The sequence below is a fragment of the Tenrec ecaudatus genome, chromosome 2 (assembly GCF_050624435.1).
Source record: "Tenrec ecaudatus isolate mTenEca1 chromosome 2, mTenEca1.hap1, whole genome shotgun sequence".
Taxonomy (NCBI): domain Eukaryota; kingdom Metazoa; phylum Chordata; class Mammalia; order Afrosoricida; family Tenrecidae; genus Tenrec; species Tenrec ecaudatus.
The window spans coordinates 149,176,554-150,329,986 of record NC_134531.1 but is presented as its reverse complement, the minus strand read 5'-3'; the positions used below and the strand labels follow the sequence as shown (position 1 = coordinate 150,329,986).

General features: G+C 45.5%; 3 protein-coding genes and 3 pseudogenes across 7 annotated transcripts; 3 read left to right on the top strand and 3 right to left on the bottom strand.

Annotated features, from left to right (window-relative positions):
- Positions 1-32,898: 32,898 nt before the first annotated feature.
- NR3C1 (nuclear receptor subfamily 3 group C member 1) lies at positions 32,899-144,036 on the top strand. 3 transcript variants are annotated; one of them, XM_075541760.1, is made up of 9 exons: positions 32,899-32,921; positions 36,439-37,638; positions 114,223-114,389; positions 121,239-121,355; positions 125,905-126,183; positions 127,327-127,471; positions 134,716-134,846; positions 142,343-142,500; positions 143,222-144,036. In XM_075541760.1, the coding sequence occupies exons 2-9, from the start codon at positions 36,452-36,454 to the stop codon at positions 143,372-143,374; spliced, it is 2,337 nt and encodes a 778-aa protein (XP_075397875.1). In that variant the 5' UTR covers positions 32,899-32,921; positions 36,439-36,451; the 3' UTR covers positions 143,375-144,036. The 3 variants fall into 3 exon arrangements, with proteins under 3 accessions (XP_075397875.1, XP_075397874.1, XP_075397876.1); XM_075541759.1 differs by lacking the exon at positions 32,899-32,921 and adding an exon at positions 33,613-34,086; XM_075541761.1 differs by lacking the exon at positions 32,899-32,921 and adding an exon at positions 33,614-34,086 and having other exon boundaries at positions 114,223-114,386.
- Positions 144,037-225,448: 81,412 nt separating this feature from the next.
- ARHGAP26 (Rho GTPase activating protein 26) lies at positions 225,449-748,023 on the bottom strand. Of its 3 annotated transcripts, XM_075541756.1 has the most exons (23): positions 747,483-748,023; positions 626,025-626,120; positions 624,259-624,320; positions 618,703-618,774; positions 608,961-609,062; positions 597,410-597,520; positions 588,001-588,105; positions 585,939-586,068; positions 584,193-584,293; positions 569,467-569,561; positions 547,753-547,831; positions 465,636-465,672; positions 438,765-438,830; positions 434,123-434,197; positions 415,770-415,857; positions 414,214-414,272; positions 412,693-412,798; positions 356,566-356,725; positions 334,052-334,190; positions 317,441-317,594; positions 248,709-248,819; positions 242,882-242,973; positions 225,449-231,499 (listed from the first exon to the last, which is right to left on the bottom strand). In XM_075541756.1, exons 1-23 carry the CDS (start codon positions 747,634-747,636, stop codon positions 231,411-231,413), a joined length of 2,283 nt encoding a protein of 760 aa, XP_075397871.1. In that variant the 5' UTR covers positions 747,637-748,023; the 3' UTR covers positions 225,449-231,410. The 3 variants fall into 3 exon arrangements, with proteins under 3 accessions (XP_075397871.1, XP_075397873.1, XP_075397872.1); XM_075541757.1 differs by lacking the exons at positions 225,449-231,499; positions 242,882-242,973; positions 248,709-248,819 and adding exons at positions 307,053-307,331; positions 307,924-308,034; XM_075541758.1 differs by lacking the exons at positions 225,449-231,499; positions 242,882-242,973; positions 248,709-248,819 and adding an exon at positions 290,860-291,053.
- LOC142438870 (homeobox protein NANOG-like) lies at positions 654,416-662,308 on the bottom strand (annotated as a pseudogene).
- Positions 748,024-770,850: 22,827 nt separating the features above from the next.
- On the bottom strand, positions 770,851-771,813 carry LOC142440146 (large ribosomal subunit protein uL15 pseudogene; annotated as a pseudogene).
- Positions 771,814-806,124: 34,311 nt separating this feature from the next.
- On the top strand, positions 806,125-806,780 carry LOC142441045 (PRELI domain-containing protein 1, mitochondrial pseudogene; annotated as a pseudogene).
- Positions 806,781-945,627: 138,847 nt separating this feature from the next.
- On the top strand, positions 945,628-984,859 carry FGF1 (fibroblast growth factor 1). Its single transcript, XM_075543144.1, has 4 exons — positions 945,628-945,773; positions 959,341-959,543; positions 975,727-975,830; positions 981,539-984,859. Exons 2-4 carry the CDS (start codon positions 959,375-959,377, stop codon positions 981,731-981,733), a joined length of 468 nt encoding a protein of 155 aa, XP_075399259.1. The 5' UTR covers positions 945,628-945,773; positions 959,341-959,374; the 3' UTR covers positions 981,734-984,859.
- Positions 984,860-1,153,433: the final 168,574 nt, after the last annotated feature.

The following is a 1,153,433-nucleotide window of genomic DNA, read 5'->3' as shown; positions in this document are numbered from 1 at the left end:
TAATAGAATTTTCCGACTAATTTTTAAAGCCCCTTGTATCATTCTGTTAATGATGCCGTACACTAGGACAAACATTTGCCTAGCTGCCATTCCTAAGAACTGAAACAAACTTCCAATTTATATTCAAATGCTACATGAAAACAGACTTAGGAATAAAGCTTGTTCATCTTCTGGGGACTGCCTATGCTACAAAGTACCTCAGAATCCATATTTATGTGTTCACTATAAAAATGAAGAAACAAACTTTTGAAAAGGCAGACCTAGAGTGAAATGATCAGTTAGAATACATTTTGGATGCAGAACAATGAAAATCCTAGCTTCTTTTTTTTTTTAGTTCAGTTTTCTTTATTTGATTTCTTTGGTTGGTATACCATCAATTTAATTGACTTTGCACTAAGAAACATTTTTGCAGTTCTTTTTTTTTTACATTTTATTAGGGGTTCATACAACTCTTATCACAATCCATACATATACATGCATCAATTGTATAAAGTACATCTGTACATTATTTGCCCTAATCACTTTCAAAGCATTTGTTCTCCACTTAAGCCCTTTGCATCAGGTCCTCTTTTTTTTGTCCCTCCCTCCCCGCTCCCCCCACCTCATGAGCCCTTGATAATTTATAGATTGCTATTTGGTCATATCTTGCCCTATCCGGAGTCTCCCTTCGCCCCCTTCTCTGCCGTCCATCTCCCAGGGAGGAGGTCACATGTGGATCCTTGTTATCAGTTCCCCCTTTCCAACCCACTCACCCTCCACTCTCCCAGCATCGCCCCTCCCACCCCTGGTCCTGAAGGTATCATCCACCCTGGATTCCCTGTGCCTCCAGCCCCCATATGCACCAGTGTACAACCTCTACCCTATCCAGGCCTGCAAGGAAGAGTTCGGATCATGGTAGTTGGGGGGAGGTAGCATCCAGGATCTGTTGGAAAGCTGTGTTCTTCATCGGTACTACATCGCACCCTGACTGACCCATTTCCTCTCCTAAACCCCTCTATGAGGGGATCTCCAGTGGCCGACAAATGGCCTTTGGGTCTCCACTCTGCACTTCCCCCTTCATTCACTGTGGTATATATAAATATACCATATATATAAATATATATATTCACTATGGTATATATATACCATATATATTCACTATGGTATGTATAAGTATATATATACAATAGTGAATGAAGGGGGAAGTGCAGAGTGGAGACCCAAAGGCCATTTGTCGACCACTGGAGATCTATATATACATATATTGCATGATACCTTATACCTGGTCCCTTTGGCACCTCGTGATCGCACAGGTTGGTGTGCTTCTTCCATGTGGGCTTTATTGCTTCTGAGCTAGATGGCCGCTTGTTCACCTTCAAACCTTTAAGACCCCAGACACTATCTCTTTCGATAGCCGGGCACCATCAGCTTTCTTCACCACATTTGCTTATGCACCCATTTGTCTTTGGCGATCATATCATGGAGGTGTGCAGCCAATGATATGATTTTTTGTTCTTTGATGCCTGGTAACTGATCCCTTCGGGACCACGTGATCACACAGGCTGGTGTGTTCTTCCATGTGGGCTTTGTTGCTTCTGAGCTAGATGGCCACTTGTTTATCTTCAAGTCTTTAAGACCCCAGACACTATCTCTTTTGATAGCCGGGCACCATCAGCTTTCTTCACCACATTTACTTGTTCACCCGCTTTGGCTTCAGCAGTTGTGTCGGGAGAGTGAGCATCACTGAATGCCAATTTAATAAAAGAAAGTATTCATGCATTGAGGGAGTGCTTGAGTAGAGGCCCAAGTTCCTTGCACCACCTTAATATTAAACCTATAAATAAAGACACATTGATCTATTTCCCTATCCATATATATACATATATTTGCATGTACATGTCTTTGTCTAGACCTCCATAAATGCCCTTTGACTCCTAGCTCTTTCCTCCATCTCCCTTGACTTTCCTCCTGCCCTACTACCATGCTCCGTCCCCACCTGGGCTACAGCTATACCTCTTCTCTAAGCAACCTTACCCTTGATCATTCCCCACCAGGCCTGCCACTCCCCCCTCACTACCATTTTGGGTCCCATGTTGTTCCCTTGCCCTAGCTTCTTGTTAACAATTTTACTCCTTAAAGATTAAAAGTATTACACTTGCTAAACTCTATTGTGGACTTCATTGAAGATATCGTATTCAGATTTGAATATCATTGAAGATATCGTATTCACTTTTGAAAAGAGAACAGAAATGTAGATTGCCTGCCTCCAGTGAAGTGCCGTGTACTAAAACATGACTGCTCCACCCAAGGGTAAAACAGGACCTGCTTCCTCGGCGTCCGTCTCCAAGGGGCACCTTCTACAAGGTAAAACAGGACCTGCTTCCTCGGCGTCCGTCTCCAAGGGGCACCTTCTACAAGGCCCCATTGGTGGATCCCCAAAGGGAAAGGCAGATTGTTTTACTTTGCAATGGATTTTATGAGGGCTGGATTCCCATCTACACTGGGTCAGAACAACAGGTAGACATGGAACTGTTTGCATGGGCTCCTGTTTTGTGGTGGTGGTGGAGGAGTTTTTTGTTTGTTTTTGTTCTCTTTTGGTGTCCATAAGACAGGCAGGATAAACAATCCCAAGAATAAGGCAATGGGACTGAAGGCAGGGGGGTGCTTGGGAGAGGAGAAGAAGACAGGGGAGAGGGAGCAATGAGTCAGTAACAACAGGTCAGAGGAAGAGCAAGGGACCTAAAAGTGATGGCGAGGAGGGTCTTGTTCATGTTTGATCAATAGAAAGGTGTCTCAGAAGATCTACTGAGAGGCAAGTGATAGGTAAACATGACAGAGGGGCAGGAGGAAAGAAAAAGAAAGTAAAAATTATATATATAAATATAGATATGTAAATATAGGTATATATATATATATATAAAACAAGGAATCAGGTAGACTTTGGGCCTCGACTTTAATCTTACCTCAGTACAAGAATGGTTTGTTCTAATAATGTGGCAATGCATGATACTCACCTTCCTGACATGATAAGATCGCTGAAGACAAAATGGGTGCATAAACAAATGTGATGAAGAAAGCTGATGGTGCCTGGCTATCAAAAGATATAGCATCTGCGGCCTTAAAGGCTTGTAGTTAAACAAATGGCCATCTAGCAGGGAAGCAACAAAACCCACATGGAAAAAGCACCACCAGCCTGTGTGATCATGAGGTGTCTACAGAAAAAAAGGTATCAGAAAAAGTTCAAAAATAAGCAGCTAAATAGACATGAAGGAGCATAGGTAAAGTGGAGACCCAAAAGCCACCTGTAAGATAATTGGACAGTCCCTCACAGAAGGGCCACATAGAAGGGATGATATATCCAGGGTGCAATATAGCACTGTTGAGACACATAACTATCCTCTAGTTCTTTAATATCTTCTCCCCCTATTATTAATGGTCTAAGTTTTACCTCATGAATCCTGTTAGACCTTTTTGTTTGTATAATTAAGATCATTCGATGCATGAAATCCAAGATAGATAAACCTTCCAAAATAGTAATGGGAGCAATGATTCCCTGACAGTACAGAAAGAGAGGTGGGTAAGGGGGAGAAGGGGGAACTGATTGCAATGATGACCATATAGCTCATTCGAGAGGAGCAAATAACAGAATGGCAGGTGAAAGTATACACTGGATGGTATAAGATACAGGGAGGGTGGAGATAATAATAAAATTATTATTTAATATGTAACAAGGGCTCTTGGGGAAAGGGAGGGTGGGGGAGGGGATAACGGGCAGCTGATTTCCAAGGGTGCAAGAAGAAAGAAAATGCTTTGCAAATGATGGTGCCAACAAGTGTACGATCATGCTTGATCTAATTGAACTGTGGATTGTTATAATACTTGTAAGAGCTCACAATAAAAATGTGGGGGGGGGATAGGCTAAAGAATCCTTAAGGAAAAGAGCACATTCTGATTGTGGGCCTTCGTTGTGAAGCATGGTCAGAGGACAAAGCTATAGAGGAGAGGTCAACAGGTTATTTCCAAATTCACAACTATTCAGTGAACTGCAACTTCTCATATGTGTTTCCAGCTGAGTAGCAGGTGCCTACATGTGGCAGGATCTGACCCACTAATTATTGTACCATAAAATTTAACAAAAGCTGCTTTGATGAGAAGATAACTTATCATGTGGGAGTTTAAAAATTACTCAACGGAGTTGGCAACCAAGTCCTTTGAACTTGACCGCCCACTTGGTTTCCTTTTGATTATAACCTGAATATACTTTAATGGAGCACATGTATTTTAATAAAACACGTCCATCACTCTATGTTTTATTGTTTTAACTGATCGTCTCGATGTGTCCAACAGAAAATATTTATTGTTAAAAACTTGTTTTGTCTTTTGATTAGTACCTTTGGCATGTAGGTCAGATAGCTTCACAATTTAAAATTGCACAATCCAGTGGTTTTTAGTATATTTACACTGTTGTACATCCAGAGTATACCGAAATCCAGAATATATCCACCACCACCACCCCCAAAAGCTCCTTTTTCTAAGCAGTCACTCTCAATTCCCTCCACCCCCTCCTCTCTGTCTGAGTCTATAGGTCTGGCTATCTGGATAGTTCATATATGAATGGTGTATTCAATATGTGGTCTTTTGTTGCTGCTTTATTTTATTGTGATGTATTAAAGTTTCATCCAGTTTAGAGCAAGTTCTAGGTTTTCTTCCATTTTTGTGACTAAATTGTATTTCATTGTATAAATATATCATATTTTGTTTATATAATTTCCACTCGTACTGCTATCATTAGTGTTCCTATTGAATGTTTGTTTGTGTGTGTGTATGTGTGTGTGTGTGTGTCTGTGTGTGTGTGTTCATGTCTCTTGGATAGATATCTAGAAACAGACTGTTGGGTTACGCGGTGATTCCATATTGAATCTTTTGAGAAAATGTCAAACAGGTTTCCACAGTGGCTACACCTTTTTATAATCTCAGAAAGATTTTTTCTTTTCCCTCTTTCCTAGTAAGCTTTCTCCAGGGGTGGGAAGTGGTGCCCTATCATGATTTTGATTTGCATTTCCCTAATGACTAATAATGCTGGGCATCTCTTCATGGGCTTATCGGTCATCTCTATGTCTATATAAAGAACCTGTGTATTCAAATCCTTTGCCATTTTTTTGGTTGGCTGCTTGTTTGTTTTTGTTTTTTAATTGTTCAGTTGTGAGATCTCTTGGTAGCCTAGATATTAGATCCTTAACAGAGAGATGATTTGCAAATATTTCCTCCCATTCCTCTAGTTGCCTTTGAAGTGACTTTGTAGTAGTATCTCTTGAAATACAAGTCTTTCATTTTGATGAGTCAGATTTATCTACTGCTTCTTTGAATGTTATTTGAAACACATGCAATTGAGAAAAGAATAAAAAATGAATGAACTGAAGCCCTGGTTGCGGTACTTGTTGACCTGCTCTCGCACAGGCATGTCTTCTTCTGAGTTTCACTTTATCGCCCTTCACAGGCACTGCATTTTAAAAACACACAGAACATTTGTGGCAAGCTAACATTGAGCAAGTCTCTCTCTAACAATATGTGCTCACTTCATGTCTCTATGTCACATGACCAAAATCACACATTTTGGTAATTCTCAGAACATTTAAACTTTTTAATAATGCTATTTCACACTTAACAGGCTACATAGTTTAGTGCAAGTATAAGTTTTCGACATACTAGGATACCAAGCGAAATCTTGTGTGACACTGTTTGTGATATGCACTTTGCTGAAGTGGTCTAGAACCGAACCCATGATATTTCTAAAGCATGCCTGGAGATATATTGATCAGAACACCTGAAAGAAAAAGTTCTGTTTATTTGTTTACATGTTAATTCCATCCATGATTATGAAATTACATAAAGAGACAGAATTACATATAGTTTCTCTTCGAGTCCCAAAAGTCATGCCCTGTGCAGATGGCCAATAAATGTCTACAGGAAGTAAAGAAGACGGTGAGGAAGGAAGAGAGGGTGTGTGGTGGGTAAGAGGGAAGGAGCGCGGCAGAGGAAGAGGCAGAACCAAAGGTTAGCACTTACTGATGTTTACAAGATTCCAGGCACTGTTTGAAGATGCATGATCTTACATATTCTTACCACCGCTTCTGAGTTCCGAACTTTCGTATTGTCTATTCGTACTGATGATGACCATGAGACACAGAGGGTCAACGCAGGGAAGACGATGGTGCGATGTCATGATCAGGAGGAAGAGCCTAATGAGATGAAGGAGAAGGACGAGCACCAGACCTTGGAAGCCTAGCCCAGAAGTAGAACTGACTAAGCGGTGAACGCCAACCACTTTAGCCACGCCCTACCTTAGGCCCAAGCTGACCCTGACTGTGGCCAGGATGCATACCCTGCAACTACATGGCCCTTCCACTGAGCCCCATTATCAGGGTTACAGTCACTACCTACACTGTCTCAGGAACAAATGACTGAACCTTCAGAACAAATAAGCATAAACAATTAGAGAAACAATGAGCCGTTATATATTGCTGTTTAGGTGACAAGCTATATTCTAAGTGGTTGATTTAATTCTCACAAGAATCTTAGTGGTAGGTAACCCATTTTGTAGGTAAGAGAACTTGAGGACACAGAGAGGTTAAGATGTATCAAGGTTACATAGCTAGTAAGAAGCCAAGGGAGAGCCACGTTCAAATCCAGGTCATCTATACTACCTATAGCAGAAAGACAAAAGAAGAAATGGAGGAGAGGCCTCAGTAACACCCCCATTTCTAAAAGCTCTTGATCTGCAAAGTCAGATGTTAGACATGCCCAGCGACTTCATGGAAGAAAGGACGGGGCTTTCTATTCCTCTAGAGTTGCCGTTTCAGAGACTCACGGGGGCCGTGCTACCCTGTCCTCCAGGGTGGCTGAGTCAGCGTGGACTCGGTGGTAGTGAGTGGGGAGGTTTTTAATAAAGGCTACTTGGAGCAGATTCTCATCTGAGACAAAGAAGCACACAAATCCTTCCAAGGCCTCTGCTGCTGGCCCAGCTCTGGCAGGACTGGGCAGGTCATAGGAACCCAAAGCACCTCAACTTCTTCTGCAGGCTGCCAGGGCCCCCGCTGAGCAGCGTGGCACTTTTACCAAAGTGGCAGCAGAGAGAAGCCCGAACTGTTTGGAATTCCTCTTCTGAGGGGAAAAAAAGGTGGTGGGAGGGTACGGGGGGAGAAAGGGCTACCAAACCAGGGTAGTTGGGTCTCTTTTTGTCAAAATTTATTGAAATCACATTGCAAAACAAGATGTTTTCACTGAGTTCTCCAGGAAGGGAGAGACTGATGAAAACATTTTCTAAAAATTTTAGCAAGACAAGCTTCAATGGGGATTTAAAGGGTTTTGGTTTTCAGAGGAAATTCTAGAACATGTAAAATGTCCAAAGGATACACTTTTACCACTGACCTTAGGATCACGAAGAACATTGCTTTACTGTGTTTCCCAGTGGTCACTGAAAATAAGCAAGGAGCTGGTTACACTGGGGCAGGGTTTCTCCGCTTTGGTATTACTGACCTTTGGGCTGGATGGCTCTGTTGTGAGGAACTGCTATGTGCGCTGTAGGATGGTCGGCAACGTGCCTGACTCTAGGAGGTGCCAGTAGAATTCCTGCTTCGAGCTGTGGCACCAAGACTGTTCCCTGGGGGCGCCAGAGGGTGTGGGGGCCAAAGTCACCCTGGACTGAGCACTGTTTATTCTTCAAAGATATTGATGGAACGTTTACTTTCGAGGGGAGGGTGTGTTTGTGGGGCTTCATATAGTTGGAAGTTAGCGTTTAAAATGTATAAACAAAATGTATTCACTAGCAAGGCAGGAATGTGCCTGTATCTTGGAAAAGGAGGAGACTCAAGGGGGGCAGGGGAGCAGCATGTCACTGGTCAATTGGAAATACTATCATTGTTGTTATTGCTAACTATCATTACCACAATTAGTGCCGAGCACTATGGTAAAATTAATATACATGATCTCCCTGGATCCTCCGAACAGGACACTGAGATACTAAGGCCAACATCACACAATTAGGAAGATCAGAAACCTGGATCTTTCTGGGTTGTGCTAGTCCAAGCTAGTGCACTTAATGCTTTTCTTCTTTTCAGTCTCAACTTGGTCCAAATCTGCTCTTCAGCCTCCATTTGCCCTCCACCCCACCCCAATTCCTGCTCACGCTTTCAGTCACAACCTGCTTTCTCCAGAAGTCTTACCCCGTCCCTGCCTTCACCCATACATTCCCATGCGCCTTTTTCACTCTGTATGTCACGTATCACATTGTAATTTTAAACTTTTTGTTCCCTCTTAACAGCGTGAGTCTTAAGGGCAAGGCCCTTGTGTTAAGTTCAGTTCTCTGGAGGAGAAAAACTAGTGACATATGTGTTTGTAGAGAGAAAGCAATGTATGTCAAGAAATGGCTTACACAGCTGCAGAAGTAGCTGAGTCCAGTATGGCTCAACTAAAGCGCCTCCTGACTCATGGAAACTTGACAAACAGGAAGCAGAATGATGAAGCAGAACGGTGGGTTACAGTGATTAAGAATGGTGGTGGTGGAGGGGGAGGGGGGATAGGCTGGTAGCTCCAGAAGTAAATGAATCCAAATTCAACCAAAAGAATCCACCCATGGTAGTCCACAGTCCACAGGTAGCTCCTGGGAACAGTAGGTGACACAACAAGGGATCAAGAAACCAGACACAAGATCCAGCTTTGAATTGATAGATTGGACTCCCCCTACCATTACTCAGGAGTGTCTGGTTGACATAATCTGTAATCTTAACAGTCCTACTGTACATGTCCCTGTTTCCAGTGCTTTGCATATATGCACACAGTAAAATCTAAGCAAACCCTATATGTTTCAGAGTACAACTGAGCTAAATGCACTTTTCTTGGTTGCAATTTTTTTTACTGAAGCAGATTGCCAGACCATTCTTCCATGGTAACCTTGAGTCATTTCAAAGCTCCAACCTTTTAATGAGTAGTAGGGACCCCAGGGACCCCAGGCATACAATAGGAGCCTGATAAATGTGGGCTGTCCAACAAAAGCTTTGTAGCTAGAGATCATAAAAGGCACATGATTACTACTTCTGCAGGACTGAGAGAGATAGGGAGTGAAACAGTCCAGAGACCCCAGCAGAGAAGGCCAGCAGCCAAAAGAGGGAAAGTCCCTTACTCAAGAATATGGGGCTGGGAGGTGAGAAGGAGAAGGGTCCCCAAGTTCACCCTCCTGTCCCTAGTCCACTACTTTGTCCATTATGCTCTGCAAACTTTGATCACAAAGTTAAAGGGTTTTTATGGTGTTGAAAGCAAACAAATGGATTTGTGAATTCACACATGACCAGCAAGAAACTCACAAAAGATAAACATTGATGTGAAGATTATATATCACAGGGTTTAGTGGATAAAGAACTCAAGTAGAAGCTAGGAATGCTTACATGCTCATTTTGGTTCCTTGCAAATCAGTGACAGTCCAGATAAATCACTCCTTTTCTCTGGGCCCTTATTTCTGTGGCTGCGGATTTTGCAAACTAAAGCGCATGTGATCAAATGCTGTGCTCTGAAATGTCTTTATGTGGACACATTCAACTGGATTTTTAAAATCTGTGCTTTTGGGGATTCTGTAAGGATCAACCCCCGCGATTGTATGTAACTGGGATGACGGTGTATAATTATAGGACCCTCCAAAGCTGTGGTGGGCCTGATAGCGCGTGCCAGGAAGACATCGAGCAGGTGGTTGGATTGCTCTTAGGAAACTCCTCTCAGGTACAGGGTCTAGTCTGAAGGACACAGGAGTCTGTGTGTTCTTTTTGATTTGAGTAGGTCTGCACGTCTATCTCACACACTAGTCTGTTTACAGTAATGACGATGTATCCATTGTTTAATTTTGCCAGTTCTTTGCACAGGGCTTAGCCCTAGTTAAATGCCCCCTCATTTGCCATCCACTTGACTCCGCCTCAAGGTGACCCCAAAGACTCAGAACTGCTTCCTAGGGTTTCCAAGGCTGAGCATCTTTGTTGCAACAGACTGCCTTGTCCCTTTCCTGCTAAGTGGCTGCTGAGTTGGGAGCAAGGACCATTTGGTTAGCAGCCAATGGTTACTCCACTGCCACCAGGGCTCCGTAGCCCACAATCGTGAAAACAATCATGATTTACTTTATTTAATTTGTTTTACTTCAACGAGTACTTTTTACATGTCAGGAACTATGCTAAATGCTTGATGCAGAATTTATGATTTAATCTGTATCCGAACCTTGTAAGGCAAATATTATTACCTTCATTTTTCAAATAAGGAAACAGACTCAGAGAGCTTAAGTAACTTTCCTAAAGATACAGGTCTACTAAGTGGTAGCATCTTTTATCTATCTACTGCAGACTGAGGTGGAGCAATTAACTAAATAAATGTTTACTGAATCCAGCTGTTGATGTCCTTATCAACCACAACTACCCTTTGACCACCACCACCACCACCACAAATGAGAGAGAAATATAAAGTTTATGTACGTGTATGAGGTTGGATTGTCTAGAGGAACAAACCAGTGACATTCATATATGTATAAGAACTAGCTTTATATTAAGAAGTAATCTTTTATCAAGAAGGAATCCCAGGCCAGTCCAATTTAAGTCTAGGGGTCAGATGCTAGCTGGGGAGCCCTCTCCTGGCAGGGAGATTACAGGCTGGTGGGGGCAGAGCTGTATAGATCCTAGGTTGGTGGAAACATGACAGGGCACTGACAGCACTCAGAGTCAGGCAACCCATATAGGGCCACCCCTGGAGGCAGACACAATGTCCCAGCAAGCAGGAAGGCAAAGGGGCAGAGAGGAGGGGTCCCTGGTGTCTCTCTTATAAAAAGGTCACACCTCCCAGGAGGACCTGACTGACAGGTTGGACTCACTCCTTACACAAGTACAAGTTGACATAAAATCTAACTGTCACAGTAAGTGAAACAATAGCGATATTTGTATGAAAACTGAATTTAATTCAGCTGGAGGTTTATTTTCATAGCAGTGATGGTTTTGTTTTGTTTTGAATCAGATTTTGGTCTAAAAAACACAAGTAATAAGTTATTCATATATTTTAATTCATTATTCCACTAGATCCTATTTATGAATATATTTAAATTAACATATCATAGAATCAAATTTAAAAATGAATAGCAGATAAGGGTAGATAAACAGAGTTAAGCAGAGTTATAATTTAGACTGCCTGAGAAACTAGGTACGACATTTCTCCTGGAGAGTTACCAGTTTGTGTTTTGGGGCACTGTTGTTGTTGGTTTTTTGGGAGAGGAGTGAGGGGGGGGGAATTGTTCCTATTCAAAGCCCAGCATCCAATAGGGTACTGTCTATGCAAATAAAAAAATTAAATCGGAGCAGATGTAGCCAAGATCAGCAAGTTCCCTGGAGGTTAATATTCTCATTTATGTATGTGTATTTTACATAAAGGAGTTTAACCCTCTTCCTGAATCATTTATTAAGAAGAAACTCTAGCTAAACTTGTAAAGCAGGTAAAGTTTATTTTTAGACATCTACAGTCTTGTATTTCTGGCTCCCTCTTCTCTTTTCGGGTTACCCTAGACACCCAGCAGCCTTAGCTTGCCTCTCTCTCCAAGTAGAAACAACACCTGTGTTTAGTTCTTTACTTTGATGCCAGGATCCCTTCAGATGCTAATGCTCACGGAACTAACTCCAACTGGCTGAAGTTAAAAAGAAGAATTTATTGGAGCATGTAGTGTCCAAGTCTACAGGGGTTGCCATACCCCCAAGTTCTAGACATTCAAATTACGTAGTTGGACAACTACCTCCAGTGTCTTTACTTTGCCTATCTTTTGCCTGCTTTATTCCAATGGAGGCTTTAGCTTCTAAGCCACAGAAGTGTCGAGCTTACATCTCAGCAGTCAGGCACTCCTAGAAAAAGCACACGTTTCCTAATAGTTCCAGAAGTCCTCGTCTTAAGGTCTATTTAGCTTTCATGTACTCATGAAGCCAATCCTCTGATGGGCCAGGTCTGGCTCATTCCTGGACTTGGGGATGAAGTCAATAGCACCGTGAGCATACAGGTTGAAGTGGGAAAAACGAAGACTCTATTTACCATCACTGAAGGGTAGGTGCTTAGCAAACAAAACAACATGGATCTACTCTTCAGTGAGGCTATCAGGTCCCCTGATAAGATGAAGGTTGGACATCAACTGGATTATGATCTCCGTGATTGATCCCTTGCAGGTGATCATCCTCAGTTCACATGTAAACAAATTGTCTTTAATTTATAACACAGTTAAGATAAGCATGGATCCAATAAAACTGTCCACAAGCAAGGCATGAGAGAGCTTCAAGTAGTAGCCATTAATGACTCCTATTCTGTTTATTTTTTTCTAAAATGCCTACAGGAGATGAAAGTAGAAAATGAACTGGATTAGACGACATGCTTTTTCCTTCTCTTTTCCTAAATGTGCTCATTATTGTGGCACGTTTGGGTGCTTAATGGTCGTTCAGAATCACATTGGCCTGTGCAATTATAATTCTGTACTACAGAAATAGTCACATAATAATGCAAAGATGTAGTAGCTACACGGGTATTTATTGCCATAGGAATTGTCATAGAGAAAAAAATTGGAAACAATTTAAATTCTCATAAGTAAGGAAAGAGCAAAACGAACTATGGCAGTGATAGCGTAGCCTAGAATATTGCTTTGCTATTCCCGGAACCCTCAAATGGAGGGGTGCCCACACATTTGATAGATAAAATAGTAAAAGACATACAGCGAAATCCTGTTTTTATTTGAAAAACATGCACAGATACATCTGGAAGTAGATATGTCAACTGAAAAACAATATCCATCTGCGAAATGAGATTATGTAGGGGAGAGAACTTTTAAAGTTTACTTTATGCATTTCTGTCTTCCATATATTTGGATTTTTACAATAAATATCTATTATTTTATAGCATGGATTAAAGTTTTTAATATAACATCTGAAGTTATGTTTCATCACCATATTGCTAATGATTCAAATGTGGCATGTTTCCTGGAAACTCCCAATCTTTCTCCTGCAAAATTGTCCCTGTTTGTCATATCGGCAACTCATAGTCTCCCTCCTCACTGGCCTCCATTTGCTCTGCAGTGTGAGCCTAGTCAGAACTCACCTACTTAAGCTTTCCCCAACAAAAAATAACAACATGTCCTCTACTACCATACCACCCTGAACACGTCCAATTTCCTCTGATATTGGAAAGTAAGCATGATTGGGCCTGGTTAGGACTTGGATTGGAAAAATAATAACTTTCCAAGTAAATGTGGAAGATACTAAACTACCAGCAAGCCTCCCATCATCTACTTCTCTCTTCACCAACCATCCCCTCACCACTTCTGACAGTGTTCGGACTCCCACAGACAGGGGTTGTTAGGTGGTTGTGTTTAGGTGCCATTGAGCCTATTCTGACTCACAGTGATCCCAGGCGACAGAGTTGAACCTCTCCAAGGGGTTTGTCTCTAATCTTTACAAGAGAGATTGGCATGCCTTTCCTTCACAGAATCGCTAGATGGTTCAAAACACCAACCTTCAGCTGAGCATTTAACCTTCTGTACCAACCAGGGACATCTGCTGATCCATGAGGGGCCTTCAGCAAGCTGATGGGGAATAGAACAGATCATGGATATTTTCAGTAACTTTTTGAAGCCTGCTTGTATATAGAAGGAGCATCTGTGGAATAAAATTGAGTTATTAGACACTCTGATCACAGGAGGCTCAGTCTGATGAACAGAAACACATGTGATGAAATCACAGGGAGGTAAAATAGAAAATGAAAATCAGGAAGAATAAAAATATGCTGGACATCATTCAATAACTATTTGCTGATGGTAAATATAGGGATGGAAAGCCCATCAGGCCTATGGAGCTAAAATTAATCAGCAAGTATTCACAGAGTGCCTCCTGATTCTATTCCTGGTTCTGGCTTCCTGCCGGCCCAGTGTCAGGGCTGGAGACAAGGAGCAAAATAAGCAGGCAGAGAGCCACAGCACCCACCTCTAGCCCATCATATTCACTGAACTCAGAATCAAGGAAGACAAATTAAATTGGGAAAAGCTATAAAACAAGCTTAAAAGTTGCAAAGGGCCAATTAAAATGGAGGTATTCTTTCTGCAAAGCCATAGTCTGTACCATTTGAAATTTCACAGTTCAAATCAACATTCTCTTTTGATTAAAGCCATGGAGCAAAACTAATAGGACTTGTAACAACCGTTCTTGCTTTTCAAGGTTGTTTCCCTTGCTGACAAACCATTTAGGTCATGATTAGTTCAAGATGTAAAATATGATGTTAATATTGCTGCTAATATTTTGACATATAGCTATTGTACTGGGCATCTGCTATCTTCTGCATGTCCAACATCCCTTTCCCCCTACTTTAATTAACACACCTCAATTATTTTGGAAATATTGCCTTTCCCTCTTCTTTCTCTTTCTCATTTGTAATGCCCCAAGGGTGTCACGGCTTGGGAGTAACATCCCGACATTCCTGGGCTACAGTTACTGGTTTAGAGATGAGCATGTTACCAACTAAACCAAGGAAGCTCTTTGAAGGGGCATCAACTAAAATTATTGGGCAAGAGCTGTCTTTCTACTGAAGTTACTGAACTAGTAGAATGTTTGAAATCTAGATGCTGCGAACTACCAGGTAGAGAAGCTTTCCCGGAAATACCAAACAAAGAAAAGTGAAGCTCAAAGAAAGAGTTCATGATCTTTTGACATCATTTCTGTCTTTAGAACTAACTAGTCAGGCAAGACAGTAAACTGTCACTGAATTTTTAAGGTAAGTGAATGCATAATAGACTCCCCCTGATCTTCACGAGCTGGGCTTTAAAAATGCAACAACAAAGTCATATACAAACGTAAATCCCACCTTGAGAGACAGAATGCTAATGACAAGCTTCCTTCGAAAGTGCTATTTCCACTGAGAACTAATCAACAGCCTGGAAGAAACCTGTCCTACCTTAATCAGTCATGCTCACCTCCAGGAAACTGTCCTTGACCTCTATCTGCATATCCATCAAACCTCTCCACCCTTGAACTGCCAGGTGCTTTCTTAATGTTTATGCAGTGCTCTGTATAGCACATTTCTGCATGTCTGCATTATTTGACAATGACTGGTTATTGAATATGTCTCTCTCAATTATTCCAAAATAAAAATTGTGTCTTAATAGTTTTTAGGCTCTGCAGCCTTACATGGGGGTCGAACATGTTAGCTTCTAAACTAAATTTTGTTAAAAGAATGAGTGCATGAGAGAATGAGACGCAAAAATGAGAGAAAACTAGTTGGGAAAGCCCTTTCTACAAATAGTCTACAATGAACAGAAGCCCTCTATAAAACTGCTAATTAATAGACCAAAGAAGCCAAATGAATACTTTCACAGCGAATTCTCAAAGTGTCTGTCATTGGTAGTGGTATAGGTGTGGATTTTTCTTTCATTCTAGTTGTGAAGATTGGTGAGTGTGATAGTTAGGTTTATTGTGCACCTGGTCATTCAGTTTGCCTGGAAGGAGACATGGCCAAATGTGAGACTCTATACTGTTTCAGGGGCTGTGGTTAATGGTTTGGCTGGATGGTCATGGAATTCAAAGGACCATGATTGGAAAATTGGTGACCAGAAGGTGTGGGGAAGAGGTATATGTCAGACCTCTCTGAATGGGCCAAGAAAGTAAAGATAATCGTGTCTCATGTGAACGCTCACCAAAGGGTTACCTCTGAAGGGAAGGATTTTAACAATCAAGTAGATAAGATGACATGCACATTGGAGACTGGTCCTCCTCTTTCCTCTGTCACTCCTGCCATTGCCCAATCAGCACATGAACAAAGTGGACATGGTGGCAGGGATGGGGGTTGGGCATGGAAGCAGAAATATGCTCTTCCGTTCACCAAGGCTGACTTGGCCACTGCCACTGCTGAGTGCCCCATCTGCCAGCAGCAGAAGCCAACACTGAGTCCAAGATCCATTCCTCAGGGAGATCAACCATCAACCTGGTGGCAGGTTGATTACATAGGCCCACTTCCATCATGGAGGGGCAGTGTTTTGTTCTTACTGGAATAAACATCTACTTTGGATATGGATTTGCCTTCCCAGCACACAATGCTTCTGCCAAAACTACTATTTGTGGACTTACAGAATGCCTCATCCACCGGCATGGCATCCCACATAGCATTGCTTCAGATCAAGGAACTCACTTCACAGCAAACGGAGTGCGGCAATGGGCCCATGCCCATGGAATCCACTGGTCATGTCATGTTCCTCCTCATCCTGAGGCAGCTGGCTTGATAGAACGATGGAATGGTCTCCTAAAGACACAATTAGGATGCCAGCGAGGTAGCAACAACTTGCAGAGCTGCGACAATGTTCTCCAGGAAGCTGTATATGCTCTAAACCAGCAGTCAATACAGGGTGCTGTGCCTCCAATAGCCAGGATTCATGGGTCCAGGAACCAAGGGGAGGAAGCTGGAGTGGAACCACTCACTATTACTCCGAGTGATCCCTTGCAGCATTTTTGCTTTCTGTTCCAGCAACCGTATGCTCTCCAGGTCTGGCAGTCCTAGTTCCGAAGGAAAGAACTCTCCCACCTGGAAACAGCACTGATTCCACTGAGCTGGCAGCTGAGCATGCGCCCTGGTCACTTTGGGCTCCTCATGCCTTTGGTTCAATGGGTCAGGAAGGGTGTCACTGTACTGATGTGATTAATCCTGATTACCAAGGAGATATTGGACTGGTTCTACATAAAAGTAGAATATTTCTGGAATCCAGGAGATCCCCTAGACCAGGGGTGTCAAACTGGCGGCCTGCAGGCTGCATGTGGCCCCCAAGGTAATTTTTTGTGGCCCACGATGCTCTGTAATAAAAGGAAAATAGAAAAATCGTTATGAAGAAAATAGCGCTTAGGGGAGATCGAGACAATACTGTATACACAATTCCCTCATTAACCCGTTAAATATTGAAGACAAGTATACACGTGGCCCAGTGCCTTTCCTAGGGGCCTGGGGATGTGTGTATAAACGCGCTGACTGAGTTCCGGCGATGTTTGGAAGAGATATGTCTGCCACGCTCAGTGTCGCGTAATGTAAACAGATCCCAATAGCGAAAAGGTTAGAAAGAGCACTCTGGGCTGTGCTGTTATGAATCATACCTAGTGACAGCGCTAGTTAACATTTTTAGAGGGCAGTCATTATGATTGTGCATCACATTTGCCAGCTGTCCAACATTTTGTGTTTTTTATTAGTTACTTTGTTATAATTTCCGATCACAACATAAGAGGGAAGTGAAAACTAGGAGGAGGAAAGCGCTGGCAAGTTTTGGATAAAAAAAGAATAATTTTAGTTTTATAAATACATAAAATAAATGTTTAAATAAAAGCAATTACATAGTGTTTTAATTATCTTATCCACATTCCTGAATCCTCACTTCAAAATATAAATTGAACGAAATGTGTAACTGTGATGTGGCCCATGTGAATCTTGCCTGTTGCACCCAATGGCCCACATTTTAATTGAGTTTGACAGCCCTGCCCTAGACCATCTCTTAGCACTGCATGCCCTGTGATTAAAGTAAATGGAAAATGGCATCAACCCAATCCTGACAGGATGTCTAATGTCCCTGACTCCTCAGCAATGAAGGTCGGGGTCACCCCACCAGGCAAAGGACCACAGCCAGCTGAGGTGCTGTCCACGGGCAAATGTCACACAGAATTGGTAGAAGAAGATAGTTCTACCCATCAGTTATGACTAGGTGATCAATTACAAAAATGAAATTTGTCATTGTATTTCTTGTGTATGTGCTTATTGAATACCTTTTCTTTGTTCATGTATGATATAAAAGATACAATATATTCAGTGTTTTGATTTAAATGTATGATAGATGTATGATGATAGGTATAAGTGTAATTTTATTAATGTCTAGAAACTTTATAGGTGCCAAGTTGTTAAGGGGTGGTCTGTGATAGGTTTATTGTGCTAACCTGGCCAATAGGAACATGTGGGATTAGCCAGGTCACAGTTTGATTGGAAGGCAAAGAGATAAATGATTCGGCAAGGCCCACCCTCTTCTCTCTTGCTCTCTGGTGATCGCAGCATGCTGGAACATGTTGTTGCTTTATCTAAATCTCTGCCTCAACCTGTGAGCTACACTACCTGTGGGCCAAGCCAATTTTTGGATCCTGTTGCTAGAGCTTGAGGCTCCTTGGAGACCTGCTTTGTCATGCTGCTAGTGCATACATTGCATGAGTTTGATGCTGGTGGATACTGTCACCTTGCATTGCTTGAGTTCAATAGCCCGTCCAGGCCTACTTTGCTAAGCTCCCGAGCTATTGACTGTTACTGAAGTTGCCTTGCGCACAAATGCTGCCTGCCTTGCCCAAGGGAGGACTATGCTGCCCGCTTCCTTGACGGTGGACCCAGCAGCCCACTTGAGATGAAGGATAGTAACTGTTTCAAAAAAGTGAGTTGAACTGAACCCTCTGTACTGCTGTGTGGACTAATTAGCTGTATAAACCTATGCATACATATGTATAGGTATATATATATATATATATATATATATATATATATATATTCATAAATGTCCTAGTTTTGTTTCTCTAGAGAACCCTGCCTAACACAGGGTGCTAACCTTTCCCATTGTCATCTCCCCTTCAGCTGTTGAAGGGACCTCTGTTTGTGCTTCCTAGAGCAAGGTGCCATCCTATTCTCAACCAATTCAAGGAAATAAAATTGCAAGCAGGAAACTGAGAAGCAAGATGTACAATATATATTCTTTATATTTTACTGAATATAGAATAAAAGGAAACTTATTGAAAACCCCTTTGTGGATGATTATTCTTTATTAAAGAATCAGTTTGGGGTTCAGAAGGAGAGGGTTATCTCCCCTGATTTTAGACCATAAATTTCCCTTACAAAGAGGGATGTGGTAATAAATCCTTCTTTCGTATTCCCCACCATGCACAGCAGGGCTGCATAAAATATGATGCCTAAAACAGACATTGGACATATTTAAAGTGAGTGAGTGAAGGGAGGAAAGCACAACTATTAGCCCTAATAAACTTTTTGGAATCTCACCACCTCCCTTTTCAGGATATTTTTTCATTCTTCTGTTGTAGCATGTATCACATTACATTGCCACCAGTAACAGAATCGTCATCCCCCTCCTTCGTAGCACTACTTTGAATTTCCTTCTAAAAATGTTACTTGGTAAGCTGTTTTGGAAACTTGATTCTCTGGCTCAGTCGTTTGTCCATCTATTTTTCTGTCTGTCCATCTGCTCATCCAAACATACATATATACATGAATATCCACAAACACGAAGGCATCCAAGTAAGAGAGCCTTGGTTCCCAAGCTGTTTAAAATCTAGTGACACATTTTTAACAGAGTCAACTGCTTCTGTAATCAAAATGACACAATTTCCTCATTATATAATTTGTAACTGCCTAGCCAATAAGAATCATGACCCAGTCAAGTTGACACGTATTTGGGGTGGGGGTGGATACAAGTTAATCCAAGACAACAGCTCCTGAGTTGAAAGAGAATTTGAATTCTTAAACTAATCCAAGTGTGAGTATGATGGAGGAGTAAAATGGAATGGACAATGCTGCGAGAACATGTGTACCTAGGAGAACATGTATGTATAGAGGAGGCCATCTTCCTTTGAAAATTCCTATTTTAAAAATTCCATTAAAATGAACAACCTCTCTTATGAAAAGTTAAAAGTAAAACAACCGGAAAAAGGGACCAGACTTCAATCAAGTGCTCCAAGATGTGAACTGAACATGCCAACGTGGAGTAGGGAACCAGCGGTGAGTTCTGAGGGGCAGGCCCCAATCCCAACTACTACGTGGATACCTGTCCCTCCCCCCAGAAGAATTTATTTCAAAGGATGGCACTGAACTTGCAGCTCCGAGAGAGGGACATATCTGTTCAGAGTAGATGAAGGGGGAGGAGGAGAGAGTTGAGCACACCAGGCCTTGAGGACAATGCTCCCGATTAAAGCAGCCAGTCCACAGAGAGGACCACATGGCCGGCCCCACTATGAGACACGATGTCCCTCAGTAACCCATAGCCCTACGGGGGACAATACCGAAGAAACAGTGTGTGAATTGCACTCGATCTGACCCTGCCTCACTGAGGCAAAACACTAAGGGGGTAGTATAGAACAGCAAGGAAATGGAGCATGAGGTCCCAGGGAATGCTGAAGGTGGACTTTGGGGCCAGGGTTTCGTACCCCAACAGACTAGACTGGGAAACACTCCTAAAGGCCAACAGTCCTTGAACTAACTACAAACTTTTCTTTCTTGTGGTGTTTTTTGTTGTTGTTGTCATTGGTTTGTTGTTGCTCTTTTGTTGGATATTGTTGCTTTGTTTTAATCTGTCTTGTTTCTGTGCATGTTATTATCTCTGCAGGTCTGTCTAAATAAGATAGGCTGGATGAACAATCTGGAGGATGAAACAACAGGACCAACAGTTCCGGGGGGACATGGGAAAGGGGGATGCGGGGAAAGGAAGTGGTGTTTACAATCCAGGGACAAGGGAACAACAAGTGATCCAAATCGGTGGTGAAGAGGGTGTCTGAAGACTGGTAGGGCGTGATCAAGGGTAATGTAACCAAGAGGAATCACTGAAACCCAAATGAAGGCTGAGTATGATAGTGGGACAAGAGGAAAGTCAAAGGAAATAAAGGAAAGAGCTAGGAGGCAAAGGGAATTTATATAGGTCTAAGTAAAGGCATGTACATAAGTAAATATATTTATATATGAGGTTGGGGAAATAGATCTATGTGCATAAATTTATAGGTTTAGTAGCAGAAGGACATTGGGTCTCCACTCAAGTACTCCTTCAATGCAAGAATACTTTCTTCTATTAAACTGGCATTCTATGATGCTCACCTTCCCACAACTGCTGAAGACAAAGCGGGTGAATAAGCAAATGTGGTGAAGAAGGCTGATGGTGGCTGGCTATAAAAAGATACAGCATCTGGGGTCTTAAAGGCTTGAAGGTAAACAAGCGGCATTTGCTCTCAGAAGCAACAAAGCCCACATGGAAGAAGCACATCAGCCTGCGTGATGATGAGGTGCCGAAGGGATCAGTTATCAGGCATCAAAGAACAAAATATCATATCATGGCACGCTCACCTCCCGGATACTATCGCTGAAGACAAATGGGTGCATAAGCAAATGTGGCGAAGAAAGCAGATGGTGCCCGGCTATCAAAAGATATAGAGTCTGGGGTCTTAAAGGCTTGAAGGTAAACAAGTGGCCATCTAGCTCAGAAGCAACAAAGCCAACATGAAAGAAGCATACCAGCCTGTGTGATCACGAGGTGTCAAAGGGATTAGGTATCAGGCAGTATGAGAACAAAAAATCTTATCATAGTGAATGAGTGGGGGAGTGTGGGGTGGAGATCCAAAGTCCATTTATAGGTCACTGGACATCCCCTTACAGAAAAGTCTTGGGGAGGAGAAAAGCCAGTCAGGTGTGATATAGCAATGATGAAACATACAACTTTCCTCTAGTTCTTAAATGCTTCCTCCCTTCCTGCCCCCTCTCCCCATTATCATGATCCCAATTCTACCTTGCAAGTCTGGCTAGCCCAGAGGATGTACACTGGTACAGATAGAAACTGGAAATGCAGGGAATCCAGGGCAGATGATCCTTTCAGGACCAGTCATGTGAGTAGTGATACTAGGAGGGCTGAGGGAGGGTGGGTTGGAAACGGGAAACTGATTACAAGCAACTACATGTGACCTCTTTTCTGGGGGACGGACAACAGAAAAGTGGGTGAAGGGAAACATCAGACAGGGCAAGATATGACAAAGTAATCATTTATAAATTATCAAGGGTTCATCAGGGAGGTGGGAGCGGGGAGTGAGAGGAAAATGAGGAGTTGATGCCAGGGGCTTAGATGGAGAGCAAATGTTTTGAGAATGATGAGGGCAATGAATGTACAAATGTGCTTTACACAACTGATGTATGTATGGATTGTGAAAAGAGTTAGTATGAGCCCCTAATTAAATGATTTTTTAAAAAGAGAGAAACAATGCTGTTGGTACCCGGCTATCTAAAGATATAGCATCTGGGGTCTTAAAGGCTTAAAGGTAAACAAGCGGTCATCTAGCTCAGAAGCAACAAAGCCTACATGGAAGAAGCACACCCAGCTTGTGTGATCACAAGATGTTGAAGGGATCAGGGATTAGGTATCATCAGAACAAAAAATCATATCATTGGGAATGGGGGGGGGTGGGGTGGAGTGGAGACCCAAAGCCCATTTGTAAGCCACTGAACATCCCCTTACAGAAAGGGTCTCGGAGAGGAGACGAGCCGAGCCAGTCAAGGTGCGATGTAGCAACGATGAAACATACAACTTTCCTCAAGTTCCTAAATGCTTCCTCTCCTCCTTCCACTATCATGATTCTACCTTACAAATCTGACTAGACCAGAGGATGTACACTGGTCCAGATAGGAACTGGAAACACAGGGAATCCAGGGTGGATGATCCCTTCAGGACCAGTGGTGTGAGTGGCGATACTGGGAGGGTGGAGGGAAGGTTGGTTGGAAAGGGGAAACTGATTACAAGGATTAACATATAACCTCCTCCCTGGGGGATAGACAACAGAAGTGGGTGAAGGGCAAGCTATGACAAAATAATAATTTATAAATTATCAAGATTTTAATAAAACAATATATTAAAAAAGTGAAACAACCAATGTATGATATAGTAGGTTGTAGCTTGTAAGAGAGGAAGCAGGTGATGAATGAAATTCCACAAAATGTGCATGAATTGTAGAATATAAAACTGATAATCTACTCTATAATCCTTCACCCAATTCACAATAAAGTTTTTAAAGACAGATAGAGGATAGACAGATTAATAGATAGATAGATAGATAGATAGATAGATAGATAGATAGATAGATAGATAGGTAGGTAGGTAGGTAGGTAGGTAGGTAGGTAGGTAGGTAGGTAGATAGATAGATAGATAGATAGATAGATAGATAGATAGATAGATAGATAGATAGATAGATGGAGGGAGAGGTGTTACAGTCAGAAGGGTATGAGAGTTTGGCAAAGCTATAGATGAGCATATGCCAGGTTCCTTCCTTATAGCATAACAAACCAACAATAACCAAAAAATCGGAAATGAGGTAAAGAATTTTTAAAAACAACAGCATTCTCTCTATAGCACAAGGTGACTGAGTGGAACAGATTTTCAAATAAAATGGGCCAGTGCTAAAAAAGGGTCTTATTGCATATTGATTGGGATAGGCCCAAGGCATTGGGATGAATAATTTACACTTCTATCTAGGCAAAAGTCTAAATGTTTAGTACCAAAATACAGAGAGGGATGAGTGAGAAAATGAATATGTGAGTTCTAGTTAAGACATATTTCTTTTATTGGGGAATTCCCCCTCTATTCCCTACTCTCGGGACCCCATTTTCAGGAAATTAGACTTTTACAAACCAAGTCTTTCTCCACATGTTCCAAAGATGTTGACTCATAAATCCTAAAAATGCCCATATTTCCTAACTTCCTTCTGAATGCCACTCCTGACTGCTTTCCTCGGATGTAGTTTTCTGTGTGCTTTTCCTGTTCTCACTGGACCGTCTTAGTCTTTGTCAGATGGGTTCTGAGGAAATGACATGGGGGCCACAGGAAGAAAGAAACCCTAACTCCATAGCTTCCCCAGGATGATTCCTATGAGGCAGACGTTCGACATACCTCCACTGTCCACTTTTCTTTACCCTATTTTGATACTAACAGTCCCTAATACAGCCCTCTACTCTCCTGGGTTCATAGTCCTTTACAGTGGCCACACAGAACTCATAGGTGATACTCATGACTATGAGGCTTATTGGGGAAGTGAACAAATTACCACACATCAGGCTGTGAACACATCAGGGGCACAGTCCTCCTGTCCACAGCAGCACATCTTTTCAGGCCCGTTGGCAGACATATCTCTTCTAGTTCTCCTTCTCCTTCTGGCACTTAGCCTCTTGGTCATGTGGCTCCTTGGTCTCTGTTCTGCTCAAGCAAGTGTTACAAAGCTTCTCTATCAGGATAGATGCCAAAGGAGTACCCCACTCTGTATGTCAGCCACCTGCCAAAGGCCCTAAGCTTCACTTGGTCAGTGCACTGGAAAGCCCACTTCTCTGACTCCTGCTCTTGATGTTGCCACTCTGCTCTTTCTCGAGGTCTCTTCTGCCTGTGCTGCCTGTACCATTTCAAACATGCTCCCGTACGTGCTTCCGAGAGCTCCGCTTTCTTGATGGTTGCACCAGTGTGTGTTTGTGCTTCAGAGGTGGCTCACTGTCACACCCACATGCAATGAGAAAACTGACCAATCCTGAGTGAGAGTCCTTTACCACTTGTTTATATGCCCCCAGCCACTCACAAGGACTCTGGATAGAAGAGCCATGCTAACCAATTTCACTTCGCCAGAGTTTTCCTTTAGTATACAAAACAAAACAACAACAAAACCCCTCACTGCCATCTAGTCCATCCTGACTCATAGCAACCCTATAGAACAACGTTGACTGTCCCTGTGGGTTTCCAAGCAGTTCCTAAATGCCCATTTGGCCATAAACCAAGAAACCAAACTCATTGCCATCAAATGGATTCTGACTCAGAGTGATGCTACAAGACACAATAAAACTATGCCCACACAATAAAACTACGCCTGTGGGTTTCTGAGACTCTAACTCTTTATCAAAGTAAAGAGCCTCATCTTTTGGGAGGTTTCAAACTGCTGACTTAGTGGTTAGCAGCCCAATGTGTAATTCACTATATCACCATGGTACAGAGCCATCCTACCCCCAAACGGATTAACCTTCCTTTGGTCGCCACAATGTATCCCTTGTCCAATAGCTTTCCACCTTTTGAGTAACTATCCCAGAATGCATCAGCCTCATCTTTCCCTGGCAGATGCTCACTATTCTGCCATGCTCCCTCTCTGACCCCCGTACAGCTCACACTCCACAGTGGAAGGATGCTTTCAAAAAGTTCAATCATGTCCACTGATTGCTGCTAAACGTTTAACAACTGATCTCTGTGGTGAGGAACTATCTGTATTTGTTACAAATTTTCTAAATACAAAGATTATGTAACACAATATACAAATAATAAAATATACAACATTCTTCATAATAAATTCAATGTAACCAATGGATTTTTACAGAATATTTTCAATAATTTTTGCCAGACTATCTCTTGTATCTTTAGGCAATCTACAACTGAACATCTTGACAAAAATCTGACTATAAGTAAATGCCTGATGACTATTCAACTAAGCAAAGAAGCCACTCAAGTCATTTAAGTTTCAACAGAAATGTGCTTAGTATTTTGATACTGATGAAGCCGCTGAAAGTCAAACAATAAAGGTAAATGTTGGGATTTCACTTGCCTTTCAGTGACTTTAACTTGTTTGCTAGATCAGGTTACAGCTTTAAAATACTGAAACTAAAATTTCCCTAATATTTGTGTTATCACAATGCTACAGCTACAGATTTAACACATTTTTAAATATACTCTTCATTGACATAATTTCCTTGACCATTTTCTTAAGTCCAGTTCATCAACAAATCAAATCTTGATTTGTAGTGTTTTCCCATTTCCACAATGTAAATTACTCCACAAGGTTTATTTCAACTTATCAAAATCTCGGAATGCCAAATTGGGAGGAGATGTGCAACAATACACTTTTATGTAGCAGGCCCATTATAGAGACAAAATAGAAATAACTTCAAAAACATTAAGGGTAATTTTAAAAAGGTCATTCTGAGTATGCATTACCTCTATTTTAAAAATATTTTATTTTAAATTTTAACTTAATTGTTTTTGTTATTGTAAATATATATGCATAAGCTACAGCATGGGTCAATGCAACACTTTTTACTCCTACAATTCAACAAAACCAATCGCATGGATCTTGCTGGGGAACCATCACCTCCTGCCACTGTCAGACTTCCATCCACATAAAGAGCCGCTGAATGCTAACTAACCAAAGACTTCCCTTGTTCCCATTCCCGCTGCCCTAGTAGCTATTGTTAAACACTGGTCTCCACATTTATCTGTGTTTTATATTAGTAAAAATTTTAATGATGGCTATCTTTAACAACCAGCTTGCAAAATGCTTGTAAAATTAACAGCTCTCACAAGCCAACAGGAGCTCACTTTAGCAGGCCACTAAATTATCACTCGCTTGCTTAAAATCATTTTAAGGCTGTTCTTTGCACTGGCTATCTGGGGGAATGAGAGAATGAGGAATAATGACAATGTTTAACAAAATTAGCACATGCTTTTGTTGTGGTGAATTGATGGTGTGAAAATTAGCCACTCCCTGTGTTTTGTTTTTGTTTCGTTAAGCTCCTGGTTTGCTCATCATCCCACTTGAGACGTACAGATTTCCTGTGAGACAGATGTGCTACCTATAACTTTGCTCCTTTTACAGATAAATTAAGTCTGAGAAAGTTTAGCTAACTAACCCAAGTTCACTCAGGTAAGTAAATGGTCAGATGGGTTCTCAAACCCAGGGCTTTATATTGAGGAGTAAACAAAGGCTAGAGAAAATGAAATTGACTGTTATGTCAAACCAACAAATAACCTTTGTAACACTTTAAAGTCTGATAAAAAAATTGACTCAGATCTCGCCAAGGAGTCCCTATTCAAGGACATTTTAGTGTCATAAACCCCATTTGGAAGTTAGCTTAAAATGCACACCAACAAAAACACCTGTGACCTAACAAATGAGGTGCAAGAACGAAAATGGAAATGTAGGCTCTCAAAACTCAGTTAAGAGAATCCACTAGAAATGGGGCAGATTGAACCCATCTCTACTGAAGGAAGTTAGGACAAAAGGAAGATTAAATCAGAAGAGGAAGAAAGCTAGTGACATAATGGCCAGCCACAAATGCCACAAATGAAAAACAAAGTAGGCAATGCTCGGTACAATTATTCAGTGTGCTTGCTCCAATGTCAGAAACAAACATTAGGCCCCTGTTCATGGCGATTTTTATCTCATTCATCTGCTAACTTTGACCTCATCATTGACTCCGCATTTCTTAAACTAAGTTCCGACAGCATAAAGAAGATAGACTTAACTAGGGCATCCATAGACCATTGCATGCATGTGAGCATAAATTGAGATATTTCAGGTTCCTTATGATGAAACCATCGAAAGCATCATGAGAAGCAGCAAAAACGCAGGGGAGGCTGGTAACAACTTAGCATTTCTCAGTGCATGTAATTCCAATTACAAAAGTCAGTACCAAAGTGATGTTGCTTATGGTTAAGAATTTGATGTGAACTGTTTACAGTAGACATATCTGCTGTGATATGAAACTATTGTGGTATACAGAGATGAGGCCTTCATAGCTCAGCAGGGTACCCTTGAACCTCTTACCCTATATTGTGAAGTAAGAATATATGTGTTTTCCAAAGTGAGAATATTAAAGAGGCATCTAACATCTAGGAGAACCGCATGAATACTTTCTTAAAGTATACTCTGGCAATCAGCCAAGGTAGTTTGTATTAACCTGATATATAATTAACATATTCCAAATTAATGTACATACAATTTATATTTAACAACAAAGCTGCAAAGTGCAGCTAGGAATAGAGAGTTAAGAGAGGATAGAAAACTTGAGCCAGGACAAGGAATCGTGGGCTATAGGAGGTCCATCACAAGGAGGTGTCTTTATGTGATAAACAAGAGAGGTTGGAATGAGTGCGGTGTATGTGGTCTCCCTTCTTTAACTTCTCTTAACCAGACATTTCTCAAGGCATTGATCTCGACTAATCCTTATCCATTTTGTTGCACCACACTGATGCCCAGGGCACGCTGGAGACTGGCGCCAGCTTCCTTCCTGTGTGCCATACACTTCTGCTCCCACTACTGCTCCCACTCTCTCGCTTAGACAGTCCCCTGGGGCTCGCCTCAGAAATGTGTTTATGCCATTTGGGCTTGTCATACTCCAGAGCTTAGTGGAATTAAATATTAAGTAAACCAATGCACTACAAAGGTGAAGATAAGTATCATTCTATGAAATCTTAAGTAGAAAGAAGCCATGTGATATTTGAATACAATTGCTATCAAATCGGGTAGATTTTTATTAGATTAGGTAATTTTAAACTTTGGGGCATGGGATAGTGGCAGAATCATTAAAACGTAGAAATCTGCACTTATGCAAGAGCTTTACATTTTTTGCAGACATGGACTTAAATGATAATAGAATTTATGAATGAACTTTTTGAAGCCAACATGTTACAAGTATCTTTATTCTTTGCTCTAGTTGAAAACAGTCAAACATGAAAAATACAACTATATTATAATTGCTAACGATGACTGAGCACTTAAGCACAAGGAGGCTTCAACAAGTTTGTGAAAAAATTATTTTATCACTTAATCCCATTCCTCCATGAACTTTTTGAAGCCTTCTCGTACATTCTAGGAATCCATCTAGGCATTTCACATATATCAAACTTATTATATTAATCAGAGTTAGTACTATTATCATTCCTATTTTCAGATGATGCAAACCAATGCACAAAGAGGTTAACTTAGCCAAGTTTATATTCCTCATAATAAAATCAAACTAACTTGTTCTTCACTCCTTTTTGTACTGATGCAATGTAGATACAGTTTCGACTTGAAAGAAGACATGAAACTCCTGTCAGTGGGCTCTGAAGAGCTTTGGATCTTCATCAGAAGATCAGCAAATAAATGCTCAGCTTTAAGTTTAAGCTTTTTTTTTAAATTTAGAATCTGCAGGCTTTAAAAGAAAATTATTTCCACGATTTAACTAAGCTTTCGCCTAAATTAAATACCAGTGCAGGCACAAGTGCTAGGAGGCTGCTCTGGTCAAAAGAAAGGGGCAGGAAATGGTGGCCTTAAGGACCAGATTGGGGAATTGGGATCTGCCGAACTCTCGAATATGGAATAGCTGTGGATCCTCGGAGAGGAGTGTGGCATAATTTAGTTGCTGTTTTAGAGAAGTAAGCTGGCAGTGAGACTCGGGTTAATTTCAATAGAATGGAGATAAAAAACCAGATGAACGGAATGGGAGTAAATGAATATATCAATGACTGTTAAATGTGACAGTAGCTGGATTAGTATTCAGTTTAAGATTGTGCTGGCCTAATCATATAGTCTCCAAGACCATATCCATTTCTCATTTATTTATCCATTCCAACATGCACCAAGCACCTACTTTGCACTAGTGAGACAGTGGTGAGGACAACTCACACATAATCTCAAATAAGCACAAAGATAATGAATTAGTCTTGCAGTAGTCCAGCAAAGCTATACTATAAAAACACATAATGGCTGTAACCGTGTTTTATTTATTTGGTTTGGTCATTTTTGTCTTAATTTTGGAGATCAGGTGTTCAAACACAGGATGATACAAGAGGATCTTCAATAATACTTATATAGTTTTTAATATGTCTTCCACCATAACTCAGTATAATAAAGTGATGTGATGTTCAGTTGTTATGTTAGGCTGCATTCTCTAGAGAAGCAAAACCAGGTATACATACACACACACACACACACACACACATACACATACCACTGTGTGGGTCAATTTGACTCACAGTGGCCTCATCAGTCAGGAGGGTTGAACTGCCCCTGTGGGTTTCCAAGATGAACTCTTTACAGTAGAAAGCCTCATCTTTCTCCCTCAAAGCAGCTAGTGGTTTCAAACCGCTAACCTTGCCGTTAGCAGCCCACTATTCTATGGAGGATGGGGGGATGGGGGTGGGGGTGGGGTGGTGTGTGTGTGTGTGTGTGTGTGTGAAGAGATATATTTTATCAAGAAAATGACTCACATGGTTGCAGAAGCACATACATCCGGTCTGAGGTCTATGATTAAAATGTTAAGCTGTATGATACTCCTGACTCATGTAACTTTGTGGGCTGATGAGCCCACGATCTGCAGGAAGACCACAGACTGATATCAGGAGGCAGTGGCAGATGAATCCAAGTTCATCAGGTCAGGATTATGATTGAAGAGGCCAATGAATCCAAGATTGGAGGTCAGGGTTGGCAGGCAATAGGGCAGGCCATTGGCTCAAGTCCAACAAACCGGTGGTCAATGAGACAGACGCATGATCCAGACCCAGAAGAAAGCAAGCAAGCTTTCCCACAGCACCTTTATATGGAAAGTGGACCACACCCCTGAGGGGCTTTCAATTACATCCTGGTTGTGATGGCAATAAAGGGGTTGCATTGCACTCTAATCTTTTTAAATCCGATTAGCAGCAGATCCCATTATAGAGTTGATCATATTCTGTCAAGTCACTTCAAGGGCGATTATAGTCCTCAACTGCCAAACCACTGAGAATCCTGACCCAGTTGAGATGACAAAGAAAAATTAATCACTACGATTACAGTGTCATAAGTGGCTCAAGGCTGATATGATCTGTTTAAAGATGATTAGGAACTAAGATTTAAGTCTCAACATCGGCTATAAAATCCTAGGTGGTCAGTAGGAGATGGACTGACACAGCAGCTGCAACAATGGGCTCCAAGATGACAATGACTGTGAAGCTGGCACGAGACCAAGCAGTGCTTTGGTCTGTCGTGCACAGAGTCACCATGACTGAGAATGGACTCCATGCCATCAAACAATAACAAGTTTCACTCTCAACCCTTATGCACTCTGTTACTAGTATGCCTGTTTCCTTGTCTTGAAAAATAGCATTAAAAATAATAACTATCTCGTTTGGTTCTTGCCAATAAATGTGGCAAATGATCAATAGATATTAGTGATAAATTATAATAATCACTATTATCCTGAAAAAAACAGATACAGGGTTGACAGCCTATACATGCTTTCAAATGAGCGTGAAAGACTGAAATATGAGATTTCCTAAATCAAATTCAAAACAAAGTGGACAACTGAGAAAAATATAAGTATTTTCAAGGGTACTTTTCAATTTTGAGCATTTCTCACTTTAAGATCCGTATGACCTTCCAAAAAATATCAATGAGGAAAAAGTTAACTGGAGATCCCAGCGAATAAAGCTTTAAAGTGAGTACCCCTACTCACGTGAACAGGTGTGAGATATCCAGTTGATCCTTAGGGCAAGAATTCAGCTGGGAACCAGGTGTATGGCGTGGGTATAGAGAGGCAGGGGTTCTATTAGAGAACGTTCACAGTCCCTTTGATTTCTTCATCTATATATGTGAAGTTATACTAAGATGTTATTTACATGTTAGATCTATCCTTATGTAACTCTTAAGTAGATGCATATAAATATTAGCATGCATTCCGTGATTTTAAAGATGCATATAAAATATTGCAGAGTTGAGTTTGGTCTTGAATTTTTTCCCCATGAAACTTTTGGAAGCCGAGGCCCGAATTCATGAAAAGAGATGGTGGAGACTTTGTAGTCCTTGAGACTCTGACGTTGAGAAAGCTGGTAAGTAGGCATGGCAGTAGTAAGTAGATACTCATTTAGTGTTCATGATCAGAGTCCAAGGTCAAAGTTTCTTTCTCGTTGGCTTGAACCAAAAGAGCACAGAACCAGTGGCATCTGTCCTGTATCCTCAAGGGCGATTTGCTAAGAGTTGCTCAACGCCCTTCATAAGCATTCTACTAGTCGAGTGTTGGAAGTTGTCAGCGGCTTGGGTTCTCCTCGTCCCAGGCAGCTGAGTTTACTTTACCAAGATGACAGCACCACGACCACCTGGAGCAGCCTGCGTACAACGTCTCCCGGCAGGCGGCTTGCAGATAGCCTGCTGGTTTATCTTCGCACCCAGCAAGGCGCAGGGCCACGTCCGAGCTGCACCGGCGAGGGCGGGGTCTGCAGCCGCAGAGTCAGCTCGTGGGTCAAGATGGTGGACGGCATCCCAGCGGGCGTCACCCTCCTTTACCATCATGGCGGCGGGGAGCTTCCGGCGCGCGCTTCTCCAATCCTCTGCAAGATGTCAGAGCCCGGGCAGTGGCCGCCGGAGTCCGACCCCGAGAGACGGAGAGCGCGCGGCTGTTTCCGCGCGCCGGGTGGGGACTAGCTTGAGCCTGCTGCCGCCGCCGCCGCCGCCTCGGCCGCGAACAGGCAAGTGCTGTCACCTGTGGGGGCGCAAAAGTTCCCGTCCCTCTCCCAATCCCGAAGCGCCACTGCCCCCCTTACCCAAGTCGCAGGCATGCTCCTAGGTGCCGCGCCAGGTAGGAGGCTGCGTCCCGGCACCGAGCCCGCCGTCGGGCCGAGGGGAGCCGAGGGAGGGGACTGGGACGGAGACCCCCTGCGGGGACACCGCACCCCGGGGTGAGCCACGTGCTGCCCTCGGAGTGCGGAGGAGGCGCGTAACGGGAACAGCTGCGGGGAGTTGAATGCTGACATTTTGAAGCTGCGTGCGTTGTGGTGTGTGTGCAGGGGCCGGGGTCCTCGGAACGCCGAGGGGTGGAGGACGCGCTGAGCCGAGCGCAGCAAATGTCAGGTCTCGGGGGCGGAGACTCCGCGGGGAACTTGGACGGGGTCCCCCGATGGGGTGGGAGGAGAGGTCAAGGAGTTGGGGTGGGGGTTTGCTTAGCAAGCAACTTAATATTTTGCCTGCAACTTGCTTTGAGGCTTCGCCACCCGCCGCTTCCCTTCAAAATAATAAAGTGCAAAGAAATCCAGCTCGCCAGAGGTTTCGCATTTGGCGTGCAACTTCCTTTAAGAGTGAGGGCGCTCCGAGGGAGAAGGAGGGAGAGGTGGGGGTTGAACTTGGCAGGCGGCGCCTCCTTCTGCTGCTGCCGCCGCCGCCGCCTCGCAGACTCGGGGAAGAGGGTGGGGGACGGCCGGGGCGCGGGGGAGGGTGGGTTCTGCTCTGCAACTTCTCTCCCAGTGCAAGAGCGCGGCGGAGGCTGCAGACCCCGCCGCCCGGACGATGCGGGGGTGGGGGACCCGCGGGCACGCGACTCCCTCCGCGCCCAGAGTACGTACGCGCCGACCCCCTTCCCTGCGCTCCCCGCCTCCAGGGCTCCCCCGAGGGCGTGTCGGGCCGCTCGGCCCCGGGCGCGGCGGAGACGCTGCGGCGGCGCCCGCGCCACCGCGTAGCCCCGTGCGAAGTGACCCAGTGCGCGCACCTCGGCGCGGGGGCGGCGCCGCAGACCACCCTCGCGCCTCCGCCAGGGGCCCCGCCTGCGCCTCCCGCGCCTGCCCGCTGTCACTCGCTGGGGCGGCGCTGGCTGTCGCCGCCGAGGAGAGCGCGAGCTCCCGAGTGGGTCGGAGCGGGGCGGGGGCGGGCTAGGGGCAAGGAGAAGAGAAACTCCGGAAAGTCGGCGCCCCTCCGACGCCCGTCCCAGAAAGAGCAGGTCGCGCGTCCCGTCCGCCCCGCCTCCGCCTCGTCTTCTTTCTCCGGGGCGCGTGAGCGCGGAGCAGCGGGGCCGCGGGCGTGCCGGCGCCGTCGGGGGCCGGTGACTGGGCCGGCGCGGAGGCCGCGGGCGCGGGCGCGGGGGCGGGGGCCGCCCCTGCAGTTGCCGGGCGTCGCCAACAGGTTGCACCGTTCGCCGCCGCCGCCGCCGCCGCCGCGCGGGCCCCGGGCGGGGAGCGGCCGGCCGCCGGGGGCGGAGGGGGAGCGCGCGTGTGTGCGAGTGTGTGCGCGCCGTGGCGCCGCCCCCTCCCGCCCCCCGCTCGGTCCCGCTCGCTCGCCGCGGCCGGGCGGCCCTTTCGCGAGTCCGCGCTCCTTCCCCTCCTCCTCCTCCTCCTCCTCCTCCATTTTGCTAGCTCGAGTCTGTGACTGGAGCCCGAGTCGCCGCCCGCCCGTCGGGGACGGACTCCAGTGGGTGGACGGAGACGCCCCCGGCGGAGCGGCCCAAGTGGAGGGGCGCGGGCAAGCGGGATCCGTGCCCGCGAAGCCTGGCCCGCGGAGCCCGCAGAGGCGCCAGCAGCTGCCCCGTCAGCCGCGGCCGGGGAGACTTTCTGATAGAGGGGTTCTCCCCTCCCCCCGCCCATGGAAAAGGGGGCGGCTGTTTACTTCCTTCTTTTAGAAAAAAAATATTTCCCTCCTCCTCCTCCTCTCGCTTTCACACGCTAAGTTGTTTATCTCGGCTGCGGTGAGGGCTGCGGACGGCAGCGGGAGCCGCGGGGCCTCTGCCAGGGTAAGCGGCGGGCTGGGGCGGGGGCCCGGCGGGTGGGCGCGCGGGCGGGCGCGCTGCCCCCGGGGGGCGGCCCGGGCCGCGCGGGGCGGCCGAGCCTGGGGCGGGGGTGGGGGGTCCGCAAACTTTTATTCGCCTCTGGGAGCGTGGGGGTGGGGGCAGGCCGGGGCCGGGCGAGGGTGACGAAAGGGCAGCGCGCGGGTGACAGCGCTGGCCTCTTCCTCTCCGCCGCCGTCGCTTGGCTGGGCTCCGGGCGAGGAACCGGAGCTCTGGCTGCGCGCAGCCCCGTCCAGCTGCCCCGCTTTCCAGACCTGCGATTCCTTGGCTTGCGGACCTGGCCGCCGTTCCAACCCCGCCCTCCCCCCCACCCTGCTCTTCCCGTCGAGGGGACGCCCAGACACCCCACCCCCACCCCGTGCGCGTGTGTGTGCATGTGTGTGCGTGTGTGTATACACGCTACGGCGGGTCCGGTCTGTGCACCCGCGCATTTCCACTGCTCCCAGTGCGCCCCATCGGCCGGGGCGGGCGGGCGGCGACCGTGTGCGCGGTGCGGGGAGTGAGAGTCCGCACGCACGGCTGACCGCCGGCCGCTCCGAGCTGCGTGGCCGGGTCCGAGGGGGCGTGTCGGAGGGAGGACGCAACAGGTCTGGACGCATTTTGGCATTTCGCGCTGAACCCCGCGCTCTTCTCTCCCGGGAGAGGTTCGTGCTAGAGCGCTTGGCACCGGTCCGCGCCCCACGGGTTCGGTGGCCCCCTCTTAGAAAAAGACCCTCCCTCCTTAACCGGGGTCGCTTAGTGGTACGGATTTTTGACACGCTCCAGTTGCATGTGTGGAGTTGCTGAGCTAGCCGCCGCCTGCCGCTGCAGACCCCTCTGCACGGTGCTTGCGGGCCAATTGATGCGGTGGGGGGGGTGTGCAATGGAAACGGGGTGACTGTCACTCGAGGGCCATTCGGTTTTTGTTTTCTTGCGTGGAGTATTGTTTTGGTTTCGGGTTGGAAGGCAGCTGTCAAAAAAAGCAACGTCGAAATTCATTAGACTCCATTTGATGCCTTGCGTTCAGAGATTGTGCTCAGAGATCTGTGCGGTGGAGGGGCGGGTAAGCAATTTGCCCATAGATTCGTAGGGGTGCAACAGCCCCACTCCGCTTCCCACCTTCAGTGTAGTCCCCTTTCCTTGAGGGCCAGGGGAGCGAATGCTTTTTAATGTCTTCCCCAGGAAAAAGTTTCTTCTGATTGGGCGGGATTTTACTTTGTTGTCCCAAATGTGCTTTACGAAATGCCCGCCTCTGAAAACATCTTGATTATTAGCAACGTTCTGGCAACCTAACGCTCTTGAGAACATTCTGAGCACTGGGGCGAGTTTGGAATGCAGGAAAAATGACCCCGAACATTTCATTGCTGTTTTACCTTGGTTGAGATTTACAGTTTTTCATTCACCCACCCGCCTCGTTTTTCGATATTTTAATATTTGGAAAGAAAAAATATATTTGATATAATAGTATTTCATTATGAGGATCTTAAGCAGTTAAAAATGTAGCTTCATATAGATGGTATTGTGAGTTGTAAGAACTGAGACAGCTATATTTAAGTTAGTAAGCAAAAATTGTAATGAGAGAGTACTACATGTTCTGTTGTGCTTTTCTGAAATTTCAATTTTGGTTGTCCTATCTACAACACATTTCATTCGATTCGTCCAAAATTTGGAGACTGTGTTAGGCACTTTCAGTCAGAAATGAATTTAAAATGAGAGCCTTTCCCAGCCTATAGGAAGATTAGCAGATCTACATTGCTACGTTTCAAATAAATTTTGCGTGGTTCATGAGTAGACTTAGATGTGTGACTACTTGGTAGGAGAGAAATTTGGGAGTCAGTAGTGATAGAGAATTTCTGAGTTGTATTTGCCAAGTTTTGTGTATATTGGTTCTCAGAAACCAAACAGCCTTGATTGAAAGAGGTAGGAAATTTAATGTTCACACTTTTCTATTTGAAACGTGAACCTTTAGAATGATCAAATGTAATGAATGATAATGTCTATGATTAACATTCTGTGAGTTGCAGGATGAGTAAGTAGAGCTTATTGTTGTTAGGTACCAGCCAGTCTAGTGCAGCCCCTTACAATTTTGCCCTCGGCTTTGCAAATTGACTGCATTATACTTTTAAATGTAAGACATTGAATGTGAGCTGAGGACATGACTTTTTTATTCTGGAAGATAGGAAACTACTTCTTCCGTTAATAAGGAGTTAGATTCGGAGTTAACAAAAAAGTTGATTAAACAGGGCTTCCTAACTAATTTGATCACAAAGATATGTGACTTTATAGCTTATTATGTCCCCCACCCTTTCTTTTTTGTAGCTGATATTCACTGATGGACTCCAAAGAATCATTGAACAATGCTCTCAGTAGAGAAGAAGCCTCCAGCAGTGTGCGTGGTAGGGGGAGAGGAAATGTGATGGACTTCTATAAAACTGTAAGGGGAGGAGTTACTGTGAAGGTTCTTGCATCTCCAGCCTCACTGGCTGCTGCTTCACAGTCAGACTCCAAGCAGCAAAGACTCTTGGTTGATTTTCCAAAAGGCTCGGCAGGCAATGCGCAACAACAGCCAGATCTCTCCAAAGCAGTTTCACTCTCAATGGGATTGTATATGGGAGAGACTGAAACAAAAGTGATGGGAAATGACTTAGGATTCCCACAGCAGAGCCAAATCAGCCTTTCCTCTGGGGAAACAGACTTTCAGCTTCTGGAAGAAAGCATCGCAAACCTCAACAAGTCAACCAGTGTTCCAGAGAACCCCACGAGTTCCTCTGCTGCTTCTGCTGCCCCCACGGAAAAGGAAGTTCCCCAAACTCACCCCGATGGGTCTTCAGAACAGCACAATTTGAAGGGCCAGACCGGCACCAATGGTGGCAATGTGAAGTTGTATCCCACAGACCAAAGCACCTTTGACATTTTGCAAGATTTGGAGTTTTCTTCTGGGTCCCCAGGTAAAGAGACAAATGAGAGCCCTTGGAGATCAGACCTCTTAATTGATGAAAACTATTTGCTTTCTCCTTTGGCAGCAGAGTCTGATCCATTCCTTTTAGAAGAAGACTTAAATGAGGACTGCAAACCTCTCCTTTTGCCGGACACTAAACCGAAACTTAAGGATAATGGAGATCTGAACTTATCCAGCTCCAGCAGTGTGCCACTGCCCCAGGTGAAAACAGAAAAGGAAGATTTCATTGAACTGTGCACTCCTGGGGTAATTAAGCAAGAGAAACTGGGCCCAGTTTACTGTCAGTCAACCTTTCCTGGAGCAAATATCATTGGTAATAAGGCATCTGCCATTTCTGTTCATGGTGTGAGTACTTCTGGGGGACAGATCTACCACTATGACATGAATACAGCATCCGTTCCGCAACAGCAGGATCAGAAGCCTATTTTTAATGTCATTCCACCAATTCCTGTTGGATCAGAAAACTGGAATAGGTGCCAAGGATCTGGAGATGACAACCTGGCTTCATTGGGGACTTTGAACTTCTCTGCCCGTTCGCTGTTTTCAAACGGCTACTCAAGGTAAGATGAACACTTTTTGTTTCTCAAAGCTAAGACCGATTGACTCAGATTTGAATCTTTATTTATTGTATGTATTTTCCGGTTTGATTTGCTGTGGATAGGTTTAAGTGGACTTTTGAAAGAAGTGACTAATTTGCACATAACTGTTTCAAGTTTCTCCCCCCCCCAAAAAAAATACTGAAGTTCATATCTCATTGGCATGGTTGAAGGTTTTTTACATTTTAAAATAGTTTCATATACTTGCAGGTATTTTATGTAAAAACTGTGCGAAGCATTAGCAACAGAAGATTAAAGGTTAAAAATTACATGTGCCCAGCAATCAACCTTCTGTTGAAGAAGTTGAGCAGGGTGCCAGACCATTGGTTCTCAACCTGTGGATCCCGACCCCTCTGGGGGTTGAATGATCCTTTCACAGGGGTCGACCGATTCATAACAGTAGCAAAATTACAGTTACAAAGTAGCAACGAAAATAATGCTATGTTTGGGGGTCACCACAACATGTATTACAGGCTTGCGGCATTAGGAAGACTGAGAACCACTACAGTAGACACTGGGCTTGACCTCAGGGATCCCCCCTACATTAGACAAACGGTGTCTGCTGTGTCTCTTTAAGAAAGGAAAGGATTACAGTGTTGTACAAAACAAAATTCCACTTTTAAATGTTCTTGCAAGTTTTCAAATAGGTAACTGATGGCTAGATTTGTCTCCCCGGTCTTTTGATTTCTCTCTGCTCTGTGTCTAAAGCCTACTCCCTCTCCCAACCTTTGTTTGACCCAGCCATTTATATGCATTCAGGCAGCTACTGTCTGGCCTCAGAAAAGTCTATTAAAATGTTATTTTCAGAAAAAAATATTCTTATCATTTAGAGGGTGGGTTGGTGGGGGTTAAGCCCCCCATCCTCTGTCCCCACTCCCTATTCAGATGAATGTTGGACCGTATATCCATTGTAGGTTTCAAGGAAAAAATAAACATGAATTGGAGACCGACATTGATTAATGAGCGGCTTTTTGAATGAAGACATACTAAACACAATGATATATTTGTACATAACTGGTTAGCTCTGTTTTTTAAGTGATGTTCATTGTTCCCATTAACTAGTCATTGTGGATTACTTAAATCACTCTAGAATAACCCTAACACTAAGGTCGCTCCGTTCCTCTCTAAACAGTATATTTTTCTTGTTGAGTGAAAAAAAAATATTAGACTTCTACAATGTTCAAAAAGACTTATTTCCTCTCAAACAGCAACAAAAAATCAAAAAGACTTATTTCCTCTCAAACAGCAACAAAAAACCTTTAGATTATAAAGACATGTGAAAACTAAACTACCTACTGATCTACATAAATAAAACTTTGTATTCTTTTTCTGAATTGAAGGTTTACAATGTATTTAATTTGGAGATTGGGATGTTCTGTTGCATAAACAATCTTGCTTTGGGGCGGGTGGGGAAGAACAACAACAGTTTTGCTTTAAATGTTAAAAGATATGCTGCATTTTATTATTTTCATTTTTAAACCATTTGTCAATGGAATTCATAGTTGAATGTGTTTGGTTCTCTTAAAAGAGCAAGTGTAGATAACATGATTAAGCCGTCTGTAGGACACTATTAAACTGATTTGTAAAAAACAGTATACCGTCCAAAGAAAAATAATGCATCTTAGAAAACACTATGGGCTTATGAATGCATGTTGTCCTGATAATCACCATGGTATTGCTTTCATTTATTTTACTATAAGAAAAATGAGACATATCACTTGCCATTCACTATAAACTTCTACTAAGCTCTATAAAATCTGGGCTATGGAGCTTGAATCTTAGATGAACATAATTACCTTTAAGTCATTGAAGATCATTTTCATTTTTATGCTTTTAACCTTTATAGTACTTTGACACATGAAGTGTCTTCACATGTTTTAAATTGGAGCCTCATAACAGCGTATGAAACTAAGCAAAGCAATACTGATGTGGCTCTTTAGAAATCCTTTACTGTCAAATGAAATTATTTCTTATGCCGATGTGTGATTTGGAATTATAATCTAGTCTGCGTCCTAAAGAACAGGTATTAATGTCTTATACAGGATTACTTAATAATGTTTGAAAATGTTATAGCATATGACATTCAGAAATTTAGTATTGGGAACCCTTGATTGCTCAGAACAAAGCTTATTCCAAATAAATGGACACAGTGTTTTCTGCTCATCACTGAATTAGTCTTTTGTTTCCAAATAACAATGCAATCCATGTAAGTCCAATTGGTTGTTTTCTATGTTGCTTGACTCTAGCCAAATGTTAGCCATGACCAGTGATCCTTAGTGATTCACCTGTTGAGAGCACAGCTGGACTGAAAACTCACCTTCTGATTTAAGAAAGAAAAATTATTAAATGTTATGAATAACCCCACTGGCATTCTTTTTAAATAAAAAAAATCAGTTATAATATGTCTGACTTATAAAAATTACATCTTCCATTGCTGTTTCTCAAAACAAGTAGGGCAGCAACAAAAGCCTGTTGCGTTGGGGGAAGAGGACTGCTTCAGCTGTGTCAGTGCACCGCGATGCCCAGTTATACTGGATTGTAAAATGAGTAAAGCGGGTTTTAAGGCTTTGACTTATGGGTAATAAAATAAATCTATCTATTACTGCTAAAACTCCTCCTCTAATTAAACGAACTAGCCATTCTACTTTAATATGCTTTTAAATACTGAAGTCAGGTTTACCATAAACTTGTCACATTCATAAAAGCACATTTTTGGATAAATTTATATTCAGCATTGTTTCACTTCATTTTATTGATGGTGAAACTGTTGCAGAGACAGCTCAAAGAAGTAAATGGTTTCAGTTGGAGGTAGAGTTTTTATTTTGTTAAATGACTGTGTTGAGACTTTTCCTGTTAAAAAGTTGACTGCCCTCTAAGGGGAGGGGAGTAATGGAGAGGTGGGATGCAAGATGAACTTGTAAACTCAGTCCTAAGTGCAGTGTAGCACTGTGATGAATGGCATTTAATGGAGCAACTAAAATTTGTGCAGATATAACATCTCTCATTATTGTGTCTGTTTTTAACTTTATGAAGGTAATGGAAAAGAAGACCTCTATAAACACAGGATGAGGAAAGCAAATTCTGCCCTAACCATTTTTCGAAAATTAGCCTCCTATTGAATGCTTTCTCTCAGAAATGGAGGGAGCCATAAAGAAATTTTATATTACGACTTATACTGCTTTTATTAGACAAGCTTCTGTTTTCCTCTCCATCCAAGAGGTCCAGCAGTGGTTGTTTCAATGTCCCTTAGATTGAAGGTTTCTGAGCGTCACTCATATAAAGTGATTTTTGAATATTGAAGGAGAGTTTTTCATGGGTACTTATTTATGACTGGCATCGAAAAGTTCATAGACAATACTCATTATCTTTTAATTCCCTTCTTCCGTAAACATTTTTAAGTCCGCCTCCTATTTCTTGCTCTATGGTCGTGTAAGGTACTTTTTCTCTCCTTTTTTTTAAATCCGGTACTTCTTTATGGGTATCTTATTAGTAAAAGGGAGGAAAGCAAACCATAAGACAGAACACACTGCATATTCAGGTATCTCAGTTTAGTATGGAATGACTCTGTGAGACAGAAATGTGTGACTAGCATGTGGCCACGTCTTTTGAAATTACTTCCTCTCATATTTCTGTGATTAGAGCATTACATTTTTATAAAGGGTAGCATACTTAGCATTCAGAATCTTTTGGTTTGTTTATTAGTGTTACTTAATGAGACCACTTTAAGAATTGAATATTTGTGCATTTTATGAAAACTTGGATTCAAAGACATACCTTAAAAGTTAAATGTAAAATATATTGATAAGAGGGGAGCTTCAAAAATTTTGTGGGAAAATTCCATTATTTAGTTCCTTTGTTCCAAACTTTTTGAAATCGCCTCCTCCCTCTACCTCAAAAGGCAAGATTTTAATTTAACTGTTAGCAGCAGGCTTCATACTAAAATAAACTTGGGTTGATATCTTAGTGAAGAGCTGGATCAACCAGAGTTTATTTTAGTTTGAGTGTCTAATGTAAAAGCCAGAGCATCTGTATTAATTGGTTGGTTATATAAATTTTAAGTCTACTCTGGCTTACAGGTGATTTACATAGCCTACTTCTGCCTAGAATTCTTAATTTACATAGATTTAGAATAGATCTGGGACATAATGTTTAAAGCTTACACATATTTTCTTAAAGACTACACCTAGTTTTAATTGGTAGCGAGTTCTCATTATGTGTTATTATCTATCTGGGTATATTAAATAGGCAAAAAGGTGTTTTAATTAGGCAAAATAAGGTTGGTTCTGCAGAGTGTGCCCTTCTGAGGACATCTGGTAATATTTCCATCAAAAGTAATTGTGTATGTAGTACTGACAGGTATGTGCCAAATTAATGGACCCTTGCTTATGTATTTCTGAGTCATTGGAACTATGTATAGGTGACTCCTCTTATACAGAGAGTTTTCTAGAAGTACTTATGTTGAATTAAGGTATAACTGGAAAACGGAATCAATTACTTGGTGACCTTTACAGAAGAGTTTAAAAGCTTATGCTCACCTTTTCTGTAGCCCAGAGGCAACTGCCTTTTTCTTCTGACTTGTTCTCCTTGGACTCTGTATTTCTCAGAAAAATAAAAAATATTCCTACGGAGAACTTCTAGTCTAAAAACACATCTATCCACTAAATGAATCCTTTCTCTTTGAATTGTTGAGTGATCATGGTATCTGAGTTGTCCTAGTGCTACTAAAAGGGAGCCCAGTGTTCAGTGATTTCAAGTTGGACTGCTAACCGCAAGGTCACGAGTTCAAAACCACCTGTCAGCACGGAGGGGGAAACATGGGTGGTTGTCCTCCAGTAAAGAGTTACAATCTTGCAAACCACAGGGGCTGCTCTGTCTTCTCCTATAGGGTTGCAGCAAGTGGGCATTGATTCATGGCAGTGGGTGCTGCTATAAGAGAAATAGCCCCCCAAAAAGAGAAATAGCCCAAGTAGTTGACTTTAATAAACTGAATTGTAGTCTCTCAAAAGTTTTGGAGACTAGAAGTTCAAATTCAGGCTTGCTAGCTTTAGGGAAGGAAAGTCCTGGTGTCCTTTCAGCATCTGGTCCTGGTGATCATTGGCCATCTCCTTGTATCCTGGTTCCTTCCCCTGGTTCAGAACCTCCAGGTCCAAAAGACAAGCCCTGCTCCAAGTTCTTTCTTGGTAGTAGTACCTCTCTATTTCTGTTAGCTTGTGTGTATCTCAAAAGAGAATAACTCACTATATAACCTACCCCATAGATTAAACATTATCCTACCTCATTAACATAAACACAACCAGCTCCTAACAGAACTTAATCCTGCCTCATTAACAACAAACAAATTAGGATTTGTCACAAATAGGAGAACTGTATGAGCTCACCAAATAGAAGACAGCCACAGAAGTGCAAAGAATCATGGCCTACCAATTTAATACATTTGAGGAGACACAGTTCAGTCCATGACAGTTGGGTTTGGATGTGAATTTTAATAGTGTGTTGGGTCCCGTTCCCCCCCACCCCCCTTTAAGTTTATATATTACAGTACATCTCAGAAAATAACAACTTTATATTAGTTCACAATTGGTTGTAGACAATTATCTCAACCAGCAGATATAATTACTTTGACAGGTTGTCTTATTTCTCAATGCCCATCATAAATGCCATGGAAACTGCAGTTTCTAGTGGAACTAATGTTGGAGAAGAGGGAGTGGAGCAGTAGAGAGTAATCTGTTGACCTGGGGCAAGATATGTGTGGCACTATCAAGAAACATTCTAAAGACCAACTATTTGGATTAGCTGACATGAATTGAGAGGGGTGAGAATAGAGAAAATTTCAGGCTATGTTTATGTCCTGCACCAACCAGGATTCCAATTCTGTTTCTTTCGTTTGAGGTAGAAATCTAAAGCTAATTGTGACAAGGAAATTCCTAACCATTTATAGAATTTTGTTGTTGTCTTTTGCTATGTTTATTACCAGAGGTTAGAAGGAGCATTTTAGTTTCTGCTTTTTTAAAGAAAGGTCATTTCAGCTTAAGGGGCATATACATACATGTCCTATTTCAAAACTTAAACTGCTATGTAATTATTGAAAATATAATGAGTGAAATATCATTGCTGTAATGATGTGCCTTATGTTGTTGTAACTTTATATTTTCTTGTATATATTGTCATCTGACTGAAGTGCAGCTCTTAGCAATATATTTCCATAGGTTGTGTATTTTTCTTCTGGAATATTGAGGAAATTAACTTACTTAATACATATGTAGAATAAATTCTGGAATTCTGGAAGTGTTAGTCAGTAATTAAAGCTATTTCTATTGTAGTATAGGATCCCTAATGGTGCACTTGTTAAAAGTGCTTGGCTGCTCACTGAAATGTCAGTGAATCGAGCCCTCCAGCCACTCCTTAGGAGAAAGACGTGGCAGTTGGCTTCTGTAAAGACGGGTAGCCTTGGAACCGATGTGGCAGTTCTACACTGTCGCACAGGGTCGCTGAGTCAGAGTTGACTGTGATGGGTTTGGTTGGATTGTGTATTGCACTGTAATCCTTAAAGGAAATTTTCCTGAGTAGAAGTATGTCATCCCCTAATTTTATCTCTGGGCTACTTTAAATATTATTGATCTGCCCTGGTAGAGCTGCATGATTAAACCTCTATTCTCAGAGTAACCTGAGTATTCATTCTGCATGCTTTAAAATGTTTTCTCTCATGCAGCAAGTTTCAACAAGATTAATAGTGTATGACAGTGGTTCTCAACCTTCCTCATGCTGCGACCCTTTAATACAGTTCCTCATGTTGTGGTGACCCCCCCCCTTCCAACCATAAAATTATTTCCATTGCTACTTCATAACTGTAATTTTGCTACTGCTATGAATCGGGTGACCCCTGTGAAAGGGCCGTTCAGCCACCCCCCCAAAGGGGTCGCGACCCACAGGTTGAGAACTGCAGTGGAGGGCCTGAAGAAAGCTATGCGGTCCCGGGTGTTGTAAACAGTCACACCCTTAGCAGTTAACCGAGAGTTCAGATGTACCTGGAGGTGCTTCCACTTGTCTGTGATGTAGCAAGTTTCGTGAAAATACCTCATATTTCAGAATTAAATTTTCATTCAGACTGTCAGGCACCAAAAATAAAAAGTATATATCGGGAGAAGAAATGTGATGATAGAGTTAGTCGAAGATATGTAGCATATATCTTAAATTTCCATATTTTGTGATTCATAATTTCAAGAGTTTGAAGTGTTTGGGACATATAGCTTATTGTGATAAATGTCAGCTCATTTATTTTTGTAATAAAATTAGCCTTTATTCTAGTTGATTTCATAATTTTCCACAATAATGTTCAGTCATGGCTATTATGAAAGTATATTTAATAGCCAAATTTTGAAAACTATTATGAAATGACATCCAGTTTTGTATGTGATTTATCTCATGTGGATTGGGACAGTGCAGTAACTTATGAGCATCTGCTCATCACATTTGAACATTAAAGCTCGGCTACACCCAGGGCTGCACGTGGGTCAGCAGTTCAAAACGACCAGCCGCTTTGCGGGAGAAAGATACGACTTTCTACTGTAATAAAAATCACACTTTCAGAAACCCACAGGGTCAGTATGAATCAGCATTGGACTCCATGGCAGTGGGTGTGGTCTTTGGTTTGGCTGTGTTGTACATATGGTTTTTCTTTTATTGCAGCAATCTTTTTCATTCCTTTGGAAATCTTTTGAGTTTCTGTGGATAAGCACTCCCTTCTAAGACGGTTTATATTGCAATTTTTGGTGCGTTTCTATCCACTCTCATCTCTTCCACTCAACTTAGTTACTCAAGAGTAGAAACAATCTACACTGTGCTAAAACCCGGGAGACCTGCTGGGTTCTAAGATGGTTGATCCAATCTACAACTATATTTTCCTCAATGTACAACTTTAAGTAATCAGATATTTAGAATAACATATAATCTCTTTATAGGAAATTGAATTGTTTTGCATTGCTTCCAACGTGTGTGTGTGTGTGTGTGTGTGTGTGTGTGTGTGTGTACACCCACATTGAAGAGCAGGGGAATCTATAATCCTCTTTGCCACTACCTTTAGTGAAGAAACACAGTTGGGGTAGAGAATGATATACAGTTTCTTGATTATTTTTCCAAAATAAGACAAAGAAGAAACCCAGATTTAGTATATTCATAAGAAAATGGTTTAAAATAATGTAGTTGGTTTTAGCCAACAACCAAGACACCAAACTGTTAAAACAATAAAATAAACCAAACTGATTGCCATTGAGTCCGTGTCAACTCACAGTGACCTTGTAGCACAGGGTGAAACTGCTCGTGAGTTTCCAGGACTGTAGTTCTGCCCCATCTCTCTCTGACAAGTGGCTGGTGGTTTCAAACTACAGACCGTGAGCTTAGCCCAATGTGGAATCATTATGCCACCAGAGCTCCTTTTACCGACAAGTAAAGGTATTGTGTACATACTGCTCTTAATAGAGCCCACGAGTTCTCACAGTCATTTCGATCCATGCTATTTGAGAGCTCCTCACCGCCCACCCCCATATTTGAGATGAAGGAATGAGCCCTATGGAAATAGCTAGAGCAAGGTCACAGAGTGAGTTAGTGCAGCAAGTTGAATATACTAATCCTTGGTTTTCGAAAGTGCCTGGTGGGGTGGTTAAGTATTGGGCTGAGATCCACATGGTCAGCCACTCTAAACCACCAGCTACTCCTTGGGAGAAAGACTGGGTTTGTAGCTATGAGTCAGGGATGGCAGTGAGACGCTTAGAGCAATTTTCTCATAAATTCTAGGCCGCTTCTAGAGGCTGGAAAAAATAGATCGTGGACACAGAGTAGCCAAGGTTTTTGGACTTGTCTAGATTTTAATAATACACAGGTCCATATTCTTTCCTGAAAGAGGAGCTTTATATTTCAGTAGTTACAGTCTCAGAAACCCACAGCAGAGGCAGTTCTAGTCTGTCCTGTGTAGTCTCTGTGAGCTAGAACTGACTTGATGGCAGGGAGTATGTTCTTTACTTTAAATTTTAAGTCCCCTCCCCCCCCCCATAATGATTATGTGACACTGGCCCTAGTGGTATAGTGGTTAAGTACTACGCTCCCAACTGAAAAATCAGTGATCCAGCAACACACACACCACAGCCCCCCAACCCCCCTGCCGCCCCAGCTGCTCTGCAGGGAAAAGATGTCACAGCCTGCTTCTGTAAGCACTAAAAAGATCCCTGCAGGTGCACTTAGGTAAGTGTGGGACTGCTAACTGCAAGGTTGGTGCTTCAAACCCACCGGCTCTGGAAACGCAAAGGGGCAGTTAGACTCAGTCCTACATGGTCACTATGAGTTGGAATGAACTTGATGGCTGTGGGCCTGGGTACTTGTAGCAGCACTTTGCTGAGGTACCTTGCATGCAGTTATCTCAGTTGAACGTCTTAAGAATGCTATAAGGATTTTTATTTTTGTTTCTATGTCAAGTTCCTGATTCTGGAAATACTTGAATAGGACAGCGGCAGATGATCTTTCATTTTACAGGTGGAAAGTTTTTTGAGACATTGAAAGAGGAAAAGAACAGAATGCCAGTAAAACTTAATCTGAAGGGAAATACTCACAATTTTTTTGTGTGTGCCTCATGGGTCCTTTAGCACCTATTTGTCAATAGTGCAACGTTAGACTCATTTATAAAGGAAAAGTGAGGCCAAGCCTGGGCAATCCTGTATAGATTTGTTTAGTCACTTACTGCTTTCTGTCGCAGTTCCAACTTCTGTAAAACAGTGATAACACCCAGCTTTTTGCCTGGCAGGATTTGTGCATCTGTGTTTACTTTGAAAATTAAAAAGCATTATAAAAATGCAAGGTGGAATTTTGGAAGCTCTGCCAAGACTACTCAGCTCGAGCCAGCCTCAGCCTCCTCGCTAGGTCCATTAGGGCAGTGCTGGCTGTGGTGTGGGCGTGTCCTCCTCACCAAGCACTAAGAATTCTCCAGTGTCTAGTACGTGTAGCTACCGCAGGGCTCTGGCTCCCAGTTTCATAAAGACTGCTGTACGTAAAAGTCCTTAGTGCCAAGGGAATTATTCTAACAGTGAAATCTTATCAAGGTTGGTATTTCCTTAGGCTCCTTCAACAAAGCATTTCAATAGAATTGGTTGCTTCTACTAGACGTACCGTCTACCTTTGGTAGCCACGCCGATAACTTTGACCAAATTGTTGGTCTTTTTATTATCAAATGGTAGATTATCCACTATCTGTGCTGTTGTCTAATATTTGTAAACAACAAAATAGGACAGATTTCTAGTTATTGAGAAATCTTAATCTGAAAATGAGAATTATGTTATCAATTTTGACATTGTTTTGCATTTAGATAGCCATGCTGTGTGAAAAATAACTTCTGGTTTTATGACTACTGGATACCAAAGATTTCCTAAATGCATACATTTGGGAGGATTATAAAATTTGGCTCATCCACTAATTTTTTTCTTTTTTTTCCAAGTGGGTGAAAACTGTTGCAGTTAAACAAATTTGATGGGTTAAATACGTGCATACTTTTTTAAAAAAAGAATCATGTACAGAAATAAGGTTTAGCAGTATAAATTGGTAAGCATACCAATGTGTAAAACATAACTTATTAAGTTTGCAGGGAGTGTTTTTAAAGGGAAACTTTAAAAGTTAAGCTCTTTATGTGAAATTAGTTATCTGGAATCCTGGATTTATAAGGACAAAATATCTATAAAATAATGATATTTCTTTCTTTTACATAAAAATGTCATAATGAATGTTACATTTCTAACTCTTCACCCTGAGAGGCTATGCATATTTTTCCTCTTTTGGAATTGCCATCAGAACCACAGGTGGCTTGTAAACCATAAAAGAAAATTGGACTCATTATACTAAAGCAGTCAATTCTGTGACCTTCAAGTAGAGTCCAACTCATAGCAAACCTATCATGCACAGTAGAACAGGTTGACAGAGGTTAGGTTATTTTTATATTTTTTAGGCTATAAATCTTTACCAAAGCAGACTCCCTTCCTTATCTTTCTGCAGAGTAGCTGATGGATTTGAACTACTGGCCTTTCAGCTATCAGCCCAACACTTAGCCAGGGCGCCACCTCCAGGGCTCTTTACGTTATATTATAGTAACAGCTAAATGTTCTTGATTAATAGGAAACGTCGTTTTCCTCTTAGCTTGGTTGCCGTCCTTATTTGTGTGGCAACATATTTCAACACGTTGCAAAGATTTAGGATATTTGTTTTTGTTGAAGGCAATTTGAAAGAAAGGAGCACGGGGCATAGTGGTTAAGCACTCAGCTGCTAACCAGAACGTCAGCAGTTTGGATCCACCAGTTTCTCTGGAGCAGAAAGCTGTGACATTTGAGTCATAAAGAGTACAGCCTACTCTCCTGTAGGGTCTCTGTGAGTTGGGATTGAACCGAAAGGCTTGGATTTGGGTATTAAAAAAAAAAACAAAAAGTAAATCTTTCTAAAGAAGATGTTTAAAAGGGCTGTGAATATCTTGGGATATGTGCCGAGCCTCCCAGGGGGACCAATCTGAAATAGATTAGGCTAGTTGGGTAAGTGCTGGTCTGTATTTGCCAAGGAACTTTATGTTAACACCTGACATATTTCCTTTTCTTGACACACTACAGAAAAAGTTGGCATTATTTACCTCTGTTTCTAATTTTTTTCTCATAGTCCTTATGAGCCTTTGCTTTGGGCTTGAAGGAAATTTGGTGATAGCAGATGGCTGTGAATAACCATCTGATAATAAGTACGGCAAGAACAACTCAAGTACGTAAAGATTATGGCTATTAAGTAGTTTAACAGAGTTACAGCTATCATAAAATTTACACTTTTATTGTTATCTGCAAATAAATCTTCTGTAACAGTCAAAAAGTAACTTTAAAAATTCAGATGAATTTTAGTCGTCACTACTATTTTCTATATTTAGTCATCTTATTGTTCATAAATGCTGGGGTTGGAATGTATCCTAGTCTTTAAAATCATGCAGAGGCATGCAATGGCATTAAACATAAGATACCTTTTGCAATCGTCCTGTGAGTACTGAAGCTCTCTGGAGCAGAGCTTCCTTAGAGAAGCACTCCTTGGCTGTAATGGGTTATGCTTTGGCATGCTAACCACCAGGTGTCAGCCACTGGGACCCAGCGGCTGTTCTGAGGAATAAAGATGAGGCTTTCAGCACCCCTAAAGATTTACAACCTTGGCGAACCAATAGGTCAGTTCTACTCTGTTCTTTAGGGTCACTGTCAGTCAGTGACAGTGAATTTGGTTGAGTTTTTGTTTCTAGCTGAGTTAAGAACTTCAGATTTGTTGTGTGTGTTTAAAACAGCTTGTTTCCTCAAATACTTTTTCTCACCAAAAGGTAATTTATAACCCTTTTTTAAATTGCTACAGAAAGGGGGTAAAAAGCCATCATAGCCTGACTGATGTTGAACCATCAGTGAAGTGCTTTCCTGCTAACTTTAGCTTTATTTTCTACTCTGTTGTATCAGCATTGGACTATACCCCTGGTTTGTGCCGTTCGCTTAGAGTAAGTAGTGAGTGGTTCTCAACCTTCCTCATGCTGTGACCCTTTAATACAGTTCCTCGTGTGGTGGTGATGATCCCATATGTGGTGTATCTGCATGTGGGCGGATCCACCTGGAGACAGACAGAGGAGTGGTGTCACGGTTCCTAAGGCCATCGGAAATATAATCTTAGGCGACCCCTGTGAAAGGGTTGCTTGACCCCCAGGTTGAGAACCTCTGGCTTAGAGGCCGACATATTTTTTCAGTTGAGTAGGAGACGCTTTTTTTCTTATCACCAAGCATATATCGTGGCCTGGTATCGGAGCAGTCTAGGTGCTAGGATTTTGGTTTCGGGGGGGGTTTTTTAATACAAGGGAACTTCAAAAACTCTATGGAGAAATTCCATTTTTTAAAAATTTTATTTTGTTTTGGCTTAGTCACCCAGGACAACCCGTAAACCCACTAGCACCAAATCAATTTTGACTCATAATGCCCCAGTAGGGTTTCCATGACTTGAAATATAGTCTCATCTTACTCACTAGAAGAGCTGGCAGGTTTGGACCCCCGACCATAGGGTTAGCAACAGAACTCTGACCCCACAGTGCCCCCAGGATGTCTAGTCACCTTGTGTATGTCCTTGGTCTCTAGGACAATCCTAGATTTCTTTTGAGGCTCCTCAATGTATGAGCCCAAACCTGAGGAATTTTTGACTGGAATGTTCTTCCCCCGGATGTCTATATAACCCACTTGCTAACTTTATGTAGGTCACTACTTAAATGTCAACTTCACAAGAGAGACCTTCTGTGTGAAACAGTGACATCATTTATCTGCTTGTTTATGTGTGCCTATATGCTCCCCTAGTGGGATGAAGCTCCAGTAAAGCACTGTTTTTCTACTCTACCCCAACACCCAGACCAGTCTCCGGACATAGTAAGAGCATAACAGATACATCATGAAAACATGAATAAACAAAATAAAGGCATAAGAAGTTGTTTAGCAGTGTATTATTACTATTCTTTCTCAACAGAGGAAATGTCAGCAGACTGAATACTATCACTGTCTTCCCCAGGTAGGAAATCAGTCTTAGTACTTACAAGTGCTCATATTTAAGAAAAGAGATATCTAAAAAATGAACTTCAAGTGTTGTTAGCTTTTAAATTTGTTCTAAGACTTTGAAATGAATGCATTTCACGGTTTCTTGGGGAACCTCTGGTACGTTTGCCGTAGAATAAATTAGGGTACACCGAGCTTGTAAAAGGAAGGATTTGAGGTTCTGTTTTGTGTTTTTATCTTGTTCACAGTGGTAGTGTAACTTATGGAGAGATTTCAGGCTAGAACACTTCATAGCAGAAGCGTTTTCATGTTTTTCACTTTTATAACGATTGCGGTAATTCTAGCGTATGTGTCTAAAGTGTGCATTTTATTGACTTAACCAGAAACTGAGACAAGAAATCAATTTTCCCTTTTATATCTATTTATATCTCTATATCTATTTGAAAGTGTGCATGTACTCTGTGAATACTCCAAGTTAGGAGAGGCAGCTACAAAAAAATGTTTTTCCTGAATTTCCATAGTATCTTTCTTGAACTTCCTTGTCTTTTAAATTTGTGAATCTAATTTTCTGTGTAGTTTTGACTTACTACTCCCTGTAGTGTGGAGCAGCAATTCAAAAGGTTAGTGGGATGGTTGCCTCTTCTTTTAGGTGACTTCAGCTTGCTCTGTGGCAAAAGCATTCAGAGAAAAGAAAATGTAAAGTATAGGTAGGTATTAGCTAACCCAAGAAAATCAGAGGAGGTCATTTAAGAATGAACTGCTTAGTGTTCAGGGGGAAAGGGAGGACCAGGGACAGGGCTGCTCTGGAAGGCATCCAGAGGGAGCAGCCACAGATGACAATGAGGAGCTGGAGCATTGGGAGACAGCAATCTTAGAGTGCGATGGAAAGAATAGCGCACCCTGTGAAGCCAAATAAGGGAGAAGAGAAGCAACAGAACTTCCTAAGTATGAGTGTTGTTGAAATCAACCCACTGAAAACATTCTCAAAAAAAAAAAAATCTAAGCCCGAGAAATTAATGAAATCCGAAATAGAACAGTAGTAATAACTAATGATCAGCTTATCCTTTTTTAAAGGTAAAAAGAAACCTCTGAGCTTGAAAGCGTAATCTTTGATATTTAGCTTAAGGCACTACCGTGGATATTAAGAAGCACATTCAGAAGGAAGGGACAGAGGCTGGGAGCCAAGAAAGAATTGTGTTTCGGGTGCCTGAGGAGCTAATTAAGCGCTTCAGAAAAAAACTGGTCACACCTAGTTTTTAACTCTTATCATTTTTGTAGTCTCCTAATTGCTTTTCTAGTTTTCCCTTTTCCCTCCTCCTTCCCACCACAATTCATAAGCCAAAGGATACAAGGCAAGTAGCCACATAACCACTCAGAAACCACTCAGAAGATTCAGGTCATGCACAAAGCGTGTACATCCACCCTGTTCCTAACGAGTTGGAATTAACTCAATGACAACTAGCAAGTACCCTTGTCTGTCTTACCCAAGAAAGCATATCTGTATGCCTGTGGGCATTTCTGGGATTGTCTGTGTTTTAGCTTATTTTATTTAGCACTTTTCCCTCAGATTTTACCTAAATAACATGTCTTCATTGCCTTCAGTCAAATTATATCCTAAAAATGTTACTTAACCTACCTCCATTTTTTTTCCCTTTTCTTTCTCTCCTACCTCTTTCTTCTTGCCTTCGACATTTCTCTGTAATTGTGCACAGAGGTCAAAGGGTGGCCAGACTTTTGCTGAGAGATGGGGAACTGGCTGCTTGTGGGCAATAGACTTATTTCCCAAATTAGCCTCATCATTTCTGTATCGGTGTGTAGAAGCAGAGAAATAAATGATTAATGTTAGCATTATACCAAAGGGACATTTCTTTTTTGGGGAAAAAAATGCCAGTCCTCATCACTACACCAAAAATATCTATCAGTAAAAGAGGCTGCTTCTGTCACTACCAGAGAATCCCAACTGTGGAGCCACTCTTGATGTCTCCTGCCCTCTTTTCGTGTGAAGAAACTAAGGCTGAGAACAGTCTGTGCAGTGCAGCAAGTAAGAAGTAGGACTCTACGCTCAGATTCCCTGGGAAGGAATCTGACTGCTTTTAACAGCTGCGATGACCTTGTCTAAGGTCACACCCCTGTCAACCCTCAGTAGCCTCATGTGTAAAATGGGCACAATGAGGTGACGCATGGAGTCTGGATAGCATGGTGTCTGGCATGTAGAAAGCACCCATGGAATGTTAGCTGTTATTTTTAGTGACGTGGCTGGGATGAGACAGTGCCTTAATCAGAGAGGTTTCTGTTTCCGAACGCTGTACCACACCCGTCTCATCACTTGGTAGGCGTCAAAAAGTGGCTTTATAACAATCGTAACTTTCAGAGTTAAGTTAGTGGACACGAACCTCTGGAATAACTGTCAGGTTCACCTTTGGCCATAGGTTTTAAGAGAGAGAGAAAGTGCATGTGCGATGAGGTTGTGTTGGGAGTGCTGCTCCTCTTTGTTCATTGTCTGCTGCACCTTCCCACACAGCTTCTTCTGTGCAGAACCACTCTTCCCTCCACTACTCGAGTCGTTCAGGAGCTCACGGTCACACAGGAGAACTGTGAAGGAAAGCACTGCCCAGGGTTTCAGCAAGTGAGCTGCTTACCCTACCTCATCTCCTTGGGGTCTTCTTCAAGAGAACATGATGTCTTTGAATGTTCAATTAGAGTACAGAGGTTCTACCAACCACTAGAAGGACCTTTTTGAGAAAGTGATTATCTACGATTCGGTATGAATCAAATCTCAACAATTAAAAGGACTTTCTTGCAGATTTTCAAACAGTTGTTTATATGTGTATCTATGTTTATTATAGGTACACCTTGTTTTATTGTGCTTTGACTTACTGCTCTTCACAGGCTCAACCTTTATTTTACTGATTGAAGGTCTGTGGCAATACTGTGTTGAGCCAATTTGTTGGCGCCATATTTTCCAGCATCACACGCTCATTTCATGTGTCATATTTTGGTAATTCTCTATAGTATTTCAGGCTTTTACTTAATGCTCCTGTACACTTAATTGACTACAGTATAGTGTGAACGTAACTTTTATATGCATGAGATACACATACAAAAATGTATGTGACTTGCGTTATTTTATAATGTGTGCTTTATTGTGCTTGTGTGGAACTCAACCTGCAATATCTTTTGAGGTGTATGCTTTTGTACCCCTTGAAAAATTCTTGAATGGACAAGGTCAGATGATTCAACCTTTCACAAATTTAAGTCAACTCATTAAAGATTTGTTGAGCATCCTCTTATTTTAATACAACATGCTTTTCTATGCCCATCTTTTAGAAGTAACTTTAGGTTTCACTTTTTCTTCCCCCACTAAGTGGTTTTCTTTATGATAGAGATCTCTCCACAGTGGAACAGCACTGTTCCTATCCATCCTCCCCCCCCCCCCCCCCCCCCCCCCGCTTACCATTTTCCCTATCTTTCTTCCCGATCCATTCCTGCCTTTTGAGCTTTATCCCTGGGCAAATACTGCCCTTTTGATCTCACATGTTTGATTGTTCTAATGAACTCATACCTCCCTGGTGTCATTCACGTTATTGGCCTGTCTCTTGTTTGTCTGAAGTTGTGATGTGGGGGTGAATTCCATTCCAGATGTCTAAAGGCCATAGTCTCAGGACTTCCATAGTCTCTGTCAGTCTAATAAGCCTGCTCTTACTTATGATTTTGAGTTTTTCCCTAAATTTGCCTCCCACTTGTCTAGAACCTTTGATAGAGTATCCTTTCCATTGTCGGCAGGCACTATCTAGTTCCTTTTTCTTTTGGTCTCAAGGTCATAGTGGCTCAGGTTCATGGGACCCAGCACATTAGTCCTTTGAATTAAATGTTTCACATGTCTTTTGATTTTTTTTCATTCTTCTTCCCTCTGGACAGGGAAAGACTAATAGTTACACCTTAGATGGTCACTCTGAAGCTTTTAAGTCTCTAGTGACTACTCACCCAAGTAGGGCTCAAAACACTGTCTTTGTGGACTGTGTTATGCCAGTGTACTTTCATGCCACCTCAACCTATGACCCTGAAGCCCAAGTCCAGCACTCAGGCCCTTAAGGTGTTTGGTTGACTAAAACATTTTCTAACATTGCCTCGTCTGTGCTACTATTTTTATGGATATATTTACAGTGCCTATAAAAATCCTCTGTCAAACCTACAGCAATGTATTTATGAGTGTAGTCCCATTTGCTTCCCTACTCATGTTCCGCTGGAGTATCTTACCTGTATACGCACTCATAAATTACTGTTACTGCAGAATGTAATGGTGTTTACTGTTGTATGTGGGGCCTTTGATAATGTTATAACTACAAGGTCGGAGGTCTAAACCCACCAGCTGCTCCTTGAACGAAAGATGAGATTATGCTCCCATAAAAGATTGGCAGCATTGGAAATCCTAGGGAGCAATTCTGCTCCATCCTGTAGAGTTTCTATGAATTGGAATCGACTCAGTGGCAGTGGGCTTGGGTTTGTTGCTTTTTAACGCTTGTGTTTCCTTTACCTTGATCATTTTGTGTTGCCCTTCTCTCCTGCTTGTATGTTGCCTTTTCTCCTCTCACCCAAGTACTTGTGTGCCTCCCCTCCAGTTAGTGGTCGACCCATCCTATCTGTCCACTCCTAGTCATCTTCAAAGATTGATTTCTTCTATATGCAAACTTTTTCTTGCCTTTTTACAGCCGTGGCCTCATACAATCCAAGCAGTCATCAATAAATTTATGGAAAATATGTTATTCAATAAATGTGCCCGAGTTAAATATTTTTAGCCCAAATAAACTTGTTATAAGAGGTCTGAACAAGATTTCGTTTCAAGCACTAAGAAGGATACAGGCATCGATTTGAAAAGAGCACTGTCAGAACAGTGGAGGAACAAACATTACATTTATGGTAAGGCTTGGGTGGAAGAATGATTAAACCTCTGATGCTTTACAGCAATAACCTAAAGAAGCAGAAGTTTACAATTAGAGTGTGCCAGCGTATATCAAGGAGAATATGCAAAGCTTCTCAAGGGCTAGAATGGGAGCAGTTCTATTGCTACCATCCTCTGTGTGCCAAAGTAAGTCGCGAGGCCTGCTTGGACTCCTGAGGTGGAGGAGTTGCTAAGTTAACTTGCAAAAAAATGACTAGAGCAAGGAATCATTTTTGCAATCTAGTCTCCCAACTGGAGATGTTTTTCCCTCATTTGTGAAATTTGTCTAAGGTGGCAAGGCAGCATTAGTTTGATCAGAAGGATAAAAGCTTAGATTTTGGAGGCTGCTGAGATTCAAATTTCACCTGTGTCACTTATGCATGCAATCCTGTAAAAATTAGGTAAATCTTCCTGTTAGGCGTCCAATCATGTGCTCTGGTGGCACCATGGTTAAAACAGTTGATTGCTAACTGACATCCTGGCGGTTTGGCCCCCCAGCCTCTTGAGGGAGAAGACATGGCAGTTTGCTTCCACAAAGTGTTCTAGCCCTGACCTCAGTGTGGAACCGTTCTGCTCTGTTCCGCCGGTTGCTCTCAGTCAGAATCAGCTCGGTGGCAGTAGGCAGGCCCTCAGTAAGAGTTTGATTCTCGTAAATTACAGATGAAGAGCCAGAGTTTACTATGTCACGTAAGTGCCCCTAAGTATTTAAATAATTGCATTTTTTTCTTGCAGAGTTGTCCCTCATGCGCCAGTCAAGATTTAGGACTTAGTCACTGAGTTAAAAGCCAAGAAAGTTTGATAGTTAAGGGAGGCAGGGGGAGGGGAGGCATTTACTAATCGTGAGCTAAAATTGAAGTAGCCACTCACTGGAGTTCTTTCCTCTGAGGAAGGAATGGCTGAAACCCATGGCTAAAGCTCCAAATTCAGAAACCTAGTTGGGGGTCGAATTCCCCGTGACTAAAGTGGTTCATTGCAACATTTGCCGTAGTCTAAATCTAGGCTTGGGTGGGTTTTTTTTTTTTTTTTTAAGTTAGAATTCCAGCCCTGGTGCTGAAACCAGATTAGGCAATGACCACTTCTGCAAATCAGATATATATGAGGGATGAAGAAGAATGGTAAATTAGTGCCAATAAAACTGTCATAAAAAGAAGAATGGTAGAAAGGGATCACTCCCACTAAGTCGTAGGTTAACAATTTTCATAAAAATTAATGGGCCCATTGTCTAGAAATGGACTTTGGGTCTCTGCTTCGACTCCTCTAATTCTCAACAGTATGGTTTTCTTTGTTTGTTATGGGTCTTCTGATGCCTGTTACCTGGTCCCAACACACCTCATGATCGCACCAGCTGGTGTGCAGCTTCCATGTGAGCTTGTGGCTTCTCTGCTAGATGGCTACTTATTTGACTTTAAACCTTTAAGATCCCAGATGCTCTTCACCACATTATCTTATGCATCCATTTTGTCTTCAGCGATTTTGCTGGGAGAGTGAGCATCGCAGAATGCCAGTTTGTTAGAACAAAGTGTTCTTGTATTGAGTCCATCTACTACCTCAGTGCATTGTCCCACCCCACCCTTCTGATGAAGAACAGAAACCAAGGTGGGAGGGAGAAAGCGGTTGGTGCAACATATGAAAATAATAATTTATCAAGGGGTCACAAGGGTGGTGGTGGGGAAGCTGATACCAAGGGCTCAATAGAAACTAAATGTCTAGAAAAGAATGATGGCAACATATTTGTAAATATGCTTGCTACAATTGGTGTATGGATTGATATAAGAGCTTTAAGAGCCCCCAATAAAATGATCTTTTGATTTTTAAAAATTTAATGGGCCACCTAGAAATAAAAACTTGTGATTTTTTCCTTCTCATTATTAAATTTACTTGGCATACTGGGATGAAGCCAAACACTTAAGTCCCTCCATCCAACAAGTAGGACATAAAAACAGTGAAACACACATACATATACACATGCCCACATCGAAATTGGATTAGCTAGATATTTTAGTATCTAGTCAATCAGAAATGTTTTCATTGCCTCTCTTAGGAAAGATACTAGGTAAATGTTTTCCAAGAACTTGAAATAGATTGAGCTACCTGTCTGACTACTTGGGTGAACACAGATGTCAGTTGATTTTTCTGGGACTTGGCTACCTTCCTTGTGTAACAATTACACATTATTCTCAAATAGGATGTTTGTGTATAGTTTTTTGATTAATCATAAAAGATACATTTTAAGAATATATAATAAACGTGGCGTGTTTGCTCTTAATTAATTTTCTGAAAATTAAGCTACTAGTCGTCTTTATGCATTTGGGTATTTGTTTTTCTGATCAACATTTCCCAGTTTAACCCTTTACAAAGATCGATGTGAGCCATAAACAAAGGAAACCATTAGCTTCCCCAAACATACTTGGGATCCAAGGATTTTTCACCAAACCATGTTCAGTGCCAAGTTCATGTTAACACATGTTTCGTAAATTCAGAAAAAATAGGCTTTGCTGTGGAAAGAGTCTTAGTTTGGGAAGGAAGTTAATTGAAAAGAAACACTTGAGAAACAAATGAGTTTCGGTGCTCAGAAGAGGAGCATCATGATGCCAACAGAGCACTGTCTCTCCCACTGCCAGTCCTCCTTGGTCAAGTGTGTGAGTGAATAGACTAGTGATGAGCCAGGAGCTCAGACGCACGAAAGAGGAATCCTGTGTTATTCCTGGTTACAAGGGAGCTAGCACCTGGGTGAAGGTAAATGCTGCAGATATGTGAAACTATTAAGAAACACATTAGCAGGTGCTGAAGAAGTATACCAGCAGGTTAGACAGTGACAAAGCTGGCGTGGGAGCAGGGACAATGTAGTGCATCAAGTGGTTCATCCTGACCCAAGTTCACATTTCCTGTGGGTTAAATCTCCTCCCAGACACCCATCTCCCTAGATTCTGCCCCTAAGGCCAGCCAAAGGCAGGTCGCAAAATTAGGAGTCATGGCCTTTTTTGGCACACCTTTCCTCTCCCCCCAAACAAGGAAGAGAGTGCTCCCCATAAGCCTGCCTTATATTGGTGGCCTGTTAAAAAAGAAGCAAATTAACGCTGCATTATGGATAATTGAGTATGCAGTTGAGTACTGAGGGTTATTTTATAGTTTAGCAAGTGATAGAAATTTAATGAAAGATGTCCATTTATCTACAGATGGTTTTGGGTCTTCTGATACCTGATCCTGTTGACACCTCGTAATCACACAGGCTGGTGTGCTTCTTCCAAGTGGACTTTGTTGCTTCCCTGCTAGATGGCTCCTTGTTTAACTTCAGAACACAACCTTCCTCTAGTTCTTTAATGCACACACCACACCCCCTTTCATGACTCCAGTTCTACTTTACAAACCCAGCCAAAACAGAGCATGGACACTGGTACAGATAAGCGCTCTCACACAGAATCCAGGACAGAGAACCCCCAGGAACAGTAACGGGAGTAGCGATACTATGAGGGTAGAGGGAAGCTGTGGGGAGAAGGGTGAGGAAGCGGGAAACCTATCACAAGGATCAACATATAACCTAGGGAGACAAACAATAGAAACGTGGGTGAAGGGAGACAGTGGATGTATAAGATATGAAAACAATCATTTTAATTTATCAAGGGTTCACAAGGGGGGTTGGGGGAAGAAGAGCTGATACCAAGGGCTCGAGTAGAAAGAAAATGTTTTGAAAATGATGGTGGCAACATATGTACAAATGTGTTTGATACAATTGATGCATGGATTGTTATAAGAGCTGTAGGAGCCCCCAGTGAAACGATTTATAGATAAATAAATAGGGTGTATCAAAGTCAAAAAAATTAATGAAAGAGTATCTTAATTGCAGAATTTTAGACACTTGTTGGAAACTGCTGAGAGAGAATTTGAGACAAGGGCTTTCCTAGCTTACCTCAGATCATAGGACCTACCTCATACACACATGAAGCCAGTCCTGCCTATCTTTTCATTGGAGTAATACCTGCCTTGTCTTTTTCTCCCTTCCCCCAGACATTTTTCATCTCTATTCCCCTGCCACAACCTTTCCCCATCCTGATATCCTTTAACTTACAGAGGTGGCTCATTCAAGACTAGTGATTAAGAGAAATGCAGATTCTTGTCTCCTGTCTTCACTGCCTCTCTCTGCTTTTTAAATGTTTTGGGAAAGACTCTTAATCCGAAAAGAAATTTCCGTTTCATAGATATTTGTTTTTTAACATTTTATTGAATAAACATTTTCAGAGAACTGGTTTTCCGTTCAACAGTTTATACTCATTTTGTTTCATGCCAAAGTCATCACGTCGATGCCAGCTCATAGCCATTCAACAGGAAGGATAGAACTGCCCTGTGGAGTCTCCAAGACGGTTACTCTTAATTGGAGTAGAAAGCCCCATCCTTCTACCACAGAGCGACTGGTTGTTTCGAACTGAGGACCTTGTGGATCACAGCCTAACTCATAACCATTATACCGCCAGAGCCCCTCTTTGTTTGATGAAGCTGACTGCAATCCCCACAATCTTAACATAGCAGCCTTCCTACTTCCTCCTCATTTACCCTTTCCCAGCCCTTCATACTTCAGAGCTTTACCTGGAGGCAAAGGTTGCCATTTGGGTCTTAACATGGTTGACTTTCTAAGGACTGCACCTCCTGGAGTTGCTGTTCATCCGACAGTGAAAATTTAGTCCATAGGGTTGAATTCAGTTCTTACCTTGAAGAATGACGAAGGGGCTTACCAATCTCTGTCAGACTAGTCAAGATGAAGACATTTTATGATTTTGAGTTTCGTTCCACATTTTCACCTCCACTCTACCCAGGACTCTCTTTTTGAGATCCCTTCCAGAGTGCATAAGCAGTGGTAGCTGGGCAAGATCTATTTCTTCTGGTCTCAGGGTTGCGGAGGCTCAAGTTCACATGGACCATTAGCCTTCTGCATCAATTCATTCCATGCATCTTTGATTTTCTTCACCCTCCTCTGCTCCAGACAGGGGAGAACAATCTTTTATCTTAGCTGACTTCTTGCAAGGTTTTTAAAAAGATCACAGTCAGTACTCACAAAGTAGGATGTAGAACATCACCTTTATGGACTATGTTTTGCCAGTTGACCTTGATCCCCAGTGACTACTGTACTAAATCCAGTACAAGTCCAGTGACTCAGTTCTTCGAAGTGTTTGATTATGACTAAAAAGTTTACCCAAAAAACCTCCTATCCCCTCATAACCATCAAAGAATGATGCCCCACCTGTCAACCTTTTTATAGCAGTAGATTCATACAGTATTCATACAATATATTCATACAATATACCCCCCAAAATGGAATTTTTTTCAAAGCTATGTATTCAAACTTTTTTATAAAACAACCATATCACCTTCAAAGTACTCTCCCTTACACAATACACTTGTCAAATCTACAATTCCATTCTTGGGAACATTTTTCAGACTCATCTGTTTGGGTGGCTGATAGCACCTCCCTCATTTGTCTCATCATTTTTATTTGCATCTCACTGTTAATCAATGATCATGCCCTCTTTTTGTGTTTGTTGGTTGCACGAATGTTTTCTTTGGTGAAGTGTCTGCTTATGTCCTCTTGTGTTTTCATTGAATTTGCTTTGTGTTGTTGAGGTGTTGGAGCTTTCTATAAGTTTTTTACATTAGTCCCTTGTAAGAAATGTTGCCAGAAATGTTTCTCCCATCAGTAGGTTCTCACTATACCCTTTGAGGGGGGTCTTTTGAGACACATAAAAGTATTTAATTTTTAGCAAGTCCCAGGTATCTTGTTAACCTCTGCTGTGTGTGCATTTTAGTTGTTTGATTATTGACATAAATTGGGGCCTGATGTTTTATGATTTTTGTAGTTTTAGGTTTTACATTTAGTTCTTTGATCCATCTTGGGTAAGTTCTTGTGTATGATGTGAGGTATGGATCTTGAGTCATTTTTCTGCAAATCTCCCTAGAAATTTCGGATGATCACCCCAGTTCAGGACCACTGCTGGAGAGGGGAAAATGATTATGTGAGCAAACTCTGTTGACACGGAGGTGACCATGGCTCTAGAACTCTGTTAACATGAGGAAAAACCTCTATACCCAACTAATCGTGTTCACAATATTACAGCCGAAAGCAACTGGCAGTGAGAATTTTATAACTCTGCATACCCACTGTCTCAGGCTTGAAGTCCTCCTCCATTTGTCATGATTGTGGCGGCGGGGGCCGGGGGGGGGGGGTGCGGGATAAAGAGCACTAGCTGAAGAGGGCCAGAGTGTGTCATGGAACCAAGCAAACCCAGTGCCACCGAGTCAAGTCTGACTCACAGCAACATTTTAGGCCAGTAGAATTATTTACTAGGGTTTCTCACCAGTCAACACCAGCTCCTCGTGATCCCATAGGGCAATTGCCCCTGTGAGTTTGAGACTAGCGCTTTAAAGGAGTTGGACAGCCCTATCTTTCCCCTCCAAGCGGCTGTTGGTTTCAAGCTGTTGATCTTTCAGATCACAGTCCACAGAAACTCCCTAGAGTTTCAGAGGCTATATGTCTGTACAGGAGCAGACTGCCCAGCTTTTTTTGTTTCTACTAGTGGCTGGGGCAAGTGGACTGACCTTGCAAGTGGTAACCCATCACCTCAATTCACTACACCACCAGGGCTCTTTAGTATAATGGGAAACAAAAACAAAAATGTCTCCCTGCCATCAAGTGCATGCTGACTCATAGTGACCCTCTAGGACAGGGTAGAACTGCCCTTGTGAGTTTCTGAGAGCTGTTAGAGGAGTAGAAGGCCCCCCTTTCTTTTAGAGAGTGGCTGGTCATGTTGAACGACTGGCCTTAGGGTTAGCAGCTAATGTGCAACCACTTTGCCACTAGGACTCCTGTTAGGATGGAAAGAACCCCTAAGTTTCGTATCTGGGCCTCAGTCCTTATCTAGGAGTCTTATCTGAAAGTCTTATCTAAGGATTTTTGCCCTGCTTTTACTAGTTTCATTTCTAATTCCATTGTCAGACAGGGAAAGGCCCATTGCCATCTCACTGAGTTCTTTTTCGTCCCTCGAAAATAACTCTCCCTAGAAAATTCGAATTGGCACCAATTTCTAGAATCCTCCCTGGAAAACAAACAGCGGGAGTAATGAAAAGATAGGAAAGCATTCTCCCTAGCTTAAAAGGGGAGAACTAGCAAACAGCTTCAAGTACTAACCCTTGTCCTGGGTTTCATATGCTCTTAAGTATTCATCCAAAAGATATTAAGAAATGAACATTATTTCGAAACAAGGGTTTTTCCCTTAGTTTACAGAAAAAACACTGACACTTAATTGTTGTATTTCTCTTTCATGAATCAAAGTAGCTAATAAAGCAGAAGAGACACAGTCAGTTCTCTAGGAAGTAGATACTCAACAAATTGTGAAGTAGCAGTGAGCTATTAGGAAGGGTGCTAAATTGGGTCTTTTTATTCTTTCTCCAAATTGACAACATATAAGTAAAACTATAATTTTCCACTTTTAAATTATTTTTATACTTTAAAAGTAACTATCTGATTTGTAAAATACACATTATAATGTGTATATAATGTCTTTTAAAAATAGAGACATCAGGCTGTGACAAATAGACCTTTTTGTTGTTATAGCTGAAAGTATACACTATATTTTATTTAACCAGATCCCTATTGAAGGGAATTTACGCTAACCTTGGTGGTGTGGCGGTTATGAGTTGGGCCGTGATCCAGCGGATTGGCAGTTTAAAACCACCAGCAGCTCCATGGGAGAAAAGTTGTATGAGTCCCTAATAAAATGTTTAAAAACAAAAAACAAAACACAGTTACAGTCTCAAACCGACAGGGGGTCTCTATGGGTCAGCATTGACTCGATGGCAGTGAGTTTGGTTTTGTTATTAAAATTTTGTCAGCATCTATCCTTGTGCATGTATATGTGTTCATGTAAGTTTACTCTATCAAGTATTTCTTTAGACATAATTTTTAGAAAGAGAAAATAGTTCATAGCTGACATGACATCAGAAGCATTGCATTGTCACCTTGTATATTTAAAAAAACATGTGTCACCTATGTGAATAACTTTACATAATTTCTTCTACAGTAAATTCCTGAAACTTTCAACTTAAAAATAGAATGGATGACTAGGCTTTCTGAGCTGAAAAGAGTGAGGTGCTGTGAAGGTTCTGGGAAGCTGAATTCAAATATAGCTGCTGACCTGATCGCATCCTATCCTTTTATATAGTTGGCAGAGCAGTGTGCTGAATCTGGCATCTATCTTCAGCCCAGGCTCACAGTATTGAGATTTGTGACTTACAAGTTAAGAAACGGAACTTCTGAAAGGAGACAGAATATTAAGACTTGGGATAGGGAACGTGTAAAAGAATCATGATTTAGCTATTAAGAAAACAAGATGAGAGAATTCAGATCTCCTTTTTTTCATTCACTGTAAATTTGTGTAATCCCTTGGTATTACACGTACTTTTTAATGAAATGTCTCCAAGCTAATCTGAAGTAAAGACAAATGACAAACAATTTAGAATTTGGGAAACTTAAGCAACATAGATGCTGAATATTGAACATCCTCAAAAGGCAGTGAAATAGAAGAGTAATATTTTATGTATGAAGCAAGTGACAAAATAGTTGTAGATGCTAAAGGACATTAAATTGAATGTAATGATTTATCTTGAAAACACCCTCCTTAAAAAATGAAATGTTTTATATATACAGAAAAACATTTGACATATAGGCTTAAAATAAAACCAACATATCTTTATACCCTTTTAAAATATGAAATGTTTTATATATACACAGAAAAAGCATTATATCTAGATATGCTTAAATTAAAATAAAACAGCACGTCGTTTTACCCACCACCCACTTTACGTGTCAGAACATTACTATTACCTTTGAAGCATGCCATATCCCTGTCCCTTCCTGTTGGAGGTAACCATTATACTCAATTGTATTATGTGTGTGTGGTTATTTCTCCTAATTTTATAATTTACTAATATGTATATCCCCAAATAGAACATCTTGATTTTGCATGTTTTTGAACTTCATAAAATGGGACCATGTTCAATGTACTCTTTTACCATATGTTTTTTTGTTTTCCTTTAAATCAGCATTGTGTTTTTAAGATACATCTGCATAAGCTAACATGAATACATACAGATGTCGTTGAAAGAATATAGTGTACACATCCATTCTTATATCAATGGACATTTAGATTGTATTCAGTTTTTCCTAAAGGGTTTTTCATAGATATATCGATAGGTCACAGCATATGCATATCCACAACTTTTTAGATAAGGCTAATTGTTTGCAAGTAGAGTTATTGGTGTTTTGCTTGCTGTTGCTGCTCTGCATGCTAGCCACCTCACAGGGCTAGTCTTACACTTGTTCCCATTATGCTGATGCTGGTTGGTGCCTTGAAGTGGGATCAGTTTGACTCATAGCAACCCTATACAACGAAGCAAAACAGTGCTCAGTCATGCTCTGTCCTCAAAATCCTTGCTATGCTTGAGCCCACTGTCGCAGTCAGTTATGTCAACCCATTCCTAGAGAGTCTTCCTTTTCTCCACTGACCCTCCTTTACCCAGCACGATGCTCTCTGGGACCAGTCCTTCTTGGTGACGTGCCGTGTAAAGTCTCACCACTCTCACATCTAGGAAAGATTCTGGTTGTGTTTTTTTTTCCTCCCACTAAGAGACTTATTTGTCCTTTTGGCAGACCATGACATATTCATCAACACCATAATTCAACATCATACTTCAACCCCATTCAGTTTTCCTGATTACGTACTCATTGTCCAGCTTTTGCATGCATATAGGGAAAATTTAAAAGTCATGGGTTGAGTCAAGCACACTGTAGTACTCAAGACTGACGTCTTAGCTTCTTGCCACTTTAAAGATGTCTTTTGCCTATTTGCGCAGTACAACATGTGTGCTCGTATGGGTCTGTAAAATAGTCCATTCACATTTTTTATGGGACCTTTTACTTGTGAGGACTTTGCTTAGAAATCAGGGTATGTTTGCTTCTTGTTACTGTAGCATTTAAGATTAGAACTTGGGAGGAATATGCGTTGCAAAAGTGTCCATAAGGTGTTAGCATTTGCAACTACTTAGCCTTCTTAAGACTCATATGCTAAATTGTGTGTTTGTGATTTAGAAGTTAGAGAAGTAATAGGTTTGTTGAGTAGGATGACAACAATTAGTTTTTCAGTGATTGTATGAGCAATACTTTTGGCGGCTTAGGCTTTTCAGGCTTTCCAATTTTTATCGGCTTAAAGTTGCATCAAGGTTAAGGAATCTTGTTTAAACAAGCAATGATGGTGATCAGCTGTGGTAAACTTGCCAGGAGTTTTGAATTTTACTGCTTATTGTTAAAGGAAGATTGATAAGCAGAAATGGGGGGAATGTTAGAGGACATCAGTTCAGCAGTTTAGGGTAAGAAGAACAATTCACCAGGAAAAGTATGAGGTCAGTGGCTTACCATAGCAACAGTTGAATTCATAATGGTAAGTTATAGTCACACAGAACTTTGTCATTTGTAGCATAGTAAGTGTCCTATCCCATTAATGACAATTCTGGAAGGAAGACCATCCTGCTGTCTTGCTTAAGGAGCCCTGGTGGTATCGCGGGTCATGCATTGGGCTGCATTTCTGCGCTGGAGCTACAGTCTGACCCGGCAACGGAAAGGACTGACGTGCAACAAGGAAAAATCTAACTGGATTCTAATAAAAGTGCTAGACTGTGCAATAATGATTTTTATGAGGTTGGCTTTTGATTAGCGGTCTTAAAATCTGCTCTTGTCTTAAATCAAAGTCAAGGGCATTTTTTAGAGTGGACTAAAAAATATGGTCATCGAAATTAAAGGAATTTTCAAAGTCCCAACTGAGTTTTGTTTTGTTTTTTTAGAAGTGCATTCAAATTTCCATTCTGGTAACTTTGAGACTGCTAACTTGGTAACTTCAGGTAGTTATGTATTGTGATGGAGGATATGCATATATATTTTTTCTTTTTAAAGAATAGTGATTATTACCTAATAAGTTTTAACTTTTTCTGATCTTTGACCAAATAAGGACTCATTTTGGTATCAGAGAAAAACTTAAATAAACTATCAGATTTCTGTCTTTCTTAATAATCTTCATGTCATTTGACTATACTCTAGAGCAGAGGTTCTCAAACTTTTTAAACCGGGGGCCAATTCACTGTCCCTGATACCCGATGGAGGGCTGGACTATACAAAAAAAAAACTATGAACAAATTCCTAAGCACAGTGAACATATCTTATTTTGAAGTGAAAAAACAAAATGGGCAGAAACACCCAGCAGGCTGGATAAATGTCTTCGACGGGCCACAGTTTAAGGACACCTGCTCTAGAGAAACTAGAAATTCAAAAGACAAATTTAACATCTTTATCGAAAGTTTTGATCATCTCTAGTGTGAGGTGACTTATTTTCAGATATTCTACTACAAACCACTTACCAGGTTCCTGGTAACTTATTTTTATATAGACCTAACTTTCCCTTTTTGTCAGTTTTTCCCCTTCTCTGGTTCTATTTTGCTGAATTCTTGAGTTAGTGTAAACATCCAAGTGAGCATTTTTGTGCCTCTACACATAAATGTCTCAGAAATTCACAGGGGCAGTTCTACCTGGTCCTATAGTGTTGTTATGAGTGAGAATTGATTCGATGGCATTGAGTGAGTGAATGAGTGATGTATCAATGAAGGAGCCCTGGTGGTGTAATGGACTACACCTTGAATTGCTAACCACAGGTCAACAGTTCAGAACTGCCAGCCACTCCCTGAGAGAAAGATAGGGCTTCCTACTCCAGGTAACAGGTACAGTCATGGAGACTCACAGGGGCCGCTCTTTTCTGTCTTATAGGGTTTGCCATATACTTGATGATAGTGATTTTTAAAATATATAAATGAATCTACTCAGTAGGTAGGTTTTTAACTAGAGGTAGAACCACAAATCTACTACCTGTCTTTTTTGTTTGTGTGGTAGCTTGTGTGTCACTGTGAAGCTACCAGCTATGCCCTGGTATTTGACATACAAGTAATCTCACCTTAAGGGGACAGGTTTCAGTGGCACTTCCAGACCAAGATAGGGCTAGTGATCTATTTCTAAAAACTAGCCAGTGAAAATCTTAGTGGTCACAACAAAGGGTAGTCTGATTTTCTTGCTTTGGACATGTCTTCAGGAAAATTTACTCACAAGAAGAGGACATAAACTTTCGCAAAGTAGAGGGGCAACTAGGGCATGAGAGACCGTCAAAGAGATGGGCTTACACAAAGGTCACAGCCATGGACTTGAAGATGCTTGCTATTACGAGGATGGGGTAGGACCAGTCAGACTTTCATTCCTTCTCTTACGCATAGGTAGCCACAAGTCAGATTCAGTAGGACAATAGCTAACGACAGTAGACTTAGTAATAGCTAGAAGCCAGACCAATAACACCTCAGTGAAATATCACACAGTGCTAAAGCCAGTGTGTTGTGATTTACAAATCTACAAGCATCATGATTAATACATTGGCTTACCATCTCCTGAATGCCTTCCATAAATGTGTAGTTTAAGAAATGCTCCTGCTTCAGAAATATTCACAAAACTAGTTTGTCTTCTTATTTTAAGTTAGGTAAAGTCTCTTCAAATCCATTGCCCATTTACAAATGGTCGTTTTAAAAATCTCTCTTCTCGTACTTAAATTTGAGGGAGTACCCCCAAAGTCCTGGAATTGCGCTGGGCAAAGCGGGGCTTTCCTCGTGCGCAATTTTCCCTGCTAGGTGAGCATCCCGCAACTCACTCTGAGTTAGTGCACTCCATGGCTCCAGTCACCTGGGGAGGTCGTCTTTCAGCACAGTGCATTTTTTTCATGAAAGCAGTTTAGTTCAAACCTCATTTTTGTGATGGCTGATTAAAGAATACAGCATGCAGCTCTGAAATTTTGTTTCCTACTCAGGAAAAATGATGGAGAAACTGTTGTGATATTGAACACAGCTTACACGGACAGCTTTATGGGAAAAACTCAAGTGTATGAGTGGTATTCGCATTCAAAAAAGGTGAAATGTTGATTGATGAGAGCCTCGTTCTGGACATCTATCAACTTGCAGAACAGACAAAAATGCCGACTTGTAGTGCTTTTGGAGTTCCTTCCACCAGGTCCGACTGTTAGTCAAGCTTTCTGTGTAGAGGTTCTGAAAAGATGGCACAAATTGTGAGACAAAAAGGCTTGATGTGTGGGAACTGGTTTGGGCACCACGATAATGCACCTGCTCATGCAGCCATCTCGGTCGGTGCACCAATTTTTAGCAAAAACGGCATGCCTCTCTTGTCCCGTGTGCCTTACTCACCTGGCCTTGTTTATGTTTTGTTTCCACAAGTGAAGAGGGACATGAAAGGACAGCAATTTGAGGACATAGAAGAGGTGCAGAAAAAAAGGAGAGAGGTGCTCACATCAGCCATTGAAACAGATGAGTTTGAAAAATATTTCCAAGAATAGAATCACAGATTTGACAAATGTTTTAAACGTAATGGAGAATACTTTGAAGGTGATAAGGTTGGTTGCTTTGTTAAAAAAAAAAACAACATAGCTTTGAAAAAAAATTCAATTTTTTATTGGGGTATCTCCTCATATGAGATATATATACATATATTTGAGAAATTAGATCCTTACCAGATCTATTATCTCCCATTCTGAGACGTGTCTTTTGTTTTTTTGGTTAATGTTATATAAAACAAATTTCGATAGAGTTCAGTTAATCTAATTTTTTCAGTTGCTCTGCTTTAGGTGTCGTACCTGAAAGACCGTTGTTTAATCCAAGGTTATGCAGATTTTCACCTACTTCATTCTGAAACTTTGTCTTTCTGGCTCTTACGTTCCGTCTTTTACCTCGAGTTAATTTTTGTATCTGTTGGGTGATCCTTGTGTGTGCTGTCAAATAGATTCCAGCTCTGTCACCGCACAAGATGGAGTAAGGCTGCCCTGCAGGGTTTCTGAGACTGCAGTCTTGATGGGAGCAGGGCACCAGGTCTTTTAGTGGGTTCCAACTGCCAGCCTTTTAACCATTATGCCACCAGGATTCCTTATGATGTGAGGTCGCGTTGTTAGGTACCATCGAATCCGTGCCTGTGGATGACAGAATGAAACAGTGCCCTGACAGTGTGCCAGCCTCAGGATTGTTCCGATGTTTGAGCTTAGTGTTGCAGCCAGTGTGTCAGTCCATCTCATTGAGCGCCTTCCTCTTTTCCGCTACCCCTCTACCTTACCAAGCACGATGTCATTTTCCAGGGACTGGTCTCTCCTAACAACATATCGAAAGTATTATTATGTGAGATAGGGAGTCTAAATTAGTTCTTTTGCTTGTGTACATTTTGTCCAGGACCATTTTCTTTGCTCCTTGAATGATTTGGGTTGCCGTACTGAAAATCAATTGACCGTGATTATATAGCTTTAGTTTGGGATTTTCAATTCTTTCCCACAGGTTTTATGCCTATACCATACTGTCCTGACTACTGTATCTTTGTAATAACTTTTGAAATAGAAAATGAGAGTTCATGAGATTATTTTTCTATATAAGATAGTTTGGGTTACTCTGTTTTTGTTGTTGTTGATTTTATTTTGGTGTTTTTATGACTTCAATTAACACTAATAGGGTAAACTTGCCTATTTGGAAAAGGGGGAAGGTTGGAATTTTGAAAGGGATTACACTGAACTGTCTACCAATCTTAGGGGATATTGCTGTCAACAATATTGTTTTCCAATCAATGTACTGTATGTACTTATAGTTAGTTTTTAAGCGTTCGTAGTATTCAGTGTACAAGTGTTAACACTATTTTAGTTAAATTGGTTTGAATTATTGGGTTTTTTGATGCTATTGTGAATAGAGCGGCTGATTCTATTTTCAGGTTGTTTACTGCAAGTGTATAGAAATACAACCAATTTTTCTATATTGAGATGTTATATCCTGCAAATTTGCTGAGTTTATTAGCTCTAATCGCTCATACAGAGTCTTTAGTTTGCTATATATAAAATCATGCAATCTGCAAATGTAGTTTCAATTTTCTCTTCCTGTGCAGACATGTCTTTTTTCCCCGCCTCAGTTTTGTAATTCAAACCACCAGGAATAAAAGTTGATTTGTGCAGACACCTTTGTCCTGCCCCTAATCTTTGGAGGAAATCTTTTCATTTAAATAAGATGTTTAGTGTGGGTTTTTCGTAGAATGCCCTTATCAAATTCAGAGAATCCCTGGTGATGTTGAGTTAGGTCTTGGGCTGCTAACTTCAAAGCTGATGGTTCAAGCCCTTCAGCTTCTCTGCAGGAAGAAGATGCTTTCTGCTCCAAAAGATTTAGGGTCTGAGAAACTTTATATAGAATTGCTATGAGTCAGAATTGACTCGGTGCACTGAGATGATGCTATGATTGCTTATTATCAAGTCAATTCTGATTCGTGAGAACAGCCCCATCCCTCTAATGCTGTATTTTAGTCATTTGATTTTTCTAAAATGTTGAATCAAACGTGTGTTCCTGGGATAAGTTCCATTTGCTCATACTATGTAATTCTTTTTATATATTGTTTTATTCCACTTCAGGCGCTTTGGTGGCGCTGTTGGGTAGGCGCTGGATTGCTAACTGCAAGATCTCAATTACACTCGCTAGCCACATCCTGGAAGGAATGAGGCAGGCTGTCTGCTCCTGGACATTGATCGGCTTGAAACCCTAAGGAGCAGTTCTGCTGGGTCCTGTAGGGTTGTTAGAATTGCAATCGGTTCTGATGAGTCGCGTATCGACTCCGTAAGTGTAGATTGGGATCCTTGAGTCAGAATCGGCTCCGCGATTCGGCGATCCGGTCGAGGAATCGGCCATCGGCAGTCTGTTCGATGAGTCGGCGGTCAGTTTGTTGGGTCGGCTGGAGCCTCTTGCGTCCGAATCGGATCGGCACCATGGCGGTAGGTTTGCGTTCTGGTCACCAATGTTTCTGAATGCGCATTCAGTCGTTGGTCGTTTCCATTTGTTGTGCGGTCTCTGTCCGGCTTTGTTGTTAGAATAAGTCTCGTCTCATAGACTCGGTCAGCGTTACCTCTGTTTTGTATTATTCGAGCAGAAGGACTTGTTGATTCCCAGGAAAATGGAGTTTTCAAAATTCTGATAGACTTTTCGTTCCCACCCTTTAATCTCGGGCTTTTCCGTTAGTCTGTTGTTGAACAACAGTTATCTGTCATCTCGGGCATCAGTAATTTAAGCCGTTACCATATATGTTTTGGCACGGTGCCTGCACCTCCATCTTCCAAAAGAACCTCAGCAATTTGCTCGTTTCTAGTTAGAGAAAATAAACAAGATATTTGAGGTGGTCTTTCAAGGAGCCAGTAGACAGCTCAGAACAAATAATTAATTGAAGTTCTTTGCTAGTGCCCAGTTTTCTCCCTGTAATACCTGGAATACAGGCTGTTACGGGAGGGGAGTCTTGCTGTCCTGGTATCTAAGGTTGTACTTCTTCCCATACAAATTAGTTTGTTTTTCTTGGAGTTCATGATACTTTGAATAATCTTCAACTGTCTGAATTCTTTCCTGGTCTTCCATTTTTTATGGCCCAGCTTTCACTTGCATACGAGTTGAAGGCTCGGCTCACCTTAGTCGTAAAAGTATGTGCTCCTTAAAAAATGCAGGAAGCATCAAAAGACGATGGAAATATGAACAGTATGCATCTTTATGGAAGCAGACTGCTGAGTCTTTCTCCCCTGGTACATCTGGTGGGTTTGAACCGAGGACGTCTGTTAGCAGCCTCGTACTTTAACCGCCTGCTTCATTCCGGTGACCACAGACTGCATCTCTTTATTTGTATATTGAAATTGTTCGTTTTATGTGAAAAACAATTTTTGTGTAGGCTTATGTAACCAGTACACAAAGAAAAGTCTGACACTATTCATCTTAAGTGTTTCGTATCTCTAAATAATTTCAAGAGGTAGCATTTGATCAACTTATAGATAAAGGAAGAAGTCCGAGCAGCACTGAAGGGATTAGAAAAAACCCGTCTCTAGGAGGTGATAGAATACCACTTGAAATGTTTCAGCAAGCTGGTACACCACTGGGAGCACTCACTAGTCTATGCCAAGGAACTCGGAAGCTGGTAACCTGGCTGACTAGAAGAGATCCATATTTGGGATTATTGCATAGAAAGGCAACCCAACAGAATATGAAAATTATAAATATCACATGCAGCTAAATTTTTTGTGACGATAGTTTTAAATGGCTGTAGTGTAGCAGTATTTTGACAGCTGCCAAAAATTTTCCGTATATACTTGAGTATAAGCCGAGTGTTTTCAGCACATTTTAAATGCAGTTTTTTGTGGTAAAATTAGGTGCCTCACCGCATAGTCGGGTCAGCTTATAGTCGAGTATAGACAGTCAATCGGATTCAGAAGACAAGGAAAGAAGATCATTACTGAAATCATGTGAAACTTGGCTGAAGGCAGAGAATACCAGAAAGTTGCTTGCTTTTATTTTATTGATTCTGCAAAGGCATTAAGACTGGGTGGATCCTAACAAACTGTGGACAACATTGTGAAGAAAGGGAATTTCAGAACACATCATTGTGCTCATTTAAAACCCGTACACACACCAAGAGGCAATTGTTGGACAGATTAAAATCTGGGAAGTTGTGTATCAAGGTTGTATCCTTGAAGATACTGATAAGTGGAACAATTATCTTTAGTGTTTCGTTAAGTGCTATAGACAGGACAGATGATTTCTAAAATCCTCAGTCATTGAGTTGACTCTGACTCATAGTATCCCTGTGGGACAGAGTCAAACTTCCTCACAGTGTTTCCAGGGTTATGGATCTTTATGGAAGCAGACTGCTGAGTCTTTCTCCCCTGGGACATCTGGTGGATTTGAACAGAGGACTTCTGTTAGCAGCTGAGTGCATTAACTGCCTACTTCATTCAGGTGATAACAGACTCATATCTCTTCATTTGTATATTGAAATTGTTCATTTCATGTGAAAGACAATTTTAGTGTAGGCTTATGTATCCAGTACACAAAGAGAAAAGTCTGCAACTATTCATCTTAAGTGTTTGTGCTTCTAAATAATTTCCCAATGATCTACTAAGCTACTCTTGTAGAAATGTAATTTATAAGTTTGAAGTTTTACTTTTTAAATTGTCATTTGAATTTTGCATATATTTTTAAGTCTGTCTCAGATTCTTTCTGAAGCAAGGTAAACACCTTTTATAAATTAGAAAATTGGTACACAAAATCGCTAAAGCAAATACATATCACTACAAGTCGTTTCATTAAATTTACAGATCCTGGTAGAGGTCAGAACTCGTGCATTTAGTATGCTTCAAACTTATCAAATCATGCTGTTTTCAAAGCTTCAGGAAATTTACTTTTGGTCATATATGAAAAATGTAGCCCTCCCCCCTTGTTACTTTTCAACCTAGAAGTTTTTCTATGTACCAAATTGTGGCTCTAAAAATTTTAATTACTAAACAGAGTAAATAGAAGCCAGAAATTACCACTTACGCTATGTATAGTTATAAACACTTTTCCTACAAAATACATATGAATTGAATCTTTATTTTTCAAGTTCAGGAGTTGGTTATATCTAAGTAGAAAGAAAAACTTGATTTTAAAAAAATAGAAACAAAAGAAGCCACTGTGTATTCTAGAAGACTTCTCTGTTAGTGGTCTTAACTGTAGAACGTAAATGCCCATTAAGTAAAAGTAAGATTCTTGAGTGGCAGAAGTCATTGAGTACTTTGGGGAACAAATGGAAAACTTTTGTTGAAGGACATTCCAAGGCACTACTGGGCAGAATAAGCAAAAGTACATTTTAAGTGCTTACTCTGTTTTTGTGTAGAAGGAAGGAATTAGTTAAAAGGCATGTTAGCCCAGGTTGACTAGAGAAACAAATGCATAGACACTCATGTATATAAGAAAGAGCTTTGTATACAAGAGCAATCAAATACTGAGAAAACATCCCAATCCAGATCAAGTACATAAGTCCGATATTAGCCCATATGTCTGATACCAATCTATAAAATCCTCTTAAGACTCACACAACACATGTAATGATGCTGAGTGCAGGAAGATCACAGGCCAGTGGGTGGATAATTCTGTGGATCCAGTGGTGATGTAAGTATCTCGGCACTGGCAGGGGTCTCCATGTGGCTCCTCCGGCTCCAGGGCTCTAGCGTAGCTCCATGTGTCTTGTTATCAGGAACACCAGGCAGTCTTTGTGCCCCACCTCCAGCGAGCTATTTATCTCTGTAGCGCCTCCAAATAAGGTCATCAAGCAGCGGCCTGATTGACAGGCTAAACTCCATCCCTTCGCTCTTAAGAGTCTCAAATTGGCACCAGATTATGTAAATTCCACAGGCACCAAGAGATGCTGGGCTATCTTACTGCCTGGAAGGTGGTGTCTGCAGAAAACGTAGAGTGAGGCTACAAAGGGATAAGGGCCACAAAGTAAGTTTTTAAGAGAGTGGCTTTCATACTGTTTAAATACCAGATTATTTTTTTATGTTAAGCCTGAAATGATTTGCAATTATAGTCAGAAACTTCTGATACCAGTTGTTTTGATCTTATCACAATAGTATGACTGACCTCACTGATTGCTTTCTATATAGGCTAGAATTATACATTTGAATGTATAAATAAATTTTATTTAATTAAGATATATTTTACCTCTGTTTTATGTATCATGAATTTTATGGTCTGATTTAAGTTTTTAAAGGCTTTTGCTACCATGAGTTTGAAAACTCTTGTTAATAAGACTGATTGCAGGGAAATTAATGGTCACAGGGAAACCTAAGAGGGGTCCCACTAAATATGGTCAAGGGGGAGAAAAAACAATTTTGTTGGTAAGTTCCCTATATAGTAAATATTAAATAATTTTCTTTGTACAATTTCATTTTTAAACCATTTGAAATTATGTTTACAAACCTGAAAAATAACAGCAACATCATCGTGCAGATGAATAATAATAAAACACAACTATTATATATGTCAGTCATTGGGGTGAAGAATGTCAAGAAAAGAGGCACCTGCTTACCTTCAGTTCCATTTATCCCTACTCAGCCAAATATTACCAGGCTTTCCTGAGATAAATCTATTTGACCAAACAATACATCTTAATTTTCATATTATCAATGGGAAAAAATCTCATTTAGTTTGATCGGGTATTTGTGCAAGAAGTATCTTAACTTGTTGCTAACGTGTTTTTGTTGGTTTAGTTGAGCATTTTTGGTGAGCTGTTAGCCAAAGTTTAGGTGCTAGTTTCAGTTCATGGGAGCCCTCCTGGCATAGTGGCCTACACATTGGCCTGCCCACCACAAGGTCCTTTTTTGGAAACTGTCAGCTGCTCTTCAGGAGAAATGTGAAACGTTCTATGCCTGTCGAGAGACAGTCTCAAAGCCCATTAGGGCAGTTCTACCCTGACCTGTAAGGTCTCTGTGAGTTGGAATCCATTGGATGGCAGTGAGCTAGAGGATTTTAAAAAAAATAATTTTTAGGGACTCATACAACTCCTATTACAATCCATACATACATCAATTGTGTAAAGCACATTTGTACATTCATTGCCCTCATCATTCTCAAAACATTTGCTCTCCACCGAAGCCCCTGGCATCAGGTCCTCATTTTTTCCCTTCCCTCCCCATTCCCCCCAACCTCATGAACCCTTGATAATTTATAAATGATAATTTTTTCATATCTTGCTCTGTCCCACATCTCCCTTCCCCCACTTTTCTGTTGTATGTCCCCCAGGGAGGAGGTCACATGTAGATCCTTGAAATAGGTTCCCCCTTTCCAACCCACCCTCCCTATGCCCTCCCAGTATCGCCACTCATACCACTCACTGGTCCTAAGGGGATCATCCGCCCTGGCTTCCCTGTGTTACCAGTTCCCATCTGTACCAGTGTACATCCTCTGGTCTAGTCAGACTTGCAAGGTAGAATTCGGATCATGACGGGGGGAGAAGCATTTAGGAACTAGAGGAAAGTTGTATTTTTCATCGTTGCTACATTTGCACCCTGGCTGTCTCATCTCCTCCCCAAGACCCTACTGTAAGGGGATGTCCAGTGACCTACATATGGGCTTTGGGTCTCCACTCCGCACTCCCCCGCTCATTCACTATGGTAAGATTTTTTTGTTCTGATGGTGCCTGATACCTGATCCCTTTGACACCTCGTGATCGCACAGGCTGGTGTGCTTCATCCATGTGGGCTTTGTTGCTTCTGAGCTAGATGGCCGCTTGTTTACCTTCAAGCCTTTAAGACCCCAGATGCTATATCTTTTGATAGCTGGGCACCATCAGCTTTCTTCACCACATTTGCTTATTCACCCATTTGTCTTCAGCGATCATATCATGGAGATGAGCATGCAATGTAATGACGTTTTGTTCTTTGGTGCCTGATAACTGATCCCTCCAACATCTCGTGGTCGCACAGGCTGGTGTGCTTCTTCCATGTGGGCTTTACTGCTTCTGAGCCAGATGGCCGCTTGTTTACCTTCAGGGCTTGAGGATTTTTGTTGTTGTTTGTTTGTTTGAGGTTTAGTTCTGAAAATCTAACAATTGTTTAAGGCAGAAGAAGGACTGAGAGGCAAATGATGGGAGGTTTGGGGACTGGATTAACTTTTTCTTAGCTATAGTACCTTAAAATAGGCAAATTAATGAAATTATGATGGTATACCTTTTTCAGCTCAACTGAACTCACTGCCATCCAGTTGATGTCAACCCATATTGACCCGACAGGACACAGCAGAACTGCTGAACTTTCAGGCTGAAGCCCAATGCATAACCGCCATGCCAGCATATATCACCAAAAGATTTCTCATTTTTATCTAGTATTAGAGTGCTCTTTTGTTGCTTCAGTTGGGTAATTATTGGACTGCTAACTTCAAGGTTCGTGGTTCAAACCCACCAACTTCCCTGCTATAGAAAGTTCAAGTTAACCTGTTCCTATAAAGAGTTTTAGCTTTGGAAACCCTTACATAGGGGTGCGTGAGTTGGAATCAATTGAATGGCAGTGGGCTACTCTGCAAAGTAAAAAAAAAAAAAGAGGAAAAATAAAGAAGGGGTTGGTGAAAGAAAGGAAGAAAAGGGGAGCATGAAAATCCACTGTTTGTAATCAATAACATTAGCCTAAATGATCATTCTTCAATTCAACTACAAGCTGAAGGTTATTGAATTCCCTTAACTATATTTTTTCATATAATAGTTAAAACTATACCTTTATTTTCACCAGTTTCTGCTTTTTTTCATGCTCAGAGTCTCAGATTGTTTTGTATAATTTAAATTTTTAAAAAGACTATTTGGAGAACAAATGTTTTGAGAATGTTGAGGGCAATGAATGTACACATGTGCTTTATACAATTGATGTATTTATGGATTGTGATAAGAGTTGTATGGGCCCCTAATAAAATGATTTTAGAAAACATTATTGCTTCAATTTTCAGCCAAATAATACACAGGCCTATAAAGAGAAGAGCCACCCACCTTAGAATAATCAACCATTTGAGATCAAAAGGCAACGTTTACCCAAGGACAAAGTTCAGAAGTTAGGAAAGGCAGGAAAATGGATCAGGAACCCTGGGGAGGAAGTGGATCTAGTGATGTTAAGCTGAGCAGACTGCAGTGAATTAGATGAACAAATGTGTACGGATTGTTGAATGTAAAACTAATGGTCTGCTAGGTATACCTTCACCCAATTCACAATAAAAAGGTTTTTAAAAAGCAGTGTTTTTGAAATTGGTCAAAATTAAACGTAAAAAATATCAGAAGTTTATCTGAGAAATGGAACTTTTCCTATAACTATTATTTTAATTATCAACATATTAAATTTGAGTTTTATTTTGGGTGATTATATTTTTAAGCTGTTTGAAAATGTGTTTTAAAAACCAAGTTGCTTTCCTATAGCAAATCTACTAGGAATAATTACAAATATAAAAATTTGTACTGTATTTTAATAATAGTTACTTAATCCTTTTTTAGCTGTTTGGATTTAGAGATGAATGAGGAAATGAGGGAGGATCCCTCATGACACAATGATTAAGTGCCCCTTTGCTTCCTTAAAAGTCAGAGGTTCAAACCCAAACCATCTGCTTACAGGAGCATGATGTGGCAGTCAGTCGCAAAGATTTTTGGCTTTGGAAACTCTCGAGGGAGGCTGTTCTCTATCTGACAGGTCTCTATGAGGTGGAGCACCTTGACAGCAATGGGTTGGGGGTTTGTGTCTGTTTTTGAGGAACTGAGGAAGTACCATTGCTGCCTCAGCATTATTTTGAAATCCTGTTTATATAGTTAACAGAGCTTGTATGAATCTGGCACCTTCCCAGGCATGAGGTATAAGAACAAAACTGTTAATTGCTTTTATTTATTTACCTAGTGATTAAAGTCTAATGTAAACCTTACATTCTAGTGAGATGTTAAAAGTAACAACCGCTGTGCCCTTATAACAAGTCCTTGTCCTCTGTGTGTTCTCTCTTGTTTGGACTCTGAAAAGGAGAATTAACCTAAGTATGATTAGCACACTAAAATTTTCTTGGGGAAAAACCCACAAATGATTAGAAAATATCATTAGGGTAATTTAGTAATTAAAGTAATTTTAAAGGATGTGCACATTGAAAGTTTTGTCCTTTTTTCCTTTTAAGAAAAAGACACAGCTGATAAAACCTTTCTTAGGACCACAGCATTGCAAAAATTAAAATTTCAAAATTATTGGGCATAATGGAGTAAAAGGAATGAGGAAAACATGGGGGAGTTCTATAAATTATTAAAATTAATCTGTATTTTTACTAAAAAGTGATTTGTTCCATCATTTGGGTTGGGGAGTTATGTGAAACTGCTGATATGCTAGGAAATGGCTGTCAAGAAATGATTTACCACTGACGGGTTTAAGTGGGGAGCAAATGTTTTGAGAATGATGAGGGCAATGAATGTACAAGTGTGCTTTATACAATTGATGTATGCATGGATTGTGATAAGAGTTGTATGAGCCCCTAATAAAATGATTTTTATGTGGAGAAAAAAATGAAATGACTTCCTTTCCTCCCCCTCCCCAAAACAAACAAACACAAAAAAACAAACCCAAACTCGCTGCTATTGAGTCAATTCTGACTCATGGCAACTCTACCCGTGCCCCTGTGAGTAGATATTTAAGGGAGCAGAAAGCTTCGTCTGTCTCTCTTGGAACTGCCGATTAGTTCAAACCCTTGACCTACGGTTAGCAGGGCTCCATAGTGGGTCTTAAGTAGATCTTCGAACCAAGCACATACTAGGTTCACAAACCACATGGAGAGAAATTCAGGTTGTGTACAATGCTACTGCCTGTCTCATAGCTGACTTGGTTTGATCGGGTTGTGCTGGCCACTTCTACCTCCCACAGAGGCTGTGTAAGCTATGTATCATTTCTGTAGGCATTTTCTTTTTGACAGGAATATGCCCTTAAAGATTGCTCTGTTTCCTAAGGCCCAAAGGTAAGCCTGGGTTTGTTTACTTTGTTTAGTGATCTGATTCTAGCATTCAGTTGAAGTCTCTTAGGTTGTGTGATATTAATTTTTATTAATATTCACAGGACACTTTCCAGTGGCTAGCTGTTAACAGGGATGACATGTGCATTAGGCTACAAAATCTCAGAAAATATCTATATCGAAGTTTGGCCCAACAGAATGAGGTTTCATTATCCCTGGCTCCTTTTCATGAAGTGAACTGTCAAGGGTTGGCGGAACTCTGGAGCCCTCTCCGAGGGCAAAGAACCAAAGATCATTTCTCTGGGCTGACCAGGGATCACTTGGTTCCTGTGCTTTCTTACCCACCTCCCTCTTTGAGAACCAGGCATCATCGCCTGAACATGGCATTTTTTACTCAGGCTGTATGCTAAATATTGCTTATTTGGAGGGTTCCATGCAATTGTTTTTTGTTAAGTTCATTTCCATTTTAAGATAGCTATTGTGACCTTTAAATGTTATATAAATAACTGGAGGGCATTACCTATTTCACTGATAAATTATTATGTGAAGGTTGTATATTGAGAGGTCACTGACTTAAAACTGATGAGACTGTAGAAACAGTTGATATAATTTGAAAACTATTGAAAATAATATCTTTAAGAATACAGTGGATTGTGAAAACCTTTTTCTCATTAGATCTACCTTGGAAAAGCATTTGAACTATATCAGTAGACATTCCTTCTCTGTGGTGTGGTTGACAAACAATTTACTGTAATGGGCACCCTACCAGCTGGCTTAAAACAGCAGCAGGCTTGTGATTTACAATAGGGTTGGGAAAATACCTGTCAATGCTCATTTCCTCTTTCAAACATGGAAGAAATTCATAGCTGTGTTAATTTATTAAGTACCTTATAATATCATTAGGGCTTGCATAATGTTTTAGTCAGCTGCTGTAAGTTATTATTGTTAGGTACCCTTGAGTAGGTTGTGACTCATACTGGCCTCAAGTACAACAGAACAAAATACACTGTTGCACCCATTGTGTCAGTCTATCTCTTTGTGTCTCCCTCTCTTTTGCTGATCCTCTACCAAGCTTGGGAGTCTTTCTCTAGGGTCTGCTTCCTCTTGATAACATGCCCAAAGTCTGTGAGAGAAAGTTTCCACCTGCTTCTAGGGGGCCATTCCGACTCTACTTTGTCCAGGACAAATCTGTTGGTTCTTCTGACAGTCCATGATATATTCAATATTCTTTGACAACACCTTGTTCAAATGCATTAACTTTTCTCCTGTCTTATTCATTGTCCAGTTTTCATGTGCATATTCATATGCATGCAGCACACCTTGGTTTGTGAAGTAACAGTTTTACTGTTTAACACCTGTTAACACTGTCTTTTTGTAGCACATTAGTCCAGTGCAGTGTGCTCTGTGATTTATTTAATGCTACTTCAATAGGTATTGATTATGGATCCTAAGTATAGTGAAGTCCCTGACTACATCAATCTTTTCTCCTTTATCGTGATTTTATTTATTGGTCCATTGTAAGGATATTTGTTCTCCTTACATTGAGGTATAATCTATACTGAAGGATGTGGTCTCTGATCTTCCTCTGTAAGTACTTCAAATCCTCTGCGTTCAGCCAGCAAGATTGTAGCATATGTGTATCACAATTCTCACGTTGTGTTGTTCCTTCTTCAGACAATCCACTTTCTCAGATTATCTACTTATTATACAGAATGAATAAGTATGGTAAAAGAATAAACCCTAGTGCACATCTTTCCTGGTTTTAAGCCAAGCAGTATCCCTGTGTTCTGTGTGAACAATTGCCTCTTCCTCTGCACAGATTCCATATGAGCGCAGTAAAGTATCTTGTAATTCCCATTCTTCTTCATATTATCCATAATTTATGGTCTACACAGTTGAGTGTTTTGTGTAGTCAGTGAAACATAGGTAAATATCTTTCAATCAAGATCCGTCCGACATCAGCCGTGACGTGCCCTAGTCAGCATGCTTTTCTTAATTGGCTTGGACTTCTGACAGTTTCCTGTTGGTGCAATGCTGCAACTATTTCTGAATCATCTTAAGTAAATTTTAACTGCGTGTGACATTAATGATACTGTGACAGGTTGCGTATTCTTTTCCATCACCTTTCTTGGAATTAGCCGCGTGTGGCCATCTTTCTAAGTGGGGTGGCCGTGTAGCTGCCGCCCAGGTTGCTTGGCACGGAAGCCTGAGAAAGTGTTGGTCACAGCGCTGCAGTCATTTGTTGCAGATCTCAGGTGGTATAAGTGACAGATAATAGGGTCTTGTTTTTCGTCTATGCCATCAGTACAACATGGATTTTTTTTCTTGCTTTGATACCATTGGTTCTTGATCATGTGCTACCTCTTGAAATGATTGCGTGTCAACCAATCTTTTCTCATACAGTTTTAAGAGATAAGGGAGAAATGTAAAGCCACTTGTCTTTTCAGGGCCTTTGCTTCAAATTTTAGGGGGGAAAAAATCGAAAAACCAAACTTGCTTCCATCCAGTCAATGCTGACTCATTGCATCCCCCTGCGGGTTTCTGTAACTGTTTAGGAGAGTAGAGAACCCGGTCTTTCTCCCTCTGAGTTGCCGGTGGTTTCCAGCTGCTGACCGTTTGGATCACAGCCCAGCACATAACCCCTACACCGTTAAAGCAAATTCAGATGGCATAATTGGGTCAGAAACTGAATGCTGATACTTAAGTGTACGTACTACAGGAAACATTCAACCCAGAGAGGCAGACTGAGTACAGATTTCAGAAAACCGTGTCTGCTAACAGAAGCAATCTGGGCTTTGCATTTTAGTAACATATATTTGGTAAGCTTTCGGCCATGTCATCAGGAGAGAGACCAGTCCCTGGGAGAGGACATTATGTAGGAGATGGTTGGACACAGTGGCTGAAACAGTGGGCTCGAGCCTAACAGCAAGTGTGAGGATAGTGCAGGCCCAATGAGTGTGGTCTTCTGTTGTACGTACGGTCTCTGTGTCAGAACCAACTTACTAGCTCCCGGCATTTCATGCCTGGAAGTTTCAGTGTCAGGTTGCACAAATTATCTTTATTCTTTTTGGTCTACTTTGGTTTAATTGTCTGTAGTGGCACTGTAGTTAAGTATTCTAGATTTTTAAAAGAGAAGGTACGTCGGCTTACTAGGCTGAAGTTCTTGGGTAATAAAAGTGTGTATATAATATAGCTCTTAGCAATCTTTAATTCTCTGTAGACTGAAAGGGATTTCCCTAAAGTCCATACCTTTTGATCGAATAGTTGGTAGAAATATCGTGTATTTAAGTGGGGTTTTCAGCTGAAGGAGACCTTTCCTTCATTGCAGTGTTTTAATCTTGTAAAAAAATTAGTTTAAGAATTGGTGCCCACTGGAGACACAGTATGGGTTGTATGACTGAGCTGACCCCACCACACAGAGGCAAAACACAGGGCGTGCAATGGAGCAGCTAGGTAAGCAGAGCAAGGAGGTCTTGAGGGAGTATAAAGGATGGACTTTGGGGTACCCCATGAAGACTCATCCGGAAAACACTCCTAGAGGGCAACAAACAGACCTTGAATTACCTGGCGGCCCTCAAGATTTGAAGGTACCACGGGAGTGGGTTGCACTGAGCCATTTGTACTGCTTTATAATTTAATTGTTCATTTCTTATATTATCTATCTATCTATCTGTATATAAATTAACAGTTCATTTCTTGTGTTATATATCTATCTTTAAAAATATATATATATAATTACCAGCAATCTGGTTTTACCTCTAGAGAACCCTGTCTAACACAATTATTAACAGGTTTTTTTCTTTTTCTTTTTTTTCCCCTTTCTTTTGTTTTTTTCTCTTCTTTCAAATTTTGTATGTCAGTGGCTTTTTTGTTGGTTAGCTTGTCGGTGTTGCTGCCATCTTCTCCATATTCTTATGTGCCACTTTGGTGCTGTCAAAGCCATCCACAATTTTATGCACATATTATTATATTTGCATATAAGAAAATAACGTGACCAGTGGTCCCAGAGGGACATGAGAGTGTGGGAGGTAGGGAAAGGGAGGAGGTGTTGTTGGCCAACCCAGGGACAAGGGAACAACGAGTGGTTCAAAACCAGTGGAGGGAGGACTAGTAGGGAGTGACCAAAGGCAAAGTAACTGTGACGAATTACTGAAACCAGAATGAAGGCTGAACATGGAAGTGGGACAGGAGGAAAGCGTAAGGAAATAGACGAAAGGAGTAGGAGGCAAAGGGCATACATAGAAGCCTAAATACAGACATGTACATATGTAAATATATTTATGATTATGGGGGAAATAAACCTATGTGCATATATTTATAGGTTTAGTAGTAGGGTATCAGGTGGACATTGGGCCTCCTTGTGCACATTCCCTTAATACAAGAGCACCTTGCTCAGCTAAACGGTCATTCCATGATACCCACCTTCCCGACATGATCGCTGAAGACAGACGTGTGCATAAGCAAACATGGTGAAGAAAGCTGATGGTACCCGGCTATCAAAATATATAGCATCTGGGATCTTAAAGGCTTGCAGTCAAACAAGTGGCCATCTAGCTCAGAAACAACAAAGCCCACAGAGAAGAAACACACAAGCCTATGTGAACACGAGGTTTTGAAGGGATCAGGTAGCAGACACCAAAGAACAAAAACCATCATTGTGTGATCACCTTCCCCACATAAATGCTGAATACAAATGTGTGCATAAGTAAGTGGTGAAGAAGGCTGATGGTGCCCGGCTATCGAGAGATATAGCATCTGGGGTCTTAAGGGCTTGAAAGTAAACAAGCGACCATCTAGCCCAGAAGCAACAAGGCCCACATGGAAGCAGCCCACCAACATGTGTGATCATGAAGAGGGTGGGGGATCATATCATGAATGAGAGAAGTGCATGATGGGGACCCAATGCCCATCTGTAGACAGCTGGACATCCCTTGCAGAGGGGTAGTGGGGAGGAGATGACTCACTCAGGGTTCAGTGTAGCAACAATGAAACTCAAAACCTTCCTCTAGTTCTTGAACACTTCCTCCCCCCCAACTATCATGATCCTAATTCTACCTTGCAGACCTGGTTAGACCAGAGGATACACAGTGATACAGATGGAAACTGGAAACACAGGGAATCAGGACAGATGAATCCTTCATGACCAGTGCTGAGAGTGGCAATACCAGGAGGGAAGGGGGGTCAAAAGGAGGAACCAATCACAAGGATCTGCATATAACCTCCTCCCTGAGGGATGGGCAGCAGAAAAGTGGGTGAAGGGAGACGCTGGGCAGTGTAAGATAAGATAAAACAATAACTTATAAATTATCAAGGGTTCATGAGGGAGGGGGAGGGGAAAAGGAAAATGAGCTGATTCCAGGAACCCAAGGGGAAAACAAGCTTTGAGAATGAGGAGGGCAAAGAATGTATAAGTGTGCTTTACACAATTGTTGTATGTGTGGATTGTGATAAGGATTGTTTGAGCCCCAATAAAAATGATTTTTAAAAAAGAATTGTTGCCCAGGTGTAGTGTGACTTGCATAAGGCATACATATTTCAGTGCAAGGTTTTTGGTGGCTTGCTTGCTTTTGTATAAGTAAGGGGGAAATGCGGATAACTAACTAGTTCTGGTTTGGGTTTTTTAAAAATCATACATTTCATTCCCTCAAAATGAGAAGGTTTTGAGCTTTAGTCTTATTTGGTTAGAGAATTGGAATAATTTATAATCATATAATTGTCAAATATATTTATTCACAATTATTCTTTACCCTAAATTGAGAACTACTTGCTATGTCTTTAGTTTTAAAACAGTTGGTATGTTATGAAGTAAATTTTAAAGTACTATTGTATTACATTTTTATATTTTATACAACTAATCTTATTGTAGTTAGGTGCTGTTTAGTCGTTTTAGTTTTTGCTAAGTGTACTTTGTGAACATCTCTAAAGAATGTTTTATTTTTGTGAAAACAACACGGGAACCACATATCATTTGCCATTTTGCCATTGGACAGAAATCAGCCATCCCTCCAAATGCCATACCCTTCTCCACCTATTCTGACACCAACCATTTTTTCCTTTGCACTCCATTTTCATGCTGGAGTCCGTAATTTATTGTGATGGCCATGCAGAACTCACAGTTTTGGGGTTGTTTGTTTGAAACAAGTTAACAGGTTATCACAAGTCAGGATCAGAAAACATTAAGGATGATATAGTCATTGGTCCACAGCAACACCTTTCCTCAGCCAGAGGCCAAGTCTCTCTCTATTCCTTAGCCTCGGCCTCATAGTCTCTGCTGCTCCTCCTCCTCGCCTCAGCCTCTGGTTTCAGCCTGGTTCCTTTGCTCTGTCCCATGGTCTCTGTGCTGCAGCCTCTTCAGAGATCTTCCGACATGCTCCACAGGGGCTCTCCTTCAGGGTGATTTCTCTCTGTCACCTTAGATACAGCTCATACACACAAAAAAAAGTGGCTTTGATGGAGCTGTGGTTTATTTCTTTCAGCCAACCGTATCCCCAAGGAAACAAAGGGTGATGACTTGGATCATACCCACACCCAACTTTAATCCTGCCATTAGCATAGCAGAGAGCTCCCTCCAAAATGGGATTCTAACCACAGTTGTAGAGGCTAGACATTTATAATATGTCACATAAGGAATTATATTTAGAAGGGCCATATTAATTGACTACATTTCAATATTATAGTTTTAAGTTAAATCGCTGGCACAAATTTCCTAAAGTAGACATGGGAAAGCACAATATTTAAATGCTAAGCACTGCATCACAGGACAGTGAGGTAGAGATTGCTGCATGGTGTTGTGTCCAGCCATCTCACTTTCGCTGCTGTCCGTTATCACCATCTTTAAATACCATCTGTCATTTACAGCCACAAGAGTGATTTAACAATTATGTTTGTGTTAATTTTTTTAATCGGAAGATTGTCCAATTTGTAAATTTTTAATTTAACAACTAAATTCTGTTTCCTGTATATTTTTAAAGGCCTCTTAGCCATTTGTCAAAATTAAAAAATATATATCTATACTTCACGGTGTTCACTTACTAAGTGGCTGAATTTTCTATTTTAATTTTCTGCCCGATCACATCCTTTCTTCTGAAGATGTCTCTGTATAGATTATAAAGGTTTGAAGACATAGACTACAACAGATTGACAAGCTTTGTCATTCGTGAAATGGCAGATAACAAGGAATGGTCAGCTTCTCGAGAAGAAAAGGGCAAAGGAAATAGTGGAAAAAATTATCCAGACAGCTTCTTTTTTAAAATATTTATTTTTAATCATTTTATTGGGGCTCATACAACTCCTATCACAATCCATACATGCATCAGTTGCATAAAGCACATTTGTACATCCATTCCCCTCATCATTCTCAAAACATTTGCTCTCCACTTAAAGCCCCTGGCATCAGCTCCTCATTTTTCCCCTCCCTCCCCACTCCTCCCTCCCTCAGGAGCCCTTGATAATTTATAAATTATTATAGAAAAGGAAACTTTTATAGTAGTATAGGTATGGAAGACTGCATTAGGAATCCATATTTCTCTCATATCACATTTGTCTGAGTTAAACTTAGATTCTCCAAAGGGGACATGGCAAAATAACAATTTTTAATTGGTAAGCCCTCTATCAGAAGAAATACAGATGAGTGTTATGTAACCTTTCTTGGTAGCTAGATACGTTTAGCCAGTTCCGACATGAAGCAACCCTGTGTGCAACGGAAGGCAGCCCAGCCTCTGGTATGCACCTAATGTATCAGTCTTGTCTCATTGAAGGTCTTCCTCTTTTCCATGGTTTCTCTTCTCTACCAAACATAATGGCCTTCTTCGGAAGCTGATCCCTCCTGATAGCGTGTCCAATGGATGCAAGGCCAAGCCTTGCTGTCTTTGCTTCTTAATGACTTTCTACTTTACTTTCTCTAAAGCAGATTGGTTTATTGTCTAGCAGTCCAAAGTATGTATATTCAGTATTCTTTGCCACACCATAATTCAAAGTACATCAACCCTTCAGTTTTCTTTATTCATTGTCCAACTCTTATATGCAATATGAGGTTTTTGAAAATTCCATGGCTTGGGTCAGGAGCATCATAATACTCAAATGGCATCCCTGCTCTCTACTTTAAAGAGGTCTTGTGCAGTTTTATTTGCACAGTGCATTATGTTGTTTGATTTCTTGATTGATGCTTCCATGGATATTGACTGTGTATCCAAGTAAAAATGAAATCCTTGACAACTATAGTATTTTTTCCATTTATCATGTTGTTTTATGTCCAGCTGTGTTAGTCCAGGTAGACTAGAGAAACAAATCCTGGGAGACTTATATGTGTATAAGAAAGAGCTTTATATGAAAGAGTAATTGTATATTAAGAAAACATTTCAGCCCAGATCAAGTCCATAAGTCTGACATTAGCCCATATGTCCAATACCAGTCTGTAAATTCCTCTTCAGACTCATGCAATATATGCATTAACACTGTCTTGTGGGTCCAGTGGTGGTGGAAGCATCTTAGTGCTGGCGTGGGTCTCCACGTGGCTCCTCCAGCTCCAAGGTTTTAGCTGTCATCAGCTTAACTCCATGTGTTTTGCCAATGGGAATGTCTCACAAGGAGTGAGAGGGTCCAGCCTCCAGTGAGCTATTTATCTCCTTAGCAGCTCCACATGAGGTCATCAAGCTGTGACCTGATTGACAGGCTGAACTCCACCCCTTCACTCTTAAGCCTCAAGTTGACAACAGATTATCTAACTACCACACCAGCTGTGAGAATTTTTGTTTTATGTTGAGGCATAATCCGTACAGAAGATTGGTACTTTGGGTCTTCATCAGTAGGTACATCAAGTCCTCTTCATTTTCAGCAAGCAAAATTGTGTCCTCTGCAAAACAGTCTTCCTCCAATCCTACTGTCAGCTCTTCTTCATATAGTCATAGTCCAGCTTCTCAGACTTTTTGTTCAGTATATAGATTAAATATCCCCTGGTTCTGTTTGAACAGATGCCGCATAAGTGTAATTTGGTGTTCTAGAATTTCCTTTTGCATTATTATCCCTTTTAATATATAATTCATAGAATCTAATGCTTTTATGTAGTCTTTAAAACACAGGTAAACATCTTTCTGCTGTTCCTGGCACTCATCCAAGATCCATCTGACATCAGCAAGTACTAGCCCCTGTTCCACATCCTCTTCTGAATCTGGCTCGAATTTCCTGTTGATGTTGCAACTGTCTTTAATTTATCTCCAGGAAAGTTTTACTTACATGTGACAGTTATATTGTTCGATAATTTCTGCGTTCTCTTGGATCACCTCTCTTTGGAATGGGTGCAAACATGGATCTCTTCCAGTCGGTTGGCCAGGTAAGCTGTCTTGCAGATTTGGGAGCAGTCACTAGTGAGTATTTCCAGCATGGTAGCCATCTGTTGCAATATTTCCGTTGGTTTTCCATCACTTCCTGGAGCATTGTTCTGTTTTTCATGAATGCCTTGAACTTCAGCTTCTTATGTTCTTGAATCATGCTACCTCCTGAAATGGTTAAGCATATGCCAGTCATTTTTTGTGTGGTGACTTTTGGTATTCCTTCCATGATTATTGTTGTTTTCAATCCTTTACTGACTTATTTTTACTTGGTGTGATGCTTTCAAGGTCTATTGCATATTGTGGTGTTTTTAATAGGTGACTTTAATAAGTATTTTAATAGTTTGATTGGCATATACTTCACATATCACACAATTTAATCAGTCATTAAAAAGAGTTGTGCAATCATGACGAAAATCTATTTCAGAAAATGTTCTTTCCGTACTCATTATTGTTAGCTTACCATTTCCCTAAGCTACCCTCCCATGCCCCTGAGTAATTATTAATCCAGTTACTATATCCATATATTTACCTTAATATAAAAACTCATATAAAAAAACACAGCAGTGACAATGGAGAAAAACCTCAATCATAAAGAAAGCAGAAAGTATTAAAAACTTAAAACAACTTTTGAATGGATCAAAAAGATCATATGACTAGATGTCACACTTTAATGTGATTGCAGTTGCCACACTCACCTTTACAATGTTCTCCCTGCTAATAGTAAGGCTGTTCACGTCCCTGGACATTGGTCAGAGAGGGGACTCACTGGGGGCTTACTCCATGCGTGGACCTTGCAAGTGGATTTTGGGCTTCCACTGTCATCCCCAGCCTTCTACAAACTGAGTATTCAGAATCGAAGCTCTGATTACTGTTTCCTCCTACAGATTTGGGTGGCACAGGTTGGTGTGCACCTTCCATATGGGCTTAACACTAACCCTCATTCTTTGTGTAATTACTGTCCAGTTACTTAAGCATGTAATCTGTACAAATTAACAATTCATGTATTTCAATTTGAAAAGCTGGCCTACCCATGTACAATTTCTTTTTCCAACTACCCATGTACAATTTCTTTTTCCAACTACTCATGTACAATTTCTTTTTCCAACACTGTTTTAAATTCTATGCCATTGGCTAAATTAATGACACTATCAATAGGTTTACCTTATTTCTCAGGAGGATGATTTTAATGATCTCTATCACATAATAATAACGATGTCTCTAAAGTAGACCAGAGAGACATATGAATCATCAATATATGAGTGGATTTGGAACTTGAGCTTAATTCTAGGCCCCATCTAAGGACCATCGCTTGTTAGGACATGGCCCTACTCCATGGGCAGCCTCATGAAGAGGAAGAACCCTTCCTCAGTCTTCTGATGCTTGCTGTCTCAATCAATATTTTGCCCAGAGAAAAATTCAATGTCAATTCAAGGCTTGAATTTTCTCCAGTCCTTTCAGCTTTAGAAATGCCAAACCACTTCTTCTCCTTTGGGCTAATTGCAGGTCTTTATACATTTCATGATAATACTTGACTTTCTCATCTCAAGTTTCCCTTTGAAATCTTCCATTCAGATTTTACACTTAAATATTTCTTCTCTTTGCTCACGCTGTTCTGTATTCAAGAGAGAGTTTCAGAATCTCTTCATCCATTTGATCTTTTTTTTCCCCTTTCCTATCTTTAATGACCTTTTGCTTTCCGCATATCAGGTGCCATCCTCATTTGTCCTTGAGCTCATCTCTAAATTTAGGTGGGATGTATTCAGAATTATATTTTGACTTTCTCGACTTAGCTTAATTTTCTTCAGCGTCAGAATGAACTGGCATATCAGTAGTCTCTCTTCCATGGTCGGTCCCATGTTGTGACAAAGGATATGGAGCTTCTCTATCTGGTGAGTTCCGCATATAAAGAAAGTACCATTTATGTTACTGAAAAAAAAGAAGGTATTTCTACTGCATAGTTAATTGGTGAGCACAGGATTCCACCATGAGATTGCTAGCATCATGTCTATTATCAAGGCTACATTTTCCATCTAAGCTCTTTTTGCCCAACTTTTGCATTTGAGTCAATCTTGATTGCATATTTGATCTATTTTAGGATTCAGGGTTTATAAAAACCTATTTCTTCACCTTTTGCATCAGTGGTTAGTGAATAAACTTGAGTAACACTCATTCTGATTATTTTTCCTTGTCATTATATGAATGACTGTCATAATACTGATGACCTTGTACTATTGGGTAGATCTTGAAATGTTCACTCCCAACATAGCAGATCATAGGTCTGCCCTATACAAAATTACCAATACTAGTTCATGTCAACAGACTAATGCCTACGGTATTGATCTTTAGAAATTCCACTTAATTTTTTATAACAAATTTAAAATAGATTCATATTTCATATACTACACATTCTGGTTACTAATTTTTTCATATTTTGAGTCATACCATATCAGGAAATAAAGCTTTACTCCATTCATGTCTTTAAGTTAAGGTTGACTGTATTTTGATGAGGTGGCCTTTGCTCAGTTATATTGCCTCCCACTACTATATCACATTGTGTATTGCAGCTGTTCTGCAGGTTTCCACAGGCAGGATTTTGTTTTCCCAATAATACAAAGGGCTTTTTAAGTTTTCTGGGGAATTATATTTTCACAAACTTTTTGAAGTCCTCTTGTATGTTACCAGACCCTTCTCTTTAGTCTGGAGACGTGCTAAAAACTGTCTACCATGACTGACCCTACTGGTTTTTGAAGTGCTGCTGACCCAGATTCCACCATCACAGCAGCATGCAAGCCACCAAATGGCTTTCTTTAGTTGAGAAGTTTCATTAAGTTTTAGAAGGTATTCAACCTTGGTAGAAATTAATATTGCTAACTTAAAATTGCTCCAATTTATAAAGAGAAATAAAATAATCACAAAATGAGCATCTGGCATTTGCAATTCATTTCTGTATCATGTTGACTTATTTAATTGGTGCAATTTGTTGTATCTGTTGGAGCACAGCAGTGGAAATCATTAAATGTGGATTCTAGTCCTAACTCTGTCCCTGCAGGACCTCTCAGTGCCCAGTTTTCTAATCTCTAAATGGGGATGATAACACTTAACACTGTGTAGCTTTTACAAATTTATTAAGATAAATTGTGGAGAATACTTTTAAAGAGCTGAGTACAGATGCACATGAGGTAAGAGCACTGGGACATAAGAGTTAAGGCAGCAAACAATATGCTCTGATGTAATAGGGCATGGACTTTCCAGCCAGGATGCCTGCAGGAGGAATCTAGGTCTACTAATTGCTAACCATGGGATTTGGGGCCTCTTACTTAACCTCTCTGAGTCTGCATTTTCTTTGTCTACATACTGGCAGTAACAATATTACTTACCTCACATGGTCATGATGATGATTTAATGAAGAAAGTGAAATCTGACACCTTGCCTTTGCCCTTACTGCACAGCTTAGCTTATGGTACTGATCTAATTAATTGCCTTTGTTGTTTCATCTCTAGTTGTTTGCAATCAAGTATCTGAGTTAAAGAATCAAGGATGTTAGAACTAGAAAAATCCTAACCAAATTTTCAGGTCCAGCATTTGTCCCCTTATAAGGTAGCATATATAATGTGTGGGTCCTGTAAAAGGAAGCTGAGGTCCAGGGAAACGAAACTGGTTGTGGATGGGCTAACAGGACATCCAGAATCTTTCTAGTGGCATGTTCTCTGGTGGCACTAGAACATCATATCATCCCAAATATGAAAATGCAACATAGTTTATACCTTTACGGACCATGTTCTTGAATAGATTTGCAGCAAAGGTTAGTACCTATATACAAAGACTCTGTAAAACCAATATATATTTGTGGGAAGTCACCCACTCTCCCGCCCATGTCCATTCAACGAAACATGTACTTTTATATCACCAATATGAAGATTGTGTACTTCACAGTATTTAATTAAATCTGTTGCCTTTCACTCTTGCACTGCACCCAGTATCCTTGCTTGCTTCCATCATATTTGGCAGAACTCTCTCTTGCTATGTACTTAGTTTGTTTATATTTTTTGGTATTGTGAATAGTGCTTTATTGAGCATGGAGGTGCTTATATGTCTTTGTGTTCAAGCAGCTCTTGCTTTCCTAGGATATATGCACCAAGTTGAGGACTTTCAGGGTTATATGGTATTTATATTTCCAACATTTTAAGAAGACGCTCCAGATGGTTTTCCATGGTGGCCATGTCATTTTATAGTCCCATCAGCAGTGTAGGAGGGGTCCAATCTCTCCACACTCACCGGCATTTGTTGTTAAATGCTGGGGTGAGGTGGTTACTGTGGTAAGTGTCTTCTTTGGTGAAGTCCATGAGTTCACAAGTTTTTAACTGAGTGATTTTCCCTTTTCTTGTTGAGGTGTTAAAGATTTCTACAAATCTTGGATACAAGTCCCTTGTCCATTATATCACTCAATTTTTTTTCTATTCCGTGGGTTTTCTTTTTAACTCTTGGCAAAATCTTTGTATGGACAAATGCTTAATTTTTTAGGTGGTCCCAGTCATCAACTTTGTCTTCTGCTATTAGTACATTTTCATATATGTTTTATACATATGCCATGTATCATGACCCATAAGCTTGTCCTATTTTTTTCACTGACAGTATTCATAGTTCTAGGATTTACATTTGAGGTTTTGGTCCATATTGAGTTCAATTTTGAATATAGGGTGGGATTGGGTTTTTTACCCTGCAAATGAATATCCAGTTTTGCTAGTAGAACGTGTTAAAAAGAGACTGTCTCTTCCCTAATTAAGGGTTCTGGCCTTTTGCTAAAGCCAGCTGCCCGTAGATATTTGAATTCACTTTCCCTTGGGTCTCCCTGATTTCAACTCAAAATATTTGGAGCTCTCTTCACCTTGATTTTCTTTCTCTGTTTATAATGGGTTCCCTTACTGCCATGAAATTGTTGGATCTTAAAAAGTATGTATATCGTAAATGCTCACTGGCATGTCATAAAAATAGATTAACAACAACATCCTTTCCTCCCCCAAAAAGGAATAGAGAGCAGCGACAAAATACAGTGAAAATACTACTCAGCTGGAAATCTAAGAATGTAGCTTCTAGTTGTCATCATCACCTGAGTGACATTAGACAATGTCCCTATTAGCTTCAGTTCCCCGAAGTAGAGAAAATAACTGAGCCTACTCAGAGAAGTTGCCAAGATGGAAATAAACAAGACAATGCATATAGAGCATTTGGCATAGGCCTGACACATACTAAGTGGAAGTTATCAAAGGTTCGAGTAAGTCTTAGTATTAGAACGCTTAGGCAATTAAAAGGAAATACAGTCTTGGAAACATATTTCAGACCTTTTTTTCCCCCTGTAAAATACCTTCATGGCACCTTTGTGTTGCTCAGACTCTTTTAAATGTGGTTTTTCTGGATTCCTGTTGAACATCTGAAAGGTCAGTTCAGCATCTTGAATATGGCGTCAGTGAAATCGCTTGTGATGCAACAAACTTGGACAAATATCAAATGGATGTGACCCAGGACCTGGTGTGATGACAGACATCAGTTTCTCCTCTCTCCCTATGTTTTCTTTGTCACAAACTTTAATATCAAGTTCATAGTGGTAACATTTCATTTCAGTTCATAATATAAATTGAGGGCATTTGTATAAATCATCTGTTATAAATAATTCTGTATTAGGCCACACCATATTTAAAATAGACCTTACCCAATGATTCCATTTTAACCTTTTCAGGGTGAAATTATTTTATTCTTCTGAAACTATGTGTTTTTAGTAATGGAATAAAAAAGTTTATTTAGGCTCCTCTAGGTCCTTTGCATTTGTGAATTTTAGAGTCGGCTGCCAATTTTACACAGACAAGCCCCTGGGACATGCTTGAAGTTGCACTGAATTTATAGATCAATTTGGAGAGAACAGACCATATTGAGTTTTTTCAATCCAGAAACATAATGTGTGTGTTTGTGTGTCTCCTTTGTTTTTTTAGCTCTTCAATTTCTTTCAGCATTGTTTTCTAATTTTCACTTAGAGCTCTTTTTTGCCATTTTTACTGTAACTACCTTATAAGTACTGGTTTATTACCACTTGTCAGTTTGTCATGGTGGCTTCTGTTGCTGGAAGCTGAAAGACTGGTGTTCACCTATCAGTCGTGACCCATAGCAAACAAGGTTCAGTGGAACTTCAGACAGAGAACAGACTAGGAAGGAGAAAGAGATAATTATGAATCACAGCAGAATATGATCACATATAGTGTGCTAATATGAACCCTTCAAGTTAGAAGGCACTCACATAATACTGAAGACAAGCTGACTCTTCAAAGAAGAGTGAACCTTTAGCTACTGGGACTTTTCATTTGTTGCTGGGGCATGATTTGAAATGAAAAGAACCTGCTGAACACATCCATGGATAATTAGCTTGTAGAATATAAGAAGCATGAATTGAGGAGCCTGAAATTGTCACAAATGAAATAGAGCCTATAAAGATGGGTTTGGGCCATTCTGAGTTTGACAATCATATGGTTTTCTATGCTGAAGATGACATTACAAGAAGAATGGTTTCACATTCATTGACTTGACAAAAAGAACATTTCAAGATTCATCCTGATGCACCGTGCTGTGTGTGATAGAATAATATTTGTACATTTACAAGAAAATCTAGTTAAAACAAGGATTATTCAAATTTATGTTCCCACTAAAGCTTGTAGTGAACAAATTGAAGGACTTCAGCTTCAGTCTAAAATTGCTCAAACATAGAATCAAGATGCATGGATCATTCTTGCTGATTTGAATGTGAATGTTGGAAGCAGATAAAGGATCAGTAGTGAGAAATGCAACCTTGGTTACAGACATGAGGCTGAAAATCACATGATAGAATTTTCCAAGACTAACAAATTATTCAATACAAATACAGTACCCTTTTTTCAGCAACATTAAGGGTGACTCTACACATGGACCTCACCAGATGGAATACACGGGTCAAATTGAACACATCTTTGGGAATATATGGAACGCTCAAAACCATCCATCAAAACAAGGCCAGGGGCCAACTGTAGAGCAGATCCTCGATTACTCATATACAAATTCAGGTTGAAACAAGAAAGTTGAAACTGCACATGTAAAACTTGACTTAAACCTATTTTTTATATGATGCCTCTATCTTCAATGTCTAGAACCATGCAATAAGTGGAATAAAAGGCCCTATCTAATCTCCTGTAGCTTCCCTGTTGCCAAGAGGCAAGAGTCAGGCATGCCTCCATGTCCCATCCTTCTCCACCTTCTCTGGTACCCGCCATTCCTCCCACTGCACTCTACTGTGCTGGGTTTGATAAATCATTGAAGTGGCCACACAAAACTCAGACTGTACTCTCAATTAGGGGGTTATTAGGGAAGTTAATAAGTTACCACAAATCTGGATCAGTAAACAGTGAGGATTTCAGTCACTGGTCCTCAGCCATGTGGTCCCTTGGCTTTGTCTCTGTGAGCCCGGCAACCTACCTGGCTCCACTTGGAGTCAGTCTCCTGGCATAGGTGCTGTTCCTCTGCCTCAGCCTTTCGTCCTGTTTTCATGGCCCCTTCGGGCAAGGAAGAGTCTCAAACTGACCTGCTCTTGACTCCTTTTCCTTGGTGGGGATCTCTCTACTTTCGCGTCTGAGATAGCTCTCTTACAGACTAGGTTCACAAGCAAAACGGACCGATAACTCTTCCGTGAGTGTTTCACATACCCTATTTACAAATAGTTTCTCCCAATCATTTTGTGGTAGTTACAGAGACAAGGACAGAAGAACTATGTTAAGAGATTTCACTTCACCACAAACGTGGAAACATTTTTCTTGATTTTTAATTATAACTTTACCCCCAATTTTGTGAACTTTTTGAACGCTTTGTCATATTAATTATGCTGCTTCTGAACTTCCTCATGGACACTTTAGCAGGAGACCAAAGTCTTGTACATCTGCTTTCCAGCTTGAAAATTGCAACAAAATATTGCTACAAAATCATGAAATATTTTATTCGACAGAAATATGCCCATGTGAACGGATTGTTTCTTAACATATCCACCATCTAGGACTATGCAGTTCTGAAGGTGATGTTTCCATCTCTCAAATGCTTCAGTGCTCTTTCATTTAAAACGCATCAGTATGGCAGTTTGTGCATCAACGGGCTCAAATTCTGTTCTGCCGTGTCCTTTGAGTTTTTTTAGTGTGGGTGGGGGGATAGTCCAGGGGTGCAGGATCAGGTCTGTAGGGTGGATAGAGTAAGATTTCACATTTTTTAATAGGACAACCCTTGCTTCCCTTGAGGAATGAGTAGGTGCATTGTTGTAATGGGAAACATTCCTGGATGTAACTGTCCTGGCCGTGTTTTTGACCAATGTGGTTTTAAGATTTTCTTAAAGTTGCTTTTTAATAGCCCTTGAGATAGCCCTATGTCCTTTGAGAAAATCTTTCAAGATTACTGCTTAGGAATCCCAAGATATAGTTGAGCTTTGCCTTCAATTTAACTGGGCCAGTGTGAGCCACTATTTTAATTGGAACCTTTTTTTGAAGGTACTTTAGTGAAGACAAGTGTATTATTGAAAGAGCTTTTCTGTAGTCATTCGTTTATCACAGAGACATGTTTAAACACATTTTAGATAGAGTAAACTTGTGATATTCTAGGGCCCTTGTAGAAATACTTTTTCATTCACCTTTACTGCTGGTATTCTCTGTTTTGGTCTTTATTCTTAGGTTCTCTAACACAGTGAGGGTGGTAGAGGCCTGGGAAGTGTTCCATTCTGTTGTATAGAGGGTCACTATCACTCAGCTATAAGTAGCAATGTAGAGAGGTTTATGTCTTTAAAAATAAGTTCAATTAGTCTCAACTTTTATAGGTTTCGAAGAGTGTTGCAAGAATAGAATATTTTTGAACCAACTAGTTTGTTTTTGGTTTGGTTAGATATGCCATCTTTAACCAAAGCTACATTTTGTTGGTGTTTTTATTTTCAAGGTCACATACCTTTCGGGGAAAAATGATAGGCCCCTCTGCAAGGGCTTCAATATCAGTATCAAGACCATCAGACTTGAAATATATTAAAAAGTAGATTTAAAATTTAAAGCCCATTGCCATCAATCAGTTACCACTCATAATGACCCTATAAGATAAAGAGTAGAACCACCTGCCACTAAAATTCCCAAGACCTGTAATCTTTAAGGAAGCCAGCCTCTCTGTCTTCCTCCTGGGAAACAACTGTGGCTGCAAGATGCCTGTCTTTTGGTTGGCAGCAGAGCGCTTAAACTCTGAACCATCCGTGTGATTCAGAATTAAAATTGGAGCTTACATAAATAAGTCCTCTAGGGATGAAGTGTTGAAATACTTAATATGTCAAGCATTGTTGCAATCAAGAGACCACAAACACCTCAGTATGAGAACTAGGCCTTGTTCCTCACTTGAAAGTTCATCAAGATTGTTTTATGCTGGGCAAATGCAGAGATGCCTGCTTTCCTGGGGACGGCGGTAGTGGGGGAGGCACAGTTTTACAACTTTTGTGCAATCTGTGTGCTTAGCAGATCGCCAGAGAAGCTGACTTACAGGAAGAAGAATGTTTCATCAAGATTAGAGGAAGGCTTATTAACAACCAACAAAATGTAGATGACACAACCTAGTTTGCTGAAAGTGCGGAGGACTTGTGAAGCACTTGCTGATGAAGATCAAGGATTACAATCTTTAGTATGGATTACAACTCACTAAAGAAGACCAAAATCCTCACAACTGGACCACTAGGTAACATCATGATAAATGGAGAAGGAATTATAAAGTTGTCAAGGATTTTGGTTTGCCTGGCTCCACAGTCAATGCTAATGAAGCAACAGTTCAAGAACTCAGAAGAGGAGGTGCATTAGGTAAATCTACTCAAGACCCCTGGAGAGTATTGAAAAGCAAAACTACAAGTAATTGGTGATGATTGAATAACTCTGGTATTTGAATTACCATATATACTTGTGTATAAGCCAAGGTTTTCACAGTTTTTGTGGTGAAATTAGGTGCCTCCACTGATATTCAGGTCACTTATACTTGAGTATATACAGTATCTGCCAATAAAACTGTTAAAAAGAAATAATGGAATTTCTCTTTCAACTTTTGATGAATCCCCCTCATATATTTAAAGAAATTTAAAGCAGTAACCTTAAAGTAAATCATGGACTACAAATAGATAACAAAATAAACTGGGAAAATATAGCTTAGTTCTTATGGTTTCAGTAACCAGTTTTCCTAGCTGTGGGGTGGGGGGGGGGATCATACTTAGATTGCCTTTACTTAATATTCTCTTGAAATAGGTGAAAAATGGGACATTAAGACGTAACCACTCTCCTGCACTTGATGCTACTAGCCAAGAGAGAAGCAAGTTGCTTCCTTTCTAAATGGGACCGTCTGACCCATCCATGACTACAGTCAGTTATTTCTGCAGCTCCCTGCGCTGCAGTAGCTGGAAAGTGTACGTTGATCGTGATCTCTCTTTTGTGAGGTTTCCTACTCCATCCACTTCTCATTTGTTCAGGTTTGAATGTATGGTACACTTTAGAAATCATGTGAACTTTTCCTGAATGTTATTTCACTCTCTTGAAGCACTTTGAAAAAGTGTATGTGTTCTTACAAGGGTGCTCCTCAGACACTATTTATTCGCTTTGGGGGACCAAAGTTCCTCTGATTGACTAAGGCAAACTTTTACTTACTGTTTCCATTGTAATTTTGAAAGATTTTCTCTTGTTCTCTTGCTCTTTATACTTTTATAGAAGTTGGTAGAAGAGGGGGCTACTCCCCCAGAAAAATGGAAAAAAGTTCTGCTGGACAGAGCTTTCTTAATGTGTATTTTTCCCACTAGGCAGCTATCTAGCAACTCACCCTGAGTCAGTGCACCGAGTGGCTCACCTGGGATGGTTCTCTCTGGTCACAGTGAATTTTTTTTCGTAAAAAGTTTTGCTCATACCTCTTTTTTTGTGTGTGATGGTTGATTTAAAAGAATGGTGTGTGACTGAAATTTTGTTTTCTGCTTTGAAAAAATGCTGTAGAAACTGTTTGGATGTTGAACAGCTTACAAGGACAGCATTATGGGAAAAACACGTGTAAGAATGGTTTTCTGATTTCAAAAAAAGTGAATTTTTGATTAATGATGGATCTCATTCTGGATGCCTGTTAGCTTGCAGAACAGGCAAAAATGTTGATTCATGCATTTGGAGTTCGTTCCACCAGGTCCGACTATTAACCAAGCTTTCTATTCAGAGGCTTTGAAAAGATCGTGTCACAGTGTGTGACAAAAAAGGCTTGATTTGTGGTAGACAGGGGAGTGGTTTTGCCACCACGATAAGGCACCTGCTATCACAGCCATTTCAGTGCTTTAGTTTTTTGCCAAAAACCAGCATTGCCCTTTGTCCCATGTATCTTACTCACCTGAACAGCTGTATGACTTCTTTGTGTTTCCGTGAATGAAGAGGGACATGAAAAGAACAGATCTGACGATGTAGAGAGTGAAGAAGAAAATGGAGGTGCTGTCAGCCATTCAAACATGAGTTTGAAAAATGTTTCCAAGAATGGAATCCCAGATTTGACAAATGTATTAAATGTAATGGAGAGTACTTATAAGGTGATAAGGTTGTTTCAGGGAAAAAAAATAATTTAAATACATAGCTTTGAAAAAAATTACGTGGTTTTTGTTTTGTTTTTTTGTAGTTCCCCCACCTATAATTCTGATATCTCTAAACTCAGGTCCACCTAAAAGGTAATGCTCCAGTAGAGTGATATATGATGTTAATGTTCTGATATATGATGTTAATGTTCAGTTTTCAGTGTTAGAGATAATGTGGGAGAAACATTTATTAACAATAAACATTTAGCTTAGAATTGTCGAATATTTAAGTTACAAAATTAATGACTTGCCCTTACAATATCAAATTTATGATTTATGTTTTGGCAGGTGGTAGATGTTGAGTGTTCTGGTTTAAACTGTGGATGAAAATGTTTTCGTTGTTTGACTGGTTCTTTTCTCCTCCACACCACACCCCGCTAGGGGGAAATTTTTTGTTTTTGTATGTGATTAATAACTATTTTAAAGAGTAAATTTTGAAATGACTCTTTTGAAATAACAAGTCTAAAGTTACTTTGATGTTTAGAATTGACCTTGTTTTTGAAATTCTACTTCTATGTAGGCTTTGGTGCCTACATAGAAGTGTCAAATATGGTTTTTCAGAAAAGTTCTATATTATTGCACACAGAACTGTTTACATAAGAAATCTGTTTGAAACCTCAACCTAATGACTGATAGTCACATTCTTTTAGGGAAGAGATACGGTTTAGTAAAAGTAACAATATTTGTGATAATTTGATGAAAAGAAATTTTAACAAAGCATTTAACATTAATTGAGATAAATAAAAACATTAAAAAATACAATTACTATTATTGTATCATAAATCGCACTCTTAAAGTTAGGTTCCCATGGCAACACTGGTTACCAAGTACACTTTCCCCCAAAACACTGAATCCTTGAATTTTTTACATTTTAAGAGTAACTCCAAGGCTTAAAAATCATGTCACTCATTTCCTTTAAATTTTATTTGGCATTTCCACATGGTTTCTAAAATGTTAGCAGATGCTTTTTAAAAAGAAACACAACTTTTATTTAAAATGAATATTCCAAAATTAACTGGACTTTAAAACACAAGACCAAAGCTGGGTTGTTTTTTTAATTGCTGACTGTTGCAAAATTGAAACTATATCATAGTTTATGCTGACTTACCACTGTTATGAAATTATTGAAAATTGTATATGTGGGAAAATATAGTTAAGTCAAAGTACATATACATGATAGAGTATTTCTTTCAGAATATTTTGACAGATACTTAATTCTCATAATTTCATAAGGAGATACAGAGTACAAAAAGGAATACATTCTTTTTTAAAAAATAGTAAGCTCTTTATAACTGGAAAATGCAGGGTAAATGGATAGTTAATGGCTGTTTCTGAAAAGCACGAATTCTATGATAATAATTACCTTGACCATCCATTGACCTTGTTATTTTGTAAAATATGAGTTATAATACTGTTCTAATTTAATCTACCAGACTGCCAAAAATTTATTTTGGTATGTACAAGATTTTTTTAAACAATTAAATTGGAAACTTGCGTTCAATTTAAACTTTACCTCTTAAGAAACGTAAAACATAACTAGTTTCCTGAGTCTTACTTTCTGCTTTTGTAACACAGGATCAGTAATGGGTTAATGGGTGGAGACTGTAGCTTATATATGCCACATCCTTGGACTATGCCGTTCATTGCTCTCGGGTTGGACTTGCACTCATGACATTTCCATGCACAGTAGAAAGAAATGCTGTTTAATCCTGTGCTATTCTCACAATCAATTGCACATCAAACTCTTGTGATTTTTGTTGTTCAAAGTATATATGCATTCGTTTTTTCTTACACAATTCAGTGACACTGATTGCATTTTTCACATTGTATACCTGTTCTCACCCTCCTTTTCTGTGTTGCTCTTCCCACAAACTTACTGTTGACTGAGTTAACTGTCCAAACGGTCCAGTTGATACTGTCAGTTTGAGCCTGTATAGTTTTCAAAGGCGCATAATGCTCAAAGCAAAGCTGTTTGAGTAGCGAAGGCCAGACTGTGGTTGAGTGTCTTAGCACAACTGTTCCCTGGGTTTATCCAACCTCTATGGTGCCCCCCAAAATTGGGATACCATGAGAATTTGAAATTCATTTCTGTATTTTTCCATGTTTGGTCAGCATTGTACAATCAAATCTTTTATCAACGTGGTTGGTAATGGTAGCCAGACCCAATTCAGTTCTTTTGGTCTCATGGCAAAGGAGCAGTTGCTCATGAAGGCAGTTAGCCCACACAGTCTATTCCTTCTGTTACTGGCCCTCCTTATTCTCTGTTGATCCAGACAGACCCACTGCTGTGTCTTAGATGAAAATTCATGAGATTTCCATGGTTTTTTAGAAATTAGTGGCCAGGCCTTTCTTCTCTTTGGAAGCTCCACTGCACATGGTAGCTACAATGGTTTGGAATGTCAGTCAGTCCTATCATATGTTGTTGTCCTTGGGTGCTGTGGTGTTGATTCCAACTCAGAGTCAAACTGTGCTCAACAGAAGGAAACGGCGCCAACCCCTGCATCATTCTCAGAATCGTTATGTGGGAATGCGTTGATGCAGGCACTGTGTCAGTCCATCGCATTTCAGGGTCTGCCTCTTTGTCACTGCCCCTCCACTTTACCAAGCATGATGGCCTTCTCCAGAGACTGGTCTCTCCTGAGAACACGTACCAAAAATATATGAGATGAAGTCTCACCATCCTCACTTCTCAGGAACATTTTGGCTGTACTACTTCTAAGACATGTTGTGTGTTCTTCTGGCAGTCCATAGTACTTTGAAGAACCTTTGCCAACACCTTAATTCAAATGCAAAAACATCTTTGTTGTTTATCACTTAAAGAGCCTTTAAATGTGCCCAATGCAATATACTTAATTTCGACTGTTCCTTCCGTGAGCATTCATTGTGTGTAAATCCAGGCAAGATGAAGTGCTCACAACTTCAATATTTTCTCTGTTTATTGTGATATTACCTATTTGTCCAGTTGTGAGGATTTTTTCTTATTTTGACATTGCGATGTAATCTATACTGAAGGCTGCAATGCTTGATCTTCATCAACAAGTGCTTCAAGTAGTCCTAGCTTTCAGCAAGTAAGATTGGATCCTCTACATATCAAAGCCTTCCTTAGTTCTATGCTGAGGTCTTCATGTAGTCCAACATCTCAGAGTTTTTGCTCAGCATACAGGTTAAGTCAGCGTGGTAAGGGATATTACCCATAGGGACAGCATTCCTAATTTTAAACCATGATTATGGCCTTGTTGTATTTGAACAACTGCTATGTGGTCTATGTACAGGTTCTGCATGAGTACAATTAAGGGTTCTAAAATTGCCATTCTTCACATTATTGCTAATTTGTTACGAGCGACACTGTCAAATGCTTTTCAATCGTCAATAAAACACCAGTAACCATCTTTCCGGTATCCTCTGATTCCAAGCTCCAGCTGACATTAGCAATAATATCCACATCCAGGGTAAGTCTCTGGCAGCTCCCTGTCATTGTGCTGCTGCAAGCGTTGTTGAAAGAGCTTCTGCACAGTTTTATTTACTTGTGATGTGAGTACTGTTGTTCAGTAATTCCACATTTAGTGTAGTCACCCTTCCTTGGAATGGGGACACATTTGGATCTCAGTTGGTTGCCTAGGCAGCTGCCTTCCAAATTTCTGGGCATAGATGAGGGAATGCTTCCAGTGCTTGATCAGTTTCATTTGAAACATTTTAATTGATAGATATTCCATCAACCCCAAGATCCTTGTTTTTAGCTAATGCTTTCAGTACTGCTTGACCACCTTTAGTACCATTGATTCTTGATCATATTCTACCTTTTGATATGGTTGCATGTTGACTGGTTCTTTTTGTTTGGTACAGTGACTGTGCATTTCTCCCAGTTTCTTTTGATGCCTCTTGCTTTATCCATAGAATTATCCAATAATGGAACTTGAGGACTGACTTTTCTCTATTTTTCAGCTTGAGATATGCTAATCATGTTTTTCCTTTTGGGTTTCCTACCTCCAGGTTTTGCACATTTCATTAATATTTTATGTTGCTTTCTTAGGCTGCTCTTTGAAATTTTTTTATCCAGCTCTTTTACCTTTAAGAGCAGTTCTCAAAGTCTCTACTGCCATCCACTTTGATCTTTTCCTCACTTCATGTATTATGAGCTATCATTTCATAGCTCATCAGGTCTGTCATTAGTGTTCAATATTTCAAATCTGTTCTTGCAATAATAGTCAAAACCCGGGTGGTATTTAGCTCTTGTGGCTTATTTTCGTTTCTTCAGCTTCATTTTGAACCTGCATATGAGCATAGTCACTCAGTCTCCTTTTCCCTGTCTATAAACAAGGTTATAGTTCCAACTTTTGCAAACTGCCAGTAATGATCAGTGCATATTGATTACATGTTTGATCAATTTCAGATTGAAGGTATTGGTAGAATTCTTAAATTTCTTCATCACTAATTTTAGGGGTTGGTGTGTAAATTTGAGTAATAGTTGTATTAACTTTCTTGTATATGTGTAGCTTTTCTCTTACTACAGGCAACATTGAACTTCAAGATCCTGTAATGTCCTTTTTGTCAATGAAGGCAGTATCATTCCACGTGTACTTGTCACACTGGCTAGTAAACCACATGATTGCCTGATTCAAAATGGCCAATACCAGTCAATTTCAACTCAGCAATGGCTAGGATGTTGATCTTTATGTGTTCATTTCCAATGACTTTATTTTTACATTCCATGGCCTGAATTATTAGTGAATGCTTGCCCTTCATCTTATTTTGTGTTGTGCCTCATCAGCAAATCCAGGTCCCAAGAGCTTTACTCCTTCTACATTATGATCCACTGTGCTCTGAGGAGGCAGCTCTTCTCCAGTTGTATTTTGAGTTCCTTCCAACCTCAGTCGGCATCAGCTTGTTGGCAGTGAGTTTTTTAATTTTTGGTTTTCCAACCTCGGGGACTCATCTTCTGGCACTGTGTATTGACAGTTGTCCACAGCTGTTCATAAGGTTTTTAGTGGCTGATCATCAAAAGTGGGCAGTCTATTCTTTGTTTACAGTGTAGTTTTAGTCTGGAAGCTTCACTGAAACCTGCTTTCTGTGGATGACCCTACTGGTACTTAAAATGCCAGTTTCCAGTATCACAGCAATGTGCAGACCACCACAGTATGACAAAGAAGGGTAGAGGGGGTCTGTTATGGGACGGTAAAGATTCTACCACTGAATCACCAATGACCTCCCTTTTTAATTTCAGGCCACATCATAGCAAGTTAATTTTACTTAAATGTTCTGAACACTTAACAGCTTTACTAGAATTAAATGGAGACATTAACAATTGTTCATTTTTAAACAACACAAATACACTTTTCAGTTCGTTAGATACACCCAACTGGATACGTTGGAGCAATATATTTCAGAAAAACTAAATGCTTCCTTTAAAATGTTATGTGGTAAATACATTAGTCTGACATGCATTCATTTTATATATGTTGTTTTGTTACATTAACAAGACTCTAAAGAAGATAGGAAAGTGACATGGGTCCCAGAAGTTTAGCACTTGGAACCCGCTCAGTGGCTCTAGGGGGCAAATACCTGACTGTCCGTTCCTGTAAAAATTACAGCCTCAAAAACCAAATGGGGCAGTTCTACTGAGTCAAAAATTGACTGAAAAACACCTAACGGTAGTCAGTGATTTCTATTCCTTGGTGTCACCAAGGATAGTCGGAAGGAGGAAAAAAAACAGTATCTCAAGACTCCCTACGTGATGCTCATAATTCTTACAAAGTAATTATCAAGATGAATAGATATTAACCTGCATGTCCTTGTTAGACAGCACAGAGTTCGAATTCACATTGTGCCTTCTACTAAAGTGGCTTAGGGGCCTAATTTCTTTACTCTTACCTATAAAGTATCATAATGATTATTTGAAGTAACGTGTGTGTGTATATGTGTGTGTGTGTGTAAAGTACTTAGCTTTGAACCTTGGCATATATAACTAAAATTTTGTGGTTTCCGTGTGACAGAATTAATGTGAAGGGGCATTTCACTTCACCTCTAGAAAACCCTTTGGTTTTTTTTTTTGTTTTTGCTTTTGTTTTTTCATCTAAGGGGCTGTATTGCAGATGCCAACAAAGTAAATTTCACATCTGAAGGCTACTTATTATTTCTTCTCTTCTTCCTTCTCCAGGGACAGTTTTACCCCTTAGAATAGGGGAAAGACTTATTGTTTATCATCAAATATCACATACTTTATAAAAAAAACCTTAAATTGGCAAAAATAAAATAGATTCAAGAAGGTGGTTAAGTCAGCAACCACTATTACACAACTCAAGTACGGGGGCTTCTACTGGAACCCACGGCTATCTTCTGTAAAGCTGATTTTCTTCCTGTGATACAGAAATACAGTTTTAAAATATTCTTGCTCTCTGTAAGTTGGAATGAACTCTATGGTACCCAAGAACAATACCTTCTTACATCAGAGTTTCAGTGTTCATTATTATTTCATCTATGCATTTTATGCATGGTGAGTGAGGAGGTTTCTGTCGCCTCACAGTGCCAGAGGTTCACGAGACAGAGTGGTGGGACTCCCTGGCCAGTGTGCCTTCAGGCACTGAAATCGAGGAAGCTAGGTTTGGAGCAACTTCTTCTGAAGAAGGCTGCGGAACTGAATAGCTGAGGAGACAGACACTCCTAACTAGAACAACTGTATCCTGAGAAGTTCTGATCCTGAATTGTAAACTATTAATTTCCATAATAAGATGCATAATCATGTGGAAAGTTTGGAAATTCTGTGTGGCTAATGCAATAAATGGTCAAACCCAGCACCAAGAGAGAGAGCGTTATGGGAGGGACCAAAGAAGAATAAATGCCTTTGAATTAACGGTGCTGGCACAGAATATTGAAAATACTATGGACTTCCAAAAGAACAAACAAATCTGCCTCAAGAAGTACAGCCAGGATGCTCCTTAGAGGCAAGGGTGGGGGAAGACTTTTCTCATGTACTTTGGACATATTTTCAGGAGAGTCAGATCCCTACAGAAGGATAAATCATGGATGGCAAAGTAGAGGGCAGAGAGAAAGAGGAAGTCCCGCAACAAGATGGATGGACACAGTGGCTGCAGAGATGGGCTGCAACGTAACAGTTGTGAGGATGGCGCAGAAATGGCAGTGTTTCATGCTGTTGTACCTAAGGGCACTCTGAGTCAGGACCCACCTGTTGGCACCCAGCAACAATGATGGGAGGAATTGTTGGTGTCAGAAGCAGGTGTTGGTGTGTTTGACCTCTGGCCTCGGGCTGATGTTGAATTTGATTCTCCTTCCCTCATGTGAAGTCAGAGGATGTCTGTCGGGAATTCCTTCTCCCTTCCTCCGCACCCACCCCGACCAATGGCATTCTTAAATACTTCACCAGGTGTGTGATTAATTTTCTTTTTTAAGCCATTTTATTGGGGGCTCATACAACTCATCAAAATCCATCCATCCATCCATCCATCCATTGTGTCAAGCACATTTGTACATTTGTTATCATCATTCTCAAAACATTTGCTTTCTACTCGAGCCCTTGGTACCAGCTCCTCAATTTTCCTCTCCCCACTCCGTGAGTCCTTGATAATTTATAAATTATTATTTTGTCATGTCTTACACTGTCCGATGTCTCCCATCACCAACTTTTCTGTTGTCCATCCCCCAGAGAGGAGGTTATATGTAGATCCTTGTAATCACTCCCCCCTTTCTTCCCCACCTTCCCAGTCTGGCTACTCGCACCACTGGTCCTGAAGGGATCACCTGTCCTGGAGTCCTTGTGTTTCCAGTTCCTATCTGTACCACTGTACATCCTCTGGTCTAGCCAGATTTGTACGGTAGAATTGGGATCATGATAGTGGAGGGTGGGGGAGGAAGCATTTAGGAACTAGAGGAAAGTTGTATGTTTCATCGTTGCTACACTGCACCCTGACTGGCTTATTTCCTTTTTTGGCCTTTGCTCCTTTTTTGGCCTTTCTTGTCAGAAAATTAGGGTAACTTTTATACATAGCCTTCCTTTCTTTTATCTTCAATAGGAAACACTCAGGAATGACTTGATGACACACTCTCCATTCTGACTGAGAAACAACATTCAAGTGTTCACCTAGAACGAGGCATTTTGTTCCTATGACTCTTCACATAGCATAGGCACCTTAGTCCCTTCGTAAAGAGCCTCAGCACCTTCAGCATGCTGGGCCCAGCTGCAGGCACACCATGAGCAATCACTAGCTACCCCAGAGGAGGATGCCTTCAGACCAGGCCATCCAGCTTTCCCACCAGAGTGGTACAATGTGCACTGGTTATTATGTGCTTTTGATTTCTTTCTGCCATGTATCCTTTATTAAAATGCCAATTCCTTATGGTTTGGGGGTTCCAACCATTTCGTTGTTTCCTTTTACCAACATCATAGGGTCACATCTGCAGTTGAATATCATTTTACATTCATTTATTTTGCCCAGTGGCATTCATTGTAAGTCGTTACTGTGAGTGTGACAGAAGTGATCCCACTGATAACTGTGCTACACCTGCCAACACTCCGTGTTCCCACTTTTTGTCTGGCCCAGAAAACCTGCCTTAGAGAGGATACCAGACGCTTAGCTACGGTTCTATCCGTCTATATGGTCAATTATTTTTAACTTCCCTTGTGTCATTTCTGGGCGCCCAGTGTGTTTGGCTACAGCCTCTGAAGCCAACAGTGCAGTTCTCCTCGGTTGGGTGGGGTGGCTGTGAGTTCGAGTTTACTTGATGGTAGTGTTCTGTGGTGGTTTTTGTTTGTTTCTTTCTTTCTGTCATCTGTATATAACTCACAGTTGAGTGGCCTGAATATATTTTTGTATTTTTCATCATAAGTGAGAATTTGTGAATACTGACTTTAAGTTTTAAACTTGACCCTACTTTGTGCTTACTTAGTAATAGCTATATACTGCTTTTTATAAAATCATCTGTTATCTGGACGTGAAGGTAATTTTTAGTGATGATGTATGTGTTAAATGCAGGAACCGTGTGCAAGACTTTCTGTAGCGTGCCTTATTTTCACAGTGCACACACGCGGGTTGCCCTTCCTAGTTACTAGTGAGAAGAATGACGTGCAGTGTGGGTAGGTGCTAAGTGGGATAGCCGGGAACTGAAACAAGTCCGTTTGGCCATAGATGTGCTCCCTGACCTTCCACCTGCTTGTGCGACCTAAAAGTTGATGGGTGCTGAGTCTTTCTCCCAGCTCTGTGGAGTGCATATTTATGAAAGTGTTTTCAAGCTGTAAAACACTTCCAAGTGCTATTAAAGTTCAAAAAATGCACGCCTACAACACACATATATATACAATATACAAGGGAGTTTCGAAAGTTAATGGAAACTTTCTATTGTCTTTCAATTCCATTTTCCCACAAACTTTATGAAACCCCCTTTCATTACATTTATAGTTGAGGAAACATTGCAGAATTAATCTTTTAAATCTTTAACCATCATTCTCAGTTTCCATAATCTAAATATACAAACAACTGGTTGATGCCTAAATATAGATGTCAGGTGACAGAGATTGGCTGAGCAGGAATAGGAGCATCCTCAGAACAGAAGCCAGAGAAGTTTTTGCTTCCCCAACACATTGCTGTGTTTACTCACACCACGGCCTGCTTACTTCTCTGTAAAACTCATTCCCAGAGAAGCTCTTCTACTTTAGTCACAAGTTTCCATTAATCCAGGGCGGCTCATGCCAGACCTACAGCAGAGTCATTTCAGGTTATGATTATGAGCTTTCAATGTGCACTCAGTCCACTCTCCCAAACCTAGTGGGAAATCAGTGCCTGTGATACAAAATCATCCAGCACTTGTGTGTGTGTGAAGTGCTTGGGGAACCACATGAAGCCCCGTAGCCTATTCCTTGAATTAGGTGCTGATGATGTATTCCTGCTGACTAAGCTTCTTCGATTAGCCAAGGGTTGTAGGGAGTTGAAGGCAGTGTGACGGATGGAGAAGATTGAAAGTTGGCATGGGAAAACAGTTTTATGTCCGTTATCCAGTTATGTGTTTGTTTTCCTAACAGAAGAATACGGAAATTTAGGGGGAGCTTTTGAGTTTACTGGCCTCATTCACATTACCTGTTATCTCATGGAAACAGCAATTAAGAGATCAAAGGACACATTGCATTGCATACATCTGTGGCACATGACCTCTTTAGGGTGTTTCAAAGCCAGGATGTTACTTTGAGGGCTAGGGTGCACCTGACTCAAGCCCGTGACGTTTTCAGTCACCTCATATGCATGTGAACGTTGGACTTTGAGTAAGGAAATCCAAAGAAAACTCGATGCATTTGAAGAACAGTGTTGGCAGAGAATATTGAAAGTACCATACACTTCCGAAAGAACAAGCACAGCTGTCAAGAAGGAAGTCTAGCCAGAATGCTCCTTCTATAAGAAAGGGTATCTCATGTACTTGTCCAGACTTGTCTCATGTACTTGTCCTGGAGAAGGACAACATGCTTGGGGAAGTGGAGGGGCCGTGAAAAACTGGAAGACCTTCAGCAAGACAGATCAACACAGTGGCTGCAACAGGGGGCTCAAACATAAGAACACTGAGCGTGGTGCAGGGTTTCTTTGCGCCAGTGTGCAAAAAAGGTGGGCTCCTCTAACACTGTCAGTTGATTTTCTCAGTGTAAACATACATGTAATTGAACTTTTGTATTGTTGTTGGAAGAATAAGCAAAGTATGCAATAACTTATTCCTAAAGGCCATTTCTCTTAGGAAATAGGGAAAATTGAACACTAAAGAGAAAGTTCTCATACAAGTAATACAAAACACGCGTTAATATGTACTAATTGCTGTCAGTTCAATTCTGACTGACAAAGACCCTGTCGTCTTGACCCTATGAGAGTACAGCAGAACTGCCTCACAAGCTTTTTAAGCTGTAAATCTCACCAGAAACAAACTGGAACATTTCTCTCATGGAACGACTGGTAGGTTGAACTGCCAGCGTTTGGGTTAGCAGCCAGGTACTTAACCACAGTACCACCAAGAACTTCTTATTTTAATATGTAGAATTCCCCAAATCAACAAGCTGCTACCAGGAATATTTTTGAAAGTCTTTTTGAAAGCACATAACCAGTTTGATTATAAACGTAAGGTTAGAAATTCTTTTTTAGCTACACCCTTTTAATTCTTAAGTCAGCGTGTAAGATGGAAATTACTTTGGAATGTACATTAGAAACCATTGTACTGTTTATTTTTAGTAGTCGATTTTCCTCCAGCATTAAAAAGACTCCGTTTCTTAAGTTTATAAAGATTCCGTTCTGGAAGCAAATGTGGAAAACTATAAAGAATTGGTGAATATAGGTATAAGGTATATGTCCACTGTACAATTCCTACACCTTTTCTGAGAGGTTGAAACTGTTCCTAATAACAAATTAGGGAAAATAATATGTATCTTTGAGCACTAGTAAAACAAGCAGCACTCAACTTGGTGGGCAGATTGCACAATGAGAAATGAGATCCAGGGAGAGAAATAGATAGGCATCTTCCATCTTTGGTTCAGAAGCCTCATTGAGAGGAAGCAGAATAGTCCTTTCTGTTAAAAATCCAGGGCCGCCTTCAGTGTGAATGCAAGCGAGACAGGAAGGTTATTGAGTTAGTTAGTTTATTGTGCCAACCTGGCCAATAAACACGTGGGGTTAATTGAAGGGCAGAAGGATAAATGGCTCGGTGAGCCTCGCCTTTCGAGTTCTCTAGTCTCTTGCTTTGTGATGGTCACCTTGGCAGTTCCCTGCTTCAGCTTGCAAGGCTGACTTCCTGCAAGACATCCCCTAAAGAGAAGCCACGTGGACCTACCCTAATGCAGCCCTGGGTGCTGGAGCAACCGTGTGGGAGACCCCTGCCAGCCCTGAGATTCTTACACATTCACCGACTAGGCTTTCCTCCTGCAGTCGGCGTCATAGTGTGTTTTGTGAGATGAAGGAGGATTTTGTAGATTGGTGTCTGACATATGGGTTAATGTTGAACTTGAGGGCTTGGGCAGCACTGGGTTGGGGTGTTTTCTTGATGTGCACTTGACTTTTATATAAAACTCTCTTACACATGAGTTTCTGTGGATTTTTCTAAAGTACCCAGACTAACACAGTAATAGAAAAGTAATGATTCTTGATCAGTCTTTTCTAAATCAGTAAAATATTATTTCAGCTAGGCCAAACTCAAAAGGTTTTAGACTCTGCATTTATAAATATCTTGAAGTAAAAATTGATCCTTTAAGCAATTAAAGGGGTAGGAGACTTTTTTGGGGGCCTGATGGAAAGATTGTGGTGGCTACAAGACAAAATATGAATTTCTAAAGTGGTGGATGTTACTGTATGTAAATGACAGCTCAACAAAGGTAATGACAAAAATACTATTTTAAGCAAATAATCATTGCTAACTAACTTCAACCTCACTAGTCTCTTCAGTGGGACATTTTTTGAGTGTCCTCATTCTTGTATAAGAAAAAGGATCTAGCATTATTTCAATGAATTTAGATAGGATATTTTCATTTCTGCTGGTACTTGAAGCCAGAGGTTCATTGTGAACATGCTGACTGAAGCAAGAAGGTAAGACAACATCGTTTTTATGTTCCTTTGACATGTACTACAGTCACGGTTTTTCCTCCTTTAGCCCTGGAATGAGACCAGATGTGAGCTCTCCTCCATCCAGCTCCTCGACTGCGATGGGACCACCTCCCAAACTCTGCTTGGTGTGCTCGGACGAGGCTTCTGGATGTCACTATGGGGTCCTGACTTGTGGAAGCTGTAAAGTGTTCTTCAAAAGAGCAGTGGAAGGTAGTGTGTGTTTTGAAGAGTTTGCTTCTCCCTATGGCTGGTTCCTGTTTGTCAAAGTGGACATTGTGAGCGGTCTATATCCAAACCCATTGGGGCCAGAAATCTGTGAAATAGAGAAGAGAGTGATGCCAGGGTCCACACTAGAAAGGAGTGTAAAGAAAGAAAGGGGGAGGGGAGGGCATCCAAGCAGAGGGGAACACTATAAGAAAGTACTGTCCTATGATATTATGGTGTCATGTTCAGTATAACATCATGCTCACTGTCTTAGAATCATGGATTTAATGCTTATAGATTTCAAAGCCACCAACCTGGCAAAAATGAATGACAGTAACACTATGAAGGGAAAAAGGCATTGTTTCAGTAAATCTTTGTTTCCTGTTGAGCCAGGGTTCTATGCTAAATGGTATAAAGGAAAATTAAGACCTCATCTCTTGACGCTTCAATAGGTCATAATCGATTAAAGTGAAAGATGAATTGGTAAGTACAGTTAATAGTAAGGTACAAGGATTTAAATACAGAGGCATGTGTGATAAACTGAGGTCAGGAAAAATGTAAAAATGACTTCACTATATGAACAATATGTTAATATAAATTTATTAATTGGCATGATAGTTCATTCTGTTTACAGAGGCAATAGCATCATCTCCCTAATGAAAAAAAAATAATTTGTTCTGACACGAGTTTCTCCTCCAATATTACCATTGAATCCTCTTAGGAAAGCAAATTATGCAAGCCAGTTACTTGGAAGGATGTGTCCCGAGTGGGCTACCCAAACCTCTGTTTCATTAAATTTTTTAGACATAGAACCATCTCTTCATTGGCAATATGAGGATGGTTGTTTTTGGCTAGAGTTGATTAGTGTGTTCTTGAGTTAGATTTGTTCTCTTTCTTTTGTGGGGGTTACTTTGTAATACCTTCGTATACTATAAGATGGCCTATATTATCCCACCTAGGCCAGGTCTTGGACCAGTTCAGCATCTCTCACCTGTGGCTCGGAGCCTGTAACAAAATATCACATGCCCAAGGAAGGAGCCTTCGTCTTGCCTTTGTTTTATTTCATTCATCATATCCTTACCCATGTCTCCATGATATAAATATTCTATATTGTTGTATAGAATAAATAATAATGACAAATCAAACGTGGCATGCAGAGTGAAATGCTGCGGCCTTAAAAAGGAGGATAAATTTTTTTCCACTTTCATTTTAATTAGAAATAATTCAAAGTATTTAAAAGGAGAAATGCTAAATGATCTCTCCCAAGTGAACTACCACTGCATGCCACAGCCCTCTGTGTATAATTCCTGTTTCCAAACTAAATTTTTATAATTATATGTAAACTTTAATTGACTATTAGCCATATTCTTTCAGGAATGTTTCATCATTTAAGTTATTTCAGTAAATTATGATGGCTTGCCTAGTTATATAATTGTCTGTTTCCTCCTTTATTGGCAGATAAATTTTCCATTCATCAAGGCATACATTTTTTCGTGTCATTATTGTAATATCGTTTATCCCATGTCCTCTCTGTCTTCCCATTCTTCCTCCTCTCCTGAGCCTCCTGAATTTCCTCTGGACTAAATGCCGCCCTTGCCATCTGCAATAGTAGATCACTCTGCAGTCCAGATGGTATTTGTCCCTTTATAGGACTATTGTTTGACTGAAAGCTGAGTCATGGAGGTTAGTTGATTTCCAGACCTGACGAGCGACTAAAGATGTCCTCTTGTGCCTTCCACTAGTCTCTATCTAGCCAGGAAACCTGGTCTTTTTTATGATCTTTTTCCACGTTTTTCCCTCCCACTCCATCCAGGATCTACTAATGTGATGTGATCCCTTTTAGCGCAGTTGAGAGTAAGAGCCTCTAGGTACCACGAAGTACTTCTGGTCTCAGAGTCAAGGAGACTGATGTTCTTCAAAGGTATCTTTTCCAACGCTATAATCCCTTGATAGTCGAACTTATAGAAGTTCGGTTTTTTTCCTCAGACATTCTCATACAGCTTTTTGTTGGGAGAAGCTTATGTAATATGCATCATACATTTCAGCATTCCAGTTTTAACACCTGCTGTGGCTCTGTTAAGTCAGTGTTGGACTACTAACCGCAAGGTCAGTGGTTCAAACCCACCAGTCAATCCAAGGGAGAAAGATCAGCCTTCCTGCTCCCATAAAGATTTAAAATCTTGAATCTCTCTCTCTCTCTCTCTCTCTCTATATATATATATATATATATATATAGATAGTCACTGCGAGTTAGAATTGACTTGATGACAGTGGGTTTAGAAATTTAGGTTATTGCCCCAAATTAGCATAGGCTAACACATACGCAAACGTTTTATTATGTATTGTACAGACAGTCCAATGTATTCCAGAGTTATGATTATCTTCATCCGTCTGTTCCCTTCCCCCAAGTTTTTTACACAAACTGCTAGCCTTTGACTTAGGACCTCCCCTTCTTCATCCACCATTAAGACTTTTCTTACGTTCCCTTTGCATAAAAATGAATGTAATCGTTGTTGGATTGGAAATAGTAATATCTTTTCATTGACTTTTTGAAGGTCCTTTGTATATCATTTAATTAATGACTTTGGGAGCATTTAAAAGACCCAAAATCGCTGCCATTGAGTTGATGCTGCCTCATACGGACCCTGTAGGACAGGGTAGAACTGTTCCTTTCAGTCCCAGACTGCTGAGGGGAGTAGAAGGCCTTGCCTTTATCCCTTGGAGCTGCTGGTGATTTCGATCTCAGGCCAGCTCATAAACACTCTGCCACTAGAGCCCTCCCTCTTTAAGCAGCTCTTTGGTGCTTCTGTGATCTTTACTGGAGAGACTAGGCAACTCAGGCTCCCTAAGAAGTACATCAGAAACCCAGATGAAAGTAGTCATGTGGGAATAAGCGAACAAATGCTAGGCACCCTCCTAAGAACCTCATACAGTCACCTCTATCTCTGGCAGAACCCTAGAAAAGGGAGGCGCCATTTTTCTAACTTTCCAAATAGAAACAGAGGCTCAAAGAAGTTAGTAAACATTACCAAGCTCGTACAGCTAGGAAATAGAGTTCATATCTATGCAAGGTCAGCTGTTCAAAACCACTAGCCACTCTGGGGAAAAAACAAGGCTTTCTACTTCCTTAACTTCTACAACCTGCAGAAGACACTAAAACAGTCTTTGAGAAAACTTGGCCATTTTCTGCTAACACTGTCATCATCATGTCCACACATTACAATCCTATGATTTCTTTTTTTATTTAAGCTTTTAAGAAGAAAATGTGTTATTCTGGGTAGACTAGAGAAACAAATCCAGAGACGACACTATGGGTGCAAGAGGGAATTTTATATCAAAGAGTAATTGTTTATTAAGAAAACATCCCAGCCCAGTCCGTAAGTCTGATACTGGACTGTGCCCAATATTAGTGCATAAATTCATCGTCATACTCACGCAACACATGCAGTGATGCTGAATACAGGAAGATCTTGTGGATCCAGTAGTAGAAGCATCTCCAGGGCTCAGGCTGCCAGCAGCATGGCTCCATGTGGCTTGTCCTCAGGAATGTGATTTAGAGAGAGTTTCCAGAATGCTCATGAAAAGGCCATGCTCACAATGAGAAATCAGGCTGTGACCTGACTGACAGGCTGGACTCCACCCCTTCATTCGTATTTATCAAGTTGACATGAAATTGTGTAACTACCACAGTAAGTAGAGAGAGAAAAATAACCTTTACAATGGTGTCAAATGGATATTGGCTAAAAGCGGAGAATACCAGAAAAAAATGTTTATTTTATGGATTATAACAAACTATGGACAACTTTGCAAAGAACCAGAATTCCAAAAAATTCACTGTGCTCGTGGGATCCCGTACATAGAGCAGGAAGCAGTTGTTCAAAGGAACGAGGGGTGACTGGGATTAAAATTGGAAAAGGTGAATGCCAGCATTCTATCCTTCAACCGTACTTACATGTGTGCTAAGCAGATATCCAAGAAGCTAAAGGATAGTATAAGATTTTAAGAAGATAGCCTGCACATGACAAAATCTTGTTGAAGGTGTAAAGAGCACACAGCATGTACTAATGATGATCAAAACCTATAGTCTGGATTACAAACCAACATAAAATAAAATCCTCCCCAGATAAAAGCTTGACCTTATCAAGGATTTCATTTTGTATCCATCTGTGCACATAGAAACAGCAATCACAAAATCAAATGACTTTAGTGCGCTGGGAAAGTCTGCACAAGACCTCTTAGAAATGCTAAAGAGCAAAGATGTCAAGACTGAGGTGCCCTTGACCCAAGTCATGATATTTTCAGTCACCTCAAATGCATGTAAAAACTAGACAATGAAAAAAAGGAAAACCAAAGCATTGACGCATTTGAATTACGGTTTTGGCAAAGAATAGTAAAAGTACCGTGGGCTGCCAGCAAAACAAACATCTGTCTTGGAAGAAGTCCAGCCAGAATGAATGCTCTGTGCAGGCATGGGGACATTTCATCTCTCTTACTTTGAGTACAGTATCAGGAGGAGTGTGGAGCCAGGAGCTCATGCTGACTACCCAGAGGATGAGCCAAAAAGAGGAAGGCCCTCAATGAGAAGTGTTGACACTGGATACAACAGTGGGCTCGGACCAACTAAACTGAGATTGGCACATGGCTGGGCAGCATTTTCTGGAGTCATTATGTGTCTAAACCAATTTGAATAAATTACCTAAAAAACGGGAAAAAACACTAGCTTAAAGCAACAGATTTTCACAGAGCTTCTGAGCTTAAGTACTCTGGGAGCAGTTTAGCTGGATAGTCCTGGTTTAGGGATGCTCATTCAGACTCCTAGGGCTGTATTCACCTCAAGGTTGCAGGATCTGCTTCTGAGCTCATTCACTTGGCTTTTGGCAGTCGGCTAGTTACTATACTTACAATAAGTAGGAAACCAGTATTATTTGCCAAAAATAAATGCAATGTACACAAAATGATGTTAAGAGATTCCACCTGGCCTGGAAGGCTCTTTACTTGTCATCTGCTCTCTACTCGTAAGCGAATTTACCATGGGTTCTCCAAACTGAGAATTGTCATTATCAGGAATGACTGTTAATGATAGATATCCATGTTTTGTGAAATAGACTTAAACCCAGCTTGCTACATCGAGTCAAGTCCAACTTTAACCTGCAAAGGTACAGTGCAGCTGATGGTGTCGCTCAGATACTTAGTTGTGCTCAAGACTTCTCTGGAATAAAGAAATCCATATTTCTTTATCACATTCCACTGGTTGAATGTAAATATAACATTGGAATGTTTTACGCAATAACTTTTTCAGTTGTCTGGCACCAATGTAGGAGTGTTCTACACATCTGTTGCCTCTACTTTCACTTTGTAGGGGATAGGAATATTAGGCTAGAGCTTCCGTTTCATGTCCAAGTTCAAATGCCTGGAAACTTACACAATACAGAAAGGAATCAAAACAGCTGGTGCAGATATTTGGCATAAGAGCGCAGCCCTGAAACAAAGCTGAATTGTAGTTCGTTTCTCAACGAGTGGCCCATCCCTCACAAAAAAATGAGCGTCAGACTATTAACCATCTTCCCAAAACTGGTCTTTAAAGAACTATGATTTACCGTAGTACAAAAAAGCAAATGTAGTTTGTTTTCCTCCAAGTCAAGCATTAGGTGTGCCAGGCAGAAAAAATACTTCTCTAAAGCCAGTCCATTTGAGCCAGTAAGTGGATAATTAAAATGTTCTATGATTATGATTCATTCTTGAAAGTGCCCTGTAGAATCTTGTGACATCCATCTCCCCTGGTGCAAGTTTCATGAGGGCTTAGTTATCTAGCTAGTGAATCCGTCCAAACATGCCAATCTCATGTAGGAGACTCCTCTTCATTTTTGACTAAGTAGATTGAAAGAAGGCTGAGTGTGTGGAAATTGGGGATAAGGGAGACTTTGGGTATATTCCTTCAATCTTATTGTCAGGAGAGAATTGCAGTGCTATCGTTACGCGCGAAAGGTCTTCAGGTGTATATGTGAGGTCAGAGAGCAATGCACGCAAACACTCATATCCTGAGAGCATATGGAATAAATGCCCTGTTTTGTTTTCAATTCTCTGTGTACGTTAGGGTAGTTTGCCAAGTCTGTGATTCACCTGACCACTCTCTGGCAACCTTAACATGCAAGATTAAATATTGCTGTTTACCTATCATTCAATTTAAAATTGGAAGGGGGAGGGTGGGTGGCACATTTTATTTGTGTATAAAGGTATAATGTTGAATTAAAGTTACTGTCCCTTGAGGAGTTCCACTGTATTTTTCAACTAGTTTCCTCTTCCCTTAGCCCTTTCTCAGTATCTTGTTAGAATCATAAGAAAGCATGACAACAGACATCCTCCGTAGCAGATGAAAGGTTAATCTGTCACTTTTGCTACTGAAGTTCTGTGCAGTCTCTCTGAGGAGTTAAAGGGAAAGGTCTAAGGAACTAGACTCTCCATCCACACTCACGAGCCTACTTTCTATGTGAAAAGCTCACACAGTGTGTTCTGGATTGCGAAACTAGTCCAAAGAAAGTGCTCCTCCTGAGGGGCAACGGCAAGAAGAGCACTAAGCTGGTGACGGTACTGCTGTGTCCTGATTGCACGTGGAATCCAACTTCTGAACCTTTACCATATAATGCACTTACCATTGTAAATTTGTAATTTATTGTACAGATCGGCAGACACTTTTTAGTTGCCCTCCCAACTTCCTCATGCAGGTATAACACCGTGCTTTCTGTAATCAATGTCTGCATTGCTTTTGAGGGCACACCCCCCAAATTAAAAAGGCCCACCTCCATTAGAGCATTCCTTGAGACCTGTGAAATTTTAATAGTGCTCTAATTTGTCATCTAGGACAGCACAATTATCTTTGTGCCGGAAGAAATGACTGCATCATTGACAAAATTCGAAGAAAGAACTGCCCAGCGTGTCGCTATCGAAAATGTCTTCAAGCTGGAATGAACCTGGAAGGTAATGAATGTAAACTGTTTGTCTCCCAGGATGTGTGCAGACGCTTGTGGTCATCAGTACTGTGTGTGTGTGCGTGTATGTGTGTGCGCCACACACACACACATCAGGGGACTTCAATGAGTTTGTGGAAAAAGGAGGAATGTTTTTATCACGAATATCTCATATTCTGCTTACCATATTTTATGCACATTCTGTGTTTGTTTGCCAGCCCTGCCCTTGGAAAGGGGTGTGTGTGCTGTACTAATTATTTTGTAAGCAGATGCATTGGCAAACGAAATGTATATATGTACGGTATTTAAATTTATTCACCAGCTCTTGTTAACATGCAATAAATTAACTATACCCAGACAGTATACTTAGAAAAGAAATTATGTAATAATGAAATTTATATAATTTAAGGTAATATTGTGTTATCAATTTTTATTCCCATCTAGGCTGGGAATGTCCTTGAATAAAATATGTAGCACATTGTATAATTAACATCATTTTACACTTTCCTCTGAAAAACTTGATAGTGGTGATCTAGTAACCTTGTGCTAGAAGTTGATAATATTAGCAGTTTTTCATTGATGTGACAGGCACTGAACATAAATCAGTGCCTATTTTCACAGAGTTCACCATGTAATGAAATTGTAAAGTCACTCACCAAAGGATATGATTTAAGCAGAATGGAGCCTTGGAGGACATAGGCTCCTCCGTCACCTAGCTCGCGGGAGATTCCCTGCGAGAAGCAGTGCTAGACTTTAAGTGTACAAACTGAGTAAGCCCCTAGGGGGGCAGAATAGGGTTTTCAAGACTGTAGCCATTTGGAAAAACATGGTCAGCCCTGTGCTTACCACTGCCTCCTAAGTAGGAATTAATTAAACTACATCAGTAATCTAGATAAGAGATGGTGATAACAGAAGAGGGACTAACCATTGGTACTTGCCAGTAATGCTTGTAGTTGCTTTCTGATTACAGATTAAGCTTAATTGAGATCTTTAAACAGATACTTCACTGAGCAGTGTTCTCCTAACCACAATATCATGGACTTGCTTAGTCAACAGAAATAATCAACAAAGTTATATTTCTGATAGACCATGCATCTTCCATTTCTTTTCCCTCTTACAAATCACTAGAAACCACTGTGGCGGCGGCCTATGCCTTTGCCTCACTAGGAAACCAGGCAATGTAATCTGTGCCATTGCAAGTCATGCATTTCGTTTAAAATCTGTTAGAATTTTTCCTAATTTTAGAATGCATGTAAGTCGATCTGAGCTGTGATTTCATAAAATACTGTTAAATCCAACTGAATTTTATACTTTTATAAGTTGTCGCGATATTAGAATTGTTTGGAAACCAGTACAACATGGGGTAGGTAGTCTTTGATGTCATTCTAGTACCCAAAGGGGTTATTTGGGGCCCTCAAATTAAAAACACCTTAGAGTAAATCCAGGATTTACTCTAAGTTTAACTTTAGAACTTTGTTTTACTGTGTAGTATAGTTTGTCATTTAATGATTAGGTATTAGATGGCATATTTCATGTAATTGATGATCTAATTAAACTTTGCGATTTTTATATAGATAGAATTAAAGGAAAATCTAAGTTTACAGGTGTTCTTGTTTGAGAGGTTTTTTTCTTTTCAGGTAGTTTTGATATGAGAGCATCATTTGCACCTTGCTTATCAACATAGTATTGTGTAAAAATGAAGGCTGACTACATCATTGCATAAGCCACTGAGAATCATGGCCCAGACACAGTCTTAGTCACCACAACCAGTATCACTGTCAACGTCGGCATTTATTACAGCCAGACATGTAACGTACTATATAAAGGTTGATAGTAGGTTCTTTTTACCATTGTCATAAATGCTGTAAAGGAGGAGTAGATGTGAATTTGTTATTTAGAGCAGGTATGTGTGTGTGCTAGACTTGGTTGGCAGACCATAATAGTTATGAAAAATACTAGAAGAAACAATATTTCATCTTTTTTATTTTAAATCTTAAGGCTTTTTCCCCTAAGCCAAGAAGTTTTATATGGTACCCTAGAGCAGAGGTTCTCAGCCTGTGGGTCACGTGAGTCATAACAGTAGCAAAATCACAGTTACGAAGTAGCAACGAAAATAGTTTTATGGTTGGGTCACCACAACATGAGGAACTGTATGAAAGGGTCACGGCATTAGGAAGGTTGAGAACCACTGCCTAGTGTAACTTTGCAGAAGCAATCCTAGAACCCCCGTTCTCTCCATAAATGCAACTTAGTGCTGCACAGGTTGTATCTTGATGTGGCCCCATACCAAGTCCATTTCAAGATGCATTTTAAGACTATGGTCTGCACTGCCCTGAAGTAGTACATGGCCTTTGAGTACCATTAAACTCATTGAAAGTTACCATAGATACTCGTGTATACGTTGAGTTTTTCAGCACATTTTTAATGCAGTTTTTGTGGTAAAATTAGGTACCTCGACTGATACTCAGGCTGAGTTATACTCGAGTATATATGGTACATGGTAATCATTCCAGAGTATACCCTTTATGCTTGGCATAAAAAGTCCTATGAAATACATTGTCAAGGTTGTTTATGGCATTATAAGATTTCTCACCTGTATGTAAACTGATTAAGATTTATGAAGGAGGATGTGGAGATGTCTTAGACTCATGGGCACCTCTGTAGAGACCTGTATTGACTGCTAATCTAGGACATGCTCCAGTAGGTCAAGAACTTAGGTACAGTAAAATTTGACTTTTTAGATAGAGTAAAAATAGTGATAGCATAAATAGTTCAATTACTAGTCCCTTGCTGATAGTATTTTGGAAATGTATTAGTACACTTCTTGCTCTAGTCTATACAGTTGAGTTCCCTAGTGCTTTATTAAAAACACCAGTTCTCTTATTTAGGATTATAGATAAGTAGTAAGATGGTAAACTGATTATATACTGAGTCACAGAAGGTGTGTGTGTTTTAATCCTCCAGCCTGTCATTTTCCTTTTGTATTTATTCTATATATTGTATATAAGAAAATTACATTCTAGACCATTTAAGGTTATGGTTGGGGTGTCTACTGTACTTTGTGTAGATGGTGACATTCATATTCTCTTCCTTTGTCAACAAGCTACATTCCTTGATGTGATATTATGGTTACAGAGAGATAACCTTTGGTTGCTTAAAGGGTTTCCTTACATATTGCACATTCTTTCTTTATAAAGTTTTACCACACCTACATGGAGTTGTAATATCAGATTTTAGAATATTCTAAAACCATATTATCCGATAAATTGAAGTAACGATAGTTCTTATACTTTGTGCCGTGAATTGTTAGGTGATTTAGTACTGCTATAAGAACGAATATCCTCATTTTGAAGAAGAGGAATCTAGAAACAAACTCCCTGGGAGATTTCAGTAACTTCCACAGGCACACAGCTGTCTTTACTGCAGCCGGGATTTAAACCTTACATGCTGCTTTCATATGTATGCTGTTTATGTGTGTACATCCTAGTCAGTCCGTCTAGCGTGATAAATTCTGCCACGACCCTTTTGCTTTGTTTTGTTTTGAAATGTTAACCTTTCACAATTTCTCGGTGCCACATTCAGCACAGTAAGCAGCAGACCCATTCTATTCAATGTAAACAATAAAGGTTTCATTGTTTCTAACGCGGGGTATTAAGATACCATTACTGATGCTTCAGTCTCTAATTATTTTTTTTAAGTTAATGAACACTTACTGACCCCTAAGGAGTCATGTTGGAAGGAAGAGGGGGCTTTATACTCCCAAAAAGAGTTATAGTCTCAGAAACTCACAAGGGCAGTTCTACCCTGTCCTCTAGGGTTTTGGAGTTAGGTACTCTACTCGATGGCAATGAGGCTTTTTTTAGCAGCCCTAATAACTTGGAAGGTCCCTTTCCTCTTTCGTACAAATTACATTCCTTTCCCATTCGTGGAGGTTAGGGTTTACCCTTTCTAAGAATCATGAAATCCTTATTTAGACACTAATGCAAATACTTCAAGAGAAGCATGTTCACTCAAAATATACAGAATTCATGTGATTTGGTTATAGTTTGTCACTTTATATATAAACTACTATAATGTAAATTACCCATAAGTCCTAGTTTAGTCAGAATCTTTGATAGTAAAGCAATTTGCTTACTATACCAATGACAACTTTCATTTTGGAATCCAAGTTAGCAAATTAATGTGTGAATAATCTACAGAAGTTATTTATTTAGATTGTTTTAGCATGTCATAAAAAGTATAACTATAATAAAGAGGTGGTTCATAAAAGTTCAAACTCACTGCCATTCTGACTCAGAGCGGCCCTGTAAGAATAGAACTGCCCGTGTAGCTTATAGATAAGGAAAATTAATATGAGTCTGGGTTTTTGTTGATCCTTTGCTTTAGGAGGAAAAAAATTATCCTTTTGCATGTCACTTTTTCAGTATTACCAAATAAAAATAAAACGTGTTTCCCTTTCAGCCTGAGTAGTTGCAGAATTAAAACTACTTCTTGATTAAATGGTATAGCCCAGATCTTCCATTACAGTCCACTTGTATTTGTTTTTTATTAATCCACAGCTCGCAAAACCAAGAAGAAAATAAAAGGACTTCAGCAGACCTCTACGGGAGTCCCGCAGGAAACTTCTGAAAACCCTCCTAACGAAACAATAGTTCCTACAGCATTGCCGCAACTCACCCCTACGCTGGTGTCTCTGTTGGAGGTCATCGAACCTGAAGTGTTATACTCGGGATATGATAGCTCTATGCCAGATACCACGTGGCGTATCATGACCACTCTCAACATGTTAGGTGGGCGGCAAGTGATTGCAGCAGTGAAGTGGGCAAAGGCGATACCAGGTAAAATGCAAAAAGCATGGTACACTTACATGTAAACTTTTGTGTTTCCTTGCCAGAATAACTCGCTGGGCTTTAGTACCCTATCGTATCTAGTTCTGGCAATCAACCTGGGGAAATTGGTTAATATGGAAATGTCGAAAAAACAACTCTCTGCCATTGAGGCAATTCTGACTCGTGGCCACCCTATAGAACAGGGTAGATCTGTCCCTTTGGGTTTCTGAGGCTGTAATCTTTACAGAAGCAGACAGCCCTATCTTTTTCCTATGGAGTGGCTGGTGGGATTGAACTGCTTACCATGTGGTTATACCATCCTAATGTGTCGAGTTATAGTGACTCATGGCTCTTTGAAAACAGAATTGCCTCCCTCAAACATCCAAATCCTTAAAGTTGTGAAAACAGTTTCTTAATTAAATGATTAATGGTGTAGCCCAGAAAAAAAGACGGGCACATGTTCCGGATAAGGGAGGCCATTAGCACAAGGTTGTGGGGACTCTATAGAAAAACCTTTACATCCTTTCCCACTTTCCAGGTTTTTACCAAGAAAATAGTAATTTCAGCACCAGAGTTACAGGACTTACTCAAAATTCCTTTTACACTAAAGACTAGGAAAATAAATTAAGAAATTAAAATACTAAGAATTAAATAAGTTTTTTAAAAATCTGGTTACTTGTAAATTTTTTAAAATAAGATAATTTAAGTAAAAGATTCCTTATTGGAACATGACATGGAGCAAAAGTCACGTCGGCTCAGAGTAAACCCTACTTTTCCAGAAAAAGAAACAGGGATTGGAATGCTTACATTCAGAAAGTGATTTCTATAATCCTTATTCAATTGTCAACATACTAGGAGATTTTAGAAATTTTATATTCATTGATTTTTCCAAACTTGGACTCTCAGCTCTCTACTACTCAGTTTTTGTTCTAGATAGGTAAAAGGTCACACCCTGCCTACCCCACCAAAACAAACCCACACACAAATAACTGGCCATACTATTCCCACCCATGAATTGAATACTGTTAAGAAGTACTGAGGGCTTAGGTTCTGAACTGCCCAGGTAACACTTCATTTCCTCAATTTGATATCCGGTCTTCTCGCTGATAACTAGGGTGTTTCCTCATATTTTTTTTCTTTTTTTTAATTCAGGGTTCAGGAATTTACACCTGGATGACCAAATGACTCTACTGCAGTACTCATGGATGTTTCTCATGGCCTTTGCTCTGGGATGGAGATCTTACAGACAATCAAGTTGTAGTGTGTTGTGCTTTGCCCCTGATCTGGTCATTAATGAGTAAGTCTTTTGCAAGTTATCTATTTCTAACCAGAAGATGTTTTCCTAATGGACTATATTGTGGTAATTCAGGACTTAATCAGTCCTACCAGGTATTTTGGAACTGGAGAGACTTGAAACAGAGTTGTGTGCATCACTTTTGGGCAGGCCCAGCGTAAAACAGAGCAAATGTGGATGTGCCAGTCTTACTCTCTATCCTAGGTATATATCTAAAAATGATTTTAAAACAGTGGTCGTTTCTGGGGTCCGTCTTGTCTATGGCATGTAACATAGACCCTTATTACATAGCCTGTTTCGGGAAGGACTATAACAGAACCCCTCTTGACCTCACCGGTACTGGGGATGATCACAAATAAGGATATCTAGGCGGAAAGAGTAGTAGATTTGGACCCAGAGACAAATGTAGCTCTGCATTGCAAAGCTTACTCAATTTTGATGACTTGGAAAGAATACCAATCCTGCCTTAGTGTTGGTAAAACAGAAATAACACAGGTGGGTGGCTTTAACAGACGAATATATTTCTTATTAGTTATGGAGGCTAGAACTCCCCAATTCAGGATGCCACCTCAGCAAGGTGTGTGGCACCTGTTTTGCCCATCTCTCATTTGTTCCTTTGATCTCAAAAGAAATCCCGTAAAACCCATAGTTCTGATTACATCACCTATCTGTCTTCGGTGCTTATTCGCCCTCAGCTTTCCAGAACTTGTCCTCGCCCTTTCTCTCTCTTGCTTACACACTCCTAGCTAAGGACCCTCACATCACCAAACCAATCAGTCTGCTCACGGTCTACTTGATAAGACCATCTAGGCTCCTAGTTTTTTGTTTGTTTTAGAATGTAAATAGAATTCATACACATGTACGTGATTTCAAGCAAAGTATAAAATGGGGATTTGTGTTTATGTAAAAAAGATAGCATCCAGAGCTTACAATGAAAAAAAATCATTGGACTAATAACCCCATTGTACTCTGCCTGCTGATCCATGGTATTTGCCACATAATTGATAGTTGGTTACTTACTAACTGCAAGGTCAGCAGTTTCAACCTATCGGCCACTCTGTGGGAGAAAGATGAGGCTTTTTTGCTCCTGTAAAGATGTATAGTCCAAACCCCTAAGGACAGTTGTGCTCAGTCGTATAGGATCACTACACGTCAGACGTGACTTGCTGGCAATCGCTTTGATATTTTGTTCATTTGTGAGTATTGGGAAACAACCTGGAATGTGTCCAAGGGGACAAGGAGGTTGAAATTTAACAGAATGATGATTGGAGGGCTGTCTGGAGGAAAGAGAACAGAAAACTTGAGAAAGAGAAGAGTACAGCCTAAAACGGAGCCGAGGAAAATATTCTCTGCTGGGCGTGTCAGGCTCTACAATGTGTGAAAGTTATTTGAGCTAAGTATGTAAATGATAGTTATTTGAGCTAAGTATGTAACTTCTTAGGAAGGAGTTGGCTCTCATTATTTTAAAACAAAGAGTAGAGCTGCGTCACAGGGTTTCCACGCTATAAATCTTTACAAAAGCAGACTGCGACATCATCTTCCCATGGAATGGCTGGTAGGTTTGGTCGGCCAGCCTTTTTGTGAGCACACCACCACCTATGCAGCAGGACAAATGGGAACTGCCTAAGGAACTACTTCTGATATCCCTTCTAGCAGGCTAGCTGCATAAAAATCGTGAAATACTGAGTTAATTATTATCAATGGAGAAACAACACCAACTTCATTTTACATTATTCATTGCAGTGAATTTGAGCATTCTTTCAAGAACATGGGGTAAATTCTTCCAAAGCCAATCCCACTTTTATTGAGTGGATTTCCACTCACAGTGAGCCTGTGGGGCAGAGAGGAACTGCCTGGGGTTGTTGGAAGAAGACTGCCACATCTTTCTTCAAAAAGTTTTCGGTGGGCTTGCACTGCTGACTTTATGGTTAGCAGCCACACACTTTACCCTCACACCACCAGAACTCCCAGTGAAATGTAATACAAGTACAGGGGTTCTTGGAAAATGCCTGTTCTGTGTGGATGTCAAAAAATTTGCACCAAAATATAACACATCAGGAGAGGATGTAGTTTGAGACTCGGTAGGCTAACAGTTTGAAAAGATCCCTTTTAGAACAACATGAACTCTGCTAATAGAAGGAAGAACAAACATTAAATTTGTGGTGAAACTTAAGAATGGTGAAATCATTGACGCTAGCAGTTTTCAGATAGAGAGAGAGGGATGGATAGATGGATGGATGAAAATGTGCAGCAGACCATCCACACCAGTTTGCCAAAAAACTTTGAATCTTGTGAAGTGGACCAGCAATAGCCAACACCTGTCAACTCATTCTATTTATACAATTGTGACTGAAAAATTTTAAAACCTTAAGCAAACTTTCTACTCATTGGCTTCTAAAACTGTTGCACCAAATTAGACAAAAGAGTTTTCGATGGAAATTCTTAATAAGTGAGATCAAGATCCTGAGACATCTCTTGGAATAATTACAACAGGAAATGAAGCATGACCCTCCCAGTATGTTAATGGCATACGTTTTTAGGGAGGGACAAACATCTGCTTTATTGTGAGAAGGTTTTGAGAAAGCCAAAGCTTCAGCAGAAATCTAGAGCCCTTCTCCACCACACAATGCGCCTACTCAGTCCTCTCAAACAATGGTAATTTGTCTTTAGTTTCGATGGGAAATCATTAGACATCAACTTTACAACTGATTTGACTCCTGCTTCCTAATTCTAAATAAAAAATACAAAATCTTGTAAGGCTCACTACCATCAAGTCCATCCAACTCATAATGACCTTAGAAGAATTGTCTCTGGCTGGTTTCCAGACTGTCTTTCTTTATGGGAGTGTAGAGCCTCAATCTGTCCCCCATTTCAGCCGCAGGTGGTGTGGAGCTGCTGACTTTGTAGTTAGCTGCCAGTGCAAAACTCACAGGGCTGCTTAAGAAAAAAAATCTTTAAAGGGCACATATTTTTCTCCAAATAGTAATCGGTAAATTCCCAGGATCCTCGATGTGTTAGTGACAGACTAGACTACATGGCTGGTATCATGCTTACAGAAGATGTCCTGACTTAGCCCTGGTGGCACTGCTGGGGAACCGTTGGGCGGCTAAACTGCGCGATCAGTAGTTCAAACCCACCAGCTAATCCGGGCGGGGGAGCTGGGAGATGAGACTGTCTGTTCCTAGACACACCTAAAACCTCAGAAGCCCTCTCTAGGGCCACTGTGAGTTGGACTCACTTTGCCGGCAGTGAATTTGAGATGCTCAGAAAGAAAAATTATCTTTTATCCATTTTCCACAAACCCTTCGAATTCCTTTCACAGATGAGACCCCTGCTAACATTCTTAATTTGGAAGACAAAGAAATAAGCAAAAAAAAATAGAGTATTTTAGGGCCATAATAGTTTTAACTAAAAAAGGAGGGGAAGAGGCGCTACTTTGTAAGCTGGTTGATTGTACAAGACCTCTCTAAGGAGCTTAGCACTAACTGCAACAAAGGAATGAGCCACGGGAAAGGGCGCAGCATTGCAGGTAGACGAACGCATACACAAGCTTGACCCAAGTCTGTCACAAATAGGAATTGAGAGAAACCACTGAAAAGAAGTAGACAGGTCAAGTCAAGCAGAATCCTGTAGTGCCTTGAGAGGGTTTCGATTTTATTCCAAGAGACTCCAGAGAGAGACACTGTGAAGGATGGATTAGGGGATAACAAATGCCACAGTCATAATAGATGTTTGTTACATGATACAAAGCAAACAAAGTTCCTGTCCTTGGGTTGCTTACATTCGAATGGAGGAAAACCCACCTAATAAAATAATTTCAGATTGATAGTTTCTTCTACTAGAGAGAGTTCTGCTTAAGGGAGGGTGGTTAATGGCTTCTTAGAAGATGTGCCACTGAGTTGAGACTTAAAGAAAAACGAGGCTCCACAGAAGCAACATGATAAATGCCTGTGAAATAGATTTACTGGAGTCCAGGACAGGGTTCTTTGTCAGCTTACAGCTAGAAGGCACTGCCACACACTTAGCCCCCCACCCCCACCCCTCTACTCAACCTTCCAGGTGGTAGTATCAGAGCAAGAGGTCACCTTGCCTATGAGAAAGGAGAGATCAAACTAGCCCATCACTATTTAGCAGGGTTTAAGTTGTTTGATTTAATTTAACTAGTAAACATGTGTACATTTTAAATCTGTATTATTTACACTTTCTAAAAAACAATATAAAGTCATCCAATTTGGATTAAAGTTGGAAACAGAGGTTTACATAAAACACCTACTTCTCTGTTTTAAAGTAATGTGACTTAGGCTTTTTTTAATGCGTGTTTCATTATTCCACTTCTTAGAACACTAACTATGCTAATACTTATTTTTAGTCATCAAGAGAGAACCAAAGAACAATTTGTCTTTTCAGTCATCTATCCACAGGACCACTCCTATCCTACCCCAGACCACAATTTTTTCTTTTCTTAAACATTTTATTAGGGGCTCATACAACTCTTATCACAATCCATACATATACATACATCAATTGTATAAAGCACATCTGTACATTCTTTTCCCTAATCATTTTCAAAGCATTTTTTCTCCACTTAAGCCCTTTGCATCAGGTCCTCTTTTTTTCCCCCGCTCCCCCCTCCCTCATGAGCCCTTGATAATTTATAAATTATTATTTTGTATATCTTGCCCTATCCGGCATCTCCCTTCACCCCCTTTTCTGTTGTCCGTCCCCCAGGGAGGAGGTCACATGTAGACCCTTGTAATCGGTTCCCCCTTTCCAACCCACTCACCCTCCACTCGCCCAGTATCGCCCCTCACACCCCTGGTCCTGAAGGGATTATCCGTCCTGGATTCCCTGTGCATCCAGGTGACTTAGGCTTCTTACTACAGCACTCAAATTTGGAGTTAGGTAACCACAGCATAACCTAATCGTCCTATATGCATATACAAAATAGAATGTAGATATTTTAGTTCAAAATCCTCATATTCCATTCTCATGAGATATTCTTAAAATTTTTGGTTAAAGAATTATTTTAACACCATTACAAAAGTGTTCAGTTTGGAGGAAACAAGTTGTTTGTAGGAAAGTAGTTTAGAGGCAACCTCCCTGTTTCTCGCTCCAGCGTTGTTGTGCGTTCACCCTGCTACGTGTTGGAATGGACTCGGTGGCAGGGTTGAGGTTTAGATGTGCCTCTCTTCTCCCTGTGATTTCCACGCTGCTCCGGCTTGTAAGACACAGGCCTGGCTTGTGAGAAAGGCTTCACTCACGTTCTGACCCTCTATGCACTCGCTATAAACTGTGTGGCGTGGTTGGCCTTGGGGCTGACTACTGTAAAGCAGTGTTCTCTTTGAAGACAAGTAGAATGATTAGTACTGTCTCAGTAACGTTTGCCTTGTTCAAGAAACTGAAAAAGATACTTCCTTGAAATGGAAAGCTTGATTTAAGAGATTAGAAAGGCATCCCTTCAGTGACACCAGATTTTAACTTTGAAGGGTGAAGCAAGGAGTATATATACGGTCATGGTGGATTTATTCGGTTATATGAAATACACCTTTTCAGTAGGAAAAGAGTAATTCAGTTGTTTATTTCTTTATATCTGTAAAATTCAAGATTACTTTTCTTGTCAGAAACTAAAAATATCTTGAAATGGGTTTTTTTTCCAAGCCCATTTTTGCCCTCATCCTCAAAACATTTGCTTTCGACTTGAACCCGTGGTATCAGCTCCTCATTTTCCCCTCCCTCCCTCCATCCATCCTCCCCACTGATAATTTATAAATCATTATTTCTCCTTGGCTTATACTGACCAGTGTCTCCGCTCACCCACTTTTCTGTTGACCATTCCCCAGGGAGGGGATTACATGTAGATTCTTGTCATCGGTTCCCCTTTTCTACCCCACCTTCCTGCCACTCTCAGCACTGGTCCTGAAGGGTTCATCTGTCCTGGATTCCCTGTGTTTCCGGTTCCTATCTGTGTACATCCTCCGGTCCAGCCGGATTTGTAAGGTACAATTGGGATGATAGGGGGGTGAGGAAGCATTTAAGAACTAGAGGAACGTGGCTATGCTGCAAAAGCCAAGATCCAGGCACAGTTTATCTTTTAGTATCATACATCAGATCTGTTTGGAAGTGGTAGATGTAATAATATCTGCTAAGAATCATAATCAAGAATTTATTCTTTTTTATTGAATCATCTTATTGGGGGCTTGTACAACTCTTATCACAATCCACACATACATCTATTGTGTGAAGCACTCCTGTACATTTGTTTCCCTCATCATTCTCAAAACATTTGCTTTCTACTTCAGCTCCTGGTATCCGCTCGTTTCCCCCTCCCTCGTGAACCCTTGATAATTTATAAATTATTATTTTGTCATATCTTACACCATCCAACCCCCCCCCTTCACCCGCTTCTCTTCTGTCTGTCCCCCAGGGAGGAGATTATATGAAGATCTTTGTAATCTGTTCCCCCTTCTCCCTCACCTTCCCTCCACCCTCCCGGTATCACCATTCTCACCACTGGTCCTGAGGGTTTCATCTGCCCTGGATTCCGTGTGTTTCCAGTTCCTATCTGTACCAGTGTACATCCTCCGGTCCAGCCAGATTTGTAAGGTAGAATTGGGATCATGATAGTGGTGGGGGAGGAAGCATTTAAGAACTAGAGGAAAGTTGTATGTTTCATTGTTGCTACACTGCATCCTGACTGGCCCATCTCCTCCCTGCGACCCCTCTGTAAGAGGATGTCCAGTTGTCTACAGATAATCTTTTTATTAAAGGTACCAAATCTCCAGTCATATATGTTTGTCAGAGACAGAGTTGGGATCTCTCATATTTCTAGTTCTGGTCCTTTGCATAGCTGTAAACAGGATTAACACGATTGTGTTTAAAAAGTAATGTTTTTTAAATGATAATTGAGTATTTAAACCTGTATTGTCTAATTAGGCTATTCAAATGGTACCATAAAACTGATTTAAATGAGCTAATGGCAATAAATGGAATAAATTCAAAATTATAAGTATTTTTCCAATGTAAAATTAGATTATTCAATAGTCTTTTTAGATGCTGTAAGCCCAGAGTCAAGTTTAAGGGAAATTTCCAAAAATCTGATTTTACTGACAATTAGCATTAACAGCAAGAAGTTTTATTTTTCTTTGTGAGGCCATAGTTTTGCAAAAGAAAACTATTTTCAAGATGTACTTTTCCGAGAACTGGCACTACTTCTGACTAACTGGAGCAATGGTATTTGTCTTTCACAGGCAGAGGATGTCTCTACCCTACATGCAGGACCAATGTAAACAAATGCTGTATGTTTCCTCTGAGTTGCAGAGACTTCAGGTGTCTTATGAAGAGTATCTCTGTATGAAAACCTTACTGCTTCTCTCTTCAGGTCGGTGGAACATGGCTTTATCGCTAAGTGGGTCAAAAACAGATAGGAAAGTCTAGAAACACTGGTCAGTTATACCAGGTCTACAGTTGATTTTTGCTAGTCAGGTGATTCCGATTTCCATAAATGTAAAATTTTAGTATGGTACAGTCAGCAGTACTAGGAGAGGGGACAAATCGAGATCCATTCATCTGTACAGAACACTTTCTGAAAAAGTTATAGGAGGAATGGATTAAAACCCACCTGAACACATGATTGCTTACTCTTTTCATGCTGTTATTGGGCAGTATTTCTAGTTATACAATGATAAGTGCTTGATTAATTACTGTTAACAAAAGTGTTCTATCTAGAAAACAGCAACAAGAGTGTATAAAACAAGGAATTTTATATCAGGTTACTGGCATAAAAACTTTAAGAGTCAAGTAATGTTTTTGCTAACTGAAAGTAATTTCACTAACTTGCGTCTGTGTTAATAAAACTGCATCAATTTTAACAACTTACAACCATTCGTATTAAGATTTCTTAGCAGATTAGTGTTTATAAAATAGAGTTGATAGCTAAATCTGGATTGTTCGATTTTAAGTCTTCATTCTGTCACGAACTATGGTTTCCCGCTAAGGGTTTCCTGGATGGCACAGTTGGTTGGAAGCGCTCTGTGGCTAGTGCACATGACTATATTTAACTCTTCTGAAGCACACTTACATCTTAATGATTGTGCACTATCTTTGCTTCACAAAAAAAGTTTTTGTGTAGATTAATAGTTTCATGAAGTATTACTAAATAATATTTTAATCAAGGAAAAATAATTTTTTGCAACAAAGTTAAAGATCCTAAATAATTGCTGCACTGTGCACCATTTTGGTGATGAATTAGAGTTCACATTCTGATCATGACTAGCACCATGAAAGTATCAGTTCAGTGCCAAGATATAGGATGCTAATGCCTTGTTTTTTAAAATAATGGTTTAAATATCAGGCTTACTGAACTTTCTATTTTTTATCAGAGCTAATTAGAAGTATATTGAATGTACCAAAAGTTCTCTCTAAAAGGAAGTAGAATCACAAAGATGAAATTACATAAGATATTCACAGTCAGTATGGGAAACAATTAGAATCCTGTTTTCAAATCTTCGGCATATATAAATTAGGAGAATTGGTGGCTTATATGGTAGTTTTATGTTAACTTTTTGAGAAATCATAAAATTGATACTTATCGCCAATGTTCTTAGCAGGCTTTATTCACAATAGCCAAAATGCCCATCAACATCTAAATAGATTTTTTTAAATGGTACATATATTCAAGGGAATTAATGAGATGAAGTTCTAATACATGCTACAACATGGGTAGACTTTGAAAACATTACAAATAAAAGAAGCTGGGCACAAAAGGGCAAATATATGGAATATCTACAATAGGCAAATCTATAGAATACACTTTAGATGTTACTAGGGACTGGAAGTGGGAAGTTAGGCATGAAAAAGTTTCTGGACATAAGTTATCAGTAATGGTTGACATTACAATATAATTAATGTCACAAAAGTATACCCCTAAAAATGGTTAGAATGGCAAATTTTGTTACATATATTCTTCCACAATATACCAAAAAGAAAACTTCCACTTCTGCCAAAATACTGAAATAGATACCCGAAGCTACATACACTGATAAGATTTGAAGAAAGAAAACTAAGCAACAACAGGAAACCAAAGAAAAGAACTACATGCTGAAGCCAACGTTCTTCCTGACAGTATTTGCATAATCTGGTAAACTAATATATTTAGTAAGTGAAAAGGCACAATTAGGAATATAAATGAAATTTAAAAAGCAGTGGATGGACTTAAAAAGTAGGTGAAATATTTGAATTCTTAGAAAAGTGGTTTAGTGCTATTTGAAATGAAACTTAGATTCAAATATATGTATTTAATATTGCTATGCTGAAAGTAAATGGAATAATCAGAAATGATTAATTAAAACCAGAGAAAGCATAAGGGAAGATTTTAAATGATTTTTTATAAATAACAAGAAATAGAAAAAATTACAAACAGTAGATATGAATCATCACTTTAAAAAGCCAGAGTGGCTATATTAGTGTGAATAGTCTAAATATACTAATTATAAGATTCAGCTATATATTTTCTATATGAAACCCGCTTAAAAGACAACTAGATTAAAATTTTCTAGCTTCTAATCAATGCTCATAGAAGCAGCAGTGAAGTCAAATGACATTGCTTTGGGCAACTGGGCTATAAAAGAACCTTTGAAAGGTGCCAAACAGCAAGGATGTCACCGAGCACTTACATGTCCCTAACCGGTGTTTTCACTTGCCTCATGGACATGTGAAAATTGGACAGTGAATTAGGAAGACTGAAGAATGGATGCATTTGAATTATGTTAGCTAAAAATATTTAAGTACATTGCTCTGCCAAAAGAACAAACATCTGTTGTAGGAAGTACCCCTAAAATGCCCCTTAAAAGCTAGAGTGGGAGACTGGGTCTAACGTACTTTGGACATGTTATCAGGAGAGATCAAACCCTGGAAAAGATTTTGGAATGCTTCATAAAGTAGAGGATTGGCGGAAAAGAGGATGACCCTGGACAAGATGGATTTAACAGTGGCTGCAGCAGTAGACTCCAACCTAACAATTTTAAGAATGGTGCAGGACTAGATTGTCTCCTGTTGTGTTTAGGGTTGCTATGAGTCAGGGCTCACGGCACCTGAAAGCAATAGATTAAAAGTGAGATGGAGAAAGATGTATCATGCCAACATTGTTTTAAAAGCAATAGTAGATGTATTTTAGACCACACAGAAAAATTTAAAGTTGGAGAAATTAGCAAGAATAAAGATGCACATTATATAATAGTCCTAAATATGCACCTAGTAACATCAAAATGTATGAGTCAAAAAGTGATAGATGTATACAAGCCAGTTACTAGAGATTATACCCTTTCACCCTCTCTTTCAGTAAGGATATGTTGAAGTGGACAGCACCATCAATCACCTGGATCTAATTACATTTGTAACATAGTCCATCCAGCAACAAGTATACATTCATCTCAAAGTCATCACGATAGCCCTTGTTCTAAGGCATAAAATGAACTTTAATGTAAAAGAACAGCAATCCAAGTGAGCATCCAGACCAGCCAGAGAGTTAGAACAATAACCCAAAATATCGGGCCTGTGTGCTATTTAAGAAATGTGTTAAATTTTTTGATACGTTGTACTATATAGTACAAGTAAGTCTTAGAGGAAACTTTATAGCACTGAGTGCATATATTAGGAAAGGTAAATACTAAAATCACTCTTAAATTCTGTAAGAATTGGGAAACGAATAAGACATAGCAGAAATTGATCAAATTGAAACCGGGAAATCAGTAGGCAAGATCAGTGAGTCCTTTTGTGTGTGTTCTGATGTCTAGTGAAGTTAGACTTTTACAGAAGGTTTCCCTACCAATAGTGCATTCAAAAGTTTTCATTCCTGTAATTCTGAGACTTAGTAAGATACAATTTCTTGCTAAAGTCAGCCCCATTTTGACGACTTTGTAGTGTGGCTGCTCACCAAAACCAGTTTTCTCACCCTCATCACATTTACATTGATACTTGTGTGAGTTCTCTTGAGCATCGGTAAGTTTTTCCATATTCTTCACAGTTACAGAATTCCTCCCTTGCATGAACCCTCCTATATGTAAAGAATTTTTCCTCTTTATCTAAGGCTGCCCCTGATCTTCTGTGTTTAAAAACCCACTGCAAAGTTTGTGATTTGTGTTGAATAAGATACTCTGAAGATGCCCCAATTAGATCACAGTCAAATGGTTTATCTCTAGCATACATTGAATGGAGCTTGACAGAGAAGGCTTTCAATAAATTAATACCCTTGTGTCTCATTTCTGAATAGTTTCTATTACTTATAATAAATTGAAAAATATGGTTTACCTCATTCCATAGCCACCTTCATTAAAGGAAAAGGGTCTGCGCTCGATGATCACAAACTTGCCACAAATGCTCACCTTGACTTTCTCAGTTCTCAATCAGGTCATCTACTGTTTGGATGTCACTGTAGGGTGGATCTTAAATCGTTACCATTGCTGAGTTATAAGCAGCATAGACAAGCGAGCACAAACAGAATAAAGATAGATGCCACGTCCTGTGAAGATCCCCAAGGATCCACTGTTACTCAAAGCAGCTGAAATAGCCCCCTAGAACCACAGTCTGAATTCGTATGTCTAGCCACCTAAACTGAGGATCCTTTCACTATCCTTAAAAAGGCTCTTCTACTTGCTCGAATCTGAAGATAACTTCTGGTTTGGTAATGCAGTCGCCTATTGATGGCAGTATGCTGTAGTTCTCCAGCATCACAACCTTGTGGAAGGGTCCTTCTGTGTAGTGTCCAGGTGCCGCCATTCCTCTGAAGTCCCACAGCCACGTCCTCAAGATAATGACCCCTGGAATGAACTTGTTTTCTGATGCTCTTGGAGCTCTCTAAAGTCCAACTCACAGAGTAGCTCACAGCTTTGCCTGGGGTCCCTGCCTGCCTGAGGTTCACCTGGAACCACTGCTGCCTTAGGTCCACCTACATTGTCACCTGCCACAGCCCAATGGGCAGTGCCGGAAAGTACCTGAAGTGCAGTTCCCCAGGGGAGGCCAACAGGAGTGCGCTCATTAGAACGTTCTGCTTTAGAGATGAAAAGGGGCTTCATCACCACTTAGTCCATAGCCATTAGCAGAAATAAAGAGTTGATATGAGCAGATCTAAGCCAAATAATGTGATGTCTTAAAATTAAATGGAACAATGCAAACTTAACAAACTCCAAGAGGGGAGAAGGGTAATATGAATAGGAATGCTATTTTAAAGAACTACATACAGCAACTAGTATCTAAAATAGAAAGCATCAGGCCCGGATGACTTTCACTGGTGAAGTCTACCAAACATCTAAGAAATGATACCCATCCTGTAAGGTTAACATCAGTCTAAAATAAAAACCAAAGAAATATAAGGAAAATTCTAGACTAATAATTCTCATAAACATAAGTTATACAAATCTATTATGTATAAAATAATTATACTATGACCAAATAAGATTTTTTTCTACTTATATGGATCAACATTCAAAAATCAGTTAATGTAGCTCATCACATCAACAGCCTGAGGGGTGGGGGGGGGGGGTCATAGCAATAATTATCAGTAGAAACGGAAAGGATATGTGGAAAATCTCCTATACCTATTCATTGTAAAAACATGCAGCAAAACTAGAAATAGAAGGGATGTCACTAATTTGATACCACACATCTGCCAAAAATCTGTCTACTTGTGAGTAAGTGGGTACTTTCTCCCCTAAAATGGATGACAAAGCAAGAATATCATCTTGCACCACTGCTTTCAACAGCATACTGGAAATCCTAGTTAATGCAATAAGACAAAAAAAGGAAGTAAAAGGTATATAGAATGGGAAAGGGGAAGACTTAAAAATTATATATATACATACACACAAACTCACTACCTTAGAGTCGATTCCAACTCATGGAGACCCTATTGGACAGGGTAGAACTTCCCTGTGGGTTTCTGGGACTGTCACTCTTAGTGGAAATAGAAAACCTCACCTTCTCCTGCCACTGTGAATACTTTCTGTCGATTAGTTATGAGTTTCTATTCTCTCTTTTTAATATGTATTCTTTGTTTACTAGTTGTTTAGTATAAGTTTAGATAATTGAGACTTTCCTAGCACAAGCTTATTTTTGCTGCAAATTTCCATCTAAATACCTTATTTTTGTAGCACTATAAATTTTTCTTCAATTCATATTTGGGAATTTTTCCTGATATATTATTTATGGGCTTTTATTTTTCATTTAATTCAAATCAGTTTTCCTTTTATGTTTTTATTTTTGTCAGGTAACCCATTAAATTGGGTCTGACCCATAGCAACCCTATTATACAACAGAAACTAAAACTCAGTTCAGTCCTGTGCCATCCTTAAAACTGTTTCAGCCAGTGTGTCGGCCTGTCTTATTGAGTGGCTCCTCTCTTTCACTGGCTCTCTTCTTTACCGAGCATGATGCCCTTCTCCCAGGACTGGTCCTTCCAGATAGCATGTCAGGTGCAGAAGAAAAAGCCACTGTCTTCACTTGTAAGGAGATTCTGGCCATACTACATCTGGCAGTTTATGGTGTCTATTTAGTACTTACAAATCCCACGTTTCAAAGGCATCAACTCTTTGGTCTCCCTTATTTTCAAGGTTTTACATGGACATAAACTAAAATGCCACTGCTTGAGTCAGATGCACCGTAATATATGGCATCTCTGGTTTTTAATACTTTAAAAGAACTTTTGTAGTACAGTTAGCCAGTGCAATGCATTGTTTGCTTTCTTGACTGCTGCTTGCTCTGAAGTAATATACAGAATTTTTAATGTTTCAGATTCTGATCTGTCTTGGTAAATATTCCATGTACACTTGAAAAATAGAACATTTCAAGTCTATTGTCTTATCTCGGTCACTGAGAAGGGTGTCTTCACCTCTTCAATTCTAATGGTGAATTTATCTGTTCTTTTAGCCTCATAAGTTTTAAAATATAAATTTTAAGCTTTGAATTCATTGTAACAATCATTTCGGATCATGTCTTTTTGATAAAGACATACCATCACCACTTATGTTTCCAAACATTGCCAGGAAACAAACTCACCCTCCTTCCCCACCCCACTAGAACCTGATCTCAAGGAGCCTTTGTTTTAGGGCTACTTTAACCTTATTTTTAAAGAGTGGCCCGTCTCGTGTGTCTACTGAAAACCCGGCATATTTCATTGAGACCTCTCCATTCTAGCTATAAGGAGCGAAGCATGCCCAGCTCTGTGAACTATAAAGCCACAGTAATTTTTAGGTTCTGATGCGATTCTGTGGCCTCATGAGATTTCACCTTAGGCCTGTAGTTAGTTACATTCAGCCAAAGACTCAAGGTGATCCATGAGGCTGGACTGAGGTTTATAGGACCCAACCTGTCTTTAATCATCTCATATGCATATGTAAGGTGGACAGAATAAGGAAAACCAAAACAATGCGTTTGTCTGGGGGAGTGGCTGCAGGAATGAACAAACAAGCAGTGTAAGCAGATGCTACAGTGCGGAGAGTGGGTTTCATGTACTTCGGATTGTGATAGGAAGTAGTTCCTGGGCAAGGAACCATGCTTGGTAGAGAGTCACTGAAAAAGACGACCCTTGAAGAGATGGACTGGCACAGAGTGCAGCCGTGGGCTCCCCAGCGGCGGCTACGAGGACAGCACTGGCTGGGCAGTGCGGTTGATTCTGTTCGACGCGGGCTCTACACACTGGAGGGACTCCAACTGCTTCTCCAGCTTTCATCTCCCTCAGCCGTAGCCCCGTGACTCGCGGAAGCCATACGTGTATTTTAGAATGATCCGCCTCATTGTCAATTGTGCTCTCTACCGTCCTACGTGTATATACGTAAAGGTGCAGCAAGGAAAGCCGTGATTAAGCTCCATCTTTAACCATTTCAGTTCCGAAGGAAGGCCTGAAGAGTCAAGAGCTGTTTGAGGAAATTAGAATGACCTACATCAAAGAGCTCGGGAAGGCCATTGTCAAGCGGGAGGGGAACTCGAGTCAGAACTGGCAGCGATTTTATCAACTGACGAAGCTCTTGGACTCCATGCATAATGTAAGTGTGAAACATAAACCCAAATCTGTGTAAAAAATAAGTATGTTCGGGTCATGGATGAAGGGACCCAAAAAAGTTTGTTGAAAAATTCTATTAATATTTTCGCCTCATTTCTCCAAGAACTTTTGTGTGTGTGTATAATATATACCAGTAAGTTCTTCACACATTACCTCCATCTCCATTTTGTAGATTTTGATAATGGTTTTAGTTTCATTTATAAACGTCAATTTTATATTTTTGTATTGTCAGTTATGAAATAATTTAATCTACCGTATATACTCAAGTATAAGCCAACCCAACTATCAGCCGAGGCACCTAATTTTACCACAAAAACTGCATTAAAGATGTGCTGAAAAATTCGACTTATACATGAGTGTAGATGGTACTTAAATGTATAAAACATGATACTGTTATAGATTTAGCAAACCTATTTTTAAAGGTAGAATTCCATGTTTTTATATGATTAACAAATTAGAGTAATATGCCCATGCTGCAGTTATCATGAGAAATGTCATCTCACAGACGTTTGCACATAACTTAAAAGATGGTGGCATGTGTGCAAATGTGCTTGACACACCAGGTGAATGTATGGATTGTGATAGAGATGTAAGAGCCCCCAATAGAAGTATTTTTAAAAATAAATTAAAGGTCAATAAGCATAAGGTCTCCTTATGGCTCAATTTCTAGTGCTTATCATTGCTGTCTCTTTTCTTGCTCACAGGTGGTTGAAAGTCTCCTTGGCTATTGCTTCCAAACATTTTTGGATAAAACCATGAGTATTGAATTCCCGGAGATGTTAGCTGAAATCATCACCAATCAGATATCAAAATATTCAAATGGAAATATCAAAAAGCTTCTTTTTCATCAAAAGTGACTGCCTTAACAAGAAAGGTTGCCTTAAAGAGAGTTATAGCTTTTATTGTACAAACTAGAAATTTGTCCTGTAGCAGGGTTGTTTGGATTTTTCTTCTTTGTTTTGTCGATTTCGTCTTGTTTCTGTTGTTGGTTTTCAGTACGCACTACATGTGGTTTAGAGAGGGCCAAGACTTGGCAAGAGAAGCAGTGGAGTCATCACTTTTCAGTGGTGGCCAAAGTAGAAAGTGGAATTCATTAGTTGGTGTATCCCAGGAATTGGAAACGATAAGGTGGGGCTCACCTACACTCACTCTCAGAGAAGGCTGGCACCTGAACCACCAGTGCCCAGGTCTGTGGTGCACACTTTCTGCTCATACTTTTCAGTTAGCTGGGTACATTTTTCTAGACTTTTTGTTGGTGTATTTCCCCCTGTATAGTTAAGGTAGCAATTTTTTTTATTCCTGCATGGACACCTGAAAAAAGTTTACAAGTGTATATCAGAGAAGGGAAGTTGTGCCTTTCATAGCTATTACTGTCTGGTTTTAACAATTTCCTTTATATTCAGTGAACATTGTTTGCTCATTTCTTCTTACGTAATTTTTGTACTCAAGTTGCCTGTTGTGCCGCTGTTTGAGATGGGCAGCTAGTTCATAGCTTTCCTAAATAAACTCTAAACATTAATCTTCTGTGTGAAAATGGGTTGGTGCTTCTACCCTGATGGCACTTAGCTATCAGAAGACCACAGAAATCGACTCCAATCTCCAGTATTCTTGTGGAAACAGTTCATATTTTGTATATATCTGCTTCATTGGAGAATGCTGTAAGTTGTGCAAATTAACCATCCTAACTGGTAGAGAGCACCTAGTCAGATGGCCTGCTTGGTAAACTCTGGATGATGACTGCAGAAGACCTGGGGGGGGGGGGGAGGCACTACCAAGAGGCCCTGCTGTTTGTACTTTCTCTGAAATGGTTCAGTGGCAAAGAATTGGTAAACTCGTTGTCTTTCAGGACCTTTGGTAGTAGTTTGTACAAGGTTTCAGATAACCAGCTATAACACAGCTGAGAGATTTAAAATGAGAAGTTAATTCCTTTCACTAAACTTTGCTTTCTCCCCCTCCGCCCCCCCAAAAAACACATCTCTAATAGGCAAAAGTGGCTAGACACCCATTTTCACATTCCCATCTGACGCCAATTGGTTTATCTTTCCTGTTGGTACAGGGAAGCTCAGCTAAGGATTTTGTGATGTGGAACTGAATGTCAGACTTCCGTGTGTGTAAAACTACACATCGTTACATGTGCCAGAGTTTAACACAGTCATGAGTTTCTCCTCCCCAATGTTGAGAATTATCATTTTTAACAAATTAGAAGCTGTAGTAGCCCTTTCTGTGTGCACCTTACCAACTTTCTGTAAACTCAAAAACTTAACATATTTACTAAGCCACACGAAATTTGATTTCTACTTAAAGTGGCCAAATTATTTGTGTAATAAGAAACTGAAAATCTAATATTAAAAATATGAAACTTCTAATATATTTTTATATTTAGTTATAGTTTCAGATATATATCATATTGGTATTCACTAATCTGGGAAGGGAAGGGCTACTGCAGCTTTACATGCAATTTATTAAAATGATTGTAAAATAGCTTGTATAGTGTAAAATAAGAATGATTTTTAGATGAGATTGTTTTATCACGACATGTTATATATTTTTTGTAGGGGTCAAAGAAATGTTGATGGATAACCTATATGATTTCTAGTGTGTGTGTGTGTGTGTGTGTGTGTGTGTGAGCATTCAGACAGGTAGTGATGGTCTCACAAACCATGCAGGTTTGCTCTAGGGCAAGAGGGCAATGGAGATTGGCCTATGTGTAGTGAGGTTGCTGAGGCTCCATCACATCACGGGAAGTAATTCCTCTGCCTCCCATTCTGACCAGCTTCGCATTCCAACAGTGAGTCAGTCTGCCAGCACAGGGCGGCTAGTGTACTGCTCGCCCCCTGTGAACAGATGTGTAAATGCGACAGACAGATGGTGCTTACGTACTTACAGGCACCATTCAATAGCAGCGTTACTTTCACATACAGCCTCACCAACAACCTAATATAAAATCAGAGGCTTTAGAAGTTTGGCAATAATATGCATAGAGGTACCAGCAATATGTAAATAGTGCAGAATCTCATAGGTTGCCAATAATACACTAATTCCTTTCTATCCTCCAATAAGAGTTCATTTCCAGATAAAATGAGGACATGTTTATGTTTCCTTTTGAATGCTTTTTTTTTATGTTATTTGTTATTTTCAGTATTGGAGGAATTATTTAATAATGTAATCATTTGCTTTTTTGAATGATATCTAAAAGGGAATGTTCCTTTTGTAATAGTTTGAATTGATCTCAAAGTATTTTAAGATGGTTTGTAGCCCAACTGGATGTGAAAATTAATGGTGCCTACGAAATATCGCTTGAATACCATTCTCAATGACAGTGTTAAGCTTCATTCAATAAGAGCTTCTGAAACGTGAATTAGTGTTCATGTACAGAATGCCATGTGGTTAAACCTAGACAGCACATCATGCATTAACCTTTGGCTCCAAAAACCTTGGCTGTAAAAAGTACATAGCTTTGTGCAAACACAGATATGCATTCTGTTGTCGACAGGAAATAAGTAGAACAGTATAATTGTGGATTCAAGTGAAGAAAAATCAGATATGGTGCTACTTGAAAGCAGCTTCAAACTATGTGGTGTCTTTGCCGCCTCACACGACTTGGTTTGCAGTGACTTCTATGAGTTCATGGCATGCTTAGGCGACTCCCACAACAAATGTATAAAGTGTTTTAAAATAATGCTGGGAAAAGGGTGGGGCTGAGTACTTTCAGGCCTTGCTCTGGGATACTGTACAAGTTGAACTGAAGTGAGCTAAGGAAATTATGCGCTCAGGTATATACCCATTTTTCTAGAATTACACGGGGACACCGAGAAGCACACCTTCCTGGCCTGAAGCGGATAAATAAAAGTTTTGACTGCCCAAAGGGAACGTAACAGGATCTCTATGAGGAACACAGAATAAGTTGTGGGCATGCACATGAACGAAAGCTAGCCTCATGCAAGAGGATTGGTGGGGGGGCGGGGGTATGAGCCATTCCAGTTTTACCCATCTGTACAACCTATCATTAAATTGTATTATTTCATCTCCCCCATTAGATACACTAAAAATGTACATCATCGTGGAATGAACAATGTGGTCTCACAGTGACCTGTCAAAACTAAAGCACCACGGCAGCCCTTAGTGAGCTTTCCATCCTGCTTGGTCCCCCAGACAGCATAGCGGTAGATGAGTGTGTTTTGATGTGCCTGATTTCAGTGTTGGAAGGGAAATTAAAAGCTTTGTACAGAAGATACTTGAAACCACTTTGAATGGACATTTCATCATTTTCCAGACTGTTCTCAATTAGCCTGGCCCACCGGGGATTAGTGGGCCAGGTATTCAGGAAAGGATTAGCGTCTTTCTAGAAAACGCCTGAAAGAAAGATTTTATTTTCTGATGAAAGGCTATATTGAAAATACCCTCCTCAAATAATTTGCTTAATTACATATAGATTCAAGTGTGTCAATATTCTATTTTGTATATTAAACAAATGCTGTATAATGGGGACAAATCTATATATTATACTGTGTATGGCATTATTAAGAAGCTTTTTCATTATTTTTTATCACAGTAATTTTAAGATGTGTAAAAATTAAAACCAGTGACTCCTGTTTAAAAAATAAAAGTTGTAGTTTTTTTATTCATGCTGAATAATAATCTGTAGTGGAAAAAATGTCTTTAACTACACAGTGCAATGTCAGACTGTAAAATCTTGTGTGGAAATGTTTAACTTTTATTTTCATTTAAATTTGCTGTTCTGGTATTACCAAACCACACATTTGTACTGACTTGGCAGTAAATGTTAGTTAGCCATTTATAGCGATGCCAAATATGGAGAAATACCGTAATAAAAAAAATCTGCTTTTCCATTCTGTGCCTCCAACATGCTTTTGTAGTGACCATGCAGTTCTGACTTTCCCTGAGGTACTACTACAAGAACCTCAAGATGATAAAGTAGCCCTTGTAAGTGTCCACGTGACTTTGTTGGCTTACAAATATGGCATAAATTTAAAATTAGCATCACCTTAGTGATAGGCTGTATGCTCCAAACGACTCTCGAGGCCATTGCTATACTATATTCACAGGGAGGAAAAACTCACTCCTGAGACAGCTGCCCGTTTAACAGTCTTTATCATGTAAGATAAGAGGACACTTTATGTGAACAAAAGTTTCACCTGAAAACCAAGCCTTCTGCCATCTAGTCAGTTCCAGCTCTTAGCAGCACTGCTGACAAAATCCCCCACCCCTGAGTTTCCAACTCTACCAGAGCAGTAAGCCTCATCTACCCCAGAGTGGCTAGTGGGCCTGAACTGTTGACCTGGTGGTTAGTAGCCCAACAGGCAATCCACTATGCCAGTAGGGTCCCTAATAAAAGCTAGCTAGTCGAAGCCCTCAGTATTTGAAAGTTTTCCAAGGAAAGGGGCAGGAACATTGTAAGTCATAGCAGTGCTGTCCAATACAAAAGGCAAAAAGCAGAGGGGAAAATTCAAGCCAGTTCTTCTATACAATCTGCCCAATATTTTCTAAAGACAGTTTTCAACTCGGTGACCTAACAGACTCTTCTATCAATACTCATCTTCACAAGAAAACGCCAGCACCAAGGAAAGTCACATTAAGTTTGCTTATCTGCCACATACCACATGTAAATCAGGACTTGGCTCCGTGCCTGCTATGTGATGCCTGCAGAAGATAGAACAAGCTTAGGAAATGCCACCATCACCCTCAGCCATTTAAAGTATTTGAAGGAGCATTTTTTTTTTAAAGACTCACTTCCACTGAGTCCATTTTTGATTCTTTGGAGAGTAGAGATTTCAAAGGTTGTAGCTCTTTACGCATTGTGCTGTGATCTGCATCGCCGTCAGCAGTTCAAAACCACCAGCAGCTCCACAAGAGATAGACTGGGCTTTCTACTCCCAAAAATCAGTGACAGTCACAGAAACCCACGGGGGTCACTATGAGTCAGCATTGACTCCATGGCAGTGAGTTCGGATTTTTGGTTTGAGATCTTTGCAAAGGAGAGCCTCATCTTTCTCCCTGGGAGCAGTCAGATTTGAACTGACCAGAGGGTTTGCAGCCCAACACACAACCCACTACAAAAAGATGTGTATCGTAAACCTCCTTTCCCAGTATCTTGAGAAAAAGTAGAGGTGACAGATGTATTCATTCTGTTTCACTTTTAAGCATAAACCTTATATTGTACCAGTAAATTCTCACCCAGTAATAAAGGAAGGAATAAAATGGAAACTGCAGGGGAAGATACCAGTTCCATAAGACAAACACTTGACTCGGCCAGAGCAAATGATTTATAGCTGCGTTTGAAGAGTAAACCTCAGTGAGTAGGCCATTCATCAGAGAGCATGTCTTTGATCCTCAAGCCTCAAAGAACTTTGTGTTGTAAGTTATAATGCTGTGTTATATTCAATAGTGTGTGACATTCATTATATTACCAGGTACCACCTGCCATAAACATCCAGTTCTCACTTGTCAAGGTGGTTAGGTTCCAGAGACCAGGTTCTTAAAGAGTAAATGGATAATATGTGAACATGGAGAATGGCAACCTTCTAGCACAAAATGGAGAATGACTTCGAATCTCCCAAATTACCTTGCTGCCAAATTTCATTGTTACATAACTGGGAAACCGCTGAGACTCGTAGTACAGCCAAGTTGACACACAACTGTCACAACAAGTATTTATTGTCACTTTGTACCTCTGAATTCATTGATGCCAGATGTATCTAGTCAATGTGCCAAACAGATTGTGTGGGTGTGTTTTACTATTGTCTTAAGTGTGAAATGTCAGATAATAAGAATATGTTATAGGTAGGTGTATATTATTTAATGTTAGTGACTTTAAATAAAGTTGCTGTTATAAAGTCTATTGTATTTACAAGAGAAAACTGGCTTCAAGAAATTGAGTAGCTAGCTTGCCTGTGGTCAGAGGTTAGAAACTCAGAAGGGCTTAAATTTTTATAACCTGGGCATCCTCAGACTTCAGAGACCATGCTCTTACCACTGCCAAGAAATTATTCATAGGAAGCTTCTAACTAGAGCATATAAACCCCCAGTGATTAGAATGTGTCAGGCCTTTCGACAAATGTGATCTCATTTCACCTAATCCTTTTTTGCTGCCATTCAGTTTTGAAATTAACAATATTTCGTTCTTTAAAAACATGTGTCCCACTCCCTGGGGGAGTTGTTGGTGCAAACAGTGACTGCCCACAGATGACAGAAGATCCTTTAGTTTCTCAAATATTCAAGGGGCCTGCCTCAATTATGAAGGCCCACAGGAAAATCTGCATTTCTTAAATGACATAGAACATATAGATTCATTCAGATTAAGAAGGATGGTTGTTTATAACCCAAAAAGTCTGGTGCAAGTCAGAATTTGTTCTCTGCTTAGAAGGTTAAAAAGAAATTCAGAGGGATTTGACACTCATTGAATGTTTGTTTTCTAAGAGCGTCAGCTAATCTTTAGCAGCAGTTGTCTCTTCACAGCTTTAATAACCTTACAGTGCTTTCTGTGGCAAGAATCTAGGCTTCCTGTTTCTAAGTTAAAATGAATCAGTGCTTCATTAGGACAACATTTTTACTATGTTTCAATATAAACATCTAAATTTCAGAACAAAAGCTCATGTAGACCACATCTGACACTCAAAATGTGTTTCCTCACTCTGCCCAGCCTACTTGAACAAAACTCATCCTGTTTATTTTACATATACCCTCACCAGAAATAGCCACCGAGTAATAACATACAAGGGGTGTCCCCCCAAAAAAACAATTACGCTGGGCAGAGCTTTCGTAGTATGCATTTTTCCTGCTAGGCGAGCATCAAGCCAACTGCGTTAGTGCACCCAGTGGCATTGCCTGGGAAGGTTCTCTCTGGTCACAGTGAACTTTTTGTAAAATAGTTCCACTCAAATCTTGTTTTTTGTGATGTCCAATTGAAGAGAATAGTTTGCAGCTGTGAAATTTTGTTTCTTGCTCAAGAAAAGTGCTATAGAAACTGTTGTGATGTTGAACACTGCTTACAAGACAGCACTGTGGGGAAAACTCAGTGTACGAGTGGTTTTCTGGTTTCAAAAAAGCTGAAATAATGATCGATGACAAACCCTCGTTCTTGATGTCTGTCAACTTCCCGAACAGATGAGAATGTCGACTCAGTACATTTGGAGTTCATTCCACCAAGCCAGACTGTGAATCCAGCGTTCTATTTAGAGGTTCTGAAGAGATTGTGCAACAACAAAGGCCTGATTTGAGGCAGACGGGAGACTGGTTTTGCCACCACAACAATGCACCTGCTCACGCAGCCATCTCAGCGTGCCAGTTCTTGGCAAAGAACGGAACGCCTCTCTTGCCCACACACCTGATTCACCTGTCCTTGATTTATTGGACATCTTTGTGTTCCCGAGAATGAAGAGGAACATGAAAGGACAGCAATTTGATGATGTAGAAGAGGTGGAAGAAAAAAAGAGGGAGATGCTGTCAGTCATCCAAACAGATGTGTTTGAGAAGTGTTTCCAAGAATGGGATCGCAGATTTGACCAATACAAGTGTGACGGGAGTACTTCGAGTAATAAGGTCATTTTGGAAAAATTCAAATGCATAGCTTTGGAAAAATTCCGGGTTTGGGAGGGTGTACACCCTCATATATACAACTTAAACTGCAAGTTTTCCACTCTTGTGGTTTGTGGTGGCATAGTCTGCCTTACAAAACACTGCCCATGAGTATACAAGGGGACTGCTGGAAACAAGTAAACTAGGCCATCAAAAACCACCAGATTTGTTTGCTCAATTTGAAAAAAACAACAAAAAAACCCAAAACAGGATGAAAGCGAACACTTAAGAGAATGGAGGACAAGGCAATGTGCATAAAGGCCCCAGGAAAAGCCCATCAAACATGGCACTATTTCACAAATGCCTTCTGATCCATTTCAATTGGCAGTCTGTCTGGGTGTGTCAGATGGGACAGGTTGAAGACCTATGCTCTACACAGAACAAGCGAGCTTCGTGGCATCAGTGAATCTAAGATGAGTAACTATGATTCAGCAATCCCACATCTAAGAAATGAAAACAGCCACATCACTGGCGTGCACATTTATAGTAGCCCAAAAGTATAAATAACTCAGATGTCCATCTGCTTACAGATAAAATGTGGTGTAGCTAGACAACGGAATACTTTAATAAAGAGAATTAAGTACTGATACATCCATGAACAACAGAAATATCACACTAAGTGAAAGAAGTCAGATGCAAAGACCACATATTAGGGTTCTGGTTACATGAAACGTGCAGAAAAGACATCTTTAGGAACAGAAAGGGAAGTGGCAGTTCACAGCAGGAGATGGACTCAATTTAAAATATACCGGCATGAGAAAACTTAAAATGTGTGACTTAATGGTTTTAGATTGTGTTGCTGAAACCCAGTGGGGATGAAGCATGATAGTGGGACAGGAGGAAAGTCAAGGGAAATAGAGGAAAGAGCTGGGAGGCAACAAGCATTTATAGAGGTCTAGACAAAGATATACATATGCAAGTATATTTATGATGGAGAAATAGATCTATGTGCCTATATTTATAGGTTTAGTATTAAGTTGGTGAAAGAACATTGGGCCTCTACTCAAGTACTCCCTCAATGCAAGAATACTTTCTTCTATTAAATTGGTATTCTATGATGTTTACCCTCCAGACACAACCACTGAAGACAAAGTGGGTGAATAAGCAAATGGGGTGAAGAAAGCTGATGGTGTCTGGCTATCAAAAGATACAGCGTCTGGGGTCTTAAAGGCTTGAAGGTAAACAAGCCGCCATCTAGCTCAGAAGCAACAAAGCCCACATGGAAGAACACACCAGCCGGTGTGATCACATGGTTCTGAAGGGATCAGTTATCAGGCATCAAATAACAAAAAGATCATATCATTGGGTGCATACCTCCATGATACGATTGCTGAGGACAAATGGGTTGCATAAGCAAATGTGGTGAAGAAAGCTGACGGTGCCCAGCTATCAAAAGAGATAGCGTCTGGGGTCTTAAAGGTCTGAAGGTAAACAAGCGGCCATCTAGCTCAGAAGCAACAAAGCCCACATGGAAGAAACACACCAGCCTGTGTGATCACGAGGTGTCGAAGGGATCAGGTATAAGGCATCAGAACAAAAAAATCTTACCATAGTGAACAAAGGGGACAGTGCAGAGTGGAGACCCAAAGCCCATTTGTCGGCCACTGGAGAACCCCTTGAAGAGGGGTCTAGGGGAGGAGATGAGTCAGTCAGGGTGCGATGCAGCACCAATGAAGAATACAGCTTTCCTCTAGTTCCTAAATGCTTCCTCACCACCACCACCACCCCACCCCCACTACCATGATACGCATTCTACCTTGCAAGTCTGGATAGACCAGAGGATGTACACTGGTGCAGATGGGAACTGAAGGCACAGGGAATCCAGGGCAGATGATACCTTCAGGACCAGGGGTGTGAGTGATGATACGGGGAGGGTAGAAGGAAAGGGGGTTGGAAAAAACGAACCGATTACAAGGATCTACATGTGACCTCCTCCCTGGGGGACGGACAACAGAAAAGGGGTGAAGGGAGATGTCGGACAGGGCAAGATATGACAAAATAATTTATAATTTATCAAGGGCTCATGAGGGAGCGGGGAGGGAGAGGGCAAAAAAAAAAAAGGACCTGATGCAAAGGGCTTAAGTGGAGAACAAATGCTTTGAAAATGATGAGGGCAAAGAATGTGCAGATGTGCTTTATACAATTGATGTATGTATGAATTGTGATAAGAGTTGTATGAGCCCCTAAAAAATGTTTTAAAAATACAAAAGACAGACAAGCAAATGGATAATGACCAGTCAGCAATATCAGAGGCAGGTACAATGTGCTTTGAAGAAGCTTGGGAGAAGGGGCTTTCATTCTAAAAAATGAACTGGAGGTTGACAGCATAGAAACTTGTTTAATATTAATATACTTACCCCTAATATTAGTTATATATTCTACTCATGCCCAGAGAAAACAACTATGTGCAACATATTGCCAATGTCATCGGATTTCAGAGTGAAACACCTGATTTTAAATACAAAACCCCATCCAAGGCATGCATCAATATTGCTAGTAACTTCTAGGACCTTAGAAGTTACACCTTTGACGTGAGATAGACCTGTTCACATCTCCATTTTGTCCCTACTACATTTACAATGTCTCCACATCTGAAAACATAGAGCTAATGCCAGCATCTTAAAAGAATATTGAGATCATTAAATGCACGTATTTAATCGGCGTGGCTCAGTTCCCACCATAAAGCAAGGGCTCTAAAACATTAACTTTTAAAATGTTACTTCATTTTTTGTTATTGCTGAGAAAATACACAACAGAACATAAATTCAGTTTCTGCATGTACAATTCAACAGCATTGTTTACATTCTCCAAGCGTCACAACCATTTCCACCTACTTTTCTGAATTGTGCCTCCCTACAACATAAACTAACTGCCCCTTTGGGATAAAGAGGAGGTTTCTAATCCCACAAGGAGGTACGGTCTTGGAAACGCCCAGGTGCAAGTCTACCCTGCCCAAAAGGATCGAGTCTGAATCTACTCAGTAGCAGTGAGTTTTTTGTTTGAACTGCCCCTTAAGTTTACTCTCTCTTCTTGTGAGTGACTTTTGTCGGTTTGATTTTATATAAATAATTCTCAGAGCACAGTTCAAGGCAGGCTTTGAATATGACTAAGTTAAACTGGTATAAGATGCCCTCAGGGAACATTTTTGGTCTAAAGTTTGTGTCAGGGCAATGATTTAGAGGATTCATCCAGCATCCTAGCTCCAGAAAAACTGGATTCCGTGAGAATCTGAAATTCTGTCATTTCCCCCTTTTGATCAGGATTCTTCAATAGATCAGTGATAGTATCAGGGCACCATCGAATTCTGGTTTCATAGGAAGGAAAGCTCTGGTTTCCGTGCCGTTGTTCACGGAAGCAATTAGCTGTACATCCCATCTCCCTCTCCTCTCCCTGACTCTCTTTGTCTGTTGCTGCAGGTGAATAAACCCACTACCATCGAGGCAGTACCGACCCATAGTGACCCTATAGGACAGGTAGAAAAGCAGGTGAAGAGAGACCGATTATTGTACTTGGCAATAATTGGCTGCGTGCAAGCTTTTACAGTCCAATTCTATGAGGAAACGCTTCCTAATCCTTCCCACTCCTCCAAAATGCACAGGGAAAGTCAAGGTGAGTGGTGGGGAGCAGTGTGAGGGCAGGGCAATGTATGAAGGCCTGGCCTCACAAACCCTGACTAATGAGAATGGTCGGGCGGGGCAGAACTGCATCAGCTGGATCATCTCAGATGCGCAATTATCAGGCCTTGCCAGGGGTCACCCCCACCCTAGGCACTGAGCAGTCTTTTAGAAAGGGCCTTCCACCGGTATCTCAAAGAGAAGAGTTGTGTGGAGGCAATTAAGATGAAGGAAGTAGCAAAGGTATGGATTTGGCCTAAGTCTTTCATACAGAATTTTTCCTGGCCAATACGGACACTGACAAGGGAAGGAAAAGCACCCTGTCAACCTTTGCCCCATCATGGAGAGTGTCCCCAAGAAGGCTGGCACTGTAGCTGAGCGAATCTCATTAATTGGCACGAGTGGGACATTTAAAACCCACGTGCACACAAAGATGTCGACAGGAATGCCTCTAGTGGTCAGGTGCCCTTGAATCCGCTCTGATTCACAGTGATGCCACGCACAACACAAGGGGAAGCAGCATTCATAATAGCGAAAAAACAGAAGCAACTTGAAGATTACCAACAGATGAGTGCGTAAACAGCATGGCCTGATTGAAAAGAAATATTATTCAATAAAAAATAAATGAATTATCAATACATGCTCTAACATGGTTGACTCAAACGTGTAAAGCCAAGCATAAGAAACCAGACTCAAATGGCCACTTTGTGTATATATCCATTGACATGAAATGTCCAAAGACACAAAGGGTAGTGGTTGCCAGGTGGAACAGGACAGGGGCGCTGATTGCATAGTCTGGCGCGGCTTACCAACTGCAAGGCCAGCAGTTCAAACCCACCAGCGGCTCCTCCTAGAGATTTAGAGACTTGGAAACCCACAGGGGCCATTGCACCCAGTCCTATGAGGCTGCTGTGAGCTGCATATAGGCCGAAAATGAAGAGTACTGATGTTTTTACAATTTCTTAAAGGGATCATGAAAATATTCTGAAATTAGAGGGTACTGATTACAGAATTCTGTGAATATACTAAAGAAAAAAACGCACCAAAGGTTGTACATTTTAACTGGATGAATGTTGCAGCATGTCAATATTACCTAAATAAAGTCAGTAAAAAATGTTTCTCTCACTACTTTCCAGTATTTGGAATAACTTGAACTATGAAAGGTGTTCTGTAAAAGTAGTGCTTGATGAAAACATAAAAAGTGTAAGCCAGCCCTGAAGTCAGAGAGTTTCCTGGAGGCCCCACGGCCATGGACTCAATGCTGACTCAGAGCCCACACAGGGGTCCTTGGTCAGAAATCTATAAGGGACCAGATAGTCACATCTGTCTCTGTGGACCAGCTAACGGCTTCAAGCCCCCAATCTTGAGGCTAGTGGTTAAATGCTCACCCAACAGCACCACTGGGCTCCCGCTGACACTGAGAGGCATGGTAAACGATTTGCCCAGGGTCACAGAGCTGTTGGGTGACAGAAACACTTCGTTTGACTTCATTTGCCTTATAATTTAATACAGATGTCACAAAAGTGAAACTCCACCTATGTAATTCGTGCTCCAGCGAGGTCCATGTTAAATGCACCTAATTGCAGAATCTGATTTAATGTATGTTTAACAACTATACCAATTAAAGCACAAAATCAACCTAAATTGGATCGTTTTGGTGCCACCTTTTAAGATATGTCACAGTCAAATGGAGAATTCTTATTCCATTCACATAACACCATGCTAAGAAAAGTACAATATTCATTTCTTTCTTCACCCAGTGAATAACTATTCACCCTATTGTCAGGTGAGGCCGTGGCCCAGCGTGGGGAGGCTGGCCCCCCTTGTCTCTGTCCTGTCACAGAGCTTGGCTTTAAATCTCTCACAGGAAAGCAGTTTGGAATTTGGAATGTCATTCGGTGACTCAGAAAAAGAAACAATTTTATCTTCCATTATTTTATAATGTGGATCCAATTAAATAATATCTTAGAAAATAATACATTGATGTGCAGAAAATGCAATTAAATTTCATATGCAATGCTTCAAAGAATCTGAGAACACAAGCAAAGTAATCCCATTAATTAAAACAAAAATTGGCATCTGGAAGCTATAAGCATTATAGGTTTCCCTCCATGTTAGTGAGGGGACTGGCTCCCGGGCCACGAACCCCCCGAAATCTGCTGATGCTCAGTCACTTAAACAAGACCGTGTCATATTTGCATAGAACCCATGTACGTTCTTCCTCCCCTAGAGTTTTAATCTTATCCACATAACTACACTCTCTTATATAATTGAAATGTCATGTAAATTATACATTATGCTCCCTCAACCTTTGAGAGACTGCTTTCACCATTTGTAAGAGTCCTGATGGCACAGTAGATTAAGCACTGGACTGCTAACCACAAGGGCAGGGGTTCAAACCCAGCAGCCCTGCTCTGTAGGAGGAAGATGAAGCTGTCTGCTCTCAAAATGAACTGTTCCAATCAGGTTCAAGTCAACTCAATGATAGTGGGTTTGGTTTTGATTTTGTTTTTCATCGTTTTATTGCCCCACCACCACTTCTGTGCCGTGGCTGGATGAATCCTTGTATGTGGAATGGTTGGATCTAGGGTGGGGTGGAGCAACTGTAGGCAGGCAGACGTGTGACAACAAAGAAGGTGCAAGCAAATCTGGAGGGGTAGGCAAAGCACCAAGTGAGACATTTCTACTCGTCTTTGCCAAGTTTTTGGCAGCTGTGGTCAAGCTGTCACATATCCCTGGGCTTACGGGGTGGGTTCACCACCACCATGTGTAAAGTAGGGAGAGGTTTTCCTATCGTACAATTCCTAGAATTGTGCAAAGCTCTCCAAAGACACTGCCATGCTGGGTCAGCCTGCTCAGGTTAGAATTATCCCCCTTCACTCCCTCCTCACAGTGCTTCCCGTCAAACTAGTCTTGAATCCTTTCCCTGGAGTCTTGTTCTGGCCAGGAGTTACCTCAACAGCGAATGATCCTGAAAGACACACCAAGGCATCACTTGACCCTACCAGAGTCAAGACAGGGTGTGCTCGCGGCACATATTCATCTCCGAAGGGCTAACATCTTTTTTTGTTTTTCAGACAGTAAAAATCTTCAAAAAGTCCATTTCTCTCTTGCTAACCTGTGGAAAACATCTGCTCCCTGACATATGAGACGGTGCCACCTCCCCAAAAACAGGATTGCTGTGGGTGGAATAGAGCTTTCGTAGTACACATTTTGCCCCCACAAGGCGAGCATCAAGCAACTCTGAGTTAGTGCACCCAGTGGCATTGCCTGGGAAGGTTCTCTGGTCACAGTGAATATTTTTGTAAAAGCAGTTTTATTCAAGCCTCGTTTTTTGTTTGTTTGTTTGTTTCGTTTTGTTTTTTGTGATGGCCAATGTAAGATCACAGCATGCAGCTGTGAAATTTGGTTTCCTGCTCAGGAAAAGTGTCGAAGAAACTGTTGTGATGTTAAGCACAGCTTACAAGGACAGCACTATGGGAAAAAACTCAAGTGCATGAGAGTTTTTCTCATTTCAAAAAAGGTGAAATGTCAATCGATAGGCAAGCCTCATTCTGGGCAGCCATCAATTTTCCAAACGGACCAAAATGTTGACTTGTAGTGCATTTGGAGTTCGTTCCACCAGGTTAGACTGTTAATCAAGAAGTCTATTTAGAGGTTTTAAAAAGATTGCATACCTGTGTTACAAAAAAATCCTGATTTGTGGCAGGTGGAGGACGAGTTTTGCTACCGTGACATTGCACCTGTACATACAACCATCTCAGTGCGCCAATTTTGGGCAAAAAGCAGCATGCCTGTCTTGCCCCACATACCTTACTCACCCGACCTTGCTTTGTTCAACATCTTTTTGTTTCTGCGTGTGAAGAGGGACACTAAAGGACAATTATTGAAGATAGAAGAGGTGATGAAAAATGGGGAGGTGCTGCCAGCCATCCAAACAGATGGGTTTGAAAAATGTTTCCCAGAATGGGATCACACATTTCACAAGTGTATTAAGTGTAGTTGAGAGTACTTTGAAGGTGATAAGGTTGTTTTGGAAGAAAAAAATGTTTAAATACATAGCTTTGAAAAAATATTCCTTTTTTTGTGGAGGTGGGGAGTGGGGAGTGGAAGGCGAGTCTCCCTCATACTCTCAGCTTCGGAAATAATTCATGTTGCTTTGTTTTTTTTAACCTTTCTAAACCAACCCTGCCCAAGTTTTCCACTATCACTTCATTCTTGTACATCCATCTTTTCTTTCCTCAAGATCTGCTCTGCTTCCTTATGCACCAAAGCAAACTCACTGCCATTCAGTCGATGCTTGCTCATCTCCACAGCCCTAGGGTTTGTTTTGTTTTCATTTTTGCCAGTTTACAAATAAAGCTTATTTCCCAGGAAAGATTCAAAATAAAATTCTGGAGGGATGGGGATCTTTTTGCATTTCGATGACATTGAACTAGTCTGGGCGCAGGGCAAAGAAAAGAGCTGCCATGGTGATGGATTTCAGAAAGCCCTGTGTGAGTGGTTTCTGCCTTGGATGTGCACACCGGGGGCACCTTTCTTTCCTTCACCTGCAGTAAAGACACGGGCCTCACGTAATCATGCTGCGGATGCTCTCTAGGAGCAAGCTCAGGGAGAGGGGGAGAGGGCATCTTTGACTCCCAACCACTATACAAGCCTTACCCCCAAGAAATTGTCCTGAGATAAATCTGAGATTATCCAGAGCTTAGTGATAAAGTTTTGATAAGAACTCTGATGCTTGTTACTACCTGAAGATGTCAGTTACCTGGAGTGTGGGAATAAACAGCAGCCAGTATGGGTATTGCTTAAACATAGTTAAAATATGATTTCACCAAATCTGAAACAACTCGGACTATATACTGCATCGACTCTCCTTCAACCCAATCGATTGCCACAGCATAGAGATAGGGCATGCCAATAGTTTCATTGGGGGCTCTTACAGCTCTTATCCCAGTGCACACATACATCCACTGTGTCAAGCACATTTGTACATTTGTTGCCATCATCATTCTCAAAACATTTGCTTTCTACTTGAGCCCTTGCTATCAGCTCATTTTCCCCTCCCCCTCCTTGCCCCACCCTTGCTCATGAACCCTTGATAATGTATACTTTTTTTAAATGTCTTACACTGTATGACGTCTCCCTTCACCCACTTTGCTGTTGTCCATCCTTCAGATAGGAGATTATATTTAGATCCTTGTAATTGGTTCCCCCTTTCTACCCCACCTTCTCTCCAACCTCCTGGTATTGCCACTCTCACCACTGGTCCTGAGGGGTTCATCTGTCCTGGATTCCCTGTGTTTACAGTTCCTATCTGTACCAGTGTACATGCTCTGTTCTAGCTGGATTTGTAAGGTAGAATCAGGATCATGATAGTGGTGGGGGAGGAAGCATTAAAGAACTGGTGGAAATTTTATGTTTCATTGTTGCTACACTGCACCCTGACTGGCTCGTCTCCTCCCCAAGAACCTTCTGTAAGGGGATGTCTAATGGCCTACAGATGGGCTTTGGGTGCCCACTCCACACTCCCCCTCATTTTCAATGATAGGATATTTTTGTTCTTTGATCCCTGATAGCTGATCCTATCGACACCTCATGATCACACAGGCTGGTGTGCTTCTAACATGTGGATTTTGTTGCTTCTCAGCTAGATGGCCACTTGTTTATCTTCAGGCCTTTAAGACTCAAGATGCTATATCTTTTGATAGCCAGGCACCATCAGCTTTCTTCACCACATTTGCTTATGCACCCACTTTGTCTTCAGCGATTGTGTTAGGAAGGTGAGCATCATGGAATAGGGCAAGCTATTCTTAATATGATTTCATACAGCAATAATTACAGAGAAGTTTGTTGAAGAAGGACAAAAGAGAGGTGGGAAGACTTCAAAAACTAATATCTAAAAGTACAAAAATATCTCGTCTGGGAGTCAGGCCCCAGCACCATAAATTAAGTGGATTCCTGCCCCTCCCCCGAAAAGAACTTGTTCCAAAGGACGACATTGACCCTGCAGCTATGGGAGATGGACATATTTGATCAGAGCACACGGGAGCAGATGAAGGGGCAGGAGGAGAGAGTGGAGCACAGCCTGGCCCACCAGGCCGTGAGGATGATGTTCCTGAGTAGAGCAGCCAGTCCACAGAGAGAACAACATGGCTGGCCCTACTATGAGACATGATGCCCCTCAGTGACTAAGGGCGATACAGGGGACAGAACCGGAGACACAGTGTGGGAATTGCACCTGACCTGATCCCACCACACCGAGGCAATGCACTGGGGGAGTGCAGCGGAACAGCAAGGGAATGGAGTGGCAAGGTCCCCAGGGAATGCTGAAAGTGGACTTTGGGGCCAGGGCGTGGTGCCCCAACAGACTGGACTGGAAAACGCTCCTAAGGGCCAGCAAAGATCCCTGAACTAACTACAAGCTTTTCTCTTGCGAACTGTTTTGTTCTGTTCTTTTTCAGTGGTTTGTTTTGGTTGTTTTGTTGTCTGGTTATATACTGTTGCTTTGTGTTCCTCTGTCTAGTTTTCGTGCATGTTAGTGACTCCACAGGTCTGTCTGAATAGGACAGGCTGGATGAACTATCTGGAGGAAAAACAACGGGACCGACAGTTCCGGGGGGACTTGGGGTGGGGGGTAGGGGGGGGTAAGGAAGTGGTGTTAACAAACCCAGGGACAAGTGAAAAACATGGGACCCCAAAGGGTAGAGAAGGGGGAGTGGCAGGCCTGGTGGGAAATGATCAAGGGTAAGGTTGCTTAGAGAAGAGGTATACTCTAGCCCAGGTGGCAATGAAGCATGGTAGTAGGGCAGGAGGAAGGTCAAGGGAGATGGAGGAAAGAGCTAGAAGTCAAAGGGCATTCATGGAGGTCTAGACAACGACATGTACATGCAAATATATATAGGAGGTTGGGGAAATAGATCTTTGTGTCTATATTTATAGGTCAAGTATTAAGGTGGCAGAAGGACCTTGGGCCTCTACTCAAACACTCCCTCTATGCATGAATACCTTCTTTTATTAAATTGGAACTCTATGATGCTCACTCTCCCGACACAACAGCTGGAGCCAACATGGGTGAACAAGTAAATGTGGTGAAGAAAGCTGATGGTGCCCGGCTATCAAAAGAGATAGTGACTGGGGTCTTAAAGGCTTGAAGATAAACAAGCGGCCATCTAGCTCAGAAGCAATAAAGTCCACATGGAAGAACACACCAGCCTGTGTGATCGAGTGGTCCCAAAGGGATCAGTTACCAGGCATCAAAGAACAAAAAATCATATCATTGACTGCACACCTCCATGATAGGATCGCTGAAGACAAATGGGTGCATAAGCGAATGTGGTGAAGAAAGCTGATGGTGCCCGGCTATCAAAAGAGATAGTGTCTGGGGTCTTAAAGGCTTGAAGGTGAACAAGCGGCCATCTCGCTCAGAAACAAATAAGCCCACATGGAAGAAGCACACCGGCCAGTGCGATCACGAGGTGCCCAAGGGGCCAGATATAAGGCATCATGCAAAAAAAAAAAAAAGATATAAGTGTGTGTATTTATGTGTATTTATGTGTATATGTATATATGTATGTGTATATATATATTATATTAAATGAAGGGGGAAGTGCAGAGTGGAGACCCAAGGCCCAAGTGTCAGCCAATGGAGATCCCCTCACAGAGGGGCTTAGGAGAGGAGATGGGTTAATTAGGGTGTGAGGTAGTATCGATGAAGAACACAGCTTTCCCCCAGATCCTGGATGCTTCCTCCCCCAACTACCATGATCCGAATTCTACCTTGCAGGGTTGGATAGGACAGAGGCTGTACACTGGTACACAGGAGGGTTGGAGATACAGGGAATCCAGGGTGGATGATACCTCCAGGACCAAGGGCGTGAGGGACGATGCTGGGAGAGTGGAGGGTGAGTGGGTTGGAAAGGGGGAACTGATTACAAGGAGCCACAAGTGACCTCTTCCCTGGGAGAGGGACAGCAGAGAAGGGGGGAAGGGAGACCCCGAATAGGGCAAGATATGACAAAATAACGAGGTATAAATTACCAAGGGCATATGAGGGAGGGGGGAAAAGGGAGGGAGGGGGGGGAAAAAAGGAGGACCTGATGCAAGGGGCTTAGGTGAAGAGCAAATGCCTTGAGAGTGATTGGGACAGGGAGTGTATGGGTGTGCTTTGTACAATTGATGTATGTATATGTATGGATTGTGGTAAGAGTTGTTGGAGTCCCTAATAAAATGTAAAAGAAGAAAAAAAAAAGTACAAAAATATCTCAAGTTCATCTTTCTGCTATAATTAATTCAAATGGAATAGTACCTATAAAAACTACAATAGGGTTTTCTAAATCACTGCACTGATGGTATCTGGAGTTTGGGCATGAAGAGTCATTTCTGGCTCCAAACTTGTGATTCATGGGGCGATGGGTAAAGGAGTCAGAAAGGTCTTGGCTCAGAAGTGGGTAGCAATTACTCCTCGACTAAGTACAGCTCTTAAATTATCTTCGGAAACAAGAGAGGGAAATCACAAAGGAACACAGAGAGCTCAAAGTGATTCTTAACAACCAGCTGTGACCCGGAAAAATCGCTCAAGATTGGTTAGAATTGCAAAGATATTGAGCATCCAACAAAGGTAAACGCATAATGTGTGGCATTTAATCAAAGACAACCAAGCATGCGGAGGCTGGAAAGCATGGCCAATCGTGAGAAAAATGATCAGTCGCCAAGCCCCACCCCAAACCGACCCAGGTGACCCAGGATTTCCCTGGAGGAGAGGGCAATAACATGGTTATTTTAGTGTTTCTGCATGCTCCAAAGTTTATAGAGAGCATTAAAAATGTACTGGCTAGGATTAATAGCAGATTAAACATTTCTGGAGGTGAATGAACTTGAAGACATAGCAACTCTAAAACAAAACACACCAAAAAAATCAAGAGCATCAGTGAACTGTGATACATCCTCAGGAAGTGAAACACTAGTTTTGGAAGTACCTGAAGATGGAAGAGAAAGGACAGACAAAAAATAATAGGAGGAAAGATTATAAACTCAGATCCAAGTAACTTGACAAGATCCGGGGCGGGGGGGAGGGGGAGGGAGACATGAAACAAACTAAACAAATTCTACATCGTAATTAAATTACTCAAAACCAGTTAAGGAAAAACTTGAAAGTGCAAAGGGGGTGGGGAGACTTTCCAGAGGAGCAAAGGGAAGAATGACTCCATATATCTCAACAGAAACTGTGCAAATGAGGAAGGTGAGGAGCAACATCTTTAAAGTGCCAAAAGAAAAAGACATCAATCTGGAATTCTGTCTCCCAAAATATCTATCTATCAAAAACAAAAGTGAATTTAAAATTAAGCCACACTCCTCAGGCAAGATAAAAATGATGCCTGTTCAAAGTCTGCATCTACATAAAGAAACGGAAAGCACCAGAGACATAGTCACATGTATGAATATATAATATTTTCTCATTATTTTAATCACTTTAAAATGTTAAAAACATTTTATGGAATTTATAACGTGTAGAAAGAAACATTCATGAGCACATGGCAAAAAGACAGGAAAGGTGAAATGGAAGCATACAATTGTTGTATATTAAAAACACCAAACCTATTGCCATTAAACTCTATTCCGACTCATAGTGATCCTATTGAAGGCTTCTGACACTGTACATCTTTACAGGATCAGACTGCCTCATCTTTCTCCCAGAGAGGAGCCAGAGAGTTTGAACTGCCAACCTTGAGATTATCAACTTAGCCCACAGCCATTGTAGCTTCATAGTAGATAACACATCATCACTCGATATAAACTATGCATTAATTTTAAAATATATAGTATAAACTCTAATAACTTTTTAAAAAAGATTTCTCATTAATAAGCCAATAAGTGACAAAATACTATCCAACTGATCATGAAGACGACAGAAAAGGAGATAGGAGATAAAAGAAACAAAGAACTGGGACAAACAAAAACTGATAGCAAAGGACAGATTCAAACCTAAATTATCAATGATCACATAAAACAGAAACAATCTAACTTCCATTTAACATAAAGACGGACAGATTATATTACAAAAACAACAACACAATTCTGTGCTGCCTATAAGAAACTCACTTTAAACAAACAAAAAATAGTCATAAGTAATTTAAGCAGAGTTTCCAGACTACGAAGAGACTACCAAGAAGACATAGGCAGTCTAGCCCTGGAAGACTAGTCCCTGAAAACCTGACACAAGGTGAGGAGAAATAACTGCAAAAAATCTGCTAATGATGGAAATATGGAATGTGCAAAGTCTGATGGAAATGTGGAATGTGCAAAGTATCTAGGAAAATCATAAGTGGTCAAGACTGAAATAGAACACATAAAGATCGATATCCTAGGCATTAATGCACTGAAATGGACTAGTATTGGCCATTTTGAATCAGAAAATTGTATGATTTCCAATGCCAGGAATGACTCACTCAAGAGGAATGGTGTGGCGTCCATTGTCAAAAGGACACTGCAACACCAATCATGAAGTACAACACTGTGTGTAATAGGATTATGTCTATCTGCCTTCAAGGAAATCCAATCAGCTCCACTATAGTTCAAATTTATACACCTCCCACAAAAGTTACTGATGAAATTGAAGAATTCTGCCAATGACTTTAGTCAGAAATGAATCAAACATGTAATCAAGTTGCATAGATTATTGTAGGTGATTGGAATGCAACTGTTATAGACAAAGAGGAAGGAACAGTAGTTGGAAAATATGGACTTGGTGGTAGAAATGAAGTTGAAGATTGCATGATAAAATGTCTCGTGGAGGTTATTTATATTATTTCTCAAGAAAATTATCATGTAAGCCTCTAAAGTGGAGTATGAATATAAATAAACCTTAGATATACAGATGGATTTTGAGCTCCTAGTTAATCATAACCCTTAATCTAAAAACAATTAACTCTTATTGGGTGGCCTTGCTCAATAGTTATGCTCATGAAGCGACCACTGAAGAGGTGGGTGCTATAGGAAAGTGGTGAAGAAAGAAAATAATGATCAATTATCAGAAATAGCATATGAGGCTTAAAAGGCTTGTCTTAAAACAGGCAACCATCTAAAAAAGGTGCCAGCTAAGTCCACACATAAGAAGGCTAACAGCCCGTGTGGGACAGAGTTGTTGTTGGCTCCAACCCATAGTGACCCTACGTAAACTAGAGCGAAACATGCGCAGTCCTGTGCCACGCTCACAATTGTTCCTGGGTCCATTAATGCAGCAGCCACTGTGACAATCCATCTCACCAAGGGCATCCCTCCACTTTGCCAAACATGATGTCCTTCTCCAGGGACTGATCACCCCTCACAATATGTTCAATGTATGTAAGACAAAGTCTTGCCATCCTTGCCTCTAAGGAGCACGCTGGTCTTTCTTCTAATACAGATCAGTTTGTTCTTTTAGCAGTTCATGGTACTTTCAATATTCATCTATAGCACAACAATTCAAATGAATTTATTCTTCAACAGTCTTCTTTATTCAATGTCTGGCTTTCACATGCATATGATTCAGTGGAGAATACAATGGCTTGTGTCAGGCGTACCTTAGTCCTCAAAGAAACATCTTTGCTCTTCAGTACTCTAAAGAGGTGAAGATTTACCTAATGCAATACATCTTTTGCTCTCTTGACCGCTGCTTCCATGAACAGTGATTGTAGATCCAAGTAAGACAAAATTCTTGACAACTTCCACCTTTTCTCCATTTATTATGATGTTACCTACTGGTCTGTTTGTGAGGATTTGGGTCTTCCTTACATTTGAGTTGTAACCCACATTGGAGTCTACAACCCTTGATCTTCATCACAAATTGCTTCAAGCCCTCACTTTTAGCTCGCAACGTGTGCCATCTGCATACTGCAGGTTGTTAATAAGCCTTCCTCCAATCTTGATATCTCACGCTTTATAGTCCACCTTCTCTGAGGATTTGCTCAGCATGCAGATTGAGCAAGCATGGTGACAGGATACAGCCCTGAAGCACACCTTTCCTGGTTTTAAACCACGCAGTATGCCTTTTTGTCTGTCCCCACTACTGCCTCTTGGTTCATGTACAAGTTCCTCCTGAGAACAATGAAGTGTTCTGGAATTCCCATTCTTCTCAATGTTATTTATAGTTTGTTATTGTCCACACAGTCAAATGCCTTCACATAGTCAATAAAACACAAGTAAACATTTTTCTGGTATTCTCTGTTTTGAGCCAAGACCCATCTGACATCAGCAATGCTATCCTTTGTTCTACATGCTCTTCTGAATCCAGCCTGAACTTCTGGCAGCCCCTTGTCACTGTGCTGCTGTAACCATTGTTGGGTGACCTTCAGTAAAACTTTCCTTGTGGGAGGTGTCAATGACACCAGTCTATAGTTTGAGAAGTCTGTTGAATCACCTGTCTTTGGAATGGGCAAAAATATCTTCCAGTGAGTTGGCTAGTAGCTGTCTTCCAAGTGTCCTGGCATAGACACAGGAGTGTTTCCAGTGGTGCAACTTTCAGAAACGTTTCAATGGTATTCCATCAATTCCTAGAGACTTGATTTTGGCTAATGCCTTCAGGGCACCACCTGACTGTCAGTTTGTTTGTACTGTGGTGATTTATATGTGACTGTCATGTTGGAAGCAATGTCACTGGTATTTCTTTCTTATTATTTTTTATCTTTTTTTTGCCCCGCGCCCCCCCCGCCCCCGCCGCCCTATTTTTTATCATTTTATTGGGGGCTCTCACAATCCATAAATATATCCATGGTGTCAAGCACATCTATACATATGTTGCCATCATTTCCAAAACATTTTCTTTCTACTTGATCCCTTGGTATCAGCTCCCTCCCTCATGATACATTGATCATTTATATATTTTTTTCATGTCTTCCATGTCACTGGTATTTCAAATGCCAGATGAACAAGTTTTAGCAGAGCTTCCAGACTAAGAACAGACACCAAAAAGGGACCTAGCTCCCCACTTCAAAGGAAGCACCTGCTTAAAACCTTATGCATAGCTTCACAGTATTTTCAAATACTAAAATCCTAAACAAAGAAAGAGCGTTGTCAGAGGTACTGTTAGCAGATGGGTCTCATCAAGTCAGAGGGCACTAGAAATATGAATGGAGAGGACATGATTTCTTGGAGGTGTGTCAACACAAGACTTATTGATAATTAAATCCATGATCAGAGTGGGAGGATTGATTAGAGCTTAAATTCCAAGCTCCTGATTGGCAGACATCTATGGATGACAGTGAAAACTCCAAATCCATGTGCAGAGTCCCACATGAATTAAACCTCCAGTGAATTCCCTCAGTCCATTACCCAGGGAGGTTGATTATCCTTGTCCTGAGACAGAGTGCACTAGAAAATGGATACTACAGACATAGTTAGATTAAAATTTAAAATTTTACCATTCGTTTTCCCTTTTTGAACCATTTTAACTTGTTTGAGTTTTATTATTCTCTGCTTTTAAAATCTTCAGGATTTTGTTTTGCTGTTAGAAGCTGTTAGTTTTGTTGTTGTTGATGATTTGTATGATTTTCCTTATATAAAATCCAGGATAGGTAAATCAATAGTGACAGTAACTAGATTAATAATTTCTTAGAGTTATGACAGGGTAGGTGGGGAGGAAATGGAAGCTAACAATAAAACTTACAGGAATTTAAAAAAGCATTTCAATCTGATTGTGGTAATGATTTCACACATTTTAAAACATATTTAAAACATTGAATTGCATGGTATGTGAATTATATATCAATAAAATTGTATAAATGTATATGCCAACAACTAAAATCAGCAATAAAATAAACTGAAGAATTCTACCAACTTCTTCAGCCTGAAATTGACCAAACTTACAAGTAAGGTGCATGATAAATTATTAGTTACTGGAATGGGAACGTTAGAAAGACTCCGTGGTTGGAAAACAGGGCAATGGTGATAGAAACAAAGCTGGAGATGGCATCATGTATTTTCACAAGACCAGTAACTTCAATGAAAACACCTTTTTAGAATAAGAGAAACCGCAACTATTATACATGAACCTGACCAGTTAGACTACACAAGAATCAGAGAGACTACATATATGGGAAGAGATATTGGGAAAATTCAAAATAATCACCTAATATAGGGCCAAGAGTTGATTGTGGAACAGGTCATCAATAGCTCAGGTTAAAGCTGAAGAAAATCAAAACAAGCCTACAGGAGCCAAAATACAACTTGAGTACATCCCACCTGAACTTAATGACCATTTCAAGAACAGATGTGACTCCCCGAATATGAATGATGAACACCAGATGAACTGTAGGGTTTCAACATGAACACCATGTATGAAGAAAGCAAAGCCCTTAAAAAGCAAAAAAACAAAAAACACAAAGGGGCTATCAGAAGAGAGTGCTCTTCTGCTAAATGCAGAATGTAGACCATGTAGAGTACTCTACATGTAGAGTAGCTAAAGCAAGTGGAAGAAATGGTCCGGTAGCATTATAATGAAATTTGCAAAGACCTGGGGTTCGAAATCCAAAAAGGAACAACATACTTAGCACCTCTCAAACTGAACTAAGTGAGAGAAAAGATGAAGTCTTAAGTGGTAAAAGTGAAGGATTCTATGAACAAATATACGGTGATGCAAGAAGCATCGAGAGAAACTGGAAATAAATATAGTCGTGATGCCAAAAAGAATTCCTACACATTCAACCGTTTCAAGACGTTCAAGAAAGGAAGGTATTAGGGGAAGATGTCCAGATGCACTTAAAGGATTAGTCAAAAACAGGAGACCAGAGATTGTTTCAAAACACTAAGGGACCACTGGAAGCACTCACTTATCTCTGCCAGGAAATGTGGAAGACAGTGACATGGTCAATAGGAAGGAAGAGATCTACTATATGTGACAATTCCAAAGAAAAATGACCCAAAATGTGGAAATTTTCAGAAAATATAATTAATATCACATGCAAGTGAAACTGTTATGATAATTTTAAAAACAGTTGCAGCTGAACATCAGTACAGGGTGCTTCCAGAAAGTCAAGCCAGAGTCACAAGATGACATAGAAAGAGGGACAGCATGGTAACATCAGATGAATCCAAGTTGAAAGCAGAGAATATCAGAAAAAATTTTTACTTGTGTTTTGTTGACTATGTAAAGTCTTTCACTGTGTGGATCATGAACCAGAACACTTGAAACCTTCTCACATTGCTGATATGAATGTGGTACATTACAGCGCTATGACAATAGTTGGGCAGTTCCTCAAAAATTCAAACCAGACTTTGAACCAGTTCATTTCTAGTTTGACATCCCTTCTCTCCCCCTGCTGAGAATCTGCCTTTATATTCTAAATTCTATATATTGAGGTAGAAATGCAAATTATCACCAGGGGCTGAGTGAGAACAAACCAGTTTGAACCCTGAGTTAAATATAGAATCAATAACAACTTCACTCCTAGGTATGAACCAAAAATTAAGGGAAATGTGAATGTTCATAGCTGCATACAAAACTGGAAACAGGCCATACTTATGCTTTTCAACTGGTGAAATGGTAAGCAAATATGGTATATCAACACAGAACATAGATTAATGGTTGCCAGGGCTGGAGAGGAGGGATAAATGAGGAGAGACTGCTAATAGCTACAAGGTTTCTTTTTGGGGTGAAAATGGTCTAGAATAAGTGAATGCGAATATTTGCACAACCTATGGATATACTAAAAAGCATAATTGTATACTTTACAAGGGTAAATATTAAGATATGTGAATTATAACTCAATTTAAAAACAGTGTATCAGGGAGGAGTCATGCATCTAACTTAATAAGACATGATCTTTGTGACCTGGGAGCTGCAGTCTAGTCGTTTGCTACTTCAATATGTCAGACCACAGATATCATACTGCTGGTACTGCAGTTAACTGCCCAACACATAACCACGAGCCCACCAGGTCTCTTTAGAGCTGATGTAGTCATGGTCATATCACAAACATGATCCAGAAGGCTGTTATGATACCACCTCTCATATGCAAAATTGCCAGACTCTCCTGGGAAAGTTAAATGTTTTTAAAACTCTTTCTTGGTTGATGTGACCCAAAAATTCATCAAAAGTATTCTCACAAGAGGGAGGAGAGGCAAGATGATGGCCAGGTAAGCAGCCCAAATTGGGAGATCCGTAGTGAGCCCAGTGTCCAGGAGGAAATGTAGAACGATTTGGGTAAGTGAAAAAATCCAACAACAACCTGGAGTGCTTCCTCTGTCCCGGAGGTGACCTTATCCCACATCTGCCTTGCCCGAGAGTCCCAGAGATCTGCAACTTGATCCCAGGGATTTGCTGGCCCATGTCGGCTGTGTTTCCTCTGCATGCTACTATAGTCACCACCCACTGATTGTGCCCCCGAACCAACCCCCAGCCTAGTGACCATGCCAGGAGCTGGACAGCTGCCTCGCTGAGTTCCCAACAGCCGCAGCTGGACCACCACACAGCAGCTGTCTGCCCGTGGCACTCCCCTAGGGGAGCTACTCCCTTCTGCGGCAGTTCTCCTCTCTCCATGTAGCGGCAGTCCCACTGCCAAGCTCTAGACCCACCCATGACCCCAGGAGCTGACCTGCAGTCTACCTGCAGTAAGTTTGGTCATCTGAAATTGTGGGGGCCCTTCGCACCATTGCCTGAGACACCTCCACCCCTATGGCAGCCACGTCTACCATACCTACTTGTTATGGTGGGATGCAGCACCCACCATTCTCCAGCAGTGCCTCTCCTAGCTCCCTGCTCACAGAGTACATCCTTGGTCGAGAAGGCATCCTTCGCTTACATCTAGCCTTGCTCCTGAAACCAGGGGATCAGCGACCTTGTCCCTGGTGCACCCAAGCCCATGCTAGGCACACTACCTCAGACTCCAAAGCAGCCACCACCCACTGACTAGCTCCCCCCATCAGACTTATTTCAGCATCCAGAATTCCTCCCCTCCTGCCATCCCCAACAGCAGTGGCCTATCCCATGCCAGCGCGGGGCTCCCTGCCTGTGGCAACAACAGCAGCCCCTTCTGGTGCCCGTCAACTCCACCCTGTGGAGGCTTTCCCCTAGCACCTGCACCAGCACAAGTGGGGTTGTTCCTACCTTTGCTCAGCACCCACTCCCATGGTGGTGAGGCCTCCCCAACCTTGTCTTTTATGAGGTGCCATAAAAAGTGCATAAAAGCACAAAGGATGTAAATAGTGCCTGACAGCCCAGGTCAACTTGGCCCAGGGGCATACATACAGTCACCAGCCTCACTCCAGTCTCTGAGGCCTTCATCATAGTTGACCACTGAGTCACCATGGAACCATGCCTACATAGAAGTCCATCCCACCACCATAGTAAGCCATAGGCAGCCCATAAAAACACCCTTACCAGTCACACAAAGAAGACTCAGGACCCATGGTCTCCAAAAGTGTCACATAAACAACAGCATACCACAATACTCCCAACAAGAAAACTAGAAAGACAAATCACAACATTAGAGCTAACAATGCTCTTAGAAGAATAAGACACGGATCTGCCACAAAAAATTTTTTTCAGAAGGCTACTTGGAGTAATACAGGAGATGAGGGAAGCAACACAGAATAAGGATGCAATGATAGAGGGGATGAAGTACACAATAGAGAGGATGAAATCCCTGAACCAAAGGGTAAAACAGGAGCCAATGGTTGAGGTAACAAAAGGTACACACAAGATCACAGATGTCATGAACAGACTAGAGGAGGCTGAGAATCGTATCAGCGATCTCTAAGACTTTCAGGCATGCCTCACCAAATGAGAAAGCCAGTCAAACAAGAAAATTAAAAAGGTGGAAGAAAACCCGAGATTGATGACAGATGTAATGAAGAGGTACAATATTTGGATAATTGGTCTACCAGAACAAGACACAACGAAGAAGTCGATAGATAGATTAGCAAGGGAATTGCTGGAAGCAAACCTTCCCATCTTAATGAATGAGAACCAGACACTCATAAGGGAAGCAGAGAGAACACCGATTTGACTAAACTCCAGAAAGAACTCACCAAGGCATACAATAGCTAAATTGTCCAACTTCAAGGAAAAATAGAAAATTTTAAGAGCAGCAAGAGAAATGAAGATGAGGACCTGATGCGGGGGGCTTGGGTGGAGAGCAGGTGCCTTGAGAATGATTGGGGCAGGGAATGTATGGATGTGCTTTATACAATTGATGTATGTATATGTATGGATTGTGGTTGGAGTTGTATGGGTCCCTAATAAAATGAAAAAAAAGAAAAGAGAAAAAAATGATTAGGGCCAAGACTGTACAGATGTGCTTTATACAATTGATGTATGTATATGTATGAACTGTAATAAGAATTGTATGAGCCCCAATAAATTGTTTTAAAAAATGTCCTATATACCCATTAAAAATATAAATTCTTTATTTTTAGCAAACTAAAAAAAAAAAGAGAGAAATGAAGATGGTCACATACAATGGTTCTCAGGTAATAATATCCTAAGACCTATCAGCAGAAATCATGGAGAGGAGGAAAGAATGGAGTAATATCTTCTAAAAGCTTGGGGAGAGGGGGAACCCACCTGCCCAAGAATCCTCTACCCTGCCAAATTATCTATTAAAATAGAAGGAGAGATAAAGGTCTTCCAGAACAATGGAAAACTCAAAGAATATGCCGTAAGACACCCAACTCTGCAGAAGATCCTTGCTGACTCACTATGGTCAGAAGACCAACATCCACCAAGCACAAGCAGAAGACGACCATATAGCCCAACTACCATCCAGAAGCCAAGGTGCTGATAATAATTACCAAGATAACATGGGAAAAGAACCCAAGAATGAAGCTCCCCACATAAATATAGCACACTGATATGAAGAGTGATAGGAACATATCCAACACAAATGGCAAGAGATGACAGCAATGAAACCACAGATTGTGATAATAACTCTAAATGTCAACGGTTTCAGTACATGCACTAAAATAAAAAAGGCTAGCAGACTTACTCAGAAAACATAACCCATCTATCTATTGCCTGAAAGAGACACATCTTAAGCATACAGACAAAAATAGACTAAGAATAAAAGGCTGGCAGAAAATACACCAGACCACTTAAAAAACAACAACAACAACAAAAAAAAACAGGGGCTGCGCTTGTAATCCCTGAAAAATAAAATTGACTTCAAGCTCCAAACCATAAAAAGAGATAAGGAGGGCACTATGATAATATTCAAATGGTCAGTAAACCAGGAACCAGTAAGAATAAATACGTACGCACCTAATGAGAGACCTGTGAAATTTATCAAACAAACCGTTCAAAAGACCAAAAAAAAAGAAATTACATTTAAAAAGAAATCACAGATTCAACAATCATAGTTAGGTGACTTTAATAAACTGCTATCAGAAAAAGATAGATCAATGGGAAGGAAGCTCAGTCAGGAAGGCTACAGAGATAAACACTACAATTAAGCAACTGGATCTGATAAGACATATATAGAGCTTTCCATCTGAACACAAAAAATTCACATCCTTTTCAAGCACGCATGGCTCGTTTTCAAAAGCAGACCACATACTGGAATGCAAATTGAGCCTGAGTAAATTCTAACACATAGTGATTACTCAGACATCTTTCTCAGATCACCATGTCATAAAGCTGTTATTAATAAAAGAATGACAAGGGAAAAGTGGCAAACAATTAGAGGATGAGTAACAATCTTATGCAACATGAATGGGTACTGATCCAGATTAGAGAGGAGTTTAGGAAGTTTCTAGAAACTGAGACTGAGAATACAACCTATCAAGCTTATGGGGACAGGGAAAGCAGTTATCAGACGTAGCTTGATAGCAATAAGTACATACATGGAAAAGGAAGAGAGACTTGTGACTAATACACTATCGCAAAATCTCCAGCAACTAGAAATAATAAAAATAAGGCAGAGTTAAACCAGTGGGAAGAAAAAAGAATGATGCAAAAGACTAATGCAGCAAAAAAATGGTTCTTTGAAAGGATCAACAGAATTGACAGGCGGCTGGCAAACCTAACCAAGGAAAGGAATAAGCAAAAAAAAAAAAAAGTCATGAGGAGGAGTGGAACAGGGGGAATCACAACAGTCCCCAATGAGATTAAGAGGATAATCACAAGTACTATGAAAGTCTGTATTCTAATGAATCCAACAACGTGGAAGACATGACAAATACTTGAAAAACAATCCCTCCCTAGATTATCCCAGAGAGAGGACAAGAACCTCAACAGACCCATAGCAAAAGAAGAAATAGATGTGGTTATCAAGAAGCTACCAACAAAAGGTTCCCGGACTAGATGGCTTCACAGCAGAATTCTACCAAGCATTCAGGGAAGAGCTGACACCAATCCAACCCAAGTTTTAGAAAAGGATGGCAAACTCCCAAAGTCAATTATATGAAGCCAGTGTAACTTTGATACCCAAACAGGGTAAGGACCCCACAGGAATAGAGAACTACACACAAATATCTCTAATGAACATAAATGCAAAAAATCCTTAACAAGATATTGGCTGACAGAATACAAAAGTATGCAAAACATATCACCCACCATGATCTTGTAAGGATAAAAATCATCAATATTATACACTATATTGATAAGAAAAAGTATAAGAATCACATGATAATATTGATAGATGCAGAAAAAGCATTTGATATAACATTCTACACCCATTCCTAATTAAGACAATAGGAATGGAAGGAAAATTCCTTAAGCTAATCCAAGCTATCTACGAAAAGCCAACAGCCAACATCATAGTCAATGGAGAAAGGACAAAAACAGTCCAACTGAAAAAAGGGACCAGACAGGTTGTCCCATGTCCCAACTTCTAATCAATATTATACTGGAGGTTCTAACTAACAACATAAGACAGCAGAAAAACATTAAAGGTATCCAACTGGGTGAAGAGGAGGTGAAACTATCACTATTTGCAGACTACATGATTCTATACATTGAAAATCCCCAAAGCTCCACAACAAGAGTACTGGCAGTGATAGAAGAATGCGGAAGAGTGCCAGGATCTAAGATCAATAAACAGAAGTTTATTGGTTTAATATATATATACATACCATGGAAGAGGAGATCAAGTAGTCAGTACCCTTCACAATAGCCAAGAACAAATTGAAATATAATATTTAACAAAAAAAGACCCTTACAAGGAAAACTACTCCCTACTACAGGAAACCAAAAGTGACCTCCACAAATGGAAGAATATTCCATACTCATGGATTGGAAGACTCAACATAGTAAAGATGTCAATCTTACCAAGGCACTTTGTAAGTTTAATACTATTCTGATTCAAATACCAACAATCTTCTTCAAAGAATTGGGAAAACTGACCACCAATTTCATATGAAGAGGGAAGAAGCCAAGAATTAGCAGAGAACTCCTCAAGAAGAAGGACAAAGAGAACTCACAGTGGTCAAAACAGCATGTTACTGGCATAACAGATACTCAGAACAATGGAAAAGAACAGAAAACCTAGAAATAAAGCCATCAGCATATAGAAAACTGATCTTTGACCCCAAAAACATCAAGTTGGAGGCAGATACCCTATTTAACATGTGGTTCTTGAAACAATGAATATCCACATATAGAAAAATGAAACAAGATGCTTGTCTAACCCCATTCACAAGAGATAACTCAAAGTGGGTTAAAAACCTAGAAGTATAGTCCCAAAGCATCAGGACCATCAAGAAATGAATCAAGACAAACCTAAGAACGTTGGCCCAGGGAATCCATAGACTAACTGTAATAAGGAAGGGTATACACACCCACAGGTGGACCTGAAATCAACAAGTGGGATCTACTAAGGATAAAACACCTGTGTGCATCAAAAGATTGTAGCAAGTGGGTAACAAGGCAACCCACAGACTGTGAGAGGATTTTCAGCAATGATAAAACAAAGGGCTTATTACTAAAATCTACAATACCTTTATGGTCTGCAAAAGGAGGAAAACAGTTAACCCCCCGAGGAAGAGCAAAAGAACTGAAAAGAAGCTTTACTAGGGAGGAGACCCATATGGTCAAAACAAATGAGAAAATGCTCCTGATTATTAGCTATCAGAGAGATGCAAATTAAAACCATGAGATATCCTATAAAACGCTCGAGGATAGCCCAAATCAGAAAATTAGAGAGCAACAAATGGAGAGGATGGGGCAAGACAGGAACTATCCTCCACTGTTGGTGGTCGTGTAGTTATGTACAACCTCTGTGGAAAGTGATCTGGCAATATTTAAAACAAATGGAAATTGATCTACCTTATGACCCAGTTATCCCTGTATTGGGTATATACTGAGAAGAGGTAAGAAATAGACCATAACCAGTCGTCTGTGCTCCAATGTTTATTGCGGCACAACTCACAATCACAAAGAGTTGGAATTAATCTATATTTCCATCAATAGATGAGTGGATTAGGGAATTCTGGCACATACACACAATGGAGTGCTGCACATCACTAGAAAGCACTAATGATTACATAAAACACATAATTTCATGGGATGAGTTGGAGGAAATTATGCTAAGGAAAGTCAGCCAATCCCAAAAGGCCAAGTACAACATGAGTCTCCTGATGTAAGCATAACCAGCACAGTAGGTATAGAAGACAAGCCACTTATCTCACAATATATGGATTGAGGTACAGGCAGTTGGGTGGAGATCAGACCAAACCAAAGGAGGTACATGTTAATCCAACACAAAGTACGTGAAATGGGGGACGGGAAAAGGAGGAAGGGGGATGTGTGAGAGTGAGATGATGGCATGCGGGGAGCAAGATACTAACCCACCCAAGGGGAGAGTATTGGTTATGTCTCCACGGAATTGGGAGTGTGCATACAGACCCCACCATGGCTCACCAAACCATGAGGGCAACATAACCATGTGGAGGAATGCATGAAAAATTGGGCTACAGGGCTGGCCCCAACCAGAGCCAAACTGATCCCCCTCCCTAGAAGTATGTGTGACACAGAACAACACTAAACCTAAAGGTTGGAGTGAGGGGCCGACATGTCTCGCCCACACGGAAGCAAACCAAGGAGGAAAACGAGATAGAGACAGTCGGTCTAACTCTAGACCCCATATTGGCACAGCGAGGACTGTGGGGCCAACAACAGATCATGACATGTTGTCCCCTTACTGGAACATACTGTGACAGAAGACAATACTGGGGGCACACAGTGGGGAGGTTGGCAGTCTGAACCCCCTGCAGTGGGGCAAGCCAAGAAGGGAACATAAAAGATCAGCAACTGAAGCAAAGCAAACCCACAAAGCCTCCTAAAGAGTCCGCAAAATATACTTCAGTCTACGATGGGCAGCTTCCAGAATTCCCCCAGGACCAGTGGGTAGATAGTCAATAAAGGTCGGCAGACAGATCTGGAATTACGTATGTTTTCTCTCTCTTTTATTTCCTTTTCTTTTTTCAGTCTTTTGTTTCCTTTAGGTTTGCTTTATGTCACTGTTAGTTTCCTACTTATATAAGGCATGCATGGGAAACAAGCCGGAGGAGAAAGCAATGGGACTGACGGTCCTGTAGGAACTTGTGGGGAGGAGGTGGAGGGGGAAGTGAGTGGTGCGCAAACAATGCCATAGACAGGGGGCAACTACGGAATTAAAATCATCACAAGGAGAATGTAGAGATCCTGGGGATATGGGAGCAACAGCAATCTAGCTGACAGGAAGTACCTAAGAGGCAGAAGTAGGAGAAATGTGAGGTGGGGCAGGCGAAAGGTAAAAGGAAACAGAGGAAGGATCTAGGAAGCAAAACTATGGATAGAGGTATAAGCATAGGTGTGTACATATGTAGATACATTAATCCATAAAAATTAGAGGCATTGGGTCTGAGGGGCCAGTCCCAATCCCAACTATGTGGACAGCTCCCCCTCTCCCCGCAGAAGAATTAACTTAAGAGGACAGCACTGAAGCTACAGCTCAGAGAGAGGACATGTCTGATCAGAGCACACAGCAGCAAATGAAGGGATAAGAAGAGAGGATGGGGGACACATCCTGGCCCACCAAGCCCTGAGGACAATATCTCTGCAGAGCAACCAATGCACAGAGAGGACCATAGGGCCGGCCCCACTATGAGACACGATGTCCCTCACAGACCCATAGTGCTACAGGGGACAACACTGGAGACACAGTGTAGGAATTGTACCCGATCTCACCCCACCACACTGAGGCAAAATACTAAGGGCATGCAATAGAACAGCAAGGGGAACAGAGTAATGAAGTCCCCAGGAATACCAAAAATAGACGTTGGGGCCAGGGCGTGGCACCCCATTGGATTCAATCGGAAAACACTCCTAAAGATTAACAAACAGACCTCCAACTATTTACAGGCGTTTCCTTTTTGGTTGTTTTGTTTTCTTTTGTTGCTTTGTTTTGCTCTGTCTTGCTTTTTTGTGCATATTATTATCTCTGCAGGTCTATCTAGATAAGATAGATGGGATAACAATGTGGAGGAGAAAACAATGGGACTGATGATTCCAGGAGGGACATGGGTAGGGGGAGGGAAAAGAAGTGAGTGTTAACAAACCCAGGGAAAAGGGAACAACAAGTGATCCAAAATCAGTGGCAAGGAGCGTGTAGGAGGCCTGATAGGGCTTGATCAAGGACAATGTAACCAAGAGGAATTAATGAAACCCAAATGAAGGCTGAACATGATAGTGGGACAAGAGGAAAGTAAAAGGAAATAGAGGAAAGAACTAGGAGGCAAAGGGCATTTAAAGAGGTCTAAATACAGACATATACATATGTAAATATATCTATATGATGATGGGGAAATAGATCTATGTACATATATTTATAGGTTTAGCGTTAAGGTAGCATATGGACATTGGGCCTCTACTCAAGTACTCCCTCAACACAAGAACACTTTGTTCTACTAAACTGGCATTCCATGATGTTCGCCTTCCCAACACGATACTGAAGACAAAGTGGGTGCATAAGCAAATGTGGTGAAGATAGTTAATGGTTCCCAGCTATCAAAAGATATAGTATCTGGAGTTTTAAAGGCTTGAAGATAAACAAGCAACCATCTAGCTGAGAAGCAACAAAGCCCACATGGAAGAAGCACACCAGCCTGTGTGATCACAAGGTGTCAATAGGGTCAGGTATCAGGTACCAAAGAACAAAAATCATTATCATTGTGAATGAGGGGGCGTGTGGAGTGGAGGCCCAAAGCCCATCTGTAGGCAACTTGAAGGGTCATGGGGAGGAGACGATCCAGTCAGGGTGCAGTATAGCATCCATGAAACATACAACTTTCCTCTAGTTCTTTAATGCTTCTTCTCCCTCACTACCATGTTCCTAATTCTACCTTACAAATCTAGCTAGACTGGAAGATGTACACTGGTACAGATCAGAGCTGGAAACACAGGGAATCAGGACAGATAAACCCCTCAGGTCCAATAATGAGAGTAGCTATGCCAGGAGGGGAAGGGGAAGGTGGGGGGGGGGGGAGAAACGGGGAACCAATCACAATGATCTACATATAACCCCCTCCCTGGGGGATGGATAACAGAAAAGTGGGTGAAGGGAGACATCGGACAGGGTAAGATATGAAAAAATAATAATTTATATATTATAAAGGTTTATCAGCGAGGGAGGGCTGGGGAGGGAGGGGACAAAAATGAGGAGCTGATACCAAGGGCTCACATAGAAAGCAAATGTTTTGAGAATGATGATGGCAACAAATACACAAATGTGCTTGACACATGGATATATGTATGTGTTGTGATTAAAGCTGTATGAACCCCCAATAAAATGATTTTTAAAAGCCCAGAGATATTGGACTATGTACATATATTTATATGGCAACACATGGAGTTAGCAGACAGACTTTGGGCCTCTGCTCATACCCTCCATCAATACAAGACACTTTATTCTAACAAACTGGCATTCTGTGATGCTCACTCTCCCAGCACATCCACTGAAGACAAAGTGGGTGAATAAGTAAATGTGGTGAAGAAAGCTGATGGTGCCCGGCTATCAAAAGTTATAGTGTCTGGGGTCTTAAAGGCTTGAACGTAAACAAGCAGCCATCTAGCTCAGATGCAACAAAGCCCACATGGAAGAAGCACACCAGCCTGTGCGATCACCAGGTGTCGAAGGGATCAGGTATCAGGCATCAACAGAACAAAAAATCTTACCATAGTGAATGAGGTGGGGAGTGTGGAGTGGAGACCCAAAGCCCATTTGTAAGCCACTGGATATCCCCTTACAGAAGGTTCTCAGGGAGGAGACACAAGCCAGTCAGGGTGTGACGTAGCAATGATGAAACATACAACTTTCCTCTAGTTCCTAAATACTTCCTCCTCCCCCACTATCATGATCCCAATTCTACCTTACAAATCTGGCTAGACCAGAGGATGTACACTGGTACAGATAGGAACTAGAAACACAGGGCGATGATCCCTTCAGGACCAGTAGTGAGAGTGGCGATACTGGGAGGGTGGAGAAAGGGTGGGTTGGAAAGGGGGAAGCGATTACAAGGATCTACATGTGACCTCCTCCCTGGGGGATGGACAACAGAAAAGTGGGTAAAGGGAGACGTTGCACAGGGCAAGATATGACTAAATAATTTACAAATTATCAAGGGTTCATGAGGGAGGTAGGGAGCGAGGAGGGAAGGGGAAAAATGAGCTGGTGCCAGAGGCTTAGGTGGAGAGCAAATGTTTTGAGAATGATGAGGGCAATGAATGTACAAATGTGCTTTACACAATTGATGTATGTATGGATTGTGATGAGTTGTATGAGCCCCTAATAAAATGATTAATAAAATAAAATAAAATCAGAAAAAATGATTTAATTAAAAAAGGAAATGTATGTCTTGACAAAGGAATGCAATTTTCATAGCAGCTTTGTTCATAGTAGGTACCGTTTTGGAAGCAACACAAACATTCATCAACAGGTGAATGGGTAGGTAAGGCATAGTATCTTTGCACAATGCAAGTGTAGTATGTTCACACAGTAATTTAAAGCACTCTGAAACATGCAACCACACACGAAATTTTTAAATATGCCGAGTGAAAGAAGCCAGACACAAGAGAGGATGTGTTATAGGATTTTGTTCATTTTAAATCCTCCAACACAAAACTCACTGCCAAGGGGTCAGTCCCCACTCATAGCATCCCCAGAGGAGAATTGCACCTGTGGGCTTCTAAGACTGTACATCTTTACAGGAGTAGGAAATTATGCCTTTCTCATCCAGAGAGGATGGTGGTTTCAAACTGCTGACCTTGCAGTTAGCAGCCCACTAGATCACCACCTCCTGATTTTATATCCTGGAAGAAGCAAAATAATTGAAAATTATAAAGCTGATCAGAGATTGCCTGGGGCTTGGGGTCAGGCATGGGTGAGTGGAGATTAATTGGGATGAGGCCTTTTTAGATAGATGAAAATACTGTATGTTTTGATTATAGTGGTTATAAGAATGTGCATTTTAATTCATTAAACTATTTACTTGAAATGGGAGCATTTTATCGTGTGTAGATTATACCTCAATAGTTGATTTTTTTAAACCCTGGGGGTGGGTAGGAATCTAATATATGATTGTGATATATACATACTCATAAATATATATTAACAGATTATTCAGAATATAGATCTATGCATACACACAAGGATAAAGCAAAACATTTTGCTACTAGGGGCCCAGTTCATGTATGCACAGGTTTACTACAAACAAAACATGTATAAATATTTTGACAGATACATACCATGGAATACAATACAATGATAAAGAATGACAATGAATCTACAAGATTCTTCATAACATGGATGAAGCAGGAGGACATTATGCTGAGTGAAATAAGTCAACCACAAAAGGAGAAATATTATGTGAGATTAGTATAAAAAATCAAGAAAATGTTTTCACATTAAAAGAAACATGCTTTGTTAGATATATCAGGGGCTCAAGAAAAAGGGAAGAAAGCCAAGCCATGGAGTAGAGGCCAGAAAAGTGTTACCTTGGGTAAGTGGAAGGCAATATACAACAAGAATGGTATTGGCAAAAAAAAAAAAAAAGGATGGAGGACTGGGAAGACATTGGGAGATTTCCAAGACTGAAAGACAACAAAGGCAAATCCTACTGTATACACAACTTTGTATCAGTGGTGCTCTATGAATAGACACATGAGCTAAATGGTTGAGAGGGAGAGTGGGAGTATATCCATGAGAATTTATAGATTTGGCAGAGGATATTTGTATACGTGCATTTATTGTTGCTGCAAACATATTCATGAATGTGGTGGAACATAGAAAGGGTGAAGTCATGAAAACTTTCTGGACATAACCAAACACCTTGAGGGAATGCGCTGATAGACCTGTGGGATCCGGATCACATCTTGGGGGATACCAGGGTCAAGTGGCATAGCATACAAAAGATAATTCTCCGCTTTCTATTTGGGTGAGTATCAAGTGTGATCTTAAAAATACACGAGTAGCCATCTAAAGTTCACCTATTGGCCTCTCCCTCTCCAGAGGCAAGAATGATGATGAAAATTTTAAAAACATGTAAATAATTAGTCCAATGGACTAATGAACCACACAAACATCAGTCTCCCCAGCCCGGAGAGCCGAAAAACTAGATGGTGCCTAGCTACCACTACCAGCTGCCCCGATACGGATCACACTGTAAGATTCAGGATAGAGTGAGAGGAAAAGATGAAAGGAAACTGGAAATCATGAAAGCAACCAGGCTGCCAGGTCATTTAAAGAATGGGAGGACCTCCAGTACAATGATCCTCAGTCACCACCCATGATTTCCAGAGCAAGGAACTGTAGATCTAGAATGGTGGGAAGAAATTGGTACAAATTTAAAAGAAGTGCACAGGGAGGGGAAAATGTCCCTGTTGAGACGTGATATCTATGAGCTCATGTTAAGATGGTTATAGAATCTCTGCAGATGGAAGAAGAGAAAGAGGATGATCAGTCTAGTGAGAAGTCTTGTGTGAGCTATCCATGAGAAATCTAGAAAAGCAAACTAAAGTCTCTTTGAATGGATTGAATTGGGTGATGAAACTTTGGGAGGAGGGGGAACACAACAAAACTTAAGAATCAGGGACTGATTAAGTCCTCCACTACTGAACAAAACCTTATAGCCAAAGCCTCTACAGTCCTGGGCGACTGCAGCCTCTGGAAGCTTAAGGGTGATAGGGCCTTAGAAGAAGATTGCTTTGATAATAAACTCACAGGTGCTAAACAAAGCCACAAAAATCCTTTTCTTTCAAGAGAAGAGACATGGAGAGCAGAAGAAAGAGCTTTTGAAATCAGAGGAAGGGAGAATGTTTTGTTGTGTAAAGAGCAGCCTTGTTTAAAGGGGTAAGGCAATGCCTTGTGGCACGGGCAGGTCTGGAGCTAACTTCCGAGAGCCCAGTCTATGTTGCTATAAACTTAACTAGCCAACAATAGGCTCAAGAAAGCAACTGAAGTGCAGGAGCCTCTACCAGAAAGAACAGTAGAATCTCCTTTAGGGAAATTTAGCCTAAACACTCAAGGTATTCAAATCGTTACTGGAATTATTGGTCAAGATTATGAAGGGGAACTTAAAATCATAATTAAAACAGAAATCATCTGGGTTGTAGAAAAGGGAGATCCCATAGGCCAATTATTTTTGCTTCCTTACATTGCTATTGATAAAACAAACACCATTTGGGAAAGAGCTTCTGAGCAATCAGACCTCATGGGTCATGGAGCGTTTAGGGACACTACTTTGACTAAACAAGATCCCCCCCCCCCCCACACACACACACACACATGGAATTAGAAAGTGGGGAAGAAAGGTTTTCAGGACTTTTAGGCTCTAGAGCTGATGTCACTGTCATGAGCCATCAACAACAGCCTCAGGCATGGCTACTCCAACATGGAGGGAATAGAAGTTAACCAGGAGAAAGCATGGCAAGGTGAACAGATCATAAAGCATACAGGACTTGAAGGGCAGTCATGTTTAATTAAGCTTGTAGTTATGCTCACTACCTCTGATTGCAGCATGATAAGAAAAACAGGGAATAAGGGGAGAGGCCTCAGAGAAAACCGAACAGGGAGATCCTCTTCCAATCAAGGCTGTTCCTAAATATAACTATACGGATTAGAAAATCCACATCTTTTAATCAGGACTGTTGATGTTCGTCCTGCACCCATTAAATGACCTTGGAAATCCAATGACCTGATATGGGTGGAGCAGCAGTCCCTTATTAAAGATAAATTGCAGGCTTTGCATGAGTTAGTTCAAGAGCTGCTTAAAAAAGGTCGTATTGAAGAAACTCTTAGCTCTTGGAATTCCCCTGTGCTGGTACTTTAGAATAAATCTGGTAACTGGCATATGCTCATCGATTTAAGAGCCATTAATTCAATTATACAGCCTGTGGGTACCCTCCAACCATGCTTCCCTTCGCCCAGTACGATCCCCAAGGGCGGTCTTTAATAGCCATAGATTTGCTAGACTGTGTTTACACTACCCACTTGGATCCTGTTGACTGTGGTAAATTCACTTTCAAGATCCCCCGAGTTAAACAATAGGCCCAACTAAAGATTTCAAATAAAAACCTTAGCTGGGGCATGGTGAATAGTGCCCCAATGTGCCAGGTTTTACAAGCAAAGTTCTAGAACCAGTCAGGGAGCATTTTCCCAAAGTTACATCATCCACCACATGGATGATATCTTAATGCAGCGCCTAATAATGAAATGCTACCATAATCTTATATCCTAACTAAAGCAGCCATATCTCAGGCAGGATGAGTAATTGCTCCTGATAAAATTACTTAGGAACAATCGTGGATTGAACTTTAGTTAGGCCACAGAAAATTGAAATTAGAAAAAAAAACATTAAATGATTTTCAAAAGCTACTAGGAGATATCAATTGTATATCCCCTTTGCTGGGAGTCTCCACGAAAGAGCTCAAACACTTGTTTAACACATTAAAAGGGGACTCACAACTAAATAGTCCTAGAGAGTTCACCCCTGAGGCTTGCCACAAATTAGTTTGTCAGAAGAAACATCAGCCAGGGAAAGATTTCTCCAATTAAGTCAGATAAAAGTATTCATCTTGTCATTTTTCATACACCTCTCACCCCCACTGCCACGTTAGGTCAGGAAGATCACCCTCTAGAACAGCTGTTCCCAACCTTCCTCAAGCCACAGCCCTTTCATACAGCTCCTCATGTTGTGGGGACACCCCCCATGTTGTGGTAACCATAAAATTATTTTCATTGCTACTTCATAACTCATTTTGCTACTATTACGAATCAGGCAACCCCTATGAAAGGGTTCTTCGACCCCCAAAGGGGTCGTGACCCACGGTTGAGAACCGCTGCTCTGGAGTGACTACATCCAGGCAACAAGACGCCAAAGTCATTTGGCCTTATTGGGAACAATAAACACAGCGAGTCACGAGAGGCCGCATCGCTGCTGACAATGCAGTGGGGGTACGATCCTTCAGTCAGTCATAGTTTTGCCGTATACTCCAGCTCAGGAAAGAAAACCCAAAAACGATTTTGTAAATTTCTACAGAGTGTCAGATGGCATTAGCTGGATTTTGTGGGAAATTGGGTTGTCATTACCCTCCAGGAAAGCTCCAGGAGTTCCTAAGATGAACTAAGTGGATCTTAACAAGGTTTCTCCCACAAGCCACCTGAGGGGCCCCACTTACTTTACCAACAGCTCCAGTAACAGCATGGTGGCCTATTGGGGCCCCTCTTCTCAATCCTCTCAAACATGTTTTACCTCTGCTCAGTAAACAGGAATATTCGCTCTCATTCTGTTATTCAAAGCAGCCAAAAGAAGACCATATTCAGGCAGCCTGTGTGTGTCCAGAAAGCTCAACAATGACATTTTGTGCCAGTCTTTTGTGAAGTCACTCCCGGAGTGTGGCTCTCCTTCAGTTCTCCAAGAGCAGAGATCCTAAATTTACATTCCAATCAAACTAGTCTGGCCTATTTTAAACCAAGCAAACTGTCCGAGATGGAGCAAGGCACTGTAAAATCTCGATTATTAAAACAGAAGGGGGAGGCGAAAGGCAATCCTGTACATAACAATCTTCATTTAGCTTTAGTAATTCAATGTTTTTTCTCCCTATCGAAGCTGCTAGCATTAGACGGATCAACGTTCCGCCCCTTACAGAGAAAGCTGATCCAGAGAGGATCTGGGGGAAGGGTGACAATGGTGTCTGGGGTCCAGGTTTGCTAACTGCCCATGGAGGGGCTATTTGCTTTGTGTCTTTTCAGGAGAAGGCGAGTAAATGAATTCCTCCCTGGGGGTAAGTGGGGTCCAGGTCCAGGAAGGAAGGAACAGTGACAGTGTGATATGGAGGATGGGAAAACAGGCCAGAGACCTCGCTTCCTGCTGCAGAAGTTACCCGAAACATCAAGACTTGGTGAGATTCATGAGAATGGCCATTCTTGCCTCCTGATACTTATCATTTCTATCATTGCTGCAATTGCCAGAAGCACACTTCAGAACGCTATCATAGCTGAACATGTGTGCAAAACTGACTGCACGACTACAACAGACTGTTCATTTATTAGAAGATCAGAGCATGGACTTTCAATATCATTTGATGCTAAAATGGATCAGAACATTTCAGGTTTTTTGTAACCCCTTGTCCATACAATGCAACCTTACAGAATTGGGCTTTAATTACAAAGCATTGGCAGGGATTTAAGGGAAACAGCTCATTTTATGTCAATTGGCTAAAAAGGAAAATCTCAAAGTCTTTAGCATAGTGTAGGTAAGGGAAACCTCCCCTTAGTTACCAGACAGCTAAAAATGGATACCTTCAATACATTTACATTTTCAATCATCCCTTAGTGTTGGCACAATTAAACAATGGTGGATGGGCTGAGGGAGCTTAACCCACCAAGCCTGGATTCAAAGTATTTTCCATAGCCCAAGTTCAGGTTTGGTTGTATTACTTTTTGTCATTTTTGTCTTCTGACTTAAAGAAAGCAACCATGCCACCTCTGTGGCCCTTTGAATTTAAAACATGCAACAAAGGGGGAAATGTGGGAAACTGAGAACCAGGAAGTGTGTGAGGACAAGGCTCTAACCCGGTGGTTCTCAACCTGTGGGTCGTGACCCCTTTGGTGGTTGAACGACCCTTTCACAGGGGTTGCCATGACAGTAGCAAAATGACAGTTATGAAGTAGCAATGAAAATAATGTTATAGTGGGACGGGGGGTCTCCACAACAGGAGGAATTGTTTTAAAGGGTCACTGCTTTAGGAAGGTTGAGAACCACTGCTCTATAATCTTAAGTGTCTGGGAGGCAGACTATGATGGAGACAGGCCTTCATGTTTGTGAGTTGGAGATGAAACCCTGTCACATGCTCCTGACTAAAAATCTTCCCTATAATATCCCCCATAATACATTACTGAAAGATGTTTCTATTAAGCACAGACTGCTCTCTAGTACACCCAGAGGATATCTGCAGTCTAGAGCAATCAAACCCTACTGTCTGTCCCACCCTAATTATGGCCCACACCCTTCTGATAAGAGTCATAGATTGTCCCCTTGGAGCAGAGCTCAGGATACCTAAGTTTAAGTCAGCTCCGGGATGGCTAAGGTTAAGCCGCCATCTTAATTCTAGAACCTGCCCATATAGTTACGTATGTACCTTCCTGTCACATGTATACCTCTAGTACCCCCTTCCTATTACATATGTGTATGAAGTGGCTTGCATTCCCCATGATTATATAAGCCTGTCAGAGAATACATTAGCTCTTCCTCCACCCTCTGGTTCCAGTCTCCATGGAAGATGAGAGGCCCTTGCATGCCTTGTCTGAGCTTACTTTAATTTAGCCTACAATTACACAACCACCCCTTAGGACCCATTCAGTTGTGGAGGTTGGTCCCCCACAATCTATTCTATAAACCTTCACCTAATTCACATTTAAAAAGCAAACAAGAAAAACCCCTCGTGAGCAGCCAGCTGAGGTATAACTATTGATCTCTCCCCAAAGAAAAGTAAAAAACTATTGAAGACTTATGGAAACTAGTCTAATGAACTAAAGGCCTACTAGAACAGAAGTCTCGCAAGCTCTGAGAGCCCAAAACTAGAAGGTGGTCATCTGTCAGTACCAACTGTAAATCTAGACCTAGATGGAGACTATGTTGGCACCAAGAGCTTTACATTTTCATTTAGTAAAACATACTATGATTTTGAAGCAAGATTTTCTGACTTATCTTTGTATTTATGTAATTTATTATCCCTAAATTGTACTATTGATTATGGCTATTCGGAGTGCTTTATATTTAATCCTCATAACCCTTAAAATTCATATTTTTATTACCCCCATTAGCGGCTCTCATGTTTGAGAGTAAGCAAAAAAGAAGAAGACCCTGAAGGTTGGCAGGTAAACAAGCGGCCATCTAACTCAAGCAACAAAGCCCACATGGAAGAAGCACAGCAGCCTGTGTGACTACGAGGTGTAGAAGGGACCAGGTATCAGGCATCAAAGAATAAAAAAAATCACTATTGTGTGCCCACCTTCCTGATATGATCACTGGAGACAAATGTGTGTATAAGCAAATGTGGTGAAGAAAACTGATGGTGCCGGCTATCAAAAGATATTGTATCTGGGGTCTTAAAGGCTTGAAGATAAACAAGCAGCCATCTAGCTGAGAAGAAACAGTGCCCACATGGAAGAAGCACACCAGCCTGTGTGACCACAAACTATGGAAGGGATCAGGTTATCAGGCATCAAAGAACAAAAAATATCAGTGTAAATGAAGGGGAGTGCAGAGTGGAGACCCAAAGCCCATTTATAGGCAACTGGACACCCTCTCACAGAAGGGTTGTGGTGAGGAAACGAGCCAGTCAGGGTGCAGTGTAGCAATGATGAAACACACAACTTTCCTCTAGCTCTTAAATGCTTTCCTCCCACCCCCACCCCACACTATCATGATCCCAATTCTACCTTACAAATCTGGCAGAGGATGTACACTGGTATAGATAGGAACTGGAAACACAGGGACTCCAGGACAGATGATCCCTTCAGGACCAGTGGTGAGAGTAGCGATACTGAGAGGGTGGAGGGAGGGTGGGTTGGAAAGGGGGAACCGATTACAAGGATCTATATGTGACCTCCTCCCTGGGCTATGGACAACAGTAAAGGGTGTGAAGGGAGACATCAGACAGTATAAGATATGACAAAATAATAATTTATACATTATCAAGGGTTTATGAGGGAGGGGAGAGCAGGGAGGGAGGGGGAAAAGGAGGAGCTGATATTAAGGGCTCAAGTAGAAAGCAAATGTTTTGAGAATGATGATGGCAATAAATGTACAAATGTGCTTGACACAATGGATGGATGGATGGATGGATGGATGGATGGATGGATGGATGGATGGATGATGGATGGATGGATGATGGATGGATGGATGGATGGATGGTGCTATGAGTTGTATGGGTCTCCAGTAAAATGATTTTTTTTAAGGAAGACCTTCAATGAGGGTTGACACGATGGCTACAGCAATGGGTTCAAGTGTAGTAATGATCGTGAGGACAGTGCAGTGCCAGGCAGTGTTTCATCTGTGGTTCATAAGGCCACTATAAATTGACAACTTGGCACCATCTGAAAACAGCGATATTGATAGATGAGAAAAATGAGACTTAAAAAAAGTCAAAAACACTGGTAATTAACAGAGTTAGGATTTAAACCCAAGCAATCTGGCACCAGAGCCATGACTTTAACCACTATATAATACTGTTACCAGAGATACCCAAATTTGTATCAACTCACAGACATCAAGTCCATTCTGACTCACAGCGAGCCTATAGGGCAGGTAAACCTGCCCCTGTGGTTGTCCAAGAACGTGGTTGCTGTTAGGTACCACAGAGTCAGTCTCAACTCCCAGCAATCCTATGTACACCAGAGCCAAACACTGCTTGGCCCTGCGGTAGCCTCACGACTGTTTGAATCCACTGTTTCAGACACAGTATCAAGTTATTTTCTCAAGGGTCTTCCTCTTCTTCGTTACCCGTCCACTTTACTAAGTATGATGTCCTTCCACAGATACCAGGTCCAAGATACTGGAGACAGAGCCTTACCACCATGGCTTCTAAGGAGCACTGTGGCTGTACTTCTTCCAAGACAGATTTGTTTGTTCTATGGGCGGTCCATGGTCCTTTCAGAATTAATCACCAGCACGATAATTCAGATGCATCACCTCTGCTTTGGCGTTCCTTATTCAATATCCAACCTTCTCGTGCATATGAAGCCATTCAGCGTGCCATGGCTTGGGTCAGGTGAACCTTGGTTCTACAAGTAGCATCCTTGTTTTTCAACACTTTAAAGTGGTCTTATTTATCCATACTTATACTTTCCTGATGTAACGTGTCATTTGATCTCTTGCCTGCTGTTTCCATGAGCATTGATTGTGGATCTAAGCAAGATGAAATTTGATAACTTCCATCTTTATCATGATGTTACCTTTTGGTCCAGTTGGATCTTGATTTTCTTGACATTGAGTTGTAATCCACACTGAAGGCTGCAGTCCTTGAACTTCAGCATCTGCTCCAAACCCTCCTCATTCAGCAAGCAAGATTGTGTTATCTGCATATTGAAGGTTAATAAGCCTATTGTTTTTATATAATCCAGCTTCTCTGATGATTTGCTGAGCATACAGATTGAATAAGGAGTGAAACCCTGACGCACATTTTTCCTGAATTTTAACTACTCAGCGTGCCCTTGCATAACTGCCTCTTGTTTCATGTACAAGTTCCACATGAACACAACAAAGGACTCTGGAATCCCATTCTTCTCAGGGTTATTTATAGTTTGTCATTGTCCATACAGTGCAATAAAATACAAATAAACATCTTTCTGCTCTTCTCTGCTTCGAGCCAAGATCCATCTGACAATCAGCATGATATCCCTTGTTCTACATCCTTTCCTGAATTGTATTAGTCTGGGTACTTTAGAGAAACAAAGCCCACAGAACCTCACAGGTATAAGAGAGAGTTTTATATAAAGGGTAAGTGCACATCAAGAAAACATCCCAACCCAGTGCTGCCCGAGCCCACAAGTCCAACATTAACTCATATGTACGACATCAATCCCCAGAGTTCCCCTCCTTCTCACAAAACACACGCAATGATGCCGACTGCAGGAGGAAAGCAGAGTCAGTGAACATGTAAGCATCTCAGCGCTGGCAGGGGTCTCCACATGGCTGCTACAGCACCCAGAGCTGCATCGGGGTAGGTCCATGTGGCTTCTCCTCAGGGATGTCTCGCAGGAAGTGAGCTTTACCAGCTAAAGCAGGGAACTGGCTAGGGCAGCTGCACCCTGGTCTGACCATCACAAAACAAGAGACCCAAGAACTAGAAAGGTGAGGCTCACCCAGCCATGTATCTCTCCACCCTTCAATTAACCCCACATGTGTTTCTCGGCCAGGTTGGCACAATAAACTACCTACCTCATGAATTCATCCTGAAACTCTGGCTGTTCCCTGTCAATGTACTGCAGCACCTTTGTTGGGGATCATTAGCAAATTTTACTTGCCTGTGATATTAATGATATTGTACAAAAATAGGCACATTCTGTTGGGTCATCTTTCTTTGGAATGGGTACAAATATTGATCTCTTTCAGTCAGGTGACTAGGTAGTATTCACTATTGCTAATAATGTCACTAAATATTATTTAAAAATATAATATTAAGAAGCATACTGAACAATAGGATTTAATCATTTGAGTAAATAAGCTTTCATTAATTGTGTGAGGTACATATGTGCCATAACAGAATAGATTTTAAAAATAATTTTACATATGTAAATATGTATAGACCAAATTTTTAAAATATGAGGTAGTTTTATTCTAAAATATACCAAATAATAGAAGCTTTATTACAAGTATCACATGAAAATGAGGTAACTTGGTGAGCAAATAAATGAGGGTGTTTTACCATCTGTCCTGCTACCTGTCTGTCAGTTTGTCCTGCTGTGGTGGCTGCGTGCTGCTGTGATGTTCTTGACCTGTGTTTCCAACACCAGCAGGGTCACGCAAGGTAAACAGCTTTCAACTGAGGTTCTAGAATAAGAACAGACTACAAAGGACTAGCCCACCCACTTCTGGAAGATTAGCCATGGAAAATTTATGAAAAACAGCGAAACAGTCTCGGATATCGTACCAGGAGATGAGAGCCCTCCGGTCAGATGGCAGTCAGAAGGAAACGTCCTGAAAAGAGAGCCGCCTGTCCTGAGCGGAGGGGATGAAAGACTTCAGGACCTTCTTCTGCTGATGGAGCAGGACTCCAAACAGGAAGAAACCGCTGCAGACGACTGTTAATAATAGGAATGGGAGTGTACCGTGTATAAATCTAGGAGGATTGCAGTCATTAAACATGAAATAGAACACGTAAAGACCAATACTCTAGGCATCAGGGACCTGACATAAAACCACATGAATTAGTGGTATTAGACATTTGAATCAGACAGTCACATGGTTTACTACACCACGAGACAAAATTAAGAGTGATGGTGTCACATATCTTCAAAATAAATATTTCAAGATCTATCTTAAAGTAAAATGTTATTGATTGAATACCAACATTATTCAAATTTACACACCACCTACTAAACCTAGTTGTGAAGAAATTGAAGAATTTTATCCACTCTTTGTCTGAAATTAATCAAATATGCCATCAAGCTACATTGATAACTATTGGTGATTAGAATACAATAGTTGGAAACAAAGAAGAATGACCAGTGCTTGGAAAATACGGTCTTGGTGATAGATAGCATGATACAATTTTGCAAGATCAATGACTTCCTCGTTGCAAATACATTTTTTTTCAAAACAACGTAATTGGCAGTTGTACCCATAGACTCACCAGAAGTTATACACAGCAATCACGTAGACTTTATGGGGAAAGTAAAGGAGCCCCAACGGTTAAGTGGTTCCATGTTGAGCTGCTAAATGAAAGGTTAACAGCTTGAAACCACCAGTCACCCTTCAGGGGAAAGATGAGGCTTTCTACTCCCACAAAGAGTCACAGTCTCAGAAATGCACACAGGCAGTTCTACCCTGCTCGCTGGGGTTGCCAGGTGTTAGAATTGTCTCAATTGCAGTGTGGGTTTTTTTCCTCCTTTTTTATAGGAAGAGGAAATGCAAAAGCTTAATATCAGCAGCCAAAATGAGGCCAGGGACTGGCTGATTGTGGAACAGATCATATGTTGCTCATATGCAAGTTCTGGCAGAAGATGAAGAAAATTAAAGCAAGTTCACAAGACCCAAAATACAACCTTGAAGATGTCTCATCTAAATTTTGAGAATATATCAACAGTGATGAGAGAGAGATTTGACTGCTTCAAGAATGTGGAATTCCACATTAAACTTTAACTCATTTCCCAATGTGTTTTCAGAAATATAAACTTACTCTCACAACTATATATTTCTGACCTCTCCTAGTCTCCCTACTGCCACAAGGAGGGACTCAAGCATGCCTCCCACCATATTAGAAACTTCACTCCATCACACACGGCATCCTAGCATTGAGAGGAATAGTAATTCCAGAATATCTCATTGTGCTCATGTGGAACAAGTACTTGAACCCAATATGCTAAGTATAGCACATTTACTGTAAAGAAAGTATGCCGTGGAAAGATGGGTACAGGTGTGTCGGGACAGCCTTTCCCACAACTCAAAGGCTGAGGAGTGGACACCTCAGGGATTCACGCAGCCCCCTCAGCAGAGGCCCGGAAAGGAGATGGAATTATATGCGGAAGGTTTGTCTAATGGCATGGACCCTGGGGCTATCACTGGAGACCCACAAGGCTTTTGAGAATGTTGTGGCAGCAAGAACACTGCTGGCCTAGACAGAAGAGACAGGGACAAGACAAAATGAAGGAAGGCTGTCATGTAGCAAATTGTTTTCAATCATGCAATGTATATTTTCAATCCCCTTTCTTGGTTTCAGTTGTATGCACCTTGAAGGCAACAGACACTGAAACCAATACTGGAAAAAAAAATTAACGACTTAGAGGTAGGAGAATTTTAAATGACACTAGAGCAGCGGTTCTCAACCTGTGGGTTGTGACCTCTTTGGGGGTTGAACAACCCTTTCACAGCGGTCACCCAATTTGATAACAGTAGCAAAATGACAGTTATGAAGTAGCAACAAAAATAATTTTTTTGGTTAGGGAGTCAGCACAGTATGAGGAACTGTATTAAAGAGTCACGGTATTAGGAAGGTTGAGAACCACTGCACTCGAGGGACCAGAAGTGGGAAATGTGTGGGAATCCCAACGAAAATCAAGGGTCTGAAGAGAAAATGGCACCGAGGAACAGAGAGTAGGGCTTTGGCATGTGCCAGTACTTGGACGAAGACCAGGGTCTCCGCGGACCCCTGAGAGGCCAGTCTCGCACAGAGTGGACCTTTGATAAACTATTTTGTTCTAAATAATCATCAAGGCTAATATTTACTAGGCCTTTACATGATTTTTGGTGTTAGTGCTAAGCACATTCCTTGCTTTACGTCCTGTAACTTTCCCAACAATCCTATGACGTTGTTTCCAGGCTAGGATAAATAGCTGTGGTGACCATTAAACCTTAAATTCTGAAAGGTGTAACACATCAAAAGTTTACTTCTCTCATCACAATCTGTGCAGACCCCTCCTCCAAGCACTGATTCCCGAGACCTGATCTGTTTCCACTCGTGACTCACTCCTCTTCCCCATCAGACATGAGAACAAAAGAGAAAAGTCGCTCCCAGAGAAGCCGCATTCACTCCTGATTGCCTTGGGAAGGAAATGACAGATCACATTCCATTGAAAAGTATTAGTCCCATGGTCCCACCTAGATGCACGGGGCTGGAAAACACAGGGGAGCCTCTGGATGATCAGTGGACAATAGCTAACTGTGCCTCTGGCTGGCACAGAGCTCGTCCCATGTTACAGATAAACAGACATACAGAGGATTCAAGCTAGTACATGACTCAATCAGCATTTAAACCAAACTATTTGATACTGAAGTTCTAACATTCTTCACTGCCGTGAGCGGCTGCCCCATGACGGCCCGAGTCAGTAAGCGGACTGTGTAGGAGAAGGAACGTGAGCAATGACATCTGCTAGACAACAGCCTCTTACCACGTCAAGAAGGTAATGACCGTGGCACGATGCACATGGTTACAAAACCACACAGGGAAGCATGCTGAGAGGACACCTTGGATAGAAAACAATCACTGTACTGAACATCTAGGATGTCGTGTGATGGAGTGAAGTTTCTAATATGGCGGGAGGCATGCTTGAGTTCTGCCTTGTGGCAGTAGGGAAGACTAGGAGAGGTCAGAAATATATAGTTGTGAGAGTAAGTTTATATTTCTGAAAACACATTGGGCAATGAGTTAAAGTTTATTGTGCCAACCTGGCCAATAAACACATGAGGTTAATTGAAGGGAAGAGTTATTAATGGCTCAGTGAGCCTGACCTTTCTAGTTCTCAGGTCTCTTGCTTTCTGATGGTCAGACCAGGGTGCAGCTGCCTTAGCCAGTTCCCTGCTTCAGCTTGCAAGGCTCACTTCCTGCAAAACATCCCCAAGTAGAAGCCACCTGGACCACCTACCCTGATGCAGCCCTGTGGAGACCCCTGCCAGCGCCGAGATGGCTTACACATTCACTGATTTGGCTTTCCTCCTGCAGTCGGCATCATAGTGTGTGTTTTGTGAGATGGAGGAGGACTTTGTGGATTGGTGTCGGACATATGGGCTAATGTTGCACTTGTGGGCTTGGGCAACACTGGGTTGGGATGTTTTCTTGATGTGCACTTACCCTTTATATAAGACTCTCTTATACCAATGAGGTTCTGTGAATTTGTTTCTCTAAAGTACCCAGACCAACACAGGCAACCAGAGGAGCCGTAGAAGGAAAAGGAAAAGCAAAGGGAAGAATCCAGTTGCAGCGGGTGGAACAGCCAGTTGATGCCTCCACAGCCATATCGGAGAAGTATCTCCACTTCAATATTTAAGGGGAAAAAAGAAGTAGGAGGAGTTCCTGGTTGGAAGAGGAATCAGGTATTTTAAATCTGGATGTGGGGAAGTTAAGGCAAGGGTGCCTTAGACTTGGGAGAATGCTCCATGTGCCTCGAGCATATGTATCAGGAAAGGGGGCGGGTGGGAAGGCCAGAGCCAGATGCACTGGTGATTACAGATACACTAAGTTAGCCTGTTCCTGGAAACTTGCTTTAACTTGACCTTATTAAAATGCAGGTTGGTTAAGTTGGAGATAAGTCAACTTTCTTGGGGACTTAAGCAATAATGCAAACAGTCAGAAAGCCATCTGATTTGCATCACTGAGTCTCAGACAGAATTTTTTTTGAATGTCATGTTCTATCTTTCATCAGGGTGTCCATCAAGGAGAGGGTGCATTTGGTTCTAATTGTCAAATTCTCAGCCTGCATCCCTTCAGCAAAGGCCAGCGCATAACGAATTCTACTCCAGAAATACTAATGATATAGGCAGTTGCTAACCAACTGAAATACTGGAACACGTCTGTTTGCCTGTTTCTGTAGGTTCCTAGAGTTGCTTGGAAGGAAGACATTCTCACACACTTGGAGAAGAGCAAGGGCCTCAGGTGAAGATGGTAGACCAGCTTCAACACTTCAAACAATGTGGTGCTAGAACAAAGCAGGTGCATCTTCAGGAAACAAACATACAAGCTAATGATAAAAACAGAACAGAGGCCTCATAAATATTATCTCTATTTCCCAGAGCAATTAAGCAAAATAAGCACTATTAAGCTCATTTTGTAGAAGAAGAAACTGAAGCTCACAAGAGCACTTGGCTTTCCCAGGGCCGCGCACACTACTCAAAGCAGAACGACGGTGGGAAAGTTGAGAGTAATGCCCACCTCTGATCACGCAGTCGAGGCTCTTGCCACCACATGCCACCTCACCATTTCATGTTAAATTGTAATATATGACAAAGACACCAGACAGCAACGAGAAGCCTCCGTGTTCAATCTATGGTGTGGAGGCTGCTGGTTAATGACATGGAGAAAAATCAATGTCGACTACAAAGCAATTTAGGCTATAAATACACGGGCATAACCGAAAATAATTGGTAAAGGACTGATAACAATTTTTGAAAATCAGAAGCTGATAAAATATAATTTTTGAAATAAAATATCCATAAATATTCCACAAAAGGCATGCAAGCATCTCATGGACACACTAGGCAAGGTTCCCTGAAGAAAAGTCAATCCACCTTCATCTTAGCTAGCACCTACTGAATGTTCACTAGACACTTGAAGCACAGTGAATAGCCGTATATGATGGGTGGGTGGCTGGGTGACTAGGTGACCCTTTGTTTTATGTACGAGAGGGTACCAAAAAAATGGAATTTTTTTCAAAGCTATGTATTAAAAATTTTTTATAAAACAACCTTACCACCTTCAAAGTACTCTCCATTACACAAGACATTTGTCAAATCTGAATTTTCACTAATGGAAACATTTTTCAAACTCAGATGGCTTACAGCACCTATTTTCTTCACCTCTTCTACGTCATCAAATCACTGTTCTTTCATGTCCATCTGCATTTGTGGAAACAAAATGTCTTACGGAGTGAAGTCAGGTACATGGGGCAAGAAAGGCTGTTCTTTTGCCCAAAACTGGCGCACTGAGATGGCTGCATGAGCAAGTACACAGTGGTGGCAAAACGAGTCTTGTGTGCCACAAATCAGGCCTTTTTTGTCACAGTTACACAACCTTTGTAGAACCTCTAAATAGAAACCTTAATTAACAGTCTGACCTGGTTGAACAAACGGCAAATGCACTGCAAGTTGACATTTCCATTCCTTTAGGAAGTTGATGGACATCCAAACAAGGGCTGTCATTTATCGACAACTCACCTTTTCTGAAATGGGAAAACCACACACACTTGTTTTCCCACTGCACTGTCCTCGTAAGCCGTGTTCACCATCATGGCTGTTTCTGCGGCCTTTTCCCCAAGCAGGAAACCACATTTCACAGCTGCACCGCATTTTCTTAAATCGCCCATCACCAAAAAACAAGGTTCGAGTGAAACAGCTTTTATGAAAAAATTCACTGTGACCAGAGTGAACCTTCCCAGGAAGCCCCACTGGGTGCAGTAGCTCTGGGTGAGTTGCTCCACGCTCGCCTCGTGGGAAAAATGTGTACTATGAAAGCTCTCCTCTGCCCAGTGCAATTCCGATTATTCGTTTTCTTTTTGGTACCCATGGATGTTGTTCTTAATGTCATGCCAGAACTCCTCTGCTCTTTACTCATTATTATTCAATATGTTAATTCTGTTTGTGGGGATGATCTCTAAATCCAAGTGGGATATACTCAAGGTATTTGCAATGAAGTCATTGGTCTTAAAAGAGTCTATCATACATCTCCAGCTTTGTTTCTTTTTATCATCTAGGCTTTATTTTCCAACTACTGATCCTTACTCTTTGTTTCAATTTTACATTCTAATCACCAGCAATTAACAATGAAGCTTTATTGCATGTTTGATCAATTACAGACTGAAGAAATTGGTAGAATTCTTGTTTCTAATCATTGGTCTTAGCTTAGTGCATAAATTTGAATTATAGTGATCTTCCTGGTGGATGTACAGATATTTCCTATCACTGATAGCCTTTACTTCAGATAGATTTTGAAAACGTGTTTACAAAATGCTTAACAAAAAAAATGCTTATTCTATAATTTGAAGTAAAACAAACAGCACATAAGATGCCAACACGATCACATCTATGTTTTAAAAATATGTATGGTTTATATCACTCAGATAAAAAATAGCAAAATTAATGTGTTAGAGATCAAACTGATTGGTTACCTTTGAAAAGAAGTAGAAATTAGAAGGAGCACTATGGGGCTTCTGAATGTAGGTAATATTCTCTTTCTTGATCTGGTTCCTGGTTACATGAATATGTTGTTTGTGAAAATCCATTTATATATGTGTGTGTGTGTGTGTGTGTGTGTTGCAATTAACACACTCAGCTACTAACTGAAAGGGTGGAGGCTCAAATCTATCAGAAGCACTGCAGTAGAAAGGCCTGGTTATTTCCAAATCAGCCTTTGAAAAACTTATGAAACAGTTCTACTCCACTTCAAGGCACCTGGTGTTTTGGGGGGTGTAGGGTGGGAGTGAGGATATGAGTGTTGTATGTACATACACACATCCATATATATGCTATATTAAATAGGTTATATTTCAATTTGAAAAAATGGGGAAAAGCCAACAATCAAGGGTAGAATAAATAACTCATGGTTGTCACTAAATGGTAAGACTATGGGTACTATTTAAAATAAGCATATATTACTTTTGCAGTGGGCAACAAATTAGCTACTCATGAACAAGTAGATCTCAGTAGACTATCATAGTGACATGCATGTAGCGTAAATCTTTTGGATTGAAAGGAAGAACTTAATATGGATTCCATGAGAGCAGGCGATTGGCTCTCCCACTGCAGTAGAGATGAAGGAGAGAGGATGAGCAGGGGAGAGGAGATCCCAATCTAGAGGAATAGCATGACGTTGAAGGCAGAGATGGAATGAGCAGCTATTGCTTTGGAGGCTGAGCACCCCTTCTCTGTTCTTGGGGTTCCAGCCCCTCGCCAGTCCGTAGGAGAAAGGCCCTCCACTGTTTGCAGCCCATGTGCTGACCTTGTGCCTGAGTTCTGCGAATGAGCTGATGATCCATCAGCACATCCCAGTCTATTAAGCTAAGGATGGCCGCCTGAGCATTCAGGAAGTCAGTGGAAAATAAAACTCACAAGGTTTGCTACAAATTCTGGGACACAGACACATCTTAGTTGGTACAATGTAGGCCTGAAGCTGCTGTTTGTATAGTGAGGGCAATTGCTTGCCTGAAAATGAAACAACAGTAACTAAAGGCTGAGATGCATGGGGCAAGCCTCTGATGACACCATTCAGCATCTGGATACAGCCATACTGGAACTCAGTGTACCTATTTTTTTTATCTTTTAACTTACTTAGGCCAATAAAACCCTATTTTATTTACAACATCTGAGTGAGCTTGCTGTCATTAGCTAACCCAAAAGTCTGACTCCATGGGTACCAAGAACTGGGTACTGTGATCAGCACAACCTGCAGGGAGGGACTAAGTTTGTCCTGACCTTGTTTAGAATTGCCAGCTCATAACCCCAAACAGACCAACTTTTAATAGATGTTATTCTGTTGAAATTCTCTATAGACATCCCTTTATTACTGGTCCAGGGCACATTGTTTCCCCTGTCCCTGCCCCATCGCCATCCCCATCCTTAAGCCCCACCTCGGCTTTGACCTGACAAAAAGAGAAACCATAGATTTTGAGCCAAATATTATCTGAGGCATAGTCCAATTCAATCGCTTGATCTTATTAGCAAGAAACTGAGGCTTGGAGAAGGGAAGAGAGTTGGCCAAGGCTGACGTGGGTTGACCCAGATAGTAATGAGACTGAAACAGGACTGCCTGAGTAATCATGAAACAGATGGTCAACACCAAGTAGAAATCTTCCGTGGGTCTGGGACATTTTTCTTCCAAAGTCCTCTGCTCCCCACAGGACATGTGGTTTGCCTGGGGAATCTCTTCGTTCTTTGCATTCATGTTCAAGGACCCTGCCACATCAATCACCCTCAAAGGACTCAGCTATTTTTATCCTGACTGAGATCTTGGCCCTTGGACTGGGTCCTTGTCTCAAACACAACAGAGCAGTTGGATTGAGAGAAATGGAAACTTTCCCAAATGCCCGGCATGCACCATGCCGAGATCAGGCATCCAGAAGAGATTTTGTGGTCGAGAAGCTCAGGGACTGTTCTTAAGAGAGTTTTCAGAAGCCTCTGGATTAGGGGCCCACAGGCAGCTATGACTCACAAACGTTGATGAGGATAAGATTCTAGACACTATCCTTAAAGGACTGTTTTGCAAACAAATCCCACTGCATTTCCCTCCCCTCAAAACATCTTTCCCTCTAGTCATCCTTACCTTTGGTTAGTTGTCCAACGGAAAGGCTGCTTCCCTCATTTCTGCCCTTGGTCCCTCGGAGCTTCGGAACAAGTTACCCTTGGGGAGGAAAGCGGTAGAGAAGGAAGAAAGCCCTTTGTTATAAGCTCTAACACCTGTTGGGCCACACAGCCTTGTCAGCTCTTGTTAAGTCTGGCCCAACTCACAGTTGACCTCACACGGGTCGGGTCAGGTGAAAGGCTGCTTGGCCCCACGTTGTCCCTGTGATCAGCTGCAGATGGAACCACTTGGGATCCATGGTCGTTTCTTTGGCTACTTGTTGGAAGTCTATCATCACCAGGCCTTTCTTCCTGGTATGTCTTGGTCTGGAAGCTTTGCTGAAACTTGTTGGGCTTTCTAGCAACCTGGCAGCCTCCACTGACAGGTGCTCTGACTGGGAATCAAACCCTGGTCTCCTGCATCCCCAAACCAAACCAAACTCACTGCCAGATAATCAGTTCTGACACATAGCAACCCTATAAGGCTGAGTAGAATTGCCCCTGTGGGTTTTTGAGAAGGTAACGCTTTTCAGGAGTTCAAAGCCTAATCTTTCTCACTTGGACCAGGCAGGCTGGTGATTTCAAACAGCTGACCTGCAGTTAGCAGCCTAACATGTTCCCCACCGGGTCACCCATCTCCTGCATGGAAGGCAGGAATTCCTTCCCTGAACCAGTACTGCTGCAGCTGTGTGACTTTGAAGAAGGACCAGAACAAACAAACAAATTGCCATCTCGTCCAGTTATGACTCAGTGACCCTGCAGGGAGAGGGGACCGGCTCCCTAGAATTTCTAAGATGGTAAATCCTTGTGGGAGCAGACTGTCTCATTTGCTCCAGTCTAATGTGTAACCCACAAGGCCACCCGGGATCCTTCACGTGGCCATGGCAAAGCAACCAAGAAACGAAAGAAACAATCCTGTTTGGGGTTGATTGCAAGGCATAGTGATTCTGTGTGGGGTTTCTTTTGGGGGCAGCTGGTGGATTTGAACTGCTAGGCTTGCAATTAGTGGACCAGGTTTACCCAACACCACCAGCAGAGCTCCTTTGCTAGCGGCTTAATTGGAAACTCAGGCATCGGCCAAACCTGGATTCCAACCCAGCCCCATCCAGGACAGGCTGTGGGACCTTGGTAAATAACTCCATGCCTCCACCTCTTCATCTGTACGCAGGAGACCATGTCACCGGCCTGTGGTGGCAATGTGAAATGAAGACGGAGTTTCTCTAGTCTTCACGAGCCAAAGATCCAAAGAGCCAGGTGATTCCACAGCAAATTCTGTTTGCACATTGTCACCATGCTGAGAGCCAGGCACCCAGCACCCTCATTGGATCACTGCGCCATCAGCAGGAACCAGGCTCCGCTCCAGACACTCTGGGCCCCAGAGCCGCACTAAATGCCTTTAATGGCTCCGAGCTACACTCAGATTTACCAGAAATACATAAATTAAGTAATTATGGCTAGCAAAAAACAGGGCCTGAGAACAGACAGGCTGGAAAAGCGAAGTAAATAGGCCCCTTCTAAATGGTCCTTGTCGGGGGCCAGAGCCCACAGGCCTCTCATTTGCCAGGTGGAAGCCACTCTAGATCTGAAGTGTTAGCAGGTCATTCTGCCTGACTGTTGCCCTTCCGCCACGACCTCCCTCCACCCCTACACACAAAGCTGACAATTTTGCAGCCATGGAGTAAAGCAGGGGACCCTAAGTCCTCTCCAGAGGGAGGAAGGGAAGCTAGATCCCACAGCAAACAACTTTTTAGTTGTCCTTGAAAACCCATGAGTCTTCTGGGCCAGGAAATTCCCTGATTAGGCTTCGTCAGTGGGAGCCAGCCAGCTACCTGTCTGCCAAAGGAAATCCCTTTCCACGGTGCGAGCCCGGAGTGGCTGGGGAGAGGAGCCGTGCTTGACCTGCATGGCTGGTCCCAACAGGACTGCCAAAGGAAAGGTCACTTTACAGATCTGGCCACACCTGGAACTTGAACTCTTTGGAAGAGGCCCTGAAGCCCACACCCTCACAGCGCCCCCACAGCCCCTCTCCAAGTTCTTGTGTCTTTTATTGATGCTAATTTTGGGTGGGGGGGCAGGGAGGGTACAAATTTTACAAATACGAATGATTGACTTTGTGGCTTGCTTCCCTGAAGGGCTGTGGGTTCTAAGAGTACAGGTTTGGACCTGACTGTCACGTCTGTAACATCAGAACTCAGTGTGGTGCCAGTTATCCAGTAGGCACTCCTAGATGTGGGTGAGTGTGGTGGGTCACCTGCGGGTACTTTCCAGGTGCTGCTGCTGGTGGACCTATGGGAACTTGGGTTCACACTTGACTTCTTTGGGTCTCAGCTTCACCGGTGATGACAGGGTAATCTTGAGTTATTCTGGGTTACCTTATGACACCACGGCCCTGTGATTCAGTGATGATGGGGCTGAGGAGCGAAAGGAGCATGTTAGTGTCCATATATATGGGAGGCAAGGTCCCACAGACAAGCCAAAATTCAGGGAGGGTGTGCTCGTGAAGGTTTTGTGTCAAATTGGCTAAGTCAGGGTTCTCAGTCATTTGTCACTTACGATCAAGTAATCCCCCCGCCCCGCCCCCCACTAAGATCTCCTCAGCAGTATAGTCTGCTTCCAATATAACGGACTGCTGTGGGAAAGCTTGCTTCTTTGTGCTGGCTCTGGATCCTGCATCTGACTGGTCATTTAGCTTCTGGTTCTAGGACTCGAGCTAGCAGTCTTCCGTTTTGCCTGCTGATTCCAGGATCAGCGATCTCTCCTTTGACCTGTCATCCTCAGGTTCATTTGCCTCTATTGCCAGAAGCTTGATGAGTCGGGAAAAACTTCCAACCTGCTACTGGACGCTCTTATTTGGACCTTGCCTAACTCTACAATTGTGTGAGCCATTCCCTTGATATAAAAATATCTTTATATAGAGACACATATGCTTCCTTAGAGAACCCAGTCAAAGCCAGGGTTTCCAAGTTTGTAAGTTCCAGCAGATATGTTATAAAGTCATACCATACTGTCATCTGATTGACTGCCTTTAGCTATCTCCATGCCTTCAGTGGATCGAAAGGCCAAAACCAAGTGGGAGGGATAATATTTACAATAACCTGAAGACGTATTGCCTTAGGAAAGGTACCAGGCAGAAATCATCTGTATAATTGTGAGGTCAACTTGCTTGCTATTGCTGTTCTGTTCATAGCCTTTTAATTCCCATCTACTGAATGATCACATGTAAATAAGGTTTCGAGGACTCCAACTTGGGGACCGGTGAGTTTTGCTATTCTGGGTATAAAAGTGTGCCAGCTCAGACTGGCAACAGAGAGCTCCTACACCCACTGAGAAAGAAGAACACTAGCAGAGCACATGCAAGACCCCTGTCTGATCTGATGGAAGATGCACCAGTGGCTGCAGCACTGGACTCATGAACCAGAGCAAAGGGGCAGACCCTCTCCTCATGGGACAGAACAATGGACTTCCCAGCCCTCCGAACAAACAAAGGGGAGTGCCTTCAGGCAGGAGGCTGACTTGCAGAGTGGAGTGTCCTAACAGAAAGTACTAAAGGGGCTCTGTAACTGTAGTTCAAGCAAGGCAGAATTCCAAGTATGAGAAGAGGCACTACTACAGACGAAAGGACCATAGCCTTATAATGCTTTCTGATGCTGACTTGTGGTTACCTGTTAACTTCCCTAATAAACGCACCTAAATGTCATCTGTGAGTACTATGTAGCCCTTGCAGTGGGGTTGTTGAACCCAGCAGAGAAACTGTGCCGTGGGAGAGACAGTTGGTGTCAGAATAGGATAAAGAAGGATGGAGCATGGAGGCCTGGCTGACCGCTGCCTCATGGGAATCAGCCTTGGGCAGATGTGGAGTTGGCTTCTCTTTCTCTCTTGTGTACCTTTTGAATTCTGTATCCAGTGTGTATATGAACTTCCGGTCTATTCCCACATTAAATAATTAAACACACAAGCAGATAAAAATAGCCTTCTAGCAACCAGCTGCTCATCCTGGACAGGGTCAGATCTCCCCAATATAACCTTTGAGGATCAAAGCCTTTTACCCCTGGTGCTCAGCCTGCTCAATAATAAGGAGTTGTTGCTGGGACTACTGCTGTGTCAATGACTCAGAGACCTCTCCCGGACGCAACGAATTAGAACCTCTGTCCAGTGCAGGGAGGGGATCTGGGGGAGCAGTTACAAGCATCTGCTGGCACTCACCTATCCCAGGACTGGCATGGGGGGGGGTGGTGTCAGGTTGATTTGGAGGTGCCCACGGCAGTAGATAAGCAACATCCATCTCCACGTAATAGGAAGGCTATTATTACAAATGTCTCCCTTAGACCCTGGGTCAGGCAGGTGGCTCTGAAAGTGTGATATGATGACTCATCGCATGCCTGAAGCTGGGCCAAGTGTGTGCGGAAAAAGTCCTTCCCGCCCTGCTCCCCCGCCCTTTCTGGAGTACACGGGCAGATGGCTAACCTTGGTGTGAGTCAGTGGGCCTGTGGCCCCAAATGGCTGTACAGATGGGAAAATGAGCTCCTATGCAGAGACTCCTGTCTCATAAGACCTCAGGGGTCTGGCCCCTGCAGCTTGCTGCACCTGCTACAATGTACAAATTCCCAGAGGCCATCTGAATCCCCGCCCCTCGCCCTTCTCCCCGTCCCCCACTCCTACCCCCTGGCTGACGGGACACTGGCGTGGCATGACTGCAGTTACTGCCAGGGCCTTGGTCACTGCCCAGAGTAGAAATGATTAGGAACTTGGAACAAAACTCAATATGGAAGAAATGAGAACGAGGACTGTTAAGTGAGTGTCAAGGTCAGGCTAACCCTGGTTTTAAGTGTCATGTGAAAACATGACCATGGGTGGCGATCAACACTTCAGGTGTCCGCATTTTGGGAGAGACAATTATTGTTGCTGCTGAAATGGTTCTGACTCAGAGAGACCCGGTGTGCAGCAGAACAAACCGTGCGACGTGGGCGCCCACTCACTGAGCGTCCTTCTCTTTTTCACTGACCTTTCTCTAGCAAGCATGAGGTCCTTCTCCAGGGACTGGTCCCCCTGATCTCATGACCAAAGTATGTGAGACAAAGTCTTGCCATCCTCTCTTTTAAGGAATGGTCAGGCTGTACTTCTTCCACGACAGATTTATTTGTTCTTCTGGTAGCCCGTGAAATAGTTTCCATTGACCCCCTGATTCAAATGTATCGGTTCTTCTGTGGTCCACTTTTTGCATGCTTAGTCAGAGGTTGAAAATGTCACGGCTTCCAGCAGATGTACCTTCATTCTCAAAGTGGCTTCTTAGCATTTGGACACGTTAAAGAGGAGGTCTTGTGCAGTCGTTTTTCCCAGTCAACGCATCGTTTGATTTCTTTTTGTGTTGTTTGGTGGGGGAGGTAGGAATTTTTTATTACACAAGATTTAGTGAGCATGCTTAATCAACTAGGTCAATAGTAAATATTCTGCTAAATAATCTAACACTGTGTATATCAGTAGGGTAACATTAAAATAATCTCTATCTTTTATTCATACAACTTCACAAACTGGGAATAAGTAAAGCTACACAAGATCTTTTCTTAAAGCAAGTATGATTAACAGAAATTTAAATTATATTTATTGTTCAGCTAAAGACTAACCCTGACCCTTAGAAACACCATATTGCATAGTAGGTTTTGCTTTGGAAAGTCTTGCAGAGGGTGAGACTATGACCTTGTCGTCTCTTAAGTGCTCTACTAGAAGTGAACAACCTCCCTTTCAATTGCAAACTGTATCAACGCATAATCAAAGTAGTCAACATCTTAAACATTCTGATCAAAATGGGTCTGAACATGCCTTTCGGAGCCCTGCTGGCCATAGTCAGGTGGGAACTGCTCACTGCACACGGGCACACCTGCCACTGACTTTCAACATGTTCTTCCACCTTGCTTTGGCACCATTTGATCTCTTAAAAGCCGTTCCTCTTAGTGCTGATTTTGTATCCAAGTAACATGGCATCCTTAACAAGTTGTCTTTTTGGCTTGATTCTAATGTTGATCATAGGCCCTTATGTGAGGATGTATCTGTTGAGGTGGAACCCCTGTTGAAGGTTGTAGTCTTGACCATCACTAACTGTGTCAAGTCCTGTTCACATTCAGCACGAAAAATCGAGTAATCTGTGTATTTCAGGTTGTTAATGTGTCTTCTCTGATCCTGATGCCACGTTTCTCTGCAAAGAGTCCAGCTTCTCAGAATTTTTGCTCAGCAGACCGATGGAATAACTGGGGAGACAGGGCACAACCATCACACACATTTTCCTGATTTAAGCCACTCAGTGTCCCTTTGTTCTGTTCACATGACTTCAAATGACTGGTTCTTGGTCTATGTAGAGGCCCACATTAGCACAAGGAAGTGCTATGGAATTCCTGTCTTCCACAATGTTGTCCTTAGTTTGTTATGATCCACACAGTTGAATGCCTTTGCATTTTCAATAAAACAAACAAACATCTTCCTGGCATTTTCTGCTTTTGGTAAAGATTCAGCTGACTCAGCAATGGAATTCTTCATGCCACCTCCTGAATCTGGCCAAAATAGATGAAATGGGAGAAGAGGCCGTCTCCTCAACATATGGTGCCAGTGACTCTAGATTTCCATCTGTAGAAGGTTGAAACCAGACCCATAACTCACTCCAGATACAAAAATGAACTCAAGATGGATTACAGACCCAAACCCTAGAATTATAAAATTCATCCATGCAAAACTAGGGACAACTTAACTGCCCGAATACATGGCATAGACACATGACCAAACAAAATTAAAGATGCGCACAAAGCAGAAGACAAAGTAGATGGTAGAGGGCTGTGAAAAATAAGATACTACATACATCCAAAGATTATACCGGAGGAATCAAAAGAAACCCACAGATTGGGAGAAAGGTTTGACACTGACGTAAGAGACAAGGGCTTACTCTTTACAATATATAGAAAAATTCAACATCTCCACAAGAAAAAAATGATGACCCCATTTAAAAATGGGCAGAAGACATGCACAGATAGTTTACCAAGTGAGGTAGCTAGTTTATTGTGCCAACCTGGCGGAGAAACACATGTGGGGTTAATGAAGGGTGGAGAGGCAAATGGCTCAGTGAGCCTCGCCTTTCTAGTTCTCAGGTGTCTTGCTTTCTGATGGTTGGACCAGAGTGCAGCTGCCTTACCCAGATCCCTGCTTTAGCTGGCAAGACTCACTTCCTGCAAGACATCCCTGAGGAAGCCACATGGACCTACCCCAGTGCAGCCCTAGGTGCTGGAGCAGCCATGTGGAGACCCCTGCCAGCGCTGAGATGCTTACATGCTCACTGACTCGGCTTTCCCCCTGCTGGTGGCACCATAGTGTGTGTTTTGTGAGATGGAGGAGGTCTTTGTGAACTGGTGTTGGACATATGAGTTAATGTTGGACTTGTGGACTTGGGCAGCACGGGTTGGGATGTCTTGTTGATGCACATTTAACCTTTATATAAAACTCTCTCTTATACATGAGTTTCTGTGGATTTGTTTCTCTAAAGTACCCAGACTAACACACCAAGGACAATATTCAGGTGGGCAACAAACATATGAAGAAATGTTCATGACCGCTAGTCATCTGTGATTTACAAATCAGTGAGATGCCATATCACTCCAGAATTGAAATAGCTCGGTTCAAAAAAGCAGAAAACAAATGCTGGATTGGACGCAGAGAGATTGGAACACTCATCAACTGCTGGTAGGGCTGTAAAATAGTCCAGTCACGGTGGAAAGCAATGTGGCACTTCCTCACGATTGTCAATAGAAATGCGTGAGACCCAGCAATTCTACTCAGTACATCCTCTAGAACAAGGAACACATGCGGACGCACACATGCACACTCATGCTCATTGCAGCGCTGTTCCCAATAGTAAGATGATGGAAACAACTAACTGCCCATGGCGGGAGAATGGAGAAATACACATTGGTACACCCAGCGGGGAACTACAATAGAGTAACTGTGACAGCGCTCCGGGAAACAGAACCACCACATGCCATGGATGGATTAGGAGGACATTATGTGGAATGAAGCTAGTCAATCACAAAAAGACAAATACTGTAGGAGACCATTGGGGGACATGCTTTCATAGCATAAGAAACAGATTTTGATGGTTACAAGGGGCCGGGGGTGCGGAGGGAAAAGGGGAAATAACAGAGTGGGGGCAGACAATCTTCTCAAAGAGGAATATGGGCGGGAGCTGGTGGGGGTGGGGCTGGGTTGGAGAGAGGGGAACAGTAATCAGGCAAGTCATGGGGTTGTTGAAGGCAAAAGTGATTATCTGTTATCTGAACTCACACTCAATTCACAATAAAAATTCTTTTTTTAAATGTTCTTTTTGAAGATGACTGCAAAGACATTCCTCTTGAATCTGTCATGTCTGGCACAGTAAACCATATGACTGTCTGACTCAAAATGGCCAATCCCAGATTAGTTTTGCGCACGAATGCTTCTGATATTGATTTCCATTCGTTCCATTTCCTTTTTGACTACTTTTCTGAGATTCACACTGTACTGTCCGTGTTCTAATTATTAATGGATGCTTCCTGTTTTTCCTTCTCCTTTGGAGCTTTGGCCCATGGACAAACGACGGTCCAGAAAGCTCTATTTCCCCCATGACACTAAGGTGGACTCTCGGTTGAGCGGCAGCTCTTGCCCTACATGGTGTGAGTGTTTTCCAACCGGAAGGGCTCCTCTAGCACGTTCTCAGACAAGGGTCTGCTGCCATCGACATGCTTTGGCAGTAGCCGACGCCACCGAAATGGACCGTCTCATCTTTCTTCCTAGTTTGTTCTCAGTCTGAAATCTCTGCTGCAGTCTGTCTGTCGCAGAAACATGGCGACGCGGCTTTCAGGATCGCAGCCCGGTGCAGCCCCTGAGCACAAGAGGCTGACACGCCTGGGGTTCGTGTACAGTCGTCGGTTATGTTGTTGAAAAGAGGTCTTCCCAATGTCCTGCAAAATTCTGTCATGCACTCGCTGATGTCACTTCTATCATGAAGGACGTGTTTTCCAACTCCTGATCCTTCCCCTTTGTTTCCAATATCCAGATTCTAATTACCAGTCATGATGGATGGATTGGATTTTCCATTTTGGTGTGTGTCTGCACATGGAGGAGAAGGAAGGATGGCCTCAAGCACAGGCTCTCTAGTCAGTGAACAAGGTGTGTTCTGGGGAACTTCCGAGCAGTTTGTTGCCCTAGAGAGCAAGATGTGCCGAGCACGATGAGGTTGGAGAGATGGCTGAGCCTTGTATGACAGGAAGCTCACAAATCCACACTCCAGCCTTGAGTCACTGGGGAACCATCACACGCTGCATCATGATAAAGCAATCCTCCTTTCTGTTTGAGAGGTAGTCTTGGTCCCAGCGAGGAGCGACGGCTGGGAGAAGGGGTACTAGCTGGGGGCTGTTGGCAGCGTCGTGGTGAGAGAGTAGAATGCTCTGGGCGTCACCATGGGAAGACAGGAGGATGAAGAAGGGGACCTTCCCCATTTGGGACATTAGGGCATAGATAGGGCCTGCCAGCTGTAAGGGGGAGGAGGAAGACTGGTTCGAAGGTCGCCCTTAGCCTGTGACATCCCCCGAGACAGAGAAAGCACATGGGCTGAAGGAGGGACCTGGTGACAGGTCGAATGTGCGGTGCCTGTGGGTCATTTTGACTGGAGAGGCCCCACAGCAGGCAGAGACGTGGGTGTGGAGCTGGCGAGAGAGGGCTCTGATGGAATATTTTTCTTATGACACATTCCTGTTAAGCTTCCCTTCTGGGGTTTGGCTAAGGCCACTGTGGACAGGCTGGTGGAGGAGGCGCTGCTCTGGGCTACTCTGGTCTTCCAGTCCTAACAGCGAGCCTACGTTCTCCTACGTGTGTGAGGGAAGTAGGATTTGTTCAGGCTCAGTGCATGCAGCCAGCAGGCCAAACTGAAAGCATATTCCATAGCTCCGGGACCCAGCACTGCAATTCCATCTCCAGATAGGGGTTCTAGTTCAAGTTTAACTTGACTGCAGGATGGATCGCCACAGATGCCGCGCAGGAGCCCTGGGGCTCAGCTAGCAACTGGGCCCTTGAAGTGAGAGCGGAAGGGAGGGGGGCCAGCTCACCTCACCAGGAGCCTGTAGGAATTGTTGGCAGGAGAAAATTGACACCTAAAGCCATTAGTGACTGGCAACAGCAGAAGGTAGGCTGGCCTGCTCGAGTAAAGGAGAATGAGAGACAGTACAACATATTTTTAAGTCATTTTATTAGGGGCTCATAAAACTCTTTTCACAATCTGTACATACATCATTTGTGTCCAGCACATTCGTACGTAGATTGCCATCCTCATTCTCAAAATACCTGCTTTCTACTTGAGCCTTTGACATCAGCTCCTCATTTTCCCCTTCCTTCCTACTCCCCCCTCCTCCTGAACCTTTGATAATTTATAAATTATTATTATTTTATCATATCTTACACCATCCGACACCTCCCTCACCCAGTTCTCTGCTGTCCCTCTTCCAGGGAGGAGGTTACATGTAGACCTTGTCATCTGTTCCCCCTTTCCCCCCTCACCCTCCCTATGTCGCCACTCTCACCACTGGTCCTGAGGGGTTAGAGTTGTTCTGACTGTAGGTGATGTCAGGAAAACATGGCTGACTTACCACATTTCCATTTACCAAGAGCAGCACAGCTGCTGCGAGAACCCTGTTGTAAAGTAAGGCTCACCTCTCCTGAACACAGTGTTACAGTGCTAGGTGTGTTTATACGCAATTCTTCCAACCTTCCAAAGAGGAAGAAAGATCAGGATTGGATCATAAAATGCAATAACTATGAAAAATAAAATGAGATATATTTGACTTACTTCAGAACCAACTTACCATGGAGTTATCAGAATGGAAGGAGGACTACCTGTAATATTGTTTGATATCTGAAGATGTTTTAGGATCCTTGGGCACGAAGCCTCTGTTACCTGTCCTGTCTCAAGCCCATGCGAGTGAGGTTGGTTCGACGTCACTGTGATTCCATTTGCTGATGGGGAAAGGGAGGGGCATGAGGTTCCATGGCACATCCCCAATTATGTATCGAGTAAGTGGTGTGTCTGGATTTGGAAACTACCTGTCCGGCTTCAGAAGCTGCTCTCTTAACCACACATTAGTGTGTGATTAATGTACAAAGGGGACCTCAAAAATTGGGAAAAATTGAATTAAGAGATAATGGAATTTTCTTGTGAACAATTTGAGGCTCCCTCGTATTTCTATGTTATTTTGTAGTGTGAGACGTACTTTCTTATATCTGTGTCCTCTAAACTGACAATGACAGGGTCAACGCTACGATTCAGCCAGAGAGGGCTTTTTTCAGGAGACTGGGGGCGGGGGGGGGTGTGTGTGGATATCAAGAAGTTAGAATCAACACCAAGTTCCCTGCTGGCTCTTCCAAGGTTGCTGGCTCTGCCATGCCTGAAGGGGTTACTGTCAGTTCCACCAACCTGGGGCCCGGCCCAGGTAAAAGTGCACTGGTGTCAGCTCTTGGCCCCTCGCTTTATGCAGGATGCACTTCTTCATAAAGCCTCCTTGTCCTACAAGGTCACACAGCCTGCCTCAGTCCCAAGCCTGAGACTAATCAGTTGACTAACAAGAATGCAATCAGAGTGAATGTTGGAAGAATGGTAGAGCGAGATCAACCTTCCCAACATTTAATGGATGGAATCTCCACACCTCTCGTGTCAAATGCTTGCTATCTATTTTCCCGAATCTTTCTGATGCCTCAAGACAGCGGGGTTAGCCCGCCTTCCACCCAGGTTTTTAAAACGAGAAAGTGGGTTCAGGGAGGTCACTGCCCGCAAAGCAGTGGTCAAAAGCAAGGGGCCCACTTGCAGCCCCTGCTTTTCCTCACAGACTCTGTTGTCCTTTCTACCTTGTTCCTTTTACAGATGAATATTTTGGCATCTTATCTTTTTGCCACTTAGTCTGTCCTGTTCAAGATAGAATTAAAGAACAATAAAATCCTTTTGGTTGTCGTTGCTGTTGTTAATAGCTCATACTTGCAATGGTTAAGGCTGTGGCTGGCAGGGACCCTGCCTCTAATCAGCACCATGCCAAGAAGCTGTGGTTCTCTGGATCTGGCCAGAGCCCCTGCTTTCTTGGACCAGCTCGTGGCAATTGAGTTGCTTCAAGTTTACTATCTTAAAATGAGTGAGCTTCTTCCAGTCTTTAAAAGACAAATTATCCAGGGCCTCTCATCATGTCGTCAGCCACCCTCTCATTTATCCTCTTTGTAAATATGGATTCTCCCATGGTTATGCTTGTGTTGATCGTGGTAGTGATGAAACTTCTCCGTCATGAATCGGTGTGCCAAAGACAATCTTATCACTGCAGAAAGAATCCCGATCTTTCTTCAACAAGGAAATGTGTGTGTGTGCAAGCATCAGTCTGGGGCCCTAGGGGGTGTTAAAATAAGGGTTGAGGGTCACCTGCCTCAGAGTGCCCTGGGGTGCCCACAAAAATGCAGATTCCAGGGACCTCATGACATCCCCCTCAAGTCGGAATCCTCTTGTTTGAACAGTGGACTCTAAGGCTCTCAGTCGAGAGTGGGGAGGTGCCGAGGCTTCGGCTCCAGCTCATGCGTGGCTCACAACACTGGCTTTCCACCAGCAGCAGCGTCCTTGGCCCTCTTGCTGAGCCAAGAGTCCTTCATGGTCCCTATTTGAGGCAGTCAGGCCTGAAGGGGTTACTGTCAGTTCCACCAACCTGGGGCCCGGCCCAGGTAAAGGAGGCTGTCTCACAGCAGAGGGAATGCATCATCCCTCAAGTATTCCGATGTTCAGGATCGGTACATAGTTCTTGGCAGCGTGAGTAAAATTCTGAGAAGTTTCTTTGAAGGGTTGGGGAGCCAAACCCCTTTCCTAGACTCGTAAAAACTAGTGCAAATAAACACAAACCAGCTGTTGATTTACAAGGCACAATCCTGCCTGGACTTGGGAAAGATATTTTTTTAATCCCCAAACCAAGATCACCATGGCGTCATTGGTCTGAACTCTAAACAAGGGAGTTGATAGCTTCTCGCTGTCTCTGGATCCTCCCACACCCACCCTTGGAGAGGCCAGCGTTCGTCTAGGCTGCAAACGCACCCACGCTCAGGGTGTCCTATCAAAGCCAGCTTCCGGGAATTCTAAGCAGTGCCCTGCTGGTAAAGGACGGACAACCCGCTTGCTGGGTGAGGGAAGGGGAGCCTGATTGTTGCAGTTGGTGATTTCACTCGTGTAAATACTCCCAGCCCGGCCAATTTCAAGTGGAAGCCCTGGCTCACAAGGCTGCTGGTTACTTAACACTTGGCTCTTGTGAGCCAGCTCCAGCACACCATCCTTCAACAAATCAGATCTGTCCACTTTAGTTGGACATCGCCCACAGGTAAGGGGTAGAAATGACTCCACAGTAGAGCGGACGAAAGGGCTCACGCTTTCCCTCTCCAGGTTTTATACCTTTCTCCCCCAGCATCGGAAAACGACCAAATGGCAGAGAATTTGAGATGTCCTGCGGCTCTCAGGACCCGGAGGTGGGCCTTGAATGGAAGGCCATTCCAGTTATCCCGTGGGAAGAAGGTCAAGGGTGCGGAGGGGTGAAGAGCCTAGCTTTCTAGTTGGCTGCTCATGGGCCATCACTGCTGTTTGTGAGGATGTGTATAATGTCAGCAACAAAAACGAAATCAAGGTCGTCTGAGGAATTCTTGACCAGCCCAATTCTGTCCTTCCTACCTCTGGCTAGAAAGGGAGTAGGCAGGAGGCACACTCCCCACCCTCCCGGTGTGACCCACCCTCCCGGTGTGACCCACCCTCCCGGTGTGACGCCATGGAGTGGATGGTCTGGTCCTAGAGCCGCAGACCAGGATGGAGAAGTTAACAGCCACAGCCCTGTTTGCTGTGGCCTTAAGCCAATGGTTTAGCTCCTGGGACTTCTCTTTGCCCCCAAGGGCAGTGGGACCCAAGGTGGTTCTAGAAAGACTTCTGTTTTCAAGAATTGCTTCAGCTCACTCAAATACAACAGGGCCTTTAAGTGCCAGGCTATATCTTAGATCCCACAGCAGGCACAGGCCTGCTCAGAAACCAAAAATCTGAGCAGGATTGAAGAGGCTTGTCTCTCTTTCTATGGTTCTATTTATGTCTTTTTCTTTCAACACCAATCTCCTGCCTCTGCAGAAAGTCCTCCCTGGGCATTTCCTTGAGTATCCAGCATAATATGGCTACCTGGCCACTGAAGGGTCTCTCATCCCTAAGGACAACTTCCCTTGGAGGTCAAAGTCCAGGGTGAGATGATCTGAGCTAACACCAGGGGCACAGGTTTGGAAATATAATCTAACACATTGATGTGGACATAACAGGTGCCCAATAGGTACTGATGAATGAATGAATGAATGAGGTGGTTAGAGAAGGGTGAGTTGGTATAAGTGGCACACAGGGACCATGAGAAGCAGCCGGAATGCCATGGTAAGGAGCGCCAATCATATTTCCTTTCTTCCGTTCCTCTTCCGTTTGCTCTTTCTGCCGGCCACAGGAACTCCCACGGGTTCTTTGAGCAGGGGAGGGGCAAGGCGACAGTTTGGCAACGGAAAAGGAAAATCCTGGACGTTTTCAGGTGCTCTACTTCTGAGAAGATGCCTCTGTTGGCCAGGAGTGTTATCTGTGCCTCCGAGGGTCCTCCTACAAGCTCTGGGACCCCTTTCCTGGCAATCCTGGCTGCAGATCTGAGTACCCCATGGAGAAGCAGCAGCAGATGTGAGTCTGGTTAGGTGCACCCCACCCCTCCCACCCTTCCCAGGGCCTCCAACTATGTCACCCCACCCCAAGGAAGGTGGATGTCTGAAGTTCGGGGACACTGGAGCTTCTCAGACTCGCATTCGTGGGATGGCTGAACAGGTCTGGGTGCGGCCACCAGGGTGTGAACAGCTCTCTGGACTGAGAGGCGCTCCATGCCATCAATTCCTTATCATGATTGGGCTTGATTTATTGCCTTCTATAATACAAGTCACTGGGGAGGTGTGAGTATGTGTGTGTGTGTGTGGGGGGGTGTCCTGCGTGAGAATTACAGGGAGGAATGTATCAGCACTAAGGCACCAGGGGGAGGGGCCAGGTCTCCCGGTGATGGCTTAAACCAGTAGGGGATGGGAAAGCAGACACAGAGGGTCAGTAGGACACAACTCCTCCCCGCTCTTCCTGTTCTTATGCAGGTCAGCCACGGGGTCTCCTGGCCCAGGTTGGAGGACAAATGTCAGCATGTTCGGATGAGCTTCACTTGCAGCATTCATATAGCGCACGTCTGTGCCATTGGCTGTTGCTTTGCTCGGTTGCCGTGGAGCGGCATCAGCGCATAGCGACCAGGCGCTGTGGGTTGGACCATCATGATCCCGTTAGGCTTCATTTGCCGCCTTTCAGATGTAGCGCTCCACGTCCTTCTTCTTAGTCCATCTTTGTCCGTAAAGTCCCTGGAACCTGTTCAATGTCATGGCAGCAGGCAAGCTTCCACTGCTGCGCAGGTGATGGCTGCCGACGGGGCACTGACGCAGCACCGAGCCTGGGTCCCGTGCATGGAGGTGAGAAATCTACCATTGAACCACCACTGGCTCCGGCTCTTGTATTGCAGTGAGTATTTGACATCCTCTGCTTGCTCTCTAAGGTGATTTTCCTGAGGTATACCATTAACCTCTTGATATTACTTAATATTCTTAGCTCAAAGTATAAAAAAACCACCCAACCTATTTCCATCGAGTCAACTCCAATGCATAGCGACCGTATAAAAGATATGAAGGCTGTACCACTTGATGGGAGCAGAAAGCCTCATCTTTCTTTTACTGGGCAGTTGGTGGGATTGAACCACTGACCTTGCAGTTGGTGGTGCACTGTGTACCAGTTAGCCCCATCAAGTCTGGGAGCCCTCAAATAAAGACAAGGAGCAGACAACAGACGGTAAATGCTGGGAAGTCATTTGAAGTGGGTGGTGGGTGGGTGGGAACAGCGCTTTTGATTTGCTCTCGACATTAAGAGCTCTCCGGCCGGCCCATGTCTCCCCTCCCCTCCTCCCAGCAGGAAGCCCTGGCATCTGCACACAGTCCTGAGAGTCAGTGCTTTGGAGCAAGAGACTGCCTCTTACAGCTGGTTTCCCGGTCTGTAAAATGGGCCAATCATGCTGCTTTCCGTAGCAAGCAGTGTTCATTTCCTGGGCTGATCTGAGACGTAAGTGGAAGGAAGCATGTGAGGGAACTCAGACAAAGTCTACGAACGGAAATAGGTGTCGGCAAGGGAACTCAGGACTCTCGCCGCCGCCACGGACACCGTGATGTGCAGCAGTCCGGCGGCCTTGGGAGTCTGCAGGAGACCAGAGCAACTGCCTTACGCTACAAGCCTGCACTTGTGGTTTCCTAAAACCTTTCCCCTGGCCGCCTGCGCTGCCTCTTACACGCTCTCCTGTAGCTCTCTCTTCCCAGCTCTCCTTGGAAGGGGTTAAAGTTAGAGGAAAATCGTTGACTTTGGAGTCTGAGCAGAGCAGGCTGGAAACACTGGCTCTGCCACAAGAAGACACGTGCTCGTGGGATTTCCCTGATGATCCCACAAGAGCCCAAAGGTCTGTTGGAAGCAGCTGGATCAGGGTGGGGAAAGGGATGGTTTTTAAATTATATAACTTTTTGAAAGTTTGCATATTTCAATTTTCCAGCCAGCAAAGCATGACCGGGCCCTGTGTAGCGCTGCTTCTCCATCAGGGGCCGGAGGCCTTGGGCTGCAGGCAGAAACCGCCGTGTCTGTCTGGGCCCTGGAAGTGGGGACAAGCCCCCTAAGTTGAGGGAGCCAAGGACTCCTAGAAACACCACACCCACTGCCATTGAGTCGGTGCCAACTCAAGCGACCCCACGGGGCAGGGAAGAACTGCCCCTGTGGGTCTTGAGGCTGTAACTGTCTACCAGAGCATGCAGCCGCCTCTTTCTCCTGAGGAGCAGCTGGGGGTCTCCAACTGCTGACCTGGAGGGTAGCGCCCCACCCCCTGCCAGAGGGCTCTTGGAAAGGAGGCAGCCAAGCAAACACCCCGGCAGTCCCAACATTTCAGTTCTCACAGGTTCCACGCTATCAAATAGGGCAAGCACGGTCCTGGGCGCCACTCGAAGGGAGGGTCACTGAGCAGTTTCCCCCAACCCAGAACAGCCCAACCTCCTCCCTCAAGCCGCGGAAGACATCCAAAGGTGGGGGAGGGTTTTGCCCCCCAGGCCCAAGTCAGAGGACGCTTGGAATGACATGTCAAGGTGCCACACATGAAAGTGGCACAAGGCAGGAGGACAAGAAGGAAGACAAGAGGTGTTTCTGCAATGATCAATGTCTAGTCATCTTGAAAGTGGGGATGCCAGCAGATCTGCTTGCACCTGGGCCATTGAGTTGAGACGAGAGAACAACGGGAGAGACTGCTGCAGGTACCCGTTACCCCACTGGGGCCCTGCATCACCCCTAGCAACACAAGCAAAACCCAAACGCACTGCCATTGAGTCGATTCCAACTCTTGACGCCCTTATAGGACGGGGGTAGAGCTGCCCCCTGTGGGTTTCCGAGCTTCAACTGTGTGGGAGTAGAAAGGCCCCCTTTTCTTCCACTGAGCAGCTTTCAAACTGCTGACTGCGGTTAACAGCCCAACATGTGAACACTATGTTACCAGGGCTCCTAATGCCTGGCAAGGAAGTAGGACATGTTAACTAATATTGTTGGTGCATTATGCATCGAACGGCTAACCTCAAGATCAGCAGTTCAAACCCACTGGTTGCCCTTGGAGAGAAAGAGGAAGCTGACTTTTCAATCGAGACTCACAGCCTTGAAAGCCTGAAGGGCAGTTGGACTTTGTCCTATGTGGTTGCTCTAAGTCGAAACAGCCTTGGATTTTGGGTAATACTGTCAGTCATTGAAGGAAAGATGAAGCCGGAAGTGGTGGGGGAGGGTGAATAATGTTTTCAGCTCTCTAGAAAACTCTACTCCCATGCTTGCTTCATTCATTCATTCATTCTTCCATTCACACACTCAAACATTTATTCTCATTCTCTCCTTTCTCTTTCATGCCTTGGTTCTTCCTTTGCCTAAGTGGCAAATTCCTTTCTGAGATAGTTTAAGATTATTGTGCCTACCTGTCCGATAAACACATGTGGGGTTAATTGAAGGGAAGCGGGATAAATGGCTCGGTGAGCCTCGCCTTTCTAGTTCTCAGGTGTCTTGCTTTCTGATGGTTGGACCAGAGTGCAGCTGCCTTAGCCACTTCCCTGCTTCAGCTGGCAAGGCTCACTTCCTGCAAGACATCCCTGAGAGGAAGCCACATGGACCTACCACAATGCAGCCCTGGGTGCTGGAACAGCCATGTGGAGACCCCTGCCAGCGTGGAGATGCTTACACGCTCATTCACTCGGCTTTCCTCCTGCAGTTGGCATTATTGCATCGGTTTTGTGAGATGGAGGAGGCATTTGTGGACTGGTGTTGGACATACGGGTTAATGTTGGACTTGTGGGCTTGGGCAGCACTGGCTTGGGATGTTTTCTTGATATGCACTTGCCCTTAATATAAAATACTCTTATACGTATGAGTTTCTGTGGTTTTGTTTTTCTAATGTACCCAGACTACACATTTTCTTTTATAGATAAACTTCTAGTGTCTCCTCTTCGACAAGTTTTTCTCTTGTACCTGCCTCCTGGGCAGAGGGAGTGACTCTTTCTAGGTGCCCCTTTTACCTAGTGTCACAGTGGTACATGCAGCACTGATTTTGTGTCCTTGCCAACTTTGGAAGTCAGCTGTGTTCTTTATGAGGGCAGGAGGCACATGGCCTGATGGCTGCAGCTCCCAGGGCATCAGTGAGTGTTGGCTGAATGGAAGCCAAAAAATGGAGGGTGACGACGCCCAGAGGCGGGTGGCCTGTTGTTTTCCATTGTAGGGAAAAATGGACCGGAAACCGACTTGTGCTGCAACATGGGACACTTCAGGGAGACACAACAAATTCTCTTAGTGAGGTTAGAGACCATAGCCAGCTCCCAGGGGCTGTGTGGAATTTCATTGAAGAGTATTTTGCAAAAAATCATGTTTGGAGCGATTCCACTGCGGCTTCACTTGAAGGTGGCCCAGCCTGGTGTGAGGTTCATGAAACAAGTCACCCCGAGTTACCAAGATGACAGCAGCACTGGGTGAGGAAGCTGCGAAAGGATGTGGCCGTGTGTGCCTGATGGACAGTAGGACATCTTCCTCTAACATGTTTACAACCGAGGATGTGGGGCAGCTTGCCGAGGGTCACAAAGCCACTCAATACAAAGGACACACATAATGTCCCCCAAAGTCTCTTCTTCAACCAGAACTGCAGCAAAACACTGGGTCTACAGTCTACCTTTTCCTCACGTCCACCATCCACTCGGTGCCAGGTCCTCCGTGCCAGGTCCAGGGCACTGTGCTAGGTGGATGGACCAGACAAGGACTCAGTCATTGTGGAACTGTTCATGGAAAAGGAGTCAGGCATCAAGCCCATTGTATGACAGACTGTGGATTAATTATAGGTATAAAATACTAGAAAGGACAAACATCGTGTGATAACAAAGAAAATTGGAAAAGGAAAACCACTACCATTGACCACCATTCCTTCAGCTCCTTCAAAGCAAGCGTTCCAACCAGATTTGTTTTTCCACAAAGAATCAGAAAAGGCAGCAAAACAGCTGGTTTTTGAAATGCTCTTGTAACAAGCTACCTCCAAATGCCAAAAGAATATACATCCAGAAACAGAACAAAAAAATTATGAGGAAACAAAGGCTCACAAAAACCAAGCTTAGACAATAACATGAAATGGGGTTAAATATATATATTAAACCCCAAAACCAAACTCACTGCCATCAAGTCAATTCCAACTTACAGTGACGCTATAGGGCAGGGTAGTGGACCTGCCCCTGCGGCTTTCCAAGGTTGTAACTCTTTAGCCTGGTGTTTCTTCCAAGAGGCAGTTGGTGCCTTTGAACTATTAATTCTACGATTTACATCCCAACACAACCACTCTGCCACCACATAGATAGATGAACTAAAAACCTCAAACTCACTGCCATGGGGTCAATTCTGACTCATGGTGACCCTATAGGGTAGGGTAGAACTGCACCTGTGGGCTTGAGACTGCAACTCTTGGGGTAGAAAGCTTCATCTTTCTCTGGAGGAGTGGCTGGTGGATTCTAACTGCTGAGCCTTTAGTTAGCAGCTCAACGGGTAACCACTATGCCACCAGGGCTCCTGAAAATAGAGAGGTCTTGCTACATCCAGAGCCACTGACACAGAGAGAAATCAAGATGCCTTCAGTGTCTCCATTGGCTAGAGTGGGGTTACAAGTTTGCTTCTGGGTGACTTGTAGGGTGGGCCATAATTTGGAGGGTAATGTGAACTGCTACCCAGCAACCTCAGGGCCACACACTAACCACAGGGGTGTTAGCAACTAGAGCCTGAGGGCAGCCTCACGGGGTCAGTTACTTCAAGAGATGGTCCAGATGCAGAGTGGCAGGAGTTGCTAAGAGCTGCGGGATGTCGGAGGTCATGGTTGCGTGTGCAATTTCAAACCTTCCTGCTTTGGTCTCCACGGTCTGATGCTAACCAGGCCCTGGTTACATGTTGGGCTGTTAACCAAAAGTTTAGTAGTTTGAAATCCCCAGACAGTCCCCAGGAAAAAGATGAGGTTTTCTACTCCCATCAAGAGTTAGCCTCAGGACCCCCAAGGCAGTTCCACCACGCCGGTAGGGTTTCTGTGGTGACAGCACCTCCATGGCAGAGTCTGGTAAGTAGATATTGCAAGGTGCCAATGTTCACTCAGTGCGTACCCAGGATTGTGGCCTCCACCCCTCCCCCCCCACCCCCACCCCCGCCGCCCAGTGGTCAAGCAGCCACCTGGCGGGCCTCGCCCACCCTGAACCTGGGTGCCCCGATCCCTGTGCCATGTAAGCCAACGCAGCCAATACTGACAAAACTAACCTGTTAGATTTCTCCGGTGGGAAGTTCCTTGGCTCTTGGCATCAAACGAGAAAGAATTCATGCCGAAGCCTGGTTTGTGATCTAAGTGGATTTTTATAAAGGACAGAGGGTTCAGGTTTTAAAGTCTCAAGAGAGGATATGCTATTTCGGGAAGCGCGCTGGGGCTCACCACTGAACACGGGCAACCTGGCGGGGCTGTTCACCCACTCGTGGTGACCCGAGGCCAGAGAGGCCACAGCCCGGCCGAGCGGGTGCAGAAGCAGAGTCACGGGGAGAAGACAGAGGGGCCCGATCGGGGAAAAGGGCCGGCAGGCCTGCAGCCAAGGTATTTAAACCTATGGCTGGGAAGGCGTGGCTGAAGGTATTGGTTGGCCCCATTGGCTGAGTTAAGCCTACCTGGGCCTAGTTTGGGCCACCTGGTAAACCACCCATTTGGTTTGGGGGCTTGAATGGAAACATGGCCAGTTAAAGTGTTTCTGGGTGGCTAAGGCTCACCTGATTCTCTCCCGGCGTCCTCTATGGGCGCCTGCAGGCACGGGGAGGGCAAACCCCTTCCATTCGGCTACCTAGCTGTGTAGCCAAGTGGTTGCAGCTTAGCTTTGTGCTATTAAAAGCAGGACCCAGCAATGGCATTGACAGAGGGGATAGGAGAGATGGAAGCTAGCCCGGTGGAGGCTGAGAGAGAAGTGGGAAGACAGAGTGAACAGTCTGGTTTAATTTTCAAGAGCGTCACCATGCTTGAGTTCTGAGACTATTGTTCACGATGCCCTCCATCGTACATTTACGTCGCTGTAAGTGCCACCCATTCGTGTCTCCCCATGGTCTCTGTGGTCAGGGCCAGTGCCAGGGTGAGAAAAACCTAGGGGAAACCACACGACGTGGCACAGTGGAAGCTCTGCCCTGAGCTCCTGTTGAAAGCAAATGAACAAGCCACGAAAGCCACCGCTCATCCACGGCCGAGGGGACTGTGGGATGGTCAAACGGCTCGTGGCTCTTCAGTATCCACAGCGATGAGGTGTGCCAGCAAGCACGAGCCCAGGTGTGAAGGTTGAGCAAGGATGCAGGCAGATGCCTAGACGTGAATGTTCACCGCAGCACTTTTCCTAAGTGCTCAGGAGCGGAAACCACCAGCGCACCGCGGCCAGGTGAACACAGAGAAGGCGGCACATGCACGCACCAGGCCCCAGGAGGAGGTCCACAGGCTACAGGTGATGTCATGTGGCACTGTCAGAGGGGCTGGCCCCCAAACAATGTCTACACAGTTTCTGTGCAGTGTTTTAGCAGAAATGCCATTTTGAAAAATAAAATGGCCCTACAGTTAGTTAAAACAACAGAAACTTACTTTCTGAGCCCAGCTTCCACGTTGGAATATATTTGGCTAAAACCCTAGGCTCATTTGCTTCGTGAATATTTTACTGGACTACGGTCAGAGATGTCACTATAACCCAATGACAGTGGCACGTGGCATCGCGAGGTTGGTTGTACGTTGTGTTCTCTTTGTTACTGCCAGTGTTTGCGTAATAGCCCGTTTTATAAAACCTTCTGGTATCCTAGCTAGTGTTGTGGTTACATTTATACACTTATGACAATAACTGCATTGAAGATGAAGTGTTAACATTATAGAAAAAGAAGACAAATTTTAAAGGCTTCTGCTCGGTTCTGGCAATGCTGTGACTCACAACGTAACCGCTGATCGCAGATGTCATAAAACCATTTGGCTGCCAGACTTCATGTGAACTAAGTTTATATTTAAGCCATTTACACCGTGGTCGCATTTAAATGGGTTGTAACCAGTACAACGGACTGGGGCCTGGTATTGGGAGAGATGGGTGGCTGGCGGCAACACCACGATTTCCTCCGACACTGATTGCATCAACCCCGCGGACCCCCTCGCTCAGCAGTGAAGGTCTCCCACACCCCCCAGGACAGCTGAAACTGGACATCACGCTGAGCGTCAACCAAGCGCTGCAGGGTTCCCGTATATGAGGCTCTCGGGGTTATTCGCGGTGGTTACCAGGGCAGCAGGGAAAGGGAGGGGAGGGGTTCTTTAGGGGGCACGGAGGCATGATTTGGGGGAATGCTGTGAGAACGGCTGCACCACTTTTAGACTTTCATCAGTATCATGGAGCAACCCTTGAGCTGGCGAAACTGAAGTCCTAAAAGCTCAGCGGGCTGGAGAGCCTTCTGACAGGGCTGGAAGCACCGGCAACGAGGTGTGTTTCCCTCCACGAGCTCCCACTCAGAGCCGTTGGGGAGAGTGACCCGGCACTCCTGTCTGACCGGGGCGACCTGCCCCTGGGAATTTCGGAGAAACACCTTTGAAGATGCGCCACCGTTTCTCAACAACTGCTCCACGTCCCTTCGGCGGGACACGCCCCTCGTGTGAGGAGCCTGGCTGGACGCTGGCCCGTTGTGTATTCCGGCCTGCGTCCCAAAAGGTTCAGAAAAATCCAAGTTGTTGGGAAATCAAATTTTGGGAGAATAGAGCAGTTTGTGTTGTAGGAGACCCACGATCATGCGAAGGAGCTTCAAGCTCGTGGGACAATGGCGTTATTTCCTCCGCTTCCCTTTTCCTATGAAGTCCTTGAAGCGCCCTCGCATGCCTCTAGTGCGCTTGTATGTAGAATGTCCACCAGCTCTAAGCTCCTTGGTACTCACGGCCTCCTCGAGGGGAAAGCCTGACAGTGGACATGGACGCAGGTTGCCCAGCAGCGGTGGGCTCAGACTAGTGAGCCTTGATCACGGGCATGTGAAGGGAAACACGCATCAACACTTTATCGGAAGCTCAAGAAACAGACAGAACACCAAATGGAAAAATTCAAAATCAGACTTTTACTCATTTCATAAGGATTGTCACATACACCTACCAAATGGAAGCAAGCCAAGCTGCAGAGGCCAATCCGAAGAAATCATGTTTTCTTCATCGATATGCTGAGGGATGCGAAAACACGCTTTAAAAATGTGTTTTAAGCTCGAGTGTGGCAGAAGTGTTTGACTAACAGAGAAAAAGTTCTACTCTAGTCACAGAGCACTTGATGATGGAGTGGGATTCTACACACCAGTCAATGGTCAATACTGAAGTTGAAAACTGCATTTATGGTTTGTTGTTTTTAAACATTAAGGTGCCATTTCATAAGTACTTTATTGATATTATATCACACAGCACTTTACAGTTTACTTAACGGTAGCCTAAATATGAATGAGACATGCAAATATTCTTTTCCAAAATATGGGCAAAATGTCTTTTTAGAGTGCTTTTGAACACTAGCCTAGCTTTAGCTACTAAGCATGTAGTTTGACCTTTTCCCCCTTCTTTCAACATGGCTTTGAATAAGTTAATGCAAAGGCAGCTGCAGAGAATAGCCATTGATAAATAAGAACCAAGTTCTCCAAGGGCACTTGCTTTCCTTGCGATGATTATTCTGATATCTATCAGCAGTTTCTCTCGTCTCCCTAATTCTCCAACTCTACAGCCAGAAGGCTGAGAGGGCTCAGCTTGGGAAGGTTTCTATGTGATAGTGTGTATCTTTACATAGGTAAATATGCACTGCATGTGCACGTAGGAAGACACGCATGGACACACAGATGCCTTCAAACCACTAGAAGTAGCTCTTCTTATAGGCCCAAGGTTGGTCCTGGGGTCTGGACACCCGCGAGCTGATGGTCGGTGTCTGTCTGGGTAACTTGTGGGCATGATGGGAGGAACTCCCGCCCCTGGTGCTTGCAGGCCTGTTCCCGGGCAGCCCAGCAGTGTGTGGACAACAGGGAATGTTGACAAGCATTGCTCCCTTACAGTGCCGCGTCTCTGCAAAAACATCTGTCATGGAAGTCATTTTCATCTGTGATGTCCTGCAAAACTTTGGGGGGGGGGATACTAATTGTGATTTTTTGCCCCCCCCCTCGCCCTTTTAAGAATTCTTGTCTTAGTCAAAATATTCCTCAAAGTTGTTTGGTATCATCCCCCATCTCTCTCTGTCCTGACATGGCTTACTTTCTAATGCTTGTTCTCCTTGAGAATATAGGCGCCTTGTCCTTCGGCCAGGGCTGCCTCTGAGGGCCGCTGGCGTCTCTGTCTGCCTTGGGAAGTTCCTTAATGAGACAAGCACTGGAGGAGGCAAAGGGGCAGACAAAATAAAAGCTAACCATCACCTGCTGGAGCCTCATCTCAGCTTTGTTGGAAGCCTGTGCGCGGCTCAGGGCTCTGCTGCTGCTGTCACTGTGATGCCATGATCACAGAGCAGCGACCCCGTGCCCAGCACATCAGCTGCCAGAGACACCTGAGCACAGGATGAAGTTTTCAAACGCCTGCCCAGGGGGTGTGAGAGGACGTCTGGCTGACTATAAAGCGATGGGAGGCAGGTGGACATGGTAATTGATTATTGTCCAGTTTGCCAGAGACGAGACATCTGTAGATCACCTCGGACGGTCCTTGTCCAGCCTGGTAGCTAAGAGGCTGTTTGGGTTTGTCAGCACTAGCTGCCATCTTCGGTAATACAGCTGTTCTTAAGACATGCAATACTGGGCAAATGGTGGGTGCTGCGGGTTCATTTTTGTACCTGTGAATCCTCTATCTATAAAAGTAAAGGAGAAAACTTTCTTGTGGAGAAGCCAGAGGAAGAAAAGTGTGGACAGTCACAGAGTGATCAGTTTGTCTTTAGCTTCTTCTGTCTCGTTTCTCTACCACCTGCTCTTGATGGCTCTCAGGACTCTCTATAGTCAAGACAAAGCTCTTGGTGTAACCAGGCTTGAAGTTTTCAGGGGTCATGAGCTTGGTTGTCAGAAGGACTTCCCTTTGACCTGCAGGGATGGCATATTCATTTCTGGAGTCCTGGTCCCAATCTCAAACCTGCTGCCACCAGGATGGTTCCAGGGGACAGTCATCCCATAGAGGGTTTCTGTGGCTGTCAGATCGTTCCGGGAGCAGACCACCCCATCCTGCTCTTGCAGAAAAACTGATGGGTTTAAACCACCAACCTGATGGTTAGCAACCCAGTGCTCAGCTAGAGGTTCCAGCAGGGTCGCTCAGAGCCCTGGGACTGAGTCTCTGCGAGAAAAGGCCAGAAGCGACCTGCTCACTGTTAGTTTTCTAACACTAGACTTGTTTTCTCTCTTCCTCTCTGTCCAAAAAGGATTCAGCAAGCCAGTGGGGGACTGAACTTGTGTTGAAATAAACTGTTTGGTCTGACATAGCAAATATATACCGACTGCAAAAATATTAAGACAGTTAACTACGAGTGGACTCGAATTCCAAGGTGTCAAGAAAGGCTCTTTGATTCAAGGTTCCCCCCCCCCCCCCCCGCTCTCTCTTACTCACTTACTGTTTTAAAAATAAGAGAAAATGTCATCAGTTTTGAGCAAGACAAGAATCCACTTGGGTCAAGTCGGGGTTTGAAAACCTCCCTGTGAAAATGAACTCTTCCCAAGGGGGACATTCTGGAGCTATGGAGTCCTGTGAGAACCCCGGGGGAATGAGAAAGCTTTCAATGCCCTACCAAGATTGAGGCTAGACCCACACCGAAAACCAACTCACAGCCATCGAGTCAATGCTGACTTATAGCGACCCCCTGTGGGCTTCCGAGAAGGTAACTTTTTACAGGAGTAGACTGATCAATCTTTTCCTGTGGAGCTGAGGGCGGTTTTGAACAGTCGACTATGTAGATCGCAGCCCAAGGCATAACCACTACACTAGCAGGGCTCCAAGGCTATGCCCAGGACCTTAAAGAACTCCTGGGAGATGAGCCTCCACTCTGGTACCCAGTTCCTTAAGCTGAGAGTTAGGAATGTTGGGGCAGTGAAGGAAGAGAGAGGGAAATTATATGTGCTCCTTCCTGCTTACTGGCTTACCTTCAGATAAGCTCCTTCCTGCCTACTGACTCATCTTCAGAAGTGTTTCTCCAGTTTTGCAGCTAATGGGGAGGAGATGAGCCAGGCTGGGGAAGAGAAACTGACAGCTATCAGTCATAGGCCCTGCCTGGCTACAAGGATGCTGGGAAGGGTCTACCTAAAAATTCCTGCTGGTAACAGCCCCATGTCCCTCTGGCTGCCAGCAATGGCCAGCTGAGGAGGGGGGTAGGGTTCCAAATGATCAAGCAGGGGACAAGTGTTTACAGACAGACTTGGGTGAGAAAATCCCCAGACTGGGGCCTGATCTTTCTGATCCTCCACATTAGCTCCACTTACAGTTTCTATTGGGCAGGTGACCATTTAAAATGCATGACCTTGGGCTCTTTCTGTTGGAAATCCCAAACAGTCTCAAGCTGTTCCAAGTTCATGGAAGCAGCTCTAGCCAATTAGTCTCTTCCCTTGTTTGGTGGTAGCTTCTGAGTCCTCTCATGTTCTTGTCCCTTGGTAATTCTTGCTCCCTGATTCCATGAGCACGTTTCTAATCCTTGCACTGATAGCCTGAAGAGTGGAGGACAAGGATGGGCTCTTATGCATCTGTAGGGCCGCTGCCTGCAGGGCTGCGACATCACCATCCACATCCTCCCTTGGAGTCTCTCTTATTTGGGGGTTATGGGGGAACCTGGAAAGAACATGGAAATATTTGGGGAGAGGTGTGCCACCTCAACAACTACCGATTCTAAGAAGCAAACAATTTCCCCCCAGGACTCTACATACTCGCTACATTTGCAAACCAGCTCGGCCTTGATTAGGAAGCCCTCAGTGAAGGGGAGAAAATATGTAAGGAGAACGGCAATCGTCCCAGTGCCTTCGGTCCCGCCATCTTAGGAGAACAAGTATACCTGAGAAGAAAAACGAAGAACATCTAACCCCTCGCCCCTCCTATTTAAATCCTGAGCTTCGCCTTACTACCAACAGGGCGTTCTCGGGAGATCCCTCTGCTGCAAGACAGCCTTTCCACCACGCTCCAAATCCAAAGCCCGAGAAATGCTCCGGCAGAAACTCCAGTTCAGGAGGCGCGGTGCGTCCCCTCGCGGCGCCCACCAGCCCGAGCGGACCTTCTCCCTTCTCGGGCCCGGAGCGCGTTGTCTTCAGCGTTGCCTCCTCTCTCCTCCTTATGCACAGCGTCTTCAGTGATCAGAGCTTCAACGTGTGGAGCCACTGGCTTAAAGAATATCAAATATAAAACTTTGCCATATAGACCTTTAAATCACACTATGTACAAGTTATTTGTTCAAAAGTAAAAGATACAGTAACTAACACAATTCAAGTTTTTTTTTCTTTTCATCTTTTAAATTTAAATTCCCTAGATAGAAATTCCAGGAGGGACGGAAAAGCTTTCCGGATCAGTGCTGCCACCCCAGGGGCACCTCGGAAGCTTCACGGCCCACTGGGTTGTCGTCGGTGTGTCCAGAGCCACTCTTGTGAAGAGATCTGACCCCAGAAGGTTCTGGAGATGCAGTGCTCTGGAGGCCGAGTGAGCCTGCAATGTCCACCCAGGACAGTTGTCCACTGTTGCCCACGCCACCCAGCTCCGCGACCTGGAAATGCTTCTTCTCAGAAGATCCCCATTTCACCTGCCGGCCTCCAATCTTTGGGCGTTGTCTGACTCACAATGGCCTGAGACACTAGACTCATGCCCGTCTGACCTGAGAACTCCCTTTTTCTATGTGGCAGTGAGTGAACCAAGTATGCTGGAAGTCCACCAGTGCATATCCACCTGCTGAGTGACAGGCGGCAGGCAGGTCCGGGAGGGGTGAGTGGGAGGCCACAGGGAAGGGGAGGTCAGACAAAGGGACAGCGTCCCTCACTGGGAAGCAGTAGTTTGCTTTCTAGAAAGCAGCTGCAGGGAGGAACACACATATCTAGCCAGTCTGTAATTCATCTTGTGAAGCAAGTGAGAGCGCGCCCGATATAGCCCGATGCAGCTGAACTTCATCAGGAAGGGGGCAGGTAGTTCCCAGGCGTGCTGCCGGCTGCGTCAAGTGGACCACTCCAATCCCTCGAGTTTTCCACTTCACGTTGCTGGAAAGCCATTTAGAAAACTACCAAAAAGGTGGGACGAAAACAAGACCAAAAAAACCGTGTGCCATGCAGAGTGTGTGCTATTTTTTGTTTTGGTTTTTGAGTAGGTTGGGTTGCCATGGTTACTAGGTGATGGCAGCCCTCTCGGTGGCAGATGAATTCTCTTCTTGGGGGAGGCGTGTGTGTGTGTGTGTGTGTGTGTGTGTGCGCGCGCGCCTTTGCATGAGAGGCCTCGACTAGATTCTGCTGACAAGGGCCGACTGCTGCTTCAGAGATGGTGAGAGATTGGCTCCTGCGTGAGCAGCCCTAACCCCTTCCCGCTGCGTGCAAACTGACGGACGGACGGATGGACAGACGCAGTGTGGGTCTCGAGGGTTGAGAGGTGGGGCAGACGGAGTGCCTACTGTAAACACATGCCACAGACCCAGCCTGGATCTCGGCGCCAGTTCCTTCGCCCACCCCTACGGGATGCAGCTCGGGGTCTATTTTATCTGACTTCCTCTTTCATCAGGTTGGGGCTTGGGTGCCCGTTGAACCAAAGCGAGTGCACCCTATGTGTGGCGCTCATGCGGCTCATGAGGAAACGCCTTTGCCAGCCTTTCTCTGGGGTATCAAAGTCCAAGGGCCTCCCCCGCCGATGGACTTCGAGTTCTAGCAGAATCGCCTCGTGTCAGCTGAGATGATCGTGGGGATGGGTGACACCACAGCTCACAGAAATGTTCATCTTCACAGGTATCAGCAGTCTGTCACCTTGCCTTTCTCAGTGGCAAAGAGAAATGGTCTACCACACGGGGATCAGCGGTTGTCATGGATACCATGTAAAGCTCAGCAGTTCCAGCGGGCCCACAGTTAGAGGAATTCCACGTAGTTCTCCGGGATGAGGCCAGTCTTTCCGTTCAGAGTGCCCTCCAACCAGCCAGGCTCCTGAGATGGGTGAACTGCATAGGGAGGGAGGGAGAGCGAGAAGAAAGGGCATTACCAATGGGGCGGGAGTGTGTGTGTGTGTGTGTGTGTGTGTGTGTGTGTGTGTGTGTAACCACTCACTTAGTTACATAATTCTAGCACTTCTTTAAACATGAAGTTCTTAACCCTTGCCGATACAAGTTTGTGGATGAAGGGGATTCTGAATGTTCTCCACAAGAAAATAAGGTACAAGGCACACCAAGTTTTGCATAAAATGTTAGGGATTTCATAAATTTTTCTGAAGTCTTTGGTTTAAAGAAGGAAGAAATAACAGCATTCCATTTTTTAGGTTAATGTGTTCAGTAGTTGTAGCGTTGGATCAATCCATCGATCCACCCACCCAGGAAACACTTCTGAGCATTCCTGGAGGGCGGCTAAGAACTTGCTTTTAAAACTACCTTGCTCCTAACCATGTGTTTATGCCCTTCCAATCCTTACCCTCTGCAGCCTAATTTCCTTGTAAATTCCTTGGGCTTTTTGAATTTTATGGCGGTTGATTAACTCTCTCTGTTCCGCCCACAGCCTTTCTTACATTCTCTTTTTTCCTGTTCCCTAGAACACTTGGTCTTCCATAAACATTGTGAACGCTGTCCCCTTCCTCCTACTCTTGCCAAGTTCACAGGGTTTGCTCTTTTGATTTGCTAATGGCCACAGACTATGTGCCCACTTCTGTGACCTCACCATCCATGCCCATGGGAACCATTGTGATATTGTGAAGATCAGAGACAATCCAGCCGAGTCTGCAAAATCAATAGCAGGAAGGAAGAGACAGTGCTGTGGCCTTCAAGGGAGGAGTCACTGCAGCTTTGAACTGGGAATGTCCAAATCACTCTGAGCTGAAGCCCTGGTGGCTCTTCCGATTGTGCTGGGAAAACTTCGACTTTCTGAGAATGTTTAGAGAGAATGAATTTTTCAATTCCCTTCCTGAGCTAACTAAGTGACTTCCGGAGCTTGTTTTAGGAAGCATTTCTGCCCCCAAACGACAACAGAATTCTAGTTTCACTTTTAGGGAAAGAATCAAAAACAGAGAGCAAGTGAGTAGGCAGTAAAAGACAAATCTCGAGGCTTCTCCCAAACCCCCAAACCAAATTGTGGCTACAACTCCATTCCAATCCATTACGACTACCTTGAGATGTACAGCACGTTTAAACAATGGAGTCCAGCTGCCTCTTAGGGCTTCTGAGAGATAAGCTTTGCTAGTGGAATGGTTAAAGCACTCAGCTATTATGTAAAAGGTCAGCGGTTCAAACCCATCAGCTACTCTGGGAAAAAGATGTAGCAACTTGCTTCCATAAAGATTTATCACTTGTGTATCCTTCAAGCCTGTAAGACCCCAGATGCTCTATCTTTTGATAGTCGGGCACCATCAGCTTTCATCACCCATTTGTCTTCAGCGATTGTGTTGGAAAGGTGAGCATCTCAGAATGCTGGGTTATTAGAACAAAGTGTTCTAGTGTTGCGGGAGTACTTGAGTCGAGGCTCAATGTCCATCTGCTTCCTTAAACAAAGCCCACATGGAAGAAGCACACCAGCCTGTGTGACCATGAGGTGTTGATAGGATCAGGTATCAAGCATGAAAGACCCAAAACCAAAAATCATGTCAGTGTGAATTGTTCCCAGTTGAATGGCTGTTCTTGTAGCTGTTAGGTGCTGTCACATTGGTCTGACTCCTGAAGGACCTACGTACAGAACAACATACCACCCAGCCCTGTACCATCATCCCCACAGTTGCTAGGATTGAGGACATTGTTGCAGACACTGTGTCAGTCCATCTCACTGAGTGTCTCTCTCTTCACTGATCCTTGACCGATCATGCTGTCCTCCGGTGACTCACCCCTCCAGTGAATAGATCTAAGGTACAGAAGGCTAAATCTTCCCACTCTCCTGTCTAATGAGATGCTGCTGTCCTTTTGCCAAGGCAGATGTGCTGTTTTTCAGGCCATCCATGACATATTCAATAGTCTTCGCCAACAGCATGATTCACATGCATCAGTTCTGCCCCACTCGTCTTTATTCATTGCCCTGCTCTTGCATGCATATGAAGTGACTGAGTTGTTATTCTACCTGATGGACCGAGTCCATCTCTTTCAGTTACATTTGGCCAGCTGCCCAGCTACGGCTCAGGTGTGGAAGTGGTACTCTCTATAAACATGAGATGCAGACTTTGCCAGCGAGGGGAAGACTCAAAGGAGACAAGGGAGGGCCTCAAACTAGAGGACAAGAAGTCAGCCACCGGGGATTTGGGGACAATGGAGACTGCTACAGTCTTTAAGTCAGAGTTTGATAAAGTGTGGGGCCCAACCACATGCAGCAAAATCACCAGGATGCAGATTCCTGGGTTCTAAGATAAAGCCATTGCAGCAGAATTGCTGGATTTGAGGCCCACGAATCTGTATTTTAACGAGTGCCCTTTCCTTGCCAAAATGCCTCTGCAATGTAGGTTGCAATATAAAATTAAAATGCAAGTTCTCACCAACTGATGGGGAAGGGAGTCCCCCCTCTTCCGAGTCCTTTCTTCATCTTGTAAGACTTAGCAGAAGCTGCACTCAAATATCATCATGGAATCCCATTCATGGACTTTCTTGCCTCCCTTTCCCGAGGCTCCTGGAATACCCACAGCACGTTTCACAATGCGATTCACAGGCACTGCTGCTGTTCCAACTCAACGTAAAGACCCAAATCCTCACAACTGGACCAATGGTAACAGCACGGTCAATGGAGAAAAGACTGAAGTTCTCAAGGACCTGGTCTTGCTTGGATCCACATCAGTGCTCATGGAAGCAGCAGCCAAGAGAACAAACAACACACCATGCTGGGTAAATCTGCTGCGCGAGAGCTCCTTAAAATATTGAAAAGCACAGCAATTACTTTGAGGACTAAAGAGTGCCGTGGTATTTTTAATTGCCTCATCTGCATGCGAAAGTTGGACAGCAACTAAGGAAGGGCAAAGAAGAAGAGATGCTTTGGGTTTATGGTGCACGCGAAGGGTCTTTAAAGTACCGCGGACTGCCCAAAGAAACAACAAATCTGTCTTGGAAGAAGTATAGTCAAATGCTCCTTAGAGGTAAGGATGAGAGACTTCATCTCATATACTTTGGACATGCTGTCAGGAGTGACCAGTCCCTGGAGAAGGGCATCACAGTTGGTAAAGTGGCGAGTCAGTGACCAAGAGAAAGACCTGTGATTGACATAGTGGCTGCAACAATGGGCTCAAATATAAGCAAAAGGACCGGGCAGTGCTTCAGCCTGTTGCCCACAGGGTTACTATAGACAGAACGGACTCAGTAGCACCAAACAACAACAGCTGTTGTTAAAGGAACCCCACTGGTGCTGCCAGGCCAGCATCTTCATTTTCCTGAGACTTACCAAGATTAAGCATCTGACCCCAAATTGCACAGCTGTCGATAACAGAGTTCGATCTTACAGCCGGGACATTGAACTTCAGACGCTATGGTCTGAACTACGACGACTTTTGCCCAGCATGGCACTCTGAGCATTGAAGATGCCCCATACGTACTTGCTGGGCTTAACTGCAGCAAGGCCTAGCTGTGCTCTGCATGCGCGAACACATGCACACCAACACAGTGTTGCGGTGCATTGCTGGGCAGCGTTCCAGTCAAGAAAACAGATAGCAAATTTAAGTTGCTGCTACCATGGGTGTGCTTCCTGCCAGCCCCTTCTTGTCCACTCTGACCATCTAGACACAACACACACTGCATGCCCAACCACTGCTGCTCCCCGCCCTCGCTCACTGTGGATAAGGAACAGGTGTGTGGCTACCGCCTGTGATGGCCGGCTGCCCCAGGAGGCATTCATTCATTTAACTTTTACTGAGTGCCTGCCATTTGCCACACTTGGTGGGAAGTCCCTGTGTGTATGGTACAGACAAGCTGAGACAAGATTTGGCTCTTGGTGGGAAACTATCTCTTGATAAACATACATATAATTCCAGACAGTGATAAGGGAACTGGCCTTGAAAGGAATGGGATCCAGGGACAAAAGACACGTGAACTAAAACCTAAATGACTGAAAGGGGCCCGTCAAGCAGCGGGTACAGCAACTACAACGGAACTGTTGTTAATTGCCATCAACTTGATTTCAACTCATAGTGACCCCATGTCACAGTGCAGAGCTGCCCCATAGGGTTTTCTAGGCCATAATCTTTGTGGGAGAAGATTGCCTGATCTTCCTTTTGTGCAGGTGCTGTTTGTTCTCTCTCTCTCTGCCCCCACCCCTCCCCGCTCTGTCCAATGAATCAATCTCTCAGCAGCCGAACAAGGTCGCACCACCCAGCCTCTGCCAAGGTCGGGGAGGGAGATTTAATGTGACTTAAAAAGAGTGGTCTGCCAAGTTTTCCAGAGGCGTCACAGAGCAAATACGCCTTCCTACTTAACCCTGCTGTTTTGACGCCACAGTTTACAGGTGTTGCTACTGGGGGGTCTAGTTCATTCCGGAGTGAGTTTATGCCAAACCAAACATGTTGAAGCATGTCACTCTGATCTGTGGGCAAGTGCAGACAAGTTCCTCTTGGTCTTGTTAAAGTGCTTTCAAATGAAGGATACCTTCGTGCCATGGACTAAACCGTTGAGCTCAGGACTAATGTCAAATTTGAAACAAAACTCAAATGGACATCACCTCTAAACACTGAAGCCTTGCCACAAGTTTACAGGCATGTTGTCCCGCACAAAGCCACTGCTTTGCGATGGGTCACATGTTTTGAGGAAGGTTGGGAGACCTCAGAACCAAGAGAGAGAAGACTGTCAAGGTTAACAAACAAAGTGTAACAATGTCTAGACGTTGGTGGAAGAAGAATAAAGAATTACTGTTAATGCAATATTTACTGAAACTGGAGTCTCACATAGTTGGGCATTTTCAATTCTAAGCTGGAGTCTCACATAGTTGGGCATTTTCAATTCTAAGCCAACATCTTGGTCTCAGTAAGCTTTTGGCTCCATGACACAGTGCCAACACCAGTGTTCAAAGAGCAGTTAGCTCCAAGAGTAGCTCTTGTCCTCATCTTCTAAGCAAGATGGGAGCGGATGCAGACCACTTCCAGGGAAGAGTCTGGGGATTAGCAGTATGACGCAGAAAGCGAGGTTGAAGCAAAAGATCCAAGAGGATCTGATGGGCCAGTTAAATTCAAGGATCAGAAGGTTATGTTAACTTTTTTTGTGTGGGGAAGGTGGGGTAGTATTTCAAAGGTAATATTCATAGATTTTCTCAAAAGACAGAGGACAATCCTGGGGGGGGGAGAGCTTATGATTAAGAATTTTAATGAAAGCGGCCTTGACGAGAAAAAGCCAGCAAATTTGGGTGGAGAACTTTTTCCATGACGACAACAATGCAGGGTAGCCATTCTTCCAGGGTAGGGCTCTTCTTTGGGAATTTCACTGGAAGACCTTACAATCCTGATCTCGCTCCTTCGGGTGTCTTTTTGTTCCCCAACTTAAAGAATAACACAAAGGCAGGAACACAATTCTAGTCCATTACAGATGCCCACGCTGCAGCTTTGCTGTGCTGGAAGTCAAACAACACGGGGTTCCTCGGGGCAGGGGTCCGGTATGGAAACACCTCTTTGAGAACTGTAGAGCCCTAGATGGAGACTGGACCTAGAAACAATAGCTTCATTGTTATTTTTGCTTAGCAAAAGTTTCTGTGGTCTTGTAACAATATTTTTTATTTACCCTCATATAAAAAAAATCCAAGATTGCAGCTTGAGGATAGGTTTCAACTCAACGTGAAGCAAACAAAATTCCTCACAATGAAACCAACAGACAGCATGATAAACTGAGGAAAGACTGAAGTTGCTAAGGATTTCATCTTGTCTGGCTCCACAATGAACGCTGAAGGAAGCATCAGTCAAGAGATAAGATGATGCGTTGCATTGGCCAAATCTGCTACCTAGGACTTCTTAAAAGTGGTGAGAAGCAAGGATGTCACCCTAAGGACTGAGGCGCACCTGACTCAAGCCAGGCTATTTTCCATCACCTCAGACATATGCGAAAGTTGGGCACAGAATAAGAAAGACTGAAGAATTGATTCATTTGAAATATGGTGTTGGCAATGAACACTGATAATACCGTCGACTGCCAGAAGTACAAACAAATCTGTCTTGGAAACAGTACAGTCAGATTATTCCTTAGAAGTAACGAGAGTGAGACTTCGTGTCATGTACTCTGGACATGCTGTCAGGAGAGACGATGATTCCCTGGGAAAGGACACCGTGCTTGGTAAAGTGAACGATAGAAAAACAAGGAAGGCCCTTGATGAGGCGGATGGATACAGTGGCTGCTACCAGGGGCTCAAACAGAACCAAACTTGCAAGGAAGGTGCAGGACTGGGCAATGTTTTACTCTGCTTTCCAAAGGGATGTTAGGAGTAAATACCAACTTCATGGCACCTAACAAAACACCCAAACGGGCTATAGGCTGGATCCGCCCTGTAACCTTTGGCCCCTCATTTGAGATCTGGATAGGACTTCCTAATGTATCTAGTATATCAAATGCAATGTACCAGGTGAGTCCCGAGGAGGCCCAGAGGCCGGCGCTGAACTGTGGAGGTTCAGAACAATGGCAGTCATTCCAGAGCAAGTGCAGGCCGCTGCTGGAGAATGTTTAGTAGGGAGAAGACAGTGTGATCCACAAGTGTCACCAATCACTATGGCTGCTGGACAGAGAAGAGGTGAAGGGGGTAAGAAGTTAGAAGGCTCGTGGCAATGCCCAGGTGAGAGGCGGCCTGGAGTTGGGTGGTGGGCAGAGGCCTGGCTGAAGAGGTTGAAAGGGTCCAGCCCAGGGAAGTCCCCATACCCCACACAGCCCACGCATCTTGGCTGGTCCCTGGTGAGGACATTCCCCTGCAGCAAAGGAAGTCCAGGGTGGGTTTCCTCGAGCTTGTGAGCACCCTGTAACGGGAAGGAATGGGCCTAGCTCATCTCCAATATTGATGAGCACATGCCAAGAACCAATGCTAATGACTGGCCTGTGGATTTTCCAGGGATCACTAATCACGTTTCTTCGAGATGACTAACGTTCCTGAGAAGGCAGCTGCTCCTCTTTCCAGTTACTGTCTGAGGTGCTCACGCAAAAGCGGGCGGTTTCCTAGTAGATTGGCAAGGCTGGTACTGGAGTCTTTCTGAGTAGTGTATCTCACCTCTCTCCCCCTGCACAAAGTCCGCAAAGTGACTGAGCAGTGGCCTGGTCCCGGCACAGGCAGGGCCTGTGGGACCCAAAGGCTTAGAGGTTAATCATTAAGAAACAACAGACTTTCTGCCTGATGTAGCCCCTCCCTCCTTTTGCATATTCATTTTTCCAGGTCATATTCCCCTCCCCCACAACGCACTTATGGTGCATGCCCACTCATGCTAAACCGGAGCCCGGGAAGCTCGATTTTCCTGGTCTGCCAACTGGATGTAACCGCTCAGAGAAGCTGCCTTACGTGGCCCTTAATCCATGTCCCTAGTAGAAAATGAGTAAGAGCTAGAAGATGGAAAAGACCTCCCTGGCTAATAAGCCCCTCCCTCCCCACCCCCTAAGGCTTAGTGTCTCCTTTAGGGATAGAGGAGGAGAATAGGGTAGAGGTAGCATTTATATCTAAAAACAAGCCCTAAGAAAAGAGTCTCCGTTGAACCAATCTGGAAGGCAGGTGAGCATTTGATGTAAGTCATCCTCTTCAGGTGCAGCTCAGCCCAGACTGAGTGAGTGGTGTCTTTTTCACCCCAGCTTGATTTTGCCTTTTGCTCCCAGGGACTGAGAAAGTTCACTGGCCTTGCTAGTTAAAGACAAACCACGCCAGTGAACCCTGCCTGGCCTCCAGAAGCCCACAGGATAGCTAACGTAAGAGCTCTGACTAGTTCACCGCAATCTCTCTCCTGGTCCCACGAGGTTTGCGGATAATGCCCAAATTGTTGAGGACAAAGTCACAGAGCCTTCTTACCACAGCACCCTGCTGGGAAGGAAGGGAGTTAAAAAAAATCTCCTCAGTATCTTTCATTTTCACCTGTTTAAACCTGTCCTCTTCTTTATCTCCTTCACTCCCAACTACTGAAACTACTTTGAACGGGAAACTCAGAAATGTCAGAAGCTAGAAGGTCATCACAAAGGGTCGCACCGCATTGCCTGGTTCCCTTCTGTGGAATAGCTACAGTAGGCGAGCGGCTAGAGGTCAGAGGTCATTAGTGGTGATCAGGGCTGTTGGTGGGCGGAAGGGTGCCTCACTGCTTAAGGAACACTGAGTGGCTGTTAAGGGTCATGGAAAAATTAGAAAATGCCTAACCGGAATGGTTCATAAGTAGAACCAACGTCGCCGAATTGCAAATGCCAAATGACTTGTCTGTTATCACAACTTGAGAAAAGAGCATGCGGCTGGCATCAAATGGGAGAGATTCTTTGGAAAGCAGTCTGGCAGTTCCTCTAAAGGTTCACCTGCGTGACCCAGCAAGCCTACTAGCAGGGACATACCCAAGAGGACTCCAAACACCTGTCCACGCACAAGCTCGTCCATAAGCGCCGACAGCAGTACTCTTTACAATGGAAGACCCTGGACACAACCCAGAAGCCCATTGGCTCACTGCCTGCTGTGCACTGAGCATCTATCTCAACATGTCGTGTGCTCTGGCGGCTGTTTTTCCCCCCAACACCTTTAAGGTCGCTTTTGTTACTGCCTTGCTATGCCGGGAGGTGAGCTGAGGGACAGAGGTGACCGGAGGGACAGGAGGTGAGCTGAGGCATATTGCTCAAGTGCTCACAGGGCGAGTGGTCAGGCCAGGATGCGCGGGGGCGGCTTGCATCAGAGCTCAGGATCTGCCGTGCTGTGTGGAGGCCTTGGCTGCCCTCCTGGTTCTCACTGTGCACACCTTCAGGCCAGAGGGGAGCACTTGGCTACGTGCTGGTCCTGCCGGGCTCACTCTGCCTCCATCGCCCTGGGGCTGGGGAGGCTGCCACAGAAAATGTCTGACCCTGAAACCAGGCGGCTGCTCTGGCTTCCTCCTTTCAGCAAAACAAAACAGACCCTTCTGCCCAGGGGCCCAGGGGAGAGGAGCCACACCACAGAACGTCATCTGTGGGAAACGGCCAGGAGAGAGTTGGGCGCTTGCCTGCTCCTTGATCTTACGCTTAGGGTTAAAACATAGTTGCTTTGGGGGTGTGTGTGTGAGAGTATGAGAATATAAAAAAAGAAAAGAAAAGGTGTATTCAGTGCTAGTGCCTGGTTCCAGCAGGCCAGGGGCACGACGCCATCTTCAGAGCAGGCTCCCGGAGCGCAGGGTGGCCTGTGAGAGGAGGGTTGACTGTGAGACGGTCCACTTCACACTCGCAGCGTTAAAGGGAATGAGAGCAGGGACAGGAGCAGGCTTAGTGATCCTGGTGTTGTGATGTGCTGTCCAGGTGGGCCCCGCCTCATGGTGACCCCCCATGTGGGGACCGGAATGAAATGCTGTTGAGTCCTGACCCAGCCCCACGATCAGTTGCCTGGAGGTCTGTGGTGAGCCACATGATAGACATGAGCCGCCCCCACACCCACCATGACGGACAGATGGGGCTGTGTGTGAGGTGCACTCAACGGGAATCAGGCAAGAATTTTACCACTGAGCCACCTAACACCAAACCCACTGGTGCTGAGTCCATTCTGGTGCCTCCTTGAACTTGCATCTGGGGCAAGCACCACCATCCTGAGGGAGGGTGCTGTACCGATAGGGTTCGCAGAAGCTGCTCGGTGGCTCCTGTCCCCTTTAAGTGGCATGTGCTAGACTTGTCATACCTCAGCTATGCCTCGCCACTGAGCCTGAGAGGATCAAGGCCCAGCATATGTGGTCTCCTGGGTGTCCACCCTGGGCTTCTGGTCACTCCTAGCAATACTGCCGTCTCTCCCACACTCTCGCTTACCCTCTGTCCAGACTCCCAAAGCCACTGCCAGGCACGGGGCTGGGTCCCAGGCCCTTGCCAGCAGCTTTTCATTTATTGCCCACACCACTCCCCTCCCTGCTCCGTCTCTCTGTGCATGAAGACGAGGTGGAACTGTACCGCCCGACTCTGGGAAATGCTTCTGGGGTCCTGCTGCTGTCCTCTTACTTGAGGAAACGGCAAGTGAACAAACATGCCGACACTCCGTTTCGCTCTTCCCTATTCTCCTGCGTTTCCCTCTAGGTAGGAGTCCCTGAGAATGACCCCCTGCTTTGAAAATCATTTTATTGGGGGCTCTTACAGATCTTATCACAATCCTTACAGATATCCATGATATCAAGGACATTTGGACATTTGTTGTCATCGTTTTTCAAAACATTTTCTTTCTACTTGAGCCCTTGGTATCAGCTCATCTGCCCCTCCCCCACCCTCTCTTTCTCCTTAACCCTTGATAATTTATAAATTTTTTTTTCATGTTTTACACTGACAGATGTCTCCCTTCACCCACTTTTCTGTTGTCCGACCCCCTGGGAGGGGGTCATATGTAGATCATTATGATGTCTCCCCTTTCTCCCCATCTGCCCCTTCCCCTCCTGGTGTTGCTACTCTCATTATTGGTCCTGGGGGATTTATCTGTCCTGGATTCCCTGTGTTGCAAGCTCTTATCTGTACCCATGTACACGTTCTGGTCTAGCTGGATTTGTAAGGTAGAATTGAGATCATGATAGTGGAGGGGTGGTGGTGGAGGAGGCATTAAAGAGCTAGAGGAAACTTGTATGTTTCATCGGTGCTACACTGCACCCTGACTGACTCGTCTCTTCCTTGTGACCCTTCTGTAAGAGGATGTCCAATTGTCTACAGATGGGCTTTGGGTCTCCACTCTGCACTCCCCCTCATTTACAGTCATATGATTTTTTGTTCTAGATCTTTGATGCCTGATACCTGATCCCACTGATACCTCACAAAGGCTGGTGTGCTTCTCCCATGTGGGCTTTATTGCTTCTCAGCTAGTTGGCCGCTTGTTTATCTTCAAGCCTTTAAGACCCCAGATGCTATATCTTTTGATAGCCAGTCACCATCAGTTTTCTTCACTACATTTGCTTATATACCCATTTTGTCTGCAGCAATCATGTCAGGAAGGTGAGCATCACAGAATGCCAGGTTATTAGAGCAAAGTGTTCTTGCATTGAGGGAGTACTTGAGTTGAGGCCCAACGTCCGTCTGCTACCTTAATACTAAACATATACATACATAGATCTATTTTCCTATAATTACATGCAAATATATTTAAATATGCATGCCTGTATTTAGACCTCTATAAATGTCCTTTGCCTCCTAGTTCTTTCCTCTATTTCTTTTTACTTTCCTCTAGTCCCACTATCACGGAGAACACCCCTTATTGACCCCTTTCCCTTGTCTCAGCACACTCCACACATCTCTAGGAGGGTGTGGGAAACTCACCATTCTCGAAGACCGTGCCTGCTGTGAAGGAGAGCTCGGAGTCGTGCTCAGCTTTGCAGGCGTACAAGGCTTTTGCCTTCCGGAATGGTGTGCTGTGTGAAAACAGGAGTTAATTGAGCATTTTTCCCCTAAACCGCCTGAAAAGTCCAGACATTTAATCTCCCTTCTTCCCTTTCCCTGCAAGGTACACCGTCCTCTCTGTGGGCAGAACCTGACAAAGCAGCCAGATGGCAAGATGTGAGGTGGGAAAGTTGCAAGGTCACAGGAGGAAAATGAGAAAGGGCCCCAGAAAGGCCCTCGGCTCTGTGAGGGCATGCTTCTTGCTGGGCCACCTCGTGCCGGCTGACAACGTCACCTAGGAGTCGCAGCAGCCGAAGAGGGTGCAGGCGGGGCTGCGTTTTGGGAGCTGGGGAACCTTGGGAGGAGGGAACATGAAAGGACTTTCAAATTACTCCACAGAACTCCTCCAAAAGGCTCCGCTGACAGTGCCCACGCTCAGCGAATCGACCAGGAGACATTGGTGGACACCTGGACGTTGCTTGCTTGCTTCTCCATGGGCTGGATCTTCCTGGGGAAGCAGGATGTGAGGACTGCTGCCCCTTAGCATCAGGGAAGGGCAGGCGACAGGGAACGCGCGTGTGTGTAAGTGGTGTGTGCTTAGAACACACGTGTGGATTAGAAGTGAGAGATGACTTTTTTTCCTGTCCTCTCGTACCCAGTGAATGTTGGTAACTATTTTCCTTGTGCACTAAAATCACCCGGGAGCTTAAAAAATAAAAATGAAGCTGTGTGAATTAGGTCTTGAATTACACATATAAATATGGGCATTCAGCAGTGTTCTGCAAACGCTCCAGCAATATGCAATCAGGGTAAAGAGCTGTTGTTTTAGAGTCGGATAAATGACCTTTGCTCTAAACGGTCAGATGGCGCATATGCTCGGCTTTGCAGCCACATGCTCTGTGTCATGACTACGCAATTCTGCATCCCTTGTGGCACAGAAACAGTCAGGCAAACACATGTTTGTGGCTGTGTTCCAATAAACCTTTACTCATATATATAAAAAGAAATTTTGGTAGTGGGCTGGATTCAAGCCTCAAGCCCCAGTTCCCTAACCCATGTTCTAGAGAGGAATTTGGAAGAGCTGGTAAACCCTGTTGCCCTCTGTCGATTTTTGCTTCGGTCTCTAACCAGTCGCTAACAATCCACATCTCAAGAACCATAGGAAAAATGACCATGGCTTCTCAGAGGTCGGACTTCTTTGGCCTACTTGAGTGTCCCCTTTCCCTGAGGCATCTCAGAAAGTCAGGTGAGCCCCAAGGGCAGAATACAGACAACTCACTACACGACATCCTCCAGACTAGCAAGTGACTCAAAGGGTGTCTGATTCACTTTCTCTTCTTTCGACTAATTCAGAGCTCTGGATGAGCTAAGGGCGCAAACCCTTCCATAGAGGGCTGACTTCTAGTGACTAAAGGAGAGGTGAGCCTACACAGGCTGATGGGCCGGCGTCTTGGGGCGCTGTGGGGCTGTGAATTCTTGGTGTCACCGTGTGCAGCCATGCATGGGAGCAAAGCTAGCCCTGGCCAGGTACCTACAGCTTTCAGCCTCCGTTCCATGACAACAGAAGGAAACATGCTTGAACCTTCTGCCGAGCAGAATGGCCAGAGGAAGCGACTCTCCGAAACCTGTGTCTCTGTTGCAACCCTGGCTTTCGAGGGGCCACGAGGTGCTGGCCAGGTGGGAGAAAAGCAAGAGGAGCCGCTGGGAATGGCGAACAGGAAAGAAGAGACTTGAGGTCTCATCAGCCCCAGCTGGCAACCAGCTCTTCCTGTTTCGAGATCAGTTCCGGTCCAGCGGGGAGCTCAGAAGGTCGTGTCCATGTTGGGCTAGCAAGAGGCAAACTCAATCTCTGTCTCTCTCCTTCTTGAGGGGGTGGGGAGCGGAGAGGATTAAGTTTGTTGTGAAAAGTGCGGAAGCAGTAAGGAAAAACCGTACTGACAGGTGAGTGGGTGTGTGGAGACCAGGCCGCATCCACTCCACAGGGTCTTAGAGAGACAAGGCTGCACGCGGCATTATTGCTCCTTGAGGGCGGGGCGGGGCGGGAGCATGAGGAAGAGAAAGAAACAGATCACAGGGAAGGGAACCTGGAGGGTGAGGAAGACCACCTTTTAGGTGGGGTTCCTTGGCCTGGGTTTCCATGGAGGTCAGTTATTAACCTCATTAAGTAAAGGCAATGGGACAATTCGGGGGCAAGCCAGGGCAAGCAGCTGGGGATTTGGCAGGCAGAAGACAAGGGGCATGGTCTTAGGTGCCTCAGGCGACCTTTCCCCAGGAGACCCTTTCCACTAGTCCGCAGCTAGGGCCGTCCCATCGGAAGCAAGGAGGAAAAGTGCATGGAAAAGGAAAAGGTCAGGGAAGTGCCTGACCCCCTAGAAGGAGGGCTTTTCTACTGAGCCCCCTCCCTGACCCCCACGGCAGATGACACACAAGAGCTGCCATATAAAACACGGAATTCTCAGTTAAACTGGCATCTCAGGTGAGTCATGAGTCATTTTTTTATAAGTATGTCTGAACATTGGGACATACTTATACCAAAAGCGGAGATAAATTGTTGTTTATGTACAATTCAACCGTGTCTTTATTGGCTTTTTCTGACAGTCCAACCCAGGGCAAAAGCTTTCTCTTCTTAAAAGTTTGTGGGGCCAACATGTCCCGTGTCCCCACCAATGCCATCATCCTGCTCAACAGCCACGAGAAGTGTGTGTTGGGTAGGGTTCCTACTAAAACAATAGATCCTGTTGGCAGAGAGCCTGTGTTTGTAGGTTTTGGCTGGGTTAAAAAAAAATCCCCACCAAACATCCTTGCTGCTCTGACCCCCGGGCCCCTACACCCCCAGAACCCTAGCAGGGGGCCCAGAGAGCTGGGGGGGGGGATTTTGCTGCCCCAGCCACGGTGCCCTTCAGACCTGTGGGGCCTCAAGGGCATGGATGAGCTTGGATCCTCTGCTCGTTCATTTTTAATTTTCCCTCTGAGCCCGGCACGAGGCCAGGAGCGCACTCAGAGGACTTTCCCTCAGATGCCCTTGCAGGCCTTGCAAAACGACGCCACGCTTTGCCGCTGTCCCGGCCACACGGGGGAAGGGCCAGCTGGCTGGGGTGGGGGGGCCTGATGCCTTGACACCCTTTGCCGTGACTCCTGTGCAAAGGCAGGTTATGGGCCTGGGCTCTTTCTGGGGGTGCAAGGGACCAGGCCGGGGCTGTAAAGACCATGTTCCCTCGGTTCCCTTTCCTGCTGAGCTGTAAAAGGCAACTTCTTCCCTGAACTTGAACGAGCATGAAACATGGCTCTGAGAGGGGAGAGGAAGCCCTTTCCAGAGCAGGCACTGTGTAGAAGTTCACAAGGCTATGCATTAGGTCTAATTATTTACTTTTAAAGGCTCCTTCCTGTTACTTTAGGGGAAGGCAAATCCGTATGCCTGAGTGTGCGTGGCTGCGTATTGCAAGGGCAGCCCACAGTCCCTCCGAGGGACAGCGTCCCCAGCTGTGCTCTCACCGCATTGGGACGGAGCTCGCCAACAGCCACTGCCAAGTCCCCCTCCCTTTGGCTATTTCCAAAGGGGCAGTTTCCAAAGGGCCCGAAGCACCAGCTCTCAGCGGTGCTAGTCTAACAGTGGCCAGAGGAGCAGTCGTGAGCAGCCGTGACCTCAAGCACACTAAGTGGGGCCCTCCATGGCTACCACCTTCCGTCAGAGAGAAAGGCGGCGTGGCATGCCAGTAAAGGGTTCCAGGCTCAGAAACGCACGCCAGCAGTTCTACCCTGTCCCATGGGGCCACGAGGAGTCAGTCGGATGATGGCCGTGAGTTTGGTTTAGTTTGGTATCCTCTGTCAACCTGGGAGCTGGAGGGGTGGAGCAGTTGGAGACATTTGGTAAACATGTAGCCACACAGTTCACAGATACCAAAAGGAGAAGACTCCCTGGTAAAGAGTCTATTTTCATTTCTCAGTTGAAATAATTCAGCTGTCCTGAATTTCCGAACCCATTTTGTTCAAGGGGCCAATACATTGGTGATTTTCTTCCTTTTATAGGAAAACGAAAGGCATATTCTCCTAATGCCCACGTCACTCTCATGACTGAATAGCGCATGTTGGGCGTTGGAGAGTGGACAATGGGTCTGATCATGAACATCATCTCTGGTCCCGGCCTTCAGGGGATAATCAAAGACTTACATCCCATACAACCATCCATACCATATTCTGGTGACCCCAAAGTTAGTGTCTCCTGGTATTTCTGTGAAATAATTTTAATGTCAGGGAAATATCTGTATTTTTTTTTACCTTTTCCCAGGGTTTGAAAAAGATAGAAGAGGAGACCGAAAAGTTCTCTCTCCTGCCTCCCTGGACAAAACCAGGTAGAAAACCCTCATGGACTAGACCAGGTTCTGGAGAAAACGCTGCCTGGGAATGTCAAGTTGAGGTTCCCCAACCATTTACAGTGAGGGGTGTGGGGCTGAGCCCAACACCTCCTGGCCTGTGGACTTGCTCTAAGCCTTCCTTTGCTCTAACAGGGTTCAGCCATCCTTCTACCTGACAGTGGGATGCAGTAACAGGCTCCATAGTGTCTTGGTGAGAATAGAGTGCCATGTGCAGCCATAGGACTTACATGGGCTTTAATAACATGGGCTTTTCTTTTTTTTAAAAAATTGAGCCTCAGCTCTGTAAATCATTTAAGCCTTTCTGCTGAGAAGGGAGAGAGAGGGAGAAGGGTGGGGGGAGAGGGAGATAGATGCATAGACACAGACTTAGACTTCCAGGACCCAAAAATGCTTATCAGTGGGTTGGCTCCACATTTTATCTGTCTGTGAGCAGACAGTAAGTTCAAGAGAGCCACAGGTTTGCACCCTCGGCAGCTGGAAGATTCTATAGGCTCCTTTCATAGATTTAAATAGTTTCTTCTCCCCCAAAATCTCAAGTGCACAGCACTGTGGCCTTTAGGTCAGGCAGTCACAAAAGCAAAAAAAATGATGACCTGGTCCTTGGGGAGAGGAACTTGGTCCAGCGGCTCGCCCTCAGGAAGAGGTGCTGCCCTACGCCCATGAGAGCAGAGGACGCCAACACCGGAGGCAGAGGCAGGCTGGGGAATCGGATGATTCCCGGAGTGGACAGAGGCAAGGTGCCACAAGCTGGAGAATGGCCTCAAAGAGAAAAGATCCCAAATCTCGGTCCCTTATGCTCTGTGCTGTAGTCATCTCTCTCCCAGCCGGTCTGGTCTAAGCAACTCTGTGTCAGTGGTCGTGGCCAATGGCCCAAATCCCCAGATAATGTAGCCTGATGAAGAGGACGGATTAAAAAGGGCAAGTGTGCTCCAAGAAGGTTGTGTGTTATCTCTCAATTCCGTTTTCACATGAACTTTTGGAAGCCCTTTCATATTGTCTTATGCCACTGCCTGGAGAATGACCAAAGCAGGTGCTGTGTTCAGGAGCAGGGCTCCTCCCCCGGACTGCATGCACCTAGATGAAAGGGCATGAGCAATGCAGTGCGGCCGAATGGTCCTTCCTGGTTTTGACCAGAGAGGGCAGAGCCACGGTGTGTGGAGACCAGCGCCCTGGTCGTCCTTGAGGGGCTTTGGGTCAACAGGAACGAGTGGCAGCCGTCTGTGATTTTACCTGGAGTCTTCACGGCCCTCCTCTTCTGGCCTGTCTGAAAGCAAGTTCGGGTTTGCATGGCAGGGAGCAAAGCTGACGAGGAGGCTGAGCACTGCATGAGGAGAGGACCAAGCACATGAGAGCGCAACGCAGCAACAGAAAACCGCACAAACCCTGCCACAGACCTGATGGGGGATGAGTCGCTGGACGCGGATGAGGTGGGCATAGGGCTGGATGGCGCCGAGAACATGGGCCAAGATGGCGAGAGGGGTGATGTTGGGCTTGGATTCGGGGGGCTGCAAGACATAACAACCAGAAAACTCGTCAGCACAGAGGGAAACCACGAGGGGAGGACAGGAGGCGCATGGAGGCCAAACGGGGGGAGCGGGAGCCCACCAGACAAGCACTGCAGCCCAGGGACGTGAGGCCACTGCCAAGTCACATTTCCCCAGACTAAACCGTCACGTCTTCCAAGTTTATGCTTCTCAAATTCCTCAGAGCATAAACACGTCTCTGCATTTTGGGCGAATTGCTTTCAAGGTAGGTGCTCCTTCAGTCACGGCAAATGTGCATCGGCTGGCAGTGGACACCGGCCTGAAACCACGAGCCTCAGTGCCTGCGCTCACGGCACTGGGATGGCCTCTGTTCTCGGGCAGGACTAGCTGATGCAACGAGCCCTCCACGTCCACTGGCCTCAGAATGCTTTCAAAGTTGTGTCTCAGCAAAAATGACACCCCCGCTCCGCCCCCTAGGGCCACACAGGCCATTTGGCCAGAAAACAATTTCCTGTTTACATTTTTCACTAAGCGGGCTTGGTGTGGCCTTGGGAAGACGATCTGCACCGGGCACGGGCGCGTTCCTGGGAGTGGGCTGCACGGCCAGGCAGGGTGCCGCCGCCCAGGGCTGTCCCTGGGCCTGCCCTTCCTCTTGCACGGAGTTTAGTGATTCTGATGCTCAAGGAAAGAGACCCAGAGGAAGGGGGGCAGGAAGCGAAACCTTAAATCTGTCTGCTTTGTCCTTTGATGGGTAGCTGATCAAAACCTTGGAAAGGAAAGGTTGAAATGACTCACTAAAATATGGTCTGTGAGTCTTACTGGGTCATCTAGCCTTTTGATTCATTTCCATGAATCATACTAGCAAACACCTTAGCAACCCTGTAAAGTCATAGTATGTGACAAATACTGCTCACCCCAATGGCTGAGACAATGCAGAAACCATCCCTCCACAACAGGACCTGCAGTCCCTGCATCTTAAGTGACAGCTGGGGTGTTGGGGCCAAGCATTCTGTGGAGGTGACGATTCAGGAGGCACAGGCTTTCTAAACGAGTGAGATGTTACCAGGAACATATACATGTTCTGCTTGATGGGCATCCCAACCACAGCCACACCTACTGTGGTCCTAAGCGAAGTCCCCACTAAAGCTCAGGAAAAGCCCACTGAGTGAATCCATCAGATAGCCTCAGGCGAACTCACCGTTCATGAAAAGCCAACCCAACCCAACCCACTGCTGTCACGTCAAATCCAACACTGCAGCGACACTACAGGACGGAGAAGACCCCCGTGTGGGGTCTCCGCGCTGTACATCTCTCTGAAAGCAGACCGCCCCAGGGCAGCTGCTGGGCTCCAACACCCACCTTTAGCAAGCAGCTGAGCGCTTAGCCGACGTGCCACCAGGGCTCCTTATAAACCCCACCAGGGCCGAGGGTTTTTTTGTCTGTTGTATTTGCTGGCATGTCTCCAGTGTGTAAAATGATGCCTATCATTTGAAGTATGCGATAAATACTTGTTGAATAAGTACATTTAATGAATGTCATTTACCAAACTCACAGGCATTGCTTTAATTCCTGCTTCACACGTGTGGAAACCTGGGCTAAGCTGAGGCTTGCCTGAGGACATGCACCTGGGCCTGTGGGAGCCAGAGGCCAGGTTCCCACTCCAATCCTCTGGGACTTAGCTCAGGTCTCCTGCTGCCACACTGTGCTGCCTTGGGGGAAGCAGGCCCTCTCCGCTGCTCTTCGTTCTGGGTTGTGAAAACTTCTTTCCAGACCTGGTCTCGCACCAGAACCTCTCAACTACTGTTCTCTGAGTTCCTAGATGCCTGCCTTCTTGAAAAGGGAAAGATGGAACACAGCAGCAGGCAGACTTACTAAGGCTCAACACACTGTGAGCCCCAACAGAACCCCCTCCTACTGCCAGTATTCTCCCTGGTAGAGAGGCACAGCCGGCAGAAGTCATACAATGAAGGAAAATAAATTCAAAGAGCATGACTCCTTTACCCCCCCCCCCATCCTTCCTCCTTCCCCTCGTTGTTAATCCACCAAAACGAAGTCATTAGAACCTAACACAATCAGGAAAATGAGGGGGATGACAAGTAGCTATGCACGGAAAAGCCAGGAGGTTACTTTGAGGACTAAGGCTTTTTCAATTGCCTCATTGCACATAAAAGTTGGGCATTCAATAAACAAGGCCAAAGAGGAATTGATGCATTTGAATTGTGCTGGAGAAGAATATTGAGACTACCGAGGACCGCCAAAAGCACAAACACCTGCCTTGGAAGAAGTACGGTCAGAGTGCTCCTTAGCGGCAAGGATGGTGAGACTATGTCTTACGTACTTTGGGCATGTTGGCAGGAGAGACCAGCCCTTGAGGAGGACATCATACTCGGTAAAGTAGAAGGGCAACAACAGACAGAAAGGTCCTCGAGGAGGTGGATTGACACAGTGTGGCTGCTGCAACGGGCTCAACCCTAGGAACAATTGTGAGATGGCACAGGACGGGGCAGTGTTTCACTCTGTTGTGTGTAGAGTCACTATGGGTCAGAAGTGGCTTGATAGCACCCAATGGCACCACCACCATCTCCCCCACCCATGTCCTTGGCTTCAAGATGCAGTGTTTACTGCACACACACAGCTGTAACCTAAGAGAGTAAGCTTCATTAGCTGAGGACCAAGTTCATTGATCATTAGTCTGATTCTCATCCTCACTTGACTTTGGCAAGTCCTGGGAGTGGTGCCTCATTTGCTTGGATCTGTTCTTGGTTTTTCTTTCATAGTTGCTGTTGTAAGCGAGGGCCCCTTTTCTCAGTCCCTTCTCCACAACTCCACCCAACTACATAATGAAGGTCCTTGTGGCAAGGCCACACAGTGACGTCTAACTGCGGCCCAGAGGGCTGGCCACGGACAATTTGGAAGTTCAAGAGAGCAGTCCAGAGAGGCCTGGACCAATCTGCTCCTCTCCTCTGGTCAGTGGTTACCACAGGACAATTAAAAAGTTCTAAGACATTTTATTTCCATTTATTTTTTTAATGGCTTTTAGAAGTAGGAAACAGTTCCAGCTTCTTATCCCATCTGTACCAAGGATTCTGCCTCCAGCTGAAGGCATCGTTGGGAGGCTGGTCCGTGAAGGCAGCGCAGGTTCTATGCGTTGCTCCTGCCCACCGCTCTCACAGGGTCTCCCGGCCAGGAACAGATGGCGGAAGTCATCTGGTGAGTTGCTGGGAGAACGCAGAAAACCCAGAACTACTGCAAATTCCTACTCTAACCCCCATGTCACCGGCCACTAGATCACTTCAATTTTACATAAAAACTAGGGTTTCTTTGGTGCTCCCCTCAGCATAGTCATGTCGGTGGCTGTGGCTGCTACGTCCACCAAAGTGATCCCCACTCATCCTACTCCATGTGTAATCGTGCGAAACTGCCCGGGCCGCCCCTTCCTCACTCAGGGCAGCCACTCTTGCCAGCCCAGCCCCTTCACCTTTCCTCTTTGGGGCTGAACCTCTCCTTTCCCAAGCATGAAATCCTTCTCTAGGAACCGAGCCCTCCTGATGACTTGTCCAAAGTGCACAAGACCAAGCCCCCTGCCTTCACTTCTCCGGACCCGCCAGGCCACCCCTGGCGTCTTCAACACTCCTCTGCAGCACCGGGACTCCAGTGCACCAGCTCTTCTTTGCTCTTCCGCATGCCTCCTCGAGCTTTCCCATGCACACGAAGCAACTGAAAACACCACGACTCCGGTCGGGCACACCTTAGTCCGCAAAATGACTTCTTGCCTCTAACATTTTAAAGAGGTCTTGCGCAGCAGATTGGCCCATGCACTGTGTTGTTTGATTTCCTGACGGCCGCTTCCATGAGCACTGTGGATCCCAGTGACCTGAAGTCCCTAATGCCCTCAGTCGGTCTCCCTGTGGCCTGATGCTGTCGGCTGGTCCAGTTGTCAGGAGTGCCGTGTGTCGAGGGAGAACCCTTAACGAAGGTCCGGCGTGAGTGTGGCATCATGAACAACCTGTGGGGCGCAGGTAACACAGCCTCACTTGCTGAAAGCAAAGGGGACTTGAGCAGTCATTGTCAGTGTCCAAAACGGACTAGTGCACAATGCACTAACACTGTGTGTGGTTAGTGCATTAGCAAAGCGCAGACTCCGCGGAAGTCCCCGGGTTTTCAAGAGACGGGTGCGATTCTGCCTTCTGTTTGTGTGTGCTTCTAAACGAGCCACACTGATTTGTCACAATACAGCGGAGCAGTTCACCTACCCAATATGACACAGCACACACAGGGTCTTCGGAGGAAGCTCACATTACAGTTCCATTTCAAGGGCATGCAGAGGATGCCCAGGTTAGGTACGGTGACAATGGTCCGAGCCTGCGTGTGATCCTAAATGTTCCTTTTGCTGCAGAAGTGCCCGGCTATCAGGAAAAGCCCTTTTGCATCGAGTTGATTCTGATCCCTGGGAACCTCACGTCAGTGTAGAACTGTGTCCCGCGGGGGCTCAGTGGTGACCTTGTGTAAGCAGATCGGCAGGCCCTTCTTCGGCAGTGCCCAGGGGTGGGTGTACACCGCCACCTTCCAGGCAGTAGCTGACAGCAATCCATTTGTGCCACCCAGGGGCCTTCAATTGGGTCATATGTTACTTCACATTGAAAAACAGAATAAACGAATATTCCTCCCCCAGATAAAGATCTCAAACAAAGCAAACAAACAAAAATAGCTCATTCTTCTCTTGGCTCTGAAACCTCCAATATCAAATCCTCAACCTCATTTCCACGCACTGATGCCAAGGACAACAAATCACTGAGGCCAGGCTAGGCATAATCATTTTATGACTGCAACTTTCACAGATGATCCCTGAAGCCCTCAGAGACCAGTGTGGGTGTTCTGAGCCGAACGCCCCAGCCCATCTTTCACCCTAAATATCCCTGGGACCTGCCAGCCACAACCAGCTACCCCACAACAGCTTACACAGCCACATGGAAGGAACATTTGCTGGTCTGCTCTGGCAGCCAAAGCACAGGCTTGCAGGCGCATTAGTTTGCTGGCCCACACTCTCCTCCACAGGAGTCAGGCAGGCTCCAGGAGCTCGGTGACGTTCAGTGCACAGTGCAGGGCTAACGGCGCAGGAAGATACGTTAACACCTGGGCAGCACGCTGGCTTGTAGCTGGTGGTTCAAGTACAGAGTACAGCAGTACCATCAGCCTGACACCCTTCTGTGGTGACTCACCTTGGATGAGGGAACGTCTGGTGTACCAGCCAGGGCATGCCTGCCGTTGCCCTGACGAGGAGGCTGCCCAGGAAGACACCCGGTATTAGGAGGGACGTGGCAGACCCTGTCCTGTCTCCCCCCGTGAGGGTTAACACTTGAGCCGGTACAGGATAGAGGTTCCCACGTAGCTGACCCTTAAGAAAGTTACTCTTTCCTTTGACACTTTATTTTGGTTATGAAACAATAAGGAGCCAGGCAGAAACATCAGAAAATGCCAAAGAGCAAAAGGGGAACAAGAACCCATGCATACTTATTAGTCCCTCTCATCCCTGCTGACATCGCGAGATAGTCCCCTCCACGCCTCTTTGGGGAGATGACTGCACACCGACGTGATGGCTGGCAGTTGGTATTTTAGGGTGACCACATGCACACTGCTAGGTGGAGACCCATGCTGGCTATTGCAAACGTAATAGTTTTTTATCCTCCACTCATTAGGACAAGGCATTCCCTCATGCCATTAAATAGCCTTTGATATCCTGCTTTAAAATGGCTACAGGGTATTGTGTGGACTACCCTGATTTATGGAACCCTTCTCTTACTGTGCATGTTCCGATTATTACCCACCCCGGAACGACTCTAAACAACGATGCACCCCACAGCCTTGCAGAGCCTCACAGCCTGCGGCTCCGATGGTTTCCTCAGCGTGAATTCCTGAAAGTATAATTAGTGGGTGAAAGGCTGAGAGCTTTTTCATTTTTATTTTCTGAAGAGTCATAACACATCCTGCCCAATCGTTTTCCAGAAAAGTGCTACTGAAATGAGTTCCCATTAACAGTGTCTGTGGTGACCTACTCCCTTCCTCTCACCAACGTTCCACCCGCATTGAGCATCAACATTAAAAAAAAATGAGAGCGATACTTTGCTCAGTTGACAGCATTGTCTTGGACCCTTCTCGTCCCCGAGTGGTTCCACAGATGTAAAAATGAGTACAATTCCCTTCCTGTGCCATTTTTGTCTAGAAGGAAAGATTACTTTTCCAAAGGGCATTCTGCCAGTAAGGTCATGTGGGGAAGGAGACAGGCAGATGATGACAAAGAGAGGACAGGCAGACGTTGGGATGTCAGACCTCTCCAAGAAAAACCGGATGTGGTGGATTTTAGCCAGTATAAGACACTCGGGGTGGGGGGGTCTCTATTCTTATAAAAAGCCAGTGTTTGAAACTCAAAGGGGCTGTGCCAGCCTGTCCTATTGGGTTTCTTGGATGGCAGTGAATCTGGTTCAGAAGATTCTCAAAGATAGGACTGAGTAGGAAAGACGGCATGGTGTACCCAGGGAGGGCGCAGAAAGTCTTGTGCCAGCGTCCTACGTCACAGAAGCCACAAACCTGGCATGTAGCCCTCCCAGCCGGACAGTGGCCGAGGATCTCCTTTCTGCTTCCCAGGAGTGTGCAGGTGGCCTTTGTTTTGGGAAAGGTTGCTTACACTACTTTGCTTTTACGAAAGACCAACATTAGTAGCAATTTTTGACAACTGAAAGGAACCCAAAGATGATTTTTGCCTCTAGGAGACAAGATGTTGCGCAGAGTTTGTTTCACAGGGCTCTGTGACAGAAGCCACAAACCCAGACCATGAAAGCCAGAGGCACTGCCATGCCCTTCCCCGAGAACAACTACAATAAATAGAAAACCCCGCTGTGCGGTCAATCTGAGTCACAGTGACCCTGTCCAGGGCTTTTGAGGCGGTCAACCTTCACAGGGAGCAGGGAGCCTCATCTTTCTGCCATGGAGTAGCTTGAGGGTTTGAACCACCAACTCTGTGGTTATCAGTGTAACCCTTAGCAGACAGTGCCATCAGGCTCCGTACTTTGTAGGCTGTGACCTGATCCTGTCATTCCTGCATTCATTCTGAAGGTCAAGCAGGGGTAAGCCAGATGCTGTGTCCAGAGGACACACTCCACTCCTAGCTCTTGCTGGTGATGAGATCTCACTCCTGCTTCTCAGAAGGCTCAATTGATACGCAGCGGGATAGCCCTGCAGGAAGGCCTGTTTAGTTACTCACAGGTGAATCCTATCAGGATCTTACTCTCCCTTCTTACCAGACCCATGCAGGAAAAGGTCATTTGGTGAGAGTTACCTTGATTAGTAATAGTGCAACCAAATTAACATATAACCCTTTGCCATTTTAATCATACCCAAACTTAATAATCTATTTCTACCCCTGGTCTGTACCTTATTTGTGTCCATATTACCTGCAGCCTCTGACAGGCTATTTCCAGTAGATATCGACCTCCTACTCATCTTAATCAGCCAGCCTTTACCAAGGCCACTCCAGAAGCAGGGTTTCTCCTCTCAGCAGCAGCACATCATCCCACACACCCATTAAAAGTGAGGCAACCAAGACAGCCATTAAACAGAGTGGGCCTTAGAGCCACTTCCTCGACTGAGGTCGTCTTAATCGCAGCTCATTCCTGTTTGTTAGCAGACAATGCTCTCCAAGATGAGACTAAATCCACAGGCACACGAAGTCTAAAATTCATATATCACACAAGGGGTGATGGTTAGAAGGGCTTTATTAATTGACTATAAATCACTCCTTGCCACCGAGTTGAATCGAACTCATAGTGACCCTGCGGGCAGAGAAGCGCCTCAGAGGGTCTCCCAGACGGTAAATCTTTACGAAAGCAGCTGCCTCATCTGTTCCTGAGGAACGGCTCAGGGTTTAAAGGACTGGCCTTTGGCTAGCAGAACCAAGAGTGAGATTAAACACATGGTATATAGGAACAGATTGGAAATCTAATTTCATATTATAATTATTTATACCGTTTGAGTTTTTAAAGGAAAATAATACATTTGACTTCATTAAAATTGAAACTTCTATTTATCATAGACAGGATCTCTGTGAGTTACAGACTCAGAAACCCACAGGGGCCAGTTCTACCCTGTCCGACAGGGTTGTCATGAGTTGGAATTAAGTCTGTGGTGATGAGGTTGACTTTTGAGTTATTTATCAGAGGACAACATTAAAAAATAAAAAGTAAGGCTACAGCTAACACATGAACAAGGGTGCATGACTACGCTGTGTAAAAACTACCGATGCGTAAGAAAAAGACAGATTTAATAGCTTAACTTCTCTTAATATAAAGCAAATTGTGCAGGGACTAAAACCACAAGGAGATGGTGAGGCCATACAGCCAACCGAATCACTGAGCACAAGTTGGCTTCAAAACAGCTCCCAGAAAAGTGGAAGGATTTTTTTAAATGCCCTCTTTCCAGTCCCAAAGGCTGAAAATTCCAAGTGTTTACAAGGGTAACGGAGCATTTCAAACTCTCACATGTTGTTGTAAGTCTGTTGCTGTGCATTGGAAGTACCCGGAGATCAATACAAGGACATGCTTTGTCACCTGGGAAATGACCGAACTACAGCTATGTGTGAGAAACGCAAACTGCTGCCAGCGCTGTTAAATGTAAGCTTAAAATGATAACACACTGCCTTATTCAGCTTATGTACAGTTACACCTCAGAAAGAAAAACTGTGTCTAGAGATCCATACTTAAGGTGCAAAATCAAACAAAAGTATAGAACTGAGTACATGACCATCATTTGAGGGGTGGCATTTGGGGGCGGTTGAGGCTTGTGACGGGGGGGAGATGCGGGCACATGTGGGGTCCTGGTGAGGCGGGGGGAGGGAGATGCGGGAACATGTGGGGTCCTGGCGGTTGCATTCTTAACCTGGTATAGAGGTTGCATGAGTGTTTGCTAAATAAATCATTAAGATGTAGATTTATATTTCATAAACTTGCCTAGAGAAAATATGCATAAAAGCGCCATAACACACGAGATATATTAATATGCCAACCGTGTTCTCTGGCTAAAGAAACTAACTGTAGTTTTTTGTGTTTAAAAAGAATTGTCATCCATATTTTCTATCACTAATGTGTTACATTTGTGACCAAAAATAAATACTAATAAGGAAAAAAGCCAAAACCCCAAAGCCTTTCCACTTGTACAAATTGCTACTTTGATTCTTTAGAAGTGAGATTTTTAATTGGGCAAAACGATAGTTCCGTTTCCTTTGCACCAGTCCGTACTTCGGGTTGTAAAATACTGCCAGCAGCCCCCAATCTGAAATGTTTCTCCACTTTTCCAGGCAAATGCAATCAGCAAACATCCACTGAGTGCTTTCCATACACAGCAACGGTGTTTTCCATTTGATATTGTCATAGTCAAGCAACAGTCTCCTGCTCTGGTCCAGGTGTGGGGAAGTCCGAGGGGCCGTCACGAAAGCAGCATTCTGTGCACCGCTGGACAAGCCAGCTCTCTGAGCGTGTCAGCCACTGGCCATCTGGCAGACTCTTCTATTCCGTCTACTTTCAGGGAATACTTCCTGTTTGGACTCAGCAGAGGAAGGGATGGGTGGGGGAGGGGAAGGGGGAGGGGGAGGAAGGCCTTCATAAGAATCTCAATGTCCACTGCTGAAAACAAGGAAGTCTGTAAGATTCGCTGTGGTGGCCCAGGTTGCTGCCGCTTCTCAGAAACCCTGGGAAGAGGGATCCCTGGAACAAGGGGCCTCTGTCAGTGCTCTGGCTTCCGAACTCCCAGCATCAGAAAAATCGCTTCTGCCAAGGGGCCATGTGCAGGAGGATGGGGTTCAACTCCTGCAGCTGTGCAGGCAGGGAAGGAGAAAGGAACATGGAAGAAAAGGCCAACTCCCTCTGACGCCCTCATCCCCTTCCGGCCAAGTGAATGGCGGATTCCCTCTCGCTCATGCTGGTGTGTATTCAGCAATTTAAACCTGTGGGAAGTTGTTTCTGGTTTGAAACTTCTCGGCTCCACTCAGGTCTTCCGTGGCTGACTACACTCCTTCAGTGTCACCATGCGTAAGGCTTGTCTTGTCCTGTCATCATGACTACCTTCCAGAATGTCTAGCTCCCACCACCATGAAGAAATGCACTCTGGCGAGACTCCACGATGCTAATTTTGCCCCTCATTCATTTGTTTCTGTGGCTCTTATTTCCTCAAATGGAGAAAGAAAAAAAATAGAAAGCCAAAAAACTTTAAATGATTCCCCAGCAGAGTCATTCTTTCCACCGGGGAGAAAAAAAAACCACAGAAAACTATTTTAACATCTGTGAATAAAACAGAGGGAAAATAAGTTTCATATTCTCTTCTAGTTCTTGAACTCTACAACCAAACACTTGCTGAGTCATCAATGAAAATGGGCATAGCCACAGAGCATTAATTCTGACTCGCAAAATTAGCATTTCTATTTCTGCCCCCCGAATCGGAAAACCCAAACCACACTCGCTGCCATTGAGTCCATTCTCACCCAGCATCGTCCTGTGGGGTTCCAAGACTTTCCAAGACTGTATTCGTTGACGGGAGTAGAAAGCCAAGTCTTTCTCCTGAGTTGCCGCTGCTAATGGTTTCAAAGTGTTGACCATGTGGATCACAGCCCAATGCGTAACCACACCCCCACCAGCGTTCCCTGGAAATCAGAGGGGCACCCAAATTTACTCTGGACAAAGTGTGAGTTAATAGGAGATTCACAGTGCAATCAAGATTTTCAACACAGATGTTTAACTTCCGAGAACTAAGCGTGGTGATGATGCTAAAAAGGCAACTGTGGAGGTGCTACTTCTCTGCTTAAGAAATTCAGGGTTTTTCCTTGCCCAAGACCTTGACCCCAGGCTGCTGCAAGATTCTCTGGCCTCGTGTCTGTCTTTACCATTCCAGTCCATTCTATTGTACATAGTAACTACACCAGGCTACTGAACACATTGTTGCCGGGCTGGTGCTAAATCCACTGTCTCCTTTAATCCATCAATCCATCTTCCTCTTATTCACGGGCACTCCACTCTACCAAGCATGATGTCCCCCTTCCAGGGTCCAAAGTACATGAGCTGAAGTCTTGCTCTCTTGGCCTCTAAGAAGCATTATGGGGGTTCTTTCCCAAGACAGATTTCTAAGTATTATAACTTTTGCTTTGTAAAACCTTATGCCTTTTAAATAAATAAGAAAAAGACAACCTGTATATTTGTTTTTCATATTTATTATGTCTAGTTGTTTTCATTTCTTCCTGGTGATTCAAGTTGCCACCTGGTATTATTTTGCTCTCACCTCGAGAATTTCCCTTAGAGTTTCTTGAGAGACAGGTCTGTCAGGCACACATTCTTTTAGCTTTTGTCTGTCTGGGAATGCTGTTATCTGACTTTCATTTTTGAGAGATGGTTTTGCTGGATAAAGAAAGAGTTATTATATTGTTGAACTTCATGAAAGAATGTTCCACCACCTTCTTGCATCCATGGCCTCTGAGAAGACACCCACTCATCACACCGACGCTCCCCTGTACAGGAGCCATCCTTCTCCTGCTGCTTTCCAGGGGTCTCCCTCTCGTTAACTTGCAAACGATGCACCTCGTTGTGGGTAGCTCTGTGTTCTACTCAGAATTTATGGAGCTTCCGACATACATGACTTAATTATTTGGGTTGTTATTGCTTGAAAAAATTATTATTTTTGGCCTCTTCCGCTCCTTCTTTGTGTGTCTCCTACAGCACACATACTGGTATGTTTGATGTTGTAACATAGGCGTTTGAGGCTCAGTTAATTCTTCTTCCCTCTGTTATTCAGAAAAAAAATGTATAGTTCATTTTTACTCCTTTATAGTTCATTTTTGTCAAGTTCAGTGATTATTTCTTTTGACATCTGAACTCTGTTGTGAGCTTATATAGTTTCGTATATATTTTTTGGTTGTTTAACTCATTGTGCTCTTACTATTCCAGAATTTCCATTTGATTTTTAAAATAATTTCTATATTTTGTTGGAAATCTATATTGGTTGATTCATTCGTGTAATATTTTCCTTGAATTTATTAAATATAATTTCCTTTGAATTAAAAAACAAACAGAACAACTGTGGCGGTGAAGTGTTTGTCAGTTCAATATCTGGGGACATTTAGAAATAATGCCTATTAACTAATTTTTTTCTTGTATGTGCTCCATAGTCTTTGTATGCTTTGTAACTTTTGGTTGGAAATCTAGACACATTCATTAAATGATATACTTCAGCAATCCTAGATATTGACACCCCACCATCCCCCACCCCCTGAGGGAGGCTGTCTTTGCTGTCTAATAACTTGACTGACTAAATTTACATGATTGGTCTACACTGCAGCGTAAAGCAACTAGTGTCTCTGCTGCTTTTGTTTGTCCTTTTAAATGCTTCCCTTTATTTTTAATCTGGGTCACATAGGGGCATGTCACTGCAGATGCACAGCCTCATGATCAGCTGATGGCTGGATGGAGGCTGTGCTCAAACACCTGAGTCAGTAAGCCTTCCGTCCTCTTCTTGCACCAGAAGGGGACCATATTCGCTATTCAGGCTGTTGTCAAGTCTGCCCTGGCTTATTCTTCCTCTGAGACCCTTTCCCCAGTCCTACGGAGGCACACAGCCTCTGGGCTGGGGGGTTGTCTGCAATGTCTGCTGCACCTGAGCGTAGCCTCCGCCAGGAAGATGCCTGCCTTCAGCACAGATGCTGTCCAAAGCAAGTACAGCTAATGGCTCCCCGACCTTTCCTGCTGCTTAGATTGACACCCCAGTCCAGGCAGAAGGAGCCCCCTTTGGCCAGGACTGTGAGTCTGCTGTCCTCTTGGCCTCCCACACCCTGGCAGCACATCTGCACTGACTGGGAGGAGCATGGGAGCAGCCCCAGGCAGGTATGCACAGACTTCCACTGCGCGTACCTGAAGCTTAGCGAAAACATTTTTCAGATGGTTGTATGGCTTTGGTTATGTGCCAGAGTGCTGATACGGCTGTTGTGTTAAAATTGGCCACTTTTCCAGTTTTTCAGAGAGGATTTGCCTTTCTTTCATTTGGCCATAGTTAGAAATCTCAACCCCTTTTAAACTTTGTCTTCTGATTTACATACAATCCACTCTTTGCAGTGTCGTTTTAAGGGTCTGACAAACAAGTGTAGGGACGGAGCTATGCTCACAATCATGTCACAGAAGCATGTGCACCACCCTAAAGACTCCTGTCTTGTTACCACCATGCAATCGGTACCATGCTCCCATTCCCAAACCCTGATCTACTCTCCACCCCGCCAGACATTTCAATTCTAGTTTAACTGTCTTTAGGGCCATACTATTACTGTCTCTTTAATGTGGGATAGTTATATAGATATCATTCAAATTTATGATAACTCTCCTATTCTAAGGTATAATATTCGAAGTGTAATATAATGATCCAGAGCATGTGTTCTAGAGGCAGCTTGCTTATATTCAAATCTTTGCTAACTAATTTAGTAACTTTGTGACCTTGGGTCAGTTACTTAACTCATCTGAACTTTAGTTTCCTCGTTTTTAAGACACAGCGAATGATAACCCACCTGATGAAGTCATTGCGATCCATGTATAAGAACTCACAATAATACACTTAGGATAAGTGCACAGAAGAAGCGCTTAATAACTTTTCACAAACAGTCTGACTGATATATAATCCATGTATTGCTCAATGGTTTAAATATACCAGAGTTGGGCAATTATTACCACAATCAATTTTAGAGCCTTTTCTTGATTCTTATAACATTACCAGTCCGTGTTACCCCCCATGGCCCCCTGCCATAACCTTAAGGAGCTGTTATCTAGTTAACTCTCTCTATAGATTTATCTATCCTCGGTTTCATATAGAGAAAAATCATACCAAGAAATCAACAATGACAACAAAATAAAACACATAAACCTCAATCTAAGTGAAAGCAAAAGACAGAAACTATAACAAATTAAGAATGGGTCAAAATGGGGAAAATAATAATATATTAAATTTTAACCTAACTACATACCCACTTTCTAATGAACTCCATCTGAGGCACAGTAACTCACACACCCGGCCAAGGTCGCTGTGGTCGTTGCTGTAAGGTGCCAGCAAGCCAGTTCCAATGCAGAGTGACCCTATGTCCAACAGAAGGGAACGCTGCCAGTCCTGCATGGCGCTCACACTTGTTCCTCAACAATGCCTGTGCCAATCCACCTCCTTAGGGACCTTCCTCTTTCTCACTGTCCCTCTATTGCACCAAGCACGGTGTCGCTCTCCAGGGACTAGGCTCTCCGGATAGCATGTCCAAAGTATGTCAGACGAAGTCTTGCCACCCTTGCCCCTAAGGAGCACTCTGGCTGTACGTCTTTCAAGACAGATTGGTTTGTCCTTTGGGCAGTCTATGCTGTTGTTTTGTTAGGTGTCAGCTGGTTGGTGCCAAGCTGTACTGACCTGATACACAACGGAATGAAACTTTGCCCGGCCCTGCGCCATCCTCAGTTATCCCTATGCGTGAGCCCCTTGTTGCAGCGACGGTGTCAGTCCAGCTTGTCCAGGGCCCACCTTTTTATTGCCACCCCTCTACTTTAACAAGCATGTCTTGCTCCACGGACTGGTCTCTCCTGACACCCTGTCCCAAATATGTAAGACAAAGTGTCACCATCCTTGCCTCTAAGAAGCACTCTGGCTGTATTTCTTCTGACAGACTGGTTTGTCCTTTTACATGTCCATGGTACTTTGGAGGTTGTTCGTCAGCACCGCAATGCAAACGCATCCCTTTTCCTTTGGACTTCTTTATTCAATGTCCACCTTTCACATGCATATGAGGCCATTGAAAATATCATGGTTTTGGTCAGGTCAATGGCTCATGGGAATTCAATGGAGGCTTAATTCACGTGGGGACTCTGAAAATGGATTTTGGGCTTTCCCTGTCATTTATAGCCTTCTGCAAATAGGGTCCTCAGAATTTAACTTCTCCTACAATTTCTTCTTCTGATTTTGGATATTGGTATTTATAATCCTTGGTGGGTGTGCTCCTTCTCTGTAGACTTAGGTGACACTTCACTTAGATGGCTGCTTGTTTGAAGACAAGTCTTTAAGCTCCAGACACTAATCCTTCTCAAGCCAAGCACCATCTGATTTCTTCAATACACTTTGCTAGAGTACCCCTATCTTCAGTGAGCACTTCATGTGGGCAAGTTTGAGAAGGCTCACATCCTAACAACTAATTGTTCTTAGATCAGGACTCGTGATTAAGAAGAAGCACTTGATAACGTCTGCACTCTTACTGCTAGTAAATGGCACGTCCCATGAAGGCAGGGGAAGAATCAGAATGTCATGAACATTTATGATGCTTAGCAAATGCTGAATAACCGAGTGAGCAAATTTTGTACCAAATACCTTTTCTCTCACATAAACACAGATGGCAAAAGAAATCTGGTCTGTGGTTCTTCTACAGAGCTAGGAAATGCCAAGTAACACTGCTGCGCTGGTCACTCCCAAACTCAGCGCCAATGCACGCAGCCACCAGAGATGGCTCCTGTAATTGCTGAGGTCGGGACTCATTTCTAAAGTAAATACAGCCTGAACGGCTCAAATGAAAACGCCTCCCATCGCAAATCCTGGTTCAGGCACTTACTAGTTGGGTCAAGTTACTTAAACTCTCGAGTTACTTTTATCATCTGTAAACTAAGGATATTAATAGAACCCACTTAATTAAGTTGTTGTGGATTAATGGAGCGTGATTAGAAATGGGCCTGGCTCTTAGGAAGCCCCATCAAGTGTTAACTATCAATTTTATCATCCGTTTACATGAGCACACTCATAAAACCACATGTCCGCCGTCGGTAAGTTATAGGAGCTGATTTTTACTGCTTCTGGCTAGAGAGGGAACTCGGCACAGCTATTAGATGCTGGTTTGAAGCAGGCAGGCAGTGCAAAGCTACAGGCGGTGCCAGGAAAACTCAGATTCACTCCTTGGTGGGCTTCCCACAGGCAGGGACCTCTTTCAGGTCATTTTGTACCCCTTTCACCAAAGATCACTGACCCTCAGCCCCCTGAACTTCCTTGTTAACCTTTTGAATTGCTGTTGTCTATTGGCTCTCCTGTCAATTGTTCTTTAAATGAATCACAACGTGCAGGAATTGTACCTCGGAGCCTGCCCTGTGAGGTTCCCACAGGAGGGTCCCGCAGCACCTTTTTAGCCCAGCCAGCCTCCGTGGGGCCCAGGGCCTCCCCACACGGGTTACAGACACATGGGTCCTCCTGCACACACTGGAGGTGCCTGTGGCTGGCAGTGTCAGTAATAATATGTGCTCTCGCCTCAATCTGCCAAAGCCTTCTCATTTTATTTAGAAGCATGTGTTGGAAGAAATAAAAATACATAAACATGTTTAAGGCTGTTTATGAGCAAACCTCCTGAACGAGCCTCAGAAGCTAGTCCATTTTGCCATCTGTTGCAAGGGAGACGGGAAACCACCTGCCTGTCTGCTTCAGCCCTGCTCTTATCAAGGGGGTTGTGATTACCTCGGGGGGGGGGGGGAGGGGGTGAAGCTTTTGAATCATTGCAGCAAATCCCACATTCAGCACACACTGTGTTTGCTAGGGAGGCACGCTGACCCTAAAACCCAGCGCCGGTCTGCTCTGGCCTGCCCATAACCCTGGGACAAACACTGTGGATTGTGCGTAACCCTTGTTTATTACTCACAACACATATTTATGAACAGGCATTTACTGAGCACCTACTACATGCCAGGTGTGGTTCAGGCACTGGGAACTAAGCTGGATGTAAGCTCAGCAGAGGGTCTGCTCCCACATGCTTTCACTCAAGGGCAGGCAAGGCAAGGGAGGGTGGCCACACATCTGCGCTCCCTGGAAAAGTGTTATTTCATGCAGGTTTTCTGGTGTGTATAATGAAACTAAAAGGTGGGCATATGCTCACAATGAACATATATATATATATATATTGGCGATAGATTCTCCAAATATTTTTCTTATAATATTGATTGTGCACATGACCAAAAAAGTTTGGGAACCATAGTGTGTGTGTGTGTGTGTGTGTGTGTGTGAGAGAGAGAGAGAGAGAGAGAGAGAGAGAGAGAGAGAGAGAGAGAGAGAGAGAGAGAGAGAGAATAAACAAGTCACATTAATGAAGGTTGCTATTGGTAGCACTGGAAGGAACAGGAAAGGTGCCCTAGCAACACAAGGGTTAAGTGCTCAGCGGCTGACCAAATGGTGGGTCTTTGAATCCCACCAGCGATTCCATGTGAGGAAGACCTGGCAATCTGCTTCCAGGAAGATCACAACCAAGAAAGCACCATGGGGCAGTTCCACCTGTCACCATGCATCAAAACTGACTCAATAGTGTGGAAGAGCAGCAGCAACGTAGATAAGAAAGAAAAATACAGACAGTCAGGGTCATGGGAAAGCACATGGGAGGGACAAGGCAGGGGACGGGTGTGATCACTGGATTCTTTAGGCGGGGCACACGACTTTCAGGGTCTCTAAGCTGAGAGCCCAGCAGAGAAGAGTGCGTAAGGGCTGCTCCCTTGACAGCACCAGTTGTTGGGTCCCATTGAGTCGATTTGGACTCCCACAGAGCCCGTGTGAGAGAGGAGAACTGCCCCACGGAAGAGTCTAAGCTGCAATTTTCACAGAAGCACAACTCCCAGGCCTTTCTTTCTTGAAGCTCCTGGGTGGGTGTGAAGTCTTCCTTCTAGTTAGCAGCTAAGAGCTTCAGTGTTTGCACCACCAACCCACAAAACCCATTCCAACTCAGTTCAACCCAGCACAGCACAGTCACACTGCACTGGCCCAAGGCGGGAAACTTTTAGAGAAGCGGACCGCCACGTTCGTTCTGCGTCCCCGTGAGTGCTTCGTGCCTGTGCCTCTGCCTCTGGGCCTCCTTTAAAAAGCATGAGAGCATCTTTTTATTTTAACTATGTGAGACGAAAACCATACCGACCCTCATTTCCACCTAAGCACCCTCACGGTCTCTTTGCCTTTTGCTTTCCCAGAATATTATGTGAACTTAATGGAAAGGGTCATATTTTGAAGGGAACTATCCAAAGAAGATCAGTAATAAACGCAGACCTGGCTGGGGCAGACTTCCCAGTAGTGGCTGGTAGCAGCAAAACCTACTTTTCCCGCAAGAAATCATTTCCTGGTAAAGCGGAAGACTCGCTGTCTTTGGGGAACAAATGCTTGCCTTTTCAATGAAGTCTCTGTGTGCCCCAACAAGCCTGCTCCTTTTCAGAAGAAGTGGATAATTACATAACCTGCATTCTGGGGGCCTGGCTTGCTCTGGGATGAAGCCCCCGCCCCACCCCACCCCCGTCCTCTCTCTCTCTCTCTCTCTCTCTACCCACCTGGGTAGCTGCGAGGGCTGTTTCACCTCTTTGTTCGGGGCCCTTTGACTTTCTTCACACCTGAAAATTCTACCCATTCCCGTCAGTAGGTTTAGGCTCAGTCTCTTAGGAAGGTGTTCACAGTAATGATTGCATTGAGTTCTCTTCAGAAGCCACCTGTCTGTGTTTAAGAGGTCAATGCGTGAGAAGTCTGGCGAAGGCAAGCTCTCTACAAGCACACTGCCCAGCCCCCACAGCAGGTCTTGATCCGCTCGCTCTTCCTTCCGACCGTCACCAGGGCTTCCAGGGACAGGAGAGGAGTCCCCAAGAGAAGACTCCTTTGAATCACATTTTTGAGAACCACAAAAGTGAAAGAAAAAACTAGGGGTTTTCCCAAAGGAAGTCATCTTTGCACCAAGCCTGGTGACTGAGTTGGAAAAGCCTGGACCGGTTGGGGCCCAGGGGTCTACACTTTCCAGATTCACCCCGCCCCAGGCGGTTCTGAGAGGCAAACCCGTAATGGGAACCACTTGGGTTTTCTTGGGTTGTCAGATGGTCCGTGTCAGCTTTGGCATGACTCACCACATTTGTGATTTCTTTGTTCCTCTAAAGATGTGGGCTTACCTGAGCTATTCTCTCTGAACGCCTTGAGCTACGTGGAATACAGTTCTATTTTAATAGAAAACTTGGAGATGACTGGCTTGGCAAACATGTGACCCTTTTACACAGTTCAACAGGTGTTCGCAGTATTGCTCTGATTTGGTCAGAAGAGCTGAAGGTGTTTGAGAACGGTTTCCGTGAGTGGAGGTGCCCCCATTTTCCATCTTGGTGTTTGAAATTCAATGAGCGATGGCTGTCCCTTTATCAGCCCTGATTGCGCGGTGGGTTGGTAACCACAGGTCAAGGTTCAAAGCACGAGTCACTCCTTAGGAGAAACATGAGGCTGTCTGCTCCAGTAAAGGTTTACAGTCTTGAAAACACTCAAGAGCCACTCTCTTCTGTCTGGGGGGGTGACTGACTAAGTCAGAATCAACTCAGGGGTAGTGGGTTGGGCTTTAAGGTTGTCCTTGCAGTTCAGAAAGGACAATCAATGTCCAGGGCAAAGTGGGTCCCTCTCTGCCGAGACATCACATCATAACAACACAAAGCCCTGCTTCTGCAATCACAGCTCCCTCAGGTAGAAAGTCCTCCTAATAGGCCAAGCTCTGTGTGCAGTCCTTTTTCATCACCCATGTGTCCCAACTGCCCCGTGAAAATTGCCCTGATTATGCAGATGAATTTAATCACAGGGTTAGCAGATCGAGTCCACCCAAAGGCACTTTGGAAGAAAGGCCTGATGATCTAATTCTGGAGAAGAATCAGCCATTGAAAACCCATGGAGCATAATTAGACTCTGATACACATGCGGTTGCCATAGATTGGAATTGAGTCGATGCCAACTAGTTGGTTGTGCATGGTTCAGCTGAAGTCTGGAGAGGTCGAGTCGGAGCCAGAAGTGGAAGCAGTAGCATTTAGCTCATCAAGGGGACGGTCTCTAGAACTGAGGCCTGGCCAAGCTCATTTGCCTACTCCTCTGTAGTTTTACCACAACTAAGAGCCCCTGACAAAAACATGTATCCTGCACACCCTGAAGCAAATCATCCTGGCAGATACTGGGGTCTGGAAAAGGCCTGATTCAAGCAAGGCAAGCTGAAAAGGAATTTCCTCGAATTGCCCTGGCACCTGTTGCGACAGGTAACAAACCCTGTTCCATGACCTCATTAGTGAACTTCAAACAGGAAATCCACATTAAATATGAAAAAGGCCTGGAAGCTCTCATGCTCTCATGGGCTGTCACATTTGACGCACAGACTTCTGACCGAAAGCCATCAGCCTAAAGGATAAATGGGTAAAAAGTGCAGGAGTGTGGGATCACGAAGCCTTCAAGTCCGGTTTCCCTCCAGGTTCTGCCAGTAATTAACAACGTGCCCACGGGCAACTTCCTTAACTTCCTTGTCCCTTAATTCCCATGCCCACAATTTTCTCCCCTGCAAAAATGGGCGGCAATCGCCACGCCTACGCCCCCGTCAGCTCCAGGGCAGGTTGGGTTTGGGTTTGGTATCCGTCACGGGGTTGGCGAGCAAGGTGGTTGCACATGGAATGTACTTAGTACAGTCAAACTCGGCATGCAGGAAGCAGTCACTAGGCAGTAGCAGTTACAAATTTGGATATACTTGTCCTGAAAAACAGTTCTTTCAGAAAATGGAGGGCCAGTCTCATGACTTGGCATTTGGGCCCCCCATAAATCCCAAGGCACTAATGCAAACAGGAGTCCAAATGAAGAGAGAACTGCATCAGAGCGCCAGGCTCCAGGCCTCCATCCTATAGATAATCCCCCTTCTTAGCACGGCCCTGCTACTTGTGCCTGCACAGCAAAGCCCCGAGAGAACACGACGGGGGAGTTCACAGGCATCAGGTGACGTTTCCAGAGGCAAACACACCTGGAGGTATCAAGTTACTTGTGTCCAAAGCTCAGTGTTTCATGTTCAAGCAGAGGTGTCAATACCGAGCTCCGGCTCACATATGGACCTTAATTAAGGGCCAGGCTTTGCTTGCAGGGCAGGCCAACAGGACACGTCGACACCCCTATTGCCTCTCTCAGAGCAAAGCTGGTGGGATCAATGGGACACTGGATGTTGGGGGGAAATGGGGCTGGGAAGATGGGCATTATAGCCATTACTTACCCACCCAAATTCAGGTGCGCCCAGAGGTGGTTGTTTGTGGCTGTGGAGTTGATTCCCCAGAGTCTTTAAGACCGTGGTCTTTCAGAAACAGATGCCCAGCCCGTGTCTCAGGAGGTCCTTCTGGGTGGGTTCAAACCACAAAACCTCTTGACTCAAAGTTAACTAGTTTGTGGGGGCTCTGAATTCAGGTGCATTCCCACGGGCAGCCGCTGAGAAGCTTCTTTTAAGGAGGGTCATCCTCCAAGAAGAGCTTGCTGTTGTCGTTAGGTGCCACTGAGTCGGTTCTGACCCATAGCAACCCTACAACCAACAGGACACACACCATCCTCCCCAGTGCTCCCATGTTCGAGCCCATTGTCGCAGCCCATGTTGATTCATCTTGTTGAGGGTGTCTTCGTTGTCACTGCCCCTCCACCTTACCCAGAATGATGTCTTTCCCAGGACCAGGCTCTCCTCATAACATGCTCAAATTATGTCCGATAGAGCCTCACCACCTTTGCCTCTAAGAAGCACTCTGGCTGTACTTCTTCCGAGACAGATGAGTTTCTCCTTCTGGTATCCCATGGTCTTCTCCATGCTCTTCGCCAGCACCACAGCCCAAATGCACGGATGATCCCTCTTCAGTCTTCCTTCTTGACTAAGGTCCCACTTGGTTTCACACAAACACTGTCGCAGCTGGCACCGCCCATTAAAATCATATTCCATACAGTGAGTGGCAAACCACGAGTTCCAACCATCACTACCGAGCTGGACAAGGGAGACAGAGACACTTTCTTGGACACTGAGCTTAGGGTTGAATTTCTTGGGGTGGCAGGCTAGCCTCTATAACTTCTCCTTTCCTGTTAGCCACAGGCCTCTTAACATTTAACGTTTCCCGTTTCCACCTCTGCTGACAGGTGAAATAATAGTTCTTTCAAGGGGGCAGCTGCTTGAGAAAGATGGACTCACAGAGACGCTTCCCAGGGGAAGTGCAGTGAAGTTGGAAGAAGCGGGGCTAGGCAAGCAGGTGGCGGCATGGGTTGGAAGCCTTGTGCCTCTGCCTGGGTGTCCTCAGGAACAGCGTGGAAAAGCGTGGAAAAGCGGTATCCCAGAAGTGTGTGTGAGGACTGACGGTGAGACAATGCACCTAAAAGGCCCGACGCCACGTCTAGGAAATGTGCCCCCCCCAACATAAACGCATGTAGGGTACAAATGAAATTTGATATGCAATTAAAAAAAATTTTTGACTTTAAAAGCAATGCAAACTCAATGTAGAAAACGTTGAGACATAGATTGTAGAAGACAATCTATAGGCAACAAAACAAGATGGGCCCCGAACAACGCTCGCGCTCAAGACGCCTGTTAGCACTGTGGTGACTTGCCTACTCACATTGTGTTTGGTGCATTACAAGGGCACACAGCTTACACACTTTTGAAATTCTACTCCCCCCCAAACAAAGTAGTTTCTGATGAACCATTCCCACGTCAGTAAACGTTGATCAGCGACATAATTGTAATGGCGGTGTTGTCCTTCATGGTATGCCTGTGTCCTAATCTCCAATCTCTGTTATTGGACATGCAAAGGCTTTCTTTCTTTGCCTTTGCTTTTATAAATGCCACTGCGATGAATCTCACCTGCCTTTGTCCACATCGCTATTTGCTCGGGAGAAATGCTCCAAGTGCAGTTGCTGAGCCAAAGACCTCGGACCTGCGCTGCCGCCTGCTCCTCAGGTGGGCCTTGCTGCCTGAAAACCACCACTCAGCGCGGTACACACGCCTTCTTCCTTTTTCCCCTCCCATCTTTGGTCTATTGGGCATATGGGTTTTATTGTTTCTGCCAAATAAACCCATCAAGCCTGTTATAACAAAAAATGCGGCAGAATCAATGGCTGCAAACAGAGGCAGGCTCTCAGCCAGCGGTTCTCCACCTTCCTCAGGCCGCGACTCTTTCATACAGTTCCGCATGTTGTGGTGGCCCCCCAAACATAAAATTATTTTCGTTGCAACTTCATCCCTGTCATTTTGCTACTGTTAAGAATCATCATGTAAACATCTGATAAGCAGGATGTATTAGGTGACCCCGTTAAAGGGTCATTTGACCCCCAAAGGGGTCGCGAACCCCATGTTGAGAACCGCTGCTCTAGGCGAAGGCTGCTCTGAGGGGCGGCAGTGTTTCAGAACAAGGGGGCTGGTGAGAGTACCGAGAGCAGACTCCCTGAACTGTTCTCCTGAATTGACAGCAAGCGGATGAAGGAGCCCATGTAGAGCAAGGTGCCCCTGCTGGGCAGAGACCCCCCGCCGGGACACCCCACCTCACCCACAGCTGTGCTGCTGGAGACTGCGCTGTGCTGGCAGGTAACACATCCTATCAGAGCCCCAGGGAACCAAGTAGCTCCCTGCCTTACTCAGCTTTTAGTTTCCTTTTTTGAAGGGTGATCAAAGGGTAAGCGATCATAAATCAATTTGAGTTGCAGGCCCAACCATTTGTGAGGGGGTTGCAGCTCGTTAAAGGCGAGCATTCTCCAACCCTCAATGGGCAGGAAGGGACAGCTGCCAGTTCAGAGCTGGCAAACCCTCCTGAGAGGTCAATGTTGTCTCTGTGCTGGATAAGAAGGATCTGGCCCAAGGCTGATTGGTTGAAAGAGAGTGTAACCTAACATTCAGAACGTCTGCGCACGCACACACATAGGGGCATGTGCCTCTCCCTTAACCCCTTGTCCTCTGCGGCCCAAGCGCAATCTGAGTCCCTTCCCACTGGAGCCAAGAGTCAACTTCTGACCAGGGCTAGAGGGAACTTCAAGTAATGTGGCCCCCACACAGAGATGAAGAGTGACACAGCCGACAGTCTTCAAAAACTGTAGGTTAGACACACTTCTCCGGAGGCGAAGAAAATGGAATCCCTCCAGTGCCTCCTGCCCTCTTCCGCACCAGGGTCTCTGCCTGCTTCCGGGGCAACCCAGAGGAGCTTGTTCTGCTGGCCGAGAAGGAGACTCGCTGCTGCGGAGTGCCAGGCTCCTACTGGCCCCTGGAGTGGACACTAAGGAAGTGGCAGAAGCAGCTATTCCCCTGGCATGCCTTCGCCTGTTACCAGCGGGCGCGGGGGGAGTGGCCTCCACGGGGATGCTCGGGAATTTCCACTGGTGGACGCAGCTGGTGCGTTCTGAGTAACTCACAGAGTGTGTGGGCAGGAGAGCTCGAGAAATGAGTTGCCGGGAGGCAACTCACTCTGTAAGCTGCTCCCTAAATGAGGATGGACCCCGGGTGAGCTCGGCAATTCTCAGGATAAGGCACACTCCCTGGGGCTCAGTGCCCAAGCCAGGTTTTCTGCTCTTTCAGAAGGCGGCTGGGACAGCAGATGGCTCAAGGGTAGTCCTAGTTAACGTTTACTCAGAGTTCTTAGGAAGACCAGCCCCTCACTGGGCTTGCCTCTGCTGTGCTCCTCAACCACCACATCAAGCCCGGAAGGTGGTCTGGCTCCTGGTCCCATTTTCCAGATGAGGGGAGCACAACTCTGAATCTGCACGGGAATCACAAGCTGCCAGTACATTTCACCCTGGCCTATCCCAACCCACCTCTGTAGATACTCAATAACATGCCGTGGTAATCATCTTTTGTCATGTTACATGCTACCAGTAATGACCCAAATTCCCCTGCTGACTCTATCGAGGACAGGAAATGGGCTCATTGTCATTTTTAAACTGCATGAGACATACGGAGAGGAGCTCCAGAGCCGAAGGGGTCAAACTGCTGCCCACATCGGAGTCGATGAAGATCACTGACCAGTAGCTTCCGCTTCTCCAAGAACCTGTCGTGTGAGAACCAGCTGGAGGGTGATTTATCAAAGACCACACCCCCACAAATTGGTTGTCTTGACAAGATTCACAGAAAGTTACTTAGGTGGGACCTAAAGTACCCCCAAACAGAGTAACTATTTATATAAGGCGGTCACTATCAGGGAGACTTCTGTGTCACCTCATAATGATGCCAGACAAATTTCAGTGGACATTCCAGACTGAGATAAATGAGGAAGAAAGGTCTGGTGATCTACTGTGGACAAGCTGGCAGTGGACACTCTATGGATGGCAATGGTCAGAGAGTGCAGGACCAGGTGAAGTTTTCTTCCAGTGTGCATGGGGTTCATGACACCTCGAAAGCTGGCTGCATAGCAACGAACAACATTTAGGTAATAAGCCTGGGCATGTCTAGGCCACCACACGAGGGGGGTGCCCCCAAAACCTGGGATTGCAGTGGGTAGAGCGGAGCTTTTGTAGTATACATTTCCCCCCACTAGGCAAGCATGGAGCAACTTGTTCTGAGTTAGTGCACCCAGTGGCTTTGCCTGGGAAGGTTCTCTCTGGTCACAGTGAATTTTTTTGTAAAGGCAGTTTTGCTCAAACCTAGTTTTTTGTGATGGCCGATTGAAGAGAACAGCATGCAGCTGGTACATTTGGTTTCCTGCTCAGGGGAAATGCTGGCGAAACTGCTGTGATGTTGAACACAACTTATGAGGACAGCGCTATGGGGAAAACTCAAGTGCGTGAGTGGTTTCCTCATTTCAAAAAGAGGACATGTCAACTGGTGACAAACCTCACTCTGGACATCGTCAACTTGCTGAATGGATGAAAATGTGGACGCATAGTGCATTTGGAGTTTGTTCCATTAATCATACTATTAATCAAGCTTTCTATGTAGAGGTTCTGAAAAGATTGCCTAAGTGTGTAACAAAAAAGGCCTGATTTGGACAGACGGGGGACTGGTTTTGCCACCACGACAGTGCAGCTGCTCACGCAGCCATGTCAGTGAGCCAGGATTTGGCAACATAAGCAATGCCGCTCTGGCCCCACGCACCTGACTCACCTGACCGCACTGCCTTTTCATTTATCTGAATGCAGAGGGACAAGAAAGTGCAGGGATTTGATGACATAAAACATGAAGTGAAGAAAAAAAATAGGGAGGCGCTGTCAGCCATCCAAACAGATGAATTTGGAAAACGTTTCCAGGAATGGAATTGTAGATTTTACAAATGTATTCAGTTCAATGGAGAGTACTTTGAAGGTTCTAAGGCTATTTTGTAAAACAATTTAAGTACATAGCCTTGAAAAACAAATTCTTCTCTTTCTGGGTTTGTTTCGGGTATCCCCTTAGTCCAAGTATAGCACTGATGTCTTCAAAAATTGATCTCTCTAGGAAAATTCCGAGCCGTCTGGTCTGACACACTCGGTTATGCGTGCCCAGCACTCAGTTGCTGGGTGCCATGCTCCCTGGGCAAGTACTTCAGGACAGTGGCAAATGACCTGGCCCATCTTCTGGGTTCCTAATAAGCTTTGAAATTTTTAACTCACATGGATCTCTTTAATAAATACTCATGGCTTACTCGGGTGAGGTGGTGGTGGTGGTGTGTGTGTGTGTGTGTTGGGAATCCTTGGAAAGACGAGATAAGATGGTCACTGCAGTCCACTTAAGAGGGGAAGACAACAAGCAAGTAAGTGACTTACAAGCCAGAACCTTTCAGAAAGGAGAAGTCCAGGAAGCAGAGACACCACAGCGGTGGGTGGAGGTCAGAGGGGTCATGGCACGCTGGGGTGCAAAGACTAAGTAAGAACAGTAGGAAGAGGTATGGCTGAGGCCTTGGGGCAAGAATAAAGGCCTTGGTTTGTACAGGGAAAAGACTAAGCACAGGAGCACAAAAAGGGGGAGAGAGTTGTGTGCAATGAGGTCAGAGAGGTTAAATAGGATCGTCAGGAGCCAGACAGTGCACGTCATGATACAGTGTTTAGTTTCAGTCTGTGCAGCTGTAATCAACTGGAGTTTTAGACTGTTTCCTGGATCGGAGGCTTTGATAAATATTTTACGGGTTTGTAGAACTATATACCAAAACCAACAACAGAAAGCCTATTAAAACGCCAAAGTAGTGCATCTCCAAAGTAAGGACCCCGCAAAAACAATTGTCCAGAAGTCTTTTCTAGTCCTACTTTATGTCTTCGTTCATGCATTTAGCACCCACTTTTTAGTCCAGGCCCTGCGCTTGGTGCTGAGGCTCCACAATGGAGGCCCTATCTTTGGTCCACACAGAATAAGAGCCAAACAACCACCTGCGGACAGTATGCCACCAGACATGCTCTGATGGGGGAAATGCCTCACCAATAGGCAGGCATGGTCACACCCAGTCGGGGACAAGCTGAGGGGGGACTAGGAAAGGCTTTCTGGAAGAAGTGATGTTTACACCAATAACTCTGGAGGTGAGAGGAAACCCAGAGTAAAACAAGTTCAAATGGGCTCAAGTACAGGCTTTAGGTAGCGGCTCAGGGGATCACCCAGGGCTTGTCAGCCAAGAAACTGATTTTGGAGTCTGCCACATCGATGGCAAACCATCAAAGACTTCCAAGGAGAGGGGTGCTTTGGTCATGTCTGAATCTTTAAGGGCACCCCCATGAGCGGCACTGTGGGCAATGAGCTGAAGGGGCCAGTCAGCGGTCCAAGAGACCTGATGGACAGTGGCAATCCAGATGGAGCCAAAACTTGGTGGTAAATTAGAAGGAGACTACAAGAAGTGGGTCAGGTTTCGAGGCACCAGATAGGGAGTGGCGGAATTCATGGAAACAGGAAGCACAGGGTTAGGAAGCGGCTTGGGTGCAGGGGAAGAGGAGGAAACATTTGCATGCATGGTCAACTGGTGTTGGTGTTGGACTTGGCAGACAGCTGGGTGTATGGATGTAAAGAATTGGTGGGGGTCTGGGATACCAGCATGTTGATGGCAACTGGAATCATGAAAGAGGATGCAATCCATCAAAGGGCGAGGAAGAAGATTTAAAAGCAGACCCTGAAGAATAACTTTCTAGAGCATTGGTTCTCAACCTGTGGGGTCGTGACCCCTTTGGGGGCCAAACAACACTTTCACAGGGGTCACCCGATTCATAACAGTAGCAAAATGACAGTGATGAAGTAGCAACAAAAATAATCTTATGCTTGGGGGGGGGGGGTCACCACAACATGAAAGGCCTTAGGAAGGTTGAGAAGCACTGCTCTGGAGGGAAAGAAGTCTCCAAAGGCGGTTTAGGCAGGGAGGGAGGTGCCAGAAGTTAGACAAGGAGGAGAAGGGTCTGTGAGGCGTGGGCAGGACGTCACTGACGGCCTTTGCAAGTGCAGTGCTGGTGGCGCGGCTGGGCAGAAATCTGGGCTGGATGGGGAAGAAAGGAGAGGAGAGGAAGTGGAGATGGAGGACATTTAGTCCCAAGAGTAGGAGCGAAAGGCGTTCAATATAGAGCTCTCCACAGACACAAATCAAGTGTGCATTTACCTCACATTGGACTTACCACCAGGTTTTCGTAAAATCATTTTTGGGGGCTCGTACAACGCTTATCACAATCCATCCATCACTTTGGTCAGGCATGTTTCCATTCTTTTCTAGACAGTCACTTTCTAGTGAGCCCTTGGAACCCCCCCGATTGCACATTGTGATTATCTTCATCTCTCACTCCGACCGCTGTCTCCCTCCCCCACGTTTTCTGTCATTCTTCCCCCTTTAGAAGGGTATATGCTTAGGTGTCGACCATTGTGATGGGTTCCCCCTTTCTCCCTTCCCCTCTACCCCCTACCCTTCTGCTGTCACCATTCCTACTCCTGTACCTGGATTCTGTGTGTCGTGAGCTCCCATCCCTTTCTATACCTGTGTCCATGTTCTGGTCTAGTGTGAATTGAGAAGCAGTACTGGAGTCATGGTAGTGGAGGGGGGTGGGGGTTAAGGAAGCCTCAAGGAACCAGAGGAATACAATGTGTTTCACTGATGCTTTAATGTACCCTGGTGTCTTGTCCCTTCCCTGAGGCCCCTCTGTGGGGAGATTGTTCCTCAGATGGGCTTTGGATCTCTTCTCCAGCCCCCCTTGTACTCACAAAATGTTTTTGTTTGTTATGTGTCTGCTGATGCCTATTACCCGGTCCTTATGACTCCTCATGATTGCACGGGCAGTGTGCTTCTTCCATGTGGACTTGTTGCTTCACTGCTGAATGGCAGCTTGTGTAACGTCAAGCCTTTAAGACCCCAGATGCTGCATCTTTTAATAGCCGGGCACCATCCCCCTTCTTCACATTTTCTTATGCACCCATTTTGTCTTTAGCAATTGTGTCGGGAGGGTGAACATCTCAGACTACTGATTGGTTAGAACAAGTGTTCTTGTATTGAGGGAGGATATGAGCAGAGGCCCAAAGTCCACCCCCTACCTCAGTGTATTGCCTTATAAATATGTGTTCATGGGCCAATGCCTCTATTTTTGTGGATTAGTGTATTTACATATGTACACTGCTATGTTTACACTCTATCCATTGCTTTGCTTCCTTGGTCCTTCTGTTTCCTTTTACCTTCCTCCTGCCTCACTGTCACCTTCCCCTTATTTCTGCTACTTGGTACCTCCTCTTAGCTAGTTTGCTGTTGCTCCGAGCACGCCCCCCACCTGCTTCACCTTCTTGTTATTGACTCCAACACCCCAGTTGTTCCCCTGTCCATGGCTCAGCCTGCTCACTGCCACCTTCCACCAGATTGTTTATGGGCAATGAGAAGCCCATCTTGGAGTAAATTACCACAAGTTGAAATAAATTCCCAAGAAATCACCCCAAGATTCTTTTAAAGGCTCATTCCAAATACTTTAGGGGTGCTTACCCAGCATCTTGGATCTAAAAGTCCTAACTTTATCCTAATGAAGCAAGGATCACCCATAGGGAAGGTGATTCAGGACTGGTGGACTCAAGGAGACCACAGCACCCAGTGTCTGCTCTGTGCTGTGAAGGCAGCAATTGACAAGACACTCACAGTGAGAGGGCCACAGAGCCTGGTCCTGTCACAAAGAACAACACATCATGGGCAGTCAAAGGCTGGTCCAGAGACGGACACATTACTATTTACACTTGGGTTCCCCCCAGCTCTCTCCTCGCTGCCTTTTCTGCTTTCTGGCCCCACCGCTATGTAGTAGGTGCCTCCTCAATTCCAAGAAGGGTATAAGATGCTTAACAGATGTAAGACCCAGTCCCAGCTCCCGAGGAGCTGCACAACGTGGCACCGATAGTTGACTATCAAATCTATTAAGTGGAGAATGGTGATCCTGGCCAGGATGGTGCTAATTTTGAACATCAATTTCCTAATCAACCTAAACTGCAAAGTCATGTAGGGCCTCAGAGTAAGTGAGAAGCATTTCATGGGGTCTCTGAGATGGCATGCTCCCAGGAGCAGGTCACCAGCCCTTTATTCTGCACTGTGTTTGGTGGTTTCCCATATATTCCAGGGGATGATCCCGTAACACCCTGCAGACTTGCTATGGAACCTGATTCCTTATCCAGCATGCACTGAGCACCAAATATATGCCAAGCCCTGCTGTGAGTGGGTGGTGACAGAGAGGAAAAGAGATGTGGTCTGTGCCCTGAAGATGCTGAAAACAAACCAGACCAAAGAACTCACTGCCATCAAGTCGACGTGGACTCACAGTGACCCTACGGTACAGGGTAGAACTGACCTTGTGAATCACAGCCCAACTTGCAACCAGTAAGTCACCAGGGTTCCTGAAGATGCTCAGTTTGGTGAAAAATACACAGTTGGAAGCGAATATGGTTATTCTTAATGCTTAGTGCATACTTAAGGGTGACTGCATCGCTCATCACCTAACTAAAGACACCGATGAATGTGAAGGGCAGGGACACTATTAAATGTGTACTAGTACAACAACTATGAACAGGCAACCTGAGAAATGAGATCCCACAATATAATACAAAGGCTAAATGACTTGCTCAAAGTAATGGCAGATGAGTGGGAGAAATGAAACCTATTGAGATTGTAGTTTAATTCAATGACATCCAAATCTTGGCTTTACATGAATATAGTCATTATCTTCTCCTGTTCCACCCTCCCCCATTCTGGGTACTAAGGCACTGTGTATTCTGAGGTTATGAGTTGACAATTGCATGAGGAATGATCATCGGATAAGACACCTGAAACTTTTTTTAGCAAAAACTAAAATCGATACGTGGTGATGAGTGGACAGCTTTGCTTGAGATGGTTGAACGATTGCATTGTATGATATGTAGCTCATGTCCCAATAAAGCAACAAAGGCCAGAACCCGTGCAGACACACTTCAGAAGGATATGCCAATCTGCTTTCATGAAGATGACCATCCAGAACCCCCTGAGGCACTTCTACTCGGGCATATGGGGTTGCTTTGAATTGAAAAGCAACTTGACATACACTCAAGTGCACTGCAGCATTAGTCACAGCAGTAAGAAGATGTTGATGGTGGTGGTAGGTGTCAATGGGTCGGCTCTGACCCACAGGGTCCTTATGCACACCAAAGTGAAACGCTCCCTGGTTCTGCGATGGTCTCACAATTGCCTATGCCTGGGCCCATGCAGTCACTGTGCTAGGTCTTCAAACCTAAAGAAAGCCTGATGGTTACCTGCTGGGGGAAGGGAGGGGAAGCCAAAAAGTAAGAAAAAGACACATGCAATTTAAAAAAAAAAAAAGAAAGAAAAACAACTAGAAAATAGACTTGATGGCATTAGACAACAACCCTCTAAACAGTGTCACCTGGCAAGCCAAGATGTAAATTCCCACATGAAACAAACTCCCAGAGAAGAGTCTCATGAATTCCCACCAGCTAAAAAGTGATCTTCGGTTGATAAATACAAAACTAAACGTGCCTGGCGAGTCTCTCTGCTGTAGCTTACTGCAGCAGATGTTTCTCTACCCAGGTGACGTGACTTCTCATCTTTCTTTAGGAACAAATGCAGGGCACATCTCTGGCTTAAAGGAGAAGGACCTGCAACTCACACAGATGGCTCTGGTTTATTTTCACAGCCTTTACTTCAGATGGAGAAAGTCAGAGCTGGTGGAAAAATCCCTTCTTCCCGTTTTCTCCCAAACTTACGATAAGAGTAAGAAACATACATCTGATTTTGCAGAGCTAGGAAACAACAAGCTCAGCCTCTTCTCTAATATAACGAACATAAAAAAAAACAACCCTCCTGGACCAGGTGGATGTTAAGCTCTGTGCAAACAAAGAAGGACCTGTACTATTAGGTCTCCACTGTTTTTCATCAGAACCAGAACCAAGCTCACTGCCATTGAGTCCATGCTGACCGATAGTGGGCTATGCACTGGGATGCTAACAGAAAGACTAGCAGTTCAAAACCACCAGCTGCTCAGTGGGAGAAAGATGAGACTTTCTACTCCCATAAAGAGTTACAGTCTTGGAAACCCACATGGGCAGTTCTTCTGTACCCTGTGTCCTATGGGGTCACTCTGAGTCAGACACTTCACTAGAGGCCATACATAATTTCCTTCAGCCTTTTTAGCAAACACAAAAGTTTACTTTAAATATGTGTGTGTGTGTATACATACACACATATACCTATTTCTAAAACATTTCTGGGAACATTGCAACCTCATTGTCGTCCAAGTGATTCAGAATCAAACAGCCCTTTAGGACAGAGCAGAACAGCCTCATATGATTTCCAAGGCCGTCAGTCCTTCTGGCAGTAGGCCACCGCATCTTTCATGCGAGGAGCGATGAGTCTGAACTGCTATGCTTTCCGTTAGCAGCGGAGCACTTTGACCATGGTACCAGCAAGGCTCTTTGCGAATCTATCACAACTTTATGCAAGGGAGAAAAAAAGGGTCCCCATCTTGGGGTGGCAGATACCCTAGTTCCACAACAAGGTGATACCAAAGTTTTCCTTTGTGGTTACCAATGAGTGCCGAAGTCACGTGCAGGGCGCCCGGGCAGTTTGCTTATGTTTCCCATGAGATGTTCTTCAAGATGTTTATCCTGCCCTTTGATCAGTCACTGTTTAAAAATCCTACCGGCCGCAAGCTTGACTCTAGCTGCCTGAACTTTTATTTGTTAACATACTGCCACTTGGCTCCTGCTGAAGCATCAGGAAAATGAAGAGTCAAGGCCCTCTGGGGGTGGGGATGGAGGGGGGGGGAAGGAGACACAGAGTTTCTGGGCTTCTTCTCCCAAGGAACGAAGCTCCTGGAGAGTGAGCTGGAGCAGCAGATGTATTCTGGGCACATAGTTTAGTTTCTCTCTGGCATCCTTCCTGAGGCTCCACAGCAAATGAGAAATATAGTTAAATCACAGGTTTACACTTAAGCTTGCTCACTGCTGACAATGGACTTGGCCACATAGCAAAGGGGCTGCCCGTGTGCACTTATCACTCTTCGACAGGTATGCGGCTTAGGGGTTCGATATAGGACTTCATTGCTCACTTGTTCAGAAACTCAGATGTCGTGTATCAGCAAGTATTTGGACGAGGGCTCCAATTACTTATGATCCGAGGTAATCCTATATTGCAGGCGGATCGCCTGCTTCTCAACTGCAGATTCCAAATGCCCTTCTGATGTATAATTCGCCAGAAATAGCTATCTGTAAATAAAATATATGAATACTTTTCACCCTGCTCGAGAAATGGAGAAGCTCTTCACTTTTATTTGTATATCCATCTCAGCTGGTAAAATTTCCTAACAGTAACGAAAAGAATATAGGGAGAAATAAGCCTCCCTTCCACTGGCCCTGCCCCCAACTCCATTTCAGAAGCAACCACTGTGATACTTTCTTTGGTAGCTCCTTCGAGAGACACTACAAGAACAAGCAAGTGTTGGTGACCCTTTGGGTCACATCGCCTCTGCCCGCCTCCTCTAAAAAACAAACGGTAGCAGGTTATGCACTGTTCCAGCGCTGTGTGTGCGCCTCAGAGATGCATCTTGGAGACCGCCCCCCCCCCCACTGTGCTTTTCAGGGGCTGCACTGCACTGCAGGGGGAGCAAAGGCAAACTGAGCTAGACCTTGCTTAGGGACATTTCCTTGTTTCCTCTCTTTTGCTTTTGAATGGAGTGAGGCACTGAAACTTTGTCCTGCTGATGGCAGCTTGTTTGTTTTCTTTGATTTTTTAAAGCTGTCTAAGCAACAGGGAAGGCGAATTGATGAAATTGCGCAAGCAGGAAGATAACCCAGGTCTTTCTCTAAGGCGGATCATTGGTTTTGAAAGCTGGGGATGCCTTGGGATTGGCTCAAACAAAGGGAAAGTTGCTGCTTGTAATCCTGCTCCTGTCAGGGAGATCAAGCTCAGCATGCGGCAGCCATCGAGTAAAAATCCAACAGAGGGTAAATGTCAAGTTCAGGGCAAGTACTGTGTGATGCCAGGAGCCTTGGCAGTATTGTGGGTTAGATGTTGGGCTGGTAACTGCAAAGTCGATGGTTCTAATCCACTAGCCACTCTGGGGGAGAAAGATGAGGCTGCCGGCTTCCATGAGGATTTCCAGTCTAGGAAATTCTATGGAATATTTTTCTTCTGTCCTACTGGGTTGCTATAAATTCAAATTGACTTGATGGCAGGAAGTTTGTTGGCTTAGTGTAGGATCTAAGACAAAGTCATTCTCTCTTCCATATGTCAGGATAAAACCACCCACCCACAGCCATAGAATCAATTCCAACTCAGAGCAACGCTCTATATGGGACCAAGCAGAACTGCTCACTTCAGTGGAGACAGCACATCCTCCGCTTTCTGCTGAGCAGTAGCTGGCGGGCATCAACCTGTGTCTACCAGCGCCGACCACACAGCACCATGAGCATGAGTCCAGTATAGGATGCACAACTCTCACGCTGACGGGGTGCTAATTTACAACTTCTCTTGCTTGGGGGTGCTCTGCAAGCAGAGGGTGGGAATCTCCTGGGGCTGGCATTCTCTCAGGATTCCCTGCTCTTGGCCCTGCATGCTGCTTCCACCCGCCCATTCTGGAATTACCTTCTGTGTGTTTCTGTCCTTCCCGGAAATGGCCATTTTCAGTCGCGAACTTGCCCACGGTTCCCACCATGTGGCCTGGCACACTTTCCAGGGATAGTGTGCACTATCTGACACCGCCTACCTGACACTTCCCTTTCCCTTTCAAAAGCTACTTTGGATTTACAAAAGTGTGTCTGCCACGTAAATTCTTTCAGCGCGTTGAAGCAAGAACGGCCGTAACCCACCCCGGACATACTTAGTCACCAAAACCAACCTGTGAGGAGCTGAAAGTCGAGGTCTCTGGTGCTGAACTGTCTGGTTTTGGGATAAGTGATGTTCTTCACATTTTCATGGCTCACTTTTTAATATGTAAAATGACAGAAAGAAGACTGACCTCAGCAGGTGATGGTGAGAGTTATAATTAAGATCCGATCCAAACTTGTCATTGAGTGGATTCTGGCTCACAGCGACCCTATGGGACAGGGAGGAACTGCCCCTGCGGGTTTCTAAGACAGTTACTACTTACAGGAGTAGAAAGTCTCATCTTTCTCCAGTGGAGCCGCTGGGGGTTCTGAACTGCTGATCTTTTGGTTCACAGTCCAATACATAATCCACTACACCACCAGAACTCCTTTAAATAAGGTCTTATGTACATGCAATGCTAAACAAAAGGCCAGATGTCAGGAATGGCTAAATATCAACTTTTTAAAAAAATTTAAAAACAAACATCTTGGCCCTGCCTCAAAATACACATGGTGTACATTTTGGCCACTCTTCCTCCTGGCAACCCTCTGCCCATGCAGCCCCACACACCCTGCCGAGCATTGTCACGTCTGGAGCACACAGCCTGGTCTTCCATGTTTGTACGTGAGGAATCCTATTTGCCCTGATCTTCACTTGGGATACTTACTTCCCAAGATGCAGCACAGAGAATGGCAACTGACCTTCCTCTGGATCCCACTGCAGCCTCAGCCCACCTCCCTCTCGGCAGGGCCCGGTAGCCCCAACTGAACCTGGGCACAGCTCTTCACAGGTACACACTGCCAGCACTGGCCTGGCACACCCTAGGCACCTGGAGACTGCTTGCTGAAGCCAGCAAACCCCAGGTGATACCGATTCCAGTCAGTCTGCCTCATTTCCTCAGTAAAAGAAGAGCTCTGCCTGCGCCCGGTGGCTCACGCAGGGAACATGAGTTTATACTAACAGGAAGGTTGGAAGTTCCAAACGACCTAGAGGTCCCACAGAACAGACAATGATCCCGCTCTAAAAACATCAGTCATCAGAAACTACAGTTCTACTCTGCCCTCCGGGGGCTGCCATAGTTGGTGCCGACTTGTTAGCAAGTGGTTTATGTCTTTGGCAACTTCTTTTCCTCAGCAACAACCAGGCACTCTGCATTTCAGGTGTTTGTTGGACCTCGGTTGAGTCACCTGTCCTGCGGTGCAGGAGCCCTGGTGGCACGGTGGTTAAACAGCTCAGCTGTTTACAGAAAGGTCAGCAATTCCAATCCTCCAGCAGCTCCACTGGAGAAAGACGAGGCAGTGGGCTTCGAACAAAGATGGCAGCCTTGGAGGCCCTGTGGGCGGTTCAGCTCTGTTCTGTGGGGCAACTATGACTCGGACAAGGTTTGTTTGTTCATTTGCTTGGTCAGGCGGTTTCTGCTCAAGCACGGCAAAGTGGTGGCAAGAATTCACGAAGATGGAGCCTGCCCTTTATCCCCATCCTGACAGTCAGGCTGATCGTCAGGACACAAGAACGTTTGCTGTGGCGTGCTCCTCCTTATACCAAAGGAAGAGAGCGCTTCCAATTCTCCAGCTGGACAGTATGCTCCGCATTCAGCCAGAACCAGTGGGAGACTGACTGTCCTCTCGGCATCGGGTTTCCTTATTGTTTTGCATAAGACAGCTGTGGAAGTCGTTGTATGTTATATTATTTAAAAGTGCTAACACAGAGACTCATATGACCAAGAATATTGCAACCTGCAACTCTTGATGGGCTGGTGTGCTTGCCTTGGGACACAATAAGGATGACACACGCTGTCGCATCTCTTCCTGTCTTTGTCGTGATTGCCAGGTGGCTCTGGGCACTCTGACATGGAATGCCTCTCTTCCTTTCTCAGTCTTTCTTTACCTGCTGTGTTTTCGGGATCCCCACTTGGCTCCACTGCTCATGGATGTTCAAATGAGCGACGAGCTCAGGTTCCTGGGTGTTGTTTGGTTAATTACTGATGTTCAGGCAACAGCTGTTGCAAGATATCTGTGCCATGTAATACATTTGCCGAAACATCACACCAACTCTGCCGGAGTACACATGCACCAGCACAGAACCTGCCAGCACACAAGACTTACAAGGAAAGCCAGATGCCTGACCTTAGTAAGGGCTTACATGTCATAAAACTGCTGCCCCAGTTTCAGCTAGCACCAAGAGACACTGTGGTGGCTGCTGCATAGATTTGGAGAGGTGAGATGAGGCCCGAGCTGTAAAGCTTTCTCCAAAAATTGTATTGAAACCATCCCAGCCCCTCAGGGGCAACCATACCTGCACTCAAGCTAAATAAATAGACAAGAGAGAAATGAAAAGGAAGACAATGTCCATCTGCAGACAGTGGACATCCCCACACAGAGATGAGCCAGGCAGGGTGCCAGTCAGTACAGCACGGATGAAACACACAACTTTCCTCTAGCTCTTTGGTGCTTCCTTCCCCCCACATGATGACCTCCATTCTACCTTACAAATCGGATTAGACCAGAGCATGCATACTACCACAGATAGGAACCCACAACACAGGGAATCCAGGATAGATAAAGCCCTCATGGCCAACAAGGAGAGTAGTGATACCAGGAGGATTAGGGGAGGATGGGGGTTGAAACTGGGAATCGATCACAAGGATCAACCTAGAACCCCCTCACAGGGCTGACGAATAACAGAATAGTGGGTGAAGGGCGACAGAGGACGATTTAAGATATGTAAAAAATAATCTATAACTTATCAAGAGTTCGTGAGGTAGGGAAGGCAGGGGGGGAGGGAGGAGGAAGAAATGGGGATGTGATATCAGGGGCTCAAGTGGGAAGAGAATGCTTTGAAAATGATGATGGCGGCATATGTGCAAATGTGCTGGACGCATTGGAGGAATGTATGGATTGTGATGAGAGATGTAAGAGTCCCCAATAAAAGTATTTTTATTTTTAAAGAAAAGGATGTTGCAGTCTCAAGTAAAAAAAGAGAAGTCTCACCAAACTCACTGCCATTGAGTCAATTCCGACTCACAGTGACCCTCTAGGACAGTGCAGAACTGCCTCTGTGGGTTTATAAAGCACTCCCCCAGCGGGGCTGGTGTTTTCAAACTGGTGGCCTTGGGAATGGCAGCCCCACGCATGACCATAAACTAGGGCGCTGGCTGAAATGCAATCTCTGGCTATCATGACTGGGTTACACACATGCTGCTGCGACCTCTGCGACTCGGGGAGAAGAGCAGTGACAATCGGACAGTCAACGTTTGCGAGAAGGTTGTTCATGATGGAACTGAGCACAAGTAAGAGCGAGATCTCACAAGTATGGAAAGACCCTTTTACTTGGGATGAGAGGGTTATGGAATGCTTACAGAGAGATCGACCTCTCTACCAACATGCTGGAAGTCAAATGAGCTGGCTCTCCCCGTCAGGGCTGCAGGACTTGGGAGGACAGGAGTGCTGCTCTAACCCAGAGTCCTCTTGCCACCCCTGGGGGGCGGAACAGTAACTGCATTCCACAGGGAAGGACTGTGTTGCCGTCATCTCTGTGTCTGTCCACTCTCAGGATCGCAAATGGGTGCACATCTTGGGGCACACGCCATGTTTAGGAAAGAGGGACCAGTCTAGGATGTGGCAGCATGCTTGTTGGCCCAACTCAAGTGCAGATTTTGCTGCCTTCCAGTGTGGGGATCTGGGACAAGTCTTTCATCTCCCTGGTCTGGAAAGTGAGGCTGCTGGTTGAAAAAATTAAAGACAAACAATTAAAAAAAACCCAATTGCTATAGACTCATAACAACCCTATATAGGGTGACATAAAGTATTACTGTTTTCATGTCTTACATGGACCACTGTGTCGCTTCACCTACATTTTTGTCATTCGTCCCCCTGGGGGTAGGGGTGGATTATGCGTAGATCCTTGCCATCGGTTCCTCTTCCTCCCCTCCGCCCTCCCTTCGCCCTACTCTCTTGATACCGCTACTCCCATTTCTGTTCCTGAGGGGGTTATCTGACCTGGCTTCCGTACTTCCCGAGCTCTTATCTATCTGTGCCAGTGTAAATGTTCTGGTCTAGCCAGAACCGAAGGGCAGGACTGGGGTATGACAGTGGGGGGTGAGGAAGCCTCAAGGAACCAGAGGAATAATGTGTGTCTCACTGGTACTTTACTGTGAGGCTGTTAATCTTCATGGGAGCAGAGAGCTTCCTCTTTCTTCCACAGAGTGACTGCTGAGCTGGCACCTCCAACCTCGCCGTTAACAGGCCAATGCTAATCCAGTACCCGCACCAAGCTTCCTTCAGGGACAATGATTGTTCTACAAGGAAGAGTACCTGCCTGGCCCCTGACTATAAGCATCACCCCGTCGGTTTTCCGTCCAGGGCGCTCCCATTGAGCGCAGCTGACTCTGTTCTGTCTTATCTGACAGCACTCTGTTGGAGCGAAGCCAGGACTGTATGGTGGTGGCTTGCACTGGGCTGCGCATGCTCGGCATTTTTCAGTGTTATTTTTCAGCACCCTCGACTGCCTTTGCCCACTCAGCAAAACACAAGAGAACATCTTTCTGGTAGTCTCTGCTTCAAGTCAAGCTCCATCTAGCATCAGCCGTGAGGGCCCTCTTTCCATGCCCTCTTCTGAATCTGACTTTAGTTGCTGTCAGCTCCCTGTTAATGTACTGCTGCTTTCACTTTTGAATTATTTTCAGCAAAATTTTGTTTTGTGATATTTATGATATTGTTCGATAATTCCAGCATTCTGTTTGGTTGCCTTTCTTTGGAGTGGGTATAAAAATGGATCTCTTCCTATCAGTTGAACAGGAAACCATCTTTTAAATCTTGGTATAGACTAGTAAGCGCTTCCAGTGCTTCATCATTTTGCTGAAATCTATCAGTTGGTATCCTGTCAATTCCTGGATCCTTGTTTCTGGCGACTGTCTTCAGTGCAGCTTGGGCTTCTTCCTTCAGTGCCACTGGTTCTGGATCAGATGCTACCTCTTGACATGGCTGAATGTCAACCAATTCTTTTCGGTCCTGTGACACCGTGTATTCCTTCAATCATCTTTTGATGTTTCCTGTGACATTCACCATCTTGCCCATAGAACCCTCGATCTTGCAACTCCGCACGTCAAGGTTTCCTGCAGTTCCTGCAGCTTGAGCTATGCCGAGCATGCTCTTCCCTTTTGTTTGCTTCACTCCATATCTCTGTGCACCTTGTGATAATGCTTTTCTTTGTCTTCTCAAGCTGCCTTGGCACATTTTCTGCTCCGGTCTCTTTCTTCATCACTTCTTCCATTCGCTGAACTATTCTGTGTTCCAGAGCAAGTTTCAATCCTCCTCTGACATCACTTTGGTCTTTTATGTCCTTCCTGCCTTGGTATCACCTTTCTCTTTCTTCGTGTGCAACCTTCTTAATGTCGTCCCACAACTCATCTGGTGTTCAGTCATTCGTGTTTGATGTCTCAAATTTGTTCTTGGGATGGTCTCTAAGTTCAGGTGAGATGTATTCATGGTTGTATCTTGGCTTTGGTGGATTTATTTTGATTGTCTTAACTTGAACTTGCATAGGAGCAATTGATGGCCTGTTCAACAGTCAGCCCCTTGTCTTGTTTTAGTTGAGTTCTGGATGACGTCACCACAAGTTGGAGACTTTCACAGAGCTTGCGAGCTGGCCGTTTTCTGCCCCGCCATTTCTGGCGAGTCACCCAAAGAGGCCACCTCCCAGTGGTGCACATCAGAAGATGTACTGTTCTTGCATGCCCACGAGTCTCACTGAAGGAGTGGCCAGGCCTTTCATATTCCTGCCTTCTAACACGCACTGTACACAGCATTGCCCTCGAGACAAATGGAAACCCAAACCCAGCGCACTGGTGTCTGCCTTATCCTTTGGCATGATCTGTATGGGGACTGGTAATGAAAGCCTTTGCTCAGAAATTTGTTTTCTACACAAACCAGCTGTAGTACAGGGCTAAGTAAGAAGACAGCATTAAAAAAAAATAACAACCCATAAAATACATTACTCTTGAAGTAGCCAGTTAACTGTGAATATGGAAAGAAACTCTACAGAAATCATTTGGATCTCCCATCCCCCCACCCAAAAGCTCTTATCAGGAAACACAGGAGAACTTACCGAGGGAAAATACAGTGCACCTTCATCTCCGCTGTCGGAGAGGGACTCCAGCAGCGGAGAGACCGCCTCTGCGGTCTGGGCCGTCTCTCCCCTGGGTGGGCCACCCCTCCTCCAGTCTCAGCCCAGGTTTTCAGTGCAGTGATGCTCCCTTGTAACATAGGCCTTGACCATCAGAACATTGTTCTCCAAGTCACTGAGAGTGGCTAAGGGATGGGGCTGTGATTCTATTAGGCCAACTTCTGTTGGCCTACTACTGTTCAGACTTTTGAGCAGAAGATCCTTGACTTGGAGTTTTAAGAAAGTAAGTCTGGCTGGTAGCCATCTTCAAATCAAAAGAATAGGACTTATCTACGTACAGAGTCAACATTGCAGTAGAAAGGCGGGAAGCCCTGATGATAACATCTCAGTCCCTGCAGCCAGTGGCCCCGAGCTTCACAAGTATGCACGGAACCGAGCTGCTTCCCTTTAGCCCAGCGGTTCTTTCATACAGTGCCTCGTGCTGTGGTGACCCCCCCACCATAACATTATTTTTGTTGCTACTTCATCACTGTAATTCTGCTATACTCTCATGAATCAGGTGACCCCTATGAAAGGGTCATTCAACCTCCAAAGGGGTCGTGACTCACAAGTTGAGAACCGCTGCTTTAGCCTCAGTTTCTACAGCTGGGTTTTTGTGCATTGTAAGTCCAATGTGTCCCAGTGATCCAAAGGGGCCTTGTAAAAGCAGATGCCTACACTTAGCCTGAATGAACTAAAACATACAAGTTTTTAAGTGCCAAAATAAAATAATTTTATTTTTTTCTGAAAAGGCTATGGTAAGCCAAATAAGTTTGGGAACTTATGAGGGGGTACCTCAAAAAGCCAGATTTTTTTCCCCAAAGCTATGTATTTAAATTTTTTTTTTAACAAAGCAACCTTATCACCTTAAAAGTACTCCCCATTACATTTAACACATTTGCCAAATCTGTGATTCCATTCTTGGAAACAATTTTCAAACTCATCTGCTTGGTTGGCTGATAGCATTTCTCTCGTTTTTTTTCTTCACTCTTACACATCATCAAATTGCTGTCCTTTCATGTTCCTCTTCATTCTTGGAAACAAAAAGAAGTCACACAGAGCACGGTCAGGTAAGTAAGGTGTGCAGGGTAAGAAAGGCATGCTGATTTTTGCCCCGAACTGGCACACTGAGATGGCTGTGTGAAGCAGGTGCATTATGGTGGTGGCAAAACCCGTCCCCCGTCTGCCACAAGTTAGGCCTTTTATTGCCACATACGTTATACAATCTTTTCAGAACCTTTAAGTAGAAAGCTTGATTAACAGTCTGATCTGGTGGAATGAACTCTAAATGTGAGTTAACATTTTTATCCGGTAGGGAAGTTGACAGACATCCAGAACGAGGTTTGTTGTTAATCTAAATTTCACCTTTTTTGAAACAAGTAAACCACTCATACACTTGAGTTTTTCCCATAGGACTGCCCTTGTAAGCTGTGTTCAATATCACAACAGTTTCTGGGACATTTTTCATGAGCAGGAACTCAAATTTCACAGCTGCATGTTGCTCTCTTAGTGGGACAGCCTGATTCCCAGGTAAACAGCATTTTTAGATGGGTTTGGTCTTGGGTTATATCATAGCCAGAATGAATACCATGTATTTTTACGTTGATTTTGTTGACTCTTTACAATATAAAGCCCAAAGCATAAAGGAGGATGTGGAATGTGGTAGAGTCTCGAGTGACACTTTGAAATGAAAACAGGCCCTTTGTGGGGGAAAAAAAACCCCAACAAAACAAAACAGGGCCTCAACAAAATAGATTCCCAGATGTCTATTTGACTATATAGCAACAATGTGATGAAAATAGGAAACTTCTCCGGCAAGTTAGAGGAGACCAGTCAACATTAGATGTTCCCTCTGGCTCCACAGAGCATGGAATTCTGGAATGGGGAGACAACGTGACATGGCCTCCCTCGTTTCTGTGCCTAAATAAGCCAAACTCAGGATGATCCAAGAAACAACTGTAATATTATAGGTGGAAAGGGTAAGTTCCGAGGAAGTCAACTCTGAGCTGCTTTCGCAACAGTCCCCCCTGCACGTTGCTGCGCTTGCCGACTGTTGTCCTTTCTCAGGAAGCTCTGGGACCCTGTCTGTCTGAATACAACCCATAATTCACAACCCCCAGGTCATCTGTTAATGTGATCACATAGCCTTCCTGGGCCAGCCTGTCTTGGAGTTCCATAAGCACACGGTCCAGTAGCATCTAGCCCTTCCAATCTTGCCTTGCGGTTATTATTTTCTTTCAGTTTTGCTCCCTTCTTAGCATGAAAAACCCTGCTGGGCTTGGGGACTAGGCATGGAGCTGCTACCCAAGGATTGGCGGGGCAAATTCATCAAGTGCTCTCTGGCAAAGACAGGGCTGATGCTCCCAGGAAGACTGGTAGCCTCATATATCCTACATGGGGTTGCTGTGGGTTGGAATCGACTTAATGGCAGTGGGTTTATTTCAGTGTTACCTTGTGTTTAAGATGCTGTTCTCACAATCAATCAGTCAACCAATCATCAAAGGAAAGAGTTCAGAACTGGCAATGCTCCCGTGGAGGCAGAGGCAAACAGGGAGTCTAAAAGTCACTTAATGGATTACTCATTAACTAATGGACATTTGCCTAATAACACAGTTATTTCAACTCCGCGACCTTGTAAGCTCAGTTATAGGAGTGACTTAGTTGTGATTATGCAATTAAAATCCAAAAAACTTAATATCATAGGTATATCACAGAAATATCATGGATGGAATGTCATAGAAAAATAAAACATTTCGCTACCTTGAAAGTTAAGGAGAGACCTAAGACTGAAAAAAGAAGGTATGCATGCATATTGAAAATGTTCAGTAAATCTCTGTTGAATGGCTGAGTGAATAAACAAGCTAAGGTCATAGTAGGGGATACTCTGGTTGCAAAGACTGAAATGCCTTGACCGAGAATAGGAAGAGAAAAGCACAGGAAGCCAGTTCTCTGGTACAGGTCCTACTTTCTCTTGCCTCTCTGTGCACATTGGAACGACAGCAATCGTGCTTTCTCCACAGGCTGGGAGTATGGCTGCTGACCATTCTGGAGGATAAATCCGACTTTTCACTCAGGTACATATTTTAAAAATGAAACAATCCTCATGCCAATATTCTATACTCCCAACTCCCTCTCACCAATTTTGGTGCAAAATCTACATCAGTGAAAACTTCTTAGATATAATCAAACACCTTGAAGGAATGAGCTGTTAGGCTTTGGACCTCGGGACTGTAGTCTTAAGATCAAGCGGCATAACACAGTCTTAAGAGACAATACCCGACATGCTACTTTGATGAGTGGCTACTGGAGTTTTAAACGCACGTGAACGGCCATTTGGTCTCTCTCCATCAAGAGCCAAGAAGAGTGAAAAAAACCAGTGGACGAATGGACCACATGTATCTCCAGTTCCACAAGCCTGAGACGAGAAGGATTAGATGGGACCTGGCTACCACTGCGGAGAACTCTGAAGGTGGTGACGATGGGAGGTCCTAGATAAAGTGGGAGAAAATGTGGATGACCAAGATGGATGACAGAGTCCTCCCATGAATCAAGCCTCCAGGGACTACCCTCTGACCACAGACCAGGGCTGTGAGTCTTAGTGATTGCAGAGCAGTCAGACAGCACAGGAAAGCTGATTCTGGAAGGTGTGGTCAGGTTAAAATATAGCCACTTGTCATCTGATCTCCCTTTTGACCCATATTAAAGTTGTTTCCATATTAAAATATATTCTGCTTTCTTTTCAGGTGTAGTTTTTATGTTTTGCCTACTTGTTGTTTTGGTTTATTTGCTTCGTGTTTGTGTTTTGTATACTTTTCTAGATGCAAAATCCACCAAAGGCATATCTATAGAGATAACAACTGCATTAATTACTACCTAGGGACATGGCAGGGGAGAATGGGGGGGGGGGGAGAAATGACCACGAGTGTGAGAGGAAAATGTTCTGAAATTGACTGTGGTGAGGACTGCACAACTCTTCTCACTGTGACTAAGTGGTTAAATTGTATGACATGTGAGGTACATGCCAAGAAAACTATTAAAATATAAAATAAAACCTGAAACAAATTAGACCAGGCTTTCTGGCCTGATGGTGACTGGGGGAATGCCTCAAATTATGGCCCTTAGTTACCCTCTGGGTTTGGAACCGAATTCACCCACGATACATAGTTGCAAAACCTACCAACCCAGATTGTTCAAACTGCATGCAAAATAAAGTATATCTTAGGCATGGAGATCCTTGACGTGCTCTACCTTCAGTGTCTATGGAAAGGCTTTGCTGCTGTGACCACAAAAGCTTGACTTTTATGCCCACAAATGATTGACTCATCTGATTCTGGCCTTCCATACACAGGCTGGTCGCCAGCCAGTGGCTTGCCTTGGCTAAAAAGTAAGCTCAGCCAACCATAGGAAGAGGTGACTAGGCATAAACAGAAGATACAATTATGAGAACGAAGCTCAGGGCCACAAAGAGTCATTGCCAACCAAGGTTATAAGGAAGCAGGGACCACGAGCTGCTATGGAAGGGGATTTGTATTATATACCACATAAGAGAAAGTCCCTATCATTTCCTTTTAGATGTTTCTGTTCCTCCGCAGTGATAACCCTCTCATCTCCCCTACCTGTTATCCATCCAGCTTCTAAAAACCCCTATGTTGTCTTTAGTTTCGTGGACCACTTTGTAAAACAGAGTATGGCTCTTACATGTCCTGACTGCGGCAGCTAGACAGACACCCTGCAATGTCTCAGCGACAACATGGAGCTGTGCCAGCCCTAAGGGGGAGATAAGAAAGCAGCAGGGAAAGGAAGGGGCCCCCTGGAGAGAGGAAAAGACAAAAGAGCATCCTTTAGAGGTGGCAACATAGGTCAGCTTACCTGAACCCATCCACTGCGGCTGAGCTGATTCCGACTCAGAGACTCGGAGTCATCGGAATAGTGATGGTATTGTTTTCTTTGCACTATTATCAATCCGTATAATTCTACATAATTCTCAAACAAAGCACACACCAAACATAAGGCTGAGATGGTCCATAAATAGGCCTTTGCTGAAAGTTACAGAGAGCACCCAACACACTGACAACATATCACATTCTGTAGGAGGGCCTAGGTTTCTGCCGAATGGTTTTTGCAAACACCTAATTCTTTCCCAGGGGTGCCACGTTCAGTGGGTTACGCTGTGAACTCGCTTGTACAAGGTCCATCAAAAATGAGGAGTACTTAATGGCAGAAAGGCTCACTGAGCGTCGATGGAAGCATTTAGGATAAGGTTGCTTAATAGAGTGATCTATGGTCCGATTCAGAGCTGACTTTCAAAAAATCACCTCAACTAAGGCCGTGCTAAGCTTTCCTCTGTCTCATCACTGGAAGTAGTTACTGGACTGTATCTTGAAAAGAGAAACATTCCAAGAGTTGACATTTAAGGAGGCAGAGATGAGCCTAGAGATATTGGGCACATGTGCAAAGAAAATATAATCTTATTTGTAATGATGAACCCGTGGCCATATGACCTAATTGATTCATATTCAATGGCAAAATCTAACAAGTGGCTTATGAGGATAAAAGAACTCAGTTCACAACTGCCTTATTGGTAAAATAAAATCAGTAAAACAAGAGCTCTTATCCCTACGCAGGGATGTGGGTTTTGCATGAACACTTAGGCCAAAACTTCCCCGGTCCCACAGTAGAGCGTATTCTGAGCTAAACTTGAAAGAGCGACTTATTCCCAAGAACTTTCCTTTCCCACATAAAGCCAGAACAAAAGCCTTCAAGGTTGTGAGTTCAATTTCCACTTAAAAGGACATTTCACACAGGGCTTTAAGCAAGACAATGTTAAGAGATTTTGGCTGCCACAAGTATTAGCAAACTGCTGGTTGAGAGTAAAAAATGAACTGCAGACATGCCAGTGGGCACAAAATAAAACGCCCAAGCTTCAAAACAGTAACATATCTAATTGATCAGATCCCCGTTCTTCATTCCTCCCGATGCCACCACTCCCCTCCTAATACAAACTGTAAGTTTCCTCGCTTCTAAAGTGTTGGCTCCATTCAGACCTCTGTGATACAAACATTCGGGGCACTGTGCCACCTTTTAAAGCCCAGTGCTTGTCAAAGGCAGCATGTGACAGAGGTGTGGTCGTTACACAGTTTCATGTCCACTTGAAGATTTATGAGTACAGGGGTGGTGTGCAAACCGACAATCAGGTCACAGCCTGATGGTGCCTCCTTGTAGGTGTGGCCCTCTCTTGAGGAGGGCCGAGAACCACCTGCCTCCCCCCTACCTTTACCTTCCTGCGGGTTGACCCTGTTTTCTGCCAGAGCCCCGGAGTTGTGTCCATTGGATCCACAAGACTTTGTGCTTACCTGCCAATGTTCTTCCTGCATTCTGCATCATTTCATGTGGCTTCATGAGTCTGAAGAGGGACTTATGGACTTAAGTTGCGCTGGGCTGGGAGGTTTTCCTGATGTACAATTATTTCTTGATATAAAGCTCTTTCTTACACATCTATGAGTCTCAATGGATTTGTTTCTCTAGTCAACCTGCCCTACCACAGAAGGCCTCCTAGCTAACAAGACCAAAAAATGGGTATGAAATTAGAAGTTTCCTCCACTCACAAAAAGTGGGATCAAAGGAGAACAAGTACTTAGAAGTTGCAAGGCAGACACGGAAGATGAGCTAGGGAGATTACTAGAACCTTTGCCTATACATTGCACAACTGCAAAGATAATTCAACCATATTTTTGAGTTAAAGACATGTCACTCGTCTACTAGTCAACATCTATCTTGTATTGGCAGAATTGCTCACCATGTCTGTAGATCCTATCTCTTCTGTGTGGGAGGAAACAGCTTTGAGAAGTAGGTGGATTTTAGACTCCTTCATAGTACCTGGAACATGGTCTTCAACAGTCAGTATTTAATTAAAAACAACAACGTTGTTGCCATTGAGACAGTTCTGAATCACGGTGACCCCTAGGTGACACAGTAGAACAACACCCTAGGCTTTTCTGGGCTATACAGTAGGTCTCATTTCTTCCAAGGTGCCACTAGGTGGATTCAAAGTGCCCATCTTATTAGGTTAGTTATTGCCGACAGTGCTGTTGAGTCAGCTCTGACCCAGAGTGATCCTACAAGTGAAACATTGTCCGGTCCTTTACCATCCTCACAACTGTCAAATTTGAGACTGTTGTTGCAGCTACTGTGTCACCCATTTTGTTGAGAGCCTTTCTCCTTTGCGCCGACCCTCTACTTTGCCCAGCATGATGTCCTTCTCCAGGGACTGGTATCTCTTGATAACAGGTTCAAAGTATGTGATCCTTGCCCCCAAGGAGCAATCTGGTTGTACTGTAACCAGGACAAATTTGCTTATTCTTTTGGTAGTAATATGGTACTTTCAGTATTATTTGCTAACACCCTACTTCAAAAGTATAAATTATTCTCTGGCCTTGCTTATTTCATATCCCTCTGCGAGAGGAAACCATTTGCGCCATTCAGAAACCCATTTGAAATGTTTCCTAATTGGCTGGGAAGAACTGTCAGAGGTAGCTGACGCCAGTGCTGATGTCGTAAGAGCTCTAGAGTACACGTAGACCATCGCAGTAAATATTCAACTGGTCACTTCCATGCTCCCCAGGAAATATAGGATGAAAATATGTTGGCTATTCACTGAGATTAGGAAATGGTAAAGAGCTAAGCAAGAACAAAGGACGGTTTTCTGCTAATAATGAAATGATTGCAATAATCATTAGATCAGTACTTGGTTGGACTGCTGTCTTGGATGAGCCTGTCAATCAAATTAGTCACTAACACGTGGATCTTGTCTTTATTTGATTAGCATGCCCAGGCTTTCCAGGACTCTTTTTTTGTCACACGTTGTTATGCATCTTTTCAGAACCTGTAAGTAGAAAGCTTGATTAACAGCCCGACCTGGTGGAATGAAGTCCAAAGGCACTAGGAGCTGACACTTTGGTCTGTTCAGAAAGTTGACAGATGTCCACAACGAGGTTGATTTTACCTTTTTTGAAATGAGAAAACCACTCGTACACTTGAGTTTTCCCCATAGCGCTGTCCTTGTAAGTTGTGTTCAACATCACAACAGTTTCTGTGGCATTTTTTTCCCAAGCAAAACTGCTTTTATGAAAAAATTCACCAGAGAGAACCTTCCCAGGCTATGTCACTGGATGCACGACCTCAAGAGTTGCGCCATGCTTGTCTGGTGGGGGAACATGTGTACCACAAAAGCTCTGTGTCACTCTGCCCAACGAAATTCCGTGTGTTGTTTTTTTTCTGTAACCCCTCGTACATCTTTGTGGAATAGCACACACTGTCTTCTGAAGACATAGCTTCTCTCCCACAAGGACCCAAGCAGTGAGGAGGTGATTGATCCTCGAAGAAACTATGTATCCCTTTACTGAGCAAACCTGACACAGAAGCAGGGAAAGCCCTGTCCATCAGCTGCTTTCAGTCCCTAAGGGAATCAAAGCAATGTGACAAAAACCCCACTAGAGGAAAGGGGGTGGCACTGAGAGGAAGCCTGGTGGAAGTGCATCACAAGACAGCTACATTTCCCAATGATCTTTGCAGCAACTGGGATTTTTTTTTTTTTTTGCCAAAATGACAATCTAATATACAGAGACTTGGGCTAGGGAGGAATTCGAAAATATCCCTCAGTGAAGCCTCAGGATTGCAATTTTGCTTCTAGTCTTATTAGAGCAGTTCCAACCAGCTCCACTCAATGGAGAAACAATGAAGTTGATGGCTAGACGAGGTTCCCAAGGGCACACACCCAAGTCTGCAGACTATGTACACAGTATGAAGCCTGTCTGATAAGATTAGTGATTCTTTGATTCTAGTATATCTTATTATTTGAAGCTAATTCAATTTTAGTTCTTTTAATTCAATATTTTATTTATTTATTTATATACTTTTTCAATATTTTATTATCTCAACATAATACTAGTACTACTGAAAGGCAGCAGTCAAGAAATCAAATACTGTATGCCACTGAGCAAAGTAGCTGTACAAGACCCCTTAAAAACATGTTCAAAAGTGCAGATACCACAGTAGGGACTGTCACTCTGACATTTCCCATGGCCTCAGATGAGAGATTCAAAAAGCTCAGGATAAATATGTATTATGAAAAACATGTATGCATGAATTTAAATTTTTGGCACCAAAATAAACTCCTATAACTTGGTATAACATATGTCTATCTAGTTTGAGGCACTAAGCAGGATGAAAGGCATCAGTTTAAAAAGAGCAACATGAATTCTACTAAAATTGAAGAGCAAACAACAAACTTATGGTGAGGCTTGGGTGAAATCATTGACGCTTCACACAAGTCTACAGAGACAAGGCATAAACTAAACCCTGTTTCAAGAGGGGGTGAGACATTGCTGAAGTGGCACATGATCCATGAGAAGTGACAAGCAGCAAGGAAGACCCCAGAACGGGAGGCTCTGAATGACTGTGCCACTGCTAAAGGCATGATGAGATCTGCCTTGCACACCCAGACGGCACCTTTGCAGCAAGGCCGGCAAGACGTCATTTCGTCTGCTTTGAACATGTTATCGGGAGGTTAACTGGAGGGTCATCAAAAGACAGAAAGGCATTCAATGCAATGATCGGCACGGTGGCTACAATCATGAGCTCAAGCTTAACAGTGGTTGTAGTGGTGGCACAGGCCATGGCAGTATTTTGTTCTGTTGTAAGAACGTTGCTGTGAGTTGAAACTGGCTTGATAGCACCTATCGCCACTACCATCAACACACCACCACCCAAGAAGACCGCAACACTGACGGGTTTGTTCATTGGTCGGGGGGCGGGCAGTCTAACAGCAAACGATGTAAAAAGAGGAGCAGCCAATTTTTATGAACTATTTAGAGGAGCACTGGGGTGAGTGGGGTGTTATTCACAAGGTCAGGTCAAAGCCACCAGCTATGGCATAGAAGAAAGATAAAGCGTGTAAAGACTGACAGTTCTGGAAACCCACAGGGCAATTCTACTCTGTCCTACAGGGTCACTGTGAGTTGGGATGCTCTAGGTGGCACATGTGCGATGAGCCAAGCAATTTCCTAAGTGTCACAGACACATTCGAATAGGCTTTCCCTTTCATCAGATCTGAAAGCTTTCCCGAGGCAACAAGGAGTTTCCAGGTATCACCCATTTCAGTTGTCAGAGAACTACTTCTGACCCCACGTTTCTATGCAAACAAAATCTCTGCTCTCTTGCAGGATCTCTAGCAAGTAGGACCACCACTTTGAGAAATGCATTTCTCAAAAGAGGATGATGAATTTAGAGGAGCATTTCCACGATCTATGGTCAAACTGCAAGGTCAGCAGTTTGAAACTACCAGCCATTTTGCAGAAGAGAGACAAGACTCTCTACTCCTGTAAAGAGTTAGTCTTGGAAACCCTATAGGGTCAGTATGAGATAGAAAGGATTCAATAGTGGTGAATTTATTGAGTTTTTTAATGCTCAGAGGCATTTAGGAAATGTGGCCTACCACTTGCACTCAGGAAGATTCACAACGAAAGGCTCAAATGTCCTACAGTTAAGAATCTTTGGAATTTTTCAGCTCAACCTTATTTATCAGCTCTTAACTAACACCCCTCCCCGCTATCCCGCTCCCACATTTGTCCTCCATCCCCAATCTGCACCAGTTTGGAAAATCTTAATTTACAGGTTTAAAATCTTTTGTATAAGTGAATGCTGATCCATGACTTTAATTCTACAGATTCTGAGCATTGTTTTCCTCTCAGCCTGTCTTCACCTCCTCTGGTGACACATGGTGGTGTTACCTGCTGTACTCCAATTCCGGGATCCATGGAGAGAGAGCAGAACAGTTCCGCAGGGTTCTGAAGGCAGAGCACCAACCTTTGGGGTAGCATCCCAGTGTCTAGCCATTTGTATGACTCACAGATCTCACACATACATACACACACACACACGCACACACAACTCAAGGCAACTGGGTTAATTCTAACTCATAGTGACCCTGCAAGGCAGAATAGAACACATTTCTGAGATTCCTGAGGTTGAAAATCTTTATGGGAGCAGAAATCCTCATCTTTCTCCCAAGGAGTGGTTGGTGGGTTCCCATTGCTTACCTTTCAGTGAAGCAGTCAACTATACCAAAAGGGCTCCTTTAAACACACAGACAGTAGATGCTAAATACAAATATCTGTTGGCTTATTACTGAGTCCACCTGCCCTCTCTGACCTGTGACCAAGAGGTAAGCAATAACAAAGCAGCTGGCTAGGCCTCCCAGTAGAGTCTACAAACTATTAAGCCTCTTTCCCTCCAGAACCAAATGCAACGCTCCTCAGTCCCATACATCAGCTGGAAATTCAACAAATCAATGTGACCAGGGCTTGAACCGGTTTATTCCAGTTCCACCCACTGCTGAGAATCTACCTTTTAACTGTGAACTTGTTCAAAGGCCTGAGTCCAGTAAGGGCGCCCTGGGGCCCACTGCTCTCCTCCCTGCAGGGCAATGGGAGAGTGCCGGTCATGATGCGTGCTCCGCTGTACATCCTGAGTTTATTCGTGCAGACGAACAAGTCCATCAGCCTCCTACATTACACCAGCTGCTTTCAAACTCTAGCTTGTTATCTGATTCACCTGCAGGCTTCAGAAAACTGATGGGGGTGGGGTGGGGGAGGGCGGGAGAATCCTCCAGAGTTGCTGATCCCGTAGGTCTGGATTTGGGGCTCAAAGTTCCTAGTTCTAACAAGTTCCCAGGTGACACTCTCTCTGAGAAATGGAGAGTGATCTACTACAATGTAATCAACTCCTTGTCGAGCTTTTCTTTGGGAAACCGAGCAGCTGTGGGAAGACTGGGGTGGTGTGCTGCCCCTTTAACCAGTTCATAAATCAAACTCACTGCTGTTGAGTCGATGCTGACTCACTACGATCCTATGGGACAGGGCAGACCTACCCCGTGAGTTTCTGAGATGTAACTCTTTACAGGAGTGCAAATCCTCATCTTTCTCCAGCAGAGGTTGGTGGTTTCAAACTCTTCAGCTTGTAACTAGAAGCTCAACTCATAACCACTTCGCTACCAGGCCCTCCTTTTAAATCAGGTCATAGAAGCTACATTAAAAGGTAGTTTCCTTGGGGTGGAGGGTAGGCTATGGGTCCTGCTCTGTTTAAGTAGACTCTGTGGAAAGGCTTCAAGAGGCAATTATTCAAACAAAACCAAGGAATGCTGGATGCTTTTAAATCAGGAAAGATGTGCATCAGAATTGTATCCTTTCACCATACTTACTCACTTTGTATGCTGAGCAATAGTCCAAGACTTGGGACTAAATGAAGAGGAATGAGGCATCAACATTTGAGGAAGGCCAATTAACAGCCTTTGATGTGGCGATAACACGCCCTTACTTGCTCAAAGTGAGGAGGACTTGAAGTACTTGCTAATAAAAATCAAAAAGACTATGGTCTTCAGTATGGACTGCAATTCAATGTAAAGAAAATAAAAATCCCTACAACTGGACCAACAGACATCATGAAAATCAGAAAAGATGGCAGTTGTAAAGGATTTCATTTTATTTGGCTCCTCAATCAACACTCCTAGAAGAAATAACAGTCAAGAAACCAAATGGAAAATTGCATTGGGAAAATCTGATGCTCGCTCCTGGAGAGGGACATATCTGATCGGAGCACACAGGAGCAGATGAAGGGGGAGGAGGAGAGTGGAGCACATCCTGGCCCACCAGGCCTTGAGGATGATGTTCCTGATTAGAGCAGTCAGTCCACAGAGAGGAGGACCACATGGCCAGCCCCACTATGAGACATGACGTCCCTCACTGATCCATAGCCTTACAGGGGACAACACCAGAGACACAGTGTGGGAATTGAGCCCGATCTGATCCCACCACATTGAGGCAAAACACTAAGGGGGTGCAACAGAACAGCAAGGGAATGGAGCGGCGAGGTCCCCAGGGAATGCTGAAGGTGAACTCTGGGGCCAGAGCGTGGTGCCCCAACAGACTGGACTGGAAACACTCCTAAAGGTCAACGGGACAGTCCTTGAACTATTAGCTTTTTTTTCTTATGTTTTGCTTTTTTTTTCTCATTAGTTTGTTGTTGCTGTTGTTTTGTTGTATATTGTGGCTTGGTATTGCTCTGCTTGCTTTTGTGCATTGTATTATTTCCGCAGGTCTAAGTAAGACAGGCTGGATGAACAATCTGGAGGAAAAAGGAACGGGACCAACAGTTCCGGGGGAGAGGTGGAGGTGGGGGGAAAGGTAGTGGTGTTAACAAACCCAGGGACAAGGGAATAACAAGTGATCCAAATCAGTGGTGAGGAGGGTATAATAGGCCTGGTAGGGCATGATCAAGGGGTAATGTAACCAAGAGGAATGACTGAAACCTAAATGAAGACTGAGCATGATAGTGGGACAAGAGGAAAGTCAAAGGAAATAGAGGAAAGAGGTAGGAGGCAAAGGGCATTTATAGAGGTCTAAATAAAGGCATATACATATGAAAATATATATATGAGTATGGGGAAACTGATTTATGTGCATATTTTTATAGGTTTAGTATTAAGGTAGCAGAAGGACATTGGGCCTCCACTCAAGAACTCCCTCAATGCAAGAATGCTTTTTCTATTAAATTGGCATTCTATGATACTCATCTTCCTGACACAACTGCTGAAGACAAAGTAGGTGAATAAGTAAATGTGGTGAAGAAAGCTGATGGTGCTTGGCTATCAAAAGATATAGTGTCTGGAGTCTTAAAGGCTTGAAGATAAACAAGCAGCCATTTAGCTCCAAAGCAAAGAAGCCCACATGGAAGAAGCACATTAGCCTGTGCAATCACGAGGTGTTGACTGGATCAGGTTATCAGGCATCATCAGAACAAAAAAACTTATCATAGTGAATGAGGGGTGGGGAGGAGTTCAGAGTGGAGACCAAAGCCCATGTGTAGGCCACTGGACATCCCCTTACAGAATGGTCTCGGGGAGGAGATGAGCCAGTCAAGGTGCGATGTAGCAATCATGAAACATACACCTTTCCTCTAGTTCCTAAATGCTTCCTCCTCCCCCACTATCATGATCCCAATTCTACCTTACAAATCTGGCTAGACCAGAGGATGTACACTGGTACAGACAGGAATTGGAAACGCAGGGAAACCAGTGCTGTGAGTGGCGATACTGGGGAGGTAGAGGGAGGATGTGTTGGAAAGGGGAAACCCATTACAAGGATCATGTGACCTCCTCCCTGGGGGATGGACAACAGAAAAGTGGGTAAAGGGAGTCATCGGGCAGTGCAAGATATGACAAAATAATAATTTATAAATCATCAAGGGTTCATGAGGGAGGGGGGAGTGGGGAGGTAGGGGAAAATGAGGAGCTGGTGCCAAGGGCTTAGGTGGAGAGCAAATGTTTTGAGAAAGATGAGGGCAATGAATGTACAAATATGCTTTACACAATTGATGTATGTATGGATTGTGATAAGAGTCGCATGAGCCCCTAATAAAATGATTTTAAAAATCTGCACAGAACCTCTTTAAAGTATTAGAGACAAGATGCTACTTTAAAGACTCGGGCACACCTGACCCAAGCCATGGTGTTTACCATCGCTGCATTCGTATCCGTGTGACAGCTACCCAAAGAAAAATGAAGAGCGCAGAATTGCCACATTTGAATGGGTGAAGAACACGGACATTACTGTGGATTCTCAGGGAACAAACACATCTGTCTAGAAAGAAGTATAACTCAAAGTCAGGGCAGCAAGGTTTCATTTCACGTACTTGGGTCAAGGCCAGACCCTGCAAAAGGTCACCAGTCTTACTAAAGTAGGAAGAGTCCAGGACACACAGAAAGACATTCACTGAGCTAGATGGACACAGTGGCTTCAATGGGCTCAAACAGGATAACAATTGTGAGGAAGTGGCAGAACTGAGTAGTGTGCTGTTGTGTTCTAGGGCACTATGCACTGGGCCCCACTCAATGGCACCTGATAACAATGTAGAGATGAGGGAAAGGTAAGATGTGAGGTACTTTTCCAAGCAGGAATGCAAGCCTACTTAAGTAAGCATGTGCTTTGCAGATTGACTGAAAAAGATGACACAGACAGCACTTTAATGTCATTCTGATTTGCCTAGGTTATCTATCTTTGCATTTTGATTTAGGAGTTGACATCTAAAAATCTGCAAAACAATCCCCCAAATCATATATATGGAGAGAAAAAATTTCAACTCACTGAGAGAAAAGACGTCGAAGAGATTTCTTTTCCATATCTCCTTATGGACAGAATAGTGCTGAAATCCATGGAAAGTCATGTCTATTTCTTCCCCTAAGGAATCTACCCCAAACTCTTAAGTCTACAATGCTTAATGCCCACTTATATTTACGGAGAGCCACAGGCAAGACCCCCCCCCCAGCTTTTTATTGTAATTTGGATGACAATTCACAGAGTAAATTAGGCTCCCAATCAACAGTTCACACGCACTTGTATTCAGGGCACTGGTCCTGCTCGTACGTCAGTATTTCCTGCTCTCCTGCGTTTGTTGTTTCCATCCCTCCTCCTTTCCGATTCCTTCTTGCCCTTTGAGCTTTATTCCCGGCCTTTTAGGTCCTGTGGTATAACGTAGGATCTCCATGATGCTGTTATTCATCTTATAACTCTATGATTTGGCTGAAAGTTGGGTCACAGTGAGTTTGGTTCCACCACAAGGCATTTGCAAGTAGCTCAATTCAGAATAAAATTCGTGTACCCATTCTTTAAATGAAACTCATAGATTTTAAGCATCCATTATATAAACATAAGGCAAAAATATTACTATAAAATCTTAGAAATAGTTATTAAAGAAAAAAATATCACAATGTGAAGCTACTGTTTCTCAGCATATCTTCTGTATAGGTCTGTATGTTTTTGAAGGTGGTCTTTCAATCTCTCTAGCCTGTCCTTGAAGATTTCTGTGCATTTGGTTTATCCCATGTCAACGAGAAGTTTGAGCTACCTTGAGGGATTCAAATCCTTTTCCTTTTCAATGTTCCTTGAGCTTTGGGAACAAAAAGAAGTCTGAAGGGACAAGATGAGGGATGTAGGGTGGATGGGGGAAAAACGAACAAACCCACCCGCAAATTCTCACAGGACAGCCTTGCTGTCCTCAAAGAGTGAACAGGTGCACTGTCATGATGCAAAAATAGAACTTTCTCCATGCAACATTCCACTTTCTGAAAACTTTTTCCGAATAACCCCTGTGATGGTCCTAAGTTTTTAATGAATAATCCATCAAGATTACCCCATTGGGATTCCGAAATACATTTACTATATAACGTTCTAAGGGGAATCTCTGTGCCTTGAATTTAACTGGCTCCACAGCCTGCATCCTAGTAAGCCTAAGACAAAGGTATTACCAAGAGAACTTGCTTGCAGCCATGCACAGAGTGCAGACACGTTTAAAGCTGTTTTATTGGAATAAGCCTGTGCATGTGTGCCCTGGAGCCCAGAACGATACTTTTGACAACCCCCAACTGTGAAGTCCCTGGCTGGAATAAGTGATGCACTCGCTTGCTAAGTTACAGGTGAAAGGGTCAATCCTAGCCAGTGGCACGGTGGAAGAAAGAACACGTGACCGTTTCTGTACCGCTCACAGCAAGAAAAGCCTGTGAAGCACAGTTCGATGCAGCCATTTGCAGGGCTGCAATGGGATGGAAGCCACTCGATGCCAATGGCCTGCTTTGTTTCTGATATGTCAGGGAATCATTTCAGATCACTTACCAACATTTCTGGTGTGTGTGTGTATTTTGGGGTGGGGGGGGAAGAGTCTGTATTTGATTATAACTTATAAAGAAGAATAGAACAATGTGTGTGAGGGCAAACTTTTTTCCACTGATGATTTCCACTCTGCTGGAAAATGGGCTGCGGCTACACGCCTAAGCAGTACCATCCATCCATCCTCCCCCGTGCCTGCACTGTCAGGAGATCCAAATGCCGCTGGCAGCACTGGGGCTGGGGACAGAAATCCTGCTGGGCGATGAGGTGTGAGGGCTGCCTAACACAATTTTTATACATAAAGAAAGTAGAACCACTAATCACCAAACACATTTATTTAATAAAGATTGAATGGGTCACCAGGCAAGAATCTTCACCCTCAACCAAGCGAAACCCAGCCGGGCTCCTGACTGGCGAGGAAGATCTTGGCTGGGGAACAGGGAAAGTTGACAGGAAACCGCTCAAAAAGCATGAATGCGGGCACTCCAGTTACAATCTCTGAAAACGTCAAGCCAACGTGGCCTGGTTTCTTGGAGAAGTTGTGTCCGAGGCAGTCCCCGGAGCCTGGGGTGTCAGAGGGTGGGGACTGGGCATGTCTGAAAAACAACAATCAAGGAGCAGGCTGAAATTACCATGCGGTATTGTGAGGAGGAACAAGAAAAGGCGGAAGAGTCCTTAGGAAAAATTACATCTTCAAGGGAAATTTTTATTTTCCAGGTTGAAGAAGAGATTTGTCAAGCAAAAAACAAACAAACAAACCAACCTCTGAAGAGGTCATTTCTGATTGAGCATGAGTGAAAAAAAAAACAAACCCCCCCCAAAACAAAAACAGATCCTCAATCTAACAGGAAGGAGCCTCCTCCCTCCTCAATCCCAAGCCAACCATAGAGGAGCAAATCCCTACATTCCAAAGAATGACAGAGATAAATCACATAAAATCAGAGCTGTCTGTTCGGGGTAGAAGCCATTGGCAAAAAAATCAATAACATGTGATGGTAAAATCATTCAAAATGTCATTATTACTTATCTAATGCTCATTCATTGTGTGATTCATATAATCTCAATAAATTAGCACTATGCACCAAATTAATCACATACCCAGTGAGATTTCAAGGTTTTTAAATATTCCAAGAACAGGCAGGCATGCCTATCCAAGCAGTTGTAGGTTTAAGGTGGGGCAGCACATACCTCTATAGCGGAACTTCTTCTTCCTCCTCACCCATAATGCAAAGACCCCATTCTCTGACTTTGGGTAGGAAGCTGGTGGGAAAGGTGAGTGGTACAGCCTCAGGAAGCTCTCTGTACAGGAAAAATATATACCCGGACTGAGGGAATCTAACCCACTGTCATTGCGTCAATTCCTGTGCACAGCCATCGTCTGTAGTGTTTCGGAGGCTATAAATCTTAATGGGAGCAGATAGCCTCAACTTTCTACTATGGAGTAGCTGGTAGGTTTGAACAGGTAACCTTGTGGTCAGCGATCCAACACTTACTGACAGTACCACCAGGGCTGAGGGAATCGAACACGTGAAAGGATGGTGACTGAAGGGAAACCCTCCAAAATGATACGAATTGTCATTTACAGTGTTAAGCATGTAAGCGAGATGACTACAGGTGATCTCACTTAATCTTCACAACTCTCCAAAAAGGATGATTATTCTGCTTTGCAGATTAGAATACTGAGGTAGGTATACTGAGATAGTTACAATAACTTGCCTCCTTCCTCTCTATACAATGCTCCCAACATCTGATATATTGCTCCACTGATACAGAGAACAACAATAAAGCACAGCTGCTGTTAGTTCTAGTACATGACAACCTCATGTGTGTCAAAGCAATTTGCACTTTGTTGGGTTTTCAATAGCTGATTTTGGGAAACATCAGCGGGCCTTTTTTCTGGGGTGACTTTGGGTGGACTTCCAATCTTCCAGTGAGTAGCCAAGCACTAACTCTACCATAAAATAAACAAAACAAAACAAAAACCTACTGCCAAGAAGTCACCTCTGACTCAAACCCTATCGAGGGATTCCCAGGCGGTAACTCTTTATGGGAGCAGATAACCTCAACTTTCTCTCATGGGGTAGCTAATGGGTTTGAACTGCTGACCATGAGGTTAGCAGTCCAACACTTATTTGGCAGTGGCCCCTGTGGGCCACCATACAATAGATAGTAATCTTATTTTCCTCCATATAGTTACATGGAATATGAAACTGTTGATTTTTGAAAATTAGATCTGCAGTACTCAGAACAATGCCTGACACATAGTAGGTGTTCAATTCATATTTGCTGAATGAGTGTTGACTAAATATGCAGAACAGAAGTAAAATCTTAGAGCTCTCTCTCAAGGCAGGTTTCACCCACCAGCAGCTGAATTAAACTCAGCAGGAGCCAAAACGCTTTCCGCAGAGAAACAACTCTGGCTGGACACAGGCCTTGTTTATCCTCAGAATTCCAGGGACTGATCTCTTAGAGTTCACTGGCCATGGAGATGGGAGAAGATGGTGCGTTCTGGCAGACTCCGACGACATCTGGCAGGCACACATCATTTAGGACACCAGAAACAACTTGGAAATAAAGGCCTGTGGCTGTTCAAAAGGAGGGACGAGAAAAAAAATCGCTTCTTTATGGGGCACTGAGTAGCTGGTTACTTTTTAGGGGTGGGGACCAAGTTTGCGCTCTTCCATTTGTCACCCTCCATCCTCCGAACCTTTCAAATGTTACGGAGAAGGCATTGACCTGTTTGTTTTTATTTGGGGGAGGTCTGTGCTATGGTGTCTTAGATCGCTGCTGAGAGATTTCTGCCTTCGGGCTCAGCATGTATCTATTTCCTCTTTAAAAATCATTATCATCCAGAGAGGAGCTAGTCCAAAGCCAGCTGTGTTGGCCCAGGTGGGAGGAGAAAGTACCTTACTTTTGTAGGTCTAGGTAAGAACTCGTGAGCAACTTCCCCGTGGGGCAGGCCAGCCCTGTGTGTTCCCGCCAGAGTGGGTGGGGGAAGGCTCAGCCCGGCCACGCTGGTGCCGGGGTTGAAACCGAGGGTTCCTGCTTTGGCAATGCTTCGTGAACTGTCTTTTTTTGCTGCCTCAGCCATTAGCGATGGGTTTTGTTTTGCTTCTTAGAATCTAAGTTATGAGTCATTTTCTTTCAAAGAGGCTGAAGACTGAGAGGCTCAGCTCCACAGTGTCCTGCCCCATAGCAAGAACCGTCCATACCTTTCTACCTCACCCAGGCAGTTTGAGGCCAAACCCAAGGCATATATTTGTTCATGACTCAGGGGTCACAGACCCAGGTCTTATGTCAGCTGACTGTTGCGGCATAAAAGGCACCCCAAACTCAGTGGCTTAAAACAACCACAATGAATTGCTTACCGTGGGCTGGCCTGGTCTGACTCATGTGGCTGCATTCAACTGGCTGGTCAGCCAGGGGTTGAACGTCACTGGGTAACAGGGTCTCTTCCGCTATTGGTCTTTGGCCTTAAGGAGGCTACGCTGGTTTTCTTATCTAGGCACTTGGGTTCCCAGGCCGAAGCTTGAAGTCACACAGTGTTACTGAACATCACATTCTACTTGTCAAAGCCAGTAGTAAGGCAGCAGTGAGTTCAGACCAAGAACTATTCCTCTTCAAGAGAAGAGCTACAAAAATTCTATGGCCAAATGTAAAGTCCCAGAGGTCTATAACAAGGCAATATCAAGCTAGTGAAGAAGCCTAGTTGTTGAGAGGTGATAAAGGCTGGAGAGCATCTGTTACCAAGTAACATGTGAGTTTCCTGTGGCCTTTATCACCCACCGTATCACCTTTCCAGAAAAGTTAGATATCTGCATTTTATGTGAAGTCGCCTAATTTTTCATTTTTATTCAGGTTGTGGGTGTTGGGAATATATAGCAAAATATATACCAATTCAACACTTCTAATGCACTACTTCATGACATAGACTACCTTCTTTGAGTTCCGTCACTTCTTACCCTACTATTCTGAGCTGGTCCTTCCCCAGGAACACAAGTTCACTGCCCCCTAAGGTCCTAGCTAATCTTTAAGATGTTGTTGCCAAGTTATCCTCTACAGACAGATCTTAAAAGAACATAATGCTCAAGACAGACATTTTTAACTAGTTAAGTCAAGTTAATGGTTGGTTTTAAGAAGACTTCAGGGTTAGCTTTTGCTTGTTTCAGGTTTAAAAGGTTACCTCAGGACAACAGTGTTTAAGACTTCTTACAATCTTCATGGCTCTAGGAAGTGTGGAGTTCATGAGAATTTGAAATTCTGTTCGGCATTTCTGCCACGTGGCCCACCTCGATCAAGACTCTTCTATAGAATATTAAGAGGTTCAAGAATGGTAGCAGGACATCATCCAGTTCTGGTCTTATGAGATAATTACTAACACATTCCATATCTTCCTCCCATTCCTGACACTCCTTCCTTTGCTGAACCGTGCAGATGGAGACCAACTGCTGTGCTTGGGATGGCTGTGTGTAAACGTTTAAGACCCCAAGCACTCTGTGATGAACTAAGAGGAAGAGCAAAAGCACTAAACACATTATTAGGCCAATTTACTGGGATGACCCGTAAAGCATGACTGCAAACCTCAAAATCAGGAAACCAAATTCCAGGAGCTTGTTGGTTGTAAATAAGTAGCCTCCACAGCTACTCTTTTCTGTTCTTTGATTTTGGTCGTTGGTATAAATATATCTATGACACAACTTTTTGCAGATGTGTAACTTATCAATAACAATTACAATAATCATCTGTGCAATTGTATCTTTAATTAATACATTTTCATTATGTAAATGCAACCCCCTCCAGTTTCCTCCTTCCCTGGTAATCACTCCCATACGTCGTTCTCCATACATCTGTCTTTATATAAGTGAGGCCATAAAATATTTGACCTTTTGATTTGATTCATTTTGATAATTTGCTTGATTTACTTCATTCAGCATAATGTCTTCCAGCTCTATTCAGATGGCAGCATGCATCAAGGCTTCATGTCCCCTGAGTGGTCATTCCACTGCAAGTAAGTACCACATTTTATGGTACATCCATTGATGGGCACTTAAGTTGTTTCTACCTTTTGACTATTGGGAATAGTGATGCAACGAACATTGTCCGACTCTCTATTTAAGGCTTTGAGTAGACACCCAGGAGTGGAATTGCTGCTTCATGTGGCAGTTCTACTTTTGGGGTCTTTTGAGGCACCGCTGCATTGTTTGCCACAATGGTTGTGTTATTTTGCATTCTTAGAATGGTTTTCAATTTTTGTAGATCCTCACAAACATTTAAAAAATTTTGTTGTTTTAGTTCCAAAGCTTAGCTTTCCTAGACCAAACTCACTGCCATCATGTCAATTCTGACTCATGACAATCCTTTAGGACTGGGTGGAAAGGCCTCTGTGAGTTTCTGAGACTCTGTGGGAGGAAAAAACCCATCTTTCTCTCGGGAAGCTGGCTGGAAGTTTTGAACTGCTGACTTTGTGGTTAGCACCTCAACTCGTAACCACTATGCCATCAGGGCTCCTGAGCTATCTTACTGGGGATGAAATGGCATCCCACTGTGATTCCCCCTACTGTGATTATTATTGCTTTTTGCCTCCCTCTGATGGTTCACGGGGCCATGGTGCTGAGCATCTCTTCCTGTGATTGGTGGTCATTCGGATATCCTCTTTGATGAAATGCCAATTAAAGTCCTTTGCCCAGTTTGCAATTCGGTTATTGTCTCTTTGTTATTAGCCTGCCAGAATCATATACATATTTTTTGTTTATTGGATTCTTGTTGGATATATGGTTTCCAAAGAAATTCTGCCAGTCTGCAGCGTGTCATTTCTTTTTTTTTTTTTTTGGTAAAGTCTTTTGATGAACAAAAGTTGAAAATTTTTACGATGTATGATTTATTATTTATGTCAGTTTTTGCTTGTTATTACATCAGATAATCCACTTTTAAAAGCTAGGCCTGTCAATGTTACCTCTGCTTGTTCTTCTAAACATTGTTGTATGGTTTTGGTTTTACACATTTAGGTTATTAATCCATTTTGAATTGCTTTTGTCTATGGTACAAGGCACAGATATGTTTCATTTTTTTAAATGTGGAAATCCATTTGTCCCAGCACCATTTTTAACACAGATTCTTCAATGCCCTTTAAATAGACTTAGCATACACGTTAGTTAAAATTTATAGCTGTTTAGATTTCTGAACACTTCATTTTATTCCATTGGTGTGCATGGCTATTGTTATACGCAGACAAAGTTGTGTGGTTACTGCAGCAGCACACTGTGCTTTACATCAGGAAATGTGTCTTCCTACTTCATTCCATTCTTTGCACATTGCTTGAGCTACTCAAGGCCTCCTGACACTCTATGTAAAGTTGAAGACTAGCTTTGTTATTTCTGTAAAGCAGACAATTAGATTGTTTCCTTGGAATTATGCTGAGTCCGTAGATTGCTTTGGGAAGTTACTGACATCTGAAGAAATACGAAGTCTTCCAATCCGTGAACATGGAGCATCTTCCCACTGACCCGAGCCTTCTTCAGCAGTGTTTGTAGTTTCACTGTGCACATGCTTCATGTTCCGACTTGGACTTAGTCCTGGGGATTTTATTCTCAGATGGAACAGCGTCCCTGATTTCTCGTTCAGATTTCTCATTGCTGAAGTATAGAAACCCAATTAAACATTTGATTGTTGACCTTGAACCCTGAAAGTGTTAAGTTCCACTGTAAGATCTGGGAGTTTGCATGTAGATTCTGTGGAATTTTCCATATTTAGGATATCATACACAAATAGCATTACTTCTACTTCATGATTCGGTTGCCTTGATGGTGGCGTTTTTTGTTTAAAATCTGGATCTCTTTTATTTTTTGTGCTTGTCTTATTGCTCTAGCTAAGACTTCTAATAGAGCATTAAATAAAATGAGTTAGAATGGGCACCCTTGTCCCGTTCCTGATATCAAGGGAAAGCCTTTTATCTTTCTCCATGGAGTGCACTGTGGGCTGTTGGCTTTTCATAGAAGGCCCAAATCGTTTTAAAGAGTTCCCCTCTAGGTCAACCTTCTTTAGGGTTTTCAATAAGAAAGGGCACTGAGTTTTATCAATGATCGTGTAGATCTTTTCCTTTGTTCTATTAATATGGTGCATTATATTGATCGAGTTTTCTCACGTCGAACCATCCTTGCATTCCTAGGATTACGTTATACTTGAACATGAAGCCTTTTGAATCTGCAATATTGGTTCAATTTCTTTTTTGGAAGTAGAGATTGAGGGAGAGACTGGAGCCCTTCTGCCAGTATCCTTTCCCTTCTGTTCAACAAGTGCATCTACAGGCTATATTTATCAATTCTGATGACCTCAGCCTTTCTCACAGCCCCACTATCCTAGAATGGTCTGAACCCACTCATAAATGTTACCCCTTCCCACCTCACCCTTGATTACCTACCTTACCTTTCCCAATACTTCTACATGGTATACGTAGTCAGCAGATATTCGGATCATATTTGTTGAACTTTAAAGGAAAGTACTTATGAACTGCAAACGCTATTTAGCATTGACTTAGTCCACGTGTCTCCTTAACCAGATATTAAGCTCTGGAGAGAGACAAGGGTTTACCTCAGGTAACTTACCACAAGCCTGGGGATAAACTGGGGCACGCAGGGCGTGAATTTAGGCTAGGAATCGGACTTTCTTCCTAGCTTACCCACCATGCTTTGATCTTCAGGCGAGATGACTACTCCAAAAGTTCTAGCTGAGGAACGGGCAAAGATCTCAGCCCAGAAGCCTTGTCTTGCAGTGGTGGAATAGTGGCAACTCTAGTTGTGGTACCTGATCTAGCGTTAAGCCCAAGCAAACAGGAAGGCCAGGAACTCCTTGAAGAGTTGGGAAAGAATGACCAACGACCTAGAAAAATCAGTCATCTCAGGTGTCAAAGTAAAGGAACGACAGACGTGGTTCTTTGGTTGTGATTTCCATTGGTTATAGTGATTGGCTAGTCATTAGGGGGGAAAAAGTGGGGAAACTGAATAAAATATAAAGGAGAAATGGCGATTTCCTGTTGACGGACTGTCCGCATCATGCAAAATTAATTAATAAACAGACAGTAAACCCAGGTGGGTGGTAGACGTACCTTTGTGTTCTGCTTCCATTTGCATCACTAATTATTTCCACTGAAGGAGCTCTGCACACTTCAAACAGGGAAGAATGAAGGTTGAGATCCAAGTGGTCTGGGTTGGTTGTAACTGAGCCCAGTTACCATCAGTTTCTTGAAATTAGTTTAGAGAATTTCTGTGACCTCTGTTTGCCAAGACTGCCTATACTCCTTTTTTAAAAAAATACTTTTATTGGGGACTCTTACATCTCTCATCACAAGCTATATATTCCTCCAGTGTGTCAAGCACATTTGCACATATGCCGCTATCATCATTTTTGAAGCATTATCTTCCCAGTTAAGCCCGAGACTGCCTATCCTCTTGCCCATGGTCCGCCAAGGCAAATTAAAGGCAGAAAAGTCTGAGGAGCAACAACTTACTTTAGGTTTAAGAAATGATCTATGAACTTGGTGCAGGGATTACGGGGGCTGTGACAGTGGCATTGCTTCCACATCACTAACAGTCCTCCTTCACAGCCACACTCAGTGCTCCAGCAAAGACCACTCGGCTTGGAGGGACACCATTCTTGTTGCAAACACAACCATACTTCTACCTTTAACCTTCCTCGATGGCAAACAAATGGAAGTGTCCCTGGTATCATTCTTCCTTCCCCAGGATAGCCCCCCAAATCTGTACCAGATAAGCAAAAAAACCCCTCGACACAGTGAAGCAGAAGAGTAAACTCAGTATTTTATAAAAAAAACAAATCACATTAAAAAAAAAACCCCAAAACAAAACCAAGTCACATCTAGGCACTGATAAAATAGAAAACAAGCCAGCTTCCCTCCTACCCACCGTTTAAGACCTGTATTAAAAGATGTCACCTTTTCCCACTTAGCTGCCTAGGCAACCCCTTTGAACATACTGTACTCCACAGTAGCTCAAGGGGCTCAAAGCTACCAGCTGCTGAAAATACAGTCTAGGAGAGCATGCACCTAAGGAGGTGCCCCTAGGCAAACCTAGTCCTGGGAACCAGAAGACACTCACTGCCCATATGCCAAGCAAGTCAGCGTGTGCGCCATTCTTGAGGCATTGGCCCACCTCTTGGTAAGAAAACACATGATCAGAATAATTAAACTCCCTGAAGGGCAAGGGAGGATGTACAGTTCCTAACCAATCAGCCAAGGACTGCTTTTCTCAGTGAAAGGTTTCGTCCTCCGTTGCAGTGGCACTGGGGGATAAACCAAAGGCAAGCTCCCCGCCCTGCGTCGAGCTGACGCGCAGCAACGGCAGCTCTGCTCCCGGGCCAGGGGCTGGCGTCTGGAGGAGAATGGGGCCTTGCCTTCCCCCTGGCAGCAGCTCACGGGTTGCTAGCCAATTACATAATCAACTATACCACCAGGACTTCCACTCGACTTTTCAGGACCTCTTAAATCCATTTTAGAGTCAGCTTTAGTCTTTTAGTCATGCATTCTCCTTAGAGGGCACAGGTGGGTACGTGCTTGGTTGAGAACTGCAAAGGTTGGTGGTGCCTGGCGATCTGTTCCCCAGAAGTCACAGCCTGGCAAACGTCTTGGAGCAGAGCTACTCCAGATACGCGGGGAAATGACTGTGGCGACAACCACCAGCACGAATGTCTCCCAGCCTAAGGCAACATGGCTGGGCCCAGTGTGCAGGTCTGCAAACACCACGGAAAGCGAAAACTGAAGGGAGCGGGCCTGCCAGCACAGCTCAAAATGGGTCGGAGAACTTCTGTGGCAGACTGGTGTTGGACTCTACCTCGAGGGCCCCACTCACATGCACCACTTGTGCCGAGGGCAGTCTGGGCTGGACCCTGAACTGTTTTCATCGGAGAAAGTCAGTCGGTCCTTTTTCCTGAACCTTATGCAACTGTGGTCCGAGAGCCCAGCTGTTCTGGCCACGGCCTCACAGTCTTCCCGTGAGGGCGCTAGCTGACTAGATGTACGGGGCGGTCTGAAGAACGGTGCCACAAGCACAAAGGGCCATCTCTGGCCCGTGGAGTGGCTCTAGTTTATCTGAGGGCCTGGACAAGCAGCCTTGAAGCTGGCTGCATTGGCTGTGGGCCCACGGCATGAGAATGGAACCAGTGCTCGTCTTGTTCCTGGTCTCCTAGGAGACCACGGCCATGCTGAGGTTTGAGAACGTAGGACTCGAAGGACTGCTGGGGATTCTTCTTTCTGGCAGTGGACACAGGGAGCGTGAAACATTTCCAACATAGCCACGGAGGAGAAGTGCAACAAGGTGAATGAGGGAGATGGACTCGGCTCCTGACCTACAGAGCCACTACGTGTCCCTGGACGTCTGTCAGACGACAAGAAACACTCTGCGTGCCCAGCAGCCAGTCCAGGCCATAGCTGTCACCGAAGCCGACCCAGCAAAATGGTGAATAAAAAAAAATCATCGAAGCTAAGAAGCAATGTGCTAAGAATAACAATTTCCCTTAAAAGCATGATGATGGATGTTCAACAAACCTATGACAAACTAGCCACGCTCTAAGTTTGAGGAGGTTTAAATCACATTCACCGGACAACAGTTCAAACTCAGAGAGGGCCAGAGAGGAAATTCTGGGCAGAGTGGTCGACCAAGGCCCCAGTGTGGCAGCAACTGGGCTCCATGCTTACAGAGAGTTGGGCCGAGTGGGTTTGGCCACATCCAGGTCTGGGTCGCTGGAGTTCATGTTCGGCTGCAGGCTGCTGCTGGAATTAAGGATGCTGTTGGCATTGGATGAGATGACAGATTCCAAACTGGAGTTGATGATGCTGTTCCTTTGTTCCTCTGTGGGCACAGAAATGGCATACGGCTCATATTAATACTAGCATTATTCCATAGCTACAGTCTGATCAGATGAATACTATATGTATCAGCAGGGAGTTTGGATTGAGACCTCTGGTCTCAGTGAAGCTAACTAAGAAAAGGGGACAGAAAAGTATAGGAATCAAAAGTAGGGACAATTCTAAGGGATTGTAGACTACTCATGAATCTTTAGTCAAACCCCTTCCTCGTCTGGATGGGGCAGACCCCACCTTGAGTATGAGCCCCTTTCCCCTAAGGGCACAACACCATCAACTGTGTCATGTTGACTAGCAAATGACCAGAGCACAGAGCCCTTGTGACTCCCACACATTCGACCACATGTCTGTGACTTTCGTGATACTCATCTTTGAATCTAAAATTCCTGGCTTAAATATTGCCCTACTCCAGTAGGCCATTTTCCTCCAATTTTATTGCACCTTGATGTAGAATACCTGTTATCTGGCCATCACTTCTTCATGGTGCAGCCAGTCCAAATTCCTGATCCAAGAAAAAAACAAAAAAAAACCACCCAAACAAACCACTGTTCTGTGTAGCCTCTAGGTCCACAGAATAAATCTGAAGTAGGTAGCTGACAAGGCTGTGCATTTCTTAAAAAGAATACCAATTCCATGGTCTGAATAGACATATCAATGCTTGGAGAAAATGGCTAAGCCCGGAAGGGGAAACCCTGAGATTTCTTCAAGAAGCCTCCACAGACTGGTTGTGTGGCTTTAGACGATATCCACGGCACTCTTCTAGGTTAACCCATGTGGACAAGGAGGAGAAAGATACCTGCCTTGCGTAGCTACAGAGCTGTCAAGAAGGACCAAGGAAGGGCCCATGCAGCAGGAGGAGGGTGCTTTGTGAACTCTGGAACACTCAAAGAAAATAACTTTCTGAATCTCCCCACCGCCCATCTTTACAAACTTGAAACCATACTTTGGAAAAACATACTGAGGAGGAGGATGTTGCTAAACGGCACAGGCACCATTGCTGGAGCAAATTATTATGAGCATGCAGTGCCATCCTCACCCCACACTCATTGCAGACAGACCACACTGACCCCAACGGACACTTCTGACAATCAACATACTCATCAAGAAACACACGCTCTGGGCTTCCATAGGGAAGTCATATAATTCTCTCTTTGTACCTTTCTGAAGTGAACCAGGGCTATACTATATCCCTAAGATGATACAGTTTAGAGGTTGGTATTTGAACTCAAGTCTCTTTAAGCCATCAAAGGGGCAATGTCATGCAAAAATGCTTTCCCTCTGCACTAGTCATGTCTATAAAAATAAATGAGGTCTATGAAATGATGCTAAGGTGCACACATACATACACACAATCCCTCTCATGTCCTGGAAAATCTTTAATGCACTGGTTAAAGCCTCATGGAGGAATTTTAAAACTCCCGTGGCTGTTGGTAGAAACTGGGCTTCAAGTATACTTTGCAAAAAATAGATGATAAATTGATTTCTGCAATTTAGAACTAGTCATATTTCAAGAGCTTAAATTTAAACAGAAACAACAACAAAGAAAGAGAAACATATGAAGACTAACTGCTTGTAAATGGGAACTTGCTATGGGAAAAAAAAAACAAGTCTGCAGTGATATAATCCGGTCCCCTCTCTAAAGAGAATTCTACTTATCAGTATAAGGACCATTATCCTCTGCACAGAATTGTCTCATTAAGATTCCTGAATTGTCAGGGGCTCGAGATCACCATATAAAGAAGAGCATGAAGAGGACTATTCTCGGAGGTATGATTAGAGACTTTTCAACTTCACCTAAGAGGAAGGAAACATTCTCTGAACACTCGTCTGAAACTATGAAGACCACGCTTGCAAGGCACCCTTCCTACATTCCTAGGCACTGGATGAATATAGTGAATATTTCTCTTGGGCTTAGTGAGTATTTCTCTTGGGCTTATGTTTACTTGTTCATGAAGAGCTATGAGTCTATAAACTTAAGAAACCACCACCACCCTGCTTTGCCAAAAGTGGATTGTGACGACAGGGTTGAGGAGAGGCCCCATCGAGTCCGTTCTGACTCATGGCAAACCAGCATGTACTGGAATGAAACACTGCCAGTCCGATGTTAGCTTCCTTTACAATTATTGTGTTTAAACTTATTGCGCTATCCTGGCTGTGTATCTTTCCAGAAAATTTTGTTTGTTCTTCTGGCAGTCCCTGGGTCTATTCAATAGCCTTCCCCAACGCCGCCATGAAAACGCACGGATTCTTTTTCGGTCTTCCTTATTCCTTCTTTCCTTATTCAAGCATATTTATTCACTGCCATCAAGTTGATGTCGAGTCACAGACCCTCTCGGACAGAGTCGAACTGCCCTTGTGGATTTTTGAGACTGTGAATCTGTATAGGAGTGGAAACCTCTTCTTTTCCCTGCAGAGTGGCTGGTGGGTTTGAACTGCTTATCTGGTGGCTACCAGCCCAATGCGTAACCCAGTTCACCACCAGAGAGCCTGTCAAGTGTATTAGTCTTTTTAATCCTCAGTTTTCATTCATCCATGACTATTTATTGAGGGCCTTTTCAGGACCAAGCATGGTCTCTGTACAGCCAACAGACCCCAGACTAATTCAATTGGCATTGACCAACTGTGAACTGCAATGTTTCAACAAACCGATCACTCGCTAATCTGTGTCCAAACAAAGTGGTAAAACTGCTGCTACCTGGCTAACTGACTGGGAGAGATCTATATTTGTGCCCAGGCAAACAAAGGCAAGCCAACAGTATATGAAGATAATCAAACAGTATTATAAAATATCACATACAAGTAAAATTTTGGTGAAGATAATTCAAAAACAGTTGCAGCAGTGAATTGACAGGGAGCTTGCCAGAAATTCAAGCTGGATTCGAGACCTTGAAACCAGCGACAGCAATGTAGATGTCAGGTGGAGCGCGGCTGCAGGCAGAGAAGACCAGAACGATGTCTATTTGGGCTTGATTGAGTATGCAAAGGCATTTGACTGCGTGGATCATTAAAAAAAACTATGAAAAATATTTCAAATGGAACTTTCATAACATTTCATTGTGCTCATGTGGAACCTGTACACAGACCAAGAGGCAGTTTGTTCAAACAGAAGGGACTGAATCATACCCAGGAAAGGTTGGCGTTGGGATGGTTTCCTTTTGTTGTACTTACGTAATCCAATCTGTGTGCTGGACTACATGAAGAAACACGTGCTATCAGGACTGGGGGGGGAGGGTGATTAACAACCTGCGGGTGTACAAGTGACATAAGCTTGCTTGCTGAATTCGAGGAGGACCTGACGCATTTGCTGATCAAAATCAAAGACTGCAGCCTTCGGTATGGATTGCAACTCAATTTAAAGAAAAACGGAATCCTTATAACTGGACCAACGGCGAACATTATGATAAACAGAGACAAGATACAAGTTGTCAAGGATTGCATTTTACTTGGATCCACACTGCTCGTGGAAGGTGCATTCAAGAACTCACGCGCTGTGTAACATTGGGCAAATCTGCTGCGTAAGAACTCTTTAAAGTATTAAAGCACAGAGGTACGGCATGGGGTTTTCAAGAATTAATGCATTTTAATTACGGTGCTACCAAAGAATATTGAAAGTACCACAACTGTCAGAACCAGAATGAAGTCCGTTTGGGAAGAAGTACGGCCAGAATGCTCCTTAGAACAAAAGATGGTGCGACCTTGTCTCACCCACTTTGGACATTTAACTGGGGGCATCAGTCCCTGGCATGGACACCATGCATGATAAAGCAGGAAGCCATTGTAAAACGAGGAAGGCCCTCCATGAGATGGACGACTGAGTGGCCGCAGCAATGGCGGGAGCCTAACAGCTGTGGGAATGATGATGGTTTGGCAGTCTCTTGTTCACAGCATCACTATGAGTTGCGACAGGCTCAATGGCACCAACCAATAATAGTAAAAGCACCCCCAGCATCACACTAATCCGCTGGTATTTTATCCAAAATACACTAGGACAGTTAGCACCTATTTATTTGATTACATCTATCTTACTTTCTCAACAGCCTAACAGCAACCTATGTTTGGATATTTTGAAGGCAAAACTTGGAAACTACAATGAAGAAATTCTATAAGGCTTTTCTTAAGAAAACATAAGACATGTCGAAAATGTTTTGGAAATGATGATGGCAACATATGTTCAAATATGCTTGATACAATTGATGTATATAATGTTGTAAGAGATACCAATAAAATTATTTTTTAAAAGAAAAGAAAATATCAAAATCTTGGAGCATATTACAAAGGTATGACTCTGAAAATAGGATTGAGGCACGAGGTTTTGAGAAGACATTTCTTGTTACCGTGTCATGTAGACTGGCCGTCTTCCTGAGCTCATAAGGAGGGTGCAGCACGTAGGACATGACATTAGTCTGAGATGGACCTCGCTGAGAAAACGGTTAGGAGAGGGAAAAGAGGATCATCTCTGGACTGGGAAAGCCCAAAGAAGAAAACAGGGGCTAAATCCAAATTGAGCTTTAGGATTTCTAAAGCCATCCCAGGTATTTGTTGACTGGATGCATTCTAATTCTTATAATAGAGGCACTATTTTAGAGATTTTATTCTATCGACACCTCTAGGACCTTTTCATATATGACCCAACCGAGAAACAAACAAGGAGGGCAACCACACAAGCAAAGATCAGAGAAAGAAGCTATCTGCCCAGGAAGAAAATCATTCGTCCTGATTCAGAGTTTCGTAGCCAAAAGAGCCTACCTAACGCACATCCTACAAGATAGACTTTTAAATTACTCTCCCTCGATGCAGCACATGACAAGGACAGCGATAAACCTGGCGCTCTCTGCCTTTAAGACTACTAGTTTCCTTTGGCATCTTGTTGTTACTTGCTATCCAATCAATTCTGAATCATGTCTGACGTGAAACCTCAGATAATAAAATTGAGAACATCTCAGTGGAAACATTTAAGCTGCTGCTGAAATCCAGACAATCCTAACTGCGGGTGAGTAAGAAGGTGAAGATTGTTTTAGAGATGGGCTGGCAAATGAAAAAAAAATCAACAGCACATCAAATGTTCAGTGGTTACGACACTCTGTACCGAGACCAATTCTACAGCATTTGGAAGGAGTTAAGGAATAAAGGGGAACATGATTCGATGATGTCATTCAAATTAGGAGGATTTTTGATCAAGTGGGCAAATGAATATTTGCTTCTAACAAAACAATATGAGAACAGGCAGCCTAAGAGATGTTGTTCTTATTATTTTAAATTAAAAATTGACTGAATTATTCAGTTAACAGAGCCCGCCTTCTTCAAGCTGTTGATGAGTCCATCCCCAATCTGTAGTTCTCACTAGAAGGTATAAGAAGGATGATGGAAATTACGTCACTGAAGAAAAAAAATGTATAGTCTAACTGACTTCAAAAGGAAAAAAAAGCACCATAAAGCAGCTATGAGTTAAAAATCAACAAGATCCTAGAGGACCATTTAAATAATAAACACGGGAAGAATGTCCAGAACTTTGGAATATTTTTGAACTCCTTGAATTCCAGAATAAACACTCATCTTCCACATCCAATTTGTCATTAAGAATCCCTCTTCATTTTGTCACCTCAAGCAGGAATCCAGAAACAAGGGCGTATGACAGTAAAGGAAATACCTCAGTAAGTATCAACAGGCCTGGTGATGCACTGGGTGATCTCAGGAACCTACGATCCATGGGCAGTGACAAACTGGAGGTGGAGCTGGTCCTGAAGGAGGCGAGTTATTCCAGGGCAAGGGTCACGTTAGGAGCTGGTGTGGACACAAGAAGACATCAAGCATCTGACCTGTGAGGCCAGGTCAACCCAAACAATCTTGGGGTCTAGCTCAGGTGCTGGACACAGGCGCACCCCTGAATGGCTGTGAAATGAATAATGCAATATGAAAATGTATGCTGCTAAGATGGAAGGGGCAGTTTGTGTGACGGACTGAATTTTTCAGGCGCTCCACACAGAGACCACCCAAGGTCCTTGAAACCCACATGCTGGGGCTGAAGTGGGCACAGTCTTTGTTTTGGGTACAAATTGGGCATGGAAAAACATGAGTACACAACCAAATAGCTGCAACTAAAAAAAGAAAGCTACCGCGTAATTTTGGTAAAATTGTTCTTGTTCTGAGGGTTGCCATGGGAACCTGGGAGCTAAGCGATTTCATTTTCCGTGTTTACTAAATGATGTCGGCTCACTCTAATGACAAACCCATCACACAGGAGAAGCGGCCTCTCTGTGTATCACAGAACCCAGAGCTGAGGCCAGAGAAGCACACACAGAGCCAAGCCAAAGTCCCAGGTCTTGACAGGCCTGAGCATGCCTGGGCCATTGATGACACTGAGCCAGAGGGCAGCTACGACACAAAGACCTTCAAGTTCATGGTGAGGTCTCCCACTGTGTACAGAAGCCTTTCAGAAGACAGACTAGCCTCTCATTTTCCATGATATCTGAGAGCCGAGGTCCAAAGAGGGGAGACAAGCCTTCTTTCCCAGCAGCTCCGGATGCCTCCCAGAGCCCAAAGGAGGGAGCTCTCTCGCACAGGAAGCAAAGCAGGAAGTTTCCCAGGGACAGCGCATTTCACTTGGAGCAGCAAGGCAAAGCAAAGTAACTGGAGGTTTCCCAGGCTGTGGTAAGGAAAGAGGTGCACTTTCTCCTTATTAAGGTTTTGCAATGAAGTCTGCGATACATCATCTTGACAGGATAGCATGATAATAGGACGGCAGCTTAATGAATTTTGCAATAAAAATGACGAGTGTACAGCAGCCTCTGAGTACCAACCCCAAGAAGCAGCGAAGTACATCGGAAGCTTGTGATCAGATCCAGTGAAGCAATTCTCCCATCTCATTTTGTTTTCCTTCACTGTCATCTTCTGCTAAAGGGAAAACGCCAGAGCACACTGAAATCTGAGGTGGTCTGATTTCCTGATCGCCCAGTCGCAGTCCCTAACATAAAAATAATCTTGAAAAGCAGTGTGGGCAACGTGCTGACACAAAACACTAAATAGTGTGGTTGATAGGAAAATCCTGGCCATTCTGATGTTCTGGCCATAGCCGGTAATACAAAATACGAAAACTTCTGGCACGTTCTCTTCAGTCAAGCAACCATTGATTTGGGTCCAGTGTAGACAGACAGACTTATCCTCTCTCGGAGATGCTCTTAAAAGCTATGTTCTTTGCACAGGGAAAAAATGCAAATACAACTGGAGTTCACGGTGGCATGGGCACATCATCGCGCTGGTCTGATACACAGGAATGGGACCTGGCTGCACAAGGGGAAGAGGCCCTGACACAGCATTGTTTCAAAATCCGAAACGTGGGGGCGCCTCTAGTTAATGGCTGATCATCAGATTTGCCACTATTCACCGCAGTCCTCTCCTCTATCTGAGAACCTAGATTTGAAGAGAGACAGTCTGCCATTGATCTATGATGCTCCAATACAGTCCATATTCTCTACTGCTGGTTTACAAGAAGAAAATTATTTATGTACTTATTTTCATCCCAGGACTCTTCCCAAAGTGGGGTTGAGATGATGATGTTGTTCTTGGGTGCTGTCGAGTCTTTTCTGACTCATGACAACCTGGTGGACAACAGAATGCACCATCCTGATAAGTACTGCAGCTGTTGAGCCCATGGTTCTCCCCCGGTGCCAGTCTATCCCATCGTCTCACTGCCCCTCTCCTTGACTAGATAGGGTATCTTTTGCTAAGGGCTGGTCTCTCCCGATAACACATCGCAAGTACTTGAGAGGAAGTCTCACTACTCTTGCTACCAAGGGTCATTCTGATTGTATTTCTTCTAAGAGAGATTTATCTGTCTTTTTTGTTTTGTTTTGTTTTGTTTTTTTTTTGGTAGGGGGAAGTCCATGGTACTTTTACTATTCTTCACTGGCACCATAATTTAAATTCCTCTTTCATCTTCCTTACTCAAAGTTCAACTTTCACACGCATATGAGGTGACTGAAAATACTGTGGCTTGGGTTAGGTGCACCTTGGTCCCAGAAATAATACTGTGCTTGCCTGATGCAGCAATTTACCAACCAGCAACGTCTCCTGTGATCTCCTGAGTGCCTTGGGTTTGAGATGGTGGATAAAACATGTAATTAGGGCATTCAGTTTCCAATCAATGAAAAATAAGTCCACATGAAAGGAATGCACATTCCCCTCCATTTCAAAGAGAACAGAAAAGCATGTGCATGTGCACACAACTGTCACGTGAGACCCAGCATCCAGCTGTGTAAACTGCCAGGCAGTTTCTCACTCACAGGAGTGCAAACATTTGCCTGGTTTCTTTGAACAAGGTAGGATCACATCACACCTAATGTTGAGCTGCTTGCTTTGCACACGGAACAAGAATGCCATAGAAAGGGGCTTATAATATGCTTCTTTTCATGTAACGATCTCTGCGGATTTTCCCCCTGCCATCAGCTATCTGCAGCATCATTTTTCAATGGCCACACCAACACTGTGGGTTTCAGTCACGCGTGGGAACCACACAGAATTAAACCAACAGCCACATTGCGCCTTCTGCAGCCTGTGTGAGAACAGAAACCTAAGGGGATAAACATGCCTTTGCTAAAACAAACAGTTGTGTCCAGAGCACCCAGGATCTGAGAAAAGGCACGGACTGCAGTGTAGACAGCTCAGCGACCTGCATTATGTAAGCCTTTGAATAGCATGAGTTCCCAGTTAATTTTCAACAAGGAAGATACACATCGAGAAGTATAAAAGCGGAATTCTCTGTTTCTCTGGGCCTGGGAGAGGGTCCAGGATGAATCAACGACACTAACAGAGTTCCCCGGAGCTGGAATCCCCAGTGAGTTCACACGATCCAGGCAAAACAACGCCTAAGCATCCATGCCCACCCCACCAACACTGTGCCACTATGCCAGGCTGAGGATGGACGGGCACAAAAGCATCAAAGACGGATCTCTCTGGGGCCTGGAGGCTCCACATCACTCTCACATCCGGGCCTCTCCTTTGGAATCTGTAGACCAGAGGAGACTATTTTCTTGGTGAATTGTGAGCTACGACGGTAGGCTGATAATCATCCTAATTGCAGCCTGTGTTCTAAGCCCAAGGTCATGCACTTTACCTACATTAGCCCACCTACTCATGGCCATACCTCTGTCCCAAACCAAACTCACTGCCTCCTGAGACAAGTATGCGTTTGTGTCTGTGCCTTTCATGTGCCTCTCGGCTGGCCGATACATCTGTGTGGGCGTGTGGAAATTAACCAGTCATCTCCTTTGCTACCGTTCATCTGGCAACAGCTGAAAAACCTTGTTCTGTGTGGTCAGAGGCGGTCACGAATAAGGACAATTGCCTTGGCCCAGCACAGTAAAGCTCCCATGGAACCCAACTTGTTCTCTGCCTAGCTGGTGCTAGATTTGCAGGGAGGCTGTCATGTGGCTGCAGCCTGCTGGTAAGCATATTGAGAAGCCAATTCAATATGGTGCAAATGCCCCATAGCAGCCCTGGAAATAGGAGAGATGGTTTTTTATTGCTTTTGTTGCTCTTGTGGCACAGTGGTTATGCGTTGGACTGCTAACCTCAAAGTCCACAGTTCGAAACCACCAGCTGCTCTGTGGGAAAATGATGGGGTTTTCTACTCCTTTGAAGGGACAGTTGCATCCTTTCCTAAAGGGCCACTATAAGTCAGCACTGAGTGGATGGCAGTGAGTTCTTGAGTGTTTTTTGTTTTTCCCAAGTGGCTCAGTCTGTCTAGGTTTTCTCAATGTATCACAAGAACCAACAGAGGTGACCTTTAGGGGACAACATGGCGTTGGGAAGCAAGAACACCTGGAGACAAATTCCTTTTTGCCATGTGTCACCTGTGTGGTTGCACTGCCTCTCTCTTGCCTCAGTTATGTTGTCTTTAAAACGTGGCGGGTTTACAGGCTGCATCATACAAGCCATTTCCAACAGAGCGCATCTGCTCTAGAACCATCCCACAGCTGCACGACCAGATTGTGACTGGCTCATAATGTAGGCTTTCAAGTAAGACAGGCTAGGCTCAAGTCTATTGCTTTCCTGAGGTGTGACCTCGAGTACTTTATTGCTTCGCAATTTCATTTTCTGATAACTGTAAAACAGGGAATTTCTTACGTCATATAGTTGTGAAGGGTAAAGGAGATGTGCCTAATTCAAGAAACCATTAAGTAAATTATAAAGCCATATATCTTAAACAGGTACAGAAAAACAAACAAACAAGTAATTTTTATGGAAAAATGTTTCCCAAGTTCACTTTAAAAGCTTATCTTCCCCTATCCGGAGTCTCCCTTCCCAACCTTCTCCGCTGTCTCTCCCCCAGGGAGGAGGTCACATGTGGATCCTTGTAATAGGGCAAGATATGACAAAATAACGATGTATAAATTACCAAGGGCACATGAGGGAGGGAGGTGCGGGAAGGGAGGGGAAAAAAAAAAAAGAGGACATGATGCAAAGGGCTTAAGTGGAGAGCAAATGCTTTGAGAATGATTGGGGCAGGGAATGTATGGATGTGCTTTATACAATTGATGTATGTATATGTATGGATTGTGATAAGAGTTGTATGAGTCCCTAATAAAATGTAAAAAAGAGGAGAAAAAAAAAGAAAATGATTAGGGCAAAGAATGTACAGATGTGCTTTATACAATTGATGTATGTATATGTATGGACTGTGATAAGAGTTGTATGAGCCCTAATAAATTGTTTTAAAAAATGCAACAACAACAAAAAAAGCTTATCTTCCCATAGTCTTCTCTTTAGGTCTAGAAGAGCTATCTCTGGCCAGTTACAGAAATCCTCTCTTCTCCATTGACATTGTTAAGCCTCATAGGCTACCCGACTGTCCTTTGGGTTAAACTTTCATTTTCTTTAGTATCTTTCTTAAAACTTTCAGAGGAAATTCCTTGGCCAGTCACAGACTACATTGATACCTAGTCTTCTCTTCACTGAAATAGTCAGTGGCTTGCTAATGATTTGCGTCCATCATGATGCATCTCAACCCCACATTTTCCCATTATTTCCTTTGTCCTTTTTTCCAAAGGTCCATGTCTCAGCAGTCACTCCCATGTCATTTGCAGTCCCAAGTCCACTGCACATTGACTGTTATGAGTCACCTGCTACCTTCTAGAGCAGTGGTTCTCAACCTTCCTAATGCCGCGACCCTTTAATACAGTTCCTTATGCTGTGGTGACCCCAGCCATAAAACTATCTTCCTTGCTACATTATAACAGTCATTTTGCTACTGTTATGAATCAGGAAACTCCTGTGAAAGGGTCTTTCGACCCCCAAAGGGGTTGCGACCCACAGGTTGAGAACCGCTGTTCTAAAGAAACACAAGCCCAAACTATCAGAGTGCTTGAGAAGTCACTTAGCCCTTCTCATCCCAGGAGATCTTAATGCTAGCAATACCTTTATGAAAAAGTAGAAAACTACCTGAAGGCGCATGGGCACACAACTGGCCCATCTGAACCGAAGGAGAAACTCCTTTTGGCATGTAGTCACTCATGCATGCACACCAATTAATAGGCCAGACATTACTGTGAGCCTCAAGTTGCAGGAACCGAGAATGGAGCTGTGGAACTTCCAAGGTCACCTCAGACGCTTCCTCTGGGGAAACGGGAGACAGGTGGCAAACTGAGGCCCTGCAGAGTGGCATGGCTTGCCTCCGGGGGAAAAAAAACAGGCTCTAACACGTGTACCCCACAGAGGCGCTGCCCAGAGGTGACACGGGAAGGGAGAACAAGCCGAGCAGACACAACCCACTGGAACCCCTCCGCAGCAAGCTCTCGAGTGAGCTGTCGACGGAGCTTCGGACTCCTTCGCACCTCCCTGTGGGATTTCAGCGAGTCCTGACCAATGGAATGCAGAGAAAATATTACACTGCGTGGCTATCAGTGAGGAGAAGAGAATACAATTAATTCGTAAGACTTCACTCAGATAGACATATGAGGAGATTCAGTTTTGAAAATTATTAAGTTTGGAAGTAAAAGGAATGTTTGTGTGGTATACTTTGGACATGTTGCAGGAGAGGCCTGATCATGGCAAAGGCCATCATGCTTCTACATGGCAAGTAGAGAGAAAGCCCCTCAGAAAGACGGGTTAACAGAAGGGCTACAACCCTCGGCTCGACTATACCATGCACTCTAAGGAAGGCACCCTGCCAACTATGGTTTCCTTCTGTTGTACACAGGCTCCCTGCAACTGGAACTGACGACAGCATCTACAACCAACAACGTGAGTGCATTCTAACACCTCCTGTGACCAGTGCATAGCTAGAGAGATGTTCTCACTACTCTTAGTCTCCTTGGGAAGCCTTCAAACAGGTGCAGTCAGAACAGGCACGTCCAAGGGGGTCTGCCGGCCCAGTTCAGTTCCAGGCACAGAGGTCAGCCGACAAGGTTATGGAGCATATTTTTGGATTCCAAAAGGATAATCATGATAGATTTTTCTCGAAGGACACAGGACAATCACAAGAGCGTATTATGACACGTTTAAAGAAAATGGGAAACCGCATTGGTGAGAAAAAGGGCAGGCAGGTGGAAATTTGTTTTTTTCCTTCATGAATATGCAGCTGGCTCATTCTTCAAGCTCAAGATAAGCTAGGGGAATTTTACTGGGAAACTTTACCCAATCTACCTCATGACCCTCCCCTGACCTTTCACATGTCTTTTTGTTCTCTAAACTCAAAGGACATTGGAACGGAATCTGATGTGAGCCTTTCCAAGATATAAAGCCATCCATTCGATATGGCATAAATCCAAGCACGCAGAATCCCTTTGGAGATGCTTAGAGATGGAACCCCCACACGCAGTGTAGAGACCCTCGTGGAGAATATGCTGAGAAACGATGACTCCACACGCTGCTATCTTTGTTTAATAAAGGTGCCTTTGATAGTTGGCGATATTTCCCCCCTCACAAACACTCACAATTAAAGCACACAATGCATTTCATCCATATCGCTCTAAAAACCCACACCAAACTCGCGGCATCCAGTCCATGCTGACACATAGTGACCCCTGTGGGGTTCTGAGACTACAGTGTTTATGGGAGTAGCCAGGTCAGTCTTTCTCCTGAAGAAATGCTGTCTCTATAGAGACATATATGATGCTCAATGAAAATGTGTTGCTGTTTCCCTGAGAACAGGAGACAAGTTAAGCACAAACCAAACCAAAGTTGTGATCAAGTCAATTCAGACTCACAGAGACGGGACAGGCCAGGGTAGACCTGCCCCTGGAGGTCGCTCTGCGGGAGCAGAAAGGCCACTATTTCTCCTGCGGAGCAGCTGGTGGATTTGCAGTGCTAACCTTGCAGTTAGCAGCCCCACGTGGACCCGAATGAGTCACCAAGGCTCCTTGGAAATAGTTAAACATCCCACAAATATTCTAGCATATGGAGATTCCAGGGCTGTTTCCAGAGAGGACGTTTCCCAGAGCATTTCCTTAACTCTAAGAGGAAAGATATAGCTCCCTGGAGTCTATCCCTCAGCCTCCCGGGCCTCCGTCTGCAGGCAGTGATGCCCTAGCTTGCTCTGATGTTCAGGCAGGTCTGCTCTCTCATGCCTGTCCCCTTCCTCCTCTGCCTCGTGGGACAAAACTCATCTGGGGCAAGATCTAATTGATTTTCTCCTGCTCGCCATGTACTTTCTTACCCACTTCCCCAATGAGCTGTAGAGCCTGTTCCGAAGCCGCTTCTGTCTCAGCCTTAACACAAACCTGTCACTATTTTCAGCTTTGAGGAATTTCCTCATGAGGCCTAAGCTGTCCTCATCTGCATAGAACATTGCTCAGTACAAGACATGAAGTGACCATGGCTGTCCTGGAAACCCTACAAGCACATCTGCCTGTAACCTGATGCATTGTTCAGAGGAAGTGGGCAAGGCTCCTCCTCTTCCAAGTATTCCCGGATATACTCAGAGGTACACATGTAGCTCAGAGCAGTGGCTCAAGCTAGATACGTAACAGGACCATCAGAAGGGAAACTCCACCCAAATCAGCACACCACCACCCAGGCCAAGCCAAATTCATTGCCGTCTAGTTGAAACTGACTCGAAGCAACCCTACAGGACAGGGCAGTACAGCCCTGCAGGGGCCCAGGCTGTAAAGCTGCTTCAGAGAGCAGGCAGTCGCATCCTTTCCCTGCAGAGCAGGTTAAGCTGCTCACCTTCTGGTTAGCAGTGAAGTGCTTTAGCTACTATACAGACAGGGCTCCTTCTTAGAAGAAAAGCCAGTCACAGGATGAGGACAAAAAAGCCCTAACACGGTGCATGTAATTTGACCTAGAAATTATTCATTACAAAGTAGACAACAGCACTTTACTCATATTATTTTTTAAAAAACAGCAGCAGCAGCAACCCTAACGGTGCTCAATGTATTGTTGCCAGTAGGTGCTGTTTAGCTGGTTCCACCTCACAGGGTACCGGGGGACAGCACGCAGCACAGTCTCCGCTTGCACTTGAAGCGCCTCAACTTCCGGTAATACAGCAGCTAGACAATGCTATGCTGCCATCCAAAAGGTTTCACTCAGCAATCTGTTTCCAGACGTCTACTTCCGGGTCATTCTTCCTAGGCTGTTCTTAGTATGGAAGCACAATGGAAACCTGCCAAACCAGGGTTTACTCGGATGGTATTCAACATCCCACTGGTGGAGCTTCCAGCATCAGGGCAACATGCAAGACACCACAGTACAAGAAAGGAACAGACAGACCACGGTGTGACTGTATTATGCTGCCTTCAAAAAATAACAATAACAAGTAGTCCTGGGGGAGCAGTGCTTAAAGCATTAACATGGTAAGCCAAAGGTTGGTGGTTCAAACCTACCAACGACTCTGCAGAAGAAAGACCTGGCTGTCTGTTTCTGTTTAGAGATCTACAGCCTGGGAAATGGTTCTGCTCTGTCCTGCAGACTGCTATGTGTCTGCAATGCCTGCAAGCCAGTGGGGCGTCGGAGTTTATAATGCCTTTGAAGGTACCAGTGTTCTGGAGCCAGAGGGAGGCTCCTCCTCAGGTCTATGGAAGGATCATTTTGTTTAAAATACGTGGGATCAAAAGGCCATCTCTTTTTTTCTTTTTAAATAACAGAAAAGAGAAAGAAGTAAATCCAGTCATGGAATGTTCTTCTTCAAGACAAATCAACTCACTGGCAACCGTATGAATGTCTGTGAGGAATACAAACCATTGTAATTACACCACCACTCAGCACTTGTACTGCTCTGGGAGTGCCCGGCTCCTCCCTACAGCGGACGAGGCAGAAACTGTCATGAACCCCATTTTACAGAGTGTAGGAGACTGGGGCCCAACGTGCTAAAGAAGGTGCCTCAATGTCCACAGTGGTGGGGAGCAGCAGAGTCAGGAGGCATGCCCGGACACGGTGCCTGTAGCCCTTCCATTCTCCTGTAGTGCTGACTTAGGTCTATGGCAATCTGCAGACTTACAAAGATGCATTCACTCCTACTTTCCCACACTCACTTCTGAACTCCTTAAAGACAGGGTCCATTAGATCTTCCTTAGCTTCCTAGTCCCCGGTAGGCACTGTACACATGCTGGCTGCATGAGCGACACGCCTTGACATTTGCGCCTGATTAAAAGAGGGCCGAGGGTGGTAGCAGCAACTCGAAGTTTATGGGCTGTTACCATGTCTCGTTCCAGATGCTAAAATGCAGCCTTGCATTTAATCCATGCAGCTGCCCTGGGAGGTGGGCACGAGAAGCCCTATTTGACAGATGAGTAAACAGAGGCTCCATCTGACTGACTTCAAGCAGAGCTAGAGCCTGCAGCACCCTTAGTGTACGGCTCGCCGCAGTAAAAAACAGGCTGGACAAGGGGACTTCAAAAAGTGAGTGGGAAACATTGCATCATCTTTTAATTCAATTTCCCCAGGAACTTTCTGAAATCCTCTCGTAACTTTAGAGCCCAGTAAGTGGTCATTGCACAGAACTTAGAAAGCCTGAGAAGGTGGGAATTGGGGAGACAGATCTGATGCAAATATGATGATTAGGTTTGGCTTGTCAGGATAGAAATGGTTATCAGTCTCTAATTTGTTCATCAATCCCAAATATTCATAAGGCATGGTGGTAGGTGGAGCAGTAAGGGGAGTAAGAGAAGGCCCTGCTCTCAGCGCACGCTGAGAAGCAGCCCACTGCTCGGGAAGACAGTAAAGATCCTGAGGGAGCCCGAATAGAAGAAGGGGTGCAGGAAAGCCTGCGGCGGCTGTCAGGGTGCACTAGGAGGCAAAGGGCGCAGGGGCTCGCCGGCCTTGCAGTCTCAGCAGTACTGCCTCTTGGCCTGTCAGGCCACCCGGATAGGGAAGCTGGGAGGGTACCAAGACAGTCAGTTCTCGGACCACGGAGGCCAATAGCTCCGAGACCAGCCTGAGCAATGACCTCGAGCAGTCAGGTGACAGGGTTGGACGGCCATCATGCCGGCCCTGAGCAGCGGGACTCACGTTTCTCCGTGGCCTGCGTGGCGTGGAAGAGTGTCAGGGGCCTCTCGCTGCAGGAGGGGGGCTTCGAGTCGCTGCTCTTCTTCCGAGACAGGTGCAGCTGGGTGCCGGTGAGCGCTGCGTCCGGCGCGGTGTTAAATATCTGCAAGGCAAGTTTCAGAGAAAGAGAGGTCAAGAGGGCGCAGGTCTGAATCAGTTCAGCAAGAAGAGAACTACAGGGGTCCCCAGCATTTACTTAGGATGGGATTTTAAACATCTCTAGGAACTGGAATTGAAAACCAAAATGGAAGAAGACACTCAAAAGTACAGCCAGGAAGCTCCTTAGAAGCAGGGACGGCGAAAGTGGGTCTCAAGTACTTTGGATGTGCTATCAAGAGAGCAGCCCCTTGAGAAGGACACACTGCGCGGTAGAGGGGCCCCTCGACAAGAGGGACGGGCACAGGTGACAAGGGGCTCAGATGCGAGAAAAGACGTGCTGACGGCACAGGACCGGGCCCTGGGTCCTGCTGCGGCGCATCGCGGGGCCGCTAGGAGTTGGAACCGAGTCAATGACACCTAATGACATCAGGAGCTGGCATGAAACATTCCTTTTTGGAAGCGAACAGCCTTGAGGTTCTAACCAATGCTACTCGGGTTTCACCGGCTCTCGGGGCGGGGAGGACGCAGCGGAGGTGAGTAGAAGTCATGTCTAGTAACACTACATTGTTTGTTTTTACATTTTTACTGCGGTGCAATATCTGTAACAAAACATTTGCCATTTCAACCATCTTTACAGGTACTGTTTGGTGACGTTAACGACACCCACCATGCTGTGTAACAACCACTACTCTCTGATTGTCCATTATCCCCGCCCCCACCCCTAACAAAAACTCTGGCCCTGCAGTACTTAAATGTTTTTGGACTCTGTGCCAAGGACCTACTCATCAATGACCCTCCACTTTTCTTCCATGTTTGGTATTTCCTAGCTCTTGACAATTGCTTCACGGCCTTCTTAGACGTGAAACGTGTGGTTAGGTGCCATGCCAGAGAGAAGCCTTCCAACCCCAAGCTGCAGGGGGCGGGGGGGGGGGCTTGGAGTCCCTGATTTCCCCAGCAGTGACCTCCACCGGGCACTCTTTCATCCAGCCTTTCCTCTGATGCTGAACTGTCCTGTTGTTTACAAAGGAGGAAAAAGGTTCCTACCTCTCCCCTCGATGACAAAAGCAGTGTACCAACTTACAGACTGTTTGAAAAACCTTGGAAAAGTTATCTAGAAGAAAACAAAATCAAAAACCCACCCCCAGACCCCACAATGCAGAGGTGACCAATGCTAGCATCTAGAGCAGGGCTTCTCAACCTTCCTCTGGCCGCGGCCTTCATGCAGTTCCTCATGTGGTGGTGACCCCCAACCATAATGTTATTTTTGTTACTACTTCCTCACTGTAATTTTGCTACTGTTATGACGCTGGCAACTCCTGTGAAAGGGTCGGTTGACCCCCCAAAGGGGTCGTGACCCACAGGTTGAGAACCGCTGATTTAGAATCTAAATTAGGAGCCTTTTTCTTTTAAGCATTTCTATTTTTCTTTCAAGTCCATGGTTTGAAAAAAACAATGAGAAAATTCTGATAGAGAAAACCACAGTAACTTTTTATCCCTCTTCCTGCAGATAAAAGTGTGGCAGAATTCAAGATCTAAATATTGGTCTGAGTGGCTAAAAAAAGGACACAAATAAAATGAAAGTGGACCCGGCATCTTTAATGACAAACAAGTTCATTTCAAACATGACATATAACAAATGCGCTCACAACAACGGCCAGCATGCATATGGTGCTCAGGCTCCCCTGCATGGCGTGCTCTCTGGAACCAGTCCATGCATGATGGGAGTCACGTGGAGCTGCTCAGCAGCCTTGCATAGCAGGTTCTGCCCTCACCATTTTATCACAAAGAACTGAGCCACAGAGAGGACGATTCAGTTGCTACCATTACAACTGACAACACAGGTTTTTGTTTTTCCCCAGATGGCTTCTGGAATGCACGCAATACCAAGAACACCAAGGGAACAGCCTGAGCGGCAGAGTGGGTTAAAAGTTGGGCTGCAGACTGCAAAAGGACCCCTATGTGCTCCATCCCCACAGATCTTTTGAGCACGTATACCAGGTGAAGGAGGCAAACGCGGTCCTGCTGCTGCTGTAGCACCTGCATTCCAGAAGATTCCATTTAGTGCAACTCTGCCCAGACAGACTTAACGGAGTTAGGTGCTTTGCATGGATTATCTCCTCTAATGGCGTTTGGAAGAACGGTGGTATCATATTCCTTATTCCTGTGCCCTACTGGTTCCCTCATCACGCATCAGACCATGTTCCTCTTCATAAAGAAATCTTCCAAGGATGATCTGTAATGGCTACCCAACGCCCCCGCTAGGCTGAGCAATCATGATCCCGGGGGGCCTCCGATGGTTTGCTCCTGGATGGTCTCTGAAAAGTCGTTGGCTTGAATCAGCTCCCTTTGCATGGGGAAACCAAAGTCCTGGCATTCTGCTTCCAGAAATAGAACAGCCAATAAAACCCAATGGAGTTGCTCTCCTCTGTAACACAGGCATTGCTCTGAGTTGGAATGGACTCAACAGCACCCAACAACACACTGAGCTGTCCAAATTTACTGATCAAAGCATATTGTTTGGTGCTCGCTGCCTTCTAGATATTGTCTTTCCCAGTTATAGAGGCATATACATAGGCATGGACAGATGTAAGTATATAACAATAAGGGATATAGGTCTATGTACATACATTTATAGGTTAAGAATGAAGGTAGCAGATGGACATTGGGACTCTACTCAAGTCTTTCCTCACTGCAGGAACACTTTGTTCTAATATCCCGGCATTCTGTGATGCTCACCTTTCTGACACGATTTCTGAAGACAAAATGGTTGCATAAGCTAATGTGGTGAAGAAAGTTGATGATGCCCGGTTACTACAAGACACGGGGTCTTAAAGGCTTGAAGTTAAACAAGTGGCCATCTACAGGGAAGCAAAAATGCCCACAAGGTATCAACGGGATCAGGTATCCTGCATCAGAAGACCCAAAACAAACAACCATTTTGATGTGAACCAGGGGAGTCAGAATGGAAACCCAAAGTTCATCTGTAGTCCACTGGACATCCCCTCACAGAAAGGTCACAAGGAAGGCACCAGCCAGCCAGGGTGCAGTGTAGCACCGATGAAACACAACATTTCTCCAATTCCTTAATGCTACCCGGCCCTCATTATCATGACCCCAGTTCTATTTTACAAATCTGGCTAGGCCACATCATGTATACTGGTACAGATACAAGCTCTCCACATACAGAATCCAGGACAGATAAACCCCTCAGGACCAATAATCAGAGTAGCAATACCATGAGGGTAGGGAGGAAGGTAGAGGTGAAGGGGGGAAAAGGGGGAAACTGATCATAATGATCGAAGTCCAACAACACCCCCCCACACACACACATGCACAGGGAAACGAACAACAGAAATGTGGATGAAGGGAGACAGCAGATGGTGTAAAACAAGAAAGAAAAATAATTTATAAATTATCAAGTGTTCACAAGCATGGTGATATCAAGGGCTCTGTAGAAAGAAAATGTTTTGGAAATGATGATGGCAACATATGTACTAGGGATATATGTATTACTGTAAGATCTGCAAGAGTCCCCAATAAAGTGATTTATTAAATTAATTTAAAATTATCAATTTCCTCAATTCCAACTACATGGACACCTGCCCCTCCCCCAGAAGAATTTATTTCAGAGGACAGCACAGAATCTGTAGCTCTGGAAGAGGGACATGTCTGATCAGAGCACATGGGAGCAAATGAAGGGGGAGGAAAGAGAATGGAGCACATCCTGGTCCACCTAGCCTTGAGGCCGATATTTCCGCTCAGAGCAGTTAATCCACAGAGAGGGCCACATGGCCAGCCCCACTATGAGACACGACATCCCTCACTGACCCATAGCCCTACACAGGACAACACTGGAGACACAGGGTGGGAAATCTGATCCCACTACACCGAGGCAAAACACTAAGGTGTGGAATCGAACAGCAAGGGGGAACAGAGCAATGAAGTCCCCAGGGAATACCAAAAATAGACTTTGGGGCCAGGGCTTGATGCCCCAACAGACTCGACTGGAAAACACTCCTAAAGGCCAACAAATAGTCCTTGAACTAACTACAAACTTTTCTTTCTTGTTGTTGTGTTCTTTGTCATTGGCTTGTTGTCATTTTGTTTTATTTTGTTGCTTCGTTTTGCTCTGTCTTATTTTTGTTCATGTTATTATCTCCGCAGGTCTGTCTAAATAAGATAAGCTGCATGAACAATCTAGAGGAGAAAACAATGGGACTGACAGTTCCGGGGGGACATGGGAGAGGAGGAGGTGGGGGAGAAGGTAGTGGTGTTAACAAACCCAGGGACAAGGGAACAACAAGTGATCAAAACCAGTGGTGAGGAGGGTGTAGGAGGCCTGGTAGGGCATGACCAAGGGTAATGTAATTGAGAGGAATTACTGAAACCCTAATGAAGGCTGAACATGATAGTGGGACAAGAGGAAAGTCAAAGGAAATAGAGGAAAGAGCTGGGAGGTAAAGGGCATTTCTAGAGGTTTAAATAAAGGCATGTACATACGTAAATATATTTACATATGACGATGTGGAAACAGATCTATATGCATATATGTACAAGTTTAGTATTAAGGTAGCAGATGTACATTGGGCCTCCACTCAAGTAATCCCTCAATGCAAGAACACCTTTTTCTATTAAACTGGCATTCCATGATGCTCACCTTCCTGACACAATCGCTGAAGACAAAGCAGGTTCATAAGTAAATGTGGTGAAGAAAGCAGATGGTGCTCAGGTATCAAAAGATATAGTGTCTGGGGTCTTGGAGGCCTGAAGGTAAACAAGCAGCCATCTAGCTGAGAAGCAACAAAGCCCACATGGAAGAAGCATACCAGCTTGTGCGATCATGAGGTGTTGAAGGGATCAGGTATCAGGCATCATCAGAACAAAAAAAAAATCATTATCATTGTGAATGAGGCGGAGTACGGAGTGGAGACCCAAAGTCCATCTGTAGGCAGTTGGACATCCCCCTACAGAAGGGTCATGGGGAGCAGACAAGACAGTCAGGGTGCAGTGTAGCAACGATGAAACATACATCTTTCCTCTAGTTCCTAAATGCTTCCCACCCCCTCTGTTCCCCCACTATCATGATCCCAATTACAAATCTGGCTAGACCAGAGGACGTACACTGGTACTGAGAGGAACTGGAAACACAGAGAACCCAGGGAAGATGATCCCTTCAGGACCAGTGGTGAGAGTGGCAATACTGGGAGGGTGGAGAGAGCGATGGGTTGAAAGGGGGAACCGTTTACAAGATCACAAGGATCTACATATAAGCTCCTCCCTGGGGGACGGACAACAGAAAAGCAGGTGAGGGGAGACATTGGACAGTGAAAGATATGACAAAATAACAATTTATAAATTATAAAGGGTTCATGAGGGAGGGGGGAGTAGGGAGGGAGGGGAAAAATGAGGCGCTGATGCCAGGGGCTTAAGTGGAGAGCAAATGTTTTGAGAATGATGAGGTGAATGTACAAATGTGCTTTACACAATTGATGTATGTATGGATTGTGATAAGAGTTGTATGAGCCCCTAATAAAATGATTTTAAAAACATTATTAATTTATAAAGAGGAAAAGAAAATAAGACATAAACCAGACACTGTCTTTCCCACAGGGAGACAACAACACAATGAGCAGCAAGCGGACGGTGGTGGCACCTTCACCAGCGATGGTCCTAGACAGACCAGTCTCTTTTCCACGGTTCTCTCTCCACTGTGTGTGCATTGAAGAGCAGCAAAAGCTGGTCAATGGAAAGCAAACTCTGAAGAATTATAAGAATTCCGGCCCAAACAGCTGCTCTTCATGGGTTGGCAGCTCCTTGGGTCCCAATGATGCCAGCCAGCTGGCTAAGTCTGTCTCACTCCCAAACACAGCTGTCTGAATACAGCTTGATCATATCTTCTCTAGGGCGATGCATGCTTTCAACAAAATAAATGGACTCGCTCCCTGGCTGAGTTCAATTGGGGCTGGGGGTACAGGGCGGAAGGCGACGCAGCAGCAGCAGCAGCAGTAACAGACTGGGTACCGAGGCGTTTGCCGGAGCCATACAGGTCCCGAGCCTGGACGCGAGCCTCGGCAAGGGGAAGAAACGAGAAGGCTGGTGATGGTTGATCATCGCCAGCCTGCAGCTCTAGGACGTTTTCTCCTCATTTTCTTTGCTCCCCAAACAATGCTGCGTGGTGGCTGCTCCAAGGCGACACCCTAGTCGGGCACCATCACCGTCACTATTGCAAAAGAGTTCTCACTTCATGTGTTTGCACCTGCCAGCCACGGTGCTGGGTCCTTTTCCTGACTTATCTCTACACGGGGGTCATCTCTGCACACCCAGCGATGGCCCTTCCCCCACGAGGTTTCCTGCCAGCAGGGTGGTAGCAGGACAGAAGTCCCCTCGGGGAGTCCTTTCTAACAGCCACAGCCTCCAACCACCTCAGCGGTGATTCTGCTCATCCACCCCGGCCAATCTCCTCCACAGAAACCAGCATCCTGAAGCCACCAGATGGACTTCGACGAACGCTGGTGTCCATTCACGTTCTTCCGCCTCTGGCTGCAAGTGCAGCACCTTCCTCCATGCCCCGCTCGGGAAATGAAGTCACAGCTAGTGACAGGCCTGATTCTCATGCTCCATCCCACCCCCGCACCCCTTCCGTCTGGCCTCCACATTTTGTTTCTCCTTTCTTAATGAGCTACAGAGAATGGGACCTGTTCCCTATGGCACTGGGAGTGGGGGAAATGTACATAAATTGTCAACACAGCGCGACAAGGGCTCCGTCCTCAGAACTCAAGCAAACACTAGTGAAACAAAGAGGATCGACAGCGAGGAGGGACCAGGGGCTTCAACAGATGTGTGAAGGATTGTTTCCAAAACAACGCTGATGCACAGCAGAGTAGGAAGATAAGTGGAAACACAGAGGAGGGAGGAGTTCATTCTGCTCATTGACTGTTTCCTCTCAAAGAAGCACTCATCGGTCTGTCCAGCACCGGCCCTTTGTGACTGACCAGCGGCTAACTTAAAGGTTGGCTGCATGAATCCGCTCAGTGGCTCCCAGGGCAAAGAAGCCTGGGCTCTGTTCCATAAAGCTCATAGCAAATCCCACGGATCATTTCAGCTCTGTAACACACGGGGCGGAGGGCCACTGCAACAGCCTAAAACCACCGCAACGAAGCCCAGATCTACATGAGGGGTAACGGTTGGCCCTTTTGGCCCTGGGCAAGAGTGACCTCTGGCCAGCCAGTTCTCTGGTTGTCAGCGTGGTGGGAGGGGGGGAAGGAGAGGTGGTCAGGGCCAGACTTCTGAAGAGTGCCAACAGGGCGGTTCTCACGATCAGACCCAGTGCGGGGCCAGTTAGCCCCCCGCCCCATTTACCGTGCCACACCCGGGCAGCCTCGCTGTGGCTGCACAGCGTTTTTGCAAGCTGCAAATCTGAGCAGACAGACCCTAAGTTACTTTTGTTCATTTAACTGATCACCGAAACTTGAACACATGCAAAAAGCCCATAAAAAAAACACCAAACCATTTGCTAGTGAGCCCATTCTGCCTCGGGGTGAGCCCGCAGGTATCAGATTTGAAGTGCCTCAGAGAGGTTTCAAGGCGCTGACCTCTGCAGAGTAGACGGCCGGACCTTTCTCCCAAGGTTCCTCAGGTTGGAGGTTGAGAGCTTCGGTGCCAGGGCTCCGGACATGGTGTAAAGGCTGTGCACTGCCGAGCCTTTTTCCAGCCAGCCAAACATCTGCCTCTGGAATACTGAACCTTTGAGTTGGAATTCTGGTGAAAACCTGAGTTGTTGCCACTATTGTAGGCTATTCCAATCCTGTTTGAGTTTTGAGGAGACGATTTCCAGAGAATCTGATGCAGCACTGAACAAATGATCCTGCTCGGGAATGAAGTCACGAGGACATACAACCCAAAGCAATGAATTCATGGAGCCCTACCCTGAGGCTGGAACCATCTACTCATTTCAAAGTGATTTTCCAAATTTACCCAAGGGTATCCTGTGCTCCCCCCCCCCCAGGGCCCAAGCTTACCAACTAAAGTCCAGAATGCCTTGGACATACACATTAGGAAGATTATAAGCCTGACATAACTACTGAGGAGTTCGCTTGTAAAATACAACATAAATCTGGGTAACCCTTCCAAGTACTCCCAATTTCAAGCTTCCTTTAAGTGGAATTAGCAGACCCATAAATATGAAGCTACTGTTTCCTCCTAAGTCATGGGGCACAGTAGCCAGGAGCTCAGTTTCCGCTGTCCGAATCTGAGTCCTGCCTCTTCCTCAGTGGGCCAGCCTACAGCTAAACCTACAGGCACCAGCACAGACTGCCACCGACATCATTGCTGTCAGTACAAGACAGAAGGACCTGTGGGTAGAAAGCAAACAGGCTTTGGAGCTATACAGACTTGGGTTCAAATCCTGGCTTTGTAATCTACTGGTTCTGTGATCTCAGGCACCTTCCTTAACTCCTCTGAGTCTGTTTCCCTTCTGCAAATGGGAATCCAATACCTGCCTTTGCCAAGCTGTACAAAAGATAACGCACATAAAACTCTTAGCACAGCTCCAGACAGAGAACAGGCAGGCAGGGTCGGTGGGTGGTAAAAATAACAACACCTGTAACCAAGCTTCGTTGAGTGCTTTTGGTACAGTCCAACCTGCAAAAACCAGAGCCTGCCAGAGAAGGAAAATGCATATCTGTCCCCAGTGAAACCAAGCACAGAAAGGAGACAGATTGGACCCCGCCAGCCTCTCAAAGGGAGAAAACTCGGGAGACCTGGAGAAATGAGTCATTGAGTCTCGCAAGTATCACTGGATTTGCTTGGGTTATTTCCTTTATTACTATCGTTAGTTTACCTTTAAGCACACAGTGATCCTACCCGGGAGACATCATTACTCTTGCTGTGTTGGAGGTAAGAAACCGACTCACTGGGATGAACAGCTTGCTCAGGGTTGCCCAGATCACAGAGGCAGCTGGGTCAGGACCTCGGCATTTGACTCCATGGTCTGTACAACGGTCTTTATGTTGCTGTGAGTTTCCATGGAGTTGGCTTTGAGCTCTGCCAGCCCTCTGGCCCACAGAACAAAATGCTGCCCGGTCCTACCCCATCTTCCCGAGCCTGCGCATGTGTTTAAGTAAGTCTACTGTGGCCGCCACCGTGTGTTTTAAGTGCCTTCCAAGCCACGAAGGTCACCTACAGTCCGGTATCAGACAGTGCTCTGTAGAGATCTAGAGTTGGTGATCAATAGGCTCATTTTGGGAAATGGACCATCAAGTCTTTCCCCCTAGTCTGCCTTGGACTCACTGCTCTACCTTGAAACCTGCCCGTTACAAGGGGCTGAGAGCAACACAGGAGACACCATGGTACTGCAAAGTGACAGATGTGTGGTGGTATGATCTAAGCCACGGGACAAAATGAAATGCTCTTAAATGCTGGACTTTGGTGGATCTAGTCACTCCCTCTCTGTGACCTTGACTAAGCTATGGAATTCTATGGCCTTCAGACTCCTCATCAGTGAAAACCTAGCACAGTCCCATTGCAACCGCAGATGCTATTTGCAAGACACCTACTGCATGGTTTGGCATTCAGTGGAGAAGCCCTGGTGGCGGCGTGGGCAAGTGCTTGGCTGCCAACGGAAAGGTTGATGGCTGAAACTACCAGCTGCTCCCGAGGAGAAAACGTGGAAGTCTGCCTCCATACCGATGTACAATCTTGGGAATGGTTTGGGGGAGTTCTACTGCAGCCTAATGGGTCCCTATGAGCCAGAATCAACTCAATGGCAGTGGGTTTGGTTTTTCTTAACTCAATAAAAAAAGACCTACAAAAGCTGGAAAGTAAGTGTAGACTCAACAACAAATTGTTTGCTGTTTGGCCACAAGGATTTAATTTGAAAGTGTGAATTTAATCTTGTTCTTTGCAACACACCATCCTTAGCTTCTTATAGCAATGGCCTGCGTTGCTGTCCTCTTTCCCTCATGTTGCCTGGGAAGTGCACATCTCACGGACCCACCGTGGCCACTGGCCAGCACTGACACAGAGTACTGCTCGCCATGTCACGCAATCATATTGATCCCTATTCCGGTTCCATCTCGCGTGCTCCCGCCGTTTAAAAGGGTGAGGAGTCTCCCACTCTCATGTGTGCTTTATTCTCGACCCACTGTGATTTTTAAGGGAGGAAGAGTTGGCCATGAAGCAGAGCCCCGGCTTCAGAGCCTCAAGCCGCTCGGAGCTGATACATCAATGGCAGAGACCCAGGGATTTCAAGGCAAAGAGTGTTGTCCATGCAAGCGGACACTTGGCATTTTCTTGAGACACAAATGCAAACATCAGGGTCCCAGATAGCAGGGGGGTGGCTTGCTTAATCAGAAAAGCATTTGCTTTGGGAAAGAGAAATCAGAAGGAAGGCACGCAGCTCGTCCTCACATCAGACCATGGCGTGGAGGGCTGCGCAGGGCCCTAGCGGTCAAAGCTCACTCAGGGCCCCTCGCCTAAGACGACCAGGCCAGTCTTAGCAGGGCTCGTTCACTCTATGAGTTAACAAGCCAAATTTAGAGCGTGTCGCTGCAGAGAGGTTTTTTAAGGACAGTTGGAAATCTGATGTCCTGTTGATATCAGCATTTTGGCCGAGGGACTGGCAATTTGGAAAATGGTTTGGGGAGTTTGAATAAAAATCCCGTTAAAGAAAACAATCCCATTTAGTAGTTGAGGGTGTATAGAGACGGTCTGGGTGATCCGTAGGAGGCTGTGACTTCTCCTGTCGCGGACAGGGTTGTTCCTGGCTCTCGGTGTTGACACAGAGGAACAGGCTGAAAGAAATACAAGTCTCCCCTCTCCTGTGGGGCACATAAAGGCGCTTCACAATGAAAATAATGACTGGGTCCCCCCTTTCTACCCCACTTTCCCTCCACACTCCCTCCAGGCATCACCACTCTCACCACTGGCACTGAAGGGATCATCTGTCCTGGATTCCCTGTGCTTCCAGTTCCTATCTGTACCAGTGTACATCCTCTGGTCTAGCCAGATTAGTAAAGTAGAATTGGGATCAACCGATTACAAGGATCTACATAAAACCTCTTCCCTGGGGGATGGACAACATAAAAGTGGGTGAAGGGAGATGGTGGACAGTGTAAGATATGACAAAATAATATTTTATAAATTATCAATGGTTCATGAGGCAGGAGGGAGCAGGAAGGAAGAGGAAAATGAGGAGCTGATATGGGCTCAACTAGAAAGAAAACATTTTGAGAATGATGATGGCAACAAATGTACAAATGCGCGTGGCACAATGGATTGTGATAAGAAATGTACAAGTTCCCAATAAAATGAGTGGGGTATCTTGGTTGATTGGGGCACATAGTTGTGATCAGAGTCACAACCTTATCAGATTAAGGAAGTGTATCTTACACAGCTCTTGCCATTCAAAGTCAGACCAAACCCTGTGACAGAAGAATCCCTGCCCAAACTACAAGCTTGATTAGAATGAAACCCAACAAAGGGAGGACCAAACACCACACACTCAGGGCCCACGGAGAGGAAAGCAACAAGCAGATGAAAAGTCAATGAGCAATTCACGCAATGAGAAACTTCATGACCAAAGATCCAAGCAGACACCGACAGAGCCTGCGTCGCCTCCCTATCCATGGAGTAAAAGCATCCAGGCACACTGTTGTGGCTGTTACCATGACTATTCATTCTGCTATCAGCAGCTGCTTAATACATTAAAGAAATGAAATGCAACTTTAGACACAACTCTGTTGCCAGAGCTTTTCAAATCAACTGCGTTTTCCCAATGTGCATTTCCGCACAAATCCCACCAGGGGTACAATACATGTCAATTCCATGAACACTTGTGTTGAAGAACAGAAACACAGTTTGGTGGGCCCAAATCAACTCAAATCAAGACTACTGCATTTTATTAAGACTAAGCTGAGTCCAGGGCATGTGATACTAACTACTTCAAAATTCACACTTCTTGGAGCTTCAGGAGAAGACTGAGTACTCAGTTCCAAAGTAGTCATGAAGAAAGTCATGAGCTAGCATTTCTTTCTCAAGTCTGGCAATAAGAACCACATAACTGGAATTCACTGTAAAAAGGACATCACAAACTCCACCATGAGATGTAATACCACCTATGACAGGATTCTATCTGTCCAGTCAATAGTGGTATTTCTTGTTAGAATTCCTTGATAGAAATTCAGTCAATAAAACTATTTTTCAAAGTTTCCATCAATCACAGAAGTTAGTGATGAAGACGTTGAAGAATCCTACCAAAGACTTCAGTCTGAAATTGATTCAACATGCAATCAAGATGCATTGATAAGTATTGGCAACTGGACTGCAAAGGGTGGAAACAAAGAGGAAGGAGATAAGGACTTGGTGATAGAAATGAAGCTGGAGATCACATGAAAGAATTTTGCAAGACCAACAACTTGTTCCTTGCAAATGCCATTTTCAACAATACAAAAGACAACAATACACCTGGACTTCTCCAGATGGAATACACAGAAATCAAATCGACTACATTTGTAGGCCAAGGCGATAGACAAGCTCAAGCTCTGTAGCTAACACGCCAGGGTGCTGACTGTAGCAGAGAACGTCATTTGCTCATATGTAGTGCAGGCTGGAATTGAAGAAATGAAAACAAGTCTCCAAGAGCCAAAAACATGACCTTGGAGTCTCTCCCACCCCAATATTGGGAACATTTCAAGAACAGATTTGATGCACTGAACACTAATGGCCGAAGACTTGATGAGCTGTGGGAGGCCATCAAGACTATCTTTCATGAAGAAATCAGAAGGTCAGTAAAAAGACAGGAAAGAAAGAAAGATTAAAGTGGATGTCAGAAGAGATGGGAAAATAGGAGACTTTGACATTTGTTCTTGAACATAGAGTAGCTAAAACAAATGGAAGAAACAATGAAGCCAAAGAGCTGAATAAAATATTTCAAAGGGTAGCTAGAGAAGACAAAGTCAAATGCTATAATGAACTGTGCAGAGACCTAGAGTTAGAAAACCAAAAAGGGAAGAATATGCTCAGCATATATTACACTGAAAGCACTCAAGAAGAAATCCAAGCCTGAAGCTGCAGCATTCAAAGACTCTATGGGCAAAATATAAAGTGATGCAGGGAACGCAAAAAGGAGATTGAAAGAGTACGCAGAGTCACAATAGCAATCAAAACTAGTTGGCATTTCATCATTATAATGGAGGTAGCCTATCAGCAGAACTCAGTGGTGGTGAAAGAAGAAGAAACTGGCTCCAGGGATTGAGGAATAGCAACTGAAATATTCTGACACACCGATGAAGCACTGGAAGCACTTACCTATGCTAAGAAATTTGGAAGGCAGTCACTTGGCCAATGGACTGGAAGAGAATTACAGTTGTACCTGCTCCAAAGAAGGGCAACCCAACAAAATGCCCCAACTGGAGAACAGTATCACTGACATCATATGCCAGTAACATTCTGTTAACAACTGTACAACAAAGGTTTCAGTAGTACACTCGACAGGGATCTGCCAGAGGCCAGATTCAGGAGAGAACATGGAACAAAGGATATCACTGTTGATGTCAGACGGATCTTGGCTCAAAGCAGAGAATAGAAAGATGTTTACTTGTGTTTTATTGACTATGCTGATGCAGTTGACTGTGTGGATCTTAACAAACTATGGATAACCTTGAGAAGAATGGGAATTCACGAACACTATATTGTGCTTATGCAGAACTTGTACATAGATCAAGACGCAGTTGTGTGACTAGAACAAGGAAAGACTGCATGGTTTTAAATCAGGAGAGGTGTGTATCAGGGTTGTATCCTTTCACCATACTTATTCAATCTGTATGCTGAGCAAATCCTCAGAGAAGCTGGGTTGTATGAGGAAGAATGGGACGTCAGGATTAGAGGAAGGCTTATTAACCAAAGATCTGCCAGTGATACACTCGTGCTTGCTGAGAGTGGAGAGAGCTTGGAGCACTTACTGATGAAGATAAAGGACTGCAGCCCGGTGCAGAGTACGATTTCAATGTAAAAAGGACCCAAATCCTCACAACTGGACCAATAGGTAACATCATGATAAATAGGCACAAGGGTGAAGTTATCAAGGATTCTGTCTTGCTTGGATCCACAATGAATGCTCATGGAAGCAGTGGTCAAGAGAGCAAAAGATGCGTTGCATTAGATAAATCTGCTGCACAAGACTTCTTTAGAGAACGGAAGAGCAAGGATGTTACTTTGAGGACTAAGGTGCACCTGACCCAAGCCATGGTACTTTTCATTGCCTCATATGCTTGTGAAAGTTGAATAGTGAACAAGGAAGACTGAAGAAAAATCGATGCATTTGGACTGTGGTGCTGGGAAGAATGGAAAACACCATAAACTATTAAAAGGACAAACAGATGTGTCTTGGAAGCAGTACAGCCAGAATGCTCCATGTGCCTTGGACATGTTTTCAGGAGACATCTGTCCCTGGAGAAGGGCATCATGCTTGGCACACTGGAGGGCAGTGAAAAGGGGGTCAGTCCTTAGCGAGCTGGACTGACACATGGCTGCTAAGACGGGTTCAGGCATAGGAACAGCCGTGAGGGTGGTGCAGGGCCAGGCAACGTTTCATTCTGTTGTGCATGCGGTCGCTAGGGGGTGAAAGGGACTCAGTGGCACCTGACAGCAACAACCAAGACCACTAGACCACACTCTGCTACCGTAAAGCTGGAGGTCAGAGGTTACACTTCCGGCTTAAGACTGTTTCAATATACTCCTTCAACATGTTCTTTATGTACTTTTGTGGTTGATTTCGAGAGTGATTTTGGTACCATCAGCGGGCAGTTGGTTCTGTTTCCAAGGCTGGCTTTAGAAAGTGCAGATATAATCATTTTACCCCTAATTGGAAAACCTCTGAGAGGGCCCACTTTTCAGGAGTAAATTCCGCTCTTTTACAACAGTTTTCACGATCCGTAACAACAGGGCGAAACCCAACTGCCGGACATGATATCTCATCACTTGCCACACAAAAATACCATGGTCCTTTCACAAGCCTGTCATTTCAATACATGTGACTTGATTAATGTTGGCTGGGAAAGCTGACCCTCTTATCTCCATTCTTGCTCAGCCTAGAAAACGTCTTCCTGTCTGTCTGAGCACAATGCCAAATGCCAGCAAAATTAAGTTTTTTCTCCTGGATGCTCCCACAAGACTCTACCCGTCTGACTGAATGATACATAGCACCCTGTGTTATGGTTGATTATAGCCTCTTAGAACACGAGCACCTTTCAAAAAGTCCTGTCTTACTTATCTTCAGTCTATAGTAGATGCTCAATAAATACTTATCACAGAGGATAAAGATGATGAATCAGGGTAATTTTAATAGTTTGGGTACCAAAAGCATCCTAGGTTCAAATCCTAGTTCATCTTCTTAAAACAAAACAAAACTCATGGCCATCCAGTCCATGCTGACTCACAGTGACTCCTGTGGATTTCCGAAGCGATTTACTTGAGTGGAACATCCAGTCTTCTGAGGAGCTGCTGGTGGTTTTGAACAGCTAACCTTGAGGATAGGAGCCCAACTTGTAACTACTACACCACAGGGGCTCCTAACACACTGTTTCATAAAAGAACACTCAGCACTTCAGATTCATAGTGTGCAAAACAGAGCTAAAATCTTGACCTCAGGGGGTTGCTGTGAAAAAGGAACGAGATGATTGATAGAAGGCGCCTCGCACAGTATTTTTCAGATGGTAAGCTGCAAGTAAAAGTTAGCTACTGCAGTCTGCTATTTCTGACAGTGAACATCAGAAAGGCCCATCAGCTCCAATGGAATACACGAGTCAGTGCTGTGCTACCAACACGGACACAGAGCACCTACCGTGAAGACCCAGGCAGAATTCCTCATCAGCTAGCTTTTTCTCTGCTCTTCTTACTCTGAGATATTTACTTCCTAGAACCGTGCCAAGCATGGCTCTTGGCCCCGGGTGTGTCTGGGAAGATGGAGAACAGAGTTTCTGGACCACTGTAACATGGCAGGCATGTGATCAGGAAGTGTACTTTGGCCAAACTCACATTCTGTGTGAGAAATATCACCAAGGCGCCCATGAAGAAGACACAGGTGGGCTTCTCTGTGAGGACTGGGGCTCAGCAAGGTGGGTTGGGGGGGGGGGCTTTACACCCACAGGCCCGGTCTCAAGTGAGTGCAGATGATGCTAGTGACTACATAAAGGGGCTCCCCTTCCTTCCCAAGCCTGGGCGGAATGTCTAGTGCTAATGCTTATTACAGAGAGAAAAGAGAAACGACCATATGCTTTAGTCAGGACTCAGAGGCCTTTTCTTCAAAGAATATATTTCAAGTAAAAGAAACCGAATTTTCTGGTTCTCGTTTTAAATGTCAACTTAAAAGACAAAGATGCTTTGCCGAGTTTAGATATTTGTGCTTTAGTTCTCCAGACAGAGGCTTACAGAGGGTATCTGAGGGCTGGACTCACCATGACCACATGTTTTCTGCCTCCTAGTTGTGTAAATGTGGCCGCTCTGAGTCACCCAAGAGCACTTTTCATAAAAATATTACAAAAACATAAAACAAAACAAAACGAAAAAACTCCTGGAGTGGCCTGTATTCAGCATAAGTCACACATAAGAAATCAGAGCCTCCCCCTGAAGGAGCTTTGTGCAAAGCTGCCAGCAACAAGGTTGTGAGGCATCATGCAGGGCGTCCGGGAAGAAACCTACCAGCAATCCCCCGACTCTAAACAAAACACCAGTGGAAATGTTCCAACAGCTGATACAGCACTGGAAGCACTCGCTTGTCTATGTCAAGAAACTTGAAGGCAGCTACCTGGCCAACTGACTGGAAAAGATCCGTATTCATACCCATTCCAAAGACAGGTAACCCCACTTCCTGTAGAAATTGTCGGATAATATCATTCATATCACATGCAAGTACATTTTTGCTGAAGACCATTCAACAGTGATTGCAGCAGTATGTCAACACAGAGCTGCCAGAACTTTGAGTCCGATTCAGAAGGACCCGGCACCAGGGACCACACTGATGCCAGATAGGTCTTGGCTGAAAGCAGAGAGCATCACAAAGATGTTTGCTTGTGCTTTCCTGACTGTGCCAAAGCATTCCACTCTGTGGATCACAACAAACCGCGGATAGCACTGAGGCGAATGAAAATTCTAGTATACTTCCTTGTGCTCACGGGGAACCTATGCATGGATCAAAACAGCCTTTCGAACCGAGTAAGGGAATACTACATGGTAAAAATTAGGACATGTGTGAATCAGGGTGGATCCTTTTGCCATACTTATTCAATCTGAGCAAAACTGAGTGAAGCTGGTCTATATTAAGAAGAATGTAGCATCAGAATTGGAGGAAGGGTTATTAACAATTTATGATATGTAGAAGACAAAACCTCGGTTGCTGAAAGTGAGGAGGACTTGAGCACTGGCTGAAGAAGATCAAGGATTGTAGTCTTCAGTATGGATTACAATTCGATGTCAAGAAAACCCAAATCTTCAAAAACGGGACCAATAGATAACATCATGATGAATGGAGAAAAGATCGACGTTGTCAAAGGTTTCACTTTGCTTGGATCCACAATTAATGCTCATGGAAGCCTCAGTCAAGAAATCAAATGATGCATTGCTTTGGGTAAATGTGCTGCACAAGGCTTCTTTACAGTGTTGAAGAGCAAGTATGTCATACTTTGAGGACCAAGGTGCCCCTGGTATTTTCAATCACTTCACATGCATATAAGAGCTGGACACTGAATGAGGAAGACCGCAGGAAAATGGATGCATCTAATTGTGAAGAAGACTGAAAGAATCGTGGAGTGCCAAAAAGAACAAACCCATCTGCTTGGTGCCGTGATTAAGTATTGGGCTCCTAACTGCAAGGTCCGCAGTTTAAAACCACCAGTTGCTCTGTGGGAGAAAGATGAGGCTTTCCACTACCACAGAGTGACTGTGTCAGAAACCCACTGGATTCAGACTTGAATGGTGGCAGGGAGTCTGATTTGGGGGATATGTGCTTTCACTCACAAGCCTGCACCAGCTTCCATAAGAACACCAGTCTTAACTAATTCAACCCACCCTCAGGCAGAGGCTAATGAAGAACACAGAATGAAGCACCACCATACCTTTTTCATATGCACACTGCCAAATAAACATGAGCGCGTAATATGATCTATAATTCCCCCAAGCCAGGTGAGTATTTCCACCAATCTCTTGCTCACCCGTCCACAGACCTGATCAAATAGTTCATAGTTCATTTCTATCTCTGTACTTAGTGCCTCGGGCTGGGGTGGCTGCTTGTTTACCTAAGTTTAAATGTTGTGACTAGTAAGTACCAGATCTTTTTTTTTCTACTAAAAAGAGATAAATTGTTTTATTAACCAATCACTGATTATTACCTACAGAGTATGTGTGCTTACTTTTACATGGAAAAAATGGGTTATCAGTATTCGTTACACAATTGCTGTATGTGGGAATAATAACAGCCAATAATAAAGCCAACACTCTTTTCAGACTAACTATCAATCTCCAAATGATAGCACACATGGAATATTGCATTCTAGTCTCTAACTTTGGAGTCAGAAATGTTTATAGAAATAAATATGAAGAAGCTGGTGAGAAACAGTATGTTATGGCAAATAGCCATGGAACCCTAGTAAAAGGCTCCTTAGTTTCTCACCACCTATAAACAGCTTCATAAATCATTTGGAGAAAGATCTGCAATCCTGGAAACCCTACGAGTTGGAATCAACTCGACAGCAGTGGGTTTGTTTCTCGGTTTAGCAGGTGTATAATGCTCCATGAGCTCCAGTCTTAAAGCTTACAATGACACACGTTGATGACCTCAGTTTGGGTGGGTCAAGGATCAGTAGAGGCTACAGTGGGTAGTTCTGGCTTAGGGTCTCTCATGACCTGCAGTCAACATGTTAGCTAGGACTGGCAGTCATTTACAGACTTGGTTCAGCTAGAGGGCTGACTTGCAAGAGGACCACTCAGTGGTTGGCCAGCAGGTCTGGTTATTAGCACCCAGCCTCAGTTCCTCTTGCTGGGCTGTGAAACTGCCAACTCTCAACGCGGTGGCTTGCTTTTCCCAGAAGCAATTCCAGAAGCCAAGACAATGTCTTGTATGGCTAGTCTAAAAGTGAACTACCTCCATGGGGAGGAGACGAGCCAGTCAGGGTGCAGTATAGCAGCGATGAAACATACAACTTTCCTCTAGTTTTTTAATGCTCCCCCACCCATCACGATCCCAATTCTACCTTACAAATCCAGCTAGACCAGAGCATGTACACTGGCACAGATTCAGAGCTGGAAACACAGGGAATCCAGGATAGAAAAACCCCTGAGGACCAATAATGAGAGTAGCAATATCAGGAGGGTAAGAGAAAGGTGGAGGAGAAAGAGGGAACCAATCATAAATGATCTACATATAACTCCTCCCTGGGGGATGAACAACAGAAAAGTGGGTGAAAGGGAGACATTGGACAGTGTAAGACCTGAAAAAATAATAATTTATAAATTATCAAGGGTCATGAGGGAGGGAAGTTGGGGAAGGGGAATGAGGAGCCGATATCAAAGGCTCAAGTAGAAAGCAAATGTTTTGAGAATGATAAGCAACCAATGTACAAATGTGCTTGACACAATGGATGGATGGATGGTGATTAGAGTTGTATGAGCCCCAATATGATGATTTTTTTTTAAAGTGAGATACCTCAATGCCTTCAATATCCTACTGATCACATAACCAAGAAGAATAACAAACCAGCTGTCATTGAGTTGAATCTCATTATGGGGACCCATATGTTTCTGAGATGTCTAATGGCTGAGATCTCTAGGAATATGATAACCAGACCTACCTTTCCCAATGTGTCTCTGGGAGATTTGAACTGGCTGAGCATGGAACCATCTGCATTACCCAGCGAGTCCTGATCATCTAGGCCAGTCCCACCGGGTGTGGGGCAGAACTCCGTGAGGGAGTGAATTTCAGGAAGTGAGGTGTACAAGGAGGACTTTGGGAATTAGTTCCTTTAAGGGCTATTTCGTTTGTCCAATACATATTTCAGTGCCTACTAAGGAACCCTGGTGGCAAAGTAGTTATGCATTGGGCTGCTAACTATAAGGCCAGCTGTTCGAAACCACCAGCCACTCCTTGAGAGAAAAATGAGGCTTTGTACTCCCCTAAAGAGTTATAGTCTCAGAAACCCACAGGGGCGATTCTGCCCTGTCCTATAGGGTCGCCATGAGTTGGAATCAACTCAATGGCTGTGAGCTTGGCTTGGCTTATGAAGCCACTAGAGAGCAAGCAGAGAACAAAACAGACAAGTCATGAAGCAAGTACTCCAGTGGAGGGCAAAAAGGCAATCGACAGAATAAATGCACTATACAGTATGCTAGGCAGTGACAAGTGCTAAGGAGAGAGACAAAGCAGGGTGAAGGGGTGAGGGAGTCCTGGAGGTGGGAACTGTTTGCAACTTTAAATAGAATGAGCTCAGCAGGCAGGCTTCCCTTCGAAGCCTCGAGGGAGGCACAGAACCATACCACGTGGGTGTAAGGAGAAGCACGTTCCCGGCACTGGGCAGAGCAACCGCACGGGCTTTGAGGTGGGCACGCAACTGCCATGTGGAGAAATGAGCAAAGCAGTGAAGGGACTGGAGGAAGGAAACGAGGGAGGGGCGTCGGAGATGAGACAGGGAAGCAGCGGTGGGAGCAAAGCCTGGTGGGGCCTCACGGGCTGTTGCCTAGACTGTGACTTTCACTCAGCGATTATGAGGAGCGTTAAGGAGGTCTCAGCAGATGCATGATATGATCTGACTTAATATTTGCGAGTCTCATGTGGGTGTCGTATATCGGAAGAAGCAGGCCAGGGGTGGAAGCAGGGAAGCAAATGAGGAGCCTTTTGCAAAAACCCAGACAGAAGATAACGGTGTCTTACATCAGGGTCCTTATCAGTGAAAGTGGTGAGAAGTCAGATCCTAGACTGATTTTGCAGGTTCTCTCGCATGATTACTTCCCCATTTTAGGCCCTTCTTTGGGAAGAGCAGCCTTGTTATTTTATTTTGTTTGGGGAGGGTGGATGGGTGGGTTGTTTTTCAGATCCCAGAGCTGCAGCTCTCACATGGTGCCCTGGAGAACACTGCTGGTTCTGAGCAGTCTGAGGGGGACAAGCCCTGGCAGGGGACAGATGAGTGCACTTCATGCCCTCCAGCCCCATTTTACAGGTCGACACACTCTGTAACATCAGGTGGGAGAGACTTTTTTAAACAAGACTAGAAGCCACAATACCCTAGAGGAAAGGCCATCTGTACAAATTAAACAATGCATGTGAGGAAAAATATCATTTACAAACATTTAAGTGGGCAAACTCAACAGCACACTAGGAAGCTGGAAAAATGTTTGCAGTACAAATAACTGAAGTTTAGGATCCCCAATATAAAAAGGCTCTTCTAACTGCTTTGAGTGGCATCACGTTAGACAGTGCCGGACCGAGTGGGAGATGTGTCGCAAAATTCAAAATCAAGACAAAGACCAGACTTATTACTGGTCTGATAGTGACTGGTGGATTCCCCGAAACTCTGGCCCTGCGACACCCGTCCAACCTGGAGCTTCATCCAAACTTGGAGATGAATGTCCATGCACCAACAGACAGACAGGCTAATGAAGGGAGTGTTTTGAACAATGAAAACACTGCTACTGAAAAGCAAAAGGGCAGAACTTCGTCGAAGAGCGGAGCCTACAAACAGCAGGAGAAGGGTGCACTGACACAGGGACTCAAGAAGGAAGCGGGAAGAGTGACTGCCACACTGCACCGACGTCACGAAACAGAGCGCCTATCAAGGTCACGTGGAAAACGAATGTGCTCCGGAAGCTTTCACTCGAACCACAATAAAAAAAGAAAAGAAAAAGAAGGTAAATCATATCGTTCAGACTCTTGTGGTTGTTGAATTCCCCCCACGCTCATGGGTCCACCTGCTTTGCGACACTGGGATGCCTGAGGGCATTCTGGAAACAGAACTGAGTAACACAACTGCTTGAAGTAATTCTTTCATAACACCAATAGAGCAAAATTATCCCTATGCATGTCCAAAAACGGGGGTTGGGGGTGTGTTGGGGGTTTGAGAATAAATGTATGAAACAGTCACGTAGAAAAGTGGATAAGGGACATCTTCAAAACCAGGCTGGCCCTGATCCTCCTTCACGGAGTGCTGTGACGGCCGGCTGGCGTCACATGCACAGCGCCAAGGAAGTGACCACCGCCACCATCCCGGTCATCGCCATCGGCACCGCCACCAGCAACGGCATCCCCAAGTAAGTCAGACTTGAGTCAACCCTGGATGTCAATTCCAGTACAGCTTCCTCTGAAGAGCATTCTTCTCTGGGAGGGAACAATTATTTATTACCTTTTCGTGATTTTCTATTAGGATCTCAATAACGATGTTCTGGAATTTGATATCCATGATGGCTGCTACAGTTTCTTCCTGGGGCCGCAGCAGGGTGGGTCCAAACACCACGCCAAGGTTGGCCACCGTCATCAAATTCTGCTTGTGGTTGTTCGCAACACTGGGGGGAAGGAGAAGAGAGGGCGTGCGTGAGGGACACTGTGATGGGCACACAGCTCACTTCCCTGAACCCCAGCTTTCACACCATCCTGGGACGCCCGAAGGCCAACTGATGCTTTCCCACTCAGACAGCAGTCTACCAAAGTTCCTGGAACCATCAGTGTTCAAATGATCTTATTGTTTCAGGTTGTCTCCACCTTTATTGTATCTATTCTACCTAAAACAACCCACCTTGGAACCAAAGGAACTACCTTCCAAATCATGTACCTTTGCATAGGCGACGCCCTGTTTCGCGAGTATCAAAACCCAAGACCCAGCTGTCGCCCATCAAGACCATCCCACTTCACAGCGACTCAAGCGAGCATTACCGCTTGAGATCAGGTAGCTTGATCTTTCTCCCATCCTAGCGGCTGGTGGGTTTGAGCCACCAACCTTGCGGCGAGAAGTCCCGCACTTACCTGGCAGGTGACTTCTAATCCTTTAGTTAGAGTTTTTGTACTTGGGCGCTGCCTCAACTTCAACCACAGCCATGCCTACCATTTTCTCTGGTGTGAATATAGAACTTCTCAGCAGGGTCCGTGCATTTGCCAGCATGGCCACAAAAGCTTTACCTTTTTACACGGATAGATAGGAATATCTAAAGCCAAGTCAGGAAGCTCAGCACTTCCGACTCAAGACTTCATCACTTTACACTGAAACACGTGTCTCCCACCCCGGGCAATGCGTGCCACAAAGCGGCCTAAAAACGCACGCCAGCATATCCATGTCGACGGGTGTGCTTTCGCTGTCACTTGAACTGTGACTCCCAGGAATACCAACAGCAGCAGTCACTGAGGCTGAGTGGCCTGTTAAATACAGAAGTGTAACTCTGGGCAAGCAATTTGTTTAAACATTTTTCTTACCCCAAAGCCCCAGCCCCAGGGACCTAGCTATAAACCTCAACTGTTCAACAGCTGGCCCTGCATATAAACATACACAAATTATTTAAAGGCAACAACAACAAATGGTTAAGTTAAGGCCACTCCTAAGAAAAACTCTCCAATCACCTGTCAGAAGAAGGAAGCCATTCATTACTAGCCCAAAGCTAGGGCGAAAGTGGGGAGGGGAGGGCCGTTTGCAGACGCCTGCCTCCCCAGCGTGCAGGGCTATTTATGAGGCATGTTTCCACAGTCATCTATAAATGCCCACACTGTTTTCTTGCATGCCACTCTTCTGTGGGAGGAGAAGTCCTACTGCCTCCCATGCCAACATACTTTATTGAAAGACGCCATCGACCAGTTTTTACCAGCAGATGTGTGTTTCCTAACGTTTTCTAGGGCCTGGAGTTTAATTTGATATAAACTTCCTCCCCTGGAAGGGCAGGGTGTGGTTAGGCATGGGTAATTTAGCAGTGGCCCAGGCCAGGCAGGAAGAAGAGCAGGGAGAACCACCAGCAGCCTCTCACTTTTCCATAGCACTAGCTCTGCCTCCTCTGTTGCCAAGCCACCCTGAGCTGCAGCACGTCTCCAGTCGGGAAGGATGAATGCTGCCCTCGGGGCTCCCGTCCAGCGACCTGGACAGCCTTGGGTTCTGCCCACCAGCAAGTATGCATATTTATAGGTTGCCGTCAGCGTCGGCTGGCTCCTGGGTGCGGGAAGTGAATTCCATGGCCTCTGCTGCTCTGCCCACATGGGCTAAGTCCGTAGACTGGGCCCTCTTGTTAGAAAAGTCCCTTGTGCAAATGAATCAACAAGCTATTTCGGTATGAACCCAAACAAATCAAACCCACTGCCATGGAGTTGCTTCTGACACACAGTGGCCCTATAGGACAGGACAGAACTGCCCCGTGGCTTTCCACGGCGGCCGGTCTAGGGAGGAGATTGCCACTTCCGAAGGGTTGGCAGGTTCTAGTCAATCTTCTGGTTAGCCACCGAGTGCTTTAACCGCTGTGCCATGGGGCTCCTGTCAGGTGTGAGAGCACTTGCAAATGGCAGAGCCCCGTGAAAAGGTACAGGCTGGCTGATGTTCGGTTTTCACTACATGCCTCAGAGTGTGAACACCACAAACAGAAGCAAGGGGCCTGCTGCTGGGCTGATTCCGAATCATAGCAGCTCTACCAGGACACGGCAGAACTCCGTAGGGTTTTCCCAGGCGGCCAGTCTTTACCGAAGCCAACTGCCACATCTGTCTTCCACGCAACGGCTAGCAGGCTTGAACTGCCAACATTTCAGTAACCAGCCAAATGCTTGGCCCACTGTGCTAAGTACGATCTCGGCGTTCAGCTTCATTCTGCCCGCGCCCCACTAGTTCCTGTCTGAAACGCTGATCCCATGAGGCCTTTCGTCTGCTGAAAACTACAACAGTCCTGCCTCGGGTCTCAGCTCTTGGGCGAGGACACAGGGACATGCTACAGGTCAAGTTTTCTACAATGTGCGTATAGACCTGTAGTGGGCCCCAGGACTTTCCAAAGCAAGCCTATACTTCCAAAGTAACACCCCTTACTCCAAGCTCACCTCCACCTCCTTCCCTGCCACCTGTCAGTTTGCGCTTGTTAGCAAGTGACTCAGGGTGTCTGGGAGTTGGTCTCCTCAGAGCTGAAGAAAGGTGGGGGAGAGGCAGAAGTTACTGATGTCACCAGGTTGCGGGGCCGATTCCATGTGGCTGCATTGCCCACAAAGTGTCCGGATGGGGTGACTCCCTATCTTCTTTCTACTTGCATACACCCCCTTGTCTTCGCCGCGCCATGCCCCTCCACCTAAGAATGGCTGACTGTCTTCCTCTGCTTGCCACACTGGCGACTTCTCCCCTGTCCTCGTGCTCTCGTGGTCTCTCATCCTTCCCCAGCCCCCTCCCCACTCGTGGAGGCAGGGGGCCCCTCCCACCGCCCAAGGCCAGGGCTGTGCTCTTCTTGGGACCACCGGGTACCACCAGAGCTGAGACGATGTCGGGCACTCAAACAGCATGAGGGATGGTCACTGGGGCATCAGGGGCTGATGGGAGCTTCTGTGTAGACACAACACAATTATTCTGACGCCAGCTACTTCCTCATACAACCTCAAACAATTATTGATGTCCTTTGGGGGGGTAGGGGACTATGTCTCAGCTCTTGTCCCAAGCACCCTTTTCAATGTCTGGAGCTTGGCTCCCGATGCTCAGATTTAATTAATGAGAAATAATTATTCTTATTTGTAGGCCCTGGTGCCCGAAGGCATTTGGGAAAATGTACAGTAATTCTAGATCAGGAACTTGGAATATAAAGAGGCTTGAGGCTACCTAAACATAACTCATTTCCCTTTTAATGATCCGTTTTATTTTCAGAACTTGAAAAACACATTGCTCTAACTCTTCTGAAACTTTTCTGGGAAGAATGAAAAAGTATGGCGCCTTTCATTACTAACTACCATTATCTTCTGGCACACTGAAGTAATAAATTGATCTGTCACTTGATTATTGCTGCTCACAACTTGGTAGGGCTTTGTTCATTACTTTGGAATGAATTATTAATGGCTTGAGCGCTATGTATCCCGGAGAGAAAGGGCCAGGCCTCAGCCTCTGCTGGCATCAGCCATCCATCACAGCTTGGCGAAACCTGAGGCGTGTGGGAAGCAGGTTGGCAGAGCACGGGGAAGCTTGCTGCAGCCACCAGTGCAGGACCCATTCATTAGCAAGCTCTGTAAAACACAAGTGCCCGCTTTCTGTTGTGGTAACAGAGCTGTTTGAGGTCTTCCTCACATGATCCAAGAAGTCTTGTTGGGTCTTGACTTTCAATCCCCACACTGACGTTGTTTTGGGGTTTTTTTTGTGCACATCACACCCCATTGAAGGAGCCTGGCCACAGGCCTTTCAGACTCATGTGCCCACATGGAATGTTCTGAGCTGTCTTTGGAGAGAACTGACAATTCTATAAGCTTTTCAGAGGATTGTAGGGAAACAATTCCATAGGATAATTCCATGGGGACACAGGTACCCTTTAGCATTTACTAAGCTGCATCAGCTGAGAAACTGGATCTCCTGTGGGGCATGCCTTAAAGGTAGTTGCCAGGAGATTTACAGCCCTGTGTCCTACAGTTGAGGAACCCTGATGGCATAGTGGTTACGAGTTGAGCTACTAACCATGGGGTCAGCAGTTTGAAACCACTAGCCACTCCACGGGCGAAAGATGAGGCTTTCTATTCCTGGAAAGTTAGTCTCAGAAACCCACAGGGGCAGTTCTACTCCAGCCTGTAGGGTCAGCAGAAGTCAGCATTGACTTGACAGCAGCGGGTTTGGTCCTACAGTTTCCTTCCTGAGGTAAGAGCATATTACGGGAAGGAGCTCTGGCTAGAGGGGCCCTTTCCCAGCAACGGGGCAAGAGAAAGTGGACACGAGCCTCTCTGAGAAGCAGAGGCTCTAAATGATTTCCAGGCGAGGACGGTGTGAGGGTGGCCCTGGTAGGAGTACCACGAGGGGAACAGACAGTCCACTGATCCATGAGTCCACAACTTCACCATCCGGCAGTGTGCCATGGCTTAGAATTGGGAAAACTCGGCTCTAGGACTATACAAAGGGGTTAGAAGTAGATTTCATGTCACATGATTTGGACGAGTCATCGGGAGGAACCAGCACCTGTGAAAGTACTCCATGTATGGTAAAGTAGAGTCCGTGAAAGAGAGGGAGACCTTCAGCAAGAGCATCTGACGTAGTGGCGGAGGCAAAGGGCGCAGGTACAGGAATGATGGGGAGGATGACACAGGACCAGCAGCATTCTACTGCGTCATGCTTAGGGCTGTGACTGTGGTCTGAACTGACTCAATGGCACCCAACAACAGGTCTTTAAGGCATGTGCATTATCTCCATTTTGCAAATACACAAAGTTAAGCTAGAGAAGAGAGCCTGGCTGGAGCCAGACAGGCCTGACCAGCTGGGTGACAGTGGATAAGTGACCACCCACCATGCTGTCACAGGGATCACATCTGCTTTGCACAGGCTTAAATGAAAGCCGGGCTCTCTAAGTGCTAAGCAGTACTTTATAACAACAGATTGGGCCCGGTGTGCCCAACAATGCCACGCCTACCACAGCATCTACAGATAGGAGTCATCGTGAGACCTGGAATGCTATGTTAAGATACCAAAGCCAAGTCTTGGCTCCACTGGACTCCACAAGGTGAAGAGCCAGTGATGTCTGTCCTGAACTGCCATCATCACTGAGCTGCTGCCGCCCCTATTTCTCTGCTCTAGCCTCCAGTGATAAATCATTATGAGAAGACACACCTACCGGGTACTTTAAAGTTCATAAAAGAGTGCTATAAGAATGACTTAACATTTTTTAACTGTTTACTTGATCTTTTTAATAATTCTAGGCAGCAACTCGGATTTTTCTGACATTGCTCCAACTGAAACATATATTCCTATGTGAGTGGTAGTCAATTAATACGGGCCTTCTAGCCACAATGTCTTACGTGACGCATTGTAATGCTGGCCTCTGCGCCTGTGGCTACAATCCCGTGTCGGAGGGCATTCCCACTATAGCAATGGACAGGAGGGTTAGGGTGGGATGAAGACCGGACTTTAGTGGAGGGTGTGAACCAAGTCACACCTTTTCCTTGTGGACATCGTTAGACTTTCCCTCAGCAGAGGATGTGATCACGCCACATTTTTTGTTTCTTTGGGGGTGTCTTTAAGACTCTATCTGAATAGAGGATGTGAATTAAGACCCCGTGCTGGGTTTTCCTTGGATGGGCCCTATATGCAGTTCTCACACACCTCACATGGAAAGCCACAGTTCCATGTCCTGACTGAGCTTGGGTGGAAGGAGGTCTGCTCTGACTTTTGGACATTTTTGGTTTCTGGCTCTGGACCCTGCATTTGGCTCGCTTATGCCTGACCTTCGGATCCACCACCATCTGAGACATTTCCTCAAAGTTTCATGAGCTTACATGGGACACTGCAGTGAATCGCGGAACCCAGGGGTGTGAAGGAATATGCACCAAGGAGGATTGTGTGTGTGTGTGTCTGTGTGTGGTGGTGGTGATAAGGGGGAGGAATGGATCAGGATACCATCTCAAAAGGGTTGGACATTTGGGACATCTTTAATCTCCAACTCCTTGGTATTAATCCTCTGGTGTTAATACTTCCAGAATACATTATTACCACACTACGCAACATTTATTACTGCAAGTACACGTGCAAACACACGTGGGTAGCAAAAATAAAAGTTTCCAAAACAAGCCAAGTGTGATGCATTCTGGAATTTTCTAGTTGATTCTTTGTTAATCCAAAAAATGGATTTCACAATCCACTAATGTGTCATAATTTACAGTTTGAAACACAATCCTAAGACTAGATAGTACAAATATCATCTCCATTCTGTAAATACGGAAAGCTAGGGTAAGAGAACTAGTGTGCATAGTAGCTGGTGTCAGAGAGGCCTTATCAGCTGAATAATATTGGGCCAGTCACTTGGTCTCTTTGAACCTGTTTCCTAACCTGAAAAACAATACCTACCTCATAGAGTTGTAACGCTATGAAATAAGATGATGCGAGGAGACTTGATCTAAAATAATGTCTTAATAACAACAGCAGCTTCTGTTATGGGACACTCTGGCAGTGACACAGTTAAGTACATGGTTCCTGAACAAAAGGTTGGCAGTTCAAACCTACATAATGGGTTCCACGTAGTGGCTCTGTGGAAGCAAGCAAGCAATCTACCTCCATAAAGACCACAGGACAGGAAATCCAATGGGGCAGTCTTCCTCCCCCAGTCTAGGGGATGTTCTAAGAATCTATTCACCCATATCTAACAACAGTTCTTGCTGATGGCGGTGGTCAAAGTAGTGGTAGTAAAAACTCCCAAACCAAACTCACTGCCACCAATTCGATTCCAACTCGTAGCAACCTATAGGGCAGGGCAGAACTCTCCCTGTGGGTTGCTGAGACCATAACTCTTTATGGGAGTGGAACGTCGCATCGTTTTCTGAGGAGTGGCTAGTGGTTTTGAACTGCCGACCTTGTTGTTTGGTGAGCAGTCCCATGTGTAACCCACTATGCCACCAGGGCTCCTGATAGTAGTGGAGCAAATGCCGATGGAAAGCCACGCTGACAGTGGTTCGCTTGATATCCCGTGCAGGAACCTACAGTGGTCTGACCTGCCTGGGGCACGGCACTCCACCTCCCTCACCCAGATTTCAAAGTCTTCTGTTATCCTCCCGATCTGCATGTCTTTTCATTCTTATTTAAATTAAAAAATAGTTTAAATCTACAGAAAAATGCATATGCAATTTTAATTTTCCATCACTTTCCTATGTGCACTTTTGGCTTAACAGCTGGGGAGTTAGCTGAGCTGCACAGCTAAAGCCAATCTGCAGAACGCTGCCTCATGAAAGCCACTTCCTCAGGCCCTCGCCTGCCTGGCAGCTGTGCCCCTCGCCATCCACAGCCCACCACCCGTGAGGGCCCAGCTCTGGTGTGTTTACACTAACCCCCGCCTCCGCACCCCCACCTCCCCCTCCCCTGACTTCACTGGGGCTCTTGACTTTGCAGCGTCCCCTCTGCATGCACAGGGAGAGGGCTGGCTGAGGATGACTGATGGTTCCGATTCTGACAGTAGTTGAGTGGGAGGGCCACTGAGCTGCAGTAGACAGACAGCACCTTCTCTGCCCTACCTTCTCAGAGACAGGGAGGCTCGGAGCAATAGGGCCGAGAAGGGTTTGATGGAAGTGGAGCTGCGGAAAAGTCAGTGCGTGTGCGTGGTTAACCAGACCAGTTGAGTTTCCAGGGTGGTCAATCCAGTTCCTTTCACCAACATCAGATTCCTGCATGTATATGGTGGCGTGATGGAGTGCATGTGAGTTGCCTGGACCTGCTGTGGCAGCTTGGGCTGGGAAGTGCTGTGGAGACCTCAGCTGAGGAAACAATGGAGCCATAAACACGGCTTTGCTGGATTGCCTAGGTGGCTGGCAGTGGTGTGAGAGTTTAAAATCAATTCTTCTGTGTGTTGACGGTGACCACGTTCATTAACCAGATGATCATCAGCACCTTCTGGGAATGGTTATTGAGGGAGATGCAGGATCTGAAGCTTTGAATGTCAACTGAGGGTGTCTTGTGGGCACTTTCCTGTAGTCTCTCTTAAGTTTCATGTAAACCCTTGGAGGCAGGTGGGCACTGCCATTCTATGGATGAGGAACCTGAAGGCCTGAGGAGCGAAGTCTTGGGTCTGAGGCCCCAGAGCTATTTGAAGGGCAGAGCCAAGTGTGACCAGCAGACTCCATGTGGGCCTGCTTTCCTCGCGGGACTCAGTGAGAGGCTGGCGTCGACTCAGTGAGAGGCTGGCGTCGGTTCAGAGAGGCACTCTTGCCTCGGACAAACCAACCAGAAGGCTTATTTGGAGAAGGGCACTTACAGGCTTGAGATTGTGGGGGAAACACAGTGATTACAATGGAAAAGAAAAAATACTCCTCCACATTCACTGCTCAAATTATGAAACTGGTGAGAGAGAGGAGGAGGGAGAGAGAGAGAGAGATATCAGCAAAACAGAGAAAACCACATTTAGGCCGGTGAGAGCAATGCTACACTAACCACCATTCTCCCTTAATTGTAGCGAAAAATGGCTGCATGCATGACAGAGTTATGAAAATAACGAAATGTCCCTGAAATATACCAGCATTCCACTTATAGATGTCTGGCACAGTCTGGAAATGGTGTCCTAATCATGAAAGAACGAGCACTGGAGGCATGAAAGCAAATTACAAGGAGTTGGGGGTGGAGGGGCCAGGGAGAGGAGCAGAAATGCCCAAATGGTCTCCATTTCCCCCAAGAGGTCTTGATGCCCCTCCGGGCATCATCCTGGGTGCTTCCCCACAAGCACCCTAAAGATGTGTGAGTTCACCTCTGCAATGTCTTCCTTACCTCTGGCGAAATGGATAAAGTACATTTCAGGCGGATGAGCATCACTGCAGAGGTATTGAACACTGCCCACCATTCGGCACATCGACTTTAACCCCTACGTGCAGAGGCCCACTCGTTCCTGGAAAGTCTTCAGAGGAAAGGGATTTGGGGGCATGATGAAAAGATAAGGCATTCTTTGGATATATGAGGGGTACCCCCAAAAATCTGGTATGAATTTCTTCCCATTAGGCAAGGATCGAACAATGGACATTTCACCTGTTTTGAAATGAGGGGGGAAAAAACAGGGAGGTGCTGTCAGCCATCCAAAGGAGGTTGAAAATTTTTCCAATGATCGAATTGCAGATTTGATAAATGCATTAAGTGTAATAGAGAGTACTTAGGTGATGACATTTTTTTGTAGAAAAATTTAAATATATAACTTTGAAAAAAATCCAGGTTTGGGGGTGGTACCCCATCGTAGCTTGCAGTCTAATTCAGGGGGTGTTCTAAATCAGTATATAACCAGCTCTAGTTCCACTCCACTCCCCTGTAACCAACAGAAAAACTCCCCAAGACCCCAAACCAATTGCTGCTGTCAATTCTGACCCATGGTGACCCCATGCTCGGGGTGAGATCTGTACTGCATAGGCTATCCAGTGCCTGTGGTCACCAGGCCTTTCTTCCTGTAGTCCAACACCACCTGCTTAAAACCCACCAAAGGGTTTCCAACTAAGCTCCACGTTGAAAACCCTCAGTTTCGCCTAATAGGTCCTGCCTAATCCATCTGATCCCTCTATGGCCATCTCCTCCAAACTCCTTTTCTTGCTCTTTTGCCCTTGGCACCTCCGTACTGCTGAGCCACCTCTGACAAAGGGACCCTGCAGCTCCTCTGTCTGACCCTCTCTTGTCAGCATTCTCACTTCACCATCAGGGAGGTCTTTTTGGATACCCTCATGTTAGTCAGGTCCCTTGCTGTAATTCTAGTTCCTCGATTCTCCTTCAGACATGACTGCATTGTATGTTTGTCATTTGCTTGTAAAACTGCCCTGTCCTTCTCCTGTTCATGCTAGCAACTCTAAGAAGGCAGGAATAGTGTTGGCCTCCCTTACTGTCATTCCAGCCTGGAGCTTGCTTGCCCTCCTCAGCTGCGGAATAGAAGGAAAAATGGAAAATGAAACCATCCTCCAGGAATCTCCTGTAGTTCTTATTCAGGCATCTTAAAGATGTGTGTGTGTGTGTGTGTTTAGCAATGTCTCCTTTGCCTCGGGTGAACTGTATAAACTTCACTGGCTTGGGGAGGCCACCTTTTTCTAAGGGCTCAGGTGAGACTGTTTTGGTTTAAAGTTTTGTGTGTCCTGCTGGTAATGCAGGGGCTGTGAAGAGGGCATTGGCCAGAGTAGCACACCCACTGCCAGGTGTCTATCCTTGGCCACGCTGTGAATCTGGAAGGCAAGAGACCATAAATATTCACAGGGTGTAATTATCATTATTATATGTATTACCTAAAACACATTATACCAACATAAACTCACATTATACTCTTACAAAACCTTCTAGGATAACATCTTCTCCATCTGACTTTTTCTTTTCGCATCCCTTTTGAAAATCCATTTATTTCCTGTCTGCTTTTGATTATTATTATTATGAGTGTCAACATACTGGCCACTGATAGAGTACTCTGCACGCACTGGGAGCCAGGAATAAGCACAGCATTGACTACCTCAATTGATTTTTATAATAAACCCTGTGAGATCAGTTCCACATGTAGAAGCTGAGAGACAGAGAAACTCAGACATTTGTCCAGCGTCTACTCTCTACTAAGTGATACAGCTGCAATTTGAGCCTGTTAATCTACAGCCTAATTCCAAAGCAGCTATTCTTAAATGTTCTGCTCCCCGGCAGAAAAAGAGGGAGATGAAATTCACATTCAATCTATATCCTTCCGTTCCATCTTTAGGATCACTCGTCTTCTGAACACAGTCTACATTACAGAGTTTATGAGTAAGATGAAAACCTGATGATTTTGAAAAGGTACTTTGGCAGCCAACAAGGTTAATAGGTTCACCACTGTCTACCAATACTGTATATACTTGTGTATAAGCCAAGTTTTCAGGGCAGTTTTGTGGTAAAATTAGGTGCCTCAGCTGATATTTGGGTCGGCTTATATTGGCATATATATGGTATTCAAAATCTCTCAACTTTTCTAGCAACAATGAAACATACAACTTTCCTCTAGTTCCTAAATGCTTCCTGCCCCCACTATCATGATCCCAATTCTATCTTACAAATTTGGCTAGACCAGAGGATGTACACTGGTACAGACAGGAACTGGAAAGACAGGGAATCAGGGAATCCAGTGCGGATGATCCCTTCAGGACCAGTGGTTCGAGTAACGATACTGGGAGGGCGGGGTGGAAAGGGGGAACCGATTACAAGGATCTACATATAACCTCCTTCCTGGGGGGCGGACAACAGAAAAGTGAGTGAAGGGATATGTTGGACAGGGCAAGATATGACAAAATAATAATTTATAAATTATCAAGGGTTCATGAGGGAGGGGAAGCGGGGAGGGAGAGGTAAAAATGAGGAGCTGATGCCAGGGGCTTAGGTGGAGAGCAAATGTTTTGAGAATGATGAGGGCAATGAATGTGCAAATGTGCTTTACACAATTGATGTATGTGTGGACGGTGACAAGAGTTGTATGAGCCCTAATAAAATTATTTTTTTTAATCTCTCAATTTTTCTATTGGTAAAAGACTAACCTTGGTCATGAGAATTATTGGACTCCCTTCAGAATAGGGCAAGTCTCATGAACAGCAAGAATTATACTATTTAGGCTAAGCTCCTTGTTTTCCTAATTAGTCACTTTCTTTTGGAGTTGCGAAAACAGGCCAATCGATGACTATTTACACTATGTTGTCTCAGAAGTCCCAGGTGGTAAAGTAACGCACTCACTGCTCACCAAAGGCAGGAGGTCAAAGCCCACTGCCTCAGATGAAAGATGTGGCAATGGATTTCTGGGTACAACCTCCAGCCCCTGAAAACCCTACCCAGCACAGTCCTCCTCTGCCTCCAACCAGGCCATCCTGTGTCAGAACTGGATCCAAGACCACTGGCCAGTCACCCACCCCCAGTAAGGGGTGGACTACTAAATGGAAGGTAGGTGGTTCAAACCCACCAGACCCTCTGTAGGAGAAAAAGAGGCTATCTGCTCCTATGCAGATGTATAGCCCCAGGAACTCTGATGGGGTGGCTGCAACAATGGGCTCAGACATGAAAACAGTTGTGAGGACTGGCGGGCCCTGGGTTCTTCTGTTACACATTGGGGTCTCTATGTTCGGGAACCAACCGGATGGCAACTAACAACAACATTGCCATGAGTTATAACTGACTTGATGGCAATGAGTTGGCCTAGATTTGGTATAGGCATATGTAAAAGGGCCCTGGTGACACTGGCGATCCAAAACCACCAGCAGCTGAGGCTGCCTGCTCCTATACAGATTTACAGGTGCTCAGGGCCGCTGTGAGTTGGAATTAACTCAGGGGCCATGGGCTTGGTTTCTGGTTTATGCAGATGTAAGGCGTATTCCTTTCCAGGACAAATAATAAATGCCTTAGCATCTATAAGCACTCCAAGGAATATTTGATTGCGTTTTACCTCTGATCCTGGACTTTTTCAGGACCCAGATTGTAGCCCTCAGGACCCAGACTGGGAAGGGCAGCATGCACATACAAAAAGACCTGCAGAAAGTTGGCCCGGGAGCCCTGCTTCCTGGAAAATTACTTCACTATTCCAAATTATATAACCATCCATTTCTCCAATCCAATGTAATTACCATCTGCAAAACATTTTTCAGTTAATAAAGTACTTTCAACCTCATTATCGTTGATTTATTGATTTTGGAGCTTATGGTATCAAATCTGGAGAGCTGGCAGAGGCTGGAGAAGGTGCAACACAAGTGACTCATGCAGATGCCCACCTGGTGTCATCAAGGGCAGCAGATGCAGCAGCTCCTGTTAGTGACACAGCCTTTGAGGAGCCCTTGGCCACAGTGCTTGGTCATGGAAAACAAGATGGAGGACTTTATGCCCACGACAAGCGTGCAAGTGAGCCCGCCCAGCCCGAGGCGGAGGGCACATCACCCATTCCTAAATCAACCAGCGCTGCTGCTGCATGCCCGTCAGGTGCCAGAAACTGCTGTCAGTGCCCGGAACAGAGAGGGGACCATGCCAGACAACACCCAACTTCTTTGTCTTCGGGGAGCTTACGTTCTTTGGGGGTGGGATGAACAATAAACAAAGTGCGTGCTGGTAAAGTGAAACATACAGCAGGGAATGGGGAGGGGTGACTGTTGGGGAACCACTGCCATTTAGACAGGGGGGCCAGGGACGGCCTCACAGAGAAGCTGTGGGAGGCGAGGAAGTGGCCCAGAAAGAGAGTTACAGGCAGAGGAACAACAGGTGCAAGCGCCCCAGGTAGGAGCAGGCCTGGCAGGTTGGCAGCACCAAGGAAAGCGGTGTCTCTGGAGCAGAGCAAGGGAGCGGGAGTGTTAGGAGAAGCCTGGGAGACAAGGAGTTCAGGGCGGCACAAATCCTGCAGGGCTTTGCAGGCCACTGTGAGGGCTTTGTTTCCCACAGAGAGAGATGAAAGCAATTAGAGGTTCTGGTCAGGGGGTAACAGGATATGTGTGTCCTCACGCCCTGCAGACTCAGGAGGGTCTCCAGGACGGAGATGTAAAGGCTCCAATTCCAAACGGATCAACGGGTCTCTTCAAAGAGCGACATGCAAACACCCCAAAGGGCCCCAGCCGAGAGAGGTAAAGCCATGAAGGCAAAGTGGAGCCCCATTAATGTGTCTCTAAGCAAGTAACAGGGGTCAGGCACACTGCCTCTGCACCTATGTCTGTGTTGACAGGGTCGGTCCCCCACATGGTTCCCTGCTTGCTCCTTCGCCACTGTGCTGAAAACCTCCCGGGGGAAGACTGTCGATGCAGGACCTGATCTTAGCCAATCCTAAACTAGAGACATTAGGTAAGTAAAAGCCAAGAGGGCAGTCGTTCTCAACCTGTGGGTCGTGACCCCTTTGGGGGATTGAACGACCTTTTCACAGGGTCGCCTAAGATCACTGGAAAGCACATAAAATATTTCCCAATATATAATGACATATTTTTTTGTGATTAATCACTATGCTTTTGTTATGTTTAGTTATGTTCAATTTGTAACAATGAAAATACACCTTGCATATCAGATATTTACATTACAATTCATAACAGTAGCAAAATGACAGTTAATGAAGCTACAAAGAAAATAATGCTTTGGTTGGGGTCACCACCACATGAGGAGCTGTGTTGAAGGGTCACGGCGTTAGGCAGGTGGAGCTGCACCTGTCGGGAGAGGATCAAGGCCCCACCCGGGTAAGCGGTCTCTCCTTTCATGGAGCTTTTTTTTTTTTTTTTTCAAATGAGGGAAGTAACAACCCAGCTGACTGGCACAACGTTGAAAAGAAGTGCACTTTCATTCCATAAAGGAAACACAGAAAATTACTCTTCTAGCCCTGAGTCTGAAATATACTGAGAGGCTGAGGTGAAGAGCTGGTTTTAGTTCAAGGTCTAAATTACCAAAATAAGAAAAATTTATGTCCTACCTTGCCCATCTCGGAATTTCTGGTCTAAACGTAGACATTCAGTTAATAGAAATACACCACACACAAAACCAAGTTATTTCTAGGAGTTCTCAAAGGGCCTTGGCACCTCTTGGTGTACAAGAGCCCCCATAATGCCTGATGCTAAACAAACAGCATTCATTTGAAAAGGCATCACACGCTTTAATAAGTACATAAAAGTGAAGAATCTCAGGGGAGTACCCTTCAACATTCTATGCCAGCCTAGGTCCTTTGTGCACTAAATTCGTACCAGCTAAAACGTCAATGTAAGCTCAAGTTTCAGTGAAACAACAGCTTAATATAATTATTTATAGATACAAAATAGTTGCGCGGGTAGATAGTGGCACATGCTAGAGTCAGAGTGAACGAGCAAACCTGTCATGGTGATTGCCTTCGTCACCCAAAGGGGATTATACCCCTAGAGACACATCAACGCAGGCAAGGCAAGCCCTCGTTTTTCCTCTCCTCTTAGGCAGTACAAAACTGAAAGCCCATGGAATTCTGCTCCCTTGGAGGCAAATTATAAAACAAAGTGCAGCTCAACAAACAGGAACAAGATCCAGGGTGAGAAAGCCAACATCTCATCAGTCCGAGAGCAGCAGGCACTATCTGGTAAGAGAGACACCCAGTGATTCATGAGGTGAGGCTGAGACTTGGGCCTCGGATTCACTGGCCATCCAGGTGTTCCTAAGTGTCCCTAGTAAAGCCCAAATCTGGTACTTTTCAAAGACTAGGCCAATGTGTTTAACGACAAAGTTCTGAGCTGCTTTCAACTGTGCAGGCATCGAAGCCCAACACCTCAGCAGAGGGCATTCTGCTTTGCTGGGCTCATCAGGCAAAGGGGCATTGTCAAAGAGGAATGCCAATCTGGGAGCAGAGGAGGAAAAAAAAAAAGCAGCATACTCTGTTAGGCTACGGAAGCACTTCCAGGACTCCCAAACACAGAATCCACTGCCCAGGAGTCCATTTTGATGCCCAACGACCTTATAGGACAGGGGAGAACTGGTCCTGTGAGTTTCTGAAACGACATCTATACCGGAGTGGAAAGCCTCAGTTTTCTCCTGAGGAATGGCTGGTGGTTTTGAACTGCTGCTCTTGGGACTAGCAGCCCATTGTGTAACCCACTAGGTTACCAGGGCTCCTGCTTCAAGGACACTGTGATACAGCGTTCCAGCTCAAAACACCACCAACCATTGAGAAGATCTGATAGTGCGTAAGCCCACGGAGATGAAATGGCAAAATGAACATCAGACCCCCAGTCCTCGTCCTAGAACCCAGATGCACCTCCACACCTGTGTGACCTGGCCCCTGACGTCTCCAACCTTATGCTGTGTCACTCCCCTCTGACCCATACTGCTCCAACTGCCTGGCCTTGGCCTTCTGCGTGTTCCAAAAGCATGCTCATGCCCAAGGGACTTTACCCAGTACTGACGAAACACCTGCTTGATGCCACGCATGCTTCTGTGCACTGGGACCTAACAGTGGACCAACTGGAAAAGGCACTCCATCCCCCTGGGGAGATGGATACATAACAAATCAGTACAATTTCATACTGGGAAAAGTAGCAACCAGAAATAAAACGGGAGCACGGAGCAGTAAACTAGCGAGGAGACCCAATTTTGATAGGCCCAAATAAGCAATGGCCTCTAGGCCTCTCTAAGGCAGATGCATGTGAGCTGGGTCCATTGATGAAAAGGGACTGCCCACGAGTCCACAGAACGGGAAGAGATAACAAACCGCAGAGGCCATAAACAAGTTGCTGTTCTCAATGGCAAACACCACAGACGCTGGCCTGGAACCTTTTGAAAATGAAAGCCAACGGATTATATTCCAGAGGAGTTCACTTCCTTTTCCACATAAACTCAGAAGTCTGTGTCAACAGCTGCCTAGTACAATTGGGAGCAATGGAATCCTTGCCACCCCTGTGGTTTCCCACACAATGCTGAGAACACCCTGCGGTTTCTGGTTGCACCCCCATCTCTGTGGTCTGAAGCCATTTAGGAAGTGGCTCCTCCCTAAAGCATGTCACTAACTAACAGACCCAATGGCCGCCCTGTAAGCAGAAGGCCACCTTCCAGAGAAGCACACGCAGGAGACCACCACGCTGGTGAGCGCACACCAGCACAACTAAATACTCACGGCTTCTGGTTGGGTGATATGAGGTTAAGCACTTGTTCAACAGGGGTGAGGAAAAGAGGATCCGGGAACCCTTTCGAAAGATCCCTTGTGTTTGGAAAACTTGAGGGAGAGGGGAACAAACAAGGCCCAGGGAGTATGGGTATTCCGTGGGTGGTCAGGATACCGAGTTCATCCTGAAAATGTCGAAACATCACTCACACATCACTCATCAGGAGTCTTCTCCCTGAACGGGTATTGAGAGAGAGGACACTGGTGCTTTCTGAAGTGATAGCAAGTCCTTCCGTTTCGCAGTGCGGTGTCACAAACCACGGTGGAGCCAGGAGCTCTCCTGACTTCTGACCCCTGGGAGAGAAGCCTTCACAGGTGGTACCCAACATCAGATGGGCGAGGGCTCTGGGCTTACCCTGGTCAGGGAGCACAGGTAGAAACGTGAGACACCCAGAGCGCTACTGCCCTCTCCGGTACCACGCACCACATACACCTGCCTACACAAGCCATGCACATATGTGCACACAGGGCTACACAAAACTTCGTGGGCACATTCCCCTGCAGCTAACAAAACCACACTCTTTGTCTCAAGTTGGCTCCAACCCTGCAGGAGTGAAGGCCATGCTCTTAATGGAAGCTGACTCTCACCTCGCTTGCGGTGGAACGGCTGCTGGGTTCGAACTGACCTCCCGATTAGCAGCCGAGCACTAAACCACTGCGCCACCAGGACGCCTTTATAAACACCCACAAACCCAGATACGATACCCCTCCGTGCTCACACGCACAAATGGAAATCTGTGAAATAGAATGCTTCCAACTTCCTTACAGCAGATCCATTTAATGTCATTAGATGCCAGTTGGGTTACAGTAAGGGCCATTCTAAATAGCGGACACTCTACTCTCTTTGGATGCTATTTTTAGTGGGGCAGAGGGGAACATCACTTAATGTATTTCCTCTTTTACGGCTTCAGAGTATAAACAGAAAGCATCCATCGTGGAACAATTGAAAAACAAATGAAAACGACGGGAACACATGAAGAAAATAATTGTCCATAATTTCACCACTCTGAAAAACGAAATTTATCCAATGTTTTAAGGCGCAGATGTATGTAGCTCTTGCTGTTCACATGCACACAAACACACACATATAGTTGAAAACAAAATGCAGCCATATTGTATGTATTTAGCCTGGAAACTTGTTATTTATTGCTTTACCATCAACTTTTAAAATGTCATCACAAGGAGGCCTTTGGTGCATGGAAGCCACCTCAGGGGACTGCCAGGTCTTGCCTCAGACTGGGCAGGGAAGAGAAGTTTCCATCAAGCAGACGGTAGATGGCAAATAGGGCCCAGCTCAAGATGAGGAGGGTGGAGTTCAAAAGCGGCTGTTGGAGGATGGAGTCTCCTTCCAAAGGGCAGGGGCTGCTTGGACATGGCGCTCTGCCAGGACAGAGGAATTGAAAGGCCCTGGATCTTTACTGGGGGATTCTACCATCTTACAGCTTTCTGTCACTCAGCAAAGAAACCACAGCCAACCCACCTCTCTCTACATAATAGATGGTCTCCATCAGGATAAATGGCAGTAATTACTAGGAGAAAGCCCACTGGAGGCCATTGCTGCTTCTGGCTATTATTCCTGGGCTCTCCAGACTTCTCTCCTAGCAGTCACTACAGCCCCAGCCCCCACGCCCAACGAGGAGCCATTGCCATGGTAACCGCTCCTTTCCCCCCTTTTTGAAGGGCATGCTTCAAGCCATTATGAAAATAAAAAGGCTTTTATGTTTTATGATCAACTCCCGCCTGCAGCTTTCTTCCCTGCCTCATCCAGTTAAATTCTAGATAAGTGTACACAACAGAAATTGAAATGTGGGCATTTAATTATAGCATTGACCCCCCCCCCCAAAACAAAAAAATCACTAATCCAGCTGTCAGACAGGTGGAAGTAGTAAACAATCTGTGATTGAGGTAGGGGAAAAAAGAATGATGGAAGAAAGTCATTCTCTAGAGAGCATCACATTTGATGAACATCCAACTATGGTCTGGTTGTGTGCTGAGCATGGGTGGGAAAGGAAACTCAGTCTTGGTGAGGGCTGAGGCTACAGAGGGAAGTCCCCACAGTGCTGAGGAGTGCCAGCAGGGCTCCTGCCCGCAAGGGTAGAAATCTACCACCGAGAACCACCACCAGCACCACCACCTGAGAGTAGGGGTTGGCATGGTGCTAAGGAGTCAGGAGGAGAGGGGAAGAAGGGCCCCAAGGAACTGGATGGGCACTGGCTGCAAGGAGCTCCGGCATGGCAATGAATGCAAGGCCGGCACGGGGCAGGGCCGTTGTTCTGTGTGCTGGGCACAGGGTTGCTAGGGGCCATACCCAACTTGATGGCACCTAACATAAGGAGTCCGCATGGGCTGGGTAGCGGTGGGTCTGGGTGAAGGGTTGATGGTGCTGAGCAGGTTTCAGCAGAGCTCCTATTCCAGGAGAGACCAGGGGACACAGGTCTGGTGATCTCTGTCTAAAAGTCAGCCAATGACAACCCCCGGGATCACAATGGCCAATCTGATCACAACTGATCACAAGGATGGCGCGGAACTGGCAGCCTTTCCTAGCACTGTGCGTGAGGCTGCCAGCACAGCAGGTCTAGCACTGCGTCAGGGAAATAATACTTTTTGTTACTGGACACTTGACCCCAAGGCCAAAGACATTTCTAAGGGCCGCTTCCCTGAGGAGGAGCCCTGGTGGTTCATTAGTTGAGTGACTGATGGCAGACAGATCAGTGGTTCCAACCTACCACGCGCTCCACAGAAGAACGCTGCAGCAGTAGGCTTCTATAAAGATGATGGCCATAGAGACCGCCCGGGGAAGTTGCTCAGTCCTATTGGGTTGCCATGAGTTGGAATTGACTCGATGGCCCTGAGTTTGGTTTGGGTTCCCAAAGGAAAACTAGAAGGATGTGGCAATACATTACAATCCTACATTATAAAGCTTATTATAAAGTGAACTGAAAAAAAGTTACAACAGATGAGAGATGTCACATTAGGGTGATTTTCTTTGTCATGTTCTCTCACTCTCAGGCAGTTGCTTGTGAACACAGGTCCTCAAGTGCCATGTCCTGGAATATGATGCACTGTCGTACTCAAGACAGAGGTAGCCAGGGCAAGGCTGTGGGAGCAAGTCCACCCGCTCCTTTTCAATACAGTGTGGGCCAGGACTACCTGGTTCATACCACCCATGAGTTCATTATCTATTTTCTCCATCTATGGTGCTGTGAGGCTTTCTACCCCTGTAAAGGGCTATGGTCTCAGGAACGCACCGGGGAAGTTCTACTCTGTCCGCCAGGGTCACTGTGTGTCAGAACTGACTGGCAGTGAGGATGATTTGTATCGATTGACTCCTTTGTCATTCCTTTGGGGACTTACGAGGAGTATGGAATCTGAGGCTTCATATCTTCAAGGCTAGAAAATCCTGGGCCATTATCTATTGTATAGTGCCTCTTCCTCAGTCTTTCTAGTCTCCTCTTCTAGAACTCCTACACATAGTAATTTGGACCTTCTCATTCTTTCTTCCATCTCTTCAATATTTTCCATTTCATTAATCTCTGAGTAGCATTATGATAATTTCTTAAGATTTATCTTCCTGCTCATCAGGCCCATCATTAGGGTTGTCTAATCAAAATTTCTGCCAATCATGTTTTTTAATTGTTAAATATATAAGCATCAAAGTACTCATTTCAACAATCTTTATATCTACATGTCATTAAATATTGAGTTCATTATGCTGCATAACCACTCTTTAAAAATCCTTAAAACTCAAAACCCACTTTTATTGGATTCATGGTGGCTGTATAGTAAGGAGTAGACCTGCTCCCTAGGTTTTCCAAGACTCTAAATCTTTACTGGAGGAGAGAGTCTCATTTTTCTACCATGGAGCAGCTGGTGGGTTGAACTGCTGACCCTGAAGGTGGGCCGTTCAAAGAACCCACTATGCTTCCAGGTTCCTTCCATGACACTTCCCCATTCCCAAATTTCACCACCACTGTTAACAGAAGCTCAACACACACTGAATTTTTAAATTTAACTTAGTTCTCACTTACACTTGATTAATTTTCAAATCTGCTTGAGCTTTCCATCTTAATCCCCTTTAAAATGTTTTAATCACCTTAAACATAATTATATTATAGCCTCTGATGAACTGTTCTATTATTATTTTATTCTTTGAAACTCTTGGATCTGACGTTCCTGTAGATTATTTCCCCTGGTGGGTCGCTTCTTGGTATGGTTTGTGATTTTGAACTTCTCTGCAGAGGAATGAGTAGGATTTATGAAAACCCTACATTACTGAGGTGGGTACATAATTTTTAGCAGTATTCGAGGATTATCACTGAGGGGTATTGGTAGGGGCATTATGAATGTGGTTATAAATTTCCCTACAGATCCTATGCTAAGAGAAATTTCCCTACTGTATCTCCATGCTGGAAAGAAGCCCAACCTTTTAATGAAGGTGAAGTCTATCAAGGGTGCCCCTGGTGAATTTACCCATCGCAGTCCCAACTCCTACCGTACACAAGTGGTCCTAACATTCATGTTATCCTCAGTTGCATATTATTTTAAAACCCAAGTTAGCCCACACTATTAATTGTATATACCAAGTTTCCCTTTCTCCTTCCAGAGCAGTTATACAGTCAGCTCAGGCCCTACTGTCTGATTTTCTAAGGAAATAAAACTTGTGCCTTATTTACAATTGAAGAGGACTCAGGCTCTACAAGGATTGATCATTACCTAGAGGATGATGGACAACTTGCAAATTATTTTCTTCTGGGTAGAAATGCAAATGTTATCTATCCAACAGGAAAAATATTCCCCAAAGTTATCATTTTATTGCACTGTAGACCATTAACTAGTTTGAATCTAACTTAGTGATTTTTCCCCTCAGCATTCTTTCTTTCAGTAACTAAACAAGCCTCACCTCTTTTTTTTTTAAAGAATAGAAGTTTCTGTTTTAACTTTTGCAAGCATACAACCTAGTACTAACAGTCATGCTCATCAAGTTGTGAAACCAACCTCAACCTTTTCTTCGCCACCAACAGAAGCTTAGTCCCTATGAGGTAATAATTCCCCATTACTTCCTCTACCCAGCCCAAACTAACGCTTCAGCTATTGTCTGGCTCGATGCATTTGCCGATTCCAGATAGTTCATATGTTAGAGCATGCAATATTGGTCTTTTTGTGACTGGTTCATTTCACTTGGCATCATGTTTACAAGGTGAATCCATTGCACAGCATGTATTACAACTTCAGTGATTCTTTTTTAGAGTGGAACAATATTCCATTGTACATACAGACCACCTTTTGTTCATTCATCTCTTGATGAACATGTGGGTTTTCACACTTTAGACTGTTATGAATTATGTTATCAATGAGCATTGGTGTACAATGTATGTCTCAGTCTTATTTTCAGTTCTTTAGGGTTTATATCTAGGAGGGGAATGACTGGGCCATAAGCAGTGCTGACTGCCATACCCCCCCCCCCCGCCGCCGCCACCCCCCACAAAATAAACCCAAACTCGCTGCCATAAAAGGATGACAATTCACAGCAACCCTACAGGACAGGGTAGAACTTCCCCAGTGGGTATCCAAGATGTAACTATTCACTACTTACAGGAGTAGAAAACAACGTCTTTCTCCCTAAGCAACGCTGTTTATTTTTCAGGAACTGCCAAATTTCCTTCCACCAGGGCGGCACCACTTTACAATTCCAAGAGGAGACAAGATTTCTCATTTCTCTACATCCTAGCTAACACTCACTAGCTCAACTTTTGTCTCTTTTTCAATAACCATCCTTAGTGGGTATCACTGTGGCTGATTCGCATTTCCCTCATAGCTAGGTATATTGAACTGGCCGTGGGCTTGTTAGCAATTTGGGTATTTCTTCAGAGTTAGGTCCTTTACCATTTTCTAAATCGGGTTGTTCAACTTTTTGTTGAGTTGTAAGACTTACCTATTCTGGGTGTTAAATATTTGTCTAATATATGATCTTCAAATATTGTTTTTTCCATTCTGCACATTGCCTCTTGCCTTTCTTCTTAATGCTTTTGAGATACAAAATTTTAAATTCCCATGGAATCAATTTATCTAGATATTTTTCTTTTGTTTCTTATGCTTTGGGTGTCATATCAATCGCCACATAACCGGGCCGGACAGTTTACTTTTATATTTCCTTCTATGTCCCTGGGTGGAGCTAAGGTCAGTGCTCAAGTCCAGTGATCTGCAGAAGCATCCCGTGAAAATCCTGAACACGGTGGTACACACTGACGCGCAGGGCTGGCGTGAGTCAGACGTAACTTGACGGCAGTTGGCTTTTACTTCTAAGAGGTTCATAACTTTGGCTCTAATCGACTACTGATGCGTTTGAAGTTAGTTTTCGTACATCGCATGAAGGAGACCCCAGCTTTATTTCTATATGTATGGAAATCCAATTGTCCCAGTAACCTTTGTTGGCGACTGTTCTTTTCCTCATTGAATGGATTTGGCAACCGTGTTGAGAATCATCTGACCAGAGGTGTACAGGTTTGTTTCCGGATTCTCAATTCTGTGCCCTTGTTTACACATCTACCTGTATACTAGCACCACATTCTGATTGTAGCTTTGTACCATGTTTGAAATTGGGACGTGTAAGTTGTCCTACTTTGTGGTTCATTTTTTAAGGATTCTTTTGGGCTATTCAGGGCCCTTCATAATTTTATATAAATTTATGGATCAGATTTGCTGTCTCTGCAAAAAAAGACTGTTAAAATTTTGACAAGAATTATTTTAGATGTAGGAGCCCCCAATAAAAGTATTTTCTTTAAAAAGAACTGTTTTAGGTAATACTGAAATCTTAAAATGTTAAGTCTTTCAACTCATGAATCTAGGCTGTCTTGTAATTTACATAGGGCTCCTTAATTTCTTTCCATGTTTTTTCCAAAGCATTCAGTGTAAAAGCCTTTCATCTCCGGAATACCAGTTGGTTATTTTGTTTTAGATCCTATTATAAATGGAATTTTCTTAATTTCCTCTTCAGATTGTTCACTACTTGCATATTTAAACATGACTGACTTTTGTATGCTGATCCTGTACTCTGTAAATTTGCAAATTTTGTTTATTAGTTTCAGTAGTATTCTTATGGAATCTTTTCTCTTGGCTTCTTTGGAACAAGCTTTACATTTCTACTTTCGTATGTGCTAATAAATCATTGATATATGCTCACTCTATATTTTTATGTAAGTCATACTTCTAATTTTTTAAAGTTAAACTTTAATATTTACTGCATTTAATTAAATACTTGCTGAGTTTGAGGGAGCACAATGGACGGAATATTGTTTTCAAATAATGTCTAACCATTGGTGCTAGTAATACAAAAGGTTGTTTCTTCCTGGCTCTCGAGAAAATGGTTCAGCTAATACCAATTAAAAGCTCACTAGCTCCCTCTGCCCCCAACACCTGCTTTTTATGTCACGTATTACACCAAGGACCCTTAGTCAACTAAACTTTATATTGATATTCCCATTAATTGACTTTAAGTCAAATGTGAACTCATCAAAAAGAGCAAAAAAAATTAAAACAAAACAAAATTTAATTAAAAATTACCTTATGCTTGATTGGAAATAAAATGTTAATAAACATTTTTTTGCTTTAATATCACAACATAAATGCCCTCTAGTTGTATGGATATATACATTCAGAATCCTAGCATTATAACCTATAGTCAAATATACCAACAACAAGAAGGTAAAAGAAACTTAAAATGAGACATACAAGGAGCTTTAGAATTCTAAAATGTTTAATTAGGTAGGATCTAACTGGGGAACAAAACATATAAGTGAGCAAGGATTGAGAATGAAAAGTTCGGGATGGTGACAATTTTATGAAATGCTTAGAAATAAAGGATCTCATTTTGAACAATTAAAAAAATTAGAATTCTTACATGAAAATTCATGGGAAAAATATCTTTTCACAATCTGTTAAAATTGTGAAGGGATATCACCGAAGCAAACATGTGGGAGATATTTTAATTTAAAAAGCCTACATATCAGCAGGTAACAGGGTATTCTTTGATAGATTTTGTCAAGTTCTCAGGTAGATACGTATGCACGTCTATAAAGTCAGGCAAGTTTGGTTTAATAGACTCATAAGGGACATATCCTCTGATTCTTATCGTTCAGTCAGATACAATCCTTTCATGAAGTACAGGCATGTAGTTTGTACTTTAACTAGGCTAGTCCGTGGATTCTGAGGGGCTCTTCAAGACCCGGGCTCTTCAAGACCCTTTCGAGGATTCCATGAAATGAAAGAACAGCGGTTGATAAAACAGAGCTTGGATTAAAGCAGTAACACTACTGCACACATAGTTATTGTGGTCTTTCCTGTCACACACCCATGGTTTAAAAATGACAGAAAAGCAGCCCAGTGGCATGCATACCAACCAATTAACTTAAAAGTGCTTGTGATGAAAATGTAGCCATTAGGAATTTTATTTCAACTCAATTATTGAGTATCAACACATCTTCCAAAAATTGCAGCTAAATAAGAAATATACATAAAGCACATCTGCTGTCTATTGAAACTGCCTTGTAGAAAAGTACCTCTGGAACTGTTTTGCGTTGCAAGCTGAACTAGCCTCTCTCTTTTCATGGAACGCCATATTTTACTTGAAAGACCAACTGATAGCCAGGCATTTTATCTAAAATAAACCAGGGACCTTGACAGGCTAAGGTAAACAGCTGACAGTGGTTGTTACAATAACACAATCCATACTTCCAATCAAAAAAAGTTTAATGTTGAAAACTTGGATCTGCTACTATAAGCGTGGCAACTTAAATCAATGGCTTAAAAAACTTATTTTAAAAAACAAGCAATGATCTTAAAAGGTGACAGCAGTGGTGATATTAAGAAATGTGATTTTTTGGGGGGACATCATATAATGAAATATGTCAACATTTGGAATATCTTTATAATCGCTAATCCAAAAGAAAACCTACTGCTTTCAAGTTGATCCCAACGCATTCTGATCCTATAGGACAGAGGAGAATTGCCCCATAGGACCTGCAAGGCTGTCAATCTTTACAGGAGCAGAAAGCTCCCTTCGAGTGTATGGTGGGTTTGAGCTGACCTCGTGGCTGGCAATCCAATGCTTAACTCAATATGTTCCCAGGGCTCCTTTGGATGAGTATCCACTCATTTTTACTGAATATTTTTGAGGCTCCCTGCAGGTATCGTGGTTACGCCCTGGGGGGCAATCCACATGGTTGGCAGGTGGAAACCACCAGGCCCTCCTTCAGGAGAAAGATGGGGCTTTCTGCTCTGGTGAACAGTTACAGGCTTTGGAAACGTACAGGGGCAGCTCTACCCTGTTCTACCTGCAGGATCATTATGCATCAAGTTGATGGCAGTGAGTGAGTTAGCATTGATGTTTTTCCATGAATTCATAAATTTGTTCTAAAATTTATTTTCTAAAAAATTCTAAAATGTCTCCCCCGATTTTAGTTACTAATACTTTAAATAACTTCGTGTATAATCCATATAAACCAAGGCTTTTGAAGTCTTCTGTATGTTTTGCTGAGTGCAAAAGATTTCAGAAGTGCCCACTATGAGAGTTGGAAAGGTCTGAATGGCAGTGGGTGGCAAAGGACGTGGTGCCTTTGAAACACAATCAAGATTTCAGCTGCTCTAACGAAGCCCCCTTTCCTTGTACCAGATGAAGACTGTGCTAGTTAAATAATTTGAGAGGATTATGAGTGAAGTGGTGGAGTCTAGTCTGTCAGTCGGCTCATAGCCAATGAGGCCTCTGTGTGGAAATGGCCTTCTCCTGAGGATTCCAGAAACTCCTGTATTTTTCCTCCTTGGAGGCGGGTGAGTCTCTCAGCTCACTCCCTAAGAGATGCTCTCCTGACAAGTCTACACTGATAGACCCTGTGCCCTGGGAACTGGAGAAGCCACGTGGAGCCTCCTGCCAGTGCTGAGATGCTTACAACGACACTGGATCCACAAGACTTCCCACCCACTGACTTGTGATCTTCCTGCATTTGGCATCATTGCATGTGCTTTGTGAGTCTGAAAAGGGCTTTATAGATTAGTATTGGACATATAGGCTAATATCATACTTATGGACTTGATGTGGACTGGGATGAGTTGGTTTCTCAATATTCAATTGCTCTTGCATATAAACTCTTATATGCATGAGTATATCTATGAATTTGTTTCTCTAATCTACCCAGACTAACACAAAGACCAAGAGGTATGTATTACTCACCATGTGATTTTGCTCCATCTCACACATTCAGTTCTGCTTGACCTGAAATTTACATCTTCCACCCTGGCCAAGTCTTTAAAATATGGCACAAAGTTCTAGGTTTTATGATCTCCATGGCATTTAGGCAAATAAACTTAATCATTCTAGCAACAACCAATACGACAGCCATTAAGTAGGTATGTGTCTACCTACTTAATATACAACACATCCCTATGGGCTACCAGTCGTAGGTGCTAGGAACAAAACAGTAAAGGATACAGTGAGTGGTTTCTGGGTGCATGGAGATTTCAGCTTAGTGGAAAAGATACTCGTTAGAAAGTAGACGTTAAAGGAAATAGAGAGTTGTAAATAGGAGCCGTGGTGGCAGAGGGGGCTAAGCAGTGGGCTGTTTACCACAAAGTCAGTGGTAGGTTGTAGGATGTGGAAGCACCATGAGGCTTTCTGCTCCCATGAAGATTTCCAGTCTTGGGAACTCACAGGGCCAGTCTGAGATGGACTCAGCTCAATCAACTCAAGACTAGTGAGCTTGCCTTTTCTTGTTTATGCACATGCCAAGAAAAAAGGTACACAGTGCTACAAACATGTAGAACTGTGTGTGTGTGTGTGTGAGAGAGAGAGAGAGAGAGAGAGAGAGAGATCCTGCTATACAAGTTGGCATGGACTCGTTTTTAAAAAATATTACCTGCCATATATATTCGTGTATAAGCTGAGTTTTTCAGCACAAAACCAGGGTTCAGCTTATACACGGGTCAGTGGTACCCCAGCGAGGTGTAACATCTCATTGCCTGTCCCGCCCCCACCAGGTAACGGATGAGCGCCCATTATCTCACAGGTGATTGGTTTCTCCACTGTTCAAAGCCCCGCTGACACTGCAGGGCTTTGAATGTTTACTCACATCTAACCAATCAGAGCTGTCCTATGACGTGCATCTTTGAATAAGCCTTTTAAAGACCGTGTGCGAAGGATGTGGCATGAATGAATGTCATCTGGTCAAACCTGACTAACAAAAGGAGGCAATCTCATGAAGCCTGACACAGAGTTAATAGCAAAGTGGGTTCGAGATGCATGGGAAGACATTCCAGAAGACATGGTGCAACGTGCCTTCCAGAAATGTAGTATTAGTAATGCTATGGATGGCAGTGAAGACTGCGCTTTGTATGAAAATGACAGCAGTGATGGTGATGACGGCGATCTCAGTGAGGAGAGCGTCTGTGATGACCTCACACCAGCTGAAGCTTTGCGTTGGGATACGGATGATGATGAGGAATCCAGCTTTGAAGGATTTTAACTCTTTATATTTTAGCTTGGTTGCTGATTGAGCTCAAGGAATAGTACTCTTAAGGTATCATTGTTGAGACCTTATTGTTTTTATTGAACCTATTTCCCCCTTACTGTGCTGGTTTACTAATGTTAAATGACTTGTCCTTTTATGTTTTTAATTTAAAATAAATATTTAAATACATTACCCCACTGATGTCTCAATTTTTAGTAATTTTATTTTCATTTGTTTTGATTATTGAAACTCACCAATAGCTTCTGCTTTTTCCACCCTAGTCAATCCGTTTTTCTGGTCTCCCAGGTAATAATTAGGTACCTAGGCTTATATTCGAGTATATATGGTATTTAGTTGATGATCAGGACAGGATTCCCCAAGGTCCAGTAGAATCAGCCTCACCTAGTAGCTTGTTAGAAATGCCAGATCCCAGGCTCCTCCCAGACCTACTGACGATTAATTTATTACAAGTCTCCCAGGTGATTGTGTTTGAGAAACATTCACCATGGGAAAGAACAGTCCTGGGTTAATTAGATGAAGTCAGGAATATTCTAGCAGAGGTCCCAGAGTGGTTGGAGAGAGGGCAACAGGTTTGAAGAGCTCACAGAAGGCCACTGTGGCTGGACCAGGGAGAGGGCGGGGCATAGTGCAGGCGACCAGCGGGCCGGGCTCAAACTAACTTGGTCTGGAGCACACAGAGGGGGTAGAAGGCACTTGAGCTTTGAGCACTGTATCAGGCATTCCCTTCTGGCACTAAACTTCCTTCAAATCAAACAAAACAGTTGGATCCTCATCCTTTTATAGTTGCTTCAGGGAAAATTCCTTCAATTCCAGTGGAAGAAGCAAGGTCTTATAGCACAGTGTCAACAGCTTTGGCTGCTGGTAGTGAGCAGCAGCAGGGCGGGTTTGCACACTTTCATGTGAAGGGCATCTTACCTTTGATGGCTCAGAGGACACTAGGTCGTGACTGTACTCACGATTCTGCACACATCTTAGGCAGTGTACTTGAGCCTCTGGATAGCACAGCCAGGTCACAAAGGTCACCGACCCTCCTGGAGACTTTATCCAGTGCTTGGGGAAACTTACTGGAACATGACCCAGCAAGTTTGATAACAGCCAGTCGACTGTTTTGTGAGATAGCAATAAATATTGGAGAGGGAGATCCAAAACTTTAATGTAGCCCAGGAGTTGATGGATGTGTGAGCCTGGACAGAATCAGGCTGATGTCCCCAGCATACAATAAATTCTGTAAACTGAAAAACTCCAGCGAGAGAGCAGCATCATCATGTGGGCCTAAGCTAGACAGGAGACGAGAACTCATGCAGGCAGTGTCCCACTCCGCAGCGGCTGGGCCTGCTCAGAAGGGAAGGCTCCCTCAGACAAAGCAGACTGGCTCATCGCCCAGCTAAGAAGGTCGACAGCAGGGGCCCCTTACGGGGACCTGGGATTGGGATTTATGACTCTGAGGTAACTATTTCCTTCTCACTGTAGGTACCCAGATGTACAAGCAAAAGCTGCTTGCATGACAGACTTACAGGTGGTAGCTTTAGTTAATTTCAACCACAAACTTCTAGATCAGCGGTTCTTAACCTGTGGGTCTTGCACAACCTCTTTGGGGGTTGAACGACCCTTTCACAGGGGCCGCCCGATTCATAACAGTAGCAAACTGAGTGAAGTAGCAATGAAAATCACTTTATGGTTGGGAAAGGGTGTGGGTCACCACAACATGAGGAACTGTATTAGGAGTCGCGGTCTGAGGAAGTTTGAGAACCACTGCTCTAGATGAAGGCAGACCACCTTTACAGCATGCCACCATGGGTTTGAGTCGTTTTAGCTAAGCCAAAAGAACTGAAACACACAAACAAAAATTCCCACCGAACAAGAAACCTGGCTAGTTCTCGGAATGGCTGCGTCTGGCTTCGTCATTCTTAGTCCCGATAACACTGGGAGAAACACATTCCTCCGGCTCAGACATGATCAGCTTCTTGGTGTTTCACAGTGAGTAGCGGCCACAGCAGCAGCTGCTCGAAGGAGCCCCAAACAGCCGGCTCTCACGGTCTGTCGGGCACAGCCGGGGACCAAAACAGGACTTTGGTCTTGTTTTTGTGAACGTTACCGATCAGCTTCCTTGCATCATAGGGACAGCTATAGTCCAAATAATGTAAATGTTACTGGGGGTGGGAGGAGTCAAGAGATAATCTCAGTGACTAAGAGAGTTTCCAATGAGTTAGACTATCAGGCCATTCGTTGGGTTAAAGAGCTAGGTCCCTTTCTTTTATAAGGTCATGAAAGCACCCACAAACCACTTCAGAGGTGAGAATCGTCAGCTAACTGTGGGCACCCACTACTCAAATCAAAGCCAAGCAGATAGGCCTGTGGTGTCGCTGAGCAAGTCCTTTGGAGCCCTCTGCATTGCCACCACCCACCTCAAAGTCTTGGACAAGAACAGCCTGGACAGGATCTGACTGTCCATGGTGCCTTAGTTATGAAAATCAGACTAATTAACTCCCTGAAAAGTATTCATTATATATAACCTATGGGGTCATTGCCCATGCCTCCTCCTCCCTCCTAAACTGGTCTCTTCCATGGCCCCCTTCCTGTGATCCCGTAGCTGCTGGTCGTCACACATGTCAACGACTCAAGTGCTTCTTCATGGTCCCTCCCTTTGCCCAAGGAACTCTTCCTAATCCTTTAGCTCAGCCTGTGCCTCCAAGAAGGAAGGGTCCCTGTGCCCCATCCCAGAGTGTGATGATCTGAGTACATCTGTGTAGACACACTATGTCTCCTTCACTTTCTCCAAGCAGAGATGTTCCGAGAAGCGCCTGTAGCTGGCCAGGTAGAGTGGGGCAGACGAGGAGCTGACACTCAGCCCACCTATCATTAAGATGCTAGTGTATGACAGGGAGGGAGGAAGACAGGTGAACCAAGTGTTTCAGGTGCTGGGACCACAGTCTGCACGATGCTGAGAGGAGTGTGCAGTCAATTCTGCCTGTGCGGCGAGCACTTCAGAAGGAGAATGGTGGCCAGAGCCCAAATAGAGGTGTGCACCAGTGGCTGGTGCGTCTCAGCGTCAGGTCACTGGCAGAGGGTGAGGAGGAGGCGGCGGCTCGAGAAGTATCAATGCCTAGGTCACGGCAGACTTCAGCTTGAGTAGGGCAGAGAAAGGGCAGGGTTCCCTTTGGGTTATGAACACGTCTCCTTCCAATTCTGTGGAATCTCAAGCCATAATCCTTCCCTTGTCCTCCTGCCAACTTTCCTATAAGCACTTCATGCTTTCCGCTTCAGGGAGTGAAAAGGAGCAAGCAGCTTTTCCATGCATTCCAAGTGCATGTCTATTAGCCATCCCAAATCAATCAGCACAGGGAGATGGGAACCCGGGGCCCACGGCTGGGCACAAGCTACCACGGCTGCCTCAGTCTTTTTCTATTTTCATGGCACGTGGTGAAAACACTTATTTTCTAAAGTTTTTTAAGCTGAAGTTGCATTTTAATCATGAGAATATTATGTCTACGGTTATGCTCCCAAATCTCCTTGAGACTAAATCTGTTCCCTGCTGCTAGGTTATTAAAAGCAAAGGATTTTCCAGGCTGGTAAGATTTTGCTCAATCATAGTTTCCCCCTTCACTCTGAATGGTGGGATGGCAGCATGTATTAAAGGTTAAAGCCCTGGACAGCTAGATCCTGGTTAAACGGCTTCAACAAAGGGGACATGGGAAGCGCCTCGTCCCATCTCGGAGAACATCATTTGCTCTGAAGTCACGCTATGATCTATCATGTGCAATGAATTACAAAGAAGTGTCTCAAATGCCTTATCGGAAAGCTGACTCCCAAGCTAGAAGAAGGGATTAAGGTATACTGACTCATAGTTAAGAAGAAAGAGGACCGACTCGGGAAATTCTTCTCAACCAGAAAAATATCTCCTGTAGACTTAGAGTGAAGACAACTTAGTGGAGGGAGGGAAAAATCAGGCATAGAAGACTGGCTCTCCCCACCCAGACGGAACATCGGAAACGGAGAGGAGAGGGGAAGGAAGATAAAGATGAACTTGTTAGAGAACCGATCACGGGACATTTGCTGGTGTTGACGCAAGAGGGAGAAAGGAAGGCAGACTTGAGAGCATTTCTACGTGGGCAAAGCCAGACGCCAAGGACGACTCCTGCTGCCAGGACACTGGCCACTGACAGCACACTAGGTTGCCGCTGTGAAACAATACAACCTGGGACTAAGGAACGGAAGACAAAGGAAATGGAACCTCTGGCTCTACTTTCCCCCCAGACTGTCCTCCAGGGCGGAATACCCAGAAACTGCATGAACTATCATAGGTTGGGATGGGCCAGAAATATGTACAGTGAGGGACATGTATCTCCAGGATTACACTAAAAGACTTAGCTATGAATACCCACATGATAACAGTCAGCAACTGCAGTCCTTTCCCCATCGTTTTTAAACCCGTGAAAGGTACTGCACAGCAACAAAAAATCACTGGAACAGCAACGGTGAGACAAAGATCACATAAGCTTGTGGCACTTCAGAGGGCTCATTGTACTCTATGGATCTCAAAGGGAAATAAAATGCCAGGGTGAGTCAACAAGTCCTGCTCCTCGGGTTCCAGTTCCTCCCTGCGCCGGTTTCTTCCCCACGATCGTGCCTGGAGGTTGCTGTGAGCAGTCGGTGGCTGCAGACCACTTCGCTCCGTCACACGCTTGTGTTGCTCTCACTAGCACGCCTGCCACAAAAGGTTCAGTGAAAACAGCGGGCTCGGAGGGGATCTTCTGGGCCAGGTAAATAAGACTGGTCAGAAGGTTATGGTGTTAGCTTATTGAGATTCTACAGGGGTACTCTTGATAGATTTTTCTCAACACGATCGTGGGGGCTCATTGCAGACAAGTTTTAAGAAATCTGCCTTGGTGAGAAAAAGAACGGGAAAGTGGCACCCAGGAATTTTCACTTGCCGTCAGGAAGTGAAGTTGCCCATTCTTCAGGACTGTCCTATGAGATTTCTGTTGAGAAATCTTCCCACCATCCACCCCAAGCCCTGATCTTGCCCCTGCAGACTTCTCTTTATTCCCCAAACTCAAAGAACGCTGAGAAGCAGCACAATTTGAGATCCTCAGAGATGCCGCAACTGCCGGTGTGGCCACGGTGTAAGTCAGAGTACAGAATCCTTTGGGGGAAAGTCGAGAGAGATGCTAACACTGTTCTCAAAAACAGATCCAGTTCGGGGTGGGGACCGACCAGCCTGGGGGCTGCGATCAGCCTGTGCTATCAGGGCCACCAGCTAATGTCACAGGTCTGACCAAAGACAGTGGGTTAACTTTTAAGTTCGCAATTTTGCATGGCCTTGACTTACTGTGCTATAAATCACCAAACAGCCCTTGCAAGCAAACGGTTCCTCACTCCTGATCGAGATGGAGGATACGCCAATAAACAAGAGCTTCACAGTTTGATGTTTCTGTTTAATGTTTCTGTGGTTATGTAGCAGTGTTTTGTGCCTTAGTCTTGACGCTAGTTATGTCTAATTAACATTGATGCTAGTTATGTCTACTTAACATGCCCAGTGGAGGGCAGAGCTGTTTGCCCCTTAGGCAAACGGGACACGACCACACGTTCCACAGTTCAAGGCGCCTGGGGAAAGGGGATGTCTTGACCAAGGGAGCTGAAGCAGCAGCAGCTCTCTGAAAAAGCTGCAGAAGCAGCAGTCTGCAAACTATCAGTTATGTCATGTTCCCCACCTTGCTGTCTGTAAACAGCTTGGCTGATGTATTCATGCTTCTTTGTATACCATCAAATAATTGTCGACTGATCCTTTGGGTATACCTGTCATGTGTTGCAGGCTATGTGCAGGAAGTATATTTTAAACCTACATCGAATAAAGTTCTGGGCCCTGGAGTGTCTTATACTGCAGGGTTCCCCGCACCCTACTGCATCTCTCTTTTTCTTATCTGTACATTGCAGACTGTGCCCTCTCGAACCCGTTCAGTTTGTAAGATAAGGGCTGAACTCTGCATTATCTTACAATGCACACTACACAGCAGCTGCTGTGAGCCTAGTTTCAGATCCATACGCCTGTTTGCATGGGAGTAGGTTGCCATGGGGTGGGTTGGGGGTTAGGGAGTGGGATGGGAACAGAGGGAAAAATCCTAACTTGGGTACCTAATAGCCCTTAGGCCTTCAACAAGGGCAGAGGGATGCTGTGATTCTATTCTCGACTTCTTTCACTGAATGTTGACCATGGGCAGCAGGAATGGAGACGTGGCTCCCTGGATGGAAACAGCAGACACAGCTCCCGAGTCTTGCAACAGCCCAGTGGGAATACTGGGTTCACCCACCCTGAAGGAGTCTTTCCTAACACTTCACGGTGACAGAATTATTGTCTTGGGGATTGGGGCTAGAGTCAAGGCTAAAGCGATCAAAGGGTAATCGTCAAATGGAGAGCCATCACAGACACCAGAAAGCAGGTATCAAGAACGAAAGAAAGCCCGAAAGGCCAAGGAGAAAGAGCAGGACTCCACAAAGCGCCAACTACCTTCTGTAACAGCTCCGGGGAAGTCAGATCAGTCGACAGCAGTGGTTCTCGATATGGGGGTCGAACAACCCTTTCACAGGGTTGCCCGATTCCTAACAGTAGCAACATGACAGTGATGAAATAGCAACGAAAATGGTTTTACGGTTTGCGGGTCACCGCAACATGAGAAACCGGATGAAAGGGTCGCGGCATGAGGAGGGCTGAGAACCACTGATTTAAAGCCAGGCATTGGGCATGCACCTCGTAACTCACTTCATCTCCCCCCCCCCCAACTCTGAGGTCAGTTTTAGTAATCGTGCCATTTTCCCAATGAGGTCCTTTTGTCTGTGAAGTTATTTGCAGGAGGCCCCTCCCCAGTTGGTCACTGCCGTACTTGGGATTTTAGCTCAGGTTGTCTACTTTTAAATACTGTGCTGCTTCTAAGCACATCAACGTTGCGAAATCATTTACACATGCCACTGCCTTAATTCCAGTCAGTTATTTCTGAAGTAGTGGGCCTGGTGTTTCCGAGTCCAATTCTGGTACACTGTGTAAGCTAAGTCTCCCAAAAGGAACACCTACACCTGGGCTTTGGCTCCAATGACCTGGTCACTGCTGTCCCCTCTAGGGCAAGTTGCCAGCAGCTCCTCCCACTTCTGTGTGCTGTGTGTCTCGGAGCTCTGTCGAGGACTTCTCTGTCAGACTCACCTCCAGGGAGCTCCTCTATCCCACAGTTGATCTACAGGAGAAAAATCATCTGCATAACTGATAGCCTTGTTCTGTATAACAGAACTCTGGACTGCTTCATTCCAACATCGGCCTACTCCACCACACTCATGACACACCAAATGAAGCCTCTTCTCTGTGTTGTCCCTAGCTACCATCGAGTTAGCCTGACTCAAGACAACCCCCCACATCAGAGAAACATGGCCTGGTCCTGTACCAACCCCAATGCTGACTGCAGATGCAACTCTATGGATGCAGAGGGTTTTCACTGGACACAAGTTATCAGGCCTTTCTTCCTCATCTCAGTCTGGAAGTTCTGCTGGAGCTTGTTTAGTATCCCAACAACATGCAAGTCTCCATTTACAGAGAGGTGCTGCCTGGGCAGGAGATGCACTGGCTGGAACTCAAACTTCAATTTCCACATAGGAGGTGCAAACCTTGTAATTGTCTCTCTGTAGAAAATAAAAAATCCAGTAATCACCTATCTGATTCCTCCCACATGCCACAGAGTTAATCTCAAAACAAATCACAGATTTGACCATTTCTCATCACTTCCACCACCACAACCCGGGTCCAGGCCTCTGGCATCTCCTGAGGACTACAATTACCACGGTGTGATCATCTCCCTAATTCCCCTCCTGTGCCCACTGTTCAGAGTAACATTGTGATAGTGAGAGAGCGCGCACACACGCACACGCACACACACACACACACACACCCCAGATGATGTTACCTACCCCCTGGAAACCATAATGGCTTTCTATCACACTTAAGATGGAATTCAGACTTCTTCCCATTGCTCCTTAAGCCCTCTGTGATCTGGATAAATTCTCAGCTTGTAGAACACTGAGCATCTTCTTATAATAAGAGAATGGAGTATTCCTTGAATAAACAAACATGTTCCCACATATGGAAAGTCTGGAAGAGTCTTCTTCTAACATGGCTACATGAAAAAAAAATTTAAAAGCCAACATAGTTTCATGCTTTCACTTCACTCAGGTATTAGTGACTACAACCATCAAGTTGTAGAATGACACCAAAGACCTCATGCACGACGAAAGCAGGAGGTCATTAAAAATGCAGGAAGGAGAGAAGACAGAAATGGACGCCAGAGATGCCGCGCTTGCTCCTGCACACGAGAGGCTGCGGTGAAAAGCAGAAGCGAAGATTTCAAAGGGGGGCTCAGGAAGACTGCAGTCTTATAATGGAATGCACAGTCACGTGGCGTTAGAAAGCCCAATGGGAAGCACATGTCCCGCATTTTCCAAGCTGCAAGGAAGCTGAAACCTGGCAGGATTCTATGGGCAAACTATTGAATGAGGTCGAACACCTCAAAAAAAGTTGTAAAGAGTATGCCGAGTCACAGTACCAAAAAGAAAATATATGGTCTATGTTCAATCCGAACATGGTTCAGTAAGTCTTTGTAAATATTTGCCTCTCGTCTCAATTAGAATGCCATCTTCCGGAGAAGAGGGTGCTCTCGGTGGAAGACAGGAGTAGCTGAAAGGCTCCTAGCAGCCTTCCATCAGCTTTCTCCTTCCGGCAGTCACCACACAGATCCTGGACTAGGCCACGCTCCAGAGGCTTCCAGAGTTCCACCCCCCTAGCCCCCCAGTTTGGGTCATATGTGCATAAACAAATGAGCTGGGGATCTAGTAAAGAATCACCTACTAGATGCTGTTAAAATAGATTCTAGTCCAGTGCATCTGGGCTAGACAGGCAGGCTCGCAGCAGGGGGAGGACGGTTTCAAATGGGGATGAACCAGTTCAAAGCCCTAGTTTGGAGGAGGCTAATTGAATTAGCTACACAGCAGTTAACAGCGCCCCAAGGGGAAGGTGATCACCCTTCCGCCTTTCTCTCATGCCAAGTGCAAAGACTCAAGAGGCTAGAGGTGCCACTGGGCAGAGAGCAGTTAACGCTGAAATGTCAAACCTAGCACCCCGAGGGGAAGGTGATCTCCCCTTCCGCCTTTCTCTCATGCCAAGTGCAAAGACTCAAGAGGTTAGAGGTGCCTCTGGGCAGAGGGCCTTCCGGGCAGGCAGGTAAAGACAGGTAAGGTGAAAGCGTCTGGTAGGTGTGCTCTAGCAGACTGAAAAACAAAGTGCTCACTTCACTCACATGAGCTTGGAGAGAGAGAGAGAGAGAAATAAGAAAAGAAACAATACTTTTCTCCTTGGCCTTTCAAACCTAGTTTGTCTTCTTGCCCAGCATTACCCTTTAGGCTGCTAAACCCATGAGGTTAGTGGTTTAAAAACACCAGCCACTCTGCAGGAGAAAGACAGGACTTTCTAGTCCCATGAAGAGTCACAGTCTCTGAAACTCATGGGCCATTCTACCTTGTCCTACACACAGTGTCGTTACACGTGGGAATTGACTCGTGGCAGTGAGTCACAGTGGTTTTGGTGTGCTCTGTTGGTGGTGGCGGTGGCGGTGGCAGTGGCAGTCGTCGTCAATGAGGGGCTTTCCACTCACAGCGAAAGCCACTCGTGGTATAATAGAACAAGGCAATGCTAGTCGCATGCCCTCTTCATGATGGTTGGCATGAATTCATATGTTGCAGTTACTGTTAATGAGTGTTGTGTAGTGCTTTCCAACCTAGGAGGCTTAGATATGGATGAGTTAAAAAAACATGATTGCTATTAGGGTTCCATTCATGCATGCATGGGTTTATTCCAAACAGAAGGTGTTTAAGCATGTCTCTGCCATCAAGAGCTGGCTGCAGATAGGTCCCCTTAGTAATGTCCTTGTCTTAGTCTCCTTATGCTGCCTCCAAACTAAGTCCAAGCAAACTGCTGGGCCGGTGAAATTCAAGACATTGAGGTCAGCTCAGAAAGATTACGGCAACTGTTTTTCAGAATTCTCACAGGGATCACCTTGATGGATTTTCTCCAAAGCCATAGGAACACTCATGGGGGCTTGTTAGGAAGACATGTTAAGAACATGGTAAGCTGCCGTTGGTGAGATCACGGCCAGGAAAGCTGTACCTCAGGATTCCTCTCCATCACGGCCGGGCACTGGCTCTTTCTTTGAGGGCAGTTAGGACCGTCTTATGAGAACTGCAGAAGGGACCCTCAACCTGTCCACCCTATCCCCTCTGATCTTGTCCCTTCAGATTTCTTTTTGTCCTTTAAATTCAAAGATTCAAAAAGAACCCCATGGATGCTCAAATTGCCACTGACATGGTACCAATAAAAGAGAATTCTCTCAAAACGGTTAGAGAGATGGAAACACTGACTGCAGATGTGTGTAGACCTACATGGAGGATGTCGAGAAATATTGATATTTCTCATAAATGTTCCTATAATTTTGTAGCAATGCTTTCTGACATGTGTGTATTAGTTAATATTCTGTCTCCTTCCAAAAGTTTTCATTGATGGGAGAAAGAAGAGGCTCTCTGCCCTGTCAACATTCAGGGCCTCAGAAACCCTACATAGCTCATTATGAGTTGGCATCAGCTTGGTGGCAGTGAGTTGGGTTTTGCCTATCTTATACTAGGAGCTCTGCTGAAACCTGTCCACCACCGATCATGCTGCTGGTTTTTGAAATGCAACTCCTGGTCTCAGAGCAGTGTGCGAGCTACCATAGTATGACAAACTGACAGGCAGGTGGCCCCTTCCAAATGGACTTCATATCAGATGTGGCTAACTTTCTCCGTGCTGCCAAGATAGTGCGAAGTAAAGGGAGTGGGGAGATCTTCAGAGGCACTGGGTATGTGAACCATTTATGTGTTTAGTGTTTCCCGAGGAAGCGGTACGAAAACAGGCTGGTAAGCTCGGCCCCTTTTCCACGGCCCCATCTAGCTAGGACTGTTGAGGTCTTCATCGACAGACCTCGAAACGTGGTTAATGTCTGCAACTGTGGGATTAGCGCGAAAACAGGCCTGCCCTGTGAATTTAGTCCATTCCATCACTACTGGTGTGGTTAAAGGGCTCCCCCATGGTCGCCAACTGCACCAATCAGCCGTGGACAAAGGGCTTAGGAAGCCCCAAGAGCTCAGAGGCAGCAAGGGTCCCTAAAGAGGCTTTTCCATTTCCTAAGCACAACCAACCCACCTGTTCCTATTTTGTCACACTCATGCCAAGAGCCAGCTTTCAGTTACGGATGCTAATGGAGGGGTGGGCAGGCTTTTAAATTACTCATGCTCAGCTGCAACACATACTTTCCTAAAACACTCTCTCTAAACCAACCCTTGACTCCAATGACTGCGCAAACATCCCAGAGGTCATCCAACGGACTGGGCCGAGTGATATTCCAGCACGGCCAATCACCATCCACAACTGAGAGAAGCGAGAGGAAGGACTCTGGTCTAAATGCAGACAAACTTCCCACGCTGGATTGGAAGCCCCCTAGAGGATGAGGCACGAGAGACGTGTGGTTCAGACCCGGAGTGGCATTCACTCTGATGGCTGGTGCACATCTTCGCATGCTTCAGTTTTGTATCCTGGAAGCCTATATTGCCTCGGTCTCGGCCCCTCATCCCAACCCCGTAGGACACACTCTTAGCGTCCTGACTTACAACAGAAACAAACTAAGCGCTGCTATTGAGCCGATTCCAACTCATAGCTACCCAATGTGTACGGATCTCTCGGGCTGTACGTTTTCACAGGAGCTGGCTGCCACTTTCTCTCCCAGAGTAGCCCATGGGTTCAAACTGCTGACCTTGCGGCTAGCAGCCCAAGATGTAACTCACTACCACCATCAGTGCTCCTGATGGGCATTCCCTGAAGCTAAATTTCATTGTTACTGAGTTACCAGAAGATTATTGGCTGGATAAGCCAGAACCCAGTCTTTGTTAGGCCCTTACTCTTTTTCCATTGCCTTCCTTCCCATACTAAGTCTACCTCTTATCCATCCAGGGAGGAGCCCTGGAGGCATGATGGTTACATGTTGGGCTGCTCACTGCAATGTCAGTAGTTCAAAACCACCAGCTGCTCCGAGCAGAAAGCCGGGGTTCTCTACTCCCATAAGGAGTTAGTGTCAGAAACCCACAGTGCCAGTTCTACCCTGTCCTTAAAGGTCGCTGAGTCAGCATCGGCTTGATGCAGTGAGTTTGGTCCATCTATCAATAGGAGGTTATGGGTAGCAGCGCATGGTACTCATTCCAATAGTGGTAGGACACATGTGAGGGCCCACTGAGACTAACGGGCCTGTAGAGGCTGGCGGTGAGGGTGAGAGGTCATTAAGACTTAGGATACTTTCAGCAATCAGGTTTGGGGAAGGCGAGAGCTACATCACCTGCACTCCAGAAGATGAGGGTCCAGGTTCCACACACTAGGCCCCCGCCCCCAGAGGGGCTTCCCAAGCAGCTCCTGTTCTGACCCGTCCAGGTAGTCCACACCACTGTGCAGAACCAACACCAGGGGGGCGCACCTCTTTGATTACAGTTTGCTTTTAGAAATTCCTCAAAGCAATATTAAATTCCAGACTCATCCCTAAAAGAGGCTTCCATCCATAGAGAACCTGGGGAGGCCTTAGCATCTCTGCAAGCCAGGAAAAGTGGGTCCCCAGCCAGGGTAAGCAGGAGGCCTGGAGCGCACACCCCACAGCGGAGCCTTTAGGACCTGTCTGCTGCGGCGTGCCCTCTGGAGTCTGGGGCCAGTTTCCGGAGAGGTGTCACAGGCTGCAGAGCATGTGCTCTTTAAAATAAATGGGACCTAAGCGCCAGGGAGGACCACGAGAAGGACAGGCACATGGTTTTCATGTCCGATCTCTGTGGGTGTGTCAGTACCAGGCGCTCCGTCGCCTGCGAAAGACCTGGTTCTTGTTTCTTCCCTGATCCTCCATGCCAGGAGCCAGCTGTTCCATTTGTGGGTCTGGAACACAATTCCATAACCTCCACTCCAGTCTCCACAGACTAGCTCACTTGTGCACGGGTAATACATTCATTCAAGGAGCACAGGACACTGTCTGGAACACAGCCCCTTACCGAATAAGGGCGCAGTATTTGCATGATAACCTAGGCACGGGCTCCTGAGCATTCCCGGTCATCTCTGGGTTACTTACAGCACCTAAGGCATTGCAAATGTTATACAAACACCACTGGACACTCCTTAGCCTTTGAGAGTTGGCTCTGATCCTTTTAATGACTACCCTTGCAATGCTTCCAGATCGTGGTAGGTTAAATCCACAGGTGTGGAACCCTTTGATGTGAAGCGACAACTGCACATGAAAATCACCTGGGAGTTTATTAAAACTACAATTTCTTACTCCTTCCCCCCCCCCCCCACTCTCCAACAGGAGTAGATCTAGGAGATGCTCAATGGGGCTCAGTCAGCTCTTTAAAAAAAATGAAAACTCCTTTAGGACAAAAGGTCAGCCTTTTGCTAAATATACTGAAAAGCAATTTTAATACTGAAACTAAAGTGAATCAAAATCGAAATTTTAACCTAAAAGTTTGTTTCCATTTGGCACTAAGTATATGATTAAAAACAAACAAACGAACAGAAAAGTCCCGTTTTGTCAAGTCAGTTGTGACCCATTGCAAAACCCTGTAAAGGTGACTAAGGTTGCCTTTAAGCCAACTTGTCCCTGTGAAGACAGGGAGTCTCTTTAGCCTTCCAGTAAGGTCATAGTGATGCCTCCCCGGGGGTGTGGCCTTTTATGGGGGGGCCTGGGAAGAAGAACGCTCTTGCTTGCTCCGCTCACCTTCCTGTTGGCCTGCATTGTGCTTTGGGCTCAGGGGTTGGTGGCCCTGTGGGCTGCTGAGCCTAGGGGCTACGGAGCCCCGCCATGGTCCTGCCAACCTTGGATCCATTCAACTCGGCACGCACCTAGGACCTCCAAGCTTCCTGCTTCACTACCAGCAGCTGCACGAGTCTCCAGAATCCCCAGACTCAGGGCCTTAGTTACACTGGTCTGAGCCACTTCCTTGAAATACATTTCTGTCTTGATATAAAGTTCCTTCTTATACACATATGAGTGGCACTGTTTTTGTTTCTCTAGAAAACAGCCCATCACTCAGTGCCATCAAGTTGATTCTGACTCACAGTAGGTCCATTAAGACGGGGAGTAACTGCCTCTTTGGGTTTCTGAGACTTTAAATCCTTAAGGAAACAGAATCTCATCTTTCTCCTGCAGAGCAGCTGGTGGGTTCAAACTGCTGCCCTTGTGGTTAGTCGCTCAGTGTACAGCCTACAATGAATGGCATCAGCCTAATACAGTGATTTATGAAAGAAAATTCTATATTTGGGTGAGGATAAACTAAAATCACTCTATACAATGTTTATGTACATGATTCCATAAAATGTGGACCTTATGATAAAGGAATCATTTGTATGCAGACTGTTAAAGGCACACTGGTTAAAAATAGGATAACTCCCAATTTAGGTGATAATGAACTTTAATGCAACAATTTTAGTGTTATTTAGCCATTCCTCACTTATTGGCGTGGTTAGGTTCCAAAGACCCGGTTGGTATGTAAACATTATGAAGCAGTGGCGGATGACCACATCAGCTGGAAGAGGACCACATCAGGGCTGAACTGCCAAACCACTGAGACTCCCGGCCTGGCCAACATGACGCACGGTTTTACCCATCACAGCCAGCATTACCGTCCCCCGTACCTCAGCGCCACGGCTGCCAGACCGACACCATTATGTGCAAAGTTGATCTTTTCCTATTATCATAAATGTGAGGTGTCAGATAATGAGACAGTCAGTATGTCATAAGTATGTGCGATTAAAAGCAGCCAAATTAGAGAAACACAGCCTAAAGCTATTAAAGCCTTATTACCCATCTTCTTAGGACAACCCACCCCTTCCTGATTTCCCCCAACAAAGACAGCGCTTCACCTCTGCCTTCCCAAGGCACCTAATCCACACCTCTCTGCACACACAAGTGTGTCAGTTGCTGCCACAGACCCCTCTAGGTGATAAGGTCCTCCTAAGAGGAACGGCATAATATTCGTCTTTGCATACGGCCTGGCACCCTCAAGACACTCAATAAATACATGCTGTGTTAGTCTGGGTAAACTAGAGAAACAAATCCACAGAAACTCATGTGTATGAGAGTTTTATATATAGGGTAAGTGTACATTCAGAAAGCATTCCAACCCTGTCCGGTCCAAGCCCATAAGTTCGACTTAGCCCACATGTCCAACACCAATCTATAAAGTCCACCTCAAACTCACAAAATACACACGACGCCACCAAATGCTGGAGGATCACAGGGGGTAGGAAGTCTTTGAATCCAGTGGTGGCGTAAGCATCTCAGCGCTGGCAGGGGTCTCCACACGGCTGCTTCAGCACCCAGGTCCGACCATCACAAAGCAAGAGACTCGAGAACTAGGAAGGCAAGGCTCGCCGAGTCATTACTCTCTCCGCCCTTCAATTAATCCCACATGTGTATCGGCCAGGTTGGCACAATAAACCTTAACTATCTCACACGCTGAATGTGTGCACCTGAACAGCTCTTGGTTTTGAATCATCTAATGAAAAGTGACTCTCTAGCCCAGGTAGACCAAAAGGGAAAGAACCAATGTACTTGAGCTACAGAGCTGATGAAGCATATTGAAAGAACCATGGAATCAACAGATCTGTCTTGGACGAAGTACAGCCAGAATGCTCTGCAAAGGTAAAGATGGGGAGACTTCGTTCCTTGTGCTTTGGAGCGGGCATCCTGCTTGGTAAAGCGGAGGGGCAGCAAAAAACAAGATGGACTGACATGGCGGCAACCAGGGGCTTCAGAACCATTGTGGGGCTGGCACAGGACTGGGCAGTGCTGCACGCACAGCTGCTGTGAGTCCAAACCAGCTGAAGGCACCTGAGGAGCCATGGCAACATTGGATGGGAGCTGGCAGCGTTTCTAGGAGATCAGACAGTAAACACCTTTGCACTTTGCAGGCCACGCCTCTTCTCTAACCACTCCTGACCCCTGTACTGGGAAAGCCTTCGGATAATATGTAAATGAATGAGGGCGACTGGATCACAATGAAACCTTATTTGTTGGACCAATGACAACGCATCTCATACCACTTTTACATTTCATAAAATAATACTTTTAATGTTTCAAGCAACTTACAATGTGGGAACTCATTCTGGACTATTCACAACCTGGCAGGAGGCTGAATTGGGCCTGTGGTTGGCCACTGTCTGCCTTGAGTAGAGAAAAACCAAAAGCTAATCTCACTGCTATGGAGTCGATTCTGACTCAGCGGCCCGAAAGGGCAGACTACAACTGTCCCTCTGGTTTCTGAGACCGAACTCTGCAGCATCAGAAAGCCTCTCCCGATAGAGCAGCTGGTAGTTTGGAACTGCTGACCTTCAGTTGCTGAGTAGCAACTGAATGCATAACCACTGCCCCATCTGGGCTCCCCTTGAGTAGAGAGGTGGATGGGAGAACTCAGATTATCAGACTGGATGGATATGAGAGTAGAAAAATGAGAGAGAGAAAAAAGGTCTACAATGGATGACATGTCAACTAACCCTCAAAGGACTGTCCCGTGCTTGCAAACAGGACAAGAAGTACAGTGGGGTTGTTGTTTAAACTAGTTCTACATAATGGTAACATTCACAGAATTAACTCATCAATAAGAAGGTCAGGGGGAAAACAGTACTGTTAAATGCTATGTATTAATACAAACACACAAAAACACGTGTGGAGATCTATGGAGTTCTGCATTCCTCCCTGGTGCTAAATATTCTCCTTTTCATCTGATATTATTTGTTGGGTATCAATACAAATGAGCAGAGCAGCCAGCAAAAGCAGGGAACAAACACACGGACAGTGGGTCCTGTCTCAGAATAGCCAAGGGTTGACTACCCTGCTGGAGTTCAGAGCAGAGAGCTCCTCTATTCTAAAAGGAAGCAAGGTAGAAACATAGGCATGAAGGGTTCGTGAGGAAGGGTGGGGAAGGAGGGGGGAAATGAGCAGCTGCTATGAAGGGCGGAAGTACAAAGAAAATGTTTCAAGAATGATAATGATGGCAACAAATGTACACATGTGCTTGACACAAAGGATGGATGTATGGATTGCGATAAGAGTTGTACGAGTCCCCCAATAAAGTGATTTTAAAAACCCCATGGGCATGGCAGGGGTAACTGGTTGAACCTATTTTCTTAGTGAAGTAGGAAGAGATGAAGAGGGAATTGCCTAGACAAAGGCAACATGATGCCAGGTGGCTTTCAATGTCTGATGGATCCATTATATTTTCAGTTAGATGATTAATCCAGAGACCTTCCAATAAACTCCTTTGTTGGTACATATTCCCTTGGTGTTATTTTTCAACTTGTCACATTAAATTTCTGCTGTTTACACCCACCCGATTGAACTTATATACCAATTGTCACTGAGGCCAAGGGTGCCTCGTTTTCTCATGGACAGCCCGAGTAAATAGTGATCCTCTTCTGACCCACACAGCTGCCTGCAAGTAAGCACACAGGGAGGCCCAAATGCCAAACACCGACCAGGCTCCCCGTGTTGGACTCTTCTAGGCTCTGATGAACAGCCCAAGAAGTAAGGATGTGAGGCTTACGAGATCAGATTGAAAACACTAGCTTGGGAAACGTCACTGCATGAACAAATCAATGACTATGCATCTGAGAAAGCAGAGAGGACTGGCAGCAAATGAAAACCAGCTTGCACGGTTCTTGAAGCAACCCCCTCCCACCCCCCTTTTTTGAGTTGAGTTGCGAACATGACAGCAAGTCCTACCAAGACAGAATGATGTTGAGTACTTGCATGTCTTCCTCGCAGGGAAGGATGTCAGTCCACTCGGGGAAGGAATTCATGAAACTCAGAACAACTCACTGCAGCCTAGTGGGTTCCCACTCACAGCAACTCTGGAGAACAGGGTAGAACTGCCCCTGTGCGTTTCTGAGACCATCACTGGTAGAGGGAGCAGAACGCCCCACCTTTCTCCCAGGTGAAGACTAAACTCAGGGCTAAAAGACGCCCAAAGCAAAATGCACTGCTGTGGAGTCGCTTCTGACTCAGAGTGGCCCGCGGGGGTAACCCGGCGGGAAGGTAAAACGCAATCTGGGATCGGCATCTGAGCGGGCTGTCAAACCGGACACCAAAGAAGCAGAGTCAGACTCTCCCACCAAGAGGAACGTTTCAAAGATCCCAGAGATAAGTGGAAATTTCCAGACCATGTGGACGAAGAGGAATCTTTGACATAACGTTTCCCCCTCCAGGAAATTAAGGTTATTAAACTGCTGCGAGGACAGCTGCTTCTGAGACGAAACCAGCCTTGTGACACCAAGATGCAGGAGGCCTGGGGGTGTCGGGAAGCAGGGTGCGACTCCCCAGAGAAATCTGCTTGTACTTTCAAGTAGGTGTGCTGCCCACGGCAATGACGTCCCCAAGAAGCCGGGCTACTCACCGGAGGTGAGGTCAACACTCTTTCTCTCAGCTGGCCCTGCGCTGGCTTAGCTTTTGCTGGGACCGGGGAGATGCCACACACAAACAAATTTCCAAGAAAACAAAGAGAGCAAAAATTGATACATACACACACAAAAAGCTCCCAAATGGGCAAGAGCGGAGCTTATGCTATGCTGGCGGCACCCGGCCCTAGGGTTTTCCCTGGCCAATTACAGAACTCCAGAGAGCCCCAGCCAGCCAGTAAGACTTAGTTCAGCTTCATCGTTTGAAGAAACCCATCATCATCATCATCATCATCATTTCTCGCCCTCCAGCACAGTCACATGGGCTCTTTCTCCCACTCCCCCATTGACCAGATGGTCCAAGTGAGCTTTCCTTGAGAGGAGCAGGGACAGAGAGGAAGGCCCTCAGGGAGGTGGGACTGCACAGTGGCTGCAACAATGGGCTCAAGCGCGGGAGAGTTGTGGATGGTGCGGGAACTGGCAGCGTTTCGTTTCGCTGTGTTGTGCACAAGGTCTCTAGGGGTCGGAACCAACTTGATGGCACCCTAACAACAACAACATGCCAGGCGGTCCCCCTCAGAGCTGGTAGATTAATCCACTCACTGCTCACAAGGTAGGTGATATTATTGTCCAGACTTCTCGGAAGGCAGAGACGGAGGGCAATGCTGACCAGACCACTTTATTAGAGCTCTCGGGGACCGACGCAGAAAAGAATGTGTTACTAAGCTGGCCATCTTCTGGTTCAGCCACATGTCCTCGGCCTTTGGGGACTTACTTCCAAGAGGCTATCTAACAACTGCTGCTTAGGATTCCTGGCTCCCGGCTCCCACTGGCTAAAGGCCTCCCCCTGGAGTGCCAACACCCTCTTGCTTCTACACGGTACATGCACCACCAGTCTGTGACACTGCCCCAGGATGAGAAGGGGCGAGCTGCACATGGAAAGGGCCTGAGAACGCATGCTTCAGACTGCGTCTACAGAAAGTGCCAAGCCACACAGAACTGGTCACAGGAGGGGTGGCCAGGAGACAGGCAGGAGAAGCCAGGGGCAGGCTGTATAATAGTTAAAGTGCTCTGATAAAATTACATACCCTTTGGTTTCTCTATTTCTCAGATGCAGAAACTTAGGTGTACTGAAGTAAAACAATTCACTCAAGGTTACAAGAGTGGAGACTGGCAGTCTGGCTGCAGAAACTTCTCTCTGAACCAATAAGCTCTCCGTGCCCACAAATGAACTGTGACTGCTTCCAAGAAGTCTGCCAGCTGCCTCACTGCAGCTGCTGCATTTGAATGGCAAGGAAGTGGAGGGGAGTCACCATAAGAAAAGAGGTGTCACCAATAAGGCTCAACACCACAGTGCCAGGAGGATGCAGCTGAGATGGGACTCTGTACGGCCCCAAGCAGGATGGGGGAATCAATTAGTCACTGAGCTCAGCCCAGGAGACCGCTCCAAGGACCAAGGCCTGGGAGATCGAGGCACTGCTAAGGGTTGGCCACAGCGGGTTAAGGTGTGTGGACAGCCTCCTTTCCATAATTTAAAAGGGAAATTAGTGGAGGCTGCAAATGCAAGGGTGGGGGAAAATAGCTTCTTCCCCCACCAGTCCTCTCTGAAGTGGAGGGGACGCCACAGGTTCTGGCGAGGAAGCACACCATCGGAGGGCAGGAGAGAAAGTCACTTGGAAAAAATAAATTCCAACAAAAGTGGAGCAACTCAAAACAAACAAGAGACTCAGATCAAAGGAGGTCTCGGGCTGTGGAACACAAACAGCTTGAAGTCTAGCATTTCCCCTTTAAGAAGGGGTGTGTCAAGGTGCTATGAAAGATTTAGTTCCAGGAATTAAGCATTTAGAATTTCCCCCTTTCTTCTTTTCATTTTATTTATTTTTGGTTTTAAGCAAAAAAGTTTAAAGACCTTTCATTCCCCAACTTGTCAAGAAAAATCCTGCCTTTAGCTTTGAAGGGAGTTATTCGGCGTGTGTCTTCCTTTCCCAGCACTAGAAAGGCCACGGTCCAGAGTCCTGGGTTGAATGTCTGCTCTGATGACCCTGTAGCCGGGCTGAAAACAGGTTGTGTTCTGTTTCTCCTTCTGCATTTCCATGAAGTTAAAGTGCTAGGTTGCCTGTTTGCTTTAAAACCTGTGGCTGGCCTCTTAGAGTCCCTTTAAATAGATTTTTCCTTTGGCTCTGCCAAAAATAGCTGGAGAGGTCCTTTGAGAATCCCACTCTAAGTCTTACAAAATACTTTCTCCTCCGCGCACCCCCACCCCGCCCCCCGACACACACACAGGCCTGAAGGCAGTTGCTCCCGCTTCTTCCAGGGACCACCAATCTACCTGGAATCTTCTCAGAGGGAAAAGACACCGGCCAGGTAAGGAACGCTTCACGCCCACTTCGACGTGCTCATTTCTGTGATCAGCAAGCAGAGAGCTCCTCAGTTGGGAGCAGCACAGCGGTAGGCCCAGGGTTGAAAGCTCACTGCCCACCCCACACTCAAGTTGGGAGGATGCAGGAAAGAAAAAACAAAAACAAACAAACAAAACAAGGGCCTGGCTAAGGCATTGGAGCCAGTTAGGGGACTCTGGCAAAGTAGGGCCAGCAAGGCCCAAGGGATGGGGAGTGGGCCTCTTCCCAGGTCCAGCCAATCGCTAACAAGGAAATTGGATTCCTTCAAGTAAATTCCACTCCCCTCCTTAAAAAAAAAACAAAAAAAGTTGGGAACTTGGGAACGTATTCAAATGTCCTAAGCAGCAATGTGTGGGACAATATTAAGCAGAACAAATGTGTGGGTTGCTTGGACCATGGGCTCTGCTGGCCACCGTGGGTAAGACACAAGGGCAGGAAGACTTGCCCATCACCGATCACTGGCTTCTGTACTTAGAGGAGTGAGATGATTCCCAGCTGGCCCACAGTCCTGGAAGACGCATGAGGTTCATGAGAAAGCTGAAGAACAAGCAATGAAGGTGGCTAAGATAAGACGCTCAACGCGAGGGCACTGGAGGCAGGAAGGGGAGGCTAGAAGCAGGGGTGGATGTGGACAGATCAGAGAGAGAAAAATGAAATGCAGAGGCAAACCGATGAAGGAAGGGAAAGCGTGTATGGGGACTGGTCAGGAGACCAGCCATCCTTCTGTGACACAAGTACTGGTGTGTGTTTACCCAGTGGGGATACAGCAGAGCATGAGGGACACACGAGGAGGCTGCAGAGTGCAGCAGGCCCAGTCTGTGAGGGCCATCATCAGAGAAATGGGGATGCGTTTGAACTTTTTTTTTTTTTTAAGGAGAATCAGCAGGTTGAGATGTGAAGTTTTCAAAGTTCCCTGGCTGCAGAGCATTCTCTGGTGGGGAGCCAGAGGTCCACTACCCTGAGACACCAGGCAGGAGGCCTTTGCAAGAAGTCTGCAAGAGAGGGAATGGAAGCTTGGCTTCCTCGTGGAGCTGGAGGAAAGTTTGGTATGAGAGGCAGTGAGGAATAAAGCCCAACAGACCCATCACTGTGGTCACCGCAGTGCAGTGGGGGCATCTGGCCCCACTTTAGTGGTCAGGCAGCTGAGGGCCACCTCTGCTCTGGCAGCAGCAGGTGCTCAGAGGTAACTGAGAGAACAAAGGTTCAGGAGCCAGGGCGTCTGGCCGAGGGAAGGCTGCTCACAGGAGTGTCCCACCGACATGGTCAGAGCACGCTTCTTTTTAAAGGTGCTCTGTAAAACTCCACAGCCATTTTATTTGGTTCAGCCTTGATGACGAGGAAGATTGTCTCAGGTGTTCCATTAGCTCATCTTTCCTTCTCCATTGGGATGGAGGCAAAGGAAATATCAGGCTATCTGAAAGACAGGTAGTAATGCCAAGTATCACAGCCTGCTTCCTTTCATTTTGACCCGTTCTTAAGGCACTTAGGCATGTAACTCATTCGCTCTACTTTGGGATCATTACAGAAATACATATATGTCCCTTGTGATTTGCAGGGCTCCCTGGAAATGCCCAGACTCTAGTCACAACAGTGAGAAAGTGGTGACGCCACCAGAATCTTAACCCTTGACAGTTTTTGCCTCTAAGTCTATATATTTTGATAACATTTCATCATATGCCAGGGATTTATCTCTCAACATTCCTTCATGAGCACTGAAATCTACACAATTTTGTCTCTCTGGGAAACACCACACGTAGCAGAGAATGAAAACAAACATTCACAACTGGGCAATGAAAAGAACCTCAAGGAATCCACGAGGCAATGTGACTGAAGTTGATTTTTCATTATACTCTCTCCCATAAACATCTTATAATTTGGTGTATACTCAACCATATTCCAGATGTACTCCCAAATTTGCCTTTTTGTCTCTTTTGTCTTACATTGGTATACCAATAAAAAAATCAATTCATGGAGTTGATGTTCTCTGTTGAATGACATTTTACTAAGTTGCAGTACACACAGTTGTCAACATGAAACTCTGCTTTTATTCTGTTGTCCGTGTCTCTACCAGGTGGTGCAAGTAACCAGCTTTGTGGATAACAGTCATCACGGTCCCATTCCCCTTGCTGGCAACTGCTTCGGAGTAAGCTTCTGAGTGCGTTTGGGGCAATCGGATGGGATTGGAAGTCTGACGGAGAACTCCTGGGAAAAGTGTCACCGTAGCTCTCCAAGAGAGACTCGCCAAAGAAACAGGCTGTTTCTGTCTCTGGCAACCACTAATGAGCAAGGACATAATCCAACATCTCAGAACCACGTGAGAGCTAGACAACAGCAACGAGGGCAGCTGAGCAGGGGCAGGGAAATCGTCGGAGCCCTTCATGAGCCAAGGAATTAACCAACTCACAGGAATGATCAAATGTGAACAGACCACAGATTTCCAGATTGTGTAAGTCAGTCTGCTGTGGGTTTTCCGTTCTCTGGCAACCCCAAAAATCCTAGCCGAGAGAGTGCCTCCCCGTCGACACCCGAGCAGTAAAGGAATAGTCCCTTTTCTTTGGGATTTCTTTCTTTCTTTCTCAATAAATGTTCTGGGAAAATCCGCTGTGGGAAGGTATTTTTAATACCTGCTCCTGATGGATAGACAGTCCTTGGAAATCCTCCCACACTGCAAAAACACTGCAATGCAGCTCCTATGAGCTGCTATGAATGGTATGTGTGGGGACATGATATGCAGACATTAGGGAACTACCAAAAATTGGTTTTTGTTACTCCTCTACTCTTATTTTTGCATATAATAATAAGCTTTAAAAATGTGCCATGCATCTACCTGATTAAAAACAGAATCACCCAGTCGGAAGGAAGCTCGGAAAAAAGAGGTTCAAGAAGTTGAATGCTTGCACGCACTAGGTCGCACAGTGAATGAAGTTGAAGTTGAAGTTGAAGAAGTTGAATGCTTGCACGCACTAGGTCGCACAGCGGCGGGGGGCTGATTTTTTTTATTGTTAGAAGTGCTTTATGCAAGGTTTTATTAGAAAAGCCATTCGCGGAAAACCCCATTTAATGTAAAATTGCACTGCAAAGATTAGGGAAATCAAAAGTGGATGGTCTCCCCCCCCACCCCCCTCCAGTTTAGTTCTGATCATAAACTCTTTTTTTCCCAACTCATTGTTTGGAGTTCCTTCTTCCTATTTTTCATGCCGGGGGTGGATGGGGGGTGAGGGGCCGGGAAGCAGCCCTCGTGGGGCGGGGGGTTAAGCCCTGGGCTACTGAACACAGCAGCGAACGTCCCAGGTGCTCAGAGGTAGGAGGAGGAAGCTGTCTGCTCCCACAGAGGTACAACTTTCAGGGACCTGTGGAGCGGCCTTCCTCTGTCTTACAGGGCCACTGTGACTCTGCAAAGACTTGCTAGCAGTGGGTTTGCTAAGTTTTGTTTGAATTCTAAGGCCTCTTTAGATGCCAAGGCATTTCTCACCATTACGTTTTCTGTCCCCCAGCAAATTCCTGCTGTCTACACAGCCCACTGGCTTGGTTGGTGGTTCTCCAGAGACTGGCTGCATAATAGTTACCTGGAAAAGACCCATGGCCAGGCCGAGCCTGGCTTATTAGACCATGGGCTGGAGCCCAAGAAGGGCAATGCACGTAAGCACCCCATTCTGCCCAGGCTCTGAGGATGGGCCTCACACTGTGGATTGAACCCAGGGTCGAAACGGAAAACATCTAATTATCATCGTTGATTTAAGCAGGACCAAAAATATGTGCACCGTTGCCTATAATTTTTATGTTCTTCCAGAGGTCTAAAACAAGCCCAGCTGCTCTGTGATTTGGAGGCACCCTGGCAATCATTTGCTTTAGAGCTTTGGGGACTTTTGTCCACGCCCCTTGAGACTCGTCTTCACCCCGCCCCCTACCACTTTATCTTCCTCTGAATACATTTCTACTTAAATATAAAAAAATGCCTTAACTCTCCCCTCCCTAGCCAAAGGAAATGAATTTTGAGAATATGTCAAAAAGGATACTTTCATGAATACACAATACCAAATGCCTTGCCTTTGAACCAGAAGTCCGAGATGCCCAGGGTAAATATGGGAGGGAGGGGGAGAAGTAAACACTGGGCTCTCCAGCAGAACCAGCCCTGAAACCAAAACTTTGGAAGGAAGCGGACCATTAAGTAAGTGGACCAGTGGAACAATAGTGCAGGCATTCTCCCGGGGTATAAGGCTGAACCTGAGAAAACTGGAGTTACACAGATAAATGCCTTGTCCCAAGTTAGCTTCCCCTTAGTGCTCGAGTTTAAAATAAGGCCAGTGCTGGCAATGAAAACAGAGAGTTTGAGTGGAATTTTAGAACTCCTCTGGGTATCAAAGAATTGTTTTCAGGCCTAAATAAACACTTTGTACTGTATCCTGCAGGATTCATTTATACGTACCTTCCTCTAAGCCACGTTCAAATCTAGAGGCTCTGGAGACCAAGAACTTAGCCTGCTGAGAACCGGAGTCTGTGTGTCTTGCACCAGCTCCAACCGATTCAAACTACAGCGGTGAGGACTAGCCTATACTTCGATTTCTCCACGGGCAAATGAAATACCAGAGAACCTCACAGAACCAAAGGAAGTCATCAGCTGTGAAATGTAAGACAGGCTGTTTGAGAAATGCTATGTAATAAGTAACTCCAGCAACAAAATCGGCGGAAATTGGCTACAAGGTGAAAGTCCAGGTCTCAGCTGTACCCAGCACTTCCGGTTGCACTTCTCTTTGGGCCACGACGGGATGGACTGAATACACTGGGACTGAGGGCCCGCAGCTTAGGGACGGAGGAGAAAGCCAGGCACCCAGCAGGGAGCAGGCCCCACTCTTCAAGATCTCCTGTAAGGCCTGTTTGCACTTAACCTTTTCCGTCTTTCTTTCCCTCTCCTTCTTTAAGGTTCCTAACTGTCTTCAGGGTAATTAAAAAATGAGAAACATTCAATACTAGATCCTTGCCTTTTTGCTGTTTCACCATTTACTCTTGGTCTTTCTCAGTCCAATTAAGCTCTTATTCTAATTGCACGGCTTCAAGAGACCCAGTGTTTACAGCTGACCCCTACAACCGTCTCTGCCAGCTGCTCCCAGCAAGCTTGGAGACCTTCTGAAGACTCAGTGGTCACACAAAGTGGTCACGACCGTCAACACAAATACTTGGCTGAAGTGTGTACCTCAGATTTCCTCTGTTTTTGTGACGGCCCTTCAAGTGTGCAGCATTTTGCAAATACACCAATGTGCCAACATCTCCCCCGGCCCTCCCGCCCCCGTTAATAAGCGCCTGTGTGGAACAGGCATCAAACAAGCATCTTGGAGCATCTGGAGTTACTTTTTGAAGCCCAGCTCCCATCATTTTAAACACACTTCATCAGGATCCTTTGACATTTTTTGGGCATTCTCCCTGAAAATTTGAATGCTTTCAGCTTTGCTTCTTAATTGGTCCCAAACATGCAGCCCTACCTTGGCATGGCGAGAAAACACATTTGATCAATACAGGAGCAAGCGCCGACTTCTCCCAGTTGCCTCTCACCCACAGCCCAATTGCTCTCAGCTCTTCCTTAACTAACACACATGGAATCTTGATGGTAACGTATATGCTCTCTCTCCAAAAGGTTAGTTATCAAGGGGTTGACAGCAACATGAAAACTGACCAAGCCATTCTCCCTCAGCAGGGTGTCACTTAGCCCAACAAAATGACTTCATGGAACGAAGCCAGTAAGAACACACGAGGGTCTGGGCCAAATTTCTAACTTATCACTCAAGTGGATTTTAGTGCTTAGTGATTTCAGTTAACTGTTAAACTCCAAATTTTTCCTTGGACTGTGGTCTCCAATCAAGAACATGTACCAAAGTCAGTGGAAAGTTCAAACATAAACATTGTACTGGCTGAGTCAGCAAGGGTACTCAGCAAGGCAATTCCTAAAATAGTCACCCCAAAATATCCACGCCACTTTCACGGAGTCAATTCCGATAACTCCCAGCAACCCTGGAGGGCAGAAAAGCCCTGCTCCCCAGCGATTCCAAGACTGTCCATCCTTACAGAGGCTCACAGACTCCTCTTTTCCTGCAGCTCGTATGGAAGGTTGGACGGTTTCTGGTTGGTGGCACAATGCTCTCCTCACTGCTTCACGGGAGAGCCTTCCAAGGGTCATGCCACAGTAGATATACAGACATGGAAAGCTGTTCCCAAGATTACAGATGTTCCTAGCAGGAAAACTAGATGCCCATGCATTTGCCAGCTATCATTTCTCTATACTTCTTACAAGACTTTAGTCCAAGCAAATTGCTTATAAGTGATCTTGCGATGAAGACGAGGCCTAGTCTTCCCATGTGGCAGATATAAAACATAAGGGATAGAGAGGTCAGTGACGTGTCCAGGGCTGGTTAGTTTCATTGTTAAGAATAGAATCGAGTGCAAACCCGAGGTCTTAGTACTCTAAATCCCAAGTCCAAACCCACAACGTACACACTTGTTCATCCTTGACCACAAGAAACCATCACGCCTGAAAATTATGCTTGGCAGCCTGGTATCGCAGACTCCAGTTCTGCTTTGATCATGGTGAGAGCAAAGATACTGCGGAAACTCTGCCTGGTGGCCCGGTCATATCCCCAGGCTCCCCTGCAGAGCCCAGCTGGCGTGAGCTGCCTCATCCAGGGCAGTTGACATTGCACACGTTTCTTTCTTAAGGCTCCAGCATACCTGATGCAATTCACAGTGGGTGGGGGACCATCAGCAGAACTGAGCGCACCTTTACTCCAAAGATTAGAATTTTCTAAGGGGGAGAAAAGAAGGAGCAACCAGTCTCAAACCTACTTGGCTAAGTGGTTCATAAGCAGCTGCAACATCTGCCGATTTTTCTCTGGGAGCCGATGAACAAGGCTGTGGATCTCAGAGACCCGAGACTCCTGATTCTCCAGCTCTGCAGGGAAAGGGGGGAGGTGTCAGTTTATCGGTGTCACAGTTAAACTAGTGTGGAAGACACAATCAAGGGAAACCAGGCTGGGCACTAAGGTAAAGGGTTTCTCAGAGATGTGTGGTTTGGTTTTGTGTGCTGCATGATGTCGGGGTCATGGTATTTTCTATTAACAGGGTTCATCAAAAAAGTGTCCGTCAGCAAAGCCACGCCAAAAGCACGCTGAGCTGGATGGAGCCCGTCCACTGCACCTCAGAGGAGGAGCGAGCTCTGAGCAGCTGGCTTTCCAGTGACGACTTCATTCCAAGGAAGGAAGGAACTTTGTGCACTCATACAGTGACAAACAAATGGGGCCATGAACAACATTGCCAGGGTCTCAAATATCAAAATAGCACCTAAGAAATCCAAGGAAATGTTTGGTTATTTTTGAGTCCTGGCAGGCAACTAATCAGGTTTATACAGCAGTGGCAGGTGACACTGCCAAAGCCACCTTCCAGCCTGAAACCTACGTCATGGTCTGTCGTGTCCTCTTGGTGGAACATGGGAAAGCGGCTTAATTCTCTGGACCACAGACTGAGGGTACTCACCGCACCTATTTATAGGGCTGATGCGAGGTTCATGAGAGAAGGGTTGCCATGGGCTCAGGGTTTCTCTGAAAGAGAAGCCACGGAGAGACCATGTCCTCTCCCGTGGCCTTCTTGTCCTAAGGGGTGCCTCGCCAGCAATGCAGCCACTAGGACATTTAGGTCTTGCTGAATTCGGCCAGTAGGAGCTACCCGGTAAACAAACTCCACAGGCCTGAGCAAGGGCCAGGCCAAGGATAGAGACCTAAGAGCACCGTGAGGATTCAAGGCAGATCTGAATCTCACTGCCCCTCCCAGGAGGCCTCTCCGCCTGGATGGTTTCTTGTGTACACAGGGCAGTGTGCACCCGATTCCTCGGTGCTTTCATTTCCACACTCGGCCACTAGTTAGGGGCTTGGAGGATGGAGCTGACGAAAGATGAGTGGCTGTCAATGGAAGGCGCAAGGGAAGTGTTGCCGTGAAGGGAAACAAGGGTGCCATCTTCAGGGAACCCCTTCCAATGCCCAGTTGAGGTAATGTGCAATGGAGATTCACGCTGCACAATGGTGCTCAGGGGAGCGGAAGAGTAACCAAGGTGTAAGAATTCCAATAAAAACCTACAGAGGAAATTGTGTCCCGCCCCCTCCACCATTAAAAAACCAAACAAAGGAAAGCACTTCCGAAGTTTTGCTCGTTTACTGTAAACTCAAAGCGGTATCAAGGCCCCTAGTGATCCCGATTTGGTTTCATTTTTATGCCGCGCTACCATCTCAAGAGTTTCTATGTGGGCAGTTGAAATATAGCCTACGGAGGATTAGATGATATTTATTTGTGGACATGGAAAAGCAAACAACTCACTTGCTGCTTTGATGAAGCCTCTTTGAAACTGGTACATCATGAGTGGTCCTGGAAGCATTCTGGAATCAAGGATATGGACTCGTCAGTTGAATAAGAAGCCAGCACCGCTTCTGTCTCCCCACAGCCGAGACACTGCCCAACTGTACTGCATGTCCCAAGAGCTAAGGTCACGGGGAAACGACCACGCGCAACTTTGTTCAACTCTGGCGCTCACTTGAAGGCGTCCTGAGAGTTCCCCTGAGCTGTTCGTTCTCTCTCTTTTTAAGAGAATGCGCAACATTACATTTTATAGTCACTGCTAGAGAAGTGCTAGTGCAGAAGTCTAGCACCGACCAAGGGATTGCTTCTTCAGTCACTGAGTCACCCACCCACAGGAGCATGTTAAGATGTGCCTCAACTCCCAGCTTCCCAGCAGCCTGTTATCCGAATCAGCTCATTGGAGAACACGCTGAGAGGCTTTGGTAGGCGTTTTCTTGAGGTGAACTCACACAGGCTGAAGGGCCAGAACACCAGAGGGCCAGAACCTCTAACATTCGGCATGCCACAAGAAAATGTCATGTGCCCAGTAGGGTATTAATATGTTTAACTGTCAACCTGAGATTTCACCTCCCCCTCTGCATAATCCAAATAAGCTTCCATACAGATCTTATCTCATTGTCTCTCCTAATTGACCACTTAGTCATAGCTGAACTACATCTTACTCCTGATGTTAAGAGCCTCCCATCAAGTCCTCAATCACCAATAACACCTACATAGGCCAAGTCCTAGGCTATGGCCTTGCGTCCTTGCTTTCCAACCAAGCAAATCTTCGCACACTTAGCCCGCCCACGATGCCGGTTCTCTGCTCAGCTGAAGATGAAACCCTTGCTTTGTGTGCTGCCATGAACGATCTAGCAGAAATGCCAATCTGCTCCTGAATCTAGCTGACCAGAGGCAAGTGGCTAGCCAGTCACTATCATCAAGGGACAGGCGGAGAGGGGAGGAGAGAAAGCAGGGTACCACACATATTATTATAACAAAGGAAAAGAAGTCTTCTCTCCAGTCAAGGGACAGTTTCCAGTCCAACTGGAAGGAGCCATAAACAAGTTCCATTAGAGTCTCATCTGGGGACCAATGCCCAAAGTGTACCAATGTGCCTACTGGCCGAGACCCAGGGCGGAGGGGAGCTTGCCACATTCTCAGCAGAATGGCCTTGAAATGCCTTGGTTTCCAAAACAGTATTCAGGGGTGTCAAGGGGAAGGAACTATGCTTTAGACTAACTGACCCACTAAGCCCATGGCCAGGGTCCCCTTTACATCAGGACGAATTCCCACAGTAGCTTCTTACAGAGCAAGGAGCTTCCCAGATCGCTCAGGGCACCACCGCATGATAGCAAGGTGTCAGCTTTGGACTCTTTATACTGGGTCTGCCCGGCTCAGCTGATTGCACCCCCACAGAAGCTATTTCCCCATCGCAAACACCCACCCAGCCACTCTCTGGAGGCTGAAAATAAACCTGCTTTCATCCTGATTGGGTGATAGCAACCTGGCGGGCCGCCTGTGTGGAAAGTCCCTACCTTAGGTAGGTCTTCAGAGCACTCGTGATGGTCTTAATCTCCCACTCGGCGCAGAGATCCACTTCGGCTTCAGAAGCCGTTTTGGGGTCTGAAACAAGGAGACGACATTGCTTACAGTAGAGAATATAGCTTGCGGTGAAAGAAAACTAGCACCCAAAGGCACGCAGAAGCTGGGTTCTACCTTATCAAAGAAATGCAAGTTAAAACCGAACCAACATACATTTTTTCTAGAGGGGGAAAAATGTTGGACACCCCAAATAGCTGCCGTCAGAGTGAGTCTGTTATACATGGCTAGGGCCCGTGAAGACCAATGCAATCGTCTGAAAGGTAATGTGGTGATATGCATCAAGAATCCCAGCAATGGTCATGGCCACTTCTCACAACCTCTCCTCAGGAAGGAAGGCAGGAGAAAGCTCACATACCCCCCAAAAAGGCCCAGCAGACACGATTCTTCATCACAATTAGTAAGAACAAAACTTTTCAAAAGGAAGCGACCCAAATGTCCAGCAGCAGGTGATTAGGGTCATGGCGTGCACCTGAGAAGATATTCCAGAACCACTAATGTCAGTGACTTCTCGCACCACGGCAAATGCCTACATTATCGTGTGATGCCAAGCTCAGAAGCATGAAGACACGGCCACTGTGACAGGCGCATGTGTGCAAAAGGGAAAGGAAGTACTCTAAAATTAAAAAGGAGGTTGGGCTAGCGTGGGGGGGCATGTGGCTTTCACACGTTTCCAACTGCCTCTGACTTGATCCCATGGCTTTGGTACTTTCCTAAGGCTGCCTGAAGCACAGACGTACAGGAAGACCAGCACACCAGCCCCCAGAGAGCCTTCCTTTTGTCTCCTCTTGCTTGGACTTTTAGCCAAATGTGTACACAAGTAAATACATGTGTACTAAAAGAGAAGAGAAAACAATTTGTTTAATCTTCTGGAGCAGTACATAGGAAGATGAGAACAGAAGGCAGAGGCTGGAAAGTTTAAAAAGTTCCACCAAGTTGGCAGGAGCCCCTCTCACCACTGGCCAGCTGACGGGGTCCTACATAAACTGTGTGATGGACATGTCACCTTCCAGGCTGTTTTCCAGAGAATCCAGCTTCCTTGAATTGGCTGAGACCTCTCTCTTCCCACACCGCCTCTCATTTCCAGCAAGCCTGCCACCCTTTCCCTTACTCCTTATCCAAGTACTAGATCCACCCTCCAGAGGTGGGGAATGAGATTCAGGACAGACTAATCAGAACACAGTATCTCTTTATTGACAAAGTGACTGGTTCAGGAGTGGGCCAAGGTCTAAGCCAACGCAATCAAAGTGAACTTCAAGACGTTTCCAGGAGGGCGCTATTTCCTGTGGCCTTGTAGCAGTCAGTTCCCATCAGGTAGCCTTCGAGGGTAAGTCCAAAAGGCAAGACCGAAGTGGAGTGAATTAGAGATATTTGGTATTGATGGCATGAGTTGAGTCCTTGTGTCTGGCCATGTCTTTTGAATTGCATGAGCCAACCTAATTCCTGTGAGGCAGTGTAGGCTGAGCTTTCTGTTGTTTACAATCCAAAGAGATCTAAATAATATACCAGGTAAAGAGAGAAAGCCACTAGACGGCAGCTTTTTGGACAGTCTCCAAAAAGAATTCCAAGAAGCCAACTAAGAAAGGGTTTCCTCTTGCAATGTCAACAGCATCTCGGCTGGCAAGGGCAACGTGTCCCTGGTGAGATAAGTGTCTATGTACTAGCAATGGGAAAGACAACCCACTTTTATAGGAAGGGGCCAGATCCTCACAAGGGCCTTAAGGATTTAGCCCATACTCCCCATGTCTTGATCTGCTCTGACACATACTGGGAGACTAGACAGCAAAGGGCCCCAAACTCATAAAAGGTTTGGCACCTAAAGGCCGGATACTTATGTAATGTCCACAGGTGACCACTAAATTCTTTTGTCACATGACAGAAACCAGAAAGAACCTAAGGAGGGTGATCTTATTCCTCAGACCACAGAATCGTAAGTTTGATCGCAGCAAATTTCCTGAAAAAATGCCAAGGTGTGATCCCCCGAGTATCCCAGACCTCTGCAGCTCTGATTCTTTCCTGTCTCAGTCATCTCCCAGTCACGCAGCACTTCGTGACGTCTTCCTTCCTAAGCATAGTGGCAGCCAACTATGCTGCGTCAGACCTTCTCCCGCCTCACCCCCAGGAGACCCAGGGAGCCACCAGCTCCAAGGGCTCCTGGATGCTGGAAGGTGAGACTGCATGTTTTGCTGAAGAACCAACCACCCTCTACCCAAGAAGACTGAGCATGACAGCAGACATGACAGCAGCGGTTGGCAGGGCTGGGAGTTGTGAACTGTTCCATGAACCACATTTAGCAAACTAATGATTAGCTTCCACTTACTCGGGCTCTGTAACCATAGGAATATTGTGTAACGTTGCAGAGAAAAGAGTCAAATTACAGTCCGGCTAAAGGGCTTTTTATAGCAGGGATGAGGTAAGGCTCATAACTTGAGCACGTCCCCTTTAATTCATTTAATATCCACAGTAAATTGAATGCAGCCTCCCAAAGCTTTTTCAGAGAGTGCTGCCAATGTGCACACCTCCCCCCTCAGGGTGGGGTGGGGGGAGCGCTCCCTCTCCACTTGCAGAATATGGTGGCGTCCGAATGGGCTGCCACGGCATACTTCACAACATTCTCTAACTCTCTGTATGTCACCCCACCGTGGCACTTGACCATCACAGAGCCTCCTGAACATGACCTAAACTAGAGGAGATGGGCAAAGTACAGAAGGCGCCATTGGGGAAGTCGGAGCGAGCACATCTCCTCTTTAACCCACTGTCCTAAGGATTCCAAAAGGCAGAATGCAGAGACTGGAAGCAGAGGTTACAAGGGGAGGTGTCTGAGAAATGTCACAGTGGATTGGTCCCAACATCCATCTAGCCTGGTACCGGGCAGCTGAGAGACACGGAGGAGGACACTGTGGGGAATGGATTAGGGGAATCATCTAAACATTCCTCAATTTCCTATGTAGGCAAGTTCTTTCTTTTTCTTTAGCAGAACAGGTCCCATAAGCACACGATTAACAACGACAGTGAGAGCAGTAAGACAGAGTGTAAAACAAACCAAAAAATGCATTAAAAGGGAAGTGTGTCCTACCCCACGGGCAACTGCTAATGTCGGTTGTTTTATGGTCTCTAATAATCTGCATACATATAAGCACACCCAATGCTGCTGGCATTGGGCAGTACCTAGGGACTGTTCCCCATTCGTGCACAACTCTGTATTTCGCAGTATCTCACTGCAGGTAAGGAACAGAGTAAGTTTCATGTTTCCTACTGCATCCGCGTCTTAAGGAGAGGCACTGGTGGGTCAGGCGGTAAGCGCTCAGCTGGAACGGAAAGGTTAGTGGTGCACACTCAACCTGTCGCTCCGTGGGAAAGCCCACGGAGTTCTACTCTGGTACGTGGGGTCACCAGGTGTCAAAGCTGCTTCGACAGCACCAATGACAACCCCGTGTTTGATGTGCAGGAAAAAGTGGAATTACCAGATCAAAAAGTATGCACCTTTTGAACTCTCAGAGTTCTTGCCCAATTGCCCTCCATAAGGTCTGCCATGATGTGAAGGTATGAGAGTGACTCAGTCCCCACAGTCTTCACAGTATCAGTATAATCAAATACTTTACTAACCAATCTGACAGGTTTTGTGGGGAAAAGGCCCTTTCATTGCTTTGGGTGAGGGTTGGGCTGCTATATGAAAGCTCTGTGGTTCAAACCCACCAGCTGTCTGAAGGAGGAGCAGGAGGCTGTGTACTCTCATAAAGAGCTGCAGCCGTGGAAACCTTACATGCAGTTGCTGTCAGAGAGACGCAGTGGCAGTGGTCTCTTTGTGTTAGTGAGGAGTGAGGTTGAGAATCCTTTGTGTGTTTGTATGTTTTTAACGTCAAGTGAATTGAACTATAATCACCCTTTTTAAAGTTTATAGTTACATAATTTTTGACAAATATGCATAGCCATGGAACCACCACAATTAAGGTAGAGAACATTTGTGTCACCTTTCAAAGTTCCCTTGAGACCCCCTGGAGTGGCCTCCCCCCAGGGCAAGCACTCAGGCAGGCTAAGTGAAAGTGTACAGTGCACGCATCAGTAGTGCACTCTATCAAGTACTGAGGACAACCATGGCATAGTGAAGGTGCACAACTATGCGGGCTGTTTCCAATTTTAATGCTTATGAGTGAGGCTTCTGTGGATATCTGCACACAGGTCCTTGTGTTGACCAAATTTTTCCCTCTCGGGTTAATATCTAGGAGTGGAACTACGTAATAGCTTAGGCGTAGATCGTATATCAAGGCTATTTCACTTTACAAGGAACTAGTAACATTGTTTCCCAAATAGCTGGGAAGGGGTACATGGAAGATCTAGTTGCCTCTAAAGGCTAACACTTGCTATGGTCATTAAAAAAAAAACAAAACGCCAGTTTAATAAGTGTGTAAGTGGTATCTTGGGAGCCCTGATGCCATAGTGGTTATGCGTCGGGCTGCTAATAGAAAGGTCAGCAGTTTGAAACCACCAGCTGCTCTGCGGGAGAAAGATGAGGCTTTCTGCTCCCATAGAGACTCTTGGAAACTCAAAGGAGCCAGTTCTACCCTGCCCTATAGGATCGATATGAGTCAGAATTGACTTGATAGCAGTGAGCTCGCTTTTTGATTTTTTAGGTGGTATCTCACTTATTAGATTTGTAGTTCTCAACTGACCAATGCAGAGTCCCTGGATGGCACCAACAGTTACCGTATATAACCATGTGTATGCTAAGTTTGGGGGAACATTTTAAATGGGTTTTGTGGTAAAATTAGGGGCCTTGGCTGATAGTGAGGTCGACTTCTACTCGAGTAAATATGGTAAATGCTGGGCTACTCAATGAAATATCTGTGGGGCAAATCCACCCAACGACACCTTGGAAGACAGCGTGGCAATCTACTTCTGAAAGAACAGAGTCATTGAAGGCCTTGTGGGCTCAGTTCCCCAAAGTGCACGTGCCATCGGCTCACCCCCTGGCTTGGACTGTAATTTAATGATGATTGGTACTCTCTTCACGGACTCTTTGGTTATGTGTGTATCTTCTTTTGTGAAGTGTTTGCTCAGAGCGGTTGCCCATTTTTCACCTCAGGCTGGGTGTGATTTTATTACATTATACATGTAAGTAACATATCAAACAAATGAGAGGGCTTCAGAAAGTTCATGGGAAAATTCTGTCATTTTTCATTTGTTTTTTACAAAAAGCTTTTGAAACTCCCTCATATGCTTTGAAAACATTTCCCCGATTTGTACCTTTTTTTTCTCTCTCCCTAACCGTATCTTTTAAAACATGGAAGCTTTTAACATGCTTATTAAGTTCAATTTAAGATTTGTTTCTTTGTATATAGTGCTTACTTTTTCATGTTCTAAGAAATCTTTGCATCAGCTAATGTCACAAAGATTTTCGCCTATGTTGTCTTCTACAAGTTATAATGTTTGGACTCTCATGTTTACGAATACAATCCATTTTGGATTAAGTTTTTATATTGTATACAGTAATGGTGGGAATTTCCTTTTTCCATGTGGATGCCCATTTCAATATTTTGAAAAGATGATCCTTTATCCCCCTGATCTGAGTTGGCAATATCGAAAATCAATTGATCTTATGCCAGGGTTTCAAAAAGAACTGAAGATAACGGAATGTTTCCACAAACATTCTAAAGGTTCCTCAGACAGGGGCAGGTCCTTGCTCAGTGCTCTCTTGCTTGTTCCAATGGTCTCCATACCTGTCTTTTATGAAATACCACATGGTCTTGCTTCTCTGCATTTAAAGGTGAGCTGTCGCTTATTTCTTGGTGAACTGTCTTTTTTATAAAAGATCTCTCTCCATTAGATCCCTAAGGAAGTTTAATAAATATACTCCCTTCTGTGGAAATAAGACTTCATTTATCCTACATGTAACTATTTCAAAACTGGATTTAATATTTAGCAATTTGATAAGCAAATTTTGTGTACTGATTATAAAAGTCATACATTATTTTTTCTTTTTAAAATCATTTTAGTGGGGGTTCCTACAACTCTTATCACAATCCATCCATCCATTGTGTCAAGCACATTTGTACTTTTGTTGCCATCATCCTTCTCAAAACATTTGCCTTCAACTTGAGCCCTTAGTATCAGCTCCTCATTTTGTCCCTCCCTCACTAACCTTTGATAATTTATAAATTATTATTTTGTCAAATCTTATACCGTCCCACATCTCCTTTCAACCACTTTTCTGTTGTCCGTCCCCCAGGGAGGGAGTTATATGTAGATCCTTGTGATCGGTTCCCCCTTTCTACCCCACCTTCCCCTTTCCCTCTTGGTAACGCTACTCTCATTATTGGTCCTGACGGATTTATCTGTCCTGGATTCCCTGTGTTTCCAGTTCTTATCTGTACCAGTGTACATCCTCTGGTCTAGCCAGATTTGTAGGGTAGAATTGGGATCATAATAGTGGGGGTGTGGTGGGGTAAGAAGCATTAAAGAACTAGAGGATAGTTATATGTTTCATTGCTATACTGCATCCTGACAGGCTCATGTCCTCCCCGCAACCCTTCTGTAAGGGGATGTGCAGTTGCCTACAGATAGACTTTGGATCTCTACTCTGTACTCCCCCTCATTCACATTGATACGATTTTTTTGTTCTTTGATGTCTGATACCTGATCCAAACAACACCTCATAAGTATACAGGCTGGTGTGCTTCTTTCATGTGGGCTTTGTTGCTTCCAAGCTAGATGGCTGCTTGTTTATCTTCAAGCCTTTAATATCCAAGACTTTATATATTTTGATAGCCGGGCACCATCAACTTTCTTCACCACATGTGCTTATGTACCCATTTGTCTTCAGTGATTGTGTCGGGAAGGTGAACATCATGGAATGCCAGTTTAACAAAACAAAGTGTTCTTGCATTGAAGGAGTACTTAAGTGGAGGCCCAATGTCCATCTACTACCTTAATACTAAACCTATAAATATATGCACATAAATCTATTTCACTATCATATATAAATATATTTCTATACATACAAGTCTGTATTTAGACCTGTATAAATGCCCTTTGCCTCTAGTTCCTTTGACTTTCGTCTTGTCCCACTATCATGCTCAGCCTTCATTTGGGTTTCAGTAATTCCTTGATCAAGTCCTTCCAGGCCTCCTACACTCTCCTTGCCATCGATTTTGGATCACTTGTTGTTCCCTTGTCCCTAGGTTTGTTAACACCCACTTTCTTTCCCCCACCCCTCCCTCTCCCATGTCCCCCTGGAACCATCAGTCCGTTGTTTTATCCTCTAGATTATTTATCCCGTCTATCTTATCTAGATAGATCTGCAGAGATAATAATATTTACAAAAATGACAGAAAAAAACAAAGCAACAGAAGAAAACAAAACAAAAACAAAAAACCCAATGACAGAAAAAGCGCCTGTAAATAGTTCAAGGTCGGTTTGTTGACATTTAGGAATATTTTCTGGTCAAGTCTCATGGGGTGCCATGTCCTGGCCCCAAAGCCTATTTTTGGTACTCCCTCAGGATTTCCTTGCTCTGCTCCCCTTGCTGTTCTATTGCACGCCCTTAGTGTTTTGCCTCAGTGTGGTGGGGTCAGGTCCTGCACTATGTACCCAGTGTTGTCCTTCGCATAGGGTTATGGATCAGTGAGGGATGTGGTATCTCGTAGTGGGGCCAGCCGGATGGTCCTCTGTGTCCATTGGCTGCTCTGAGTGGGGATATCATCCTCAAGGTATGGTGGGTCAGGATGTGCTCTACTCTCTCTTCCTCCCCCTTCATTTGCTCGTGTGTGCTCTGAACAGACATGTCCCTCACCCTGAGCTGTAGCTTCATTGCTGTCCTCTGAAATAAATTCTTCTGGGGGAACGGAGGTCTGTCCACATAGTTGGGATTGGGGCCAGCCCCTCAGACTTCTCTATTGGTTCCCTGCTTCATGCTGGTAATGTTGCATTCACATATTGGAGAGTCATACATTTTTAAAACTTCTCATATCTAGTCATGTTACCTAAGATTCCAGAGTACCCACAACTTTGGTCTTGAGATCCAATAGTTCTTACTGTCTCTAGTCCTTAGTCAAACCTGCCTGCAGCGCCGCACAGAACAAAGGCCACTGTGGGAGAATGGAAAGGAAGATGGTCTCTATTCTTTGGGAACTCAGGATGGTGCCAAATAGAGGTCTAATTAGGCGCAGAATGAGCATTCCTTCCGCCAAGCAGTCTACTCTCCCCTGGTCCTAGCCATCATTTGTCTTCTCCCCTTTCATGGAGGTGAGCAGAGAGGCCAGCAGTAATTGGGAACTAACTCTGGAATGGTTACCCTACTTCCATTAAGCTATTGTCTTCAAACTCTGCAGCTGCTTCCGCACACCACGCCCATCAGCCTTGAGGTCTTAGAAGTCCCATGAAAAAGGTTTACTCTTTTAGGATTCTTGTGCAGGGAAGGCCATGGATGCTTTTCGTCAGGGTAGTGGTATCCTTGTTCTCTGTAGCAACAACCTCGCCTTAAAGATTAGTTAAAAAAAATAAGGCTACCAGATGAAGTGAGGAAAACTGCCAACACCGAATGTGTACTTCTGTACCATCTCAGTAAAATAAAGACCAAAAAAAGGAACAAACATGCCAACCTCACAGAGAATGAAGCCATCAGTTAACATCCTGCCTAATCCCAGAAGGCCTATTCCTCTGACAAGGTGCAGCTGAAGCCCCAGGGATCCCCTGCAGGAACAAGGTCATAGCTGATGAGCCTCCCTCCCTTCAGACCACAGCCCTGGCCACTCACAGGGAGGGTGCCCCAGTGCAGCCCACTCAGCATGCACACGGAGGGCAGCCCCTGGGTCCCCAAAGACCTGGAGTCCCTTAAGCCAAGCGGTACTAGCCAATCCAAAAGACAAACACTGTAGGAGACCATGGCTGTAAGGGAAAACAAACAAAACGCACTAAGATAAAGCCTTTCCATTCCACCCTCCCCCACCAAGTGAGTTGAAGGACTTTCGGTGAATTAACTGTTCCATCAAAGTGAGCTGAACTGAACCCTCTGTACTGCTGTGTGCCCAGTTTCACTGCTATAGTCCTTCTCCCTGTAGAAACCTAACCTTTGATGTATATAAAATCCTAATGTCCTGAAGAGTGTAGTCAAGTGAATGTAAAAGCAGACATCTACAAGCTTCTCAGGTTTGGTCAGGAAATTTAAAAGCCTATGAAAAAACATTCATAGCATAAAAAGAAACCACTACATAATCTGAGATAACATTCAGAGGGTACTTGCTCTACATGTTGTATCAATTAAACTGACGAAAATATGGATATTGTGACAGAAGACATCAAAAATACTAAGGGACAGACTGAAACATAAAAGTGACGGCAGAAAGCAGAAGTGAAAAGAGCTGGGAGAGTAAAACGCGTGAAATCACAAACAAGCCAATCATACAATGAAGACGTACATCACCAACAGCACAGAAAACACTCAATCCAGCAGATAGGTCTATCAGAGCCAGGGCTGTGTGGTGAGAGGTTGGAGAGTTTCTGAGAGAACACACAGAATGAGGAAAGGGAGGAAAAGAAAACAAAGCAAGCAATGAGAAGGCAGAGAGAGAAAGAGTGGTGTGGTTTTTTAAAGATTGAGAATTGCACCAACCACAGAACTTGCTACAAAATTTAAATGATCATTGGTCAATCTGGCAACTAGCTTATGAAAAGAATAGTTAGCTTCTGTTTTGCATAGATATATTCCATGTAGGTTTTATAAAGAAAATAAAAGGTTCTTGTAATCTTGACTGGGAGTGGTCTTTTAAGACATAACCCATCCAGAAAATAAACAGTGAGAGATTGGAATTAAAGAGGTCGGTGACAAAAAGGTTTTGTGATCAGCCCACTCTGGGGCTCTGTGGAAGAAAGACTTGATGCTCTGATGCTGAGGCAGCCAAGAAAACCTTTGGGGTGGTCCCACTCTCACATGGGGCTGCTGGGGTCAGCGTCCACTCAACAACAGCTGACAACCAGACATGAGACTTCACGGATCTTTTTTAATTTTGTAAAGGCTAAGCAAAAACAAAAGCACATAGGAAAGTTCCAAGGCAAAAAATATGACAGCCCCAAACTATTGGCCACATAGTTTTCATGTCAAAAGAGCAGCGATAATCAAGAAAAATGAGAACACAATAATAGAAAATGAGACCAAGAATACAAATGGACAAAACATAAAAGGGAACTACATTGTCATCGATAAACATGAAAAAGTCTCAACCTCACCAAGACTACAGGAATACAAAAATAAAGGAGATACACTTAAAATGCTTACAATTTATAGGCAAAACCAAAAAATCTACACAAAGTATGACCAGGATGTGGAGCATGGGACACTCTCCTTATTCTTGGCTGACTATTATTTTAAGAATGTCAATAAGAACCTTAAAAATATGTTCAGGCAGTCCTTGGTTTGCAACCTCCCATTTACATGCAATTCATAGTTATTATAATCTAACACCATAAAGCCTATGATAAGTAATAATTCTATAAAGCCTATAGTAATAATTCAAGGGATGCACAATGGTTCATAATAAGAGATGAGCACCAATTGTTATGCACATCAAAACACTATTACCCTATAGCAGGGGCCTTCAAACTTTTAAAATGGAGCCAGTTCACTGTCCCTCAGACCCATTGGAGGGCTGGACTATAGTTTACAAAAAACAAACAAAACTATGAACAAATTCCTATGCACACTGCACATATCTTATTTTGAAGTAAAAAAACAAGTGGGACAAAAAACCCGGCGGGCTGGATAAGTGTCCTCGGTGTGCCACATGTGGCCTGAGGGCTGTAGTTTGAGGACATCTGCCCTACAGAAGTGGTTCTCAACCTTCCTGATGTCGCGACCCTGTAATACAGTTCCTCGTGTTGTAGTGACCCCCAACCATAAAATTATTTTTGTTGCTACTTCATAACTATAATTTGCTACTGTTATGAATCAGGCGACTCCTGTGAATGGGTCGTTCATCCCCAAAGGGGTCGCGACCCACAGGTTGAGAACCGTTGCCTTATCGCTATAGTACAGATGCTTTACTGTATCTGGAAATATTTCTTTAATGCATAAAATAGCACACCATGCACTAAGGAAAACATTTGACTACCCGATGTTAGATTTGAAATGCACGTAACTGTTTCAACTTTCATCCAAGTCAATTGACTTGAAGACACATTTAAAGAGTTGAACTCATTCATAATCTAGGAATCGCCTGTACATGCTTTGACCCAGAAATTTAACATCTTAAAATACATCCAAAGGGAATAAGTAGAGATGCATATAAAATTTAAATAATAACAGCTAAGATTTATTGAATATTCAACACAGAGTCTCTGGACTCAGCAACCCACACGCACCCTATCATTTAATCTTCCCATTCTTATTAGTTGCCATTGCGTCAGCTCTGCTGGAACCACGCAGTGCCCAGTCCTGCTCCATCTTCATAATGGTTGGGATGTTTGAGTGCACTGTTGAGGGGGCTGGGTCGATCCATCTCAATGAGGGCTTCTCTCTTTTTTGTTGGCCCCTACTTTACCAAACACGCCACCCTTTCCTCGCTATTGAAAATGTATGCGTTACAACCAACTATAGAAATATGGACTACAATTGCACATGCACAGATGACTAGACGTGCTTGAATAGCTTTGTCTGCAGTCAACTGAATAAACAACGGGATTGCAAACTGTCTAACTCCAAGCTATGTTCTCAACTCCTGCTATCCTGTCCCTATGGGAATATATTCCTGAGTACCTTTTAAAAAGATGGAAAATTCAATTAGTGTAAATGTTCAAGAAGAATGGGATTATTAAAATGTTGCCCATCTATACGAGCGTGAACACAAAAATCACACTCTAGGACAGGCCACACATGCTAAGCAGAACAAGGGAATTTTGCACGACTTAAAACCAAGAGAGATGTGCATCAGTGCTACATCCTCTCATCATGCTGATTCCGTCTGCGTGCTGAGCACGCACAGAACCAGAGGAGCAGAGCTCGATGGAGAACCAGGCCTCCGGTGTGGAGGAAACTCCATGACAACCTGCCGTGTGAGGACCTGGCCGGAAACGCTGGCTGATTCGAATCAAAGGCTACAGCCTCCAGTAAGGACTGTTACTCAGTTTCCAGGGAGGGAAAGTCCAAGTGGACCAAGAGGTGATAACATGATAAACAGAGAAAAGACAGAAACTGTTAAGGACTTCATCTTGCTTGGATGCACAATCAGTGCTCACGGAAGTAGCCATCTGTAAATCAGAGGGCACATTGCCCTGGGGAAATCCACTGCACAAGGCCTCTTTAAAATGTTGAGAGCAAGGATGTCACTGAGGACTAAGGTGCATTTGATCCAAGATATGGTAGTTTCATTAGCCTCATATGCATATGAACCCTGGACAATAGATAAAAAGACAGAAGAACTAATACATTTGAATTATGGTGTTGGCAAAGAATATTGGAAGCCCCATAAGCTGTCGGAAGAACAAACAAATCTTTGTGGAGAAAGCACAGCCAGAATGCACCGTAGAAGGGAAAAGGGTGAGACTTGGTCTCACTTTCTTTGGGCATGTTATCATGAGAGACCAGCCCCTGGGAAGGGACATCCTGCTTGTAAAAGCAGCGGGTCAGCATAAAAGATGACCCTCTGTGACATAGCTCGACACAGTGGCTGGAACATGCACAAAGGCACAAACAGAGTAACAGTTGTGAGGATGGCTAATTGTGAGGACCAGCCAGTGTTCTGTGCTGTCGTATGTGGGGTTGCTGGGAGTCGGAACTGACTTGGCAGCACTTTACAACAGGATGTTGTATGATGCTAAAAAGCAATATGTATACACACTGTGATTCTAATTATTTAAATATTTTATCATATCACATTATATTTAAAAAGGTAACTGATATGATAAAACAGTCTACAAAGGTTACTTGTACACTGCAGGATTTTAATTTTCATCTTCCTATTCTGAATTTTTCCAAATTTTTTATAATGCACATTACTGACTTTTAATATAGAAAAGTGACTTAAAATAATAATATATACATATAAATATGTACAAATAAGTATGTTTATGCAAAAAAGTTAGGCTTAAATTTAGAAAAAAACTTCTTTCTTCTTGTAATATGCAAAACCCACCACTCACCAAAGATAATCTATTTCTAGGATTTAGTCAATATCCCCACATCCTTTTAATTTCCCAAAGACTAATGACCTCAGTTGCTAGGAGGAATGGATCAGGAGTAGTTCTTGGTGTGGTCAGAGCTGAAGGCATATTGCATTTGCTACTGGAAATCAAAGCTTGAAATGAAACTGGCTGTAAGACTAAAAAAGAGAAACCTCCAGTGATCATTATAAGTTTATTCTTTGTCTTGTGAGGGACTCAGAGCCAGTGCTTTGACAAATTCCGCTTTCACTGACTAGTTTTTCCTCTCATAGCCACTTTCAATTATGAACTATTCCATTTTAGAGAGCCTTACACAGTGCTTGGCATGCATCAGGACATCCAATGAATAAATGATAAAGAGATAGTGAATGAATGAATCACAGTCAGCTGAGGCAGCTCAGCAAAGAGCTTTGGAGTATATGAGCCAAATTTATTTTATACTTTTGTGTGGTCCAGGCCAGTACCTGTATCAACCAGTGATGATCAGACTAGCAGGGTCATAAAAGAGAGAGGTAACAGAGTGAACTCTTCAGGTTCTGAGTCTTGAAAACCTAAGGGTTGATCCTTCAATTCCAAGATTCAGAATTGGGTGATATAACCAGGAATGAGAATCACTACAATGCGGTGAATTACTTAATGGAACTCTTCATTATCCTGATGGATCTGAGGAAGAAGGAAGTGGAAAGAATACTGATTGGATTATATGACTCAGCTGTGACTGACTGTTAACAGCTGAATTTTGAATACCCTTCTGCTGGGTATAAAATTAGCCATCTCTCAGGAGAAGGAAGTGGAGGATCTCACTATGAGCAAGAATGAATAGCCAAGAGTGGATGACCCTGGGATCCCTGTGCATTGAAGCTCTTTGATCTGGGAGACAGCTTTGATATCTCAGGACTGGCAGAGGAGCATCAACAGCAGAGCCAGGAGCTACTGCGTGAGATTCAGAGGTGGATTTCCCAGCCCACAGAGCAAGCTGAGCACTTTTAGTTAGGAGGCTGGTTTATGGAGTAAGGTGTCTCTGGGTAAAATGAGGGAGCTAGTTTGCTGACCTACAGAGCTGGAGCCAAGTGCTTTGGGATTGAGGTTTATGGTGGAGTGGCATGCCTTTTGGGCACTTATTGGCAACCTTGAGAGTTTTGGAACATTGTCTGAGCAGAGTAGAGGCTAGGCCAAGAGGTCTAAAGTCAGAGATGCCAGAATGCTAGCACAGCATAGAAGAAACTGTATCCTAAGAATTTCCTCGCCTGAATTGTTACCTTGTTACCTTCCTTAATAACCCCCATAACACTGAGCCTTTTCTGTGAGTTCTTCATGGTCACTGCAAAGCATTATAGAGCCTAGCAGAGAAGTACAGTGTGGAGAAAGGACAATGCTGTGGGAGGGATGAATGGAGTCAGAATACCACTGAAATGAGGTGGAAGGTGGAGGCATGTCTGACCTCTGTCTTGTGGCACTTGGCAGTGGAAGCCAGAGAGGTCAGATGCAGCTCCGCACAAGTACCGCTCCACCACAGGTACTCCTCCCATCGTTCAGCGTGCTCTTGCACACTGGTAAGTATGGAGTGCACTCTGGGTTCCCGTCTGTCTGTCTCTTGGCAGAGGCAGTGGGGGGGGGGTGTCGTAATTTTGAGCTGCTTGTTAATTATTTTTTCCCGGAATTTCTCAGCTGTTCATGCTTGCTTTCTCCTTCCATGGGAAGACTAAGGAAGAGAACCGGACAAACATCGGTAGGAGGGTCACAAAGAGATGTCAGCTCCAGTGGTGCCGTGTGTGCTGTGTCGCGCTGCCGACTGCAGTCAGCAGCTCAAAGTCCCCGGCCCCTCAGCTGGAGAAAGATGAGGCTGTCTGCTTCCATCAACATTTACAGCCCCGAACCCCTACGGGGCAGTCCTGCCATGAGTCAAAATCTACTCGACAGCAGTGGGTTAGTGGGTTTTGAGAAAAGCGATAGAAGCACTTTCTTTGCTCAGCACACCTGAGCTAAGGTTGTTTTCTTAAATTAGTAAACTAGCTTAGGATGTCATATTTCTCTTTCTGAGTGTCATGTTACATAATACTCTGTCATCTTTGAAATCTCTCTTTGCCCTCGTCACGCCCCCACAGGGGGCTGGTGAAGAAGTCCTGCTGAGTGTCTCTCAGCAAATGGTCCTGTCCTTTTCTCCGGGCCCGAGAACAGTGAGCTGGGTCAGCCCTTGAGATGGTTTGCTCGACCTAACCCTCTATGACTGTCTCCTAAATGCTCTGTCCGATTGCGCGCTGCACGCTGCTGTCAGTCAGCTTCCTAAAGCTGCACTCGGATCCTGTCTGTCTTAAGTTGGACACACTTTTTTGCTTTTTCATCTTGCCAGCAGCCATTACTTCTGAGATGTGTTCCCCCGTCACAGGATGAATAAGCTGCTCCATGGACTAACTAACCTGATAGCCCCTCCCAATCCCAGCGCCACACACATCAAGACTGTGGATTGGCCATGCATGCTGTGACTGCCCCAAAACTGAGATATGAACCATGCAATTGCCCCCCAAAATAACTAAACTTGCTGGTATCAAGCCAATTCCAACTCAAAGGGACCCTGTCGGCCAGGGAAGAACTTCCCCTGGGGGTTTCCCTGACTGTGACTCTTCACAAGAGTAGACAGCCTAGTCCTGCTCCACAGAGCAGCTGGTGATTTCAAACTGCTCTTAGAAGCCCCGTACGAAAACCACTTTGCCACCAGGGCCAACACTAGCCCATCAGTCCTCCATGGGGCCCTCTGCCAGAACTGCTGGGAAGACCCTCTCAGTAATTATAAGCTCCAGCGGAGGCTGTAGCTACCTAGGACATTCTTCCCCACAAACAATAAAGTCAATATCAAAATAAGTAGAGATCAGACAATGAGAAGCCAAGGACAGAAGGCTCCAACAAGTTTAAGGATGCCTTTGGAGCCAACAGATCCTGCTATACTTCGACTACCTTGAACTTAACAGCTAAATGAACCAACAAATTCATGTCCTTGCCCTTGTAAACTCTGCCGAATTGCCTTGCATTATGAGCGAGAGTCCCAATGCATATAACTATAACTTGTTGTTGTTGACGTTGTTAGGTGCTCAGCTGGTTCCGAGACAGCAATTCTATGTACAGCAAACAGAACGGAACACTGCCCAGGCCTGCGCCAGCCTCGCAACTGTTCCTATGTTTGGCTCATTGTTGCAGCCGCTGTGTCACTCTGTCTTGTCAAGGGCCTTCCTCTTTTCATTGTCCCTCCACTTTACCAAGCACGATGTGCTTCTCTGGAGACTGGTCTCCATTACGCCATTACTTAGAAACTGGAATAACATTACTTCCTACGGTAAACAAACAAACCCAACGCCTTAGGATAATGATCAAGTTCTCTACTAAAGGGCATCTCAGACTTTTGATGGGCATGCAAAGCTCTTCCTGCCCAGCACTCTTTGAAGGCGAACTTTCTGATGTTCAGTCTCTCGTACCTGACAATTTGCCCCGCCCAGAAATCTGACACTCCACATGTTTACAAGTGTTGTTAGAAATGAAAGATTGAGGACTGAGATGTCAGACTCTTAATTCCTCTGCAATTTCCTGGACATTCATGTTGTTTCTATGTGCACAAAAAAAAACCCAACAACAACCCTTCATAGCAGTTTTATTCAAAATAGTGCCAAATGGGAAACAACCCAGATGCCCTCGAGGGGCGACTAGTTAAACTGAGGTACTTCCACAGATGGATATGCTATACTTGACATGGCAACATGATAGAAATGGAAAACAGATTAATGGTTGCTGAGGGTGAGAGACCAGGAAGCAATGTAGGGGTGGTCACCAAAGGGCAACATGAAGGAGTCTCATGGGGATAGAAGCATTCTGTACCTTGAATATCAATATTCTGGTTGGAATATAATTTCATTTCTAAAAGATGTTACCATTAGGTGTGTTACGGGTATGTGGGATCTCTCTGGACAAGTCTTATTGCTTTTAACTATGTGAATCTAGAACTATCTCAAAAAAGCCTGCTCTTTTAAATAGCGAACCACATCTAAAAGGTGATTAAGGACAAAAGGATGTTCAGTGCAAAACCAATTGCTGTCAGGTCGATGCCGGCTCATGGCGGCCCTAGCGGACAAAGTAGAGCTTCTCCCACACACACAGACAGACAGACAGTCTCATCAGCTTCTGGTGCCATTAGCAGCCAGACACTGAACCCGCTGAGCCACCAGGGCACCATCACAAAGCAAAAATACCTCACCAACAGTCACAGTGTCAAGTGACAGACCTCACTGTGGCAAGTACACTAGTGCATTCGAGAGGCAAGCCAAGCTCTCAAACAAACTGCTGGAGAAGACAGTCTTCCTGCTGGACATGAGAGAGGACAGCCAATGACGCAGAAACGGAGATGCCCAATGTAACCACAAATCCTTAAGAGAAGTGCTTCTCCCCAGAACCCTGCGCTGGGGCCCTGGTCACCAGCCCGTCTCGCAGAGCGCAGCTGGGGCCTGCTTGGGGATGAGTAACAGCCACTGATCTGTGAAATCTGATCTGTTTGCCATTTAGAACCATGTGACTCACTGAGGCCTGCTGCGTTCATATCTAAAAATACAGGAAATCTGCAGTCTAAGCACATTTGGCTCACTGGCTCATGGCTTTTTTGCCTCCAATGCTGCAAATTTGGAGATAGTGGGCTTTCTATTATTTGCATCACCAATTGAAAAGGAGAATCTACTGCTCAGTGACGAGGTGGACGTGAGACCCGGAAGCGAAGAGGCCATGATCAGAATTATCTGCTCACAGACGCTTTATCTGGGGTTGCGTGACACCTTCTCACTAACAGGAAACCTGAGATCAGAGGTCCTCGGCCGGCTAGCATGATGCCGCCCGCTGGGCTTTGGGTGTGCCCCACGACAGACCTGTCTCAAAAGAGGGCACAGGGAGTCATGAGCTATTAAGGATAGGGGAGGGTGTGGTGACCAAGTGCCACTTGGACCTGGCAATTTTCTGTTTCCTCCAGTCCCACTCAGAGCCTCTTGCAGTGAGGCCTGCAGCCATGACAGCTGGGCATGGCCCTGTGGACACTCCGGACTCCTGGTGACTGTGCAGGGCAGCCTGCACAGGGACCGTCCTCGACACGGCCACTGCTACACTCACTCACCCATCAGGACACTCAGCAACTTCTGTACTCTGGAGTTGACCCCCACGATGCGGTACAGGCCCTGCTCGTTGATGCCTGAGAAGAGAACGAGCAATAGTTTAATTAGAAGCAGATCAGGACACACCAGACCAACCTGGCCAAGGGGCCGTTTCTTCTTTTTTTCATTTTCTCAGCCCTTCTAAAAGGTACTCTAATTAAAGTCCCTTGTCACTCAGCTCCGCTCTGAGCGCAGGAGTGGGATTGGTGCAGCTGCCTAGGATCGCACGGCTGTGCGGCACGCCTCAGCCCTCACGGCGCAGTCAGCGCAGGGGGACTAAGCTTCCCCCGCACCTGCGGAAGCCAGCATTTGAAGAGCCGTGAAGGAGGAAAGATGTGTACTTCAAATATATGCTAGATCTCTCCCAGTCTTACTGAAAAGGGGAAAATAAAGATGTAGAAAAATCATGGCGCAAAATGAAAGTTTACAATCTATTCTTACATCGATCTCAGAATGGAACCTTATAAGCATAGCGAATGAAAAAATTCAGGAGTAAAGGCATCTTTCAGAACTGACTCGATGGCAGTGAGTTTGTTTGAGGGCATTTTTAATGTAAGGAGATGTTAAATCCAGGACAGATAGCAGGACCTCTGTTCATGTACATAACGTTAACAGTCTACTTCTTTTTTCCTTTAAAAAAGATGTTATTGGTCTTGTAGCTGTTGTCCCTGAGAATCTGCACAGCGAGGCGCGCAGCGTCAGCCTCAGCGAGGACTGTACCACGGCACTTGTGTCCTCAGAGCTGCGAGCCTCTCTCCCTCCCTTTTCGGAGCCATTCATACCTTTGATCCCACAGAGACAGTTCTCAATGGAACATAATGCTCACGAGAGACGTTTTTAACCTGGGAAGCTACCCTAATGGTTGACGTTTAACAAGCCTTCAGGGGTATTTTTTGTTGAAGGTTTAAAAACTATCTCAGGGCTGTTAGGCTCCGGGGGTTATCCATCCCCTGTGGCTCCAGAAAACATGGCTTGCAATGCGACTCTACCTTTGCCCCTCTGGTGAGGACTCTGCCAGGAAGGATTCAGGAATGTCAGGAGGGTCCCAGCCAGTTCGCCTGGTCTCGGAACAAAAGGGGCTGTGCCTATTTCTTTGTTTTTCACTCAATCCAAGAAGAGAAGCACTGAGATGAAAAGAGGTTTAATTTCAAACACTCAGAGAACCAAGAAAAAATTCCTCTTAGTACTTTGGTTCATGTAGAAGCATGGGGCTTAGATCACCACTGAGATGCTGGGGACAATTTAGACTCAAGAGTCCAAATGGCTTTCCGCCCTAAGCCCATCTTAGCTGGTCCCTCTTAACCAAGTGGCTCCCACCATGGTCTGCAGGGCTCTGGGTGCTGCCTTCCTGAGAGTTCAGAGTACCAAGCTTGTGGCCACCTCAGTCTTTGAACAGCTTTCCATCATGCAGGAGCTTCAGGCTTAGATACCGCCTCTTCAGCCCAGCCCCTCCCACAGCTACCACTATCGGTCGTGCGTTTGCCCTGCTTTTTATTTTCTTATAGCAGGTAACAATACCTGAAGTAATTTCCTTTGGTTTCTTACAGTCAGAATGCAAACTGAGTAACCCTGTTCACCATTACATCCCAAGCACCAGAATGAGTCTGTGGAACCAGATAGTGAAGGCACAGAGCTTCATAAAATACTTTTTGGGAAAGATACAACTTCCTGGAAGAGATTCAGGAAAAGACGGATTTCCACGCTTTCCTCAGCAAGATCTACAGAGCAGCAGGGTTGAAGAACAAAAGGCAGCAGTCTAGAGTGAGAGGTCCTTACAGCTGAGAAGGACCTGGAAAGTCGTGCACATCATTGCTCATGGGTCTCAGGCTCGGCGCCCCTGATCAAAGCTAAATGGAGGAGCCCAAGTTACTTAGCTGCAGGACCACTATTCAGTAATGTGGGAGCTCGAAGGCCCGTCCTTTCTTAAGGGCTTCGCTTTTTTCCAACTATCACTTCCTGGGATTTTATAGGGACCTGGCTTCCCCCCAAATAGTCATCAAAAAACCCTAGAGCACCTGGGAAGTCTGTTCATCTATGGCACCATGAACATGTCTGTTCAAACACACACAACAAACAAACACCCACAACCGTGACCTATCTGTGCTAACATGGTGGCTCACACACCCTGTCCTTCGTTCCCCATTGGGCTCAATGAAGCTTCTCTTGGACGTTAAAATATATCATGTTCAACCTCAGAGGAAGGAGGACACAAGAGGTACATACTAGGAACCAACTGGGGAGGTGAGCCTCTTCTTCCTTGACTATTTACAGCTTCTGCACCCTTAAGCTACTGGTTTGCCCCCCCCCCACCCCCACTCTGTAACTTGTTTCAAGTGATGAGGTTTCCTTCTTAGTGTGAGCTGGTGGGAAACTGTGAGACCAATGTCTGGCCCGGATCAGCACCAAGTCTCTGAGCTTTATGAGGAAGCATTCTTGCGTTAGACCCACTCACAGCGCCATTTCTATGCCTCTCCTCCCAGCTCCCTATCCCTCTATCTCTCTCTTTTTTTTATAGAGAGACAAATATGTGATGAAAAATTACTTCAGTAACACATGCTCAACAAAAAAATTAGAAATTACAGTTATGGTAACGAGATAAATCAAAGAAGGGGTAGCAAAAACAAACTCAGACAAACACTATTAACACAAGGGAACATGTCCGTGACCTATCCCCACAAGCGGGTCGTGCCAGCAAGTTCTGTGACTTGCTCATCCCTTTATGTAATATATAATAGATACAAAATCTATGTTATGTTACAAATATATATATATATTTATATACAGGCAGTCCAAGGGTCACGACCATGCACTCTAATGAAAACTCCCCTTGCCCTTTAACTTTACATAAATGTGCCTTCACTTGGAAATGCCTGAGTCAGCTGCTACTCAGACACTCTTCATTACAACCACCTTCACTTGCTACACTGTGCTGGAGGCTTTTAATCATTGAAAAGGGTCCCAGTCCTTTCTTGCACTAAAATAAGGACAAATAAGAACCCTAAGCACCTGTTCCTGCCTGCCTAACCATTCAAGGTACAGCTAGGAATGGCTCTCATTTGTAACCTGGGGTCTACCTGTACGTAAAAATCTTGCCCCACCAAACAATGCATTCCTATTGCATTTTAGCGGATCTTTTTTTTTTTCCTTTTTGAAACCATTGTATTGGGGGCTCGTACAACTCTTATCACAATCCATACATCCATACATTGTGTCAAGCACATTTTTACATTTGTTGCCATCATCATTCTTAAAACATTTGCTTTCTACTTGAGCCCTTAGTATCAGCTCCTCGTTTTTTCCCCTTCCTCCCCAACCCCTCCCTCATGGACCCTTGATAATTTAGAAGTTATTATTATTTTGTCATGTCTTACACTGATTTAGCGGAACATTTAATGGCATGGAGGCACCACTGTGGATTTAAGCAATTTTTGAGGCTTTTGGCTAGTTTCTGTAAACCTCCTGATAGCTTGGTCTTGTCCGTATCCTTATATCCTCAAGAACAAATCCTACAAATCTCACCTATTTTGACTTTACATTCTCCAGCTACATTTTATTCGGTTTGTATTTGTTCGTGAGTCGCTGACGTAACTTTGCTGAATGAGGCACGGAAGAAAGAGGCAAATGTTTCCCCCCCCCCCCCAAATGTTTCTGCCCATTAAATAAGTATGTTGGAGGAAAATGCTTCTGACGAGGCCCAGCAGTAGCAGCTGATGAGTTTCTTGGTTTTGCTTCCCCCCGTCCCCTTCTACTCAATGCTTCATAGCTTCTATGAAGAATTTTTTAACTGCTAAGTGTTATGGGCCTTGCTTGAAAAGATAGAATTTCTTTCTAACTAAAAGGGTTGATAGGATGAAAAGCTGGGGAGTAAATCAGATTCACATCTTTGATGATGGCAACTCACATCCCAAGCAGGAAGATGGTTAACAGCTACTGGTGGGAGGAACAAAATAGACCAGTGCATTTGAAGCTCCTGGCTGGCAGGGTGGCTCCCTGCCCTTCTCTCCACCTGGATGGACCCCCAGACACTGGGTCCCCAGAACAGGGATTCTCAACGTGGGGACCACGGACCCCAAGTGGTCCACTGGATAGGATTCAGGGAGTTTACGCTTTGTCAAGAAAGTAATCACATCTTTATTTTCCCCAGCCTAACATAGAAAGTAAGCATCCCTTTCTATTGGGAAAGCAGTAGTGTGAACAGCTATGGGCTCAGAAATCATAGATACTGTAACATCACACATTAAAAGTGGCCTGACATCTTGAAATCCTTCCAATGAGACTAGCTGCTAGACCTATCATTATATCTTGCGTTATTTAATACAGTAACAAAAGGGACACATATATCGACAAATCACAACTAGGGCATTTCAGAAATATTTTGATAACTGAACTGCAATGAGGTTTCCTAGTACCCATTTTTAAAAAGTGTATTTTAAAACATTCTCCTGAAAAGGGAGTTCAGAGGCTTCACTAGCTAATGAGAAGCACAGCAGCCGGTACTTGGGGCGTTAGTGAGTCATGGGGAATCGGGAGCTGGCGGGTAGCAGGTCGGACGCCTCACCAAATGCATGACCTCCGAGCACAAGGCCATCGGGGGAGTTACTGTACCTCTGGTTTCCACTGCGTGGATGCACTTCTTGATGATGTTGAAGCCGATGCTGTCCAACTGTGCCACTGAAAGAGGAAGAGAGAGCAGTCAAGGGGCCAGCTGTGCACACCGACCCCAGGACCAGGCTCGGCCAGCCCAGAAGGGACCGATCCTGGCTGTGGTCACAAACCCGTCTATGATAAAGTGGCTGGTGTACCCATTTTATGACAATTACAAAGGTAGGCGAGATGCACGCCTTTGTTCACTCCATTCTCAGTCGCTGAGCAACACTGCGGGGCCAAGTGGAAGCTCCCTGCCGTAGGAGTAGCCAGGCTTCCTTTAAATTGCTTTGTAAATAGAAGCTGTTGGACACATTGTTCACTCAGTCCAGTTTTTAACATTTTCTACTTTCTTTTCAATTGAGGGTTTTTTCCCTCCTGTTTAACTCTGTTATGTTGTTAAGTTTTCTTTGGGGGGAATTTTTTTTCTCAGTACATCAGATAAATCTATAAGACAGTAAATGGGGTAAATACAGTCTTGAGGGTATGGCCAGGGGGTTAGGGAGCAATAGGGGCTAATAATTATGCACACAAGAAAGAAGACAATATTCTACAATGGATGATGGTAATGACTGTATAGATCTTCTTGATATGACTGAAATATTGAATTGGATGACATGTGGATTATGTTTCGTGGAACTGTCTTTGAAGGAAAGAAAAATACCAGCTGATGGTCATTTTCCAAATGTGGCCAACCCATATTGCAGCTAAAGAAAGTGAAGTTTGGCAAGCCCAAATGTCTTTACCAAAACTGCACTGTGGGAGACTGGCTCCCAAGCTTACCCTCTTACCACCAAACTGCCTTCATTGCCACCCAGGTGACTAGGAAAAAAGGGTGGGGGGGCAACCTAAACAAAACAGCCACGAACAGAGATGCTACCTAAAGAAGAACCACTGCGGCAGGGGACAGAACCCTGCTGCGGAAAATCAGAAGATTCTGCTTTTGCTCCAAATCTGCTCGAGCCACTCAGATGATCGGTGGCAATGCCTTCTTTCCACAATGTGTGAGAGACCTCTTTCCAAGCTGGCAACTGGGTGGGAAGCCCATCGAAATGCCCACACCGCCCCCGTCCCCCATGTGTGGGTTAGCCAACGGCAGGCTGTGTGGTCACCATTCCGAAGAGGCTTCCTTTGGGCCACTGGGCAGGCACATTCGACAGACAGTCTGCATGCGCCGAGTTGGGGAGAAAATGGAGTGGTACAATGTAAGACAGTGAGTTTTAGAAATCTGTCTCTAAATAAAGGTATGTAGATATGCAAATATATTGATATATGAGGATAGAGAAATAGATCGATGTGCATATATTTATAGGTTTAGTATTAAGGTAGCAGAAGGACATTGGGCCTCCACTCAAGAATACTTTCTTCTATTAAATTGGCATTCTATGATGCTCACTTTGCCGACACAACTGCTGAAGACAAAGCGGGTGAATACGCAAATGTGGTAAAGAAAGCTGATGGTGCCCGGCTATCAAAAGATATAGCATCTGGGGTCTTTAAAGGCTTGAAGGTAAACAAGCAGCCATCTAGCTGAGAAGAAACAAAGCCCACATGGAAGAAGCACACCAGCCTGTGTGATCATGAGACACTGGAGGGATCAGTTATCAGGCATCAAAGAAAAAAAATATCATATCACTGTGTGCTCATCTCCATGATACGATCGCTGAAGACAAATGGGCACATAAGCAAATGTGGCAAAGAAAGCTGATGGTTCCCGACTATCAAAAGATATAGCATCTGGGGTCTTAAAGGCTTGAAGGTAAAACAAGTGGCCATCTAGCTCAGAAGCAACAAAGTCCACATGGAAGAAGCACACCAGCCTGTGCGATCACGAGGTATCGAAGGGATTAGGTATCAGGTATCATCAGAACAAAAAATCATATCACAGTAAATGAGGGGAGAAGAGTTCAGAGTGGAAACCCAAAGCTCATTTGTAGGCCACTGGACATCCCCTTACAGAAGAGTCTCGGGGAGAAGACAAGCCAGTCAGGGTGCGATGTAGCAACAATGAAACATACAACTTTCCTCTAGTTCTCCTCCTCCCTCTCTATCATGATCCCAATTCTACCTTACAAATCTGGCTAGACCAGAGGATGTACACTGGTACAGATAGAAACTGGAAACACAGGGAATCCAGGACAGATGATCCCTTCAGGACTGAGTGGCAATACTGGGAGGCTGGAAGGAGGGTGGGTTGGAAAGGGGGAACTGATTACAAGGATCTACATATAACCTCCTCCCTGGGGGATGGACAACAGAAAAGTGGGTGAAGGGAGACGTCGGGCAGTGTAATATATGACAAAATAATAATTTACAAATTATCAAGGGTTCATGAGGGAGTAGGGAGAGGGGAGGGAGGGGAAAATGAGCTGATGCCAGGGGCTTAGGTGGAGAGCAAATGTTTTGAGAATGATGAGGGCAATGGATGTACAAATGTGCTTTACACAATTAATGTATGTATGGATTGTGATAAGAGTTGTAGGAGCCCCTAATAAAATGATTTTTAAAAAAAGTATTTAACTGATGGCACAAAGGAGTTTAAATTTGAAGAAGCTCATCTACAAAAAAAAACAAAAAAGAAAAAGACTCTGTCATCATCCCAGGGCAAGAAATAAACTTTTAAAATATGAGTGAGTAGAACGTGAACGCATCTTGGGGCTAAGGCACGTGGAATATTTCTTCAATTCTTAACTTACAAGGCGGAACTGAGAGCAGAGGAAGATAGAAATTTTTCACACACACACACAAAGACTGAGAATTCTCAAAATCAAACTACAAAGGAATGCTAATTTCCCATCATGTCTCTTCCCAAAAGGAAATAAAACAGCATTTGTACTTACATGCATACTTATTGTTAAGTGGTACTTCTTATAAACACACTCAGCCTCTAGGAAAGTGTAAAGCACCAGAGCAGGGGGTGGAAAACAATGTTTACTCTCTGGAGACCACCCACTATCCAAACCACTCCTCTCAACCCCTTCTGAGCTGGAGGGAGCCTGCTATCCCAATCCTTGCTCTTTCCAAGTTTTCTCTCTGCAACACAGGCTGGTTCAAGCTTGCTGACTGATCTAAATTTTCCTTTGTACTGAAGCTCAGTTAACTCATACCTTGGTCATTGTCCAAACTGAGTAACAAATAGGCAGACACAAGTCAAATAATACTTGTTGGAATTTTTTATTATTATAGCATGGAGATATAATTCCCATACTATACAGTCCAACCATGTAAAGAACACAATTTCATAGCTTTCGGCATATCTACAAAGTAGGGCATCAATGTCTACGATCTAATTCTGGACCACTTCCATTACCCCCAGAGGAAACCCCATAGCCATCAGCAGGGAATGCGTTTCTCTCTCCCCCTTGGGATCTCAGACTCTGGCAACCATCAAACCATTTTATACCTATATGGCTTTGCCTATTCTGGTCGACAGGTCATAAAACCATAACCATACACTATATGGTCTCTTCCTCTAGCTTCTTTCACTCAGCATCCCGTTTTCTAGGTTCATCATGATATCAGAATATGTGTAAATACATAAATACTTATTATTTCCTGTGGCTGAATAATATTATTTGAATATGCCACATTTTATTTCTATCCCTTCCACACCTCCTACCACTCTCCCCCAACCCCCACTGACTGGCAGACATTGAAGTTTTTTCTACTTTCAGGCTCTTATGCTACCATGAATATTTGCGTACAGGTCTTTGTGTGAACCTGTTTTCACTCTTTTGGGGTATATGCTAGACGTGGATTTGCTAGGTGCAAAGGTACCTCTATGCTTAACTCTGCAGCAACAGCTAACCCGATTTCCAATGTGCCCGCACCGCTTCCACTCCCATCCGCAATGGACAAGGGCTCCAATTTTTCCACAGCCTGACCCACATTTTGTCCTTTATATTCCAGGCTTTACATTGGTGGGTGTGAAATGGTATCTCAGTGTGGTTTCGGTGAGCATTTCCCTCATGACTAATAGTGGTGAGCATCTCTTATGTGTCCGGGAGGAGTCTCATTCCTTTACATCGTAGTCACAAGAGGTTACTGGCAAGTATTTGTCTGGAGGAGAGGGAAGTTACTGTTGTACTGAAAGAGGTTTCCAAATGTGTCTGATTACCAGTGGGCAGTTGACATTTTTAGCTCTTCTGTTGAGAGGTGCCTAAGAGGATCTTCCCATACAAATGGTGGTCAAGGAATTTTGAGAGAGAAATCCCCCCTTATTTTACACAGTCTTCTGGGAAGCTGGGGCGATGGATTCCAAAGTCAGGGGTTTACGCCTGTGAAAAGTCTAGGCATCAATAAGCATTTATTCGGGGCCAAAGACTATTCTGATTTCTTATTCCATGAACTTCACTAAAATGGTATTAAACTGAGAAGCACCCCACACCTAACACTGACAGCCGGTGGCCAGAAGATACAGGCTCAGGGAGCCATGAGTCCGGCTAGTGGAAGAAAAGAGGGCAGAGTTATGTCTGGCCTGTAGAGGCAGATCCTCCTGGAAGCTTTTCTTGAGGAACTGTGAGAAGTCCAAGCCTTTTCTAGGTAAGCAACACCTAATGTGCAAAAGAAAAATGAGGTTTTTCTCCTCCCATAAAGATCTACAGCATTTCAGAAACCCACAAGGGCAGATCTGCTCTGTCCTATAGGGTTGCTATGAACTGGAATCAACTTGACGGCAAGTTGAGTTTTGCTTGTAATGAATACCTAATGGAAAACAATGACACCTTCCAAGTGTATTCAGGAAAAAATTAAGTTCCTCTAACCTAGAACTAACTACAATTGCTTATTTAGGAAAAAGGTAAATTGTTTAGTACCAGCAAATCTCTTTTATTGAAACATGTTTCACCTAGACATCACGCATTAAAGCCATGCATATGGACTGCAGAATTAGTTGATCCAAGTTCAAGAGTATATAACATTTACATATTTCAACGTCAAACCTTAAGGGGTCAGAGTAACTCTTTAGTAGCCTCTAGTGTGTTCAAGTTACGCAATGATGGTAATAATCACAGTTTTGTAAGTAGATAAAATTGTGTTAAGAAACAGAATTCTCATTAAACACCAGTTCTCCCAACAGGAAACACATGGAATTAGGTTTAACCATCATTATTCCAAGTTTCTAAACCAGAATTGGTATAAATTATTGTCCAGGCATTTCCACCTCTCTCTCACACAAACACAGGTTTGCTTTCTACTCAGGTCCACTTGAGTTCCCTCCTGACCTCACAAATGCGTTACAAATAATTAACAGCAGCTTTATTATTGAACATGCACTGAGCACCGCTAATGTGGTACGGACAGCAGAACATCCACAACCAGATAATTAGCCCTGATCTCTGCCTAGTGGTACATAATCTCACTTAATTGAGCTCTTCTAGCCTGAAAAGCGACCTTCGATAAAAGGTTTAGAGCACCATCACCACCAGGCAGAGTTGGCTAATGACGGAAGGAGTGGGAACAGCCGGCCAGATGGATGCTGCTGTCCATAATCCCCCCAAGCAGGTGACTCAGCTCTTCCACTGAGCCAAGGCTCAGAAAAGGTCAGGGATTTATTTGCGATTTCTGTATCCTTATAATCTCCAGAAATAATCTCTCATTAAATAACTAGTAGGCTTGCATTAGTGCCTTAATTTGACTTGCAATGAGTCCTTGCAGGACCGGTGGCTCCCAGGACCAACAGCCACTGTCCAGGTGTTAAGGCTTGGGCTGAGTTTGCTTCCACTCTTAGCCCCAAGTCCATCTCTGCCCAAGTTTAAGTACAAGGCAGCCCAAAGAGCTGTCCTAGCACGCATGTCCAGAGAGCTCGCACCACTACCCAGAGGCTGACCTCTCAAGTTGGAACTGTATCAGTCTCTTAACATTCAATGTTCCAATCTGCTTTCTCTCTTTCTTCTTGGAGAACGAGGAAGCCATTGGTGCACCGTGCTGTGAGGCACTTTTTCAGGCAGACGCGTTCACACCGTGAACCGTTTTCAGAGGGGGAAGTGAGGTGTACTCAGACCAAGGACGTGACAAGAGATGCCTCACAAATGAACTTCTGCTGTCTTCCTATAGTACGGATCTGGGGGAGGGAAGGCAGGTTAAGACTAGAAATTATTTGATTCCAAGGAGCTTTAAAAAACCACACACTAGAAGAAAAAAAACCTCAAACACACAAACACTATATTGTTGTCATTAGTTGTCTTTTGAGTCAATTCTACACAAACATTTTCTTGTCTAAGAGGAGGAAGTTTGTGGGCCAGAGAGACAGACATGGATTCTAGCTTACTGGTTACTGCACACCATGGGGTCTAAAGGGCCACTGCTAAGTTCTGGTACCTCGCCTGTCCTCTGGCTTTCCCCGCCTTTAAAAAAGTGAGGTATGTAGATATTGGTGAGAAAGGTAGTGAAATCCTTAGCACCTTCTTCTCTCTCACCCTGATATCCAAATTAACACCAAGTCCCTTGATTCAAACTCCTAAAATCTCTCAATTTTGTTCTTTCATCTTTTCCATTATCAACCTCGATCAGGCTGTCATCATGTGCTGCCGGAATAGCTGTAATAACTCTCAATTGCCCTCCTCACACCTCCTTCAGGGGATCCACAAAATTTGGTCATCCATGTCCCTTCCTTGTTTAAAATCTTCCAATGGCACCCCTCTGCTCTCTCGGGAGGAAATCCAATTCTTTAGAAAGGCCCACAGCACCCTGAAAGGTCTGGCTCCTGCCCGCCTCTCCAGCCTCCTCTTGTGCCATACTCTTCCCTTGCTCTCTGTGCCCCGGTCACACCGGCTGTCCTTCCGAGCACCCCCATGCCACACTTTCTCACCAGCTTTGGATAGGCTGTGGCTATCATCTAGAAGCCGTTTGGCCCAAGTAACTAGATCTCCCATCTCTGAAAAAGCCTCCCTCATCTCCCCACCTTGGTCAACACCCAATCATTGCCCACTGGCCTCTTTCTGTGTACCCAGCACAACTGGCAGCTTATACATATTGGCATGCTTTGTGTGAAGTATGTCTGCACTACTACCAAACAAGAAGAGACATTCTTCAAAGCAATGGCCTGTGCAGTTTGTCATGTGTTTATCTTTTTCACAGTATCTCGGTCTCTCACCGGGTGTGCGTGAGTAGACTCAGAAGCTGGGCAGATAAATCTATGAAGTGACCTTTCAAATTCCAACAGATACAAACCCTATGAAAGTGCATGGGCTACGGATGTGCTTTATACAATTGATGTATGTATAAGTATGGATTGTGATAAGAGTTGTATGAGCCCCTAATAAAATGTAAAAATAAAGAAAGAAAGATAATAAAGTAGGGATCTGATACCCTTTAAAAAAAAGGAAGTGTATGGGTTATTTAAGCTTTCTGGCCCTCAGTTTTCTCATCTTTTGTGTAGATATAAAGGTTAAATAAAGAAACGAATGGCCTGATCTAGCCACTTCCTTCCTTCCTGTATCAATACAAAGAGGTATTAACCACCTAACATAACAAGCCCAAAAATGAGTCCAAGAGAAAGCAAAACAAACGGCACACAAGCCGCCACGATGTGAGCCTGAGGAGCTGAAGTCCATTTGGGTTTGCCTGGCACCTTCAGAACCCCTGTGCGGGGGGAGGGAGTGGGGCCTCAAAGCATCATCAGGACTACGCTGCGAGAATGTGAGGCTGACCTTCACCGGGAGTCCAAACTGACAGATAAGCCTGGGGGCGAAGGAAGCACCAGGAAAACAGGAACAGATGGAACGTTGGGTGCATGCACGCACACACACACACACACACACACACACACACCTACACCTGCCTCCTCAGGTCTGAGAGCTCCTTTTCTCACACACCCCACCTGTGTCATCCTTACTGATCAAAGAAGGGCAACAAGTGACCAAATTAACAACTTTACAGATGCCTACACCATGCAGTCCCTGGCTGGGGCAAATGGCCAATGCACTTGGCTGCTGAGTGAAAGGGTGGAGGGAGACATGAATCCACTAAGAAGCACATGAGAAGAACAGCCAGATGAGCTACTTCTGAAAACTCCAGCACGGAAAACCCGTGGAGCAAAGTTCTACAATGCCACCCGGGGTGTCACCGTGTGCCGGACAGTCAACTCCACAGCAACTGCTTGACTGTATGCACAACACGGAGAGCAGGGAGCAACTAGAGTCTGGAGACTCTGGAATACCAAGGCAGTGGGATGTAGCCCCAAATGACATGCACCCCAGGATTCTGATCAGACCTTTCAAGAGATGGATCCTTTTCCAAAAGAGAGGATAAGCTAGTCTACTAAGTCTTAACATGCATTTGAAAGGACTACCACGTCCCAGACTTGGGAGTCGGCAGGTGTTTCCTAGTCTGATTATCTTTCTCCCCTATGAAACGTAGCTAATCTCCCTTTTATTGAGAAAAATATATATTTTGTTAAATTTTTTCGTGTGGAAGAAACAGAACTGGCTGAAGGTGCTGAGTAACTGCCTAGAAACAAGCCAATGTAAAGGTCAAGAATACTTATTGGTTTATGAGGTGGATGGGATCAGGGCCAACGTTTCATGGGCAGCCCCAGGGTAGTCTCACTACAGAAATTTAATCAATTTTCCAATGTGATTTGGTCTTTAGAGTCAGGTCTGCCTCAGCTCATTCTGAATTTAATCAATTTCAGCACCATGAAAACCATTCCCATTGAATATAAAAATCCACCTGGAGAAAAGATTTTCAACTGACTCACACACTTAGAAGACAGAGGGCTCACACCTTGTCTCCATCCTGTGAAACAGCAGGGCTGTCAAGGTGTCCTGGGATTCTGGGACCCGGGGACCTCATTTTGTGACTACAGCTCTCAAAGGCTTGGGGGGCAGGGGCGCGTCCAAGGAAGTTGGCTTACTCATTCATAAGCATACAAATGTGAAGTCTACTTTGGGGATACTTTGTTAAGTACCATTAGGTTGGCTCTGACTCATAAGGCCCTCCCTACATGTAACAGAGAAACACTTATCCGTCTTTGCAATGCAAGGTACATCTGCATCAACACTGGCAGTCATCGTGTACTGATCTCTCCTGGGGGGGCTTCCTCTTTCCCCTGACCCTCTGCTTCACCAAGCATCATGTCCTTCTGCAGGGATGGGTCTTTGCTGCTAATTAAAGTATACGGGCAAATTCTGGTCATCCTTGCTTCGACGGTGCATTCTGGCTGTACTTTTGCCAAAGCAGACTTGGGGAATATCTACAGCCAATTCTGAATCCCAAGGTCATGGGCCCCATCCCACTCCACTGCCTAGGGTGTCCAGCATTCTGCTCCTGGCTGGTATGCATTCAGGAAGTACAGACTAACACTGATTATCACTGAGCAGGCAGTAGGATGGAATGGAGAACATTAGGCTTGAAAGCCCAACAGAGCTAGGTGAGAGGCCTATCTCTGCCACTCTGACTGGGTTTGATCTTAGGCAGGGGCCCTCCAACTTTTTAAAAGGGACCAGTTCACTGTCCCTCAGATTCATTGGAGGGCCAGACTACAGTTAAAAAAAAAGAAACCTGAACAAATTCCTGTGCACACTGCACATAACTATCTTATTTTGAAGTAAAAAACAAAACAGGGCAAAAACACGCAGCTGGCCGGATAAATGTCCTTGGCGGGCTGCGTGAGGCCCGCGGGCTGCAGTTTGAGGACACCTGCCCTTAGGCATGGTGCTTCAATTCTGAGATTCACCATCCCCACCTGGGTGGTAGAGATAATCCACCTGGGAGTTCTGAGTGCCACTCTCCAGCAATCATGATTTATTAGATATTCGCTCAGTGATTATTGCCTGTGCTATGATATCATCACATAATAATTTGAATATGTAGACCAAATGCTCCAGTTTATAAAGGATTTTTCATCCCCAAATCGTGTTATCCTTAAGAATGATCCTATGGGAGTGAAAATGGCTACTCTTTCTAATTGTTTAAACATTACATGTTACAGTTTACAAAACAAATTTATAAACTGTAACGTACTTAATGTCCCCAGTATTGCAGCTTAGTGGGTATGATGAGAAGAGCCAGCTCATGCGGTGAGGCAGAACAATGGCATTCGCAGCGGGAACCCTCACTTAACCAAGCCCAGACTAGGCTGCTCACAGCTCAGCACTCCCCGTTTTAAGTGATGAGAAAACCAGTTCATGAGGGAGGGTGAGGGGAGAGTGAGGGAGAACAATGAGCAGCCGATACTAAGGGCTCAAGTAGAAGGCAAATGTTTTGAGAATGATGATGGCAACAAATGTACATATGTGCTTGACACAATGGATGTATGGATGGATTGTGATAAGATTTGTATGAGCCCCCCAAAAATGATTTTTTTTAAAAGATGAGAAAACCAGGTAGGTTAAGGAATTTCTTAAAGTTGCATGTTTCTTTTAATGAGTATTTGAAATCCACTGACTTATCATCATAGTATGATATATTTTCATTTGAAATAAATTTAGGCAAAAACAGGTGAACTAATTCAATAATAACCAAATTCAATAATAAAAGTGGTATAGGCCTGTGGAAGAAACCAGGAACCATAGGATAGAAATCTGGCTGACATTTGGCTGTCACTGGTCTTGACCAGGCTCTATGGGAAACCTGATTGAAAGGACAAGACAGGAGGCTGCCAGATTTGACCAGCTAGATGTCCTCAATTTCTTATGTTCTCTCACATGTCACACCTATCAACCAGGTATGTCATTCCTAACTTCTAAATATAGCCTCCTGCCATCTCCATTGCTAATGCCTTGGAATAAACCAAAGTTTTCTCAACTATGGGCTGCAACCCCAAGGGGGCCCATGTAACTGAATGTCGGGGTCATACAAAATTGGCAATAGTGAAAGGTTTCTTGAATGTGCAATGACCAAGAGTCAATTCAAAATAGAACACATAGTGAATCCAAGGTGTTTTCACCAGTGCTTGCCTGTGTCGCAAATTTCTCGGGCAAAAAGGAGTGGCGATTGGAGAAGATTAAGCAGCCCTGGTGTAATGTACCATCATCTTTTGCCTCGACAGCCTCAACAGCTTCCTCATTCCTTTCCCCATAAAGTATACTTCCCACCCAGCAACCAGAGTCATCTTTTGAAAATATATCCCAGTTCATGTCATTCCGTCATAACTCTGATGACTTCTCAGAATGCTTGGAACACAAGCTTATTTCACCCTGACCATGGCCTCACGTGGTCCAGTGTAGGCCTATCCATCCACTTTCCCCCTGGCCTCTTTCTGAGAGAACACGGTTAGTTTGTTCCTTCCACCACGGGGGCTTTGCACACACTGGTCCCTCTGCCAGCAATGCTCACCCGCCAGTCCCTCAAGTCCCTGCCTCTCTCTCTGTCTGTTCAGGTTTGTGCTTAAGCATCCTCTTCAGAGAGGCCTTTCCTGCTCCAGGTTATCTAAAATAGCCATCCCTTCTCATCATTCTCTGTCCCTTTGCTCCTTTATCTTCATAGCACGTCTAAGTGTCACATCTGCTCACATGTTGACTGTGTTTTCCCAGCTTCTCTCGGTGGTATAAGCTCCACAAGGACAGCAGCTGCCCTGCCTTATTTAATATCATAGCTTCAGTAGACATTTTCCAAACGAGGGAGCAAACAACTATCCATGTTTTCCCTAGTTGACACACAGCCACCTACATAGGAAGAGTTCCTCAGGACCCTCAAGATGGGATACATTGGTCATTTATGTTCAGGGGCCTCTGATACGAAGCACACAACCAACAGGATCGACAGGAATCTCATTCACCTCAGATCTCTAAGCAAGAATTGGGCTGGCCAGAATTTATTCCCTAGCCCACTAGATATATAGTCTCTCTTTTTATGGTTTCCAGGTACCAACACCCTAGAAAAGAAGTGGAGGGGGAGACACTGGGAGGCAAGTAAAATCAGTAGCAGGAAAAATGATGAATCCCTGCCTGTCCTCTAATAAAGCTACCAGCCCCCCGCCTGAGCCAGACAGGCTGTGAGACAGCTGCCGCCAAGAGTGTTCTAAGTCTTGACAGGAGACGGCCACAGAGACAGCAGCATCTGGCTTCTCACATGGTCTCTGCAGAGGACTAGAGACCATCGGGCCGGGCGGGGAGGGAGGCTGTGAGTGTTTCTTGGTGGCGTTTTACATCTGCCATCTTCCTGGTCCACCTTAAAATTCCCAATGGGGACAGCTGTTCAAGGAACAAGATTCCGTGCAACCAGTGGGACAGGGCGCTTTGTCTCCCAAGAGAGGTCTGGACAGGACGAGAGTGAGTACAGTCCAGTGGCCTTCATTCCTCATTCCTGAGGCCTAGAAGGTTGTTCCCTGGTTTATAAACCAAAAGAAATCACCACCAACTTTCCGAAGGTGGAAGTGTTTTCTAGCAGAAAACCGATTGCCTGCTGTTGCCAACCTTTCCTTCCACCTGAACTTGCCCTGCAAACAAGAGATTGTGAGGGATCCCAACAAAGGGAGGCACCAAAGGGCATGGAGAGGGACAAGAATCAAAGTCAGGGGTGCTGGTGTCACGCACACTGGGCCTCCGGGATGGGCATCCCTCTACACTCTGACATATGACCCTTATCTGTGAGTTGGGGGTGCTGCGAAAATAAAGCAAAGTCTATGACAACCCTTAGTGAAAAAAAGTTCTGAAAAAGACTACAAGGGTCCCAGCTTTATAAAAGCAGGCTCTGATTTTGGATAATGGTGATGTTACTCATAGAAGACAACGCTTAGTGATCATGTAGCATGCTTTCCATTCTAACTAACTCAATCCAACAATCCAGTGACTGGTGCGGGCACTAGACACTGCGGATCTTGCAGTTTCGCCTTCCGGAGAATCCCTGGGTGGTGCGGTCATCACGCTGGCAGACGCCCTCAGGTGAGAGGTGTGAGTCTACACAGAAAAACTTCAATAGCATGTCCTGATGACCTACTGCTGTTGAAAAGCCATCGCTCTACACTGCCATGTGTGGGGACCCCATGATCCAGAGCGGACTCCAGAGCAACCTGTAGAGTCTTACATGCTACAGGCTGAGTTGCATGGCCTAAGGACTGGCCAAAGAGCGAAGGACTAACTTTGGGTGCCCTCAGATTGAAGTCTCGGTTGTCCCCTCTATAACTGTGGGCAATAACACTATCTGCCCCAGGGGGCTCTTTTGAAGATCAAATGCTGCCATGCAGGTCAAACGCTGAACTCTTCTCGCAGCCGAAGTATCTGCTCAAGCATCACCAACCACATTATTGATATTATAACTCACCTAGGGAGCCCTGCTGTTGCACTGGTTACCTTTAGGCTGTGATCCACATGGTCAGCATTTCAAACCCGCCAACAGCTCTGGGGGAGAAAGGCTGGGCTGTCTACTCCCCTAAGTAGTTACACTCTCTACATTCTGTGAAGCCCACAGGGGGCTCGCGATGCGCTAGCATACTCGATGGCAGGGAGGAGGAGGAACTGATCTGTCAGTCGCTGCCTCCACCACTTGTTGCACTGGGCTCTAATAGCTCACGATCCAGACAAGGGTTTGTGCCTGGTGCTTGGCTGAAGCCAACTTGGGATGCCCAGGAGGAGCTCACACCCGCCAAGGTGGCAGCCTGCTGTCAGTAGAGCACCCACACCACTGAAAGAAAGGGGGTGGGGTGGGGTCATGCACTGGCTGCCTCGGCTGGTCTACAGCCAGCTGAGAGAGCAGGCGGATTTACCAGGTGCTGTTCAAGGCAAGTCGCCAGGAGTGTCTATGAAGCATATCACCAGGCACCCTTCAAGGCTAGGGCCTCACCAGACACAGTGGGGGGAACAGAAACTAAACCCTCTTAGCAGGCAGGCTTTTCTTGTTCCTTCCCCGCTCTCCAAATCCTCACTCACTGTCTACCCCGATGCCCACGAGTTATTCTCAAGCGGAGGCACTTTGGTTCAACTAAATATAATTTGAGGCTAACGCAGGCCGCCGCAGCTGTGTTGAGCACACAACTCCTAATGAAAAGTGAGGTCCAGAAACTCAGCACCCAGGGTGAGCCAGAATTACACCCTCTCATCTGGCTGTGGCTCTGAAGATGAAAGTGACGCTCACAAAAACCTGGCATGCGCAGTAAGGGGGTAGGGGGGTGGGGCTCGGGAGAGGGTGGTGTGTGCACGTGCACGTGTGCGCATGTGTGTCGAGGGGCTGGAGACGGGGCTGGCAGTATCACAGGTGAAGGAGAACGCCCTGGTCTGTATTCTATCAGCCTAGAGCTGGCAGGCATGGACGGAAAGCTGAAATGAAGGTACACTCAGCTGACTGCCTCGTGGGCCCGGGCACAAGAGGCCAGGTGGCAAGGCCCATTACTGCCTTCCATCCGTCTCGGGTTTAAAAGGGGAAATGTTCTATTTATAAGCTACAGACCAGTGGAGACCTGGCAGCCACGGCATGGCTCTGATCACACAGGGACCCTGGTTCCCAGTGGCTGCCTCATCCTGCCTCGCAAGGTTGGAGTTCCAACAGCCAAAGGCCAAAGGGGACTGGAAGCAAAAAGAAACAGGAGGGATAGGGTTTTAAAACAATCCTTGTTTCTGCCTTATGATGCCTTCATGAGACGCTCGAGGATGGCTCAGGCTTTGGGAACCTTTTAAAAATCAAGGTCCGTGTAATCCCACCAAGCTTTTCCCTTGGGATCTTGATTTTCAAGAATAAAACTCTTTCCTGCTTTACAGATAAAGGAACTGTAACAGTTTTTTTCTGTGTGTGCCAAAAAAGATATGGGTGGAGGTTAGCCCGTCAATCAGGTTGCAGCTTGATTACCTCATTTGGAGGTGCCACCAAGATAAATGGCTCTCTGAGGCAGGCCACTCTCTCTGTGTCCACCTTCTGTCGAATGCCATGCTGAGGCCTGTGCCAGCCCTGTGCTATTTCCAATGCTGTTGGACCCACAAGACTTTGCACCCACTGGCCTGTGATCTCCGGGCAGTCTGCATCATTGCACACAGCTGCACGAGTCTGAAGAGGGATTTATGGACTACTATTGGACTGATGGACTATACCAGATTTATGGCCTTGATCTGGACCAGACTGGGATGTTTTCCTGATATCTAACTACTTCTTGATATAAAGTTCCCGCTTACACAGATGAATGGCTCTGGATTTGTGTCTCTGGTCAGCCGGGCCTAACACAGGGATGCTGAGGCACAAAGATGAAGGCATGCCCCCATCAGAAGCAGACAACAGGCAGAGAGCAGCAGTAAAGAGGTCCCTTTCCCCAGCTCCTCCCCGGTCCTCCTCCTGTCCTGAAAAACCGGCAGCTTCAGGGAGTTTAATCTGAATGCTAGCCTGAGGAAGGATAGAAACAAGGTGGGTTTACCTTGGTTACCTAAGCCCAATACCAGAGAAGTAGGTCCCTGGAAGGCTCCGGACCTAGTAAGCCCAGAGGTCAGAATTGAAATCTGCGAGTCTGGCTCTCTCAGCCAGAGTACGGGACTAAGAGCCATACAGTCGCCAGCTTCTCACACGACTTTGAGGGATGATGGACGGTTCTCCTCAAGGGGCTCACAAAGAAGAAACACGGAACGGCAGCAAAGTTCCGGGGGGGCGGGGGTTGGGGGGGTCACACAATAACAGAATGGCAGATAGATCCAAGAGAAGTGGCGCGGAAATAACTACCTTTGCGATCATGTCAGCTCAGGTTTGCACCTCAGCTTCCACTGCTTCTTGGCTGTGACCTTTGGCAAGTTGACAGACCTCATTCAGCCTGTTTGTGCATCTGTCCCCTTAATTGTCCTGAGTAGAATTTCTGCACATGTCTCATACTACCTTGAAATAGATGAACTTTAAAAAATATATCCTTACTGACAAATGGTTGTTCATGGACCACATCCATCCTGTGCTTGTTTTTATAAATAAAGTTTTATTAGAAAAGGGCCATATGTAGGCAGTATCCAGTTATCTCTGGCTGTCTCTTGCAGAACTGAGTAGCTCCTAAAAGCTAAAAACTTGCTACCTGGCTTTTAAAGAAGTCTAACCCCACACTAAGCAACTCTATAAAAGCCAAGAGGTTTATGTACTGTTCATGGATTCTCCCCCCACTAATATACAAGCAGGCTTCCCAAAATGGGTAGAAATATTCCTTTCTGTTTTAATTGCATTTTCCCCTAGGAATTCTGTAAAGTCCCATGAATACTGAAATAAATACATCAATCTAAAAGACCACTTTAAATACCTGTCCAGGTACCACCTAAATGCAAAGTTCCGCCAGGGATATGGGCGCCCCACTCTGAGACATGCAATCACGAAGATTAAGTGAGTCAACCCTTGTAAGGCTCCTTCCCTTCACCCCACACCACCTACACCCCCTACCCCCTCCAGGGGCAGTTTTGTCAATTCAGTGGTCTTTTCCTTTCTTGTGTGAGGAACTACCTGGAATGACCAGATGATAAGAATAATAACAAAGAATAATTAATTACTTACCAACTAGTATGCCATATACTGTGCTGAACTTTCATCCTCACAAGAAAGTCATGAGGGTAGACATGATTATCCTCCCTGTCTGATTGACGCTTAGGAGAGGTTCGGTACCCAACCCAGGTTCCACAGCCAGCATGCCAGTGTGTAACCCACAGTGCACTGGAGTCAGTCCCCCCCATGGAAACCCAGGTTCCACAGCCAGCATGCTAGTGTGTAACCCACAGTGCACTGGAGTCAGTCCCCCCCATGGAAACCACTCGCTCTGAGTGGCATGGCCGAAACAACAAAAGACTGCTGCCCTAGGATGCCCAGCTTCCAGTTGCTCAGAAATAAAAAATCTGCCAAGGCCACGCAGGCTGAATGATGGGAGATGGCTCAATAAATTAGAATATTATCCAATGACAGAAGATTACACGATGACACATGATATCTTTAAACAATTTCCCTGGCGTGGGGAAATTCCTGTAAAATTTGAAAAGCAGAATGCAAACAGGTATATTTAGTATAATGCCAATTAATTCCAAATGAAATGATCTGCCCATACATCATGAAGAAATGCAGGCAGGAAGTATCATGTATACTACTCATGTATAAGCCGAGTTTTCAGCATTTTTATGGTAAAATCAGGTGCCTCGGCTGAGATCTGGGTTGGCTTATACTAGAGGAGATACAGTATTTCTGGGGGCGAGAGTGCACAGTGCTTTGCTATATTTCCTTTAATACTCCATGCTGCATTCCCATCACATTTAAATGCATGGAATCTGGGTGACCAGATCCTCACTCCAACACTGCAAGGAACCTACTTTCCCCAGGCCTTTTTCCTCCCCTAGTTTCCCGCCAAGAAGGACAAGTTGGCAGATTGCAGGGGGGTCCTCAGTACTAGTTACATCTTGTGTAAGCACTCGATTAAAAACAAGTTGGAAGAAGGCATTCTGACTTGGGAGCAAAGTGCTTCTAGTCTAGACTGGGCTCCATTTTGGGCTGACTTTCTCTCAGTTCATGCTGGGTAATTTTTCTCAGCACAGCATATCTCTGTAGGTCACAGGGATGCCACCCCGTCACACCCGCATACTAAGGTAATGGGGTCATCCTTTCTCATCGACTGGGCCCAAACAAGCAGCTCATGTACAACTTCGAGACACACACTCCAGTTTTGAGTGTCTAGCCCCTCAGCACTCAAGTAGCCCAATGACACGGTGCCCTTGGGACCTCCAAGAGGTAGCAATTGCATGTGGAGCTGCAGAAAGCCTGGTGGGTCAGGAAACAAGACGCCTGCAGTTAACTCCAGGGAAAGGTCCAGAGAAATGTTTTATAAACAAGTAAATTACTGCAATGTCATCCTGAAAGGCCAGATGGTCATGGCTGACCTGGGTCCTGTGGTGACTGGGAAGGCATGCCTGGAGCAATCTGGGCACAGTCCTCTGAACAGAGGCTGATCAAACTAAGGCATTGGATGTACTACCTACACCAAGGAAAGTGGCTCTATGAAGCCCGGATTAAGAGCCCGGGCCAGCTCTCTCTCCATCTGTCACGCTTCAGGCTCCCAACAGCTGGAGAGGCTCATCTTTTTAGAGATAAACAAGCAGTGGCATTTATGATTTAAGATGTCAAACTTGGAAAACACCCACTCATACTCTGAAAACGTGCCCTTCTCTGACTCTGTTGCACTAGGCCAGTCTCTCCTTAGTGCATTCTCCGCCCTAAAGCTGCCCCTCCGGTGAGCCTCAGTACTCTCACCCTCTGGGCTGACAGTGCTCTACTCCCTGGCCTTTCCACCCACTTCTGGCCCAGGCTCATTTCACAGGATGACTGATTCTCCCAGAGCCTTCAGGAATAAACCTTACAGCTCCAGCCAAAGCAGGGTGGAAAGACAAGGGCAGGGCCTTAAGGCGCAGGTGATTATACAGGAAGAGGGCAGAGGGAGCCAGAAGGATGAGTGGAAAGAGTGGGGCTGGCACCCTTGCAAAGGCACAGCCTTGGTCTTGGCCTAATGGCAGGTGTTAGATGATTATTGGTCATCTGGGTTATTGATGCTGCTGTGATCGCTTCCTCAGAAAGCACCTTCAGGGCACAAGTCACACTTACTGCTCCTTTCTAGGAGACGTTCCCTGTCTTGTCTTTTCCCTTCCCTTCTCTCCATGTCACTTCCCTTCTCTTCTCTACACATCACATCCTGTTTCCCTCCCTGCTCCCTTCTCATTCCCTCCTTCTTGCCTACTAGCTGAAATACACCACGCGCACGTTTACTCCTGACATCTACAACCAAACCCAGAGAAGGGTCCGTTTCGGCAGCGGGCTTCCTGGAGAGAGGTTTACGGAAACACTAGAACTGCTAAGCGTTCTACTAGTGTGTCCATACAATATAAATAAAAACAGTCGGGATCTTTCTGGACCAGTTAAAAAAAGATGTGGAAATCCATTTCAAACTAGCATCCTATAGATTTCCATCAGCAATATAAACAAGGAAAAATTCGGGGGTTAAGTTGGTGAAGACATAAAGTGGGAAACTGAGACTAATGAAACACACAGATGGCTCAGATAAAGGGAAAGATGCTAAGACTTCTGGTTGTGTCTCTATACTGTAAAAAAAGCATGATTTCTTGAAGCCAGCCCCAAATTACAGAATACCGAATTGTCTTATTTTATTGTGGTTAAATAATGTATAAACCCAAAGTTAGTGTTTTCATCTTTTAAAAATGTACTACAATTCGATGACTTTGATTAAGCTCCCTATGTTGTGCAACCGTTACAATGATCTCTTTCCAGAAGTTCTGCATCACACAAAAGAGAAACTCAGCATCCCTTAATCAATGACAACCCCCCATTTGCCCCTCCTTCCTTAATATATTTTTGCCTTTAGGAATTTGTTTGGTTCAGATATTTTATCCAAAAGAGGTTATATATTTGTCTTGTGTCAAAATTTGATTTTTTGAGCAGCTTATTAAACTTGTTCTAACTCTTGAAATATGGAAGGATAAAGAACCACACTGAGTGAAATCAACTTATAAAAAGAAGAAACAAGACCTAACCTAACAGGTGTTAACACTTGCCTCAAAATTATCATATTAAAACCAAGGGATATTGGTGCAAGAATAATTGGGAAAACCAAGGAAACACATTAAATGTACCACAGAGGCAGCACAGACACACACCTGTCATAAACCAGAAGTCATGGGAGAAACCGGGATCGTTCAGACATTGGTTTGACTTTGTAGGGATAAAAACAAACTGTATTTCACGATGCATCACACAATGGTGGATGTCAGAGGGATTATAAAATAAATGTAAAAGGTAAAAACAGAAAGTTAGTCATGGAAAATAGATGTGCACACCTTGTGACACAGTGAGAAAGGACTGATTTAAAATGCAACTTGAAACCACAAACCAGAAGGGAAATGATTAAATTATATGCAAAAACTACCGTATATACTCATGTATAAACCGACAAAAAATGTGCTGAAAAACTGGCGTTCGGCTTATACACGGGTCAGTGGTACCCCAGCGAGGTGTAACATCTCACTGTCCCCCCCTCCCCTCCCGCCCCAGGTAACAGAACGAATGCCTTTATCTCCCAGGTGATTGCCCTTTCTCCGTTATTCATTCAAAGCCCCGATGACACTGCAGGGCTTTGAATGTTTGTTTACTCACATCTAACCAACCAGAGCCGTCCTATGACGTGTATCCTTGAATAAGCCTTTTAAAGGATGTGGCATGAAGGGATGTCATCTGGTCAAACCCGACTAACAAAAGGAGGAAATCTCATGAAGCCTGACACAGAGTTAATAGCAAAGTGGGTTCAAGATGCATGGGAAGACATTCCAGAAGCCATGGTGCGGCGTGCCTTCCAGAAATGTAGTATTAGTAATGCTATGGATGGCAGTGAAGATGTGCTTTGTATGAAAATGACAGCAGTGATGGTGATGACGGCGATATCAGTGAGGACAGCGTCTATGATGACCTCACACCAGCTGAAGCTCTGCATTGGGATACGGATGATGATGAGGAATCCAGTTTTGAAGGATTTTAACTCTTTACATTTTAGCTTGGTTGCTGATTGAGCTCAGGGAATAGTACTCTTAAGATATCATTGTTGAGACCTTATTGTTTTTGTTGAACCTATTTCCCACTTAGTGTGCTGGTTTACTAATGTTAAATGACTTGTTGTCCTTTTATTTATGTTTTTTATTTAAAATAAATATTTAAATACATTACCCCACTGATGTCTCAATTTTTAGTAATTTTATTTTCATTTGCTTTGATTATTGAAACTCACCAATAGCTTCTGCATTTCCCACCCTAGGCTTATACTCGAGTCAATCCGTTTTTCTGGTTTCCCAGGTAATCAATAGGTACCTTGGCTTATACTCAGGTAGGCTTATATTTGAGTATATATGGTATATATTTATTTTTTTACATTTTATTAGGGACTCATACAACTCTTATCACAATCCATACATATACATACATCAATTGTATAAAGCACATCCAGACATTCCCTGCCCCAATCATTCTCAAAGCATTTGCTCTCTACTTAAGCCCTTTGCATCAGGTCTTTTTTTTCCCCCTCCCTCCCCGCTCCCAGCCTCCCTCATGTGCCCTTGGTAATTTATACATTGTTATTTTTTCATGTATTGCCCTATCCGGAATCTCCCTTCCCCCACTTCTCTGCCGTCCCTCTCCCAGGGAGGAGGTCACATGTGGATCCTTGTAATCAGTTCCCCCTTTCCAACCCACTCACCCTCCACTCTCCCAGCATCACCCCTCACACCCTTGGTCCTGAAGGTATCATCTACCCTGGATTCCCTGTGCCTCCAGCCCTCATATGTACCAGTGTACAACCTCTGCCCTATCCAGCCCTGTAAGGTAGAATTTGGATCATGGTAGTTGGGGGGAGGAAGCATCCAGGATCTGGGGGAAAGCTGTGTTCTTCATCGGTACTACCTCGCACCCTAATTAACCCATCTCCTCTCCTAAACTCCTCTATGAGGGGATCTCCATTGGCCGACACTTGGGCCTTGGGTCTCCACTCTGCACTTCCCCCTTCATTCAATATGGTGTATATATACATATATATACATACATACATACATATACACACACATATATATACATGTACACACATATATCTGGGTTTTTTTTTGCATGATGCCTTATACCTGGTCCCTTTGGCACCTCGTGATCGCACCGGCTGGTGTGCTTCTTCCATGTGGGCTTTATTGCTTCTGAGCTAGATGGCCGCTTGTTCACCTTCAAGCCTTTAAGACCCCAGATACTATCTCTTTCGATAGCCGGGCACCATCAGCTTTCTTCGCCACATTTGCTTATGCACCCGTTTGTCTTTGGCGAGCGTATCATGGAGGTGTGCAGCCAATAATATGTTTTTTGTTCTTTGATGTCTGATAACTGATCCCTTCGGGACCACGTGATCACACAGGCTGGTGTGTTCTTCCATGTGGGCTTTGTTGCTTCTGAGCTAGATGGCCGCTTGTTCATCTTCAAGCCTTTAAGACCCCAGTCACTATCTCTTTTGATAGCCGGGCACCTTCAGCTTTCTTCACCACATTTACTTGCTCACCTGCTTTGGCTTCAGCAGTTGTGTCGGGAGAGTGAGCATCATAGAGTTCCAATTTAATAAAAGAAAGTATTCATGCATTGAGGGAGTGCTTGAGTAGAGGCCCAAGGTCCTTCCACCACCTTAATACTTGACCTATAAATATAGACACATAGATCTATTTCCCCATCCTCCTATATATATTTGCATGTACATGTCTTTGTCTAGACCTCCATAAATGCCCCTTGACTCCTAGATCTTTCCTCCATCTCCCTTGACTTTCCTCCTGTCCTACTACGATGCTTTGTCCCCACCTGGGCTACAGCTATACCTCTTCTCTACGCAACCTTACCCTTGATCATTCCCCACCAGGCCTGCCACTCCCCCTTCACTACCATTTTGGGTCCCATGTTGTTCCCTTGTCTATTTTTAAGGAGAAGTAAATGAGTGTTGCTTTTCAAAACTATCCTCCATAGATTCCTTACCCTATAAGGAGTTTGATTGATTTGATGTGCAAAAAAAAAAAAAACCTTAGTATTTTCACATCGTATATTTTAAATGATGTTTTATAGTCAGTGAAGGATACTACAGATATTAACAGGCAGGTGACAGTATGGGAAAATATATAGAATATCTAAAAGTTCCAAGAAAGCAAATCCCTTTTGGCACCATGGCACAACACTTGTGGTGCAGTGGAATTGCTTGGCATGGCTCGTCTACCCAGTCTTTGTAACTTCCACCCAGTGACGGGGGGCTCCCTGAATATCAGACATCGAGGCCCCTTAAACCAGGGCCCGGTCAGTGTCGCCCGCTCATTGCGTATGAAGGGAGTCGCCACAGAGGTATAAACAGAGGACGCTCATGACCATCAAGACAAAAGAGCCACCAGTAAAATGGGGGGGGGGGGGGGAAATCCCTGACTGAAGTGACCCAAGCACCAGAGTCCGCGGCACTGACACCATGAGACAGAGCAGAGGCGCAGCACAGACCGTGAAACAGAGTGATGGGCTTCTCAGCCCACAGACTAAGGAAAGCTGCCTGACTTAGGGCAGGATGCTGACCGGCAGAGTAAGGTATCCTGTAAGCATTTTATCAATGCTAAAGCAGCTTTTTAATACTTGCCCAAGAAAGACAGAGACCAATGAGTCCTGTGGCCAAGGAGCTAAGTACCAAAAAGCTGTGGCTGCTGAAATGGCTGAAGAGCCTCGGACTATATCCTTCATGCTCTCTGATCATGACTAGTGATAACCTACCAACTTTCCCAATAAAACTCTCATTATGACTATTTTCCGTAAGTTGTGTGTGGCTATTGTGGAATCCAACAGAGAATGGAGTGCCATGGAAGGGATGATGAGTGTCAGAATAGGGTAAAGAGTGGAGGCACATCTGACTTCAGTCTCATATGACTCGGTCTTGGGCAGATGTAGAACTGGATTCTCTTTTCCCCTTGTAAGCTGGAGGTCAGAGGTGGCCATCATGCCACTTTTTCAGCACTTGACTGGTTACCAAAAGGTTGGAGATTCCAACTGAGCAGCTCCTCTGCAGGGGAGAGATGTGGAAATCTAACTCCATAGCTATTACAACACTGAAGGGCCACTCCAAGGATGTATGAAGCTAACAAAGACTTACTATCGAGATGGTAGAGTGCACAGAAAATATTGCAACAATATTGCCTTTTAATGGGTGAAGGCTAGGAACAAGTAACTTAAGGAAGAGGAAATCTGACAGGCATATGTAGAGATGCTTACACTCGTGACTTATAGAAATGGAAACAACAAGGAACAGTCGTTTTGTATTTACTGGATTGACAAAAGCAGAAAGCCGGGTAATGGTGCGAGCGCCCAGGGATGGAGACATCCTCACACAGGACTGTGAGGAATGTGGACTGGCCACTCCGGGGAAGCAGATGAGGGGACTGTTCTAAGGCTATGCAGCCCTTCAGGGCAGCAACTGCCCTCCTGGCTATATCTCCAAACCTTTTCCACACAGAGGCACTTGCACAGATAAGTTCCTTGTGGCAGTGTGTGGTGAGAAGAGTCGCAGGCTTTTGGGGGGCAGGGGGGGGTTCTGGGGGGGAAGTAGGGGGACTGGCATCCACCAGAGAATCAGAAATCAGGGAGACACCATCCGAGACAGCGATCTAGAATTACGCGTAGTAAGGCAGGTGGCTCTTATCAGAACCATGTAGGACCAAAGTGAGAAACAGAACAAGACAGACAAGATAAATAACCACTAATAAACATTGAAAGCACAGGCAGATGAAAAAGGCAAGCGCAATGCCCAGAAACACAGTTTTAAAGTGCACCTTAGCATGACGGTCTATAAGGAAGGAAAGAAAAAGGAATGGGGAAGAGGATTCAAATCCTGAAAGAAGCGAACAAATAGTAGAGGGGCCTGGTATGCAACGGTGACTGTGACCGCCATGCACTGGGGCCGTGTGACGAATTCACACCTCCGGACTGTGGTCTAAGAGAGAAGGGGAAGACGAGTGGCGAGAGGAAAGGCTCTGCAAATAAAGGCCTGTGACCGAGTAGCCTCCATCTTCTTTCTGGTGCCGGGTCATTTGGAGAATACCAGCATTTCCCAGATTTTACTTCTGGCCTGCGTTACACCCAGCAGGGACAGGCAGTGATTTGTTCTGCGGTACCCAGGTCCGCCATGATTCAGGGGCACCTGGCAAGCAGTGTGTGCCAAGAGACTCCATGTGAAAAGGGCCAAAATAAAAAATGTCCCCAAAGGAATGTCCTTTTGCCACAGCGTGAGGATCTACAGCCAAATGCATGCATTCAAAAGTTCCCACGAAACTTTCTTGGGGGTGGGGAGGGAAGATGGTTAGGTATTTGAAAATTGGATGCTGAAGGTAAAAATCTCAATGCTGTCGCTTATAATTTCCCAGCAGATGAAATTCAGGACGGGTAGATCTATAGAGACAGTAACTAGATAGGAGCAGGGGGGGGGGAGCACGGGGGAGATGGAGTGCTAACAACAGTGAGCACAAGAAGAAAATGTTCTGAAATTGATTGTGGTGATGACTGCACGGGTAACTTGCAAGGCGGGTGAAATATATGTCAATAAAACTACTTTTGTTTCAAAAGTCTCGGTCCTAGACTAAGGGAGTTAAAGAACCCCGGAATCCAAGACAATGGTGGCACCTAGCCTGGTGGGTTGGGATGGAGAGAAAACTGAAACATCACTGCAGTCAGGAGTCAGAGGACAATTTCCAATGGGCGGGGCTAAGAAAAACATGGAGAAAGGAGGTCTTATGCCAAATGACACTGGGAAGCATCAACCCAGGACTCTCTACGCTGCCTTGGCTCTCTTGTAGAATGGTGTTTGTACTGTTGGCTGAATCCTTTAGAAAAATAATTTCTATCTAATTCTGAAAAAGCAGCCAATATTTTCAGCCCCTTTCTATACACCCAGTTACTTGAAGAAAGGGTCAGGCTCAGTAGCTATTGGAGGCTGGCCCCTCACCTCCCTCTGTGCATGATAGGATGCATGGCAAATGTCTGCTTCCCAAAGCGTAAGTCTAGGCGTGGCTCTCTCCTTAGGGAAAGAGATGGTCCTCTGGAGATTTTCGGAGTCCGGCAGAACTTGCACGAAGCTGTGTCCCCTGAGTTGGCCAGCCTCAGTCTTCTCATCTACAGGGTGGGTCTTCTCATCTACAGGGTGCCCTAGCTCACAGGCACTAAAGGAGAGACTGTGTGTAAAACATGCTGAGAGCCTGATACAAGTGATCACTGGCCATTATTAGACAACAGATCCTCAGCGTAGGCAAGGATACAGATAGGGGACTTTTAAAATGTTTTTATAACATTAAGTATTTACTTGAAAATATATTCCTTTGTTAAAATTTGGAAGAGGGGAAGGGAGAGAGAACTACCTCCTCTTCCTTGTATAAAGGCCTCTCTTCAAACCAGCCATTCCAAATCATATAAAAATAAAAATATATAAAATCCTGGTTTTAAAAAATCCATGTTTTGGAGAAAACGCAGAGGGAAATCTCAGTAAAACGGTTTTGACATAAAAACAGTGTGTTTTTCTGTCTATATAGGGAGGCAGTGTTGTACGGATTTTCCCAGAAATCATGGTCAGGCCACCTTTGATGATTTTTGTCCTCCCTTTCCAGGTGGGTCATACAAGGCAAGGGGGCAGGACTGCCTGTGTCCTCTTACAGCAACCTCGACGGAATTTGTTTGTTCTCCATGCACTGAGGAGATCATCTGCCCAAACTCTCCTCCACCTGCGGCACTTTCATTTTAATCCCTTCACCGCTACGGGGTTGCACGCGGCCTCGGAAATCACGATGAACAGTCATGTCAGCGCCAGTGGCCAGCAGCCAAGGAAAGGTGCGGTACTCTCGAGGCTGCCTGGAGTTCCTTCCATCAACAAGGGATATTATTTCTTACTTCACCATCCCTCTCACCCCTCCACAAAGGCAACAAAGACCACAGTTCTCAAGCAATGCTTGGAGCATGACTGTACAAAAGGCAAAGTCAATTCGGGCTCCTCCCCCCGCCGCCCAGCGGGGTAGGCCTGTTGGAGTAAATGATTTTGAAAGCGGCGGCTGGAGCTGGGATGGAATGAGCAAGGTCAATGGAAACACTTTGTAAAGTGTGAAGGGCTATAGATATGGAACGTGTCCTCACAGCCTTCACAGGCAAGCTGCCAACCAAACCCACCAGCCACTCCATGGGAGATGTATGTCAGAGTCTGATTAAAGACCACAGGCTTGGAAACCACATGGGGCAGTTCCACTGGATCCTAGAGGGTCACTCACTGGACAGTAACAGGTAATGGGTAACAAGCCCACAGCACCTCCTGGTGGTTCATCCCAGGCAGCAACTTCTCTAAACCCCAACCAAGCCCTGCTTTCTACAAAATGACCCAAGCAACATACTTACTCCCTTCGCTCTGACTGTCCTTGTTTGAGTTGTAAACCTGGAAGAGAGAAAATAAAAACTTACTTATAGGCTTTTTACACCATTTTATAGGTTCACTGAAATAAACCCATCACCTTCCTTCTGGTTTGCCTTCCCCCTCTCCCTAGGTCATGCTATAAGGCAGCAACTTCTGGCCGAACTCCAAACCCGAACCACTTTCTAGAATGATCTACTTTCCAGTATTCTCTTCAACAGTTTTTATGCAACTCTGCTTCAGAATCACCTGTGGAACTTGAGTGTTGTTTTTTTAAAAAACAAAACACAGGACAGTTATTTTTTCAAAGAAGCAAATAAATGTGTATGTCTAAAAATAAAAAAGGACCACATGTTAAAACTTAGTTAATACTCAATTAAGCACCTCATACCAGGCAATGTGCTAAGAACTTCCCATAAATGACCTCATGTGTTAAATAGGAATTGTTATTAGCATCACTTAACCAATGGGGAGGTGGCCCTGATGGCCTAGTGGTAACGCACTGGGCTGCCGCCAACTAACTGTGAGGGCAGCAGTTCAAACCCCCAGCTGCTCTGTGGAAGAAAGAGGAGGCTTTCTACTCCTGTACCGTCAAGAGTTACAGTCTCAGAGACTCACAGGAGAAGTTCTACCGGGCCCTGCAGGGTCACTGTGATGCTGACAGCAGTGAGTTTGCAGTGCAACGGGTACTCTGTAGCCAAGAGGTGGACTAAGATCTCCCCACTACACTAGTAAGCGACGACACAGGGAAAATGACACACGACAAACCGTTAGTGTAACATGGGAGAACAGGCCTACTCACTTTTTACTTCATATACTTTGAAAAATTACACCGTGATCAGGAGCATGTATTATTTTTACCATGAATATCCCATATAGCATGCATTGAACACCGAGAAAAGAAAGAGCCCAATATCAAACGGACAGTGGCCCACCACAGGGGCTGGCCAAGTGCTATTTCTTCCTGTGAAGGGCCAGACAGTAAATGCCTCACTTCGATTCGAGAGCCACGAGCAAATCTAAGGATCGGATGTGGGAACTCACAGCATGAGATGAAACACGGGTTTTCACAGATATTTTGCCTCCAGCATTAAAAGGGGCTGCAACGGCACTCACTGACGACAATGTTCTCTTGGCTTTCAGGCCCACTAGTGGAACACGGGGCTCTTTTTGGAGAGGGAAGACAGCATTTAACAAACTGGGGGTTGAGAGATGGCATTTCCGAATATCAAATCAATTACAAGTATTTGTCTGTAAATACCACAGTTAGCTCAGAACATATAAGTGTATACGGGATTTGGCAGTAGGCCATTTGATCTCCTGTCACTAATAAGTGAGATGTACCCTCTTGAAAAAGAACAGGAAAATGCCCTCAACTCTTCTCTGGTCATGATGAGTCTGTGGTTCAAAGGTAAATGGGGAAAAGGGCCTTACAACTAAAAATATAAATAAAAGCTACTCCTAGTGATTGTGATAGTACCCTCAGTGGAAAGCCATTTCCTGGAGTCCAGGGAACTCAAGCCATGCATCTCTGAAAAGAGCCATTAGCTCAAAAGAGGATTTTCCACCTGCTAGGAAATATGATAGGAAACGGCTGATGGGCGGAGAGCTGGTAATTGGGTCCAACTTGGCCTCTCACTGAGCTAGTCCCTGAACCTCTCTGAGCCTCTACCACCTTCACCTGTAAATGGAAGGAGCTGCCCAACAAGACCTTTGCATTATCAAATCCAGACCAAGCACCAGTTTTATTATGAAGGCCATCTATTTTCTAAAGAAGATTAAAGCTGGCCAATCAATTACTGATGGTCAGAAAAGGTTTCTGTACTTAAGGATTTTCAGATGAATGAAAAGTTACCAGTGTTTAGACTTGAAAACATTTCTAGTATCTAGCAGTCCACACTATGATGATTTTGGCTTGACCATCGGTCATTTTATCTCGCCGAGCCTTAACTCAAATTTAATTTTTTAGACAAATTGGGGGTAATGATACGTATCCTGCTTAGTTATCCCAGGGTCATTATGAGGATTCAAGTAGGTTATTAAAGAAAAAATATATTGTCAATTCTAAAGCACAACACATACACCAGCTCTTTATCCTATATTATGGGGGAAAGAATTCCTTCATATTCAAGGGGTTTGGGAGTAGGGCAAAAGTCACCACAAAGTCTGGGTGGAGGCTGGCAGCAAGTCTGTGTTCACTTCGACCTGTTACAGGGAACACCGCCACCTGTTCCCTTTGGCCAGCACCTCAGTCATCCACAAAAATGACGAGTCTGCAGTGGGTCATGATTTCAAATCAAATTCCAGAGAATGGCAACGGGACTGAGACTGCAGTGAAAGCTCCGCGTGGACCAATGTTCTTGCCTCTGCTTGCATTGGTTTAGTCATCAGGCTATCAAACAAGGGCAGCTGCCACGGAGAGCCTTGGCCACCTCATGAATGGGTCGGTTCTAAAATGACTGGCTGCACTTTCATTTGTGTATTTGGCATGCATTCTCAGGTAATAACTGAGGGCCTCTAATGGCCAGGCAGTGTTCTGCATGTTGGAAAGCCTGTTCTTGTGGAACCTGCCAACTGATGACGAAAACAGACATAAACAGACAAACACAATTATTTCCTGGAAGATTCAGTAGACCCCTGAGAGGCAGGGGTGGGTGGTAGGTGGTGGGGAGGGTACTGCGGATCTTTGTTCAGAGCAAAGCTGCCCGATGGGGTGATATTTGCATGTGACCTCGATGATGAGCAGGGGTTCCTTGGGAATACTTGGGGCCTTTGCCAACAGTAAATGTAGTCAGCGCCTGGACATGAAGAGAAACACATGCAGCAAAGGGAAGGTCGGTGTGCTTGGCAATCCGTGCAGGGCAGCGAGCGTCAGAGTGAGGTTGGTGTACGAGGGGGAGGGCAGAGAATGAACCCTGGAGAGTCTTGCAAGAGCCAAGGACACTGTCCCATGGTGGTGGGCACTCATTCATGCGGGTGGGTTAGACAGGGTAAGGGAAATGCAGAGAATGTGACTCTTTTGGCAAGTCTTACTTTCCATCATCACCGATCCTTGCACGGTTCCACTAAATTCACATACGATATCTAGAGCAGTGGTTCTCCACCTTCCTCATGGTGCCACCCTTTCAGACAGTTCCTCATGTTGTGGTGACCACCCCCCAACCATAACATTATTTTTGTTGCTACTTCATAACTGTAATCTTGCTACTGTTATGAATCGGCAACCCCTGGGAAAGGGTCTTTTGACCAACAAAGGGGTCGCGACCCACAGGTTGAGAACCACTGCTCTAGAGCAACGCGCACCTAACCCTAAATGGCACCCCCACAGGAGTCTCAAAACACGAGGCTGTCAGTCTCCTATTACAAGGGGAGTTTGTGCCAAAACACTTTTTTTTTTAAAACGCTTTATTAGGGGCTCATACAACTCTTATCACAATCCATACATATACATACATCAATTGTATAAAGCACATCTGTACAGTCTTTGCCCTAATCATTTTCTTTTTTTTCTCCTCTTTTCTTTTTTTACATTTTATTAGGGACTCATACAACTCTTATCACAATCCATACATATACATACACCAATTGTAATAAAGCACATCCATACATTCCCTGCCCCAATCATTCTCAAAGCATTTGCTCTCCACTTAAGCCCTTTGCATCAGGTTCTCTTTTTTTTCCCCCTCCCTCCCCGCTCCCCCCTCCCTCATGTGCCCTTGGTAATTTATACATCGTTATTTTGTCATATCTTGCCCTATCCGGAGTCTCCCTTCTCCCCCTTCTCTGCCGTCCCTCTCCCAGGGAGGAGGTGGTCACATGTGGATCCTTGTAATCAGTTCCCCCTTTCCAACCCACTCTCCCAGCATCGCCCCTCACACCCTTGGTCCTGAAGGTATCATCCACCCTGGATTCCCTGTGCCTCTAGCCCTCATATGTACCAGTGTACAACCTCTGCCCTATCCAGCCCTGCAAGGTAGAATTCGGATCATGGTAGTTGGGGGGAGGAAGCATCCAGGATCTGGGGGAAAGCTGTGTTCTTCATCGGTACTACCTCGCACCCTGACTGACTCATCTCCTCTCCTAAACCCCTCTATGAGGGGATCTCCAGTGGCCGACACTTGGGCCTTGGGTCTCCACTCTGCACTTCCCCCTTCATTCAATATGGTATGTATATATACATATATAGGTATATATACATACATACATATATTCTTTTGTGTGTGTGTGTGCCAAAACACTTTCCTTCAAGGTTTCCGGAGTCTTGGGAGAGTCCCTCCTGGAACGCCCAAGTATTCCCCAAGTGGGAGGCAGGTGAGAGTCATGTGCGGCACATTCCTCCGACACCAGACAATGAAGCCCTGTCTGGTTTGGGCCAGAGAGCTAAAGAGAATGTGTTTTGAAATGAAGGTAGCAAACCATGGCGGCTAGGATTGTGACTGTACCACACAAGGCAGGCCCAGAGTGCAGAGCACAATCTCTCCCCCACACAGATGCCACAGGGGCAGGAGAAGGTCAAGGGGAGAGCCTCTGGTTGCCATGCTGCATCCGCTGTCATGTCAAACGTGTGACCTGGGTTGACTGCGTGTGCTACGCCCATGTGACAGATGTGCAGTCTGTGGCTCAGAGAGGCCACACAGCTTGGCTAAGAACAGAGCTTCTAAGTGGTCCAGCATCCTAAGCTGTCTCTCAGAAGGTGTCCCAGTCCTCTCCTGCCTTTCCAGACAATGACAAACACTAGTAGTGTGAAGTCAGCTCACCAACCGTTTCCCTTCTGGCCAGGGCAAAGAAAGGGCATCCAATGGCCAGTGTTCGCTCTGGAAAAATCTGTGTACCTCACAATACCCTTATGATTAGCAGAAAACCCTAGATTTATGAAGCATAGTTTGCCTTTCCTTAAACCTCTCAATCCGCTGCATCAGACTTCGTTAAAGTATTAAAGAACAAAGATGTCACTTTGAAGACTAAGGTGAACCTGATAAGCCCAGCTATTGCATTTTCAACAGTTATATGCATTAAAATCTAGACAATAAGGAAAACCAACCACACCCACACACAGTGTCATCTTTGAATTATGACACTGGCAGAGAATATTGAAGCTACCTTGGACTGCCAGAGACAAACAAATACCATATATACTCTTGTATAAGCCGCGTTTCTCAGCACAAAAAATGTGCTGAAAAACTGGGGTTTGGCTTATCCAGGGGTCAGTAGCGTGAATGGATGTCATCTGGTCAAGCCCAACTAACAAAAGGAGGAAATCTCATGAAGCCTGACAGAGTTAATAGCAAAGTGGGTTCAAGATGCATGGGAAGACATTCCAGAAGACATGGTGCGACGTGCCTTCCAGAAATGTAGTATTAGTAATGCTATGGATGGCAGTGAAGATGTGCTTTGTATGAAAATGACAGCAGTGATGATGAGGACAGCGTCTATGATGACCTCACACCAGCTGAAGCTCTGCATTGAGATACGGATGATGATGAGGAATCCAGTTTTGAAGGATTTTAACTCTTTGCGTTTTAGCTTGGTTGCTGATTGAGCTCAGGGAATAGTACTCTTAAGGTATCATTGTTGAGACCTTATTGTTTTTGTTGAACCTATTTTCCACTTAGTGTGCTGGTTTACTAATGTTAAATGACTTGTTGTCCTTTTATTTATGTTTTTTATTTAAAATAAATATTTAAATACATTACCCCACTGATGTCTCAATTTTTAGTAATTGTATTTTCATTTGCTTTGATTACTGAAACTCACCAATAGCTTCTGCATTTCCCACCCTAGGCTTATACTCGAGTCCATCCATTTTTCTGGTTTCCCAGGTAATCATTAGGTACCTTGACTTATACTCGGGTCGGCTTATACTCAAGTGTATATGGTATGTCTTGGAGAAGTGCAGCTAGAAAGTCTCTTAGACTTCATCTCATGCTTTGGGTAGGCTATCAGGATAGACCAATCCCTAGAAAAGGACCTCATGCTTGCAGAGGGTCAGGAGAAAACAGGAAGCCCTCAATGAGGTAAACTGACATATGGCCGCAGCTGGGGATAAAACATAGCAATGGTGAGGGCGCACAGGCCCGGGGTGGTTCGTTCTGTTGTGTGTACGTGAATCAGTTCAATGGCACCTAACAGTGGAAGCCCCTCACGAGCCTCTGACTGGACTGGACAGACCCTAGCTCTCCCAGGTCAACTCGAGGGGCCACAGTGTTCTCTAAACACTATTTCTCTGATCCGTTTAACTAGTGCTCCAGGGAGAAAGCACATTTAAATGTCTTAGTCCTAGGGATTTGTATACCTTCATGTGTGTAGGTTTGAGTTACTGCTGCATATGGCACATAAATATAATCTACTCATATGACAATGAATACAAATATTCACACAAACATTATAAATGCAGCTGTTTATTTTCAACTATATGCTCTAGAGAATCAAAATTATGTGTGATTCTCTTCTCAGGTCCACCTGAGAAGCCATTACGCAATCATTACAACAGTAACGCGTTAATAATAATGAGGACAATGAGTTTTTTAACCGGCTTTGTGTCAGGCACCACGCCGCGCCCTCTACACGGATTATCTTGATCAAGCCTCATGGCAGCACAAGTGTCCCAGTATATGGCAGAGGAAACTGAGGCCTCAACCAGGAGGTCAGGTCACTTGCCCAAGATTAGGCAACTGGAAGCCATCAGAGTCTAGACAGGAACTCCCAGTCTGCCTCCAGAGCTCAGGCTCTTCACCACTAACCACATGATAAATACAACACTGTGATGATGGTGGCGATAAAGGTGATGCCACACAGTGGGCAGCTGAGGAAGGTGAGTCACTGGAAGAAAGACAGTGCCACGGCAGAGAGAAAACGAAACTGGGAATGACCTTGTAACACCAGCTTGGAGCATTCGCCACCAAGCCATGCAACCAGCAGGCCTCCAATGTGCAAGTCAACACTTCATCAGCGCGCCAAGCCACAGGTCTAGATCCCGAAGATAAACAGCAGGGCACAATGTGGGTCTTAGATACAAATCACAGGGCATTCTAATTTTACGAGCCTTTTATCCAGCAGCTACAATGGGAGCACAATGAAAAAAATCCAGCTGGCGAGGAACGCCTTCATATGCTTCCTCTGTACTGAGAAGGGATTTTGCAATAAATTCTGTTCACTGCTGAGCCAATTCGATGTACAGCTCCCTAGAGAATCAGGAGAAAATACACAGTCATTCGGATTCCCAGAATTTTTCTATGTGCAACTTTTATTGCCGTTATCCGGACCTCGCTGAGAAAGCACAGGGAGGAATTCAGGAAATCATACAAGCATAAATTAAAGGCATAAATAAAGCAACTATGAGAGAAAACAATCTCCTTTTTTCTTCTGACACACATTAGCACTTGGCCACATCACACTTGGGAGCAAAATCGGCACAGAATGAAGGTGTTGGGGAAAGTAGATTCACAGGCAAATTTATTTTAAAGTGCTTCTCCATTATAAATACTACCACCTTTACCCACACTATGAATCCCTACGGCGTGCCCTTTCCAGCTTCCTAGGCCATCCAAGCCCAGCGTGAAGTGTTATGCGCCAGTCTCTCAGAACCTGCACACACTAGTTCTAATCAGATGCTGACACACACCCCACCGGCCCCGCCCCCACACCTCATCCCTAGGGCTGCTCTTCTGCATCATCTCCGTCAATGGTGACAGACTTGTAGCCATCTGTGGCTCGAGTTCACAGTCCAGCTCCACCACTTACTGGTTACATATTCCAATCATTCCACAGCTCCAAACCCGAAGCATGCCCCCTGTAAAACAAGACCCAACTATGTCCTACTTCTTGAAGCTTTCTGAGAACTAGGTAATATGCACATACAAACTATTTCACCCAGAGCTCAAGTGCCAAGCTCATGGCCACTGCATTGACGCTGACTCAGAGCAACCCTACGGCACTGGGTCGGGTAGACCTGCTCTGTGAGTTTCCAAGGCTGGAACTCTCGAAGGGAAAAGAAAGCCTCATCTCTCTCCCCTAACCCAGATCACAGGACATAAATACTCCACTCCATACTCACTGCCTTTGAGTCAATTCTAACTCGGTTATTCTATACATCAGACCTTCAGAGACTCTAAATCTTTGTGGGTGCAAAAAGCGTCATCTTTCTCCTGAAGAGCAGCTGGTGGGTTTGGAATAGCTGACCTTGCAGTTAGCAGCCCAGTGCTTACGCCACGCGGCCACCGAGCTCCTTGACATTCATCATTCTCACTGACATGTTCCTTCTTCCATTTCTTCCCACTTTTTGTTAATTAAAAAAAAAAAAAAGGAAAACGTTCCTGGTGTTGGAAGGTTATAGGACAAATGGCTAAGAATGAAAATGAAATCTGAGGGTGCCAGTGGCATGAATCTCAGTATTGTAGTATTATAATTCCACCAATAAAGGAAATTGATATGACTACAAAAAGAAGTTGATCTAAGCCAACTTTTAGATCTCTCTCTCATTCATGAGTATCTCTCCTTCATTGCGGTCAAAACTAAACACCACCACCTCCCACCAACCACCTTCTATCACAGTGTGTCCAGTGCTGTACTAAGTGTTTACGGGCACTGTTGGACTTTATACTCAAAGCTTAGGAGATGCATAACCACCCCCCCCCCTATTTCATAGTACTGCAAAGATTAATCAACTTTCAAAAGACCGTATGGCTAACAAGTGGTAAACCAGGACTTGAACTAAGCAGAGCCTCCTAGACTGGACTCGGTATTCAACCATGACATCACCCAACATCTCCACCCAGCCCAGCTTCCCAGTGGCAAACAGCTTGGCAAGCAGAGAAGTCATAAGGAGCTAGGCAGTAATTAACATGGTAACAATGCCACCATTATGCAAGAACAAAATTCCCAACCAATTTAAAACACAACAGCAATTCTACAAACTTCCAATTAATATAAGGAGAGCAGTAATTGAAAAACCACAACCAGCTTGAAACAACACGTTAGGATGCCCAAAACATCCTTCCTAAAAACTGTGAGCACATTCAGGGCGAGGACTGGCCAGCACTGCCAAGGACTGGGTGGCAGACAGACTTCTCTGGAGCACATTAGAGGACTTGGCACAGTCTAATCACGCTCTAAATTTAGAAACTTTTAATAACAACCCAGAGAAGTTACCAGTCAAACACCCTTGGTCTGTGGAACTGCTGCTGTTGGTGGCCAGGCTATTGGTTCCATAACAGAATGAAAAGCTGCCCAGCCCGAAGCCATCCGCATAAGCACACCATATTTGAGCACATTATTGCAGCCACAGTGTCAATCCATCGCATTCCTGTGTGACTCTCCACTTCATCGCCTCCCAAACCAAATTGATTATCATCAGGTCAATAAGCACTCAGACAGAGCAAAGGGTTTCCAAGGCTGTGAATCTTGAGGGAGGCAAACTCTGGTGTCTTTTCCCATGGAGCAGCGGGTGGGCTGAGCCCCTGACCTTTCAGTTAGCCACCAAGCTTTGAACCATGTGTGTGCTAGGACTCTTTCTGTAAAATACGATTTCTTTTAGCTATCAGTCTTTCCCGATAATATGCCCAATGTCAGCAAGACAAAGTGAGTCTTGCTTCTAAGGAGCATTCTGGCTGTACTTCATCAAAGAGTAATTTGTTCTTTCTTCTAGTGGTCCAGGGCATACTCAGTATTCTTCACCAACACTATTTTTTCCTTTGGTATCAATCCCTAGGCTTCCTTTTCCAATGCTCAGTTGTCATGTGCATATGAGGCACTTGAAAGAACCATGGCTTGGGACTGGTGCAACTGAGCCTTCAAAGTGACATCTTTTCTAATATTTTTAAAGAGGTCTATGGAAGACAACCCCTAAGGTCCCAGCAGCAGATTTGACTCTTTAGACCAGGAAGACCTTCTCTTCCCACCAACGGGCCATAGATCTGACTCCAGAAAGCTGTGCAAACTCTTTGCATCTTGAACATGTTGCAGCATAGCTTAGAATTAAAGAAGGATGTGCCTCAACTCCAGGGCTCAGAGCTTGGTAGCTAGATATTCTTCCCATCCAAACTGGATCCCTCATCACCTGGGCCATGGAATAGAATGGAATGTGCTCACGAAAAGGGTAAGCATTGCTCCCCCCCCCCCCTCAGTTCCCACAACTCCTTGTGGCTTGCCCTTGCACGGACACCACATTACACTTGACCTCTTAGGGAAGCTCCCTCAAAAACGAAGTTAAAATTTTTTGATGGCTCTTCCTTCCCAGTGACCTATTTATTCCTCACTCATTGTGAAGCCCTTGTTTTCCACCCACAGAATTACATAGTGTTCAGTCTCCCGCACATGGCGGAGCACTCCAGCACAGATACTTCCACTGATTTCCCAGTCCCTGCAGTGCAATCCTGCGTGATCTGATGCCACCACTTGCTGCCCCCCATGCCCACAGCTCTTTCTCTAGGAAGAGCATGGCACAGAATCCCCAGCTCCACCGAGCATGCTCTACGCCAGCTCTTCTTGATGAGAGTCAAGTCGCTCTCAACCTTTCTGGCAGTGATTCTTTTAATCCTGGCAGGATGTCAGAACCAGCCAATTTTCTAGTCACCGAAACTGCATAGCAATCAGCCAATACTCACAAAGTCTTATACACCTTATTTGCTTTGTAAACTATCCAATCTCTTTATAAGATCAAGACCCAGAAATCATCTCAGATCTGCGAACGCAGGACCAAAAAAGGCCACGTGTAAAGAGAAACCCCATTGCACCCTACACGGCCTTTCTTTTTCCAAGGCTACCACTTCTTCATCCTCGGGATTCGGCCACGCCCACCGCAAGCCCACGTGATTCGGGTGACGCTAATCCTACAAAGAAGGGATGCATCTGATTTACAGTGCTGGAGAAAACCATATTGAAATCTCATGCACTGCCTGAAGAACCCCAAAGCAGTCTTGGAAGTGTATCCAGGAAGTCCCTTCAAAGTGAGGATGGCAAGGACATGTCCTCAGAAGAGAGCAGTCTTTGGAGAAACAAAATCATACTTGGTAGAAGTTCCTGGAAAAACCCTTGGCAAGCAGACTGGCACATGGACTGCAACAACTGACTGAAACTGAACACGTGGGAGGCTGGCCCAGGACCAGGTGGTGTTCTGTTCTGTTGTGCAGAGGGTCACTGAGAGTCATGCTCCAACTCCGAGGCACCGGCACGAAGCGGAAATGCTGAGCACGGTGCTTGCAGAAAGTGACAGTGTACACTGGACGCTCTAAATCCCTTTCTCAGCATAACTCCAGCCTCCCTGCAATTCTTCTGGCCATTTAACCAGCAACGTGGAAGTCTTGCCCTCAGGTGGAGTGCATTAGAAAGTGTATCACCACCCTCCATCAGCCAGTGTAGGGAGAGTCAGTCTACCCCACGGGGACTTCCCTGCCACTAATGGAAACTGGTTTAGGGGCACTAGGATAACAACGGTCACGAGTCACGTCCTCATTGCCTTGGTTGGAGGACCCTGGATCAATCTGACAAACTAATCTGTCCAGCAGAGTGTCAGTGTCCCAGTAAGGATCCCACTCCTGCCTGCAGCCGTGATGCATGGATCCGCAACCAACCCCACTTTTGTGATGGTTCCCTTGTGTTCTCCTGCCCTCCGTTTTCTGTAAATCCTTGGATGTCACTATAGCCTAGTGTCAATGGTCTCCCTCATCTGAATGATTCATCTCTGTCCTATAGCTGTGTCTCTATCAATTATATTTGACTTTGGGGTTGCTTTTCTCCCTGTATAGCACACACAAGAATGACAACAATAATTTTGCTTCCTAGGAGCCTGGCAGTCCAATGGTTACATGCTCCACTATTCAACAAAGGGGTCACTAACTGGAACCCACCAGCTGATCCGCAGGGGGAAGGCCTGGTGACCTGTTACCATCAAGACTACCAGGAACCCTCATCTGTCCCATAAGCATGATGAGGCAATCCTACTCTGCCCTAGGGGTCATTGTGGGTCATAATCAGCTAGATGGCACAGGACAACAATTTCAATCCAGCCTTCAAATCTGACTGTGCGGTTCATATAGTGCACTCTACTGAGCATGAGATTCACCCCAGGGCAAGCAGAGTCAACAGACCTCACGTTTTATACTTTTCATTACAGCTACTGCAAACAAGGTCTTGCTGTGTTGCTAGAATAGCACACACGGCCAACTTCCCCACCGCGTGCGCAAAGAATTAGCTAAAATCGGTCAAACAAAGGAAACCAGCGCCAGGATATGAAGGAAGACTGACTGCTGAGGCCGCCATTGAGTCCTTGAACCCATACGATGTCCATTTCTTCTCTTGCCATGAGTGAGCCTGTGGCATCCTTTTTTAATGGCTGTGTTTCTGTTGTTTGTAACCAAGGGTTTCAGCAAACGTGCAAAAGCTCGAGCGAGAGAAGCCTGATTGAGCTTCACAGGGAACCCTCGAAGGAAGAAGGGAAAATGTGCTCCAGGGAGAGCTGGAACGAAAAGACTCGTGTCATCTTTGAGTTCCTGCTTCTTTGACTTCGCATAGCTCACCAGTTCCAAGTTTTATCAACTGTCACTACAACCTTTTACATTTACTCCTTTCTTTTTCTATTGCCCTATTGCTTAGGCTTTCGTTGCCTTCTCACCTGGACCTCGACACTGGCCTTCTAGCAAGTCGTATTGGCTCCTTTCTCTCTCTCTCTTTGCCATATGCAACGGTTTGGTATGGATTGCACCACACCAGAGAAAAAATGGATTTGAGTGAAAGAGCGTGGGGTAGTGGGTATATAGGCTTAACTGAGGTCTGGGTCTGCTTTGTTTTTTAAAGCTCTGTGCCTTTAGCCTTGTTATTTCGTTTCCGGGTCTATTTTCTCACTGTAATGTAGAACTAATACACTGCTGCACGGTTGGTTTGTTGGATGACTGTCAGGATTTCATCTTGCTTGCATGCATAATCAATGCTCATGGAAGCAACAGTCAAACGATGGATGCATTGCCTTATGCAAATCTGCTGTATACAACAACCTCTTTAGTGGTGAAAAGTAAGGATGCTCCTTTGAGGACTATGGTATGTCTGACCCAAGCCATGGTATTTTCAATCACATCTTATGCATGTGAACACAGGACATTGAATAGGAAGACCAAAGAAAAACCAATGCCCTTTGACTAGAGTGTTGGCAAGGAATAATGAGTTCCCTGGATTGCCAAAGGAACAAAGGTGCTCTGGAAGAAGGATGGCCAGAGTGCTCGTCAGACGTGAAGATGGTGAGATTCAAGTCTTTGTACATGCATCAAGAGAGACCGGTGCCTGGATTCGGGCATCATGCTTGGTAAAGCGGAGGGGCAGTATAAGAAATGGGAGGCCTCTGAAGGGACGGATTGATGCCATGGCTGCGACAATGGGCTCAAATGCAGCAGCAGTTCTAAAGATGGGCAGGGCGTGTTTCTTTCTGCTGTACAGAGGGTGCTCTGAGTCGGAAATGACTCGAGGGCAACTAACAATACCCAGAAACCACACTTACTGCCACGGAATAAATTCTGACCCACGGTGACCTGGCAGCGGCATGGCTGCTGTGGGTCTCCAAGGTTGTATGCTTTATGGGAGCAAAAGGCTGTCTTTCTCTCTGAGAGCGGCAGGTGGGTTCAAACTGCTGACTTTGAGGTTAACAGCTAAACACATAACTCACCTCACCACCAAGGTAGTAGTTTAATGACTACTCAGACTCAAAAAACTCAATGCCATTCAGCCGATTCCCACTCAGAGCAATGTTATGGGGCAGGGTAAGACTGCCTGCCCCTGTGGGTTTCCGAGAGTGTGACTCTTTACAGGCGAAAGCCTCACCTTCCTCCCACTTCCAAGCCACCCTAATATCTCCCTCCTTTGACCTCTCACCTCTCCTACCATATATATATGCTATTCTCCATTACTTCCAGTCTACACTACCTTTGAACTCCAGTCAAGTCACGTGCTTCATGGCTAGCTTTATGGGGGTCTATCTATACTGAACACAGCGCCCGGCACCCTCAGAGATGTTTAAAAAAATTCCATAACCTTTTTTTAACTCCATGATTCCATGAAGCTTTCGAAGTGCCATCAAAAATATGCCCAGCCTCTAAGAAACAGATTCAGCCCCTAAGAAATGGCTCCTAAAGGAGTGACAGGAAGTCTAGGGCAGAGGAAGCACAGTCCTTTACGTTTTTCTCAGTGGGTCAGTCGGGTCATAATGACCTTGATGAGCAAGTTATCCTTTGAGCAATGCTTTTTCTATTTTGCGTGTCCTGGCACTTATTCCACTTCCCCATGAGCAATCTCAAATTACCGTATATAGTCGTGTATAAGCTGAGTTTTTTTCCAGCTCATTTTTAATGCAGTTCTTATGGTAAAATTAGGTGCCTCGGCTGATATTCTGGTCGGCTTACACTCGAGTAAGCTGAGAGGCTTCCAAGGAGAAGGGCGAAGCAGTGCCTTGTGGGGCAAGTGGGTGGTAGTTTACCACAAGACAGTCAGTCAGCGGCGGGGAGGGGGTGCTTTTATTGTGTCATCCTGCAGTGTGAGCAAAATGTTTCTGATCCTGCCACCACTGACTGCTGTGGGGATCCTCCCTTCCCCTACCCCCAGAGGACTTTGATTCGAGTATTGCATAAACACTGTTGCCATAGTTATACTTCAGGAAGCTTTGGTATTTGACCTCAAGAAAAAAATCCAGCCTCAAATCAGGATAGCAATGACTCTTTAGCCCACAATAGACTATTAGTGGACAGGACCTGCCAAATCCCTCCAAGCTTCTAGAAGGAACTACTGTATTTTGGGTAACAAGCAGGCAACAAGAGGAGGAAATGCTGCAACATTATACAATTTCCTTGCACTTCATATTCAGAAATCCTGAAAACCCCTAGAAGCAGCTTCCCCAGCTTTCAACCTGAGACCGGAGTCACAGCCAATATAAACAAATGCTGGACGCAGAGGAGGGAAAAGAAATCTAAGTAACACACGAATCAGAGGGGCAAATCCTTGGGTCGAGAAAAGGTTTAAGGCAAGAGAAAGGAAGCAAGCTTGCCCCAGCAAACGCACAGCACGGATGCAGGGGACACGTGAGCTGACATGTGTGCAAGGATGTGGTCCCTCACGGGCTGGCGAGGAGCCTCTGGCTTGAGCATTTCCTGGCCTCAGACTGCTGTCACATTGTGTGTGTGTGTGCGTGTGTACCTACCAGCCATCAGCATGTTGTCCCCAAGGGGAGCCGAGAGGCCACCCCTCCCGACCACATGGAAAAAAGGCAGCGGAAATCCTAAACAGAGACTGCTTTATGGGCGCCTCTCCCTCTGGGTCCGCCTCTTTGGAAGTGGTTACACAACTCAGCTAGCTGAAGAGGAAACCTTGTTCTTTCGTGCTTTGGAAAAAGTGCAAATCAGAAATTCCTCAGTACAGTATGCATGGTGCCAAAGTAGGAACTCGTGAGCCTCTGCTGTCTGAGGGGGGCCCTGCCCAAGAGCAAGCACAGCCAGAGGGTGAGTCACCCTCAATGCCGCTCCTTTCAGCTCCCACGCCCTCTTCTCTTCGCTGCAGAGGACTGGAGCCAAGTGGCACTGATGTCCTCTTCATTGTAACTGGAGGCAGACCGAGTCTAACGGAAAGCACCTTCAGGGTCTCATTAAGCCCCACAATGCCTCTTTGAGAGGCAGGAGATTTCTGCCCGGCATGATGTAGGGGAAGTTGACTTTTTTTTTTTTCCGACAACAAACAGCTTTGGCAAGCGCGACTTAGGAAATATCCACCTTTCTATGATGTATCAGAATTACAAGGAGTCCTGGTGGTGTAGTGTTTAGGGTTCAGCTGCTAACTGCAAGGTGATGGGTTTGAAACTACCATCTACTCCTGAGGCGAAAGATGAAGCTTTCTACTGTACATTTACAGTCTCGGAGACCCACAGTGGCAGTTCTACAGGTTTGCTATGAGTCGGAATCAATCTGTTTGTTTGTTTGATCTGAATTCCAACAAACCACACTTCTGGTTTGGGGGAGGGGTAGGTGGGAGATTAAACATCTAATTTTTAGAAAGATATTCTTGGAGGCAAGGATGGAGGGACTTTTACATACTTTGGACACATTATCAGGAGAGATCAGTCTTTGGAGAAGGCTCTTGTGTTTGGGAAAGTAGAGGGACAGTGAAGGAGGGCAAGGCCCTCCAGCAGATGGACTGACGACACAGCGGCTACAGCAAAGGGCTCAAGAGTAGGAACAACTCTGAAGATGGCCCAGAGCCAGACTGTTCTGTTATGCTGCACACAGGGTCACTGTGGGTCAGAACTGCCTCACTGGCACTTAACACCACCGTTGTTACATACAGTGTGGCGGTGTGTAATTTGCTGATGTTCTTAGATGTTCATTCACAGATGTCAAAGATTGGATCTACCAAGATGATAATAATAATGATAATAGGCAGTAATCAATAAAATAACACCCAACTCAATAAATTAAAGACCCCCACCCTCCTCTTAAAAAAAGAGTCACTCAACCTGCATCCAAACCGACAATAGGGTTGTAGTGTGGGTCAGAGACAAGCGGTAATGCATCTCCAGACATGCAAGTTCATGGAGCGCCGAGTGCTTCGGAATACAGGTCCTTCCTAACTGCCATCTTAGCATAATCCTGATGCCAAACCATGTCTACACAGCAAAGGGGCTCTGGGAATATACATTCTCATTTAGTTGCTCTGTGACCACATGGAGAATCTCCACGCTTTCCTAAAAACTCCACGGAGCAGAATAAGATTTCCAAAATGGAATCATGGGTTCTATCATTCTTTTGGCTGCACAGAGGTTAAAAGCTACGAGACTAGGCTAGTCTTCATCCCACACAATGTGGAAGAGAGGGGAGTGGTCGACAGTCCTCAGGGTTTCTTCGTAGTCTTTGGGAGAGGGCAAGGTTCTGTCGTCAAAGGCCTTGGACAATGGGCATCTGATCTTTGGCCCCCAGCAGTCACATATTACTGCTCAGACAATGGTCCCTGCTCACCTTGGTGGTCCATCGCTCTCCTCTTCTGACGCCAGCGTACTCTGTAACAATACGTCCTCCCCAACCCCAACATTGCAATCAGAAGGTTCTCAAACATACTGACAACTTGAAAAAATGGACAGTGCCCGCCCATACGCTCCTCTCCTTCATTCTACAACTCCTGCCATTCTGTTGATATTTGTACTCTCACAAGTCTGGACATCTGGCCACTCCTCCAGTATCCATCCATTCACCGTGTCTCTTGATGATTATCAAAATAAGTCACAGACACTGATACACACCTCTCACATAACCACTGTTGTACACCTGTGATTTACTAAAGCTTAATTTGTTTACCAATCTTTTAAAGGTAAGACTTATATAGAATGATAACAGAAATTTTAAGTTTTGACAATTTTATATAGCATGTGGGCTAAACCTTGGACAAGAGAAAAATAGATGTCACCCAAGAGAGCTCCCTGAGATCTCTTTTATCCCCACCCCCATCACTCTCACTCTTCCAACACACAAAGATGCAACCACCCTTCTTGCTTTGGCGTTGCTTTCTAACACCAGAGTGCTGAGAGGACACGGACACGCACGGGGAATCACACAGTGTGAACTGCTTCATGACTTGCTGTACTTCACAGGAACGTTAGAGATGCATCCAGGGTAGGGCTTGAAATGAATGGCGGGTTCCTTTGTTACTGAACAGCACTCCAGTGTTTGAAGAGGTCACCATTAGTTTATCATTCCTCTGCTCATAGACATCTCCGCTGCCTCCCGTCTTCGTTGACTACAAAGAGAGCTAAACAATTCTGTTGAACGTATACATAGTATAGGTTTGGTGGTTTTAAAATTAGAAACTTGCCAGCATTTCCCCAAAATGATTGTACCACTGCATACTCCCACCAGTAATGTACAAGCGTGGAAGTTGCTCCCGACATGTTTGCCAACACTTGGTGTTATCGGTTTCGTCATTGTCGCCCGTCTGGTTGGTGTGTAGCAGTATTTTCATTACCTTTTTCCTTGTGAAGCGCCTCCTCACATGTTTTCTTTCCATCTTTTAATTGGGGAGTTTTATTATGGAATTTTATGGGCTATTTACGCATTTTGCATATAAATCCTTAGTCAGATATGGCGGTGTTTTTTGGGCATTTTCTCCCGTTCTGTGACTTGCCAATGAACTTTCTTATGGTGGCTTTTGCTAAGCAGTTTTCATTTTTATAAAGTTACAAGTCTTCATGGTCTATATTGCATTAAGGAGCCCTGGGGCATGACAGCTGAACACCCAGCTGCTAATCCAAAGGAAAGTTTGGACCCGCCACCAGATGATCCACAAACAAAAACACCTGAACTGCTCCCATCACTATGCAAACGACAGCCTGGAAAACCCCAAGGGGAAGTTCTACTCTGTCACCGGCTATGGCGAAAGTGACTCCATGACACCTGACAGCAAGAACAGGGCTTTTGTTGTCTGTGTCCTTATTAAAAATCTATGTCACACCGGATTTGGAAGATATTCTTCTAGAACCTTTATAATGTTAGTTTGCATGCTTAGGTTTTACTGCCCATCTTGAATTAATTCTAAATTTGTAAAAATAACTTATTGATATTTCTGGGTTACAGCTCAGACTCTCATCTATCCACCTTCCTTTCCCTCCCTCCCCACCTGAAGTTGCTGTATTAAAGAATCAAAAGGGTTTGATCGATTTAAACTTTAGAGGCCCTCACAACTTTAACAAACTGACAGCTGCTTCCTATTGACCTAACTCACAGGTCAACGGATAAGTTTTCTCACCAACATAAAGACAAACATAGGCAAAACAAACAAAACGTATTGCTGTCAACTCGACCTAAACTGGTCTACCATGAAAGGGGTTGCTCTTAGTGTTCATATTAAAGCACAAAGCACTCACCCCAAGCCTCTCTTGCCCCTTTTTTATTTCAGAGAGTGCTCACAGAGCTACGACATTTCACTTTCGACCATGGCCAGCAACCAAAGGGAACCAATGAGGAGGACGCAGGCTCCTATGCTCCCCTCCCAGGCAGAAGAGGGACAAATGAGGACATGCCTCTCTTCAAATCTGGCTTTGAAAGCAGGGCAGATAAACACACAAATCCAAAGGCCACTTCTGGGACCTTTCCTGTAGCACTTGATACAGTTAATTGCCCTTTGTCCCTCACAAGCTCACCTCTCCTGAACCCACCCAGTCCTGCTCTACAGGCTCCTCTGCCCCAGACTGATGCTTTCTAATATATCTATTTTTGAAAGTATGGGTTTGGTGGCACAGTGGGTCAGTGTTGGGCTGCTCAGAGGTCCTAAGAGGAGAGAAGAGGCTGTATGCTCCTGTTAAGATTTACAGTCGGGGGAAATCCTCTGGGACAGTTCTCTGTCTTACAGGGTTCCTAAGAATTGCAACCAACTCAAGAGCAGTGGGGTTTGATATATACATACAAGGCAGAAGCTGCGAGCATATAAAAGTACAAAAAACAGCAGTCGCCTAAGTGTTCACAATTCAGATACAACAGATAGTAATAGTGTCCTAAATTGTCCCCAACTCAGGTAACTCTTTTTCTCTCTATAAAGAGAAGGAATTGAACATCACAGCCCTAGTTTGCCACCTTCCTCGTTCCACACTAACATGGTATATACTATTCCTTTGCAGGTTTTTATACTTTTAAATGTGGGCACAGCAAATTGTTGTGAAAATAGTTTTTTATGCTTTAAACATGTTCACGAACAGCATTATATTGTCTATGCATTCATTTAAAAGTTTTCAGTCACTATTATATTCTTGAGATGTGCAAATCAAGTTTATTCATTTTTCCCCTGAAGGAAAGGGTTCCCTAAAACAAATAAGCAAAGTTTACATATCCATTTCTGTTATCCAGATGAGCAATTTCTATCCCAAATTTACTCTAGTATTGGCCTCCTCACAATGAATAACCCTAACCTAGTACATGTATTTGAGTTTCTCGGGCGGTGGTCAACAAAATACAAGCTAAGGGCCACGTCCAACCTGCTGCCTGCTGTAACTAAGGTTTTATTGCCACACAACCCCATCACTCACTGTCCATGGCTGCTATCACACTGCCACAGCAGAATACTATGAGAGTTCCACAGCCTCGTCTTGAAAAATTCCCTCCTTAACCCCCCGCACTCATGCTCGGGTATTTCTTCTACACCTCCACCCAAGCTTTGCCAATTGCACCCATCCACAGTGCTTCAGCAAACCCACCATGCAGATGGTGCCCACCTACATCTAAACCTGGAACCTACCCTCTCGCAGCTTTCCCAGTAGCAGACACCTCCATTTCTGGTCCACATGTTGATCCTCTCCACTTGTGAGATCTCCTGAACCACAAACCTTCCTGCCACCAAGAAGGGCTTCTTGAAGTAATTGGTGACACATAACAAGCTGTGAACAAACAGCTAAACTAGGACTTGTTCTTCAAAAGGTTCTTTAATGGCAAACAAAACAACTGCATAAAGCAATGTTTACATACCAACTCTGGCACTTCCTAATTGTGATACTTCTTTATGTCTCGTTGTCCTCACTTATAATATAAGATCACTAGACAGAACCTAAAGAATAAGTTACTGGAAGGAGACCCACAGACAGTACTTGGCACGTAAGAAATGCTCACGCAGTACCAGGCAACAGTCACAAATCTGGTTCTTAAGAGCGCTGGGGGCCAGCGGGTTGCATGCTGGCCTGCTAACTGCGAGGTCAGCCTTTGAACCTGCCCTGAAGGAGAAAGAGGAGACTTTCTACTCCCATGAAGGGCTGAGGTCCTGGAAACACACAGGGGCCGTTCTGCTCTGGCCTATAGGTCACTACGGGTCAATCAACTTCTTGGGCAGTGAAGTTTTAACTTGGCAAATGATATTATTGTTATCTTAGTAATTTGGAACAAATCTTTTTTTAAAATGAATCTTTGGGGGGGGGGTTAGGTTACATAAAACTAAGTTTCTCCATGGGAATCCTAAAAGCATGACTGTTTGTTTTGGGCTTTTGATTGTAAATTTGGTGGATCAGCTGTCCACTCAATCATTCTTAGACATTCTGTCACTGACTGCAATCCCCACAATGTAACATCACATATCCCACTTCCAAATGGTTTCTGTTTTCTATTCAGTCTTTTTCCTAACCCATCTGAACTTTGTCGTTGGGTAAATGCTGAACTTTTGATCTACATTGTACATGTCTTTCTAGGAATTATTGTTTCTCTATTATTTGGTGGAAAATTGACCATGGAGTTGAGTTGATTTCCAGACCTGAAGGGTGATGACTAAAGACCATAGTCTGCCCGTGGGGTTCCACCAGTCCCTAGCCAGCCAGTTAGCCTTGCCTTTTACAAGATGTTGAGTCTGTACCCCATCTTTCTCCCATGTTATTTAGGACCATCTAATGTGATCCCTTTTAGAACAGTTGGTAGGGGGAGCTGGGTATCAGCTAGGTCTTCTGGTCTCAGGATCCTAGTGACCGATGTGCACATAGTCTTTTAGTATCTTGGTTCCATATGATTTCAATTTTTTTCACCTTTCTTTTCTCTGGACAGGAGAGACTAATAGTTACACCTCAGATGGTCAGTCAGGAGCTTTTAAGACTTTAGTTGTTATGCACAAAATAGGAACCAGAACAGTGTCTTTGTGAACTTTGTTATATCAACTGACCTTGGTGTTCCTTCTTCATCAGGCCATGGTTTTGAGCCCCAAGGTGTTGGGTTTTGCCAAAGATATCTTCATAATTTTGCCTCCTCCTATGCACCACCACATTCATGGATATATTCACAGCAATAAATAATTAAGTTCAAATGCTTTCTACCAAACTCATGTATAATCATGGGCATACTTCCACTCACCCTCCAATACCCATTCAGCCTGCCTGTCTAAACAGGTAAGGCCCTATTTTGTTCTTTTCACGCCTACAACTAATCAGGGGAGAATATATGGACACTATTTATAAAAAGCATTGTCCTATCTGTTCTTTTTCGGTCTCTGGACTCCCATTGGGCAGTGCAGCACTTTTCTCTTGGAAGCACCTTCAAATCACTTTAACCGTGGTCCTCCATCTCTAACACGTCCTTCCCATGGACACTGCTCTGAAGCAAAAACTTTCATAGCCACATCATTCCTGACAGCATGAATGTCTAAATTTCTGTGTGAAACATCTGTTTACATTCTTATCTTCCCTACCACTGTGACACTCCAAACCTCATACCCCAGCTACACAGAATTAGGGGCTTTTTCCTACACCTGCCCCATGCTTTCTTGTCTCAGACTCTGTTTCCATGTTCTTCCCTATGAAGTTCTACTTACTCTTGCCTCCTTTATGAAGGCGCCTCCAATCACCTCTTCTATTTCAACAGTGTGTGTTCATATCTCATATTGTTTGCTCTCTTCTCTGAAATCATACCATGACTACCAATTTATCCTCACAGACTCCAGAGTGCCCCTTACATAGTAGGCAGCCTACTATGAACCAAGGACACCTGTCAGCATGTAACCATGTGAATCCATGAGAGTTAAGTTCATTGTGCCAACCTAACACATGTGGGATTCATTGAAGGGCAGAGAGAGAAATGGCTCAGTGAACTTCACCTTTCTACTCCCTTGTGCTCTGATGGTTGGACCAGTTGCAGCTGCCTTAGCTAGCGCTCTACCTCAGCTGGCAAGGCTCACTTCCTACAAGACACTCCTGAGGAGAAGCCACACGGACCTACCCCAATGTAGCTCTGGGTGCTGGAGCAGCCATGTGGAGACCCCTGCCAGCGCTGAGATGCTTACACACGCACTGATTCGGTTTTCCTTCTGCAGTCAGCATCACTGCATGTGTTCTGTGAGATCGAGGAGGACATTGTTTATCAGTGTCGGACATATGAGCTAATGTTGGACTTATGGGCTTGGACTGGATTGGGTTGAGATGCTTTCTTATGTACACTTACCCGTTTCATAAAATTCTCTCTTATACACATATGAGTTTCTATGGATTTGTTCCTCTAGTCTACCCAGACTAACACACCATTTTGATTAACTTCAACCCTTCCATAACTTGCATTTATGGTTTAATACCATGTTTTCAGTTATGGAAGGTGTAAAACTAACTTCTTTTGCAAGGATCAGCAGAAGGCTTCTCCCAATGAAGTAGAGGTCGAAGATGTTTTTGAAACCAATGTTTCCAAAATGCTCTATCACTCCAACATATCTGATAATGACCTCTCTGCTTCTCATTAGCATTGTCCCTCAGGTCCCAAGGTCCAACCATCTGCTGCAACATCTCACGGGACTCAGACTGTCAAGGAAATAGTTCATGTGGTTGTAGAAGCTGGCCAGTCCCAAATCTGTAGTTCAAACAGCAGTCTGGAGGTTTCTTCTCACTCACACCAAGGTTGGCCCAGCAAAGGGGCACACCCTGACTCATGTCACCGTGGTGATTCAATTTATACCCTGAAGGATGCTAAAACTGACCAATCCCGCACGCTAATACAGTTACAGGTTTTTAGAATCGCAGCCCTGTTAATGACCATTCATAACTAAATCATAAAGTACTACCAGCAGCTTCCCTCACCTTCCCCTATTCAGGCGCATCAGATACAAAAGGAAATACACCCATCCGTAAGGCTCCATCCAGTAATTGGGTGGGAGTTACAAGGACTCTGACTAGAAGCACCATTATCAATTAAATCATGGCACCACCGTGGGCATGCTGAAATCAAGAGAGCATCTTTTCGGTAAATATTAATTTTGGTACAATGATATGGGATACACATGTCCCAAGTGGAGCCTGATAGAAGACTGGTGAGGTGCGCCCCATTTCTTTAGATTCACAGTTATACACACAGTAGCACATATAACTGGGATAGGAGTTTCCCAAGAAACCTGTGAAGCTGAACATGTTGGTGGGTAGTATATGCTCCAAAGGTCATGGAAGGGTTAAAAAGTCAGACCGATACCCAAAGAAGTTATCAAATCCAAGATGAACTTAGGACTGAGAGAGCGCTTCAGATCTGGGATGAAAACTTGCCGCCTGTCTACCAGGCTCTCATGCAATAAAGCACCCCGTTAGAGCTGTACAACACAAAAGGTGAGCAGTCAGCATCGAAGGCAGGCACAGAACCCACACCTTCTCCCTCCAAGCAGCGCGCCCGCTGTAGAAAAACAAACACCTGGTCCGTTAAAGCAATGTGACCCGTGCGGTTTCTGCAACGGCAACCAACCGGCACACAGCCTGTGCTCACAGCAAGATCACCGCTTCACTTTTCAAATGATACGGGAGCATTTCAAATTAGTTTGGAGATAACAAATTATTCAATAAATGGTGTTGATATAACTAAATACACATTTGGGGGTGGAATGATAGAACACCTTTCACCATATGCCAAAATAAATATTTTTATTTGAATCAGAAAGCATTTTTAAAAAGATAAAGTGTCTCACAGCCATAATATGCATTGAGACCCCGTGATCTGCCATGATGTGTTTTAACACAATAAAATCAACCCCATAATATGATCTGCGATGAGCAGGTAATCAGTTGTGAGATGCAACCCCATTACTCAGATCACAGCCCTGCTGCTATCAACAAAGACATTTCCTTGGGGGGGGGGGGAGATGAGGTAACCTGCTTCCAATAGAAGAGGTCACTGTGAAAAAGCTTGATTGCTTTTCACTGGGCCTGTATCCTGCATGTGGTTCATAGACGTAGGTTCTTTGGACTTGATTCAACAGCCTGCCATATTGCCTGTTAATCCCGGGAGTCACCAGTGACCTGCCAGCTGCCCTGCTGACCTTTGATTCATTCACTTCTGCTGCCACCAGCCTGGCATCCTCCTGCTGTTCTTGAGTTCAGCAGTGTCCAGAGTATTCAAGTCAATGGAAGCTTTTAGCCTATCATCTGATCCAGACTTAGAACCTGCCTGGACTTACACTTGACATTTTATACAACAGTGTGACTCATCTTCTTAATATAAATGTGTGTGTGTGTGTGTTTATCTTCACTGGTTTTGCTTCTCTAGAGAACTCAGCTTAAGACACACAGACCTCTTTCAATCAATAGGAGGAAGGTAAAAACACTAGTGGGTGGCGGGGGAGGGGGTTTACAAAAACAGGATCCAGCATAAAATATTTTCATAACAACAAATAGTAATGAACAATTATATCTTACTTTTGGATATCATACATATAGACCATTCATTGGTAATATGCAGTATAAATGTAGGCTTAGGGGGAAAGACATTTTCTTATAGAAATATAAATTGGCACATGGAGAATATGCTTCAAAAAGATATTGTGTTCACAAGCAATTCCATTTCTATGAATTTACGCTAAGGACAGAGTCACGGGTGGCAGCTCACCAACAGACTTGAGTATATGCTTTCCTGTGTATAAAGTGCTGCACGTGTATACGTTTCTCTGAGGACAGTGATCAAAGTTAATGTCATCAGAGGAGTTTCTAAGTCACTCAAAGTTAAGAGCGTCTGGTTGTGAAATAATATTTAGCAGTAAGATCTGGCAACTACCGCTAGGTATCTATCCAATGACTGTTCTAACTTCTTCAATAGCCGGCACTTAGTGATGCAGGAGCGAAGCTCTGCCCTTTAAAAACCCTGCTCCCTTCACTGACAGGAATGTGACAGTCTGCCAGTGACACTCAAACTAATGTCTAGTGGGGGCTTGTGAGAAATTCTGTTCTGACACACACTCCCTTCTCTCTTTCCTTCCCCCTAACCCAGGCCAAGAGTGTAGGCGCCATCTTGCAAGGGTAAGGTGACAAGCAAGACCAACGCCACCATCCTAAGCATGGAGAAGCAGAAGAGCCAGGGTCCTTGGATCTCACAGAGCATCCTATCTGCCCAAGGGCTACCGGACCTATATATTAAAGCCCAATCACTTCCCATTTCATTTCAGCCACCCCTCCCCATTGTTGACAGCAAAACTCGTGACTAAATAGATAAAAGCTTATGGAAAAAAAGTGATTACATGAAATCCTATTACCAGATAGGAGTATGTATAGTGATCACTTTTTGCTAAAAGATGTGTGTATGCAGTGATAAAAAAAAAACTTTGGCACCATAAACATCAAAAATCAACCACAAATCTCTGGGAGAGGAATAATACTCTCCCGTGTTTTTATTTTCCAGATTTCCTACAATGGTAATAATCAGTCAGAAAAATATGCTGCTTTTTAACATAAAAATCTACATTCTGCCTTTTATGCACCTCTACTTCCTATAGACTTCAGTAGTTTGTTTTCCTCATTTCACTTAATAAATCCTATTTAGATCAACAGAAGCAATGAGTTTGTGCTTTCGTGGCTAATACCCCGTGAGGCTGGCTGGCATAGGAGGAGCATGCCGGCTATCATGGACACATCCTGCAGACACAGAGTCCAGGCTCTGCAATGCACGGTCATGTGTGGGGCTGCTAACAGAAAGGCTGGAGGTCCAATCCCCCAGCCCAACTCCCCCACCAGCCTGGCAATCTGCTCCAATAGAGACTGCTGCTGCTGGCCGCCCTGGCCCTGAGGCACAATGGTTAGGTGTCTGGCTGCTAACTGAAAGATCGGCACTATGAGCACGCACAACAGTTCCATAAGCGAGAAAGGCTTAGGAAACCCTATAGGGCAGTTCTACTGGGTCACATGAAGTGACCATGAGTGGGAAATTGACCCAACAGCACCTAAGGACATCCTCCGAACTCCGGTTCAGATGTCCTGGAGTAGCAGACAGGCAGGTGAGCTGCCCTTGAGTGATGGGCCTGGTGAGATCTCTGGGAAGTCATGGCAGTTCCAGGTCACCTGAGCAGGATAATCACCAAGACCTGAAACAAAGCTTTATCTGTGGCACCTAAGATGGGCAGCTGCTTCCTGGTCACATCAAGGAAACCACACTCTGCCATTTCACAAGAAGGCCCCTGGGTCTCACGCTAGTTCGGGCTCTCTTTCCCCTATCCTAGGAATCGCAGGCAAACCAGGCTTGCAATGGGGTAGGGGGGGGGGCACATTTTGGCTCTTCTGCTTCTCCATGCTTAGGATGGTGGCGTTGGTCTTGCTTGTCACCTTACCCTTGCAAGATGGCGCCGACACTAGTGCCTCATAGCTTAGGCGACCATAGAAAGGCGGGCCCCAGGTTTCTACACCATCTCATTCCAAAACTTCGCCAGAGGAGAGGCTTAAAACACAGGGATGGGGAAGGTTGGGCTGACAAAACAGCAGGCAGGACTTGGCTCACACTGTTGGTGAGATCCCTTCCTTCCGTCCCCAGCCTGATTCAGTGGGGCTGCCAGCTTGCATGGTGCTGTCACTCCTACATTCACGGAGGCATGCTTAGACCCAGGGACAGACCCCCAGCCACAGCCCAGCCTGCCCCAGAATCAAGTAAGAAACAGCCAGGTTCCGGGGGCCACAGCCTGGTTCCTGCCCTACCATTTTGAGTTAAACAGCTGAAAGCTAGGATTATTCTCTCTCTCTCTTTTTAAAAAGAGCCCACATTTCATTACACGTGCAGGCATTCCCAAGTGTTCCAGAGCAGAATTTTCTTGGGACAGTGGCCAGCCATCTGGCCAGCTCTGACAACTTATATAACTCCCTGGGCTTTCCACCTCTGACTTGGGGGATGGGGAGCCCCGTGAACGGCAGGAAAAGAAGATCAAGCTGTGATTCCACCATGTGGAACCACCTGTTAAACGTGTGCTAACAGCCTTCAAAAGAAACAAAAAGGTGAATGAAGCAGTCTAGCGCACACACACACACACAGCTTGTGGTCAAATGGATTGATAAAAGAAAACGAAAGACATCGTTGAGGCTACCACACTCAAAGAACTCCCCCAAGCCTGTTTCTCTGTCTCTAGACTACAAAATAAATACAGACTGGCACAAAACTGCCCAGAGGCGAGGAAACCGGGGAGCTAGCATTAGGCACTTCTCACTTCCGAGGTTTAAGAAGAGGAAGAAGAAAGTGCTGAATCAGCGCTAAACTGGGGTGGGGGTGTGGTGGCATCTTGGGTGACTGAAGTCAAGTACCTTCTCCCTACACAGGGACAAAGGCAAGACCAGTTTAATCTAGGCGGTAACTGGAGAACTGGGGGCAGGAAGGAAGAAGCAATTCGTTCTTTTGTACAGAAAGTACTTGAAAATATCTCTTTATTGAAGATAATTCTGCCCTGTGGGAGTGTAGCCACATGCAGCTAGTTCAGGGGTATCGCTAAGATCGACACCACTGAGTTCAGTAGATAAGTCAAGGTGTCACCTGCCCTCCACCCACCCAAGGGCCTCCTTTGTGGCAGACTGCAGAATTCCTAGCACTGTCCGTTATCAGGTTTACTCTTAGAATCGTATGTGGTGTATCATTATCAAATGCTTAAATGTATTTCTTACATTATAGGAATACTAACAACAGTGTTTTGTAAGCTTGCTCTACATTGAACTACAAAATTATTAATGACAATTTTATCAGTAACTGTGCAGAAACCAGTTTATTTTATTTTTAAATGTTCTCCTCCTTTTCCTTCATTTACTAGTTTATTCTCAAAACAGTTATGGATAGAAGTACACCAGTACAACTCACCACAATATTGTAGCTAAGACAACAGAAAATGTGACAGCATCAGCACCTACCAAACGCACTGGCAGGCATGAAGCCAACAGCATGAGCTTGCAGTACATGCACACAAGAAACAGCCTGATGTGTGGTCCCAGTGGAACTGAGTCATCATGGCAGCTCTGAGAGGAGCACGTTAGAAGACCCAAAAATCAAATGAACACAGAACTTTACCCTTGCAGGTACACTGACATATGTAGGCAGGGCTTCTGGAAAATATTTGTTGCTACTATAACTAACTACAGAGATTTTTGTCTAAGAACTAAATTTCTGCTGAAACATTGAACAACTATTTTGTCAACAGTCCTGTTGGTATCATGCCCTCTGACAGTGGAGACAGGTACTGTCTATGCGCATGCGCACACACACACACACACACACACACACACACACACACACACACACACACAGAGCTCCCGGGTAACACCACAGTGCTTATAGCAATAATGACTAACAATAAGGCACATTCAGGCCTTCAAAGAACTTTCTAAACATTAACCTGCACTCTAAGGAACTGAGGAGACTTCAGAGATTTAGGAAATCTAATCTCAAGGGCAGGTCATGGCCTCCTCACTTTTGAGAGTGGGGCGGCAGGGTATGGTGCAAGCCTATCTACAGACAGGCCTCTAGGGCACTGAGACTCCATGGCGCACTTGTGGGTTGTTAATGCGTTATTACTTGGCTTGTGCTTCAGGAAGAGAGAGTTCAGGAGAGGTGGAACAGCATTCAGAGCATAGGTACAGATCTACGTTCAGTGTGAGCTGGCTCTAACACAGGCTGTGTGACTTTAGGCAATATCTCGCAATAATGATAATGGAGAAAAGGAAACAGACTTCAAAAGAGTACTGTGGCAATGAAATGCACTAAGGTGCAGATACACTTATCGTACAGTCTGCACTCCAACTATGGGGTGGCAATTTGCTGCTGCACTACTGATAGGGCATAAGTTTCCTGAGAGTTGGAACCAGGGCTCTTAAAGATGGCAATTCCCTAGAAATGCCCCAGCACAGAGCTCAATAAAAAACCAAGGGCCTTATTCCATGATGCTCACCTTCCTGATATGATGGCTGAAGACAAAGCAGGCTCAATAAGCAAATGTGGTGAAGAAAGCTGATGGTGCCTGGCTATCAAAAGATATAGCATTTGGGGTCTTAAAGGCTTGAAGGTAAACAAGCGGCCATCTAGCTGAGAAGCAACAAAGCCCACATGGTAGAAGCACACCAGCCTGTGTGATTAGGAGGTGTCGATAGGATCAGGTATCAGACAACGAAGAACAAAAAAAAATCATATTATTGTGCATGAGGGGGTTGTGCAGAGCAGGGACTCAAAGACCATCTGCAGGCAACTGGTCATCCCCTTACTGAAGGGTCACGGGGAGAAGACGAGCCAGTTAGGATGCAGTGAAGCAAAAACAAAACATACAATTTTCCTCTAGTTCTTTAATACTTCCTCCCCTCCACTATCATGATCCCAATTCTACCTTACAAATCCAGCTAGTCCAGAGGATGTAGACTGGTACAGATAAGAGCTGGAAACACAGGGAATCCAGGACAGATAAATCCCAATAATGAGAGTAGCCGTACCAGGAGGGGAAGGGGAAGGGGAAGGCAGGGTAGAAAGGGGAAACCATTCACAACGATCTACATATAACCCCCTCCCTGGGGAACGCACAACAGAAAAGTGGGTGAAGGGAGAAACCAGACAGTGTAAGACATGAAAAAAAATGATAAATTATCAAGGGTTTGTGAGGAAGGGAGGTTGGGGGAGGAGGGAAAAAAAGATGAGGATCTGACACCAAGGGCTCAAGTAAAAAGCAAGTGTTTTGAGAATGATGATGGCAACAAATGTACAAATGTGCTTGATACAATGTATGTATGTATGTATGTATGGACAGTGATGAGTTGCACGAGCCCCCAATAAAATGATTTAAAAATAAAATTAAGGGCCTTATAACATCATCTCTAAAGTAGACCAAGGAGCCCAAGTGGCATAGTAATTACCTTTTGGGCACCACTCCACAAGATAGCAAGGTCAGTAGTTCAAAACCACCAGACTGCTCCTCAGGAGAAAGAAAGGGCTTTCTACTCCTGTCAAGAGTTAGTCTTGGAAACCCACAAAGGGCAGTTCTATCCTGTCCTATAGTCATTGTTAGTCAGCATCAACTGGATGGCAATGAGTTTGGGTTGGGTTTTCTGGGGAATGTACACCCATGACATATATAAACTTTAGATAAATGAATGGAGTTTGAAATTGTATTTAACCGGAAGCCTTAATTTAAGAATGATAAGTCTTACATGTGGGCCTACTTGCCCTCATGATGCGATCACCGAAGACACACAGGTGTTATATATAGCAAAATGTGGCAAAGAAATCAGATGGTGCCCAGATGTCAAAAAGAATCATGTCTGAAGTATTAAAGGCTTGTCTTAAAACAAGCAGCCATATAAGTGAAGTGTCAGCTAAGTCTACAAAGAAGAAGCACACTAGCCTATGTGATCCAAGGATCTTAAAAAATAAAATCAAAGTTCACAGGAGGGAATTGAATTATATTAGAGTTTAAATTACAAGCAACTGGTTTCCAGAAAGAATGACAGGGAGAGCCCAAAATCCATTTAGAGAGTCCCCATCTGGTTGGAGTCTCCACTGAATTCCCATGGACCATTGACCAAGGATGTGAATAGTCTTGCCTTCAGACAGACTGCACTGGAGAGTGGATAAATGCAGATATAGCTAGGTTAAAATTTAATGTATTTTATACATTTTCCTTTTGACCCATTATTTTATTTGTTCTGGTTTCTATTCTGCTTTCACTCACATTGAGTTTTTTGTTTTATTTTGCTGTACTTGTTGAGGGGTTTGGTATAATTCTCTTTATCGGAGATCTACAATAGATAAATTTATAGAGACAGGAACTAGATTAATTGTTCCTTAGGGTTATGGCAGGGGAGGTTGGGGGTGAGGATAAAGAATCTAATAAAAATGGGTACAAGAATGAAGAAAATATTCTAAGATTAAATGTGATGATAACTGTACAACTCCTTTAAATATATTTAAACTATATTACATATGAATTATATGTCATAAAATGGTTTATAATTTTGTAAAGAAACCCAGACTTAATAAATGCAGATAACCCACCTTACTCAAAGTGAAAAAGACGGGAAAAATAGGTTAAGTGCTTATTGAGTTGAGCGGCCCAATGCACCTGGGTGACAGCTAGGGTCTCACACTATGGGAGTCTTGTAAGGAGCCAGCGAAGTAGTGGGCAGCAGGATGGTTAAATCTGGGGCAGGCAGAAGGAGGGAGCGAAAAGGGCTGCTCACCATCCAGGGTAAAAAATGATTCGCATACTTAATAACACTCCACTCCAACACAAGCCTCCCCATCCTGCTCCTCCCTACCACAATGATCAACAACACCATGGCTAACATTTATGGTCCACTTACTAGGAGCCCAGGTGGCGCAGTGGTTATGGGATGGGCTGCAATCTGCAAGGTCAGTAGTTTGAAACACCAGCTACTCTATAGGAGAAAGATGAGGCTTTTGTGCTCCCGTAAAAGAGTTACAATCTCAGACACTCACAGGGGCAGTTCTACCTATAGAGTCTACCTATTGACTCAATGGCAGTAAGTTTGATTTTAGGTTTGGTAACTAGGTGATGCATTGGGTTAAGCACCAGATGATTAGCCAAAAGGTTGGCAGTTCAAACCCACCAGCTCTGCCCCAGAGAAACATGAGGCAATCTGCTTCCATAACCAAAACCCCTCTGGAGTAGCTGGTTCTACTCTGTCTAAGGGGTTTCTATGAGTTGGAATTGGCTCAGTGACAGTGGGTTTGGTTTTCATTTTGATATTATGTGCTGGAGTCCCAGGGTGGTGCACACAAACGAATGGTTGATGCATTTGTCTGCCAACCAAAAGGCTGGCAGTTTAAAGGTTGGAGGTTTGAGTCCAGCTAGAGGCACCACAGAAGAATCTACTTTGAAAAACAAGTTACTGAAAACCCTACAGCTCATGAATCTATTCTTGACACACGAGGTCCCCATGAGCCAGAGTCTAACTGATGGCAACGGGAACTGTGTCAAGCACATTTACCTCATTTAAGACGCCCAATAAGTCTGTGAAATAGGTACTACTATCATCCCACTTACAGTTCACAATGTAGGGTTAGACAGACAGTTAACTAACCACCCAACTAGCCAGTAGGCAAACTGGGTCTTAAATCCAAGACGCCACCATCACCCAGAACTTCTATGTAAACAAGGTGGTGATGCTTCCACAAACGGCTCCTCACTCTGCATTTTGCTCTTCACAATGGCGCTCAATGGGACAAGTGGGCAACGACAAAATAGCCAAAGGATGGCACAGGCATTTCACAAACTGAGACCCCCATGGAGTCCCCACACCTTTGCTTGTGAAGTAAATGCACGTATAAAGCCAGGGCGATACTGCGATGCACACACCAGAAGGCTATGATAAAAAAGGCTGATGTATAAGGCATCATCAGGAAAAAAAAAATCTTACCATAGTGAATGAAGGGGGACCCAAAGCACATTTGTTGGCCACTGGAGATCCCCTCCCAGAGGGGTCTAGAGGAGGAGATGAGTCAGTCAGGGTGCGATGTAGCACCAATGAAGAATGCAGCTTTCCCCCAGATCCTAAATGCTTCCTCCCCCGCCCCCCAACTACCATGATCCGAATTCTACCTTGCAAGTCTGGATAGAGCAGAGGATGTACACTGGTGCAGATAGGAGCTGGAGGCACAGGGAATCCAGGGCGGATGATACCTTCAGGACCAGGGGTGTGAGGGGCGATACTGGGAGGGTAGAGGGTGAGTGGGTTGGAAAGGGGGAACCGATAACAAGGATCTACATGTGACCTCCTCCCTGGGGGACGGACAACAGAAAAGGGGGTGAAGAGAGACACCGGATAGGGCAAGATATGACAAAATAATAATCTATAAATTATCAAGGGCTTATGAAGGAGGGGGGAGCAAGGAGGGAGGGGGGAAAAAGAGGACCTAATGCAAAGGGCTTAAGTGGAGAGCCAATGCTTTGAACATGATGAGGGCAAAGAATGTATAGATGTGCTTTATACAATTGATGTATGTATGGATTGTGATAAAAGTTGTATGAGTCCCTAATGTTTTTTTTAAAGAAATAGGCTGATAATTCCAAGTGTGGAATGACTGGAGAGCTCAGACACTGCTGGTGGGACATATATGAGGGGTTTCAAAGTTCATGGAATGATAGGATTAAAGGAGCATGGAACTTTCCCACACACCATTTCATGTCCCCTCCTCAGTGGGAAAGACTACTTTGTATGGCAATTTGGCAATAACTCCCAAAATAACCATGCATAAATCTTATGACCTGAGCAGGAGACCTGAGAATTTATAGCAATCAAATGGCAGGTACACAAATATGACCCGTGGCTTTATTCAAAATTTGAGTGTAAAGGCTCTTATTCAGAAAGAACCAATGACCATCTACAGAAGAATGAAAAAGAGGTGATGATACAATCCCACAGTGAAGGACTTTACAAAAAGAGCACTTGACCACAATGTGCAAGGGAAGGAGCGATATAAATAGAATGTACGCATAATTCCATTCGCAGGAAACACGACAACAGGCAAACGAACCCACCATGGGGATAGACTTCAGAATCGTGGGGCAAGGGAGGCCCTGCCTATACGAGTATGTGCTAGGGAGACTTCTGGAGGGTTGGAAATACAACATTGATGAGGTGATCTGGGCGGTGGTTGTGTTAGGCAAATAGGCAGGAATGAGATGTTCATTAACACATGCCCAAGAAAGCCAAGCCTGAGAGAACAAAGGCCTAGGTTTCCCCGCCAGTGGGCATGGATGGGTGCTAATCCTGGATCGGCCCACCTGGGCCAGGTGATTGCAATTCAGCCAATGGGGTCAATCTGGGGTCGTCCACCACCCCTCCCCTGAAATCCTTGAAAAGGCAGGAGCCAGGGGGAGAGAGGAAAAACTGGAGGAATTGGGGAAGGGAACTGGGGAGAGAACTTGAAAAAGAGCTTGAGACAGGTCTTTTTTGGAGAAAAACTTGGGAGATCTTTGCGTGACCCCGAGCAGTCTCTGCCAGGCTGCACGGTCGAAAGGAATCCTATGGGTGCCGTGTAAAACCTAACGCTTCTTTTAACTCTCATTAAATTCACTTGGCTCAATAGCCAGGCTTTGGCGTGAATTCTTTCTCGTGTGGAGCCAAGGACCGAGGTGTAACTCTAGCCCGGAGAGAGAGATCTTACAGTTGCACATTGATCGATTCCGTTTGACCATGACAATGGAGTATCATGGGCTGGGCGACACTCCGCTCAGGAAGACCTTCTGCGGAGTGTCTAGATGCTGCTCAGGAGTCCAGGAGTGCTGCCTGCCACCTTTCCGCAGCCTCCCTGCCCTCCAGCAACAGTGACTGTAGAGTGGCTTCACATGGGATTCTCTCCCAGGGTTAAGCTCATTGACCTGTCACTGCCATGTCAACACCCACTCACCTTACAGGACCGAGTAAAACTCCCCAAACCCAAACCAAGTCACACACAGAAGCCCTATGGGGCAGGGCAGGGCTGCCCTTGTGAGTTTCTGAGACTATCACTCTTTACAAGAGTAGAAGGACCCGTAATTGTTTTGAAAATTGCCCCCCTCCCCTCCAAAATAAAAACTCACTGCCATCAAGTCCATGCCCATTCATGGGGCATACCCTATAGGGCAGAGTAGTATAGCCTTTGTGGGTTTCCAAGAAGGTTAACTCTTTATTCAAGGAGAACACCTTATCTTTCTTCTGTGAAGTAGCTGGTGGGTTCAAACTGCTAACTGTGAAGACAATAGCCCAATTCATTGTAAACCACTACGCCACCACTTGGAGAACTGCTCCAGGGGGCTGTAAGTATTTATACATCAATCTCCCTGAGCAAGGCTGGTGAGTTTGAACAGCCTATTGGCCTCCCAGCTGGTAGCCAAGGTAACCACAATACCTCTAGGGCTCCTTCACAAGGAGTCTCAAAACCAAAGTCGGTTATCAAGTGGATTCCAAGCCTGTGTTTCAGTAGAAAGCCTCATCTTTCTTTCTCAGAGAGGTTGGTGGTTTTAAACTGCTGACCTTGCAGTTAGCAATACACACATAACTACTATGTCACCAGGCTCCTTCACAGTGGGGTGTTGTCAGTTCCAACTCATAGTGACCCTACAAACGACAGAACGAGACACTTCCCGGTCCCATGCCAGCCTCACGATTGTTCTTAGGTTTGACCGTTTGTTGCAGCCACCATGTCAATCCATCTTGTTGTGGGGGCCTTCCTCTTTTTCACTGCCCCTCCACTTTACCAAGCACGATGCCCTCCTCCAGGAACTGGTCTCTCCTGACAACATGTCCAAAGTTTGTAAGACGGAGTCTTGCCATCCTCGTCTCCAAGGAGCACTCTGGCCGTACTTCTTCCAAGACAGCGTGGTTGATCCTCTGGGCAGTTCATGCAGTAGGTCCACACTGGAGTAAACACCCATAATTCTCACACAAATACCTTCCTTTCCCTAGATACAGACAATACAGCCTGAACACTACACTAGGGGCTCTGCCTCTGAATTTCCCTCCCCCGTATCTAAGCAAGAGATTTAAGACGGCTTTGAAAGCCTTTCCCTGGTGTTTTCTTCTGTGCTCCATTGAAGGCATTCCGAGTCCCCAAAGATACATGTGTTTGCAGGTCCCACGTGAAAGCACTCAAACCCAATGGCCCACACTCAGCCCAGTGCTCCAGGACCCTGGGTGCCCAGCAGGGAAGAATCTGCACTCGGAGCAGCGCACTCCAGCTGGAGCCAGCCAGCCGCTTCTGCCCCTGACCCGGGAGTAGAAAAAACCTCCGATACCAACTGGGTCCTCGGAACTTAGTAGACTCGGGGAAGCAGGAAAGAGAAAGAGCACATAGTTGAAACTGCCAAAGTAATATTTTTGTTTATTAAGATGGGGGGTGGGAAAGGAAACATTTCCAAGAAAATTATCAAGAAAATATTACCAAGAAAAGCTTCTTCTTATAAACCCCTCTCTTGAAACGATAAGTTGCCCATAAATAATCACTATGCTATTCAAAACTACTGCTCACTCTTAAGATCCTATGGTAGCCCACACTGAGATAAAAAAGGGATCTTTTAATAATTGGTTTGTTTAAATGCGAACCTATGTCACATCTGTCCCTTTGGTTTTAAACAGCCCCCCTTCCCTTTTCCTTTACCCTTGGCCACCGAGTCGACTCCAAGTCACAGTGACTCCGTACACGGTTTCCCAGGCTGAAAATCTTTGGGGAGCAGAAAGCCTCCATTTTCTCCTGAGGAGTGCTTGGTGGATTCAAACCATCAACCTTGAGGGTAGCAGCCCGTAAAACCCACTACACATCACCAATGCTCCCTCACCGTTGCTTTATCCGGTGGTCTGAATATGCATCGCTTTGCTTATTTTTTTAGAAAATTCAAAATAAAGATGGTAAAATGTTGAGATTCGGTAAGGCTGTTTTGTGAGGCATAGATGATCATGATATAATTTGTTACACTTTTCTTTAAGGGGAGGGTGGTACTTCCCCCCTTGGAAAAAAAGCAGCCTCCCTTCTTGCCACAATAAGTCACCATGCATGACAACATTTCCAGAGTCCTCGTGGCACAACTGTTGCGTGCTAGTTTGCTCGCTGAAAGATCAGTGTCGTTCAAACCTACCCGGGGCTCTGTAGAATCTTTGTGAAGATTCCAGTCAAGAAAACCCTACAATGGGGGCATGCCAGCATGTGGGTTGGAATCGATTTGATGGCACACAACATACAACAAGCCAACTGCTTCCTGTGGCTTAGCTCACTTAACCATATCAAGAACTCCACGGGGTCAGTGGGTGTTACCACCCCCACCCAAACAGATAAGGATCCGGGGCTCAAGGTTACTCACGTGGTAAGTGATACAGTTTGAATTCAAACCCAGATTTCCTGACCCCATACCACACTGCGGACCACTCCTCCATGCTGACATTCCAATGGAGAGTTCTGAGCAGCTGAGGTCAACATTGGCTGTGGCCCCTAGCTAACCCTGGCTGAGCATCACTTGCTGGACTGAGTACGAGAGGTCAGTGGACAGTGTCCCTTTCTGCAGAGAGAACCAAGGATTTCTCAGACATTATCTCATACCTCCTCATCACTGGAGCGGAAGAAGTGGAGACAGCTCTTGCGCGGACAGCACTGTCATTGGGAGAAGAGGGCATCCGCAGTGCAGATCTACCATTGGCATCCGAGAGGCCGAGGCATGCCGGGTAACCCTGCACAATCCAGCTGGAGCCTAAGGAGCCTGGCCCCACCCCCAATTAGCACAGAAGGGCATTTTGAGAAGGAATGTGCTCTTTTGCGGGAAGGTCTTCAAGAGCCCAAGAACAAAAAAGAAAATACTTTCAAGGTGTCCCAGTAATTGGGATTTAAAGTCAGAATGGGCCAAGAGGAAACAGGTCACCTCCCCTTCCTGGGGCTCTGCAGGTGCTCCATCAGCCATCTGGCCCTGGGCCTGAGGAAACCTTTCAAGGCACTGGGTCTGATTCTCCCTGCTGGTGAGTTTAGCCTGAAGAGAAAATTCTGGCCGTAAGAACAGCAAAATACAAGACACCAAGGGCTCACTAAACCATGCTGACGATTTACACGTGGGTCCCTCTCTGACTCACTAACTTCCTCGGGAAATTTTTGTGGGTAAGGGAAGCTGCCCAATCGTCTTTGGGGAGGCAGGGTGTGAAATATTTTTACTTCCTTTCCCTACCACCTTCCATTTTCTTTTCTAACTAGGAGACGGCTCTGGAGGGAGCCAGGGAGAGGGAGCGGAACTCACAAAGGTTGGCTCCGAGTGCAGAAACGTGCAGGAGTTTGCACAAATACTACACACCAGCATCCTATGGCTGAATGAAAACACCTGGGCAGACCTGCAGCCGCCCCATGACCTCCCGTCAACCCACGCCAACAAAAGTATGCCAACCTTCTCTGTGCTTTGGAGGCAAATGAACAAATCCAAGCAATATTTCTCTTCTGCCACCTGCCTTGGAAAAACAAGCTTAAATGATGCTTCTCTGTGTACTAAACAAACAAACAAGCAAACAAACACCCACAGCGCTGTCTCGTCGAAGTTCTCTGTAGCGAACTAGCAGCCCCACGAAACGAAGGACAGAAACCATCCTCCCAAGGCTGAGCCCACAGTGCTTTTGTGCAACTCCCTTCACCCACCACCATCAGCAGCCCCACCTGAGATGTCTCTGCCTGAGACCTTACTGGTGATTTAGGAGGAACAGCTGTTGGTTCTGTCAGCCCAGAATCCTTCCCTCTTTCTGGTGGTGGTGCTGGTGGTAGGTAGGTGGTGGAGATGGTAGGTTGCTGGTGGTGGTGGTGGTGGTGGTGGAGGAGATGGTAGTGTGCAGGGAGTCGGTTCCAACTCACAGCAATCCTGCATGACAGAGCCAACTGCCCCCATGGCATGTCCTAGGCTGTAAACTACCCCGGAGCAGATTGCCAGGTCTTTTCTCTGGCAGAGCTGCTCGTAAGGTCCAATCCGTGGCCCTGTGGTTAGCAGCGGGATGTACAGGCACTGGGCCACCTGGCCTCTCCCCTGCTGCTACACTTGTCAGGGTTCCTTTAGGGAACAACCCCTCCCCCATCTCTAACTGTGTGGGCACAAGTGGCACTCACCCCAGAGCTGATTTATAACTTACAGGAACAAAGTTAGCAGTTCAAAACCACCAGCGACTCTTCAGGAGAAAATTGTAAGTTTTCTACTCCCTTATAGAGTTAGAGTCTCAGACACCCCACAGGGCAGTTCTACCTTATGCTAGAGAGTCACTGTGAGTCTCAATGGACCCTTCAGTTCCTAAACTTATTTGGCCTCCTTCCCCCTTTTCATAAAACAAAAAGAAAATTACTCAGTGCCCCGCCCTCTCCACCCCAAACAAATAAGAGCTTTTGTACTAGATCCCATAGTCTAGGACAGTGGTCCTCAACCTTCATAATGCTGCAACCCTTTAATGCAGTTCCTCATGTGGTGGTGACCCCCCCAACCATAACATTATTTTCGTTGCTACTTCATAACTGTCATTTTGCTACTGTTATAAATCATAATGTAAATATCTGATATGCAAGATGGATTTTCATTGTTACAAACTGAACATAATGAAAGCACAGTGATTCATCACAAAACAATATGTAATTATATATTGTGAGATATTTATTTCAAATAAATGAAATTTTGTCTTGAACCATGGTATAGTATGGGTTAACAGTCTTCACGCCAGGTATGCATATGAGAGAGTATCAGCATGTGGGCAGATCCACCTGGAGACAGGAGCAGCGTCTCTGTTCCTAAGACCATCAGAAATATGTGTTTTCCAATGGTCTTAGGCGACCCCTGTGAAAGGGCTGTTGGACCCACAAAGGGGTCAAGACCCACAGGTTTCAAACCGCGGGACTCTAGGGTAAAGTGAAGGCTCCTGCTTTTGGAGCACCCCCCAGGGGCAGCCTCACTCACTTTGGGAAACACTTGTCTGGCCCCTCAGTCACACGGTTTCCCCAAAGGTGTAATCTTTATGTCCAGCAGGATTCTTTCTCTGAGTTGCTGGTGTGTTTGAACCTTTAGACCTTTCTGTCAGCAGACCAATTCTTAACTCACTACACAAGCAGGGCTCCTGAGCAGGCTCAACGGCACTGGGGACATCCGATGCACATGTCCTCCCCAAGCCCTAGTGACACAGTGGCTAGAGTGCTCAGTGACTAACAAAAACCCAGCCATTCGACCCACCAGTTGCTCTTGTGGAGCCAGACGGGGCCCTACGTTTCCTCAATAATTTACAGCCACAGAACCCCTTGGGGGCAGTTCTACGGAGAGTCCGAATGGACTGGATGGCAGCGGGCTCAGGTTTGGTTTGGTTTGGGATAATCTTTGCCATGGAGTCTCTGGGCGGTACACACCGTGAACATGTGTGGCTACTAACTCGAAGGCTGGTATGTGAGTCCTAAAGCCAGCCACTGAAATCCTCACGGAGCACAAGGCTCCTCAGACCCACACGGGCCACCACGAGCCAGAGCCAACTTGGTGGCGACTGGTTAATGCTGGTTACCTTTGCCACATGACGGGAAGAACCTACCTAAGAATATCGTCAAACCAAGAATCGCTGGAACCGACTAGTTCAAAGTCTCTCTCCTTCCTAGTTTACACACTGTCTAATCTAGTACGCTCCTTTGATGAGTTAAAATTCCACCTACAGGGAACCAGATGTCTATGCAGAGCCATCTTTCCAGTCTAGTTCAGTAAGGAGCCACTTTATATTCTTAGCATGTGAGATCTCATGAATCCTGCCTGTTTCGGCACCCTCTCGTATTCGGGTATGTTTTTATTCCTTGGGTGAAGTTTTGTTGAATGGATGCATTCAATAGGTATGGATATTAAAGATTATATGAACCACAGTGATAATGCCTGGACCAAATGCCCTGGAATTTTAGAATATGTATACACTTCTTTCAGGGCCAGCAAAAGAGCCACAATGAAGCTAAAAGGATTTCTTCTTTTCTCAGTCAACTACGGCCACTCACCCTGCTCTCCCTCCCCACCAGAGCGGGGCTGCTCTGCACAGACTCCTACAATGACATCAGTTCACCTTCTGACTTTATAAACTTAGTCTCCTTACAGAAGGTGCCTTCAAAATGATTTAATATCCCTATTCAAAAGAGTTTTCAAAAATATTTTTAGAGGAGGGACATAGCATAATGAAATCAGCATGCAATAAAATCCTGCAGAGCTCTTCAAAGGGAAGAACTTACAAAAAGTGGAATGGAATCTGGTGAAACTGCCTCTTTGGTGGGGGCGGGGGGAGGCAGGTGTTAGGTTTTAAAGCTAACATTTTAATATCTACGGTTAAATGAGACAGACAGAAGGTGAACTTCTCGGGAAAAGCCCGTAAGCTGCCCGTACAACATAAGATACACTTTGCTTTACTGAGATGGTCTTGGAAACCCACAGCGGCAGTTCTTCCCCATCGTATGGGGTCACTAGGAATCAGAATTGGCTCGATGGCAGTGAGTTTGGTTTGGGGGTTTGGGGTTATCCGTTCTCCTCCACTGGGAGTGTTCATAGCCGCACAGGAGGCAGAATGGTTGCCTGTGTCTTCGGTCACATTATAAAGCTACCCAAGCCCTTTGCAGAGTGCTCAGAGGTTGGTTTCACTAAGGACAGACAGGCGTATGTTGCATCTCAGGTAATTTTATTACCGTTCCTAATGCTATTCAGGTGACCCATGACAGCGGCTAGAATTACCTTTCGCCTAAGTACTCCTTTACTGAGAAGGCTATATGCTGTCCATATAGCATTTGTATACGGTACGTAGGAAGACTGTAAGGGGCCCTGGTGGCATAGTGGGACCAAGTTGGACTGCTTCCCCACAAGAGAGCTGTTTGAACCATCGTCTGCTCACTGGGAGGACGATGGACCCAGAAACTCACTGCCCAGGGGGCTGCTACGAGTCAGCTTCAACGAGATGGCAATGAATTCGGACTTGTTCAGGAAGACGATGCATAACAGTAACACCTCAAGAGCACAACCAGAAACACCAATGCAGCTGCCGCTGAACAAACGTCTGTCGTCAGAGTAGAGGTGAACTGGGGGCTTTGGGGACTATGATCTTTCAGAGGCAGAACACCAAGCCTTTCTTTGGAGGGGGGTCTGCGGAAAGGCAAACAGACCTTTCTGTTACGAGCCCCACACGTGACCATTCACACCTCTCAGGGACGCGATTCCTCTAAAGAACGAGGGCTTGGGACCTCATCAGACCCGACTGGAAAACACTCATAAGAGTCAGCAGACAGACCTACAACTATGCATCAGTTTGGGTTTTGCTTTTTTTTCTTTTTCTTTCGCCCTCTGTCTGTATAAGATAGGACAAACAATCCGGAGGATAAAACAATGGACCGGTGGTGCTATGGAGACATGGCAGTGGGGTGGGGGGTGAAGGGGAGTGCCAACAAACTCAGGGATAAGGGAACAACAAGAGATGTAAAATTGATGGTGAGCAGGGAGTATAATGCCTGGTGGGGTTTGATCAAGTGCAATGTATCCAAGAGGAATTACTGAGAGCCGAATGGAGGGTGAGCATGATAGTGGGGCAGGAGGAAGGTGAAAGGAAATAGAGGAAATAAGTAGGAGGCAAAAGCTATTTATAGAGGTACAGCTATAGGCATGTACATATAAATATGTTAATTTAAAATAAAAGGGAGAGAGACCAATGTACATATATTTATGTGTTAAGTATTAAGATAACAGAGGGACTTTGGGCCTCTACTCAAGGTCTCCCTAAACACAAGAATACTTTGTTCTAATAACCTGGCACTCTTTGATACTCACCTTCTGGACATGGTCACTGAAGACAAATGGGTGCATACGCAAATGTGAAGAAAGTGGATGGTGCTTGGCTATCAAAAGGTACAGCATGTGGGGCCTTAAGGCTTGAAGTTAAACAAGCAGCCATCTAGCAGGGAATCAAATAAGCCCACATGGAAAAACCACACCATCCTGTGTAATCGTGAGGTGTCGACAGGATCAGGTATCAAAAGATCCAAAACAAACAATTATATCGATGTGCAAGAGCGGGCTTGGAGTGGAAACCCAAAGCCCATCTGGAGACAACTGGACATCCCCCTATAGGAGGGTTACAAGGAAGGGACGATTCAAACAGAGTGCAGTATAGCACTGACGAAACATACATCATCCCTCTAGTTCCTGAGTGCTCCCCCAAACACACACACACACACACACACATACTACAGTGACCCAGTTCTACCTTACAGATCCAGCTAAACCAGGAGTACACACATTGGTGCAGATAAGAGCTTTCAAAACAATTCAGGACAGATAAAACCCTCAGGTACAGTAGAGGGAGTAGTAAAATCATGAGGTTAGGGAGGTGGGCGGGGGTAGGGGGGATGGCAGAAAGGGGGAACCCATCACAAGGTTGGATATATAGTCCACACCTCAGGGGGACAAATAACAGAAATGTAGGTGAAGGGAGACAATGGACAGTGTAAGACACCAAATAACAATAATATATAACTGATCAAATATTCATGAGTGTGGGAGGGCAGAAGAGGGAGGGGAAAAAAGAAGAGCTGATAACAAAGGCTCAAGTAGAAAGAAAATGTTTAAGAAATGATGATAGCAACATATATACAAGTGTGCTTAATACAACTGAATGGTGGATTGTTATAAGATTTGTAAGAACCCCCCAATAAAATGATTAATTAAAAAAAAGAACGAGGTCAAGCTATTTAAAGACATAATGCTGGGTGAAATCATCAGTCAATCTCAATAGAGCAAATATTCTATTGACCTCATTTATGTAAAAGGACAAGAAAAGGCAAATATACATGTGGGAAACTAAGAACCAGGAAGAAAGTGTATGCAGACAAAGCCTCTACATTCATCTTTTTTTAATCATACAACTCTTATCACAATGCATACATACATCAACTGTATAAAGCACATTTGTACATTCGTTACCCTCCTCATTCTCAAAACATTTGCTCTCCAAGTAAGCCCCTGGGATCAGCTCCTCGTTTTCCCTCCTCCCTCCCCCCTCCCTCATGAACCCTTGATAATTCATAAATTATTATTTTGTCATATCTTACACTGTCCGATGTCTCCCTTCACCCACTTTTCTGTTGTCTGTCCCCCAGGGAGGAGGTTTTATGTAGATCCTTATAATCAGTTCCCCCTCTCTACCCCACTCTCCCTCCACCCTCTCAGTATCGCCACTCTTACCACTGGTCCTGAAGGGATCATCTGTCCTGGATTCCCTGTGTTTCCAGGTCCTATCTGTATCAGTGTACATCCTCTGGTCTAGCCAGATTTGTAAGGCAGAATTGGGATCATGATAGTAGGTGGGGAGGAAGCATTTAGGACTAGAGGAAAGGTGTATGTTTCATCCTTGCTACACTGCACCCTGACTGGCTCGTCTCCTCCCTGCAATCCTTCTGTAAGGGATGTCCAGTTGCTTAGATGGACTTTGGGTCCCCACCCCATACTCCCCCTCATTTACTATGATATGATTTTTTGTTCTCATGATGCCTGATACCTGATCCCTTCAACACCTCATGATCACAGAGGCTGGTGTGTTCTTCCATGTGGGCTTTGTTGTTCCTGAGCTAGATGGCCGCTTGTTTACCTTCAAGCCTTTAAGACCCCAGATGCTGTATCTTTTGATAGGCAGGCACCATCAGCTTTCTTCACCACATTTGCTTATGCGCCCATTTGTCTTCAGGAATTTTATCAGGAAGGTGAACACATAATGATATGATTTTTTGTTCTTTGATGCCTGATAACTGATCCCCATGGCACCTCATAATCACACAGGCTGGTGTGCTTCTTCCATGTGTTATTCCCCAGAATGTCTCCCATGATAAGGCCAATTTTAAGGTGCTGCTTGAAAACACATGGTTGCTACACGATAGACTCTTGATGATGAAATTCTTGAAGGGCATCTGCCTGAAGGTTGTCTGCCATCAAAAACAATCAGCCCATCCAACCCTACATACAGCACACTCCTTCTGATAAGGATCAGATTGTCCCCTGGAGAAGAGCTCAGGGATGCTTAAAGTCAAGCCAGCTCAGAGCTGACCAAGGTTATGTTGCCATCTTAACTCGAGAACCCACCCATCATGTACTTTCCTGTCACATGTATGTACTTTCCTGTCACATGTATGCCACAAGTACCTCCCCTTCCTATTGCGTGTTTACCCCTAGCTCATCCTCTTCCTGTCACATATACACCTGTCATACAACCCCTCTCTGTTCCCAATGTGTGTGGCATGGCTTGCATGCCTGGGATTATATAAGTTTGTTGGAGCATACATTCATACCCTCACTCTGGTTTTGGTTGCCCTGGGAGAGGTGAGAACTTCATAAATTTGAAGGTTTAGAGTCATGGTTTCTTAGGGCTTCCCAGTCAACTGGCCTAATAACATGTTCAGGGCTTCTGTTCTTCCTCCTAGTTCATGGCATAGTGACTGTGGCCTTGAAAGCTTGAAAGGGGTCAAGTAAGACACAACCTTTGGTCTCTATTCTGCTGGAACCACAGAGGAAGACAGGAGGAGGAGGATGGGGAGTGTGTACCTCACTGCCTCCCTGAATAACTGCCTCTTTGCCATGAGATCAGAGCACTCTAGAGCTCTCACACCTTAAACCCAAAAGATTCCCTTTACACATCTTGAAACAGTAGTTTTGCTTAACTAGTGAAAAAAGTCTGCCTTGAGCATTACGCTTTTTAAAGAATAATTCATATGAGATTCAATTGACAACATAAACTGAAAATATTAAGTAGGACCATGAGTTCATGTTAATCAGGGAGGAAGAACTCAGAAAAGAAGGGTGTAAATTCTGAACAATTCAAATAAAGCAGTGGTTCTCAACCTTCCTAATGTTGCAACCCTTTAATACAGTTCCTCGTGGTGTGGTGTCCCTCCGACCATAACATTATTTTTGTTGCTTCTTCATAACTGTGATTTTGCTACTGTTATGAATCATAATGTAAATATCTGATATTCAGGATGTATTTTCATTGTTACAAATTGAAAATAATTACAGCGTAGTGATTAATCACAAACACAATATATAATTATATACTGTGAAATATTTATTTCTAGTTACAAATAAATGACATTTTGTCGTGGAGCATGGTGGAGCATGGGTAACAGTCTTCACGCCGGGTACTCATGTCGGCAGATCTGCATGTGGGTGGACCTGCTTGGAGAAGGATAGAGAAGCGGTGTCTCAGTACCTAAGACCAACAGAAATATGTGTTTTACGAAGGTCTTAGGTGTCCCCTGTGAAAGGGTCATTCGACCCACAAAAGGGTCGCAACCCACAAATGGGTCGCAACCCACAGGTTGAGAACCGCTGAAATAAAGTAATCAGTGCCTCTAAATTGTACATGGAGAAACTGTTGCGTTGATGCATGTTTTGTTGTGTATATTCTCACTGAGAGAAATAAAGTGGGCGGTGGGGGTGTATGAAACCCTGGTAACATCAACAAGCTTAATTAAGCAAGGCGGTTGCAGGGAAAGTTGGGAGAAACTGGATTTCCCCTCAAGAGCCTCAGAATCCTAGTGATCCCTGGAGCATAATCTGAAATGTTCTGCATTTAACAGCTGACGAATCCCAGGGCCGAAGACCCAGTCCACACAGTCTGGTGGCATTTCTAGCCTGGTTGCTACATTTCCTGGCTCTGCCTGAAACTGTTCCCACTGCAGACTGCCCTCCTCTGCTTCTAAGACACAGCACATGAGGGGTGAGCTTCCAAACTGTACACAAGCGGCTAATGGCGTGCAGGGATTTGAAGTGATCCTAGTCGGAGGGCCCGGGTCAGCCGGGGCTCCTGGGCTAAGTTGGGGCTGCAGAGAGCCATTAAGGGGACTGAAGAGTATGACAACTGTCATGTGGGGGGCAGAAAAGTGCAAAACTGACTGCAAGGACTGAAAAAAGACAAAAATTTAGCATTCAAATAAAAAAGCCAACCCCTGCCCCTGTTGACTCTGACTCTCAGTGACCCTAGATGTCAGAGCAGAAGCTTCCCTGAGGCGGTAACTCTTCACAAAGAGTCTTGTCTCTCTGCTGAGGAGCAACTGGTATGTTCAGACCGCCAGCCTTTTAGTTAGCAGCCCTGCCCTTAACCCACTGTGCCTCGAGAGTCAATGGCACGGAATGGCTGAGGAAACTGTATTTCCAAAGAGATGTATGTCTCCCTTTCTAGGAGACAGCACAGCAAATGCTTTCCTCGGACCATTCCAGAGACACTACACGGGTGACAGAGAAAGCACAGGCCGGAAGGCTTGATTCCGGAAGCTTGTCTTCCTTCTACCAAAATCAGTACTTAGGGATATCAATGTATTAAGCGGGCTACTATTTATGGAAATGTCTTTGTAGATGTTAAATAAGTTCATTTATGTTTTAATCAGATACTTCTTTTTAAAAGTAAAGTAGTAAGCAAGAGTTGAACATGAACGCACAATTTCTTCTTGAATGTGAAAGAAGGAAGGATCTTGCCCCATTTCCAGACCGTAACAAGGCGCTTGCTGACGTCATTCCGTCCAGATTTACAGTAGTTGTTGGGAGAACAAGCCAACATTGGGAAGCCACGGTGAACTGCGGTCCTTCCTGCCTGAAGTTCTGCTGTCCATATGGGCCAGAACACTGAATGATCCAGTTACTCAAGGAGTAACAACTAAAATCCAGAGCTAGGAGGGATGCACGGCACAGTAAGGAACAGCCAAAGTGGGTGTACACAGAAGCTAACTCTTAAGAGGAGCCACCAGGGTGAGAAGCAGTAAAGGGCTGGATGTAAGATGTCATGCAATCCTCAAATACAAAATGAGAAAAATGAGTCCTTGTAAACTGCTGAACAATCGAGATGGCAAACACTAAAATTGTTTGGGGTTTGCCTGGTCTAAACTCCTCTCTTCAAAATACAAACAGAAAGGGAACAGCAAACACAGAAAAGCTGAGAAGCTCCAGGGAGCAAGCTTCACATCCTCCACTGGTGCACTCTCTCCCTGCCTCCCTCCCACCATCATTCTCTCTGCCCCCACCCGCCCCCAAAGCAACAGAGGCACTGTTTTTGGTTGTGTTGCTGACCTACTTCTGCATGTCCTTGGAATAATTAACTGTAATGTCATAAAACTGGGAGAAGGGCGAGAAAAGAATGAGAAAGCCTGTATCTGAAGGCAGGGACCAGACTTCAGTTGTTCCTCAGAAAGAGTTAATGACTCTCTTTTAATTAAGTCCTTTCAAGTCACTCTTCTTGGTATTTAAGTCTTACTTTTATTCCTAGGCCAATTGGTGATACTTTTCAGTACTTAAATTTAAAATAGTACCTGGGCACGGGGTAGGAGCAAACGCTTCAGAAACATGGAAAGCTAAAGTCTTGACCTCTAGCTTTTCTCCCCAAAGGTTTCAACTGTTAAATGTTTTAGTATGACTCCTGGAAAAGAAGTAATTTCTATAGTAGGAAGAGCATGTGTACACATGCTTATAAACATCCTAGATCATATTACTCAAAAAGGGCCCTCCACTATGGTCAGAGCCCTCTGCCTGTTGGCGCTCACAGACCTGCCCGGGCGGTGTCTCCCACTACGTGCACGCTCCAGAAGTGCAATCAACTTGTCGCACAGGCATCAGGCCTTTTGAGCAATTCCCCGGATGGTGTTTTTATATGTCTTTACTTTGTGGGCTTTCACACGGGTGTGATAAGCATCCTTCCTGGTGCACACAGCATTTGTTCCAGCCCATCCTGATTGGTACAGGGTCTGTTTTCACATTAGAGTTAGTTCTAAATTACGTGGACCGGGAAAAAAAGGGGGGGGGGGAAGGTGAAGAGGGAGGTGGGGATAAAAAGGGTGGGAGCAGGGGGAGGTTACCAACTCATTTTTCCCAGTTGATTCAGACTAAGAGCACAGCTGTGTTCTATTGGGTTTCAAGGGAAAGTCATTCTCAAAGCCTTTCTTCCCCGGTGTCCCTGGGCAGACCTGAAGGTCCAAGTTTTCAGTTGGTAATCATGTACTTAGTGACTTAATGGAGCTGAACAGGAAGGCTTGCAAACCATTCCAAATCCATCCTGCCTAACAAGTAACACTTACTAAAATATAGTATTCAAATAAAATACATGAAATTTTATTTTAATAATTGTATGTCCAATAACTGAAAATATATAACAAGCTAAGAACTGCCACATTGCTCTTCGGTACCATAAAGTCGGTCCAACCCCCAGAGACCCTCTTACACAACAGACTGAAACCTTGCCAGATCCTGTGCCATCTTCACAATTGTCCCTGTGATTCAGACCATTGCTGCAGACACTGGGTCACTCCAACTTGTTTCCTATTTCATAGGAACAATAAAAGCAACACAGCCCCAACGGATGGACTCAACTCTTTCTTAAAAGTGCTCCAAGTGTCCGTTAGGCAAGCCATTATTACAGACTCTAAGTGCCTGTCCAGGTGAGCTTTCTGCGCCTCAACATTAGGAGGAGGCCTATGGGCAGAAGCTGTCACTGAGCAAATGACCCTCTCCAGTGGCCCGGCCAGAGAGATGGGTGCAGGCCATATGGTTATGGAGAGTCGGCTAGTCAGCTGGACTCTGCCTGCTTCCGTCTTCCTCCTCTTCTCCACCAAGAATTAGCCCAGCACGGCGCAATCACCACTTAGTACCTGGCTGCCTGCTATCAGACCAAACAAACTCACTGCCATGCAGTCCGTGACAACTCGTAGAAACCCTGTAGCAACACATAGGAACTGCACCTGTGGTTTCCAAGATTCCCTGTTTATGGGGATAAAAAGCCTCATCTGTCTCCTAAGGAGCAGCTGCAGGTTTCGAACTCCTGGTCTGGCGGTGAGCAGCCCAAAACATAACCACTAGACACCAGGGCTCAGTATCACAGACAGGAAGTGAAATTTACTTCCCATTTAATATCACCTCCTTCAAATAGCTTTCTCCTCATTCCTAATAAATAAATAAAGCCGGCAAATACTCCCAGGTTCAAACAGGGCTGACCTTAAAATTGTCAGGATATGGCCTCTAGTGCTTCTGTTTCCTTAAATGCAAATCAGGATAATCATTCCACCCAAATGCTAGGCCACTGCACCAGGTCATAATCTATGTGGCATTCTCGGCAGAGAAACTGGCACACAGTCAGTGTTCAAAGGCGTCAGCCACTGATACCCTCCTCAGCCACAGGTGTCAAGAGGAGCAGGGAAAGCAAGAGTGATCCAGTGCAGACTCAGAAGAAGCACATTTTTTGCTGGGAGCCTATGAAACAGGCTCAAGCTTCCTGCAGCACAGCTAATTAGCTGCACCCTGGGACCTCCCCGGCCCTGGAGACAGCAGTTCACCTCCGGCTGTAATGAAACAAGGACACACCTGGCCAGACAGAGATCAAGGAGAGGCTCTCCAGAGCTCAGAAGAGAAAATATGGCATCTACCTGCCAATGTCCAGTTACACATTGGCCTGTTAACTGAAAGGTCAGCAGTTCTAGCCTACCAGCTAGCTGCTCTAAGTTACAAAGCCCGCTTTCCACTCCCATAAAGAGGATCAAGGAGGGGCAGTTCTACCCTGCCCTGTAGTGTCACTATGAGTCAGAACTGATGGATGGCAGAACGTTTCTGAGATTAAACACTGATGCTTTTCTTCCTTTGCAACTTCATTTTTACAAGTTTTTTATTTACTTTTTAAAAAGCCATAGTTATTCTACCTACCAACTAATGGAAAGTTTACAACGCCATGACCAGAAGTCCCTTGCAGATGATAAACAGTCATATCTTAGGGTTTCTTTTCTTGTTCAAAATATGTAACAAATACATCGAACTTTCACAGCTATTATTGCTATGATGGATGTGATTTCTAAAACATTATATTTAAGCCTATATGTTAGTCCTCAAAATCATTTAAAATTCAATATAATAAACTTCTCATTACTAAGGAATTTTGTATAGAATCTTTAAAGTTCACCAAAATACTAGTATGTGATCAAGCAAAAATTTTATACTTACAGAATCACACTTTTAAAGGTTTCATTTAATGAGAAATTCCCATGTTCTGAAAGATGGAGAAGTTAATCATTCATTCAAGATGTGGCTTAAGGACTGCCTCTTCCAAAACTTGTGACAGAGGGAATTTCACATTCTCTTCCTTGTCCACCCAATAATTCAGTCTAACTCAACTCACTGCCATCAAGTCAACTCTAAATCATGGTGCTCCTGTGGGACAGAGCAGAAGTGTTCCCCCTTGGATTTCCAAACGAAATCTTCACACAGCAGCAGACAGCCTGGCTTTTCTCCCTCCGAGTGACCTAATACTTAAAGAAGTTTTTATCTACAGATTACTCGAATCTAGGGCAGCAGTCCTCAACCTGTGGGTTGTGACCCCTTTGGGGTTGCCTGATTCCTAAGAGTATCAAAATTACAGTTATGAAGTAACATTGAAAATAATTTTATGGTTGTGGGGTCACCCCAACATGACGAAGTGCATTAAAGAGCTACGGCATTAGGAAGGTTGAGAACCACTGCTCTAGAGGGTAGTCCTTGTTTTGACCTGCCCCAATTTGTTCCCACTTCTCCTGATTATATCACCCCAATTCACCTCCCCAAATGCCAATCCATGCGGTGGCAACATCTTCCCACCCATATGGCCCTGATCGGGCCAATCAGTATGTCCTACCCTCCCTGTTCAGGACACGGTGACTGGCTCAGAGGGAGGCATATGGACCATTCCAAGGTTCTACATAAACTAATAGAGAAAAATTAAGTCTTCTTGCTAAACTTCTGGCTGCAAGGGTCGTTGGTACAAGTTTGAGGCCATGAGGATGAATGCAGGTGGTCACACGGGTGGAGAGGCTACCGGAGGATAAAGCCAACAAGGAAAAGGCATCAAGAGACCACGTTTACCCAGTGGCGTCACGAAGAGGGATCAGGGGAAGGGTCGATCCACAGCTCTGGCACTGCCAGAGAGGGAGACACCAGGTGGGTCAGTGCCACAGAAGTTGGCACCACCAGCCAATGGCATGACTAGGGTTGGTGTCATCACCTACCTCCTCCCACCCTTCAGTGCCTGGGCTATAGCAAGTGCCATTAGGTATCAACAAGGGTGTCTTCCTTGGTCAATGGGAGAGGAGGAGAACTGAAGGGAGTCACGGGGTGGGCAGTGGGGAAGGGCAATATTCAATTGCGCTGACCATAACAGTGTGGAAGGCAGCTGGCCTCAACATAGGGGGGGTGGGTTCGGGGGTGGGGTGGGGGCGCATCATGAGTCACCCCACTCTATGACTAACCCTAGTGGTTATATTTTCTTTTTTTTTTTGTCTACCAAAACACAATCACTTGCTTAACCCAATACACCCAACCTCAACATAATCAAGAATCCAAAAGAAAAGCCACTAACGTTTCCAAGGGACTGAAAACACCATCACCTGAAAAAAAGGAAGTACTGCTGCAGAAAGACAATTGCAGAGGGAGCTGCCCCCTGGTGGCCGAGGTTCTCACCTCCGTCCTCACCTGCAGCTGTATTGATGGCTGAGGGCGTGCAGGTCTTTATTTGGTGAGGGGATCCAGGGCAGGATTTCATTGAGTAGTTAGGGGTCTGGCACTCCAAAAAAAAAAAGGAAAGGAAAAAAGCCCTCTAGGGGTACAGTGACACTGTGTGGCATTTCGTTTTCCTTCACCTTCTAATTCAGTAAGGAAAAAATGACTATAACTCAAGAAAAGACAAGAAGCAATCCAATCGGAGCTCATCACATCAGATAAAGAATTTCTTTAGGAACAAGCCAAAGGCATTCGACTCTGTGTACCATAACCAACAATGGAGAGCCTGGAGAAGAATAAGAATCCCCAAACACTTCTCGGTACTCATGGGGAACCTGTATATCGCTCAAGGGGCAGATATGCTAACAGGACAAGGGAATACGACTTGGTTTATGACCAGGAAAGGTGCGCGTGAGGGTTGTATTCCATCACCATAGCTTTTCAATCTGTATGCTGAGAAAATAATCAGCGAACCTGGCCTCTATGAAGAAGAGCGTGCATAGGGTTTGGAGGGAGGGTTTGTTAACAGCCTGCTATATGTAGATGGTACAACCTTGCTTGCTGAACATGAGGAAAACTTGCCTTGTTCATGAAGATTAAGGATGACAGCCTTCAATATGGAGTACAACTCAATGTAAAGGAAACCAAAATCCTCATGACTTTAGGTAACATCATGATAAAAAGAGAAACGATTTAAGTTGTCAAGGATTTCACCTTGCTTGGATCCACTGTCAATGCTCATGGAAGCAGCAACCAAGAGATCAAAAGATGTACTGCAGTGGGTGAATATGCCGCACAAGGCCTCTTTAAAGATTGAACAACAAGGATGTTACTTTGAGGACTAAGGTGCATGTGACCCAAGTTACAGTATTTTCAGTCCTGCATGTGAAAGTTGGAAATGGAATAAGGAAGACTGAAGAAGAATACATGCACTTGACATATGATGCTGGCAAATAATATTGGAAGTACCATGGACAGCCAAAAGAACCAACAAATCTTGCTTGGAAGAAGTACAGCCAGAATGGTCCTTAGAGGCAAAGATAGCAAGAATTGGCCTCCTGCATTCTGGACACATGGTCAGGAAAGACCAGTTCCTGGAGAAGGATGTCATGTTTGGTAAAGTAAAGTAGTACTTTAAAGTAGTTTGGTAAAGAGGACGACCCTCCACAAGATGGATTGACGTGGTGGCTACAGCAACGGACTGAACCATAAGAACAATTGTGGGGATGGAGCTGGCCCAGAGAGGGTTGCTGAGACAGGAGCATCTTGCTGGTACCTAACAACAATAATAATAGCAAAGGAACAAGCCACTCGAAAACCAAGACTTATTTTGTCCAAACTAACCTCGATTTTGGAGGGAATCATTTCCCAAGAGTAAATGTCTGTACTGGGATGAGAAGCAACCACCAAAATACTCTGTGGGTGAAGAAAAGAGTTTCACCTTGACCCTGCCAAAAGTCTGTGACCCATGGCTTTCACCCCAAAATGGGCAGTCCACTTGAAATGAGATAACACGGCTTTTTTTTAGTACTGAAAAGCAAGAAATGAATCCATTTTCATTAAAACAGAGACTGATTAAGCATTAGGGCATAAGATAATTTTAGCAGCATGATTCATTAATATACTGTGAGCATCTATCATATGTCAATACTCTGTTATGAACTAGATATATTGGAAAATCAAAGAGATCCAGGTGATAGGCATCTAAACTCACCGACGTAGTACAATTGCTGGGACAATCACACAAGAATACAAAAAAAGCCAAAGGAGCATGTGAAAAACACTCCTATGAATGCAGTATAACAAGGTCATAAACACACACGGAGACGTACCATTTTATGAATGTAAATCCATACACATGGCAAGAGCACTGGAAGTCTACTCAGTAGCGTGTCCCCTGTGGTGAGCAGGTACCATCAAATCAATTTCAACTTACAGTAACCGTAACCCCAGGGGACAGAGAAGACCTGTCCCAGAGAGTTTTCTGTGTGGCAGCAGTTTGCCAGGTCATTCTCCCGTGCAGCTGCTAGGTGGGTCCAAACTACCAACATTTCGGTTGGCACTGGACCGCTGTACCACCAGGGTTCCTTGAGGCTAGTTCTATAAGCCGACGTGCACACAATTATTACCCACTCTCTCACACTACTTCCGTGCCAGGTGCATTTTGGAGAGGGTGCTTACATACTACTCCTATGCTTTAAAATTTGTTACTGTATGGTGCAAAACACAAACACATTGGAGATGCCAATGCAATTTTTTTTTTAAGAATAAGCTAAGAAGCTGCACAGGTCTTCATTTTTTATAATGGAGCCATTATGATGGCTCATTCAGGAGCTACTGGCGGTATAATGATGAGCATGTGCACTGGCCCCTCTATCAAAGTTTATTTCTGCCACTGAGTCGGTGTGCGACTTTGGGTAAATTACTTAACTTCTCTATGCTTTAGTTCCCGAAACTGTCGAATGAAGATAGTAAGATAACCACCTATCTTCCACTGTTGCTTTGAGAATTCACTAGTTCCTAACATCAAGAAGGGTGACGACGATGATGGTAAAAGTGAGGCGGTCAAGCTGCCCCGCGTGGTCCTCCACTAATAGGCTTCTTCGGAAACACCAGATATTCGCCCAACTCACACTCGTTGAATCCATTCCTCTTAAAGCAGCAAGAGCTCCCAGGCGCTTCCAATGAACTAGCCCCACCCGCTGACCACCTACCAGTCAGTGTGACGTCCGTCCGCATGCGCTACGCTCCTCCACCTTCACATCCACGAGGCTGCTCCTTCCGCAGCTGTGAACGGCCTCTGTTCTCCACCAAAAAGGGCTCTTCTCTTCCCTCTGGGATGTGCTCCGCACTAACTTTTATCCAATTAGCCCTCTTCCCGGTTCTAATTAGTGTTTACCATTCCATCTCAGTGCCTCGAGACTGGTTTTGAAATACATCAATATTTGGGACACATTCCCCTACCACATCTAACTTAAGACCCAAATTCAAATTTGTTCTCTTAGAAATCACCCCTCGAATCCTTCAGTAATGAGTAATGGGCCAAGCATCGTACTGGGCTCTAGGACAAGGCGATGTCTGGCACCGGGAAGTCGTCACCACAGAGTCAAGAGTTAGTCTGAGACTACCCTCCTCATTCTTGAAGTTTAATTAATGGCTGTGCTAAAATCCACACTGACTTTACTCCTCTCTGCACGAGGGCGACTTTATCTTACTGGCACTTGCTTTTATGCACACGTGATCAAATTTGACTTTCTTCTTTCTATTCTTTTTATCCTGGATTTTATTCCCTATAAAAATACTGGAGCACCAAAAAATAAATAAATCATTGAAGAGGATGAAAAAAATCCACTACCATAACAATTGGTTCATTTTCTACAGCCTTCTGAGTTTTTGTGCATCTGTGTATCTATTTACACAGTTGTAATAAGAGAATGCTTACACTTCTCTATTGAGCATTTTATGCATTTGATATTTATGCTTGAACTTGCAGCATAAACATTCAGAGAGTTGCCATATCGTAGTTCACTTATTTACTGGCCAACCCATGAACATATAGATTATTTCCACTGTAAGAGATAATTCATTAATGATTAATTATCCTCTATAAATTCTGCCCCCCCCCATGATTGGACTTGGAATACATTTTCCTAGCAATGAGATGACCAGATCACAAACTCTGAATAAATGCATGGCTTGTGGCACACGTGACCATGGGGGTTTCCTAAAGAGCTTGAACAATTCAAGGCACCCACGACGAACACGCGATTGCCCACACCAATGGCAGGAAGCAGTGTTGAGGATAACCCGAGTTATTCCTGTTGGCAACTGGAGGCCAAATATTTACACATACTTTTACAGAACATTGGTCTTCTGAATGACACTTCGCATGCCAACAAAAGGCATGCAAGGCTAGTTGAGGTATGTGCAAGCACTCTGAAAAATGAAAAGACAGATACGAGTTTAAACCAGCAGGTTCCGAGCGCTGTTGGGGAGCTCAGTCATGGAAGGAAGAAAGTCAGTCGTGGAACCCCAAGCAGCTAAAAGCCACCCTCCACGCCTCCCAATCTGAGAGTGGGAGGCACATGTGCGCACCCTCTCCTGTGCAAGGCTGCTTGTGATGCCATCACGACAGTCTGCCTATCGGGGACTTCGCTTGGCTCTGAGTCCTTAACAGGAAATGGCAGTGGGTACCACTGCTGGGCTCTCTCCTCCCTGCCAACCTACAAAGCAAATCTCTAAAGACCCAAACCACACTTCCCAAAATATAAAGGAGAAAGGAGCGGGAGAGAGGGAATCATTTACGTAGGACTGGCAAGTAAAACTTAAAGTACAATGTACACAAGTGTTCAAATTACCTGGTCATACCCAATACTTCTAGCGTGTCTAAGACCAACCAAGTCACATGGCTAGGCCTCAGGGGCCCAGAATTGAGCCTGGATATCCAAGAGCATGGATGACCTTGGAAAGCGCTACATCATGTGTCATACTGTGAGAAAGATAGCCCTTTCCTCTATAGTCTTTTACATGTCGTGCAATCCTGGAAAAGCAGGTCTCCACGCGGCACTAGCATGCATTCCATTGTTAGCAAATCTCAACTGTGAGCATGCCAGTGCCACGTGGAAACTAACAACGGGCCTTTGGTAGCATCATGACACATGGAAAAAAGATTGAAGCTGTCATGGATTGCATCCTGCTTGGTTCCACAATCCCTGCTCATTGAGGCAGGAGTCAGGAGATCAAGGGCCACGTGTTCTCTGCTGCACGACAACAATTTAACTGTTGAAAAGCAAGGATGTTACTTTGAGGATTAAGGTGCTACTGGGCTAAGCCATGTTCTTTCAATGCATTTGAATTATGGTAATGACACATAATATTGAAAGTAACACAGACTATCCAAAGAATCAGCAACTCCATCTTGAAAGACAGACAGCCGAAATGCTCCTTAGAGTCAAGAATGGCAAAACTCTGTCACACGTATTTTAGACATGTTATCAGGAGAAATAAGTCCCTGGAGAAGGACATCATGCTTGATACAGAAGGGCAGCAAACATTAAAACAAACAAACAAAAAAACAATAAAAGGAAGGTCCTCACCCAGATGGACGGACAGCCACTGCCACAGGGGCACAATCGTCTGAATCATTGTGAGGACGGCCCAAGACTGGGCAGAGTTTCATTCTGTTGGCCATTGGGTACAAGAGGGCCTAGCTAGGATCTGACGGCATTGTTTTCTTTCCATTTCTTTGTCAGAATTCCCTGAAGCAGCAAGGACCCCTGGTGTCATGGTGCTTAAATTCCCAGCTGCAGCCCAAAGGGGAACAATTTCAGCCCGAGCTGCTCTGCACAAGAAAGCAGTGGTCTGCTTCTCAATGACCTCCTCCTAGAAGTGCTGTGGGTCAGTCCTGCTCTGGCCCCCGGGGCTGCTATGAGTTGGAAGAGGTTTGATGGCAGTGGGTAGGTGGATGTAGATCAAATGCTAGTACTTTACGGTGGTTAGAGGTTAGAAGTAATATAAGTTTTGTCAAAACGGAATTTGTTAAAAAAGAAAGGTCACACACACACACACACACACACACACACACACACACGACCTGAATCCCAGAGGTATGGAGGGAGGCACGCCTAGAGTGCAAGATGCGGCCTTAAGCTTCTGTTTCCTCCTTGACCTCCTCATCACAACGGTCACATCCACAGAGATCAAGGGTTATGTCCTTCTTGTTTCATTTACAGAAAGTCTAGAATTCAGCTTTCTGTCGGCTAAAACAAAAACTGCAAAACCCCACCTGTCAGATTCAATATAAATTTATAATTACAACTTTGCTTTATCTTGATTTCTCATAGATCCTTAGGTTCATTTTTAAAATCACTGTAATTTATTTTTGCTTTATCTCGGTTTCTGATGGTGTTTTAATCAGCAATGAGTTGGGACATGCCAGCTTTCAGTTTTCCACTCTGTTAAGAATTTAATGGTCTGTAAAGAATCACAGCAGATAATCTAGTAAAACGGGCATTGCTACCGCTGTATCACACATTAATACATGAAAACTACTTTGCCATAAATTATTTCACACCCCAATTTGTTTGTCTGTCAGCAAGATACTCGAGTACTAAATGCGAAGCCCTCTCTCTGTAGTGAGATAGAGTTGTTCCCACTCTGTTCTCTCTATGGTTCATATGGTTTCCTTCTTTCCTCACTCAAATAGAAACAACAACTTACACCACAGAGTTTTATCAACCAGAGGTTAGCAGGAAAAACATCTGCCTCTACTCAGGCTTGTAAGGCAAAGAAAGCAAACTCTTAAGAACCTCCCCCTTGTGGGTCTTCCGGCTGCCAGCTCACAGATAGGAAAAGTTTACGTTGTGAAGATGCCCAGTTTCAGTTTCCACATTACCTTCTAACAATGCAAATGGTCGAAAGGTCTTGTGAGGGTCTTAGCTTTGAGTATTTTTTGCTCACCTCCCTTCCTATTCTTTCCCTTTAGTTAACCACACCCATCCACTGCTGCATGGAGGGTTCCTGTTTACTTGGCAAGAAAATTCTTCAAGGCAGACCTGAACGGATGTCAAAGGATATAAAAAAGGAAGCAAAACGCCAGAAGTATAGTTTAAAAGCTGCCACAGTAAAAGTCATGTGCACTTTCTAAATGAAACAAGCCTCGTTTAAATTTCAACAGAGAATGCAATGTTTGATTTAATCTGCAGAAAACGAGGCAAGGGTAGATTTGCATAGTGGCTGCTTTTTTCAAGCAATCACGTCTCCTGGTTTGCTTAAACCTTGCTTGTTTGGGTTATTGTTAGACTCCATCCAGTCCATTCTCCCACAGCTCCCGATGGAGAACAGAATCTTCTGGCAGCCTCACCACCATTGCTGTCTTTGCACCCACAGGGGTAGCCATTGTGTCCATCCATCCTGCTGGGCTCTTTCGTTTGTGCGATTATCCTCTTCCCACTTTCTCAAGCCTGACGTCCTTCTCCAGGGACCGCTCCCTCCTGATGACACGCCCAAGTGCATGATACAAAGTTAACATCATCTGGCTGTACTTCTTCCAAGGCAGGTTTGTTCATTGTTCTGGCAAAGCACGGACCGCTCCCTCCTGATGACACGCCCAAGTGCATGATACAAAGTTAACATCATCTGGCTGTACTTCTTCCAAGGCAGGTTTGTTCATTGTTCTGGCAAAGCACGTAGATATAGTCCATGTGCTTATCCGGCAAGCCCACAACTCAAAGGCATCAATTCCTGTTTGGTCCTCCGTATTCCCTGTTCAGCTTTCACAATCATAGGAGGCGATTTAGAACGCCATGGCTTGGTCAGGAATCCCTTAGTCCTACTGTGACACCTTTGTTTTTTAATAAAGAGATCGTTTGCATAAGATTTGCCCAAGACAATACGCTTGCTTTGTTAGCTCTTGCTTCCCTGGGCTTTGATTGTAGATCCAAGTAAAATTAAATCTTTGACAACTCAATATTTTCTCTGATTAATATGATGTTGTTTATCAGTTCAGTTGTGAAGACACCTGTTTTCTTTATATTAAAGTATAATCTATGCTATTGAGGCTTTTGGTTTTCACCAGTAAGTGCTTCAAGTCCTCTTCATTTTTAGCAATCAAGGTTGCATCCCCTGTACACTGCAGGTTGTTTACTGGGCATTCCTCCAGTCCTGATAAAGGGTTTTTCTGCATAAACTCCAGCTTGCTGGATTACTCATTCATCATAGGCTGAAAAATATGGTGAAAGGATATAACCTTGTACACACATCTGATATCATTCAAAATTGATCTGATATTAGTAATGTCCTCTTCTGAATCCAGCTTGATTCCCCTTGCCCCCCAACAGTTTTATTGGCATGCAATTCACATATCCAGTTCGAGTTTCATAGAGTACCGCCAATCTACTGCTTCCCAATTAAAAAAATTATCCTTAACATAATTTTACGTGCATATGACATTTAATGATGTTTGATAATTTCTGCATTATCCTGTATCCCCTTCCTTTGGAATAGACACAAATATAGATGTCTTCCAGTCTCTTGGCCAGGTAGCTGTTTTCCAGATTTCTCAGCCTGGGTGACTGGTGAGTACCCGCAGCTTTGGAACCCTTTGTTGAAGCATCTCCACCGGTGTTCCACTAGTTCCTAAAGCCTTGCATCCCCCTAATGCCTTCAGTGCTGCTTGGGTCTCTTCCCTGTCGGTGCCCTCGGTTCTTGATCATATGCTACCTCCCAAATTGTTGGACCAATACTGTCTGCTACAGTGAGTCTGTGCTCCTTCCTTCCATGTTCCTTTGCTACTTCCCACTTCATTCAATATGTTACTCGTAGAGTCACTGGAAGCTGCAGGTTAAGGCGTGAGAATTTCCATCCTTTCAGCATGAGGATTCCTGACTGTGTTCTTCCCTTCTGGGTTTCTAACACCAGGTCTTTGCACATTTCCTTCTAATGGTTTACTCTGTCTTCTCAAGTGGCCCGTGGGCATCTTCTGATATAGCTAATGCATCTCATCAATTCTTCTGATTTCCTTTAGTCTACATTCAAAAGCAAGTTTCAGAGTCTCTTCTAATAACCAGCTTGGAATTTTCTTTCAACTTAATGTCATTTACTTTCTTCACAGCTGATGTCCTTGATGCAATCCCACAACTTGCTTGCTCTTTGGCTTTAATGTTCAATGCAACAAAGCTCATTTTTGAGATGATATACTCAAGATCACAGACTGGCTCTCGTGGACGTGGGTTAAGGTTATTACGCTTCAGCTTGAACTTACATGGGAGCAATTCATGGTCTGTTCTGCAATCAGCTCCGAGCCTTGTTCTGACTCATAGTAATGTGCTTCTCCATCAAGTTTTGACAAATGCCGTCTATCTGAATATCATGTAACCTATCTGGTGAGGCACACGTGTATATAGTCTCTGTTTCAGTTGTTGCAAAAAGTTTTAATAAGTAGTTTTGTAAAATTTATTTATTTTGTAAATGCATTTAATAAGTTTTCATAAGTAGTTACTTTTTTAAACTTCATGTGATCTCCCACGTTGTTCCTATCAGCAAACCATATTTTCTAATACCAATCCTTTTATTCCCAGCTTTCATCAGTTCCAATTACTGATGCACCTTGACTGCATGCAGAAGTTGGTACAGAATCTTCCATATCTTTGCTTTTGGCATTAGTGGTTGATGCAAAACCTGAATAATGTAACAGTCATTTTAACTGATCTTTTAGATATGTGTATGAATGCTATCTTATCACCTATGACACTGTATTTCAAGTCACATTTTGAAACATTCTTTTTGATAATTAATGTAACCTCATTCTTTGAATGTCCTTCCTGACATGGTCTATATGAGCGGTCAATTCAGCATGGGCAGTACCATGCATTGCAGTTCACTCAAGGCAGGCGATATTGATTTTTAATTGTTCCATGTCATTTTTTAGGATTTTCAAGTTTTTCTAGATTCATACATTTCCAGTTTCAATTACTAATGGAAATTTGTTCTCATTTTGAGTCATACCACATCAGTCAATGAAAGTTCCATCGGTGTTTCTCTATCCACGTCACTGAGGTTGACTCTCTTTGAAGAGACAGCTTCTTCCCCAGGTGCATTGGAGCGCATTCCAACCTGAGGGGTCCTCATCCAGCACTAACCCTGTTTCCAGTCTGTCTTAGTCGGAAAGCTCTGCTGAAACCTGTCTGCCCCGGTTGACTGAGCTGCTATTTGAAAGACCGTGTGTGTGTGTGTGTGTGTGTGTGTGTGTAGAAGAGATTAGACATGACCTCAATAGCATTTCTCCACTGGCCAATGAGACTAAAGAAGCAAAGTGTTACAGACCACATGAGGGTTGGGTTTCATTCCAAGTGAATGGGAAATGACTAGACATCCATTTAAATGGACTGCTTTTCTGGTTAAGTGGAGCAAAGCCTTTTTAATTGGAAAAACTTGAAGCCATTTTTTTGGACAGGTGTTTGCCCCCCCACATGCATGATAACTGTTCTCTTCCTACACTTGGGCTCACCATTACCATCATGAAGAGGCCACAAGTGTCTCTTCCAAGACTGCTTCTTGTAAACAGGGCTTCAAACCAGTTCCTGCTGGGGAGAATCATGTTAAAATGGAGATTATGATTCAGAATATTTGGCGTGGAAATGCAAATTCTCAGCTGGTGTTTGAACCAGAAGTGAGCCATTCAAAGGCCTGCTTTTTAAAATAGATTCTTTCCTCTTCCGTTACTGCCAATGGTCAGTGGCATTTTCTCTCATTAAGGTTGTCCTAGATGCCTTATCTGAGAACAAATTCACTGTGACAACCACACTGTGTCTCTTCTCTGGGATCACACGGGTGCTTTGTGTAAGCCACTGCCACCTCGAGGTCCTAGGGCCACAATGTGTCAGAATCAACCTGATGGCAGTAAGTTGATGGGTGCAGAGTGCATGGCCGAATCAATACCAGGGCGCCTTCTAGCAGCAAGTGACCTTGAATCTCGCCCACCCATGCGGAGCTGACCAGAGCTGGCTGACACAACTAGCAGCAAGTGGCATTGAATCTCCCACACACACACCTGCGGAGCTGACCAGAGCTGGCTATGTGAAGCAGCTTCTCAAGTTTTTTTTCTTTCTTTTACTCACGGCCCGTTTTGTTCATGGCCCATTTGGCTCAGTGCCCGCTTTGTTCTCGACCCACCATTCTGCACCCGGCATGAATATACCCGGAACCAGGAAGACACCTTACATTCCAGAAACCCAGAAAAACCTGTGTCTCCCAATCCCTAACTACTTTACTATACATGGACTCAAGGCAGTCCAGTCATATCCCCCGGCTATATAAACACCACTCCTGTAGTCTGGAGTGTGACTCCCTTGGTCTCGACACTGTGAACCATGGGACTTCACCCAGGCTGGGTTTTTCTCCCCAATAAAGCCTGTTTGCTCAAATCAACTGATTTGGTCTCTGCCGCCTCTCGACTACCTTACACAGAGGTCATTTCCATTACTAGTCCTATGTACTATGAAAGACCAATTCTAGCTAGTTGCCCCCAACTCTATTTCACAAATGAAAGATTTGTTGGAAGTATGGTGTGGTGAGCAGGGTTTGAAAGATGGCTTCTCCCAAATGTCTGTCCTTCGGTTATTCAATTACACTAATTTGAAAGCTGCCTTAAGCCTGGTGATCTTGCAAGATCTCCCTATGTGGGATCAAATTGAAAGAGTAACTTAAAAGATGGGGAGTGGGGGGACAGTGAACCTATGGAGGAGGGGAAACTCAGAAGAGCAGGCTGAGAAAGGCTACAAAGCTCGAAGAATGTAATGTCATCAGTCACTGAACTGCAGTATCACTGTCTGCCATGTTGTCAAGGAATCAACGCTGACTCATATGACCCTGGAGTAGAACTGCCCCTGTGGGTTTTGGAGACCATAACTCTTTATGGGAGTCAAAAGCATGTCTTTTTCCCAGAACTGTACATATAGACACTTTTAAATTTATGTACGTTTTACTCAGCATATTCTCAATAAAAAAGTATTTTTAAATACTAAAATAAATGAAACTGTGGGATTATGAAGAGACTTCCCCAGCTTTGTCTCCCTCAAAGATATGCCAGACATTAGAGGCTATTTGCTAGCATATGGTGGGAGGTCAGATGCTTAGAGACATCCTCCCTGAAGGCAGTCATTTGCCAGACTATGTCTGGTCCCACCACAGGTAGGCCCCGCTCCCTGCTGTTAAGGACAATGGGTTACTTCTCCCTAAAGGCTTGCAGTCATTTGGTTCCTGTAGGTGGAGTTTAGACCTTACTGATAATGGTTTCTATAGTGAGCCAGAGAACAGGTCAAAACTGCTCAGTGACACCCCAAGTTAGGCTGCCATCCTGAATCTTGTCACATGTATACCTCCAATCCCTCCTCTTCCTATTGCATGTAAACCCCTAGGTCACCCCCTCCCATTACTGTATTACCTATGGCACAACCCTTTCCTGTGACATATGTCTTCACCTGTAATTACAAATGCTTTGGTTAGCAATAAATTTCTCTCTCTCTCTCTCTCTCTCTCTCTCTCTCTCCACGTGGAACACCAAGTGAGGCTGAGATGAGCCTGCTACCACGAAATGTGTCTGACTCCATTATTTCAATCTCTCATCTCTCTAGGACTTTACTATGATCTTTACTTATTATCACTGTACAATTGCACCTATTGAACCCGTGATGATGTGTTAGGGGCTGGTTAACCCTGGCATGAAACAATTGGGTGAGGGAAAGATTGTGAGGACATTTCAGATGTCATTTGATGTCCCAAGTCAGCTGGTGTTGAGACACCATTGGCCTAATCTACCCGTACAAGTCCTATAAAAAACAAGAGTTTTCTCAGGCTGGCAGCAGAAGGTGAGGTCAGTGCTACGCGAGGCCGGAGAGACACGAGGCAAGCTGCTGCAAGCTGGAACATGGAGAAGGCCGCGGACATGGAATACTAGATGGTTTCTGGAAGCCTGCAAGGGGCTGAAGACAGCAGGCCTACAACCACCAGGACCTGTGCTGGGTGAAGCCAGTCTGTCTGTGGTCATTAGTCACACAGCAATAGGAAACAAGTGCACTGAGTAAAATGGATGTCTAGTAAGCCCACCAAATGATGATGAACTACATGGCCGCCTGACACGTATCCACCTGAAGTATTCCATAATATAAAGAGGATAAAATTAGAAGACAGCAGCCCTAGGTCCCAGTCCTGGCTCTGCAACAACTTACTTGTATCAGACACTCAAACACACTGCTATCAAGTCAATTCTGACTCATGATAACCCTGTAGGGCAGAGTAAAACTGTCCCTGTGGGTCCCAAGACTACAACTCTCTTGTGGGAGTAGAGAGCCTCATCTGTCTCTCTCAGGGTTGGCTGTTTCCAACTGCTGACTTTGGAGTTAGCTGTCCACCATATAACCATTTGGCCACCAGGATCCCAAGGAATTCCCTTTCCTTCTCTGGACCGCTCTTCTTCTATAAATGAGAGAAAGGTTCCAGTCATTGTTAAGGTCTCTGTCCAGCTCTGACCGTCTGTGAAATCAATCAAGCACACTGGGAAATGGAGCTAAGAACAAGTACGTGCATTTTTTCTGTGTAACTTTCATTTTCACATAGCATTTTTTTCTTCTATATATTGGCACACCTGTATCTTAAGGTCACAATATTTAAGAAAGGTTACAGAACAAGAATCTGCTTATACCACATATTTTAATTCTATTTGATAAGTGATTGGTGTGTTTATTTTCAGCTCTGGTTATAAAAGCAGCTCAGAGTCTTTTTAATCTTGAAGTTAACTAAATATTTAGGAATTTTACATGGCTTATCGCTGCATAAAAGCTGAGTCAACACAATTCTAAAATTTCTTTAAAATATAATCAGGGCATGAATCAGGGTGCAGGGGTGTCTATTGAAACACACGAATAAAAGCACCCCCCACAAATGTTCCTTGACTGAAAAGTGACCAATCTGTCCTTCGGATTTTTCATTACCAATGTTTATTTTATAGCCAACGTCAAGGAGGGTCCGCATGCACCCTCAGGCTCAGTTTTTACCAATGTGCTCGCTCATGTCATGTTACAGTTACAAGTCACTCTCAAGGAAACATTATGAAATAAAAACTTGGAGTATATTTCAAAGGTTGGTGCCGCAGTTCAAGTACGTTTCCAGGCTGGAAACCTGAGCATGTGCAAAAGGCGGGCGTGGGCAGAGCTGGAGTGTCAAGAGTGATGAAGGGTTGGAAAGGCAAGAGAAAGGGAGAGAGGCCCCGTGTTGTGATGGGAGCAGGGTTCGTTGGCAACCTAATTGCTAAATTCTCTAGTTAAGCTGAACAAGCTGCCTATAGAAGGGAGCGAGGGTCGGGCTGGTGAGTTTTCTATAAAAAGCTCAGCTCATCGCCATATGCAGGAAGAGGCTTCCTAGCACAGGACGCAGGGAGCAAGAACAGTACGGCCCAGAATCGAATGCAAACCAGACCAGAGGCACCCACTGCCTAACACACAGGGTGGAGGGCCTTGTTTCCCTGGGCAAACTGATACAAAACCAAAATCACACCATGTATTCCAGGATAGGAGGATCTACTGATGGTCCTGGTTAAGACGGGGAGGGAGGCAGATCAGAACTCAATCTTGGAGAGGAAATACTAAATCATCAAACTAGGTTCCTTTGAAGATGTAAGTCCTCATTGTAACCATGCATTAAATCTTAAGAGAATAAATTAAGTGCTGACATAAGATACAAATGCTAAAGAGTTTTATGATTAGGCTTTTGAAGGTTCAACTTTAAGAGCACTAGCAAGATGATGGCCATTTTGCAGAAACAATGGAGCGCCTCCTTAATTTTCCTAAGGTCCATTCCTAATCCTTTGATTCAAATTAATCTCCTTTCAAGGGTCTATCAAGTCCTGCTCTCCACCCGCAAGGACACACACACACCATCCAAAGAGGGCAAGAAGCTTCACTTCCCATGATCTCTTCATCCACCACTAACTGCCCTCACTCTGCCAGCTCCACTTTTGTCCAAGTTTACGTGCATGATTCCAAAAGTTCCCCAAGGCTACATCCACAAGGTTCATAAAACCCCACGTCTGTTTGGTCAAATGAACCATTGCTCTTTGTCATGTGTTTGGATGTTTACCAGCCTTTCAGGGAGAAACCAAGACACAGACAAGCTGGCCTAAAACAAACGACAGTGTTAAGTAGGGAGGACTGTCTGAGTGGGGACTAATTTCATTAGGGGTGAGTTATCAGTTAATGCTGTCACTTAATCACAACTTCTGCTTCCCTAGACAAGCTCGTGAACTTCAGGGGCTCCGATCCGACGAGAAAAACAGATGGGCGAGGGTTCCTACCCTCCAGGATTGTAGTTAAAATCATGGATGGCTTCTTTATAGGGTACGTTCAAGAGTTCTCAACCACGCCTCTGTTGTCCTCAAAAGCCCTGGGTGAAAGGAGCCCTCCAGAGACCGCTCTGAAGACATAAGTGGGTGCTGGGGTCCACGCTCAGCATTCTGGCATTTCCAGCAAGCAAGGAGCAAGCAGTGAGGCGTACCAGGAGCCACTCCCAGCGTGTGACATGAAGCAGGGAGGTGCCCTGGCTCGAGAAGTAGACTGCAAGGATACTAACAACTGGATCCAGGCACTGTCTGCTTCCATTTTCCCCATTCAAGAGCTGAAAAGTCCTTTGGTGTTAAAAACTTCAACAAGGTTCCTAATAAACCTGTTACAAAGTAACTTCTTTGGGCATGTCTTAGAAAGCTTTCCTGGCAGTGTCAAACAAGGACACGATTCCACAATGTAGAACTGGGGAGGTGCAGAGAACCCATAAACCCCACACACATTCTACTAAAATGATTGTGGGCACAGCCATTTCACAGCAAGTGCAAAGGAGTCACTGGTTTACATACAGTCTTCCAGGTTCATCACAGCACGCCACAAATTTACATGGATTCTAAAACAGGAAAAAGTTTCCCTTGATATTGAAATAGATCTAATCAGCCTTCTATTTAATGTTTCCTTTCTGCTCCCAAAAAGCGGTTCTTAACTTCATGGCACACATGAGAAGCGATGATACTTAAGCATTAAGGAACTGGTCCTCTGTCACCAGGTGTACCACATGCTCCAAACAAACACACACACCTGATGCAGACCCTCACTGACCCACGAGGATGCCGGCGTGGGCTTCTCACATGAGCATCAACGCACTTCAGTCACATGTGAGTCAGAGCCCTTCCGCTGCCGGGCACTCCTCAAGGGTCAAGGGTCATGCACTCATTTCACCTCTACTGAGTACCACCACGTGCCAGTTACTCCTCCAGCACCTGCAGCGTGGCTAGTGCGCCGATTAGACTCGTGACTGCTTGTGGAACTGAATTCCAGGGAGCCTGGAGGTGCTCTGGGTTAGGCATTGGGTGGCTAACCTTAAGGTGGGTGGTTCTAACCTCCCTAGATGAGGCAAGTACAAGACTGTCTGCCCCCATAAAGACTTAGGACTCAGAAAACACAGAGGTCACTAGGAGTCGATAGGTGAGGTTGGAGTGAGCCTCTCTTCGTCACCGAGGAGGGGCGGCAGTGGGGATCCAATGAGGGAAAGCCCTCCAGGGATGGGAAACTCCTGTGTCACACAGAACACAGCACCACTTCACTGCACTAGTTGGGGGGAAGCTGTTCTAAGTTATATTATTCCCATACTTAAGCTACCACCAGCCTAAGTAAACACAACAGCAATAAGAGATCACATGGGGGAGGTTAAAACATAAAGCCAGTCATCTGCCATTGGTAATGGGAGGACAGCAATGACTGAGCTCCTGGGAACATATATCTGTTTCTACTGTTGAACAATAACATGGACAGAGGTGAGATAGTTTTCTTTTATTTCCCACCTCCCCCCTAAAAGACCTTTTTATTTTATAAGCAACAGTTGAACCGTTTCCCCACCCCGCTTCCTCCATCAGGGATACCAGGCCTTCTTCTGACCAGGCCAGGCACGACAGGGTCTGCACAGAATTTGGAAGAGGGTGAAAAGGCTACCTACCACCAGGCAGTACCTACACAGACTGGGGCAAGTCTAACTTAAAAACAACAGAAAAAGAAACAAAATCCAAAGAGGGTCCCCCACTCAGAGGCATCGCTCACAGGGAGAGCTGTGGTGAAGGGAAATGACGTGGCAGGGGCTCTGCTTCCCGTCTTTGTAACTCCCACCAAATGACTTGCAAATAAGGTGTGGGGCAGTGGTTCTCCGCCTTTCTCACACAACGACCCTTTCATACAGTTCCTCCTGTTGTGGTGACCCCCCCCCCCCAACCAACCATAACATTAATTTCGTTGCTACTTCATAGCTGTCATTTTGCTACTGTTATGAATCGGGTGGCCCCTGTGGAAGTCATTCGACCCCCAAAGGGGTCTCAACCCACAGGTTGAGAATGGCTGCTGTATTAGAGGGGGTTCTAACGCTGGGATTGGTCAGTTTTGCCATTGTCCTGCGTGTAAGAGAACCAGCTCGGGAGGAGGGAGAGCGAGAATCGCAGCCAGCAGCACGAAGAAGACCCTGCCCATCCAAGATGCCTGTGTGGAGAAGCCTCTGCAGCAGAGCCCAGGAAGAAGGGACGAAGGCAGCAGCAGAGACCATGAGAAAGAGCAGTGGGCTTCCCGACCCACAGGATGAGTCAAGCTGAGTGTCTTTGGGCAGCAGGCTGGACTGCAGAGTGAAATGCCCTTTGAGTATTTAAAGGACATTTGCCCAGAAGGGCAGAAACCCAAGCACCATGTGGCTGAGAGGCTGAGGACCAGAGAGACCTGTGTCTGCTGGCATAGTGGGGAAAAGGTGTTGCAGACAAAAGGATTGTATCCTTATAATGATTTCTGACATGCGTTTTCATCTGTGCCCTTTCTTCATAAAGCGGAATAATCGTGGGTGTGGTCTGTGATTTTTGTGGTACCCCTGCAATGGATTATCAAACCCCACAAGAAGTAGAGTACCGTGGGAGGGATGGTTAGTACTAGAGCAGGATAAATAAAGACAATGAGTTGGGTAGTGTTAGAATAGGATAAAGAGAGATGGAGGATGGAAGCATGCCTGACCTGTCTCACAAGAATCATCCTTGGGGAGATGTGGACTTGAACCCTCCCTGTCCCTATAGAAGTCCAAGGAGGTTAGACGTGACCCCCTGAACATTTTTCAACGCCTCTAAAATACAGAGACAAAGGAAAGAAAGCAACTGCAACCCATCAGACCACAACTCAAGAAATCCCTCCGCCGGGCTTCTCATCCCCAACCCAGCCAGTGCTCCTAAGTGAGCGACCAAGGCCAAAGGGGGCTGTCCCAAAGAAGGACCCCCATGAATCTCTGCACGGCAAGATCTGATGTGGTAATTCAGTCACAAGACCTAGATCCACATCTCAGCCTGACTGAGTGAGAGGGTCCTAAAGATCAATATCTTTCTTTATCCTAATGTTGTTGTTGTTGTTGGGTGTCAAGTCAGTGCCAACTCTGAGCAGCCCTAAGTCCAACAGAATGAAACCACACCCAGTGTGGCACCATCTGCACAACTGTTTTATTTATAAGCCCATTGTTGCAGCCACTGTGTCAATCCACCTCACCGAGAGTCTTCCTCTTTTTACTGCCCCTCTACTTCACCCAGCACAATGTCCTTTTCCACAGACCGGTCCCTCCCAATGACATGTCCAAAGTATGTGAGATGAAGTCTTGCCATTGTTGCTTCTAAGGGGCATTCTGGTTGCACTACTTCAAAGACTTATTTTTCCTTTTGGCAGTCCACGATACTGTCAATATCCTTCACCAGCACCATAATTCAAACACATCGATTCTTCCTCAGTCTTCCTTATACAATGTCCAATTTTCCCAGGCATGACACAAATGAAAATACCATAGGTTAGGAGCACCTTAGTCCTCAAAGTAAAATCTTTACTTTTCAACACTTTAAAGAGATGTTGAGCAGATTGACCTGACACATGCATCCTTTGATCTCTTAACTGCTGCACCCATGAGCATCAGTTATAGATTTAAGGAAGACTAAATCTCCGACAATTTCAATCGTTTCTCCATTTATCATAAGTCCTGGAGGTGTTATGTATTGGGCTGCTAACCACAAGGTGAGCAGTTAAACCCAACAGCTGTTCCTCAAGACGGGGCTTTCGACTCTTGGAAACCCACAGGGGTAGTCCTACCCTGTGCTATGAGTCACTCTGAGTCAACATCGACTCAATGGCAGTAAGTTTGGGTGAGTTATCTATTGGTCTAGTCGTGAGAATTGCGGTTTTCTGTACATTATGTTGTAATCCACATTGAAAGCTGCAATCTTTGATCTTCCTCAGCAAGGGCTTCAAGTCTACCTCTCTTTCAGCAAATAAGGTTGTGTCATCTGCATATAGCAGGCTATTCATGAGTCTTCCTTTTATCCTTAATACTGTGTTCTTTTTCATATAGTCTACTTGCTCTGATTGTGATGAGCACACAGCTTGATTGAGTGTGGCGGGAGGATACAATCCTGATGTACAAACTTCCTTGACTTTAAACCCCGCAGCATTTCTTTGCTCTGTTAGCATAGCTGCCTCTTGAGCCCTGAAGCAGTTCGGCATGAGCACAACGAAGTGTTCTAGAGTTCCCATTCTTCTCGAGGCTGTCCATGCAAAGGCACTGACCGTGTGGGCCCGAACTAAAGACAGCCTTGAGAAGAATGGGGCTTTCAGATGCTTCCTGCGGTCCATGTGGAACCCTCTGTTTTTCAAGTTCTGAAGGTGCGCTTCGCTGGCCGACATCCGTAACTATCCGATGACAGGGCTGGGATTAACACTGGTTCCTGTTGCTCATTTGGGCTCTTAACACCTCCATGCATCACTTCTAACAGGGGGCTAGGGGTGAGGGATAGAAGGGAAGAAAGGGAGAGCTGGTGATGAGCCTCTACTCATTTTTCATATTTCTAGACCTCCCCAAAGGAATTCCAAAACCAGTGACCATTTTGAAGAGAAAGTCTTGTTTCCATTTCCAAAATATCTTCATTAGCGAAATGACATCAAACAGGAAACAAAGCATAAGAGTGGCCTTGTCTTGGTCCTTCCACATGACCAAACCCACATTCCTGAACCAGTTTTCTTTTCTCCGTACAATTCATGTCACCATCTCTGTGGTTTATATTTATTGGTGAAAGCGCACCCAGTAATCTAAATAGGCCTCTATCATATTTCTACACGTTTAACTAAAACAAGGGTAGATTTGATAGTTATATATTCGCTTGTCAACTTGAGAGGATTAAGAGTGAAGGGGTGGAGTCTAGCCTGTCAATGAGTTTATAGCCAATGAGGACTCTGTGTGGGCTTGGTCTTCTCCTGAGGATTCTGGGAACTGTGGTATTCCTCCTTGGAGGTGGGAGACTCTCTCTCTCTCTGCTCACTCCCTGGGAGACACTGCAGTTGAAAAGACACATGGAATTTTGCTAGTGCCCTGAGCTGAAGAAGCCACGTGAAGACCCCTGCCAGTGCTGAGATGCTTACAACGCCACTTGATCCACAAGACTTCCCACGCACTGGCCTGTGATCTTCCTGCATTCGGTCACATTGCATGTGTTTCGTGCATCTGAAGAGGACTTTATAGATCGGTATGGTACATATGGGCTAATATCAAACTATGGACTTGATCTGGACTGGACTGGGATGTTTTCTGAATGTACAGTGACTCTTTTTATAAAGTTCTTTCTTATACACATAAGTGTCTCTATGGATTAGTTTCTCTAGTCTACCCAGGCTAACACAATCGATTTGCAGATCATGAGATTCACTTCCCCAGCCAGTGATCTGGATGGGGTGTCACTAGAGGAAACATGGCATGTTAAGAACAGTAACAGAACCAAGGGAGGAAAGACAGTTGATGAAGGGATTTCCCCCCTCTGAACTGAGAAGTGAAACTTAGAGTAACAGAGTTGCCGAGGAACAAGAAAATGAAATGCAGCAGCAATGCATTTCTGACAAGGGAAATTTTAACCAAGACCTTTTTCCTCCAGCTGCACCACTGGTCTGGATTTCATCGTCAATCAGGACAGTCTGGAAATGGAAAGCACAAGCGCTCATGGGAATGGCCTCCAGATCATTAGCAGTAACCTGCCACGGGAACACACTCGTCGGACTGAAAACACCACTCAAATGAACCTCATCCTCTGCCAATCCATCTCCCTACTCACCCCCTTCACCCACCACTTGCTCCACACTCTTGTTTGTTCTCAGTATAGTGCATCTGTGAAGGAAATGAGGTTATGTTTTGTCCCCAACCAAGCCCCAAAATACATGTAGATGGCAAAGAAGAAACTAGATGTCATGGCGTTACTGGGTATTAAAAACAGAGAGGCCTCCGCAGATAAACTCCAAATATTTATTCTTATGAAGCCATTAGGTCCACAGTTAAGTCTTTTGGGCAGTGAGCCACAGATCTCTTTGACAAACTAATAACATCCTAAAAACATTTCTCAGCCTCCAACGGGTACACACACTGTGCGGGCAAGTTCAGAGAGGCCCCAGATGTTACCGCACCGTCCCTCCCATGGCCTTCTCTGGATCCCAGAGTGAGAGCCTTGCTTCACCACCTCAAGGAGACATTTGCATGTTCAGGTGAGCCCCGCGCTCCTCACTGCGCAGGCTTGCCCCTGTGGCTAAGTCCTCTGTGCCAACACCCTTTGCTTCTGATGAAGTACAGACAAAGTCAACTTCATGCTAGGCTAGGTTTAGAACACCCGGGCACAGTTTTGAGACGTGTTCACAAAGCGGTTCTGCTAGCCATAAGCACAGAATCGCAGAGGACTAGTAGTCATCGTGTTTGGCTTTTCAAGGAAAGAGGTGAGAGTCACAGTGAAGACTAAGTATACTTGTGAGGTAACACAGCTCTGGTTCTGGCCTGCTACAACGGCCGGCTGTCCTAAAAGGAACTCACCCCTCCCTCGGCCTCTCGGGATGATTGCAGCCCTTCCCGGCAACCCGGGGGCCCATCGGCTAAGGGACACCAGCTCTCTTTGGGACGTAAACTACAATAGAGCCATAAGGTATTTCTATCCTTGCTTACCGTGCTGTCACCGTATTGGCTTAAGTTTGTCGAAACTGACTTAGTGATTTCAGAATCACATGTCCCTCCAAGTTTCAAGTGTTTAAAATATCATTATTATTTTCTTGCTTCCTTCCTATCCTCTTCCAAGCTCCTCTACAAAAAAATAAAACAAAAGGTGTCATATTCGGTTTTCTGAATCACAATTCCATGGTCTGAAAGTAGCCCCAAAGGAGTAAGTAGAGAGACAGGATAGGTCTTGCTACTTTCTAGACAGTACAGGCAGGCAGATATAAAATCTAAAAATTTCTGGCATTCATTGTCAATTAGAGAGGTAGCTTTCAGTGAGATTTGGTGAGACAATACCTTATCTCCACACACCTGTTAAGTACTATTACTCTCCCCACTTCACAGTTAGGTAACAGAGGCTCAGAGAAATTAGGTCAGTTGCCAAAGGTCCCAAAACAGAACCAGGACTGAAACTCAGGCTGGCTGATTCCAGAGAGCAAGCATTTAAACTCATGACCCTGCCAGGAAGTAACGAGCAAAACAGAAACCCGTTCCCATACAGTGAAACCCATCTGTGGAAATGCAGTGAGTGGTGTTAGCCACACTCTCTGCTGGGCCTCGTCACTGCAATGTGTGCATACATTCATGTGCGTCTGTACACCGTATAAATACATACACACTTTAAGGGCCTGTATTTTAAAGAAAGGCTTAGGAGCATGGCAGCGCAGCGCTGACCCGTTGGACGCTAACCACAAAGCTGGCAGCAGTTCCTGGGGAGAACGACGGGGCTGTCTACTCCCCTCAACAGTGACCGTCTCAGACACCTACAGGGGCCGTGCTCTCCTGCCCCACAGGCTCACTGTGACTGAGCATCGATTCAGCAGCAGGGAGTTTGGTTTGGTTGGAAATAAAGGCTTCAAGTAATGGAAAGGAACTCCTCAGGAGACAGGGCCTCGCTAAAATCAATCCTTACACGCAGCCACAAGGGACCAGTGCTCTGACCACATTGTGTGCTTTCTGTAAATTCACAAAGAGCTGGCAGATAGTAAGATACTAAATTTACATATATTATATATCACTTGTGATATACACATACATGTGTGTATATATGCATATATAACAGGAACAGATAAATACACATATTTATTTTATTGATATAAGCTATCAATCCTAATTCCACTGTCGGTGCTAGAAACACCATATGCAACAGTTGAAAAGTCACATACTTTCCCACCAGGAGTCTAAGGGGCCAAGGAAACATTCAGCCTGAGACGTTCTCGGGTACGGCCCATGGGTCTCTGCCGCACACCACCAACGGCCAAGAAATGGAGTAGGAATCATAAGCGATACCCACATGTAGGCAGTCCATTCAAGGCCTGTGGCTAAGAGAACCGCATCTCGGTGGTGCTCTCTCCTTTACATGCATTCAACAAATATTCATCAAGCACAGATTCTTTCTCAGGATGATCTGTGATCTTGGGGAGGGGCTGTTCAAGGGGACAGAGATGCTGTGAACAAGAAAGTTGAGATCCTTGCCTTTGTGAATTTCTAATTATAGTGAGCTGATACTGACCAGAACCCAAGCCATTCAACACAGAAGTGAACTAAGTGAACTCAATTGTAAACCAGGTAATAGAAGAGTACTTAATTCATTACCTCCAAGTTAATTCAATAAGTAATGGGTACTTATTTTGTTTCTCAGCACTCTACTGAGCATTGTATGTACAAAATATTAAAGACAAAGGACATGACTGAGCCCCGCCCCCAGTCAGTTGCCCTCTTTCTAGAATGACAAGGCACAGAGGTGTAAGCTAAGTGAGGAAATAGTAGACGTGGCTATCCGGATGTCTGTCATAGCCCACAAATATTTCGTGGCTAGGGAATTCCAGGGAAAAATTCTAACAGTAGACCAATATATCGAAAAGTCAGGTATTTACAAAAAAAAGAAAAAAATTCCACTGAACCCAAGAATTCTGATGATTTCCTCAGTCACCTATGGTAAAGTTCTTTTTAAGTGTACGGTTAAATCCAAATTAAATAGCAAGGATTAACTACAAGAGAGCATATTTCTAACCTGAGGAATCAGGAATCTGGATATCCTCTGGATTCATTCGCCCCTTCTCTGTTCTGCGCTACAGAGGGGGGTGCTGAGAACGAGGCACAGTGGCTCAACTACTGGTGGCACTGGATCAAGACCACACGACATACAGGCTGCCAGGGTAGCTGGCAGGGGCTGACCTCACTCCTGCTGGGCCTTTGATGATGACATCACACTGCACTTCTACGCTATTTTCTAGATTGGCGAAGGGGAGATTTATAAGACAGGTGAGAAAATAGTTTTGCTTTTAGGATGTGCTGACTTGTTCTGGCATTTTCTTCCAGGATCATGGGGCAGGATTTTGGGAAACAGACCTAAAGGGAGTACAATAAAGCTGCCGTCATGAGTGCTCCTGATCTGATCCTGATTCAGCAAACCCAATGAAAATTTTTCAAAATTGCTTATCTTATTCCAGGGCTCACTAAAAAGCCTAATTCACAGACTTCCTGATACTCAAATGCCTCCAGGTCCTCCTGTCAACATAGCTTTCTTCTAAACGCCACCCTCGATTAGATCACTAACAACGTCACAACTTTCTGGCTTCTCAGTTAAGAAAGAAAGCTGCATAAATGGGTGTGCGAGAGAGTTTATCATTCTTCACATGAACACAGCCATTCTAAAAAAGATCTCCTCCTTTCAACTTCCTTTCCCACAGAGGAAAAAAAGTTGAAACAAATCCAACCATAATCTCTATTCCCATGAATCAATGCCGTAATATCTGGCAGACAGCAGTCCAGCAGTAATCGGGGCTGCTGCTGGAGGTGGGAGGTCACACTGTGGAATGTCTATTAGCATCATATTGTGGTCGCAAATGTCTTTAAACCAACAATGACAACATAGATAATAAATACAGTAACCTGCACAAGGAAGAATATATGATGTGAGTAGATAGATTACGGAATGTACTGGTGTAAGGCAATCTATGAATATGAGAATGAATTAATATAGCTGAGAGTTGTTGGAAGGAAAAAAGAGAAATTGATTTAAATGTGGAACACAAGTGATTTAAATGTGGAAAGTTATGCATTATTACTTAGATGGAGAGTAGGTATTGACAACATAAAAGAACGACCCAATTCTGAATAGTATTTGAACTTCCAGATTCAGATGGGCCCAAAGCCACTTACCCCTGCTGTTGAGGTTGTCTTGGTAGCAGTTAAGGAGCTGGCCCACGTACAGCAAGCCCATTTACAATGGGATCAGACCACTGTGATCCGCAGATTTTAACACTGGCTCCTTTTCAAAAGGAGATGGCCATCCCTAAGTCAGCAAGCTCCACTGAAACCTCTTCAGCATCTGAGTGACATGGAGGCCTCAACTATGCACTCAAGGTGCCCAGGCCAGGAATTGGACCTGTGTCTCACACCTTGGAACCGACTATCCCTTGGGTTTGTAAGTTATATAAGTCTACCAGTCAGTCTAGCTTTCTTCTGTTGTCATCGTTAGGGGCTATTGGGTTGGTTCCGAATCAGAGTGACCCCATGTTGAACAAAGCTAAACCCTGCCCGGTCCTCTCCATCATCTGCACAGTTGTTTCTATGTCTGGGCCTATTTCTGTAGTCCCTGGGTCAATCTACCCCACCAAGGAGGGGTTTCCTCTCACTCACTGCCCTGCTACTTCACCTTTTCCTTCCAGGGACTGATCTCTCCGGATAACTTGTCCAAAGTACATGAGATGAAGTCTTGCTATCCTCGCTACTAAGGATCATTCTGGCTGTCCTTCTTCCACGACAGATTTGTTTGCTCTTTTTTCAGCCCATGGTCCTTTCGACATTCTTTGCCAGCACCATAATTCAAATGCTTCAGCTCTTCTTCTGTGATCCTTGATGTCTAACTTTCACATGAAGAAGAGGTGACTGAAAATACCATGGCCTGGGCCAGGCACTCTTAAATCTCAAAGTAACGTCCTTGCTTTTCAACAATTTGAATAGGTCTTTTCACAGCAGATTGACCCAACACGACACATCATTTGATCTCTTGACTGCTGCTTCCATGAGCACATTTAAATTGGTTTCCATTAACACGGAAGATATGGGTACTACAGCACAGCGTGGTGAAGAAATTAGATGGTGGACAACTATCAGAAAGGATAGCATCTGGGATCTCAGAGGCTTGTTTTCAAACAAGCATCCCTTTGGGGTAGACATTCACATGAAAGAACCACACCAACTTTCCTTAATCCAAGGATTGCAGATGATATACCGTATACACTCGAGTATAAGCCGCCCCGAATATCAGCCGAGGCACCTAATTTTACACAAAAACTGGATTTTAAATGTGCTAATAAACAAACTCAGCTTATACATGAGCATATACGGTAATCCAAATCTGAAGGAGGGAATGTTATCAGCGCTTAAGCTGTGAGACTCTGGTTTGCAGAAGGCTATGCAATAAGCGTCTGGTGATTTCCCTTTGACCATAATTTAGAGATGGTTATCACATGGAGAGTATCACAGAGATGATCATAGTAGATTACAATGATAAATCTGACTTGAAAGGCTTTGATACACTTAGAGCTTGAACTGGATTTTTTCCCCCTTCAAATTGGAGTTTACCTCTGTTGTGTTTTGTTATTGCTGGTAATCTTCTTGACTCTCTGTCCTGTGTTTTCCTATGTTTCCACTACATGGAACCCAGGACAGGTGAATGTATAGAGCAATAACTGGAATATGGGCTCCTGGGGGTACAGCAAGAAAAGTGGGGGGGGGGGTCATGGGCAGCTGATATCAAGGACTACAAGGAGGAAAAAAATAGTTTAAAACTGATTATGGTACAGATTATACAACACCGCCTGATATGACTGAACCATTGAATGGTATGATGTCTCGATGATGTCGTAATAAAATAGTTTGGAAAAAATTGGGTTTCCTTCATTAAAAGTAATCATTCAAATTCACTCTCTAAGAAAAAGCCCCCACACAATGCTCATTGTAGTAACCCCAAGTCCAGTTTCTTCCTCCATTACATCTCCATCAATTCAAAAAAGATAAGCACCTTCCCTTTACTCTAAAAGAAATGTGCTGAACTGTAATTTATAGGATTAACTACAAAGCTATGCTATAAAAATCAACTAATCTGAGATTCCCTTAGGGTTCTCTTCAACCAAACATACCAATGATGATATAACAAAATCAAAGTGCACACCCTCACCCCCTAAAAAAAGAAATCCGGTTCAAAATAATCAAAACACAAGGGGGTAGAAAATAAAAAGATAAGAGCTACCATTAAAATATCCCTGAAATACAGGAAATATTGTAATATCAGCTAGGAAAAGAGGTTTCTGCTCCCTCACCAAAAACAAAACCCCCAAGGGCGTAGGATTTAACTAATTAGGAAGACCGTGATCACGATCGGGGCTGCTAATTGTCTCCTGGGCATGAAACTGCAGTTGTGCTCCGGCAGGGCCCCAGCAGTGGCACTGTCAATCACACTGTCATCAGCTGTCTACATTTACATCTTTCTCTAGGAAACTAAACATCAGAGGAGGTTCAGTTTTCAAGGCTAGCTGTAAGTTCCTGTGAGGAAATAATGTAATATTTTATTCAGAAACAGAATGATTTCTATCTCCAATCGGTTTTAACATATATATTCGGGAACACGGTGTTTCTCTCAATAATACCACACGTCCTGTCTGCAGAGGCCAGATGTTAATCTGTGGGAGCACGTAAGTGGTGAGTCAGAGAACAAGTACAGAGGGGTGGGGATCTGAGTGAAGGTTCAAATGAAGCTGGGGACACAGTTAGGCTCACTGGGGGACAGGACTGCTGGGGTCGTTTTAGAAGCCAAGGCTCACGTGCTGTGACAGGGTTTTCCTCCTTCGGTCTTTCCTCCCCTATGAGCTAAAGAGTCCTTCGAGAAAGCCCAAAAAGGTATTGCAAAGCTGAACTAAGAATTCTTTGGTGGGAACTTGGTATTTCATCTTTATTAAAGATTAAAAACAAACCTATTTCTACAGCTGCATGTGGATTCAAATTCTGGTTTTGACACCATGGTGGAGACTGGCAACTACACATTTTATTATTTTTCCCTGGAGTGAAAAAAACAGCCCTGCCTACAGGCCAGGCTAGGGAAAGGTATGGACAGCTTCAATCTCCCATCATCCTTTGCCCTAAAATTCTGTCTCAGCCAATGGCGTATGTTTAACAGTGATGTGTATAACTGATGGGATCATCAAGCCATGCTTTGAATGCTTTCATTACCATGATCGGGCAGGAAAATGGCAATGACTGGCGGTATTGGACTAGGGCTGCCAGTCACCGAGGTAGCAAGGACAACTCCCTTACGGGCTCTGGGAGAGAAAGAAGCTATCTTACTTACAGCATTGCACTTTGAAATCTCTGCGTAATAGCAACCTAGCCTGTGTCCTGGCTAACACAGTCACCAACTTTATGCAACTTGGAGTAAGTTGTTTGATCTCTCCAAACCTCAGCTTCCTTATCTGTAAAACGAATTATGACACTTTTTACAACTGCATTTTTAATCAGACGCCAAAGGGAATACCGTATTCTATATAAATAATATGCATGCTATAAGGTTTTCACATATACTTCTCGTGTGTCAATTTCCTCGCATACCAAATGAGCTGTACGTAGGTGTGCACTATTTATAAGGGTGCATGATATGTGAAAAAGCAGTACAGTAAATTCGGAGATCTAATGTACCCAATCCAGCGCTTGGCACAGTAAATTGCTCACTTTAGGGTAAATAGTACTAGAAGAGATAAAGGATTACTCATGAAGGAACATGTGAAACGCACATAAGATGTACCCAAGATATAGGCCCTAGTGTTCAGCAAATATTGAATTTACATATGTTCAATGAGTACATTCTGTGTATCAGCAACACAAGAAAAAAAAACACAAGCAGCAACTCGGACACGCATATAACAGGACTGCCCTGACTCCTCACTTAGTGGGTTTGACACATCAGGAGAGGCAAACACTGCCCAGGAAGATTGCACGCACCCCCAGCTGCTCCCTATTTCAGGGGGGGCATCATCTGGTCCACAGAAATCGCCAACACATCGCACTGATCTCCACCTCTTCTTAGGGTCTGAGGGGCAATTCTGGGGAGTATCAGGCAGAATACTACCCCACTGAGCTCTGGTGGCATAGTGGGTTACAGTAAGGGCTGCTAACTACATAAGGCCAGCAGTTCAAGCCCACCAGCCACGCCTCAGGAGGAAAATGAGGCTTTCTGCTTCTGTAGAGTTACAGCCTCAGAAACCCACAGGGTCTGCTCCACCCTGTCCACAGGGTCACGACGGCTCAGAATAGGCTCGAAGACGGTGCGTGAGTGGTTGCTGGTTTCTGCTTGGGGGCTTTCTTTCTTTTTTTTTTACTATCATGCAGAATGGAGTCCTGAATGGTACCATTAAGGCCTTTGGTGGCTCAGTGAGAGTTTGGAGGTTTGAGTCCACCCCAAGGTGTCTCAGAAGAAAGGCCTGGCAATATGGTCTGGAAAAGCAGCCCCCGAAAACGCTATGGTGTGGGCCTCTACTCGGACACTTGTGGGACCAGCAGGAGGAGGGGTCCAACATGACGTCTAGTGGATTTGACACACAGAAGCCAGGCTCCTTGAAGCGTCAGGAGCCATATCTACCGGGAAGCAAATATAAGAAATAGGCAGACACGTCAACGTAGGGAGAAAAAATTACTGATAGAGCCCTGGTCTCAAGAGCCCCTGGCTTGACAGCAACAGTAACAAGTCATTTCACTAAGGAAGCAATAAACAACTCAGGGCCTTTTTTTCTTGCTTCACTTCCCTGAATTGTTACTTACAGGTTCCCGGCCATCCATGGCTTCCATCCAGAGCCGCCGGTCCTCCTCCGACAATGCCTGCATGGTGATAACCCCTGGCCTGTGGAGAGAGAAGGAGCAGGGCTGTGAACCCAAAGCCAAGCGATCCAGAGAGACCCAGTGAGGTGAACCTTAAAGGAGACGTCCCCTGGGCAGACAGACCGGCTTTCTGAGTTAACAGCGTGGAGAGAAGCAGACAGTGGCTTCTCCAAGCCATGCTCACCCCCCACCCCCAACCCAGCCCCCTTCCCCAGCCAGGAGTGACAGGGAAGGGACATGGATGAGGGTGTGATTCCTATAGACCCTGCTCATTCCTTGACATCTTAGTCACTTTTACTCCCCAAGGTGCTTAGCAGGGTGCCCCACTCACAGGAAGGGGCAGTAAGGATTCATCATGGAAGTGAATGGAATCGTTGAACTCAAGATAAAAAGAGGGCTTCCCAATGAGGGCGGTGGCGGTAGCACAACCCCGGGAATGTTCTACCTGCCTCAGAATTGCTCCATCAGAAATAGCCCGGCTATCAGAAGATAAAGGGTCTGGGGTCTTAAAGGCCAAAAGGTAAAAAAGCGACCATCCAGCTCAGAAGCAGCAAAGCCCATGTGGAAGAAGCACAGCAGTCTGTGCAATCACGAGGTGTCGATGGGATCAGGTAATAGGCAATTAGACATCCCCTTACAGAAGGGTCTCGGGGAGGAGATGAGCCAGTCAGGGTGCAGTGTAGCAATGATGAAACATACAACTTTCCTCTAGTTCCTAAATGCTTCCTCCTCCCCCACTATCATCATCCCAATTCTACCTTACAAATCCGGCTAGACCAGAGCATGTACACTGGTACAGATAGGAACTGGAAACACAGGGAATCCAGGGCGGATGATCCCTTCAGGATCAGTGGTGTGAGTGGCGATACTGAGAGGGTGGAGGGAGCGTGGGTTGGAAAGGTGGAACCAATTACAAGGATCTACATGTGACCTCCTCCATGGGGGGTGGACAACAGAAAAGTGGGTAAAGGGAGACATCGGACAGTGTAAGATATGACAAAATAATAATAATTTATAAATTATCAAGGGTCCATGAGGGAGGGAGGAGTGGGGAAGGAGGGGGAAAATGAGAAGCTGATGCCAGGGACTCAGGTAGAGAGCAAATGTTTTGAGAATGATGAGGGCAATGAATGTACAAATGTGCTTTTCACAATGGATGGATGTATGGATTGCGATAAGAGTTGTATGAGCCCCTAATAAAACTGTTTAAAAAAATAGCTCGTGTAACATTATGGGAGTCTCACCTCAGTGACACAGAGAGAAAACACCAAAGCTTGAGGAACCCCTGCCTCCGACTATCTAGTTCAAAGCTTCCAAACTGCTTTTGATTCGGAGGCTTTTGTAAGTACTTGGCTTCATAATTATGGAGACAGAGAGGAGAGAGGAGAGAAGAGAGAGGACATGGTGGGGGAGGGGAGGAGGGGAGAAAAAGAAACAGGGGAAGGAGATAGGGCTGATGAGTTCAAACAAACCTCCAACCCACTGTGCGTGCCCCAGGGATCTGCGTGCACATCCCATGCCGGGCGTTAAGTGCTTTGCACACATTAACTCCTTTCACCTTCTGACAGAATTCTGCTTGCTGCTGAAAACTGAGTGCACACCCTGCAGCAGCATGCGCGGAGCATCACACCTGTGCCAGATGGCCCTCGGCAGGAGACAGAGACCACACGGCCTCTGTGCTCACTGAAGCAGGAGCTCTTACCCTAGTGTCCAGAGCTGGTCCCCAAAGCCAGAAACCACCTCCCCCACGTCCTACACATCCCTGCATTGGCCCTGTAGAGCCATGCAAACAGCCTGGCCGATTTGCCAAGACAACTGCAGCCCTCCATAGGTGAAGAACTGCCAACTAAACCATGTCCTTAAAACCGGAGAAAGCCAAAAAGGCAAAAACATCCAATTACCCACTGAGCCCCAGTACCGTTAGTGATCACAGAGCAAAACAGAGATTAACACTCATTAATAAATGAGCAGCAACAACAACAACAACTAAAAATACATGAGCAGCACAACCCTTGGACCCCCCACTCCCACGCCTGTTAGTGCCGATCCCTGATAATCCATCACTACTCCCGGCTGATTTCCACTGTGCGGAGGGCACGGGAGGAGCGCCGTGAACAGGGACAGCAGGCTGTTCTACCGTTTTCACACTGGGTGATACCAACCCTGGGGAAGCCAAGGCATGGGGCACTCAGTCGGCCCTCTGGACTTAGGGTTCTTACAGACAAAATGGGAGATGGGAAGAGACTTTGTTCTGGAGCAAGTTGTTGTTGGTGGTGGTGGTGTGTGTTTGCACGCACACAAGTATGCAGGGAGATAATTCAGTGAACTGAGGTTGAGCTAGGTAACAGGACAGGCTGTCGTTCCTGTGCAGAACACAGAAAGCCCCGGCACCATGACACAGCGAAGATGCAGAAGAGACACCCCTCTCTCCAGAAGCCCCTGGCAGGGTTCTCTCTCCTCTTCTCAGACATTCTCACTCTCACACCCAAGTGTGCTCTGTCCCCATCTGTGGTGCAGTGGGCCACACTCACTGGGTGTCCCCAGACTCTGTGCTGGCAGCTGAGGCTCCACCGGGCTGACCCAGGGGACACAGTGTATTGATTTTGTCCTTCCACGTTCCGAAGAGCCTAGCACAGAGTGTTCACAACTTTGCAATGAGAAAGACTCTGAAGTCCGCTGGATCTTCGAGGGGTGCCCAAGTGCTGTGCTTGGCGCCCCTGCTCGAGCCCCAAACATTCCTTCGTACGGAGACCCAACCATCCTACTGGGTCCGAACCTGGAACTGGGCCTGAGAACTTACATTGTAATCGACTGTCCAAGCCATCTGACGTACAGTTAGGTCTCAGGCCCACTACCCCAGGCTGCCAGCTTCATTCCCACCCTTTCCTTCCTGCTCCCCATGTGCTAGAGAGAGCACAGAGACACCCTCCTTGACCTTGGGGTCAAATACCAATATGCTTCCAGTTCACTTCCTGCTAAGTGTTCGCCAGCAGAGGAGACCACAACAGTGCCGGGCACACCAAGGCCCCAGGGACTCGCACATATCATGGCAACTTCACAGTGCCCAGTATGACATTTCCAAGCAGAGAGAGTCTCAGAGTGCAGGTTCACGGCAGCCTGGAGGCAAGGAAGGCTGAATTTCTTGGCCTTGGCAGCCGGAAAAGTCAACAGGATTGGTTTTTGTTTCACAAAGACATATCAAAATGCAAGTAATTTTTCACATGTGGTTTGCTTCTTCTTGCTCTTCTATATTTTATTTTTTATTTTTTTTCTTCATTTTTTTCTCTTTTCTTCTTTTACATTTTATTAGGGACTCATACAACTCTTACCACAATCCATACATATACATACATCAATTGTATAAAGCACATCCATACATTCCCTGCCCCAATCATTCTCAAGGCATTTGCTCTCCACTTAAGCCCCTTGCATCAGGTCCTCTTTTTTTTCCCCTCCTCCCTCCCCATTCCCCCCTCCCTCATATGCCCTTGGTAATTTATACATCGTTGTTTTGTCATATCTTGCCCTATCCGGAGTCTCCCTTCCCCCCTTCTCTGCTGTCCCTCTCCCAGGGAAGAGGTCACATGTGGATCCTTGTAATCAGTTCCCCCTTTCCAACCCACTCACCCTCTACTCTCCCAGCATCGTCCCTCACACCCTTGGTCCTGAAGGTATCATCCACCCTGGATTCCCTGTACCTCCAACCCTCATATGCACCAGTGTACAGCCTCTGTCCTATCCAGCCCTGCAAGGTAGAATTCGGATCATGGTAGTTGGGGGGGAGGAAGCATCCAGGATCCGGGGGAAAGCTGTGTTCTTCATCGATACTACCTCACACCCTAATTAACCCATCTCCTCTCCTAAACCCCTCTATGAGGGGATCTCCATTGGTCGACACTTGGGCCTTGGGTCTCCACTCTGCACTTCCCCCTTCATTTAATATGATATATATACATATATATACATACATATATACATATACACATATATACACATACATACACACACTTACATCTTTTTTTTTTTTGCATGATGCCTTATACCTGGTCCCTAGTGCAGCAGAACAGCAAGGGAATGGAGTGGCTCTTCTATATTTTATATGTGTCATACGGGGTGAGGCGGTTGGGCAGTAAGGAAAAACAAAAAAGAAAACTCAATAGATTGGAGTTAGCATAATTAGTTCTAATCATATCACTACCCAAATGACATCACTCTCTCTCAGCCACTTGTAGATGCACGAAGGTCACAGAAGGACTGGCTTTCCTATACACCCAGACAGCACGAATTCACTGCCGAGTTTCTCCTCTTTCATCACAATGAAAACCACTAGGACACAAATCTCACTTGTGGTTGAATCTCCAAGAACCAAAGTAAAAGGGCTTACTTACTTCACTTGGAAATCAAAAAAATAAATTTCCAACTACATTCACTTCCCTAGGAGAGAGACGGGGCTTTCGACTCCCATCAAGCCTGACAGTCTCAGAAACTCACAGGGGCAGTTCTGCTCTGTCCTACAGGGTCTCTAGGTGTCCACTTGAACTTGACTCCATGACAGTGAGTTTGGTGCTTGGTTCATTTACCCCCCAACACCTCCACCCACAGCCAGTGCAACACTAAATAATACAGGTACCACTTTTCATGGCAGCCTACGACTGGCAGCACCGGAACCCCCTCCAGAAAGGATAGAAGGGCGAAGGGCAATTGGCAAGAGGGCAGCACTGGGAAAATACAATTGGAAAATCACTTTGGCAGGATATGCTAACACTAACCATGCAACTGCTCTATGACCCTGTAATTCTACCTCTAAGTATATAAGCAAGAGAAATGGATGGACATGTATACCAGGAAAACAGACAAAATGCTCACAGCAATATTATTTGTCATTGCCAAGCCAAGCCCAAACCTACTGCTAGCAATTCAATTCTAATTCATAGCAACTCTATAGGCCAAAACTACCCTGATAGGACTCACAGGGCTGTAATCTCTATGAACCACCCCTTTGAAATACTTACTGATAAATGTCACAGATGTGGTAGTTACATAATTTCATGTCAACTTGGAGATGTGCGTGTGTGTGTGTGTGTGTGTGTGTGTGTGTGTGTGTGTGTAGGAGTGGAGTGGAGCCTGTCACACAGGTCACAGTCTCATCATACGTTCCTGTGGGCATAGCCTTCTCATAAAGAGGGTACTGGGAACATCCCCTCTTTCTCTCTGTCTTCACCTCCCTGATGAGGAGCTGCTATGGGACCTGTGAGGGCCCTACAGTGCTTCCACCGGCATTGGCTCTATACTCTGCACCCACCGCGGTGCCTGTGTGCTCTCTGTATCCTGAATCACTCCATGTGGCTGTGTAAGTCTGAAAAGGGACTTACTGACTCGCATCGGACTTGTGGACTTGATCTGGATTGGTCTGGAATGTCTGCTTGATACACAATTACTTCTTGATATAAAGCAATTTCTTACACATGTATGTCACTGAGTTTGTTTCTCTTGTCAAACCAGCCTTACACAAAAGACTAGAGCCTACACCATGGATTAAATGTCAGCACAAAGATAACAAACAAAAACAAACCTCACAACAGGGCTGATAAGCATCATGACAAAGAGAAATCACAGACATTACCAAGGATTCCATTTTACTTGAATCCACAATCAGTGCCCAGTCAACAAAGGGAAGGACACGCTTGCACTGAGAAACTCTGCTGCAAGTGACCACTTCAGAACCTTCCATAGTGAATGAAGGGGGAAGTGCAGAGTGGAGACCCAAAGCCCATTTGTCGGCCACTGGAGATCCCCTCACAGAGGGCTCTAGGGGAGGAGATGAGTCAGTCAGGGTGCGATGTAGCACCTATGAAGACTACAGCTTTCCTCCAGTTCCTAAATGCTTCCTCCCCACCATGATCCGAATTCTACCTTGCAGGGCTGGATGGGGCAGAGGATGTACACTGGTGCAGATAGGAGCTGGAGGCACAAGGAATCCAGGGCGGATGATACCTTCAGGACCAGGGGTGTGAGGGGCGATGCTGGAAGGGTAGAGGGTGACTGGGTTGGAAAGAGGGAACCAATTACAAGGATCTACGTGTGACCTCCTCTCTGGGGGACGGACAACAGAAAAGGGGGTGAAGGGAGATGCCAGATAGGGCAAGATATGACAAAATAATAATCTATAAATTATCGAGGGCTTATGAGGGAGGGGGGAGCGGGGAGGGAGGGGGAAAAAAGAGGACCTAATGCAAAGGGCTTAAGTAGAGAGCAAATGCTTTGAAAATGATTAGGGCAAAGACTGTACAGATGTGCTTTATACAGTTAATGTATGTATATGTATGGATTGTGATAAGAGTTATATGAGGCCCTAATAAAATGTTTAAAAAAAAACAACTAAACTTATTTTAAAAAATCAATCTTTAAAAAAAAACAACTTCCGAGTACAGCCAGGATGCTCCTTCGAAGCCAGGAAGCTGGACGTTCAACATAGTCGGAACATATTGTCAAGAGCGACTGGTCCCTTGAGAAGGGCATCATGCCTGACAAAGGGCAACACAACAGACTCAAACGCTCAACAAGACGGGCTGACCCAATGGCTACGAAACTGAGCGCAAGCACAGGGCCCTGCGAGGCCGCTGCAGGGCTGGCCGGTGCTCTGTTCCATCTGCACACAGTGCCTGCTGGGGTAACCATCTTGAAGACACCTTACAGCAACAATCTTTTTTTAAATCATTTTATTAGGGGCTCATGCAACTCATCACAATCCATACAGCCATCCATTGTGCCAGGCACATTTGTTGCCATCATCATTCTCAAAATATTTTCTTTCTACTTGAACCCTTGGTATCAGCTCCTCATTTTCCCTTCCCTCCCATACCCTTCCTCCCTCATGAACCCTTGATAATTTATAAATTATTATTATTATTATTTCATGTCTTACACTGACCGATGCCTCCCTTTGCCCACTTTTCTGTGGTCCGTCCCCCAGGGAGGGGGTTGTAGGTAGATCATTGTGATCACTTCCCCCTTTCTCACCTTTCCCTTCCCCTCCTGGTATGGCTACTCTCAATAAAGGTCCTGAGGGGTTTATCTGTCCTGGATTCCCTATGTTTCCAGTTCTTACCTGAACCAGTACACATGCTCTGGTCTAGCCGGATTTGTAAGGTAGAATTGGGGACATGATAGTGGGGCGGAGGAGACACATTAAAGTAGAGGACAGCTGTGTGTTTCATCAGTGATGTACTGTACCCTGACTGGCTCCTCTCCTAACAACAATCTTTATGGAGCAGAACGCCACATCTTTCTCCATCAGAGTGGCTGGTGGATTCGAACCTCCAGCCTCTCAGTTCACAGCCCAGTACTTAGCTACTGTGCTACCAGGGCTCCATACAGCTGCACAGAAGGGTGGGGGGATTACATATCCATCAACAAGAAATATATATAAACAATTAAAAAACTGACAATTTTTTCTTTCAAGTAGCCAATTACTAGGATACACACACGAATGACACTCAGAGACATCATGATGTAGAAAAACAGCCTGACACAAAAGCCTACTGCCTGTAATCCTACTTATATGACGTGCCTGGCACACAAGAAAATGTTCCGAAACGTGTTGTCCAACGGCCTTCAAAGTCAGGGGAGGAAACGATTTTGCAGGTGTTGGGTAGGGTCACCTATTGGAGGCGGGAGAGCCCACAGGTGCATCTGATAGGCTAGACCCCACCCCCAATACTCATGTGTGGGGCTGGACATCCCGCCTCCAACACAGAGCCAGCGCCCCAGGGCTGAAGGGACCCACGGGCTCTGACATCATAGCCATTCGTTTTACCTCCCGAGGACATCAGGCAGCCTACTCGCCCCTTTGGGAATGAAAAGTCAATAACTAATAAGAAAAAGAAAGTGTCTAGCAAAATCCACTAAGGAGGAGGTTCTGTCCCTCTGCCCATCAGAGCAGAGAAAGAGCGCAAGCAAATGACTTCAAATCCCTTCTAGAACTCGCTCCTCAGCCTCAAAAAGATAGCACTTCCTTTTCACTCTGAATAAGTCCTTGGTTAGAGCTATATCTGGATTCGCTCAGGAAGCAAGATCAAGAGCGGGAACGTTCTCTGAGATGGCACCTCTGCTTCTCATGCTGCAGGAGTGCCACAAGAAATGGACAGTCACCGATTACCGGGCAAGTTGACTCTCTCTCTCTCTCCCTCCCTTCTTCCCTCCCTCCCTCCTCCTCCTCCTCTTCCTCCTCCCCAAGCCTCACAAAGCAATGCATCTTTTAGTGACTCCCCAGGAGTCAGGACCCAAGGCTCTCAGCTCAGGCCTGCCTCCCCACCAGCCAGTGCAGGAGGGCGCACAGCAAGCCCTGACTGCAAGGTTACTAGGAATGAGAGTAGCTTTCCTACTCCAGTCTTTTTCCTGAATCTGAGTCAACAAGAGTGATCTCAGTGGTTTGGCAATTTACCCACATCCTATTGGACACGGAAATGCTATTCCTGTCTCCACCCCACGGAAACAAACACGCTCAGAAGCTAGCAGTCTTATTCTTTCTAAATCAACCTCCAGAAAGCTAGGTTTACTCATTCATAAGACTATAAATCTTCTGCTGGCAGGAATTCATTCCCCAGTCTCTGTCCACATTACTGTGTATTCAGAGGTAAAAGGCAGTCAGGAGACACTGTGGCTCCCATGGAAACACATTCTCACAGTTGCCTTTGAAACCTGCCCCATGGCGATTACATAAGACACGACAGAGGGACATCCTGTGAGGGCCATGGAGAGGAAATGTCACCTGATCTTTTGGGTCTATTGCCCCGCTGGGGGAATGATTCCTAGCATGTCTAGGCGATCGCTTTTGCTAGTTTCCTCACAGTGGCTCTATGTATACCAGCACAAAACGCTGCCGGGCCCTGTGCCGTCCTCAGGAGCTGTTAGGCCTGCGCCCATGGTTGCAGGCACTGGGTCAGTTTGTCGCTGTCCTCTCCTTTGGCTCACCCTCTCCTAGACCAAGCGTGGGGATCTTCTCCAGAGGCTGGTGTCTCCTGAGAACGTGTCCAAAGTACATTGAGACAAGAGTCTCAACATGCCCACTTCTAGGGAGCATTCTGGCTGTACTTCTTCCAAAACAGACTGTTTGTCCTTTGAGCAGCCTATGGCACCTGACAACTACAAGGATTTAGGGGATCAGGCGATCTTCACTTACACAAACATAACTAAGTGCTTCATGTACACAAAGACATGGCCAATGCCACAAAGAACAGTCCTATTGGTTGGCACGACGTCCCCATATATCGTCTGTCCATGAGGTAATACTGTTTGGAGACGAGGCAAGCAAGCCAAATGAGTAAAACTGGTCATTCTTCACTCCTCCAGGGAAAACTGGTTTGATTTCCTTTCCCTTCAAATGTGCAGCTGCTGCTCTTGCCTTTGGGGCTTTCGCTGCCGTGACAAAGACATTTGCTGTTGCCATCGCCGGTAGTTTCCGTCACAGCCCAAAGTGCACGGGGCAGAACTGCACTCCACAGGGCTTCCAAGGCTATGCCTTTTTGGAAGAGGCCTGGTGGTGCTGTGAGTTAAGCACTGGGCTGTACACTACAAGGCTAAAGGTTCAAACCCATCAGCCTCTACTCTAGAGAAAGACGAGGCTGTCTGCTCCCACAAAAAGTTACAGTCTTGGATCCCCTAGAGAGCAGTTCTACTCTCTCCTGCAGGGCTGCTGTGAGCCAGAATCAACTCGACTGCAACAGGCAGTTTCAATTTTGGAATCTTTTTTGGAAGTAGATCACCAGGCCTGACTCCCGAGGCACCTCTAGGGGTTTGAACCACTGACCCTTCCATTTATACTTCAGCACTTAGTCACCATGTGCGCCACCCCCCGACGCCCCGACGTACAGGAATGAAACAGTTCCTCTGTTGAGAAAAACACATCTAGGTGGCAGCAGTCACCGGTCACCATGGCAGGGCCTGTGGCAGAGCGGAGAGCACCTGAGGCCACCTAAGGGGGGCACTTGCCATTCATCTAGGCCAAGAGCTACATGCAGAAGGTTGGGGCCAACCTTCACAGATTTCCTAATTTTAAAAAGTTACATCAAACACTGCTCACACTACACCAACCATGTCTGTGGTCAACCAGTTGGTCATTTCTGGTAGCCGTGCGTCTGACCTCCTCTACCTCTCTCTACCTGAGCCGCACCCCGGGTTCGCGTTGCATCTCAAGTCCTCTCCTACAGCAGGGTCAACCATAGCTGGTGCCTGGGTCGGCCCATCAACAAAGGATGAGCTTGGACACCGCACCCTTATGACCCAGTGATACCAGCCAGGGAGCGGCCATCCACTGCAATAAAGCCTGCAAACGCGGGGACAAGACGGCTTGGTTTTCCAGATCTCACGAGTTTTCCACCTTGCACAGGCCACAGTTACCACTGTCCTCTCATTCTGTTTGGTGGGGAATATCTGAGTGTTCCTGCTCTTAAAGGTTTCTGCCTTACGCAGGTTCTGGCTTTTGTAGGCTATACTGTATTTGGAGAAAAATACTCTGGGATAATGAACTTTTGTATAGTGCAGATCTCTGTCTCGGAGAAGAATTCATCATATGCCATGATGCCCATTGTACTGCTATGAGTTGGAATCAACTCGAAGGCACACAACAGCAAGTGTGCTTTAAAAACGTTTTGTGTGTGTGTGTGTCACTGGTTTTGTGTCTTTCTTTTTTTATTTCAAGATCATTCCATTGGGGGCGCTTACAGTTCTAACAATCCACACACCAATTGTATCAGGCATGCTTGTACATATGTGGCCATAGTGTTCTAGACATTTACTTTCTATTGAGCCCTTGCTATCAGCCCTTTTTCCTTTCCTCCTCATCCCTACCTTTGTTACGCCTTCTTAAATTATAAATTATTATTATTTTCATGTCTTACACCAACCACTACCTCTCTTCCCCACGGTTCAGTTGCTCGTCCCCCCTGGACTATCTTTACATTTCAAATCCCCACAAACGTTTTGAAGTCCCCTTCTATGTGTGTGTATAAATTATATACATCATACATATATGATTCTATTACAACCCATTTTCACCTCATTCTGATATACTCAACCATGAAGGTTAAGATAGGGTAGGAAAATCTATTGACGACCTTGCTTCAAAGGTTTCCCCAAGTACTAATGCGTCCTACCTTCCTCCTTCACGGGGCTCAATGCTATTAACGAAGGCAGGAAAGGAGAAACAGACACCTGACGTTCCAGACTGGCGGTCCCCTGATGTGCCGAGCACTGGGCTAGTCTTTGCTTGCACTCAATATTCACTCCCCACAGGAACTATATGAAGAAATGCAATGCCCAAGTCACGCTGCTAGTCGGCGGCAAAGTCTCTACCTGAGCCCAGGCCTGCCTGCCTCTAAAGCACAACCAGAATGTTGCAGCGGCCCCGTGTGCATGCAGCGTGTGTGCCATCCGGAGACCCAGGGTGCGGCTCCCGCAAAGGGAGAGAAGGAGAAAAAGAGGGAGGGAACTCTGTCTGCCTCTCTCTTCCCCACGCCCCCACCCCCACACTAAAGGTACACATCCTAAGAAGTTTATAGAAGCAATCGCCTAATCAATTATTTTAAAAAGATTTGACCATAATGAATGAATGAGCAAGTCAAACTCTATTAAATCCCGGAGCACAAACCCCGTGGGAGAGAAGCCCCTAAAGTCACTAGGACCAGAAGAATAATAATATTCAACAGAGTAAACCCTGGCGGCTATAGCAGATCATTTCTTACACTTTCATTGTAAGAGGCTGGAGTCCTAAAACACCAGGAAGCCCAGACAAAGAAATCTTTTACACATTAAACTGCATGGCCCTTAACTGTAACAAATATTGATTGCGTGTTCGTCATGTGCCAGCCATGATGCCACCCCCAGGGACATAGGAGTGTAAGCGCAGTTTACCCACTGCACCAAGAAAGCATCGTTAATCACTGTGATTACTATTGATATGAACTAGGGGGTGGGTAACCCAAGACGTGTTCTACTCATTTATCTCTGTGTTTGTTTTTCATTCTTATTATTTTCTCTCGCAATGAACAGAAATGTCCACAAGGGGAAATGACTGGTTAAACAATCCCCTCTCCAGACTCAAGTAATAGTAAAATTTTTCTATTTCGCTTGAAAAATCAAACTCATTTTATATGTACACACTGGAAAATGACCGGTATGGTCCATCAATAACACCTCAACGTCACTCTGCAGATGTAAAGAATAGAAATACGGCCCCTGAGACCCTCCCCTACACCACCCATCCTCCCTCAAACCAGAACCCAGCAGTCACGACTCTGGCACGGAACTAGAAAATGTTTCAAAGTAGAACCGGGAAAGCCCAGCTACACAATCAAAGCTATATGAACTCTAAGGATCTGAGCCATCTCTCAACAAAGGACCGGCCGCTTATTTAAGGACCGGCCGCTTATTTGCCAGGCTGGCCACCACAGAGTCCAGACAGCACCAAGCTTCCCCGCCCAGGTCCCTCAGAGGAAGGAAGCCGCCACTGCCTCCCTGACATGTCTCTGGCACTGAGGCCAGGGCGCTCACCCAACCGGCAGGAAGGAAAACGCAACCGATGAAACAAGGGCTGCGGAGCAGTGGGGAGGGTAAGTGAGAACCAGGAAAACCTGGATTCATCTGTTGCAAAAGATAACCATGGGGGTGTACATGGGAGGCCTTGTTCTCAGCGCACACTGGACGGCCCCCCATTGCCTCTCCCATCCCTGGCTAGGACAGGCGACGCTTCTGTTCAGAAAGCAAAGCAAAGTGAAGTGTACTGTTCAGACAGGAGCCCGATCGGCTGAGTGTCCTCAACGCTGCAAAGAAAGTGAGCCATCCTGACGTGACGCTGCGCAGGGAGAGGGGGGAGAAAACACATTCTAGAGAAAGCGTGAGTACTTGAGAGTACCTTTCCTCGAAGAAGTAATATTTACATGAGGATTTCTCCGATAGCAAACACACACATACCATGGGTTCCTACTTGCTGATGCGCAATTGGTTTTTTTAAGCAAAACAAATCAACACACTGCCATTGAGCCGTATAAAGGACATCTTTTTTCCTTTTTCTCCCCCAACCACAACTGCACCTTCTGATGCACCCCCTAGCATGCGTACAAAACTGCCACCTAGAGGTGGAGCACTGAACCACAGGATGTGTTACGTAAGAGGATCCTTTTTGGAAAACACTGGAGCTTGGAATCATTCTCTCTTGCTCTCTCTCTCTCCTCTCTCTCTCTCTCTCTCTCTCTCACACACACACACACACACACACACACACACCCCACCAGCAAAAGCAATACCACTGTTGTTATGAGTCTGGCACAAGGTGCACACGGACAGAGTACTGTATGAACATTGTTTTTTTTTAAAGTGATGCTATTTTGCCTCTGAATACATTAGCAAAGAGATTTTTTAACAGAGACATGTAACTCCTATGTAAATTAACCGGACAACAAATACCAATGGAAGCTTATGTACCAGATACATCTATGCTACATGGTAGAAAAAGAGAGACTGGGGAATCGGGTTTTCAGAAGGCTACGCTGGCAATGGGAGCCAGCAATCATTCGTGCGGGCGGGCCTGCGTGGAGGAAGAGAGTCCCTCTGAGCACAGTCAAGGGGCGTGCGTCGCTTCACTGTCAGAGAGCACTGTCGACCGCGGCAGATGTCGTTAGGGGAAAATGTTATAGTGTTCTATCATTGGATCTCCCTCTGGGTCCATTTGAAAGTGGTTTCCGTGTTCAATGTTTTCTGCATTTCTTTGACTGAGGTTTTTCTATGTTGTGTCTAGTTATTATTGCGGGGTTTTGCTTGTTTGCTTTGTATACTTTTGTGTGGTTGTGTTCTGTTGTAGGAGACTTTCTGTCTGTGAAATCCAGGCTAGGTCGATGCAGAGAGGCAGTCCCTGGACAGGGCCTGGCAGGGGAGGATGGGAGGAACTGGGGAGCTATCAACCACGAGTATGAGAAGAAAGTGATCTGAAACTGACTGTGGTAAGGATTGCACACACTTCTCCATATAACAGAATGATTAAAGTGTGTGGTATGTGAAGGGTATGCCAATGAAACTACTGTTACAGAGAAGAACCGCGGTGGGGATGGCACAGGACTAGACCGAGTTCAGTTGTGTTGTGCAGAGGGCCACTATGAGTGACACTTCAGCCCCAATAACAACACAATTCAGTCTCATGAGTACTACATGTGTGTGCATTCGACACTGCAGTCAACACCACGAAGACAAGAACTTTGCGTGTCTGGGTCCCCATTACACCCCATACACCGCTCTGATAAGCTGCCCAGTGATACCCACCTTTAGAAAGTTCCAGCGCTGGGAACTGAGCATTTAACACTCCGTACAACTCCTGGTGGAGTCAGCTAGTACCAGAAACAAAATATTCTTATTGTTACCCCTCCCCAAGTATAAACACTGCCCCCGAGAGACAACACTGATGTGGAGCATCAACAACACAAAGCGTAGTGTTCTTATTCCCTTCCACACGGTTTCATGGCCCGGCTGTAAAGCATTTGGGTAAAAATCCATGTGTCACGTAATCTGTGGGAAATTTCTTAAAAATAAACAAATCCTGGGAAGTCGGCAGATGATAACCACCATGATTCTTTAGATTAATCAAATAGTTTCTGTAAATTTACACACTAATTTTCATACAGCATTACAATTTTGAAAGTGACTGAAAACCAAGCCCACAAAACCAAATCACTGCCACTGAGTTGATTCCATATTACACTGATCCTGAAGCACCGAGCAGAACTGCCCACAGGGTTTCCCAGGCTGGCCTCGTTATGGAAACGGCTCATAATTCTCCCACGGGGAGCCTCGGGGGCTCAAACTGCACGTCTTTGGGTTAGTGGCTGGAGCACTTATCCATGAGTCACCATGGCTCTTGTGACTGAAGAAAGAAACTGGGAAACCTATCGATCGATACAACACGCCCACTGAAGGCTGTTTTTAGATGATGCCCCACTTCTACTCAGGAATTTTACAGTAAACTTGCTGCAAACGAGCTGACACAGGTAATGGCAGATGGTAAATCTAGCCTTTCTTCAGTTAACCGATTAAAAACTTTCACAAATGCTTGGTGCTACAGCAAAGACCCACCCACACAAAAGCTCCCAAAGAATGCTTCCTACCAGAAAGCATAAGAAATTTTCCTAAATGAAAGGATGATTTTTTTAAAAAAGAAAGAAAGCTAATACAAGCTTGGTTTACTGACACAACATAACGCCCCGAATAGGAAAAGACAATTTCTATGAATAGACTGCTTGAAGTAGGACTTGTTGTCCGTGGACTTGTCCGATTCTCTCACTAGGCGAGCATCGAGCAACTCACTCTGAGTTGGTGCACAGTGATTTCACCTGGGAAGGTTCTCTCTGCTCACAGGAAATTTTTTGGTAAAAGCAGTTTCACTTGAAATGTCAATTGATGACAAACCTCATTCTGGATGCCTATCAACTTCCAGGACAGATGAAAATGTCGACTCGTAGTGCATGTGGAGTTTGTTCCACCAGGTCAGGCTGTTAATCAGAGTTCTGAAAAGATTGTGTAACAGTGGAGGACAAAAAAGGCTGATGTGTAGCAAACGGGGCCTGGTTTTGCCACCACAATGCACCTGTTCACGTAGCCATTTCAGTGCACCAGTTTTTGGCAAAAAACAGCATGCCTCTCTTGCCCCACACACCTAACCCACCCGACCTCGCTCCAGGTGACTTTCTGTTTCCACAAATGAAAGGGACATGAAAGGTCGGCAATTTGACGGTGTAAAAAAGGTGAAGAAATAAACAAGGGAGGTGCGATCAGCCATCCAAACAGAAAGGTTTGAAAAATGTTTACAAGAATGAAATCACACATTTGACAAATGTATTAAGTGTAATGGAGAGTACTTTGAAGGTGATAAGGTTGTTTTGTTAAAAAAAATGTAAATATAAAGCTTTGAAAAAAGTATGGTTTGGGGGGGCTACCCCCTTGTATATGTAACTGCACACACAGATATTCAGCTTTGAAGCTATGCTGTAGCAGTATTGCCCAGAAGTTCACAGAAAGTCCAGTCATGTCTTTCATGCTGGGTTGAGCCCTGACACTAAATTTCTATAGAAACCAGGGAGGAAATCCAAAGAACCATTATATTGTTTGGACAAATATGATATACCTACATGTGAGCAATTGGTCAGTTTGGGGGCTGAAGAAATAACCAAGAAGCTATCCTAACCTTGCAAAGGTGGAAATTATCCAATTTTTTTGAAGTAAGGCTCAAGGCCTGCAGCACTAACATTAGTCTGTAACACTTTCTCTCAGAGGAGTTCAGGGGTGTTCAGTAGTGTCTCGTTCTGACCCTGCTGCACAGCTCCTTCTAAAGCTGTGGTTCTCAACCCGTATGACTGCTTTGTGGGTCGAAAACCCCTTTCACAGTGGTCGTGACAGTGATGAAGTAGCAACGAAAATAATTTTACGGTTGGGGGTGGTCACCACAAGAGGAACTGTATGAAAAGGTCAAGGCATTAGGAAGGTTGAGAACCACTGCTCTAAAGAAAGAAATCAGGGGCAGGAAGGAAGGCACTATTATAAAGGGGAAAAATTGTGACCTTTGAAATCACCTGGAATCCCCTAGAGATTGGAGCCAGATATGGGGTGCAGGGGGGCGCCTATGTTGCTGTTGTGAGGTGCCATCAGGGAGCCGGCTCTAATTTAGAGCAGCCCTGTGCATGGCAGAAAGCGACGGCCTCGTCGTGCCCATTCTCACAATGGTTTTTGTGTTTCAGCTATTATTGCAGCCAGTGTGTCAGCCCCTCTTATGCAGCGTCCTCGTGACACTTTGAGATAGCTGCTTTTCTCATTAGGTTATTTATGACGCCCAAGAGCACATGGCTGTGGTGAGAAGAGCTTTCACAGCCTGACAGGTGAACACGCGGTGGCTACTCTGAAAGGTACGCCCTGGCAGCACTGGGCTCATCCCTGGAAAGCCTGTCCCAAATACCAGGAGTTTGGAGGCAGGGAAGGGCCCTAGGAATGAGCTCCTGTGGTCCTCAGTTCAAACCCAGCTCCAGCCCTGGGTAAGTTCTCTCACCCCAGAAACAGGGTGGTCTCGGCGGGTGGTAGTGAGGACCATGGGAGACAACGTATGGCCGGCAGTCACCTGGTCAAAGGGCTTCATCCCTACTAATTCCCTCACCCCGGAAACGGTGGTGTGATGCTGCTGCTTTGCTGGTGAAATAATCTGTATCACAGACTGGACGTCCCCTTTTCTACTAACTGTATACTTCTCATGTGAGTCCTGGGGGTGTGGCAGGTATGGTGCTCAGCTGCTTATCAGTAGGCTGGCAGTTCAAACTCACCAGCTACTCTGTGGGAGAAAGATGAGGCAGTCTGCTTGTGGGAGGACCTGTGGCCGTGGAAACCCTACAATTCAACCTTGTCCAATAGGATGGCTATGAGTGGAATCACTCAAGTAGGAGTGGGGTTTGGGGGTTCCCTTCTTCAAGGAGGTCTAGGACTGTGGGAGATAACGGCTCGGCTGCTAACCAAAAGGTTAGCGGTTCAAGCCCATCAGCCCATCTGTAGGCTAGAAGACCTAGTGAGCTGCGCCTGAAAAACTTCAGACTAGCAGGTCCTCTGACAGGGAATCATCCTCCTCTGACTTAGACGGCTGCCCTGAACTGCACTCCAATCAAGCGCAATGGGTTGGGTTGGGTTTGGATACCCTCCATATGGATGTTAGTCCACAGTAAAGGAGCTGGAAGTTTTGGCTTTGTTTTGCTATTGCTGCTCATTGTTGATTGCTTGTAATAAGGCAAATGTTTTTTCTGTGCCATGATAAAATTGGATTATTAGATGCTTGGTGTTCAGTGCATCCATTAAGAGTGAAAACAGGTGAAGGGAGACATCGGTCAGTGTAAGTCATGAAAAAATAATAACAATTCATAAATTATCAAGGGCTTGTGAGGGAGGGAGGATGGGTGGGAAAGAGAGGGAAGAAATGAGGAGCTGATACCAACGGCTCAAGTAGAAAGAAAATGTTTTGAAAATGATGATGGCAACAAATGTACGAATGGGCTTGACACACTGGATGTATGCATGGATTGTGATAAGAGCTGTGTGAGCCCCCAATAAAATGATTTTTAAAAAGAGAGTAAGAACAAAGGGCAACGAATGGCATGTTCTAAAAAGAGGATTCCATTGGTGGTGACAAAACACTTTGGGGAGAGAGAGTGGCGATGGCTGCACAGGCCGGTGACGGTAATAATGTCACTGAGACGTGTGTAAATCGAGCTCACATGGCACATGTGCTGTGTGCACCACCACCACCACCACCACCCCCACACACACACAATCCTTTTTAAGGTGATTTCAAGGTGTCAGGCCCAGCAAGCCGTGACTCCTACATGTCTGGGGCAGGAACCAGGAATGTGAAGTTCAAACAAGCCCTGAGGGGGAGGTAGCCATATGCCAGCAGGTGCCACCACCAGAAGACACAGCCATGTGCCCATTCAAGTTATTTACCTCCTGGCATCTGGCAGGTTGCACCCATTGTCCCTGGGTCACATGAAATGGCTAGCACCGAGTCTGAAGGGCACATGTCCAACCTGGCAGAGCTGCGCCATCCCACGTTCTCCATCACACTGCAGAACGCATCCAACCGCGACCCAATAAAACAACAGACCAGGGGCTAGCTGCCCTGCCCACCCACGTGTGTCCAGGAGAACTGTGTGCACATGTTCTACTCGATGTTGCCTGTAGGGGGAGGTGGGCCACCCAGTCTTTCTTCAGAGGGGTCTCTGGGCCTGGAAACTCCCACCGTCGACAGCAAGCAGCTGGCCGAGCACGTACACGGTCTGTGGCGCCCACAGATTTCATCCCTCAAGAAACGTCCATATGAAAGCTGTCATCTTTGAAACCTTACGTGGTTAAAAGCAGCTACTTCCTCTCCAGCTCCCACAGTTCCTCATTGCTAAGCTTGCCCTTTTGACCTGGGCTAGGGCCCAGGGGATTGCAAGTGAACTGCCAGCAGCAGACCCCACTAGCAGCTCCGCAGGGGGAGGCGGAGGAGGAGGTGTTCTGCTCCGATTTCCCGTGTGGGGAAACCCCCGGGAAGCTCTGGCCTGTCTTACAAGGTCGCTATGAGTCAGAGTGGGCTCGATGGCAACGCCTTTGGTTTGGGGTGCTGTCGGAGAGAAAACCCCAGCAGGCAGAGCTGAGAAATCTTCGGGAAGGCAGGGCAGAAGGAGACGTCGCGGCTCTCATCTCTGTGCCAGAGGGCACTGAAGAAAAGGCAAACCGGTGGGTGTCCTCAGGATAAAGGGATGGATTCTGAGCAGGGATTCCCGAACCGCTACCACTGGGCTCTGGAAACGGTTTTTGCTCCCCTCCAAGAGATGTGAGGAAAATGCAGAAATAGAATGGGGTCAAAAAACAAAGAAGAGCGGGAAAACACTGCCAAATTCTCCCCTCATTTCAGAGACCAAAGATGACTCCGCACGTGAGGTCGCTGGGAGAAGCGGGTGCCCAGAGCTAGCCGCTCACTCCTGCTCATCCAGAGACTCAGCAGCCGCATTTTGACCCAGGACTGAAGCACCTCCCTGTCACGCCCAGGGAACGAGAGGCAGAAACGGAGTGGGAAGAGACGGCCCAAGCCCACTTGGTATGTTGACGTGACACAGTTGGCCTCGTCGCCTTATAACTGGGGCACAGGAAGCATTATGGACACGAGAAAAGGGAAGGTGCCAGGCAGTGTTGGCAAGAGTGTGGAAATGAGGTGGGGTCAACCACGGAGCGTTTTCATCCCCGGAACCCTCTGCATGGCCTAGAAAGCCTTCTGAAGGAGGAACAGCAGAGACAATTGTGCTTGTCGACCCGCTGGGGCAGCATCGTGAAGCATGGTGGGAACACCATCAAACATGGGCCTGCTGCTGAACTACAGATACCAGGAACACAAATGTCCTTAACACCCCACGCTAAGAATACGGCAGAAAGAGGCCTCCCGCGCTCACAACATCCTGATTCACAGTTTATTCGAACCTGAGAAAACTCTGAGTAAGCCCATTTGCTAATCCCCTTTACTACAGAAATTTATCCTACCCCCTGCCCTACCATACGCTACTTGGTTCTTTCCTCTCACGTTCCCCAGTAAGTTGAGGAATTGGGGCACTTGCGTTTCAGCCTTAGGGTCTGACTTCAGAAACATCAGGTCAGATGGGCATGTAGAGATCCCACTGCCCTCAGGCCGATTCCGACTCACAACAATCCCGCAGCGGTTTCCATGACTGTAAATCTTCACAGCCTCATCTTTCTCTAGAGACCGGTATGCAGGACAAGCTAATTAACAATAAATAATAAGAGCTAACACTTGGAGAACACTTGTTAAGTGCCATGTGGCCAGCAGTTTGCCTGCAGAGCTCCTTGCATCCTCCAGGAAGTAAGCAGGGAGGCTCGCCACCTCCTTTTTTGCAGAGGAGGAAAGCAAGGGTCTGGGAAATTAACTTGCTCCAACATCACGTGGCTACCGAGCAGCCAAAAGGGAGTTCTGAAGTGCCTGACTGAGAGAGCCAAAGCTCCAGCTGGCTGCCATGAGCCTGTGATGGAGCTCAAAGGGCGGCCCACTCTCCACAGGAGTCCCTGCACCCTCCAGCCACAGCTATGCAAGGCAGACACCACACCACAAGAAGGCAGCAGCCCGGAGGCATGCAGCTTCAGGATCCTGAGAGCTGGAAGAAGTCACCAAAGATAAACTTCCCAGACAGGCAAAGGTACTGGCCTAGCACAATGGTGTGGCATTTCTTTTGTTTTAATAAAAAGGAGAGATTAAATGGTATGATCTGGGAATCAAGCCGAGATTGAAGGATTGGGGTCCTAGTCTCACCGATCCTGAACAGCATGCCCAACTAAGCTTAACTCTCGTGGTTCATTCAGAAAGCTAACCTGTTGCCAAGCAAAGTGTCTGTCTTAAAGAATTGGAACACTGTCAAACTAGCTTAGCGCCATGAAATGATACAACTTAACGAGAGACTATAAATCCCTCCAACACAACGCACAGCCCTCTCCAAAGGCTGTGCTTGCACAAGTGGTGTGGTGCAACACTGTACCTGAAGATTGACTTTGTAACTTGAGTAATGTGCACTCTGCCTTTTGCTCTATCCAATCCCTTTAAAGTGATTTTAAAGAAATGCGATAGCACAATCATGCTAAAGGCAATTGGGGGAAAAAAATGAAACATCTAACTCCATCTCTTAGAGACCTAAAGCACATTCTTGAGAATCCAAAACAAAACCCACAGCCACTGAGTCAATTCTCACTCAACTCTGACTTACAGAGAACTCAGGTAGGGTTGCTGAGAGTAAATCTTTATGGAAGCAGAGAGCCTCATCTTTCCCCCACAAGGCAGTTGATGGGCTTGAACTGCCGACCTGGTGGTTCCCAGTCCAGTGCCTACCCCACAGCACCACCACAGCTCCTTTCCTGAGAAGGAAGCCATAAGGTTAAAGCCGAACAAAACAGCAGCTCCTTGCCAATCACCAATGGGTTTGGGATCTTCCCGAACGGAGAAGAAAAGGAGTAGGAATAAAACACAGAAAAGACTTATAAATGGAAAAAGCTAGAAATCCAATCTTGGCAACATCTGTTTCTGAAAGAAAAACGACGGCTACTCACCTGTCCACTGCTTCTACGTCAAAGCAAAACCTCTTCTCAATAGAGTCTGTTTTCCGCCTTGTGCAGGATTTCAGGGTGACAGATTCATCTTCTCCCTGTGGAACACACAGATCGTAAAGGAGAGGCCGCAGTGTGGACGCAGCTCCGCTTCAGAACAAGCCTGACACATAAATGGGAATGATCACTTCGTCTTCTCAAACCTGAGTGTTCCCAGCCAGGTATGACAGAGCGCAAGAGGAGCGTGCACCTGCACTGTGTAACCCATGCTGTACTCACAAGCAGACGCCGGAAGCACTGGCAGGCCGTGGCGGGACAGCATTACAACTGCAGGGCAGCTACACTTGTAACTTGCCTGCCGACTCAAAGTACGGAGGACTTGCTTATAAAAATCAAGTATGGATTACAACTCAATGTAAAGAAAACCAAAATCCTCACAACTGGGCTAACACCGTGATAAATGAGGAAAATATTGAAATGGTCAAGGATTTCGTCTTGTTTGAATCCACAGTCAATGTGCATGAAAGCAGCAGCCGAGAGATCAAGCAACACATTGCCCTGTGGAAACGAGCTGCACAAAAAAGCCAGGCTGTTACCTTGAGGACTAAGGTGTGCCTGACCCAAGCCACGGTATCGTCTATTGTCTCACATACATGTGAAAGTGGGCCACTGGAAAAGGAAGGCTCGAGGATCCACGCATTTGGATCACAGTGCTGCGGAAGAATGCTGACAGTCTCGTGGGCTGCTGACAGTCCCGTGTGCTGCTGACAGTCCCGTGGGATGCTGACAGTCCCGTGGGATGCTGACAGTCCCGTGGGCTGCTGACAGTCCCGTGGGATGCTGACAGTCCCGTGGGATGCTGACAGTCCCGTGGGCTGCTGACAGTCCCGTTGGCTGCTGACAGTCCCGTGGGCTGCTGACAGTCCCGTGGGCTGCTGACAGTCCCGTGGGCTGCTGACAGTCCCGTGGGATGCTGACAGTCCCGTGGGCTGCCAAAAGAACCAGCAAACTTGTCTTGGAAGAACAGCCAACGAGCTTCTTGGAGGCAAGGTCATGTCAGGAGACTAGACCCTGGAGGACAAAACCCTTGGTCCCGTAAAGGGGCAGCTAAAAAGAGGAAGACCCTGGACACGAGGGACTGGCACGGTGTTCAAACATCAGAACATCTGTAAGGACGCCACCGGCGGGGCCAGTGGGTCATTCTTTAGTACAGAGGGTCACGGTGCGCCAGAACCCACTCCATAGCACTCAACAACAAACTTGTGTGCGCTTTGTTTCTTAAAAAGTGTTATCTCTTTGGTAAGTGTTCGACAAGATGACCGTGAAGTCCCTTCCGAGTTTCTATGGCCTAGATTCAGGCCTCCTTCCTTCAGGAAAGCCCTCCTGGCCCAAGTCCAATGCCCCTACGGCTGGTTCACATAGACCATATACTTCTCCCTCATAATGGAGTTCACAGCTGAAATGTTCCACCGATGTAGGTGACAATTCAAATATTTTCTCATCCCTGTTCACTGAGACGCTCCCTAGAGGTGGCAGCTTTTTGCTCACTATTGTATTCCCAGTACCAGGCCCTAAAAATGAGTAGGCACTCCACAAAGGTCTCAACGGCTTGAATGAAGTATACCTAGTGTCATTCAACTCTGCCTATTTAAAGTGTACACTTGGATGCTCTGACCTTGGAAAACTATTACCACTATCAAATTTGGGATAGTTTCTATGATCTTCCCCAAATCTGCACATGCTCCTTTGTAATCGATCCCTCCTTAACTCCATCCCCAGACAACCAATAAATCTGCTTTCTATCACTATAAATTCATCTGTGTTTCCTAAACTGTACATGAATTGAATCATACAGTGTGATAGGTTGTGTGTTAACTTGGCTGGGTCAGTGTGATCTAACACACTGCAGTCAATTCTGTGATGGTATCTAATATAGCCTAACCAACCCTGTGAGCAGCCAAGCGCTGTGCTGGAGGCAGTGCCTGGACTAAGAAACAGCCTTGGTGCAATGAGAAAAAAGACTCCTCTGGGTGTGGACTGCTCCTTTCTAAGCAAACTCTGTGGCAAACCTTGTCACTTCTGCTAGATCTGGACCCTGCATCTGTTTGTAGACCGCCTCCCATACTGCCTGCCGATCCCAGGAGCCATACGCAGACGGTGACCTTGGATTCCTTCAACTCTGCATCTACCAGCCTGTGGTCTTCCTGCTTTCTGGTTCATCAGTTCCCACAGCTACATGAGAGGATGCCTTCAGCTTAACATCTGACCCATGGACCTGAACTAGACTGCACTTACTCATTTCTACAACTATATGAGCCCATTTCTTGATATAAATCTTTTTCCATATACATACATGCACACACATATAAGCCTCACTGGTTTTGCTTTGTAGAGAACCCTGCTTAACACACACAGTATGTATTCTTTTTCGCTTGGCTTCTTCCATTCATTATAATTATTTTGTAATTCATCTGTATTGTTCTTTGAATCTAGAGTTAATTTCTGTAGTGATAATTTCATTTGTAGAAATTAATACCAAACTAGTCCCAAGAAGCTGGAGATCAAAGAGGGCCCAAAGGCCAACTCTGACAGGATGCGAGTCTGCGCCACTCCCCAACCCCTCTTCCCTGAGGATTCTCCTCCCTCGCATTTCTGGGTTCTGTGAGTTGCTGTAATGTCCCACAGAACTCACAAAACTCTGAGGAAATGTATCACGTGTGGTGGGTACGGTTTGATCCAAAATCCAAAGGCCAGGAAGGGGCAGAACCTGAGGTCATGCTCCACTCGTGGCTCTTGCCAGTGATGAGATCCCATGCCCTGCTTCTCAATGGGATTATTTCATATGCATCAGGATGGCATTTCCGGCAACCCTGGCCACAATAATTCAAGCCCCATCACTATCTCCCCGCCATCTTCTTACTAAACCTGGGAGTTATAATGGTACAATTGACCTTCACCCAAATGTAATGATCTATTCTCCCCCTCCCCCCTGTACTATATCTGATTTGTGCATATATGACCTGGGGTGTCTGAAAGGATGGTTCTAGTAGGCATTGGCCTCCTACTGGCCTTAATCTGCCAGGCTTTTCCCAAAGTCACTCTAGAGCAGCCTTCCTCCTCTCAGTACAGCATTCCCTACATCTATTACAAATTACAGTGACCAAGATAACCATCTTAACCTCACCCTATTCCTGTTCTTTAGCAAATAATCCCCTCCAAACTGGGACTATAGCCACAGTGTAATAAATCCAGAATTACATAAATCACATAGTGGCTTATGGATGGAAAGGCTGTATTAATTACGTACAACTCAGTTTCTTTTTATTGCTGAGTAGTATTCCATTGAACAAACATACCACCATTTTATCACATAATAATTTATTGCCTATTGATGTAGAGGTTCGCATCTATCATATCTTCTCTTTCTGTCACTAAGGAATTTGTCAGGTTTCCTGTTTCTCTGGCCTCAATCACCCTTTTTCTACACCAGGGAGGAAATTAACAATCTTTCTCAGTTTACTGTACCAACAGAAAAATGTGGCTGCTTAAGGTAAAACTACCAGCACACAGAGGACCTAGGAAAAGAATCCTTATTTTCACAGGTCTTGTCCTCTACTATCTTTTATGTATTAGTAAAGATTATTCCTCTTGCTCCAATGTGTAAAATGTAAATGCCCAGCCACAGGGATTCTGGCCACCTGAAGTCTAACTATATTGCAGACTTAATGGATCTGGACTAACTTCCGCTGAAAAGGCTTACTTGAGTCATTCCTGAGAAATGAAGGTAAAGGTCTACAAATGTCTATGAAATTGAAGCCAACAAAGGGATAAAGATTGTTCTATATGTGACCATACTCTAACAAGAAGAATCTACCAAAACGATCTGTTCAATTTACTCAAGCTTCCCTGCTATCCAGTCAATTCTAATCACAGTGCCCTGCAGGGCAGAGGAGAACTGCCCTGTGGACTTGCGAAGTGTAACTCTTTGTAGAGTCACGCTCCTTCCTTCTCAGAGTTGCGGTGGTTTGACCACTGACCTCCCGTCAGCCACCCACTGTGTAAGTCACTATGCTGCCAGGGCTTCGGTCAACTACTCTACTCCTAACAATTTAAAGAAAAAAGAGAGGAGAAATAGGCAACCCTAACAAACTGATACACAGTGACAAAGAAGAAACTAGGAGAGAAACATCTATTTCTAGACAATAAATTAATGCTCTGGAGGAAGAGGAGGAGCCCTGTTGGTGTAGGAGACAAGAGGAGGCTGTCTGCTTCTGCCTCATGAACCCCAGGGAGCAGTTCCACTCTGCCCATAGGGTCACAACGACTCAGACTCCATGCCTGACGGCAGTGGGGCTTTAGCAAGGAAAAATCAAAAAGGATGATAACGAAGAGCTTGGAGTGAGAAAAGATGGTGGGAAGGGGGAAGATGCAACATGTCCTCTATCACCCAACTCGTGGTGGCACTGAGCTTCTGCTGTGCTGGAAGTTTCTCCAGAAGGAGGAGCGTGCCCTCCGTGTGACCTCTAGGATGACGCTGGATGAAGGCTCCGCTCACTCTCGGATGCTCCCACTTATTCTCCTGAAGGTGAAGTCTGGTGTGAGTCATCCTACACCTAGGCTGCATTCCCGGGTGGTGTAAACTGTTATCACACTTGGCTTCCAACCCAAAATTGGAGTTTCAAGTTCATTCAGGGGCTCCTACGTAGAAAGGCTCGTTAATCTACTTCCCCCCAAAAGTAGTCTACTCTGACACCTTGCGGCCACTGGGCCAGCATTCTCAGGAGTTTAGTAGGAGCAGGTGTCATCATCGTTGTACCAACTCATAGCACCCCCATGTACCATCGCAATCCTTAGCTCACTGTTGCTGCCACGGAGTCCATCCTCTTGGTTAGGGACTTCCTCGTGTTTTTACTGCTGCTCTATTGAAGCAGGATGCCCTTCTCTCCTGATAACGTGACCACAGTACATGAGACCAGATCTCTGCACCCTTGCTTCTGAAGAGCATTCAAACTGTGCTACTTCTACCACAGATTTGTTGGTTCTTTGGATAATCCATGGCCCTTTCTATATTCTTGTGGTGTTTGACTATCAAAAGATATAGCATCTGGGGCCTTAAAGGCTTGAAATTAAACAAGCAGCCACCTAGCAGAGAAGCAACATGCCCACATGGAATAAGCACATCAATCTTGCAACCAAGAGTTGTCAATGGAATCAGGTAACAGTCACCTGAAGACCCAAAACAAACAAACAAAAAAACATATTGTTGAGAATGAGAGGGGTCAGAGCAGAGACTCAAAACCCATCTGTAGACAATAGGCCATCCCCTCACAAAAGGGTCACAAGGAAGGGATGAGTCAGCCAGGGTTCAGTATAGCACCGATGAAACAAACAATCCTCACCTCCCACTATCATGGCCCAAGTGCTGTCTTTCAGTTCTGGCTAGACCGGAGCATGTACACTGAGACAGACAAGAGCTCACGACACACAGAATCCAGGTCCGATAAACCCCTCAGGGACAGAAATGGGAGTAGCAATACCAGGAGGGAAGGGGAAAAGGTGGGGAGGAGAGGGGAGGAAGGAAGAACCCATCGCAATTATCAATGCATACATCCCCCCCCCGCAATTATTAATGCATACACACACACACAGGGGCGGAACAACAGAATCATGGGTGAAGGGAGACAGCAGTCAGTATATGATATGAAAACAACATTAATTTTTAATTTATCAGGGGGTCATACGGGTGGGGCAGAGGAAGAAGAGTTAATACCAAGGGCTCAAATAGAAAATAAATGTTCATAATATGATGATGGAAACATGTACAAATATGCTTGATACAATTGATGTATGGAATGTTATAAAAGCTATAAGAGCCCCCAATAAAATTATTTTTAAATGCTTAGTACAGTGCCTAGCATGTAGTATATGCCTAATAGGTATTTGCTATTATTAATAATTTACCATCTATCTATTAGTTTATCTTACTATGTGGGCTGTGGTATTAAATTAGAAGATATGCCCCAGTATTTTAAATGCCAGCAGGGTAGCCTATGGTAAAGAGTTTTCAGCACAGTTTCCAGACTAAGATGGTCTAGGAAGAAAGGCCTGGTGATCTACTTTTGAAAATTAGCGAATGCAAACCTTATAGATTACAACAGAACACTGACTCACTTGCTTTCAACACATTGGCAGGAGGACATCACGATGGCTGAAGTAGAGCCCTGCAGGGGCAATTGAGATCCTAAGTGGGATTAGAATGATAGCCCCAAATGGACTGGACCATGCTGGTGGCGATTCGGACGACATGGGGCATGGGGCAATATTTCACTCTGTCACCAGAATGCCACATGGTCACCCTGGGCCAGAGTTGACTCAATGACATCCATCTAACTGGATACTTAGCTCCTAACCATTTAATAATAAGTGATCTTGTTACTTCTCACCAAGCTGATTCCATCTGATGATGGCTCCATGTGAATACATGGTGAAAATGATCTACCTGAAAGATGTGCAGAGGGCTTAATACAGATTTTACATTTATACATTAAAATACACATTTTAAAAAGCAAACAAATCACAGATGGTCCAAACAGAATCCAAACAGCAGAGAAGTGCTGTTCTGGGGGCAATTAATGTGTCTTTGCTTTTCCAAGTGAGTCCTGATGGGACAGTGCACACAGCAGTCAAAAGACGTGGCTGTCTGCTCTCAGAACGATGGCCACCTTAGGAATGCTAGCATACAGTTCTGTCTTACAGGGTCTGAGGTAGTTAGTTTATTGTGCCAACCTGGCCAATAAGCACACGTGGGATTGATTGAAAGGTGGAGAGATAAATGGCTCAACGAGCCTCACCTTTCTTGTCCCTTGCTCTTCGATCATTGGACCAGTGTACAGCTGCCTTGCTTGTTCTGTGCCTCAATTTGCAAGCTACAGTACCTGTGGGACACCTAACCCATGGACTATGTTGCTGTAACTTGAGGTTCCTTCAAGACCTGCTTCGCCACACCATTGGAATTTACATCTCTTGAGCTGAGGACTGTCAGACCCTGTCATCTGACTGACTGTTGGTGACCTGCCCTGCTGTTTGCTTCCTGTGCGCAGATAGCCTGGATTGCTCTACAGAGGACTACCCGGTGGCCCTCAAGACTTGAAGGACTACCAGTGTTGCACAACTGTCTCAAGGGAGTGAGTTGCATTGAGCCATTTGTACTGCTTTATAATTTAATTGTTTATTTCTTATGTTATGTATCTATCTATCTGCAGAAATATATATGAAATTATTAGCATTCTGATTTTGTCTCTTTAGAGAACCCTGTCTAACACAGGGTCTCAAGGGCAGCCAATTGTGTGTTTGTGTTTGTTTGGGGAGTGTGACTGTGATGTATCCCCAGATCTTTTCTGAGTAGCTTCTCTGGCCTTTCCCAGGCTTTTGGCCTACAGGTGGGAAATCACAGGGTAGAGCTGACCAACGGAGATGGCTGGGCCTCTGTCACACACATGTGCCAGCTACAGTATTGTGGCTGCCAGCCATCACAGTAGATGTATTTTGGAAATAGGCTTACAAATAATTCAGAGGGGTGAGGGCAGGCACCTCCGAGAGCCATAAGGGAACCTACATATTGTCATTCATGGTAGTTACATAATTTTATGTCTACTTGATATATAAAAGTGTGGAGGTGGTCTTCAATCTGTCAATCAGGTCACAGCTGATAGTGCCTCCTAGGGGGCATGGCCTCCTTCTCGTAAGAAGGACCCAGGAAACCTCCCTCTCTCTTTGACCTGACCTTCACACTTACTGGCTACCCTGAGAGCAGCTGGAGCCCGGAAATCAATCATTGGACCCACACAACTTGGCAAATGCCGGTCTGTGATCTTCCTGCATTCTACGTCATTGTATATGACTTACGGATTTGAAGTGAACTGGACTAGGATGTTTTCTTTATATATAATTACTTCTTGATATAATGTTCTTTGTTTACATATATATGAACGTCATTGGATTTGTTTCTCTAGTCAACCTGGCCTAACACACCACTCCAAAAACAAATCTGTGTATTAATCTCGTCAGAAAATATCAGACTCCAGTGTTCTGCCCACAGGCCCAGCCAGCTTACAAGCAGTGAGCTGTTCCAGGCCTGACTAAGTGATTCTTCCAGAAGGGGGCAAGGAGCTTACATCCAGGTTTTCACTGTAAAGGATGCCGAGCTGGACATCCCTGTGTACAACTCGGCATTCCTATCTGGCTGCCTTCATGCTATCTTCCCAGGCACGAACTTATTAAAGCAAAGTGTATGTTAAGGCTTTGGATATACACTCCACAAAGTTTTTGGCGTTTTGCACAAAGATTTTACTGTTGACTATTTTAAAATAACTTGCGAATAAACAGGGGTAACGTTCAGACATTGAGGGGAGGCGGGAGGGGTAGGAGAGAAAAGAGAAAGGCTAGATATGGCAGGAAGAAAAGAATCTCCGCTGGTAACTGCTCTCACCTCTGTGCGCTCCCAGAAGCATCGGCAGGAGAGGGGCTTTCAAAAGGTTCATGGGAAAACTCCGTTATCTTTCGTTCCATTTTCCCATCAACGTTTTGAAGTCCCCTCATGGGTACTTGTCAAATACGCAAAGTGAACACCTCGCTTCCCTGGAGCCCAACAAATCATGCCATGCCTGCCCCTAACCTGCGATGCAGTGGTTCTCAACCTGTGGGTCACGACCCCTTTGGGAGTGGAATGACCCTTTCACACGATTCATAAGAGTAGCAAAATGACAGTTATGAAGTGGCAATGAAAATTATTTGATGGCTGGGGTCAGCACAACATGAGGCACTGTGTGAAAGGGTCGCACATGAGGAAGGTGGAGACCCACAGCTGCAACGTGTCCGGGATCGCAGTAAACGAAGGGCCACGGCAATGGACTCCACACACAAACTCACTGCCACCAAACCGAGTCTGACTCCTAGGCCCCCACGGCCAGGGCGGAGTTGCCCCAGGGAGTTTCTGAGACTGTCCATGTTACGGCGGAGCAAGCCTCGTCTTTCTCCCACAGGGCGGCAGGGGTTCAAACTGCTGCTCCTGTGGTTAGCCCAGCGTGTCACCAAGGACCCCCCAGGGCTCCTGCCCACAATGGGCAAGGGACCCTAAGTCAAGCGGCTTATATCTCCTTCAAACAACCGCTCTACCCAACTCAAGAAAGAATGTGTACCTTGTAAACCTTTACAGACAGGAAGCAAGAAACCTCCCCTTCCCATTCAGGACAAGCACTGTGGGGAAGAGAAAGGCAGGCAGGCACACAGCCCCCAATGCGAAACACCAATCTTGGTGTCTGGTCCTGGATCATTCGTGTGCACTGTGCCAAATCTGCGCTGAGATGGTCTCCGTGTCAGACAGGGGATAGTGCCGGTGCAGACTTGTTATAATTTATGCTTCTCTATGTCTCACATATGTTAATCCAGTAAAACCCTCAACAAGCCTACTAGGAGCTTCCTAATAGTCTCATTCCACCGATGAGGAAACTGTGTCATGGAAAGATTAAAACCACAGTACAGCAACACTACTAACCAGAGAAGTATCTCATTGTATTATATTTATTTGGAACATTGACAGCATGGCTATGATGGTGTTAAGTGCCCACCTGCACGGTGACAAGTGAATTATTTATCTGCAAAACAAAGCATACCACAGTTAAGTAAACTATTCACAAAAAGCGAAGATTGCCGACGGAGGCATTAAGTTACCGGATGCCAGTAAACAAGTACTCCACATGGCAGCAGCTGGGGAGCATCCAGTTCTTCAAGTCATCCCTGTCTTTGAAGTCTGCACTGACCCAAGGAACAAACTGGAACGTATTCCCTTGGAATGTGTCATAGTTACATAATCTGCTGTCAATTTGAGAGTCTTAAGAGTGAAGGGGGGATGGATGTGTGGCATGTGATAAGAGTTGTATGAGCCGCCTAATAAAATGATTTTTAAAAGAAATGTTAAAAATTTAACCTAATCCCAACCACAAAGAAATATTGGACAAGTCAAACTGAGAGCCAGTTTACTTTTCCACAGAGGGGCTATTGTTTTATTCACTTATGGAATATTATATTTAAATGAGGCTGGCACATATTGAATTGTATGCATTTTAATTTTATCCTTTTAGGCACAAATATTATTTTACTTTTGTCCTTGTTTTAAGAATTACATGTGCTTAAAGAGTTGAATAAAAGATGTCAAGTTGGCAAGGGGTGGTCTATGGTAGTTACACAATTTCACGTCAACTTGATAAATAAGAGTGAAGAAGTTGATTCTAGCTTGTCAATCAGGTCACAGCCTGACGATTCTTCTTTGTGGGCCAATGGCCTTCTCATGAGGATTCTGGGATCTCCTCTCTTCCTCTCTGGAGGAAGGACACACGCGCTCTCTGCTTCACATTCCTGCTGACAACCTACGTGGAACCACAGTGATGGCAGCCAGCGCCCGGAGATGTGCACACTGCCATTGGACGCGCAGGACTTCCCACCCACCAGCCTGTGATCTTCCTGCATTCAGCACCATTGCAGGTGCTGCACGAGTCTGAAGAGGAATGCATGAGCCAATAATGCGCCAATATCAAACTTATGGACTTATCTGGACTAGGCTGGGATGTCATTGATGCATAATTACTTCTTGATATAAAGTTCTCTCTTACGCGCACACACACAAAAAGTGAAGGAGTGGAGTTTAGCCTGTCAGTCGGGTCACAGATTGATTACCTCATTTGGAGGCGCTAAGGAGATAAAAAGCTCACTGGAGGCAGATACATACTCAGTCCCAGCAAGACATTCCTTCAGAAGACGCGTGGATCTATGCTAGAGCCCTGGAGCTGAAGAAGCCACATGGAGACCCCTGCCAGCACTGAGATGCTTCCACCACCACTGGATCCACAGACTTTCCACCCACTGGTCTGTGATCTTCCTGCATTTGGCATCTTTGCATGTGTTGAATGAGTCTGAATAGGAATTTACAGACTGGTACTGGACATATGGGCTAATATTGGACTTATGGCCTTGGACTAGACTGGGTTGGGAAGCTTTCTTAATGTACAATTGCCCTTTATATAAAGTTCTTTCCTATACACACGAGTCTCCCTGGATTTATTTCTCTAGTCAACCTAGACAAACACAGGATGTTCTGCTACAGAATGGGATTGCTCAAGTGTAGCCTTCGGGAGAGCATCTATAAATCCGTCCGATGGTCTCTGATGATCTTCTCTACTTGTTTCACCCACTCACTCCGCGGTGATGAGCTAATTAGTTTCTATCTAAGCAGTCAAGTGAGAATGCAGACAGTATCAAATTTTCAAACCAATAAATGAAAAGTGGGAGCCATGACATTTACTGTCATAATGTAGGAAATGTGAGCTTCAGGAGCCTGCACTAACAGAAACTCTTAATCAGGAAGCTCAGGAAAGGCAGTCTCCAGATGCAATCTGAAGGAGTCACAGGAGATAAAACCAGGGGGAGAGGGGCAGGGGAATGGGAGGTGGAAAGGCAGACCTGAGGTAAAGGGTGAGAGGAACAGCTGGGAGAAGGGTAAGGCTGTGGTGCGCTGGAAGGCCGGTGCCACAGGGAAAGTGGGAGGAGTTAGACCAGACCACATAGGGCTCCGCTGTGCATCCTGAGAGCAGCAACAAGGATAACACTCCTGACCTGAAGCTACTTCTAAAGGAAAATAATCCAGACAATGGAGTGAGGCGAGAGCAAAGGTGGAGAGAAGGTATGCGGTGCTACAAAAACACTACATTATCCCAGTCGATGCAACCTCTAGCTCCCAGGAGCGCTCTGCACAGACATGCAGGAGGATGCCCCAGCTCCTTGGACAGACTGTGAAGACATCACCGCTTGCCAGCCAGTCCTCCTATCTCCTCCACTGCACCGCGGAACAAACAGTGTGACGTCACAGAAAGCACCAGGGTCTCCAAATCAGCCGGCCTGGGTTTGAGCACAAGCTTATAACCTGTCAGTGGTGAGGCCTTAGAGGTCGCAGCTTATGTCCACGAACCTCAATTTCCTCCTTTATAGAAGGAGCATATTGCTACGCCTCACTACACTGTTATAAAGATCAAACAGGACAACATAGGGTAAAGAACTTAGGTATATTTAAACAAAAGGAATCATTATAAGGAAAATGAATCATAGTTTAAAAATGTTAAGTCACCGACATTGAGTCCAATTTCCCCATAGGTTTCCAAGGCTAGAAATCTTTATACGTCAGACTGACACATCTTTCTCCCGTTAAGTAGCTGGTGGTTTTGAACCACTGGTCATTTGGTTAGTAGCTTAGTGTTCCACCTGCACCACCAGCCTGCTCCTCATACTCATGATACACCAAACTCACTGCCATCGAGTGGATCCCAGTTCAGTGAGGGTTCTGAGACTGTAACTCTTTACAGGAACAGACAGCCTCAACTTCCTCCCAAGGAGCAGCTGAGGGACTTGAACGCCTGCTCCTGGGGCTAGTGGGTCTAAGCTTTCCCACAGCACTATCAGGCCTCCTTGGCTAGCACTCCAGGCAGGGCAGTTTCTGTCAGGAGTTCACATAAACTCTTAACAACCAAATTTAAATCACAAAGTCCTGGAGATCAGAGCAGCTCTCATGACAGGCTTCTGCCCTTCCCAGTCCAGTCTGATAGGAAGGACGAGGAAAGCTCAGGGGTTCTTCGTCAGAGGTGTGACAGCACATGGGAAGGAGTCCCAAGGCAAGAGCCGGGGAGAATGATGGCGTGAAGCTGATTTCCAGCAGGAGTAGGAGTGAGAAAGGAGTGTAACTGACGTCAAGGAAGGCGCGGCTACACTCTGCTTCCAGTTCATGAAAACCAGGGAGCACCTATTAATACAGGCTCTTAATATTCCTTCTGTAATTTCTCTAGCTCTGATATTTGGGGAAGTTGTCTGTTTTCCGGAGATTAATTGTCAGTCAACCCACCCTGCCAAGAAACATGAAAAGGGCTTTATTTATTCATTCCTTATTGGCAGAAAGATCCCTTCGCAATCATAGGCTAAGTACAAGAAACCCAGGAAGAGTACCTGGACGTGATAGCAAGCGAGACAGACAGCATGGCTGAGTGGCTCTTAGCAATGATAACAGCATCCACATGACTGGTCCAGCCGGTCCAATTTCAGAGTCAATGCTCTTAACCACTACAGTATAATGCCCACACACACCAACCATGGTGCACTAAAAGGCACCACAAGGAGGACCGAGGTTGGAAGGCTTGCAGAGAACACCCATCCCAAAACCAAGACCCGCTGTCCTCACATCCATTTGGCCTCAGAACCCTCTGCGGCAGGGCAGAGCTGCTCCACGGGGCTGCTGAGGCCGCCAGGCTGGGCCGTACAGGAGTTGACAAGCACTTCTTTCTCCCATAGAGCAGCGGGTGAGTTTGAACAACCAGCTCCATACTCCACAGTGGCTTCCTAGGATAGACTCCGGATGTGGGGGTACAGGGACACACATGAAAAGAACCAGTACCGCGAGTTATGTCTCCTTCCTCCCCTCCCATAAAACTGAGGACGTGCTGAGGTGGAATCTCAATGATCCTCGGACCCTCAGACCTTCCACTTCTAGAAGTTTGTGAATGAAACTGCCACAGCAGACAAATAATGCTGGAGGTTAAATATTAAAAACATATTGTTGTCTGGGAGTGTAGCATCCGTTCTGACTCATAGTGACCCATCCTAGAACAGAACAAAGCACTGCCCGATCCTGCTTCGTCCTCACAGTTGTTAAGTTCGTGCAACAGCAGCTGTGTGGACATGAAGAAGCCATGGAGCACGCAAGGAACTCCCCAACAGCAAAGATACCAGAGCACCAGATGCTGCCAACTGCCTATTGCCAGCATGGCCGCAGTATCTTCCATCCCACGTGCCCTTCACCCAATGAGAGTCTGAGCTTCCTCCTACTCTGCAGCAGGGCCTACATCCTCTCTATGGATACAAGTGAACGTTCATGACTGTCCCAACCAGGAGGTAGGGGACAGCAATGCCATATGGCTTCTGAGATTCAGTCATTCAAAGGAAACCCAGCTCTGCCTTACTCAGTGATCCTCACTCTTGACCCCTTCGACAGGCTGCCATACTGTGAGGAAGCCCAAACTGGCCCATGTACAGTGGAGAGGGGAGGGGAAGGGAGGAGGAGAAGGAAGAGGATGAGGAAGAGGAGAGAGGTGGAAAGTCTTATCCCTGGACAGCCTTCAGGTGCTTCAAACTGTCATTATTCCAACTCTAGCCACTGGGATTGCATGAAACGCCAAGACCGACCCACCCACCAAAACGCTTGCTAGATTCCTGAGCCACAAAATAATAAGATGATCGATATTGTTTTTAGTCACTGGATTTGTTACACAGCAGTAGGCATCTGGAACATCTAAACCCTCGAATGGCGGCTCCCAGGCAAGAGAGAGGGACAAGGAGTCGGCTGCACAGGATGAGGTCCTCTGAGAATTCGTAGCCTCTCACATGGTCGACAGACCTCAGAGCACACACGGGAAATACAGCGATCTTCCTTCCTTGCAGTTCCCACTCCAACTTGGAGCAGCTAGTCACCATCTGGCTTTGTCTTATGATGCTTTAGGGACATATGCCCCTTGGAAATACAGGAGGAAAAACTGTTTCTTGCTTACACTAACAGCTGGAGGTGGTACTTCCTACATTGTTGAAATTGGTCTGTGTTAGCCAAACAGTGCGCATGACATTGCATTCAAGGTACTCACCCCTTTCCCTCCTGACTTTTGGTCAAAGGGCACCATGGTGACCTGTTTGGAATCCCGCTGGTACGTGCAGTAGTGCTTCACCCAAGAAGTTCCAAAGTGACCTGCAAGGAAATATGGACCATTAGATATCTGTGCATGTCCACTGCACGCCATTCACTGCACAAACGTGCAGCCCGTAACCCACATGCTCACCGCTCCTTGAACTGCTCCTTGGCACAAGGCACTCTCCACAGCAGCCAGCCAGAGGCAAGCGGAAAGGTGACCCTCAGGCTGGAAATGGAACCCGCCCAGGGCTCTTCCCCAGGGCCCAGGGCAGACCGTTTCCCACTAGTGCTGCAGCCAACAGGCCCTACAACATAAGGGAAATCAAGGCTCCCTGGGGACACGAATTCACATTCCCAGCACCAATCTCTGTTGCAAGTTTCCGCTCTTCCCTGACAGGCGTGCAATGACTGAGCAGAGAATGCAGAGGCGACTCTGAGTGCCTTTCCCCGGTCACATCTGGGACGATGACTTCATGCTTCCCACACAGCTGCTCCCTGCAGCTCTGCCCACAGACACACCGCAATTCCGACCTGTTTCCAAGCCCCAAATTACACTTCAGCAGGACTAAATAAGATCTGGAAAACAGCCACGGCACAGAGATGCAGAATGGAGAGGACTGCAGGGGTGGAGTGGGGTGGGGGTGCTTCAAAAAGCTTGTAGAAAAGTTTCGTTGTCTCTTAATGCCATTTTTTCATGATCTTTATGACATGCCCTGATATCCGAGTCTAATTTAAAAGAATCACCCTCAGGAGTATCCTTTCAGAAAAGCCAGACAGCCAAGACGTTTGTTGTTGTTGTTGTTTTTTAACTCTCTTATCAGAGGCTTGTTTAATTACCTTTTTGCGGGGGAGGGGTGGGATTTAGTACATGTATCATTCCACATTCCAATCACTTACTTGAACAACGAAATACTATTTAAAGAAGATGGAATTATCAGCTTACAAAGGCCTCCATCAATCCTCAATGAATTCCCAGTTACAGAAAGCAGAACGCATCAACTAGAAGCAGACAAGACCCTTGGGGACACCGTCTTTCCCTGTGGAACGTTCACTATAAAAGGACTCATTTATCTCAGCCCAGGCTGATGGAACGATGTGAAGCATCAAGCACTTCTTGTACTCAGTTGCTAACCAAAAGTTGGGCGACTCAGGCCCCCCAGATATTCTTCATAAGAACAGCCTGGTGATCTACGTCTGAAAGAGAAAGTTGACAAAGCAAAACTCACTGCCAGCAAGTCAAGTCTGACTCGCAGAGACCTCACAGGACAAGGGGTTTCTGAGGCTGCCACTCTCTGTGGGACTAGAGAGCCTCTTTCTCCGGCAGAGCAGATGGTGGTTTTGCACTACATTTCTGGTTATCAGTCAGGTGCACAACCACTATGCCGCCAGGGCCCCTGAAAAAGGAATGTCACTGAATATCCGATGGAGCATGCGCCACTCTGACACCCGCGACATCGCCATGGATTGGTACTGACTCAACAGCAAGGGGTGTTTTACAACACACCCAGGCCCATGGGACCTGGCATGGAGGCTGCAGGGTGCTGCCCAAACCCCCATTTCTCCAGCTCGGGGACTAGCACTTGCTGCTGGAACACATGAGTCCACAGGGGGTGGGAGGTGCCTCCCTTCAAGAGGGAGCTGCTTCCTTTTGGACATGTGCTCCCCTTCAGAACCAAAGCAGGCGGGAGTCGCAAGCACGTACGTTTCTCCTGGACGTAGAGGTAGCCCTCCATGGTATAGGGGCTGATCGTCTTATGATCAAGGGGATTCTCCTTCATCTTTTTCATCAGCGATTCCACTTCCGACCTGGTACCTTCAAAGCGATTTCTTGTCTAGGATGAAAGAAAAATTAGCCAAATCAGAGAAAGGCAATCTTGGTTACCATCCTCAGCAAGTCAGGACATTCATTTAATAGAACCTCTAGATCTGAGACCAGTCATATAAGAAAGAGGGAAACAGCCACTCAGAAGCACACTTTGGCCAGAATGACTTTTCGTAACCATTAATATCACCGAGGGAACGTGTCAAACTGCAAATGCCCGGCCTTGCCCCGAGGGCTCCTCCAAATCCAGAAGCCAGAGCTTACACAAGCATCCCAGGGAACTGGGCTTCCCAGGGTCCTTGGGGCCTTGGATAGACCAATCCCACTTCTCCGACTGCAGGGAATGGTGCTTGCTAAAGGCACAAACAAGTGCACTGGGGAGTGTCTCCCTGGGAGGGCCTTCAAATGGGAGCGGCTCTTTTCAAGGTTACTTCTTTCCCAAGGCGGCCTGAAGTCAATGGCTAGCAAGGGGCAAAGGGAGAAAGGCTTTAATTTAGGCCACCTTTGAAGGGATGGCCCAGCTCCAGAGCTCCCCCTGGGAATGGCTGAGCATTCTGTAGCACAGTGGTTTTCTCAACCTTCCTCATGCCGCGACCCTTTCATACAGTTCCTCATGTTGTGGTGACCCCCCCCAACCATAAAATTAGTTTCATTGCTACTTCATAACTATCATATTGCTACTGTTATGAATCAGGTGACCACTGTGAAAGGATCGTTTGACATCCCTCCCCCGCCCCAAGGGGTCTCGACCCACAAGTTGAGAACCGCTGCTGTAGCAGCTGCATTCCAATTGTTTTCCCTGCTTCCCTCGCTCTCCCACAGGTATTGTCAGCACACTCTGCCCCAGTAAACCTCCTTCAACCTCCTCTTCATGTCCGAGTGTCCCTTCTGAGGAGCCCAGGCTAAGGTGGGACTGTCCTCTGGAGAACTTTACCCCAAACTCTCTAACTTCCCATCCTCTAGGACAACACAGAGTGGCAAGAAAACATTCTTGACTCCAAAGATCATGAGGGAAAAAAAGGAAAAGAAAATGGAATTCTCCCACGGACTTCTTGAAGCCCCCCCCCCCCCCAACTCATATTTGAGGCTCTTTTCTACACATGATCATAGAGAGACAAACTATCAAAAAACGAAGACAACACAATCATACACCGAGAAAGCAGGCTCAAGTCCCAGAAGCCGCAAAGCAAAGCCACCAGGAGGACTGTGTGCACCTGCAGGCCAGTTGTCAGAAAGCTGGGAAGGAGAACGGGAGTCGCCCACAAGCTAGGCTCTTCTGCTAGCTTCCCTAAGAGTCGAACAAGAGCACCTCCTGGGAGCCAGAGGCCAAAGTGTGTGCGACACCTGGCCCAGAGCACACACTCCAAGGAAACCAGTGGAGCAGGGGCTGCACGCACAAAGGGCGGCTGGGATGGGCTAGAGGTTCTAATGCCAAAGGAAATCTGGGCTCTGGGGCTAGAGATTGCAAACAGAATCAGCAATAGCCCTTCCGAAATCGCGGGAGAAGCAGATGACCATCTGACCTGGAGCCGCCACACTTACTGCCATTGAGCTGACTCCGACTCACAGCAACTCTATAGGACCAGGTAGTCCCACTCCGAGGCTATACTCTATAGGAGTAGAAAGCCCCATCTCTCTCCCATGTGGCAACTGGTGGTTTTGAACTGCTGACCTTGCGATTAGCAGTCCGATGTGTAATCACTATGCCACCAGGGCTCTTCAGGCACCCCGGAAATGACTGTCTCCCAGCTGTTTGTGGAACTCAAGGTAGACCGCACACACACACACACCCTACCCCCCTCACTTGCACTCCCAGCAAGCTAAATGGTGTCTATAGCAAGTGGACCCATGTGTGTGTGTGTGTGTGTGTGTGTGTGTGTGTGTATGTGTTGCCCCCCTTTCCTTAACCAGTAAAGGGGAGCCTGGCCCTCTGCCAACTCACATTCTGGATACTAATGGTCAGCTGTGTCTTGAAGTCGCTGAAATCCTTGGCCAGTTCATAACCATGGTGATAGAAAGTGAAGAGTCCTTGCAGGAATGCCAGGAGCTAGAAGGAAGGAAGAAGGGCAGAGGTCACACAGTTGGTTAAAAAAGGATAACTATGCAGCTGCGGCTGAGTTCCCAGATCTGCTTCAAATTCTAGAATAAGGCATTAATAATGACTAACGTTTTCTGAGCGTGTCTCGTGCACCAGGCACTGGCACGGGGCCTGCGCAGGCCCGAGTCACTGTAACTGCGGCAACCTCTCGGTACTACTGAGAGCCCTGTTTTCATGATGAGGCGGCTGAGCAATTCAGTAATTCAACCAAGAACCAGGGAACGGAGGTCAGACCGGACACCAGGTCTCTGGAGCACCGACACGCACGCTCTTGAACCCTCCAAGCCTCAAGACCTCCTGATGAAGTCAGGAATTGAGGACCGGGCTCCACTTCAGTATCCTTCAAGTGCGTCTCTAATACTAGGCTATCATGCAGAAAAGCGTGGTTCCATCAACAGTCAATTAGGACGGGAGCAAAGGAAGACGGTGTGTCCGGGGCCTACAGTCTAACAAAGTTTGATCAAAGCGAATCATCCCCGTTAGACCTAAGCCATCCTATTAAAAGATATTCTGTGTTTTCCTTCAACGACTCAAAAGTAAACATGCAGCATGTTCCCACGGTTGCACATTCTCAGCTATGAGCTCCTGTCTAAGGCTAGCTTAAATCCTTTCTGTCTATAAGGATGTCCACGTATAGTGTAGTCTTGAGTGAAACATGTTTGACACGATGCTCCAACATGCCTTCAAATTCAAGCGATTAAATGCCTTCCCCTGAGCGTTCCTCAACCATCACGTCTCCAAGCTAAAAGTGCCTTCTTCAAACCTGCCCTTATGCCTTCCCAGGCCCTTACCAAGTTCTACGCACCTTGACTCACTTCACATCTCAACCTCAAGCAGTGTACTGCATTCTCAGCACCCTGTTTGCAGAAGCCTATGGATGACAGTGAAAGCCCAAAATCCACTTGCAGGATCCCAGGTGGCTTTCAAGCCTCCACTGAACTGTTTCTGACCAGTAACCAGGGATGTCGGGCAGAGTCCATTGGAAAGGAGATCACTTCCAGTATATCTAACCAACCTAGGATAAGGCAGGCTCCCTGGGGGGCCTGAGGCTTGCCTGGGTGTGTCTTGGCCGGAGACAGGTTCAAGTCCTGAACCAGACCCTGACTGCCTTAGTCAAAGGCACTGGACCAACCAGGTAGCATCATGTACGCGTCCCAATCACGGTTGCATTCCCACATCTGTATTCCCACCCGCAACTGCGGTGTATTGGCCTGCCACCAGTCACGACTTTGTGACAGTCTCTGTATTCCCATGTCCTATTGAAGTGGCTGTGTGGTTATGGATCCTTAGATGCCACCATAACTTCATCTTGTCTTTGTCCTCTTTTGAAGACTTAATAAATGTTCTCCTTAAGTTACGTTTGAGATTTAGGGTCTTTTATAACTTAAAACAAATTTAGTCAGAAAATGGGATTCCAAAGATGCGTTTCCTGGCAGGGTCTCTGGAGGCTCGAGGACACTGGAGTCAGAGAAAGCAGCGCTAGATCCATTTCCACGTGCTGAGACTCTACAAAGGTGAGCACTCTTGGAATTGTCAGCCCATGTCCCGGGGCTTTCAGAAACTTCATTTATTCTTATGAAATCTCCCTGTGGGCTGTCTCAGCTGGGAATTTTTAGGTTTACGTTTTCCTATCTGACCTGTTGGGAAACACTTTGCTGCCTTTGAAGTTTCATTCTGGGGTTGTGGTTTTGTTCGCCCAGGCTTTGTGTGACTCAGAGAATTGTCTAAAACAGGGGTCCCCAAACTACGGCCTGCGGGCCACATGCGGCCCACCAAGGACATTTATCCGGCCTGCCAGCTGTTTTTGCCACCGCTGCCTGTCCTGCTTAGCAGACGACTCGTCCAGTGTACATAGGAATTTGTTCATAGTTTTTTTTTAAAACTATAGTCCAGCCCTCCAACAGTCTGAGGGACAGTGAACTGACCCCCTGTTTAAAAAGTTTGAGAGCCCCTGGTCTAAACGGTTGGCATTTTGTTTTAATGCTCAACAGGGGTAATTCTTGTTTTCCAGGGGAGCACTGTTGTCATGTTGTCTTGTGTAGGTTTGGTGGGGCTGAAAATAATACCTATAAATACCCCCACACCACGGAGTCGATGCTGGCTCATAGAGACCCTTCGGGCTGGGTAGACCTGGCCCCTGTGAACTTCCGAGTCCATAACTAACTCCTTACGGGGGTAGAAACACCGCCTTTCTCCCAGGCGTAGCTGGTAGTTTTGAACTGCTGACCTTTAGCTATGATACTATCATATACAAATGTATGATAGGAGTTTTGGTAGTGTAGTAGGGACGGGTTTTGTGACCCAGAGTAAAACTTGGAAAATAGTGTTCTGTTTTGTGTACATTCTTTTTCAAAGAACTCAGTTTGAATTTTATAATGCATGAGTGCTTGTGAATTGCACTGCTTTAATAGTATGAGTAATGGAGAAAGGGGGTTATTTTGACAGAGTTTTGTATGTGTAGATCAACCTTACTATCTAGACTCTACTTCAAGTGATTTGAATTAGATATTGCACAAATGTGTTTCACAAAGAAGGGCGGGAACTTAAAAGGGAAAATTAGCTTTTCCACTTTGTTCCATCCAAGCTGGTTCAGGCATGCAACCGACTAGAGGTGATTCTCAATGGAAACAGGAAAGCACTGGCAAACCAAAACGGCCCTCTGGGACCAAATGCCTACTCACAGAGCCATCAGCAGCAGCGCCAATGAGATTTTACTACCTCAGAAGTCCTGGGAAGCGGTTCCCACTCTCTCTTATGAGGTCACTATCAAGCAGAAGCAAATCACTGACCAGGTTTTTGTGTTTTGTTTTTTAAGTCAAAATGTAGATATTTTAAAGAATCCAAGAAAGCCAAAGGCATCCTATTTGAGAAAAAATGTGTGTGTATGTGTGTGTGGGGGGGTGCTTAACTAAACCTTATTATAGCAGTGTCTGAGGTACATAAATAATTTTTAAGATTAAATAATATGCTGATATTAAACTGAATTAACAAATGGTTGTTGTAATGAGAAATTCATGTTTTGTTTTTGTTTTGAGGAAAATACAAATCTATATACAGATATGCTGTTGTAAGAGATATGATAACAATGTTTGATTATCTCATTAATGGTAAATTTATTTGATATACCCAAACCGTGCTCATCTGACTAAAGTATATAATTTATGCTACATAGCATTAACAGATAACTGGTTTCTTGTCACTGAAAAAATGTTTTTGATTACTAGTTTGAAAAGCTAATTCATTCTTTGAATAGTCTAACTTTCAGGTGAAGGGTAGATTAGATTTACAAAAAAAAAAGATGGTTCTTCAGCATTGTCTCACAGATCATTCCTGGCCAGGTGAAAGTTCATGAGGAAGCATGTGACCCCAAACTACTTACTTTGTTCTTCACCCCAGCCTGGGTGGAACTGTTTCTTTATGACTTTTTATCTTACTCTCTGGAAGCCCAGTGATGCAGTGGTTAGGCACTGGGCTGGCAACTACAAGGTCAGTGGTTGAAAACCACCAACCAGCTCCTCTTGGGAGCTAGCTTAACTCCTGTAAAGAGTTTCACAGGGTCACCACAGGGTCACCATGAGTCAGTGGCAGTGAGTACGATTCTGTTTGGTTTTGAATATTCATCTAGAACAGACATGGCATCTGGATACTTTTGCCTGGAGGGCCATCTAAGATGACTCTGCCCAGGAGGTCCATCAACCCCCCCCCCCCAGGAGACTGCTGGGCATGGCGACTGTTACTGTTTTATCCCGTTGCTATGGTAGACCTTTGTGATGATCACTTTTATGTAATAACTTCAATTAGTCTTTATTAATATGTCCACTTGTCTATGGGATTAATTAACATTTACCCTTTTAGCTTGATGCCTTTACAAGTCGGCATGTCTTCATCGATTTAAAATGTGTCTCACATTCAATTAGTAAAATGTACAATGCTTCGAGTAGCAAACCCACATGAAAGAACTTGGTGTATTCTAGGGGACTAGATGAAGACAAACTTAAGAATTTGGTTAAACATTTTAGATGGACTGAAAAGCTATTTCTTTAAAATAAAAAGACAGAATAGCCAGTGTTAAATTGAGGGGTGGTATTGGTGAAAAGGGAAAAAGAAAGTTCTGTCTCGAAGCAGAATGTCTGCTCGTAAGATGGCTCAGGCTAGTTTGAGGGTCTGTGTTAAGTTGTAGAAGATTTGTGGGGAAGTAAACTTTTTTGCTTTGTTGAAAAAACTAGAAACAATGAAATATTTTAAACCCCGTATGATATTACGATGGGTTTATTCATAAGCTAGAAAAAGGTGAGTGAATCTTTCATCCCAAAATGTTACCTGAGTGATAATACTTTCTGCTTAAACAGCAGTAGAATCACAGACAGGGCATGTGATCACTTAATTCTGGCCTCCCTAACAATGCCCTGGTGTGCCTGTCTGATGCTTAGGCTCCACTGGCCACTCCCTGATTTGTGCAACTCAAAAAACCCTTTTTAAGAGGAGGTCAAGAGGACCAAATAGCCAGGCACATCGCCATGTCCTCCTGGCCACCCTAATTTAGCGGATTCTTCTACCATGGTGTTCAGTAATTTTCTATAGAAATCCATAACAGGTGGCGTGGGGGTGAGGTGACATATCTGTCTCTGACTTCATTTTTGTTGGCAGGTAAACTAGGGAGTGGTCCCATCTGATAGCATGCCCAAAGACATGTGCAATGAAGTTTCACCATTCTTGCTTCTAGAGAGCAAGCTGGTTGCACTTCTTCCAAAACAGATTTGCTGGCTCTCCTGGCAGTCCCCTGTGGTACTTTCAATTATCTCTGCCAACAGTATGATTCAAATGAGATCAATTCTCCTTCAATCTTCTTTAGTCACTGTCTAGCTTTCACATGCAGATGAGGTGACTAAAAGTAGGAAGGCTTGGGTCAGGTGCACCTTAGTCCTCAAAATGAGGTCTTTGTTTCTTAACACTGGTTATCTGTCTCTGGAAGCAGGATGTTGACCTTATGTGAGAGGCAGCCCTAGCAATGATAAGCGAAGAAGGCTTCTCACATGTCTACTCTTCTACTCTGCTTGTGGCAAGAATGCTAAGTAAAACCAAAGGATGGGCTACTCGAGGACCGGCCTAAGAAAAGTACCCCGCCCAGTTCACCAAAGAGCCCTATACTGGAAAGTCAGATAAAACATAAATGATAATAATATTGTACCAATCCGTTACCTTGACTTCCCTCTCCTTTGCACCCCCGCCCCCGCCAATCATCTCTCCAACCTATAAAAACATTGGGCAGCACCATATAAAAATCCCTAACAGAAAGCCAGCAGTCACCACACACTCACAAAATGCTCTTTTACTGAGAGTGACCGAAGACTTTGCACTCATCCTATGTATTTCGAGAGGAAGGTCCATTTCTTTCCTTCCAGAAGAGGAATAGAGCAATAGATGGCATCTTATTTTCTCCTTGAATTTCATCCTGCTGTCCTTGAATGCTGTGCTCCATCATTTTTTCAAGGTACCCAGCGATCACCTCAAGAATAATGCAGAAGCTGGGCCATGACCTCCAAGGTCATTCCTATTCACTCTGCTTTGTACACAGGGCGCCCCTCGCTCTTGCTCAGAGCATTCGAGAGCCTCCCACAGCTCGCCAGGCATGGCAGCCAGGCATGCACACCAGAGCTCCTAGCAGAAAGTTACTCATATGGGTTCCGGTTGTCCAGTCCTTTGGTAACAGGCCTTTTCTCTATGGGAAATGATGCCACAGATCTTGTTCTCACTGGCCCACCGACTGACGGACGGACGGACTGACTTCCCTCACAGCATCTTTGCTCTTGTCCTCTACCTCCTTATACACTCTTCCCAAATGCAGCGGGGACCTTTGATCCTATTTGCCGGTGGGAAGTGCAAGTCCACTCCCCCCGGGTCAGGGTGAGGCCCACAGAAGAACTCCAGAGGAGGGGAACCCGCTGCTTCCAAGAAAAGCACCCAGACACACGGAGGAACGGTTGGCCTAGCCCCGCCGGGCGCAGGGAAGGGAGTGCTGCACGTCCACAGAGCTCCTCCCTGCGCAGTTCCTGGTCTCAGCTCAGTAAAGGAAGCGCCCAAGGACACCCCACCCCCCCCCACCTCCCTTGGCCTCCTTCCCCACCCTGGCCTTCCTCAGCAGGTAGCTGCAGGCAAACCTTGTTCCTACTCCGGGCGACAACGCAGGGCATGTTTAGTTTTCCTAAAGCAACAGCAAGACCTGCCAACTGCCCCCTTGGGCACTGACTGCACGCCCTGCACTCCCGCGCCAATTCAGGCTGTTTCCATTCCCAAGGGCACAGGGACCAGAATCCTCATTCAAGCACCCCCAGATAAGGGGCCCAGTACAGTGAAGAAGAGCAACCCCGTCAGAGTTCTACCCCAGCCGTGGAGCCTCAATATGATGTCCCACAGGGGCCTGCCTCATCCTGCCGGGCCCTCTACTTCAGCAAACTGACGATCCCCCGCGTTCAGCGACTCGTGCCTCTGAACGGCACGGCCATAGCAAGCGAGACAGAAAATGCCATGCTGTGCGCCACGATGCTTTCTAGTAAGTAGGTCTCCAGGGCTTCCTTCTCCCTCCTCAACTGAGAGCTCCGTCATGAGTGAGCCTGCTGGTACTGGAACTGCTGCTGGGATCCTCGCTTCCAGCCACGGAGAAACACACGCTACCAGAGAACGAGAAACTGGCAGATAAGTGGGGGTCCTCACTGTCCATGGAATAATGTACCTATCACAGTGGGGTAGTGGTTACACGTCAGGTTGCGATCAGTATGGTCAGCAGTTCAAAACCACCAGCAGCTCCAAGGGAGAAAGACTGAGTTTTCTACCCCCATACAGTTACAGTCTTGGAACCCATGAGGGGTGACTATGAGTCAGCACTGACTTGATGGCAGTATTACTACATGACAGGAGCCCTGGTTGTGGAGTGGTTACAAGTTGGGCTGCCAACTGCAAGGTCAGCAGTTCCAAACCACCAGGCCCTCCACGGGAAAAGGGCTTTTTACTCCCATAAACAATCACAGTCTTAGAGAGTCACAGGGTCTGCTCTATGCTGTTTTACATGGTCGCTGTGAGTCAGCATCGACTCGAGGGCAGGGACTTTGGTTGTCTGGGCCTAGTACACCATGAGGAGCCCTAGTTATGCATTGGTCTGTGATTCACAAGGTCAGCAGGCTGAAAACATCAGCCGCTCCCACGTAGAAAGACGGGGGCTTTCTACTCCATGAACAGATTCAGTCTCAGAACCTCTTGAGGCCATTCTACCCTGTCCCATAGGGTCGCCATGAGTCGGCATTGACTCGATGGCAGGGAGTTTGGGTTTGTTTGACTACCACATGGGAGCTGATGAGGATGAACTGAAATCTAGGTAACGAGCTTAGCCTGGCAGGTACACTATGAGCCCGCCTAGGGAGGGGGGAGGCCAGGCCAGGACACAACGGCCCGGAGGGGAGGAATGAGGCGCCGCAGTGGGGCAGCAGTGGCGGGCAGGGAAAAGAACACTCACTACCAAGAACTAGCAGAGGCTGTGCTGCTGCTTAACGTGAGGCCGTGTTCTCTGTAAGCCAGCTGGCCTTCAGTGACGACAACCCGAGAACAGGAGGACTGTGGCCTCGCCGTCGTGAAGTCAGGGTGTCATTAACTACAATCCAAATCGTGAGAACACTGGGTACCTTGAGAAGAAAATAAAGGTTTCTAGGGGGAAGAAAGAGCATAGGGGAGGCAGGAGGAGGGAGTTCAACCCTTTTAGTCTGATTTTCCTTCCTTGGAACATTAAGATTTTATTTCTTTTTCTGAAGGTCAGTAATGTCTTGGTACTTGAAGTAACTTTCTAAGAAAAACAGAAATGAACATGGTCACTGTGTGTATGGAGATTGCTTGAATGGCTGGAAGATTCCTCTGACGGCAGCCAGCTCCAGACACACACACCCACACCCAGGTGCCCCATAACTGAGTGCTTCCCACCTGTAAGCAACCATGCACGAAGTTTCACAGAGGGGACAGCCAGCCAGCCAGCTCTGCTGTTTACTACGTGACCTAGGACAAGCCAATAAATGTCCCTGCTTCTGCTTCCTCATCTGAAAACGGAGGGAAACATGTCCCTACTCCAGAGCTGTTAAAAGAATTAAATACTATAATGTGGGTAAGGCCCTTAAAATCATACCTGACAGAGTTTTAGGGAACACCAATGATTTGACTTGATGGTTGTAGCAGTTAGGAATTGGGGTTAGCCTGGTCTCTGTGGTCTGGCGGTTAAGACCTAGTAATCTGCCCGTGGTGAAAGGGGTCTGCTCAAGACACTGCACAGCTCTGCTTTTTGCAGTATCTGCCCCTGCATCTGGTTCATCCCCTTCCAGGTCTTTGGACTTGAGTCAATGGCCTGCCATATTGCTTGCTAATCAGCAAGCCTGCCATCTGACCTGTCGACCTTGGATTCACTCACCTCTGCAGCACAAGTCTGTTTTTCTTCTGTGAGCCTTGGCTTCCCCAGTCTCTACAAAGGCTCCAACTGAACGCCTGACCCACATGGAAAACTGTCATTCCATTGAGGCAATCTAGCCAAGCCCAAAGGCCCGCATGAACAGTCCAGAAGACTCTCCACGCCACTTCGCTTAGAACCAACCCACGGTGAGAAACCATCACATGTAGCATCTTTTACACACACAAATGGGGGCATACAAAGGGGCTTTAGATATTGATTTATTACTACAATTGGATCATTGAGGGACGAAAGGAGTGGGAGAGGAAGGAAGTGAAGCTGCGGTCATTGTGTAGCAAGATGAAAACTCCTCCACCCCTGGAAACCAAATAGCTCAGCACCAGAGAGCTGGAGGAACAACTACTGCAGCCAGTGGGGACTGTGCCGTCTCGCGGCTGCTGTTGTCCAGGAAGGCCTGTGGAGAGGAGTCCGGGCAACCAGAGCGACAGGCAAAGATCCTGGCTGGCTGGTGAGTTTCTTTGTTAACAACGCAGAGCAACGGTTCTCAGCCTGTGGGGGGTTACCCCTTTGGGGTTCAACAACCCTTTCCCAGGGGTTGCCCAATTTGTAAGAGTAGCAAAATGACAGTTATGAAGTAGCAATGAAAATAATTTTAGGGTTGGGGCTTATCACCACATGAGGAACTATATTAAAGGGTCTCAGCATTGGGAAGGTTGAGAACCACTGATGTAGAGCAATTGATAAACTAGGTAGTTGGAATGGGATGGGAAGAGGGAGTATAGGTCCCTCTGTGAACCCAGAGCATCTACTTACAGGCTCCACAAACTCAAACATCTTTCTCTCTTGGACCTCTTGCACCTTGAAGACATACTCCAGGGACACCTCGTAGAAATGGTGGCGGACCAGGTCCACTTGGGTATCAGCCTACAAGTAAGACAGAATTGGAGAGGTAAGTCAGGATCGCAGGGAGCAGGCACTCCACAAGCAGGCCGGGGCACCTCTGGGGGTTGTTGTTAAAAACAAATGCAATAGACAGCATGAAGGACCAGACCGGCACCCCAAACCATCGACGTGTCTCAGAGCAGAACTGTGCCCCTGCCAGGGGCTCCCATGCCTCTGGCATGTCACCAGGCCTGTCTTCTGAGGCACCTCTGGGTGGGTCTGCACCACCAACTTCGCTGTGAGCCGTTGAGAGCGACACCATTTGTGTTCCCCAGGGAGTCCATCTGTCATGTAATCCTCGCTGTAGGCAAGGCCTCGGCCGCCCTGCCAGGGGAAGCCAGCCCCTAACACAGCATTATGGGTCCACTAGGCGCAATTGTACAGCGAAAATAAGTAAATATTATTGTAAAGTCATAGAGAGCATGAGAGATAGAAGAGAAATATTGAAATAAATGGAGTCAGACACAATTCATGGTAGCATGCTCACCTCAGCCCCACTTGGTGGTCCACATGGAGGGAGAGCGAGAGTTTAAAACTAGCCCAGGCTTTTATATTCTCTGGGAACAAGCCCCCTAATTACAGGTGAGGACCCACGTCACAGTAAGGGGCTCTGCTATTGGGAATACAGTAATGGGAGGGAGTGATCTAGGGGTATCCAGGTAATAGGAAGAGGAGGGGTTGGGGTATACATGTGGCAAGATGTGTGGATCCTAGATACAGGAGGGCAGCCTAACTTTGGATGTCACAGAGCAGGTTTGGCCTGTTCCCTGGCTCAACTGATAGAGACTATTAATCCATTGTCTCCAGCAGCAGGGAGCAGGCCCACCCCTGTGGTGTGGGGAGACAGCAGTCTGGCAGCGACTGCCTTCAGGGAAGATGTCTGTAAGCATCTGACCTCCCCCCACAGGGCACCTTTTCCTTCCTTCTGGGGTCCTGGTTGTAAACAGAACTAAGAAGGGGTTCTACGCATGTCAAATTTACAGAATGAAGCCAGCTATCAATAAGGAACGTGACTAAGGTTAGCTGGCAGAGCTGAGATGTCTGCATCAGTCTGTTGGCCTTAAAGACTTTGCCCATGGTTAAACCACTAGGCTCTCCTGCCTTCCAGGGAGGACCAAGGTTCCCCAGAAACAGGTGTTTCAGGAGGAAAACCCCAGCAGGACCGTTCCCACTCCACTCTTCCTACCGAGAGAGATGAGCTGCAAGAGGGCAGGCAACTGAGTCTGCCCGTCAGAGAAGGACATTGTCCAAAACTCTCTTTGTGGCGAGGATAAGCAGCCAACTGTGAGACAACGTGGGATGCCAGGAAAGGCCCATGCCTGGGGACCCACTTTAGCCATTGTGGCAGGGTCTGGAACCTGGGGGCGGGGGGGTTACTGTGTATGTGTGGGTGACACATGACACGATGCTATGCTGGGACGTAACTCCTGCCACCATCACCACCAGACTCGGAACCTCGCCTGAGAGCGGCGAGGACAACTCTGTCATTCCCGGCAGAGTTTTACAGAAAGCGCATTTTTTTATGATACAATAAGGAGGATACATTTTTTAATAGAAATGAATAGCCTGGCAGTGGGCAGCAAAGCACTTTGCTTTCTTAAGAAATGAAGGCACCAAGGCCCTTCTATAATGCACTGTACTAAGCACAGCCCCAGATCTTTCTGTGTCTCCTTGTCAGGATGCTTGAGAAGCCACTTGGGAGAGTCTTTTCCCTCCGTGTTCACAAATGGCAGCCTGGGGGGCTGCGGGCAGTTTTGTTTCACTTGCTATCCTGCAGGTCCAGCCCAGCCAGGGTCCTCTGGGTGATGGGCCTCTGTACAGATGACAGCCGAGAGCAGGCGCCCAAGAAGCAGCCCTACACTGTAACACGTCAGGCCACTGTCACAACCCTGCCACCGGCCATCGCTCCTTCGCTCAGCCACTGTGGGCAAAACGAGACGCTGCCCTCCTGGAGCTGAAAGTCGACAAATCAAAGAACTGTGACGGTGGCAGAAAAGGACAGCTGCCATGACAGACTGAGCGGTCACTGGAGTCTTCCTGGACTCGCGGCTTCCCCCCGGGACCACTCGCCTAGTCCGACACAGAAGCCAGCCAGCTGGGTAGCTAACTGTTGACTAAAACCACCAACTAACAGCCGCGACGGGGTGTCAGAATGATCTTAACCCCGTGGCCAGGCCTGGCTATGCAGAACTGTGCTGACACACCTTCTACGTGGGCCCCTGGCAGCTTAGTCCCACATCCCTGCCAACTTTCCATTCCTCCTAGTGCCAATCCGATCCCCTTACACCAAGGGCGGGGGCACCTGTTCCTCTGGCCACCTCCCACAGACCTTAGACCTCCTGCCTGCCTCAGCTTGCCACCAGAGATTGAATGAGTACATAGGGGTGGGTCATGCTGAAAGCAGGCCTGGCGCCTCCCTGGAGGAGGTGCGGTGTGAAGGAGCCGGGGGAAACACCTGCGAGAAAACAACAGGAGCAAAAATCTCAAGAGAGCAAGTCGAAGCCAACAGCTGGGCTCCAGTGCCAAGTCCCTCCTTGCCCAGGTAGCCCAAGTCACTCCGCTCTGGTCTCTGGGCCACAGGGAAAGAGCGAAGGTAATGGTATCTGTCCACAAAGTTAAACAGCAATGCATCCTGGCACTGTAAAGCCGATGGGATCCAACCCCTGCCTCTCCTCAAAGCTGGCCGCATTAACCCTGGACCACTCCCTTCCCTGTCTCTCCCCGCTCTCCCCCTTCCCTGCCTCTCCCCCTACATCCTAACACCACCCCCACACCTTTCTGAAGTCTGCATCAGATCCTCTCCCGTGGTCTGCAGGGCCCTGTGGGGGCTGCCTGCCCCTCCACTTAGCCCACCTCGCTGCGCTCCAGCCAGGTGGTGCACCTCCTTGCCCTCGGACTCTCCCACACTCTTCCCTGCCTCCCCAGCTCTGCACTGGATGCACCGTCTTCTGAACCACGCATCCCCTCAATAAACACCCCACCCATTTCTAGCTTCCGTGCGCACAGTGACATGTTTTCTAGGAACTGTTCTAGGTGCCATCAAGTCCATTCTGACGCAGAGAGACCCTGTGCACGACGCAGGAAGTACCGCCTATCCTCACAATTGGTCTTAGGTCGGAGCCTGTTGCTGCTGCCCCTGAGTCAATCCATCCTGTCCAGGGCCTTCCGCTTTTCCGCCGCCCCGCTCCTTTACCAAGCATGATGTCCTTTCTCCAGGGACTGGCCTCCCCTGACAACATGTCCAAAGTATATAAGATGGAATCTCACCATCCTTGCCTCTCAGGAGCACTCTGGCTGTATTTCTTTCAAGATAGATTTGCTGGTTCTTCTGGCAGTCCACTGTACTTTCCAAGTTCTCCTCCAGGACCTTATCACGATTTACATCTTGACCCAGTAAAAATATACAATTGTAGTGAAGGCTTCAAACTCATAGTTTTAATTCTGTCTCGGCCTACTTTATTTCTTAACCCGACAATAGAGATTTTGATGATGCATCTACCACCTGAAGGACATGCGGCCTCCTTCTCCACTAGCTCACTCCCTCTCACCCTTCTGGTCACCACCTACAGCTGTCCCCTCCTCAGTTCAGCTGTGACCACACTCTATCTTACACAGGCAGCCCCTGCGTGTGTCCGTCTCATCTCCTGATCACGACGTGAAATTCTCAGTAGAATATGTTGAGTGCCAAGACCTTGTCTCATTTATCCACCTTCCTACGCTCACGCCTAGTATGGTGCCTGGCACGCAGTACACATACAATAGACGCCTGCGGCTGAATAAATGAAGTCACCAGTCAGCACCAAAAGCCTGGTCCGGTGGCAACACACGCTAAGAAGAAACACTTGCAAGAAATTCCAAAGGGAAAGGGAGAAGAAATCTCAAGTGAGATGATTGGGTTCTCCTGCCAATTGCCCTGCATTCTCAGCCACTTAATTGAGTCACTGCCCCGCAGACACCTCCGTGCAGAATCGCAAGCGGGATTCCCACACGCCAGCAGACTGGACTTTTCCCCACTGTGAATAGGAAGTTTGTCAAGATTGTCTGAGACCCACCAGCCATTCTGTCCTTCCTGGGAAAAAGACACCCTTCGAGAGCTCTTGAGTTGGTCTGGTTGACCAGAGAAACAAATTCATAGACACTCATATGTGTGTAAGAGAGAGTTTTATATACAGAGTATTGTATATTAAGAAACATCTCAGCCCAGTCCAGATCAAGTCCCTATGGCCAATATTAGCTCATATGTCCGATACCAGTGTATAAATTCCTCTTCAGACTCATGGCACACATGCAAAGACGCCCAATGCAGGAAGAGCAGAGGCCAGTGCATGGAAAGTCTCATGGATCCAGTGGCAGAGGAAGCATCTCAGCGCTGGCATGGGTCTCCACATGGCTCCTGTACCTAGCTCCACGGTTCTGGCTCCATCAGCTTAGCCCCATGTGGCTTGTCAACAGGAATGTGAAGCAGAGAGTGTGTCTGTCCCCCTCCAGGGAGGAAGACAGGAGTTCCCAGAACCCTCAGGAGAAGCCCATGTCCACGCAGAGGCTTCATTGGCTATGGCCTGATTGACAGACTAGACTACTTCTTTGCTCAAGTTGACAGGAGATTATGTAACTGCCACACCTTTCGACCATAAAGATGGGTCCTTCACTCACTCCTCCACAATGTGCCCAATGCCGACACTGGCTTTCCAAGAGAAGAAGAGTTGGATGAACTTTGGTCAATGCATACTGCTTTTAAGTAAGTGGCTTAGCCATTGAAGAATGCATAGGTTTTTTCAAAGAATCCACTAGATGGCGCTGTCATACCACATGCAATTGCAAAGAGAGGTCCTGAGGAAGGTCAGGAAATTTAAATGCTTTTCATTCCGGAATCAGCGAACAGTCCTCAATAATCAAACAAAATTAGAAGAACTCATCAGACAGGGGTCAAGTATTTTTCAAAAGTTCCGGAGAGCTTGGGGTGTGTGTGAGTGTTTCTTTTTTGTTTGTTTGTTTGTTTAACAAATATGCAGAGAACCATCACGACATGGCTGGAAATGTTAAGCTAATCTTTATACCCAGTGGTACAGCAGGTTCACGCTGGTTCAGCAGAACTGATGCCTAGTTTTTTGTTAGGTTCGGCCAACTGGTTGTTAAAATGGCAGTTGTAATCAAGGTTTTAGGTGTGGAAATCGTGAATTTACATTTTTTACTCTCTTTTTTAACGTTCGCCTGAGCAGCAGTGTAATGTTCATCCCATTGATAAGTATAAAAAATTAGAACTATGCTTGTAGCATTTATTGTATCATAAAACTCACTATATTTTTTATGAAACACTACATTTTTATTCCCTAGTGTTTGTTCCTTCCGTAAACAAACATCTAAGAAATGCCAAACACCCAGCAGGGGTCATGCTGTTGTTCGTTTCAGCTTTGTGTAATGCCCCAAATTCCCGAGACAGTATACGTGAATTGTGCAACTTTTTCAAATGTTCAAAGAGCTTAAATACTGTCAGAACAACTGCCGTTACGTTCAGCAGAAGCAGAAAGATAGACGTGACCTGTTCAGAGGAGTCACCTGTTCTAATATATCAAACACAGTGGCTCTTGTCTAATGCACCTACCTCTAGAGCAGCAGTTCTCAACCTTCCTAATGCCGCGACCCTGTAATACAGGTCCTCACGTTGTGGTGACCCTCCCCCCACCATAAAATTGTTTTCATTGCTACTTCATTACTGTCATTTTGCTACTGTTATGAATCAAGTCACCCCTGTGACAGGGTCATTTGACTCCCAAAGGGGTCGCAACCCACAGGTTAAGAACCACTGCTCTAAAGGAATGGAGTCCCAATCCTATAAGGAAAAGACAACTCAGGCTAAAGCACACAGCTGATGATTCTCAGACAGAAGCAAAGAATGTGGCAAATGAGGCCACCAATCAAGAAGCAATGAAAGTATCTGAATAGTTCTTTTTGTCAAGTATTACTTGGTATTCTTCATTAATATTTTAAAACACTTTCTTGTAACAATCTAGTTTTGTGTACCTCGTTTAATGCTCTTATTTAAGTATTAACTGTATGAAACAGTAAACTATCTTTTGGTGTATCGTTTTGTTTTGTAATTAAAAGGGCCGATCATTCGAATCCCACCACTGCCTAACCCTACAGCAAGTCACTTGACCTCTGTAAGGAAGCCCACTGCATCAAATCTACTTTGATGACCCCTCCCAGGAGGAAGGAACAGAGAGCACTGAGTTAGAGGAAAGGGCTCCGGGCCCAGAATGCCAGGGTTCAAATCCTCACATCCCCCACCCCCCTTGTTAACCAGCCACGGGCCTGCAGCAGGCGGTTAGCATCGGAGCATCCGACCCTCGTATACAAATACGACGGAGGCAGAGCTCGCACCCATACTTCACACGGTGCTTCTGGGAATTTGGGAGAGGCCTCATGAAGTGGAGTCCCAGTGGTGTCGAGGTTACTCACTGAGCTGCGATCTACATGGTTGGCGGGTTCAAAACCAGCAGCAGCTCTGCAGGAGAAAGACTGGGCCTTTCTACCCCCGTAAACAGTTAGTCTTGGAAACCCACAGGGTTGCTATGAGTCAGCGTTGACGTGATGGCAGTCAATGAGTGAGCCATGTAAAATGAACAACAGAGAATGTATTCAATAAATATTGGCTACTATATTCTTGTTAGTAGCAACAGAAAAATCATTGAGGTTATGTTAGAGATTTTTATTAAACTTGACTTCCGCTACAGTTAGAAAGCTATGATCGAGGGTGGGGTGGGGGTGGGGAGAATGCCCACACATTGCAAAGACTGTCTGTTGCCAATGTCACAGGGCACCTGGGTATATGAATTATTGAATGTGAACCTGATTTCCTGTGGAGAATTTCCCCTAAAATACACCGTTTTCCTAGCCCTCTAACAGCATCCCCCCTCACAGGAGACCATCGGCTCCCCAACTGAGTCAGAGCCTCAGCCCTGCGAGCTCCCCAGGATCCACCTTAGCACCACACCCAGCCCGTTCCTTCCGGCCCTACCACTATCTCCAGGTGAACCCCTACTTACACCTCAGGGCAGTTCAGGCTCAGCCTCCAGGAGGCCTTGCCTGAAATCCAGAGTCAGGTAACTGCCCCTCTGTCACACCGTGACAAAAATTCCTCATCTGCATGTGGGTTACACGTTGGGCTGCTAACAAATAGGTCAACTGTTCAAAACCACCAGCTGCTCCTTGGGAAGACTATGAGGCTTTCTACTCCTATAAAAAGTTAGAAAGCCCCGGGGGCCGTTCTAGGTGGTCCTCCAGGGTCACTATGGATCAGAAATAACTCAATGGCAGTGAGTCCTATGAAGGACTCTGAACACCTCCACACCCAACAATGTGCCATGCCACCTTGGGTTGTTCTCCCAGTGCTTGGGGGCGCCCTGATCTTGCAAACCCGACTCCAGAATGCAGTCCCGGAAGCCTCATTCCCTGCCTGACTTCTGAATTCTACTGGCCCTAGCTCTCTCTTCCACTAAAGACCGAGTTCTTTCCTCTTGAAAACACCAGGCTCACGGGTCATATTGCTGTTCAACTCCCCTCCTAGGCCCAGCCCTCCCCGAGGGAAGGTCTCTGGCAGATCCCAGGGTCTCTTCCTCAACCTATTGCTTCGAGCAGCCACCTGTCTCCCAGCCAAAGACAACCAACTCACTACGTCCAGTTCAATTCGCCTCCACATGACATTCTCTGAGCTCTCCCTAGGCCAGGGCTTGGTAAACTTTTGAGATGCAAGAACCGATCTTGTCCCTCACATCAATTTAAAATTTAGTCAAGTGCCAGAAATATATTTGTACCAACAAACGAAATCACCCTTATCTGAATAATAGCCTTTAAACTGTTATAATTGAAACTCTGACAGTTTTATTTTCATTTTCAGTTCTAATACAGAGCCATGTGGACATACCGGAAGAGCGGCCTGCAGCTCAGGAGCCACAGTTGGCCGATGGCTGAGCTAGACGAGCAGAAGCAGGCGGCGTTGCAGCACTGGCCAGCAGAGGGCAGTGTGGAAGCACCAAGCAGGCCCTCTTCAAAAGGTGCTCTTTCTCTGCTGCAGGTGTGTGGGCTGGCTCCAACCCCAAGTCCAGCTGGATTCCTCTCTTACTTTTACTCACAAAACTCCTAGATTTCTGACTGGATTATATGACTGCACGCTCAGACCTATAGTTCTGGAAATATGAATCAAAGGTGACCAGAAATGACGGCACTGTCCTTCAGCGTCGTCAGTTCAGAGTTAGCAAGCCTGTCACACTCAGAAGTGGGAATGGTATTTCATGCTGGGAGGTGGAGACAAGTGCATTTCCCATCCTCTCGGATGCCTTCATTCCTGGAAAGCATGTCTCTAGTCTCCTGGAGCATTGACATGTGGTCCTTTACAAGTGTTAAATGCACCATTGATTTCTTTCTCTCATGAATGAAAATAATTATCCAAAAGAGGAGGAGGGAAATACTTAAGAAGTCACCAGAACAGACCACGACTTGCAAGAAATACACGCCATGCGACCCTTTCCCTGGACGTACTTAGAAAGCCTGAGGGCCCACGAGAAGAACACAGGGGCGGTAACCAAAGAGTACAATGAACAAAGTGCACGGAGCTCCGAACAGGCAAACTCGGTTTCTCCCGACGAGTGGCGGGTGATTTTGAACCGCTGACCTTGGGCCTAGCAGTCCAAGCCTCTCCCAACAGTGCGAGCCACCAGGGCCCCTCGATTCAGAACCAGTGCCATCCAGTTTGGGAACAGAGGGTGCAGGACAATGAGCCAGTCACAGGGACAACTCACTTGGCAATGCAGCAGGCTACAGTTCACACTCCCAAAGAGGCGTGCGGGAGAGGCTTTTCCCCAGAGGATTTCACAGAGGAGAGAACCAACGCCCAAAGCTGCTGGCCAGTGGCCTGTGACCCAGAACGACCGAGAAGGTTACAGGGAGCAGCTGAGCACTCCCTGGTGGCACAATGGCTAAGTGCTCAGCCACTAAGGAGAAAGCTGAGGGCGCACCCACACCCCATGGCTCTGAAGGAGAGGCCCGGCCGTCTGCCTGCACAGGTGGAAAACCCTCTGGGGCAGCGCTACTCTGTCACATGGCGGCTCTGCGTCAGAATCAGCTCAACGACACACGGGCTAAGCAGCCTTCCCCAGTGCAGTGATGATGGGGCAGAGGCGTCCTGGGTCATTCAAAGCTACCTCGGGAGTCTCTGGGTGGCACATAGAGTGAAGCACTGCACTCTATTAACCAAAAGGTCAGAGGTTCAAACTTACCCAGAGACACCCCAGAACGCAGGCCCAACGAGCTGCCTCTGGATGGTCATAGCCGTGAGAACCCTACACGTCCATGTGTACGCTGTACATGTGGTGGGGCCATCAGAAGAAGCCTAACGGCTCCAGGATGCCTTGACAACGACCCTCGCTGTCCAATGTTCTGGCAGCTACACGGTGCTGTCTGGGCAGAAGATGGTGTTGGAAGCACCCTAAGCTAAAAGGCTTGACTTATCCCTGACCGTGTCAGACACAGGCAGGCAGGAGAGGCGCCCCCACTCTGGGGAATGGCCAGCCTACAGGACGACTTGCTGCGGGCCTCCTAAGACCCATGGGAAGAACCGTCAACTCCACAGAGTTCACTAAATCCACTCCAGCCAGCAGTCACCGGGAGCTGTTTGGAACTGGCACTGGTGACAGCTGTGTTCACTGAGCTCCACAGCCCAAACAAGCTCTCCTGCAACGGAAACGAGCCAGCACACCCTCACTGCCAACGGACACTACGAGAATGTCCACCAACAGTGAGCGAGCCGGGAAGATGCTCCACAAGTACATATTCATCAGGGGCCAGCCGCCTCCGCTGGGCGCACCCCTAGCACCCAGTCCCTATGAAGAGCGAGCGTGGTCTTCCAACACCAGCCCAAGAAAATGCGCATTCTGCAATCACGAGTGACAGGACCTCCCTGGGTAGCTATGCTGCTTCGGGAAGCACTTCTGTGTGTGGTTCCTGCTCCCTCCTCAGGCACAAGACCTTCAAGGAGAGCAGGTGGTGTCTACTTCCGAGATCTCGCACTGAGTACTCAATGGCCGCTTCTGGGACCAGACCACGAACTGGTCCGAAGAGACCCTTATAAGCATTTGTAACAGATGGATGGATGGATGGACTGACCAAGGGGCTAGTGGTTCCACAACCTGAGTAACAGCAATCATTCATAGTCACCACTCAAAGCAAAGAACCCCCAATAAAATGCACATCTCTAACTGAAGATGGGCAACAAACTAGCATTAGGTCTCTCTTCGTCTTCCGGACAACTCAGCTGGACCAGCTCGGATGAGCTTACACTGAAGAAGCACCAGAATGGGACGGGCTCACAAGGAAGGCGAATGGCTAGCCTGGCCGTCACAGCCTCTCTTTGGCACAGAGGGTGTCGGGTAAGAGTTAAATGAAACGGCAGTGAACGCAAACTGGATGCTCACTAGGAAGACCCCGTGTGTCTCCTATAAACCCGCTCCCTCAGCGCCGTGTCAATCCGCGAGGATCAGAAAGAGGGAGAAGGTCCAAGCTCTGCAGCTACAGGAGGCCCTTTCTTTGAGCACCAGGCGGGCGGGTGGTCAGAGAGGTGCTGCTGGCAACCAAACTGCCGACGCCCAAGACGTCTACCAGGGCCAGGCCTGCGGCGTGCACCAGCTCTGTCCAGTTCCCTGGGAGAGGCCCTGCCTGCGCTCCAGGGGGATGCAGCTGCTGAATTGTTTCAGAAGCAAATCATCATTGGGTCTGCAAGCTAGAAGCCACGCTTACTAACTCTCTGTGGCGCCCAGGGACTCCCCCCCCGCCGTGAGGGCGGAAGAGCCGTGTGTGGGGAAGCCATGCAAGGAAGGTCGGGTGCTGGTCGAGACGAGGAGCAAACAGAGTGTGCACGCCAGAAGCATGCCTAGAGCGGCAGCTGTGTCTCTCAGGAGGCAGGGCATCACGGGCGAAGTAACGGAGAGCAGAAAGCAGGCCAAGAGGCGAGGGTGAGGGAAATAGCGAGCCTCAATGTGAAGTGAAGAAAACTTTCTACTGGTGAAGGCCCCCCAACAAGGTGGTGGGTGGTCTTGGTCAGCAGAAAGTTCCTCGGCCATCGGCAGGCTGGACAGTCACAAAGGGGAGGCAGCATCCACAGGCCACGGACTGAGGGGCCGGAGCCCCTGGTTCACGAGGGCTCTTCCAACCCAGACAGCACCCAGTACACACCACCCCCGCACCCCAAACTCACTGCCACAGAGCCCATGCCGACTCAGAGCGACCCTACAGGGCAGCGTAGAACGGCCCCTGGAAGTTTCCAAGACTGTAACTCTCCGGGAGCAGAAAGCCCCATCTTTCTCCCGCACAAACCCACAGCACCACGGACAAGGCAAACCCTTGCCCCAGAGTCTACAAAGCATCTTACCTCCTGGAGCTGAGATTCTTTCTTTTTGGAAGACAAATTCAAATGCTTTTCCAAGATGCCGCAATACTTCTCTGTCTCTTTGTCATACTTCTTTTTGGCTTCCTGTGCAAAGAGAAGAGAGACTGATGAGAGGGCAGGAAAGAGACAGAGTACAACCTGCAAGAATAACAACTGCCTCTGTCTTCGCAGCCTCTCAGCCAGTGTCCCGAAAACCCACGGCAGCAGACTGGCCGGCTCCTACACTTCACAGCACGCCCATCGCACCTACCATGTGACCAGCCAGCAACATGCTGGGGGGGGGAGGGTCCAAGGTCTATTAGGGGACACCACGGACCACGCTATAATCAGAAATTAATAGCAATGCCTGGGCCCCACCGTCTAGGAACTTCAATGGTGAAAGCAGGCATTTTCTACTTTCTAACACAAAGGTTATTTCTAAGCCAAACGAAGAGGGGCTATCTATGTAGCTAACACACCGCTGTCAGTAGCAAGGCTACATTCGGGGTTAACAGCACTCAAAAGGCTGCTCTTCATGGGCCATGAGTACCCACCGGGTAGCACAGTCACATGGCCTCGGGGTCTGTGCAGAGGAGGAGCCAAAAGGAAGGCGTAGGTGCTGCACTACACGTCCCCTGCAGCCGCGTCGGGAACACGGCGACAGTGGGAGCGCTACCGCTGCCCAAGGACAGGGTTTGAGACCCTTCAGGTGTGGGACCTGGGACCACCAAACTGGGAAGGCCGCGTAGAAAACCGTTCCTGATAAAATGGAAGTCCTGAGGGCATGATGCAAACGTGAGGTGTGTCCTCATCGCATGGCACCAGGTGCCCTCCGGCTCAGACGCGCACTATGACCGAGGAGGGCTGGCTCTCATCATGACCTTCCCCAGAGGGGGCCGGATAGCAGTTGAACACTGAACCCGAGTATTACCAGGACTCCCCTGGCCCCAGCTGTCCCCGCCATGTCTGTCTGTCTGTCTTGTCTCTCTCTCTCTCACACACCACACACACACACACACACACACACACACACTCCACCCAGGGAGCTGCTGCAGCGTGACGGCTGTGCTAAATGCTCTCTCGTGAGTTACGTGAAGGCTTGCAGACCTGGTCACTAGGCAGGCACCCAACAGCTTGGCCACATTGTGCATTTTGTTCCTCTTCCTCCACTGCAGCCCCCTCCGCGGGGCAGCCCTGATTCCACTTCCTCCCAGGGCCCCGTTTCCAGCCTGCCTTCTCTGAGCTCTGTCCCTGGGTAAATGCAGCGCTTGGATTCTTAAATGCTTGCTTACTCTAACACAGAGAGAGGGAAGTTCCGTTCCAGACCTGCAGGGTGCCTAAGGACCAGAGTTTGGGGGTTCCATAAGTCTCTTATCAGTAAGCCTAGCCTCCTATAGGATTTTGTTCCATATTTTTCTCCCAATCTATCTAGGACCTTCTAATGTGATCCTTTGCTACCAGAACTCCTTAAAGTGTCTGTATGTGGACAAAGATTGAGATGGGAATATACATGAATATATGTGAATACATGTGAATTAAAATATTACAATTACTATTAAAAATTAAAATGTATTGAGGTACAAGAATGCAGTTTTTCATTCCATCTGAGAAATTCTTATAGGATTGCCTTTTGAAATTAAAAATAGCATAGTTATAATAATTATGACCATTGGACCTATAGTGATTGAAAGCACTTGCTGACGAAGATTAGGGATTGCAACCTTGAGTGGATTTCAACAATATAAAGCAAACCAAAATCCTAACAGCACCACTAACACGTAGTGTCGTGATCAACAGAATTGGAGTTGTCAAGGATTTCCTCCGCCTTGGATCCAAAATCAACGCTCATGGAAGCAGCCGTCAAGAAACCAAACAGCGTACTGCATTGGGTAGGTGTGCTGCGCAAGTCCTCTTTTCCAGGGTTGAAGGGCAAGGATGTCATTTCGAGGACTAAAGTGCCCCTGGCCCAAGCCATGGTGGCTTCAATTGCCTCATGTGCAGGTGACCACAGTGGAACACTGAATATGGGAGACTAAAGAGGCACTGATACAGCGGACTCGTGGTGATACTGAGGAGTATTGAAAGTACCATGGACTGCCAAAAGAACAAGCAACAAATATTTCTTGGAAGTAACACAGGAAGAATACTTCTTAGGAGCAAGGATAATGTGGCTTGGACATGTCCCTGGAAAAGGGCACCTCACTCAGCAAAGCAGCAGGGCATCGAAGACGAGGGCAAGGTACAATGGCAGTGGCTGCCGCGCTGGGCTCAAAGAGATCAACTGTAAGGATGGCACAGGGCCGGTGCTGGTTCCTGTGTTATGCATACGGTCACTAGGCATTGAAACCAACTTGATGACACCTAACAGCATGATACGATATGATGACATAATTATAACAGCCCACACCCCCATCATGCCACGGACTTTAGTTTCTATTTTTATCTTCCATGTTATGGATAAGATAACTGAGATCTAGGGAGGCAAAAAGCCACAGAACTGGGACAGGAGCCCAGGACATGGTGTCTCCAGAGGCCACGTTCCCACCCGATCTTGACACCAAGCAGCCGGGCAGAGTCTCTTCCTTCCTCTTTCAAGGGAGAGGGCGCGCAAGGGCTGGAAGCAGGCTGCACTCGCCGACAAGCCAAGCAGCAGCCCAGGCGGTACTCACAGGTACCACTTCTGCTTCTGACTCCAGTAGCGCCCAGTGGGGACATTTCCTACCACTCCAACATCAAGAGAGAGAAAAGAAGAAAGAAAACTCCCTGGTCAGATGCGGAAGCTCCAGAGGCATCTCTTCGTTCACTTAGCAGATAGTTAGAGGGCAGTCACAGCATGAGATTCCACGTTTAAACCCCAACCCACCCCACTGCCGGCAAATCCATTCTGACTTCCGGTGACCCTGCATAGAGTTACCAAGAGGACAAAAACTTGACAGGAGCAGCCAGCCTCATCTTTGTCCCGGAGAGCAGCTGGTGGGTTCAAACCACTGTGCTTGCGATGAGACCCCCAATGTTTAACTACTGTGTCAGAGCCCGCTTTGGGCAACGGGAATACAAAACAGAAGTGGGTTCTAGTCCCGCAGTGGGGCTGCTCTAGCAGAAGGAGGCACAACATCCAGCAGTCACCAGCAGAAAGCACATATGAAGCTGTGAGAGCTACAAAAGAAATAGACAGTGTGTGGGCACAGAGATCCTGAGAGAGGGGGGCTCGGGAGAAGCTCCCTGGAAAAGGGAGCCGAGTACATCAAGGGTGGGTAGAGCCTTCCAGACCAGGACTGGAGCACGTGACAGTTGACCACTGAGTTCTCTGAGCTTAACTTGAGGAGGAACTGCCAAAAACCAGCACCTGAACCCCAGGCAAGTACCAGACCACCATGGCGCTGGAAAACTGCAGGGTCTGCACAGGGTCGGCAGAATAAGCACATACCCATTATTGCAGGAATGTATTTGTCTCTAAAGAGTCTGAGTTGCTACTTAAAAGGTATGTTAACAGCTATTGAATGTGTAGACACAAAGAAGAAAGAGCCTGAGGGGACATTAAGCCATTGCTGTCGAGTGTATTCTGATTTAAAGCAATGCTATGGAGCAAGAGGAAAACTGTTTCCCGCCGACAGTCTCCAAGGATGTCCATCTCAACAGACACACAAGCCTCATCTTGCTCTCACAGAGTGCCTGGTGGGTTTGAACATCCCACATCTCAGGTAGCAGCCCAGTGTCTACCCACAGTGCCACCAGCGCTCCCCACGAAGCTCCTGGTCCTTCAAATTTGAGGAATGACACTAGCAACACACTTGGTTCTAACCACACTTTCTCTTTATAGCAGGGGTGTGAACTCCAATTCTACCCCTCCTGTGCCAGTTGTCCTCCTGGGGTGGCTTGCATGTTGCTATGATGCTGGAAGCTAAGCCAGCAATATTTCACACGCCAGCAGAGTCACCCACTGAAGGTAGGTTTTAGTGCCAGGTGGAACATACAGGAATCAAAGCAACTACATCTCTGGGAAGAGCCGATAGAGATGTTCAAGATTATCAACCAAAACAAGGAAGGGGCTGACTGAAGAACAGATCATCATTTAATGACATGCAAGTTCAGGTTGAAAATGACGAAAATAAAAACCAGTCCAAGAGAGCTAAATACAACCTTGAGTATAACCCACCTGAATTCAGGAACAGATTTGATGTATTAAACACTAATGACTAAGGTCTTCTTTGTACAGCCCGGCTTCTTGGATTATTTGCTCAGCATACAGATTGAGTAAGTAGGGTGAAAAAATACAGCCTTTTAAAATCAACCTGCAATATGCAGATGACACAATCTTGCTTGCCAAAAGACAAGAGTACTGGAAGCACTTACTGATGGAAACCAAAGAATACAGCCTCAGTATGGATTACAACTCAGGGTAAAGAGGACAAAAATCCTCACAATTCGACCAATACACAACACGTGATAAACAGAGGGGAGCTGTCAAGGATTCCATCCACCACTCGTTGAAGCAGCAGTCAGGAAGTCCGGCGCTGGCGCTGCACTGGGAGCATCTGCTGCACAGGCCTCTTTAAAGTGGGAAAGAGCAAGGATGCCCCTTTGAGGCCTCAAGTGAGCCTGACCCGAGCCAGGGAATCTGCAATCGCCGGACAACAAAGAAGAGAGGCTGCAGGGAAACTGATGAAGTTGAATCACGGTGCTGGTGGAGAATATTCATAGAAGGCTCCTTAAAAATCAAGGGCGGCCAGGCTTTTGTCTCATGTGCTTTACACATGTGACTAGGAGGGCGCAGTCTCTGGAGCAGGACATCATGGTAGGTAAGGTAGGGCCGGTGAAAAAGAAGAAGCTCTTCAACAAGATGGGCTGGCATAGCGAACTCAACACTGGGCTGGAGCGTAACCACTGTGAGACTGGAACAGGACGGGCAGCGCTTCATTCTGTTGTGGGCAGGGGCACTGTCAGAGCCAACTCGACAGCATATGACAATGCCATGCACCACCATTAAGGCTCGCCTACCCCTCCCATCAGCCTTGTCGGCAACCCCTCCAAGGGCAACCCTAGTGCGGAGGCCGTTGACTGGTCCGAGGTGAGAAAAGGCCAAGGACCATGAGTCACATTCTGCGACATTCTGGACTCCACGGTCCACACTCCTGAGGACAGCCGACGCGGAAGAGACAGGGTGGCAGCGTCTGCTCTCAGAGAGGCAGCGGCCAGATCCCATGAGGAGTAAGACTGGACTCGGGATGCACGTTCAGAAACCCACTCAAGGATCCGCAGTGGTGCAGTCAGTAAAGCGTGCGGCTGCTAACCTGCAGTTTGGTGGTCTGAAGCCCCCAGCTGCCCTTTAGAGGAAGGATGTGCCATCAGCCTTCCATTAAGATTACCGCCTGGAAGCCCTGCGGGGAAGCACTGCTCTCAGAAGTGACTGATAGTACTGCTTTTCAAGAGTCCACTGTGGGATGGCTAAGTGGATAGTGGGACAAAGAGCCCGTAATCCCATCGTGATGGTGACCATACACAAGCCACTGCCCCCTTCCAGACATCAGTCTCTTCACCTCGAAACTGAGGGTGATTACAAGAAACATGGCTGCCTCTTTCTGTTTAAAGATTTCCTAACCTAAGAGAATTAAGCGCACCTATCTCGGGGAATCGTTATGATTAAAAACAAAACACTGCACAATGCTTAGCAGCGTGCTTGGTGCAGGGAAAGTGCTCAATAACGATTCGTGATGATGGCGGTGCTGGTGGTGGAGGTGGTACTGGTAGTTGATGATCGCAATGATGACACGGTGACAGTGTTGATGGTGGTGGTGCTGGTGGTAAATGATGATGGCCATGGTGGTGGTGACAATTTTAATGGTGTGACGGTGACGGTGATGACGATGCCATCTTCATCTACACCTAGTTCTATGCCTAACATATGTAACCCTTTAAAGCACCTACCACTATTTGAAATGGTAAGTTTATGCACATCTATTTGTCTACTGTCTTTCTCCTGGCCACATCATGAGCACTGAACGTGACGTTGCACTTGTCCTCTGTGTTTATTGTGCATGACGCAGTGCTCGCACAGAACAGGCTCTTACATAATGTTTTATTTTTAATGGTGACTAGGTATATATATATATATATATTGTAACAGCTAACATCAAATGGCAGACACTAAGAGTTCTAAGACTTTAGATGAGTACACTCATTTCTTCATTCTAGTAGCTCTGTGAAGCAAGCACTTTTAGTATCTCATTTCAGAGATCAGGAAACAGGCATGGAAACTTCTCCAAGTTCACACACAAGTGGCAGGCGTGGGATCTGGACTCCAGCCACTGAGTTCTGAGCCCACTCTTGGGCACTGCTCTGCTTTCATTAAGAGTCCACAGCTCCCGAGGCACCTCTGTGGCAGACAAGCTCCTCCACTCAACTCTAATCACAGGTCCGTGCGCAGGCCCACGTCCGTGGTTTGCTCCACTGCCCAGCAGCCAGGAGAGCACAGGAACCCCAGGAGTCCTCCTCCCAGGCTGCAAGCAGGCTAGACTTCTGCGTCTTTCGAAGAGCAACAGGTTGTTATAGTAACCTCAGCAGCACCAGAGCGTGGAGGAGGAAAAAGCAATTTTAGCATCGCACCAGCAGAGTTCAGAAGTCTCCACTTAGTGGCACCGACAACAGCTGAAGAGCTCTCGCTGCCGCTCAGACATTCTTGAAACTGGGCCTCCAGGTCCCTTAGCAGGGAGCTTGTGGTCTCTGTGCTCGTTTCCCCTTAAGTCAGCATACTATGAAATAAATGAAGAAGAAGATGTGCGCTGGTGGTGCAGCGGTTAAAGTGTTTTGCTGCTGGTACTGACCAGCTGCTCGTAGGGAGAAAGATGTGACATTCTGCTTCTGTGAAGATTTAGAAGAAAGGCCGTTCTGGTTTCTTCTACAGGGACTCCGTGCGTCAGAATCAGCTTGACCTCATGGATGACTGTGTTTTTACGTTTACTCTGTTCAGTGGGTTGCACAATGGTTAAGCACTAGGCTACACACCAAAAGGTTGAGGTTCGTGGTTCAAAGCCGCCCAGAGGCTACGCAGGAGGAAGACCTGGAGAGCTATTCATCTAAAGATGGACCCCGACCCCCCCCCCCTCCGCCATCCCGTCTTGTTGCAGCTGTGGTTGTGTTAGGGGCCGTCGAGTCCGTCCCAGCCCAGAGCAGCCCCAAGCCCACCAAAAGGCAGCGTTGCTCGGCCCTGCACCATCCTCAGAATTGTTCCACGGGGGAGCCTGTTTTTGCAGTCACTGTGCATTCATTTCACTGAGTTTTCCTCTTTTTTGCTGACTTCTAACTTCTCCAAGCATAATGTCCTTCTCCAGGGACTGGTGTCGCCCAACAATGTGTCCACAGTGTGAGAGGCAGTCTCACCATCCGTGCGCCTAAGGAGCCTTCTAGCTGGACTTCCTCCAAGACAGATTTGTGTGTTCTTCTAGCAGTTCATGGTGCTGCCTAGCTTCTTCCCCAACACCATCATTCAGATGCACCGATTCTTCTGTCCCCCTCACCGTCCAGCGTTCACGGGCACATGACCCGAGTGAAAAGATCGTGGCTTGTTCAGACACACCTGGGTCATCTTTACTCTTTAACCCTTTAAAGGTCTTGCATAGCAGATTTGCCCAATGAAATAAGTATCACTTGATTTCTCAATTGCCGCTTCCATGAATGTTGATTGTGGATCCAAGTAGAATTATATGCCTGATAACTCCATCTCATAGTGACTCCGTGCAGGTTTCCAAAGCTGAAAAGGGCGATAAAGCTCTCTGGAAGCAGACGGCCTCCCCTTCCTCCACTAGAGCAGCTTTGGGGTTCCAACTGCCAGCCTTGCAGTCAGCAGTCCAGCACCTAGTGCACAGCTGCATCGAGCACCTTCAGGACGACGTCCTAGAAGCCCCTCGGTGCAGTTCTACGCTGGCCTAGAGTTGCTATGAGCTGGAACTTCCCTGCCGGCACAACAGAGCGATTATGAGATATGAATGATGGGGGGTGGGCAGAGAATATGCACATTGAAAAAGGATATGCACACTGAGAAATCATCCCAAACAACATCCCAATCACTGCTCGAGGCGAATGACAGGATCAACTAACTATCGATCAGAGGAACCACATTTGGGTGACTTTTATTTACATCCCTTTACATTCGTTCATTCATTTATTTTACGTTTCACTTTGTCTAGTCCATTTTCCAAAAGAAACCAGCATCTGTCTTTGGGATGACTGATACTGAAGTCAAGGAGCGGCCACTGGGACTCGTGTTCCTCCTGCGCGGTAAGTCCCAAGGCCATGCAGAGAGGCACCTGCACCGGGAGGGGAAGTGACACCTGGAAAGTGACTCAGTTTCAGTAGCCCCGCTCTTCTGCTCTCACAAAGCGCCTTGTCATCTACAGAAGTCACTGCTGTGTGGTCTCGGGAATAAGAAAGCAGGTGAGGGAGGGGGAGTCGACTGCAGAATTGGCTGGATCATTACATTGCTGTAAAAAACCAATAAGGTCCAATCTCTTTGTAAATGTGAACTGTAGCTTATACATGCAAATACTGCAGATGGGAGAAAATCGTCACAACAGCCTCTCCTTTTAATGACGGACCACCATCCCACCGAAGCAAGCCTCATCTTTCTGGGCCCTAATCGTACCTCGTTCCTGAATGCAAGTGCACCTAACTGAGCAAGACCACCCTGACTCCTTATATTTCAGCTACCCTCTTACCCCACACAAGCACTTCGCGGCTGGGTGCACCCAATTCTCACGTATCAACCTCGCTGGGGTCCAGAGACCAGACTGTTAGGTGGAAACGGAGGATGCCCACATGGTGACCTAATGGCAAAGCCAGCAAGAAGCACAGCCCAGCCTAGGTAACACGTAACTTCAGCCATCACAGGCGGCCCTGGTCTCACACATACACGCTTTACATACTGTCAGACACACAGCCACAACATGTCAGGTAGTCAGGTGGCAAGCAGCCTCCTACTACTGGGAAGGTGAAATGAAGAGTGTGTGTACAAATTCTTACCTAAAAAGGGTGGTGATGGTGCCCCAAATCCCCAGCAGGTGGCGCAAGGGAACAGCTAGATTGCCTCACTTCTGAGAAACCTTGTGGAGTCTTGAACATCCTTTTGCTGTCAGACTCCTATGAAAACCCTTCCCTGAGGGTGTGCGCTCGAGGTCCAGCTGGCTAAGGTGTCCCAGCGATAGAACACACTGCACCTGCCCCTCTCACAAACAAACAGGATTCTCTCTGCGGCGCTTCCCCCAACACGTTACCTGGGTCCACCTTGTGGTTACAGCCCGAGGTCGGGGATAAGCGGGGAGCCCCGGCTGAAGCAGTGCTGAGGACACGGTGCAGTTTGGGGTGGGTGTGCTGTATTTCACTTTTACTGCCACAGGCTTAGTGGGATGTCTTCTTTGCCACACGTTTTTAAAACCTGGGAATTTCACAGAAAACGCGGGTCTCTCTTGACAACCTGCCCGAGCACACAGCTCTCGGAGAACATAGGGGAGGGCCAAGGTCCCTCCTCTGGGTGATTCCGGAAAGTAGCACAAAGTGACTCAGGAACCAAATACTAGCGTGGCTGCTCACAGGGCTGACTGCACACTCACTCACGGCACTCGCTAGGAAGAGCACGGGCCGGGGCTCGAGGCGGATCTGCCTCAGAAGATGTACTGAAGGAGCTGGGTTTCTGGTTGCCCTTTCCCCAACTCCCACCCAGAAAGCCACCAACTCCGGCTTGCGGAAGTCTTACCTTGGCAGCCCCGATTTGCTCCTTTCGAAATTTCTCCAAAGGCGTGATGAGCACCTCGCTGGCATTCTCAATCTGGAGAGAAACAACAGGGCGCGGGCGGGTGAGACGTGTGCGATCAAGGCTGTATATATGTGTGTGTATAAAGGGGGTACCCATTCCCCCCAAAATGGACTTTCCCCCAAAAGCCATGTATTTAAAGTTTTCTACAACACCACCTTATCACCTTCAAAGTACTCTCCATTACACTGAATACATTTGTCAAATCTGCAATTCCATTCTTGGAAACATTTTTCAAACTCATCTGTGTGGATGGCTGATAGCACCTCCCTCATTTTTTTCTTCACCTCTTCTACTTCGTCAAATCACTGTCCTTTCATATCCCTCTGCATTCATGGAAACAAAAAGAAGTCACCCTGAATGAGGCCAGGTGCATGGGGCAAGAGATGCATGCTCTTTTTTGCCAAAAACAGGTGCGCTCAGATGGCTGTGTGAGCAGGTGCACTGTTGTGGTGGCAGAAACAGTCCCCTGTCTGCCACAAACCAGGCCCTTTTCGTCGCACACTTACACGGTCTGACCTGGTGGAATAAAATCTAACCGCACCACGCGTGGGCATTTCCATCCGTTCAGGAGGCTGGCAGACATCCAGATGAGGTTCATCGTTAGATGGTGTGCACTAACTCGGAGTGCGCTGCTTGATGCTCGCCTAGTGGAAATGTGCACTACGAAAGCTCAGCCACCCAGGGAGGCTTTTTTCCGTTTTTTGTGTTTGTGGGTTCTTTGGGAGAGACCCCCTCGTATACATTGTTCACAAGATGAACTACTGACATGTCAACTCCGAGTCCAGTCTTGAGTTCCTCTGGGGCTGCATGACTCAGAGGGGAAAGGGAGGAACTGGAAACACGCAGCCAGCTTGGGAAAGCTGGTGACTGGCATTTCTAGTGTCAGGTGGCATCTTTTCAGGGCTCGTCCAGCTACGTTATAGGCAAAGTGGATCGGCACTGAGCCTGGGTTACAAACAGACAGAACTAAAACACGTCCAAACATCCGAGACATGGCAGCCTTCTCAGCCCGATTTGGCATTGTCCTGTCAGGTGTGAACTGAGGGTGAAGCAACATGGGTTCCTGCCTGCCTCTCGGCTTCTCCTCACAGCACCCCCTCCCACAGGCTTTCCATCCAGTCATACTGTCGAGGCCCAGGCCTCTGCCTCAGAGGCTCTGTGCTCAGCTCTGGTGCCTTGGTGCACCGCTGCAGCTTTAAAGGCACCCGCAGGAGTCCTTCCCTGGCCACCAATGCAATTAGGAGCGGCTTCTCTGCACCGCACCCAGGGTCCTTGTCAAACCCACAGGCCAGCTGCAGCGCCCTCCCTCCCAAGTACTTACATCCTGTGCCCAGGAACACACAGGCATGCTGAGGCAATGGGGCACCCCGGGATTTTTCACTCACTCAATGGGTCAATTAATGGTTTCTTGATTAGCTGCCAACTGTGTGGCCATGGGCAAACTATTCAACCTCTCTGGGGCCTAATTTCCTCATTTGCAAAACCAGTGGGGAGGGCCGCTCCAGCTGGAAGCTTGTAGGATGGCTTCTGAGGCTGTCCCACGCTCTTGAGACAACGCTCAAGTCACTTGTCCTCACTCTGCGCACAGCCAGTTGTTTCAGGCTCTCAGTGCAACACAGCATCTTTTTCTAAGCCGCTTGTGTGGCAGCCACACAGGGAGCAGCAGAGCGAATGCCAGGAGGTCTAGAGAGACACAGCAGAGGACGGACAGGGTGGACAGTGCGAGGGGCAGAAGGTGGCAGATTGCTTCCCATTTGCCCCTTCCCAATTCTGAGAGCACTTATTTCAGAAACAGCGCTCTGGTGGTGCAGTGGTTACATGTTGGTCTCGATGGCAGAGAGCTTGCTTTTGAGTATTTCCGAAACACAGAAGAGGAGGGTGTCAGCTCCCATTGCTTTACAGCCTTGGAAACCCGCTGGGCTCTTAGGCTCTGTCCTAGAGGGTCGCTATGATGCAGATCAGCTCAGTGGCAGAGGGCTGTAGGTTCATTTCAGGTCAAGCTATGCTAAAGTGTTGTTGTTGTTGTTGTTGTTGTTGTTGTTAGGTGCCATCAGGTTGGTTCCACCCCACAAAGACCCACCCTCTGCACAACAGAATAAAATACTGCCCAGTCCTGTACCACTGTCTGTCAGTTTGCCGGACTGTGGCAGCTTGCATGTATGCTGGAGGCTGTGTCGCTGACATTTCAAATGCCAGCAGGGTCCCCCAAAGTGAACAGGCTTCAGTGTAGCTTCAAGACGAAGAAGAGAACCAGCTGCCCACATCACAGGAAGGAGCCTCGGGAAACTGTATGCATAGAATTGAAATGCTTTAACACTGGTGCTAGAACTTGTCTCATTTTTGTTTCTAGTGATGCTTAAAATTGTGTTTACATCCTTCCCGCAAATCAAATCAAATATCTGGTTGCAAGCCACTTAACCTGAAGCTCATAATGGGTATTAAGCCCTCAAGTTCGTGGTACTCACTTGAATCACCTGAGAGCACTGTAAAACCTCCATGCCCACTGCCTACTGCAGATCACCTAAATCGCACCTCTGGCCTTTTCTCAGACATCGTCTTTGTAACACCACCCCACCCCCCCCACCGCCGAGTAATTCCAATGAGTATCCGGGGTTGAGAAACCAGCCCTGACTGGCCCCTCAATAGACAAAGGCCTTCAGCTGCTCACTGGGCATCAGGACCTCCAAGTGCTTGCCCGAGCCCTGCAATGACTACGTGCTCTGGGCCTTGACAAGGCTTCTGATCTTCCATCTGTCAAAAGGCAGCCTACAGATGGTGATGCATAGGGCCCCTCTGCATCTACGGTTCTTCTGTGGCTGTGTGGTATCTGCTTGGCTCTGAGCACTGCGGTGGATACAGGAGCATTAACACAGACATGCTTGGTGATATTGAGACGTGCGAGGTACATGCACAGTGTGGAGGGACAGTCAGAGACAGGAACTGCATGTTCACGAAACAGAATCACACCAGTTGCCATCGAATCAACTGTGACTCTCCGTGACCCCATGTGTTCCAGAGAACAGGTGTGCTCCCTAAGGTTGTCCAGGAGTGACTTTGTGAAGTCACTTGCCAGGCCTTTCTTGCAAGGCACCTCTGGGTGAAACAGAACCCCTAACCTTCTGTTCCACAGCCAACCATGTTCACTGTTTTCAGCACGCAGGGGTTCTGGAAAACAGGAAGATGCTCACACACCCTGGGAGTCAGGGAAGGCGTCCCAGAAGAGGTGTCTATCTGCTGAACTTCACTGAATGGATGATGAAGCTATACCAGGGTAAGGAGGTAGAGAAGGGACTCGGGTGGCCAGATACCCACGCAGACGGCAGAAACTGGCTTCACTGACATTAATAATAAAATTGCAGAGGCAAGCTGAAAAATATAATCCAGCTATTGTTCCCATAGCACAGCCACAGCAGGCTGCTGGGTATTCATCGTGATTAGCTCACCACACCCCATGCCCCTGCCCCTAAACACTGACTCAGCCAAGACGGGCTTCAAAGCATCGCGCCCTTCTCTGGCATCAGCATGTGCGCAAGCACCCATACTTGTTCCCTGCTGCCTGCCAGAGCTGCTTCTGCCACGCAGCCATGAGCCAGCAGGGACAGGGCTCTCGACCTCTCACCCAGGGCAAGGGCTAAGAGGCTTCCAGTCTCCAAAGGTGGAGGGAAACCCCACATGCTTATGTACAAGGCCAACCAGGGTTTGAATCCAGACCGTCACTTAACCTCTGCGAACCTCAGCTTCTGGTCTGGGAAATGGGAATCATACAGGCACCACCTCACGGAGCCACTGTGAAGATGGCAGGGAAAAAGACATATAAAGCACGTGGCTGCTCGTTGGCAGACTTGCGTGCTCAGTGCCAGCCCATAGGACGAGCGCAGAGGGAAGTATCACTGTTGGCATTTTCAGCAGACCTGGCGAGCAGCCCTCCGAGGGACCAGTGAGCATGCGGCCAGCCCAAACCCACTGGCCTCAGGGTCGATTCGGACTCACAACAACCTTCCTAATGCCATGACCCTTTAATACAGTTCCTCATGTTATGGTGACCCTCCCCCCAACCATAAAATTATTTTCGTTGCTACTTCGTAATTGTAATTTTGTTCCTGTTATGAATCAGGCCACCCCTGTGAAAGGCTTGTCCAACTTCCAAAGGGGGAGCGCCCCCCCCCCAGGTTGAGAAACACTGCAGTAGGACAAAGGCGAGCTGTTCCTGAGGATTTGCGAGGCTGTCAATCTTTATGGAAGCAAACAGGCTCCTGAGCAGCTGGTGGCTTTGAACTGCCAACCTTGCAGTTAAAAGCCCAATGTTTAATCCATAATGCCACCAGGGCTCCTGCAGAGGATTTCCAATTTGGCATCACCCCCAATATCCTAAGGCCATGGAGGGGGGTAGCAAAGGCGGGGGATAGACAAACTCCCTGTGGGTGGGCAAGCTCTCATCCGTTAAGATGGATGTGCGTCACAGGAATAACGCCTACTCTGAAGGAGATGGCTAAGTGCCCGGGGCTCTATCTCTCTTTGAAGAACTTCTTAGCGCGCCCCTCACTGGGTGCACTTTGGTGGGTGTCTGCTGCACCGCCGCACTGTGTTAGGTGCTTTGGTTTGACAAGTGACCTCTGCTCACTGAGCTCTTGTGCAGGCACCTGCATTCCTGTTCCGTGCGGAAAGGTTCAAGGCTAAGGGGTGGCTTACCCAGTAAGTAAAGGAAGCATGGGTTTGCTTGTGCTTATTTATTCATCTGTAGTGAGCAAGTTTTTCACCATGTCCAAGATTCTACTTCTCGGGATGGGAAGCATCTGTCTCTCTCCCAACCCCACAGCTCCTTCCTACAGCATTAAAGCCTCTTTTCAAATTGACTATTCCCATCAGGGATAGAGGTCCCAGTCAGCCAAGGAAGCCAGGGAAGCACGCGAAACTGTTCACTGCAGAATACCAAGTAAGCACAAGCTAGTACAAGTTTACCTTACTTATTAGGTATTCACCCTTGCTGAGGCCTCCAAGCCACACTCACTGCCACCAAGTCCATTCTGACTCACAGCGACCCCACAGGACAGAGCAGAACTGGCCCTGGGAGTTGCTGAGACTGTAGAGGTTTATGGGAGCAAAGAGCCTCATCTTCCTCCTGAGGAGCAGCTGGTGGTTTTGAACTGCTGTCCTTGTGATTAGCAGTACAACTCTGAACTCACTATACCCCCAGGGCTTCTAAGGGCCCTCTGAAGTTTAATGATTCAAAAGGTCCACTGTTGCGTCATAAGTCTTGTGTATATTCCTTAACAGTGAATTTTTAGGAGAAGAACAACGGCTCTAAATCCGACAAAGTCACTATGAGGGTTCCCACCTCAGCGGCAGGAAAACTGGGGTTCAGAGACTACGAGGTTTGGTCCAGAGCTCCCACCAAGCAAGTGACAGAGCCTGGATCCACACTCAATTCTCCTGAGATAACAAATCCCTTGTCCCCCTTAGTGCGACCTCAGAGCAAGATCAGTTGCGCAGACTCACCATCCGAATCCGTTCATCTTCCAGATTCCTGAGCACTGTGGCAAACTCCTGCAGAGACCGTGCTGGAAAAGAGAAGGGAGCCAAGAAGTGGAATGAGGGCAACAGGCCACGGGGAGCCCCAGTTCCAACTGACATTCTGGATCTAAACCCCTTGGCACATGTGGAAGTTGAGTGCCAATTGTTTCCCAAAGACCCCTTAAAGCCTTTTCATCATGACCAACTAAGGGTGAGCCCAAGCCCTGCCTGGCATGCTGGCTAGGGAAGACATTCTTCAAGGAGAGGGCCAGCCTGCCCCTCCGAGGAGCCAGGGCCACCCCGCAGTGGCTGGCGGGCTTCCAGCACTCAGGCTGGAAGGGGCAGAGTTCCTCTCAGGAGCTGAAGGATTTCCTGCCCCAGGACCTGACCTCCGCAACTGTGGTTGTGGGGCTGCGTCAGAGCCCAACCTTTTCTTTGGCACCAGAGCTAAACAAACAGTGCTGCTGGCACCCCAGCCCCATCTGGGACCCCTCTTGGGGTCCCTGCTCTCAGTGTCCCCAAGTTGCTTTGCTAATGGGAGCACGGTGGTCAGAGGTGCAGAGTCCCCACTACCAGAATGACCTGCAAAGACAACAGGCATTAAGTGCCCACAGCCACTGCAGATGCTCAGGACTCTTACGCAAGGCTGTGAAAAGCTTCCAGGAATCATCACTAGAGCAGAGGTCCTCAAACTTTTTAAACAGGGGGCCAGTTCACTGTCCCTCAGACCCGTTGGAGGGCTGGACTATAGTTTAAAAAAAAAAACTATGAACAAATTCCTAGGCACACTGCACATATCTTATTTTGAAGTTAAAAAACAAACGGGGCAAAACCACCTGGCGGGCAGGATAAATGTCCTCATGGGGCCACATGTGGCCCGCGGGCCGTAGTTTGAGGACGCCTGCACTAGAGTACCCTTCCCTGCTCTGGGCTGTCTCCTACCTGCATGATCACTCTCAATTCTGGCCCCCGTAATGGGCCTAGCAGTGGAAGACGTCTTGACTTTAAAAACACTCTGAGCTCAGGAATATCTAAGAGTACAGGCGGAGGTGGAGATGGAGGAAGCAACACCAATATGAAGGACAATGGGGGACCCGCCCCTGGAGAGCAGACAAAAGGGAGAGGGGGGGACCACAGCAAGCTGAGCACTTAGACCAAAGCCCACTGGCAGGCAGCAGCTATACAGCTCCAGCCAATGGCTGCCGCGCCAGAGGGTGGGAACCCTGGTCTTCAAAGAAGCCAGGAAACTAGAACTTCACATAAATTAAATTTACACAATAATTTGATGATTGTTTTAATCAAGGGACAAACAGAATATGGGTGAACTCTTACCGCAGCCCATCAGCAGGACTGAATCCATCCCTCCTGAATTATGTTTGTGCTCCACGTTCTCGTGTGTGTGTGTGTGTGTGTGTGTGTGTGTTGGGGGGGGTGCGTTGAGCAACCAGAGCGAGGGCTGCAAACATAGCCAGAAGTATAACCCTATAGGAAGGTAGGGCAATGTCCCATGTCAAAATCTCGAGCTTTCTCCTACCAGCCAGTGACTGGGTCAGGAACTCCAGGGCCCAGGGAAGGAGCCCAGAGTATGCCAGGCCCCTGAACGCCCCAGAGCTCTGCCCCATCCACTGCTCCTGTGGACATCTTTCTCTACTAACCTCGGCCACTTCCTTTCCCAGGAAGAGGGGCCTGCCGTGGTGACGTGAAGAGCTGTGGTGAGAAATGAGCTTATCCCGGGGTCAATGAGGACTTACCTATGCACATTTCATCATCCGTTTCAGCATCTCCTATGCACTGAAATTTAAATTCATTCAAGGAATCGGCAAATTTCCGCTTCGCTGAAGACAAACCTAGGAAGAACAAGAGGGGAAAGAAACAACATGAATTATGGAAATGCAATGGCTTTCCCATTGGCTGGGCTTTGAATCCTTCTAATGAATTCAGCAGCTAGTAGATATCCCTGAGTCCATCTCACGCACAGATATGTGGGTGGGAGGGGCTTCGAAAGGTTCATGGGGAAATGGAATAAGAAGAACATGAATTTTTCCATGAAATTTTTTGGGGGAAAATTAGTTTTCATGGAGTTAATACCAACTCATAGCAATCCTATAGAGCAGGGTAGAACTGCCCCTGTGGGTTTCCAACACTGTCTTTCCGGGAACAGAAAGCCATGTCTTGAGTAGCTGGCTGATGGTCTCAAACTACTGACCTTGTCATTGACAGCCCAGTAGGTACGCACTACGCCACCAGCGCCCCCCACCGCCAATAATAAGGCAATTCAATATGGTAAATAACTATGTGTAACCTCCCATGCTTTATACGTTAATGTCTTCTTACATATGCTTGAACAACTCTGGTTATAGCTTTAACCACAACCCCGTTTGACAAATGTGGGCATCCTTACTTCTCAGGAGGCCAGAGCCCTTGTCGGCACCCACTACAGGGTCCAGTCCACTATTCACCCTCTGGTCAGTGCAGTGACCCCCACATCTGACGCCACAACCCTTTCCCCTCTGTCCAAGTGACGAAGATGAATAACATCTGTGATTGATAATGCTGGCGGTTGGAGACCACCCAGGGAGAGCTAGGAAGAAAGACCCAGTAATCAATCGACTTCAGGACAATCAGCTGGTGACAACCCTGAGAACAGAAACACCTGGACAGAGACGCATGCACAGCCGCACTGCACGGGAATCGACTGCACGGCACTGGTACCTGGCACGTGCCCTGCTCCTCGACAGAAACTCCTGCTGGCCAGGCTGCCAGGACAGCACTGGGGAAAAGCGCTCGGATGGCGCTGTCCATGGCACAAGGTCGCCTGACTTGCTCTGCCAGCACCGAGCTCTCCCCGCTCTCCTCACATGTGGCTGACGGTCTGAAGGTTCTGCCTGGACAGTCTCCTGGGTCACCACATGCCACAGCCGCCACACAAGCCAAGCCCCCGTGACATTCAGAACCAGGGCGGAAACCACAGCTCACACATGGTATCTATAGAGAAAACTCAGAGTTGCTCAGTGGGTCTGAGAAATCAGCTTTCATTTCAGATGAACGAACCAGTGGTCCCTGGTGAGGTCTCAGCCTCTGCCGGGGCATAAAGCCACCAGAGACCTTTAAGTGGCCTGACAGGCACCACTGCTCAGTGCATGTGCACGGACTGACCTCTGAGTGCAGCATGCCTGCAGCAGAGGCAGATCACTCCAATGGCCCTCAGACATGCTGCTCTCTCGGACTGGACGGGGCAACAGCAACGGGTTCAAATCCCCAGAGGCGGAATCAGGAGGCAGGCCTGGTGACAAGGCCTGGCTTCAGTAAGCTATTCAGGAGGGGCTGGATCGTCTGGCTTCTGGGTCAGCCCACCCTAGGGGAAGGGCAGCATCCATGAGCTCAGCAGAGGTCTCTCTGGTTCCCCACCCCATCCCTGGAGGTCAGGGACGTGCCTTTCATCTGAGGTTTTGGTGTGTTCTCCTCTCCGAACTCCTGGCAACACTTCCCGCCCAGTATGCTGAATACTGGGTGTAAGGGGCCCCGTGTCCATAGGCAACCCCAGAGCTCAGTGCCGCAACCCCAATGTCCATCCCAAGCAGCAGCGACTGGCGGAGAAGCCAGGTCTGGCCACCCTGGGCTCGGGTGACTGCTGGGAGGCCTGAGGGTCCTGCTCCCGAGTGGCCCAGCAGCTGCATCTTAAGTCCTGGCTCCCAGCGAGGTGGGGCTTGAGGTGGCCAGTCCACTGGAGGAAAACACAGAAGCCAACAGTGACCTCCGCCCCTCTCCTCCCTGGCTCCACCACTGCAACCCAATGGTCTTTGTCCAAGGTTCTGAAGAAGCCGGCAGGGGTAGGGCATTTCTCAACAGGACCCATGGGGCTGAGGACACCCCTCAGAACACACACCACTCCTCCAAGCCAGTCAATGCCAAGAAGCAGATGGCCCTGCCTGTCAGAAGCCGCAGGGAGGGTGGGAGGAGGAGGACGACGAAGGGTGAGAACAATACTGCAGCGTGGAAAACAGAGCTCCACGGCCGGTCTGGACCTGAGCTCTCGGCCTGGACAGAACCCGGGAAGGCAGGGCTAGGTGAGGGTAAGTTTGTTTCTCTCCCATCGAGCTACCCTTGTGAGCTTCTCCAACAGGGCAAGAAAGACTCCGGGTGGACAATCACCTCCACGGGACACGAGAGAAGAAAGAGGAGGAACTGTAAGCCTGGACGGATGGGCTGAGAAAGCACTCAGCCCGAAAGAGCTCCACCTGGAAAGCCGAGCGGCCCAGGGCGGCTGCCAATGAAGGCTCAGGCATGGCCAGTAGCATTGAGCAGGGCCTTTGTGGGCCCTTTTCACCAAGGAGACAGGCAGGCCCAGCAGGCCAGGCCCAGCTCTTCCCCCTGTGACCAGAAGGTAACCTGATTTCATTCTCGGGGGCACATGGCACATCCCACCATCGCTCACCCTGAAGCAGCAGTGTGGGCCCCTCAGGCTGAGGAAAGTCAGGGAATGAATGCTGATCCAGGGCCAATACTGGGGTGCAGGCCAGCGAGGGCAGCATGGTAGGAGAACCCTATCCACCATCCATGCTCTCCCACCCTGTGCCTCACCCACCCCACCCCACCCTGCCGCCTGCTCACTTCCAAGTTTCAGCTCCACACTAACGAGATGTGGGGCTAACTAGGACGTCTCAGCACAGCGTGCGCCAGAACCTGCCAGGGTCTTCGGGAGAGCCCAGAGACACACGGTCTATACGAGGCCTCTGTGCAGTCCGTGCAGCCCAGGCACGGCTGGACAGTTCTTCCATTCTCTGGCAACGAGACCGACCATCGGCACGAGAGCCTCTGTTGAAAGATCCGAGAAGCTCAATCACCAGCCTAGGAGCACGTTGCCGCCAAGGAAGCCACAGAGGTGGGGGCACAGAGGTGGGGGCACAGAGGTGGGGGCACAGAGGTGGGGGCGGTCCCTTGACCACCCTGCTGCCGCAAGCCATCAGACGAGGCTCTCGGTGCTGCTACTCTGTTCCTGGCCTACCTCAACACCAGAAGTGAGTGCTGTCGCTAGAGGGTTCACTGGATCGGGACCGACAAGGGAATCCATTCCAGGAAGGGGAGTGGGGAAGGCTGGCACCGGCCAAGCTGCAAGGCCTCCTGCTCATATAACACCACTGTTTCGTGTTCAGGCAGCGCACGGCACAGCGAGGAGCCAAGCAGAATCAATAATGTTTACTCTGTAGAAACATCTGTTGCTGGAAAAGCAGACTATCTGGCCAAGCAGAGAGGAGTCATGAGTGCCAGCATCTGGGGAGGACGAGGGCAGGGTAGACGCTGTCCCTCTGGCAGGAGGCACGGAGGATGAGGGGAGAGGGGCAGCTGAAGTCTGACCCTCCAGCCACGGACGGTTCCCCTAGTCATCTACTCAGTCTGAGAGAGCAGGAACGTGCCCCTCTCTCCCCAGGATGCACCTGTTTCTTGGAACAGGTACAGTCTGAAGGGGAGTTAAGAGAATCTAATTCAAATACGACGACCCTTCTGTTAAAACTGAAAGTTCATCGTCTTTTCAAAATTGGAATATGGCTTGATTTTATTTAAGTTCTACCAGCAACATTGCAAGTCAGGCCATTTCTTTTTTCCCCTTGGAGTAAAAGGAAACATACCTGTGAACACACACGCACACACACATGCACATGTACACGGGTGTCTAGCCACATAATGAAAGGCTTAAGGTAGCCTTAGAATTATTTCTTCGGTGCACCTTCCTGAGACCTTGAAGTTGCTCACGTTGTAGCTGACCACCCTTAAAAATATTTGCTACTCAGGCACACTGTTCTCTCTAGACTTGAAGACTATTGGAAGAGTGAATAAGGCTAATCACTGTAGACAAATCCCCGTCGAAGAGTTGGCCTCTTGGCTGCTTAGAGCCCGGAGATGCCAGGGTCCCCAGGCTTAGCTCTCTCTCCTTCCTCTGAAGTTCAATAACAGGGCCTCATTGTTTTGCAGTCAGAGGGATTCCAGAACCATCCACGAGTAGTCTTGTGTCAAAGGCACCCCAACGAGGGCCTAGGACAGAGCTGGTACCACAGCCCTCAAAATCTGCTCAACTGAACTGAACGGACAAAGCAGTAACCAGCTGGCTTACGCCCTGAGAGCCTGTGATTCCCGGCGGGAGGGCCACACCTGCAAGGAGAGAGGGACTAACTCCCCTCCCCGAGACCCAGGTTTACTCCAAAACCCTCATCCCCACGAAATGGGTCCTCTCAACACACTCACAGAGTGGTTTCCACAGGTCAGTCTGCCCCAGGTCTGTCCGTCCGCTCCTCCGGACTCCACCAAGCGTCTAGCCACGCGTCCCCATTGCTACCACCAACCTGAAACCGCAGACAGCGCTTCCAGGGTGACCGCGCTGCCCCATCTGCTCCACTGTCTTCCCTCACGAGCTCCCCCACCCGCCATGGCAGCCCCACGGCCAAGCCGGGGGTCCCTCCCGGTGCTCTGAGGGCTCCCGCAGGTCACCCCTCCTTGCCTGTCCCTCAGGCTCCAGTGTCCTGGCATATCTCTTGTAATGTGCCCAACCCCTGCCCGCCACCCTGCCCCGACCTCCCTCATGGTCAGACTCCTCCCTACTCCACTGCAGACCTCAACTCAGAACATTCTGCCTCAGGGAAGCCTTCCTAGACTTCTCTGACCAGGCCAATCCCAACTCTGGCTTTCACAGCCCGAATACTAAGGACCTGCGCTTTGCACAGTTCCACATGTGTGTGGGCAATGCTGCCCGTACTGCCTTCCCCACTGGGGAGAGCACTCAGCTGAGAAACAGGTCCCTTCATGCTCACCGCTGTGTCCCCAACTAAGTACACTGCCCGGCCAAGAGGAAAGATGAATGTGGGCACTAACTTCCATCAGAGGCCAACTGCCCAGCCCTAGGATTGGCGATGGAACCAGAGTAGGCAAGTCAGGAGAAGCGCTCGCGTGTAGGTAAGTGCTGGCCACACTTGGTGTGGCACCTGTAGGGACGTCCCTGCGAGCAGCAGGAAAGCACCTCCTCCAGGTGCACACTTAGCCAAAGAAAGCTTGGCTACTTAAACCCACCCACTCATGTGCCTAGGAAGAAAGGCCTGGTGACCGACGGAGCACAGTTCTACTGACACGCCTGTGCCAAGTCAGAATGTATGTGATGAAAATTGGTTGAAGTTCGATCAGAAAGCCCACTGCCGTCATGTTGATTCCGACTCCCAGCAACCCGGTAGCTCGGTTGTCTACTGAAGAACAGGCCCACAGAGCTGTGGCCAAGGCCCCCAGCAAGAGCATAGGCAAAACCCAGGACCCAGGGGAAGCGAGCTGCACGCAAGTCAGTGGTCAGCCGCCGCCGTGTGCAGCCTCAGCCGGGCGCGTCCCCCGCCAGGAATTCCAGTAAATAAAGGAAGAGCTGCCCCCTCTCTCCACTCTGGGGAAATTGACAACATATTCCAGAGAAACCATGTATAACGAGTGGCATTTTCCCGCAGGAGCCCTGGTAGTGGCAGTGGTGACGCATTTGATTGGTAACCGCAAGGCCAGCAGTTTGAAACCGCCAGCCACTCAGTGGGCGAAAGACGGGCTTTCTCCTCCCATAGAGTTACAGTCTTGCAAGCCCACAGGGGCAGTGCTACGCTGTCCACCGGGGTCGCCCGAGTGGGAATCAGTTTGACAGGAGTGGGTTTGGTTTGAGTTTTCTCTAGTCTCCCGCGTGTGCCCGAGGCGTTTGAAACCAAGCTCGGCAAGGCGCTCTCAGAGGAGCATTGCTGCTGTCTCATAAGGCCACTCCTGCCCCACAAAGCTTCAGCTGTCCCTGTACCCCGCCGGTCTATTACAGAGCTCGGCAACCCCTGGTGGGCGCAACAGACCTGCCACAGGGGTGCCAAGGGTCAGATCGCCAGACCTTCCTCTCTAGGACCCCTGGATGGGTCTGCACCGCCAGCTTTGTGCTTCGTGGGCCCATGTGTAGCTCTCTGCACCACTCAGGACAGCCTCGCTTTCTGCTGGCAAGCAGAAGCAGATCATGCGTGCGTTTCAATCTTTCAAGAGAAACTGCCAGAAAGGAATGCTCGCAGCATGCCTCTAGTTTGGGTGATGTGCAGTCTCACCTGTGGCCACTAGGTGGCAATCATCTACATCAGAGAAGCAATGACAAGGCCAGCCTTAGATGCTGAGTTGGGGAGCATCTCCCACCATCACAGGCTCTGTCCCCCTCAAGAAGACACAGCCCTGAGATGGGAAATGTCGACTGGGCACCCATTCTGGACAGGGGAAAAAACGGCTGTGTTCCTCTCTTACACAGTGCCGCCAGAGATGTGGCGGGGAAGCGATGGAGGGATACCCTCACATTTTCTCAGCAGGAGCAGGCTAGGAGGACCTCTCGCCTCCCCCAGTCGGGTGAGATGCCCACTGAGCTAATGCAGACTGCATGCTCTGATTAGACAGCTGTGTGTTTTTCCTGGGGCTGTTTCCTTGGAACTCTGGGTCCTAAATGAGGCCACAGCCAAAACAGACTCGGCTTCTCCAACCAGAGCACCCGGCTAATGAAATTTTCAGACTCAGTTTTTAAAATAAATGATGGAGACCAAAGCAAAGGATGCCTCTCTTTCCCAGATAATATTTCTAACTCCACTGAGGGGTGAGAGACCCAAGCCCACCTTAAGCTACATCGGAATTGCTACCTTAAAACATCAGTTTTCATTTGAGCCCGCCCTGTAAGTCGTTTCATCCTCACAATCACTCTGGCAAGTGGGTATAATTACCCTGCAATCCATAAGGTCAGCAGTTCAAAACCACCTGCTGCCTTGTGAGAAAGACTTTCTAATTCCCAGTTAGTCTCAGAAACTCACAGGGGCAGTTCTACCCTGGCCTACAGAGTCACTATGTGTTGGTATCAACTCAATGGCAGTGGTGTTTGGTTGTTATTGTGTGTGTGTTAATGTAGAGGTAAGGAAAATGAGGCTGAGAGAGGTTAAATGCCCAGCCTCGGGTCACACAGATAATAAGCAGTAGGTGATCCTTGCCCCTCTAACCCTACCACTCCTACCCACCACATGATACTGCCTAGTTTCTATTCCTATAGTCCTCTTTCTAGTGTAGAAGTACTGACATGAAGGACAAACACATACATTCCATAGAGAGCCCTGGTGGCACAATGGTTAAGCATCTGACTTCTAACCAAATGGTTCCAACCCACTCAATGACTCTAAGGAAGGAAGAGCCAGAAATAAAGATTACAGCTAAGCCAACCCTATGGGGCACTTGTACTCTGTCACCTGGAGCCATTTTGTCACATGGGCTCCCCACCACGCTACACGAGAGGGGCTTTCTCTGCATGGAATAACCAGGCTACAGATGGCACTGCCGCTCAGACTGGGCACTGATATACAGAGCACTAGTCAGCCTGGGGACAATAGAAAAGTCTGAGGGACTCAAAAAAAAGAAACTCTGCTCCTTACTGAGACCCCTAAATCCCGGTCCTATTGGGTAAGCAGGGACTCAACATTGAGAAGTGATTACATACAAATAATGCACAAAAATACACAATCCAGAGTTGCAAAGTGCAGCACTAGCTTTACCTCTTTAAGACCCTCCCAAGAACTGCACCTTGAAGAGATAGGGGAGGTACGCAAACAGGAGCAGCTGACCTTGCCGAGACGAAGAAATGGAGGACAAGTTGATGACATCACGAGGCACATGATGCCCTTGGTCAACCTCCACTCACGGTGACCCATGCACACTGGAGTGAAACGCTGTCCCATCCCTGTGCTCAGTTGTACATTGGTCCATATGCCTTTTTCCCCTGATTAACTTTTTCCAAGATAGACTACAGGCCTGAAAGCACCTGGTCAGCATCATAACAACACGCATGCCTCCAGTGAGAAAAGGATGGTAGCTGGGAATGCTCAGGCAGTGGCCAAATCAAGCCTAGGTGACCCTTTTGAAGGCAAGAAATGTCCACAGTACCAGTGCCTCCAGCATGTCACAGAGGAAAGAGTACACATTTGCTGACTCGGTCGCCGTGTTGTGCATCAGTCAGCATTAGATTATAACCAAAAGGAGCACAGAAACCCAAAGAGCAGAGCCCCTGCCCCGCCCTGCCCCCAGGGCGGCCCCAGATCACTAGACAGAACACTGATATATCACCACCACCATGTTCACACAACGTCCCTGCAGAAGGTCACTGCAGGAAAAGCCCCCTTGAGGAAGACAGTGCCGGTCGGAAGTGCAGACAAAGAGACTAAACTGAGGGAGCAAAAAAGTAAGGTGATTTCCAGGCTGCTCAAGAAAAGAGTCACACACACACACACACACACACACACACACACACACGGGGAGTCAAGGGCAGGCAATCCAGAGGGCACGGTGTGCACGGATTCAGCAGACATGGGTTCAAACCTCGGAACCACCACTTTCTAGCTGTTTGTTTGGGTGAAATACTCAGCCCTTCCATACAGCCGGCTGGAAAGCGAAAGCTAATTCTCACAGGCTTGTCATGGGAATTAAAAATGATGCAGGAAAACATGGTGAGAGAAAAGGGGGACATAGTAACTGACTTTGACAGCTAGTATCTGCTCCTTCCCACAAGCAGAGGGTGAGTGGTTTACTTGCATGTTGGAGAGAAGAATACATCCAAGACTAATCTTAATTAGAAGAATTAAGAAATGCTTGCCTCATTGACTCACCAAACTGATCAAATAACCCCATTCTAGTTGACTACATGTTACCAGAAATGAGCGATCCCTCTAGAGAAGGCTCTCATGCTTGGGGAAGATGAAGAACTATAGCCTTCAATATCTACATTACCCCTCCACATCAAGAACAAAAGCCCTCACAAGAAACAACATCATGATAAATGAACTAAATACTGACGCTGTTGAGAATTTTATTCCACTTGGACCCATAATCAATGACCACACATGCTTATCTAGCACTCCCACTGCCAACAGACTCCAACGTGGGGCCACCTTATGGGATTAGCTAGTGTGGACCCCAAGAAGCAAGGAAGACTGCAGAAGAACGATAGGGGCATCATGAGTTGGAGAATAATAAGGAACCCACTGTGGTCTGCCAAAAGGACCACCAGAGCGCTCTTGGAGGAGGTGCAGCCAGACAGACGCTCCTTAGAAGCTAGGGTGGCAAGACTTCTAACTCGTGCACACTGTACATGTTGTAACAAGAGACCGGTTCCGGGAAAAAGAGACCAATCTGACCTATAAACACAGGTGGGGTTAAATTGAAGGGCAGAGAAATAAATGGCTCAGTGAGCCTCACCTTTCTAGTTCTTGGGTCTCTTGCTTTTTGATGCTCAGACCAGGGTGCAGCTGCCTTAATCTGTTCCCTGCTTCAGCTGGCAAGGCTCACTTCCTATAAGACATCCCTGAGGAGAAGCCACATGGACCTACTCGGATGCAGCCCTAGGTGCCAGAGCAGCCATGTGGAGAACCCTGCCAGCGCTGAGATGGTTACACACTCACTGATTCGGCTTTCCTCCTGAAGTCAGCATCATTGCATATGTTTTGTGAGATGGAGGAGGACTTTGTGGATTGGTGTCAGACATATGGGTTAATGTTGGACGTGTGGGCTTGGGCAGCACTGGGTTGGGATGTTTTCTTGATGTGCACTTACTCTTTACAGAAAACTCTCCCTTATACATATGTGTTTCTGTGGATTTGTTTCTCTACTGTACCTAGACTCACACAGACACCATGCTTGGTGATGAAGGTCATCGAAAAAGAGGAAGGCCCACAGCAAGAGGACCTGGCACGGTGGCTGTCACAATGGGCTCACACAGCCCCTGTGAGGATGCCCCAGGACCTGGCAGGGTTCTGCTCTGCTGTGTGCAGGGTCCCTGGGAGTCGAAATGGGCTTGAAGGCCCGAACAGCAGCAGCAGCCAACTACCAAGCACACGATTTGAATCCATAAAGGCTTTTCTCTGACGCTTTGAGAACTTTTATGCGCCCACAAATCTGAGGTTTTCTTTTACCGCTGGCAGATGAAAGGAGAGGCAAAAACCTTGAAGTAAATAACATCCTTATCTTTTTAACCAAACAAATTTGAGAGTAGTGTGGGAAGCTTCTTAAGAAGTTCATTAAGTTCAGTGGATTTGAAAAGCACTGGGGAAAGGACGGTATGATGGAATGTTTCTTTGTCCGTTGACTGGGGAGGCACACCAGCCCCAGATGAAACAAGAGGAGGAGCTTGGACAGACAACATCCAAGCTACATGGGCTTTACAAGGTTCAAGGGCAGCCAGCTGCCGGGCTTCCTGCTTGGAAGCTGGTGCGTATAGTTCACCCTTAAAAGGGGCAAGTTGTAGAAAGGGAGGAGGGTTCGGGGTAGGGAAAGGAGACCACACAAGTCAGCCTCAGGGATCTGCAGGAAAGGTGGGTGAGACGGGGACTGGGGTGGTGGGATGGGAAGCTGAGCGGTGAGGGGAGCAGTGAAAGCCTTCTGGTGACATCACATCACAATCTGTCTGTGTGATGCCAAGTGCAGGCCTGGTAGTGCTCAAGACTAACGCACTCCAGGGCTCCCCGACCTGAAGACTGACTCCACCCAGAGGCCCCTGGAGAAAGCGGGGCAGGCCAGGTGAGCGACTGTGGCTCACTGGGGTCATCACGGACAGGTGGTTTCGAAGACCAAGCAGAGAGGAGCACATGGGAATCAGAGGTGAGCCTGGCTTGGGCTCCAAGCTTTTGCTGCTGGAAGGCCCTTCCTTCGAAAGCAGCTCTTCTCAAGCCTTGAGGTGCCCACACATCATCGCCCAGGGGTCTTGTAAAAGGGCAGGTGAAATGCAGTAGGCCTAGGTGAAGCACCAAGATGCACCATTTGTAGCCAGCTCCCAGGGGACGCCCGATGCTGCTGCTCCAGGCCCCTCATGCTCCAGGTCATGTGCATAATGGGGAGGAAAAAAAGGAATACTAAGACTTCAGAAAAGGTCTTCAGAAAGAAGTGCTTTTAAATGAAAAATAATTAAGTTGACTCAGTAACTAATTGCCACCTGCATTGATTTCCCCACAGGTCACCACAGGATGTAAGCCTTTGGCTTCCTTGGACTTTGGATGGGAGTTAAGGCTTGTGAATAACAGCCCAGCGCCACCGAGATCTATAAACTGGCTGCCCACACCCTTGGGCCTGCCTCTGCCTGGGGCTGCCCAGCACCTGCTGTGACCAAGTGTTGGTCAACAAGAACCTCCCTGGAAAGTCAGACAAGGGCTGCCAAGGCCTGCCATCTCCCTGTGATCCCTGCTTCGTTCCTAACTTAGGACAAAAAGAAATATATAGCTAGACACACAAGCGCGCACACACAGACTCACACAAATAAACAAACCAAAAACCCACAGGCAGCAGCAGGGCCTGGATACAAGATCAGCAACACCTCCAGGAAGGATGGATTTGAGGTCAAGACAAAGACAAGGCCAGTCATAATATGTAAACCAAGACCGTGACCAGCCAAATTGGTCTGTAGTAGCCACTAAGGGCTGGGGCTCAGGAAACAAACTCCCAGGGATAGAAATCCCACCCAACCCTTCCACCCACTCTGAACTCAGTGCCCCACCTGTGTGATGTGCAGCTGGGAGGAAGCTGCTTCTGGGAGTTCCTTTTGAGAAAGGGCAGGGTGCTTGGAAGTGTTCAGCACTAGGCCTGGCCCAGCACTCAATAAGCAATAAATATTAATATCAGAAGGTCCCCCACGTGGTACAAATGGTTAGTGCTTAGCTCCAATTTCAAAACCAAACTTACTACCATCTAGTGCAGGGTTCTCAACCTGAGAGTTAAACGACCCTTTCACAGGGGTCTCCTAAGACAATATTTCCAATGGTCTTAGGAACCGAGATACCGCTCCTCTATCCGTCTCCAGCAGGGTCCACCCACATGCAGACACACCCACAGATAGGGTCCCCATCACATGAGGAACTGCATTAAAGGGTCGCAGCATTAGGAAGTTAGAGAACCGCTGATCTAGGGATTCCAACTCCTCACCACCCCCCAGGACAGGGTAGAGCCGCCCACGGTGGGTTGCCGGCCTCCCTCCATACAGATTACCAAGAAAGTCCTACCAAGGACTTCTTCTCTAACACTTGGGGCTGCTTTAGTAGATTCAGAACCGAATCTAGAGCCAATGGAAGCATTCATGTAGTATCAGTGTACATTACAATGAAATTTTAAAAGGCCGGCATGATTTATTTCAGCATAGAGAGGAGAGACTAGCCAAGTCACCTGGCCTCTTCCCCATCCACCAATCTTTCTGTGTGTTTGGTGGTGGGAGAGGTCTGCCTTCCCACCCTCCTTACCCTTCTTGCCCTCCTTCCCAGGATGCCTCAGCATGCAGTGCCACGATGCTCTAAAAGGCACTGTGTCAATATGGCACTTCAATTAACTGCATGAAATACAGCTAGGAATAAATAATTGTAACGTGAGAGAGAAGTGAATACAAACACAAGGAGTCAGCAGGGCTCCTGGGCACAGCCCAGACGCTGGCTCCTCGCAGCCACCACCACAGGCAGAAAGACAGCAGGGCAGTGGCTGCGGAGCCCCTGGGTAAATTCAATTTATAAAGGAAAACCTGGTTGTCTCCCCGGGGATTACATGAGTGCTTCTGAAAAAGAAAGGGGGGGGAGGGTTTACCATTACACAGAGCCATACCTAAAACAGCCCCTGAAACCCCTTTCACTTTCTTTTCCCCTCTGTGGGATTAGCCACCTCCCCCCACACAGCAGCCACAGCCAGGAGGGGCTGGTGCTCCCAGAAGGGAAATGTTCCCTCTCCCTGGAGGCTCCCAGGTTGCCTGATAGATTGCTTCCCTCTCAGTGGCACCGGGGCAGGAGGCCCTGAAGTCTGCTTCCACAAAGGTTAAAAGCCAAAAGCCAAATCCAGTGCCATTGAGCAAGCCGGGAGGGAAAACAAGACCATGCAGTTCCACTCTGAAGCACAGGGGGAGCTGTATGGCAGAAATCCACAGGTTTGCTTCACACGTGTTTTACCCAGCCCCAGTGAGAAATGGTGCTGCAGAGAACCAAATAATAATAGCCCCTTACTCCCAACCACCAGAGAATCGGAGAAGTCAAGGATCAATGACTCACCTTCCCTGGGACCCTCCACCTGAATCAAAATGTTCCTTTGGCCAGAGTCTGGGCACGCGAGTTTCTCTGTCAGTTTTTATTTCTTGCTGAAGCTTGAAAACTAGGATCACCAAACCTCCAGAACATCTAGGACCGAGTCCCCAGATTACAAAGGTGTATTTCCACAGAGAAAGCAAAACTTGTTATTCCTGGCCATAGGTTTATGAATGTCCCCAACCAAAGCCTAATCCACTGCCATCGAGTCAATGCCCACTCATAGCGACCCTATATTACAAAGTAGACCTACCCCTGTGAGTTTCTGAGACTGTAACTCTTTACAGATCCACACAGCCTCAGATTTCTCCCTCAGAGTGGCTGGTGGGCTCAAACTGCTGATCTGTGGTTAGCATTCCACTATACTAACAGGGTTCTGTGTCCCCAGAGCAGGCAATTAATGCAGAGCAAACTTGGTGACAGCAGCGATAGGAAGGGTAGACACCACAATTCCATTTAAAAACCACTAATTTTGAGCCCCCTTTTTTCCATATAGCTTGTCCCAAATCTCTTATTCTGAAGCCCAGAACTACCCAGGAAAGCAGCTCCAGTTACAGACTGATGTGCACTGACCCGGTTCAGTGAGCTAAGGAGCTGAGGGATGGGCCTGCCACCAAAAACCCCATCCATCCAAAACCCAGGCTTCCCACGGCAGGGGCAGCTGCCTTCAGTGTCTGGGAGCCCAGGCACTCACAGACCACTGGCCTGGGCAGGGGCTGTACTGTCTGTCTTCTCTGAGCCCGCAAGTAAGACACCTGACTCACAGATTCCAGGGACTCCAGGAGACAGGCCCAGAGTGCAGCTGAGAAACGGACGTGTAACCAGTGCAGTTGCACGGGATCGCTGGCATAATGCTCTGTTGTCGCCACAACTTTGAAATTGTAAGTCATGTTCTCTTTGGTCTGGTGCTTACTCGCAGAGTCAGGTGGGACAGGGGTGCGTAGGTGTCCTGTGTGTGGAGTCTGTGGTGCGCAGAAGCCTGGGATTCAGAAGCCTCAATGCGTGGAAGCTTGAGGAACGCGTGTGATGCCTACAGCTGACCGCCAGGGACCGAGTTTCCCACCAGAAGCAGAACCGCTTCAAATGCAGAAAGAAGGCGGTGGCTTGCTAAGAAGCAGGAAGTCCCAGGAGCCCTTCTGTCTCTCCTTTCACAGTGTGTTACTTCCCGGTGTTGGGCAAACACTTGCCCTGACAATACTAGCTAGCAAGGAGGGCACACAGGTTCTTTCCCTTTGGGGCCTTCCTTGCTCGTCATTAAGCTGAAGGCTGAGCGTGCAGGCAGAATGCAGTCGTATCAAGCAGTGAAATGAAAACCTTTGTGTTTGTTCCGTGCTGTATTTACACCATTCCGTGTAAACCACCCAACATTCCTGCTGCTGTGGTCAGATGCCCCTGAATCAGTTCCAACTCATAGTGGCGACCCATCTACAACAGAATGAAACACTGCCCGGTCCTGCGCCAGCCGCCCGGCTGTTCTCCTGTTTGAGCCCATCGCTGCAGCCACTGTGTCAGTCCATCTCGCCGAGGACGGTCCTCTTTCTTGCTGCCCCTCTACTTTGCCAAGCATGCTGTCCTTCTCCAGGCACTGGTCCCTCCTGACAACATGTCCAAAGTATGTAAGACAAAGGCTCACCATTCTTGCCTCTAAGGAGCCCTCTGGCTCTACTTCTTCCAAGAAAGATGTCTGTTCTTTTGGCAGTCCCTGGTATTTTCAAGATTCTTCACCAGCACCACGATTCAAATGCATCCATTTTTCTGCAGTCTTCCTTATTCAGCCACACAGTACATCACATGAACTGTGTGCTTTGGGAATTCTGCACATAGTTAAACGCTCGAAAATTTACAATGGGAATTACACAATATAAACAAATCAAGACAATATGGATGAATGTATGGATTGTGATGAGAGCTGTAAGAGCCCTCAATAAAAGCATTTAATCAAAAAAATAATATAATAAAAAAATTAAAAGATCAAGAGTAAAAGTCATACTAATAGCTTGAACTTTTTATTTTTCTTTAGTTAGAATGACTTTATAGAAGAAAAATATATAATGACAAATTGAGAAAAAAGCGCACCAATGCAGGCTGTATATTTTAATATCTTTACCAGCACTTTTCTCTCTTGCTTTAAAAAAAAAATACTGCTCACTGCCATCAAGTTTATTTCGCCTCTTACTGACCCCACAGGACAGAGTAAAACTGTCCCTTTGGGGTTCCCAGACTGTACACCTTTATGGAAGCTGACAAACTCAATCTTCTCCTGGGTAGTGGCTGTTGAGTTCAAACCACTGACCTTTCACTTAGCAGCCCAACACATAACACTGTATCTTTGAGGCTCCTTGTTGGAACTATCAGCCTCACCCTTTCCTTTGGCACCGAGTCCCACCAATTCTTATGTAGCCAGTACCAGGCCCAGAACACCCTGGGATTTTTCTGCCACCTCAACTCTCTCCTGACCTGCAACAGGTGCTTTGGAGGTGCCCTCTACCCACACTGTACCACCAAGACCGAGCCGCCACCATCCCTGATCCCAGGCCGGGTTCCCTAGCTGGCCTCACTGCCTCCCTGCAGGTCATTTGCCTCAGCAGACCAGGATGACTTCTCCACCAGGCAGATCTGATCTGACTTCTGCCCCAACCCCAGCCCACCCCTACCCCCTCTACACCCTCCCAGCTTGTGACTCTCTTCCCATCCCTCTCAAGATCACAGCAATATGTCTCCAAAGCCTATAAAGCCTGCCTGGTCTGCACACCCTGCCAGCCAGACCCCCTCTCGGCGCTCCAGCCCCACAGGCTAACTTTCACATCCTCAAACACACGCACCACGCCAGTCCCAAGGTCTGGCACATCGTGTTCCCGGCCTGGAATGCTCCCCACCCTCACTTTCCACCTAAGTCAGTGCCCTTTCACTCTTTCCAATTAAGGGGTCACTTCCTCAGGGAAACAACCTTCTCTGGTCCCCCTGACTGGGCTAGCACGCCCTACCCACCCACGCCCCCTCTGTGAACACTACGCCACTGGCAAAGGTCCTTTCATTCTGACGGCCTTTACGGTGTGCCACTCCAAGTCCACTCTGTCTGCTGTGCTCAGGAAAGGACGCCCAGCCCAGAGCTCGCATGCTGTATAACCTCCGTCATTCTTTCGAAATAAGCAAACAAGCAAACACAAGAACGTGAATGTGACACATAAGGGTTTAGTTAGGAAGTCCTGCAATGCCCTTTTCAGAGAGGGAAAGGGTGGTGGAAATGAAGCTGAAACCGCCCTCCAGCCAGCCCCTTATTCATTCGTCATCACGCAGGAGCCGACCCCTTTCCTACTCCTAGGGTAGCCTTGGAGCCAGAAGACACACATTCCCCACCCACTGTCTGTTCACTCCGCGGAGGCCCTCTAATGCTTTCATGGTACCAAGGAATCCATTGAAGAAACAGTGTGCCTGTGATCTCAACACTCACTGCTATCCAGTCGACTCTGACTCAAAGCAACCCTGTAAGACACAGCAGAAGCGCCGTTGAGGGTGCCCAAGCTGCGCATCTTGACAGGTGTGCTTAATTGGAAAGTTTGGGAAATAAATCTGGAAGCTTGCCTTTCCAGCACACCCCAGATGGTCCTCATACACAGTCAATGTAGGAGCCACTGTCATTGGAAGAGGAGCCCTGGTGGCATATGCACTGAGCTGCGAACCATGCGGCTGGTGCTTCAAACCCACTAGTCTCCCTGCAGGAGACAAATGGAGCTATCCGCACCTATAAAGCGTTAAAGTCTGGGAAACCCAAAGCAGCGGCTCTATACTGTCCTATAGGGTCATGACTAGCTGGGATAGAAGTGAGGGCAGTGCGCTGATGGTAGGAAGGAGACTGGGTGGTGCTGCGGTCTAGCCACCAGGCTGCTAACTGCAAGGTCAGCCATTCAAACCCACCCGCCATGCCACGCAAAAAAGAAGAAGCTGGCTGCTCCTGCGAAGAACTGCCGGCTCAGAAATCCTCAGGAGCAGTGCCACGCTGCCCTCCAGGGCGATGACAAGCAAGAATCGACGTGGTGACAGTGAGAGCTGGGTCACAGCGGGAAGGAGCCCTGGGGCATGGTGGGCCAGGCACTGGGCAGTTAACCACAAGGTGGGGGTTCAAGCCCATCAGCCACTCCAGGGGAGAAAAATGAAGCTGTCTGCTCCTATAAAGATGCACATCTTGAAAATCCTGAGAAGCAGCTCTACTTTGTCCTATCAGGCGGAGTCAGACTCCACTCTGGAGCGGTGGATTAGAGGAGGAGGCCTGGGGTGGTACAAATGGTTAACTTAGCTGCTAACCAAAAGGTTGATGGGTCAAGTCTACCCCGTAGCACCTTGGAAGAAAGGCCTGGTGATGGACTTCTGAACAATCGACCATGGAAAACCTTAGGCAGCATAGTTCTAGTCTGACACCCATGGGTTCACCAGGAGTCGGGATGGTCTGCACAGCAACTGGGCATGATTTGGTTAGTGATAGGAAGACCCTTGGGCGCAATCTGTAGACACACCAGGGCCCTGAGAGAAGTTCCATTTCTAACGCCAAACCTGAGAGAACAGGACAACAAAAACAGAGGAGGAAAACGAAGGCCTGTGGACCCGGAAAGTCCCGGGCAGCCTGCCTCCAAGAAAGCAGCAGGAACTGTTCCCAGAGAAAAGAGGGCCTTGGAAAAACCCCAGGCCATTGTTCGCTGGGGCCATTAATTACTGGGGGTATTTTACTCTGGTGGACACTTCCTCCCCTCCTGAGGTACCCCTGGGCCAGTCCGTAAGAAGAGCTGACATTCCCACTAGCGGAAGGCCAGGGTGAATGGGGGCCAGAACCACACAAGCGAGCAGGCAGCCTCTGAGCCATACAGCTGCTTTTCAGCATCTGAAGAGAATCCTGGGCCCAGGAGCCCCCAGAGACTGGCAATTAGCCGCTGCGGGCCATCCTCGCCTCCAGCAAGCTTCACTGCATCCCGTGAGCAGGGACACCGGAAGAAGAAGACCTGGCAGGAAAGCCCCTCATGCTCTTCCGCCAGCTTCAGCACCCCCTCCTCTCTGAGCGAGCCAGAGCCTTGACGTCACGTTCCTATGGATTCCATAGGGATCCCATGTGACAGGAGGGTGTACTTGGCTGTCATACTTGCAGTAGAGTCTTCCTCCTATAGGCCTGCTGGTGGCTTCAAACTACCAGCCTTTTGCTTGAAGTCTGGTGGCAGTTACATAACCTCCTGTCAACTTGTGAAGAGGTAGTCTAGCCTGTCAATCAGGTCGCAGCTTGATGACCTCATTTGGAGGTACAATGGAAATAATTAGCTCACAGGAGGCCAGATACACCCACTCCCTGAAAGACATTCCTGTTGACAAGCCACATGGAGCTATGCTGGTGACAGCCAGAACCTTGGAGCTGGAGGATCCGTATGGAGACTCACACCAGCACTAAGATGCTTCCACTGCCACTGGATCCACAAGACTTTCCACCACTGGCCTGTGATCTTCCTGCAGCTGGCATCACTGCATGTGCTGCACGAGTCTTAAGAGGAAAATACAGACTGATATTGCACATATGGGATAATATCGGGCTTATGAACTTGATCTGGACTGGGTTGAGATGTTTTCTTAATGTATAATTGCTCTTTTATATAAAACTCTTGTACATGAGTGTCTCTGGATTTGTTTCACTAGGCAACCCAGACTAACAAAAGTCCCATCACTACTAAAACCTAGGGATCCTGCTGTCACACGGGGGGATATCTTTACCCTCTCGGTATGATAAATGGTCTACATCCAGTCCCATGGAGAGCCATGGTCCCTTTAGCTGGTCACACGTCGCCACATGGGCTTCCTTCCCAGGTCAGCACCCTCACACATCCTCCAGATCTAGAAAGGCAGGAACCCACCAATCCATGGCTTCTTACCCACTGTCCAGCACCCCTCCCTTAGCGCAGAGTGGTCCCAGGGCCCCTGAAATTCCCCATCACAGAATGTCACACCCATGCATGGTGCGCACAGCTCCAAGGAGGCAGAGGGCCCAACGCCATTACCCTGGTGTTCAGCACAGCCCAGTCCACAGCAGGGGCGCAAACACACTGCCAAGCATACAAGTTAACAGGCAGTAGTGACCTGTCATTCACAGATTGCCCTCATTCTTCATTACCTGTCCCAGAAATGGGATGGTGCTAATCATTCTGTCTTCTGAGTGACTGCTCACGGCCTTGATTATACTCCGGTTAAATCGACTCTGCAGATTCAGTTATTCATTCAATAAATGATGCATTAAACTCCCATGTGCCTGGCACAGTAGTCTTTGGTGAGCTAAACGGAAGCCAAAGCAGATGCAGCCCCTGCCTTCAGGGCATTACAAATGGGGGTGGGATTTAGCCAGGTAATCATCTCGCAGCAAGCTGGGACACAATCTTGTCCACAGCCAGCCTCTTCTGCTAGACTGTGTCTGACTCTGCAGTCCAAGGCCTTTCCCAGTGCCTGGCAGTCATGATGATTGATGGACAGATGCACACAGACAGGGAGATGCACGGGAAGGGAGGAGGGGAGAAGGGTAGGTAACAGGCAGTCAATTATAGACTGAAGGGGTGGACAAACAGACAGATGAATACGGTGCCTGGCACTGCTTGGTGAATAATGAGAAACAGATGGACTGGGTGGAATGATGAACAGATAGGGGTCTAGGGAGCAGAGCCCCTGGGACGAGCCATGCACAAACCACCACCTGAACGTACACAAGATGCGGAGTCCGCGGCACTGTGAATATCGGGGCCTCCACCCCATAGCCTATCACACCAGCACACCCCCTCCTATTGTTTCTCAAACAACCTCACCTGAAGCTGGTACTCTACCTCAGCTCTAACCATTCCGGAGGGGCAAGCCCAGCTTCATCAGAGCAAGTCCCCTCTGCGCCTCTCCACACCCCTCACTTTCTATAACGGGGGTGGGGGATGGGGGGTGTCAGGAGCCTGTTTTCCCTGCACTGTGGAGGGTATTTTACGGCTCTGAAATGATGACGTCACCCTGTCTAAGTGCACACCGCTGCCTAGTTGTGTCATTTTTAATTGTTATTTTTGTGATTCTTATCTTTATCTTCTGCCTTACAGACACTTTTCTCTGAGGGAATCAGAGCTGACTCCGAGAATTCTGATGTCACTCCGACAAGAGTGGGGGGAGAGTGAAAGAATAAAAATGACTACAGTAAGCCGGCGTTCACAACAGCAAAACCCGGAGCCGGGCCTAAACACAACCTCGCACAGAGCACCTGGTCTCGGAGTGGCACAGGCCTGGTCCTCGGTCTGGTGGCCGTCCTGCCTGAGTCGCTGCATTTCCAGGGTCTGCCTGGCCTTCCGCTGTGAGCTCAAGCAACTGATATCCAAGGAGGTCTCTCTTCCCCAGATCTCCAACTGCTGAAGGAAGCAGTAAGGTTTGCTTTCTCCGGTTCAGCCCTGCCATAGAACTCCTCTGGCATGGGTTCAGTCATGGACCCTGTGACAAGTTACTGAGCACCTCCCATGAGCCAGGAACCCTGGCGGGCAAGGAGAATAAGGCACCGAGCGGAGCTGGCCTAGTGCTTGTCCTTTCCACACTGGCCATCGAGTGGCGCAGACCCTAGAGAAATACTATAAGCATGAAGACTTCTGCAAGATGTGCAATACTGTGTGAGCCAACCATCTATTAAAAGCTGGCCATGCACCCAGCCCATAAGTGTTTTAACAGTATGATGTCACTGCATTCTCCTAAGAACCCTTTGCAGAAAGGGGTGGTTGGTAGCTGCCATCAAATCCCCGCACAACAGAACCCAATGCCATCAGGCTGGAGACTGAGCCTTGGGATCCATGGGATTCTTTCCTGACCAGTTTTTGGAAACAGATCAGCAGATCTTCCTAATCTGTCTCCATCAGGAAGCTCTGCTATTAACAGCATCTCAACACACTGGCCACCACTAACAGAGAGGCACTTTGGCTGGTTCTCCCGCAGGAAAGGCAGGAATCCGACCACTGGACTAACATCCCCACGTAAAGTAGTTGCTGTTACGATGGTGGTGGTGGTGGTGATGGTGGTGGAGGTGGTGGTGGAGGTGGTGGTGGTGGTGGTGGTGGAGGTGGTGGTGGTGGTGGTGGTGGTAGTAATGGTGGAGGTGGTGGTGGAGGTGGTGGTGGTGGTGATGGTAGTGGTGATGGTGGTGGTAGGGTGGTGGTGGTGGAGGTGGTGTGGTGGTGGTGGGGTGGTGGTGGTGGTTGAGGTGGTGGTGGTGCTGGTGGTGGTGGTGATGGTGGTGGTGGTGGTGGTGGTGATGGTGGTGGTGGAGTGGTGGTGGTGGTGTGGTGGTGGTGAAGGTGGTGGTGGTGGTGGTGGTGTTGATGGTGGTGGTGGTGGTGGTGATGGTGGTGGTGGTGGTGGTGGTGGTGGAGTGGTGGTGGTGTGGTGGTGTTGAAGGTGGTGGTGGTGGTCATGGTGGTGGTGGTGGAGTGGTGGTGGTGTGGTGGTAGTGAAGGTGGTGATGGTGGTCATGGTGGTGGTGGTGGTGTAGGTGGTGGAGGTGGTGGTGGAGGTGGTGGTGGTGGTGGTGGTGGTGGAGGTGGTGGTGGAGGTGGTGGTGGTGGTGGTGGTGGTAGTAATGGTGGAGGTGGTGGTGGAGGTGGTGGTGGTGGTGATGGTAGTGGTGATGGTGGTGGTAGGGTGGTGGTGGTGGAGGTGGTGTGGTGGTGGTGGGGTGGTGGTGGGGTGGTGGTGGGGTGGTGGTGGTGGTGGTGGTGTGGTGGTGGGGTGGTGGTGGGGTGGTGGTGGTGGTGGCGGTGGTGGAGGTGGTGATGGTGGAGGTGGTGGTGATGGTGGAGGTGGTGGTAGAGGTGATGGTGGAGGTGGTGGTGGTGGTGGTGGTGATGGTGAAGGTGGTGGTGGTGATGGTGGTGGTGGTGGTGGTGATGGTGGTGGTGGTGGTGATGGTGGTGGTGGTGTGGTGGTGGTGGTGGAGGTGGTTGGGTGGAGGTGGTCGTGGTGGTGATGGTAGTGGTGGTGGTGGAGGTGGAGGTGGTCGTGGTGGTGGTGGTGGTGGTGGTGGTGGTGGAGGTGGTGGTGGAGGTGGTGGTGGAGGTGGTGGTGGTGGTTGTGGTGGTGGTGGTGGTGGTGGAGGTGGTGGTGGAGGTGGTTGTGGTGGTGGTGATGGTGGAGGTGGTGGTAGAGGTGATGGTGGAGGTCGTGGTGGTGGGGTGGTGGTGGTGGAGGTGGAGGTGGTGGTGGTGGTGGTGGTGGTGGTGGTGGTGGTGGTGATGGTGATGTTGGTGGTGGTGGGGGGGGGGGTGGTTGAGGTGGTGGTGGTGCTGGTGGTGGTGGTGATGGTGGTGGTGGTGGTGGTGGTGGAGTAGTGGTGTGGTGGTGGTGAAGGTGGTGGTGGTGGTGGTGGTGGTGGTGATGATGGTGGTGGTCACCTCCCTGGACCTCAAAGATGCAGAGAAGGAGCCCTAGAGGAAGAGGACATGGGCATGGACACTTGAAGAGCACACGCTGGGCAGTGAGCTGATGCACCGAAACAGCAGCCCAGAGCAAGACCAGACACCTTGGCAGGTGTGGTGGAGAGACAGGCCCTGGGCGCCAGGAGCAGGGAAAAGCTGTGAGGGGCGGGGCTTCTGAGTGGGAGGGGCAGAGCCAAGGCTCTCAGGTCAGACGGGTAGGCCTGGAGGTAGACAGATTCCAGTCTGAGGACTGGACTCAGTGTGGTGCCCAGGTTGGAGGTAAGGGAAGTGTGAGCAGCGGTGGAGGGTGCAGAGGAACATAGTGGGGGTTGTGAATAAATCAACACGTCTGGCTTGGAGACTGGCTGGCTGAGAAGGTAGTTAGTTGCCTCAATCACCAAGAGAAACAGTGACCCCAGAAGAGGAGGTGCAAGGATTGAAGGCAGGGACCCGAGAGCTTTGAGGCTATTACTAAGACACATGTCAGAACAGCCGGCAGGAATCAGGAAACCCAAGAACAGACCAGGGGTTGGGCTGCCTAAGTCTTGTGCCCAAGGGGGTGACACCAGAAGCCAAGGGCTGGAAAGAGAGATTCCTCCCTCCATGCTGGAAGGGAAAGGCAGCCAGAGAGAAAACTTTGGGGAGAGGCCGGGGCAAAGAAGGTGGGCCTCGCAGGGACATTCGGAGGGAAAGGAGGCATCCCCGGAGTACAGTGTGTACAAGGCCGAAGGAAGAGAGACTTCCAAGCAGGGAGATGGATGCTGAGAAAGAGCACTCTTCAACAAGGGGGTCCCGGGGACCTTTGAGACCGCAGGATCACAAGAGAACCAGGAACCAGGAGGCAGGGGCTGGAGGTTTGGAAGCGAAGTCAATAGAGGCTCGGAACGCAAATATTGTTTCAAGCCGTCTGGCTGTGAACGCAGTAGCAGGGCCACATGGCCCAACGGCCAAGGGCGGCAGAAGCACAAAGGGAAGTTGTTTGACTTGGTTTATCTTCCTCCCCCTACCACCCCGCCCCCCCACCCCCACCCCTGTTTTACAAAGGCAATCAAGACTTCAGCGGGTGTGAAGACAAAGAGGGCAGTCACTGGGAAGGAAGAGTGTCTAATGGTGCCCTGAGTGAAAGGAGTGGAGGGAGTTCTAACCAAAAAAAACCCCAAACCCCTCGCTGTCAGGGAGCTTCTGGCTCTCAGTGATGGAGCACACCTGCCGCACGGGGTACACCTGCACCCGGCTGCAGTCCTTAGCGAGGCAGACTGCCACATCTCTCTCCTCCAGCCGCCCACCATGAGCTCGGCAGCTGAGCGCTAGCCACTGCGCCCCACGGCTCATCCGTAGAGTGCTACTAGGGACACTAGACAGAGGAGCAGGTTTCTGAACAGCAAGAGGAACAGCCTGTCCAGAGCGCTCTGGAGTACTGCGGTCCTGCACCCGATCTACAGCAACAACACAGCTCGCTGCTGTGGAGTCAGTGCCCGATACACCAGAGCAGAACTGCCCCTGCGGGTTTCTGAGACTGTCGCTCTTTACAGGAGTAAAAAGTCTCCTCTTCTTCCCACAGAGCAGCTGGTGGTTCAGCCAGTATCTGACCAAGCCAGACCTGTCACAGAAGGAGAACGCCAGGGTTTTTTTCCCACTAAAACAAGTCATAGGAAAGTTGGAAGGAGGGGCAGGGAGAAGAAAAGCATACACCTATGAAACCCAGAAACAACAGGACAGTTCCAGCTCCCACAGGTCTCACAAATTGTCAGCAATTACTTTAAAGCATAGAGGGGGCTGCCCGGGCTCTGGGAAATGAGGGCTCATGGAAATGGAGCAGCTGAGCGGGAGAACAGAGAGTACTCACACACCGTGGAGAATGTAACTCAACAATTCATAGAGAAAATGTCGAATGGGAACCTCAACTGCCATGCTGAACCTTCTCCAAGAATGCAGAAAAGCAGTAAGAGTGCTAATGGGTTAGCCCTGACGGGGAGGCCAGGTCCTGTGACTACTGACAGAGTGTCCACATGAGTTCCTAAACACTCTCCAACCATCCAACAACACAAGAGAGCCAAAAAACCCACAAGCCACTGCCATCGGGTCAATTCCGACCCACAGGGACCCTTTAGGACACAGGAGAACTGCCCGGGGGTTCCCAGACGGCATCTTTATGGGAGTAAAAAGGTCTCATCTTTCTCCCGTAGAGCAAACTACTGACCTTGCAGTTAGCAGCCCAACAAAGAACCCACTAGGCCATCAGGACTCCTTATTAAAAAGCTTTTTTAAAACATGGCAGATAACATTTACAAACAAAACATGCACACCCTCCCCAGCGCCACTCATCTTTTAGGAAGACAGGTCACATAACAAAGCCAGGTGCTCTGGGGAAGGAGAGACGAAGGGGTGTGGCTACGGTTGCTTCCGCTGCTGTGAAGTCTGGATGTCTGTTGGTGGTGGTGCTGGTGTTGCTGCTGCAGTTGTTTTGCTTGGTTTTGCTTTGGTACGGGAACCTGTCTCACCCAAAGGGGAAGGAAAAAAGAGCGTGCACACCTTCTTCACCACATAGGTCTACTTGACTTGTTCAGCTGGAGGCAGTGGTGCTTGCGTGGTAGAATTCTTGCCTCCCGTGCAAGAGAACTGGATTCGATCCAGCCAGCGCACCTCAGGCACACAGCTGCCACCTGTCCATCGGTGGAAGCCACGTGTGGGCTGCTTTGATGCCGAGTGGTTTAATCAACACTTCCAGAGAGTGACCGACTAGGAAGCCAAGCCAGACGACCTGCTTCCAAAACTCAGCCACTGAATCCCTCCAGATCACTGTGGTCAGACACGCAGAGGCAGACTCCACGAGACAGCTAACAAAAAGGAAACAAAAAGGTCTTGTGTTCTCAACAGTTTCTAACATTTACAACCATTTTCTTTAAAAACAGAACTTCATGGCCACCATCTTCCCATTTCTTAAAATAGCTCAGAGAGAACTGGTGATGACCCCTTTGCCCCATTCAACCCCACAAACCCAATCATGTGAGAGTTGAGGATGGAATCACCCCAGAGCCAATACACAAGACAGCAAACTTTTGGTCAATGATGGTCAGAACCGTTGTCGTTTCTGCTGCTGTTGTTGTTAAGTCCCGTTGAGTCCGTTCCAACGCCTATCAACCCATGTACAATGAAACACATCATTGCTCAGCCCTGTGCCACCTCAGAACTGTTCTTGTTGGAGCCCAGGGGTGCAGCCACTGTGTCTATGTCGTTGAGGGCCTTCCTCCACTTGACCAAGCATGATGTTCTTCTCCAGGGACTGATGATCTCCTTTGACAACATGTCCAAAGTAGGTGAGACAAAGTGTCACCTGTGTGTTGCTGTGATGCTGGAAGCTACTATCATTGAGACTTCAAATAACATCAGAGTCCCCCAAAGTGAACAAGTTTCTATGGAGATTCCAGACCAAGAACAGCTAATGAAGAAAATAAAAAAATCAGTCTGGATCATTACTTCCAGTTAAAAATAACTAATTGTTCCTGGAATCTTTAACACACACACACATTATACAGTGAGGTCAAGTTGTCAACAGGAGAAAAGGAAGCCACAGCCTGCTCCCTAAGGGGTGACCCACAGGTTAATTCCCATAAGCCAAGGCTATATTAACAGAGCAGGACCCCACTTAAGGTACTGTCCAATTTTGTAGCCAGCTCTAGGGAAACAAACTTTTGCAAAGTGCACTAAGAATTGAGTATCAGGATGCAAAGGTTCAAGCCCAAAACCATTTTTGCTTCACAAAGGGCCCGCTGTAGGCAGGGTGTTCCACACATGCTCGCCTTGGCACCATCCACACACCCTGGATTTGCACATGATCTCTCTCATAGCTTATGTGGACTGCGTCAGCCCTTGGCTCAGGAATCCCCTAACAGTGAGAATCGGACTCCAGAAAACAAAGAGAAAAATGGGTGGAAGCAAAAGAGGAAAATGGGATCAGGAAGGTCACAGTGTCACACAAAATATCTACTTGAAACACACTTTTCCTTGGTGTGTTAGTCTGGGTAGACTAGAGAAACAAATTCATCAACTCTCATGTATATAGGAAAGAGCTTATATACAAGAGCAGTAGAATATTGAGAAAACCCCCTATCCCAGTCCAGATCAAATCCATAAGTCTGATATTAGCCCATGTGTCTGATACCAGTCTATAAAGTCCTCTTCAGACTCACAAAATACATGCAATGATGCCAAATGCAGGACTATCACAGGCCAGTGGGTGCAAAGTCTTGTGATCCAGTGGCAGTAGAAGCATCCCAGTGCTGGCAGGGATCTCTACGTGGCTTCTCCAGTTCCCAGGGCACGGGGTCTATCAGCATAGTGCCATGTGTCTTGTCAGTAGAGCAGTCTCAGGGAGTGAGCAGAGAGAGAAAGTGTCTCCCGTCTCCAAAAAGGAAAATACAGAGTTCCCAGAATTCTCAGGAGAATACATACAGAGTGGGCAGTAGAGAATAGTACTTACAGAGATCTCATTGGCGAAGATCTGATTGAAAGACTAGACTCCACCCCTTCACTTTTAATCCTCTCAAGACCCAAATTGACACCAGATTGTGTAACCATGACACTTGGCATAGGGCCCTCGTGTAAATGACCCTTGGGAGAGAGAAGGCTAAGCAGTCCTATAATCTATTAGCGTCAGCAATAGATGGGCTCAGGGAGTATCTGAATCATAATCCAGCTAAAACCAAGGCTAGTCTCTAGAGAAACTTACAGTGTAACAGCAGGTGACTGAGAAGGCTGGACTCCTGCAGCGGAACTAAGCAATCCCAGATCTCCCTGTGAGCAGAAGTTAGCTTCTCCCACTGAAGCTCAGAACATGTCTGTCCCCTTCCACCAGCCAAAGCTGTGCCATAATCAGGCAATGAGATTCCATTCCATTCAACAAATATACCAACCTGAGTATCAGCCAAGGCACCTAATTTTACCACAAAAACTGCATTAAAAAGGTGCCAGAAAACTCAGCTTATACAGGAGTATATATGGTATATTGAGTCCTTTCCAGGTGACAGGCTTTTTTATGGTAAAATGGATTTTTTATTTGTTTGTACCAATATTTGTAAGTCAGCCAGTGATATTGGTACTGTTACTACCATGAAGCAGTAAAATACAAAATAGCAGAATACAAATGAGAAACAAGCTAGGGTTTATAATTAAAACAGAGCAAAAGGGTGGAGGAAATCAATGAAGCGCCTTATAGCTTAACCTTCTCCCACCCCTAAATTGTCTAGTAAGATGACTCCCAAATCCTGTACATTACAAATAATGCTTCACCACACATCGTTCCACTTTTAGGTCCCATTATTGAGGCTAGATCCTAAAAATAGTCAAGGTAGTATTCTATATAGTTATTTATAGGCAGAGACATAGCGTGTCATGCCGTGCAGGGCAACCACGGTAAAGCGTCATATTATTGAATCTTCGGTTGAATAGCAACCACAATCTTCACCCTGCCCCTCTCCACCCCTCCCAACACAGTAGGAACAAGGAAAACCAGGTTATCATGGGAGGAGAGTTCTAAAACAAGAAATCCTACCAAAAAAAGGAAGTCACATAGTCATTGCCCAGATGGGCCTGAGGCTAAATGTCTGTCTTCATACAATCTTCAGATTGTAAAAAGAAACGTAAAGTTTGTACGGCTTCCCAATCGCAGAGAGAAGCTTGCTGGAACTGGGGCAGCAGAAATTCTTTTCCACAGTTCTGGAATGGGTTGTTCCAGGCCTCGTTATTCCAGGCTTGGGCGCACCACGACCGCTATTCCACATCTGGCTGCTGTTCCAGCTCTGACTGCCCCACGGGGAAGGTTTCCGGAAGGACGGCATCCTTGGCGGTAGGAGGCACAGACGTCCAGGTATTCTGTAGGTGCAGAGACCTTCCGAGTCACACCACGGTTATTCTTGGACCAGTTGGTGGTTTTCTGCCCCCTCTTACATTTCATTCTCTGGTTCCAGAACCAGCTCTTCACCTGTTTGTAGCTCAGGTTCAGGACTTCGGAAAGTTCTTGCATCTGCTGGAGGCTGAGGTGTTTCTGTTCCTGAAGCCAGTCTTTGAGTATACACAGCAGCGTCTGAGAGAGCACAGTTCGGACCTTCTGTTTCTTGCCCCTTCCTCGCTGGGTCCTGCTCTGCAGAGGCGGGCAGGTGGACTTCGGGACTGGGGGAAGAGTGCGGGCCCTGCTGCAGCAGCAGGCCCACGGAGGAAGGAACAGGAGACTCGGCCGTCTCTGAGCAGGGGCCTCAGCAGGTGACATTTGCGAGGCTGTGTAATTTTCTTTAGCCTCCAAAATGGTAGTTACTGGCGAAGAGTTTCTAGAATCGGAAGCTTCGGGAAGGCTTTGGGGAGAAGTTACATCCACTCATGTTGCTGAGGAAAAAACCCAAACAAAACAACAACAGAACCAAAGCCCTAAATTGTGTAGCAGCAGGAAATGAACAGCCCAATCCAAGGGGGCAAAAAGATTTGGAGTCTCAGCGAGAGGCATTATTAAAGGGCCAGACAAACCCAACCCAGCCTCCACCCTCATGAGGTTTACACAGTGCCCAATTCTTTTTTTTTTCAAAGCCATGTATTTAATTTTTTTTACAAACAACCTATCACCTTCAAAGTATTATCCGTTACACTTAATACACTTGTCAAGTTTGCAATTCTATTCTTGGAAACATTTTTCAAACTCATCTATTTGGATGGCTGACAGCACCTCCCTCATTTTTTTCTTCACCTCTCTACATCATCAAATTGCTGTCCTTTCATGGCCCTCTCCATTCTCAGAAACAGAAAAGACGCACGGCGCGAGGTCAGGTGAGTAAGGTGTATGGAGCAAGAGAGGCATGATGGGGTTTTTTCCCCAAAACTGGCGCACTGAGATGGCTGTTGAGCAGGTGCACTGTGTGGTGGCAAAACTAGTCCCCCATCTGCCATAAATCAGGCCTTTATGGTCACACATTGTTATGCAATCTTTTTAGAACCTCTAAATACAAAGCTTGATTAACAGTCTGACCTAGTGGAACAAACTCAAAATGCACTATCCCCCTCAGGTGAGCTGGGAGGGATAAGAGGAAAAAAGGGAAGCTAGGAAGCTAGCGCAGTTGACCAGCCCAGTTCCTATCGCTCCGCATTTGCCCTTGCTCTTCTCTGTACCAGCATGCTTTGCTTTTCCAACTTCAATTGTCCACATAACCCAAGTCTTCCAGGAAGTCCTCCCCAATGCTGTACAAGCCTGTCTGCTGCCGCTCCTTCCACCCATCTAAAAGCAGTACTACTTCTTTCACCTGAACCTTTTCATGCCACCTAACTTGTATCAAGGAGCACTGGTGGCGTAGTGGTTACACGTTGGGCTGCGATCTGCATGGTTGACAGTTTAAACCCACTAGCAGCTCCCTGGAAGAAAGACTTGGTTTTCTCCTCCCATAAAGAGTTCCTGACTCAGAAACCCACAGTGGGTTGCAATGAGTCAGCGAGTTTGGTTTTTAGCTCGTATCTCTGTAGAATGGCACTTAAAATATCATCATCCTTTGCAATGTCATTATTTGAGCCAGAGGCAGCTTCCCCAAGATAGGGTTTCTAGACCTTCCATACAAGGAGTTAAGAATACCTAACAATAATGAACAAGCAGCAGCCATGGCTGCTGAGTACATTCTGACTCACAGCAAGCCTACAGGATGGGTTTCCAAGTTTCTAAAGCTATAATGTTTACAAAAGCAGAGTACCGATCATTCTCCTGGGGAGCGGCTAGTGGTGGATTCAAACTACTGACCTGTCAGTTAGTAGGCAAATACTTAACCACATTGCATTAGCAGAGCTCCTAAAAATAGCCACCATTCTCAAGTTTTTACTGTGTGCCAGGAGGTGCTGTGACATTTACTAACAATGCCTTGTTTAACCTTCAAAATCTCCGTGAGACAAGCACAGTTATTACCATTTCCCAGATGAGAAATCAGGTCAGAAAGGCTGAGTTCTGAGTCCACAGACAGTGAAGGACAAAGTTGAGATGATCACTCTGGCCATCTCGTCCTAGGAAAAAACTCCAAGCAAACTCACTGCCATGGAGTCAATTCTGACTAATACCAAGCCAAGAGGGCAGAGTGGAATGTCCCTGTGCCCCTCAACCCCTTTGGGTTTCCAAGGCTATAAATCTTTAAGGGGGCGGACATCCTCATCTTTCTTCCTCGGAAGGTCTAATGCACTCAAACCGCTGACTATGTGGTCAGCAGTTCAAGAAGCAGCTCACGGGTCACCAGGGCTCCCTTTCCTGACACTGGTTGTTGTTGGGTGCCATCGAGTCAGTACCGACTCATGGTGGCCCTGTGACAGGAGAGCAAAACACTGCCCGGTCCTGTGCCACCCTCACAGCTGGCCTTCCGTTTGAGAATACTGTTGCAGCCACTGTTAATCCATCTTGTTGAGGGCCTTCTTCCTTTTCATTGGCTCTCCACTTTACCCAGCATGCTGTCCCCCTGATAACAAGCCCAGAGAGCGTGAGACGAAGTCTCACCATCTTCGCGCTGAGGACCATCTGGTTGTCCTTCTTCCAAGACATACTTGTTGCCTGTTATGGCACTCCACGGGACTCTCAATCATCTTCACCATCACCAAAATTCATATGCACTGATCCTTTTTTGGGCCTTCCTTATTCAATGTCCACCTTTCACATGCATAATGAGGCCACTGAAAGTACCATGGCTTCAGTCAGGTACATCTTAGTCCTGGCTTTTCGATACTTGAAAGAAGTCTTGTGCAGCAGATTTCCCTAATGCAGGGAGTCATTTGATCTCTTGGCTACTGCTTCCATGAGCGCTGACTGTGGATCCCAGCAAGACGAAATCCTTGATAACTTCTAACGTTCTGCCCACTCGCCTTTCTCAGTTCCCTACTTGCCTCACTGAGGAGTTTTGAGACAATACATGAAAAATGCTGTGCACATAGGCGGTTTCTAGGTCTCTACTGTTCCCACTGTAACCTCCACGTAGGGAGATTTATTCATTAAGTGTATGCTTTGAACATATTAATTGACAGATAATGAATGAATAAAGAAAATAAGAAAAAGGTAAAGGAATCTGCTAAGTTACCAAAAGCCAAATAAGGACATGTCTTGTATGGCCCTCCATGCCCACATACATACACAGAGATCCCTAACGTCTCTGAGAGGCAGCCTTCCCCTGGCGGTTGGCAGAAAGAGAGCACCGGAAGCCACAGCAGGGGCATGCGCAGGAGTGACGCAGCCCATCCCAGAAGCAGCAGGTCCAGTTTGGCAGCCCTCGTTAAGGCAAAATCCCCACTGAAGGGAAATCTCATCCAAATCTTCTTTGCCTCTGGCATTAACTGTTCTCTGGGACGATGGGGAGAAGGTCAAAGAGACTAATCCTCAAGCGGACCTGAAATTCTGGCTCCCCGTGCCTCACCAAAGGAAGCCAGTGCACGGAAATACATGTGGCGCACCCTGCGCTCTCGGATTCCGTGGTGACTGTTCTCTCCTCACACGTGTACCTCCAGCTCCACCTGAGCTCAGGCCCTATGCCAGCTAAGTGGATTTGGACCGTGAGTCTTCCGATCAGTAAACTCAGACAGTGTCAGCGCCACTCTCACTGCAGAGCTGACAGGACTCCACAGAGAACAAACTGGGCCCCTGTCTGGCACATGGCACGCACCCAGTGCGCGTTAGCTGCAACTGTGCAACAGGCTGCGGGCTGCCATGACGCTGTGGCGGAACAGACGGACCTCAGTGTCGCAGCACACTGTTCTTCCAGCATGCAGTGCTTGGTCCTGTGCATTCCAAGCACAGGAATTCATGGGACCCGGGAGGCACACCAAATACACCTTGATTGACATGAGCAGCAAGACCTTGCACTGTATTTAGTCTCAGAGGAGAAAGAAGGCACAGTCCGTGGGGAGACCAAAACCGGGACTTGCAAACAGGGACATGGAAGAGCAGGAAGGAATCTGACCGGCTACTGACAAGCCAGGAACTGTGCTGGTGGCAAGTCCAGGCTTGGAGGAAAGCAGAGGCCGGTCCCTGTGGGGACTCATGAGTTCATCTGTCATGGAAAGAGACCTGCACTATTGCCAAAATACAGTGCACAAGGCCACGTTGCACACCCTGCTGCGGCAAAGAGCAGCCAGGGTCCTGAAAGCTGGAGAGCAGCCATACAGGAGGTGCCTGTTGGTGTCTCCCTGACCGAAGCAGAATGCAGGGAAGCAAGTATAAGGTTCAAAAAAGCAATTCACCCAAAGAACTAACGGACATCGTGAAGCACAGCCTCTACTAGTCTGAGACCAGGGGGAGCAGGCGGTGCCCAGTTACCTCTACTGACAGCTTTGATCAGGATCGCTGGAGACATTCCTGGACCGAGTGGGAGAAAAATAAAGAGCATGATTCAAAATCTTAAAAAATACTAGACTTAGTGATATACTAGAGCCTGGTAGAACCCGCAAGAAGATAGCCCTTAGAAACCCTTCGAACCTGGGGCAGACCCACCCCTGGCGCTACCTCTTAGCCAAGCAATCAATGGGTCTAGAGGGCAAAGCCTGCCACCAGGAGGAACTGGCTCCAGGGACCAAAGAGCCACATGAGACCTGGAGGCGGTGTTTGCCCAAGAGCAAAATTCGGAGGACAGGATGGGGCATGTGAGGGGGACAAATGGAAGAGCAGCCCCTGGGAGAAAGTGGGATTGTACCTAACGTCACAGCACAAAATAAGACATTTACATCAACTCCCACCCAAGTCACAATGGAATAGTCAACACATAAATAAATGAATATGAGACACCTGGGCGCCATCACAACCAGTCTCAGCCTGTGGACATCCAGCAGGCCTGAGGCGGGCTTGCTTGCTCGCTTGCTTTGGTGGGTTTCAGTGTTCAGACACTGGTAGGTCTTCTGTAAGCAGAAGCGTCTTCCTTTTCTAAAGATACCTGTCTGCGGCTCAGCCCAGAGAAGACCATCCACAGCACATAACAAAGACCGTATCTGCGGATGCCTGGCCCCCAGGAGGAAAGGCATTTCCTTTGCCCAGCAGCAAAGGGCATGAAGTTACCATTTGACCCCTAGGAAGGCTCTCTCTGGGAAACAAACAGCATGGGGCAGGGCAGTCCAGTGACTGGAGCCAGACTTGGCCTTCTCCTGCCTCTGCCCTGTACTTAACCTCTCTGAGACTCAGTTTGATAGGTGCATTTTGCATCAGAATGGACTAGATGGCTGTGAGTTTGGACTGTGGAAAGGTGGGGGGCGGGGGGGGGGTGGTAACAATACCTCTCTCCTAGCTTTCCCCTCATTCAGAGCAGAAAGAATGAGTGCGAGGCACCTAGGACAGTTCCTGGCACTGAGCTGCGGCTTTGTCATTCCTGAAATCCCAGTTTCTGCTGCTCCCTCCCCTCTGGTCTCTCTCAGTTCAGAAATAACGCATCCCAGAAAGAAAAGAGGCTCATTTTCTCGGTCCCCCACCCCCCACCCCCTCCAGCAGCTTCTCAAGGACATTCCTAGGGGTCTGCTCTGGGCCCAGAAATCTGAAGACAGCTTGTTGGCGACAGCAGGGCAAGAGAAGGAATCGCTGAAAGCTCCTCCCGGGACTTGCCTCCACTGAGGATCCCCAGGGAGCCAAGGGAGATAGGAAACAGTCCCTGAAGAAAGGAGGCTACAGATGGCCCATGGGGTTCTTTCCCTGGGGTTCCCTGCTGAGGAGCTTTACAAGGCTCTGAGCCCTCTGAAGTTGTGGATAAATCTTGGGGTGAGTGCATTTTTATGGGACAAAAGCCATCATTCTCATCAGTTTTTCAGCATCTTAAAGAAGCCCCCAAAGGGGGGGGGGTGTCACTTCAAGATTGCTGACATCTTCAGGGAAAATAAGAATGTTTGGGAGGAACATGATAATAAAGCAAACATTATGACACTAGCCAGGGTCTTCATCATACATCATTATCTCACGTCACCACAACAGTTAAGAGAGATGGCTACCAGCCCCAGGTAAGGACACTGAAACTCAGAGGGGTGCGCGACCTCCCCAAGTCCCATGACCAGCAAATAGCTGAAGCAGGCCTCCACCCGAGAATGCCTGAGGTCAAAGCGCACACTCCTCCTCACACACCAGGTGTTGCCTCCTCCCATCCCACCTGAGGGACAGGGAGCCAAGGGTGGCAGAGACAGAGTTCAGAACCTAACTTACAGTATGATGTGCTTTCCGTCACCCCCGTCCTGCCCAGGCCACCACACAGCTGATACCAAGCAAAGTTCCAGCCATCAGGAAGAGCATAAAGCCTGACCTGGGACATCAGCACTGCACCCCTTCATCCCCTCCAGTACAGTCCCATTTGAATATTACCGAGATAAAATAGATGAAACGTGCAAAGCACTTCAGTTTGTCAGATGCGTCTGGTTAAGAAAACGAATGGCCAGATTTAAGGTCATTATTACAGTGAAATGGCATGTCCTAGAGATCAGAGGCCTGGGGGCACTGTCAGGTAAACATTGGACTGCTAACCTCAAAGTCAGTGGTTCACGCCCACCAGCTGCTCCTCAGGAGAAAGATGAGGCTATCTACTGCCATCAGGATTGCAGCCTCAGACACCCTAGATGGGGTCGCTGTGACTCAATGACAGTGGGCTTAGAGATCAGAGGAACCATCTGAGTTTGATGCACCCCAGTGTTTCAAGGAACCCATGTCCCGACGTCCCTGAATTCCCAGAAGATGCTTGACAGAGAGGCCCTCAGTTGGCTCCCATGAGCAATCACGCTCTCCCCCCAGCTGCATGCTTGGGAAGCCAGCAGGGCAGCAGCCAGCAAGACTTGGGAGCATGCCTGGGTCACAGTGCCAACTCCCTGACATCATCTGAGGTGCTGAGAAGTCCTGGAAACCTCAGCGTAGTTACAGGAGGGAGGGATTATTCAGGACAAGCCTCTGGAGACAGACATAAACCAGAAAAATAAAGATAAGACATTGGATAGGTGCCCCTCTGAGCCAGATATGCCACCAGACAAAAGGCCTGGGTTCTGTTGAACTAGGATTAGGGGGAACCAAGGTTTGTAGAACTTTCTGACCCAAAGTCTTTCCCCAGCTCTCAGGAAACACAGCTAATCAATGTGATTCTTTTCAAAGGATCATGTTGATGAGTTTTTTTTCCCTACTCTTCACAAATATACCACTCTCATACAATCTAATAATTCTCTACATATGAAACAATGAACAAAAATGAGTTTATCTTATTGAACCATGATGCTATGTCCTAAGCCTTTCATATATATCATTTCATCGAATACTAAAAAAGGAAACTGACATCCACATTTTACAGATGAGAAATTGGCCACTAAGAAACACAGTAGCCTGCCCAAGATCATAGGACTGGCAGGTGGCAAAGACAGATTTCTAAATCCCATGCTCTTAACTACTATAAAGTTTTTAATCAAATGGTAAGTTCTGCCCCTGAGACCTCATGGCATCCTTGTCTCCTAGTCTCCCGGAGATGTACTGCCGTGGTTGGCTACCATCGCGTCTGTACAGCCAAAGTCAAGGTTCCCGGGCCCGGCCAGCATCATGCTTGTTGGCACGTCTAAGCCCACTATTGCAATTACAGTGTCATCTCATCTGACTTGGATTCCCTTCATCTTTACTGATCTTCTACTTTGGGGTGAACTTATTCCACTCTATTCTCCAAAAGGTATCTTGTGCTGGGTAACACTAGCCCAAGCAGAAGCACAAGCGGCAGAGGCACAAGTGAGATGCAGTACACTCAAGGTGAGACTATAAACAGGGGAAGGGAAGAGAGGATGTGACCACAGGCCTACTGGCCCACAAACTGACATACCTCAAACTCTCCCCATTCTTCACAAAGAACAATTCTGATTTACTGAGGAGAAAAATCCTTCTCGGGAGACAGTAATTCTTGGGCGGTTAGCAGACCATCTGTAGAATAATGAAAGGAGGCCAGAAGAATGCAGAGGATGTATCGCATGGAAAACCAACAACAAAAACAACCACACACAACACCCTGCAAGCATTCTCCATTAGGTTTCCCAGAGCAAGTCATGACTTTGGAACCAACCCATTAACACAAATCAAAGTAATCGGAACCACATGTTCCCAGTGGCAGCCCTTTCCCCCTTGAAGGAACTGTGCAATACTCTACAAGGCCACCTCACTCCAAGAATGCCCGCCAGACCGCAAGGCTTGCAGGGCTCTGACCAGACCAGCAAAAGCCTATGAGCCTCACACCGAGAGTGGAGATCACGAAGACAGGTAAGGCGAGGTAGAAACGACGGACGTGGGAATTTTTACAACAGGCCGTCTCTTTGGAGAGGAACTTTTTCTCTCGAAGGATTCTTGTTCTTAGAAGTCCTCTTTCAGCACAGCTCAGCACGCTGCTGCTTTGCTTGCCTCGCCCTCTTCCATTAGCCATCTCCTCTTCTCCAGCCAGAGGGAGCTATCTCTTGGCAACTACCCTCCCACGAATAGAGGCGCCAAGATGAAGTCAGACTTTTCTCGTCGCTTGCTTCCTAACCCTCCAGAGGCAAGTCTTAAGCAGAGCCAAGAAATCAGACCTGGTGCTCTCAGGCTCAGGACTTCTGCGGAGGGGCCTCACTGACCACCAATGAGTGCATCGCCCTAGATGACATCAGCCAGGCATCTTCCGGCTCCGAGCTAATCTCTCCTCAATCCCTGTGTAAGCATGGCAGCAATGACGGCCTTTGCGTCTTCCAGAGATGCAGCCCAATGCATCTGCCAGCCTCGGAGTCTGGCTTAACCACCATGGTGATTAGGACCTGGGGTCACCTCCGCAGCGCCTTCCTTGAACGTCTAAAGTCAGTTCCTCCTAAATAACTTTTACTTTGCTGAGCTTTCTTTTACAATCTGTAGTTAACTCTGTCTAGTTACTTTCTTTTTTTCTCTTTCTCCATAAGGACCCTGTGTTTGCTGCTGTACCCTCAGCCCTCAGAAGCTGATGTGTAATACACACACACTACATATGACTGTCTGGACGGGACAAGATGGCAGAAGAGAAATTGCATAAAGGTCCCATGGACCTTTAAATGGCGAGAGACAACCACATATTACTAACTTCCCACCAAAACCTCTTAAATGTGCAGTTTTCATCATTTTATAAAATCTCTTGCTATATCTTTTTACATTTTCAGTCCTGGGTGTGAAAATTAATTCCATGTGCTTACTATCTACTGTCTGAATATAATATAATCCTAAACTACTTCTATTGAACCTCTTTGGAGGGGAGAGGGGTGAGGGAGAACTGGTAGAGTGGACATTGAAGGGGGTGGCTAGCCCAGCTACCATTCTAGGGTTTTGTGAACAAGTCTGGGTGCGCCCTACTGTTCCCTGGTCATTTCTTCTCAGCTTACAAATGGAATGCATGCAAGGAGACCCCGGCGACATGTCCTCTCGGAAGACTATGTGTTGTCCAACTCAGCTCAAATGATATCAACTACCACCCAACACAGGGTCTCCGCCATTGTTTATCCGGTGATGGTGACAGTGGTATAACTCCTAGTGACCTCACACACAAAGGAACAAGACACAGCCTGGGTCTGCGCCATCCCCATGATTGAGGGTGGATCAAGCCAATATATTCTATACAGGGTTCATGGGCTGATTTTTGGAAGTAGATTGTCAGGCCTGTCCTTCTAGGCCGTCTCATTCTGGAATCTCCACTGAAACTTGTCCAGCATCGGAGCAAGCCACAAGCCTCCCCTGGCAGACAAGCTGTGGCTGCCCAGGAGGTACGCTGGCTGGGAACTGAAGCTGGGTCCAAGCATGGGAGATGACCACCACTGCCCCATGCATTTAGCTAGCTCCTCTAAACCTAACCGAAAGTCTTGCCCATTTACCTGTTTCTCTGTTTACTTCATGTACTTGTTTTTCTGTCTTCTCCCGGGAATCTAAGAGTGGGACTTTGTCTTGTTCACAGCCCTTAGACCATTTTAAGCTCAATTAAACAATGATAAAAGTGGGTTCAGGTTGACTATGTGCTCTGCAAGGCTGCCTAGGCTTCTGGACAGAGACTAAGAGGTCTGTTTCCTCCTAAGGACAAAGTAATCATCGATGGACTACTCCGCCATGATGAGGGAAGGCTTTGCTGGCCACTCCCCACCAGAGAATCACATAGCTCTGAGAAGCTCGATTTAGGTTCCACCCCAAAGCTGTTTAAAGCTAGGCTTTTTCACATCTGCAAATTCATAAATTACAATGAGGATAAACAGACTTAATAAACCATTTCCTCTCTGAATGAGTTTATTTATCAAGAGTAGAGTGAACATGTTGTAGATGATGTATTGTAACAACAGCAGTGAGTTATATTTTCCAAAGACAGTGCCTCCAATCTATCCCATCCCATCGGCTCTTCTACCAATGAAATGCTGACATGCCCCCCATTGAGCAATGGGGTCTATGTTCCTTCTCTTACTTGAAAATATGCAGAACACTGCTGCCATGTTGACTCAAAAAGGGGGGTAGTATTGGAAAATAAAGATTTTTTTTTAAGTAAAGGGATTATTAGTAGGGAAAAAAAGTGGGCGGGGGTGAGGGGGTATGGAGCTGTGTGACTGTAGAGGCTAAGTGAGAAAAAGCAATCGGGCATCTACCTGGTGTGCTCGCTCTCCCTCATGCACTCCTTGAAGGTGTGTTTCTTACTGAGAGCTTCAAGCAGGTTCAAATCAGTTCAATGATGGTCAGTGGCATGAAATCAAAGCAGATTTGAATTTGTAAAATGTGTATAGGCAATAATAATACCTGGAATTAGAAAAACTACAGGTCAAAGCTCTGGACTGGAGACTCAGAAGACTAGTGAGCCCTTTCAGGAGCCTGGTGGAAGGGAATGGACTGCTGCCAGGACTGTGAAGAGCAACATTCAGAGCGCTGTAGTCTGCCACCATCTTTGAGTAGGGTGCCGCTCAAGAGAGTGGCGTTGCCGTGCAATGCACGTGCCCACCTTTCACAAAGTCACGTCTGTCCCAGTTTCACTTCATCAACTATGGATGAACCAAAGAGAACTAAAGTCTTGTTTGGGGGTTTTAAACCACCTGGTAAGAAACCTGAACATTTCTAACAATAAAATACTCCTTCAGTGAACTGAATATTCCTTTCGCTACCCTGACGGCACACCATGCTGGAGAAACCAGAGAGGGAGTCCCAGTAGTTCCCTACACTTTAGTCTTCCCAGCCCAGACGCAAATACGTAAGTAACATTTCAGAGGACTCCAGGTCCCGAGCCTCCGGTCAGTGCTGCCACCCCAGACTGTAGAGTAGCAAGGACAATGAATGTCGCTGTGCTTTTTAAGCTAACTTTTGGAATGCCTTGCTCTGGAGCAACACAGATTACAGTCCCTTACCTGTAAGGCCTAGGTAGTCTCAGATCAGCTCAACATCTAAAGCCTCAAAATGTTTTTGTAGTAACCTCCAAATGTTTAGGGTCAAGGAATATCATAAAAACAAGCAGCAGAAAAAATTGGGAAACGACACAGTGCACAGAGCTCCTCTCCAGCTCTATGGTCTTTGGACTCCCTGCACTTTCAAGAAGCTGAGTCTGGCTCCCCAGAGTCAGCTGTCTCTTTCTACTGTTGTGACCCATTTCATTTTCATAAGCAGACATCCAAAGTGAGATGGTTCACCTTTTGAACAAATTTTTTTCTACCAGCATGTTCACTCTCAGGAAAGCCTCACGCCAGATATTTTTTGTTGTGAATAAGTCTTGTCTTGGGAAGAACATGTCAGTTGAACCTGGAGAGAGATGCTTTTAATAAGCAAAGCCCTTTAGTTTCAATACATATTAACTTAACAGGAATATATGTACTATGCCACATGAGTTTCAGCATTATACAACCACCGATTCAAATGCCAGTGATGCCGTTGACTAGCTATGTGACCTTGGGTAAGTTACTTACCTTTTCTGTGTATCAGTTTACTCTGTAAGAGAAACAATAATAACCCTCAAAGGGGTGTTGTGAGAATTAAACCGGGCGCATCTAACGGGCTGTGTGCCAGGCACTGTTGTAAAAGCCTGAAGATGTTCAGACACACACACACACACACACACACACACACACACGGTGACCACTCCATTGACATCCTCCTTGTTACCATCATTAAATTAGGGGTTGTTCCTACAGCAGAGTAATGATCTTCATAACATAAGCTACCTGAGTCTCAAGCTCATATAAACATGTGACAGGTAAGAATCAGAGGAGGTTGCTAGAATGGGGCTCCTTGGCTACGTGTCCAGAAATGCTAACTCAGTAAGTCTAGGGGGTATCCAGGAATGTTTTGCTCTGTTTTTTTGTTTTGTTTTTAAACCAGCTTTCTCATTCACTTCCATCCTGGTGAATCCAGGAAACACTTCCCTAAAGATGCTGATGTGCACATATCTAGAATCGGTGGTGATGTCCAAAAAGGAGCAGAGACGACCAGCCAGGAGTGTCTGGGCTCTGACCTCAACTTCTCCCCCAACTACAGATTTGACAAACCATATAACTTCTCCCAGTCTCCATTCCTCATCAACTTACATAATCCCACAGATGTCTCCTTTTCCAAAGTTGATCCTCTAGACTGTCGACTGGCAACATGTCCCTGGGGCCATCATGGTTTGTAAACTGATAACAACCAAAGCAAGGGGTCTCATGGATTCAGCTTCCCACTCTGTGGAAGACACTACCCTGGATGTCTGATTTATTGACTCATTGCCAATTTGCACAGCATACTTGAAGGGCAGGCATTTTAACACAAGATGAGGACACTGCCTCAGAGAGGTTCTCCCATCTGCCTGAGGTGACACAGCCAGAAGTGACAGTTCTTGGCTCAAACCTGTGTTCTGAAAATAGCAGGCCCTGGACCATTTAGCCATAAAGTTCATTTTCTTCGCATTTCTTTGTATTCAATTAAGAGCTAGGGATAATAAACTCTTGGCTATATGCAATTGAAATGAGAATCAAAGCCAATGAAAGGCCACCTCCCAGTCAGGATGCCATAATTGACTGCTGCAGACTGATCAATGTTTTACCCCCCAACATTTCACACCTACACCCACTCAACCCGTGCCCTGCAAATAACCCTTTCAGGGAAAAGGATATCTCTACATACTATAGTGAAATTAAATATGCAAACATTATTCTTTCATTCAGATTCCATCTGAAACTATTTGAGGCACAAAAATTACTTGAATGAATTGGGGTTTTAACTAGATAAAGGTTATACACTGAGCTTTCAACGCAGAGCTTCTCATAAACGACAGTGCTTGAGAAGGAACAGGAGAAACCAGGGGCCTGACAAACATGCAATTCTTTGGTTTCGTGAAGCACCCACGAGCAAGAATCCGTGGAGCAGAAAGGGAGAGATGTGGGCCCGGGTGGGCACCGCACACCTCAAAAAGCAGGTCTTGGCATCATCACCTGAGCACTGAGAGAAAGAAGGCACCAGGTGAGGATCATAGATTAAGCATGAGGAGAGGCAAGGCAAAAGAGGGAAGCAGGGAAGTGACCATGAAGCACCGAGGCTGCTCTGTGGGAGAGGGCAAACAGCAGATCTCCCCTCCCTTTCTTAATTCCTCTCCTGGGAAGAACAGAACTTTCCGACAGAGTATCCTGGGCTGAGCTTAAAAGATACAATGGGAAAGTTTCCCATGACTCTACCCTTTTGTTTTCTCTTGCCAAGCAACTTAAAGAGAACCTAATCCGGGGCCCCTTGTGCCTCCAAACCTCATTACTTCATCCAAGGGGTTCAAAGGCGAGTGGAAAGAGGACAAATAGGAGCAGGAGAAAGAGCATGAACTACATACAGCAGGTTCCAGGAAATGGATTTTACACACTAAACTGTTTGGGTTTCCAAATGTGTGCTGTGAGAGATTTGAAGAGCATTTGAAAAACACATGGTACAGGGGAAGCTGCACAGTACAAAGCACAGGACTGGAAACCAGGAGAACTTGAGTTCTGATCAAAGAACCGCCTGGGATAATTCCAACTGCACTGTCTTCCTCCAGTGTACGCATCTGCGGCAAAGGGCAATACTAAGCTCCCAGAATGCTCTGATAGAGTAAACGAACTCACGTACACAATATATTGGACAGGCTATCGGACCCTAAGTTGCTCTATTTTGGGAAAGGAGGAAAGCCAAAAAAAAATAAGCCAGAAAATCGCACTTATATTTATTTGCACAGCATCTACTCGTGTGGGAAGAGTGGGGACTGGAGCAACCCTGCAGTTCTATTCCAATAGTCAATATCCTAAATAAACCACAAACAACTTACCCAGGAAACCAAAGGCCTTCTAAGCCTCCCTCCTCACAAAAAATAATAAACTCACTGCTACTGAATCTACTCTGACTCATAATGACCCTATAGAACACGGTAGACTTCCCTTGTAAGTTTCTGGGGCTATAAATCTTTACTGGAGTAGAAGCCTGTCTTTCTCCCTTGGCTGGTGGTTTCAAACCTCTGACCTTGAGGTGATCAGCCCAATGAGAAACCCACTATGCCCCCAGGGTTTCTTAAAGGCCTTCTAGATGTTTCAAAATAGCCACTGATGTCAAGCCGAATCATGGCAATGACATTGGAAAGAAGACATGAGAATCTCGAATTCATATGAAGCCTGAAACAGAAAAAAGAGTTAGAGGTGGGCTAATGAACTGACCCCAAGTAAGATTTAGCTCCTGCAGCATACTGGCTACTGACCCCAAGGTCAGCAGTTCAAAACCACCAGCTGCTTTGAAGGAAAACCATGAGGCTTTCTACTCCCATAAAGAGTTAGTCTCAGAAACGCACACAGCCCATTTTACCTTGCGCCACAGGGCCAATCTGAGTCAGTTTAGTTTGGGTTACAGATGGTAAGATCTCGGTGTGGCACAAACAGTTTGCAATCATCTATCAACTTTTGGCAGCTCAAACCCTCCAGAGGTACCACAAAAGCAAGGCCTGGCAATCTGTTCCCGTGACGATTATAACAGAGAAACCCCCTGGAACAGTTCTACTCTGTAACACAAGAGGTTGCCTTGAGTCAGAAGCAACTCAGTGGTAATAACTAGTTGGGGTTTTGTTTTGTTTTGTTCTTTACTGATTAGATAAAATTCAAATATTGGGAGGATGGGAAAAGTCTTTAAAGGTAAGCTATAAATGATTTATGTGGCTGGTTCAGCAGAGAGGGGGGGAAAATATCTGAAAGAAGCCCATTCCTGGCTTCTGAGGGAAAGGATTAATCCTGGATGAAATGAGAAGCCAAAGCCCCAGAGAGATCATTAACCAAATGAACCAGAGGCTGGGCATAGCCAGTTCTGAGGCCCTGCGACTCCATCACTGTCGGAGATGCCTGGCAAGTCAGGCAGCTGGGAAAAAAAACGAACAGCTGGGGAGGGACAGGGGCCTGTGGAAATCCTGTCTTTGCTCTAATACAACCCAGACACAGAGTCAACAAGTCCATGTTTGCAAGGATTCCCTTCCCCACAGAACAGTGGTTCTCAACCTTCCTAATGCTGCGACCCTTTTAATACAGTTCCTCATGTTGTCGTGACCCCCCTCCCAACCATAAAATTATTTTCACTGCTGCTTCATAACTGTAATTTTGCTACTGTTATGAATCAGGCGACCCCTGTGAAAGGGTCGTTCAACCCCCAAAGGGGGTCGTGACCCACAGGTTGAGAACTGCTGACCTAGAGGGACAAAGCACTGTACAGCATCCAGCTCAATGCCATCTCTGAACATGAAAAAATGATCCAAGAAGGCCTTCCCCTTGCTAGGATCATTACCAAATCAAGTCCAAAATGCCTCTTGGCTCAGTTCTAAAAAGATGCCTGGGCAAAAGACAAGTCAGAGAAAACCCAAAATTTAATCACTCTTGCTGAAATAAATCAGTGGGTATTCTTAATGAGTCAGAGGCTTCTTAAGCAAACAGCCTTCATATTACCTGCATATCCTTGTGTTAAAGATGCCAGGGCCAGGGTTCAAAACATGAGGGCGGCCCCAAATACTGGCATACACTGGAATTCTACAGTCAGCAGATGAGAGGAAAGGTTTCTGTACCATGAATCCCACTTCTTTGATGATTCAAGGGACAATGTGCTGTGAACTCCTGGATATCCTGCTCTTGGAAGAGAATTAACTTTCTATCACTTCATGAGATAAGCTGAAGCCATTTCAAGCAATGAAAGAAATGTCAAGAAAAACAATATATTTAGGGGAAAAAATCAAACTTTGAAGGATAAAAGAAGGAAGCACGTCTTCCTTTCAGATTCAAACCTCTTCACTGATATCACCAGCAATGGCAAAATACCAAGGGTACTGCCAGAGGACCTGTCAAAAAGAGCTCAAGCCACCAGGAAAGCCAGAGAGCTCCACAATCATCTTGGGCTGTGTAGTGGCACTAGCACTCCGGGTGGTGGTGTAGACTGTTCAGCCACTCCGAACACCGTGCATCTCCTTGTGACTCTGCTATTCCACCCACCCAGACTCCAGCTAACTGTCATCACGTTACTGCTGACTCGTACCCACCCTGTGGGGTCAGGATAGACCTGCCTGTGAGTTCCCAAGACCCTAACTCTTTACAGGAGTAGAAAGCCCCGCCTGTCTCCCACAGAGCCGCTGGTGGTTTCGAACTGCTGACCTTTCGGATGGGAGCCCAAGGCATAACTGCTACGTACCCCTCCTAAGGAAGTGTATATATCTCTACTCCCTTGAATTTGGTGGACATGGTGACTTGCTTTAGCAAATAGAATGTGCCGGAAGTGACACTGCAAATTCCAGAACCTAGTCTTGAAGAGGTCATCAAGCTTCCACCTTGGCCCCTTTTGGACCACTACCCTGAGACTGCCACAGCGTGGAGAAGACTAGGATGAAAGCCCACATGGGAGAGGCCCTGCTGTCCAGGGGGAGCCTTGCCCGGATACAGCTGTGTAAACGAGCCCAGCAGAAGCCCAGAGAGCTGCCCAGCCAATCCACTGCATGGCAAGAAATAAAACTATCAGTTTCCATCTAGAAAGTTTGAGGTGTTTTATTATGTATGCAGCAACAAATAAATGAAGCAGGTAGATTAGCTGGGGTTTACTTAACTTAAAAAAATTGTCCTAAACAAACAACAAAAAAAACCACCACCCCAAACTCAATTATAGGTCAACATCTAGAGGCCTGGAGCTCTGGAATAGTTTAGGAGCAATGAAGTAGAGATGGGAAAGGACTCCAGGGGATACTCAGAATTTTTATCTTCTGGCCAGAGTAGTGATTACATAGGTGTGTTCACTTGGTGAACGTTTATCAAGCTGTACACTTGTGAACAATTACGATCTTCTAGATATAAGAACTTTTTTTGAAGGTTTAAAACAAGCCTCTCCTGGCAATCTATCATTGAGGGAAAAGTGATGTGTGGCTAAAAGAAACAAAGCTTTCATGCTCAAATAAAAAATTTTTTTATCAACTGACCAAAATGTCCTCCCATAAGCACACACATCGAACACATACAAAAGCACTATACAAATCGAACATCACACTAAGCATGCACATATTTCTTCTTGCCAAACTCTCGAGATGGTCTCATGAAATGTAGTCACTTACTTAATATGGCCCTTCTAATCATACTCCCTTTTGTGATAGCTTATCCGTTAGGTCTCTATGTCAGTGGATATGACCCCATCTTGGAGGGAAGTTCGCTGGTACAGGATCCAGGTGGGATGTATTCAGAGTCTCACATTAGTAGAGGGTGTGACTCAAGTCTCCACCTTTTGCTTCGTGGGGGTGTGGTCTAATGAAAGACAAAATCACACACCTCCATATAAGAACAAGCCATCCCAGAAGCAGGTACACAAAGGGAAATCTCAGGGACATCAGAAGATGGGCCACTTAGTAGAGCATGTTCGAGACCTTTATCTGAAGTGGTGGCAGCCAAGACGGAGCATGCGAGGCTGCAGCCTGGAGACCCCGGGGCAGAACGGAGGAGCAGCACTGAGACGATGCTGCCGTGAGGCTGAGCTGCGGCTCTATCCTCACTGTTTACTGATCCTGACTTGTGGCAATCTGTTAACTTCCCGAACAAACCCTTCCTTGAGTGTGAGGGTTGTCTGTGAGTTCTGCATGGCCCTTGCAACAGTGCCATGGGCGGAGCTGTTGATGTCAGAAGAGTTCAGGAAGGATGGAGCTTAGAGGCACATGTGACCTCTGCCTTATGGCGAAAGGGAAGACAGAGGAGGTCACGATGGTGCCCACACTGTCTACGCCTCTCAGAACCTAAAAATACTTTTCAGTAGTGCTCTCGGTTCAATACTTTTAGATGCTGGTTTGGAAGCCTCGTGTTTCAGAAAACAAAATAAAATAAGTAATGAAAAAGAAGCATCATAGTTGTTTCACATTGGGAGATTAGATAAGGGAATTATTACACTTACAAAGTATAAATGTACACAAAACATTAACAATGACATCTATGTGTCATATATATATATATATATATATATATATATATATATATATATATATATATATATATATATATATAGAGAGAGAGAGAGAGAGAGAGAGAGAGAGAGAGAGAGAGAGAGAGAGAGAGAGAGAAAGTTCTTCCTCTGGGGTGGGATTATGAGTGTCTTTCTTCCCACTTCTTGACAATTTTCAGTGGTTTTCAAGTGTTCCGCAAGGTGCAAGCACTTTTCACTTTAATAGAGTAAAAATCAGGGGAAATGTGAACTGAAGACACACACGCATATACATACATTCCTACATATCCCTAAGATATACAATTAACAGTATACTGAAGAAGCTCCAAACAGTATGTGGGAAATTGTATGAAAATGATCTGGAATTTTTCCGTGAACTTTTTGAATCCTTCATGCATTTTTATTTTACTATCCTTTTGCCAAGGAGCCTTAGTGTCACATTAGGTTATTAGTTGGGTTACTAACTGCAAAGTCAGCAGTTTAAATCCACCTGCCACTCCACATGGGAAAGATTAGGGTTTCTACCCCCATAAAGATTCACAGCTTTAGAAATCAGAAGGGACAATAATTCTATCCTGCCCCATTGGGTCGCTGTGAGTCGGAATCAACTCAATGACAGTAGGACCCTTTTATCATATACTTTGGGACATGTTATTAGAGGAGACCATCCCGAGAAAAGGACATCATGCTTGATAAAGTGGAAGGTCAACAAAAACAGAAGACCAGCAAGCAGATGGGTGGACACAGTGGCTGCAGCAATGGGCTCAAACACGGGACGACTGTGAGGATGGTGTACGACCGAGCAGTGTTTCCTTCTCTTGTTACTAGGAGTTGGAGCCGACTTGCCAGCACCTAACAATAACAACAATCCTCTCATCTCTTTACCATCTAATTACATATTTTACCATAAAACCTCTCTTTGCTTTGCTTAACTGTAGCAATAGACTCAACTCCTACTGAATTACAATGATGTATTTTTCTCTTCTTTTTTTTTTCTTTTCTTTTTCACCCAACAGTGTCTTCCTCTTCACGGATGCTCGACACATTTGCCTGAAAGCTGATGGATAGCAGGTTCATAAGGATAGGAGGACTTATCTAAACTGCATGGCAGCAGGGGTCATGTTTCCCTACATGGGGAATGCGGGAAACATGGATGCCAGGCACACACACACACAAAGTATTTGTTATTAAATGAAAAATAGCATTATATTTCACCTCACCCATGGGCCACTGAGATGTTATCAAAAATAGACAATTATCTGTAGCCATCTATGATGATTGTTGGGTTTTATGTAAACTTGGCTCGGCCAGGATTCTCAGTTTTCATTGAAAGTATTGGTCAAATGGCTACATGAGTGCTGGCAACAGAAGGAGTGGGGGCAGGAGCAGAAATATCACTATGGTACTAATCCTAGGAAGAAAGAAGACTAAGCAGATAGAGGGTGCAATATCAGGGTCAGATACACAGAAATTACTAAGACCTGGTATGACAGATATTATATGTCAACTTGGAATGGCCGGATTTTCTCATAATAGTGAGGTCAATTCCAGGATGGGATCTTCAGTCTTCATATAATTGATGATTCATTCAGGTTGAGACCTATCTTCATATAAACTGACAATGCAGAAGCGAGTTCACTTTTACTAGATTTGGATCCTGTATCTGGTTTGTAGACATCCTGTTATATTGCCTGTGGATCCCCAGAGCCATCAGCTACCTATCAAGTCTGGATTTATTTGACTGATATCGGATCCACTCTGCTTTGTATCCACCAGCCTGTGGTCTTCATGCTTCATCTTCCAGCTTTCTGTTCATCAGTCACTGCAGCCAGTGAGCTACAGGAGTCAAGAGAAGTCTTCAGCTTACATCTAACCCACAGACTTGAACCAGGCTGGACTTATCACAATTGTGGGAGTCAAATTCTTGATATCAACCTCTTTACACACACACACACACACACACACACACACACACACGCACACACGCAAATCACTGGTTTTGTTACTCTCTAGAGAACCCAGCCTAACAACTGGATAAGGAGAGTCTGAGAGAGGAGAGCAGCAGCAAGGATAACTTTAAGATAAGGGGAGACAGTGATAAGAGAATGACTGTGAATTTAAAAAAATCAAGAAATGTAAGGAAAAAGATATATTCGCTTCCTAGTGCTGTAACGCAGTACTACAGACAGAGCGGCCTTTGTGAGAACAGACTTGTTCTGTCACACGGTTCTGGAAGGCAGCTGTGTTCAGGGCCATGTTGCCTCTCAAGGCTCCAGGGGGAAGGTCCTTATCTAGGCTTGGCTTCTGGTGGCCACCAGCACTCCTTGGTGCATAGCTGCATCATCACATGGAGACCACTCCCCTTTCTCTGTATCTCCTATTTTACAGGAACAGCACTCAGCTGGGATTATGACATACCCTACTCAAGCATGGCCTCATCTGAAGGATAACATCTCCTCAGATTCTAGTACAAAACAAGGCCACCATCATGGGTACCAGGGGTAAGACTTCAATATATCCCGGGGACACACAATTCAACGCAGAAAAGACAGCAAAAGGAACAGGCGCCTGGTCTGCATTTGAGATGTGCTGAATGGGAGCTGTCAGGAGACATCCGGGCAGACAGGCTAGGCAGGCAGTGGGAAATGAATGCACGGAACCCCGGGCAAGAAGTCGGGCCAGAGTGTCGATCTGAATGCCATCCTTGGAAGTGAACTGGACAACTAAGAAAACAAAAAATAAGCTGAGTACAGACATTCAGAAACGGATCTTTGGACAACAGGGGAAAGAGGCCAAAGGGCAAAAGAAAGGAAATGCAGAATGGTCAGAGAGGCAGGAGGAGAGTCGGGATAAAGCAGCGCCACAAAAGCCCGAAAACCAGCCTGTTCCCCAGCATGGACTGGCTATTCAGAACCAGCAGTCAGCAAAGAAACACTGCATCTGCCTTCCCCACGATCAATCAGAGGGACCCCCCCCCCTCCAGAAAGCTGCTTGAATAGGGTACGGCTAGCAGAGCAGGGAGCCACACACCTGCAAAGAGAGGACAATGCTAGCAACAGGCCAGGGCCACTGTGTGTGTGAGGCGCCGCTAAAGGAACACTGTATGCATTGTCATCTTCAAACCTCACAAACATCCTCCCCCCAACAAACTGTTTTCTTATTCAAAGCATTTTGCTTAAAAGTTAATCATGAAAGAGCACCTCCACAAGGTCAGACATGCCTGTCTGGTAAACAAACTTCTCATACATATTTTGATGTCGCTATGGAGATTTGAGAGCAGGTATGTAGGTGAAATCGGTTATCAGGAAAAGGATACACACTAGGGGGGTTGGATGGTGAAGCCAGGCGGGTGATTAATCAAGGGCCAAAGTATTCGGTCCTTGATAGCAGATAGATAATGTCAATTTCCACTCTACCTACTTGCAGTCTCGCTCTCCCTCTTCCTCTTCCCCGCCCTTTGTGCTTCTCACCCCAACCTCTCCAGGCGCTTGGGGGAAAAACAAAACCACAAGGTTCTGGTTGTGATATTGGGTCTGGCTGTGGTCTCGCTAACACTGGTTGAAGGCTGTATTTGTGTTTTGTTTTGTTTTGTTTGTGTTTAATCCGCCTGCATAGCTGTATTATGAAAGCTTCCCAGTTCCCCAGACCTCTAATGAAAGAAAGCTAAGCCTTGGCTCCCAGGTCACAACTACGGAAACACAGGGACTGTTGCAGCTCGCTCTCAGGAATGCCTCAAACCTATGGAAATGTACCACAAACAGGGAACTGTGGGGCTTGGGAATTCTTTCTCTTTTTGTTCCACCAACAGCTCATTATCACTACAAAATCATTTTTAATCATGCCCAGTCACTCCAGTGGCACTAATTAAAAGATATCCCCCCCCCAAAAAAAAGTCTATTTTTCTCATCCAGAGATTTAAACCATACTTGATAGTAATGAACCTACTAAGAGAAACTGGGCTTCAACGCTGTGGAGAATTTGCACTTCCACCCCAGAGAGATGGAGTCAGAATCTCCAGGCTAACAAGAGTCTCCCAGTATGCATAAAAAACCCCATGATCTATAAGATTCACCTGGGGAATCTTGTTAACATAGACACTCAAATTCAGAGTATTTGGGATGGTAATACACATTCTTAGGGGGTTGAACTCGGAATAAACTGGTTGGAAGTCTCAGAATAGGTTTTTTTTTAATGCTAGCAATTCTACTTTCAGGAAACCATAATAATAGCAGGTTGTTTGTTGTGTGGTTTGTTTGGGTTTTTTTTCTTTTTTGGGGGGGATGCTACAAAGCCATAAATCTGTGAATGCTGTTTGACATTTATTGAGCATGAATAACATCCCCACGTGCTGTGTTCCTGAGGCTGAGCCAACATTCTAGGGAAATGACTTAACCCACACAGAAGGGCTTGGAAACGTTGTCACTGGACTTACATTTCCTAACACCCAATCTCACCTAGTTGAAAACATCCACCACCCCATGCTAACAGAGACACAGAGCACTGAGCTGCTGCCACATCCTAGCTGAACACGCTGGCCAGTCAGCCATGCTCTAAATCTGTTTCATCCCACGTGTGATGAGAATAAAGCTATCTATCAATCAGGAAGTGAAAACCCCAAGCCAATATGGCAGCTCAAGGGACAGTGATGAGATAGGACACGCCCCTGCACCCACTCTGGAGTCACCATTTACCTATCTGGCCAGACCACACTGGAGGCACTACATTCTTGCTGGTGGCACATCTGATTCTAACTCTGAAGCTGTTCTTTTTTAATCGAGACAGGCGGTGCTGCAGAGATCACCACTTACCACCATGGCGGCCTATGGGGCCCTCTGCTCTGCAGATCTGTAACTGCTTTATGTTAGTAAGGTGGGTCATGCAAGAAACCTGATGTGGTACATCCAGAAAGTGGCAATACCCAACCTGGGACAGTCTTGAAAGCTGAAGAGGCCCCTTCTAATATGCATGGTGAGACCCGCAGGTCTAACCTCAGCCTTGTGGCGTCCATGCTTGCCTAGGTTACGATGCTGTGCAGCCTTCCCTCTCCCTTCCCGCCAGTTTCACCTTGGAGAGGACGGATTGATTACAGTAACCTCAGAGCCCCCTCCCCTCCTTTCCTTATCACCACCAGCCTTTCCCTGCCTCAACAAAGGCAAAAGTACAAGCCGGTTCTCTACTTAACTGAAGCAAAAGAGAAAGAAGGAAGCTAGCCTCAAATGACCGAGCTCATCTACAGGACCAACAGGCCATCCAACTGATGGGCTCATCTCCTCTGAGACCAGAAGACCTAGCTGGTACCCAGCTATCACTACTGATTGTTCTGATCAGGACAATAACAAATGAAACCTGATAGATTGGGAGAGAACATATGGATCAGAACTGAAATGCCTGAAAATAAATTCTGGCTAACTGGACTGGATGAGACTAGAGAGGTCTGTGAGACTATTACCAAGAGATGCTTTTTAAACCCTGAACCCAAACTAGCCCCTGAAACTGCCTCTTCTGCTAAAAAAAAACAAAAAAAAACCAGACTGGCTTGCAAAATAAAGAATATCGCCTATGAATACGGGGGTGGCTGCGAAGGGGAGGGGCAGAGAAACTAGAAAAATGGAAAGGGAACACTGCGTGTAGAAGTAAGGAGAATGACCACACACCCTCATTTTGAGCCTGTCTTTTGAACGCATGCCAGGATGAGAGCACTGGAGTAGGTGATGCAGAAATGCAGTCTTGCCACTGATCCCGGCTGAGGAGGAAGAGGCAGGCTGGTGGAGGAAGGAGAGGGGCCTGCCTGCTGTCACAATCCCCTGGCACACCAAGATTAGTTGAAGGTGCTGAAGACCATACTTGGGCAACTCCACACAAAAGTTGGTAGCAGGTCTTCCGAAGAAAACTAAGAAAAGCTACAAGCACCAGAAATATAGACACAATAGCCATGCACGCATGTGTACACACACACAACACATACACACACACACACATCATTCCCTTGCATCACCAAACGATTCCCAGTCTCAGGGCAGCTTCAGTGCCCTCCATGTGGGTGACACCTCATATGGAAAACCATTTCCTCTGAAAATTCCCCACATCTGCAGGGTGTCTTAATAACCCTTAATTACCAGGAAGAAGAAAGAACAATATGTATTTTAAAAGTGTCCTTCTCAATGCGCTTCCTTTATTTTCATTTCCCAATTATTTTAGAATTGCCCGGGAAGGGCCCTGGTTTACCCATTCCAGCTTAAATGAAGCAAAAAGAAAGTAAAATCCTATCCCTGCATAATGACTCACTTCGTGGAGAGATGCGGTGCACACCCCAAGAAGAGTCTGGCGAAGCGGAGCCATGCAGGAGGTGAAGGGGAAAGAGGGCAGACTGCAGGCCTAATCCTCGCATTCAAGGTCACTCATTTTGTTTGGATTTGTTTTCCATAAGGAAGGGTAGGAATGTTAAAGAGAACAGCACTTTCAATGTCTGACATGCACTTTGAATCCTTAGTATCTCCTGGCATCCGAGGCAACCTGCCAAGGGCCTCCCAGTGAGTCCTAGCGCATGCAAGGAGACAATTCCTTGCCTCTGACAAGACGTAAAAAAGTCAATCCATGGCTTACAAGGTCCACCCCTAAATGTGTCTTAAAGTAGATTTTACAGATACGACCACAGAACAGGTGTATATGCCTCTCGATTTAGCTGTCCTGAGTCCCGGTCGCACTGACCTGCCAACAGCAAGGGCGGCCGTTCAAGCCCATTAGATTCTCCGTGGGAGAAAGATACGCTATCTGCTCTCCTAAAGATGCACCAAACCTCAGGTCAGAAGTAGTTGAGGATCTACTGTCTGGGTAACCCAAAGGGACATTCCATCATATCCTGCGGCTACACACTGGCCTCAACATGATGGCAGCGGGTCAGCAGTCAGAGAAGGCTCCATGGCAAGGGGCTTGGGGGACATAATACAAAGGTTGAAACCAAACAGCTGCAAGTGAGGGTGATTGTGATGCATTTGTGGCCAGATAGGTGTTGGTTCAAGTATTTCAAAATGGGGTCAGTTTACTTCAGATCAAGGGCAAGCAGGAGTTGTCCCTCAATTGGAAGGTCATAAGCAGGGGTTGTCTCTACCGCAGCGGTTCTCAACCTGTGGGTCACGACCCTTTTGGGGGGTCGAATGACCCTTTCACAGGGATCGCCCAATTCATAACAGTGGCAAAATTACAATTATGAAGTGGCAACAAAATAATGTTATGGTTGGGGAGGTCACCACAACATAAGGAACGGTATGAAAGGGCCACCGCATTAGGAAGGTTGAGAACCACTGCTCTACAGGGAGTCTCATGAGCAATGCCTCTATTTCTCCAGAACAGGATACGAAACAATCTCCAATATAAGCAAGCTACAGGGATTCCCAATCAATAATAATGGTTAACACACTAGGCTGCTAACCGAAAGGTTGGATGTTCAGGTCTCCCTAGAGGTAGGCCTCATACGAAGGGCCTTGCAAAGATCTACTTGCACAAAAAAAGCAGCCACTGAAACCCCTCAGAAGCACCTTCTGCTCTGACACCCACGGGCTTGCCATGAGACCTACTTCAGTCCGTAGCATGAGAAAAGCCGAAGGAACAAGACACAGGAAGGGTGGCCGGAAACTAAGCCACTCTAGTGCTGAGATGGAAGGAGACAGCATCAACTGCAGCATGTACATTGGAAGACTCAACATTTCTGGGTGCCAGGGAGAAGGAGGCACTGCTAGTGAGAGCTGGCATTGAATGACCGAGCACCTGTGTCAGGCACTAGGTGAAGCACTGTGCATAGGCACTATGATAATCCTCCCAGCCATCTGTTACATGGGATCTATTACCATCTTCATTCAGAGCTATGTCTGAAGCAGCCTCGGTACTTGGGTCTACCCACAGAATAAGTGGCACAGCCAGAAATGGACCCTTACATTGACCTAAGAGCCTAGGCTCCTGACTACAATACTATATTGGTGTATACATATATATACATACATACAGATACAGATTGGCCCACTGCCGTTGAGCTGATGCCAATTCATAAGGACCGTGTGTGTGGGGTGTGCATATGTATAATATATGTATGTACATATACATACAGACACACATACAGGTCACCTAGCTGGTGGGTAGGAAGGTTAGGATTCCAGCCCAGGTGTCCCAGCCCTAAAGCCCATGCTCATCCCCATACTCTCGCCCCCATACTCCACCAACTCTGCTGTCACTATTGATCATAACGGGCATCGTTTATAGAGGGCTCGCTGTGCCAGGGTAAAAAAACATTGCCTTCGAGAGATTCAGATCCCAAGCGGTGGAGCCAGGATTTGAGCCCCGGTCCATTGGAATTCAAAGGCTGCACTCTTGAGCCTCCAGCACAGGTCCAGGTGACAGCAAGCCCAGCAGAGCACACAGACTCTCACCAGAAGCCACTGAGGAGGTCAGCTCTACTGCTTGCCACTCTCCAGGCCCCACCCAGCCACTTCCTGTCTTCTATTAAATAAAACATAAATAACCCAAGAGTGTGGTTTCCTCCTTCACAGTAGATTAGAGACAATCAACCAAAAGGGAAGGAGAGGCCCGTAGAGGCAATCTTGGTGACTACAGCAACGCACGGGGAAAGAATGTGAACATTGAAATGAACAGGCTCCAAATTACAGGGTCTGCCAATGAAGTGTGAAATGACAGGCTGGAGTCATCGAGAAGGAAACGGACTTCTGCTTATGCATCCTCTGGGCTTTGAGAGCAAGGAGATGCCTAGAATGTAAGCCAGATTCCTGTCAGATGGGTTGTAATGTCTCAAGTGCTGGCATTTGCAAAAGTCGCAAGGCCTTGGTGGAACCAGTCATAGATGACACTGAACTACCCGCACTCCACCCCACCCCACCCACCACATCCACATTCATGGCCAGAGACCCAGGAAACCAGCCTGCCTCCTGGGCCTCAGCAGAGTTAGGGTTAGCCGTGGCCCACCCCACCCCCATCTTTTCTATCACTCAAATCCAATAACCAAGATCACAGTGTGCTGAAAAGTTGTGTTCCTAACAGCCAAACAATCCTGGGGTGAATCCTTATGACAACTCATGGCTGACCTCCTCACCACCGTAATCTCACAGCCTGCCTAACCATGGAGGGGACTCCAACTCCCGGTGTCCCCGTGTGCATAAGAGCAGAACTGTGCTCCAGAGGGCTTCCAATGGCTGACTTTAAAGATGGAGATCGCCAGGCCTTTCTTCCAGAGGTGGCTCGAGGTAGACCTGAAGTGCCAACTCTCCCTTAGCACTAGAGAACATTCCCATTTCAATCATCCTGGGATTACCCTCAGGATGCACAAGGTTAGAACTTCAAAACCACCAGCCTCTCCAGAGGAGAGAGACAGGGCTTTCTACTCCCTAAGGAGTTACAACTCATGGGCAGGTCTAGCCTGTCCTACATGGTCGCTAGGGGTTGGCATCTCCTCGATGGCAGTGAGTCTGGTTCTGGGGGGACGACCTGAGAGCCTGGCACACAGTGAAAAGCCAATAATCTTTCCACAAATGAATGAAACAAATGCTACAACTTTAAATAAATTCCATCATCCTCTTTCAGCTTCAGCTTCCTGATCTGCAAAATGGACAGGGTGGAAGTCCTACTTTATAAAATTGTGATGAGGTTTAAATGACTTCATTATATAAAGTGCCTCATCTGGGTCTTAGACACTATCGTCATAAGCCATGAGTGCTATAGAGCCAATTTTCAATTATCTAGAAAACCAACCAGGAGGTGGCTCCCATTTGCTACTGTACTGAAGGGTGGGTGCATCAATTCCTCAGCTTATCAAACAGGTGAGCTGCAACTGGAGCGAATAGCATCCCCACTTCCTCTATTAAAATAAAAAAAATCTAAACCAACCCTGTCTACTTAGTCACTCGTACTTTTGTGAACTACAAAACGAAAAGTCTCCTGTAGTAAGTGAAGCACTACTGTTCCTTGGGTTAACTAGCAAACTGCTACCAAATCTGGCCCGCAGGCCCTGTTTCCCCCGCAGCACATCCCCTTGGCCACTAGCACTGACTGCTCACCTGCATCATGCACTGGGCTCCACACAGCCTAGGCCTGCCTGCGACTGCAGGAGCAAAAGCAACAGGGTCGCAGGCTGGTTTTAAAGCTGTGTTCTGAGCACTGGTCTCATCAAGAACACCTAGAAATGTTACTTTCTGGCTCAAGAAATGTTTCCTCCTCCAGTATCTGGAATCTCTGCTGGACAGAAAGGCCTTCTCATAATATTGGTTCCTGCCTTATGGTGCTGCCAACTGAGCTTTAAAAGAGAAAGAGAGAGAGAAGGGAATGTCCTGCATGTCCTGGAAGGAATTTATCAGCCTGCTAAAGAACTACCATAGAAAAACAATAACCCTTTGAACTTCAGGTGACCTGCGGGCAGGGAAGAAAGAAACCAGTGCTGTCTGAACTGTGATGCCTAAAAGCCTCTGGGGCAGAGTTACCTCCAGCAGGGGAGCACAGACACCCCTAGCCCCCCAGTGGTGGACAGAAGAGGCCTCCTCTTGGCCACCTCTTAAGAGAGCTCCCCTACCAACCTCTTCCTCCAGAATAAACCCTTTGCTCTTGACCTGTGCTCCCCCAAAGTGAGCCATACCACCCTCTGGGGAGTATGGGAACCATCTAGAGGGGCTGCAAAAACAGATGCCTACACTTTATCCTGAATTATGGGCTATAGCACAAAATGTTTTCATTGTCTGGGGCGGGGCACTGGTTTGGTTGGTTGGTTGGTTGGTTGGTTGGTTGGTTGGTTGGTTGGTTGGTTGGTGAGGGGCATTAGGATAAACAAGTTTGGGAGTCTATGTTCCATACAGACGATGGTGGTAGCAACAATGATGACAACAGCTCACACCGAGGATGTTGCTATTGTTAGGTCCCATGGTCCATTAGCTCCAACTCACAGAGGCCCTGTGTACACCACTGCCCTACCCTGCCCATCCTCAAAATCGCTCATACACTTGGGCCTAGGGTTGCAGCCACTGTGTCAATCCATCTCATTGAGGGTCTCCCTCTTTTCCACTGACTCTCTACCTTCCCCAGCATAATATTCTTCTCCAGGGTCTAGCCCCTCCTGATAACATGGCCAAAGCACATAAAACAAGGCCTAGCCAGCCTGACTTTCAAAGAGCATTCTGCATGTACTTCTTCCAACACAGATATGTTTGTTCTTCCGCAGGCCACGGTACAGTCGATATTCATTGCTAACCCAAACTCCAAAGGAACCGGTCTTCCTCATTCATTGTTCAGATTTCACATGTATATGAGGTGACTGAAAATACCAATGGTCAGATGCGCCTTCTCCTTCAAAGTGAGATCTTTGTTTTTTTAAAAATCTAAGGAGGTCTTCTGCAGCAGTTGTGCCCAGTGCCTCCTTTGCTATCATGACTGCTGCTTTCATGAATGTGGATCCAAGTAAAATGAAATCCATGACCATATCAACCTCCTCTCTAGTTTACTGCACTACTGCTTTATTGGCCTAGTTGTGGGGATTTTTGTTTTCCTTATGTTGCGGTATATAACTAACAGAATGCGTGCCAACAGAATGGGGAAACTATTGAACAAGACTATTAATATCACCGCGTGCAAGTAAAATTCTGCTAATGATAACTCCAAACAGTGGCAGCAAAGCATCAGCAGAGAGCGGCCAGGAACTCAAGCTTGATCCAGAAGAGGGCATGGCATGAGGGCTATGACTGCTGACCTCAGACGGATCTTAGCTAAAAGCAGAGAATCCCAGAAAGAGGTTTATCTGTGTTCTAATAACCATGCAAAGTCATTCGACTATACAGGCTAGAATACAAACGTGTATCATTGCCAGGAGGACGGCACTGGGTGACTTTTAAGGTGGGAAGAGGCAGGCCAAAGAAGTTTGGGAACCTCTGATCTAGATATTTCGCCACTGTGCTATACTACTTAGCCAAGATCTCCTCCCCATTTGAGGTAGAAGCGAAGGGCCTCTTGTACTTGCTGCAGGGAACTCACCTCAAAAAAAGAGGCATATGAGAGAATGAAAAGGGGAACTGGCCCCGTTCCCTAGGGACCCCACTCAGAAGTCCCTGTCAACTTTCTCCTTCTGTGTCTGGAGTGGCAGAGGGCAGAAGGCCCTGAATAAATATTTCTTCAGCATTTGTTGAGCAGAAGGAGGCAAATACCAGAAATATTGGGAGGGAGGGAGGGGACACACAGATTTTGCCCCAACTCCTAAAAAGTACTTCCTGTCCATTTTGCTGAAAGCCACATTCCTACTGTGACACGCTTGATGCCCTGTCCCATGAATAAAGCCCCCTGGGAAATACTGCTATGATCAGTGCATTTCTCTGGACTCTCTTCTTCCTTCAATGTGCCGAGGACCCACGGAGACACAGCTTGGGAGGACCACTTCCCGTGGGCGACTCAACAGTGAAGCGTGGTGGCAGCCGGCAGTCTCACCTCCCACCTCTGCTGCTGTGTAATCAGCCTCCTTTCAATCCTGCCGAGCTCCGCACTGCCTGGCACCAGAGCCCAGAAGCTGCACATGGGTAATAATTTAACAAATCACCTGTCTGGCCCTCCTGCCAGGACACCCACTCTGTGGCTTACACAGCTGCTGCTGCTCCGGCGCCAGCCCTATGGGACGCCAGCTAAGCGTGCAGGGACACAAGTCCTCAAGGCCCACCCACATGTGGCTCAGTTCTGCCACAGAGAATCAAAGTGGGGTGCTGGAGGAGGGACAACGCTTGGGGATGCCGCCTCCTGTCCCGTGCTTAGAGCTTCCGGGAGAGTTTTCGATCTTGCCACTTCGCCAAAGGCAGGACTGACAGACAGAGCTCTCTGCCTAATGAGCTACAACATGTGAGGTGGCTTCAGCGAGCTCACAGAAAAATGGTGGAATTTGTCCCACCAGTTTTTTGAAGCCCCCTCACATAGTCTTCTCCAGAACTGAGGCTTCAGACAAGCTCTGGGCCACATCTGTAGACACACGTAGAGTGGAGGAAGGAGACCGCCAGCCGGCAGGCACCAACAATCACGCTGGAGCTTCTGCAGAGTGCCACCGGAATACACACCCAGGGACACCTGGGGCAGCCAGGACTCAATGGCCTGCCCTGTTTCTCTGACCCTGAAAAGTCTCCTGGCTTTGCTGGGTGCTGTCAATACTTACACGGCTTCCTGCTTTCTTGGGTCTCACTGTATAGACGTGAAATGGGGGGAGGGGAGGTTGTCCCAAAATGTGTGCGAGAGACCGCCAGGCAGCCTGTGAACAGGCAGAAGTAGCGGAAATGATTCCCAAACTACTCCCTGGTGCCCATTTATCACCTGGGTGTTTAGCAGGAAAGCACTGATAGGAAAGACCTTTCCAAGGTTACCAAGATGACACCCACTCTCAAAAGGGACGTTTCTGGCAGTGTCAGCCTTCCAAGAAGAACACATCCTGCTGCCCTGAGACTCCCTTGATACACCTGACCACCGGCAGCCAGGAGCTGCCACAGCAACGGCTATTGTCAAAAAGTCCTGTCAACACGCATAAGGTGACATTCATATTCTTCCAGTGAGGCAGCACAGGGCAATTCTTTTTTGTTGTTTTTAAGTTTCAAACGAGACACTCAGCCTGAGAGAGGAGACATGATCCCCTCCCCCACCCTCGCAATAATTGCTATAACCAGTGCTTTGACATTAGCTGCTTTCAAAAGCAAAGCAAGTGGCGTCTAAAGGTCACAAGAGATAAAAGAGCCACGCTTCGCCAACATGCACAACGGGAGGACTGGGAGCTGCCCTCAGTCTGATGTGAGCGAGAGGAGAACCAGGCAGAGGGGCGAGGCAGACTGAGTGCCAACTTCTACAGGGCCCAGGGCTACCAACGTGGTTTATCTGCTGATATTTGCCATTTTAAGGAGCTAGACAGAAGTGTGGCCCCACGCACCCCATTTGCTACCTCAAAGTCAGAGCCCTTGCCTGTGAGGAGGGTGACATGCTCCTGTGTTTGGCGCGGGCTTCAAAGCTGGCCAGGATGGAGTCCGCACCTTGGCTCCCCCCTCACCAGCTGAGGGTCAAGGCCCGCGTGACTTCACACGTTTCCTCAGCCATAAAACTGAGAGCGTGACAGCGTGAGAGCATCATGCTTTTGAGAGGATTTCATGAGAGGATGTAAGTAATATATTTAGCACAGTGCCTGGCACATGGAGAGCATGTCGTAAACTAGCAAGCATCAGCAGCACCAAGAGTCCCTGGGTAGCACAAATGGCTAAATGCTTAGGTACTGATCAAAAGGTTGGCAGTTCAAACTCACCTGGAGGCACCTAGGAAGACAGGCCTCATAATTTGATTCCAAAGGTGAAAGCCCTGTGGAGTAGCTCTACTCTGTACATGTGGGTTGCCAGGGTGACAGCAATGCACTGGGGTCCACGTCATCGACATGCCCTTAAGTGGGGTGCAATGGTGAGCCCGGACTGAGGACATTGATCCCTGAGTAAGTCACTCAGGCACTCAGCAGAGACACACATTCACCGTTGGTGCCCCCCTATGCCAAGCACTCTAGAGATAGTTAACTTCTAGAAATAACTCCCTCCCCCACCTCTCAAAAAATAAAACAGTGTCGTTGGTTCTGACTCAAGACATGCCCCCCACCCTGCCATCTGCTACAGAGCAGAACGGCTCCATGGAGTTTTCTTGGCTGTGAGTATATGGAGGTAAATTGCCTGGCCTTTCTTCAGTGTCACTGTGGACTGAGTTCTAACAGCCAACCTTTCGGTTGGGCACAAATCACTTGTACCCACCCAGGAACCTTAGAGGTTAGAAGAAACGAGGGGGAGTAGTCTGGGGTCTGACCTTCAATTCGTTCAGTCTGCTGCAGAGAGGTGCACAAAAACAGGTAGTCACATTAGTGTCCAAAGGGTCCAGATAGGGGCCAAAGCAGGGCCACACACACGTGCAAAATGTAACAGCACAGTCCTCTACCCCAATTTAGACTCTCTTTTAATGGTGGCATGGGTCACCAAGACGTTACCAGATACCGTGTTGTATTGGGTTCCTCCCAGGGAATCATGCGGAGAAGAAGCTCTGCAGAGCTCCCACTGACACAACACCGACATGCCGCGCTAGCAGCGGCTACAACTTTTCCAGTATGACTTGGAAAAGCTGCCAGATTCATATGCACAAAAATAAAGATAGCCTCCCTTTCAGAAATTAACAGTCTAGCATGTTTATCACAAGAGCACCCACCATCCCCCAATGGAAGGTACATAGACATCAGTCACGGAAATGTCGCCATCAGACAACCTGCTGGGCAAAGGTAAGTCTACACTGGCATCCTGCGGACAAGTCATCAAAAAGTTAGTGCAACAGAAAGATGAAGAATGAGCTGACTCTAGGCAGAAGGCAGTAAGGAAGAAAAACAGATAAGAATCTCCAAGTTAACGATGCCCTACTCACAAGTTGGTGTTAAAGGTCCATTTTCCATATGAAGCCGGCAATAATGCCCTAAGATCCCACCATAACACACCCAGAAGAAATTTTGTATAGAGGATGGAATTTAACAGATCAATAGTTTACCGCCTCCAGCTTTCCATATACTTCAAAGGGTTGGGTCAGATGTCACTTTATAGCAAACCTCTAAGCTTAGGTCAATTAACCAGTGTAGATCAAAAACCTCTATCTAGATCTGACTCAATTTATGATCAAGTGCACACGCGATGAGCAAAGGGCAAACACGAGAAACATTATGCCTTCAATACACTACTGTCAAGGCAGTTCTAACTCACAGAGATCATACAGAACTGCTCCACACAGCTTCCAAGGTCACAATCCTTATCAAAGCAAGCAGCCACATCTTTCTCCTGGAGGGCAAACTGTGAGTTCACACTCTCAACCTGGCCTCGGAGCTTTCACCACTGTGCCCCCGGGACGCCACACTTCGCACTCACTGCCAGCTCATGGCGTCCAACTCATAGCAACCCTACAGGACAGAGAAGAGCTGCCCCTGTGGGTTTCTGAGACTGCAAATCTTTATGGAAGTAGTACACCTCATCTTTCGCCCTCAGAGAGAGACTGGTACTTTTAAATGGCTGACCTTGTGGCTAGCAGTCCAATGCACATCCCATATGCCAACAGGGTTCCCTATCTCCTTAAAAATGTAAGGAGGAAATACTGCTTTTGCTAAAATCACCCCCGAGCAGAGAGTTCTCATATGCATGTGAAAGTTGGACACTGAATAAGGAAGAGTGAAGGAATGCATTCCCTTGGCCACTTTGGCCCATGGATAAGGAAGGCCAAAGAAGAATTGATGAAATTGAATTATGGCACTGGCAAAAAATCTTAAAAGTACCATGAACTGCCAAAAGAACAAGCAACTCCATCTCGGAAGAAGTACGGCCAGAAGGTTACTTAGAGGCAAGGATGGCGAGATGTCATCTCATGAACATATTCTCAAGAGAAAGCAGTTCCTGAAGAAAGACAGCATGCTTGGTAAAGTAGAGGGGCAGTAAAAGAAGGAGGAAGATCTTCAACAAGATAGACTGCACACGGTGCATCAACGGGCTCAACCCTAGTAACAGTGATTGGAATGGCACCGGCGTGGGCAGGATTTAAGTCTGTTGCACACAGGGAATGACTGCCCGGCACATAACAGCAGCAAGAACAGAAACAAAGAGTTGGCCCTGGAAACTGACTCACTCAACCACAAGAGTTATCCAGATCCAGTATGCCTTAGAAGTTCTTGTAATGGTTAACTGTGCCCTGTGACCTCATCAGTACCTATTCAATCAAGCCTTGTCTGCAGAGAGCTTCAGGCTCTCCAGTCACTCTGGATCCGCAATGTCTTCCTTCCCTGCACAGGAAATGCTCTTATTCCTGGGCTAGGGTGATTCACAGCCTGTCACTCAGTAATTGTCCTTTAGGAACCACAGTGGCCAGGCATATCTCTCGAAAACTGGATCTATACAATCACCCAAAGCCTTCAGCTCCGGACTAGCAATGCTTTTTATAGCCCTTGGTTTTCTCAGCATCCTTAGTTAGCAAGGCCAAACTCAAGCACCCTTCATAGCATGAGACTGAAATAGGTTCAGCTATCAGGCATCAAAGACCTAGAACAAAAAATCATGTCATTGTGAATAAGGGGGAGTGCGGAGTGGAGACCCAAAGCTCATCTGTAGGCCACTGGACATCCCCTTACAGAAGGGTCTCGGGAAAGAGATAAGTCAGTGAGGGTACAGTATAGCACTGAAGAAACAGTTTTCTTCTAGTTCTTTAATGCTTCTTCCCCGCCACTATCATGACCCCAATTCTATCTTACAAATCTGGCTAGACCAGAGCATGTACACAGGTACAGGTAAGAGCTGGAAACACAGGGAATCTAGGACAGATATATCCCTCGGGACCAATATTGAGAGTAGCCATACTAGGAAGGTAAGTAGAAGGTGAGGGGAGAACCAATCACAATGATCTACCTATAACCCCCTCCCAGGGGGATGGACAACAAAATGTGGGTAAATGGAGATATTGGCTAGTGTAAGACATGGAAAGATAATCATGATTTATAAATTATCAAGGGTTCGTGAGGGAAGGGAGGGGGAGGGAGGGGGGAAATGAGGAGCTGATACCAAGGGCTCAAGTAGAAAGAAAATGTTTTTGAGAAGGATGATGGCAACAAATGTACAAATCAGATTGACACAATGGATGGATGGATTGTGATAAGAGTTGTATGAGCCCCCAATTTTAAAAGAAACAAAAAAGAAAAAGAAATGGACCTGGCAGCCTTTTGTCAAAAGATCGCCAAATCTCTGGACAACAAAGGCTCAGAAATTTGCACAAGAATCAGTTTGCCATGAAACGGTGGAGGTGATGTATTGGTTGCCTGTTTCCCAAATATAATTGAAAGAATTCAAGCATGGAATAGATACAACTAGATCATTATCCATGTAAAAAGGTTACATTGTTGTCCTACCGAAAGCCAGTGCCCTATCACTTGTGTATAAAAACACTGTTCAGGAAAGAAAGCTGAGGGCGGGGTGGGGGGTGAGGAGGTGTCAGTGGGCTCTCCTGAGCCTCTCGAAGCAATGTTCCCAAAGTACTGCCCAAGACCCACCCACGTTAGCCCCCAGGCAGTGCCTGTGAGAGGGCACGCTCCTAGGTCCCATCCCAACTGGTAAATTGGTAAATCAAAATGTCTGTGAAGGGAAAATGCAATTTCTAATAAATACCTCTCTAGGTCATCGGGATACAAACCACAGGGTCGACAGTTTGAAATCACAAGCCGCTCCACAGGAGAAAGAGGAGGTTTTGTACTCCTGTAAAAAGTGACAGTCTGAGAAACCCACAGGGGCAACTCTGCCCTGTCCTACAACATCGGTCAATAGGAGTCAGATGGACTTGACAGCAGCCCGTGGGGGGTGGTTGGTTTTTAGGTCATCCCAGTACACACAAAAGGTTTACACCAACCTACAGATCCATGGCCTGGGGGGGGGCTGGGGGGGCAGACAACATAATACAATTTCAAAGGCTTCGCAGACAAACTGGGGCAATCCACTTCTCCTCAGAAAAACTAGTCATTAAGGGGCAGAGGACTTGTTATCAAGGTGGAACATTCACACTGAGGAGCGTCTTAGAACAGCGCTGAGTCAGCCGCGCTCCACCCTGCAGGCCAGCTGGGACAGACAAGCTCATCTGCAGAAGCCAGAGTGTGGATATGACCCCCGTTCCCAACCTGCCAACTCCTGGTCCCAGGCCAGCTTTAGCTTCCTGCCCTCGTGTCCACGGGATATCCCTACATCCTTGCAATAAATTCCTTTTGTAGCTTCAGCTACTTTGAACAGGCAACTAGCTGATCCTTGAAGCCAAATCACTAAACTTCTTGTGCTAGGCAGCCCTGGCTCCAATGTTCAGCAACTTTTTATCCCAGTCTAGTTGAAAAAAGGCCAGGAACCAGGGTCCAAATTGTGCCAAGGGGGAATTCTAAGGGTCACCTGCCCCCATCCCCGCCCACTTCTCCATCACTATGAGCAAGAGGTGTCCCAAAGGAGCTTCAAAAGCAGGAATGCTCTAGAGTCCACCGGGCTCAGCCCTCCTGCGAAAAATGGGCTAAGGACGATGTCAAACACATTTACTGATGAGTTCACGTCTGTGCTCATAAGCACGCTGCAATTCCCAGATTTATACCAAGCACGATTCCAGTGGATGTGGTAATACGTATTTTCCAACTTTACAGATGAGGGAACCGATGCTAAGAAAATGTGAGCAATTGCCAAGGTGGCACAGCTAATAAACACTGAATCCCAAAACGCGAGGGTCCATACTCTTACCCAGCCGGCGGGCCCGCTTCATGTAGAGGAGCGAGAACAGAGAGAGCTTAAAGAATGCTGGCACCTAAGGGACAGCAGACATGACAGCCACGAAGCTCCTCCCTCCCAGAAGCAAACTAGTCCCTGACCCCTGGCAGCAGTAACAGTCCTGGGGCACAGCACCGAGAGTGGTGGCCGAGGCTGAGCATAGGTGGCCGCCATAGAATTCAGTGGAGTCTGGCAGCGGGCCAGGTTGTAAAGGACTAAATTGGGGAGATTTGTGGACAGCACCTGGTGTGGAATCCTCCTTTGCGGTTCCACAGAAAGCGGAAGGGAATATTCACTCCCAGGCCTAGCAGATTTAAGGAAACCTCCCAAGAGGCAATCTCTCAGGACTCCTGGCAAGTACTGGAACTGAAACCCCATCACTGGGATGGGACAAGACAATAGGCCCAAGGAGAGCAAGTGAACCTTAGCTACAGCCCCAGAGCCTGCTCTGGTACTCTCATCATTACAGTGAAAATGCTCATTCCCCAAACTCCCAACAGATACCCAGGCCTATAGGGATTTTTCAACAATGTTAGTTCAAGGCTGAATGTATGCATTGTCCAACATCTTCACGGACAGGGTAACCAGGGCAACTTAACAAGTATGGGTGAAGTACCCATTCCGGTCAAGACCACAAGCCAAACAGTGATGTTGTGCCAACCTCAGGAGGTCCTGTACCAGAGGTGGACGAGCACCATAGGGCTGGCCAGGATGGGTCAGCAACGCTGAAAAGGTGGCCCGGCCCAATATTCAATCCCAGCCATGGCTCACAAAAAACCCACTTCAGTCTTTAACTTGGCAGCAAGAAAAACCATCTTATGAAGCAAGGCTATCAAAACACCATCCACTGGGTGTCTCTCCCTCTTCATCGGCTCCTTTTCTTTTCTCCCACTGAGAGTGAGATGGTCCCCCAGTTCTGCCTGCCCCTCTTCTCTCCTCTTGCCTTCAACAGTGACACTCACTTTGTTTCCTCACCTACTCCACTCCTGTTTTTCCAGGTACCTGCTGAGCTGGTACCTGGATGCTGGCCTGGCACCTCCACACCCTCTTCCCCTGCCCACCTGTTCTGTTCCTCTGCCTGAGTTCCTATTTCTGGCACAGGGAAGAGGACTGACATTTACTAAACTTCCAGTTCCTGCCAGGCACAATGCTGGGTGCTTTCCAGCCTCCTTCACTGAAAGGCATCGTCCAAGTCTGGGATTCCCAGGATGCAGAGCCCCATCGCTGTCTCCTCCCTTTGCCCTGACTCCCCGTCTCAGCGGGGCCCACACCTCATCCGTGTTCCTTCTCTCTCTACACCCCATGTGGTGCTTTTTCAGGCGCCCACTTGAGTCCTTTTCTTCCCTCCTTCCCTACCCAGCCTCTCTGGGTCCTAGCTGTCTAGTGTTGCTGTAACAAGCAGACCACAAGGAGATGGCTGTAACACACATTATTTTGTTTTCTCATTGTTAGGATTTTTTTTTTCTTTCTACTATTCAGGCCAGAAGTCCAAATTCCAGGCTTTAGTGGAAGACTGTCTCGGTGTTGGCTTTGGAGGAAGGTTCTTGTCTATTTACAGCTTCGGTTTCTTGGTCCTGGGCAACTGACCATTCTGTGGTGTGGTTTCCCTCACCTCTGCTTGCTAGCTTGCCTGCCAGCCCTTAGGGCACACGAAACACTCATTAACAGAATTTTAAAAGCCTGTGCCCACAGGGGATTGTCCAGCCCATAGAGCAGAGGTGAGCGGCTCTGTAGGGTTTGTGAGGCTGCAAAACTCAGCAGCGCAGACACTCATGTTTCTCCCCAAGAGCAACTAACAGTTCAATTCACGAACCTTTTGGATAGCAGTCCCCTATTTAACCTACTCCACCATGAAGGCTTCTGAACCACGAGTCTAACTTCAAAACCAAGGCCACTGTCATCAGTCCCATTTCTACTCAGAGTGACCCTACACGACAAGGGAGAACTAACTGCCCTTTGTGGGTTATTGAGACTGCAATTCTTTTTCTCTTTCATTCTTCTCTTAATCATTTTACTGGGGGCTCATACAGCTCTTATCACAATCTATACATACATCCATTATATCAAGCACATTTGTATATATGTTACCATCATCATTTTCAAAACACTTTCTTTCTACTTGAGCCTTTAGTATCAGCTCCTCATTTTTCCCCTCCCCTACTCCCTTCCCTTCTCTCCCTCATGAACCCTTGATAATTTATAAATTATTATTTTTTTCATGTCTTTCACTTACCTTCCTGGTATCACTTCTTTCATTATTGGTCCTAAGGGGTTTGTCTGTCCTGGATTTCCTGTGTTTCCAGCGCTTATCTGTACCTGTGTACATGCTCTGGTCTAGCCAGATTTGTAAGGTAGAATCGGGGTCATGATAGTGTGGGTGGGGGTGGGGTAGCATTAAAGAACTAGAGGAAAGTTGTATGTTTCCTCAGTGCTACACACTCACCCTGACTGGCTCATCTCTTCTTTGTGACCCCTCTGGAAAGGGATCTCCAGTTGTGAGACTGCAATTCTAATGGGAGAGGAAAGCCTTGTCTTTGTCCTGCAGAGTAGCTGGGGGTTTCAGTCCAGCTAATAGCCAGCTCAGAACCACGACACAGAGGGGCTCCTTCCCATCAAAATGTGTGTGTGTGTGTGTTGTGTCTGAAATTCTAATTTGAGTGATGATCCCACATTAAATTAGTAACACAGATGACTACTTTATTTCCCAAACAAAAAGCAATATATTTTCAATTTAATTAGTTTCTTCAAATAAAGACAAAAGAATAAACCTATGCATGACAGACAGCTAAAATTCTCCAACTGTAGAAAAGTCTGCGTAGTCTAGTAGCCCAATGCATAGCCACCACAAGGTTAGCAGTTTGAAACTACCAGCTGCTCCTTGGGAGAAAGACAAGGCCTCCTATTCCCATAAAGAGTTAGTCTCTGAAACCCACAGGGGTAGGTAGTTCTACCCTGTCCTATAGGTTCACCATGAGTGTGAATGGAATCGGTGGCAGTGAGCTGAGTTTGTAACCAGAAGTGTATGTTTCGGGATTTACACAACTACTTTGGGGAACACACTTTCATCTGTAACCCCGTGCCCCTGGTCTTGCTTCTGTGGAAACCCTGAGCACTCTGCTCCTGGGTGCCAAGGCCTATCACATCATCCTCCAGGCAAGACCTTCGACAACCCCCACTTTCTGCTCCAGATCCACTCACTCCCATTCTCTCAAGCTACACTGCACTTGCCGTAGCGTCCACCCCTCCAAACCAGAACTCTGCTTTCCCAGACACAGCCTCCCCAGCACTGATATTCCTCGGATACAGTGTGACTGTCCTCTGTACTGTCAGTTGGCTCTGCTGCCGGTTCCTCACTCCATACCATCTAGTTATGCCCCCCTCCCCAGGAGGCCGATGATCCTTCAAGGAACAGGCAGATGAAGCTCTCTCTGTCATCTCAACAAGGACCCTTGGTGATGCTGTGGGTTAGGCGTTAGGCTGCTGACCATAGGTCATCAGTTTAAACCTTCCAACTGCTCTTCACGAGAGAGAAGACGCTTTCCACTCCCATAAAAATGCACAGTCCGGGATTTCCTACACAGGCTTGCTAAGGGTCATAATCGACTTGATGGCATTTGGCAGTCTCAGCAGAATAAGCACTCTCTGAAGTCTCTGCTGCACCCAGCCCAGTGCTTTGTATCCAAAAGATACACTCCTTCAGTATCTACTGTCTACTATGCACCAAATGCCATGGGATGGAGGGAAGGGGGGGGAGGGGGGAATGGGCATACCAAAAAAAGGAGACATGATTCCTACCTTCACTAGCTTTCCATCTAGCAAGGATGTAACAAATGTGATTCTAATCTTACTTAATTGGTACACAGTTAGCAACAGCGTTGTGCTGCAGACGGAAGCGCAGGAGGGTCAGGAAGGCTAGCTTCAGGAAGGGAGGCTGGAAGGAGTCCAACTGCTAGGAGGGAAAAGTAGGGAAAGTGTTCCCAGTAGAAGGAGCCGCCTGGGCAAAGGCCCTGTGGTGGGCAAGAACAGAGGGCCACCAAGACCAGAGGATGTGAAGGAAGAAAGGGACTGCTTGTTTAGAAGATCGCAGGGACGTACTCAATAAAACATGTAGGGTGACTAGGAACTAATGACCCTAGGCTAATTAGTTATGCTAATAAAACTGACCAGTCCTAGCAAAATAGTTCACTAAATAAACCAAAAATAACAGAGACCTCTTTTTCATTTGAGAGGGATTTTCTCCTGATATGCAAGTAGCGCCATTTTCTTTCAAATGAGTTCGAACTAGACAGTGTGGAAAAGCAAGCAAGACAAGAACCTGGTAAAGTCATGGAACGCCTGTGTAACGGGATCCCATTTTCTTCTGAAGTTAGGCTCTGGCCCCCTGACTCGGGGAGCAGCCTGGAAATCGTGCTTTGATAACAAGAACAGAGGCTGAGAACTAGCTAACAACTACTGAGCTTAAGTAAGACTCTAGCCTGCATGACTGTATGTGATCTACCCAACACCGCTAAGGTACATACCAGAATCACTCGCAGTTTCTGGGTAAGAAAGGGAAACTCAGAGATCTTCAATAATTGCCTCTGGGTGCCACAGGTAGTAAGGAGTCGAAAGAGGATCTGAACCCAGGTCAGTGGGGCTCCAGGGCCTTAACCTTGAACCACAGCACCGCACTGTCTCACAGCGGCCCTGCGGTCAGCATTCTGGAATCTTATTTATTTACTCAACTTTGCTGCCCTGAGGATGTAAGTCGCTTCAATAAGGAACACTGACCACGCAAAACACTGAAATAATTTCTGAAGGAATGCAAAGAGACTTCGGCTGTCAGAACCTTGTCAGCACACTGACCATGCGAAAAGATAAAATCATTTCTGAAGGAATGCGCTAAATCTTTTGGCTACCTTCCTGTTCCAGGTCTCCCTCAAAGCTCTCCAGCTCTTCCTCCAATTTTAATGAAGAAACGTTTTCTAGTTCATTGCAATACTTAATATCCTGAGAGAACAGGAATTAGAAACTGATGAATCTTCTCCAGCCAAAGTCAATAGCCCGCAGGCTCTCTGGTCGGCAGGTGGCCGTTTGCAGTACCTCACACCGGAGGGAGCGGGGGCTTTCAGTTACTGGACAGCCCTAGCCATGGTTTCCCAACTCTTGACATGACAAAGCTTACCCTGGACAATTCCTTCGCCTGGTCTCAAAATCTGCCTGGAAGTAGCCAAGATGCAAGGATAAATTAGCATAGCTTACCTACCTGGGTGGATAGCACTGTTACCACCTGAGGCCTGGCCAAGTGTCCTGAGAATCATCCAAATGGCCGAAATCACCAGCAGATCTTATTAATAAATAGGTAATAGCAGTCCTGGTCCCAGAGCTCTTGCCCAAGGCTGAAGCTGGCTCTCCTTCTGGTCCTCTTGACTTGTCCTCAGGAACCCCACTAAACCAGGTCTAAGTCAAGTGAGCCAATTTTTGAATGGGTTCATAAATCACATTGCCCACACTACTTCCAGCCTCCAAGTGATTACCAAGTTACCCAATTCCCTGCCACTCTTTGCAAGGCACTGGGGTAGGTCTGCCTCCCTTCTGAAGGAGAGAGCCCTCTGTCCAGCATGGTTACTGAGCACAAAGCCACTATCAGAGAGGCCATCAACAGACAGTGTATCCTCATCAGGCTTTTGGCTTGAGGACAAAAACCTTACTGTGTTGTGTTGTCAATGACACCAACCATAACCTACTGACATCAAGTTCATTCCAATTCACAGTGACCCTATATCGGGTTTCCAAGAATTCACTGTTTTATGCCTCCATGTGTCTGTCAGTGTGTCATCCTGTGGTGGCTTTCATGTTGCTATGATGCTGGATGTTATGCCACTGATATTTCAAATACCAGCAAGGTAACCCAAAGTAAACAGTTCCCAACGGAGCTTCCAGACTAAGAACAGACGACAAAGAAGAGACCTTGTCTCACGTCCTTTGGACAGGAAAGACCAATCCCTGGGAAAGAACTAGTAAAAGGTTAAAAAAAAAAATAAAGAGGAAGACTCTCAACAAGATGGATTGACCTAGTGGCTGCAACAATGGGCTAAAACATAAGAACAACTGGGAAGATGGCACAAGACAGCAGTCCTTCATTCTGTGGTACACAGGGTCGCTAGGAGCAGGAATTGACGAGCTGTCTCTTCACAATGACATCTTTATGGGACCCCTCATCTTCCTCCCATGGAGCAGCTGGTAGGGATACAGCACCTAGCCCACAGGTGATGAAGTACAAAGGCCCAAAATCATATAGAAACCAAAAGGATTAATATGGAGTTGTGACAGGTAAGGTTTTGTGTCAATTTAGCTGGGTCAAGATTGTCAATCGTAGGAGTGTTAAGAGCAACTAATCAATCCCCCATGACATTACCCAGGGGCTCCGGCCACCTGGTTCCAGGGACCAGTGCCTACAGATGCTCAGAAAGAGGAGCATCCCAAGTAGCAGGGAGCGCAGACAGCAGAGAATGCGCCAGCCCCTCGGCTCCTGGGAGACTCCGGAGGCCACATATCCAAGGGAGCTTTCTCCAAGTTCATTGAAAAGTGCATTTCAAAGATAATAAAATTTTTCTGCAAACTCTATGAAACGCCTTCATATCAACTAGTGATGTCTATAAAAGTAACCTTCCCTTCAGTGGGGGAGAACAGAATAGGGATAGTTACCGACAAGCATACATTTAGTCAGAGGCCTCTCCTGAATATCCCTGCACAATCCACAACAGAATTTTCCACAGTGCAGAAGACGTAAAATGGGTTGTATCCTTTCACCATATTTATTCAATCTGCATGCTGCGCAAATAATCGGAGATGCTGGAATTTTATAAAGAAGAGTAGAGTGTCGGGATTGGAGGACAGCTGATTAACAACCTTCCATACGCAGAGGACACAATCTTGCTAGCTGAAAGTGAGGAGGGCTTGAAGCACTTGCTGATGAAGATCAAGGATGGTAGCCTTCAGTACGGACTACAATTCAATGTAAAGGAAACCAAAATCCTCACAACTGGACCAATAGGTGCCATCAAATGGAGAAAAGCTTGAACTTGGCCAGGATTTCATTTCATTGATCCACAATTAATGCTCATGAAAGCAGCAGTCAAAAAAACAAAAGATTAGGTGCATGGAATACATCTGCTGCACAAGATGTCCTGAAAGTGTTGAAAAGCAAGGATATTACTTTGAGGACTCAAGTGTGCCCTGGCATTTTCAATCTTCGCATATGCATGTGAAAGTTGGAATAAAAGACAAAAAAATCTGTGCATTTAAACGGGACTGGTGAGGATTATTGAAAGCACTGGGGACTGCCAAAAGAACAAACAGCCTTTCAGAATGCTCATTAGAGGCAAGGACAGCAAGACTGGATCTCACATAATTTGGACATGTTATCAGGGGAGACCAGGCCCTGGAGAAGGACACTGTGCTCGGTAAAATGGCTTTCAAGGAGCTTTACTGACACAGTGGCTGCAGCAATGGGCTCAGAGGAAACAATCGCTGTGAGGACGATGCAGGACAGGGCTGTGTTCAGTTCTGTTGAGCACAGGGTTGCTATGAGCTGGAACTGACTCTACTACACCTAACAGCAACAAAGCACAAAGGGGGGGGGGAGGGTAAGTCCTAGAGAACAGACACACAGACCAAAAGGCATGTTCATTAAGATATCATCGAGTCAACAGCTGGGGAGCACTACAACACAGAGCCCCCTTTGATAGTTTCAAAATTCCACCCTGATTCTTTCAGCTATTATTTTATGGCATCTTAGCTCGGCTCAGCTCAGTCCAAAGAATTGCACTGAGGTCTCTGGGACCGCTTCCAACAACAACACACAATGAGGCTTTCTCTCTCAGATAAAGTTAAAACCCCTTCCTCTGTGATTTGTCCCCCTGCGCCTCTCTACACAAAAGTCAAGTCTCATTTTGAGGCCTGCTGGGGAATGATCATGTTTCAGGTCAGCTGTGGGTCTGGGGGCGAGCTGAGCTATAGGGCAGGGCCTAAGGGTTTCGGTCTGCTCCGGAGAAGAAAAGAGCACCTTCACCCATGTATTCATGGCACCTTATGCATGACTGGGGAAGTAATGAAACCAGACAAGCATTAATTCAATGCAAGCTCTTGTTCATGCTGATTAGCTTCTAGCACTTGGTAGATGCAGAGGAAACAGGTGACAGAGAAATAAATGGACAGAGGGATGACATGTTTAGGGGACTATAACCAATGATGCAAAATAATGTGGATATGAATTGTTGAATGGAATCTAATTTGCTGTGTAAACTTGCACCCAAAACACTGTAAAATATTCAAAACTAAATACTTCATCACGGGGGGGGGGGGCACACTCTTTATTTTGTTGTTCTTGTTACTTTTTGCTTTAGAGATTTTTTTTTGTTAAGTTAGCATCCCATGGGCTTCAACCACATTCATATAACATGCAACAAGCTGCCTAGTACTGTGGCGTCTTCATGCTCATTCGTACTGCCACCTAGCCGAAGCCTGCTCACAGAGACCTTTTAGGACAGGGAAGAACTGTCGCTGCGGGTTTCCAAAAATCATTGGTATGTTTTCACCCACTGAGAGCTCTCATTCCCGCTTGCCCACTGCTTCACCAAAAAGAAGGTTCTTTGCTAGCATCTGGTTCTTCCTAGTGACGGAGCCAAAGTAAGGGAAGCGAAGTCTTAGCACTCTCACTTGTAAGGAACGATCTGGCTGCACTTCTCTTACATAAGACCGACTTGTTACTTCTCTTGGCACCGACTGGTCAGTCTTCTTTCTACTCCCACATCACCATTCAGATGCATCAATTCTTCCTCGGTGTTTTTGGTTTGTTTTGCCCACCCACCCCCTCCACTATTCGGCTTTCACCTGTATAGATGATGTGTCTGAAAGAACGCCGTTTAGGCCAGGTACATCTTAAGCATCAAAGTGACACTTTTGCTGCTTAGAACTTTAAAGAGGTTCTTTACAGCAGATGTGCAGATGCAATGTGCTATTTGATCTCTTGACTCCTGTTCCAGCTTAACAACTGCATAAAAAAGACCGTCTGGAGGGTTATCTTGCCCTTTTCAAGGCCACCTCCCCACCAGCAGCCAGGGATTAACAGCAGGACTTTTTAACCCTTGGAACAGCAGGACTGCTAGCAGGGGACGCAAACTCAGGACTCATGACCTTCTCCTAGTTGTATCTGGACCTCTAGTGCCTGAAGGGAGAGAAGAGAATAATGGAAATATTGATGACTAGCAAATTGACCCAGCCCCTCCCTCCTGAGAAATTCAAAGTCTTCCGCATCCTGACTTTTCTGGGGGGACTTCTGTTCCTCTTTCTCTCTTTGCTTATCTGTGTTTTCCAATCATTCTAGACTGAACATAGATTACTTGAGTAATAAAAATGTCAAATACAAACCGATAAAATACACACATAAAAACATTCAAAAAGACACACGCATTGTGTATTAACATTTCTACAACACTAAAACAATACTGGCAGGTCACACAACTGCACTAAACCAAGTCCTTTGAAAAGCAAGCTGTAAATTTCTGATAAAAGTCAAAACTTATGACTTAAAATCAGAATAGCCAGCCATACAGGCACTTATAAAAGGAGCAGCAATCTGATGGGCTAGGTGCCAGGGAATTAGCCAAGTCCACGGACACAAGCTTAGTAAGTAGTGTGCTCTATATGGTTAGCACATAGGTTCAGAGTTCATCCTTGGTCAAGATGCTCTGCTCTTCTCAGTCAATGGCGAAGCCTTCTGCAGCTGCTGACGGAAGCTCGGGGCCCCTCTGCAGGGACAGAAGAGGCTTTGCTTTCTGCTTGAAGCTGAATAGCCCACCATGGAGCTCAACGTGGGTCCCGAACAGATGGGCCATGCTCTAACCAGCTCAACGACAGGCAGAGGAGACTATCGGTCCTGCCCAGTGCTTGGATGTCACAGTCCATAGCCAGCCTGTCCCACTAAATGATAATGAGGAAAGCAGCTAGGTGAGCAGTCCAGAGATCAGATTTCTAGATCCAAGTCTATCTAGCCAGATCCTGAGTGACTCACTGACCCACTTCATGCCTCGCTGACTCCCTTTCATCATGAGTAGTACTAAGCATCTCTCCGAAGTTGCTGAGGATACACCAAGGTAAATGCAAAAGGGAAAACAGAAGAGAAAGGAGAAATTACACATGTTCCAAGAGCAAAAGTTACACCACACATTTGTCCATTTGTGTTGGGGTTTATGTGTTGCTTCGCTTGAGCCTTCATTTCCCAGCAAGGTCATCCCAGTGGCCAGGCTGCAGTGGAGCTACCGGAGCATCAAAGGCCTTCTTGCAGGGAGAAAGGTGTGTGGTGATCTGCTGTTGTTTGTTAGGGGCACCAGCTCTGCCCCGACTCACGGGCACCCTGTGGACAAATGTATGAAACATGCCCTGGTCCTGCTCCCTCCTCACAATTCTACTTAGGGTTGAGCCCATTAGTGCAGCCACTGTCAGTCCACCTCATTGAGGGCCTTCCTCTTTTGTACTGCCCCTCTGCTTTACCAAGCACGATGGCCCTCCCCAGGGACTGCTCTCTCCTGATCACATGTCCAAAGTTCGTGAGAAGTCTCACCACCTTTGCCTCTAAGGAGCATTCTGGCTGCACTTCTACCACGACAGATCTGCCTGTCCCTTTGGCAGTCCACGACACGTATGATACTCTCTGCCAGCACCAGAGTTCAAATGCATCCACTTTTCTCTAGTCTTCCTTATTCCACGTCTAACTTTCACATGCACATGAAGTAAATGAAAATACTACAGCTTGGGTCAGCTGCACCCTAGTCCTCAAAATCACATCCTTCTACACGTTGTAGAGGTCTCATGCAGCAGCAGATCTACTTCCTAAACTGAGTCTAAGAGAACTTCATGGAACACGAGAGAACAGTGTCAGACCCACTTGCTCTGCACATGTAACCAGGAGCGACTTCACCCTACAAGACAACATGTTTGCGGAAGGAGAGAGGCAACGAGGGTGAGGAGGGAGACCCTCATGGAGATGGTTTGGCCCAACAGCAGCACTGAGGAACCGTGAAGACGGCAGGGCCAGGAGACACTTCACTACGTTGTACCAACAGTCGCCATGAGTAGGAATCGAGTCCCAAGCAGCTGACAACAAACCAAACCTGATCCCAGTTAGGTGACCAGTATTTCACACCCTCACAAACAGTGATGGAGGTTTCACCAGCTGGCTCGGAGGAAGCATCACCCAGTCCAATGCTCTCCTAAGAGAAAAATGGAGAGGATCTCCCAATTCTGCATTTATAACATGACCCCATCTACATGTAGTCCCGCTCAGTGCTCAGCCACACAGACCCACGCTGACAAGCACCAGGACAGACACTTACTTCCTGTCTGTGGTCCCAGGAGCAAAGGGGCTAGCAAGGGTATGAACTTGAACACTCTGGGGTAAACCCAACCAAAGGGGTGAGAAAGGCAGCCGGGCAAAGACTTCCAAAGGCTGAATCAATAGAGGCATCTGTCAACAGAGCAAGCAGCAAGTAAAGTGTGGCAGGCACACCAGAACCAAGCGGGCTGCCGCAGGGAGGCCAGGCGGGGCACAAGCTACCGAATGTTTTCACACACGAGACCACTACATTACAGGTGTGCCCACGTACTGAGCCTCTGGAGTTACGAGTCTGGAGTGGAAACTTGGTCTGAGAAGCTCAGGTTTTTGAGAGAACAGACTGGGTTTGAATTCAGGCTGACCACGAGCAGGCTCTGTGCCTCTCATCCAGTGGCAGGCAGGTCCAGTGGGTAAGTCACTTAGCTTTCCTGATCCTCCGTGGCATGACACAAATAAGGAGAAACCACTGTGCATACCTACCACGACCGTGAGGTTCAATGACACAGCATGCATAGCCATGTTCGACACAGAATAAATGCTCAAAGCCTTTTTACTCTTACTAAATCTGCTTACTAAAGTCAAGCAGATCAACAACATTGCAAGTGGTCCCCCACTTACAAAAGGGTGTCATTCCAACGATGGCATCATAAATCTGTTTGGGACAGAAGATGAATGCCACTTTTCCCCCTCCTTATTATTGCTTTTTATTATTGTTATCTTTGTAAGTCTGCCCTATCTCTATCTGTGCTTTTGAGGATTGGAAACATTAGCTATAAACACCTGTGAGTGAATCTCTGAGGATGACATCAGGAAGTTACATGCTGCAACACTGTATCAAGTATAAATTTTTTATGATAAAGGGGTTAAAAAATGGCAACACATGGTCATTCAGGAATCACAGTTTAACAAAACTTGAATAGGTTTTATACTGGGAACTACCTGTATTGTTATAATTAGTGGAGAAAAAGACTATTGGACTTCAAGTTACAATCAAATTCCACTACCCAGCTCCAACAAATCTGTCTTGGAAGAGGTACAACCAGAATGCTCCTTAGAGGCAAGGATGGCAAATGCTACTGTACTTTGTCTCATGTACTTTACACACAGTGTAAGAAGAGATTCATCCTGAAAAAAAAGACATTGTGCTTAGTAAAGTGGAGGGGCAGGGAAAAAGACGAAGACCCTGGACAAGGTGGAATAGCACAGTAGCTACAACAGGCTTGAGCATAACAAAACAGCGAATACAGCGCAGGACCGGGTCATTTCTCATTCTGTGGTCAGTCGGGTCCCTGAGGCAGACGTGACGCAGGTGCACCTAACAACAACAGCTCCAACCTACGCCTCTGGGTCCTTTCACTCCTGGGACTCAGGGTTGCTGTTCTCTCGCACTGACCTCACCCCATTATCCACTCCAGCCCCTGCTCAGCACCAGTGGAAACAACCACTTCCCTGGAAAGAACCGCTTTTGGGTTAGTCCCGAAGGTGCACAGTAAATCTCACCGCAGATTTGGTTTGACACCCCTACACAGCCAAAGTGGTGGAAGATGGCCTCTGTCCATCAACTGTATATCTGTACAGTCCCATGTCTCCGTAACAGGGCGACATGCTCCGGCTTGCCATTCTCAGTTTCAATCATCTGTATTTTGGTCTCACCCAGGCATCGCTCAAAATAAGATACAAAGCACACACGACTCCAAACTTCTTCCCAAAACCTTCTCCAGAGCAGTGGTTTTCAGATTTGGAGATTTCCACAATCAATTTAAATTGAATACATAACACACCTACAGACACACACGACGTTTCCAGTACTTTGTTCTATGAAGAATAAACTCTCAAAGTCACTGCCGTCCAGTACATTGCAATTGAAAGAAATCCTATAGGACACAGGGGAACTGATCGTACAGTCAGCAGTCCAGAGCTTAACCCACCCTGCTGCCATTAATAGACATTAAAAGCAAAGGAAAAAACTATATTAACATCTGCGTCTCTTGCCAGAAGATCAGAGAATCATACTGTACTCAGCTACTATTGCTAAATATTCTGATCACAGATTCGATAGAAGAATCTCAGTCAAAAGCGGGGGAAATACATAATAACAAATGTCAAATTCGCATGGAACTTTATGGCACACAGAGACTAAAGCCTGAAAACTGTTGCCATGAGATAATCTTTAAAGCGTAAAGCAAAACCAAAAAGGTCTCCACGTATCTTCTTTAAAACAAACAAAAAGTTTTGCTTACTTCATAAAGAATGTCTACATTATGCTCTTGTAAAGAACTAACTAGATGGGGTCTAATTGAGAACAGCAACTCAAAAGGTCAGATAGGAAGCTTAATGGGGCAGTGAGTTTATGCTAATACGTGAAAAATTATTCAGAAAAGGAAATTGCAAATGGCTGTAAAACTTTAAGAATGCAATAAAAATCTCTTAATTGGACGTGTAGAAATGTTCTGCTATGTACGTTCTTCCCCCCAAAATTATCACAACTATTTAATAAAACAAATAATATCTTTAAATGTGTATGCCTATGCATAAGGTTTTCAGTGGCTATTCCCTCCAAAGCGACTTGAAGCACTTGCTGATGAAGGTCAGGGGTCGCGGCCTTCGGTGTGGATTCAGACTCAAAGTAAAGAAGACCATAATCCTCACAACTGGACCGGGAAGTAACATGATAAATGGAGGAAAGGTTGGAGTTGTCAAAGATTGTGTCTCGCTTGGATCCACAACTAATGCTCATGGAAGCCGCAGGCGAGAGATCAAAAGACGAATCACATTAGAAAAATCTGTAGCACCGACCTCTTATGAGCACTGAAGAGGAAGGTGCCACTTGGAAGACTAAGGGGCACCTGACCCAACCATGGCACTGGTATTTTCCATGGCCTCAGACGCATGTGAAAGCTGGACAATGAATATGGAAAACCAAAGAAGAACCAAGCCATTTGAATCGTGGAGCTGGCAAAGAATACTGAAAGTAGCCCGGATGCTAAAAGGACACACCCATCTGTCTTGGAAGAAGTAAGGCCAGAGTGTTCCCTAGAGGCAAGGATGCCAAGATGTCGTCTTACATACTTTGAACATGTTCTCAGAAGAGACCAGTCCCTGGAAAAAGGCATCATGCCTATGAAGTAGAGGGGCAGCCAAAAGAAGGAAGGCCCTTAGCGAAGTAGATTGACACAGTGGCTGCTCCAATGGCCTCACACAGAGGAACAGTTGTGGAAATGGTAGCAGGCCCTGCAGTATTCCATTCAGCTGTGCATACGGTGGTGGTGAGTAAAGACCAACTCGGTGGTCCCTGAGAACAACAGCAGCATGTATGTCAAGCGGGTTAAAAAAAGCTTAAAAATATTTTAAAGATTCGCCAGTGCCAAGGTAGCACTTTGAGTCTATCCCACCTGAATTTTGAGACCATCTCAAGTGTAGAGTTGACACACTGAACACTAATGACCAAAGACCAGACAAGCTTTGGGATAACATCAAGCGCCTCATACACAAATCAGAGTCACTGCCATAGATTTGATTCCTACTGCTACTAACTGAAGGTTAGGGCAGAACTGCCCACGTGGGTTTCCGAGACTGTAGCTCTTTATTTGAGTATAAAAAAAACAAAATCTCCCTAAAAGAAGAGGATTCCAAAAGAAAGTCTGAAACTTGCTCTTGAATGGAGAATAGCTAAAATGAGTGGAAGAAATGATTCAGTAAAATGGCTCAACAGAAAATTTCAAAGGGCAGTTCAAGAAGATAATGAAATATTCAAAGACCTGAATTTAGAAAACAAAAAGAACACACTCAACACCTCTCAAGCAGAAAAGACTGAAGAAAACAGTGCAGGCCTCGAGTTCAAATACTAAAGGATTCTGTGGTCAAAATATTGAATGTCCCAGGAAAAATCAAAAGAAAATGGAAGGAACACACAGAGCTACTATACCAAAAAGAACTGATCAACATGCAACCAGTCCAGGAGGTAACATATGATGAAGCACTGGTGGGAACAAAGAGATCCAAAGCATCCTGAAAGCACTGGCCCAAAACAATGCTCCGCAAATTGATGTTGTGAGATGCTTCACGGCGCGATGATGGGAGTGCTCACCTGTGTTAAGAAACAGGTAGATAACACTTGGTCAGTCAACTGGAAAGATCTATATTTGTGCCCATTCCAGAGAAAGAAGATCCACTAAAATACAGAAATTAGTAAAATATCATTAATAGGATACACAAGTAAAATTTGCTGAAGATAATTTTTAAAATGCTTTAGTAGTACATCAACAGGGACCTGCCAGAAATTCAAGCTAGATTCAAAAAAATAATATAGATTAAAGGAAGGCTTTTTAATAACCTATAATGTACAGAAGGCACGAACTCACTTGCTGAACGGGAAGAGGACCTGAGGCAGCTTTCAGTATGGCACCTAACCGCAGCAGAAAGAACATAAAGACCTCGCAAGTGCAACAATAAGCAATGCTGTGATAAACAGAGGCAGTTGTCGCGGACTTCCTTCTACTTGGATCTTCCATCAACACCCATGGGTGGATTCAGAGATCAAGAAATCAAAGAACAGATTCTATTGTCCAATTCCCTACCAAAGATTCCATTAAAGTGTTCAAAAGCTTCAAAATTTGTGTGACCAGTAAAATGCTGTCGGTTTGTGGAACATGACTCTTCAGGAAGCAGCGCTAGAACTGGCTGTGATTGCACAATGATTGTACAATTCTCCTTGATGTGATTGAACGACTGAACTATTGAATCCCATGATGTGTAAATTATGGGACAATAAAACTGTTAGGAAAAAAAGAAAAAATAAAGTGTCCAAGAGCAAAGATGTCGCTTTAAATACAAAGGCAAGGCATGCCTGATCTAAACCATAGTATTGTCTATCCCCTCAACTATCTCCCCCAAACGGAACGAACAGAACCATGGAGCCCTTACAACTTCATGTCAAACATCCTCACCATAATAAACTCAGCCATGAGAGAGATTTCTTTCTTGCATATTTTTCAATAAGATTATTTGGCTGCTGAGGTAGTTAGTTTATTGTGCCAACCTGGCCAATAAACACATGGGGTTAATTGAAGGGCAAAGAGATAAATGGCTCGGTGAGCCTCGCCTTTCTAGTTCTCAGGTCTCTTGTTTTGTGATGGTCGGACCGGGGTGCAGCTGCCTTAGCCAGTTTCCTGATTCAGCTGGCAAAGCTCACTTCCTGTAAGACATCCCTGAGGAGAAGCCACATAGACCTACCTGATGAAGCCCTGGGTGCTGGAGCAGCCATGTGGAGACCACTGCCAGCGCTGAGATGCTTACGCACTCACTGATTCGGTCGGCTTTCCTCCTGCAGTGGGCGTCATAGTGTGTGTTTTGTGAGATGGAGGAGGACTTTGTGGATTGGTGTTGGACATATGGGTTAATGTTGGACTTGTGGGCTTTGGCAGCACTGGGTTGGAATGCACTTCTGTGGATCTGTTTCTCTGAAGTACCCAGACTAACACAGCTGCTATGCAACTCGTACTTTCATGGACCAGGGGGCCATTCATGGAAAACCAGGTTTCTGCTTGCAGCTACTGGTACAGGTTGGATACAAATTAAAACATAGCCCAAAATCCTACTTGAAATCCCTAAACTCATTTATAAAAATGATACAAGTAGCCAAGATCCCACAATGAGGGAAAAATGGAATTAAATAAGGATTGCAAGATTTTTTTTTTAATGCTGAAGTAGTTAACATTCAGATCAACAATGGAATAATTTGGTACTTAGTTGACTTAACACCTTTTAAGTATTTTGGGGGCAGGGACTAAAACCCAAATTTAACTGAGTAGTGACCCATGATTAAATTAATACCTCAGATGACTACAGCTCAAACATAAGGCAATATATTTTCAGCTGAATTAGCCACTTTTAGAAAAGAAAAAAAACCTCTATGCAGGCCAGGCAGTTACAAGTTCTCCAACTGCACACAGGCTGGAGCGCAGGGTCTATTTCACCTGCTGTCATGTATCCTGTACCAGACATGGCAATAGCAGCTCCCGAAAACCTTACCTTACCTTACCTTACCTTACCTTACCTTACAAAGTCGACACAGGTACTAGTATCCCCATTGTATAAGTGAAGAAACGGAGGATTACAGACAGTGAAGCCAAAGCCAGATTTGGACTGCCCAGTGTTGTTGGGTGCCATCGAGTCGGCTCTGAATCATAGTGACCCTGTGGACAACTGTAGAAATCACAGTGACCCTGTGGACAACCGTACCAATCATAGTGACCCTGTGGACAACCGTACAAATCAGTGACCCTGTGGACAAATGAACAAATCACAGTGACACTGTGGACAACCGTACCAATCACAGTGACCCTGTGGACAACCGTACCAATCATAGTGACCCTGTGGACAACCGTACCAATCACAGTGACCTTATGGACAACCGTACAAATCATAGTGACCCTGTGGACAACCGTACAAATCATAGTGACCCTGTGGACAACCGTACAAATCATAGTGACCCTGTGGACAACCGTACAAATCATAGTGACCCTGTGGACAACCGTACAAATCATAGTGACCCTATGGACAACTGTACGACACGTGGCCCCGCCTTGCACCAGCCTTGCACCAAGCAATTGTTCTTAAGAATTGAGTCCCTTGTTGTATCCCGCTATATTAATCCATCTTGTCAAAAGTCTTCCTCTTTTTTGCTACCTACCCATCTCAATTTTACCAAGCATGATGTCGTTCTCCAAGAACTGGTCTCTCTTTGACAACATGTCCAAAGTACATGAGATGAAGTCTCACCATCCTCGCCTCTAAAAGAACATTCTGGCTGTACTCCTTCCCACACAAATCACCTCGGTCTTTTGGCAGTCTGTGGTGCCTTCAATATTCCTCGCCAGCACCGTAAGTCTGCCCACTATCAACACAGGTCTGTCAAGTTCAATGTCCAGCACATCTGGTGGCCTCTCATCATAGTCCCAGATTCAGTCTTACTCTTCTACACAGGTAGCCCTGGGCTAATTCCAAATTCTCTGTGCTCTGAAATATGAATTATATCTCAACAAATCTGGTTTGCTTTTCATTTTCCAATGCCTACTTCTCAATTTTAAAAATTGAGAACCTTTGTCTTAAGACACTCTAGAATTGCTATAGTGGATGGTTACAATTAGCTTTTTCTTTCTTCCATTCTACTGCCACATTTCATCCATTTCTTTTGTTTGTGGGCCTTTCCACGAATATTAAGGATGGAAGAAATAAAAGAATGAAACTTCAAACATGTCAAATCCTGCTTCATCAGGTCTAGTGGTATTAAAGGATGCTCACAAAATGAAATGACGTCTGAAAGACCTCGGTTTCTACAGATCCAGTCAGTGCTTTCATCAGCAATGCTAACAGGGCTGGGCTGCAATGCACACAAGACTGTAAGCCGTTACTCAGGACATTCTCTGTAAGCAAATCCCCTCACCCATAGAGAAGCGGCCACAGAACAGTGTCTCTCCACTTAACTCACAACCTCTGGAGGGGCCAGGAACTCCAGAGGGCGCACAACCCCCTGGGGGTGACTCCGCTCTTCTTTTAGTGCAATGTTTCAGCCCCTCTCAATGAGGTGAGTGAAGCTCACCCTCGCCCACGCACACCTCGACTGTCAAGGGCACCTGCCTACACAGACATGCCATCGAATGACTGGCAGGAAAGCTGAGTGTGAATGGCAGGGGTTTCCGTACATTTTTAAAGAATGTGAGGCTTCCTTGCTAGCTGTGGGCTACTCTCTTCACCAGAGTTCCGAAGGAGGCATTTCCAACCTGACTCCTCACAAGGATAACAGTTGGGTGCAGTACCCTTCTTCCAGCACAAGAGTAGCCAAAGGGTGGGGTGGGAGTGAGGGAAATCTTCATATTTGCCTTTGGAAGGCAATCCATCTCCTTGGTAACAGCTCTTAAAAAAGAAAGAAAGAAAGCCTTTACTGAAGCATCCACCTTACCAGGCAGCCTAGAAAATATGCCCGTCTCCCAGGCAGGAAGCCCATTCCTTGTCTTCAGAGGATGCTTATGGGTCTCTGCCATTCTTTTTCACCAGAAGGAGGCATCTGACATGCTTCTTCATGAATGCCATGGCTGTCCTCATCGGTAGAATGGAGAGGATTGTAACAGTTCAGCACTTGCTCTCAAGTGGATTCCAACGCAGGGCAGTGTCACGTGTGTCGGAGTGAAACTGGGCTCCACTAGATTTCTAATGACCGATTTTGTGTAAGTAAACGACCAGGGCTTTCTTCCAAGGCACCTCTGGGTGGACACCAGCCTTTCAATCTTTCAGTGAGCACCCAAGTGCATTAACCATTTGCATCACCTGCTCCGAAGAGCATTCCTACCTTCTGCTGCTGCTTTGTGAGGATGGAGCAGGACAGGGCAGTGTTTGGCTCTGTTGTGTGCAGGGTTGCTATGGGTCAGAGCCCATCGAGGACACCTGACAACAACAGCGGCCATGCTGGCTTGCGGACGGAATGAGGGCATTGTGCAGGGCTGACAGAGCGACTGACAGCAGCAGAGTCCTTGGCTGTGAGTGTCACTCTTCTTATATCTCCCAACAGAGCTGGAGGCACCAATGTGAGCTACAAGATGAGCGGAAGTAAAAAAGAATAATGTGGAAAACACACATCTAAAGGGTCCTTCAGAAATGACAGCACCCACAACCGCAAGAAGAATCAAACCTGTGCCCAGGAAAAAAATATATTTTTAAGAAATTAAAAGCCATCAGTCCTGAGTGCCAACCCCCCCCCCGCCCCCATGAAACCACACGATGGCCATCGTGCTACACAGGATGCTCAAGAACAGGAAATGGCACCTGCAGGCAAGCTACTCTGCACACCCGCTCACACCCAGAGCCCCTCTGCAACACCCCGCTCCTCCTCCACAGAGCCTGCAACAGACAATGAGCCTGGCACTGTTTCACGCTCTCTGTCTGCTCACCCGGACTGCTACCGTCTGAGTCACCAGCAGACACCATACTGCTGGGGATGCTGGCCACTACGGAGAATGCTCCGGGAAGGTTGATAAACAAAGGCGTCCTAGCGGTGCCATGGTGAAGTGTTTACCACCAACTGGAAGGCTGGTGGGTCCAGCTCAGTAGCTGCATGAGAGAAAAGACCTGGCAACCTGCTCCTATAGAGATGACAGCCTAGCAACCCCTACAGGTTCGCTCAACCCGAGTCTCCACCGACTTCCCGGCCACAGCAGCAGCAGCAAAACCCAAGCACCAAGCGTGGAATGAGACAAGAAAAGGTGCACAGTCTTCTAATGGCTGCTTGATGTAAGGCAATCAGAAAGAGGTGGGGGAGAGGACTTTGATGACTCACTGAGGAGCAGAAGTGAATACGCTGTGTGTTTTTCTCTGTCTCCCTACCTCCACACCCCCAGCCTTTCAGTTCAGAACAAATGTATTTATCAGCCAAGCACTGAGTTGGCGACATCTGTTGGTTCTCACTTCTTAGTCAAAGCCTTCTGGGTCATTACTCTAGAAAGAAGCATGGCTCCTCTCAGTGCTGGCACTGAGGATGACAAGAGGAGAGAGCAAGGTGTCAACTTTAGACTTGCCTTGGTGAATCAAGCCACTTCCTTTAATCCTGTGCCTGCCTCCCACAGCATCAGGCCGATGAGTCAAGCAGTTGAATAAGCAGTCGTGAAGGCAATTACAACCAGGCTCCTGTGGTCCCTGCCCCTCCCTACTGCTCTTGGAACAAATCCTTCTGTGGAAGGGCCAGGTATGCATCCCGACTCAGCCTCTGAGCAATTTTATGGTTGGGGGGGGGGGGGGGAGTGTCACCACCACATGAGGCACTGTATGAAAGGGTCTCAGCATTAAGAAGGCTGAGAACCACTGGTGTCGGGGGAAGGGATTGTGGCCGTTCAAGGAGCACATGCACATGAGCACACAGCAGGATCCAAACCCAGGGAGGATGACACAGCACAGTCCCCAGCGGAAACTCTGGGTTCTTCCTCTTCCTGCTAGACAGCATGAAGTGCACTTCTGCCATCGCCACCCTTCCAGGCAGAGTGGCTTTTGAAAGTCAGTTCTTGGGCAATCTACAACTTCCCAAAATGCTGCACAAGGCTCTGCATGATTGTACAGAGCACAATATCCAACAGGGTTCCAGCCCAGTCCCCGGGCTCCCCAGGCAGCTACTCCCAGCAGAGGGGCAGCTAAATGCCACAGCGGCCTGCCTGGCAATGGCAGACAACCACTAGCTTGGGAAGCCTGGGGTGACTCCCAAAGAAAGGGACACTTGGTCCTGTAGTCTCAGGGAAGAAGAGCTAGGTGAAGGGAGGCAGCAGGGTACCTTAAAGGGAAATGAGGGTGCCAACACCCTGTGCTGGGGGTGGAGTGGGGCACAGGAGTCTTACAGGAGAAGAAAGAGGGCCATGTGGCAGAAAAATGAGAAGATGGCACAAGATGAGGCGGGGAGACACGTGGGGCCAGATCACAGTGGGGATAATTCTAAGAGCAATGGCTGGCTAGTGGCGGAGTTTAAGAAATGAAGTGACACAATCAGATTTTCATTCTGAAAACACCATCAACTAATCAACAGTTTTGATGGGCAAAAAGTAGCACCCACTAAGATGGGAACATTGCTTGAGCCGCCAAGAAAGAGAGAGGGTGGGGCGGCAAGGAAGGAAGACAGGCCAGGAGAAGGGACACCCAGGCCTGCCACACATATCCCAGCAGCTCCAACATCGACTGCGGTGCAAACGCAGCATCTCAAGTGCCCCCCAGAGCATCCATTTCACAAGACCCCTGGGTGACCAGGGACTAGCCTTGCCCGCAGCCGGAGGACACGGGCAAGTGGATTCACGTACATGTAGAGAAGTCAAAATTCAACATCTTAGCATCTGTATTCTTTTGACTCACTTTAAATTTGCTCTAGCGTGTATTGTTTTCTGCTTTCTTTTGGATTGATGTTTTTCTGTGTTTGTTGTTGTTGGCTATCGTTTGTTTTGGGGTTTTTTGTGAAGGGTGATGGGAGGGTTTTCTTTATATGAAATTCAGGATAGGCAAATCTAGAGAGAGTAACTAGATGAACAGTTTCTTAGGGTTATCGCAGGGAAAGATGGGGCAAAATGGGGAGCTAACAATAATAATAAGCACGGAATTAGTACATCTAACATTAGCTGTGGTTATGATTGCACAACTGTCTTTAAATATATTCCAACCACTGAATTGCACAGAACATGAATATACGTGTCAATGTAACTGTTAAAATAGAAAACAAGCAGCAACAAAGCACACAAGGATCCCCAGGTAATATGGATGCGCGCTGAAGTCTGAGCAGCACCACGCTCATGCTTCATGCTTGGGGAGAAGCACCACACGAGACCTGCATTGCCTAGCCCAGCTGCAAACACAATCTGTCATGAAGCTCCAAAATGTAAACGTCGGCCTAAAAGTTTGCTACGTAAAGTAGAGGGACAGACTGAGGCTGGCTATGCGAGACTCTCTTCTTAAACTAACCTGGGGGCGCATTTACCTGCTCCCTGATCCAGCCAGGCACAAAGAAGCAGGCTTTTATAACCTCACAAGTGTCCAGTTATCTCCTAAGTAGAATCCAAATCCCTGCCAAAGTTTCAAGAAACATCCATGAGTCAGTCACCTTGGAGAGACAGGCCTTCAGCATTCCACACAACTTGAAAAACATACAAAATCATTTGCAACATTCATTAATCTTGTAGATCAAAACACTATCTACTGATAAAAATGGCCTGACAGCCACTGGTTTTCCAAGATGCCTAAAGCAAGTCCTTTCATCCTCATGAGGCCCAGCATTCCTCACATCTCCAAACAGGAACTCTAGCAAGTTTTGATGTTCCCCTTCTCTCGGTTCTGGGCAGCTCTTCACCCAAAAAATACCTTAGGGATTAAGGAAATTATGTTTTCGATGCTCCTAGAGGTCTATCTGTGCTATTTACTCCATAATGATTGATTTGTGCCACAAAGTTACTCAAAAAACATACAGTGGCTTCCCAGCATCCACTGAGAGACTGGTTTGACAACAGCTGCAAGCCTCCCCAGTCTGATCCCAAAGACCTGTGCAGTACAACTACTACTTCAGAGATGGCTCAGTCAACTCAGACTAACCGTGCACTCCTGAACAAACACAGCCCTCTGTCGCCATGCTTCATGCAAGCACGGTTCCCAATGGAAATGGAATCCCATTGCCCATCCCTCCCTAGGTGCACACCACTGTATGTTGACACCTCAAGAGTGCATAGGCATCGGCAGATCAAGATGAGTGCTGGTCAGGGAAGGAACAGCAGGTACACCAGCTATGTGGAAGCTGAGAGTCACAGCATGCCCTGACGGAAATGAAACAAGTTAGAATGGCTGAGCCATGGACCATAAACATGTAGGCATGGTGAGGCTGGAGGAGAGGCTAGAGAGCAGAGTACACAGGGTTCAGAAAGCCCTATTAAGACATCTGGACTTTATCCCTAAAGGGATGGTTGACTGTAACCATACTGTAACACTTAAAAATGTGTAGTGCAGTCAGGAGGTAGTTGCCTCTCAAACTTCTTCCGAAACTCTCTTTCAATCCACTTTACCCACCAATGAAATTCAAACTGCCTTTAGAAAATAATAGTGGCCATTTTAATAGCAGCACATCTTTTCTTTTAACCACTGATTATCATCACAGAGCCACAGAACTAATAAGAACCTTAGCAATCATTTACTCTAACCCCTTATTTCACAGATAAGGAAACTACAGTTCTGGGAGATTACATGATTTGCTTAGAGAGACAAGCAATTTGTGGCAGAGTCAATGTTCAAACCCAAGTCTAGGCTCAGGAGAACAGGGCATAGTAAACATTCAGCTCTCGGAATCCAAGTACTCATTCATTCGACGGACATGCGTCTACGTTCAACATGCTGTTCTAAGCACTGGAGACAGCCATGAATAACAAATCTTTGCCTCTTGTAGCGCTTCCGTTCTAGTACTGAGATGAAAACATAAACACAAAAAAATAATGTAAACTATGCAGCATATTAGGATGGGATAAATACTACTGGAAAAAAATAGAACGGAAAAGTAGAAGAGGGGAGGGGTAGTAGACATCACTGATCAAGTGACATACGAATCAAGACTTTCAGGCAGTGAATGTTTCTAAGACAGTAATGATTTGAGAGGCCCGCTTTTCGATCCATTCCATCATAACCCACCTACCAAAAGTGGTCGATAATAGGACTACAATTCTGGGAAGACAATCTTTTACAGACCTGCTGCCCTCCATCCACCTTGTTCAACCAGCAAAACTCCACAATCTGAGCACTGATCCTGATAAAGCCAGAGGAAACAATTCTCCTTCTGGCTTTAATAAGAGGCCTTGATAAGCTCATAAATTGGAATGTAGTGAAAAAAAGCGGATACGGGGGGAATTTCAGGCTGGAAGCAAAACAAATACATCGTCTGCATTTTGGTAACAAACCAAGCCAATTTACTTTGGTTCCTGCCAAATATGGATTAAGATATGGATCATTTCCTGAACACACCAGAATGAAACTGAGATTGGCACCAAGTTCCCAAAACCTAGTGAAGAGTTGCCGAGAACAGAGAGCAGAGCATCAGAAGAGGAAGCGGAATTGGAGATTACAAAGATGAAAAAATTCCCTCTGATCTTCCCCCAACCCCGTAGCAAGCTAGTTCAGTGGTAACAGGGCAACAGAACAGGGCCCCACGTTGTCAACACCAACAGAGCAAGCCTCACAGTAGCCCAAGGAGGTGGGCATGTCATCGGGCTGGCTTTACAGATGAGAACCCTGAGGCAGCTGAGTTTCTGAGAGGTGAAACTGTCCACATAGTTAACATGCAACAAGGAACTCTAGTCTGACTGAATTCAAAGTCCATACCCGAATCCCAGGCAGGCTTAACCCACTGCCTGGTTAAGTACAGTCTCTGAGCAAATAATGGCTTTCAAAGAAATTCACGGTTTATAAGGACAAGAGAGCAAGACGTGCGATCCAGATCTTATGTGGTACACAAAGCCTGGAACCTTTCCTATCAGTCCCTTTATAGGAATTTGCCAACTCCCGTGGGAGGAAGTGGAGACTCTCTGCTCCCATAAAGATTTACAGCCTTGGAAACCCACAGGGAGAAAGAAGTCTACTCCGCCCTACAGAGTCACTTTGAGTCAAAAGCCCCTTGATGACAGTGAGTGGTGTGGAGCCCAATGCACTACACTTGAGATGAGCAAGGGTAGCTGCCCTGCTGGCGGTGCTGTTTCCCAATGAGAAGCCTGCCCAGGTTCAAACTCTTAGCCTTGGTCATCTAGCAAACTGGAGGAAGATGTGGCCTGAGTCAGGCTAGAAGAAAGCCGAATGGGGAAATGCAAAGATGGTGCCCGCAGACATCATCTGAGCCCATGAGCCCCGATGGAACAAAAGTGAGGACATCCCTGGGCTTCCCTCTACATATCACATCAAGTTCCCTTTCTGCTTTGTCCAGCAAATCGGATGGGGTTTTCCCACTCTCAAAATCAAAAGTGCTGGCTTGTGTGGCCAGCGGGGGAGCAATCCGGCTCTGGTTCAATCTTCTGCACAACAGCTTTGTGAAAACCCAGAGAGGGAACTCCACATCCCTGTGAAGACGCAGGGGAATCCACCTCTCTTCTCCGAGCCGGTCTATCAACAGACTCAATGACAGACATCAATGCCTTCTGACTGAATGCCAAAATCAGCTGTCAGGCTCTCACAGCCAATATTTGAATTAGTGCATGGTTTTATTTCCTTCCATCCAAAAATATTGCCACTCAAGACCTCAAGGGAAAAGAAAGCAAATGGACTATATATGTAATAGTCTACCGGGCGAGTTCTCTTGCCTCTACTATGTCCAGGGTTGCTTGGCAACAAGGCTCAGCCTGGGCATTCCAGCAGAGGAGCAACTGGCAGACCTGCGGGCCAGGCAGCAGGTCCCGTTTGGGGCCCACGGCTCAAGGGTGGAGGCAGGCTCCTGCTGGTTTACAGAGCTGGCAGCATCAAGTGCCCAGAGAGTCTGTAGGGTCTTCACGGGCTCTCCAGGGCATCTGCCCAATGTTCTCAAGGCTCTGCCTTTAATGAGCGTACTGCTGCTGCCTTGTGCCGTCTAGCAATTCCGACTCAAGGCGACCACGCGTGTTAAGAGTCGAACTCCTCCACAGAATGTTTTTGGCTGCCGTCTTAACAGAAGCAGATCACCAGGCTTGTCTCCGACAGTGCCTCTGGCTTGGTTCGAACTGCCAACTTTTTAGTTACCAGTCAAGTGTAAATTTTAGCTACCCTTAGGAGTGAAACTCGGGGGCCATAGATAAACTATGAGTAGTCCTCAAAACAGATTAACAATATTCTCAAGGGAGCCACTGCTTTGGGGGCACTGAGTTTCTGTTAATGGTGATGTAATAATTTGGAAACAGATGGTCACGGTCGCTCTAACACTCCTCCTCCCCTCCCCACAAAAAATTCACTGCCATCAATTCTGACTCCTAAGAACCCTACAGGGCAGAACAGAATAGCCCCTTCAGGTTTCCAACACTAACTCTTTATGGGAGTAGAAAGCCTCATCTGTAGGGATATAATCAGTGCAACTGATCTGTACATGTGAAAATTGTCAAAAAGGGAAATGTTTTGATACTTGTATGCTACCATAGAAAAAATGAATTAAGATAATTGCAATAGAGAGCAGTAGAAACATCTGCCTTTAAATAAAGTAAGCAAATGCTAGCTGTGGTAGTTACATAATCTGGTGTCAATTTGGGACTTGAGGGGATTAAGAGTGAAGGAGTGGAGTCTAGTCTGTCAATAGCCAATGAGGCCTCTGTGTGAGCATGGCCATCTCCTGAGAATTCTGGGAAATCCCTTGGAGGCAGAGACACTTTCTCCTCCCTCACTCCCTAAGAGACCGCTCTGCAGGCAAGGCTCACTTCCTGCAAGACATCCCTGAGAAGCCACATGGCCCTACCCTGATGCAGCCCTGGGTGCTGGGGTGGCCACATGGAGACCCCTGCCAGCACTGAGATGCTTCTACCGCCATGGACTTTCCACCCACTGGCCTGTGATCACCCTGCATTTGGCATCTTTGCATGTGTTTCCTGAGTCTGAAGAGGACTTTATAGATTGGTATCGGACATATAGGCTATATCGGACTTATGGACTTGATCTGGACTGGGCTGGGATGTTTTCTCAATATTCAATTGCTCTTGTATATAAACCTCTTTCTTACACACACACACACACGAGTTTCTATGCATTTGTTTGTCTCGTCCACCCAGATTATTGCACTAGCACACTAACACCTCAGTCTTTAATACTGAAAAAGTGATTCGCGAGACATGAGCTTTTGCCAAGCTATAAAAACAAGCATGCAATCCTTTGTATTTAAGAAAAGAATTTTTTAAATCATCCTAGATGGTATCATATAGCCTTTGTGATTACCATTGAGCGTCCATTAAAATATTGAAAGAGGGAGAGAAAAAGAGTTCTTTAAAAATACCTTATTGAAAATTAGGGAGAAATTGTTCGAAACACAGAACACACATTAATAACATTGTTTATTAAGACAGCAGGGAAACCCAGTCAAGGCTCAGCATTTTCTGAGCCTTCTGAAAAACTAATGGGAACCATGATGTCTGCAAGTGACAAAACACTGTAGACACGCGTGCTGTACCGGATCACTGCCCGGTCAGAGGGAGAGAGCAGAGGTCCAGCAAGGCCCAGCACTTCCCCGTCACTAAACGGGCAACTGGGAGAGAAGACGGAGAGCTGATACTACGCTTGCGCTCTCTGCCCGCCCGCTCTTACAACAAACTGAAGACCAAACAGTGCTTCTCCATGGAGCACAGAGACAAGAGCCAGGCAACTGGACAGACAGCCACAGACAGAGACTGGCTGCCAGATTTAAATGCAATGTAACAGACCTCAGACTTCCAATTTCAGAGGCTATATAGGAAGTCTGGTGGCCCTGTGTGTTTTATGGAAAATACTCTCATTAGTTTGCTATGTTCCTATTCAGATTCATTTGTGCATAGGAATGGCCCAAATCAAGTGATACTAAATGTTACGAAACATCCTTCTAGCACTGCAGGAAAACTGTCAGAAACTATACGTTGAGGGGATGAGCTAGAACATCAGTTCTCAACCTGTGGGTCTCGACCCCTTGCGGGGTCGAACCACCCTTTCACAGGGGTCACCTAAGACCATCGGAAAACACAGAAATATTTCAAAATATATAATTACATACTGTCTTGTGCCTAATCACTATGCTCTATGTTTCATTATGTTCAATTTTAACAATGAAAATACATCCTGCATATCATATATTTACATTACGATTCATAACAGTAGCAAAATTATAGTTATGAAGTAACAAGGAAAATAATGTTATGGCCAGGGGTCACCACAACATGAGGAACTGCATGAAAGGGTGGCGGCATGAGGAAGGTTGAGAACCACTGTGTAGAAGAATGAAAGACACGATGCAGCCGGGAAACCCCTCCTGCAAACTGCATCCAGGAGGCCAGCAGTGTGAGCAGCCATGGTGGATGATATTTGTAAGAAACTGTTTCAAAGAGAATGAAAAAGGAGCCGATTAGAAGACGCTTCAGCAGATCATAAGGTGTATAAAGGATACCTTCCCCTTTGTGCTGTTGTTATTGTTGACGCCAACGTACAGCAACTTACAGGGCAAGCAAGCCCCACAGGTTTTCCTAGTGAAATCTCTGTACCGGAGCACGTCGCAGGGCCCTTTCTCCTGTGGAGCTGCTGGGTGGGTAAAACCTCCCATCTCTGCAAGCACTCCAGCGCTTCACTGTTCTGACAGCTGCCTTCCTCCTATTCATGCTACTATAACGAAAAGGAAGGGTCCAAAAATACACCCCTTTAAACGAAAACAGGAGAGGAGGACGCAAACCCCACTATTCACAATTTCCCTTTAAAAAACAGCTCCACATTTTCCTCTCCTGAGCAAAGAGCCTAGTCAATTAAAGAGTTAGCTATAAATCCATTTCTTCTCTTGAAAGGTGTGCAGCTTATAAAACCTGGAACAGGTGAACTGGCCCAGACAAGCAGATCTGCATGACGCTGCCTATGACCGAGATTGAAGAACTGAGATTTCTCTGCCCGGTCTCCTGCCTAATCAAAGCAAAAAGAGAGACAGAATGAGAAGACGCAAGAGCTCAAGTAAATCGAGATGGAGGGTGGAGGGGAGATGGAGGCTAGAGGGGAAATGGAGGCTGGTGAGAGGACGAAGCACCTGTCCCTCCTGCTTATCTCACAGCTTACTGCGCCAAAAGGGTAGACTGGACGCCCACCCCCGTAGGACTGTCACAAGAGATCTGTCCGACACAGTGTGTGTAAAACAAAATGAAACCTAAACAGAATCAAGAGAATCCTGGAGGCCGCCGACACTCGGACTTCTAGAGCAGGCAATCGGGTGATACGGGGCAGCCGGGGGATCTGCTCAGCATCACCCACCAAACACAACTTCCGCACATGGGAGTTTAAAGGTGGTGAAGCGTTGAAGCAGTTGGCTGCTAACCAGAAGGCTGGCCACCCAGTGGCTCTAGGGAAGAAAACCCTGGTCGTGGGTGCCTGCAAACATCAAAGCCCAGAACACCCCAGGCGCAGCACTAAGCTGTCACATGGGGACCCTGTCTGGAAAATTGACTCTGAGGACACCTGACAACAACAAAGTGAGAACAATACTGAAGTCTATTAGACAAGGTATTGAGATAAGAGATAATGTAAGGTACATCTATGGAAGGTTTTGGGTCCGGTGGTCAAGAGGAACTTTGTGAGGTGACCTTTAGCGGACACCTGACAATGCAAAGAAGCAGACCACATCAAAATCAGGATCCACAGGATTACACAGGAATAACCATGGAAAGACCCTACTGTTGGGGAAAGGTTCAGGGTGTCAGAGAAACGAAACCAGTGAAACTCAAGCGCAATGAAGGAGGGCAGAATGGCTGCAGAAAGAAGAGGCTGGCAAGGGAGGCAGAAGCCTGACCATTCAAAGCAACTAAAGTCAAGGCTAAGGAATTCAAACATATTCTGGGGGAGATGGGAAGTCACTGGGAGGGTTTAGGCAAAAGAGACTTAAATAGGTTTGCTTTTTAAAACATCAGTCTGTATGTATGAGGAGAATAGACTCTGTCTCACTAAGATCTTCCTAAGATCTCGGTGGTTACGGCTCCAATGAGTAACAATGGCTGGCTCTACCTATGAAAACAGAAAGGAGCCCTGGTGGCATAGTGGTTAAACGTTAGGCTGCTATCCACAAGGTCAGCAGTTTGAAACTTCCAGCTGCTCCATAGGAGAAAAATGGAGCTTTCTATACCTGTAAAGCGATATAATCTCAGGAGCCCACAGGAGCAAATCCATTCTATCCATGGGTCACTATGAGTCAGGGAGTTATGAGAACAGAGGGGAAATGTGAAGGAGAATAATCCCATTCAGCACAGATGACTCACAATCCAACAACCAATTGTGGTCTCAAAACATACATTCAGCCCCACGGAAGCATCCCTGGACCACACGAGCTAAAGTTGCCTCCACCTCCAACCTTCCGCCACTCCTAATCTTTTCTTCCCCTTGTGGAATTTCAATGATCTTGTTTGGTTTGGTTTGGTTTGTTGTTTGTTTGTTTGTTTTTCACTTGCTCACTCTGCCCTCTAAAACACAAAGGCAAGTTTTTAAAAAAAATGTTGCTACAAAAATCAAAGACATTTTTCTTAAAATATTAAAATGTGAAGCCACGGTTTCTAGCTCTGCCCCCACCCAGGGCTACGCACTTCTAAGGGCATCGTTTCCACTGCCGGCCCATCCCTGAGGGATTACACACGCTTCTGTTTGCACCACGTCAAAACAGCAGTTAAGGCAGCCCTCAGGGGTGCAGAGTGCATGCCTTTTCAATACTCTTGGCACTTGGGAAGCAAAAAGAATTCTGAAGGGGCAAAATCAGGGTGCAGAGTGGATCCCAGGGGTTTCCTCATTGGGATACTTGTAAGGCAACCCTTGCCATCTACAAACAATGAGCAGGCAAACTGTCTTAAAGGAGAACATTGCTCAATGCTACTTTCCTGGCCTTGTTCTCATTGCGGAGTTATTAATTTCTTGAAATGTCTTCATAATAAGTCCCCATGTATCCTGTGTCCTTCAATCAAGATTACCCCGTTGGGACCCCCAAAAGCCAGAACCTTCCATGCTGGCCTCTGTACCTTGTATGTAACTGAACTGCAGATCCTCTCAGAAGCTCACTTTGATTGAACTTTTTTTAAGGCACCTTAACGAGACTTAGACAAGTGTGTTGCTGAGGAGAATTTGTTCACCGCCATCCACTGATCACAGAAATGTGTTTAAGCACGTTTTCTTTGGAATGAGTACATGTATGTATACTTACATGTACATGTATATATGCATGAACTGGAACTCTAACAGTAATCCTTCTTGCCTTAATCGCATACAAACTCCAAGACAAGAAGATCCCTAGGTGATCCCATTAGACTGTAGACCCTGATTCTGAAGATTTCAAGTGGAAATGTGAATACTCTTCAGGAGGCCAAACAGGAACGAGCTGCTGGAAGCCCTGCTTAACAATCTGACGGTGTCTACCTCTGGGCAGTTGGCAGTGGTTAGGAAAGAAGAGGCATCCAGGAACTGTATTATTTTGATATCTATTTTTGACAAGTGAGTATCCACAAACAGTCCTCCAGGCCACAGAACCTTGTTCCTGGATGTATTTAGAAACAAGGATCTGGATTAAATTCAGTGTAATAGTGGCCAGAGAACATGGTGCAATCTAATTTTGAGAGATAATTTTTAATTTAAGGGTCTATCTCTAATCAGGAAGCCAGAGACTCTGATGCCAGGAAAACACAAAGACAACTTTTAACTTCTTTAAAGCATCTTACAGGAAGTAAAAATAATTAGTCATCAGAACAACAACAAAACCAAATACACTGCCATGAAGTCATTCTGACTCAGAGCAACCCTATGACAGGGGACCCATGGGTTTCTGAGAATATACGCTTTTTACATGAGTTGAAAGTCTCCTCTTTCTCCCACGTAGCAGTGGTGGTTTTGAACTGATGACCTTGGGGTTAGCAGCTGACTGGTAACCACCACACCATAAGGGCTTCTTGGGCAACAACATTCTGTACTATTTATTGAGCACCTACCATGGTGCTATCCCTTTGAAGTATGGTGTTGGTAAAGAATCAAATATTCAAAGTACCACCAACCACCAGAAGAACACGCAAAGTTGCCCTGGGGGAAAGACAGTCAGAATGTTCCCTAGAAGCGAGGACAGTGAAGCTTTGCCTCCCACACTTTGGACATATTATCAGGAGATCAAATCAAAACTGAAACCACTGCCACGGAGTTGATTCCAACTCCTAGTGACCCTAACTGGGACTCCCAAGGCTGTAAATCTTTATGGGAGCAGTTTGAACCACTAACCTTGGAGTCAGCAGTCCAACTTACCTGACAGCACCATCAGGAGAGACCAGTCCCTGGAAAAAAGGCAACTTGCTTGGTAAAGTCGAGCGAGGGGTGTCAAAAAGAGAGAGATCGTCGAGATGGATTAACTAACGCAAGGCAACCTCCATGGGCTCAAACAGTGGGAGGACGGCCCAGAGCTGCCCAGTGTTTCATTCATTCTAGTCTACAAAGGACACCAGGAGTGGGAACTGACTTGGCAGCACCCCACCATCACTACCCTTTTAACCCTTAAAATGCTCTCAGGTGAGCAAAAAACAAATGCCCTGACACAGAGTCTATTCTGACTCATGGTGGCCCTGCCTGCGGGTTTCCAAGGCTGTGACTCTTAACGGAGTTAAAAAGTTCATCTTTCTCCCAGGGAAGCACTCCAATGTACGTACACACACTGCCAACAAGTCGACCTCAATTCATGTCAACCTTCCAGGAGAGTCTGGAATTCTCTGTGGGTTTCTAAAACTGTGAACTCTTTACGGGAGTGAAAGCCTCGTCTTTCTCCTGAGGAGCTGCTGGTGCTTTCAAACTGCTGACCTGGTGGTTAACAGCCCAACACAGAACCGCTATGTCACCAGGGATCCTCAGGTAAGCACTCAAATCCCCATTGTTATGCATGAAGACAGAGCGGCTTCAAGTTAGCCTGGATTACAGAGTCAGCAGTGTCACAATGCCCAATCAGAAAGGTAAGCATAAATGTACATGTGTTTACTAATCTATGATGTGATAAAAAGGACAGATTAGTAAGTAAGCACAAGTAATCCCTTGCTTACCTTGCTTACTGGGTAATCCGCCACAAAACCAGCTAGGAGCAAAAGGTTTGGCTCTCAAACTTTTTTGGCCTACTGCCCCCTTTTCAGGAAAAAGTTACTCAGCTACCTTCTTGCAATTAAACACGTTTGTACTATAGCCCATAATCCAGGATAAGCTACAGGTATCCGATTCTGCAGCCCTACCAGTCATTCCAGTGTCCCCCGGGGGACAGTGCTGCCCACCTGGGCTTCGACCAAGGTTCAAATTCTGACTCCAATACTTTTCTGTAGTGTGACCCACTTCTCTCTTTGAGGGATAGATGTATACGTGTGTGTGTGTGTGTGTGTGTGTGTGTGTGCCTCTTAAGGTTGAGAAGGGTAACTGAAATAAAGTATGTGAAACATACAGCAAAAGCACTTGATACACTGACGTGGTAGTCAATATTCAATCACCGTTATCACAGCTTCAATATATTTGACATCATATTTTTAACATACAGGATTCATCAGTCTGTGGTACTCTGAAAGGATCTCTTCTCTTTGTATCCAAGACTCTGTTCAAACAGCATAAAAAGAAACGGAAAGGGGGTGACCAGAGGCAAGATGAGAAATCTTAAAGCAATGAAAAGAAATAGTAAAAGAGCAGCCTATGTATTTTACCCTGAGAAGATAACAAGGGCATGTAGTCAAGGACCTTCAAGATAGATTGTATACAATCATGAGATGTAGCAGAGAGAAACACCACCACTATCACCCCCCCCACACACACACACACAAAGAAAGGTCATTAGTACAGTACATATTGACACAGCATGCCTTGGAATATGCCATGGAAGCCCTAAAAGACCACCTGAGAAAGCAGTCAATGACATGGAAAAACGATCATGATCTATTAAGTGGTAGAGATGATAAAACCAGTATCTCTAACCAGTACAATCAGCACAGTTTGCATTCTGTTTTCATTCATCTGCATTTTCAAATGTTCCCTAATGAGCATGTGTTACCTGTATAACCAGGGAGGAAAAGGACAAGTTGCTTATGGACCGCTCACTGACAAGTATAAATGAGAATACGGCTCTCAGAGGAAGGCAGAAGGAAGCTATCCTGGGGGTCTGGTGTTAGTGGTGTTGCAACTCATGAGGTTGGCATATCAAGAGGGGATAGATACGTAAGCCACCTTATCTGGGTCTCATTTGAGCACGCCCAAAATACATTCTACCTGGAGACTTGACACCCAGTACTTGAAAAGACCCAGATCCCACCCCAGCCTCCTGACCTATCAAAACTAGGTTTCCGGAGCACTCGCCAGCATTATAAATATATCGTTATATCCAGAGCTGTTCCACTAGCCCAGATACATGTTCTCATTCATCGGCCCCAAATTTCTCTTATTTTCTTTTTTTTTAAAATAAATTTCTCTTGTTAAAATATAAATTATTGACCTATTGTGTTGAACAACCCCACCCCACCCTGATAAAAATGGAAAACTTGAGTCCTGCATTAGGTCCCAGTAGAGAAATGGGAAATCAGCACAGAAATGTTTCTGGGTGGAGCAATTCGCCAATCAGCCAGACTTTTAAATCCACTCCGGTTCTAAGCATGGCCGTTCTTTGGCCTGAGGAACAAAGCACAGAAGTATGGTGTTAAAGTCCCACACTTCCCCCCCTTCCCCGACAGGGTTGTTTACCAAGATGACACTCCTCACAACGGGCACATCTTCCTGGTTCCACAGATTCACAGTCATCCTAACTCTGGAATTAGCTAGACCCCAAAAAGCTGGGAGTGGGTTTCCAGTCACTCCCGTTTACAAAAAGCCTTGTTTTCTACATATGCAAGATGTACGGTCAGCGGCCTCACTGGCCCTTTGGCAAGGTACAGCTGATGGTGGGGGGGGGCGAGGGAGGAGACAAGGCAGACTCAGTGAAAGGAGGAAATGTGGGGGAGGGGAGAGAGAGGAGGAGGAAGGATCCTCCTACATGGTGGAAAACATGCCAACTCTCTAGAACCCAAGGTCTGCTGGCGGGAAGAAGGCCTTTCACATGACCGTTTCAGCACCCCAAAACCGTTCCAGCTTAGGCACTGGATGAAGCTTAAATGACCCTCTGTATGCACTATAGGAATCAGAGTAATACTGAGAAGGTTGTCCTCTGTAGAAACAAAAGTTTCTCGATTGCTCAAAATAAAAAAACCTTTATCTACTAGGCCCTAGGCTGTTCCTTCCCACTCTCAACCAAGAGAACACTGGAAAGCAGGGGAGAGAGAGCGGACAGCAGCTGACCCAGAGGAATATGCACGCTCGGGGACACATCGAAATCAGTCCTGATGCACGAGCAAAGGCCAGACAGTGACAACCCAGGAAAAGAAAATCAAACGAAGAGAAATACAAACCTGTGTGTCGAATCCAAACCTTCTGGACTGAAACCACTGCATTCTATGAAGTTACGGATTGTCTGGGTAGACTGAAGGAAGAGTGCATGGCTGAACAAGATTAACGGAGTCGACATTCTGAGCCACGGGTTGGAGCAGTGGTTCTCAACCTGCCTCATGCCGCGACCCTTTCATACAGTTCCTCATGTGGTGGTGACCTCCAACCATCAAATGATTTTTGTTGCTACTTCTGTAACTTTACTTTTGTAACGAATTTTGCTACTGTTATGAATCATAATGTAAACATCTGATATGCAGAATGTTTTCATTGTTACAAATTGAACACCATTAAGGCATAGTGATTCATCACAAAAACTGTATATAATTACAGATTGTGAACTATTTATTTCTAATGACAAATAAATGAAATTTTGTCTGGAAGCATGGTGTAGCATGGGTGACAGTCTTCATGCCGGGTCCTCGTAGGTGGGCCTATCTGCATGTGGGCGGGCCCGCCTGGAGACAAGAGAGGAGTGGTGTCTTGGTTCCAAGACCATGGGAAATATGTGTTTTCTGATGGTCTTAGGTGACCCCTGTAAAAGGGTCAATCAACTCCCAAAGGGGTCGCAACCCACAGGCTGAGAACCACTGAGTTAAAGAAAGTAGTTGTCTCAGGCTGTGGGTGGGGGATATGGAAGAATTAAGGGATGACTTCTAAAAAACAATCCTAAGGAAGACTTTCCTATGCCACTAACCCCTTGACAGCACATTTGGGGAAGCCTAGGAATATGCTAACTGAAGGGTCACATTGTGGTGGTGGTGTTAGGTGATACCAAGCTGGCTCTGACTCACGGTGACCCTACACACAACTAGATGAAACAGCATCCAGGCCTGAACCACCTCAAAGGCAGTGCTAAGTGTGAGGCCATTGTTGCAGCCACTGTGGTCATTCATCTCCCTGAGTCTTTCTGCTCATGACCTTCTACTTTAACCAAAGATGATGTCCTTTTCTAGGGACATGCCGAAAGCACGCGAGACAAGGTATCATCATCCTTAAGTCTAAGGAGCATTCTGGAAGTGCTTCTTCTAAGAGAGAATTGTTTGTTTTTCTGGCAGTCCACAATACTTTGAATAGTCTTAGCCAACACCACAATTCGAATGCATCAATTCTTTGGTCTTTCTTATTCTTAACCTAAATTTCCCATGCAATTGAGGTGATGGAAAATAGCATGACTTGGGCCTGAGGCACTTTAGTTTTCAAAGTGGCATCCTTGCTCTACAACAGTTTAAAAAGATCAAAGTTACCAAAGATTTCATATTACTTGGATCCACAGTCAATGCTCATAGAAGCAACAGTGAAGAAATCAAATGGCATAATTACATTGGGCGAATCTGCTTCAAAAGACCTCTTTCAAGTGCTGAGGAGGTGTCACATTAAGAGATGAGTCACCGTCCTCCTGCCTAACATTTCATAAGTTTCGCATTTAAGTTAACCACTGAAACTCTGCCATCTTTTTTTCTTTAAACGACACATTTTGGTAACATCTAGGTTCTTAAAAGTTTATGAGCAGCCATCTCAGATACAACTATTGGTTGCTACTGATAAGGAACAAAAGAAACAGAAGGGAACTAAAGTCTCAAAGAATAAACTGGTTGACAGCATTATCAGCCTACAGGAGCCACAACTTTACCCACCCTGAGACCAGGAGAACTAGATGGTGCTCAGCATTCACCAAGAACCCTTCTGATGAAGGCCACCATCAACGGACTGATAGATGGGTAACAATGCAGAGCAGAACTCCAAGTCTTGAGAAGTTCAAACTTATTGGACCAGATGAGACAGGAGGATCCCTTGAGGCACTTGAAACCCAGAACTGAGACTATCCTCTGAGATCACCTTTTAGCAAAATAACAGAGTAGTACACAAAATAAGTATAGTGCTCTACTCAGAAAAACAGCCATCTGAGATCAATAGGTCAACCATTACTCTAGATGAGATATCAGGAGATTGGGAAACTAGAGAACTGGGATCAGACCAACCACAATACAAGAAAATAGAATGCTGACACACTTTAAGATGTGTCTAGATGTTAACTGATGGCAATGTAACTAATGACAATTAAGATGTAACTAATGGCAATGAACAAGCTGTAAAGAAATTATTTTACTGTGTAAAATTTACCAAAAACACAGTATCTTTTTTTAAATGCAAAAATAAAAAAATGTATACAAAGACCCACTTTTTCAGGATGGTGGAGGAGATTAGAGTGGGGGGGGGGGGGCGGGGGTTGGGAAAGATTAGACCCAGGCATTCAGAAAACCAGACTGGTGAAAACACAGCCCCAAACCTCCAAGTTTTGAGTTCTCTTCAGCTGGTGTTCACCTTCACGCTTGGATCATGTGCTGCTCCAACCACACGGCCCGAGCCTAGATGGGGTAGAGGAGCAACCAGCCAAAATCCTATCCCCAAAGACACCGAAGACCACAAGCTATCCGTTCCACTCCGATTTTCTCGGTCATGCAGCCGAGCTTCCCTGCGATGGAGCTGATCACAGCATGCTGCTCTGCACAGAGAAACAGGATTTCTTCCCAGGAAGAGAAGAAGCATGGCGCTGCTCTAAGCAGAACTGGCAACATGGTGACATGCTGACCTTACACACTAAGCTTAGGCGGCTTTGGTCAGAGGGCTGGACACGGCTGCCAGCAAGCTGTCTGCTGTCCCTGAGGCCTGCCCAGCAGACACTGATGTGTCGGGAGTAGCCGAGCCTTGGCCTGCAAAAGTCAGACAGACACCTTCCCAGCAGCTGCCTCCCACTCCAACAAAGGCACACACTGTCCATAGGGGGAGGGCTGGGCTGACTACCCGCTGGATTACCTGCAGCCCAAGCAGGGTCAGTATCAAACACCACCATGTGCCTGTCACAGACAAAGCATCCCCCTTCCCGTCCCCGCCCCCTCCCCCCCAGGAGAAGAAAAACCCACAGAATTCCTTAAGTAGTAAATGGCAGGAGAACAACAGCACTGGTCTCCTGGTGGGGACATCCTGGGGACTTGGCAGCAGAGGCTGTGGTCTGCTGGGTCACCAGGCCCTCACTGAGAACCAGCTGGGATCAGAACAGAGCTAAGCACCCAGTGTTTGTCAGGAATGAGGGCACCTCCCTACCCTCCTGGGTTGGGGGCATCACATCTCCAGAAGCCATGGGTCAGTCTTTCTTTCCCTCCTCTCCAGCAGACACTGAGTCCCCTCGGGCTATGTCAAAGCTCAGCCCAATCACTAGATTTCCTGAAGGCTTTTTTTTTTTTTAAGGAAAAATAAAAATGCAACATAATTACAGGCTCTGACCTCAAATGACTTTAACCCTGACAAGGATTCAGAATTCACTGTGGGAAACTGCCCTGTGATTTCGGAGGAGCATGAAGTTAGTTTCCTTTCAGAGCTCCAATGCTACAGAGAAAGGGCCCAGCTCACAGGAAACTGGACCCAAGCTTCGGCCACATTGGCTGAGATACTCGGAAGTCAGTAGAACTTGTAAATGTCTGGAACGCTTCCCTGTCATTCCTTGGGCTACAGTGTTACAGACAACTTCCAGGAACGAGAAAGCGCACCAACAGGAGTGAGGACGAGGCTGTGGTGAGGACAAGGCTTATGGAGACTCTTTCGGGTCTATTCAGGCTTCCTGTGTGGTCCCAAGGGCTGCCACCATGCAAATCACCAGGGGGCCCTGTGGAGGTGCAGATGCCCAGGGCCTGGAGCAGCAGGCAGGCACCCCGTGGCCTGTGGGTGTGGCTTTCCACAGAGAGAGCAGTAGGCAACAACCAGTCCCTCTTCCAGAAAAAAAGGGAGGCTTGCTTTGTGCTTCCAAAAAGATTAGCAGCCTCGGAAACCCAAAAGAGTAGTTCGACCCTGCCCTACTGGGTCACAATGAGTCAGAACTGACTTGATGGCAGCGAGTTGGGGTGTTTTTTTGTTTGTTTGGTCCCAGAGGGCGTGTCTCCGAGTATCCTTGGGCAGGGCCTGGGAATTTTTTAGTTAAGGGAATTCATATGTACATCATCTTTAAGACACGCTATCTTACAACACCACCAGCTGTCTGTCTGTTGGCCATACTGTACCGACTTGTTGCTCAAATGCTGGGAGACAGACAAGTGGGCGTTTGAAGTATCAGGAGGGTCACCTATAGTGGGTAGGTTTCAGCAGAGTTTCTCGAATAAGTAAGGCATGGAAGAAAGGCCTGGCGATGAATTTCTGAAAAATGAGCCAATGAAAATCCTATGGATCACAACTGGATATGGTCCCATCCAGTGCTGGACGAGGAGCTCCCTGGACTGCAGGGCCATCTGAAATATACAGTGACCACAAGTACAAGTGTGGGCTCAACAGAACATCCGTCAGGAAAGGGGTATAGCAGGCAAAGCTTCACTCTGTTGTAGCTGAAACGTTGAGTGAGTCAACCGAACGGCAACTGACAACCGTACCTTACAAGGAGCACCTAGCAGTGACAATAATAAAGCTTGCCACTCTCAGGACATTTACGATAAGCCTGAAAAAGCTCTGAAGGTGCTGTGGACTCAGTGGTGGGCTGCTAACATCCAGGCTGGCCGTTCAAACCCACCAGCCATGCGGTGGGAGAAGGATAAAGATCTGTGGCCACCAAAGCCCTACGCAGGGGCACCATTTACAGACTCAGCAACACACATGGGCCATTCTGCTCTGTCCTATAGAGTCACTGCGAGTCAGAATTAGCTCAATGGCAGTTGAGTTGAGTTTTGAGGGAACTTGGGCCACGGTGGACATGTGACCGAGGTTATTGTACACTCACCATCAGGGGTGAAGGCTAAGCCCTACAGGAAAGGCAGACCAAAGAAGGGATGTCAGATATAATGTGCCATGCTCCCCGGCCAGTCACCATGAAGGTCACTGCCCACCGGACAGCCTAGAGAAAGACAGAGGCACCAGGGGTACCTCCTGGACAAAGTCCTGGTCTCCATTCCACCAAATGTAAGAGACTGTCCGTATTGAAAAGCCTGCCAAACTCACTGCATAATGCATGTACTGCCACTGGCACCACAAACTCATGCTCGGCCGTCCTCTGCCCGAGTGTGTCCTAGTTACAGCTGTGTCTCACGTCAGGGAGTGGCTTTTGTTGTGGTTTCAATCCCAGAATGAACAATACAGACCAGCTGGGAGTAGGAAAGGGGGAGAGCAATCTATGTGTGGTTTTACGACAGCGGTCCCGGCAAGGTTTCTCTAACCAGTAAGTTCCTACACTGAAATCAGGATTTGAAAAAGTCAGTTCTGTCATAAACGCTCCAGAATGCTCCCCTGAAACACAGCAAAATGGCAAATGGACAGTCCCCTTTGATCCAGTGGATCCGCTTCTAGTAAATCTGTCCTACAGATCTACTGGCTCACTACACCTGGAGAGGTGCGTGTTCACAGCAGCATGACTGGGCCTGGCAGAAGGTAAGAAACCCTCTAACTGAGACTGGTTAGAGAAGTTGTGATACAGCCAAACTATAGTGTGCCATACCAACGGGGAAGAAGAGTTAGCTCCATATGCACCCATGTAAAATAACTAAAATTATGAAAAAACACAGCAGTACATCGGTATACAACCCGAAAACAGTAAGACAGACAGACAGAGAGATCCACCACCATCAGAGGTATATACTGTGGTGACTTGCATGTTGGTATGGTGCTGGAAGATATAACAATTATTTCAGATACTGACAAGTTCCCCTATGGGGGACAAGCTTCCATGGTGCTTTCCACTAAGGCAAACTAGAAAGAGAGGTCTGGCAATCCACCAATACGGAAACCTGATGGAACATAAAGCACTGTCCCATACAGCGCTGCAACAAGAGCCTCCTAGCCTGGCAGTCCTTCCCCAATGGTCACAGCTGGACCCAAGGTGGTGCAGGACCAAACGGCAGTGCAACACGTCAGACATAAGGCGGCCAAAAATCAGAAGTGACAGCAATGACGCTATCTATAAAGGGGGCTTCAAAAAGTTGACGGGAAAATTCCACTACCTTTTAATTCCACTTTGCCGTGAACTTTTTGAACCCCTATGTGTGTGTATAAACAAAGAAGAGACTGAAGTTAAGAAACCAAGCGGATATCGGACTGCACCGGACTTCTCCTGAAAGCGTCAAAAGCCAGGCTGTGACTTGGAGGACTCAGGTGCGTCTGACCAGACCAGGGCACTTTCCATTGCCTCAGATGCAATGTGAGAGCTAGAATAAGGAGGCCTGGAGGACAATTGATGTATTCGAATTATGCTGGAAAATACTGGACTGCCAGAACAGACAGATCTGTCTTGGAAGAAGGACAGCCAGAAAGACTTTTCTTCCATCCTTTGGACATGTCTTCAGGAGGGACTAGTCCCTAGAGAAGGACAGCATGCTCGGCAAAGTGAAAGGAAAGCAAAAAGGAGGAAGGCCCTTGGCGAGATGGATTGACACAGTGGCTGCACCAATGGGCCTAAATGTAAGAACAATTTGTGGATGGCCACGAGGCCTGGAGGCTGCTTCATTCTGTCGCACACAGGGCTATGAGGTAGAACCGATCCCACAGATCTAGCAACAACTACAGATAGGTGCATACACACGGGCAAAAGCAGAGATTACATGAAGATACACAAAAACACAGCTAAAATGTCACCTCTGGCAGCACAACAGGGTAGAAGGAAAGAGAAGTTGCCGGGATACTTACATACATTCTTTTCTTTTTTTTTCATTTAAATTGCGTATCATTTATAGGTAAGAGCTATTTAGATAAACTTTTTAAAAATAGGTATTGAGTAAAGTGAAAATGCCATTTTGTTTTAGTTTATTCATTCAAACAAAATACTCATTTTCTACACTTACCACTGTAATAATGAGCTATGCAGTCAGGAATTCCTGCAGGTTTAGGGCCTATCTGGTTCAACAGAGTCCTTGACACAGAAACAGCCTCGAGTTCAATTCAGCCTGCCAGAAATGTCATCTTACATCTCACAGCGGGCACCCATCCATAGTTTCAAAGTGTTCCAATTACCTCAGAGTAAACTTGACAGCGGGTCTGATAGCAAAGTCAGGTGTGTGCTGAAACCTACCTGGTGTGTTATCTGTGCAAACCATGTAAAAGAGTCCGTCTTTTTGCTTGGTTTGGTTTTTTTGGGTTTTTCCCATGTGGAAGCAGCAAGAGTCAGAGTGTGGCTTACTTACTGGCTTGAGCCAGAGAGGCCAGTTAGCTAACAAGGTTTACGTCCAAAATTATTCCCAAATCCCTCAAACCTTTGTTCATGTGGCAAAGAAAGTGCATGTGCACATAGGCACGCAGACACACACATAACAAACAACTGCCCACTCTTGACGCTCACCCTCCGTGGGATGCTGTGCCTTCCAACCAAGGTGAGCCCAGCCAGACATAAACACGCCGTGACAGCTTTGGGCTGGCTCTCTCTCTCTCTCTCTCTCTCTCTCTCTCTCTCTCTCTCTCTCTCTCTCTCTCTCTCCCTCCCTCCCTCCCTCCCTCCCTCCCTCCCTCCCTCCCTCCCTCCCTCCCTCCCTCTCTCTCTCTCTCTCTCTCTCTCTCTCTCTCTCTCTCTCTCTCTCTCTGTCTAGGAAAATGTGTAAGCCCCAGCGACTAATTTGTAAGCCTTCCTCTAGCCACTAGTGCTGTTGTGCTCCTGACTCTAGCAAACAAGACTTCCTTCCTGGCCTCGTTAACGGGGTCTTCTAACAGCCTGGTTCCATAAAGGGTGTCCATCCCATGCCACCATTTACCGGAAAAAAACAGAGCTCGCAAATGTATCTATCTGACCAGTTCGAGGCTAATTGGGGCAAAGCCAAGGAATTGTTCCCTCTCTCACTCACTCGCTCACATTCACACTCGCACACCCTCCAGATTTCTTCCTTCCCCTGCTCCTTTTAGAATCCCTGTCTGTCTAACAAAGGGGCCAGTTCAGGATATTGTACTTCCGGTTCCAGCAAAAGGAAAAGCTTCTGAAACGTAGCCTAACGTGCTCAATGGCGCTGGCTGCCAGGGTGCAAAGGACCTAAACTAGCCATGTCAATCAGAGTGTGAAAAGTGGGGCTGGCCACAAGTCCACTCTGAAGACCCCCTTCCCAGGGAAATTCACCGCCCCTCCCAACTCCCCCTTACAGGATACATGAGGATTACCACGCTCCTGTTCCAACAAGGAAAATCCAAGGCCATGCTGAGTATCATCCTTCAATACGGAGCAGGGAAAAGTAAACACAGTATGCCCACATAGAACGTTCTGCACGCAAAGAAGGAATGCATTATGAACATGTGCTGGCATGGAACTTCTTTAAGACAGAGGATTAGCAGGAAAAGCAAAACACAGTAATTGATATGGTATAATTTCAAGCAAATACTCACAGAAAGAGGACTAGGAAAAAGCAGGACAAACTGTCATCGGTGGGTAGAACTCTGGTCTTCTCCCCCACCCACTCCTACCCTCATGCCCCGCCCCAAGCTGGTTCTGACACAAGTGTAAAAGTACTTTTATTCTCTTTGGTGCTTATATAAGAACATATTCATAAAGTGTACTTTCTTTTTTTTTTCCTTTTGGTCTTTGAATGCTCAGATAATCCACTCATATTCTTGGTTTTCCTCCCAAACCTAATCCTTCCCAAGTGTTCTGTATCTCAGGAAACAGCATCCTCATTCTCCTGTCGTGGGCAAGGCCCCAAACTCCTGCATCATTCTTGACGTCTCTCACACGCCACAACCAATTGAACAGCAAGCCCTGTGGGCTCTACTTCCAAATGAATCTGGAATCTGGCCCCATTGCCAGACTGTACCCTTAGTCCTGGTGACCTGAGTCTTATGGCAGTCTCCTGACAGCTTACCTGCCTTTACTCCCACCCCTCTATAGCCATTCGCCACATCAGCTCTTTAAAGTATATGTAGGAAATGTCGCTCCCTACTTAGCACGAACCCCAGAGTTCTTTGTGGCACTCGGCACCTCTGTCATCTGGCCCCTCATGAGCTCTCTCTCCATTCACCACCTGTTATTCGCTCCTGCCACACTGCTTCCCTCAGACTCCCTGCCATCTCAGCAGCTCCACCCCATAATGACCCCAGAGAACAGGGCAGAACTGCCTTCTGGGGTCCCGAGACGGTAACTCTCATTGATTAGGAAGCATTTCTTTCCCCCTCTTCGTCCTCAAATGCCCTATGGACTCTCTCACCTTGTGACCTCTGTGTCTATGACTTCTCTCCAGGGACTTCACATATGCTGAATGAAGGCCTTCCTTTGATGGCCACCTAAGAACTCTGCAAGGCGCCTGGAGGTGTGATGGTCAAGCAGTTGAACGCCCACCAGGCTCCATGTATTTGTCTGCCTTTGCTGGCAGCATATGTAAAGGACTTTTACACAGATAATGCACACGGTATTTACTCATTTTTCCAAATCATTCAACTCTATTGTGTGAGAGCCTCCTATAAGTGCAATGTATATTATGTGTGTATTATGTGTGTGCCTATTTTTCTGTGTGTGCACTGTGTGCAGGAAACGCAGTACTGTGAAACACATGGTATTATAATGCTTTTTAATTAAAACTGGGGTCGAGCAGAAATTTAAATCTAGATAGCCCCCCCCCTTCCACTGCTAGCTCTCCTATTGCCTTCATGCCCAATGTTCCTGCCAAAACCTCCTGTGGCTGCGTTTGTTCGAGGTGACGGCTTTGACAAGATAGCAAGGTGCCTCCAGGAGTGGCTTCCCCAGGAGCTCAGGAGGGACAGTGGTTCTTCACTGGCCATTTTCATTTTGTCAACTTATGGGTTTCGTGATCATCAGTCGACAGTGAACAAAATGAGCAAGTCCAGCCTGGGGCCTCTGCCTCAAGGGGATGCTAGCCGGCCTATACGAAGTAGAAACCCCAACCACGGCCTCACCCGAACCATTCCTCACCGTGGCCTCCTGATGTGGTACTGTCAAAGGCAGATGAAGTTGAAGGACAAGTCTTAAGTGCCGTGCACTTAATCATCAAGAGCTTTACAAAACAAAGAAAAAAATTAAGCCAAACTATAAAGTATCAAAAAGTCAAACTCACTGCCATCAAGTCTGCCCAATCATGACCCATGAAGACAGGGTAGAACTGCCTTTGTGAGTTTCTGAAACAGTAACTCTTCATGGGAGTAGAAAGTCCTTTCTCCCATGGAGCTGTTGTTAGTTTTGAACTGCTGACCTTGCAAGTTAGCAGCCCAATGGGGAACCACCAGGGATGCTAAGCCATACACTAATGTACCCTAAGAAGATATGAACAGACACCAGTAATAGTGCTGACAGTGAGGATGCAGATTCTTTACAGATCCCGATCCGAGAAAGAAGTAATGTGCAGCGGGTGCTAGATTATGTGAGGAGACTGTTGCAGCTGTGTTTCTGAGCCCTGAGCTCCAGGGAGCAAAGAACAGCTAAGACTTTCACAGGCTCATTGCAGAACCAAAGTGGGCTAGAGGGGCGCATGAGGGTTGACTGACTCTTCACCTTGAAAAGCAACACATTTATTTGGGGTAGTGCTGAGTGATCACGGATGCTGGCACGCACCTGCTTTCCACTGAGTTAAAGGGTACTGCACGGAGAGGCCAAACCTGTCCCTGGGTCAGAGTCGGGAAGTTGGGTAACTCCTTTTCACTCTGTAACTCACAAGCATGTTTTTTTTATTTCAATCAACAACACGAGTTGTGTGTTGTGTGCCTTAGAGTATATCACCCTTTTACAATCACAAAAGGAATCCTCCTTGAATGACATGAGCCCCTAAGGATCTTTGATGCCAATCTGCTTTGTCAACCGTACTCAAAATCCTAAGGAACACATGGGTACAAAGTTAGGAAACGAAAAGTTTGTCGCAATTCCTTTGCTGTGCTTTAGCACCTTAATTTTAAAAATAAGGCATTCCCTAATTATTTGTAAATGGTGGTAATTTGCAATGGTGACATTTGGAGTCTGACTCACACAAATATAAACAACAGAAAACTGAATCCAAATAAGATTTTGAAGTCCTTATATAGCATTGGCGTTTCAAAACTCTCTCCCATATTTTCCATTCTGTTTTCAGCTGGATTGAACCAAGTGCATCTCAACTGTAACTCTCAACCCACTGAGAGAAAAACCCTGCTGTAACCACAGCCACTGCGGGCTTCTGGAATGTTTCATTTTCTCCTAGAAGCAAACTCGGTGGGCTCGGCTGGGATGAGCGGTTGGTGTGCACACAACTGTGACAATGACCAAATGAACCAAAAACCAAGCCACTGCCGTGAAGGCATTCCAACTCACAGCAGCGTCCCTGCAGGCTTTATGTCCTCCGGGAGCAATCACACTGCCTCGCCCTCCTCCCTCAGAGTGGCAGTGCGTCTGAATTGCAGGCCTGTGGTTAGCAGCCCAACACACTGTACCCCACTCGGCCACCAGGGCTCCTTGTCTATGCCTTTCTTTCTCCTTTAAGGTCAATAAACGATCATTTATACCCCCCTCCGTCTTAGACTCGAGAGGGAAGGCTTCTGAGGCTATTTCTCTGAACATAAGTATGTTCATTCTCTCTACGGTAGCTACGTGGGTTGGAATAGCATGAAGTAAATTGCATTGAAGTTTAATTTACATGTGCTGAAATTCACATTCCCTGATTGTTAGTTTGTTTGCAGAGTTACACAATGTCAAAGTCTAGAGTCGTAGTCTTTCCAGAGAAGGTCCTGAGGTCCACTGCTAGATTCCAAGTTTAGTTGCACAACTTCTTAACTGTGCAGTCTTAGACAAACTAACCTGTTAAGAAAACAGTTTGAGTGTTCGCCTCACAAGGCAGTGGTAAAGATTAATAAAACGTTATTTGTGAATCACTGAGCACGGGACGGAGCGTCTGATAAGTGTCCAATAAACATCAGTTGCCGTCATTACTATTCTACAATCGACGTATTTCTGTTAAAACTCACCTGTGGTGGGGGTGAAGGCATGACAGGGGGAAATACAGCTAGGTCAATTGGCAAAACAGAACCAAAAATCAGAAGAAATGTTCAAATTCTCTGCATTCTATCTAATCTGGTGAGTAGCACCTTGGATCTTTTAAAGCTCACAAGCCAGCACCTAAGAAGCACGCACTCACTGGTCTCTTCTTGCTCAGAGCACAGAGAACAACAGCAAGTGAACACCACCCTGGTGGGAAAGCAGCTAGTCCACTGGACTAAAAGACACTTTTAAAAAGCACTGCCATCAAATCGGTGCAGACTCATAGCGACCCCTGTGGGTTTCCAAAACTGTAAGTGCTTCAGTGAATAGAAAGCCCAGTCTTTCTCCCACGGAGCTGTTCGTGGTTTCCAAGATGATCCTGGTTTCACTGATGATCATGCGGATGGCAGGCCAACGTGTAACCATAACTACACCATCAGGGCTGGCCCATATATATGAAAAGCATTACCTCCTCAAACCTGAGCTCAGAAGACCTACTACCAACTACCCACCAACAACTACACACCAACAACTACCCAACAGCAACTACCCACTACCAATTACCCACCAACAACTACACACCAACTACACACCAACAACTACCCAATAACTACCGACCAACAACTATCCAACAACTACCCACCAACAACTACCCACCAGCAACTACCCACCAACAACTACCCACCAGCAACTACCCAACAGCAACTACCCACCAACTACCCACTACCAATTACCCACCCACAACTATACACCCACAACTACATACCAACAACTACTCAATAACTACCCACCAACAACTACTGACCAACAACTACCCACTACCAATTACCCACCCACAACTACACACCAACAACTACCCACCAACAACTATCCAACAACAACTACTCTGACCAACAACTACCCACCAACAACTACCCACCAGCAACTACTCATACCAACTACTCTGACCAAGACCAAAAGACAAGATCCTGGTGAGAATGGGCAAAAAAAAAAACGGAGAACAAAATTCAACACCAAAAAATAAGTGAAAGGGCCAGATTTCCGAGTCAAACGAGACCAGAGGACCCTCTGAAATGGTCACTCCAAGAAAACTGTCTGACTTGAAACTGGCAACATTCCCAAAGGGCATGCTCAGAGACTATAAAACAAACAGCACCCATGAAGAAAGTGTTCCTCAGAACAATCCACAAGCTGTGCAAGGTCAAGAGGACGACATGCTCAAAGCCAAAGATGGGAAGACAGGAAGAGTCAGGGAGCCCAGACTAATATAAGTGGGGAGCCCTGGGAATAAACAGGGAAGAGTGTTGACACATTGTGGGGATGGTGACCAATGTCAGTGAACAACTGAGTATGAACTTTCAATTGAGAAAACTACTTTGCTCTAAAAAACTTTCACTTGTGCACAATCCCCACCCCCAACTGCCATCAAGTCAATTCCAACTCACGGTAACCCTATAGAGGGTTCCTAAGGCTGTAAAGTTTTTCAGGAGCACAAAACCTCATTTTTCCTCCAAGGAGTGACTGGTGCGTTTGAACTGCCAACCTTGTGGTTAACAGTCCAAAGATTACCCTACAGAGTCACCAGAATTCCTTACTAACTCACTTAAGACGATTCCAACTCACAGAGACCCTACAGTACCAAGTAGGACTGCTCCTTTTGAGCATCCGAGACTTCTGATCTTTATGGGTGCAGCTAGACTCAAATTTTTCCTGTACAGGGCTAGTGGGCTCCAACCGCCAACCTTGTGGTTAGCAGCTCAGTGCATGGCCCACTACAACTCCAGGGCACATGAAATTCAAAGAACAAAGCTCATACTTATCTTGTGAATATGGTATAGACTAGAGATGTTAAAATCACTAAGCACCAAAACGTAGTGGGAACCCTGATGGCATTGAGCACTATGCATCGGACTGCTAAGCAGTGGGAGAATGACAAGGCTGTCTGCTCCCGTAGAGTCACAGTCTTGGAAACTGACGGGCAGCTCTACTGTCCCATGGGTCGCTATGAGTCAGAACTGACTTGACTTGATGGCAATGAGGGGTTTTTTGTTTTTGTTTTTTTGTCCTGTTTGGATTTTGAGCAAACTGCAATGAGAAAGGCGCATCATTTCTTTGAAAGTCTCGGGGAAAATATAAGTTCAGAATAAGAACTATAACTAGTCACTTCATTTTGTAAAAAGATGTCACCCAGCAGGACACCAACCCCCAAGGTAAAGCTGATTCAGTGCCACATATCTTGCCCCCACTGGACTGTAAATTCATTGACGAAAGGAATTGCGTTTTCTCTTGGTTTGGTTTTCTCCTCTGCGTGTCTCATAAACTTTATATCAATTAAAGTATCAGGGACTAAAATAAATTCCCCTCCCCCTTCAAAATGCTCTCATTGAGACTGAATCGATTCTGACTCATAGTAACCCTAAAGGGCAGGGCAGAGCTGTTCCTGTGGGTTTGAGACTATAACTCCTCATGGGAGTAGAAAGCCTCATCTTTCTTTCATGGAGCACTTGATGGTTTCAAACTGCTGATCTTGTAGTAAGCAGCCCAACATACAACCCCTTATACCACCAGGACTTTCTCCTGGCCCTAGAAATACATTATTCAGTCCCAGGACCACAGGTCTACTTAAACAACCATTTTGAAGGAAATAAAGTTACTGATCCAAAGTTTCTCTACCCAAAATCTAAATAAAAAAACTTTTTGCGTAAACCACTTAGCAGAAGAGGATTAACTTTGCATTTCTGACATTCAAAACAGGCAAATCTGCAAAGGCAAACAAGTCGGTTAGTGGTTGTTTTCTTCGGCAATGGGCAGAAGTGAAAGTGACTACTCATAGGGTGTGGGGTTACTTTGTAGGGTGAAGGAAATGCTTTAAATCTGAATGTGGGCATAGTTGCTCCATTCCCCGACTATATTAAACAACACTGAATGAGGACACTTTCTGAATTACACACATTAAACCAGTGACCTGTATGAAATGTGAATTATAATTTAATATAGCTGCTATTTTTTTTAAAAACTGCACGTCTATCCCACTCTAAGGCAACACAATGAGGTTATTCCCTCTCAGAAAATGGAAAGCAAAATTAAAGGGACTTCTCACTACCAACAAGTCCAGAAACCATCCCTCAAAACCAAAAGCTAGCCTCACATTCCTTTCTATGCACCTACATTTGTTTTGCCATTGAGAACACAACACAGCAAGGCCCGGAGTCCAATGAAGGCCACACGAGGTAACAGGGACAGCCACACAGAGGGGAAAGTTGGTCTAGCAAGAAATGTGGAAATTTACCCTAACAGCGTGTTAATAAGCCCAGAAGAGCTTGGGAGCTCGATTTTTGTTTTGTTTTTCTTCATAACTTATGGATCTTTTTTGACTTAAGCACGGCTTGATGCAAGCCATCTCACAAGGATTTTGCCCACCGGTGGTTAAGACACACAACTGTGTAAGTAAGCTAGCATGAAGGCAGCGTGAGCCTCCGCTCTTGAGTGCAGGAAGATGGCAGAGCTGGAAAGCGCTACGTAAGAGCAGCACTGCGTGCCAGCTCCGAGTTGAGTCCTTTCTTTACGTGTATGTCATCTGGGTCTCAAGCAAGAACAATGAAGTCTGAGTGCTTATTCCCATTGACAAGAGGAGGGCTCAGGATTGGTAACTTAGCCTGAGTTAATCAACTAAATGACAGGTTCAGGACTTGAACCCAGGCTTAACTGGCTCCAGAGGAGCCCTGGTGGTGCAGTGGTTACAGGTTGGACTGTTAATTACAAGGTCAGCAGTTTGAAACCACCACTTAACTCCACAGGAGAAAGACAAGGCTTTCTACCTCCAGAAAGAGTTACCGTCTTAGAAACCCACAAGAGCATTTCTATCCTGTCCTACTGAGTCACTGTAAATTGGGATCAACTTAATGGCAGTGAGTTTGGTTTCTGGCTTTTTAACTGACTCCAGGTTGCAATCTTGCCACCAAACTGTAGGCCCCAAGAAATACTGTTATCACCCAAACTCATGAAGTGACCTGATGAGCTCAACTTAAGGGAGGCAAGAGATCCTAAGCCTCTTAACTGTACTAACCTATATCTCTTCAGCCTCTATCTTCTCTAGGGAAAGAAGAGACTTGTCTCTTCTCTGACACTGATTAATCAGGGCAGGGGAACAGGTCCGGGGAGGCTAAGTCCCCACAACAGAAAAGGCCAGGACAAATCAGCCTCAGAAGTAACTAATCAGGGGTCGCCAAGGCTCCGGTCCACATCAAACGAGAGATGTCTCCCAAAGCAGGAATTTATTAAATGGATGCTCCAAAATTATTTTAGTGTTTATCCTTCCATGCATCCAGCCCAGAGATCTGGATTCAGACAAAGGTTCCAAGGAGTTCTTTTCCATGCATAAAAGAGCCTGTAACTTTTATCAGATTTTCAAAGGAAGACAAGAGACAAACGTGTGAGAACCACTGACCTCCAGGACAGAACTGCCTCAGGGTTAAGTGCACTTTAACTGCTCTGTCACCTTGGGCCGGTTACTCATCCCGCTGGTCCCTTGCTCAGAAAGTAGAAGTTGTAAAGCCAATGATCTCGATGAACTTTGGTGATGAACTTTGGCAATCCCTGGAGGCCAGTTTTATTGCCTGGGATTAATGCGCAAAGGAAACCTAAACTCGAGGATCTGAAACTGAGTTATGAAATAAAATCGTAAAACTTTAGGGCTGGGAGAGAGTACAGTGTCACTTACATATTCAAGCTTTAGGGGATTTTTGATTTAAGATGAGTTGGGAAAACAGTAGTGGTGAAGAAAAATAATACACCAATACTAGTCTAGTAGCATACGATGCAGCGGCCATCCAGGTAGTTGATAAAAGTGCTTCAAGTGTAGGCCATAGCAGTACCCTTATTTTAAAGATGAGAAAATTGGGGCTTTCAAGGATCACATGACTTGTTCAAGGTCACCATAGAGCTGGATTTAGGAGAGATCAGAACATCTAGATCTCAATCAGTCCTTCCCTCAAGTTACAAGGCTAGTCCATTAGACAACTAAAACAACCCTTCAGCTCCATTACTGAAATGTTTCTTCCTACAAAGCACTCTTACACACACACACACACACACACACACACACCAAAAATAACACCCAAATATACACCACCCTGATTGAGGGCTGAGCTATAAAACTTAAGTCCAAATTCCATTAGGCTTGGTCCAGATAGTTCCATTTAGGGCAAGTGGGATGGGCCTGATGAAGGCTGGCTCACGTGACTGAGTTAAAAACTCAGACTAGCCACTGGAACCATGTGACTGTAGGCTAGTGCGTCCTCGAGCCTGTTTTCCCATTTCCACAACACCGTTCTTAGGTGAGGCGATGATGCCCTGCATCCAACAACAGCCTATCCACTGCTACGTCCTCTGTGCCCAGTGCAAAACCTAGCACCCCCTAGTCACTCCAAACTTTGCTCAATGAAGCAGTGGCTCAAGTGAAAGCCAGGCTCAAAGTTCAATCACAATCCCATCTCTAAGTGGGGCCCAGCCTTCCCGGGAAAAGGATGGCCCTGGTCAATGACAAAGGGAGAGTCTGTTCATATGCTTCATGTAAGACACAGGCCCTGCCTCTAAGATTTTTCATCACCTCCCCATACTTATACTCATCTCACCCCCAAAAGATTGGCAATTGCCACCCTGGGATTCCATTGTTTCGGTCTTCATTTTTAGAAGCAATCTTCATTTTAAGCAGCAATAGACTCACAAAATGACATCTCAGACCCTCCTTGTAGGGCCAATTTCTCACCGCGTACGCCTTATGCTACCAATGTACCTCTCATGCTGAAAGATAACATGCATTAAAGAAACCTATCACCCCGACAGGTAAAGTAAGAGTTGAAGACAATTCCACAATTCCTAATTCTGCAAACTAGGAGATGGGCTGGACTGTCTTGACAACGGGTAGGCTGAAAAGGGGCCAAACACGCGCTCATCATCCCAGGCGCTGGTCCCTAGAGCACGCTCTATTGAGGCAAAAGAACTCACCCCGGCGTCTTAAAAGTAAAGAGAAAAAACATGCACAAGATGTAAATTTCATTTTTTCCCCATCGAAAGCAAAAAGAAGAAAAGGGCGGTACAGGGAGGGGGCGGGGAGACAGGTTTACAAAAAGCTAGCTTATCTTTAAGATGAATTTAGATTTCTCCTTTCTGGATGGGAAGAGAGAGCATTTCTTCCCTGACCCTTGAGTTTTCAAGGATAATGGGAGAGGGAATACGCAGAACGAGGGAAACGAGAGAGGGAGTCAGGAGACGTTCATTCTATTTTTAAACCCTCGCCCACAGTTTAGAGTAAAGGAACACTCTGATTCTGTACTCCCACCCCTATCACCTTCTGCTAATCCCGAGAATCGGAACCTGCACACGTAATGGCAATGCCCCTCGATGTGGGGGTGGCAGGCTCTCAATACTCTCGAGAAACGGACTAGCCAAGCACTCAACGCAGCCTCTTTCTGGGCAGCGCCTATGTCTGAGAAGCAAGGGCCTGGAGCTGCCTGCAGGGATCGAGAGCCACACCTGTCTTTCCGAGGAGAGGCAGCGCCCCCTGGCCAGGGCGCGCTCCGGCCACACCGCTGGGCACCCAGGCGGGAGCCCCGGGTCCCCTGCGGGAGACACTGTCGCGAACACGCCAGGCTTTGCCCACAGGCTGCGGCGCGCCAGGCACTACCTACTGCCCCACTCGCGGGGTACCTGTGTGCCGCCGCGCGCACCCACCCGCGGTTCCTCAGACACCCCCTCGTGCCTGGGTCTCCTCGCCGCCACCCGTCAATGCAAAGAGCTCGGCGACGGGTCCCCTTCCTCAGTTGACTGTTGCTGGCTCGCCGGGTCATGTACCCTTCCTGCCTCGGGGAGCCTCCACAGCCGTCCCCCGGCGCAGCGGGCTGAGAAAACCAGGGCGCGCTCCAGACCAGGGCTGAGCGCCGCCGACGCCCCCCCGCCCCCCGCCCGGCCGGCCGGCCCCGCCAGCCTCGGGGGACACTCACTCTTGAGCGCGCCGATGAGCGTCTTCCCGTCCTTAATGAGCTCCTTGATGAATTTGTTGGTCTTGTCCAGCTCCGCTTCGTGCGACTTGAGCGTCTCACGGAAGTGCGGGCTGTCGAGGCAGCAGTCGCTGAACTCCAGCGCCGGGAGCCCCATGGTGCCCGCGGCGCCCAGCCGGGGGGCGCGCCTCCCCCAGGGCCCGGGCGGACGGTCGCGGGGAGCACGCACGCGGCTGACCCTCGGCCGGCACCCCCGACGGACGCCGGCTCCACAGGTGTGGCGCTACTTGCTCTCCGCGCGAGCTTCCCTGGCGCGAGCCTCGCCGACGCGCGCGGCTCCCAAAAGAAGCCCGGATCGGGCGGTGGGCGGCTGCTTTTGGGCGCGCAACGGAACGGTGGGCGAGGAACCGTGGCCGCGGGCTCGGAGCGGCGCCGGGAAGCGAGCGAGCGAGCGAGCAGGCGAGCGAGTGCGAACACCGCCTCCTCGCCTCCCAGGCTGACTCCAGCGCTAGCAGGCTCGAGCGCCCTCTCACAGCAGCCGGGGCCGCCCCACCGGCGTCCGGGCCGCTCGAACCTGCTAGCGGTGACCTAATCCTGCTGGACCAATCAGCGCGTCTGCCCCAGCTCGACCCCCCCGGCAGCTCCTGGACGCCCGTCCCTTCCGCGGGTCTGGACCAATCATCGGAGTTGGGGGCGGGGCCTAAGGCGGGGGCGGGTCCCACGCCACCGCCTAGGTCCGCAACATAAGCTCCGCCCTTTCCCGCCCGCCGGTTGTTGCAGACCTAGAGACTGTGGGGTGAGCTAGGCTGTGCTAGGTTTCCAGCCACCCTGGACCCTTCCCTGCTTGCTGGGGCCTGGATTCGGTTCTGCAGCGATGCGTCTGCTGCTCTGGGAGCGGAGGACTCTAGATGTGCCGAAATGTCGGGGAATTAGGCTGTCGTTCCCCCGCAGTCCTCCCAGGACTGTTGGGCAACCGAGCTTGCACTGAAAATACAGCCCGCTGCCCCCGGGACAACACCGAGCGTACCGAGGGACCCTGTCGCCTGTAGACCCCGCTGGCTCTTCATTCATAAAAGCAATATTTGCATGTTAAAATTTCCAGCGCTGCTTGCCTGCAGTCTTCCCGCCCCCTAGAGCCCGCCCCCTTCCTGGCCACTCCTGCTCAAAACCTGCCCACTGCTGCCTGACCTCAGAATCTAGCATCCTTAGGAGAGTTTCCGCTGCCTGTTGTTTCCCTTTGCACTCCTTGCGGGCACCGCTTGTCTTTCCCTTCCTCGTGAACTTCACTGGAGCACAGACCACCGGGCTTCTTATTTACGGCTACATACTCAAAACCTCTAACAGGGTCTGGAATTTATTTGGTAAGGGCTCAATTTATTATGATGAGTAATAAATATTGTGAACATAAATGAATGAATCTTTTCGCGTGGCCCCTCACCACTTGTCACCCCCCAATGTTTTGGACTCTGTTGGGCCTCAGGTCTCCATTCAAACAGCTTGTCTGGCTGGGTGCCATAAAATGTGTTGTGCTTCATTGTAATCTGTAAAATGCTTTCTGCCCAGAAACTAGCAGCCCTCCTTTAGTTAAGAGTGTTTTGTTTGTCTTTAATAGGCCTGCTATACGTGCACATTACGCCATTTGCTAGGTATACAACGATAAATAAGACAGAAGGAACTTAAATGCCACTGGTCAATAGGAGGGTGAACCACAATCAAACAAGCAATAAAAATGCCCCACAACATGGGTTAGAATCAGGGAGGAGATGAGTGCGTCCCAACGCCAGGTCAGAGAAGGCATCTCAACCTTTGGTTGAGAAATTGACCATTTGTGAACGAATGAATAACCTCTATTTACTACGTGTAGCTATCCACCTAAGGAGCTTTGGTGGCACAAACGGTTAAGTGATAGGCTGCAAAAGGATAGATTGGCTGTTCAAACCCACCCAGGAACTCTACAGGAGAAAGATCTGGCAACTTGCTTCCATGAACATGATAATCATGAAAACACTATGCGTCAGTTCCACTCTGTCACAGGGTCACTATGAATTGGAACCAACTCAGTGGCATCAACTAACAACATTGTACACATCTGGGATTAACAGCAGTCTAAAGAGCCATCTGCTAGATAGGTACAACTCTGCGATCTGGAATGGAAACTCCACACAGTTCAAAATGTATCATGTTTAATGCTGCATCAGAACCACCTATAGGCAGGAATTGGAGTTAAATATTAATACATTTTTAAAGTATACCTAAATTTAATGGTTTCAAATCTCACGATAGAGAAAAGCACAGGACCAGATGACTTGACAGGTGAAGTCTCCCAAACATTTTAGAAGAGCCAGCACCACTCCTTTTGACTATCTTCCAAAGGATAGAAGAGGGAAGACTTCCTGACTAATTCTATGGCGGGATACCCCCCAAAAGCGGGAAAAGCTCTCAATGAGCAGGGCATTTTTAGTACTCATTTTTCCTGCTAGATTTGAGCAACTCACTCTGAGTTAGTGCACCCAGTGGGAAGTCTCTTTCTGGTCACAGTGATTTTTTTTCATAAAACAGCTTTGCTCAAACCTAACTTTTGGTGACCACCAATTTTAGAGAACAGCATGCAGCTATGAAATTTTGTTTCCCGCTCAGGAAAAATGCTGCAGAAACTGTTGTGATGTTGAACTCAGCTTACACAGACAGTGCTATGGGAAAAACTCAAGTGTACAAATGGTTTTCTCATTTCATAAAAGACAAAATGTCAAATGATGACAAACTTCATTCTGGAGATCCATCAACTTCTTGAATGGCTGAATACGGCTGACAGAAGACAGGTTTTGCTCATACAGCCATCTCAGTGTGCCTGTTTTTGGCAAAAACAGTATGCCTCTCTTGCTCCATGCACCTTACTCACCTGACCTTGTCCGTGCAACTTCTTTTTGTTTCCATGAATGAAGAGGGACATGAAAGGACAGCAATTTGGCAATGGAGAAGAGTTGAAGAAAAAAACAAGGAAGTGCTGTCAGCCATCTAAACAGATGAGCTTGAAAAAACTGTTCTCAAGAATGGAATCGCGAATTTGAAAAATGTGTCAAGTCTAATGAAACGTACTTTGAAAGTGATAAGTTTGTTTTGTAAAAGAATTTTTTAAATACATAGCTTTGAAAATTTTTTCCTTTTTTTTCTTCTGGATACCCACATCAGATCAAGATACCACAAGGAAATAAAGCTACTGACAATGTCTTTTTACGATGTCCTTTGTGCAGTAGGTACAAAGCCCTTCCATAAAATACGAGCAAACTAAGCCCAACGGCAAAAAAGCAGCCTTACACACTACGACCAGGTGGTATTTATCTCAGGAATGCAAAAATGGTTCAATGTAGCAGGGGGGCGGGGGGGGAATTAATGTAATCCTCTACATTAATAAATTGCGAAACCAAACTCACTGCCATTGAGTCAATAGAGACGCATAGCCAGCCTACAGGACAGGGCAGAACCGCCCCTGTTAGTTTCCAAAACGCTGTGTACAGGAGAAAGCTCCTGTAAGAAGAAAGTTTCTCCTGCAGAATGGCTGGTGGTATCAAACCTCTGGCCTTGGGGATCACAGCCCAACGCTGTGAGTCTGCCATCAGGGCTAAGAACCACACAATCGTCTGAATTGATGCAAAAACAGGATTTAACAGCAGAAACACTCAGAAAGCTAGAGTTAGGAGGGGAAATCCTCAACATGATACAGGGCTCTATGGAAACACCTACAGTGAACACATATAAATGAATGGAAACACCTACAGTGAACACATATACATGAATGGAAACACCTACAGTGAACACATATACATGTTGGAAACACCTACAGTGAACACATATACATGAATGGAAACACCTACAGTGAACACATATACATGAATGGAAACACCTACAGTGAACACATATACATGAATGGAAACACCTACAGTGAACACATGTACATGTTGGAAACACCTACAGTGAACACATATACATGTTGGAAACACCTACAGTGAACACATGTACATGAATGGAAACACCTACAGTGAACACATATATATGAATGGAAACACCTACAGTGAACACATATACATGAATGGAAACACCTACAGTGAACACATGTACATGTTGGAAACACCTACAGTGAACACATATACATGTTGGAAACACCTACAGTGAACACATGTACATGAATGGAAACACCTACAGTGAACACATATACATGAATGGAAACACCTACAGTGAACACATATACATGAATGGAAACACCTACAGTGAACACATATTCATGTTGGAAACACCTACAGTGAACACATATACATGAATGGAAACACCTACAGTGAACACATGTACATGTTGGAAACACCTACAGTGAACACATATACATGAATGGAAACACCTACAGTGAACACATGTACATGAATGGAAACACCTACAGTGAACACATATACATGAATGGAAACACCTACAGTGAACACATGTACATGACTGGAAACACCTACAGTGAACACATATACATGAATGGAAGGTCTGAAGCATCCCCCTGGGATCTGAAACAAGGCTAGGATGCTCACGTACACTAGTGCTGTTCACAATAAAAGGGAAATTCTAGCCACAGCAATCAGCCATTGTGAAAAAATAAATAAGAAACATACAACTCATTTTAAAAACGATTTAACCATTTGGGGGTGAGGGGACAGAGAAAGAGTTCTCAAATTGATTGTCGTATTGATTATACAACTTTTCTTGCTGTGATTGAACTATTGAATTGTGTGATGTGTGGGTGAAGTGTTAATAAAACTGTTACAAATAAATAAACTAAATTACACACATTGACATTGAATCCTGACTCACAGTGACTATAGGACAGAGGAGAACTAACTGCTCCTTTGGGTTCCATGAGCTAGTGGTGAGCACAATGGCTAACCCATTAAACTCCTTAAACAAAAGACATCTAATGTTTTTCTTTTAAGTAAATGCACCTCAATTTGTAGACAATATGATTGTATATGTAGAAAATCTTCAAGAATCCCCAGGAAAGTGACCAGACCTAATAAATGAATTCAGCAAAGCTTCAGGCAAGAGATCAACACACAAAAATCAATTGTGTTAAAATACATTAACAATGAACCCACTGGGAAAAAATTAAGAAAACTAATTTCATTTACCATAGCAACTCAAAGATTAAAATATTTAGGAGCAAGTTTAAACAAGGAGGTGAAATACACACTCTAAAACATTGCTGAAAAAATTGAAGAAGAAGAAGAAAATAAATGGAAAGACATTAATGTTTATGCATTGGAAGAATTATTGGCAAGATAGCAATGTCCCCCAACGTGATCTTCAGATTTAATGCAATACTACCCAAATTTCAATGGCTTCTCTTCCAAAAGTGGGAAAGCCAACCCTTAAATCCATATGGAATTGCAGAAGGCCCCAAAAAGCCAAAGCAAAATAGGAAGGCATTCACTTCCTGATTTCAAAATAGTCTATAAAGTTACAGTGATCGAAACAGTGTGATACTGGCATTTCTTACTCGTTGCCACAAACTTGATTCTGATTCACAGCAATCCCATGAGACAGAGTAGAACTACCCCTTCGGATGGCTGAGCTTTTTAAATTCAGACAGGAGCAGACAGCCTCATCTTTCTCCTATCGAATGACTGGTGGATTTAAATAGCCGACCTTGTGGTTAGCAGCTTAATGTGCAGCCCACCACGCCTCCACGGCTCCTTTGATATTAATACGAGAGACAGATCTGAGGGAAAGTGAAAAGGTACTGCTGTAAAGAAATCTTTATTAAGTGAAACTACCAAAACGTGAGGCTATTGCTTATTGACGTGTCCTCTATGCAGGTCTATACATTCTGAAGGCAGTTTCCATCTCTCTAACCCTTCCCTAAAGAATCACCTCCTTTTCAATGGAAACCACATCAAAATAGCAGTTTGGGGCATCCTCAAGGAACTCCAATCACATTCTTTTTCAATGTTTCATGAGTTTAGAGAACAAAAGAAGTCTGAAGGCGTAAAAGCAGGCTGTCAGGTGGACCAGGTAAGGTTTCCCAGCGACATCTTCACTGGCAGCCTTTGCCAGCCTCAAAGAGCGAGCAGGTGCGCTTCATGATGCAAATCAAGTCCTTGGTGCAGCTTTCCCAGGCCTTTTTCCTCCCTAGTGCAGTCTGCAAACCCCATCAAGAACCTCTTATCACAGCGACACCTTTCAGATCTACAAATGCAGCCCGCGGGGGAGACCCCGATTGGAAGGCTGGAAGGCATTTGCTGGCCTCACCTTGGCCCTGTGTCTGGCTGCGGCCCCAAGATCTGCACGCACACAGTGGGAGGGGTCGGGGTCAGACTCGGCTCCCTGCCCCGACTCCGGGGAGTACTTTTCAAAGAGGATCAGTCCCACTATCTCAGTTGGCTTTTCTGTACATCAAAATGAGAGTGTCTGCTCCACTCTGCTGGTGGCTTTGAACCTGGCCTTTGGCAGCCCACCATATAACCTGCTACGCTACCAGGGCTGCTGGTCAAAAACCCAGCAGGATGTGGTTTTTCTGTAAATCACCCAACCCCTCTTTGGACTACTGTAAATGAAGCCAAGGCTTCCACCCTTCCAGGACCCTCCCTAGGACTCTGCAGATGGAGACTGAAGGATACCTGGACACACGGGGACAGAGGAACGATGTTGACCACAGTCAGGTGAGCAGCCTGAAGTCCTCCTGATAACAGTTCCCAGGGTCTGGGTTTCATTAGCTTCTTGGGGTTCCCCCTCCAAAGAGGCACATTGAAGAGTCTGTTGAGGACCTTGAAGCCATCCCAAGAAGACATCCCCCCAACTCCACAGCCTCCCTGTAGAGGTTCAGGCAGTTCCACTATGAAGGGGCAGCTGGGTCCCGGGAGGTCTTTTGACCCCTCCAGGAGCTTGCTGAAGAGTGGCTGAGCCCGGACATCCACAGCAAGGAGCAGATTGTGGAGATGCTGGTGCCGGTGCAGTTCCAGGCCATCCTGCCTGAGGAACTGACTAAGCACCGGTGTCAGCCAGGGCCCCGAGTTCATGGCTAAGCATCTCCTCCACCCCACTAGCTCCAAGCTCCGCCTGTAGGCAAAAAGGAAGCCTGATCCAACTGCAGCAATGGGGGAGCTGAACCTGTTTCCTTTCGGCTTGCCTTTGTTGGTAATAAGAAAACCCACGTGTGGACAGACAAAAAAAAGATCTACAAATGCAGCCACTATACATTCTGAGCTGACCTTTCTTCTGGGTATTTAATTGGCCCAACAGACCCCACTCAGAAGCCAGTCTTTTTTTTCTTCTTCAACCATCCTTACGAAACCAAAAGCAATTGTATTACCCAGGAAACTTGTCTGCAACTATCCATTGATGGCAGACAAGTTAAAACACATTATTTTCCTGACTATGCTCCTGTGTTCGTGAAACTGTATGAACTTAACCCTAATAGTAGTGTTTTTTATACCACATACCAATGCATATACCAATGCAAAGAGAATTCAGAAATAAAATCGTACATCTATAGTCTTTGGTTTTCAACAAAAGTGTCAAGTCCATTCAACTGGGAAAGAATTGTCTCTTTAACAAATAATTCTGGGGCAACTGGATCTTCATATGAAAAAAAATAATTTGGACCCATATTTCTTATCATATATAAAAATTAATTCAAAATCGATCAAAGACCTTCATGTAAGAACTAAAGAAAACAAAAACTCTTAGAAGAAAACTCAAGAATAAAACGGCAAGATCTTACTGTTACAATAGAGTCACAAATATGACACCAAAAACAAGCAGAAAAAGATGCCGTTGACATAATCAAAATGCAAAAGTTTACGCATCGAAGGACTTTATCAACACAGTGAAGCGATCACCTGCAGAATGTGTGAAAGTGTTTAGGAACCATAAAGATTCATTATCCGGAATATTTACAGAACTATGACCTAACAACAAAGAGACAAGCAGACCACTATGAAAGTGGACAATGGGCTTGAAAAGATATTTGTTCAAAGAGCAAATATAAGTGGCCAATATGCACATGGAAAGATATTCATTAGTCATTATCCAAAAATAAACAGTTCCGTGAGCAGACTCTCCTGGTTCGCTCATGTGTATCAGAGAAGAACTACTCTTCATAACATTGTCAATGGCTACAATTTCAGAAATAGAAATTTAAGCCTTTTTCCAAGGTACCTCTGGGCAGACTCAGATCCCCAGACCTTCAGTTAGCAGCTGAGTATATCAAATTGCTGCGCCTCCCAGGGGTTCCCACTAGTCATTCATGAAATGTAAATCAAACCATGATGAGCTGGTCACTACTTGCTGTCCATGAGGATGGCTATGCTTAGAAAAACAGAAAATGCTAAGCATTGATGGGATGTGGAGAAATTGGAATCCTTATCAATTTGCTAGTTGGAATGTAAGATTATGCAGAGGCTCCAGGAAACACTTTGGTAATTTCATAAAATGTTAAATAGAAATATCATATGATACAGAATTTCCTCTCCTTGTTTAATATCTTAAAGGAACTCACACAGATACCTGTACTGTGTGGCTACATTATTCACAATAGCCAAAGAGTAAAAATAACCCAAGTGTTCATCAACAGATGAATGGGGAAGAGGCCTGGTGTTGTGTGGGTTACACTTTGGGCAGCTAACCACATGGTCAGCAGTTCAAAGCCACCAGCTGAAATATGAGTCCCATAAAGAATTATAGTCTCAGCAACCCACAGGGGCATTTCTGCCCTGTCTTATAGGATTTCTAGAAGTCCAAACTGACTTGATGATAGTGATTCTTTTAGTTATACACATAAAATGGAATGTTAATTAGCCATAAAGAGAAATTAAATTCTGATACATGCTCTGAACTGGATAAACCTTGAAAAGCTTACATTAAGTGAAATAAGTCAGAAATGAAAAGATAAATGTTTTTATCACCTTACACATCAAAATATATAAATTGTATATTATCACACATCTAGAATAGGAAAATGTGAAAAAAATAAAACTATATTTGTGGTTAGCTGTGGGAGGAGAGAATAGGGATTTATTGCTTATTAGTACTGAGTTTTTGTTTAGGGTTTTTGAAAATAGCTGTGGTGATGGTCATACAATATGGTAAATATAACTAATATCACTGAATTATACTCTTAAAATTGGGACCCTGGGAGTGTAGTGGTTATTAATTGGGTTGCTAACCACAAGGTCAGCAGTTTGAAACCACCAGCTCCTTGGGAGAAAGACCAGACTTTCTACTCCCATAAATAGTGACAGTCTCAGAAACTTTCTAGGGCAGTTCTACCCTGTCCTATAGGGTCACTATGAGTCACAGTTGACTCGAGGGCAGTGAGTTTTGTTTATTACTTAAAGTGGCTAAAACAGTGAATTCTTTGTTATATATGGTTTATAATAATAAAAAGCTTAAAAGTAATCAACTGGTCAATAAGATCCTCTTACCTTAGCTATCTGAGTTAAATATACCGTACTTCTTTTTCTTTTTTTTCTTGGATAAGAATACTCTGACCTAAGGAAAATATATAAATTAAATGGCACTTTAATCTTCGGAAGTACAGAAGTCACATTAAAATAATAAAGCAATGGGAAGATGGCAAGATGGCGGTGCTTCAGGAATAAGTTTGGGCAAAAGCAGAATGGCCGTTATTTTCATTTACCTATTTTTATGACGACCGCTCTGCACTCACTCTGCTCACCTGTTTTACTTGTCTGATGTGTCTGAGTTGCTCAAAAGATATCAAATACACGGCGCCTTAAAAAGCTCCTGGAAAAATCCCATTATCTTTTCATTCTACTTTTTAACCCCCTCATAAAACATAAAGACTAAAAAATGACCTTTTTTAAACTTTAATGGCTTTAAACAACCATCACCATCTTCCATTCTCTTATGATTTTCGTGGCTTGGGCATTTGGGGAGGGCTTGGCCGGATGGCTCTGGCGTGGCTTCCCTCTTGGACTGCTTTGATACCTGTCCTCTCTCTCTCTTCCTGTGGGCTCAGGGAGTCTCTCACCATCGATAGGCAAGTTGGGGCTTCCTCACAGCACGGCTACCTCAGGGCTCCAGCTCCCGGGGGAGACTGAGTCACCTTGTATGACAGTCTTGGAGGTCACAGAGTCGTCTAACCCTCTATGGATTGCAGCAAGCCATGCATCTACCCCCACACAAAGGGAGTGCATTAGAGTGGGACCAGCTCTAGATGAAGGAGTCATATGAGATTAGGAGATATGTTATCGCCATCTTTGAAAATCATAATCTGCCACGTTTGGCCTGGCACATGATCAAGTAGTCAATAAAAGTTGAATGAATTGGGTGGCCGGAGGGGGTAGGGGATGGGGAGAGACAAGGCCCACACTTTTTTATCCCATTGAGCAAAAGTTTATAGAATAACACATATGTATTATTATTCACAATATGAATTTTCACTGGGGAAACAATGTGTATAAGGGACTCTGCTAAATTCTCTCAATGTGTTTCATCCCACAAGGTAAACCTGGTACTACGGTAGTCCTCACGTTTTGGATGAGAAATCAAAGCCCAGAATTGTCACCTGACCATGTCACCTAGCTAGTACATATGTGCGGCATCAAAGACACATAAACAAATGACTTACTCTGGCTGTTCACAAGTAGAATATGCCAATGAGTGGATGGCATATACATTTTTTTTAAACATTGTATTAGGGGCTCATACAACTCTTATCACAATCCATACATATACATACATCAATTGTATAAAGCACATCTGTACATTCTTTGCCCTAATCATTTTCTATTTTTTCTCCTCTTTTCTTTTTTTACATTTTATTAGGGGCTCATACAACTCTTATCACAATCCATACATATACATACATCAATTGTATAAAGCACATCTGCACATTCCCTGCCCCAATCATTCTCAAAGCATTTGCTCTCCACTTAAGCCCTTTGCATCAGGTCCTCTTTTTTTCCCCTTCCTCCCCCCTCCCCCCTCCCTCATGTGCCCTTGGTAATTTACACATTGTTATTTTGTCATATCTTTCCCTATCCGGAGTCTGCCTTCCCCCCATACATTTCTTATAAACTGGATCTAGACCCCGCAGAAGGCCGCCTCGCTTCGAGCAGCGTGGGAGTATCATCGTAGGACTGAGCGCTGAAAGCAGCATGTGGAAGTTCCCGTGTCTCTCTCTTCCTACAAAAGAAGCTCTAAGGAGCTAGGCACTTCTTGAGGTTCAGCGATGTGACCCGTGGCATTTCGAAGGCGCTCAACACTAACTGCAGGGACTCATATTCCATAAGGAGGGCACAGTAACGCATGTGACAACATAGGTAATAGTCAAGCATGATAATAGAAGGAAAAACAGTTAAGGGACAGCTATCACTTACATATGAAATATAGACCTAATGAGACAAAGTAATTTGGCCTGAATTCTTTTGCCGAATGTCTTAGTTCCTTCAAACTAGTCAATCAGTCAAAAAATAAATAAATCTGCTGTCAGAATCAACATATTTTAAAGCCAGAGCATTTATGGCATCAATTGTCCAATTAGTGCTACCTGAATCATACATACAATTACGTCCTGAGCACAGACACGTTGCTGCTGTCTTTGGGCACCACCAAAGCAAAGTGCAACTCCTACTGACAAAGCCGACCTCCCTACAGGGTCCAACCGCCACTCAGTAGATCTCAAACTGCCCATCTTCCGGTTAGCAGCCAAGCCCTTTAACCACGTGAGACTGGCGAAACAACGCGGCAAGCATCTCCTCTGAGCCCACCATGGAGGAGGGCATCCTCTGCTCATTCACTGGCTCTTGCACACCAGCTTGAGCACCAGCTGGTCCAGGATGACATGGTTTCCCTCATCATATCACCCAAAGTCCATATATAACTAGCTCCATGGCAGCACGTGGGGACTCTCCGCCACCCCTCCACCTGGCCGTGGCTGGGATGATGTCATCCTCAGAGGCTCTCCCTGCTGCTCCAAGCTGACATTCTGCAGTATCAGCAGTAAGCATGTTTGCTTTCTAAGAATCTCTGCAGACATTCCAGGCAGAATTCCAGGGGCGAAGTCGCCCCAACTAAACATATAAAACACTAAATAGGAGTCGTTCCTTTTTCTAGAGGATCAGCAAGGTGCCGTGATTGCCGAAAAGGCAGAAGCAAACATTTATGGTGCCCCCTGACAAGTCCCCAACCTCTTCAGAATGAGTGCCCTTGGCCGCTACATTCCATGATTTTGTAAATCTTAGGAACGCTTATTCATGTTTTTTGATGGTCGCTACTATGTTTCTTTATTCAGTGACTTCTCCTTCCTGTTATTACTAGCTTTGATACCAGTTTTCTTATATTCCAAGTAATGACGTTAGTGTTCATAAAAATGTGAGTTATACATTGGACTGCTAACCATCAGTTCAAAACAACCAGCTGTTCCCAGGGAGGCTTTCTGCCCCTGTGAAGATTACTGTCTAGGAAACCCACAGGGCCAGGTCTACTCTGTTGGATAGGGTCACTATGACCCGATGGTAGTCAACTTTTAGGCTTTTTGGTATCTTGATTATGATGATGTGTGTCTACATTTGTCAGAACTCATAGATGCATTTTATAATATGCAAATTAAATCTCCATAAAGTAGATTTCAGAAAAGTTACGATGCTGTTGTTGGGTGTCATGGAATCAGTTTACAGTGAAGCTATAGGGCAGAGAACTGCCCATTAGTTTTTACAGTTGCAATCTTTACAAAAGCAGATTTCCAGGTTGTTCTCCCTAGAAACTACTGAGTGGGTTCGAACTGTCAACCTTTTGATTAGCATCCTAGTGCTTAACCATTTCATCACCGGGTCTTTGGGATGGTGACGCCAGTGATGACGTGTATTGGGCTTTTGGTGCATATAGGGGTCTGTTCTGAGCTCGGTACTCCATTTCCTCCTTCACCTTTCCTGCAGTGCTGGGACCCAGAGACTGCTGCTCTCTCATTTTCCGTGAGGAACCTGGAGCTGGGAGAAGTCTAGTGCCTAAATTCACCTGGGTAGTAGTGGAGCTAGGCTGAGAGCTCAACTCTCTCTGTCTTACATAACTCTCTCTACATATAAGCAAGATGCCTCTCAAAGAAGACATTTCACATATCTAAAAGATTAATAAACAATGATTACCCAACACCTAAAAATGGGGGGGGGGGGGAAAGTCACACATCAATAGGGGAGGGGGAAGACAAGAAAAAAAATGAGAGGAGATATCTGGTTCTGAAAAGTATGTTCTATTCCAAGGTCCTTGGTCTGTCCCAAATTTATTGATAATTACGCAAGGCTCTTATTTATTTTACCCTTAAATCCAAGGTCCCACAATTTGAGCATAAGTAAGTGGCTGAAGCAGGCATGAAGTGCTCACTTTCCTTGACAGCAGAAAGAACGAGATCAAATCTCAAAAAGCCATTGGCTCTTGGTTCTATAAAGGGGGGGGAGTACTTGTTTAACCTTATTTAGCTGCAGAAATAATTAAGCTCATGTTACTTGTGATAAACAAGCTCTGTTTTATATGTTTGGACTGTCTTAATGTTCTGTCTTACTTCTTTGTATTCTCATACCCATTGCAATGGCTACACAGAAACTCACAGACAAACTTCATGAGTAAAGTGTTTATTAAGGAAGTTAACAAGTTGTAAGGCCAGTGAGAGATGCTCAGGGTAGTTGTTTTTCAGGACATGTAATACAATTCCAGGTCTGCTAATAAATGCCCAACGGGCCTATGACCCTGTCGTAAGCCTCCACCTGTTCAGTTCAAGCTACATGGGTCAGCAAACCCAGCGTCCTGAAGTAAGTGCCCAGAGGCACCCCACTCCAGTTAGCCTCATCCCAAAGACATTCAGCTCCACTTCCATAGGTCAGCAACTCCCCAAATTTAGTGCCCAGAGGCACCCTCCTCCACAAGCCAGCCTCCTGCACAAAAGCACTCCGCTCTGCTTGCTCTGTGGGTCGGGAGGTCCATCATTCTGTTCCATGCTTTGGCTCCTGGTTCTGCTGCTGGCCCTCTGATGGTAGAGCTGTCCAGGAGGTTCACTGTGCAGGGATCTCCTGTCCAGAGGACACACTACACTCCTGGCTCTTGCTGGTAAAGAGACTCCTGCTCTTGCTTCTCAGAGAGCTCATTTTACACACAGCAGGGTGGCACTTCAGGGAATCCTATTTGCAATTACTCATGAATGAACCCTATCAGTATCTTTCCCCACCTTCTTCCAGACCCATGCAGGGAAAGGTCATTTGGTGGGAGTTAAGAAACTCTGAAAAGACGACCACATTAAATAATTCACTGCCCCTGCAGTGACTTCCATCATCCACAGCAGCCAGGCCAGAGTGCTCACCACCCGATTGCTCATCTTATATAGTGAGGTAAGGAACACACGCTATGTGTTTACGCCATGCTAGTGGGGCTTTCTTGTACTCAAAGGTAAACATCGCCCTAACTGACATAATGTCACCTTCTCCTGATTTGCCGTCATCTGCATTGATACATGTGTGTGTCTTAGGTAGTTTCCAAATTGGAAAACTATAAGTTTGAAGAAGACTTTCCTAAACATTTAGAGCAAAGATAATACTTGCATTTACGAGAACAGGAATGTGTACTAAATAATGAAAAGTGGATAAGAAATGGCACAGTCTGTTTTAAAAGTCTACTTGCTCAAGAGAAATGAAACCAGAAGACTCTTGAAGAGAGTCAGGATCATTTAGTCAAATAAAGTGGTCTGAGTAACAATATATACAGGTGGGTAAAGCGCTTTACTGAAATGCCCCAGTAAAGTGGTCCAGAGTCAAGCACTTCTGAGCACGTCGCTCTCAATCTTACCTCAGGGACTTCCTGCGCACCAGCTTCTTATGCGCACACTTCAAAACACACAGTAGCACCTTTACAGTTCTGAGAAGCCCAGCAGTAAATCACCCTGTGATATTTTGCTTAACTGAGTTTCTCTCATACTCCTTTGAGCACAGGATCTCATTTTCAGACACTGGACTCCAAATAGCACTTTATAAAACACATTCAGGAAACAAATGCTATCTTAGACAACAAGAACATAGAGTTTAACTACAGGAAAAGGAATTATTTCTAATCTTTTTGGTAATCATTCTAATGGAAAGTTTGCTGTGGGAAATTAACAAACTTTCTAAAGCAACTGGAAAACCATCCAACTTCAAATCCTTATTAACACATGGTTTTTTTCTTCCATGGAAATTCATGTTCACTAATACAGCCTTCATTTGAGTTGACACTGTGGTTTTTAGTAGGTGCTAACGCTGAATGAAGGCCATGTGATGAGGGTGGAGGAAGAGAGTTTCAATGGAGAAATAATTCTACTATCTCTACATCTGGGGAGGAGCCAGGACAAACAGTCAGCACTAAACCAGGTTATCCTGCTTCTACACAGGGCAAAGGGGATATCATGTCTGCTAGGATAGAAAAAAAGCAAGGAGCTTTTTGTGTTTTTTAATTTGCTTCTTCATTTCCCTCTGCAGTTGGTTTCTGAAATTTCCCATTGCTGTGGTAGTTATGCATTGTGCTTCTGACCACAAGGTCAGCAGTTCAAAACCACCAGCTGCTCCTTGGGAGAAAGATAAGGCTTTCTACTCTGGATAAAGAGTTACAGTCTCAGAAACCCACAAGAGTACTTCTATCTTGTCCTACAGGGTTGCTGTGAGCTGGAAGTGCCTGGAGCGATGGCAGTAAGCTTGAGGTTATTGACCCGTGATAAAGATGGATTGACACAGTGTCTACAACAATGGGTTCCAACATGACAACTGTGAGGATGGCACAGGACAGGGCGGTTTTCTTTCTGTTGTCCACAGAGTTGCCATGACTTAGAGTGGACTAATAGCACCTAACAGAAACAACACATTTCTATTGCAGGACAGGACCCCTGGTGTTGCAGTGGTTAAAGCAGCTGACTGATCATCTGAAGGTCACAGTTGGACCACACCAGCTCTCCTGGGGAGGAAGCTATAGCAGTCTACTTCTGTAAGGATTTCCAGCCCTGAAAGCACCATGGGGGCAGTTCTGCTCTTACCCTGTCAGGTGGTTAGGAGTTGGCGCCCACCTAACTACAAGGTGGATATTCTATTACCCAGCATCCCTTTGTAGACAAGTTTGATTCAAAATCCAGTAGTCGCCACATTTTCAAAGTGAAGCATTCCATCACTACACTTCCAATATATTCCAAAAGGTGAAACTAGATGTTTCTTTAGAAAGTTGTTTTGCCTGAAAAGTTGTGATGTGTTGACTCCCTCTGTGCTCTGTCCAGTGCAAATCTGATGAGCTGGCCCAGTCCCCGTACAAGTTCCTGGTGGCCACACACAATGCCAATGGAAAGGATGCTTCCGGAAGAGGAATGTGCTCCCTTAAAAGAGTACACCTGATTTGGTGGTTAGTGCTGTTCTACAAATTTGGCATCCATGTAGTTAGTTAAAAAAATATTAATGTGTTCCCTTTTCTACAGTATACTAAATGACGATAGTAGTTGCCCCCCGCCCCGACTCTTGGCAAAATTAAATTTTAGGAGTCTTATTTCCCTCCAGTTTGTTTAGTTTTTAGTGTAAAATTTTAGAAAAAGCTCCTTGATTCCAAGGAAGAAGTGTGTCTTGTTCCCTGGTGTATGTTGTGTGTCCTATAGAGCGTCAAGGGAGAAAGAAGAGGCTTTCTACTCCTATCAAGCGTGCCAGTCTCAGCAACCCAAAGGGGCAGCTCTGCCCTGTCCTAAGAGCCACTATGAGTCGGCATCAACTTGATGGCAGTGAGTTTTCTGAGTGTAGAGTGTGCAGGAATGAACAGTAGACATTGAATATATTTTGGCAGATTTAACTCGGCGTTTAGCTTATTCTTCCTACAAAGGGCTTTGGGGTTTTGTGGACCATACCGTCTCTGTTGCAACTACTCAGTTCTATTGTGGAACATAAAACCAGCCAAACACAATATGTATACAAAAGGGTATGCCGATGGTGTTCCAACGAAACCTTATTTATTAGTGACCACCGAAATGTGAATTTTACGTGATTTTGTGTATTATAAAAGATTCTCCTCATTATTTTTTTAATCCATTAATCAACCACCCTTAGTTTGTGGCATACAAAAACAGGAGACAGGCCAGATCGGGCCCACAGCCATTGTTTGCCAGCGAAATGAAAGAATGAAACATCAATGCAGAGCAAGACTAGAAAGAACAAGAGACTGCAGGTCCCAAACCTCCCTCGGGTGCTGAGTGGATCTGACCCCCAAAGAGCCAGTTTAAGACACCAGAACAGCCTCATTTTCCTCTTAAACACTAGGGAAAGCAATTCAAATCTATCGCCAGTGAAATAGATTTGAATTATAAATGACAGGGAGGCTGTATTTCACAGCTTGAAAAGGACCAAATAATATACCAATGAATGTCAGAAAGACAAAAGCACTGGTCACACAATGCTTAGTTACTAACCCAAAGGTTGGAGGTTCGCACCCAACAGTCTCCATGGGAAAAGGCAGTTTGTAGCCATAAAGATTTACACCTTGATTTTAGACTAGCTAAGGGCCCTTTGGACTTCTTTTCCAAAGCATCCTCCTTCAATAAACTCACTCTTTCTGTTCAAAGTTTAAAAAAAAATATTTACACCCATGGAAGTCATCTGGGCTATAGAGTCTCTCTGTTGGAATCAATTCAGTGGCAGCAGGTTTGGTTTGGTTTGGGCACAAGAGAGAAAACAGTAGATGTTGCTACTAAGCTGATTTTAAAGATTTCGTTTTCTGCTGTTTCAGTCAACCAGAGATGAGAAAAAACAGGAGTCCCACTGAACACCAAAAGATCACCTTTGAACAGGTTATTCGTGAAATCACAGAATCGTGGAACTTTAAAGATGAATGAAACCATGAGAAAAATACAGCTCAATCATACTGTTGCAAAGGCAAGCAAGCTGAACACGAGCAAAGAGCGACCTTTCCCTAGCTCACTGAGTTACACAATGGCAATCACCTGAGAAGAGGTAGCTCTGCAACATGAACAGGAAACAAGGTAGGGTAATTACAACAGCCTAGGGGATGGAGCCCATGGTTCAAATATTGGGTATGACACCATCCCTTTGGATTTTACACTGGCTACTTAATGGAGTCTCAATGTCTTTAAAGCAAGGGCAGAAACACGCACACATCCCATAGTTAAAGAACAAGGCAATGGGCACAGTACATTGCCGGGAAGTAATCAATGCTCAGCAAATGACCACTTGTATTCAATGAACTTTTTAAAAAATCTCAAAGTTTACCCTAGCTTCTTTAAAAAAAAAACCAAAAAAACTAAAACTTGAAAGTACTCCTTTTAAACCGAGCTAGGAAATGAAACTCAAATATTTAGTGTTCTTACAAAAATATTTTTATCTTAATTAGCTGAAATATTCTACCTATTTATAGACTCCCTGGAAGACGATGTAGTGCTGTTTTTAAAACTTGAAATCACAACAAACAAGACGTTCATGTTCGGATGGAGTTTGGTTGACACTATTAAAGCATGTTTGTCACTGACATATCCCAAAGACTCTTCAGCCATGGAGAAATCCTAGCATCTGTGCATTTTTATTTTAGATTTTATCTGACAGTGATTTGGTGCAGGTTGGGAATGTAGGATTGAAAAGGCAAAGTTAGAAAGTTCGCTCATCTGTTGGAACGTAAGGCTAGGAACAGTCTTCCGTAGTAGAGATGTGGGCTTTAACGGCAGAGGGAGGTTAGAAGCCAGCCCTCTCCCAATCCCTGGACAATTGACTTCATCTCTCTAGGCCTCAGGTCTTTCAAGTAAGTGTAAAATGGGGATCAACATAGTGTTTATCTCAGAGGGCTGCTCTTAAGTGAAAGGGTCACATCGGCAACACAGCAAACATTCAAAATATGTTGTAAAGGAGCCCTGGTGGTGCTGCTGGGCAACAGTAAGATTGCTCATTGCAGCATTGGTGGTTCAAACCCACCAGCTGCTCCAAAGCCTGGATGTGACCTTTGGGCACTGTATTAGAGGGTGGCTATGAGTCAGCATTGACTCCGTGGCAGTGTGTTTTTGGCTGCTTGTTCTAATCAATTCCTGAAAAATGAACTTAGATGAATACTATTTTTATAATCTTTTGTTTCCTCAGTTGATATTAGATAAAACAAAACAATCTCCAGCATACAACCATAAATTGTGAAGAAAGTGTTCATTTGGAGAAGAATTTGAAATCATCTTTTCTTAGTGATCCAGGAGGAAAGCAACACCCTGGGTGGTTCTTGGAATTGGGAACATAGGCTCAGTTCAGGATTCTCAAAAGGAGATTTGCAAGTTTCGGGATCTAAGTCTTCAGGGAGGTGCTCCTGCCCTCTCAATGGAAGCAGCTTCTCTTTCTCTATTGTTCTACATTTTTGTCACCAGATTGTTTCCTCCAGGGGGGTCAAAACAATTTGAACTTTTAGAAATGTGCTTGCTTTTAGATCACACGCACGCACTCCCTCTCTGGCCCTCCCCTTCACTAGTATGTAGGCTCCCTGTTTGGAAGGATGGTCCCCAGTCAATACAGTTCCTGACTGCATGCTCAGAGTCTGTCACAGCGCCTCACATTGTAAGTTCTCTGTGAACAAAGGAGGAGATTAATGCTTTTTCAAAGAGACAACACTGGCATATGATCAGTGCTTCAGGAGAGCTATTTTGAAGTTCCTGGCAGTGAGAAAATCAACGTAAAAGCTAAGTGAACCAATGTTTATTAGAGTGGGAGAGTAACAGCACCTGCGGACAGACTCTCCTTTTCTACGGACCAGCGGCAGGACTGCTTCTGTGAGTCCCACTGCTCCCCTGCCCAGCTGATTTGTGGCAATCACTGAGGCCATCCAGCCAGACGAACCTCTAACCGCACTGGTCCCTGGCGACCCCATAAGGATAGCAGGCAGGGTAGGCAGCTTGGTGCAGGCATTCTCAATACCCAAGGCCTAGATTTTGCCATTTCCCCCCTTGCTGTCCTTTATTGCCTTCTTCTCTTGCACCCTCCCGTCCACGTACTCCCCCTCCCCTTTTCAGCAAATACATACACACAATAAGCAATCAAAGGAGCAGAATCCACTACTAACAAGGCAGTTTAATTTTTTACTTTATTTTATTTTTTTCAGTTTTTATGCTCTTGTTCTATTATAATATATTTATTATTTTGTTCTAGTTCTCTCGCACGCCATTTCCGAGTGTGACTACACTTGCCTAATAAAACTCATACTTCACCCCGCCCCCAGCAAAAATAGGGAAGCCTAAAGATAGAAGCACATCCACGCAAACAAGGGTTCCCCTGCCCCCACCCCACATACCTTTTTTCTCTCTGAGTTTCACAGGCCTGCCCACATTCATGATGCCATAGAAACAGAACTCTAAGATCCACACCCAAGCCACACCACAGCCCTCTCTCTTCTTTTTGACACATCCACACATTTTTGTCCTTCTTTCTCCCTGTCATTTTCTCTTTCTTTTTCTTTGATCCTCGCTTTTCTCTCCTTTTTATTTGTCTTTAATAATATTTATTCATGTAAACATATACATAAGTTCTCTTTTGAATACCATATATACTCAAGGATAAGCCACCCTGAATATCAGCCGAGGTACCTAATTATTTTTAACCATTTTATTGGGGCAATACAACTCTTAGCACAATCCATACATACATCAATTGAGTAAAGCACACTTACGCATTCGTTGCCCTCATCATTCTCAAAATTCGCCTTCCGCTTGGGTTCCTGGAATCAATAAATTTTCCTTTCTCCCTCCCACTCCCTCAATGCTCCCCCCTCCCTCATGAACCCTTAATAATTTATAACTTATTATTTTATCTTATCTTACGCTGTCCGGTGTCTCCCTTCACCCACTTTTCTGTTGCCCATCCTCCAGAGAGGGGGTTATGTGTAGATCCCCGTGATCGGTTCCCATTTCTACCTACCCTTCCCTCCCGGTATCGCCACTCTCACCCTTGGTCCTGAGGGTTACCTCTGTCCTAGATTCCCTGTGTTTCCAGATCCCAACTGTACTGCTGTGCATCCTCTGGTCTAACCAGGTTTGCAAGGTAGAATTGGGATCATGATAGTTGGGGGGAGGAAGTGTTTAAGAACTAGAGGAAGGTTGTGAGTTTCATTATTGCTACATTGAACCCTGAGTGACTCATCTCCTCCCCACTACCCCTCTGCAAGGGATGTCCAGTTGTCTACAGATGGGCATTGGGTCCCCATCATGAGTTCCCCTCATTCACGATGATATGATTCGCCTCCCCCTGCCTTTGGTGCTTGAAACCTGGCCCCCTTGGCCCTTCATGATCACACATGTTGGTGTGCTGCTTCTATGTGGGCTTTGTTGCTTCTGGGCAAGAAGACCACTTGTTTACTTTTAAGCCTTTAAGTCCCCAGACGCTATATTTCTCGATAGCCGGGCACCATCAGCCTTCTTCACCACACTTACTTATGCACACATTTGTCTTCACTGTTTATGTGGGGAAGGTGATCACATAATGATGGTTTTTGTTCTTTGGTGTCTGCTACCTGATCTCTTCAACACCTTGTGTTCACTTAGGCTTGTGTGCTTCTTCTCTGCGGGCTTTGTTGCATCCAAGATAGATGGCCACTTGTTTGCCTTCAAGCCTTTAAGACCTCAGATGCTGTATCTTTTGATAGCCGGGCACCAGCAGCTTTCTTCACCACATTTGCTTATGCACACGTCTGTCTTCAGCGATCATGTCGGGAAGGTGGGTATCATGAAATGAACTTTTAGCTCAGCAAGGTCAAGGCACCTAATTTCACCACAAAAACTGCATTAAAAATGTGCTGAAAAACTCGGTTCATACACGAGTGTATACAGTATTTGCTTAATCTTTTCTCCTGCTCCACTCATTATCTCTTTCTGCACTCTTTTTTCTCATGAAATATATTTCTATGAAATTTATTAATTTGGATTAACCCATTATTTTTGCAAATACATCGCCCCATTATTTTTACAAATCTGTTAGCTACATATTATTATTATCATAACTCTTAGTTATTCTCTCTTCTTCCCTGCCACTTTCTCTACTGTCTCCCCTTTCCCCTATTTCACCACCATATGTTTTCCCACACTTCTTAGCCCTCTGTCATGTCACTAGACAAATCCAATTGCCCCTACATGACTCAGAAGCCCACACACCACTAACAACTGCAGCAAAATGCTGAGGGAATATCATAAAATCACAGAAAACAAACAAAATCAGGAAGCACAAACCCAAACAATCAAAAATCACCCAAACATAATGGATTACTCTGAAAAAGTGGCCCTGACTCTACTCAAGTACTCCCTCAATGCAAGAACACTTTGTTCTATTAAACTAGCATTCCTGACACGATCGCTGAAGACAAAGCGGTGCATAAGCAAATGTGGTGAAGAAAGCTGATGGTGCCCAGCTATCAAAATATATAGAATCTGGAGTCTTGAAGGCTTGAAGATAAAGAAGCAGCCATCTAGCTCAGTAGCAACAAAGCCCACATGGAAGAAGCACACCAGCATGTGCATTCATGAGGTGTTGAGGGATCAGGCATCCGGCATCAAAGAACAAAAAATCATATCATTGTGAATGAGGGGGAGTACACTGTGGGGATCTAAAGCCAATCTGTAAGCAACTGGACATCCTCCTATGGAATGGTCAAGGGAAGGAGACATACCAGTCAGGGTGCAGTGTAGCAATGATGAACCATACACGTTTCTTCTATTTCTTAAATGCCTCCCCCCATTCCCCCAGCTATCATGATCCCAATTCTACCTTACAAATCCAACTAGACCAGAGGATGTACACTGGTACAGATGGGAACTGGAAACACAGGGAATCCATGGAAGATGAAACCCTCAAGACCAATGGTGAGAGTGGCGATACCAGGAGGGTGGGAGGGAGGGTGGTGTAGAAAGGGAGAACTGATTACAAGGATCTACATATAACCTCCTACCTGGGGGACAGACAACAGAAGAATGGGTGGTGAGAGATGTTGGACAATGTAAGACATGACAAAATAATAATTTATAAATTATTGGGGGTTCATGAGGGAGGGGTGAGGAGAGAGGGGGGAAATGAGGAGCTAAGACCAAGGGCTCATGTAGAAAGAAAATGTTTTGAGGATGATGAAGTAAAGAAATGGACAAAATGTGCTTGACACAATAGATGTATGTATGGATTGTGATAAGAGTTGTACAAGTGCCAAATAAAATGATTTTTTTTTAAAGAAGCACTGAAACTAGTAAAACCAGATTTCAGAAGAATGTTTAGGTCCCTTCAGGAGATGTGGGGAACACTCATGAGAATTAATGGGAGGAATAGAAAAGCTAAAATATTTAAATCAAAAGTAACCCCAGAAAAAAATTAATGAGATAACAGAATTAAGCAATGTAGTAAAAGACCTGAGGAATAGAATGGAGGAAAAAATAGAGTAGGAGAAAAGGAAAACTGAATCAGTGAGCTTAAAGACAATCACTTTGGATACAATTGGTGAGAGAAAAATCAACATAAAAAGCTAGGGAAACTGAAGAAATCCTGAGAACGATGTGGGACACTATCAAGGGAAATAACCCACTTCTCATTGGTATCAAAGAGAAAGAAAAAACAACATAACTACCGAGAAAATAGTATGAGAAATCACGGGTAAAAATTCCCCAACATCACAAAGAAGGAGAAAATATCTGTTCAACAAGCCAAGCAAACTCCAAATAGGAGGGACCTGGAAAGAAAAACATCCTATTATAGTATAGTCAAACTTCTCAGTTTCAAGAAAAAGAAGAAATTCCTGAGGACAGCTTGAGACTGGACACATCTGTATGTGGCCTACAAGATCCATGTCTTTTTTTTTAACAGCCATTTTTAACTTTTAATTAAACCTCCACATACCTTCCAGCCACCAGGACACAGGCTGCGACCCCCCACCCCAACACCCCTAATCCTTTCCTCAGCTCTTCTGCTGAAGAATGTGGCCTTTACAATAACAGGTTGCTTTGGAAGTTTACCTTTCCCTGAACTTAGCAGTAGCCCGGCCACACCACATTCTTGATGGGAGCAGCTCCAGTCTTATTTTTGGCAGCGTTGACCCTGGTCTGCTCACTGACCAAGGTCCATAATTTATCAAGATTCACAGTTGGACAGAAGTTCTGGTTCCTCTTCAAGTGATAGTGACACATACCGACTTTCCCAAAGTAACCTGGATGGTATTTGTCGAAGTTGATCCTGTGATGATGCAAGCCACCAGCATTACCCCGGCCTCCTGGGTGCTTCCAGTGCTTCCCCATGCGGCCGTGGTCGTGGCTGACATGGCCCCTAAGTTTCTGGGTCTTCCTCAGTCTGGAGGGCATGTCGGTGGCCAAGACGAAAGAGCCAAGATATATATCTTAAACTTGAAAGACAAAACTAGACTAAAAATCAAAGGATGACCAAAAAAAATCTACAAACCAATGACAACCATAAAGACAGGAGTTAAACTAGGAGGCAAAGGGCATTTATAGAGATCTACATGCAGGCACATATATATGTAAATATATTTATGTAGGAAGAGGAGGAAATAGATCTATGTACATATATTTATAGGTTTACTATTAAGGAAGGAGATGGACATTGGACCCCTACTCAAGTATTCCCTCAACACGAGAACACTTTGTTTTAATAATCTGGCACTCTGAGATGCTCACCTTTCTGACACGATTGCTAAAGACAAAGCAGGTACATAAACAAATGTGGTGAAGAAAGCTGATGGTGCCCCGGCTATCAAAAGATATAGAGTCTGGGTTCTTATAGCCTTAAAGGTCAATAAGCAGCCATCTAGCTAAGAAACAACAAAGCCAAAATGGAAGAAGTACACCAGCCTGTGTGATCACGAGGTGTCGAAGGATCAGCAATCAGGCAGGCATCAAAGAACAAAAATCATATCATTGTGAATGAAGGGGAGTGCAGAGTGGGGACCCAAAGCCCATCTGTAGGTAAGTGGACATCCCTTACAGAAGGGTCATGGGGAGGAGATGAGCCAGTCAGGATGCAGTGTAGCAATGATGAAACATACAACTTTCCTCTTAAATGCTTCCTCCCCCATCTATCATGATCCCAATTATACCATACAAATACCGCTAGACCAGAGAATGTGTACTGGTAAAGATAGAAACACAGGGAATCCAGGACAGATGATCCCTTCAGGACCAGTAGTGAGAGTGGCGATACCAGGAGGGTGTAGGGAAGATGGGGTAGGAAGGGGGAACCGATACAAGGGTCTACATATAACCTCCTCCCTGAGGGATGGAGAACAGAAAAGTGGGTGAAGGGAGACGTCGGACAGTGTAAAATATGACAATAATAATTTATAAATTACCAAGGGTTCATGAGTGAGGCGGGAGCGGGGAAGGAGGGGAAAAAATGAGAAGCTGACACCAAGGGCTCATGTAGAAAGCAAATATTTTGAGGATGATGAGGGAAACAAATGTACAAATGTGCTTGACACAATGGATGTATGTGCGAATTGTGATAAGACTTATATGAGTCCAAAATAAAATAATGAAAAAAAAGACAGGAGTTATAAAATTATATTAATCTTTGATAAAATAGATTCCAAGGTAAATAACACAATAAGAGACAAGAATTGGTGCTACATAATGATTAATGGAACAATATACTAGGGATATATAACCTTAATGAACATATACACACCCCATGAAACACCATCAAATTCTTACAGAGTTGAAAACAGAAATAAACAGTTTGACAATCATAGAAGGACACATAAACACAACACTCTCAAGGAAAAACAAATCATTAAAAAAGAAAGTTAATTTAAAAAAAAACAGAAAAGCTCAACAACATCGCAACCTCTTAGACATGGACAAAGTATTCCAACCAATAACAAAGGACAGCTTCTTCTCCAGTACGCATGGTACATAGTCCGGAACAGATCACATTAGGCCACAAGGCAAAGCTCAACAAGTTAAAAGACACTGAGATCCTACAGTCCATTTGTTCAGGTCACAAGGCTATAAAGCTGGAAATCCACAATAGAAAAAACAGGAACATAAAGGCAATCACCCCCTCTTCCACCACTCTGATTCAAGCCACCATCATCATTTGCCTCAATGATGGCAGCACTCTCCTAACTGCTGTCCTGGCTTCTGCCCTGGGCAAATGACTGACCAGCCCACCTTCTAGCAGCCAAAGTGACTCTATCAGAATATAAATTATGTCATGTTACCCTCTGACCCAAATCTTCCAATGCTTTGCCACCTTGCTAGAATAAAGCCAAAGTCTTTTTCAGGTCTAAAGTCCTGTATGATCCCACCTGGACACTTCCTCTTACCTCACTCCCCAACTTTCTCCCCAACTCACTCTGCCCTGGCCACAGTGGCTTTCTTGATATTTTCTAATCAACATACAGCTGATCTAAACCATCAAGATCTTTGCATTTGTTGTTTCTTTTTTTTCTCTCAACCATTTTATTAGGGTCTCATACAACTCTTATCACAATCCATACATACATCAAATGTGTAAAGCGCATTTGTATATTCATTGCACTCATCATTCTCAAAACATCTGCCCTCCACCCAAGCCGCTGGCATCAGCTCCTCATTTTTCCCCTCCCTCCCTGCTCCCCCCTCCCTCATGAACCCTTGATAATTTACAAATTATTATTTTGTCATGTCTTGCACTCTCCGACATCTCCCTTCACCCACTTTTCTGTTGTCTGTCCCCTAGGGAAGAGGTTATATGTAAATCCTTGTAATTGATTCCCCCTTTCCAACCCACCCTCCCTCCACCCTCCCAGTATCACCACTCACACCACTGGTCCTGAAGGGATCATCCGCCCTGGATTCCCTGTGTTTCCAGTTCCTATCTGTACCAGTGTGCATCCTCTGGTCTAGCCAGATTTGTAAGGTAGAATTTGGATCATGATAGTGGTGGGGGAGGAAGCATTTGGGAACTAGAGGAAAGTTGTATGTTTCATAGTTGCTACATCGCACCCTGACTGGCTCATCTCCTCCCTGAGACCCTTCTGTAAAGGGATGTCCTGTGGCCTACAAATGGGCTTTGGGTCTCCACTCCACACACCCCCCCTCATTCACTACGATATGATTTTTTGTTCTGATAATGCCTGATACCAGATCCCTTTGACACCTCGTGATCGCACAGGCTGGAGTGCTTCCTCCATGTGAGCTTTGTTGCTTCTGAGCTAGATGGCAACTTGTTTACCTTCATGCCTTTAAGACCCCAGACACTATATCTTTTGATAGTTGGGCACTATCACTTTTCTTCGCCACATTTGCTTATGCACCCATTTGTCTTCTGTGACTGTTAGGAAGGTGTTTCTTATACTTCTAATTTCTTTCCCATATATATAGACCCAACTTATTCCATTCCTTCCTTCAAGTCTCTCTTCAAATATATCTTTACTGAGTGGCTTTCCTTGCCTTCACTATCCAAAATTTCCCTTCCCTCACTCTGCTTTACTTTCCTACACAGCCATTTTTGGTGATACATTTGTGATGCTTTTGTCTGATTTATTTTCTTCACAGTAGATGCAAGCACACTGCGAGCAGGATAAGTGGCTGGGGTCATGTGCTCTTTTAGGCAAGGAAGTGTATTTTGTTCACTGTTATACCCCTTAGAATAATGAACAACATATTTTCACAATTGTACAAAAGGTATAAGTTGAATGAATTAATCATCTTGTCTTAGTAAAATTTTCTGCATTATCTCATTGGGAAAAAATAAGGTGAGTAACTGTTTTCTGAGTCCCTTCTACAAAGCTAGAACTGTGGCAATTTAATTCTCAGAAAATACATCCCAAAGACTATTGGACAATCCCTATGGATTTCAAAGTAGCCTAAAAAGTGACTATTATTTTGAAATCTTTGGATAAGTCTTAGAAAGACCTGAGAGTAAGAAAATAAACTGCTTTTTAATTAATCATTCTTCTGATCCATGGTATCAGCCAACTGTGTATTTCAGGGCCTTTAGTATTTGACTTCTAAAATATCTCAGGACTTAATCCATCGGACTACACTATGAAAATTGGACTACCTCCAAATTTCAGCTAATAGGCCTCCGTCTCATATTCCCAAGCTCAGGTAAAAACAGAAAGATGATATCATTTTTGAGGTATCTTGAACTTGAAATGCTAAGATATGAGCATTCAGTCATTCAAGAACTACAAGGGGCTTTAAAAAGTTCATGGAAAATGGAGTGAAAAGATAATGGAGATTTTCCACAAATGATTTGAGCCCCCTCGCTTTAAGGAAGCACCTACCTTAAGAGTTTACAAGTATGAATTTGAAGGAAGAGGTCTCGACTTGAGAGTTGGCCATCATGAAAACACAGAGAGCCACATTAAACCAAGAAGGTGTTTGGTCTGACACAAAGGAGGCTCTCAGTGGGTACCTATCAAAATGAGAGAAGAGTTAAAAGCCAAGGATAGGAACCTGGAAATGGAACCCCGAAACTCATCTCAAAAGGGTGAGTCAAAGAGAGAGAGAAAAAATGGTTTGAAAGATGGAGGCCTAGGAGTCCACATGTGTCAGTGGTAAGTGGCAGGCCTCAATCCCTGGCTTTCCCTGCCGACCCTTCCCATGCACACAACATCTCCAGTCATGAACCAGCTTGCCACCTCATAATTTGGATTCACAGCAAACCTGTCCCCACTTGCAAAGCCCACTGCAATGAAAACCTTAACAAAATCAATATGCCCCTGGGTGATATTATCGAACTGAATTGAAAGGAAGGGAAGAAGCAGAATTTTCCAAGACTGAACAGAAGACTTCGGCAAAGTGGTGCCTTGCAACTTAGGATGACTGTATAATAGGGAATTCAACAGAATTCTGCTTTTGGTAAATATATTCTGAGGCATAGAGGAAGAGTAATTCCCGGAAAGAGACATCCTTATGGGGTTATTACTGGCCTAGCAGCTAGAAACACAATGGGGATTGGAAAAGGAATTGGTCCTTTAAGTGATAAAGAATATAGAACAATCTTTTTCAGTGTTGAAAGATGGAGGGCTGGAATGTGATGGAGGTTGTGATGTCGTGGGGAAAAATTGAGATAGGTATAGGGTCATGGTGTATCTCATATTGTTGAGAATTATTAAAAATAAAAATTACAAAGAAAACTATTGCCATTTAGTCAATACTGGCTCATGGAGACCCATGTCTTACAGAATAGAAGGGCTCTATAGGGTTTTGTTTACTGTAATCTTTAAGTAACCGCATGCCAGGCCTTTATTCTAGGGTGCTTCTGGGTAGGCTAGCAGCTGATTGCAAATTGGTTTGTTATTCTGAGTCTTCCCCCATGCTAAAATAGCTTCACAAGTGATTTCTAAATAGAAAAAAAATTATGTAGAAAGTTGTCATAAAATGGGGCTTTCTAGAACTTTGTCACATTGCAATAAAAGGATATTTGGGCATAATTTGCATTTTGAGTTACCAAGTTAATGCTATTGGGTAAAGGCAACTTTATGATATTTGTTTTTGCTATAAATAATTCTGAATATATCTTTTTTCACTTTTATAATTATTTTCTATTTTAACACCCTACATACTGATTTAAACCAGACGGTACAATTGTGTTGACATAAATGGAACTGAATACCTAATACCTTATTGTAGCATTTATTTTGGTGGTTGTCATAAATCAGAACTGGCTTGGGGGCAAGGAGGTTTTGTTTTTGTTTTCTTCATTTGCTAGTAAGACGTCTTGTGGTTTCTAGTCAATTTGGTTTGGTTACTCCATGTTTGTTTTGTCTCCCACTATTAGGATAAGCGCATGGGAGATCTTTTTCGGGAACCACTGCTTGTTCTGTTTGGGGTAGAGCTGATTCCGCTGTACTTTATGCAGAGCATGTGACCCAGAGTTAGCCAATAAGCATTGCAACTTCTGCACCCAGTGATTTACTCAGAGATGGACACATACACCAATAAGATTCAATAACATAGAATTCTTAGACTTGCTAGAGGCCAAAAACCATCTCTTGTCGAGCTAGAAGCTGGATGAATGTATAGGCACGGCATCATGGAGAGAAGACCCTCTTGAAAAGACCCGAAGGCAAGGAAATACTTGCTGAGAGAGAGAGAGAGAGAGACCTAGTACTGTAAAGACTGAGATCCTGGAGGTAGCATCTTGTTGCCCCTGTCAATTAGATGAGCCAATAAATTTTCTTTTTAAGCTTTGTCTAATTTTAGTTAGTTTTTCCACCACTGGCAAACAAAAAAATCCACATGAAAGACATTCTTCCATCTCTATTTTTTCTGCCTCTGAGATAGTTACGGTTTATTGTGCCAACCTGCCTAATGAACACATGTGGAATTAATTGAAAGGTAGAGAACGAAATGTCTTAGTGAGCCTCGCCTTTCTAGTTCTCGGTCGCTTGCTCTCTGATGGCCGGACCAGGGAGCAGCTGTCTTAGCCAGTTCCCTGCTTCAGCTGGCAAGGCTCACTTCCTGCAAGACATCCCTGAGGAGAAGCCACATGGACCAACCCCGATGCAGCCCTGGGTGCTGGAGCACCCATCTGGAGACCCCTGCCAGTGCTGAGATGCTTACACGTTCTCTGATTCGGCTTTCATCCTGCAGTCACCATCATTGTGTGTGTTTTGTGAGATGGAGGAGAACTTTGTGGATTGGTGTCGGACATATGGGCTAATGTTGCACTTATAGGCTTGGACACCACTGGGTTGAGATGCTTTCTTAATGTACCCTTTACATAAAACTCTCTTACGTACGTATGAATTTCTGTGGATTTGTTTCTCTAGTCTACCTATACTAACACAATCTCCTAAACCGATAAGGAATCAACTGTCTAGAGTCATCAAAAACTCTCAAACTCACTGCCATTGAGTCTATGCTATCTCATAGTGACCCTATAGGACAGAGTAGAACTGCCCCCTGTGGGTTTCTGAGCCTGCAACTCTTTATGACAGTAGAAGGCCTCCTCTTTCTACCACTGAGTAGCTGGCCATGGGATTTGAACTGCCAACCTTGGAACTAGCAGCCCAATGTGTAACTACTACATCATCAGGGGTCCAAAGCCATAGGCATTCCCTTAACCCAGTGAGCCCATAAATACCTTCCAATCTTCTTGCATTTTCAGGTCAGCTTTTCACCATCTTCCTTGTCCAACTCACGTTCTGTTTCTTCTTTGTGCTCTCTCTATCCCAGGCTGCGGACTTCATTGCTTTCCATGGACACTCCTATATATTATAGTGGGATCTTTCAGTCCTGACAATCTGTTTGTTTTAATAACAGCCATGCTGTCCCCAGGGTTGGAAACCCCAATGCCAAAGTATTAGGTTCTGGCCACCACCCAACACCACCAGCACACTGTTCAGTTTCAAGCCTCCCTTGCCCAAATGTCTTACTTGCTGTTCCGTTTTTTAAATTTCCCTCCTGATGACAGGCTTAGCCTGATGTTATCCTCAAATATGTCATCTCTGTTGTTGCCATGGCATCCAGGACTGTTGCTATTTCTCCTCTGGGGACTTTGGGGATGTCTCTGGGATCATGCCTTAGTGGTCTAGAGGAAATCCAGCTTCCAAATGAAATTTCAAAACCACCACAATGTCGCTTTCCATCTTCAGATAAAGGTACTTCCTCATTTGCTGTCTCCAGACAGACAAGGTAAGCCATTCATATGTTTCAAAAGAAGAAGCTGGCTCTTTTATGAGTTATACAAGAGAAGAATTCTTTCTCTTCTGATTCTATCTAAAACACAAGGAAAGACCAGAGGGGCGTGCGCGTGCGTGCACGCACACACGCAATTCTGAGAACAAAGAAACTATAATGATTTGATTATGGCCCTTTTCTCCTCCTGTTTTTTTTAAATACTTTCCATTAGTCATTAAGTTTTCATTGAATAGCTTCCTAATAATATAATTGTTAATCCCAGGAGAATTGAGTCCTAAAAACAATGGCTTCAACAATATTTAACTGACCGTCTGTTGTATTCCAGGCACTGTGCTAGATGGTGGGCATCCAGGAGTAAATAAGATCGACGTGATCCCTGCTCATTCATTTTATAATCCAATGGGAGTAGAGAAGAGGCAGCAAACAAGTCTGTAAACAATGAAATTAGCAATATTTCAGAGAATGAGAAATACTACAAAGAAAGTACAAGGAATATCAGGGGCTCAAGTGGGAAGAAAATGCTTTGAAAATGATGATGGCAGCATATGTGCAAGTGTGCTTGACACCCTTGATGAATGTGTGGATTGTGATAAGAGATGTTAGAGCCCCCACTAAAAGTAAGAAAAAGAAAGTACAAGGAAACACTGTAGTGAGGTTCAGAGTAAAGGGACTGTTTTAGGGAGAGTGATCAGAGATGACTATCCTGAGAAGGAGATGTTTGACATAAATCCAAATAAAGAAGATAAAGTACATGATGACGTAGGTGAATCATCCTCCAAATAGAGGGCTGCCACATACAGAAGCCGTGAGCTTGGCACAAGCTCGGTGTATCAGAAAAGGGCAATAAGCTACAGCTCAGGCTTGCCACCTGCATCTGTGCATCCCACAATGTAAGAATTTTTAAATGGTTGGAATGAAAACAAAAGAAGAGTATTTTGTGACACATGAAAATTACATGACATTCAAATGTCAGAGTCCATAAATAAAATTTTTATTGGAACACAGCCATGCTCATTCATTTATGTATTTTCTAAGTCTGGTTTCATGAGTCATTGGCAGAGTTGAGTAGTTACAAAAGAGACCATATGGCCTGTAAAGTCTAAAATATTTACTATCTGGCCCTTTCAAGAAAAAGAAAAAAAATTACAGACCCTTGTTTTAGAGAAACAGGAAGAAATATCTTCCCAAGCTTGAAAGAGTCTTAGATTCCTTTAAAGTGTTTAGGGTTATTTTATCTGTAAGTACAAGAAAACTTGTCCCATTTGATTTAAGTGATGGGGAGGATTAATGATGCCCCAGAGCCTTTGACACCATTCTCATTGAGAAGCGGAGTCTATAGTCTCCTTTCTTGGACTGGGTGGTCTGTGACTGCCTCACCCAATGGAACATGCCAGAAATGATGCAGTACCAGTCCAAGCTAGGCTCCTCAGAGACTGCAGCTGTTACTTTGTAATGCTTGAAACATTCTTGTCAGGAACCCAGAACCTCATTAGACTACCCTGGGATATCCAGGTTGGCGAAGCCACATACAAATACTGAGGTTGAAGGTCTCAACTAGGTCTAGACTTCTAGCCATTACTGCCAAGGTGCCAGATACATGAGAGAAACCATCTCGGACTCTTCTGATCAGTCCTTTAGTCAGCTGAATACCACTGAGAGCCCTCAGTCGATGCCCTATGGAGCAGAAGAACCAGCTAACTGAGCCTTACTCATATTCTTGGTCCATTAACTTACAAAATATAACAAACACATACTGGATTCATGTAATTATTTTATAATAATCGTAACAGATCACCAGTGATCCTTGGTGGTGTACTGGGCTATGCACTGGGCTGCCAAACCGGAGCAGTTTAATCTCACCAGCTGCTCAGCAGGAGAAAGATGAGGCTTTCTGCGCCTGTAAAAACGGACAGCGGAAGAAACCCTGTATAAGGCTGCGATGCAATGGGATCAACTTGTTTGCAGTGGGAACGGGTAACCACAACAAACAATTCATAAGTTCGATCACCTTGCACAATCAGAAGCTCATGAGTAGAGCACAGATCATTTACAGTATATCCAGTCATGGCTAATCAGTAATTCCCTTGCGTCTTTTCCGGCTGTAGGTTGGTTTCATCAGGCTGAAGTGAGATGGGCATGGAAGCTCTAGGAGTCCTATTCAAAGCCAACAACATCCAGAAAAAGAAGGAAGTTGTTCTTACAGAAAGGAAATGTGTTCCGATCAAATCTACCCTGGAATTAGGGTGGGGATCATCTTCTCTTAGTTACTGTGCATAGCATGGGCCCTTGTTCAAAATTAGATTCCAATTTGATTCTAATACAAACAAAACAAAAAATACAACAAGTACTGATGAGATTCAGGGGAAATGAAAACTCATATACTGCTGGAAGGACTACAGAATGGCCAACTACTATGAAAAATGATACGCAACTTCTTTAAAAGCTAGAAATAGAAATCCATACAATTTAGCAATCCACCACTAGGTTTATGCACGAGAGAAATAAAAATGGTAATACAAATAGACATATGAACAACCACTGCAGTGTTGTTCACAATCTAAATATGTATCAGCTGATGAATAGATAAACACGTTGTGGCACATACATACAAAGGAATCCTACGCAACAATAAAAATAATAAATTACATACACAACAACAAAATTTTTTTTCTTGGTGTCTTGCTTTTCAGGCTTATTCCTTGGGTTATTTGGGGAGTTGATTCAGAAAATTGCACTAGATAGACTACATCAGCTCTAGCTTCTTAGAGATGGTGTTCTACTATGTTTTCAGATATTAAATGATATTCATTTATCATCCTAGTTTTAAATATGAGAAGAATTCAGACCCACAAATTACAGGATAAGACAAAAAAAGGTAAGAAATATTTGAAAAATAATTAGGTATGAAAGGACTTCCAAGGGAAGCTGCATATGAAAACACGGTGGCTAGTTGATTAAACATTGATCGGTCAATCATAAAGTCAGTGGTTCTAACCCACCAGTCACAAGGCAGCCTTTAAACACTTTAAAGGATTGGGACCCCAAAGGAGCAGTTCTTCTCTGTCTTTTGGATTACTGTGAGTTAGACCCAACTTGATGGCAGTGGGTTTTCCTTTTGGTATGTGAAGCTGTGCATTATATACAGCGACTATAAGTTGATACTGTCAAGCTTGAGAAGAGGGGGGAATAAAAAAAATTGAAAAGGCACATGTATTGAATATAAGACTTGATAGTAATACTTTCATAGATAAACAAGATCTAAATTTTCTCCTTCAAATCACGCAGTAAATATTTCAGAAAGCATTTTAATATAAAGAGAAGTCACTAGATACTCATGTTAAATGTTTCAGAGGTGAGATTGACTCCAAGCTTCTTTATAGGAGATATTCTAACTTTTCTTTTAAGAGTTTTTGTTCACAGGTGGAGAAATTGTGTCATCTTATACCAAGACTGGAACATTTTAATTTTAATAAGGGAATTTGAACTCTAACAGACAAAAGCCATTTTGACTTTCAGAACATTTGAATCTCTACTTATTGTTCCAAATTCATTACCAGTCACTCATAGAACCCATTTTGCAGAAAGTGGAACTTCTATGGTTTTATGAAACTGTAAATCATTTTATGGAAGCAAAAATCTCATCTTTCTTTTGCATAGTGGCTGTGGGATCAGAGAGCTGACCTTGTGGTTAACAGTCAAACACATAACCTACTACACCATCAAGGATCCTCATTTATTACATGTTAACTCTTATTTATGGCTTCTTTTTAAGATAACAAATTGGAACTTGCTGCTATTCAGTTCCTCATAAAGGTGACTGATACTTGGGGAAAATTTCAAGTTTATGTAATTCTCACAGTCCAAATGCATCTTTGGATCAAAGGACACCATGTGAAGTATAATTTGATCTAAATATTTTGTATACACAGACTACTTTAAATAAATGTAGTGTGCATTTCCTCTGTCTCATTCTTTCACTGCCATAGAGTCAATGCTGAGACTGTAACTATTTACGGAGTAGAAAGCCCAGTCTTTCTCCCTCAGAGCTGCTGATGGTTTCAAATGGTCAACCATGCGGATTGCAGCCCAACACATAACTACTACACACAAGGGTCCCTTAGCGAACACTCTATTAAAATCTCATGAGTTTTTATGAGCAAGCAGAATGGACAGTGGGATCTGGCATATGTTCTGTATCTCAAAATGAGGGACTGATAGGGGAAAGCTGGTGCCACCATTGGAGTCAGCAAGTCAAATTCACCCCAAAACAAGTCTAACATTTGAGCTACCAAAGTGTGTGTTGGCCAGTGTTATGAGTCTATGAAATATGTCAGGCCAAAAATTAATCTGGAAGACATTAGTCTGAGTGAAATAAGTTAATCACAAAAGGACAAATATTATATGTCCAGGATAAATTTACACACAGAAAGAAACATTCTTTGAAGGTGACCAGGCATGAGAGTGGAAGGACGACAGAAGCTATAACAACTCAGCAGACTAGAGTTAATCTGGAGATGGGAGTAGCAGGACACACTATGAGGGAAGTCAGCACAGCATGACCAGGGCAAAGAAAGACAACGGGAGGGACACAAGGATAAAGAACAACTATGGAAATGCTATAAAACATATGGGTGAGCTTCAAAAGGTTTATGGGACAATGGCATTACTTTTCAACTTCATTTTTTCATACACTCAAAGAAAAACCTTTTATAGTCCTGCAAGAGCAATAAAAACTAACAATAATTTTTGAGGTATGGAGATAAATAAGTATGCTAAGTAGATGAGGGAGGTCATATAACTATATACTTGCAGAGGTATGGTGATCATAGTCCTACAAAGATATTTGCAAATCCTGCACATATGCTCATATGTGAAATAGTACACATTTTAGATGGCAATTAAGTTTTTAGTAAGCCTAAGGCAGGGAACAATCAAGAATGACTGCATCATTTTCAAGACTCAGTACAAAATGTCAGCACATTTATTGGACCCTTGTTAAAAAATGATTAAGAATGTCAAGGTGCTAAAAATTCCCCTGAAATCTTCTTCAAACCAAACAATAGTTGACCTTAGCTGGTAAAAAAAAAAAAATGTCTGCCTTAAGTACAGTGCTCTTTTAAGAATTAGCTTTTGTGATCAGACTGACAACAGCAACCTAAAAAGATTAGATAGGAAACTTTGGAGGCAGTGAATTTGTGTCCATGGAGGAGGAACCGCTCAGAAAAGCAAAGTAAATATGGGTGCACAACTTGAAGAATGTAACCAATGTCACCTACTTGTACACATACATATTGCTAGGTCGGTGGTGTTTGTTCTACTGTATATATTCTTAACAATAGCACAGGATAAGTAAACAATCATATGTACACATAAGAGAAAGGATGGAAGGAAGGAATAGGGGAAGGTTGGAAGAAAGGAGAGAAGGGAGGGAGGGAGGGAGGAAAGAAGACATTCATCAAGGTCACAGGTTAGAGTGCATTGAAAATAAACTCTGAAGAAGATGTGCCGTATCATGATAGAAGGGCATTACTGAAAACCATGGGTACTAAATGACAAAATACACAGCCTCGTGCACATCATTAAGGGAAAGAGCAGGGGATGTGGAGCCAAGAGACCCTGGTTCCTCTCATAACTCTGTCACTTAAAGCTGCATTATCTTATGAAGCTTGGGTAATTACATTGAGTTTTCTCTGGATCTTCTGTGCAATTTCAAAAATAAAATTGAATTTAAAGACATTAAGGGTAGCAAGGCTTGGAAAAGATGAGAACCAGGTAGGCAGCTCATGCATGGAGCTCCTTGTAGGCCAGTGAGTTGGGAGATCTGGAGTCTGAGGAGGGAGTCCGAAGCTATTGTTTAATTCCCGCGACAGTTGGTTAATACTCCTGCACCATCAGAAACTGGTCCCACACCACCTGCTATGCGGCGAAGGAGCCCTGAGTCTCCACTGGCTGCAGCATCCCAAGTATCCTGGGAGTCAATCACTCAGAAGAGGCAGGGATAACCACGTTTTGACATTCCAAATGACATGGGCACTTCCTCTGCCCGTTACTGGAGCCCCACTCCAAGACAAGCACTTTCTCTCCTTCCTTTTACCTAGCCTGCCAGGTATCCCCACCCCTTTAACAGACTCGGCCGACTGCCTCTAACCAGGAACAAGGGACCCACACCCCTCCATCATCCCCTTTCCTGGAGCTGGTGTAGCTGAGATTTGATAATAGCAAGTGGTTCTTTAGAGCAGTGATTCTCAACCTGTGGGTCACGACCCCTTTGGGGGTCGAACATCCCTTTCACAGGAGTCATTCATAACAGTAGCAAAATTAGAGTTATGAAGTAACAACGAAAATAATTTTATGGTTGGGGTCACCACAACATCTTTATGTTGCATGAAAGGGTCATGGCATTAGGAAAGTTGAAAACCAAATGCTTTAGAGGATTCTTCCTCCACCAGAATTTTCTTTTCTTCCTTTTCGTAACCCTCTAACAGACTCGCCTGGCTGTCTCGAGCCAGGAGCAAGGGATCCCCACCCCTGTCGCATTCCCATTTCTTGAGCTGTGTGCTCACACCCCTGGGCCAGTACTTTCCTTCAGGCCACAGAGCACACAGCTGCAAAGTTACCCTACAGAGGCCAGAAGCCACTGGAGCACCATGTAGGCAGACCTAAGAGCCTGACTACTGAGAATACCGCCTGACCGGCCCTCCAAACCACAGATTCCTGATAGGTAGGGTGAGAGAGAAACTCCAGTGGGGCAAAGGTGGAACACACCCCCTCAGGGAAGTGGGCTATAGGCAGCCTGCAGAAACACCAACACCAACCTCCCAAAGAGAGAGCCCAGGACTCTGTGACTCCCGGGAAATGGCACTTAACTCCAATAAACTGACAAGGAAGCAGAAAGTTGCTTCAACAGCTTCAACAAGAAAAATAGTAACAAAATCCAATCTCAGGGGATGATCTACTCCTAATGAAAGTCATAGAAAAATCAGACATTGACCTGCCACAGAAAGACATCTTCAGAATGCTGCTTAGAGTCATACAGGATATGAAGGAAGCAATAAATAAAAAGTATGAAATTATAAAGGAGATAAAGGCCATGTACCTATAAGGGAAATACAAGAGCTAAGGGATGAGATAGCCAAAAAAAGAAGCAAATTCACAGACTTGACTAATTGACTGGAGGAGGCAGAGAACTGAACCAGTGACCTAGAGATACAGTCAAGCAGACTTTAACAAGTGTGGGGAAAAGTCAAGTAAGTTCATCAGAGAATCTGAAGAAAACCTGAGAGCTATGCCTGATGCCTTGAAAAGTAACAACATCAGAATAATTGAATTACCAGAAGAAGGCACAACAAACACATCAATGACAAAAATAGTGAAGAAATTCTTGGAGGAAAACTTCCCCAGTTTAATGAATGAAAACCAGGCAATCATTCAGGAGGCCAAAAGAACACCAACTAGACTGAATCACATGAAGAAGTCATCAAGGCATATAATAGTTAAACTATCCCACTGTGAGGTAAAGGAGAAAATCATAAGAGCAGGTAGGGAAAAGCAAGCAGTCATATATAAAAGGTCAGACCTATCAGTGGACACTATAAAGAAGAGATAGTAGAGTAGCATGTTCTGAAAATTGAAGGAAAATAATGCAAATCCAAGAATACTCTACTCAACCAAATTATCTATCAAGGTTTATGGAGATGTGTGTCTTTCCTGGTACCAAAAAAAAAAAAAAAGTAACAACCAAAAAAACCCTCAAAGAATACATTAAAAGAAACGTAGCCCTACAAAAGATGCTTGCCACCCCAGTATGGGCAGAAGCACAACTCTCACCAAGCACAAATATGAAACTGTCACATAGAACAGCTCCACCCAGAAGTCAACAAGTGAAAACAGCCCAGAAGATAGCATTGGCTAAATGGTGGAAAGAAGTCAAGAATGAACCACACATACACACCCATGAATAAAAAATGGAGGTAGGAAAATACCCAACACAAAAGGTACAAGACGATATCACAGAGTTCACAGATAGGTGTAATAATCCTAAATATTAGTGAAATGAACTCAGGCCTTAAAAGGCAGGTGCTAGCAGACTAGCTTAGAAAACACCACCCCTCAATCTGCTGACTACAGGAGACACATCTCAAGATTACAGACAGAAATAAACTGAGAATCAAAGCCTGGAGAAAAACATACCAAGCAAATAGTAATTTTTTAGAAAGCAGGGGTTGCAATCCTAATGTCAGATAAAATTGATCTCAAAGAGAAAACCATAACATGAGATAAGGAGGGGCACCATGTAATGCTCAAGGGAACAGTAGACCAAGGACAAGTGAGTATATTAAACATATACTCACAGAACAACAGACCTGTGAAATTCATCAATCAAACCCTCAAAAAGACACACACACACACACAAAAATCCACAATACACTGCTCTCTGAGAAAGATAAATCACAGGGAAAGAAACTTAACAGGAGTTAAGGAAGCGATAGATCTAAACACTGCAATTAAACAATTTGATCTGATACATATTTACAGAGCTCTCCACCAAAAGCAAAAATAAAATCATTCTTTTCAAGACCACATGGCACATACTGAAAGATAGATCACAAGGGACTAAAGTTGAAGTTGTGTAAATTCAAACACATTGAGATCATACAGACCTCTCTCGCTGAACATTGTGATATAAGGCTGGAAATCAACAAAAGGATGATGAAGAAAACAAGAGCAAACCATTGGAGGATGGATAACTCTCTACTGCAAAGGAGTGGAGACTGGCCCAGATCAGAGATAAAGTTAGGAAATTTCAAGAAACCAATGAGAATCAGAACACAATGTATCAAAACTTATGGGACACAGTAAAGGCAGTTATCAGAGGACGTTTGATAGCAATAGATGCACATATGAAAAAGGAAGAGAGACTTATGATTGATTTGCTGACACAAAACTTATAGCAATTACAGCAGAGCCAACAGGACAATCGTACTAATAGCAAAGGAAAAGAAATAATAAAAATCAGGGCTGTGATTCAGGAGAGGGAAAATAAGAAAACTATGGAAAAATCAATGCTGCTAAAAGTTGGTTCTTAGAAAAGATAAACAGAATCGACAGACCACTGCAAACCTAACTAAAGAGAGAAAGGAACAAATTTTAATAGCAGGGATGAGAGATGAAACAGGGGGCATAACAACAGACCCTAATGAACTCAAAAGCATAATTACACAGTACTACTAAGGCCTGTACTACAATGAATTCAACAACTTGGAAGACATGGACAGATTTTTGGAAAAATAACCCCTTCCTAGACTATCCCTGATGGACGTCAAGAATCTCAACAGACCCATAGCAATAGATGAAATAGACAAGATTATCAAGGGATTACCAACACAAAACTCCCCCAGACCAGACTGCTTCACAGCAGAAGTCTACCAAGCATTCAGGGAAGAACTAACACCAATCCTACACAAACTCTTCCAGAACATAGAAAAAGACGGCAAACTCCCAAACTCCTTCTATGAAGATAGTATAACTTTGATTCCTAAACTGGGCAAGGATCCCACAAGTATCGAGAACTACAGACCAATATCTCTAATGAACATTGATGCAAAAATCGTTAACAAAATACTGGCCAATAGAATACAAAAATATATAAGACAAATAATTCACCATAACCAAGTGGGATTCATACCAGGGTAGCAGGGATGGTTCAACATATGAAAGACCATTAGTATTATTAGCCACATTGAAATGAAAAATGATAAGAACTACATGAAAATATCGATAGATGAGGAAAAAGCATTCAACAACACCCAACACCCATTCCTGTTTAAGAAACTAAAGAAGATGGGAATGAAGGAAATGCCCTCATTATAATATAAGTTATATATAAAAAACTAACAGCCAACATGGTAGTCAATGGAGAAAAGATGAAAACAATCCCTCTGAAAAAGGGAATCAGACAAGGATGCCCCATGTCCCCACTCCTATTTATCATCGTACCGGAGGTCCTCATTAAAAGTATAAGGCAAAGAAAAGACATCAAAGGTATTCATCAGGGAAAGAACAGGGGAAACTTTTATTATTCACAGATGATGATTTTATATATGGAAAATCTCAAAAGCTCTACAAGGGGAGTGCTAAAAGTGAATCAAGAATATGGCAGAAACGGCAGGATACAAGATCAACAGACAAGTCTATTGGACTGCTATATACATTGGACAAGACCATGGAAGAGAGGTTGAGAAAGATATTACCCTTCATAATAGCCAAGCACAAACTGAAATATCTAGAGGTATAACTGACTAAAAAAATTGTACAAAGAAAACTACAAAACACTATTACAAGAAACCAAGAGTAACTTCAACAAATGGAAGGATATCCCATGCTTGAAGATTGGAAGACTCAATATAGCAAAGATGTCAGTTCTGCCCAAGGCACTATATAAGTTCAATGAAATCTTGATGCAAATACCATCATCTTTCTTCAAAGAATTGGAAAAACTGCTTACCAACTTCATATGGAGATGGAAGAAGCCCAGAATTACAGAGAACTCCTCAAGAAGAAAGACAAAATTGGAGGGCTTGCTTTACCTGACTTTAGCACCTATTATACAGCCACACTGGTAAAAACAGTGTGGTATTGGTATAATGATAGTACTCACACCAACTGAAAATCCAGAAATGAAATCATCAGCATACAGAAAACTATCTTTGATAAGGGCCCAAAAAATATCAAATGGGAAGCAGATGCCCTCTTCAATGAGTGGTGCTTGAAAAAATAGATATCTATCTGCAGGAAAATGAAGCAAGACTCTTACCTCACTCCATGCACAAGAATACACTCAAGGTGGATCACAGACCTTGAGGTAAAACGCCAAATTGTTAGGGACATCAATGAGGAAATTGGGTTCAGGGAATACACAGGCTACCAGCAATAGGGAAGGATACAAACACAGAGGGGCACACATTGACAAGTGGGATATACTGAAGATAAAACACCTGTGTACATTGAAAGAATTCACCCAGAGAGTAATAAGAGAGGCCACTGACTGGGAAAACATCTTTAGCAATGACACATCAGACAAAGGCCTTATTACTAAAATCTACAATACTCTGTTAACTTAAATTTTTTTTAATTGCCCACTGAAGAGGTGGGCAAAGGACCTGAAGTTTCACAAGGGCAAAAATCCAAATGGCCAATAAACACGAGACTAAGTTCCTGATCATTAGCCACAGAGAAATGCAAATTAAAACAACTATGAGATACCCCCTAACACCCTCAAAGAGAACCCAATTCAAAAAATCAGAGAGTAACAAGTGTTGGAGGGGTTGTGGTGAGATAGGAACTCTCATCCACTGCTGGTGGACCTGTTGGCATGTATAGCCACTATGGAAATTGATTTGGTAGTATTTAAAACAGATAGAAATGGAGCTACCATACGACCCAGCAATCCCCCTACTTGGCACATACCCAGAAGATGCAAGAAACAAACCAAGGCCAGACATCTGTGCTCCAATGTTCATCACTGCACAGTAGTTCACAATCACAAGGAATTGAAAACAACCAAATTTCCATCAACAGATGAATGAATTAAAAAAATTGTGGTACATACACACACACATACAATGCATCTCTAAAATGCAGTGATGAATGTATCAAACACATCGCTGCATGAGAAGGACTGGAGGAAATTATGCTAAGCAAAGTAAGCCCAGCACAAAAGAACAAGTACAACATGAGTCCACTGAGGTAAGAAAAAAAATGCAAAAAGGGGCATAGGGGAAAAGCTACTATATACATACATTCTGGGGGTAAGGTCCAGCTACTATGTCAGGGGCCAAACCCAACCTAGGGATACATATGGCAACCAACTGAAAAGGAGGGGAAAGGAAACAAAAAAAGAGAGACATGGGTAATGGGGTATCAGGGTACTAACCCACCCAAGGGGAAGGTATTGTTTATATCTCCACAAGAGAGTGAGAAAGAGCCCAGACTTCAGCCCAGTGCATCAAGACATGAATGCAACAGACAGACATGAAGCAGGGAACCAATAGCGAGGTCTGCAAGGCTGGCTCCCAACTACATGGACAACCCCACCACCCCCACCCACCCCAAAGGAATGCAGTTCAGACGACAGCACTGAAGCTGCAGCTCAGGAAGAGGGGTGCTCTGATCAGGAGCAAACGAAGAGGGAAGGAGAGAGAGTGGAACACATCCTGGCCCACCAAACCCTGAGGACAATATTCCAGCTCAGCACAGTCAATACACAGAGAGAATCACAGGACGGGCCCCACCACGAGACACGACATCCCTCACTGACTGATAGTGCTATGGGAGCCAGTGCACAGAGATCACAGGGCCAGCCCCACAATGAGACATGCCATCCCTCACTGTCTCAGGCTATGGGGGACAACACTGGGGACATGGTGTGGGAAATATGCCTACTAGGACCCCTCCGCATCAAGAAAAAATACTAAGGGCGTGCAGCAGAACAGCAGGGCGAACAGAGCAATGAAGTCCCAGAGGAATGCTAAAGATGGGCTTTGGGGCCAGGGTGTGGCACCGCAGTGGACTCCACTGGAAAACACTCATAAAGGTCAATGGACAGACCTGGAATTGTTTGAGGACTCTTCTTTTTTTTTGCTGTTTGTCTTTCCCCCCCTCTTTTTCTAGTTGTCATTTTGTTTTCTTTTGTTGTTATGTTTTGCACATATTACTGTCTCTGCATGTCTATCAAGGTTAAAATAGGTGGGATGAGCAATCTGGAGGAGAGAACGATGGGACCAATGGTCCTGGGGGAGGCCATGGGCAGGTGGAGGAGGGGAAAAGGAGGGGGGTACCAACAAACCCAGGGCCAAGGGAAGAACAAGTGAGCTAAAATTGAGAGTGAGGAAGGCATAGGATGCTTAGGGGAGTACGGGGGGACCTTGCTCAAGGGCAATGAAGCTGAGAGGAACTACCGAAACCCGAAAGAAGGCCGAACATGATAGTGAGACAAGAAGAAAGTAAAAGGAAATGGAAGAAAGAACTGGGAGGCAAAGGACATTTACAGAGGTCGAAATTCAGGCATGTATCTATGTAAATATATTTATTATATGATGATAGGGGAATAGATCTATGCACGTATGTTTATTTATAAAGTATTGCGGCAGCAGATGGACATTGGGCCTCCACTCAAGTACTCCCTCAATGTAAGAACACTTTGTTCTAATAACCTGGTACTCTGTGATGCTCACCTTCCCTGACATGATCACTGAAGACAAAATGGGTGCATAAGCAAGTGTGGTGAAGGAAGCTGATGGTGCCCGGCTATCAAAAGATATAGCATCTGGGGTCTTAATGGCTTGAAAATAAATGCAAGCGGCCATCTAGAGAAGCAAAAAAGCCCACATGGAAGAAATACACCAGCCTGTGTGATCGTGAAGTGTCTATGGGATCATGTATCAGGGCATAAAGACTCCAAATAAAACAAAACAAAACAAAAATCATATTGATGTGGATGAGGGGGAGGGCAGAGCCTGTCAGTCAAAGCCTATCAGTAGTCATTTGGGCACCTCCTGTCAGAAGGCCCACAAGGAACAGACAAGCCAGTCAGGGTGCAGTATAGCACCGACAAAACACACAACTTCCCTCTAGTCCTTTAATGCTTCCTACCGCCCCCACTATCGTGACCCCAATTCTACCTTACAAATCCGGCTAGACCAGAACATGTACACTGGTACAAATAAGAGCTCGCAACACAGGGAATCCAGGACAGATAAACTCAGGACCAATAATGGGAGTAGTCATACTAGGAAGGGAAGGGAAGGAGGAGGGGAGTAAGGGGGAACTGATCACAGTGATCAATGTATGGCCCCCTCCCAGGGGGACGGACAACAGAAAGTAGGTGAAGGGAGATAGCGGTGGGTGTAAGATATGAAAAAATAATAATTTATGAACTACCAAGGTTACATGGGGGAGGGAGGGTGGAGGAGGGAGAAAAAAATGAGGAACTGATACCAAGGACTCAAGAAGAAAGATAATGTTTTGAAAATGATGATGGCAACAATGCACAGATGCACATGATACAATGTGTATATATATGGATTGTGATAAGAGCTGTATGAGCCCCCAATAAAATGATTTAAAAAAAAGAAATTAAAGATGGCAACAGCAAGAGCATTAAACCATATGTAGAATTCTCCTAAGCACAGGTCACATATAGATCCTATGACAGAACGGTTGTCCACAACAGTGGAGGACCTAGTTAGATCAGGATGTGACACTTAGGCAAGGAAACATGGATAGGAGGAGCTGTGTGAAATAGAAAGGAATTTGACTTCTTGGCAGGAGAAGAATATTCTTCCTTCTATTCTGTCTTCCAAATAGGTTGAGAGCCTTAGACAAACCTTCCTTTATCCGTTGTGATAAGGCAAAAAGATACAGGTAACAGATCTAACTCCTGTGGATGCCAACTCAGGCTTGCTTCCCAGCCTTTCTCTATGTTTCAGATCTTAGCACTTGGATAATCTATTCGCACAATCTAATCTTTCCCTTTTAGCTATAAGTGGTCAAGACAGCACTCACTCACTCACTCACTGCCATCAAGTGGATTCTAACTCCTAGCGACCCTATAGGACAGAGTGGCACTGCCCTGTGGGTTTCTGAGATTGTGGATCTTTATGGAACTGGAAAGTCTTATCTTTCTCCCCGGGCTGCTCTAGAAGGACACATTGCTGGGCTCCCTGGTGGGTGCTTCCTAGGACAACCGTCTAGCCCTCCTGATCCACTGGGTGCAGGCTTGTCTTACTAGAGAAAGAGTCCTTTCTGCCCTCATTTCCTCAAACCCAAACACATGAGAACAGTAACTGCTAAGTGGACCTCTCACGACGTGATCACAGCCCTCAGCTCATTTCCCCAAAATCACCGAATTCCATTGTCTGTTCTACAGTGCTCTTTTTCTAGGTTAGGTTACATGGGAAGCTCATGTAGTTGATCTCAAAGTTGGTGGTGAACAGAAACAGCTGAGAGGCTTATTAAAAATACAGATGCCCCAGCCTCATGCCAAATCTAGCTCCTCTATTTTTAACAAGCTCCACAGGTCATTCTGACAGACTGCCAAATTTCAGAAGTCCCGTGTAAGTAGATTGGACAGAATAAGGTGGGGGGGGGGGAATCTATTTGATTCGCAGGCATCAGAAAGGATATTTTTTGCCTCTGTGCCCCCGTGGCAAACCACCTTCTTCCAATGTCTCAGTTTCTCCATTAAGTAAAGTGAAGCCGATTCCCCCATTATCCATCTACCCTAGAGGTTCTGTGTCGTCTATAGCTCTTATTGTTTTCTTACTAACATCTAGTCCCCTTCTTGGAAGCCGCGTCCCTCTCCCACTGCAGGTGATCTAGGTAGGAATAGATGGGCTAGATCAGAATGCCAATTGAGGTCTTGTGTTTTCCTCTGGCTGACCAGTGAGCCCAAGATCCAAGTATGGTGGTCTTCTAGTAGGATTTTTTTTTCTCCAGAAAGTTAAATTCTGAGGTGAGCAAGGCAAAGAAATAAAACAGAAGAAACGGATTTATCCGTCAATGAATTCCCACTTGCTAAGATTTTTATTTCTGAAGGCTGTTTCTTCAGCTTCTCCTTCTGATGTATGAACAAGCCATAGCCTCCAGCACATTCCTTACTTCTTCTTTCTTCCCCCTCCCCTCGTTCTGTCTTCTTCTATTTTTCCTTAAGTGAGCCAGAGTGAGTTCTGCTGCTTGCCGCTGAGGAATCCGAGTCTCAGAACCGAGCTGCCTGGGGAGTGTTCTATATGCCGTGACCTCTCCTTTCATGAACTCAATGTGAACGATGTGTTGATAACTAACGTGACAGGTCTGTGGCAGGTCAAGAACAAGATTCAACAAGTCATGCTGAAATACGTAAATAGTCTTTCTCTATTTTTCTAGACTTCAGAAGGAAGAGATAAGGGGGGGCGGGGAGAAAACCAAGAGTTTGGGCTCAGTTTATCCAGCTCTCCCTTTCGGCTGAATCAGCCCTTTGTACACAATGTTAAAAAAAAAAAAAGCCTAATCAGAAGAATTTTAAAGAGAGCTGAAAATTGCAAATAAATATGTATTTAAGGGGTGACTATTTATGAGAATGGCCTTTCTTCCTAGTCTTTTGAAGCGTAGAAGTTCTACTAAAACTTTTCCATCACAGGCGACTCTGATACTTACAACACCAAAGGCGCTTCCAGCGTAACAGCAACATGCAAGTCACCACAGAGAATAAACAGACAAACAGCAAGGCTAGTAAGAAGGCTTGGAGATGTACTTCTGAAAACTAGGCAGTGACAAGAACATGGATCAGAACAGAATATTGCGCAACATAGTGTGGGAAGATGATGAGCGCCCCCAGGTTCAAGAGCACGACACAACAGCTGTCACACGAGATTCAAACATACCAATTATCACGAAGATGGTGGTTCGTTCTATTTCCATAAGGTCGCCAGTGTTAGAACCAACTCCACAGCAACTGTTAGCACACCACTGAAGGGAAAATCTTCCCTGGCTTGACTGGTGTTTGCTTTCAGGGTCAAAGACTAGCACCATGCCTTGTCATCAGTAATGACCTTGGAAAAACAACTCTGGGTCACTTCAGAGCTGTTCTTTCAAAGCACGGCATGTTTCCACTAGATGCTCTTTTTCCTGGTCAGTCAGAACCCCAGGCACAAATTTCTCCGTGACCCTTCTCATTCCTAAATCTTCTGTTAAGATTCGCTGGACCAAGCTTCAAGATCACCCAGATCATTTGCTCAACTCTTCAATGATCTGTCGGTGGTCTTGGAGCGCAAGTGCACACATTTTGTGGACATTGTTGTCTGTTCAGGAAGTTGACAGACAACTAGAACAAGATTTGTTATCAAATCAACATTTCATCTTTTGTGGTCTGAGAATAAAAGCACTCCTACAGTTGAGTTTTTCATATAGTGCTGCCCTTGGAAGCTGTGTTCAACATCACAACAGTTTCTGTAGCATTTTTCTTGAGCAGGAAACAAAATTTCACAGCTGCCTGCTGTTCGCATTAATTGGACATCACGAAAAAACAGGTTTGAGCGAAGCTGCTTTTATGAAAAAATTCACTGTGACCAGAGAAAACCTTCCCATGCAAAGCCACTGGCTTGATGACCACCTGGTGGGAAAATGTGTACTAGGAAAGCTCCGTCCAGCAGAGCTTTTTTCCGGGTGACCCCCTTGTATTTCATGAGATAGAGAGAAAACAGAAAGAGAATGGGAGGATTGTGAAGAAAATGAGAGGAATAAATGCGGCAAAGACACAGGAGACTTGGGCGGGGCTTCGTTGTGGGGGCTGAAGTTCTCCTGCTATGGAAGCTGAGTGTGGATGTATCTGTGCACTCAGGTGAAAGAGAGAAAAAATAAAAGCTCTTGTTTCGGCGATGTGCCAGAATCTACACCCTTATCTGCTTTTTCCATGGGAGGCGTGGTGGCGGGGAATGCATATTTTCAAGAGGGTGGGTCACAGGAAGAGGAAGTGGGAGATAAATAGAAAAAAATTGATGAATTATAATAGAACAAAAGTACAAAATGCATATAAAACAAGATAAAAACCCAAATCGCCTTGTGGGTGGGAATTTTTACTCCTTCGGTAGTGTTAGTGTGTGCACATATGTGCTGCAGGTGGGAGTGGAACCACGTGGGGAGGGAGGTCCTGGAAAGCAAAACCGGGACGAAGGAGAAGCAATGGTGCAAAGTGTGGCTTGGGTACTGATACTGTCTGCATCAAGTTTGCCGCTCCATCGCTGCCCTCGCGAGGCATCCAGGTGCCACCGAGTTACGGGGATGGAGTGGCTGGATTGGCTCAGCGGCTGGGGAAATGAGCTGTTCCCAGGAGGGCAAAGCTCGCAGAAATCATTTGGGTCCCTTGTCAAAGGTCAAGGGGAGTCTGTCGGCAGACACTGTAACACGCCCGCTTTAAGAACGCTGGGTTTACTTAGCTTCTTATTTCCTTGCTGCAGGGAGCAGAGGCTAGCCCTCCTAGTGGAGCCTCTAGAAGTCACTGAGCTCTTCCTGTGCTTCCTGGTGGTGCCGCATCAACAATTCTAGTTAAACATTTCCTTCAAAGCAGTCAAAATGGCATGAGCCAGCTTTCTAGGGTTGAATGGTTTCCAAAACTCATGATAGACACTAGATCACATCCATTTGAATTTTTAAAACCCTAAGACAATGATAAGAGGATGCTTTCTAAAGTTTACACCAAATGCTTTTTTAAACAAGAAGAGAATGTTAAATGATGTTTCAAAGATTAGGAAAAGTTGTGCGTCTTAGAAAGAAAGTACTACATTGTGCAGGCATCTTATTGAACGGACCCAGAAATGCCAGGAATTTCTGTGTCAACTGTCAGTTGGAAGAAGACCGTGGCTCCGTGCAAAGTGTTTTGCAGAGGGCATTAGTGCGCTGCAACTAATGTGGGTGTCCTGTCTTCAGAATATGTACTCCAGCAGGTTTACGAAGAGGAACTCCAGGGAATGCTATTCGGGCAGAACAAGGAAGCTATTTCCAGCATGGATGATGATAAAGGAGAGGAGGAGAGAATTTAGGCCAAAAGAAGACAGCCTGAGGAGCAAGAGATTTTCGTTCTCTCCTCAGTTTACATCAAAAGCCAAATCTAGCTCAAAGAGTGAATCGTGCTATCAGTGTTTTCCTGTTTGCCTCCAATAGAATCCTCAAATCATATTAGCAGCTCTGGTTATTACAGGATAATGAGCATCCATCCAAGATTATTATCTCGAGGCTTGTTTCTTAACAATTTAATATATGGGTGGTCAGAAAAATCTGCAACGAACAATCTCCTAATGACAGTGCCTTCTGATATTTTGGAAACTTAATAAGTAAATGACACCAATTGTTTCTACACTGTCTACAGCATGTGCTAAGGCTCGAGTATAAACTTCCCTTTCAGTGGCTTTAACTCAGGTCTGACTGACAACAAAATTCCACCGCCCTGCTCAGAATGATTTACACAAGGGCAAGCATGTCACCTGGCGAGGACAGTTCACCTTAGTCAACATCAGGCTAGCTTTATCCGACAGAAAGATTCAAAGTGGCTATGCCGTCACAAGAGTGAGGAAGACGACTTAAGAATATTCCAGCTGGATTGCTTCTCGTGTGTCATTGACAGCCGCATGGACGCCCTGGTGAGAAGCCGGCGCAGGCTCTCTTTTCCTCATCGTTGGACACTTCCAAGAAGGTGTTTAACTGGACTGCTGTGGTTGACCTCAAGCTGAGAGCACCTTGGATACAGTATCCACCTCGAATGGCTTTCACTCTACAGATGGTGTTGGCAGGCTCTGAAGACATCAGAGAGGAAGGGCTCAGGGTTGATGCCAATCTTGAACTGACTGGCCCAGCTATTCCATGGAGAACTCAGTAGGTTTCCAGATGGTGCCGGCTTCTTCTTCTTCTCCTTCTTCAATGCTATAACAGTGGTTCTCAACCTTCCTAATGCCACGCCCTTTAATACAGTTCCTCATGTGGTGGTGACCCCCAACCACAAAATTATTTTCATTGCTACTTCATAACTGTCATTTTGCTACTGTCATGAATCATAATGTACATAGCTGATATGCAGGATGTATTTTCATTGTTACAAATTGAACATAATTAAAGCACAGTGAAAATCACAAAACAATATAATTATATATTGTGAAATATTTATGTGCTTTCCAATGGTCTTCAGCAACCCCTGTGAAAAGGTCATTTGACCTCCCAAGGGGTCGGGACCCACAGGTTGAGAACTGTTGTGCTACAGAGTTGGTTCTGACTCATAGTGTCAGATGTATAAAAAAGTGAAACACTTCCCCATCCGGCACCTACACACAATTATTCTCATGTTCGAGCACATGCATGCAGCCAGCATGTCGATCCGTCTTGTAGAAGTTCTTCCTCTTGTTCTTCTCACAGCTGGCATGAAAAATATTATTCATGGCATTTATAAACACACACACAATCTAAATCCCACTGCTAACAAAAAGAATAATGAGTGCTTATGATGTAGTTTTGCAGTAAGTATTTTAAACACACCATTTTACTTTATCCTCACAACTCTGTTATGTAGAAACTATGATCTCCATTTCACAGAGGAGGAAAACAAAGCTTAGAGAGGCTGTTACAGATGAAATTGTATCTTCCAAAAATATGTATGAGAAGCCTAAGCGTCCTCCCTTTCATTGTAATCCTGTTTGGAAATAGGGGTTTCTCTGTTAAATCATACCAAAGTAGGGGTGGGTAATTAATTTAGTAACTTCTGAATTATAAATTAAAAAAAGAAAAGAGAAGACACACACACACACACACACAGTCTTGTGAGGATCTCCAGAGAACAAAGGAATGTGGCTAGGGTTACCAAGAAGGAAAATATAAAAATGGCCAAGACCTGGAGTTGAATTTCTACCTTCCAGAGCTGTGAGAAAATAAATGTATGTTCTTTAAAGCCATTGGCTTGTGATATTTCTTTTACATCAGTATTAACCAACTAAAATGTCAGTCAAATAACTTGTATAAGGTAAGCTTGTCTCTCAGTCAAAAAAACAAAGCAAAAACAAAAAACATGCTAACCAAGAAGCTCTTCCCTTAGGCAGACATATGTTACTCCCCCTCCTGGTGATCATGTTGTAACTCCATCTCACACCCAAAATATAACCCCCTGGAGTTTTCCTTGTCTTCATTTTGTTGCCAATGAGCTGATTACATCATTTCTGGTTCTGGCACCAACACTGCTCCAGTACGTTCCCTGGGAGAACCAGGCCCTCAACACCTGCTTAGTTTCTTCCTGCCTTTGCAGCTAAGAGCCTGGAAAATTAACCTTAAAAAGACACAGCAAAGTGATCCTCAGGGATGGGGACACAACACGGGAGGGAGAGAAGTGATTTTCCTCTTTGACAATTCTATGTGACTGACTAGTAACTATTCAAGAGAAAAGTGATCTATGAGCTTTTGAGAGACTCTGGGATCAAGGAGGAAATAGCCACCGTGAGACCAAGAAGGGGGTGGAACCAGAGGTTACAGGCAGGAAACAAAGAACAGGAAACAGGATTTCTTTTTTCCAAGGTCCAGAACAAAGCTGACGGGGAGTTTGGCAGGAAGAGGGACCACCATTTCATATTTCCACTGGAAAAAGTACTAAGTGCTCAAAATTGAAGATATTGGGGAAGGGATGAGTCACAGAGGAATGGTGATATATAATATTCTCTTTGGGGAACAGTCATTAATGATCCCGCTCAGCATTCTTTTACGATTTAGCTACAGAATTTGGGCTTCAAAACGGACACCAAGAAAGGACTGGAATAGTCTCGCGTTGCTCATCAGGAGACATATACTGAGCGTCTTCCTCCCCACACCTTCATATCTTGCTATTTGCTCTTCCTGGAATTGTTCTCCCACTCGATTACTCTTCATTTTTGTGTTTTACTTCCTTCAGCATTCACTCTGAGGGCAAGGATGGCTGCTTATCCATTCATTCATTTTTCTCCTTTCTCCTCTTTCTATTAAAAGTTTTCTGGTTTTGTTAGTGACAGAGAAGTTCCCAGTAAAAAACGTTTCCTTGTCTCCCTTGTAGCTGGGTGGAGTCATGTAACACAGTACAAATCAAAGAAATGTAAACAGACATTGTTGAGTAGTACTTCTGGAAAAGTTCCCTAAAAGAGAGGCCAATTCAATAAAGCAAGCATACTTTGTTTCCAAGTAGCCTTTTTCTGCTTGCGTATTCCTGAGCCTTTCTGATGAATGAAACTCCAGCAACCTTCTGGTAGACAAGAGGCCAGGGGCCACACTCTAATGATGGCAGATCAGAAAGCTGGAAGAAATATGGGACCCTGAGGGCATCAAGTAGCTACCATTCCAACATTGGTCTGCTCACCTCTAGACTTTTCATTCCCCAAAGGGGAAAAGCAAACTCGAAATTGTTTAAGTTATGGCTATCAGGTTTCTATTCATCTCTGCTGAACACAGTCTTCAATTGATAATCCTTCACACACTAAGTTATTTTGTAATTGGCCTCTTCCTTGATAGTATTTATACTTTATAAATATACTTCTCACAAGAAATATACTTTACACACAAAGACAAAAATATAAAAAAACTTAAAGGGTGGAAAAAATGTATCACGCTAATAGCCAACAAAAAAGAACAAACGTGGCAATATTAATCTCTGATAAGATTCAACTTCAAGATAAAATACATCATGAGAGACAAAGAAGAGAATTATATAATTACTAAAGGAGCAATTAAACAAGAAGATATAAACATAATAAACATCTATGCACCCATTGAAAAGCCTTCAAAATACATTAATCGCCTCTTACAGAGTTGAAGATAGAAATGGACAAAGCTACAATAATAGAAGACTTCAATACATCATTTTTGAATAAGAGAAGAACAATTAGAAAAAATAAACAAAGACAGAAGAATTTAACAGAAAAAATATACGTTAACTTCACCTCTTAGACATATACAGAACTCTCCCCCCAACAGTAATACAATGTATATTGTTTTCTAGGGCACATGGAACATTCTCCAGAAAGGACCACATGTTAGGCCACAAACCAAGTGTTAATAACTTTTTTAAAACATTAAGATATTACAAGCCATCTTATCTGATTACAATGCTATAAAATTATAAGTCAACAATAAGAAAAGCAAGAAGAATCATGGAAATTGAAGACATTTATTTAAAGCTATTGAACAACTGAAGAAATAAAAGACAGAAAGTTAAAATGTATTGAAACAAATGAGAATGAAAGCACAACACATTAAAAGCTTTGAGGGTGGAGCAACCTTCCATAAGGAAAAAGATACTTAACAATATTTTAACATATAGAAATCACGGGGAGGATATATGTGAAATGATGTTCCTAATTGTGTACTTTAGACCTAGTTCCTCTCCAGTCCTTGGTGACACAGACTGTGTGCTGTAGACTCCTGGGACTCCAGACTCCGCTCTTCTGGGACTTATAGTGTCCTTCACAGGTCACGCCAGCAGGACGGGCTTTACCTCAAACTCACCTACAGCAGATTTAAGAAACCGTCATACTCCCTTGGACTTAAGGCTAAAACACCCTGTATGAGAAGGAGCAGATGATTGCTATCCCAAGGTTATGGAATTGGTGGTCATTGGACTTTGGTTCAGATCTTTTGCTTTGAGGGTGACCTGGGACTACCATATACTTACTATTTTAATGCCTCCTTGATTTCTTATGACATGTATTAGTCTGATAGGTATGGTTCTGCTTTTGTAAATGAGTGTTATTAAAAGTTTTTACCCTGTTACCAGCCCCCATTGTTCATGCAAACAGTATAGACTAATTTAAGACTTTAATCTGTATAAGTCAACTATTCATGTAGTGTGATCCAAAGCCAACCTATACTTATATAATTACTTTTTCTCAACGGTGTTTTAAATGCTACACCATCGGCTAAATTAATTGCACTATTAATAGAATTACCTTATACCCCAGGTGAATGACTTACAATTATCTCTATCATAAAATGGTCATGCTGTCTTTAAAATGAATCAAAGATATATAAACTATAAATACACAAATGAATTTTGGGATTCAATTTAATTCTAACTTCATATAAAAATAATTTATACTTATGACAAAGCCCTACTGATACTTGTCCTCATGAAGAGGTCACTGAAGATATGGGTGCTATAGAAAAGTGTTTTGAAGGAACCAGAGGGTGCCAGGCTATCAGAAACAATTGCATCTGGAATCTTAAAATCTTGTCTTAAAAAACAAGCAGCCATCAAAGTGAAGTGTCAGCTAAGTCCACTTGGAAGACTCATACAAGCCTGTGTGATTCAAAGATTATAAATAATAAAATCTAAATCTGAAGGAGGGAATGGCACCAGCGCTTCAAGTGAACACCTGATTTACAGAAGGCAATGGATGACAGAGGAAGCCCCACATCCATTTTCAGTGTACACTTACGGATTAAGCCGCCAGGGAAATGAAGCCTCCAGTGAATTTTCTCTGAATATAGCCCAGGGATGTAAATCCCCTTGCTATCAAACAGAAAGCACTGCAAGGTTGATTATGAATGATGTAGTTAGGTTAAAATGTAATACCTAATTATTTGATCTCCCTTTTGACCCATTTTAAGTGTTTCAATTTTTAAATATTTTCTGCTTTCTTTATGATTGCAATTTTCCTATGTTTTGTCTGGTCTTTCTTGTTTTTTGCTTTTGTTTGCTTCTTGATAGTGTTTTGTATGATTTTCTATATCTGAAATTCAGGATAGGTAAATCTATCGAGATAGGAAGTACATTATTACCCAAAGTCATGTCAGGGGAGGGTGGTGGGAAAGGGAGAGTTACCAGCAATGAGTAGGAGAAGACAATTGATTGTTCTGAAACTATTGTGGTGATGATTGTGATACTCTTCTTAATACGACTAAATGATTAAATTGTATGATATGTGAAATATATGCCAATACAAATATTTTTTAGAAAAATCCTTGGAGAAACAGCACAAGCAGTACTCAGAAGGCAATTCTGAGCAAGAAACACACACATCAAAGAAGTAAGAACAAAATCAACACCTTCTCCATGATCTCGAACAAAGCAACAAATCAGCCTTCAGCCTGAGAAGAAAAGACCTAGTAAGGATTCCAGCATGAGTAAATGAATCAGGAAACAGAAAAAACAATGGGAAGAATCAATAAGAAAAGAAGTTGGTTCTTTGAAAGGATTAACAAAACTGACAAAGCATGGACAAACTTTATAAAGGAAAAGAATATGCAAATATCACAAATAAGAAACCAAATGGGCCCTTTCCGCCCGCTTCCCCCTCCCCCCCATCGCCGCTCCTGGCCCGCACCGCGCTCGCTCAGAGCTCCGGGCTCCTGCTAAGCTAGCGCCTCTGCTGTCTCCCTTCAGCCGCCATCCTGATCATCTACTCGGACCTCATCAGCCATGATGAGATGTTCTCCGACATCTACAAGATCCGGGAGATCGCAGACGGGCTGTGTCTGAAGTGGAGGAGAAGATGGTCAGTAGGACCGAAGGTGCCATCGATGACTCCCTCATTGGGGGTAATGCCTCAGCTGAAGGCCCCAATGGTGATGCAGCAGAAAGCACCGTGGTCACTGGTGTTGATATTGTCATGAACCATCACTTGCAGGAAACCAGCTTCACAAAAGAAGCCTACAAGAAGTACATCAAAGACTACATGAAATCAATCAAAGGCAAACTTGAAGGACAGAAACCAGAAAGAGTAAAGCCTTTTATGACAGGTGCTGCAGAACAAATCAAGAACATCCTTGCAAATTTCAAAACTACCAGTTCTTTATTGGTGAGAACATGAACCCAGATGGCATGGTTGCTCTGCTGGACTGCCGTGAAGATGGTGTGGCCCCATATATGATCTTCTTTAAGTATGGCTGAGAGATGGAGAAATGTTCACACAGTGGGCAACTCACGACCGGTGCCTCATCCTGACTGGCTGCTGTTCATCCACACGACACCAGGACTTAGACAAACGTAACTAATATCATCGGGAGCTCTTCATTTACTTTTGACCTTGATTTATTTGGAGCGGAGGCTTTTATTTTTTTAAAGGAAAAAAAATGTCGTGTAGGTTGTCTAAAATAAAATGCATTTAAACTAAAAAAAAACCAAGTGAGTGACATCACAACTTAACAAACTGAAATGACAGATAATAACACAATATTACAAAAGCCTGTATTCCAACAAATATGAAAGCCTAAAACCTGGACAAATTTCTAGAAATGCACTACCTACGGAAACTAACACAGACTGGTGTTCAAGATCTGAACAAACCCATAATGAAAGAAAAAAGTGACCGTGTTAGTAAAATACTCCCAATTAACAAAATATATTCCAAGACCAGATGGCTTCATTGGTAAATTCTACTAAACATTTAGAGAAGAATCGATACTAATAGCACTCAAATTATTCCAGAACAGAAAAAAGGATGACAAATTCCCAGATTTCATTCTACAAAAAGATCACAACTCTAATACCAAACTAGGCGAAGACATCACCAGAATAGCAAATTATGGACCAATATCCCAAACGAACATAGATGCAAAAATTCTCAACAAAACCCTATCCAATAAAATATCAAAAATAATATATATCAAGACCAAGTGTGATTCAAACCAGGTGTGCAAGGTTGTCTCAACATTAGAAAATCAATTCATATAATCTGTCATATAAATATATGATAATCATATCAAGTGATACATAACCATAACAGTTGATACAGAAAATAATTGGACAAAATCCAACAACCAGTCCTGATAAAAGTGCTCAACAAAACAGGATTAGAAGGAGAATTCTTCAACAAAATACAGAGTAGACACCAAAACCAACTGCCAACATCTCACTCCATGGAGAGAAACTGAAAGCATTAATCCTGCCAACAGGAACCAGCCAAAGATGCCCTTTATCTCTGCCTTTTTCAATACTGTACTGGAAGTCTTAGCCAGAGCTATTGGGCAACAAAAAGAAGTCAATGTCATCCAAATTGGCAAAGAAGAAGTAACCAAACCCAAACAAACCCACTGCCATTAAGTCCATCACAAGAGTAACCCCATAGGAAAGAATAAAACTGCCCCTCCGCGTTGTCGATCTCACAGGAGCAGAAAACCTCATCTTTCTCCCAAAGTCACTGGTGGTTCAAATCCCTGACCTTGAAATCAGCAACTTACTACACTTATGAACCAAAATATTACCCACAGAACAGGAATTGTTTTTGGGAATGACATATTGGATAAGAAATGAATCTAAAATTTATAGAAACTAACAAATAATCCAATAAAAAATGATCAGAGGACATGAACAGATACTTGACCAAATAAACATTCAGGTGACCAACAAATAAATAGACATGCTGAGACCACACCTCACGGTCGCTGACCTGCCAGACTTGCGTGCATGCGCTGAGCTCTGGCCCGACCTTCGCATGCTCCCCGGTTCCGCACCCCTAATGCTGTGCGGGTGTTGAGCCCTCCCTGGCCGGGACGATGGTGACATAGCTCTTGGGCCAGAGCGTGCTCCGGAGTTCCTGGGACCAAGTGTTTGCCGCCTTCTGGCAGCGGTACCCAAATCCCTACAGCAAGCATGTCCTGACAGAAGACATCGTGCACCGGGAGGTGACCCCTGATCAGAAGCTCCTATCCAGGCGACTCCTGACCAAGACCAACAGGATGCCCCGCTGGGCCAGGCGACTGTCTCCTTCGAATGTCGCTCGCTCGCTCGGTGTATATCTGGAGGACTCCGTTGTGGACCCATGGAATCAGACCATGACCACCTTCACCTGGAACATCAGTCTTGCCCGGCTCGCCGTGATGGAGGAGCGCTGTGTTTACCGCGGGAATGCTGACAACAGTGGTTGGGACCGAAATCCACTGGGAAATCTGGGTCTCCTCCAACTTGTTCAGTGTCTCCCGATGCAGACCAGGAATTTGGTCTGGCCCGGTTTGAAAGCACCGTGACCAAGACGATGAAGGGCTTGGAGTACATCCTGGCCACGCTGCAAGGTGAGGCCCCTTCCAAGATGCTTGTTGAAACCACCAAGGAAGCCCCAGAAAAGGCCAAGGAGACGACACTGGCAGCTACCGAGAAGGCCAAGGACCTTGCCAGCAAGGCAACCACCAAGAAGCAGCTGCAGTTGGTGTAGCCAGCCCAGCCCCCTGCCCCCACCCTTGACCAGACAGCTGGCTCCATCCCCGTGACCTGCCTGCAGTTTGCTTTCTTCATTAAAAATCAACTTCCCAAAAAAAAGGAGACATGCTCATGATCATTAGCTATTTGAGAGATACAAATCAAAACAACCAGACGATATCACATCACTCCAGCATTAACTGTGAAGCTATAAAAATAATAGAAAACTACAAATGCTGGACAGGGTGGAATCCTCTCTCATGCACTGCTGCTGGGGCTGTACAATGGTACGGCCACTGGGAAAAGTGATTGGCACTTCCTCAACAAGTTGGGGATACAAATAAGTTACAGCTCAGCAAGCCCTCTACGTGGTTTATATCCTGGAGAAATCAGAGCTATCACACGGGTAGCTGGATGCAGCACTAGTCACAATAGCAAAAAGATGGAACTAATCTAGTGGTCGTCAGGGAAAGAACGGATAACTATATTTGGCACACACATGCACACACCCCAATGGAATACTACGCAACATTAAAGAATAAGGAGGAATCTTCAAAACATCTCATAACATGAATGAACCTGGAGACTATCTAGCTGAATGAAATTAGTCAATAACATAGGATAAATGCTCTAAGAGACCACTGTTATAGAAAGTCAAGAAAGGGCTTTCAGGCCAAAAGAAACATTCTTTGATGGATTCCAGAAGTAGGGAAGGCAGGGAAGGAGGGGAAGCCATGCAACTAAAGGGTAGACTCATGCTAACTTGATATTTGCGTGCAGGGGAAAGCCAGATACAATACGAGGGGGGTTGGGAAAATGTGGTGGGAGTAGGGGAAGACACTGAGAACTTTGTAAGAGTTAAAGGCAACAGAGGCAAGTATTGTTAGATATCCAGTCCTGCCATTGTGGTGATCTACAAGTAGATGCTTGGGTTGAACAAGTGTAGGAGGCTGAGTGGTGGCGTAATCATGAATACATATAAATTTGACAGAAGATGCAGAACTCCTGCACTTGACCACAGCAGTGCTAGACATAAGCAGATTTCAATGCGAAATGTTGAGAAAATTTTGCATCGGAGCTCGAACAAAACATCAGAATCTGACCCGACTCATGTAATTTTTGTAAACAAAAGCAGTTCATGTTTTGGTCACTCAGCATTCGTTGGCGTTGTTAGTATGCGTTGGTTAAACCTTTTGAGGCTGTGTTCCAAGTGTTTTTCTATAATTTTCTTAGTTTCTGTGGCTTTTTGTACTGTTTTTAAGATAAAAAACACAGGCCTAAGAAAGAGTTTTTTGAAAAGAATCATCATGCTAAGGAACTGGTGAACCATGTTATTGATATTGTTCATGATAACTTAGTAAACCCTTTTAGAAAACAGTTAAGGAAACGCCAACAGCAGACAACATTAGACAGATTTTTTTTTTTAAGAGAAAGCCAGGTCCTAGTGGAAAAAGGAAAAGAAGGGGAAAAAAACTCCTGAAAAGCAGCTACCAGTTGATTTTATGGAAGGGGATTCCCCTTCCAAATAATGACTCTCTCTCCATACCTCCTCTCCACATCCATGTCCACAGATGAGATCCTCACTGATTTCAAGGTATGGGCCATGCTGTACTTGTTAAAAATGTTTTATATGTTGTGTTTCTTATTTAAATTATATTATTTAACTCTAAACTTATTTACTTTGACATTTCTGTGTAATGTATTTTATAGAAAAGGCAAGGTTAGGGTAAAAACTTGGTGGTCGAGAATGGATTAATCCATTTTCAGTTATTTCTTAGGGAAAACATTGATTCAGAACTTGACTGCATCGCATTTCCACACTCCTTCTAAAATGGATTAGCGTCCAGGTCCGGGATTCTACTGTAACAAGATTAATATGTGTATCTATTTTAGGTGGAGCATATAGGGGACAAAGGGAAAACTTTTAGACATAATCAGATACCCTGAGGGAAGGCATTACTGGACCAGGAAGTTCATGATGATAGTCTGGGGGATATCCCAAAGTCTGTTGGCATAATATACCGTGTTTCCCCGAAAGTAAGACATACCCATAAAATAAGCCGCAGCAGGATGTTTAAGCATTTGTGTAATATAAGTCATCCCCCGAAAATAAGACACAGTGAGAGGTGTGGCTATGCAGCGTACCAGCGTGGAGCGATAAGGAAAACAGGCAGCCCTTCTCATCTGCCCCATCATGACAGCTGCCGTCTCACAGGTGACCAGAGAGGTGCAAGGTCGGCTCCCCCGTCAGGTCCCGGTGGTTCTGTGGTGCTGCCAGCTGAGGCATCCAGGGAGACAGAGACAGTGAGAGTCAAAGACTCCTCCTAGGGGAAGAGCGGGGCAGGATGCTCTGATTTAGGTGTTGTGTGTCTCAGGAGGAAGAAGGAAAGCTGTGGCAGCACTGTGGGTGGATGTTCCAGAAGAAGACTTAACTATATTTGAGTAAATGTAGATTGTTGTACCATACTTAATAAATATAAGACACCCCCTGAAAATAAACCATTGTGTGTCTTCTTGAGGAAAAATAAATATAAGACTGTCTTATTTTCAGGGAAACACGGGAGTTTACAAAGATAATGTTCCATATCCTACTTAGATGAATATTAACTAGGATATTAAAAGTTCTTGAGCATCAATTTAAGGTGCAACCAATGGTCTTGGAAACAATTCAATGGACTAATGGGGCCTAAAAATATCAGCATCTACAGTACTGAGACTAAAATAACTAGATGATCCCTGGCTACCACAACCAATTGCTCTGAAAAAGATCACACTAGAAGATTCTGGATAGAGTGGAAGAAAAATACAGAACAAAATTAAAAATCATAAATGAAACCAGGCTTCCTGATAGGATAGAGACTGGCAGGACCGTACCCTGTAAGATTATGACTCTTAGTTACCCTTCAGGTCTGGAGCTGAATTCACCCCGTCAAAATAATCAATCATTTAAGACCAAATGGGCAGCATTCATCCAAAGACGGGAGCTAATAAAGAAGGAATAAGCAAGAAGCACTGAAAGGAAGTGCCACATGTGATGGTCCATTGAAGGCATTGTAATGAATTAATTGAAGCAAAATGTGTATAAATGGTTTAGTGTAAAACTCTTGTTCTGCTCTGTGAATCTTCTCCTAATTCCAATAAAAAAAACCTGTAAAAATAAAAGGGGGTTAATTCATTTAAAGAAGCGTATTGGGAGAAGAAATGATGTCCAAGTAGAATGTGCCTGTTGTTAGATCATAAAATTAAGAGGGAAGGAGGTCAATATTGGGAGGCTGGGTGCTAGAAATAGAATCCCAGTGTCCTGGGGTTTGCGGTTCACATCTCCCCTTATGGGTTTTGTCCACAGAGCAAGTTGAAGTCTTGCTGTGATGCTCTAAGGTCACTGAGTCCACCCCCGGGCTCTCCACATCCCTCGCCAGGCCCAGTGGCACAGTGACTGCCACCCCTTCCTGAGCCCAAGATCCAAGACCCACCAGTGTGCAGTAATTTCCCCAGAATGCTGTCTAAGGGTGGTCACACTCCCAGGCCCTCAGAGAGCCTCTGAAAACTAGCCACTAGAGCTCACTCCAGTATTCCCCTCCCTGCTCCCCTCTCTGCTCATGCATCCGAGGGCTTTGCACCTCCCCTCCCCACTCAGGAACAGAACAACCGCATCACCACATCCTTCCACCTTCTCCCCAGCTTTGCACATGGCCTGCCACTGTGGGAAACAAAAGATAATTGGACACTAATTTACTACAATCAGAGAGCCCCTGGGCTATTTACCCACAGCAGATCACAGATCCCTGGAGCACAGCCTATGAAGCTGAGCAGGAGTGAGCTGAGTGAGCCAGTAGGACAGCCAGAAGAACTCAAACTCAGTGAACCCCAAACCCACTTGAGCAATCTAATCTCCTTTTCATGGGGGGCAATGTGGCACAGCCCCAATACTAGGACGCTATACAAGCCCCTAAAATTAATTAATTTATAAACCTTAAAAAAGCAAGGTCATTCTGAGGCTCTGTTCCTTTTTGTAACATTGAATCTAAGCCACCACATACCTGGTTCATTAACAGAGCTTTAACATAACAAAACAGGAAAAACCACCAGGAGCTATAAAGTACATGGTCTTGGCCAAAAACAGGTTTTACCAGATTGGTTTTGACAAAGAGCCTTTAAAAGACTGTTCAAAGACCACACAATAGTAAGTCAGCAAAACAAGCCTTCCACATAGGACACCAGCATGCTGAGTAAGACATGGCTATATTCTACCACTACCCCCTTGCTGAGAAAGCCACCCATGTCGCACTCCAAATAGAATGCTATGCTGTCTAGGGAGATAATCAAACCCAGTGAGCTAGACATGCAGCTCAAACCTACAGCACAGCTGGCTCTGTGTACTTGCAACAAATGGACAAATGTGCTTGACACAATGGATGGATGGATGGATTGTAAGAAGAGTTGTATGAGCCCCCAATAAAATGATTTTTTTTAAAAAAAGAATCATTCCTACTACCCTCTGAGATAGAAATCACAGGCCTCCTGGACTCTGGGGAAAATGGCTTCGAGCTCTGACAAAAACCCACAAAAGTGATTTCAAGGTGTAAGGCATAATGAGAAATATGTATGGGCATTCTCATTATGTAATGCTTGAGGGATCAGTAGACCAAGAGCTAATGAGCATAATAAACATATGCATCCAACAAGAGACTCAAACTACGTCTATCAAATCTGTCAAAAGATGAAAAAAGGAGTCACATGAACGACAATCAGTAGGAGGCTTCACTACACTGCTCTCTGAGGAAGAGCTCAAGGAGAAAGGAGCCCAACAAGGAGGCCACAGAACTGCACCCTACAATCAGACAGTTCAACCTGATACACATATCCAGATCTCTCCACCCACTGCAAACTATTCACATTCTTTTCAAGTTCACACAGCATGTATTCCAAAAACGCTGGGACAAAGGCAACTTTGAACAAATTCAAACATTTAGAGGACCCTCAGACTTCCTTTTCTGGCCAGTACACCATAAACCTGAAAATCAACAAAAGAAAGATAAAAAAAAAGCAAGGACAGATACTTGGAGGATGAATAACTTACTTCTTCAAAAGGAGTGGGTTTGTCCCAAATTAGAGATGAAATTCATAAGTTTCTAGGAACCGATGAGAATGAAAATACAACATACTAAAATCTACGGGATGCTTGACAACTGCTGAAGCCAAAGTGGGTGAACCAGTAAATGTGGTGAAGAAAGCTGATGGTGCCCGGCTATCAAAAGAGATAGTGACTGGAGTCTTAAAGGCTTGAAGATAAACAAGCGGCCATCTAGATCAGAAGCAACAAAGTCCACATGGAAGAACACACCAGCCTGTGTGATCGAGTGGTCCCGAAGGGATCAGTTATCAGGCATCAAAGAACAAAAAATCATATCATTGGCTGCACACCTCCATGATAGGATCACTGAAGACAAATGTGTGCATAAGCAAATGTGGTGAAGAAAGCTGATGGTGCCCGGCTATCAAAAGAGATAGTGTCTGGGGTCTTAAAGGCTTGAAGGTGAACAAGCGGCCATCTAGCTCAGAAGCAAAAAAGCCCACATGGAAGAAGCACACCAGCCAGTGCGATCACGAGGTGCCAAAGGAACCAGGTATAAGGCATCATGCAAAAAAAAAAAAAGATATGTATATATATGTGTGTGTGTGTGTATGTGTGTGTGTGTGTATATATATACATATATATATATATACCATATTGAATGAAGGGGGAAGTGCAGAGTGGAGACCCAAGGCCCAAGTGTTGACCCCTGGAGATCCCCTCATATAGGGATTTAGGAGAGGAGATGGGTCAGTCAGGGTGCAAGGTAGTACCGATGAAGAACACAGCTTTCCCCCAGATCCTGGATGCTTCCTCCCCCTAACTACCATGATCCGAATTCTACCTTGCAGGGCTGGATAGGGCAGAGGTTGTACACTGGTACATATGGGGGCTGAAGGCACAGGGAATCCAGGATGGATAATACCTTCAGGACCAAGGGTGTGAGGGGCGATGCTGGGAGAGTGTAGGGTGAGTGGGTTGGAAAGGGGGAACTGATTACAAGGATCCACATGTGACCTCCTCCCTGGGAGATGGATGGCAGAGAAAGGGGGGAAGGGAGACTCTGGATAGGGCAAGATATGACAAAATAACAATGTATAAATTACCAAGGGCACATGAGGGAGCTGGGAGCGGGGAGGGAGGAGAAAAAAAAAAAAGAGGACCTGATGCAAAGGGCTTAAGTGGAGAGCAAATGCTTTGAGAATGATTGGGGCAGGGAATGTGCAGATGTGCTTTATACAATTGATGTATGTATATGTATGGATTGTGATAAGAGTTGTATGAGCCCCTAATAAAATGTTTTTAAAAAAAGGAAAATGAAAGAGATACTTATGGTGGATACCCTCTCCCAAAACCTTCAGTAGTCGGAACAGAGTCAATAGAATAATTATTCTATTAGCAAAAGAAAAGAACTTATAGAAATCAGGGTGGACATAGATGAATGGGAAAACAAAAAGCAATGGAGAAAATCAACTCAGTAAAAAGCGGGCGATTCAAAAGGAATAACAGAATTGACAAACCATTGGCAAACCTGAAAAAATATAGGAAGGATCAGATGTCAATATCCAGGTTGAGGAATTAAATGGGAAATTACAATGGACCCCAAAATCCAGGTTGAGGGATGAAACAAGGGAAATTACATGGACCTCCCAAATGATATGAAAAGACTAATGACAGAGAACTATGAAGGACAGAACTTCAAGGAATACAACGACTTGGAAAACATGGACAAATACCTGGTGGTGGGAAACCCCTCCCCAGATGATCTCATATAGATCAAAAACTTGAACAGACCCACAACAAAAGAAGAAAAAGATAAGGTCATCAAGGAACTAGCAACTGAAAAAGCCCTGGCTCAGATGGCTTCACAGGAGAATCCTACCAAGTACTCAGGGAAGAGCTGACACCAGTTCTACACAAGCTCTTCCAGAACATAGAAAAGGACGGTAAACTTCCCCAAACACTGTGAAGCCAGTAAAACACTGACACCCAAACCGGGCAAGGATCCAACAAGAACGACAGGCCGATATCTCTAATGAACATAGATGCAAAAGTCCTTAACAAACTCTGCACAAATAGAATACAAAAGTATATAAAAGGAATAGTCATGACCAAGTGGGATGCATAGCAGGTATGCAGGGATGGTTCAGCATCTGAAAATCCATCAACATTATCTACCACATTGAGAAGAAAAAGGACAAGAACCACATGATAATATCAATAGATGCAGAAGAAGCATTTGACAACATTCCTAATTACGACACTCAAGAAGATAGGACTGGAAGGAAATGAAATCAAAATCATTAAAGTTATATATGAAAATCCAACAACCAGAGCTGCAATCAATGGAGAAAAGATAAAAACATTCCCACTGAAAAAGGGAACTGGACAAGGATGCCCCTTGTCCCACTTTTATTCAACATTGTCCTGGAGGTCCTAGTCAATAATATAAGGCAATCAAACGATTTCAAATGCATACGGCTGGGGAAAGAAGAAGTAAAATGATCATCATTTGCAGATGATATGATTTTATATATTGAGAACCCCAAAGGCTCCACAATAGGAGTGCTGGAAGTGATAGAGGACTATGGTAGGGTGGCAGGATACAAGATCAGCAAGCAAAAGTCAGTTGGTTTGCTATATATTACTGATGAGATTACAGAAAATGAGCTTGAGAAGGTAGTACCCTTCACAATAGCCAAGTATAAATCGAAATACCTAGGGATATACCTAACAAAAAACCCAAAAGATCTGTACAAGAACTACAGAACACTATTAAAAGAACCAAAAGGGACCTTTACAATTGGAAAAATACCCAATGCTCATAGATCAGTAGACTCAATACTGTAAAGATGTCAATCCTACCTAAGGCACTATATAGGTTCAATGCAATCGTGATACAAATATCAGCATCATTTTTCAAAGAAATGGAAAAACTGACTACCAACTTCAAATGGAAAGGGAAGAAGCCCAGACTTGATAAAGAACCCCTAAAGAGGATGAATAAAGTGGGTAGGCTTGTGTCACCTGACTTTAAAACATATTCTGCAGCCACAATTGTCAAGCAGCATGGTACTGGTACAGGGATAGATAATCAGACCAATGGATAACAACAGAAAATCCAGAAATAAAAACAACAGAATACAGACAACTGGTCTTTGATAAGGGCCCCCAAAATATCGATTGGGAAGCAGATGCCCTTTTTAACAAATGGTGCTAGAAAAACTGGATATCTACCTGCAGAATAATGAAGCAAAACCCTTACTTCACCCCACACACAAGGACAAATTCAAGGTGGATCACAGACCTCAGCTAACCCTAAAGCTATCAGGATTATCAAATAAAAAAATTGGGACAAAGCTAAGAACCTTAGTGTAAAGAATACATGGGCTATCAATAATAATGAAGATAAAATAGACGTGTGGGACATATTAAAGATAAAACACTTATATGCTTTGAAAGACTTCATAAGGAGAGCAATAAAAGAGCCCACAGAATTGGAAAAGATAGTTAGTAATGACATATCAGACAAAGGTCTTATTACTAAAATCTAGAGAACCCTGCACCCTTATAAGAAAAATGAATAGTGTACTAAGGAGGTGGGCAAAAGACTTGATCAGAAGATTCACAAAGGAGGAAACCCGGATGGCCAATAAACACTTGACAAAATGTTCTTGATCATTAGCCATCTGGGAAATGCAGATCAAAACCACCATGAGATACCACCTAACACCCAGAAGGATAGCCAATTTAAAAGAACAGAAAGCAGCAAATGTTGGAGGGGTGTGGTGAGATGGAACTCCCATTCACTGCTGGTGGTCTTGTAGCTATGTCCAGCCACTGTGGAAAGTGATTTGGCAATACCTAATACGGATGGAAATCAAGTTACCTTATGACCCAGCAATTCCACTGCTAGGCATATACCCAGAAGAAATAAGAAACAGGCCATGATCAGACATCTGCGCTCCAATGTTCATCATTGTGCAGTTCACAATCACAAAGAACTGGAAACAGCCTAAATTGTCATCAATAGACAAATGTATTAAAAAGAAAAACTCTTGTATAAGTCAGGGTGCAGTATAGCACTGATGAAACACACAACTTTCCGCTAGTTCTTTGGTGCTTCCTTCTCCCCACTATCATGACCTCAATTCTACTTTATAAATCAGATTAGACTAGAACATGTACAATGCTACAGATAAGAGCCAGAACCACAGGGAATGCAGGATAGATAACCCCTCAGGGTCAACAATGAGAGTAGAGATACCAGGAAGATTAGGGGAGAGTTGGGGGGAAAAGGGGGAATTAAAAAAAAGGATCAGTCTATAACCCCCTTCCAGGGGAACGAACAAAGTAAAAGTGGGTGAGGGGCAACGGAGGACGATGTAAGATATGAAAATAATAATCTATAACTTATCAAGGGTACGTGACAGAGGGTAGGTGGGGAGGGAGGGGGCAGAAATGGGGAGCTGATACCGGGGGTTCAAGTGGGAAGAGAATGTTTTGAAAGTGATGATGGCAGCATATATGCAAATGTGCTTGACACATTGGAGGAATGTATGGATTGTGATCAGAGATGTAAGAGCCCCCAATAAAAGTGTTTAAAAAACAAACAAATAGGGGGGCGGAGAAAAAAAAACCCTCTGGTATACACACAATGGAGTACTATGCATCCCTGAAAAACAGGGATGAAGAGATGAAGCACCTCGTCTCATGGAAAGAGTTGAAGGATATTATGCAGAGTGAAGTTAACCAAGCACAAACGGGCAAGTACAACATGCATACACTGAGGTAAGTTCAAACAAATTTACATATTGAGCAGTTCCCGAGCTGGGGACCAAATACTCTAGCAAGAAACCGACCAAACCCAGTGGTGCATAGGTCATAAAACAAACAAATAAATAAATAAAAATGATGCAGATAGCACCCGTGCTTAAAGACATCTTCCTCTCCCCCCAAACCCCCTCTAAGCCTCTATAGCTCCCAAAGGGATGGGAGAATAAACACACAGCAATCGGGGAACCGGGCACTAATCGACCCAAGGGGAAGGTATTGCTTATGTCTCTGCAGGAAAAGGAGGGAATAAACCTCTTTCCAGGGCACCAAGCCTGGAGGGAGACATTCCTGGTTGGAGCAGCTCATTCACAGAGAGGACTGCAGGGCTGGCCTCAGCTCAAGACATGATGGCCCCTCCCTAGAGGACAGAGCTACAGACGACAGCACTGAAGATACACTTTGGGGAGTGCAGCCAGTCTGACACACCCACATGGGGCAAACCAAGAGGGGAGTGCAACAGACCAGCAATGGGAGCAAAGCCAGGAAGTCCCTGAGGAATCCCGTTTGCAGACTTCTGACTCAGGGGGCAGAGCTTGGCACCGTATCTAAAGTGGGGATATTCACAAGGAGGACACACTGAAAGTCTAAAGGTGTAAAAGGGGTGGGGGTGGGGCACTGGACCACTCCATCCTTGACTGCAGGAAGAGCAATGGGGTCTTGTAGAAGGGTGCCCCTCGGTCGCGAATGCTGAGGACTAAAAGGGTATAACTGCTTTTAGGTAAGTCAATGGGTCCTGGGAGATGGAGCCCCGAAAGAAAATGGATTGGACTGATGGATTATAACAGGGCCTGCTCGCTATTTAACAGAGATACTCATCTACTCTGGGTTAAGACAACAGTTGGACCTGGAACTATTTGGATGGTCTCTTTTTTCTTTTGATGTATATCTATATAAGATAGGCAGGATAAGCAATCCCAAAGAGACAGTAATGGGTCTGAAGGTTCTGATGAAGGGGGGTGGGTCATGGGAGAGGAGGAGGAGGTGGGGATAGGGGAGTGGTGAGCCAATAAGACAGGGACAAGGGGAAAGTAAGGGGTCTAAAATTGACGGTGAGGAGGGTATAGTGTTCTGGTTGTGTTTGATCAATTGAAATGTATCTGAGAGGAATACCTAGAGGTGAATGATGGGTAAACATGATAGTGGATCAGGAGGAAAGAAAGAAGAAAGAACAAGGAAGTAAAAATTATATATATAGGTATAAATATAGATATGTACATATGAAAAAATATAAAGATAGGTGTATTTCTCTGTGTATATCTACATATATATTTACATCTACATATATGTGTATCTACATATCTACATCTAGATATACACATATATACATATATATGTTATATATATATACACACACACACACACACACCTATAAATACAACAAGGAAGCTGATGGACTTTGGGCCTCTATGTAAATCTTACTTCAGTATAAGAGTGGTTTGTTCTAATAATGTGGCAATGTATGATACTCACCTTCCCACATCATCACTGAAGACAAAATAGGTGCATAAGCAAATGTGGTGAAGAAAGTTGGTGGTGTCCAGCTATTAAAAGACATAGCATCTGGAGTCTTAAGTGTTTGAAGTTAAACAAGCAACCCTCTAGCAAGGAAGCAACAAAGCCCACATGGGAGAACCACACCAGTCTGTGTGATCATGAGGTGTCGACAGGAATTGGTATCAGAAGTTCAAATGCAAGCCATCAAATTGATATGAAGGAGTGTGGACAAAGTGGAGACCCCAAACCCACCTGTAAGGTAATTGGACAGTCCCTCACAGAAGGGCTGCGCAGAAGGGATAATTTATCCAGGAAGCAGTATGGCACTGAAGGAACATATAACTATCCTCTAGTTCTTTAATATTCCCTTCCCTTACTATTATGGTCTTAGTGTTACCTCATTAATCTTGTTAGACTTTCATATGCTCATTTGTATAAGATCATTCGATGCATGAAATCCAAGACAGACAAACCCTTCAGAAACAGTAATGGGAGTAATGATTCCCTGAGGATATAGGAAGAAGGGGGGTGGGGAAGATAGCAATGATGACTGTATAACCCCACTTGAGGGGAATGAATAACAGAATTATAGGTGAAAGGATACACTGGATGGTGCAAGATATGGCAAAAATAATTTTAAAAATATACATATAATAAGGGTTCCTGGGATGTAGGGTGGAGGAGGGAGGGGCTAAGGGGAGCTGATATCAGAGTTCAAGAGAAAGAAAATGTTTTGAAACTGATGGTGGCAGCAATGGTACAATTATGCTTGATCTTATTAAATAATGGATTGTTATCTGTAAAAGCCCCCAATAAAATGAAAAATTATATACATTGGACATTAATATGTGATGCTCATGCAGATGGCTAAGGTTTGGGAAATACCAGATGAGTATTTTATATATGATGAAGCTAACGCATGAAACTGTCCAAGAAGTATTTCATAATTAGCAATTGTGCACCCAAAGACACCCTGGTGGTGTAGTGGTTACAAATTGGATTGTGAGGGTTAGTAATTCAAAACTACCCAAGGTTCCTTGGGAGAAAGATGAGGCTTTTTACTCCCTTAGAGTTCCAGTCTTGGAAACCCACAGTTATACCCTGTTCTAAAAGGTCGCCACAAGTCAGTATTGACTCGATGGCACTAAGTTTGGCTTTGGTTTTGGCACTGTGTACTCAGTTCTGTTCTTGGTGAAAGAAGAAAGTAAATTATATAGAAAGTGGCAACCCTGTATCAAGGATTCTACTAACAGTAGCAGTTAGCAGCTGTAGCAGGAATAGTAATAGTTAGAATTTAGCGAAAGCCTATGCTTAGCATCTCCATTCCTGCCTTCCTTGAAGAAGCCATCCAGTCTTTACAAATTACATGAAACAACTCAAGGATAGTCTACATGGAAAAGGAAGGCTAGAGTTTACTGGAAGGCAGTTTCCAAGAAAAGAGAAGCCATTGTGGCAGCAAGAGCAAAGACAGAAGTGTCCTGTCCTGTCAGTCAGTGTTCGTGGTCACGGCATCAGGAAGGCACAGCCTTAGGTTCTTCATCTACTGACTCCACTCAAGCTACAGAGCTGGACTCAGCAATTAGGAATACGAAGGATGGAGAGGAAGCAAGTTACAGATGAATGCTGACAAGGGCTTTCAAAATGGACCATCTTGAGAGGCTCTTGTTTATAAGGAGACATAAAATCCAGATGCCAACTTCCTATGCAAAAGCCACATTTTCCAGCACATCCTAATTCTATTTAGTGTATGTGTTTGTGATGGCCAAGTGTCATTAATAATAGCCAGTCATAGAATGAAGGAAGTCATTAGACCAGCACAGGCTTAGCAGTTGCACAAGTTTTCAAGTGGAAGCTTGGTGGACAGAAGCCATTGCAGGGTTGAATTTAACTGAATGTCACGTAGCCTCCAGGGACTGTCACACATGTGTGAGCACTAATCTGGACTGACAGCAACATCATAGTCAATCAAGATCTAATCTTACCCAAGGAGCTACAGAACTCTTGTAGAAAATGCCAAAAAGTTGGATTAAGAAAACAAATGGGTTCTTATTTGGATGCTGTTTACTTCCCTAAATGCAGAGAATTCCATCATAGTCTGTGCACACATCTCTCCACATTGTCAGTTTTCAAACTTGGAACACTGATGCCCCAGTTTGATGTTCACAGATGTTCTGTGGAATAAAGATATGGGTATTGGCTCCTATAAAGAGTCCAGCTTTGGAAATCCCCTGGGCAGTTATTTTCCATCCTATATGATCACCGTGAGTCAAAGTACATTTAGCACAAGTATCCAAGTCTGTAAAAACGAAGGGATACTTGACGTGAAGTGGCAATCAAGAGTCCACCTTGGAATCAGATAACCATGAGCCTCACTGCTGGCTCTGCCACTTTCTCTTGCCATGATATCCTGGGAGATTTATCTAGTTGCCTCGATAAATCTTGGGCTATTCTCGTGTACAATAGGGATGATACACATGCTCACTTACTGAACTGTCATGAGAATTAAATAAGACAAGTATTTTGCTTGGCGCCTAGAACACGCTAAATTTATAATAAATGTTTACATAACTAAATTATACTACTATTTCTCACTAGTCTGGTTTGCGTGTTGCTATGATGCTGGAAAATATACCACCTGTATTTCAAATACCCTCAGAGTCACCTAAGAGGAAGAGGTTTCAGCAGAGCTTCCAGACTAAGATCCAGCTAGGAATAAGGGAAAGGTGGTCCACTACTAAAGGATTAACCACTGAAAACCTTATGAAGACAGTGGAACTTTGTCTGATGTGTGCTAGAAGATAAGGACTTCAAGTGGCGATGTGCTCACAGCAGGGCAAGAGCTGTCTGTCCCCTCAAAGAAGAGCCACCTTCATGGTATGATGGAGCAAAGCTTGTAGAACCTTTAGTTGCTGATGGAACAAGCTTCAAAATAAGTTGCAACCACTGCAAACATCCATTAATAATCAGAACATGGAACGAATGAAGCATGAATCTAGGAAAATCAAAAGTCCTTAAGTATGAAAAGTATGAAATTCAATGCATAAAGATTGATATCCCAGGCATTAATGAACCAAAATGGACTGGTATTGGCCATTCTGAGTTGGACAAACATATGAAACACTGTGCCAGCAAAGAAAAATTAAATAGGTGTGGCATAACATTCATTATCAATATAAACATTTCAAGATCTATGCTGTCTGTGATAGCATAATATTTACACACAGGGAAGATCAGCTAATACAATTAGCATTGAAATGTATACACTAACCACTAAAGCCAGTGGTGAAGAAATTTAAAAGTTCTACCAACTTCTTTAGCCTGAAATTAATCGGATATGTAATCCAGATGCATTGAAAATCACTGGTAATTAGAATGAGAAAGTTGGAAACAAAGAAGGCTCGGTAGTTAGAAAATACGGCCTTGGTGATATGATAAAGTTGTATAGATCATAATAGGATCTTGAGAGATCAATGACTTTTTTGCAATAGGTCACTACAAGTCAGTATCAGCAAACAATAGGAATACAGTAAAAATAAATGGCTTCTTCCCCACAGTGGCCTTTTGTCAACAATATGAGCGCCGACTGTACACATGGACCTCGCACAGGAATCAAATTGACGCTATCTCTTGGGTGTGGGGTCTGGGTGGGGAATGATGGAGAATTTCTCCATGTGTATAGTCAGCACTTATATGGTTGGCAAAACAAAATCAGGGGCCAACTATGAAACATATAATTGATTACTTACATGCAAGTTCAAATTGGGATGGAGAAAACGAAAATAAGTCCACAAGAGCCTAAATCTGACCTTGCATGTACCCTACCTGAACTTAGAGACCATTTGAAGAGCTGGCTTGAATACTGAATACTAATGAAGAGCAAATGAGTTGTGGGACGACACCAAGAAAGCATACATGAAGAAAACGAAGGCTAATAAAAAGAAATAAATGAAGGAAAAATGCAAAGACTCATAAACTTGCTTTTGAGCAGAGAGTGTTTAAAGCAAATAGAAGAAATTACTAAATAAAACATTTGAACAGAAGATTTCAAGATGAGGCTGGGAAGACAAAGTAAAGCATTATAATGAAATCTGCAAAGGGTCACAAGTCAGGCCATATGAAAGCGCATTCATGGTCCCTATCCCCAGGGACGCCTCCCTCTATTGGTAGGGAACAATAGTGTGCAGATTACTGGCCTTCAAGACCTTCCTGTCTACCAACCTATCCCTCCTTCTCACCATTCCCAGCCTCTTTTATAACTCATGGCTTACAGTTCAGTGCATCCTTACAAACCAGGGTTAGTCTGGGGATTAAGAAAAGGACTGGGGACATGAATTTTATAGAAGTATCTGATTTAATCATTGCATTCTTGGGAAGTGGGGGCAGAATGGAGTGAGGAAAAGAATATGTACACACACATACACATATACACATACATATATACATACATATACACACATACACACACATATACACACACATATACACATACATATACACATACATATACACATACATATACACATACATATACATGGAGAGAGAGAGAGAGAGAGAGAGAGAGAGAGAGAGAGAGAGAGAGAGAGAGAGAGAGAGAGAGAGATTGATTCCCTGGAGATGACCATGTTAAAGACAAAGGAGGATTCCAGTGGGAGAAATGCAGATCACTGTGACAGAGGAGGAGCACATGTCCTTAGATCCCCAAACGCAGCCTGTGACGGAGGACTTTCCCAGGGAATCTGTTTGGCTGAGGAAGGAGCAGCAGGGCCCCAGAATTTTCAACCTGATCAGTAAATACTCAACGAGACTCCCCCAAGATGCCACAGCTGCCCATCTTCTCTCTGCCCACCATGCCCTTCCAGTTTTCATGCCTGAGACCCAGCCTGACCCTGGAGGCAGTGTGGTCCATGGGAAGTGTGGGTCAGCAGAAGCATCTGGCTGAGATTCTGGGGCAGGAAAACACAAACCAGTTGTCACCAATTGAGTTCAACTCATGGGGACTTCATGGGTGTCAGAGAACTGTGCTCCGTAGGGATCTCAGTGGCTGAATCTGGGGAAGTGGATGTTTCTGTTCAAGTCGGATCTGAGCCATCGTGACCCTGTGCAAACCGAAGGAAACTCGGCCCGGCCCTGAGCCATCCTCACGATCACTCCTATGTCCGAGCCCGTTGATGCAGCCACCGTCTCAATCCATCTCACTGAGAGCCTTGCTCTTTTCCCCTGCCCCTCTGCTTTACCAGAACCAGTCTCTCCTGACACCAAGCCCACGGTGTGTGAGAGGAAGTCTCACCATCCTTGCCTCTAAGGAGCACTCTGACTATACTTCTTCCAAGACAGATTTGTTTGTCCTTTTAGTAGTCCATAGTCCAGCACCACAATTCAAAGTAGAAGTAGACGGCCATGCCCTTTTAAGGAGGTCTCTCTGGCTACACTGTAGAGCTCCAGCTCCATCATTTGGGTTGGCAGTTGAGCGCATTCTTGGTGTATAACACCCACCCCCTATCCCACAGTCGAGGATTCTTTCTAGACCAGAGGGGGCCTCAGACCCAGACACGTGGTGATTGGGCATCTACTTGTCTCATGTTTAATTAGCAGGTATGCTGGAGTTCTCAGTAATCAGGCACTTTCAGATGTGGTGTCCATGAAAGGGCTGCTCATACCTCAAACTGCCTGCTGGAGTTGAAGGGGGTTGGATGTGTAGGTGATTGACAGCCTCTGTTCCTGCCCCTGTGGACTCTGCACAGTGTGTCCAGCCTGCTCTTGTCAGGGCTGCTCCCTGCCAGTGACTGAGCATGGCTGATGACTCCAACTCTACCTTGTGGACCCTCCATTGACCTGGCCACGCCTTTCTTAGAACTGCATTGCAATCTGAGGGTCTTCTAACCAATCGTCAGATGACCAACCCACAGAACAGTATGGAGACTCCCCCTGCCTCATTTGTGTCCCCTGCATCCATCAGGAAATCTCTTACACTCCATCATATCTTAGCAACTGCTTCTAAGCAAACTTGAACTAGCACAGGTGACATCCGGAATGGTTCAGTGAAACAGGCTCAAAAGTGAGGCCTTGGAAGTGCCTTGCTCACCATCAGGAAGGCGAAGAGGACAGTGGTCTGTGGGAGCACACCTGGCCCCAAGGTGACCCATGTGGAGTAGCCTCATGGAGAGAAGGAGTCCTGCACTACATCGGCAAAGCCACCACAGGTCCCCAAGGACAGCAGAATTGACTCATTCTTGGCTTGTCGCCATCTAGGAGGATAACAAGAAATTGAGAGTCATTAGCAAACAATTAAGCAAGCAGCTAATTGTAAGAAGCAGAGGGCTTATGTAGTCGTTTACAATGAGGCTCTTCTCTCCTGTAGTGGAAAAGCGAACATGGTGGAGGAGGAGCTGCAGAAAGTGGTAAAATTGTCCTGTGGGGGCCCTGGGGGTGTAGTGGTAACTTGATGGGCTATGATCACATGGTTGGCAGTTCGAAACCACCAGTAGGTCCGTGAGAGAAAGAGACTGGGCTTTCTACTCTCATCAACAGTTACCAACAGGTGGGGGGGGGGTCACTATGAGTCAGCATTGACTCAATGTCAGTGGGTTTTCTTGTATTTGTTTTTGGCCTAGACTGTTGTATTATGCGAAGATCAGGGCTTTGACAGGACAATCTGAAACCCAAAATGTGGGATGGGAACATCTGGATGCACGTGTGTTGTGGTGGCGGTGGTGGGGAAGGTATCTACCAACACCCAATGGGATGGCATCCCTTCTAGGAGGTGACTCTGTACCTCAGAGCTCATAGAAGTAACTCAATCCTGTTTAGTAAAAGTTGGCACTTAGGGAGAGAATCCAAAATGATAGACTAGGAAGCTATGCGACCAAGCTTGTGTACCAGAAGGGCATGAGAAAGCAAATGTAACAGATGATCTCCTGGGACTTGGAGCTTACAGGAAAGGATAAAGAAGTGACTCCAGTGCCGCTTAACAGAAGAAACGGAATGAAAACAGAGAACAAGGAGACGCAGGAACCACACAGCATGATCCTTTTGAATTACTGTAACCAGATCAGGGCAAGAGCCAGATAACTGGCTATGGGAGTTACACCATTTCATGTCTACTTAATAATAGCATGAGGGGGTGGAGTCTAGACTGTCCATCAGGTCATAGCCTGATGATCCCTCCTTTTTGGTGTGGCCTTCTCTCAAGGAGTTTGGAAACTCTTATCTCGTTGGTTGCTACACATTCCTGTTGTCAAGCCACATGGAGCCACGCTGATGGCAGCCAGAACCCTGGAAGTGGACGAGCCATGTGGAGGACCATGCCAACACCACTGGATCCACAAGACTTGCATGTGCTGCGTGAGTCTAAAACGGAATTTATGGACCAGTATCAGACATATGGGCTAATATTGGACTTATGGACTTGATCTGGACTGTTCTTTGATATAAAGCTCTCTCATGCATACATATGAGTGTCCCTGGATTTGTTTCTCGAATCAATCCAGGCTACCACACTGGCTCTGCTCACTTAGGATACACCAGCAACCACATTGTTCTCTGGTGACCAGCGAGGTGGGATCAGTCCCTTTGCACTGCTCAATTTCCACCTATCCACCAGGCATCTATGTATGTCAGTCCCTCCTCCCCCTACTTAGTATTCTGCCTGGCCGCCTTCTCTCTCCATGTCCCATCCCCACCCCCACCTCTTACTGCACTGCACCGGGGGCATGTGGTGCACTCCAGTGCTAAGCAAGAATTTATTGACTTGAGGGTCCTTTCTTGGTACTTGGTATAGAACACCCTGTCAAGGGCTCCAGGAAATGGTGCGAACCTGCAGCCTCTTAGATGACCCCACTGACCTCCAGCTCCTGGTATTCATGCTCTGCGTAAATGAAGGTTGGCTGGACTCTTGGACTCACTTCTAATGAGTAGAGTATAACAGAAGTGATGATCAAGATGATTTTGGCTTATATCTTAGGTGCTATCTTTTTGGCGTTCTCTCCTAACTCACATTTTTTTCTCCAAGCGCAACTGTCATGAACAGAAGTCTAGGTTATTCTGCTGGGGAAGCCATGCGGACAGGTTCTGGAGCTTGCGAAGCCACATGGCAAATTGAGGCGCTCCGGCTGACAGCCAGTACCAACTGCCTGCTATGCGAGTTAGCCTTCTCGGAACTTAGCCTGCAGCCCTCGGCAAGCCTTCCGATGACTGTAGGCCTAGCCAATAACTTGCCCACAACCTCATGAGAGTCCCAGTGGCCAACCTATCCTGAAAAGCCCCTTCTAAAATCCTGACTCACAGACACTGGGAGGCAATGCTGATTGTGCTAAGCCAGCAGTTCTCAACCTGTGGGTCATGACCCCTTTGGGGGTCGAACACTCCTTTCATGGGGACCACCCAATTCATAACAGCAGCAAAATTAGAGTTATGAAATAGCAACGAAAATAATTTTATGGTTGGGAATCAACACAACATGAGAAAGTATTAAAGGGTCGCAGCATGAGGAAGGTTGAAAACACTTAGAATCTAAGCCAAAAGCTGTGGGGAATTTGTTCCACAACAATAGCTAACAATTTCAATATCTCTCAGAAGCCTGGAAAAAGTGATTGCCCGTGCTGAATGTATTGGAAATGCCCGATTTGCTTTGGAAGACATCAGAGGAAAGAACAAAGAAATGGAAGGAAATGAGAATGCTGGAGTGGATATCTTATGTGAGGCCAAGGCCAGGGGAGGAACATGTTCCAGGAGAGGGTCTGGAGGACACTTCATTGACTGCGAACTTGAGGGTGTTAAAGTGGCAGGTCCCTGAATCTTTCAAGAGGTTCAGTGGTGGGTAGCTCTGGAGGTCAGAGAGGAGGGTACAGAACTGGGCTTCTTAATATACATGGAGATTGCTCCACCTTCAAGTAACAGAAGCCAAGTGGTAGTAAGTGCCAGGAGCCAGAAGGTTACAGTTACCTAATTACCCGGTATGTTTGGAGGAATACCTAAGAAGACTTGCCCCACAGGCAATTGTGATGTTAGTAGACAATGACATCTCTGGAAGCTAGACAGATGGGGAACCCTCAAGGTGATGTGTAATATCTATAATAAGAATCATTGAAAAGTAGAGAAACAGGATAGGGCAGTTGCTTAGTTCCTGGAACAGTCTGGGGTTCTCAGATGTAGACTCTGTTGGCTAAAGATGTAGATGAGCTCTTAAGAGAATGGACTCATGGGGGATCAGGACCATCATTTGGGGTGCACCAAGTCAATTGACAAAGCATAGTTCACAAAACCAATATTCTAGATTTTACTTTGGTGAGTTGTGAAACTCTCCTCATCCAGAGAAAAAAAGATTGATGAAAATTGAAAGGTTTATGGAAACAACTAGTCCAATGAACTAAGGAACCATGCAGGTATCCGCCTACCAAACTCTGAGACTAGAAGAGCTAGATAGAATCCCGCTTCTACTATCAAATGCTCTGAAATGGATCCCATTCGAAGGTTCTGCATAGAGTTGGAGAAAATATAGAGCAAAACTGAAAAATCGTAAATGTGTTAGATCAAGTTGCCTGGAGAAACAAATCCAGTGACACTCATTATATATAAGAAAGAGCTTTATATCAATAAGTCATTATATAAGAAGAAGTCATGCCAGCCCAATCCAACTCAAATCCTTCATCTGACACTAGTCCATAAGCCCGTCTTCAGACTCACATAGCTACATGCAATGAAGCAGAATGCAGGGAGAGCACAGGCTGGTGGGTGCAGAGTCATGTGGATCCAAGGTTGGAGGAAACATGGCAGGGCACTGGCAGATCTCAAGGTCAGTGGCAGAGGCCCAGCAAGCAGGAAGGGGAAGGGGCAGAGAGAGAGGGAGGAAGATTCCTAGGCCATCTGAGTCTTTCTTCTTCCCCCTTATAAGAAGGCCACATTCCCAAGGGGGTACCCTCAGGCTGTAACCTGATTGACGGGTTGGATTCTACCCCTACATTTTTATACATCTTCAAGTTGGCATGAAAACATCTAGCTACCGCAATAAGAGTTCTGGCTTACTGGTCAGATAGAGATGTGGGATCCCCAAGACCATGTCCTTAGTCATCCTTCATGCCTGGAATTGAATTCATCGCCATGTGATAGCAATCAATCCTTGAAACTCAAAAGGGCAAATTTCAGATAGTAAAGGAGGAGAAATGGAAGCCCAAGGGTGGGATTCTGAGGAGATTTCAATAAATGAGTTGAAACAAAATGTGTATGATTTGTTGAATGTAAAACAAATCGTTGAATGATTAATTAACCTAATTATCAACCTAATTCACAATAACTGTTTAAAAACCATTTTAAAAGACAAAAGACCCAGCAATGCCATGATAAGAATATACTAGAACATTTACTCGGGTCGTTATACAGCAAGAACAAGAGAATAGCCATGTTTCAAAGACTCCAGGTACGAGATGTGCAGCGGTGTGGTAGTTACATGATCTGGTGTCAATTTGGGACTTCAGAGGATTAAGAGTGAAGAGGTGGAGTCTAGTCTGTCAAACCTGTCAATCGGATCATAGCCAATGAGGCCTCTGTGTGGGCATGGCCTTCTCCTGAGAATTCTGGGAATTCCTGAATTTCCTCCTTGGAGGCAGGAGAGACCCTCTCTCAACAGTCACTCCTGGAGGAACACTCTAGTGACGAGACACGCAGCACTATGCTGATAGACCCTGTGTCCTGGGAACTGTAGAAGCCATATGGAGACCCCTGCCAGCACTGAGATGCTTACACCACCACTGGATCCACAAGACTTGCCACCCACTGGCCTGTGATCTTCCTGCACTCAGCATCATTGCATGTGCTGTGTGAGTCTGAAAAGGAATTTACTGGTATTGGACACATGGGCTAATATCAGACTTATGGACTTGATCTGGACTGGGTTGGGATGTTTTCTCAATATTCAATTGCTTTTGTACATAAACCTCTTTCTTAAACACACATATGTGTGTGTCTGTGAATTTGTTTCGCTAGTCTCCCCGGACTAACACAAGTGGCATTGGTAACAAAGACCCAAAACATAATCATCATGTTCCTCCTGTTACAGAAGGGACTTGTATGGACCAAGTTATAGACGGAATCATAGCTAAAGTTTGGCTCAGAGTAAATTCCCTGAGTGTATGGGTCCACCCAGTGGTCATTTCCTCAGTCTCTGAGTGTAAACTTGGGGTTGCTGGATTGAACAGTTGAATTAACCCTCACCTTGGGTCCTTGGCCTGTATGGGAAGAGGAATCATAATGGAGAGAGTCAAAGAGAAAGCTCTAAAATGGCACTCCCACCTGTCTGGCTAAGATAATAAATAACAAATAATTCTCCATATTAAAGAGATGGAAAGTATTAATTGCACTATTAAACACTCACAGTTTTCATTGCAGGCAATCTCTCTTGCTTCTCTGCTGAATTAGCCTAGCAGGCTCCTGCAGAGGCTGGCTGGATTCTGGGAATACCTGGAGACTACCACAGACTCAACCAAGTCATGGTCCTGATGGCCACGGCAGTGTTGGATGATGCTTTTCTGTCAGTCGATTAATGAGGCCCATGGACATGGAGGAGCTCTGGTGGCGTAGTGATGATGCATTGGGCTGCTAACCTCAAGGTCCAAAGTTAGAAACCACCAGCCACTCAAAGGGAAAAGACAGAGCTTTCTATTCCCATAAAGAGTTAGTCTTAGACACTCACAAGGGCAGTTCTACCTGTCTTATAGGGTTGCTATGAATTGGCAACAATTTGATGCCAGTGAGTTTGGGGGTTTTTTTTGGTTTTAAAGGACATGGTATGTAGCTATTGATTTAGTGATTATATATTTTTTTCTGATTAAAAAAAGGGGTAAAAAAACCAATTCATAATGACATATGACAGAAAACACTATGCAGTTTGCCCTGTGCTATTTTCACACTCCTACCCACTATCAAAATATCAAAGAACTCTGTACCCCCTGCACAGCCCATCGAGATTGATGGCATCGCTCTGATAGACAGAATGAGGCAGAGGTGGCTGAGACACTGGCAAAGTGCACTCCATGATGATGATTTAGGATTTAGGGACCTGCCACTTTAGCAAAGATTCTAGGGACCCAATGATCAGGTCGATTCCAAAATATCTACTCAAAAGTAAAAAAAAAATGTGAGCTCCCATGGGAGAATCACAAGGTATCCCGTGTTTCTAGAACAAGTCCATGGCATCTGCAGCAGAGAAGTACACACCTTTGGAGAAAGCAATCCTGGGGATGTCATTGGGCCCTGGCAGAGGCAGAACTCTTGCCTGTGGGCAAAAAGCGACAATAAATTAGAACTATTAGACGAGCCATCCTGGGCTTCATCCATCAGATCGAAAGGTCGTAGTGGGCAGCAGGACATTGTAAATTTGAAATGTTACATCAGGATCAAGGTGGTCCAGGTTACCTATCACAGGCACACACCTAAGTGTTCCTTTCCAGCTTGTGCCTATGTCATGTTTGGGTCCCTTGAAACCAGCTGAAGGAAGAGAAAGAAGTCATAATTTGATTCCTGATGGATTGACTGGGTGCTCAGGTGTAAGCCGTGGCTTTGAAAGACATTGGGTAGAGAGGAAAAAATTCTAAGGAGTGGAGCTTCGAGGGGTACGTCTGGTTTGCTTGACAAGTGGTCTGAGGTGAGACTATGTGCATCGTTACTGCTGTGAGGTGCTGGCCAGTTGGCTCTGAATCATAGCACCCCTATGTTCAACAGGACAGAGCGCTGCCTCGTCCAGTGCCGGCCTCACCATGACTCTTACGTGTGAGCCAATCGTTGCAATCAATCTCCTTGACGTCTTCCTCTTTGTCACTACTTTACCAAGCATGATGTCCTTTTCCAGGGACTGGTCTACCCTGGTAACATGCCCCAAAGCACGTGAGCCACAGTCTCATTCTTCTCCATTCCATGGTGCCCGGGGTCACCATGCACTCAGCAGCAGCTAACAATGCAAGATAAATCACTTCTTTCCTTGCCAAACAGCTCAGAACCAAATCCGCGTGTTGTTTCCAATAACTATGCGGCGGGTGGGGAGGAGGCGGTGATTGGGCATAACCCTCTACCCTGGTTCGTCTGAGGCTCTGATAGCCCCACACTTTGAGATATACTGTACATATTCCTTCAAGCTACTTTAATTTTTGAAATGGTGTAAAATGGAACTTAGTCAACTTTAGAACAAATTGGAAAAAATCTCCCCAGTCTCGCTGGGATGGCCTGGCTGGTCTCTGGCCATTGTGTGGGTGGGATAGAGACCCGGATTGAGCTCCCAGCCCTCTCGCTCTCTGAGTAGACACAAGCTCCCCTTGTTTTAGGAATTCCGGGGGGACTTCTTCTGAAGATACACAAATTCTTGCCCAGCTTTAGAGGAAGAAAAGATACCCTCTTGCAGGCCCCATGGACAAAGAGTGAGCAAGAACGGTGCCTTGAGGAAGAAAGTGCCTCTTCTCAGCCTACGCGATGTGGGGCCAATGTTGAAAAGGGAGCTTTAACATGTGCCTGCCCCAAGGGGCACCAGGGTGGTTTCTGGGTTAACGGCCTGGGTGCCCGCAACACAGGAACAGAGGGGCCATTGTCTGGACTCCCAGAGGAGACTCAGCACTGGCTGCAGGGCCTCACACTGCTCCCGCTGACCACCAGGAGAGGGAGAGACTCGTGGAAGAAGGTTTAGGGGGCCGGCAGGCAAGCCTAGCCTGACACACTCTCTCTCTCACACACACCCCTCTGTTCTGTCTTCCTAGAGGTTGGGCATGAAGGTTGAGTTAGGGTGCTGGGAACTTGTCTTTGGGACCACATTTCCAGTCTCTCTTCTCAGAGTCCCTGTCCCCCAGACCTCCCGGACAAGTAAAAATGCCAAGAAATTCAGAAGCAGCAGCAGCAGCTCCCAGTCGAAGACCGCTGACTGCCACTTGCCCCTCGAGCTTCCATAAAGAATTGTGTGGCATGGGCAGTTTTCAGAACTCGCCCCCCTCCCCCCAACACACATTTTGCTTCGCACGCCGCGTCACTGTCCAGGTGAGGAGCCTGGTGTTTTTCCATCACCATGCCTTGACCTCGGGCTCAACATGGCCTCAGTTGACACTGCTCTGGTATTCTCTTGGCTGCGTTGGGTTATGTTGACTAACACCTCCCTCTGTTGCTGCGGGGAGCCTGGTTGTGCCAGGGGGACACTGCTGGGGCCTGTTCTCCTGTGTTACTGTCTTCAGGAGTCTCCGGGTGACGTGTGCTGAAAGTCACCTGTGAGGAATGAAGCCACCCATAGGATTGTTCCCTTAGAAATGGCCAAACTGGAATATCTGACATTAGAGATCTTTGACTACAATTCAAGAGAAGTGTTGCCTTAAAAAAAGGAAAAAGGCATCCACAGTCCAGGGTTCTGAGGTGGGGGTGGGAGGGCCAAGGAACCTGCATAGAACAAATGGTGGTGGCAAACTAGTTATTTTTTAAATGCCAGTTGAACTATTTTAAGTGTGCTGTTCTGTGGCATCAATGACATTCACTACGCCGTGCAGGGGAGCGCTGAGAGTACTGATCACATAGCAGGTTCGTTCGCGGGGCTGCTTGAGGTCAGCAGCTCAGGGTGTGGCCCGCTAGGCCCAGGGAGCCACGTCTAGTACAATGTAGACCCTGTGTGTTTGCTTAGTCTGGACATTTCACATAAGGGGGTGGGGGATCCTACACGATTTGTCCTTTTGTGCCTGACTAGTTTCAGTCAGCGTATTTTCAAGGTTTATCAGTATCACAGCATGCAGAATTTATGGCTACGTCACAATGCATTGTATTTTATATCACATTTTATTTATCCACTCATGTGGTGATGGGTCTTCCCCCACTTTTGGCTATTGTGAACAATGCTGCCATGAACATGGGCTAAGGGTCTGGTGGAGTCTCTGTTGAATCTCTTGGGTCTAGACCTAAAAACGGACTTTCTGGATCTTGTGGGAATTCTATACTTTTTCAGAAACTACTAAACTGTTTCCACAGCGACTGCCCCATTTCACATCCCCATTGATAGCAGTTGGGAGCCTGACTTTTAAACAATCACCCCAGCGCCCCGAATGTAGGTAGTTTACAGATCTCACCAAATGTTAAACCAACCAAAGCCTCTGTCCGCTAGCCCACTTGGGATTTCCAAAGCTATAAATATTTATGGTTCCCCTTGGAACATCTGGTGGGTGTGAATCATGAGCTTTAAATTAGCACCCCAGTGTGTTAACCATTGCCTCACCTCTCACTCTCAAAGCCCCCACTATCAAGTCCATTCTGACTCAGAGCAACCCTACTGGACAGGGTGGAGCCAGCCCTGTGGGTTTGCAAAGCAGTAATTCTTTACGGGAGTAGAAAGACTCGTTTTTCTCCTGTGGAGCAGCTGGTGGTTTTGAACTACGGACCTTGTGGTTAACAGCTCAACATGTAACTGCTACACTACCAGGTTATTGTTTGAATAACCTCAAACCAAACCTATCGAGTCAATTCCAAACTCCCCCAAATACCCGGAAGTATTTTTCTCAAGGCTATGTATTAAATTTTTTTTTTTTTTTACAAAACAACCCTAACACCTTCAAAGTACTCTCCATTACACTGAATACATTTGTCAAATCAGTGATTTCGTTCTTGGAAACATTCTTCAAACTCATCTGTTTGGATGGCTGGCAGCACCTTCCTCTTTTTTTATCTCCATCTCTTCTACATCCTCACATCGCTGTCCTTTCATGTCCCTCTTCATTCACGGAAACAAGAAGCAGTCTCACAGCGTGAGGCCAGGCGAGCCAGGGGTGGGGGGCAAAAGAGGCCTGTTGTTTTTTGCCCTAAACTGGCGCACCCAAATGGCTGAGCGAGCAGGTGCATTCCCATGGTGTCAAAACCAGTTCCATCTGCCAAAAATGAGGCCTTTTTACGTCCCACACTGTTACGCAATATGTCCAGAATCTCTAACTAGAAAGCTTGGTTAACAGTCTGACCTGGTGGAATGAACTCCAAACGCAGTATCCCTCTTACATCAAAAAGCAAAAACAAACGAGCACTGTTTTTGGGGGGGGAGGGTACCCCCTCGTAGTAACTGCAAAGCTTTACAAGAGCAGGCGGCTTCATCTCTCTTCCATCGAGCTGTCAGTGGGTTCAAACTGCTGACCTTGTGGTTAGCAACCCAATGCCACCATGGTAACCCATTCTGCCAGTAAGGCCCCACACCTGAATCCCACCCACTGCTGTCAAGCCCATCTGACTCCCAGCAAGCCTACACAGAGCCTCTGAGGCTTGTAAATCTTTATGGGAGCAGACGGCTTCCCATCCGTCCAAGGAGTACAGAAGATGTGCACCACCAACCTTTGGCTAACGGCTCAATGCTTCCCTGACGGCGCCACCGGAGCACCATCCACACCGGAACTGTGAGTCCGAAATAGTTCGCTAGCAATGCTTGAAGCTGGGTCTCACGCAAACCAAGCTCTCTGCCCTACAGGGCTGGGTAGAAGTGGCCCAGTGGTTGATAATAAAGATGGTAACTCTTGTCTTGTCTTTCTCCCACAGGGTGATGGTCCTTTCGGATGGCTGACCTAGTGGTTAGCAGCCAACAGGCAACTAGTGCTTGAGAAAGGCCTGCCCTGTCTGTCACCTACCCTGTCGATGAAACCAGCACACACCTAGTGTGGTCGCACTCTGCACTGCTTACTTCATTCAGGGAAAGTGAGCCAAGCTTTCACTTCAGGAAACGTGCTGGGGGTGTCGGTGGGGGGGATGTTTTTAATGATTGGCTGCTAACGACCAGGTCAGGCTGCTCCCCGGAGACACATGAGGCTGGCTGCTCCAGGGCAGACTCACAGCCTCAGAGCCTGCTCTGTCCTGGAGGGCTGCTGCCAGTCAGCGTTGAGTTGGGGGAGCAGGGAGTTTGCTCTGGTTCGAGCTCTGGTTTCCTTCTGAGAGCGTCTTCACAGGCTGAGGACCCACGCCTGTCATCGCCAGCATGTCCCAGCAGACAACGCTTGCAGCAAAACTCTCGTGTGGCCCGACAGCTGAGACCCTTAAATAAAAATGACAGCAGAGATGGCATGCAGGGCTGTCATCCTTTCATAGAGCCGTTCTCTCCCCCTGGGCCCACAGGGAATCCCCCCTGTGAAGGTGGCCACTCGGAGCTCCCAACTGACTGGACATGGTTCCTTCCTGTGCTGTTTCTTCCAGAGCCGGTGAGGCTGAGGCAGTTGCTGTCTGCTCATCTGTCACCCAGGAGCCAGTGCAGTTGGAAAACCCTTCAAACAGGCTGCACATCATGCCCAGATGGGCTCCTTGGTGCCAGGTGCCAGCTTGGTGCAGCTGCTAGGAGAGAGTCCCGTGCACCTGAACGAGATGATGGAGCCGGCAGGATGGATCAGCCCGTGGATGCTCCTGGATGCAGGCAAGCGCTCTGGGGAAATCAGCAGTCTCAGCCTCCACGCTGATGGCTCAGTCAACGGCACCGCCCGAGGTCAGACTTGCCTGTTGGGTAGGCTGCTTCTCAGGGGGGACCAGATGGCTTCTTTCTGAGTTTATGTCAAAGCCAAAAACCAAACCCAAACAAAACTCATTCAAACGAATGTAACCCTTATGTTCTTGTTTTCAAAGACAAGCCGACATCATGGTCTGGTCTTAAGCAGCGCCCCTGGTCCCCAGTTCCAAAGGGCACCGTGAGGAAAGGCGAGTGACATAGCCACTGCTCCTTTACCCAGCAGGCATTCACCAAGGGCCCATGTCTCCATGAGCCAGAACCCACTCGATGGCAGTGAGTCTCCTTTCTTTTTGTTTTTCGGACTATGGGGCCGACACGATCCGAGTGAAAAGCGGGGGTCGGCACGGTGCTGCACTTGACAGCCTTCTCCTTCCACACTCACCAAACTGCGAGTTGTGATTGCTGCCCTGTTGGCTCCGGCTCCCGGTGACCTTGTGTATAATGAGTCAAATGTTGGCCATTGTACAGAGGATGTGGCAGGGGCACTTGACTTCTACCTTCACAAGCGAGCAGGAGGATAAAGACGAAGATGAGTATCAATCACCGAGGCTTGTTCCTATGAGGCGGACGTCAGACCTGTCTTCACCCGCCCACCTTGTCTGCCACCAGTCGACCTCTCTGTGCCTCTCCTGGGTTGTACAATTTGTTGTCGCTAGTCATGCTGATGATGTTTATGAGGGAAGCTATAATTGATTCGAAAGGACTTATTTGAAGTTGACAGCTCTTGGAACACCCGAGGAGACAGTTCCACTGTCCGGTGTCCTTTGAGGCTGCTATGAGTCGAACGTGGCTGGCCCGCATGGGTTTGGTTTACAGGTATGTGATCAATCTCCTGTCAAAATGGAATGCTAAGAAGTCACAAGACTGGTCCCCAGTAGGCTGCACAGCACATATGGGCACTCAGTTCATGTTTGTCACACTGGCCAGAGGAGACCTCCTCTGCCACAGGTACTGAGGCACGAGCAAGGACGACAGTGACCTTGATATTTTAGACAAAAAACCGCAGCCACGCTCCCTCGTCAGTCAACTCTCCCTCCTGAGGACCCCTGGCCCACAGAGCAGAACTGCCCCACAGGCTTTGGGTGGCAGTCACTCCTCATGGAGTCGGACGATCGCGCCTTTCTCTGTGGTGCAGTGCCCCGGGTGGCTTCAAGCAGCCAACCCTTCTATAGCAGGCGATTGTGACTTGTTTGTGGCACCCAGGGACCCCTGATACTTTACACACCCTCACGGACAGCACTTGAGCCATGCTTGACTGAACTATGTTAGTAAGTCTGAGGGGGCTTCAACATGTTTGTGGAAAACATCCATTATCTCTTAATTCACTTGTCATGAACTCTTTGGAGCCCCCTCGGATCCATTGTGGATCGCTTGCAGGGCACATCTCTCCTGCAACACAACACACAATCAGGTACCAATATCCAAGGAAGCTCAAGTCTCGGATTCAACGGTGTTGTGTTTGCATGTAATGTATGCACATCCTCCTGTACACTTTAAATGACCTCTGGATTACTTACAATAACTAAGATAACCCACATACGATGAGCACTTCATACTCCCTCTTATCATCCGAGGGGTTGCTTTGACCCCTTCATTGCTCCCCTTCCTCCTGAATATTTTGGATCATCAGCTGATCGAGTCCTTAGGTAGGCACCCTTCGATACAGTGGGCACTTTGAGAATATGGTGCAGTGTGCCAGGTCAAATAGGAAACACAGGTCAGTTGTTAGGAACCAGAGGCTCTCATGTCCTAAAGCTTTAGTTTGTGGTCATATTTAAAAACTAAGACAGTTCAAATTTAAAATAAATCTTGTGTACACACACACACACACACACACCCAAAGAAGGTTGGGCTTTTATTTCTTGGTAGGACTAGCTGTCTGAGTTTGTGTAGGAAGGGCTGACTGTAGACTGGCCACCTGCTCTAGGACCACCTGCTTTGCCTCTGGCCTGCTTCCCATGACAGGCATTTGAGCTTTTGCCCTCTGCTCCAGAGATATTACCTCAACACCAATATAGGTTATCCTTACCCACAGCCCTCTTATGCTCAGGCACCTGCAAAATCTACCCCAGACTTGCATCATCAAGCCCAACCTTCACTCTCTCCCAAACGGGGGACACACTCAGCCTCAGTTCCCAGGGCCCCCCATTCATGCTCCCTAACAGACTGCTCTCCATCCCCTAACACCCCTCCAGGGCCTGGAATGATATGGCTTCTCGCTCCCTGTGGTCACCTGAAGCCCCGCCTGTCAAGACTTCATCTGATCTCCATCTTCATCCACACTCTCTAGCCACAGGGTGGTCCCTGTGTTGCACATGGCATGGGGCAACAGTTATGGAAGCGTGAGGTAGGTATCCTCAGCCTGTCCCCCGGCTCTTCAGATCTGTCCTCGTCCACTCCTCTGCTCTCCCTTTCTTCTGCCCTCTGTCTTTGCTGGACACCTCCCTGCCCCTGGACTTTTGTGATTCCAACCACACTCGGAATGGCAGTGTGGGAGCAGGGGGTGGGTGACACAGAGCATTAGAGATACAGGAGGAAAAGAGGAATCTAACTGGAAGCTAGAAAACGGCACCCAGGCAGTGGAGCGTGGAGGAGAAGGGGCGGGCCTTGTAGTGCTCCTCGGGGACAGGGAAAGGAAGGCCAGGCCAGAGAGACGCCAGGAAATCTACCGTTTTATGGGCCCTGCCCCGCCTCCACTCCACCTCCACGGGCCCGGGCAGAGCCCCACTGCTGGGTCTCGGTGGCAAGCCCACCTTCCACCGTTGATGGGAAGCCCTGTCACCTCCGAGGGCTCCCTTGGCTCATGCTGCTGAGGACACTGAGCTGAGCGGGTTCACTAGCCCATGTGACAGACTATAACCGGCCCAGGGGCTTTTCTGAGGCTGTACTCGTGAGGGTCCCACAGAAGCTGAGGGCCTGGCTGCTAAGTCACAGCTTGGCAAGGGGAACTCGCCAGCCATGCCCTGGGAGAAGGCTGCACCCTCTTGCTTCTTTAGGGCATCCACTCTGCCCCACAGCGTCCCTATGAGTCAGGACCGACCCGACAGCGAAGGGTCTTATTGGGGGCAACATGTTTCTGGAACGCAGGTTGTTAGGCCTTTCTTCTGTGGAGTCGCTGGTTGGGTTTGCACCACCAGCCTTTCAGTCAGCAGCCAACTGCTTCACCGCTGAGCCACCAGCGTCACTTGTTCAAACACCAAACTCACGGCCAGTGAGGCAGTGCAGACCCCTGGGGCCCCTGGAGGACAGAGAAGACCTGCCGCTCCAGGTTTCCAAGGCGACAGACCTTTACAGGGTTGAAAGTCGCATCTTTCTCCCACAGAGTGCCGATGGGCTTGAACCGCTGACTTTGGGACTAGCAGCCCAATGTGTGACCCATTACCACCAGGGCTGCTTTATATCCTGTAACTGGGGCTCCGTTAGATCTTATAGAGCCCCTGGCCCAGTGCTGAGCCCGGAGTACATTGGTCTGTGCGGAATAACCTACCCCGTGCCCTCAGGTGTTTTCAGAGAGGTGCCCTGAAGATGTGGGGCGTCGAGAAGGTGGGCTCCTGGGCTCCAGCTCCTGGCAGACGTGCGATAAGATACTAACGGGCTCTGCCGTGCCACAGACCAACTAGAGCGCAGTACTTCCCAGGACACCGGCGTGCCGATGGCCTGGGCTGCTCCAATCACAGATTGCCGGGCCTTACAACCCAGAGCTAATAGTGCTGGCCTGGGGCAAGTTCAAGAGTTGGTTTTCCTGGCATGTTCAAGGTCTTCAGGGGCTAACATCACTTGGCCACCCTATGGAGAAGAGTGACAAGCTCTTGGCTCCTTTCACAGATCACAGACCTAACAACCTTCCTTTTCAGTCTTCCAGCAGTTCTCAACTTCCTCATGCCGTAACCCTTTCAGACAGTTCCTCATGTGGTGGTGCCCCCAACCATAACATTATTTTCATTGCTACTTCATTACTGCAATTTTGTTACTGTTATGAATCTGGCAACCCCTGTGAAGAGGTCATTTGATTTCCAGAGGGGTCGCGACCCACAGGTTGAGAACCCTCTAAAGTTTAGCCTCTAACGTTTAGAGGCAATAGCTCACCATGGATGAGTGGAGGCTGCCCTCTTGTGGCCCTCGTAGAAAATGACCCCTGACTGAATCGTATATTTGTTTTTCCACCTAACAGGGCTGTGAACAAATATAATTGCTCTGACCGACAGAGCTCCAGGAAACGCGAGGTGTTCATCCTTCACCAGATGTGTGCCGGTGGAAAGAAGACACGAACGCTCCCTTCGGATGTGTGATGGACAAGCAATGCCCGGCCCAAAGGCAGCAGAAATCCTTTGCTCTGAAGGTATCCTCTTCTCAGGCTGGGAGGAGAGTTCTCTAGACGCATGCTAGGCGGAGTTGGCTTCTGGCTTTATTATGTGTTCAGTGTTCTTAGTGACCTTCTTTCTGGATGTTCCATCTTTATTTGAAAGTGGCCACTAGCTGAAGTTGTCCATTGCTAGCACTTTCTAACAGTCCTTTTTAGTTCTCGCACCCACTCTTCCTCACGAAGCTTGGATGGGGTCACTGACTTGTGCAAGGTAACAGTCTCAGGGTTACTTAGGTGAGTCGGTTCTGGATGGGGCAAGGTTTTTTTTCTGAACCACTGCCGTTCCAATGGAAATATAAGGCAACCCACAAATATGGACTATGGATATAAGTTTGCACGTTCTGAAAGCCATATTAAAACAGCAAAAAGGAACCGGTGAAGTTCATTTGTGTTTCCCCTTACCCAACATGTATGTTGAAATTAGCATTTTAATAGATGATCAATATTTTTTAAGTGATTGGTGAATTTCACATTCTGCACTTAGTCTCTGATTTTGGCATGTGTGCGTCATACTTGCAGCTCGCCTCAGTCCACACTCACCTTCTTCAAACACTCAGTAGTCGCCGGGCCACAGGCACAGTGTTGGATAGTGCAGCTCTAGCTGCTGAGCCTACACGCAGTGCCTCGATCCAGACGCCACTGTGGATTTTATATGTGAAACAGCATGTGCTCATTTTACTTCAAGGAGCCCTGCGGGCGCAGTAGGATTTGCAACGGGCAGCTTACGGCAAGATCAGCAGTTCAAAACCATGAGCCGCTCTGCAGGAGAAACACGAGGCTTAAAGATTTACAGTTTTAGAAACCTGCAGGGGGAGTCCTACTTAGTTCTTTAGGGTCACTATGAATCAGAATAGACACAGTGGCAGGGCATTTGAGGGTTCTTTTGAGAATTTTACTTCAATGGCCCTCCAGGTCTGCCTATATTTCTGCTAGTTTATTCCAACCTACATACTTATTAATATACTTGGAAATCTGTTCTTGCAATATTCCTACTGATTTTTAAACGAGGCCTTAAGTTTTGCACAAGTCGATCAAACAGTCGATTGCTTGTCTGGTGACCAGACTGTATGGATGACTGTCATGGTGTAGCTCCAGCATCTCCTCCAGAGGCTGCTCTCTGACACAGTCTGTGTTGCGCTTGCTCCCCGGAGTGCCAGCCACCGCTGGAGAGGTTTAGGCACACTCCTGTGTCTTTGGGGTTCTCTCACCACATCGGAGAACATTCGCCCTTCACTCGAGCGTCCGGCCATTGCTGTAGTGCCTCATCTCGATCTGTGTATGAAATGCTCTGATCACTTGGGCAGAGAATTCTGCAACAGGCATGTTATTCTCATCAGGGTGGTTAATCTCAATTTTTCAGATAGGGATAAAAAAAATCTAGATAGACTTAAAATACTAAGATCAACACCTACCCCTCTACACTGCTTCTTAGGAGGCAGGCGCTGAGCTCAACGTTTGACATGCCTTATCGTATTTCTCCTACCAGCTCCTTGCTCATTTCCTAAACCCCAAACCAAGTCCGTTACCACCCAGTCGATTCTGACTCGTGTTGTTGTTATTCAGGGCCATGGAGTCAGTTCCAACTCACAGGGACCATGTAGCACAGAGCGAGTCTCTGCCCAGTCCTTCGCCCTCCCAATTGCCACGTTCGAGCCCATTGTCTCAGCCACGGTATCAATCCATCTGGTCAAGAGTCTTTCTTTCTTTCTTTCTTTCTTTCTTTCTTTCTTTCTTTCTTTCTTTCTTTCTTTCTTTCTTTCTTTCTCTTTCCTTCCTTCCTGCCTCCCTCCCTTCCTTCCTTCCTTCCTTCCTTCCTTCCTTCCTTCCTTCCTTCCTTCCTTCCTTCCTTCCTTCCTTCCTTCCTTCCTTCCTTGCTTCCCCTCTGCTTGACCAAGCAGGACGGGTCTCTTCCTGATACAATGTCCCATTCTGACTCATAGTTTTATAGAGGGTTTCCAAGACTGCACCTCTTTACAGGAGCAGACAGCCTCATCCTTCTCCAGCGGGCTGGCTGGTGGGTTTGAACCTCTGACCTTGCTAACAGGCCAACACTTGTTCCACAGCACCACTAGAGCAATTTGTTTTCTGGGAATGCTGTCACAGAGTACCATGATCTGGGTGGCTCAAAACAAGGGAAATGAAATGTCTCGCAATTTTGGAGGCATGAAATCCAAATTTGGCCTATCAGCAGGCCCATGTTCCTCCTGGAGGCTCGAGAGAAAGTCCCTTTCTTGTTTTTCCCAGCTTTTGGAAGCACCAGGTGTTCCCCGATCTGTGGCAGCATAATCCCAACCTCGGCCTCCATCTTCCCACGGGGTCCTACTGCTGTGTCTATTTGTCTGTGATGCTCATCTTTTTTTAATCACTTTATTGAGGGATCTTACAGCTCTCATCACAGTCCATTCATCCATCCATCCATCCATCCATCCATCCATCCATCCATTCATCCATTGTGTCAAGCCCATTTGTACATATATGGCCATCATCATTTTCAAAATATTTTTTTCAGATTGGTATCAGTTCATCTCCACCTCCCTCCCTCATGAGCCCTTGACAATATATATATATATATATATTCATGTCTTACAGCAACCTCTGTCTCCCTTCATTACTTCTCTGTTGTCCGTCTCCCTGGGAGGAGGTTATATGTTGATCATTGTGATCAGTCCCCTTTTCTTCCCCCACCTTCCCTTTACCTTCCTGGTATTGTTACTCTCATTATTGGTCCTAAGGGATTTACCTGTCCTGGATTCCCTATGTTTCGAGATCTTATCTGTACCAGTGTACATGTTCTGATCTAGCCAGATTTGTAAGGTACAATTGGGATCATGATAGTGCGGGGAGGCAGCATTAAAGAACTAGAGGAAAGTTGTATGTTTCATCAGTGCTATACGGCACCCTGACTGGCTTGTCTCTTCCTTGTGACTCTTCTGTAAGGGGATGTCCAGTTGTGTACAGATGGGTGGTGGGTCTCCACTCTGTCCTCCCCCTCATTCACATTGATATGCTGATGCTTATCTTTTTTATAAGGCTATCAGTCATATTGGGTTAGGGCCCAACCTACACCACTATGACCTCATGTTATGTACCTAATTCCATCGGCAAAGACCCTATTTCCAAATAAGGTCACATTTACAGGGGCCGGAAGTTAGAACATTGAGCTATCTGTGAGGGGACACAATTCACCCCACGACAAGCCCTACAAGGCAGATACTATTCTGATGGTCAGTTTAAAGGCGAGGTAAGGAGATCCTGAGAACTTAAGTAACAGCGACCAAGGTCACCCAGCTAGCAACCAGCAGCTCTGTGAATTCGGCTCCTAATGCGGTGTTTTCTGACAGACACGGATCCCCTAAGCGCTCAGCTCCATTGTTCGAGGTTGTTCTTGTTTCAGAGTCTGCAAGATATGGACCACAGGCCTTCTCTTGATGGAGAAGACAAAAGTGTTCTTGGAATTTGGGGAACTGCCTCTGTGGAAGAGGCAGGATTTCGCAGATGGTCGACTCTCAGAACTCTTTAGGAGCTTGAATCAGGACTCCCAGCCAGTGCCAGGGCGTCTAGTTGAAGCCAAAGTGCATGAGGCTTAGGGGATGGGAGTGGGGGATATGGAAACAGAGAATGAGGACAATTCCTTCCAGAAAAGGGAAGAAGATGGGGAGGGCAGGAGCCCAAAGGAGGGGTCCCCTCAAGCTGAAGAGAAGGCTTGTGCTTCTGCTTTGTGTTTTGCTTTTAAAATTCGAGCATGTGATATGCTGATGGGGAAAACCTTTGTGGGGTCAAGGATCCAGGATACTAGATTAGCAAGGACCCCAAGCAGTCAGGACTGAAAGGGCATGGAAGTCCATGTGGGAGCAGAGGTTTCTGGGACTGATTCCAAAGCCTATTGTCCCTGCATCAATGGCTTCCTTTATTGCCTCCCACAGCCACTGCCTGGGAATTAGGGACTAAATGTTTCTGTTGATAGGTGTCTTCAAGCTGGTTCCAACCAATAGGGAACTTCTGTAAAGTGGACTGAAACACCGCCCAGTCCTGCACCACCCCCTGACAGTGGTTACGCTTTTGTAGCCTAACTCTGAGCCGTGTGTAGCAACCACGGTGCCTATCCATCTCAAGGTTCTTCTTTTCCGCTCCCCTTCTAGTTTGCAAACACACTGTCCTTTGCCAGGGGCAGGCCTCTCCGCTAACACGTCTCAGAAGTACGTGAGTTCACCAGCCTCGCTTCTAAGGAGCATTCTCAGAGTCCACGGTATAACCTGACACAACCCATTTTAGCCTCCCGAGAGCTATTTCTGGCCCATACCTAGTGTGTTTGTGAGCGCCAACATACAACCTTGCAACAGCCCTACTCTTCAACCCTTTAAAGAGCTCTTGTGCAGCAAGTTTCTATGAACATTAATTATGAATACAAGCAAGAAAAAATTCTTGATGACTTCAATCTTTTCAGTTTATTATGATGTGGTTAGTCCAGTTGTGAGGATCTTTGTGTTCCTAACATTGAGTTGCAATCCATACTGATCTTCATCAGGAAGTACTTCAAGTTGACCTGGCTTTCAGCAACCAAGGTTGTGTCACCTATATAATGCAGGCTGTTAACAAGCCTTCCTCCAATCCTGGTCCTTGCTTCTAAGAGTCTTAAGATGGCTAAACTTCATCCTACATGCTTTGGCCATGTTATCAGGAGAGACCAGTCCCTGAGGAAGGACAACGTGTTTGGTAAAGTTGAGGGCCAGCGAAGGAGAGGAAGGACTCAAGGAGATGGATTGACACAGTGGCTGCAACAATAGGCTCAGACATAGGAACAATTGTAAGGATGGTGCAGGACCGGGCAGTGTTTCATTCTGTTGTGCATAAGGATTTAAAATTTTTAAAATTTTATTGGGGCTTGTACAACTCTTATCACAATCCATACATCCATCCATTATGGGTCAGAACCAACTTGATGGCTCTTAACAACAACAACTAACCCAATGCTGCGTTTTTATCAATAGAGTCCAGGCTCTCAGATGACTTGTTCACAGGCAGATTGAGTAAGTATGGTGACAAAACCAGGACACACACCTTCCATGACTTGAAACCTTGCAGTATTCTCTTGCTGGGCTCTAGAAATGGCCTCTTTATCCCTGTAAAGGTGCTACAGGATCAGAATGAAGTATTCTGGAATTCCAGTTCTTCTCAAGGCTATCTATAGTTTGGTATGACCCACATATTTGAATGTCTTCCCATAGTCAATAAAACATAAGCAAACTTATTTTTTTCCGTATTCTCTGCTTTCAGACGAGACCTATCTGACACCATCAATGATATCCCTTGTGCCATGTCCTCTTCTGAATCCAGTTTGAATTTCTGGAAGCTCCCATTGATGGACTGCTTCAATAGCTGTTGAATGACCTTCAGTAAACATTTATTTGCAGGTTATACTCATGGTATTGTTCTATAATCTGAGTATTCTGTTGGGTCACCTTTCTTTGGAATGGGTACAAATATGGATCTCTTCTAGTCAATTAGTGGAATAGGTCTTTACTCCATCATTTCTTCCCTTTGCTTCAGCTACTCAATGATCAAGAGCAAGTTTCAGAGTTTCTTCCAACATCCACTTTGGTCTTTTCTTTCTTTCCTGTCTTTGTAACGGCCTTTTTGCTCATGAATGACCTTGATGTCATCACACAGTTCATCAGGTCTTCTGTCATTAGTGTTCAGTGAGTCTATTCTTGAGATGTTCCCTAAATTCATATGGGACATGCTCAAGACTGTATTTTGGCTCTAGTAAACTTATGAATTTTTTCTTCAATTTCATCCTAAACTAACATACGAGCAATGGATGCTTTACCCCAGGCAGCCCCCAGTCCTGCTTCTGCTGCTGGTGTTCGCCTTCTCCATCATCTCTCCCACAGATGGAGTCAATTTAACGCCTACGTACTCCGTCCAGTGAGTCCACATGTATAGTCACCATGTATGTTGCGAAGAAAGGATATTTGCAATTAAAAATCATCGCTCTTACAGAAGTCTGTCTCCAGCTTTGTATTTATTGCCAAGGCCATGTTTTCCAACTACTGTTCCTTCCTCGTTGTCTCCAACTTTCACATTCCCAATGCCAATCATTATCAATACAGCTTGACTGTTTGATCAACTTCAGACTAAAGATTTGGGAGATTCTTCAATTTCTTCATTGTTAGCTTTACTGGTTGTTGCATAAGTTTTAATAGTGATATAATCTGAAAAAAATCTGGATTTCCTTGTATGCATATAGATATTCTCCTATTACCGACAGCATTGTACTTCAAGATAGAACTTTCCCCCACCCTTTGCCTTCCAAGACAGACCCTGAAGTGTTTTTTAAGGATGAATATCATGCCATCACACTTAAAAGTTGTCACTCCTGGTACAGTAACCCAAATGCTTGCCGGAGTAAAAATGGCCGGCATAGTCCATTTTAATTCAATAATGATTCGGATACTGGCCTTTATGTGTTCCAGGTAATTTTTGATGATTTCCAATTTTTCTAGATTCATACTTCACACATTTCATGTTCTGATTATTTATAGGTGTTTACAGCTGCTTCTTCATTTTGAGTCGTCCCCATCAGCAAATGAAGGTCTCAAAAGCTTCACTTCATCCACATCTTATGGCCGACTTTACCTTGAGAAGACAGCTTTTCCATGGTCATATCTGATTGCCTTCCATATCATATATGATAAATGATGTATATATAGTATATGGCAATGTTTCACTTCTACTCATAAGGGTCTTACCAACTACTCTCTAAGCCCACTCTTACCAGCCTGCCTGGGTCCTTGAAAGAGTCCTCCGTGTGGATTATCTCCCTAGAAAGCACCGTTATAATATCAAAAGGTCACCGAAAGGACACTTTCTCATCTTTCTTGCCCGTTATTCATTTGGTTCAGCCTTGCATTTCAGCAAAAGCAGATCAGCTAAGGGCAGGACTTTAAGGAGTCGGGGCTAAAAGAGAAGAGTTTTAAGGTGGGAGGCTGGGAGAAAGTGGTCCTGATAATAATCTTTCACTGGATTCTAGAATGCACTCTGAGAAAGATTAGGATATACTTTGAGTTCCCGTCCGACCTGTTGGGGAGCCCCTCTGGGTCCTCAGTTGCAGGGGAGAGTGAGAAAGGGGGCCCTCCTTGGGGAGCTGCTGGAGGGCAGAGAGGAGCCCCTCAGGGTCTGTCAGCATTGCCTTCTAAGTGACAGTTGCCTGGCCGTAGGCCTTCTCTGCGGGTGTGACAATACAACAAAACGGTTATTATTAGCTTCTGTGAACCAGAGACACTGGCTTGTGTGGAAAACCTTCTTCAGACCTTTCCTTTCCTGAGCTGGTGGGAGGGGCCCCCCTCATCAGGCTGTCTCTTGTGGAGGGTGGGTGTGAGGATGGGCAAAGGTCTCAGCCTTGTGCCTTCCATTGGCACCTCCTCCACCATCCGACCTGGGAAAGAAGGCCTCTTGGCCCCAGAAAGCAGCACTGTAAATGCCTCTCACTAACCAGAGAGAGAGAAAGAGAGAGGGAGTAAATTGCTTAAGGCGCACAGGAAAGGGCGTCTTCAGAAAGGCTGAGGAAGGAAGGACTCAGGAGGATTTGCAAGCATCTCCAGCTGGAGTCCCAGCGTAACAGATGCTATTTTTATCAAATACGAAATCTGTTTGGGGTCATGCTTCCAGGCTGTCTATTATTAGGCACATCAGACAAGTGTACACTGGATCCCTCTGCCTTGGCCTCTCCCTCCTCTCTGTGGGCGCACGTGGCCAGGGTGGCTGGGCTGGGGGCCTGGTCCTTTGGGTGGAAGATATGTGACAGGGAAGGAGCAGGCAACTGAAAACTCACCTGGTGACAAAGCACATCAGAAATGGGCTCTGCTCCTTTTGCAAATGATCTTGAATCCTGGCCTCACCCGCTTCCAGGGGGCATAGCTGATGTGACAGGGAAATTATGTATTTTGGGGTACTGAAGCTATCGTCCTCACCCTCTAGTCCCACTTCCTGTGAAGGAGGATTTAGTCTTGGCCGATAAAATTCCAGAGCCTTTCGTGTGTGTGTGTGTGTGTGTGTGTGTGTGTGTGTGTGTGCGTGCGTGCGTGTGAGAGAGAGAGAGAGAGAGAGAGAGAATATCCTGGATTGTGCGACACCAAGGTGGGGCATTTGGAAAGACTCCCTTAGGAAAAGGCATGTTGTTAATCTACCCATGAACTGATAAACCAGAAGGGGAGTGAGAGACCAGATTCACGGATGGGCTAAGTGTAGAGAAATTCAAGATAAATTAAAGGGAGTTGGTGGCGCTGTAGGGTCAGCATTGAATAGCTCACCCCAAGGTTGGAGGATCAAACCCACCATCTGCTACACAGGAGAAAGGCAGAGGATGTTATCTGCTCTCCTAAAGATTTACAGGCCTGAAAACCCTATACAGGTAAGGAGACTAAGAAAGAGACCGTGGCGGTTTGCACAGAGCATGTGTGGAGTCTATGGCAACGCCTGAGACTACATTTCCCAGAAATCCCCTGCTACCAAAGTTCTTGAGATTCTTGTATATTTTGGAGCTTTAAAAAATATTTGGTATTGTGTGAGGGGCGATGCTGGGAGAGTGGAGGTTGAGTGGGTTGGAAAGGGGGAACTGATTACAAGGATCCACATGTGAACTCCTCCCTGGGAGATGGACGGCAGAGAAGGGGGGAAGGGAGACTCCGGATAGAGCAAGATATGACAAAATAACAATCTATAAATTATCAGGGGGGAGTGGGGGAGGGGGAAGTGGGGAGGGAGGGGAAAAAAAAAGAGGACCTGATGCAAAGGGCTTAAGTGGAGAGCAAATGCTTTGAAAATGATTAGGGCAAAGAATGTACGGATGTGCTTTATACAATTGATGTATGTATATGTATGGATTGTGATAAGAGTTGTATGAGCCCCTAATAAAATGTAAAAAAAATATTTGGTATTAAAAAATAATAATAAATAAATAAAATACTTGGTATCACAGGGGAAGGTGGTGGTGGGGGGGAGAATGAGGGAATCGACCACAAGGATCAATATATAACCCCCTCCCAGGAGGACGAACAACAGAAAAGTGGGTAAAGGGAGACAGAGGATGATGTAAGATATGAAAATAAGAATCTATAACTTATCAAGGGTTCATGAGAGAGGGAGGGGGAAAAATAAGGAGCTGATATCAAGGGCTCAAGTATAAAGAAAATGTTTGGAAAATGATGATGGCAACATATATCCAGATGTTCTTGACACAATGCATGAATGTATGGATTGTGACAAGAGATGGAAGAGCCCCCAATAAAAATATTTAATTAAAAAAAACTTGGTATACTTGAAGGGGGCGGGGGTGGGGGGTGGGGTGGGGGTAGGGTGGGGGTGGGGTGGGAGGTGGGGTGGGGGTGGTGAGAAATACTGGCGTTAGCCGTGCTGCCTGGTAAGGAATCTCTAAGTAAAATTCTCTTGCGGCCCTGTGTCTTCGGAAAGTCCCTCTTTCTCTGCATGAGGTAAGAGCCCTCATTGTGGGAATCAATGGATGGCAGGTAGTGGACCAGTTGCTGAGCCGTCATGAGAACAAGTGGAGGAAGACGCTTTTCCGAAATATTGGTGTGATGACTGGGCTCCTCCGCGGCTCCCACTGGGGTGTAGTTAACCGGTTGTGGTGGAGATATGGATTGATTTCAATGGTATTCTTTTGTATGTGGGAAGTGGGTAGGCTTACTTGAGACGGCTGGCCTACCTGGAGGCCAGGTCTGTGGAGGAGCACTTCCCTCCACCCCACTGCTACCACACACATGTGCACCAGACATTTCAGACAAATGGTCTATGGGCTGGGTGTCACCTGAGACGTGTTTTTTTTCCTTTCCCCAACCAATGTTTAAAATGTTAATTTCCACCTTTTAAAAGACTGCATTTCATACTTTTCTTGACAAGGGTGACAATTTTAGCCACATAGTCTTTATTAGCATAAGGCAAAGCTAAGCACAGGCTCTCCAACACTCAAACCCCAACCCCGAACTCACTTCAATCACCTGCATCAATGCTGACTCATAGTGACTCCATAAATGGACTTTGGATTCTCACTGCCATCCAGAGCCTTCTACAAACTGAGGAGCTCAGAAATAAGCTCAAATGCATGCTTAAGTGCTCAGCTGCTAACCAAGAGGTTGGCAGTTCAAACCCACCAGCTGATCTGTAGGAGAAAGATAGGGCTGTCTGTTTTCAGAAAACTACAATTTGGGGGACCCTATGAGGGAGTTCTCTATCCTATAGAGTCGCTGTGAGTTGGAATCAACTTGACAGAAACATTTTTTCCCCAGTTTTTGTTTGTAGCAGCTTGTGACGCAGCAGCCTGGTGGCTTAATGGGTCATGGATCGGGCTGCCAACCAAGGCCTTCAGTTCACAAGCAACTGGCCACTCTGAGGGAGGAAAATGAGGCTGTCTCCTCCCGTAGAATTCACTGCCTCGGAGCCCAGAGGGACCAGTTCCACCTTATCCTACAGGTGGCGGACAAGTCAGAGGTGACTTGATGGCCGTGGGTATCTGTGTGAGAGTTGGATTTTGACTTGGATTTGAATGCTTCTGTAACTGTTTGAGCTATTTTTAAAAAGATACATTCTTGGTCTTATCTTACTCTATAGGTAAATACCACTGGTTTTGCTTCTCTGGAGAACCTAGCTAATACAGTGTGGTAGTGGCAGACTGGATAACTTCGACTTATTCTTCTACTGAGGTCAGACAGAATGGAAAAGTAAACTCTGCTTAAAGGTATCCAAGAGTTGGAAGGTAGTAAAGGATCCCTGAAGTAAGATCTGGGCAAAGAGACAGGTGTTCAGGGAAGCAAGTCCAACCACAGGGTCAACAATCAGCACCCATCAAAACAGCAGAATTCAAACGATACATTGCATTTGGCTAATCTGCTCCAAAAGACCCCTTTCAGGTTCTAAGAAGTAAAGATGTCACTTGGATGGCTAAGGTATGCTCCATCCAAGCCATGGTGGTTGCAACCATTTCATACCCATGTGAAAGTGGAACAGTGAAAAAGGAGGCAGAAGAATTGATGATTTAAATTGTGCTGTTGATGAGGATAATGACTCTCCTGGACTGCCAGATGAACAATTGAGTCTTAGAAGAAATGACACTGGAGTTCCCCTTAGAAAAGAGAATGGCAGTCCATAGTTTGTACATGTTATCAGGCAAGAGTAAGCCTTAGAAATGGATATCATATTCCGTCAACTAAAATGAGGGGAACTTGCACCCATGTAGATTGGCACAATAACTACAACCATGGGCTCAAACGCTGTCAGCGATCATGAGGATGGCGCTGGGACAGACGATAGTTCATTCCAGTGGACATCAAGTTGTCATGAATCAAAGGGCAACTAACAACAGCAATAGCGCTTCTGAATAACTATTGAACTGCTAAGTCCAAGGTTGCCAGTTCAAACCACCAGTGGCTCTGAGGGAGAAAAGCAAGGCTGGCTGGCTGCTCCAGTAAAGATGTACAGCCTCAGAAACCCCATGAGTTGGTCTTGACTCAAAGGCAGTTGCTTCAACAACAGCAAAGTATTCAAAGAAAATAAATGCTAACCTTGAGTTCTGTAACCGGTCACAGCCTTCAACAACACAGGTGAAATTAAGGTAGTTTCAGACTTCTTTAAGAGAAGGAAGTCTGAAAGAGTATTTTCAAGCTGTAGGACATTGCTTGCGGTGTTCCAGAATAGATGCAAGAGGAATGCAAAGCAATGTAAAGACTGATCTGAGGGGAGCCTCGTGGGAACTGTATGAAAAGAGCATACAAGTCAAAACGGGGCTAAATGGGATTAAGATATTCTAAGGTCCTGGTAACGTCATGGAAGAAGATAGAAGTGATGCTTAACATTAGACTTTGGTAGTCAAAGATGCATACCAGGCACTCTAGGGAAACTTCCAAAGATGGTAAAAAGGTAACATGTCTCAAGGCACTGGAAGGGTCAGCAGAACATCCAGCCACATCGACAGCAGGGAGCAAGGAGGAACAAGAGAACTCCGAGTATCTGCGGCCAAAGAAAGTTCTTAACGGAAGATTACAGTCCATTTGATGAAAAATCAGAGATTATCATTGGATCCTATTTTTAAACATCTAAATATTGTTTCTAAGAAGCATATATAACATGTTAGTATTAAAAGATATTGAAAATAAGTGTGTGGAAAAATAAACCATGAAAATATTATCCCAAATTCAATTAATATTAATAGAATCTAATATTAATATGAGACAAAGTACACTTTAAGGCAAACTATTAAGGATAAAAAAGGATACATCCTAATGATGAAAATGATCAATTTCCTCAAAAGATATAACAACTAGAAAACTTTATAGTATAGTTTAGCTTCAAAAATATGAAAATAAAATGGACAAAAACACACGAAGAAACTAATAGTTAAGTAAGTAAGGATATAAACTATTTGAACATGATTAGCAAACTTGACTTAGTGGACATACACAAAATATTGCACCAGCTACTAAACATACAAATATGTTCCTTTAGATTGCACCCACTATTATAAACAATGTTTCAATGAACATTCATGTCATTTCTATATATTTTTATATCTATCTTGCACAGAAAATGAACAGTTTTGCTACTAATTTTTTTAATCACTTTATTGGGGGCTCATACAACTCTTGCCACTAATTTTATAGTAGACAATTTAGGCTTAAAGATGATCATGTCCAGCTATCAAAAGATACAGTGTCTGGGGTCTTAAAAGCTTGAAGGTAAACAAACAGCCATCTAGCTCAAAAGCAACACAGCCCACACGGAAGAAGCACACCAGCCGGTGCCACAAGGTGTGGAAGGGATCAGGTATCAGGCATCATTAGAACAAAAAATCTTACCATAGTGAATGAGCGAGGGAGTATGGAGTAGAGACCCAAAGCCCATTTGTAGGCCACTGGAGATCCCCTTGCAGAGGGGTCTAGGGGAGGAGATGAGCCAGTCAGGGTGCGATGTACAACTTTCCTCTAATTCCTAAATGCTTCCTCCAACACCCCCCCCCCCCCACTATCATGATCTGAATTCTACCTTGCAAGTCTGGCTAGACCAGAGGATGTGCACGGTACAGATAGGAACAGGGAATCCAGGGTGGACAATCCCTTCAGGACCAGCGGTGAGAGTGGTGATACTGGGAGCGTAGAGGGAGGGTGGGTTGGAAAGAGGGAACCAATTACAAGGATCTACATGTGACCTCCTCCCTGGGGGATGGACAATAGAAAAGTGGGTGAAGGGTGACTTCAGACAGGGCAAGATATGACGAAATAATAATTTATTAATTATCAAGGGTTCATGAGGGAGGGGGAAGGAAGGAGGGAGGGTTAAAAATGAGGAGCTGATGCCAGGGGCTTAGGTGGAGAGCAAATGTTTTGAGAATGATAAGGGCAATGAATGTACAAATGTGCTTTACACAATTGATATATGTATGGATTGTGATAAGAGTTGTATGAGCTCCTATTACAATGATTTTTTAAAAAGAGAGAGATGATCATGCTCAAGAAGTTGAGCTGTTCACCTGCCTGGTACAATTGCTGCTGACAATGGGTGCACAGGCAAATGTGGTGAAGAAAGCTGATGGTGCCCAGCCACCAAAAGATATAGCACTTGAAGTCTTAAAGACCTGAAGATAAACAAGCAGCCATCTAGCTGAGAGACAACAAAACCCACATGGAAGAAGTACACCGGCCTGTCCCAACTAGATCACTGAGGACAAAGTGGGTGCATAAGCAAAAGTTGAGAACAAAGCTGATGGTCCCTGGCTATCAAATGATATAGCATCAGGGGTCTTAAAGGCTTGAAGACAATCAGGCTAAGAAACAACAAAACCCACAAGGAAGAAGCATACCAGCCTACCCTGATGTGAACGCTAAAGACAAAGCGGGTGCATGGGCAAGTGCGGTGAAGAAAGTTGATGGTGCTCAGTTGTCAAAATACATAGAATCTGGGGTCCCATAGGCTGGAAGATAAACAAGGGGCCATCTAAGTGAAAAACAACAAAGCCCAAATGGAAAATGCACACCAGCCTGTGAGATGACAAGGCATCGAAGGGATCAGGTGTCAGGCATCAAAGACACCCCCCCCCAAAAAAAATCATAGCATTGTGAATGAGGGGGAGTGCAGAGTGGGGACCCAGGGTCTATCTGGGGGAAATTGGACATCCCCTTGCAGAAAGGCTGTGGGGAGGAGACGAACCAGTCAGAGTGCAGTGTAGCAACAATGAAACATACAATTTTCCTGTAGTTCTTGAATGCTCCCCCCACTCCCACTATCATGATTCGAATTCTACCTTACATAACCGGCTGGACTGGAAGATGTCCACGGGCGCAGATGGGAACTTGAAATATGGGGAATCCAGGACAGAAGAGCCCCTCAGGTACAGTGGTGAGAGTGGCGATATCGGGAAGGTGGAAGGAGTATGAGGGAGAAAGGGGAAACAGATGACAAGGTCTACATGTAACTTCCTCCCTGGAGGACAGACAGTGGAGAACTGGGTGAGGAAGACATCGGATGGTGTAAGATATGATAAAATAATAATTAATTATAAATTATCAAGGGTTCAGGGGGAGGGAGGGGAAAATGAGGAGCTAATGCCAAGGGCTCAAGTAGAAATCAGGTATTTTGAGAATGATGATGGCAACATATGTATGAATGTGCTAGACACAAATGATGTATGTACAGATTGTAAAAGAGTTGTATGAGCCCCTAATAAAATGATTTTTAAAATTTATGATAAGTTTAAAAAAAAGAAGTTGAGCTGAATTGGTGTTTCTGGTTAGGGGATGCTGATATGTTATAACTATTTGTTGAACAAATGAATTAATCCCACATCTACTTTAAAACAGGATTCAAGGAGAAACCATCTTAAACAGGATTACTCAATCTTTGCATTTTAGACACATGGGACTGGATAATTCTTTGTTGTGAGGATCTGCCTAGTGTACTGTAGGATATTTAACAACGTTCCCGGCTTCTACATGTACAACCAAGACTTTTCAGACATTGCAAAATGTCCCCTGGGGCAGAAGTACATTGTACTTGCATAAAAGTTCTTTATAAAAACAACTGGCTTAAAAGACTCCCTCTCGTGGCTCTCCTTTCCGGGTAGTCACGGTCTCTCCTTGGAGGCTCCCGCACCTTATTCTTGGTTCAGATTTCAGGTCTAATGGCATACTGGATTGCCTGTTGGGCTGCCAAGCACAAGGTCACCAGTTCTGACCGACCTGCCCCTAAGTGGGAGAAAGATGAGACTTTCTGCTTCTACAGGTCTACAGCCTCAGAAACCCACAGAGGCAGGTCTACTCAGTTCTATGGGGTCACTACAGTAAGGATGGGCTCAATAGCAGTAGGTTGTTTTTTGTTTTTTTTGAGAGAACCTCTTCTGTGGCTTGGGTCAATGTCCAGTGCACATTTATACACTCGCTACTACTGTTAGGTGCCCTTGAGTCTGTTCCAACTCACAGTGACCCTGTGATAACAGAGCAAAACACCGCCCGGTCCTCTACAATGCTCACAACCGTTATGATGCAGCCACAGTGTCAATCCAGCGTGTTGATGGTCTTCCTCTTCTGCATGCCCCACACTTTACCAAGTGTAATGTTATTCTCCAGGGATTGATGACATGTTCAAAATACATGAGCCTAAGTCTGGCCATCCTTGCCTCTAAAAGCATTCTGAGTGTACTCCTTCCAAGACAGGTTTATTTTTCCTTTAAGCAGCCCCTTGTTCTTTCAGCAGTCTTCTCCAGCAGTACAATTGAAATGCATCAGCTTTCCTTTGGTCTTCCTTCCTCAATGTCCAACTTTCTCATGCTTATGAGATATGGAAGATCACATGGCTTCAGTCAGGCGCACCTTAGTCCTCAAAGTAACATCCTTGCTTTTCAATACTCTAATGAGATCTTGTGAAGATTTACCTAATGGCTGCTTCTGTGACCATTGATTGTGGATCCACACAAGACAAAATCCTTGACTATTTTAACCTTTTCTCATATTAACATGATGTTATCTATTGGTTCAGTTGTGAGTTTTGATTGCCTTTATTTGAGCCATAATCCATCCTGAAGGCTGTACCCCTTAACCTTCATCAGTAAGAACTTCAACTCCTCTTTAAGCAAGCAAGGTTGTGTTATCTGCATATCGAAAATTGTTAATAAGCCTTCCTCCAATCCTGATGCTGCATTTTTCTTAATATAATCCAGCTTCTCTGATTATTTGTTCAGCATTCAGATTGGACAAGTACGGTAAAAGGATACAACCCTGAGGCGCACCTTTCCTGATTTTACGGCAATCATACAGTATTCCCTTGTTCAGCTCATACATGTGTCCCTTGATCCACCTGCAGGAACCTCATGAGCACAATAAAGGGTTCTGCAATCCCATTCTTCTCAAGGCCAGCCATAATTTGTTATGGCCCAAGCAGTCAAAAGCCTTGGCACAGTCAACAAAACACAAACAACCCTCTTTTTGGTATTCTTCACTTGGAGCCAAGATCCACCCCAACAACAATAATGACAGCCCTTGTTCCACGTCCTTTTCTAAATCCGTCCTAAATCCTGTCAATGTGCTGCTGCAAACATTGTTGGATGATCTTCACCACATTTCCCTTGAACGCGCTATCAGTGATCTTGTTCTACAGGTTGAGCATTCTGTTGGGTCACCTTTCTTTCACATGGGTACACATATGGATCTCTTCCAGTCAGTTGGCCAAGTAGAGTCTTTCAAATTTTCTGGCATAGATGAATGGTAGTACTTATTAAAGATGAATTTGCATAATTATTTGAGTAATTATTGAGTTAACCTGCCTCCCTCACTCCTTATCCATTACTAAGATTTTGTCAGGTAGCAGATCAGTTTTTACTGACCTATTTTAGATCTAGTGCCCTCTCCCCTGCCCCAAATGCCTGGTGCCCAATGGATGTTTGAGGAATGACAAATAAATGTGTAGAAAGATGAATCAGATGGTCTTATCGATCAGCAACACCCAGGCCAAGGGTACAACATCTACTGGTTTTCTTACATTTTTCATTCCCATACCTTTTAAAGCAATTTTGAAAAGCGATGCTACCCCATCCCACATTTTAAAATGGATAGGTAAGTTTTTCATCATTAAGTTCATATCATTTCAAGGTTATAACTACCAGCAAGGGAGAAAGCCAAGGTTTTCTGCTCCCATGACGAGGTACAGCTCAGAGACCCAGAGGGTTGTCTGACTGGACCTGAGGGGTGCTGTGCATTGGAGCCCACTCCAGGGCAGTGAATGTTTGGAGTGAACTACCAGCAAACTGCAAATAATGGAATTTAAAAGTCAAACTGGAACCACATTCTTTGCAGGTGCCTATAACTATGTGCATGTTCTCTGCTTTGCTTTCACAGCACTTTCTCAATATTCCAGGCATGAATGGGGGCAGAAGGAAGCTTTGATTAATCATTAAATGAAAGTGGAGTCTATCATTAAAGGTATATATCCCACGTCCTTTGAGGCAATGCACCTTAGAGAAGGGTAGGGGTTTGCTCCCCTTAATACGTAGGGGAAGGATTGTTCCGAACTTACACACATTCTCAGCAAATGAGTTGTCAAGAGGAGTAGGTACAGAACACAGAACTCTAATACTGTGTGCTCCTTGGAAAGTCCTGAAGACTGTCTGCAGAGGGCACTGTTGGACAGGTAGTTGGGCTCAATCGCCCTAAAGTGATGGGCGTGGGTGGGGGGTTCCCTTTCTTAGGGTAGGAGCAAGCCATTCCTCTTGGATGACTGAGGAGCCCAGCTTAGGCAGCCAGCAGCCAGCGGAGCCCTCTCTGGTGTGTGTCTGTATAGGGCGGGAACTGGAGGAGATCAGCTCTCAGGAGCATGGTGTCCAAACCTAGATACCTGGGCGGTGAACAGACCACAGCTTTAGCTGCCTTCCCCTTGAAGAACCGAGTTTGGAAAAGACGTGGTGGAATGAAAGCATGGGTCTGAATCAATCATGAGGCTTTGTTTTACCTCCTAAAAAAATGGAAACCAGAGTCAAGTCTCAACGTGCAAACGTGCATAGTTTCAGGAGACAGTAGATAGAGCCAAGAGGATGAAAATTCCAACTCTGCCCTCAGCATCCCCGGCTGTCAAGTAGAAACAATCTGACTCTCCTCATTGGAGGACGGAGATAAACACCCACCCACGGGTCATCAAGTCACCTCCGGCTGGTAGTGGGAGGACAACTGCCCCAGGGGGTTGTCTCCTCCTTCTTCCAAGGAGAGGCTACTGGGTTCAAACCATTGACCTCCAGGCTAGTAGTCCAACACAAAACCCACTGTGCCAGCAAGGCTGCTGACAGGGAGCTCTTGTAGGAAACTGCCTAAATGAATGGCGTTTAGCAAGAGCTCAGTTAATAACCGTGATGATGAAAAAGAATATGATATTCACCTGGCATGTGGTCAAGCATGAGTGCTTTAACATTTTCCATTCATGTCTGAAGAGGAAGAATGAGAGGTGAAACATCAAGCTAGTCCGATGCTTTGAGTGTCCTGAGCCCAGGGTCTGCTGTGGAAACAACCAGGGCAGGAGGGCAGAATGAGTGTGAATGGCAGTGTGCTCTCCGCACCTTCACGGTGGCTTCCTTCACGTCCTTCCAGGGGCAGGGCCTCGGATAAGGGTCTCCGTGATAACCTGAGTGTTCGATACATGACATGACTATCGGCCTCCGACGCAGTCACACACGGTCCTCAAGGAAAAGCAATGCCTTTCTGTTCCATTGCATCTGACCTTTGTGAAACCTCAATGGCAGGGATGAGCTTCTTGGGGAGGGGGTGGGGAGGGTGGAAAATAGGATGTTGGATGAATTGCTCAAATGTTCTCAAAGTGAGGCTTAGAGCAAGACCCTCACCCCCCAGCCAGGACAGAGAGATGCAGAGACAACTTGGAAGAGATCATTGTCCTTTCCCCTGGCATCAGGCCAGCCCCCAAATAGCTCTTGTGTCTAGTCCAAAAATAAGATCACAGGAGAAGGGGAGAGGTAAATACGCCAGTGCTTGCCCTTGGGTTTTCCGTGGGCACAGCAGTGTTGGGCAGTTGCCTTTTAAAGGCCCCCAGAGGGTGGCCTGAGACCCGCTCCCCGGGACCTCCCTCCCCTGGATCTGTAAGCCTGAGGCCCATGTGTCTGGTCTCGGGGTGGGTGTGGCATTGGGCTTGCTCCCAGCCTCTGCTGGGCCCTCGAGCTCCATTGGCATCCAAGCAGGAGCAGAAAGGCAAGGACAAGTGCATCCAGCAGCTTCCTCCAGAGACCCAGAGCATCACCTCCTCTTCGGAAAGGAAGCTCCTGCAGATGGTAAGTGAGCACGTTCAATCTCCCAGCCCGGCTGGGCCCGGCGGCCCGGCTGCAGGACAGTGAGGCGGACACTGCCACAGGGGCTGCTTTCCCAGAGCCAAAGCCAAGAGGTGAGTGGGCCAACTTCCCCCAGGAGCTTGGGTGCTGACAGGCTTCTGCTTTTGAGAGGCCCTTTGCTCACCCGGCTCTGCCTCCCTCCTCCCTGGTCTGCTGTGGGGCCGGCTTGGGTTCTGTGATGGATGGAAGCATATAGCTTAGCCTGGAGCCCCTCTCACTCAGAGGCCGATCTGCTTCCAGAAAGAAAGACAGGGCGACCTGGTTCCTAGCCGTGGCGCAGGGAATACTTCCTGATAAGTGAATTATCTCTGCAGAATCCAAGAAGCGGTTTCCCAGGAAATCACTAAGCAAATTCCATTACCGAGGAGCTAATGCGCAGTCCGGAAAAGCCCGGCATGACCTGGGAAATGAGTATGAGGGTGTCAGTGGCTTCTTGGCTCTCAAGGGGTGGGGGAGGAAAAAGCAAGAGGAGGACCATGGAGAGCCTCCTGGCCCTCACCCTCGGCCCCTCCTTGTACTGACTTCCTGCTGCTGGTTGCCATGGAGCTGACCCACAGCATGGTAACCCCTGTGAGGAGCACCACTGCCCCATAGGGTTTTCAAGGCCACAACCTTCACAAAGCAGGATGGCTAGCCCTGACTCCTCCCACCCTCAGCATGGATGTAAACCAGCAGTGTGGGGGCTTGTAGTCAAGAGCCCCACAGAACACACCAGATCAAAGAGCTGCTTTCTCAGTTGCAGGTGAAAGAATACAATCATGACTTTTGGGGGCACAGAGAACCCCCAAACCAATTCACTACCATTGAGTCGATGCTGACTCATAGTGGCCCTCTAAGACAGTGTAGACAGTGTGGGAAGTGTGCCCCGTCTGACCCCACCCCATCCTAGAGTGAAACACGAAGCAGCAAGGGGACCAAAGCAATGTGGTACCCAAGGAATCCCAGAAATAGACCTCAGTGGTCTAGAATTGGTGGGCAGAGTGTGACACTTCACCAGATCCGAATGGAAAACTTCAGAAGGGTCAGCAGACAGACCTGGAACTGTTTATAGGCTATTTTTTTTCTTCTCCCCCCTCCCCCTTTTTTTCTTTTTCTCATGCCTATCCATATAGGATAGGCAAGATAACCAATCCTGAGGAGAAAACAATGGAGCTGACTGCTCTGGGGGGGACATGGAAGAGCAGGAGGTGGGAGAAAGTGAGGGGGGAGCCAACTAACCTAGGGACACGGGAACAAGAAGAGATCTAAAGTTGATGGCGAGGAGGGCGTAGAATGCCTGGTAAGGTTAGATCAAGTACAGTGTAGCCGAAAGAAAGTACTGAGAGTCTAATGAAGGTTGAACATGATGGTGGGATAGGAGGAAAGTAAAACGAAATAAAGGAAATAACTAGAAGGTGAAAAACATTTATAGAGGTATAAAGACAGGCATTCACATATGTAAATATATTAATATATAACGATGGGGATATAGATCTATCTACATACATTTAAATGTTAAGTATTAAGGTCATAGACAGACATTGGGCCTCTACTCAAGCCCTCCCTCAACATAAGAACACTTTGTTCTAATAACCAGGCATTCTGTGATGCTCACTTTCCTGACACGATCACTGAAGTCAAAACGGTGCATAAGTAAATGTGGTAAAGAAAGCTGATGGTGTCCAGCTATTAAAAGATATACTGTCTGGGGTCTTAAAGGCTTGAGGATAAACAAGTGTCTACCTAGCAGGGAATCAACAAAGCCTACATGGGAGAAGCACACCAGCCTGTGTAGTCACAAATTGTCAATGGGATCAGATATCAGGCATCAGAAGACCCCAAACAAACAAATATATCTATGCAAATGATGGGGTCATTGACCCAAAGCCAATCTGTAGACAATTGAACATCCCCTCACAGAGGGTCACAAGGAAGGGCTGAGTCAGCAGGGTACAGCACAGCACCGAGGTAACACAGAGCCTTCCTCTTGTTCTTTACTGCTCCCTCCCCCACTATCAGGACTCCAGTTCTACCTTACAAACCGGTAGAGTGGAGCACGTACACTGGTACAGATATGAGCTCTCAACACACGGAATCCAGGGCAGATAACCTCCCGAGGAATAGTCACGGAAGTATTGATTCCATGAAGGTAGGGGGAAGGTGGGGTGAGAAGGGGAAGGGAAGAAACAGGGAACTGACTATAATGATCGACATGTAACACCACCCCCGCCCCAAGGAGGATAAACAGCAGAAATGTGGGTGAAGGGACACAGCGGATGGCGTAATATATGAAAATAATAATAATTTATAATCTATCCACAAGGGCTCCACAAGGGTGGGAGGGTGGGAGAGGGAGGGGGAAAGAGGCACTGATACCAAGGGCTCAAGCAGAGACAATGTTTTGCAAATGATGATGGCAACATATGCACAAACGTGTTTGATATAATTGATGGCGTATGGATTGTTGTCAGAGTTGTAAGAGCCTCCAATAAAATGATTTATTAGTGGAAAAAAAGACAGAGTAGAACTGCTCCTGTAGGCTTCTGAGATGGTACCTTTTTATGGGAGTGGAAAGCCTCATCTTTCCAGGAATGGCTGGTAGTTCCCAACGGCTTACCTCTGGTTGGCAGCCCAACACTGTGCCACCAAGAGACCACCAAGAGCAAGAAGGAAAGACGGTTCTCACCACGTCATGTTTCCCTTGTGACGATCTCTAATCTCCCAAGCCTAGCATGTGTGCCTGTGCCATTTGGAACATGTATCCCTCTTAGAAAAGAGCTGTGCTTACACGATGGGTTAGGTAGTGGGCTATCTTTATGGGAGCACGTGGGGGAAGGCCAGCCCCCCACAACTAATCGTGGGTTTGATAGGCACAATTGTACGGTTGAAATATATAGAGACAGATATTATAATAAAGTCATAGAGAGCATGAGAGCTAGAAGAGAGATTGAAATAATGGAGTCAGACACATTTCATGGTAGCATGCTCTCCTCAGCCTCACTTGGTGGTCCACATGGAGAGAGGGGAAGGAGAAGGAGGACTAGGGGAAAGGAACAGGGGAGTGAGGATGGGGGAGCCAGTCTCCCATCTCCACGCGGACCACCAAGCAGGGCTGAGGAGAGCATGCTACCATGAAATGTGTCTGACTCCATTATTTCAATCTCTCTTCCATGTCTCATGCTCTCTATGACTTTATTATAATCTTTATAATGTCTGAACCATCACAATTGTGCCTATCAAACCCACGATTAGTTTGGGGGGCTAGCCTTTTTCCCCACAGGAGCAGGCAACCCCATCTTTCTCCACAGAACAGTTATTTGGCTTGAACCCAGAGAAATGAACCCTCAAAAGACCTGTACACTCACATTGATAACAGCATTGTTTACAATAACCCCAAAGTAGCAACAGCCTAAATGGATCTACAACAAGGAAGAAGGGATAAATAAAAAGTTATATATATATATATAGTGATTAATTGGCAATAAAACAAACTTCCATAGATGCATGCTGCAGCTTGGATGAGCTGGAGAACATTGTGCTAAGGAAAATAAGCCATATTGTATAATTACATTGTATGAAATGGCCAGAATAGGCAAGCCAATAAAGCAGATTAGTGGTTGCCAGGGACTGAGACAAAAACTAAACAAACAAGCAAACAAAGCAATCCATTGAGTTGATTCCAACTGATATTCCTCCTCTGCAGGGTTTCTGAGACTGTCCAGCTTTCTGCGAACAGACAGCCTCATTTTTTTTCCATAGAGCAGCTGGATTTGAACTGCTGACTTTGCTGTTAGAGGCCCAACACTTAGTTGACAACACTATCAGGGACCATGGGGAGGGGAAAGTGGAGAGTGGCTGCTAATGGATGTGGAATTTTTTTTTGTGGGGGGAATGACAGAAATATTCTAAAATAAGGTAGTGATTATGGGTGTACAGGAAACCGTGGTGGAATAGTGGTTAAGCCTTTGACTGCTAACCAAAAGGTTCAAACCTACCAGTTTCTCCACTGAAAAAAGATGTGGCAATCTGCCTCCGAAAAGATTACAGCCTTGGGGATGGGAGGAGGCAGTTTTGTGCCATGCTGTGCGGTTGCTATGAGCCAGAATCAACTTGACAGCAGAAAGCTTGATTTCGGATTGGTCTACACATCCTGGAGTCCACTAAAACCCTCTGAATTGTACCGTTTCAATGGATGGACTATACGGTATGCCCATTATTTTCCAATAAAGCTGTTTTTTTTAAAAAAAAAACCACCCAAACTACTATTTATGAAACAATTAAACCAGTGGGAAAGCTGTCGTCCTATCCTGTTGCCTCTGATTGGCACGTCTTGTCTCAGAGACCACTCGTACAATTAATTGGAAAAAAAAATTTAAAAACAACAAATGAAGATCCCCACTGCTATTAAGGTGGTGGCCCACAGAGTTGCCAGCCTTTACCTCTTTATGGAAGCAGACTGCCTCAGTTTTCTCCTGGAGCGCGGCTGGTGGGCTCAAACTGCCCATCTTTTGGTTGGCAGCCAAGGGCTTTAACCACTCTGCCACCAGGATGCCTTTGACCCCTAGATTTCTCCTCGGACTGAACCAAGATGGTTTCCTGCTTTCTTCTGTGCATATCGTAAAACAGCAAGAACCTTATAAATAATTAGATTAGATTAATTAGATTGTGCAACCATCCTTCATATTTGTTTTCACTTTTATGGACCCAATCTTACGGTTCTTTTCTGTCTTCATATCTAGATTTTAAATCATGTTTCAAAAGACTTCCTCGTTGTTAGATTATGAACACATCAATGTGTTTTCCTATGAAGTTTGTCTTCTTATATTTAAATCTCGGAGTCATCTGAAATGTAAATGATTTACTGGAAATATGGGATTTTCATTGGTTTTTCCAAAGAGCTGCTGTGGCTGCTGTGAGGAGCCATCAAGTCGGTTCTGACTGAAAGCCACCGTACGCACAACAGAGCGCAGCACTGCCTGGCGTGGCGCCGGGCCGTCCCCACTATTGTCCTCATGCCGAGCCCATTGCTGCAGCCGCTGTGTGAGCCCGTCTCACTGAGAGCCTTCCTCTTTTCTGCTGCCTGTCCACTCTACCCAGCAGGACGGCCTTCCCAGAAACTGTCTCTCCTGCAGTATGCCCCAAATACGTAAGACAAAGCTTTGTCATCCTTGCTTCTGAAGAGCACTCTGGCCGTTCTTCTTCCAAGACAGATAGGTTTGTTCTTTCGGCAGTGCATGGTACTTTCAGGATTCTTCTCCAGCACCAAAAGTCGATGCAGCGACAGTCTTCCTTATTCAGTGTCCAAGTTTCACATGCATATGAAAACATGGAAAATAGCATGACTTGGTCAGGTGCACCTTAGTCCTCAAAGTAACATCCTTAATTTTCAAAACACTCCAAGGCAGTGGTTCTCAACCTTCTTAATGCCGTGACCTGTTAATACAGTTCCTCATGTTGTGGTGACCCCCCAACCATAAAATTATTTTCGTTGCTATTTCATAACTGTAATTTTGCTACTGTTATGAATTGGGTGACCCCTATGAAAGGGTCGTTCAACCCCAAAGGGGTCACGACCCACAGGCTGAGAACCGCCGCTCTAAGTCTTGTGCCGCAGATTTGCCCAGTGCAATGTGTCTTTTCATCCTTGACAATGTCAACCTTTCCTCCATGTGTCTACTGGTGCATGTCTGAGGATCCGGGCCTTGACATTGAGTAGTAATCCCTACCGAAGGCTGCAGCCTTTGGTTGCCATCAGTGTTTCAGATCCTCCTCATTTTCATCAAGCAAGGTTGTGTCATCTACATATTGGAAGTTGCTAATAAGCCTTCCTCCAATCCTGACGCTGCGTTCTTCTTCATACAATCCAAATTCTCTGCTTATTTGCTCAACATCCAGATTGAACAAGTATGGTGAGAGGATATAATCCTGTCAGACACCTTTCCCGACGGGGTTGTATACCGACAGCCTTCTCTTGTGCAGTTCACACAACTGCCTCTTGACCCTTGTCCAGGTTCCACGTGAGCACAACGAAGTGTGCTGGAATTCCCATTCTTCCATGGTTTATCCATAGTTCATTATGGTTTAAACAGCCAAGTGCTTTTGCATAGACTATAACCCACAAGTAAGCATCTTTCTGATACTCTCTGCTTTGAGCCAAGATCCAGCTGACATCATCAATGACATCCTTTGCTCCACATCCTCTTCTGGATCTGGCTTATACTTTGGGCAGCTCCCTGTCAATGAACAGTTGCAACCGTTGTTAGTTGATATTCAGCAAAATTTTACTTACATGCGATATTAGTGACATTGTTCTCTCGTGTGAGCATTCAGTTGGGTCATATTTTTTTTGACAGGGTACAGATATGGATCTCTTGCAGTCCTTTAGCAAAGTAGCTGTGTTCCAGATTTCTTGGCATAGACAGGTGACTGCTTCTAGTACTTCTTCAGCTTACTGGAACATTTCTCTGAGTCATCAGAAATTTAAACATTTAACTGGGGATACAGGATTTTATTTGTTTTTATGATAGCTAGTTAATTATTAAACCAGGAGTTCTTAACCTTGCCTTGGTATTTTTAAAAGTAAAATTTTGATATAAAAAATTCACATATCATACACCTCCATAGTTAAGTCAAGAAAATGGGTCTTCAACAATTCATATGGAAAACATGAATCCAATCTCAAGTTCTATTTTGGAACAGTACTAGTTTGTACTTGGAAAAGAAAGGTGAGAATAATCACACAAATTAGATAATGTAATCAATGTCACTGAATTATAATGTAGAATTATTGACTTCATACATGTTCTGCTGTACATATGCATGTATGTATGGTCAGCAACAATAAAACATTTTCAATTGCAAAAAAGAGGGCATGGGGGCATTCAGGAACCTGGTGAACTTTATGTAAAATGTGGTGTGTATACACATTTATTTTTCTGGGAAAGAGATCCTGTCAGAATTTCAAGAAGTTTCGACTCACAGAAAAGTCACTGGGCTGTCCAGGGAGATGAGCTCTATACATTCCATGGCCCAAGGCTCGATTTGAGCCCCCAGGCTAGGCACTAGCAGTGACAGGGTGAAAGTTCTCCGTTTGCCACATTTCAAATAAGAGCTGTATCACTGTGAATTCTGAGGCAGAGAACCAGGGAGACTTGGGTTCTCCTGGGACCTGGGAAGCATTAGTTTTTTAATCATCTGCTGGCAAAGTAATAAAAAGCCAAACCCACTGTCAACAAGTCAATGGAGGAGCTCAGGATAACCATGCAGATCAAAGCCCAGTGAGTCGCCACTACACCACCAGGGCCCCATGCCTCCTCTGAAACACAGGGCCTATGTATCACCAAGAGTTGGTGATGACTACCGATAAAGCTGGGCCAGCCTGGTGCAGTCCCCCACCCCCTTGTGGTTCTCCGAGGGAGAGATCCACAGCCGTGGCAGCATTCACGGAAACCTGTTAGACATGCAAATTACTAGGGCTTCCTGGACTGGACTGACTGAATGAAAAACCCTAGGGTGGGGCCCAGAAATCTTCCTTTTAACAAGCCCTCTAGGTCAGTGGTTCTCAACCTTGCTAATACCGCGATCCTTTCATAAATTCCTCATGTGGTGGTGACCCCAACCATCAAATTATTTTCGTTGCTAGTTCATCACTGTCATTTTGCTACTGCTATGAATCATCATGTAAATATCTGATAGGTAGGATGTATTTTCATTGCTGCAAACTGAACAAAATGAAAGCATAGTGATTCATCACAAAACCAATATATAATTCTATATTGTGAAATATTTATTTCTAATTAAAAATAAATGAAATTTTGTCTTGAAGCATGGTGTAGCGTGGGTCACAGTCTTCACGCCTGGTACTTGTATGTGGGCGGATCTGCATGTGGGTGGACCCGCCTGGAGATGGATAGAGGATCGGTGTCTTGGTTCCCAACACCATTGGAAGTAGGCAACCCCTGTGAAGGGTCGTTTGGGGTCACGACCCACAGGTTGAGAACCACAGCTCTAAGTGATTGTGATGTACACTCAAGTTAACCCCTGGTTTCCGAGCATGCAGGGAATCTAACAGTGAAAAGACCAAGTCTCTTTTTTTAGAAAAAGACATTTCACTGTGTGATTTGGATGAAGGTGGTGTAGTGGAAGGCGCTGTTAACCACAAGGTCGGCAGTTTGAAACCACCAGCTAGCTGCTCTGCTGGATATTAAAAAATAAAACCAGGCTTTCTACTACCAGAAAACAGTGACTGTCTCAGAACCTCACGGGGGCAGCTTCTCCCTGTGAGCCCCCATTGACTCGATGGCAGTGAGTTCGGATCTGGTTTGGTGGGGTGAAGCCAAACACAACTTGAGCAAACAAAGAGATGAATTGGGAAGCACAGTGGCGAGGGCTTGATTTGGTGGGGCGGTCAGGGAAGTCTCCCGAGGAGGCAGTTTGAATAGAGACCCAAAGAATACAAACGAGTCACTGTGACAAGATCTAGGGGCAGAATCTCCCGGCAGAGGGCACAGGTGGAGCACCGCATCTGAAGTGGCCGGAGCGTGGCCTGTCTGCAGAGCGCGTGCCGGGAGCACAGTGTGAAGGCGGACTGCATCGCGATGGACTTGGAGAGGCTGTTGGTGGCAGAAAGTGCAGGTTTTGTGGCGTCATGGTGATGGGGCTTGCTAACCACGAGACCAGCAGTTTGAAACCACCAGCCATTGCACAGGAGCAGACTCTGCTCCCGGAAAATAGGGACCGTCGGAGCCCACAGGGGCAGGTCGACTCTCTCCTAGAGGCTCACTATGAGTTGGCATTAACTCGATGGCAGTGAGTTTGGATTTTTGGTTTTCTTTTGTTTGGGTGGAACGGGAAGGCAGTGGATGGTTCTGAAAAAATAAGGACATGACCTGATTTACCTTTTAGCAGGTCCCCTCTGGAATGAACAGTAGGGAGTAGGGTGAAAGCAGAGCAGCTAATTGGGATTTTGCAATACACCCCCTTCTTATTTATCAGCTATCTATCTGGTTACCTGATATTTTACATCTACTACAGTAGTAAAAGAATCCATCAATTTTGTGCATCTATGACATACATTTGGCAGAAATGAATGCTGGGATGAGAAATGGGAACAACACTGGCTGTGATGGTTAAGATTATGTATCAATATGTCGTGATACTAATATTGACAGTTATAGAATAAGGTAACTTAGTAATTATTTAATGATGTAGTCATCTTCCATTTTGTGATCTTATGTAATCAGCTCAATTTTCACCCAATGCTAATTTCTGCAGAGCAACTTGGTCTTTGGAACCTACCCATATTGATGAGTGAGGCGTAGATATGATCCAGGCAAGGAATGCTATGGCCCGGATAGCAGACCAATGTGAAAAAATTCATTAAAATTGTACACAGAAAAAATGAAGCACACCCACTCCTCACTTTATAATATGGTTCAGTTTTTAAAAGATCAGGTCTTTAGGTGAAAATTAGCATTACGTACCTTATGGCCAGTGACAGGATTCAAATAGCTTAACAATCAGCCCACTGCCCTAGCGACCATTTTAAGTATACAAAAAGATATACCAAAATGTAGTTTATTATTGCATGCTGTTAATACTTAAATAAGAACAATAAAAGGGGTACACAAACCTAGACTATGTCACACTAAAGTGTTTTAAAATTTTAATGAAAACTATTAAATAATACCTGGCAGAAAACAATAAAACTTTCATTTAATATAGTCCTACAGTGCCTCTTGATTGGCGTTGTCGCTTGCAATATTCTTGGCTTTTGCCCGAGCATCATCGGCTGTGTGCTTTATCCTTAATCATCTTTCCCCTGTGGGATGGGAGCCCATTCCTTTAGAGGTAGGTCAATCAGACCAAAGCCATTGTATTCGCTACATTAGAAGCAGGCAGCTTCTTGGAATATGTCATGTTCATCTTTGAAAAACCTCTTTCTGCTTCCGCTGCACTGACAGCAATTGTTCTGACAGTATTTTCTCTCTTTGGAAACACTCAGGAATTGCATCATTTACTCCTAAAATCCTATGAGAGTTTGAGGCTGACATGAATGACAGCGTGTCCCCCTCTGGGTGTTTGCCACTTTTTCTCTTTGTGTTCTATGTTTGCTTACTAAAGTAATAAACCCAAAGGAATAAAAAGTAGTATTTCATTGAAAGTATAACAAGTTCTATAAAATGAATCAATAAAAAGGGCAGGCATGATTGCATCTAATTTTTTATACCTACGGATAGAATAGTCGCTTTGAATATGCTGCTGTGCAGATAGATGAACATTAAAAAAGAATAAGGAATGCAAATTTGTGATTTCCACACTGGGCAAACTGCTCACCTGCCTACCTTAGAATTCTGATTACAGGTACCATCTTAACAACCAATTCACTGAATTTATCAAAAAATTAAGTAGTTGTTTGACTGAATCAGTTCAAACCAGGCTGAAACCCACCACTATTTATCACCCAGGGGATGGTTTATAATGTTCTTTATCATAAAGTGACAGTAATGCTTCCAAATTAGATGAAAGACATGCATGAACCATAGATATATACATGGACTTTTGGCTTGCACTTAATTCTAGTCCTAATCTAAGAATAATTAGTTGGTTCTTATGACAGAGTCCTGCTCGGTACACGCCCTCATGAAGACATCACTGAAGATATGGCTGCTGAAATGTGTGGGGAATGAAATCAGATGGAACCTGGTATCAGAAAGAATAGTGTCTGGGGTCTCAGAGGCTTGTCTTAAAACAAGCAGCCATTTAAATGAGGTTTCAATCCAGTCCACACGGAAGAAGTACACCACCTTGTAACCAAGGAATGTAAATAACACAGTCCAAATCCGAAAGAGGGAATGGAATCAGAGCTTACATCGTGGACACCCAGTTTGTGGAAGTCTGGATGACAGAGGAGGCCCCAAAACTCCATTTGCAGGGACCGCACATGGATTACGTCTCCGCTGAATCCTCTCTGACCATAGTCGAGGGATGTGAATCTAGCCACGCTAACAGACCAAGAGCATTTTAGAGTAGATTCTGGGTGATATATTTAGATTAAAATGTAATGTAACTTAGCATTTGATTTACCTTTTGACTATTTTAAAGTTGTTTCAGCTTTTAATATCTTATGCTTTCTTTGGGGATGAGGTTTTGCTATGATTTGTATCGTCATTGTTAAGGGTTTTAAAAATTATTATTGTTTGTTTGCTTCCTGTATGGATTAACCTTTTATAAGTGTAATTTTTATACGTGAAGCCCAAGATAGGTAGATCGATATAGACAGCAACTGGGTCGACACTTGTCTAGGTGCATGGCAAAGAAGAAAATATTCTGAAATGGATTGTGTTGATGATCACACAAATCTTAATGTAATTGAGCAATTAAATTGTATGATAAGGGGAGTATATCCCAATTAAAATATAAACATTAAATTATAAAACAATTAAAAAAAAGAACACTGACATTAGGCAACATGAAGGATGACGACATAGGTATATAACTGGCGAATTACATTGTTACAAAACTGCCAAGCCCCTGAGATTTATGGGCCAGCCAAGTTGACCTAAAACTGCAGCCATCACAGCCAGTGTTACTCCTGCCTCACACCTTGGTGTTTGTTTCTTCTCCATGTATGTTGTTAATTGCACAAAATAGCTTTTCTTCTCTCGGCATTTTTGTAAATGTGAAATGCTGCACACTAAAGTAGTTGATGGGAGTAGGTGTACACACACACACACACACACACACACATTCATGTGTGTAAGTATATATTTCTTTCCTAAAATCATCTGCCAAAATAGTATATAGATCGTGGGGAGAAGGAGGGCAGTATGGATCATTTTGTACTTTTCTAAACAGAGAAGATGTCTTATCATGTACATGATAAAATGGTATTTAAAGATAAAATGTTTAAAAGTAAGAATTACAAAATTGGGATTGAGGAATACAAAATAGTATCGGTGATGGGTGATCAGCCTCTGAGGAGAGGAGGCACACCTCTCCGGGCTAAGCCTCTTCCCTTGAGGTTGCCGGGCTAAGCCTCTTCCCTTGAGGTTGCCGGAGCCAGGCTGGTGAGTTCAAGTGAGCGCATGTTCGAGTGAGCGCATGTTCTTAGAGGAGCGCCGGGAGGCACCAAAGAGAAGGGCTGAACCAGTAGCCCCAAGGTTGGTGGTTTGAATTCACCCAGAGGGGCCTTGAGAGGCAGACCTCAAGCTCTGCTTCGGAAAAGTCACAGCCCTGAGAACTCTGTGGGGGCAGGGTTCCACTCTGTACATGTGGGGTCACCGTCAGGTAAGATCCACTCAACAGCTAAAAACCAAGCCCAACCCCCAGCTCTTTGTGATCATGGTGATTTCAATGAATGGTACCTCACCTCTGGACCTGGACCCGTCCTCTAGTCTGGTGACTTTTTAGGCCGGCAGATCACCGTGGGCAACTGAGAATTCCTCTGAGAGTGTCGGCTGCATTGCCCAGCATACACCAAGTGGCTCTGCTCGGCCTTCTGGGCAGTTGATTCCCCAGAGGCTGGGATGCTCTGCATGTGCCTGACTCACGGGCATGAAGAGGAGGAAATGCTTTGTGCAGGGAAGGCAGCAGCTGGTTTCTCCCATCAGCAGATCAGAATTGGTTGCATCCCAACAAGGTCAAATGAGATTAGAGTGTGCCTGGTGTGCATCTCATGTAACTGTAGGGTGTCTGTCTGTAATGGGCTGAAGGAAGAGGACATTTTAAAGCACAAAGGGAAAGTCGCGCTCAAGCTTCCTGGGCTGGGGGAGGCTTTCTGCCTTCAGAGAAAGAGCATGCCTCTGGGGTCAGCTTGTATCCTGCCGATCCATCGTGCTGTGTCTGCTTTCATGTGGGTGCCGCTGAAAGGGAGAGTGTTATGTCTGATTTTCAGAGACATTGAACACAGACTAAAGAAGGTCAGGGAAATGCCACGCTTGGTCTTTCATCATTCTCCAATCGTCTCTGAGAAGAGGTGTGGAGCCATGTTCCATAACAGCAATCTAGCAAAGTGCTCTCTGGCAACTCAATCTCTTGGGATACAGAAGGAAACTCTCACCTCCGACCCCCGGCAAAACGTTTTCACGTAGATGATGCCAGGCAGGGTCCATACCTCTGTGGACAAACCTACAAGGCTCTCCCAGACTCCTGTGTCCCCGTTCTCAGGCTCCGTCCCTCTGCAGCATCAGTGGGCTCCCCTCATGTTTGATCAGGCAGAAGTGGCTCTGAGAAGGGCAGCAGCGCTGTGCAGGAAGTCAGGCTTCTGTTACGTGCTGCTCACTGGGTTGAGCGCATTGTGGATGCCTAATAAGCGGCTTGGACAGCTATTATTTTCCCTGACTATTTCCTGGCACAGAGCTCGAGGGCTATTCTGAGGCTAGACACTCTGGAAGGCCCTTCTCATTCTAAATAACAGGGGGGCAGAAGTATTAGCATCGTGTCTCATGACTCAAAAAGCCTGAATGCACATGATTGAAAAGATAAATCTAGATTCTCCACATGGAACTTGAAATAAATATAGAAACGGAGGGATGCTGAGATGAAAACAGTATGGACGTTGACATTTGGGGAAACGGTATTACAGTAAACATCTGAAGGAACAGAGGAAGCAGTCTTTCTTGGAACAGTGGCATGGTCGAAAGCCCACTATGTCATCCAGAAATTCATTTGTAGACATAGAGCGGTGAGCTTTTGAGAACGAGCGTTTCACGAATGGGTATGGTTGAGAAATAAAAATGCAACGATGACATGTACTTGCATTTCCAAGTCTCAGAGTGTTTTCAGTTCCTTTGACACATTCTGTGGGCTCGAGAACCCTGTGAGCTGATTAGAGACGTCTCATTACATTCCTCCTGGAAGGAGGGAGCCTGGATCTCTAGAGCGCAGAGATGCCCAGGAGCTTCTAACCACAGAGAAGGAGGGCAGCTTGAAGGGCGTGCCCTGGGCGGCCTGGTGCGAGTGGGGAAGGGGTGGGGGCGGGGCCAGGTCCAAATCACAGGGAGGACGCCAGGGGGGCGTGTAACCCAGGGAAGCGCCGAGCTTGTGTGCTCAGTACTTCTTGGGTGTTTGCTAACGTTACAATCTATCATCTGACTTGCGTAGACGCAGTACATTGGGAGCCTCCTAATGCTGGGCAAGCGTTCACTGTCAACAATAAAATAGCATTACAACCAATAATCATAAGACGCAGAGATGGATCGTGCCAGAGAAAATATGTAAAAGAAGAAAAAGGATTTATCTGAGAAGGCCACCATCTGATTAATAAAATGATCAGATAAAGAATGACGGAAACCGCGGGTATCAAAAGGCCACATCAAGAATCCAGACACAGGGACCTCCAGCTTGGAGGGCGCCACGATCCAATATAGAAGCCACGCCCCCTCCCTGGCCCGCCCCTTAAGGATCGGTTGCGGTAGAGAGCTGCTGCAGGAGCGCACCTTACTTCTCATTCCGTGGGTGGGAAAAGGACTCACGCGCAGGCTGCACACCACAGGTGATTCTCCAAAATCTAGACGCAGGTGCTCCACATACTGCTATTCTTCTGTGCTCCAGAAGGTCATTTGGAATCTTGCAAATACCTGCGAATATTACTGAAACAAACAAAACCAATTAGTCCCTGGCCTTGGCAGTGGCAGTTCATGGAGGTCCCAGTGAACAGTCTGCAGGCAATTCTTCTGTCCCTTCAAATTAGGAAATAGGTGCTCATCTTTTCTGAGTGATGTGATGTTTGAATCTTTCCCTTCTCTGGTCCGGAAACCAGCTTCTCCAGGGTGCTGCCTTCAAGGGGCACAGGGTTCGTCCCTAGTGCTCCTGGCTTGGGGTGCAGGTTCTGCCTCCACCGCCCTGGGCCCGAGCAACTGCTCAGCAAGCATGTTTCCAGTCAAACAGGTCATTCTTTACCTCTGTATCCGAATGCTCATGTGGACACACACACACACGCACGCACACACACACACGCATGCATGTGAGGGCTACCCCCACAGAAAACAGACTTTTTCAAAGCTATGTATTAAAAACTTTTTTTACAAAGCAATCTTATCACCTTCAAAGGACTCTCCATTACACTTAATACATTTGTCAGATTTGCACTTCCATTCTTGAAAATATTTTTCAAACTCATGTTTGGATGGCTGACAGCACCTCCCTCATTTTTACCTTCACCTCTTCTATCTAGTCAAATCACTCTTTTCATGTCCCTCTGTATTCACAGAAATAAAAGGAATTGCACGGAGCAACGTCAGGTGTGTGGGGCAAGAGAGGCATGATGTTTTTTGTCAAAAACTGGCGCACTGAGAGGGCTGTGTGAGCAGGTGTATTGTCGTGGTGGCAAAAGCAGTCCCCCAGCGTCTGCCACAAACCAGGCCTTCTTTGTTGCCCACTGTTACGCTACCGTTTCAGAACCTCTAAATAGAAAGCTTGATTAACAGTTACACCAACTCACAGCGAGTTCTGATGCTCACCTAGCTGGGGAGAGGGAGAAGCAGCAGATATGTGCTCTGCCCAGCGAAATTTCGGGTTTGGTGGGGAACCCCCTTGCACTCTAACACATCATCTCTCTTATAGACACACACATTAACTCACTCTCATACACACACACACACACACACACACTCTTACACATATACACACATATACCCGGTGGGATTCAAATAATTTCACCGGTTCAATGCCCTAATGATTGATTTAAGTATTAAAAAAATTCTGAAAGTTAGTTTATTACTTCATACAGTTCATACTGAAATAAGAACAATAAAAGAGGTGCAAAAACTAGGTTATGTGACAAGAAAACGTTTCAAAATATTAATGAAAAATATTAAATAATACTTGGTAGGAAATAATAAACCCGTTGTTGTAGATACTCCCATGTTGCCTCTTGATTGGCATCCTCCTTACAATACTCTTCACTCTTGACTCCGCATGGCCAGCTGTGCGGCTTGTCTGCAACCATCTTTTCCCGCTGAGAGTGGGACCCATCCCTCTAGAGGTAGGCCAGTCAGGCAAGGATCAGTGTGCTGGCCGGGTTAGAAACCTGGTCTCTGAATAGGTCATGCTCATCTTTGAAAAACCTCTTTCTGCTTCTGCTGCACTGACAGCAATTGTTCTGACAGTATTTTTAGCTCTTTGAACACTTTCAGGAACTGCATAATTCACTCATAATATCTCTTGGGAATTTGGGGCAAACCACACAGCTGAAATGAATGTCAGTGTGTCACCCTCTGGACGATTGACACTTTTCCTCTTTGGGGCCTACGTTTGTTTTCTGACGTAACAAACACGGAGTAAAAATGCAGTGCTGCATTAAATGTATAATGAGTTTTTGGAAACGAATCCATAAATAACGTAAGCATAGTTACATCTAATTTTTCATACTCATGGATGGAATGAACACGACTATAGGCGTCCAGAATACGCTTTGGCACAAGTGAATGTTAAAAAAGAGTAAGGCTTAAAGAGTTATAAAATCAAAACAATAAAGAGTAAAGAATGTAAATTTGTGATTTCCACCTTAGAGAGAACTCGGATTACAAGTGTCATTTTAACAAATGGCTCATCACACGCAACAAAAAATTTAGATACTGTTTCTGCCGAGCCTGTGTGAACCAGCTGAATCCCACCACTGGTACACTCCCATACAGTTTTTCACACATGATTCACTCCCACATGCACGCACACTCTTCCTTACCCACCATTCTCTCTCTCACATACTTTTTTGCCCTCATGTAATGCAATCTCACATACATATATGTACTCTTACATACACTCACACATGTTCTCACTGTTCTATCTCAGATGCTCACTTTCTCACACACACACACATACATTTTTCACATGTAACTGATCCTCTGTGCATTCTTTCCCACATGCATCCTGACAGTCTCTCTCTCTCTCTCTCTCTCTCTCTCTCTCTCTCTCTCTCTCTCTCTCTCTCTCTCTCTCTCTCTCTCTCACACACACACACACACACACACACACACACACACATCCCCTATTCAGATGCCTGCATAAGGAGGGGCCACTCTCCATCAAGTCTAGGAAACTATTCCTCGTCTTTCCCCTTGGTCTCTTCAAAGGCACCTCCTGATCCACATCCTTTCGGTTCAACTTCGTTCCCACCTTCTTGCCAGAGAGTTATTTTTACAGGCAGCTCCCTCCCTCTCTGCTCTCCTTGGTCACTGGTCCATGAGCATGCCCAGCTCCGCTGAAGAAGCCCCTGCCTCTGGATCTGGGTTCGCCGGGTCTCAGGGACAGGCTGGAACCTGGGTGAGGACGCACAGGCACATTCTCGCTGTCACCACTCTCCAACCCACATATGGACTGACTTTGCAAGATGCCTTCAAAGTTTTGGCTCTGGGAAATAGACACACACACACAGACACTGGCACCCCTGGGCAGGGATGCCAGACAACTGAACAGAAAAAGGACTCCTTTTCATCCAGCAGCCTTCTGATTCCAGAGGAGCCACGACCTGCTGTTTCTCTGGCAACCGAGCCCTCAAAATAAACAGGATTCTTCTCAGACGGGCCAGTAGTCCATTCAGCTCAGCCATTTGCCCCAAGACAAACCACGCTACAACAACACTCAGGGCAGTCGCTGCCACTGTCTGCTTCTCTGCCACTGTCTCTGTTTCACCTCCCGCTGCTGGCCACCTCCCACCTCTGCTTCCCTGCGCTTGCCATTGGCTGTCCAGAGTTGGGGGCAAGGAGGGCTCTGTGTGTGTTCCTGTGGGTGGGGTTGATGTGGAGGCAGGTCCCTCTGCAGATAAATAGGGTCAGCGATAGACCCAGAGACGGCCATCCTCAGCTCACCAGCCTGCCTCCCTCCTTCCCACTCAGCCCTCGGGGGCCGGGAGCTGGCGAGGCGGCAGCGTCTGGAGGCGGGCCAGCAACCTGATGTGCATGCCACAGCCCGTCGCCTCTCCCTGCACACAGCCGAGCCGCCGCAGGAAAGGCCGACGCAGCTGCAACCTTCCGTGACAGTGACGACTTGCCCCTCCGAACCGAGGACAGAGGTAAGACCTTGAGCCTACAGGCTCCGTGGCTTCCAGTAAGAATCAGGGAACCAGCTCTGGGGAACAGAGAGCAAGTGATACTCACAGCTGAGTCTCTCTCTCTCTCTCTGTGTGTGTGTGTGTGTGTGTGTGTGTGTGTGTGTGTGTGTGTGTGTGTGTGTGTGTGTGTTTCCCCCTCCTGAGGGCAAGGGCGGGTGGTGATGTGCAGAGATAGGGACAGGTGAAGGCAGCATAGCAGGTGAAAGGGACTGGCACTGGTGCTGGTGGGGAGTGAGTCCCGGGAAGATCCCCCTGGCTACACGGAAGCTGTGTGCCCGCTGCTCTGTGGACAGGCCTGCTGGTGGCGTGTGCGTGTGAAAGTACACTGAGATTCTAGGAGACCGAGCCATCATAATGCACCTGCACTGCCCACTGTCCCCACCGTCACCACCCGGTCAGGACGGGGCGGGAACGAGCTCATTGAAGTGCTGGAGGTGGCCCCTGTGGCTCTCCAGACTGGTTGGTGTTGTTATCTTGCTGTGTCAGTCATGGAAATCAGTCACATCAGAAAGCCTGCCCACTTGGTTGGTGCTGTTCGATGCTATAGGGTGGCTCTGAGCCCTAGCAAGCGGCTGTATATAGCAGAACGAAACGCTGCCTGCTCCCGTGCCAGCCTCACCCCCGGGCGTGTCTAGGAGCCCATTGTTGCAGCCCACTAGGTAGGGACCTTCGCTGATGAAAGTCCGGCTGAAGTAGAGGACAATCTGCGTGTATCCGCTCAAGGTTTAGAAGGGTTATTACTCGGACAACCCCCCTGGTTGCCTCCCACCCTTCTCTCCGGGAGATAACTCTGCGGAGAGGTGCCAGCGGACGAGCCAGAAGGACTAGGCACTGGGCGCATTCTCGGGCACAGATGCCATGCACGCCCACGTGACCACAACATGCCCAAATTACGCAAGGTTTCCAGAGAGAAGTTCTTGAGAAATTCAGACCTCTAGGTGCTGGGATGGAAAGTCCAGGCATGGAATCAAAGACCCAGAGGGAAACCCACCTTGCCTCTCATGCCCAAGAGCCCACCCTAGGTCATTACAGACTCCAAATCCTCAGTGCTCACTCTAGCTAGAGTTTCAAGTCCAGCCCCACTTCCCCTCTCCCTTTCCTCTTTGGTGGCCAGTCTGTGTTCCACCTGCGACAGGTGCCTCGGCAGAGGATGAGCCAAGCCTCAGCTCTGATGGCTCCGCTGAGCGTGAGCCAGCCGGGCATTGGTGGGGACTTTGGAGAAATGGGCCTGGCTTTGGAAGTGGTGTGCAGAGAGTGGCTGGCTGGCCATTTCCTGGGGAAACATGTCTGTGTGATCAAGTGTGGATTTTGGTGGAGACGCGGATTCACAGGTAAACGTTCCTTTTTGTTCCTTGGAGTTTATTTGTGTGGGTTGGGCACTGAGGGCTTCCAAGGAAAAGCCTCTTTGGAGACTCGATGTCTCCGGAGGAGCATCACCAGAGAGAGCTACTGCTCAGGTCAGCCGGCCAGTGTGGGAGGCTTCCCTCGGCCCACCACCCTGCCATTTCAGGAATTCTCGAACAAAGCACTTAACCAAGACCAAAGTGAACAGAGAAAACATTGCATGTCATTTAGACTTCCTCCAAATCTGATGTGCACATTGGTACGTGTGGCTCCTTAACGGGCCCGGGGACCTCATATCCCATGGTGGTTCAGTGGTAAAACCCTTGCCTTCTGTATGGGAGATCTGGCTGGGATCCCCAGTCACCATATCCAAGCACAGCCACCATCTGCCTGTCAGAGGAGGCCTGCGTGATGCTACTGAACAGGTTTCAATGAGCTTCCAGACTAAGATGGACTAGGAATGAAGGTATGGTGCTCTACTGCCCCCCAATCAACTGATGAAAACCCTTGGGATGATGACAATCCAACCCCATTGGAGGTCCCCATGGATCAGGGGCAGGCTTGATGTCAGCGAACGACAGCAACCGTAGGGGTTTGGCTTTGCAAGTGAGCAACATTGACCATGATGTGAATGTGCTCCTTGGAGATGGTGGGTGAGCATTCATACGCTCCATACGCTATTACAGTTGTGAAGCTGCTGGGGGTTAAGTTTCGTCCGGTGGGAGGCACACGCATCACCACCTCATTCCGTAGGCAGGCACTGCAGGCCTATTGCAATACCTCCTTGATTTAGGCTACTGGAAAAATGTCCTTTGTTGTCATCTGTGCCACAGACGGCCCCTGCTTTAGGTACATCTAACACCTAGACATGACACATAACCGGTGGGGGAGCATTTTTTCCGTAAGAAAGGGTTTTCTGAATGAACACTTGTTCCTCGGGCAATTAGGGTATGTCCATGGTCATGAGCCACGACCTGACTGCCTTGGGGAAGCTGCTGGGCCAATACTGTGAACTCCTCTAGCATAATACCTGTGTCCCAGTCAGGACTCCAGGCTTGGGAGTCTCACTGGTAACTACATTATATTGTTCTGCCACCGACCATGTTTGTATAACAGGGGTTTTGTTTTGTTTTTTGCCTCCTATGTACTTCTAAATGCGATGTATCCAAAAAACCCTAGGATACCCTATGACCTCGTGCTGATGGTCCTTATGATCCAACTGATACGCCTCTGTCGTTGTCCTTGTCCCATTTAAGACTTAATACATATTCTCTTTACTGAAAAAGAAAAAGAATGTGTCCCTCTCAAGGTATGATTGGATTTAGCCAGTTAACCACAGAGAAAGAAGGGGTGTTTGGAGGGGCGGGTAACAGAGAACAGGGCTGGCCATGGGATGTTGGCCCCACCTGGACCCTGAAGGCGTTGAAGGCATAGGAAAGAGTGGTCATCTGGGCTGAGATCAAAAGGGAGGGGCGAGAGGAGGAAGGAATCACAACCATTTTAATTGCTCAGGTATACTACTTCAGAGGCAGCATTCCATAGTGGTGAGGTGCATAGAGTCTGCAGCCAGGCTACCCGGGTTCAAATGCTGATTTATTTATTAGTTGGGAAAACTTTGTATCTCAGTTTCCTCATCTTTAAATTGTCACATGCCTGGTCTACCATTCCTGGAACGAATACCATATATACTCGAGTATAAGCTGACCCGAAAATCAGCCGAGGCATCTAATTTTACTGCATAAAAATGTGCTGAGAAACTCGGCTTACACACAAGTAGATACGGTACTTGCTATTAGGACTGGAATGGACAGTGGCGTTTGAAGAGGCTGCTTCCAAGGCCATTTGCTCCAAAGTCCAAAACGATGTTCTGTGAGCGGCCGCAGTGCCACCTTTTGCCTTGGCACAGTGCTAAGAGCACTCAGAAATAGAAGAGCTTCCGTAGTCGCCAGTGATCCTCAGGTCCTTGCTCTGGGCGCTGCTGTGCTAAGCTGCAGCACCCCTGAATCCTCACCACCCCCCTCTTCACAGGGCTGTGACAGACTCAGGCTGTGCTTGACGCTCCTGAAGTGGCGTCTGCTGAAGCCACCCTGTGGTAGATTGAGCTGCACACCCCGGTGGCCCAGTGTGACTGGTCTACATCAGTGTGCTGTGCATGGCGTGTGGGATGTCACTAGAACAGCCCTGAGAGGCAAGCGGAATTCATTAACAGAAACTGAGCTAGAGGTGATGGTGAAGATCCCAGAAGTTAGGCTCAGGTTTGAACTGTTCACCCACAGATGGCGGGGCCCTTGCTGGACCAGGGTAGAATCACAGGCTTGAGGCTCACGGGTAACATTCAAGGATGGGGCTTTGAGAAAGTCCATCATTCCTCCAGGCACCCAGGAATAGGTGGTCTCAGATTTCTCTAACCCAGCCCCCCTTAGATGGAACCCAGCAAGAGAAGTAATGTGCCCAAGAACAGAGGCAGAGGCTGCTGGACCAGACTCCCAGCACCCCTCAATCCCAAAGGCATAGGTCATCTGGAGCTGAGCCTGGGTCAGGATTAGGTGGCCCACATGGAGAGATATTCCAGATCTGCATGTTAGAGTGTGGTGAGTAATGCAGAGGATTTGGCTTGAAGATGTGGTCCCTCTCCACTGTGCACTTCAAGCAAGACCAACAGAGATCTGTTTTGTGCATCATTGCGCAAGATTTCGTCTCTTTGTCCAAATAATAGGATAATGGGAACAAGTGTGGGGATAGTGCCTGCCTTGCATCGGGGCTGATGGGGTGGGGTGGGGTGGGGTGGGGGTTAGTGACAGGGAACTCATTACTGTCCTCCTGGACCTGTGCTCTGGCCCAGTGTCTCCAAACTTCCATGTGCATGAAGATCACAGGGTAGTGTGTATAACCCATCAGGTTTCTGGGTCCTACCCACAAAAGTCCTGACTCAGGCAGGCTCACCAGGGTCCAGGAGTCTGCATTTTCCAGGTGGGACCCAGGTGATTCTGGTGCCATTGGTCCACACACATACAAGTTAGGAAGCTCAGGTCTGGAAGCTACTCTGGGTTCCTTCTCTTTATGATGGTGACAGAACATGGAGTTGTGTAGCCTGCATCAGGGGCAGCTGCCCTCTTCTTTGTCCTCATCCTTTTCCCGAATTCCCACTTCTCCTGGCCTAGATCTCCCCCGGATCCAGTCCCAATAACCATAGGACCACAGAACACTGAGTTCTTATTATGTGTCAGGTACGGGGCTCAGCCCTTCCCTTACCTATTCCTTCCTTCAGCCGTCATAACAATCGCCTAAACGAGCTACGGTTATTACCCACAATTCACAAGGGAAGGAAAGGCCCGCCCTATGAGTGAGTGGCTGAGCAGGGGTTGGAATTCAGGACTAGCAGATCACCAGATCCCAGACACAGAGCATCTAGGGTAATCCAAGAGAGTATTCGGAGTTCCTGTTGGTTCATCCCTTCCTTTCTCCTTCTAGGGCGTCCTTTTCCCATTCCCATTTCTATCCCCCGTGCCCCCCCCCCCAAATTCTCAAACGGTCACATCCTTTCTTTGCTATTTTCATCCCATTCAGTGAGTCAAAGAGGGTTTGGGTGATGGTCAGGTGGAAGGTGGAGGAGACCCTGTAGGACCGGACTTTGAGGTGATCTAGTTGCAGGCGAACGCCTCATGCCAAATTAGGACAACTCGCTTTCCTTCAACTAGGAATGCCTTTCTGTTGGTTCATGCAGCGCTCTTGGGAGTCCCAGGGCGACTTAAGGTCCAAGAGGGACGAAGGAAGCAATTAATAGGTGAAGAGCGCAGAGGGAAGGGGAAGTAAAGAAACCAGGAGACCAGAGGCAGCCACTCCAGTGTCATTCTCTCATCCGCTGACACTGATGGAATGTCTACCGTGGGACAGGCAAAGGGCTGACCGCTGTGGCTAACAGGGGGACTTGGTGAAAGTTCATGTCTAGAAGAGATGCAGGCATCAACAAGTAGGCACTCTTGTGAGCTGGCCTTTGGATGTTTATGGTGGGGGACCTTCCTTTGCAGGGAGGTCTGCAAAGCGCCCCCAAGGAGGCGATGCATGGGCTGAGATCTGAGGGTTCAGTGGGTGTGCCCTGGGAGAGGGCAGGATGCTTCAGGCAGAGAGAAAAGCACGTGTAGGGTGTGTGCCAGCATGGCCCGGGCAAGGAATGCAATCTCGGCCATTGTGACTGGAGCTTGGGGAACAGAAAGCCCAGTTGGAGCCCAAAGGGCAGGCAGGGCCCACGGCAGGGCAGCCATGCTGGGGCTGTGGATCTTCTGCTGAGAGCTCCAGAAAGCCAGAGGCCATGAATGTGTAAAGTGTCATTTTTATAAAGTGACTTTGAAACAGGGGTGCTGCTGGTGTGCCTCAGAAGTGGATTGACCCTGAAGCAAGAGAGCAGGCTTCTTATGTATAGTTTGGAGCCCTGGTCAGCAGTTCAAACCTGTACACCACTTTTGGGGAGAAAGATGAGACTGTCTGCTCCCATAAAGGTTTACAAAGCCCCGGGGACCCTATATAGGATCTCTGGGAGGTGGAATCAGCATGATGGCTGTGGGGTTGGTTTCTGGTTGGTGCTCACATACTTGAGGTTGGCTACATTGCCCTTGGGGAGTTGGTATTCCAGGCTACTTCCCAAAGATGGTTTCAATTTGAGTCCTCCCTCAACAGAAGTATGGTCTAGGAGTCGGTCATGGCCATATTGTTGTCGTTAGGTGCTGTCCATGGGTTCTGACTCACGGTGACCCTCCAGGCCACGGAATGCCCCACCGCCCAGTCCTGTACCACCCTTACCACTGGCCCGTTTGAGCCTATTGCTGCAGCCACTGTGTCCATCCATCTTGTCAAGAGACCTCCTCTTCACTGTCCCTGACGTTACCAAGGTGATGCTTTTCTGCAGGGAGGGACTGGTCTCTCCTGACAACATAGCCAAAGCATGTGAGACAATGTCTTGCCGTCCTAGCGTCTAAGAAACGTTCTGGCGGCCCTTCCTCCGAGACAGACGTCTTTCTCTTGACAGTCCACAGCACTTTCAATATGTTTCACCGTAATCCACAGGAATCGCTTCTGTGCCAGTCTTCTGTGCCAGTCTTCTGTGACCGTCTGCCATACTTAATGTCTACCTTTCACATGCATGCAAAGTCACCAGAAATAGGGTCTAACAGGAAGGGTCTAGACAGCAGGAGTTCTCTCCTGTGAGTGAAGTTATTTAGTAGGCTTGGCAGTGAGGCCAGGCTCACACGGGGGCTGAAAAGGCAACCCCCTCATAGGCATCATTCAAAGGACCCAGAAAGCCCTCCTGAACGTGGCCTCTCTTTTACCTGGTTGTAATTAGCTGACTCACAGGAGCAGGCTGACATGGGGAAGTGAATTATTCATGGGGCTGCAGGGAATGACAGAGATTCAATCCGTGAAGGGGAAAAAGGGGGTGTATGGGAGGTGAGCGAGAGGGCCAAGCAGAAACCCCATGCCACCAGGGAAAAAGGTGGCCAAAGCCAGGTCCAAGATGGCCCAAAATGGTGCAGAAAGGAGGAGCGCAAAAAACGTGAAGCTGAATTTTGCCTTATTTACGATTTCATCAAAGTAGCAGTCACAAGAAGATAGGACTAAAAAGAAGAAGAAGAAGAAGGTAGGACTTCGCAGACCTACCAAGTCCCTGAGTCCCTGGGCCACCAAAAGGCACCAGACCCAACACTGGGAAACGTCTCATCAATAGTGGCTCTGTTGGCATACTCCACACATCCAGGTTCTGATGGGAAAGCAAATCTCACTCACTGCCCCGCTACCCTGCTGGCCTCAAAAAGAATGTTCTCAGCTTTCCTTCCAGTAGTGGCACTGGATTTGGCTAAGCATGGGTGCTCAATAACTATTGGTTGAATGAAGGAAGGAAGGGCGGAATCATTACATCCTGGGGGTGGGGAAAGCCAAGCTTAAGCAGAGCAATGGATTCTCTGCCCTCTGTTGCTCCTGGCAACTCTGGAAAGGGGTCAGGAGCATCTGAGGACTGAGAAGTTGGCACCAAGGGCCTTTGCCCTCTGCCCCGGTGGGCAGACCTTTGCTGGTTCCCAGGACCCACCTTATGAGTCAGCTGCTCAGGCTTACTTGGCTTAGTTTTGTCTCTGGCAAAAACTCACTTTGGGAGTCTGGACATATCCAGCTTCGTGATATCATTCATGCCTCGAGATGAATAACTCCCTTTGGCCGATGGACACCAAAGGCAAATAAGTGATATCAGAAGGGAGACATTGATCCTGCATGTTCCGGCCCTCGCATGCACCCACAGAGACAGAGGAAACAGCTCATACCCAGCCAACCCCTCACTCTCCTTGTGGGAATAGTGGAAGTGGTTTGCACGGATTAATCAATGTGTGCAAAGTGCTACACCAATGCCTTTGGGGGCACAGGGAGATCCCCAACGGTAAGACTCTTCTTGTCCATCACCAGCATCTTTGGGGGGAAAGCTGAGAATGAATGAGACTGGGCTGCACCCTGGAGTCTAGGAAGCAAGTCCGGCAGCCCAGAGGAGAGCCTTTCAGGTTCACAGTCGCAGGCTCAGCCCAGCTTCCTGCAGATGACTGTCACCTTGAGGGCTTAAAGACAAAATGAAGAAATTTGTCTTCAACTCCGTTCGGCCTCATGGCCACTCCTTACTGTCGGGGCAGAAGGGTGCTCCATAGGCTTCTCAGTGGACGGTTTCACAGGAAGGTTTCCAGTTCTTTCTTCCAAGGCACCTCTGGATGGACTCAAGCGCCTAGTCTTCGGTCAGCAGCTGTGTGTGTTAACCATTTGCACCTCCCAGGGACTCCTCTTAGAAAGAGGTGTGATGAAATTATAGAACCAAGTATTCCTTCTGAATGCCCGGTCCATGATCCCCACTGAAGTGATAGTAGAGATGTTTATAAAGAGCAGAGAAGCATGTCTGCTTCAGGATGGTTTCATTCAAAGGAAGGCCTATTTCCAGGGATAAAGCTCCACTTGGTGGGTCACACCAACTTATCGCTTCATGCTAAGGCATCCTCCGGGCAGCGCACAGTAACTAATCCTGTGTCTGTGAGTCAGGCAAACCTGCCTGGAGAGCTCATTTCCCAGTGGAGGGAGGCAGATGCTGAACAAGGAACCAAATAAGCAAGGTCCTCTGTGCTTAGAAGGCAATCAACCCAGATACAGGGCACAAAGGAGCCCAGGGTAGTGTTGGACTGCTAACCGCAAGGTCAGTGGTTCAGACCCACCAGCCCCTCAACGGGAGAAAAATTTGTTGTTGTTTTTTTAATGGTCTATGGCTTTAACCCATAAAGATTTACAGCCTTGAAAACCCTAAAAAGTTGCTTTGAGTGAGAATCAACTTGATGGTAGTGCACTTGGTTTTATGAATGGAATAGAGAAAACACACACACACACACACACACACACACACACCAAGAATAAAGTCAAACAGAGAGTGATCACGGTCAAAAAGAAAGCAGAAACATTACAATCTAGGACAAATTTAGGATGGGCCAAAAGGGAGGTCAAATAATGTGTTGCATTTTAACCCAGCTGTATCTGTAATAATCCACTCCATTTTCCCACGAGTTTTTGAGGCCCCCTGTGTATTCACCTCAACAACCCTGAGTTAGAAATGATGTCACTACCTCTACTTGAGAGAAATGGAGAGGCCATGCAACCTGACTATGACCGTGCTGCTGCGGGCCAGACCCAGAGTTCAAAGCTACGCCCTTCACTATTGTTCCACTCTACCATGACCCATCCCAGGTGGTTCTCTGAAGTAAGGAGAGGCCAATGGGAGATGGTCTCCCAAGTCAGTCCCTGGGTGTGTCTTCTTTTTGAGGTACGTGAGACTCAGCAAAGACTTCTCGGGACTGTCCAGAGAGAATGCTTCTACCCCAGGAAGTCTGACACCAAGGACCCAGCCAGCAGAAAGTTTGTTCCAGGATGCCACCCCCACTGAGCTTGACCACAGAGCCTCTGCCCTGTGACTCCCTCTTCCCAGAAGGTTCTCGCAGCCTGGACATGTCTACCCTTTTCTAGCATCCAGGCCTCGGGGCACATGCCACCATCTGAGAGCTTCCTTGCTGCTCACCTCGCCTCCACTACGCACATCCTCTGTATTTGCTTCCCTACTGCTGGTAACAAGTGGATAACAGCTAACTATACAGATTATGATTTTCAGTGACTTCTAACCATACAGATTATGATTTTCATCTGAAACCATTCCCCCAGTTGCCTTGGGAGCCCTGTTCTTTGTGAAGGGTCTATGGGAGGCTCTGTCTCCTTGCCTGTGTTAGGCGGGGTTTTCTGGAAACACAAAACCAGAGATGCTCACATGTATATGACAGAACTTCCCATCAAGAATGAATTTTGTATCAAGAAAGTGGCCCAACCCAGTCCAACTGCATATGAAGTCCAGCACAGGCAAATATATAAATCATGACTGGATTGATGGTTTCTCAGGCATATCTGGCAGGGGAGGTTGTGGGGAAATGGGGATTGTGGAGATGAATGTACAACTATTCTTAATATGATTGAACTATTGAGTTCTTTGGTATGTGAATTACATGCCAATAAACCTTTTTTAAAAAAAGCAGTGGAATGTTTCCATGAGCTTTTGGAAGCCCCCAAATATGTGAGATAATACTGGTCAAGTGTACTATGAATGTCAGTGGTATGTCATAATGAGTTGTGGCTAGGACATGACAGTGTACAGATGCAGTAGATAATACATGTGTGCACCAATAGATTTCAGTGCTGCATGTAGCATTTGCTCCATACAATATAAATTATTAGAGACACTGACCAACTTTGCCATCTGACTAAGGTTTCTTGGAAGTCTTTCAAAGAGGTGTCCAAACTAAGGAAAGAAAAATACTAGTGCTAGGCAAGACAGATGCCTTCTTCCCTGCAGCTCCCTGGTCAGCCTCTTCTGGGTGCCAACAAAACGCGACCATCTTGTGCCTGTTCAGCATTTAAAATCCGAATACGAGGAACCTAGAATTGGCCAACAAGCAATAGCCGACCCTTCCCCTTACGAAGCATGAGCTCAGAGCAGGCACAGGGCAGTTCGGCAGTTGTAAACCGTATGGGTTTCCAACAATTAATTAAAGGAGTGTCAACTTCAGATTTCTTTTTAAGTCATGGGGCTGGGGGGAAGCCGAGACCAAGGAGAGCAGTGGACCCCCTCCTCTCAGTTGTTCAATGTAGGAAATAGGCTTTGGGATTTGCACCACTCAGGGAACATGGGGTTCTCCGTGCACGGACTTCTCCAAAATATTGCTCCATAGGCCCTGAGCCTGGGCTTTGAGATGAAATCATTTGAAAATGGGCCACAGGGATTAGAGGGCTGGCCTTTGCTAGGGGGTAAACTACACAGGAATTTTTTGGATTTATGCTTCATGCCGCTGCCTCAGTTTCTGTCCTGGCTCCACCATCACTCACTATCTACCCTTGCTTTAGCTTCCTCCAGAATCAACCAGAGACTGTAAGGACCCACCTCCCAGAGGGGGTTGTGGGGCTGAACTAAAGGACGTGGGTACGTAAGCTCAGGGCCTGGTTGTCCGTTGGTGCTCCCTAATTCTCTTCCCCAGCCCCTTTGGTCCTCCTGACCATCTCACAGACCGGTGGCTGTGGGAAACCTTGTGGTAAGCAATGCTCAGAGGCCCTTGAACAACCCCCTGCACCAGGTGACCATTAGCACATCACTTGGCTTCTGAAGCAGCACAGAGAGATGGATTCTGGGCGAGAGTCCAGGTTGCGGCCCAGCTGAGAAGGCTGATTTTGGGGCAGCTGCTCTCCTGACCTTCAGATCCCTCCCTTAGGCCCAAAGATTGATATTGTCCTACAAAGAAGGTGGGCCCTTCCTTCCTGTCTCATTCTGACCCTCCCCAGACCCCTCCCCACATCCAGTTGCAGCCAGATAGTTTAACACACAGCTGGTTCTGGGTGGATCCAAAAGCTAGGGCAGTGCTAGTGGGGGGGGTGTTTGTTTCTAAGGCAACGTCCCAGTTGTTTCTAATGACCCATTGACCGCACAGCCCCAGAAATGAGCCAAGCCTTTAGAGGGTGGCTTCACCTTGGGATGTCTGGCTGGAGCCCTAGTGTGGTGGGAGGTTCGGATCTCACGCTAGGATGGACCCCGAGGGAGGTCGGGAGAAAGTGAGCCAAAGATAGCTCATCTCCTCCTGTTACTTCTCAGCTTCTCCCTCCTCTTCCCTCAGGGCCTCTCCTGTTCAGACTGCACTGCGGGGCAGTCAGCGGAGGGGTATGGGGCCCCTATTTTAGGAATAGTAGGAAAAAATCTCTTAAGAAACCATGAACTCAAGATTCCTTGCTTTAGGATGGAGGTCTATTCTGAATTGACTCAGTTAGGCTTTTCATATGCAGCTGAGAAAGGAAAGCCCCTTGGTGCCTAATTATCAAATGCAAAAGACTGCTACTGAGTGGATTCCAACTCAAAGCAACCCTTCAGGACAGGGTAGATCTGCCCCCTCCGGTTTCCAAAGCTGTCAGGGTGGTTGGAAGCAGACTGCTGCATCTTTGTCCCAGGAATGGCTGATGGGTTTGGTTAGCAGCTGAGCGCCTAAGCAGTGCACCACTAGTATTCCTTTCAAAACCAACCCCATCCCACTGAGCCAACTCGGAGCCTTCTTGACCCTGTGGGTCAGAGTAGAACTGCCTGCCCTGCCAGGGTTTCTGAGACTTTACAGCAGCAGAAAGCCTTGTCGTTTTCTTACAGAGCACCTGATGATTTTAATCATCAACCTCCCAGTTAACAGCCAAATGCCTAACCACATACCTCCTGGTGACTGATTAAACCCAACTCTCGCTGTTCAGTTGAATTCCAACTCAGTTATCCTAGAAGACCAGGTGGATGCAAAGGGCTTAAGTGGCGAGCAAATGCTTTGAGAATGATTGGGGCAGGGAATGTGCGGATGTGCTTTATACAATTGATGTATGTTTATGTATGGATTGTGATAAGAGTTGTATGAGTCCCTAATAAAATGTTTAAAAAAAAAAAAAAAGAATACCAGGTGGAATTGCTCCACGGGGTTTCGAAGGCTGTAAATCTTTAGGGAAGCAGACTGCCAGTATTTGGCCCATGGCATAGAGCAGAGGTTTGAACACTAACCTTGTCAGTTGGCTAAGTGCTTCATCCCTGTGATACCTGGGATCTTTTGGTGACAGATTCATTAGGAATCTTACATTTGTCACTCTAGCAGCCCCTAAGTCAAGATCCCAGTCTCTTGCTGGCCAGCCCCACATCCCGCCAGATCTGCGCCACAGACTTGTGCGTCTCGCCGGCTCTTTCCCATCCTCTCTAAAGCTTCTCATGCTGCCCAGGGGGTTCAGCTTTAAACTTGGGCAATCATGCTAGGGTTTGCTTACTATGGGGACTGGGTGGACTGGAAAACTAGCCTCCTTTTTCATGGACCTCCTTATTTCCTCTCATATTAACTAAGCAGGTTCGAGGGAGCTTCAAAAAACTCATGGGAAAAGGGAAAGGACAAAAAATGGAATTTCTCTGCGAACATTTTTTTTAGGGTTTCAAAAACTAAAAATTTTTAAACATTTTATTAGGAGCTATTACAGATATTATTAAAATCCATAGTTCCATTAGATCAAGTATAATTATACAATTGCTGCCCTCATCATTTTCAATACATTTTCTTTTTTTCTTGAACTCCTTGATATCAGCTCCCCTTTGTCCCCTCCCTCCCCCAGCCTACCACCCCACTGAACCCTTGATATATTTTATATTATTATTATTGTGGTTTCTTTCTTTTGCCATAACTTACACCACCCCTTGTATCCAATCACCTACAATTCTGATGTTCGTTCTCTTCGAGAGGGCTTACACAGTCATCATTGCTATCAGTTCCCCTTTCCCCCCTTTCCCCTCTTCCTCCCACTGTCTTCCTGGGCCCTCAGGGAATCATTACTCCCATTGCTGTTTCTGAGGGGTTTCTGTATCTTGACTTTCATGTAACGAAAGATCTTGATTATACTAATGTACATAAGCAGTTCTAGAAAGATTAGTGAGGTAAAACGAAGGCCATAATTGTGGGAGGAGAACTCTTTGAAGTCCCCTTGGGTTAGCATAGTGCTAATATGTTGAGTTGCTAACAGCAAGGTCAGCAGTTTGAAGCCACTCGCTGCTCCTTGGGAGAAAGATGAGGCTTTCTACTCCCATAAAGAATTACAGTCTTGGAATCGCTCCAGGGCAGTTCTGCCTGGATCTATATGGTTGTAAGACTCAGAACTGACTCCTGTTGTTGTTTTGGTATCCCGTGAGGGGCACGACCTGGAGACCCAACAACAAAAGGACATATATGGACCCTGCCCTAGAAGAACTTACATTCCCATGTGGCAGGAGCCTGGGGAACAGACAAATGGGCACATGTGTGAGCAGTCATATACACACTCCAATTCAGGCAACAAAGAAATGAACAAATAGAAATTGTGACAAGAGCTATAAGGGAACATGGGAGGTCAAGAAGCAGTTCTAAACTGGGGGAGGAGAGCCTCTTGAAGGAGGTGACATGGAAGCAGATACTAGAGGGATAGAGGGGTCCCCCACGAGTAAGATTGAGTGAAGGCAATGCCTTGTGAAAGAAAAGGCATAGGACAAAACTCGCCGTGAGCAAGAACTTGGTGTGTCCTAGAATCTCAAAGGAGGTCCGGATGCCCAGAGGTCAGCGGATAGGGCAGGGCAAGTGGTCGAGATTGGAGAGGCAGGCATGTGAGGACCAGACCATGTAGTTATGCAGAGTCTGGGTTTCACTGTGAGGTTGGGGAAAACCTTTGGGAGATTAGACGTAGGAGGTGACATGAGCTGATTGACATTTTAAGACACTCACTTGACTCCTGAGTAAGAATTGGCTCTCAGAGAGGAAGGTGGAAGGAAATGAGTTGAGTTAGGAGTCTGCTGTGTCCCCCAGAAAAGAGCTGATGACGGCTCAGGTTGGAGCGGGCAGTGCCACAAGTAGAGACCGCCTGGTCCTTCCAGGGCAACTGTCCTTCGACTAAACATTGTCCTTTTCATAGAACATTTTTCTTCTCATAGAACTATATCTCCCCCCACCCCCCAAATCATAAAACAGAATGAGCGCTAAGGCCAGAGCCATCAAGTTCATCCATGGAAGTCATGGAGTTTAGATACACTGTTGCCTATCTCACTCAAACTCATTGCCACCAAGTGAATTCAGAGACACCCTATGGAACAGGGTAGAAGGTCTCTGGGGGTTTCTGAGACTGTAAATCTTTACAGGATTGGCACGGGTGGTGGTTTTGAACTCCTGACCTTGTGGTTAGGAGTGTACCCACCAGGGCTCTAAGCTATATTTATTAGTTTTCTAAAGATAATTGGGTCAAATCTTTGTCTAGGATTTTCCCTGCTTTTGTTTTCTGAAAGATACATACACACTCCAATAAAGCATCGTAGCTTGTGTAGCTTTGGCTGAATATGAGACGAAATGGGTCAAATCTACTATTTTTGAGGACTTGGGGGAATCAATTGGGAATGAAGCATGGGGCAGGAGAGAGAAAGGCCAAAATTCTTCCCTGAGAAAATTTTGAGTGATCTCAGCAGCAATACTCAAGGACACCTTTCTATGCCGCATGGGTGACTGGCGGCGATGGCTGTGCTCCAGGAGGAGGGACCTGGCTGCGCTACCCTCTTTGGACGAGAAAAGCACTCACGGGAGCAGCAGGTGGAGGGGCTAGGTACAGTAAACATAATAATAATAGCCAGGAGTGATTGTGTGCGTGAAGAGCCTTGATGGCTATTCACTCTAACCCTCTAAACACTGCTGAGGTATGTCCACTCCTAACCGTGGTCAGGTTTCGCGGCAGCGCGCGCAGCGATGGGTGTCACATGACTAGAAGAGACCGTGTCAGGATTTGACCACCAGGCTCCATGAACAAAACCCCTAATGACACCCCAGGGCTTTAATGGTTACTATGCTGTTTTCATTTCGTGTTTTGTTGTTGTTCCTTGTGATTTGGATGAAAGTTTACCGCGTTAATTGGTTTTCTTTTCAACAACGCATATACATTATAAACCATTTTTTAATCCATTTATGTTCAGCAGCTTTAGTTGCATAAAATTTATACACCATACAATTCAATGGTCGAAGGATATCAAGAAGACCAGAAAGATCGTATCATTGACTGTTTGAATCGCTCCTCTGAGTATTCTGACATTTTGTTTTCCGCACTGATTGCAGTCCCCATTTCCTGTTTGTGTCGATCATTTCCTGTTGGCCTTCTTTTCTATCCCGTCCTGCCTGATCCCCGGGCAATGCTGCCCTTTTCATCTCCTAGTATCGAGTCAAACAAACTCACAAGCTCCCTGCCTTCAAGCGGATTCTAGCTCACAGCAACCTGACAGAACGGGGTTGAATTGCCCTGGTCGCAAGTCTTTAAGGTAGTAGAAAGTCTCGTCCACCCCACCCCACCCCCGCCAAGCACCTGGTGGTTTCACACTTGTGGTTAGCAGCCCGCCTTGTAATCATTCTGCCACCAGGGTTGTTTAGGTCACTAGAGAATTTCAAAGGAAAGTCCTTATTAGTGTAGTGGGAAATGCATGGGACTGCTCACCTCTGCAAGGTCTGCAGTTAGAAACCACCAGTCACTCCTTGAGAGAAAGATGAGGCTTCCTCCTCCTGTAGAGATTTCGGGCCTTGGAAACACGCAGGGCCATTCCTCCTCTGAGCTGCGGCACCACCAAGTGGGAATCCTTTCCGTGGCCGAGAGCTTGGTTTGGATGTCCTGAAGCCTACATAGAAAGAGACCCGGGGGGTATCATCGCAAATGTTCGTCGAGCAAGGATATGTGTACGTTTTCTTCCTTGGGCCTGCGTTTTGAATGCTTTGAATGCACAGTGCCTGATACGGAGTAGATACTCAGTTATTTCTTTGATGAAATTAAGTTCATGAATATGTGTTTCTTAAGATAGAATTTTGGGATAATTAAATTCATGTATTTATTAATATATTGGATATGTACATAATATAAAAACATGTATAATAAAAACCAAAATGGTACCCCTCCTCTCAAGGTAACCATGCTAAAATATTGGCAATATTTAGACCTTTCAAGTTTTCCCTCTGTACTTGTGGCTGTTAATCTTTTTCTCATTCTCTATAATAAAAATAAGGTCATGTATTTATAGGTTTTTAACTTACTTTCTCATTTAACAACACATTGTAAACACATTCATTTATTCATCTAAAATATAAGCTTAATGGTGGCAGTTTACTTTTCTATAACTTAATGAGCCCCCATCACTGGATATTCAATTTGCGATCACTATTGTTGATGCTGCGTTGAACGCACTTCTACCTACATGACCACTTATGCAAATCCACATGAGAGGAGCCCTGGTGGGATAGTGGTTATGCATCGGGCTGCAGTCTGGATGGTCGGCAGTTCGAAACCACCTGCAGCTCCTTGGAGGAAAGACTGGGGTTTCTACTTCCACAAAAGGTTACAGCTGTGGAAATACACAGGGGTCACTATGAGTCAGCATCGGCTTCTGTGGAAGGAGTGAGCGACCTGACTGTAACACTGCATATTCAAATGGAAGAGGAAGAACAATGCTTATTTTTAGGACTGTTTTGGGTTGGCCGAGCTGGCATGCTTCTTACATCTGTCCTTCAGACTAGCCCGAAGCGGAGGAGATGTAATTTGAAATACTCCCCTGTTCCCCCAGTGCTGGCCAACACTCATCTCTCAAGTATTTTTTTTTTTTTTTGGATGAACTGCTGCCACAATGAGACTAGGTTAGGGGAAATCCTGGCTGTGGCTGAAATGTGGGGCTGCAGTAGGCAAATGGGTTTAATTTCCAATCCTACCTCCTGCCGGCTGTGTGACCTCAGGCAAGTCAGTGTCTCTACTCTCGGTTTCTCTGAGCTCGACGGGGTTGACCGCAGAGGGTATGAGGTGGCCCAGGGAAAGCTCCCCCAGCATTCTGCTGGGCAGTGTGACTGTTCAGGAAATGGTACTGTCCTAAGGATCATGTTGCTGGAAGCACGGCCTCATAAACTAGGTGCTTGGTAAGACTCCCACCTACCGACTCTGGAGAGCCAGAGGGAAAAAAAACAATGAAAAAGGACCACCAATGCACCCTCTGACTATAGTACCATTGTTCTCTGCCCCCCCGCCCCCCTTTGGCCTCAAAGTCCGATGTGTTAAAAACAATGAGCTCTCTTCTTTACGAAGAACCAGGTTTGTTGGTTAAAGATCTATTTAAATTGTTGTTCACAGCTGCATGAAGAAGGTAGCTTTCCTTTCCATTTGGCCAGCTGTGTTTTATAATGGTCTATCCTAAAAGAAAACAAAGCAGGCGGCAAAAAAAAAAAAAAGCTGTCTACACGACAGCAGTCTTAAACGGTTTCCCATTCCATATGACAATACAGAACATGTATGACAATACAGAACATGTCTAAGCCCCTGAAACGTGGACCACTAGCACGACTGAACGTTGCTGAAGATATTTCCTGAAACTGTCTTACTTGCAAACAACAAGCTGTTGGAAAAGAACCTGTATATTGGTCTACTCTAAATGATGCCCAGAGCCTCCTCAGAGGGTCAGAAAAAGCATCATGGTGGACGATTCAATGAGCATATGCCTTCTGAGTCTCTCAGCTGAGTGTTGTAAACCCCTTTCTCCCTGATTCACGGCTCTTGAAATAGGTGTGTGTCCCGGCGGAGAGGTGTAGCGCTTTCTCTAAACCACGGCACAGACAGCAGATGTGATAAAGCGCTTCTGATGGCTAGTTCAAGATCCCCCGATGTCCACGACAGGAAACACTCAGAAGAGTCTGGTATTCTCAATACTCACATGGCCCCAGAGAATCCCAGATAGCCCATCCAATTGTAAAGCAACACAGTATCTGGCCAACTTGAAGTCAACTAGCCTAATTGGCGGAGTGGTTGTGAACTGGGCTGCCAATCGCAAGGTCAACAGTCCCAAACCACAGCTGCTCCGAGGGAGACTTTATACTCTCGTAAACAGGTACAGTGTCCACTCTGTCCTCTAGGGTCGTCATGAGTCAGAATTGACTCGAGGGCAGTGAGCTCATTTTGTTTTGCCTCTAATTTGCAAATATAGTTGACACTTGAACAACTGGGGTTTGGCCTGAATGGATTCTTTTTCTTGTTGCCATTGCTGTGAGCTATCGTGTTTCCAGTATCCACTTAAAATGCAGTGTTTTTTATACACTGGTCAACTCCACAGGAGCAATGGAGAGATGGATGCCTTGATCTCATGCTAGTATCAAAAGGGGGGGGGGGGTCCACGTGTCAGTGGGCCCATGCAGCGCAAACCCATGCTGTTCAAGGCTCATCTGTACAACTACAAGTGGTAGTGTGGCTGTCAGTAATTGCTTTGGGAATTTTCTCATCCTGCGCTTCATGGAGTCACAGATGTTTACAAAGTGCCCTCCTAGGTGGAAGAGGCCATGCCTCAGAAGATTCACAGTAAAATGTGCTTTGCTCGCAAGCTGTTATAAGCCAGGGAGGGGACGCACACTGACAGCTCCAGGGACTCCGCAGAAAGCAATGAAGCCGTTGCCAGGCAGAGCAGCGTGATGCATTATGAGTCCAGGAAGGAAGGAAGGAGGAGGAAATAGTTCATTCCCTGTGGAACTCAGGGAAGGCTCTGTAGTGGATGTGGCAGGTGACACTGAGCTTGAAGGGGATGAAAAGCTTAATTAGCAGAATATGGAGGAGCCCTGATGGCATAGTGGTCACGAGTTGGGCTGCGATCCGCATGGTTGGCAGTTTGAAACCACCAGCAACTCCTTGGGAGAATGAGTTTTCGACTCCCGTAAGCAGTTACAGTCTCGGAAGCCCCCGGGGGTTTCTTGGAGTCTGCACTGGTTCAATGGCAGAAGGCCTTTCCCGGCTAGGGAACAGCATGAAACAACTCATGAAGTTCAGGAGGGCCTGGTGTGCATCAGGGAGAGAGAGCGGTGCAGGCAGCTGGACACAGTGGAAGGCCAGCTTACTCGAATCCGATGTGGAGCCATGGTGGCTTTGCCAAGGACTGTGGCTCTTAATATCTGGGAAGTGAGCAGCAAGGCGACATTTCTGAGCCAACGGTTGGCATGGGCAGATCTTCCTATTGACCTCAAACAGCGAGAGCTGGGAAGCAGGGCGGCTGACTCTGAACTCCAGCTTCTATTTTACATCCTGCTTGGCCTCTCTGTAGGTGGTACAGGCGAGGCGAGCCCTCACTGCCCCTAGAGTCCTGTGAGCCTGGGCCCTTGGGCTCTCCTCGTTTGCTGACTCTTGTCACCAATCTCCTCTGTAGCTTCTCCTCTGTGCCCGACTGGAATGCTCAAGTCTGGGTGTGTGGAGTTTCAAGTCAGGACGGTTGCCCCTGACCACTCCCCTCTTCAAGCTTTGGGTTTTTCACCCTCAAAGACCTCATCTTTCCACTTTCCCTGTCTCGGCCTTTCACTGGCTTCTCTCTGGCATTCCATCTTCATGGCCTGCCAGATCGCTTTGTACAGAAAACTGACCTCGGAGACAGTGTGCCTTACATGTGGTGAGCGTTTGCCCTGCTGAATGGGCTCCTCCAGTGTGTCCACTGTCTCCTCTGATAGCCTCTCTATTAATTCCTTCCGTCTCTCGGAGCCCTCGGCCCTGATTTCGCTCTGATTCCTTGGCCCAGTTCCTGTAATTTGCCAAATCCAATTCCTGATCAAGTGACTCTTAGAGACACCCCCTCCCTTAGACTCTGGTGGCTCTAGAGCAGGATCTTTTGTGTACTTCCATCTGGTGCGATTCATGGAGCGTCAGGGATGGAGGAGTGAGAAGGAAGCACGCGGTCCCTGCTCTGGGGCAGGGCTGGGGGTGGTCCAGGAAAGGAGGCAAACGTTAACAAAGACTGGAAAAGTTGAGTTCGCAGATGAAACCACTGGAGGGTGGGGAGTTGTGCCCCTCGGCCTCTGCCCTGCCCCATGCCCTCCATCACTCCCTCACCAAGATTCCCCTATAAAACGCTACTAGAAACATCACCTGAATTCCCGACCCCACTGGTTCTCCATTGCTTGCACATAAAAGTATTAACCAGCGGTTCCCAACCTGGGGGTCGAACAACCCTTTCACAGGGGTCACCCAATTCATCACAGTAGCAAAATGACAGTGATGAAGTAGCAGTGAAAATAATGTTATGGTTGGGGGGTCACCACAACACGAGGAGCTGTATGAAAGGGTGGCAGCTTTAGGAAGTTTGAGAACCACTGGTCTACACTCTTGTGAATGGCACCCAAGCTCCTCCCTGTAGAACTCTGGTCTGGAAACACATCCCTGCAGGGCACCGTCATCCTGCTCAGGCTGGTCTACCCCCGTGCCTTATCCTATGTCCACATGAGTACAGCTGCCACCTCTTTCTCAAACTCTGCCCGGGTTTTTCTTCCACTTTAGTCCTTGGTACCTCAACAACAGGCCACGGCCACAGCGTCTGTCGCGGCCTGCCACATTTTCATGACTTCTCTCACCTCCAGCCAAGGCCAGGGAGCTTGTCTTAGAACCCTTGGATCATCACAGAAACAAACAAACGAAAATTGCCAAAGAACTCTAATATTGTTACAGCTCGAGTCACAATAGCCAAAGGGAGAAAACCCCCCAAGTGTCTACCGACACCTGAATGGAAAAATCACATACGTTATATAGACACAATGGAGTATTTCTCTTCCATAAAGAGAAATGAAGTCTTAAGACACTGTGACATAGATGGAACTTGAACACATTATGCTGAGTGAAAAATAAGTCAGTCACAAAAGGAAGAAGATTGTACGGTCCTTCTAACGTGAAATATCTAGACTAGGTAAATGTATAGTGGCCCAACAGGTCTCTGGGTGGTTCAGCTGGTTGCTGTCAGCAACTAAGTGGAGAAAATGTTGAAATCGCATTTTTGTTTGTTTGTTATAGCTATATGCTTGCAATTTTTTAAAAAGCTAAGATTGAGGTGCTTTATAGGTGTCAGGTGCTGCTCTAGGTGTTGTGTTTGCATCCTTATAACAAGCAGGTGAGCTGTGTCCTCTCATTAACCTCATTTTACAGCAACTGAGCTGCTGTTCTGGATAGAAACTCAGGAAGTCTGACTTCAGAGCCCTGTCCTTAATCATCAAGGAGGCCTAGTGGACCTAGGACATGACTGCTAACCAGCAGCTTAAATTCATCAGCAGCTATCTGGGAAATACTTGGGGCCATTGCTCCCGTAAAGACTGTTATTAGATGTCATGTTGGTACCGACTCACAGGGACCCGATGTACAACAAACAGAAGGCAACGCGGCTTGGTCCTGCGCAATCCTCACAAGTGTTACGCTGTGGGAGCCACTGTGTCCGTCCATCTCTCTGAGGCTTTCCTCCACTCTACCAAGCGCCGTGTCCGCCAGGGACTGGTTCTCTAAAGTAGTTGGTATGAGGTCTTGCCATCCTTGCCTCTAAGGAGCATTCTGGCAGCACTTCAAAGACAGACTGGTTTGCTCTTTTGGAAGTCCATGGTACTTTCAAGACTCTTCATCAATATCACAGTTCAAATGCATCTCTTTTTCTCCGCTCTTCCTTAGTCAATGTCCAACTTTCCCATGCATATGAAGTGAATGAAAATACCATGGCTTGGGTGAAGTGCACCTTAGTCCTCCAAGTACATCCCTGCTTCTCAGCATTTTAAAGAGGCCTTGCACAACAAATTTAAGTTGTTAAGTTTTTTGATCTCTTGACTGCTTCTTCCATGAGCATTGATTGTGGATCCAAGTAAGACTAAATCCTTGACAACTTCAACCTTTTCTACACCTATGTGATGTTACCTATTGAGCCAGTTGTGAGGATTTTGGTCTTCTTTGCATTCAGTTGTTATTCATACTGAAGGCTGCAATCCTTGATCTTCACCAGCAAGTGGTTCAAGTTCTCACTCTCAGCAAGCAAGGCTGTGTTATCTACATATCGTGGGTTGTTAATAAGCCTTCCTCCAGCCCTGATGCCAAATTCTTTCACTCTTTCACGCAGCTCTCTCCTGAGTCATGGACTAGTTCCAAGTGAACACAATGCAATGTTCTGGAATTCCCATCCTCCTTGAGGCTATCCATAGTTGGTTGTGACCCACACAGTAGAATGCCTTTGCACAGTCTGGCATTCTCTGCTTTCGGCCACGATCCATCTGACGTCCGCAATGATAAGTCTTTCCCCACACCCTCTTCTGAATCTGACCTGAACTCTGGCAGCCTCCTCTCAGTGTACTGCTGCAACCACTGTTGACTGATCATTCAGCAACATTTTACTTGCATGCGATATGGAGGATATTTTTTCTGTAGTTTAAGCATTCTGTTGGGCCACATTTCTTTAGCATGTGTACAAATATAGATCTCTTCCAGTCAGCTGGCCAAGTAGCTGTCTTTTAAATTTCCATAGAAGAATGAGTGCGTCCAGTGCTTCATCAGCTTGTTGAAACATTTCAATTGGTATTCCATTAATTCTTGGAACCTTGTTTTGGCCAGTGATTTAAGAGAGACTGGACTTCTTCATTTGGTACCGTTGGTTCTTGCACATACGCTACTTCTTGGATGTCAGCGGGATTTAGGTGCAGCGACTGTGCATTCCATTTTCTTTTGATGCTTCCTGCATCAGTGAGCATCCCCCGAGAATCCTTCAGTGTTGCCACTTGCGGTTTGAATTTTTCTTGAGAGCTTTCAGTTTAGGATATGCTGAGTGCGTTGTGCTCTTCTGTTTGGGTTTTGTAACTCTGGGTCTCACACATTTCATTATAGTCTACGTGACTTTGTCTTCTAAAGCCGCCCTCGGGAATTCCTAGTCAGCGATTTGACTTCTCCCTTCCTTTCATTTGCCTTCACAACTTGCTGAATGACTAAGAGTACGCTTTAGAGACTCCTTTGACATTCATTTTAATCTTCTCTTTCTTTCATGTCCTTTTAATGGTCTTTTGCTTTATTTTACTTGTTGACTATCTTTTGCTTTATTCCCAATGTTATCCCACACTTCATCAGGTCTTCTGTCATGTGTGTTTAATGCATCAAATCTGTTCTTGAGATGCTCTTGAAATTCGGGTTGATATCTTCAAGGTTGTACTTTGGCTCCCATGGACATATTTTCATTTTTTTCACTTCAACCTTAACTTACATATGAGACACTGATGGTCTGTTCCACAGTCGGACCCCGACCTGGTTTTAGTTGCTGATGTTGAGCGTCTCCATTGTCTCTTCCCACAGATACAATCAATTTGATTTCTGTGTATTACACATGTAGACCTTTTTGGTTGTTGAAGGAGTATTTGTGAGACATAAGTCCTTGATCTTGCAAAGTGCCATCACACAATCTCCAGTTTCAGTTCTGTCACCAAGACTCTATTTTCCAATGACTGACCCTGCCTCTCAGTTTCCAGCATTTGCATTTCAATCACTAACGATTACTAATGCATCTTGACCACGTGTTGGATCCACATCAGGCTGGTAGAATTCTTCCATCTCCACATCACTCACTCTAGAGGTTGTGCATAAATTTGAGTAATAGTTGTATTGATTGCAGGTCCCTGTATAGCGATAGACATTGTCCGATCACAGACAACAGTGCACTTCAAGATAGATCTTGAGATGTCCCTTTTGACTATGCATACAAGGCCGTTCCTCTTGATTGTGTCACTATTGGCATAGGAAATCATATGATTATCTGATTCAAAATGGCCAATACCAGTCCATTTGAGCTCACTAATGCCTAGAATATTGATCTTGATAACGATTCCAGCCTTAGGAACCCTGCAGAGAAGTTCTCCTCTGTCCTACAGGGTTGCTATGGGTCAGAATAGACTCAGAGGCAATGACCATGAGCCCTTACCCACGTCACCACCCTGATTCCCCTACTGTGCCTACTCGGGGTCTTCGTACACAGGAGTCCTCAATCTGGGTGATTCAATCAAGTGAAGAAGGTCAATTGAGCCCGGAGCACTCTCCCCAAAGTCCTGTTGCAACTCACAATTGTTTGGAGGTCACAAAGAGTGTCTTTAGTGAACATAGCTCCCCTTAAATATATTACCTAAGAAATGACCAATTCAATGGGAAAGGGTTAGTTGGTAGTTTGTTGAATAAAAGTTGATTTTCTCAGAAATGATTTGGATTGTGACCTGCCTGTATCACACCACTCCGTGAGACCAAAGCTCCAAGCAGAGTTTTCTATTCACACATCATCACTGCCTCTGCCTGAACCTGTGAGGAGGTATTTAACGAAGGGAACACCCGCTCCCTCCCTCACTGGACTGGACCTGTTACTGTCCTTATAGAAGGGGAGGGGAGTGGAGGCCGAGCCCTCCCTTCTGAGGCCTGCCCTGCTCAGCTCCAGACAGACCTGCCTTTGTGAGTGTAGGCGGGGAGCACTGGTGGCCTCTGCCTGCGCAGGCTTCTGTGGCATCCGAAGTCAATGGAAGCTGGGCCAGAGGGGAGAGTTGAGAAAGGAAAGTTGGGAAAGGGACAGGGTTGGCTGCCCAGAGAGCTGTACACAGGCAGTCACTACCAGCAGGTCAGCCAGGGTGCTCAATTGCTCTCTGGGACCTGAGCTGTGAAAGGCTGGAGGAATAGGGCGGGGGTCAGACCCTGACAGAATCATTTTCTTTAACCTTTTGGAATCCCTCCTGTTGTTAGGTGCCATGAAGCTGATTTTGACTCATAGTGGCTCCGTGTGATGGATTAGAACCTGCCCCACGACTGTTATCTCCATGGGATTAGATTGTCAGCTCTTTCCCTCAGGGAGCAGAGTAGCTGGTGGGATCCGCCCTTTGAGCTCAGAGTGAGCTGCGGAGTGCTCACCCATTGGCCCACCGGGGCTCCTGCTCTATAACCCTACAGCACGGAAAACACCTGGGGTGTGGAAGGTTTGGTTCAAAGAAGGACAGTCCTCTTGTGCCTTCCCCCTTTTCCCCCATCTGGCTTTCAGTCCAAAAGGTTTGACGCATCTCCTGGCTTCATTCTCTTGGCTTGCCATGCCAGAGTGTAGACATCTTCTCATGCCACTTTGACCTTCCCATCATCAATTAACTAGCCCAGGCTCTCTAGGGGGACATGTCTGAGGACATACAGACAGGCAGATAGACAGACAAATGAGCAAGCGTTGGAGATTTTGTCCAACACACCAGGCTTTCTTGCCTCTCAGGACAAGGGTCCTACATTGGGACCTTCCATACCTGCTTCATTCCGTGCGCCACACTCAATCTCTAAAGCTTTGAGATGCCAAGGGATTTTGAGATCATTAGAACACTTTGGTTGTGTGGCAAAGCCAGGGGCCTATTCCAGTTTCCCCCAGTAGCGTCCTCAGGGCCCTGGACATGTTGCAGACACCACCCTGGGAGAACAAAACTTCCAGGAAGAGCCAGAGGCCCATTTCCTTTGGAAAAGTCTGAGGCTTTGACCAAATGCTATGCTAAAGTAGTTCTCTGTGGGCAAAGAACTAGACTTTGCATTTGCCCAATGGAACTCTGTGAGCACTCAAAGTTGCAAACAAAATTATGGGCTTTCCTGACCTTGTTGCCAGGAGGTAGGTCAATTCATAAGAGGTGGAACAAGGTAAAGAGTCTTGCGCCACTAGAGAAGGCTTTGTTTGATGTACAACCACAGGGAGTGTCTTCAGTGCTCATGAAATGCTGAGAAGGATTAGAGATCAAGAAAAAATGGGCAAATCAGAAACATTCTCTGAAGGTTACCAACAATGGGAGGCGAATAGAAGCAAAAGCAAAACAAACAAACAAAAGAAGAGGTGAAGCATCTCTACTTGTGAGTCTTTACAGCCTCCCGAAGACAAGCTTGTTTGTTAACTTGTTGACCTCTCAGGACCAATAGAAACCTTCAATGGATGAATGCCCTTGGGTATGTGAAGGCATGGGGAGATTCTGGGTGGGCTTATTATTGGCATAAACACAAAGCCCTACTGATTTCTTAAAAACAAGACTTATTGGACAGGGGTGAGGTGCATTGAGAAAAACATGTCATAGAAAAGTCTAGCAAGAATAGAGGCAGATAACAAACATGCAGAGGTGTCCAGGGGTCAGGAAAAGAGACATAAAGGAGCCTGTGACAGGAACTCTTGGGTCACTCATTGCTTGGAAAAACAAAGAAACAAACAAATACCCCCAAACCAAAAATCTAGCTAGGCTTTGTGGCAACTTCTTCCAAGCAGAAGCTAGCCAGCCCTTCCAAGGTATATAGTTTCTGACCTACGGTGTCCAGACAAAGCTAATCAGGAGGAGGATGGTGGTGGAGAGACAGAAACCCTGGAAAGAGGAATGGCAGGTCAGGAGGGCAAATGGGGCAGGGTTAAGGGATCCTGAAGTCAGGTGGGCAGCTGGGGCCTGTATGCCTGAAGTGATGTTGTAGGTACAGAATCGCTAAGTGGGGCAGATGGTTAACACTCTCACCTGCTAACCAAAGAGATGGAAGTCTAGAAAGAAAGTTTAAAACCTTGATGAGCTACTAAAACTCAGCATTAAAATCTATAGATGACAGTTCTAGTCTGGCCTTCGGGGTCATCGTGAGTTGTGGTTGGCGTATTGGCAACTGGTTTGGTGTCTCTCATGACAGGGCTGCTTAAATATCATCACAGAGCATGAGAGCTGATTTGGGTTCTGAGATCTTGTGCCATTGGGAGCCCGGGACTGGTCTTTTGTAGTGGGACTCCTGGGAGATCACGTCAATAATAGTAATAACAAGTGTAATACAATGCAATATTATCATATAGTCCATGCATCTTATTATTCCCAAAATTGTTATTTAACATTTCTTTAATGCAGCATGGTGCTGAGTATTTTCTGTAACTTAATCTAATTTTATCCTCCCACTAGCCCTGTGAGTGTAGATAATAGTGCTAGCCCTACTGTAGAAGACAGGAGACTGAGCTTCGGTGAGGTGACTCTCCTAGCCGGTATTTCACAGCAAGCAGTGGTGGAATCCAGACTGGCACTTGGTCGTGCTGAGGCTTATTCACCGGGAAAGGCTCCACTTGTCTAAAGAGAAGGAACCCCTGTTTGCCTGCAGTGCTATGAATCAAACACAAAACACCCAACTGGTGCCACTTATTTTTTCTCCTCGCCACCCCTACCCCCACCCCTGCCCTCCTCTGAATGCACAGACTTGCCCACGTTCATGCTGCCATAGCAACAAAACTTCAGCACCCACACCCAAGCCACACCCAAATCTTCTGTCATATGTTCTTCCTTCTCCCTAAACACCAGCCCTTGGAAGCCTTAGAGAGTACAGTTCTATTCTGACACGCATAGGGTGCTGTGGGTTGGAACTGCCTTATGACAACTGGGTACTTACTAGATATTTGCATATTTTATCACATATCAAAAAACTGTCGATCCTAAGCTGTACCATTGTTTTATGTATCACTAAGGAAAAATACCACTGATTTCAGAGATGTTGAAAGAGGAAGAAATGCACAGAGCAGGCTTGCTGCCACACATTGTACTGGGAGGTTGGGTCCTACTATCTTATTTCGTCCCCAGTTAATTCTTTCTTATCATCTTCCTTTTATATGAGGACATGTGGCCTTGGAGCTGAGGTTTCTGGGCCCAAAGCTGATCGCCTCAGCCTGATCATTAGCAACTTCCTGTGCCAAACCCTTGCTCTCAACCCTGGACCACACTGGCTTTGAAGAGGACGACCCAGTTTCTGTCCGACCTCTGGCTGAGCACATTGAGAGAGCGCAATGGCAGGACCTAACTTCAAGGGCAAAGGGAGCCTCGCCTCATTCACAAAAGCCTTCCTTGGTGGCGGTGTGGTTACTTGTTGGGATGCTACCTGAAAAGCCAGTAGTTTGAATCCACCAGCCACAGTGAAAGAAAACGATGAGGCTTTCTACTGTAGAGCTTTCGTCTCAGAAACCCGCAGGGCCATTTCTCCTCTGTCTTCTGCGGTGGCTGAGTTAGAATCAGCTCAATGGGCAGTGAGTTTGGTTTTGACTTGGGCCTCATTTCAAGAGCCATGGAGACATGGTGGCCGAGTGCTTGGCTGCTAATGAAAGGACTGACTCTTCGAACCCACCCATGGCTCTGGGGAGAAAGAGCTAGCAGCTGTCTCCCTAAACAACGGAGTCTTAGAAGCCCTACGGGGCAGTTCTACTCTGTCCTGAAGGGTTTCTGTGAGTCTGGACCGATGGTTTGGGTTTTTTCGGTCCTCACTGATCTTCATAGGGCCCTGAACTCTGGTGGAGTTACATGTTCTTCTGGAGTCTGGGATGTAGCCAATGTTCTCAGGAAGATGCTGGAAGCGCTGACCATTCATTTGATGGTTCACAAGCTCCTTTTCTGACACATCTTTCCCACAACTCCAACTCTGCTTTCGATCGGTGCCAGATCCTGTGGCATCATCATTGACCTTGAACTTCATTCTTCCCACGTCTTCTTTGCCTGCTGCCATTTCATCCATTGTCTTTACTCCTCAGCCTGGCCCCACCCCCTTTGAGAGCATTAATCACGTCTTAATCACTTTCCAGGCCTATTTCACACCTCCCCCTCATTAGAGCCTCTCAAGAATCTCTGCTCATTAAGGTGAAAAGGGTGCAAAGGAGAGGTGACCTAGGGGGACGTCAACTGATCAACTTTCCTTGATTGAATTTTTTTTTTAAACTTCTGGGCCGCCATCATTCAGCAAAGGCTGCATGTCTCTCTCCAAACTGGCTTCTTGGTTGTCCAACTTGCAGCGGCATCATCATATGCCTCTTGCCCTCTGCCTTGACCTCTTGGCTATCCTCCCCCGATCTTCCCGGTGAAGAAGGCAGTGTGTGTAAGGGGACACCCTCGTTCCCTCCCCTCCCAGCCTCTGAGTCACTCTTTCCCTTCGCATCTCTGCTCGAAGATTTTCCTGACCCTTGAGATGCAGGATGATCCTTGTCCTTCTCCTCGTTCCTCTTACTCTCCAACAAGAAACTGAAATCACACAACTTGGAAATGACTCCCAACAGATAAAATCATTTGGTTCGAGAATGCCTAATTAAAAAATTTTACGGATTAACCTTTTCAAAATGATTTTCTCCTTTGCTTGTCTCCACTGAGCCTAACCGCCCTACAGAACACCACTATGGAAAACTTTCAAACACTTTCCCATTTCTATATGTGTACATTTTATTGAATATTAGATGCAATTTGGCATCAATGTGGAGCCCTGGTGGCAGAGTCGTTAAGCACTGGGCTGCTAGCCACAAGGTCAGCAGTTCAAAACCATGAGCTGTGGTGTCACGGGAGAAAGACAGGCTTTCTACTTACGGAAGCACTTACGGTCTATGAAATGCACAGGGGCAGTCCTACCCCGTCTTGTAGGATCACTAAGACTCAGCTTGATGACAGTGGGTTTGGTTCCTTGTGTTGTCAATGTTGAATCAAAATGCCAAACCTGCTCGGTGAAAGGTTGCCTTCGTTCCAAGTTCCTCCAGGACAGAAAGTTGTCTGCTCTGGCATTCACGCCACACCCCAGCGAGGCTGCAGTACAACATCACAAGGAATGAGCAAAGACCAAGCACTTGTTATTGGGCTTCCATGCTCATTTAGAGGATGAGCTCCGGCAAGGCCACCATGTTCTCAACCAACACTTGCCGAGACCCTGTGATGTGCCAGGCCCTGTGGTTACACAAAACAGACACAATGGCTTGTCCTCTTGGAAGGTGGATATTTAAAAATCTGTAGAGCGCTGCCTGTTACTTAATGCCAGGCTCTGAGAAGTGTGTTCGAGTAAGCCGCGCAAGGACAGAATGCTGCTGCCTGTCAGCTCTGGCATGGAGCATGGAGGACCGATCTCAAAGGGAGACGAGAGCGGTGCCTAGCAGCTGTAGTGAGCGGCGACTCTCACCCTATAGAATCCATGCATTTAAAGCGTATAATTCAACAGCTTTCAGTGTGGTCACATATTTTCGCAGTTACAGCCACTGTCAATTTTAGATCACTTCCAACACTTCATTTCTCACCCCCATTTTTCCAGGGCCTGGGGAACACTGATCTGCTTTCTCCCCTTCTGGCTCTGCCTATTCTGGACATTTCAGACCATTGAAACCACGCACCACGTGGTCCTTTGAGACTTGCTTCTTTCAGTTAGCCTGATGTCATCCACGTTGACTTGGTTGTGGCATGTACCAGATTTTGTGCATCTGTCAACCATTTTGATGGATACTTGAGTAGTTCTCACTTTTTTGGCTATCCCAAATCTTGCAATGATGAATATTCATGCACAGTTTTTGGTTGCCTGGACACGTGTTCTCAATTTCCTTAGGTAGATACTAGGAGTAGAATGGTGGGTCCTACAGTAACTCTATAGTCCAGTGTGAATCTACCATTCTACATACCCACCAGCATCCTCACGATATTTGTTAGGGTCTGTCTCTATCTTATAGCCACCCTAATGGGTCTGAACTGACATCTCATTGTAACTTTGATGTGCATTTCTGATGGTGAATGATATGGGGTATTTTTCCATCGAGAGAAAAGAGCCTTTCTATAGAGGCAGCTGTTGCCTGCAGGAAGTAGATGCTCAGTCGCCTTTATTGAATGGCCAGACCTGTAAAAGAAAGGCCAGTGAATTGGAAGACACTGGCTCACTTAGTCATGACTAACCTTAAGTTCAATGGTTGTGCCAAGGATAATAACATTTTCCAAATATGAAGCAATATGGTCTGATCCTTCTTACCCCATTCTGCCTGTCTGAACTCTGCTTCACTCAGAGCCTCCTTCTCAGCAGCTGGGCCAGGAGCCGGATCACCAAGAGCCAGGGAGGGTGTAGGGGACACTGAACAAGGAGGACAAGCCGGTTCAATTGCCAAGACTCTGGAGAAAAGATGTGTGGAATTGCTTGAGCTCTGATGTAACATACTTCAGGCTGGCTCTGACTGACAGGGAGCCTGACTGACAAAGGGTGCCTGACATTGGGCTGAGCCCTGAAGAAGGAGTTGCATATGACGATGGGATGCGCCTGTTTGGGGTAAGGGGTGACGTTAGCTGTCCAAGCACCCTGGGGAGCTGAGGGTGAACAGAGAGGGCACAGAGGCCTTCAAGAACCTGGGACCCAGAGAGCTGAGGGGGCACGGGAGAAGTGCCATCAAAGGGTGAGTGTGGATTGTTTGTACTCTCGACCTCCTGCTGTTCCTGAATGATGCCCATATGCAGATGGGATCCAGGGGCCAGGGTAGGCAACCCTGCAGTGAAACCAGGGTGGGACCCCCTGAGCTGGGAGGCCCAGACCCAGCGTGGTTCACAGCCAACAAGAGCTGGCTAGTCAAGGACTCCTGAATTCCAGCTGAGCCGAGAGACCCAAAGGTCCTGATTTGAGCTGGGGAGAAATGGAGTCGGCAGTAGCCGGGCAGGCACATGGCTTCACACTGCAGAGCTCCAGCAGCTTCCCCCCCATAGCCAGAGAGCACCATGGAACAAAGCTAGCGAGAGTTCCTGAAAGACGGCTGTCAGCCCTCAAGGCAGTTTAAATTCTCGCACAGAGTGAGCCGGAAGCTTCCTTGTAGGCTACTTAACCTGAGAGGTCTTGTGAGGAAGTCCAGAAGACAGCCAAAGGAAGAGAAATGTCAGCCTCATTGAGAGAATGTGGGACCGAGCCCCCTGGTTCTGCTTAGGGCTGGTTACCTCAGCAGGGTTAATGGGAACATGGGGGAAATTCCGAGCATGGCTGGGGATGATTTCTGGAGCCTGCTCTAGACAGGAAAGTCTTGGGAAGAGAATTTAAAGTGCATGTCCAAGTGTTGTCACCTTTAGCTGGGATCCTCTCCTATGTGTTTAGGGGCATTTTGACGAGATAGGTTAGTCCTGGGCATGGCAAAGAGTTAATCATTTAACTTCTAACGGCATGTTGGTGGTTTATACCTACCCAGAGCGAGCCCCTCAGAAGAAAGCGGATCAACTTAGGAAAAACCCCAACCTCGAAAAGGCTATGTAGCAGAATTCAACTCTGAAACACAAGGGGTCATTGGAATCCACTTGATAGCAACTGCTCTGACTACGGCTCAGGACACACCCTGGCTCTTAACAGGGTCCCCTCCTTTCTGGAACCCCAACATTGTTCTAACTCTACCCACGCCCCTTAGTCTGCATAGCGACCCCCCACAGTGGGCAGTGCGAGGCTTCCTGTTTCACAGGTGGGGAAGCAGGGGCTTGGGGAGGGTTCCCAGGATCGATGGCAGGTGAGTGACCTACCTGCAGGGACAGAGGCTGAGCACATAGGCACTGCTGCACTGCTCTCTGCGCAAACATCCCCCCAATCACCTGAAGATGGTTTTGTGGGTGAGGGAGGGGAGTCAGTCCCAGCATGATCTGGGTAGGAGTTGCTTATTGAAGAAAATAAGGAAACATTGTTTTATTTTTTCAAAAAGACCTGCCCAGTTCACAATCATAGGGATGGGCTAGTGGGAAAGTTGTGTGTCACCCAAAGTGGGAGAACACTGGAATGACAACTTTGTCTCCCAACATCAGCCAAGGCAAGAAAAGTCAAAGCTTTCTCCAAAGACACCACACGCAGCTCAGTTCTAAGCCTGCCTGCTCCTGTGCTGCCATCCATCCATCCACTTGCCCATCCTTGTACACATCCATCCGGTTGCCCACCCTTGTACACATCCATCCAGTTGTCCATCCTTATACACATCCATCCACTTGCCCACCCTTGTACACATCCATCCACTTGCCCACCCTTGTACACATCCATCCACTTGCCCACCCTTGTACACATCCATCCACTTGCCCATCCTTGTACACATCCATCCACTTGCCCATCCTGTACACATCCATCCACTTGCCCACCCTTGTACACATCCATCCAGTTGCCCATCCTGTACACATCCATCCACTTGCCCACCCTTGTACACATCCATCCAGTTGCCCATCCTTGTACACATCCATCCAGTTGCCCATCCTTGTACACATCCATCCACTTGCCCATCCTTGTACACATCCATCCAGTTGCCCATCCTTGTACACATCCATCCACTTGCCCACCCTTGTACACATTCATCCAGTTGCCCATCCTTGTACACATCCATCCACTTGCCCATCCTTGTACACATCCATCCAGTTGCCCATCCTTGTACACATCCATCCACTTGCCCACCCTTGTACACATCCATCCAGTTGCCCACCCTTGTACACATCCATCCAGTTGCCCATCCTTGTACACATCCATCCACTTGCCCACCCTTGTACACATCCATCCAGTTGCCCATCCTGTACACATCCATCCACTTGCCCACCCTTGTACACATCCATCCACTTGCCCATCCTTGTACACATCCATCCACTTGCCCATCCTTGTACACATCCATCCAGTTGCCCATCCTGTACACATCCATCCACTTGCCCACCCTTGTACACATCCATCCACTTGCCCATCCTTGTACACATCCATCCAGTTGCCCATCCTTGTACACATCCATCCACTTGCCCATCCTTGTACACATCCATCCACTTGCCCATCCTTGTACACATCCATCCAGTTGCCCATCCTTGTACACATCCATCTACTTGCCCACCCTTGTACACATCCATCCAGTTGCCCATCCTTGTACATATCCATCCACTTGCCCATCCTTGTACACATCCATCCACTTGCCCACCCTTGTACACATCCATCCAGTTGCCCACCCTTGTACACATCCATCCAGTTGCTCATCTCATAATTGCTCCTTTGGATTTTTGTCTTTGACTTTACTTTGTTGTTGACCTGACACGTAGCGAAACACCCACCAATAGTTTCTATATGTACAATACCCTGACACTGGTTACATTCTTCCAGTTGTGAGATGCCCGCTCCCTCATCTCTTGAGTATTGAGCTTGCTACATGCCGGATGCTGAAGACTGATGATGAAGGTGGTTCCTCCCTTTGAAGAGTTCACAGTCGCGGCAGAAGCAGCCGCGGGAGAGCGATGCATGCAATGCATGTGGGCAGCAGAGAGTCTGAGGGACAAGAAGGTGCCGCGTGCCTGCAGAGATCCGGAGGGAGTTGATTGCAGGCCAACCTTTCTTTTTCTGGCTGGTCTTCCCTCCTGATCCTTCCTGCTCCCCCCTCCACCCCACACGTCTGCTCTGGGGCCTGTTTCTCTCAAGGAGCCTTTTCTATTTATTCTAAACTATGTATTCATTTTCCTTTTCTTTCTTGGGTTCTTGAAGAAATACCCAAAGTATAATTTGCAAATTTTCTTTCTTGGTCTGCACCTGTGTGTCATAAACCACCCCTGCACCATGACCACATAAGGGGACGCCTCTGTCTTATCTGCAGAACGGATCCCCACGGCCTGACACAGGGTGGGGACTCAGTTTGTCTCCGGAATGAATACACTTTGGAAATGATCTTAAAGAGCCATGGATGCTGAGCTAAGGAGTTAGGCTATTGGCCTGTGGGCAGTTAGGGAAATGGGTGATGACTGAACAAGGCTGGGGCACGATCCGATTTGTGGTTTGGAGGGACAAGGGAAAAGTAGAGAAGTTGTTGGTCTGACCCAAGACATTAATCAGAGAGAAGAAAAGGGCAGAAAACTGAAGGGCTATTTAGACGGCACCATTAGGAGATACTTGTGGGTAGTGTGGGGAAGGGAATGTGACTAAGGTCTCTAGTTTGGGCTGCTTTGTAACCCGCTGGACTGCCATTCAGTAAGGCGGAGGGCACGGAAGAACGCTTCCGCTCTGGCTGCAGAGCAGTGGGACGTGTTTACAGGATGTCTAGGAAGTCTCCCCTTGGTGGGAGGTGGGGGTGGGGGTGGGCTGTGAAGTCAGAGATCAGGGTCGAGGGATGGGAGTGAGCTTGAAAGAGACATAGGCCCATGTCAAAAGCAGACAAGACATCCAGTAGAACATATACATTGTTTAAAGAGAATGCCTTTGGACAGGACTCGGAGATGCCATCCTTCAAAGGGTGGTAAATTTAGGTCCTGTTGAATCAGCTCCGACTCACAGTGAGTCTCTGGATGACAGAAGGAGACACTGCCGGTCCTGTGCATTCTCACTGTCGTGGTTAAGGTTGAGCTCATTGTTACAGCCCCGGTGCCCATCCAGCTCATAGACCGCCTTCCTCTGTCTCGCTGCCCTTCCCCTTTAGCGAGCATGATGCCCTTCCTCAGGGACTTGTCTCTCCTGCCAACACGTCCAAAATAAGGGAGCGAAGTCTCACCATCCTCACTGCGAAGGCACGCTCTGGCTGCACTTCCTCTAACCTCCAAGCGTAGTTAAAGGAAAGGCAGCTGGGCCAGAAGCTTCAGAAAAGTAAAAGAAAGGAGGCCCAGAAGCTAGTGCCATTGTTGAAACAAGTGGTCAAAAGTAAGAGCACTGTCTAGAGTGGGGATAAAACGCCCAACTGCCCATGGGGCACAGAGAAGTCCACAGGGCGAGTGCAGGAGACTCGTGGCCAGGTGGATTCTCAGCCCCAATTAGGCAAGGAGGCAGGTGCACTGGATCAGAGCTTCTGAGGGCTAAGAAGAAGCCAGACAGCAGGTTCTGGGCCAAATCTCCCAACTGGTAAATGCCACATTGGTTTAAAACAATGACTGCAACCTCTGTGATGCTCAAGCGAACCTTGACCTCAGACTCCATCTAGTTCATGGACCACAGGCTTGCAATCCTGACTTCCGAGCAAGGAGGAGTGAGGGGAAGGAAGCCCCAGGGGACTAAGGATGACAGGTGTGCTGGATGCTGGTTGTGCAGGGACGTGAGAGTCAAGTGGGAGCAAGAATGCCTGCCGTTGGGTGGAAGGATTCATTAAGTAAGAGAGATTCAGCACGTTTGGGGCTGAAAAGAAAGATTCAGGGGAGAATATTCTGGCCCTCTTTCCCAAAGCTTTCATGTTCCTTATTGATTTTCCCTTCAATAAGTATTTGCACTAACAACCTACACCATGCATTGTCCCTGCCTGGTTCCACACCATTCCACCGAAGTCATTTTCCATTTTATTGCAATCGTCCTCTGTAGGAACCCTGGCGACACAATGGTGACCGTGGCCGGCTGTGAAATGGAAAGGCTAGCAGTCAGAAGCCATGGTTGACTGTGCAGGAAGAAAGACCAGGCAGTCTGCTCCCGTCAAGATTACCTAAAAAACCCAGACCCATGGCTGGCAAGTGAGGTCCGACTTCCTACAGGACGAGGAGATCTGTTCCATGGGCTTTCCAGGGTTGCTAATCGCTGTCAGCCCATTTTACTCTTGTTGAGCACCTGCTGGGCTGGGGCAGGCTCGACCTGCCGACCTCTCAGCTTGCAGGAGAGCACTTAAAAGGTACAGCCTAGGACACCAAAACCCTACGAGGCCGGTCTACTCTGCCCTCAAGGGCAGTTATGGGTTGAAACAGACTCAGTGGCATACAACGACATCTATGTAGCGATTTGCACAAGTGATTTAACACTCGGGATGAGAGAAGCCCACTGCCCTGCTCCCTGGCATCCTCCCTCTTTCCACCCGGCAGCCTGTTGTGGCCTCTCTCCTTGCCTTCTGAGGCTGCTCTGTTTTTCTACCTCAGTGGTTCTCCACCTTCCCCATGCTGCGACCCTTTCATACAGTTCCTCATGTGGTGGTGACCCCCAGCCATAAGATTATTTTCATTGCTACTTCATCACTGTTAATTTTGCTACTGTTATGTATCATCATGTAAATATCTGATAGGCAGGATGTATTTTCATTGTTACAAATTGAACATAACTAAAGCATAGTGATTAATCACAAAAACAATATGTAATTATACATTGTGAAATATTTATTTCTAATGACGAATCAATGAAATTGTGTCTTGAAGCATGGTGTCACATGGGTAACAGTCTTCACAGAAGGTACTCCTACGTAGGTAGGCGTATCTGCATGTGGGCGGACCCGCCTGGAGACAGACAGAGGAGTGATGCCTCGGTTCCTAAGACCATCGCAAATGTGTGTTTTCCCATGTGAAAGGGTCGGTCTATCCTCACAGGGGTCGGGACCCACAGGTTGAGAACCGCTGGTTTAACCGTATCCCTTGTTTGATCAGTCCATCCTTGATGTGTGCTGCGCTCTCCAAACGCTGGCTCTGGCCGCAAGGAATCTCAGCGGTGATTCCCACAGGCAGCTGTGAGTCCTTGTGTCCCAGTCTAGGGACTGGGCTTGCCCAGCTCAGGTTCTTGGCATTTGAGTGCCCTTTTGATTCACGACGTGATGGGAGGACCTAGCTATGCATCAGGATGGCATCGGAAACCTGACACATTGGGAACAGATGCACATGAACATTTAAGGGGCGTCAACAGATGGGGAGGGGGGATGTCCACCCGTTCTTGCTTTCACCCGTCTCCGTGCCACGATCAATATTTGGAAGTTGCTGCTCGTTGCCGTGAGCCGCAGGAGGTGTAGTAGGAAAGGCATGCCTGGGAAAGTGGCTCGTGGACTTCCAGGAGTCCAAAGGTTGAAGCACCTTAAGAAAAGGCTTTAAGTGATCCCACTCCTTCGGTTTGGCACTGAATCTGTCACATCATCAGTTTGATTATAATGTCAGGAGACCATTCATTGGCATAGAGCATGGAGACTCGCTCGCATTCCCGGGGGAACACAGAGCACTGGGGAAAGCGCCTGCAGTTGGGGCTTGTGACTCCAGCGAGCGAGCGAGCGAGCGCAGGGTCTGGGGAGGGCGCCGCGAGCTCAGCCGCCCTCTGCTGGAACCGGCTCCTTCTGCAGCTCCTGGCCCCCGCCCACCGGGGCAAGGCCAGTGTCAGGTGTGGAAAGCTGCGAGTCCTCCAGTTCTGACTGCTACACGTCTTTGAGTTTCTTCAGCCTCTGAGACACCAAAACTCCCAAATGTTCTGGCTCCACGTTTGGGGTGTACTTTCCGGTTACACAGGGCTTGCATTCTCTTCTTTCAAAAGGATTCCCTGGCTATGATTTTTAAATGAATTAAAAAGAAAAAGAGGAGACTCCTTAGGGCCGAGTTCCACTGCTGGGGATCCAATTGAGCCCGTCGGGATAACATCCCTGTACGGAAGCAGGAGAACCAGACCTAGGAGGCGCCCACAATTCTTTGCGTGACTGCTCAGGGCAGTGGAACAAACATGGCAGGGAGGAAGGGAGGGCTCCTGTCCCCTTCTGGAAAGGTGTCAGCCTGGGTTCCATCGATTCATTAGACAAATATTTGCTGAGCGCAGCGGTGCCAGGGGGTGTGCTGCTTCATAATGGCGGGCAGGAGGCGGGCAGGGCCTCTTCCACCCATGACGTGCGATAACTAGGTGGCATGTTTATTGCAAAATGCCTGGAAACCAAGAGCATCATGACAGGTTACTAGAGCCTCAATAATCTTCTTTCAAATTGCCTATGAATCTGTCATGTTCTGCAGCCATTAAATTTAACTAGGTTAAGTCCTTACGCCTCAGAAATGGTGTCTTTCTAACGTCTTAAAAGGGGCTGTTCTTTTCACCAGAGACACGCTCCTGCTCTGTTATGATAGGAAGGAGGAGGCCGCATGAAAGAAAACAACTTTCCCAAATAACTGCCTGTTTTCCTTGGAGCCGCGGAGGCAGGCGGGGCCCTGTTTGGAAGCGGGAGCCTGCAGTTCCCAGCGAGCTCTTCACAGACCCTGTGAGCCAGGAGGAGGGGGGCCTAGGCAGAAAGTTCTCAGCCCACTTGAGTTTGTAAAAAGACAGAAGCCCTGGGTCCCCTGGGTTGTCCAGAGGGGATTGCTTCCTCACCACCAAACCACACATGTGTGGAGTGGAAGTCAGCAGATGACAGTGGGGGGACAGAGCCGAGCCGGCCGAGGTGATCAAGGGCAATGACTCTCAGAAGCCGAATTTCAACAGGCTTCCGCCAAGATTCAGCTGGTTAGCTCAGCCCCACACTCTTTCCACCTCACTTCTCTTAGGTTTCTAACTCGAATCTGAGAGATCCTTGGGAAAGTCATTGGTACTTCTATTGTCCAAATTCTAAGTGAACATGGCTTTAAAAACAAACCAACATTCTCTCTAAAATCATTTCTGATTTCCAAAAGGGTGATGATGAGGATGGGAGAGGAGGGGATGGATTTTGGAACTTGCTCCATCCAAGAGTTCTGCATCCCCAAGGCCTGTTTCCCAAGTCTCACTGTTCAGTTGAACCCAATTCATGGTGTTCACCTCCCCAAATATTTATGGACCTCAGCAGCACGGTGTTAGAAGACCAGGGCACTGTCCTCAGGAAATCCACAGAGCAAGGAACAGGCTTGGTGAAGAGGCAAGCTGTTTCAGTCCGGTGTCTTAAGTGCAATCCACCAGACAGAACTTTCCAGTCTCTGCCCTTGTGGAGTGATTGTATGGAGGGAAGGGGGTAGGGCATCTGTCCCAATAAAAGCAAAGCTCACACCCTGACAAGTTACCTGGAGGAGAGGTACATGGCACCAGGAGAGCTTTAATGGGGCATCAGCTCAGGGTGTCTTTGAAAGAGTGGCAGGTGAGCTGAGGGAATGCCAGTGTTCACAGGGCACAAGGCTGTCTAGCCCAGGGGCATATTCAAGCCCATAGTGGCTGCTGTTTGGTCAGTCCGTCCCACGGCTGGGTTCCTCTACTCTTAACGACCTGCTGCTTGGCCAAACTCGGCATCCTTCTCTGGCCATGGGCCCTCCCTGATTGCGTCCCTGCTCCTTTGGTACATTCTGGTGGTACAAGAACTTCTTCCAGGGAGGAATGGTTTGCTCTCCTGGCAGTAGAGAGGAGAACAGGCAACAGTCGTCACCAACGACACAGTTCACACACATCCATTCTGCGTCATCCTTTCTCATTGTCCAAGGCCGGTCGGGGTTAATTAGCTGAAGCATTGGGGAACGGTGGTCGAGAGACAGCATGTGCAAATGAACTGTGGCAGAAGGTTTCCACCTAGGGCCTGAGCCAAAGCTGGTATGTGGAGAGAGAAGCGCGGTGGGCCGAGACCTGATGGGTCAGCGTGGCCTCACCCTCATTGATGGCCCGGTTGACCATGGCCTTTGCTTCTCACACTCCCATTGCCTTGTCTAAAGAGAACCCCACCCCCACCAAGGAAAGAGTGGGCTCATTTTGCAAAGCTGCAGGGGCAGGGAGCTCTAAGTGTCTGCTGCTCTAGTTGCTGTGAGCATCATCCCACTACTCTCTCTGGGTGAGCCTGTGGGTGAGGATCCTGCTGGGCCCAGGTCAGAGGTTGCTTGACCAGTCACCCTGGATGTGTGGCCTCCGTTCCATAGAGGCCTTGGAGGCCACAGAAATTAGCCTAAACTCCTGTCAGGGTAACCACTGGCGTTCTGGAGACATTCTGAATGAATGGCCAGCCAGGGTGCTGACCACAGGGCGCACAAACAACCACAAGAGCTTTATCCCCAAATACCCAGAGACAGAGGAAGGAGCAGCACCTCCCGAGAGCAGGCTCGTCTATAAATGGAAACGGACACTGCAAACAAGGCCGAGTCGGTGTGAACCCATTTTTGACTGTCTGGAAAGTCAGGGCAGAAGGAAGTGGAGGGGACAGGGAGTGAGCGGTTATGTCCAGGCCGAGACTACCTGCCGGAGGACCAGGGTGGATGTGGGTACTGCCCCCAGGGTGACCAGGGACACAACTACCAAGGCACCCACACAGGTGACAAGACTCCACTCCTCCCCACCCCACCGTACCCCTCAGGGTGCCTTCAGTGCTGAGACAAGTGTCTAGGTTGACAAGGCCCACAGGCGGAGGAGGGGAGCAGGGGCTGGGGTGGGGACAGGCAGCTGAAAGGAGCTTTGTGGGAGTACAGAGAGCCCTGCTGGGGTCAGGGGCCCTTCTGTCTCCTGCAAGTCTCTGGGTAGTGCAGATGGCTGATCTGCTTAGCTGCCAGCTAAATGGTTGGAGATTTCATTCCATCCAGAGGTGCCGTGGAAGAATAGTCTAGTGGTCTACTTATACAGCGTCCGCCCTTGACACACACACACACACACACACATACACACACACACACACGGGAACACACACGGCTCTCCTCCGACACATAGCATCGTCATGCTTGCATGAACCCGGTGGCAACTGCTTCAACAAGGCCAGCGTGCCGGGGAAGGAGAGGGCACAGAGAAAGACGCTGAGCAGATGCCTGCCCCTGAACACTCTGCTTCTCCCTGGGGAGGCTCAGGATGGGTGCAGATTAAGGGCGTGTGTGTAACTATTCATTTATGTTTATAGTTCAAAATGTTTCTGAAAGGCCTTTGAAACGCTATATGCCATACAATTCTGAAACACGGTCTGATTGTCCGCTATGACCTTGACTGACGGTTCTTTGTGATCCTGCACTGACCATTCACCACGGCTCCTTGGCCCCGGGTCATGACTCATGGTGCCCCTGTGTCTCCGAGCAGACCGTGCTCAGCAGGGTGTTCAGTGACTGGCTTTTTGGAAATAGACCACCAGGTCTTCAGCGCTGGAACTGGCTTGACTGATGGCTGGTTGTTGTTTTATTTTAAAAGTTTTTTTTATATTTACCATTCTGACTCAAGCCCCTCCAAAAATGCAGGAAAGTCCCATTTTTCACTTTAGTGATTTTCTAACCTCTGTCTCATAGCTGATTATATGTGTTGACCAAGGCCCCCCCAAAAATAATAGCGTGGCTAAGAGCGGCATACTCGCGATTTCTATGAATAAATCAGCAGACATTGAGCTGACTTAGCTCACAGTCAGCGGCGATTGCAGTGGGTGACTGGAAGGAGATTACCAAGTCTTTCTTCTGAGGTACCTCTGGGTGGACCCAGTCCTTTAACCTTTTAAAGGCTAAACTCAACCATGAACATGCAGTCAAGCATGTTAACCGTTCACACCCCAGGGCCTCCCACCATGCAGTTATTAACATCCCGTTACTCTAAGTCACCATTACCGTTTCAAATAATGAGACCAACAGCCACAATCTCTACAGATGCCCAGGAGACGAGGCTTAAAAAAGTTGATAGTAACATGAAATGCAAACATGATGGAATTTTTCCGTGAACCTTTTGAAGTCCCCGCATAGATGAATCCAATACGTACTGAACAGGGACAACCAGCACCATCATTCCCACCGCCATTTGTCACACTTCTGAGCCACGTAGGAAGTTCCAGAATCTGCCATAAGCAGTTTCTGTGCCTCAGGTCATCTGCCCTCCACAAGTCCTCTGAGGAGGTACTAGAATGCCCTTTGGCGGAGGAGAGACCGAGCTGAGAGTGGTGGTGTGACCTCCCACAGACACACAGCTCCAGAGCAAGCAACAGAGCCAGGACGCGCCTCTAACCACCATTCACCTTTGCTGGCCTTATGGAAAGTTCACCGTCTGGATAAATCCTCGCAAATTCTGTTGCCTTTCTTTAAATGATATAACAGTAGCCACAGCCCAACATGCTGTTAGATACAGAAGTCTTGCCAATTAATTGCCCTCTCCTCCCCTCTTTCTATAGCCCCTTCCCTCACCCACCCCCGTTCTAGGTCCATTCGGTGCTTCCCAAACTGGAGGTGCCAATAGTGGCCTGTGGAGATTGAGTCAAGAGGTCTGAGGCAAGGCCCGGAATCTGCATTTTCAGAGAAATGTCCTACACCATCCTAATTTGGGCTGCTCTTTTAGGTCATGGTTTTAGATATATGCATTTGTGGATTTTTTAAAAAGAAAGTTAACATTTTTACTTAAAATACCTGTGAAAAGTGATTGAATTATTGAATTGTATGATATATGAATTACATGCCAACAGAACTGTTGGGGGTGGGGGAAATAAAGTATTTAAAGGGGAAAAAATACTCATGGTGAAAAATCCCAACCGTCTGAAAGATTACGCTGAACAGTACAGCCTCCCACACACATGGAAGCGGACGGTGGCAGTCTTGGTGAATAGTGAAAAAGGGACAGTTAACAGTTCTTATTCTCACCCTCCCTTTGTTTCTGAATTTAAAAAACAACAAAGATCTCCCTCCAGCCCCCCTCAATGCCCATCCAATCTCCTCCCTGAAGGCAGCCTGCTTTTGTTTTGTTTATACCCGGCTAGAACAGTCTATGCATCAACAAGCATCTAATCTCACCGACTGTCTTACTTCAATTATCTCCGACCTCCTTGGGCTTCCCGTTACTGTCTCTTTCAGCAATCCAGTCTACCCAGTCTGTCTTCTCCACTGACAAACATTCTGGGGTCTCCTGGTCTTCTCATTCTCTTAAGGCCTGCTTTCTCTGTGGGTGACCACAGCCACATACTTCCAGGGAGAGCAACACGGACTCTAGCCTTCGACCAACCCAAGCTTTTCCTCCCTGGCCTCTGCTTCCCAACCCCTGGCGAACAAACTCTGGTCATTTCTTGGTCTTGTGCCCTTGATTTTCTGCAGGGTCTGCCATATGTGGTGGATATCTCATGACTTTCTCTTCTCTCCTGCCCTGACTTTCAAAATCATTCACGGTCTGAGACTCTCATCTTTCAGTCTGGCTCCTTTCTTCTCATGCTCAGACTGGGGTTTCGCTTCCCCACCGGCCAATCTGAGAACTCCCTTCTCCCTTCTTGCGTTCTCTTTCCCTTTCTACCGTTGCTGATCGCCTCAATGGATGCTAAACATCAGCGAACATTGCGGGGGGGGGGGGGGGGGGAGGGGGGAGGATGTTCAGCTCCACGTTAGCTCTCTTTCTGTGGCTTTTCTCGCTCCCCGAGGAACAAGCTCCCCTCCATGTCCTGTAGCAATAGCTGACAAGTTGGGAACATTTACTCTGGAGGAATGTCGGGTTTTCTGCTAGGTCCAAACCAAAAAGAAACAAACTCACTGCCACCGAGCTGATGCCGATACTGTGATATAAGGACCCTACCTTGAGTAGCAAGATGCTAGACAGATTTCCATTCTGCGGGTCAGGGCCCCTCAACCTGATCTAAATACTAGCCTCACCTGGAGATTATAATAAGTTTTAAAAAGTCCACTGCTCTTGAGTGGGTTCCAGCTCACCGTGAGCCTACGGGACAGAGAAGAACTGCCTACTTGGTTTCCAAAGCTGTAAATCTTTACGGAAGAAGACGGCCACATTTCCCTCCCAGACTGGCTGGTGTGTTCGAACTGCCAAACGGCACAACTTTGGGTTAGTAGCTGAGTGCTTAATCACTACGCTAGGACTCCTTACCATAGACACACACATTTGATAATATTCAGGCCTTAAAACACTTGCATGTGTTACCTTCTCTTTACCAACCCAGCCAGTGACATGGATCAGAGTCTATAGGAGTCAGCCGGAGCACCTGCACTCCCTAAATGCCCCTCATGTGTCTTCTATGGGCTGGTACTGTGTGGAAGACCCCAAACAGGTGGTGATCAAGACGGAGCCCGAGGGAACTTGCCTTTGAGACGAAGTGGTGACGCGCCGAAACAGAATCACCATCCACATGGGTGGGCGCTGAGCAGAAGGGTCACTAAGGGAGCACCAGGGTCGGAGGTAGAGAAACATGGAGCAGGGGCTCTGCAGCACAAACGGGAGACCCTTCTGGGGAAGAGATGGCTGAGCTGAGTGAGAAAGAGACGGACAAGCAAAGAGCTGAGGGCGGATGGGGCATTTCTGTCAGCTGCTCCTTTTCAATATTATAGCTAAGAGAACTTGATAACTCTGTGTGTGTGTGTGTGTGTGTGTGTGTGTGTGTGTGTGTGAAGGGGGGAGAGAAAGAATTAGGAATGTCTTCTTTACTTGGGGTCTTTGGGGTCTGAAGCTCTGGGGACATTTACTAAGACTTGCAAGGCTTGGTGAAGAAAGGCTGGGGGCTTGGTGACTGCAATCCATCCTTCTGTGGGGACCATGTTAAGTTTGAGATCGGTATTAGACCTCTAACTGGAGATGTTGAACAGGCTGCGGGTGATATCAGATCAGGTCACACATGACCTTTCCCGTCATACCCCCTTTGTGGATTACATTCCATCTCCCCAAAAGATGTGCTCAAGCATCTGCGGATATGAACTTATTTCTCATATTCTTAGCAGCACCTGTGGATATTATTTGGAAGTGGGGTCTTTGCAGATGTAATAAAGTTAAGATGAAGTCGCACTGGATTGGCGTGGGCCCTAAACTCAATGACAGGCACCCTTATGAGAGACTGGAGAGGAAGATTAGGGCCAAGAGAAGCACCCAGGGAGAGACAAAGAGAGGCAGAGATGGACCCATGCAGCCCCGGTGGTCACCCCCAAACTAGAAGAGGGTGGAAGGATGCTCCCCGAGTGCCTTCTGAAGGCACAGGGTCCTGCTGACACCTTGGTTTCACACTCCCAGCCTCCAGGCTGAGAAACTCCTTTCAGATGCGCTAAGCCACCCACTCTGTGGCAGCCCCAGGGACCTAATGTGCCTACCATGAACTCACTGGGTGCACGCCATGCTTGACACCTTCCCAGCACACTGTTTGTATTCCCCCAGGCTGGGCTGTGTCCACGCTATAGTTTCTGCCTTGTGGTCCCTGTCAAGCTTGGCTTTGAGAACCGCTAATCATGTATATAAGCCATCTCAAGTAACCCGCCTCCCTGATACCAGCATCAACATGGTACAGACCTTCTGGGCGTGCCCGTGACAATGAGGCCTGGTCTGTGATGTTCACCGCTCTGGTCCTCGCTTCTCCTTTTCTCCCCGTGTGGGTTATTTATGTGTATGGACCTCCGCTGCTGGATCTGCCTTCCTGGAGGCGCAGCTGGCACCGTCCTGTATTACAGTGTTCTCCATGGTATCTACAAATGACTCGGCAACATGAGATTACTCATGGGATGTGCTGAATAAATGAATGTTAAGGGCATTGTCTGAGGATAAGGTAGTTGTCAGCGGCCAAAGGTAGATTTTTACTAACCTTAGAGGAATGGATGCTTGCTCGCTCTCTCTGAGTCATTGGCACAGAACCGTCTAGTGCGATGCTGAGTCTCAACACATGTGCACTCTTGCTTATCTCTGAACAGTCATGTTTGTAACCTGCCTTAGGCACAGGATGGGCTCCTCAGAGAATCCAAATCTAATTATGAACTTCACACACACACACACACACACACACACACACACACCCCAAATCACACTCCCCGCCATCAAGTCAATTCCAACTCATAACAACCCTAAGTGATTTCCGAGATTGTGCATTTTTTATGGGAGTAGAAAGCCTCTTCTTTGTCCTCTGGAGTGGCTGGTGGTTTCAAACTGCTGACTTTGTGATTAGCAGCCTGATGCATAACCTGCTATGTCATCCAAACCTATTATTAGAAAAGCAATGGTATTTTCTTTCCTCAGGTTAAAAAATGTTCGGTTTTGTTGTTTTTTTCATTTTCACCAATGTTACTTCATGACCAACTTTTATAAGACTGGCCTTTGGTTCACTTTGCTTTCTAGAATGCTTTCAGTCCACAGTGGCACTATCTGGGGTACAGAAACACTCAGCGGGGGCATCGGGAACTGGCTTAGCACCATGATCATTTTATGGTCTCATGCCTAGTCTGTCTCAGAGGCTTGGATTACATCTGATTGACTGACTCTTGTTCCTGTTGCCTAAAGGTGTACCAGGTCATGGGCTCTGGAGTGAAGAGAGATGGTGGCAGGTTAGGTATCGCGTTGGGGGACCTTGGAGCACGAGCTCAGACAGACCTATGTGAGAGGGAGATGGTATAGACAGGGGTGGTAGGGAGGCTAGGGTGTGGACTGAGGCTAGGGTGCTACTCCCGAATGGAGTAACTCCTGAATGGAGGTACTCCTGAATGGAGTAAGCTTTTGGAGGAAGGTCACTATCAATGATAGTACTTCGGCCAATGTTCCTGTGGTAAGCAAGTACAGTTCTTTTACCCATTTTACAGATGAGGGACTTGAGGATCAGAGAGTTGACATCACTTTCTAGAGATCGTGGAGCAAGCCTCCATTTGAGGGCACAGCCTGTGTTCTTAGCCAGCACCTTATACCACCGTCTGATTTCAATGCAAGGGCATCTCCTCCCGTTATGCTTGCTTCAAGCTGAGAAAGCAGTGTCTTCCAACGCCCTTGGCGTGTGAGGAGCTGTGGACAGTGAGCTAAGTTGGAGGGGCAGTTCAAAGCCCTACTATGAATGAGCTGTCTGCCAGGGCTGCTAGCGCTGCGAGCGTGCTCACCAAGGAATACTCACCCCATTGTGTCGGGCCCCACCTAAATGTGTGTGTGTTTTAAAAAAAGTTTTATTGTCTGTTCTTCATCGTGAGTAATGCCACTTTCCATTTTAAGCTGGAAGCTTCAGGAGATGACCACGCTGTGAGCCAGAGTTTAAAGCTAAGTGCTGGTGGAGGGATTACTCACCCACAGGAAGAGGCAGCCAGCATCGCACCCTCCCTCTCAGGATGCTGCTGGAATATTCGCTTACTTGCCAAAGCCTGGAGGATATCTGGTTTCCTCTGGATTCATACTAGGACCGGTGCCAGGTTATCAGCAAGCTGGCGTGTTAACTGGTTCTCCAAGTGGCACTACTGTGGTTATTTCTGGTGACACCCCCCCCCCCCGTGTGTGCTAAGGTTTCATGGCTGGCGCACTTACTGGACACTAGCAGAGGGCCTACTGTGTGCCAGCAGGCACTCTGTCCTTGCAGTGATTTAGACAGTGTTGGTCCTTGCCCAACAGGGAGCTAATAGTCTATGGGGGCGGGCTGACATTTGCAATGAAATCTCCTAACCAATAGAATGCGATCAATGTGGGAAGTTCAGGGAATTTGAAAAACCAACCGTGAGGATGTTTACTCCAAGGCAGGTAGGAAGCAGCTGGCTAGGATTTTAAATGATAAACAACCAAAAATTGACTCAGCACATAGAAGTAGAAAAAGAACTTAAGATGATTTAGGGTTGCTCACCGGCTTGCTGGGAAGGCTTCGTATGTCTCAGAATCACACTGGAAGATGGGTCCAGCCAGACGTGCGTGTGTGCGTGTGTGTGTGCATCTCAATCGCGGATGGGTCTGCAGACCACCACGGAGGATGACCAATGATCAAGACAGCAGGTAGTGGTGGAGAAGGTGGGGAGGGGAAGCTGTCTTCGAATGACCTAAGAGATTCTGAGTCAGAGAAACCAAAAGGACGGGTTTAAAGGGAGCACTGACTTACTGAGGCGAGCAGGCACGGGGGCCAGGCAGTCGGCCTCTCACGAGCGTCCTCGGGAGTGAAGGAAGTTCACTGCTCCAGCACAGGCTGCGACTCCTCCGCGGGGAAGTCTCCTTCAAGGGCAAGGTAAGCAAGAGCTAGGCTTGGAGGCTCGCCTCCTCGGGGCTCCTGGGCCGTCCTGGAAGGCTGTCTCTAACGGATCCTGGTGAGACCAGAATGTGAGCTCCACAGGAGGAGTGGAAAAGATTAGGGCAAACCAAAGGGGCAGCGGTCCTAGCCAGCCATGGATTGCCTGGGCTAACGGGAGCTTCCACGCATGATTTCTCTTCATTTGCATAATAAGCCCAATGAGCAGACAGAGGTACAAAGGTTTTTAATGACTTGGCTCAGATCCAAGGGTTAGCAAGCCGGGATGTGCATTTTACTATAAATAATAATCGGCTGACCGAAGACATCAAGAGAGGGTCCGGTGAAGAAAAATGGTCATGAGATGGCCAATGTAGGGGGAGAAAACATTGTCTTTCCCTACACTAAGTGCATGATAAGAGATCAGCGACCTAATCCCTTTGAGGTGACCTCTCTCCTGGGTACCATTTTGAATCAGAAGCTCACTTACTGCTCCCCACTGAGAAATATCTCATAATTGATTCCAAGTGCAAAAGCACTATTGTTCCCAGGGATCTTGAGTATGGAACTCTTAGCGGGACCCCTCAAGGTTCCGACCCCTGGACTTCAGCAGGTGGTGTATTTTATTTACTGGATTTTAAATGAAAATGTCAGACTATACAAGTAAGGTGCTGGAGTCCAGAGAGGACAGACACACTGCCTTCCTGCTGAGCAAACCAGAGAGCTAGTGGGCTGGATCATGACCTTGAAACACTTAGTCCACTTTAAAGGGCCAGGCACTTTAGCATACATTCTATACTAAATAGAGGTGAAAGCAATCCTTTAGAACCCCAAGAACTGCCATTTTAAAGCACAGTACCTATCTGTGTGCATTGGAAAAGTGACTACAAAGCCCCCATACCCTCCAGATTGTGACATCTGTCATCAGTGAGTGGAAAAGTTATGGAGGATCCTTGTTTCTTTTATATATATATTTCTTATACATATTATATATATATTTCTATGCTTTTCAAAAAAAATTGTGTGTGTTTATTTTGCAGTCTCTTTTCCAAGGCAGTAATTCTTTATAGGAACATACAGCCCCATCTTTCTCCCTGGGAGTGGTGGTGGGTTTGAACTACTGACCTTACAGTTAGCAGCCAGTGCCTAACCCCCAGTGCCACAAGGGCTCCAATGCATGTATATGTGTGTGAATGCACACATATACACATATATATATGTGAATCTATACACACATACACGCACGTGTATATAATCTTGAAATGGCAGTTCTTGGTCTTCTGAAAGATGTCTAGTGTCTCTAATTAGTCCTGTCCCTCAGAGGGGAATTAACTCACAATATGCAATTTTGCAAATGAAGTTCGATGAATGCCAGTTAGCAAAAAGGAATATGAGCTGGTACGTTCAAATGAGTGGGCAGAATATGGGGCCTCTTGAGGTCCATTGGATATAAGGTGTGTGGCATGCCTGGCCCTTTATGAGGGACTTAGTTTTCCATCATAGATTGGTAGCTCCAGCTGGTAAGTGTGACCCGAAATCAGGCAACCATTTATTTATGCGGAGAGATGTGGTCCACAAATGTGCCACACGTGTGACATTACAGATCGTGAGGATAAGAAGCAGAAGAGCTTTGTCTAGCTTTTCTCGATTTGAGCTCCAAATGGAATCCTGGTTCTGATCCCACTTCCCCTTCACTGACCTGGGCACACCATGTCCTCTCACAACCTGGCCAAAGGGGGTTCAAAGGTCATAATCCAACCCACCAGCTCTCTGGTTTGCTCAGGCAGGAAGGCAGTGTGTCTGTCTTCTCTGGACACCAGCAGCTCCTCTAGGTGCCAACGTGGCTCGAATCAGCACAAAGCCAAGCCCACTCAGAGACTGCTACTGTCAACACTCGGCACCCGGGTGCCAGCCATCTCTTGTTCTTTTCCAAACTATCAGGACAGGGCCTTACTGAGTCAGAAGCCTGTGTGTCCCCTCTGCGCCACCCAGACAGCTGGTTTGTGTGAGATTCAGTGACTGGTCAAGTGCTTGCGTGGTGCCGCTGGACATGCTGATGAAAACCAGTTTGCTTGTGGATGAGTTTTTGCCCCTGAAAATCCCCCCACCCCCCAAAACTATCCCCTCAGTGCGTGAATGGGATTTACCTCTGGTCCAAGGGGGCAATGACGTGAACTTGAATTTACTTAGTACGTTACAACCAGGAGGGAATCAAAGCGCTTGGTCTTCTCTCTCCCCTGTCCCCTTGGAACCCTTTTCTTACTGGGACACACCTGGTCCCTAAGTGAGCTGATGTCCGCGTGATGACCCAGAAGCCACTGCTCAGCAGTTCCTCCGACCATGGGACACCCTGCCCTACTGCCCCAGGGAGACATCTCTGCTCTCTTCCTTTTTCACACTGGGGTTTCCCATGATTCATTGGCTTGGATTCTCCTTGAAAAATAAAAATTTAAACACCACAGAGGCATTTTTAAAAAGAAATAACATCCACCCCCATTTTCTGTTCTACTTTTTGAGCTCCTCAAAATTCATGATGCTATCTTTACATATTCCATTTGTAAACAACAACAAAAAAGGATAGTTCTGATGTTTAAAATACTTTCTTATTCTGGGAGTTTCCAAACTTTCCAAGATTTCAGCTTTCTTTTCTGTAAAAATGGGAGTAGTAACATTTATGCAGATGTAAGAAATACTTGTTGCAAGAAAAACATGATAACATATGAAGGAATTTCAAAAAGCTGATGGAAAAAATGAAGCTAAAAGATAATAGATTTGTTTTCTATAATCATTTTAAAAAACCCTTTATCTGAGGTACTCAATATAGTACAAGTAAATTTAGATTAATTATATATTTTTTAATTCTTGAAGTTTCATAAAGTAGTTTATTTTTCATTTCATTTACCTTTACAATGACCTTCTTGGCCAAGTGACATTGATTTGGCATTTTTAGACGTGATATCCAGTTTCTATTTGAGTGAATTTCCATTTAAAAGGAAATTCAACTTAAAATTATGCATTAAGTAACAGTAAGAATTGCATGCTACTGGACAATGTCCAGATAATTCAGGGAAAAACAATCTATACGTGTCGAAAAGAAATAAGTCCCTCCTACACAGAGTACACAGAGAGGACAAGGAACTTCAGACAAACCACAGCCAACCATTTAGCCACTGTCACAGATCAAAGCTGGGCCGTTATGGCACAGAGATGGAAAAGATGCACAAGGTGCGGCTTGGTGGCTGTCTGCTATCGGACAGTTCGTTTGGACAGTTTATTGCCCCTTCCCATTGCTGTGTCTCTCCAACGGTCTTCCTTACCCTGGCTGACCCCGATGCTAACCCGAGCAACATTCCGGACCTTTCTTTCCCTTCTCCAAAACCAAAACTCTTTCTTGAGAAAAAAAAAAAGCGCAAAATCCTAATTATTCAATTTCATAAAAATCAATAAACATTATTGGCAATCAAATGAGGGCCAGGCTACAGTGTGTGTCTGTGGGGAAAGGGCGTTCAGAGAAAAAGAACCAACTTCCATCCTGAAGGAGCTGCAGATCCACTAGAGACTGAGCAGAGGAGGCAAGTAACTGTAATTGCGGGGTAGAGAGTTCTAATTCCCACAAAGCTATAGGCAACATGCCACAGGGGCCACGGAGGAAGTGACGCCTTTGGCTTGGGAGGAATTGTGGCAGATTTAGGATGGAAGGCTTGGCCCACGGAGAAGCATTTGCCCTTTCAAAAGACTCTGCTAATCCTCGCAGCCCTCCAATTGATGGATTGGTTTTAGACTTTTGTCTAATGTGGCTACCAACTGAAAGAAGCCTCCAGAGCTGCTTCTCTGAAAGTGTGCCCGCCCCTTGCTCACGAGGCTCACAGAACATTCGAGGCTGCAGGTCTGCACACACACGCGCACACACACTCACACCGAGGCGCATCCGTGCTGTAGCATGCACCGCGACGGCCTTTCTCCTCGAGGCCTGGTCAGAGGCCTGGTGGGGCAGCAGTTAAGAGCTCAGCTGCTCACGGAAAGGTTGGCAGTTTGAACCCACCAGCCATTCCACGGGGGAACGATAGGGCTGGCTGCTTCCAGAAAGACTGCCGCTTTGGAATTCCTATGGGGCAGTTCTACTCGGTCCTATAGGTCACTCTCTCTGAGCGGAGTCGACAGCAGTAGTTTGGGTTTTGGTTTGGTGTACACACACACACACACACACACACACACACACACACACACACACACATCACTTTGCTCATCTGTTGGTGGGTATTCGAGCTGCTTTCATCTTTTGGCTATAGTAAATGATGCTGCTCAGAGCAGAGGTACACAGCCATCAGTTAGAACGCAGGGCGATTGCTGTTCATCCTCAGAGGACCAGACCCCACTGACCACGCCCCTCCACCCGACCACGCCCACCTCCTGGTACACACTCCCCTTTCCGCCAGCCGCAGTCCATCAGAGAGATGCGGGACTCAGCACACGTCAAGATTTTTGTATTCAGTCGTTGGCTTAAAGAAAAACGAACGTCTTCTCTGTAGAAATGGAAACTAGATGTAGAACAGTGGCTTGCTTTCCTCATTTGCCTCTGTATTCCCAGGGCCACACAAAACAGTAAGTTATTTTAACAAACAATTGCTGAATGAATTAATGATTTAAAAACCGTCCAATTCCATCTTTCCATCTCTTTCCTGGCCCTTCCTCTCTCTGGATTTTCATGGGGAAAGATGGATCAGTCTGAGAGAACATCGGAGGTGGCTTCAGATGGCATGAAAAGATCATGGAATTTCCCATGAAAAGATCATGGAATTTCCCATGAAAATGTTAAAGCCCCTCTCAGAGAGGATTAATGTCAGATCGGTTTCATCGATCAAACATGCACGGCTTCACAATGGCAACTGGAAGATTAGCGGGGCCCATCAGGCTGGCCCCGGTGGCGCAGGGGTGACGTGTCGGGCTGCCACCCCCAAGTTCAGCGGTTTGAAGCTACCAGCCGCTCCGAGAGTAAAAGATGAGGTTTTCTACATCTGTTCAGGTTTGTCTCGGAAACCCACGGGCAGGTAGGTTTCTGCTGTCCGGGGCACGGCGCTGAGTTCCCGAGGGGCGGGCACACAGAGCACACGTCTTTTCAGTGACGCTGCCCTCCAGATGCCAGCCCTCCCTCCCTCTTCGTCTGCGCAACGAAGTTATCAAGCTCAAAGCAAGTGCCAGACTCGGGATAAAACACGGAGCCCGTCAAACAGATCAGCCAATCGGCTGGCGACCAACCGAGCCTGCTCTGCTCATGAAATCAAGACGGAGAGAAAGGGGAGTCCCCGGGTGGTGCGAACAATGAAGGTCAACAGGTGAGAGGTTCAAATATGCCCAGAGGCACATGGGAGGAAAGGTCTGACAAACTGCTTCCCAAACTCAGCCACGGAAAGTCAAGTCGTGTGAAGCGCAGTTCTGCTCTGATGCTCAGGGTCCTCCTGAGGCCGAGTGGACTCTGTGGAAAGCATTTGGCAGGTCATGGACCTGGTGTCCAAGGAAGCTCTGCCTAAGTACTATCTCAGGTGAAGCCCGGGAGGCACAGGAGCAATGCTGAGGGGCTGAGGATGGGGGTGTTGACGGGGTGGGTAAAGAGGCCCAGGGCCATGCGGGTGAGGGAACACAGCACATTTGGGAACTGGAAGGAGTTTGTGCTGATTAGAGGGCTCTGGTGGATTCAGTGCCAGGAAACACCCAGTGGTTCTCAACCTGTGGGTCACGACCCCTTTGGGGGGTTGTCAAACGACCCTTTCACAGGGGTCGTTCGATTCATCACAGTAGCAAAATGACAGTGATGAAGTAGCAATGAGAATAATGTTATGGTTGGGGGGTCACCACCACATGAGTTGTATGAGGGTCGTTGCATGAGGAAGGTGGAGAACCACCGCGCTAGGGCCTTCTTCATTCGGTGTGAAGAGCCGGAGAGCTCGGAGGTAGCGTGGCTCTCCGACTAAGCCCCGGGAAAGGATGGGCTGTCAGGTTCATGAGAGCATGGCCTCGTTGGCCTTACTCACTGCTCCTGGGCTGTGAAGGGGCCAGAACAAACTCAACGTTCAACATGTGCCAAGTGAATGAATGAAGCTCTCCTTTCCCAGATGGTCGCATACATCTCTTCTCCCCCCTCAAGCCTCCCAGGAGGCATCTTGAAAAAGCCTCTCTTCCCTCGAGGCTCCCTATTGTCCCCTTCAGTCTCCTGGAGACGACGCCTCCCAGAATTTCTGGAGTCCAGGAGCTAACTTGGAAATTCAGTACTTCAGATTATGCCCACACTGCTGCAGGGAGACAATTTGTCCAGTCAGCCGGTGAGTCAAGGCAGGATGGAGGAGAGTGGGGACAACTGTCCTTAGAGCCCAGCTTGGCGTGGCAGGCAGCAAGGGGACTCTGGCCCCAGCGTCACTTGTCACGTGTCTCTGTTATTCGCCATCACTGTTGGGAAATGTGCAACATTTCCAAATCTGCTACTGAAACGCAGTGAATTCCAAAGTCCCCAAACTGCACAAGCATGAGGTTGTGCAGGAATATCATTCCCTGCTATAGTTGGTGGTGGGATTTTTCATAGTGGTTAAACATATACATCTATCTTAAAATATGTTTATATATTTATATACCTATTTAACCACGATACACATGGATATCTAGAGAAGGAGACGCTGGAGATGGAGGTGGGGGCAGGGGGCATGGGTGTAGCATCTCCAGGCCACACAGAATTATAAACCCAGGTAGCATCTTGACAAGTCTCTCTTCCCTCGAAGCTTTCTCTCCTACCCCGGAGCCTCCTGGAGATGCTGCCCCAGGTTTTCTGACGTCCAGTAGATAACTCGGAAATCGTATACATATGCACAGATCTACCTGCTGCTGGTAGGGCTCAGTGAGTGGATTTTCACAACATAATGAATATTAGGAAGGCCACGAAATAGAGCATTTAAAATGGTTACAATGGCAAGTGGTATCTTAGTATGATGAAAAAGAAAAAAGGCCAAATGATCAAAGTAGTTCTGACTTATAGCCCATCCCTGTGTACAGAGCAGAACTGCACACTCCACGGGGTTTTCAAGGCTGTGGCCTGTCAAAGGCAGATCACCAGGCCTTTCTTACACGTGCCTCTGGATAAGGTCAGATTCCCAATTTTCCAACAGCGGCTGCACATGTTAACTGTTCACGCCACCCAGAGACTCTTTCACCAAGAACCAAGTCTGCTGCCAGCCAGTGGACCCAAATCGGGCTCGCCCCGTTGGTCACAGAGGCGAACTGACTGCTGCAGGGGGCTTCCTGACTGTCATCCTCACAGAAGCACATCACCTCTTCTATGGCACCATTGGTGGTTTCGAACCATCAACCTTTAGGTCAGTCATAGAGAGCACTTTGTGGTACCCAAGAACCTTAGGGACGCATTCCAATGCAAACACAAACAATTACCCTGCACCCCCACATAAAAGCAACAAAGCACCAAAACCCATGGCCAGTGAGTCCATTCCCACGCATGGCAACCCTTTGTCCAGTAAATTCAGAGCTGGTTTCCGCCTCAGCCCAGAGAAATGTGGGACTTTCCGTTGGGTGACCATGATCCACAAACCAGAGCTGTGGGGCAAACCAAATAAAGTCCGGATGCGTCGGTCTCCCCCTCTCACTGCCCAGCCGGCAGCCGGCTGGTCTCAGCTTCACGACACAGTCCAACCGGCTCACACAGGCCTCCCTCACTGCACCCTGTTTCATGTTCTTTCCTCCGCAGGGACAAACAATAATTCAGTCAAGGAAATATGAGTAATGGAAAGAGAGAGAGAGAAATAAACATATCAAAATGGGCAGTGTCCCCCGGGCCTTGCTTTTAAAGAAAACAAGGAGCTAGATCAGCGGCGCTGCTAAAAAGAGAAAAAGGCTCAAGCTCGCTCTTCCTTTCTAGGCGGAATTGCTTTCGTCTCGCTTGGTGTAGAAAAAGGTTAGCCTCGACCTGTGGTTGTCAGACGTGGATGTGCCTCAGATCCTCCCGGGAGGCTGTGGCGCCTGCAGGTGTCAGCCCCTACCCAGGGAGTTAGCATCTGCAGGATGGGGGAGTGGGAGGGAACCCCCACTCAGGTGACAGGCTCTGAGGAGAGAAGGCTCAGGACTCACGGGCGATGCAGCTCGGGGAGAAAGCCAGGCTTCCCTGGGAAACTCCAGTCAAGGACAGAAAACCTTATTCAGAACACAGCCCCATGGGCTGCCCTTGGAGCTAAAGAACGGGTGCACTTGTTGATTGTATCTTCTAGCGGAAAAGGAGGACCGTGTTCGTTTTATTCACTTCAGCTGGGGATCACCGAGCCATCCTCACGGGCAAGGGCCGGGGCTGTGCGCAATAGAAAGGGGATGATGGTCTGAACGGAGGCCGCCAGCTCACGCACATTGAGATCCTAATGTGTGCGGCCCCCGATGGGGCAAATAGCTCAGCACGCACTACAAATGAGAAGATCGGTGGTTCGAACTCACCCCGAGAAGCGCCTTGGAAAACCAGTCGGTGACCTGCTTCCAGGGTCAGTAGTAACCTGCACACAAGGGCCCACCAGAAGTCAAGACAAACTCGAGGACAGGCGGTCGGTTTTTGGTTTCATTTGTCTGTTGGTTTTTGGAATGCGTGCACGTTTGCTGTGTGATTAGCGTGATCTCATTGCATCCCCTCAACCCCCTCGGAGGCATTCTGAGTCTTCTCATTCTGTGGATGAGAAAGGAAAGCAACAGGGAGGGGAGGTGACTTTCTCAAAGCCACACAGCACATCAATCAAGAGTCTGGTTGGAACTGAGGGCTCCCTGGCCCGGAGTCTGTGTGTCAGCTGTTACAGCATGCGCCTTTATTAAGACACTCCACCCTTGTCTTCCGGAGGCTGACAGTTAAATGGACAGGGCGCTAGGAACTGACTGCCAAGAGGAGTGGACATGCTAGGACTTTCAGAAACAATGAGCAGTCACCTGGACAGGTGGTGAATCTTAGCCTGTCTGGGGAATTCCTGGGTGACTTCAAGTCAACTCCCTGTCGCCTGGGTCTCGGGAGTTAGGGAAGCATAGGCCAGGCACCACGGTGACTCTGTCCCCTTCTCCACAGACCAGTGGGGTCAGCATGTTCTGAGAGAGAGCCAAGCCACCGGTACAGTCCACTGCCAGCCTCAGACGGGAGCACCGGAGCAAGAAGCTCCGCCGCCCCAACCTGAAGGGAAACTTTGCCACCTTGTCCCTGTAACTGTGACTTCCCAATGTACGAAAGACGTGTGTACGACTCCTTGTGGTGTGCTTATACCATGTTGGCTGCTAAGTCATTCCCTTTACATGTCAGGATCTAATTTGGTCTTTCCGACAACTCAGTGATGTGGGTCCTATTCTTATCCACTTACAGACGTGGAGCTGGGCTTGGGAAGACTAAGCCACTTGCCTCCAGTCACCTATCTATGAAGTGTGAGGCAGGATTAACACCTGGTAGTCTGACTCACAGCCACAGGCCTTACCCAGTAGGTTGGCTGCCTCTTAGGTTAAGCATGAGGACAACCACCATTTGGAATCCGAAATGAGCAGGAGTTATCCCTCATTGCCATGTTTCACTTGACTCACCCCAGTCTGGGGACAGTCTTGTTTCGACAGGTACTTACCGGCTGCCCTGCCAGACCCAGGAGGGCCCTGTAGTCATAAGCGAGAAATACAAACCCCTGCCAGGAAGTTTACCAAAAGGGCACACACGAAACACTGACGTAAATTTACTCTGGGGTCTGGGAACTATTAAATAGAGAGGTCAATGCCTGGCAGTCTATGGAGGGAGTGCACTTGACCATGGGGCAGGAGTGCTTTGTCAGAGTGGGGAGATCAAGGTCAGGCAATAAAGGGGTTCTGAACTTGAAGAGTCAGAGCCAAAGGTCCATGTCCCAGGGTGGCACGAACGGTTTGCACTGAGCTGGTAATCAGAAGGTTGGCAGTTCTATCACACCCAGTGGCATCTTGGGAGAAAGACATAGGAATCTGCTATTGTAAAGGTTTCAAACCAAACCCAACCCAAACCCATGCCCTCAAGTCCAACCTATGTAGGGGTTTGCCAGACCAAAAGTCTTCACGGGAGCAGACATATTTCTCCCACAGAATGGCTGTGGGGTTGAACGGCCCGGTGCCTGAGCCATAGCGTCACTAGGGTTTCAGCCATGAAAACCTCACGAGGCAGTTCCACTCTTTAACTGATAGGGAGTCTCCTGAGTCACAAATCCACAAGGGAAGCAAAAGGCAATACCAATCAGCATCTGCCTCCTCATTAGCACAGCCAAGATGGTGTGCATAACCTTGGCCTCTGACAAGGGTCGTCAACTCAGTCTTCAGGAACCGCACCTGTCAGGTGGGCCCTGGGTGCGGCAAGGCACACTGAAGTCCCACGCAGGGTGCTAGGCATTCTCTGAGTCATTTCAGGCAACGCGAGCAAGCCTCCCACGTTACCAGGGCACTTGAAACCATGGGCAGCAGGTGAGAACTTTCAAATCCATGCCTCCATCACCTTGAGAAGCAGACGTGGAGATTCAAAAGGAAGGACAGTTACGTAAAGGGATACAAATGCAACTGAAAATCTAACGGGAAGATATTTCCTGAAATCCCTCTGAATTAAAACCTTAACAAAATACATGCATTTCCCTCACCAATTCCATTTCTGCACCAATACCATTTCTTCATTTCCCAAAGGAGGTAATCTGATGAAGAGCAAGGAGGATGATGGTCTGGGCCAGGGGTCCTCAAACTGCAGCCCACGGGCCACATGTGGCCCACTGAGGACATCTATCCAGGCTGCCAGGTGTTTTTGTTCTGTTTTTTGCTTAAAATAAGATATGTGCAGTGTGCATAGGAATTTGTTCATAGTTTTTTTTAAACGATAGTCCGGCCCTCCAACGTATCTGAGGGACAGCGAACTGTCCCCCTGTTTAAAAAGTTTGAGGACCCCTGGTCTGGGTTATTATCGTGACGAATGGTGAGAACCTGAATGTCCAACAATGAAGGATTCGTTAACATGTTTTTCACATGTTCATGGTATAGAATTGTACGTAGCCATTACATAGGGAGCTAGAGACTTGTGTTAATCAATGAGGGGAACCTTCCTAATGTTTAGAGTAACCTCAGGTTATAGAACAGCAGATGAGAAGACAATATGCAGATACAGTTTCACTTTGTAAAATGCATCTCTACAAACAGCAGTCAGAGACCTGCTGGCAGAGTGGGTTAAGATTTGGGCGGCAGGTGAAGAAACGGTCTCATGCCAGCTATCAGAAAGAATAGCATCTCGGGTCTTAAAGAATTGTTTTCAAACAAGCAACCAGCTGAGTGAGACATCAACTAAGCCCACATGGAAGAAACACTCCAACATCTGTGAACCAAGGATTGCCACTTGATTTTAATTGTCACCTGGTACTAAATCCAAATCCAAAGGAAGGGATAGTATCAGAGCTTGATTGTGAGATTCTAGTGTGCAGAAGGCTATGGAGGACAGTGGACGCCCAGACACATTTACAGGATCTGTACAGAGATAAGCATCCAGTGATTTTCCTCTGACCCTAATTGGAAATAGGAATAACCTGGTTATCAGTCAGAGAGTATGGGAGAGATGACTATAGGAGATTAAAACGATACATCTGACCGGAAGGGTTACAACCTTGTCATTTGATCGCCCTTCTGATACACCTTGTGCTTGATCTGGTTTTTAATATTTTTGTGGGGCTTTTTTTCATATTGGGGTTTGTCCCGGTTCTGTCATTGTTGGTAGTCTCCTTGGCTCTCTGTTAGGCATTTCTCTCTTTTTTGGTCTATGAAACCCAGGATCGGTCACTCCGTAGCCACAATGACTGCAGATGATGGCAGAGGAGGGAGGGGAGGACGAGGAGCTGATATCAAGGAGTTCAAGAAGGAAGAAAATGTTTTGCAACTGATTGTGGTAGCAATTGCACAACACGACTTGATACAATTGAACTATGGAATGGTGTGATGTCTGGATTCGCTCTTCATAAAATCTAAAATATAGATTCGCAGCTATGAACCACAAAAGCAGGAGTTTGAGACCACTAACTGCTGCTCGCAGGAGAAAGGAGGCTTTCTTCCCTGTAACAGTTCAGTCCTGGGAACCCAGAAGCGGCGGTTCGATTCTAACCCGCAGGGCCACCATGAGTTGGAATCAACTAGATTGTAGGAAGTGTAGGACTAGCTATGCGCACAGAATTTCTTGCTGGGTGATGGGCCCACGGATAATCAGTAAACATGTTTTATGGTTGTTTATATTTTAAATCGTTTCTATCATTCCTTTATTAATGAGGAAGGGCTTCAAACTAGTCATTGCAGCTGAGCATGTACATTGCTGCCCCAGATACTTGTTAATCCGCCGTCTAATGAGATTTCCCAGGTGATTCTTATGAATGCACTAGATTCTTATGTGGGTACTACAGAATGGAAAATAAGTACAGAAACGCTGGTACTCACCTTGCCAACTGAGTACTTTGCTCCTACATAACAGCACAGCAACGGCTATATATATATATATATCCAAGTATATCCCTCCTTTGTGTATCTCTTAAGGGGCACAGGCCTGGTGGTATAGAAATGCTGGGAAGGGCATAGATGGACCATTCCGGGAAAAGAAGATCCTTTTTAAGTCTCATTCAGTTATTTTGGGGATTTAAGGACAAAGCTTTTATTTGGTACAATTGTGTTTTCTTGTGGAATTGAATTTTTTTTTTTAAATTTATTATTTTGGGAGTTGAGTGAATACATATATTGTTCCACAGTTCAATCATATCAAGCAGAATTGTACAATTGCTACCACAACCAGTTTCCAAAAGTTCTTTTTCTTCCTGGACTCCTTGATCTCATCTCCCTTTTAGCCCACCATCACCTTCCCCAAACCCCTATTCCACTTGCTGTCCCTAGAGGTTCTTCAATCCTGGGTTTCATATACAAAAACACAGAAAAACATACAATGCATCTTTAAGAGGCTGATCTCCAATGACCTAACAACCCTGAGATAAACCCTAATATGAACAAACAAAACTAAAAGAAAACAAAACAAAAATACCAAAAATGTTGAAAAAACAGATCAGGGCCAGAGTGTATCAGAAGGAGGATCAACAGACTAAGTTTTAACTGTTCGAGTCAGATTTATGCCTTTGATCTTCTAACCCAGGGGTTCTCAACCTTCCAAATGCCGTGACCTTTTAATACAGTTCCTCATGTTGTGGTGACCCCCCCCAACCATACAATTATTTTCATTGCTGCGTCATAACTGTAACCTTGCTACTGTTATGAATCAGGCGACCCCTGTGAAAGGGTCATTCAACCCCCAAAGGGGTCGGGACCCACAGGTTGAGAACCACTGTTCTAGACTCATCTCTCCAATACACTCTGTGGTTACCATCATGTTTTCAACTCTCCTTTAAGAAAGAGCCACTGTGACCAAAGTGAGCTCACCCACAGGAAACAACAGCCTAGGAGAAGTCAAGTCCTTTTATTGTATTTCTTTCATGACTGTTTTACGGAGCTTTCCCACTTATGATAGAGTAAAATTTCCTTGAAATGTGTAAATTAAATTTAAGGAAGATGACTTGTTAGTAATTTAGAAACCCCTTCCAAGTAAGGAGTTTGGAAATGCAGTAAGGATTCAAACAATAAAGGCAGCCCGTGTTTATGGAAATCTGGGGGAAGTACTGTTAAGTAGTGGTGCAGCTGAAACACCCCCTAATGGGGTATCATTTCACAATTGACAGCCAGAGGCCTAGCAGGTCCCCGGCAGGGCTGTTTAGGAGTTAAGATAGCTCCCTCGGGCTTTGATTTCTGAGTGGCCATCTCATCATTCTGAGTATAAAAATAATGCACGGAAATAATAAATGAGCTATTTGCCCAACAAATGACCCAGCCAGGGGGAGGAAATTTCAGAAGAGGGCTCTGAGTAGGTACAGATACATCGAGTTGGGAGAATGATTGAGGAGGAAGGCTCCTATGATAAAATGTCTTTGCAAAGTTTGCCCTGAGGGAAGAGGTCCTTCCCCAGAAAGGAGGGCAAGTCCTGTCTATTTTTACAAGAGCGTTTCAAGTGGTTAGTAGACTTATTTCCTGTGGGTCCCAGGAATTCTGCAGCAGGCCTTCAGGAGGATGTCGGTGATAGGGAACAGCGACATGCTGGGGGCGAATCAATAATTATCTCTATATTTGCTTCACTTTTTTATATAAAAATATGCTAAGGAAAAAAAATTACTTAGAAGAGAGCAAAATTCATTGTACCAAAGAGCAGAACGGGACGTGGAAGTGCACTGGTGTATGGCAGAGCCCTTGAGTCTAGGTTTACAAGATCCAGGTTCACTTAAACCCTTACTCCACATGCATTCTGCCCTCCTGCCCTGGTTGTTTCCACAGCAGACCCTGGGCTCAGGACCCTCAAAGCATCGGACTAGCTTGATGTTTCACCTCTCATTCTTCCTCTTCAGACATGAATGGAAAAATGTTAAAGCACTCATGCTTGACCACATGCCAAGTGAATATCATATTCTTTTTCATCATCACGGCTATTAACTGAGCTCTTGCTAAACGCCATTCATTTAGGCAGTTTCCTACAAGAGCTCCCTGTAAGGAGCCTTGCTGGCACAGTGGGTTATGCGTTGGACTACTAGCCTGGAGGTCAGTGGTTTGAACCCAGTAGCCTCTCCGTGGGAGAAGGCAGGGAAAGAGTCAGGCAGGGAAAGAACAGGAGGCTGCAAACGAGAACAGGGACAGAGTGAGAGCTGACTTAGATCCAATGTTCAGCAAAGACCACCGAGAAGATGGTCCTTCAGCTGCCATCCGAAAGACGAGGAGAACCAACCATGGAAAAGGCATTCTGGACAAGGAGATCTGGAGATGACCACCCTGGAGTCGAGAGTCCAAAGGGAAAAGTCCCTAGGAACCAATCCAATCCCACCAGGGATGTGAAAGACTATCAGAGGAAAACTACAAAACACTCTTGCAAGAAACCAAGAGAGACCTACATAAATGGAAATGCATACCATGCTTATGGACTGGAAGACGCAACATGTGACAATGTCAACACAACCCAGACTGCTCTATTGTTTGTTGTTAGGTGTCGTCCAGTCAGTTCAGACTCAGAGTGACCTACGTACGAAAGAACGAAACACTGTCTGGTCTTGCACCACCCTGACAATTGTTCTTAAGTCTGAGCTCATTGATGCAGCCACTGTGTCAATCCATCTTGTCAAAGGTCGTCCTCTTGTCCACTGCCCTGCTGCTCTACCAAGCACGCTGTCCTTCTCCAGGGACTGGTCTCTCCTGATAGCGTGTCCGAAGTGTATGAGCCCAAGTCTCGCCATCCTTGCCTCTAACTAGCATTCTGGCTGTACTTTTTTTTTTTTGGTAAGTTAAACTAAAGCTTTTATTTATTTTATCTTTAAAAATCATTTTATTAGGGGCTCATACAACTCTTATCACAATCCATACATACATCAATTGTGTAAAGCACATCTGTACATTCATTGCCCTCATCATTCTCAAAACATTTGCTCTCCACTTAAACCCCTGGCATCAGATACTCATTTTCCCCCTCCCTACCCCCTCCTCACTCCCTCATGAACCCTTGATAATTTATAAATTATTTTTTCATATCTTGCCCACTTTTCTGTTGCCCATCCCCCAGAGAGGAAGTCACATGTAGATCCTTGTAATCGGTTCCCTCTTTCCAACCCACTCTCCCTCTACCCTCCCAGTATCGCCACTCTCACCACTGGTCCTGAAGGGATCATCTGCTCTGGATTTCCTGTGTTTCCAGTTCCTATCTGTACCAGTGTACATCCTCTGGTCTAGCAGACTTGCAAGGTAGAATTCAAATCATGATACTGGGGGTGAGGGGGGAAGGAAGCATTTAGGAACTAGAGGAAAGTTGTATTTTTCATCGTTGCTACATCACACCCTGACTGGCTCATCTCCTTCCCTAGACCCCTCTGCAAGGGGATCTCTAGTGGCCGACAAATGGGCTTTGGGTCTCCACTCCACACTCCCTACCCCCCCATTCACTATGGTAAGATTTTTTTGTTCTGATGATGCCTGAGATACCTGATCCCTTTGACACCACGAATAGGTGTTAGGTATGGACCAAATACAAAGAGGCTCATGAAGCAGATCCCCCACTTTGTATAATCGTCCTAATGCTGAAAATACGATGTGAAAATACTAAGGATTTTTTTTTTTTTGCACATCAAATCAATCAAACTCCTTATAGGGTAAGGAATCTATGGAGTATAGTTTTGAAAAGCAACACTCATTTACTTCTCCTTAAAAATAGACAAGGGAACAACATGGGACCCAAAATGGTAGTGAGGGGGGAGTGGCAGGCCTGGTAGGGAATGATCAAGGGTAAAGTTGCGTAGAGAAGAGGTATAGCTGTAGCCCAGGTGGGGACGGAGCATGGTAGCAGGACAGGAGGAAAGTCAAGGGAGATGGAGGAAAAATCTAGGAGTCAATGGGACATTTATGGAAGTCTAGACAAAGACATGTACATGCAAATATATATAGGAGGATGGGGAAATAGATCTATGTGTCTATATTTATAGGTTTAGTATTAAGGTGGCGGAAGGACCTTGGGCCTATACTCAAGCACTCCCTCAATGCATGAATACTTTCTTTTATTAAATTTGCACTCTATGATGCTCACTCTCCCGACACAACTGCTGAAGCCAAAGCAGGTGAACAAGTAAATGTAGTGAAGAAAGCTGATGGTGCCCGGCTATCAAAAGAGATAGTGACTGAGGTCTTAAAGGCTTGAAGGTGAACAAGCGGCTATCTAGCTCAGAAGCAACAAAGCCCACATGGAAGAACACACCAGCCTGTGTGATCACGTGGTCCCGAAGGGATCAGTTATCAGACATCAAAGAACAAAAAACATATCATTGGCTGCACACCTCCATGATACGCTCGCCGAAGACAAATGGGTGCATACGCAAATGTGGCGAAGAAAGCTGATGGTGCCCGGCTAGCCATCTAGCTCAGAAGCAATAAAGCCCACATGGAAGAAGCACACCAGCCGGTGCAATCACGAGGTGCCAAAGGGACCAGGTATAAGGCATCATGCAAAAAAAAGAATATATATATGTGTATATATATGTATGTATATATGTATATGTGTATATACAATAGTGAATGAAGGGGGAAGTGCAGAGTGGAGACCCAAGGCCCAAGTGTCGGCCACTGGCGATCCCCTCATAGAGGGGTTTAGGAGAGGAGATGGATCAGTCAGGGTGTGATGTAGTACTGATGAAGAACACAGCTTTCCCGCAGATCCTGGATGCTTCCTCCCCCCAACTACCATGATCTGAATTCTACCTTGCAGTACTGGATAGGGCGGAGGTTGTACACTGGTGCATATGGGAGCTGGGGGCACAGGGAATCCAGGGTGGACGATACCTTCAGGACTAGGGGTGTGAAGGGCGATGCTGGGAGAGTGGAGGGTGAGTGGGTTGGAAAGGGGAACTGATTACAAGGATCCACATGTGACCTCCTCCCTGGGAGATAGACGGCAGAGAAGCGGGGGAAGGGAGACTCCGGATAGGCCAAGATATGACAAAATAACAATCTGTGGATTATCAAGGGCTCACGAGGGAGGGGGGGAGTGGGGAGGGAGGGGTAAAAAAAAGAGGACCTGATGCAAAGGGCTTAAGTGGAGAACAAATGCTTTGAAAATGATTAGGGTAAAGAATGTACGGATGTGCTTTATACAATTGATGTATGTATATGTATGGATTGTGATGAGAGTTGTATGAGCCCCTAATAAAATGTAAAAAAAGAAAAAAAAATTTTAAAGCAACAACAAACACAAAAAAATAGATCAAGGGTTCAAGTAGAAAGAAAATGTTTTGAGAATGATGATGGCGACAAATGGACAAATGTGCTCGACACAGTGGGTGGATGGATTGTGATAAGAGTTGTACAAGTCCCCAATAAAATGATCTATACCTCCAATAAAATGATTTATATATAAACGATAGATCTATACATTCGAGTCCCTGTATCATAAAGATGGTGCAGAATTGGTTTATGCTTTGTTCTGTTAGTCAACAAGATCTCCGTGAGTCATGTACAACTCAGCAACTCACAAGTGGCTCACCATAGAACCTGGTGGCACTCCCAAGACCATGACCCCCAGACACCTTTCCAAGACAAAACTGAACGCATCCCTAGGACTCAACTTTCAGCCAAATGACAGGCCTATAGGACTTGCAGCACCAGGGAGGTGTGCAGTCCTGAGAGCAATCAACAGGTGTGAGACAAAGATGACAGCTCTGGCCCAAGGACCAAGCTCAGAAGGCAGGAAGTGACCAGAAAGCAGGACAATGGAAATGGCAAAGCCAGAGAGGGAGCAGGGAGAGTGTTGTGACATTGTGGGCAATTGCCATCAGGCTCACGGATCAAAATGCATGTGAATTGTCGAATGGAAACCCAATTTGTCCTATAAACTTGCGCCCACTCACAACAAAGTTTTTCTTTCAAACGGTGACTCACACAATTTGGGTCCTATTAAAATACTGGGCAATGTTCATCCTTTTATCTGACGCACTCCACGGGCCTAGCTAAGTGTCTAGATTTATCTACAGTCCAGGGAGCCACGTGTGCCTGAAAAGGACCAAGATGCGTCAAGGAATGTGGGATGACGGTGTGCTGGGAGCAATTGTGTGCACAAAGATGGCAGTTCTGGAGACGCCAGAAGAAACCGCTCTGGCGTTTCTCCATACTTCTTGTTGCAAAATCTGTTTTCAAAGGCCAATGCTCTATTTTTCAAACAACTCCGCCCAGCATCGTGGCTCTTTGATCTGTAAAGGATGAGAGGGGAGCCGTGGACATTGAAGGATATGAATGGCTTTGAAAGGTCACTTAGCAAAAGGAAGCCAACAAGGAGGGAATCCCCTGGGAAGCTGAAGCGGGGGAAGCCAATCGTGCTCTGAGCTACTTGCCCAAATGAAAGAAAACTTTCTGAGGGGGCCATGTGGGGCAAATGAATGTGTGGTCGCGGTTAGCGCTCTTGAGCCACCTCTCCCGTGATGTTCAGATCCATCTTGGCATCCCGGTGGCCACGTGTACCTTTCCCGAGATGCCAGAGAGCAATAGCAATCTTATCTCTTCGTGTAGCTTCTTGGATAGAAGATTTCAATTCACTTCCAAGTTCTTTCCTCCTTATCAAATACCAGGCATTTCCTAGGGCTCGTGGTGATGGTCTCTTGCTCTCTCCTTCCCATAAAACTCAACTGATGCCTGCCAAGAGCCAGGCTGTGGACGGATCTGCGTGTGGAATACATGGCAGCAGAGCCCTGCGAGCAAGCCCTTAGCAGCGCTGTGGCAGCGGGTGAAGAGCGAATGGAAAAAGGGTTGCTTTTTTGCCTTTCCATGTGGGATCAAAGAGAGTTGGCAAGAAACAAAGAAGGAGCGGGAGGAGGGGGGGGGGGTGGAGGAAGGAGAAAAAAAAAACCTTCTAAAAATAACCAAAGTCCTTAAAAAGAAATAATGCAAAAGGAAACACGTTCCATCCCGTCCTATGTAGGCTCCGCAAAAAAAAAAAAAAAAAAGAGCAGGCTGGCCCTGGGGCAGGTGATTATTTTCTTCCTGCCCTTTGGCCGTGACACCCACTGGGCCCCTTTACAAGGCCCGGGCCCTGCCCTGGCCTTCTTCCTGCGTGGTGCTGGGTGCCTCTGCAGGAATGCAGCTTTCTCGGGCACAGCTGTGGCCTCCGCGCTCCCTTCCAAGAGCCAGAATAGACTTTGACATGTGAACCGAGCTCAATGGAGTTGCCATTCCTTCTTCATAGCTGAGCCACCTAAGGCAAGACCACGGGCTTGGATGGCTAACGGCTCTTCCAGAGACGCCTGGCTCTCGTCTGTTGGGCAGCCACGTGAGTTTCCTTCCTTGTATTGGGTGTGTTTTGAGGGAGAATAGGGCCCTGGGGAAGGCGGCGGGCCCCCAGAGGGGTGACGTGATAAATCCAGGCCTGGCCACGGTTTGGTTCTTGGCGGAATCACAGATTTGCTCTGCTAAGCCGCTCAGCTTCTCTGCGTCACAGCTCTTTTGGGCAGAGAATGTGTTGTTACTAATTAACCTGCGTAATGGGAGGGCTAGCAAATAGAAAATAAATTGCCTAATACAGTACCTAAGAGTCCCTGGAAGGTACAAGCAGTTCATATGCTTGGCTAATAACCCTCAGGTGGACTGTTCGATTCTACCCCGGGCTACCTCAGAAGAAAGGCCTGGCGATTTATTTCTGAAAATCAGCCACGGAAAGCTCCGTGGACCCCTATACTACTCTGACACCTACAGGTCACCATGAGTCACATGGAACCGGTGACAACTGTGCACCTCTATTCAGGCACCCTGAGATGCTTGTTTATTTGTATAAATGTTTTGTGAAATATTAAGGGCTATAACAATTCAGATAACCAGGCCACCAAAATATAGGCTCTGATTAACCATAGTACCATAGTAGTAATATCTTCTGTTTCCTAGGCAGACACTGTGTAGGAGGTCTTTTCCAGTCGTTAAGGAGCCCTGGTAGTGTGGTAGGTTATGCATTAGACCCCTAATCACAAGGTTGGTGGTTCAAACCCACCAGTTGCTCCAAGGAAGAATGATGAGGCTGTGCACTGCCATAAAGATTGACAGCTTTGGAAACTGGGAGGGGCAGCTCTACTCTAGTTGATAGGGCTGCCATGCCTCAGAATGGATTTGACGGCTGTGAGTGAGTTCCTATCATTGCTCCAGTACCTTCTTCCTGGTCCCCAGCATGGGTTTGGTGTTATTAACAGCTTTATGTAGAGGAGGCAGCTGAGGCTCAAATCATCTGAGTCCCTTGTTCATCATGCCACAGAAATGGAAACCTAGATCTATGACTTTTGGGTTATGGGAATTTTCCTTTTCCACAGTGTCTCCAACCTAATCTGAAGCTGGATCATTGACCCCATATCTTGTGGTTGTTCTCTCTCTCACCCAAAGTCATGTGTCAGCAGCTGCAAAATGCACAAGGACAGAGGTCAGGAGAACTCCAGTGATGGAGAGTCACCTTTGCGAGGTCTCAGGGCTCCCCTCAGGAAAGTGCTGGGGAGGGGGGGGTCTGTTGGGTCGTTGTGGAGGGGGCAGTTCAGCGTGGAGAGAGTAAGTCTCCAGGGCTCTCTTTCCAGGCACACAAAGGTCTCCTTCAGGACAATCTTGGCTGGGCGACACACATTATAGAGGCTGGAGATAAAAAGCAAGAAAGATAGGTTCACTTCATTCCAAAGGCTGTTTTGGTTCCTTGCCCACATTTCTTCCATGATTAAGACCATGGAGATGGGAATCAGACAACCCAACCTGCAGATCGTGGCTCCACTGTTTGTTCAGTGACTTTCGATCAGTGATGTAGCTCTCTGAACCTCAATGTCTCCAGCTATGAAAGGGGGGATAAAAAAGCAAAACCGACCGACCAAAGCTGCTGGGAAGGTTAATTACAATAATGTACGGTGAAGAGTGCTAGGATCGTACCTGGCACACAGAAAGTGCGCGCACAAAGGTCACTCGATTGCTTATTGGCATGTCCAGAACGGGCTGTTGGGAAACATATGGCAGAGGAAGCCCTCAGCATGTCCAAGGAGATAACAAAACACATACTTCAGAAGACTGAGTCGGAGGAAGTAAATCGCCTAGGTCTTGAGAGGAAGAGGGGAGCCAGCAAGCAGCCCGTCTTCCTATGAGTTGGACAGGCTGCTGATTTTGAGAAAGGAATGTCCTTGCTAGGCTGGATCTGGAGATTGTAACTGGTACAACAGATTCCAAAGGTCTTTAGAGATGAGTTGGTTAGAAACGGACAGGGGAAAGCACTCAAGGACTCCAGAAATCCTGCATTCCCTTCAAAGCCTTAGGTTTGTAAGAAGGTTGCTTTCCTTTAAAATGTATGCACATCTTTGGGCCAGCAAGACAGTCATGGCAGGGGTGTACCACTGGGCATCCAGACAGAACTGGAGCCCAGCGAACACTCCTGACTGCCGGTTGAATGATGCTCTTTGACCAGGAAGTGAGAGGAGGCAGACCACCTAGACTACAGGGAATTCAGAGAAGTCCAGGATGCTGGAGGGAGTCCTTTAAGGATGTGCCTGTGTATCCACTTATATTTGTCAGCTGTTCCTTAAGGACTCTGAGAGTTAAGGCTGGTATGGAGCTGTTCTGTGATAACAGCTGGATTGGACTAACAGGCCCCACGTCCTCCCTGCATCCAGGCCCCTGCACGCATCTAAGCCTCTCTTATTTAAAGTCTGGGTGATGAGTCTGCTGTGACGAAAGGCAGAAACTGTGATTCCTACTCCAGGGTCCATAATCCCTTATTGGCTAGATTATGCTTCAGAATCAGAATTGGGGGTATTCTGGAATGGTAGGACAGTCCACCCACCTTAGATACTATAGCAGCCCCAAGGGAGTCTGGAATAGCACCCTATAATCAAACATGTTAGTGTCAGATTATATAAATATGAACACAAAGTTGGATAAAGACCTTAAATAGCTTTAGAACAGATGGGTCACGTTTTGCCACAATCTAAATTATGAAAGCATTTCTAGTTTTTAGAACTCCCCCCACTCCCCAAAATGATGGATGTGAGGTATCAGGCCCTTTGTCCCTTTTGCCTATTTGATTTCAGGCTATGCCTGCGACAGTCTGCCCTGGCAGGCGCTGGGGGCGGGGTGGGGTATGACATCTAGAGTACTGCGACATCCTGGTCTTCCGGACGTGCTATTTGATTTTGAAAGCCAGAGGACAGTTGCTTCTCGGTGACCTGGATGCTCTCCAGGTGGACCTTACACTAAAAGAGTAAGAGAGAAAGACCACTGAACCCGGAGGTTCTCTGTTGCCTTGGAAAGTGACACAAGCAAACCATCAGACAAGACTCTGCGAACTCTTCACAAGGATATTGTGGTTGGCATGTAAGCGAATGAGAAGACATACAAAGGGATGATGAAAAAAGTCTAAACTTCATACTTAGAAACCTCTTTTCCAATATTGATAAAATATTACAACAGGCTCAAAGTCAACTTTCTTTTACCATAAATCAACAGGACAGATGAGTGGCAAAGGCAACCATTAGCTACACGGCTGATGATAATCAAGTCAATGTCTGTTGAATGCTTATAGTTTTTCACCTATTGGGCTCTGTGTCCCATGTGCATTATCATTTAATATTTACAGCAACTCTGTGTGGTCTTATAGAGCCCTGTTTTGTAGATGAGGAAATGGAGGCTATGTGAGATTGGATACATTTTCTAGGGAATGTCCAGTGGGACTCAACCCCGAGTCTAGTCCTATGCTGGTCAACAGCATCTCAAGAGGAGAAAGTATTGATTTGCAACATTTGCCAATTTCCTTAGTAGAAATACTTCTGCTGTGGCTGATTTCAGCTACCAACAATTTAGCAACCAGCTTATAACATTTCTGACTATTTAGTAACTGGCTTTTATGAACGTGTCAGGGCTGGCTCCAGCACATCACTGTCCATTATATCCCATTGCCAACTCAATGGTTACTGGCCTCGGAGGATGAGATTTCAGCTCGTGAATTGACTTGGGAGCAGCATGCTAATATACTATCCAAACCAGTCAGTTGCACCTACCTCAAGTCCAGGTTAAATCCCTGAGGGTAGAGCAGGGAGGGGTGGGGGACGGACAGGACACAAACATACTATCTTCCTTTCTGCAGACACTGTCCTTCTGGCCGGAGAGGAGTGAGGTAGGTTCTTGCCAACCAGATACTTCCTGGAAAAAATAACAGAACTTGGAATTTTTCAGCCCCGATGAATCTTTTTCTTGGTCAGATAAGGACTTTAGTCTCAAAACGAATCGGTCTGCTCCTTTCTTCTCAGAGATCCATAATTTCCACTGTATTTCCTTTGAAGAAGTAAAGAGCTTTTTGCTACCAAGCAAGAGCAAGAGTGGGCTAGCTTTTAACAAATGGAAAGGAATTTCAGCCTGTTGCGAACCCAGTCAAGATGCTCCGGCTGTTGCCCTAGCTTCTTTGTGAATGCCTGCAGGGCGCACTGCCATCGAGCCCATTCCGAGCCACAGTGAGCTAATAGGACAAAGAACTGTCCTTTGGGTTTCTTAGACTTCACATCTTTCCCATAGAAGAAAGCCTCATCTTTCTCCTCCAGAGTGGCCAGTGATTTTGAACGGCTGCCCTTGTGGTTGATACCCAACAAGTAACCTATGATGCTACCAGGGATCCTGCCTGTGGGACACCAACTTCTAATTGGGTCTCCAGATAACCTGCTTCATTGGAAGGTATTTGGAGGGGATGGAGCTGATCAAGAAGCAAGCACAGGGTACCTATTGTGTAGTGGGTATTTGTTAAATTCTGCATATTCACAGTCCACTCATAGTAGTCCCATATGACAGAACAGAATGGTCCCACAGGGTTTCCACAGCTGGATTTGAATTGGATCCAACTCGATGACAGCAGGTTTTTATAGGCAAAATTCCTACCCGTGAGTCTAATGAAGACGAGTCCACTGTCAGGGGAAGCCAGCCCCTAACACATCATTACGGGTCCAATAGGCGCAATTGTATAGCGATAATAAGTAAAGATCATAGTAAAGTTATAGAGAGCATGAGAGATAGAAGTGAAGTATTGAAATAAATGGAGTCAGTCACAATTCATGGTAGCATGCTCACCTCAGCCCTGCTTGGTGGTCCACGTGGAGGGAGAGAGAGATTCAATGCTAGCCCAGGCTTTTTATCTTCTCTGGGGACATGCAAGCCCCCTAATTACAGGTGAGGACATATGTCACAGGAAGGGGTGCTATAGGTAATACAGTACTGACGGGGTGGTCTAGGGACATACATGCAATAGGAAGAGGAGGGATTGGGGGTATACATGTGACAAGATGGGAGAATCCTAGGTTTAGGATGGTAGCTTAACTTTGACCTGGTCTCTGGATCTCCATAGGAACCATTATCAGTAGGGTATAAACCCCACCTACTGGAACCAAATAGATGACTGCAGGCATCCATTGCCTTTAACAGAAGGGAGTGGGGCCCACTGCAGTCTGGCAACTGATGGCCCTCAGGGAGGATGCCTGTGAGCATCTGAGCTCCCCCACAGTCCACTAGGGGTTGTTGGCTACCACTGAGTCTACCCGTGCACAAAGAAGGCTAACCCATGCACTAAGAAATGAGATAGTATGCAGTCACACACATGCCCACAATTGCTTAGGGATCAGACCACTGGGATCCATCGGGCTTTCATGAGCTGATCTGGGGAAGCAGCTCTTTCTTAGTCTGGAAGTTTTGCTGAGACCTGTTCAGCAGTACACAGGCCTCCCCAGACTGACACGTTGTAGCTGCGCATCAGGTGTATTGTCCAGTAGTGCAGCTTAAGTCTCACATACACATGGCAAGCACTCTTCCACGGAACCACCAGCGCCTCCTGGAAAATCTAGATCAACATTACATTCATTCATTCCAGAAGTACTTATCAGCTTCCCGTTAGGTGCCAGGCGTTCTGTCAGGCACTGCTATACCATGGGGAACAAGATAGATTGGTTTCTACCACATGGAACGGACAATCCAGACATGGAGAGAGGCATTAATTAAATAATCTCAGTAATGAATGTGTGATTAAAAACTAAAGTAAGAGCTCTGGAGATCTGACTCAGTTAGGGTAGGCAGGGATAGTTCCCTTGAGGAATTGATCATTGAACTAAGAGTTGAAGAGAACACGAGTTATACAAGTGAGTGGATTCAAGAGGAGAAAATTAGTGCACCAGACAGACGAGCATGAGCAAAGGCACTGGGGTGGGAAGGATGACGGCAGCGGTTTCAAAGAAATGAAAGGCAAGGCCAAGTTGAAGGTAGAGATGAGAGGAAGGGAGTGCTGGACGCCTGCAGAGTCCTGGGGGCTGCTAAAGACTCTGGTCTTCATCAGTCAGCAATAGGGAGTTACTGAAGGTTTAGCCAGGGACAGGTACCTGGCAATTACACCCAAGCTGCAGCGAGGGTGTGTTCGACAGACTACGCAAGCACAAGGGAACCATGTAGTCTAACCTGGTGTGTGTGGTGTGGAGGAATGGCAGGGAAGTCGTGGGTAGAGAATTTGGACAACTAAGATTTCTGCAGGCGATGATATCTGAGCTGAATTTCTGAAGGGTGAGTATGAGTTAACCAGGCCAAGGTGGGCGGGTGGAGAGAGAGAGAGAGAGAGAGAGAGAGAGAGAGAGAGAGCGAGCGAGCGAGAGAGAGAGAGAAAATACTGCTGGCTAAAGGAAGAGCTACTTGGATTAAGGCCCGGGTGAGCGTAGGAGTGTGGGGTCATAAAGGGACTTCAAGAAGAAGAAGCCAATAAGAGAAAAGGCAAGAGACTGACCTCGGGGTCATGGTAGATGTGTGGGTTTTTATCGGGAGGGCGGTAGAGAACTCCTGGTCCAAATCGGATACACCTGTTAGAAAGACCGCGAGCAGCAGCCTTGAGGTGGAGTAGAAGTGTGTAGCAATGACGTGGTGACGACAACATGCTCTCTCCATCATCCTCCGCAGTAGGGCTGGAGAGGAGACGATGCTTTTAAGAGACATTTTAAAAGGTCAATGAAAAGGTCGTTACTGATTTCCCAGGACTGGTCTGAATGCAACAAATTCATCTGTGGATGACAATTCTCTCCTTAGGACCTGGTATAGCATCAATTTTTGTAAATGTGCCAGGTGTCCTTGAGAGGCATAATGCTCACAAACTGTTTGCGCTCTATATAGTCATTCGATTAAGTCCGTTAAGTACTTGTTCATGTCTGTCTGTTGGCTCAGTTAATTTGAACAAAATGTTAAGGTCTCTCACCACCACTCTGGGGTTGTCCCTGAGGACATATCATTAGGTATATCCATTGGGCTAAACATTTACATTCTATTGATCACTTTGTAGCCCTTTTATCCTTGACCGTTTGTCTTTCGTCAAAGCTATTCTTACCTGGTGTGATTATAGACATGCCAGTTATTGACGTTTGTTGACATTTGCTACCTACCTATTTCCACCCTTTTACTTTAACCTTTGTGTCCTTCTGTTTTAAATGTATTTCTTGTATAAAAGGAATTTTAAAATTCCAATCACCAGGAAATTTGGTCCATTTACATTTATTGTGATTGTAGCTATATTTAGACTTATTTATGTCACATAGTTTTGAGCAATTCACCCTGATAGGGTATTCTTTATTCTATTGTTTTTTATTCTTTCGGATGAATAGGGTTTTATTCATACTATCTTGTCTCTGTACCTCCATTAATGGTAGATTAAATTTAATATACAGTGATACCTCCATTGTTGAACTCAATTTGCTCCAAATTTATGTTCAAACACCAAAAAGTTTGAGAACTGAATCCATTTTCTTCCCATTTAAGAAATAATGGAAAACCAAATGATTGGTTCTGAGGTCCTACATTACACTTACAAATTCACTCTGGAAGCCATTAGCTCTTATCATCGTCTCAGGTGCGATATCCCCATCCAATTGTTTCTGATTTATCAAAGTTAACTGTAACTTTCAACCTCTTTGATGGTTGGAGATCTTTGTTGCATGGTTAATGATTTCACCCCTTTCACTACATCAGCCCCTTTAATCACATTCACCCTCCCCCCCCCCCAAATGTTGATGAACATACAAGCAGCAACCTGGTAGGAATGTCACAATGACTTCTTTTACTTATCGTGGCTTCATCGTTTCCCTCTGGACTTTACTGTTGGTGACGCTAACTTTCTTTGGAGCTACGGTTACAGTGTTTTACACTACACAGCACACAATGAATGTTTTCACGCACTAACACAGGCGCTACACGTTGTCTGAGCGAGAGCAGCGCCTACACTGGAGGGTCACGCCTTTGAGACCCTTTGTGAGCCGTGAGATGCGACACACGTGACCCACTCTTGGCTGGTACGTGTTTTTCCAAGTCGGAACTCTGGTGAACTATCAACGTGGAGACTTCGTTCGAGTTCCAGTAGTGGAAAGTGCGAGCTTGGAGCTGTTCGACAACTGAGGCATCACTCTATCTATTTCTTTTCCTGAAGTTCTTACCCTTGTGAGTTAAGATGCACAACGAACTTAACAGATATTTCGGCAAACTCGTAGTAAGTGACCTGAGATGAGTCCAGATGTATCTATGCCTTAGTGGCTACAGGTGGGGCTGCGGCAGTCTGCAGAGGCAGCAGTAGGAAACCACCAGCCTCCCCCCTTGAGGGGGTTTTAGGGGGGCCCACTACTCCCGTCAAGAGTGACAGTCTCAGACACTCACAGGGGCAGTTCTACCCGGTCCTAGAGGGTTGCTGAGACTCAGGGTCAACTCGATGACAGTGGCTTTGGTGCATGTTTTCCCTTCCAGCTTAGCCACCATGGCCATGCTGAGCACAAATGACTCATACAGATAGCCAGCCTCACAAATGTCGCTTCAACAACTTCAAACAATGGAGAACAGAATTTGAATGATGGGTGGACATTACCATGTCTTGCTTTTGCCTCCTTCAGGGTTCCTACCATGTCTGTGGCTTAAATGGGGGTGGGAGGACTTCCCTAATTCTTCTTCACTTGGGAGGGGGCCAAAAACTATTTTAGAACCAGATTGAAAATTATTTTAAGTTAAATATTTAATCGTCGTTGACCTAGACTACACCGGACTCCTACATAACCAGTGACTCCTGTCTCTTATATAGAGATCAGGCCACGTTATTATACAGCAATGAGAAGGAAAATTCAGTTTCCACACAAAAAAAGGATTCATAGAAAGTAGTCAAAAATAGGAAACTTGTGATACTGGGGTAAACAAGGCAGTCCCATCCAGTTCTGGTTCTCCGTACACATGTCGCTGTACTCTCACAGTGCTCATGTGAATGCTGCACCCACTTGACCCTTCACACGGCCAAGAGAGGGGCAAGGGGAGGTTGATTAGGTAAAACGTCAGAGAAGGAATGACTTGCCCAGGTTCGATAGCCAATTGGCTCATAGCAGTGGAGGCTTACTACCACACGCACACTGCGCAGTGACTGACTAGTATTCCTAGACGAGAGTCTCTACTTCATATCTGATTCATGTGTCAGAGTTCAGGTTCCCTTTCAGAGGATACAACTGACTAAATATGTCAGCCTTAACATGCTATTCCTGCCTTGGAAGAAGTAAGGGCAGAGTGCTCCTTAGAGGCAAGGTTGGCAAGACTTCATCTCACATATTTTGGACATGTTGTCAGGAGAGACCAGTCCCCAGAGAAGGACATTAACCTTGGGAAAGTGGAGGGGCAATGAGAAAGAGCAAGGCCCTCAACGAGCTGGACTGACACAGTGGCTGCAGCGATGGGCTCTGGGGTAGGCGCCCGGTGAGGATGGGACAGGACCGGGCAGTGTTTCGTTCTGTTGTGCATTGGGTCGCTGTGGTCAGAAGCGACTCTGTGGCACCTCACAAGAGCAGTGACGATGCGGGATGCCCATAGGCTTGGTGTTCTTTTCATCTGGGGTCACTGATAAACCCTTTCCTAAAAGCTTCCCAACGCGCCAACTCTCAAAGGGCAGGCCAGACTCCGCACTCACCGATCACACGGAGTTCCTGGGGCCTGATCTCGATTTCCCAACATGCGCGAAACCATGTGTATTACCACATTTTTCTTAGTTAACGGATTCATTTATTCGAGCAATTTGTACAATTCCTCCAAGGGCCGCTAGGCTGCTCCTTATGATCGCCCTGCTGCACGGTGAGCTTCCTCGGGCCTCTCGTTAACCAGAGGCTGAAAGGGCAAAAAGCCTGGGGCAAACCACTGCTTCCGCTAGAAGTAAATTGTAAGTAAAGTAAGAAATAAGGGTTTTAAATGCCCGTGACTTCCTTCAACAAAAGGGGACTGATCCTTGTCCATGCCCAACACTTCCTGGAGAAGTCCCCTGGGGTTGGGCCTAGAAGGAAGTCCACCCATAGCGTGCATTTTCCATGAACCAGAGGCACACAGGGACCTCCATTTGAGAAACTCCAGAGACAGTGAGACACTAAATTCTGCTCACTTCACACTGACTGTACATAGGAATATGTGTTCGGTAAATGGACGGCACATTACGGAGCCCTAGTGGTGCTGTGGGTGAAGCATTGGGCTGTTCACCTCAAAGATGGCAGTTGAAACTCACCAGCAGCTCTGCGGGAGGAAGATAAGGATGTCTGGATCTCGGAAGCATTGGTGATGCTGAGATAAGCATAAGGTTGGTGGTTCAAAGCCACCAGCCACTCCTGAGGAGAAAGATGAGGCTGATTGCCTCTCTAAAGCTTTTCAGTCTCCGAATCCCTCAGTAAAAGATCTCTGTCCGATGGCATCACCGTGAGTCAGAATCAACTCAATGGCAATGGGCAATAGGTGGTAAAAAAACAAACTCACCGCCATCGAGTCCGTTCGGACTCCTGGCGACCCTGTAGGACACAGTAAAATGGCCCGTGTGGGTTCCCGATGCTGGGAATCTTCACACGGGAACAGCACGGGCCCTCTCACCCACAGGGTGCCTGGTAGATTTGAGCTGCTGATCAGTACCAAACAGGAGACATACTTCGATAAGTACTTGGGAAAAAGTGTAATCGCTTAGTTGCACTCGGAGGAGCCCTGTAGGTGCAGGGGTTACACAATGGGCATCACCCATTAGTCACAGGATCCGCAGTGCCACGGGAGGACGATGAAGCATTCTACTCCTGGAAAGAGTTAGTCTCAGAACCCCACGGGGCGGTTCTCCTCGGTGCTATGGGGCGCTCTGAGTCAGAATCAACTTGATGGCAGTGCGAGAGAGTTGCATTTTAAGAATGGGCAACTGGAGTAACTGTGTGATGCTAATGGGGAGGCGAGGCTGTCCCTCTTCGGAAGAGCTGACTTGCTTGACTGCAGGTGGGGCGTGGCTTGAGGAACCAGAGGGAGAGGGAACAAGAGGCGGGGCGGAGAGAGGGCTGGGGAGACAAGTGAGTGAAGATGGAGAGACTCACCGGTTTGTGAAGAAAGAGGAGGGATGAGAGCAGATGGTGAGGAGTTGAGGGTGGAAACGCAGCGTGTAGTGCGAGGTGAACGTCTAGGCAGGCTGTCTGAGGTAGACCGGGAAAAGGAACTGAACTTTGGTTACTGTCTGATGTGAAGGTAGCTAGACCGAGTTTCGCTAGTCTGGGGAGTGTATGGTTGGGTGATCTGAAGTTGCATGCAGTTTTTATGGTAGGCACAACATGCCTTTTGGGGGCTTTGGAGGGGCCTCAAACAACAAGTGAACCTGGCCCATATTAAGGAGAGATGTACCCGAAACATGACGATGCTGGGGGCCGAAGGGCAGCTCCACAGTCACAAGGGCAAAGCCTCCCAACTGGCCCCTGGCATTATGTAGGTGCTGCTAGCCAGGTGGGAGGCTCCCAGAGGCTGCCCCAGGGTGGATGGATGGGTAGTGCAGGGCAGTGGAAGCGGGTAAGCTGGTCTCTGAACACCTGATGTTGGGGTTCCTCCTGGGGACACAGGCGTGCATGGTGTCTTGCTGCCAGGTTGGCATGGAGGTTGAAGAGAGATGAACTCAGCCAAGGGGTCAAGCCCCAATCTCAGCGATAGTCCCGCTGGTCTAGGATCAGTGAAGCCACGCTGGGTTTTGATGGTGATTCAAGGGCAGGGAAGAGCTTTGCTTTCACAGACCTTGGACAGCTCCACCCCTTAAGTACTGTTGACCTTGGACAAGTCTTTAACATCTGCAAGCTGTGGTTCCATTATACTTAAAATAGAGTAATCCTCATGCCCACTTCCCAGTGTTGCAGTGAGGACTGCGTGAGTTACTTCTTCACACATACACTCCCAACATGTTCATGGTGGGGATGACAATGCTTCTAGAAGACCATCGGACAATCGATGCACACATTAGCACCCAGCCAAGGTGTGTTTTTTAAAAGCTCCCATGTTATATACCTGTTCTCTTTTTGGCTTCTTTCGTTCATGGCCCTGTTATGTACCAGGGTGTCATTCTCCTAAATGGCGGGGCAAGCAGAGGTTTTAGCATCCTTATATTCTGCGGTGCCTTCATACCACGGAACACGACTCAGCTACTGTCAAAACGGATGAACTAGTTGTACATGCAAACACACACATTTTAATATGGGTTTTGATATTTTTTTATCCTTCAAACTCACGGCCATCGTGTTGATGCCAACTCACAGTGACCCTATAGGACAGGGTAGAACTGCCCCTGTGGGTTCCCTAGACTAGAACTCTATCCGGGAATAGAAAGCCCCATCTTTCTCCAGGGGAGAGGCTGGCACTTTCAAATTGCTGACTTTGCAGTTAGCAGCGCAGGGCAGAGCCACTAGGCCAAGTTTTATCCAGAGCAGTGTACTAATTCATGCATGTTTACACTGATCTTGTGATCCTGGGGTTTGGAAAGTAGGTCTCTATAAGGAGCCCTGGCGGCCCAGTAGGTTCATTGCTGGGCTGCTAACTACGAGGTCCGAGGTCCGCAGTGCAAGCCCATCAGTTGCTCCACAGGAGAACAATGAGGCTGTCTGCCCCGGTGAGATGCCGGGTCTCAGAAACCCTGTCCAGGGTGGGGTCACAGTGTGTTAGAAACAACTCCACAACGGGAGGTTGGGTTTGGGGGCTGGGGGAGCACAGCATTATGGGATCGTAGTTTATCCTGGTGGTTTCTGGTCACCGGAAGCACATCTCCTACTAGAGAGCAGTTAGGGTGCGCAAAGGCCAGCCCGCGTCTGCGTAGGAGGCAGCTACATGGGAAGCTGTGCACGCAGAAAGGGCTCGGCTCTCCATAAGGAGCTGTCTCCCCACACTGCCTCTGCGCAGTGTTTCAACTTTTAAAACTCCCTGCTCACTACCCCAAAGTGCCTTGATCCGGGGTTCCCTCCCCGCCCCAACCCCCCAGCCCCCCAGAATGTTTCCTTTTCACATAAACCCTTTGCTGGGGGTGCCCTGGAAGGCTTCCTGGGAGGACAGGCTCCGAGTGACCAGGTGGCTGCGCTTTCTGCCGCAGGCCTCTTGCTGCTACTCCAAACAGTGTGAGGGTGGAGGGAGAAACCTCAGTCCTGGCCTCTTGGCGTTTGTGGGTTTCGGTCAGACCCCGAGTGTTATTTTAGTGCAGCTTCAGGGTTTAATTTGGGGCTGTGTGTGTGTAGATCAGAAGCAGGGACCGAGACTTTTTGCCTTTTTAACTCTGACCAAATGATTAAATTCGAAGGTCTAAAAAAAAATGCACCACCTGGCCTAGAGCTGTATTTAATTGGCAACTGGAAATCCCTCCCCTGCCAGGATCATCCTTCCACAACCACCGGCTACCCCCGGCCCCAGTCCCGTTTTCTGTGGGCACCACCTGGGCACTGTGTGGTCACGGAGTGGCCAGAGCCCGATGCCCAGAGGCGCTCCTTCTCTCTTGGAGGGTGCACGCTGTACCTTTGCTGAAAGAACACGCGACAGGTTCGCTTCATTTCTTACAGCTTGGAGAGAGCCCGAGCCGGGAGCTAGCGAGCCATGGTGGAGGGGGAGGTGACCACCATCCCATCCCTGTCTGAGACGTTCAACCTGGCCTCTATGGACTACCAGCAGCCCAGACTCCTGTACTGCACCAACGGGGGCTACTTCCTGAGGCTCCATCCCGATGGCACAGTGGACGGTACCAGGGACAAGAGTGACGAACACAGTAAGCACCCTCTCCTGGGCTCCTTGCCTTCCTGCCGTCTCCCAGAGTAGAGGGCTGGCGAACCGCTGAGTCCTGCCCCCACTGTCGCGGTTTTGTCTCTTCTTGCCTGGAGTGGGTAGCAGGCAGGGATTCCCATGGTTATACAAGGAGTGGTGGGGGGGGGGCAGGATGGAAAATAGGGAGGGCTGGAGCTCGTGGCCTATCTGAAGGCAACCTGTTTTGGGATTTTAATGGAAGGCTCTGCAGACCCAACAAGACTGCCCTGACATCCCGTATGGCTGCCTGCGCAGGTTTCTGTAATGAGTGGAAAGTCTGGCCCCGCCAGGCTGGCCGGGGCCCTGCTGGCCCCTTAACAGGGAACACCAGCGGGGGCGGGGTAGGGAATCCTGCACAAAGACTGGGCTCCGTTTCAAGTTCGCGGACGCTCCAGGTTAGGTTGCCACCAGGCTTGGTTTGTGAAACTCTCGTTCACCAGGATAATCTCACACGTTATAAATTAGGCAGCCTTCATTCTGCACATCTTGCAGATGCGGCTGTGGTAACCAGGAGCGGCAAAGTGCTTCTCCAGACTGTGAACGAGGGAGCCCTGTGAGCCAAATGCAGAGCCTCTCTCTCCCAGGCCTTGTGCGAGCCCCGCTCCCAGAGGAGGTTGATAGTGCAGGTAGGGCTCTGCCCGACTGCCTAAGTCGACAGCTCACTTCCTCCTGCTTGGCTGCTCTCAGGATCTGAGAGGGCCTGGGCACCGAGAAGGTAGGAGAGACAGAACAGCAGCCACGAGTCGCATCTGCTGCTCCTCAGGGTGGGCAAGCTAGGGCGTCCCAAGTCCTGCACATCAAAGGGAGGGGCGTGTGGTCGACACCAGGCAACATGGCATATACTGCCCTGCAAGACTGACTTTAGAACGCATTGTGAACACTGGCTCCCATTTGGTGGTTTACATACTGATCACCCAGAGTCTAGACCCATCCAACCCACTGCCATTGATTCGCTCACAAGGCGTAACATAAACCCTGCGAGAGTGTCATCTTTGCGGCAGCAGACAGCCTCGTCTGTCTTTATACAGGGCACAGTCTGCATGGCTTGTAGGAGGTGCAGCCAAAGGGGCAGGCGCTTACTGGTATTATCCGTCCTCTCCCTTGGATGCACAGGTGATGGGGGTGGAAGTCGGCCTAGGGACAGACCTGGAGGCACTGCCCTCTGCTGGAAGGCTGAAGCCCGGGTTTGTAGCTGCAGGAGGAAATTCTTGGCATTTGTTTTGCTTTTCTTTTTTTAAAAAAATCATCTTATTGGGGCTTGTACAACACTCATCACAATCCACACAGACATCCATTGTGTCCAGCACATTCGTACATTTGTTGCCATCATCATTCTCAAAACATCTGCTTTCTACTCGAGTCCTCAGTATCAGCTCATTTCCCCCCTCCCTCACCGTCCCCCCCATGAACCCTTGATAATTTATAAATTATTATTTTGTCATGTCTTACACTGTCCAATGTCTCCCTTCACCCACTTTTCTGTTGTTCGTCCCCCAGGGAGGGGTTATATGTAGATGCTTGTAATCGGTTTCCCCTTTCTACTCCACCCTCCTGGTATCACCACTCTCAGCACTGGTCCTGAGGGTTTCATCTGTCCTGGATTCCCTGTGTTTCCAGTTCCTATCTGTATCCATGTACATGCTCTGCTCTAGCCAGATTTGTAAGGTAGAACTGGATCATGATAGTGGGGGGTGGGGGAGGATTTAAGAACTAGAGGAAAGTTGTATGTTTCATCGTTGCTACACTGCACCCTGACTGGCTTGTCTCCTCCCCGTGACCCTTCTGTAAGGGGATGTCCAGTTACCTACAGATGGACTTTGGGTCTCCACTCTGCACTCCCCCTCCTTCACAATGATATGATTTTTTTTCTTTAATGCCTGATACCTCATCCCTTCAACACCTTGTGATCACACAAGTTGGTGTGCTTCTTCCATGTGGGCTTTGTTACTTCTCAGCTAGATGGCCGCTTATTTACCTTCAAGCCTTTAAGACCCCAGACTCTATGTCTTTTGTTAGCTGGGCACCATCAGCTTTCTTCACCACATTTGCTTATGCACCCGTTTGTCTTCAGTGATTGTGTCTGGAAGGTGAGCACCACAAAGTATTCTTGCATTGAGGGAGTACTTGAGTGGAGACCCAATGTCCACCTGCTACCTTAATACTAAACCTATACACATATGCATATAGATCTATGAATATCTATGAATATATTTACATAAGTACATGCCCATATTTAGACTCTAAATAGACTTTGGAGCCAGGGCGTGGCACCCATCAGACTCAACCAGAAAACACTCTTAAAGGTCAACACATAGACCTTGAACTATTTTAGGCTTTTCCTTTTTTTTTTGTCATTGTTGTTGTTTTGCTTTCTTTTGTTACTTTGTTTTGCTCTGTCTTGTTTTTGTGCATATTATTATCTCTGCAGATCTATCTAGATAAGATAGGCTGGATAACCAATCTGGAGAAAACAACAGACCAATGGTTCCAGGGGTGATAGGAGAGGGGGAGGTGGGGGAAAAGAAGTGGTATTAACAAACCCTGGGACAAGGGAACAACAAGTGATCCAAAATCCATGGTTAGGAGGGTGTAGGAGGCCTGGTAGGGATTAATCAAGGGCAATATAACAGAGAGGAAATAATGAAACCCTAATGAAGGCTGAGCATGACAGTGGGACAAGAGGAAGTCAAAGGAAATAGAGGAAAGAGCTAGGAGGCAAAGGGCATTGGGGTTTGTTTGGATAGCATGTCTTCCAAAGGACCTGCCAAATGCCTTCTACTCAAAATTAGGTGCCAGAGTGAAGCAAAGCAGGGGAAACAATGCTCTACTTAGTATGTTACACATGTAGCAAAGCTACGTCGGCTACAAATAACTGGATTTAGGTGGCAGTTCACTGTCAGGCCTGGTACCCAATTCACACAAGCCCAGCCAGCGCAGGAGGCACATGTTTCCAGGTTCTCCTGGGTTTTAAATGGTTTGCTTCCCACCTTGCTGAGCCAATGGAGACTAACCCCCGGGGAATAGTAAGCTTGGTGAGGCAGTTTTTGGAGTTAGTCGGGGTCTACTGGGAAACCCTGACTTCTGGGGCTTTAAAGGGTGCCATTCCGAGGACTTCCCCAGGAATAGCAGGTGACTTCAGTGCTGTCACTGAGCCGACTTCTGTACTCTGCTGCTGGCTCGGCCGCCCGACTGCAGATGTCAGGCCCCCTTGGAATAGGCGAGCGTGTGGGGATGCTTGCAGCCAAGTATAGGCGCGGCAATGATTGGTCAAGTTCACTTGGACAGACCATCAAACCTCTCTGGCTTTACCTTCCTCACTAGTAAAAGAGGGCGACTATGACCTGCCTCACAAGTTTCTTAGAAGGATTAAATGAGATAAAACAAACAAACCACTCACTGGCATCGAGTCAACATGCCATCATTGTCGCCATCACTGACTGCATGCAGCCAACCCAGTAGGTGGACATACAGCACGGTGCCGAAGGACCTTCACACCAAACTCAGCTCACTGCCATCGAGTGCCACCGGGTCATGTGATTCTGACCCATAGTGACCCTAGAGGACAGGGTAGGATGGCCCCTGTGGGTTTCTAAGTCTTTAACCTTCACATGAGTAGACAGCCTCATCCTTCTCTTGTGTAGCCACTGGTGGGTTTGAACTGCTGACCTTTTGCTTAGCAACTCAAATTCATAGCCCACTACGCCACCAGGGTTCCTATGGACTTTCTCTAGTCTCCCTGAAGCTACAATACCACTCCCAGGAAGGCTACGGTCTTAATGTAATGTCTCGCTGCCAACACTTGGAGCTTTGGTGGCCTGTTCACTCCCTCTACTACCAGGAATGGGTGCCACAGACAGAAGTCAAAGTGGAGTGGGTGGGCAGAAAGCTATCCCCTATCATTGTCAGGAGAACTGGGTAATAATCTAAATATGACCCTTGATTTCGAGGTAGAAACTTTGAGTTCATATTTCTGCTTTGTCACTGTCTAGGCAGAGTGGCAATGGACAATTAACTCCATTGGCATAGAGTGCTCTGCAGAAGCACCTTCAAGACCCCCCCTCCCCCGATCCCACCATGGCCCATCCAACCATCCTGCCACTCAGGAGCCCTCAGCTGTACAGACGTTTAGAAATCTGTGCAATCCCGAGGAAAGTCCTCCTGTCTCTCCAGGACTCGGCTTTCTCAGCTGTGGGATGGAAATGAAAACACCACCCCCATATCTCAGGAGGCTGCAAAGCCTTGGAGGAGACAAACCCTGAAGACTACAGAGCCTATATGGACTCACTGAATGGGGGTCTGTCGCCCTCTTCTGTCCAATGGCGGTACTACCGCAAGTCCCTCAGAATTGCAAAGGTTTTAAACTGGCAATCTAAGACACACTCACTGCCATTGAGTCAACTGCGACTCATAGCGACCCTATAGGACAGGGTAGACCTGCCCCTGTGGGTTTCTGAGACTGTAACTTCCTATGGGAGCAGAAAGCCTCGTCTTTCTCCCATTTGAACCGGCAGGGATGGAGAATCCCCACATAATTGGGATTTGTGTCACTAGCAAGGGAGGGACTCTGTTCCTGATTGGTCTGAATGTGATTAGAAACTGAGACCACAGATAGAGAGGCAGTCCTTATACACTAAGTACAAGACCCCTTCAGGGAGAGTATTTCTGAAAGCCAATTAAGTATATATTTTAAAACCTGCATAAATCATTATTAGATAGAATTGGTTGCTTTCAAGCTCAACCAGGGAGAAAAAAATTCCTTTTGCAACTTCTCTTGGTCACCAACCAGCTTGTGTCCCTGGGCAAACTCGCCAAATTTTCAGCATTTTTCTACTTCCTACTCCTGGGAAAGTAAATTCCCAATGACTTAAGACAAGGCTCTCTTACAGTGGTACAGTGTATGAGGGCTATTGTAACATAGGCTTGCGTCAAATATTCCCATGGGTGGGAATTTCAGGCCTTTGGAGAAGAGGTTTTGTTGGCTGGGCTTTTGACACCTCCTCAAACAACAGCTGTAGGCAAAAATCACATCATAAGGGCTATAGAATTGAGGATGGTAGGATGCAGGGCTAGGAGCTATCATGATATGGACTCAGGATTTGGGGAGGCAGGTAAACTGTGACCTTGCCATGAGAGAGCAGCCCCTGGGAAAGGACCAGGTATGGGGCAAGACTGCTAGCCTCCTCTCTCTCTCTCTCTCTCTCTCTCTCTCTCACACACACACACACACACACACACACACACACACATTCGAGGAGTTATTGGGACCGGAGGTGGGGGGTTGTTGGCAGCTCTGGTTGGACATTGATACCATTTTCTCTCCTGCTGGACTTTTGAGGCCAAAGAGTTTGTCGCTCATTGCTCAACGCAAATTGTCAAGCCTAGCCATTGCCTGGCCCTTGGCAGCTATTCCCTGAACATTCATAGGACCTATGAAGAGTAAATGAATGTCAATGGAAGTAGATAAATCAGACTCATCGATCCACGCAATAAATACCTATTGAGCACCTCATATGGGCCAAGCATTGTGCTAGACTCTTTCATTTCCACCTTTTATTATCATCATCCCTCTGAGAACACAAGCTAGTGGGGCCTCAGGCTAGCTTTTGACTGGGAAAGTTATGTATGACCCATATCTTCTGCTCCCACGGCCAACAAAACCCAAACCTCACCCAAACTCACTGCCATCGAGCTGATGCTGACTCATAGCAACCCCACAGGCTAGGGCAGAACTGCCCTCCTGTGAGTTTCTGAGACTGCAACTTTTTACAGGAGTAGACAGCTCCATCTTTCTCCTTCAGAGCAGCTGGTGGTTTTGAACTGCTGACCTCATAGTTAGCAGCCAACCTTGTAACTACTCCACCACCAGGGTTCCTCCAGACTGAGGCCCTGTGCATATCCCACTCCCACCACCTCGATGTGATTTCACCCACAAGCTAATGAAATAGCCGCACTGAACTCACACAGCCTGCTGAGCAGGTAGGTAGGAGTCGGCTCAGCTCTCTTGACTGAGGTTTACGGTGTCACACTGGAAACGTTATTTCTCCTCAATAGGCCTTAGTGGTTTTCCCCTCCCCCCACCCCTGCCACCCCGTTTTGTCTCTTTGTTTATATAACAAAGATAACCATGGTGCTCATGATGGAAACCAAACCAAGCATGATGGAAACCAAACCAAGCAAGGGGACAGCGAGTTGACTGACCCCCGGTGACCCTATTTATCTCAGGAGAAGACCCCTCCATAGAGGTTTCGATGACTGATTCTTTCGGAGTCGATCATCAGCCCTTCCTTCTACAGCCCTTGAACCACCAACCTTCCAAGCACAGAAGGAGTGCTCAGAGGGTTGTCATGACCATCCTCCCCAGCAGCAGCAGCAGCAGCGTGAGCATCATTCCCAGGCCCCTGGTCGCTCACTGGACTGACAAGGACTCTTGAGGCCAGCTTCGGTGTGACCCTCTAGGTGTGGAGCTCTGCTGGTCAACCATGAAGGTGTCATGTGGTCAGGCTCTGGCCTAGCAAGCCCACCCTGCGTGTCTCCTCTCAGCAGAGCCAGCGGCCTCTGGCAAAGGCAAGGAGCGGAGCCATGGTTGACTTTGCTCTTTCTGTTGAAGTTCCCTCAGTGGCCGAGGGTGGCCATGACTTGTTCCTCCACGCAATCAATAGCTGTCACAATAACTGGCCAAGTAGAATAATAATTTCATAGTGTCCAAATCACGTACCCTCTTCATGCACCCCTTCCCCCGCCCCCCCTCCACCTCCACAAGCGCAAAGGAGGCCGGCCGCAGAGGGATCCGGAGGGCTGGCATTGCGCGTCACAGGAATGGGAATGTTCCTGAGAAGAGTGTGCCAATCAACTATTTATAAGTCAAACCACATCCTCAATGCACTTGGGGAGTCCACTGGTTCAAAGAATCTTCTTTGCTGCCCTCGATACAAGGCAGACTCCTTCTCCCCACACAAGGCGCTCCCTTGTCTGACTCTGGGGTGGGGCCCACCTCTGTTCTCTGGCTCCCTCTCACGGCCCTGGTGCAAATCTGCTCTGATAAAGCTCGCCACCCCATGGCAAAGGCACTGTGCTTGCCAGCAGCTGGGTCAAAAGCCAAGCCAGCTTTTCAAACGACCAAATGGACAGAGTTGGGTCCTGTGGCCTGGCGTGGGTCTTGTGGCCTGGCGTGGGGTCACTGCCCACGGAGGAGTCTTTCATCAGGCACTGACTGCTGACGGTGTAAAAGACTCCCTGCCCTTCCTCCCCGAGCCTCCTCCGATCTGATAACGTAGGAAAGGTTTTTCTAGATAAATAAATATTATATATACAGTAATATCACATAGTCCTTGGACTACATAAAAATTTTCCAGACCACATTTTTTCAAACCCTAAAGGAGAATCAGACATCTTTACACATTCTCCGAAAACATGTATGTGTGTATCTGTGCATGTACATATTATATATATTCACATATACACATACACACATATATATATAGCTACCATATGTTGGCTGAAAAATGGATTGAAAGGAAACTGGAATGTTTCCATGAATTTTTTGAAGCTTATATATGCATATGTCTATGTATATGTACATACACATATTCCAACCACTGGATTTTTTCCCCAAACCTTTTTTTCCTCCCCCATCTTTCTCCTGTGCTTCATAGAGCCCAGGTTGTGGCTACATTTTAATTATAAATGCCACTGACATAAAACAACCTCCCAGAGTTCTGAATGAGGCTGACCTCCCTCTGGGTAAACACGGCGAAGGGCGGCCGGGAAGTCTCCGGCCCAGAATAAACCAGGCACGTAATCTCTCTGGCCAGAGGAGGTGGGAAGCCGACTCAAGGCCACAGACACACTGGGGAAGGACTCTGCTCCCGTTAAAGGCACCAGTTGTAATCCTATTTATAAAGATGCTGGGGCTGGGGGTGTGCAGAAATGGAGTCCCTGCCCAGAGCTCACTTCCCTTGGCATCGGCAGGCCCAAAACTCTTCTTCCTTCATCCCTCACTCCGAAAGGCCGGGATGACCCGTCTGGCCAGGACTAGACAACCACTAAGCCCTTTGGGGACCACTAGCCTACGGTGGAACAAACGGTCAACACGCGGGGCTGTTCACCAGAAGGTTAAAGGTACCCTAGAAGAGAGGCCTGGTGATTTGATGTTTTAAACATAAGCTCTGGGCATCACCGGGACAAAAAGGAGAGATGAGGGCAGCTCAGAGAGGTTGGTCCTTCAACCAAGAACCCTTCTTCCAACCTCACTGAAAAGTACGACACATAGACTAACATCAGCAGGCCCATCCCTAGACTGACCCCATATGACTTACTGTGCTTTTCAAGGGAGTGATGCATTAGGAGGAAGGGGACATTCTCCCCATTCCCCTGCTAGCACAGCAGACTGCTTTGTGCTGCTGCTTAAAAAATAGATCCATCAACAATCACTCTGACTTCTCTTATGCAAATTGCTTCCCCTACCCCTCCCCCACAGTACATTGTTCTCTGCTTGTCTTTGAAAGGGACATCCTTATACCACCACCCCCACACACACACACACACAGTTTTGTTTCTGAAATGGCGTTGTCATTGAACTCAAATCCAAGTAGGTTGTGTTGTTGTTGTTCCTGTGTTCCTGATCACTTGTTTTGAGCCTTGAAAGCCCGGGCCCTGTCTGGCATTTGGCGCCCATCTTAGTGCATAGGAGATGCTCCATGACCCTGTGGACTGACTCTCGGCCCATCTGCCCCTCCCTGCTGCAGGAGGACGAAACTGCTGCTTCAGCTAAGGCCCCATGGCCAGACCCCCCCCGCCCCCCCGCTTGCTCTGCCCGCACCCCCTTTCTCATGTTCGCTCCTTCCCCACTCTTCCTCAGCAGCAGGATGTAGGCTTGGAAAAAAGGAATTAAGTCACACTGGAGAACGGGACACCTCGTCAGCTACCCGAGCAGCTCCGCCTGGGTGTGACTCCTTCCTGCCAGCCCCGGTCTACAGAAGGATATATGTTTAGGAAACCTAGCCAGAAAGAAATCCAGTGAAAATGAGCTATGAAACTTGGACATCCTGGAGAAATAATATTTACAGAGGAAACTCTTGAGACGAGCTCTCACCAGTGCGGCAACCCTGGTGGCTGAGCCATGTGCTAAGCAGGCCACGGCTCGTCCTGTACGTGCTCATGGTCAGCCTGCACGGAGGGCAAAGTCAACACCACGGACCCTCACACTAAGACCCCAGGCACTGTCTCAGGCAGCAGAACCAAAATGAACCAGGAAATGGAAACCTTCAAAAAAAGAAAGTCACTCTGTCTGGAGTCCCTGAAGGGACTTGCTCCTGGGGGCTCTATGGTGTTTTTCTCAAGTTGGTGCTGGCTCAGAGGACCCTGTGTGCAACCAAGCAAAACCTTACCTGGTCCTCTGCCCTCCGCACAACTGTAAGGTGTGAGCCTGCTGCTGCAGCCGCCGGGTCAGTCCATCTCAGGGTGGGTCCTTCTCCACTGCCCCTCTACTGAGTCAAGCATGATGTCCCTCTTCAGGGACTGGTCCCTCCTGACCCCACGTCCAAAGTACCTGAGACAAAGTCTCTCCATGCCTGCTGCTCTGTAGCAATCTGGTTGTACTTCCTCCACGGCAGGTTTGCTCGTTATTCTTCGCCAGCATAATCTAAAAGCATCACTTCTTCTTAGGTCTTCCGTAGTCATGACCCAATTTTCTCTCATGCGAACGAAAATGCTTGAAAACACTGTGCCTTGGGTCAAGAGCATGTTAATCTTCAGATTTCACACTTTGGGCTATTTAACACTTTAAAAAATAATAGTTTTATTTATTGACATTATCTTACACATTCCAATATATCCCTTCACATACAATTCTGTTGTTCAGTCCCATGGGATGGAGTTATACAGTCATCGATGCTATAAGCTCCCCTGTCTTTCCGCCCCCCCTCCCCCCATATCTTCAGGAGACCACCTCTGTTGTCACTGTCTAAGGGATCATGCATTTTGACCTTCATGTACTGAGGGATCGATCCCTAAATATACAAATGAACATATGCAAATCTAACGTGATCAATGAGGTAAGACACATAAAAACCTTAAAGAACTAGAGGATAGTTATGTGGTTCATCAGTGCTATACCGCATCCTGGATTTATCATCTCTTCTGTGCAGCTTTTCCGAGAGGGACTGTTCAATCCTCTTGCAGGTGGATTTTGCTTCTCCATTTCATCCACGCCCCTTCACATTGAGTTGGTTGCGTGTTTTTGAGCTTCTGATACCTCTTCCCATCAATATCTCACAATCACATGGGCTACTGTGCTTCTTCCAGCTAGATGGCTGCTTGTAGTGGTTCTCAACCTTCCTAATGCCGTGACCCTTTAATACAGTTCCTCATGTTATGGTGAACCCCCCCAACCATAAAATTATTTTCGTTGCTACTTCGTAACTGTCGTTTTGCTACTGTTTTGAATCGGGTGATCCCTGTGAAAGGGTCGTTTGACACCCCCCCCCAAGGGGTGGCAACCCACAGGTTAAGAACTGCTGCCCTAGACACTGTATCTTTGGATAGGTGGGCACCATCAGCTTTCTTCACCACATTTGCTTATGCACCCATTTTATCCTTGGCAATTATGTCAGGAAAGTAAGTATCATACACTGCCACATTATTAGAACAAACCATTCTTGTACTGAGGCAAGATTTAAATTAGAGGCCAAAGGCCATCTGCTTCCTTGTTTTTTATATATATCTATGAAGGGGTACCAAAAATAAGCCCTGGAAAAGAAAGCTTCACTGGGCAGAACTTTATTTTTGGGGGGAGTAAGGGGGACGGGATGGCACAGAGCTTTCAGAGTACGATTTTTTTCCCACTAGGTGAACATCCAGCAACTTGCTCTGAGTTAGTGCACCCAGTGGCATCACCTGGGAAGGTTCTCTCTGGTGACAGTAATTTTTTTTTGTAAAAGTCATTGGGCATGAACCACGTTTTTTTGTGATGGCTGATTTAAGAGAAGAGAGTGCAGCTGTGAAACTTTGTTTTCTGATAGGAAAAAATGCCACAGAAGCGGTTGTGACGTTAAACCAGTTTATAAGGACAGTGTTATGGGGAAAACTCAAGTGTATGAGTGGTTTTCTCATTTCATAAAAGGTGAAATGTCAATTGATGACAAACCTTGTTCTGGACGCCTTTCAACTTCCCGAATGTTTGAAAATGTTGACTCAGTACATTTAGGGTTTGTTCTCAAGGTCAGACTGTTAAGCAAGCTTTCTATTTAGAGGTTCTGAAAAGCTTATGTAACAATGTGCAAGAAAAAAGGCCTGATTTGTGGCAGACGGGGGGCTGGTTTTGCCACCAGGACAATGCACCTGCTCACACAGCTATCTCAGTGCTCCAGTTTGGGGCAAAAGACAGCATGCCTCCCTTGCCCCATGCACTTTACTCACCTGACCTCACTCTATGTGACTTTTTGTTTCTTCAAATGAAGATGTTGCCAAATCGCTGTCCTTTCATGTCCCTCATCATTCATGGAAACAAAAAAAAATCATGGAACAAGGTCAGGTGAGTCAGGTGCGAAAGGCAAGAGAGACATGCTGTTTTTTGCTAAAAATCGGTGCACTGAGAAGGCTGCGTGAGCAGGTGCATTGTCGTCATGGTAAAACCAATCCTCCATCTGCCACAGATCAGGCCTTTTTGGTCATAAATGATATGCAATCTTTTCAGAATCTCTAAATAGAAGACTTGATTAACAGTCTGACCTGGGGGAATGAAGTCCAAATGCATCATCCCCCTTACATCAAAAAACAAATGAGTATTAGGTTGTGTTGTGGATTTTTTTGGGGGGGGGATCCCCTAGTATATTATTTCTGGGTGCCATTACATTGATTCGGTCTCATACTAACCCCATCAGACAGAGTAGACTTGCTCCGTAGCGTTTCCAAGGCTTCCATCTCTATGGAAACATACTGCCACATCCTTTTCCCCCCTCCCCTCCTCAGAGCTGTTGGTGGGTTCCAACTGCTGACCTTTTAATTAGCAGCTAAGCGCTTGCTTAACCACTGCACCACGAGCACTCCTTTGAGGTGGCATAAGCACAGTGGAAAGTATGATAGGAGTCGCTCACCTTTTTGAGCACACCCCCCACGTCAGGGGCCATACTAGGCACTTTTTCTTTGATCCAATCACATCCTCCTCACATCAGTTCTGGGATATAGGCACTGTTGTCATGGTAACAAAAATGAGCCCCCTGCCCTGAGATCACACAGCACGTGCGGAGCCAGGATAGAGTGACTTGGTGCCATTGGAGACTGGAGCCGACACTTGAAATTATGCGATAGGAAGGAATATAGGCCCTGCCACATTGTCCGTGATGAATCAGTGGCTCTCCCCCTCAATGGGCTCTCCTGATCCTATGAGATGGTGCTGGTACACTGATAGAGAAAAGTCTGTAAAAATCGTCCATAAACTGTCAACTGCAATGGAAATAAAGGCAAAAGCTATTTGCCATTGAGTTGATTTGAACTCATGGCAACTCCGTGTGTGTCAGAGTAGCGCTGTGATCCATACGGTTTTAAAAGGCTGAGTTTTCAGAAGTAAATCACCTGGGCTTCCTTCTGAGGCACCTCTGGATGGACTTGAACCTCCAACCTTCCAACTGGCAGCTAAGTGCACTAACCATTTGCATCAACCAGGGACACTGTGAGAATGCAAGGCATTTATTTTCAACATAGCTGGATTGAGATAAAATTCACCCATGCTAGGTAATTCACCCATTAAAATAACACATTTTGTATATTCATAGATTATGCGACAATCACCACAATCGATTTCAGAGCATTTCCATCAGCCTAAAAAGAAGCCCTGTAGCCATAACTCTCCCATGCACCTGTGATCCATCTTCATCCCATTGAACAGGAGCTCACTACCACTGAGTCAATGCAGACTCATAGTGACCCTATAAGGCAGAGTAGAACTGTACTTGTGAATTTTTGAGACTATGATTGTTTACCAGAGTAGAAAGCTTGGTCTTTTTCTCACAGAGCCGCTGGTAGTTTCAAACTGTGGACCTTGCAGATCGCAGCCCAATGCATAACCACTATGCCAGCAGGACTCCTACTTCACCAAACACTAGTCTCTTTTGTTGCTATGGGTTTGCTTACCATGAATATTCCATTTGAATTGCTTCGTATTTTATGTAGTAGAGCAGATGTTGGTTGTCAAACTCAATTCGTTCCCTCGAACACCAAAAAGTTCGAGAACTGAACATATATTTCCCATAAGAACTGATGGATCTCACTCGTGATTACTTTTAAAATAATCTTCTGAGAACAAATCTCAGGAGATATCTGAAAACTAGCACATACAACTCTCATATTAGATTTCACATCTTCAGATTTTCTTTTGAATATCACTAATCACCTGTGGGTTGAAAGCAAGCTCTTCTAATGTGTCTTATGCTTTCATAAGTGCAGAGGTGAAGGCAAGGGAAAGATTTTTTCTCCTCAATTTATCTTTGCTGCATTTCTAATTCTTATTATTACCGGGTTTAACAGGTTAAATTGAGTCCAGGAATGGGGTGGTAATTAAGTTTACTTACATTTCTCTCCAATTTAACAGTTTATATTTTCAGTGAATTTTCACACAAGTAAATAAGAGCATGTAATATTTGATGTAAATTAGCCATAAATTAATTGTACTGGACAGTTTTATCAAGTTGTATAAATAAAATGACAATCTTATTTTTTGAACACACACACACAAAAAAAAAAGAACTGATGGAAAACCAAATAATTAGTTCTGAGGTCCAAAACTTACAAATTCACCGTGGGGGTGTCAGCCTCCTTGCACATCACTGTTGCCATCACGTTGTTTCTGATTGATCCAAATTAATAGTCACGTTTCAACCTCTGTGGTGGTCTGGGTTCTTTGTTTTGCAGTGAACAATTTCACACCTTTTGCTACATTAGCTGCTTTAATCACATTTTTTTTTAAATGTTGATCATGTAAACTTAGCCATGTTGTATTCAGCTGCCAAATCAGACAAGCGTTGGCCCGATTCAAATGTCTCAGTGATTTCTTTCTTTACGCTATTCGGTCTCCGTGTTTCCTTCTTAGCTTCTCTGCTGGTGTCGCTGACTCCCTTTACAGCCAGGGATACAATATTTTATGCAAATAAAACACATACAGAAGAACACAATGCCAAATGCGTTAGAGCACTCACCGAGTTGCCTGAGTGAGAACGGTGCTTAGACAGAAGCGTCACCCCTTTGTGTCAGTGGTGAGACGCAATATATGACGCACTCTCGCCCGGGCAAGATTTTTTCAAGTGGGATTTTCGGTTCACTATGGAGCAGAGCTATGAACACTGAGCAGATTGTTTTCCAATTTTGCTGTTCAGGTAGTGGAAAATTTGAGCTAAGAGCCATTGGGCATCCTGGATTGTGTGACCCGAGGTGTCACTGTATTTTGGGATCTGCTTCTTTCCCTTACAATGTTTTCAAGGTCCCTCTGTGCTGTAGCGGGCATCCGGACACCACCCCTTCTCATTCATGAATGGTACGTCATAAATCAATCTATGCACTTCACAGAATGTTAGAACTGGAAAGAACTTTAGAGACTGAACCTAACCCTTTCCTTTTACTGAGCAGGAGGAGACCACGAGGAGTTAAAGAGTCTTAGCTAGGCTCATGCAACTGTTTGGCGGCAGGGCCAACCCTTAAGTTTATACCTCTTACCTTTGTCCCATGTAATTTTACTCTACAAAACATCACTGGAAATCCAATTCAACGTTTGCAGCTGGTCGGGGCGGGCCGATAGAAACGTCTTTGTAAATATTAGGTGGAACCAGCTTGTCCTCCAAGAGAACTTGGGTAGTCACTGGTCCCTGGTCCCAATTTCACTCCTACTGGAAACGATGGTTATGACAATCTGCTGCCCAAAGAAATTGTCCTACAAGAACTCTGATTCCAAAATGTGATCCATCAAGGCTGCTTTCTGCAGAGATACGCTGGGATGAATGAGCCAAGGTGTGCTCATTATCACACAGGCATGGAATGCCAATGATTTATCCAGCACTCTCCTTGGGAGTGTTAGTCCTTGTAAATGGAGAGCATGCAATCAGCTCAGTAGTGTGGCTCATGGGCCTTGCTCTCAATCTCACAGTTTCTCAACCTCAGCTCCATTGGCACTGGAGAGTGAGCACGTCGCTATGAGGGCTGTCGTGTACATTACAGGGTGTGTGGCGACCAGTACTGCTGCCCTTTCCTTACCTGTTGTAACAACCACCTCTATCGCTGGTTTCAACAAGTGCCCCCCCAGGTAACAAAAGCATCCTCAGTTGAGACCTATTAGTCTCAGCCTTTTGTTCTTAGAGGCCAGAGTTTTCTCCTAACCTTGTACCCAATCTGTTAAAGAATCTCCCCAATGCCTACACATCCTGAGCCATAAAAATGTGCCCTAGAGCAAATTCAGAACAAAACCCAAACATATTTAGGATGGCCAGCTGTAGCCCAGTCTGTTACACCAGCGGAGAGCCCTGCTGGTGGGACCCAGGGACACGAGTCCATCTCCTCTGTGATTCTTTGTCCTCTGGGAACAGAGGGGGAGTCCCTGGCTGGTGCAAATCGTCGACATGCTCAGCTGCGAACCAAAACATGGAGCTTCAAGTCCACCCAAAAGGACCAGGAAGAAAGGCCTGGTGGTTTACTTCCCCCACCACACACACACACACACACACACACAAACACACACACACACACAAACACACACACACACAGCCATGGGAAACCCTATTCCGGAGCACAGTTCTTCTCTGGTCCACATGGGGTTGCCATGAGCTGGAGTCAACTCCACAGCAAAACTGGTGGTTTTCACAGAGAGGGAGAGGAGCCAGGCTGAGAGAGAGGACGCAGGGTGGTTTTATAGCTCTCAGGGTGGACCCCGGGCGAGCCTGCCATCGTGTCTCCTCCACCTTTCACGAACATCATTCCCGACGGAGAGCTTTCTTTGGAGGGCAAAGAAAAGGGAACTGTTTCTCTCTGTTTTGATTAATTTGAGGCTCATCCTCAAGGGCTCCGTGAAGTGAGTGAGCATGACTTTCCATGCTAACTGTCCTGGCTGCCGGGTCCTATCGGCAAAAGCCTCGTGTTTATTTACTTTGTTCCTGTTATTTTTATTTCAGTTCAGCTGAAGCTCATTGCGGAAAGCGTGGGGGTGGTGTACATAAAGAGCATCAAGACTGGCCAGTACTTGGCCATGAACGCCGACGGGCTTTTATACGGCTCAGTAAGTATGAGGCTCCCCTGCTTCCAGACACAGCCAACGTTTGAGGTTTCCAGAAATCCCGCTACGCTGAGGGATGCAACCTCTCAAGCAAGAATTACTTTCTGTTTGGGTTGTTGTTTGGTTTTTCTTTTCCAGTAAGACACCAACATTTTAAAACTGGTCATGCATTTCAGTATTTTTGAGAGATGACCATTATTATGGGCCATTATTACTACGGTACTCTCTCAAAATACTTAAATGTACTACCACACACACAGTAAAGAAAATTTTATTAAACTTTTAGTATTCCAATAGTCCCTTATTGGACAACGCCTAATCCAACTTCCTTCCTTCATTGGAAAATGATTTCTTAAGCACCTACTCTGTGCCAGGGACTGTACACACCAGAGACATCGCTGCCTTCATGCCGCTTACATTGAAGACAAATTCACCTTTTTAATATATTCGATGAATAGGAAATGCCCCGCTTCTTTCACAGCCTAGTGAGATGATAACTGGGCCATGGCACAATGGTGAAAGCTTTGGCTGCTCACTGAAGGGCTGGCAGTTCAAACCCACCCTAGCAGTTTGGCAGAAGAAAGACATTGCCCTCTATTCCCCTACAAGTCACTATCTAGAAGCCCTGTGGGAAGTTCTACTTTGTCACCTGGGCTCATTACGAATTGAAATCGACTGGACAGCACCTAACAACAATAATGGGACAAGAAACTAGATCATCCTGGAACAAGGTGGGATAAACGTATGCTGCCACTTAATTGGTGACTGCTGCTATCAAGAGAAATAGTCTAGACTATTTCTATATAGATTCTACAGGAGAATCCTGCTCAGAATGGGGGGTGCAGAACAGAATTTCAGAATCCCATGAATCCCTGACTCTCTCGAGCCACAGAGGCTGGATGGACCCTTCCAGCTATCACCTTGAGATCAGCTGGAAACTAAAACCAAAGATGCGGCCAGAGTTCATCTTAAAGCCCAAACACAGTTGAGCTAGACTAGTAGCAAAGGTCTTCCTTGAGCATCATGCTCTTTGAAGAACTTTCTAGATGGAGTCAAGTTGACAATGGCAACCAAAAAGAATGCATAGGAACCTTAGGGGCCAGTGAGCTTACGTTAACGGGGAAGAACCACTCAGAAAGGTGAGGATGGCGCACAGCATGGAGAATGGTTGTACTTGGAAAAATCATTGTTGAATTGATGTATGTTTTGCTTTGTCCATTCCCACCAACAGCAACAACAAAATACTTTTTTAAAAAAATTGCCAAGCGATAGTGGCAAAGGAAACCCTTGATGAAGCTGTATGCCCAGCTGAGGTTTGGGATGTGAACATCATTCTTTTTTTTAAATCATTTTATTGGGGGCTCATACAACTCTTATCACAATCCATACATCCATCCATTGTGTCAACCACATTTGAACATTCATTGCCCTCATCATTCTCAAAACATTTGCTCTCCACTTAAGCCCCTGGCATCAGCTCCTCATATTCTCCCCTCCCTCCCCACTCCCTCATGAACTCTTGATAATTTATAAATTATTATTTTGTCATATCTTACACTGTCCGACATCTCTTTTCACCCACTTTTCTGTTGTCTGCCCAGCCCCCCAGGGAGGAGGTTATATGTAGATCCTTGTAATCGCTTCCCCCTTTCTAACCCTCCCAGTATCACCACTCTCCCATCGGTCCTGAAGGGATCATCCGCCCTGTGAACGTCATTCTTTTGTCCTGCCAGCTATCGGCCGGAGATGAAATCATGCGTGTAACAGATGGCCTCTAGCACGCTGCCTGTTGAAACACTAATCCGCCAGGACAATTGCAAGGGCTTTGGAGCTAGGCAGTGATGGCTACCTAAAGAGCAGAATTGATTTTTTAAGATGGTTCTTCCAGCTGGTTATAAAATCAACCAGTCAACCAATACATTGTAGGCTCATTGTGATTTAATCTCATGCCTCTGCCATCATGGCAAGTTACTTGCTCGTTCTGAGCTTGTCTAAATGGGGATAACGAAGGAATCCTGGTGGCATGATGGCTAAGCGCTCGTCGGCTAACCAGAAGGTCTGGGGTTCAAGCCCACTGTCAGCCACTACACAGGAGAAAGATGTGACAGGGAAGGGAAACCCTATCAGACAGTTCTCCTCTGCCTTGGAGGATGGCTATGGGGTTTCTATGTGCTGGAATCTATTCGACAGCAATGGATTTAATGGACAGAAACTGCCACTGAGTGCTGTTAGTTCCTGGAACCGGGGCTCACAGTGGCCCTGAAGACAGCAGAATGGAATATTGCATGGCCCTGCGACCCCCCTCACTGTCACTGAAAACTAAATCCACTGCCATCGAGTGGATTCTGACTCCCAGAGACTCTCTCTACAGGACAGGGTAGACCCGCCCCCTGTGAATTTCCGAGAGAGACTATGACTCTTTATAGGAGTAGAGAGCCTAGTCTTTCTCCCAAGGAGCTCACTGGTGGCTTCAAACTACTGACCTTGAGGCTACTGCCCAACACATAACCACTAGACCTCCAGGAATCCTTCCTGATCATCGATGTGTTGGGATTGTTGCTCTGTAGATCTTAGGAGGGGTCAGTGAGACACACAGAATGTCATAGGCAGTCAATCAATAACTGGTGTGTACCTCTCTTGTCCTCATTCTTTAAATGATATGTTACCATTTTGTGGCTTTTCTCCCTGGCAAATCAATTTCAGTGTCTATTATCCCATTCTTACTTGTCAGAGTGTCAAAAATACTGAGCATTTGACACTTGAGAGCCCCCTTCTCCCACCAGGGCTGGGGCTGTCACTGCAACCCACTCGGAATATTCAGAGAAATCATAATATAGAATGCACAACAATTTTTGGATAGTTCCTACAGTTAGAGAGAAGTTCTAGAAAATTTCACCAATATCTGGTAATGATCCATCCTGCTTCAAATTTTTGTGAATGTGTGTAAGGAAAGGATATATTTCTTTAAATAATAAGTTCCAAAGTCTATATACCAAAATATTAAGATGGGAGATGGGCACTTTCATTAATGTACGATGCCTTCCTGCATTTTCCAAATCTTCTACAATGGGGATCTGGCACTGTAAGTAAGGGGGGGGCATGCTAAATATAAAAAGGGAAATAATGCAAACAAGAGGCATGCGTCAACAGCTAAACCTTATGCCCTCAGCCTTGTACCAAGCACATAGCGAGTACTGAAAAACCCTAGTTGAGGCCTGGTGCACCCTCTGATGTGGTCTGCTGACTCAGACTGTGACTCAGCCATTCTGTGTGTATCAGCTGCTCTAGTGTAACAGAGCCACCAGGGAGGGAGCATGGCCATCCTCACCTTCGTCACAGAACCCGGGTCTGACGCCCACCGGGGCGTCATAGGGTGAGCCCTCCCAGCAGTAAGTGGGCAGGCCACGTAGCCCAACACTGCCTAGCTCCCCACCCTGACAATAGGCACCAAACACTGATGTCTGCCTGCACCGTTTCTCGAGATGATGGAGAGCCATCCAATTAAATACTATATTTAGATTGCATCTTGCTCCAAAATGCTCTAGTGTGCCTCATCGAGTTGTCATTTCACTAGACTCCAAAGGAACAAGAAGCAGGGTACTTCCTGGGGCACGATTCCTAACGAATACGTGCCCAGCTTCATTAAGTGGTTTATATGATCTCAAGAATCCTATTAAATGCAACAGGTAGCTGTGAGCACCTAGTCCATCTGAGTGAGACATGGTTGGGGACTCTGAGCCAACAAGATGCCATCCCTCCCCTCAGCAGGGCTCACAGTCTGGTCGCATGAATACACTCATTATTAGAAAAGGACAAGTGACACGAGTAGAAGTCACCCCCAAGGTCATCACTGCCCTCTGGGTGAAGAGCGAACGTACAGATCCTGGGACTGGGAAGAGGCTTTAGGTCATCGAGAGTAAGGTCACAGGACGGCAACTGTGGTCCCCAGGGCTCAGCAGAGACCTGTTTCTACATTTGAGTCAATTCAGATATACTAACTGGGTCCTAGGATGTTTTTGGCAAATATGAAGTTCCAATCTCTGGGGCTCCTCCTACTCTGTAATAGGTACATTACAAGTAAGCTCCTGCTTTATGGAATCAAAACAAAAAGAAAACATAAAATTAAACTATTCAGTACGTCGTTAATGCCGCTCCATCTCAAGAAATACAGCTGCGTGGACTCCGTGGACTGATATGCAGGTCACTAACCACCTTTAATAACACTGATGTCGCTGCCAGTTTGTCTGTTAGTCTACCATTTCATCCCATGCTCTGAAGACCATTCCTAACTTATCTCCTAAGGGTAAATTCCTACAAGGAAAGCCCTTGGCTCAAAGGTAATGCATATTTTAAGTTTTCATACTTATTATTCAATTACGCTCAGGAATCTTTCACCAATTCAGCTCCCTACCAGGGCATCAAAGTGCCTGTTCCCCACACCCTCATCAATGCATAGACCTATAACTCTTAGTAATCTGTAGTGATTATCCATCATAGCAGATAACACAGACAAAGCATGTAAGTAACTTCACTTCCATGTTCATTTCTCTTGCGTGTCCACTGGAGCATGTCCCCGCAGGTTGGTTACCCATCTATAAAGTACTGAAGAAAGCATACCATCTTGGTGTTATCATAAATGTATATACAAGGGCTCAAGTAGAAAGCAAATGTTTTGAGAATGATGACGGCAACACATGTAAAAATGGGCTTGACCCAATGGATGTATGTATGGATTGTAAAAGTTTTACGAGACCCCAATAAAAAGATTTTTAAAAATATATATGCAATATGGAGTACTGCTGGCCCATTGATTACGTGCTTGGCTGATCACCACAATAGGTCAGTAGTTCAAATCTACCAGGAGAAAAAACATAACCCCATTGGTCTGCTTCTGTTTAGATTTTCCTAGGAACTGTCAGGGGGCAGTTCTGCTCTTGTCACATGAGGTGTCTGAGTCCAAATCCACTCAATGGCACAGTCACAGCACACCGACTTACCCTGTCCCTCTGTGTGTGCGCGTTCCGACAGAGAGGTGGGGAAGGCCACTCTCCAGCTCCTAGCCTTTGCCTCCAGCTGGGTGATGAACTTGGGGGTGGTTTTCCCCTGTCTCTCTTTTCAGTACAGCTCTGGTCTTGGAAAGAACAAATATTGTTTGTCTCCTGTTAAAAACAAAAAGTTATTTTCACTTAAAAACAAAGACCCCGTTTCAGCTCCAAGACCGAGTTTATGCTTCAGAGACATCCTGCACACGAGGTCAAAGCTAGATGCCAACGACGAACATCATTGGAATGACTGGTGTGCCTTTCATTTGCTTTCCGCGTCCGGACATGAGACCCCACTGCGGCATCACAGTCTGGTTTGAACGCTTTTGAAAGTTCTTCATGGCCACTCTATGCTTCGGGTCTCTACTGAGGCCAAAGTCCTGCCCTTGGCCTCAGGGTGCTTATCATTGAGCAGGAGCTTCCCTGGGAGACCCTGGAGTCCTGGGGATGGCCAATGGAAAAGGAGCCGACACCAAAAACAGGTGCACCTTGAAGGTTCGTTGTGTGTCGGGCACTGTCCTAAGTCCCCAGCACCCCTCACTCTGTTAGTATCCCGATTTTCCTGACGAGCCTTGGTAACTTTGCCAAGGTCACATGGTTATTAAGCCAGGAGCCCCTTTTAAGCCCACTTATGAATGGCTGCCCTCTCTTTGGTCTTCTCTTGCATAGGAGACACCAGAGGAAGACTGCTTGTTCCTGGAAACGCTGGAGGAAAACCACTACACCACCTTCAAATCTAAGAAGCATGAAGACAAGAACTGGTTCGTCGGCCTCCGGAAGAATGGCACGGTCAAGATGGGGCCTCGGACTCACCAAGGCCAGAAAGCAATCTTGTTCCTCCCCTTACCGGTGTCCTCTGATTAAAGGAATCCACTCAGGGTGCTCACCACTCCAGAGGAGTCTCACGAGGGCCTCCTCCTGTGAACCCCCAGAAGGCCCCTTGTCCATTGGCTGTTCTAACCCTTTACCCACAGCGCCTGAATATGTAAGAATGTGCTTCTAAACGCCCCAATCACATTTTGTAGTACCCAGCCAGGTTTGGAGCAGAGGGGACCAAATTGCTTCTAAGGGTCCAATTGGCTGGCCAGTCTGGGTCTGAGTCTGGATTTGTATGCCTGGTTGCTTCTGGGCAGGCGACAGGCCTAGTCTCTCAATGCAAAGGGGCTGCCAAATGGCGTCAATCGTCTCCTGCACAGTTTCCCTCTACCAGATGAACCTGGTCTACCATGCCTCCAAACATCGGGCCTGACTCCCTCTCACCCTTTCAAGACAACAGATATCGCCCACAGAAAAGCCTGTTGCTAGCAGCCGAGAGAAAGGCCGAAGGCAGGGTTTCCTCTGAAGGATTCGAGAGGGAGGTGGGATTTAAAATGAGGAGGGGAGATTGGCTTTGGGTGGCCAAGTTAGGAGGATGAAATCTCAGGAGGGAGGCCCAGCCAGAGGAGAAAGCAGAAATAACCCACCGCCTCGGGAGTCAGGCTGCTTCTCTGTCTTTCTCCACGCCCCTCGGTGGCAGCAGGCAGTCCGGTGGGGGCAGGAGGTGCGGTTCCTGGGTGGGAGCAGGGGCAGCCGGGGTCAATGCACCCCTGGGTGCAGGGACTGGGTGTGTGTGAAGGAAAAGGTAGGGACGCCTGCCAGCCTCTCATAGCGGATGCTTTTAGAAGTCAGGCGGACCGAGAAGGTCGCACCATGGCCCATGCTTGGCCACTGGACAGCAGGGGCTTTGGGATCCTAAGGCAGGGCTTGTCTAACTCCGGGGTCCTATCTAAATACAGACCCTGATTTGCTGGGTCTGGGAGCAGCGCTGGCATTTCCAACAAGTTCCCAGCTGCCGCAATGCTCCCGGCCTCTCCCATCAAACGTTACCCAGTACGAGTTGGCACTAGGTCGACTCCAGCTCACGGTAACCCCTCTGAGCCCCATAGGGTTTTTACAAGTAGATCACCAGGCCACTCCCCCAGGGTACCTCTGGGTGGACATGAACCTCCAACCTTTTGGTTCACAACTGAGCACAGCCACCAGTTGCACCAGTCCTTGAAGTGGCAAGGTCCTTCAGAAGGTTACCGAAATGAAGGAGACTCAAACCCCACGTCCTTCACTTCACCTCCGCCTCGTCTCCAAAATGCACCTCCCACACCCCCTCTGCTTCCAGCGGCAGCATCCACATGGGTGACGTCTGCTTCAAGAGCATGGCTTTAAGGAGCCTTGGCCAGTGCCCACTTAGAAGGCATACAAAAGCAGATTCCAAACATGTTCAGCTCAACATGCACCTGCTCCCCAGAGATCACCGGTGCGTTGTGGTTACTTATGCAAATACGCTGTGAGCTACAGCAAGCCTGACACAGGTCCGTGGCAATTAGAAGCACCATTCACCTCTGACCTATACTACTGATGCCAAGGGAAAGCCTTAAACCCCCATTTAAACTTATTGTGAGACTGTCTGTTCGAATCACATTTTAAAATGCATAGCGCCAGCGTGATTACACTGATCAGCACTCAGCCACTGAGAAAGGTAATAGGATTTCATGTATAAGCTACTCAAGTATCCACTACTTCTACTGCACCTACCTATGAAACGAGATTTTTCTGTCCCTTGTTTTCCTCCATGCGGTTTATGGATTTTTCTTTGAGAATGGAGACTCTTAAGCAATCATGTGATCACAGCAGGGGGGAAAATGACAAGAGGGTTGGCTTGTGTTTTATAAGGACTGGAGTAATTATTCATGGAAAAATAATTCCTTTGTAAAGGCATGGTCATATCTGGAATGGGAGAAAGGAATGTCCATTTGAGAAAGCTCCATATGATCTAGGAATCGATCTAGGGAAACTCATATGATGGTTGTTATATCAACATGCATGTGATCAGCCAAGTGATTTTTCAGCTTTTGGGGGCATGTACCTTGAATAAGATGAGTCCGTTTTACTCAGTAAATCTTTGCAGGCAAGTTGGGATCATGCAGTGTGGCTTCACATCACTCTACTGTGAGGATTGGGCCAGGAAAAAAAAGGTGCCCAGAGAGGAAATCCATGATATTTATATTGGTCTATGATTTTTAGTATATGAGTCAAATTCAAGTACAACATTAGCCAAGGAAAATGAAATACTGTTGCTGACAGACAAGGCGGAAGCCTGTGGTTTAGAGACCCGGGGCATTGTAGTAGAAAATGACCATGACTCCAGTCATCATTCAATAAATCTTTATTAAGAGCCTGCTGTGTGCCAGGCACAGCACTGGGTTCTGGGGAGCCTGGGTCCTGGTCTGTCTGGCCTGCTGCTGTATCCTCTCCCAGGGCATTATATTTATGTGGGTTCATTTCTTTCTGTCAAAGTCAGAAGCACAGACTTTATAGGCTCTTGCTGAACACACAGTAAGTCCCAGAAACCAGAATTTATAAGAACGAGCGACCCCTCTGCCTAAGATAAAGGCTCAGAGGACGCGGCCACGTAGACCGACCGTTTTCCACAGTAGAAAATGTGTCAGCTTTAGGGGACCGCTTTCGAGTCAGGAAAACCACCCTTCAGCTTGGATCAGAAGGGAGTAGTGGGCAGTTCCTGGGTCCATGTTGAACAGGTTCTCGACTCTTCCCGGCGGGGCCCACCCACTGCTCACCGTCTTCCTCAGTCGAGGCTCGTAGTCAGTCGCTCCTCTTCCGGTCACCTATGGGGAGTTACCTGACCAAGTATCCCTTGGTACGAAGTGTTCTTGAGGATTGCGATGGTGGCGGTGGTGCTTTGTGTTTCCTTGGAAAAAAAATGAAAACGAACGTTTCCTGGGACCCGCGGTGTGGAGTTAGACACAGCTGACTGGAGCGTGATGTGTTACTGAAGATCAAGGTCCTGGCTTTGTGTTGGACGTGACAGAGCCAGAGTCCACAGCTTGGCGTAGACACCGCGCTGACTGACCCACCACGCTCCCGGGCTGCAGCGCGGGTCTCTGATGAAGAAGATGTCTGTCATGCACATCGCTGTCTTTATATCTATATATGTATCTAATCACAGTCTACAAAGTACAGATATTAATAAACGTTCCATTAAGACGTGATGATATTGTCTCAGAGTTCCTGAATAGCGACATCTTTCTGCTGAGGGTTTCCCGCTGCCCCTGAGGTGTGGCTGCTTTTTCCACATGAATCCCATTGCCACATAGGAGACATTAAAGGCTGGGGTGGGGGGGGTGGGGGTGGGGAACCAAGGTTGAAACGCCTGTCATTTGGTTTGAAAAGCTAAGGCAATATTGGTGATTTTTCTTGGAGTCCACTGGGGAAATAGGGTCAGGAAATGTGTCCTAAAGAGCCAGCTCTGATAACTGACTCAGTTTATACCCTGTCTTCTTACGCCTTGTGAAATAATACTACTGGTGTAGTGCTTGTGCTTCGGCAGAGACGCCGTGGCTTAAAATCCTGGTCAGGAATGATCTACTACTTCGAGTGAGTGGCAAGTGGGCGTATGCCCTGCAGCTCAGGAGAGTTTCCGAATTATCATACCAAGCAACGTCTCCTTAAATAAACGTCTGGATCCCCAGCTGCTAATTCTTCAGAGGGAGGACACTGTTTCTTATGAAAGAATGAGAACTCACGCCTACTCACACACGTTCACATATGGTCACACACACACCCACACACCCACACTTACACCTCCACCACCCCCTCATGAACTCAGGCACAACCTTCATGAGCATATGCATACACTCATCCACCCAGGGACTCGCACACACTGACAGGCACATGCATACACTGACATCTCTATCGCTCCAGGCATGTACAGGTACCCACACATGTGCGCATGTCACCTACAGAAAACAATGGGGCAATGTTCACTCACTTTGCTAATTACCACAATCAATCCTTCTTTCAGTTGCTGAAACCATGGTTGTTTTGTTTAGCCTCATCTGCAGTAAGTAGTACCTTTTACATGAAAATCCAGTACACACGTGCAGACGTACCCAACTGAGATAAAAATAGTTCACAAAAGATGAGAGGCACTGGATTCTCTATGACTCACAAATGCTGGTCAAAGATCAATCCCATGGGTCTCACAACACAAACAGGTCACCACGGGAGGTTGGAAAACACTGGCCTAAAGCAATGGCTTTCCTTCCCAAAGACTGAGAAGCCCCCTGAGACCCTAGTCTGTGGCTGTAGTGCTTTCGAAGCCTGGCTTGCCCTTGAGCAAACCCGGAACACCAGGCCTGAAGGTGTGATGAGTGCTGTTGGCCCAGCCTGCCAGGCTTTGTGTAAAGTGAAGGGAAGCAGCAGGCTCACCGGGCTCACTGCTGCCTGCAGCGCTGCCCTGAGCAAGTATGTGTTCTCCGAAAGCCCGAGACATTAGCCCCTCTGCCTCTTTGGGAATGTTCCTCTTTGGGTCTTGATTCAGTCCCTCCCTCCCAAAGTCTTCAACTCATTCATTCCTCCTGCTCTTCCCCTCCCCCCACAAATTTCTGTTTCATGATCATTCCAAAGGTAGACACAAACAGTACACTGAACAATGATCAACTTCTGAAAAATGGAAGTCCACACTTACTGGACCAGAGAAGCCCTCAAGACGACTGCCCTGAGACACCTTTTAAATTCTTCAAGGTCACCTTTCAGCTAAAATAGCACATTGGCTTATGAAATAAATGATATTAACCCTGAGCACTGTGCTCCTTAAAAAACATCATCTTTATAAGACCAAAAGGTCGAGACGGAACAAGACTTACCCTCAAGCCACGATGAGCAGGTCTGGGGTGGGGACAGGGGCAGGGAGTGGAAGGCCCACAAGGCAAAGAATGGGAATGTGTGACGCAGCATGGCGAACGTAACCAATGTCACGGAACAGCACGCATCCTCGTCCTTGGCCTTGGCCAGAATGGACTGGTATTGGCTGTTTTGAATCAATCACATGGTTTGAACGATGCCAGGAATGGCAACTTGAAGAGAAACAGTGTCCCATTTATCATCCAGAAGAACCTTGCCAAGCCTGCCTGGAGGTGCCACGCCGCCTGCGATGGGAAAATACCCATCTGCCCACAGAGAAGACTGGTAAGACTACAACACATCCAGAAATTGTGAAAAGGGAAGCTCATCTGCTGTACAAATTTTTCGCACAAACTACTCGAAGGAAAAAAATAAAATAAAAAGTGACTGGGCCAGGAAAGTCCAGCTGGGGTCTCTAAGCATCTCCCTTTCACCCCTTGTCGCTTTCTGGAAATTACCTTCTCAAGTCTTAGCTAGCTTAAAAAAAAAGTTTACCTGCCATGACTCCGTCATAAGATAGATGCCCCAAAAAAAGGTAGATGCCAAGGCTGCTGGTACACAGCTTCTCCAGGAATTAAAAAATAATAAAATTCTGAACTAAGTAATTTAATGCCTTAAATGTTTGCAGGGGTCAGGCAGCAGAGAACTGGCCTTTGATGGATAAAGAGAAATATAGAAATGCCTAAAAAAGAAAACTCAAACTCACTGCCATCGAGTTGGTGCCACCTGCTCGTGACCCCATGGGGAATGACATAACTGCCCCTGTGGGGTTCCAAGTCTGGGACTCGTTACAGTAGAAACCCCATCTTTCCCCCACAAGTGGCTGGTGGTTTCGAACTGCCGGCCTTGCCGTTAGCAGCCCATCGTGTGACGCCTATGCCACCAGTGCTCCTATCAGTGATCTGGCTTTACGTATTTGTCCCACGGGTGTTCGGTTTTCCATGGGGCAGATGAAGGAGGGGAATCTCAAATCCCAAACACTTTGGGGGGGGTGGTTGTTACTGGAACCAATATAACAATATTAGCACACCAAGCACGCATGCGCCTCTAACTGCAGTTTCTTAAATTCACAAAAAAAAACAAACAAAACTGACTTTCAGGAGCAGGAGTGTCGCTGAATGAATATTTAAGCCAAACCAAGAGGTGGGATTTGGGACGTTTCTCCATTTCCTGCTGAAGAACAAACACCCAGTTGCCGAGTCAATTCCAGTGTGTGGGGAGGGACTCCACGTGTCAGGGGAACTGGGCCCCAAACGGCTTCCGATGGCTGATGGCTCAACAGCAGATCCCCAGGCCTTTATTCTGCGCCACCCCTGGGTGGACTTAAGCCTCTCACCTTCCCATTAGTATGACCACCCCAGGACCTGATCTCAAAATGACGAGGGGTGATTTCTTGGACGACACCATTACACTCAACTGCTCCCTAACCCTGATGGCTGCGCTCCCAGCAAGACACCCTCTTTGCACAAAACTGAATCTGCTATCCTGCCAGGGACCTTGAGTATATAAGGCTTCGGGATCTGACACTTAGCCCTTGGGAGCCCCAGACTCATCTGACAGTCTCTCAAGTCACAAGGGACGTCCGTGGACTGAATGACCTAGTGGAATCTTTCTGTCACACAGTCCCCACGTTATGGTTGACATAGTGACCATGACATGACCCTGTTAGCTTTCCACTCCGGTTACACAATTAAACAGAGAGACCAGGCCATGCACAGCCTGAAGCCGGACAGCGTGTCTGCTTATAAAATGCAGATGTTGTGGGACCTTGCTCTGGGGGGGGGGGGTCCGCTAATGCGTCTGAGAACACTTGTGATGTGGGGAGGAGGCCTTCCTCGACTTATTTCCTTCCCTCTCAGTTTCCCACTGTCAAGTGGGCTCAATGTACACACGCAGCAAGTAACCGTTGGCGTCAAACAAGCACAGCCTCACCTCAGTGCTTTTCCATCCGCGGTGATGCAGGCCGAGCACTCCCTGTGTGGAACACTGTGCCATGGATGGATTTGGTTCGCTTGGCTGGAGTGTGGATGTGAGTGTGTGTTGCGTGTGGGGGGAGATGTAGATGTGCAAAGGCAATTTGTGAAAATTGTTACAGAAACACACTTCTTCATGAGTTCCCTGTTTCGTGTGTTCCTGCCCTGGTTTTCTTCAAAGCCTGCTTCAGAGGTGCATAGAGGTGCAAGAGGTCACTCTGCAGCTGCGCCTCAGCCAGCTCACCTGGTCCTCCGAGATACAGTCGAGGAATGTTACTCTGTACTAACTTGTTTGTGTGGATCTGAGAAACAGGCCTGTCCACAGCCTGGTCATGGCAAGTGTGTGAAAAGTTCAGTAATTTCCTCTGGAAATGAACAGTAAAATCGATGGCCTGTTTGAAATGGAACACCTGTCATAGGAACAATAGCGCTGGCCTGGAAGCGGTGTCTGCTGTAGGACTGGCCAGATTGTTTCTGATGCAGAAGAAAACTGAAAATCCAGGACAGTTGTACAACAGGGCAAATGAGAGGGGCACTTGTTTCTATAGGCTTCCTGGTGCTCTCGGAATCTGTCATGTTCTATTTAATTGAGGCAAAGACAAGAGGCCGGTTTATGGCTTCTTTGAAAATGTCTAACTTCCAGGCAACCGGAAAACCTGGGGAGAATGTGGTAGACCAGCTCTCAAGAAGTTGTGAGGGATGCATCTTTCTTCTCTTGGTTACTAACTCACCAGCTCCTTAATTCCATTGAGTGATTGCCATCGGCTCGCTATGAGTCAGCATCAGCTCGATGGCAGTGAGTCTGACCACTGATTGGAGTTCTTAAGTGGAACTCATGTTCAAGCGCTTGACTATTAACCAAAAGGTCAATAGTTTAAAGGCATCCGGTGGTGCCTTGGAAGAAAGGTCTGGCGATCTGCTGCTGAAAGGGCACAGCCTTGAAGTCCCATGGAGCACTGTCTTTCTCTGCACACATGGGTCACTGTCAGGCTGAAATGATCTGGCAGGAATTGGGGAGTTGGGGTGGGGGTGCTCCCACTAAATTAGCTAGACTCCATCCCAGAGACGGAAACCACACCGTAATCTGAACGGAGAAACTGCATCAGAAAGAAATGGCAAGTAGCCAAAGGGAATTAGGAGATCCGTTCCTCGAGGCTCTCTCCCCCAGGTCCTCTTCACAGCATCCTTAGCAGTGGAAAAGTGGCAGACTCTGACAAAGTGGATCAGCACCGTAGCTGCACCAGCGGCTCAAACCTAAGAGCATCCGTGAGAATGGCGCAGGCCCGGGCAGTGTTTCATTCTGTAGTGCATAGGGTCACGATGAGTCGGAATGGATTCAAAGGCACCTCACAACCACAACGTCTCAAGGACCAAGCATCCTACTAGTGCTGTCAGGTAAGCATCAGACTTCTAACTGCAAGGTCAGCAGTTCAAAACCACCACGTGCTGCGAAACAGAAAGATGAGGCTCTCTGCTTTGGTAAAGATCTAGTCTCCCAAACCCTAGTTAGAGACTCCGTGAGTTGAAATTGACTCAGTTGGTGGGACCAGGGGTTCTGAACCCACGTGGAACAGAGCACTGCTCAATTTTGTACCATTTGTGGTTGTTCTTCTACTTGTTTTTCTGCATCAACTCACAAAGGAAAGATGTTTGTAAGGTCCGGGGACAGTATCGCTGAGCAAGACAAAGAAGGGAAGACTGGACATAAGGGCAATAAATTGAGAGCTGGCACAACCAATTAAAATAGTCTGCTAAACACACAGTATTCAAAAACGAGTAAGTGTGGATCCTACCCCCAAAATATTTGTTAAAATCGTGGAGAAATTCCCTAGGTATCAGATGGACATTGGGCCTCCACTCAAGTACTCCCTCAATGCAAGAACATTTTGTTCATTAAACTGGCATTCTATGATGCTCACCTTCCCAACAAGCTCGCTGAAGACAAAGTGGGCACATAAGCAAATGTGGTGAAGAAAGCTGATGGTGCCTGGCTATCAAAGATATAGCGTCTGGGGTCTTAAAGGCTTGAAGATAAGCAAGCAGCCATCTAGCTCAGAAGCAAGAAAGCCCACATGGAAGAAGCACACCAGCCTGTGTGGTGTCTATGGGATCAGGTATAAGGTATCAAAGAACAAAAATCATTTCATTGTGAATGAGAGGGAGTTCAGAGTGGGGACCCACAGCTCATTTGTAGACAACTGGACATCCCCTTATGGAAGGGTCACAGGGAGGAGATAAGCCAGCAGGGTGCAGTATAGCAATGATGAAACATACAACTTTTCCTCTAGTTCTTTAATGCTTCCTCCCCTCCTCCCCCACTGTCATGATCCCAATTCTACCTTACAAATCCAGCTAGACCAGAGGATGTACACTGGTACAGATAGGAACTGGAAACACAGGGAATCCAGGACAGATGAACCCCTCAGGACCAGTGGTGAGAGTAGTGATACTGGGGGGGAGGGGGGGAGGGATGGTGGGGTAGAAATGGGGAACCAATCAAAAGGATCTCCATATAACCTCCTCCCTGGGGGATGGACAAAAGGAAAGTGGGTGAAGGGAGACGTTGGACAGTGTAAGACATGATAAAATAATAATAATAATTCATAAAGTATCAAGGATTTGTGAGGGAGGGGCACCGGGGAGGGAGGGGAAAAATGAGGAGCTGATACCAAGGGCTCAAGTAGAAAGAAAATGTTTTGAGAATGATGATGGCAAGAAATGTACAAATGTGCCCGACACAATGGATGGATGGATGGATGGATGGATTGTGATTAGAGTTGTATGAGCCCCTAATAAAATGATTTTTAAAAAAGAAAAGTATCTTTGTTGTTCTTGTTGTTTTGATCCCTTTAAAATATACCGTTTTTACTATGCCCCCTGAGCACTATGATATCCCAAGGTACTAGCTGCACATATTATTGTCATCCTCTAATTTAGATCAGCTGAAGTCAATGGTATTAGCTAACCATCTACTTAAACACAGATGCCTGTGAAGACAGGCTGTCAGCGTTAGAACCTTGACCCCCAGGGACTAGACTAGCCTTGTTTACTAGACAGAGGTCATTGTAAAGTTGGTTATGGGCGCTATAGTTAGGTTACAATACCAGATAGTATTTGACTTCCCATTTGACCCATTTAAAAGTTGTTTCTAATTTTTTTAAAAGTGTGCATTAAGCCTCATGTGAATCTCTTCTGACCACAAACCTCTGCTGTCACACAGAGAGCATTGCAGAGTAGAGCTACTGCATGTGTACTTGGGTTAAGATTGAACACCTTATCACTGGGTCGCCCTTTTCACCAATTTAAAGTTCTAGTTTTCAGTGCTTTCTTTTCTATTGAGGTTTTCCTCGGCCTTCCTTTGTTATTGTTGTTAGCTTTTGCTGCGGTGGTGGTTTGTTTGTGGGTACATGAAACCCAGGATAGGTAAGTGTGGGAGACAGTAGCTGGATTCATGGTTTTGTGGGGGTAAGGCAGGGAAGGTTGCAGAGAAATGGGGAGCTAATAACAAGGAAAAGATAGACTCTTGACTCCTATTGATTGGCTTTGTGACTTGAGACAAATTATTTAAGATATATGTACTTGAGGGGACACTCCACGCTGTGCTACACGGTTGCTATGAGTCCGCATCAACCTAACAGCAGTGACTTTTCCAAAAATCTCATTCGATCCTTCCAACAACCCTGTGAGGTTGGTGCTATTTGTATCTTCATTTTATAAGGAAGGAGTCTCAAGTACAGATATATTCAATGATTTGTCCCAAATCACAAAGTCAATAAACAGGAGGCAAGAGTCTATCATTTTAAATCATAGTTTTATTAGCATATAATCCACATCTTACAGCATTAAATAGTTCAACCATATCAAGAAGCGTTAAGCAGTCATCACCACAGTCAACTTTAGAACATATTCTTCTTTGCACTCACTGCTGCTAGCTCATGAACTCCTCACAGGGGGCTGTTCTTCCTCTGGCAGTCAAAATGAGTAGAGGCATTTGGGACGTGGCAAGGACATGGGCTTTGCTTCCATACTAAGAGAAAATAAGAACTAAAACCACTTCAGTCATGTCTTGGAGCACATCTTGCGTCCTGCCTGGGGATGCTCATACAGATCCTAGATGTGCATCTGTGCTGGACTGACCTGTGATGCAGCGCCTAGATCCCCTGCAGGAACGAAGGACTTACCCGCTCAGCTTTTCAGTATTGCTTGTACACAGGCCTTCCTCAATGGCCTCAACAAACAGGGCTTCTCTGCCCAAAGTCACAGCCACCACGATGTGGTCTCCAGGACATATAATGGCCTGGCCACGTTGCCTCAATTTTGGAAATTTCTGAAAGGTCACCACCCCTTCAGAACTTCCTGCAAGGTCCGCTGAGGCCTTCACTGACCCTACCTCAACTTTCCCCTCTGCTCTGTCCTGCTTCATTCCCTTCCCTTCCCTAGGATACTCTTTAATTCACTACCTGCATGCTAATCTTTATCTAAGACTTGGGGGAACAAACCTGTGACAACGCCTGTCCAGACGCTACAGGCACTGCTTTGAGCGGGATATCTGCAAGGTTCCCAGCAACCCTGGGGCTCGACAAAGTCTTTGGGCATCGAGTGGGCTGAATATTACAGGTCTGCAGAGCCCAGGCTGTCTCCACTGTGTGCAGTTCATATGGGTGGGCCTCAAAAAAAGAACAGCTTCTTTCCAGTCACCTGCTCTGTGGTAGGACTAGTATCACTTGCAAAGGGACCCTGTTAAGTCATTGGAGTATTTGTCCAACCACTTGTCCGATTCTTCAACCAATACTAATGAGACTGGAGTCATATCAGGCCGGGGGAGTGCAAATATGTCTCCACGAAAAAGCTCTCCCAGAGATTCCCTCTGGTGGGGAGAAGCAGACACCAATGACCGCATTATCCCCGACAGTTCACCCATTCTTGTCCTCCTTCTAAAGTATTTGCCATCCACAACCAATCCCTGGCCAGGTAAAGTGAAAGGCGTCCTGGTCATGCAGAGGCCAAGCATTTGCTACAAACCTCAAGGATCGCAGTAGGAGCCACAGGGGAGCAATGTGGCAGTCTGCCCCGGAAAGACTCCAGCTTTGGGGACTCTGGGGGGCAGTTGGCTCTGAGTTGGGACCAACTTACTGCCGATGAGTTTAGGCTGTTTTTTGTTTAAATTATTATTATTATGTGAGGTGGAGTCATAGTTTTTTCTACTTTAGGACCATCATAATCTAAAAATGTTCACAAAAGATCAGCATTTTCCCCGAATGCATAGAAAACAAACATATCGCTCTTCTTAAATTTGCGTATCATCTGCCCGCACACGCGTGCCACACCGGAGGAAGCAATTCGCACAAAGGCTCAGCAGGAGGAATGGAACATCCCGGCTGTGACAAGGAGACGGCACACAGGAGTCCCTGTCGCCAGAGCGTGTAGCAGGACCGTTTAACTGACTCGAGAGCGTGCCGGGGAGTGGGCTGGAATCTGGAGGAGGAAGAGCTGGTGAGTGAAGAGGGGGTTGTGGGTGGTGGAGAATGGTTCAGATAACGGCCGCACCTGGTGGCAGGTGGGAGCACAGTGCCAGCGAGTCTCCAGTGCGTGATAAAAGGAGGCGGCGGGGGAAGGGATGGGGAGCTGAATCCATCCTCCCCTATCTGCAGATAACCAAATGGGAGACATGTTTATATATTTCCCTCGGTCTCTCTGCCCTTTCCCTCTCACCACATCGGAATTACAACACTTCTCTGAACCGTCTTCCAAAGGACATAAATAACCAGTATCAGCATGCACGTTTCTGGCCGGCATTCAAATCTAAGACTCTGTGAAATGTATTCCAGACCCGAAGCTTGTATTTGCTGTAAACATGTGGATCCTTCCCTCAGATTTATTCCTTCCATCCAGTAGGTGGAATAAGCGAAATGCTTTCTGCTCCCCGACTACCCTTACACCCGAAATGAAAAGCGAGACTTGCCAGCATCTCCAAGGGCAAAGCATGGAGAAAGGAACCAGTGACCGTGTCCTTTAGCCTTCATTCGTATTGAAAACAGGCAACAATTTGCGTTTTACTGCTGTGTTTCCAGAGATGCTGAATTTGAGGTCTCTGCCCAAGTTTGGACAGTTATGCTATTATGAATCAACCCCAAACAAACGAAGCAGCTTATAAAGAATCACACAACCAAAAAACACATCCATCACAAGATAATAAAACAGAGAGGCAATTTGAGAGTCTTCAGATATCATGCCAGCTTCAGAGTTTGGGGGTGATTTGGCTGGATGGATGAGCTGCCTTAATCTGGGTGCAAAAATCAATAATAGCATATTCTCAACAAGAGAGGATAGCAAGACTTCATCTAAAGTACTTTGAACTTGTGGTCAAAAGAGATCAACCCCTGTAAAACAACAGTGTGCTTGGAATGGTGTAGTGTATCCGTAACTCCCACCAAATGCCAGGGTGTGACTATGCAAATAAGGTGCATGAAACAGTAATAGAGGGCACTGCCAGTTTGAATTACTACTCACCTGGTTATAAGGAAGAGCCATCTCAGAAGCCAGGGTAGAGAGAAATCCCAGGATCATCATGGAAAAAGAGCCCGTTTAAGATGTGTAAGTGACGCAGGCTGAGGCCAGAAGTTGCTGCATTGGCCGCCATGGGGCAGAGCAAAGGAGTCATCCCAAGACAAAGCCGAGTGGCTGTGTGGCTGGGACAGTGAGGTGGAATGATAGGTGGGCATCCTCACATGGCTGAAAGGATGAGGACCCAGAGAGAGACTGAGAAGCAGGGCTAACACGGACCAATGACTGCATCCTTGATGCTTGATGATCCTTGCTGTGGTAACCTGCTGAAATAGTTAAAGTTTATTGTGCCAACCTGGCCGATAAACACATGTGGGGTTAATTGAAAGGCAGAGAGATAAATGGCTCGGTAAGTCTTGCCTTTCGAGTTCTCGGGTCTCTTGCTTTCTAATGGTTGGACCAGGCTGCAGCTGCCTTAGCCAGTTCCCTGCTTCAGCTGGCAAGGCTCACTTTCTGCAAGATATCCCTGAGGAGAAGCCACATGGACCCACAATGATGCAGCCCTGGGTGCTGGAGCAGCTGTGTGGAGACCCCTGCCAGCGCTGCAAGGCTTACAGGTTCACTGATTTAGCTTTCCTCCTGCAGTTGGCATCATAGTGTGTGTTTTGTGAGATGGAGGAGGACTTTGGAGATTGATGTGGGACAAATGAGTTATTGTTGGACTTGTGGGCTTGGGCAGCAGTGAGTTGGGATGTTTTCTTGATGCGCACTTAACCTTTATATAAAACTCTCTCTTATCCATATGAGTTTCTGTGTAATTGTTTCTCTAATGTACCCAGACTAACACTCCTGCAAAATTCCCTAATAACTCCCCATAATCATGAATGTAGTCTGCGAGTTCTGTCTGGTCATAGCAACAAATTATTGAACTCAGCAGGGAGGTAGAGTTCTGTGGGAGGAGCGGCTAGTGTCAGAATGGCGTTAAGGACGCTGGAGGCCGGTCTGACTTCTGTCTCCCAGCAATCGGACTTGAGCTGGTGTGGCGTTGCCGTTTCCTTCTCCGTGTCGGCGGAAGAGCGCAGGTACGGCCTCCTCCGTGTCATTTTCATACTTGTAAAGTGAGGGCAGTGGAAAAAGAGGAAGGTCATCAAGGAGCCACAATGACACAGTTACAGCAATGGGCTCAAGCGTAACAACAATTGTGAGGTTGGCACCGGACCCGGCGTGTTGTGTACAGGGTCACTATGAGTCACAACCAACGTGACAGCACCTAACACGTCAACAACATTCCCAACAACAACAAAAGAAAATTTTTTTAAATAACAAAGATGTTCATGCAGAAAACTCAATAGCCCACACTTCCCTTCAGAAACTGGCTTCTCAACAGCCTAAGGTCAAATAGTGACACAATAGAGAGAGGACAAAGACACCAAAGAGACATAAAGAGAAAAGGAGTAATATGTCTTCAACACCCTAGATTCTGTAAGAAAGATGACCATGTCTTTAATGGCTTTAAAGTAGCCAATTTGCATTAGTCTAATTTCATTTCTCTAGCAGCTTCAGAGATCTGTCTTCCTGACAACCAAAGTAAACACGAATGGATCAAAAGACTGCGGTGCACACACACAACGGAGGACTACGTGTCCCTAAAATGCAGTGATGAACGCACGAAGCACATTGCCACATGGGAAGCACTGGAGGAAATCATGCTAAGTGAAGTAAGCCAAGCACAAAAGGACAAGTACAACATGAGTACTCTTCCCCAGAAGAATGCACTGGGGCTACAGCTTGGGGAGAGGGGTGCACTGGGTTAGAGCACACGGGAGAAATGAAAAGGGATGGAGAGGGTAGAGTGGACATCCTAGCCCACCAAGCCCAGAATAGAATGTTCCTGCTCAGAGCAGGCAGTGCATGGGGAGGACCGTAGGGCCGGCCCACCACGGGACACGGGGTCCCTCACTGAACCATGGCACTGCAGGGGACAGAACTGGAGACACAGTGTGGGAATAGTGCACGGTCTGGCCCCATCACCCTGGGGCGAGGCACTGTGGGCATGAAGCAGAGCAGCAGGGGGAGCAGTCTGATGAAATCCCCGGGGAATACCAAAAATAGACTTGGGAGACAGTGTGGCACCCCATCAGACTCGACTGGAAAGCTCTCATCAAGGCCAACAAGCACACCTTGAACTCTTTATGGCTTTTCCATTTTTGTCAGTGAATTTCTTTTTGTTGTTTTTGTTTTGTTTTTTGTTGTGGTTGTTACTGTTTGGTTGGGTTTGACTTTCTTTGTTGTTTTATTTGGCTTCGCCTGGTCTTTGCACTTATTAATGTATCTGCATGTCTATCTAGATAAGATAGATGGGATAAATAATTCTGAGATGAAAAGAACGGGACCAATGGTTCCAGGGGGAAATGGGAGAATGGGAGGTAGGAGAAAGGCAGGGGGTGGGGAACCAACCAGAGACAAGGGAACTATAAGTGAACGAAAATCAATGGAAGGGAGGTCATAGGATGCCTAGTGGGGCTTATTAAGGGCAATGTAGCAGCAAGGAATTAATAAACCCAAATGATGGCCAAACATGATGATGGGACACGAGGAAAGTAAAAGGAAATAGAGGAAAGAACCGGGAGGCAAAGGACATTTATAGAGGTCTAAATATAGGCATGTACATATGTAAACATATATCTATATATAAAACGAGAGGGGAATAGAACTATGTACTCATATATATATATATATGTCAAGAATTAAAGTTAAAATAAACAAATAAAAGAATTAAGGTTGCAGATGGACATTGGGCCTTGACTCAAGTACGCCCTCAACACAAGAACACTTTGTTCTAACAATCTGGCATTCCGTGATGCTCAGCACGATAGCTGAAGACAAAATTGGTGCATAAGCAAATGTGGTGAAGAAAGTTGATGGTACTTAGCTACCAAAAATAGAGCATCTGGGATCTTAAAGGCTTGAAGATAAACAAGTGAAAATCTAGCTGAGAAGCAACAAAGGCCACATGGTAGAATCACACCAGCCTGTGCGATCATGAGGGGTTGACGGGATCAGGTATCAGTTATCTAAGACCCTGAACAAAATCATACACAATGTGCATGGGGGTGGGGACATGGAGTGAAGACCCAATGCCCATCTGTAGACAATTGGACATCTCTTCACAGAGGGGTCACAAGGAAGAGATGAATGAAACACACAACTTTCTTCTAGTTCTTTAGTGCTTCCTTCACCCCACTATCATGACCTTAATTCTACCTTACGAATCGGATTAGACCAGAACATGCACACTGCTACAGATAAGAGCCTGCAACACAGGGAATCCAGGATAGATGAACCCTGCTGGGCCAACAATGAGATTAGAGATACCAGGAAGATTAGGGGAGGGTAGGGGGAGAAAGGGGGAATCGATCACAAGGATCAACCTATAACCCCCTCCCAGGGGGACAAAATAACAGAAAAGTGGGTGAGGGGTAACAGAGGACGATGTAAGATGTATCAAGGGTTTATGAGGGTGGGTTAATGGGGGAGGGTGGGGGAAGAAATGGGGGGCTGATATCAGAGGCTCAAGTGGGAAGAGAATGCTTTGAAAATGATGATGGCGGCATATGAGCAAAGGTGCTTGACACACTGGATGAATGTATTGATTGTGATAAGAGATGTAAGAGCCCCCAATAAAAGTATTTTTTTTAAAAGAGAGAGAACCCTTGGTCAAAATCACCCCTGTAAAACCCACAAGAAAGTTCATTCCTCACTCAAGAAGGCAGCTACCTCTTCAGGTGAGTACCAGGTGCAATCAATGGGATGCATTTTGGGGACTACAAGAATTGTTTGGAAACTACAAATAATTAAACACTGTAATCAAATTGAGCAAAGTGCTGTCACCAAGAGGCCCAGAGAAAAGTTGATTTCTTGTACATTGTGTGTAGAAGTGTGATTTATGTTTGTTGCACATGCTTTGTAGTACGTTCACCTGCACTAATGGGTTCATGACAAATAAATTACTTAACTTTCCTAATCCTTAGTTGCCACATCTATAACACAGTTATTGTTGTTTTAGGTGCCAGGCAGAACAGTAAGAAACTGCCCAGTCCTGTGCCACCTTCACAATCGATGTTATGTTTGAATCACTGTTGCAGCCACTGTATCAATCATTCTTATCAAAGGTCTTCCTTTACTTTGTAGACACTACTTTACCAACGGTGATGTCCATTTCCAGGGACTAGTGTCTTCTAATAACATGCCAGAAGTACAGGAGATGACGTTCCACCATCCTCCCTTCGAAGGAGTTTTCTGAGGGAACTTCCTCCAAGATGTATTTGTGGGTTCTTTGGACAGTCCGTGGTACTTTCAATATCCTTCACCAACACCGTAATTCAAATGCATCGAGTCTTCTTTGGTCTTCCATATTCAGTGTCCAACTTTCACATGCAAATGCGGTGACTGAGAATAGGATAGCTCTGATCCCGCACACCTCACTCTGCAAAGTGGCATCTTTCTTCTGCAACACATTGAAGAGGTCTTGTGCGGCAGATTTGTCCAGTACAATGTGCTGTTTGGTTTCTTGAGTGCTGTTTTCATGAGCATTTCCTGTGGAGCCCAGAAAATGAAATCCTTGACAACTTTGATCTTTTCTCTGTTTATCATGATGTTGTCTATGGGCCCAGTCATGAGGACTTGGGTTTTATCTACTTTGAGTTCTAATCCACACTGAAGGTTGCAGTCCTTGATCTTCATCAACAAATGTTTCAAGTTCTTCTTGCTCTCAGCAAAAAGGGAAATATTAGCTGCATACCTGGGCTTGTTGATAAGCCTTCCTCCACTCCTCATGCTACCAACTTTTCAGATTATTTGCTCAGAATACAGATTGAATCTTATTGTTAGGTGTCATCAAATCTCCTGCTACCCAGAGCGACCCTCTGCATAACCGAACAAAACACTGCCCTGCCCTGTACTATCCTCACAAGTGCGCCTGTGCTGGAGCCCATTCATGCAGCCACTGTGTCAGTCCGTCTCATTGAGGGCCTTCCTCACCACCTTACCACTTTACCAAACATGATATTTTTCTCCAGAGATGGGTCCCTCCTGAGAGTATTTCCAAAGTATCTAAGATGAAGTTTTGCTATCATTGCCTCCAAGGAGCATACTGGTCATACTTCCAACAAAGATCGGTTTGTCCTTTTAGCAGTCCATGTACTTTCAATTTTCTTCTCTAATACTACAATTCAAATGCATGGATTCTTCTATGGTCTTCCTGATTTAATGTACAACTTTAACATGCATATGACCCAATTGAGAATACCATGACTTGGGACAGGAGAATCTTAGTCCTCCAAGTAACATCTTGCTGTTCCATATTCTAAAGAGGTCTTGTGCAGCAGATTTGTCCAATAAAATGTGTTGTTTGATTTCTTGACTGCTGGTTCCATGAGCATTGATTGTGGATCCAAGCAAGACAAAATCCTTGACAACTTCAACCCTTTCTCCATTTATCATGATGTTACCTCTTCGTCCAGTTGTGAGGATCTTGGTCTGCTTTACATCGAGCTACAATCCATATTGGAGATTGCAATCTTTGGTCTTCATCAGCAAGTGCTTCAATTCTTCCTCTCCTCCACCAACGCAGGTTGTATCATCCTCATATCTCATGTTGTCAATAAGCCTTCCTTCAATCACGATGCCACACTCTTCTTCATCTGGTCCAGCTTCTCTGATGATTTGCTCAGTGTACAGATTGAAAAAGTATAATGAGAGGATACACCCCTGATGCACACCTGACCTTAAACCAGACAATATTCCCTTGTTCTGCTTGCAAATGAGGACAATGAAGTATTCTAGAATTCCCATTCTTCCCAAGTTTATCCACAGTTTATTATGATCAACAGGGTTGAAGGCCTTTGCATAGTCAATGAAACACAGGTAAGCATCTGTCCAGTAGTCTTTGCTTTGGGCCAAGACCCATCTAACACCACCAATGATATCCCTTGTTCCACGTTCTCTTGAGAACTCAGCCTGAACTTCTAGAAGTGCCTTGTCTATGTGTTGCTGCAACCATTGTTGTTCAATCTTAAGGAAAATCTGACTTGCATGTAATATCAATGATACCATTCTATAGTTTGAGCGTTCTGTTGTGTCAACTTTCTTTGGAATGGACACAGGTATGTATCTCTTCCAGCCAATAAGTCAAGTAGCTGTCTTTCACATTTTCTGGCAACGATGAATGAGTGTTCCCAGTGCTTCTTCTGCTTACTGAAATATTTCAGTTGCCATTCTCTCAATTTCCAGAGCTTTGTTTTACATTCATGCCTTTACTCTTCTTTCTTCAGTACCACAAGTTCTCGACCGTACACTACCTCTCGAAATGATTGAATGTCCACCAGATAATTTTATATAGTTACCCTGTGTATTCCTTCCATCTTTCCCCCGTATTTTAATGCTTCCTGGCCGTTCAATATTTTGGTCGTAGAACTATTCAGTATTGCAACACCAGGCATAACTTTTTCCTTCCATTCTTTCATTTTGAGATATACTGCGCATCCTCTTCTTTTTTTGCTTTCTAACCGTAGGTTTTTTTACATTTCATTATAATATTCTGCTTTGTTTTCTCCAAAATTTTCTATTTGACTCTTACTTCCTCATTTTTCCCATTTGCGTTAGCTGCTCTACATTCAATAGCAAGTTTCAGAGCTCTTCTGACATCTACTTTGATCTTTCATTTCTTGCATTTTAATGCCCTTTTGCTTTCTTTACATATGATGTTCTTGATGTCATCCCCAAACTCAGCAGACTTTCTGTCATCAGAACTCAATGTGTGTCTAATCTGTTCTTGAAAATCAGATGGTATATAATCAAGGACTGTAGCCTTCAGTTTGATCACAGCTCAATATAAAGGAGGGGAAAAGTCCTCACAACTGGACCAACTAAATAAAGAAAAGATTGAAGTTGTGTGTTAGTCTGTGTGTGAAGTTTTGTGTTAGTCTGGGTACATTAGAGAAACAAATCCACAGCAACTCTTGTATAAGAGAGTTTTATATCAAGGTTAAGTGCACATCAAGAAAACATCCCAAGTCAGTGCTGCCCAAGCTCACATATCCAACATTAGACCCTATGTCTGACACCAATCCAGAAAGTCTTCCTCCATCTCACAAAACACACACAATGATGCCGACTGCAAGAGGAAAGCCGAGTCAATGAATGTGTAATCATCTCAGCGCTGGCAGGGGTCTCCACATAGCTGCTCCAGCACTCAGGGCTGCATAAGGGTAGGTCCATGTGGCTCTGCTCAGGGATGTCAGGAGATCCAAAGACACAGAGCATCGCTGCCCAAGCCGCCTTTAAAGTGCTGAGCAGGGTTGGTACTTTCAGGATTAATGTACATCTGGTCAAAGCCACAGTATTTTCCAGTGCCTCATATGCATGTGAGAGGTGGACATTGAAAAAGGAAGACTGAAGAAAAACCCATGCATTTGAATGATGGTGGTGGCGAAGAACAGCAAAAGTACCATGGACTTCCAAAAGAACAACGTCTGCCTTGGAGGAAGTACAACCAGAATGTTCCTTAGAAGTGGAGATGATGAGACTTCATTTCACTTACTTTGGCTAGGAGAGCCATTCTGCGGATGGTGCAGGAGCAGGCAGTGTTTGGTTCTGTTGTGCATAGGGTCACTGTGAGTCAGATTCAACTGGACAGCAACTAAAAACATACTCAAGATCTTATTTTGGCTGCCATGGATTGATTTGCATGTTTTTCAACTTCAACTTGAACTTACATAGGGATAACTAATGGTCTATTACATAATCAGCATCATTGCGGCTGCTAATATTGCGTTTCTCCATCATCTCTTCTCCCAGATGTAGTCAATTGGACTCATGTATATTCCACCGGATAAGGTCTTTGTGTGTAGTCACTATTTATGTTTATATTGTTGGAAAATTATTTGCAATGAAGAAATTATTGGTCTTACAAAATTCTATCATGCAATCTCCATCTTTATTTCTATCACCCAAGTCCACGTTTTCCAACGACTTTCCTTTTCTCTTTGTTTCAAACTTCTGCATTCAAATAATTATCATTTCACCTTGATTCTGTTTGACCAATTTCAGACAGGAAACATTAGAATTCTTCAGTTTCTTCATTACTAATTTTAGTTCTTGGTGTATAAATTTTAATAACTGTTGTATTAAATAGATATATCCTTGTAGGTGCAAAGATATTATTCTATCACAGACAGCATTATATTTCAAGACAGAGCTTGAAAAGTTGTTTTTGAAGATAAATGTGTCACCATTCCTCTTGATTGTGTCATTCTTAGCACAGTGAATCATGTATTGTTTGATTCAAAATGGCCAATACACATCCATTTCAGCTTACTAGTCTATGATATTGATCTTTATGCATTCCACTTCATTTTTGAGGACTTCTAATTTTCCTAGATTCATACTTAGTACATTCTACATTTGTATTATTAATAGATGTTTTCAGCTGTTTCTTCTCATTTTGAATCATGCCTGTGATAGTTAGATTGTGTGTGTGTGTGTGTGTGTGAACATGCCTCCCATAGGAACATGTGGGCAAAGTTTAGCGTGTTCATCAGGTCACAGCGTGAGTGCAGAGTGATCAAGATAAATAGCTCATTGGAGGTAGGCCACTCTGCCTGCTTTCACCTTCCTGTTGACAATCGATGCAGCCATACTGAAACCTGTGAGAGCCCTGGAGAGGCTTCCTCCACCACTGGATCCACAAGACTTTGCACCCACCGGCCTGTGATCTTCCTGCATTTTGCATCATTGCATGTGCTGCATGAGTCTAAAAAGGGATTTATGGACTAGTGTCGAGCTTATGAGCTCACATTGGGTTTATGGATTTGATCTGGACTGGACTGGGATGTTTTCTTAATATAAAATTACTCTTTGACACAAAGCACTTTCTTATACATGTAGGAGTGTCACTGGATTTGTTTCTCTAGTCAACCTGGCTGAACACAATGCCCCATTAGCAAATGAAGGTCCCCCAAATTTTATGCCATTCTCATTATTATGGTCAGCTCTGCTTTGAGGAAGCAATTCTTCCTCCGTCATTTGAGGGACTCATCTTCTGGTATTATATCTGACAAAGTTTCATTGTTATTCATAAGGCTCCTGGTGGCTTCCTCCAGAAGTGAACAGCCTCTAAAACAGGAACATATTAATACTTTCTTAGATTGTGAGAATTAAAGGAAATAATCCATTACTGAAACTATTTCTTGGCATAACTTAAGTAGCCAATAATGGTAACTGCTACTGTATCTGGTAATATATTGCCTCCTGGTGTATAGTAGCAATATTATTATTACTCTAGAAAGAGAGGGCAGAATGGATTAGGCACAAACATGTACATGAGAACAGTGTGTTTTAAAGGCAGGTGAGGAACACAAGGAGCCAGAAGTAAGGGTGGTAATACAGGCTCTGGGACTGTAGGCTCTGGGAATGTAGGCTCTGGGAATGTAGGCTCTGGGCAAGGTCGGCTCTGGGTAATTTGTGAAGGTTCTTCATGGCAGACTATTACTTAACTCAGTTCTTGTCCAAAGATAACCAGTGAGGATCTTAAGGTATATCAAAACTCCACATTTTTATTACACAGATTACTCTGGTTACCATGTGGAAAAAGGGAAAACAAGTTAGGAGGCACTCTTAGAGACAGGATTTGCAACCAGGAGAACACGAGCTGGTAGTGTTGATGATTGTCTTGCTGTGAGTTCTCCCCCACACAGATCCTGAGATCATGACTTTAATGTAGACTGGGGGGAGAGTGCAAGCAGGAGAAAAGTGAGGCAGAGAAGGGAAAAAGAAGGCCAACAAAGTGTGCTTCACTGAGCAGATTTCTGCTGGAGACAACTGGGACTCAGTTTCACTGAGAGCCCTTGAGGGATTGTGGAGGAGGAGATCAGAGTGACATCAACAAGGGAGCTGGGGTCCTGAGGCACTGACTTTTCTTCTTCATGGACTGGGAATTTCCACTGGTGGTGTAAATCCAACAACATCTGGGCTTGGGCTGTTCAGAGTTAATTCATACAGAACTGAGAACCTTCTCAGACAGAAAGAGAGGCAGGCCATTGGGCTGGGAAGCACAAAGTTTCTAAGACTTTCTTATTCTTTGTGCCTTTTACAACCAGAACTCTATTCTTGCTTCAACCTTTCATTGTCTCGCATGACACTGATCATTTTTTAAGGATACAGGACAGCTTTGTTTTGCTAATTTTTTTAGAATGCCCTACAATTTGGTTTTGTCTAATTATTTTCTCAAAATTGGAATCAAGTTACAATTTGGGGTAGAATAATTAAAAAATGTACTCCTCAGAATTCATCATATCAGGAAATACATGGTGTCATTTTCTCCTTATTGTTGATATTAAGCTTGATACTCAGTAGCATCCACCAACTTTATCTATTGTAGCTGTGGGGAGATAATTTTGAGATGATATGAGTATTCTGGTCTTCATAAAATTTAAACCAATGGTTTTAGTATCTATTGACAACAGATATTTTTACTATGATGATTGAAAATTATCTTCATCATTTCTTCTACACTTATTAGCTGTCATTCTACTGTAAGGAAAACCTTTCCTTATCATCTTCTTTATCTATCCTTTATGTCTGTTATTGTTTTACATGGGTCATCATGTATGATAATCAGCAGCCTACGGACCTCTACTTCAGCCTACATTCATTAGGGACCAAATGTTCCTAATGTATTTTTGTGCTATAGCTTTAAAATCTAGTGTCATCATTTCTGTAACAATTTTCCCAGGGGATCATGATTGTCAACATCCAAGTAAACCCATAGATTTGTATCCAACATATGAATTTGATTTTTGAAAGTTTCAACTACTTTCAGAACATGCATTAAACATACCTTAATGATGTGAACACTTTTTAAAGAGTTATGACAAAAAGCAGTGATCAATTTTTAAAATATATGTAGGCATGTATTTCTCTACTTTAATGAATTGTCATTTGATGAAGTCATAGATTACCTTAAGATATTTCTGCATTAAATACAACATAATTCAGGATGAAGTAAGAACTAAAGCCCATTTCCCTTGGCCCTGTGACAAAAAAAGTCCAAAGGCTTCAATGCATAACCACTTAAATTCTTTTCTCCATATTTTCTTGTGCCTCCCCAGCAACTCCAACCACACTCTGTTTTCTCTGTCCCACTCCTCCTGCCATCACTCTATGATGGGGACACAGATGCCTCTTTATTGTTGTTGATAACAGGTGTCATCAAGTTGCTTCTACATCACAGTGCACCTGTGTAGAAAGGTCCTGTAAAACCCTCACAAGCATTGGTACGTTGAACAATCGTTGCAGCCACTGTGTCAACCTCTGTCATTCAAGGTTTTCCCTTTTTAATGACCTTTTACTTTACCCAGCATGATTTTCTTCTCCAGAGACATGTCCCTCATGATAACATGTCTAAAAAACATGAAACCAAGCGTCACAATGCCGGATTCTAAGAAAGATTGTGGATGTACTTCTTCCACAGATTAATTCGCCCTTCTGGCAGTCCATAGTGTATTCAATATTGTTTGCCACAACATAACTCAAAAGTATCTCTAGTCTTCCTTATCATCGTCTAGCTTTCCCTGCATATGAGGCGATTGAAAATACCATGGCTGGAGTCACGCATACCTTAGTCCTCAAGGTGGCAACTTGACCTTCTAACACTTGAACGAGATCTTGTGCAGCACACTTGCCCAATGCAGTTCATCACTTGATTTTGCTACTATTGCTCCCACTGCCATTGATTGGGAATCCAAGTAAAATAAAATCCTGCCAACGTCAATCGTTTCTCTGTTTATCATGATGTTACTTATTGGTCCTATTGTAAGGATTTTTGTTTTATCTGTGTTGACATGTAATTCATACTGAAATCTATAATCTTTGGTCTTTATCAATAATGCTTCAAGATCTCTTAACTATCAGCAAGCAAGTGTGTGTCTTCTTTCAACCTGGATGTCACATTCTTCTTTTTTATTAGTTGGGATTTAATACATATATCATTCTATATTTCAATCGTGTCCAGTGGAATTACACAATTGTTATCACAGTTTCCAAACAATCTGTTTTTCCATGAACTCCTTGGCTTTGTCTCCCTCTTACCCCCACCCCCACCATTGTGAACCCTTACCCCCAAACCTCATATTCTACTTTCTGTCTCTATAGGTTCTTCAATCCTGGTTTGCATACACTGAAAAACAGAAAAGCATATAGCCCAGCATGAAAAAGGTAAGCTCCATTGACATAACACCTCTGAGATACACACCTAATGTGAAAAAGCCAAAAACTGAACAAAACAATACAAACCAAAATGCAGACAATTTTGGAAACGAGGTCAGGTCCAGCCTGCATTATAGGGGGGGATATACTGACAAAGTTATAACTATTCAGGTCAGATATATGCCTTTGGTCTTCTTCATTCCTCTCTCCCAAGCACCCTGTTTAGTGACCACTTTTCTCCCCTCCTGAATGTCAGACAGGGCAGTTCTCTGGAGGCTGATTTCTTATGCGGCTCCACCAATGAATCTTGGGCTCCCACTGTCCTCCATCGCCTTCTACACACCGGATGCTCACAGCTGAGGCTCTGATACTGCTCCCTCCTTCGACTTCAGATGATCTGGACTCTAATCCTTCAGTGACTGACGATGGTGTGCTTCTTCCGTGAGGACCTAGTTGACATCTCATTTACATGGCTGCTTGTTTGGAGACAAGCCCTTAAGACTCCAGATGCTATTTTATCTGATAGCTGGGCACCATCTAAATTCTTTACCACATTTTGCTAAAACACCCATATCTTCTGTATTCCCTTCCTGAGGGTGAGTATCCAACAGGGCCATGAAGTAAGAACTGAATGTTTTTAAGTTCGAGCTAGGATTTAAGTTCGAGCCCCAAATCCATTCCTGGATCTGTTCTTCTCCATATAGCCCAGTTGCTCAGATTATTTGCTCAGTATACAAATTGAATAAGAATGGTGAAAGTCAATTCCATTGAGTCAATTCTGACTCATAGTAACACTGCACTCAGTTTCTGAGGCTGTAGGACTCTATGGGAGAAGATAGTCTAATCATCCTTTGACCATGCTGCTTGTAGATTTGAACCACCGATCTTGTTGTTAGCAAGCCAGCACTTCTTGACAGTATTATCTTTCTTTATCGATTCTACTTCTTTTACACTAGAAAGACTGCAAACTGGACTAACAAGAAAGAACTCTTTTTTCTAAAAAGAAAGAGTTGATCGGGAGGAAAAGCAAAGCTGAAATTCTCTTTAGTTGGGAAGTGTGCCCAGAATCGGGAAGGTAGATGGAGACGATGTATGCACTGCTACCTGAAGTAGATGGGGACTACACAGGCATGCATGCACTACTCGGCAGGTTCAATGTTGACAGAGGCAGGAGACTGTTCTGGAGTCCCAAAAGCCCAGGGAGGTATTTCTGAGAGTTTACTAATTGGAATTAAGCAATCCAAGTAGTAAGAAGTAATCTTCTTACTACAAAACACAGTAAGTACAAGATAAAGTATATTAAATATACTTTTACATTCTGTGGTAGTTACAGAATCTGTTGTCAATTTTAGACTTACGAGTGAAGGGGTGGAGTTTAGCCTGTCAATCAGGTCGCAGCTTGATGACCTCATTTAGAGGTACTAAGGAGATAAATAGCTCGTTGGAGGCAGGACGCAGGCTCACTCCCTGGGAGACATTGCAGCTGATAAGACACATGGAGCTAGACTAGGGCACTGAGCTGGAGGAGCCACGTGGAGACCTCTGCCAGTACTGAGATGCTTACAACACCATTGGATCTACAAGACTTACCACCCACTGGGCTGTGATCTTTCCGCATTCAGCATATCCCATGTATCTCGTGAGTCTGAAGAGGACTTTATAGATTGGTATTGGACATATGGGCTAATATCAGACTTATGGACTTGATCTGGACTGGGCTGGGATGTTTTCTTAATGTACAATTACTCTTTATAAAAAACTCTTTCTTCTACACCATTCAGTCTCCCTGGATTTGTTTCTCTAGTCTACCTGGACTAACACACATTCCCAATTAAGCTTGTAAAAAGAAAAATAGAAGGCATTCCAATGTTATAAAAATCAGAAGCTAGCAACACTACTAACGGCCATGTTACATGTATGTGCTGTCTAATGTGATGCAATGTGAAGTGCACAGTGCTAACTATGGAGAAGAAATGTTCAGTCTTACTCTAACTCTGCTTTTCTAGAGAGGAGAAGCTTAAACAACACACAAATGCACACACACAATTATACAAATCCAAACAAATCTATAGGATAGCTCTTCAACAGGGCAATATCCTCGGGGCTATGAGTGTGTTCTGAAGGAACGCAAACTTCTCAGGAATACTGCGCACCACAGGAACCAACACATTTGAATTTTGGTGTGGGCAAAGGTATTGAAAGTACCAGGGACTTCCAGGGGAACAAACAGATCTGCCATAGAAAACTACAGCTCGAACGCTCCCTGGTGGCAAGGATGACACCACTTTGTCTCAAGTACTTGGGACATGTTCTCCGGAGAAACCAGTCCCTGGAGAAGGACATCATGTTTGGTCAAACTGGGGGAGGGACAGCAGGAAAGAAGGATTGACGCATCAATAGGCTTAAACATAGCACCCACCGTGAGGTTAGCGCAGGACCAGGAAGCGCTTCATTCTGTTGGGCACAGGGTCCCGGTGAGTAGGACCAGGCTGGGTGGCGCCTAGCGACAGCAGGGTTTATTCAGGACGTTCACAGGCTGTGATGTCGGTGAGAAATGCTCAGGGGACGGCTGTTCACCAAGACATGTTACCAAGTTCTTTTGGCGCTGTTAGCGAATGCGCAAAGGGCATGGGACTTGGCGACACGCCTCATCCCAAAGGCATTCGGCTCAAGTTTCACGAGTCCATGGACCCAGCTGCCTGCATTGAGTGCCCGGAGGTACTTTACTCCATAAGCCACCCTGCAAGCACCCAGCTCCATTGCTGGGCATCAGCAAGCTCAGCTCCTTCAAACCCGTGACCGGGCATCGCACTCCGTAGCCATCCTCCTGCTCCAAAGCGCTCAGCTTGACTGGCTCGTGGGCTGGTTCGCCCACCACTCTACTTCACAAGCTGGATCCTAGCTCTGCGGCTGCTTCTCTGATACACAACTGTGTTCTGGGTCCAGGAGATTCGCCATGCAGGCATCTCAGGGGCCGGCGGACACACGCCACTGCTGGATCCTGCTGGTCCTGAGAGCCCCTCTCCTGCTTCGCAGAAGGTTCATTGTATCCCAGCAGGAGGGCACTCCAGTGAACCTTCTTCAATTACTCACAGCTGAAGCCCATCAGTATCTTTCCCCTTCTTACCCAGACCCAGGCAGGACAAGGCCCTGAGGCTGACTGAAAGAATAGTAATAAAGAACTCACTACCCCTGCACATGCTCTGGAAAGGGCCTGTTTCTCTAGGTAAATGAGAAAGAGAAAACAGCTGCTGGGGGGTGGGTGGGGGTGTGTGTGCGCGCGCGCTGTATGTTTGGTTGTTGGCTTGGTCATATTGTGTGTCTCTCTCTGTGTGCTTCTATTCTTGTATTATTATTTTTATTATTCATTTCTCACCCCACCTGATGGAGTCAACAGTCCCCACACAACACAGCCACCCTCCCACCTCCAACAACAATAACAAGTGAGCAATGGCCAGCATCCACTCCTTTACCACTTGTCCAACAAATAACCAAACAAATGATGTCTCATTAACAACAGACCATTTCAGTTTGCATGAAGCAAAGCAGAATGGAACAAACAAGTGAGCAAATACAATATCCAAAGCTGAAAGACTCTCCTGAGGAAGAAAAGTTATTGGAACTAACGGAAAAGGAATTTGGAAGAATGATTCTCAAGTATTTTTAATGGGTGGAGAAAAAAGAACTATTGGGGAAAAGGAAAAAGAAAAAACATTGGAAGAACTCAGAAAAACACTACAAGAACAATCTGACAACATTAATTTTAAAATGAGAAGTCATACAAAAACAACAGGTAGAAATCAGAAGATTAATACTAAGATAGTACAATTAGATATCACTTTGAAAAAGCAAAGAAGTATAATTGAGGCAATGGAAGGTGAATTAATGAACTTGAAGACGAATCTCTTGATACCTATATAAAAGAACGAGCCATAAAAAGCACTAAAAAGAAAAAGGAAAGAATGTCTACGAACTGTGCAGAACACATTATCCAGAGGAATAGCATATGCCTTGTAGGCATTCCAGAACTGGAAGAAATAAATTCACAGAGAAAGCAGTCCAAGGGATACTGAAAGAAAATTTCTCTAATAGCATAAAAGAATGGAAAATAACCATTAAATAAACTTAAAGAGTCAAAAGAAGATCATCATGGCATATCAAATCAAACTTTCCAAACTCGAGGATAAAGAAAGACTCCAGTCAATAGTACACGAAAAAAGGAGTTACCTATAAAGGGGAAGCAATAAAACTTAGCACTGATTTTCCAGCAGAAACCATCTGAACAAGAAGGCAATACAATGGCATATGTAAATTTCTGAAAGAAAAAAATTGCCAAACAAGAATCTTATATACATCAAAGTTAACCTTAAGATACAAGGAAGGAAAAAAAAAGGAGAACTTCTAGATACAGAGAAATTAAAGGAGATTGTGAAAACAAGACCAGTTTAGCCAAAAAAGTACTAAGGAGAATTCTTTGGACAAAGAATCAACAATCACAGCAGACATCAACCTGATATCAACCTACAAGACACCACCAGCCAGAAGTCAACCCACTTTAAGCAGTACTGAAAGTAAACCAAACGTACATGACTGCACATAGGGAGCCAGAGGTATCATTCCTCAATGGAAACCACTACAAAGTAAGTAGAGGGAACAGTGTCGATAAGATACATCCAAATGGAATTTAAGTCAAGGAGTTTTCAAGAGAAACAGACTGCTTCAAACTTGGGAAGAAAATAATAAATAACAAGGTAACATCAAAGAAAATGAGAAAACATCCTCAAAAGAAAGAAAACCACCATGACCTAAAATACAGTAAGGTACCAGTGAAGGGAAAGCGATAAGAAAACCCACAAACAGATCAGGCATCAGGCATCAAAAGACCCAGAAAAAAACAATCCTATGGATTTGAACGAGGGGAGGGTGGGGTGGGACGTTCTCCATCTGCAGACAATTGGACATCCCCTCACAGGAGGGTCACAAGGAAGGGATGAGTCATCCAGGGTGAGTACAGTACCCACAAAACATACAACTTTCCTCTAGTTCTTTAATGCTTCCTGCCCCCCCCCCCTATCATGACCCCAATTCTACCTTACAAAACTGGCTAGACCAGAGAAAGTACATGGGTACAGATAAGAGCTCACAACACAGGGAATCCAGGACAGATAAACCCCTCAGGGCCAATAATGAGAGTAGCAAAACCATGAGGGGAGGGGGAGGGCGGGGGGAGAAAGGAAGAACCAATAACAATGATTGACTGACGTATTAATACCCTCCCCCAAGGGGCCAAAAAACAGAAAAGTGGGTGAAGGCAGACAACAGTTGGTATAAGATATGAAAATAATAATAATGTATAAACGATCAAGGATTCAGGAGGAAGGGAAGGAGAGTGAGGGGTGGGGGGAATGAGGAGCTGATACCAAAGGCTCAAGTAGAAAGAAAATGTTTTGAAAATGATGATGACAACATATATGTGCTTGACACAATGTATGGATGTATGGATTGTGATAAGAGCTGTAAGTGCCCCCAATAAAATGATTAAATTTTAAGAAAAGAAAATTAAAAAGCCTACCTACAAAAGGAACTGAGCACGGAAAATGACAAGGAACAAAGAAACCAACAATACAACAAAAACCACATAGCAAAACGATAGCAATAAATTCTACCTATAAATGCCAACACTGCATGTAAAGTAATTAAACGTGGCAATCAAGAGATGAAAAGTAGCAGACTGAGGAGGAAAACAAAACTCAGCAATATGATGCTTTAAGAAACACAACTTGGACAGAAAGATGAAAATGGACTTAAAACCAAAGGATGGGGTGGGAAATGTATCAAGCTAATGGAAATTTTAAAAAAAGAACCAGCTAAAATTAAAAAGACAAAAACACATTATTATGAAGGACTATACTCCAACAAATTTGAAAACCTATATCAGCACATACTGATATAGAAAATCCAAACTGACCCATAACAAAATAAATAGATCAGGTCATTACAAAGCTCTGGATGAAAAATATCCAATGTTTCATTTGGGGGATTCTACTATACTTTCTAGAGCAGTGGTTATTAGCCGTCCTCAGGCCGCGACCCTTTAATGCAGTTCCTCATGTTGTGGTGACCCCAACCATAAAATCATTTTCATTGCTACTTCATAACTATAATTTTGCTACTGTTATGAATCTGGCGACCCCTGTGAAAGGGTCATTCGACTCCCAAAGGGGTCTCAACCCATAGGTTGAGAACCGGTTCTCTAAAGTTGACACCAATTCTACTCAAACTATTCTAGAATATAGAAAGAGGAATCAAACACCCAAAATTAATTTTATGAAGGAAGCATAACCCCATGTCAAAATCAGGCAAAACATTACCAGAATAGAAAAATATGAACAAATAGCCCTTATGAACATAGATGCAAAAATTCTCAACAGAATCCTAGACAACAGAATCCAACAGCAACAAAAATAATGAATGTGATCAGTTGGGATTCACACCAGGTATTCAATATGGTTCATCCTTGGGAAAACAATCAGTGTAATAAACACCATATAAATAATACAAAGGAAAAGAACTGTGTGATCGTATCAACTGATGCAGAAAAGGCATTTTACAAAATCCAGTCCTGAGAAACATACTTAATGTTATGAAGGGAAATTCCTCAATATAATAAAGGTCCTAATACAAAAAAAAAACAAACAATAGTCAACATTTTGCCCAATAGGGAGAAACTGAAAGTGTTTCCCCTGGGAATGGGAACCAGAGAAGGATGCGCTCTATCACCAGTCCCGTTGGGTGCTGGAAATCTCAGCTAGAGCTACTAGACGACAGAAAGAAAGCACCCAACTGGCAAAGAAACAGCACCTGTATTTGCAGATGATATAATTTTATATGTGTAACACCCCAAAGACTCAACAAGAAAATTGTTGGAAATAACTGATTGATTCTGCAACATGGCAAGGTGCAAGATTAACAAACAATAATTAATGGATTCCTGTCGACTAATGAAACTGGAGCCCGGGTTGTGTAGTGGTTACCTGTTGGGCTGCTAACCACAAGGTTAGTAGTTTGAAACCACCAGCCACTTCCCGGGAGAAAGATGAGGCTTTCTACTCCTGTAAAGAGTTGCTGTCTTGGAAACTCACAGAAGCAGTTCTACCCTGTGCTATAAAATCACTGTGAATCAGCATCGACTCAATGACAGGGAGTTTTATACAAAGGAAGAGAGCTCTGAAAAGGAAAGGAAGAAAAAAATACCATTTACAATAGCCATGTAGAAGACGACATGCTTAAGAATAAATCTAACCATAAATAAGACTTGTACCAAACAAATAAATAGACCCTACAAAACACAATAACAATAAACCAAACGAGACCTGCATTAAGTGTAAGAATACAATGTTCACAGACCACTCACTGCCAACAGGTCAATTCCAATCATAACGACCCTACAGGAAAAGGTATTGCCGCTCTTGCAGGTTTCCAAGACTGTAACTCAACAGGGTAGAAAGCCACATCTTTCTCCCACTGAGTGACTGGTGGATTCAAACCGCTGACCTTGTGATTAGCAGCCCAATGTGTAACCCACTGCATAGGAAGACTTTAGTAACATTCTGAAAATGTCAAGGCTTTCAAAGTAACCTATAGATATAATTCTGATCCAGATCCTAGCATCATTCTTTAAGGAGATGGAAAAACTAAATAGAAACGTTCGTGGAAGGGAAAGAGCCCTGGGATAAGTAAAGCACTACGAAGGAAGAAGAAGCAAGTGAGAAGCCACCCAGTTCTACTCCTGACCTCAATACCTACTGCAGTGTGGTAGTTAAAACTGCCTGCTGCTGGTGCAGTAGATACACCAGTGGAACAGAGAACCCAGAACTACATCCACCCACCTACAGACAATTGGTTTTAATAAAGGGCCCAAATCCATTCATTGTGGAAGGGTAAATCTCTTCAATAAATGGTGCTGGCTAAAGTGAATTTCTAATTGCAGAAAAATAAACTGGGTCTCCCCCAATAAAATGCTTTTTAAAAAAGAAGAAGAAAATTGATCTTCTCTATAAACCTTCACTCAATTCACAATAAGAAGTTTTTAAAAAGAAAGAAAAGAAACTATGGTACATATGAAAAAAGGAAAATTACTCAGTCCATAGAAGTGATAAAGACTTGATGTATACTATAATTTGAAGGAAACTTAAAAACATTATGCTGAAAAAATAATCCAATCACAAAAAAATAAAATGGGCCCAGACCTTATTTTGTGTACAAAAAACAAACTCAAGATAGACTGAAGATCTAAATGTAAACTCTAGAAATGGAAAGATTATCAATGGAAAAATAGGGGCAAACTTGGGAACCCACTTTGCATAAACCCATTATCAAACATAAAGAAAAATACACATATAACCGAAGACAAAATAGATAAGGAGCGCTGATAAATAAGACACTTATGTGCATTGAAAGACTTCATCAAAAGAATAAAAAAACCACACACTGGGGGGAAAAATAATTGGCAGTGATGTATCAGACAAGGGACTAATCTCTAAAATCTACAGAAAACATCAACACATGAAAAAATGGTGAATGAACCAATTTAAAAACGGGCAAAGGACATGAGCAGACAGTTCACAAAGAAGACACCGAGGTGGCCAACAAGCATAGGAAGAAATCCTGGTGATCACTAGCCATTTGAGAGTTGCAAACCAAAACAATGATGAGAATCATGAAAACAACTGCTGTGGGAGACCATTGCTCTTTTTACAAATCAAGATAAAGACTTTCATATCCAAACATACAGACTTTGCTGGCTACCAGAGGTGGCAGAGTAAAGGAGAAAAGAAGTGATAGGCTGGAGGGTAGACAAGCATTAACTTAGGTGAAAGGGCGGATAATGTCCCAAGGGAAGGGGATGGAGAAAAAATGGGAGGGAGCGGAAATCAATGGAAGTCATTAGGAAGTTGAATGCAAAGGGTGATCTGATGGGTCAGCCCCTTACCTAATTAGCAATAAAAGGTTTAAGAAGAAAAGAAATAATGCAAACACTAGGAAGTTTAATTTAGAAAGGAGCCAAATGGAACTTCAAATGAAAAATAGAGATGTTGAAATTAAAAATGTAATGGATGTGCTACTTCCAGAAACAGTCCAGCAGAGTAATGAAGTGGTCTTGAATCCTCCCACAGATAACAATGATAAAAAGTGGACACAATTCTTTTAAGAGCAGCTATTTAAAGACCCTGGAGAGTGTCCAAAAGCAGACAGAACCTGAAGTTTAATTTCCAGATTGCAACAGGAAAGAGTACGAATTATGAGTTTAGATCTTCCTGGCCTGAGGGTGATGCCCAACCCCCACAGCTCTGGCTGTGAAGAATAGCAGTGGAAAACCACAGGCTTACCAACTAAGGTACCAGAGATCAGAATTCAAGGCTATAAAAGTAGCTGGACATCCAAAGGAAAGGTACTGACAGCAGAAATACAGCAGAAGGAGAATAAACGGAATACAAACGTTGCCCAAATCTCTGGTCAGAGCTTGTGTAAGAAGAGATCTTAACAGACTGGTTAAAAAAAAAAGTTGTCAGAACCAAAGAAAAATTGACACTTGAATCACAGAACGCTATAGGACCCTACCTTTGAATTTATCTTTTTAAAACATTTGAATGAACTCTCCATCCATACACAAGTCAGGTGTCAGCAAGTCAAATCTTCCAGTTGAGATGTAAGAGGAAAAGCCCCACACAGGCAAATAGGTGGAAATTGGGGAGAGGGGAGTGGCCCCTAGAAGCAAGAATCTCACAAAGAAGAGTGACTGCCCTATCTTTATTAAATCCTTGATTAACCATCAAAGGATCCAGCTACAAGGGAAACTCTCCAAAGTCTGGGTAAGCTGACGGAGGCAGAGGAAAGCCGATTAACAGAGGGATTAGCTGCTGTGAACCACAATGGGCAGAGTTTGTTGCTGGAGCCCAGGAAAGTGCGATATCTACAGACCCCCCCCAAAATGTTTTAATGTGAAAAATAATAATCCTTAGGGGAATACAATGGAATCTAGAATTGCCATAATGTATTATTATTTACAATGTCCATTTCGCCTCAAAATTACCAGACTTGCCAAGAACTGTTACAGTGTGGTCCATATTCAGGGATGATGGGTAGATCCAGATATTGGACTCAGAAGCTATTTTATTTAAGTTCACAGAATTAAAGAAAAATACATGATCATTGAGTGATCAGTTAGAAACTTTCCACATAGATATAAAACATTTTTTAATTTGTAGAGTCGAACTTGAAATTTTAGAACTGAGAAGTACGAAACTGAAACATTTTCAGTTCACCATTCATTAGACAGGCTCAGCAACATATTGGAGATAGCAGAATAAAGAACCAGTGATCTTGAACATAGATAAATGACGGACCTAGTCCAAACAAAGAAAGAAAGGCTGAAGACAATTTAAAAGAATCACAGAGAAATTGGGGACAATATCCAAAAATTAAATATATATATAACTAGAATTCCAAAGGAAGAGGAAAGAGAGAAGGGAGCAGACAAAAAATGGGATGTAGAGTGTGATGATGGGTAGGAACAGTTGCTGAAAATTTTTCAAAATAACACAAGCAAACTTTTAAGGAGGATAGAAATGTTCTGTATCTTGGTTGGGTGGCTTTCATGGGTATGTACATTCATGGGGGTATACATAAGAACTTACAGCTCTTCTGCAGCTATTGAACCAAGACAAATCACCCCCAACATAAATGCACTTGAATTATATACTTTCAGTGAGTATACTTTTATATATAAATAATACCTTAATAAAGTCGGCTTTTTTAACAAAAGAAAATGATGAAATATATCTCTCCCTTCCACTAAAAAAACAAACAAGGAAAAACTCTAAGGGATATTTTAAGTTGGACGTCTCTTAAATTACATCAATAAACAAGAGAAGGGATAGGAAGATATTAACCAGAATGTAACCAAGAGAAACATATGAGAGGTCAAGAGACATGGAAACTAGAGAAAGCAGTTTCATTTTGAGGCGCGTAAATTTGTGGGAGGCATGATATTTTAAGAAATTATTACTGAGTATTTTCCAGTTGTGATGAAAGATATGACTTTTAAGGTCCAGAAGACACTTTGAATTCCATACGGTATGAATAAAATTAAATTCACATCTAGACATACAGTTGTGAGGATGGAGAGTGTCGTAAAGAATGCTGTAAAAATAGCAATCACCTATAAAGTGGCATTTATACGGGCAGTGGGCTTTTTATCACAACAATAACCTCCAGATGAGAAGAGCATCGTGTCTTCAAAAGAACAGCAACCCCTCCTGTTATGATCTTGTAAGCAGCAACAGAGCCATTTCTGAAATGTACCTTGTGTTTTTGAGTAGTCTCATTACCTCGCCACTCCCAGTCTATCAAAATATGTCCAGTCTCTTAGGTTATTAAGGGATTTTATTTAAAGTAAACAGTGTTAATGTGTTGAGGGTGTTAATGACTTAATACTTGTGGACTGCCAGTGTTGACATAAGCCATTTTTATTATGATGCTTAAATACGCACAGATATAAAACCAGCTATTAACCTCTAGGCCTTATATATCTCATATAACTATTAAACCAAACTATTTAGAAATATATATATATATATATATATATATATACTCACATACATTTATTCATAAAGAAATTTAAAACAAAATCACAAGGCCAATAAAACTCAGAATAGCAACATAAACCTGACTTCTGAAGCCATTTTGCTGACATGAAGTCACTGAAATTGTGTTTCATTGCAGAATTCTGAAGCATGTTTTCTGTTTCCCTGAGGGAGGTTAGCAGAAAGGCTCTGAACGAGGTCTCTGGAGACAGACTGGCTGGGTTAAAATCTTAGTGTGTGATTTCAATAAAGAACTTCTTTAAATCTCCGCCCCTTCTCTTGTAGAACAAAGGTAGGAAGACGACCTGCCTCATAGGGATAATGTGAGCGCTAAATGCAGGTACCTAGCCCTCGCTGCACGTTAGCAGGATCATCCCGGTACCTAGCCCTCGCTGCACGTTAGCAGGATCATCCCGGTACCTAGCCCTCTCTGCACGTTAGCAGGATCATCCCGGTACCTAGCCCTCGCTGCACGTTAGCAGGATCATCCCGGTACCTAGCCCTCTCTGCACGTTAGCAGGATCATCCCGGTACCTAGCCCTCGCTGCACGTTAGCAGGATCATCCCGGTACCTAGCCCTCTCTGCACGTTAGCAGGATCATCCTGGTACCTAGCCCTCGCTGCACGTTAGCACAATCATCCCGGTACCTAGCCCTCTCTGCACGTTAGCACGATCATCCCAGTACCTAGCCCTCGCTGCACGTTAGCAGGATCATCCCGGTACATAGCCCTGTCTGCATGTTAGCATGATCATTGCCCTTTTGATGATAACCCATTTTGATTTCTGTCTCATTCTTTTAGAAGGCTAATCCATTTATCTGAAGATCATTCAACAGATTCAGATTCACAAAGGACATCATTGCTGATGTCAGATGGATCTTTGCTGGAAGCAGGGAATACCAGAAAGATGTTTACTTGTGCTGTGTTAACCAAGCAAAGGCATTTGACGGTGTGGACCACAATAAATTATACAACCTTAATTGTGCCAGGCAGAACCTGTACCTGGATAAAGAGGCAGTCATATGAACCGAACAAGGAAATACTGCATGGTTTAAAATCAAGAAAGGTGGGTGTCAGGGTTGTATCCTCGCACCATAATCGTTCACTCTGCACGCTGAGCGAATCCTCGGAGAAGCTGGCTTATATGGAAGAAGAATGAGGCATCAGGGTTGGGGGAGGCTTCTTAACAACCTGAGCTATGCAGATGGCACACCTTCCTTGTGAAAGTGAGGAAAGTTTGAAGCACTTGCTGAGGAGGAGCGAGGATTTCAACCTTCAATAGAGATCACAACTTTATGGAAAGAAAACAAAAATCCTCACAACTAGACCAAGAGATGAAAGTGTGGTAAATGGAGAAATGGTTAGAGTTGTTGAGGATTTTATCTTGCTTGGGTCCCCAATCAATGCTCGTGGAAACAGCAGTCAAGGGGTCAAGCATGCATTGCATTAGGTAAATGTGTTGCACAAGACCTCTATGGAGGGTGGAAAACCAAGGGGGTTACTCAGCTGCACCTGACCCAAGCCATGGTGTTTTCTATCGCACCAAATGCATATGAACGCTGGACACGGAATACGGAAGACTGACGACGAATCGGTGCATTTGCATTACAGTGCTACTGAAGAATCTTGAGAGAACCCCGGACCACCAAAGGAACAAGCAGATCTGTCTTGGAAGCAGCATACTTGGCAGAGACAAAGCCAGCGAAACTTCGCATGTCCTTTGGAAGTGTTTTCGGGAGAGTCCAATCCCTGCTGAAGGCCATCAGGTTTGGTAGTGTCGCAGGGCAGCAAAATAGAGGAAGACTCTTGACAAGACAGATTGACAAAGGGTGCAAGGCATACTAGCGGGGGTGAGGGGGTTGCCAGACCAGGCCGTGTTTCCATCTGCTGTACACGGATTGCTCGGAGCCAGAATGGACTCCCTGGCACCGAACCACCATCAATTCGTGAGGCACTCCACGGCACAATGCACGGCTGTGATCGTTCCTGGGTTATCTTCAGTAAAGTGTGCCTGTGTGTGATAGCAGTGAGAGACCACAAAACCAACCTCACTGCCACTGAGTCAGCGCTGACTCATGGTAACCCCTAGTGGGTTTTTGAGACTGTAACTCTTATCTGGAGTGGAAAGCCCAGTCTTTCTCCTTCGGAGCTGCTGGTGGTTTTAAACTGCTGACCATGCGGATCATAACCCAATGCCTTACTATTATCCCACCAGAACTCCTGATACCAATGATATTGCTCTATAATTGGAGCATTCCGTTTGGGTCATCTTTCTTTGGGATGGGTGCAAATATGGGTCTCTTGCACCCAGTCTGTTGGCCAAGGAGCTGTCTTCCAAATTTCCCAGCATAGAGTAAGTGCGTCTAGTGCTTCATCCGCTTGTTAAACATTTCAATTGGTGTTCCATCAATTCCTAGTAACTCTGTATTGTCTTCCCTTCTTCTTCCAATGCTTCCTGCAGCATTCATTTGCTTGCTGAAAGCGAGGACTTGAGGCACTTGATGATGAGAACCTAGGTGCAGCCTTCAAATCTGGACTACAACTCAATGTCCAGAAGACCCAAATCCTCACAACTGGAGCAAGGAGGTAACATAATAAATGGGGAAAAGCTTGAAGTTGTCACTGATTTTATCTTGCCTGGATCCACTATCAGCGCTCATGGAAGCAGCAGTCAAGAGACCAAAATGTGTTGTATTAGGTGAATCTCCTGCAGAAGACCGCTTGAGAGTACTGAAAGGCGAGGCGGGGACTTGGAGGACTAACGTGCTCCTGACCCACGCCAGCGTACTTTCAATCGCCTCATCTGCATACAAAAGTTGGCCACTGGATAAGACTCCTCTGATTGGCACTACCCATGACCGAACAACAACCAAACCCAAACGTGCTGCCTTCAAGCTGGTTCTGACCGTGGTAGCCCCTCCATGCCTTACCAAGAAGAGAGCTGCTTTGTGGAGTTTTTTGTTGTTACTTTTATGGAAGCAGATCACTAACCAAAATTCCCCTGGTCGAGTTCAACTAACCAGCTTTCTTAGGCTAGTTGTCAAGTACAAGTCAGATGCACCCCTTAGGGTTTGACTGTTACCTACGTACGGTCCACGGTCCAGCCGTAACCCAATTGTGGCTACTTTCCTCCTCCTCACTAGGATAAAGGGGCGGGGGGCGATGTGGAATTCCTCAAACACTTTAAAAACACTAAATACAATGGATAATTATTTTACTCAGACACAACATCAGGTTCTTAGAAACGAATTCTGCAAACAAACCTTTAAGGTACTGGAAGGAAGGAGAAATGGCACTCATTGCCATCAGTGCTCTCGTAACTGCCGATAACTGCTTCCTCTCTCAGGGCCCCTGTATGTCTCATGGGTTTCTTTATCGCTCAACATTGTCCAAAGATCACAGTCTGGGAAACTCACTTTATAAAATTATAGCACAGGGTTTACATGTGTATCCCGACAAGGGATTCCTTCTTCTGCCTGCACCTCATCCACCCACATATAACCACACTGTCTGTCTCGCCAGCCTCAAGCCTTATTCGCTTGGGAAAAGAAGCGTGGTTGAGTCCCAGTGATGACGTTCACAGAGTCCTGGGAAAGATCAGAGCACACATCTATCATGACACAATGAGAGGATGATCCAGAGCCCTTCTCTGAGGTACATGCTTGGCACAATTGTGTTCTCGCAGGAAGGATCTCCTAGGCTGCTCATTGATGACAGCCAGGTAAGGCCTAGAAATAGCCAGCCCCACCGGAGCCCAAAGGGAAGCTCCTCCTAATGAACACGCACACAGGTTGCAGGAAACCCTGTATTCAAAGCAGCGAGCTGCGGGAGAAAAGCAGTCAGGAAAAGATCCGAGTGATCTCGTGTTTCCATCCATTGCATGCTACACTGCAGCTCGGGCCTTTGCAAGTCTCTGGAGCCGCTGGGACATTGTGTATGGGAGCTACAGGCAACTACAGGCCCTGGCTGCGAGCCAGACAAACTTGGGGGGAAAGCAGACATAGATGGACGGCTCTGCTTTATCTCACCATGCATTTCCTCATCTCGCCTTGCTGGGCAGGGGTGTCACTCAGCGAGAGAGAATTTTACAGGCAAGCCATTCGTCAGAACTCCTAATTAAAAAGTTGGAAAGCGTAACGCTGGAGCTGGCTTCGCCATCTTCCAACACCTCATTAACCTCATCACCGGTCTTCGGTTGAGGGCATGAGGAATTGCTACCTAGGATCCATCCTTAACACTCAAGTGAAAAAAGAAAGAGCAGCATTTTGTCTATAAAAAATAACACACACCCCCCCGCTCCCCTGCATATGACCACAAAAGTTGAGTCAAATCATGAGCATTAAACAGGAAGGCCGTGACAAGGAGAGGCAGAGCTACTTCGACTTTACTACGTTTAGTAGTGTTTCTTTGCCCAGAGGAAATAGAGTAGGCATAATAAGCAACTCATTTTTCATCAGCCTTTCGAGTAAAGATGCTCCCCAATTACTTTCCAAAGAAGACAGCTAAGAACAAATAGCTAGCGATCTGAACCATACTGTGAACCAAAAACTGCACACTTTGTGAATTTTGAACTGAAACCAAGCACTCCCCTTTTTTAACTCGACTTCAGACACCAAACGTATGTTTTAAATACATAAATAAACCCTCGGGATCTAGTTCATGCTGAAAGCATGTCCGTTTGTTTTCCATGATTGATCAACTGATACATAAAAACAGCCACTGCACCAAGCTGATATTTCCATCTGCTTGAGTCCTCTCTGGGATCGTGGGAAAATGGAAGGGAGATACTAGCCTCCATCGGAATAAAGAGCCAACCTCTGTCTCACCCCTGGTGGAAATGTGGTGCACTGGAAAGAAAGAACTGGCCCCAAGCAGACTCACCAAGCTTGGGCTCAGGATGCAAACTTTTTCGACAGTACCTGAATCTACCCATTCTCACTCGGCAGCACGGGCCGGGCTCCTTTGCTTGGTTGTCTCTTACAAGACAAAAGGTACAGAGCCCGTCGCAAAGACGGACTCCTAGCTCGTTCCGCTGGCCTAGGACAAGTGACTGAGATCGAAGTGCCTTCTGCTCGGTCACCTGGCTCCTTGCGAAAAGGTGCTGACAGAGTCTTTGTCAATCTGAACAGAAGAGGAAGGATACAAAACATGGCAGGCACAGCAAGGCCAGATAACTGATCTCACCCAGTTAGGGATTCATGATGCCTATGGACAGGTCATTAGACCCACAAGAACACTAATGCATTGAGGAAATATTGACCTTCTAGACAAAGCACATAGAAAATTAGGGATTTGTGGAGCAGACAGGGAGCATGTAAGTGAGCCTGAGATTGACTACTTAGAGCTGCGGTTCTCAACCTGTGGGTCGTGACCCTGTGGGATTTGAACGACCCTTTCACCAGGGTCGCCCAATTCATAACAGTTATGAAGTAGCAATGAAAATAATTTTTACGGTTGGGGGGGGGTCACCACAGCATGAGGAACAGTAGTAAAGCGTCAAGGCATCAGGAAGGTTGAGAAACCCTGACTTAGAGAGTAAAGGACAGTGACACGGACCTGGTCATCATGTGCAGCCTCTGCTGGCTGGCCTTTCCCCCTCTGACGTGTCATAAGGGTCTGCTCTTGGACTCTTTCCTTTCCTTGGCTACTCGAGATGCTCCCGGACCTTCTTGTTCCTAATGACTCTGGTGCTGCGGGCCCGTGGGTTCCACTGCCTGCTGGCCCTTGCCGAGTGGTCTGTTAGCACCTTGAAGACGGTCCATGTTCCCTTTCTTAGTCCCAGATCTCTGCCGCTACTTGTATTCATCCAGGAAAATTCTGCACTTCAAAGCAAAAATTACTCCAAAATGATTTCTGTACTTCTTTCTGCGTCTCTAAACAACAGATTTCCAGCAAAAAAGAAGCCAGAGTTAAAACATTCCATAAGTCTGCCTGCTCCCCCAGGGCTCTGCAGACAGCAGTGAAGTGGTGGGGATGGAGGGATGGGGGAAGTTTCCAGAAGACAGGAAGTGGTTCCTAGTAAATTAGGAATTTGGACAAACAATCCACTAAGGACTGCAAGAACGGTCAATGTTTCTGCTCAGTATTATTGTTTAAATACCTACCTTGTTTAGGGAAAACAACAACCTACCTTGTTGTTTAGATGATGGGAAAGTTATAAAACTTGTGTGAAGTTTGCCTAAGTCTTCGGGATCTCAGGACTTTCATAATTTCCTCTTACATAATCACTATGCCCTTAAATTTTTTCACTCTAGAGAATGAGAGAAAACTCCTTCAGAAATGATGACTGTCTATCAGCGCCCTGAATTTCTGCTCCCGTCTTAAAGGTTTCTAGGAACCATGCCAGTGTTTCTAGATGAAACATTGACAAGATCCCCATTGTTTCCAGTTAAAATGTCTCAGACCAACTGGTAATTTTACAAAGAACATTGTAAAACCAACAGACAAAAATAAAGGATACTTGTATCCCCGCATAGTTCTAGGATTGAAGGAATCTGGACATTATCTTGTCACCACCTTCCTTTACTTTTATAAGTGAGGAAACTAAGGCCTGGTGGTAAGTAAAGGTCTCAAAGCCATAAAAGTATTTTGTAGCATAGATACCACCTCCCATATAATCCTTCCATCTCCATAAGCAACCTCTCTTAAAGTGCTCGATTCCTTCCCTCGAACGTAAAGTTCACACCTTCTTGGTCTACTGTATCGCCACTCAACTCCATTTAGACTATTGGGAGCTGATGTATCGAAGCATCTTAATTTTACTAAGGTCAAAATCAAATGCTTCTAAGACTCACATGCTTTTTTTTCTTAAAAACCTTCCAATCAGTTCTTCTTTCCCACCTGAGGATGCCTGATTTGCAAAGGAGCCATCCAGTCATAGGGGTTGACCTCCGTGAGTCTCAGTGCTTCACTGTCGCTCAGGTGACTTGTTCCAAGGCTTTGGGGCGTCTACAGTTTCTCTCTTGGAATTTCCAAAGGAACAAGGGAAATGGCTCTATAAATTTCATATCTTGCACTAAAAATGCTAATGCTTTCATTTTACAATAGCTTTCTTATTGTATATGTGTGTGTAAATAGATGTACTCACATATTCACAAACACGTGCATAAATAATAAGTAGAATATATATGATATTGAGGGTGCTCATTCTTGCTGTAATATTTCCTCCCTCATCACTCAAAATAGTAGTAATAATAATAATAAAGCCACTTAAAGACCAAGGGATTTTATGTTGTACCATGCATTAGATTCTGTTCAGGGCTGAAAGTCTGTATACTGTGTTCTTTGCCCTGGACACTGAATCTGCATGCCAACTCGGGATATCTGGGAAATCAGTGTAACTCAACATAAAAGGTATCTGCCTGAAGACCCTGAAATCTCATAAAATAATGATTTCCAAACATTTCTGGCTATGGGAATGAGGGACTATCTCCATATTCATAAAAGGTAAATGGTTAAGGAAAGACATGAGATGATATGTAAAATTCCTTGTCTTAAAGTTTAAGTATGTATAGGTCTAAAATTTCCTTGGCTTGCCTTTCAGTGTGTGTTTAAGGTGAAAATTCACTTCTGTCTTGAATTTTCACCACTAGGCAGAGGAAACGGAAGTGTTTCCCACGCTGTCCACTCATAGGCCAAGTCTGATGTTGCTTTGGAAGGTCTCAGCATCCTGCACACTTGACAGACCCTTTCCCCCGCCCCAGTACCCGTCACTATGATTCTAAACCAAATTTTGGTTTAAAGAGATTATATTGGGTTGTCCCAGAGGGAAGGATGGAGGCTACAGTCTTGCGGTGAGACTCCAGAAGGTGGTTCAAACTCCTTGGGAAAGTCAGAGTGTTTGGGCCTCTGTGTGTAATGTCTGGACATCTATGCCCAAAGTTCTTGAAGGTTATCTATAGGCCTCTTGGGCAGTACTGCCCAATAGATGGCTAAGAAAAGTCACTTGGAAATTGTCATGCATGCTTAAAATACATCTCCTGTAATTTATTCAGCCAGTATTATTGTGGTACCAACACCAGACAAAGGCATTGAAGAAGGCCCTAGACGGATAGCCCCATGAACATGGATGCAAAAATCCTCAGTACAATATCAACGAGTTGAAGTGACTAGACTAGTCATGCTATGTTTATGCAACAGCAAACTACTAAGCAACGAAGAGAAATGAACTCCCGATAGCCATAGCAAGCATGCGCAAATCTCAAGAGCACCCGGCTCATTAAGAGTCAGACAAACGCTTTCATGTACAATCTCATTCCTATGAAGCTTCAGAAAATAACGCTCAAATGGGCATCGACAGAAAGCAGACCTGTGTTTGCCTGGGGCGGGGTGGGAAGTCGAGGCGGGAGGGTTGCCTGGGAAAGAGTGTGAAGGAACTTTAAGGGAGTGTGAACATGTTGTGTGCCTGTGGTGACAGTTACACAGATCTATACCTTTGTTCAAAACTTATCAGAATGGACCTTCACAATAAACTATAGCTTAAGAAAGTTGGGTTTTTTTAGTCATCTGAGAAAGCAAGCTTGTCTTGCGGGGGCCTAATCTTTCAAAGGTCCCAACATCCTAAAAAGGGCTAGTCAGAAGAGCTATAATCAATCACTAGGGTGAAAACTGACGTCCAATTCCAGGACTCCTGTGGCCCAGTACAATTAATAGAGGCGGTGAGAGTGGGGACAGGAGACAATAATCAGGCTGAATCCCTAGGAATCTGTGAATATTCAGTAACTCATTAGAAGGGACGTTGTGTCCAAAAGCCATGACTTAAAGCCCCTGATGGTCCCTCAGAGTCCAGGCTTCCATGCTTCCAAGAGCAAGTTGCCTCTGTCAAGTCATAAATGGCTTATTACCACTCTCATGCTTCAGGGGCCCTGGTGGCACAGTAGTTACAAGTTGGGCTGCCAAGTGCAGGGTCAGCAGTTTGAAGCCACCAGCCACTCCAAGGAAGAGCAGTGGGGCTTTCTAAAGAGTTACCATCTTGGAAACCCACAGGGGCAGTTTACCCTGCCCTTATGGGGTTGCTGAGCCTGCATCAATTCGTCGGCAGTGAATTTGGGTTTTTGGTTATCTATATAGATTATGGTTATCTATGTAGATTATGTGTTAAGCAGGGGGCATGTTGAGAATATGGCGCATGTTCACTGTGAACTGCCCAGGAAGGATCAGCATGTGGACACGTATGTAGCTCTCATCCTAGTCCTTCTCCATACTCATTGCTGGTGACATACATGCACATTCTCTTTTTCACTCCCAGCCATTCAGGGCTGGATCGGAGCTCATAGATTAGAAGAACCTTCCAATTGCCCAAACAGGCAGACCCCTGCTGGCACTCAGTGCCCCTGTAGGTTCCTGAATTATCTGGGATTCACAGCGCTCACAGGGATGACACCTCCCCTAGGATAGATTTAGCACAACCCAAAGTCGCATGGAGTGGCGTCTAAGAGGGGTCACGGGACAGAGCTGCTCCTGTTCCGAGGTTACATACCACCCGCTCCTGTGCAGGGTCTCCCACCAGAAAGCACCACCTGACCCTCGGGATCCAGCACTCAATTTGGCCTCACCGAATGGCCACCAGAGACCGCATCACGCCTCATCAGCTTCATCAACACAGGCCTCCCAGGTGGTCCCTCTGCTTTGGTCAGCCTGCTTCCTTCACCCTCTCATGAGCCTCAGGTGTTGGGAAGACGAGGCAGAACCGAGAGAAGACCAAAGCGCTTTCTGCAAGGCGATTCCCTATGGATTGCTCTCACTTCTCGATTCCCCTCATTGCCATTTAGTCACCGCCCTGCCACTTAGAGTCCTCTTATTAGCGTAACCAAACCAACACACACCAACACACAAATCCAATGGATATATTTATCATCACCACGGTGTGATCATTTGTCTAAGTTAACCACCATTGCTACTAACCAACCCTTACCATTTTAATCTCCCACCCACCCTCTTTTCAGGGTTCAATGGGTTTAATGGACACAGAATGCTTACACTGAGGGAACTACAAAGGATGTCAAGAAGCAAAATCCTCATGATAAACAAAGAAAAGCTTGAAGTTGTCAAGGTTTTTTTTCTTGTTTGGATCCGCAGCCAATGCTCATCGAAGCAGCAGCCAAGAGACCAGACACTGCATTGCACTGGGTAAAGCTGCTGCACGCGACCTCGTTCGAGTGCTGAAAAGTAAGGAAGGACTTACTTTGAGGACTAACGCTCACCTGACCAAAGCCATGGTATTTCCCCTTGCCTCCTGTGACGTGAAAGTTGGACATGGAATTGTGGTGCTGAAGAATATACAAAGTACCATGAACTGCTAAAAGGACAAGCAGACCTGTCTTGGAAGAAGTGTTCTTCCAGAGTGTTCCTTAGCACTAAGGACAGTAAGATTGCATGTTATCTACTTTGGCCATCTTGTCAGAAGAGACCAGTCCCTGGAGAAGGCCATCACGCTTGGTAAAGTAGTGATGTAGAGGGGTGTATTGGACAGGGCTCTCTAGAGAGACAAACCAGATTGCTAGTAATTATATATAAATATATTTATAAAGATAGATATATAATTCAAGAAATAAACCGTTAAGTAATATACAGATAGATAATACAAGAAATTAACAGTTAAATTATAAAGCAGTGAGACACTAGCAGTCCTTCAAGTTTTGAGAGCTGCCAGGTGCCAGTCCCCTTCTGTAGAGAGAGCTGGGCTATATATACCCAGGCAGCAAACAGCAAGGCAGATCCCCAACTGTCATCAACTGTTGGTCCCCAGCTCCAGAGATGAACATTCCAATCGTGTGGGCTTAAAGGGACCTCAACTTACAGCGACACAGTCCACAGGCTAGGCATCCCACAGATAGTGTACCCCTTTAAACTGAGGCACAGAACAACCAAGGTGAGGCTCACCGAGCCATTTATCCCTCTGCCCTTCAGTTAATCCTACTTGTGTTTATCGGGCAGGCTGGCACAATAAACTATAGCAAGGGGTAAAGTATAGGGGCAGTGAGAAACAGGAAGGCCTTCAAGGAGATGGACTGACACCGTGGCTGCAACAGTGGGCTCAAGATTAGGAACAGTTGTGAAGATGGCACAGGACCGGGCAGTGTTTCGTTCTGTTGTGCATGAGATTGCTATGGTTTGGAACTGACTCCATGCCAACTATCACCAACACGATCCAATCCATGATGCCCATGTCACGTTTAGTTGTTAGGTTGCCTTAATCTCTTGCAGTAAATGACATTTCCTCAGTCTTATCTCCCTTGATCTTTGTAATTTGAAGAATACTAACTAGCTACTTTATAGACCATCTATTTTTATTTTTCTGATGTATCTTATGATGTTTCTTACATCAGGTGGTACATAATGTCAATAGTCTTAGTTGTTGAAACATTTTTATACTGTGGGATACTGAAATGGAAAAATTCCATAGGCATTTGTAAGTAGGGACTATTCTTAAAGAATAAGGTAAGAAAAGGTAAAGAACTATTTTGTTTAGAAAATGATGGTGGCAACATGAACAAATGAACTTGATACAATTGATGTGTGGATTATTATTAGAGCTGTAAAGCCCCCAATAAAAAATGATTAAAAAGAGAGAGAGATTTTATAAAAGCCCCCTCCCCTGTGGAGATTCCATTTAAACTTTTAGTTTCTTGTCTGGTATTAATTGTTCTATTCCAGAAGATGTACTAAAGCACAAAATATTGCACAAGCATGTAAAGGAAGTTACACACATACAAATTTATGGTGAACATATATTATTACATGTCATGCATATATAAATTATCCACATACTTCTATTTTTCACTTACTATCTATTTTCCTAACATTTCACATTTATGAGTGTAAAAATTCGACCCTCCAACTATTCTGTGCATTGATGGCACACATCTGACAATAGCAAACACTATGGTGTGAGGTAAGAATAATACTGGCGTCACAGTTAAGGCTAGAGGTCAACTTAACTGGGCAATGATTCTCATTGAGTTGACAGTTGTGTAATGATGAAATTTGGAAATTATGCAATGATGTACTCATCCTCCATTTTCATATAGAGCTGACTTTTAAATAGGACATGGTCTTCAGAACCTAACCATGTAAACAAGTGGGGAGTGGATGTATACACACACACACATATACAAACATTATCAAAAACCCTAACTCACTGCCATTGAGTCAATGCTGACTCACAGCAACCTCCTGTGGGTTTCCAAGACTGTAACTGTTTATGAGAGGAGAGAGCCCAGTCTTTCTCCCATGGAGCTAGTGGTTTCAAACTACCAACCTTGGGGATTACAGCCCAATGTCCTACACCACCAGTGCTCTCTTTACAAACCTTATATGCATGATATATCCATTCTTTATGTGACAGACAAGGTGCTCCCCCCAAATATGTCTATGTCCTAATCTGGAATCTGTGAGTATATTGAATATATGGCAAAAGAGACTTAAGGTTACAAACCTTAAAACAGAGAGGGTATTCTGAATTATGCAGGTGAGCTCAATCTAATCACATGAGTCTTAATTAGCAGAGCATTCTCTCCAGCGAAAGTCAGGCGCTCTGGAGCAGAAGAGGGAGTCGGAGAGATTGCAAGCTTGAGAAGGATGCCATGCTCTACTGCTGGCTCTGAAATGTAGGGATCATTTACAAGGACTGGTCAAGGTAGCCAACACCCCAGGTAACAGCCAGCAAGGAAATGTGGACCTCAACCCCACAACCACAAGAAAACCATTCTGCCAACAACCTCAATGAGCTTGGAATCAGATTCCTGACCAAGCTGTCCTGGAAAACAACTCAGCTCGGCTGATACCTTGATTGTGGTCTGCGAAACTCAAAGCAGAGAAACAAGCTGAGTGGACAGATTTGGGAGGCAACATTAGTTTTATATTACGCCTCCAAATATGTGATAATTTGTATAGCAGCAACAGGAAACGAATGCAAGTTACAACAATAAAGATTACAAGGAAGAGCCCTAGAGACTTTATTAGACTTGAGAAATCAGGGAAGGTGAAATGAATTTAGTTATTCTGATACATCTTTATTTTCTTTCATATTTCATGATTAAAAGAACTAGATCTATGCAGATTCCTTACATAAATTCAAAGTCCCCCCTTGACTTTTACCTGGATAGTTCCAAGAGTTAAACTCCAATATGGAGGAGAAATGTATATCTTTACAGTGAGTCAGTCTCCCTGGGCTTAAAAGTTTGAGGTTTTCTTGATTATAGGATGGAACTGTACTTCACTAAGAGAGTTGAGCTGACTTTTGAGAGAAAGCATGGTTACCACTTTATTCTACATACAGAATTCATTTTGGTTTCAAGCTATTCTTTAGTTAAAACCCACACACAGGCCTTTCAGCCCATCAATCTTTCAAAATCTACAAAGTCCCTAAGTTGGACAAGGTTTCCATTTTTAAAATGCGATTTTCCAGCTCTCTTCAAAATTATTTCTTAGTAACTGATCAAATACTTTCTCTTTATCATGTGATGGCAGGTTGTTAAATAACTTTCCCCCCTTAAAATTTTCGGATAAAATATTTGGCTTAGAGACCGATGTCAGAACAGAACTCTAACTTGAAGTGATCCCCTTGGAAATCGATGGGTTTATACTAGCCCCCAAACTACCTCTCAACCATTTGAATAATAAACCCAAAACTAATAAATTATACAGGTTTAAAAAGACATTAGTCCAAAGAATTAGGATTTTTAAAAAATATTACATTCAACTTTGAGAAATGATCAATGTGGTGCCAAGATGTCCTATTGATCACTGGGTCAGGCACTTGCTTGGGCCAGGGTTGTATTTTCAGTCTGCACTTGGAGAAACATCATTTTCAAAGGGTGAATGCCGGGAAGATCCTAGTCTTCCTGAATTCCAGATGATAATTTCATCTACAACGCTGAAGTAAAGTACTTTTCCATATTTCCCAGTTCTTCACTCACTTCTCTGCACCTAGGATTATTTCCAAAGCTCTTAAACACTGAACATTTCTTTATGGCTTTTGGCACCAGATTATTTCAAGCAAATTATCTATAGAACTTCCAGGTCTTGGGTTTTGCTTTCTCCTCTCTCTGCCAGGTCTGACTGCCACGGTCAACGATTGTCAGCCTTGTTCAGTAAAAAGACAAGTTGCTTCCTAAGTAGTTGCCCTTACTCTTAGGAAGCCAGTCTTACTCACTGAACGATGAGATGTCTCATGTCTCATGTGAGAAAAAGGAGATGCCCAAATTAACAGCCTACAACATTTGCCAAATGTTGGTGAGACCATGTTGGATTTTCCAGCCTACCCGGAAGCAACCACGGGAGTGAACTTATATCAATAGAAGCAATCCACAGTATAGACATGTGGCTCTGAAATAAAATTGGAAAATTTTTGAAGAATCTTATTCAGATCATGGTGATTTCATTTGTTTGTAAAAATATATTTACAGCTCTTAAATAATTTTTGTTTTATTGTGAGGTTCTTCAGTCTCAAAAGTTTGCCGACCGCTGTGTTAAAGACCCTAGTCATCGCAATAAGGCAACAAACATATATAGAGGGGCTAAGGATGGGGAAGGAAAAAAGTCAGTGTTTAAAGATGACATGATTGTGTATAAAGAAAACATAGAAGAATTTATTAGATTTAATAACAAAATTTAGCAAAGGCCCTAAGGTTGATATTAATTTTCTTTCTATGTGTAAATTATTAAAAATTACAAAATATATAATAGGCTCAAAAAGCATGAGATACCTAGGGCTAAATTAACTTAAAGATATGTAATACCGCTATACTGAAAACTACAAAACATCATGGAGGAAAAAATAAGACCTAAATAAGTGAAGAAATATACTATACCTGTGAACAGGTATAAGTACAGCATTGCAAATATGTCAGGTCTCCCCCAATTGATCTCCACATTCAGTATATAAACTACCAAGTGTCAACACTTACTATATAAAGCTACATCGCTTAAACCATTCATTGGCTATATTAAGCCATGCTGGACTAGACAAACTGATAAATGAAAGAGTTTGGAGAGTTCAGAAACCTACTCACTTATACACTTAATTGATAACCAATATTATATTTTGCTCTAAGATATTTATTTCAATAAATTATGTTGAATTAATTAGATATTCATATAGAAAATGTTCATCTTGACCACTATCTCAAACTACATCCATGAAACAATTTCAAATATTTGAAAATTTAAATGTGAAAGATAAAATAATTATGCCTTGAGAAAAAAACAAAATATTCTCACAAGACAAAGATTTCTTATATAGAATACACAATCCCTATCACAGAAAGAAAATTGATCAATGGTATATTGATCTACAAAGATTTCTAATAAAGATTCATAACTTCTAGTCATCAAAAGACATCATAATAGAGAAAGCAAAATTTTAATTTTTTCTTATGGATTTTTTCATTAATTTTTATTTGTGTGAATCTTACTGTAAAATAACGCACCAAAAAAATCACTTATTTAGATTACTAAGGGTTTGGTTCTCTCTTACATTTTATACCCAAGGCAAGTCCTTCATTTGTAACCCGTTCCTGTGAAGGGTATTTGGACTGGACATAAAATTCTAAACTGATTTATTTCCAGTAAGCATGTTAAAAGTACCATGCTATTATCTTTCTATCATTCTATTGAGAAGTCTGCTGTCAGTTTCATTTGTCTTTCTTTGAGACTATGTCTTGCTTACTCCTGCTATGAGTCAGCATCGGCTCCGATGACAATGAATTTGAGTTTTTTGTGTTACTTCTGCCAGTTGCCATTCCAATGATTTCCTTGTTATCTTTGGGTTGTCACGGTTATATTATAATGAGCCTAGTTGTAAGGATATTTTTGTTTTGGTTTGGTTGTCTTTAGGTTGTTTGGAATTTACAGAGATTCTTAAATCTGGAGGGTTGATACCTTTCAACAGTTTTGCAAGATTCTTAGTCATTCTCTCTTCAAATTTTGATTCTGCCTCAATTCTTTCTTATCTCCTCCTGGAATTCAAATTAGTCCTCATATCTTCCCTTTCTTGTTCTCTATATTCCATGACCTTTTTACTCTATATTCAGCTTATATGTTTTTATGACCTAAACAGAATATTCTCATGAGACAAAGATTTCTTACATAAACACCATTATCATGGAGAGAAAATTGATCGGTGGTATCATATTAACCTATGAAGATCATTCATTTTGTTTTCTGGTGTGAAACCAATCTAATATTTTCTTAATTTTACATATTATATTCTCCACTTCAAGGAAATCTTTTTGATTCCTTTATAAAAATAAATTCTAATTTTCAAAGAGATATTTATATCTTTTTCCTGATTTTCTCCATCATGTCTATTATGGGATGGCTATTATATCAAATAGCTTTATTTTAGTGTCTTTATCAGCTGTTTTGTTATTGTTATGGATGGATGAGTTGGTTCCAGGTCAGTGACACTACAGACACCAGAATGAAGCACTTCCCTGTCCTGTGTCATCTTCAAATTCATGGCTCTGTTTGAACCAATTGTGGCGGCCACTCCTAGAGGACCTTCCTCATTATCGCCGACCCTGTACTTGACCAAGCACAATGTCTTTCTCTACGAACTGGTCCCTCAAAATTTGTGTCATCTACCCATCATATGTTATCAACAAGCCTTCCTCCTATGGCACAGCCTTATTCAGATAGTCCAATTCTCAGACTACCTGCTCAGCATACAGATTGATAGGTATCGTGAAAGATACAATCCTGACACACACTCTTTCTGAGTTTTAAACCACGCATCATTCCCTTGTTCTCTTCAACCCACTGCCTCCTGATCCATGGACCAGCATCGCCTGAGCACAATGAAGCGTTCTGGAATTCCCCTGCTTCAAAATGTTAACTATCCTTTGTTGCGATCCACACAATCAAATGCCTTTCCATCATCATCAAAACACCAGCAAGCATCTTTCTGGGATCATCTGATTTCAGCCAAGATCCACCTGATATCAACAGCAATCACCCTCATTTCATGTCTTCTTCAGAATCCAGCTTGAATTTCTGGAAACTCCCTGTTAATGTACTACTGCAACTACTTAAAAATCATTTTCAGTAAAATTTTACTTGTATGTGATAATAAATCGACAGTTAACATGTGCTTTTTACGGACCGAGGAGCTGCTCATCCCTTTATGTAGCCTGGACAAGGTGCAAGACTGCTAACACGCTCAAGGGTCTCCAGATCGGCCTGGGTTTCTTTCTTTTAAGCATGACCCTCCAGTTTTTCCTGTGAGCTGGTAAATGAGGTCACTTCATCCTCATGGTGTAGATTGCATTATCATCATGGTCATTTTTAAAATAAATACGTTTATTGGGGGCTCTTACATCTCATCACAATCCATACATTCCTCCAGTGTGTCCAGCACATTTGCACATATGCCGCCATCATCATTTTCAAAGCATTCTCTTCCCACTTGAGCCCCTGATATCAACTCCCCATTTCTTCTCCCTCCCCGCCCCCTACCCACCCTTCCTCACGAACCCTTGATAAATTATCCATATCTTACATTGTCCTCCATCACCCTTCACCTACTTTTCTGTTATTTTGTCCCCCAGGGAGGGGGTTCTAGGTTGATCCTTGTGATCAATTCCCCCTTCCTCCCCCACCCTCCCCTAATCCTCTTGGTATCTCTACTCTCCTGTGGGATTTATCTATCTGGATTCCCTGTGTTGGGGGCTCTTATCTGTATCAATGTGCATGTTCTTGTCTAATCAGACTTGTAAGGTAGAATTGAGGTCATGATAGTAGGGGGAAGGAAGCACCAAAGAGCTAGAGGAAAGTTGTGTGTTTCATCGGTACTATACTGCACCCTGACTGGCTCCTCCCTTCCCTATGACCCTTCTGTGAGGGGATGTCCAATTGTCTACAGATGGGAATTGGGTCTCCACTCCATGTCCCCCACCACCCCCATACACCTTGGGTATGGTTTTGATCCCATCAACACCTCGTGATCACACAGGCTGGAGTGCTTCTTCCATGTGGGCTTTGTTGCTTCTTGGATAGATGGCCACTTGTTTACCTTCAAGCCTTTAAGACCCCAGATGCTGTATCTTTTGATCGCCAGGCACCATCAGCTTTCTTCACCACATTTGTTGATTGCACCCGCTTTGTCTTCATCAATCGTGTCGGGAAGGTAAGCATCATGAATTCCAGATTGTTAGAACAGTGTTCTTGTGTTGAGGGAGTACTTGAGTCAAGGCCCAATGTCCATCTGCAACCTTAATTCTTAACATATAGATATGAGTACAGAGTTCCATTCCCCTCTCATTATATATATACATATATATTTACATATATACATGCCTGTATTTAGGCCTCTGTAAATGTCCTTTGCCTCCTGGTTCTTTCCTTGATTTCCTTTTTACTTCCCTCTTGTCCCACCATCATGTTCGGCCTTCATTCAGTTTAGTAATACCTCTCTGCTACATTGCCCTTGATTGAGCCCCACTAGGCATCCTATGACCTTGCTTTGATTGATTTTAGTTCACTTGTTGTTCCCTTGTCCTTGGGTTGGTATCCCCCCACCCTTTCCTTTCTCCCACCTCCCCTTCTCCCATAACTCCCACCCCCCATCATGATCATTTTTAATGGTGTAATATGAGGCTTGGAAAGTTTAAGTGACTTACTTATCTGTGGTCACACAGCTGGGTCACACCTAGCTGATTCTGAAGTCTGTGCTTTTAAAATCATCTTACCACATCACAAGACATCATTATAAGTGGAGAAAAAAATTCACGTTTTCAAGGATTTAATTTTACTTCAATCCACAATCAACATCCATGGAAACACCAGTTAAGAAATCAAATGGCATATTGCATTGGGGATGTCTGCTGCCAAAAGACCTTTGGCGAGTGCTAAATAACAAAGGAGGGCCCCTGGTGTTATAGGGGCTATGCATTGGGCTCTGATCTGCAAGGTCAGCAGTTCTAAGTCACCAGCAGCTCCTTGGGAGAAAGGTGGGGCTTTCTACTCCTGTAAAGATTTAGAGTCTCAGAAACTCACAGGGGTAGCTCCACCCTGTCCAACAGGGTCACTGAGTCAGCATCCACTGTATGGCAGTGGGTTTATTTTTTGTTGTTTGCTTGCTTAGCTAACAAAGATGTCACTTTGAGAAACAAAGTGTGCCTGACACAAACCATGGTATTTTCAATCACCTTATAAAAGCTGGACAATGAATAAGGAAAACCAGAGAAGAACTGATGCATTTGAATCATGGTGGTGGTGAAGAATATGAAGTCCCTATAGATTCCAGAAGAACAAACAAACCTGTCTTGGATAAAGTACAGTCAGAATGCTCCTGAGAAGGAAGGATGGTGATGTTTCAGGCCACACTTTTGGGAATCATTACCAGGGGGAACCAGTCTCTGAAGGAAAATATCAGATACCAAGATGTCAGTCTTGGTAAAATTAGAGGCTCAGCAAAAAAAGAGGAGACCCTCGGTGAGATGATGAATGAAGTGGCTGCTCAAAATGGCAATGACTGTGAGGTTGGCGTAGGACAAGGACGCGTTTGTGCTGTTGTACATAGGAAGTGGAACGGACTTGGTGGCACCTAACCAAGCATTGCCTCCAATTCCCTATTCCAATCCTCGACTGACTGCCACTGTGCAAGATTCCACATTTGTGGCGTTGCTTAATCCTCCCAGAGAGCCACTTTGCAGTTGCTGAAATACAGACTAATTGAAGGCAGATGACTTTCTCAAGGTCACATATGCTGGATGGCAGAGCTCAGATTTGAACCAAGGTCTAAGGCAAAATCTTGATTCCTATCCCTGTACTTCATGGCTTTTCTTGAATAGTGGTCTAAGCGAAGCAGGTTTTTAATCTGAAAAACAGGGAATAGTATTGGGAGGGAGAATTTGGACTTGGGGACACATTAGCCCTTTCAAGGCTACAGCTTTGGAACTCTCCGTTTCTACCAAAAGAACGCCGTACTTGTACGAAAGGATTGGCATTAATGATTTGGGGTTGTACTTTTGTTCACTAGGAGTCCCAGTGGCACAATGGTGAAACACTCACCTGCTCTCTGAGAGGTCGGCAGATGGATGCACCAGCCACTCCAGGGGAGAAAGATGTAGCAGGTTTCTTCCATAAAGTTTACAGCCTTGAACCGCTATGGGCAAGTTCCACTCTGTCCCATGGGGACTCGATGAGTTGGAATCAGCTTACTGGCAGTGGATTGATGGGGGTTTTTTCCATCCCTTCAAACGCAGTTGAAATGGGCTTATTTAAAGAGATACAAAAGCATTTATCGGGGATCTGTCAATAGATTGCGTTTAGAAATACCGACTATTATTGCTGTAGTAATTACTTTCCATGCTTAGACTGGGAAACCAGTGGTCCCGTGGAGTTAATGTACCTTCTTAACTGTTCAGCTTCTTAGTGTGTTGGTAGGCACTAACAAATGCTGTCGATTTTGAGCTGCAAATGAGCACTGCATGAACTATCTTGGGCCTTCCCGTGTAAGTTTGTTCTTATACGCTAAACCCGAGAAGAGACAGCCCAGGCACCTGGATGAAGAGACTGCCCATCCAAACAGTGCAAAGTAGACAGGTTTTCATTTATTTTCTTTGGAACATCCTTGCTGGCAGCTTCACCTATTCGGCTAGTGGAATATTCTTGACTCATTCGACAGACTCCATTAGGGAATGGAGTCACTGGGAGTAGGGTGAGGGGAGCCTCCTTGGCTTCCCTTTAGCATCTTCTCCCGCCCGGGTGCTTTTCAAAGACCCTCAGGAATCATTTGTTGACAGGATGGGTGTTAGAATCATGAAGAAAGGGTATTAGAGAAAGCATCGTGAAAGTAAGACCATGAATCCTGAAGAAAAAGAAACTGAAGGGTGAGGTCTCTTTGACATCCTTGCTAGGTACATTGGAGGATAGTTTGTGGGGGGTGAGGTCTACTTCAGGCTCCACCTTGAGGTTGTTAATGTTATACTAGGGCCTGGCCTTACCACTGCACCTCTCGCCAGTCCTCTTCCAAAACAACAACAGAAAACATTGCTTTTGAGTAGATTCCAACTCTTGATAATCTCAGGGATTAGAGTAGAATTGAATTTCACAGTGTTTTCTTGGCTGTAATCTGCCCAGAAGCAGAATGGCAAGCCTTTGATACTTCTGGGAGGGTTTTAATTGCCCACCTTTCAGTTTGCAGCCAAGTGCAAACCATTTGTATCCCCTGAGAGCTTCTTTTTGTGTCTCATGTCCTTTCATTTTAAGAGCAGCTCATCCTGCAGGAGCCGAAGATCTTCAATTCCACCGCCCTCACTGTCACTGCACAGGCTAGTGATGTACTACGGCCGGCTCTGAGGACAAAGGATGCTCAAAACATGCTACAGATGCCCCGAGTCCTTTAAAAGGACGAGACATTTTGACTGTCATCAGTTTGCTACATGTCTTCTTGATAAGTCTGTTGATCTGTTCCCCTTGCCTCTGAGACATGCGAACTCACCAATTTCACATTTACTTGAAAAATAACTTTCAGTTGGGGTTAAAATCTGCCATTGATGTGTGAATGTTGGTAGGTAGTGGCCCAAATTCCATTGTGATGACTGTAACGACAGCCAGGCCTTTCCGCTGGTTCTTCCTGGGTCGGTCATAGCTACTATAGCCAAACTGTAACAGACCCAATTTTGTAAAATATGAGTGTGCCAGAGTGATCGATTTTATGGGGTGAGTAGAATGGGGTACATTACTAGGAACTACTTCTCCCTCTTAGAAAACAAGGGCAATGTGCACACTGCCTGGCAACCAAACTTCTTGATAGGCAGAGTTGGAAATGATGGTGCCCAGCTCAAAGACAGTGGCGTGGAGATCCACGGTGAGTGTGTGATGCTCTTCACCCACCATTCTCCTGCATCGGGCTCCTGAAAGGACTCACTGTGCCTCTGTAATCTGTCCCAGAGCTTCAGTCAGTAACTTTTCCTGTTTCAGTTATCACTCTGCTCTACCCACATTCTACACTTTCAAGCCTGTTCCAATTTTGCTTCATAGACTATCACTGGATGAATTCAAACCAGTTAGGAACCCCACCCCTTTGTGCACACACATGTACACACACACAATCCAAAGCTCCTAGCAAATAAACTCCAAGCTCACTGCCATCAAGTTGGCTGCCACTCATAGTGGCCCTCTGTTGTTGTTAGGTGCCATTGAGTCAGTTCCACCTCACAGCAAGCCTTGCACAATAAAACAAAGCACTGCCCGGTCCTGCGCCACCCTCACGAGTGTTCCTATGTTTGAGCCCATTGTTGCAGACACTGTGCCAGTCCATCTCATTGAGGGCCTTCCTCTTTTCGCTGCCCCTCCACTCTACCTAGCATGATGGCCTCCTCCAGGGACTGGTCTCTCCCAACAACACGTCCAAAGTATGTAAGATGAAGTCTTGCCATCCTTGCCTCAAAGGAGCATTGCAGCTGTACTTCTTCCAAGATGGATCTGTGTGTTCTTTCAGAGGTCCATGGCACTTTCAATGTTCTTCTCCAGCACCCCAATACAAATGCATCAATTCTTTTTTTTCAAATGCATTGATTCTGTGATCTCTCTTATTCAATATCCAACTTTCACATGCATATGAGGCAACTGAAAATACCATGACTTTGGTCAGGCACACTTAAGTCTTAAAGTAACATCCTTACTTTCCAATACTTGAAAGAGGTCGAATGTAGCACATTTACCTAATGCTAAGTGACTTTTGGTATCTTGACTCCTGCTTCCCAGAGCATTGATTGTGGGCCCAGGCAACATGAAACCCTTGACAACTTCGATTTTTTCTCCGTTTATCATGATGTTACCTCTTGGTCTAGTTATGAGGATTTTGATCTTTACATTGAGTTGTAGCCCATATTAACAGCTTCATAAACCAGTACTTCAAGTCCACCTTACTTTCAACAAGCAAGATTGTGTTATCTGCATACCACAGGATGTTAATAAGCCTTCCTCTGATCTAGATGGCACATTCTTCTTCTTATATTCCAGATTCTCTGGTTATTTGCTCCGCATGCGGATTGAATAAGTGTGGTGAAAGGATACAATCCCACCACACGTTTCCTCAGTTGACACCATGCAGTATTCCTTTGTTCTGTTCACGGAACTCCCTGTTGATCCATATACAGGTTCCACATGAGCACAATAAAGTGTTCTAGGATTCCCATTCTTCTCAAGGCTATCCATAGTTTTATATTAACCACACATTGAATGTGTTTGCAAAGACAATGAAACACAAGTAAACAACATTCTGGTATTCTTTGCTTTCAGCCAAGCATCTGGCATCAGCAACGATAGCCCTTGTTCCATACCCTTTTCTGAATCTGGCCTTAACTTCTGGTAGCTCTCTGTTAATGAAGAAAGCAAACGGTCATTTAAAAGAAGAAAAGAGCTGTGTGCCTGTCAGAAGACACTCTGAAACCTGCCATTCATCATAGAGCAACTACGGGAAATGGAAGAAATGAAGTCAAAGAGCTGAAGACCAAATTTCAAAGGCAGCGCAAGAAGACAACCTCAAATATTAAAATGATATGTGCAAAGACCTAAAGTTAGAAAACCAAAAAGGAAAAACATGCTCAGCATATCTTGAACTGAAAGAACTCAAGAAAAATATATTCAAGCCACAAGTTGAAATCCTGAAAGATTCTATGGGCAAAATATTGAATGATGCAGGCAGCATCAAGAGAAGATGGAAATAAAACACAGAGTCACTGTACAAAAAGAAGTCGTTGACATTCTACCAATTCAGAAGGTAGCAGATGAACAAGAACCATGGTGCTGAAGGAAGAAGTTCAAGCTGCACTGAAAGCATCAGCCAGAAACAAGGCTCTAGGAATGGATGGAACACCAACGGAAATGTTTCAACAAGCCGACGAAGCACTGGAAGCACTCCTTCATCTATGGCAGAAATTTTGGAAGACAACTTTTTGGCCAACTGACGGGAAGAGATCCACATGTGCACCCATTCCAAAGAAAGGTGCCCCAGCAGAAAGCTCATATTATAGAATGCGATCATTGATACCATGCTGGTAATCACATGATAGAATTTTGCAAGATCAAATAACTTTCATAGAAAATACCCCTTTTCAACAACTAAATATAAGGACTTCTCTACATGGAATATACAGAAATCAGATTGATTATGTCTGTGGGAAGAAATCATGGAAACGCTCAATATTTGCAGCGAAAACCAGGCCGGAGGCTGACCGTAGAATTGACTATCCATTGCTCATGTGTAAGATTAGGTTACAGCTGAAGAAAATTAAAACAAGTCCAAGAGAATAAAAATATGACCTTGAGTGTATTCCATCTGAGTTTCAAGAACAGATTTGACCCAATCAGGAAAGGTGTGCAACGGGTATGTCCTCTCACCCTACTCTGCAATCTGTATGCTGAGCAAATCATCAGAGAAGTTGGAGTATAAGAAAAAGGATGTGGCATCAGGATGGGGGGTGGGCTTATTAACAAACAGCGTGTGATATGTAGCTGACACAGCTTTTCTTGCTGAAAGTGAGGAGTAACTGAAATAACTGCTGAAGATCAAGCTTTGCAGCCTGGATTACAACACAATATAAAGATCAAAGTCCTCACACCTGGGCCAATAGGTAATATCATGAGAAATAAAGAAAAGGTTGAAATTGTCATGGATTTTGTCTTGCGTGGATCTAAAATCAATGCTCATGGAGGCAGCAGTCAAAAGATCAAAAGATGCACTGCATTAGGTAAATCGGCTGCACAAGACCTCTTTAGATTATTGAAAAGCAGAGCTATTTCTTCGAGGTCTAAGGTGTGCCTGCTCCAGGCCATGGTATTTTCCATCGCCTCATATGCAAGGGAAATTGGACCTGACTACGGAAGACTGAAGAAGACATGGCGTGTTTGAATTGCGGTGCTGGCGAAGAGTCATGCAAGCCCCATGGACTGCGAAAGGAACAACAGATGTGCCTTGAAAAAGTGTGGCCAGAGTACTCCTTAGAGGCAAGGAGGACAAGACCTCATCTTCAAAACTGTGGACATCCAGTCAGGAGACCAGTCCCTGGAGACGACCTCATGCTCGGTAAAGTCGAGGGGCAGTGAAAAAACAGAAAAGCCCTCAACAAGACGGGCTGGCAAAGTTGCCGAACAATGGGCTCAAGCACAGGAACAATTGCAAGGACTGCGAAGGACCAGGCGGTGTTTCGTTCCTTTGTAAAGAGGGTCGCTTTGGGTTAAACTGGCTCAGTGGCACCTTACAATAACAATGTCACTGATATCACATACAAGGAATAGTTTCCCTAAAAGACAGTAAAACTGTCCCTGTGGGTTTATGACGCTATACACATTTACAGAAACAGAAAGCCTCATCTTTTGCCTCTGGAGCAACTGATGGGTTTGAATTTCTGACCTTGTAATTAGCAGCCCAGAGTGTAGCCCACTACACCACCGGATCTCCTGAAAGCTCCTACCAAGCCCCCTTTCTTTCTAACAATATTTAATACTCTAGTAAACCCATATTAAATTTGACCTATCAATAAATGGAGAAGATATTTAGCAAAGCATTCATTAACTTATTGTAACTTTGCTTATCAATGATTACCAATCGTGGAGCTATTATAGTTGTTTAATATCAGAATCTGCTTCTTTTGAAACAATACTGTAAGCATCATCTAAAAACGTTCCGTGTCGTCTCTCTACTCATCTGCTTCTGATCTCCCGAGTCCTCTCTGTCTCAGGCCCGCATCCTGATACTTGCATCTTTTGGCCTGACTCCCCAAACATCTTCTCTGGATGAACCGCTCCTACTGCGACTGGTCATCACTGTCGACTATGTCAGGGCCCTAAGAGAGAGCAATGGGACACAGAACCAGAACGAGAAAGCCTCCTTCCTCTTTTGCCTGTGAAGCAACTGATGGCTTTGAACTGATGTTGTTCTCCACGCAACATCTATTTGCCCACAGGGCAAGTGTTAAGCTCTCCAGTTCCACCGTATCCAAAAGCCTCCGCAAGACTTCACACACAGGCAATGACAGTAGTTTCCCAACTGGATGGACAAGGTATAAAGTGAACTGCTAAGGAATTGAAGCAGTTGGGTTTTCCAAAACTAATCAACTTCCAGAAATATGAAGACAAACAACTTTGCTCAAGAGAAAACAATCTTTCTTGTTCAATTCTACATAGGAGTTTCACCCCACAATATTATAAACAAAAGGATGAGGCATGCCCAGGAAGGGAGGGAAACCCCTATGGGCCCTGCCATTCCTTCTCTTTGTTTATTCTACCCCAGAGAGAGGAGTAAAGAGTCACATAAACTCCCTGGACTCTAGGGGCCAAAACCTTGTGCTTTTAATTGTATTTTATGTTAAGTAAACAAACGTTCTGAAGCACTGCTATTTGTTGGGGAAGAATGTAAATCTGGACGTAATGGGCCTCAGATGTCCTTCAGGGCTGTCTAAACATGACCATGAATGGAAAAATACTAAGCCCCAGAAAGTATTCGTGTGCAAGGCGGTAGGCCTGCTTAACTGGAGACATTCTCTGTTTGGAGACTGAACCTTTGCCCTGGAAAACTGGACCTTGCAGGGGTAAATCTAGAGCTTTCTATCAGGGGCCGAAGGGGCGGGAATAGCCCAATGGGTGGCAAAATGTCCTCTAGGGTGGCCCTACAGCCCAGCTGCTCATTACAAGGTTGGCATTTTGAACCCATCTGGCAGCTCCGTGGAGGAAGAGCCCATAATGTGCTTCTGGGAAGATGACAGCCCCCAAACCCTAGGGGGCAGCTCACTCTGTCCCATGTGGCCACAGAGAGTTGAAATGGACTCAACGGCACAAAGCACGACATCATCATCATACGAGAAATGGGAGGCCCAAGTGTCCCGCTACGAGACGTAACACAAATACAGCCTGGCCCCTGGGGACGCACGACCCTGCCCTCAGATCACTGTGGGATCCTCCATCGATGTACACAGGCCATTTCTAAGAACACTCTTCTAAGAAGAAACCCGCCAAAGGCAGAAGTATCCCCATCAGAGGGAATCAGGTGCTCCGTCTCTTTTGATTTCTGGCCTGCGGCACAGACGATAAGAAAACAACAGCACACGGGCTAATAACAATGAGACCAAAAATGAAACTGACTGTGGTGATGACTGACTGCACAGCCCCTTTCATATGATCAAGCCACTGGATCGAACGATCTGTGAGTTATGCTTCCAGGAAGCCAGCTTAAAAATCAGGAAATAAATACGTTGGCTGCTTCCTACCCACGTCATGCTTTGAAGAAACAGCGACAAAACTGAAAATGCTGCCGTCAAGTCGATTCCAACTCACAGCAGCCGTATAGGACAGGCGGGGCAGGGGGGTGGGTGGGACTGTAAGCCTTTATGGAAGCAAACTGCCTCATCTTTCTCCTATGGGGCGGCTAGTGGGTAGGATCCACTGACCTCTCAGTTAGCATCCTAATGCTTAACCCATTGACCCACCGGTGCTCCTTGGTGCTGGAGACTTGAACAAAAAGGTATGGACTGCAAAGACTGACCAGCACCGCCATCCCTAAGAAACAGTTCAAGACTCACTCCTCAAGACTCCCAAGGTCATGAAAATTAAGGAATGACTGAGACACCCAGAGTTCAGACATGGCTAGGGTGAAACGAACACTTGATGTGATGCTGCACCCCGGATTGGACCCTGGAGCTGGAAGAGGACATGAGTGGAAAATCTAGTGAAATCTAAATAAAGTGTGGAGTTTAGTTCATTAAGAGTGCAGAAATGCTGGTTTTTACGTTTGACAACAGACTAGGTAATAATGCAGGATGGTCATGAAGGGAAGCTGGGTGCAGAGCAGATGACGCGTTCCTGCATGAGCTTCGCAACTTTTCTATAAATTTAAAACTAATCCAAAGTAAAATGGGGAGGGGAGGGGAAGAAACCTGAAAATAAATCAATAATAATGTCCATGACCCTAGGTTACAACAGAAAAAAACACACAAAAACTGTATAGCACTGACAGCAGGAGCAGGCACTTAGCAAGTGTTTATGATATGTTAGGCTGGGGCCAACACTTGACTGGCAAGACATATTGAATCCTCTCAACTCTGTGGCCCAAATCCGCTGCCAGTGAATGGATTCCAACTCATAGTGACACTACATAGGGTTTTCAAAGCTGTAAATCTTTAAAGCAACAGATAGCCCCCTCTTTCTCTGAATGAGCAGGTGGTGGCTTTGAACCACCGAGCTTGAGGTTAGGAGTCTACTGTTTACCCAACAGCACACCAACAGGACTTTTCCCAACTCTATCGGTGATGTTAATTTTATCCCCATTTCTTAGACTACAGAATTCAAGTTGAAAATTGAAGGAACTGGTCCAAGGTTACAGAGCTGGTAGAAGGCAGAGAGAATTCAGAACAACACCAGAGGCTGTTTCTTATTCACCGTGTCTTAGCATTTGCCTTTCCCCTCTTTTTCTCTCTCACAAGATGGGAGACACACTTTGGGGAAAGATAAGACAACAATTCAGTGCCATCCAGTTGATTCCAAATCATTGCGACCCTACAGGACAGAGTAGAAGTGGCCCCAGGCTCCCAAGACAGTTACTCCTTATGGGAGTCGAAACCTCACCTTTCTTCTGAGGAGCAGCTGGTGGTTTAGAACTTGTGATTCGCAGTCTGACACATAGCTCACTATGCCTGCAGGGCTCCCCCAAAATTCAGAGGGGGAAAAATAGCATCTAATGACAGGGAAAAAAGATTCAGGCTCTCATTTAGAAAAAGGAAGATCAAAGGATGGACTTCAACTTTCTTCTTCCCCCCCTTCCAGGTTCGCCAGGAGCCCTGGTGGGATAAGGACTAGACTGCTAGCCTCAAACCCTCAGCGGCTCCACGGAGAAACATGAGGCTGTCTACTTGAGAAAAGACGCACGGTCTCAGAAACTAAGGAGCCCTGTAGAGTCGCTAGGAGTTGGAATAAGTCCGAAGGTCGTGGGTTTGGTTTGGGTTCAAGGCTATCACAATTTACATTGTGTTTTACATTATGAAGGTAATAATTTAACATGATAAAACAATTCAGAAGGACATAAAACGACAAAACCCTTCCTATATACCCAATCTCCAGTTTTAATGCTCAGAGAGTACTCCCAAACTGCTTGGCCCTGTGTAGCATTATAAATCCCTTAACTCGCCCAAGGAGCCTACCCTCAGTATGTGAGATTTGTCGCAGCATATTGGGTTACATACACCTCGTATATATTGCCCATAATTAATCGATACTTTCTTTCCTGATAGCTTGGCTCTTTTGAGACTTTTGCACCTGGGACAGTATCCCATCATGGGAAGGTGTGTCAGTTATGACCAGACCAGACCCTTCAAACGTGCACATAAGGGACGATCACAACCATCATGTCATCCTGGAACAACAGTACTCTGGTCAGAGAACTAGAAGGCACCTGGCTGAAGGCACCAGACCAACACTGGAAAGCAAGGAATCTCATAAGCCATCCATTATCAAGCATCATCTCCACCTGTGGTAGTTACACATTCTGGTGTCAATTTGAGGGTTAAGAGTGTAGGGGCGGAGGCTAGTCTGGCAATCAGGATATAGCCAATGAGGCCTCTGTGTGGGCATGGCCTTCTCCTGAGAATTCTGGGAACTCCTGGATTTCCTCCTTGGAGGCAGGAGACACAGTCTCTCTCTCTTCTCTGCCCACTCTCTGAGAGACATCCTGTGGAGAAGACACATGGAGAGAGGCTGATGGAGCCAGACTTCTGGAACAGGAGAAGCCACGTGGGGACCCGTGCCAGAGCTGAGATGCTAACAACGCCACTGGACCCACAAGACGTCCCACCCACTGGCCTGTGATCTTCCTGCATTCAGCATCATTGCATGTGTTTCGTATGTCAGAAGAGGACTTCACAGATTGATATCAGACACATGGGCTAATATCGGACATTTGGACTTGATCTGGACTGAGCTGGGATGTGTTCTCAATAGTCAACTGCTCTTGTATATAAAGCTCTTTCTTATACGCCTAAGAGTGCTTCTCTGAATTTGTTTCTCTAGCCTACCCAGACTAAGACACCACCCCGATGTATACTCGTGATTGTCCCTGTGATACCTGTTACTTCTTCATAATCCCCTCCATTAATTTTTGGTATACACGTGTCGTGTAACACTGTAACGTCAGCTTTTGAGGGAGCTTGCCTTGGCAGCTCCAGCCCTGGCCTGCTCCTTTGGGAGATCAATCAAAGCAAAGCGTCCCCCTTTCACTTTCTTGTAATCTCTGTCTTTGAGCTGCACCACAGGAGACCTGGGTTGGTAAAAAGAGTAAGGAGTAAGCTTTAAAAATCAGAGTCATATTTTATGTCAACTTGCACTTATGAGTGGAGCACTAGAGTCTAACCTGTCAATCGAGTCACAGCCTGGGAAGTGTGAGTTTTTCTTTGAGAGACACTGGACCCCTTCCCTCTCTACCAGTTCCTTCACCTTCCTCATGAGGGAGTTCCTCACTGGGACTCCACTAGGACTCTGTGCCTGCCTCCAGGAGTGGCCCCACATAGACCTGAGATCTGTCGGTGTCCTTCCATGTTGCTCCCCACCTGGGATCCACTCAACTCTGCATCCACCTCCCTGTGAGCTTCCTGCTTCACCTTTCTGCATCTACATGAGTCAGAAGAGGGCCCCAGCTCGCATCAGAGGTGTGGGCTGAGTTGGACTGGGCTGGGATGCCTTCTTGATGTAAGACAATTTCCTGATAGAAAGTTCTTTCTTGTACATATAAGGGGGGGTGGTCTCTGGTTTTATTTCTCTTGACAACTCTGCCTAACACAATGCCCAAGGAGGACATAAGTTTCTTCAATCACTCCTTAAATATAGAAAATCTGATCTCTCCTAGAAATGGAAGTACTTTTTAAAATCGTTTTATTAGGGGCTCATACAACTCTTATCACAATCCATACATACATCAATTGTGTAAAGCACATCTGTACATTAATTGCCCTCATCATTTACGAAACATTTGCTCTCCACTTAAGCCCTTGGCATCAGGTTCCTCATTTTTCCCCTCCCTTCCTGCTCCCCCTCCCCCATGAGCCCTTGATGATTTATAAATTATTATTTTTGTCATATCTTACACTGTCCGATGTCTCCCTTCCCCCACTTTTCTGTTGTCAGTCCCCCAGGGAGGAGGTCACTTGAAGATCCTTATAATCGGTTCCCTTTCCAACCCACTCTCCCTCCACCCTTCCAGTATCGCCACTCACACCCCTGGTCCTGAAGGGATCATCCTCCCTGGATTCCCTGTGCCTCCAGCTCCTATCTGCACTAGTGTACATCCTCTGCTCTATCCAGACTTGCAAGGTAGAATTTGGATCATGATAGCGGTGGTGGTGGGGGAGGGGGGAAGGAGCATTTAGGAACTAGAGGAAAATTGTATTTTTCATTGGTGCTACATTGCACCTTGACTGGCTCATCTCCTTCCCCTAGACCCCTCTGCAAGGAGGTCAAAATGGAAGTACTTTTAGAAAGAAAAAAACTCACACCCCACTTAGCCAAAAATGAACAGCTGAAACTCTCTCCTCGGGGAGCTGGCATGAAGAGACAAGGGCCATGGGCTCAGAAAGTGGAGCATGAGTCTGGGCTGTTGATCTTCAGCAGGCTGAGGAGAGAAGCTGGGAAGTCGGAAGCAGCAATCGGGTGTTTAAAACTGAGCACAAAGCGCGTCGGGCATGCTATCCGTGCGAGTAGAGCTAGTTCGGTGAGGAAATAAGGAAGCTCTTTATTAGTTGAAAGTGTCAGCGAACCTGACACAGAGTGGTAAAGCCACCAAAGGGATTTTGTATGTCCCTTATTACAGCTTAAATTCTGAGCACTGGCTTGGTTTACCGTGGCTACAGTTTACAGTGGAACCTCATTCATTTTGAGTCTCCATATCAACTCAGCCTCTGTGGAGTTCTTTCTGACCTTTGGGTGAAACTGTGAAAGGCTTTGCCCTTGGGCACAAAGTAAGAAACCTTGGTGGAATTGTGGGTGATGCATTGGGTAGGAGCCCTGATGGTAGGGTGTATGGATACCTGTTGGGCTGTGATCACCGAGGTTAGCAGTTCCAAACCACCAGCTGCTCCACTGGAAAAAGACAGAGGTCTCCACTCCTGTGAACAGTTCCAGTCTGGGAAACTCACAGGGGTAGTTCTGCCCTGTCTTATAGGGTCCTTAGGAGTCAGCATGAGCTCGGCAGCAGGGAGTTGAGTTTGGGTTTCCTTAACCACAAGGTCAGCAGATTGAAACCACCAGTTGTTCTGTATGACGAAGATGAAGCTTTCTGCTCCCCTCAAGAGTCCCGGCCTTGAGACCCACAGGAGCAGTGATACCCTGTCCTATAGGGTCCCCAAGAGTTGACCTCAACTCAATGGCAGGGAGCCCAATTTCTTGACGTTTACAGGCCGAGTGTGTTTATGGCAAATCTGCTGGCCAGTCCAGGCAGGGGCAGTCTTGTGCTCAGGGACTTTCCTAGGCATACCCTTGATGGAAATTGAGGTCTCGTGGGCACACAGTCGTGCCCAGACCAAGACAGTTAGAGGGCCTCTGAACCAAATCTGCCAACTCTCCGCGTCTGTTTAACAGCGCGCATAGCCCAATCACGGGCTTGTTCCCACTTTCATAGTCCGTCCTGAGAGCATGAGGAATCTATCTGCTGCCAATCGCGGTTTTGTGACAGTGTTCCTGTTTTCTGTGATCTCTGAGGAACAGTGAAGAAGAGGAAGGCCCTCCGCAGATGGAGGGACACAGTGGCCATCACCATGGGCTCACGCATTAGGCCAATCGTGAGGATGGTGCAGGACCAGGCAGTGCTTCGCTCCATCGTCCACAGGGCCGCTCCGGGTCAGAATGGACTCACTGGCAGCACAGAAAGAGCTGCATGGCCGTGCCTCCTCGGACATCATGGACTCATGGTGCTCTCCCTCACCTGGGTGAGTCATTTTCGTCTTTTCCCAATAAAGAGGTTTCTATAAAATATGGATAAATGTGAGGGTGTTTCGCCATCAAACAACTTACAAGAAGCCTGCTACTGGATGATCTCAGGATTCATTGAGTGACAGGGACAAGTCTTTGCATCCTGCTTAATCATGGTTCATCACAGAGGCTTGTGGTGCATGTACATTTCATCTCATGAGCCACGCCACGCATTAGTACCCCAATCTGGAAAAATGGATGTGGGATAAAAATGTTGCCTTTCCAATGGCCTAATGATCTGAGAAGATGCAGAAGGAGACTTCTCCTTAGGTGTCAACGGCCAAACTAGCTTCGGCTCCCTAACTGCCAGTCGCTGGAAAGTAGAGTGTAGAAAAGAAGGCATGGTTGGCTCGGACTGGGAACACTCTTCCCATACAAAACCAGTGTTCCTGGGCAAAGGGGTGGGGAAGGAGGGAATGCGGCGGCAGTTCTAGTCCACCAACCCTGAAGCACCGAGGCAGGAGCTCGCCTCAGAAAGCACCTTTGCTTCTAAGATGAATGAAACACACAACGATAAACACAAAGTATGCGCACGTAAAGGATCACTGAAGGCATACTACTAAACACAAGGTTGGTAGTTCAAACCTACCAGCAACCCCTAGGGAGAAAGATGAGGATGTGTCTGCTCCAGAAACCCTGAGGGACAGCTTTATTCTGTCCACCGGGTTCTGAGTCAGGATGGACTCCATGGCAGGACCGTGTGTGTGTGTGTGTGTGTGTGTGTGTGTGTGTGTGTAGAGAAATACATGTCTAAAATGCAGTTACTTTACAATCAATCTTTTCTGGTGTTCTGTTCCAGCTTTCAACTATTTGATAGCTTATTTCTTTTCTTATATTTTCAAGGACCTGGAGACCCACAGCACATTAATGAGCTTTAAATACATATGTCTCTAAATCTGTCTCACACACACACACACACACACACACACCTGGACAGAATGATCTGAGCCGCCTCGATGAGAAACTTCCTGAGTTCATATAAAATTAAACAACATGTAATCATGTTGGTGTTTCCTCAGCTTATCAAAGAAGCCGGCGCCCACAGCGGCAATGAGCGCTCGTGGGGTGAACGATGGAAAGCACCGCCTGTGGGGATCCAGCTTATGACCAGTTCTTTATTAAGCAAAGACTTGAAATACTAGCAATTAACCTGTGCTTCTTTCTGGAAGATGGGTCTCGGGATCTCTAAGTGACCAAATTATTTTCTCCTCTACAGGCTTCACACATTAGGAAAGCCATCATTATGAAAGGATAAGTATTTTTCCTTCGGTTGAGACATTTTCTTTTTTTATGATGCTAGCAACAGTTGTATTGAGTAGTGCATAGTATCACAATAACTGAGGGGGGGGCGGTCAGTGGAGAGTTCACCTTCCCTATGGCGATGCCAGCTGGATAAGATTTAAATATAAAAATAGACAACAAGAATGATTTTTAAAAAGAAAGAAAAAACAGCACGTAAAAGTCTTTCTAGGCATGGCCAGATGTAATACAGAAAAAAATTAATAATATTTCCATTAAGATTATTTTTAAAAATATAATACTGGAAAAAATATGATCTAAAATGACCATTGAAAAGCTAGAGAATACTGTTAATACCTACATAAAGGGTCGTTTGTCATGTATACAAAGAGATTCTTAAGTCAGTGAGGATGCAGAAGAATAATACAATATGAAAATGGTCATATGACCAACAGTTCACAGAAAAAATGATCAAGACTTTGAGCTAAGATTGGAAGTTCTGTCTTAAGGAAATTCTAATTAAAATAGGAATCATTGGTTTACTTCAGGATTGATGAAAGTTGAAAAGCTCGATTGTACGTATTTGATCGTGATGGGTTTTGCAAACAGGCATTTGCATATACAATTTATTAGAGTTTGAATCAGTTTGGAAGAACAATTTGACAATCTCTCCAAAATTTTTTTAGGTCACTTTATTAGGGGCTCATACAACTCTTATCACAATCCATATATACATCCATTGTGTCAAGCACATTTGTACATTTGTTGCCCTGATCATTCTCAGAACATTTGCTTTCCACTTGAGCCCTTGGTATCAGTTCTTCATTTTTATCCTCCTCCCCATTGCCCCTCCATCATGAACCCTTCATAATCTATAAATTATTATTATTTACCATATCTTACACTGCCTGACATCTCCCTTCACCCACTTTTCTGTTGTCCATCCCCCAGAGGATGGTACAGATAAGAACTGGAAACACAGGGAATCCAGGACAGATGATCCCTTCAGGACCAGTGGTGAGAGTGGTGATATGGGGAGGATGGAGGGAGGGTGGGGTAGAAAGGGGAAACCGATTACAAGGACCTATATATAACTTCCTCCCTGGGGGATGGACAACAGAAAAGTGGGTGAAGGGAGACGTCGGGCGGTATAATTTTTAATTCTCTTAGTATCTAACAACCAAACCAAACAAATCACCTCTTAGTGACTTTATCTAAAAATGGTGGAACACAGATTTAGGATGATTGCTTTGACACCGTTAATACTGAAACAAACACAGCCTAAATGGTTTTTAACAAGATGCTGGTTAAACACAGAAGCACGTTTGCACAACAGAATTCTCTGTAGTGATTTTTTGAATGAGTAAATTTAAATTCATTGATATGGAAAACATTCAAAATGTTTGTAAATGCAAAACACTGTGTCTAATATGCACTGCACTCACTCTAGAGTCCCTCCTGCCCCTCACCCCCACCCCCCACCCCCTCCACCCCCACCCCTCCATCCACCTCCCCCACCCCCTACCCCCTCCACCCCCACCCCTCCATTCACCTCCCCCACCCCCCACCCCCTCCACCCCCTCCACCCCCACCCCTCCATTCACCCCCCCACCCCCCACCCCCTCCACCCCCACCCCTCCATCCACCTCCCCCACCCCCTACCCCCTCCACCCCCACCCCTCCATTCACCTCCCCCACCCCCCACCCCCTCCACCCCCTCCACCCCCACCCCTCCATTCACCTCCCCCACCCCCCACCCTCTCCACCCTCACCCCTCCATCCACCTCCCCCACCCCCCCACCTCAGCACTAAGCCCCATGCACTTCAGAGTAGAAGCGCAGATCACCAGAACTCTCTTCGAAGGTACCTCTGGGTGGATCAAACTGATAACTTATCTATTAGTAGATAATGTTTAGCTGCTCGTGCCACCAGAGGATGGACACACACACACACACACACACACACACACACACACACACACACACACGACTGCTTGTAGAAGCATCAAATATTCCAAGGATATACAAAACGCTATTCAGTATAACTATAATGAGAAATGATTTTATACTGTGTGTATTTCTTTAATAATAGTAAAAAAAAGTCATTTAAGTCGAGGAAGACCCACCCTGCTTCTTCTGTAATTGCTCAAATGGGGAAAATCCATATAAAAGGGTTAGGACTTAGCTCATCCCCTGAGAGAAAGAGGGAAACTCCTTTCCATGAGGTGCGAAGCCTTCGGGGACAGATCGTCCAGTATTCTTCTGTGAATCAAATATTAGGAAACTCCCCCAATTTAGACCAGGTCCTGCCCTCACCTAGTCCTTCCAACCTGGCTGCCCTTGCCAACCCTGACCTTCTCGGCCACACGGGAGGAAAAACTGCTAGATTTAATTCCCTAATCTCTTCCTGCCCTAAAAAAAAAAAAAGAAGAAGAAGAAGAAGAAGAAAAATTAGCTCCCGGAGGGATGGGAGATGGGCGTGGGTGGGGAAGGCACCCTGGGAAAGCCACCCACCCAACAGGATGGACGCCTCTCTGACCTCTGGGTCACAAAGCACTTGGAACAAATGCTCCCTCTCCCAGTAAGCACAGAGCCCACCCTGGGTGAGAAGCTGGAAACCAGTTGGAGAGGTTTAGGAAATCACCCCTGCCCCAGGCTGGCAGGAAAGGAGCGATTAAGGGCAAGCAGAAGTGGAGCTTCCTCGGAGTAAGCACATTTGGAAGGGAGGCGGGAGAGGGGCAGGAAGCGGCTCTCATAAAACAATCTGACAATTGTGTGTCAGTCTAGAGAGGGGCTCTGGAAATTATGGGGCTGCCGGGGCTGCACTCCACCCCACCCCTCACTCCACCCCCCAGGCCCACCCCTGGCGATTTCCTCAAGGCTACAATCAGCTGCAGAAGGAAACGATATTTGAGGCCAGGTGTTTGCTCCTCCACATTTGGTTTCCACTCAGAAGCTGCTCCCTGATGCCTCTGTAAACCAATGTTGCTCTACTGGTACATGGGATCCAGGCGAGGTACTGCCATGGCCATAGCTGAGAGTCACCAAATCCAGCCAGGCAGGCCACCCACACTAACCCACAACTCCGATCTGTCTTGGGAAAACATGGCCCGAATGCTCCTTCGAAGCAAGGACGGCAAGATTTCATGGTACATGCTCTGGCCGCGTGGTCAGGAGAGACCTGTCCCTGGAGAAAGGCATTGTATCAGGTAGGGTAGAGGGGCAGCGCAGCAGAAGAGAGCCTCGATGGACTGATACCAAGGCTGTACGACGGACTGAGCCATAGGAACAATTGTGAGGATGACGCAGAAGCGGGCAGCGTGCCACGCTGTGCGCATGGGGTCGGATCGACTCGATGGCCCTCCACAACAAGGGTCCTGAGGCCTCCAGGGCTCAAAGCGCCCAAGGTGGAGCAGTGGTTAAGCGCTCAATTGCTAACCAAGGGTTGGTGGTTTGAGCCTACCAGACAATCCCCCAGAGGAAAGATCCGGCAATCTGCTCCCATCCAGATTTCAGTCGACTGAGTCTGACTCGGTCAGTGAACAAACATCATGGTAAGGTTGCTTGACCACCGGCTCCCATTTCTTTGTGGAAATCGTGTCCAGTCATGTAAGCACTTCATCCGTGCAGGTCAATAATTCATGTATTTTGATTTGTAATTCACCTGCACTTATTTAATCCCCTTTCTCAGTAATGTTATAAATATATCACCCTGAGCTAAATTAATGGCACTATAAACAAAAGGACTTTACGCTCCAGGTGATGACAGATAAGATTCTTTACCATAAAATAATAAAGATGTCTCTAAGGTGAACCAGAGGCAGACAGATAACAGAGGCTGAGGAATGGATTTGGACTTGCACTTGCTCCAATCAAAAAACAAATAGTTCTTTCGACATGGCCCCCTCACGAAGGAAACATGGACGCTACGGGTGTGACAGCAAAGTGTGGTGAAGAAACTAGATGGCACCCAGCTATCAGACAGAATCGTGTCTGGGGTCTTAAAGGCTTGTTTGCAAACAAGCAGTCATCTTGTCAACCAAGCTCACATGGAAGAAGCACACGAACAGCTGTGATCCAAGGATTGTAAATGCTATCATCCAAACCTGAAGGAGGGAATGGTATCAGAGCTTAAACTGTGAGATTCTGGTTTGCAGAAGCCTATGGATGACCGTGGAAGCCCAAAATACATTCACAGGATCTACACACAGAATGGGCCAAGAGTGATTTCCCTTTGACCATAATTGAGGGATGGAATGGCCTGGTTATTAGACAGAGAATATTGGAGAGACGATTATAGACTCAAATGGTAAATCTGACTTGAAAGGTTAAACCCTTATCAATTAATTTTCTTTTTGATACACTTTGAGAACTGTTTTTTTAGGTCAACCCCCACCACCACCACCCCAAAAAAAACATGACTGATCTCTATTGTATTTTGGTGGTGGTGGTAGCATTCTTGACTCTCTGTTATGCATTTTTCTGTTTTTCTGCATATATTCAACCCAGGTTGGGTGGATCTATTGAGACATTAACTGGAATGAGATCCCTGGGAGATGCAGCAGGGGAGGGGAATAACAAGAAGCTGATTTCAAGAAGTGCAAGAAAAAAGAAAATGTTGTAAAAATGATTGTGGTGGTGATTATACAACTCTGCTAGACCCGATTGAACGTTTGAATGATATGATGTCTGTATTATGTCCTAATAAGATGGTTTTGGGGGAAAATCAGTCTAGAAGACCATATGACCAAGTGCCCTGACTCTACCAATAGTGAGCCAGGTGAACTTAGGCAAGTTACTTCATCTTTTTTTTAAAGTTGTTTTATTGGCAAATACGTCACATCATACAATTTAACCATTCAATCATATTAAGAAGATTTATACAATCATCACTACAATCCATTTCAGAACACTGTCATCTTGTACTCATTATTGCTAACTCCTCATCCCCCCCACCCCCACCCCGGCATGCCCCTAAGCAATGATCAATTCAGCTATGTCTATAGATCCTGGAGTTCATACCGAGAAAATCATAAAAATGAAAATACAGACAGGAAGCAAACAAACGAAGCAAAATATATTGAAAACTAAAACAACTTGGAAATGGGCCAAGAGGGCGCTCAAAAGGATAAAGTATTACATTTAAACCTAACTACTTCTGCCATCATTGACTTTCCAATGTTGGTCTGACAACAAAGCCATTCACATCCCTCCATCGTGGCTTAATCCACGCGGGGACCCTACATCCGGCTGGGGGCTTCCACCGTCATCCATAGTCACTTGTCTTTTGGAGCCTCTTCTGGGAGAGGCGAGGTTGTGTGAGATTGGAGTAACACCGCATCTTGGGCATACAGGGTATGCCCAAGATGCCTGGCACATGGTAAGCGGCTGGAACTCTTGGCCATGACCCTGGAAATCTGTGTTCTCTGCTTTGTGAGAGTGGGCCAATCTTGCTCTCTAAGCTTTCCCTAAAAACTAAGCACTCCAAGATGCCAAAAACGCTTTCCTTCTCCCGCCCGATTCTATACAGCGAGCTGAACTCTACCTGGTAAACATGATTACTTCCAAGTTGCTGAATTGCTGCACACTTGTGACTTACTTGCTAATGCTCCCGTGAATGATAAACGCAGTGGACATAAACAAGGTCCCTGGAGCTGGGCTTCTGGGTTCACAACACAGCCTGCCTTAACACCTTTACGCCTTAATAGGAATCAGGAGGATAATGCGTATCTGACCAGGCAATAGTGAGCACTGGATGAAAGAAGGCAGAATTAGTATGTGCTTGGCTTCACTAAGTGACAGTTACCATCATTGCTATTTATCATTAGTGCTGCATTGAAAACTGAATGAGGAAAGCAGACATTCCCCTTGCCCTATGGGATACACTGAGTAATGTCCAGCCTTTAGTGTGTGGACAGATTATAGAAAGCAGTGGTAGCTTACGCCCACTGGAGCGGATGTTTGGATGACATGGAAACTGGACGGCTGAGTAGGACTGAGACTGCACCGTTACAATCCTCCGTGTTCTACTAATGTGATTCGAAAGCAAGTGATTAGGGAAGAAACAGAACATGGGAAGGTGTCCTAGGGGGCTCCTGGAGACTGAAGATTAGCAGTGCCATGTTAGCGGGGTCAATAAAATACACTCCTACATCATCACTTTCCGGGGAGTTCTTCTTGGAATGAGGACCTAGCCCCAGCCTCTGGAAAACGAACTCCTTTTCTCTACCTGCCATTGGATGAAGAGACACCACAAGCAGGCCAAACCCACTGCTGTGGGATGCAGCGCACCTTGAGACCTGGAGCGACCGTGCCGCGTTGCTCCCTGGAGCGTCTGAGACTGAAATCTTCGCAGGAGTAGACAGAGACGGGTTGCTTCTGAACTGGCATCCTTCTGGTTCACAGCCCGCCACTTAACCGACTGCGCCACCAGGGCTCCAGGGATGAAGCGACTTCTAGGTAGCAAGCATCAGTCGTCTCGCTGCTCTGGGACTGCTGCACAGTCCCTGGTGGCTTAGGCTTTACTGCTGCATTATAACTGATTTAATGACACTTAGTGTGTGTGTATGTATTTATTCATCCTTTATATTCTCTTTCTATACTGACTGTAAGGAGCCCTGGTGGCATTGCGGTTTCATGTTGGGCTGCGACGCACAAGATCAGTAGTTCGAAACTACCTGACGCTCCAAGGGAGAAAGACGGGGCATCCTACTCCAGTAAAGATAGTCTCGGAAACTCACAGGGGCAGTTCCACCTTGTCCTACAGGGTCACTATGCGTTGGCATCGATTCAGTGGCAACAAGTGAGATACTGACTTTTCACTTTTTAACTCACACCTCGGTCCCATCGCCCAGCACATTGTAAATACTCGGATTCTCGCTTGGACCAAACGTGCTTTCAATCTCCCCAGTGGCACTCAGACAGCCTTGAAATGCAGACTGGAAGGGGCCAGAAGGGGGCAGTGGTGAGGCGGAATCGGCTTGAGGAAGCCGAATAAAAGCAGGTTATTACCCGAGATGACTTCAGAACCAATAGAAAACATTTGGATTGAGCCCAGGAGGGGGTGCTACCACCTTCTAAGACAGCCCTCCAAGAATGCCCGGAGGCCTGCCCTCTGAAGGGAGTGAGGCTGCAGCTTGACCGCCCGCGTGGGCCCTCTGCCCGCACAGGGATGCCCAGCTCTGCCCGCACAGGGATGCCCAGCCCCACCAGGGCCTCCGTAGGACAAAGAGCGCTTCTTCTACACGCAGAGCCCGCCCGCCCGCCCGCCCGCAGGCCGGACTCCGGGGCCACGAGAATGCCTGCGGAGCAGATGCAGACAAGACACAAAGACGCGTAGCTTCGCAGCGAAGAGGCTTCTTGCGGGCTGATCATTTATTCAAAGCAGCTTTCCAGGCATCGGGGACAATGGGGAAGAAACACAAAACCGCTCCAGCGGAAAATGTGGACGCGGCGGTCAGAGAGCGGAGGATGTTGAGTGAGCACGGAGTTTGCACCTCCACGCGGCCCTTACACAGCGAGCCTTCCGCTTCCGATGAGATCAGAGTGTCTTTTGTCCTGGGGGTCGACTCACTTGTAGAGCACACGGTTATGAATCGGAACGGATTCGATAGCAGTGGGTTGGGTTTGAGTTTGGGGTCTAGACGACTGGCTTTTCATTTCTTTTGTGGCCCTGATCCTGGACCTCCAAGGAGCTCAGTCTTGTTCCTTTATCTCTTCTGTGATTAATATGCCCCTGCTTTAAATCGGAGTGATCTCTAGCAACTTTTCGGCGTATGATCAGATGTCTTGCCCAGAATCCATTTATGTAGTACACAGTATTCGGCTGAAGCAGATGACCGTACTCCCCTGTTTCTCATAAGGTGCTTTCTCTGAACAGAATATAAGCAGTAAGTGAAGCGGAAGTCAACCCAGCGTCAAATGGTGGCTCCTGATGGGAATCTGCGTTGGAAAGGTTGCCCTAGTGCTGTTGTGGTGGGAGTGTAATGTAAAGGCCCTACTCAGATTCCCAACACACCATCTCATCTGACAAATCCAAGCCCGTGAACCACTCCTGATGGCATAGGGGCGCATGAGCACAAAGATCCATGTGCAAGGGAAGTGCTTACAGCAATGTCTGTAATAGCAGGCGCTGGCATAAATGTTCATTAGCTGAGAGCTGGTGAAATAAATGGTGGTATAGTATCTGTGTTGGAATACTATGCAGCCAGTAACAAGGGTGGGCGTTCATGGGTATGTGCTGTTTTGAAAAGGCATTTTGGAGTATTAGTGAATGGAAAACATCTATTGTAGTGTGTGTAGTTTGCTCCCATTTATTATATATATTTACATATCTTTATTTGTCTTCTGTATCTATCTACATAGATGTGGATTCAATTTTTATTTTCCCTTAAGGAGGGGTCCTATGGGCATAAAAAATCTTGAAGAATATCATAGAAGCTTTGGACACAGTGACTTTTAGGAAGTGAGTTTGGGAATATAAGGACAATTTTTACTGTATATATGAGGGGCCTTCAAAAAGTTCATGGAAAATTTTCATTCCCTTTTAAGTTTATTTTTCTCATGAACTTTTGAAGCCCCTCACTGTTGTATTGTCTGAAGTTGAAATGTGTTGTTTATGTAATAACAAAAATCAGCCTCAAGGAGTGGTAACCAAAACCCATGCCATTCCAGTAAGTCGGTTCTAACTCACAGAGACCCTCTAGAACAGACAAGACATGAGGGAGGGTGAGGGAGGGGGGAGATGAGCTGATACCAAGGGCTCAAGTAGAAATAAAATGTTTTGGAAATGACAATGGCAACATATGCACAAATGTGCTTGTCATAATGGATGGATGGATGGACTGTGATAAGAGCTGTAAGAGTCCCCAATAAAATGATTTTTTAATAAAAAAAAGGAATCATACCTTAGGGGATATGAGTGGCTGGTAGACTTGAATCACTGGCCTTGAGGTCAGTAGCTGGGCGTTTAACATGCCACTAGGGCTCCTTTAAGGAGTGATTTAAAACAAATACTCAAGGGGAGAAAACACCGCACTGCCACCAAGTCCACACCAACTCGAAGCAACCGTCTCCGACAGGGTAAAGCTGCCCCCGTGAGCCGCTGACACTGACTGTTCGCAGGATCGGAAGGCTCCATGGGTGCTGGTGGAAGAGACGGACTGGGCACAGAGGGCAGCTCCTTCTCGCTGGTGTTGCATCAGGCAGAGCCCTGCTCTCAGGGAAAGCCAGCAGGGCTGTCTGTGCTGCAGGCTACAGGAGGGAGACAGGCTTGAAGAAGAAGAAGGGGCAAATTGTAGGGACAGTGCTGTCTGCGTAGGGTTTCCAGACGCTCCCATTAGACGTCTTCGCCTACATCCTGTGGCCAGACTCAGCCACGAGGGAAGTTTAGGTAAATGTCCTCTACAAGCTAGCTTAAAGCATAATTAAGTGGGGGTGAGGTGGTTGGGGTCGATGCTATTACCAGAGCGCAAAGGAGCTCAGATACTGGGAAATGACCAGTGGCTTTGTAGTGCTGGTCTCACCTAGCCCTTCTCTGCTCCCCGGCCTGGCTTTTCAAAGATAAATCTCACTGAGTGGCAAAGGTCATACCTACCGCTGTGAACTGAGGGAAATGCTTAGGGAAACATTTTACTAAAGCACTACCATTCAAAGATGCTGAGAGATCCCAGAATGCCATTGACCTCCGTTTCTCCCATATCTGTCCCCAGTCTAGAATCTGCACCATAATGAATGGGATGGACCACTTACAGGGACAAGGGCCATGTCTTCCCATGAGGGTCTTTCCATAAGCGTCAATAGAACTGGGTTGTGATGTCATTCGGAGACCATTTCCTGTGAATGAGACAATATGCGCACAGAGAGAGCTATTTATGTTCTGGGAAAGACCCATGAGGCGTCAGATTTAGGTTAAAGGAAAGAAGAATTCAACGGTTGATTATACTGGGTCCCTGGAGACCTGGAACGGTAAAATTAACAGTCATAAAGGAATCTGGATTTAGAGACTCTTAGGATTGGAAAGATGGAAATCCTGTTTTGGAGCGGATATGCAGCTGGCTCTCGGTGTTCTTACGTGCCACCGATCTTCGGCGTTACAAAAGGCAAGTGCTTTCCTAAACCTCCACTTAGGAGGCCGCGAAGCACACTGGCCCATCTGCACCTGTCCTTGATGACCAGGTCACCAGACTCAGGATGGTTCTCCATGAAGACACAAAGAGTAAGAACCAGGGTTTGTTTTTTCTTTTGTTTTGTCTTGTTTTAACGTTTTCTAGCCTGTGGGCCTTTTGGCAATAAAAACATTCCATGTGTGAAACCTAACATTAGCTTGCATCTTGGGATCTTGGATCTTGTTAAAAACAAGCAATTTTGTTGTACCTTTTTCATCAAAAGATAGTGTACGAGACATAGAGGAGAGGGGTGGAAAAGCATTCATTTGAAGGGCAACTGGGGCAGTTACATAATCTGTCAGCTTGCCAAGGGAGGAAGTCTAGCCTGTCAATCAAGTCACACTTGATGACCTCATTTGGAGGTGCTAAGGAGATAAATAGCTCACTGGCAGCCAGACATAATCTCCCTACTAGACATTCCTGTTGACAAGCCACATGGAGCTAAGCTGATCGAGCCAGAGCCCTGGAGCTGGAGGAGCCACGTGGAGACCCCATGCCAGCACTGAGATGTTTCCACCACCACTGGATCCATAAGACTTTCCACACACTGGCCTGTGATCTTCCTGCATTCAGCATCACTGCATGTGTTTTGTGAGTCTGAAGAGGAATTTATAGACTGGTATCGGACATATAGGCTAATATCGGACTTATGGACTTGATCTTGACTGGGCCAGGATTTTTTTTCTCAATAGTGAATTACTCTTTTATATAGAGCTCTTTCTTATACACATACGTGTGTCTCTGGATTTCTCTAGTCAACCCAGACTGAGGCAGTAACCGGCCAACTAGGGCCCGTAGAGATGATTACTCAGTGAGGAGGTGTCAGAAATGCGATTGGTAGATCTCCCTGTAATGATTTCAGACAATTTCTCCAGACTTTGTGTTTTGTGATCTAGGGCATGACACTGACTCTGCCATAGACCCCATCTTCTTGGGCCCCTTGGCTAGTCATCAAGTCAGCGATTTAATGTCAAGACTTGGTCTTCCTATCCACAATGGCCTCCTGGTCTTTCCCTCAGAGGCTCTGTGAAGCTTCTCAAACTTAAAACATAGCTCCAAGTCAATGCCTGAGTTTTCCCCAATCTGCTTTGCCCACAGATGGTCAGGCTAGTCTGCAAATGGCTCTGTCTGAAAGCCCTGGAGCCATCCCTGGCCCCTTCTTTCTCTTATCCCAGTTCCAACCCATCAGCAAATCCTAGTGGCCCTACCTCCAACATACTTCCAGAATCTGAGCATTTCTTAGCACCCTCAGGCGCTCCCTGCTCCATTCTATTCACCACACAGCCACCAGAGGGAGTCTTTCCAGTCCTCAGCAGCCTGTGGCCCCCTTGGTTGATCCTCCAAGGTTGGCCTCTGGGGCCTGGCTGTCCTTTAAGCTCATGCCAGTCTACCTGCTCCTCCACAAGTGAGGCAAGCCCAGCCCTTCTACGCAATACTGCCTGGCTTGCTCTTTTGCTCCCTCAGTCCCTCTCAAGCACCCCTTCCCTGGCTGCCTATTTAATCTCCTTTACTTTTCTGCATTATACTTATCTACACGTGACTGATAGGTGTTTGTATTTTATGGTCTGTCTCTCCCACTGGAACATAAGCTCCTACAACCAAGAACAGTACCTGATACAGAGCCAAGGTTTTTTCAATCTTTGCTGCACATTGTCCAATGGACACCTAGCAATAACACAAAACAATAACAACAACTCCAAACCCCAATCACCTTAATGAATTTATCAATGTCTTACCCCCTAATTATTTATGAAATAATAATTTTGTTTCCTCGTAGCTAATCTATTTTGAAGAGGATAATTCTTACCAATGGAATAAATGAGACACAAAACCCTTCATGTAGAACTTACAATATCTCAGACACTATAGTTCTAGGAACACAGACCCAAGGTAAACAGAGTCCCTGCTTTTATGGGGCTTACATTGGGAGCCCTGGTGGTGATGTGGTGACAAGTTGGACTGAGATCTGCATGGTTGGCAGTTCGAAACCACCAGAAGCTCCAAGGGAGGAAGACTGGGCTTCCTATTCCTAAAGACACAGTCTTGGGAAGCCAGAGTGGGTTGCTATGAGTCAACATTGACTCAATGGCAGTGAGGGTGTTTTAGAGTGAGACATTGGTCCTGGTAGTGTTACGGTGAAATACTCAGCTGCTAGCCTAAAGATCAGAGGTTCAAACTCACCTAGCAGTTGTTTAGGAGAAAGATTTGGTGATCTGCTTATGTGAACTTTACACCAAGAAAACCCTATGGGCATTTTGTCATGTGGGATTGCTTTGGGTTAAGTCGGAATCCATCCAACAACAACAATGTTGCAGAAGGAACATGGAAGTTGAGGCAGAAACTGAAGAGGCTGGGAAGAATGCTATAAATAAGTAATCAAAAGTTCACTGAAGACAAAATGGGTGCATAAGCAAATGTGGTGAGGAAAATGGGTGGCACTCGACTATTAAAAGATATAGCGTCTGGGGTCTTAAAGACTTGAAGTGAAACAACTGGTCATCCAGCAGAGAAACAACAAGCCCACGTGGAAGAAGCACACCAGCCTGTGTGATCATGAGGAACCATTGGAACTGGGTAACAGGCATCAGAAGACCCATAACAAAATAAACAAGCAAACCATGAAAAAGACATATGGTTGAGAATGAGGGGGGGTTGGAACAGAGACCCAAAGCCCATCTGTAGACAATGGAACATCACCCACAGAGGGGTCACAGGGAAGGGATGAGTCAAACCGGGTGCATTAAGGCACAGATGAAACACAATAGTCCTCCGGTTTCTTGAGGCTTCCTCACCCCCACTGCCATGACCCCAGTCCTGCCTGCCTTTCACTGCTAGATAGGAGCATGTGCACAGGTACAAATAAGAGATAAGAGCTCACAACACATGCAACCTAGGAACAGGCATGCGAATAGTGATACGAGATGGGTAGGGAGAAGGAGAGGGGGGCCAAGCATAATGATCGTCACACAACCCCCTCCCGGGGGAAGAACAACAGAGACCCTGGGGGAAGGGAGACAGCGGTCAGTGTGAGAGATGAAAATAATAATCATGTATAATCTATCAAAGGGTTACAAGGGGGGGAGGGAAAAAGAGGAGCAGGTACCAAGGGCTCAATAGAAAGTAACTGTCTAGAAAAGAATGAAGGCGACATGTGTGCAACATGCCTGCCACAACTGATGTACGGGTTGTGATAAGAGTTGTAAGAGCCCCCAATAAAATGATCTTTTAATAATTTTTTTAAAAAGTAAATGAACAAGAGAGATTCAATTCATTCTTAATAACACATATTTCCAAGGAAGTCTAACTGTTTGGTGCATAGGGTCTTATTTAGGACTCTTCCTCCACCTCTTCCCCCCAAATCCTGCACATTAAATAAAATAGGTATTTATATTTAATATACATTAAGTTGAAAAGAGCTACTCATCTTAAGAGCACCACATAGAACATCTTTTAAAGGATGGCTACGCAATGCCAAAGACAGTGTGTCTTGGATTTGAGCAGCTGATAGCGTGCCCTGCCGTGCTCCCAGAAGGTGTTCATTAACAAGAAGCGGACGATGGCTCCCAGACCTTCGGAAGTGCGTGTGCTGAGCCAGGGCCGGATCTCTGTGGCTGGAGCGGTGCATCACCGGGAAGTCACGTGCTTGCCTTTTAAGAGCCCTGGTGAAATCCCATATGGAGTCCTCAGCTCGCGGAACTGAATGGAAACCCAGAGCCCCTGAAAATAAAAATAGACACATTTCGGAATCACGGGGGAAACGCTCCTTATTCCCTGAGTATTTGGCTCCTGTTAGCCCCAGTGGTGGGAACCCGCACTGCTGTTCCAGTTTCCTGTAAACTTGGCGGGGCTCGGTGTCCATTTGGAATTGTCATAACCCTGGGTTCAGTTGAGTGAGGAAGGAAGGAGTCATTGCATTCCATCAGTCTTCCAGCTGAATCCCAAGAAGCCAAAGCTTAAATGTCCATTGTCTCACAAAGGAAAGAGGTGGCCCCATCTAATGAGTTTACCTGGTTACCGTCCCAGAACCAGTGCTGGCCAGCTGTCTCCGCTGCCTTTCTTAGGCAATGTTGCTTGTTGCAGAAAATTCTGGGTCCTGCATCAGGTGGGTTGTTGGCAATTTTACACCAATGTTTCGTACTTCACACTCAAGGTATTTCCACCTGAAGGTTACAGGAGGCGAATCTTCTTGCTGTTCACCCCCATCCCTGCATGCTTCCTGAATTAGGATGGAGTGGATGGGCCGGTTGCTGAAAGGGAAACTCTCCTCACCCCTTGTATGCCAATCCCCTGTTGCCATAGTCAGACAAGAGTTCAATTTTATTATGGTGAGGGTCACCCTCGGGGGGGGGCGGCGGGAAGGCTGTGAATAACCCAGGTGCATTGTAGAGTGGAAGAAAGAGGTGGTATGTGGAATGCCAATCCTAACCCTTACCAGTTTTGCTTCTAAATATTTGATTTGTGTGCAGTTACGTTCCCCACACAGGTCATTTCTTCTCCCTTGGAGGACGGCAACAGGGAGGAAAGGAAGGAAGACAAACACACCTTTTCAGAAAATGAGGATTGTTCTAATGCCGTCCTACTTCCCCTTGCTCCCTTCATGTGCAGCCCCCCTCGCCTCCCTACTTGACCGAAATCCATTGCAAATGTTAAAAACGTGTGTGCTGTTTTGGGGGTTTGGGAGGAGGAGTGAAGTCATGAAAAGGATATTTATATTTTCACCCTTCAGTTATTTGGCTGCAACGGACTGCTGTCTGGACAGTTCTTAGGAAGTGAGAAAGTCTAACATATAAATTGTTTGCAAATATAGGCGTTCATGAACACTAACCTTAAGAGCTGAGCAAGTTCAATGAGGAAGCAAGCGTGCACTATGAGTGGATGTATGGATACATATGTAGGTATGTGGGCGTGGTGGAGGAGAGTGGGACTCCTCTACATTTGCCATGAGCAGACTTACATGTGGTAGAAGACATTTGTACATGCATCTTTTTACCTTGGCCGCAAATCCAGCCATGAATGTCCTGGAGCCCACAGGGGCAAGGCTGTGAACACTTGTTAGGCGCTCAGTCCTTTCTGACTCTTAGTGTGTTAGTCCAGGTAGACTAGAGAAACAAAATCCATAGAAACCCATATGTGTATAAGAGAGAGTTTTATGTAAAGGGTAATTGTACATAAGAAAGCATCTCAACCCACTCCAGGCCCATATGTCCGATACCAGTCTATAACGTCCTCTTCAGACTCATGAAATGCATGCAATGATGCTGAATGCAAGACGATCACAAGCCAGTGGGTAGAAAGTCTTTGGATCCAGTGGCGTTGTAAGCATCTCAGCCCTGGCAGGGGTCTCTACATGTCTTCTCTGGCTTCAGAGGTATGGTTCCATCAGAGCAGGTCCATGTGGCTTCTCCAGCTCAGGGCACTAGAGTAGTTCCATGTGTCTTGTCAGCTGCACTGTCTCCCAGGGAGCGAGCAGAGAAAGAGAGAGTGTGTCTGCAGCCTCCAAGGAGGAAATACCAGCGTTCTCAGAATCCACAGGGGAAGGCCATACCCACACAGCGGCCTCATTGACTATGACCCGATTAACAAACTAGACTCCACCCCTTCACTCTTAATCCTCTCAAGTCCCAAATTGACACCAGATTATGTAACTACCACAACCTAGCAAGCCTGTGTTCAGCAGAAGGAAACACCGCCCCCAGTCCTACACTATCCTCACAATTGTTCCTATGCTTGAGCCCATTGTTGCCACCACTGTCAATCTATCTAGTTAAGGGTCTGTAGGGGGTGGGTGGGTGGGGGGAGTTTGTTTTTGCTGCCCTTCTACTTTACCAAGCATGTTATACTTTTCTAGGGACTGGTCTCTCTTGACAAAAAGTCCAAAGTATGTGAGACAAAAGTATACTTCTTAGGGGAAAAAAACAAACAAATACTTATTTGATATAATTAGTGCCCTGAGAGAATGAGTCGTGACCCCTGAGCCTAGGGACCACAGCCTTGGCAAACACCAAGGTCAATTGGCATAACAGAGTCCACAAGGACAATGTTCTACATCTTACTTTGACGTGTAGCTGCTGAAGTCTTAAAAGTTTGTGAGTGGGCATCTAAGGTGCAACTATTGCTCTTTCTCTGTCTGGATGAAAGACAAGAATTAAAAAAAGCGATGACACATAGAAACAATTAGTCCAGTGGACCACTCCAGCAAGAGTTTCAACAACTCTGAGACCAGAAAAACTAGATGGTGCCCTAGAGCTACTGAGATCCTGGATAGAGTGGAAGAAAGCTGTGTAACAAAACTCAAAAACAAGCATGACACCAGGGTTATAATGAGCTAGAGACTGGTGTGACCCTCAGGCTTATAAATGAACTCACCGTCACGGCTCCATTTCAGTCAAATAATAGCCGGGTCTACAAGGGGAACAATAACACGTAGGTAAGAATGGCTGAATGGAAAACTGATAGGCTCCGTGAACCTTCATCCAATTCACCAGAAAAGCTATCAAAAAGAACCGAGTGAACTGGCATAATATCAGTTATTTTTGGCATTTAATTAGATAGATACTAATTTCAATTTTGTGAGCTTCTGTTCATATGTTGGGAAACACATACTTTAAAGGAGACCTCGTGGTGCAATGGTTAAGAGTTCAGTTGCAAACGGAAAGGTCACTAGTTCCCACCCCCCAACTGCCCATGGGAGAAAGAAGCGGTTCTTGTCTGCTTTCACGAAGCCTGGTGGTCTTGAAAATGCTGTGAGGCAGCTCTTCTCTCCTCCAGGGGCACTCAGTCAGAGTCCGTGTGGTGGATTAAATAAACCAAAACAAAATCTATGTATTAAATCTCTGCGCGATGCCAACTAATGCGTTTGGCTGCTAGTTGAAAGGTTAGAGGGTGAACTTGCTCTAGAGGCACCTCAGAAGAAAGGGCTGGCCATGTATTTCTCAAAGATTATGACCTTGGAAAACGCATGTACAGTTCCACTCTCACGCCTGAGGCTGCCATGAGTTGGAGTCACCTCGACAGAGCTGGTTACTTCTCTGTATGAACAGACATCACAGATGTGTTTGTCAAAAGCACCTTGCTATCGAGTCAGCTCCAACTCACAGCAACCCTATAGGGCAGGGAAGGGCTGCCCCATAGGTGCCCAAGGCTATAGCCTTTACCAGCGTAGACTGCCACAGCTTTCTCCCATGGAGTAGATGGTGGGTTCGAACCACCAACCTTTGGTTATTAGTTGGGTGCCTCAACCACCATATCACCAGGGCTCAATGACTATGCACATGATTGTAAGTAGATATGTACTTAGAATATTTTTTTCAGAGTTAAATGTTGCATCATCCCTTAAGACCTGGCAAGCCCTTGGGCCCCATGTCTACAGAGTTTAACTGACTGTAGTAGACCGGAGAATAAGCAATCAATCCTCTCAAAAAAAAATTACAAATGAATTTTTTAAAAGGATATTTCAGTTTTAATAGTCATTGAAGACCCAGGCGAGTAGCTGGATCAGCATGACCAGAGGCGAGTTCTGCTGAGGTTCCCTGGAACCTGAAGGCCGTAGAAGACCTGTGTGTCCCTCCCACGACCCCCCAGCCCTGCTGTAGGAAGCGAGCATCCCACCACAGAGGTTTCTGGTGCAGAGCCACTCCTGGTCCCTCGGGACTCTCCTCCACGCTGTCCTTCCTAGACCACTTGAATCTCATTTCTTCTGCAGCTGATTTTCTTCCCTCCCCCTTCAAGATGTTAACAATTTCTGTGGAACCATCTGGATGTTATTAAGAAAGTGTCCCGGGTCCTCTGAGGCAGCTGGCTGCGGCCTCTTGCCTTGTTTCCTGTGTCCTGGATGTCTAAGTTGACTTTCATAAGAAATTTGGAATATTAGCTTAAAAAAAGAAACAGTCAATATTTTTCAGGCATTGAGCTCTTGCAGCTTAATGTCCTCAGCTGAGACTGTGCATTTTTAGTCCCCATCTTTGTGCCTGCCCTGAGAAGGATGAAGTATGTCTCTTTTAAAAACAAAAACAAAAACCAGAAGGTATCAGTGGTCAGGAGCGAACCAGAGGTTTGGTCTTCCTCCCCTTATGCAGTTAGCCTTACAGAACCTTCTCTAGGGCAGTGGGCTGGTGCCCGGTCATGTCCACACTGCCAGCCCCTGCTTCTTTCAACAGAGACTCCACTCTGTGCCCCCAGGTAAGTTAGTTAGTTCAGCTCTGTAAGGTTCTCTACTGGCATCCTGGAAGAAAATCAAGCAAAGCCCTCAAACAAGGTTCCTGAGCAAATGACAAAGATCCCTTCGCTAAGATGACCATGTCATTTGGCGGGACACTGAGGAATCACCAGATGTCCCCTTTCTAACCACTAGCTGGGAGCAGCTAGGTCCAAACATGGAGGCTCCTGTGTAGATCGATTTTACTACTCAGATCCTGCACATGGGCGGAGGCATTTCCACCCTCTCGCTTTGTTGAAGCACAACTGCCCGGCTTTGAGCATCTGGCCTTCACGAACCTTTGTCTCCTCATTACCAGTTGTGGTCCAGTGGATTCTGGCTCGGGGACCCCCAGTGTGTCAGAGGAGGACTGAGTAGGATTTTCAATTGCTGATTTTTCAGAAATAGAACACCAAATCTTTCTTCTAAGACATCTCTGAGAAGGACGTCCAACCTCCTGTCCAGCAGCTGGACACATTAACCATTCGTGTCACCCCACGGTCCCTCCCCGCTAAAGATGCCCACCCACTCCTTGTTTTCATCTGTTTCCTTGCTAGCCATTACCTTCAACCAACTCCAACTACATCACCCTTTCAATTGCACTAATAAACTTTACCCTAGCTCTCTGCAAAACTTTAGGACCCCCAGCCAGTACTCTCAGGTCAGAGATGAATGTGGCTCAGAGAATGAGCCCCGTGAAGCACACCGCAGGATGACTTACCTGGAACACAAGCAGCCTCGCCATGTGGCTCCGCTGCTGCGAGACCTAAGGAGAGTCTTGAAAGGAGGCACACAATCACTTTCCACTGATGCGTCACTTAAAGTGGAGATAGGATTGGTACCTTAATATTCCTAGCCTGTTTGTGACAAGCCACCTCCTCTATCTGGTGTGTACTGGATGTCCAATAAAAGGGTCCTCTCCCCAGTCTTTTTACTTTGAGAAAGAATTCACGCCACAAAAACTGTAAGAAGAATTGTAGAACGACCTCTGTATATCCTCGTCCTAGGTCACCCGGTGTTAAAATATTGCCACATTTTCTTTTCCCAATAACGGTTTCTAATCCACTTGAAAGCTGAGTATGTTGAAACACCGACTCTGAATACTTCATCGCGCAATGCACAACCAAATGCTTCCTAAGAATTAGAATATAGTCCTATATAACCATAATCCAACCATCATCACATTTAAGAAATTTATATTAAAAATATTATCTGGTAGATAATTAATATTCAACTTCTCCAATGGTCCAAATCATGTTCTTTATATCTTTTTAAAAATGAGATATAACTCAAGTACCATAAACTTCGCCCTGCACAGTTATGCAACCATCACCACTAATCCCAGAACATTTTTGTCACCTCAGTAAGAAGCATAATTCTCGCTATCCTAAGTCACTACTCCCGTTCCCCAGCCTCAGGAGATCACTTGTGTTAGGTTGCCAGTGACACTCATGCATGCACAGTAAAGAAGTGTCTATCAAGAAGCAGCCCACAATGCATGACAGGCCTACCTCAGCTCAAGTCCATGGGTCAGGTGCTAAGCTGGAGGTGCTTCCCAGCTCACAGAGCTGCTGTCCCTGGAGAACCAAGGTGCTGGAAGACCACAGACAGAGTCGAGTAGATTCAAGGCAGGCAATAAGGCAGGCTACTAACAACTCCCAGGGCCTACAGGCCACATGGTGGAGCATTGGACCGAGTTCCAAGAAACCAGACAAAGGACCCAGGGCAGGAAGAAGATGAACGAGGGAACCCAGTTCTCACAGCATCTTTTTATAGCTCTAAACCTGGCTATGCCCACACGGAAATGTCATCAAGCGGTGGCATTCAGCATACTGTAAGGGGAGGCCTTCCTGCCAAATACTAATGACCCTGGCCCGGTCAAGGTGACCCAGCACCTGACTCTCACACCACTAATCTACGTTATCTCCATAGAACCACCTGTTCCACACATTACATGCAAATGGGGTCGCACAATATGTGGAGTTTTATGTCTGACTCGTTTTACTCAGCAAAATGTTTTCAAGGTCCGTCCATCCCTGTTGTAAGACACACCAGTACTCCACTCTTCTTTCTGTCTGAATCATGTCACAGTGCATGGATGCACAGGTACGCGTAGCTTAATGTACACAATACGTTCTGAGACACAGCACATTATATGATTTGGGTGTGGAACACACACTGTATCCAAAGCCTATGGGCGCTGCTTCCAGAGTGGAAGGCAGAGAGGGGAGGAGGTGGCAGCAGCGGCCAGAGTGAGGAGGGAGTCGAATGCAGCCAGCTGCTCCCATTGATCTGCCTGCCACCTACCTGTCCACCGGACAAAGCTTGAGAACCAGCACCCAGAACCAGAGTCTTTTACCGAATCTGCCTGTGTCCCACCCACAGACCAGCTACAAGGGTTTGAGTTTGGGGTCTTTGAAACCACTAGAGATAAATAATAGCAAAAGGAAAGCAACTTTTCCTGATAAAAATCAAATGAAACCAGGAATGTCTACGCAGCCGGACAATACCCAGAGGGACAGTAAGGGACGCATCTCTGTACTGTGGTTGTTCAGTGCCTCAAGTGGGCGCCGACCCACAGCCACCCCACGAGCAACAGAACGAAACACTTCACAGTCCTGAACAAGCCTCACAATTGTGAGCCTGCTGGCATGTGAAATACCAGTGACACAGCTTCCAGCCTCACAGCCACACACAAGCCGCCCCAGTACGACAGACTGACAGACAAGTGGTAGGGGGTGGTTTCATAGCTTTGTAAAATCTAGGAATCAATCAAAGATGATATGTTGGATTTACTTGTTTTGTCTTTGACTTCCTTCATCCTATGTTCTGACATCAATTCTAGACCATCAATTTAGGTTCTAGAATATTCCATGTATTTCTTATCTTCTCTAATTTTCATAATGCTGAAGTTTTTGAAGAGCCCCGGCCGGTTATCTTGAATAATGTCCTGTATTTGTTGAATTGTTTCCTCTTATTTGACTCAGGTTAAACACTGCTGGAAGGAATAGCACATGGGTGAGGTTGGGTACTTCCTATTGCTTCATCCCACAAGGCAGGCACACAGAGTTGGTTTGTCTCACAATCAGCGATACCCTATTTTGTCATTCAGTTACATGGTATTTACTAGATCCACTTGTTGGAAAGATACATTTTTGTAGAATACTAAAACAAGTAATGTCAATGTAAGTAATCCTTTAAGACTGTAAAGATCTTATTTCCCAACAATCTTTAACCAATGACTTTCATATCCAAAGATCATGCTTGCTTGAATCCATTATTCTGATGGTGTTACAAAACAGTAATTTTATGACTGAGGACTTTTTACTCTATAATTCCTCATACATTTAGTTGCTGGCATTTTGTCTAAAAAGATATTTCTCCACTCTACCCTCACCTTTTTAATCACTGTGGGTTCAGGGATTTTTTTAAACTCATACTATAATCAATATCATTTTTCATATTCTTTGTGACGCTCAAGCTATTCTGAATTTGGCCAGTAAGAGCCATTTGGGGCAGCTCCCATTCTGATTTATTTAACACATCCCTGTCAGTCTTCAGGAGCCCTGGTGACCTAGTGGATTATGCACTGGGCTGCCAACCACAAGGTCAGCAGTTCAAAACCACCATCTGCTCCAAGGGAGAAAGAGGAGGCTTTCTATTCTCACCAGCAGTTACAGTCTTAGAAACCCACATGGGCAGTTCTACCTTATCTAGGGGCGTATGAGTTGCACTCAGTTCTATGACAGTAAGTTTGTTTGTTTTAATTTATTTATCAATCTTTAATATCTTCTTTATTTTGTGACATACTAAAATATTTCAGACTCACCAGGTACTTTTCCTTCCTCAGAATTTAAATGATCATTTCTCTAAGAAGTTCTGTTTCTTCCAGTGAAAAATGTTATCTAGAAACCAAACTTTGGGGGCTAGATGTGCTCAATGCTATTGGGTTGTCTCCTCTGTTTGCTCCTGGATGATGTAAGCACTTACTTAAGCCTTCCATGTGTGATCGCTCTTGTGATTTTTAGCTGGGTGTCAGTCCATGGGAAATACTTGCTGAGTAGCCTGTGTGTCTTAACTATGATAGGTATAAGAACTGTCATGATTTTAGTATCTCCTAAATACTCGAGAGCTCTGTCCTTGTTCTTTCACAAGCTGACCGTGACTTAATCCTGGCAATAAGTGAGTGGACTAGGAATTATTATTCATCTTATTTAACAAATGCGGTAGCTGAGGTACAGAGAAATCAGGTAACCTACCCTGGTACTGTAGGGGTTACTGCTTGGGTTTGCTAACCACAAGGTCAGCAGTTTGAAACCACCAACTGATTAGCAGAGAAGAAAGAAGCTTTCTACTCCCGTCCAGAGTTGCCGTTCTGGAAGCCCACAGAGCAGTTCGACCTGGAGCTACGGGGTTGAGAGGAGCTGGAAGTGACTTGCGACAGTGAGTGCAAGCCCACAGTGAGTAAATGGCAGAACGGGGCCTTGGAGCCAGCTTTGTCTGACTTAGCGCATGCTGAGATGCTGTGCCAAGAGCAACCACTGTGGGCAAAATGTAAGCATGCCTTCACGTGTGGCTTCCAGTCCCAAGGGTATTAAATGTGTAAAGTAGGTGCCATCCAGACAATACATGGTGAAAGACACACACACACACACACACACACACACACACACACACACACGTAGTGGGCCTGAGCACTGGAATTTGCTTCTGAGACATTGTCCAGTGGAATGAGGAAGGCACGGGGAATCCAGGGGTGGATAAATGCCATCGCCTTTCTGGGTTTCTCAGTTAAGAACGTGCAATAATGATACTAACCCCATGGACCATATGAGGTTGCTGTGGTGACCAAGTGATATAATATTCACACAGACGGAAGCCTTTGTGGGAATTACCCAGCCCTAGCACATGGAAATGGCGGGCAAATTGAGCTGAGAGTGTATATGCATCACTTAGATCAGTGGTGCTCAACCTTCCTCATGCCGGGGCCCTTCCATACAGTTCCTCATGTTGTGGTGACCACCCCCAACCATAAAAGTATTTTCATTGCTACTTCATAACTGTCACTTTGCTACTATTATGAATTGTCATGTAAATATCTGATATTCAGGATGATTTTCATTGTTACAAATTGAACACAAAGTATAGTGATTCGTCACAAAAACACTATGCAATTACATATTGTGAAATATTTATTTCTAATGACAAATCAATGAAATTTTGTCTTGAAGCATGGTGTAGCATGGGTATCAGTCTTCACGCAGGGTACTCCTATGCGGGCATATCTGCATGTGGGCGGGCCCGCCTGGGGACAGCTAGAGGAGCGGTGTCTCAGTTCCTAAGCCCATCAGAAATATGGGTTTTCCGATGGTCTTAGGTGACCCCTGTGAAAGGGTCGTTTGACCCCCAAAGGGGTCGTGACCCACAGGTTGAGAACCGCTGACTTAGACAAAGGTGAGAAGGGAGAAGCGTTAATTCTGAAGTGCAGATCACAAGATCCTGCCTGTCCATGTCCTGATGTAGTGCCCCAGGGTGGGGGCTCAGGAATCTGAACTCGAAACATGTCCCCAAGTGATTCTGACACAGGTGGTTCCGTGAATGGAGACCTGATGGTACAAGAGATGATGACCCCATGCTTAGAAACTGCCTCGATTATTCTCAACCCCATTGCTTCCATCTGACGGCTTTTCTTCCCCCCGCCCCCCCCCACAGTCCTTGTACACCAGTGTCTCTGACCCATGCTTCCTTTTAGCTCCGAGATCCCTTCTCCAGGTTAGCCTTCTGGGTGCTCAGGACCCAGCCAGGTGTCCTGTTAGCTGCTCTCCCCACACATCAACCTGCTCTCACTGTACACATGAACCTGACCGCTACATAACTGCGGTCTGGCCTCGGAGCTAGCCCGAGGTCTGCCTCCCTTGAGAGACAGTAGGTGGCGCAGGGCCAGGGCCAGGGCCAGGGCCTAGCGTGGTATCTGTTGACTTGCAAGCATATGAAGAAATAAAAATCCTAACTTTATTACCAAAGATTGGACTGAGTGTAGAATTCATAAATAACGAATAAAGTTCATTACCACCGTGAATAATTGGATACCCCACTTCCTGCTCTCATCATCTTTCCTGTAGTCCTCGGAAAGATAGTTTTCAGGGAGGAAATTGCACTTTTAATGACAAATTTGGGGACAATCTGCTCAGAATAGGCAGGAATTCATAATGAAATGAGGGCCCTCTGCTCCGGCCTCCCCTCCCACTTCCTTGGCCTCCCGGCTCGGTTGTCATCTTGTACTGACGCTGCAGCAGAACCTCTTCTCCTGCCAATTGCATCCAACCCATGCCACACAGGGGAGCTGCTGGCCCTGGGAGGGAGCGGGCTTCCCTCAGGTCATCATTAAGTGCGTGTGTTCCCCAAGTTACGTGTGTGTTTCATTTGTGCATTTCTCTCCCTCCTGAGTGGGGTCCCGTAAAGTGCTTTTACGATGCCACCTCAGGCCAAAGAAGCATTGGATTTCACAACCAGGGTTTATGCCATGTTCGTGGCAAGGTGGGAGGCAGGGCACTGTTTTGTTTTAAATGTTTGTTCCTCCAAAGTGGCTGCTGACTCTGTCTGGAAAAGTCGAAAGCATAAATACGAAGGAAGGAGGGCAAGAACCATTTCGACAAGGCTTGCCAGAACTCTGTCGTGATCTTGAACTCGAGGGAGCAGCAGAGTGCTCAGGGGAGGTGGAGGCTCCGGGAGGTACAGTTCATGCACTTTTCATTTCCTACATTCATGCAGTGTTTGATTTTTCCCCATCGATACCCAGCTCCTGGCACATTTAGCTGAAGAAACACAAAGACCCTAGTTGTTCCAGCACTTCGATTTTAAGTAGATTAAGGGGGTGGGGTGGCAGATAACAAAGACTGCAAGAAGAAAGAAAAGAATTTGAAGACGACGGTGACAGCAAGCGCACAGCAATGCTTCATCGCATCGAACTACGGATGGTTCCAGTGTCTGCAGGAGTGCCCGATAAAATGAAAAGAAAGAAATCCAAACAACAAACAAATAAAGAGAATGAAATAACCCCTCTACACACACGCACACACGCACACACACACACAATACTGTGTGTAAAAAGATACAAACTCTTAATACCCTGGGCTGTTAACCTAGAGGTTGGAGTTTCGTGTCCATGTAAAGCCCCCTCAGAAGAACGTTCTGGGAGCGAGGTCCCAAAAGTCAGCCACTGAGCATGCTGGGCACCATGAGTGCAATGACAACTGATCTGTGTGTAAAGGCTGTGGATCTCAGGAAACACTCAAAGAAACACACATAATAATATTACCAAGTGGGGTGACATGCTCTTGGAAAATTCCCTTTGGTTTTAGCATTGCCTTAAATTTGCACCTGAGTTGGGCCGGTGCCGGGGAAACCCAGCTCCAAGATTGGTATTCATTCAGTTCAACAAAGCTCTTCACTGGAGATGCTTCCTGGGCTCCGTGCCCTACCATGTAGTAGCTAAGTAGGCACTTCCCTTCCTCTCCGTGCCTCGGTTTCCCCAACGGTAAGTTGGGGAGAATACTCCATTGTGGGGGTGACAGTAGATACCTCGTGAGCTGGTTGAATCTAAATGGAAACCGCACATGAAGAGCTTAGTAGACTAGAACGCCGGCACGGCCGCCCGTTCACCGCGCTGCTGCAGACCGGCTCCCCATGAACTCCTCTGTGGCCCAGGAGCACGGGGCTCCGCGGCGTTTTCCGGGGCTGCTTTTTAGAACTAGATTGGGAGGCCTTTCTTCTGCAGTGCCACTCAAACTTCCAACCTTCTAATATAGCGGCTGAGTGCGTTAACCCTGAGCAGGAAGTGTTCAGTAAATGTTGGCTGATATTACTAATTTATGCTTCAGCAAATACTTCTTATGATCCACTGTGAAGCAGGCGTTGTCCTGCAGCTTGAGAATATAAAGACGAATGATGCATGCTCACTTCCAGGATGGATAATGACAGTAATAAAAAGATTGACAGTACCACCCAACGCCCGCAAAGATCGCCCAATTCAAAAATTCAGACAGCAACAAGTGCTGGAGGGGCTGTGGGGAGACAGGAACTCTCACCCACTGCTGGTGGGCCTGTAGGTATGAACAGCCACTATGGAAATCGATTTGGCGATTTCTCTAAAAGATGGAGATTGAGTTACCATATGACCCAGCAATCCCCCTACTGGGCATTTACCAAGAAGAGGCAAGGAAAAAACCATGGCCAGACATCTGTGCTCCAATGTTCACTGTGGCACAGTTCACATTTGCAAGGAGTTGGAAACAACCCAAATTCCCATCAACAGATGAATGGATTAAAAAACTGGTACATCCATACAATGGAGTACTATGCATCACTAAAAAGCAGTGATGAACGCATGAAACACGTCGCTGCATGGGAAGAACTGGAGGAAATCATGCTAAGTGAAGTAAGCCAAGCACAAAAGGACAAGTATTACATGAGTCCGCTGAGGTAAGTGTGTATATATATGAGAAAACAGAAAGGTAAGTGCAACAGGGGCACAGGGGAAAGCTACTGTACACAAACACTCCATGAGTGAGGTCCAGGTAGCATGGCAGGGGCCAGACCAAATCCAGAGATATTTATGGTAGCCAACTAAAAAGGGGGTGGAGGGAGGAAAGGGGAAAGAAAAAAAAAGATGTGTGATGGGGGAATAGGGCACTGAGCCACCCAAGGGGAGGGTATTGATGTGTCTCCACAGGGAAAGAGGGACCAGATATAAAGCCAGTGCCAGACAAATGCAGCGTGCCGGCAAGGAGTGGGAGCCAGTGGAGGGGCCTGAGGGCTCGGCCCCCATACCAGCTAGGTGGACAACTGCCCCTCCCCCCAGAAGAATTTACTTGAGAGGACGGCACTGAAGCTGCAGCTTGGGGAGAGGGCCATGTCTGATCAGAGCAAATGGGAGCAGATGAAGGGGGAGGACGAGAGAGTGGAGCACATCCTGGCCCATCAGGCCTGGAGGACGAAATCCCCGCTCTGAACAGCCAGTGGACAGAGTGGACAATGTGGCTGATCCCACTACGAAACACACCGTCCCTTGATGGCCCAGGGCCCCAATGGGGACAACACTGGAGACTCAGGGCCGGGACTGGCCCAGACTGACCCTATGACACCGAGGCAAAGCACTAAAAGTGTGCAGCAGAACAACTGTGGGAGCAGAGCAGGGAGCCCCCGAGGGAGTACAAAGGACTCTGGGGCCAAAGCATGGTACCCCATCGGACCTGACTGAAGGGCATGCCTAGAGATAAAAAATCAGACCTTGATCTATTTATAGGTTTTTCTTTCTTTTTTCTAATTTTTTAATCAATTAATTCTTCTATGTATAATTAGTTTCCTTGTTTCTTGTCATCGCTGTGTTCTCACTCATCACCTATCTAGCTATGGCTTGATTTTTGGTGCATATTATTATCTCTACAGATCTATCTAGATTAGATAGACTGGATGAATAGTCTGGAGGAGAAAACAATGGGACCAATGGTTCCAGCGGGACATGGGAGAAGTGGAGATGAGGGAAAGGAGGTGGTGCTGACCAACCCAGGGACAGGGGAGAAACAAGTGATCCAAAATCAGTGGCAAGGATGGTGTGAGAGGCCTGGCAGGGATTCAGCAAGGGCAATGTAACCTAGAGAAATTACTGAAACCCAAATGAAGGCTGAGCATGATAGTGGGACAAGAGGAAATAGAGGAAAGAACTAGGTGAAAAAGGGTATTCATAGAGGTCTAAAGACTGGAATGTACCTATGTAAATATATTTATATAAGAGTATGGGGAAACAGACCTATGTGCATATATTTATAGGTTTAGTATTAAGGCAACAGATGGACATTGGGCCTCCACTCAAGCACTTACTCAATGCAAGAACACTTTGTTCTATTAAATTTGCATTCCAGGATGCACACCTTCCCGACATGATTGCTGAAGAAAAATGTGTGCATAAGCAAATGTGGTGAAGAAAGCTGATGGTTCCCGGCTATCAAAAGATACAGCACCAGGGGTCTTAAAGGCTTGAAGATAAACAAGCGGCCATCTAGCTGAGAAGCATCAAGGCCCACGTGGAAGAAGCACACCAGCCTTTCTGACCACGAGGTGTAGAAAGGACCAGTTATCAGACATCAAAGATCTAAAAATCATATCACTGGGTGCCCATCTTCCTGATACGATCACTAAAGACAAACATGTGCATAAGCAAATGTGGTGAAGATAGCTGATGGTGCCCAGCTATCAAAAGATATAGCATCTGAGGTCGTAAAGGCTCAAAGATAAACAAGTGGCCATTTAGTTCTGAAGCAACAAAGCCCGCATGGAAGAAACACACCAGCCTGTGTGACCACGAGCTGTCGAAGGGATCAGGTATCAGGCATCAAGGAATAAAAAATCATATGATTGTAAATGTGGTTGAGTGCAGAGTGGAGACTCAAAGCCCATTGGTAGCCAGCCGGACACCCCCTTACTGAAGGGTTGTGGGGAGGAGATGAGCCAGTCAGGGTGCAGGGTAGCAACATTAAAACATAACTTTCCTCTAGTTCTTAAATGTTTAACTATCATAATCCCAATTCTACTTTACAAATCTGGCCAGACCAGAGGATGTACATTGGTACAGATAGCAACTGGAAACACAGGGGATCCAGGATAGACAGTGAGAGTCGCGATGCCTGGAGGATGGAGGGAATGTGGGGTAAAAAGGGGGAACTGATTACAAGAATCTACGTATAGCCTCCTCCCTGGGGGATGGGCAGCAGAGAAGAGGGCAGGGGGAGTCGTCGGACAGTGTAACATATAACAAAATAATAATAATGTATGAATGATGAAGGGTTCATGAGGTAGGGGGCAGTGGGAAGGGAGGGGGGAAATGAGCAGCCGATATTAAGGGCTCAAGTAAGAAGGCAAATGGTTAGAGAATGATGATGGCAACAAATGTGCTTGACACAATGGAAGAATGGATATATTGTGATAAGAACTGTACGAGCTCCCGATAAAATGATTTTTAAAAATCAACACTAAATATAAAGGTGTCTTAATGATTAAAAAGAAAGATGACAGTGATGGTGGCAGCCACAACTGGGAACTGATGAACATTTCATGTGTGCCAAGGACTGGGCTAAGAACTTTACATGGACAATTCCAATACTCAAAATAACTTTTTGAGGTGGGTCCTTTGGTTGCCCCACTTTATAAATGACAAACCAGAGACACCAAGAAGTAACTTGCCCAATGTTACCAAGTAAGTAGGGAAGATTTGAACCCAACTAGACTGATGGCATAACCTGAGCTCTTAACCTCAATTGCGCCTTTAAGGGGATTCACGGTGACGTAGGGGATGTGAGTGAGTGGCAGAGCGAGGGAAGGCAAAGGCAACAAAATAATTGATGACTACAACATTGACTAATGGCAGGGAGGGTGAGGCAGGCTTCCCTACCAAACTGCTGTGGCAGTTAGATTTTTGTCAACTTGACACTGTGTGAATATGTAAGGTTGGAGTCTAACCTGTCAATCAGGTCACAGCCTGATGCTGTGGGTGTGGTTGGTGTCTCTCTCTCTCTCTCTCTCTCTCTCTCTCTCTCTCTCTCTCTCTCTCTCTCTCTCTCTCTCTCTCTCTCTCTCCCCCTGTCTTTCAGCTTGCTAGGATTCTGTGTTTGCTTCTAGGGCAGCCCCATGTGGGTCTCCAGGCCCAGAGAGCTGTTGGGACCCTACCATGTTCCACCAACCTTGGATCCATGAGACTCTGTACCCATGCGCCTGTAGGCTCCCTGCATCCCATTAGCCTGCAGTTATATGAGTCTGAAGTAGGCCCCTGCCTGCGCCAGACTTAAGGACCTAAGTTACGCTGGGCCGGGATGTCTTCTTGATATGAAATTACTTCTAGACATAAAGTTCTTTCTTAAATACACGTGAGTACCCCTAATTTCATTTCTCTAGACAGCCCAGGCTCACACAACTGTTTGATGGCATATCCTCCTAGGGAGAGGAGACGGGCCAGGCTCTGAGTCACCAGTAGGAGCTCAGCAGGCATTCCAAGTCTGGAGCAGGGGTGGAGGGAAGGAGAAAGGAATGTCTGGAGCAGACAAAAGGTCCAGCAAGAGAAAAGGTCAGGAAGACAGGAAGTATCAAGTCATGATAGAGGAGCAGCGCGTTCCATTGACTACAGCTGGAGGCTGAATGCACAAGAAAGAAGACAGGACAGCAGGAGGCCAGGAGGCCTGGAAGCCATGCTAAGTAGATGTAGTGTCCCTAGCAGCAAACAAGCAGCTCAGAGGCAGACCTAGACGTGGGGAAGAGATAGCAAAGAAGAAGATTGGGTAACCTGTATCCCCAGTGGCAACTAGATAGAAATGGATGAGACCTGGGGAAGGGAAGGGAATGAGGAGGCTGCTGGAATAATCCGGAGAAAAAGTGAGGGATCCAGAGGGGAAGATCAGCCCAGACTGGAAGAGAGTGACTTAGATACATGTAGGAGGTGCTGATGGAGCAGGAAAGTAGTCTTTCTTGTGTCCTGGTGATTATTCAAGGGTTAGGTTAAATATCTGCAACCCATCTCCTCTTTTATCCCTCCAACCCTCCTGGGAAGTGGGAACCATTCTCCTTCCCACGTCACGGAGAGAAGAAAGGCTCTGAGAGATGAAGGAGCTTGTTGAAGGCACAAGGCGAGTAGAGAGCAGAGCCAGTATTGGAATACAAGTTGATCTCACTGTGAAGCATGTTTCCTTCTGCTCTAGATGTGGGGGGAATGGAGAGGGAGTCTGGAGCGGAGCTGAGGCTCACGTTTCTTGCTCCAGAGACCAGGTGAATGGTAAGGCCATTAGCTAAGATATATGTGAGCGGAAAGACGAGAGGCTCTGCGCTTGATGCTTTGGACAGGACATCCTGCTGGTGCCATCAGTATGTAGGACAAAGAGAGAAAGAGCTGGGTTGGGAATACAGAATAAATCTTGAGATTGAAACCATAGGAAGAGATGAGATCAGAGAGTGTATGATGTGAAGAGAGCTGGGTCTGAAACTCTAGGAACACTGGCTAACAGAGGAAGGGAAGCAAGGTGAATGAGTTTGAGAAGTCGTTTAAGACAGAAGAAACTATGAGAAAAACCGTGGCAGGATTAGGGAGAATGAGGAAAGTAGTTTGAAGAAGGTCAGACTGCTCAACAGAGCCTTACTTAGCAAGAGGCCAAGTGAGAAAAGGAATGGACGGTGTTCTTTGAATTTAGCAAACAGGATGTGTCTTCAATTGCTAGCGCGGCTGTCACAGAAATAGTACGAGGGAGTGCCCTCGCTGTCAGGTGACTTCCAGCAGGTCCTGACACATAGTATCCCCGTGCACAGCAAAGCAAAACTGCCCCATTCCGCGCCCTCTTCTCAGTTGTTGCTGCAGCCCATTGTTGCAGCCATGTCGTCAATTCATCCACTCGAGGGTCTTCCTCTTTGTCACTGAGGTTATCGGCTGAACATGTATGCCTTGAGGTTATCGACTGAACATGTATGCCACTGTACCACCAGGGCTCCTCACATTCATCAAGGCAATGGAAAATACTAAGGTTTGTGTCAGGAGTACCTTAGTCCTCAAAAGACTCTCTTGCTCTTCAATCTTCCAAAGAGGTCTTGGGTAGATCTGCCCAATGCAGCACATCATTTATTTTTTATTTTTTAAATCATTTTATTGGGGCTCTTACAGCTCTTATAACAATGCACACATCAGTTGTATCAAGCATATTTGTACGTGTGTTGACATCATCATTTTTAAACATTTTCTTTCAGTCTGAACCCTTGCTATCATGATTTGGTTTCTTGATTGCGGCTTCCATGAGCATTGATTGAGACTCCAAGTACTATGAAAGCCAGAGAAGTTCAATCTTTGTTTACCAGGTTGTCTATTCAGTTGTTAGGACTTCTGCGTTATTTACATTGAGTTGCAATTCACGCTGTAGACTGCCGTGGTTGATTTTCATCAAGTGCTTCAAGTCCTCCTCACTTTCAGGAAGCAGAGTTGTATCATCTAGAGGTCAGGGGTTATTAATTCGCCCCTTCCTCCAATCCCAATGCCACATTCCTCTTCACGTAGCCCAGTTTCTCGGGCTATTTGCTCAGTATTCAGATTGAATAAATATGCGAAAGAGTACAACCCCGCCCACCTTTCCTGGTCTTAAACCATGAAATTTCTCCCTTGTTCTGCTCAAACAGTTTCCTCCTGGTCTATGGACAGGTCCCCCATGAACACAATGACGTGTTCTGGAATTCTCATTTTTAAAAATGCTATCTATAGTTTGTGATGATCTACACAGTTGAATGCTGTGTTAGTCTGGGTAGACTAGAGGAACAAATTCATAGACAGTCATGTGTAAAGAGAGAACTTTATATCAAAGAGTAATTGTATATTAAGAATATATCTCAGCCCAGTCCAGGTCAAGTCCATAAGTCCAAAATTAGCCCATATGTCTGATTTCAATCTATAAATTCCTCTTCAGGCTCATGAAACACCTGCAATGACACCAAATGCAGGAAGATCACAGGCCAGTAGGTGGGAAGTCTTGTGGATCCAGTGGCAGTGGAGGCATCTCAGTGCTGGCAGGGGTCTCCACGTGACTCCTTTAGCTCCAGAGCTCTAGCATAGCTCCATGTGTCGTGTCAGCAAGCATGTCTTGCATGGAGTGAGTCAGTGCCCTGCCTCCAGTGAGCTATTTGGCTCCTTAGTGTCTCCACATGAGGTCATCAAGTTGCAACCTGATTGACAAGCAAAACTGCACCCCTTCACTCTTAAGTCTCAAATTGACGACAGAGTATGTAATTACCACAAATGCCCTTGCATCAATAAAAAAACAAGTAACCATGTTTCTGATGTTCTCTGCCTTCAGTCAAGATCCATCTGCTACTCACAATGATATTCCTTCCTAAGGCCACATTCTCATCTAAATTCAACTTGAACTTCTGGCCACTTTCTTTTGATGTACTACTACAACTATTACTGAATGGTCTTCAGCAAGATTTTACTTATACGTAGCATCAACAATACGGTTCTGTAATTTCCACCTTCTGTTGGGTCCCCTTTCTTTGGAATGGGCACAAATATCGATCTCTTCCCGTTTGTTGAACAGGTCGCTATCTCCAATTTTCTTTGGAAATTGGAAAGGCGAGTGAGTGCTTTCAGGCCTTCATTGACTTGTAACATTTCAGCTGATCCTCCTCAATTCCTGACGCTTATCTTCGGCCCATGCCTTCAAGGCAGCTTGAACTTCTTCCTTCAATACCGTTGGTGAATGGCCTTAGTGAACAGAAACTTATTTTCTCCCAGTTTAGAAGGCTAAAAGTCTGAATTCAGGTCACTGGCTTTAAGGCCAGGTTCTCTCTCGGTTTGCTCTGGAACATCTTTGTTTTGGCTTTCTTCCAGAATTCCTCTGTTCCCATATATCCATGGCATCTAGCTTTCCTGTTAGAGTTTGTTTCTGTCAGTGTCTAGGCCGCTTCAGTTAGGACACTCACTACATTGATTAGAGTCACAGTAACATAACAAATAAGCCCCTGTTTCTAAATAGGGTTCTATTCGTATGTATAGGGTTAGAATGCTAACAAATATTTGGGCAGGTGGGTGGGACACAATAAAATCTGTAATTCCATATCATTGATGCCTTTGGTAAAAACTCAGAGGAGACAATAGAGGCAAGGAAGTTGAAGTGGACATTACTCAGAGATGCTCGCCTGTAGGAAGAAAAGAGGCCACATGGTAGCTAGAGAAACAGAAGGGTCTAAGAGCGTTTGAATTAACAGGTGCAACCAAAGCACGTGTACATGTGGAGCAGGGAAGACAACCAGCAGAGAGTGTGGGAGGAAGCTCATGAGAGATCAGTGGTATGTGGGAGAGATGGCAGGGAAATAATTGAAAGCACTAGGAGAAGACATTTAAATGTATAAAATCCAGCCCAATCCCAAAAAGGTATAAAAAGCTATCATTAGTTAAGGCATTTAATGTTCATGCAGGAATGGCTGTACAGATAAAAAGAACAAAGTAGACAGCCCAGAGACAGACACAAGAATAGGTGTGTGTGTGTGTGTGTGTGTGTGTACACGAGAATTTAATAAATGGGAAAGGGGTGGTATTTTTGATCAGTAGAGGAAAGGGACATCATATCAAAAGCAAACACTGCCATTGGTTGATTCAGACTTAGAGTGACCTTATAGGCCAAGGTACAAATGCCACTGAGGTTTTTCAGACCATAACTCTATGGAAATAAAAGTCTCGTTTTTCCTCTTTCAGAGCAGCTGACCACTTCTATTTGACTAATTATTTGAAGGAAAACTTGAGATTCTTATTAATACTATATCCAAACAAATTCCAGATGGATTGAAGGTTTAAATCTATAACATGAAACCAAAGACAAAGGTATATGGAAATGTAATATAATCTTGGATAATCTGGTCCCTCAAAGTATATTAGAATGTCCCAGTTGAACCTAAAGTGGGGTTCAGAGCTTGGCTCTGTTTGTAATAGTGTAGGCTCACAGAGCTGGTGTGGCTTGGGAGGCAAAGGCAAGTGTGTACTTTGTCTACAGGGAAGGGTTGCATCCATATTACTTGATGTGGAAATGAAGTGGCAGGAAGGACTTATTAGATAGATGATATTGACTGAATACACAGGGTATTGTGATAAGAAACTCCTGGCTTAGCCCATGAATCAGAACTAGCACTGCTAGAAACACAGCATGGCCACAACACAGAGGTAACTCTTAAGGCCGTATGCGCACATGTGTACCTAGGTAAGGGCACCAGTGAGATGTCAAAGCTGCTACTCCTCAAGCATCCAGAGTAGAACATGAAACTGACGTGTTCCAGGTCACCTCATACGCTAGCTGTTTCCATGTCTGCAAGGCTGGTCCTATAAGTGATACGTTGACTAAGAAATAATTCAGAAACAAAAAGAATAGCATTTGAGGTCTTTAAGGCTTGTCTTAAAACAAGCAGCCATTTTAAGCAAGGTGTCAGCGAAATCCACACAGAGGTGCACACCAGCCTTTAAATTTACAATCTAAGGATTGTAAATAATAAAATCTAAGATCAGAGGAGGGAAGTGTATTAGCATTTAAATTCAGAGCATCTATTTTGCATACGCCTAAGGTGACAGTGACAGTCTAGAATCAATTTGCAGAGTCCCCTTCAGACTATTGACCAGGAATGTGAGTAGGCATGCCCTCATAAAGAGTGCTTTGGAAAGTGGGTTACTGTAGACATAGTTAGATTAAATTTTAACATTTCATCATTTTCCCCCTTTTGACCCAAATTTTTAATTTGTCCTGGTTTTTATTATCTTCTGCTTTCTTTTGGATTGAGGTTTTACTATGTTTTATTTTATTGTAACTGATGAGTTGTTTGTATGATTTTCTTTATATAAAATCCACAATTGGTAACCCATACAGACAATAACTAGAATAATAGTTCCTTAGGGTTATGGCAGCGGAAATTGAGGGGAAATAGTGAGCTAATAATAATAGGTATAAGAATGATGAAAACGTTCTAGAATTTATTATGATGATGATTGAACAACTCTTTTAAATACATTTAAACCATTGAATTTAATGGCACATGAAGTACATGCCAAGGAAATATTAACAAAGATGCATTACAATATTAGAAACAGCAAAATGACCTTCAAGGACAAAAAAAAAAGAAGTAATTCAGAGAGAGTCTTGAAAGACGTGGGCAGTGACATAGTCTTGAATCTCCCAGAACCCTCACATAAAAATAAAGCCACTAGACAAAAACAAACCCGTAGCCCACTCCAACTCATAGAACCCTGGTGGGGCAAATTAGAACCGCCCCCCCTCAGAGTCCCAAGTTCCCGATCTTTGCCGAAGCAGACTGCTATCCCTTTCTCACATGGAACAGCTGGGGGCTGTCAACTGTGATTTGGGGGTGAGCAGCCCAATGTTTTACCCACTGTGCCACCAGGGGCCCTTCGGAGAAGACCAACCCAAACCCAAACTCATTGTCAGTCATTGTCATTGAGTTGATTACCGCTCACAGCAACCCTATAGAACCGCTTGTTGGAGTTTAAACAAAACAGAGCTGCTCGGTAGAGTTTCTGGGACGATACGCCTTCGTGGGAGCAGACAGCTTCGTCTTCCTCCTGTAGCACCGTTGGTAGATTTGAACTATTGCTCTTACAGGTATCAGGCCAGCCCTTAACCCACTCTGCTCCCAGGGCTCCTTACATAAGGAAAGGAGACCCTTTACACAAGTATTTCAGCTAATAAATAGGAAGTGGGGTGGGGCTTAGAATATCACCAACCTGTAACTCCAATAAATTAAGATCTAGCTAGTGAGCATCGATAGCGCCTAACATCACAGATAATGAGACAACCAGTCGGGATGTTGCTTCCCGGTAAAGGACCACCAGGCCACTGACTGCCATGCCAAAGGAATGGCTCATAAGTCTGGTCACGGCTCTGACTCAATGACCAATTTACAAGAAATATAGAAAACAGAGGAGTCTGTTCTGCCGAACTGTACCGTGAAATTGAAACGATGGGAAACTCTATAGGTCATTTTCCATTTTTTTCCAGCAGATAAATTGTAAGGAAAATAAATCAGTAGTGGAGACTCTGTGGATTACAGAATCTTAAAAGGTTTTTTTATGGAAAAGACTAAACTCTATGATTAAGGGATATATACTTGAGTGATAAAACTATAAAACACTACAGCCAAGCTCGTGGGATACTTGGAGGTGAAGGAGGGATTGTGATGGGTCCACAATCCAAAAATTGGTTTATGGGGCAGGCAGAGAAGTTATATTTCTTGACCAGGTGGAGTTTGTGCAAGAATAACTCATTAAATTATACATTTATTTTTTAACGGTTTTATTGACATATAACTCACATACCATACAATTTAACGTTTGAAATATATTTAAAAGATTTGTACAATCATCACCACCATCAATGTTAGACCATTTTCTTTATTTTTGTACTCATTATTCTTAGCACCCAACTTCCCCTGCCATAACCCTAAGAAACGATTCACCTAATTGCTTTCTCTATAGGTTTACCTATCCTGGAGTCCATATAAAGAAAATCATACAAAACAAGCAACCCTCCCCTGGGCAAGCGCTCTCCCACCAGGAGACCTCTGGCTCATCCTTTGGTTTCCCAATTATGTCTTTCAGGGAGAGACAGCAGTAAATGATTAATATGAGCATTCCTGTGTACTTGGTAATAATATTTCTCATAAATTAATAAATTGTAAAGTACTTATAGTGTACAGTGGACACCACTTTATGTGAAATTCATGAGAAGAAAGAATGAGTGATGAGACTGATCTTTTTATAGCTTAAAACACTGGGTCTCCATTTCCGCTGTAGGGCAGGAGATGAGTCAGCTGCTGAGGCTGAGGAAGGGTGGAACAGCTGCAAAGGGATATGGGAAAGGGCTGAACCAGACAGGTGAAGGGATTATTTCTCCATCCTCTTGAGCCAATGCGGCACCATCTGTCCTGGCCACCAGACTGTCAAATTTGAATCTCTGTTTAGGTTCACCCAGGACATATGACATCACTTAGATAAGTCACCCCTCCACGCTTATTTAAACATTCACCTACATATAGTTCACCTAGTATCTCTGGATATGGTTTCATGGTTTAAATTTAAATCATTAATCCATTTTTTGGGGGGGTGGTTTTAGATTTAGTATAGAAAGTAGGTTTATGAGCTTTATGTTCCAAATATTAATTAGTGGTATCAGCACTGCTAATGGAATAATCTAGCCTTCATTACTGATCTAAAATGCTGTCATCACCATAACTGGGTACACAGAAACATGAAACTGTTCCCCTAGCTCCAACGCCCCCTGTTCAATGTAAACAGAACTCAATCAAGTGAGAAATCAATCTGTACAAACCAACAACTCATGGACTGCAGCTTGGAGCTGGATTATCCTCACATAAACTCCTCATATCAACCATACCTTAAATTCTATACTAGTGGATAAATTATTGATGTTATCAATATAGCCCATATAACCTTATTCCCCAGGGGATGACTGACAATGTTTTTCTTTTTTTGTTTCTTTTGTTTTGTTTGTTTGTGTTCGTTTTGCTGTTCTTCTTCTTTGGGTTTGGGGTTTTGTCTTTGTCATAATAAGACGGCCAAAGTAAACCAGAGTCGTTCATACCCCATGGACAGCAGGTGGAGTCTGGGATTCTGAGCTCCCACCTAATTCTAGTCTCAAAAGAGGAACAGTTAACATGGTCCTGGCTCAACACTCACCGACATGAAGACATCACTGAAGATCAGGGTGCTACAGCAACGCGGTGAAGAAAGCAGATGGTGACCAGCTATCAATTGGAATCGTGGCTGGGGTCTCACAGGCTTTTACTGAAACAAACAGCCCTCTAAGTGAGGCATCAGTTAACTCCACAGGGAAGCACACCAGCCTGTGTGACTGAACGATGATGATGACAAAATCCACACATGACAAAGGGGAAAGTATCAGAACTTACATTATGAATACCCAGTTTGTAGAAGGCTAGGGAGCAAAGTGGGGATCCCAAAATCCGTCTGCAGAGAATCTAGTCAGATAAAAGCTCTGGCAGATCCCCTCTAGCCACAGGCGAGACTCACACAGCTGTGCGATCAGAGAGAGACAGTGAGCTTGGTCATGGTGGATCATGGTATGATATGATATGATATGATATGATATGATATGATTTGCTAACTGCTAAGCTGACCTCCCTCTTGATCCAACCTGAATTTGTTAGGATCAAATCTTTCTTGCTTGTTCCACAGCAAAATTCTTCTCTGGCTTTTTAAAAACATTGCTAATAGTCTGTTCTTTCTAACTCTTTATTTTTATCTTTATATTATTATTTTCTTCTTTTGTTTTGTATTGTTTCTGTTAGGTTTCCCAGTTTGGTGCATGTCAGAGGAAACCAGCCTCCAACAACCAAAAGGCCAGTAGGTGTAACTGTACGGCGATAATCTATGAAGCTTATGGTAAAGGCATCGAGGATAGGAAAGATAGGCGGGAATAAAATAAAGGAGTCAGACACACTTTAGGGTAGCATGCTCACCTCGGCCCCTCTTGGTAGTCCACATGGAACTGGGAGAAGAGAGAGCGAACCATTACTATCTAGGGACATTCAGCGGTAGCCTATGACGTGCATGTTCAGTAGTAACATGCGCCACAAGGTGGATGGTATCTACATTAAGGTCCCTGAGCTCACAGGTGAGGAAACTTAACACCTGCAATGGGGGAAGGTATGAGGAGGGCTGGGTGACACTGCAAGAAGAGAGAAAAGGATTTCTGCTTCCATAGGGAGATAGACTCAAGCACGTGCTCACTTTAAGGCAGCACAGCTGTTAAGGGGAGAATCCGTGGGAATGATATTTCAAGCTGGATAATGTACTTGGACTTTATCTCTAACTTGCCAAGGTGGAGGTATTCCTATCAGCTTTCCAGATTCTCTCAGCTATAAGTTAGGTGATATAGTCCTCGTCATATTTCCTTCACTGTTAGTTTCCCACAAGTGCACAGAGACCATATCCGATGCGATGGTTTATCAAGGATGGGGAGTGGAAGGGCTGGCGGGTGGGGTGAGGGTGAGAGCAATTGGAGAGCAAACAATAAATGCAGGAGGGGGAGGGAGCATTCGAACCGATTAGGATGATGTATATACAACTCTTTTAAGAAGTGATTTAACTATGGAAGTGTATGATATATGAATATTATATCAAGAACACTACTGGAAGAAAAAGGAAAAGAAACCAACCTTGACCAATGGTTACCATGGTGAAGGAAGAAGGGTTCTGGTTTAGGGGCATTAAATTTATGCTAATGGTTATAGAATAATGTGGAAAAATATATCAATAATGTTGTACACACAAATAGTCAATGGCACTGAATTATACAAACTTGTTGAATGGGAGAATGTTTTGTGTGTATATTTTTGACACAATTAAAAATAATTACATGAATAATAATGAGTACAAGGAGGAAGAAATGGTCTAAAATTGATTGTGGTGATGATTGTACGACTCTTCTTGATGTGATTGAACTGTTGAATTGTATTATATGTGCATGAAGTGTTCATGAATCTGTTTTTTTTAAGAATATCATTTAAAAAAAACTTGCTTGAGGGCGGGGGGAGAGGGGGAGGTGGGGGTACATGAAATTGACTTTAACATTGAGAAGATTCTTCACCTCTATTAAAAGTTGGTTGTGGTTTCAGGGCAGGGGAGTAGATCTCTAATTCTAAGGCTCACAGGGTCTAAGTTGGCTCTCATATACATATGTAACCATCAGTCTTCCTTTCTCCCATTTACTACTGGTTGTTTCGCATAACACTCTGGAGTCATATTATCTGGTTTGAATCCCGGATCATCCTCTACTAAACAAACAAGTGACACTCAAGGCAGAACAAAAGAACCATTGCCATCGAGTTGTTTCTGACTCAGAACAATGCTAAAGGACACAGTAAAACTGTTCCCCTAAGGTTTCTGTCATCTCTACTACCACGGGTTTCCTCTGCAGAACAGCTGTGCGTTGGAACCAACAAGCGTCCAGTTAGCAGCCAAGCATTGAATCTCTGGGCTGCCAGGGCTCCTAACCAAGTGACATTAAGTAGAATATTTAACCTCTATGCATGGCAGCTTCTTCCTGTGTAAGATAGGAATAATAAAAGTCCATGTCATGTAGGCACTTGTGAAGATTAAATGAGATAAGGCAACTAAAGTGCCTGATAACATCAGTAAAATGATATTTCCATTTTTATTGGTGGTGACGCTACCATCATCATCATTGCCGTCAACACCTACATGGGCTGATAATGGAGTGTGAGGCTCGTGGCCACTTTTAATTGGCAATTCCTACTGGTCATTTACTGTGTTTTAGCCAGCATTAATTTACTGTGTTTTAGCTAGTAATAAATAATGAAGTCGAAATTCTTATTTCCTTAGAACGGACATGCCAGTGGAGGACCACAACTAAACAATGGCTTATCTAGTACGTTCTCCAGTGTGAGAGAAGCAGAGTCCTGCTTTAGAGCTTCATTGGTGAGCTTATCATGAGCTGGCAGTCAGGGAAAAAGGTATCACTGAACAGGTACAATTTGAGCAGCGACCTAAGTGACAAAGAGGAATCAGAAGTGTGTTATTTAACTTTCAAATATTTTGTGTTTTATTCGTAGGTATCTTAACTGTTTTTAATTTCTAACTCAATTCTATTGTAGTCAGAAAATCTGCTCTGAATAAGTTCCTTCCTTGTAAATCTATTGGGAGTTTTTTTTTTATGATCATAGTCTATATCGATGAATGCATCACATGAATTTGAAAAGAATGTGCATTCTGCTGTTGTTGCAAGTTGTTGTGTGTCCGTGAGTTACTTTCACTCAGAATAGGCCTGTCAGACAGAGTCAAACTACCCAATAAAGCTTCCAACTATTTTTCAGACCAAACTGCTATGTTGTTCTCCTATGGAGAAGTTGGGGGGTTTGAATTGATGACTTGTGAGTTAGTAGACTTGGCCTTAGCCACTTTACCACCAGGGTGTTGTATAAATATTAGTTAGGTTAAGATGGTTAATAGTCTTCATGTCTTCTACTAGTTTACTTAAATTGGTGTGATGAAGGCTTAAAGGCAAACAAGCCACCATCTAGCTCAGAAGCAACAAAGCCCACATGGAAGGAGCACGCCAGCCTGTGCGATCACGAGGTGTTGAAGGGATCAGGTATCAGGCATCATCAGAACAAAAAATCTTACCATAGTGAATGAGGCAGGGAATGCGGAGTGGAGACCCAACAAAGCCCATTTGTCGGCCGCTGGAGATCCCCTTGCAGAGGGGTCTCGGGGAAGAGACGAGCCAGTCAGGGTGCGCTATAGCAACAATGAAACATACAACTTTCCTCTAGTTCCTAAATGCTTTCCCGCCACTACCCCCCACTATCATGATCCCAATTCTCCCTTGCAAGTCTGGCTAGATCAGAGGATGTACCCTGGTACAGATAGGAACTGGAAATGCAGGGAATCCAGGGCAGATGGTCCTTTCAGGATCAGTAGTGTGAGTGGCGACACTGGTAGGGCCGAGGGAGGGTGGGTTGGAAAGTGGGAACTGATTATAAGGATCTACATGTGACCTCTTCCCTGGGGGATGGACAACAGAAAAGGGGGTGAAGGGAGATGTCAGACAGGGTGAGATATGACAAAATAATAATTTATAAATTATCAAGGGTTCATGAGGGAGCAGGGAGGGGGGGTAAAAAATGAGGAGCTGATGCCAGGGGCTTAGGTGGAGAGCAAATGTTTTGAGAATGATGAGGGCAATGCATGTACAGATGTGCTTTACACCATTGATGTTGTACGGATTGTGATGAGAGCTGTACGAGACCCCAAAAAAAACGATTTCTAAAATCGGTGTGATGTTGTTGTGTTAGTTGTCGAGACCAGGGTGTTAAGCTTGAGGCACAGTCATACACAGAATCGAGGGCTTTCCCTCGTTATCTGCACCTTTTAATGAAGGATCGACTCCCTCCCAATTTTGTCTGACTTTGACCCTGCAATTCACCTAGGTCCTTGTTTTTCTATTTTTCCAAAGTGTATAGCTATCTGAGAAAGGACTGGTCTGATAGTAGCTACTTCGACATTACAGGAAGGGTTGAATTGGAAGTTTATTAGCGAGGGAATGACCAGAGTGCGTTTGCGGAATAAGGAGATGATTTTGGCTGGGACATGAAGGGATGAGCTGTAGAGGGCAGTCAATAACGGAAGCAAAGCAGTCGGCTACCGAGGCCCTGCGACGGTCCCAGTGAGAATCGATGGTGATGGTTTGTACCGAGGAAAGATTCTAGTGTGCAGCTAAAGACGGATTTGCTAACGAACGATAGAGTGGTTTCTAGGTTGTTAGCCTCGGCACCTGAGTGGCAGTGGCCTCTTTCATGCGATGAAGACGACTTGGGAAGAAGCAGGTTGGTGGTGGGATGCAGGGAGCCATTTAAAGCTTAAGGTGCTCATTAGCTATCCAAAGGAGCCCTGGTAGTTAGCTGCTTGGCCGCTAACCACAAGCTCAGCATTTCAAACTTCCAAGCCATTCGGAGGAAGAAACATGAGGCTGCCTGCTTCTGTGAAGATTCACAGTCGCAGAAACCCTGTCAGGTTGCTAGGAGTCCCAATCAACCTGATGATAGTGACATTGGCTTTGCTGTATTAGCTATCTAATAAAATAGTGTCTAGAAATCTGGAGTTCAAAGAAGAGGTTAGAGCTAATGACACGGCTGTGGAAAGATGCACTGCCAATCACTCCGTTTCATCTCAGAATTGCCCCACAGCACCCTATGTGTTTAAGCCTCTATGACGTCTTGTATGGATGACCTTTCCTTATAACACAGCCAGCTATAGATTTTGGAGTAGCCTTAATAGAGCAATATGTCGTATGAGTAGCCCAATACCAGGAGGCATTCCATCAGTATGGAAAAACCACCTCGCTGTACCCCCGGGAGACCTAGTTTTTATAAAAACTTGGAAGGATGGGTTCCCCAATTCCCAGCTCCAGCCAGTCTGCAAAGGTCCATTCCCAGTAATTCCCTCTACTCCCGCTGCCATTAAAGTTCCAGCACAAAGTGCATGGATCCACCCTTCATGGGTCAAACTGTGGCAGCGCTGCAACCCATTCCCTCAGACTCAGATCAAACAGAGCAAGATAAGTACACACGTGACCCATTAGATGGCCTTAACATGGTGTTGTGTGTTAGTCTGCGTAAACTAGGGAAACAAATCCACAGAAATGCATATGTATAGGACAGTTTTATATAAAGGGTAACTGTACATTAAGAAGGCATCCCCTCGGAAACAACAAAGCCCACAGAGAAGAAGCACACAAGCCTAAGTGAATACGAGGTGTTGAAGGGATCAGGTAGCAGACACCAAAGGACAAAAACCATCATTGTGTGATCACCTTCCCCACATAAACACTGAAGACGACTGTGTGCATAAGTGTGGTGAAGAAGGCTGATGGTGCCCAGCTATTGAGAGATATAGCATCTGGGGACTTAAAGGCTTGAAAGTAAACAAGCAACCATCTAGCCCAGAAGCAACAAAGCCCACATAGAAGCAAGACACCAACATGTGTGATCATGAAGGGCCGAGGGGACCAGGTTTCAAGCAACAAAGGCGGGGGAGGGAAATCATATCATCATGAATGAGGGGAGCATGTGATGGGGACCCAAAGCCCATCTGTAGACAACTAGACATCCCTTGCAGAGGACTAGTGGGGAAGAAATGAGTCACGAAGGGTTCAGTGTAGCAATAATGAAATTCAAAACCTTCCTCTAGTTCTTAAACGCTTCCTTCCCTCCAATTATCATGATCCCAATTTTACCTTGCAAACCTGGTTAGACCAGAGGATGCACAGCAGTACAGTTGGGATCTGGAAACACAGGGAATCTAGGGCAGATGAACCCCTCGGGACCAACTGTGGGAGTGGCGATACCAGGAGGGAGGGGGGTAGAAAGGGGGAACCGATCTCAGGGATCTACATACAACCTCCTCTCTGGGGGATGGGCAGCAGGAAAGTGGGTGAAGGGAGATGCCGGGCAGTGTAAGATAAGATAAAATAATAATTTATAAATGATTAAGGGTTCATGAAGGAGGGGGTAGCAGGGAGGGAGGGGGAGGGAAAAAAGAAAAATGAGCTGATTCCAAGAACCCAGCTGGAAGGCGATTTTTGCGAATGACTAGGGCAATGAATGTATAAGGGTGCTTTACTCAATTGATGTATGTATGGATTGTGATAAGAGTTGTATGAGCCCAATAAAATGCTTTATTTTAAAAAAAAGATATTTTCTCTAGGGGATTTAGTCAATTTTTTTAATGATGGACCTTTCCTATAACTCCAAATGGGAGAAATAGAGTTTAGTAGTGATAAGAATAGAATTTAAGTTTAAGCTTTTCATGATAGTGGGACAAGAGGAAAGTAAAAGGAAATAGAGGAAAAAGCTAGGAGGCAAATGGGATTTATAGAAGTCTAAATAAAGGCATGAACATATGTAAATATATTTATATACAACGATGGGGAAATAGATCAATGTGCATATATTTATAGGTTTAGTATTAAGGTAGCAGAAGGACATTGGGCCTCCACTCAAGTACTCCCTCAATGTAAGAATACTTTGTTCTATTAACCTGGCATTCCATGATGCTCACCTTCCCAACACAATCACTGAAGACAAATGGGTGCATAAGCAAATGTAGTGAATAAAGCTGATGGAACCTGGCTATCAAAAGATATAGCGTCTGAGGTCTTAAAGGCTTGAAGGTAAACAAGTGGCCATCGATCTCAGAAGCTGCAAAGCCCACATGGAAGAAGCACACCAGCCTGTGTGATCACAAGGAGTCGAAGGGATCAAATATCAGGCATCAAAGAACAAAAAATAATCATATCGTTGTGAATGAGTGGGAGTGATGAGTGGGGACCCAAAGTCCATCTGTAGGCAACTGGACATCCCCTTAGAGAAGGGTCGTGAGGAGGAGACAAGCCAGTCAGGGTGCAGTGTAGCAAGGATGAAACATACAACTTTCCTCTAGTTCCTAAATGCTTCCTCCCCACCCACTATCATGATCCCAATTCTACCTTACAAATCTGGCTGGACCGGAGGATATACACTGGTACAGACAGAAACTGGAAACACAGGGAATCCAGGACAGATGATCAGCTTCAGGACCAGTGGTGAGAGTGGCCATACAGGGAGGGTAGAGGGAGGGTGGGGTAGAGAGGGCGAACCGATTACAGGGATCTACATATAACCTCCTCCCAAGGGGACGGACAACAGAAAAGTGGGTGAAGGGAGATGTCAGACGGTGTAAGATATGTCAAAATAATAATTTTAAAACTATCAAGGGTTCATCAGGGAGGGGGGAGTGGGGAGAAGGGGGGAAAATGAGGAGCTGATGCCAGGGACTAACATGGAGAGTAAATGTTTTGAGAATAATGAGGGTAACGAATGTACAAATGTGCTTTATACAATTGATGTATGGATGGATTGTGATAAGAGTTCTATGAACCCCAAATAAAATGATTAAAGAAAAAAAATCTGGAAACACAGGACAGATAAACCCCTTAGGACTAATGTTGAGAGTAGCCATACCAGAAGGGTAAGAGGAAGGTGGGGGCAGTAATGAGGAACCAATCACAATGATGTACATATAACCCCTCTCCCAGGGGGGGGGGATGGATAACATGGGTGAAGGGAGACATCAGACAGTGTAAGACACGAAACATAATAATAATTTATAAATTATCAAGGATTCATGAAGGAGGGAAGATGGGGGAAGGAGGGGAAAATGAGATACCAAGGGCTCAACTAGAAAGAAAATATTTTGAGAATGATGATGGCAACAAATGTACAAATGTGCTTGACCCAAATGGATGGATGGATGGATTGGTAAGAGTTGTATGCACCCCCAATAAAATGACTTAAAAAAGAAAAATACTTTTTTAAAAAGTTTAAGCTTTTGTACTGCCTCTACCTAATACTGTTTATTTCTAAGCCTGGGGACTACAGATCACTCATCAAGTGGGTGTGTGTCTTCTAGACTTCATTAATACCATGAGTACATCTGGCTCTCCTTTGTGTGTGTGTGTGCTCAATGACCTCTCTGTACATATAAATATATGCACTGTGTACTGAAACCGCTCTCAGATTGCTTCTGCATTGGGACACTGTGAGCAAAGGCAGCCTGAGTCCTGCACTTGGTATTTGCACTGCGGATGTAGCGATACCCCACACCTCTAAGGGCTTCCGGCCACCACCGATTGCTAAATTGCCTAAGCAGGTGTCCGTGCAAAGTCCAAGAGGTAAATAATGAACCACTTTATTTTATCTGTGCCTAGGGAAGTGGGCTCAGTGTTGTCAACACCAGGCAAACACACAGCAAAGCATTTCCCAAGGGAGATAAGTGGGAGAGAAACGCACCTGCTAGAAAGATTACCCCCTTTCCTGGGTTTTCCGACTGGTTTTCCGACAACTGATCGTATTTGTCCACATGAGTCACTCTTTGCCCTGCTGCCTGGCTTATCTGAGCTAGTCAGACCCAGAACTCAGGGCAGGAGACGGGGAAGGAGGAATTTTATTTTTCATGAGATCTATTTGTAGCCTGGGCATCCTTTGCATCAATAGAGAAGATCGGGCTTTCCAGCCAACGGCAAAGGGAGAGCTCCGAGGAAAACACTTTGTCTCTAGAAATTATATTCTGCATGTCTACGATGTCTTTTATAACATTTCCACGAAGGCTGGATTTCCTCATGTTCTCATTGTCACGACAGATATGGGCCCGAAAATGAAACCTCAGGGAGAATTGACATTTCTTAGGGATTTGCGCATAGTTGACACACCATCCTGACAGTGGAAACCATCCTCGTATCCTATTAATAGCGCACTTCAGAGCGCGAGGAAAGAAAAGAGCACTTCCCTCACAAGTCAAAAGAGAAATATTCCAAGTAAGGCTTCTGAATTTTCATCTGGCTTTACATCCTCTCCCAGGAAATGGGCCTCGAAGACTCTTGCGTTAAAAAACATTCCTGTCCTGGACTCTTAACCTTCAACAGGCCAGCACGCCTTTATTTCTCCCAGCAACTCATTCACATTACCCCTGCCACTCCCCCATGAAGTATGAGAAACTCAATCTTCCTGCTCCTAAAACATGAAAGGCTGCCTCCGCTCCACGGTGCCCAGGAGTCTAGGTATCCCAAGAAAGGGCTTAGATCCGCAGCCCCCCAAGTCCTCCCCCGGGAAGGGTCTGTTGACAGCAGCCATGGGAAATGCCACCAAGATGGGATGCCGGTGAGTAAATTGCAATTTTAAATGGTCTTCTAAATTGCACAACTGATTGTAGGTCTCCAGCCAGAGTGCACATCACAGATTCTGCCTGAAGCACTAAAGTTGGGCAGAGGGGAGTGCCTAGCATGAAACACACATGATGGTCGAACTGAGCAGAAAGTCAGCATGTGCTGTGGGTAGGTCTCTGGCCCCCAGTTCATTGTACAAGGCTAACAAAACTTCTCTGGCTCCGCTAGGGGAATCAAAGTGCTCTCCACAATCATTGAAGATTAAGGATGGGGATCTTTCTCCTTGTCATTAAAGGGGTGGGTTGGGGCCCTTTAACAAATGGGTGTGAGAGTATGCATGGGTAAAAGAGAGGGAGGAGAGATCCTCATGTTTTAAGCTGTGTTCCCTACGAGGTGTAAAGTTTAGAGAAAAGAAAACCATGAGTCCTGGTATTAAGGGCAGGGTTTTGAAGAGAGGGTGATAGATCTACCTGCTCCCCAGGAACCTGACATGTGTGTTCAAAAGGCCTCTCCCCTCTTCAAATCTTGATTTAGTGGTCTGAAGTGAGTTCTAGGAATCTCTAGTTTCACGTGTGCCCCAGTGACCCTTAGAGTTAAGAATCTGGGAGCTGGGAATCACTAGCATGAGAAGACAGCTACCTGGCCAACTGACGGGAAGAGATCCATGTTTGGTGCCCATTACAGAGAAAGGTGACCCAACAGAATGCTCACACTATAGAATGATACCATTGACATCACGCACAAGTCAAATTTTGCTCAAGAACATCCAACAACAGTTGTAGAGAGGGAGAGCCGGCCCTGTGGTCCTCTCTGTGCATTGGCTGCTCTGAGCAGGAATATTGTTCTCGGGGCTTGGTGGGCCAGGATGTGTTCCACTCTCTCTCCTTCCCTCTTCCTTTGCTCCTGTGTGCTCTGATTAGACGCACACTCTTCCTGAGCTGTAACCTCAGTGCTGTCCTCTAAGTAAATTCTTGGGGCGGGGGGAGGGGGGTGTTGGTGTCTACATAGGTGGGATTGGGGCTAGCCCAGCAGACCTCTCTACTGGCTCCCTGCTTCGTGCCGGTATGTTGCATTTATGTCTTGGTGCACTGAGTTGGTCTGGTCCCTCTCTCCCTCTCCTGTGGAGATATAAACAACACCCTCCCCTTGGGTGGGTTAGTGCCCTGGTCCCCCACTACCCATGTCTCTTTTTTCCCTTCTTTTCCCCTCCTTTTTAGTTGGCTGCCATATGTATTCCTGGATTGGGTCTGGCTCCTGCCATAGTAGCTGGACCTCACCCCAGGACTGTAAGTATACAGTAGCTTTTCCCCATTCCCCTTTGGCATTTTTAAGCTTACCTCAGTGGACTCGTGTTGTACTTGTCCTTTTGTGCCTCCCTTACTTCACTTAGCATAACTTCCCCAGTTCTTCCCAGGCGGTGATGTGCTTCAAGCATTCATCACTGCTTTTTAGGGATGTGTAGTACTCCATTGTATGCATGAACCACAGTTTTTTTAACTGATTCATCTGCTGATGGGAATTTGGGTTGCTCCCGACTCTTTGCAATTGTGAACTGTGCCGCGATGAACATTGGAGCACAGATGTCTGGCCATGGTTTGTTTCTTGTCTCTTGCCCAGTAGGGGGATTGCTGGTCATATGGTAGCTAGATATCCATCTGTTTGCGATATCACCACATCTATTTCCATAGTGGTTGTGCATACCTACAGGGCAGTGGATGAGAGTTTCTATCTCACCACAGTCTTTCCAACACTTATTACTTTCTGATTTTTTGAGTTGGGCTATCTGTGAGGGTGTCAGGTGGGTGGTATCTCACAGTTGGTTTAATTTTCATTTCTCTATAGCTAATGGTCGGGAACATTTTCTTATGTTCACTGGCCATTTGGATTTCTGCCCTTGTGAGACTTCTGTTCAGGTCCTTTGCCCACCTCCTCAGTGGACAATTAATTCTTTTCTTTTTGGACGCTAGTAGAGTATTGTACACTGTAGTGGTAACGTCTTTGTCTGATGCGTCGTTGCTAAAAATGTTTTCCAAGTCTGTGGGTTCCCTTATTACGCTCTTGGTAAAATCTTTCAATGTACACGGGTGATTTATCTTCAGTATATCCCACTTGTCAATTTGTGCCTCATCTGTATTTGTGTCCTTCCCTATTTCTGATAGCCTATGTCTTCCTTGCACCAAAGTTCTCAGGTTTGTCCCGATTCCCTCATTGATGGCCCTAATAGGTTGGGGTTTTACCTCAAGGTCTGGCTCCACCTTGAGTTTATTCTTGTGCATGGAGTAAGATGAGGGTCTTGCTTCATTCTTCTTCAGGTAGATACCCATTTTTACCAGCACTACCTGTTGAAGAGGGCAGCCGTTTCCCATTTGATATATTTTGGGCCATTATCAAAGATCAGTTGTCTGTATGCTGATGATTTTATTTCTGGGTTTTCAGCTCTTTTCTATTGATCTGAGTATCTGTCATTGTACCAATACCATGCGGTTTTGGCTACCATGGCTGTATAATATGTGCTAAAGTCAGATAAAGCAAGCTCTCCCACTCTGCCTTCTTGAAGAGTTCTCTGCTAATTCTGGACTTCTTCCCTCTCTGTATGAAGTTGGCCAATAACAGCCTCTTTACACACATATAAAAGATATGGTACTTTAAGAAGTTCATGGAAAAATTTCAATATCTTTGTATTTCATTTCTGTCATGGACTTCTTATATCTGGAACACACAGATATGACAGAAAAGTACTTCCACTGACTAATATAAACTCCTACAACTCAGAAGGAAATAGATAACGTAATAGCAAAATGGGCAAGGGATATGAACAGGTAATTCACTGAAAAGGAAAACAAAATGTTCAACAAACAAATGAAGTGATGCTCAAGCTCACTAACAATAGAATAAATGCAAACATTTAGAATGAAGTTCTATTTTGACAGATAGGAGGAATACATATATTTCAAGTTTGATCATACTGAGATTGTCACAATGTTAGGAAATCACATTGCTAGTGGTACTAAAAGTTCACTTAGGCAGTTTGGTAAGCAAAGTCTTATACTCTAGTTAATTTGAAAATGCATATGCCACATGATCTGTTCATTCTACTTCCAGATATATAACCAAAAGAAAAGCCCTATATGGGCACAAAGAAATGTTAATTTTGTCTTTTTTTGTAAATGAGTAAAAAAAGGTCAAAATATTCATCAGTGTTGTTTTCGGTGCCTTTAAATCTATTCTGATTCACTGTTACCCAATATGTGTGTTGGATGATCATCATCATGATCAGTTTTAGAACTTTTTCTTCATTCTTGTACTCATCATTATTAGCTCCCCACTCCCCCAAACTCCCTTGCCATACCCCAAAGAACCATTTATTATTTCTATAGATTTACCATTTACCTATAATGGATTTCATATACAGAAAAAACATTTTAAAAACCTAACAAGAATAACAAAGTAAAACAGATTAAAAGCTCAAATTAAAAGAAAGTGGAAAAAATTAAAAATAAAACAAATTAAAAGGATTATAAGAAGCTAAAATGGCACTAATCCCAACTACATGGCCGGCCTCCTTCCCTGCAGAAGAATTCACTTGAGGACAACACTGAAGCTACACCTCGGGGAGAGGGACATGTCTGATCAGAGCACACGGGAGCAAACAAAGGGGGAGGGAGAGAGAGTATAGCACATCCTGGTCCACCAAGCCCTGAGGATGATATGCATGCTCAGAGCAGCCAGTGCACAGAGAGGACCACAGGACCAGCCCCACTATGAGACACAACACCCCTCACTAACCCATAGCCTTACAGGGGACAACACTGGGGACACAATGCGGGAAGTGCACCCAATCTGACTTCATCACATTTAGGTGAAACACTAAGGATGCACAACAGAACAGCAAGGGGAACAGAGAAACAAAGTCCCCAGGGAATACCAAAAATAGACTCTGGGGCCAGTTCTTGGCACACTATCAGACTCAACCAGAAAACACTCCTAAAGGTCAACAAACAAAACTTTAACTATTTACAGGCTTTTCTTTTTGTTGTTGTTGTTTTGTTTTCTTTTGTTGCTTTGTTTTGCTGTCTTGTCTTTTGTGCATATTATTATCTCTTCAGGTCTATCTAGATAAGATAGGTGGGATAAACAATCTGGAGGAGAAAACAATGGGACTGATGGTTCTGGGGGACATGGGAGAAGAGTAGGCAGAGGAAAAGAAGTGGGTGTTAAACCCGGGATTAAGGGAACAACAAGTGATCCAAAATCAATGGCGAGGATGGTCTAAGTAGGCCTGGTAGGGCTTGATCGAGGGCAATGTAGCCGAGAAGAATTACTGAAATCCAAATGAAGGTTGAACATGATAGTTGGACAAGAGGAAAGTAAAAGGAAATAGAGGAAAGAACTAGGAGGCAAAGGGCATTTATAGAGTTCTAAATACAGACATGTACATATGTAAATATATTTATATATGACGATGGGGAAATAGATCAATGTGCATATATTTATAGGTTTAGTATTAAGGTAGATTGACATTGGGCCTCCACTCAAGTACTCCCTCAATGCAAGAATACTTTGTTCTACTAACCTGGCATTCCATGATGCTCACCTTCCCAACACGATCGCTGAAGACAAATGTGTGCATAAGCAAATGAGGTTAAGGAAGCTGAAGGTGCCTGGCTATCAAAAGATATAGCGTCTGGGGTCTTAAAGGCTTAAAGGTAAACAAGCGGCCATCTAGCTGAGAAGCAACAAAGCCCACATGGAAGAAGCACACCAGCCTGTGTGATCACAAGATGTTGAAGGGATGAGGTATGAGGCATCAAAGAACAAAAAAATCAAATCATTACGAATGAGGGGGAATGCACAATGGAGACCCAAAGCCCATCTGTAGGCAATTGGACATCCTCTTACAGAAGGGTCATGGGGAGGAGATGAGCCAGTCAGCCTGCAGTGTAGCAACGATGGAACATACAACTTTCCTCTAGTTCTTAAATGCTTCCTCCTTGCCCCACCCCACCCCCCACCTCCACACTATCATGATCCCAATTCTACCTTTCAAATCCGGCTAGACCAGAGGATGTACACTGGTACAGACAGGAACTGAAAACATAGGGAATCCAGGACAGATGATCCCCTCAGGACCAGTGGTGAGAGTGGTGATACCGGGAGGGTAGAAGGAAAGTGGGATAGAAAGGGGGAACCGATTTCAAGGATCTACATATAACCTCCTCCCTGGGGTACAGACAACAGAAAAGTGGGTGAAGGGAGACGTCAGACAGTGTAAGATATGACAAAATAATAATAATCTATAAATTATCAGGGGTCCATGAGAGCGTGGAGGCGGGGAGGGAGGGGGGAAATGAGGAGCTGATACCAAGGGCTCAAGTTGAAAGAAAATGTTTCGAGAGTAATGATGGCAACAAGTGTACAAATGTGCTTGACACAATGGATGTATGTATGTTTTTTAATAAGAGTTATACGAGCTCCCAATAAGATTATTTTTAATAAATAAATAAAATAAAACCAAAAAAGAATAAAAATAATTAAGAGTTTGCATATTTAAAAATAATATTGAAATTAAAATATACTATATCTTGTTTGTGGATAAAAAAGCATAAAATATGCATGTAGATGATGCTTTTCAGCTTTCTGTTCATGGTTTTTCTGGTGAGGGAGGGGAACAACTTCAGTTTCAATGTTTCATGTCTTAAATAAAGAGAAGTGAGTATATTAAAGTATCAACACATCTGTTAATCTGTGTGGGAGTAAATGAATGTCTATTATCTTATCAATATATATTAAACTATTTCACAAATTGAAAAAAAATACAACAAAACCAACCACAAAGGCATTGTTGTGTTAGCTAAATCTGGACCCATTTATTGGAATTGTCCTTTGATAAATGAAGAGAGGGAAAATAACCTGGTTCACCAGTCTCTGCAAAGAAAGATGGTAGTAAACAGTAATAAGTACTTTTTCCAAGGGCTGAGTGGTCTCTCTACAATTTTATTAAAATCTGAAGAATGCCATCATGGAGGGATGAGAGGTTAAGACGACAATCTATGTAATGTTGTCTTGGTGCCAAGTGCTCCCAACAGCTAATATCATTATGCTTTTAACTACACAAATCTGTCACAAAAATAGCACCAAAGCAACAAAAGAGATGAAGACTCGATTTTGTGTGATGGCCAGGAAGTGGAGGCTTCTGAATAGCCTGGGTTAGCTGAAACTTCCACGAAGAGCAACAAAGTTAACTCCCAAGCCAGCAGACGAGTCCTCACAAAAGAGGGGACAACAGGTACCAAGTGAATTGAAAGAACTGGGATCTCCTAGAACACATCCATCTGGGCAGACCCTACAGACGACCAGAGACTGGTTTCCATGGACATCATGTTCTTAGTAGACATGTAAAACTGAATCTGAGGGTTCCTCCACAGAACTGCTATGTGACCCAGGCACTCTGCTCCGAGTTACCTACCCAAGGGATCTGAGGGGGTGCCCAAAAGCCCAGAACACGGAGTTCACTGCAGTACTTTTCACAAGAGCCAAAAGGTGCCACCAATCCAACTGTCTACCGACGGATGAATAGAGAGATCATCCAAAGGTGGTCCGTGCCATAAAGAGAAACAGACAGGACGAACCTAGACAACACTGTGCTGAACGAACTAATCCAATCACAAGAGCATGAATTCTGTCGGCTCTCATTTCCAGGAAATAGGGAAGAGAGGCACATGCACACAGACCAAATTTCATTAGCGGTTCCTAAGGATGGAGAGACCAGTCCCTGGAGAAGGCCATCATGCTCGGTAAAGTGGGGGGGGGGGGGCGGTGACAAAGAGGAAGGCCCCCAGTGAGATGGACTGACCCCTTGGCTGGGACCTTAGGCTCAAACCTAGCACGTGCGAGGAGGGCACCAGGTCAGGCAGGGTTCTGTTCTGTTGTCCATGAGTTGGAGCTGACTTGAGGGGATCTAGCAACAGCGAAAGGTAGGAGAAAGAGGGGAAGGAGGAATCAGTGTGGATTTCTAGTTATGGTGATGGGAAAGTTGCCAGCAATTATGGGTGATGTTGACACAACACGATAGATGTAACTAATATTGATGTAGCTAATATCACTACATTGTACACCTAAAAGTGATAAATTAGGAAATATTGTGTATACTTTTTTTTAAATTAAAAGATCATTTTATTTGGGGATCGTACGGCTCTTATAAAAATCCATACATCAATGATATCAAGCATATTTGTACATATGTCACCATCGGTTTTTGCTAAACAATTACTTTCTATTTGAACCCTTGGTATCACTCCTCTTTATTCCCTCCTTCCCCCTTCCACCTTCGTGACCTCTTGATAAATTTTAGTTTTTTATTATTTTCAAATCTTTTTTTATCATTTTATTGGGGGCTCGGACAACTCTTATCACAATCCATACATGTGCTGTATACACTTTTACAGTCCCTTTGGAGAAAATCATGCTGCGAGACCCACCGGCTTAGTCTTCTCCTGGGTGTTCCCTAGACACAAAGCTCCCCTTGAGGGCATGGATTAAGAGCTGTAGGTTAATAAAGCCCCTCCTTTTTGAGAAATCTTTGAGGATGAGCAACTTTTAAGATTGAACAAAATATTGCTTTGGATAAAGAAATTCTGGACCAAAAGCTAGTAGATAGTCAATACTCTCATATATAAGTAGAATTTATGAAACTTCATAGATATGAACAGGGAAATGAGGCAACAGGGTAAAGCTATGTAGCAATTCATCTTCAAGGTGAAGCTCTATCATCATCACCTCTGTCTATGCTCTTTGCTCACTCTTTCACTTCTCCCCCCCCCCCAATAGTTTTATTGGCATATAATTTGCATATCCTTCAATTCAATAGTTCAATCACATTAAGAAAAGTTATTCAAACATGACCGCAATCAGCTCTAGAGCATTCTCCGCATTCGTGGACTCCCCATCATGAGCTCTCCATCCCCCTCAGCACTGCCATACCCCCAAGGGACCACTAATTCAGTTACTGTCTCTATAGATTTATCTATCCCGGAGTTCATATGCAGGAAAACCTCAAAAAACAAATAAACAACAACAAAAGAAAACTCACAAGAATTACAAAGTCAACCAAAATTAAACCTCAACCGATAAGAAAGCAGAACAAAGAAAAACGAGAACAAACGTAAATGGATCATCAGGAAGATTGAGGTGCCTTCTTGATATAAAATGACTTCTTCATAGAAAGTTCTTTCTTGAACATATGAGTGTGTCAATCATGTGGTTTCTCTGGAGAGCCCAGCCTAACACACAGTCTGCTGAGAGAGCGGTTATGTCCCAAGAAGTACAAAGGGGATTGTTCCCTGTACCAGCCATCCTATGACATGAGCAACAAACCAGAGGGGACAGTCACACATGGGAAGTGACAAAATAGAAAGATACCCCCAAAATGAGTCCCTTCTAATATCACGGGGCTGCTAAACTGACCAATCCTGTCATTTCCTGGGGAACCCTGGTGGCAGAGTGGGGTCCGCATTGTGTTGCTAACTACAGGTTAGCAATTCAAATCCACCAGCTGCTCCGAGGAAGAAAGATGAAGCTGTCTCTGCTCCAGAATATTCTTAGAATCTTTGAAACACCAGCGAGTCTTCTCAGTCTCACACAGTCACTACGAGTGTGCACTGATTGATGGCAGTGGGTTTTTGTTTTGTTTCAAACTACCTTGGATGTCTTACTAAGACAGCTATTACATGATCAACCTTTCGCTGGACTGTCTGTGGCCGAAATGCAATGAGCGGGTGTGCTCTAACTTGGAATAACAACTCTCAGAGCCCGTAGGTGAACTCATGGCCCAAAGCATTTCCACGTCGACAGTCCGCATCCTTTAAAATCTGGCTCGTTGGGCCAGGAGAACTTTGGATTTTCTGTCTATTTTCTTGTGGGCACATTTTGGAAAGCCTGCTGTTCATATTAACCATGCATTTAGTCAACAAATATGTTTTGAGTACTGCCTTTGAGCCAGGAGAAGTCCCCGGGGAAGACAATAGTTGACATGCTCAGCTGTTAACCGAAAGGTTGGTGGTTTGAGTCTACCCAGAGGCATGTTGGGAGAAAGAACCGGCAATCTGCTGTCCAAAAGCAGCCAGTGCACCCCTATGGAGCCCAGTGGACCCCTATGGAGCCCAGTGGACCCCTATTGGACACAGTGGAACCCAGTGAACCCCTATGGAGCCCAGTGGACCCCTATTGGACACAGTGGACCCCTATGGAGCCCAGTGGACCCCTATGGGGCCCAGTGGACCCCTATGGGACACAGTGGAGCAGTGGACCCTAAGGCACCCAGTGGACCCCTATGGGACACAGTGGAACCCAGTGAACCCCTATGGAGCCCAGTGGACCCCTATTGGACACAGTGGACCCCTATGGAGCCCAGTGGACCCCTATGGGGCACAGTGGAGCAGTGGACCCTAAGGCACCCAGTGGACCCCTATGGGACACAGTGGACCCCTTTGGGGCCCAGTGGACCCCTATGGGACACAGTGGAGCAGTGGACCCTATGGAGCCCAGTGGACCCCTATGGGACACAGTGGAGCCCAGTGGACCCCTATGGAGCCCAGTGGACCCCTATGGAGCCCAGTGGACCCCTGATGGAGCCCAGTGGACCCCTATGGGGCACATTTCTCCTCTGACACACATGGGGTCGCCATGAGCTGGAACTGACCTGCAGCAACTGGTTATAAGCCAGGGACTCTTTTTGAAAGGTGGGGAGGGTGGCAGTGAACAAGAATGACAATGTCACTGTTCTCCTGGCATTCCCATCTTGGGGCGAGAAGCAGCACGAGGGACAGGAAACGGATGAACACCTTGGGAGAGTGTTAGACGGCAACTGTGCAGGAAAGGACCCAGAACCCTGGGCCACAGAAGGCCATCCTGAAGGAGACGGCAGTGAATCAGGGGAGCCAGCATGTGGGTGTCTGAGACAAGGTTCCCCTTGTAGCCAAGACCCCAAGGAGAAAGTGTGTTACGCAGACCGGAGGACCAGAAAGCACAGGCCTGCGGCTGGAGGGTCCTGAGAGAGGCAGCACAGGGGTACATGAGGTTGGGAACATCAGCAGGAGCCAGGTCATGCAGAACTTTGGAGGGGACTGTGGAAGGTACTCACAGTCCAAAGGAGAGCCACCGACGTGTTTGCAGCGAGAGCACAACAACCCATGGCCTGATCACCAAGAGGTCTCGGTGCAGCCTGGCCTCTGGCTCAACCCCTCCAAAAGGCCATTGGACCTCAGTAGCAGCAGGCCGGAGCCCTAAGTGCAGAATCCCCCTGGCTAGGATAGAAGCCTGAGCCCAGAGAGCCTCTCCCTCTGGTCCTAGCTCCACACAATCCATTGGGGAGGCTGGCTCATCTATTGCCATGAGGGAGACCTGGAATTTGACATATTAAGCAGGTTTTTTGGTTTGGTTTTGTTTTTAAGGCACTTTTTTCAAGTTCATTGCCCTGTTGGAGGCCTCACAACAAACTTTCTTTTTTAAAAAGTAGGTCAGGGCTCTGCTGCCTGGGGCCCACGGAGTGCTGGGCCAACTCCAAAAGCAGCAGCTCCACTTGGAGGGCGCCATTGAGCAAGGCGAGTGATGTCAGGACTCAGGGCCTCCCAAAACCCAAGGATTTCTGAACCTGACCTCACCCGCGGTTTGCCGGGTAACTTTGTAAAACCATGACTTCCTGCCCTGGGCTTTATTTATCCCACATGTTTATTTTCTATATAGTCGATTCCAAAACAGAACACTGTGTGACTTTCCAGGTCACTGCGTCCCATCGGGGCAAACGCAACAGATGTGGGATGAGCCAGAAGATCAAACAGGCCGTGGCTCGGGTGCCCAGCACACACGGCCACCAGGAAGCTGGCCCCAGACTTGTGCTGTCCGTGTTCCTTCTCTGAGAGGCACGCCGGGGAGGGCACACGACCCAGCTGCCACACCAGACGCTGGTGCTCCCTGACATGATCGGCATCAGAGGAGGTCAAAGAGACGTCCACGGGTCCCTGAGAAGCCTGCTTTAAATTCTGTTTTTTCTTTTGAGGACACCAGCAATTTCCTTCCATTTAATTCATCCTCCGGGTCTCCTGACACAGTCGGTTGTTGTCAGGGTAACGCAGACCAGCAATGCAGCGCTCGGAGGTTAAAGCAGCCCGTGGCCCACTGCCCACAAGTGCCCGTCTCATCGCCAACAGCCCTGCTTCCACAGGGCCCGGACACTGCCCCTGCCTTCTCGGGCCTGCGTGCCACAGAAGTCCAACAATGACACAAGTTGCCACCAAGATTGATGGCCCCTTGCTCCTCGCTCAGGTCCCAACAGAGTAAAAGAACAAAATCAAAAGGCTCCCCAGAAAACCAAACCCCAAACCTTTGAACTAAGTGTTTGCTGAAACTCAAATTGATCTTTCATGCTTCTGAAACCACAAGCAGAATTTTGGTTTCTGCTGTAGGCTGTTTTCTTTGACCTCTTCCGCATAGGAAACACATTCTTTAGCGTCTTGTTAGGGGGCTCAGGGTTACCAGACTTTCATCAATGATGGGGAGTAGGGGGTGGGGGTGCTAAAGATTCTACTAACAAAACCTACTGGAATGTAAGCACAATCAAGGGAAAAGTTCTTCCTGCATTCTTTTCCTTTGTGAATAGTATTAGTCTGCATCCCCAGCACCGAGGCACCTGGAACACAGTAGGTCGTCAGCACAAACCTGGTGAGTTAGTAAATAACTAACATTACTGAGCCCATTACTGTGTGCCGGATGATGTAGTATTTTGCACATCCACCTTAGTTTTTATGATAGGTGTGTTAATCTGGGTAGACTAGAGAAACAAATTCATAGACACTCATGTGTCGAAGAAAGCGCTTTATATACAAAAGCAACTGAATATTGAGAAAACATCCCAGCCCAGTCGAGATCAAGTCCATAAGGCCAATGTTAGCCTATATGTCCGATACCAATCTATAATTTCCTCTTCAGACTCACGAAACACATGCAATGATGCCGAATACAGGAATATCCAAGGCAGTGGGAGGTGGCTCTAAGATTAGGGTGGAGGGACAGTTGAAGGGAAGTCTCTCCAGGGAGATGGCCTGCTCCTGTACAAGAACTTGCTGCGGAGATCCGCTTTCTCTCTTGTCTGCATCCTGCATCTGTATCACGTACCTCCAGGTCTTTGAACTTGAGCCAATAGCCTGACAGCCATGGGAGCTATCAGCAGATTGCCATGTTGCCTGGTGCCTTCAGATGCACTTGACTCTGTAGTGGCAAGCCTGGCCTGCTGATCTTGGATTCATCCACCTTTGCTTCCAACAGTCTTTGGGCCTTCCTATTTTATTACCTGGCAGCTATGCAAATCAGGAAATGTCTCTGGCATAATACTGAGCCCACAAGACTTGAACCAGACTAGACTTGCTAGATTTTACAACTATGGGATCCAAGTTATATATATAAGTGTGTGTAAACACACATCTGCATGCACACGCACACACACACATACACACATGGGAGTATCCCCCCAAATCTGGAGTTGAGCTGGGTGGAGCAGAGCTTTCATAGCACACATTTTTTCCCGCTACGTGAGCATCTAGAAATTAGTTCCCAGTTAGTGCACCCAGTGGCATCAACTGGGAAGGTTCTCTCTGGTCACAGTGAATTTTTTCATAAAAGCAATTTCACTCAAACCATGTGTTTTGTGATAGCCGATTTAAGAGAACATCATGAAGCTGTGAAGTTTTGTTTCCTGCCCGGGAAAAATGCCACAGAAACTGTTGTGAGGGTGAATACAGCTTACAAGGACAGCGCTTTGGGAAAAACTCAAGTATACCCATGGTCTTCTCACTTCAAAAAAGGTGAAATGTCAATTGGTGACAAACCTCATTCTGGACATCCATCAAATTCCTGAACAGACAAAAATGTGGACTCATAATGCATTTGGAGTTCATTCCACCGGATCAGATGGTTAATCGGGATATTTAGAGGGTCTGAAAGGATAACGTAAGGTAAATGACCAAAAAAGGCCTGATTTGTGGCAGACATGAGAATGGTTCTGTAACCATGACCATGCACCTGCTCACGTGCCAGCTTTTGGCAAAAACATCATGCCTCTCTTACCACACACACCTGACTCACCTGACCTCACTCCATGTGACTTGTTTTTGTTTTCCCGAGTGAAGAGGAACATGAAAGGAGAGTGATTTGACAATGTAGAAGAGGTACAGGAAAAACCGAGGGAGGTGCTGCCAGCCACCCAAACATAAATTTGAACCATGCGTCCAAGAATGGAATCACAGATTAAGCAAATGTATTAAGTGTAACAGAGAGTACTTTGAAGGTGCTAAGGTTGTTTTGTAAAAATATTTAAATATTTGGCTTCGAAAAAAATTTTTCCTTTTTATTTTGGGGTGTACCCCTTCGTGTGTGTATGTGTGTATGTATGTATGTATGTATGTATGTATGTATGTATGTATGTATGTAGCCAGACAGATAGCAGTCAGCCTACAACTCACGGCACTCTCCCGTGTTACAGGGAAGCGTGAGAAGCACTGGTTTTGCTTCTCCGTAGACCAGAGCCACGGAGGGGCGCCCTCCTAGGGATGCTCTCTAATCTCTAATGGTTGTTGCAGTTGTCAGGGGCCCGCCAGTCAGTTTCAACCCATCGCAACCCAATGCAGACCTGACCGAAACACCTCTAGCTAAACTGGGGCATCAGGAAGACTGTAGCAGGTCCCCCCTGTATGTCTCAGCAAGGTCCTAGTCACTGGGGTTCACTCGGGCTGTCTTAGATTGTGGAATTGTGGAAGTCGTACGAGACTGCCAAGTTAGCTGGCCTACCGCAAAGCAAACACAGGGACTGTCTTCTGTGCCTGCTGTCAGGGTGGTGCAACATCTGGGAAAAACACCTGGAGAAGTTGGTGGATAGCAACATGTCCCTCCAGATTGCTGGCAGGCACAGGCATTTGACCTAGCCCTCCGGCGCCAGGGTTCAGGTCTGCTCCTAAGTTTGCAGCAGCATAATTTGAATTCCACCTGGAGAACCAAATGACTTCGTAAGTGAAACCAGACGCCGTGCCTCAGGTCCCAGGGCAAGAGCTCCGAGTGGTGCATCTGCACTTGCAATGAAGCAGAGCTGTTGTGTCCCGGGACTTCCGACACCTAAAGACAAACACATTTGAGAAGAGGAAGGTGCCAGAAAGAGCCGGAAATGTGTTTTCACGTTTTTTTCTTCCTGGCAGGTGGGGGCAGAGAGAGGAAAAGGTACGCTAATTTTATTACGCGCGGTGCCATTTTCTACCTTGAAGGGAATTCAGTTGGATCGATGGCACATGCCCAGAAGGAAAGGGGGACAGAATGAGGGGAGGAAAAGAAAGAAAGGAGGGGGAGGGCAGAAAGAGTAGCAAGGAGAGAGAAAAGAGGGAAATGTATCCACAAAAGGGAGAGAAAAATATAGGAAGTGGCAAGGGACACGGATGGAAGATAAGGGGGAGGTGAAAGAGAGAGACTAAAATCAAGATAGGTAACCAGAGAGGAAGCAGGGAAGAAAAGGTGGTCATTTTCTGTGTCAGATTTCCAAACGGCCCTCCACCTCGGGCTCCGGCCAGCCCCTCCTGTTAGCAGTGGCTCAGGGGACGCTGTCCGTCTATTGAAGAGGCAGAAGGCTATCGGTTTACAAGAGGAGAGGAAGCTGAGGGAGAGGAAAGAAAGCAGACAAATGACTAAATGAGGAAGCCAATTATCCAATGCACCATACTTCAAGCTGTCAGTAGACTGCTATTCCTCAGGCACCTTTGGGCAAAGTGGAACTTAGAGCGCTAGTTTGCTGCCATCTGGCCTTCCCAATAAGATCATCTCCACAGACTTCCCCTAGCACATCCACATCAAATTGCCAGCATCCTGAAACCTTTCCAAGTCAGAGACCGGTATTACCGTACCACTGGGTCCCGGGGTCAGAATCGCAAAAGACGCGTGCAAATAAGACCGGACAGGGAACCCATGGACGTTCAAATGACGCTACATGGGCAAACACAACGGCTACTTGGGGCCCGTTGCTGACTGCTTTCGCAGCAGTCGATGAAAAAGCCCAGAGGCCCTGGGTGCATACAGGCGGCAGACTCAACTGTGAACTGCAAACTTGGATGTTCACGGTCATCCGAAGGTGCTTCACAAAAGCAAGGGGTCTACTTCTGGCAGGCCAGCCCCTGAAGCCCTTCTCCTTCCCTGCATGGAGTGCTGCCTGTCCCTCTGGAACAGTTACAGTGACAGGCACACCCCACTCCATGCCGCACAAGGTAAAACTGGTTAGCGGCAGTCGCGTCTAGAGCAACAGATCTCGGTGTGAAGCCTGTGGATTACCTGCATCCGCACCACCAGGAGGAACTTGTTGAAAATACTGCTGCTGAATTGAAATTTTCTTCTGAGTAGGGCTCAGGAAACTAAATTTTCCAAGTGGCTTTGCTGGAGATTCGCTCATAATGAAAAGTGTAAGACCAACCTTCTCTCAAACGGTCTCGGAGCAATCTTTCCTGCTTGCCTCCCACCCTCCCTCCTTGTCTCTGGGGTCAATACCAAAGACAGATGAGGCTCAACGCTGGAAAGGACTGGAGTCAGGGAAAAAAGCACAGACTCAAGTATTCCTACACTTGATCTTGACTTAGCCCAGAGTCCAAGAGCGATCTCAAAGTATTCCTGCGATGCTGAAAGATTGTTCTTTAGCAAGTTTACCACCTCGTGACAAGATGAATTCCCCTTCCATTGGTGGAGTATATGGCTTCTTTTAAAATATAGATGTATTTTTATCAATTAAAACCAGGCCTCATCCTTTCATTAAGGAGTCCTGGTGGTACAATGGCTAAGCACTTGCTAGTGACCTAAAAGTATAAGCATTTGAACCCGGCCAGCAGCTCCGCAGGAGAGCGAGCTGGTGAGATGTGGGTCTGGAACGCTCTGTGGGGGAGATCTAGAGTGTCATTACATCATACAGCGTCACTGGGAGTCAAAGGCAGCCTTGGTGGCTCAATGGGTTAAGGCTTGGTCTGCGAGTTACCAGGTCTCCTCCATCCTAGGAGGTTGCTCTGAGTTAGAATCAAACTGAAAGAGGGAACGTGGGAGTTACATCATTTCATGTCAACTTGAAGATAGATAGAAGTAAAGGGGTGGAGTCTAGCTTGCCATTCAGGTCACAGCCTGATGGTGACTCGCTGTGGGCATGGTCTCACAGCAGGGTCCTGAGAACCAACCCCTTCTCTCTGCCTTCACCTTTCTGTTGGCTGGCCCTCGCTGCTGCGAGCCCTGTGATGCAACCACCGCCATTGGATGCACCTGACTTAGCACCCCGCAGTCTGTGACATTCCTGCATTTTGCATCATTTATGTGGCTTCATGAGTCCAAAGAGGGGCCTTTGAACTAGTATCACTTATGGGCTTGAGTTGGACTGGGCTGGGATGTTTTTCTGATATACAATTATTACTTGATATAAAGTTCTTTCTTACACACATAGGAGTGTCACTGGATTTGTTTCTCTAGTTAACCTGGCCTAACCCAGGGAGGTTAGTAGATATGGGTCAAAAATCAACCCAACGACACCTAACAACAATAACGACAAGAAGTCATTGGCAATTTACTTTAGGAAGAAGTTTATAAACAGAAACACATTTATCAAATTTGCCAACAATTCCTCTTTGCCCTATCCATTGGCCTTATTTGCTTATGGCATGCACAGCAAAGCCGTCTTCGCCCAATGTGAACATGAAAGAAATCCAGTAGGTTTATGCCAGAGAGGAAGCAATTTCTGAAGACACTTAGCACTTACAGGAGAGACATGACACAGGGGCCGTGGGCTCTCACACACGGGCAGAGGTTTCTCCCAAACCTGTCATCATCATTGTCTAATCAAAACCAGCAACAAGAGAGTGGCAGGCACAGCTTCAGAGGGCCGAGTTTGGACATGTTCATGCACAGTTTGTGCATCCTTTCATCATACTAACATGTTACATGTGAATGGAAATACAATGATTCTGAAATCCATTCTAGCTCAAATAAAACCTTTCCATGGTCAATGAAGACCGGTTCTTCTGCTCTGTTTTGCACAAACACTGGCAAACTTTGTAAAAGAGGCCCGGTGAACTGAGATGCAATGTCCTCCTCTGAAGGGAATTTCCTTCCAGAGATTTCCAAGCCGATTTCATCTTTCTGTGACAACTCTGTAAATCCCCACTCATCCTAACGCTCCAATTTCCTGCAACTTACTATGAGCTCCAGGTTTCTGTACTAGTCCTAGGTTCACCGGCTCCATTTCTCTTTTCCATAACCAGTGTCCTTAACCCTCCTCCACCCTCGTTCCGCGCATCTTTTTCAACCGCTAGAAGCTTTCAAATAAGAATGAAGCAAATTCCTTGTCCAGATTTTGCAAGTATTTTAGCTCTACAAATAAACATGGAAATGGATCTCCAAGAATTCCATGTCAACCATAAAACATGCTTCTGAGGAATACTGGTTTCCTGCAAGGAAAGGAAAGCAAAAGCAAGACCTTGTTACACACGGCGGAAGATTCGGGAGAGGGCCGCCATGAGGTTTCAGCTTTGCTGACCTACCTGAAACAGGCCAGGAACGGACCAGAAGGAAGCCCTGTCTGACAACCATTAAAACATTCCACTGCCGGGTTCAGAAACTTCTTATTTCCTGTGAGGTGGGAAGCTATGCGCCCCCTCTGTCTGGCTACACAGCGAGTCTGCCTTGGAAAGAATCCACTGGTCCTTGAAGCTTTCTACAGTCAAACACTAGCGGTTTCTGCCTGTTGAATTTTGGGTAAAGCCAACTAGCATCCTGGTTTTCTTACTGGATTCTATGGTTGTGCTTGCGTGCCTGTGTCACCACCTCCAGGATTTTTGCCTACCAATGGGGATGTCTGATGAACAAAAACAACAAACAAGCAAAAGAAAGCCCCTTAAAATGCAGGAAAACCACTAGCAAAGCACAATCGCTCCCATGGTTTTTTACATGCTCAAGCCAAGAATGAAGGTGAAACTGGAAAGAAAAAAAAGAGAGAGAGAGAGAGAAATCACTCCACCCCAATAGCATTACTGACCACATCAGGTTGGCCTGAAAACTCCCAGTAGATGATATTGACTCTGGCAATCACCAAAAATGTGGGCCAGGGTGGGGTGGGCTAGAGAAATGTCCTTTTCAGGGAGATATGCTTCCTTGGCTAGTCTCTTGATTTATGGGAAGTGATTTCACAGGAAATTCTCCACAGCTGACACAAATAATAAGAACCCTTCCTAAGACTGAGACTCTGTTTTTAGCAACTCGGGCTGAATCAGAGACTTCCAGGCCTGGAGTTACACCATCATTTTTAATGGTCTTTGTTGCGCCATCTCTGTGACCTGCTGTTCATGCTAATCTTTCTATCAGTGCATAACAAATGGGTACATTCTTGAATCTGTTCTACTGAAATGGGCCCGGAGGCTCCCATAAAACTAGGATGTACAATTTGTCATAGGGAACAAGTATTTGGGGAAGGTTACAGTACGAATTCTGCTCAGTTTATAAAGGAAATGCCGATCTTTTATAAACGCTTGTCTATGGTCTGTCTTGGCCTTGAAACTTTCTAGAAGGATAATCTAAACTTCAACAGAAGAAAGACCAGATTTGGCTCATCACTTGTGGACATGTAAGGGAAACAGTGAGAGGCAATTTGGGGAAGGGGAAAAGCAACATTTTTCCCCCTCATTCAGCTCAGTGTTTCTGACCTACTCTTGCAGCCTCCTATCTACTGGTTTTGGGAACATCCTCCAAAATCAAGTTATCGTAGGGTTGTTCTGAATCAGCATTGAATCAATGGAGTGAGGAATGGGAAGAGAGGATGGAAAAGCTCAACATCATTAGCCAAAAGCAGGCCAGAGGCCAACTATAGATCAGAACATCAATTTCTCACATGCAACTTCAGGTTGAAGGTGAAGAAAATTAAAACAAGTCCACAAGAGCCAAAATATGACTATGAGCCTATCGTCCCTCAATTTAAAACATCCTAAGAACAGATTTAACACATGGACCAGGAATGATCCATTCCAGTGGATTCAGATGTAGATGTGGAAGAAGGGATAACATTGGTGGCATCCCATGGATCTTGGCAGAGGATGTGTACTCATGTTTCCTTGACTATGCAAAGGCATTTGGCTGTGTGAATCATAATCAACTATGGAGACACTATGGAGACATTATGAAGAAGGAGAATTCCAGAGCACTTAAATGTGCTCACGCGAAACCTGTACGTAGACAAAGAGACAGTTGTACAAAGAAAACAGAGGATGATGAATGGTTTTAAATCAGGAAAAGTGGACGTCAGGGTTGTATCTTTTCTTCATACTTCTTCAAGCTACATGCTAAGCAAGTAGTCTAAGAAACTGGACGGTATGAAGATGAGCATGGCATCAAGATGGGAGGATGGCTCGTTAATAACCTTCGATGTCCAGAATAGAGACACTTGCTGGCTGAAAACAAAAAGGACTTAAAGCATGTTCTGAGAAAGATAAAGGAATATAACCCTTAGCATGGATTGCAATTCAATGTAAATTTCCAGAATTGAACCAATAAACAACATCACAATAAACAGAGAAAAGTTCTCAAGGACTTAATTTTACTTGGATTCATAATCAATGCTCATGGGAGCAGCAGTCATTGCTCTGGGCAAATCTGCTGCACTGGGCTCTTTAAGGTTTTGAAAAGCAAAGATGTCACTTTAGGGACTAAGGTGGCCTGATCCATGCCATAGTATGGCCAATTCCCTCATATGCATGTGAAAACTGGAAAATGAATATGGAAGACCAAAGAAAAATGGATGCATTTGGATCATGATGTTGGTGGGAGAATATTTCAGGTCCCAGAGGCTTCCAGAAGAACAAATGGATCCAACCTCAAAGAAGAGCAGCCAGAAGACTCCTTGTACCCCAAATGCTTAGGACATGTCGGGAAAGATCGGTCCCAGGAAAAGGACATGATGCGAGTACAGAAGAAATCACCGTGTTCAGTACAGTGGAGGGGCAGTCAAGAAGAAGACCCTCCAGAGAGGAATTGACACAGAGGCCGTAACAATGGGCTCAAGATTAAGAACAATTGTGAGTTGGCACGGGACTGGGTGGTGTTTCCTTCTGCCGTGCCGAGGGTCACTCAGGGTTAGAACAATCTTGATGGCGCCTAACAACAACAGTAGAAGGTCAAGGAGAAAGAAGACCCTCAATGAGAAGAATTGACACAATGTGTAAAAGGGGGTTTTGTGTCAACATGACACCTCTAAGAAGATATGGGTAGAGGTTAGCTCGTCAGTCAGGTTACAGCCTGATGTCTGCCCTGGGAGATGCAACCAAGCTATGTAGCTCTCTGAAGGCGGGTCTCTCCACTCCTCTCTCTCTCTCTTTCCTCTCTCTGCCTTGACCTTCCTGCTTGCTGTTCACCCACAAAGCAGCTGGAGCCCTGCAGTGTTTCCACCAACATTGGATCCACACCACTTTGCACACACTGGCCGGTGATCTTCCTGCAATCTACATCATTGCATGTGACCGTGTGAGTGAGTATGAAGAAGGCTTATGGACTAGTACCAGATTTGAGTTGGACTGGGCTGGGATGTTTTCTTGATTATTTGTGGATATAAAGCTCTTTCTTATACATATGTGAGTGTCACTGGATTTGTTTCTCCAGTCAACCCGACTAACACAGCGGCTGCAGCAAGATGCTCGAATATAACAACAATTGTGAGGACGGCACAGGACTAAGCTATATTGCATTCTGTTGTACGCAGGATGCTATGAGTTAGAAGTGACTTGATGGCATCTAACAACAAAGGTTGGTACTCAGAACGTTCAAATGGCATCTCAAGCCCTAGATGGGAAGGCATGGCATCAGGACTCAAGTGCCTGACTTTTAACATCAGAACACTTAACTGGCATAGAGAAAAAGGAAATATTAGCCCCATTTACCAAGCAATGCTGCACGGAGGTATAACAGAGAAAACAATATAGAGAGGTTTACTTAAAGCTAAGACAATGCAGGTTTAATGGTATGGATAATTATATTACAACTTGAAAGGATTTGGACATACAGGGCAAAAAAACTTCTGCATACAAGGGGGTACCCCAATATAATGGGGAAAAGCACTGAGCAATTCGCTCTGAGTTAGTGCACCCAGTGGCATTGCCTGGGAAGGTTCTCTCTGGTCACTGGGAATTTTTTCATAAAATCGGTTTCACTTAAACCTCGTTTTTTGTATGGCCGATTTAAGAGAACAGCATGCAGCTGTGAAATGTTGTTTCCTGCTCCAGAAAAATGCCGCAGAAACTGTTGGGACGTTGAACACAGCTTACAAGGACAGCTCTATGGGAAAATTTAAGTGTAAGAGTGGTTTTCTTATTTCAAAAAGGCTGAAATGCCCATTGATAACAAACCTCATTGTGGAAGTCTGTCACCAACTTCCTGAATGGACAAAAATGTCCACGAGTAGTGCGTTTGGCGTTTGTTCTACCAGACTTTTAATCAAGCTTTCTATTTGGAGGTTCTGAAAAGATTACATAATGGTGTGTGAGGCAAAAGCCCTGCTTTGTGACAGACAAGGGACTGGTTTTACCACCACAACAATGCACCTGCTCAAGCAGCCATCTCAGTGTACTAACTTTTGGGGAAAAAAACAAAACAGCACTCCTCTCTTGCCACACACACCTGACCTCACTCTGAGCAACTTCTTTTTGTTTCTGCAAATGCAGAGGGACATGAAAGGATAGCGATTGGATGACACAGAAGAGGTAAAGAAAACAAAAAGAGGGAGGTGCTGCCAGCCATCCAAACAGACGAGTTTGAAAAATATTTCCAAGAATGGGATCACAGATTTAACAAGTGTATTAAGTGTAATGGAGAGTATTTGGAAGGTCATAAAGTTGTTTTGTAAAAAAAAAAAAACACAACAAAACTTAAATACATAGCTTTGAAAAAACATCTATTTGGGGGGTAGTTAGGTGGTTTTTTTTTTACACACACCCACTCCGTATATAATTTATCCATGGAGTATGAAAGAAAGATTTCATTGACTTCTCAGGTAACAGAATATTAGGAACCTTTCTCTTTAAAAATCTCTGAACTAAAAAAATTAAAGCAAAGAAAAATCCCTGAACTTGGACAAGAATGAAAAGTAAAAAAATACATGACAGGCCTAACAGAAGACTGCCCTGGAGATCACAAAGTTTCATTTCAGTAAACCCAGTTGCCTAAGAGAAGTTCATCAACGATGACTAAAGAACATGAGAAAACTAATACTTTACACCCTTCATTGTCATCTTGAAGCTTTTTAAGAATATGTAAATTATATGATGAGAAATGACCGTAGGAGATGTCTTCATTAATAAATATATATGTATATATAAAAATAAAACCATAGGGTTTTTTTCGGCTGCAGATAAAGGAAATGATCTTATTTATCAATAATCTTTTTACCCTGTCTCTTTAGCATCAGACTCGACAAATTAGGAGCACCCAGTCTGGCAATCTGGACATAGTAAGAAATGTAACATACTCATTGATTATATAAAGAGGGTATACATAATTCTGCATATTACAGAATGCTTTGGAGGTTAGTAAGGCTGTCCTCGTGGCACTGTTTGGGTAAGTGTTCGGGTGCTAATGACAAGGGTGGCCGTTCAAACCCACCAACTGCTTCTTGGGGAAAAGATGGTGTTGTCTGCTTCTATAATAATTTCTGAAATCCTACATCGGATTAAAATGTGTTGGAACTGGATTAATGGCAGTGGGTTTAATTTGGGTTTGTGAGGGGAGATTATTAGGTTATTAATGGTGGGATTATTAACTTGATTAAAATAAAAAATGTTTTGCACATCCAATGGGCACATGCTGGGCTGCTAACCACATGGTCAGCAGTTCAAAATCACCAGCTGATCCTCTGGAGAAAGCTGAGGCTTTTTATTCCCATAAAGAGTTACAGTCTCAGAACCTCCCCTCCCCCGCACGATAGTTCTACTCTGTCCTATAGGAAGGCTATGAATAAGGATGACTTGCTGGCAGTGAGTTGAATGTTGAATGAAGTTGTCAACAATTTCATTTTGCCTCGATACACAATCAGTGCTCGTGGTAGCAGCAGGCAAGAAATCCGGTGATGAATTGCACTTGGCAAATGCGCTGTACAGACCTCTTTAAAGTGTTAACAGCAAAGATGTCATTTGAAGAAGATGACTTGCCTGACTCAGTCACAGTATTTTCAAATGACCTCTTGTGCATGTGAAAACTGGACAACCAATAAGGAAGCCCATCAAAGGACGGATGTAGCGGATGCTGGGCTGGTGAAGCACACTGACAGCACCCTGGGTGATGGACTGCCAGAAGAGCAAACATGTGCCTCTTGGAAGAGGCACAGCCAAAATGCTCCGTAGAAGGAAGGATGGTGAGACTGTCTCATGTACATTGGACACGTTATCCGTGGGATCCAGTCCTGGAAAAGGACGTCCTGCTTGGTAAAGTAGAGGGCGGCACCAACGAAGAAGATCCTGGAGGAGATGGCACCAACAACAGGCTCAAGCAGAAGAGCAGGCGAGGATGGTGCAGGGCTGCACGATGGCGCATGTGGTTGTTCTCAGGGACACAACAGTGTTGACTGAGTCACTGGTGTCTGTGACTGCTCCTACTGGGACCTGGGTTCCATGCCTGGCCAATGTACGTCATGTGCAGCCATCATGCATGTATCGGTGAAGGCTCATTAGGTTTCAGTGCGACATCCAGACTCAGATGCATGCAGAAGGAAGGAATGGCAATCTATTTCTGAAACTCAGCCACTGGAAACCCGATGGACTGCAACCGTCTAATCTACATGCAGTCAGGAGGATGGCTGCAGACCGGGCAACGTTGTCTTCCATTGTGCATGCCTGTACTGGGAGTCAATAGCTGCTAACAGGAGCAAATAGTCAGCATCAGATTCCAAAGAGCAAGGAAAATTTGATGGACTGGATAGAAAGGAAAAAAAAAGCTCTATCGGTTGACAAGAGATCATCAAAAAGGCCTGATTAGTTCTATATCTAAGCCAAAATCACAGTCGTTGTTGCTCAGCACGAGGTGTGGGTTGCATGCAGAATCCAGCCTCAGCTCAAATGGAATGGGACACTAGTTCCCTTTCACATGACGGAACCGAATGCCATCAAGGACGTTCCCCGTCTGGAGTGAGGATATCCTCCTGAACAAACAGTGCAGTGGCCATACCAGGTAGATCTGGTCTTTCAGGGTGGCACGTGTGTATTCACACATGTACCCATGCCCCACCATTTCAAATACAGACACACATAGACCATGTCACAGAACAGAGATACTGCAGATCACCCAAAGAGTAATGCCTTCCTTTGGTGGGTTCCAGGTCAGATTGGGATTGAAGAGTAAGAGGGGCGGCAGAGACTCAAAACCTTGGCTCTCAAACCTACAGTTTCTTCTGTGGTTTGCTCAAAGATGAGTCTAAATTCCTAATCCCGCAAGAGTTCCCATAAGGGCATGCATTTCCCTAATGTTCCAGGAACTTCCTGTGGGCCTTGCCTGGGGTAAATCAGTTTGTTTTGTTTCCAAAGACCCAAAGTCTTAGGGTAATCATCTTTTAACTTTCTTCCTCCTGTTTTGCCCCTTCCCCATAACATCAGTCGATGGCAGAGCATAAAGCCAATCATCAAAAAGTTTGCCAACAATAAGAATACAACCTGAGACGAGTAATGAATTACGCAAAATTCAGTAAGCCTTTCTTCTCATAGCTTGCCACATGCAGGCATTGTGCTTGGCACTGTAGAGAGTCAAACCACTTCAAAGATCCTCTTCTCCAAAGAGTACCACTACCGGCTACATTTCAGAGTACCAAATCATGTAATGCAAGTCCGACTGAGTCCTCTTACAGCACAGAGATTTCTTCCCGAGACCACTGCTCGTTACCAGATCTCCCAACTCATTTCTACCAGATCACTCTTGTCTCCTTCAGTAGCTTACCTTTCTCCCTAATTTCTAGCCCAGGGAAGTCTGTTCCATTTCTTTTCTCACACCCTGAGAAAGGAAATCCTTCCCCTCTGGATTTCCATTCATTTCCAATTTCAATTACTCTTCTCTATGTAACTTAGTGTAGTTTCCAGGGGACACAAAAAGCTAGCTCATTTGGCTGCTAACCGGAAGGTTCGAGGTTCAAGTCTACCCAGAGGCATCTCAGAAGAAAGGCCTGGTCACTTACTTCTGAAAAAAATCCAGTCACTGAAAACCTTAGAGAGCCCAGTGATGACACATGGGTGGAAGTCAACATGATGGAAACTGATATCTTGTGTTTTGTTTTGTTTTGTTTTGATGTAAACTGGTACATCCATTATGGAGGACCATTTGTCGTCCATTAAACATTTTTAAGTGCGTATCCTCTCTGACTTGGCATGATTCCCCCCTTAGAGAAACTCTCACCTTGGTTGAGGAGGCATGTATGGGATACTCTGCACAACACACTCTTGGTCTGAGCAACACATTGGAAGCTAAATGCCCAACAACGGGTGAATGGCTCAATAAACTATGGTTCAGACAATCCATGGAACTCTGAGCATCATTTGGAAAACACGGGCTAGATCTGGGGAGGTTAACATGAGGCCATGTCTAGGGCATGTTGTTCAGTGACAAAACCAAGCTGCATATCCATAATGGCCAAATGGTTTGAATATCAATAAACAAGACTATATTGCCATGTGCTTCCTTGTAAAAAGCAAAATGTCCATATGGCACAAACAGTTTATGCTCAGCTGTTGGCAGTTCAAACCCATCTAGTAGCACTGTGGAACCCAAGACCTGGTGTTCTGCTTTGGTTGAGACTACAAGCCAAGAAAACGCTATGGGACAGTTCTGTGCTGTAGCACATGCGGTCGCCATGAGTCAGAATCAGCTCAAAGGCAACTAACAGCAACATGTTCGTACAGGTCCATGAAGGCTATATGGCTACACACCAAGTTAAAAACCTCGGTATCGCTGGAGAGTGGGAGGGAGGGCCCTGAAATTCAGGGTAGTGGTTTAAAAGAGACTTTAATCTTTTTTGAACTGTTCTGATTTTGTTTATAGAAACAGTGTATCCATGCATCACTTACATTAGTAGAAATAATTTTGAGATGTTTAAATAAATCAGATGTCTTTCCTAGAAATGAGACCCTCCTCCAAGCAGACGTTTTTTTTGTTTTGTTTTGTTTTTACACAAAAGAAGCGAACGCTCCTCTCCCTCCTAGGAACCTCAGATGGCAGGCACAATTTCCAGACTCATCGTTCGTTCTCTCATTCAACAAAGGTTTCATGAGAGCTTACTCTGTGCAAAGACCTCTTCTCTCTCTCTTATCAGAGTATCCTGCTCCAGAGTGGCTTCATTCTGATAAGAAGAAACTTCAAAAAGCTTATGGAGAAATGCAGTCATCTTTCAAGTCCTTGTCCTCCTTTGTCCTCTCCATAACCCGTATCTCTTCTCCTCCAGGGGCCCCAGACCCATCAGCTCTGGTTGCCAAACTCTTAGCCAGGACCCAACCCTCTCCTGCTGTCAGTCTTTGTCAGCAAATATTAACCTAACCATTGGTCTGTGTACCACTTCAGTTCACTTTTGCCAACCCTGCGCAGACGGGAATATTCTAGAATCGACAGTACTCCCCACGACACTCCCCTCATGAGCGAAGTCTCCTAACAGGAAAACACATGGCTTTCCCATCTGAAAATTGCCCCCACTACCTTGCTTTGTGTAGAGACGTTGTGGTGGTGGTGGAGGTGGTGGTGGTGGTGGTGGTGGTGGTGGTGGTGGTGGTGGTGGTGGTGGAGGTGGTGGTGGTGGTGGTGGTTAGGTGCCATTGAGTCGGTTCTGGCGCAGAGCGAGCCCACGCACAACAGAAAGCAACACTGCCCGGTCCTGCGGCATCCTCACAATCGTTGCTACAGCTGAGCACTGTGGAGCTACTGTGTCCATCCGTCTTGTGGGGGCCCTTCCTCTCCTTCACTGCTGCCCACCGTACCTGGCATGATGTCCTTCTCCAGCGATAGGTTCTCCTAACAACATGTCCAAAGCGCGTGAGACAGAAGTCACTGTTATTCTGCGGTTTGGGATCTGCTGGCCTCCCCGTCTCATTTCCCTAGGTTTTGCTCTGGCTGCAGCTGGAGGGAAGGGAGATTTGAGTCACTAATGAGAGTTCATTCTCTTCTCGATTTTATATCATTTCTGCCAATGAACTCCGTCCAGGTCAAGGCTCAGCTTCACTCTTCCTTGATTGTTCGCAAAGGCCTACAGACTTTGCACATGAAGGGCCATTCCTATTGACCTTTTTTCCTGCAGGCTGCTTCGAAAGCCAAACTATGTGAAGAAAGAAAGGAAAGCCCGCATGATCTGGTGGTGGCTTGGCAAACGGCACGTTTCTCCATGGGAGAGATAATTGTGGGTAAAGGACGCTTCCCTGGAAGGTCCCTTCCACCCTGTTAATGGAACCCAAAGGCAAACCTTGGCAGGAGTCGCGCATTAGCTCATGACAGGTGTAGGCTTCATGCTGGTTGCTACCGCAGTTCCAGCAAGAAACTGGGGACGCAGGGACCACTCCGTGACACAGTAGGCTGGAACAGATTGCTTTGCGGAGATCTCTTCTGGCCGGAATAATCCCCTATAACAACTTCCTTGATACGCTGTCAGAATGGCCCGTTTCCAAGGCAATGGCTGATGCGTGGAGATATAACAGACATCATCTGTGGTCTGGCCGAGATAAAGTCGCCAGAACAGCCCTGCTACATTCTTCTCAGAGCCATTCATCCATTCAGCAATGTAGACTGGGCAGGGTTCCCCTGTGACACGCACCCTGTTGTCCCCATAATGTTGTGCACTTTGGACTGGAAAGCGGGGGCTACAAACATAGACGCTTCTGGGAACAAGGCGGATCAACAAACCAAACCGGGAGATGGTTAACAAGAGGGTCTGTCTACAATGAGAAGCCCCTCTCCTCTCTGGTTGAGGGCTTTTATGGAACATAGAATTGAAACTCTCTATTTCTACGTAGACTGTTTTATGTGATGGCCAGTTGTAGGCTCAAACTATAGGCATTGTTCGAGATAAACAGATTCGGTCAGAGATCATCGACGTGTGGACAACACATAAGCAGCGGTTTAATGGCTCTCTTCCTCGTTATGCTGGCAGCTCGTTGATGGCACGGTGGAGTATGAATTGAGCTACTGACCACAAGGTCAGAAGTCAAAATCCACCAGCCACTCCTCGGGGGAAAGGGGAGGCTCTAGACTCCCATAAAGATTTATGGTGTCTGAAACCCACCAGCCCAGTTCTGCTCTCTCCCCTGTTGTGCTGGATGCTGAGCCTGAAGTCCAACGCTAGTCCCTAAGTCCCTCTGCAGACTCACAAGGCTGCAGGCCGGCGACAGAGAACAGTGAACTGGGAACAGGGAGCTCACAGGTTGCTGGGTGCAGTCGTGTGTGTGTGTGTGTGTGTGTGTGTGTGTGTGTGTGTGTGTGTGTGTGTCCAAGGACAGTGGACCCCAACAGTTCTCAGGGTCACATGGCCCACATGGGACTACCCCTGGAGGCAGAGTCTCAACAATCAGGAAAGTACAATGGTAAAAAGAAAAAGAGGTAAGAGGCGCCCAGTTTCCCTGCTTATAAGAAAGTCGTACCCCCCAGGGGGGCATTCTCAGACCTGATTGACATGTTGGACTCCACCCCTACATTCTCACAAAAATTCAAGTTGACATCAAGCCATCTAACTACCACACTATCAAACTGTATGGGAAAGAATGACGGGGGTGCTCAGTTAACCTTGCTTTACAACGTCAGAGCTGTTTGCAGAATGCTACCAAGAGCTTTAACACGGAAAAGAGCACTGGGTCCAACATTTGGGGTACAATTGTCTGCCTCCGCATTGACAGAGGTATGTATCAAGGTTCTGGCTCCATCGGCAGCCCCTGGAACGAACAGGTCTCCCACTCCTCCAGATCACTCTCACCTTCTTGGGCCAGAGCTGATCGGCCAATGACGGGACTCTAATCCTGATGCTTGACCAGAGGTCACATTTGTCTAGGATCAGAATTGCACCTATATGAACGGGCTAATCAGTTCCCGAAGAAAGAAGTTCAAGAAAGGCTGCCATCCAGCTGCACTGGGGAGCTGGAGGTGGAAAGTTGTGTCGAATCAAGCAAAGACCGGGACAGCCACTTGGAGTCCATGTCCAAAATCATGAAGAAAGTCAAAATCTAAGGAAGCCAGTGGACAGAAACAGGTGTTAGAGAACAGCCCCAGAAAGGCAAAGTGGAGCCTTGCCTCCACGTAGCTTCCCAGGTCCCTTGAGGCCAGTGGAAGTGACCGTGCCTGCATCCCTTGTACTAACATTTTATCATCTCATTCTTATAAATCGACCCCTTTTATTGAGCTAAAGCATCTCTGGTCGTTCAATGGGCTGAACGTCGGGTTGCCAGTTCCAGGGTCACCCTCTGAGCCACTTGCCTGGGAAGCCCTGAGGAGCAGCTGGACTGTCTGACAGGAGGGCTACCAGCTGGAACAAGCAAACAACCAGAGAATCTGGACCCGTGGAGAAGCACGCCCAGAAGGAAAATACTCACAACTGGACTGATGAGAAATGGATAAAAGATCAAAGTGGTCAGAGAGTTCTAGCTCGGATCCACAATTCATGTTCATGGAAGCAGTGATCAAGCAATTAGAGGAGGTGTTGTATTGGGGAAATCTGCTGGACAAAATCTCTTTTTAAAGTGTTGTAAAGCAAGAATGCTACTTTGAGGATGAAGGTGTGTGCCTACGCCAAGGATTGGTCTTTTCAATCAGTTCATATGCATATTCAAGTTGGACATATTAAAGTAAAGGAAGACCAAAGAAGAAGAGATGTGCTAGGATTATAGTGCTCGTGAAGCGATTGAAAGCACCACGGACCGCCGATAGAACAAACACATCTGTCATAGAAGAAATACAGCCAGAGTGCTCCTTAGAGGCAAGGATGGCAAGACTTCATCACACAGACTCTGACCGTGTTGTCAGGAGAGACCAGTCTCTGGAGAAGGACATCATGCTTACTAAAGCAGTGGAGCAGGAAGATCTTCAACAAGAAGGCTTGACCCATCGATGAGTTCACACAGAACAATTGCGAGGGGGGCATAGGGCCGGGCGGTGTTTGGTTCTGTTATGTACGGTTGCTATGAGTCGGAACCAACAGGGTGGCAACCTAACAACTCAAGTTAGAATAGAGCCATAGAAGAGGTTGGTTTGTTTCTTGAGCTAGCTTGACTGGATCTCTTACAAGAGTCAAACTTATTCTAAAGCTTGTCAGGATTTCCAATAAGCCAAGCGAATAAATATTATCTCTAACTAGAAATAGACACTTTTAATAGGAAAATTAAAACTGAGGAGTTATTTTGTTTGTACGACAAATACAATGCATTAGAAAACAAAGTTAAATCACACAAAAATTTCAGTATTTCCATTTTCAAAATTCCTATAGTTATTTTACCCAAAACAAGTTTTGAAGATCTTTACTTATATGTATGTATACATGTATTTATGTATGTGTGTTAAGTACATATACACATATATATATGTGGGGGGATGGGTGGAAATATACATGCAGCTTTTGTGCTACCTGGTCTCTTACCTGAACTATCATTCACTCATCCCATCAAGTAGATGCTGACTCATAGCGACCCTGTAAGATGAGACAGACCTGCTCCTGTGGGTTTCTGAGACGTTAACTATTTACAGGAGTAGAGAGCCTCATCTCTCTCCTATGGAATGGCTGGTGGTTTAGAATAGTTGACCTTGACCAATACTTAACCACTATGCTACCAGGGCTCGTGAACTACCATAATGACCCCAAATCTACTATGCATCCTTTCGATCTATACTCTACCCTCTCGTCAGAGGGACATTAAAACACTTAAATCGGACCGTGTCTGATTTGAAATCCCCATCTTCCTGAGCTCCCTTAAGGATGCCCATTGTTCTGACCTATAAAGCCTTGCAGAATTCTGGCCTCTGTTCCCCTCACTCTCTACACTACCCACCATCTTCACTGGCTTCTTCTACTTCCCCTTGACCACAGGATCTTTGCATGACCTGGTCTTTTGCCTCCAATAGCCTCATTCCCCATCTCTGGCACGGAAAAGATATCCGTACATACACGTATGCATACACACACACACACACACACACCATGTGTGAACTCATACACACACCCACGCCCTTGCCTTGCTAATGCCTATTCATCTGTTAGCTCTCAGTTCAGTCAGCATTCCTAAGGGCAACCTTCTATAGCCCTTACCTTAAGTTAGTCCAAACCCCTGAAGATCCGTCCATGGTTTCATGTCCCTGTAAACTGGGCACCTCCCAGGAAAATGTGTGTGATCATTTGACTCATGGACACCGCCGCCATTAGACGGGAGGTGTTAGCAACTCTATCCCGCATGACTAACCCAGGATCGCCCAGAAAGTAGTAGAGCGTTATACCACAAGGGATCTTGCGGGTCTGATGTTTTCCCTGCTATGCCTCTTTATAGTCCTCGTCCTTGGCTTCCACCTCTGTCACATTTCATTTTTACCCTGTTCTCATCTGTTTACACCTTCTGACTTAGGGCAGTGATTGAATTGTGTCAATCATTGCATTTCCCAGTGTACGATATGGGGCCTTTGCATACTTAATGTGTTGAAGTCCTCAAAGACATATTTTAAAACTTATTTTTAAATGATTTTAAAACTGGACCTAATAGCAACAGTCAGGAAGCCTTCCAGAGCTGTGTGGGAGGAGGGTATGCATTGAAGAGGGTGAGCTCTAGAGTCTGAAAGCCTGGGTTCAAGTCCTCTTTGGCAGTTTCGGCAGCACGCCGGTTAGTGTGCAATGCGGGACCGTTAATTCACCGCTTTGTGGCTCAGGTCCTGATCTACAAATGAGGGTAAGGCTAGTAGCCACTGCATAGTGCTGTGGGGAGAACGCGTTCAGAGCTCAGCATAGGGTAGGCACGTAAGGACACTCAGTTACGCTACCTGTTATTGCTATCGGTTTTTGTTGAGAGAGTAAATAAATGTTCTTCTTAGCTTTAAAAATGATAAGAATAGCAGGACTTTTGAAAGATGGAGACAAGTAATCTCTTTAAAAGTCGAGAGAAAGGCTCCTTGGAAGGAGTAACATTTCAAGATATAAATATTAAAATATGATCTATGGGGTCAAGGAGCCCAAAAAAACAAAAGGGAGAAGGTATGATAAAGGGTCTAAGTAGGGAATATACTTCTTTGTAGTCTCTTGGCCAGGCCAACGCTACTCTTTAGAAAGCCTTTGTTTTCAAAGACTAGGAAGAAAGGTCTGTTGAACTACTTCCAAAAATTAAAGCAAATGAAACCTATGGATGCCAACAGAACCACCGTCTGATTCCCAAAGGAAGGATTCATTGAGGGCAGATGTTTGGTGAAGAAGACCAGTGGGGCCACGGAGACCCACGATGAGACAGGCTGGCACGACGGCCACCATGGTTGGCTGGAACCTGGTGGAGGTTGTATGACTCATGGGGGACCAGAGGGCACTTCATTTTGCTGTACTTGGGATTTCCCTGAGTGGGGAGTCAATGGTGGCATAGTGGAGCCTTGGTGGTATAGTGCCCATGAGGTGGACTGCTAATCACAAGGCCAACAGTTTGAAACTACCAGCCTCTCTGGGGGAGAAAGGTAAGGCTTTCTACTCCCACAAAGAGTGAAAGTCTCAGAAATCCACAGAGGATGTTCTCCCCTGTCCTACAGTCAGCACCCACTCAATGGAAATGAGGGTTTTTTGTTTTGTTTTATTGTTAGGCATCTATCAATTGATCAACCAAACAATTACTAGACCAATCAATCAACCTACCTACCTACTACTGACATACCTACTATAGAAGCCACTTAACATGGCCTCTTTGAAATATAAATTAGATTTTTTTAATGATAAAGTACAATGTGATGAAATTGAAAAACACAAACCCTTGTTTCTACTACATAGATTCTTCTCTCTTGTAAAGGCTGTCTACAGATGGTTCTGGATTCAGTTTTGCCAGAGAGGATCCTCAAACCTAGAAAATCTACGAAGTCAGTTGTTGACAACTGGGAGCTACTGCATCTCCTCCAGAGACCACCGACATTGTCTAGAGACATTTTAATTGGTGAAGCTTGGGCAATAAGGTAGAGCATGGCCTTTAATTGGCATCTAAAGATCAGAGATGTTGCTGAACATCCTACGGCGTACAGGGAAACATCTCACAAGAAAGAATTGCCCTGGGGTGCCCCAATGCCAATCACATCACTATTGAGCAATCGTACTCTACACCATTACATCTCAACATCCTAGGGAGACTGGATTTATATTCCCTAACATCGTGTTGCCGTCTTGGATAAGTGAGTCCCTGTGGCATTTCAATCCCCCTCTCTTTTTAAAGGCGCCTTCCATAATAATGTATGTTTTAAAACTTTGTAGACCAGAAAGTAAATTTGCCCTGACTCGAACAAAATCTTCCATATCTTCCGTCCAGATCCAGAAATTTTACATTCTGGCCATTGTCCGTGAGATGGGACCCCCCCAAGCCTCGAGGAACTCTAAGCTGTTCAGAGCACGCAGGAAATTTGTGGTTAATCACTTCAGCCTGCTCTACTTTAGCAGAGACTTTCTGAGACCTGTTTATTGTTCTGCTGCTTGGCTGCTCTGGAGTTATCTATGACCGAAGTCTTGCATTTATTTGTAGAGCAGAAAAGGGTATATTTTTACTCTCACATCCCTTCCAAGTCCCTGAATTAAATTAGTGTGAACTTTCCAAAATAAATTCACCTTTGAGCTGAAACTAAGCATGGAAAGTTTCAGCCCCAAAGGATAGCTTATTGGAAAGTTGGGAGCAAATGAAAATGGGAATTGGAAGGGATCTTTTACTGTAACTTCAGCACTTGTAGTTCCAAAGGATAGAGTATTTTGCTAATATAAAAGATTCTCTAACAGAGTTGATGTGCGCAGTCCAGGATTGACTTTCAGTTCTCTTCTCTTCGTCCCCTAAGGGAAAAAAACGACTGGAAATGACTAGAATGGGAACCCAGCCCATGTGGCTCTAATTCTGCACCACGTCACTAGTTACGATCAAGGAAAGAACGCTGTATCAGGTGAGAAAGAAGGACAATGGACAACGGGAAGGACGATCCTGATGCCGTCACTCTACAGATGCCCTTTGTTGAATGACACATGTGTTCTAGTAGCATTTAGCCACAACTTTTAAATTTCTTTATAGAATGGCCATCTTGGTTGTCTCAAAACTCCATTCTCCGGTCCCTTGTAACATAGATAGCTATTGCGAGGCTTGGGCTTATTTTCATTCTTAGTACTCAACATGGAAAAAATATTTTCCAACCACCTCCCTTCCCTGGAAAAGACTCAAAATCTGGAAAATTCTGAAGCATGCACCTTTTCAAAACTCCATCCAGAGCCAGAGCTCTGCTTTTGTCCACGTCAAGCCTCAATGGTGGATTGGAAACCTGGAGAAAGCTCAGTTCTCTTGGTAAAACTGTTATTTTTCAGCTCACTTACTTTCAAACAGTTATTTTTCACAGTTTTAGCAGGAGCAGGCCGTTTCCTTTCCATCTCCCTCCTTACACACGCACATACACACATGCACACACACATACACATGCACACACGTGCACGCACACACATGGAGTCTTGGATAGAATATAAATAGATAAACAGAGAAAAGAGAAATTACTCTAGTAAAACAGGGGTCCTGGAAGCTTGGGGCTACATCTCCCTACCCCTCTTTCCAGTATTCTTCTTTGTTTTAAATTGTTTGTTTGGATAAATAAACAGTTTTAAAATTGTTTCAGGGTGGATCTTTTTTTTTTTTGGCTACTTTTCAACATATTAAATTAGATCATTTAGAGCTCATCCTTACTTAAACCACAGACGTGCTCCCTGCATCTCCTAAATGAATTTTAACTACTTACATCAAGAGTAGCTACTAGGGAGTATAATTTGGCATGTGGTTTTTGTCTTCGTTTCCTTAATTCAGTCTTCTTTCTTGTTTTGTTTTCATTTTAACAGTTTCATTGACATAATTCACATATCACACAATTCAATAGTAAAAACATATTAAAAAGTTGTGCAATCATCACCACCATCAAATTAAAATTTTGTATTGTTTTATTTTAATTTTGAACAAAGCAGGTTTTCCTTTTTAAAACTGTATCATTAAAATGTAATAACTTACGCTTTTTTTTTAACAAAGATGGCACCGAAGGCAAAGAAAATAGCTCCTGCCCCTCCCAAAATGGAAGCCAAAGCAAAGACGTTAAAGGCCAAGAGGGCCGTGCTGAGACGGAGATCTGCACTTACCGCCCACCTTCTAGCAGCCCAGGACACCGAGGCTAGGAAAGCAGCTTAGACTTCCTCTGGAGAGTGGCCCCAGGAGAAACCAGCCTGACCACTAGGCAATCATCAAGTTCCCCTGACCACCAAGTCAGCCATGAAGAAGATGGAAGATAACACACTGGGTTCATTGTGAATGTCAAGACCAACAAGCCACAGCTCGGACAGGCTGTGAGGAAGCTCTGTCCCCTGACGTAGCTAGAGTCCACACCGCCGGCCGGCAAGATGACATATATGGGACAGGCTCCTGACTACGAAGCTTTAGATGTTGCCAACAAAATCAGAATCACCTACACTGAGTCCAGCTGGCCAATGCGAAATATAAACTTCTTCAATGCAAAAAAGAAGATAATAACATATCCAGTTTCATCTTGGTCTTTTTAGGAAGTGTTTTCAATCGCCTCCACATTGACAATTAGAAAAAGGCAAAAGGAAAAAAAATGCTCCTTCCACTTCCTTCATCTGTAAATAATGACACAGGTCTACGGAGGCAGCTGGACAGTAGTCTGTGGTGGACTTCCAAGAGATGGAACAAATAACCAGAATGTTCTTTAGAAGCAAGGGTGTCAAGATTTCAACTTGCTGACTTTGGACATGTCCTCAGGAGAGACCAACCTCTAGGAAAGGGCCTCATTTGTGGTGCAGTAGAGGGTCCCTGGAAACCAGGCTATGCTCCATGAGCTGATCTGGCACCACAGGCCCAACAATGGATTCAAATGTATGAATGATCATGAAGCGGGCACAGACCTGGCAATATTTCTGCCTATTAGCCATAAGGATGTCATGAGAGTCAATTCAACGGAAACTACCAACAGTGGATTCCATCGCCTGTGTGATTACGAGGTGTCAATAGGATCAACTGTTAGGCACCAGAAGACCCCAAACAAACAGTCCTATCAATGAGAACGAAGGTGGGGCATAATGGACACTCAAAGCCCATCTCTGGATAATTGGACATCCCCTTACAGAAAGGTCACAAGGAAGGGACTAGCCAGTCAGGGCACAGTATAGCACCAACAAAACATAGCACGTTCCTCTAGTTCTTTAATGTTTCCTCCCGGCCACCCTACCCCACCCCCTGCCCACTATCAGGACCCCAGTTCTACCTTATAAATCCAGCTAGACTGGAGCATGTACACAGGTACAGATAAGAGCTCTTGACACACAGAATTCAGGACAGACAAACCCCTCAGGAACAACAACGAGAGTAGAAATACCATGAGGGTAGGGGAAAAGTAGGGGGAGAAAGGGGGAAATTAAACACAATGATCAATGTGTAAACACCACTGTGCCCCCCCCACACACACCCTCCCAAGGGAGACAAGAGAAACATGGGTGAAGGGAGAGTGTAAGATATGAAAATAATAATAATTTATAATGTATCAAGGGGTCATGAGGGTGAGAGGATGGTGGAGGGAGGGGAAAAAAGAGGAATTGATACCAAGGGTTCAAGTAGAAAGAAAATGTTTTGAAAATGATGATGGCTGGAAGAAGCACACCAGCCTGTGTGATCACGAGGTGCCAAAGGGATCAGTGATCAAGCATCAAAGAACAAAAATCGTATCATGTGTGCTCACCTTCCCAATATGATCGCTGAAGACAAATGGGTGCGTAAGCAAATGTACTGAAGAAAGCTGATGGTGCCTGACTATCAAAAGATATAAATGGAGAGCAAATGTTTTGAGAATGATGAGGGTAATGAATGTAAAAATGTGCTTTGCACAATTGATGTATGTATGGATTGTGATAAGAATTGTATGAACCCCTAATAAAATGATTTAAAAAATTAAAAGATACAGCATCTGGGGTCTTAAAGGGTTGAAGGTAAACAAGCAGTCATCTAGCTCAGAAGCAACAAAGCCCACATGGAAGAAGCACACCAGCCTGTGTGATCACAAGGTGTTGACGGGATTAGGTATCAGGCATCAAAGAACAAAAAATTAAATCATTGTGAATGAGGGGGAGTGCAGATTGGGGACCCAAAGCCCATCTATAGGATGGGGACATCCCTTACAGAAGGGTCGTGGGGAGGAGACAAGCCAGTCAGGGTGAAGTGTAGCAACGATGAAACATACAACTTTCTTCTAGTTCCTAATGCTTCCACCCTATCCCCATTTCCCCCCCACCCCACCCCACCCCCCCACACACACTATCATGATCCCAATTCTACCTTACAAATCTGGCTAGACCAGAGGATGTACACTAGTACAGATAGGAACTGGAAACACAGGGAATCCAGGACAGATGATCCCTTGAGAGTGGTGATACCAGGAGTGTGGAGAGAGGGTGGGGTGGAAAGGGGCAACCGATTACAATGATCTACATATAGCCCCCTCCCTGGGGAATGGACAGCGGAAAAGTGGGTGAAGGGAATGAATAAGATATGACAAAATAATAATAGTTTAGGAGTTGTCAGGGGTTCATCGGGGAAGGGGGAGCGGTGAGGGAGGGGAAAAATGAGATGATACCAAGGGTTCAAGCAGAAAGCAAGTGTTTTGAAAATGATGTTGGCAGCGATGTACAAGTGTGCTTGATGCAATGTATATATGCATAGATTGTGATAAGTGGTGTCCGAGTTCCCGATAAAATGATTAAATATATATAAAGAAAATGATGATGACCACATATGTACAAATATGCCTGATAAAATTGATGTATGGATTGTTATAAGAGCCCCCAATAAAATGATTAAAAATGAAAAACAAAAAACAATAGAGTCCATCAAACTGATACACAATAGAGCTTCAAAAGGGCAATTTGCATAATCAATGTCATCTTCTGTGTGGATCAAAGATGCCTGGGCTGTGGCCTTTGCTAGTCACTGATGGCCAGGGTTGATTTTGCTGCCTTGGGTGGCCAGGCAGAGCTGCCTGTCCTCCATCAGGGCTCTGTGTGCATGCTCCCCACGGCATTTCATCAAGGACAACCCCATCCTCAGCTGCAGGAAGAGGCATGCCTGCCTTTCACATGGTTTCATGAGCAAGTCATAACACTCGCAACCTGAGCGATATGGGCATATTGGGTAATACTAGATTTGTTTGTTTTGCTTTTAAGAAAACATTTAATAAAACCCACAGAGCCTTTAATTTATACTTGGAAGGGGAAGGCATCCTACTTGGTATGGTTGTTCATCAGAAAATCATTCCCAAAAGATGTATGCTATCACTAAAATGATAATCATCACCTTGAATCTGTAATTGGCCACAGAAACTCCTCTAAAAGCGGCAGCCGGACGACAGGGCTTGCTTGTTACGGTATTCTCAGCACTCCACTCTAAGAAGTGGCACAGAGTCATCCGAGCGGCTGAAATTGTGGCTTTTTCCTAGCCAACTCGGAAAACCGATATCCCGAAGGCTGTGCATACTTTCTTAAGGTCTGCATTCCCAACAAAGCTGGATCCGGAGAGCTCATTCGGATTGGCGCATGGCTTACACGATTTTACTTTAGAGAAAGAAACAGTGAGCACTCCTGGAAGAACCCCACACTCCTCTTTAAAAAATTTTTTAAGGTTCTTCTTGAAAACTAGTTACTACATTGAGCAGGAAGGAAGGGGTTAGAACAGCCGTCCCTGTGTGAGTTGAGAGAATGTTCAACACTGTCCCTCTCCCCTGTACTTGAAGATCAGCTCACATCCCAGGGCCCTGGGAGAGGAAGCCGCATACACCCCCCTTTGAGACTGTCCCGAGGAATATTTCGGTAACAGTAGTAGCATGTCAGCCGGATCTGAAAGACGCTCATGTCCGGAAACTTACCCCAAAGCAACAACAGCCCAAAGGGTCAGCAATGGGCCGAGTGGATATTTGAGAAAGTCCCTTCTTCCTTAACTCAAGCTCCCCCCGGAGAAGCAAAAGGGAACAAAACACTGGGTAAAGGTGGAATGGCCATATACCTTGGCACCTAAACCTTCAGCCAGAAAATTCTTATGCAAAGTGAACCTGCAAAGACTTTATTAGATTAAAAATATTAAATGTCATTTTCTCTGTATATGGGTGAGAAAAGCAAGAGGCGGAAGATAAATATGAGTCCATTTTAATAAATAAACAGTAATGCTCCCCCAATCCCGGATCTTTTTATTTTCCTATGATTCTCTGAGTGTGGAGCTAGGTACAGAAAGACAAACAGAACGTTGTTATCAGTGTAACAGGGGGAAGGAAGAGAAGAAGGAAACAGGAGCTAAAAAGAGAGAGAGAGATTGCTGGATTTTAAAAATATTCATTAAGCAATATTAAAGGAAAAATCCAGGTGGCAAAATTCTATGATTTTTATTATAAATGTATAAAAATTCAATATCTTCCTAGACCAGAACTGGAAGGTGACACCAGCTCTGTTTGCACGGTGGAACCATGGGCAGTCTGCTCAGAGAAACCACGTGAAGGCACGTTAGAAATATGAAGCGTGACGGGATGTCTACCTGCAGCTGGGCTCTTGCTGAAGCACACTGGTTAGAGCTAGGACAAAAATGAGTTGCATTTTAACGGAGGGTCCGAGACCCTGGGCAAGGTCTAGCGGCCTCAGATGCCGTGTACACAAATGGGGACCAGTCATGAAACCATCCCTCCCCACGACACACACAAAGGATTTCATCAGGCACCTGGTGGCTTGGAGGTGTGTGAGCTCACCGCTAAGTGGAGACCATCACCTGAGGCCTGCCCAGCGCTGGAGCGAGAAGCTAAATATATAAAAGCGTTTACTCTAAGTCCGTCAATATGGCAGCAAGATGCTAACTTGAACTAGCGTATAGGCAACTCCTGGCGGGGAGGGGGGAGAAATTAAGGAAATAAAATATTAAAAAATGTAAATGCGACGGAAATTATAAACAGCCTAAAGCTCCTCTCCCTTCGGGACCAGCTGTGTCTGCTAATCCCTGGAGGAGTCCTCACTACGATCTCCCTTCCTTCCTTCCTCCGCCTCTCTCTAATAGCTCCCTTGTTCCTGCTGGACAAAACTAGCCCTTTGTGGCTGCTCTCAGAGCAACATTAAAAACAGGAATAGGGAAATTGTAAACAGGAGGCTTCTGGCCTACAGGCGAAGACACACACAGGCCTCTGAGGCCTACTTCATGCTAAGCAAAGAAACAGATCTTTGTTGCTAAAGGGATTAGGGCTGTGGGATTTCAGAGGCACTGCTGAGGCATTCAGCTGGCCTGAAGCAGGGCCTTTGTAAAGAGATACCTCCATTAGAGGTCTGTGAGCGGAAATCATTCATACTCTTTCTACAATCTGGGTAATGTGATAGTGTTGGACAGGGAAACGCCTCTGGTGAGGCAGGGCCCTATCTCCTTGAATGGTAAATTCTTCAGCAGCTAAATAGATGGTGGTATAATTACCTTCCCTGACTTTTTCTTGGAGGGGTGGGGGGGAGTGGGACTGTCTTCTACCTTTAACCCTTAGTGGGCGAAGATGAAAAGCTCACCCAGGGCCAGAGAAGCAGCCTCCCCGGGGCTTCGGATGTCCAGCGCTGGCATCTTCTGTGGTATTCGGTGGTTTCTCCAGGCATCAGCTGCACTCGCAGTGGATGACCACTTTGTCCCCAACACCCTGATAAAGACGGCCTCATCCGGGTCCGCAGCCTAAAATCCCCCTGCCCCCAACCTGCCTCCCTAATTCCCATGCCTACGATGCTCCCTTTCGGCTGGCTGTCCCTCCTTGGCAGGCACTACCCCTGTTGGGTTGGTGTGCTTCCACTGGTAGCTGCAGTGTCCGATCGCTCCCCCTCCCTCCTTCTTGCTCTCATTGCATTTCTGTGTTTGAAGACTCTGAGCTCTCCCAGCCCCAGCAGACAAGAGGCTCCTTGAGGGCAGGCAGGAGCGCATTTCTTTGTATCCCACCACCTGCCTCATAGTAGCTGTCCAGAAACAGTTGAGATGGGTTGGGTTGCCTGACTTTGGGTAAGTCCCTCTGGACGCTGGGTAGCCGTATCCACATGGGTTTTTTAATGGCTAAAGAGAAAAATTTTTCATCAGCAAATCTAGGGGTCTTGAGAAGGTAGGCAAAGTTTTCTATGGCTAGGGCAGGCAATGAGTTCTCCAGAGAGGACAGAAAGTGGTCACTTTCTCACAAGTGCACACCGGCCCTGATCCGTTCTCCGAATGAACTTGTTCTTTGACTTCGCTCTTGGGGGTTCTGGATCCAATATTTCCTATGGCATCATCTGTAGTGTACCTTTCTGAAATTCCCAGTACTGACTCTGAAAATAAAGTCAACAGGGGAAGAAATGCTGCATCAGAATGGAGGGCCCTCTCCTTGGCCTGGCTGGACTCGTCCTGGATGGCTGGCATGTTCATTCTGAGAGAAAGTATGGCTCGGGGGTAGATGTGGGGTTTCATGGTAATTTCACTTGGAAAGGGTCCTGGTTTCTGCTTATAAGATAAGGCCACAAATATAGCAGAGGCTTTGCAACAACTGGTAAAAATAAAAATCAGGCTGCCAATGTTTGCCTCCAATGATGCTCTCCGATTCCCAGGACATGCTTCCAAATGAGCATGGCATTGGATATCTTTAATTGTTGGCTTTTTAAATCATTCACAATGATCTATTTAGATTTCCTCTTTCTTCTTCTCACCATTTGGCAGATGAGACTTTCTGCTCTTACATTATTTACATCCCTGTCTGCAAAAACAAAACAAAACAACCCAGTTCAATGCAGAAGCAAGAGAACAGCATGGAAGCTGTGGGCTTTGTCTCTTGTTCTGCCATTTGTTCACTCTTCCAACCCAAACCTGCTGAGTGCCTACTATGTCCTACCTCGAGGGACACCAAGGTGGGCACAACATGGTGCCCCATCAAAACAGAAGCACGAGTACTGAGCCGCTGATAGCATGGGAGTAATCTGCACAAGGCATTGTGGGAACACTGAGGCGAACAGCAGCAGGCACGGGCAAAGGCTTCCTGCAGGAGATGAGACGGCAGCCTAGGAATACAATCCAGAATGGAGCACAGAAATATTGGGGGAGACAACCGAGGATGTTTGAAAATGGCCTTTTTGTCAGATAGCATTACTATACTGATGCTAAATTCCTTAGTTGTGATAACAGCTTCATTGTTATGCAAGAGAGTATTTTTATGTATATTTTTTAATAAATCATTTTATTGGGGGCTCTAAGAGCCCGTATAACAATCCATACATGTGTTAGTCTGGGTAGACTAGAGAAACAAATCCGGGGAGACTCATATGTGTATAAGACAGGGTTTTATATAAAGGATAATTTTACATTAAGAAAGTGTCCCAGCCCATTCCAGTCCAAGCTCATAAGTCAGATATTAGCCCATATGTCCAATACCGATCTCAAAAGTCCTCTTCAGAATAACGCAACACATGCCATGATGGTGAATGTAGGACAATCACAGGCCACTGGGTAGAAAGTCTTGTGGATCCACTGGTGGTGTAAGCATCTTGGCACTGGCAGGGGTCTCCACGTGGCTTCTCCAGCTCAGGGCACTAGAGTAGTTCCATGTGTCTTGTCAGCTGCACTGTCTCCCAGGGAGTGAGCAGAGAAAGACAGAGTGTGTCTCCAACCTCCAAGGAGGAAATGCCAGCGTTCTCAGAATTATCAGGAGAAGGCCATGCCCACACAGAGGCCTCATTGGCTATGACCCGATTAACAGACTAGGCTCCACTCCTTCGCTCTTAATCCTCTAAGTCCCAAATTGACACCAGATTATATAACTACCAAAATATCTCAGTTAATTGTATCAAGCACATCTGTACATAGGTTGCCATCATCATTTCCAAAACATTGTGTTTGTACTTGAGCTCTTCGTATCAGCTCCTCTTTTTTCCCTCCCTCCCCCACCCTCCCATTGTCATGGACTCCTGAAAAGTTATAAATTATTATCTTCATATTTTATAGCATCCGCTGTGTCCTTTCACCCACATTTCTGTCATTCATCCCCCTGGGGAGAAGGAGGGTTATATATCAATCATTGCAATCAGTTCCCCCTTCCTCCCCCTTCTCTCCCTACTTTCCCCTTACCTAATGGTATTGCTACTCTTATTATTGGTCCTTAGGGGTTTATCTGTCCTGGATTCTGTGTGTCGAGAGTACTTATGTGTACCAGTGTACATGCTCCAGTCTAGCCAGATTTGTAAGGTGGGTCCTGATAGTGGGAGCGGGGGGTAGCATTAAAGAACTAGAGGAATGTTGTGTGTTCCATTGGTGCTACACTGTACCTGGCTGGTGAGTCCCTGCCTTGTGACCCTTCTGTGAAGTAATGCCCAATTGTCTACAGATGGGCTTTGGGTCTCCATTCTGACCCTCCTCGTTCACATTGAAATGGTTGTTTGGTTTGGGTCTTCTGGTGTCTGATAACTGATCCTGTCAACACCTCGCGATCACATGGGTTGGTGTGTTTCTTCTATGTGGGCTTTCCTGCTAGATAGCCACTTGTTTAACTTCAAGCCTTTAAAACCCCAGACGCCATATCCTCTGATAGCCAGGCACCATCAGCTTTCTCACACATTAGCTTATGCACCCATTTTGTCTTCAGTGATCGTGTCGGGAAGGTGAGCATCACAGAATGTCAGGTTACTAGAACAAAGAATTCTTGCATTGAGGGAGGATTTGAGTAGAGGCCCAATGTCTGTCTGCTTCCTTAATACTTAACCTATAAGTATATGTACATAGACCTATATCCCTAGTGTTATATATTAATATGCTTACATGTGTACATGCCTATGTTTATACCTCTATGTCTTTTGCCTCCTACTTCTTTCCTCTATTTCCTTTTACTTTCCTCGTGTCTCACCATCATGTTTGACCTTCATTCAGCTCTCTGTACTTCCTCTCGGCTACATTACACTTGTCCAAACCCCACCAGACATTCTATGCTATGCCCTCCACACCATCAATTTTAGATCCCTTGTTGTTCCCTCATCCCTGGGTTTGTTGGCTCCCCACTCCCTTTCCCCCTTTCTTGTTTTAAGAGAAACACGCTGAACTATTTTTGGGTGAGGAGTCATGATATCTATAAATTACTTTTAAATAGTTCAGAGAAAGAACAAATATAAAATGTTAATGATAATCAGTGAATCTAGGTGGAGGTATATGAACAGTCTGTTATTATTCTTTCAACTTTTTGTATGTTTGAGATTTGTTAAAATAGGTTAAGAATGTTAAAATAGATATATCCAGACATTACAAGACTTGAAAAGAAAAGATAAATAGGAATTATTCATATCAAGATAGAAGAGCAGGCCCTACAGAGTGGGCCTGGTTGGAGCAGAGTCAGGGGCAGCAGCTGGTCCACTCAGTGAAGGCAGGAAGGAGCCTTAGCTGTCTGCTTCTCTCATATTCTACCCCTTGAGTGGCTCACTTGCATTTTCCAAATGAATGAAATTGCTAAATCGCACTGTTTATGTCCCATACGACAAGCAGATCAGACTAACATAAGCAGAAGATTTGTGTTCTGGAGCGAGAACTGATGTAGCCATGAGGCACTTGGGGCTGGTAGTGGAGCCTTTGTCTATTCTGCCATGGTCTTGGGACTTTATCCTGTGGGCAATGGAAGCCATGAACAAGAGAAGATGCAATCAGACTAGCATCTAAAGGGACCACCCTGGCAGCCAAGTGTTATGTGCAGTGATGGAACTCAGGGGAAGCAAGGGGCCCACGGGCCCCGTCAGGTGATATTGCCTTCTTTAAACCAAAAGCCCTGACTCGAATGAGCTGAAACCAAGACATTAATCACCTAGCTGCAGACTCTGAGACAGGAATCCCAGAAGGTCAATTGGTGGGTAAACCATCACCGATCACCTTGATCACCATGGATGGAGGTCCCTCCCTCTTCCCACACTGCCCTGCCATGTGGCTGACTTTGCCTGCAGCCTGGCCTTCCTGGCCATCGGAAGAGGACTACAGCAGCTCCCAGCTGGATATCTGGACACGGTAAAGACAGAGGTGGAAGGTAGCCTTTTCTTCTCTGCACCTCTTTCTTAGCGAGGAAAACCTTCCCAGAAGCCACCCCTCTCCACCCCCCAAAAAAAACACCTTTCTCTCATAACCTGTTGGCCCATATTAGGATATAGGCCCATGCCAAAGTCAACCCATTGTCAAAGGAACAGGACTCTGTGACTGCCTTCGATTAACAATTTCTATGTGGGTGAGCTAACTAGGACAACTTGCCGTTCCAAAGTCAAAAGTGCTAGAGGGTCGAAACTATTATCCTGGTGGTAGGGATGGAGAGACCGAAATAAATTCAAGCACCACTTAGTAAATTATGTTGGTAGAATTTGACAGCCAATAGATTAAAATATGCAGGAGGAGTGAAGGAAGGGAGAAAGGACATACTCCTTTATAAGGCTAACTCGAATTAATGGGGAGGAAAAATTGCCGTTGATTGCGACCAAGTACATGGGAAGAGGAGAGGCAGGTTTGGGGGAAATATGTTCAAACTGACGCACCTGTGGGACCAGCATGAAGATGTCGGGCATTCACTGGAGTATTCTGAGTCAAACTATCTTCTCAAGGAGCTGGTCCGCAGCCAGAAAAAGGTCTGGTAGGCTTTGGCCCCAACAGACATTTTTTAGAAATCTGAACCAACATTGAATCATTGAGTCCAGTACTATTATGGACACATTTCCGGTTCATCAGAGGAAACTGGAATTCCTACATGTCAACATTTGGCTGGAGCCGGGTCGAAGCCACCCTCTTTAGCCAGCACAGGTGGTTCTCCGGTCACGCTCATGTCGTTTCATTCATTTACTTTGCCTGCCTGACCTCAGGACACATTTCTAGGGGATGTCCTCGTACAGAATCAGGGGGAAGAGCTACAGATATCCAGCTGTTGGTCATCAGTATTTGGGTAGAAGTTGGTGCCTAAATCACTCTCCTGGAATCATAGCTTTGCGAACCACACAGTCAGCAGTTTGAACGCCCCAGCCACCAAGGAGGAGAAAGATGAGGTTCTCTGCTCCTGTAAATATATTTTGTTGTTATATTTTTAGGTGCCACCAAGTTAATTTCAACCCACAGTGACCTTATGCACGACCGAATGAAGCACCGCCTACTCCTGCACAAGCCTCACAATTGTTCCTATGTTTGAGCGCATTGTTGCAGCCAGTGTCAGTCCATCTTGTCGAGAGTCGTCTTCTCTCTCTCTCTGCCCATCTACTTTGCCAAGCAGGATGTCCATCTCCAGGGACTGGTCTCTCCTGACAACATGTCCCAAGTGCATGAGACGAAGTTTCACCATCTTTGCCTCGGGCCCCTGGCCATACTTCTTCCGAGACATATTGGCTTGTCCTTTCAGCGGTCCGTGGCACTCTCACTATTCTTTGCCAGCACAATTCAAATGCATTGATTCTTCTTTGCTCTTTCTTATTCGGTGGGCAGCTAGGGCCAGACCCACCTTAGTCCTCAAAGTAACCTCCTTGCTTTTCAGTACTCTAAAGAGGTCTGTGCAGCAGATGGACCCAATGCAATGCATTCTTTGATCTCCTGCCTGCTGCTTCCGTGAGTATTGATTGTGGAGCCAAGCAAGACTAAATCCTTGACAACCTCCATCTTTTCTCCACCGATCATGATGTGACAGCCTTGGGAAAGTCACACGGGCAGTGCTACGTTGTCATACAGTATCAGGATCGACTTGATGGCAGTGGAGCTGAAGGCCTGGCTCTGGGGGCCATCGCCTCAAGAGAAAGTGGAATAAGCAAGGCCTCAACCATGCAACGCTCCAATTGTCTGGGAACAGAGGAAAGGGCATTCGTGCAGGAAAGTATTGGAATAAACAGAGAGAAGGGAAAGGAACCAGCCCAGCAAGAGTTCCCAGGAGCTTGGCCAGAAAGGCCGTGCTCCCTGGGCCAGTGCAACAGTGTGGTCTGGGAGTGATGGAAAGGAGGCGTGGCTCTGAGGACAGGCATCCTGGCAGCCGGCCGGCCCGTGTGCCTCCTTGGTAGCACAGGAAAGGAAGGAGCCAGATGGAATTGGCTTGGGTGGCAGATGCGAGAGGCGGAGTGCATGCAGAGAGCACTGGCTACTTGGATGAGAAAGGGAAGGGGTGGGGGGGAAGCTGGGAAAGGAGGGGGTACCTCCTGAGGATGACAGAGACTTGGACAGCATAGTGACAGAAAGGAGCCAGGAGGGGCGTCAAAGGAAGGCTACAGAGATGGGACACTAAGTCCCCCGAGGAGGTGACCACGGGGAGAGAGGGTAAGGATATAGGTGCTTGATTCACCGGAAGTAGCAGGAAAGGCATTTGGCAAGGAGCTGATGAGAAACCTGCCGGCAGAGGAGTATGTGGAGCCTCGGGTCAGAAAGGGAATGGGCTGTGGCTAACTGGCCTTCCACAAGGGCATCTCAGTGACCTTGCAAAGAGATGTTCAAATCCGCCACCTTTGTCTATTTCAAAGCGTGAGGGCTGGGTGGACTGAGGAGAGGGGTGAGACTGATAACCTGCAGGTCCTGAAGTCCATGTGCTACCTGGGTGGAGCGAACAAAGCCCCAGGCTAGTTTTCCTATCAGCGAGAGGAAGCACACAGAGGAGGTGGTCCCAGCACCCACAGGTGGCCATCTCCTGTGCAGAGAACGAATGCTGTGCTCCACCCTACCTAAGCTCTCCTCACCTCAGAAGGGCCTACTGACACCACCCCGCTACCCTGCAGGTGGGCTCATAGGTCCCACCTGCAAGCGGTCCCACCCAGCCATTACCTGTGAGCCCCCTGTTCATCTGAGGAAAGCCAGGCGTTCATTTCCATCTGCTCCATCTGCACTCAATTCTGAAGCCAAGTGGGCTTTGATACCACATGGGATCACGGACTCAACACCCTCCCTGGGCAGACACGATTTGCCAAAGCAGTCCCTGTGATCAGAGCGTTCTGCTTGGACATGTCTTCTCGGAGGAAGTTTTCGGGCCTGGGAGTCAGGCAAGTGGTAAGATAAGGGAGTGGTGCTGGAGCCTGTTCTCACAGGTTGCACAAACCCTTTGGGGTTAGGGAGCTGTCTTCGGCTTGGCTCGCATGGGCCTCAGTGGTGCACGCTGCTTCAACCAGGGCGAGGCGATGTGCCCCCAGAGGAGCTCCCCCACCCACTCCGGCCCCAGGTGTGGCCCCCAGAAGCACATTGACGTGAGATGTGACTCTCCCCCTGACTGGAGTGGTGGCAAACGACAGCGCTGAAACGTTACCAGGGAGGCAATGGTCTCCCCAGCCCCTGTGCTCATCCATCTCTCCAAGGCATTTCAGAAGTGTAATTATCTGGACCTTTTCTTCTCTGTCTTATTTCTTTTACTGCGGAATTGCTATGGGGCAAAACCAAACAAATTTTTCTTTTTACATGCCTGGAAACCCCACTGTCTTAACACGCGGCAGCTCTGGAACAAGGAACACTTGGTTGCTCTAGAAAGCGCCAGGAGCACAGTAAGAGACTTTCCCTGCTCCAGCCTCACACTGGGAAAAACTTGAAAATCCTTCTAAAAGCGGGGGCCCTAAAAATCGACGCAGGGCTAGACGAGGTGCACAGACTGGCGTCCCATCACCTGTTTTGAACGGTGTGGTCAGACCCCATGCACGTCCCCAGAGCAGCGGTTCTCAACTTGTGGGCCACAACCCCTTCGGGGAGTCAAATGGCACTTTCACTGGGGTCGCCCTGTGAATTACAGTGATGAAGTAGCAACAAAAATAATTTGATGCTTGGTGGGCACGACAATATGAGGAACTGTATTAAAGATTGGTGGCATTGGGAAGGTTGAGAACTACTGGCCTAGAGGTACACCGAATCCGCTTCCTTCAAGAACATGCTAAACACCATCTGTCAGAAACAATTTGGGGGCATCAAGTACCGGGTAGAACAGACCATCCCTGGGGGTGCCTTCCTGCACGGACCAGCTCTACCTTTGTGGGGGGCATGTACTCATTTATCCTCTGTCAGTCATGTTCTGCATGCCTGAGACCGTGTCACCCACACTGGGGACACAGCAGGACGTGTCCTCAAAAAAAAACCCTTCTCCGGCACAGCCAGGTGCCCAGATAGACAACTGCATGAAAATGCCACCCTGGGAGAGGAATGTACCGAAGGGAACCCAGAGCCGAAGTCACCTATTGGAACCGCACCGCAGAGGGACGGCGGCGCCCCCAGGAAAGCCCACCCGGCAGCAGAGTCAATCCCAACCACCGAGACCCGTGTGTCAGAAGACAGCTGTGCTCCACGGGGTCCGCAGTGAGGCTGGACCGGTGTCTCATTTTACACAACATCTTAGCTTCTGCCGGCTGCCGTGACAGAAATATCACAAGTATTCTTCAACGACCAGAAAATTACTTTCTCGAAGTGAGGAGGCAGGACGTCTGAATCCAGGGTACCAGCTCCAGCGGAAGGCTGCCGCTCTCTCCCTGCTGCTCTCTGGGAGCCGGTCCTTGCCCCTCTTCTGTTCCCTGGCGATCTTCTCTAATGTATCCTGCCTGACTTTTTTTTTTTTTTTGCCTAAATGGCTCCTTTTACATATCCAAAAAGATGCGCCTAACACACCTTACAGTGATAGAGTCTCATTAACATAGCAAAAACCCCACCCCTCATGCCAGTACATCTACATGTAGGGGGTCAAGATTTACAACACCTCGGGAGTGGCTATGCTTTGGACTGCGAACTGCAAGGTCAGCAGTTTGAAGCCACCAGCAACTTGGAAGAATGACAAGGCTTTCTATCTCCTCCTGTAAAGCACTGTAGTCTAGGAAACCCACGGGGACAGTTCTACCCTGTCCTATGGGGTCGCCACGAGTCCGATGGCATTGAGTTTAGTGTATGGGCTCGGAGTGTCGAGGGCCACAATCCAATCCATAGCACACAGTAACTCTATGTTTGTGTGACCGAGTGTCGGCCACGGTCAGCAGAATAGTGAGAGGACACTGGTGGGACATGAACGGGGGCTGCTCGGATGCTAAAGGCCTTCAGTCAGCAGCCAAGGACTTAATCACGACACCACCACCCCCACCACCACCACCACCACCACCACCACCCCAGAGGCCCTTTCTGCGTTTGTAAGCAGTACTTCAAGCACATTTTCTACTTTGAATTTAGCTTTTCCAGATTCCCAAAGCAGAGTGCTTTCTATTTGGACTTTCCTTAATCTGGCTGGCTGGTCATTGCGTACTTAGCAATCGTATTGGACAGTACACCCCTCCACGGCGGGAATGACGTCCCTATCTGTGGAGTCTGTGAGTGGGATTTTTAATAAGGCCTGCCTCTCTGATGAGGCAGAAACCTAAAAACATGACCCTTTTGGACCTCAGTGCTGAAATATCAACACTTCTACCTACCCCTTACTTCACTCAAGCCACAAACAACGATCTAAAATGAAGGGGAGCTTCCACTGCAGGCCATCTTCATCCTAGACTGCTTGTTTTACTCACCTTGCCCAGTCCCTTGGCCTCTCAATGTTCTGAAAATAGGATGTCCTCCCCTTCTCTTGGAAACACTTTAAGACAAAGGCCATTTGACTAAACTTGAGAACTTCCCTTCCTGCTCCACTTCTGGAATTTTCCAAGCTGTTGGAGCTATTTTGGCTGTGACAGATGCACCACCTAAGGCAGGCTCACACACTGACCCACAGGAGGCCCCTACAGAGAGAGCTACTTTTAAGATAGCTTCCTTGTATCTGGACAAGGCACCACCCCATTTCTCAAGAACCCCCAAATCCAAGGACCATCTTGATTCCTGCTCATTTCTCAGCCTCTAGATTCACCTCATTATATGCTACGCCAATTGTATATCTGAAAGGACATCTCAAATCTGTACATCTTTCTCCATCCAAATGTGCCTCTTCCCTAGGTCAAACTATGAGCAGTACCCTCCTAGGCTCCTGAGCAGCCCATCTCCCATTTCCCCCTCTTATAATTCTGTGGCATATTGCCGGTTCCATTCTCTTTCAGGGAATCAACACAAGGGCCGTGCATCCAGAGATTACATTTCCCAGACTCCCTTGCAGCTACCTTGGCCACGTGATCGTGTACTTGCCCCCAAAAACCATGAATGGAAATGATGTGTGTAAATGTGCTTAAAATGAGATTGCTCCTCAGGATTTCCTCTCTCCCTCCTTTCTGTGGGCGAGAATGCAGACAGGAGCCAGCACTGACCGTTCAAATAAGCAGAAGGAAAGAAAAACAAAGAGAGAGAGAGAGAGAGAACCTTGGTCTCAGAATGATCTCACAAGTAGAGCCATAGACATGCTGGATCCCTCTGGCTGCTGATGAGAAGAGACTGAAGGACAGCAGACACCAGTGACAAGACTCTTATAGAAAAGCCACATGAAAGAGGACAGTGGTCAGATTCTGAATATAATTTCCTGTTAACTCTATTTATGCTGTAACACAGAGAGAAGAGTCCAGGATGCTACAAGGTTTGGGCCTGAGCATCTGGAAGGGTGAGTCATCATACACTGAAATAAAGGAAAATGAAGATGGGAACCGATTTGGGGGAGGAAGTCCAGTTCAATATTGAGCATGCTCACAAGGATGAACTTGGGGCTAAGACTGCCTGGGTTTGAATTCTGACTCCGCCACTTAATTGTGCAACTGTCACCAAACTACTTAAACTCCCTGCGCCTGGCTTTCTCATCTATAAAAGAACAACTAAAAATAACGCCTATCTCGTAAGTTCACGTCAGGAGGACAGGAACGCTTTCCAGACTCTCTTTTGATTCTACCAAAA

Bases quoted from the DNA above. Each gene is read 5' to 3' on its own strand.
- FGF1 (XM_075543144.1), top strand. From the start codon at position 959,375: ATGGTGGAGGGGGAGGTGACCACCATCCCATCCCTGTCTGAGACGTTC. The intron at 959,544-975,726 runs GTAAGCACCCTC...TTTTTATTTCAG, and splicing joins GGACAAGAGTGACGAACACA to TTCAGCTGAAGCTCATTGCG. The intron at 975,831-981,538 runs GTAAGTATGAGG...TCTCTTGCATAG, and splicing joins ACGGGCTTTTATACGGCTCA to GAGACACCAGAGGAAGACTG.
- NR3C1 (XM_075541760.1), top strand. From the start codon at position 36,452: ATGGACTCCAAAGAATCATTGAACAATGCTCTCAGTAGAGAAGAAGCC. The intron at 114,390-121,238 runs GTGTGTGTTTTG...TTTGTCATCTAG, and splicing joins CAAAAGAGCAGTGGAAGGTA to GACAGCACAATTATCTTTGT. The intron at 127,472-134,715 runs GTAAGTCTTTTG...TGTCTTTCACAG, and splicing joins CCTGATCTGGTCATTAATGA to GCAGAGGATGTCTCTACCCT.
- ARHGAP26 (XM_075541756.1), bottom strand. From the start codon at position 747,636: ATGGGGCTCCCGGCGCTGGAGTTCAGCGACTGCTGCCTCGACAGCCCG. The intron at 609,063-618,702 runs GTAAGACTTCCG...CTCTTTGCACAG, and splicing joins AGCAAATCGGGGCTGCCAAG to GAAGCCAAAAAGAAGTATGA. The intron at 242,974-248,708 runs GTCTGTGGCAGG...GTTTTCACACAG, and splicing joins AGCGACTCATCCCCCATCAG to CACACCATTCCGGAAGGCAA.